At 50.1% G+C, this 1,139,402-nt stretch overlaps 10 protein-coding genes and 1 long non-coding RNA gene across 40 annotated transcripts; 6 read left to right on the top strand and 5 right to left on the bottom strand.

Annotated features, from left to right (window-relative positions):
* Positions 1–165,714: 165,714 nt before the first annotated feature.
* B3GAT1 (beta-1,3-glucuronyltransferase 1) lies at positions 165,715–203,671 on the top strand. Of its 6 annotated transcripts, none has more exons than XM_032993063.2 (7): positions 165,715–166,198; positions 187,758–187,876; positions 188,032–188,178; positions 191,080–191,552; positions 194,214–194,510; positions 201,501–201,616; positions 202,886–203,671. In XM_032993063.2, exons 2-6 carry the CDS (start codon positions 187,873–187,875, stop codon positions 201,585–201,587), a joined length of 1,008 nt encoding a protein of 335 aa, XP_032848954.1. In that variant the 5' UTR covers positions 165,715–166,198; positions 187,758–187,872; the 3' UTR covers positions 201,588–201,616; positions 202,886–203,671. The 6 variants fall into 6 exon arrangements, with proteins under 6 accessions (XP_032848954.1, XP_032848952.1, XP_009965459.1 ...); XM_032993061.2 differs by having other exon boundaries at positions 191,044–191,552; XM_009967157.3 differs by having other exon boundaries at positions 187,758–187,893; positions 191,044–191,552.
* Positions 203,672–206,710: 3,039 nt separating this feature from the next.
* LOC104364779 (beta-galactosidase-1-like protein 2) lies at positions 206,711–232,531 on the bottom strand. 3 transcript variants are annotated; one of them, XM_032993041.2, is made up of 20 exons: positions 232,411–232,531; positions 229,667–229,726; positions 228,210–228,407; positions 227,546–227,614; positions 227,132–227,227; positions 225,497–225,605; positions 225,093–225,185; positions 222,112–222,193; positions 218,901–218,965; positions 216,565–216,649; positions 215,370–215,507; positions 214,619–214,699; positions 214,279–214,385; positions 213,748–213,894; positions 213,258–213,329; positions 212,242–212,320; positions 210,932–211,019; positions 208,971–209,085; positions 207,909–208,025; positions 206,711–207,430 (listed from the first exon to the last, which is right to left on the bottom strand). In XM_032993041.2, the coding sequence occupies exons 1-20, from the start codon at positions 232,491–232,493 to the stop codon at positions 207,344–207,346; spliced, it is 1,971 nt and encodes a 656-aa protein (XP_032848932.2). In that variant the 5' UTR covers positions 232,494–232,531; the 3' UTR covers positions 206,711–207,343. The 3 variants fall into 3 exon arrangements, with proteins under 3 accessions (XP_032848932.2, XP_032848933.2, XP_032848934.2); XM_032993042.2 differs by lacking the exon at positions 229,667–229,726; XM_032993043.2 differs by lacking the exons at positions 206,711–207,430; positions 207,909–208,025; positions 208,971–209,085 and adding an exon at positions 209,092–209,227.
* Positions 232,532–233,131: 600 nt separating this feature from the next.
* ACAD8 (acyl-CoA dehydrogenase family member 8) lies at positions 233,132–240,898 on the bottom strand. 3 transcript variants are annotated; one of them, XM_042800654.1, is made up of 11 exons: positions 240,880–240,898; positions 239,212–239,312; positions 238,633–238,802; positions 237,779–237,888; positions 237,451–237,527; positions 237,040–237,177; positions 236,492–236,627; positions 236,301–236,398; positions 235,903–236,055; positions 234,868–234,970; positions 233,132–234,043 (listed from the first exon to the last, which is right to left on the bottom strand). In XM_042800654.1, exons 2-11 carry the CDS (start codon positions 239,242–239,244, stop codon positions 233,991–233,993), a joined length of 1,071 nt encoding a protein of 356 aa, XP_042656588.1. In that variant the 5' UTR covers positions 239,245–239,312; positions 240,880–240,898; the 3' UTR covers positions 233,132–233,990. The 3 variants fall into 3 exon arrangements, with proteins under 3 accessions (XP_042656588.1, XP_042656586.1, XP_042656587.1); XM_042800652.1 differs by lacking the exon at positions 240,880–240,898 and adding an exon at positions 240,045–240,197; XM_042800653.1 differs by lacking the exon at positions 240,880–240,898 and adding an exon at positions 239,636–239,936.
* Positions 234,929–245,491, top strand: THYN1 (thymocyte nuclear protein 1). 5 transcript variants are annotated; one of them, XM_032993051.2, is made up of 8 exons: positions 234,929–235,038; positions 240,964–241,050; positions 242,050–242,276; positions 242,761–242,829; positions 243,510–243,602; positions 244,258–244,353; positions 244,999–245,149; positions 245,263–245,491. In XM_032993051.2, exons 2-8 carry the CDS (start codon positions 241,008–241,010, stop codon positions 245,307–245,309), a joined length of 726 nt encoding a protein of 241 aa, XP_032848942.2. In that variant the 5' UTR covers positions 234,929–235,038; positions 240,964–241,007; the 3' UTR covers positions 245,310–245,491. The 5 variants fall into 5 exon arrangements, with proteins under 5 accessions (XP_032848942.2, XP_042656591.1, XP_032848940.2 ...); XM_042800657.1 differs by having other exon boundaries at positions 234,932–235,038; positions 240,967–241,050; XM_032993049.2 differs by lacking the exon at positions 234,929–235,038 and adding an exon at positions 240,223–240,330.
* Positions 245,492–246,022: 531 nt separating this feature from the next.
* On the bottom strand, positions 246,023–256,571 carry VPS26B (VPS26, retromer complex component B). Its single transcript, XM_042800655.1, has 6 exons — positions 256,006–256,571; positions 252,520–252,676; positions 251,523–251,687; positions 250,574–250,749; positions 249,791–249,933; positions 246,023–249,213 (listed from the first exon to the last, which is right to left on the bottom strand). Exons 1-6 carry the CDS (start codon positions 256,226–256,228, stop codon positions 249,067–249,069), a joined length of 1,011 nt encoding a protein of 336 aa, XP_042656589.1. The 5' UTR covers positions 256,229–256,571; the 3' UTR covers positions 246,023–249,066.
* A 116-nt stretch (positions 256,572–256,687) lies between these two features.
* NCAPD3 (non-SMC condensin II complex subunit D3) lies at positions 256,688–285,597 on the top strand. 4 transcript variants are annotated; one of them, XM_042800382.1, is made up of 35 exons: positions 256,688–256,773; positions 256,962–257,116; positions 257,437–257,599; positions 259,120–259,298; positions 260,210–260,383; positions 260,818–260,879; positions 261,146–261,233; positions 262,590–262,723; positions 263,441–263,513; positions 264,123–264,248; positions 264,558–264,687; positions 265,222–265,305; positions 265,458–265,541; positions 268,298–268,371; positions 269,275–269,409; positions 270,174–270,394; positions 271,824–272,015; positions 272,360–272,457; positions 272,589–272,704; positions 274,066–274,173; positions 274,691–274,805; positions 274,901–275,008; positions 276,021–276,259; positions 277,013–277,092; positions 278,398–278,535; positions 278,847–278,980; positions 279,133–279,329; positions 279,933–280,043; positions 280,474–280,632; positions 281,419–281,588; positions 281,829–281,968; positions 282,095–282,172; positions 285,057–285,131; positions 285,232–285,292; positions 285,385–285,597. In XM_042800382.1, exons 1-35 carry the CDS (start codon positions 256,710–256,712, stop codon positions 285,494–285,496), a joined length of 4,377 nt encoding a protein of 1,458 aa, XP_042656316.1. In that variant the 5' UTR covers positions 256,688–256,709; the 3' UTR covers positions 285,497–285,597. The 4 variants fall into 4 exon arrangements, with proteins under 4 accessions (XP_042656316.1, XP_042656315.1, XP_042656314.1 ...); XM_042800381.1 differs by having other exon boundaries at positions 264,435–264,687; positions 265,222–265,284; XM_042800380.1 differs by having other exon boundaries at positions 264,435–264,687; positions 281,422–281,588.
* Positions 285,598–287,134: 1,537 nt separating this feature from the next.
* Positions 287,135–319,831, bottom strand: JAM3 (junctional adhesion molecule 3). 3 transcript variants are annotated; one of them, XM_042800384.1, is made up of 11 exons: positions 319,795–319,831; positions 308,325–308,418; positions 307,982–308,226; positions 294,928–294,993; positions 293,937–294,050; positions 292,924–293,076; positions 292,505–292,707; positions 292,082–292,181; positions 291,602–291,731; positions 290,334–290,388; positions 287,135–289,704 (listed from the first exon to the last, which is right to left on the bottom strand). In XM_042800384.1, exons 3-11 carry the CDS (start codon positions 307,998–308,000, stop codon positions 289,669–289,671), a joined length of 876 nt encoding a protein of 291 aa, XP_042656318.1. In that variant the 5' UTR covers positions 308,001–308,226; positions 308,325–308,418; positions 319,795–319,831; the 3' UTR covers positions 287,135–289,668. The 3 variants fall into 3 exon arrangements, with proteins under 3 accessions (XP_042656318.1, XP_042656319.1, XP_042656317.1); XM_042800385.1 differs by having other exon boundaries at positions 307,982–308,223; XM_042800383.1 differs by lacking the exons at positions 307,982–308,226; positions 308,325–308,418 and having other exon boundaries at positions 319,795–319,828.
* On the top strand, positions 311,778–318,531 carry LOC116961571. The gene is made up of 2 exons (XR_006166040.1): positions 311,778–315,216; positions 315,927–318,531. It is a non-coding gene; the product is annotated as an uncharacterized LOC116961571 (long non-coding RNA).
* Positions 319,832–353,607: 33,776 nt separating the features above from the next.
* On the top strand, positions 353,608–397,085 carry IGSF9B (immunoglobulin superfamily member 9B). Of its 7 annotated transcripts, XM_042800567.1 has the most exons (23): positions 353,608–353,753; positions 361,276–361,473; positions 362,579–362,725; positions 364,248–364,399; positions 365,524–365,641; positions 366,384–366,525; positions 366,656–366,801; positions 369,162–369,304; positions 370,173–370,313; positions 371,247–371,363; positions 372,972–373,064; positions 373,178–373,328; positions 373,655–373,778; positions 376,378–376,553; positions 377,194–377,420; positions 377,572–377,656; positions 379,019–379,180; positions 379,937–379,982; positions 381,292–382,917; positions 391,319–391,440; positions 391,852–392,147; positions 392,645–392,828; positions 393,256–397,085. In XM_042800567.1, exons 1-21 carry the CDS (start codon positions 353,690–353,692, stop codon positions 392,073–392,075), a joined length of 4,404 nt encoding a protein of 1,467 aa, XP_042656501.1. In that variant the 5' UTR covers positions 353,608–353,689; the 3' UTR covers positions 392,076–392,147; positions 392,645–392,828; positions 393,256–397,085. The 7 variants fall into 7 exon arrangements, with proteins under 7 accessions (XP_042656501.1, XP_042656502.1, XP_042656500.1 ...); XM_042800568.1 differs by having other exon boundaries at positions 373,655–373,766; positions 392,645–397,085; XM_042800566.1 differs by having other exon boundaries at positions 392,645–397,085.
* A 78,325-nt stretch (positions 397,086–475,410) lies between these two features.
* LOC116961573 (opioid-binding protein/cell adhesion molecule homolog) lies at positions 475,411–766,725 on the top strand. 3 transcript variants are annotated; one of them, XM_042800723.1, is made up of 8 exons: positions 475,411–475,694; positions 665,440–665,524; positions 743,817–744,049; positions 755,790–755,915; positions 756,172–756,306; positions 756,389–756,509; positions 756,837–756,988; positions 764,045–766,725. In XM_042800723.1, the coding sequence occupies exons 1-8, from the start codon at positions 475,634–475,636 to the stop codon at positions 764,143–764,145; spliced, it is 1,014 nt and encodes a 337-aa protein (XP_042656657.1). In that variant the 5' UTR covers positions 475,411–475,633; the 3' UTR covers positions 764,146–766,725. The 3 variants fall into 3 exon arrangements, with proteins under 3 accessions (XP_042656657.1, XP_042656658.1, XP_042656659.1); XM_042800724.1 differs by lacking the exon at positions 475,411–475,694 and adding an exon at positions 664,290–664,984; XM_042800725.1 differs by lacking the exon at positions 475,411–475,694 and having other exon boundaries at positions 664,991–665,524.
* A 3,243-nt stretch (positions 766,726–769,968) lies between these two features.
* Positions 769,969–1,114,192, bottom strand: LOC116958960 (protein CEPU-1). Of its 4 annotated transcripts, none has more exons than XM_042800720.1 (9): positions 1,113,983–1,114,192; positions 908,830–908,914; positions 821,228–821,460; positions 799,708–799,833; positions 779,365–779,499; positions 778,585–778,705; positions 775,988–776,139; positions 772,369–772,401; positions 769,969–770,913 (listed from the first exon to the last, which is right to left on the bottom strand). In XM_042800720.1, the coding sequence occupies exons 1-9, from the start codon at positions 1,114,056–1,114,058 to the stop codon at positions 770,813–770,815; spliced, it is 1,062 nt and encodes a 353-aa protein (XP_042656654.1). In that variant the 5' UTR covers positions 1,114,059–1,114,192; the 3' UTR covers positions 769,969–770,812. The 4 variants fall into 4 exon arrangements, with proteins under 4 accessions (XP_042656654.1, XP_042656656.1, XP_042656653.1 ...); XM_042800722.1 differs by lacking the exon at positions 1,113,983–1,114,192 and adding an exon at positions 910,061–910,079; XM_042800719.1 differs by lacking the exon at positions 1,113,983–1,114,192 and having other exon boundaries at positions 908,830–909,117.
* Positions 1,114,193–1,139,402: the final 25,210 nt, after the last annotated feature.

The raw sequence follows: 1,139,402 nt of genomic DNA, 5'->3' as shown, positions 1-1,139,402 counted from the left end.
TAGTAAGTTAAGCACACATCACCTCCATTTGGCAGCTATGGACCAGAAACGGTTCCTTTCAGGTAACAGCAGAACTAAAAAGCTTGTCCACATAGCAACTGACTAGTGCCCCTGAGAAATAGTTCTTTATATAGTCTAAATAAAAGCCAGCTCACTCTGCTGCAGTTACTGTTTTTGCCTCAGCCACCCATCTGTTTTAGCCATTCACTGCAAAACAAATACATGACACCAGTACATAGATCAGCACAGGAGGAGTTTGTGCATCATTTGAGAATGAAAACAAGGGATCTGCCATTTCACCAGACCTGCAGTTCCTAAACAGAATCTTATAAATACAGAGACCTCTTGCGAGCCCTCATCTAATATGTGATTTTATTTATTTTTTCAAACTAGTTAAGTGCTTTGACCAATAGCAGACACGTGGAAAGTACTACATGAGACTAAATTCTTCTTACATAGCAGGCTAGTCCTTACACTCACTTCAAACCTAGCAGTAACATCAGTGCTTTTCCTCACAGACCTGGGAGTATGCTGCGTCGGGTTCCTCAGCTACCTATAAACAGACTTATTACCAAATCACCTTTGGGTAATGTTTTATGATTCTTGGATGAAGATCAGCACAATAAAGTCCTCAGGTTAATTCCTGTTTATGCTTCTGCACTGCTGCCAATATTGAACAATTCTTTGCCCTCCATAGAAAAAGATAAACCACAGGAACTGCTACAAATGATCTTCAGTTTTTTCCTGCACAAAAGTGCTCTGCCATTTCTGTTCTTCTGATCTCAAACAGCAGGCCTCTCCATTACCACTGAAACTGAAAGGCTGAAGAAGGGATCATCCATTCTGCCTGAAACACACCGATACCTGCTTCAACCTAGCAAAAACACCATGAGAAGGCCTATCCCTCCAGTATGCAAGGCAGGGACACCACATATATTTAGCCATTTTTCCACCATCATCCCTGTGAGAATTCTTCTGTAAATTTAAGACATATCTCGTGTTTATACTCGCGTCTCACACCTGACATGGAAGAAATCCTTCAAGGTCCAACGAGCACATCAGCCATCTGTTGAAAAACTAAAAGCATGCTAATGAGAGAGCAAGAGACTGGGACAGAGCCATTGTACTGTCTATTAATAGAAACACTTCAACAGATCATAAAGAACTGAGGGTTGGGATGACTCTGGCTTCTTTCTAGGGTACTACTGTCCTGCTTACTGGACCATTTAATGTTGAGCAGAAGGAAAGACAGGTTTGTGTGAATAATCATAAAGGTGTAGAATCTGCAGTTTTTCATTTATGGCTAGAAACTACTTGTGATCACTTGACCTATCTAACAAGGAGACTGGCATTTTTGGTTCTTGCAACATTTTGAGAGAATGTATTTCAGTATGTAGGAGGGAATGCTGGCTATTTTCTGCAAGACCACTCCCTACCCCCAGTAAGTAGTTCACCAGTTAATTCTTTCAGATCTAAAAGGAGTATATTCAAGGCCCTGAAGAGAACCTTTAGCTTAAGTCAGGTCTGCTCAAGCACAACAGAGAATAAACATTCCCTCAAAAACAATAAAGCCCTCACACCTTTGGATGTTGTGATCCTCCAGAGACAATATGAAGACCACTGCATAAATATGAAGACCATACACAGTCTACAGAAAGCTTCTCTAGCAACCTATTTAAGAGAACTTGAACTTTAAACCATCAGCAATAATCAAAACTGTGTCTGGAGCACGCAGGGAGCTACACAACTCTACAGCAAATCAAACCAGGCTATGGCATCCATAATATCTGACCAGTAAAGACCCAGATGTAGCCCTGGTTCCAAATCAGACTTCAGACTTGCACGAAGTATGGATTTAGTGCATAAAAACAATAAAGACAAGGTACAGGCACCCCTCACGGCTGCAAAACTAACCTGCCTCATGCAGCATTCTTTCAGGCTGCTAGCAAACAAAGATAAACTGGGACCATCTGACAGAGACCACTTAAATCCCAGGTAAGTCTTGTCACTGTTTTTGCAACAGGTCCATTGTCACACAACAGATACTCAGTGTTGAACAAACTGCTCTGAGTAGGAACCACCCATTTTGCCCAACTTTCACTGTACTTCCATAAACTCATTCACTATTTTAAACTGTCTGGCAAATTTTCAACACATGCAAACACCAGCCCACTGGAGTTGCACACCAGCCACATTCAATGCATTTGTTACCACTGAGTCTACCCCTAGTCATACATTACACCTCTATATCCTGTATTATTCCTGGAGCACAAGGATCCAATTTACTACTATTCACATCAGTGGTGAGCAAGCGCACCTGTAATTATCATAATCAACACTATTTCATGCAACAAAATGAAAAATATTTTACAAAAGGACTACAGAATTAGGTGTTACTTCCCAACCCCATGTTCAGTGTGCAAAGCCCTTCTATAATACTCATACAGAATTGTTGCTGGGTACATTCATAAAGCTAACAATTTTCTGAAAATAATAATAAGGGGTAGATATTCTCAGTTAATGTAGAAGAAAGTAATTTCTACTTTCATCTCATGCAAACCCTTGTAAGAAGTTAGCCGTCTTGAGACCAGGTCAAAAGAAGGGATCTAAATTATCATAGCATATTACAATTTCACAAAAGAAGAATACAGAAAAGGGAGCTGAAAGACAAAGAACCAAAGTAGAAAAATGACCTTGCAAATTATGGGATGTTTGTACAATCCAATTAAGAAAGTACAGTAGGAAGGCAATGTTGATGACTTTGCTGTTCACTCGTAAAGTGATTGGCTTATTCAGGCACTTGTCAGCTACAAGAGATATTTCATTTTAGCCACCTCCCCTGCCATCTACTACAGGCATGAGCATTATGCCAGCCTGACACCAGAAACCCATCTTGGGGATTGGCTGCCAGAGCAGCACTAGATCTCCTAGCCAACTTCACAATGTGCCATAAATCCTGAGAAGAAAGGTATAGGAGGCTGGCAGCCTCTCTGCTAGAGACATGTTAAGATGTGATAGTTGAGGTTTTTTCATCCGTAAGGCATCGTTTCTGCCCCATCTTAAAATCTGCCTCCACATTCACAATATTACAAGACTGATGTGGAAACAGCACCATTTTAACCTACACAGTCCCTCTATATACATGGCAACCCAGGGTAAAACAAAGACAAGGGATTTCTGCATAACATTACCTGGCTTGTTTGCTTCATCTCAGCAGTGCCTTCTGTCTCTCAGACCTTTCACATTCCCATCTCCTTTTCCCCAGGAGGATACTGTTTGCTGCCCTTTGTAGGCAACATTACAGCCATTAGCATGTGTCGTAGCATGTACCAGGACCAGTAATGCAAGTTGTCTGGCAGGGTGTCACAGCTGGCAAGCAGCCATTAATGCTGTTCTTGCAGAGTACAAACTGCAGAGGTACACTGTGCAATCCTGTTAGCTTTTGACCTGTGTTGACTTCTGCACTGTTGACAGCTCTAGCTAGGACAACTCCCTTTATTTAAAGACAGAAGTACCTAATTCAACCAGAAGCCTTTCTTTGAGTAGTACATTGCTCTTCTAAACATGAAAAGGAGATGAGGAGCCCAAGACTCAGCTACACGGTTTCAAGTCATTTTGGCAGTATTTAAGCTTGTTCCCATGGTTCACGTTTTCTTGTGCTTTGAGTTGCTGCAAGGCACCCTCACCATTTCTTCTTCCAGCACCAGCTCAGGTAGGGCCCCATCAGCATTTGGCTACTAGGGAGGGAGGGTTTGATGACAGCCTGCTATGCTTCTGCTAGTAGCCACCAGGAGCAGAACAAAGTTATCCTGTGATACTAGCTGTCACGAGGCAGCAGAAATAGCCAGAACGATAAAGATGCCTTTTTCCTCCTGCCCTCCCCTGCCCCCCAACTGCTTTCTGAAAATATGATGTTGCCCTCACTTATCCTCAGCTATTTATTTTCCCATTACTAAAATGAAAAGGGTGACAATGACACCAATACGTTAAGAGTGACATGGATGGTTGTGAAGAGTGATAATCGTTTAAAGTATCTCTAAGCTGTTAGAGCATTTGCACATGTGAGTGCATTGCTGACTACCTGCTGAATCACAGCCTCTGAAGAGCGAAACACCTTGGCAAGCTGTAAGCCTAAGCTTGCTCTTTTCCCCCTTTCAATCAGAGGGAAGCAACAGCATGAAATGGTTTTGTGACAGCAGACATTAGAAAGTGAGCTCTCACTCTAAGCATCCGATCACCACAGTGTGAAATAACAATCTCTTGGTTCAAGCATGGGCTACAAAGAACCAAGGGCAGAATCCTTCAGCCATCTCTTCCCAAAGAGCGAGGCTGTCGCTGATCTCAGAGCTTTCTCAAATTCTCTAAGGCTACAGGATGCCAGCCACCACAACCAAATCTCAGGACCCTGACCTCACATCTGCAGTAAAGCCACCTATTGGGCTGTATATTGGCTAGACTCTGGTAGATAGTTTTGACAACTCAGGCAATAGATGACAGTCAAATGAGTACTGCTAAGAGCCCAGTTGTGTCCTTCCTTACCATAATGGCCTCACAGAAGAGCAGCTGAACCTGATGATATTCAGGCAGTCATCTTTACAGGCAAAATGAACAGAGCAGCAGAGCTCAAATCAGGTCCTACCCTGCTGTTCTCAGTGAGATTAGAAGCCATCTTGAGATTACTAGAGCATCACAGACCTTGCCACAGTTTGACATGCTGCATAAAACTCTGGGACATATTTAACTGGCCTCTGGTTACTAAAGGACACAGATGAACTACAGGTTTGAACATTTCACCACACATTGAAATCAAGAGAAGACTACTAGCAATGCACAGGTACATTTAAACATCTTTAAAAAACATCTTGGCCAATGCTTTAGAAGTGGCTCAGATTTGAGATTTGTGCTTTCCAACCATGAAAAGACTTCTACAGTAACATGGAACAATAGATACAACTGATTGCAAAAGGATTCTGCTGGAAACAGTTGTTAGCTTTCCACAAGATTTTTTGGGTAACCGCTCTCCTCCTCTCCAAAAATTGCTGCTCTTCAGTAGCAAACACATACTGATAATCAAAAATTTGGGGGTTCTTCCAGGTAAAACATGGTCAGCACACATGAAAGTCTAAATGCCTAGGGGCAAGCAGCCCTGATTCAAGCACATGGTATTCTGTCATCATGACACATCCACATAAACCTTTAAATCAGCCACTTGCCAAGCCAGATGGCAATTCCTACCTCTGCCTGTACTCACACTAATTTACTGGATTGCTACAGCAACTTCCAGTTGCTAGCTAATGAGACAAGTCATATCTCAAGATTATGATGTTGCTGGATCAATATATTTTATAAACAAGGATAATGCAGCTGTAAAATCTGCAGTCTTTTAAGGGTGGGAAAACCACCAAGTCACTTTATGCTCACAGAGTGCATTCCCCTAGGACACACAGATATACCAACATCAACTTTATGACAACAGTAATACTTAGCTTTCCAGTAGCATCATTTGCACAAAATCTCAGTCTGCTTTATGAATATGATGGACCAGAGCTGCTCAGCGCACCTCTGGGAGCATTCACAGAGGCTAACTTCAGCTCAGGAAGCCAATTGTTGCAAACTCTGCAGTCAGAGACTGAAGCTAAATCAGGACTGTTGCAAATAATTTCCTATAGGAGCTTGTCTCTTCAACTATGCAGGGAGCCTTGGAAAACTGGCATTTGTAAATACCCACCTTTAGATTCCCTACTTTAAGTGAAGCTTGGGAGTACTTGGAAAAAAATAGCTCTCACCCTCTGCACTTACATCAACATTTTAGGTGTCAAGTGGTTGAAAATTTACAGTATCTCAATGGTAGCGTGGAGAATATCATGGGCTGGTCAGTAGGAAAACATCCATAGACTCGCTAAATTAGTTTTTAAATACACCCATCAAATAAGAAGGACACCTTCATTTCAAGAGAAACTGATGTAGATGTAGCCATCTTGACTCTCTGCCCCTCATTCTAGAAGTTAACGCACCTCCCCAAGTAGCTTCTTACACTTCCAGTCCAATTCATCAAGTTTTCCTGAGAAGTTTCAGGAAAAGTTTTTTGCCAGTGCAAGACAGATGAGCTTATTCAAACAGAGCAATTCCCTTTTGTACCAAGAAGAGCCATGTCTTCACTTCTGCTGTGAGTTTCCCCTCCATCTCATAGCCGTTGTAAAGTGACAAAACCTTTTTGTGGTATTGCTATGCTAAAAGTAGAAGGAACAAACAGGGAGCCACAGGCACCTGTGTTTAATCTTCATTACAGAAGGTTTAACTTCCCAAGTTTCAGACTTTATCTAAACAAAGGCATTCACAGAGTGTTTACAATTCAAATGCTTCAACTAAGGACACAAGGTTCCCTAGAAGGTGATTCTTCTTTACACTCCAGTACAGATGAGGGAACATGCCATTAATGAGACACCTCAAACTCAGTATAGCAATGAAAAAAACTCATCTTGTATTAAAGCAGATGACAGCACAGTAAATGACAAATTTTGTAGGAAAAGACTCAGATGTCTTACAGTTCCCAAAAGCCAAAAAAACCCAGCCCAAGCAAAATGGTCCAGGGACCACACTACCCATATCTTTGAGAAGGCAACCTGTGGTTTCAAAACAAAAGCCCTTCAACAGATACACCTATGACTATTGCCTGTTAGCCTCCTTTCTGAAGGGGAAGAGAATCACATCTTTGCAGTAATGTATTTATTGTTGTTCTCAAATTACTCCAAGAGGCGACAGTGCATGTTCCTCATAAATCATTTAGACTGAAGTTGAAAGAACAGGCTTAGCACATGCATACCCCAAAAGCTGTATTCAGTCTTCTATAAAGGAGCACCCCCCATGCAAGATACAGCAGCAAACTGATGCAGAAAGACAGAACACATGTTCATCTCTAAGCACATTTCCTCATCTCTTCCAGTCTCTTAGGAGGCAAGGATCCAGTATTTGGTCCATGCCTACTAGCCTTTGCTGTTTTCAGAGGAAATCAATACATGATGTAAATTAGTCTACACAGAGTGCTCTATCAGATGCACTGAGCATATGCTCTTCACTGGCATTTGACATCTGCTATCTGATAGGTAACTCAAAGTCCCCTAGCACTCCACAATAGTCTAATCAAATGATGCAAGGAAACCATCCCAGTTACTTTCTCAGAAAATGCCTAGGACACATGTGGATAAACAAAAATTAAAAAAAAAAAAAAAAAAAAAAAAAAAAAAAATCAATGCCTAGGTACCAAAAAAACATGAAAGCCTAAGTCATATCACACTGTTGAGTTAAGACTTTGCCTTTTTTTTTTTTTAATACACTGTATTTCATGTGTATCAATGAATGCCTATGCATCTTATTCCTCCAATCTGCCTTGCTGCCATAACCTACTCAGTACCAGCTGAGATACTTTGATCAACATCACTGCAAACCATCACAGAGCCTATGAAGACTACCAAATCCTCTATCACCAAATCTAAACTAGGACGAGACTGAAACTCTGTGAAACTAAATCAGTGCAGAAGAAATCAGACAAACAACTGATAAACAAGTGCAAGCCAAAATCATGCCTAGCCAATGCAAACTTATTACACAAAATTCCTCCTTCCCAGCAGATCATATTAAGAGTCTTAGAAGCAGTTTGCATTTCCCACTGAAGTTATGCACCTGGGTTTCCCTTCAGTAAAACTAGACAGTCAGGATCTTCAGAAACAGAAGAAGTACCCAGTTCTCTCAAGGTTAGCTTAATGTTTCTCCCAAGTATTTACAGAGGAACCAAATGCCCTTATTCCAAGGTCAGTCAAATGAAAAATAAAAGCCAATCCATCTTTCTAACAATCATTTTAAATGTCTTTTTGCACCCTTTTTTCCATAGCTGTAGTTCACTCAGACTTTCCCCACCCAAAAACCATTTTGTAATTCACACAATACCAGCCTCTTAATTCTTATTCCTGGCAAGACCATTTTCCTCACTATCATGTAAATGAGCCTCCCTGGAGCTCTTAAGCATTATTATACATCATGGTACTTGTATTACTCTCTCAGCACTATAAATGCAGCCCAGGACTCAATTACTATTCACAGATGAACAAAGTATACAGTGCATTTACTGAAACTATGGTTGCCTAAGGTATGAAGCCTCCATAGATACGTGCATTTATTTATGAAGTGTCTTGAAGGAGAAAATGTAGGTCTACACCTATAATCACATCCTTCAAAAGCCAATTAAAAGTCATCAATAAATGCCACACTTGTATGCAACATTTATCTCAATGAATTAGTTTCATTCACAGCTGCTCTTCTGCAATATGAACACACTGTTCTTTAATGTTGCTTAAAGGGCTTTAATCAAAATTTGGTTTCTAAATCAAACACCTAAATTCTGACTCCTAAAGGGCATCTGAAAGGTCAAGAAAAAAAACCTAAAGGCTCCCTCTGGAGTCTTTTGTTTGGAGCCTGCTGAAGATATCCTCTGCTGGCTTTCCTTCCCAGCAGGAGCTTCCACAGTTCTATGTGCACCAAGTGTTAAATGCTTTCAGTGTGACAGACGATTCTGGGGCACCAACTGCATGCCTACGACCTAACATTTGTATCCTGTTCTTCAAAACCTTCATTCTAGACTACATCTTAACATCCTTACTCTACTAAAAAGCCCAAGAAATCACTTCAATTCAAAACAGTAAAAAGGAAAGAGAAGAGGCAAGCCAGAGGTTTCCCTATCCCTCTGAGTCTGCAATCCAGACAAGATAATAATTCATCAGCTTGAACTTGATGGTCCTTTATTGTCGTAGCCCCATATATGTATATGTCATAGTATTTCTCACATTTTACTCGATTCGTATGGCTAGCTGAGCCTAAACCTAGGACTGTTGACTATCTTCCATCATAGTATGGTATTCATAATTAAAGATACTAGCATGGAGGAAAAAAATTGTCGTGAACTACAAAGAGTTCAACGTTCCTAGCACTGAAGCTTGTGGTACATTACAAGCTTTCTCAGCAGCCCGGTTCTTGTCTCTGCAAGCATAAAGAGAAAGGTGTAGGTATTAAGACAAGGTTTCTACATAGCTGCAACTGCTCTCCAGTGTATACTTTGCCCAGTAATTGTCCCATTAAACGATCATGTGTGGCAACAGCAAATCATTTGTACAATACCTCACCAGGCCTCCAGATATTTAGTACTATAGATGCAATTTTGTAGTCAGTCACCTACCAACAATGCATTTAAAACCCTTGAACTAGCAGCAAGTTTTAGCATTGTTCTACAGCCTGAGGCACAAAAAGCAAGGCATAGGAGCTTTGTCCCAGAAAAGGCCACAACTCTCGAGCAAGTACTTCAACCTCTTGTGACAAAACCTAAATTCCCTCATTGCAGGAAGTTACTCCAAATAAAAAGGCCATCCTATCAACCGTTTCAGCCTGTTCTCTGAATCTCTGTAAAGACCTCCACATATTTGTTGCAGTTTCAGTCACAAAGGGAGCAGAAAATTACATGCAGCATGCCTCTCAAATTCTCTAAAGGACCAGTGCTTCATTAAAAGCTCTGCAAAACTGACTAATTTGTATTCAAACTGTAAACTGAAAAGCAATGACAACCTTATCACACTCACAAGAATACGTTCTTAAGACATTCTTAAGCATTCAAAAATTCCCCAATTTGTAACTTCTAAAAACAATGCAGATAGTCTGGAGTAAGAAAGAACATCAGACTCACTATTTTTCACTTGATTCCCAAGGAACACTCAGATCAGTACTTAGAAGAAGGATGCAAGAATTAACAGGGAAGAGTGACTCCAGTGAGCTCAGACTCCCAAGTGCTAGGGAAAGGAGCTCTGTCCTATTGCCCGCACTGGAGCAGACTAAGGCCACAGCAGCTGGCCTAAAGCAGAGCTGCATAGATAAGTTGCCTTTAAGCACACAAAAAAGGCCAAAGAATCAAACAAGAAGTCTGCCACGTGCAAAACCTTTAATCTGTGGATTGTCATAAATCCGGCTACATTCTGCATCGCCACTACAATCTAATCCATTTTTGACAGAAAGCCAGGTAATTTTATTTTATTCCTGGGGATCAGAACAGTCAGTACACACATTTACATCTAGTTTCATTTTTCTCTCCATAGCACAGCCCATAAGTGATAGCTATCCTGTGACCCTTAATGCAACTTCATCAGTGTGTTTCTTTAGTCAAGATATAGTTAGACTATTAACTGCAACAGTAACTAAGCTCTTCAACTACCACCTTCCTGAAGAGCTAACACTCTTCTGGGTTTCTCTATGCAAAGAGTAATTAACTACTTCTTAAGAACACTCAGTGAGCTCCAGTCATCAGTACTATTAGAAGGTAAATACTTTCAAGTGATGTGTTCCATTCACAACAGGACTTTCCTTTGTGCCTCCATCTCCATCAAGTCTCTACATGTGAGCAACAAGATAAAACTCTCAGGAGACTGGAAGGATTCTTCTACCTATTTACAGACATTTGCATTCAGGTGGTTAATACTGATCCACTACTAACAAAAGCAAAACCAACTGCATTAAAGCACCTCATGCTCTACTTCTTACCTACGTAGATGCCCATCCCTAGCATTTATCACACCTCATTCAAGAGTGAGTGCTCTGGAGACCAAAGTTATCGCTTTCACAGTCACTCAGATATAAAAGCAGCATCTCAGGACAAATTAAAAGCTGACCAAGAAGCTGTAGGACATAATTCTCAAACAGCCAAAAAAACCTCATACCCTGTAACAGCAGCTGCAAAAAAAGTGGGACGAATCAGCATAGAACTAATTTATTTGGCAGAGAACTATCTCTCAGTTACACAAGAGCTTTATCTGTTCAAGCCTGTTGTTTTGGTGCACTTTTCAATTCCTTACAGCTGAAAGTGGACCTCCCAGTTAAAGCAGTTCTGCCTAATAAAAGTAGACAGTATTCTGCAGATTTATATACATTAGCCTAATTATGTGCAATAAGCAACTTTACTGTAAGATGAAACTTGCCTTTCCTTGCTGGTTAAAGCTTCATGATGGCACTAGGTTTTTGACCTATAAGCTGTATTGATTTTGCAACTTGATGTATGGCTTGACTAGCTTATGTTAATTAAATGCAAAGTCCATTTTTGAGATGTCAGCTGCCTCTTCTCCAACAGAGTAACTGCCTACACAGCATGAAGCTCTGTTACTCTGCACACAGGCTAGTTGCTTAGCACAAATACCGGAAACTTACAGAAGTATTGCATTCCTGACAGGTATATGTTATTTACTTTAACGCATGTTTTGAAATCAGAACAAAAGAGACTTTCAACTTCAACCAAATAAGCCTCAATTACAGCCTACATAAAGAACAGGGAGAGCTACTGTCATGGCAAAACCTTTGATCTCAGTTCCAGGCCTATCTGTCTAATGATGTCTTAAGAGCACACATAGAAAATCCACTTCAGAAGCTATTTTACAAAGGGACTCCATGACCCTACAACTCGAAGAACCAAAATAAAGTTATCTTGCAAACTTCACTCCTCGACCTCAATACAAGGAGAAGCTAAAGCCTGGCTTGTTATATTCACAGAATTGCAAGAATAAAATTTTGAATAGCTGCTGTCTCTAATAATACTTACAATACACTTTTTTCACCTCCCATATTCTGACAATTGCAAATTTTTGTGTCCTACCTTATGTCTCCAATAAGGTTAGTCACACTCCAGTTTCCAATCTTTGAACGGTGCTCTCAAGCCTGGATTCAAACTAATCATCTTCTAAACAAGACAGTAAATCGCTTAGGTTCCTTAGTCTGAAAACATTTCATCTTATTGAACTTCCACTTTCTCCAACCCCTTTTCCCGGGTTTTGATATTAAATTTTACCTCCAGCAACTCTAGAGGTGAAAGAATACAAGAGTTATTTATTTTTCTCCCTCAATGTTATGCTCTTTCTATGCATTTATTCCAAGTTAAGATTTTTTTTCCCCTCAGTTACACTGAAATTGAGGAAAATCACCAACAAGGACAAAAAACAGATCCTAAGTTTTACGTGATACAGCTAAAACAACAACAAAGTATTTTTTTTATTTTTATGGACAATAAAAGCCTCATATCTTTCACTCTTCTGCCTGACTTTGCATTATTAACTCTCAATATCATCACACAGCCCCAGTACATAATTGTTATTAGCACCAACATCTGCATTTTTCCTCTCATGTCAGGTTCAGTTCACCTTGAGACACTTGTTCTTTTCCCCCTCCATGAGAACTATTCCACCTGTTCAACTTACTGCCACAAGAGAGGGCCATCTCAATCTAACAGACTCCACTACACTTTTACAGTGACAAAGGGAGCACATACTGCCAGTTTTGTAAACCCCTGCACGAGCCATTTGCTTATCCAACAGCTTGCTCGGTTGACTAATATGTGACCCTAACCAGTCCTTAAGGAACCAGGGCTTTCCTTTTTCACAAAGGAAAGAGGAGCCCCTATCTTAGATCTCAAAAGAAAATATATCAGGCACATTAGAGAGACAGGACAATAAAGACACAAGTACCCATACTATGCACATAACAATCACCAACTGATACATATCTCAATGAAATATTTTCCTACCTTAGCAGTCTTTCTTAAAACACTCTCCTGTTGTTCTAAAGCAAAACCAGCCCAGCTGGACTAAATTTAAGCACCACGCACACCACCAGGTGCTCTTAATTACCTCATCATAACCTTTTATTCCCTCACACTACCTAAAACCCCCCTCAAACAAACAGTAGAACTCTTAAATATATATATTTTTAAAAAACACTTAAGAAAAGAACATACACTAATGAATCAAGACTCTAAACAGAAAAAGGAAAATTTTTTAAGTGCACTTGCAGATTCTGCTCTTTCTACAAAGCCCCTCATTTAAAGTTTTCTCTCACCATACCAAATAAAGCAGTGCTTACGTTGCCGGCACTCTGAGGAGCCACAAGCACCACATCACCTCCCCAGCACAGCCCACACAAGTGCTGTGGGGAACAGCCCCACACATGCCCTTTTAAAGCACCCAGCAAGGGCAGGTGCAATCGTGACGGACCACCCACCTTCTAGAAGGTTCCCGAGGCCATGCATGGGTACAAACACCATGGGGGTCAGTCGCTTTCTTTAGCTCATTGGCAGCAGTAATGCTGCACAAGACGGTGCTGGCGGGGGCGACGCTGCACAAGATGGCGCTGGCGGGAGTGACGCTGCACAAGATGGCGCTGGCGGGAGTGACGCTGCACAAGATGGCGTCTGCTGGAATTGGAGTCTTCGTTGAGGGACACGTGTCAATGACTGGCCTCGATTTTTGGCTCAGTGAAGCCATTTGTGGGCTGTTCTCAGTGGCTGTAAGCTTTAGTGCACAGTGCCGCGAAGTACATTCCCTCAGTGAAGAGAGAGGGCTGTCTTTTAGCAAAGGCTAATGTTGTTGTAGCCATGTTTCTGGTCTGTGTTATGTACTGGTAGCATTTTTTAGTTCCTTATCCTTACATTTTTTTAGATATTACATAGAAGTTTTTCTTCAGTTGACTTTCCTTAGTAGTTTTAATTATGTATTGGCTCAGTGCATCCACACTACGAACTTTACAGGCCTAGAACTAATGTTTATCTTCTTAGTGCCTTTAGTTAAATGCACTCTCCACTTAGAGGAGCCAGTTTTTCTCTACCAATTGAATATAAGATAGATGAAGTGTAAACCAAAGCGTAGGAAACATCTGTGTGCTATTTAAAGGGTAGTTGCAGGTGAGGAGTAATTGGATTAGGAGCCAAACGTATGCTTGATGCTGTAAATGGTGCATGTGAAGCTCTAGTTTATTGAATTATATGGTCTAGAATGCTTTCAGTTCAACACGCCAAAAAATATGGGGAATAGGAATTTCTTCAATAAATTTAAAGATGTGTCTAGGTACGACTCCAGTAAGCAGCTAGTTCAGCTATCCCTGTAACATATAGCAGGAGACTTCAATCATTCATTTGGAGATGTTTCAGTCAAGTTACTACAGTATTTGAGCAGTGCTGTGTAATAAACTGGGTATGCCGTACCGTGCATAAGTAGTTGTAAGCCCTGTGGGGACTGACTTTGTCTTTTCAGCTGCACCCTTCACAAACCAAGCCTGGAGTTCATCATGATCTAATATATATAAAGTTGAAAGTTTGAAGATTGCAACTAAGTGGAAGGATGCTATTTCTCTTAAGCAAGGTGAGACTGCAAGGCAGGTTTGAAGTGTGATATACAATTCTTGATTAACAATTTATAAGCTCTGTGATTGTATTCTTCCCTTGTTTCCATAGAATTCTAGTCACTCTTACTGACCTAAAAGCCAGTTTTTTCTCTGCTATGGTGATGAGGGTCCTATTTACTTTTATCTTTTCTTTTGACATTCTATTCATTTCTACCAATCCTTTCCAAAATTGCTTGGTAGTTCTGTCATTATTTCTTCTAAGCCAGCTTCCACTTGGCTTACAAGGAAAGAGTGGTCCAAGAGTAACCTGTGGCTTTGTTCTTGCAATTACTCTTGTGTTCAGTTAATTGAGGGGTTTTGTGTTTCTGGCTTCTTCCCATCTGACTGTTTCTGTGGAGTGTCCCTAAACCTCAGGAAAATTCACCGATCCATTTTCCATTACAGTTCTAATCTCTTTGTTTCAGTTTCCATTTTAATGACCTGGGTAGTTCCAGATGAGGTGGATCAAGTCTGGGAAAAAAGTGAAGCTTGACAACTGAACGTACAAGACAGCTGTGCTGCCCTCAGGAGGCCAGTCATTCATTGTGCAGGTAGCACCTCTTCAATATCTGCTTACTAGTTGCGCTTCCTTCCCTTTGTACTTCCTCTGCCTTTAATATTTTCTACAACAAAGTCACCTGGCTGTTTCCCCTCTTCCCCCAACATCAGTGTTGCACCTTTACGATCCCTCGACTGCTGGTTGTTGTTACCCTCTCTGTTCTGTCAGTAAGTCCTCCTTGGTGTCTCCTTTTTGCCCTTCTCACTGCTGCCACCTCTGCATGCTCTGTCTTTAACCTTTCTTTCAGCAACAAAAATTCTATTGCCTTCTTTCCTTCCTCTTCCTTTTGAAAATATGCAGCTTAGTTGTTGGTTTTGTCTCTGTTTTTAAAAGCATGGGTGATGACATTATTGTGCTAAAATAAAACTACTAGGGGAATTCTGTCCTGGTTTTAGTAGATGGCAAGTTTACTCTTGATGTAAAACTGTTAACAGCTGATTTTGTTAACTTCACGTTTTTTGATTCTGTGGAAGTACAGACCAACCTCAATACCCTTCTTACCAGAGATGCATGTTCTACCTGGTAGCAAAAAGTTTGGTATCATGCATGTTTTCACTTATATGTCAGTGCATTTTTTTTTTTTTCTGTGCAGTGAATGAATGGCTTTAAAAAGGTGGAATGAACTTTCTCCACCATCCTGTGACAGCACTGGCAAGAACTGCTGCTTTCTCATCTTCCTTCCCTGAAGCTGTCACTTCCAGGTATGTTCAATCCAAAGCTCTGTGTACATTATGGGGCACATTCACAGTCCTGTTTGATACTTCCGTATGTTCCCTGCTGCTTTTCAGACTGAGAACCTGTTACTACAGTATCCATTTAGTTGCATGCGCTGCTTCTGAACAAGAATTGTCATCTCAAGGCATGACATGAGAGAAATCTTGCAGCACAAAGTCAGCTATAGATGAACACGTATTTAACAATTCCTGGTTTTCATTAATATTTGGGACTCTTCAGGCTTTTGAGTGGAACATCCCTGAGAAATAACTTTCAATGTTAAAGTGACTCAGAGGGATTGTAGTATTTGTAGGAATTTTCTTTGTTCTTTTAAAATCACCAACATAATTTGGTTTTCTGTTTTGCTCTATAAATCTTACTATAGCCATCAATCATTTATGAATTGCTGTGCAGTTTGTATAGTAACTCAATAGTAATAACTGTAGTCAGGAAAAAACAAAACAAAGCAAACCATCAGCAGTTGCAGTTCATGTAATCCCCTATCAAATTAGGGGCTACCTGAGAAGATGTTTATATTGCTGCAAGTGTTATTTGCCCATATAAAGGTAATCTTCGCTGGGTGTGCAGTTGTTCTCCAGAGATCTTACTGGAGCTTTTATAAGGCGAGTGCTACCCTGATTTTGGTGTAAATTACCTGTATAATCTCTTGTATTTTAGCAAGTTCTGACACTTGGGTAAAAGTGAGAAAGTACTGGTGGGCTCGGACCTGATATAAATGGCAAGATCTCAAACCTAATTTAATGTATTCAAGCAATACAGTTAGTCCTAAACTCGGTTACATTTTCGAATCTAATAGTAGGATGTTGTGGTTTTTAGGCTAGATGTGTTACCGGTGATGGAGCATAGAGCAGGCTTATGTTTTTATCTAGGGAATTTTAGGACTCATCTTTATTTTTATTACCATCTGAAATTGGAATACAATGATTCAGTGAAAGACAATTTCAAAATAATCCATGAAGAGTGTGCTGGTCCTGTTAGGGATATTCTTTTAATCAACAAATGTTTGGTCACAGCATAGATGTTTTAAGAAGCATGCAGGAAAGGTGGTGGGTGGCATAGTATACTACACTGATTAAACACAGGAAAAGCAACAGGCTCGATTTTTCTGCTGATGGCCAACTAGCTATTGAATTTTCACAGGAGTATTCATTCCAAAGCTGAATTTTAACCCTGGCCTAGAGACTTCAAGATGCTTAACTTCACACAGCGCGTAACTATTCCTGTCACAGGTGCTATTTGGAACATGGTAAACACAAATGCCTTTTTCTATGTCCTAGGCGTTCTGCTTAATCAATTGAAAGCCACCAAGTAAGTTCTTGTACTGAAGAATATAAGAATATAGGAGTTGAGCTATTGATTTTTTTAGTTCTGATTTTGAAACGCTTAAGCAAGAGACAATTAAATTGATGATATGAAAGATACAGCTACTTGATCGTGAAACCATTGGCTGCAGAATTCAGTACTGCTGTGAATAAATGCATTTGTTTTGACTAATCTATTTTATAGTCTTCAAAATTTGGTCTAAAATGTGTGTTTCACAACAATCTGGCAAACTGAGTATGTTGGAGAGAGGGGACAAAACTAGGAGGCTGCTGGTCTCTTCTGCTTGTTAGAAGCTGCCTAATTACGCAGTGATTCATATCAGCATTAGCATTACATGATAAGTCTCAAAATTTAGAGTTCTTGAGGGTGCGGTTTGTGCAGCAACTGTGTGATGATCTTAAACCCCATTTAAGAGTGTGCCACTTGGTTTCTTGTTCTCGAAGCATATAGTGGGACACATCTTAGAACTGGTATTTACCAAGTAGGTAAAGATGCTTCCCTAATAATTCTAAGGTAAGTGAGAAAAAAATGACCTTTCTGAATTAGAAGTAATGATCACAGGAGAAAGAAGGCACAGGATGTTTAGTGGTAATATTAGGATTTTTATCAACTTTTTAAATTGGGTTAATTTTAAGTGTCAGCTGTTTGGAGGTTTTAAAGAGATTGGAATCAAGGTACATCAATTTGGAATCAAGCAGTATAAATGCATTTGCAGTAGAGGTACCTTCAGATGTCATGCTATCATAGCTGCAAATTGACAGTTAACAGAGGACCGGCAGTCCGTGGAGAGGCAGGAGTCAGATCGGGAAAAGCGTGATGTATTGGAAAGTGTAATTCATGCACCTGCCCTCGTCTTAGCCATGGTGTGCTGAGTCTGGCTCTCCAGCTCAGAAATGAGAGGGGTAAGATAACAGGATGGATTGCAGCCTCATCACAAAAAGTAGAGCTCATATTGCCCTGTCTTTCAAAGTCAGGAAATCATCTTGGTTTCTTATTAGTCTGGAAGAAGAAAATGCAGATTCCCACCCCAAATCCAGAAATGTACACAATCATTACTTCCAAATGTCACTTCATCAACACCCTACTCCCACTTTGAGGCTTGTCATCCTAAACTCACCTGTCTTTCTACAAACTATTTAACCTGCCTTCTAATTGATGCAAAGGGAAAACTCCTTTATGGCCTTTCTGGCTGTTCTATGTATACAAGTGATACTGGACAGCTGCTAAGAGAAGATGAGTTTGAAATTTGGGGTGAGGTTATTATCTGACATAGTACTATTGCCAGTTTCTGACTCGGTGCCCTTTGAACAGTTTATTACTTCAGGAGTCTTTGTCCCTGTGGAAGTACCTCTTAATTAAATTTAGGTCACAGCACAGCGGCCACACTGGTAGCGGAGCTGCTTAGTTGTAGCTATATCTATGTGGGCAGTATAACCTCTTCTCAACCCCCAAAATGGCTTTAATGTGTTTTTAATCCAACTGTGAGATTCTGCCTTGCTGAAAGCTTGAGTTTTGCCCCTCCAGGAGCATTAGGGTCAGAGTTCAAACTAGAGTGCTGGTGTCTATAAGCCTATGGACATAAAGGAGCTAAACAGAAGTTTCGGTCAGGATGTACCATTTATCATCCTGCATTCCAACACGGAAGTTGGCCTGGGATGCTGAACTGTATAAACTGATTATTCTCGAAACTAATAGCCTGCTGTAATCTACTGCATGAATACAGATGCGGTTTTAGTGGGTTGGGAAACTAAGAGCAAGCTGGAGAGCTGTAATATAAATTCATCCATATAACTATTCACACTCTATGGAAGAAATCATATCCAAACTGAGCTCCGTAGAACATAGGAGTCTATTTTTAAGCCTGACTTGGCATCATGAAAAGCTCTAGTGAATGAACAAATGCTGATGGACTGCCATCAGTATTGTATAGAAATAAGTGTAATTAGGGAGAAACAAATAAATAGAAAAGCTTAACTGCATTTAGCAGTTCCTTTATTGTCAGCAGTAGCATGCATACTCCCCTAACAGATTTAGAAACTGCATTGGTAGGTGGTGATTTGTATTGCTGCCAACATAATTCACTTCTATGAGGATGATCTCGATAGGTGTTCGCAATTGTTCTCCAGAGACAGTTTCTCTAACAATTATGAGACTATCCCAGTTGTATTAAATGAGTCAGTTATGTGCAATATAATTATTAGTATGTTACCAGATCTTAGACATTAGGTTTTTATGCTGTCCACTATGCCACACTGTATTAAATGTCCATGCTGTTGTATATGTTTTCCCATGGTGTCTTCTATCCAACACACAGTTGGGAGGTAATAGCTTCTTTGCCAGATTGAGACCTACCTACTCTTTGTGGCTTTAGACTTGGGAAAAAAAGGCATCTTCTGACAGTGATGCTTCTCACAAGTGTTGCTGACTTTTGAACAGCAGGTCGCAGCCCTGGAGAAAGGAGGGGTCCCTGCACTGGTAGGTTTTCTTAGAAAAGTTTGGGAGTAAAATAGGCAAACTTAATTTTCTATAAAGCTGCACACTCTGCTGGGCTGAGACACATAGGCTGTATTTCTGTGCTCTGTTTCTATTGTAGTTCGTGAACTGAGAAAGACCGGAGCTTATTCTGCTTCAGACTGCTGCATACGGAAGATGATAGGTGTCATCTAAATCTCTCAGTACCTGTCTTGCCACGCCTGCACAATAAACTTCCTGATTTTTGAAAGAGAAGGGGGATTTCCCAGCAACTGTGTAATCTTTTGTGTCTAACTGCAGGCTGGGTTTCCCCCTTAGCAATATGTTGCTCTTCTGTACATTGCATGATGTGGCACTTAATGGATGATAGCAGGTACGCATATTGTTGCTCATAAATGGCATTACCAATGCCACTTGCCTGTCCTGGATGGTCTCTCTAGTGACTTGAGCTACCTCCTCCTGGCAGATGTGTATTGTAACTGGACTGATTGTTCTGTCTGTCCTGTTACATGAGTAACTGCTCTCTGGGAAACCGTGTAAATACTAGAAGTGTCTGTTAAAAGCTGAAGATATGACTGAATTTAATTTGATGATTGTTAATTTAATAATGACTGAATTTAATACTTTATCTTTCCACACCACCAGTGAAGTTCCTTAATGTATCAAGCTCTGTACTACTGAGACCTGGTTAGGGGCTTTTAGCTATTCTACAGCTTTCGCAGGTTAAATGTAAATGCTGTCACGTGAAGGCCGTGGTTAGATTCAGTGTCATGAAAACCAATGCAGGACCTGAAGAAACCTGGGCCCTGTAGCTAGCACTCTAGCTTGAGTGTTTTCAACCTGTCTCAGCCATCCAATTACAACAAAGTAATTTTTTTCTGTGATGCTGTAACTAGACCTAAGGAGTCCCGTTTGATAATAGATAGTGGGGAAAAAAAAAGATCAGTCTAAAAGCTGAGCTAATGTAACTCTCCTGCAATTACTGTGGCCTCTTTGCAGTCACTGAAAGTCCTTGATAATAACTGTAATAAGGTGAAAAGAGGTCTTGCTCTCTAATGGAGATTGTCAAACTGACACTTTGACATTCTAACTTGAAAAGGAAAAGATGTTTGTAACACAGACTCTTCAAAGCTTTTAGAACCATATGCTCTTAAGTTTCGTTTCTATTGAAGTAATTTTTTTTTTTTTTTTTTTACAGAAATGCATTCTTTCACTTACTGTGCTGTTAAATTGTCTCACAGCTGTTTCATCTGTTAACCGTGGTTATGCTCAGTCCAGTAGATACTATTTAGGTGGAGGATGTGTTTCAAGGTTTCTGGAGAAAAAACATCTTTCACCCATAATTGTCATTGGTCTAAAGAGATAGTTTCAGCTGCTTTCACTACTGTCTGTTCCTCCAGTCAGTCTAGGCTTCCAAGCTTTGTTAGTTCTTGGAACAGTCTTAAGTGAGCTAGCTTGGCTTACCTATATGCAAAACACCTGGACACTTGAATAGAATTATTAGAGAACAGGGTCTGATATGAGCTACAGGAGATAGAAAATGCAGAATCTTGTTCTCATTTATTACAGAGTAAACAGAGCTCAAGTGCTAAGTTCATGCTGGGCAGACATGTCACAGCAAAGGTTAGCAATGGGACTCGGTGTGCAGTTAAATCAAGCTCTTGGTCTTTTTCCTCTCTGTATTGAAAGTTCTGGAATACCAATTATGGACATTAACTTCAGTACACATGGACATACTTGAAGGAAGAAGTTGAGTGAGAAAGTGTGGGATCTGGGGGCTGATTCTCTGCTGGTAACATCCTCCTCGCAATGCCCCTGGGGCAACCTGGTTGACTGTCCTGGCAGGGAATTTGGCTGCAGTTCCCTGGCAGGTGACCAGGCCCTGCTTGGGGATATCAAATCCATCTGTAACTCAATGTGCTGTTAGAGCAGATCTGCTTTCAGGTAGAGTTTTGCATGGTCTTACTTGGCAGAGCAGATGCAAAATGCTGTTCAGGCAGTGCCCTGTGGAGCAGTGGGATTTTTGTCACCGACGGCTGAGCACCGTGGACCTGTGTGAGCACTCTGGCACAGCAACTCTTCCCCTCATAGCTGGTCTGTTGAGTCCAATAATTAAGATTTTGTAAGACAAATGCTTTAGCCTCCAGCAGGCAGGGCAAGTGTGTGTAACTTTCTCCAATGCTGTAAATGCCAAAGTATGCATAAAGACTAAGAGTTCTCCTGTTTATTTTGCTATTTTAACATGTCAAGACTCATAAACCAAAGTTACAATACTTAAATACAAGTCACAAGCACAGAGATGTAAATATATTTTTAAATGGCATTAAATGGTATCTTATATGTCCTACAAGAGGGAACGGAGTGCGCAGAAACTGAACAGAAGTAATGTTCAGGGACATGTGGAGCAGTAGTGGGCTGAGCTTTGGGCATGGGGTTTGTAACTTGTCTGGACGCATGCTAAAACAAGGGAAGTGTGTAATACTTAACTGCTTTCCTTTGTATTTAACTTTCAGCAGATGACATGGTGGAGTTGTTCTATTTGATAGGAATGGTGTATATTCTTGTGCTACCTGCTAGTAAAACAATAAAGGGGGAATGTAATGCCTGGTGAAATACCGCTGTAATTAAGCACCTGTCAAAATATGTTGTTAAAGCAATTTTGATGTGTTGGAGCAGTTGAGTTCTTGTACTGTGCCTTGCCCCACAAAGGGAAAGACTGTGTTCCATTTGAAAATGCTTGCACCATGCAGTCTCATGTAACAGAACAATAACTTTTACACAAAGTAAATTATCTTAATTATTAAATTGTGAATCCTCAGTGCTACGGTTGTAAGTCTCTGGGCACACAAGTAAGGATTTCCCTGATCATCTGGATGCTTCAGGTATCCCATGGGGAATCTGCGCACCATTTTCTTTACAAGTCTATGAAACAGCTTGCTGAGAAGATGTAAGCCTGATGCTTTCCCCCCATCTTGCCCTTTTGTTGAGTGTCACAATAAAAATGACTGTTTGACCAGCTGCTCTGCCCTTTCACCTTTCCCAAGATAAACAGACAACTGCTTTTTCAGAAGTGGATCAGGTATGGGGATGTTCATGAGGTTCTGTTTATCTGTCGGTGAGAAATAACTCTTCATCTAGGCACCATAAGCTGCTTTGCTTCAGCTTAGACATATCTCTCCGATGTTAAGTGCACTGAAGGTATTTTTATAGTTGATTTAACATCTCCGCATGTTGCTGCTGTGATACTGAAAGTGTGGGGAACAAATATAATATAAGGAATATTTTTTGCTGTTCTCTGAGAAATCAAACATTTGTAAAACTGCTGTATTGGTCACTGCACTAAGCAGTCTCCCCTGTGAACCTGAGACTACATTAAATTCAAAGAAACTGTGAAGCTGAGCATGTGATGGAGGCCAAAGAGGAGACTCCAGAAGCCTAGCATGCTACAGGGAGGTGCAAATAAAAGTGAAAATGCATGGCAGAAGCCTTGGCAACAGCTCCCCTGCCCGAGGAAGCGAATGATCAAAGTGTGATGCAAGACTAAAGACAGCACTCAGAAGCACTCCAGTGTGATCAGTGTGGGAGCCTTGAACCTTAACCTTGATGTAGAAGCATAAAACTTGACAGACTGTCATTAAAAGTAGCGCGTGTCCCATGTGCTGTAGAAATAAGTGGTTGGAGTATATGTTTATATGTAAAATTCCATGTCTTTCAGCAGTCAATAGTGGAACAAAATAGCTGTAATAAAACTGTAACTATACCTGCCCTGATTCTCCCATACACCCGTGTTGTATCTTTGCCTGCTTGCATGTTCAGTTGTAGGACATGATCGGTTCAAAGTTACTAAATATGTAATGATGTTTTGCACAGAAATATGCTTGGGTGTTTTTCTCTCATATACAGCGCGTATGCCCTGTGGATGCTCCCGTTCACAAACAGAATTCAATTGCCCTCAGTTTCAGGTGGTTTATAACTTCAGCACTTTAGCTCCTGGCCCTACTGTTGCTATTACTGAGATGAGGTTTCATCCTCTGATTGTAAAGCAAAAGCATTATTTAGCTTTCCCCACCTACCACCCTTCCACGTGCGCCTGCAATATCCTCATCCTTTCTGGACAAGTCCAAGCTGTACTCTTTCTCCTTGAAGGCAAGGAATTCTATTTGTGTATCAATGCAAATGCAATGTCTGGTTCCCAAAGGACAGGGTTTTTTCCAGTCCTGTAATAGAAAGCTTTCTCATGCTGTTTTTTATTTGTAAAACATAATTGCATCACTGTTCAATTTTGACTGCACTTCTGATAAGAAAACAATACTATGTAAAAGTGTTTTCCTTCCATTTTATATTTACTTAAACATGCACACTTGTCTCTAAGGATGCAGCCTGCACCCTAGCTGGTGAGTGTCACATGGAGCAAGATGCAAGCTGTCACTGACACAAATGCTGTGATCAGTGGTTTTATTTGTAAGGAGGTTGATGCTACCCCTCTAAAAATCCAGAAGGTGGAGGGGGAACAGGCTTATGATAGGCAACTGTTTGTTCTCTCCAGGTTTAATAAAATGGTTTGCTCTTCATCCAAGTCTGATTGAATGCCTTTGGTTTTTTTCTGACTGGGCCTGACAAGGCAGCTTTTACTGAATTTGACCCAAACTAGTCATAATTACAGGTGGTAAAAGTCATGAGAAAATTAATGGAAGTAGACTAAGGACTTCCTTATAGGCTGTGAAAACCACCGAAACAGCTAGAAGCTGTCAAAAAAGATTTTACAAATATTTATATTTTCCTTTTTCATATTTACCTTCCACTGGAAAAGATCATTTACCTGTCATGTCTCTCCCCTATTAATCAAGATTGAGGATGGGCCATAAATAAAAAGCCACCTTTTATGTCTCATTTTAGCAACTATTTAGTGTTACTGGAAGGTATCTGTTCAGTTCTAGTATCAGGGTATCGACATGCTGACTTCACCTGCACTCGTGCTCTGCTTATTCCCAGTGTTGTTCTGCACCCTGCGCTGGCTTTGGCCCGGATGATGCCTGCTCCTTCCGAAACAGCTGTGTCATGCTGTGGAGGTAGAAAAAAGTACGTGATGAGAGGAGGCAAAATTTATGCCTGGCCGGAAGAAATCCTTGAAGGTTTAAGAACCACAGGCAGGCACAGTTGTAAAAGGCAGAGGCTGCCTTGAGAGACAAGGGGGGGAAAGAAAGAATCAATCCAGCACTCTGCAGTCAGTTCCAGCACTTTGCAGAACTGGTCACTCTCAGGCTTTTTGTTCTTCACTAAGCAAAAGAACTATGAAAATGTGTAAACGTACGTGAAGAAGAGTTATATAAAAGCCTCGAGGGTGCCCCCCTCACTTAGTAAGGGCGTGACTAACACTAAAGATACAGGTTTGGTCTATCCCTCTTTGATGTTACAGACAACTGAGGGAAAATTCCACGGAGATTGAAAATGCAGCCATAACCTCGATTTCAAACCTTCTGAGCACTGAGGTGAAGAAAAGCCCTCAAATGATTTATGTTTGTCTGCAGTCACAACTGGGGGAATTGCAAAATGCAGGGACCTGTGTAGGAAATATAAACATCAAGATGGAAAACTTTGTTTATTCTTCCTGCATCAGCCCCTGGGTCTTGAGTGTAACGAGGGCTGTCACTGATGTCTGTGTTTGTTACTCAAGAGTCACCCCTCCCATTTCATGTATGTATCAGCCTTGTGCTAATATTTCAGAGCCTACTAACAATGTGAGTGAGACGGGTGCCACAGGCTCCACAAGACCAGCTTAGAGGATGCCCGACCCCATTTCCACTGCAGTGAAGGCAGCAGCACTTTGGAAGTCGCTCCCTCTGCAGATGGAGCCAAGGAAAATCCCAAACTGCCTGACACAGCCTGCTCCTTGAAAACCACCCTCCAACATATGTCTCTGCCTATCTTGCTTTATGCCAGCCTGTTGTTACAGTATATAGCTACCGATCACCTGCTCACAATAAAGAGAAGCTGCGTTTTATTTTTACTTTACCCTCTGATAAAAAGCAACACAAAATGGCCAATAAAACACCTTCAGCTGTAAAATAAAGGATGTAACCATAACAGCTGTTCCCAAAAAGGAATGAGAATGGGAGGGAACTAAAGATATGGGGAACTGATGTTCAGGGAGCTGGGGGAAGTTGATTTGTGTGACCCTTCAGTACTATTTAAGTTGAGCTTGAGGTCTAAGAGGTACTAGGGAGGTTTTTGTTGTGTTCTGCTGGGTTTTTTTTTTGTTGTAGGTTGGTAAGTAGATATTTTAATCTAAGATCTTTCAACTTGCTCTTTAGTTTTCAGTAAGTTAATTATGGTGACTGTTGTTAGAACAAATATATTGGGGGAATGTGTAAATTGGACGAGGCTGGGATCATCCTGTAGGGCTTTTAGCTCAGTTTGGGTCCAAAACTGGTAGTATGTGGGTTTCAAAAAAACCCCAAAACACTGGAAGTATTATACAAAACTGAAGTTCCTTCTAATGAAAGTACACTGATCGGTTTAATTTTCAATTAAATATTCAAGGGATGTACTTAACTGTTGAGAGGGCTCTGTGACTTGCTTTCTCTTGTGTTTTTCCTTTTTAAAGAAAGTGTAAAGATAGAAATAGAAACTTAGAAGAAACTATGTGAGTATTGGGAATGATGGTTCTTAAGCAGAATGTTCTGTTGTGATTTAATAGGAAGGCAGAAAATAAACTTGAACTTCAAAAATATTCTGGTGCTTAAAGGCCCTCTGCTTAACTGAATGCCTTGAGCTTTTTATGTTTCTAACTGTTCTTGTAAATATGAAGCTGTGCTTCTGGCAGATGCCTGCTTTTAAGCTGGAAAATCTGATGCTTCAAAATACTCAGGCCTGGGTGCATGACACAGTTAATGGATTATGGGATGGCTGTGTTGTCTTGATTAGTCCATAGTCTGAAATTGACTTTTTCTGTATCAGCCCTGGAAATAAAATAAGCCCATGTGGCTTCAACTAGAAGAAAATATTTTTCTTTGTGGAGAATAACTGTGGGCAGCTGAAGTCTTTTATCTTAATTAACAAAGACTGTTTGCTTGATTGGTTTTGTTATTATTTTGTAGGAACTCCAGCTGAAAGTGTAAACTCAATTTACCCTTCAAGTTGAAGGAGTTGCCCTTGTAAACATGCTGCACTTGAACTATGTTACTTGACAGGATTAACACCAGCTACTCATTGGTGTCGATTGCTACCTTGCCAATTAATAAACATGCCTGGGTGACTGATGTGAATCCTTGATTAAGTGCAGAGTTCAGAGCTCTGAACTGCTTTAGTACAGCAAATCTCCTATCATTAAACTGGTAAGACTGTACAGTGGTGCTTTTGTCACTTTGACCGTAGTAACACTCACCCCAGGTGTGGTAAGAAGATATTCTCTGGTGTATGAAACTCGACTTAGTTTCTGATGTCAAGCTGGCCTGTCCTTTCGTGCAGGACCCTGCAGTCTGTCTGCAAGCCTACAGCCCTGTGTAGGAGCTAAGCCAACAGACATGTGGTGTACAGTGAAACATTGCTATGAAACAGTTATGTGATGCAGTTGTTCTTTCTTGCAGGTTCTGTTGATTGACAACATGGGGAGCGATTTCAGCAAGCAGATCTGCTGTGTGGCTTGTGGGAGATGTAAGAAACAGGAGAGGGAGGAAGAAAATGAAGAGACCAGTGAGACCAAGCCCATTTTGCAGACTTCGAGGGAAACATCAATATGCATTGATACGCAGCCTTCCCTGCCAGCCCTGGAAGTCTCTGAACACAGCTCTGAGGAGGTGCAGTCAGTGAGCCAGGACCAATGGCCATCAGCTGATGCTGCAGAGGAGCACATGGAGACCTGCTCTGCTGCAGATCCCGTGGGAATGACTGAGGAATGGGAGGCAGCCTGGAACTCCACAGACTTCTTGGTGGCCCCTGTAGATGGGGAGACCAAAGGAGAAATTGAAGTCTTAATCCAAGTAGACAACCAGCAAGAGAGGGAGAAAGTAGATAACGCAGAAGAGAAAATACAACCTGTTCCTCATGCTTTTGAGGCCCAGCCTGCTGCACACACAGCTCGGGATGCTAAGCTTGTGGCAGACGAAGAACAGCCTGATGAACAGGCGGAGGCTGGCACGGAGGGTAGCCCATGTGCTGGAATAACTCGGCAAGAAAGAAATGTTCTCAACTTTAGGGAAGTCACAAGTGAAACTGCACCTGGCCAAGACTGCGACATCAAGCCTCCTGCAGAGACTGGAGGGGGTTTCGTAGGAAGGAACTTGCCACTATGTGCTGTGCAGATGGCAGAGGAGACTGGGACCTACCTTTCCACTGAGCATGTGGAGGAGATGGAGAGGGCTAAGCTTGCTGAAAGAAGTCCTCAATCTGCCAAGAAGGCTGAGCTTACATCTCTGGTAGAGACAGCAACTCTACTGACTGTGCAGGCTGCGCAGAAGGCAAGGGAGACAGTGGATCCTTTGGAAATTGTATCAAATACCATGGCTGAGATGTATTCTACTTCTGCAACGCCTTGGGAGACCCAGTATGCAGAAGAGGAAAATCTAGACCCAGCAAACCAGCTGTTTGATTTCTTACAGCAAGAGACACAGTCCAGTATGCCAACTGCAGAGAGGAAGGAAAGCCTGGGCTGGACAGAGTCCACGGAGCTGAGCAAGGCTTTATGCCAGTTGAGCGATCGAGTCCTCGGTGAACTGGAAGATGAGGAGAGCAGGGAATGTGTTGCAGAAACTGCAGCAAGTGAGGCAGAGCTACAGCACAAGATCATGCACCAAGCAAGAGAGCTTCCAGAAGAACCACTAGCTTGTTTTCAGATGCCTGTGAAGCAGGAACCCGAGTTGCTAAATGTGGCACCCTCACTGTCAGAAGTGCTTGAGAGTAGCAGAGAAATAGAGGTTGAAAATGTTGAAGCTTGAGAGACCTGAGGATCAAATGGCTTGGTGAAGAGTATCAGGTTCAGTGGCAGGGATGGTGTACCTGCCTCTAGGAATTTCAGCTACAGGAAGCAACTAACTCAAGCTGTTGAACTCAGGATTTTGCAAAATGTGTCCTGGACTTGAGAGCAGTCTTGCTAAACAGATATGTGAAGTATGCACTAGACCTTTTCAGATATTCTCCTGAATTACAGCTTAGTCATAGTTCTGTTTCTTACTATTTTCAGTAGCTGTTTTTTCAGATCATGCCTTACTGGGAGAGAACCGAATCAATTAAACTGTGATTTCACTGAAGTAATGTTGGACACTGCAATCCCCCAGTGTGGTATGGTGATGTGAGGTTTCACCTCTTAGCATTAAGAGTCTGGGAACAGAGTAGACAAATGCACCTCTAATCTAGCACAGTTACAGGTTTTCTGTGAGGCTAACAGCCACTTCACTTGCTACCTCAAAATAATCAAATATTTGAACTACCTCCCTGTATACTTCTCTTGTACAACTGATAGTCCTTGGTTTATTGGCAATATTGAACAAATATTTTCACAGGAAAGTGCTGAAATAATAATTCTGGCCCGTTCTTTGTATCTCTTGTGATACCAGAAGCATTCACGTAATCTGTACTGCTTATGTGGAAGTTAAAATAATGTAGTCTTGATCAGAATGCATAAGTCAGTGTATTGCAGCTTAAATCTACTGACTTTTAATGTTCCTAACTTTGTACTACCAATAAAATATTTTAAGATCATGGCAAAATCCGATACTGAGTATGTTTTAATTGTCAAGAGTTAATGAGAGCGGAGAGTATGACTGAAAGTACTTTGTGCTCTTTTGTATACACTTCAAAGGAGAAATGGTGACAGATTCCTTTTTAAAAGTCCTTCTAACAAACTCTGTGACTGTACCGAGTAAAGTGCCCACGTGTGTAGGCAGGAGGCTGGTAGTATGGCACACGGGAGTTATTTTAGGCATTATAGTGTGTTTGAGGAACAGGACTTGAAAGAATACCAAGGGAAGAAAGTCTACAAGACCACATATCATGCTGGTGACTCTTTGTTTTGCTTGCACAGAGCTGAAAGCTGGGGAGGTGAGTTAAGTGTGTGAAGTTATGTTGAGGATGAAACTTAATGCTTTGAGGAAACTGGTCTAGTAAAGGGATAGACTTTTTTTTTTTAACACTGACTTCCATCCTTCCAACTGCACTTAGGCAGACAAAACATCCTATGTGTAAGACTTGCCAAACAAATCTTCATTCATTTATGAGTCCATAAGCTGCGAAGAAAGAGGTGCCTGTACCACTTTCTGTTCCTCGAAAGGCTTCTCTAAGCTAGTAAACCCTGGTTGTTGCTCAGGGGGACTGTCTCTCTAGGGATGTTAAACAATGGGCTGATTGGGCCTAATAAGAGGAGGGAAGCTATTAAACACAATTATGTAAAGCTTACTGAAGGCTTGGCTTTTTAAACTTGCTTCTCTTACGTGATTTGTTCTGCCAAAAGTCACAGTCATCGCTGTTATCAGTTGTGTCTAAAAGCTGCCTAGCAGGGAACGGGGCAAGTTAACGGTGATTCCTTCTCCCTGCTTCCCCTGGTAACAACACTTCACTTCAGGCAGGCAGGAGGCTTGAGTAAAGAACCCTAAGAGAAATCAGACTCAATCACATTTATACCTGCCTATGGGCTGGTAAGTTAATTCTGTTAAGCAGGGTTCTAAAAGTAGCTGTGCTTGTTTTGTAAACATTTTGAATCTCAGGCGTGTGATTCCTTAGCCTGGCAACAAGGGGAAGGCAGAAACTCCACAAAATAGTTCACGTTATGTGCCATCTGGAAAAGCAAAGCAGTGGCATCCCAACCGTGCTATAGAGCTGGGTGTCGGAAAGCCCTTCTTATTCTTTCAAGAGGAAGTTTTTCAAACATAGCCTGTCATTCTCTGGTGCTGTCAGCTCTGTGATGAATGAGACAAGCCCCTGGGCAGATCATCCAGTGTATCTAGATGCCACACTAAATGTACTGGGAGGCCCTGCCCCGTGCATTGGAAGGAAGAGACAGTTCTAGTAAGACAGAGCAGCTTGAACTCTGCACAATAAAAAAAAAACCAAACCAAAACAAAACAAACCACAAAGACTGATGTCCTGAACTGACTGCAGCATACTCGTTATAAGCAATGATGCCACCTAAAAGGCTTTGTGATAGCCCTGTTGTACAGCATTCAATCACGTAACACATTCTGAGCTGACATCTGGGCTGAGCTGTTTGTAAGGTCTATGGTTTGGGTTTTTATTTGTCAAAAAATGAAGTGTATTTTTTTTAGAACAACCTTTTTAAGTATATCAAAGTAGCAGAGATCAGAAAAGGCTTTGGGAACAAATATTAAACCTAGCTAAGAGAGAAGATGTGATTGCTCCGACATTAAGATTTTCCCTCCTCCATTTCTGTGTGTTACGTCACCGTCTTCTGTTGTGTCTCACATGCAAAATTTGCTTGATTGTTTCAAATGAGTGTAAGTTGGACTTTGTTATTAGAATCTCTCTATTTTTCACAATGATGGGAGGATGAGAAACTTTATACTTTGAATCTCAGAAATATTCCAACCACCTAGTGAAGAGCTGATGACTAAGCATCTTCCCATTGTGCAGAATACTGAAATAAATATCTACAGCACTTGCAGTAGTAATTTTTTTTCTCACTCATAATCAGAAAATTAACTCAAAAGTTGTTGTAACATATTTAAAACCAAAGGTGTACACTTTTAAATGGGTAGGGTCTCAAAAATCTCTCCTCAATTTTTAACGGATTTACTGGTTTCTTTCATTCTGCACCTTTTATGATTTAGCTGTGTCTTAACAGATAGAAATTTGGCTTCCGCTTGTTTGGAAATACACAGGCAAAACTCTGTGCGATGCAGTGAATAACATTCACCCATGCAGAAGCAAGTGGTGAGCTGTGGATGCATCATTTCCTTCCAGTTACATTGTTTTGCAAAGCACCAATGTCCCTAAAGGCACCAGAGTTTTTCAGCCACTGATCTGTGACAATCTCTACATATAGTCATCTGCACATCTCACATGTCAAAATCATGGATTAACTTCACCGAAGCTTCCAGTAGTCAAAGAAATCAAGAACTGCCTAGGTATTTCAGTTCCACTGAAGCCCAATAGGAAGTATATAAAAAAGGCTTTGGAAAAGCTGTCATAAAAACCCCAGGCATGAGGTGAAACCCTTACAGCCAGTGTAAATACGTGATCAGTGTAGCTGCCAAGATACAGAGGCCTGCTTATTAACATGTGGAACAGATGTTGGACCACGTTAAAAGGCAAGACGTGGATGTTGTCATGTTATGGTCCCAGAACTGGCTGCACACACGGAATGACCTCATCAAAAGCTCCTTCTGTGTTTTCTTCATTAAGGGACTCATAGTAGCTAGGCAAAGTATAGGCTGCTGAACCAGATTTGGCATCAGAAAATGTAGGTTCAAGAGGTTTTTAAGTACAAAAAAGAAGCCTAGAATCCAGCTATTTTGATTGTTTGGGGTTTAGTTCAGATCCACTGCTGTTGGCAGTGAATATTTAGGATCTGCCTCTACACTCATGTCTCTGGGATTAGTTTGTTTTTAATGGATATTTGCTTCTGAGCTTCGCCCGTGTGACCTATTTCAGATTACAACTCACTTCCAGTTGGTAAACATAACTAGGCCGATACAGTAAAATTAATGCCAACAGAGGGTGATCAGCTGTGGCTGGAAACATTAAAATAATCTGCAACCACTGTAAAATAGCTAATTGCATGACTCAACCAGTTGAAGACAGCACAAAAATGGTAAGGGGGATAATTTTTCACCCCTAACTGCTCAATATTAAATAATACAGGAGGTTACAATTTCAGTAACATCATTTGTAAATCAAAGGACTATTCATACATAGCCTGTAGTATGGCTGTTATTCTGCTACTTGGCATCGCAAGTTATAAATAGTGGTCAGTTCTCCTTGTCCATGACTGCACCATATTAATCTATGGCTTTATTTTAAGTAGTCGGTGGCAATTATCAAATGACCACAATGAAGCTAATCATGTATCAAGTGCACTTAGGAAGTACAGCCGTATGCTGTTTCCAGTGGCTATGAAATGGCTGGGAAAAACAGAAAACACAGTGTAAGGGAACTTCACAACCTCCTGGAACTAACATTGGGAGTCAAAGGGGGAAGACATTAAGTGTGACCCCCTCCTCCTATTTAACACCAGACTGGGGCATTTGTTTTGCAGGTGTTGGGTGTTCAGTGAGGATTGTGGAGCTGTGCTGGTAAGAGGGAGATGTGGCTCTGGGTGAGGAGTGATAGTGGTTTGGGTTTGTGCAGTCTGTGAGTCTATCAGCTGGCTTGCTGTTTGATTTTTTTTTATAGTAGGGGTTCTTTGTTTTAATTCATGTGTGGTTTTAGAGGCTGGGTTTCCTTGAGTGAAAGTAATTCTGTTGTTGTTAGCTTGTGTGTTTAAGGCAGGCTTTGCTACTCAGTTCTCAAGTTTTGTGCTGAGAGATGTTCTTTTAGTTTTTTGTTTGCTTTGTTCCTCTTGCAAACTTCTCTTAATGGTCTTATTAAGGAGCAAACCATGCTGTTTCTTGTTAATTTTAAAGTCACGTGTAATTTTTTTCCTGCCTGTCTTGCTTCTCTTTCTTTCTGCCCCCATCTATTACCAGTAGTCTAAATACTTCTTTGACTGGAGTGACTAGAGTTTAACAAACTTGACAGCTTTGCTACACAAGTCTGTAGTATAACAGAATCCTATTGGCACTGCAGCCATCCTGCTGAAAGATAGCAAATGGCAGTGTCTGCTTGGCTCCTAAAAGCTGTAATTGTTTACCAGAGTGGCCTGGTTTGATTGATAGGTGTAGTCTCTTCCTCTCTTCCTCAGACTGTTATTTCTTAAAATGTCTCTGTGTTTCCCTCTTCCCCCATGTGCAATTCCACCTATATTTAACTCATTTCTGTGACCTCTGACAATGCTCTTCGCATACTACTACGTGAGAACTGGACAGTTAACTCTCCTAAATGGATGTGGGCTAATAAATATCCATGTCTTGCAGGTGTCAAGGCAATTCTTCATTAAGAGACGGAGCTCCCTGCTGATCTTCTGGCAGATTGCAACTTGTAGCAGGGTGGCAGCCTCTCCAGAAGGAGGCAGCGAGTTAAGTTGCTCCTTTGATCTCTGACAATGGGAGGTATTTTTGGCAAGAACAAGAGGTTCTGTGTGTTTCCTAAGAGGGTTGTTCTTTGTAAAGCCAAAGGAAAAAAGACATCGGGGACTGCATATATGTTCCGTGATGCGTCAACATGGACTGGGGAGAACCATTTTCATTCAGCACGTATAGGAAGGACTCCAAAAGGCCCTGAACTTTCTGCTGCACAGTTGACGTTGGACACTCCTGAAAGTGAATCTGCTGCCCAGGCTAAATGGGAGACGGGAGAGCAGGCTGTGTCTCTAAATGTATATTCTGAGGCCCTGACTGATAGAGATGCACAAGATGCTGAGGTGTTCCAGGACTCTGAAGCCAAACCTAGCGCAGAGGTGATGCAGCACCAGCAACTTGCTGAGCAGGCAAAACAAGAAGCCCAGTCTGCTGGGAGAAGCCCACAAGAGAGTAGTAAAACTGATGCTGTTCTGCAGCCTACTGGTGGCTGTACACCCGAAAAGCAACTCAGCTGTGAGGATCATGAAGTGACACCTCTCGCACAAACTACAGTAAAGGCTGAAGTCCATGTGTCTGCAGATGTCCAAGGTGGACCTGGCAAGGTTCAGCCTGCTATAGTGGAGCCAGAGCTGCTGACTGGTGCAGAGCAGGAGGCTGGAGTTGTGTGTGTTTCAGAGGAAACTTGTGGTGGAAAAACTCATTGGGAAGTGCCTGTACAGAAGGCTGACTCCCCAGCTGCTTTGTGTACCACGGAGGAGCCTGAGCTGCCTTTGAAGACTACAGAGACAAAAGAGGACGTTACAAACAAGCAGAGATCTGCAGAAGAGCAGGCAATAGAAGAGGAAGTATGCTGTGCTGCTAAAGCCCCACCTGATATCCAGCTGGAACAGGATACGGAAGTTTCTACTACTGAAGATATGGAAGAAAATGCTTTTGAACCAGAGCAAGCTGAAGAAATGGCTGAGGTCTGTGATGATGGGCAGACATTAAAAGAGATCCCCTGCTGTCTGGCAGAAACCCATGCTGCTCTGCAGGATAAGGAGAAGATCAAAGCTAGCAGTGGGGGAAAACCGGAGGAGCATTGAAAGGGCACATGAAATCTGGTGTAGCAACCACTGTGTGGACCGCAGCCAAGTGATGAATCTACTGCCTTGGTCGTGCAAGGGACTAAGATGCCAATGGCTGCTCATACTCTAAGGAGCCAGAAAGCAGGGTGTTGGTAAAACCTGCTTTGAAAAGTGATACTGAACTTAAAGCTGGGATGTTGTCTTCTACAAGTGGCACTAACTTCCCTCTATCCTGGGGGGGAGGGGGTATGGACATGAATTAAGTGTATCAGTACCAAAAGTATATTTATGTAGATGACTCTTATTTCTCCACATGCACATATACCCTGGCTAGGGCTTTGCACTTTGTAACTGCCTCCCTGTGTGTGACTGCACGGTTAAGTCTTCTCTGACAAAAAAGTCAGATGTATTAATCACACTTGCCTGTACACCTCACTCTGACTGCTGCTTGTATTTGAAACCACATGTGTTGAAATACTCTGTGGATAGGGGGAGTCTGTTGCAATTGGAATCAATAAATGGGTGCATTTTAACACATTACTATTAAATGTTGTTTTATTAACGGCCACCTACTTTATGGTTTGTGCTCGTTGAATGGAGGTGAACTAGTTCAGATGGGAGGCCTATGGAAATAGCTGTCTCCAGACTGTAACCAACAAGGGAAGCTTCTGGTGGTCATTTTGCTGTAAGAAATAAATTTCAAGCCACTACATGTACAATGCTGGTCTCTGATTATACAGCTCTTAAATAGTGGGAAGTCTTCCTGTCAAATATGACTAGTTGAGCAACTGTCACTGAATTTACTAATGATGTGGTGCTGAAGGGAGCCAGAAAAATAATATAGCGTAATTCTTTTCCCTCTGTTTCAATCAAAAAGAGTTTTACACCACATTATTCTGCTAGAACTCGTGGGGATTTAAAAGTAAAGTAATGACTTGTACTAGACAGCTGGAAAACTACAATGCAAAGGAGGGTAAGATCTTCCCTAAGGAAACTATTTCCAGCTCTTGTGTTCTTGCATGCTCCCTATACTAACAGCGTTCATAGGAGGCGAAAAAAATAATAGTTAAAAGCTATCAAAATCCTCATACCCTGACCTGCCATGCATCTATTTAAAGGATGATTGGTTTTACTGTCTTGATGTGCTTAATCACATCAGGAAAATAGGGTACCCTTAAAAAGATTTCCTTGTAATCAAAGGACCAGTCTGCCACAGTGCAAACATACCTACCTTAGCCAGACTTCCTTAATGTATTTTCGCTTTTGACTAAATTTGAATGGAGCCCCTGTTCATAGAAATGTCTCTTCCCCCATCCCTTAAATAACACAGAGCATGGTTCTCCCCTTGGCTGTTAGTCAAAATCCCAAGGCACCTACATCAGTTGATTATGTTGACAAGCTGCCCTGGGTTGGATTGCCTCTAACGAAGCTGCTGCTGTTGTTAGTCTGGAGGAATATCTATGAGGAATATGCCCTCCTCATGCAGAATTTAAATTTAACAATTAGTGGGTGGGCAGTGTCTTCTTTACCAGTGCTGGGAGAGCTAGGAGGTCTGAGGAAATAACAGAAAAAGAAACAATGCTAGCAAAGAACAACAAAAGCTTCTGTGCATCGTTCTGCCTCTATCTTAGATATTTGCATCAGCAACTATAATTGCTAAGTATTTTCACAAAGCTTGGTATTATCATATGCTCTTTGTTTTGCAATTGCTGTGAAATCCAGCGGATGTTTTGCAAGATGGCAGTGTAGTAAAGCAGTGAAATATTCAGGAGGAGAATCACAGCTTAAGTGGAGAGAAAGGGATGTGCATTCTTCTGCTGCTGGGAAAGTGCTAAATGCCAGAAAGGAAGAAATTATCAGGTACAGATTAAGGCAAAACGTAGATGGAAATTAGTTTGCATATATTCATGGCAAAGGATCATGGAAAAGATGGCGAGCCCAGCGAAGGATTCTCAGGGTGATATTCGGTCACTCGGTTTGGGCAAGCATTTCAGAAAACTTGGAATAAAGCTCGGGCTCTCTGGTTCTGGCAGATGTATATTTTTGCATTCTCGTATTAAAGAATCATTTATTTTCAAAATAAGCTTGTTTTTTGATTTTATACTTGTGATTTAGTAAATGCTTGCATCTCATTACTCATCAGGAAACCATCTTAAGAGTGATTCGGTAAGTCTTACTTCCCCGGTGCCTGGTGGTAGCCTGTAGCTTAGACTGAAGGTAGGGGTCTAACCTAGAGTCACAATAAAATGTATAATTACATGACAGTGTTGCTGACACACTGAAACAAATGGGTGACAGGGATCAAGTTTCACCCCAAATCATATCGTGCAGAATAATACTGCAGGCTCTAGTTTCACAAGCATTATCTCTAAATACAAGCCCAGTCCAGACTGCTGTACAGCTGTTAGTCTGTTGGTGGACACTGTGTGCTATTAGGTGACCACCAGTTTGCATGAACAAATGTGGCACTACGTTGCGCTTCAGTTTTACTTTAATTTTAGTATTTAATTAGCAAATCTGGGAAACAAACCTACAGTCTGAATCACAGACGTTCTGCTCGTGCTCTGAAAAAGGAGTAACCTTTGTCAGAAAAATCCTAGCAGAAGGGAATAATCTTTGATCAGATGCAATACTGCAGGAATTTGGGGCAAGAAGGTTTTGTGATGCCCGGTCTTCATTTACAACTAGCTGAGTGTTTGCAATGTAGGATGTTCCTTGGAAAATGAGAACAATAGCTGCAATTTCCCTTGCAACATATCTGTTCCAGTTCTGATGCTTTCCTTGGTCGTAATCTTCTGGGTTTTTTAGACCCAGAAGTGCTGTAAAGCCAAGCTTTACTCTCAAGATGTCCTGGTTTAACCTATCTAAAATTACACTCTGGGAAGATTGTGCTTTGGCAATTCTAATGGCTTTGATTGCATATGCCAGAAGAGGCTCTACCTCATTTCTGATATTTGCATTGACTCTAATGTCAAAACTAATGTTTTTGCCCTTTTCATCTTGTAAAGTAATCGGGTAAAATGTTGAATATTGGTATCGCTGGCCTCAGAATTAAAGCTACTTGTCTCCTGATGATTTCTTTGGAAATCTTTTAACACTAACTGGGCTCAAACTGTATTCAGGCTCTGCTTAAAATAAAGATGCAAGGCTAAACTTTCAAATGCGACTCCTGTAAGACTAGGACTTCAGTTACGAAAGCACTTTAATGCTTTTAAACTCCTATTCCTACCCTTAGAACAGGGAAAGACCATTCTGTAACAGCAGGACAATTGTACCACCTAGCACAGCGAGCCTACAAGCCATCTGTGACTCTGCTTCATGAGCACTAAACTCTGTCACTGAGGAGCGAATACAAGTTAGACCTTTTACTGCTGTTTGTCTCACCTCTTTAGGCAAGTTCTAATTGGAGAATTTATTAATAATGCAGTGGTGTGAATATAACTCAGCTCTGTTGCTAGGCTTTAGGCTGCCCTCTTAAGATGATAAGCAGCAAATTCTTTGACTAGTAAATTGAATATGAATCACTGCAAATAAGCATAAAGTAGTATTACCAATTCACATATCTGTCATGCAGATGGTGTGGATTGTAATGTAATTTTTGGCTTTCTGAAAATCTTAGCTCCTGATGCTAAGAATCTTTGCTTTTAACTTTTGTAAATATGGCTTCCTGTCATTCAGCAGGAGACCTTGAAAATACAACCTAGCCACGCTTGAGAGAATAAAAACCCAGGAATTTTTAGGAGCCTAACATGCTATCTGCTTGTGCTATGAAGAACTCTGGTATATGTTTCTCTTCCTTTTGAAGCAGCTTTGTAGAAAGTCATCACCACCTTAATCACAGTAAGTCTGTTTCTCCTGACCTATTTAAACTGCTTACACAACTTAGTAAACAGTTTTGAAAACAGCTGGTCAAAAAACAAACAGTTGCCTTGTCCAAGGCTGCAACTGTTGGTCAGTATGTTTAGTCAATACAAAATATTTTTGTATCACTTTAGATACTGTATCCCTTCATGGCTTTCAGAAACAAAGTATTTCCCTTGTTTCCTTATACACTTCTCTCTCTCCATAAAATGTAAGAAGCCCAGATTTCAAGCCACAAAATCTGCCAGTGATCTGACAACCAAAGCCAAACGCAGCGTGAAAGTTAGAAAAGTTCTAAACCAAAAGCCAGTCAAAACATCCGTCCTGACAGAAAGCACTCTTCAACCAGAGAAAATATGATCAGAAAGTCTCAACCAGCTCTGCCTCCTTTGCTGCAGAACACATGCAGACAGCAACACTTCACAACAGATGAAAAGCACCTGAGATCTGCTGTTCCTGCACGTGAGGAAGATGTACTGTGCCTACAATCCTAAGTGTAACACCTAAGCTACAAACTATTTTTCCTAAAGCCTATTGTGTAGCTGTGGCTCAGTCTACAATATGGGTTGTTATTGCCAATTTGCAGAAAGATATACCCTATGACATTTCCCTTCAGTTCTGTATAAACACTTCGGGGAAAAAACAAGATAATATCTAAATGCACAGAAACCCATGATGTAAATCACGAAAGAACATTAGATGGTGTTTCATAAACAAGGAGCATGAACAATTCTGCATCTTGTATTTTTAGGCAGCAGAGATGGTGTAAGGGAACAATAGTTCAATCACTGGGTTTCAGTGGGAAGCAATTCAGTGTTACTGTCCTGCCCTATTTAAGGTTCATCTGCTCTCTTAGCTGCTGGGAGCTGTTTGGGGCCTTTTCCTTTGAAAGTGAGTGAGGGCAGTGCGTGACACAAGTCTGGGTGTTTGGTATTTTTCTTTTGGGAAGGAAGGATATTTGCTTTCCATTCTGGGGGTGTCTTATTTGACTTCTCTAGTGTGATAGAGCTCAATCTGTAGGTTTTGGCAGAACTGTAGTTACGCTTTCTTCTGTCTGGGATGGCTTTGAACAAATTCCTGCTAGCGGTGAGAGTGTGGGGCTCACAGCAAAGCAAAGAAACATTCACAGCATGAAACGGCCAGACGAGGATGAGGACGGGGAAATCATTTTATTACATATAAGAAAACTGCTGTGTTTGTACTTAAGGTAATGAACATCTGTATCTTTTTGCCTATCTCTATAAACAAAGCCTCTCTTGAGACAACAGCAGTAGAATCTGCCAACTGTCATAATCTGAACTACTTCTGTAGTGATGGCATACCAGAGAATAAACTATTATTTTCCTTTCCTCTCCTAGCATTATACTGCCCTACCAAAATCACATGAAACATTTCCTTGCTGTACTCATTTATAGAAAATCATTGTTGTTGATACAGCAATTGCTTACTCTGAAAAGTCAACCTGACAAAACATTAATGTATTTGTAAGCTGTCTTCTTTCTAGCTTTGGTATCAAAGAACACCTCTCTTTTCATATTTTGGGTTTTCTCCCACAGTAGAGCTGGCTCGGTTAGTTTTAAGTGCTTTTCCGTTCTTATAACTATGTCGTTTTAAGTGATTAAATTCATGCAGTCTTGTAAGTGAGTGCCTAACTGGCATGGAATCACATATTTTTACAGATTCTACCCATAAAAGCAGCTCAAACAGTGCAGCAAAACTGCTCTGGATCCATTAGCTTCACTTTAAAAACTGTAATCCCTAAATTATAGATCTGTTTTTCTGTAGTTCCTCTTATTCTACGCTGTGATGGTTAAGCTTTCTGCAGAACCATCCGTAATCATCTCACGTTGTGTGGCGGCTCTATTTTACTTTAAATATTTAGCTCTAAAAATTGCCACAGGATTTGTAGTGGAACACCACTTTAAAGGAACCAATGATCTGGTACTTGGGGGGAAATGGTTTGGTGTCACCAGCTACCCTAGTTAAGAGCAATACCTTATCACCCTGAATAAGAAATAAAGGTTGAGAAGTTGTGATGCTGGAAATTCTTTAAGTAATGTTTACTTTATAGTTTCCCTTCCAGAAACAGGGCACTTCTATTGTTATTTAATTACATTATGAGTTTAAATTGTGTTTGCATCTTTCTAGCAATGACAGTTAATCTACATGACACAAATTTCAAAATAAATTAATAGACAGATCTGTGTGTGGGTCCCTCTTTCCCTTTTTAACAGTTTTGTCCTGCTCTTTCTCTGCAAAGTACTGAATCTGTTTTCTAATGATGTTGTAGTTTTTAAATGGCACTCTATAAACATAACTTGAGGTCAATTTTTCTCTGCACTCAAAATATACTGTCCCTTATTATTATTTGAATATGAAGCGATGGCATTGCTGTGGTTTCTAAAAATGGAGTAGATAACTGATAAAATAATGACCTAAGGGCCTGAAATCCACATGTTTCTCATCTCTCAATAAGGTGACGTTTTGCCCTTACTTTCTCCTCCCTTCCATATCTTACCAGGCCTATGAATGGATACCCTGGCTGAATGAGGACTTCTACAATTAATAAATGGTCTAGGAAATAAGAAGAGACCTAAATAGTATTTACTTTGGTAATAGAGACTAATAACTGTAAAGTGCAGTATTGGCTGAGAGTCATGGTGAGTAACTGACTTCTTAAACGCTCTTAGTGATATCAAAAGACTGTCCCTTGAACCAAGACTGACTTAAAAACCCATAAATCCTGCAACTTACGTCCAACCCACTCTGAAATGAAATGTGAATTTGATCTTCATTTTAAGGAGGCACTTTCCTGGTCAAAATAAAAATGAGATGGTAACAGTGCTTAGCCACAGGAAGACCTGAAGTCCCATTCCTGTTCTTGCTTCAGATGTAGGTAACAACCAGTTCACGTTCTGAAGCTTCCTGACAAGCTGGAGAAATGGATAGAAATTTTCACATTAAGTTTTAAACTTTTTTTATCTGTATGTTCCTCAGCAAACTGAGCCAGAGCAGGGCTAAGGTACGGGTCCTGATGAATTTCTTACTATCTTGCAGGTGTGATGATTGGCTCAGGAGTGGTCTATCAGCTCAGTAACAAGGACAGACCTTGGCTTTGTGTCTGCTTCTAAGTAAAGGCTCTGTTCATGCCAAAGCCATTCGGTATCCTCAAGCCTCAAGGTTCCCTGGAGAAGGCTGCTAGCAGAATTATTGCTGTACATCATGGGGAATGAAATCAGTCACAAGAGGTATTGCTGCAGAAAGTCCAGGAAGTTTGAAAGGCTGGCAACTGTGCAAGAAAATAGAGCAGTTGATCTCCCTATCGCCCAGACAGCCTTGGGGGCTGTGGTGTGGAGCAGTGTGAATCATCCTCCAAAGGAGAAATCACAAGATGCTGCTACAGGAAAGCAGAACAAAGATGTAGGAAGAGAAAGGGAAATAAGCTCATCTTCTCTGCCTGTGGCACAGATAACGGTGAGAACCACGAAGCTGCAAGGCATTGGTGAGGCCCAGCCCTCTGCAGAACAGTCAGAGGAGACTGAAAATGAGCCCACTACAACAGCGAGTCCAGACAGACAAACTTGTGCTCCAACTCGGGAAAAAACTGCAACAGCTCAGCAAGCTAAAGGAGACACACTGACAACAGACTTGCCCCTGCAGACCACTATGGAGACCCGAGCTAGCGATGCAGAAGATGTGGTGGCTGACCAGGCAGCAGTGGAAAGCAGCTCAGTAGTACGCAAGAGACTAAGTGACAAGCTGTGCAAGCCAAGCCCTCTCTGCAGGTGGCTGAAGAAACTCAAGTCCCCGGCAGAAAAAGCTAAAGTCAAGCCCAATGCAGTTACTAGCCAAGAGTGAGGCTTCGTGTGGACTGCAAAAGGGCTATCAAGTGCCCAGTATGGTACCCTCAAAAAAAAGACTGGTAAGGAAAGTGTGACTTGTATTACAAGAGAAAAATATTTTTTGCCAGCTTTAAACGGTATGTCTGCTGTATAGTTCTGGCTGTCTCACAGCCCTGGGTGGAGTACGGAGGGCATTCCCTCTGGAAGTGGTAGAAAGGGGAAATGAAATTTTCTCTGTTCCCTTAGCAAGCAACTTGGGGGATTTCTGTTTGGCTTGTCTTTCTCTGTTGCACACTGTGGGTTTGTCTGTAACAGCTTCTTTTTTGAAACTCTGCAAAGGTGAAAAGTACACATTTGTATCTTCCTAGTGCTTCCTACCATTATTTGACTTCCTCTCCCCAGCTTTTAATAACTTGCTCTGCCTGATGGACCAAAATAAGTGCATTAGAATTATCAAACTAAATAAATACCTTAGAAAAACACTAGACATTATAAATGCATAATGGTAATAGTGGGTGTTGCGTAGGAGGGTTGGTAAACAGGGGCTCTTGTTTTGCTTATTTGAAGCAATTGCTTTGTGTATATTTTTGTATTTGTAAGTCAATAAAAGCTAGTTTCATTGCCTCAAATGAAGCGTTGACTACAGCTGAGAGGGGGATAAGGGAGGGAGGGGAAATAGGCTGTGGCTACCTACCCACAGCTGCTGAGAACGAGGAAGGGTCCCTGCAGGACAGGAGCGAGGAAGCCAACAATGTGTGCTCTGGCTATGATGGGGCTGCCCCCTGAAAAGATGGGGAAGTGCCCTCTGAAGAAGAGTAACAACATTTGCACTAATGAAGAGGAAAGGCACCCTGGAATGCTGAACCTTGCTCTGCTCAAGAAACCAGCAGATAATAAAAATTCTTCGGGGAGCTGACTTGTAGGCAAAGTTGAGGAGTGGGCAGCAGAGGCAGTGCTAGGAGCATCCCAGCCTCTGAGACTCCCGGCCTGCCCTCGAGAAGCAGGGAGGGTGAGCCAGAGTGCCAGGAAACCCAATGAGCCAACAGCCTCAGCTTCCTCCAGACTGCCTCGGGTAGCTATGCTGCTCCTGACTGCAACCTGCCCTGGCTGCTAATACAAAAAAAAAAAAAAGCACTGCTTTTAGGCACTGATGAGAAGTTTCATCCTATTCCCAGCTGGGCCCATAGTGAATGGAAAGAGGAAATTCCCCTTTCTTGTCTTTCCCCTTCAGCTCTTTCCTTTACTGAAGCCACAGTCTGGCAGTCTGCCTTGATGTTCCTCACATTTTTAACACAGGTTCCATATATTATCAGGACTTGCTTTTTTTTTTTTTAAGACAGATGTATCTTTTTTTTAAGGCACAATGGGGTGTTTTGTTTTGTTTGTTTTTTTTTTTTAAGGCATCATCCATATATATTTTTTTCTTTTAAAGTCAGGTTCCATATATTGTTAAGGTATCTTTTTTCTTTTCATGCAGTGAGGTGTCTTTTCTGTTTTTTTTTTTTTTTGTTTAAGGCATGTTCTGTGTTATTAATTAGATGTATTTTTTTTTAAGACAGGTTCCACATTTTGTTGATTAACATTCTTTTTTTTAAGACGGTGAGGTGTCTTGCTTTTAAAGACAGGTGACATTGATTAGTCCTCTTTTTTTTTAATGCAGAGGTGTGTTTTTCTTTTTTTTTTTTTTTTTTAAGGCAAACAGTTGTCTCCTTTTTCTTGCAGGCTGGTTCAATTTATTGTTGATTAGGTCTCTTTCCCCCAGTCCCCAAGGCAAGGAGGTGTCTTTTTCTTTTAGGCAGGTTCCACATATTGAGTCATTTGTTTTGGTTTTGTGTTTTGTATTTTTTTTAGGCAGAGGTTTCTTTTTTATTTTTTTTTTTTTTTTAAGGCAGGTTCCATATCTTGATTGGGTAGAGGCTCTGAACAAGGGAGCACTGAATGATAAGGAATTTGAAAGGCAGGGAAGCAAACCAGCTCAGAATCTCTGTCATATCTTCTGAGTGTGGAAACAGATGAAGAGTTGAGCTGTATTTCTGAGATGGACTTTCTGCTGCCAAGCAGAGGATTCTGCTTGCAGAGCAACTCAGCTGATTCCGTTCATCCCACTTACTTTTGCCATTGTCTCTAGAGCACAACTGATGACCCTTTCTGTATCCATCCAACTACAATTCCTTAAAAATTCAGGAGGAGCCCTGGTTTCTGGTTTGCAAATGTGCTTCAATATTCAACATGTACCTGAGCAAAGGAGATCATGTAACAACAGCCTGTGATTTCCCCCCGTTATCAAGTAAGGAACTTTGTTTAGATCTGGCAATAGTTTGCCAGAATAAAACAGATTACCAGAATAACATCGTAAGCTTTCATTTTAAGACAAAACGTGGAGAGGTTTTTACCTTCCTGAAGTGCAATTATTATGTGATTATCTTGCTATCACATTAGGTGGAACTCACTGTGAGGAGGTGGCAAAGATGCCTAAGGTGGCTACCAAGCTGTATTTGAGAACCGTCTGAAGTTGCAATGGCTTTTATGCAGCACTGAAGAGTGTTAAACAGCCTCCCCTGATTGCTGTTAAGCAAATGTCTTTGCTTTTTCTTCTTCTTCCTTTATTGAGGAGGGCATTTCCTGTAGTTACATGCTGCGTTGTTGTTTTTTCAAAATACAGGTTGCTTGTTTATTTTTAAGGGAATGCACTGGAACACAGGTATTTGCTGCAGTGCTTAGCGCTTCCTGTAGAGATCCATTTGGAAAAGCAGGTTTATAAAGAGGGGCACTCTGTTTTATATTTGTTGTAAATTGGTTTTTTTTAATATGCTCTGTGTAAAAAGAAGCAACACTGGTAATGGAATGTCACAGCTAGAGCTCCACAGCAATAGGGAAAAGCTCTGATTCTAGAACATCAGTGAAAACCTAAAACTTGAGGCTTTGGTAAACTGATTTAAAATCTGTTATCTGCTACATGTTTCAGCTAATAGAAAGATAATGATATTAATTCCATTCTAGGCAAACCACAGCAAATCAGCTTTGATCAATTAGTTAGCAAGTGTAAGGGCTAACCTGGATCAGGTGCACTAGAAGTAGGTCTGAGGCAAAAGTTTTAGCCTCTTAGTGTGGGGAAAATAATCTATCATAGATTTGTTCTCTCTGTGTTGATTACCTAAATGACCTGAAGCTAACAATGTGAGTAGTCTCTTAGATGCGTTTGAACCCCTTGCGTATACTCACCTGGACAATAAACAAGTCAGTTGTGTTAAGGAACACTCTCTGCTACAATTTGGATCAAAATATACCCAAAGTTATCTGATTTTTTAAAATATTAGCATTTATTTTATTTTCAGTATTAGCATACTAAGAGAAAAGCAAGGCCACTATGGAGCTGTAGAAAATGCCATACACATTAATGGCAAGCTGTTGGAGGCTGAAGAGCTGTTCCATAGAAGGATTCCATTCTGTGAAGAGGCACCACCCCTTAAATTTATTAGTAATACAGAAACTGCATTTACAGTGCAAGAGCAATCTTACTAGCTTGCATGCATTTGTCCTGCCTAACTGCTGATGCAAGATATTAAACTTTTTAAAATTAATCTGCCAAACTGTACGAAAATATTCTGATAGAAACAAGACCCAGCATGATTCCTTGCTTCTGTGTGAGCTTGTAGCACACGATAGCCATCTCGTTTCTTTGTGAACAGAATCTCTGAAAAAAAGACCTCTTGAAAAAATCCAATTACTGATGCTGCCTGCTTAAACCAGAAACTGTTATAGAAATGCAGTAAATCAGCATGATGGTGACTGCATAAAGCTAATAGTTATGAACACCATATATCCATTTAACTGAGCTCTGCTGCAGTGCAACTGCAAAGTACTTGATTCCCCCCCTATTTCAATTAGCCATCATACGCTGGCACTTGAAGGAATAAGCACCAGGCTTTTCCTGGCTTTCTTGCATCTCCTTCTGAGAGAACCAAAAATGGGAGGAAATCTTAGCATGAAGAAAGGCATTAATGTTGCTGAGAAACCTAAAGGGCAGGAGACTAAAGCAGCCACCACTGAGCAGAAAGACTCTACTGAACAAAACAGGGAGCCAATTCCAGGGGGCACAGAACCAAGAACATGAGAAATGATGGGGCAAGAAACAAGAGGGAAAATCCCAGCCAATTTTGGTCTGCCTGAGCACAGATACTAACTGCCAGAAAGATTTGGCACAGGACACTGTTCAAATCCAGAATTTCAGGGAAAACTAACATAATAAGTCTCCTAAAATCTAACTGCTAGGCAAAAGAGAGTTTTTATACTACCAAAAAGCAGTGAAGCTTATCCCAGAGTACAGCTAATGTGGAGTTTCTAAAGCACTAAGCAAAACACATGCTCCCATTCTCTAACAGATTTTCATAGTTATACAAGCCAACTATACACAGTAACTTGCTATATAGGTCCACGAATTGGCAAGGAGAAAACCTGCAGGGAAACACAAAAGGCCATTTATTTCACCTAGCTTCTCAGTCTTTTCCTGGCTCTGTTCAAGGTCCTGGTCCATCAGAGACCTTTGGCACAGCCAGCCAGGCAGAACACAGGCTTTATAAATAGGTCTGTGAGCGTGCAAGAGTAATACTAGAATTTATACAATGTGAGAGTAAGCTGAGAATGAAGTGCAGAAACTGGAACCATGGTGCTCTGCACTACAAGCTCAGTAAATAAACTCTCTGGCCTTCACACCCATCAATAAGCAACTTACTATGACTCCCAAAACATGTATTTTAATTGATTCCCCTTGCCTTTATGAGAACTTCTGCTTTCAGGCTAAGGGTCCTATCTGAGTATTACTGGTAAAACAGCTTGCACTGCAGTTTTGGTTTAACATTAACAAGTCACTCTAGAGGAAGTTTAGTAACTGGCCACATCTGTGGTCAGGTGAGTGCACGCCCGGGGCAACAGCCTAGACACTGAACACTCACAGATAAATTACAAGCTATCTACATCTACATGAGGCCCTTAATATTAAGCATTTAGGCAGCAGTGAAGGCTCATTATAGTCCCGACTATGCTTTTGGCAAGCCTTGGTTTCTGTTGTGCTGCTTAATCAATGAAATAACCATCGAGTTCTTCCTGCAGCACTTGCGACTGCAAACAAAATGGGCAAACTTCCTAAGCAAAGATTTGCTCTGCTGCGATGGTAATGGCAAAACAGCTTCTTGTGTTTGTAGGTGCTGGTCCTTGTGGAATTCAGGAGAGAAGAATGACAACAGGAACTAATCAAGCATCTCATCTAAAAGAAGCCTTGCTCTAAATTTCTGTGACTCCAGCCTGTATGACACTGCAGCACCTCCTGGTGCGTAATTGAAGTCAAAATATAATTACGGAATGTGTGTAAAGGGATGCGGTATCTCTACTAAATACTTAACAACATTCATAAAACACGACCAAGTGGTTGCGGAAATGCTCACCCAGACAATGAGGGAGTTGTCAATTACAAGTTGCACACAGTTAACAGAACAGTAACACTGACAGGCTTATCTTCTTCTGCCAAAGATCCCAGTGAAACCAGGCTCTGCAAAGGAGATGCACTGGTATTATGTGCTTGTAATAGCTGTTAGCTGCCTTGGAGAAGTGGCACCAACTGTGTTGTCACAACAGATAGGATGATCTTAAGTCAGTTCCACTTGGCAAAGCAGGTATTTCTGTCCAGCACGTACTGAATCTGGGGGGAGCAGCCTGCCAAGTACCTGCTGCTGTGGCAGTAATACTTGTAGCTTCACCGAGATCCCACTGCCAAGCCTGAGCCAACTGCCCCTCTCCTTTGTGTGTATTTTGTGTTACACAGGCCATCGAGCCACTGCTGCTGTCATCTCTTCTGGCATGAGCAACTCTAGTTCGTACAATCCTCCTCGGCTTAGTGAGGACAACAGATTGAGATGGCTTCTTCAAAAGAAGACGATGAAGAAGCCTCCTGTGTTTCTCGAGTTTCCGAACAAAGACAGACAATTATCAGTTACGCCTTTTACAGTGGATAGGACATTGAAAAGCTGAGGCAAATAACGTCTAGCACCTAGATAGAAAAAATCTTTTGACACTTACTCATACCCATCAAATTGGTTATTCATTTCAGTTTTCCTGGCTTAATTATACTGTTGGCTCAACGTGTGACTTATAACTCTTTTCTTCCCTTCCCACAGACTAATTCTGGAACCTGAGCTAGGTTCAAAAGGAAAACGCTACTCATCACTCTAAACGGAAGGTTCTCTCTACTTATCTCAATGGAACAGAAAACGTCTGGTGAAAAGTTTCAAAAATGAAAAGGTACAAATCTTGACTTCCTGTACTTTTTCAGCTTTCCTGGTAGAAGAATGTTCCTACCCACTCTTTGAAATCTAAGCACCTGTGAAACATGACATGAGATGTCAAAGAGTGCCAGGGGAACTTCTTGCTATGTATGAAACAGCAGATGAAACATCTCTGCCCAGAATAAGCATCTCTTTGTAGGAGAATGGAAACAATAGTGTACATACTTCAGTCTGCAGCCTACTCCTCATCCTACTGGCCTGTGCATTTCTTCAAGATGTGTGAGAAAAGGAGGCCTATCATTAACATAAATGCAAACTGGGGTGTGGTGGTGTCTCTTTTCACCCAGGTAAGCTTAAGGACCTCCATTTTGCAGCACGTTCAATGAAAGAAAGCAAACAAAGACTCCAAATAGCATGTTGGTGAGCTGCTATAATCTGATCATAAACCAGGAGGAATCAAAGTTCCTTTTTGTACTGCATAGTCCTTTAGTCAGATTAAGGTAGTCACCTATTATGTACAATTTAGCAATTTTTTTTTTTTTGACTTGGCATATTGTCCTCCTTACAGATCAATCACAGAATCACTTCTCTTGGAAAACACCCTTAAGAGCATCAAGTCCAACTGTAAACCATAAACCTTGCTTTATGTGAAAACCCAGTTACTTAAACCTTACAGTTTCCTCCATGGAGGGAAAATACATTGCTTTCAAAGGTACAGGACAAATGCTTATGCAAAGCATGAAATCATAACAGCAAAACAAAGAAGTAAATCTAGGCGCCCTGATCTTCTGTATCCGACTCCCAAGATAACAAAATAGTAACACTTATGCAGTAGATAGAATTACAGCGAGAAGATCCACGATGGAATGGAGGTACTTCTCAGAGGCAACCCTATAAATCAGTTTTGATGAGTGAAACAGAGCTCACCTCCCATACCCACCCACTCAATTTATTAGTCTTTCAAAGTCTTGAGTGTATTACAGCAGGATATATCTTCACGGATTTCCAGGAGAGAGAAAATTCTTCAAGAAACTGGCCTGATTTTCCTCTGCAGGAGCACCTGGATGTTGCCAGCCCAAATTTTTGGCAGAGGAAAGAGAGTAGATAAGTAAAACACAAAATGCAAGCATGGAACTTCTTTTAGGTTTTACTGGTTTGCTGTGTAAGTCACCCAAATAACATTCCAAATGCATGCAAGTAGCTCTCAAGTGCTTAAATTGCTTCAAAAAGGTAGTTTTGGGTACCTGAGTAATTTAAGAGCTTTTTGAGGAAAACGCGCTTATTCTGTGTTTACTCTACACTGACCTGGCTCTGTCCCCTTACACCTACTCTCCTCTGACAGGATGTGCATCCCCCTTGCACCTGATAATACCTCGAAGCCAAGACTTTCAAAAACAAGCCCAAATCACTACAGTTAAATTCTAAATAAGTGCCCTGATTTCTTCTCCATAACCTTAAGGAACATTGTTCGGTGCTTGGCATTTCTTTTCAAACCGGGCCACCCATTTCAAATTTAAGCTTCTATCTCTTGAAAGACACATGGCCCAGATTTGTACTGCCTGTATTTTTCTTTCCCTCTGTGATCATTTCTCTAATAGCATTTAACTCTTCCAGGCATTACTCAGCAACAGCTTGTACCTGTATCTCGCAAGACCTGAACGCCACAGCTTCCCCTGACTAAACTAAAATCTGTGACCATTTCAGGGAAAGTGAACAAAGACATAAATAAAGGTTATAAACTGAATTTATTTGACTTCTGATAAAACTTCTTCTGATAGGTTTGTTGGGCTTGACAATTTTTGTTCCAGCTCATTGCCTGTTTACCGTGCCTGTGGTGCACGCCTATTAGAAATACATCACTTGCTGGCATCAAAACAGAAGGGTAAGCAGTAATTAATGGCGTGTTCCATACATTTCACCCCTTTCTCCTTCTCCTTTCTGCTACTAACTATGCAAAAGATGACTGGAAGGGTGATCTGACAACACTATGAGAAAAGAGTACATCCGTTACTTACTTTAATAAAATGGAATCTGAAATAACTGTTTTCTGTCACCTTATTGGTTTAGTTTAATCTTCTCACGTTAATCAAGTGCTTTGTGCTTCTGAGTTTGATCTGATCTTTCTGATCCTTCTGTAGCCCAGTAAGTGCTGAAGAAAAGAAGAAAATATCTCGCGCTCCTCTTACTCCCAGCCTTTCCTTGTTCTGGCTTTGTTTTAAAAATTAACTTTCATGTTTTCTTGGAGTTGAGAAAGCCATTACAGAAAAGACCAAACCAATTTTTCTTTCCAGTAGATGTGATTGTTTTCTACTTTCCTAAAAGGTTAATGTTTAAGATGAATAATGGGTAGTGGGGAAGAGGAGAAAGAAATGTTTTTCCTGCTTGCCTTTCTCTCAGCTCACACAGCACGGAGGGTATTGCTGTTTCCTTGCACCACTAGCACCTCTGTAGCCTACAGACCTGTTTGCCCTTGGCTGGTGGCCTCCAAACCAGATGGAGACCTACTGATGGATCTGCTTACAAAGGGAATCATCTTGTCCTCCTCTTTCACTCTCTTAACTCCTCCTGATCAACAGTTTTTTACTGCAGCTGTCTCCAAGGTTTGCTGTTTCCTGTCAGCAGATTAGTTATCAAGTCCCCTGGACAAACTAGCACCCATGAATGCACAGCAGTTTCACCACTTTGTAATCTGTGCAAAGATTCCTCCTGCTACCACTTTACCACTGGGCTTAATGGAATGAAGTAAATGGAATCAGAGTAAGCTAAAAGAAAAGCTAAAAGAGCCACCAAAAATGTAACAGTTCACACAAGTTTAAGAAGAGCAGCATGAAATGTGCCCATCAGCAACGAATGTTACCTACTGCTCATGTAACTTCACAACAGCAGCAGGAAGAGAGCTCGGTTCTTCTTGCTTCCAAAATCTGACTCTGAGCTGGCAAACAATACGAGGTCTGCGGCACAAAGCAGCAGGATTCCAGCCAACAGGAGGGCAGCAGCGAAAGGCAGGAAGCCACGCTGTATCCGAGCCTTACAGGAATAGTGCGGCTCCATTTTGAAAAGCCGTTGGATTATCCTGGAATAAATCTACATTGGAAAACATTATTACTCCTCATGAAATCAAAACCTGCTGGCTTGTACAAAAAATTAGTAGTGCTGTGAAATCTCCTGGGGGTTGAAAATAAAAAGGAGCTTGACATTACAGAAAGAGCTCTTGAGCTGCAGCAGACCATAATCCTGAGCAAGAGGGAAGAAAGTAAGGAAATCTCTGAAGTCAAGAACTAGTTTAGTCCTAAAATACATGGCTCAAAATCTCAATATAATTATCACAGTGCCTGGAGTTCCTGTTGAATATGTTAGCCTAAAAAGAAGAAAATTTGACCAGTAACACATACATCATGTTTCAGGAGGATGCTAAATGCAATGCATTTAATTTAACGGGATAAACATCTAAACTTATGCAGTCATCTGTTGGTGATCCTGGATGTTTATGCCAAAAGTGCTGACTCTGAAACCAGCAGAGCCCACAGGTAATGATGATGTCCCTCTGGAAACAGCTTGGTTATTCAACATAGCTCAGCAGTTCAGGCTTCCGGATGATGGAAAGCTGAGACATGTCCTTTCACATACATACTTAATTTTTTCTCCTCCTTAGATTTCATCCTCCTACAGTTTCAGTTCACAGGTAAAACCATACAACTAATGGCTTCCAGGCTAAAAGGTGTGCAAAACCACAGAGATCTCACAGTTATGCTGCAAATCCAGGTTTTCCTGAGGCTGTTTCTAAATCCTATCATGAATGTCCATTATCCAGCTGTGGACTCTCAAAACTGAACCTTCTGCATCTCTTCCTTTTTTCTCTGCATGTCCTCGCTACATGTACAGGAGCAACTGTGCACCCTTCAGACATGGATGGATGTACTCCTGAAATGTGAAGACTGTGGCTTTCAGAATTAACCTGCCACACTGGCTTTGAATCGTAAGGCAAACATGGCTAAATCATGGTATTCAGATATCTGCAAAGGCCTCCGTCAGAAATCTAAATCGGAAGCAACAGTGTTTTCTTTTTATAAAGTCCAGCCTTGTATTTCTCTAACTTAAGTGACTTGCTACTTTGCTGTTAATCTCTTCCTTCTCTCCACGTATAATCAACTCAGATTCATTCTCTCTTATTTTTATACTAAGAAAAATTTGGACAAAGTATGATCTAGTGGTCACAGAAGACCCCAGTAATAAAATATCTAGGCTTGGTTTTGTCCATCTATTGCTGTGTATAATAACTTTGTCTTTGCATTTCTTAGTTCAGTCTGTTTAAATCACAACCTCTTTAGGGCAAAGACTATACTGTGTGTGCGTATGCAATTATGAAGGTTTAGGAGACAAGAAACCTGGACCTTGGTTAAGGCCTGTGGGCACTGCTGTAGTACTAAGGATAAATCCAGAGAGACCGCCTGACTATGTAAGGCTGTAAAAAAAACCCCATCAATGAGTATAGCATGTCATGGTGGAAAAGTGAACACAAGGGAAAAAAATGACCTCTGTGGATGGCATAGCTGAGTTGCACTTCATTATATTGCACTGGTGTCACACAGAGTGCAATAAACTGTTGAGACAAAAAAAAATGAAACTCATGTCACAGGCAGCGTAAGGAAGTACGTTGCTAAGGGTGCATTAAACTTTGATGGCTCCATTTATACATTATACATGTGCAAGTCAGCAAAGCTGTACTGGTGGTAATTTTCCAAAGGAATCAGCTAATAATGTTACAGCACATGCTGGAACAAATTATTGCACAGGTTGTTGCTGCTTTTTTCTGTTTTTCTTTTGCTTATTAGCACACAAAATATGTAATGCTCCACACTATTTTATGCCCTACGGTATGGTCCAAAGAGCAAATCAAAGGGGAGTTGTAAGGGAGATTGATAGAGATACACTTTGCCTCTATAAACAGCATGCTGATGAAGAGGAAAGGAGATTAAAACTGGAAGTCCCCTTATGTTTGAATCACCTATGACTCTCAATATTAAGGAAAATCCCACTGCACAAATTATGCAAACTATACCACAAGAAGCATAAGCAATTTTAGGAGAGGCTGGACTCCTTCAAAGCCTAAGGCCACAGGTGTTTAGAAACCATGCTGACAAACAGCGTAAAATATCCTGACAGAGAGAGGCTGACAGCAAAGAAACCAGCTGATACTTCTGTAGTTCACACCTTTGAAGCAGCACTCAGGCTGATTATATGATTGGAATATGGAAGAAAAAAAAAAAAGGATGGTATGAGTTTTGTCCTCAATGTACCATTAATGCTCAGAACAATCATTGCTGCACAGGGAAGGTCAGAAGGCCTAACGAATCGGGACAGGGTAATAGCAAATCTCAGAGAAATTTTCTATTTTCATCCCCTTGAGAAAAGAGTCTTACACAAATCATCAACTAGTCATGATCTGACATGTGCTTTCCACCAGCAATTCCCCAGTACTCCAGTGATTCATATGACATGTGAGACAGACCAGTAGGTGAAGACAAGCACCTAGAAAACTTCAGTTCCACAACGGTAGGTGGAAAGGCATCATCTGTCTCTATCACCTGCTGAAGAACCCCTAAACCTCATAAAATTTTTCAGGCTCCGAGAAAAATATAAGACTCTCCATTGTTTCTGTGGAAAATAAATGAATAAATGAATATCCTCCCTATCCAACATATGCTCATCTCAAAGATAAGAGAGAGACTAACATATTCAGAGTCAAAGGAGCAGTAGCAATACATTAATGTGGAGACAGGTATTTCTGAGATTTGAAAAAGTTCTGTTAAGTGATAAAATGGTCCTAGGAATCAATTTAAATATCTCTATCTTGAGAGAGGACTGAAGAAGAACTGACATAAAAATGCTTTGAGGTGACAACTGTGTTCTTGTTCTCTTTTTGCCCAGCCACTGGCACAGTAAGTCTTTCCTTGGTATTAAAACTTTATATACTACCATAACAAGTAATAAAAACACCAGCAAAAGTAATGAGAATCTCCAGTTTAAATTAAACTTATTCCAGACCATAATCTAGCAGGATTATGCTCCCCTTCACCGAATATGAACCAAAACAAAAACACACCGTAATTTGTGCAAGTCTCTGCTCAGTTCAAATAACTTACTTTCAGTACTCATGTACTGAGAATGCTGCACCCTGAATTTAGGTGTTGCCGAATGTTTTGCTTATGTCCAAATCTTTAAAGCAATTTTTGCTCATTGCATTATAAATCTCTACTAAAAAAGATTAATTACTCCCACTACAGAGGTGGAGTACGAGTTCTTCACCATTCACTGCTATCAGTTTAGCTCTTACTGCCCCTTCTCCGAGTTATTCCCATTTTTTTTTGTTATTCCACTCTCATACCTTGCTGTAGCTTTTTTAAAATTCTGGGTTCTGCGTGGAATCAGCTTATTTTGTACAGCCCCTTGCACAGCAGGGCTGTTCTCCCTGACTGCTGCCATTACAGACAAGGAAATACAAAGATGGATGCTCCTCTACTTGGAAGCCCCCGGGTGCTATCTCAGTAGCACATAACTATCACAAGCACTGCTTGCATTTGCAGGATACAAAATTGAAATTCCACCAACAATGTCAGAAACATAAAGAACAAGCACTGGAATTGCTTGTGCTTTATAGACACTTCCTGACAGGAGCTTATCTCTGCCTGTACAATGCGTTGTTATTCCGGTAAACACTGCATGTTGGTTTATTACAGTTAATGAAATGCAGTCCTAACAACTCATAAGATACAGAAGGACTGTTAGAGCTTCTTTCAGGGACTGGATAATTCAATGTGCTGTGGTTAACAGGAAGAAAAATGTGGGAAAATGAAGATTATTAGTGCAAGAAAATCAAACTAGAGGGAACTTCATGACCACAGGGAACTTTTTATGACTTTCTAGCATTCAATTCTCAATTGTCAGAGACACAACTCAGATCATAAACAAAATTTATCTCTGGCAGAGGTAGCCTGCTTTATTACAGACCTCAGAAAGAGTGAATGTTTTGATAATGAACTTAAAGGAAAACCAGAACTTCCCAATTTGAGCATAGCTTTTTCTGATCATGACGTTAGTGCTGTGCTAGGTCAAAAGTAAATCAATAACGCAGCCCTCGGGAAGGCTCTATTTATGAACAATTCTGTAAATTGATGCTTATGTGCCTCTGGCAAAGAATAATATTTTCTTTAAGGGGCCTAGGTCTCTGGAGATAGAGATGTTTTATGGAAGTCAAGGTATATTTATACACCGACTGTATAAATACACACACTGTGGTTGAATTTATCAAATTTAAAACATGAGAGACAGAGGGAGGTTCAGGGAAGAAAGCCCTGCTAAAGCCTATATGAAAATACCTGTTCCTTTAAGAGGCAGAATCCAGCCCACCGTGTGTGAGTGAGCAGTGGGAAAAAGCTCATGAGGGATCTCCCTCCGATCTGTCGTGCAGCTCATTAAAAGCCAGAGCACAGCAGGTGAGTTTTGTAGGAAGGGATTTTCAAAGCTTTACCTTCTTTGAAGAGCAAATCCATCAGATAGGGGTGAAAAGCAGCTGGGGGCTGTATCACACACCTTTGCGGCAATCCTGTGCTACTGCTACACCCATAACTTCCCAGTTTTACACAGTTTGTCCAGCTTAGCTTATGTGCAGAATATTACTAAACAAATGCTTTTCTGGAAAAAGGATACCACTTCCACAGCTGTTTTATTCATGGCACGTGAATTATGAAACAGTTCTCTTGGCTTCTACCCTTATGAGGCCAAGGAAATCAAGAAATACAGGCACATTTTAAAAGATTCATTAAAAGACATAAAAGTTTCCCTTCAATGCTGGTGAAAGGAGTGTGTGTGTGCACGTGCACATCCGTAGGGATTTTTTTGTTGTTTGTCTAATTCAAGGATGAAAGGGGGCTTTCAAAAACCCCAAGGTAGGCTAGCTACCATTCAGCGCTCACAGGCTTGCAAGACAAATTGTGTGTAATTGCTCTTGTGCCATTGAAGATCTTCCTCCAATATTTTCTCTCTGTGACAATCAGGGGACCAGCAGCTTGTGTCTCTGAATATGACGTGACCCTTCCACTAATAGTGTGTGCCTGCTTCCTATCTCAGACACATATTCTCTTAGTATGCATTTTGCGTTGGCTTCTAACAGCCACTTGCCTTTACCAAAGTGATAAAAAAAAAAAAAAAATTAAACAGTCTGCTATTTTATAGGTATCAACTTGCATTTATCATTCCTTAGTTTACTCCTTAATTACTCCAGGCTCCTTCCATAACTGAACTAGAGACTTCAGATTGGATGATTTGTGCTCTGCATACATCTCTCTCTCTTTCCACTGAATTCAGAGAAAGCTCAAGGCATCAGATTCCTACTCTTCCATGCTCCAGTTTACTACAATGTGGGATAAATTTAGACAGTGGCATTTTCAGTTTTATCTTCTCAAACTATATTGCAAATAGCAAAAAAACAACAAGGTGTGGTCAAACCTTCACAAAGAAACTAGCCAGACACAAGTCTACTATTACTCTAAGTAGCTACTTAACCATTTTACAAACCATTCTTATCCTCTGTGTCTTTTTGCACTCCACCCTGCAAAGGCTTAGGAACAAGCTTAACATTAACTGTGTGTTTTCCCATTAAATGCCTAAATCTTTGCATTATTAAACCTTTACATTATAAACTCACTCAGGTTATTGGTTTTGTGCAACACCATGTTCATAACATAATAGCATTAGAAATGGCTGGGTGAACCAGGGTAGCATTCAGAATTTTGGGAAGTTTTTCCTACCCTTTTTTCAACGGTCTGATTTATTCCTCAGCACAGCTCCTACCTCCCCCCGGAGGAAAAATATAATTATCTCAATTTTACAAACAAAGCAGAAGCTCAAAAAACTGTGTTACTCATAGGTCACACAGGGAATAAGTGATAAAAGTTAGAAATGGAACCCAGGAGCCTTGCCTACCAGTTCCCTACTCTAATTTACATTAAGCATGAGGAGAAAAAGTTTGCCCATCTGGACATCCACATGATGGGGAAATTTTATTGGAAAAATATCTCTAATTGCTGTTTCAGCAGGCAGGTTTGCAATTACAGATGGAGTGGAAATTTTCTTGCCTTTGCTGAAATTAGCTTCAAAGCTTCTGCTTTCCTCTTATTTTATAAAAGTTGCTGGAACAGAAATTTGGGATCAAATCATGTCAATAGAAAGATTTTTTTTCATTTGCAACATGGGTGCTTTAGCTGTTCACTGGAAGAAGTCACCTCATTGCTGTCTCAGGAACTGTCCCAGGAACGTACTTGTGCTTTTCATTTTGTATTTCAACATTCACAGCTGCCTAGAGATTGTACAGGGCTAAAGCTCTGCTAATCCTTTTTACTGCAGTGACTACAGATGTTTTCTTTCTTAATACACAATAAGCTCCTAATGTGAATAGGAATCTACACTGCATTGTGGTTTGGGTGTTGGTTCTTTTGTTAAAGAAATCAGCTTGTACATAAAACCAGGAAAGGGGTAGTTTTATAATGGCAGTGCTCTTGCTTGACAATCAGCCTACTCGGGCTTGTTTCCTAGCTGTGCTCCCAATATCTTGCCTCTCGCTCTTTTCCCTGATATGTGGATTAAAGTACAAGCATGCTAGATAGCACTACCCACCTGTCCAAGAGAGCAGTACGAAGATGCATCGCTCTGTGGCACACACAATCAGTCAATATACTGATCTAAGAAATAGTCCATTGCCGGTGCTTTTTAGGAAGCCTAGACCTTTCCCCACTGACCCACTACTGTCCTGTCAGTATGTACTGGGGAAAGCCTTTACTGAGCCTAATTCAGTGCTCAGTACAGACCAGGCCAAGCATCAGTGGCTGTGAGTAGCTGTAGCGTGACTTTGTTGCTCAAGCCATCGCTCAAGAAAAACAATCTCTCTGAAGTCAGCTGTGTTCTCCATAAGCCAGATCAGATAGCATCAAAGCCAAGAGGTAAGGGTCACCAGCTCTGAGAAAGAACTGTCTGATTGATATGATAATCACAACATTACAGTGTAGAGACCTGGAAATCAAGTATGTCTCCACATTATCATCACTGAGAAGTTACTGGTTGTGAGAATGAAATTTATTAATTTATTTGTGTCTGCTAACATAGGGAGGATCCGTAATTAATAACGTTTTGAGGGAAATGTTTCTGCTGGGTTCACTCCAGTCAGACATGGGGTAAAGGAACTATGGCTCAAACAATACAGAACAGGATTATTTTATTGTCCTGCCCATTCCCAAGCGCACCTGATGTTTAGAAACCAAGAGAATAAAGCCCCAGACAATTTTATCCATGGAAAATATATGCAGGAAATAAGAAACAAAATAGATAAAACAAATAAAACCCCCAAAACAAACAAAGAAACAAACAAAAACCCCCCACAAAAACCCGAACAAGCAAAAAAAAAAGAAAAATTAATCTAATCTCCCCTGTTCAGATTCAGGAAAACTGAGATTTCTGGAATAAGTGTTTCCTAGTAGTCAAGCATTTTGTGTTGTCCAAACCATAAAAAAAAAAAAGGTACAAAAGCTGGCATGAGGAAATTTTCACCTGCTGTTAAAGCCAGTAAGGCTTTTGCTTGAGAGCTTTACAGCTGTAGGAAGGGAAGAAGTTCATAACCTAGAGCAGCCCGCAGGCTCTTTATACAGCAGCCAGAGCTCCCATGACCCGAGAGGCAAGTTTTCTGGCTCCCTCGTGTGAGAGACAGCTTGGTGAACAGAAGAAATGTCTCAGTGCTTGCTTGTCATGGGCTAGTAAAACAAATAGCTGAAGAAACCTGAAAAAAGCGGTGTAGAAGGCGTTTTCAAAAATGTCATGTAAATTACAACCATATGTGAAAACATATTGGGGAATAGAAACTGAGGATGTGTTTCTGTGTACAGTATCAGAAGTTAACACCCTGAATTATCAGCTTTCTCTGTTAGGTCTCTTCTATTAGCTCAGATACAACCTTTTGGTTTTCATGCCTGACTGATTCCAAAATAGTGGGGTTTCCCTCAGGATGCTGTATGTGCAGAATCAGAACATCAAAACTCAGACTGACAGTCCTCTAAGAATGTGACAATGGCTATTCCTGACTAGACTTGAAAAAAACCTAATTCCACTAGCAAGTTCTCATGATTAACCAGATAATGCATCAATTAGAGCATAAAGATGCTGCAGGCTTATCTTCATGGTTACAGCCACAGTAACATTTATTGGACCATCTTAGAGACTTAGCCCTTCAATGCTGTGTGTGCCCTTATCTGATCTTCTGGACTTAAACACCAGAACAAACATAACCCTTATGCCTACCAAGGACAGACTTTTAGAATAAAGGGAGGCCTGTTAATTTAGTTAAAACATCTGGGAGGCACCCAGGGAGTCCCTTCCATATTCACAGAGATAGTTTTCCAGCAGGTTCTGAACACCACAGGGCAAGCAAAAGGGAATTTTCTGTCCAAGGATGAACAGAAGAGAAGGGCCATTTAAAGAGGCATTGCGAAAGTTTCAGATGACATTGGTTTATGTTAAAAAATAACGGGGGGGAGACAAAGTATTTCATATTGAAATTCTGTCAAGCAGCTACAGATCTCAGTTTAAAGAAAGGGAGTAAGCATACCTGTGAACATGCCCCTGGAGCACATGGACTGGAGCAAATATTCTGACTTCATTAGTAATTCCATTACCCTAATTGGTACAGTCAGACTAGAACATTTTTTTTCCTGAAGTTGCATTAAAATAAAGTTTTAGAACAGGTAATAAAAATCAGTACAAATGGACTCTTCTGCCTACAGCTTTATTGAAAATACAAAGAATTTTAGTCTTGTTTCCCATAAAAACAACACTTAAGCTTTTACTGTGGTTTTATGTCTTAATCTGTGTCTTTGAGTCTCCAAATAAATTTGAGACAACTTGGTCAAACGTGATAGAGAGGCAGGAGACACAGATAATAAAATCCCCAAAGAATTCTTGTAAACAGGTAAATGTAAGCGAAGACATGCAGCAAGTGTCCTGACAGAAGGAAGATGACAGCATTTCATTTGAAAACAAAAGCCACCAAAGCCCCAGGCCCCGAAAAGCTTTCATCAGATCTGTGATCTCTTGGGTGCTGAAGTCAATTAGTCATGGTGATTAATCCATAGGAAGCCACGATTCAGCACTTCTGGTATTCAAAGGCATTCTGCCTTAAGGGTGTAAAGCATGGTCATAAGGTCTATTCAGGAACCTAGTGGGCAGTGAGGGAAAAAAACAAACAAACAAACAAACCAAAACAAAAACAACACAAAAAACCCCAGCCAAACCAAGAGAAAGGTTATACTGGACTATATTTCATAACCATATAATTACACTGTAATTATCCAACAATTACAGTACACAATGCATTTGTTTGAGCCTTTTTAAAATTGCTATTAATTTATGTAACTGGAAATGCACCAAGCAAGTAGGAATAATTACAACATAAATATGATGTAGTTAAATATCTAGAGTTTAATAGCACTTCATTAAGAATAATATCCAAGGCTGTTATGTTGTCATGAAGTTAACCTTCTAGTCATAAGGATAAGCATTATTTACATATTTGAAAACAAAAATGGAATGTAATTCCATTGTCATTACACACAGGAAACTGTAAAGTTATGACAGTCACTATTACAACAAGTGACTTTATACCCTACTTTAATCATTCACATTGTCAAACCTGTGGAAGCTTAAATGTACTACAAAGCTGAAAACAGAGGAATGTCTACAAGACAGTGTTGTCCCTCTTGTTTCCAGAGAATTTTGACATTTTTCAATCATCTCAAGTTTTCAGTTCTCCTGCTTTCTTCCCCCTAAGGTTTAAACCGAGGCCTCAATAATTCCAGATTACTGGAACCACGATTTCTGAAGCTGTGTCTCCTTTGCATGTACTCTATTGCTTGGTTCTGTGCACTCAGATTGCCCAGAATAAACCTTTTCCATGAGCAAACATCTTGCCCACTGCACTAAACATGGCAGTAGTGAAACACCCAGGCAATAACCACTGCACTTTAGGTAAACTACCATGAGATGACACGTAAAATGAATGGAACTTGCAAAACTCTCAGGTTTTCATAGAAATTGAGTTATGTCTGTTACTTCAGCATAGCAAAATCCTTTAGGTGGTGCAGCTGGGATGACACCTCTGAAATCTCTAAATCTACATGAATTTGCACAAGTTCAAATCTATCACATTAACCAACAGAAATTACAAACTTGTGTTCCATTCTAGATATAAGGAATCTCCTTTGCAACTGTCAGATTAAGACAGTCAGCATTACATGAGTGTAGTACACCCAGCATTTACAACTTTGGAGGCTGTTGGCATTTTTTAAAATTTACATCTCTCAAATTTTAGTATGTTTAAGAGACAAAAAAATATTTAAATATACTAACTCTCCTAATGGGACGATGGACAAATGTAGTTACACAGAATTAAGCTGCTCAGTTGCCACTTGTTCTTCTGAGATGCTGAAGTACTATCTGACTCTAGTAAAGCAAAACCAGGATTCTACAGCCATCTCCCAGCCATTACACTGTACACAGCCTATCAGTACACAACTATGTGGAAGCTATTTTTTCCAGAGCTGGCATGAAGTTCGGACTACCTATAAACTCATGCAATGCTACAGCAATGAAGTCACTCGTGAGAATTTCCTCCAAGTCCTCCCTGTTCCCTTTTCTGCTCTGGTTTGGGCACAACCATTCACAAGTTATTATTTATGACCACAGAGGCAAAAAAAATGAAGGCAGAGCACACCAGGCAGCTACCAGGACACTTGCACCTGATGGGTGTGGGAGATAAGAAGCCTTGTCAGGGCACAGAAGAAAGCCTGGGGAAGTTGAGCTCAAAGGGAAGAAACAGCAGAGGCAGGACCTCATAATCACAACTTTACTCTTTGACTCAATACAAAGGTTGTAATTCAATTTCAGAGTTCTGCTTCAGTGAATCTCTGATGATGTTAGCAGAGAATCTCTCAACTGAGTTAAAGAATTGTATCAATCAGCAGACAGACATTATTTTATAGAGAGAGAAAGCAAAAGACAGTTTATATATGTGTGTCTGTACTATGTTCCAATTTAATTACTTATAATTATAAGGTAGTAGGATGTGAAATGCTAATTGAAAATTTTGGGTGCTTACGTCTCAAAGTCTGAGAAGAATTTGTGTGCCCATCTGGTTAATAGGAAAGGGATTTTATTTTCTAGATCATTGATTTATCATCATTAAGGGCCCAAATACAGAGTTTTGAAAGTCAGCTTCAGGAATATGTTTTTTCCATTACGTTTACACTCCGTCTAAAATTGCCTCTAGCGCTGTGAATGTTAAAATTGACTGGATTCAATTTACTGAGATCGCCTTCTTGCTCTGCCAGAGGTTATTTATCTCATTTAGCTTTTGTAATGGAAGTTTTTGGTTTGTTTAATTTTTTTTCTTCTTTTTTTTTTTTTTTTTAAATAAAGGTCCACATAATTATTTTTTTTTCTTATTACTAAAATACATGCCCCTGACTGTATTGATTTTGAATGGTAACAATGTCTTGATGGCACCTTTTGTATAAATATACTCACTCCTCTTGCCAGACAGAATCTCAATAAAAAGAAGTGAGGCTGTTGTTTTATTACATGCTACACAAGAACAAATCCCCTTTAGCAATCTGAAATCCCTTTCGCATCTAATGCAAAGGTCCATGGCGCACTCCAGGACACTGCATGAATGAAGAGTCAAATCTATTGCTTCTTATACCAACTTTACTTACCATTCAGACTTGCATCAGTTTGTAGAAGAGTGACTGCTTATTATAAAAGAGGAGAGAGAATTCCCTGGAGGAGCCAACCTTTACCTCCAGAAAACCTAGGAGTAGATTTAATACTAATTTTTGAAGTTTCTTGTTAGTTCTTTTTTTGTGCAGATGGAGGAAGCAGTTAGGAAGAAGATTCAGTGTCCCAGAACAACTTATTCCTAGATCTTATTTACTCATCACTCCTTTCAAAGCAGGCCTTGCTGAAAGCAACTGTTTTGCTCTGCCATGTCACCTCACCAGCTTTCAAAACTAGCTAAAAGTGTACCAGCACTACATTAACCAGCCAAAGAATTCTGGTTAATTTTTTGAGCAATAGAAAGATGAGTATCATTGGAATATCCGGAGTACTGCAAATACCACGAGGTTTCTTTTCAGCTTTCAGTTCCACAAGCACCGAGGATGCTGATTTTCATGCTGACAAGATTAATACACGAGAAAACAGGGAACACCAATCTCTGAGGGGAGGGAAGATGGCCAGTGTAATTTACAGCTTGCCGGAAAATAGATGAATAATGCAACAGTAACACATAGTATTAATACACAACTATGTAAAGAATGTGGTCTTGTAGTTAAGCATCTGCCCCAGTCTCCGGACAGATGGGTAAAACATTGGATTTTTCAAGTAAAAGTATAAAAAGAGGCATTGTGTTTAATTTTCCTGGGCCCCAGTCCCACATCTGCTATGCTTTCTGTATAGTGCTTATTACAACATATCAGTCACTAAGAACTATTATATATATAATACTAGTGTTAGCAATACACATAAAATTATAAATGCATGCCTATCTAGCAAGAGCAGAGTGAAAATGCCTAGTGCTCAGTCATCCTGTAGGGAAATAGCTTTGCACCAAGCCAAACTGCTCCCTTTGGTACCAGTAACAGCAACAGGACCAAGATACACTAGTAAAGGCTGTGGTAGTTCTGAGGAAACAGTCTTAGTCCTCCTAATGATTTATTTATTCAGTAACTCATACAGGAACAGCAATCCATTCACCCTTGTGTCCTCCCACAGCACTAAAGTACTTATATTTTTTTTCCTTGATTTTCTTTTTTTTTTTTTTTTTTTTGTTTCCTTCACTGAATGCCTTTTACCCAATAAGCAAGTTTTGATTTAATTTTTTCAAGGTTGAAATTGCAGAACAAAAAGCACAAAGATCTTCAGTCAAAGCCTTCATTTTCACACAGATATATTGTCAAAGGGCCACTTTCTGTAAAGTACAACTCTCATCTGCTATAAGCATCTTTTTCCTGGCTTGACATACATATTTTTCCATTTCTTTTATAGAAGAGGATTTGGAGAAAATATGTAATTATTCTATCAGGCCAGTGGGCACCTCCCCCCTGAAAAATTAACCTTAGGTAAGAAGAAAGAATCTTAGTCTAAGGTACCAAATATCTTGTGATAAGTACGCTTCCCTCAGGTTTGGTTTGAGAACTTCCACTTAACTAGTACTCAAAAATCCACTTGCAGCATTTCCAAAGAGATTCATAATTGAATACATGCCTCTGACCACGTTCAGGCCCTGTTATAAGACAAGCCCCTGCATCTGTTCAAGGACATGAAAGGATTTTGCTCTTGATAACAGTGGCTTAGCTTATTGGGAATCTACACAGGGGTGAGAATATCTGCTTTGTCCACAGCAGGGGTAATGGAGAGATGCCCTGCTTTTCCAGAACACACTCCGAAAGCAACCTTGCTGCTATTGTGGAGATAAGACTTGGCTCTCTATCATCCTTCTGCACATCCTGGTCTCCTTTGGCAGCTAACTCCAACCGCTGAGCGGGGAGAAAAGGAACACAAGGCACGTTGCAGAGGACCTCAGGGCTGCAGGCCAAGCGTGGCCAGAGAGCACCCATGGGAACCAGGGCTTTAGGGCACACTGCCAACCTCAGCACTGAAAGATGAGGCCTGCAGATTTTTCACTGAAAGTCAACTCTTCCCCATTCTCAAGTCCATAAAAATAAATATACGCATGAAACTATTTTGGTAAAAATTTTCACTTTGGGTAGAATTAACATGTCTCCACAATGGGGAATGCCAAAACAGTGGCTTCAGAAGTGTTACTTCTGCAAGCATTCTGGCATTGTCTTTCCCTTATCTTCCCTCGCAGTGGACAAAAAGTCCACTCTACGCCAAACATAGACCACCTAGTTTGGGTAAGAGGACTCAGAGTAGACCATGGCATTTTCTACAAGTTCTTAGGAGGGCAGTGAGGCTGAGAGCAACTTGTTCTTCCTCCCCTGCTGAGCCATTCTCCCATATCTCTCATGTCTCTCACATCCCACTAGCACAACCAGTTATGTCCTTACTTGCCCTTTTGCCACTGCAAACCTTGCATGAATTTGCTATCTGACTTCTTCCAGCAGGAGCCCTGTGAAAGCTCAGATTGGCCTCCTGTAGAGGAGAGAATACCAGTCTATAAACACTAGGCTGGTGGAAATCAAATTTGCTATTATGGTTCTTGAAACAGAGATCTTTTTTTCTGTAGCATTAGCTCCTGTACAGGTCTATCTTCCCAGCTGGGCTTACAGCACTGAGGATACTGATTGCTGAACACCTCCCAATGAGCACATATTAGAATTCAGACATTTACAGTCATCTAAACCAATCTGTGGAAATCCAGTGACAAGATGCTCTCACATTTACAGCCGAGCTATTAAACCTTATTCCTTGTTGTCTGCAACTAGTCAGCCTCAGGCACACATTCATGCACTGACAGGGTTACAAGTGAGAACACAAGCTCAAAAATTATGCTAAAGTGTATTTATTTATTTTTACTCCCCAGCTATATTCATGATTTCATGGGGACGTGCTGGTTATTCTTATATTCATTTGTAACTTCCTAAAATAATCATGTTTCTGAATCACTCTAGAAACTGCTATATGAAAAACTCAGGTATCAAAACATAACCAGACGCAAACTAGCTCACAGTCCACCACCTGGAATGATCCCTCAAGAACCACAGATACTACCCTCTCACCTCCCAGAAAAACCCCAACAAACATGTGAATGTTAACCTTTGTATCTGAGTTTGTGATTAAAGCACTGAGCTTAGACTTGCAAGACCTCCATTCTGTTCCTAGTTCTGCTAGTGACCTCAGGCAAGTAATTTCATTTTTTTCTGCCTTAATTCTGTATCTTAAGTAAAGGAATAACAGCTGTTTTTAACGCAAAGAATTATAAGGGGGGGAAAAAGGGAAGCTAAATCAGTTGGTACTTAGGCTGGGCTCAAACATGGTAGTGGAAATTACAGTGGCACATTGACAACTAGCTCCATAACCAAATGCCTGAGGAAAAAAATGCCACACATTTCCCGCATTTAAAACCTCACTACAAGTACTTGTTGAGCAGCACAGAAGTACTGCTTTCAGGAAACCACTCCTTCAATTTAAAATTTTTTGTATAGACCATGTATAGATAATGTACAAGGAGGTAAGGTAGAGAGATTAAAAAAAAAAAAAAAAAAGCAATGGGGAATAGGAGGAAGGACAAATTCTCCCAAGAAATGTTTCACATTTAACTATAGAAAAGGAATACCTCATAAGCGTCATCCCAAAAACTACAGTTTCTGCATCCCGAAGCTTATTTTTGAGAGGTGAAATAAATTGTATGTGTATACAGCCCATGGTAAAGGTGTCACAGCAATTACAGCAGCTGAAGGAGTTGAGAATGACACAATGCAGAGTCTAATGAAGTCTAATGAAAAGAGAATATAGGCACAGACAGCCCTGTGTCCTGGAGAAGGTTCGTGCAATGGTAATCCAACTGTCATGAACTGAGATGAAGCACTAATATCACAGGGCAGTGATAACAACAATCTTTGCCCACTTTCCCACAAACAATGCCAAACCCAATTGTTAAATGCCGATTTTCTTCTGGTAAGCACGGGCAAGGTGACAGTATGTCAGCCTTTTGCTGGCATTCAGGTCTGCCCAAAAGTGCATATGCATGTATGTCAGCATTTAGCAGATATCCACACAACTGTACATGTAGATACTTACTGTCAGCAAATGCTTGAAGATGAATGCACATCTCTAGAGTATGCCAGCCAATGAACATACGCATCAATGCCTGCCTGATGAATATTTGTTTTAAAGCACAGCATACCCATTTGAGTAAGCATTTGTGCACAAGTTTAAATCCTTATCTTTACATGTCTTACCCTGTGAAAGCACATCCTTATGAGAACATGTGCATGTCTGAGTGCGTATGTGACAGGCATATGCATTAGCCGCACATCTCAATCCGAATATGTGTGTGTATGAACGTGTCAGATGGCTCGTGGGTCTTTTGAAAAAAGTGATGTTACAGGGCTACTGCTGTAAGCCATCTCGTGATTTGAAGTAATAAAGCAATCAGCCTTCATACAAGGGAAGAGCCAGGAGTTTTAGAATGATTGCACCTCTATCTAACAAATTCCCTCTGATACCTCCTTTTCTTCTACTACAAAATTAGCATGGACCCGGAGAGCTTATTAGCATGGGCTCTAAACTTCATCTGTAATGTGCTCACATCTCAATATTGCAACAGGAAGCCAGGGAAAAGCATGAAGGGTGAAGATCTATATGCAGAGTAGCTTCAGGCATTAACGAGTGAGGCTTGATTAAAAAAGAAACAATCCTCCCCACCCACCCACCCCTTGGGAATTGTTCATCTGTTGGGTACAGATGATTTTGCGACCTGCTTGGTAACAGTGATACCTCCTACCTATCAAATACCACAAACATGGTTTTAAGTTAAAGCCTGATATTAAATGTCAGAGATGCAAAATGCACACACTCGAGAACAGTGTGAATCCTGCACAGAACATGATACAGTAGATTAGAGCAATATATTCCCAATTCACAGTGAGAAACACACAACTGAGGCAATGCTTCATTTCCAAAGCATAACACATGTTCATTATTGTCCATATGAGTGTGCAGGACATTCTATATTCCTTTTCAGCACTGTAGCAGTACAATTTGCATCCAAATCTGGAAAAGCAGTTGTATTTCCAGAGACATTTTTAAGAGGTGACTGAGAAAAACTGACTCCTGAAAGGAACCAGGTAACGGGTGGATAATACACAAACCCATTTCCTAAACGCCACTTGAAAAATCACAGGCAGCATAATTGACTTTTACAGCTTGGATAATGTAGGTCACTGCGTAAGCGCAACAAGAAAATGAATGTATGTTGGAGTAAGAGGCAGAAGGGAAGTAATTACAAAATATAGATTAAATAACCATCAGATAACAGGCATAATAATAAGAACAACTAGGGTGAAGATAGAGGAGAAACAATTTGTTAAATGGTTTGTGGCAGGGTTCTAAGAAACTGCAGGTCTCAGATGCTAGGCTTTTCTTTTTTCTCCTTCGTTGCAAACTCAATAGAATAAAGTATTCCTCCCCTTTTTGGAGCTGATATCCTACTTCTCATGGTATTAGCTTGCAGCTTGCTCAGCCTAGAGGACTATTAAGTTAGAACCTGATTGTATTAACATACAGTTCTTAACTCTTGCAAAAACAGGAAGACATAAAGTCTCCAACAAGTAAGAGGGATCACAGTCCAATCCTGCAAAGCTCTGAATTCTGGCAAAGGCTTACTAAAAGCTTTTCATTCTCAGTGCTTCTGCAGTTAGCCCAAAGTTAAAAAAAAAAAAAAAAAAAAAAAAAAACAACCAAAACAAAAAACAAACAACAAAAAACCCGCCAAACAAACAAATAAAAAAAAACACAAAACCAACCAAAACCAAAACACAACACAACCAAAATATATATGCTCACCCCCTAAACAAATGAACAATCCCAGGAAACCCAAACCAAAGGAAAAATATGGCACAGGGGACTATACAGAGGGTCACATAAGATTGAATTTTTTTTTTTTTTTTTCCCCCTCCACATGAATCAACTCCACTCCAGCCTGGCTTAATAGTGCTGTGAACTTACCAGTAACAGACAGCTCTTCAGTGAGCATTAAAAGAGGACTGTCTGTCTGCCAGTCATTATGTGTTTTCACATCATATCAAATCACCATCACAACTAACACTGGATTGGGGAGGGTGCATGACAGCAAATAAACACACAAATTTAAACTTCTATTTGCTAGAAAAGGGTCTGTGCAAAGCTATAGTGAGTGACACCTGAGATGATCAAGGCTGAAGAGGACAGGGCAGAAGGGATACAACATAGCTGCTGCTTGTACTCAATCAGTAACTTGTATCAATGTTTAAGTGGCACTAACCTGCACTCCAGAAGAAACAGTTTTGTTCATCTCAGCTCCGGCAAATTCATATCCGCTAGCTGATGCGCAGATGACACCCAACGGCATTCTGATTGTCATTCTAATAAGGCCAGGGATGGAAGCTGGAAGAAAAGATTGAGAGTCACTGAAGACTTAGTGGAAGTGAAAAATGTGTAATCTTCATATTGAAGAGGAACAAAATCCATCAGCTCAGTGTCTCTTACACAGCTGACTCTGAATCTAACTTTATGAGATCAAAGGAAGTTGCACAACAGCCACACATAAACCTCTAAAAGTGGGAATACAGAATGAGCCTCACAGGTACATCTATGTCCCCCAGAAAGCCACAGAACATCATTATACACAACAACATGGGCTACCAGCCAGCACCTTTGTCTGGCAAGTGTGGAAAGGGATAGACGAGGAAAAAGTGGACACTGAAAAGGGCTCTAAAGAAACATGTCAGAGGAAGAAACCTTTGGTCCTTTTGTAGCTTCTCCTGCATACAGCTATCCCATTCATAGCTGCCTTGTACAAAGCACAGAATGTCCTTGTCCCACAAGAACTGTTTAGTTCTGATATTTTTCTCCCTTAAGGAAATAAGGATTTAACATCTGCATTTGATCGTGCGCTAGGAGAGCTTAACACACAAACACAGCATGGGGAGGGTCTAGGAAGCAGGCCTCGCTTTTGCTTATTCACTGCCTAAGTGTGGGAACGGGAAAGAAGTTCATCTCCTGAGACCTGATTCTTGTCTTTTGCCACAATGAGGGGCAGCATTGCCTCATCGGGTGATATGCAACACAGGACCTAATACACCTTCTCCTGAAGCAATACTTCTGCTGTATGCAGCTCATAGCCTGTGGCTGCATTGGATCATCCTTGTCCTCTGTTGCTCTGTTCATTAATCAATGGCTCCTCTGAATGAGAATGAGTTCTGAAAGGAGCCAGGTGAAAGGAATGGCAATTTGCTCACAGCTTGATAATTACGCATTTTTCAAAATAAATTAAAGCCAGAGCTAACAGCAGCACACTGTTTTCAGAAGTCCTGCTAATACAGAGAAATTAATTGGAAAGTACATTGATTGGAGGGGCTGTTGAATTCCAGCATGGAATGTATTTCCCCATTGTTCCACAGCAGCTCCCAGACTGCGTACCAAACAGAACCTCTCACCTCTGCTTAAACCAGGAGGGAGATAAAAGGAAGCATAAATAACCTCTACTCATTTGAAACCATCTTTGGAGAAACCTTGCTTCCTCACAGAATAAAGCAGTGTTTGGGAGGGAAAGGGATCACAGACTTCTGTGAATATTTGCTTTTGGGTTACCCAAGGCAGCAAAGCTCCAAGATCAATTAAAACAACAAGACATATGGCAATGAGGAGTTTTACAATAGAAACACTTCAAAACAGCTCTTTCATCCTGAGACACACAAATCAGGGGTTTGGGTGAACAAGTAGCAGACAGACACGATGGGCACAAAATATCTAGGTTCTTTACGTTTAAATGAAGAAATTTCACAAACAAGAAAAACTCATCCACTCCAGAACTACAGGCTCTTGGTTAGTCCCTGGGGAAAGGTATTTAAACCCCAGTCCAAACACTCTGGCAACTTGCCACTCAATCTGAGGTATGGGAAAGAGGTAACTTCAGAGATTCCTGGGTCACAAGATACCGCAGAGCACACTGCAAGGACCTCGATTTAGAAGAAAATCCTTTCCCCAGCGTGTGCTAAGCATACTAACTGACAGCAAGGTTAGGGCAGTCTTCTGAGCTATTACTACAGTAGATTACAGAGTGTGGTTATTTTCTTGTAGAACAAGTCTTGGGGTTTTGTTTTGTTCTGTTTATTCTTTTCTTTTTGTATAACTCTGCTTGCCTTACCAGCTTGCATGTGTTCAAAAGGGCAGCTCTACATGATAAATTGAGTTTGTGTAATCAAATATTTTAGGAGATGAGATTAGTTTTAATTTGTTGTTCTCACAATTCCTCCCCCACTCTTCATAAAAACTGCACCTGGCACAGCAGGAATTGATCTTAACCAGGGATTTCCAGATCTAATGCTGGAATAGTCAGGCAATTATTAAAAATAAGTGAAAGATGGAGTCCACGAGAGAATTACACCTGCTTGGATTCACTTCACGTTTGTTTCACTACACAGAAAATAAGGTGGTAAGGAGACAATCGGTGCTTTCTTCCTAAGAGTAAAGCATAGGAGGGCTCAGAAAAGACCAAGAAAACGCTCACATTCCAACTCGTTTAGAAATACATCTTCAGCAATATCCATTGATGCCAAAAGCAAGAGCTTAGGGTTTACAATCCAATTGTACCATGACATCTGAAACAAAAGATTAAAACCTGATCTCATTCTTACAGTTGCCCAGATTTGCTTATCTGAAACTCTTGGTTTTCCCCATTAGGAAATTATGACTGCAAGCACAGTTTCCATGGAGTCAGCATGTGACTAATACCTGAGGTTTTGATTTATACCCTTTATATCTATCTTTAGATTTCATCTTTCCACACATCACCATAGTATCTGAGTATTTGCAAAAAAAAAAAAAGAAAAAAAAAAAATGAAAAAAATCAAAGTAACAGCAGGTACCCTTCCCCTCATTCAGTGCCAGGGTGAAATGGATTATATTCTCTTCCAGCTGAAATTGCTTCTCTTGGCTAAGCCGGGAGACATTTGTCTGAATTATTTCTGAGATCCTTGTGGACCACGTTCTGGGAAGAGGGATATGAATTTGCAAGATGCGAACAGCTGGAGCCCACTTCTCATTGCCTAAGCAAGATATCTTCATAGTAAAAATTAAAAGAAAGCAAATTCCATCATCAACCAAAAGCAGAAGCCACATTCTGAAGTATCGTCTGTATTAACCCTTCCTAGATAGTTACCTTATGAGTAAGCAATGTGCTCTTTTTACATAGAAGGCAGAAAGCCACCAGGGCAGCTGGCGGGGCTACAGACTGCAATGGCCTCAGGCCAGGGCAGTTTTCTGGGCAGTTTTATGTCCTTCCTCTGCTATGTGTGATACTGCTTGTGCTGCGTGGAAAAGAGCTATAAAGTACTACGTCAGAGATAGTAGAAGGTGAGTTTCAGACAGCTTTTATAGCCCTGACACCTACATTTCAGCCAAAGCATAGTTTGAACCACGCACCTCACCTACATTAATTATGCATATCAAGGCTATGCATACTTCAGAAGTAAAATACTACTGAACTCAATGACAGTTGGATGATTAATGCCATGGGAACTGTCTTCAACTCTGAACTTGTTCACTGCTGCACATACATACTGACAACACAGTCTCTCATTTACAGCACAACATATAAATTCCCCATAGACCCCCATACCCTTCATCAGTAGTCCCTTGACACAACGTCATTAATTCCTTACCAATTCACCAGTTCAACACCATTCATCAATTATTATGTTAATAATAAAGCTTTTCCTCAGTGTCACAGTGCCTAGCAAAATGACAGATCTAATGGATCAGAGATACCTATCACAGAGCTTGTACATTTCAAGTAACTTTCAAAGGGAAAAAAACAACAAACAAAAAGCCAAACCAAAACAAAAACACACAAAGCAAACAACAACAAAACCACAAAAACAACAACAAAAAACCCCCAACAAGATGCCCAAAGAAATACTCAGGGTAAAAAAACCAAGCACGGTGCAGGTCACATGTTATTGTTGATAACCCACACTTTAAGCTGCTTAAAGTCAATTGAACCTCACTCACCATAGTTTTTAAAAGCTTCCCATTTAAACAAGGTTACAAAGTTTTTTTTTATTATTATTTTACATTTGCACCGCTTCCATTTTTTCAAGGGATCAGCTGAGGACATGTGGAAAACCCTTTCTTTCTTTGTCTTCCCCTGCACCAGGCAAACTGTATCAATTGGTATGCAGGGTATGAGCCAGCCTGTAGGACTTTCTATTCATTCCCCACTTAACTTGCTTCAGTTGTGCCAACTTGGATTTTGCTGCTGAAGCCATGTAGAAAACAGTGGTAAAGGACTGTATGTTTCAGAAAGGAAAGGCATAGACATCACATCTTTCAAGAATACAGAGAAATACCTAAGTAGCTTTTACCAGCAACTTTAAGACATACTAACTTTTTATTTATGGATCTGAAGCACAAGTCATATATCCAAAAGGTACCTCCATTTTTGAAGCAGCTGAATCCTTTTCAAGGCAATTTGTAAGATTTATCCTTGCTATATTTAACAGGGCTATTAAACACATGGACAAAGTGGACTTGGTGATTGGCAGTAACAGACTTTTTCATTCCTCACCCCTTTTCAATTCCCTTGAGTGAGCTGAACTTATTTACGGCAACCTTTCATTTGCACTGATCTGGAACACCGTTGCTAATGCTTTTGGAGTTTTGTAGGAATACAGCCACAGGGTGGAGTAGCACCCATGGACAGACCCCTCTCTGCCGCAGTGCAAGAGGGTAAAAAAACAAAGCAAAAAAACAACCAAACAAACAATAACAAACAAAAGAATGGCCTTTCTGTCTTACTGTTCCTTTAAAAAAATCATTGTGATTTTATTTTCTATGTGATGTCTTTGATTTTTATCTGTGATATTTATAGAATCTTATAAATCTATGTGATTTAATTATAGAAATATAGTATTTCTATACTGTGACTTATATTCCGGTAGGCATTGCTACCACTGTTCTTGGTTGTATGACTAATTAGCATTATTGTAGAAAGACTCCTGAATCCAGGAGTCTACACACTCCCCAGAAAAGGCTAGGTCCTACTCCCCCAGATGATGCTGGAGTTGGTCGTTATCCCCAGTGACTGTGCATAGTTACAATTTAGCATTTGTTATTTATGTTATTAATATTCGCACCTATTCAAAAAAACCACACACATACCTCCTATCAGTTTCTAAGACATACAGCCACAGCAGGAGGAAGGAACTTGGCACCTCTTGAGAAATATACAGCAGGACTAGGCAACTGCTAGAGATGAGGAAAGAGGAAGAGTGCTGTACAAATGCAATAAACACCTCTCTACTAGCAGACTTCACCACTGGCGTCAACCAAATATTGCAACCATCAAAGCGAATGAATGGAAAGGCACCCTCTACCTTTGGGGAGTGCTGCACTACAATTCTAAGCCTATCCACCCTTCAAAACAACTGATCATGTGAATGGATGCAGCTGCAGAGCACAGCAAGAGCAAAAGGGTCAGCGTGTCTGAGCCACGTCTCTGCAACTCCCATGGAAAGCGCCAGCGGAGGCTTGTCCCTTGGTGCCATGCCAGGGCAGCACCCTGGAGGTTTGCGGCTCCCTGACAGACCTCCACAGGTCCTGCTTCATCAACTCCTCAGGGTTGCTGCACTGCAGAGATAGGCAAAGCATCAATGATCCTTTTTTGAAAAATTCATTTAAACAGCAGAGCTGGGCGGGACTGGGGAGGCAACAGCCAATTAAGGAACTATCAAACTTCTCTTAAAAAACCTCTTTCAATAATGCTTCCCCCCTCCTGCCTCCAGCCAACATGGTAATTGTGTCTAATTTCTAAATTTTCATTTAGTTGCTGCATTTGCCTCCCCTTAATGAGATGTAAATGTGTTGCCAGTTTGTGGATTTGTTTAATTGCAGGGTAGCTAAACTGTGATTGGCCAGAAGGTTCATTTTTAAATTTATTTATTTAGCACACATGCAAGGCATTTTTAAGATTCTTTTCTCCAGCTAAAAGAGGGAGGGGAACATATTCTATTTTCCCCGTTATGTTCAGGGTTCTGTTGCAAAGAAACCATCTGGTTTTCCATGTGTTTGCTAAGGAACTTAAAAGATTTCTGCCACATTCCAAGTGTTTAAAATAACTCTGAATACCTCCTGTTTGATTCAGGTTCCTAAGCTGGACTCTGAAGCTCATGGGTCTTTGGTTCTCAGTAGGCTCAAGAAACACATTGAAAGCCTTTTAAGTGGCTCTGTTACACAACAATACTCATTCACTGGGTTTTTCCTCACCCACCTTCCATAAAGGCACTTAAAGGATGAAAGACTCAGATCCTAAACTAGGTAAGACAGAATCATTACCTTGTCTAACTCCAAATAACATCCACTAAACCTTGAAGGAAATGCTAACTGATTTTAGAACCTTTAACTTACTGCCACTTCAGAGTTTGTTCAAATATAGGAGAGCAGTAAGAAATCTCCTAAATATCAACAAAACTTTGCAAGTGTAGATAAAACCCTAATTTGTCCTGCAGAACCTTTACTACTCAGGAGGATGATACAGAAAAGGCCTGGTTTGATTTGCAGATCTCAAAACACCTGGAAGTAAGAAAATCGTCTCCTACAAACTGAGTCCACCTGGTATCAGTAATGTAAGCAGAATCACATGGATATTTCTGCAGGATCAGCTTTCAGACCAGACTCACACAGTAAAAGCAGAAAGCTCTGGTTTTGCTGCTTTGTAACCCAGAGATCAATTCTTCCCCCTCTGCTGCTACTTAACAACAATTAGTCTGCTGAGAAAGTATAGCTTTTTCAATACTAAGACCACTATATAAATAATATATATTAGTTTTTATCATTTCTTTAACATTCCGGTTTTGATCAGTTTTATAGCACCTAATGCTGCTTTTACCACTTACCTTCAAGGTAACGACTCTCCCATATAATTCACTGAGACTTTCACACATAAATTTCCCCCCAACTTCCCAGGAAAATTCAAAAGCAGCAGTATTTAATTCTAAAGGATCAGACATCTTAATACAGCACCTAGCACAACTGATTCCAATTACAATCATCTATAAGCCCCAACATCCAGTCCCAAGAACTTAAGGGTCCCTTTCCCATTCTCATGTCCTCCAGAAATATCTGAGGATACATCTTGCTCCTGAAGTACTACTCCTACATAAGTAGTAGACCTATATGTTTCTTCTTGGGTTAGAAGGCCTGAAGAATGTCCCTGGACTAGAAATATCACACTCCGGAAAGGTTCATTTCCTGGAAAATCTGTCTAGGAGACACCGCAAGCATCTGATTGTTACTGAAAGATATCGCTGTGTAAGTGGTAAGTATCTTGCTCTGCAAGTCACTTCTACGTATCCTAGAGAAAAGAATGGAAGTTGATTTCAGCTCCATCTGCCTGTTTTTCCACCATAAACAGATAGCTACAAAGGTAATCAGCATGTCCCAGGGCCAAGGGCATCACTTCTCTCAAACATTGTCAGTAACAGCCAATAACACAAGCCAGCAAAGTAAAGGGAAGTGACAGTAGGGAAATAATTTAGCCTTTAACTGACACGTTATCCAGTTAAAAGCCATTTACCTTCTGCTGCTTGGTGTGTCATTGCTCATTTTAGTTTTGAAGTGACATCTCCCCAAGTGCCATTAACATGCCAGCAGTGAAAGGGAATTTATAGAGTATGTACCCTGGAGAATTATAGCCTGGGTGGTTGTGGTGAAGAAAAGTACTTTGGGGACTCTTTGTTTATCCTTACAGCTTCCACCCCATCCAATTGAGAGCACCCAGAAGGGAAAGTATCAGGCAATTCCACTGTCATCACCTTCTCCCTGCAGCATAGTATGACCTGATAATACATTTCAACAGAAATTATTGTCTAGGAGGATCCCCTAGCATTCAACAAAGTACAGCATTTAAATTCCTCTTTCCAGAGGAAGGAGTCTATTCCAAAACATTGGCAGGCCAACACTACTGAGAAGACCATGGTAACAACTTCCCAGCAAATGTAACTGTCCTGGGTAAAGCACAAAGAATTATAGCGTAAAACTGAGGAGAATTTTGTGCAATAGCATGACCCAAACTGGAGGTTTTTTCTAGGACTAGATTCCTGCAATTACAAAAATGTTTTATGAAACTGGATGTCCATGACAACATGTGAAAGAGCTCAGCTCACAGCTGCTTCTTGTATTTGATGTAGTCTAAGGAGAGTAGATCTAGGACTACTATCTTCCCTTCTAATCATCCAAACTAACCAAAACCAGCAATGGATTTCAAGCTACTGGACAACCTGTGGCTTCTTAAAGCGATCAAGTCAGGGTAAGTATAAAAGACACAATTTATCATAAGCCAAGGAGTAAAAAAAGCCAAGTCACCTTGGAAGTCAGAATTAGTAATGCTATCAGTGTCAATATCTGCAAGTTCAAATTTGATGTAGCAAACAGATACAAGTCTGCTTCCAATGCAGCAAGGTCAAGCACAATTCAAACCACACCAACAGCCAACTTCCACAGGAAACCATGCACCTTTAGTTGCTAAGTAGAAGAGGGGCAAATAGTCACTAATTGAATTCACAGTTGCCCTTTACTCAGATATATTCAGATGACAGATGAATTTGCATTAGTTTAATGTGAATCACCACGGATAATGGAAAACAATACTTATGCTAATGAGAGAACAGAGCAAAAGCTTTGCAAATGAGATGCCATTTGTTCACCAGCCCGAGTGCAGCTGATTAGAAATAGCACCATGATTGATAGCTCTATCCATCCTCACTTCTGGCATGTCATCTCTGTGGGGCATCCCCACAGTACTGTTACTTCCCCGGTGCTTTCTGGGCACCCCGGAGGTCCAGCCTAGCTGAGGAGAGGCACCCCAAGCCAAGAGAAGACATTCCAGGGGCAGATAAAGGTGTGGGCTAGGCCACAGGGTCAAACAGGAAGGGGAACGCCTAGCTGAGATAAAAACCCAATGTTTACCAGCATACCTGCATCTTCCCACGAAAGCACCCGTGCTCCTTCCACCGTCGGCGCCTGTGGGCACCTGTTTTCCCAGCTCCTGGCCAGTCCCTGAGCTGCCCAGCGCCACTGGAGCTCACCGGCCGCCATTTGCTGCTCCTATAAACGCGGCCAGCAGGCAGCGGGAGGGAGCTGCTGCGTGTAATGGAGGCGGGGGACCCAGCCGGGGTGCTGGCTTTTGCGCGGTGCTTGGCCGAAAGTGGGTCTACCTGGGGGCTGCCTTCTTTCCGGGCAACCCTCAGGGCAGCAGTTTCACGCCAGCTTGGGAAAGGTGAGGCAATGCCTTCAGAAAAAAAAAAAAAAACAAAAAACAAAACAAAACAAAAAACAAGACCGTGAAAGCCCCCTTGAGTTTTGAGGTGATTCTTCTATGTGGTGATGCGGCAGAGCAGCTGCTTTCATCTTCTCTCAGAAGCCATCACCCGTGAGGGAAGAAGCGATGGTGTTTTTTCCCTCAGGAGGTGCGGCAGGAGGAACTGTTGAAGACCCTGGTAAGAGTGTTGGGCTTTGGGGGACACAGGGCTCCGTGGGTGGAGGAGGTCTGGGCTGGGCATGCAGCTTCCCCTGATGGGGGGCCCTTGGTAGCTGTGGTGCTAGAGGAGACGTGCTGATCAATTTTTGAAAATGTTGTTTATTAAGTTGCCTGGTGCTGTCTACTAGCACTGTTTGATATATGCAGTCCTGTGACCAGAGAAGGCATGAGGCAGAAATTTGCATCTTCTGTTTCAGGGGTGTTTGCAGCAACATGACTGAGCAAGGTTGGTTGTTTCTCACTTGTAGTGAGCAAAGTTCCAGTCTTTGAGTCGTTGATTTCATGAATAAATTGCCTGATGCCATGTGAAATACCTATATGGAGGAGGGTTGTCTGCATGAGTGGGCAGAAAACAGCTCGTGTGCGATGTGAATTTGTGTGAGGACTGTCCTGTTAGGCACTGGCTGGTATATGGTTTTTAAAGACTATGACTGAAGGAAAGCCTCACAAACTTGCGTGAACGCACAGCACGAGAAGACATTGTGGAAACCTGGAAAACGCTGCTTGGCCTTCACTGGATATTTTGGTGCCTTGTGCTGAAATAGGATTGGCACCCTAAGAACAGAAGGGAGCTGGGAAAGAGGCATGGAGAGTGACTTCATTAGCAAGGTGAGAGGGGATATGGCAACAAATGTATGCGAAATGTGATGCTGGTGCAAAGGCATGGGCTGAGCAGGTAGAGCTCTGAAAGGACTTCAGAGCCAGCAGGCTACTTGCAGGCAAGAAAATGTAGTATGTGGGCAAAGCCTTGTAAAATAACCATGCTGTGGCAGGATATGAGTCAGAGGCACTGGCACAGCTGCATAGGGATTTATAACCTTTCATACTACTGAACTATAATCGTGTTGAATTGCATGATAGGAGTTTACTCTGCTCCTGCCTGTACAAGCTCTGGAAATGTGTTATTCCTTAATTTTCACACCCACTAAGAAAGATTTAAGGTACTTATGTTTTTAGGAAGGGCATAAGAAAAGGGCTGTATAATGGCATTGCTGGCTTGCCTTTAGGGTACCAACACTGTACTTTCATCATTTGTTGCACAGTCATTACCTTTGGCTTTTAATATGGTATTATATAAATAATCATCAAACACAAAAGCACGCTGACCCAGAACAATGGAAATCAGCATCTGCTGTGAAGGAGGACTGGAGTCAGGGTGCCACATTATCTTGGGATTTCCTTGAATATTTATACTTAATTCCTGAGATTTCTAAAGCAGCTGAATAGCTCCAGACACAGGGTTGTACAGGAGTGGAATCCCCAGCAGGGCAAAGATCTGAATAAATGAGTGCTTGAGAAATGTCTGAAGGAAGGAGGTTTGCCCCACTGAGAGATGCCAGTCTGCCTCTTTTTAAGTAACGTAGTTGCACGCTTCCAAGGGCGGAGGGGCTAACTGCTCAGCAGGGGAGGACAATGCTGCTGGGTAAATTTGTCCCGTTTTGACCCTTTTTTCCTCCTTCCCTTTCAATAGAGTCTCCTCTATCACCCAGGGTTAGGCAAATGGCGATCCTTAATGCAACCAAATGGAACAGCTTTCTGCTCTCTGTGATCTCTTGTCTCACAGTTATAGAGTCTGGCTGGCATTGTGACTTTGTGTGGGGCATTTGGCAACTTTTCTGATGTTGATGGTTTGTAGATAAATTGCTCTTCTAGCAGTGTTTTGGCAGAGATAGTAGTTTTGAAGGGATGCAGTGGTGTTTGTGCAAGTTGCTCACTGGTGTTCAGACCAAACGCTGAAGACTTTTATATAGCCCCTTTCCCTGGAGCTCTGCCAGCATGCCCAGACCTGCCACTGAAGTTCCTGCTGCTGCTTGGAGAGACTGAGCAGCTGTGAAGAAATATTGCATTGATGAGCTATTGCGTTTGTTTCATCTTGCAGCTACTACAAACATCTGCACCAGAGTCCAGATCAGAAATGCTAAACTTAACTTCAGTTCAGGGACCACTGAATGAACCACAGCCTCAGCCATCACGAGAACTTCTACCATTTAACTTGCTGAATCTAAATTCTGAACAGTAATTTCTCCAGTGTCTCACTCCCATGCTCCTTCACAGCATATACCCTTAGCAGCTGGACAGAGTTTTTCTCCTGAACCCCTTTACCCTTTTGTCTTCTAAGGAAAAGTTATGCTAGAATGGAATTTGCGTTAATCTGAACATGCAGTGCCTAGGGACTCTCCTGGGACCTTGCTCTCTGTTGAACCCGTTTTTATTCATCCATCAAAAAATATTAATTCTCCCTTTTGCATTGCTATCTGCCTGGGTTTTTTATTTTTCATTATCTTTTAAAGCACTGAGGAACCCCATCCCCTTCTGCTCAAGCCACAAGATAATAAAGTTGTTCTTCCCTCCAGCTCTTTTCAATGCATCATTTAGCAGACCTCCGCTAACATGTTCTGAAAAGCCTCTCTTATCGCAGGTGGAGGGCGGGGAGGAGGATCTGTAGGCTGGTGGGACTATGGAGTAGAAATCCATCTAGGTTTAAATAGCTCAAGGTCAGCTCAGGATGGAAAGGACAACAGCAGATTTCTGGAGACTTCATTCAATGAATTGTTGATTGGAAAAGCTCTTTCAGATCCCTGTGGAGCAGAATCTGGAAGAAATGTGTTTTCCAAAAGGAGGACAGCGGGTTAGTTGTTAATGATTTCAATAAAGCAAGAGAAGGCACATTAGGAGGTTGGTCATAAGGGTAAAAAAGGAGGCTGGTGTATTGCTCATTAGTGGTTTGCTAAAATTAACTCCATTACCGTGTTTGCTTTCATTGCAAACCTTCCATTTAATTGCAATTACCACTGAACTGCGAAGAAGGGACCCTGCTTCGTGCTACAGGTTGTCAGTATCAGGAAAGAGCCCGGAGCTGAGATGTGTGAACTGCTGCTTTAGGAACCATCTCAGTGGTATAGTTGAGCCTGTTCAGCCTGGTTTTTGCTATGCCGATAACTTGGGAGGAAAGTGGGGATTTACTGTTCTTCTTTTCCAACAGTATCACATGTAATATTTCACAAGTATGGGCAGGAAGTTTGAATTAAAATAAAAAAACAGAGGACCTCATCCAAAGGGTGATGAAATCAGTGACAGCTGTGCTATAGGCTTCTTTCAGCCTTGGATTAAGCCCAAACCCCTACAAATTTAGTTTCTGTGAGAAGAAAGTGTTTTTGTTTTTTTTTTTTACCTTTTCCCTCTCTGTATTCTTACATTTCTTTTGATGTTCCTTTTCTCTTTCACAAGCTATTGATTCTCATCTTGTCTTTTATTTACTGCCAGTTCTCTCACTATGTCAGGAATCCTATACTGAAATGCTGTTCTGTTTTCTGCATACACCATCGTGTTTTCTGCATTCACAACCTTTAAATAAAGAAAAGGCTTTGCTGTTCTATATGAAGGTGGCTGCCAGTTGGCTAGTTAGTGTTTGAGCTTACAATACAGAATGAAAAAATGGAATAGCTGGAATGCTCTTCCAGCACTGGGAGGTATTTTGCTTTCATCATACAGATAGCCAATCTGTTCAGAAAATGATGACAGGGACAGTTTTGGCTAAAGGCACTAGGGTACATTAGGTGGTTTATTTCTTTCCCATGAAATCCATGAGGATTTCAGGAGTCTTATCTGGAGAGTGAAGAGAGGGAGAGACTTAGCCCTCTGTTCTTAAGGGCTTCTCTGAGACCTCCAAGGAGGTCTGCTGCTCATTTCAGCAAGTTCAGAAGAGAGAAGGGCTAAATTACATGTGTGTAGATTTGAACTTGGGGTTTCATGGTGCGAGGTTACGGCAAGCCTGCGGTTCCCTTCAGCCTCCAGTTTATAATCCTTTGCCGGTCACAGGGAAACGCAGGTCCATGTGCTGGCAGCTTTTTCTGGAAGCAGAAGCTAGGTTTGGGAAGGGAAGGCTGCAAGTGGCAAAGTCAATGGAAGGAGAGAAAAGGGAAAAGTGGTGATAACAACTCTTTGATGGAAGTAGGTCAGTCTTTAATACTATGGCCTGTCTCTTTGGGCTCCTTAGGAACAGTTATAGCTACAGTTTGAGATGGAGATTGCACTACAAGCTGAAAGCACATGTTCTCTGAAGGCAGTTAGCTACTAGCAATAAAATGCTAAGTGTTTTGAAAATGCAGTAATTCAGTCATGTGGTTTTTATTTCTGTACTTTGGTCACTGACCCTACAATGGCACTGAAAAATGGGACTAGATTGTATTTAGGAAGAGAATGGAAGATGGCTGTCAAAAAAAAAAAAAAAAAAAAATTTTAATTAAAACTCAGGGTGAGATAGTTATCTCATTCTTGTAGATGGCTCCAGATCTCCGCTTCTCACTTTATGTTGATGTTTTGTGTCTGTGGATCCAATGCAGATAAAGTTAATTCATAGAGTGATACAAATATGAGGCTACTTCTGGTAACATACTATGTAATCAGCAGAACTGGCTGCCAGGAATTATGCTACTTCTCTCACCAATTAGTGTTAATGTGGGGGCTAGTCATAAATATAACATGAATTGTGGAATTTTGATTACCTGATTGTGCAGGAATGTTCTCAGGTAGCATGGAGCTAGGAGACCATTAGAAATGCCTTGCCAGATCTCTGCCGTAGGTTCAGGAGGGGGATTGATCCATTGGTATGGCTCAGTAGGTAGAAAAACTGAGGAATGGGGCAGGAGGGAATGACCTTAAGTGAGTTTTCCTTCTCTGCTTAGCCAGAGGCAGAAATAAACAGAGTGTTTTTACTCCGGTATAGCTCTAACCTTGTTAAACCATAGATAGCCATTTTCAATTGTGAAAGCTCAGCTTATCTAGTTTGTGCACTGAGAACACTGAGCATTTTCTCCCTGTGCTCCTAGGGCTCTGCAAATGAGCTTCAAAACTAGAGCAGTATTTGTGGCAAGTGATTACAGGGTGTGAGAGGCTGGCTTGGTAGACAGTTGCCACTAGAGAGGGGCACTGCAGCTTGCTGTGCAGCTTTTTTCTAACAGTGCAACAGGTTTGCCTTGCTGTGTGTTGGTTTCCCCAGCAAAAAAAAAAAAAAAAAGTAATAAATGGATCTCTGTAAATAATCAGTGTTTATATTCAGCAATGTGCTGAAAAGCAGAAAACACACTTCAGGGAAAAGAAACATTTCTTACTTTCCCAGGCGGTGGAGAGAAAACGAGGAAGGAAATACGTGTTTCAGGTTGAATGAAACATTGATTTGTTTTGGAGGAAGCAGGGGAATGTTATCCGTTCTATTACAATTTGGCATATTTTTAAAATAAAAGATCTTGGTGATGGAAAAAAGAAAGTCTTAGTTTAAAAAAGAAAAATGCCAAAAATATGTTTCAGTTTTTCTAATTTGCTTTCTTTGGTTGAAAGAATTTTATAAATTTCTATCACGTCTGTTAGTCCCTCTGCATATGTCTATCAAAGTCTTTACTAGGACCACTTCCCCTTGTCTGTTAAGAATGTTTTCTCCAAGGGTTAGTGATTATTTAGTGCCAGCAGAGGTTATTTGGTTAATTTCTGCGTGGATGCAAAGTGAAGAGGCTCCGACATTTCAGAGTGCTGGCACAGACTCATCCAGAATCAAAAGATAAAAGCCGTATCTGTCCCCACCGCGTTTATCCCTGCGAGACCTGATAGCTGCTGGAGCTGACAGTGGCTGGATCATTATTAATGCTGAAGGGGACTCTGTTATGCTGTTATGCAGGTCCAGATACCACTTATTTTTCTTCTGCTCTCTGGATGCTGCTCTTGAAGGAGAAGTAGCTTTTGAAGCAGACCAGGGTTAGGTCTGGTGACCTTTACTGGTATTTTTTCCTTTTTTTTGCCCCCTTCTCCTCCTTGGTTCTGAGTTGGAGGCACACTGTGGGTTGAGCAAATCTCTGGGTAATCACTTCTCAGCTGTGGAAGAATAAGCAAGAGGCCCACATGTGTCAGGAGCATGAGATTGGCTGGGAGATGCCATTAAGTAGCTGAGATACTTGGAAACATTTTCAGCAGCAGTCAGACACCCAGAGAGAGAGCAGGAAGAAAAGCACACCTTGGGTTTAAGTGGGGATCCTGTGCAGGTAATACAATTTGAGGGACTTGTATCAGAAGAGATAAATGAGCTGTTAAGTCCTGCGGTCAGTAAAAAGGGGAGTAGATGGAATCAGCCGCGTTAAATTCAGTTGCATCTCTGCATGTTTGCTTATTCATATGGATGAGATGAAGCGGGGCATGGTGAAGGCAGCAGACTGCAGGCAGGATGGATGCAAATACAGGAATACGGTGGAACAGTGCGTGTGCTCATGGTTAGGTCTGGCAGTGCTCTGCATGAAGCCCAGCAGAGACACGGGACATATAAGGTCCAATTATTGGCAAAACCAGTGGAGGAAGGGTAAGGATCTGTCAGCTGTTGACCTCACTAATGAGTAATGCTGACTGTTCAGTAGTCAGTCTTGAGTTGGAGGAGACTGCAGCATTGCCAGGGCATGCTAGCGTTTTGTGGCCTCTTAAACCTGTGGGGAGCTGAGGCTGTCTTGTGATGTTCTGGGTAGAGAAAGAAAAATAACCCAGTTCGGAGAAAGCAAGGAGGCCTTGTGGCCAAGTTAGTTGTTTGGAGCTTTCTGTAAATGTGCTACTACCTTGTCTAGCAAGAGGATGAAGTAAGCAGATGGTTTAAAAGTAAAACCAAAAAGAGCTATCACCTTTAACTGCAGAAGAAAAGGGCAACAAAAGAGTGAGTGGCCAGCAGCTTCTTACCTGTTCCTAACCTACAGCCAGGTGGTCTCCATCCCAGCTTGACCAACAAACTTATGCTTCTTGCTGCTGCTTTGCTGGTAGCCTTAGCTCTCTGTTACTGCAAGTAAATGCCTGCAGTCCAGAGACAATTTAAAAAGAAACATGCAATGACAAAGGTAGAATAATGGAAAGAAGGGAATGGGTCCTGGCAAAGAGAATTAAAAGTCCACCAGGCTGGTTTCCAGTGAGCTCTGGGCCCTGGCTTGTGAAGCACTGCAGAGGAAGAGGAGTAGAAAGCAAGTGGAGGGGGGCCTGTGCAGAGCAGGAAGGGATATGGGGAAGGTTGAATGTGCGTTATGTGGGAGTGATAGGACAGAGGGATGAACATAAGGAGGCAAGTGCAGCTGGGGGAGTTGTAACTGGGTCAGCATACAGAGAATGAAGATAAACAGTAAAGGAGAAAGTGATGTGGAAAGTGAGTGTACAACTGTGATTTGTAAGAGAGCTTTGGGGAGATATTTTAACAAGGCCTGAATATCGGTGCGTGTTGGGGCCAAGCCTGCGTTCTTTCATTGTCAGATTGCAGCCAAGCCCAGTAGTAAGTAAAAGTTGGTGCCATCCTATGCCCCAGGGTGAAATGAGTCAGGAGGTGGTGCTCATGTCCCAAAAAGATTAGTTCTGCTAGGCGTTGTGGGTATCAGCTTCAGGGTTAAATAAGCCCGATGCAGTCTATGTCACTATGGAGATAACTGCTGAAAGGCAGGATTGGGTCAGAAAGGCACTGGAAAGCAGAGAGCTGCTGTGACAGGTCCTGCCTAAAAAGAGGCTCTAAGACTGAAGCTTGGCATTTCCCATCTTTGTTACTGGTTTAAACAAATACATCTGGTATGGGTGAGCAGTCAGCCAGCAGGAAAATGGTTAGAAGAAAGCGGTGTGCTGTGCTGAAGGACAGTTACCTAAGCATCATCAGAGCAACTAATCCAGCTGCTCTGGTACCAACTGGCTTTGATGTGGTTCTGAAATCAGCTCTCGCTGAGTCTCTGAAGGAAGACATTGCTTCAGCAGTGCAAACTGCTGCTCCCTGCAGAAAATTAATAAGGAGGCATTGGATTCCGCCCTGCATCTGACCTAAGCAGCTAAATAGGTTACACCAAGTTTTAAGAATCGCCCCAGTTTTCCTTTTAATAGACAATTTTTCTGCTTAATTTGCAGAACAGGCAAAAAGCTATTATGTAAAATTTATCAGCAGCAATTGATGCTCATTAGAGATGGGGAGCTGGAGGCTTTGTCATAAGGGGGACGGATCCTCCAAATTTTCATTTACCAGCCTTAATTTCCCAGCATTTATGTTGACCCATGCCCTGAACAAATTCAGACACTGAGCCATCAACATTTCTTTCCTATTCTCGCAAGAGCTGTTCTCACCTTCCTTCAGTCTGGTTTTAGAAGTCCTTAAGCAGTCAGTAACCAGCTCTGTTTGAAGCACGTGATCCAGACTTGATGAAGTGCCAGTAAATTGCAGTGCTAATATTACAGTGTTTGAGCAGTGAATTTTGCCATGTTGAGCAAACTCAACTCCAGTAGCAATATTTTGTTCAGGAGCGTTAGAGAGCAGTTGTGTGCAGAGCTCCTTGCTGGGCTGACAAGTTGGACCACAGGTGTCTGATTGTGCTGATGGGACATAGGCAGGGTCAGCCTTTACTTGCCACGTGGACTCCAGCAGCCTGGATCTGGAAACTCATTCCTGATTCTAACATTTTCGACAGAAGTGGTATAGTTACTGATACCCGCCAGGCTGCCTTTTCTCACCACTCTTTTCTCCTAAATCCTGCGCTGGATGTAGCAGACATAGAAAGAGCTGCTGTCCATGTTTCCTGGAGACCAGAACACAGCGTGATCTGAAGTTGCTCGTGTTTTCTTCATGCTGCAGCAGCGTCTTTTGGCTCCAGCTGAAGACAGCTGTGACTTGCGTTGTGTAGGGGGACAGGTAAACTGTAATATACCTTCCTATGAGAGACATTAGGGAAGTGGAAATTATTACTGACATTGAAACAGTCAGATGGGGATTTTTCCTTTCCTTTTCCCCCTACAGTAAATGTTAATTATACATGAAGGTTCACTACAGCAGAAGGGATTATAATTAATTTATATTTGAACTATAATAGATTTCACTACAAACTGCACTTCATTGCAACAAAGTGTATTATGACTGTTGTTTGCTGCCAGCAATTTACATAAACCGACCACAAAGCATTGCGTCCATTAATCCTGCATTAAGGACAGCAGCAGGCAGATAAAACTATGAAAAGAAATAAAGCAAGTCTGTTTAACTTGTGAACAGAGACACTGTGCGTCTTGCAGAACCTATGTAATCTAACCTGAGAAATTGAGGCGTGCATTGGACCACTTGAATTTGTAAGGTAACATTGGGATCTAAATCCACGTCTGAACTTGCCTAGAAATGAGAATTTACCTGTGTGTTCTGTCTCTACTTTAAGCTGCAAAAAAATCAGAACCCATCTGAAAGAAGAATAACCCTTTGTGCTTCTCACTGCCCTGAGTCATGTGCCAAAGCAGTATGAAGACAGTAGTGACCTAGAGGACAGGCAAGCTGGTTTTTATTCTTGACCTGATGGAAAATCATTTACTTCCCTGTGCCTCTCTCTCCTTTTTCAACATTACCTACCTAGTTTTATGGGATGGGAGTTTCTCCAAGGCAGGGATTATGCTTACAAATGTAGGCTGGAGCAACTCCCAGAGCAGAGTCCTTGTCATAGTATAAATATTAATCCAAACATACCAGCCACTATATTAAAAGCTTAAGATGGCAAGTTGGTAACTTTTAATTGGTGCTTTCTAATTTGTTACTGCTTGCACATTAACCTCACAGCTCTCCCTCCTTGTCATCTTTTTGTGATGTCTCAGTGATGTCAAGTCTTGGACCTTGGTTTCTTTGCCATCAGGCATAACCTGACACCTTGCAGCCCGTCACTAGGGAGTGTATCAGACTCTGTTGATGATATCTGTTGCACTTCATGCTGTTGCCTTCTGTCTCTGAACATCTGCTTTAGTCTGCAGAGAGGAGCTTCATCCCTGATGACCCAATCTCAGACTGTAGAAAAGGGCAAGACAACTTGTCAGGGACTTCAACAAACAGCTGTTGTAAACAGCCAAGAGCAAAGGTCAGAGCCAGCCCTCCTCTGCCACTGATGAATGTTTCTTCTCCTGCCCTGCCAGGTTTGGCTAAGAAACGGGAACTGCAGCAGAAAGGACCAGAGCAGAGAAGAATCGGGAACAAGCAATACAAATGTCAGTTTTCCCAGCAAAGAATAGAATTTGAATTTTAGAACTGTGGCCAGACTTTGCAAAAGGCTGAGGCAGTCTCTCAAAACGATGAAAACTCTTTTCAGAGAAAGGTTGGATGACTGTTTCAGTTAATGGCCAGGTCACTGGTAATCCCTTTGTCTTTTATTTCTACAAAGTGCCTTCAGACTTGTTTGATTATTAGAACCAGTGCTCTGTAGGATTACCACTTCTTTTCCTGCTTCTTTTGGAGGCGTTACCTGTTGCCCATCTGCCTGGGGACCACGGCATGAATGCTGCTTCTGCCATTTTCTTGGGAGCTTGGTTGCCATCTCCTCAGGCCAGGCACACTACCCTTTTTGGGCATCTACTGCATGACCAGTGACAAGGAGTTTCACTGTCTGCCATTGCTGTACCAATGTAGAAGCAACGTGTTTGTGTGTGGTTGACCCTAGTCTGGTATGAATGGGAGTAGAACTTCTTGGACTGTACTGGAACCAGGATCAGGCTCTGGAGATGCAAGTCACCCTCACCCCGAGGAACTCGGATGATTGAGGGTGTTACATGTCAGCACTTCTGTCTTCCACAGAGGGCTATTAAAAGCCGTGCTGATATTGCATTTGGGGTCTGTGTATGCAGCACATCTGGATGTACTTGAGTTATCTTTACGCTAGAGAGCTTGGGCACCAAAAAATCAAAACTGCAGCAGCACATCCCTCAGTACAGTCAGCACAAGTCTGTCTGAGACCCTGGCAAATTAGCTGCTAGCTGAAGTGCTAGTGTCCTTAGCTCCTGTGCACTTCAATCTACCTACATTAAGCAAGCCTGGGTCCCTGTCTTCTTGTGGCAGTGCTGAAGCACACTGTACTTTGGGACATTCCTTGCCCAATTTGCACTTTCTTTGCTTTCTGGCTATTTGATGGCTATGTTGAAGGCACTCATGGCCACTTCAGCAAAGTCTGGTTTGCTTCCAAGAGCTTTCTTACACACTTCATACTTATACTCTAGCTGTAAAATTAACAGACTGTTTTATTACACAGGCTTTATTATTCAGGAGGACCCATCCAAAGGCTAGGAGCAGTTTTAATCCCAGTAGAATGACACCTTGTCAGTAAAACAGTTTTGCTATTAAGATTTTGTTGGAGGTGCTTTCTGAGAAAGGAAAAGTAGTTGTGGTCAGGCTACTCTGGCTCTACTTGACACAAGAAGATGCAAAATAAGGTGTCCTAGTTCTGGAGCAGCACAGAGCAACAGTGAGGCTAATCCCTTCCCAGGAGATGCTGTGGGAAATAGAGAAATGTGGCTCTGGTAGCAGTATTGCAATGCCTACCATATTGAGGAGAAGCCACTGCATGAAGTGTCGTGACACTGCATTTATTAAAGACCTGGCACCATTTCCTTTCCTCACATTCCACAGTGTGGCTTGCCGGGTAGTGAAAAATCCCCACAGAAACCACTTCTCCTGTGCAGTCTGAATATGTGCATCATCCTAAAATGAAAATTACTGTAGTCTGAGGTGTGGGGGTCAGAAATGGCTCCCAGAAATTCCTTCTGTCCTGCAGTGAGACAGAAGTGACAGTCCCACAATAGCAGGCCAAGTGGGGGCAAGTTATCTGTCCCCTTACTTGCCTCTGACTGAGACTCTGAGATAAAAGACAATTTCCAAAAATCACTCAGGGTGAAAATATTTGTTTGCTGCTGCTTTGCTGTTGCCAGTCTTGCTAATTTTCACTCTGATGTCACCAGCAGTGGCCCCATTAATGTTATTTATTACATTTGTGCCATGGGCTTTGGTTGCGCTCAAGGCTCTGTTGCTGGTCTGCAAGAAAGGGAGGAGCAGTTCCAACACCTTCAGTGACATACCTTTCAGCCTGGAGTGTATTCCAGGTTCTTCATGTCACACCTGGATCTACCCCATACTCCTGTCTGTGCCTTGGTTTGCTCCAGCAAACTGAGCCATTGTGGGATTTATTTTACTTATTTCAAACTTAGTTTTAAAAATGCAGTAAGTCATGAGACCGAGCAAATCCGATAAAGATGCTTGAGGGGAAGGCAGTCTACAAAGCCAGATGCAAATGCAGCCAACCAGAAACCAAAAATATATTAGTACTGAGAGAGCAAGCAATTATTCCCCTATCAGAGTTGCAGGATTTTCAGTGTGTATGACTTCAGTGCTACTTCAGGACAGCCAGGCATCCATTTTTGGCTGAAAATGAATAGGGCCATGGTTGCTTCAAAGCCCGCGTCTTTCCTTGCATGGCACCCATGAGCTGCAATTAGTCGATGCATTTAACAAGCCCATGCCAGTCTATGTAAGAAAGACCTTTGCAGCTGCTAACCTGAAGGGTTGAAAAATCATGTCAGGGTTTTTATGTGACCCCACCAATCCTAAAATTAAAAAAAAAAAAAAAAAAAAAAATGAAGAAGCAGGAAGGGCTTTGATATTTACCTGCAGGGGTTTAAATCTCTGGAGTTTGTGTCTGTAAGATATTCTGCCTGAAAGCTGAACTTCTCAGGTAATCTAATGACTCTGGAAGCTAAGGGTTTTTAGAAAAAGCACCAAATATTGCCAGAGACAGTGCATCTGTAAGCACTGGAAACTCTGCAGTCAAAAAGTATGTCCCAGAAGATCTATTTCAGCACTTAAACTGATCTCCAGTATGAAATGTGCACTGGTGTCAGTGTATAGGAGAGACTTGGGCAGATAACAGGTGTCTACAGAACAGGCCCTTATATCTTTAAGACATCCCATAAACTACATGGCCTAGAATCAGTCTCTGGGTGAAAAATTTTTTACAGTGAACTTGTGCCCTGTTCCTTATGCATTTCACATTTTTTTGCAATATTTCAGCTTGTAAGAAGCCACTGAATGTATTAATGATCAGGAAATAATAATGTTCTCAACCCAGGGCCAAGTATCCTCCGTCTCCCTGCCATCTGTAATAGCAGCCCCTTTAATGGATGTGTGTGAGAAGGTCTCTTAGGAACCCTCGGGGAAGCGCAGAGCTGCACCAAAAGCACAGTTGCTCAGCTGTTGCTGGAGCATTTAAGACTCTCTCCAATTTTTCAGCGCCAGTTTGGTGACTTTCCCAGTGACGTCAGTCTCTGTTACCTGCAGCAGGTTCTGTGTTGTTTCCTGTCTGACGTGGGAGCTGATTGCTCCGTTGGCACAAGGACCCTGTGCGTGTGCCTTGGGCCTCCTACGGCAGAGATTGATGGCAAGCTGCAAGAACCACATGGCTGCAGAGTCTCCCAGCAATTGCTGTGGGTGATGGAGGAGGCTGTCAATCAGCAGTTGGCAGCATCAGTGTTACATTAAATCAGTGTTAATTTAATACCAGAGTGTCTGCCTATGCCTGTAATTGCCACTGGGTATCAACTACCGTTTGCCAGGTTAATCTCTAACAACCTTGCTCCATATTGCTGTTGTTGTATTGTCTGTGCTGTGTGCCTTTTGTGGATTTAAAGGCAATGTATGATATTGCCTCTCAACCCAAGAGAAATCCCGTTTTGAGGGACACTTTTCAGAGTGATTGGTCGCAACCATTAGACCTAACACATGGCTTGTTCTGTTACCTAATTCATCTTTAGTTCTTCAAGAGACCGGCACTAAAGAAAGCACAATTACTGGACTCAATCTAGAAATCGCTGACTTAAAGCTGATGGCCTTTGTTAAGTGGTATGATCATAATGGCCTCCACTAGGCATTAATCATGATGAGACTTGGAACTTAGGACATTGGCCTAATTTTTGCAACCCTATCAACTGTGAGCTGTGTGTCTTTGGGCAAATCTTGTCTTTTCTCTTTGGCCCAAAAAGTCCCTCAGCTGAGCAAAGTGTGTAATAACACTGAAGTGTCTCTAAAAACTAGGTCATTGATGAATGAATTCTTACTGCATTTTTTTGGGGGAGTTTTGGATGCCAACTGCTATTTTAATTAAAAGTAGTATTGATTATCATCATGCATATATAATACAGAAAGTTGTAATTAATTTCCTTATTGCTTCTCTTATCTGACATGATCCTTATTAGGTACCTCAGGGGGCAGGTTAATAAAACTCTGTTTACATTAGATACTAAGGGAAGTGTTACCCTTAGTACAGTCCCACTCACTGTCCTAGCAAAACCCATCTGTTTGGCACAAGGCTCCAAGGCACCGTTCCAGCACATCTCCTGAGTGTCAGGACGGGATTCTGCAGTGATATATGTTTTCTTTCTTTTTCTTCTGCTGCACTTTGTAACTGCTAGTCTGACCTGGCATTGCTACCTATCATAGAGAGAGGCTGATTTTTTTCCTGAGTAATCTCACAGTACTTGTTTTTGTAGGTATATTGAAGATAATGATCCTGCTTCTGAATGGGAGATAAGAGTGCGACAAAGACAGAGCTGCTGGCTTTTAACTCGCATGAAAAGCTTCAGATACCACTGCAACGAGGACCATATGCGAAGACAGAGCGGCGTCATGACTGGTAAGAGAGTGAGCCGTGTAGCAACTTTGATATGAACAGTGACCTTCTCAGCATTAAGCATATTGCATTATGTTGCAGGAATAATGGTTAAGACCCAGACTCACAAAGGTGACAAAGTGATGCTGAGTTCATCAACATTTGAGCATCTTAATACCTTTGTAGATACAGACATAAATGTCTTATTTAATCTGAATTAACATGACTGAAAAAGTGAAGCGTTAGCACAGCGGAACATGCTCTGTCTGCAGTTGTGTCTCCACTTTCCACTGTAACTGCCATTTTGTATTATGGGTTGCACATGTTGCCAGCCTTGCTCCAGGCAAGGTTAATGAATTGCGTTTCCCATGATCTGCCTGGCTTCAGAGAGCTGCACCATATCTTGTTGAAGGATCATCACTGGGAAACAATCGCAAGGCAGTCTGGAGCCTTTGGCTTTGATTGTCTCTCGGTGGTTGGCCAAATGCCACGATCGACAGATTTGCAATACAGTGATGCCAGTGTGGTGGGTATCTCAGTCGCTTCTTGGCCCAACACATGGCAAAAGGCTGAACAGAGCAGGAAAGCCAAAAATTATTAGCTGGAAGCAAGGCAGCGCAGGAGAGAGGGCAAGTGGGATGCTGCCAAACCTTAATACCTATAAAGCTCAGGGTCACAGCAGGAGGCTATTAATCTAGACTTTCGGATAGTTTCTTTCTTCTTTTCTTTTGTTTCCAATATTTCCTGGTTCCTATCCCTTGTAAGAACAAAGTTGGCAGAGCTGGGAAGCCTCCTCTCTCCTCACCACACTGCTGGTCAGATTGTGTCTGAAATCTGGAGTGAAGAAGCAATTTCACCAGCATTTTACCTACCTTATGTCAATTGTAGTATGCAAAGGACTTGTTTTACGACTTTGCCATCCTTTTCCATACAGAGAGGAAGAAGCATTTTCATTTAATATTAATCTCCCCTCCATGGATTCAGGCTGCTTCTGACAGTGTATCAATTATTTAAACTTGTTTAAAAAAATTTCCAGGATTAAAGAGATTAGTTTCTTGTTGATTTTGGTAATTCCTCCTGCCTTTGCATTTCTGAGGCGGAGTGCAACACAGCTACTGTGTTCCTATTTGCTCAGTTTACCCTATCCAGGGGCAAAATGGAAATTTTGTTTCCATTTGTAATTTCCAAGTTCATGTCTTGAGTGGTAAGCAGATCGCACAAACTGGTATTAGGAAAGCAATTGAAGACCTTTAAGGTGGCACTGTTAGGTGAGCAATCACCTGTACCGCTACACAGGGAATATTAGTTGTACGTTTGTGTGTGCAGTTAGGGTCTTTCTGCAGAATTTTACATTATGAAAGTAAATTTGAAAGAGCAACATTTGCAGTTTTCTTCCGTGATGATTTGCATTTCTCAGCTACATAAATGGCCAGTCCCTTCCAGCAGACAGTCGAGGTGATACCACTGTCAGACCCAAGAACCTCATCTGCTACTGCCACAAATTTAAACAATGTCTAAAGATTATCTGTTGTCCCCTGCATAGCGTGTCTTTGTTGGCTGTGGAAGAACAGCTCACCTGCTCCAGCCTACAAGTTGAAATCAGGGCTGCAACTGGCACTTAAGCAAATCTAGACAAAAAAGGATTAAACAGAATAATGAAAGAGCTTTAAACATCAAAAAGCAAACAGGTCTATGAAATATACATGAAAACACACTAAAACCTCAATTCCAGCATTATCTGTCTCCCATCCAATCATTAATTCATGTTTCTTTTCTACCAGAGAAAGTGAGCTCCTCGAATGGGTTCTTTCACTGGGTGTTCCCTTTGCTACACAAGACTGTCTGAACAGTCCAGCTCATCACTCTGGCAGGAAGAAATGTCTGTGGCTTCCTGTGATATTCCATAGATGCACCTTTGACTTAATTAACTAGTCAGACAATCTTGCTTAACAAAGGGAAGACCTAGTGATACTTGTATCTAAACCCCAGCTTTCTATAATTACAAAATAACCAGGAAAAACTCTCAGTAAGCTTTTTTTCACTAAATATTCACTGTTAGAAAGAATCAGATGGCCCATTATTTTTCTTCCCAACTGTTTCATGCTGCATGATAGACTTTATCAATCAGCCCCAGAAACTAATCTTCTCCCAGTCTCCAGCACAGTCCTCATCAATCACAACTGTAAGCAATGGTGCTAGAGCCTCATCACAACCTTTCCTTTGCTAGCAAGCGTTGCAGCTCGGAGGGAGAGGTGGGGATGTACATTTCAAATATCGATCATTCTCTCCTGCAGTGAAAGGATGGTAGGAGGGGAGAAGAGAAAGAGATCGCATGTGTTAAAATGTTTTATTTTTGTTGTCAGTGTCTCTGGCTAGAAACTGATACGCTGCAGGAGCTGAGAGCACAGGGAGAGTCTGGCATGAATGGTGTGTGGGAGGAAGGTCAGGAACGGAGGAAAACAAAATGTCTTTTTGTTACTATTTGTATTATAGCGGCACTACCAGGCTTTTAGATTGCACTTTCTGTCCACCTACTGAGAACACCTTTATAAAGGTCAGGATCATTATCTTCATTTTCCAAATGGAGAAACTGAGGAAGGTTTAACTCACACAAGGCAAGCAGGCCCCAGATAGAAATGAAAAAAGAGCTCAGTTTTCTTGAGGGTGTAGAATAGCCTTCTGTCCCTCAGGTTGCATTGCCTTTTCTTTATAGACGAGGGTGAATCTGAGCTCAGTCTCACTGAGCAGAGTACAGTACAAGAAATACAGGAAGAAAACAGATTTCCCAAAGGTCCCTGCATTCTTTCCGTTTCCTGAACTCTCTGTCTTGTTGTAGGTCATCAGCTGTCATCTGGTTTTCCCTCTCAAAGCTTTTTTTTTTATGCTTTGTGCACACACATGAGAAATGTGTTCCAGCTATACATCATTGTGATGTGAACCAGTGGGACCCCAGAGAAGTGAGGTGCTTCTTCAAATGTATTTCACTTTGAGATCAAGGAAAGAAGAAAGAAAAGCAAAACAAAAAAACAAATACAAAATAGTGATTTATTTTGTATGTAAGTTTCACACTTCATTGACTTCACTTGAGTTGTTCCTAATTTACACAGAAAGATAAGGCTTAGTCTCGTGGGTCTAGTTTTCTACCCATTCGTACAAACTGTACGTGTGTAAACCATGCCTGTAATGTCTGCAAGGGAGACAGAGAACAGGGAGTGTTTCTTTTTCTTATGCCCTGTAACACTACTGATTTCTCTTCTAGCACTGAGGGACTTTATTCATTTGAGGTTTCTTTAAGACGTTCTTAGATGCTGACAATGTAACCTCTGAGTGTTTCTAGTTGTCTGCATTAACTACTTGAAAAAATCAGGCTAAAGCGGCACGGCCAGTTGGAGTGCAGTTTCTCGACAGGTTTAAGGAGGTTGAGAATTGTAAAGCACGCATTTACCATCTGCAGCATTGCCATGTTGTGGTCTGCAAGTGACCCTGACCAGGCTGATGCAACCTGGTTGCATGGAGCTATACTGGGTGCTGTGCTAGGACTTGAGTTTTGCTTCAGGAACTTTCTGAAGAAAGAACGAAGCCTGCATTTAACCAGCTGCCTGCATTTGCAAAGCATAAATGGTACACAACTCGGTGCTGGAGTACAGGCTTTGATTGATGGTGTAGAGCTATAGGCTTCTGTCTTTGTCCCACAGATGCCCTATTAGGTCAAAAGAAATGGTTCACATACATACCTCTATATTTTAGTTATATGTATTACTGTTGTGGTTTACCTCCAGCCATCAACTAAGCACCCCAGTCAAAACCAGGACAATTACACGTCTTGAGCTGAAAATCCATCAAAAAGGGATTTATCAGAGTTGTCCACACTGGTAATTTGAGCAGTCCTATGTGCAATATAAAAGCAAGATATTTCATAAGGATTGTGTTTGCTTGTTTTTTGGTTTTTGTTTTTTTTTTTTTTTTTTTGCACTGGTCAAATATTTGACACTTCTTATACAACTGTTTGTTTCCCACCTGTGTTAGTCTGGTTTCCTGCTGATCTCAATTCCGCAAAGCCTATCCCTTGTCATTAGGCTTCCCAGGTACAAAGAATGTGTATTTTGTCCAAAATAAACTGTGAAATTAGAAGCTAAGGTGCTCAGGCTTCCCAGTTCCTGCTTCCCAAGTACCTGTGTACCATGCTTTTTGAATCACATGCCATTCCTTCATCATCTAAGCAGAATAAGCTTTTTGTGGGACCAGTGAAAAGCAACATTAAGAATAAAGTGCCCAGGAAGGAGATGGATGGAGTTACAATGGTAATTAAGCTGGCAAAGAAAGTTATGTGGATTCAAATCACCTCATGCTTCCATGCCTTTCTGTCCTTCAAAAAAAAAAATAGTCTGGATGCCAGTTTACCCTAATTGGCTCCTCATTCTGGCAAGCCAAAGAAAGATCAGCTTCTTTTTCACTGCCTTTGTGTCCCTGCTTCCCGTCCTAACCTAGTGTAGTCTTCTGTGAAATTGTTTTCTCTGCAGAGACGGAGTTGCCTCGTCTCTTGTAATTCCAGTAGAATAATCCTTGGCTCTGTGCTAGAAAAGCATTGAGCATAGTCACTGAAGGGAATGCTGGGGAAACATAGACATCTGCACACATACACCTTAGCACTCAGGGAATTCAGGCAACTCAGAAAACAGGGAAGATTTGCTAATATCTCTTTCTCTCCTTTAATGCTTGCTCTGTGGTAAAGCAGAAAAGGGTCAGGGAGCAGCCAGCCAGGAGAGCATGCCAAGTGAGCAAAAATAGTGGGGCACTGAAGGCAAATGCAGGGGGGAACAAATGCTTTGTACCTACAACCTCGCCACGTGAGGAGCAGGGTGGTTTGTGGGCAGTGCACGTAGAGATCTGGGACTGCTTAGCTACGAGCTGAACATGGTGCCAGACTGTCAGCATTGCAACTCCGCTGACCTTACTGCAATTAGTCCAAGAGCTTTTGTCCCAGGGTGCTTATGATCTCAAGTAATGAAAGTAATAACCTAAGACTTACCTGTCTGTGTAGCTCTTTGCCAGAAGAGGGAAAGACCTAGTCCTAATTATTTAACTAAATAAAGAATCCTCATCAATGTCCTCTGACCAAGATAAGCATTGCCCTCATTTTTACACAAACATATACAGAGGTAAAGCACGGTTCCTTTAACAGATCTTACAATTCCCAGCTCACCATCTGAAGCCCTAACCATGAGGTGCCAAACCAAAAGGAGGCGCAGCTATTACATCTGTGTGATTTAAAGCCAGAAGGGAGCACTGTGGTAGGCCTCCCTCATACAACCGAGTAATTCTTTCCCTTTGCTAGATAAGTGATGACAATAATACTGAGCTTAACAATTCCCAGTTACACTAGAGAGCATCTCTTTCTGAGAGGTAGCCAATAGCGATTTTCAGATATTATCGACACAGCCTACAGTTCCAGCCGTATCACACCAGAGTCCTGGCAGACTGTTCACTGCTCCCTGTGGAGAGAATAGGACTTCTTTCAGAGCCTATTGTCACCGTATCAGTATTGCGCCTCAGGTTATCAGCCAGCATCCAAATGGCAGTGCTGAGGAAGATGCTTATCCTGTGGTCTGATTATTCTGTAATTTCCTGTTATTATTCTCTTGTATTTGCTTCTGAATCCTGGCCATTGCCAGCCAGAAGATTTGCTCTAGATAGGCATGCTCCAGTTAGTACAGCAGTGCCCACATTCATAACCATTGTGGCAACCTGCGACGCACTGAACTTCAGTGAAGGCTGATAGGTAGTTGAAAAATTTCTGTAGTTGTATCAGCCAGAGTAGCTTTAAATCTGAAATCAATTGGTAGACATGGCTTTGACGTGGTTCAAGACAGAACGATGTAGAGCAGGAACGCAGGAATAGGGAGACAGCAATTGCTGTGTAATTACGGGGTCTGTCACTTAACATTTATATGTGATGGGTGTCCTAAAAGACAAGAGGTTGTCATTTGCATTATGGGCATGCTAATTTGTCATGCTGACAGACAACAGAATCCCAACTCATACAGCCATTGTAACTAATTAAACAGACAAACCAATCAACAGACATGGCAGATGAGGAGTTTTAATGTGAAGAATTAAATGTATAGAACGACCTTGCAACGGTGCTTAGCATAATTCTGTTTAATACCAGAGTCTTAGCAGGAAATTACCTTAAAAAGCACATAAAGTGTGACAAGGCAGTAATGACAGTTTTGCCAGGGTTCCATAGCAGCTTTCATCCAGAGGCATCTCAAAGCATTTTGTCAGCTCTCTAGATTCATGTCATGAAAATGAGAATGCATGAAAACATAACCTGGATACCAGTGTGCTTGACCAGTGCTTGCTCTCTGCTGAGGTCAGTTTGGTTTCAGCTTTAGTTCAGGCACTGAAGTTTAACTCTTTCTTTCTATCTACTTGGTCTTTGTCTTGTTCATCAGAGGTGTACTGTACTATGATTAAATTAATATGAGGGAGTCTTTTGTACAACCCTCAAGTTTTATTTTACTTCTTTGTTTCCAAGCAGCCGATATGGTGTATCTTCTGTTCAGGAAATGGGATCCAATAGCATGACGATTTACTTCTCAGCTTTGTCACTTTAAATGTGGTGAACTGGGCAATCCATTTCCTGTCTCCCTCATTCACAAAGCCATCTGGGTACATCAGCTGTGATGGATCATTTCAATATTATGCCTTCTATCCTGGAAATGACGCTTTCCTTCCCCGTTTAGATAAAAGCTGCTAGTATTTGAGTCCCCATTCTAGTCAACCAGGCTATCAGACATGAGGCTTCCTGACAGCATATTTGTGTCGTGAACATGTGACACTGCTCCTTGCTTCACTACTCCAGACAATAAATGTTGTGGAGCCAGAGCAAGAAATGAGAAGGGGGATTTACAGGGCATAGCATTGTATGGCTTGTAGGCTAGGTTCATCCCTGGGTTAGTGCTGTTCATTTCAGAGGAGTTATCCCAAGCAGTGAATCTGCTCCAATGGCAGACATGCAAGACTGGAATTTCAGCTATGTTTTTTAACTCACTCTTTTCCAAAATACATAGAAGGCTTAGCACAGGGTGCTGTGGATTTATACTGAGCTTGGTTAAGCCATTGCAGAGGCTGGGGAGAATTTTGGGAGCGGGATTTGGCTTCAACTCAGGTGCTGTCGAGCTTCTAAAGCTATCCGACTTCTAGACGGATTCAGGTAACAGCTAGGATGAGAACACTGTCAAGGCTGATATGAAAAGGATTTACAAAGGTGGAGGCTGAGGGAAACTGAGAGAAGGTCCCCAGCAAAGTTTGGTGAGTGGGCAGATTAATTTCTCTGTTGAAAAATTCAAGCTAAGTTTAAAAAGTTATTCTTCTACTCGCAAACCTCTTTGAAATTTAACTGAATTTTAAAAACTCAGTTTGTTATTAGATAGCTCAACAAAATGCTCTTGGAGCAATTGGACAGGAAACACTTCTATGAGGCATAAGGACTAGGAATAGAAAATAGAATTGGCAATACTGTAAATCATTACTTCCCTCAGCAGAGACTCTCTTTTGGTTGAGGAAGTAATGAAACTGGAAGGGGTTAAACGTTCAAACCTTTTAATCAGCCAAGGTCTCAGAACAAACAGTTTGATGTGTGATCTGCTGTCCCTTTTTCGTCAAGCTTCAGTTTCTTTCCAGCCATTTTTATAGTCTTCCTATGCACAAAAAAAGCAGTGAAAGCATTTAAGGTCTGTGAGTTTTTTGTACAGGATGAAAGGTGTTCATACATACAGTAGCTGTGCAGTGAGCTCCCATTGGAATCCCAGGCTACATGGAATTTACCCATTAGATTTCATTTTGAAGAACAGCTGTTTGTATGGAAATCACTGAAATTTATCAGATTGTCAGTTTTGCTTGTTTAGAAGAAAATTAAACCTTAGGATGTTTGCGATGCCTGGTAATTTGGACATAAAACCTTATAGTAACAAACACATCCACACCCACCCCCCTGTAACGTGAAACTGTGTGCCCTTAAAATTGAGGTTTCCTAAAATCATAATTAAAAGGCAGCCCTTGCTGAAGGAGGTGTATGGAATGGTGAGTGAAAAGAAAATGACAGCTATCATATCTGTCTGAATACCTCTGTGTGGCCTCTGTTACCATAGCATCTGAGCGCTTCCAAATCACTAACCAATTTTGACTGCGCAGCCCTCCTGTCCAGGGTAGAAACAGTTCCCCTACTTTAAATTCCTTCTTCCTATGGAGAGTTAAATGGAGAGGAGGGGAGGGAGAGAGGTATGGAGAGGCCAAATAAATCAGCACCATTTACAAAAAGGTTGAAAATTAAAAGAGAGGGAGGGGAAAGAGGCAAGTGTTAACAGTAAAACGAAAAATGAAGAAGTGTCATGATAAAAATGATACAGTGTCCAGGCATTCCAGTCTCCAACCTTGAAAACCCTGTGAGTAAAACATTGCTCAGTGAAGATGAATTCTTTTAGTTAACCTTGTTCACAGCAACATCTTTACAGGTCAGAAAATTATTACTTTCTCACTTTCCAGCTCTCAAGTGCATTCCTGAATATTTCTGCATATGGATGGGTAGATTGGATTGGCTTAGGCTGAACTGAATTGGCAGACAGATTCCCTAAAACTAGGAATATTGTACAGTATCGTTCTTTTTCAATAAGAATATAACGAGGGAAAAATCTTCCCTGAAGCAAACGAAGGGACCACAATATGTTGCCGTCAGGCTGTTTTTTTAGCCATTGACCAGGCTGAAATAGCTGCACTGCAGCAGAAATGCCTGGAAAAATTATGAGGACTTCAGCAAAACTGCAAAAGCTATAGGAGCAAGTTGCTTCTGAGCGCCTGCTCCATTCCCATCTGAAAGGATTCATACACCTTCCTTCCTTCTAGCTCAGTCCTGAATGCGCTTTCAGCTCCACACTGCGACTACGCAGTATGGAAACACTTGTCTTTCCCTTGTCCACTTTTACTTGGCAGTTGCGGTCTTTTGACTGTGAGGCTGGGTGTTAGGTTCTCAGTTAGGAAAGATCCTCCATGGGGGCTTCTGGACCCCAGATAAAATTAAGAGCTCTATGCATTTTCATGTCACTGATGTCACCAAACTGATGCAATGGGGCTGTTGTACACCCGTCAGTTAGGGATGGCACTCCATCACTAAGCTGGTGATATGCAAAGAAAGTTCTCTACAAGGCAGCGCTCTCCCTCTTCTTCCTCCAAGCCACCCAGTTGCTTGCAAAAGGCTAGTGATTTAGCCCTGGGAAAACAGCAACATCTTGTAACATCCTGCCACTTTTCACATCCCCCAGGCAAAGAAGATATGGGGGATAATGGAGTGTCATGTTTATCTAATGGACTTATTACTGCTCACCAATGCAACTTCATCAGCAAAAGCAGGCAAAAAATGATACAGAGATAGCGAACAGAGCACCACAGCTTGGTATTTATTGATAATCCTTGCCCACTAGATACTTTTGATCCTGAGGCAAAGATGAGAGCTGGAATGTCATCAGGCAGTTGCTTTTAGGCAGACCTACAGCAGCATACTGAGGAGTAAGGATTCTCAGCTAGTCTAAACACTGAGCATTCATTTAGGATAATGAGGTCAACTGGTCAGACCTTGCAGGCCACAGATCCTTATGTTGCACTGAACTGACTTTAAAAGGGGACCAGTTGTTCAGGTCTCAGAAAACTAGATGGTTCCTTGCCACAGGAAAAACAAACAAGCAAAAAACTGGTCTGCCACCAGTGTCCAAGGTGCTAGGGCAAAAACTGACAAGGAAAGCCTGTGTAAAGGCAACAAGAAGCAGGAGAAATTCTTCCTGATCCCTTTACGATCAGATTCTTTAGCTGAGGAACACAGTAATAGATTGCAGAACCATATCAGATCATTGGAAAAAAAAGCTAGAGAAGCAGAAATGTATGGCAATGAAAAAGCCTGACTTGAGAAATGGAAAAAGGACCTATTCTGTTTCTAATAAAGTGTCAGCCTTTGTATGAACTGGCCCAGAGCCCAAAGAAATGGACTGTTGCTTCCATTTACAAGAAGACCAGGTCTGGCCTTCTGATGGCTCTATAAATAAATGCTTCATTATCTCTTACAAATATCTTTCCAATATGTTATCTGACCCTAGGTTTATTCATTTACAAATTTGGTCATCTTTTATAGGAGAAGCTAGTCTCTTACTTTTATCCAGGAATTTCAAAGTGCTCCACACATATCAGTGATTTCAGCTTGTTAAATGTTACCCAGAAGGAAGCTGAGGCATGGAGAAAATGAAATAAATGTATCCAAATTCATGCTGTGAGTCAGAAACAGAGCCAGGAATAGACTGGCAATGAACATACCAGAAATGATGAAAGGTCAGGACAAAACCCAGGACTCACTAGTTAGATGAAGCTGCCTCTTTACAAGGTAGGACACTCACTAGAGCTGGGATTCACTGTGTGAATGAAGAAAAGCTGATAAAAAGGATATTCTTACATTGCTTACACTGTTCTTGTCTACGCTTTTCTCTAATTTCCTAGTCTATATGTTTGTGTCTTTCCCCTCATCAGAAGGTGTATAGCACTCTAACAGGTGTTTCACTGGTAGCTTTGAAACACTGTGTTAATTTTAACCTTCCAAGATCTGTCATTCAAGTGAAGGAAGGGGATGCCTCAGATGGTCGTTTCATTTATTTTTCTTGCAGAGGTTTGTATCGTGGGTAAGCATATTACATAAGAGTCGCTGCTTGATGCAATTTGTGTTAGTTCATTAAGCACAAGATATGATTAACAGGAACACTTCTTTAATCAACCAACGATGCTGTTACAGACACTTAAAAGCCCTGTGCACTTCTAGCTGTTCTTTTCTCCGTATTGCTGCTCTGCCCGGATTTGTAGGAGAGCAGACAGTTCACAGTCTCCACACGCCAGCACAGAGCAATTTTGAGCCTTGGTAGCATTTTCAGAACTGGATCAGAGAAACTGCAAAAGAATCTGCTGCTTCTCTGCAAATAATTCCCTAGCTCTTGCAATTAAACCAGCTATCTGGGCTGTTAGGCACCCCACCAGGAAGGAATTATTCCAATAACTGAGGTATAAAGAGCTGTGTAGTGTTTAAGCAGGATGGGGAGGGTCAGATTGCCAAGACCCCTGTTTCACCCAGCAAACCACTACAATGCAGGTCAGTTCAGGCTAACCCAGAAAGAAACAAAATTATTTTTGTTATCAGTTTCTTTCTTGGTTCCCTCTGCCTTCAAGCCAGTATCACATAACAGTTATTGTTTCCATCATTAGCTCCATAAATGCATGAACATATATGGTCTTTTCTTGCATCTTAACTTGCGGTAGCTTGTCCGTATTTCAGTACTCTTAGTTACCACTCCTGTTATTTAAATAAAGAATGACTGGCTCCTCACCGTTTCATTTTCCATTTTCTAGGCTTAGACTAGCTGAGACCAACTGCATCTGCCCCTGGCTGCAGTGGCTCAAACATGTGGCTTTGTGTCCTTGCTGTAATGGGAGATATTTGGTGTCTCTTTGCCCAGTCTGGTATTATCAGACCACAGAGCAAGCTAAACAGAGAGACACAGACGCTGCTTACAATTCACTTTGGCTACTCACTGCAGTCTGGTGATTCTCCATTACATCTCTGCTCATTATGAATACAGATAACAGACTATCATGAGCTGAGTAGCCTTATACTTAAGAGATAAAACTAATCTGTGTGCTTAGATCAGCAGCCTTGTTCTTGCCTAATCTCACCTTGGAAAGCACAGTAATTGCAGAAACATAGAAAGCAAGTAAAGAGTAAGGGGGTGAGAAACCTCAGAGAATGTATCCCTCTAATTCTACCCTCTGAGCCTGTGGGCTTGCACTGGTTCCTAGCCACATCTTTTCTGATTGTTGTGCATTTACCCTGTGCATCATAAGGAAACGGTCTTTTACAAGAATTCTTTTGTTTGAATGAAAACAGGAATAAACCTTAAGCATGGCCTCAAGAATAATCACACTGGGTAAAAGAACCCCTTGTACTCGAAGCTTAACTGGTACAATGGGCACCATGTGCAAAACACTTTCCTTTTCTACTGATTTCCTCTCTTTTTCCTTGTTTTGGCCTTCTTTTGTTTTTTCACAGAACAAAAGCAACATCCATGTGCTCTGATGGCCTTGGTGTCAGATGGCTGTCTTTTGACCCTACTCTAATGCAAACAATGAAAGCAATAAAACCCAGCCTGTTCAAGTTGGAGTTCAAGCTCTAAGCCAACAAGGTTCAAGCAAGTGCACAGCCCTGCTAATACTACTTGTAGCTTGCACGGAAACGCCTGACCCAAAGGTCTGCACTCGGCCACCGCAGGCAGCTCCAGATGCATGTTTCCTAGATAGGTTTCCATTCTTACCGTGGCCTAGGCCAGACCTTTTAATCTTACTTCGAGCTTGTTTACGGAGAGAAATCCAATATGGCTTATAATCCACATCTGAATTTCTTTCTGGGCTGATTTTGTAGTGATTATCCTAAAACCCCAGTGATTTGGCTATTCCCAAACTCAATGCCAAAACCCATCTCCTTGCCTTTGGGGAAAATTTATACCAAAGCTTTTGAGACACAGACTTCTCATTTCAACTCACTCCATTTCAGCCCCGCAATGTGAGCTGAGACTGCAGAGTTATAAGTGAAAAAACAAAAAGGCATCCAGTTTGTAAAATCTATGATTTAATATTGATTTTGGACATCCCATGAATTGAAACAAGCCTTCTGTGCAGAAATCCTCCAAAGATGCCATGTTCACCTCTCCTCTTGACACAACATTTTATCGATCTCCATGTTTGTGCCACATGAATGATGGATTATCGCATATCAAACCTTGCAGTATTCATTTAATGCCTTTGAATAAAACATTTCTCACAGATTAACTGAGCAGTTTTAAGTGTACAACCATTTTCATCTGTTTTAAATTTTCATGGGTACTTTTCTGGAGAACAAGTACATTGTTAATAATTAAAGGGAATGAGACCTTGCTAATCTCTTTGTATTTTAATAAAGTCCTGTTGCACCCCATTCATTTATTTTTAAAATATCAGCATTTATAAAAAATCATTAAAATTTACTTCCCTCCCTTTGAAATGAATAATCCTGAGATTACATGAAAATAAATGATTATTTATGTACCAGGGAACTGGAATTTCATTGTGTCCAGATAGCTATAAATATGGTTTGTGATGGATTGAATGGATGAGAGGAGGGACAAACACTCTTCAGTGGAAGCACAGATGCACTGGAAGAGCACATTTAGAAAGAGAGAAGGAATAGACAGAAAGAAGCAAGAGGCTAGAATAGAAAAAATAGGGAAGCAGTTTGTTCATAGAGACAGATGGGCATATAAAAACAAGACAAAGTATGGGCAGGTAAATATGTAGAAATATGTGTACATAGATGAATGCATACATCTCTCTAATATATTTTTTTCTCTCATTCTGTCCTTTCATCCCTCCATCTACGACATTATTCCAGTGCCCTTTGCGACTCTTTCTGCAGTTCACCTTTTGTCTTCCGTCTCGCTGTCAATCCTCTTCTGTGCATCAGACTCCAAATTTTCTCTGCCTGTGCCGAGAGCTTCTCAAAGCTTGACTTTACACAGTCCCATTTCTCTTTTTCAAATACAATTTCTTCTTTACACATAGCCCCAGGATTACATTTCAAAGGAGAAGAGAAAACCCAATATGTACATGATTTCTTTTATCATTATCAAGACAACGTCAACCCTTAGAATCCTGGTCTCAAAAATATTTTGTTCCAGCAAGTTTCATTATATTCGGTGGTCCGATAGAGCATGCTTGGTACAGGGGTCTCATAAAGACAGTCCTGAAGTCTCCCGAAGATGCTGTACGTTAGTCATACATGGTCAGAACAGCAAGTGAGTGAAGAGGCTTTGGCAGCAGTAGTGAAAAAGAAACAAAATAAATGCATTAAGGGCCCTCCTCAGAGGATGTTTGTGCACACAGAACAAGGAATTAGTTCTCTAGGTTAGTACAGATTTTTGTGACCGGTAGATTTTTGCTGATTCCAATCACTCTTGAGCTATTCCACTTGTAGTTCTACATCTGGTAATTGTCTTTTGGTTTGAAGGGGCTATGTGGAGAAGGTAATAATCAAACATTCTTGCCATAAACTGAGATCTCTGCCTTCTCCAAGAATCTCTTTGAAATATTGCTTGTAAATTACTTGTTGGTATTTGACCATGAGTCACCTCTGCATAAATCTTTGCCAGGTATTAAAACCATTGAAAAGATGCTGGAATGCTGAGATAAATTGATGTATTAGTGGGAGGAACAGAAATTGGACTGGGCAGCACAGCCTGCATGTAGATAGACAGCCTTCAGTGTGAGTGATTTCAAGTAACAAGTTGTGAAAACCTGTTGTGGGAAGGAGCTTAAAACAGCTCCGCATTAAATCTTCCTGTAGAGGAGAAAATCTTCTTTTTTTTCACACTTTTAATCAAGTTTCTGCTTAGCTGTTTACCGATGAGTTCATGACGGGGGATGGAAAAAGGCAAAAACTGTGCATGAGACAGATTTTTAATGGAGCTGCTGTTATCGAGCTAAGCAGGTTGAGTTTGATCAGTATTTAGGGTGAGACTTCTCAAAAAAAATGCTATTGTACTGCTAGAAGGGGTATTGTTCAACAAGAATGTCCGTGTATTAAGTACCTCCAGTCAGGTCCTTGGCAAAGGAGTATGGTCACAGAGGGTGGCATCAGTCACTGCCATTTGGTTGGATATAAAAACCGAACGTCTGAGTACTAGTGATCTGGGACGCCTTCCCATTTGCAGACTAATATTCTTCCTATCTGTATTCCCCTTGGATTTGCACGAGTTACAGTTCCTTTCACTTCCTATCTCAGACTGTGTAGCATCATCCTTAAATAGCTGTCATATTCCACCCAAGGTGGAATTTGCTGCATTTCAGCGGTGGATAAAGTGATTTCAGTTTTCATATAGCAGAGAGATCACGTGGAAACTGGGCTAAGCTCTGGGCCATGCCCTAGCAATTTATGCTACTTCTGTGGCAGACTGTGGGAAACTGGATTATCCGTTTGCAGACCGGTTCCCAGAAGCACACGCAGCCGGCATAGCTATCTGTATTGCTCCATCCATGGCCCTGCGGGGGCATATCCTTGCGATTCCTCCTTATGGAGTGCCTCTGGATCATTCTCATTTATGCCCTGGGCTGGTACCCGGTGGCACCAGCCACAATGCAACGGTTGGACTTTCACATCAGTTGGAATTTTACCTTGACCCTGTACATTAAATGCACAGGACCAATTTCATCGGGAGTTTAAACCTCCTTGAACAGCCAGGGAAGAAGGATATGGCAGCAATTAAGTGATGGGGTAGTTCACACATGCTCAGTGTTTGTCTGGTACTATTATATGGTAAATCAGTTCCAAAACACAGTCAGGCAGCACTGAATGCTTGGGGAAATGCCACTGAATTTGCATTTATTATTCCTGCTGTATCTCCAATTACGGTCTTTGGCTCATGCATCTACAGACAGTGAAGAAGGAGGTTCTGCCTTAGGGCAGTAAATAGATGGCTTGTCCTCTCCTTGGAAAAGAAATAGGGGACAGTTTACATCTTTCCATTATGCATTTGTTTAGAGCAATTGTCTTTCTACCAGGTCAGCATCTGTCCCTACGTACCTACTTTTCTCTAAAAGATATGGACTGCCTCTTTCCTGCAATCCAGGCTGGGTTGACTGTGACTAATGGCTTTGCTTAGACCTTGTGAACTTCAGGCCAGTGTTACATCTCAGCAGAAATAAGGATTTAGCATTTTTAGAAAACAAATGACTTGTCTGGAAGTTCACTCTGTCTCTCTGGAGTGTAACACAATCAGTGCTCACACAACTGCTGCACGCACTCCCTGTGTCCACAGCCTGGAAAGTAATGCAAGCCAGAGCTCAGCTGCAAACCCCTTGTAGTTGTGACATGGGCTTATTTGGGCTTGAACTGCAAGTGATGTCAGTGCTCTTGTCACTTGAAGCTCTGGCCTCCTGATGATCCTATTTTTGTACCTGGCTTGTCCCAAACTGACCTTCTTTAGCTGCTACTTAGCAAATGCACAGTCACACACACACCATGACACCTAGGCATGCAATTACACAATCCCAGATTCACAGGAGCCGCTTCAGTCTCTCTCGTCTCATCTCGCTGCACTTCTGATCTTACAGAATCACATGGGTTAAATCTTTCCATCACACAGGCTGTTGTGGCCACATGCTTGCTTGCTTGTGGATGCAGCCAGACGCAGTCCTAAACTGACAAGCAGTAACATTCGAAGTACAACAGTACAACTATTCATACTTTCCTTTTTTTCTTGTGCATGTTTACACGCAGTTATAGCACAAACATAATCCCTTTCATCCATATGTACTCTGGATTTCCTATTTCCACAATCAGAGTCTCACAAGCCCTCAGGCACTGTCTGTCTTGTACAAGCAGACACAATCCCTTGAGACCATTAGATTTGTGTGAACACCAGTGCATAATAAGCACACAGTTTGACAGGTATAGTTATCCAGGCCATGCTCCCCTGCATCACACATCCACTTTCAGTGCAGAGATCACATGAAAACATGTTTTTATTATTTTTACTTTACTTGGACAAAATGAATTAACTGAACTTCACTCCAGGATTAGTAAAGCAGCTGTGGGAATGTTTTGAAATCCTGTTACACTGAAGGTCTGTTATTTTTTAATATCCCCATATCCTCAGGTGTATTTTCAAATATGATCTATAGGTGAATACTGAGCCAGCTGTAACCCTGACAACAGTGACCCAGATGGTAATCAGCAAAATGGACTAATTGAATAATGTTGAGTTAGAACCAGTGCTTTGCAGAACTTCAGTAACTCAGTATAAAGATATTGAGTGAATTTCACATTCTCCATTGTGATCCCACACCTGGAGATGCTGGAAGGGACTTGCACATGGACAGCATAGACAATATAAGAGAAGCAGCTCAGTGCAGCAGCGTGTAGCTGGGGAGATCTTTCTGTAATTAAAAGAACTGGATTTATTTATCCCTACAAAACTTTCTGAGTCCCTTAAATAACCTGGAGACATGACTATTCACTACCCGGCAACAGTCATAGTCAGGGACAGATCTGCTGTATCCCTTAGTAGACTTAGAACACCATGGTTGCATATTTTTAGGGCTTTCATTAGGTTATGAGGCTTACCTGTGCCCTGAAAAGGGAGGGACATGCAGCAGGTTTGCATATGCTTTTTCTCCGCTGGAATACTAGCCCAGGTTGTTGACATGAAACCTTATTTCACATGTAACGTGTTCTGAGCATCACTGCTCACAGGGACAGGGAAGGCTGGTAGGATGGGGTCCCCGTGGAGCTGAGCGCGTTTGTACTGAGGGCCACCATACCTCTGACAGAACACAAGCAGGAGAAGATGTATTAAATGAGTCAGCCCACACAGAGAAATATGACAAATATCTGGAGGGAAATAGGAGTTTGAGTGTCAAAATGGTTGCTAAAAAAAGGGATGATGAGCTGGTTCAGGCCTTCCTACCCATTGAGGCTGTGGTAAGCACACAGGGCTGACAGGCTGGGCCCAGCGTAGGGAGCAGAGATCAGTTCCCAGTGATGACTGAGAAGTCTGGGCTAGTGGTGAGTGTGGGAGGCTGTGATTCAGTCACCTCCAGGGCCTGTGTTTCTGTGAGCTTTGAAACAGCCTAGCTGCAGCAGTAGAGAGGGATGATTGGAAGCAGAAAACAAAGCATCTGTCAATGGGAAGGGGCACTGACTTTCTATCATTAACCTTTGAGACCCTCTTTGGCAGCCCTAGCAAGGAGAAGAATAATGAGCAATGGCCAGTGGTGTTGGTGTGCAGAGACCAGTCCAGCCAACTGATTTATGGGGCAACTACATATTCAGCCTGCTCCTTTAACGCTGTATTAATTCTTGTTCTGTCACCAGGGCTGAGGTGTGCCTGGGGCACACGGGCTTAGCATGGTTGCTTGACAAGCTCCTCTTCCTCACTGCACCCAGGACACCAAACCTGAGCTGAGACAGATGGGTACAGAAGAAAGGGGCAACTGGAGTAGCAGCAGAAAGATGTTGCTTGTAGGCAGTGTTGGGAATCATTCTTGGATGAACAGGGAGCCCAGAGCAATGCAAGATAAGTGCCAAGAACAAGACCAGGTCAGTCCAAGCCTGAGGCATCCATCAATTTAGCCATGGTAATTCCAGCAGACATGCACAACTTTGTCCCTACTCCAGAGCAGAGACCAAGGGAACCTCTCAGCTGCAAAGGTCCAGAGAGCTTTCCCCTGTACACAGTCACTTCAGCTATGGTGATTGTTTGTGTGATGCTAACACCATTAAGTGTAACAACTCTAGGAATGCTACAGCTGTAATGATGTGTTACCCGTAATAACGAGTCCATTCATGAGAATTGCAGTCCCCAGGGAGAATGTTTTGAGACTACATTCAAAGGTTCATCCGTGCATAGGAGTTTGGAGTGAAAGTCAGGAGACGGATGTAGACATCCAGGTATAGTGGGGTGCATGGAGGTGGGGGGGAGGGGAGGTTGATGATGTGCTTTTGCCAAGATAATCTGGGTGGCATCTGACATTTCAGAAAGCTGTAAAAAGCCAGAAAGTAAACAAGCCTCATTAATTCCAACAAAGGGCAATGTATGTAGCTGCCAGCTTCTGTTCTTTTCTTTAGCTTTTCCCCTTATTGTCTAAGGGCTTCATTATTGTAAACAGCTTCACAAATTGCATAACAAATAGAGCTTTAAAATATTCAAGGAATAGTTGAATAGTAGGTAACTCATATTCCATGGAAAGAGTATTTCTCTTCCTTCCTTCTTTCCATTGCCACAGATCCCTCCTTTTCTCTTTCTCCCACTTCACTTTGTGTCTCTGCTCTCTAGATGTCTTCCTTGCTCTTTGCTTCTGCCCCTCTGTCTGTCTCCTCTCTCAACTTCTCACTCGGTCAGACAGCACATGCATGTTCCCAGTGCCTCCAGTGTTTAGTTACTCTCCTAGCTGCTGGGAAGGAAGATCCATAAGCCAGTTGTTTCCCATTTGTATTTGTTTCTTGCTGGAATGAGGTAATTTGCATATCCACTTGGCAAACTGAGGGACAAAGTGTCAGCATGAAGCTCTGTGACACATGCAGGACCTTCACATGGTTTTGCTCACGTATGATTTGGGAGATGCAGAGCTGTAGCCCAGGGTCACAGCTAAACTCAAGCTAAGCCCCACCCCAAGCTATGCCCAACATAAAGCCGCTGGGAAGAGGTTGGCAAGCAGGATGCCTTTCAGAGAGAAGAAAGCAGCTGACATTGAAGAACACACCTGGCAGTGACAGACATTATTTGCAGAGGTGCCAAATCATTTCTGCAGGCTATTTCAATTCAGGCACAGGGTAGCAAAACCACGCTCCCTCATAATAACCTATCATGCTGAAGGGCGCCTGTATAAGGATGACAATTCATCCAGGGTGCTCTCCCTCTCTTTCCTTAGGGCTAGTCTGTTGGCCCACACATAATATTATAAGATGCAGTATCATTAGATATGTAGCATCATATTCAGGCATGAATTGATTTTCAAAAATGAAGGTTTGTAGTCTGTTCCTGTTTGTGGAAAGGTCCCCTTTTGAATGACCTGAACCAAAAAAAGATACAGACTCACTTATGGATACTAGAGAGAGGTCTCCCACTTGAGAGAGTTTGGTTTCTTTCTTGCTGTTAAATTCAGTGAAATTCAAACTGGGCAAAAGTGAATATGGCTCACCCAAGGATTGTTTTGTTATTTAACAAGCCTACCCAGAGTTTTAATCAAAGTGAGCAGCAATTTGGGAATATATGTTTAATATCCTGCTCCAGGATTATGTCAGACTGTGCCTTAAGGCTAAGATGTGATAGAGGTTTGGTTCCTCCCTACCCACTGGGGTAGGAGTTCATACCTGAGGTGATCGGAAGAGGTGATGAGATAGTCTTATCTTGTGGTTATTGGCCTCCTGCATAAAGAAAAGCAGGTGCAAAAGTCCAGATGTTCTTGTTTCAAACTAACCCAGCACAGACATGTGAGATGAGAGTAGCTGTACAGAAGTCCTGACTCCTTCCCAAGAGTTCAGGAATGGTTTCTGTGGCCTGCTTGCCTGGGATCTCTGTTTCTGCCTTTTTCATGTCAGCCTACAACAGATACTGTGCAGCAACAGAGAAACTCCATCTTTGGTCCGAGGATCAGCCTGGAAGCAATCTCCTATCCTCCGTGGCTTGCCTGCTACTGCTTCAGAAGTTTCCTGTTACATGAGCCTGGAATTCATTCTCTGCTACCACGGCTTGTGGTTAATAGCACTGCTAACTCCAGTGCCGCTGGGATCTTTTCCTCTGGCTGGAGAATCACCATGGAGACCCCTGATGTGTCTGTGCACCCAGCACACCTCTTGGCCCTGGCATTAATTCTTTTGCAATGTACCACACAAAGTCAGCTTTAGCTTGGAGGAACGATCAAATAAATATGAAAACTGCTCCCAGAGGAGGTAAATATTCGCTAGACAAGCAAAAAGAAAAGCAATAATATACCATGTAAGCTACTGCCTTTTATTAGCTCAGCTCCCTTTTCTCCCCTTGTAAAGTATTGTTGCATTGTTATATTAATCTTTACTCTAAAGCAAATTAAAGCAGGGACAGTTGTCAGAGTATTATTAAGAACATCTGTTTAATTAGGGCTGCCTTTGCATCCATTTGAGAGAGAAATGTAACACCCCTGTTCATCCACTCCTGCTGTCTCACTCCCCCCTTCCTACCCTTCCCCAGCTCGTGGCGTGCCAGAAGAAGAACGTGTAGTGAATACAGGAGCACCTGGGGCCTTTATTACCTTCCATTTCCTCTGCTCATAAGAGGTGTCAGTGATTCCTATTAATGCTGGGAAAGGAGGCGGGGCAGGCGGGGAGGTATAGCTGTCGTGGGGTTTTTTAGTGATCTCTGTCTTGAGAGCCTCTATCCCTACTTTCTTCCCCTTAGAAAATAATTTGAAATTCTATAAAGAGATCATGAACAACTATTAATTATCATTAGCAATTTGCCATTCAAGGCCAGCCTTTCATCTGGGAATCTCAGAGCAGTTTTACAAATGCTAATTAATTGAGACTACTTCATGAAGTAGTCTGTTAAACTCATTTTACAGGGGTAAATCAAGGCTAAGAGATATGAAGCGACTTGCTTGAGTTGAATGTGGTGCTGCCGGTGGAACCGGGGCTTCCCAACTACAGGTTGTGTGTTGCAGCCACCCCACAAGTGAGGTTCTCGAGCTCTCCCACCTTCCCTGCAATGCCCCAGCTAGACAGACATCCCGCCTGACACTCAAACAAGGCAACACCAGGAGGTGATAAGAACAGTCATCAAAGCTTTGGCCCTGTCCATTTCTTTGTCTTCACGAGATGGTTCACAAAATACAGGTTCACTAATAACGATAAAATACAATGATCTAACTGCAGTCAGATTGCCAGAATTTGAAGGGAGGTACGAGACTGCTCTGAACAAATTCTGTTCTTCCTTAAACACTTGCTACTGGTCTTTGTCAGGACTGTGATCCAGCAAACCTTTTGCTCTGACCCACTCAAAGCAGTTCTTACAATCTTATGCCCTGTCTGTCCCCCTTTCTTCACGTATCTCTGCATTTCTACATCCTTCCAGATTGCAGTATCTGATTGTCTAGGCACCATTTCTTCTGTATTTATGTAGCCATTTACCCAGGCAGCCAGCAGTGAATTAATCATTATGTCTACAGTCTCAGCTGGGAGAGGTATTGACTCATAGATTCAAGTCCAGGAGGCCAAGAGCTTGTTTGTTACCTGAGAAGACTAAACTTCATTTGGGGCTGCCCAAGATGTCACGGGTGGTTTAATGAACTAACTTCATGAACTATGAAGGTCGGAGCCTGGCTCTGCGCCAGCGCACAGGAAACATGGTCTGTGTATCCGATCGGTCCTATTCTGCACGCAGCCATGGGGCGTGCTGCAGATCACGGCGGCGCAGGGAGCTTGCAGCAAAGAGTGGTTACAAATTCACAAGGGTTGAGAGAAGCAGAACTAACTTCTCCCCTGCAACCCTTTCCCTTCTCCATGCCCTACCCATCCCATCATATCTTTTTGAAAATTAGAAATTTCAGCAAACCTTTTCTCCATTTAGCACAGATCATTTTCTCCTAACAGTATACTCCCTGAAACATTTGCCTGTTCAGTCACATAAATTATAGACAGACTTAGGCTATCTAGTGAGTTAATCAGGTTTAGAGCTATGTTAGGTCACTCAGAAGTTAAAAGCAGTCCATACCTGTGTGTAAATCCAAATTCCAGTGAGCAGTCTGAGATACTGTGGCAAGAGCTTCTTTTACATGCTAGAAATAGTAAAAAAACCATAAATTCTAGCTCAGTTCACAAGCACTTGGAAATATCTGTGGTTCTGGGATAGTCTAAAAAATCTGGACTCTGAATATTTGAGCCTTTTCCATCATTATAAGTATTAACCATATAATTAGCTATTATCTGAGAATTATCCATAAATACTCACTACAACATGATATTTTCTAAGTAATAATTAGGCTATGAAAGGAACTCAAATAATACCTTTGTCTAGAAAATTAAAGGCCCTGCATTGCATTTATATAGCACCGTGCTGAGGGGGTAATAGGGTCTAAAATTGTAGTAGATTGGAGTTAGACCAAATCTCAGCCCCCTTACATGTAAAGAAGATACAGGGCAAAAGAGAATCGGGCCTCCAAAGAAATTTTAGAGAAAGCTATTTAGATTACAGTTCCTTACAACAAGTTTGAAATCCAGTCAGTAAAAGGTGCAGACATCACGGTGCGCTTTACCAGCCGGCTCCAGAGGAGCTGTCTGGCTGCCGTCAGGGCGATGGAAGGCCCCCAGGCCACATTCACACATTTCTGATACCAGGTTAGATGCTGGGCGAGAGCTTGTCCTGCCATGCCCAGTTGCCTGGGCACTGCACAGAGCCACGCACTGACAGCTAAAACATCCCTCATCGATGGGTGGACCGTGTTACAAAACAAAGAGAGGACGAAGAACGAGGTCCACAGGGACAGCACCTGTGGACTACATGTCCTTCAACATTTTCATTTTAATTGAAATCCCCATTTCCCAAACTCGGGTTCTACTCAGAAGTATAGGATTTTTCCTCTCTAATCTTTCAGTATCTTAGATTGCCTAAAATGAGAGCTACCACGGATGGAAATTATTTCAAGGGGATAGAGTTACATTTTGCTTTGGTTTGCAGTGTTTCAGAACTCTCCTGATGAGCACAGCAGAATCATATGTATTTATTTATCATCATTAGAGATTTTGAGTTGAACCGAAGGAAGACAAACATGCAAATTTCACTGAATTTTGTGTTTCCATTAGATTCACTTCGGAATCAGAAGGCACAAGCACACTTAGGGCAAGCCTTTGCTGCATAGGATTAAGTGCTGAGTGTCTCAAAGCAGACTATAAAATTAAAAGAGAATTTAAACATTAGTTCATTTGTATTTCAATTTTGCCCTCCTTCCCCCTTTGAACACAGTGTAAAACAGGGATAGTAACCTTTCACATGAACTCCTATCTCAGTTTTATAAATATAAATCCACTTATATTTGTGTAGATACGTATAGATAAGCACTTCAGCAGACATCGGGAGGAAGTGAACAGTTCTGCATGCATAGCAGGGCTTGAAAAGCAAGCTGCAAATAAGGCTTAGGGCCCCAGAAAGAGCTTTGAAGGTAAAACAAAACCCTGAGTAGCTTCTCAGTTGTCAGGCACCATGTCTATGGGACAAGGATAGAATGAGCTTTGGATGAGGATGGGGTTACAGAGATAAGAGATGGCGGGACACTCTAGCGGCAAGCTGATCATAATGCACCTGCAGAGAGAGCTGAACTAAGCATGGCTGGGTAAGCTTGGTTCTGAAATTGGCTGTTGTTTGCATGCAGGAACTTGGAACTTGACCATTAAAGGTACTATTTAAGGTTGGGGATTTTTCCCCTCTCTCAATCCGGTAGGTTCTTTTAATTTTAGCACCGGTGATCTCTATGCAGCAGAAAAAGACCATTTCTGGTATCCTGTCTGAAACCCAGGATTTACTAAAAGCTCATTGTGCCCTACTAGTTGGTGGTTTATGGCTTTTTCAAGAATAAAAGCAGCATTTGACTTTTGGAAATGGAAAAGAACAAGAGAGTACTTTTTATGTGAGGCTTCCTTATTCCTCTTCCTGCATGCTTTGCTTGTGGGATTACAACACATTTACATTTCCTGTCTTGTGGAGCCAAACCTCTAAATGGATACTTTGGTACCTGGTGCATCTGATCAATAATACGGGCTGTCTCTTAGCTACTTGTAGAGAGGGACTATAAATGAGAACAAGCAATATAACAGGGTGCTATAACTACCGGCATAAGTCACGCTCCACAGACGTGACTCCTTTTGCCTTGAATATGCTTGCCTGAGTAGAGCAGTGCATTCCTCGTCACTGTATTTTGAATAGTGCTTTTCTGTGGATGAGACCCAACTCTCATCTTGTTTCTTGTTTGATGGCTCCCTGGGATCTCTCCTTACCCAAGGGAGAAAGAAAGGGCATTTTCTAGCAAAGAGATGTCTGCACTGAATGGAAATTCAGTCTTTGTGTGCGTTAAACACTTTCATAAATAGATCAGAGCTGATGAAAGGTGCTAGTGTGGCAGTCATAGCGGTTGGAATCCTCTGCAGGAGGGGAACAAAATGAGCAAATTCTCACTCCACACCTTGTACCGACATGATGCCTCAAACTGCCCCTGCTGGCTTCGGCAGCTGAGATATGGCTCCCATTTCTGGTCAGCAGAAACCAGTGGAGTGGAGTTAGTGCCACCTGAGGTGGGGATTTCTTGGCATAGAGACCTGTCTGTTCACAGGGGGATTGAGCCTTCCCAAGGTCAGTTCATGCTGTCACCCAACCGCCACCCATCAGCACCAATCTGGATTTATACAGGATTGGGACCTGGTTATCTCTAGCTTGGAGCAGGTGGCAGTTGGGAGTCTGGCATCTGAAATGAATTCTAATCTCTTTTACACTCACCCTCTGGCAAAGACCATCAGCTTCAGGAGATCCAAGTCCTGCCCTGGTCATTTAATAAGAGAGAGAGGCTGTGAAATTTTCGTACCATTAGGAAATAGCAGAGCTTAGGAAAGAAGAAAATTTGTCTAAAAGAAAAAAAAGTGTTTGAGGGCATCAATGGTACTTAAATCTGTGCAGAAAGTGCAGTATAAATACTGTCTGCTGTGCAGGAGGCTGAATCAGTTGAAATCTCAAACACATTTAAAAAATGTTTTTATTAAAGTTCCCCTTTCAGCCTTTTTATTGTAGGTTTTAAATTCCAGTGTGCAGAGAGGACAAAGTAGGTGACTTAAACCTGCCAGTGCCTGGTGAACTCTGGCTTTTTGTATAGGGAGTCCTCTGCCCAGAAGGCTTAGAGAAGAAAATGTGTTTCTGTGCTCTGATCCGTGAAGGATCTCTGCTATGTTTGTTCACTTTACAGAAGTAAACAGCTACATGTTGAGGACAGAAAATTTAAGGACAATGCCATGCTGTTAACATTAAAACTGGCTTAAAACTCCTGTAAATTTTGCTGAGGATGTTTAGAAAACCCCATCTATATTCAGTGTGCACAGCTATACTGGCTTGGCCTGTTCAGATCTGCTTCCTCCCCAAGTTTTGGACAGGAAGCTGCAAGTTAAACCATGTATTGTAGGACCCTACAATTGTTAGTTGTTCCTCAAATGTCTGATGCAATGGGCCTTATGCTGGTAAGCCTATGGGCATGTTTATTTTGAAGGTTTGTAGGTCTGAATGCTGCAGCCCTGTCCCAGCTATTTGTAACCCATCTCTTTCCCAAAGATTACTGTCAGCCTGGCTGTGGGAGCAATGTTTCACATGAGTGCCCTGTAAGCTGCTGCCATCAGATGCAGCCAGGTTAGTGCAAACATAATTTATGCCGCTTGAACTAAGCTGACCGATTATGACTGAAGTGGATCAAGGAATGCTCTCAAGCAATCTGGATGCCGAGCTGCAGGGACGGTAACTTCTGACAGAAGGGCAGTAACAGTGCCATGAGGTAGGGAGTCAACGTCTTCAACTTCTCCAGCTGGTCTGTAGAAGGGCCATCTTTTGGAAGAGGCATTCTGACACGGGTGCCGGCCTGCTAGCTGAGGTTCCTCTGCATATGCAGGGCCCTCCCAGTGTGGTATCAATATAAATCTCATTGCAAGTTTTGCAGGTGTTGTTTTGTGAATTGCTGCCATCTCAGCCAGGTTTCCCCAGTGAATTCGGGTAGATAGGTGAGGAGTTTTCAGTCGCCATTGCAGAAATTTCCATATTCCAGTCATCTGCTGTTTGGGAAGAAATCCCATGGCCTTACAGTGGCACAGCCCTAGTTCAACATCCTCCGAAACCATCATTGTTTCCCCTTCAGCTTCTCAGACATCCAGTGCCGGGACATGGGATGCTGCACTCTGCCTGGTGAGCTTCAGGTCTCAGGCTGTAGAATCAGGCAGCTCTGAATCTGTTATTGCAGGGCAGAGATCCTGCATGGCAATAGTGAGCAATCGGCACCATCTGCCACTGTGCAAAGCCTTGCAGGCTTTTCTGTAGCTGGAGGGGGTTTCTCTCCACTGCCACCTGTATGCCATTTAAGCTATGTCTGTGTCCCCTCCCTGATGATATCTTTGTTTCCAAATGAAAGGCAGAGATGAGATAGCAAGATATTGCTGGTCTGCCTAGCTTTCAAGCACTCTAAATCTGCCATGTAAAGTTTGGAGTGGTTCGAGCTCTGTTCTTGCATGGTTCCTACTGGGGCAAAAGTAGAAGTATCCTCCTTGTTGGGTCAGACTGCCATTTTACCACATAGGCCATTGAATAAAGAATGGCATTCCCATTCCCTCTGCAGTGCATCAGCCTGGGTCAAGTCCCATTATCATTTTCCATTTCTTGAAATCTTCCCCACCTTATCTCTGTTTTCTTTTTTTAAACTTTAAAAAATCAGGACATGGTACTGAGCTTTCGAGTCAGAGTCCCTGGCGGATTATTAACACCAATAATGAAGAGCACAACTTTACAAGGACGAGGAGTTTGTTAAACTCATTAATTTTATTCATAATAGGGAATTAATGTGCAGAAAGGCAATGCCAGCCTGGCAGTAATTGCTTTTTGGTTTTAAAACACTAAGTGGAAAACTTAAAAGTCATTTCCAGCTGCTGTTTCCTTTCTCTTCTCCTTCACTCCCCCCTTCCTTCTCTTACTCTTCCTGTCTCTTATTTTTGTTTCTTAAAAACTGTGTTGTTGTTTTTTTTTATTTCTGCCTCTTCTTCATTACGAGTCATTATATTTCATCATTACATGACTTTAGTCATATTTCATTGCTTTCCCATTATGTCTTCATAATTCTTTCTCCTAATATTACTGTACAGAGCAGAGCTGGGCAGAGAATTCAAGCAGCTTGGGTCTATTTCGATGCCTTTGCTCTTCTTGGAGTTAATGAGCAGCCATATCTCTGGCCACTTTTGGCCTTTGAGCAAGCAGATGCAATTTGCTTTCCCTCTTTCCTCTCTCACTGAATGCATCACCTCCTTCAGTCAATGGGATGTCCTGTGATTCAAGGTTAATGCTTTGTGAAAATGTAAATACCTTTTCATGCTCTCTTTAAAGTTGAAATACCTGTTTCTCCCGTAGGCTTCAGAATGTGGGAGGAGGGAAGGTTATTGAATAAAACAATTGAAGAGAAGCACTGACCAGCCTGAAGCTTGCTTAACATTGTGGTCTTCTGTGCTCTTAGAAAGGACCATTGTTTGATATTTACACTGCAAGGAGAAAACCTGCCATGTCAAGCTTGCTGTTGTAATGCTGTAGCCCTGGCCTAAACCCCAGACTTTCTTTTAGATTTGATAACACTGTCATACACACAGCTTAGTCCTGGACTGAGCCCAAAGTTCATGGTCTTTATGGTCTGACTCATCTAAGTTTTATGTAGAAGAAGATGTGTAGCTTGGTTGTCAACATTTCACATACACAGGTACCCAAGCGCACACAGTCAGCCTCAACTTTGCTTGAAAACAGAATGGGAATGGTGCAAAAAGGTCAGAGAAGGGCATCACGTTTCAATTTGAAAAGAGAAGGGAAGAAGTAAAAATTTCCATCTTTTTAATTCAGTTTTTATTGTTGCAATAAATTTTATCAATTGCCTAAATGCAAGCAGATTCTGAAAAACTATACGCAAAGTTCTCAGAGCCTTACAGAACTGGAAATTTAAGAGGCAGCTTTTTAGTGTCTTTCTTCCAGGGTGCTAAGGTGATTCAGAGAAAGTCTTGAGAACTGCTCTCTGTCAGACTCAGTCTCTGCTAAGGAGTTTGGGCATCTTTTTAATTGTTGTTGTGGTTTGAGACTGGTCGGCAACCAACCACCGCAGCTGGCCACCCTCCCTTCCCCCTCCCCACCTGGGAATGGGGGAGGGGATTAGAGGGGTGAAGGGAGACTCGCAGGCTGAGATAGGAACAGTTTAATAATGGCAATAAAACGAGAACAATGATGATGATAGGAAAAAAAAAAAGAAATATATAAACAGGCAATGCACAACGTAATTGCTCACCACCCGCTGACCAATACCCAGCCTGTTCCCGGCCAGCGACCCCGAGATACCAAGATCCCACAATCACAATCCCAGAAGCGAGAGAGCTCCTTCCCAACCACCCCTCCTCTATACAGTGAGCATGACGTTCCATGATATGGAATATTTCACTGGCCAGTTAGGGTCAGGTTCTGTGTCCGTGCTCCCTCCCTGCTCCCTGTGCCCTTGCGCACGGGCAGAACATGAGGAGTCAGAGAGTCCTTGAAGTCTCGGTAGCAGCTGAAAACATCAGTGTGCTATCAGCATTCTTCCCGTACCAAACCCAAAGCTAAATCCAAAACACAGCACGCGTCTAGTCCCTGAAAAGGAATATTAACTCTATTTCAGCCCAAACCAGGACAATTGTCTAGACCAGAACATTAAGTCTGAAAAAATCCTGTGACCCACTTCCAGATGCAGAACTCACGACTCATCTCAATTGCACCAAAATATAAGAAAAATAAGTTACCATCCTTTTCTTGCTCTTTCCCTCTCCTTCTTTGTTATATCTTCAGTGCGTGTATGGCTTAATTTTATTTCTGATAAAAGCAAATGACATTTTAATTTTTATGTCATGATTTATTGTCATTTGGGTTTTAATTTATGAAAAAATAATCGAAAAGAAAGAGAGATTTAACCTTGACCGGCATTCTTGATAGCTATGAGCCATATCTAAGTCTGTAGCTATTTCAGGACAAATCTTATTCACCCAAGCAGGACAGGGATATATCATCTTCTGATACTAGTTCTGTGCAAAGTACCGGTTTGCTTTTTGCTTTTTTTTTTGTTTTGTTTTTGTTTGCTTGCTGGCTAAAACAAGATTTGAGAAGAAAAATAATCTGATGATTATAGTACACGTTTTTTTCTACTCGTTTTCTGCAATCAAAATTGAATTATACCTGTTGTTTATTCTCTTTGCTTTCTCACAGACCTTCTCTGGTGCTTTGTGGTATGACCACTCTGTCTGATAGTCGCTCCATTTGATATTCAATAGTGAGGAAATAGCTGTGTTTCCATCCAGCAAGGTCTACTGGTCTTGGCACATAAAAAGATATCCTCACCTGCCCCTTGAAGGCTGCACTTCTCTTCCACTCCCTGACACATCCCCATGATGGCAGAGGGCCAGGGCAGAGAAGAAAACAGTATTGCTACCAGCAGCCTTGCCTCTCCTCGCCCACCCTCCAGTTATTCAGGAAGGATGGGGTCTCCTTTCCTTCCTTTGGAAATGATAAATTCTGTTCCATATCACCAAAGATTTGCGTCTGCTATAATTTATAGCTGATTTAGAGAACTCTCTATCTTCCATCCCTCCTTTCATGCCCTGGTCCTGCCAGCACTATCTGGCAAGCCAGGAAGACTTTCATCTCTGGCTGGCTGCAAGGATCGCAGTTCTGTCCAGGTCCTAAGCAGATGGTGGCTGCCTCATTGTCAGGAGTCGTCTATGCCTCTGCCACAACCAGCCTGGCAGGCCAGAAAATATGGTTACCAGGCTTCCTTTCTAACTCCTGCTATGCTCCTGCTCTGTGAACTGCAGGGCTATGCCTCTCAGAGCTCGGACCGGCACCTGGCAGCATCCAGCAGTGCCCTAGAGGCCCACAAAACAGCACAGACACGTCTACCGGCACCTCTTTTGTTCTGTGAAGGTGCACGTGGTGCCTCATCAGAGGCCAGTCATGCTCTGATGCATGGATCAAACCCTGGCAGCTTGCAAGGAATCCAGCCTATAGCAAATGGGGCAGAGCTGTGTCCCCCAGCCCTGCTGCACCAGCTTGCTGCCCTGGCTGGCTGCAGGTGCGCATCCTTGGCTCCCTCTTAACGGAGGGTGACACGGTGGCTGTGCTCCATAGCATGACCACGAGGCACTTGGCAGCCGGAGAAGCAGCGTGAGCGCTTGGACCCAGCCCCAGTGTGTGCCAGGGCCTAATTGGCACAACTGGCCCCTGAATGCTAATCAGGTTCCTTATTAGCATCCCCCAGCAAAGGCGCTGGGGAAGGAGTGGGCATAGCAGCAAACAGAAGCATAAGCAGTGCTACCTGCGTCCATTGGAAGGGTCTAGATAATCCTCTGTCCTGCCTAAATAGCTGGCGTGTGCTTGGCTGCAAAGAGGGGTCTTTCCTCTAATGATTTTCTTTATCTTTTATAGCAGCTGAAGCCAAGCCCAGTATTTATATTAGTTCTTTTTAAAATCGCCTTGGTCTCTATATTTATCTGGTAGTGCCTTCCACGGCTTAATTATGCATTTATAAAAAGTAGTAATTTACCTGTATTCATCATAAATGTGATGCCCTTTCCTCGCTCCCCTCCCCCACTACTTTATTTTATGTATTCGCAAGTTCGTACATCTTCATCATGAGATGCTGTTGCAGGGTGGATATGTTAGGAGGGTTTTCTTTGGTGCCTGCTGTGTACCGCACAGCAAGCACATGCCACAGTGAAAGATGAGTATGCACAGAGCTGCAGCTTCCCATTTTCCTCCTGGTAAATGTTTCTCTGTGCACTTGGTTGCTGGGGATTTATGCAATGTTTTCCATATATGAAAAATGTGATTTAAAAAGAGCTTGGCTCCACTTTTACCTGCAGAGGGAGCTCTGTGAGGGCCAGGGAGATGCTAGCTCTGCCTTTGTACAATTCTTCAGATTTATCACATTTCTGACCCTGGGCTGTTAGTCAGAGTCCTTTCACCAGGACTAAACTCATCTCAAGAAAAAAAAAAAATCCCACTACATCCATTCCCAAGAAGCTCCCCTGCTTCTCTGTGCTTTAAATATCTTTGAGTAAACTGCTGTCAACAGCATCCTCTCCTTCCCTCCCTCCGTGGGATCTGTCTTGTGAGCACAGCACGGGTGAAGAACAGCGAGCAGATGTTTGGGTTTCATACTGCACCTCTCCTCCCTCCCCATCTGCCAGTCCTGGAAGATTTTTCACCAGTAAGTGCAATGGGGATTCTTAATGAACGGCCTCTGCTAAGCCAGAAGAAATGTCCTGTGAATACCAGGGGCAGCTGATGGATGGGTGCCAGGGTTAAGGGCAGGATGCTGGGGAGCTGCAGGGATTTCTTGCTTGGGCAAGACAATTCTCAGTTCCTTCAGCTTTGTCTTTAGCAGAGGGGGTAGATCAATGACCACCAATCAGAGCTTTGCCTGTTCTGTGAAACTTAACATGACTGTCAGGCTGTGGCCTCCCGTGTTGAAGGACTGATGGTGTGAATCACAGTCCTGGTGCCAGATTGTCTCCGGTCTTCTTGTACCTAAGAGGCCAAGAGGAAGAAGATTTTGGTTTCTTTTCTGAAATGTCCACATCTGGGTGTATTGGGAATTAAAATCCTGGTCCTAATGTCCTAACGTGACACCTACTGCATTTAAATGCTGATATTTATTTGTGCAGGGAAGGAAGGAAGTGAAATCCTAACCTAAATAGGCAGGCTTCTAAAGTGCAATTCTAGCAATACAACACAATATTCTAGCAATAGATAAAATCACTGTGCTTTGCATATATCAGGGATGTGGTGATAAACCAAGCACTTAGATAGCCTGAAATTCTCAGTGGATTACACTAGGAAATGCAGCTACTGAAATGGGATCAGAAAATGGAGTGCACTTTTCCAGCTAGCACAAAGCATGGTCCTGGGATGATGCAAAGCCATGGGCATGATTTCTTGTCAGTCTGGGCATGTGTTTCCCACAGAAAGATTCTCCGCCTTTGGAAACATTTTCTCTGATTGTGATTCCTCTCAGCAGGTTCTCTCTGACCTTTGAGCTTAGAAAGCCCTTAAGTACCAGAAAGAAGGAAAGCAAAATATTTGTAGTGATAAATTTTCACCCTTGCTATCAAGTCAGTGTTAGTCCTATTTTTGTGACATTGTCAGGCTCTAATGGATTGAAAATGGGCCTTGTTTCCAATAGCTTTGCCTCCCCAAGCTGCTACCTGCGCAGTAGGCCACGTTTTGTCTCCAGAATGTAATAAAACGATACAAAATTTTACAGATGTTACATGTTTTGTTTATGTGCTTTATTTTATACATTTCAAAGGGATAAAAATAACAGACTCAAAATACAGTACTTTTGCAAAACTGCACCAAATTGCCAGCAGTGTCCTAAATTAGAGTACATGTAAATAGACTGTATGGCATTTGGAGAGTCTTGCTGCAGGTCTAGCTTGAGTGGCTGATGGTGTGGAAATGTTGTTTGTCTACACAGCGCCCAGTTCTGCAGCTCTACAGAGCGGCAGCTGGGACAGCCTAAGCATGGGCACATGGACTCAGAAAACCCAGTGACTCAGCAGGCATGTCCTGTGTGGAAAGACACCCCAGCCACCACCAGAGTTTTCCACTAGCACGTACTGTGCTTGCTGGAAGCATCCTTCTGCACATGAGTTAAAGAACCAGCTTGGCTGCAGCCTGCAGGCAGCAAAGAGCCCAGGGGACCCTCTGTTGGGACATGGCTCACTTCAGTGCCTTTGCTGCGGTCTGGCTGGATTTCTTCCACTCACTTTTACATCAGTCCTGCAGTTTCAGACAGATGTGGTATGTTTTACAGTCTCTGCCGAACTGCTTGGTTGTCTGGCAGAGTACTACTGTAAGGTCTGCTACTTGCCATGCCAGTGCTGGCTGTATTTCACTGACAGATGACATTTTCCTAGTGTATGCATAGTTTATAACCAACTTTTATTAAAGCTTTCTCCTTGAGCAAACGGACATCTATTAGGAGGAGAGACTGGCAATGGAATCAGGGGTCTTTGATGCCATCCTGTTGATTGACTAAGAACATACGACATCCTGCTTCACAAAGCACAGAAAGAGTCAAATGACAGAAAGTATCTCGTTTCCTTGCATCTTTGGGTCTCTCTCAGCTAGCATTTGTCCCAGATATTCTCCCTTCACTGCCTTTCAGAGCCATGCTACTGGTGCTATTTCTGCCTCTGCATAGCTTCTCTCTTGGCTTCCTTAGCTGCCTTGTTACTCTTTTGCAAACATACAAACCATCACAAAAAATACCCAACTACATGTTTCCTGGGAGTACCTTGTATGTGCATTTACTTTTAGCAGTAATTTTTCTGTTTGACTGATGAAACACACTCATGTTTTGATTCTGTGATTCCATATATATCTGCATAGAGGACAGGAAAGGAGGCGTGGCATGGGAACATGTGCAGTACATGCATTTTGAAGGAGTGTGGATAAGAATATACAGTATTTTTGTGTGCATGTATCTTTAGATGCCTCTCTGTGCCAGGAGCACTATATGACAATACAATGACTTTATACGTTTGATGCGTTTCTGTGGGATGTCTTATTGTTTATTCTTCATGTGAATTCCTGTTTTAAACAACCTTCATTTCCTTCAACTAGCTTATTGTTTTAAGCTCTGCCTCTCTGTGAACTATGAAGGATAGGTAAATAGGGAGCCAGAGAATGGAGTGAGGCAGCTGGGAGATTATTAATATTGAAAATATCAGCAAGCATCAGCCCTTTGACCATAAGGCATGTTTACAAAAGGACCTTTCCACTGCATGAGGACGCCTGCACTCTCCACCAAGCTAGTTGGCATTCAGTGCATGCCATAGCATCTGGTTCTGTCTCTTGCTCTGTGGCTGTCCAGAGAGAGATTGTAAAATGAGTCGACAGGTAGATAAATAAAGAGAGAAAACTGGGCTATCGTCAGAGACAAATGCAGGTTTATGTAGATGTAACTTGACAGGAGGCGGGGAGGGCTAAGTCACGTTTGCAGACTGTGTGTGGAAGCACTGCGATTGCACTGGAGCCTGCAGACTGAAGGGTCTGGGAAGGTGGCTGAGAAGACTGGGAAAGAAGAGGGGAAAGGTGGGATAAGCACTGGCAGTTAGATGGACCTGGTGTCCACTTTCAGCCCTTGTGCCACACCTGATGCCAGCTGTGCCACATCACTGCTGCAAAGCATTTAGGCTCCCCCAGGTCATGATCTGACTGTGATGGTGCTTATTATGGCCTCTGGGCTCTTTCAAAACAGAAATAATAAACAGTACCAGTCTGCTCTGTGCTGCATCCTCATCTCAGAAGTGTCCTGAACCTTACTCTGAACCATCTCCTTGGAAGAGGGTTTGAATCACTGCAAATCAAGAGCAGAAAAAGAACTGTACGACCACCCAGTCCTGTCACTCCCAGTCTGATCTGAAGATACCAATTCAATTTCTGGGTTGTTTGTTTCCCATGGGAAACTAGTGTATGACTGATGAGTCTCAGGCTTGAGAGTTGGCCCTGTGCAAACTTCATGGAGTTCAACAAGGCCAAGTGCAAGGTGTCCTGCCCAGAGTTCAGGGCAATCCCAGCACAAATCCAGGCTGGGTGAGGAGCGGATGCAGAGCAGCCCCAAGGAGAGGGTCTGGGGGGGTTGGTAGGGGCAAAACTGCCCGTGAGGCAGCACTGCACGCTCGCAGCCCAGAACCCACCCGTGCCCTGGGCTGCAGCCAGAGCAGGGGGGGCAGCAGGGCCAGGGAGGGGATTCTCCCCCTCTGCTCCGCTCTGGGGAGACCCCCCTGCAGTGCTGGGGCCAGCTCGGGGGCCCCCAACAGCAGAAGGACACGGAGCTGCTCGAGCGGGGCCGGAGGAGGCCACGGAGATGCTGGGGGGGCTGGAGCAGCTCCCCTGGGGGGCCGGGCTGAGAGAGTTGGGGGGGTTCAGCCTGGAGAAGAGAAGGGTCCGGGGGGACCTTCGAGCGGCCTCCCAGGGCTTAAAGGGGGGACAGGAAAGGTGGGGAGGGAGTCTGGATCAGGGGGTGGGGGTAGGATGCAAGGGGTGACGGGTTTAAGCTAAAAGAGGGCAGATTTAGGTGAGATCTAAGGCAGAAATTGCTCCCTGTGCGGGGGGTGAGGCGCTGGCCCAGGGTGCCCAGAGCAGCTGTGGCTGCCCCCTCCCTGGAAGGGTTCAAGGCCAGGTTGGACGGGGCTGGGAGCCCCCTGGGCTGGGGGAAGGGGGCCCTGCCCGGGGCAGGGGGTTGAAAGTAGGTATTTTTAAAGTTCCTTCCAACCCAAACCATCCTATGAGACTGTGATGGTTTGGTGTTTTTTTAAAAACAAAAACAAAAACAAAACCCAACACAAAACAACAACAAAAAAAAAAAGGAATCAGCAATATCCAGTACAGCAATGAATCCACTTTAGCATTTCAGAGCCTTACCCCAGGTATGCTATGACTGATATAAGAACACCTGTAGCAGGAGATGGCATAGTGGAATCTCTGTTCTCTGGCTAGGACTGCCAGATGCTAATCACAGTGTAAATACTAATAATTAATAATAATGTATGAGTAGCTATCTGAAACTCTCCCTTGCTCAGTGCCATCCACGTTGGCAGGCACTGGCAGGAGATGGCTCAGTATTTCATAAACAGCATTTGCAAGCTTTTGTTCAGACTCAGTACAGATTTTCAGTTCAGCCATGTTTGTGCCCCTTTTTATTCGCTGTTGGTTAATACACAGGGAGAGTCTGGCTGTTTGGGGGAGCAGGGTTTCCTGTGGTTGTTCAGAGCACATTTAGAAAGGCAGTCATGGGTAAGTGTGAGAACTGACCTTAGATCGTGTGTGTTACACGAAACCTTTGCAAAAGGAAAATCTCAGTTTCTTTCCATTGTGCTCATCAATGCTTGTCTGCCACGCAGGGCTCTAAATTGCACACTCCCAGCATCCCAGCAGATTAGACCATGTTTGGAAATCAGTGAATTTCTAAAGCTATAATGCTAGGAAGGGAAAATATCCATATGAGGAAAAACATCTTAGATTTCATTGAAGTGATCTACATACTAAAATGATGGGAGCAGAAAGCAAGGAGGAGGGACAATTCACCTGTCTCAGAGGCTGCTAATTTCCGGATCTCTCCTATGACATACAGAAGAAAGGCTCTGTGTTTTTACTTCTGAATCTCTCCATCCCTCTCTCTTATTCACATGAGGTATTTTTTATATATTTAACACCCCCCCCTTGCCCTCCCTCACACACAGAGTCAGTGTTGTATAAGTTTAAGTTCTGTATCTTTCTCGCACATGCAAATAACTGTATACAGAAACGCACACACAAGCTGTTTTTATAGATTTAGCTCATGTATATCTGCCTTACAGTTGAGAAGATTCCTATAGCTTTAGCTTGCACATATATAAATAGTCTCTCACTTACACATATACATGAAAGCATGCTTCTATATCTTTAGTTCTGGTGTTGCACAGAAGCAGGTTTTCTCCTTTTGAAAGGTAAGGGCTGTGGGAGAGGGTTGCCTAGCTTTACATTACTAGAAGTCAGATTAAAAGAGCTGCAGAACTCTTTGCTGTGGCAAACCACAGTTTAGCCCTGGGAGACAGAAATGCTTTAATTTAGCTGAAATTACTGGACTTCGTAGAGGTAAATGTCATGTATATCATGGTAAATGTAACATTTGCTGTATACAAGAGATCATCCTAGATAATCAGCTGGCTCCCTCTTACCTTCAGAGAAAGGTTGTGTTTTCTTTTGTACTGCTTACTTCTGGAAGAAAAAATGCCAAAGCAATGGAAAAATGTAGGGTTATAGTATTTGATTTGCTGCTTTCCAAAACTAGAAAATGGTAATGGCAGCCAAGTAAGTTAGTAAAAACAAAGAAATGATAATTTCTGAATAGCAGATAATATTTTGGTTTGCAGCAACTTCATTCTCTTCAGGGTTTTCAATTTTCATTAAACCAAAATAAGCAAAGCAGTAAGCAAACAAGTAAAAAAAATATTCAAAGGAAATTTGAGGGGGGACTATTTTCCCCTTAAGATTTTTGTCCAAAAAATAATGAGCGGGTTTTTTTTTGCCAGCTTGTCCATAGACTTTTGATTTAGTCCTACATTTTTTTTTTACTTCTAGTAATGACCTTCTGTAGCATGAATCAAAAGTTTTTTGATGTTTTACCTCCCATATAATTATAGGGCATTCCTCATATAGCATTGCCCCTTACACCAGCAATGGTCTTACCCACAAGAAAAAGAGCCTTTAGTGGGAGATGCTTACATTGGGAGGGAAGATAACTGCTGCTGAGTGGATGGACATGAATTAGCTATAAACTTCCTCAAGGGTGAATGTTAGTCTAGCAGCATTTTTAGTATTTTTGCCTGACAGAGAACAGGGAGCTGGATAAGTGGTAATATTCTGACGTCATTTTAAATGTTCTTAGGGCTATCTCTAGTCACACTGTTTATACAGTTTAAGGTCTGAAATGTAACAGTTACTGTTATCCCAAGATAAGGCACAATGAAATGGTGTCTGTAGCTGGTGAGGGTTATTTCTGTATATCAAATTATTTCATGCTACTAGGTTTTCAAATGGACTCTAATTAAATTAAACAGCTTTTTTTTTTTTTCCTTTATCACCACAGGCAGATCGAGATTGTGTTGCAATTATGGGGGAAGATCTATATTTATAGTGTGGAATTTGTACAGAAGCCACAGTTGTCTCTCTGCCTGGCATGACATTTTCATTCTGCACTAAAGTTGTCTAACCTTCTGGTAAAGTAAAACAGGCACAAAATATTTACAAGCATTGTAAAGACAAAGCTACAGGCCTTTCTTCTCTTGTGCTTAAAATATGATAGCGCATGCTAAAAACCCTTTCTAATATGTTGGTGGTTAGAAGTTGAAAGCTGAATTCACACTTACTGACATGAATGCAAGAGCTAGGGCTTCAAGAGAAATATTAAGTATCCTTGGTTGCAACAGAAAAATACAGAAGTAGAAGAATACTAGTAATATTTGCTGTGGAATTCCAATTACACTTTGGCTTTCATTTGCTATCTTATACGGTTGTATCTAAGCATCTTATAATCTTTCATATATCTGTCCTCAGAACATCCCTATGAAAAATTGCTGACCTATTTTCCCAGGAGTCACAATAGAGATTGGCAAAAGAAGAAGTTCATAACTTTTCCGATATCAGCCCCTCATCAATTTACTGTTGACAAAGGTTACACTGGAAAATTGGTTTCCCCCAGCATGAAAACAATGCGATTGGAGGCATTCAGTATTGATGAAAGATGCTCTTTTTGTTATAGGCCTTGGCTAGGGAGTTGTAAAATCTGAGTTCCGTTTGTAAAATCTGAGTTCAGTTTTGGCTCTGCCTGAGATTTTCTTAGTGTGTATTCTTGGACAAAGCAGGTCTTCCTCTGCCTCAGTTTTTCTGTGTGAAATGCACAGCTCTGTCTGATTAAGCGCTCTCATTAATGGTCCAGATGTACTGGGATAGTCGGGGATGGAAGCTGCATCAGTCCATAATTGTGTGAATTCCAGCAGTGCTTTGCAAAGAGCATTCAGACATACAAATGCTGGCCTGGGAAGCCAGCCTGTCACTGGGCTTGTCACTTGTCACTGGGCTTTCTTATTACCATAATCAATACAATTTACGCCCCAAATAATCAATGAATAACCATCAGGAACGTTGAGAGTCGTGTATCTAATCTTCTGCTCCAATTCTGTTCACTTTTTTCTCTACCACTTGTGCTACAGCTTGCATTGTTATAAAAATGTCTTGAAGTTGAACATAATAAAATGAAAGAAAAAATCCAATTCAAAGCTTAACATGCGGTCTCACTTAAGGCTTACAGAATAGCTCAGTTTATACAGACATTTGGTGTCAGCTTCTGTGGTCCATGCCATTATTACAAAAATATTTTGTAATAAAATTTTTTAATGCATAAAAAATAAGTCTAAATGAAGAACCCAGGTTATTTGTGACTTTCTGGTGATAACAATTCAGATTAAGGAGAAATGAGAATTAGCCACTGAACCTGTTACGGCAAACAAATTATAACATTAAAATGTGCCCTTTTTTGCTTTGTTAGTTTTCCTTTAACAAGCCGTGGTGTTTAGCCTTCTGCCAGTACGAATTGCTCAGTGGGCAACTGGCTGGTCAGCTCTCAGACCGTCTTTTAACCGCAGGAGAGGAATGTACACCAAAGCTCTCCATAGCTGCATAAGCAATATACATGATCTGTGCACACAGAGAAGATTTGATGTATCCCAGCGGTGCCAGATTCTATCTGTGTGTGCAGATCAGCTAAACTATCCATGTGCAGCTGAAAAGCCTTCATCCAGCTCCCTGTTTGGATTCAAGGAGCACTTTGCAAAAAAAGGCTGCTGGGGGTTGCTGCTGCTACTTCCTCGTCTAAACAAACACATGCTCATTATGCAGCAGGAGGGAAGATTGTGGTTCACCATGACAGTTCATTTACTCTGACACCTGAGGGACCATTTAGAAGGAGGGACATCAGAAGCAGGCTTTTTGCCCGGAAAATTGTCTCTCTGTGATATATGGCCTGCATTCACAGGTGGAGCATCTCTGCCTCAGGGAATGGGTATCTTTGAAGAAGAAAACGACCGTAGTTTAAAATCATTTTAGGCTTGGCCCACAAAAAGACATAGGGATCACTCATCTGATCTTCATGCAACTGATCTTTGGAAGCCCTTGTTCTTCCAAGTAAGTGGCTTGCCCAAAGTCTCTTAACAACTTAATTTCAGCACTGGAAGTAGGAGCTATATGTCCTTGGCAGCTTCTGTAACCACGAGGCAGAGCCACACCTGTGGTTTGATAAAACCAAGGATTCTAAGCAGTAGCCCTGGCACTCCTGAGACAGCCTCCCCTGTGTTTTCTGTTCAGCACGAGTGATATGTGGGCAGAATTGTAAGAGACTGGCTGGGTAAGAAAGTGAAGGCACTGGCTCCCCTTTTAACATCTGGAGATGAGGATACATCCAGACGGCTGTATGAGCTTTCAAATAGAAGATGCACGGACATGATCAACTGATTATTTGCATCCAGAGGGGTCTGGGACATCTTTCAAATGCTGCCTAGATAAGCAGTAAATTAAAATCCAGTTAAGAATGAGAAGACAGAGGGAAATGATGCCAGGTGTGGAAAGCAGTGGTCTAGGTCTGTTTAAACTTGTTACTCTGCCTGTCACACCTCTTCTGATTGCTGGCTGTAAAAACAGTGTGCTTGTGCTCAGGGGCCTCAAGGTAGCAGCACTGTTGCATGTCTGAAGCAAGCGGACACCTGAGCACTTGCAGGCAAAGGACTTCTTGAAGAACATCCCTCCTGCCTCATACCATTCATCACAGAGCCAGTTCTGTCCTCCTTTTTAACATTGCTTTCCTTGCTGTGCCTCCACAGGAGCTCTCCTGGCTTAGGATTTCCTAGCCTAGCCAAGTCACTCACATTATGAATCCAATCTCATTACTATTAGTGGTATTCAGTGTGATCATTTTTATCACAGTTGTGCTTAGAAGCCACTTCCAAATTCCTGGGTTTGTTCTGCATAGCCAGTAAATAACAGCACCTTTCCAAAAAACAAATGTCCTGGGTAATCCAGGTGAAGCATGTCACCACTGCAGCATTTTGCATCTTCCTTGTAGTCCATGTAACTGAGTTCTCATGTCAAGTCCTGGCCCCACTGAAATCAGCAGGAACCTTGCCAGAGGCATCAACTGGACAAGGATTTCATCTTTAATGTATTGAGTGTGATCCAGGGTAGTTAATGACACTTGGGTTTCATCTTTGCTCAGAGTGGCTGAATTTATTTATGTCTTTGGTTATTTATTTGGGGTTTTGCTAATGAGCAGGTGGCCTCTGGTTCCTGACTCTTCTTTGTAATGAAGCCATTTGCAAATATGCTGCAGAATTGTTTACTAAACACAGTTTACCAAGCTTTTGGAATAAAAACTATTTAAGATGTCCAAGAGCTCTGGCTGGTGATATGCCTCATACGATCTGTTTTTCAGTAATGGATTATAATTCCAAACACGATACTACTTATTCCACTCTGTGGAGTCTAATTAACTGTCAGAAATGCATTGTTGAAGGGATGATGGATTATACCAAGGAAAACATTAATGAAGCTCATTCCAGGCAGCCCATGTGAAGACCACAGCTGATGTCACTGGCTGCATGGAGCGTCCATTACTTTTGGTTTCCAAAGCCTCAAGCAGGGACAACCTCAACTGCCTGTCAATTCTACCCAATTAAGAGCCTATTAGGTGCACCCTTTTCTTTCACTGTCATGATCAAGGTGATTTTTGCATTTGCAAGTAGCAAGCTTTACTGCAGAAGCAGACTGTGGAAAGTGAGCAATGACTATCTAGTAGTCACGGTATGACTTTATCGTTCGTGACCTGACAGTGCTGCTTACTAGCAGAGCCACTAGTAAAGTGGCCAGGGTGAGAGAATAAACTATGCTTGGCAATGCACGCTTCCTAGAATGTCAGGAGCTGCCTCCTTTTGTGGAGTTGGGGACCGCTGAAAAATCTAAGATCTGAAGAGCAAACAGAGCATTTGTCTTTTCATGCTAGCTTGTGTATCCTCCCACTTCAGGTGAATGCTATGCTGCAGTGACATCCATCTCTGAAATTGTCATTCTGATCCGAGGCATGTGTCATCTCCTCCTGACTGTGGCTTGAAGACAGCCACCTCCAGTCTGCGAGCAGTAGGCTGGTGTCTCCTTCCTGTCTGTGTCCAAAAATCTTCCAGGATCAGCTTTTCTCTTCCACTATTGCTACTGCACAATCTCCCCCGCAGAAACAGTACAGACCTGGTAGTAGCCTGCTGTGCTTCCTCACACAAACCGGGAAGCTTTTTGTTTTGAGATCATACTGGAGAAGTCTTTCCAGTGGTGAGAGCTCCAGTTTCCCAGACAGCCTGCAATGCCTGACCCTCTCAGCAGGGAGCTGCTGGAAACAGGGCAGAGAGCATCCGTTCAACACTCCCCACAACTTGTCTCCTGCTGGCCAAGGCTGTGCCATCTGCTGAAGAGAGAAGAGCATTTCTCTCCAGCCACTCTCCAGCCTTCAGGTGCCAGTTCAGAGGCAGCAGCAGTAAATGTGACAGCATGTAGTTAAGTGGGAATGGATACCCATGTGAACCCAGCAGACAGGGGTGAACATAAGATGCTGGCAGAATTCTTCTCACCTCATCCTGAGCAGATGGTGCCAGATTAGCCTTTATTTTGTAACCTCTTAAATAATGAAGCAGCAATGTGGCTAGAATAGCCCCATCTGGATCACATAATCCTAATCTTCCTGAGCATTAAGTCCAGGTTATCTCACCGTGGGCTGAGGTAAGAGCATGGTCACTGGCACACATTCCACTGCTGCCTTTTTTTACCATGAGCAATTCTCTGCCCACTCACCAAACCTACAACATGTTGGAAGAACATGAAAGAGCTTTACTCTAAATTTAGCTGAAATCACATTTGCCTGACCTCAGAGTTAACCCTAGGCTTCTAAGAGGTCAGGCCAGAGAGTACGTTGTAGACTGTTCTTTGTTTCTATTTAATGGCTTGTCCAACTACTTAATATATGGGATGTCCTGGATATTGAGCCTAAGACATGAGCCTTCCAACTCCTCCTTCCAGTCTCTGCAGGACCAGCATGTGAAAGGCTGTGGGTACCAAGATAGGAAGGGGTTTAAGGGTGATGCAGTAAAGTCTGAATAAAACTAGTGGGATTAAATAAAGCACAGAGAGGTTTACACTATCAGGAATTATATCCTATTAGACTACAGGATAATCCCAAGAGACGTGGCAGAATGCGGCAGATAGTTTAAACCAAATTGCTTATACCAGCTTGTGAATACTGAAAGATAAAAGGCAGCAGATAAATTAATTAAAAATCCATAGTGCAGACATGCCTTGATATGCCTCTTACTGTCCCTGGAATTCATGAGGAAAGGGAACAGTGCAAAGGGAATGGAGTAGCACAAGGGCAAGGCTCCTAGCATTTTTTTTGGCATCTGATTATGTCAGTTAATTTAAGCCAAAGACACTGCAACACAAAAAACATTCCAGCAAACAAAAGTCTTATCTGAACAAGTAATTTTTCACTTTTTTTATGACTGCATTTATCAGACAATCTCTGAAATAAAGTTCACCTCACTTATATCTCATCATGAAGACTCAGTGTCTGCTGAAATGAAAGCAATTAATTGAGGTCTTTTACAGAGAGTCGCATTACTTTCTCTCATGCATCACTGAGTTAATTATTTAATGACATATAAATCCTAATGGTTCAAAAGGTCTGGGGCTGTGCTGGAACTACATTGCAAAGCTGTCTTTCATCTATCTCTTCTCACAGAAGAGCAACTTCCACTTTCTTGTGAAGAAGGAGCTATCTCTTTGAAATATTGTTGTGGCAGCCATCAAAAGGTGTGATATGAAATGTTTATTCACACACAGTTACCAGATATTAAACGAAATGAAACATATGTGACTGCCTGTTTGTTTGTTATTCCCCTGTTAAACCCTAAAGACATTTTCCTATCACTCTCTCATGTTGGATTAGCTGTTGAATAGCATGCGTCTGTTTGATGTAGTGTCTGAGTTTCATTAGATAATATTTCTCATTAAGGAAATATCACAAATTAATTAATTTGTAAAAAGACAGCATTTGGTTAAGAATGCTCTGGATTTATTTGGTACCTTTTATGTAAGAATCTGAGTGCTCTGCAGAACTGAATTAATTAATGATGAAGTTGCATTTTCTATCGTACAAGTGTGATCTTGGCACCTTTGGGACTACAGCTTTTTGTTTGTCCTTTAAACAGGGTATTTGGACCCACTTCTGGCAGATGCTGGGTACCTTCATCACTGAGTGATGCAGGAACTCGCTGACCCTTTCATGGCCTTGGGCACACCGTATTTTCATCTCGGCATAAATGTACTGACCCTTGTCTTGCAGAATCTTTCTAGGGACACTTTCTCAGCCATTTTTCTGGGTTCTTTCATTGCCCAGAAATGTCTTCTTTCTGTGAATAGCTAGACCACAGTGAGGGTATGGTTTCTGCTAATGTCTCTACCTGTTTAAGTGTTGCAAGACTGCTGAGGAAGCAGACTGGAAAGAGTTGAATTCCTAGTTCCCAAAGTGATAGTAAATCCCCAGTATTCAGAATTGCCAGGTCACCTCAGTATCCTTGGTCTGAATGCTGCTGGGCGAGTACTTTCCCCTTCTGCCCCTAAGTATGAAAGGTTCCTCGTGAACAGTTTGGTTTGGACATTTAGTCTGTTATGACATGCTTTGCTAAGTATGTGAACAAGATCTGCAGACAAACTGAGCCCACAGGCTGAGATCAGGCTTGACTTTGCTTCCAGTGGCAGGGAGATGCTCAGAGCTTGGAGCAGTGTGTCTGATAACCTGCTGCCAAAGCAAGTGAAAAAGCGCACATGGCTAGTATGAGTTTCCCTGAGATCATTTTCTTTCAGTTGACATTGGCTTCTTCTTATTTGTAGCCATTTTGTGAATGGGATTGAATGTCTCTGATTCAAAAAACAAACGGCTGTTTCTCAAACCCTTACTCCAAAGGCTAGAAACAATCATTCTTCATTGTAGACCAACCTTTATAATGTGTAAATTATCGTGCATCCATTACAATCAGTTAAAAATCTAGCATAGATATACCCATTGTGGCTGGGGAAACTCGAACACATTTGCAAACATCCCTTGTCTGCATCGGGAACAATAGACTGAGCACAGCTGCCTGGAAACAGCTCAGCCACCAGTGAACAGCTGCAGCTTTTGCGACGCCTGCTTTTCTGCAAGATGACATCTGTGAAGGTACCGTGGCTGGGCATCCAGACAGTTTTATGTGAGGAGAATACTCTCTACGTTGAAACGGTGCGTAAAAGCCCAGACACCTTTAGGATCTACTCTGGCCCTTTACCAAAGAGTTAAACGTGTTCTGAAGATCTGTTGAGGCCATGTTGTTCTGCCTTACATGGTCTTGGTAGCTCCTCTGTTTTGGAGCTGCACTTTCATACACAGGTTGCGTGCAGTGGAAATTGAAGATGAGATGGGAAATCAGCCAAAGAAAACAGCCGAAGTTTCAATATGAAAAGCAGCTGGAATTTCAAATGTCCACCAGAGCAGGATTTTTTCTAGTGCTGAGAATGCATGCTAACACCAGGGTAAAATAGATAAGAGGAATGGGGTTTGGAAGAGGCTGGCCCTGGTGCTCTTCTGACTTGCGTCAACCGCTGTGCTGGACAACACGTATTGCTCTGGGAAGAGTCACACTGCGTTAGTGTGTCAGGGAGTCAAGCCCACTCTCCTGGAGTGCAGGGGCTCCTCGGTTCACCAACATTTTTGCAGTGCCTTTTAGTAAAGAGGTGTCACAGCCTAGGGGAGAGCTCTGAAAAGCCTTCTATTTAGGGACGGTTCTGCAAGCACGTCAGCTGGCATTTCTGTTCCCTTTGCTAACCATGCTGCAGGGGCCCTCCACACGAAAACGGGAGCTGCCTTTCTCTAATGTTCATCATTTCTGCAACATCTACTCCTTCCTCCCTTCCCTACCCATGTGAAATGAGGGCTTTCCATAGCAGTTGAAATCACAAAGTAATGGAGAAGGGTCTGAGTTGTCTCACTCAGGTCAAAACTTGGAAGAAGCAGTGAGAATCCAGAAAGAAATGCAAGGTTTTTCTAGGTCATTTGTACCTAGTTGAAAATGGAGAAACATGCAGATATGCCTGTACAAATTAATGGGAAAAAAAAAAAAAAAAAAAAAAAAAAAATCCTTCACAGCCTGAGAAAGACAAAAATCCCACCTGTGAATCAAGAAATCTTTGAAATGCACAATCTGTGAGATTGTGTTGAGGAGAGGTATGCTTGCCCTCTAGTTACACTTTTTCCTTCACATTTGGTTTTACCCACTCTGAGAGAAAGTATCTTTGGCAAGGTGGATTTTTAGAGGGATTTGGTAAGGCTCTGCAGACAAATTGAACCCTTCTCCTTCTTCCACTGGAAATGCTAGCAAATCTTTCGCAGTCTTCAACAGAAGTATCACGCTTTAACCATTGCTCAGAAAACTGTGAGGCAGTGATTGCCACACCAGGACTGATTTTACAATAGAACGTTTTCTGGGGCATGTTTTTTAATAAAAATACATTTCCAAGGACTCCTGCTACTAAAGAGATCAAAGAAAAAGCTTAGCTGACACAAAGGCAGTTGAAGACGTACATGTCAAAATGAATATGAACAGAAATTAGCAAGGAGAGTGAGGACTACTCTGAAAATAAATCATATTCCTGATATAACAAGAGCTGTGCAGTTTTAGTAATTACTCCTAAAGCAGTTTTTAGGAAACAGCCTACTTGCTTTCTGATTCTTTGTTTCAGCCACAGCTAACAGGTTCCCTTCGGTTTCCTTTCCTCAGGGAACAGGCTGTAATTGAAAGGAGGAGGAGAATGAATTAAACAGATCCACTTTGAAAGCGAATTGTAGTTTTTCAGGTTTCCCAAACTCAGACAAGCTGCCCATGAGATTTAGCTTTTGCATCTGTGGGAGTGAAACAACTGGATGGCCAGGCCAGGAGAACCACTTCCACTACATTTCAGCCACATTTTCTAAATTAAGTGTCTTAAAGATTCCATTTAGATTCTGTCAGGCAGTTTCTGGGTGTTAATTAAATACTATCTGATTATGGAAAACATATTTATGGGGATACTAGACCTGCTGATGCCTCTAGGAGTATTTTATAACACATCCTACTTAGAAATAATTTTTTTTACATTGATTTTTCTGTACTCTTTTTTCACTTATTTTAAGAATATCATAATGAAAATAAAGATGTTTCTTTCTTAAAGGTTTTCCTGCCATAACTTCTAAATTCTCTACCTCTTAGTGGGTGAGTAGGAGACCGCAGGTGATAAATCATAAACTCAAATCAGAAATATTAGACTGTGGAAGTGTAGCAATTTCAATTAAAAAGAGACATATAAACATTTTCCTTTTATTTGGTTTGTGGGGCTAAACATGCATTTTACTATGAACAAACATATTTTTATTGTGTCAGCAAGTTAATAGTTAAAAACTGATAAAGAGGATTAGAGATTCAGTGGCTCAGAATATTCACAAAACCTCTTTGTGGCTTCCCTGCAGGGAAAGCATTCACATAAATGCAACAAGTGTGTGTGGAACTCTGGCAATTTATCTTAAGAATATAGCTCCTGTGATTGTCCCTGTGATGTTTCACTGTCAGTAAACAGCTGAGATAACTGGCTCTTCTTTTGAAGCTTCTGCATAATTTCTGTCTGTCTGTGGGTAGAGGAGGAACCTTTGCACAAGCTCCTTGCACAATTCAACCCGAAGGAGTCTGTCTAAATAATACTGTGTAATATACCATACCAAGGACTTCCAGGTTTGACTCATACATAGGAAGTCCAACATAGCACCAACATTTTGCTTAAAGCTGTTAAAATTGAGATTAGGAACACACTCCAAAAGAACAGGAATAGCAAACGAGGATGACCGAAGCTCAAATACATCAAACACAACTCTTTTAGGCTGGCATTTGCCCAAGAAAGCCGGATGAACAACTTGACTTTGCAAAAAGCATCAAAGGTCATCAGAGGCATGGTTTAATGTTGTATCAAAGGAAGCGTGACCTCTTTCAGAAGTACAGGTACTTTGAACATCACGTTGCACTGCAGATGGCCTGGGTCTGGGTCCAGATGAACAATACAACCGGCTGAATCACAGAGACAACTTGATATACCATCATTTGGCTTTTATTTAATACACAATAACATTGCCTCTAAGCCTAAATTAATTGCACAGTAGTACATATGAGTCACTTAATTGTAATTGTTATTACCTTAATTTCTACAATTACAGTGGATAAACAACAGTACTTCATTTTCCAATGATGTGCCTTATATTTATAGCACGTTTTCTTTCTACCTTGCGCATTTCTCATAGAAATTCTCTAGAAAACATACATAATGTAAATCTTCCCCAGCAGCAGCTTCTGAAGCATTGTAACATGTTGTGTTAAGAACTTCCCCTTCAGCCGTGGCCACCTCCTGGGGACATAGTGACAGATCAACACCAACCTGTCCTACTAGGCAACAGCTCCAGCTAGTAGCTGAGGAACCGGTGTTAATAGCTTATACTCTCTTGTCTTCTTCTGCTGGCTGGACCCCACAGAGAGCTTTTCCAGACACTGTCCTTTTTTTTCACTTTGACTGGTAAATACGTATTTTGTAGATCCGGTCCTGGGTTTGGTTCTAGTAGATGATTGAGCCACGAGCGTTGTTTCCTCGTGACTGAAAGGGACAATGCCTTTCCAGCCCCAGAGCTCTAGAGATGTGTCCCAGCTGCTGCGCACATACAGATCTGTAAGAGGAGAGTTCACCAATAACTTTAATTCCTGTACTCTCCCTTCAAGCTACAATCCCTTTAATTACAGGCCTGTAACATTTTTCAGTAGTTCTCACTTCCCAGCAAATAGTTTGGCTAAGAGTAGCTGTATTGATGGACCCATCTACCGGAGCAGAGAAAGAACCAAAGCTTATAGATTTAAAATGAATGGAGTGTTTACCTGTACATCATTTAATGGATGGTGAAATTCATTCTCATGATAGACCCATAAATGTCACTTTCTGTCTGCCACAGCAAAATACTTGTGTAACAAATGGCATGCTGCATTAATACCCAACAAGAGGACGTTCAAAGCAGCTTGAGTTGCATTATACACGCTAATAAAGGCTCAACCTGGGATTTTTATTCATTCCTCTGGCTCAGGGAGCAGCAGAAACACATGGGTGGAGGTACAGCAACAAGGAAGATGAATGATATGATGGCAAATAAACTGGTCTGGTTTCCCAGAAATGACATCTCTTTGTTGAGCCTGGGTTTATTCCAGATGCTCTGTTAGAAACAATTTTTTTTTTTTTTTTTTTTTTTTACCTGTAGCTCCGTCTTCAATTTGTACACAGCCCACTGTCAGCTTGCTCAGCTAGCCTGTGCTCCAAGAAACCTCTGAGACTGATGAGTTTCTTACATTCATCAGTGGAAGTAGACAGTCACATCTCTGAAATCCCAGTGTCCGGGGAGGCAATGAAATCAAAGCCCTCAGACTGACACAGGTGTGCATGAAAGCAGAAACATAGCCCCTTCCATCCTGATTTGCCACAGTATTTTAGGCCTGCAGCAGTGTCTTCGTGCATGTCTGTAAAGTACTTTGGACCCTGTGGGCAGTATGCAAACACTACACATCAAAACCTATTCAGCCTTCCTTTTGTTCTCCAGCGTGTCTGTGTACTTTCTACCCAGGAAAACCTTTTTGCACGTTCCCTTTACTGGATTTCCCTGAATTGTGGAGCGGTACAGACACCAAAGCAGCAGTACTGCTCATCAGCCTCTCCTAGGCTGAGGAGCTGGCATGCAGCGTAGCAAACAGCATCGCTGTTGCTCAGTAGGGAAACGACCACAATCACTGTACTAGTACTCAGCTCTGTTTCTGTCCTGCTTTTTAAAAAAGGCTGCTTGTCTGCCTCACGAGTCCGCACTGGTGTCTTCAGAGGGGCCCGTGGAATTTCAGAAGGGTGAAACCAAAATAGAATTAAAAAGGGTTCTTTAGCAAGACCTCAAAAACTATATAGTTCCGTAGAGATTAGGTCCTTTCTACACTTGTAAATCATTCACTAGACTTTAACAGAGAATAATGTCTTGTATAAGGGATTGTAAAAGTAGGTTCAAAATGTACAGAAAAATAGTCTCTCTATTAAGTTTCCCATAAGCAGCTGTCTCCTTGGTATTTTTGATGTATTTATCACCCTGTGATGGAAACTGATGGATGTTTCATGAGCTATAAACAGTCCCACCACCACTGTGTGTTTGAGGCTTTTCCTAAGAAAGAAGTCCTGTGGAAGCTATCTTGAATCAGCCTGGTATCATTCAAGAAAGGTTTTAATTAAAGATGCCTACCTAAAGGGAACACTCACTCTGTGTGCCACCCAGCCTTTCCCCAGCAAGGTGGGTGATAAATTGGAATGGGAATGGATTAGGAATCCCTAATAGTGAGTGCCCAAACTAATCAAAGAGCAATGCTTTCCTGTTACTCAGTAATAGGAAAGAGGAAGTTTAACAGGACCAGCGTAACTAAGTCAAATCATTTAATTCATAGAAAGCTCCCCTCTCCCACCCATAGACATTTTTTTTGTTATAACTTTGGTTTTTAATTTCCTTGCTTGCTTACTTTCAACTCCTCTGTATCTAAACTTTGGAAGGGTAGGCCACCTGCTATTAAAAAATGCTGCAGCTCAGCTTCCAAGACCTGCTCAGCTCTGTCAATCAATCTAAATGCTTAACTGGGCCTGGATGGACCATTTGCTAATTAGAGTTTTCTGTGTTAGATAAGTGTTTGTTAATTTGCATCTCCCAATACGAATATTCCCTGGATACCAGACCTTAAAGCTACAAGCCCTTGCACAAGAGGAAGCTACTAGGGACAGAGCTTGCGTAACGCAGAATAGTTTTCACCTGCTTGCCAATTCCCATGATCAATGGCCATTTTCCTCAGCCTTGGCTGGAGCTCAGATGGCCCCAAAGCATCCAAAAGGGCAGTGTTGCTCAGTATTTGGATGGAGTCATACTTTAGGTGTCCATCAGGAAGCCAAGAGCATCTGTTAATCTCCTGAGCACTGTCACTGGATCAGGACATATGGCGATTGACAGGCCCTCAGCGGAGATGCGATCTGAAGCGTTCATCTGGGGCTGCTGTTTTCTCTTGCTGAGCTGTTGTGCGACTATGTTTAAGGCAAATATCCTTACTGCACTCTGATGGCCTCTCTAGCTTCTTATGTGAGGAGAGTGGTAATTCCATAGTGATATTTCAAGAAAGCTGGTTCTCTGTATTTAAGAGCTTTGAATTGTGAAGAGAAAGGGAAAATATAATCTTCTTACATTATCATTAAAGGCATCAACTAATCCTCCTGCAAAAAGTGTGATTTGCTGATCGGAAGGAAAAAGTTTCTGCTGCTTGGGAATACATATCACCAGCTAATGAATACTTCTTCCCTAGTTCCTTGAATGCTTATCTGTGTCTGATAAATTCCATATCCCTGCCTAGTTAATGCAGAATCCCCACATAGCAAATGCTATATCCCTTTCTCTAAATACTTCCCTTTTTTCACTGCTGTGTAAAAACAGCAGACTAATGATTCTGGGATATAAATGTGCTGCAGATCAAGCAAGAGGTGGTATAATCAGGTGGGCTAATCATCAGACCATCAAAGGTCACACACTCAGTTTTTCATTTTGCTGCTGACTTGATCTGCTGCTTTAGGCAAATCACTTCACCTGTTTCTCCTTCATGTTACACCCGCAGGGAAAATAAATATCAGTACATCCAGCTTTGCCCATTCCTTTTAAAAACAGAAAAGAAGGAAAGATCTGGGAAGAAGCATCTAGGCATTTAGCTGTATGACAGTGATGTCTATCTGCCCTCTCGTCCATGGCAGGATGAGGGAAAGCCTAACTGTTGATTTCTCATTTTTGCAGTGAGATACCCCAGCAAGTGAGCCATGAGGTGGGACTCGGTTGTGCAAACTCCCCAGAGAGGAAGAGTGATGTGAGCAAGGTTAGTGAGCTTCTGGGCAAGAGGATTTATGGTGGAAAGAGGTGCCAGTTTGCTGACAGCACATTTTTTTTCCTCCACAATATGTCTTGCTACTATTACAGGTGCAAATTGGCTAGATTTACCTTGCTGTTGTGTGTTGACAACAGTTCCGTCTACAGACATGCAGCAAATTGGCTCTGTTGATAACGTGTGCTGCTTCCCCTTCCTCATGTCCCAGATCTTTGTACAGAGATCAACCATCCTTTGGGAGTTCAGCAGGGGCTTCAAAAAAGCATTCCATGGTTTGGATGGACTTTCCATAAGGAAAAATCTGAGCTAAGATGTCAGGGGATGGCTAAAATGGTGTTAATAGAAATGGAGTTTCAGGTTTGGTGAAGGTTGTGCAGAAATGTGGGTCAAAGCCAAGAATGCCTCTAGAGGTGTGTGGGCCAGGGAGAATAATGGAGAATTTAGTTCCAGGGAAAGGTAGTTTCAAAAGCAGAAAGTACATACAAGCAAGATGTATGCTATTGCTTAGAAGGCTGGAGGAGTGGAAGCATCTAATAAGCAAATGAGAAATATTATCTTAAGACGCCTAAGGCTGATAGGAAGCAACAGTTCTGCAATAATAGCTGGAATTGTCTTGGACACGTACGTGGGTTGACCATCACCAAGTGCAAAGATACAAACCAGCTTCTGACATTGCTGTCAGCAGACTTGAGGTTTGCAGCCAGCTGGCAGCAGAGGGTAAGTCTCTTATTTTAACATTTATTTTGTGCCAGTGTTTTGCAGTGCATCTGAGTGATTGCAGTACTATTTGAAAATGAACAAAATTATTTTGGATTTCCCATTTCTTATCTTTGTTTTTTTTGTTTTTGTTTTGTTGTTTTTTTTCCTTAATGACTTGCTTTTAGTTAATGAAACATCCTGCTTCTTAGGAAATAAAAGAATAGACCATGATTTCCAGCCAAATGTGTATGTGTTTGCCAGTGCCTATCAGCATAATTCGCCATTAAAGTTTGTGCGTGGATCTGGGCAGAGGAAGCTGATTGCAGGAGCAGGACCTGAGACTCCTCCCTTGTCTAGCCTTTTTCATGTGTGATCTGGAATTCGAATTTAGGGCTTACTCGTTGGCCTTTTATCAAGATGCATGAAAGTGTTGATTACCTCCAGTAATCTGGGTGGACATGCCAGGAACTGGACTAGAAACACACAAGAGAGGAAATCAAATTTTCTGTAGCTTGGACTCCACACCTCTATCTTCTGTGGGTTGGACACAGTTGACTTGTATAATCCTGATTGAAAAGTGTGTAACAGTTGTGATTTAAAAGGAAAGCATCCTTTGTTAGCTTTTGTGTGTTTTTTAAAAGCTTTTTTTAACCCATATGTGGGGAGAAAAAGAGAAAGGATGCCTTTGAATAGCAACTGTGTCTTGCAATCATTTTCAAGATCCCTTTAAATATAAACTACAGCATATTTCCAGACAGTATGAACTGCTATTATATTTAAAATGTAGCAGTGGGGTTTTATGAAGGGGAAACATTTTTAATGCAAAAGTAGTGCTATTTTAAAATGAGTTGCTTTTATGAAATGGATGAGGAGGTTTTATTAAAAAAAGACCATTTGAGAGGGAAAACTGTGGCTGCATTTCTATCCTACAGGATAAGGCAAATCTGCATTTTTCCCCCACCCTCCTTTTCTGAAAAGCAGGGGCTAGGCTCTGATCATTTGGGTTTTCTGTGCCGACAGTTTAGGCTCTGTCTGCACACAGAAAAGCTCTGCAGTTTTACGTGAAGGGTACGGTAGTAGCTGTCGACAAAGGTGTTTCCTTGGCCCAAATATAGAGTGACCTTGTGGAAAACTGTGCTTAGGCAAAGTTTGCATTCAGGATAATTGTAAATTCTTCCCTGTCTCCTCTGCCATGTAGAAAATGCTGTGATAGCAAGTACTCAGTTCTCCTGGGTAAGGAGGGAAGCAATCAAACGTCAAATGTGTCGCCACCAAGTTCAGGGTGCCTGTCTCTCTGGGGGCCAGTCTGTGTCACCGCTGCCAGGCTCAGCACCACGTCTGGCCCTGGTAGCAAAGGGCTTTGCATCAGCCCTGACGAGGGAAGGGGGTCTTGCCACGGCCCAGATCTCGAGCCACAAAAGCCGATCGTTGCTGATAGTTATCTGGTGACGAAGCCAGCGCCACATTCTTCCTGCAAGAGCCGTGAGGACCGATGCTTTTAATTCTGGCGTGGTAATTGGCAGCTCTTGCTATGGCACGGAGAAAGCTGCCCGGCAGATGGCTGGTGCAGTGAAGGTGGTTGGCGAAGGCTCCCAGTCTTAGCCACAGGCTCGTCCTTCCTGCCAAAGGGGTGCTCCTGCTTGAGGAGAGGAAAGCGTCACCGGCACTTGGCCTTCAGCAGGCATGCCAGCTTAATACATCTCCACGAGAGGATTGGAAACATAAACACTGTGTAATTTGGTTAAGTGGGAAAAGAAGGCAAACTCATCATAATAGCTCAAAATAAGAAACCCCAAACCAACAACCACCTCGAAAACAACAAATAACAGCTGCTTTTTTCAGGAGTAGCAATGGCCAATTTTCCTTCTCATAAAAGAGAGCAATGATGTGTGTCTCTCCGAGCACACTGCAGCTGCAGCCATCTCTTGTAGCACAGCTCTAACCAAGTTTCCAGAACAATATGATAGATTGTATCTGCATAATCAGAAGAATGAAGGATCCTAACTGAGCTGAACTGCTAACAGGCAGTAAAGCCAGGGCACTAACACACTCACCCCATAAAGCCCCTAATCTGTTACCTTTATATTTATACAGGTGCACTGCTTGCAGGTATATTTTTGGTTAAGTATAATGCCTTTGTGCACTCTTTGAGAGACGGGGTTGAAACTGTTCTAGCAAAAGTTAGGGGAATGTATACTACTCCTCTCCCATCTCCTCTTGCCTCAGAGCACTCCTCTGTTCCCAGCTATATTGTGCTGTCACTTGAGACCAGCTTGCTGAACTGTGATTCATAATACTGGGTTCTCATCTGCATCACCTGCGTGGTTTATTATCTCATTAAAAGCTCTTGTTCCTGGAATGACATTATTTTCCCAGAATCTCAGTGTGCTTCCTTTTAAGTGTCACATCTTCATGGTGTGGGCAGAGGGAAAAACTTTGGGAATGTACACTCCAAAGATCAAAAAAAGGAAAATGCCAGGAAAATCTTTTTCTTATGTACACTTTGTTGCATGAAGGTGTGAGCATAGAAATACTGATGCAGCTGTCATACAGGACTGTGACGCAGATCCATGCTCACTCTGAGTGATCTTGAAGACAGATGTGAGTGGCACAGGACCAAAGACAGATATAAACTTTGTTTTCAGAGGGGAAATTCCTCCTTTCCTAAAGGAATCTTAGCTCGTCTTAGGGTACGTAGTGACTTGGTATATGTCCTAGAGAGATAGCACTTTACCAGTCCTATGACTGACTTAAGGTGTTACTTCCATGGTTCTGTTATTCATCCCAGGAAATTTGTGTTAATGAGCAGAGAAAGAAACCATCAGTCCTGTCACATCACTATCCAACAGGACACTCCACGTAGGGACTCAGACTCCACAACCTGCTTGGTTTCCAGCAGCCAGAACTGCCACAGTCTGGGCGAGCCAGCGGCCTGGGCTCTCAGAAAGCCCCTTGTCTGCAATGAGCCCAGCGACCCCTGAACACTGTACGTGTGTCTGCAACACAAGTGGCTGGAACTGAACCTTCCAGAAAACCCACGCCTGGCAATTCTCTGACGAGGCGTGCAGGAGAGAAAGGACGCTCAGGCACCCAAGGAAATAACTGCTGAACAGACACCATCTCTCCTGACCCAAACAGCTGCATGTTTGTTGCTGCAGTCACATCGCTGGTACTTCTCTCCATCCCAGTGTCTTATCGTTTCATCAAACATTGCAAGAGTCGTTAAGTATCTTTTTTCCCTCCACAAATCTTCAGTTTCTAGCACTGTATATGCATATCTCAGCTTTCCGTTCAAATTAAGAACATAAATAGTTATGTAGATCAACTGGTTGCAGTTGGAGTGTGCTTCAGGTTAAGTTTCTATAATTGCTGGAGTTGAAAGGCAAAGGAAAATAACTTCTACTGTTTGTTTTGCCTTTAATCATGCCTTTGCAAAGTCAGTTTTGTGACTCCCTGGGGTTTAACTGGATATTTTTGCATATCTAAGAGAGGCGGTGTTGCCTTCCCCCTTCCATCTCCATTATTTGTCTGTTCCTTTATGTCAGGTCCAGCTTAAGTTGTGATCATTCTCTGGGCTGTGGTGATAATCATATTTATTCCTCAGGGATGATTTTCATTGTGTTTGCAAACAAGACAGGGCCTCTGAGATCCTGCTGTATTTGGCCCTCTGATAGCCTTTGAACCATTTACAAATTTCAAACAAATTTCTCCCACGTATGTCAGTCTCACGGAGAACCCAAAGAGAATGCTGTTTTTAATACCCAAAGGGACGGGCAGAATCCTGTATTTCTATAGGCTCTGTAAACATAGGTGGCCAGAGAAAAGACTCTGTTCATGCCACTACTGGGAGCCGCGCTGTACGGTCACCCTTATTAGAAACCAGGATCTGTGTGAGACATTGCAGATGTCCCAAGAACAGAAAAGCTGCTTTATGAGTATGCACCTCGCTAAACGATGGTGGCTACACCTTGATCCATTTCCATAAGAAATTCAGAGTTCTTCAGTTCCACTGCTCGCAGAGTGACCCAAGTGTTAATAGGCTTATATATTTAGCTTATATCTTTACATGGTGTTCCTTTCACTTTGTAAGCAATATAACTGACATCTATCAAAATCTTTGCTTTCCCTTACCCTGAGAAAGGAGCATCTGAGGACTGGAAGCAGTATAAATTTTGCTGCGTTTCAGATAGAGAAGGCAATGTCAGAGAAACACACCTTGTGTCTGGTATTCTGGAAAGTGCTGAACACTCTGATCCCTCCCCTTCCTGGAGACAGATGCTTCTTGAGCGCATGATTCAAGTTAACTTAATGATTTAGTCTCTTTTACATCTAAATGAGCTGCTACGGCATACCCTCTGGGATTAGCACAGATGACCTCATGTCTGGAAGAGCACAGTGTCTGCTTCCGGCAGGAACAACTGCACTTTCTGGGTGTTTTGAGATTTGATTTTCAGTGGTGCTCCGTACTGAGCACCTTCAATTAAGAAAAATATGTGCAGAGCCTTATATGTCCTCTTTTCAAGGGCTCACGAGAGTCCCAGTTTCCTGCATGAGAAAAAGGTAGGCTCTGGGTATAGAAAAATTAAATTGAAATACTCTGCTCCTTTTAAATGTGCATCTAAACCGACGAGATGCCTCTCTGGAAAATGCTGGAACCTCCTTTAGTCGGTTATCTCTTCCACCACATTTCAGAAAACTCCAAGGGTACACAAAAGGCCTCATGTGGTGTGAGTTGGGAAGGGACCTGCACCCTTCCCCCCCCCACCCCTACCAGCCTTGCAACACAAGGACAGTCATTGCTCTTCTCTGTCAAAAGCTCTAATTCCTAATTTAGGAGGTAATTCTAGTGCAAATTAGTGCGCCTTGCAGATAGAATTAGAGTCTGTGTGATGATTTGGAAAATACAATCAATTTACTCCAATTGTTTGTACATGTCAGATCTCTCCAATAATGAAGAATTTACTCCTCATGCATGAATACAAACAATGAGCTATTACCCATGCGAGATGAGAGAGCCTGTCAGAAGCAACAATCCCAAGATGCGATGTGCTACATTTGAACATCAGCGAGGGGATGCCCACGTCTGTGCCGTCAGTTTTGGTGCAGCAAATCCTGCAACATGCAGAGGCTGCAGGTTTGAAGTGCTGTGTGAGGAAGGTGACTCCTAGTTAGGAGAGAAAACCTACTTCCCTGTCCAAAATAATGTGGGAGGAGGGTAAAGGGAAGGCTCTCAATCCTGCTGCTACCGCAGGGGAGGAGAACCCAGTGCTGGGTTCTGGATGGCCCTGCCTCTGAAAGGGGGATCATCTCCTACTGCTTCCGCTCGCAAATCTCACATTTTTGGAGATTTTGCCCTGTGTGGAGGACACACTAGATCTTCACCTGGTTCGAGGAGCTATGGACTATTTCTCAATATGATGATTTATATCAGCAGAGAGTGTGTCCGGTGCTCCTACCTCTTGTAGAGCTCTTACAGACTATCTCTTTGTTCCACATCCATCCAGGGCTCGTTAGAGGGTAAACGGAGATTGACTGTTGATCTAATCCTTAATTTCTGGTCTTTTCATGGTCTGATCTAAACAGCTTTTTAGGAAGCAAACAATATGCATATTTCATGAAATACATTTCAATATCTGTTTAATTGTGAATGCTCTCTGTGAGGCTATGAGATGCTTACTGCTTCTTTTGAATCATTTGAGCTAGCAAATGGGGAAACTGAGAAACTGGTGATGAATTTATGAGCACTAAGCCTTCTTCAGTCTCCTGGTCCTCTCCATCTTCCCTCAGAAACTAACTCTTTTGCCTGGATCCAGGTACAAGTCTGGCAGCCAGACCACCTGATTTCATTCCAGCACAGTTTCAGGTCTGATTTTTGGCTTTCGGCAGTTTCTATCCCCCTTTCTGTCTGATACTTCCCCACAGTTTCTGCAGCTCCAGAGTCAGGAGGATAAGTAGGTCGGGTAAAACCTCAGTCTTGTAATGTTGCACTGATATGCTTGCTGCCTGCAACCCGGGTTACTTGCTGTTGTTTACCAAAGGGCAGTTTGGCAGGTCAGTTCTTCTTTATGTCAACTGATGGAAAAAAAACAGATCTGAGGTTTTCGTGTCTCTCAGAAGTCCCAGACAGCCACCATGCAAACTTCCTGCCATGCTGCTGGCTACATGGTAATTTTTTCCTGAGTGTTGGTAATGTGGCAGCTTGTAAAACATGCTCAACCTTCTTCCTCTTTAGAGACATGGCTGAGGAACTGACTGTGCCAGAGAAAGGCTGCTCCCAGGAAAAGGTTCCCTTTATTCCCCCTCATGCCTACTGGAAAAGGTGACTGTTTTAGCAGAGGCCCATGCTGGCTTCTGGGGCTGGAGGCCAGGATGCAGAGATCACCTCTGTGCTGGATCCAGGTAGGAGATTCTTGTGGCTGGAAATTACTTAGGCATGCAGATGTTTAAGCATATGTATCCTATCGCTGGGGCTAGCCTTAATGCTGTGGGAAATGTATGAGATGATAAAACCTACATTATCTGGGATTTAGGATGTTTGCTTTGCAGAACAAGGGATTAGAGAATAGAAAGCTGAAATGACCATCTGCCTGCAGAAAAAGGATCCTGTGAATTAAAATTTCCATGGTCATTTTCTTTAATCTGCTTGACTTTATTTGATATCTTTTATCGGAGCTAATGTCCTTGTGCCCCAAACAGTAGCACAGTTCATTTTACACACATAGAAGTTTTCTACTTGCATCTTTCTACAATGAGTTGCAAGGTACCTGTAGAAACCATTTACTTATCTGTTGCTCTTGGAGATTCCTGGTGTTTGCAGCCCTATATAATCTCAGTGCTTCCAGCACCTTCTATCTCCAAAGAATGACAGCTGTGAGTGTGCACCTGGTTTTTGTATTGCTTCTACATCTAGTATTGAAATGCAATTGCCTCTGGGCTGGAATGACTCATGCTGTTGAACCGTATCACTGCACAATAGTTTAGATCAGGAAGTAACTAGTAACACTGTGCTAATACACTAGTGTTGTCAATTTTTGTAACAGGATTGTGGATGTAATGGTATTTGGTGTTTCTGTGTAGAACCTCTGTTTCCAGAGCTTCTTGAGCTTTTGTTTTTAAATAATCTTCTAGGCCTTGTGACTATAGAGAAGAAATCTGGAAGTGTGCTAAAAGTGTAGCCTACAGATTGACAATCCTGATAGCTGAAAGCCCCAAGCTTATTAATTTTAAATTTCATTATTTTTAAGAGCAAATTTTATTTCCCTCAAAATAGCAGAGACATAATACCTGCAAAGAGCCTGCAGATCCTTGGTTCTGTGGTGGAGCAGTGCACTGTAAAATGTAGAGGCCCCTGCTCACCTAACATAACTGATACAGAAATGCTTAGAGTCTGAATGAAATCAAGCTCTTTTCTTTTCTTTGTTTTCAAACCTTTCCTGCTCTCATTCTTTGGCAGATGTAGTTGTGAAGACAGAAAGCCTGCCTGTAGAAGCTTGATTCTGGGTATCTTCAGCAAGACAAAGAGGTTGCTGAGCACTAATCAGCACTGGGGAAATGGCTTGCAGTTGTGCTGGTATTAGCATGTGCGCTCCAGAGGCTCACAGGTGTCTTCAGACTGAAGCACACAACACAGATTGAGGTTCTCACCCTTGTGCAGGCTGTCTTGCAGCACAGGAGTTTGAAATACTGAGATTTTTTTTTTTTTTTTGCTGTTCTTTGTGCCTTTTTTTTTTTTTTTTTTTTTTTTTTTAATTTAAGCACAAACCAGCACTGCCACTTAGCATTTCCTTGTTTACAGCAAGGTGAGTCGTATTTACAGTGCTGGGGAATTTGTCAGGAGCTGCATTCTGCTCGTCATCTGTTTCTTCCCCATTTCAGAAAGCAATTAGCAGGCGGAGCATGTGAATAACAAAATGTGCTGGAAGGGGCTGTTCACCCAACTGTGCCGAACGAAACGGCTGCCTGTCAGTTGCTGCAAGCGAGTGACAGCTCTGACACCAGGGTACAACCAAGGTCCTGTAAACAGACATGCCCTGGACTGGTAAGTCAGTAGAAAGAGATCCACAGGAAATAGCAACTGGACTTTGGGGTGCTTGAGGAGACTGTCTTGGGGCAAGCAGTGGCAATTAGGCCATATAGTGTGGAGTTTGGTCTTTCCTCTTTCCTTATAAGCTGATGAGTTGCTTATGCAGACTTGTCCTGAGCTGTTACTATCTTCGAAAGGAAGAATAGAGGAAAAAACGTTTGTGTCCTGACTTCAGCTACTTCAGATGCAACCTGGGCTGAGATAACGTGTGTGACTGGAGTTTTAGCCAGGGGAGAGCTAAAAGATGCAGGGCAATGGAGTAGTGCTTCATGGGCATTTAAAAAGAAATCATCTACGAATATCAGTTAATATTTTACTTCACTTGCATGGGATGTATCACTGCCCTTGGAGTTACTGTACTGAGTTTGTATGCTGGATTCAATCAGGGAAGTGTGAAGCAGGGGGATTTTAGTCAGCTTTAAGTGCAAATGTCTGTGCAAACTTAAACATGGAGCTGCTACAGACTTTTCCATTATCATGTATTAGTTGTCTTTCTCTAAGCATGGCCTCAGTATCTCCAAAACTCAGCCTCTCCTCTATGTGTGTGGCTTGAGGAAGGGATGAGATTAGCCCTCTTGTTTTAGAAAAGGAGCTTTTTGAGCTGCAAAACTGAAATAAGTGTATGTTCTTTGTCCAGAGCTGTGCAAATCCAAGAAGAGTAGGTCAGAGCAGTGCCTGATAACTGGGAGGCTTGGGTTTCACTACCTACCTACTCTGGGCACACTGAAAATCTAAAGGTTGCACTTCCCACTTTGCTTCATGGAGATAGGTCAGGGCAATGAAATTAATTTTCTGCAAAATGCTCAGTGCTTGGACAAGCCCCATTCTAAAACAGAAAATATTGCCTCCCCTGAGACAGGGACTGGAAGTCAAAGAAGGAGAAGAGAGAAAGAGCATCCTGTATCCAAGGCATTTGGATACTTCCAAATCTTTTCCTTCCCTCACAGATTTATTGTGGTGTTCTTCAAGTGAGTAAGTCACCTGAAAAGCAGGCCCACTTCATGAAGCTTTGCATTTATCCAGCTTACTATAAAATAATAATCATACCATTTAGAATATGAAACCCGTCAGTATTGCCCAAGGGTAGACGTGCCCTTGAAAGGGAAAGGTAAGAATGTTTGTTCCGAGCAAGAGGGTGGCAGGGAGGACGGAGCTGAATGCAGGCGACAGCTCCTGAGCCTGATGCTTTCTGATGGGCAGTGGCTGCTCCCTCTATCAGCCGGTGCCTGCGGGAATCCATCCGGTTTCCCACCTGAGGCCATGGTGTGAGGGGGAGGGAAGGTCTGGCCGCACAGGCAGCACAGAGAATAACCTGGGCACAAGCTTGTGTGTGCAACTTTGCGAGCAGATCCAGAGCTTGGTCTCAGGAAGGGTACAGACTGAAGAGCAGCCTTCCCAGGAGTGGCTGTGGGCAGAAGCCACCTTCAGTTAATCTAGATGTTTTTATGGCAGTAGTTTCGCTAGTGAGAACGGCGCTCTACATCATACAGATTAAAAACAATTGTCTTCACCAGGCTGTTTCCCAGTGGAGCACTGCACTTACTCCTTTCATTGCAATGGAAAAATGTTATTCCTGTCCTGTCTGTTTCTCAGCTGCTGGTGGAGAATGCTTGCGTGCATCAGAACTAGTCAGGGCAATATCTAATTTACCTGAACAGACAGGGGTTGCTGAACTGTTGCAAGCAACAAAAACAGCATGGTGTCTTGGTGCTACAGCTTGAAGGCCTGAAGTGAAGGCCAACCAAATCTCAGAGCCCCGCTGTTTTGATTCTTTGTCCTATGCTGGCGTTGAACAGCTGCATTTGTTGGAACAAAGGTGGAAGGAGAAACTGAGTCAGCATAGAACACAGAGTAAAACTGCGTGTTTGCAGACCCAAGTTTGTTTGGTTCTATGGACACTCTGGGCCACTTTGACAATGTCCTCTGTGCAAGTAGAGCCCTGTGGCCCAAGCAAGAGTCCAGATCCCATTCCCGTCTCTGCCATCACGCTTGTGCGAAAGAAGCATTGCAGCATCTGTGCAAAAGGGCTTTGAGATTCAGCAACAAAGCAGTTATTTAGACGTGAGATGTTTGTTGTTTTTATAATAGTGCGTTCCTTTGAAATGATGGGCTCAGCTCCTTGGCAGAGGATGCTGGTGGATGTGCATGCCGCGCACAGCCCGCACGTCCACAGGCACCACGGACACGAATGCTCTCCGTGCTGAAGACGGCCCAACTTGCAAAGCTCAGATCTGTATTCCTGCAGGAAGAGCGCACGTTTGCGTGTCTGTGCTTGAGCCCAAATGCTGTGCCGTTTCCTGCCTGTGTCATCAGTGCATGCCGTGAATAAGATTGCTCTGAGCCTGTGCGCTGCTGCAAGCGCTGCAGTCCTTTAGGTTTCAGTCAGGGCTTAAGCTGTTTCCTTCCTGAAAGGACTTGGGCAGTCCTTCACCTGGAGTGTGGTCTGTTCACAGATGGAGCAAGACTTAAGCGCGCTTTTGGCTGGTCTGCTTCAGGAGATTTGTGTGTCTCCCTCTAGATGGGAATGAGTAGCTGAGAGACAAGGGAGGAAAGAGAAAAGGAGTATCAATAATGAGTAAATGTTAAATTTCTGTTTATGAAAAGGCTGTTTGATAAGTTGGTAGCCATTTAAACAGCACTCTTAATAAAATACGGTCTCTTGGAAAGGCCAGTTCAATTCTGTGCCATACATGGATTTGCAGTATCCAAGATGGATGAGATCTCTCCTCTGCTTTCATGAGAAACAATTTATTTCCAGGGTGAGGCTGTCAGACCTGCATGAATACTGCCAAACCTGGCAGGTCTGCAGAATAAGCTTTAGTTTGGTTTGTATTTCTAGCTTCTTCCTTCAGCCAAAGTGGCCCTGCTTGAGCCACAAGCTTTGTTTTGAGAAGTAGTAGATGGTCAAAACACAAGCCCTGTTCTCGCCTGCCAGCTAGTCCTGACTGATGCTGCATGCGTTTGGCAGTGTGCTGTGTGGGATGGCTGAGAGCAGAAATGAGTACTGCAAAGGTGTTGCTCGAACCTCCATAGAGAATCGAAGCCTGATTTCTCTCTTCAGCTGGGAATTAGTTTGGGGAGTGATTCAGTCTGCTGTCAAAGCAGCTAATGCTGCCTGCAGGATTATCCTGGCCACCGCAGCTTGGACTCCCTGCTCGCATTGTTCCAGTTACCCAAGTGAGTGATACTTGGCCTTATTTAAAATCTGCAATTGTAGTTGCTTTTTCTCTGCTGCTTGCTAAAGTAATGAGGTGATCAAAGAGAAAGGCAGGAGGATCCAGTGGGCAAAGTCAGAGATCTTTCATGGCATTACCAGAATGCCAGAGCTCAACCTGGTCTAGCTTGTGGCATAATTTTTTACCAAGAGAGATCAAACACCATGAGCCTTGCATTTACTGTCTGTAGGAGATTAATGTTTCTGTTCTACTGGAGCCTATGGCTCAGAAGTAATGACCTGGTGAGAGGCACACCAAAATAGTGCATGGAAAGGTCATGATAACAATTACAGGAGAGTAATAAAAGCAATTAAGTATTCACAGCAGCTTATTCCTTTGTAAGGGTGGAGATATCCTATTTTAGAGAGGAGCAGAGGTCATGCTGTAGAAAGATGACGAGCATATTTGATGTGGCAAGTGATGGATTCCCTGACTTGAGCAGGGTAAACGCGTTTTTTGTGGGTGTTCAGGGCAGTGCAGGAGCAGGAGTAAGCAGAGATTATGAAGAAACCTTCCCTTACGCCTGTTCTGAAGGCTGTGAGGCAAGGAGCTGCAGGACTCCCTTGTGCTGTAGAGGGGAAGCAACCATCTGTGCCAAATCCCCGCGGTGGTACCAGTCCTCTGGGACTGGAGAGCAGCAGCAGCACGCTAGAGCTTTCAGCATCCTTAGTGTGAAGATGCACATCCTTTGCAGCTTCGACATCTAATTCTGCCACTGCGATGCCTCTCCTTTTCCTGGGCTGAATCTAGTGGGTTGGGAACATTCCTAACACCAGAGGCTTTATCTGCCGCGCTGCAGGCTTGTTCCTTCCTCTCTGCCAAAGGGGTTTGTAGCCTTCATCCTCTCCTATGAAAAGGCAACATTTTGCTGCCAAGGTGATGGTGTAACTGAGTTTTAAGGCCTGTGTGTGTGCAAAACCCTGCAGTGCTGGAATGAAAGTAGAAACACAGTCATCCTCAATGTTTTTTCTGTATGATTCACGAAGGGACTTCTGGCCTTGAAAAGAAAACGCGTGGCCCATGCCAATAGATAAATGTTGTAACACTTACCAGTGCATTAACTGTTTTCAGTGCCGGATTGACACCAAAGCACTGGGGGTGTGTGTATGCACATCCCATCAGCCTTACCAATGACAGTGTTGTTGCTGTTGAAATGAGTGAGGAAGCAGGCTCAGAGTTAAGCGCCTTGCACGTTTGGAGTCGGTGGCAGAGCTGGAAATAGGACCCTGGTGCCTTGTCTCTCAATCCTCTGTTAATCGCAGCACCAGAGGTGAAATGAAAGCCTTCTCCAATCTTTTACTGCTAGTGCCCAGCGCTGGGAGGCAGGTCTCCTCCCGCTTGGAGTGGAGATACGGATGGAGGGCTGTCAGTGCTCTCTGGGGCTGGAGAAACTCCTCGTGCTGCTCATCGAGGATGCTGTGGGGATGTCTTGCTGAGTTGGAGGGATTGGAGTAACAGTCCCTGCTACTAACCCCAGACTGCTTTTGTTTGGTTCTCTGATTCTATCAGAAAGCAGTGCGCTTCGCTCCCTTTTTGTTGTCAGTGGTGGTGGGGTTTTTGTTTAACAGCAATTTCGCCTTTGTTGCCAAAGCTGCAAGTAGGGCTGGGCCAAGCAAGGAAGTGTAATTAAAGTTTGCACAGACAAAGGCGTTTGGTGACGAGACGCAGTGTTGCTGAATCCACAAGGGGCACAATTAACTGATAAGAGTAAACTAATTGTTATTCATATTAAATTAGGGCACAGGTGATTTGGAAAATCTATAGACACTCCCATATGCTTTGCGATTTTTGCATTGCAGATTCTGGTTTTATAAGGCCCTTCTGGGATTCGGATTATAGAGGTGAAGTGTGGAGCTGTATCTAAACTGAACATACTCTTTCCTGATTAACTACATGATAAAAACATAAATGTGCACATCAGAGGATTTATCACTGTGTTTGCATACTAATTTTTCTTTCCCAGGCATGAACACAACAGTTTTTTATAGATCCAAGTGATTCTGTTTAGTGGCAGCTGGATAAACCCAGACAAGGTGACGTGATTCCCATGTTGTCACGTAATAGTTCTGAGATGGAGGTTAATAGCAGGGAACGGGCATATGGCAGGGACGTGACTGCCACAGGAGTGATAGGAGATGGTGAGATACCTGCTGCTCGTTCTTTTGTGCTGTGCTGCCCTGGTCTGTGAATATTTTTAGGCCAGAGGCAGCAGGACCATTCTCATCCTGGCAGGTTGAGGTGAGGCTGCAAAGAGGTGCAGTTTGCCTGCACGCTGCATGGGAACGGCAAGCTGCTTGAGCTTTTGGAGCAATTCTGCATCAGGCTCCGTTGGTTTAAAAGAGCTCTGAAATGAATATTTATAAATGGGACACGAAAAAAAAGTCTAAATTGCTTGTGTGATCTTGGGACATGTGAGAGATTATGATTATTTATGCGTTTCTATGTCTCGCTTTATCAGTTTATTGTGTTGCAATCCCACAGTGTCAGAAGCTGCTCTTGAAGGAAGTCCTCTCTCGGTAAAATCCAAAGCTGCCTGGCAAAGCAGTGATGCAAAATGTGGGGACAACAGAGCAGGAAATGGGGCAGAGCATGTGTCAACAGCATGGCTGAGTATTAAGGCAGAGAGAAGTGCAGGCCTTTGGCTTGGACTAGCTGATAAATATCCTGAGCCCTAAAACCAAAAAGACCTGTGACTTCTGTCATCTGGAAGGCCTCATTTGGGGTTGTCTCACTTAACACACCAAGAGACCCAGCAATAATTCCAGCGGTGAGTGCATGTTCTTGCTTCCTCTCCTCTCTTCTGGCCTCAAGATGTGGCATCTGAAGCAAAGACAAGAGTTTCTGACCCGTGTGATGGGTGCATTGAGGGTTGGGTGGAATTTGCTTAATTACAAAGCAGTGTGGAGAGAGCTGGATTGCTGTTTATGTTTGTTTGCTAAGAGGGTGCTTCCCAATAAATTAAAATCCCTCAGAGAACAGTTTGGATGTATGTGATTTAGCACCGTCTGGGTTGCACTAGTCTCTGAACAATCTCTGCCTTGGATTCTGGCCAAGATAACGATCGGAGAAAGGCAGTAGCTGGTCACAGAGTCCAGGGGTTACTGAATCACGCCTGCCAACTCCCAGCTATGTGCTAAACCATTTCCTTTTAGATGTTCCCCTGAGTTAGGTTTACCTACGATGGGTCTTTAGCCCGTGAAGAGTTTCTTCCAAGATGTTAGGAAGCACCACTGTCCAAGGGGAGCTCCGTGCCAAGCGTGGTCCTCCTTTCCTAGGCTCTGTCTCAGCAGTGCAGAGAAGAGGGGTCTTGCTTTAGGCTGAGGTATCTTTACTGGAGGAAATTCCAGTGGTAAAATGCCAGGCTAGGACTTAACTCGTTTGTCTATTTGAAGGGGAGAGCACCACCTGCTGATATATCACCACGGCTTTTCTTTTGCTCTGACCTGCTCCTCAATGTGTTTTGCATCTATCTGTGAAGCATCCTGAGGGCACGCTGAATCCACAGTCAGGGTGTTTAAATGCCCTCCCTGCATCTACAGAGCCTGGATGGGGGGAAACAGCTCCTGACAGGCAGTGCTGGCAGGGAAGAGAGCCTCTCCCTATTGCTCCCTTACTTTGGCTTCAAGGTAAAGATGGGCTGTACACAGGCAGTGGTTTTCCTCCAAAGGTCCTTTTGGACATTGATCATATCAGGTGGGTCAGTGCCCGGCCTGTCTTCCAAAGCCTGTTGTTGGTGCCTGGGTCCTTGGCACTGCCCATCTGGGAAGGGCTGAGTGATCAGTCTGTGCCTGCCTGCTGCTCACTCGAAGGCTGGTTGCAGGAGTTGAGCTGGGTGATGAGGAAGCATCTCTGATAGCTTGTGTGGGTGAAGCCTGCAAGATAGACTTTTTAAGTGGAACATAAGGAGATTTTGAATGGGATGACAGCTTTTATTGTTGCTTGCTGTACCTTCGCTAGAAGAAAAACAAACCTTGGCTTCAGAGTAGATTTGTCACAGAATTATCTGCCAGTTTCCCCCACCACTGAAGCCCAACAGACTAAAAGGCTGGTAATTGCTCTCTGTAGCACAGCAACAAGGGCAATAATTGCTGGAAGCAGTCTGTGCAAATAGCAGAACGTGTTGTTCTACCCCATAAGAAGCTTGTGCTGCTTGAAAACCTGTTGGCTTCTGTTTGGCCCCTGGAGAATAATAACTGGGCTAGCGGGTGCTTGTTGGAGCATCTTTTTGCCCATGTATGCACATGTCAACCACAGTAGGAGCAAGGATCTGCTCCAGAGCGTGGGATGGACAGTGGTAACTAGAGGTAGCACCATAAATAGGTTGAGGGGGTTTTGTTTCATGGAGTTAACACAAGTGGTTACTTTGGTTTGTGGTTACGAGCCACTACTGCTCAGCCCTCCTGTGGGAAGAAGGGGAATTGCCTAAGGTTGGCAAAAGGGCCAAACTTGGAGGTTTTTTTTTTTTCATGGCCTCTCCCAAAGCCTGGGGTCCTCCTCATTGGCATGACAAGGTAAGTGAATCTATCAAATGAGGTTCTTCCTTCCTGAGGTCCGAGTTGGCTCTGAAGAGCTCAGGCATGTAACTTCAAAAACTGGCCAGTCTCTTTCCTTGTCCTGTTTCTGTAGGTAGTTGTATCTCAAGTCTGGCACCACAAGGTAGTAATAAATAATCTGGAGCCCAGCCTACGGGCTGAGGAAACTCCCAGAAAGCCTGAGGCGAGGTAGTTCCCACGTTCAGGCTGCCTGAGGCCTGAAAACAAGGCAGAGTGAAGCTGTGCTTGGGGCAGCAGCGGGGACTGCCGGCCAGGTTAGACTGGGAAACGTGAACCACATCAGCCCTTGGGTTGCTCCAGCTGCTACACTGCTCCCTCCCAGCAGCCCAGCGCTGTTCTTGTGCGTGCTCCACTGAAATGTACCCTGCTATTTGCTGAATATTTGCCCTCACGCTCTTCCCTTTGCCCTGCGCTGCCTCGGCTAATGAGGTTACTGTTTAGCCGGAGAGAGGCATCCGCTCGTGTTTGTGCCTGGCTGCAGCGCGGTGCCAAGCAGAGATCCTCCTGACAGTGCCAGATGGTGAGCTGCAAGCGTGGGGAAGAGGGGGAAAGGGAGCTGCAGCTCTGTGTGTGTCCCCCCCGGGAAGAAGCCTGGTGGAAGTGTGTCTGCCCCAGCTCTGCTGCTGCGTGGCTTTGGAATCTGGAAGGGGGAGACGGAGCACGGTCAAGAAACGGGCCTCGGGACGGCTGGGGCAGGCAGTGTGTCAGGCTGCAAGCGTCTTGTTTAGGTTTTCTTGTGCCTCCAGTCCTGTGATAATAAACCTTACATAAACCTAGCCGGAAGCACAGCATTAATATTTAAAAAATGACATTTAAGGTATTAAATATAATGCTACGTTCCCCAGAAGAATATCTATGTGTGTGTGTGCATGCACACGCTTCAGGCTTTGTTTTCCTTTTTATAGTGTGTTGTTGTGTGTATGTATTTTACTCTGGGTATTTTGTGCTATAATAAGAAGGGGGAGGGAGCGGGAAAATACTGCTCTGTTTATATACACTGCTGTCAACAGCAATGCTGTGTGTTTCAGATTTGCATCCTCTGTGAAGCACTCTGGATTCCAGGCAAACAACACCCTTCCCCCCTTTATCCCGAGATCCTTCAGGAGGATTGCCTGAGCCTCTCCTCCCACACCCCTCTTGCTGGCAGGCTTGCCCTCTCCTGGAATTTGGGTCTGGTGAATGTGGCACACTCCATACCCAGCGTGCAAACAAGTCGATATGCTGAGGTTCAAAGGGACAACCTTGGAAAATGTCAGAGCAGCATCTCTGCACCATTGTTCTGCTGCTCTGATCACAAAAAGAAGCTCTGAGTGAGTCAGGCTGTAATAATTTTCAGTCAGGGGCCAGAAGAGGAACGCAACAGTGCCCCTCTGTATGTGTCTATGCCCCTCCTGAGCTTTTCTGACACTTTTCCCAATGCCTTTCACCTTTGTGAGTCTTCAGAGACACTGATGCAGGGCTGAGCATGAAATGTTATGGCTCACCCGTAATTTTCATAAATCTCAGGTGTAGCACATCTCTGTTCCCTTCTCCCTGAGGTTTTATGTGGCTAGATTTTGTAGCAGTGGCGTTTTCATGTCTCTTCTTCCTTGTTTTTCTCTCTTGTTCAGCCCTGAAATAGTCAATGAATGTGCCCTTTCTTATCTCTTGATATAGACCTCAAGGGACAGTTCCTTCTTATCCATCTCCTGAATGCTATAACAGCAGGTAGCCTGGGACATGCTGGAAAAGCGCTGGGTCTGAATCCGCCCTTTTGATATAAGTGGACATTATGCATTTTTAATAGATATAGAGTTCAGTGAAACCCTTAGTACTAGCTGAATTGGCACAAAATTCCCAGGCAAGTAGTCTTTGGAGCTGATCTCTCCCTAGGTACTTTGCAGAAAATGAGACCAAGGGCAAAAAAAGGGCCATGTTCCCTTTGATTGCAAGAACTGCCTTGTTTTGCAGAGGAGGTGGCTGAGCAGAAGCTAGCCCAGCTGTGCAGTCTCTTTAGCTGTGCATGAAGGATTCTGGATTGGCAGTCCTTTTTCATCCTCCTTCTTCCACAGAGTAGGTGCAGCTAGAGGGGAGAGGCTGTTACAGAGTGCCTTCCTTCAAGCACCTCTCTTCGTGGAGGCATCATCTCCCTGGTTTGCCAGTCTCAGCAAAGCTCACTTCCACCTGAGGCAGAGGCTCGGGGCCATCCGTGGAGCCTTCCAACTTGCTTCACGTTAGGAGGAAAAAGTGTGGGAGCTGCTCTCCACGGTCCTGTGATGGTCCAGTTAGGATTTGTCAGTATGTCTTGATGCTTGCTAATTTGTGGGTAATGCTTTGACTTCCAAACTACGTACCAGAAATCCCTGTTCCCAGGTAGCCCTCAAGATACACAAGTTAAAACTGGGGTCTGAATGCTCTAAAGTCAAAACAGAAAGCCCAGTAAAAGCAGTGGAATCACTGGTGAAGGTCACCGAGATTGCTCCACAATATGGACCTCAGCTCACTGCATACTGAAGCTTTTCACAGTAACTGGAAGGTTGTGCTTATAATTTGTTGTTCCTTTTTTGATAAAGCGTAAGTAAATCTCCCTATACCTCCAGGTTACCATGGCACTGTAACCTTACCAGATCTGGAAGAGAAGGATTAACAAGGGAGTAGCTGGAGCTGTGCGTGTCCGCTGTGGAACATGTAGTCAGGAAGAGATGGTGGCATGTGGAGGGGGTTGATCTGGTTGGAAGCAGGTGAGCAGGCAGCAGTGGCAGCCAAAAGGTAACTCGCCCCCAACCTCAGGGCAGACTTTTGGCTCATATTAAACTGTCCAGCTGCAAGCGTAGTGTTCAGAGACATACGTACTGTGGTGTTCAGCCATCTCAGAGAAACCTGCTGCTGAGTATGAGTCAGCCCTGCCTGGGTTAACTATTAAAGGGCAGTACCAGGAGATAAGATCTTTGCTCCTCCAGCCCCTTCAAGCCCTGCATCCTCCAGATGGTCTCTGAAGGAAGGGAGTATCCCTAGGGTCCTGCTGCATTGTTAGAGGTCACGGAAGTGTCCTGTCTGCCCACCGGGCTTGGTGCAATTGTCCCCAGATTAGGGGCAGCCCTAGTCACACCCAGAGCCCCGCTCCCATGGGGGAAGCATGTTCCTCCTGTCCTTTGCCCAGTGCTGGGGCCCTTAGTCAGCTCCCAGAGGGGACATGGGGGTACCTCGCTGTTTGAGTAGGGATGGCGGAGTGGGGCCATGGCAAGACATGGTGCTAGATAGAAAAGGGAGTTGCACGAGATCTAGGGAGTGTTACCCACTGCTCACAAAGCCTGAGTGGACTCAGCTGGGCAACGATCAGACGGGACACGGAGGCATGCACAGCGAGGAGTGGAGGGTGCTTCTGTGAAAGTGTGCGCGCAGAAAGCGGAGCAGAGCTCAGCCTGCCTTCCTGAGAGGCTGGTGGTGACCCTTGCTTTCCACCTAGCCTACAGTCACTGCTTTCTCTCAGAGAGGTGCTGAGCCTCCTCACTGGCAAAAGCCTTCCCTCCTGCCCAGCCCTTCCCAGCCTCACACTTTCCATTTGCCTGCTGCGCTGGGGGAGCGTCTCCCCTAGCCTCTGGCTGCAAACTCAGTGGGTGATGCCGTGGAGTGAGGAGAGCAGGAACCAATTCCTTAAGGGGCCATCTCAGAGCCTTCCCTGGCTTTTCCTCCCATCGCAGGGAGAAGTGCCCCTGCCTAAGTGGAATAAATTGGTACAGACCATTAGCAGCGCAGGTCCTCCTCTGGTGGGGGGGGGAGGGAAGGGGCTGTCGGCACTGCTCTGGATACAAAGCAGCCAGCCACGCTCTGGCTCCTTCCTCCCGCACCCCGTTGGCCGCCTCCTCCTCCTCCTCCTCCCTGTTTGCACGCTCCCTCCCTCTTTCACTCTCTTTCTTTCCCTTGACGCCACGCTGCAGAAAGGCAGACCTGGGGAACCAGAGGTCCACAGAGGCAGTGGAGGAGGAAGGATCTCTCCGATGCTGTTTCTTTGCGAGTGAAACGCGGAGGCAGAGAGGCAATGAAGGAGTGTCTTGGTTGCTGCCTGGATTAAGAAAGAATACATAAACAACAGCAAAAAAAATCCGGACCCAACAAACGAGGAAAAAGGGAGGAGAGAAGGAGGAGGAGGAGGAGGTTGCTGCGGGGAGCCCACTCCGGTGGGTGAACAGCCGCTTTGAATCGTGCCTCTGTTCCCAGGGATTAAAGCATGAATGGGAGCCGCTTCCCAACCACGATGGAGAAAGAAGGCGGTTCAGGCTTTGGGAATAAGGTAACTCTTGCCTCTTGCAGGCATTGCATGGCTGAGCAGAGCAGGACAGAGATCCTTTATGCACAGAGCTGGGTGTGTGTGTGTGTGTGTATGCAGCGGGCAGAGAGTGGGAGGAAGCAGCAAAGACTCAAAGCGATTTTCCTACCCCTCCCAGTGTATTTAAAGAATGCAGAATGGGTCCCGGGGGCTGCAGTGCTGGAGATCACTTTGCTCCCCCTCCTTTTTCAGGCTGGGTCCCTGAGGACACCAAGCTGCTTTGCCTGGGGAAGGCTGCCTGGGTTATGGGGAAATACACCCGTGTGTCGCCTCCAGGAGCACTGTGCTCCCAGCCTTGCCCTCCCAGACCTGTGCTTGCTCTGGGGCTGCTCTCGTGGGCTTGCGTGTGGCTTTCGGGGAAGCGGCGTGGGGACTAGAGTGGCCCCGCACCCTTCCAGCCCACTGGTGCATCTGTGCAGAAAGATGGGAGGGAGGTGAGAGGCGACCGAGAGAGTTGCTTTTCTCTTCCCTTGGTCATCCTCTGCCTTTTCTTCACAACAGAAAGGGATGGGATTTAGGAGGAGGGCGAACCAAAATCCCTTTCATTTGTGCCAGCAGTGGTGAGAGCCAACTTTGAGGCTGCTTAAAGGGAAAAGCTTTCTGAGTGCTGTCCTTTGGAGGAATAGGAGATGGCTGAGCAATGCTTTGCCATCTGAGGAGTGATCTCTGTGTCATGTTATGTTGTGGGAGTGGGTGGGGATGAAAAATAGTTATTATGGGGGAGAAAGTCCATGGTGGTCAATGAAGCTGTCCACAAATGATGCTTTCCTTTTCCTTTTTGGGCCTCTCTCTGACTCGATTCCTGGGTCTCTGACCCTGGAAGTCCTCATTCTTCTCAGTCAGACCAGAAAGCGCAACTTCAGATAGTATTGGGAGGTGGCTTAGCCCAGATGTTTGGGAGAGCGCTGAGGAGAACCTGGTGTTTACAGCTGTGGATCCCTTATCCAGTTAATCCCAGCAAGTAGAGGTCTTGGCTGGGCATCCCTCACTGTCTTTGGCAGGATCTTGCTGCTGCGAAATCCATTTATCCTGTGCTGTCTGTCAGATACCCCCTCCTCCCCTTGCCTTCAGGGGATTCTTGATGGCTCTTGGCATGAGGTTAGGAAGCATTTGCTGTAGTGACTTAGATAATGACGTGTCGCAGAAGTCCCCGCTTCTGTGCACACAGTGCAGAAAGTCATGAGCCCCAGTGTGCCGTCAGTTAATGCAAGAGCCTGTATATATATCTAAGGATCTTATGGTCCAGTGTTATGGACTGGAAGAGACTATCCAGGCTGTTGCATAGGTCTGTATGTACTTGTTTAAATAGTTAGGGTCCCTGAACATCTACAGTGAGGTGTCACCAACTTGTGTAAATGAGTGAGGTTGGGTGTGTTTGTGCGTGCACATAAATATGGAAGAAGGGCTGTGCAAATGCACAGTGGAGCTTCAAGCCATTCTTTTATTTCGTGAGTAATCCTTGCTCGTACGAAGAAATTCTCCTAACTCACCCAAGATGCATCTTGCTTCCCTTGTTCGTGTAATTAGTCCTACTCTGTACACAGATCTCCTACTCTGTACACAGATCTCCAGTGCGAATGCATTGACCAAGATTTGGCTAGGAGCTTAAAGTGGTTGGCATGGCTTGGCTTACCTGTCAGAATTAGGATTGAAAAGGTGTGGGAAAATGGAGGCACTCAGAGTAAAATATCTTCTTTCTGTATATAGCACTCAACTCTGTTTTCTGTGTCAGCTTCAAAACATTGAGGAATATGGAAGATGTTCTGGTGAAGGAATTGAATAATTAGACAGTGAAAAAGAAGGATATTTCTCCCAGGAGGGTTAAGTCTGTGATAGAGACCAAGAGTTTTGGAAATGGCCAAAGCCAGCAAGACAGTGGATGCCTCTAGAGTGGCAAGGTAGCTGACCAATAGTTTTATTATCCTGGTTGCGTATGTATGGGTGTATGAAAGACAGAGGAAGAAAAATAAAATTGGTGATGTTAGCTCTGAGTATTTCCCATTTCATGAAACCGAGTTACCGATCCTTCCCTGCACCCCCCCACAGGCATTCCTGGTGAAACACTGTCAGCTTCTCCAGTGGAGCACTGTGAACTTGGAGTCGTTAGCAACAGCAGTAACAAACTTTAATGAGAGCTGGCTCCCTCCAAGCCGGGCTGACCCCCAGCTCCAAGTCTCATGTTGCTTTGATTCTCCAGGACAGCAAAGCGAGCCGGCGTCCGTAAAGGTCTCCCTCCACATGCATGTGTTGGCAGGGAGAGGGGGAGAGCTTTCCCTCTTGTTAGTTGGCATCCCAAAGTTTCCTGACCCATTGAAGTGGCTCATAGTGGAGGCTGAATGCAAAGGTGGGGTAGTGCCCCACTCCTAGGAAGGGACTGTCACCCTGTATGTGTCACAGGCCTGACGTGGTGCCGCTGGGCTCAGCGATTGTGTTCTCTGGCAGTGTCTCACAGAGCTCCAGCCCACTGTAGCCACACCTGGATTTGTCCTCTTTCCTCCCTTCACCTGCAGTGTTGTTCTGCATCTTTCTGATTTTTGCTCTGCAGCTGTGCACCTTCTGAGGCAAGAAGAGCAGTGAGTGCCGCCAGTGTGCAGGGCCGGGTCGGTTTTTAGCATGCTCACAAATGCTGCATCTTTCTGGCAAACAACTGCTGTAGCTGGGACATCTGACCTAAGCTGACCAAGAAATCTTCCAGTAACAAAGTGTGAGCACCTGTGTGAATCTGGCTGCTCAATGTCAAAATAATGCTTTCCTCAAGGAAAACAGTGCATCTGCCCTTTTCATCTTTTCCAGCACCCTCATGTTGCAACAGCAGAAGCCTTAGGAAATGAAAATTACTGTCTTTTAAGAGAAATGTTGCAATTAATTTTTTTAGTGTTTCTTGAAGATTTGCCTTTTGCAATGCTTCAGCTCTCTCTTGCCCTTGTTCTATTTCTACTAGCTCCAAAAAAAGTTGTGCAAAAGCAGTTTTTTCTTCTTTAAACAAAACCCAGTGAGCAGGTTTGAATCCATAGGAAGACAGGTTATGGTCCTTTCCTGCATCACTGTGCATTTTGTCTTGCAGGGATGAGCAGTGTCAGAGCCTGCCTGGCTTCCATGTATGGCTCTTTGTATGGGCTTTCCAGCAAGATCTCTGACTTCTGGGAACACAGCAGGCCTTGGTCAGCATCTTTTTCTGTGGGTGATGCCCTCTGTGGCTTTCTTACCCTTCGCTTTTTCTGCAGCCCTCTGTTGCATGCAGTAGCCTTGAAAAGTTCAGTGGGCTGTAGCTGTAAGTCCTGTTTGGGAATATGGCTGGAAGTGCATTTGGTGTGGCTTCAACCCACCGGAAGGCAGAGCATCTTCTGGAAGCAATGTCACTGGAAGAGCCTTCTGCAGTGTCTTTTTAATGGGTCCTTGTTCTCTGTAACATGTTGTCTTTTATGTTTTACTTGTGGGCATCCTGAAGCGGTTACCTACCAGTGTTTTCCTTCCCTGGTGGCAAGAGAAGCAATCTTCGCCAAGCCTGAGGGCTGAAGACTGAGGATAGATTCTCCCTTTTTCTCCTGTGAGCCCTAACTGTTTGTGTTTGGGTTGGCAAGTTGACACAGGGGCTGGATTCACCTTCAGAAGCTAATAAGGGCTTTGCTGAGTGGAGATCACAGGGTGTGGCCCACAATTAATCTTCATATCCTGATCTAGACACATGGACCACCCCCAAGTGCTCTAAGTAATACAGCATATTAGTTACTATTGAATATATCCTCCTACATTTTTTTAATGGGAACCCCACGCCTCCAGGGAACTGAGGCACTGAGAGATTGAGGAAATAACTGAGAAAAATTCTCAGTGCTAGGGAGCAGATCCTGGTCTCTTGCAGCGCTAATGGCTTTGTCCCACAAATCTAGCCAGTTTAGGCCTCCTCCTGTTCTTGACCCTCTCTGTCTGTGGATATGTTAGCTGTGCCAAGTGGCACTTTGCAAGGCACACTGTTCACAGGCTCATAAAATGACTCCTGCGCAGCAAGATCCCGCATGGGTACCTGGACTGTGCCTGGAGCACACTTGCACAGGCAGCTCTGCACGCTTGTGTTTTCCATCCTGGCCTGTGTATAGAAGTGTGTGCTCTTCCCCTTGTACAGCTGTGTGCAGACACACACATACTTGGTATTTCTGTCTGAGAAAAGCCCTGTCCTGCATGAGTACCACAAAGCCTTTAAGCAATTTTCCAGCTGCAGTAGTACCCCAGAAATCCCTCCAGCTATCCCATCCATATGAGCCATGGGGACACGATGTAGTATGCCTGGCAGTGACAGCAGAATAAATAGGAAATGCTCAAGGTCCCCCTCCTGCCTGCATCTGAGCTGTTTTCCTAAAGATGGGACAAAAGCTGAGCTTCTGTACAAGGCTTCTTGTGCTGTTCTTTAAGAGTAGGTGATGTATTAGCTCTCAAAGGGTGTGTTAATGCATTGGTTGCTGCTGGCCCAGCTCCAGCCCATACGCTGCACTGGAATGCTATTTATTGTTAGTTCCTGAGATGTGGTTTGATACTCTAGAGTCCTTGGTGCTGTGAACATCTGGTGTCCGCACTGGAGCATAGCGTCTAAGTAAGCAGGATGGTCAGAGAAAATACTGCATGCTTGAGTTTGATGGAAGTGTGGGCAAATGCTGACAAGGGAAAGGTGACTGGCCTGCGATCATGTAGGGAGTCCCCTGACAAAGATAGGGGAACCCAGAGAAGAAATTCTGCCAGTTAGAATGGGATGGTCTTCCAAAGGCATTAAAAAAACCCCATCTCTGAAACCTGAGGAGGGGATTTACATCTTCACATCATGATTGAGAATTCTCTCCGTTCAGCTCCGGGCTGTTGCAAAGGCATGCATGCACTGCAGAGCCCACGGAAGAGAGATGCCCACTGATCCCCATGTTCCTTCCACAGTGTCCGCTGGAGACTGGTTATCTTCTCTGAAATAACAGCAGCTGGTGCCCTGCTAATGCAACGTGGAAAGTAGAGTTCAGACTCTCCTTCCATTCCTGCCTTTTGCACTCTAGACCGGCGGGCTGAGTTGTCAGAAAAATTTGCTCTTCTGCACTGCCTGCCATCTGGGAATCTGTCAAAGCCCAGTGGGTGGGGGAATTGAAAGCTGTAGCTCAGAGAACGAAGTCTGCTTACCCCCCCGAAAGGTGGGAAACCCTTTGCTTAAGTGTACTGAGGGTGCGATGCCGGCTCATGTAGTAAAGAGAAATGGGCATTTCCAGGGTACAGCTCATCTCATCTGAAGCAGGCCAAGTGGATTCTCCCTGTTGATTGCACAGAGGACCTAGACGGTGAGCTCTGCTGTGGGGATCCACACCGATAGCCCCGCAGGAGGCAGGGGTGGGTGTCTCCCACACTGGGCACTGCAAGACCAGTGCAGCTCTCATCGGGCCTTTCGTGAGTGGGAATTCACCTGGAGCCACATGTCCACAACTGCAACTGCGGCACGGAGATCTCCTCCCGGCTGGCTGCAAAGGCTCACTCCAGCCTCCTGAACACGGCGCATTATGTTGTGTGGGTGGCAGAGCCCCCGTTTCTCCAGTGCCGCAGCTTGCTGTGGTTATGGGGGCCAGAGCTCGTGGAGAATGAGACATGCTGCACTTTCTGACAGGAGAAAGGTGCATGGGATTTACCTGAGCTGCCTTGCTGCATGTCATTCTTAAATGCCCTAGCAGTTTCTTCCTCAGATTCAACACCTGAAAGACAAAAGAAGGCTAATCCAGAAGAAATACCTTGACTCTGCCTCACCTTCCATTCAGCTGGAAAGAGACCAAGAGCAAAAGGATAGATGCTGAGGCTCTGCTCTGGATTTCATGAATGGATGAATGTAGAGATGCAAGTGGGGATTTTGAGGGGATTTGGAAGACTGCTCCAGGATTTGTCTGGCACGGAAGGCATTTATAATACTTCCAGCATTATCATAACATAATGCCGGCGTGATTCGGGGCCCGCTCCAGCTCTCGGTGAATAAAAAGCGTAACTTCGATCACCGTCAGTAGGAGAGGGATCCCACTTTTGTTAAGTTTTGCATAGCCCATACTCTCCTCTTGTCCTGGTGGCACAAAGCGAGGGCTAGGATGCTTTTGTGTGCTGCTGTGAACGAGTGGGTCTGGTTGCATATGTGTGTGGGTGCTGAGCAAGCTGCACGAGTAACGCTGCCTTGGAGCAGCACACCGAGGCCTCATGCAGAGAAACACAGTGTGACGGTGGCGTGGGTGCCTGGGTTACCTCCCCCCTGGCCCTGTCTATAAATACCAGCTTGGTGCTGAAGCGTTCTGGCTAAACTCCTTAGATTTCATCCTTTGTTTTTCCATCTGTTTAGCAGCTTCTAAAGCTAAAGAAGAAATGTGCTCCAATGCATTTCTCTTAACGCAGGTGGCCCTGTGAGGGCCAGGACTACGCGTACTGGAAGCTGCGTAGGAAAGTCCTTGGGGGAGAGCAGCTTCTCGGGGAATGGGCAAAAGCCAGCAAGCACTGGGGAGTGACATTGCTCTGGCCACACGGGACCGGACTAGGTGATCTTTGGTGGTTATTCCATCTGAATCCCATAGACTGTGACGTGGAGGGTAAACCTGGAGCTGTGCTGAGGCACTGATGGCCCTGCAGTGCTTCTGGATAGTGCATCCAAGTGAGCTTTTCCAGCTTCAGCTCATGTCTTCCCCATTCCAACCACAGAAACATAGTGCCAGCCTTGTTCTGATGCAACAGTTCTATGGTAGGAATCAGTACTGTGAGAACCACTGTCTCAAGGCCTTCAGCTCATCCCTGCATGGGAGAAGCACATCAGACTACCGTACCGTTTCTGGGTGGTCCAGTGTGGGATTTGGGGCCTTTTTTGTGGTCTGTACTGATGTGCTCTGTTCGTTTTTAGAATGGCTGTGGATGCTCGCAGTGCAGTAAGAGTTGCACAGAGCCTGCATGTTTCCTCCTGTCTCTCTCTCTGTGCCTGCCTGGCCAACCTTGCTGGTCTTCACCAAAGGAGTAGCACTTCTGGAAGGATTTTCTGTATGTGTAGATGAGGAGCAACGCTGAAAGAAATCATTCATACTGTTTCACTGGGTGTAAGAGCCATCGTCCAACCCAGGGCAGCTATGACGCTGTCCTGAGCAGTCCAGCACTCCCACATTCAGATTCAGACTTGATGGAAGGAGAGTATAACTTTGTTATTTTGTGTGAGCCATTGCATGCCTGCTGTGGCTGGGTGCCTCCTTGGTATGTGAATAACTCTGCAGGGACCTGTGACAATGTGCGAAATAAGTCACTGTCCTCCTGTGGGCACCACGTCACTTCCCACGCCCTCCTTGCCCTGCCACCCCTCCATCCCTGTGGGGAGCTAACTGCGAGCCCAAGGGAAAGGTTGGAGTTTGCAGAGTGTACAGGAGGTAAGCGATATTGTGCCGTAGCCATTAATGAGGTACATTAACTAGACAATGAGGGAGCGGCCTGACAGGGTTGTTAACTCCTGCCCCTCACCGTAACAGAGCTGTAAAACCCTCCGGAGGGATCAAAGCCAGAGCAGCACTGCACTCCTCTCAGTTGAGTCCAGGCTGAGAAAAGAGCAGCTTTGCAGGAGGAATTTTGTTAGACTGGGTGCGGTACCTGAAACCTATTTTGGCTCATGAAAAAGTTGATATTTCTTCTGAATAATAGATGCACATGATGGTTGCCGAGAGGCAGATCTGTGAGTGGGCTGGGTCTCTGAAGGAGGGAGTGAGACATACAGAGTAAGCTGCAGTCCAGTTCTGAACTGGGAGCTTGCTGGATGCTGGAAGCCTGGCAGGACTGCGCAAGGATGACGTTTGGGTGGTAAACCTGCATGACTGAGGCAGAGAGGGTGTCTCTTTGGTCTTTTCATGTCTCCTGTGGTCAGTGTATACCACTGCCCAGCTCAGGATCTGGGGCTGGGGAAGATAAGTATCTGTAGTGATACCCTTCATCTGCCTCCATGAGGGGCTTGGTGTAACTGTGTCAATGGGAGAAGAACAGTGCTGCCATTAAATCCTAGCACAGTTTATGGTGGGGGTCAGCAACCTGTGATGTGTGTCTGCCAGGGCAAGTAGGCAGATTTGGGACAGCACAAAGCAAGGCTGGACCCTGAGATCTGTGGCTTTTTTGGGGAGGTAATGGCTGTGCTCAGGTTAGCAGGATGCTTTAAGATGCTGCCTCACGCAGTGGTACTGAGAGGCAGCCTCTTGCTTCCTTGAGAGACAGCTTTCACCTGACTTTCTAGTGGCACGTTTTGCTTCTAATTTGGGAGAGAGAAGTATAATCTGGCACAAGCCTGCCACCCTTGAAAGGCTGCCAGCCAGTTTATGGCACTCTCTGTCTGCATGCTCCCTACAGCTTTGGTGAGATACAGGAATATTCCATCCTTCCTATCCTCAGCTCTTGCAGTAGCTGCAGGGATGCAATGCCCCAGGAGAGGCTGACTTTGGCTGTGTGATGTGTGGTTGTATGGACATTCAAAGGTTTATTCAGATGGGCTGTGATCCACTTGGATGAACGGCAGCTGGTTATGGAGATTAGAGCTACAGAAGTCACTGCTAATGAATAATTCTTCCAGTGTCTTTCTTATAATAGTGGCACATCCACAAGGCGTGACTCTAACATATTCATTTTCAGAGAGTGTGCAGCTCCTGGAATGACCTTCTGTGAGGATTTGGAAGCATTTATTTCTGTTTGTCAGTTTAGATGAGCATCGTTTCTGACGTGATTTTTACCAAGAAAAAATTGAAAGTGCTAAAATTGAGAAGATTGGGTGGAATCTGAGTGGTAAGGGTGGGGGCCAGAACAACTCTACCTGCGTGGGAAGTTGTTGGCGTGCACGTGAGGTGTCTGTACACTGGTAGGTTCTTCGGGAAGTGGGAAGGATGCTGGTGGATTTGCATGTGCTAGCTTGGCCTGAGCAGCAAGGTTCAAGCATGGCAGGAGATTCTTAAAAGAGACTGTGAAGCAATGTGCTGGGAGTTCAGCTCATTCTTGGGCAGCTCAGTTTGAAGTCACATGTACCTTAAAGTTAGTTACTCTGAGTTATTAGTTACTTTAGCTCTGTAATTCTCCAGGAGCAAGCAGCCAGTGTTCAGCCAAGAGCATTGGAGAAGGGGGCCTGGCAGGCATAACTGTGAATAAAATTACTCTTAAGATGAATCCCTTGGCAGCAAGGTGGAGCTGCCTGGATCCTGGAGGTGTAGATACTATCTCTGCCTTGAGCCTGGCAGACTAGCCTCAGGAAGAAGCAAAAATGGCAATAAAAGGTGCCTTTCTATAAATAAAGCCCAAAGGACAGTAGGAGGGGGAGCTGCCGATTTCTACCCTTTGTGGAGGAGGAGTAGCTCTCCGTGGCATTCTGAAGATAATGGGATTATTGTCACTGTAATCATGTGAAGAGGTACAGGGGTCAGGAAAACATTGCACACCATAAACCTATTGCTGCTGAATACTTTTGGGGTTTTGCACTAGCAGAACACGTGTGTGGAAGGGGTGCTTTGACCTGTGGAGCAGAGGGACCTGAGCTGTCTCCCTGTCCCCTGGCTTTGGGACATCTGACAGCTGTGAAGCCCCTGGTGGCAAAGGATTTGTTACAATCCTCTGAAGTTGTCACCCCACACATACACCTCCTTTCTTCCTTCAATTTACCTTTTAATAATGCTGCCAACATTATTTCTCATCTCTGTCTCGTGCGCTCTGTCCTCTGCCTGGCAGTCCTTTTTGTCTCACCTAGGCATCTCATACCATGACACTCTAATGGGAAGAGACTCTGGCTGCTGAAGTTAATAACTTCTCCGACAACCTGAGTCATTCTCGTTACAGAGCGAATTGTGAACTATGCAGCAATCCAGGGCTGAGACCCCGGTCTGGGGGGAGAAAAGGGGTCGGGGAGTGGGCAAGTGTTTGTGTTCAGGTTGGGCTCAGCACCCGCACTCCTCTGCTGCTAACACTTTGGTGTAAATCTTGGGATGCTTCCCAAAGCAGTGTTACATTGGGTAGATGTGGGAAAATGGAGGATCAGGGAGTCCAGGGAAACCTGTTCAAAAGGGAGCCTGTGGAGGAGGCAGAATGAAACGAGGTCTTCACTCTGCACTGAAAAACCCAACACATTCAGAGAGACTGAAAGAGGAAATTCTTCTATTTTTTGTCAACATGACAGCGACTTGGAGGAGCAAGTGTGCTGAAATGTTCTCTCAGACATGCTGCATCCCTCATTTTCATAGCCAGCATTCTGCATTTGTCAGGAAGGCCCAGTCCCTCGAGCTGCAAAAAGACTTTAGGGCCATGTGCATCACTGAGCCCTTCTGAGTCCAGGCAGCACTGATACCTCCCTCTCCATCCCAACCATCATTACTGCTCTGACTCGTTATCAACTGAGTCAAAGAGTTTAGTAACTCTTGTTTTTAAAGATTAGTCATCTGTAGGAATGACATTTGAAAGACTGACAGTTCCAATCAGATGACAAGGGCTGCTCTCGTGCTTGAAGATATTTGTTTAATTAAAAAAAGGTAAAATCAACCTGACTAATTAAGTGGTGCACCTTGAGATACGGCCTCGGAAAGTACAGGTGTGGTCCTAGCCACTTGAGGAAGCTACGAGGCTGCCATCACATGGGGTGGCCAGGCCTGAAGTGAATCTGGTGGGTCTGTGCTGTGGTTCTGTTGATACTCTTCTAATCCTGTTCCCTCCTTGGGCAAGGGATGGCCTGCCTCTCTGTCCCTGCCATGCAAGGTTGGTGACAGTCGTAATAATAACGATGTAATTTGCCTGGTTGATTTGAGTTGCACTGTAATTACTGCATGATTACAATATTCTTAGAGCAGCCCTTACAAAACCCTCCAGTTTCTCAGAGCTCCCCAAGGGCTTGTCTCACGCCTCACCTTGCAAGCAGAACTGTGCAAGGGAGTCTGTCTGTCCATCAGCCGTGTCTACATCGCTCTTTCTGTCAGATTACACGTGCATGCTTTCAGCCACTTGTAGGTTAGAGTTCCCTGGTGCTGAGTTTTGGATCACAGGGAATATTTCATCATGTCCCAACTAGTTTGGTGGCAGGATGGTGCTTAGCTGAGCAGGTCAAGCTTTTGCAAGTGATGAGGATGCTCTTGGAAATAAATGGCAGGGGCTGGTGAGTGGTACTGGGGAGCTGGGCAGCCGGAAGAGGCACTCGTTGGCGACTCTCATGGTCACCACTTTTTCGAGTTGAGCTGGGAAACTGCTGTCTTAATTTAGTCTCCAGCTTTTGTTTGGCTTCTCCATTTCTCGTTCATATGGAGAAGATCTGGGCTGTGTTTGGCCCTTGGGTGATCCTGAAATTAGGAGAAATGACCTTCGCCAGGCATGCACACCAGGCCATCAGATTGGTGCGAGTTGCGCTTTGCCAGCACCTCGGGCATCAGTGCTTGTGCCATTTCTGTATTTAGCCTGTGAGCTACTTGAGCCTTGTGATTCCTGTCCAAAAGTAGGCAGCTATTTTCATCTCGCCTCTAGAACATGCCGAGGTGCAGGTGAGCCAAAATAACTAAGCCACAGGGGAAGCCAGAGTCAGAACCAGGCTTAGCTGGACAAACTGGTAGATTTAGCCCTCGCCTTTCCCACTAAGAGATAAACTAAGAGCCAAGTCCCATCTCCTTGGGCAGTGCTGGAATGGCTCTGAGTTTATTGGGTTGGTATATGGGATTTTTATGCTAATAGAGGAAAAGAAATCATTTCCTTCCAAATGCCTCTCAGATGGAAGATGGGCCATGTCAAAGGTTCACAGGTAGGCGAAAGCCTCCGTGTTCACTGTGGAGAAAGGTAAGGGAAGAAGGACGAGTGCATCACGGGAAGCCCTGTGCGCTTCCTTTCAGCAGGCACAGTAGGGTTAGGAGCAGAAATGGAAGGGAGATAATTTTAAAATAACCTTCCTGCTTCCAAGGAGAAGGTTGTGTAGGTTTGTGGCTGTACTAATAGACTGCAGAACTACAAGCGGCGATTGATTGTGTTGCAAGCTGCTGAATTATAGTTGGGCATTTGCTTTATCATCCCCCCCACCTTCCCTTTCCGCACTGTAGCATGAAAGGATCGATGTTAATCCCTCAGTCCCACTAGTGGCTTTTGCAGAGGTCACAGGCTGTCGGACTGTCTATGCCCTGTTTGACCACCCAGCACTGAGCAGGGCTTAGGATCTGAGCTTCGTTTCTTTAAAGAAGCCATCGAACGGGGATGGGAGCTGGGGGTTTTCTCTGTAGGTTGGTGTCATGGTTTTGGCTGTGATTTTTTGACCAGGTGCTGACCAGGGAGCTGAGAGAGCTCTGCGTGCCATGCTGCATCTTTGCTAGGTCTGTCCCCCAAGGCCATAGGAGAGAAAACCTGCAAGAAATACTTCTGTGACTCAGCGAATGGCCCTGTTCCTCCAAGCACTGCTGCTACGATATAAATCTATTTCTGCAGCATTGGGGTATGCTGTGATGCCGGAGGCTTTGTTGCTTGGGCAGCAGCTAACAAGGGCTCTTGAACAGGCTGCTTGAGTAGGGTGCAGCAGCGAACCTGGGAACCCTGGCCCTCTTGCAGGCTTGTCTGCAGTAAAAAGGTAGTTTGCAATAAGGCAGAAATTTATATGTGAACTTAGAGCCCAGAAGCTCTACAGCTCAAATTACCTGCATGGCTGCTCCTAGTGCTGCTGAAATACAAAGCAACTCATTGCAGGCTTCCGCAGCTGCCTCCTGAGCAGCACGTGTTGGAAGTGGTGTTGTGAGAAGGAGCGCGGAGGAGATGCCACGTGTGAATTCACAGCGTGCTAGGAGCACTACTCTGCCTCCAGGACCCTTGTGCTCCCACAGCAAGGGACGCTCTTGGCTGCCTGTCCGGAGCACCTCTCAGCCTGGACATGTGCACACTAGCAAGCAGCTCTGACAACAGCTCCTGCAAAGCAGTTTTTACTTCAGTAGCGTCTTCAGGGACTTGTGCTTACAACAGCTGGTGTTTTCGAAAGTAATGAAGAATTTGGATGCCTGCATATTTTTTCCCCAGCCTTCAAAAAAACACCTTTTAAGATACTTGATGTTCTCTATTGAAAAGAAAGAAAAATTATGCTTTTGAAAACTTAATCCCTTTTTAAGCTATTTAGGGTGCACAGTGGTGGCTTGCTGCACTGGGAGAGGGCTAGCTTGCTCACTAGGTCTGCAAGGCTTCTCTTTTCCCCCTTTTTTATGCATTAGAATCAGGTTATTAATAACTCTTTTTAAATAGAGCAGGATTTTTTTTTTTTTTTTTTTTTCAGGGATAGGGAAGAACTCAGTAATTAAAAGTCAGTGCTGATGGCTATGAAGCCAGGTCTCGGGTACAGATCTGGCGCTGAAAGGTGTGTGCCACGTGCTGCATGCCCTGACCCGCAGCTGAGTGGGGCGGTGGGCTCTGCTGTGCTCCCCCGGCCTCGTCTCCCCGTCGAGTCAAGAGGTAACAGCGTGTGGGAGGTGAGCAGTCTCATCTCCAGGTCTGGAATTGGGAACATACTGCAGAGCCAGCTGGGAGATAAAATTAGGGCTTGTGGCTTGCTGGGCACAGATCTTCGTGTTTGATGGTCCTATTTGTGAACTTTCCCAGGTGCCAGCGTAATGGGAGGCAGCCCCCAGCTCGTCCCACCAGCATGGGGCTCTAGATGCACCCACAGAATCCTACACCCTTAATTCAGATTCAGGTATATAAAAGCCTGGGGTTTCTCTCAACTGCTAACAATAAAAGCTGTGAACTGCGTGGTGGTGAGGTAATCCTTACTACAGCATTAGCAAGCATCGCAGTCTTTCTTCTGACAGCCATGTCCGTTCTTTCATCACCCAGCTATGTTACGCATGTTTAACTTGTTAGGCTTTCTTGAGCAGAGGGAGAGAGGCCAAGTCCACGGGGAGCCTGGTGTTACCTTGACATGTTTGGCTCAATGATTGAGTCTTGCAGATCCTGAAACAGTGGCCTTCGCTGGCCTGCTGGTTGGAAAGGTGAGGCTGGGTCGTTATGGCCTGCCACCTCCCTTACATGAGGTATCATGCGGATATTGTCTTGAAACCCTTTGGACAAAGCATATGCAAAGCCTATTATGGAGCTGTGGAATTTAGTCCAATCGTGTTGAAATTGGGTCATCCTTTGTTAATGTCACTTTTCAAAATCTATGGAAGTCAGCAGTGCACAAAATATTCAGTGCAATGCAGACCACAGAGGTGGAAATAGAGAGTCCGGAAATATGTCTGCCTCTGACAATGTGGTCTTAGCTGAGCCAAGGGGATAACTCAAGGTATGGTTGTGTCACCTGTTCAAGAAGATTTGGTGGAGAAGCCCTTGAATGAGCTAATTGTCGGACCGGTCTTTTCCCAGCACTCATTCAGCATTCACCCACAACCAGCCTTAAAGTCGAACAACTTTTCATGGGTGTCATCAGCATTTCCCCAAAGAAAACAACTCCCAGTTGTCTTTCTATTTTGGAAGTGGGCTGTAACTCAGCTTTTCATCTTGATAGAGATGCTTTTTAAAAACCATGTGTGAAGTGCAGCCGTTTATCAAGAAGTATTGGGTGCTGTAAATGCTTCCTCATCCAAGACTTGAGTCAACCCACAGCTTGCCTGACTTGAGAGAGAGTCTGGACCAAGCCGTGCCAATGCTGCCTGGCAGAGCAGCGCATCCTCTGGAAGCAGCAAGGGCAGCGCTGCCTCTACGACAGACAGGATTTCCCATGTGGCCAGGCCAAGACTGATGAGACTCTCCCAGGCACCAGGGATCCACATCAACCTTGCCGCTTTCTGTTGCCAAGCGCATGACACGTGGTTTTGCTTCTGCTTTGCTTATCACAAGAAGATTGCAAAGCCCGGGTTCAACCCTCTTCAGAAGCACTGTAATGAAAGGATACCTGCCCCTTCCAGGGCATTCCCTGGTGTGTCTTTGGAGCAACAAGGAAAGGAGGTGCAGAGGTTCTAGCTAAGGATCTTTGAGAAATCCTGGACAGCACTTGGGCACTGTGGTGATGATTGCGGTGTAAGAACCTGTACAAGAAAGCAAACACATTTAGGACAATGCATTAAATCTTTTAAGGATTTAACAGAAGAGCTGCCTTGCTGTCAGAAGCAGTGAAATCTTGTGACTAGACGAGGCAGTGAAGTCAGCATAAGAGCAGTGCCATCGCTTCTCCTGTCCTGTTTCTAGCTGCGGCTGCCTCTACCAGCATCTGCAGAGGTCGAACAGCATGGGGAGAAGATTAATCTGGAAAAGAGAAAGTTTCTGATGCTTGTTAAAATTTGGCTGAAGCTCTGAAACTCAAGGGTTTATATGTTTTCCAAACTGGTGGGTGGTTCATTCTAATTCTGGATATGCAGTTTATTCACATACACAACTAATCCTTTTTCGAATCCTGTTAAGTTCTTGTTCTTCTTAGTATCCTGTGGCAATAAGTTACAGAAGCTAATTGTGCTTGTGTTGAGCTCCCTTGATCCACTTTGCTCATGCTTGATTTAAATTTTAAGTGTTGTTCTGAGCAGCTCGGTTAATATTATTTTTTTCCTGTGAGATAATGTGTGTTCTTGATCCCATTTGTTGCAAAAGGGCTCGGGACTGGAAGGGGCGAGTAGGTCAGGTTTTGCCTCCACTGTTGCACGGTTGGAGAAATTCTGTGCTCTTTGTGCCTTGATTTCTTTAACAGCTTGGAAAACACAAGGAGTGGTGCTTGTGTATATAGCCAAGGCAATGCAGTGACAGAACTCAGGTTTGCAGTTGAAGCTGGACAAAAATATTGAGTGGATAAACAGCCTCCTAAAACCATGCTTCCTTTCCAGGCTGTTTCTGAATTTTCAATTTTTTTGTGTTAAAAAAACTAATAAAAGAAAGTAAAAAGAACAGCATGTTATTTTTCTATTTTTGGCCAGATAAATAATTTTAATTTTTTAAAAGTAGGAAACAAATGCTGGATGAAGAGACGATGCAAACCCTCACCCTCCATCACAGACCCAGTCTGCATTGCCTCAACATTTTTGTGGATGAATCCAGTTCTCCTCTAGCCAGCAGATTGGTAACGGTGATCAGAAATATTTCTGCCTCATTCTCACTCCCTTTCTTGACTTGCAGTTCAAGCTTCGCGTTGCACAAATCAGCTGTAGCTCGAGGACGGTGCGCTGCCCCGCGCGGCGGCGTGCAGCCTGCTGGGAGGGCTGGGCTGCAAAGCCTCCGTCCTCTTCCCCCATGAGTCGCAAGAGTCTGAGGTTGAAGTTAGCACCCCTGATTAAATCCTTGAAGAACAAGCAATTCTGCGTGCTCATTACTCAGTTCGGGCTATGTTCTGCTTAATAACTAAACAGTAATTAGCTCCACAGTTTTGCTACTATACTTATAATAGCCCCCATTAAAGTTATAGGGATTTTAGGCAGTAATGGTTTACGGAGTAATTAACGAGCACGAGGCTTTTATTACTACCTTTGTTTTTAGCCTGTCCTTTACAAGCCTTTTCTGCCAAACATCAAAATCTTAGACGGAGGCTTGTCATGCCTGTCCCCTGCCAGGCGGTGCGGAGAGGAGCTGGGCTCATACACAGCACCTCGAGCTGGCCACCAGCGTGCCCGCGGGTGGCCGGTGGTAGCCCAGTGACCGAGCCCTTGTCCCCGGGGTGTGCTGTGCTGTGGGACTGCCAGGGAGAGCCCTAACTGCCCGGTGCCTCAGCTGCCTCAGCTGAAAAATGGGCACGAGAGGGCCGCCCTCATGCCCGCAGTCGGTTTCTGTGCGAGGCGGCTGGCTCGGGTGCGTGAAGCGGGCTGGGGAGGCAGAAGGGTTTGCCGGGGCGCAGGGGTTGCGCTCCAGCCGCTCGGTGCTCGGAGCGGGGCCAGGCAGAGGGACTGGCTCTGGCTTGTGCAGCCCCTGCATCGTTTTTCAACAGGGATCAGAACCAGTTGCTGCCGCAAAGGCGAAAGAAACCCTGTGGTTAAGTTTAGGGGATGCTTTGCCCAGAGGGAAAAGCTGTTAGTGAGAATATACTTTGTAACCTGAAGTGCGAGTGTTTATTTTCTTTGGAAAGCTTTTGTTGTAGGACTGGACTGTGTGTGTTTGTTATTTCCTGGCTGTTGTGTAATCCAAGGAAGTGTTTGGTATGTTTGTTTAGGGTTTTTGTGTGTGTGTGTCTTACATCTAGACAATATTTTTACTCTGGTGACTTATGTATATACACAAATTCAACTCGAGCAATTCTTTAGTTTAACGTGTTCTAAATCACTTCTGTTCAATGTGGGAAAACCGAGGAGTAATGACGCTGGGGCTGATCAGCCCCAGAGGAAGAAAGAAGGTAAAACTGACTGTAAACCAGATTGCAGATCAAATCAGTGTTTCCTACGGTAAGTGTCAGAGCTGACGCCAATTAACTTGATTTAAAAAAAGGACCTTCAGCATTTAATATTCCAGCACGTTACTAGCACATGGCTCCAGGATTTATTAAAGCTTTTTTATTAGATGAGTGCCCTTTTAATATTGTCATGCCTTGACACCATTGCCCTCTGCCGGAGGATGTGAAATCTCTGTCACCATGTGGTACAGCCCTTCTGCTTGCAGCATGTCAAAATACATTTCTGCCAAGGAGAGTCTTTCCAAACTGTGCAAAACACCTTTGTTTGAGAAATATTTTAACCCCAAAACCGCTTACATGTGAGCTGGTGATTTGTGTCTTTTGCATGATTTTTCAAAATTGAAAAAAGGAAGTATACTTTCTGTAGTGGAAAAGAGGGTTTGATCTTTGTAATGAATTCATGTTTCAATTTGTTCCTCCTTCTTTTCCCTGTGGAGGAGGACATAGAAGAAGCCTAAAATTGGCAATCTGAACAAAGTCAGGTTTTGTTTTGAACATTTTCAGTGGGAAAAGGAGAGTGGTATTATGATGGGGCAGGGGTAGAGTGGATGCCTTGAAAAGGACCATAATTTTCCCAGACTGATTTCTGCTAGCCACATGTGTGCCATAGACAACAACGAAGAGCATCGTTTGGCTTTGGTAGCAAGGGATTTTTTGGATGCGGGGCAGGTCTTGGGCTGTGGAACTGTGACTTCTCTCACCAGCAGTGTAAAATCGCAGGCAGCCATGTATTTCCTAGCTGATGTTGCTCACAGGAGAAAATGGATTTCACCTTTTGCAGCTTTAACACGTGATGCTGAGATAGGAGCTTGGCTTTGCTACACTGAGAACTGGCATCACCCTGCACCGGGGCCCTCAGTCTCATGAGTGCGTTGAGAGGGAACACGCTTGAACTACTTTGTCTGGATCCAGATTTCACAGTGCTCACAGCAGCCCCAAGTGAATTCTTCCAATGTCCTTCAGTCAGGCTCCTCGGGGTCATCCATAAAAGCAAATCGTTTCAGGAATTAACGGTGAGCAAATGTCCTTTGCTGCAGAGCAGAGTCCGCGGCGCACCGTGGGTGCCGACAGGCAGCTGGGAGTGTAGAAGCGTGGGTCAGCGGCGGGGGATCAGGCTGCGTCTGTGGCTCCACGTTCTCCCTCAGCCAACCGTCACCATCTGCGCTTCGGATCCATGCTGGGGTTGTGTGCCCCTGGGCGTGTGGAGCATGCTGTATACAGGGAAGGGAACATTAATTACAGCCACTGCGCGCGGGGTATCTGACTCACATCTGCAGCCCGCAACTGCCAGCGGTGCGAAAGGAGCTCAGCGTTCAGCCGGCCCCGGGAGGACACGGGGAGGAAGCCTTCCCATGGCAGAGAGCATCCCCAGGAGCTTCTGCTGCCAGCCCGAGCAGAGCTGCAAAGCAAAACTGACAGCTCTCTGCTGGGGCACGAGCAGGCTGTGTTGGCCCTTGGCAGCTGGAGCACCGAAGTGACAGATGAGTGACCAGGGAGCTGCTAAATGCTCTGTAGCAAATTAAAAGGAATCGATGCCGAAGAGACCAATGCACAGATCGTTGGAGCCTGCTCATTTTCCCCTGTGTGGAGGGGATGGAAATCAGAGTAGCACCCCAGCCCAAAGGTGCCCATTCTTCATCATACGAAGCCCAGGGTCAGCCTGTCTTATGGGAGGATGCCGACAATTTGAGTCTGGAGTGGCAGGAGACAGGGAAAAAGCATCTTTAAGGTAAGAGTGCTGTGTTTGGAGGAAGCTGCCCTTGACAAACGGGGTATTTGATGCATGCCAGCCCCCTGTGGCAGCTTGCCAGCTGCTGTGAATTACTCTGAGTGGCTCTTTTAGCCTGTCGTTTCCTCCCACCCCTTGCCAGCAGCAGAGTCCTTTCCTTGGTGCATTTGCAGCGAAGGCACTTTACTAGGCAAGGTGTTCAGTCTTTTCCAAGCTGCCCTGTACGGCTCTGTCCTACCGGGATGCTCAAGGGACATGTTCTGGCTTTAGCAGAGGATTCAGAGGATGCCAGTGCTCGGTGTCCTCTGCTTAGGCACTGACAGCAACTGCAGGGACAGCAAGGATGAGGCCAGATGCTCTTTCCTGAGGGCACTGTGTGCTTTGGCAGTGCTGGGCCAGTGGGATTTCTCTGGCTCTGAGAGCTGGACAGGGTTGCAACAGAAGGCTGATGTTTGCTGGAATAATTCCTCCTCTTCCTCCCTGGTTTATTTTGTCTGGATGGGATTGCTTTCTCCAGTTCTGGAAAAAAAACTAAAAAAAAAAAAAAAAAAAAAAAAAAAAAAGACGTATCTATATTGCTGGGAGATACTTCTTTGAAAGTCTGCAGGGTGTCTGGCTGCACAGAGCATATCATTGGGCTGCAAAAAGCTTTTTCCTGCTGGTTCCCCATACTTGATTGCAGGAAACCCTGCTTTCTGTAGAACCAGATGTTTTCGGTGGTTCATTTAGGGTTTTATTGTTCCCTCGTATCACCCTCACTACCTTCAGCTTGCCCTGATCCACCACAGCTTCCTTCCATACCTCTGGGTCCTTCCATTTCCTAAAATGCAGTTTGCCTGCACATCTGCTGATGGTGTCCTCCGACGAGGGTCTCCTGAGCGAGGCTTTGCCTCTGTGCGCGGTGCCGGGGGAGGACGGGGACACATGAGGAGGATGGGTCACCGGCTCTGTAGATGCTGGCACCATGATATCTGGCACAGGTTTTTGTATGGGAGGTGGCAGGTCTCTCCCTGGTGAGACATCTCTGGTTGGGGAACTGGCTGTTTACAAGAGTTGGCTGGAAATTTTTTGATGAGTTGGGTCTTTATATGCATGGAAAAAAAAAATGGAATCGCTACAACTTTTGTTGAGGGACATTTATGTGTCCCTTTTAAGGACAAGGGCCAACCCTATCCCTAGTTTTCCCTGGTAAATTAATACCTCTGTGATTGAAATGCTAATTTAGAGGAACCAGGCTCTGTCCAGCAACTTGAATATCACTTGCTGACACTTTAAAAGGACAACCCATCAGTTCTTGGAGCCATTTCACTGCAAGTCTTCCACTGGGCTCAGTGCCGGAGGCTGAGTGTACAGCCCAGTGGTCAAGTCACGGCCAAGGGAAATTCAGATCAATCCAAACTGAGCTAATCAGGGATTTGAGCCTGGATCTCTCCATGACTGCCCCATGCAACCAGGAAAAAGCAAGCTCCAAGGGTCTCGAGAAAATAGTTTGCAAAGTAGCATCGTATCTACAGCTCAGGCTTGAGGAGCTCCCCTCTGATTTAAGGAGGGGATCTGATAGTTTCCAGGGCACCGCAGCAGCAGTGGGAGATCAGTGCTTTTTCCCCAGAGCAGACTGCTCCCTGCCTTCGACTGCAGTACTCTGGGCTCTCTCTTGTCTGCAATGCAGCCCTTTTAGCAGCAGGCTAATGTGTTCCCCCACATGGGAGCGGCGGTACTAAACTGCTACCCATGTTTGCAAACTGTCCACCGTGCGTGTGCCTGCTAAGTGATGTACTTTGCTTGCCAAGATACTTGGATAAAATACAGTCTGCTTAAATCTTGTATGTGCTTGTGTTGAATCAAACTAAGCCATTGTGGCAGTTTAATATACTCTAGTCGCAACACCTCTGAGGTGGAAGAAATTAACCTGAACAGGCCGTTGGAAGCCTGAGTTAAAACTGGCTACATCAAAGATGCCAGCAGCACGGTCTGAGCTGAGGGGATTACACTGACAGGCAAAATGCGGGGTCAGTGTTCCCCAGAGCATCACCCTGAGTGCTGTGCTGGCGGAGGGAGAGGGTCTGGTGGGTCAGAGCACTTGCTGATGTGTCAGGCAAGAAACGTGGCCATTACGGTCTCTGCTTCCTCCTGGGGGCTTGGGCCCAGCACGTGGTGGTGTGAGGCTTGGCTGGCGTGGGGATGAAGGGTCCTTTCCCACTGGGGGATGGTTCAGACACCGCAGCACTGAGCAACGTTTGCTTGGCTGAAGCAAGGGCCTTATCTGACAAGTGGATGCAAAGGAAGGCAAGGCTCTGGACACCCAAGAGGCATCTCTCCCTGGAGGGGTGGGACACATTTCTGCTGCTCACTGCCTCGGTTTGATTTGCTCTTCTTGAGGAGGATTTGTGAACTATGGAGCAGCTCCCTAGTGCTTTTCTCTGCCTACTCACCTTTGCTCTGTGTTGCAGGTTTCCTTCCAAATGAGTCCTTGAGGTTCCTGCTGGCAGCTCCAGCAGTGTCCTGTAGAAGTGCCCTCCTGCTCCTGGTCCCAGCAGCCGAGGCCCCTCCAAACCTGCTTCTGCAATGGGTGGGTTGTAAGCACTGGTAAGACCTACGAGTCGTGTCGCCTTCGCTGCTCTCTCCCTCTCTCGCGTTCTCTCTCTCTGTCCTTGTTCCTTCTTGCCCATTTATTTCTGTTCTCCATGTGCTCTGCTGTTCTGTCTCTGGGGTTTTCACTGTCAGGTAATGAGGAGCTGTGGGTCCAGTCAGTCTTGGAGATGCCGAAGAGACGAGACATCCTGGCTATCGTGCTGATAGTTCTGCCCTGGACACTACTAATCACCGTCTGGCACCAGAGCACCATTGCTCCACTGCTTGCAGTGCACAAGGGTGAGAGAAATCAAACCAGCCCATGCCAAGTCTGTGCATCCCCCCCTCGTCCTCATCTCCTCTCCCATTTCATTTCTCCATGGCAGCCATGCTCATCTCAGCTCCTAGTCCATGCTCATGCAGAAGCTTCCCCACTTCTGCTGTAGGAACAGCCCAGTGCTCATAGGGGTTCTTCAGAAACATCAAGCTCCAAGCCTTGAGATGTGCTTACTGCACTTGGAGAGCGGTTTGTGGCCTAAATCCAGAAGAGTACTGAAGGAAGATGCTTTTCTTTGTTCCCTGATGATCCGTAAGAGAGGAATCCCTTCCTGCTGGCCTTGGCAGCATTCTGCACACAAGTTAGTCCAGCAGGAAAGCAGCAGAAAAGAGAGCAGAGGAAAGAAAGCTGCCACATGAGACAGCTGCTCTGGGAGACATGAGGGAAAGAGCATTTTTTAAGTGTCCTCAGGAAAGCAGCAAACTGGTGCTCTTGCATTTGAAGGAGAAGGCAAGAGCCAGCATCTCACCTGATTGTTTGGTGGAGTTACAATGCTATGAGAGAGTCAGCTTCCATGCTGCCTGTCACACAAAGCATTAAATGGAGCCCTGGCCCAAATCAGATGAATGCCGGAAGCTCTGAGGGATCCTCAGATCCAGAAAGGTCCTAGTTTTTATCCTGTTCTTGGCATAGCAGCGATATGCAAGGGCTGTGAGAGCTCTTGGGGACTAGAAGAAGCTATGCTGCCTATTGTGGTCTTCATTACTGGTTCTGCCCTCCCGCTGAGCACCAGGGCAGAAGGGCCGGCTTGGGGAGGCTTGTCTGTGGGGCAGAAGGCCAGCTCGTTTTCCCTCTCTGGTCCTCTTCTCTGGGAGATTCTCTCCCGTTTTCATTTTAATGTTTGCACCCATTCTCCACAGTTGATTATTCTTGTGCTGAACAGTCTGATGTGCAGTTTGAACTGTCAGAAGTTCAGAGTCCATCCTGAGCAGCTTTCCCTTTCCCCCCGGGAAGACTGACAGCCTTTGAGCAGTTCTTAAGGGAAAAATGACTTTGATCCCCTCTGGAAGGTGGACAGTGTTTCAGAGGATGAGGGATCTACTGGGTTCTAAAACAGGACTTGAAAGACTGCTAAGAATATGCTGTCTTTACACCAGTTTGTTTCAGGAAAACTAGGAGCTATTTCCTGTGAATGGCCACAAACACCGAAGTTACACCACAGGGACTGCTCTGCTCTGACTCAGTCATGAACTTACCGATGACCTTGGGAAAACACTCCCTCGGCCTCTGCCTCTCTGAGCCCCCGGTGGAAAAGGAGTGGTGATAGAGACCAACCTGAGAGCTCTTGGGTGAAATCGTTTTGTTCTTGTAATGTGTTCCTGAGATCATTTGGAAGCAGGTGCTGAAAAAGAGATGTGCATCTATGTGCTAGCGCGCGGCAGTGCTTACGCGTGCCAGGATTTACAGCTGGGGGTTGGACCTGCAGGGGTTTGCAAACTGTCTCAAGCACCGTCCTGGCTAATTGCATTTGTGTCTGTGTCCAATGCATTTTGCAGATTTATTTTTGAATTGATTCCAATGTTCTCTGCTTTCTGAAAGCTCTGCTACATGATGCTGATGTGCTTTGCCTTACATAGGGCCCGATACCAACATGTGCAGGACACCTTGTGCCTGTCCCTCCCCGCCCAGATATACATCCTCCCTTCATCAATGCCATGGAGTACGAGGCCTTCATTGGGTTCAGGGCTGGTATCAAAGTCTGTGCTGCTGGAAGAGTAACACGCTATGAAAAAAACATAGGTAGTACCCTGCTGGGTCAGATCTAATGTCTGTCTGTTCCTGTTCTTTCTCATCTGAAGTTCCTGGTAGTAGTTGGTTTTGCAAAATCTATGGCTCAAAGTATTATGTGCCCACTAGAGAGCAGCTGACATATCCTAAATGGAGGTGCCCCTTCATCTCTGCCAGTTCCTAGCTGTAGACCGTGGTGTTCCTGCTGATCTACAGTGGTACAAAAGTCTGAAAAGTCGCACCCTGGAAAAGCGGCAAACGCATGAACGTTTGTTTTTTTTCTTGAGCTGATTGTGAACAAGTCTCTATTCGCAAGGATTTTATACATTTGGATCGGTGTACCCTATATTATACGTGCTGTTCATTGTTCACATCCACGCTACTGAATGGGCTGTTATGTTCAGAGATTGGTAGGGTCTTTTTGAGGAGAGCTTAGTCAGGGGCAGGTGAAAGTCTCTGCAGGAAAAAGCCTGCAATTACAGCCTTTAATTTCTACTCTCCATTTCTGGATTTGAAGTGTGTCATTCCCTGCTTCTCTGTGCCCCATCCCAGGCCTGTCAGCAGAGGAGGGGGGCACTGCAGTATCCTGGCCAGACGATGCTGCTGGGGGGGGTCTTTGCTGACGTGGTATTTTCCACCAGTTCTCTGCCTCCCAATCCAGGTGCTCCAGCACAGAGCCATGAGTCCTGTCCCACTGAGCATGGTGCCCAGAGCACTGAAGCTCTTCAGGAATGACAGATTGTCAGTCCATGCTGCTGTTCTCTTTATCTAGATCTGATTTCTGTACAAACCTGTCTCTTCTGGATGCTTTTTGAAGTTTTGCTTATTCTGAGCACTCAGCTGCAGCATTGTCCTGGGCTCTCAGGCTTCGTTTGGTGCTGGTTTTCTAACAGCAGGAACTTATTTTCTCACACGTGTTTGTCCCTGATTCCTTTATTTATTTGTGCATTTATTTATTAAAGCCTCCACCCGAGCTTGTTTCCTTTCCTCTGAAACCATGAGGGTGACCTGCTGTTAGCAAGCAGCCTGCTGGCTCAGTCGGGGGGTACTGAAGGACCAAGTCCATGCGGCTTTTTCTTCTCTCTCACACCCTTGCTCAGATGATGGTGGTGACTCCCGGCGTGATCTCGCTGCAGGCTTGGACTCCAAGGAATACTGCTTGTCGGACCGGGACATTGTGGAGGTGGTGAGGACAGAATATGTTTATACCCGCCCGCCCCCGTGGTCAGACACCCTTCCCACCATCCACGTCATTACACCCACCTACAGCCGGCCCGTACAGAAGGCAGAGCTGACGCGCCTGGCCAACACCCTCCTGCACGTGCCGAACCTGCACTGGATCCTGGTGGAGGACTCCCAGCGGCGCACGCCTCTCATCACCCGGCTGCTGCGGGACACGGGGCTGAACTACACCCACCTCAATGTGGAGACACCCCGCAACTACAAGCTGCGGGGAGACATGAGGGATCCCCGCATTCCTCGGGGCACCATGCAGAGGAACCTTGCCTTGAGGTGGCTGAGAGAGACCTTTAACAAAAACAACAGCCAGCCTGGGATTGTTTACTTTGCTGACGACGATAACACCTACAGCCTGGAGCTCTTTGAGGAGGTAAGACCCTGCTGGGGGGGGGGGTCCCAACTGGCTGAACACAGCAGATTAGCACGTGGGGTGTAAAAGATGCTGTGTACTAAGCTGAGGAGATGCTGCGCGCATCCCCTCCTGAGCTCTGGATCACTCTTGTCTGTGTTACGGTCCCACTGCAGCTGTCCTGAAGTTTTCTCTGGGGCTTGATTGCTGCACTGCTGAGTGTGCATTTCCCAGTGTCAAAGGCATCCCGTGCGAAGTAACGGGAACCCCAGTTTACCCTGGGGCATGCCATCAGGAGACAGGTAGTTTTTACTGCAAAGGAAGCTAATGAGGAGCTGCCTTCCCCCTGTGGGGAGCCTGGTCAAGGTTGGAACATCACCTGCTGTCCAACGTGCCCGTGCAGAAGCACGTGCCTAGCAAAAGAAACCTTGGCCATCCTCCTTCCATGCCCCACCATGGAGGAGATTTCCAGCTGGTTCCTGATCTGATGTTTTCCATCTTTCTTCTCCACCCCCTCTATGTATTGCACTTGGCTCTCTGTTAATTCATGTTTGTTCTTGTTTGAGGAGTGCCCCTGGGGTTTCTCTTCCTTGCTTGCTGTTTGCATTTGTTTGCTCTCATCCCAGACTGTCCACTGGTTAAATTCTGTAGCTGTCAAGAGCCTGGTGCCTGCTCTGCACCGATCCCCAGCCGAGGTAGCGGTGCGCTTTCTGAGTTACGTCTGAACGGTGTCACCACAGTCATAGCGCCTGCAGAACATCTTGTTCAGAGAGTCTCTGTGCCATTGTCTCTGGACACGCGGGGAGCATGCGTTTGTTCGTGCTTGCTTCTCCTCCCAGAAAAGCGGAGCCCTTGGTGCACTGCCTTGGAGAGGGCTGTCTCTGACAGGAGGCATGTGGAGCACTCCTCTCTGGAGCTCTTCGTCTCGCAGCATCAGGGGACGGGTGATCTCTCAGGCCGTTGTGAGTCATCGATGGGGCTGAGATCTCAGCCTGGAAGTTTGCAGCTCCAGGAACTGTGATGACAGGCTGAATTTCAGCACGTCCTGACAATCTTGTCAGGCTTGAGCAGGGGAGGGTTCCCATGTGCTTTCCCACCTTTGCTGTTTGCTTCACTCCTACTGGGGCTCTAAATGAACCCCTGAGCCTTTCCCTGTCTGCCGGTTTGCAATGGTCTTACAGTGCCAGGTAGACTGCACCTCACCCGGCTTCCAGCTCAGAAGTTACTTGTTCCCTCGCTCTCCTGCAGCCGAGCTCTTGCAGCAAGAGACAAGAAAAGAAAATTGCTTCCTTCACCACCAGCTGCCAGTTTTCGTACCAGGAACCTCCTATTTATTTGCTCCATAAACGCCCCCTTTCCCTTCCCTGGTGTCTTTCACTTTGTCTTGGATAGCCACAGGAATATACACACTTTTAAAGCTGAAAGCAAATTCGGACTGAATGTCTTTCTTCCACACTGAATGTCTTTCTTCCACAGTCCCCTTTGAGGCTGGCTCTGGCAGCATCTTGAGACAGACGCCGCACATTAATAAAGCAGAAAGGGTTCCTTCGTTCACTCGTGTGCTTCGCTCGTAGAGGCTTCTCCTCTCTGATATTTAGCTGCAGTTAAGGTCACATGGAGCCAATGAAATGTGCTGTGAAATGCAGAAGACACGCGCTATTGTTCCCTGTGGAGAGGGACTGCCGTTAGCATGTGTATAATGCAGAAGGGCAAGTGCCAGAGCTCTTCTGGTCTCGTTTGCAGTAATTAGCAGTGATGAGATTAGCTCTGGGAGATCCCTGATGTAAGAGACCAGGCTGAGAGCAGAGCACAAGGCTGAGCCTGCCAGCAGAGCAGGACAGGGCGCTGGGGTTGAGCGGGCAGACTGGCATTCAGAGCATCTGCCCTGGCAAGCGCAGGCGTCTCCAGTGCCCCCTGATGGCTCCTATCTAGTTCTGTTGACTCTGCAGGGAGTAGAGGCATCCAGCGTTGTTCTGCTGGGTAGCAGGAGCACCTATAAGCACCATCCTGCTTCCTGGGAGCTTCTGGAGTGGCTCGGCTTCTCAGCTGACCCTGAGGTTGTGGGCTAGAGCTGCAGTGCCTCATGCTAAAGATGCTCTTAGCCTTACTGTGGTTCATAGGCTGACGTTGCAGCTCAAACGCCTTGGCTTTCAGAGAAAGCACCTTTCTTCCTAGATATGCCATTCCTGCATTTCCACGTGGCCTTGGACAAGGTGCTTCCCTCCTCCGTGTCCTGACTTCCCCAGCTGGCCGTGTGGAGGACTGATGCCTCACAGCTCTAAAGATCTTTGGACAAAAAAAACACTCTTAAATCTCAGTTACGTTTTTTATTTTCAGTTTTGGTTTTAGTGCTGAACTCATGCTTGGTTCCGAGGCTATCCGTTACTATTGCTGTTGTTGCCACTTTCCAAAGCACTTTGCTTTCTCCAGCTCCAGGATGTGCGTCCTTGTGCAGGTGAGTAAGGAGCCCTGCAGCTCGGTCCCAGCCACCGAGGGTGCCTGGGAACATCAAGCCGGCTCTCAGCTCTAGGGTTTGGCCTGCAAGTCAGGGGCAGTCATCTCCTGCGGGGCAGCGGGCAAGGTCAAGTTGTGCTGCTGGGGTGCTGCTTTGCGCCTTGGACGTGGCACGCAGCCGATCCTTCTGTGTGCACCCACTGTACCCTTCTCTTTCCTTGCCTCCAGATGCGCAGCACCAGAAAGGTGTCCGTGTGGCCAGTAGCCTTCGTTGGTGGCTTGCGCTACGAGTCACCCAAAGTCAACGCTGCCGGGAAGGTCTATGGCTGGAAAACTGTGTTCGACCCCCACCGCCCCTTTGCTATAGACATGGCGGGATTTGCTGTCAACCTCAGACTGATTCTCCAGCGATCTCAGGCTTACTTCAAACTGCGAGGAGTGAAGGGAGGCTACCAAGAGAGCAGCCTGCTCCGGGAACTCGTGACCCTGAATGACCTTGAGCCGAAAGCTGCCAATTGCACTAAGGTATGGTCTCTTCCTCATACATGGGGTGTAGGGGTCCAGAGGTAGGAGAAAGCCCGTTCAGCTCCATCCTTCAGTCACTTGTCCTCTGTGATTGCAGAGAGCACACCCCCATTGCCAGGGAGCTGGGAACGGGCGATTAGGTATTAAAATGTGCGAAGGGCACTTATCTTTTTTGGTTGCAGGCTGCCAGTGGTTGCTATAGGTCCTGAAATAGGGAATCTTCTCTCCCCTGTAACTGTTCCTCTTTCTTATATTACCTCTAGAAAATATCGTTATTATTTTCAATCTGTGGCCTTGCTAATCCCCTGGAGCAGGTTATTCCACAGGTGAAACGTGTTGGTTGCTTTATGTGAATTCCTGGCGGGGGGAGCAATTGAGTACTAATACTCCTGTGATAAGCTGGCATCACGTGAGATTTGGCCCTCTGGAACCCATCTGAACTGTAACCCAGGAGCACCAGCCGTGGTGTTTCCTGGCTGCCGGGAAAGACTGTTAACACAGTCGCTGCCTTACTGGGAAGTTGCCGTCTCCCTCTTGGCACCTATGCAATATCGCTGTAGCTGTCAAGAGCCTGGATCTGTAGTTAACAATAAGCTGGATCTTTCTGTATCAGAGATAACGCAGAAGTGTTTTAATGCCTGGGATATTTCTCTGAGCTCTAGCAGACTTCCAGGAAGCTTCATTTTGGAGGGATTTTACAGCTGTCAAATGACTGCTAATTATTTGACTGTACACATTGCCTAGGAGCCGCCAGGTCATGGAGCAGGACCCCTATGTGCTAAATAACATAGAACCTCGGAACATGACAGTGGCTCTTGCCCTAAAGCCTTCCCAGTCTGAGATGAGGGACAACAGATGGATATCTATCTGGAATGACAAGGGAGCGTGCGAGATACAGTGAGACAATGCTGGTTGCTCTGACAGGCATCAGTCACAGCACGTCGGCAACAGAGGTGCTGCCAAGTGTTTCTGAAGGCTTCGTGAGTGGCTCTGCTGAGCACGGCAGGAGTGGAGCGGGTCCCTGTGAGACCACAGCCCCCGTGTAGCACTCTCATGCCTTTGTAATAAGCACCAGCTAGTCTGATTTAGGGAGTCTTTATTGCTAAATTATCCTGGGAGGATTATTATTCTGTGATTCTATGATGATTCTGTGATCATCTTGTTTTGCAAATAAAGCTGTTGCTGCCAACAGAGCTGGTGTTGGATCCAGGTCTTCATCTCTCTTTAGGATAGGAAAAAACTTTGAGTAATACCCTTTGTCTCTGCTTTCCCTCTGCACTGTTCCACAGCCACCAGCCATGCAAAAAAGAAGGATCTCCATGTCCAGCAGTGCTCAGGCAAGGGGTCCAGGAATGAGGAAGAGGAGCCAAGGGGGAGGAGCAACTTTGTTTATTATCTGATACCTGCTGTGCTTCATTTTTAAAAATCTGTGTCCGTGGTTATGGCTGTCCGGCACCAGGACAAATAACACAGATGGTCTCCCAAGCGTGGGAAAAGAGATTGGATTGGATTAAAATTAGATCTCTGTGCTTGGGCACTGTGTGCCCTACTAGCTAAGAGGAAAGCACTGGCTGGAAATAAGTGTGTTTCCAACAGGCCGAGGGAGAGGCACAGGTTGCTTTTAGGCTGGTGTACAGAAGATTAGGGGTGTTTACTCCATGGCCAGTTACACAATCTGTGGTATATTGTCCCTGCTCTCAGTATTCATTGGAAAGAAGCTGTGTTAAAAGACTGGGGATGGGAAATGACAGTTGTGGAGGAACACATGGAGGAAAGAGAGGAAAGAAAATGTTGTTTCCAAGCAGGAGGAAAAAAACGGCGCTGTCAGACAGGCTGCCGTGTCAGTGCTGTCACACCAGAGCTGCAGGTCAGAGATGGAGAGGAAGCAGGAATTGCTGGCCAGGATTTGAAGCAGACTGCATTTCTTTTTTTGGCTGGGCTGGGGAGATCTTACAAGGGTCCTTGTTGTGAGCTGAATGCTGTCTGCTCCTGGCAAACTCTGAGCATCGCTTTGCAGGTTGAGCTTTGCCTTTCTGCTTTTAGCTGATGCCAGCAGCCTCCATTTCCCAATTGCTGTTTTGCTCACCCGTGTGATGAGGAGGAGAGTCCAGACAAGCAGCAGAGAAGGGCAAAAGTAGACTGTTGTCTGGGGTCCTTTTGCCCTGAGATCAAAGGACAGACTTCTTTCTCATTGTGCTAATGTGCTCCCAGCAGTTGTCATGGTTTGCAGTGAGATTTACATTAAAAATTATGATGTGCTCAGATAGAGTCGTTAAGGAGGGATCAGAGAAGTATGTAAGATAAGCACAGACATCTGTTCTGCAAAAACGCTGCCTTCCCTGGGTGCAGTGCTGGTATTGGTAATATTTATCAGAATTCAGCCCACAAATGCACACTCCGACAAAAAGCCTAAGCTTTGGCCAGAGACATATCCTGCTTATTTTCTTTGATTTGGGAACTGCCCAAAATGAAGGAGAAAATCAAGGAAGTCAGTATTAATTGCCGAGGAGAAGAGAGTGCTATCCCTCCTTATCAGGAGGGAAGTGTTAGTTTATACTGGAGTTGTGAGGAAACGAGGCTTTGCAAGCGTGCTAAGTATTTCTGTGTTCTGCTGCTTCTGCATTTTCCCCCACACACCCCCAAAGCAAACCACACTCTCTTCAATCCACTGACACGGGATAGAGGTCTGAGATTCTGTATTCCCGTGAGGTTGATGTAACTGGGACATACTCCGCTCCCCCTTTTTTATTAACACCTGGAAAAACTAGCTGCAGTGTGCTCAGCAAGGGAGCTCTTAAAGGGGAGAGACTTTGAGTGACCCCTGCTATCGAAAAAGCTTCATCTTGGGCTGGCACGAGAGGACAGACCACAAAAGACTGGATCATTGGAAGTGAGGCATCTCGTTCCAGCTGCTGCTGGAGCCACTTGTTTCCCCAGGGAGACGGCCATAGGGACGTCTCTTTGGGTGAGGCAGGCTTCTGTGCACTCGGGTGGTCTCAGCAGCCATTTACTGGGATTGAAGTGGTGGCTAAAAGTAGTTATTCCTCCTCCCTCCATATCTCTTGGCTGAGTCAAATCTGAGATTAAATCCGCGGGTTAGCAGCTCAGTGTTGAGGTGGATGTTGTGAAAGGGAATTTGGCTGGCAGCTCATCCCGCTGGACCGGGAACGGCTGTCTCTGAGCCTCAGAGGCTTGTGGGCACTATTAAATGCCACGGTCGGTATAACAGGTTGCTGTCAGACACGGGCTAGAGAATGGGGAGCAAAGAGAGCTCTCCCAGCAGTACCTGAACCACACACCAACACCGTGGGGCTTGGAACTGGCTCTGGGAGGAGGATAAATCCTTGTGCATATGGAGGAGACCAAGCCTTTGGGCCCGGCAGCAGCCGCCAGGAAACTGCACAGCAAAAGAAGACCAGAACTGGCTGCTTCGTGATGTCCCAGATCCAAAACAGCTAAAACTGACTCAGAATGGGCAGGAGAGAGGGAAGATGTCCGCCTCAGGCAAGAAGGCTTGAAAAGGAGTTCTTCGCTTCCTCTTAATTTTATCCTGTGGTGCTACATACGTCAGGCAGGGGAATCAGTTTCATGAGCTCTTTGTTTTCTTTGCCTTTCAGGGACTGAGCAGCAGGGTACGGGGTGGAGCAGATCTGTCCTCTTTTGGGTTAGCTTGTTCCTGAGATTGGGCTCCTCTTCCCGTGTGAGTTTTTGACCAGTGGTTTATAGTGAGCGTTCAGTATCCTGGCTGCTATGTGACAGCACTTTTTTGGTTAAGCTTCACACACATCAGTGAAGACACCAGTGCTCGAGCTGTTGATTTTTACGACAGACATGCAAAACTTGGAGGGTACTTTTGGCCTTGTCTTGTCCTGATTAGTCACCAGAGCTGCTGTGCCAATGCCATCCCCTGTACCGCAGCTGAAAGCAGTAATTTACATCAGAGTAGTTCGGGTTTTGCAGCACTGTCTGCCTGCACTGCTCCATGGTGGACCTTCAGATCTGCGCTGCAGCAGCAATAGCTCAAATTAGACCACTGTAACCTTTCCTTCTCCTGTGGTCTTGTATGTTTTGCCTATAATACCCATCACAAAGCACAAATCTTCAAGTTGGTGTAATTGCACAGTTGAAGATTACTGTTCGAGCTCTGGCTCATTTAATAGCAGTGGCCACGATTCTCTCAACATATCAGAAAAGCAAGAGTTAGAGGGAGAAGCAATCTTTTTTTTTTTTGTTATACCAATGGATGTGCTTTTGGGAGAAGAGGGCCTCCACAGTGCCTCAGGGAGCCTGCAGAAATTTGGTTTAGCGCAAGCTGGGAGGAGGCAAATCTGTCATTTCAGGTTGGTGTGTCTCTTTCTTCATGTTGTATAGTCTCCGTTTCAAACAGGAGTTTTTGAAACCCTGCACAGAGGGTCTGTGTGCTTGAAATCCTGTGACCCCCTCCCAACTGTAGGTCAACTTGCCTGTTTGCTTTTTCATTTCCTGTTAGAAGACGATGAAGAAGTCTGCTATGGGGATGAATCCTTGTCATCCCTTGGATCTGTTTTGAGTCCTGTGATTCTGAATGGCAAGGCTGTACATTATTGGAAGTGTTTCGCAGTAGTTGTTAGTTTTAGAGGACTCCCTCAGGTGACCTATATGAAACCCCTATTGAGGGAAAGTCAGATACTTGGTCCCCCTCTCTGTTTACTCGGTTGCAAGCTGTACTTTTTGCACAAGCCAGAGCTTCCCTGAGGCATAAAACAAACACATGGCTTGTGGGAAAAAATCGAGCAATTGGCTGAGAGGAAAAGCAGGTGTTTCTGTGCTAAATGGTGAGCTCCCTCCCACGTTAAAGAACACAGCATGAAAACCGGTAGAAACTACTGTATCAAGCTGCAAACTGAAAATTGGTCCACTTCAGTGAATTTAATATAAGTGTCTTTTTTGGCGCTTGGCTTTGACAATGCAAAAGTGTGATCCAGTTTAAAGAAAAGCTTATAATGTGTAGTTGAGAGTTTCTGTTTATGGAGTATGTGGTTAGAGTTGCTTAAGTGTGAGTCCCTTTCCTGGCAGAGTGCAGCCCTTGGCCATCAGCAGGGTTGAGTTTTTATGTGTCGGAAGTGGGAAGAGCTCTTACCTGCTCCTGCTGGAAAGGAGAATTGGCTACAAGATTTTTTTTTTTTTTTCTAGCACCTGGACTGCATGAAGGTTTATGCATTCTGTTTGTTGGATGAGTAGCCCGTACCTCATGCTTGCATAGCGCTGAGAGCCACTTGAACAGACCTGTTTGGCTTCGCCTTTTCATAAGAAAGTAACGCAGTAATTGCAGCAGCGCTGCTGCAGTGGGTGAGCAGGACTGTAATAAAGGCTAACTTTGATGAGCAGACTCTGAAGTGGTTGTGGGGGAGCGATGAAACGGTTTTTTGGACCCGCTCCAGCCAGCAGTTGGTCTCTACTGCCTTAGTATTAGCAAGCGAGATTTAAGCTCCACGCAGGAGGTGACTGCTCACATCAGAGACAAATTTGGTCAAACAGCTTCTTGGGAAGGTGGGGGTGCTCCTGTTTAACCAGAAGGGATTCAAAAGTGCTTTGTTCATCCTTTAGAAACAGAACGTGCCCTCGTTTCTCAGAAAAGCAGGAACCGAGTATGAAATGGTTTGCAGATACTTGGATTAAATGTGCAGTGTATTGTCATAGCAACAAGAGGGAAACCCCTGCAAGGTAGGAAATATCAATGTGAACAGGTGAAGGGAAGCAGGAAGCTGTGGCTCTGAAGGGATAAAGCTGCTCCCAGCAATTCAGGTTCTAGGAGCAGAGCAGTAACTATAATTGAGTCTAGTGAGGGGAAGAGTATTTTAAACAGCTTCCAGAACTGTCTGTAACAGCAGTACAGCACAGCTAGTAGAAATTATTTACCTATAATACTCCCCCCTCCCTCCAAAAATGTTAGACCGCCTCTTCAATTTATAATTTTTCCAGTTCTCCTCCACAGATGTCGATCTATATTAAACTTTGCTGTTGAGACTGAGGGGAGCTTTTAGTAGAAGCTTCAGTTCCGTTTTAAGCAAGTTGGAAAGAGGCTTTAAAGTGATGCAACATACTGTACCTGGTACAGCATAGACGATGGCAGTGTGGGGCCAGCATTTCAAGAGACGGGGCTTTTGGGGTGATATGGTAGATTAATGCTTGCTGGGTTATGAGGGGGCTGTGTACAGCCCAGAGCACGTGGGAGGAAGGGAGTAACTAGCTCCTGCGTCTTGCAGCTCTGAGACAGCAGAGGTTGCAAGAGAGAGCCGAAGCAGCAAGTAAGTACTACTCAGCTCAGTGTCACTCTCATACCCTTTTAGGATCTCGAAGAAATTTAAAAGTGAAAAAGAAGTGATAGGGAGGTTAGGGAGCAAGCTGATGTCTTCCCTCCAATAATGGATTTTCAGGGATGCACTGAAAAATCCATTTTAATACTTCACACAGCCAGCCAAAGGCAGTGGTGACAACTGGAGCAGCTGGTGGTACTCAGTGTAGCTGCCTCTTCCCTCTGATGCACGAGACACAGGGTGACCCAATGGGGCAAGAAGTTGCATTTCTACTCCGAACCTAGCAAATAACTCCACACTGGCCAAGGATGCAGTAACGTGATAACCAAGAACCAGAGTAAGGAACTTGGTCTGTGGGGAAACATGCGTGTGAGTCTGTGGTTATGAAGGAACTGCCTTTACATCATTTAAAAGGTTGATGAGCTTTTTGAGGAAGATGGTTGATAACTACATGGAAGGAGCAGGTTAATGTCCCAAGACAGTACACTGTAAAATGGGTAATTTCTGTGCACTGTGCATTTTTGGGTAGCAGTAGGCCTGCCTAAAATGAAGTTTTATGCAAACCTCCTTTCAGCTGTGAATGCGCCATTAGGCTCCAGGGTAGATGGTTAAATTGCACTATTGATTTAATGTGCAAGAATATTTGTTAGTGCAGTGAAGAAATGCAGCTAATGACTTCTGTTGGCTTCTTCAGATTTTAGTCTGGCATACAAGGACAGAAAAGCCTGTGCTGGTGAATGAGGGGAAGAAAGGATTCACAGATCCCAATGTGGAAATCTGACTGCATGGCTGAATGGAGACCAACACCAGGTAAGAGCTCACATTTTTGAACAGTAATGAGAAGCAACAGTAAAAAGAAAAAGACTAGACAATGACAAGAAAAAGATAGGAGCTCTTTTAAATCTGCTTTTTAATTTCCATTTTTCACATCTCTGACCTTCCCTTACTGCAAAGCTTCGAGACCATTACTTAATCTCTTTTTTTATCTTTTAAGACAAGCTGCTAAAGGGGAAATACCTGACGAAAGGCTGGGAGAAATAGAAATCCAGGGAGTGAGAGTTTAGACAGAAGTTACAATGTTGAAAAACCAAACCCTTGCCTAAACGAGAAGATTGCTTTGTTAACTGTACTAATATGGCTAAAGCGTAAGGGTGAAGGGTGTGGACTCATCCACCTGGAAACACCTGAGGAAAGCTAAAGCAACATTAGTGAAAGCATTTTTAAGTCAGGCAGAAGCTTTCACTGAGGGAAGAGTTTAATCTGTGTCCACATCAAAGCCACACAAAGTCAGTGACAAGTAAGGGAGGGTGTGGATTAAACCCCACATAAGGTGTTTGTTTACCTATGGTAAGCATGTAGTGGCTTCTTCAGTGGAAAGGAGGCAAGAACGTGCACACTCATGGCTGACTTCTTGCTCATTTGCTCATGCCCTGGCTTCTCACCTTTAATTACCTGAACACCCCGGTGCATTTAGTCGCCTGTATTTCCAGAGTGCAGCCTGCGGTTGGTTTGCTACAGTGAAGGATGGGCTATTTGTTTGTCTCAGCATCCAGACTACCTTGCTGCACTTCATTGTTATGGGGGAAAAAATTAAAAAAAAAAAAAAAAAAAGCACAGCTCCCTTTGACTGGAGTGTAGAATCAAGCCTGGAGGGGAGAGAGGAGGGTGCTGCTTATTCTCTTTTCCTCTCGAATACAGAGAAGTAAGAGCAGCAAAGAAAAGGAGTAGATTTGCTCGGCGGTGGTGTATTTTTACCAGTAATGAGCTCTCTTATAGCACATTCCCTCGGGCTAGCGGGATGGAGCCCTGCCTGCTGCAGCGGCCTGTCTTTGCGGCCCGTTGGCAGGACAGGAGAGGCCAGCCTGCACTGCATATTATCAGCGCTATATATAGTGGCTTTGCAGAGAGGCCATAGCTCTTCGGCGCTGTCACAACTGCTTTTCACCAACACCCAGTTGCCTAGCAGCAGTACTCACAGATCTGCAATCTGAGATGGGGTTTGGGATAGTTCCAAGGGGTGGCAGCTAACTGCAGCGAGGCAGAAGGGTAATACACATGCTGGTTGTGTCTCTGTTGCAGATTTCTTCACACACAGCCTGCAAGGTTCCTCTCCACAGCATACAACCAGCCAGACATGCAGTAGCCAGGACCTCTGCTGACTTCCAAGAGTTTTAGCGTACTGAAAACAAGCAACACTGCATACATAAACTACCCGGATTCCCCTGCCCTTCCTCCTGGACTCTGAGCAGAACCAGACACTCTGGAGGTGGAGAAAAAGCACAGAAAATACAGGACTGACGTCAGCTTCTGTACAAGACCAGCTGCCTCGTGAGATGCTCAGTTTGGGAGAAGTGCAAGCAGGGCACGATGCGCTGAGGACGCGGCCCAGCTGGAATGGTAGTCTAGACTGAGGGGGCTATTTTTACAGGACCTGAAAGCAAGGGTGAGAATGCCCACGGGAGTGTGTTGGCCCCTGATGACTTGTTTTTCCTGAGACACACGTACCTTGTGGCTATGTGTGCAACAGCCTGAGCAGCTCTCTGTTCATGCAGGGGACAGCTGCCTTCTGAGATGGCACCTTAGCCCTTAATTTTAAACCTAATCAGTGTTTATTACGCTGCACAAAACCAGGAAGGTTTCGGGGAAGGGTGAAAAGCAAGGCAAGTTAGAACAAACCCATTAATCTCTGTTCTCTTTGTATTCCCTTTCCCTTCCCTTCATTAGTTTCGTGGTTTGGAGGGCACTCTGACATCTGTCCCTGCTCACAGAATCATAGAAGAGTTTGGGGTGGAAGGGACCCTGAAAGGCCATCTAGTCCATCCTCCCTGCAATGAGCAGGGACATCTTCAGCTAGATCACAGCCCCGTCCAACCTGACCTTGAACGTTTCCAGGGGTGGAGCATCTACCACCTCTCTGGGCAGCCTGTGCCAGTGTTTCACCACTCTCAGTGTAAAAACCTACCCTCTTTTAGTTTATAAACCACCCTTTGTCCTATTGTAACGGGCCCTGCTAAAAAGTTTGTCCCCATCTTTCTTATAAGCCCCCTTTAAGCCCTGGGAGGCCGCTCGAAGGTCCCCCCGGAGCCTTCTCTTCTCCAGGCTGAACCCCCCCAACTCTCTCAGCCCGGCCCCCCAGGGGAGCTGCTCCAGCCCCCCCAGCATCTCCGTGGCCTCCTCTGGCCCCGCTCGAGCAGCTCCGGGTCCTTCTGCTGTTGGGGGCCCCCGAGCTGGCCCCAGCACTGCAGGGGGGGCTCCCCAGAGCGGAGCAGAGGGGGAGAATCCCCTCCCTGGCCCTGCTGCCCCCCCTGCTCTGGCTGCAGCCCAGGGCACGGGTGGGTTCTGGGCCACGCTCCATCCGCGCCTCGCCCAGCCTGGGTTTGTGCTGGGATTGCCCCGACCCACGGGCAGGACCTTGCCCTTGGCCTTGCTGAACCTCCTGAGGTTCACATGAGCCCACTTCTTGAGCTCGTCCAGGCCCCCCTGGCTGGCATCCCTTCCCTCAGGCGTGTCCACTGCACCACTCAGCTTGGTGTCATCTGCAAAGCTGCTGAGGGTGCCCTCGATCCCGCTGTCTGTGCCGTTGATGAAGATATTAAACAGTACTGGTCCCAGTACGGACCCCTGAGGGGCACCACTTGTCACCGATTTCCATCTGGGCATTGAGATGCTGACCACTGTTCCTGGATGGAGTTATGTTTACAGCATGTGGTTCTCTATTGTTCCATGTTAAAATAATTTTATGTGGGTTTTATTGAGAATGCTGTGGCCATACACCATAATACTCCATCCAGGCTCAGATCGTGGTTCTATATTGAGCTCTGATTTGGTTCACACGAGCATTAGGTACGGGATTGTTTGAAGGGTGCTCTTACGTAAAGCCAAATTTCCAGTCTTAAAAAATAAAAGTTAACGGCTCAAAACTAGGGATTGAATGATAAAAGCTGATTTTAGTGCATTTACCATTCTACTGGAATGTATCCTTCAGCCCTAGCCCCTTTTTCAGGGCCATGCCCCATTACTGCAGAGCTACTGGCATGAAAAGCCACACTGGAGCAGTTTGAGAGTTACCTTCTGGTGGACAGAGCAGCACCCTGGTAAAGGGGATCCTGTGCTGAGTTCTCTGTTTCTTCAGCACCTGGCTTGAGGTAGGTTGAAAAACTATTTATGTAGAACATTAGTCGCCTCTGCCCTTTTCTGTAACATCAAAGGACCTGAGGTAGCATTGACGAAAGGGTGTTCTCTGATGAAACTGTATTTTGCTTCTCAGTGAGAGACACAGGACTGAGCAATGCAGAAGAGGAACCTGGGTGCTACTACCTTGGTTGACTCTGTATTTGAGACTGACAAACTTGCTGAGGAAGAATCTGAGGTACAACATACCCCTTTTCCCCCTTTTAAAAAAAAACCCAAAACTTAACTTCCCCTTTTATAGTTGTTGTCAAACCCCCCACTGTCCCAATTCTTTCAAAAAGGTCTGAAGCACAATTTTACATTTGAACTGAGGGAAAATGTAAACCTGGAAATAGATGTGGTTATTTTTAGCCCTAACACATAGAACTATTAAAATGCTATAGATTTGATTGTTAGCTTCACAGTGCAGAAGTCTCCCCTTGGACTAATGACATTGTGTATTTCCTAATATTTAAAAAAAAAAAAATATTTTTTGTAAGTTATTTTCTCCCACTCTGTATCAAAACCATTGGGGAAAAGTTGCATTCTTTAGTTCCCAGTCACAGAAGCCTTGCTCCATAGCCTTTACAAAAACATTCCTTTAGATGCATTGGCTGAAGCGCTACTTGGACAGAAAGCATTTGATGCCACCGGCTGCTGGCTGCTACGGGAACGGGTATTGTTATCTTGTACTAAAACAGTAGCTCTCTGCACTCCAGCAGATTTATTCTGTTATTGTACTGGCCTTCCAAGTCCACTTCAGTCTGCAAACCCAAGAGTGGAAAGAGACATTTTTAAAGGACTACAAAGTTTTCATACCATTTAAATAGTTTCCGACTGATGTCCTCTCCTAGCTGCCTGTTTTGTTTCACTAACCTTAATTATAGTCCCTGCTGGGTTGCAACCTTCCCCTCCTTGGAAGGAACTAACTTTCAGAAAAATGCAAAGGATCGAGTCCTGAACACAGCCCTGCAGATACGCTCCACTCTCCTCAAAGTTGGTCACATGAGCCTGGGCCCTTCCAACTTGCACAGAGACTACCGTGGTCCTCGGGAGCAGAGATACTTATGTTCAGTAAGACCAGCTCTGGCCAGGAGGGAGGGTATTACAGCTGCACTGTCTGTTCTCTGTTTTAAACAAACTGTATTTAAATTTGTTAAATAAAATTATGGTTTCTAAGAGCCAGAATACCCTGCACCTCAATTATCAGAGACAGTGTGCACGTTTGGTGTTTCTCTCATAGCCTGAACCCTCTGGTTACGGGAACAGAAAGCAGGGGCTGAGCAACTTCTTGGAGACTCTGAACGGATTCACAGCTTGAATTTGATCTCTTCCTCTCCCTAAAGAGAGATAGCAGCTCCTCAGTGACTGCGGAGCTGGTGAGTTAAAAAAAACATGTCATGTTTTCCTAAATGCCCGTGTTTCTGTTTTGAGGGACGAAAAGAAAACAGGATCCAAGATCCCAAGAATTCACAGCAGGTTTAACTAGTAAGTATGGATGTGCTATTCCATTTGCAACTATGGATGCAATCCCTTTACCTATCCCAGCCAAAATCTGATCCCTGCTTATTTTACAAGGGGGGATTTAATCTTCCGGTGCTTCAATGAGAGCAGGAGTGGAGGGATGACTGGAAGACTAATTTATCCTTTCCTCCTCCTGTACCTCCTCCTTGGAAGTTCTCATTCCTGCCTGGCCTGAAACATAATGACATTTCTGATAGAGGACAAAACACATTCCACTTTTTCGAACTTTTTTTTTTTTTTTCCCCTTTTTGAGAGAGACAACACCTCCATAGTAAAATTTACGGGAAAAAAAGAGCTCGAATTAAAGTCATTTGACAACCAACTTGGCTTCCAACAAGTGAACAAGTAATGGCCTCTTCGCAGACTGAGTTGCTAAATTCTGCCTGGAAGCACAACAAAATGGTTTTCCACACCTGGTTACTCACATGTTCACCGACTATTTTCTCCCTATCTAATTATAAAAACGAGGAGGCCAGTAATAACACATTTGTAAAGTCACTGGAGAGCTGAGCTTAGCTTTCAGTTCAGGTGGCTTCAGTTCTTTCTCCTGCCTCCAGCACCTCTTTACTCCCCCACGTTCACCAGACGGTCCATAACATCATGCACAGCCATCTAAGCTGTGGGTCCTCTGTAGTGCAGGGAGATGAGCTTCCACATCCATCTAGGAAACAATGAACTCTGGTTCCTTCAGGGCCCGTCCTCTCTTCTGAACTTACTGCCACAGAGCAAATCGTTTCCCTGGGTCTAGTAAAAAATAACATGCCCAAGTGCCCGGGCCACAGTGTCCCCAGACATGCAACCAGGAATATTCAAGATGAACCAAACATGGGAAAGGAGCTCTCATCAATCCACGTACTGGGTTCTTCCTAAATAAGGTATGTCAACAGATTGTATTATCCGTCCTGCCGTGCGTTCTTCAAAAATGACAATCTGCAGAAGAAAGGGATATATAAAGTTCCTTCATACAATGGCTAAGTTACTTTAAACATTTTTCGGAGGAAAAGGCATGCGATCACAGCAGGGGAAGGAAGCATCATTTAAAAGAGATCAATCAATAGGAGTCTGAACGGTAACTGTGATTCTTCTTCGGCACCACATGATGCAGAAAATGAACCGGCATCAAATCAGGTTTGTCTTGATTTTGAACTTGATGTAGTGCTTTGAAGTTTAGCTGCCATCCTCATCATGTCTTAACGGTTGTCAGAGCCACAGTCAGCTTTAGAGCAGCACCTTCCCTAATTTTCACAGATCTTAGGAGGTAACAGTCTCCTTTCTCTCTATTGCACTGGTTTTCAGCTAGAGATAGGTAATTAATTTACTGTGTATGCCTAGCTCTTTGGGACGTGACTCAGAGCAGTATCTTTAATCACACAAACAAGCAAAGAGAAATCCCACCAAAGCCTCTCACCTCATTGCTCCCTTTCCATAACCAGGGGCCAGGAAGGTAGAGTGTTTCCTGAGGTCCAATTTTCCAGTAGCGGCCCAGGTTCTGACCGTTGACAAACACAACTCCTTTTTCCCAGCCCTAGAATCGAGACAGTACACAGAATTAATGATGCAGCTGCATTGCCTAGTTAGCATCCCCACAGGAAACAACATCTACTTTCACACTTGCATTCTTGCAGGCCACTTTCTGCAGGTTTTCTGCTTGTTTTCCCTGCTCAACCCCCTGAAGCCATCAACATTTAAGTAAGCCCTGTTGAACAGGAGTTATCCTTAATGTACTAATTAAAAGGACAAGGCTTTCAAAAATGTGCAATTCATGATTCATACTTCTATAGGAAACGTCATCCTTTTGAGCAGGCATATCTTTATTTCTTCCCAAGGATAGAATATCTCCCCTCACCTGTTTCCCAGGTGACAGAAATACTGTATTGCTACTGACTAGCATAATTTACAACAAAGCATAAACGGGAAAGTGAGCAGCAGTACAATAATGATTGGCATGAACCGTGGCTCTAAGGGAGTGAAATCAGAGGAGGAAGTTTAATAATACTTCATATCTCATCTTAGGTTCTATGCGAGGGCAGCAGTCTTCCACAGAAGGAAGATGTGAACGCTAACTCTCAGGCCATGTCCACAAAGAAGTGACTCTTTCCCTATCACATCGAGGAGGTCGGGATAAAACTAGTGCTGCCTTTATTTTTTGTGCCCGTTACTCCTGCAACTAGAAAAGAAACAGCATTTGTGTGTCAGTAAAAAAGCCTACCTGTTCATTAGCAGCTCTGCAGGGTCAGTACTGTGCACATTCTCTCATCGGGACCACTACAGACTGAATAGAACTACTGGCCAGCTTGAGAAGACTTCTACACCCTCAGAATAATTCCCCTTCTCCAAGATCAGAGGAACTGCAAAACTACAGGCTACAAGACAGAGCTCACTCAGAGCTGTTACACAGGTGTCTCTCTAACCAGCTTTTACAAAAACCTTCCTCAAGAAAAAATAAGGGGCGAAGAAAAATAGGACTTGCCTGTAGCTTCAAGAAGGTGTCCTGTGGCTGATGCTCTATCCACAGCCTTCCGCGAAAAAAAGCTGGACCAACAAAGTAGTCTGGGACTGCACTCCACCCGGCGGTATGTCGCAAGCTGTTAGAGAATGACCAAAGAGAGCAGGGAAGCACCGGGCAGCCCTGAGAGACACGCACCACCGGTCTCAGTGTCGTTTCAAACCGCTGCTTACCACGGCGGATGGATGTTGTTACAACAGGGTTGCTATTTCCTTGCATGCCTGAAATGTCAAGCAGTTGCTTTCTAGTGGTAGGGCCTAAAGGTAATATTCTTCATGCTGCAAAGGGATGAAGTGTTTATCTTCTGGAAACATTCAAGGCAAGCACCTAGCTCATCTCTCCCCTCCTCTTAAGACGAGTGTACTGGTGGTACATGTCTCAGTCTTCGCTATCCTATGCTTGCCACATCACTGCTAGGCCAATTTCTGGTACAAGGAAAGGATATATGGGGCTATCACCGTCTCTAATACTTTACAGCAGCGTAAAAAAATCTCTGCTTCACCTTGGCTGCTGACGTGCTCACCCTGTTTCAGCTATGACAGTGCCATGGTGTCAGCTAAAATGTGGCTTGCGCAGGCTAAAGGGAAACCTGCAGAATTGATAGGATTCAAAACAGACATTCCTGCCCGTGTTTCTGCTGAGGAACATGAACCCATCCTTGCAAGTTTGCAGTAATTAGGGGTAATCTGGCATTACTTCTTACACGTGGCAACGATTTGAGGGCAGGAGAGAAACAGAAGAGAAAATAAGGAGTGTAGAAGTCCCACAGAAGCCTTGAGCTTCTGTCAGAACATGTTCCTCCCAACCCTTACGAACTGCATCTCTCGGATTCAGGGAAGTTATTGATCCAGTGAAGCAGCTTGATTGCTACTGAATTACTCAACTAAAAGCCTACAACAGTTTGTTTCACAATACCACGTGCTCCATCCTCCTGCACAGTGACTGTAAGCTGATTGTGTTTCATTGCAACCGCTCAGTTGCCAGTAACTGATTGTAGTGTTGACCAATCTTGCTTTTGTTTGGGCACGGCAGTTCGCTTGCTTTAATATTCCTCACTGGAAATATTCTTCTAAAACCCTGCAGTCCAAGGTTACGTGAGTTACCCCGTCAGTAAGAATCCTACAGGTAGCCCACCCAGCACCTGTTAAGATTGTCCTTAAAATTTCAAAATGTAGACTTTTTTTTTTTTCTTTTAAAAGCCATTTCAATTTAACATGGCCTCTCTCTCCTTCCTACACAAACTGTGGGGGCTGTGTTATCTTGGGGGATGCACATGTGTTAACTTTCTGGTATTAACAACATAACTGAAAACAGTCTCTCTGGATCATGGCAAGACTCCATAGGGCATCTGTTGCCTTAAAAGTTTGCTAAGGTTTTTTGTATCTACTAACAGAGACTCCTTGACTTACCCCTGCTAGATTTCTTTTTCAGTCTTTCTTGAATTAAAGCAAAATAACTTAAAAGAGAGGAAACCATCTGGACTTGTTAATGTACTATTAGTAGCTTCCTAGAATTAATCTGTCCCTTGCGAGTTTGAATTACTAAATATATCAGCCATATTGCTAATTTCAAGAAAGACACAAACTCCTCCAACATGTGGGTGTGCTGGGACCCACCCCTTTGGGTAAACCATGCTTTTGCCTACCTGATCTAACCCTGCTGTACAGGCTGTGGGGACGTCTTTAAATCCTCCACAGTGGGAATACATTTCACACCTAAATAAGGGAATGGGTAAAGTGGCACCATTTTCTGCACTACTGCAGGGAAAGGTGTCGGCAAGGAACTTACCAGTGCAAAAATCCACCTCCCTACTTTTACTTTGTGTTGCCTTTCAGGTACATTTAAACTGCTACCTATTAGATTTTGGACCAGTGGTAAACAGTTGATTTCAAATGAGGAAGAAAAAATTTTTGAATCCCACAAACCTTTTCATGAAGCTAGGTTTCATCTCCAAACTGTAAATCTTGAAGTTCCTCAAGGGAGTTTTATTCAAGAAGACATCACCAATTAAGCCTGCAAGAGCAATGGGGGTAATGAAGAGTTGAAAAACAGCTAAAGCTGATAGATTTTCCTGTTTGAATGCGAGGAACAGCAGGAGGTGGAAAGCAGCCACATTCTGCAATGGAATTAGAGTCCATATGGTCCCATTGCTCATCCAGATTGAGTGGGGAACATTGCTATACTTTGGCCTCTCCACTCTCTCCTTTGCTTCAACTCACCAAGCCGTTAAACACCCTCCAAGCAGAAAACACTGTTGGCACACGCAGCAGATGGGGTTTTGTTGTTATTGTTGGTTTCTAGTTAGCTGTCCATGTATAGGGTTTTTTTTAAAGCAGTAAATCAGTTAGTTCTCTAACAGGCACAGCAAAATGTAACATGGGCAAGCACTAATGTCCAGTGCTGATCCAGTGCTTTTCATTCAAGGATCTTAAGACACCTTAATAAGTAATTTAAGTAATTGTTCCATAAAGTTATTCTCCACGTAGCAGGCAAAGCCTGGGTCCTAATATAGCCTCCTAATTGCAGGACTGCAGTTGAGACTGTCTAAGCAACGCAGAGGCTTTATCCATCCACCTCTTCTGCAGTCACCTAAAATTAGTACGGTCACGTGCCTAACTCCATTAGTCTGTTTTGTATAGTTTTTGCATACAGTTCCCAATAAAATAGAACCCTGAGGTTTCGACGTCTTCCAGCTCCACAATTCTCTGTGACAGACTTGAACATTTTAGTAAATTCTGCTCAGCAGGATGCAATTAATTCCTCCTGATATTGTGTGAATTTTTAAATGTTGTGATCCTCTAATATCAAAGCCCCAGGGAAAAACAGCCTAAAAAATGTATTTTCCTTCTCTTCCTGTGAAGTAACATGCTCGCAGTGCAAGAGAAAGGGCACCCTAACAGCACCTAGCAGATCTAGAGCAGAATAAGATTCACTGAGGGCCTTGGGTGTAGTTGCACCCCCATAAAATAAGAAGCCTTAATGCAAGCCATCAAGCAGCGACTTGCTTTTCATCTACAATCGCTCCAGACCGGGGGTGATGAACTGTGTTTTTTAACAAGTTCCCTCCATCATACCGTTCCCCACTGACTCCCAGATGGTAATCTTGGCTAGCGCTACGGTAGCTGTATCGGGTCTTCAGTTAGATTCTGGGTAAAGCACACAAGAAAGATAGTTCTACAGCCATTAAATTCAGAGAACTACCTAGGACAGTTGGAGGGCGAAGAACTTAACTTACCTTTCCTCTGTTCATTCAGTGCCAGGCCATAATTGACGCGACCACGGTTCTCTACCAAGAGCCTTAGCTGCCTGAATCCCTGTTAAAAAAAAAAAAGAAGAGCATCAGCTGGACCAGTGCACAGCATGTGCTGTATCAGCCATAATGCTTGGTTAACAGAGGTCAGTAGAGGGGTTTAAGAGGGGAGGTGGCACCAATCTCTTTGGCAGTTGCAATTTACCTGTTTACTTTAACGTTCTGGATTATGTGACAGAACAGGGTCCCTGTATCTTTCAGCTGCTGCAAATAGCTATGTCACTGAGGAACTCTCAGCCTTTTCATAAAAGTTTTCTTCTTCCTTCTGTTGAATTTTTAAGTACCATTTTGATATCACCCACAGAGCCAGAAATGGAGTTTGACATAGTACAGGCTTATTTCATACAGCTCTCCCACAAGTCATAACAACAACTAGTATATCCACCCACTCACCTACTCCTAGGAGCCACGCACAGCTCTGCTGACACACATTCAGTCAATATCCTAGTCTTATTGCCAACTTCTGCCAGGGTAAGACCACTCTCAGAGCTAAAGAGAGACATTCCGCCTCATTTTATTTGAGACCCAAAAGGTGCAAAAGCCTCCAATGCCCCTTAAAACCTTCTTCTGTGCTCAGGAAGATGAAGCCTACACGGACTTCATCTGCACAAACAGGGTGCTGGTTCTCCGTGTCTGCAGCTGTAGGCATGGCAGCAAGTCTGACAAATTTTGTGCAGCAAGGACTACAGCGACTTGAATCTTCCCCATGGAAAAGTATTCAAAAACCACTTCTCCAATAGTAACGGGGCAGTGAAATCGTACTGTATTTCACTAGTGAAATGGTGTCTAATTGGGGCGTAACAACCATTCCCTCTGTCAGACCACAGTACCAGCTGGGTAAGTGGATTAGGTGGGAGGTGCCTTCTTGAGAGCTACGTCTCTTTAGTGGTCTTGGTTCTGTTACCACATACTATTGCTGTGAGCAATCTCCAATTAGTTACCTGTCCTTCGGGAAGGGAGAGCTCCACTGTGTTGTAGTCCAGCTCACCAACATACATGGTGTTTACAAACACCTGCAGAACAGAGCACAAGAGAGGAGAGCAACTTCTCATCAATTACACTATGATCACATGTTGCACAGGTAACTGGAGTTACATTTGGGGAAGAAATCGTCTCCACTTGAAACCAGAACTCAGTGTCTGTAACTGTGTTACTGATTCAGTCTAGGTAGGGGGTGGGGAAACCAAACACATTTCTCAGAACATTCAATATTCTGATGTTTAAAGATATTGTAAGTTTTAGTAGACTGGAACCTCAAGCTGATTCACAAATGGTAAGGGTTGGTTGGGGCTTAGTTGGGAACTGAAAAGAGCAAATCACACCTCTAATCTAAAACTTCACGTTTTCCTTCACGGTTGACCCATTTCCTGCCTAGCTGCCAACAGCAAGGCATTTACATCTGACTGAAGTTAGGCACCCCGTGCTCCTTACCTGTGCTCGGTCACGGATGTGGTCCCTTGAATGCAGATGTCCACCACCAAATATGACAGTCTCGTAGAGCACATATCCATATGACTGCCCACTGCTATCATTTAGATGCAAATTCTCCATGTTAATAGGAAACTCTGACTTAATGGGCTGCAAAGGAGAAACAAATTTAACGGCAGAAGTGGCCTCTCAGCATTGACAGGCCACATAGAGGCAATTAATTTCAGAGAGGTGTTCCACTCTGCCACAGGTTACATTTACCCTGTAAGCCTCCAGAGGTCTGAATTACCTTATGACTCTATGAGAGCTACAGCAATGAAGACAAGGTACCAGAAAAGGAAGCCAAGGACTTGCTAGAATTCCAAGAGAACAGAAGTAGCAGTAGAAAAGGTGAGACAGAAGCTTTGCCTCCTTTGCATATCCTTGACAAAACATTCCCCAATCTTGGGATAACAAGCCAGTGTACTCATTGCCTTTTCCACCAAAGAGGTGATGCCTTTTAGTACTGAGTTGCATTGAAATCGGTAGTACTACCTGTAAAAGAGATGGTAACACATCCCAGAGAGGGATATATTGATGCAGCAGGATTGCCCCATATGATGCCTTGCTTTCAATCATGGGAGGGAGAGGAAGAGGCTGGCCTGCAATGCAAAAAGAAGGAGAAAGATGGAACAACTATTTCAGATGCAAAAATCCAACACAGACTTAAGGCCCCTTCAAACCTCCTTTGGTCCTCCCTCCCATCTTTTGGAAAAAGCACCCAGCCAGTCAACCAACCAGAGTCACAGGGCTCCAGCAGAAGGGAGAGTTTAAACAAGCCTCTGATTTAATGCTGTAGGTAGAACAGCGTTTTGGTTCTTGGATGTATAATTACCAATGATCATGCTGAAGAGTTGTCGGAGCTTGAAAAATTTGGATGTATAGTCTCCAGCCTCTGTCAGCACAGCGTCGTAATCTGAAAAAGAAGCACATATGCTTCAAAAAACATACAGCAGCTCTGGGACAGCCTTCATGTACACTGTCGTCAAAGAAGTACAAGCCCAAGACACAGTTTCCTTGGCACTGTCTATATTATGGAAACCTGTACATTTTTATCTGCGTGAATGTAGCTAGACAAGCACAGAGTTGCTTAATTTGGAGAAGAGCCACTCACTGAGGAGCAACATACTTTTAAAGATCTAATTTGCACGTATCCAGAATTTCACACAGGATAAAGTCAACAAAAATTTTAACAAAGGGCTGTTGGGATAAAAAGAGCTTTGTAGTACAATTTGACTTGGTAAAATTAAAAAACAGAACTGTATCTTGGATCACCATCTTTCCCTAGAAGGAATAGCCAGCATGGAAATACGATGAAGCAAAGGCATCATCTGTGACTTCTATTCCCAGTTCAGAATGAGGTGATCCTCCACATCCTGGAATGGGTCTGGAAATAGGAAACACTAATGCAAGCCCCCTTTTAGACCGGCACGTGCTTGTGAGCTAGGTCCCAGCTCCTCTCTCCGTGTCCAAGTGGTTCTGCTGGTCGCTTCCCAGTGCTTCTGCCAACCATAGCCAGGCTGAAGGGTAGTCTGAGCTGCGCTCTCACAAGAGGTGCACGGGCAAGGCAGTGAAAGAAAACTCACCGTAACTGGTGACATCTGACTTGTATTCATCAGCCTGCAGAGCACCGTTCATGAAGCCAAAGTTGGTGCCGCCGTGAAACATGTAGAGATTGATGGATGCTCCTAACTTGAGGATGCTTGCTACAGTATTCACCATTTCTGTAAAGGAAGGGCAGTGCCAGGAAGGCCACAGACCAAGAAGCTAGGCTAATACTCTTCCAGTAATTCAAAGTAGAGACAAACATTCTGGTCCTTGTCAGTCAGTCACGCCTGTGTAATTACAGTGATTTGTATTGTGATTTGTGTTTTGCCCTCAGTAAGGACAGCACGTCTACTGGCATATTGGGACATATTAATACACTCATATATACCTCTCCTATAGATGAAAAAGGGTAAAGCTCATGTACTTGAGCAGGAATTTTGCTTTTAAGCAGAACAGTTGTAAGGACTATTCAATCAGACTCTTAAACTCAACACACTAATGACCCAATTACAAAGACAATTGCAGGAGGATGAGAGAGTCATTAAAATAGTCTTATATAGCTCTGTTTTCACTGTACTTCAGATGCCCTGGAGGTTCTGGGGTTGTTGTTTTTTTTTTTTGAAGTACTAGTCTTCCTTCCTAATGAGCTTTTAAACCAGAAAAAACCTGATACTTTTCAGAAGGTGCTATACGTGCAAGAGGCTTAAGTTCACCATGTTCCCACAAAAGGTAAAATAATCCTCTCTTAATGAGGAGTGTTTATGCACTAGACAAGTAACGTCTATGTCTAAGATGGAGGTTTCACAAAACTTGTGACATTTTTACAAAATACAAATAAAGTCTTCATGGGATTTAGACTAGCTCAGGAGATGAAACAGATGATTTAAATCACTGGGCTGAATTTTTAAAATCAACCTAGAGTAGCACGAGGCCTTAGGACACACTGACACTAACAGCTTAAGATGTTTGGCTCTGCACACCCCATAGAGTCCCTCTCTGAGAAATAAAAATTACTGATATTTTTTAAGAAGAGCTGCTGTTTACTAGCACTACTAAAGAAAATCCAAGGCACAGCAATGCGACCCACTCACTGAGAGATTATTCGTTTACAGACTCATGCAAAGCAAAGGCTACAGCAGGACAGAAAATTCAAAAAAGCTGCATGTCATTTTTCTATGACTGTTTACCGAGCAATAAACCCCCCCTTCTATAAGGACAGTATATGGTGCTCACCGTCTGCATCAAAGACATAGTGAGGGCCTCCCCAGTTATCAAACCACCCGGTCCAGTACTCCATCACCATCTTTGGCTGATCTCTCTGTATGAAAACAAAACCACAGAGTTAAAATGGAGACAGGGCAGTCTTGCACTCATCCCTGTTTTCTAGAGGAATATTGTTCAAATGCAGTTTGGCAATGTGGTTTACAAGAGTGTTTTCTTCTCAAGTTGGCAAAACCTGAGAGCTCTGAACCAGTGAGGAGCAGGATGCTGTGGGCCAGCAATGCCCAGAACAGAGGAGCAAAGCAGATAAGCACTCTGCTAGGCACAAAGCAAAAACCAGAGCACGCAACCAGGTGACAGCAAACAGTTCTGCAGACTGTTGTTCGGTAGAGCTGTAGCAAAAAGACAAACCAACTGTCACTGTTTAGCTTCTGCTAGAAATACACATTTATAAATGTCTCCTTATCAGCTATGCCACTGCCAGCTGAGAGGTTGCAGGTGCACGGCAGCCAATGCTTGCCAAGGTAGGAACAGCTGACCTTAGCGGCTTAATGCCTTTTTAATGCCGCATATGGTGTTGGCAGGAAAGAATTAGCCTTTGCAGGAATTAGGTCTTCATTAAAAAGCCTCTGCGCACAGAGCAATTGCTTCCCATTTGTTTCCACTTGCCAGCTCCCCTCACTCCTGTAAAATTCCACCCAGCCCCATCACACCGGACAGGACAACGTGCTCAGCCTGGCTGGCACTCCCTCCTCATGGTATTTGTTTCAAGTCAAGGCAATTTTGTCCTTTATTTGATAGGGGCTTAATTTGATGCCACATGAAATGGCCAAGGTAAGTGGCATTAAAGAAACTCGTGTTCCATTAGGAAAACACAACTGCAAGTGCCCGTTATAATCTAATTGTTCCACATTCAGACCAGCTCTTGGAAATAAGTTTAATCAATCCATCCCCAGCAAACTAGTCAAAGGAGTCTTATCACTCTCTGAAATAAGAGATCCTAACAAGGAAAGAAAAGAAAACAGCTTCATAATCTTTACAAATATGAATGACAGGCTTCCTATCTTGTAATTAGTGAGTGTGGCAAAGGAGGAGCTGCTTTTACTGGGACATGTTGCATTTGTGTATTCAGTTGGTGGGGAAGGTGTCGCCTTCTGTTCATTTGCAGGGTTTGGGGAATTTTCTAAGACCTAAAGGAGGCATAGAGCACATGCAGCAGAGCCTCTTTTGCCTGTACAGGAAAAGAAAACAAATTGAAGTGTTAGGATTCAACGTTCAGCATGCCAGCAGCAAGGTTTCTTTTCACAGTCCAGGCAAAAGCCGAAGGAAGAGATCAGAAGAGAATCGATCACGGCCTGGGGCACATGTCAGTTGTTCCTGTCTTTCCAGGCTGACATTCGGAGCAAACAGAGCAACAGGGAAAGAAGAGGACAGAGGATGCAAAGAGAGAGAACCTGTCGCTAAAAACCAGAACTTGTTACTCCTTCCCTACTCCCTCATCACACGATCAAGATATTTTTTGCATCAAGTGTTCATTAGGCAGTTCCCTACCCCTGATTCACATCTCTGACAGCACAGGGGGTTAAACACACTCAAGTGACACACTGAATTTGAATGCTTTTCTGCAGTGAGCACTGCTGGCTGGGCTGCGGAGAAGGCGGAAGGAGCCTGGGACCGTGCTGTGTGGAAGCTGTTTTGTGAAGTTACTGTGAAAGCATGTCTGAAATCAAAGTGCTCCTCTGATCAGTTCTGCTGCAGGTCCTAGCAAAAATAGAACCAAATGCCATGTGGAGCCAATACTCTCTTCTGCACAGCATGCCATTAGTACAACTTCACATATCTACACTGAATACGAGGTGCTGGAGATGGGTGTTTCAGTCATCCCTGCGTACCCTGCAAGAACTGCAGTAGATCAGCACCCAGCATTTGAAGACTACAGCTTTCAGTCACGCTCTTGACAGCATCCACAGCATCAAGGTAAAAGTGTTTGAGAAAGAGACGACTGAACTTCAAGAGAGAGGTCTGACAATTGTGAAGTCGGATGCTAGTGGGTATCAACACTTGAAAGTGTGAAGAAGTCTAACCCCTAGCAGCTAAACACAGGCCACAGGGAACAGCTGAAAGCCCTTAAGATGCTGGATAAAAACATACTTAAAACTTCCTTCACTTTCCAGAGAAATCATAGGTATTTTCAATGATTCCAGGATTTAGCCTGATGAGAAGGAAACCCAAACACTTGTTCAAAAAAAGCCCCAAACCAACACACAAAAAAACCCCCAGACTATCAGTGCTTCATTTCTAATGCTATCCTGGAAAATCTAGATGAACAAAGTTTTTCTGCATCTTACCTGTACTGTGTCCAGATATTTCAGTACCCCAGGTTCCAGTTTCTGGAAGTTAACAGTCGCCAGTGCTATTGGGAAAAGAACAAGCTTTTATTAATTTAGACACATACAAAATGCCTAGGGAACCACCTTCTTGGGCATCAGCCCAGCCACAAGCTCAGGGGGAACTGGAGCATCTTCTGAACCACCAATACAACCTCCTCGGAAATTTCCCATCAAAGTCTTTACTTAGTATGCAGAATCTAACTGGACCACAGCACACAGAGGAATACTTGCAGGACCTCATTTTAGCTCTGACGTTCAGAGATACTAGAAAGAGAGAGCATCAGAGCAGCTCGTGGGGTGTCACAAGCTTTAATTAGAAGCTGTAAAGCACTTGGAGATCCTCAGATAAAAGGCACCACATAAAGGCAAACTTATTATTAGCAAGTCATATCTGGATACCACACTGATCACCCAGGCTTTAGCTGCAGGAATCGCTACCCAGGCAATATCTTACAGCTTGTCATGTCTGTGGGGGTGGGTGAGAGAAACCACAGTGCAAGTGAACCAGATAGAAATTGTAATTGGAAGACTTATCTGTGCTTCTGCCCTGTGCACCATGGGGGAACCTGCAACTAGCTTGTGTGTGCTGCATGTCTAGCGAAAGTCGCCGCACGATCTTCCGGCCCTGGAGGGGCAGATCTGTCTGCAGGAGCTGATGCGTTAGGAGACACTACTCTGGTAGCAGCGTCCCAGCCCCTGGGGCACGTTTGAACCAGTTTCATACTCTTCTAGCCCGTGGTCGCGCTGATGGTATTTCTCACAAGAAACTTTGAAAATGCAGGGGCAATGATACGATTCTGTATTAAAAATTGACTTCTTACAAGAGAGCTGGTATCAAATCCAGCCCCAGTTGTGTCAGACAGAGTACTTCAAACAGAATATTTACAGAAGCAAAAGCTTACTTCTCACTATTTATACCTTGATTTTAATAGGCTGACCTATGTACTGTGCTAAGCTGAAGAATCTGGCACAGGCAAACATGGTGGGAGAACCAAATAAAACGTGGATTTAGCACTGATGTAATACATTAGTTGGCGCTCCAGAAAGCAAACATGCCCAATTCTGCTCTTCATGCAAATTAACAGCACACCACTGGAAATGGTGTAAAGGTGCAGAGAACCAGTCCCCAAAGCCTTATCCATCCTTTCCACAGTAGAGAGTTTTCACATACCCACAGCTTTCCACCATGGTGCTTCAGATGTGGCCTGGAGGGAAACTAGTTTTTATTTTGTCACCCATCAGCTCCCAGAAGGGCTGTACCAGGTCCCAGCCCCCCGGCTTGGGATTGTTGCCACTGACTGTGCCCACGAAGGGAGGAGGACTGCAGGAGCTGCACAGGTACCCTGAGACCGACTGAGATGTTTTTCCCTACAGCATGGGACATCCCACTACACCTACGAGCATGAAGGGACCCACAGCAACAACAGCTTTCCTCCTCCTCCCCTGAAAATGTGCTGCAACCACTGAATAAGAGCTACAACGCTGCAGTCTCGGGCCCTTCTGCAACGGAGAGTTTTCTCTGCAGAGCACCAGACTGACTGCTCCTGGCATCAACAGGAGCCTACAAATGCTTCTTGGAAAGAAATCAGTACGCCACTGATGAACAGAATAAACAAAATCACGGAACCACTGCATTAGTTTTCAACTCCAGTATGGAATCTTCTCTATTTTCTTATGCATTTCTACAGTGGATTTTGTTCTCTCTGCTTTAGCGCTTTCATAACCACCTTGCTGCTATACCACTTTGAGCCCTAGTTATTCCACGCATCTGATTACTTGACATGTTGACTCTAATGAGCAGATTGTTATGACATCTAAGAGGCAAATTGGTATCAAAGAGCTCTCAGCATGCAACACGCTGGAAAAGACAACTGCAAGCAAGAATGAGCTCTGAGGCAGTAGACATTCCCACGGAAGATGGTGAGGGCTAGACAGGCATTTCCACACCAGCCCTTCTGCATGTCGGGTTGCTGGCAGGGAGAGGGTGACTCTGTGTGGTCAAGGCTGGCAACTGCTGCACACCAAAAAAATACAATTGAGAAGACCACCGTACCGGTGAAGGCCCACGGACCTCAGAGTTATTGAATTTGTCCCTCTCATACTGTCATTTAAAAACAGGAGGAGGAAGAAAAAAAGAGGGAAAAGTCTTTCCCTTTAATCATCTCCATGCCTGAGATTAGAAAATTAACAGTATTTACGACCGAGTGATGACAGGAGCACTCAAAGACTGCGCCCTGCAAACACTTCATTCAGGGAAGCAATTACTACTCAGGCAGACAACTGGCAGAAACACAGGAGAGATCAGAGGCCAAATGTATAATAAATCTCAGCTGAACTGGATCTGGAGAGCTGAAAATCAGTATCGCACTATCCCCCAAACAGTCAGATGTAGGGTACAGTGAAACTCCAACAGCTGTACCTCCATTTCTTCACAGTGAAAAGCAGGAGGGGTGCTAAGCAGCATTTTTAAACACTTGAGAGAATTACACTTTTTAAAAGGGAAGGGGAAAACAGACATCCTTTTGCATTATGCACATCTGATACCCTCCTTTACCTACCTACCTACCCAAGGCTGGACGCCCCAGAGCAAGCGCGCTAGGACGACAGGGATGCCCTGCAAACTACTGCTAAACTTCCAGAATGTTAGATTTCAGAATCAAGGGTTTGATGGGCTTTTTTTTTTCTTATAGTTTTAATTGCATAGCAGGTATCTTAAGAATAAGTTATTACTATTACTAATAGCTGAGGGACTTGTTTAATACATATTGAAATGAAGCAGCCTTTTAAACTGGTGGAACACCACCAAGAAACGCTAGCTGCTGCCATCCCTTGACTAACCTCAGTGGGAAGCACAGGTGCCCAGTACCAGACAGGAGGCAGCAAGGTATTTAGTCTGCACGTGCTTAATGACCTTGAAAGCAGAGAGGCTGCCTCTCCACGGAGCAATCCTGCTGTCGCTGTGTTACACCTGAGGTTGAAAAAAACCACTCTTCAACCTTTCTGGGAAGGGACTGGGTTTGTTCCACATGTGTATCATCCCTACCAAAACCTGAATACAGATACCGGGCACAGACTGGCGCATGAAGCGGACTGCTCTCATTCAAAGGCTCCGTTTCTTCAGCTGCCCCAGACAACAAACATCTTACCTTGCTCTCCTACAAGCACATACCTCCTTCCACCAAGCCAAAGGACAGCCCGTTCTTGTTGTCTGAGGTCATTAACAGTTCCACAATCCCTCTCTTTAGCAGGGCCTACATTAAAAAGAGGAAAAGCCATTGTGTTAACGGCCTGAGTTTAGGATTTGTCAGGATGTTAAAGCATTACAGTACATTATCACCTTCTCTGGGGATAGCTTGAAAGTGGTAGCGGCTCGGTAAGAAATACTATTCCTGTGAAAAATCCCATTCCTCCTGAAGCTTCCCTGCCTGCTTTTTCCAGCTTAAAGGCAACTGAAAAATCTTCTTTTATTTTAGAAAGCTGGATTGGTTTCTCACTGATGCATCAAACTTCAGGATTATATCTTCTTCTTCTGGGATCAGTTTAATAAAAAGCCTCACTGCTTTCCATCAAAAGAGGGCTTCAGGTGGAAGAAGGAAAACAACAGCAGCTCACCCTTCCTGACTGTCTAACAATGGAAGCTGAAAGGAAAAAACAGTTGGTTTGCCAGTGAATGCCATCACAGGACAGCTCAGGTACCTATGTTCTTGAATAGTCAAGTCTGAATGAATTTACCGGTTCTTCAGCATCATAGCACTGTACGAAACAGCACTGTAAGGTTTTTTAAATGCATATGCACACGCAAGGCTCTTCCCATGAGGACAGTTCTCTCACAGTTGCTTTTTTACAGAACAGTGGTTGATGTTTGAAGCAGAGATGAGGAGATCCTAGTTGCAAATTAACCCCTCTTTTCATTGTACCTGTATAGGAAGTCACTCCTTCAGCTTCAAGGAGCCTTGAAAACAAGCCTTCAGTCTCTTAATTCAAAATTACTTACTGTAAAATGGTGATAAAGACACATCAGCTCATACAGGAGTCACCTGTGTCATGTGCACCAACTAGTTAGTGTCTGCTGTTTAAGGAAACCTCTGCATACTGCACATGCCTGCACAGCCTGTGCACAAGAACAGACTTGAGCATTACAGACAGGCTCCACTGGAGAAGCATTACAACACAGGGTTTAAAGACAAATCCAGAGTTAAGACAACCTGGTGAGTTTATCAGCCTGTCATCACTAAACCAGTACCTGAACAGATGCTGCTATCTGACAAAATTCACCTACTGAGGGAACCGGAATTTCTAACAAATTTTATTAAGATAAGTCTTTGAGCACTGCATTAATACTAAGTTGCTTCCCCTCCTTTTGAATATACGTGCAAAATAGAGAAATGGCAGAGAGCTGCCACACATTGAAATGCATTGCAGGATTTCAGGGTGCAGCAGAGAAACCAGGAATAGCAACAGCATCTGAGGCAGACACAGGTGTGTGCTCAGCTAATCCCAGCTCGTGTACTGTGCAGGGAGGTGTCCATACACCCTTTCATGGCCTTCACATTTGGGAAGGCAAAGGCACTGCACCCAGAAGAGTGGGATAAGGACAGGGATTTCAGGTTTTGTGTGAGTTGTGGAGGTTTTTTTAATGGGTATATTAATTCCAGGAAGGTTGCAACATTGTCATATATGCTAGAGGAGGCAGATGTGAATTAATCAGCTTGCCACAAAGCTCAAGGCCCAAACCAGAACAAAGACTTGGAGCTCCACCTCACATTAGATCCCACTCCAATCGAAAAGGAAGCCCTGCAAATCCTGCTTTCCCACATTTTCATCTTTAACCACTACAATATACTTCCTCAGATGTGAGTTGCACACAATAGCAGCGTATGACGAAACAGCACGGCAAAAATACACCCACCAGCCTGGCAAGGAAATCTGTTCTGACAGGTCTGTGAAACATCACAAGCTCGTCCACCACTGAGATATGGAAAAGCACGCACAGAGCTGTTCAGACACAGCAGTCTCTGTGCCCCATTCATTGGCTCCGAAAGCCAATTGCTTATGTGCTTGCCACTGGTGGGACACAGGGAGGGAAACTATGTAGATAAAACAGGCAATTTTGACATTATCAGTTCAGATTAACAACTAACTCTTTAACTTGTTCGTATGCACACTTCATAGCTAACCTTCTAAGCAATGTTAAATCACTCCACGAGATGGAGTTAGTGCAGGAGCAGGCATCTCTCTAAGCAGATTAGGATTCCTGCCACGCAATTTATTTGGTTGAAGAGTCTCTGTACACCTTGAGCAGTAGGACAACATGAGCCAGAGTTAACCTGAGGGTGCTCCTCAGGGTGAAGCTGGGGTAACCAAAAGGTTTCTGAAGAATCTGATAGCGCTGTAGCAGAAGAGCAGGGAACATACAATTTATAGTACATACACACCACTGGATGGGTAACCTCTCTCACGTGCAGCAAAACTTCTAAGCATTCAGTCAGAAGAAATTAAACAACAAACCTTCTAAGACATACTGCAGATCTTGTTAACTGTCTGCCTTGCAATTGTACTGGGGGCAAATGAACAGGTCAGACTGATGTTAGATCCACCAGGATAACCTGGCCTCCTTGGGCACTGGCCAACTCTTTATCATTCGGTTCAGAGGAATGAGCCAGGGCAGAGTCTAGTCTCTGCTTGACAAGAGTAAGGGAGGCATTAGGCAAATTAACCTGTGTGATGCTGAGCTCCAGATTATACAAGTTTAGGAAAGCGCTGGTGGCTTGTTCACATAAACCTTCTTCTCAGGAAAGTCAACAGAGACAAAGAGAAATGTTTCTCTAATGTTGTCCAAGAGAAGCAAAACAGGACCAGCAGGAGACAGCTTCTTCAAGGCCAGTTATGTATTACAGATACTCCCCCATTTCCCTATCACCCTCTTCTCTGGAAGACATAAGAACACAGGCTTATCAGTATTGAGAGGGTCATACGCCATGTCCTCCACCCCAGGAAGAAGCATCAAGGAAAATACAGCTGGATTATGCACTGACACCTTCAAGGGTTTCTGAAGCCATGCTCAGAAGTTATTCAGAAGAAATAAAATACTATGAGGAAGGTGGTTTATAAGAGATTCTTCACAGAAACAAGTAAATGTGCCAACCTTACCATTTTAACATAGGACATGTAGTTTGGGTCTTTGGCGTAGGAACCATACTCATTCTCCACTTGCACTGCAATGATGGGACCTCCTTTCTTGTACTGTTGGAACAAAAAGGAGAAGTTGTTCACCATGATTTCTAATCAGAAGGACCAAAATCACAGGGGCGCTGGCTTGCAGGAAATATGTACAAGTCTCAGATGGACTCAGCTCCACTCTCTCACCCCGCCAAGGTCTGTAACCAAACGGCTGGATCTGGAGAGCTGACACAGACAACTACAGACCATACTGGTTCCCAAAGCAAAGCTGGTAGATTTGTTACTGCCTCAGCCTGGTGCCATTACACACAGCTCACACTCATCACGCAGACAGTCCCCACCTGAGGACAGAGAGGAGAAGGGACTGTACTTGCCTGAAGAGGGACAACAATAGGCATTAGGTGATCAAAATAGGCATCCACAGCTTCTGTGAAGCCCTTGTACGTTGTCCTCAGTTGCATCTCTGGGTCTTGCAGTAGCCAACTACACGAAAAGCAGCAAACAGAATCTATGAGGGTCTCCTGTCCCACCAAGGCTGACAGAGGTACCGCCACCCACCACCCCCAAATCCCATCTGGGCAGGAATCACTGGTCATTCTGTCACTTGGCTAAGCCCACAGTGCGGGTATGGACAACATGGTGGGCCAGTGAAGGACATGGGGTGAGGCTATCTACCACCCACGCTTGTAAGTGAGTCCAGACTGCAATTGCCAAGCTGTTCCCCTTCCTTTTGTTCTGTATTTTGGACCTAAACTCATTTCATTAACTTTCCCAATCAGATTTCAAGGGCTAAACGTAGCACTCTAAAGGTTACTCTGGAATTCCCTGCATCCCCAAGGGCACTCTACAGCTGAGTGCTCCCTCATAAAACCCCAACCATCACCCAAAACAAAGCTTCTGGTAATTGTTCCCGTGGTTCCTACTGTTGATTTACACGACTTAGTTCAAGGGTTTGGGGTTAACACAGAAGAGGGCAATTTGTTTAAGAGCAGAACAATGTAGTGCTGTAACAATTTAAGCAGTGAGCTTGTACCTTCCTTGTCTCTGCAAAAGGAGGCATTAACTAATAGTGCTTCCAGGGGCCTGACTCAACTCCTGTGCGCTATACGCGGCTCAGTGGGCTTACAAAATCATCGCCTCTTTATCTGTAAAATGAGAATGGTACTGTTCCTCTTTATCAGAATCTTTTATCTGTCTGATAAGAAAATACATGGGTGACGTGGCAACAACTGATAGTGTATGCCCTTCTCACAGTCTGATGGAGAGCTAGCTACTGCCCCTGCTCACAAGTAGCCATGCTCTTGTGAGCAAGTCCCTGACACACCTTCGCAGTGTTGCGCCTGAACTCTCTGATGCCAAAGGCAGGGCATTCTGAAAAATGAAAAGATGAAAAGAATAATCCCCAAATTTTGTCAAGTGTCTCCACTGAGGTTTATGCCCTGTGAAGGTAAGGAAAACAAGCGGTATGTAACGTGGCACTGGTTCCACTGGGATCTAGTAACCAGGGAAGTCTCAAGGCTGACGCATTCAACTCGGCTCTCAAAGCCTTTTACCAGCAAGCTGTGTGCTTTAGGACAAAATACAACAGGAGGCTGGAAAAGTTATGGGTCCTTATTACTGCCAGCCATATAATACGTATGTTCTAGCAGGACTTTTAAAATGGATCTGAGAGGAAGCAAATTCTCACATCAAGCTGCAAATACTACTATTCATATTCTATTTTCTTGCCATAACCATTATGCCGTAACGCAATTATTATTTTAAAGAATAACCACTCAAAAAAAATTCTGGTTCCAGACCTATTATCTGTACTGCTGATGAGAGCTCAGTAACATAATCAGTATTCACTTGCTTTGGGGAGACAGAAAATAAATATTTCCATCTAACAGCCAGCCATTATAAATCTTGGAAGGAGGCTGGAGGCTCAACTGTATGATTAGGGGCTTTATTTATTTATTTCCCCCTACAGTCCCAAATGCTTTTCTCAACTGAATGACTCACACACTCACCTGGGCAGACCACCAAGGTCCCATTCAGAGCAGATATAAGGTCCAGGACGCAGAATCACCCACAGTCCATTTTTAGCTGCCAGTGAAAGGAAGGCCCTAGAGATGCAGACAGCACAATTATTCTCTGACTGTAGAATCCCTACTCCATCCACTCCTAATACACCAACCACCATGAAATTTAGGTACCAAATCCAGAAGAGAATTGATTGATGAAGCAACTGTAACTGGCTCAGTACTCAACCTGTAAGTTCCCAGGACTCCAGAAAGCAGGGGAAGGAATGAGAGTCTCCATTGCCAGATCAAAGTACGGGCTTCACTTCAGAAGTTGGAAATGACATCTTCACCCAGAACCGAGACACACACCCTCCCCTCCAAACAGGATGATTTAATAATAGAGCTGTCTGTACCACATACTCTAGATCCAGGTTTTGACTGAAGTCAAACTTCCCTCTTTCTTGCTCATGAAGGTTCCACGGCACATACCTGAAATGCAGAGTTAGGGCAGTGGAGGTCAAGGGCTGAAAAGGGCACCATGCTTGTGAAGCACAGAAAAAAACCCTATGTACTCCCTTTGTTAGTCAGTAAGAGATGCGTATTACTGCATGTACCCATTACAAGTGTCTATTTACATGTTATTTGCATCTTTCTTTCAATTTTCTGACAAGTCCTTACCTCTTTGCACTCTTTCCTGTACTCTGCAACATCCGAGTTTCACCAGACCGTCATGTGCGGTCTCTCTCTGGGCATCTTTCATTCCCCAAACCAGAGCAATTTCTAAATCACAGCCGTGCTCAATGGCTGTTTCAGAGCCTGACCCCTCCTCATCAGGTCAGCAATAAGGAGGCACTTTCCCAGGACGTCTGTTCCAGTCAGTATTTGAGAACACTGCAGTGTGTGATGGTTAAAGAAAACCTGAGTCCCCACTACTCTTTTCTGTGTCTTTTCTCATAATAACAACTACAGGAAGACCCACTGTTATGGCCCACTGGAATTAATGACAAAGTCCCACCAACTCCTGTGGAAGAGGGGAGAGGCTGCAAGGTACCTGTGACAGAGCCCAGGGCGTGAGGACACTTACGTCGTGAGGGTGTTTAAGCCACATGCTTTCATCTTAAGCATGCGGTCTTCCCAGTATTCCCTGGGGACTCGGAAATAGTGCATTGAACCTCCGAATATGCGGAAAGGCATGCCTTCTAGGAGGAACTGTGAGTTTTCTGTCTGCAAGCCTAGGGTCCTCCCCCATAACCGCAGAGGGATCAGCTCACTCCAGTTAAACCTAGAGGAGAAAGAGAGACATATGAGCACCCAGTCTCTAGTAAAGAAATCCGTGCTTATCGTAAAGAAATGTCTCCCTAAGAGAGGCTGCTCATTTCTCCCTACCTGGCAGGATGAGCTCTGACCTTCCTACTTCTTAAGTAAACCATGCTCTTTCTCATATAGAGCATATAGATTTTTCAGCAGAAGACTGTAAAGCAGATGAAAGATCTGCCCAAGATGTGTACCTAATACTCATTTTGCTAGTAGCTTCCATTCCGAATGCCCCAAACCACTGCCATATTCTGCAACTGAGATGTAGCACTACTGAGGCAGAGATCATGAAGCTAACCCATTGAAAATACAAGATGGGCAAGTTTTCACTCAAGTTTTCAAAACAGATTTCCCTGTTTTGCAGTAGGCTGACATATGTTGGCCGATTTCCAGATCCTTACTCCAGCGGCGGCTGCATTTCAGTATCGCTGCATCGAATGTCTTGTGATCTCCGATACCTTCCAACTCAATGCATGGAAAAAATAAAGAACCCTCATCTGTTCACGGTGGATGGAGAACCTTCTCCTTAATTTAAAGAAACTCTCTGGGTTATATTCATTACTCAAGAAAGACTAAGTCAGCTGTCATCACAAACCTACCTCTGCCTGGATCACTGCTTATATTAACTCCTCAGTATGTTATTTGTCAAAAGAACCGGAGCAAAGGAGCTACCAGATTCCACAGCACTTACCAGCTTGAATACTCATGCTATCACAGCTCCATTCGGGTCGGTTCCTGCATGCAAGAAACTACTTCCTATTGCCTTACAGGGCTCCCCAGTTCATTCTGGCTGAACCAAGAAAACATGTTACCAGCTAGTCCAGATCCAAAGCAGTTACACTGCCTCTGTCAGACCCTCCCGGTTCCACAACTCTGAATACACAGAAGAGTTAGACAATAGCAGCTTGTTCCTCTGAGGAGTTATCACAGCCAGATGCGAGGGATGAATTCCCATCTCGAGAAAGCAAGAGTGACCCACGCTTTTGAGAGAAATGTCACATTTGGAGAAGAGGGAAATACCTAAGCCTCTGGCTGTTTTCTATACTACATGTAGAGCGGGCATTAGCAGAGGGGGAGGACTTCTCAGAACTTGCGGCTTAGGGGGATTGCTAACCAGGAGCCTGCAGCGATTACCTGGCCTCCGACACAAGACAAGGAGACTACAAAGGAACTAAATCTAAGACTTCCAGGATACTGCACGAGCTGGCTGACAAGCACAGAGGGTACCTGTGTAGCACAGCATTCTCACAGGGCTCTGAAACAATTGGCAGCAGGCATGGGTAATACCTGGAAAAAGAAGTCTAGATTAGATATTCACTGTCTTCAGTCAGTGAGCGCTCGTGTGCGTTTACTGTCAAACCATTTGTAAAAAATAGTGTTGAGCAAGGAGACTGTAATGTATCCTGTTCAAAACGTGGTGCAGCAATCGCAGAGCTTTTATAATTTTTTGAGCGCAGCTCAAAGTAGGAGAAATAAACACAAAATACCTAACTGCCGTATAAGGGTGACTGCCCAAACAGGAACAGGATCAAAAATGTTCATCTACACAAAAAAAAAGGTACAACCAGAGAATGATGACGTAAGGCTAGGAAACACGGCATTGTTCCTGAACAATTACTATGACTTTTATCAGCAGGGGCGATGCTTCTCAGTCCACACACAGGATATTCTTTGGCTGCCTGCCCCTCTATTCTGCGAGAACGACATCTTGCACAGATTGCAACTTTTGCAAATCAGATCCTGAAACTGCAGCTATACCTACTTCAATTGCTTTATGGCAAGCGTGAGGCGGAAAGCTCAAAGGGGTCTGGAGGTGCAAAACTCCAATTTTTAGAGATTAGGTTGGAAAATGCGTAAGTTTCCAATTTGTTTCTGAGCTAGGTAAAGCCTTAAATTACCCCTGCACACAACGGTACTGCTTTCTGCCCCTGGTGCCAGAATGAAGGCTGTACATAGACAAAAATAAACAAATCACTTAAGCTCATCTTCTAAATCCTGGACATAACTTAGTTGGCAACTTTCCGTCAAGCTTCCTATCTTAAGACTCCCCAGCTCCAGTGTTTTTTCTCACCAAGAAGGACTGGTAGCAAGCTCCCAAGCTCCCAATATTTTCAACTTATTATCTTGGATATCGTGAAACCCACATCTCTCAGTAGGATCTGTTCAAGTGACTTCTGAAAAAAACTTTTGCGACACAGCAGAGCTTCAGCCTGTTACCCCCAGCTGGATTTCCACAGCTCAAAGCCCACCTGGGCAATATGCTACCTCTTGAGAGTGACATATAGCTCCCAGTAGATTTTTTTTCTCATTTCTATAATGACAGCACAGGTCGCAAAGAGTCTTTTTTTGGTTTTGCTAAAGGTTACTGACCTACTTTGTCCCTCTGTAGCCATCTCCTTCCTGCTTCAGGGAAGTTTCTTTTTTTTGCAAAAAAATAGCATTAGATTACCAAGTCCCCCTGGAACAGAAGCTTCGAAATTGGGTTGGACAAGCTAGTCCTTAATGAAATGATCTGTCTCTGTAAGATGAAAGTTGAAGTGCAAAACACTCCACGCAGAATAGGAAAGTCACAGTTAACTGCTAAACCAGACAGCTACGCTGAGGAGTTCGTGCCTGTAAAACAAAAACCTAGCTGAAGTCCTCTCTGCATGAGACCAGAGATTTAGCTTTGGTATTGGTCTACCACATGCCCAGAACAGCTGGGAGAAAAAGCTAACAGAAAAGAAAGTCAAAATAGAGGGAAAAGCATGGAGACCATTAGCTTGTTTTGTCAATACTAAAGGACATGCTTCAGAGGACAAGGGACTTCACAGTTAATCCCTGAGCTCTACTTAGACCTGTCTCAGGGGGCTTTTCTGTTTATTCTGGGCTTCCTCTGCCCAGGGAAAAGTGAAAGCTCTGAGTTGCCTTCACTCACGACTCGCTGTCTTGTGGCAACCGAGGTCCTGTGTGGGTCAGACAAGCCCCAGGTGCACACTGATGGCAGCTGGGATAACGATCGCTGCATTTGGCAGTACCGCGTATTCTCGGGTGACCTGGGCCACGGAGAAAAACACTGGGTACCGATGGATACGGTGGTTTATAGACACACTCTTACAGGAGACAGGCTTCTATGCTTTTATCAGGTATCGGTTTGCAATAATCCTCTGCTAAGAATATATGTGGCACAAACCCAAGACCAGCTACAAAGGAGTTTTGCTTCTAATTATGCAAAGATTTATCAAGGCTTTTCTATAGCTTTGAGGATCAGGTAACTTCCCACCATGAATTTAAGAAGCCATTATAAAACATGCAAGGTATAAAAAGGATCTGAGTGGTGGTAAATAACTACATCTTCCCTTGCCTGAATAATATCTCCAGCACTTTGCTGTCAGGGATTGAAGAGCTTCTATCGTTTGGCACGGAGAAGCTACTCTGCAGACTGGGTAGAACACGGGTCCGGGAAAGAGCATCGCCCCCCAAATGTGATCTAAACCGCACAGGATTTCAGCCAGGACCTTCAATAACTTCTTGCTACTACAGGGGGGCTACAGAGGTGCGGATGATAGACAAGAAGTTGTGCATATCACGCGCAACATATAGTTAAAGCTTTTAAATCATTCCTACGTGAAGTCAGCACTACTGTCTCCGGTCCTTCCCACGCTCCCGTCCTGCCGGAGGAAAGCTCTCCGCCGGCGACTGATGGGGAGCAGCGCGCCGCCTTTCCCTCTGCATTTCGATAAGCCAAGATGTTTGGATTTTATCGAGCCTGGGTCGCCGTAAATTAAGTCTCCAGGCAGCGAGGGGGGGGAAGCGCAGAGCTAACCGCCGTTTTCCCGGGCCCAGGAGCCCCCCCCACACACCCCGTCTCCACCCGGGCTCGGCCGCCCTCACCGCCAGGCCCCGCCCGGCGGCGAGCGGCGGCAGCCGGTGTCCCGGGGCGCGACCCCCGCCTCCCCCCCGCCGCGAGGCGGGGCCGTCCCGGTTCTCACCTGCGCAGCAGCACCCACAGCACGAAGACGAGGAGCGCGAAGCCGCCGAGGCGACGCTGCCGCCGCCCGCCGCACGGCCACATCGCGGCCCCGGCCCCGGCCCCGGCCCCGGCCCCGGCCCCGGCCCCGGCCCCGGCCCCGGCCCCGGCCCGCCGCGTCCGCCCCCGGCCCCCCCTTCCGCAGCTCCGATTGGCCGCCACCCGCCCGCCCGCAGGGTGGGGCGAGCGGCTCGGCGCTGCGGATTGGCGGCGGTGGTTGTCAGTCATGAGGCGGCGCGGCCAGCCGCAGGTACGGGGTGCTGCAGACCCCCCGCCCCGGTACGCCCCCCCACACACACCCCTCACCGCCCCGTACCGGCACCGGAGCCGCTTCCCCGCCGCGTTACCGCGCTGGGGGCCCGTCCCCTCAGGACGGCGGCGCCCGTCCGCGGCGTGAGGGAGGGGCTTGGAGCCGCCCTCCTCCTCCTCAGGGCCCGCGAGCGGCCGCCGCTCGGCAACGGGCGGGCTGGAGAAGCACCGGCGGCAGCTCCCGCTCCCGCCTCTCCCCTCCCCGCCGTGCGCTGAGAGGAGCGAGGAGCTGCTTCGTTTGGAGAGGTTAACGGAGACACTGTAAGTGAGGAAAACCCCTCAGAAACCGAACTTTTTTGCAACCCCCCCTGCTTCAAAAAGCTCCTCTGGCTAAATACCTGAAGGAAATGATCACAACTTCTGACGCCCTCGGAGAAGTTGCCGTCATGGCTTTATTGATTCCAAATCTGAGGCGGGGGGAAAGAGTTGACTTTACCGAGGTTTTTATTCCCCCTACATTGTACACAGCAGGGAGTGCCGATTGGAGGCAACAGTTATATGTTTCTGTGCAGGACCTTAGCTCTTGATTTGTACCTCTGTACTGCAAAGGCTTCTTTGAGATCGAGCAGCAGTGTGGGGTGGGAATAGGGAGAACAACAAGCAGTCGGTACTTTAGAAAAGGTGTGCTGGGAAAAGAGAAAAAAAGAGTGGTTCTAGGTAAACGAGAGGCATCCTACTCCTCAGGTAATCAGCTATTGCACTCTGCAAGTGGTCAGAACTGCAGTGCTTGGGGCTCACTTGTTCCAGGGGTGCAGACAGCACCCAGGAGGACAGGTTTCTAAGCAGAGCAACTAGTTCCCTTGACCTAAAGATTTCACTGATAGAGGAAGAGTCCTATGGCATCAGGCTGCACCTCTGCCTGCAGTTCCCATTTCAGTCCTGACTCAGCAGAGATGACCAACAGGTTTAGTGTTTCTCTTTCCAAAGCCCACGGGCTGCTTGGCACCCATCCTTAAGATTTGGAGACAAGAGGCTCGTATTCACAACTGTGATTTCTGTCTTCAGGCTGCACAATACTGGCCCAGTAACAGCAGCTCTGCCAGGCACAGAGTGCAGCTGTGGCAGCATGTGGGTGGCATCCAGCTGTGCTCCCCATTAATATAAGGCAGAAAGACTGTTTCCACAGAAGTATCCCCCTCTCCACTCCCGGGCAGAGAGTTGGTGAACAGGGGAGAGAAACAGATCAAGCTGTAACAGACAAAGTAATTTAAGGCTGGAGATCAGCTCCTGGCTTCAGCCCTGTAGCAGGTTCCTGGCCACAATCATCCGCATCACCTCATTGGTACCTGCAGAAGAATGAGGGGGGCAAAAGAAACACAGTTAAAAGATTGTCCAATTTTGCCCCCAATATAGGCAAAGAGAATTCTTCCTCAATCTCCAATCTCCAGCACAGAAAAGCTCTCCCCACCAACTGAGGTGGGATTTAGGAGGTGTTGGGCCAAAATCCAACTGCCAAGTGCCAGCACATTGCTCAGGAAAGGCTTCAGAGTGGTAGATGCTGGTGCTTCTTTTTCTTTGGGCATTAAGAGGATGTGGGCACCAGGCGTCAGGCAGAACTGAGTATATACCAACAGCCAAGCTTTCTGCTTTACTCTTTAACACATACACAACACAGAGAAAGGAAGACTGTAGACCCACTTGGTACTGGAAAGAGCATGTCCCCTATCAGGTACCCTGGCTGTAGATGAAGGGATTTCAAAGGAGGGGAAACAAAATGGTTAAGAGGCCAAATTCAGATCAGAAAAGGCCAAGACACTGTTAGGGACACAATGTCAAAGTGAAGATAGTCCGGAATCACAGGAAATGAATTGTTGGGGAGCGCTGGCACGTGTCTGTGGGAGTAATAGGATGAAATCAGACAGAGGCACCGCCAACATGACAACTGGATACCTCCCCCTGCTGTAAGACTCTTAAAATACACAGTAACTGCTACAGTACACCAAGAGCTCTTGGCCAGGGGATTCACACACATGACATGCAGGGACACCTCATGCTCAGAGCATGCTCTGAAACCCAAGAATCGCAGTCATGTGGGAAGGCGGGGGCCTCTGGAGGGTCTGTTCGCTCCTGGCTTCACTGCCAAGTCACTGGTAGTAACACTGTCCTTTACCTTCCAGGATCTGGTGGACTCTGATGTCTCGCACAAACTGCTGCACAGCATAATCCTTCAGGTAGCCGTAGCCCCCATGCATCTGTAGAGCCTGGTTACAGATCTGAGAAGACAGCATCGCCGGTGAAGTGACTTGCGTAGTACCGCGGACAAGTCAGCGACAGAAGCTCGGTAAGGACCCAGGAACCTGGGCTCATTTTTTTTTTTTCTGGTCACCTAATCTCATAACAAAGTCTGGTGTGACAGCAAGGTGCTCTAGTCCCCATCAGTGCTGCTCTCAGTGCTATCATATTACCTAAGTGCTGTTTCACATTAATGGTGCATGTATGTCAGTACGACAGCATGGAAATACCCAGAAAACGCTTTACTAAGGCATTTTTTGCTGCATTTCTATGGTGCAACTGATGCAAAAAGCAAAACGCCAGATCACCATCTAGCGGTCAGTCAGGCAAGGAATCTGGTCAGGGCTCTGGCTTCTACTGAAACATGACTCCATTTCTGTCAACTTCAGACATAAAACATAACAAATAGCAAAAATGCACAGTGCAGAGAAAATACGTTACCTTCTAAATGACACCGATCTAGGGAGTGTCAAGGTGCATATTTCCTTCTCCTTTCTTTTTCTCCCTTCTTGCTTTCTCTTTTCAGGGACATTTTGTAATAAATGTATTTTTCAGTGGTCTAGGAAAGACCACTTGCTACCTAGGAATGATCAGCCTGCAACATGCATATCATCCTTTGAAAATAAAAATGCTCTACTCCCTGCCCTGTCTCCCTGCTTGGTCCCCTAGAAAGGAGTGTAGAAAGCACTAGAAGCCAGGAAGCCTGAACTGTGGAGAAGCTAATCCTGCAGCCTCCACGGGGTGCAGAATTCTGTCTTGTAAAACATCCTGGTCCAGGAATGAGGCTTCTGGCTCAGTGCACATGCTGGGGTCTGGGTCCCTACAGCATCAAACTTCTTTCTGACATCCTGGGCACCAAGAGGGGTCCCCAGGCTTCCCGTTAACGACACCAACTGAGGTGTGAGTAACCTACCGCAAAGCATTCGTCCGTAGCAAAGAGCTTGGCCATGGAGCACAGCACGGCCGCGTCCTCCCGGCCCTCCTGCAGTGCCCGCGCTGCATTGCGAACCATGAGCCGTGCTGCCACCAGGCGCGTCGCCATCTCCGCCAGCCTGAACTGCAGGTACTGCCAGCAGGCAGCACGACAGGGAAAATGAGGTCAGCATCTTTGGAGGGGCCTGGGTCCGGAGCCCCATCCCCACTACCCTCAGGCGGGTCTCAGGCCTGACACGCTTTCTTACTCAGGAAAAGCATGTTCCTGACTTCTCCAGGGAAGACCCTGTGAAGCGAGCGATGGGACCTGTGGCTGCTTGTTCAGCCAGGATCAGAAAGAGCACAGCTCTGGGAGGGCGGATCTGATGGAGAGGTTACCTGATTGTTTGCTAGGGGTTCCCCAAACTGTTTGCGGACAGTGAGATGTTCCTGAGCCAGAAGAACAGAGGCATGAGCAGCTCCTAGCGAACAAGAAGCTGGTGGGAGAAGCCAAGGACACAGAATGAAGCTAATGCAGACAGGCAACATGATCCTGCCCTCCTCCCTTGGCTCTCAGCTGTCTTTCTTACCAATGTTTATCCTGCCTCCATTCAGTCCCTTCATGGCAATGCTGAAGCCCTGCCCTTCAGTTCCCAGCCTGTTGCCAACAGGAACAACACAGTCCTCGAAGATCACAGCCCGAGTCGGCTGGGAATTCCAGCCCACCTGGGAAAAACCAGAGCACCTTCCCTAGTGCCTGAGTTGCAGCACGGCTCCAGCTCCTGGCAGAGCTGCCCAGCCTGCTCCCAACCCCTCGCTCTCACTGCCAAGCTGCCGCAGAGCGCCTGTGGTCCACGTGGTTTGACCTCAGTGTGCCGAGCGGGAAACTGGAGTGCAGGTATTTGAGAAGAGGCACAGATCCAACAAACCTTGATGTTCCCGAGATTAAAATCCTTCACTTACCAAAGGGATGGGTATTGTGCAAACTTCACCAAAGCCGGACTTAGCTTGGAAAAAACACGCCAGGCTGGGACTCCACTCCTATCCTCAAGGAGATCCCTAATGCTTTGCACAGACGAGCTCGTTTCTGTCCTGCACTTCCCCCAAGCACACACGAAGTAAACCCCAAGCCTCTTACCTTCTTCTCTTTCTTTCCAAAGCTGAGCCCAGGTGTGCCCTTCTCCAACACCAGGCAGGAGATGCCCTTGGGGCCTGGGCCTCCTGTGCGACACATGACCACGTAAACGTCAGTGTCACCTCCCCCACTGATAAAGGCCTGCAGAAGGGCACAAGAAGAAAGGGTCAGCTTTCGTATGCTAACGCTGAGCCTGCAGCAGCAGCTGGCTACAAAGGGGCAAGGACCCCAACCACCAGGAGATATTTGGGAATCCAACTGTACCAAGCTCTGGTGAATGCTCTGCAGAGCATGTCCTACCTTGGGGGAATACACAGAGATGAGGAGACAGTAGGAAATGGAAAGGACAGTGAGACCCAGCCCCCCTTGTGCATGCAGTGCCATCCGGCAGCTTTAGGAGGAGCAAAGAGGTACCTTGGAGCCATTCAGAACGTAGGTGTCCCCTTTCCTCTGAGCTGAGGTCAGCAGGGAAGCTGCATCACTTCCGCTTCCTGTTCGGGAGGAAAGGGAGCAGCCAGTGAAGCAGCAGGTCCAGAGCCTGCAAACTCTCCTGGGGATGTACCCAGTGACACTCAGGTTTGTACCACGAGCATCTCAGCCATCACCGGCTGCCCCTTCCCAACTTCCTGGTGACTGCCCAAATGAACACAAAAGGAAAATTTTCACCTCCAGCTCTGTGCAATGTCCAGTGAAACCACGTTAGGAGAGAGGGAAGGGGGATATCTTGGTTGAGGATGCTCACCTGGCTCAGTCAGGCAGTAAGAAGCAAACTTTTCCATGCTACAGAGCGATGGGCAGAACCTGCGCCTCTGTTCCTCATTGCCAAAGGTGTCGATCATCCAAACACACATGCTGGAGCAGGAGAGAAGGAGCAAGTGTTACAGAAGCAAACACAGCCCTGGGAGGAAGGCGGGTTCACACAACAATATCCCTGGCTGAACAGGAGATCAGAGCTCCATGGGGTTCAGTCAAAAGCACCAGGGCTTGAAAGCGTATTGCTCCACCTCAAAACAGAACAAAATGAGGGGCCACAGCAGCCGGGAGGAAGAAGACCGCCTTCCATTCACCAGAGACTCGCTGCCTTGTGGGACAGTGGGTTCCTATTTAACAGCCTCGGCGTTCCCCTCAGCGCTAAGTGCTGCTGTCTCTTCAGAAAACTGTACCTGGAAGAAGGAGGCATCACCACTCCATTTTTCTGTGCAGAGTGAGCCCATCACTCAACATGTCTGTACAAGCAGGATAGGGCCCTGGTATCAGCTGGCGTCTCTGGGCTCTGTCAGAGTATGACCAAAGCACAAAGGCTTTTTCCAGGCAGGTTACTATCTATAGACAGCTGAAGTGGAAGAGCAGGGAACAAGATCCAGAACTTAATCCCATCTCGCATGCCACAAAGCTAAAATTACTTCTTGGTGGCATCTGAGTTTTTGTAGCCTATTTGTTTACCGTCATTAAGAGATCCCCACAGGGACACGTCTACTTGGGGTCCCAACTTTAAATAATAAGCAGCACCAAGAGAGCTGTCTCCAGCTGGATTTAGAGCCCACAGAAGTTTTCCAGCCAGGCTGACACCATCCACCGCTCCGCAGACACACTCACTTGTGGATGCTCATATAAGCAGTGGTGCTGGTACATCCTGTCGATAAAGCTTCAAAGATTACGGAGGTATCAAGTCGTGACAAGCCAGAGCCACCGACGTCTGGTTTCACATAGATTCCACCGAATCCTAGCTGGGCTGCCTTCCGCATTGTTTCCACTGGGAATATTTCCTATTGGAACACGCAGAGACGTCAGAAGTGAATATTCATGATCAATTCAACCTCAGTATTCCATCTCTTCTTTCTACACCTGTGTTACCAAGTTCAGTCCCAAACTCCTGCAGAGTTTAAGTTAATTGGGTGGGTTAAAGAAGAGGTGGCTACCTAGACCGACAGATACCATCTTCAGAAGTAACCTCTGGTCTTCAGGTGACTGAATAGCCTGGCTTTGAAAGCCTCCAGGAATTCCTGAGGGCTTCCCACCCCAGCTACAGCAACAGCTTCAAAGAAAATCTCTGCAGATGGCATTAGAGCACTGAGGAGCTATTGCTCTGATGAGACCCCTCTGATGAGACCCAAGCATCGTAACATCCTAAGGGAGGAAAAAGCGAGCAGTACAACCCTTCTGAGGCTGTCATACCTTTTCATCCCACTCTGCCATGTGAGGAGCCATCTCCTTGGTAGCAAAATCAAGGGCAACTTTTTGGAATTCCTTCTGCTCCTCAGTCAGGCCGGCAGATGCTAGAAAAGCAGGAAGAGATCAGAATACGTGTCTGTTGCGGGAAAGCAAGTGCTACCACTGCTTCTATACCCCAAACAAGTTCAAAGCGTCCCTTAACTCACACCAACAGTTCGGGGTCTCTGCTGCAAAGACCATTTCTCTGGTCCTTGAGGCCATCGCAAACTGTGCTGATAGAGGGCAGAGGGCTTTGGGAAGGGGATCTCTTAGGCAAAGAAAGTTTGGTTTTAGACAAAACAAACCCAAGGTCTTGCTCTCTGCTCAACACAGCCCTTTGGAAGCAGCACCTTAAGTTAGATCTTGCATTTGAAACCTCCTGCTTCACCTGCACGCACACGCGATGTTGTTTTGTTAGTTCCCCTCCTACACTCCGTAGGGATGCTGCTGCTGCTGCTTCAATTCTAAACGCTGTTAGGTTTAAATGTCGAAGGAATTCATCCGGGAAGCGTTTGGGAGGGCTGGAGGAGGAGTCCGGCTCAGGCATGGCGTTATCCCGGTAGGCAGAGCCCAGCCGTCAGAAGATGACTTCAACCACCGGACAAACCCAGACTTAACCAACGGGTCCAGCCAGCCCCCCCTGCCTCCCCAGCGACCCTTCCGCCTTGGCCCCCGTCACCCTGCGCGCAGCCGGGGCAGGAGCGGGGACACCTCCTTCCGACCCCAGCCCGCCTGCCCACCCACCCACCCCCCCCCACCCGCGGGGATCCCCGACTCGCCCCGCCGCGGCGCCTTACGGTCGATGCAGGAGGCGACCCCCCGCCGCCCCCGCCGCAGGAGCCGGGCCGCCAGGCCGGGGGCTGGCCGCCAAGCCATGGCGGGCAGGCTGGGAGCTGTAGTCCTGCCCCCGGCGCCTCCCGTTCGCGCGGTGGCTGCGGGGAAGGAGGCGAGCCGACGGGCCGTGCCTGAGTTTTTGCATAACGGTCACCCACTTCCGACTCCAGGCGGGCGGGGGGGCGGTGTGCTTCCTCCTCCTGCGCCGGGGTTTGGGCGAGGCGAGAGCATCCTTCACCCCGGTGCGAGGTGAGGGGGAGCCTGGGATGGGGTGGGGGGGGGCGGGGGATGGATAGGAGGCAGGGGAGAAGCTTGGCATGGAAGGTGGAAAACTTGATGCCACCCGCCCTGGCAGAAGGAGGCCAGCTCAGAGCCAAATGACTTCTAACGGGCTGCTGGCAGAAGGGGGCAGGGGTTGGGCCAGCCAACTTGCTCCCTTTCCCGAAGGGACTTTGCAAGCATAATCTCCGTGAGCAACAAGCTGAGCCAGACACCCCTGGTGCGAGGCTGGACCAGGCTCTGGAGGCAAGCTGTTCTCCCTTTTCCAAAAGCACAGCTCCCCTCTCGCACGGCAGAGAGGGGCCACGCTTCGGCCAAGCACCTTCGGGCCTCTTTTCCCACAGCTATGCCAGGATGGAGGAAAGCTGCCCTTCTGCTGAGGCCCCTCTCAGAGCCCTGCTGTGGAGGGCCTGCCGCCTCCAACGCGCCCAGGGTGTGGTCCTCAACCAGTGCCAGCATTTGCACTGATAGAGGAAATGGCTGAGCTCAAGGAAGGACATTTATTTCTGCTCCACTTACTGTACAGCTTTTACTGTTCTCTGTCTCGGATTGCTCTACTTCTTTCAGCTTGCCTGAGTAAGTAATTCTTCTTCTCTCATCCAGCAGGTGCTTCTCAGTGAAGAGAACGTAATTCAGAGAGACGAGGGATGCCGTGGCCAAGCAGAAAGAGAGACAAAGGAGCAGTAGCAGGTCTGTGCTGACATCTCTCACTTGAGGTTCCGAGCTATAGTGAAAGTACAGACAGTCATCATAACCGTCTGTCTTTCAAAGCCACAGGTCTTGTAGACAGCATTTCCTCTGTAAAAATGGGCTGAGCATCCATGTGTGACTGAGACAAGTCTGCTAGATATGCAATAGGGACAGTGATGTATTCTCAGCACAAGGCAGTAAAGAAATGGAACTCATGCCCATTTATGAAGAGCTTTCACATCCTTTGTGTTAGAGGTGGTCAGTCAAAGTATAGCCAGTGTAGTGACAGGAAGCTGATGTGGTACCATCTGCAGAAAAATGAAAAAGGATAAACCTTGCACTCAAGGCACCATTCTGTGGTGTTTAGTGCATTAAGATGAAAAAATTGCACAGTTGGCTCATCCATACCACTCCTCTGCTTAACTGACTCCAGCAAATAACCACCTTCTTACCTTTTAATCTCTTCTTAACTGTTTTTTACTGTTTGGGTCCTGGACAAACAAAGATATAAACCCCCTCTGAACAGGTAGCACAGTGGAGGTTTAATGTAAGGTTTCTAGCTAATGCAGTAATTGAAATAGTTTGCTTTGCTGCTGAACTTCCTTGTTATTCACCAGACGCACCTAAATCAACTTTCTTGCCTGCAGCTGATTTCTCAGCAATTAATTAAAAAAAAAATTCAACTGCACTTCATGTAAGCAACATGATCTATCCTGGCCTTTATGATTACCTATGACTATTCAACTGTATTTGTGCACACCACAAAAAAAAAAAAAAATCCTTATTTCAGAAGCTAACTAGAAATACTCAGAAACACAGATGCATAATGCTGCTTCCTTACCCATAGCATCTGGGGTGCACCAAACTTCTGCTGAAGTCAAATACCAGTATGTGAAACCAGCTTGGATGACTAAAATTGTTTCAAAACCAATTCTTCTCAGAAACAAAATTGTGTTTTATATGAATGTTTAGGTTTTGTTTTCAATTGTTTCTTTTAAGATAAAAAAGAGCCTGATGCAAAAATTGCCAAAACGGAGGAGGAGACTCCGGATAAGGAAGAAGAGAAGTCCACAAAACCTCCAGCTGGGAGTTCCAAGTCAGGATGGAAGAATTGGAAGAAGACAAAAGACTCCGACTCCGGTGGGGAGGAAAGCAAGATAATGTATTGTCACTGGCTTCTGAAATCAGAACCCGAGAGCAGGCTGGAGAAGGGAGTGGATGTGAAAGTAAGCACCAACACCCGCCCCTACTTAGCGAAGTATGGAAGCAGTTTCACTACTACCCAGGGCATTAGTGCTGAGTTACAGGATCAGAATATTCAGCTTGTTTGCAATATTAACACTATTGTGTCTTTACTGCTCAAAAACCATTTGCCTTCCTGGAAAGAGAAAGACATACTGTTGTTCTCTTCCAGGGTGACAACTTTGGGGTTTGATACTTGTAATAATAGAGGAAGTCAGGTCCTCAGAACGCGTAGCTGTTGGTAGCAGGGGCAGCATGTATTTCAGACTCTGCTTTTACACTGCTGCAGTGTTCCTCCTTTGTGAAGGCTTTTCTTTAGCCCCTGTGGGAACCAACAAAATTGTGTCAAGTTTGTACTATAATTGAGGGAGCTACTAGGAATAAATGTTTAGGCACAATACAGACAATGACACAGTAGAGATGAGACTACCTCCTGAACTTAACCTGTATTTTCATTCCATTTGGCAGTTCAGCATTGATGACTTGAAAGCTCAGCCCAATCAGACAACCTTTTGGGATGGAGTAAGAAACTACCAGGTAAGGAGCACATGTCAAACATGGAGTCACTGAAATATCACTAGAAAAAAGGTGGCTCTCTCCATGGACAACTTGTTCCCTTTGCCTGAAGGATCTCCTTTGGAGGCACTCTGCCTGTTTCTACAGGTGCATTTTGTCAGGAGTCAAAACTCCTTCTTAATTGCCTCTCGGTCAAAGGTAGATTCAGGCTGGGTAATATTCTGTCAAATCATCCAGTTTTTCTTTAGCTTGGTCTTCAGCTTAGTCCGGCCTTTATTTCCCTTGACACCTTTTGGCAAGTCTGTACTTGCCCAAATACTATGCCTTGTCAGGGCACAGCTTTCCTCTGCCAAGGAAATCCATGTGTGCTTCCCCTACTATAGCTGATCCTGTACTGTAAGTGCCTCCCCCTATACATGATCTGCTCTGCTGCTTATTTACTGACAGCTAACTTAAGTCTTCTGCTATCTCGGAAGGAGGGTGGCTGAGCTTCTGAATTCCCACATACTTTCTAACCAACAGGATCTTACTCTTCAGCCTTATTTTTACTTCATTGCAGCACAAAACAACTGTAGGAAACCTTATCTGAGTATCTCTGAAGCACATACACGCCTCTTGCTAGTTCTTGTTCCTAGCTACTTAAAATAAGACCCTGAGAGCCTGATACAAAGAGCTCAAAGTCTCATGTTTATACCTGACAGGCAAGGAATTTCCTGAGAGCCATGAAACTTGGGCAGCAGGCCTTCTTCTACCACAGTAACTGTAAAGAGCCTGGCATTGTTGGCATTGTCAAGGTGAGTGCCTCTTTTTCCTTCTGTGTTTCAGGGAGAGGGGTGTGAAGTAATAATCGATGGGTTATCAAACAGCTCATTTAGCATTGTCTCTGCACCAAAGGAGCCCAGAAGTTGTCCAGTCAGAGCAGCAAACGAGCCTAGGGCGTCTAGGCTCAACAGTTCATCACAGCAGGGCTGACTCAGGCATCTTTCCCCAGAGAAATGGAACCAAACTGCTGTTTTCCTGCTGACATTTCAGAGCTTCCAGCCAAGTCAAGTGTTGCTCCATATTCTGATTAAAATCTGATTCACTACTTTCTAGTCAGCTGAGCCTGCAAGGCAGTAGTATAAAATCCAGGGCACAGAAAAGCTTTTAAGAGGAGAACTCGTCACAAAGACTATCATCATCTACCCAGTTTTCCTGTTTTGCATGCTCCTTCCACACTGCTCTCCGAAGAGGTGATGATGCTCCGCAGCACATCTACCCAAGAAATGTAAAGAAAGGAAGTGTATCGCACCATTAGAACGGAGTTCAGGGAAAGCAAGGCTGATTTTTGCACGAGGGTCATTCCTTACGTCTAGTCACAGCTTGCTCAAGGGCATTTCAAACCCTTTGCTGACAATAGTTTTTAACTGATGGGAACTTGTCTCACATTCTTCTCCCCTTCTGCTTCAGATCGTAAAGGAGGCATACCCTGATCACACACAGTTTGATCAGAAGGATCCTCATTATGATTCCTCCAGCAGAAAAGAGAACCCCAAATGGTCCATGGTAACGTAGTCAACTAACTACAGCTGTTCAAGCTCTGTGTGCAAGCTGAGTGAAGGTAGAAGCCTCTCTGTGTCATATGGCATATCTTCTTGTGCTTCTGTCCTAGCCTAGCTATCTTTTTCTCCCTCAAGAGAAAATCCGATCTTGATTGTTTTCTCTACCTTTTCCCCTCCTCTTCCAGAAGGCTGCCAAAATGTATGTCCCTAAATTTTCCAATCTTACTTGGATGCAGAGCTGACCTCCGTGCATGGCAGAATTCTGGGCTAGCAAAGAGAACAAACATCTTTAAGTACCACTCTCGGTCTATAGCAAACAAAGCTGTAGTTTTGAGGCACGTTAAATTATAGGGAAGTGACTGTTCACAGGCCAGCTGCATCCCGCATCTTAATTAGGTATTGTCTGTGACAACATGAATATGTGTTGCCAGTGCACAGTGCTAAGATTCATGTAAACAAATCACCTGCCAGAAGCATCTGAAAGTTCTTTTAGCCTTGAGCAAGGGAAAGCTTCCATACCGTTATAAGGTAGTACACATCAGTCCTTTGCTTCAGTTTAAAACCTTTATCCCCCCTGCAAGAGCTTACGTGACAGCTGGAGGCTGTATCCTCCTCCAACCACGCTCCTTTGCTGCCCATCACTTCCCAGGTGGATGTCCAGTTTGTGCGGATGACAAAACGGTTCATCCCCCTTTCTGAAATCAAGGCTCACCACCTGGCACATAAAGCAGATGGAGGCCCCCTAAAGAACATGATGCTCTTCACAAGACAACGTCTTTCCATCCAACCACTGACACAAGGTAAGAACCTGCTCCTCTGGACTCTCAGTGCCATTCCCTCTGAGAGGCAGCCCTCGCTCAGAGAACCTGGAAGTTCCACTTACGACTCTTTCTCCCTTACCTTTTCAACACAGAGGAATTTGATTTTGTCTTGAGCCTGGAAGAGGAAAAGCCACATTAAGAAACTGACAGCACCACAGCTTCTACCCAGCCCGCTGATGCCTCCTCCTAAACCAGCATAATTCTCAAGTTTACTTGCTCAATCAAGCAACAACATGCCCGCACATGATTCGCAGCTACACGTCCCTTATTCTGACACACTGTTATTTTTGCTTATTTTTAAATAAAGCCTTTTAGAATCAATTTCAGCTACTGTTTTTAATAGTGGAAAAATCTGCAATTTATCTCTTGAAGGACGAAATGGGTACGTCCTCCTGGAGGACGTTTACTACCGAATCCAGTGTAGTTCCAGGTGCTGCAGAGGGACATTTTCCTGCAGAAAGGTATCACTAAGCTGCTGCCTAGAACAAGACAATTTAGATGTATATACACGTCCAGCCTAATGGCTGCAAAGCAGACCACAGTTAACTCCCTGCAGGTACAAAACTTCCCATGTTATTTTAGTACCGACATCAGGGAAATAGAAGAAAATAAAGCTAGCTTGCTAGTTTTTAAGCTACATGTGTCTTCCACCAGCACAGCTTCTAAGCAGTGACATAGCTTAAAGAAAGACCAAGGATTTATAAAGATAGCAAAGGACAAACTCCTCAACCATATTTGGAGGGGTGCACAGTATGGCATGAAATAAAACTGTCATAATACCATTAAAAAAAAAAAAAAAAGTGGCAAAACCAGACCCAGGCCAGGCAATATAAACCATATCAGACAAACTCATGCACAGCGTTTGACAGCCAGGGCTAGGCTCTTTTTAATTGGAGAGACAAAAAACCCAAGTTTTAAAATACAGCCATTGAAAAGACGACGAATTAAGAAACATGTAAACACAGCAGAGGCTTAATTACAGGTTGCACTGCTTGGTTTAGTACTTGAACACTCCCCCCTGCCTGATGCTGCCCGGGTGAGAGGGAATGACCCAAGTACTCAACAGAACCACCCAGCTCAGGGGGACACAACTGCTCGAGTAGCGTCTGCCCCTTACCATGCTAATGAAATGCTTTTCTAAAGTACCTTGTCCTGGAGTGACCTTATGCTTCAACTTCTCTCTAAAGATGCTCCGCACACCTGCTCCACCCCAGACAAACAGAGGGCCTCGTGGATAACAGGCTGAACGGTCCGTTTACATTAAGTAAAAATGGGGATCATTTCTAAATTCTGATTCCACACGTAGGGACACAGGGGCGAGGGGCACAAAGTAGGGAAAAAACCCAACACCCACCCAATGTATAGACTCATGTACCTTTCCCAAGTAAGCCCTCCAGAAGCGATGAACAGATGTTTAATAGAAATCTCCTCACAGTGCATCGTCTTGCAGACAACTATCTTACACCCAGTACTGATGCTGTTTGGCCAGTAAACAAACCACTCCCGGAATGAAGAGACATCTTCATCCATGGGGTTTCTTTAAGACCACATGGCCTACAATCGGGAGGAGTAGGCAAGGAAAAAAAATTCTAGGTAGGATGGGAGTGGAGGGAAAGCTAGAGGGCGGTTAGGGTGCTGCTGTGCTCAGCCTAGCCATGGTAAGGGAGTCTGTTATCCCCAGGGGCTCCCAACGGGAGCTTCGCTTCTCTCTAAAAGATTGTGTATTGCCACAGCACAGGTGGTTCCCCCTAAACAGAGCGGGGAGTAGGGCGAACGTCAAAAGTGACGTCCAGATTCCTTTGCCATGTGAGACCTGCGGCAGGTTACCAGCCCTTGCCCTGGCATAACAAGGTCATTGTCTAAAGTAAGCTTTTGCTTCAGTCTTAGGAAGACACGGCTCCAGCCCACGGCACAGACTTCTCATGTGAAGAAAAGCAAGCCACGTCTTCACAATTACAGAGCAGAAACATGGTGTGACACAAGCATTCAGCAGAGATGAGATCATTAGTGTCCTCTACAACAGAGCGAGACTGTCCAGCTCTACTAAAAACCACAACCTTACACGTGGTGAGTAAAAGATAACTTACTTTGGCAAGCAGAAACACACATTTATCACTGAAATACAGTAGCTGTCTTAGTACATAAAAAGCTCCCCTTCCCACCCAGGCCCCACTCCCTCCACCAGCACTGTTCCACTAAACAAAGCAGAAGATACTTCCACTTCCCAGCTGCAAGACAACTGTTCTACGTTCAGCTGTAGGACAGAGGCAGAGGACGTTCATTCCAGAGTCAAAAGGAAGCTGGACAAAACCCTAGCGAGCCACAAACTCACAGGGAAATCCAGACAAATCCCACTCGATAGAGCTCATATCCCAGCATTTAGGGCAGGCTCGTCTCTCCATCTGGTAGGAGGTCTAACCACTTGCTTCCTTGAAGGGCATCTGAACAGGATGGATATTCTCCAGACTCAGTCAATCACGTCTACAAAGCCACATCTAATTTTTAATGGAGGAGTGACTCCCTTCTGGGAACATTCTCGTGATTCTACTTAGCTGAAGACTAAAATAAGCTTATTTCAGAAAAGAAAAAACCCGCATTCAGGTTCTCAGTTCATAGCATGCCCTCAGACCTCATTGGTGATTTCAGCTCAGACTTCAGGAATGTGTATCTGGAATCAGAGAGCTCTACCATCCTTCCAGTTGCTGCTTGGCTTCATCTAGCAGCTCTCACAGGCCATGAGCTTCTTAAAACGATTGCATCCACTTTCTGACTTTACTAATCCACATCCTGCAGGCGCGAGGGAGCAAACAAACCAGCACACACACGTGCTCCTATACTGCCATCTGTCCCTACTGCAAAGCCTACTCTGTCACAAGGACGCAGACATGAGCAGGGAAGCGTAAGGCCACTCCCAAGAGAGCCCCTATTTATCTCTTACGTTCCAAAACTATTCTCTAGACCTCCCAAGGCTGGTCTTCCCCTGCTCTGCAGCAGCGACTGGGACCTGTGTGAGTGCAGCAACCAGAGAGACCGAATCCCAGGGGCACTCAGGCAGCTGCCGGGACAAGACTAGGTAGGCGCTGCTCTTGGCCAGGAGCCTTCCTGCCCCCACTCCTTGCCCACTCCAGCAGCATTAGGACCTTCACTGCTCTGCCCAACCTGTGCCACCTCCTACTGCACTCGCACGCCTCACTCCCTCCTGCCAGCCACAGCTCCCCCTTGACACCACACAGCAGTCAGGAGCTCCACGGCAAGGACACACCAGCACGCCTGCTGCGCTCCGCGCGGCTGTGCGGCAGTCCCAGGGCTGAGTCAACGACATTACAGAACTGTTTGGGACAAGGAATCCAACACCAGAGTGAAGAGGAAGGGGAGACAGCGAGGGGATAACACTAAACAATTTCAAGTAGGCCACACCTCAGTCTCTGACTTCCTCCTCTACCTTCCAGCTAGTCAGTGTGTCATTCTCCCTCGTGAAGATTTCAGAAAGGCAAGAAAAATATCCATCCTACACAGCCCCGAAGCAACCTCCACACCGCTGGGAAGAAGCAGCAGATTTGGCCTTCACTTCCTCTCTCCCTCCCCGCGGCCACGCTGAAAGTGTCTCGGGGCAAAGAGGAGATCAGGCAGTTCCGCAGCCTCCGGACACGTGCCTCAAAGCAGCCGACCTCAGAGGAATGTAGTCGATTGGGAAGCACTGAGGTACCTTCAACTCCGCATCACCAGCGCTCCAGCTTGCCTTGCCCTCCCCTCCCCTTCCCACCCTACGAGTCCTTTGAAGAAAGGAATTAAGTCAAAAACGGATATTTATTTTCATGAAGTCTCTGAAGTGTTTTTTTCTTCCTCCTCGCTGCTGTCCCCACTGGCTCCACAGCAGCCTTCCTCTGCGTGGCCTCTCACTGCCGGCCGTTGTTCTCTGCGGGCTGGCTGGGGGTCTTGGCCTCGGTGTGCGAGGACGTCCCCTCAAACCGCTGTGAGGCGATGGCTGCTTGGTGGGACATGCTCTTCCTCACTATGTCTCCTTTCCGCCAAAGCACCACCTCCTGTAGTAACACAGCCAGCAAGGCTTGTCAGGGCTTGAGACCTTCTCCTGGCCCCACCCAGACCCAAAGGCTGAACCAAGCTGCCAGGCGAGCAGCTTGCACCCAGGGAGAACTCAGCCTGTGCTGGCGTGTTCCACCCGCAGCCGTGCACATGAGGCCACTTGCAGTGGCAAGCAGAGGCCTCGCAATGCTCCTGACAATTTGGGTAGAGTGCTCCTCCCCAGGATCTGAGCACGCAGAGGCAACCCACTGGACACCGAGGGCAGCTCCCTCCTATTGCCGTTGGCTGCCACGTTGGAATTGATAAGGTGAAGCACAGAAAGCTCCACCACAGGGCAAGAGAGCAGAAAAGAAGTCCCAGGTGGGCACCTTCTACACGGCCACCCACCACCATGCCCATCTGACCTGCGTGGACTGTTCCTTCTAGACCATCTTTGCACACTCTAATTTGTCTAGTCCTCACAGATACTCAGTCAAGAACATGATTCTCCCCCTCAATTCCCAGAAGGTCCTTATAACGGAGTATACCAAGTGACAGTCTAGAGGTGCAAGAAGAACTAACAGCTCTGCTTCTCACCTGCTGTTTAAAGTAGCGTCTTTCTTCCTCATCGATCAGCACCAGATTGAGGTAATAACGCACCGAGAACTTCTTGTTGATGTCCCTCATCGTTGGAGTCAGCTCGTAGCCAGCCAGAAAGAGTCTGATGGGAATGGACTCCCCTGCAAAGTGCATAGAACCATCAGCACAGACAGAATGCACAGATATAAACTAGGAGAGCACCAGCAAATCAAAGAGCTTTGTGAACATTTCCACAAGTGGAGTAAGATGAGCTAAAAGACCTTCAAAAATCAGTACGCATGGTCCATAGCCAGATCCTGCCCTTGCTGACAGCTATTCCATCTCCACTTTAACAGCACAGGATTCATTTGTGACCTGCATCAAGACAGCACTGCAGGAAAAAATGAGTAAGGTGACATTTTCTCTGGCAGGTGACTCTGCTGGGCAATGGAACTGGAAAACAAGTGGCACAGGAGATTGGCACAGAGCTAGAACACCATCTTTCTGCTCCAAGTTGCAGCAATGCCAGCTGGTGGCCCATGCCAACAGTGAATTTACATCTATTCCTGGTTCTGCCACTGCTTCGTCGAAAGAATTAAGTCATTGCAACTCATTACGCCTCAGTTTCCCCTCATCCTACCAGAGAAGGAAGGGGATCATATTTAATCACCTATGTAAACTGTGTAAAGGGTGCATACTACTGCTGAGCACACAGATTCAGCTGCAAATACTGCAGGACGGGTACTCCCACCCCAAAAGACTTCAGGAGGGGAATTCTGAAGGGCTCATCTGCCTTCTCACCTCTCACAGGTGCCCCATCCATGATCTCGTATTTAGCTATTGTGTCATTCTCATGATATACGTTGGGTCCGGTCCCTGTTGTTTCTCTCTTGATGATATCTATCTCCATGTGTTTGATCTTGATTCGCACCAGCAGGAAGTAGATCTTGCCGACAATCACATCTTTTAAATGATACCTAGCACATGAAGGAAGAAACCCACCACAATCAAACACTGCCCTGCAGACCAAGACTCAGACTGAAGAGCAGGCACTTTGCTTTTATCCACGGCCCCAGCTTTAAATTTCAGATGGCGTATCAAACACCACCTCCACTAGGCTGCTGTAAACAGCACTTCATCTTTCATCCTCCACTCTTTTGCAAATCAACATGAACATTTAGCACAATCAGATAAATTAAAAAGAGAATTTCAGGCTGAATATCTGCAAGAAGCCCCTGCAACAGCAAAGCCTCCAAAACCCAATTTTTTAGGTCAATTAATACTAACCCAAATGTTACACTGCAGGGAGGTTTGCATCAGCTGGGAAAGATGCATTAAAAGTAGTTTAAGAGAGCTGTTTCCAGCTTTCGTGCCTGAATTAAGGTCCCACTTCAGCTGCATTGTCTGGTAAAGAGCAGACGCTCTACTTGGAAGACACCTGGCAATGCTGATCTTGCCACGGATACAGGGGATGCGAAGTTACTGCAACAGCCTCACGCTGTGCTCCAAGCTCAGGAAGGCACGGCCATTGCTTCCCACTCCTCGCTCCAGAGAGGCACAGCTATGGGCAGGAAGAGGAACCTAAAGATCCTCAGCCAGGATCCAAACTGTCTGCCAGCCTTGCTGCAGCCCATGAGCTAAGAAACCCTTTGAGGATCACACACAAGAGACATGCCTCGGACTTCCAAACCAAGCTGTCCCCTGTAGCAGATGGTTCCCCAGAGCCACTGGCTGCTCCTGAGACACTTACTTGGACTTGTTATACTCGAACTCAATGTGCAGGCAATCCTCAATCCCCACCTCCATCTTAATAGAGGAGTTGAGCTCCGGGTAGGTGCTCAAAGTGTGCACAACTATGTCCATCTCCTTCACCACATCGTTCAGTCTGCGGCTGACGGTTGCTCGGAGGAAATACCTGCGAGGAGAGTCCCCCTCCTAATTAGGGTTGTACAGGTAGCAACGGAGACGAAGCAGGGAGGGACAAGGGGCTGAAGGAATTACGCTGGGCTATCCAAGCAGACTGGCTTCTGGAGCAGCCAGTACCCCATGTTGGAAAAGACAGAAGGGCATTTTCAAATGGAAAAGCAGACTCTTTAAGACTTCTCTACCCTTTCATGCATTTGTGAGCCCGAGTTACCTAAGCACCATTTTGGGGATCTGCAACATCTTGCACATATTAAACCCACTGCCCTTTTGCATGAGATTAGATCACAACGGTCTCCACAGACACACCTCTTTCTGCAGATCTCAGAATTTTCCAAACCCTGCCACCCCTTCAAAGCCAGTGACTGGATTTCAAGTCAGCCTAGATGTGAAATACAGTTTGCAACGTACGAACAAGATACAAGCTAGGCATCTGTTTGCATATAGAGCACAATTAAAGTCGACAAGACTGATTACAAGGCAGCAAAAATGTCCCCACTGGAGACTAAAGCCAAACAATTTCTTTTGATTTTTGAATTACCAAATAAATTAGAAAGCATTTGGTTGATTCAGAAGGGGCTGATTTCTGTTGTCACTTAAATGGGGCAAAACAAGTTCCATAAAGCCTGATGCATGCTTATAAGAATAGAGCCCCCAAAGACAGCCTTTTACAACTCAGCCCACCAAAATTCATTTGGAGTTACATTACATGCTTGCAAGGACATCTGGGAAGGGATGCTGCACTCCAGTGTCACCACAGTAAATATCAGCATTTGCACACTGCACAGAACCATAACTGGGGCCAGCAAGGGGAGGAGACTCACCGTAACTTCACATTCTGCCCCGTGTAGGACTCGTAAGGTTTTTCCACATGTGTGAATTCGAAGTCAAATGTCTGCGATTGAGTGAATTCACCAGGACGGGCCAGGTCTTTCACCAGAGACACAAACTCGTGGTGGTTTCCTCGGTCATAGTAGAGTTCTAGTAAGACAGAAGTCCAGGTTAAGCAGTGACGCTTAATCCCGCATGACACAGTGAGGAAAGGCAGGAGATTTCACAGCTACAAGCAACTTTCTTGCCCAGATCACTACTTCCTTCGCTGTTGAGAGAACCTACCAGAGGAGCCTGTGGCTGCAACGTTCTGCGCTCGTTCACTGCTCTCCATCGGAGCCAGGAGCAGGCCAGGGCAACAGGAAGGAAGAGGGGCCACACAGCCTCACCCACCACACCGAATCAGGAGCTCGGCTCACCTTAGAGTGACATGGGTCACCTATTACCAACAGTAATTATGTTCAGACTGTTTGAGGAGAGGAGCCAGCAGCTCACACAATCCCAATAATTTTCTACACAATATTCCAAGCCAAAGGCATTGCCACTGTAAAGAGAGGAAGAAACACCACTGCTTCATTGGAACAGCAAACAGTGACAGAGCAAAAAAGGAAGGCTAGGAGTCTTCCAACTGTTCCTGCTTATCTTTTGACAACAAAGAGTTTGAGTGGTCTTGATTCCCACCAGGGAATAAGTGTAACGGTGGAGATCCTCACCGACTGCACAAAGCCAGTGTTCAGTGCATGACTGCCACGTGTGTGAGGAGGCAGTTGAGTCAACTGTTCCACCAGCCCCTGGAGAACACATTAATGGCCATGCGAACACCGATGAGGGAAGAGCATTCACCTTTGGAAGAGGCACTGTTCAAGCCAGCTCAGGTAACCAACATGGTCACATTGCTTCAGTTTTCCCCACAACCTTCCTGTGTCAGCAGGAAACAACTACGCGTTTCCTCGTTTAATGAAAGCAATCCTCTCTCCACTTCCACAAAGTTTTCTCCCTTAAGTCAAAGCAACAGAAACTTAAAAACTCTGCAATTTGCGTTAACAGCTCTGTATTACACATAACCATCAATGAAATCTGCCCTTCCCAACCCTGCGTGTGAGCCATGTGACTACAAGACACCCACACAGTCCTTCTGAAAGGTAAAGCCGTAGCCAATCTGATACGGTTAGTTGAGGAAACAAAAACCTAAGTCATCAATCATATACACACAAGTTCACTGTCAGCACTAAACTGTGCAGAGGAGGTTTCTGAGAGGTATCACTAGCGTTCAGGAACTGCAGTGAGACTCAGTTCTCTGCTCCTTGAGATGCACAGTGAGATTTCAGCTTTTAAGTAACATCTGTTTCTTACACCCCTTTGCTCACCTTATCTCTATAATGGAAATGTTGGCACTCCAACACCCCTCACTCACCCAGACCAGCGAGTGCCATCAAGCCATTTAGGCTGGGCAGGCAGGTGACATAAATAAACCAACTCTCTGCACTAAATACACGTCCATTGAGAGGAAAGTGCTTCTTGACGTGACAGGGAGAAGCTGCGTGCCACATAAGAAGAGGAATATATCATCTGCCCACACGATGCAGAAGGCAATGATCGGATTTAAAGCAAGGGGAGGCAAATGTCAGTGCACCAAGTCCTCTGCTGCCTCAGAAGAGCACAGATTGGCACTCTGCAGCCTTAAGAAGCGGAAGGATTGACATTTCCCACACCTCAGAAGACATTAGCATGTCAAACAGGTATGAGCTGTAATTTCAGGTTTTCAGAGCTATAAAGTTTCCAGATGAAAAAAACAACCTGCCAACGTTTTGGTGGCATGCTCAGGACATGGTAACTGCTGGTGAATTGAAATCTTAAATGGGTTCCATGCTCACCAGAGACCGCTCAGGGCACAGCGTTCGCAGTCTGGAGCAGCCATCTTCCCTGGGACACGTCACTCCTTTACATCTCAGTCTCCCTACCTGTTAAGTTGTCTCATGTAGATACTGACCTCGTGGCAGCGAGAAGTCAGAGTGTAAGGCAAGCTGTTTTGAGATGGAAATTGTTAAGGAAGCGTCATCGCTTTAATAAAGTGGCCTGATGGACAAAAAGAAAGGACCGATGTGCAGCCACAGCAGCTCCTAACACACCCTGCTTGGGCAATACCGTGAAGTCAAAGCAGTTATTCTAAATACGCATGGCTCAAAAGTCTTCCAAAATGGGGAATGAGAAGCAGGCAAGGCAGCACAGAGGAGACAGAGTGGAGCAGGAAGCGAGGTTCATGTTTAATTTCCACTGCCCATCATAATCAAATAGGAGGAGGTCATAAGCTAGCTCCTGAGGAGTGGGCTCACTTACACTCCATCATTTACGAGCTCTCTCTGCCTCTCCTCCCTTTTCTTTCCAAAAGGCAGTGTTACATGCAAGCGAGGCCAGCAAAAATATTAAACAGCAGTATCGGGGTTGGGTGGGAAACCCTCTAGTTCACTTTCTTACACCGCCTGATTTGCAATGCAAAGGTCGCGGGCCCACAGCTCGCGCAGTGATTCCGAGGGTTAAACCCGAGCACCGAGAGCCACAGACGTGAGGCACCGCACACACCACGCGCAGTCACATCACTGGGAACATCTCGAACTTATTTTGGCTTGTGGGACTCGGGCACATCCAAGAAACACGGGCATCTCCATGCTGCTCGAGGAGTGGGTGTGGCAGCTACCTTTCCTCTAAGAAAGCAGGAAATGTTGAATCTGAATTGGTTACACGCACGGATAACCACAACTTTTGAACAACTTGAAGTTGCCCAGCTAACCGTGCAGCGGTCACTCAAAGAATAAGAAAATAAAAGATGGACTCAGCCGAGCTGAGCCCGTAGGCCTCAAGGAAGCTGATCTACTCGGGTAAAACGCCTTGCGAGGAAGGGGCTGGGAAGGTGCAGTTGGTGAGTTGAGACGTACGGGCAAAACCCACCCGTCTTCACCGTCCTCAGCAGAGCCGCAGCTTCCCTAACCGCATCCACAGGCACCCAAGAAACGCAAACGGGCAGCTCGTCGGGCTGCGAATAAAGACGGCCTGCAGAACACAGCCCCAGAGCTGGCATTGCTGGGCTGTCCGGGCTCAGACCTGCATCTGCAGGACAGGAACCGAATTTTACCCGGCCTCCGAGCGCGTGCGTTCTGGAGCCGAAATCGGTGACCGAGCAGCGGTGAGAAAATAGGACGAGAGAACAATGACCTGGAAAAGGCCTGGAGCTCCCTCTTTCCCGCTGGAGCCCCGAGCACCCACCGGGCCGCCCGGTTCGGAATCATTTCGGGCGGCCGTGGGAACCGCCCGCGCTGCAAAACCTCCTCCGGGCCCACGAGGATTCCCGAGCCGTGGGGCGCAGGGAGCGGCATCCCCGGCGGAACCCGGGAGGAAGGAGCCGCTCTCCCCGCGGCGCGGCCGGGGCCGGGGCCGGGGCGACGCCCGGGTGGGGATGTCGGGGACCCGCCGCCGCCCCTCACCGATCTGCCCGATGAACTCCACTTTGATGCCCTGGTGCTCCAGCCGCTTGTTGGGGTGCTTGAGGGTGAGGACCACCCGCCCGGAGACGGTCTCCCCGTCGTAGAAGAGGAAATATTTCTCCTTTTTGCCTTCCTCCGTCTTGTGCTCCACCCGCCGCCGGCTCTCGGCGTCGCTCAGCACCAGCTCCAGCTCCGCGCTCTGCCCGAACCCGAAGAAGCTCATGGCACCGGGGGGTGGTGGCGGGCGGCTCCCGGCCCTGCCCCGCGGGCACCACGGACAGAGCTCCGCGGGGACCGACGGCGCCGGATCAGGCCCCGGCGCCGCGCCCCCCCCCCACTCAACGCGGGGCGGGGAGCGGCACGGCGGGCACTGAGGGCCAGTAAGGTGTGTGTGTGTGTGTTTGGGGGGGGGGAGCCCCGCAATGCGGCAGGGATGCCGGGGAGGGGGGCGGCGGAAGGCGGCGGGGGGGCCGTGCGCCCCGGTTGCGGCTGGAGGGAGCCCGGCAGCCCGCCGCCCCGGGCCCCGCACCGCGCATGCGCCGCGCAAGGCCGCCCGGCCGGGGCCGCGCCTGCGCGAGGCGCCGCCCGTTTCCCTCCCCGAGCCCCTCCCCTTCCCCGGTTCCCGCCCCCGCGCGCAGGCGCGCGGGTGCGCGGCGCGCGATTGGCCGGTTCGAAGGGGCCCCGGCGGCGGCGGCGGCGGCGGGATGGCGGCGGCGCGCGGGCTGCCGCGCGCTCTGGCGGGGTGGCGACTGCGTGATGTCAGCGCAGGTGAGGGGGGGATCCCCACCCCAAACCCCCCACCGCACCCCCCCCCCCCAAACCCCCCCCCAAAACCCCCCCCGGTGCCTGGGGCGGGGGCTGGGGGCGCTGCCAGGGCTCCCTCGGGCTGGAGAAACTTCCTCTCCCGCGCTGCGCTTTTCTTGTTTTTATGGTTTTTTTTGGTTTTCTTTTTTCAGTGTGGGCGTCCACGGTCTGGGATCAGGATTTCACCGAAACGGAGCCCCTGGACGCCAGGACAGCGGAGGCCGTCGCGGAGGAGGGGCTGGATGCTTTCACCGAGCTGCACCGGTCCCTGTCGCCGTTCGCGGCCGAGGGCCGGGAGGACGCCGCGGTAAGGGAACGGCAGCGGCTGCCGCCACACGCCGGCCTGCGCCGGACAGACAGACAGACAGAGCCTGCCCAAACTGCCCTGCCCCTGCGTGCCAGCGTGCCTCAGGGGGAAGCTGCTCCCAACGTGAAAAAAAATAATCGAATACAGTATAAATTGCACACGGTATCATATCATTATTAAAACACATTTTAAGATATATCTCCTATAATGCATACAGGCAGTTGGTTGCAGTGGCAACTCTTAAAAGGTGGATAGTAGCTACTCATAGAGAGCGTTGTTATTACAGGGCTCCTCACTGTTACTCCCCTGTTTTCCCTCAGAATATCTGGACCTTGTTTGCCGAAAACAACTTCTCTACTCACACTTTCGTGGCCGTGTTGCACCACTTTGTCCAAGCGGGCCAGCACAGAAAAGCTAACGTGCAGCAGAGGCTTTACGCTCTTCATGCGGCTGGGCTGTACTTCCTACTGCTGGAGCTCCCAGGTGGGCCAAGGGATGGGCCTCTTCACTGCTGCAGAAAAAAAACATTGTGCAGGCAAAATTAGGTTTCTCCCATTTCTAAGAATTGCAGGTGGAACAAGTGATGGCGTTTGAACTGTTTACTTGATCTCCCTGCAGTCCCTGCGCATCAGGCTTGGCCGTGGTGGCCAGTGCTGGTCAGCTATTCCGGTCTGACAGCAGCTCTGGCTCCTGCCATAAAGTGGCTTGATGGTCTCAGTCCGGGCCCGCGTTGCCATGCACCTTCTGAGTAGTTCTGTAGGTCGATGGGGGAGTCTGCAGGGTACACAGAGCTGAAACCTGACGTAACCCACGCACAAATCCAGGGTGGGTGAGGAGCGGATGCAGAGCAGCCCCAAGGAGAGGGACTTGGTGGGGGGAAAACTGCCCGTGAGGCAGCACCGTGTGCTCACAGCCCAGAACCCACCCGTGCCCTGGGCTGCAGCCAGAGCAGGGGGGGCAGCAGGGCCAGGGAGGGGATTCTCCCCCTCTGCTCTGCTCTGGGGAGCCCCCCCTGCAGTGCTGGGGCCAGCTCGGGGGCCCCCAACAGCAGAAGGACCCGGAGCTGCTCGAGCGGGGCCAGAGGAGGCCACGGAGATGCTGGGGGGCTGGAGCAGCTCCCCTGGGAGGCCGGGCTGAGAGAGTTGGGGGGGTTCAGCCTGGAGAAGAGAAGGCTCCGGGGGGACCTTCGAGCAGCCTCCCAGGGCTTAAAGGGGGGACAGGAGAGGTGGGGAGGGACTCTGGATCAGGGGGTGGGGGTAGGATGAGGGGTGACAGTTTTAAGCTAAAAGAGGGCAGATTTAGGTGAGATCTAAGGCAGAAATTGTTCCCTGTGAGGGGGGTGAGGTGCTGGCCCAGGGTGCCCAGAGCAGCTGTGGCTGCCCCCTCCCTGGAAGGGTTCAAGGCCAGGTTGGACGGGGCTGGGAGCCCCCTGGGCTGGGGGAAGGGGGCCCTGCCCGGGGCAGGGGGGTGGCACTAGAGGAGCTTTAACCTCCCTTCCAACCCAAACCGTTCTATCGTTCTATGATATTCCTCATGTTTGACAGTAATATGCAGTGAAGGCAGAAGTTTATTCCTGTTTCTGCTCTGTTACTAGAGAGGATTTCACTATGCAGTGCTTTTGGACAGGTTCATGTGTGAAATCAAGTGTTTTTTTAAAATAACCAGCAATTAGAGTTTTCACAGCAGTGTCCTTTTGTATTCAAGGCCAACGCGTACTGTAAAGTTTTGCTGATATTTGTTGTGCAGCATGTTACCAGCTGGGAGAGGTCAATCAGCTGGTGATCCTAGTGGAGAATGTCTTCGCTGATAACATGTCATCCTCATGCAGTTTGGCTTTGTTCAAACAATTCATTTTTTCTTCTGAACTTTCTTAGGCTTCCAGGGCAATGCCTTTCTCCTGGCCATCTCCTTGGCTATCAAAGCAAATGGAGAGGTGGCCAGATGATTTGATGCACTGTCTGTATTTTGTCTGGAAGATGGTTGATGTTGTCTTTTCTGGCCAGGCAGCATAGCTAACCAGCTGTTCCATCAAGTGATGCTTGATAAATGTCTTTACACCCTGACAAAATGTTGGCCTCAAGAACAAGATCTGATGAAGAAAAGAAAGAAGATGCACACTCCAAGCTCTCAGACCAATGCAAGAAGAAATAGAAAGAAAGGAAAATCATGCTGGGATGACAGTGTAAGATGTTTGTGTAATCTCTTCAGATATAAATCTGTATTAATAGGCGAATTGTGGGCAAGCTATTTCAATTCTAGGTCAGTGTGATACCCTTCCTCTTTTTCACCCCTTTTTTAAAAAAATTCTTAACCTTTTATTCAGCAGTTCCGCTGTGTTCTTGATCTTCTACCTATTATTAGGAATTTCAGAGGTCTGATGATTCAACATTAGCTGCAGTTTCCTGGCTGCTGACTAATAGAAAAAAAAGATTATAGCCTATTTGTCTGTGGCATATTGTTAGAAAGCTCAGTAGCAGAGGAAGAAACTAATTTTTCAGGAGCAGAGGAAGAAACTAATTTATATTGGCTTCTTCAAGAGACCTTCAAGTTAGCATGTGACCAGCTTGCAAATGGCATTTACATTTCTTTGCCAGCTTACTGATGGGAAGTTAAGGGCTAAGCGCTTCGGTTAGCTGCTCTCAGATGCTTGTTCTAACATTTATATGTTTGGGTTTTTTAAATGGAATTGAGAATTACACATCAGAAATCCTGAGAGAACACTGGTGCCACAGGGTCACAACAAGCAAGGGAAGAGGGTCATAGGCACATTGGGAATTAATTGAGATGAATCTCCAAGTGTCAGATTAGAATTCAGATAATTGTCTTCAGCTCTGAGGGACTTTCTCCTTCACAGTGCAAATAGACTGTGTTGGAGCTTTCTTTTTTTGTAGCCAACTTTCACCTTTCTGTTTGTTTGTTTGTTTGTTTGTTTGTTTGTTTGTTTGTTTGTTTGTTTGTTTGTTTTCCCCACTGTTAAGTACATTAACTAATCTGAAAGAAAAGATTTAGGATTTTGGATGTGAAAGCATGTAGGACCTAGCCTGAGAATACTGTGGGACAGGATGGTGCTGTTTCTCCTTTCTTCCAATATAGATGGAAGAGGTATTGGATGAGGAGGAGGAAGAGGATTGTGAAAGTGCTTACTTTTCAACGGATGATCTCCTTCAAGTTCGCAACTCAACCTTCCTTCTTTTGAAAAACTTCTTGAAATTTCTACAGAAGTTCTCCTTAAAAGAAAAACCTCACTTTATGCAGAACTGCTTGCAGGTAATAGAATTCAACTCAAGGAACCTTATGTCTCCTCGCACAACCTTTTTGGTGGATGCAGAGCACTCCATAGCCACGGGAGCAATGGCAGCCCTGCCTTTCATAAACTGATCCCCTGGTTAGACTGTCCTCAGGGTAAATGTTGGAGCGGGGTGCCTGCTCCGTGTCTGTCTCTTATACTTAACAATAGCTGGCTGGTGCCAGCTGGGCAGTTGGTGTTTTGTTCTGGGGTGCTTAACCCTCGCCGGGGGCTGGGAAGACGCAGCACATTGAGCCTCCGGGCTTTGGGGTCTGCTCGTGTTCTCCTTCAAGGGAGGTGCTGTGGTTTGAAAGTTAGGCTCGGGCGCTCTGTGGTCTGACCCTCAAGCACCCAAGCAGACCTCCACGACTTGCCCTCCTGTGGATTAGCTCAGTTTGGCTGTCTTTCCTTGCAGATCTTTGTTGAAATGACGAGCTTTGAGCCAGTGGTACACGAGTTCGTCTTTACAGCAGCAATGTGAGCAAACGATTCTTAAAGTTTATACAGTGCTTTGAAGAAGTAAAGTGCTTGGTGTTTGTGTTGTTATTGTCCTGTTTATACTAAAATGAAGGTGGTGATTTCTTTCACTAAAGATAATTAGAACGGGTTCCACCTATCTAGTAAACAACATTTAGTGAATATTGAATGCTTTCCAGCCTATGAGCACATTTCGTTGTAATAGTTGTGGTAAATGTTTCTCTGATGGCAGATGAAGACATATCTCTTTGCTTTCTTTTGCTTAGGAATGTTAATGCAGCCAAGTACATTCCTGAGCTGGCCTATCAAGGACTGCGATTACTGTGTTCCCCTCTACATGATACAGAAAATACGGTAAAAGTTGGACAAAACACTTAAAATCCTCACTGCAGTATTGAAAAGGAGTAGTTGTTTCTTTCTTCCTCTGCACGCCATTTCTGCTTGCATGTTTTTTACTTTTTACATTAGTTTTACTTTTTGTGCATGTGCACGTTTGCTGGGTCAGAGGCAGGATGCTTTCCCCACCCCTGTCCTTATGTCTTTTGTCTTGTATGATGGTGCATTTTATGTGCGTTGAATTTCGTGCTCTAGTGACTCTTGTGGCCAGTTAATCGAAAACAGGGTAGCTACAGTGGCACTAGATCACCATATCTTAAAAAGGAGAATTCCAGGTTTATGGTATTTGCCTGGAATTTTCTTGTTTCCTGCTAGGTGGAGCTCCAGCACCGCTTGGTAGTGTGCCGTGGTGTTGGGCTGAGCAGCAGTGAGGCCTGATGGGGAATGTTATGCGCAGATGATGGTGAGCAGGGTTGGTTCTCATTTGGAGAATACCCTGTCATCACGGAACATCCAGTTCTACCAGAAATGTGTCTGCAGCTTTACATTTTGTATTTTGTTAAATTGTCAAGCGCCCTGTGTCATCTCCCACTTACCTGTGTGCTGCTCCTGTGGATGGGGCTTTTGAACTTTGGGTGTGACCGTGCTGCTGTGTTTGTGAGTCTCTCTAAACCCACCTGAGCTAGTCTGGAGCCAGCAAGCCAGGGTATTAGCAGCTGTCTAGTCAGGAAAGCCTGGAGCTCAGTGCACGCTAACCTGACACACACCCAAGTGTCTGCCCAGCTTTAGCAGCCTTAGACCTGCGTGTTTCAGCCTCCTTGGTTTCTCAGTGCAGCACAAGCTGTTCAGAATCGTTGGCGTTTGTGGTATCAGGAAGATGTAGTAGCTCCCCTTCTCAGACTCTCCTCATCTTCCCTGCCTCTCCTGTTTGCCTGCTGACAGGATAATGAGGTGTGCTGTGCTCCCAGAGCTGTGGCAGGCAGGAAGCTCCAAAAGTTCAAGTGCACGTGGTGGTAAAAAACATGCATTTAGTTTAAGATTTTTTTCTGTGCAAAAAAACAGTAGATTTCCTCTAATTCCAAATGTTTCTCGCGAATTGGAAGTCCAGTGCTTTGGAGGAGATGTGTTGGTGTTGCCAGGAAGCCCTTCCTGGGTCTCACCAGACTTGTATGAGAACATCACAGCCAGGAAAGATGTTGTGGGTGTTAAAGAATGGGTCCTCTTTGAATTATTCTGCTAGGAGTCATACTTGGACAGCTGCTCTTATTTGGGCCTAAGTTTGGTTTAGAATTATTTTATACACCCGGTCAGAATGCGTATCCATGGGCTCCGGCTGTTACTGACACGGACCTGAAAATAACCTTTTCTTTCCAGATTCTTCGTTGTGTCTTCCAGCAAATCCTCAATGTCATTCTCATGCTGAAAAGCGATGCGAGTTCCAGACGCACAGTCCTTGCAATCACATCGGCTGTGATCGCTGCCAGGAATCAGGCTATAAAATTCATCAGGTGACGTACAGAGCTCTGGCACTACCCTTCGTGAGTACGCCTGCACTTTCTTCTGGCGTGCCTTCGCTTTACTCTTTAGTTGATAAAGGGAGGAGACAAACCGGCACTGACTTTTTAAGTTGCTTATGCAAATGAGGTTTAATTAAAATGTCTGTAATAGGAGTTTAATGAACTTGCTGGCAGAGGGGAAAGAAGGTTCTGCTTGACAGAAAAGTGGCAGAGTGGAAGGGACCTACCTCCTGTATTTTGCTCTGTGTCAGTTTTTCAGGTTTCGTAGTCTACTACAAAGTATTGTAAAGAAGATAAAATATTAATACGGTGCTCACTTCCTGGTTCTTTGCTTTCTCCTGCTTAAAGGTGTGTTTTGCCAATGTTTATTATTCCCCTGGTGTGGGGGATCCGTGTTATTGGAAAGTGTGGTTTGTGCAGAGAGCTGCAGAGATCATATAGTAAGTAGATGGAGAATGAAGAAGCTTTTCATAGTGTCCTTCTACTTGTAGGAAGGTATTGGAAGAAATGTTTTCTGCCTGCAAAGCCAGGTTAGTGTAGAAAGTAAGTGGGTCTGCTCTCCCACCATGTCCTGTTGTGCTAGCGCTCGTGATTCCAGAACATGCACTTTTCATGACTTTTGAATTGTGTTCCAAAAGGAATGTCCTCAGCTTGATTTGTGCTCTAAACCCAGCCTTATTACAATTTGTTTCTTTGTCTTCTGTGCAGTTCTATAATAGATGAGCTGAAAGAAGTTGTTTTCCCTGTTCTTCGAATATTGCTGCAACATATCTGTACCAAGGTATGCTAAGCTTTATTGCATCTTGAGCTGAAGAGCTTGTGTGTGGATACGCTGCAGTATCTGTAATAGTGAGGAAATCCATTTCTACAACATTTTGTAAGGAATGAAAAAACTTCAGTCATTTGCAAATTTCTTGACAGCCTGGTTGTATTTTGTGTTGATCTTTTTCGAAGTTTTCAGACACCTTAAAAATAGTGTTACGCTGTAGGAGAATATTGAAGGTGAACATTTCCCCCCGTCGTTCGCAATTGATTGTACCCTACTTTTGACTTTTCCAAAATTCACAGTTGCTTTTAACGCTGTTTTGATAGAGGAGAAAGAGATGAATGATGAGAGCTCTTTGCCTAGCTAACTATCTGAAGACTGCCATGTAGAATTACTGCCTCTGAATTTAATCTAAGCTCCACCTTTGCCTTGGGGAATTTGCTGTGTGGTTGTGGGTGAGTGGTGAGGTAGTGACCAAGGAGGCTGTGATTGTTCTCCAAGTCCTGGCCGAATGTGACCACATCGCCTCATTACATAAAAAAATACTTAAGCCCTGAAATGCTATTCTGGTTTCTAGGGCAGAGCATCGAAGTATCACACCATGCAATTGCCCTTGTGTTTTAGGTCCCAGATAAGGCTGATTATCGCACATACGCCGCACAGGCCTTGGTGAATTTGCTGAATAAACTCCCTTGTATGGAGTTTGCTGACTTCATCGCTTGGCTGTATAAATACTCACGCAACACTAAGGTAAGTACATCTCCTTGATGTGCCAGGGTTCAGATACAGCAGTACTTTGAAGATGAAGGGTTCAGTATCAGTACTGAATATCTGTCTTGTTATTGCTGGTCCCTAAAAACAGGTGAACGGAGTAGGCAGTGCCTTTGTCTCTGCTTACCTAAACGGAGTGCCTTGTGTGCTTTTTCTTCCCAACAGACTGCCTACAGAGTGTTTGCTCTTGATGTAGCGTTAGCTTTGTTGGGTGTGTGCGAGAGGAACGTGGACAGCTCCGTGTCCCTGGACCATCAGAAGTTTCTAAAGCATAAGTTCTTAATACAGGTCATGGTGTTTGGCCGGTGTTCGGACAAATCACCCGTGGTCCGTAGCAAAGCTTTAAGCAGCTTTGCCCACTGTCTTGAGACGAAAGCTGCTGCTACCTTGGAGAGTCTACAGGACTTATCACAATGCTGTAAGTATTACAGCTACATTAGGTAGTGAAAATATCTCTTCAACTTTCTGGGAAATAATTAGAGGGAGATGGGAGAACTAGCTGTCAGGAAGTTAAAAATCTGCGCACAATGTCCTTGTGTATTGTGTCATAATGAGAAGTAATCGATGAGTCTTGCTACTTGCGTAGCAAGTATCCTTCCAATATTTGGAAAGGATTTATTCTTGTATGTTGGTTCTAAATAGATTCCTCCGTGAGATACCTTTGAAGGATATTTACAGATGACTGAAATCGCTCATTAAAAAAAGAAAAAAAAAATTCATGCTTGCCTGAAAGCTGATTAAATCTTGAGTTGCCTTTTGCTTCTGCTAAGTTGTTTTGTTCGTGATTGGCATTTTGAACTCCCTCAGGTGTGGTAAAGGCCAGATGGCACAGTTCAGAAGTATGTACATAGCATCCTACGGTTAGATTACTTGCCTGAAAAAAATTTGGAATGACAGAATATCCCAAATTAAAATACTTCATTTAATTTCTTTTTTTATTTCTTTTTGGCAGGGTCTGGCCATACAGACTTGGAAGCAAACACGAACGCTGAGAGTTTGATAGTCAGTGCAGAAGGTATAGAGTCATTCTCTCATAGTAAGTCTCAGGCTTTTCTTGGCATGCCATTTTTAAAGAATAAGCATATCTATAAAACCTAAGGCATGCACAAGGCTCTGTGTTTAACAGTGAACCAATTTTCTGGGCAAACATGCCTCTTTTATTCTTAAACTTTTACCTCTTACTTTCAGCTATGTCCAACCATCCGCTGAAGACCTTACCGACTTTCAAAACGGTTGAGCTGACAGACAGCAGCAAAACTGCTGTGCTTGGTGGTACGTCAAAATTATACCAGCTTTTTCAGATAACTTTTCGAAACCTTAATTGAAATTAGACTTTCTGAAGTGTGTTCGTTGTCCATTTTTCAAAGAAAGTGGAGAGAGCTTTCTGCAGAGCTGTTAGAATACACTTACGGGTGATGAAGGGGGTGAAAGTGCCAGCCATGAGGAAATACTGTTTCCACTCAAGTCTGAAAACTGCATTTAATCTTGAAATACTGATGTTCTGTTATACTAATGTAGTGGCAACACTTGTTGAAAAGCAGGTAATTTATTCTTTCCAAAAAGGATGGTAAATGATGTGGGATATAATACTTGTAGCTCCATAAATTTAAGGGTAATTAAATCTCTTGCTCCAGTGCACAAAGAACTAATATGTTTTTACTACATAAAACACAGCACGTTTGGTTAGCACTGTTATGTAGGGAAGAATTCACTTCTCTGCAGCATCAGGTACTGGCTGGAGTTGAAAGCAAAGTGTGAGGTTAAATGGACTGATGCAGAATAGCGAGCAGCTAGTTCTAATTTGTTGATAGCATGAGATCAGCGTGTAAGTTGCCTTTTGTGGCCATGATGTTCCTTCTCAGAATCTCTTCCTTTCTTTTCCTCTTCTCTGTAAAAGCTTTTCTTCCTAACCTTTAGGCCTCTGCCAGTATCTTTGCGCTCAGTTCTTGCTGTTCACCTCTCTTGAACTGCTGACAATTCAATTCGCTGCTTGGTTCACATCCTGCATTTGTGTCTTTGTTACACGTCTCATGCTGCTCTTCACATGGGATCTCTCTCCATATCTCCGTGAGCCAGGCTCCAATCTTCTCCATTGAAAGCTTTCTTTTAAAACATTTCGCTGATAAATTTCATTAATCTGCTCTTTCAGATAGAAAAGTCCTCCAGGCCACTTAAGGTATTGTGTATTCCCTGCTTAGTTGCAGACTCCTTGTGGCAGAGGATGCCTGGTTTTGTGTTTGATACCCAGCTGAGCATACTCTTGGCACTTGGCAAAACAAATTAAGAAAAGGATTGGATGAAAAAGGACTGTCTGGAGCTCAAGAGGATAGCTGAAATACAGGGCGCTCTGACTCAGTCAAGGTGCATTAGCAAAACTGTCTGGCACACGCTTGTGTTTGGCTTATGCCTGTGCTAATTTTGCACTTCTATGAAGACCGAACAGCTCATATTTTAGAAGCGAAATAAATCTCCGCCAAGGATGGTCAGAAAGTGCTAAATGCACAAGGACAACGATAAGAATGGAGGGGATAATCTGCAGGGTGAGGTATGCACTGCAGAATTACCGCTGCCCAGCAGCGTACAAACAGCGTGTTCCCTCGATAGTGTTCAGCTGTTTAGAGCTCAGGTTTTTTGGTTGGTGATTTTTGTTGTGGTTTTTTTTTTTTTTTTTTTTTTTTCTTTTTCCTCTTTTCTATATCGCTGATTAAAATCGATGTCAGTTGGCAAAGCGTGATTATTTAGCAGATCTGGTCACCTTCACAAGAGCTGGACTATTTTAATGGCAAAGTCCTGCTAGTAGAAAGGTTCTGTGATTTTTCTGTTGAGCCGTTCTCAGGAGGAAGATGCAATTGCAGTTAGCTGCCCAGGAAGAAAGTGCAGATCAATGTCCCTTTGTTTCCTTTGGTAAAAATTTGTTTTCGAACTACTTTTGATTAGTTCCATGTGACTAATCCTGTTTCTGAATGGCAACAGAGTAGATCTCCACATGAATCTCTCTAGGCAACGGATCTCCAAATTTGGCTTATATTTTGGAAATCTTAATGCTGTAAGAAATACAACAAAGAGCAATAAATAAATAGAAACTGTAAAAGCAATGGTAGCATGCTTGAAGTCAGTGTTTGCAGCTTGTCAGTAGTCTGAATGATTTGAAAGGTGAGAAATAATTGATTGTGGCTCTGTATATTCGGTTGTGTGTTCATTTAATACTTAACCAAGATGATAGTTTATTTTTCCCAGGAAGGTGCAGAAATAAGTATGAATGGCTATGGAAAGTGTAATTTGAGGCCTAATGACGTTCAGGGAAGGGAGATGTGCTCTCGTTTCCTTGCAGACTCTTTGGTGGTTCTTTGCAGCTGCCATTCTGCAGCCTCAAGGAATTCAGTCAGTTCATAAATGGAGTAATTTCCCCTCTGTAAAACACAGCGGTTCGTATATTAGTACTTGATCCTGTGTGGAGCTCTGAGACATAACTCACAAAAAGTTGTTGCCGTTCCAAGCTCTCCACGTAGGAGTCTGTTAACCTGTCTTGACTCTACACTGGATCCATTTGTCTGTGGTCTGCCCTAAACATGCTTTTCAGTTACCTGTGCTACAGACTTTTGTTAGAACTGTGCATGATTCATCTGATGAGCTTTCAAACTGTGAAGGTAGCCTAACATCTTTTATGTAGGCAAATAAATAGGTCAGAAATTACAGATTTGTTTGGTTTTGCTGCGTGTGTCAAACAATCTGGTGTCTCACTTTCTTTTGTGATACGTCCTAAGATATATTTTCAAATGAAAGAACCTGGGAAAACATTTGGGGTTTTTTTCCCTCTCTGGTTTATAACACATTCTGAATTATTTTGGGTGTTTTTTTGTTGTGTTTTATTCAGTCCTCCTCTCTCACGCTTTGAAAGTCTCAGGCAACAAATTGTTGTTCAGTTGAGCTCAGAGCTGTTATTCCTCCTTGCTGCTGTGCAGCGTTCAGTGTGTTAGTGCTGCTAAATGGTGCTGTGCATAATTTATTTTTGTCATGGTTTTGGGTAGGAAAAGAAGTCATGGCCATGCTGCGACTGAGAGCCGAGGATGAGAAAACCAATGTGAGGAAATCTGCTCTCCAGGTGCGGTGGTTTTTGCGTGCTTCCCTGTTTTCAGTGATTGCCCAGAATGCTGTGAAAATAAATAATGACGCCATAGTACTGTCGCGGGCTGTTTGTAACTTTGCCCACCTGTAGCTTTCTGCTATTCCTGCAGAGTGCCTACAGGGTAAATAATGCAAGCACGATGATGGAAAATTTTTCTAGTACTCTTGCTGGCAGTCTCTTATTCCGTCATTTAGAAAGAGAGGCTCTTTTCAAATGTCAATAGGCATTTCAATTAAGTGACTTCCTTATAAACTGAAGCATATTAGCTGCTTAGTTTGTTTTGACCTTGTTAACAAAGAGATTAGGTTATATCCAGCCTCTTTCTGAGGCATGCGTTGCTTTGCTTGTTGTTCAGTTTTTTTAATGAAGTCATTAGATTTTAAAGAGATATGCTTCAATGAAAATTTCATCATTTTAAAAATATGCATCTACTGTAGACTGCCTTCCTCTGTTAGTTCTCTTCACCCTGACTCTTCCCCCTCAGTTCACACACTGATTTGAGCTTCCCAGTTAAGGCTTTACAATTGTTTTGATTTAATGCTTTTGATTTGGGAAAAAAAAAAAAAATCCTCTCTTCCCTTATTATCAGGTAAAAGACCTGGTTTGTACAAGAGAAGCGTTATTTTCAAGGGGAAATTGAGACACTGACTCTATCCCAGTGCTGTTATAAAATCAGAATGACTGAAAAGATGCTTTCTGTTTCATTCTACATCTCCAGTTGTTCCCGGTACTCCTAAATTGTTAATGTGATGTTTCACTCTGGGTGAGATAAATTAATCTCTCGTTGAAGCCAGTAGAGGGTAGATTGTATTTTTGATTTGCTACTCAGTGCGCATGGCCTGTATTCCTGACAAAGCTGTGCTGGTATTTGACTTCCAGGTTTTGATGAACATTCTGAAGCACAAAGTGGTCCTGTGCACTGCAGCAGATTTGTCCACTCTTCAGGATCGTTGCCGGGACCCTGCTGTCTCTGTGCAGAAGCAGGCCTTGCAGTCTCTAACAGAGCTCCTTGTGGTGAGAAAACACTAGCGTGAATTCTTACGCAGACCAGAGATGAGTGAACTGTGGGTTAAAAGGAGGAGGAAACGGGCAGATCTGGTACACGTCAGTTGTTCGTTCTGTGAATTTTCATTTTATGACTGTGTTTTAATTTTATTACCTTTTGACTTCAAGTCATGACTCATTCTTATACGTGCTTGTGATTTATGTAGAATGCTTCCAACTGTTGGAAACATTTATTTTCGTGGCTGTTGATTTATGTGTCATGGAGAAAATGTTTATGTTGTTGGCCTTCTCAAGTTAAAAAAAAAATCTGAATCACTTTACTAAGATGTAATGTATAGATGATAGCACTGCAACGTTTTTCTTTCTTTTCTATTTATTCACAAAGAGTTAGTAATGGGCTTGAAGCATAGGGTTTATATTAAGTGAAGCTTTTTTTTTAGTGTTAAATCATCTGCTGTACAACTTTATTGCGGTACTGCTATAATTATTTATAGGGTTTCACAACAAAGTATTACAGTGCTTTAGCAAAAGCGGCAGGTAGCTTCATCATACTTATGATCAAATACCTTGTGGTGTCAAGGAGATACAAGTTCCCTTGTACAGTGTGCTGCCACATTGCAGTGCTAGTTGAGCAGCATGCTGGGGTTTATTAAAATTTATTTTCAAAGTTAGTAGCTGAATCTGGAGGTTTCTAGGCCTCTGCTGGTCTCAGCCATGCATATAGGATCCTCAGATGGTTTAAAAATGTTTCTAATACAACACGTGTTTCTCAGTCTCAGCCCAATAACGTTCTAGTGCAGAAGGCCTGGTTAAATGGAGTGGTGCCTGTTGTGATGGACCATGAAAGTTCTGTCCAGGAAAAGGCCTTGGATTGCCTTAACCAGATCTTGTTGCAACATATAAAATCTTATAATAAATTCAGGAGTGAAGATGGAGAGCAGGTCCTAGCATGGAATCTCCTTACCCTGCTGACTTCAGAATGCCAGGAGCTGAAGTAAGTGCATTTTCCCCTTTGCCGCGGGCTCCGATGGCTTTTCCATAATAGCTCTTTGTCTGATGCATCAAATGTTTTTATTGCCTGTACTATGTTAGCATTCAGGGACAAAATCCAGACTTTTTTTTTTTTTACTTTTAATCCTGTTAGAATATGAAGCTTTTCCTTTACAGAAGGAAATTGCCTATTGACTGGAGGACTAAGAGAAGAGTATTGAGTTTATACTCTCAGTGTGGCCACAGACCATTAAGTATCATAGTTCACGTATTGTTTAAATGCACGTGCTGTCTATTGTGCACGGACAAGAAACCAAATTTATTGGTGGTTGGGTTTTTTTTTTTTAAGCTATTTGAATTCCCTGCTTGAAACAGTCAGTGTAAGTGCATATTACTGCTAGAGATGGAAACTGTCGTGTTGTGAGGGTCTTGCTGTTGCTCTACCAGTTCCTGGGACAGAGGAGCTGTCGAGCACGGACAAGCTGGCAGCAGGTGTTTTCACTTGCTGCTCGTTACCTGTGCTCTCCCCGAACTTGAGTGTTCATGTACAGGAGCATCACGTGCTGTTCTTGATGTGTTGATAGCAGCATGAATATTTAAGTCAAATGGAGGTGTTCTGATGACAGAAGTAAGAGAGGATATATAAAGAAAGGAGAACATCGCCTTTTATTAATTCTGATGTACAATATGTTACTTGTCTTATGACAAATAGAATTATTCTGCCTTTTGCAGAATGCTGTGGGATGAAGCAGAAAAATGGGATGACACACAGTATGACAAGGACACAACATTGATTAAAGACAGCTGTATGTTTATTAGTCAACAGGGCATAATAGCTCAGAAATAGAAAATGAGATACTGGTTGTACTGCCTTGCCAATCTGTGAAACTGTCGATGTTCTAATCTGGGCTATTTTATAACATAGTTTGCAGATTCATGGCACCTTCTTCATGACCTTAGGGTACCTTGTAGCTTGATAAACCTCAGAACTCTCTCAACATGAAGTAAGTAACTAGGGTTAAACAGAAAAATGAGCAAGTTATGGTGCCTTAACATCACTGTATCCTGTCCCATTATGGCTATTCAATAGAAACTACTAGAAAGTCCTCGTTACGCATTGCTGAAATTATATTTTCTTCATGTGTCATGGTACCGGTTGGACTTTCTGTCTCACTGACACAGAGCACTACATCCATGCTTGTGTCCCAGGTGTGTAGTGTGTCAGGATTATGAACTGAAAAACTGAAAAGACTGCTGGTGAAATACGTAGTAGGAATCCCTACATATTCTCAGTAGTGGGAATGCCAAGGGATATCAGCTTTGTTATGTTGCCCAGTGTATCTTGGACAGGGATGGTGGATTTTACTGCCAGTGTCTAAGACCGAGTGTTTTGTTTACTCCTTCTTTAACTTACTTTTCTTTCTTCCTTGCAGCCGTTACTTGAACAAAGCTTTTCATGTGTGGTCCAAACAGAATAAGTTCCCCTCCACTTTCATCAGTAATGTCATGTCTCATATGGAAACGGAGCATGCCGTACCGGCTTGGATGTTGCTTGCTAAGGTGGCGAGTTCTTTACCCCGGCGGGATTATTCCAAGGTCATTGAATGCTGGGACAATGTCATCAGGTATATGTGTTCTTTGAACATCACCCTCCATTCTGCACGGAAGAGATGGGGGTGAAAAGGAGGGACAAAGCAAGTGAGCACTTTCTGTCCTTCCACAGGCAGAGTGCTGTTTAGCTGCTTAGATCACGGTTCTTTATTCAGGCAATCGGTTCTGCAGCTAGGAGGCAAGCAATGGCCCACAGATTTGTGCAGTAACTAACTCTTACCTTAAGCTTTCTGAGTTTTCATTTGGTTTGACAGGTCTGCCTTAATAATGCATGTCTCAGATGAAGGAATCTTTCCTACTGTGATTTGGTGTTGTTCCTTAGCGTTAATGTTAGTTTGTGTGCTCTGCTATTTTCCAGGTGGCAGAACACGAGGACTGATACTACAGGGCACATACTGTGTGTCATGGGTCATGTTGCAAAGCACCTCCCTAAAAGCACCTGTGAGAGGCTGATTGGTGAGTAGCCCTGAGAAAACTGCAGCGGGGAAGGCAGGGTTCATGCCTCCCATCTTAACAGTTATTTCTTCTCCAGAAGCAGTTGATAAGCTTAGAAAATGCTCATTTTATGTGTATGATCTCATTTTCAGATAATATCAAGTGCTGGCTGAGGGATTCTCTGTGTCCCTTGGAGGTGATTAGCCCAGCTATAGAAACTCTGCAGAAGCTCTGCCATGTGTATGCAGTTGTGCCAGAGAAGGCGCAGGTATGACTTAAAATACATCTTTTAAAATAGCTTGTTTCACACTTAGGAGGGCTGTCTCTTGAAGGCAGCTTCTGTCTCCAGGCTGTAGGTTGATTAGTTCTCTAAACAAAGGATTTGACTCCAGCAGCTTGAGTCTGTTCTGCTCAGCTCTCTTGCTTCCTTTACCACGGTTGTGCTGGAGCTAAGGATGGACTTGTAAGAAATCTTTCTTCAGAAGGATTTCCCCCCAACCCCCACTTGAAATACCTTTCATTTGCCTTCTGTCAAAGTTTACAGAATTCCTAAAGGAGACCTATTGCTGTGCCTTTATGATATTGGGTATTTCTCAGGCTTGGTCCAGTTTGAAGCTGTAGGCCTACACTATAAGTTCTGATTATTCCTTATCGGAGCTGCTATAGATACACATATTTTCTAGACCTCTTTCACAGGATCATATAGGGAGATAATAACACATAGTTTGCGCATTTCTTTTTTGTGCCCCCATTTGTTTTATGCCATAGCTTTGTTCCAGTCCTGGAGTGAGAAGGTAGGCTGGTGAAATAGAGATCTCAGCCTGAGCACGGTTGCAAAGAAGCTAAAATTGATGCAGGTTTCCCCATGCTAATGATTTCTCTTTGTGTATGTGCTCTATTTCTTTTTCAATATTGATGACAGCTGTTTCGTAATGGACATCCCAATAATGTTTGGTAAATAGTATGCAAAACTGCACACTCTGTGCTTCAGCAGCCAGGGTGGATTGATGGTTTCTGTGGTTTTTAAATGGGCAGTCAGAAAATAGGCTTACAGCCAGATGCAGATGTTCCTGTACATTGGTCACTTTAGCAGTTCTAACAGCTTAGCTGCCATACATACATGTATTTAGTGTCTCATGTTACCAGTTTTAGATGGTAGGAGAAGAGAAATTATGCTTTATTTTCATCACAGTCTGCTGGACGATTAGCTTTATCTGTTTCCTCTCCCCCTCTTGGAATTTGCATCATGTTTTCATTTGAAAGGAACTGCATTTTCCAAACAACATCTAAAAATTCACACAGACAACCTTAAATGTGCCGGATATACATGAAACAGTCACTTAAATCCTTTTTGTTTAAATCTGTGTGATTTCTATAATGAAGTAAACTCAGGCCTGTGGATGATTAAAAGCCAGATTCTCCAAGGTGTTTTGACACTTGCGCACATCCTTTGATGTGCGGGAAGAATTTTAAAGCTCTAAGGCTCTGTCTGACTGATTTCAATAGGACCTAGATTATTAAAAGCATATAAGGACTGTCAGATTAGGGATTTATGTATGGACAGATACTACAGATACGTTTTGTTTAATTAATAAAGTGCTGAATTAATTTTGTTTAATTATGGAACAGGAGCTGCTCAACCAGGTGTGTGGAGATTTAGTATCCACCTGTGAAAGCTATATTTCAAATGTAATCCTCAAAGAGTATGAAGCAGAGCAGCTGCAAGAAGATCTCTTGGTAAGTTTGGTTCCCCCCTCACAGATTGATCAAAGGATGTTGGTGTACTTGAAATTGGTGTTCCTGAAAGTTCACGCCAATTACTGTGCACACCCTGTGTGTAAGCTCGTAATGAAATCTGGTATTTGGGGCCCTGGGAGCCTACAACAGTTTTATCCATCAGTGGTTGCTTTAATGATATGATATGCCTTGTATTGTTAATAAAATTGCATGGTTTTTCTTTGCTTTTCTACTCATGCTTCTTAGATGAGCTGTTTGGGAAATAAGTCTGCAAAACACATAGAATACTTTGAGGAGTATTTCAGTATTATTAATAGATGTGTGGGGGTTCCAGAATATTAAACACACACATGCACCACTTCTGTTTCAAAGCTTCACCTTCTGTTCCCTAGCCACTGTCTTGAAAGGACTGAGGGAATTTTAAGTTGTTTTGGGAGAAGTACCATACCAGCTCCTGCTGGCTTGATTTGCAGCTCAGCCATTGCCCTTTGACTGCAGTGTTGCTTTATCTCTGCAGGTGAGGCACCTCTTCATCTTGGGCGAGGCTGCACAGCTGTGTCCAGCCAAAGTGGAGAAACACATCTTTCTGTTGGTTCAGTCCATTCTGGCTGCTTCTGTCAACGAGGACCAGCGTGAGGCTCTCTTCATACTGCCTTTAGTTTTGCATTTCCAGACCACACTGTTTACCAGAAAAGCACGTTTTCATTCCTGACCTGTTCTTTCCTAGTGTCTGGTTCTCCAGATGGTGAGGAAAATGCAGCTTCTCAGCCACTGTCCCAGTTCAGAGGATCAGCCATGCCTCCTGTGGTCAGAGCTCATGCATTCATTACTCTGGGTAAGTGCCATCCTGCAGTAGAGGCATGCCCTCGCGTATCCAGTGTCTACCCTTTCTGGCTGAAGTTCTGCTCAAAAGCTGTCTCAGTTGTAACAGATAGCCATGGCGCTCAATGTTTGCATTGCCTCAGCTCATAGCTTTTAGCAATGCAAATATCCATGGTAACAAGTTGCACAAGCCATAAAAATACTGCCATCTTTGTGATTGCTTCTCGAGGTGGTTAGTGCATTAATTGTGATTAATAATTAGCAATGTCCTTCAGAATTCTGCTGTTCTTGTACTTAGAGTTGGTTGCTGGCTGGCTGAAGGATCATCTTACGTGTCATAAGGTGATCAACAGAGGATGAAGAAAACCTGGTGCTTTTGGTGCAGTTTAGAGCAGAGTGACTGCACATACTTGCTCTCAGCATGAATGAAGAGCTTCTTTGAGTGCAGCCTGGTCGATCTGCATCTCCAGGATTATGGAGAATACTAAGTGAAAGTTGTGGTTTTGTAGTACCTCTGTGGTTAGGCACGACTCTCTTCTCTTGCAGATAGTATTATTCTTCCCTTAACTGCTTTGGGAAGCTTAAAACTTTTGTACAGAGCTTAGATACAGTTAGGGAAGAAGTAACATTAGAATGCAGGCTATTTTATTTTAAGTTGGTTTAGTGATGCTCTTAGAGGTGGGTGTCTCCCTGCTATGCCTATGACAGCTGGGGCTGTTCTTTTTAGCTGCTTTGAATAATACCCTGTACACAGAAATAGTTCTCTGTGAAGGAGGGAATTTGGCGTAGAGACCCACACTATAGGTCTCAGAGGAGTTTGGAAGAACTCCTTGAAGTATCATTTATTTGAGAGATCGTGCAGATTGCTCATCAAGTTTCAGCATGTGTTTCTTGTTTATTCCCCTGTTTACTTCCCGATTCCTTTCTTGGCTCATATTGGACTCAAAGGACGCAGTAAGCTGGGCTGCGGTGGTTAGAAAGAGGAATATATTCACAGCACTGACAGTCTCGTCTCTGTTTCACAGGTAAATTGTGTTTACAGCATGAGGATCTGGCAAAGAAATGCATTGCAGCTCTAGCTCGAGAACTGGAGGTGTCGCATGACGTGGCCGTTCGCAATAACGTGATCATTGTTATGTGTGATCTGTGTATCCGCTACACGTCCATGGTGGACAGATACGTTCCCAACATTTCGTTGTGTCTGAAGGACCCAAATCCCTTCATCCGTAAGCAGACGCTGATCCTGCTTACCAACCTTCTGCAGGTAAATGGAGGTCCTAAGCATGTCTCTGGCAGCCTGCTTCAAGTACCTCTCTTGTGCTGAACACTGACAAACTGACCAGTGGGTGTGTTGCCTGTACCTTGATTAATCTACACTTAATCAAGAAGACTTTAAACTCTGCATTTCGTTACTTTTTTTTTTTTTCTAGCTAGGCAGAAATCATTTCGAGGACACTTAACACAGTTGGATAACGAGGTTATTTTTAGTCGTTGGTTACCTCTTTTTCTTGTCTTTGTTTCTTTGAATTCCCTTCAATTTCACTCCTATATGAATGAATATAACAAACATCACAGCGCCTTTTTCTCCTCCTGTCTCTGCTTATTGTTCTAAAGATGTAAATGTTGAGAGGCTCAAGATGCTTACCCTCCCAATGTTCATATGAAGCCCAACAAGACAGATTTGGAGTGCGTTTGGCTCTGAGAACAGTGTTGAAGAGCATGTGTGCCTTGGGATGGGAGAACAGATTTTTCATGTTGCTAGGTTTTTTATTGATACCTGTGGTAAACCTAGATGTTTGCTGCTGTGGCATTTATGCTGTTTAAAGCGTCCTAAAAAACACTGTCTTCCTGAGGTTTAAGTTGTATTCCTCCAGCTGAAGTTGCATAGCTTGCTCATTTGCCTGATGTATGTTCTGCTAGGCTCCATCAGATGTTGTCCTGACTACAGTCTGAAGGTTCACAGTAGTTTTTTTTCCTGATTCAGGCTGATAATTTATTGTCTGCCAATTTCCTACAGGAGGAATTTGTGAAATGGAAAGACGGTCTCTTCTTCCGTTTCATCAGTGTCTTGGTGGATCCAGATCCAGATATTGTCAGGTAAAATACTCACCCATAAAATAATGAAGGAGTTGAAGATCAGAGATGTCCGCAAAACCAGTCTCAATCTTGCATCTTCAGCACATGAAGAAAAATTTCAGTGAGAGAGCAGATGAAGATTCAGTTAACCTTTTCACTTCTCCAGTTATCCACTCTTTAGGGTCTGCAGTGATAGCAAAGGAGTAGTGAACCTCTTTCCAAGTCACCTGAAGATCCCAAAGTAGCAAGCTGTGTGTTCTTGGCTGTCTTCAAAACATGCAGCTCTGCTTTATTTTTGACTCTCCGTCGTCCAGAAAAAAGGAATTTTTGTAACAAGCCTTTATGATATCTTCCTCATGGTTTTCTAATAGGCTCTGTCTTAAGTGCTGGTTTTGGTTTAGGAATAGGATTAAATCTTCTCTTTTTTCTTATATGGCATGCCTTGTCTTTGTAAGCCTTCTACCACGTTTTGTAATACTTTGACATGTAAGAGGAGTTGTGCACACTGGCTTTAAGTGCACGTTTGTAAACTTTTTGTAGGTTGCAAAGTCTGAAGCTGCTCTGTTACGTGAGAAATGAGTGGGGCAGGTTTCTCTAAGGGTGATAGATCATGCAGGGATGCCAGATGCTGAGGAGGCTTGGACAACATTGCTACTTGTTTCTGCCTGGAACAATCAGTGTGAAGACTGGTGTTTCCAGGGCCATCAACCTGTCGTTGCTTACTAGTGCATATTCAAACTTCCTTTTCTCTTCAGTGAGTTTTTAATATGTAAAAATGTCTTTCCAGTAGATGGTGACATTGCAACATTATGTTCTTAGAGCATTAGCTAAGGAACACAGTGCTATTTCTTTGGGAGCTTTTTTCTTTGCATCTGCATTCAGTGACTGCATCCAGACAAAAACACATTCTTCCAGACTGGGATTGACTTGCAGTTCTTGCAGAACTTCTGTTGATTAACTTTTTGCAAAGTACTGTAAGTGTCTCAGCCACAATGGAACTTGAGTTATTTAAATAATGGAAGTGTTGTGCCTGGATTCAAGTTCAAATTTATTTCTGTCTCTACTTTAATGGCAAAAAAAAAAATGAAGTAGTATCGTGGATGCTGAAAGCATCTATCTCTTTCTGGATGAAAAAAGGCTTAAAGTCAATGAGCCAATATCCTTGTTCGAGCCCAGATAGAGCTGGTTAAGAATTACATGTGGTATTGAGGGAAACTTGGCAGAGGAAAACCATCCTCCTGCTTTACGGCTTGTGAACCCTACACTGTGTTTCAGGGGTGGCTTTTAGAAGCTGCCTGATAAGTTCTTTCTTTTCCTCCATTCCAGGTTTGGAGAGTTCTGCCTGGTGCATCTCTTGCTGAAGAGGAATCCGACGATATTCTCCCAACACTTCATTGAGTGCATCTTCCATTTCAGTAACTATGAGAAACACCACAAGTACAACAGGTTTCCTCAGAGTGCGCGGTCAGTTGGGCACATTTTTATCTCCTTATTGCTAACTGATGGGCTGTCTGGCCATGCAGCAAAGTGCTCACAGCACTTATAATTATGTATGCAGCAGGGGGGAAAGAGTGTTAAATTAAGAGTGTCCTGCCTTCCCCGTGACACTTCTGGGAGGACTTCTGTTTGTAATTTGTGGGCGTGTGTGGTATCCTAACGGGTTTATGGGTGTTGAAAACGACATTGAAATATTCCTTGCTGATTTAAAGTCTTACTATTTCTGTGAGTTTGCATAATGTGACTTGGCCCTTGTAAAATGTCTTGCTCTGCTGCAGGGCAAAGAATCTCTTCTCTCTGAAGGGAAAAGATAACAAAGAAAAAAGGATGCGTATCTACAGGTTCCTGCTAGACCACTTTACAGACGAGCAGAGATTCAGCATTACAACAAAGATCAGCCACAGCATCCTAGGTAAGAGTCTGTCTTTAAAAATCTGGCAAACAAAGAACTGGTGTCTATATAAAACCATTAGGCTTTCAATCCAACCACGTTATCTTCCTGTCTTTACTGGCACTGCTGTTTCAAGTAAAACATTTCTTCTTTCTTCCCTGGGTGTGTTCCAGCATGCTTTGTGGATAAGGTCCTTCCGCTGAACTTGGAAGCCCATGAGCTGCTCTCAGATACATTTGCAGTCCTTAGCTGTAAAGAAATCAAGCTGTCGACCATGAGATCAAAACCTGATGAAGACATTCAGCCCGATGATGAAATGGCAATGGCCAATGCTGTCATGCAGGTGGCACAAAAAAAGCTCATCTCGCAGGTGAATGGCACTTGATCTGGTGTGGGAAGAGGGCTGGCCACCGTACTGGGAGGCATTTTACCCTCTTGTGACAGAAAAACTTGTGCGAAAATTATCCAGGGAACGTAGCAATACCAATGACATACTGTGCCTGCAGGCTGCTATTCAGGCTCAGTAGGTCCCCTCGGATCTGAGGGCACCTGTGGAAGCACCGTGTGCTGTAAATGAAAACGTTACGGCTAAATTTGTGTAGGGTACTTGTACTTGAGGGGTTAGTTGGAGTCATCAGAAATGCATTTCCTCTAAAGTCTGTGAAGCTAGGCTAGGCTAGATTTGTTCCACAGATTTCTCATTGGTAAAGCATTTGAGCGTAACAGTGGGTTTTTGATGCACCTTTTGGCAATTTGCCTTCCGTGTGAGAACTGAGTGAGTGAGTGATGTATCTTGAAAGACTCCACTTACATTAAAAGCCTATGTACATGTGTGCAGCGTAAGAGCAGGCTTAATTGCAGTAATTCCCTTGCTATGGAGTGATAGCTCCTCTCACTTAGGCCATTCATCTAACCACAGAGCGGCTGCTCCTTTATTGTGTCATGTAACTGTTGATGCCTTGTTCAAACCAAGGTTCAAAAGAAGAACTTCATAGAAAACATTATCCCAGTAATCACGTCACTGAAGTCTCTGATGGAGCAGAAAAGGATCCCAGCTCTCAGGGACCTTATGAACTACCTACGGGTAAGTGGAAGTGTTTTCTTCTTGGTTTTTTTTTTTTTTTTTTTTTTTCCTCTCTTGAATTAACGTGTTAGATGTGCAACCAGTAATGGAACGAACAGCCTTCTTAGAAGGAAATTTAGAAGGCATATGAAGTTGTGACACTGCCACTGTGTTAAATAATGTAGGAGGTGGAGGGATTTTAGATAAGGATCTCACAGCGTGTTACGTGTGAGCCTCCTCAGTGGAATGTGGGCAGAAAGCTTGAATGCTGGAAAGCTTTTACATGTTCTGAAGTACAAATTGGAATCGAAACTCTTAGTCTGTTAAAAACACCTCTGCTTTACCAACTGGTATTTCCTTTTGCACTTAAGCAGCTGTGATCTGAATGGGGACATGAATCAGTAGTCAGGAGAGATTTCTGAAAGAGTTTAAACATTCGTTATTGCTCCAGGAAATGATGCAAGATTACCGAAATGAAATCAAAGACTTCTTTGCTGTGGACAAGCAGCTGGCAGCCGAGCTGGAGTATGATATGAAGAAATATGAAGAGCAGCTGGCCAGGGAGAAGGGGTCAGATCAGGAGCAGGTCTCGGCAGCACAGGCAGAAGTGGTTGGTGCCATTAACTCTGTACACGTACTGTCTCCTCTGCTAAAGTTTGTGTACGCATAACACCCGGGCTCTCTATGTCTGTGGACCTTGTTACAGCACCTTTAACAGAGTGGTCATGTAATGTTCTTGTGCCTCTTTGCAGTTGCTGGCTGAAGCTTTGGTTTCAGAGTCATTTAATACGCTTAGAACGACAACAAACAACACATGTTAGGCAAAGGGGAGCAGCAAACAATGAATATAAAAAGGATTCAATCTAAAGGGAAAACTAAGCCTAATTTGGCACTGGCTCTTCTTGCATGTTGTATTGCTCTCTGTTCCGAAAGTGATAACGATGATAAATAGGTCAAAAAGTAAAGGGTTCATTTTGTCTGAGTTAAGCTTCCACTCTGTGTACACCTAACATCTGTCCTAGCCATGCAGATCCTCTTTCAAAGTCAGTGTGAAGAAATAAGTATGTGCCTGGGTCAATTGTCCTGAACTATTTTAGATACCTACCTGAAGATGAGATGACTTCTACCCTGAAGTACCTTTCTCCCTCTGCTGACTTTCAAAGCGCACCTATATATAGACCTCTAAACTAGGACATACAAATCCCACCAAAACTTCCTATTTGCTTCTTGTTAAAACTTTGGCCAATAAATTCCTTCTCCCTAGCACCCCTTTACATCCATCACACAAAGGGCAGTTCTTAATCACGCAGCATGTAGGTCTAAGCAGCTTGTATCTAGGATTTTCTAAACTTGTATCCATTGTTAGACATCTGATCTTCTCTCCTGTTCTCTGTAGCAGCTTCCATCTTTGGAGAGCGCTGTACCTTCTGGTGACTGCCATAATAATGCTCAGTCTCCTGTAACTGCAAGACAGTCCTTGCCACCTGGATCGAGTCCTTCCTCTGTGCCTTCTGGGTTTACTACACCTACTGCTGATGTTCTGAAACAGCCCCAACTTCGTCGCAGGTACGGGTTTCTGATTATGTTACCAGTTATGCTGTTTGGCAGGGCTATTGCTTTGCTTATCCACTCCCTACTTAGCAGTATAAAAGTCACCAGTGTTGCAGCATAATCTTCTCCATTACAGCTGGTGCTTAAGATCAGAAGGGATTGGGAGGGGACAGGTCTCTCCTCATTACATGCATTTCACCTGGACTTAGAGAAGGAGCTCACTTCACTGTTCCTGTCATGGTTTTTGCCCTGCAGGCCAGCATCCTTGAGCACACTTGCCATCCTGAATTCTGCCAGGAAAGCAATGGAAGCCAGAAGCAAGCAACGCAGCAAGAGCGTTGGAGGAGGTTTATTGGCTGTATCGCTTCCATCAAGCGCCGCTGACAGCAGGCGAGGTAGGAACCTTGCTGCAAACTGACCTGGCACTGGACTAGATCTAGTTGACAGGGCCTGATTGTTAGACCCGTGAGGTCTCTGAGCGAGTATGTTTTTATTCTTAATTATTTCCTTGTTATTTCTAGTATCCTTTCAAAGCCTGAATCAACAGTCTACGGGAGAAAATGTTTCTGTGGTGGGCCGTGCAATCAGCACACCAGAACGTAAGTATAACCCAAAGGAATCCTTTCCAAATTGGGCTGAGCACTCGTTTTCAGAGAGGTAGCAGTGCATGGCTCCCCTAAAAAGCAGAGAAAATTAGTCGCCGATAGCTATAGATTATTCATCTAAATGATTGTAGTAAATAAGAACAGTTCTGAAATTGAAGGTCTCGGATGAATGATGTACATGGGAAAGGACAGTCCAATACGGTCTCCGTTTACATGTCGCAGGGTATTATTGAGTCAGTGCAGGAGAGCATTTGTTTTGGGCTGCTGAGGTAACAGAGCTACTGCCCTTTCTTCCTTCCAAACTCTGGGATGCCGAGGAGGCATGTTGTCGTGGTTCCTCATTGCCCAAAGTGTGCGAGATTCTGTGGCATTGGGACACTCGCTCCCCTTAACTCTGGAAGCACAGCTGAGCATTGTTAGACTGAATTACAAATTCCTGCTGCGGAAGGAAATACTCGAGGTCTGGTCCTTTTCAGCTCTAAGATAGGGTGTTGCTGTTGTCCAAACAAAGGATCTCAGGTGAGCTATGACCTGCTTCTAGAGCAGGCAGTGAGCTGTGACAATTGCAAGAGAAAAGAGAGATCTGCTCAAGTGGGACTGATAACCTGCAGAGTCATGTCTGTGTGTTCTACCCTAAGAAAGAACTGAGCATTGGAGAAGGAATGATTGGGTTTTTTTCACTCTGCTGTGGAAATTCGAGAACAAAAATACACAGAGGGGGAATCTCTAATACACAAATTGTGAGAGTCTGCTGTGCTTACGTCCACTGCAGCTGTGAATTGCCATCTCACAACACCTGACTTTCAAAGTTGGGTTTTTATTGGAATGCTTTCTGACAGCCCCGCGGCGTTCTGCAGTGTCGCTGTCTGCAAGCGCAAGAGGCGGTTTGTAGTAAAACACAAATGGAGCCGAGTTCCAGCAGTAGATTCCCTGCCTTCATCTCAATTCGCCGCTGAACTCCTTTAGGGCGTCTCTGCTGTGCTGTGAACCCCGGGTGGGGTGAACACCTGCCCGCACTCAGGCGAGAGCTGCAATTAAGTCGGGAGCTGCGGCGAGTGTCTGACAGGTCACCTCTGGGTGGGGGGTGGGGAGGGGATGCGGGGAGGGGGGGATGCTGCAGCAGCACAGCTGCCTGCCCGCGCTCGCTGCCGCTGTCTGTGCAAACACCCGACCCCCACGCACGCAGGGCAGCGAACGGTGTGTAGGCAGTCGGGCGGCCAGCTTGCCAATACCTGACAGCCGGGAGCGAACCCGCGGCGGCGATGTGCATCCACTGGAAAATCTGACCCTTCTCTTCCCTTGCACGCCCCGCTGTTTGGCTAGATTTGTCTGCCTCGACGTTTCTCTTTCCTGCCTGAGCAACAAGCAATGATCTTTGTGCAAAAAAATCGGGGGGCGTGTTTTTAAGAGAGCAGAAATCTTGAAGCGCCGTATCTCTGTCTGGAAGCTTGCGGGGCTGTTTCTCTTAAGCACCATATGGTGCAAAAGGAGGAAGAACGTTAATCTGCAGTGGTACTAGGGCTGAATTCCTACTTTGCTTCGAGGCAGCATGTGTCCTTCAGTGGGGAGACAAACTGTACAGAGCAGTATCATCACTTCAGTGAGCGTGTGTTGAGCCATCTGCATGGTGGCACTGGGTCTTGCGGGCTGATAGACAATCAAAATAAAACATTTTTATTTCTCTGGCTTGTAATTCTAAAACTATCCGAGATGCAGTTCTTTGTAAACCATTTTGTACTCGCAAAGTTAAGAACAGCTGTCTCTTCTCTTCCCCTTACTCAGCTGTTCTGTCTGTCTCTCTCTCCCCTGCTGCCTTTGGGTCTCCTTCTCAACTCCTGCTCGTTGCTTTGAGAACGACTACGCGGGTCTGGCCAAGTGTGGGTCGCTTCCCTCTGGTACATACAGAGATGTTGTGAAGATACCGCCTTCGGTTGCATGGGAAGCCCTACTTGATGACAGTTCTCTACCATTTCCTTCCTTCCTTTCACATAAACTTCTCATTAACCAAAACAGCTTGTTAAGGCACACACTGCACAAAGTCTGGAGACCTGCAGCTCAGTCTTGAGAGATGTGTGGCCAACTAAGGCAGATAGATCAAGCTGGATTTCCACTACAAGCTTCAGTGATTCCCTTCCAGGACAGGGAAGTAGTTAGAGCAGCCTATAACAGTTACAGCAGTTAGTCTGTAGAGAGAAGTCCCTTTAGCGGAGTTTCCAATTCCCACCCTATAAAGCACTTCCCACCTTAATTCCTCCTGAAAGGTTCTGAGAAACGTGAGCATAAAACGGAGCGCTGAGTGAAGTAAAATCTGAATATTGTGACACCTCTCCTGAGGTAAATGACAGGAAAGAGACAGCTGACAACTCTGGCCTATTCAGGCAAGCTAAATTCTACCTAGGTTGCTTGTCAAGTGATTGCTCTCGTCTGGCTGCAGGCAGCTCCGCACAGAAGGGCTGTTGGGGTCCTTTGTCAGTCTCCAGGGGCACCGTGTTGTGCCTTGGCTGGGCGAAGCAACTGGCCTGAATCTAACCTGTTGTTGTGAAAGGTGGCAAAGCTTCAGTGGAAGGTGTGGCTCTCCCACCTAGGCAGGACAAGGAGGCGCATGACTGAGGTACCTCATTTAAATTGAATTTCCTCCACGCGCAAGGAGGGTGATGTCTGGAGTATGAAGCTGATGCACACAGATGGCCCATCAGATTGAGCACGTAGTTTTGAGGCTGGATGGCAGACTGAGATCTGCTGGGCTGGAAAGGATATGTGTATGTGCTTGCAATTAACTGGATATACTTACTCTGTGATACTTAAGTGTTCTACTACAGTATGCCTTGCCCTCTGGCTATGTCCCAAGCCGACTGCTAATATGTGCTTTTTCTTTCAGAGACCATTAATAACTTGACTTTTGGTGCTGGGGTCAGTTACATCAGCTTGACGCACACACCCAATTCAGCTTCAGGCAAGTTACCTTTGTGATTCTAACTTGAGGGTGGAAAAAACCCCAAATGATCAAATCTGTGGCATTTTTAAAAATATGAAAATATATGCATTATTTGCAGAGAAGAAAGAGGCTGAGGATGAGCCAAGAGATATTATCTGTTTGACATCACCAGAGCAACCGTAAGTTCAACACAGGTCTGAAACTGCAATCACAGTGAGAAAGACTGGTAAAGTGCTTTAAAATAAATGGTTGTTCTGCTTCCTCCTTCTAGCTCGTCTCTGCCACAGGAGTGGAAAGTAAAATCCCCAGCAAGGAAAAAAAGCAGCCAATGTGTCCCTCTGAGACGGTCCCAGCGGAGAACTCCACTGAAACCAAACAACTGATCCTTTCATCGAACTTTTGTACAGAATCATGATGTTGCTTGAAATCTGTCCTTTTCCTCTGTAATTATAAATCATTATGGGCACGTGTCCATCCTTCCTTATCTATTCTTATTTGTTTTTTACGTAAAACTGTCTGGAATATGAACACACAAAGCCTGCATTACCATATGCATGTGTTATAAGCCACTGCTGTTGACAAAGTTCACTGGAGTGCTAGAAAGCTGCAGTATAAAGGGAGGCTTGCTCTTCACTCACAGGATGTATAATTTGTCCATTTGTTAAAGTAAAAGCATAATGTTGCCACAAGCTTAGCAATAAATGCATTTATCACAGCTTGCAGGGAAACGAGTGGCTCGGCTTATTTGCTCGATCCCTCATTGTCCCTCTTGGTTATATACTGGAGTTGCTTTAATTTGAACAAAGGTAAAGCAGCTTGTCACTGCCACACCCCTAAATCTGGTAATTGCATGCTACATCACCTCTCATTTGTTGTGCAAACTCCTGTGTGTCTGAACAGCCTTAATGTTCTTTTATAGGGAATATTTCCATTTTTGAACTATGTTATTTCTAACTATTAGCGTTTTATGAAAATAAATGGTTACAGAATTAATTCCACCCACCGCTTCTCCCCTCTTCTTGGTCTGACAGAGAAATTATTTTTTTCTATAGATTTCTACAGCCTCTAAGTCTTTTCTACTACGTCGCTGGTATCTTAGGCGCTCAGTTCAATTAATGTTGGACGCAGCAGCTTTTAAATATAGACTCTTATTTGACTGCAAGCAGGATATGAGTAACTCACTAAAATCAAGGTTGGTAAGCCATATGCATAGCTTTGTGCTCTGCACAGATAACTTACCATAAATGCACTGTATAAATGGTCCGTTCCTGAGTCGCTCTGAAGCTATGTGAACCTAACTGAAGGGTTTTTTTGTTGTGAACTCCTATTACAGAGCGCTTGCCCTAGATTTCATTGAAATTTGACAATGCAATCTGTTTTATTCACGCTGGTTTGTCTTATCCAGGCACGAGCAACAGAAATGGAGTAGGCTTGTCTGTGCAAGTGGAAGCAAAGAGGCCGAGTGTGCTTTGGCCACAGCCCTTCCAGAGGCACTTCCCTCCTGCACTGGAATTTCATAATTTGCCCTCACTTTCCCTATTCTGTTTTGAGGAGTGGAGCAACCTTCAAGTGAGGTTAAACTTTATTCTCAAAGTCAAAACCTGGGAACAGGAGACGTATGGAATGCTTTTAGCTTAAGCAATGGTCAGTTATGGCCACATCCATTTATTCTGTACCTTCTGCCTTAAAATATCGTTTAACCACTTTGGTAATGTGGAATAGTTTATTTCCTAATTTGTGCATTTCTAGTTGTTGTTCAGTCCTTGAGCAGCACTGAGATGAGCCCTTTGAGCATTAGTCTGTCTTCTCTAGAGAAGAACCAGGGATAGATAAATGTCCAGGAATAAACTGATAAACAGCAACAAACCTTGGCCTTCCTGTACCCTTCAGCCCAATACAAGTAAACGAGGGCTCTGACAGAAGAGACTTTCCCTTATTTCACTGAATTGGAAACAGAAGCCTCCAATAATATGGCTCTTTAAAAACCAAAACCAAAATCAAACAAAATAACCCTACAAGAATGCTTTATAGCTTGGTATTTATGTAAAACATTCTTGGCAAAGTTAAACGTAATACATTAGTACAAACCTGAATATTATTCACAATGATACAATGAATTCCATCAATCAGATCTCATGACCTGTGTCGGGGGATCATCTCCCCTTCTCTCGTTAGAGATGCCACTGTCACATTTTCGAACTAAAAAATAAGTCTTGATTCTTAGCTTGCTGGCTTTTCACGTGAAGGCTGCCTTTGGCTCATGGTGAGACTGCAGATTGTGCTCCCGTAGTCCCCAGAGCTACCCTGATTCAAACCTTTTCTTTCTCTCCCTTATTACAGGTACCCTAAAAGCAGCACAGAAAAGGAGCAGTGGATATGCCGAAGGTGCAAAGGCATTTTACACTCACTACCTGTCATAACGATTAGAGGCAGCGTGCAGCCAGTGAACAGCACTGTGTGGCTTGGCTGAAGAAGGTAACCGTAATGTAATTGCAAAATAGCAGTGGTAATGTCCAAGTTACGTAGGGAACAAATGGTTATTGCTGCCCCATCCTTATTTTGACTTTCATTAGCAAAAGGAGAGTGTACACTCAGTGTAGGGAAAACAAATGCAGCAATGGCATGTCCAGCGAGGCCCCTAGGAAACAATGCAGATTAATGCAGAACACTAAAAAATAACACTGACAGTCCAAATCGTCAAGTATCCAAAATACTGTATACAGGAAAAGTTAAGACAACTCAATTCGTATTGGAAATACAAGAACACTAAATTATGCTACATTAAAAAAAAAATCCTTAAACCACAGCACAGTTCTAGTGTTGCATCCACATCTTGCAGTCTTATATTACCCAGTGCTGTTCAACACTATCAACATGTATGTTTCTGGGAAACACATGTTTCCAATTATTCTCTAAAGCCAAGAGAACTAGATTTGTTTTCTTCTTTTTTTTTTTTTTCTTTTTTCTTTTACCATCTAGAGAAAAGTTGCAACTGACACTACAAAAGTGCTTTTGTATTGAGCTTTTGCTTTCCCAACTCCAGAAACAGTTACCTTGGCTATGCAGTTTAAACCTGTAAAGTTGCCATAGCTGTCACCCTGTGTTAGTGCTTTAGGGAACTTGCAGAGGGGTAGCAAACATTGAAGTCACTCTGTCACCTTGTTGGAACTGAATCCAAAAGCCATTCCTGGCTCTTTCTTGCAACAACAAAAACAAAATGTTGGTCACTGGCAAGAAAACTACGTTTTATATATAAAAAAAAGTTGATAGCTCCTGCCATAAATTTACAAAAACTATCCCTGAGTGACTCTGTCCCGTGTCTGGTAAGACCTCTTGTGACAAGGAAATTGCTGAAGCTAGCTTAAGAGGGAAGAGATGCTGTTCCACCTGCAGTTTTTTATTACGCTTTGCAATAACATTGATAGGCTCTGACAGGGCCATACTATAGCGACATCCGAGCTCCTCTCTGTAGCTTAAAAAGTAAAAAAATAGCTACATTACTTAGACACTGCTGGCATCACGTATTTACACTTTAAATAGAAATGTTACCTTTTCTGAAGTAATCAAAATATATCTTTGCAAAAAATTTAGAATGTGGGATTTTACAAAATAAGTGGAGAAGGTAAAAAACCTTGAAGATATCCCAGTACCTTTTATGGCAATCTTAGCCCATGGAAGTATTTGGCTTTAATTTTCCTGAAAGGGATGTCTTAGCACTAGGTACTCTGCCTCCACTATAAGCCTCTTTCAAACACCAAAAGACGCAAGAGGCAAGCCTGCTTTGTGCAGATTAGAATGAGGGGTTACCTGCGTGCAATGAGTTTTCTATGAAGCAGGGAACAGAAGCAGTCCTTCTGGCCTGATGCTGCCCGCGTTGCACGTTAAAGGGAGTAACAAGGGTTCGGTAAGTTTACAGAAGGGCTGAGAACATTAGTTGCATTTACTGTATCGGCATCTGTCCCTGCAGGCCATTCAGATACCCCGTTCTGCACCTGAGCAGTCAGAGTCAAAAGCGCAAGACAATCACAAATGTGTAAAAGTCACCAGCCAGGCCTGGGCAACAAGCTGCTGAGAGGAAGACTCCCCCTTCCATGGATAAATCTTATTCTTTGAAGTCCATCTATTGCTGTACAAGCACCTTTTTTTTTGTCTACTAGTAATATGTACTAGTAAAGTCTACTACACGTTTACCTAACGCTGCTCCCCTGGTTGGTTTGCACACTGTGGCTGTGTCCCTGCAGCACAAATAGAAGGCAATTCCACAAACTTCCACAGCCCAGTCTCTTGGGAAGTATTAAAACGCTTCCTTAGTCCAAGGACAGGTTTAGGTGATCCTGTTGGTATCTCCGGAGGCAGGGGAGACGCAAGTTGGGCAGTGAGGAGTTACTTTAAACTTTGGCAAAGAAAAAAAGATATACAGATAGCTAGCTATCAAGTTCTTGTGTGTTCCAAACTCTTCCAAGCGCACTTAATTAATCTTTTGCTCTCACTTTGAGTTCCTGGAGGAGGTATTTTCACACTTGCTTTTGCTGGTTTGCAATATTCTTTTGGCGTCTTATATGACAAATGAAGACTTGTGTCTGAAGTCACCCTGCAACACAACAGTTCTGGAGGTAGGAAGGATCTAGTGGCTTAACAGGCAACTCGTTGTTCCCGCTGCCCCCCAGCTGCATCGTGCCCATGAAAGGTCGATCCAATCTGTGTAACTTCTGCATTCTGGCTAGCTAGCACCCCCTTCCAGCCGGTAAGGAGAGGGAGACACCAGTCATACTGGCCAGGTTCTCCTGCTGTCCTCCTCACCTCACATGGCACGAGCAGGGGACTTTCTCATTCCCTCTTCAGGATCTCTGCTCATAGGGAGGGGGCTTTTTCTGATCTTAATGATCTATTCAAACCCCAAAATGCAAATTCTCTTTTGAAAGCATCACGGCCTGCCCACTTAATCTCCTGAAACTCATCCTAAGGGGGTCAAGCCATAAGATAACAGAGCAGAGCTGCACTCGATAGCTCTTGGCATCAGTCACTTAAGGCAACTTAAACTGTTCACCATTTCTAAGGAAATGACTCAGCCTTCACCCTTCTGTTTTCTCTCTGTTCTACATCCTTGCTTCTGAGTGGTGCCCACTCTGAGAAAGTCTGTAGGCCCTAAAAAAGCGAGTAGTCCTCTGCCCACCCTCCTCCTCCCCTAAAGAGAGATGTTAAATGCAAATCATTTGTTACCTCATCATCTGTCCGGATATAGTTAACGCCATCAGGTTTTGCTGGAGTCTTGTAGCTGAAATAAAGGGAAAGATCTCATTTCTGGGACAAGAAGACTGCAGGATTTTGGAGGGGAGGTACCGAGAAAGACAAAAATGAGGAAGAACAGCCAAATGAAAAGAAAGCAGAGAGAAACCCAGCTCATTGCTGAAATGATAGATCGGTGCTTATTCCATCATTTGTCATGACTGGAATTTTTTCTAAATTTCCCATCAGCACAGGGTAAAAAAATTGCTGTATGTTTCCACAAGACTAACTCTGTGCAGAGATTAACTGATTCTTTTCGGGGCTCTCCTGCACTGGTCCCTGTGCACTACCTTTCTGTGTGCCTCCTGCATTGTTTCCTGTGGCAATTATAAAGTTCATTTTAAACCCTCACTGCCAGATGCCTCCAGCATTCTCCTTAGTTATAAGGAAGTGCCACTTGTTTGCAATCCCATAGGAATTCAGAATTTATATATGACTGTCAAGTCCGGTGTATGCCAACCCTCAGCTGCATTTAAATAGGATATCTGGACCTTTTTCTGAAAAGCAAACAAAAAAAGTCAGGAATTCTGCTGAAAAGCAACGTGGAACAAATCTATCTGGTGAGAACTTTGGTTTTACATATATTATCTCTTCTACAGATTCTGTAAGGACATCAAGGCTTGGTTCTGATGCTAATGCCGTTGTTTTTAACATTTTAATGTGCATTCTAAAATGGTTGTTTTTAATCCCAAATTTAGGTTCTCACAAGTAGTGAGATTTCCTGCAGAGAGCCTACTCTTCTGCATATATTTTCTATGCATATCCTGATGCTTTCAACTAATTGTGCAGTGAGCTCTCTTCATTAAATTATAGACCTCATTATGCCAACAGCACAGAACCTATTGGGCAAACACCTGTAAGCATTTAATTGTGCTGGTCCCCCCTTTCCCGTGCAAGGTATGAGGATGTTAGAGCAGAGCTTTCACTCCTCTGTCAGGTCTTGGTAGCAAGCACAAGAGGAGCCATGCCAGAATTCTCCCTCAGGCAAATAAACCTTCGGCATCGTGCAGGATTTACCCTGGGGAACTGGACACTTCAGGAACTGGGTTGACCTCTAGTCTTTGGTAGGGAACTAGGAAGAAATATGTCCAAGTCAGGCCCTGAAATACGCTTTAGCCACCAATTCCTGGCACCCTTCAGACTACTTCATGCTAGCTGTGGGTGCAGGGGCTTGCGTAAGAACTCTTTGAATCCCAGCTTACCTTTCCCCACTCTCTTTGCTGTTTGCGAAGTAACCCCTTCTGTAGGCGCAGCAGATACCGAGAGTGATGAGCACCAAAACTGCTAGGACCACCAGGACCCCGCCAATTATCCCACCAATATTGAGGTCATCTGGCAAAGAGAGAACCCGTCATCCAGCATTTCTCTGAGGCACTGGCAGTATTCTAGCTTTACATACGTGAAAATTACATCTCAAATATTTTAAGCAAACCCCAGTAATTCATAGGGAACTAGTGGGTCCCTGATTCCAAGACTGAAACTATTAATGCACCTGAACGGTGTTTTAATGTTTCCCTGAATTTTTACTTTTTTTTTTTTTTTTTTTCCTCTGTCTGGGGTTACAAGAGAGCAGAAAAGACTTAATGCTCTAGAATGTCCCCCCTTCTTTCCCTATGGTGACAACAATTTATTTAGGGTGATATATTAATCAGCCTGGATGAAAAGTATGTAGAGCCACTCACAGACTTCCATCTCCTGCTCCTCACACTTGGCAAAGCCAGCGTCGTTTGTTGCTATGCAGGAGTAACGGCCTGTGTCGCCTTTGTGCACAGCATGGAAAACCTGGTGAGGAGAAAAGGGAGGGGAGTAGGACGTGAGAAACAGAAGGCACTGTGAGGGTATAAGCAGCTCTCCCAGGCTTCACAGTGGGCCGAGAGACATCTTCCTTCCCTCTTTCTAAAAAGGCGAGTGGTATCAGCAGTGATCAAAACCAAACAGCTAGGATCTTCTTCCATCATTGATCGTCCCTTTCCCAACTCACCCAGATCCTAAAACACCTAACCTTCAAATTACTTCTTCCTTCCTTTTTTTCTTTTACAAGCAGCCTTAAAAATAACCTGTCCACCAAAACAAGTCTAGATTATTTATGTCTGTAAGGGCATTACCAGCGTGCCTGTGGTGGGGTTCAAGGTGTAGGAAGAATTCTGGAATTTGGCATTCGATTTTGTGTCTGGTGATAGAGGTTCGCTGTTGCGGTACCAGCTGTAAGTGGACTTTGGGTAACCTTCATTTTCGTGGCAGTGAAGAGAGGCTGTCTTGCCAACAGGTACAGCTTTAGGCACAGTGCATCTAGGAGTCACGGGTTTCACTGTGGGAAAGACATAAAACCAGGTGAATAGCACTGCTGAGTAAAACTAAGTAATTTCTGACAAACTTTCTAAAATGGCTGTGCTACAAAGGCACCAAAACCTTCTGCTGTTTCCAGCTGGTTTTAAACAACTTCCAGAGTGCCGCTGTTTCGACTCTGGAGAGAGCTGCAGCCTCTTCTGTTAGCTCACAGAGGTATCTGGGTTTAAAGTAATACCTTGGACTGTGAGCTGGATATTTATCTCGTCTATGGTTTTAGTATCAAGAGGTGCTGCCACTTCGCAGCGGTATGTGGCAGTGTCCATCCGGGTGGTGTTTTTAATCACCAGCGACGTCCGGCTCAGAATTTCTGCACGAGTCACAAAGTCTCCTGAAACAGAGGAAAGAGAGAGAAAAAATTCAAGGCAGTCACACAGACTAATTTTAGGGGCGTGAATTAAGTGGTTGATCTTGGACTTTTTCTGCAGTCAAGAGAACCACCTAAAAGGAACTTGATGCTTGAAAGTTAAGAGACTTCCTTTCACCAGTGACCACAAAGGAAACCAATGCTGCTAACCACGTAAGAGAATGAACTGGAAAGCACCACCCCAAGTCTCACAAACTGTGGTAAAATTGGACTTCCAGGACAGCCTCTGGTCTTGCCTCCTCTGGAAGATTCATTTGGAGGTGGCTGCTGGTCCCCTCTAAAGTGTCGGAGGAATTCCTGATGGAGTCAAGCCCTGCTGGGGGTCCCGTGTTTCACCATCAAGCCAAGGAGCCTGCTTCCAACCCCGTGTGCTCCCAGGCTGCAGCAAAGCACTGCGCTACCTCTGCAGCGAGCACGGACAGCTCGGGACAGAGAGCCCTTCTGAGGCACAGGCGGAGCCCTCAGCTGCCGTCTGGAAAGACAGGAGGGCTCGGGTTCTGGCCCTGAGAGCTCAGACACCCACCGACCATGCAAGGACCAAGAGGTGCCGGAGGAGGGAAGCCGTAGCATTTGCTTTCTTACCCAAGAAGCATCTCCTACCTCGGACCTCATTCCAGCTCCCTGTGGCTCCCCGCTGGGAACTGTCAGTAACGAGAGCAGAGAGCAGCCTGCGCTCTCTCCATCTTGCACTTGGGCTGCTGAACTCTAGTTCCAGAGGAAAGCAGCAAGACAGACAGAGGCCCTGCCTTTCACAGGCTCGTTCGTTCTCAGCTGTATTGTTTCTGAGGCTGGTTTGGAAGTCTAAGAACAATGAATCTTCCTACCCTGCATTTTATTGTCAAAATATACGTAAGAGGTTTCGCCATCTCGGATTTTCTTCCACTCGATTCTGGGATCTGGTGTTACAGTGGATTTAATGATGCAGGACAGCTCAACACCTAGCAGGAGAAATAAAGGAAATACAGATTAAAAGGGAGCAGCTGTATTTTTGCTCAGCTTTAAGCAGTCTTCCGCAGTGTTTTATTAGGAGATGCTGCCCACAAAGCAGAGCCTTCTCTTTCATCTGCCTCGCAAACAGAAACACTGCTGGGTTCCAGGAGCTGTTGGGGAGGATGGATTTTGGCCAGCAAAAATAATAGTCAAACAGATATCAACTATGGAGAGAAAGGAATACACTGTTCTCTACAGGCTCTAACTTATGGCAAACAAGACCTTGTGACAGGGTGAGTCCACAGCACTGTCTTGCTGCTAATAAGAGCCTACAGTGTGAGTCAGGGATGCAGAATCTCCCTGGGTGGTGTCTGGTAATGTACTGAGGGCCATGATCCCTGGGGATAAATTCAGCAAACCCACTCCCCTTTGAAGCAGGCACTGTCATCTCCATCTCCTCTACAGACAAAGGCATCGCAGCAGGGTTGAGAGGTGGCTTACCCAGGATCGCATTGCACGTCTGTAGTAGGGCCAAGATAAAATATAAATTTCCCGACCCCCTTTTCAGTATATTAATTGCAAGGCAACCGCCTTTCCTCCTTTTGGGATCCAGTTCAAAAAAGCACTTAGGCAGACACTTTGCAATGTGAAAGGCTTACAGGGGACTTCAATAAACCATTTCACTCAAGTGCTTTGCTAAACAGGGAGAGATACAGACATATGCTTAAGCACTTTTCTGAATCTCGGGCTCTCGGTAGTCCTGCCTCCCCCAAGAAACCAGATACCGTGAGCAATAAGCACAATTCTTCTCAATTGTTGGGCCTGATGCAAGTCCCCAGGCAGAGGGCAGTGCAGCCATGGCGTCGGGCAGCCCGCCGCACTCACTCTGAAATTCCTGCACCACGGGCTTGGTGTTGCTGGATGTCAGTTCCACAGCCAAGACTCTGCAGCCTGGAAAAACAAACAGAAGGCAATAAGAAATAGCACAGCTCGTAAGTCACCCGGCTACAAACACGCTGCCTGCTGAGAAATCTTCTCAGCCAGCTACAGGGACTAACTTCCCTAGATAAAACCTATTCCCAGCTCCTAATGCCGGTCCGGCAGGCCTAAGTTTATTTAGGAGTTGTGGTGTAAATACAGGAAAATATCATTGTTAGAAGTAGCAATTAAAGAGGAGGATTAACACAATGGCACAAAACCAGTGCCAGCACAAGCCATTTTTCCTTGCACCTTATTTAGATGGTAAAGGAACTCTTACTCTGACAATGCAAGAGTGAATGTATTATTTTGTAAATTAATTTGATGGTCAGGAAAAGACAGGAAGCAGACCAAGCTCAAGAGTTCCGGTCTGTTCCTCCTAGAAGATGAAATGTGCTAGGCCTCTAACACACGCTGATTAGATCTTCAAGTATTTTAAGACTCGGCATGGTAATGTAAAATGCAAGGTAGTAAATCATGCAAGGACTGCGATTCAGGAGAAAACAGAAGAGTTCAGCTCTTTGGGTAGAGTCCCAGCCAGCCTGACGCTGGGACGAAAACTCAATCATGCAACGCTGCAAGGCATCCTTATACCACAAGCTATTTCCCGTTACTCTCCTTGCTCTGAGCACCACAGCGTTTCCAGTTAATAGTCATTTTCCCTCTGTCGTGTATTATTTTACTGTGAAACATCTGCTTTACGTGTCTTTTCCGCTCTGCATTTCACAGGAGCAGGTACCAACACCATTCACGTGCTGCTGGATACCCGCACTTACCAACAACTCTCTTGAGGGAGAAGGAAACGAGCAGGCAGTTTCTGGCACGGCGCGGTAGGAAGAAAGCGAACCAGACAGCAGAGGTAAGCCATGCCTTCATCACAGGGTGTGTTCTGGAACCGGGTGCTCTGGCTGTTGCAAAGCCCATCGCCTCTCAGTCAGACTATGGTATTCACAAAACACAGGCTGCTCCAAAGCCCCGTCTTACAGGAGGAGGGCACATGCTACAGTCGCTGCCAGATAATCAGCCACAGGGGTATGCCATGGCCCCATATGCAACTTTGCCGTTACAAATCCAGTCAGAAGTTTGCTGAAATCTAAGGGAGGATGTCCACCGATTTCACTGGGCATTTGATCAAACCGCAAGTTAAAGATGACAGAAACCAGTGCCTCAGTGACATGAGAAAAGAGGTATCTAAAGGTTAAGACTGTCTTACTTGGAGTAAAAAAGTCATAACGAACCTGAATAGAAAGCAGAAAAGGCAGCTCAAGGGAGGTGTGGAGAAAGAAAGGATCTTCAGCATCATGACAGACAACTGGAAATTTCCGTGTGCTGGCCTCCAGGGTGGAAAGCTTTTGGACAGAGAGGATCTGACAATGCAGGGGCAAAATTTCTCTGGTGGAGTGGATCAGACAGCGTAACAGAGCCAGGCAGCAGTCTGAGAAATGCCCAAGAGCTGCACTGAAAGCTCCAGGGCCTTGAACACCTAAAATCCTTTCAGCGTTTTTGAAATGTTCCCTGCCAATTCTTATCTCTCATTGTTAAATGCTGATGCCTTCCTGGGTGCCTTGGCTCTCAGTGCTTACACCCCAAAGACCCCCAGGGAGAGCTGAAGTTTGGCAAGGTTTAGAGGCTGCCTTTGTGTACAAAATAATTGTTACTCATATAAAATCCACCAGCTGATGCAAACTAATATTTGGCTCAGCCAAAACTGCTCTTAGCAGGACCTTGCCACCCTTCCCCCTTCTGCACTTGAGACATTCATGCAGCATTTGGGAGAAATCCAATATTGAACTAAGATGACAGTGCTCTGGACTATAACGTGGCTATCTGGGAGAAGTCTCGTGTACCAGAGCTGAGATGAGTAACAGGGCCGTGCAGTGAGCACTTTGCTTTCAGCCTGCTTATGCTTCACTTCGGAGAGCCAGGAAAATGCCATTTTCAGAGCTGGTTCTCGGCAGGTCCAAGCAGGTGCTCTGGTCTCAGCTTGTTTCAGTCAGGAGGTGGTCTGAGCAACCACGAGTAATTTGTTCAAGTTTGCTGCGAAGCAGACTCTATTTTCATCAGGCCTGGTGCTTCAAGACCTACCCCTTGAAAAAAATGTAATTATGCCACAAGACACTGACACCTTTCTCTCTGTTCATCCTTTGATCCTCTCAGGTGTTCTGTCTGGGGTTGTGATCCTTGCTTTGCTCCCTTGTGAGCATAAACAGATTTCACTGATCCCAGCAAAACCCCAGAGCATTAGAAGCAGCTAGACACCAGAAGACAAGAAACAATCTAGGGAATATCCTTTTGAAATCTTTGGACAAGTTTTCAACAATAGTGTAGGGCATGTCATTCAAACAAGGCATTTGTTTGCTTCTGCTGTGAGACTCAGCCAACCATATCCTGGCTGCAGCCAGAGCAGGGGGGGCAGCAGGGCCAGGGAGGGGATTGTCCCCCTCTGCTCCGCTCTGGGGAGACCCCCCTGCAGTGCTGGGGCCAGCTCGGGGGGCCCCCAACAGCAGAAGGACCCGGAGCTGCTCGAGCGGGGCCAGAGGAGGCCACGGAGATGCTGGGGGGGCTGGAGCAGCTCCCCTGGGGGGCCGGGCTGAGAGAGTTGGGGGGGTTCAGCCTGGAGAAGAGAAGGGTCCGGGGAGCCCTTCGAGCGGCCTCCCAGGGCTTAAAGGGGGGACAGGAAAGGTGGGGAGGGACTCTGGATCAGGGGGTGGGGGTAGGACGAGGGGGGACGGGTTTAAACTGCCAGAGGGCAGATTTAGGTGAGATCTAAGGCAGAAATTGTTCCCTGTGAGGGGGGTGAGGCGCTGGCCCAGGGTGCCCAGAGCAGCTGTGGCTGCCCCCTCCCTGGAAGGGTTCAAGGCCAGGTTGGACGGGGCTGGGAGCCCCCTGGGCTGGGGGAAGGGGGCCCTGCCTGGGGCAGGGGGTGGCACTGGGTGGGCTTTAAGATCCCTTCCTACCCAAACCAGTCTGTGATTCAATGACTCCTATTTCTGGAACCATGAGAGCTTTTCTTGAGGGCCCAGGCCTGAGCACTCAGCTTAACTGGGGAGATCCTGGTTGGCTTCCTGCTTGGGACGGGCGGCTCTGGTAAGACGTTTGGCTCAGTTTTCAGAAAGGGGGCAGTTGTAGGTTCTACCTTCTCCAGAGTCAGCACCCTCCTTCATCAGGCAACTGCATTACAAAGCCACTTCTACAAATGACAGCTTGCTTCTGAGGCCTGAGTGGCAGATGACTACAGAGTTGCACTGCACCTGAAGAGCCGCAAGAAGGCAGCTTGCACAGCGTCTATCTGGTCTGTACTGTCCTAGAAATCTTCCTTTTGGAAAAGCTAAAGATGGGGATGGAAAGGATTCCTCATTCCTTAAAGGTATGCACCAGTTGATGTACCAGTTTGGGTTTTGTTATACTTTCTTATTGACACAAGATCTTTTTTCAAAAAAATTGTGTCCCATCAAGTAGGTAGCATGGTAACAGTCCTACTGAAGTACATCTACTGTAGCTACAACCTAATTTCAGTCAAAGGTGGAGACAGCAATACCACAATGTTGTGCTACTCTGAAGGAGTTATGACCCTTGAAGCATTCCCTCCAAGACAGTGGGACTCCAACAAACTCCAGCCCCATCTCATTTCTCGGAAATTGTTCACAGCAGGCTTTTTCCCATCCACTAAACACCAGAGATTTAGGTCTATCCCTCAGGCACAAAGCAGGATGTCAACAAATTTTAGAGAGAAGGGGAGTCCTTGGAGACTGTGTGAGAGGTTCTGACATTATTACATGTATTGACTGTGGGCAGAGATCAATGCGGCTGCTTAAATCACTGCTAAGACGGATTTATTCTGTGTATGGCAGAAGAATACTGCAAATAGCATGTTCTAAATTACAACAAGGCTACAGCTATGCAGGGAGCAAGCTAAAACAAAAACTCTGAGCGACCACATAGGTTGTAGAGCACCTTTCCAGCTCTTTCTTAGCATTACTTTGGAGTGTCCCTTGTTCCCCAGTCTCCTTGGGGCTGGAGGAATCTGCACCAAGCCAGTGCTTCCCAGCTGCTAGCACTCTCCTGTCCGAGGAGCCAGGGCATCTGTGCTGTCACATTTCCCTGCTGCTGGCAAGTGTTTTCTCCTCGGGGTTGCTTTGTTTTGCGTGGTAAATCATCATTAGTGGTGACTGCCACCTTTCAAAAAAAGAGTATTCCAAAGATGTTCCTTTAGGCCTCTTTCAGCCCAGTGCAAAGAAGCAGCAAAGGTTTTGTGTTATGTAAATCTCACTTCAAAGGCCTCAGCACCCAGGATCTGGAGAAGAGCTGGACACAGACATGCATTCCCTTCCAGAGCACCAGCACGCCACAACAGAGGCACCTACCAGATCTGTATGTGCTACATCTCCGAATACCTACCAGATCTGTATGTGCTACAGACTCAGCCAGACATATGGTTGAATCCCAAATGCCATCACTTCTCCAAAATAGAATCCAGGACAAGGCAATGAAGTCTATAGCATATTCTTATGGCACTTCTTTCAGCCAAAGAGATCCAGCCCATGCTTGTTACTGTGACTCACATTATCTGAATCATTTTAAAATGGTACACTGAAACTATAGTTTCGGAAAAAAACTAGCAGCTTTGTAGACAACTATACTGTGTTAAATCTCCTCTCTCCATCTAGGGTTTAAAGCCTGACCTTCCATCTCCTTCCATCCCCATCTCTTCTCTGTTTAAAAACTCTAGGCAGAAATTTGAAGAGGAGGTAAAGTATTCCTGTAGTATTATCACCAAGGCAAAAAGGATGACCAGGAAACGGTTCAAACAGGTTCCTGCCAACCTCTGTGCTGCAGCATCGTTCAGCGCTTCTTTGTCGATATTGCAGTTATCTGATACGGTAATTTTAGTTAACGCACCGTCAGGCACAAGCAGTACAAAAACATGCAGCTGTATTTAAACACCTGCCCACTACAACAACAAAAATACGCCTTGCTTGAGGTGTCCATCATCACTAAGCCATTGCTTGATTTGCAATTCAAAATGCATCTGAGCCATGTGGGAATGCTGCTACAAACCACACGCCTTGTTAAGCATCTTCGCTTTCTGGATGGTTGCTCCGCGTAGCAGGTGCGCTACGGAGCGAGAGCGAGTGATATATTGTTAGGTGTTAGGAACACGTTAGCCGAACCCTCTGCACGTCAGCACATTTATGAGTGCCAGTGGCCCCTGGAGCATCCCTCCTCAGTACCGTGAGCCGAGTGAGAGGAGCGGTGACAAGGACAGTAGAGCAGGGGCGACCAGAGCAGCGGGCAGGAGCCCGGCGTTGCTGTTAACGGCAGCCCAGCTGACCCCGCGCCTGTCCCTGCCCGAGAAGTGGGGGGGGGGGGGTGCGGGAGGGAGGAAGCTAACTGTTAAATGTGTGAGAAACCTCCAGAGGAAACGCAGAGGAAGCCACACAGTGCTGGACTGGATACAGCAAGGAAGAGGGAGGCCAGGTTTCAGCCCTCAGCTTATTTCCAGGAAATCACCAGAAGCCCTAACTTTCAGAAACGTCTGACCATCTGCATCTCGAAATAGCCATCCTTTTGTCTCTTGGTGCTTCTCATTATCCTCTCTCCTCTCTATCCCCAGGGCATCTCACTTTGATTCCACAATGCAACTGGTGCCAGTGTAGACAAGGTGGCATGGCATAGGAATGAGATACCAAAAAATGCCTAACCCGCTCTGGTAAGTTTTTGGGGTTTTTTTTTTGTCCAACCGTCCTTTGGCCAGGGGTTTTGGGAACAGCTTAAGGGATTTAAATGTACTCATGGTATATAAAAAGACTGGATTTTTAAAGGGTGCATAAATGTTTTGTAGTACTCAGTCTTAACTTTCAACCCCTGCCCTCCGGTCCAAGGAGCTGGTTGTATGTTTGCTCTGGCATCCAAGCTGCAGGTTAAAGGCTCCTTCAAGCTGCGACAAGGGAGCAGGCAGGTGGACCGTGCTGGTCCGGAGCAAGCTGCCGGGCTTTCTTTTATTCCAGTTTTCCATGACACCTCCCTGAGATCAGCAAGCCAAGCCTGACTCACGGGTGGGCTGCCCTGCTAGAGAACAATGTAGATGTGCAGTGAGAGATTAGCGAACAAAAGCTTAGGAGTGTCTCGGTTCAAATTAAGTAACAGATGGACCTGGTCTGTGTGGGAGCTGATAACGGTTATAAAAAGGCCATCACCAGACTGTGGCCAGCCCACCCTGGAAAAAACCCACTCAGTTGTAAATCCTCTGTGCTGTTATAGCTGCCTGTGCTAGTAAGGCTTTATTTTTACCAGCTATCATAAAACAGCATGACTTATTTTAGATGCATGGCTTGTACCGCTCAGTTAAAAGGGTGCCAACTCTCTGATAGACACCTACAAACAGAGATGTGCCCGCCTGGGCAGGGAACATGAAGCAGAATTAACCTACAGAAGGCAAATGCACCATTACAGCGCAGTGTTTGGCATTCCACAAGGTTCTGGCTTTTGCTTTTCTCCTCTCTTAGGTAGCTAGCTGATGGCAGTCGTTTCTTCTGAAATGCTGATGATAAGGGAGTCACTGGTGGTCTCAGCAGGACCAGGACCCTGCAGGAGAAAGTTGTGTGGAAGACCATTGAGTATTTGCATTCATCCAAAGATGTAAGTATTTTGGGATTTGCTCTTAATTCACTCTTCCTGCTCACCACTGAAGAAGGCAAGGAGATGCCTGTCTGCGAATAGAATACATACAGTCCTGGAACTAAATCCTAACCTGCTTAAATCTCCTGATTTAAACTGGCACCTCAAAAACCTGACTGTATTTGCTGCAGAGAAGGCCAATTAGCATCCAGGCCATGGATGCAGTCTTTTTTCCTTCTTTTTTCCCCACTTTTGGGCAGGAGGATTTACTGTTCTACCTCCTAAGCAGACAGCAAAGCCATTGGTATACACGCAGCCTACACACCCACACTCAGTAGTGAAACAGGTTGCTAGCAAGGAGATAGGGACCCCTCTTAAGACAAAAGCCTCTCTGCAAAGCAGCCTCCCTCTACAGACAAACACTCCTTCTCTCCCCCATGCAGGGCGGGAAGCGTAGGTGTTGCCTGGTGAAGACCACACGGTGCTTTCTGATGGTTTCCCAAAGTTTGGTTTCATCACACTGGGATGCAGCTGCAGACACACTGCCTCGTACATCCATCTGACAAGGGCTTCTGGGGGTAAGAATTTCACAATCTTTGGTTGCCGTTTTGCTCATGGCATTGCAGTGCGTTTAGAGATGAGACAGTAAGGCCCTGCATATCTGCACCTTCACAAAACCGAGACAGCCTGTTCTCAAGATCAGATTTGCATGCCACCCACTTGCAAATCCTTAGGCCCGTGCTAGGAGGAGGCATCCATGAGCCATGCTCCAGAGCTGTCTGAACAGGAAGAGTTCAAGCTTACTCATGGCCTTAGCGTAAATCTGAGCTCCTGGCTGGACATGTTGAGCTTGGACCTAGTCCACTGGCAGGTTCTCATGCTCTGCTCTCCCTAAGGGAGCAGAGATGGTTTAGGAGAGAGCCAGCGCTGAGCCGATGGCTGGCACCCTGGGGAGAAAGCTCCCAGGTTGAAGGGCCTAGCACACTTAGCCCATTTTATTCAAATAGCTTTTCACCCATCAGAACAGACGTGGCTCGAGAGACCAAGAGCCAGCTCCGCAAAGGTGTCAGATGCTGTTGCCAGCAAGGGGAAGGTGGCCATTTAATACTTTGCTGATGTGGCTGTATGTGCCTTGCTCATAATCTGTGCATGTTCTGGTCCTAGCTCTCCTGTTTTCCCAACCTCGTACCCTGGTTTCTGGCTCTTCTCCTGGAAAGGACTGAATGTACGTGCAAGACGGGAAGGAAGCAATACTTGGGTGGATGACTAATATCAAATACTTAAAAGAGATTAAGATGGAAGCAGCAAGGGCTAGAGAGTTTCCAGCATGTCAGATTGCATCTCTTTCTGTAATATATTCCAGGCCATCTTTGGCTCAAAGAAAAAATGGAAAGAGTTAGAATTTGTCCCTCGGAATCTGGGATGAAGGGTAGTGGAGAGGGAACAGAAAGGAAACATGGCTAGAAAAGCTGTGCATAGAAGAGTTTGTTACTACCAGCCCTTGCATTCCTGAATTGCTTCTCCCTTCCCAAGAAAGAAATGTGAGGCTGAACTGAAAGTCTCATTTTCTTTGGGTAAACAACAGGGAATAGGGCACGAAGCTTCTGCGTTGCATTAGACACCACTAACCAGGGATTAAGTCCTGCCCCAGTCATTTATTTTGCCTTGCTACTGGCCTCTGAGGTCAAGCCCCTTGCACAGATGCTTTGGGCTTGCAATGTTAGCCGAGCTTCCAGGAGGAAAATAGAGGGGCAGGTGGCCTGCTGTGTGGCTCCCAGGGAATGCTATTAGGCAGGAGAACTTCTAATTAGGGCTGCACCAAGTCTTTGGCAAAAGCCAGGAGAGAAATAAGGCAACAAGGAAACAATTACAGATCACTTGGCTAGGAATGTATCAAAACAGTCACATTGTACTGAGGGCCGTTTTTGCCATTTTCATTAACAAATGGACAGCATAATTAGATCTTCAAACTGGTCTGGCTCACAGCCAATACAGACCAGGAAAATCAGTGCATTCACAGAAAATGGGACATGAGGGGATCTCAGGAGGTCAGCTCATCCCCACCTCTGCTTCAGGGCATGAAAACCCAAGGAATACAGCTGGCTGGGACCCTGGACATTTGCTGAGGTTCTCACAGTGTCTTCCCATGATCATGTTCATCTGTTAAAAGCACTGTATATGTATCAGTTAAGCCTCAGTCCCTTCAAATTCAGTAAGGATGTACAATAACTCAGTAAGGATGTACAGTTCGCTGGAGGAAAAAGCTGAGGAATGGGAAGTCACAGGAAGAGTAAGGAAGACGCTATCTCAGCCAGCAATGGAAACACCATTTTGTGACCTGACCACTGGATGAGAGTGCCTTACAACAGCAAAAGCAAAGGCCAGGAACAAAAATGATGAGCGCTGAAGAGAAGTGGGAATATTTGCACAAGGCAGATTTGAAACCAACCCTTCCTGCCTATTCCCACTTGCCTTCCATTGTTTCCTTAGCCAGCCCCAAGAATTGCCATACAGGCACATCCTACGTTATTTCTCACTTCAGCAAGTCCCTTTCCTCCCAAAAGTGGCAGATGCTGATACCAAATTAGTGCAAAGTGGGAGGGAACCAGCAGATAACTGTGAGAAGAGCCAGGGGCAGTGGTCTTCCTCCTGTGCCCTCCCTTCCTCCCAGCAGGGCTCTCGTTGCAGCAGACAGATGCTAAGGGAAGTCTCTGGGGCAGAGTCAGGTCAGTGAGACGTGGCAGGGATCTGTGGCCAGGATCAGGGAGTCAGAATGAACTGTAAAGGGAAAAGGGGCAAGTTCCTTTATTTTTGTCTTGTGTGGGAATTTGACTCGAGGATTGCTGAGAATCTCATAAGCCAAAGTGACGTTTTCCAGGCTGAGCGCCAGCCAACGCACAGAGTTGATCTCAGCAGGTATTTGACTTCAACACGAGCTAGGATGCTCGGTACCTGCCTGACCCTGGCTTTTGATGAGGGCACATATATCAAAAGCTGCCTGAAATGCAAAGACAGGAAATAAGCGGATATGCTATCAGCACCAGGCTTTGCAATACTCTTTAGTGTCTGGCTGTGTCCCAACCACCAATACAGAGACTCGCAGGGTTTTAGCCTATAATCCTCTATTCCTCTGTCTGTGACTCTAATCTCTTGAGCCTCCATTCTCCTCCAGCCTACAGCTTGACCAGCAAAACACAGATCTGAAGTTCTGCTTATCAGAGACCAACCATGTCATCTTCCTGTGGAAAACGGGAGTTGGGAAGAGACTAGTAGTCATCAGCGCCAAGAGTTCGAGAGTAGGCTAGAGAAGGGAACAGGAGAGGGTGTGAGCAAGCACACAGAGAAATCATTTATGACAAGACTGAAAACAGCTCTCTTTTTAAGAACATTTTTTCCGATTTTACAGTATCATTTTTGTCCTTTTTGCGTGTATAATTCTAGCCTCGGGTATAAAACACAATTGTCTAGCTAATGCATTGCACAAAACACGTACAAATGAACATTGCAAGGGACTGACTGCAGGCACCAAGGGAACATTCACATCTGCCTGTGAGCGTGCAACCAAGAGCCTGTGAAACTACTGCCGTCATTCCACGCTGAAGAGGTGGGGCCATCTTCTGTAAGGCAGTTTGGAAGCTTTGCGGGGAATCTGTCAGAACAAAGGATGCAGATCCACGAGGCAAAAAGGCATTCTGTCGAAAGCTGCGTGAGCCGTGTGCAGGCCTGCAGACATGTGAGTTGGGGGAATATTGTTCTAGGGGCAGCCCTGAATCAGACGAGCAGCTCTGGGAAGACTTACCTGGGTAACATCAGCCTAAGCACGGGCTGCAAACCCGCAGAAGGAGTTGCACTTGCAGGTTCAACAGAGATTATTTTCTTCAAAAGCACATTGGGAACTAAAGGGCGCCCAAATGAAGTCACAGACAGATAAAGATGAAAAGCTTGACACAGAACACTATTAGGAAGATGCTGGCATAAATGAGCAGGGTAAGGAGGAGGAAAGTAATGCCGCGTCAGAGCGAAGAGTGAGGACAAAAGCCATTCTGGCGTGTCCCAACCTGGATTCCTGACCAAGGCAAGCTTGTTTGCTAGAGCAGAAATGAGCCTTGGCACGGAGGGGTTAAAAGATGACTTGTCCTGGGGGAGTTGAATTAGCCACATATCTGGGAACTAACTTCTCCCAGACCCTGTCTTGTTTTGTTCCTTAAACGTCTCCTGCTACTATTTTTAGCAGAGAATTTTCTCAGCCGAACGCTCCCAGTCGAGTCCTGGTCAGAGGCCCTTTTCCCAGAGAGACGCAGGCCCAGCAGCACGTGCTGGTCCCCAGTTCAGCTTAGCTCAGAATTCACCGTCCTGCCGGCCTCGGGGCTTACATGTCGCACTGCCAGGTCTCTCCTGAGGCACGGGGGACGATCCCCCCCCCAGCCTCGTGCGGGCATGTTAAACACTGCAATCTGGTCTGCAGTTCCAGAAGCAGCTGAAGAAGAGGGTGGACTGGACTTGATAACCGCCCGCAGGCATTTCAGAAGTAAGAATGGCAAAAAAAGGTGGGAAGGAGATAGAAAAAAATGATTAGGCTGACATTAATAACAGAATCTGCTTCTCAGCACTAAAATCTATTTGGATTCATTCCAGTTCCTCCAAGGGAAACCATGGAAGCCTTTATTGTTCATAAAAGTTGCAACTAAAATCGGACTGGATAGAGCTTAAGGAAATACCTCTCAGAGGACAACCCTGCCTTGGCTGCTGGCAACAAATGAGGTAACTCCCTTCCTCTTCTCTGGTTTTCTTGGGGCCCTCATTCCTCCTTAGCCAAAATGCTACCCTGTCCATCAGTCCATCCCTCCCTTCCCCTGGCTCCTCGCTGCTCAGCCTCCAGCACAAGAGCAAGCTATCTGTGTGCTCAGGCCATCTGCCTGTGTGCAGCTAGCAACGTGGTGGTGAGTGTCTGGGGCGGTTCACAGGGAAGCAATGCTTCTAACTTCTTTTATCTACAGCTTGATTTAATGCCTGCTGCCAGAGATGGGCATGTAAATCAAAAGGCCAGCTCGGGACGCACGGATGGACAAACCGAGTAAACCAGGAATGAACCCCTGGCTTGTTTGTGCTAATGTGCAGTTAAAGCTGAGGGACCTGGGAGGATCCAGCACTCTGGATCCTGTGAATGAAGCGCGGGGGAGGCTGCAGTCCGGCGCTGGAGAGCAGCAGCAGTCGGCTGGTTACAGCAGGGCCACAATCAAGAAGGTCCCTCTAACAATGGCCCCTTCTTGGTCAGTGTATCTGTTGCCTGTGTGTCTTGGAGTCACGTCAGCGAAGCAAACAGATTGGGAACATATTTGTACTCCCCACAGCAGTACAGAAGCCAACCCAGACACAGAAGAGCAAGCTGGGCTCTTTTCTGCTCCTTGCCTCAGTGCCAAGTTTCCAGCTCTGCTTGAAACCTGTGGCCGAGCCCTACTTTGGCAGGGGTGAAGGGAGAGGACAGGCAGGATCAGGAAATACTCCGCTCTCAGCTCAGGCTTGCAGAAGTTGGCAGCTGGCTACAGGAGAGGGAAGCCAGACTGAACCCAGCTGCGCACCTCCGAAGGCCCCCCACGAGAGATTAAATTTGGCACTGCGTGGCTTTGCCCTTCTCCCCAGCTATGCTTAAACACACGGGCGCCGAGAACAGCAGTCACCTGGACAGCCCACAGATGCTGCACCAGGGCTTGTTCCAGTGGCAACAGCTACCTTCAAAAAGCTTCCCCAAGCCCAGCAGGAATCCCAGGAGCCCAGGATTTCTCTCTTGACCTTCATGTACACATTCCAACACATGGGCACTTAACCTTTGAGGCTCCTTTGAAAATCCCAGCGACAGAGGTTTACGGATGAGTACGTTTCCCCTAACATCTGCCCCCTGTGTCAGATGCTGCCAGAGCCTCTCTCTTCTGGCTCTGCTCCCAGCTGAAGGACAGACAATAGGCATTTGAATGTGGTCTCTCCTTCCCCTCCCAAACAGCCTGGGGGACACAGCATATCAGAGCCAAGACAGCGCTGACAGCACGGCTTGCCAGCCAGAGACAACTCTCTCTAGACCATGGCCTGCCTTTTTTATCCCTCCCAGTGTAGCTGAACCACTGGCTACTCTTGTTGCGGGGCATGCAGGCCAGCTCTTGCCGAGCAAGTCCTGACAGCATCCAGCTAGCCAAACCGAGGAGGTCTTTTCTCAGCACACTACTGCTGGAGCCAGCCTAAGCCCTCTCTGAACGCTGCCAAAATTGACTGACGTCTTGGATTCCCAACCCTGCCGGCCAGAGCACTGGTTAACGGAGCCCTCCTGTGCCTCTCTGCCACGCCAGCTCACCTGGAAACACACCGGCCATCTCTTGGACTTCCCCTTGCCCACTCTTAACAGCATCTAGCTGCAATTAACTGATCCAGGCAGTGCAAGGGGCGCAGAGAGGAGCAGTTCCACCTGCAGGAGGTTCGACAAGGGTTCAGCGAGAGCTGGCTTGGATTCTTCTGAAGAACCATTGCTCCACCTTTCTAGAAATAGCTCTGCTTCTCGCATCCTGGAGCCATTCAGCCTGTTTGGCACCGTTTCTGCTGCTTCGGAGACAACAACAGAGAGTGAGAAAAACCTGTCTAGACAGCATTTACCTTCCTTGGACTCCCATTGCCACATCAAAGCACCACTTCAAACAAACCTGCAAACTGGCTAAGTAATAATCCCCGGCTCTCCTGTGCCTGCTCCAGCTGGAGGCAGTCAGACCCATCCCACTGTGCTTCAGAGTTCATCTTCTGACAAGAGGAAGAGAGGCAGGATGAAAAATCTCATTACAGGATTATCAACAGAAGTTACCTGGCCTCAGACGACTCAGGAGGGGGATGTGCCCTGTCTGCTCAGCATCCAGGTAGAAGCAGAAATCCGATCGGCAATCTGCAAACCTCCAGCTCCTTTCAAAAGCAGACATACAAGGCAGCCCCCTCGGCGGTCCCACCTCCTCAGGCTGGATCCTTTTCCTTCCCAAAGCCATGTGCATGAATGCTGAGCAAGCTTTGCTACAACCCAGAGGTGAGAGAACGTCTTCCCGTGGCACCGAAGGAAATGGAGGTCACTGAGAACTACGAGCGGCTTGTCCACCAGGACGCAGCAAGTCACTGTCAGAGCAGGACAAAGTCATAGAAACTCAGGGAAATGTTCAAGATGCCTTGAAACCAAGGGAGCTGGAGAGGTTTTCAAGTCACTTGAGCACAAGTTACTTGAAGTCACTGCTTTGGGGAAGCATCTTGCACTAGCATCGAGCACTGACCACCACAAAAGCAACATCTAGCTCATTATTTTAATAAGGGTCCTTTGAAATACCTTCCGTGTGAGAGACAGCTAAGAAAATCCAGTCTGGCTTTATTCTGTCTCAGGCAGAAACAGCCTTTATTTAGCAAACTGCTGCTAACAGCTCTGTCTCATTAGTCAGTGTTTAGGGAACCAGGCTGCAATTGTTCTGAAGTCTGGCATTGCAGAAAGAGCCTTGATAATGAGGTCTACAGGAGACGATTCCTCCTGACAGGCCCACAATGACCTAGAAATCCTACTTAATTCCCTGTCAGTGAAAAGTGCTGAGTAACTGCGAGGTGCAGAGGCACTGGGGGCTGATCTGAGAGGGAGGCTGCAGCCTCCGTTCACACTTGGGGCTGTGATGCAAGAGCTCCACGGTGGAAAAGCCAGCACCACTCAGCTATGCAGCAGCTCCCCAGATAAAGCCGAGGGGAGCCTTGGCGGGCAGATAAACAAGAGGTTTGCTATGGGAAGGTCTGCAGCCTCATCTGTACAAGCCCTGCCACCCCGCAGGGCGTGCAGAGTGCCGGGAGCAGAAGCCTCTGTTTAACCCAACAGTAGAGGCAGGAGGAGGCACTTGGAAGCAGCCTGGCACCAGCCAGGGCTCCTCTGAAGCCCCCTCAACAGCAGCACCTGGATGTGGTCTTCTCGGCTGCAGCGGGCATTGCCTCCTCGGGATCACGCCTGCTTGCAAACGGTGCCAAAACCCTGCCAAAAAGGCTTTAACCCCCCGGCTGAAAGAGCTCAACTTTTGTCTGTGTTCCTAGGCCCAGCGTGGCCAGCAGCTCACCTGCCCAGCCACCACTGCTACCGACAGAGGTACGTGCTGCTGCGGGGTTCTGCCTCCTCTCCCGTGGACGCGGGACACGCACCGGGCAGCGTGCGAGCCCCGGGGGCCTTGCTGAGCTTTCGACACGTTCTGCCCCAACCACTTTTCCCTCTCCCGCCCCGATCCCGTTTCCTCGGAGGAAAACGCAGCAGGCTGGCACAGGCTTGGGCCACAGACACACCACTTTCAAGTGGTTCGTTTTCAACAAGCGGCGCCTGCACCATGGTTAGGAACCTCTGGGCTGGATGGCCCAGAGCCAGCCAGGCCAGAAGCTGAGGTGGAGGGATTCGGCTGGCATGCGGGTTGGATACAGCTGACCCTGAAGACCACCCCCAATCAAGACCCTTACAGGCATGTGCTTGCCACCTGTTTCAGCCAGCAGACGAGGGACTAAACCAGGAATTCTGGAACTGAATGCGGAGCCTGTTACAGAGTGGTCTAAAGACTCCCACCCACGTGAAGCTGTCGCTGATGTGTGCTCTCTTACAGACCCTTGCAGAGGAATGCATCCTTGCCCACCATGTGCAAGACTGCTCCTCCCGTACTGCAAAGGCAGCCCTGTTTAAGGTACAGCTCAGAGCCCCGAAGGAAGGACTGCTGTAAAAAAAGAAATGTGGAAATGAAATCACCAGCCGAAACAGTGTCTAGAGACAACTCAAGCCAAGTCCCTCGAATGTCAGCACCAGAAGGAGGGCTCTGAAATGGAGAACCTAGCTCACTCCGCACCGGCTCTGCTGGCACAGACAGAAGATCTGCCTCAGACATGAGGAAAAGACATATGCTGAGAAAGGAAGGACCAGCTTTATTTTACCAGCCTGTGTTCCCACCAGAGATGTGCTTTAAAGACTGCCTTGCAAAGTAGAAATTAAATCCAAAGGTGCCTATGCATCTTCCTTGCTGTCATCCCCTTATCAGTTATCTCCAGCCTGCTCTGAGCCAGAAGATGAAAGGATCGTAACACCACTTACCTTCCCACTTAAGAACATGCTTAACAGCTTGCTGTTAAAGAGAAGGACACTCAAGACTCGGGGAGGCAGCTGTAAATTCTGTAAATGGGTTCCCTCACATTTCTTTGAAGGAGCTACAGCTTCTCAGTGAGGCACAGGGATCCCAAAAGGAAACTTAGGGAGGGAGGAAAAGAGGGAAGCCTTTGTAGCAGAGCAAGACTTTGTTTGCCTCACGCCCAGAACGTGAAGCTGAGTGACAGATGTGAGACGTATGGCATGTGTGCCTCAGAAGTGACCGAGGATGAGCCAGGAATTGAAAAGCTCTTGGGAAACATTTAAGCAGCCAGAATTATGACATGTTTGTCGCTAGACCACAAGAAGCTCCAAAACCACGCTCTCCTCGAGACGGTGCAGTGTTACAGCCAAGAAGGTTGGGGATCCCCTTACACGCTGCAGGCAGAACTGCTGCACAGTCTAACAGTGGAGGCCAGGCCACTGCACAGCCCCTGCGCCTCGCCCCCAGCACCCGCTGCCTCATCTCCGAATCTGACCCTCCCCTCTCTGTAGAGCTACTTGTCAGCACAGTGAACCTGGGCCCGGCTCGCCTTTAGCATTTAAGAGCTGAGTCAAACTGTCAAAACGGCCAAACAGGATCTGTTCCAAATTTTTGCAGAAAGAGGAGGACTGAGGAGCCTGCAGCAGAACACCAGGAGCCTCCCCGGGCGAGGAGAACAATCGCTATTGTTGACCAACAGCGGGCTGCTGGCGGGCGACGAGCACGCCTCGGCGCAACGCCGCGAAAAAGAAAAGCCCCCGCGTCCTCCCGGGCTCACAGAGCACCCCAAATGAACCGGAATCCGGAGTGCCCCCCCCCGCCAGCCCCAGCAAAGCCCCGGCCATCCAGCACCCCAGCCTCACCAAGCCCTGGTCGCAGCTCAGCTGTTGGCCTGGAGAACTCAAGACCCAGTTGGCAACTGGGAGAGGGGGGCACCGGAGAGCCTTAGGAGCTGCTGCTAGCCCCAACGCAGACTTCAAAGGGTTTATCCTGCCCTGTTGTGTGGGAGAGCATGCAGTGCCTGTGGGTGAGGACAGCTGTGTGTTGGCCAGGCCCACCAGAGGATTTTTGATGGAAGAAGAGAGAAGTTAGTACCTGGTTTAACCTCCCCTCCAGCACGTACAAGGCAGCTTCGGCAGGCAGAGCTCCGCACTGCCCTGTTATTTATGGGATGCTGAAAACTGGCCAAAATGAAGGGAAAACACCAGATACATAAGGATGCTTACCAACTGAAACTGCCAGTTCTGCTTGAGGGAGAACCCGTGAGACTCAGGAGGCGATTACAAGGCCTTTCATCTCCAGATCACCAGTTCAAAGGCAATTCCCACCAGCACTGACCAAGCTGTAGTCAACTAATAGCTATTTAAATCAGATAAGCCATTGCCTCCTCGCTCTCCGAGAAGCCAGACCAGCCCCATCGATGTACACTACATGCAATCTCAGCAGAGTAGCTAAGACCAAAGAGGGAAACAATCCAGCAGCTCTCCTGCTGTAGGAGCTGCTAGATCAACAAGGAGATCCATGGTGGCTGAAGCCAACTCATTTCATGGCACGTTGTATCCAGTCCCGTCAGCAAAGCACAGATCAGTCATGCTAACAGGGGGTTGCGTGTTACTCCTCCCACCTTTGTTGCTGGTATCCGAACACCTCAAAATAAAAACAACCCACTCTTCCAAGGACGGGGGACTTGCACTGGCTGGGGAAGTCAGGGCTGATCCAGAGGTGCAAGCTGCTGTCGTGCACAGAGCTGGGACTTCCCTTTCTAAGGTCTGGTACTGATGCGCAGGACCTTGCTACTCTAGAGCGGATGTTTTCCAAGCTCTAAAAATAACTAACTCCAAACAACATGGTGGGCATAGAGAAATATTTATTTTTGGGCTTTTGCAGAGATCAATGCAGAAGAAAAAAGATTAAAGCAAAGATTTAAGTGTGTATTAAAAATAGCTTTTGATAAGATCCTGTGAGGGGATAAAAGCTCTTTTACAGAGGCAGCAAGAGCTGCAGGACTTTGCAACACCTCCCCTGCAGTTAACTGTGTAAGGTCCCGGAAATCATTCAAGAGAGTGTTAGCAGCCAGAGGCCTCGGGAGGAAGTCCATTAGCAGGCAGCAATCTCCTTAATGGACCCTCGGGGTATGTGGTAGACACTGCCTTGGCCATGGACACTCGGTTCTTTCCACTGCTGGGATTCAAGGGCTGCTCGTGCAGCCATTATCATCCAGCACTCTAAGGAATGCTCCTCATCTTTATGGCAGCCCAGGAGCGCGATGAATTACGCTTCTGAGTAGCTTTCGTTGAGCGAGGACGCAAATTGGCATAGTGAGTTTTTTCCCTTTTTTTTTACAGCACCTAGCAAAGACAGACACCGATCCATACGTGCTAATGTAATGCAGGTAAAAGCACTAACAGCTGTGAAGGCCTTTGCTTTCCAAGGACAGCATCCTGGCAAAACAAAAATATTGTCTCCATGGCTGATCTTGGCCTGAAAGATCAAGCAGAGCCTTGTACATTTATGTGTAGACAAAATCATTAAGTCCTCAGCTGTGCAACTGGCTCCACTCGAGCAGGTCTGAGAGCGGGCAGCCACCCCGGAGAGATCCGAAGAGGCAGGAACCTTCCTACTGGGAATGAAAAGCAGGGCTGCTGTGCAGAGCACTACTGGCTCTGTTAAAAGGTAAGCTTGGTTTCTCAAAACAGCTCTCTGCCATGACGTGGTTTGCCAGTCTTACTCCTTACTGCTAATGAAACAGAAATTCTGACTTGCTTTGGATATGTAGAATACTATAGGCTCTCTCAGCAACCACTGAAGGACTTCATGGTTATACACCTTGAGACATACCGAACAAGACTGTCAAAAATGGCAAGTGAATTAGGTGTATCAGGTGGGGGAATGAGCAGGGAAGTCGGATGCTGTCAATGGACCTGAATTTTTAGAAGTATTATACTTCCACCCTCCAAAACAGAGTCTAAACCAAAGTGCCCCAATTTACATTCTACCTGTGAAATGCTGGCCACTTATATAAGAAGCTGCCCCAAAGGTTACTAAAGTGGGGATTTTCAGAAGAGGTCATGGGCGCTAGAAACACAGCCTAGTAATGGGAACAAATCCCCTTAGATTTCAGTGGATTTCTCCAGCACAGCAGAAAATCCTACCTAGGCCACCAAAATATATTTTTAACAGCGTGATTAAAAATCTTGGAATACTGCTTAACATTGTTGACTGCTACCTTTTAGCCGCATGCCAAAGATACAGTAAGTCCCTGGCACATGGCAGTTTTAAAGCTAAATGCCTTCAAGTGAGCCAGCTGTACCCAGATGAATTAAGAGGACTCTTAAAAACCTGCTGATCTTACATTTGTGTTGAAATAATCAGGTACATTGATGGGAGCGGGTTAGAGGGTGTTCTGGCTTTGACTCTGAAATCCCTGAGATTTATGACTTTTAAAACAACCAACAAAACCTTGAGCATTATCTGAACACAATTTAATTTCATCTACTTCATCTATTGCTCCGCTGAAACCTTCATTTCCCCTTGTACCTGACTCTGTGTTAAGCCCTGCGCTCCATCCCGCGAAGGGCACTACATAACTCAATACATTATATTATTTATACTGACAAATGATTATTGCACGACAGAACAATTCCCATTAATTTTGCGAGCTGTCAGGTTACAGCATGTATGTGGCTGGTTTTCTTTCTGAATTAGTCAAAGCCAGCCCAGTGTTGACTGGATGCCCGTTTGACAGCTCTCAGCAGTCTGCAGGTGAGTTCATGGGAATCCTACCCAACTGTGCTCTCAGGAGCAGGGGAAATTGCAGAAATTTTTTTTTTTTTTTTTGCCAACTCCCATTTATAAATTTTGCTTCTGCATCTGCTGCTCTCTTCTCTGCCAGCTGTCTGGTTTGGAACATGCACCAAAAGCAATTTCCTTCAATACCCAATGTAGCAGAGAAGGAGCTTTGACAGGACACTTAAGAACTGCAGAGGAACACCCTCTCTAGACATCGCTTCTTGCATATTAGTGTTTTTTCTAAGAAATTTGAAGGCCTGGCTTAGGGTGCTGCTCAAGTAAGAACTGAGCACCAGCGCAATGATGCAGCTGTCTTGGTTTTGCGCTTCCAAGCGGTGTGTTAGACAGCTGAACTTCTGCACGGGAGTCACACAACAGGATGAAATCCAGCAAGGCAATCAAAGTGAGCGACTGCTGAGGAGGAAGTGGTAATGGAACCTCAGCTGGCCCTTCTTGTGCAGGAAACCTCTTTAATATACAACTCCCCCAACATTTATCCCCAGAGGAAGCCTGCTTGACCTCCGCTTATCTAAAATGAGAAGCAGAAGTTTGTTGAGGAGTTGGTTATCCTTGAGACCAATGTTCTGGTGAAGTCCATGGAGTGCCTTGCTGTCCTGTTCCCCACAGATGTACTCTTTTGTTGGTAAGTCTTTGTAAAAAGAACTAAACTCTCCAAACAATACCACTAATCTCAAGTTAATACTGAGGGTGTTAGCACCCTGAAGGGTCATAAGCAAACAGTGACCTGAGCCTTCCAGCCAAAAAAAAAGTCCAGTTTTCATGTCGCTGTTTATTTTTCTGAAACTGCAAACTCCCGCTTCCAGCATGGGAGTTTGAGGACTGCAATCCAGCAGGTATTTCCTCTGCCCCAAAGCACTGCTATTGACAGAACTGCACCCAAACAGCAATCCAGCCCCTTTGGGTGAAAATTAAGACTGTGTCCAGAACATTCATTAGTGCAATTAAAGCTATTACCTGGTTCTCAGGCCATGTCCTGACTCAGCGAAGGAATGGGGTTTGTTGCACGGCACACACCCTTACTCCTCCACTACATGGAACTGACGTTTAGTGGTTGAATTTGGTTTTAATCCTGTGTCTCATAAAAACATGATACTCCCTAGGGGTTCAGAGGGAAGGCAAACAGCCCTTATCAATTGGAAGAAGACCGTGCAGTTCATAATCTAGTTGATAGAGAAGCCAGATTAGGAATGTAATTATCCTAATTAATTTTATATCTTGAATTCATCTCTCTTTACATAAACAGCAGTTTCAAAGCAGGCCACCAGCTTCTACGCACAGAGAAGTTTTATCTGGTTGAGGGGCACGTTAGCAACGCACGCTCTTGTTTTGCAGAAAAGGACTCTTGCGGACTCAGGATCCTGTTGGTCTGTGGAAATCCTTCCCCTCGCTAACTCCCTCCCACCACTTCAGGCCTGCTCTGTAAGGAGTTCACCAACCATCTCCGGATCATCAGGGCCTGATGCAACAAACTGTGAAGCATTAGCTCGAAATATACAGCTGGGAGGCCAGTTCTGCTTCACGGCACGAACCCCCCATCGCAAAGGACGATAAAGCAGCGAGCACAATTTGCGAGAGAAACATAAGTGATAATCCGAGAAAGCTGCAAGGAAAGCAGGAGCAAATCGGGGCTAACCAACATTTTACCCTCTGGAGATGGCTAAAATTAGGGACAGGAGGCTCAGAAACCAGGCCCACCCACAGCTGTTAGGCAGGGCAGCTTCTGTCCTTGTTTGTGACGCTACATGCAGAAGCTCGTTGCGCTTTATCTACTTGTTGAGGTGATTTTTGGCAACTCAACAGGTGTTCGTGGTGCAAATCCTCAGTGTGTGGACAGATAATTGAAAAACAGCTGCAGCAGGGCCAAGAGACCCAGAATTCAACTTGTACAAGGAAAATAAACAGGTCAGTAAAAGAACCTAAGTTCACGATCAGAGCAACATCTCTGTCCACATTTCTTTCTCCTCACTAAAGAAAACACATTTTACTCTTTGAATCTAGTTGTGCTTCAGTAACCAATTCTCAGAAGAATTCAGAGCAAGAGGGAATGTGCTGGTATCGCGTTCTTTGTCAACAGCTGTAAAGTGGATGTGCATCCAGCTACTCCTTAGTGGTGATGCCAGATATTGCTTACCCAAATAGGAACACCCAGCCCTTCCTAAGAATTTTTTTGAAGATGTTATTAAGCGTCTGATTTTGGCATGGCTCTCAAAGCTGTTTGTCCCGATTTTTTACTGCCTGTTGAAAAGAAAGCAATACTGCAAATACTTCCCATCAGAAAATACCAACAAGCGGCTTATCATAACTGCAGTAGGGCTCACAACATTTCCACCGAGTGATTTTTGGCACTGACAGCTGACTCGGAACAGTTGTTGGTGGCTGGGACAGATGGACTTCATATATTAAAAAAAAAGAAATGAGAACTTCTCCTCTGTAGATTTTGAAAAGCCTTTCGCACAATCCAACATATTACCAAAACCTCAGAATTAAGTCAATGGGAGATCTTAATACACTGAGCTTTAAAACTGAAACGTGCCAGCGACTTGCTGTATGTCCCCCTCAAAAACTCTAAGGTATCTACACGTTTTATTTTCAACGGAAGTACTGGAGCATTCTGGGAAGGTCTCCACAGCTCTGCCCTCAGCCTAGCACCTGAGATCTTCAAAATCCACATGTCCATTTCCACAGGGAAGCTTGAAACAGAGACCTCAAGGTAGGACGTAACACTGATGTCAATTGTAAGCCTCACTCCCCATCACTGGTGTGTAATTATGGCCATGGCATTTCCCTGATGTGTAGAATCTTTAGATGCTTTTAGTGCTAGAGCTGGGTATGCACTGACTACCCCGTGCTTCGCTGGCTCCTGGTTGGGGGCACTGATTTAGGGCCGTGATCAAGGGTAAGGTCTGTTCTCTGGCAATAACACTGCAGGAGGAGGCAATCCCCGCGCCGCTGCGCTTGTGAGCTAAGGAGCACCGTACAGTCTAACGCACACGAGTCAGAGTTTTGCAGCTTGGGATCTCAGCACCTTGTTAGCTTTGCCAGCTTCCTTTTGTGCCTTTTTCTTTCCAAGCTGCCACCAAACTCATCCTTGCGGTCGCACTCCTATCTCGCTGTCCAGCACCAACCCTGCAGACCTCAGCACGCGTTTTATTTTGTCCTGCTGACAGCATAACCTTAACTTAGTGGGATGCCCCTCGGTATGTAAAATGAAGCGTCGTGGAACAAACTTTTTTATTCTCAACCTCACTCCTGCCCACTCTTCTGGGCTTACGACCCCAGATTTGAAAACAGCTGGAAATCAGTACAGGACGAGGCACTTTGATTTGGCCATAACCCTTCGTATTTCAATGAAGAGCAAACCCTGTTATCACTTGGTTTAATCACGGGGTAAATGTTCTCAGGCAGTGATGTGAAACTAGTGATGTCTGGCTGTTTTTAGCAACTTTTATCTGTCTAAAGAAATGCAAAAGTATCTGTAGGTCATTTCCAGCCTTGCTATCTTTTAAGGCCAGATTCAACAGGACGCTTAGGCACTGCTCACGTAACAGAGGAAGGAAAGGGGGCACCTTTCTGCCTTGCAGCCCAACTGAAAGGAAAAGTTGTGTTAAGTCTGTCGTTTTTCTCATTCAAAGGGAGCATCCGAATCCAGAGTTAGCACCTGGAAGACCGTGCGATGCTCCAGGGTCAGGCACTCCCAATTCCTCCTGCTGAAAACTTTCTGCTACAAACGACAGTAAAGCAAGTGAACGACAGACCCTGGAGCACGGCGACAACCATCTCCTCATCGCAGATGAGTGTCAAGAGTCATCTTCTCACCCCTCTGCTCACTTTTGGGGTAAATCGTGCTCAAATCTCACTTTTCTGGAGGCCCAAGAGGCTCTGCAAGTTATCTGGAGTCGATGAAAAATTGTTTTGTCCTTAAGCTGTTTGAAGTGGAGCTGACCCAAACCAGTTACTTGTGTGTCTGTACACATGGGCGCAGCCCTGTGTATTTCAGTAATCAGTTGCTGGCTGTCACCCTAACCCCACTCCATCCCATTTTCTCCTTCTGCCATCAGGGCAGACGGGAGGGGGCGGGGAGGGCAACGCAAGCCCACCGGCTGCTGTCCCCCTCCTCATCTCCCCGCTATTAATAGCCAGACAACAAATGAGCCCGAATTCATTCCTGAGCGGAATTAGCAAATGTTTTTGCAATTAAAACTGCAAACATTCATGCGGGGCCCCCGGAACAATAGGCGCCTGTGCCTGGTCGTGAATAGGCACTAGTGTCCGCCCTGCCTGCCTGCCGAGGCTGCACATTCCTGGCACCCTCATCCCTGGACCCGCTTGAGCTGAGCTTTTGGGTTGGTTTCCCCAACTCTCTGATGTCCGGCCCCCCCCCCCCCCCACACACACACACCCTGGAGCCGGCGGGTCCTTGCTGCAGGTTCTGGGGCTGACCCCGGACCCCCCCATCCCGGCAGCGCATCCCTGCATCCCCCCCTCCCCAGGATAAGGGTCGGGGCAGCGCATCCCCCCCCCCTCCCCGGGATAAGGGTCGGGGCAGCGCATCCCCCCCCCCCTCCCCGGGATAAGGGTCGGGGCAGCGCATCCCTCCCCCCCCCCCCCCCCAGGATAAGGGTCGGGGCAGCGCATCCCCCCCCCTCCCCAGGATAAGGGTCGGGGCAGCGCATCTCCCCCCCCCCTCCCCGGGATAAGGGTCGGGGCAGCGCATCCCCCCCCCCCTCCCCGGGATAAGGGTCGGGGCAGCGCATCCCCCCCCCCTCCCCGGGATAAGGGTCGGGGCAGCGCATCCCCCCCCCTCCCCGGGATAAGGGTCGGGGCAGCGCATCCCCCCCCCCCCCTCCCCGGGATAAGGGTCGGGGCAGCGCATCCCCCCCCCCCCTCCCCGGGATAAGGGTCGGGGCAGCGCATCCCCCCCCCCCCCTCCCCGGGATAAGGGTCGGGGCAGCGCATCCCCCCCCCCTCCCCTCCCCGGGATAAGGGTCGGGGCAGCGCATCCCCCCTCCCCGGGATAAGGGTCGGGGCAGCGCATCCCTCCCCGCCGCTCATCCCGTTACGGAGCCGCGGCAGCGCATCCCCCCCGCCGCTTCCCCCTCCCCGGGATAGCGACCGGGGTAGCGCACCCCCCCGCCCCTTCTTCCCCCCCTTCCCCTCCGCGGGGTGCGGGACGGGGCGGCGGCGGTGCCGCGGGACTCACCGAGCAGGGGCAGGAGCAGGAGCAGCGCCATGATGGGGTGTGCGGAGCCGAGCCGAGCCGCGCCGAGCCTGCGCACTGCCCGGGCTGGGGGGGGCGGGGGGGGGCGGACCGGGGCGGGGGGGGGGGCGGGGGGGGGGGGGCCGCGCTCCCGTTGCCGCGGAGATTGGGGATTGGGGGCGGGGGGAGGCGCGGAGCCCGGCGCCTGGCACCGCGGGGGGCTGGGAGCGGGGGGGGGGGGTTGCCTTTTGGGGGGAGGGAGGGAAGCGACCCGCATCCCGCGGGTTCTCCGGCTGCTTCCCGGGAAAACGGGGGCGGGGGGGGGGGGGGGGGGGGAAGAGGTGCTCGCCCCAAACACCCCGGCTGTGGGTAAGCGCCGCCGCGGAGGGGGGAAATGCGGCGGGAGCGAAGCGCTCGGGGTGGGGGGGGGGGGGGCTTTAAACGTTGATAAGCTGGACGTGAGCTCGAAGGTGAGGTTTTGGTTAGCGAAACCCATCCCAGTTTTGCTCTGGAGCGGGTGTTCACCCCCTGCGTTTAACGAGAACCCCTAAAAAGAGGGATTTCTTTGTGAGGATTTTCCCTAAGAAGCTATCTCACCCGTGCGTTTCACTATAAACTTTTCAGGGAAGCAAGAAACGCGAGCAACCACTTGGGGAGAGAGTGAGAGTGCTTCTCTCGAGGAGCCTCCCCGAGCCCTCCTGCCCTACCAAATTGTTTCTGACAAGGCCACGTGTTGAATTTAATGATGCTGCCACGAAACGTGGCTTCGCACAGAGGGCAGCCCGAGCTGCTGTGTGGTCCTCAAAAGCGTCCCAGAACTTTTTCCTTTGATTAACAGGAAGAAACAAAAATTGCCAGCGCTGGATGCTCGCCCCGAAGTCAGCCAGTCAGCCTGGGTTAGTGCTGGTTCGTGCGTCACTGACTGTCAGTAGCGTGTGATGGGGATGTAATTAAGATGCTGTTGAAGATCAAGCAGCTGGAATGAAAGGCGAGCTCTCCTCTGTTCTGTAAACCAGCTCAGGAGAGCTGGTAGAAATTAAGGGATGTAAAAATCTATTTAACTTGATAATGTAGCAAATCTAACTTGAGATGCTAATGAGTAGATTTAAAGGGCTGATCTGAGCCTGGTGAAATTCAGACAGAGATTCTCATCAATTCTAATGGCCAGATGGGACACTGCACGGGGGATGAAGGGGAAGGAATCGCCTAATAAGACTATATGGCTTAAAACCTGACTCTAGCAAGCTTTGGGTTGGGTCCCTGTTGAGTAAGCAGTCATTTTAACACAGTCCATTTGGACTGAAATGACAGGAGATGTAAAATATGATGACATAGAGTATAATCAGCAATAAAACATAATCACTGAGGCGTCAGGTTCCTCTTTAACTTCCTGCAGCAGCTTGATCAGGGAAGAGTGGAGCTGAGAAAGAGGAAACAAGAAAGGAGGGGAGGGTTTCGAGCTCCTGCGCTCCTTCTGGCCTTCTCACTTTTTTTATTTGTATTATTTTTATTGTATTTACATGGCCGGGCGAAATGTGCTTAGCCTAGGTGGGCATTGAGGGGATGTTTATGAGTTAATCGATGCAGACGGAGGCTGGGTTTGAAGTCAGCTGGCAAAGCAGACCGGACCTTAGCAGGTAACACCAGGGCATGAAGCCTTGAACGTCATCCTGGCTATACACCCTCGCATGGGACATACGTGCCAAATGTCTATCTCAGGCAGATCTCTCCTCTTTATGCTGCCTCCATGGTTTTATTACAGCAAGGTTCTGCCTTTTAATCTGCCGTCGTCACTGAGGAGCCATTTGAAATGTGAAACTCGACAGGCAAAAGGAGTCACAATAAATATTATTTAGAAGCGTAGTGCCCATCAAACCAGGACAGCAAAGCGCTGCGGTGTAAAACATTGATTTTCACACACAAATGGAGCTCCCATTTCATTATTTAATGTTGAAACAAGTAATGAGAATAAAATATGCGCTAAGAGCAGCCCCGTGTAATGCGGGGATGTATTCAGGCATGATGAGGGGCAGCATAAACCTGCCTCTTCCTAGGATTTCTTTGTTCTCTGAAGAGCTTCCCATCCGTGCCCAAAACAAGAAGAGGGATCTGCAGGATGAGAAGGACGGAGCACGTGTCCTGCCACGGAGCCCTCCCGAGCTCCAGCGACGGCCCGTGGAGGGGAGTGATGGAGGAGGAGGTGGTGCATGACCCGGCCCAAGCACAGGCAGTGGTGGTGACAGCGGAGGGATGCAGGATAAGGCAGTGGGGCCTCACTCCTGGCACTTGTAAGAGCAGAGGGAAGCTGATCGAGGACTAAACTAGAAAAAAAAAAAGACTACCGTAAGGGTTTCTAAAGGTTGTACAGAGCGTGTTGTACACCCAATGTCTGGGATCTGAAAGCAGCTGAAGGCAACTCGGGGGAAGTGGATATCCTTGTGATGCTTGTAGTGCCTGGAGGCCCAAACCGAGGTTCAAGCCCTGCTGGGAAGAAGCTGCTCAAACCTGTAGTAACAGGCTGCGCCTGTCACGATGCGTTTTCAGTAGCAATACACATGGCAGACAGGAACGTTGTTATTATCCGAGGCACTGGGGCTCCAAGGACTCTGCCAATGAGCTGTGACATTCCTTGCGTGCGGAGGAGCAGCCTGCCCGAGTCCTCAGGGCTGTCCATCTGGACCTTTCCCAGCCACGAGGTTCACTCCAGACCCCTTTCACTTTGAAGCTGTGATTGTGGCGGGCCGGTCTGCTGTCCTGTGAAGAAGGAGGTCCTGGCAGGCACCTCTGTAACCTCGAGAGCTTGGCTGCTCTCCGGGGTGGGCGCTGATTGTGCTGCCCCGGCGGCAGGACGGCAGCCCTGGCGGTAGCCCGCTTTGTTCAGCATTAGAGAAAAACTTCTTTACGCGGGAGAGGAGGGCTGTGGGCCACTGTGTTTGCTCGGTGGGCAAATGCCAGCAGGCAGGGTTTGGAAGAGCAGTCTGCGCCGCTTCTGCTGCTGGGGCAGCTTTCTATGGATGCACTCCTGCTGCCTCTTAACTCCTAGCTTAAGACAGCATCTCTTTTTTCTGTCTGCTGTAGTCTAGACAAGTTGTCGATTCCCCGGTGTCACAGACCATGACCCCACTCCTACACCCGTCCCATCATTTTTCCCGAGTTCATCGCTCAGGCATATGCTCGTCTATTTTGAATCATTTGTATGTGTGAGGCTGAGTCGCTCCTAATCTCGTCTCCCTCCCGGGGCGTCAGTCACACTGGCATGTGCCTTTTCCCTGTCTGCCTCCCTCTGTTTATGGACTATAGATATTTTTAATTCCACCCTCTAATTAGAGGTAGTTTTCTCTGGATATTTTGCGCACAAGGGCTCTCACATCTGTGGTCAGCAGGGCAAGGCAGTAAGCGCCGGGGACTGGCCGTGCATAGAAGCCTTCCTGCTAAATAAATACGTTGCCCTTCACCTCCCAGCAGCACGGAGAGACCGGAGGGGTGGGGGGGGAAGGTTTGCATTCCTCAGGGGTCCGTCTCAGCAGCGCGGTGGGATAGCAGCTGTACGGAGGAGCCAGCTAACCCCCCGAGAGACGGACACAGCCGCCTTCTCATCCTCCAGCCCACTGCCTGTGGCTGCTCGGAGCTCCCGGCCGCTGTCTTCAAGCCGTGCAGGCAGCGCCGGTGACCCGGGGGAGTCTGCGTGCCCGGGGATCCCCGAGTCGAGCTCGCTTCCCGGTCCAGGGATGGAGAAGAGAGTGATAGAAATGAGAGATGGCCTTGAGCCAGGTTCCCCAGCTAGGAACCCGGTCTCCCTGGCTTCCCAGCAGCGGGCTGCCCCAAGCACCACCGTCTACCTGGCTCTCAGCACCCTCCCGAGCCGCGGCCAGGAAGGAAACTGTGAGCAGAGGGCAGCACATGTGGCCGCTGCGTACAAGTCCTTTCCTCCCCTCGACGAGCAAACAGCATCTGGCTGACCCCCGAGGCGGCGAGCACCCCGCGGGCTGCCTGCGTCGTGCCGCCGATCTCCCTTCGCGCCGTTCACAGCCAAGTCCCCTCTCCCCAGCCCCGTCCCCCAGCAGAGTGGAGCCGCAGATTACGAGGCCAGCTGGTCATTAGCACGTTACACTGCTCTCTTCCCTTGCCAAGGCGAGCCGGGGAGATGGCACTGACTCGCAGAGCAGCAGGGTGGGTGCTTGGGCTGGTGACCCAGCCCAGGTCTTAACGCCACAGGAGGCATCGCTGGCAACAGCAAGCGCCGCTTCCCTGGGACTGGGGCTGCAGGGAGGAGATAGATACTGCTCCATGTCCCGCTGCCCGGGGCGTGGAAGCAAGGATTGACTGTCAGTGGGAAGGGGATGCTTCCTCTCTCTCTCCTGATCCCACCTAGACGCCGGTTCACAGACATGCTAATGACTGCTAGAGCTAATGCTCTGCTGAGTTTATCTCTGTTTTTGAAAGAAGGGATAAAGAGGGGAAAATATGAGCTTAAGGAGTGTGAGGATGCACTGCAAAGCTTGGGGCTCCTGCAGCTCTGATCTTATGCTCAGGCTGCTGATACCCTGGGGCTGAAGGAGCTGCTCTGGTTCCTCAGCATCGTGGCAGGAGAGCAGTCGGGTCTCCAAATCCTCGCTGTGCGGGTACGAACAGCTTGCTTTTGCAGTGCCTCTCACTGCCTCCGAGCAGACCTATCCCCCTGTAATCACCTTTGCTCCTTCTCTTCCTGAATCACTGTTTATTCTGGCTCCGAGGGCCCATGCTGATGTGGTGGAGCAGTCTTGTCTGCAAGCTGAATTTTCCAAACTCTCCGAGATTGTTTTGACATGCTCGGCTAGCAGTCGACGTGTCAGCCAAGGGTCTCCCACCACCCAAGCAGCACCTTGCTCGCCAAACAACACATGCCCTGGGGCGAGCCGTTAGCCATGCAAACACCCCCCACGCACGCACACACCTAGTGCAACGCTTTATTGTTTAAGAAGTGCCTCGGGTTTCGCCATCCGGGCTCCCCTCCCGCGTGTCTCCAGCAGACAGCACTAGGCTCCCCAGCTAAAGCCGGTTTTAATGGCTCTTGATGGCTCCCGTGGAAATCAGTGCTGCGTCGGGCTCTGGATTGGCAGCCGTGCTCAAGTACAGTAGGTTGCTGGGAAAGGAGTTGAGAATTTGGTGGTTCTTGATCTCTCAGGCACCTCAGTGCTATTTCTTTATCCCCATCTAGCTGACGAGTTACCCAAGTGATAGGCATCCCGTACCTCGAGATCTGAAGCAGAGAGGAGCGCTTCAGTCGTGATGTGAGCTGCCCAGGCTCCCTCGGTGGCTAGTAGGAACGGGGATTTCTTGGTCTGAGCCCTGGCTGTGTTAGGGCTTTGGGTTTCTGGAGGCCTGTGAGGACAGGGGGGACTTGCTTTGTGTAGCTGAGTGCCATCCTTGGTACCCTCCCTCCCCGCTGCCCTTGAGCAGCCAGGTAACAGCACTGGGAAGCGCAGCGCTTGCTTTGGAGGAGGAGCAGGACTTTAATCTCTGCCAGTTGAGTTGCACTTGCAAAGACGATTAGACATATGCCAGCTAATTCATAGTAAACAGGATGGAGGGAGGGGAGAATTTGCCACTTATAAATGGCAGATGAGCAAGGCCATCATTCCTGTCACTCTCGGGTAATACATGCTGACATAAGCCCAGTTTATCATTGCTAATCCTGCCGGTCCATGCCTCTGTTCTCCATCCTCGTGGCACCTTTCTTCCCCTTTCCCTGCTTTGCCTTTCTCTCCCTCGCTCCTGGTACTATCATCTCCGGGGCAAACAAATTCACCAGCACCCCCCGCCCTTCTCCCAATAAATCCGTGTTAGTTTGTCTTCCAAAGAACGTTATTCCTTCTCCGGAAAGAAGAGCAGATTAAAGCCACAGGGAAATCTTGTCATCCCAGGGTTTTGGATAGACAACTTCCCAACCCCCTTGTAGCTCTCGTCACCTCTATTTGCCTGTCTGTCCCCCTCGGTGCTACTGCCCCACGTGATGAAGCATTTCCTGGCTCCCCTCCAGGCTTGGTGCCCTGTCACCGATGTGTCAGTGATGCTTCTGCCCCAGATGTAGGGTTGGGGAGCTCAGACAACGGGGGGACCCCACGGGTGCCGAGCCGCTGGCCCAGGTTCTGCTCAGCCGTGCTCAGCGCTGGAACCGGCCCAGCCTGGAGTTTATTTGATACTTTTACCTAAACAGACCCTCCTGTGGGCTTCTTGATAACAGCACCGCGGGGAGCTTTAGCCTGGAACCGTCCCATTGTTTGGAGAGCCACGGAGCCAACCTAAATACCGTGCTCTTCTGCGCGGAGGTGGAGGGGAGGACGCACGTCCCTGCATGAGAGCAATGGCCACAACGCTCGATCCGGCTTCCAAGAGCCACTGGGGATATAAAGCTGAGTGGCAGCTCTTCTCCCTGCCCCACCAAAGGACCCCGGGCTCCCTCCTGAGTACCGGGATGCAAAGCCTGCTCCCGATACGCCCGTGTGAATTCTACAGGATGGCAACCTCAGCCAGGCCAGCTACATTTTTTCCTGGAAATCCAGTTGGCTTTCCTTCACCGTGATGATACGAGTGTCCCAGCTGTCCTTGCTTGACTGATCCACCCACGCAGAATATGCGGCTTTTTTTCTGGTGGTACTATCAGATGCCTGAGAAACCTTGCCCTGCTGCGCTGCCTCGTTCGGCTAAGTGCTCCCCCGCACCCCGGGCGCCAGTCGCGTGTCCTGCCTGACCCTCATCCCTCGCACCGGATCAGCTGGGGAAAGGAGGTCAGAGACAGGAATCCTGTGAAGTGAAACCAGGGTCAAGGCATGTATCTATGGGGCTGCACCCATCCCGGAGCAAGGGAAAGTTGTGGAGTGACGGGAGGTGCTTGCAGGTAGTTGAGGCAAGAGAAAGGGTCCAAGGCCTCTTGCTAGCGAGCAGAGCGAGAGGAGAGCATCCTTTCCTGGCCAAAAAACCCTCTCTGGAAACCGGGGCTGTGGGTGCAAAGCCGTGAAGCATCTCTAGGACGAATTTCTCCAGCCCAGGGGTTCCCTCTTGTGGCAAGATGCTCCTGGCTCGGCTGCCCTGCTCGCAGCCAGGCGCAGAGCTGGTCCCCAAGCCCCACCGAGCAGAGTTAGGGGGTACCGGGGGAGCCCGGCTGAGCCCCCCCCTCCCCTCTGGGCACTGGGGAGGGTCGGCAGGAGCTGCGCCCCGGTGCCTCGCTGGCTTCCTACGTGCCACCGGCTAAAGAGCAGCACCCCTGGGTGCTGGGGGCAGGGGGTCCTGGGCGTCTTCAGCGCTCAAGCAGAGTGTGCGTGCATTTTTCCAGGCTGCAGAGCCCCGGCTGGCTCAGGGTTTGTTGCTCTTGCGGCCGCCGGGCTGCCTGGCTCGGCTCGGCGGAGCTCGGCGTCTTTCCCCAGCTTGCCTCCCGCCTCGCCGCCGGGTGATGAACCGTCCCCGCGGGCTGGTGGGCTCCTCCCGAGCACCCCACGTCCCCCCACCGCCCCATCTGTGCCAGCGCGGGGCCGCTGCGGCACAGACCTGCCCTGCACCCCGACATCCACAGCCGCGGCGGGGCTGCCGGCGCACAGCCGGGGCCTGAGATTAGGGCAGCCACCCCGGACCCTGGCTCCCCTCTACCCACCTCTGGGTGGGAGAGCTGGGGGACGGGCTGGGCTTCCCTCCTGCAGCGGAAACCAGATGCTGCGCAGCTGCCTGGTGCTGTTAGCGGCCGCTGCAGCAGCCAGGCACGGAGGGGAGGCCTCGGCGGGCTCCCCAGCGCCAGGCCGGAGGGCAGGGGGGCCTCCCTGAGCCCCATCCCCGCTCGGCTGGTGGAGGCTGGAGCCGAGGGGAGCCCGTTCCCTTCCAGCCGTGATGAGTCAGCGCCTCGCTGCGATGCTGAGCGAGGCTCCGCACGGCGCGGAGGCGAGCAGCGCCCGGGCGGCATCGATGTTTATTAATGACTGTATTGGGGATGCTGTTTAGTCACCCCTCCCACGGAGCCCGAGAGGCAGCCTCCCCTCCCGCCGCGGGGTGGGAAGCTCCTCCGCTGTCCCGGGGAGACGTCTGAGGCACCCGGGCACCCGCACCGCTCAGCAGGCTTACCACCGGCTCCCCACGAGAGGCCTCGGCGATGCCGCTGCCTGGAGCATCGCTCGCTGCCTCCCCCCTCCCCAGCAGAGCAGCAGGGGAGATCTCTGCTCCAGAGACCGGGGCAGTGGGGGGAGGGAAACTGAGGCACGGCATGTGGCGAGGGGTGACAGCAGGACACGGCCCGGCCGCGCTGATCTCCTGATGGCCAGCGGCGCGGGCAGCCCGTGCCTGGAACATCCAGGGGGATTTATTAATGCGAGAGCGCTGCAGGTTTAACTAGGAGGAACGTGAGCAAAGCGATTTAGAGGATGGGGGCTGGGGCGATGGCCCTTACTGTGCTGGGCAGCAGCAGGGGGGCTCTGGGTGGGCAGCGGGGCCACTGGTCGGCTGGCACAGCCCTCCCCAGCCAGAAACCTGTTTAAGGGCCAGATGCTGTTATTAAACTGTCCCCAGCGTTTTCCCGCTCTGCCATCTGCAGTGCCACGAAACTTGCCTGAGATTTGAGGTGAAAAGTCTATTTCTTCGAATGAAGTTTTAATAAGATCAAATCGGAAGAAGAAAATAGTAACGCTTCTCCCCCCCCCCCCGCCCCGCCCCAATCCCTGTCAGATGTCGTCTTCTGGAGGCAAAAATCTTGACAAACTGGTGGTGTGCCCCAGGCGGGGGCTTGGGCTGAGTGCTGGGTGCGGCCAGGGGGTCCCTGCAGGTGACAGCAAGGAACTCGAGGGCTATAAAAGCCGTGCAGTCCTCAGCATTGCAGCAGTTGCTGTGCTGCAATGCAAGGGGGCTGTCCTCATGCTGGGGGCGAGGGAGGGGGTTCACAGCCCAAAGCAGGGGTGCAGCAAATCAGGGGGCTTGGCCACCGCGTCCCTTGGGGTGCTGGGAAGCACCTGGGTGCAAAAGCCTTAATTAAGCCTCTCTGAAATATGATTTGAATGTGTTTAAACCAAGTCTCTGCTGGATGGAGACGGGGGGGGGGCGGGAAATGCTGCCGGCCTGCACCCTGCGTGTGCTCCCGAGCTTTGGGCAGCGCCGAGGAAGGCGGCTGGGGTTGCCACCCATCCCTGCCTGGGCTGGGGAAAGGGGCTTTGGGCAGGGTGGGGGCACCAGGGGGAACCCGTGGCCGTGGTGGGGAGCAGCATCCTCCCCCATGGGAGGATGAGAGCAGAGCAGCGGGCTGTTCCCTGCCCGGAGCTGCCGTGGGGACGCTCAGGGTGGGCTCTGGCTGAGCCCTCGATGTCCTCAGCATGATCCAAGAGCCCCACTCTGCCCCAGACCCCCACCCCGAGTGCCCAGGACGCCCGCGTCAGCCCAGAAAGATGGCTAATGTGGCAGCAGGGCTCCGGCAGGATGCAACGGGGAGCCCAGGTAGCTGGAAAAAGCTGAGCTTCGGGCAAGGAGGAGCCCGAGCTGGAGCCAAAGCCCCCAGGAGCCGGCCCTCGGCCACAACCAGGTACCGGGGTTTGCAACCGTGGGTCAGGCTCGGCAGGTCCCGCTGCGGTGCCGGTTGGCAGAGGGGGAGAGAAGAGCAGGTTGCAGCCCAGCGTGGCTCACCCGTAGGTGCCAGCCTGAGGAGCAGGACCTTGAGGCAACTGTGCCCGGGGCTGCTGTTAGCTGCGAGTTGGTCTCAGTTTCGGGCCAGCCGTGCGGGATGAGAGTCTGGGGTGTTTCGCCGCAGCCCCCCGGCCACAAAAGCACCTTCCCCCCGCAGGTCCTCTTGGCCATATCTGCCGGGAGCCAGCTTGTCCCTGCGGCGTGCATGCCCTGGCACGCTGCTGCCCGGCTGCCGCTTCATCAGCGCATTAATAAACCACCCCTCGCCGGTCTTCCTCACTGCTGCCAACTTCTGTTTCGATGCCAGAGGGCTAGCGCTGCCCCGGGGAGCGGAGAGCAACCTCCAGCATCACCTCATCCAGGAGCTGATAAGGCCGAGGGAGAGGTGAGAAGCTACCTGGAGCTCAGGGAGTCTGTTAGCAGGAGCGGCGGCCCTGAAAAAGCAGGCACGGGTTCAGTCCGCTCGGCAGCGTGGGTTGGATCCTGCTGCTGGGCCCTCCCGCGTGGATCCTGAGCGCTTGCGGTGTCCGTGGGGGTGATGCTGCAGGTCCTCGTCCTCCCCGGCGGCATCGTCCCTCAGCGGCGGGTGGCTGGGGACTGGTGTGGGCCCGAGGGACGGGCCGGGGGATGCGATGCAGAGGGCTGAAAAGCGGTGGCAGGCTGGGAGGTGTCCCCGAGACCCCGGGCGAGTGGCCGGTTGGTGGTGGGCGCACCCACGTCCGAGCAGGCTGGGCACGGCTGGCCCGGCCTTGCCTTGCCCCCCCGAGGTGGCCGTGGTGGGTTCCCCTTCTCCATACGGCTGTGGATGTCTGTAGATGCGTTTTAAACTCTTGGATGGGCAATAAATAGAAGCAGGCCCGCTGCCTGCCTTTTGTTTTGATTGATTCCATTTGTTCTGCATAAGCAGCACCTTCCCCTTGCCAAGGCTCGGCTCCCGGGGAAGGAAGATGCTGTGAGCCAGAGGGGCCCAGCTGGGCCGTGCGAGGTGGCCCGAGGCTGAACCCCGACACGGGGAAACTGAGGCACCCGACAGTGCCAGCTCTGCCTCTGCAGTGGGTGGGTGCCCTTGGACCAGATGGGAAACTGAGGCTGGGAAGCGTGCTGTGCCGTGCCCTGGGGACCGGCGGGGAAGCAGGGCGGCTCTCAGCTGCCTTCTTCTTGTGCTGGGGTGGGGGGGGGGTGAAGCCACCGACGGGCTGGGCTGGCGAAGGGTGATCTGGCGACGTCGGCCACCCCGCGGGTGTCTGGCACTGCTCTGCAGGGACAAACGGCTTCATCAACGAGCGCTGGATGAACACAGGAGCCAGGACTCCTGGCTTCCCTCACCGGCTCTGTCGCAAACAGCAGCCTCGGGCAAGTCTGGTGTCTCCCTGCCTCAGTTTCCCCAGGCGGGAGAGGCTGTTTACTTGGGAGCTGGCAGCAGGAGGAGCTGGGCGGAGGAAAGGCATCGCTCAGCTCCACGGCGGCCGGTCCGGGGACTCCCTGCGGGGTGGCACAGCAGAGAGAGCCCGATGCGTGGGGGCTGACCGGACCCCAGAGCCATCACCCTGATGGTGCCCCAAACGCAGCCCCACCTCCTGGGGCTTCGCCTCCTGGCCTGGGAGCCCCTGACATCCCCCCTCCCCGGCAAGGAGGAGGGATGGATGTACCCGGGGGGGGGGGGGGGGGGGGGCTAAAATTATTCCCCAGCCCCGGGTGAGTCAGCGCAGCCGGGGGCGCGTGTGCCCGCACCCCAGCTGCGGTGACACGTTTGGGGGGGGGGGGGGGGGGAAGCGGGTGTAGGCCCGAAGGACGCAGCTGCCTCCCCTCCACGTCCGCAGCTCTTCTCCTCCTTCTGATCTGCCTCATTATCTCCTGAGTCATCGCTCCCACCTCCGCCGCAGCCCCAGCCGGCACCGCGCAGGGGCTGCTACCCAGCCCAGCCACGGCTGGGGAGGGGGGGGGGGGGCTGCCAAAAAGGCGATGGAAGCCCGTGGGCTCCTGCGGGTGACCTCTTGGTCTCCAAAGGTGGCCCGGTGATTCGGGGCTGGGGGGCAGCACGGGCGCTGCAGAGCATCTTCTTCCCACACGTGCCGCTGGACGCCCAGATGGAAATTTGGGATCGCGGCTGCTCCCTCCCGCCCGGCGAGGTGTTTGTCTTGCAGGGCTGCTCTCGGGCTGGGAATCAGGTTTCAGTGCGCCAGGCGATGCTGCGAGCTGCTTTCCAAAGCCCTGCACGGGGCGGGAGCCGGGGTTAGAGCCGGTCTGCTTGCTGGGACCGAGCTGCTCCCCGCCTAGGTCAGGATCCGGCTGCTGGCGTCGCTGAGCGCACGTTGGCGTGGTGCAGATCCTGGGTTTGGCGTGTGCAGGCTGCGGCGGGTCCGGGGCTTGTCTGTCCCCCCCGCCCCGGGCAAGCCCGGGGGATGCTGCAGAGCCTTCCCCTCTCAAGGTGCTGGGTTAAACCAGAGCCAGGGCTGGCTCCCGTTTTGCCGCTGGGACAGGAGACGCGGCTCTGAGCTGAGCAGAAAACCCGAGGAGGTGCCTCTCCCTCCCCGTGCCCCTTGGCAGCCTCTTCCCAGCGTTAATCCCTCTTGCCGCTAGCAATTTGTGCCTTATTAATTCTAATTGGAGCTTGCCTGGTTTTCTCTCCCAGCCGTTGCTCCGTGCGCTGCCTTTCCCCGGCAGACTGACGCGCCCGCAGCGGGCAGCGCTGCTCTGGGGGGGATACGGCAGCCCCCACATCTCCGCTCGGCTGCGTGGGCGCGGCAGGCGAAGTCTCTTGTCAGAAGGTGTTTTCTCCTGGCTCTTGAAATGTCGCCGGCTCGGCGTGACCGACGGCAGGACGAGCTGCGGCGGCTCAGAGCCAGGGTCTGTCTCACAGACCGTTTCGGAAGCCGCCTGGCCCTGGGTTCACTCGTCCGTCTCCCATTTATTTCTCCAGCTCTGGGCCTGGGCTCTTCCTCCATCTCTCTCTGCTTTGTGCTTCACCTCCCCGGCTAATAGCTAGGTTGGGAGTCCTGGAGGCTGGAGAGCAGCGCCCAGGTGAGCAGTCATCTCCCGTCTGCTTTCACCGCCTTTTCCTCCCACCATTTTGGCTGGAGAGACGGGGAGACCCTCCGGTTCCCTCCTCTTCCTCAGGGCTGTGGAGAGGCAGGAGCCACCACGTCCACGGGACAACCGGGACCTGGTCTCCACCCAGTGTTTTCACGCAGCAAGTGGATTATGGCCTCACCAGCCGGGGCTGTCCCGGTGCGAGCATCCCTTGGGTCCAGCCTTCGCCAGCGGAGCTTCCCTGATCCCAGGACCGGTGTGGTACGGGGCGGGGGGGGTGACGGGACACACACACGGCCTGCGAAGGGACGTGGCAAGCGGGAGGCTGCTACGCCGGGAGCTGTGTGGGAGACGCTTCATCGGCGCGAAGGCGGCGAGCGGCTGAGTGACAACTCCGGGAGCGCCCGAAGGGCCGGCCACGCGCTGCTGGAGGGCCTGGAAACCAAAGGCTTGGAGGCTGCTCGTGTCTGCGGGCTTGGAGGAGAAATGCTGCTCCGGGGAGGAAGGTCTCGGGTGGAGACGCAAAAGCCACCTGCTTGCAGTGCCCCGCTCCAGCGAGGGCTCTGGGTGACGCTGAAAAAGCTGTCGGCGAAGCAGCCGCGTCCCTTAAAGCACTTTGCCCCCCCTCCCACCCCCCCCCCCCCAAAAGGGGATAACGCTGCCCACGAAAGTTGCAGCCCCCGGAGGAAGCGGGAGGGCCGGGGCTGCGCCGGGGGGTCCCGCAGCGGCATCCGGTCGCGCTGGCAACCGCTGGGAAGGCGTGAGCATCCCGCCGGGAAGCGCGGGCGCCTCCGAACAGGCTTCCCCTTGTGCGGCGGGGCCGGCCGGCAGCTCCGACCCTCCGCCGGGGAGCGGGGAACAAGGGCGGCTGTGTGCGCCCAGCGCGCTGGCTGGCCCTCCGCCCCGACACGCGTTTCTGGCACGGGCAGGGCTTTCCGGGCTGCCGGCGCTGGGATGCAAGGCGGGGGGGGGTGTGCTGGCTGCTGTGGGTGGCTTGTTGGGGTGGTTTTTGTTGTGTGTGTGTTTGTTTTTTTTTTTTTTTGTGTTCCCCCCCCCTTCCTTTGTTTCTTTTATTAGCAGCCTTCGGGTGTCTTTTTGAACAATTAATCTGGGGCGTGACATTCGCCGAGCAGATCGGAGAGCTCGGGGCTCATTAGCACCCGGCCGAACGTCGCTGGAGAGATGCTCTCAGCGGCTCCGCGTCTCTGCCTGCTTGTTATTCTGGGCGAGTCGGGGGCTGCGGCAGCCGGAGAGTCCCCTCGGTGGAGACCGCGCTGCTGTGGGCAGCGGGGGGCAATGCGGGGTGGCCGGGGTCCCCCCCCCCCCCCCCCCGCCGGAGCAGCCAGTGGCGCTGACTCAGCAGTGGGGTCCCCAGTTAATCAGCAGGCAGCGCTGTGCTGCAGGGCTCAAGGACTTTTGAGGGTCTCAGCCTCCTCGCTTCGGCTTCAGCTTGACTTTATTCCCTTTGCCCATCAGCTGCTCGAGTCCTCAGCAGCTACCTGCAGCGCCGGCGCCGGGAACGGCGTTCGGTCTGCGCGGCCGGGGCCCTGTCAGCTCTTTGCACGAGCTGGTGCTGCTCTGCTCCCCTCTCCTGGCTGGGGAAACTGAGGCAGGACTCCTCCCATGGCCCCAATCCAGCCGCCCGCCCTGTCTTGGCCCTGCCTGCAAAGGGGGAACCGTCTTTCCCTGGCCAAAGCCCCCGCAGCTGCCGCAGGGAATTGGTGTGATTCCCAAGCCGGGAGTCGCATCCACCTCATGGACATTTCTTCCGTGGGTTTGTCTGGCTTTTTGCTTTTGGCTCCCACAGCACCCCACGGCCACGAGCAGCACCCGAACTTCTGGTCCTGGTCGCTCTGGGCTGCGCTCCCGCTTCTCTGCCGCAGGTCTTGGCGTCAAACCCCGCCAAGGTTTTCGCCCTGAGCCTCGATCCTTCTCCCCCCTCCAGCTGCCGACCTCCCCGCACGGCTCGAACCCTTCCACGGGGACGGGGACGGGGACCGGTGAGGAAGATCCCCGCTCCTGGCTGGCTGTGGCGCAGCATATGTGCCGGGATCTGCTCCCTGCCTGCTGTTTATCCGTTTCCTTCGAGTTAACTTATGTTTCCATCGCTGCCCATCTGTCTCCTTCTCTTCCTCCTTCCCTCCCATCCTTGTGTGCTGCCAGGCGCCGGCGGAGCACGGGGTCCCCGTCCCCAGCAGCTCCCGGTGACCCCCGGGGGGGTGGCAGCCCTTTCGCCTCCCTCCGCCGCTCCCGCACAGCTGGATGCTTGCCGGGGCACTTTTGGGGGGGGGGGATCCTGGCTTGGATGCACCCGCGTCTGAGATGCATTTTGCACCGACAGTTCCCTCCATCCACCATTAACTCCGGTAGCAAATTTCGGCTGGAGGATCCCACCTCTCCCATTAAACCCGAAGCCTCTGGGGCTGCGTTGGTGCCGGCAGCCCCCCTGCAGCCTTCGGTTCCCTCCCTTCCCCCTCTTCCTCGGCTCTCTCCGCTCCCAGGGCTCGCTGATTCTCCCGTCCTTTCCACGCAGTATTTGCTCTTCAGCTGGCTGGGCCTTTCCAGTTTGCAGGAGGGAAGCCCGGCCCTGCTCCCCGTCTCCGCAGCGTTCCCACCCGGATCCCAGCTATTAGGGATACCCGGGCTTCTTCGGGAAACACAAAGGCATCGAGTGCTGGAGCCAACATGCACCTGCTTTTCTTGCTGCTTCAGAAAGCCCTTGTGGCTGCTGCCTCCCACTTCTCCAGCTTTTATTTATAGTCTGTCTTGCTCGCGCTGTATTTTTTTTTTTTTTCTTTTTCCTCCTTTCTTTTTCTTTCCCCGGCGCAGCTGAGCTGCTGAACTTGTAACGCTGCGGAGAGGCTTCTCCCTTGGCTCGGCTTGCACACGCCGTGGCAAAAGGAACGGGGGAGAAACCAGACCCCTGCAGAAGCGGCCCAGAGCCTCGTCACCGCGCTCTTCGTTAGCGCTGATCACCTCCCAGGGGCAGCCGAGGGGGGTTGTGCACCAGGTCGCTGCTCGCGGCCGTGACCCACATTCGGGACCTCGGTAGGTGCTGTCGGCACGAGGGGTCTCGGGGACCCTGCAAAGGACAAACCAAGCCCTGAGGAGGGACGTCCCTCCGGCTGTCACACCAGTTTGGTGGCACCAGTCGCCTGCAGGTTGGTGAAGCTCACTGAGGGCCAGCAAACTGGATGGCTCTTCAGGAAGGTGGCGGGTAGGAGTTTGTCTCTTGGCTCCTGTCCCCACACCTGGGCACCGCAGGATGTCCCCGTGCCCAGGGCCACTGTCTGATGTGCAGAGGAGCGTATAGACCTCAGCCAGGGGACACCAGCATCACACACCCCGGCCGGCAGCGGTGGCAGTGCCGGGGGAAGCTCCGGGGCTGGCTGGATCCTGGTGCACCAGCCAGTGCCGTCCCATGTGGGACACTGCCAGCCTGCGATGTCCCACAGGGAAGCCACCGAGAGCTGCAGGGAGGCCCTGAAAGCTCCGCTCCCACGTGCAAAAAACCTGGTGCTCACCACGGCCACCCTCTCCTCCCGGGAGGAGGTGGTGAGGGGACACTGCGGGGTAAAGGGAGGGAGAGGGGGCCGTGGAGTGAAATAACAGCCAGAAATTAAAAAAAAAAAAAAAACACAACACAAAAAAGCCCAAAAAACCCAAAATCACAAGGCAAGAGGCTTGCCATCTGCCGCGTGGGTGCCGGAGCAGGAGCCGCTCGCCAGCCCCGCGCTGCTGCCACAGCCCGGCTACCGCCAAGTGACTCAGCACCGGGGTGGGAGCGATGCTCTGGGATCCCTCCGTGCACCCCGAGCTGTGCCCCGGGGTGGGGGGGACAGCGCAGGGACAAACCCCCGCCCCGGAGAGAGCAACCTGCCGTGGGGCTGGGGTCAAACCCTTCCCACCTCCGGCGTTTCCCCGGGAAGGGTGAAAAACCAGGTGGAAGCGGAGACTTTGGGGTTTTCTTCCCACAGGAGCCACGTTTCCATGGCGCCCAGCGGGGAGGTGCTTCTCCACGGTCCTGATGCTCCGTGGGGTCCAGCAGCAGCGCGGGCGAGGGGCCCCCCGGGGTGCCCCTCCCGCTGTGGGTGCGCCAACCCGCAGCTGGAGGGACCCCGGGGTGGAGGGTGCTGCCCGGATGCCACGCGGATGGGCACGGCTTGACGCCACGGGCCGAGGTGGCGTGAAACCGCCCCGCCGGCCCACCCCCCCTGAGGTGTCACCTCTGGGTGCCGTGCGGGCAGGGGGCTGAGGTGGGGGGGGGGGGGGGGGGCCGTGGGGCCGTGCCGGGATCGCCGTGTCCCTGGCTAACGCTGCGCCGGAGACAAAAGCGCGATTGCTCACTGCCGGGGAGGAGCGGCTCAGCGCCTTACTCAGCCTCGCCATTCTTCACGTATCAACCTGGGGGACTGGGGAGGAGGAGGAGGAGGAGGGCAGGGGGACAGGGAGGGGGGACTCATTTTTCCCATCAAACGGTGACAGCCCACCTCCCCTCCCCAGCCCCTTCCTTCTCCCCGCTGCATCACTGCCACCCTGGGGGGGGGGACACTGGGCTGGGGGGGGAGTTGCTGGGGCACCCACAGCACTGTCCCAAGGGGTTTCAGGTGGTTTGGGGGGGGGGACGGGACAGTGAGCTCCAGCCCCTGGCTTTCACCCCTACCCACTCCCAGGGCTGTTGACGTGTGCTTCCCCAGCCAGCAAGGAGGGATTTGGGGGATGCCGACATCGCCACGGCCGGGCACGGCTGCCCACGGGCACCCTGCTCTCCAGGTGGCTCCCCAAAAGCTCTCCCCAAGCCCCACCCCCCCTGCCTCGATGCGCCCGAGGCTGCGAGGACAACGGGGGCTGCGGGTTTGGCTGCAGGCTGGTGGATACGGGCACGTCTCTGTGCTGATGCCGGCATCACGCCGGTGCGGGATGCCCCGGTGAGTCAGGCACATGCGTGTCCCCTCCGAGGTTTACTCCTGGCTTAGACATTTTTTAAGGAGCTCTTGGCGAGGCCGATGCCGGTATGGATGGAGGTGCCAATGGAAGGGCGCTGGGGAGGGGAGGCAGAGGCGAGGGATGAGCAGATTTGCAGCCCCGAGTGCTGATTCTTAGTGGAGGAAAATAATCAACGTGGGTTCAGGTGTGGAAGGGGATTTTAAGTGGAGGAACACATCCCCGCCCTGGGTTGGGAGCGTGGGGTCTCCCAGGGATGAAGGGGGACAAAGGGAGACAGTGTTCCCGAGGGATGCAAGGTGGGAAAAGACTCGGGAACGATGTCAGGGGAGCACCTGGAGCCTCCCAAACCCTGCGGGGGCCGCAGCTGTGGCACATGAAGCTTTAAATAGGGCAGCAGGGCCCCTCCTGGCTGCTCTGCCCCCACTCCCGCCCGGCTCGGGGACCCTTCTGGGCAGGTACCGGTGGCACGGCTGGGCTGTGTGGTGGGGTGCTGCTTGCAAGAGGGTGTCCCCTCCCAGATGCCTCGCGGCAGAGCCAGGCACTAGGTCTGGCTGCAGGGCCCTGGGTTACCGTGGTGGCTGGGGAGATGCTTTTTCTGAGAAGTGAGGGGTGAATTTGGGTGACTGGAGACCCAGCGCCCTGCTGCAGCACCGATGGGGGGGGTCCTTACTCACCACCCTTGGCGCATCCCCAACGTTGCTCCTGTTAATGCAAGCCCCTACAAAGCAATTAAAGCCGCAGCTACCCATAAAAATTCAGTGTGCCGTGCCACACGGCTCTCTTGCCCATGAACTTGTCCCCACCTGACCCGGGCGGGGGGGACCCCGTCCATTTTGGAGCCCGTCCGAGGGGAGGGCTGGGTACCTCTGCAGCCCGTTGCCCCAGCAACTGTCACTCTCGCGCAGCATCCATCACGCCAAACATTTGGGAGCCATTATCATGCCTTCAGTACAGCGAGGCTGCGGTGATGGAGCGCTGCTGGGGGATAAGCGTCACCCACGTCACCTCGCTATTTATCTCGCAGCAGACATAAATATCCGCTGGCATCTGCGTGTCCCACTGCTCTAATCCCCTCGCAGTGCTGTTCGCGTGAAGAGTTACCCGAGCAGAGACCCGTGTCCGTAGGAGATTCAGCAGAAAACCAATTAGGATTTCTCGAAGCGAAGTGCTGTTAATTGCTTCTATCCTTGCAAATTAATAAAGCATCGGTGCTATTGTTTAGCTCTGCGTGTGCGTGCGTGGCTTCAGGTGCAGCCTAGGAGTATCTGAAGGTGGCTGAGCGATGGGAAGGGTTGGGGGGGGGGGGGCGTGATGGGGAGGGGGCTGCCTTGCCCCGACGTGCAACGTGGGTTGTGAAACAAAAAGTGTGGGGTGCAGGGAGGCTTCTCCGAGGGGTCTCTGGTGGGTCAGAGCTCCATGCTCGCAAAGCGAGGTGCGAACCTGAATAGCTAATAAAAGCTATTAAATATAAGAGTGGCTGGGTGGCCCCGTCCCAGCCGAGCTCCCCGTCTCCCTGGCCGTGCCCAGGGGACAGGCAGCACGAGGGGGGTGGTTTTCCCAGACCCAGCCGTGGTTGGAGGCAGGACGAGGTGCTGGTTGCCCTGGTTTGGTCTGTCCTGCCCTGCCTTGGGGCTGTCCCTTCCTCTCTGAGTCCCCCCTCTCATTTTGTCATCCTCCACACAAACATGCTGCTCGTGGGTCCCCGGCTGCTCTGCTCACTCCTTGCCCAGCGTGTCCTATTCAGACAGAAAGTCTGAAAACTGTCCTGACTTTTTCCCCTCTTCAGGACACTTTTTACTGCCTTTATTCTGCTTTCTCTGTCCCCTAGCATCTAACGTGGCTCACGCTGGGAGATCCCTGCTCCCTTTCTGAGTCTGCACCGCTCTTGATCCAGCACTTTGCATCATTTAAGGGCTTAAAATTAAGTGCAAAAATACATTGTTAAAATGGACTTGATTTTTTTGGTGCTGCCTAAAAATAAGCAGGCTCTGAGGGTTGGAGTTGCAGCTGGGGGAAGCCACAGGTGTCTGGGGCTGGGCTGATTTATCACAGGGGTACTTCGTCCTCCTTAATTAAGTTGTAAGGCCTTCCCTTGTGTTTTTACTAAAAAATACATGGTTTTGGCTGGCAGCATCCCTCCTGAAGGGAAGCCCAGCGTGATGTGCTGTGGAAGACACCCGCTCAGCTCTGAGTTTTGTCCTCATCCAAGGTTTTGCAAGGGGATGCCTGGAAAAAAAATTGTGAATCAGCCATTCTCTGAGCACAAAGTGGAGCGAGCTCCTGGCATCCCCCCGGGGGGTTGGCTGGGATGGATCCCTCCCTGCTGCAGGCAGCTTGCCTGCAGTGGTGGTGGGGATAATTTCTCCAGCCAGGAGTCTCCTGGTCCTTCAGTTGTGCCTGTGCAGGTAATTTGGGAGCAGCATCTCGTGTCCCATCTCGCTGCTCAAATGCAGGTAACAGGCATGGACATTTGGGGGGAGGAAAAGCATGTGAGGTTGTGCTGCTGCAGGGAGGGCATTGCTCTGCCTTCCCCGTTCCCGAAGGATGCTCAGGTCAGGGGGGGGTTCCCAGCTGATCAAGAATATGGGGGGGGTCATTTCTCTGCCATGGTTTGATCTCTAGTGGGACCGGCCCTGGGGATTAGAAAGGCACTGGTGGGTGCCCACGGGTGTTTTCCTGCAGCCCAGCCTGTCTTGGCTTTACACTGCAGGGCTGCTCTGGCTGTGCCTGGTGCTGCATCCCCACAGCCCACCTCGGGCTTTGCAGCACCGATGGGGACATATTTATATTTTCAAATGCCTTTGCATCTCTACAAGGGTTCAAGGAGCTGGGGCTGTACATGTGTTTCCATTAAAAAAAAAAAAAAAAAAACGAAAAAATAGAATCTGCCATGATTCTTCCCTCTCTTTTTGCAGATGAGGAGTCAAGCCCAGGTAGCGAGATGGGAAAGGAGAATGCTGATGGAGGAATGAGCCCACGGGGACGGGGAGATCAGCCGAGGCGAGGCCACGGCGCGTGGAGCTGGGTGCAGTCCGTGGAGCGAGAGCGAGCAGGACCGAGGGCCGGAGCGATGCCCCTGCAGAGGCTGTGCTGCCCTCACAAAGCCTCGTGCAAGGCCACCGTGTCCTTGCCAGCCCGGGGTGACGCAGGTACGTGTGGCTGCTGCTCCCCGGCTGTTTTCCCCGCGGCTCGGAGCTCCCGCTCGCCTTCCCCGCCGCCCTACAGCGGTGCTGGGAGCCGCGGCCGCCGTGCAAGCCGTGGAGCGGTGACCAGAGTGCTGGCGGAGCTGCAGCACAGCAGGGAAACGGCATTTATTTGCTGCGACAGCTTTGCAACAGATTCTTTGGCGGAGCTGACTGCAAACTGCAATCCTAAACTGTCGGACGGCTCCTTTTTCCAGCCTGGGAGTGTGAGAAACAAATTTGTTTGGGTTATAAAAACCATATTAAAAAGCAACACATTTTGTTTTGCAATATACATAGTTCTTCATGCCAATTTTTTTTTTTTTTTTTAATGAGTGCCATTCTAATCCCTTCTAGACAAAGACATTTCTTAATAACTTTTTGTGGAGGTAATTGCTGGGGAGACGTTTTGAAGCTCTAGGCAGGGAGCTGTCAGTCACAGAGCCGCCGGTGTTGGCTGTGCATCACTCGGGTACGGAGGGAGGAAGGATGAGAAGCTCTTGAGTGCCTCTAGCTCCGAAAGGGATCCAGCCCCGGGGACCCAGTGCCCAAAGAGGTGATGCCCGGCACCAACGCTGCGGGATCTGGGATGTCTGGAACAACACAGGAAAGTGGCTTTTTGCTCATCGTGTGTGCCCAGATGGTTGACATCTCGATGCACGTGTCCTGATGTCTATAGCTCTCTAGTATTTTACTGGCTGCTGCTTTAGCTCTTCCCCAGATCCCGGGCTACGAGCATCTGGCTTTGAGGAGCATCTTACAGGTACCACCAGCCTCCTCTGGCACCGGACCAGGGGATAACCACCTCCTGCTTTGCACCTGGATGTCAGGACCTCCAGCGATGGGTTTCCCTGGTAGGGACAACGTGTGAGGGTCCCCCAGGTGGGTTTGGACCCCAAACCTCCCAGTCTGATTCACCTCCTCTAAACATCCACCCAGGAAGAGGGGCTGAGGGGGGAATGAAGCAGCTCTTCACCCAACATTTGGCAATCCCACCTGTCCCCTTTCACAGCACAGGCAGTATTGCCTCTTGATGGAAAGCCATCCCGCCAGGCTACAGGCACTGCCATAAAACATCCATCTATTTTCCAAAAGGCATGTCTCCTCCCGGCTTCCTCAGTACTGTGGGTTAAGGAGGATGTTGGCACCACTTCTGCTCTTCATTTTCTTTATGGAGCTGCTTTCCAGGTCACCTCCCCATGCCAACGTGTGTCCGTCTCTCCCAGTTTCTGCTGTGCTGGTGGCCCATCTCGGGTTCTCTCCAAATCTGCTTTGGTGCCATTGCAAACGACTGGTTCCAAACCTGTTTTTCCGAGACAGTGTCAGCTCCTTTTCAAATCAAGGCAAATGCTTGCTGTTTATTTTTCTTTAAATGGCATTAACTTTGATTTGTAATTAAACCACTCCATTTAATTAGGCAGGTACCACAGAACCTTTAGAAACATGACTATTTTTATGTATTTACTCCCCTTGTGTTTTTCTTAGTGACTGGAGTTCCAATTAAAACAACCTCCTTATTAAACTGTTGGCTCTTAAATAAAACCAGGAGCTAAAAATACAGCAAGGCCACCAAGGTGCCCTCCCTATCCCCACACCTCTCCCTTGGACCGTCACCTCTGTGTTTGTTTTCTCCCCATGAGCTTCTCGAGGCACTTGGTGGAGCTGGTGCAATCCTGGCACTTGGCTCCCTGGCTTTGCTCCACCAAGCTGCCAAAAACTTTCCGGCTTTGGGCTCAAATGTGCCCAGAGCAGCTCGATTGGGATGGAGGGATGGGATTCCTATGGGGCTGGGCTGGGACGTTGCAGCTGGTTTTCTCCCACCCCATAATTTGGGGAGGCTTTTGGAGGTGGCTTCACCCTGAAAAGCCCGTCTTGTCATGCCTCCAGCTGTAAGACGATGCTTGCCGTTGCTGTAGCGTGACTTGAGGGGAACGGTTTGCTTTTTCTCAAAACATTTCTGTGATACATGCATTTGCAATATAGGAACAATAGCTGTCCTGCCAAGCTAAACATGAGCTGTTCCTGAGTTGTTGGCATTTCGCTTTTTAACGAGGGTCTAGAGAGGAGGCGGGTAAACAGCCATTAACTCTGAGCTGCAGCAAAGAGGTGGCTTGTTCCCAGGAGTTAGAAGAGGGGAGCTTGGGGCTGGAGAAAGCCCCCGCTCCGAGCATCCTGCTTGCAGCAACATCAGCAGCCATTGCTGCCACGTTTGCCCTCGGAGCTAGGAGGACTTTGTGCCCAGGGAAACTGAGGCACGAGGCCTTGGTTTCCATGCACAAACGTGCACCCTGAGGAGCACCCTCCTGCCCTGGTGTGCCCCAGCAAGGCCAAATCCTGCCCGGTGGCAGCTTTGCCCGGGGAGCCGGGCTGCGGAGCTCACCCCCCAGGCACGGCGCTTGCTGCGAGCTCTGTTTATCGGGGAGGTAATTTCCCAGAGGTGCCTGAAGTTGCCTTAATGCGAGCTGTCAAAATGATGTACAATTGCGCCGGGCTCCCTCGCTTCCCCTGCCTCTCCTGTGACAATTTTGTCAAAGCTCGTTTTCAAGAAGCTGTTTTGACGGGGTGCTAATGGCTCCTTCTTCATCAGGCAGTTGCGTCCCCAAACGTGCGGAGTGGAAGCTGCTTCTTTCTGTGATAATGAAGAAAAATTATAATAACGGGTATAAAGGAGAGCAACCGGGGCCCGGTGCCGCTGGGTACGTCAGCAGCTCACGTGCCCTCAGACTGCAAAGGCCAGAGGTAGCACCTCCTCCGCGGGTTGGGGTCAGCCAGCTTTTTGGGAGCATCTGGTGGCACCAGGGCATCGTGTGTCGCACTTCCGAGGGTTTGTTGGGGGTGCAGGGCTGGGGCTGCCCCCACAATCAGGGAGCTGCCTTGGCTTGTCTTAATAAAATGCAAGGTTAAAAATAAAAATCAATAAATGCCAGATTATCAAGATGGGATTACTATAAATTTTAAACACACCCCCCTCCCCTCCCCAACATAAATAATGACGCAGCGTAGCCTAGCTAATGAGATTGGGAGCCTCAGCAATCAAGGCGGGGGATTAGAGATGGTCGGAATAAATCCCAAATGATGAGGGATGTTGCCAAAGTCTATCCTTGGAAGACCCCACCAGCAGGGACCCGGCTGGGGGGGATGCTCAGGGCTCGCTCACTGCCCCGAGGCCGGGATGCTCGTACCTGCCTGCGGATTTGGGCAGCAACTGAGACGCTTGGTGCCTGCTCAGGTGTCGGAGCTCGAAACCCTGTGGCGCTTCCCTTCTGCATGCCGTGACCAAATCCAGCCTGTCCTGCAGCATCCCGTGGGTTCCCACCTCCTTCCCTACTGGACCAGGGTGCTGGGGACACTTAGACCTTGCCTAAAGCCTATTTACCCACAGCCCTTGGGTAGCCCCAAGCGTCTTCTCCCACAGCCACCCTTGGTCTCCAGCTGTGCTCTCCCTTCCCAGTTCCCAGCTTAATCCCCATGCGTGTTTTTAATGCCTCTGCATGTCTCTAAGCTCTTCTGTACCCAGAAGCCAAATGCTCCTTGTAGGATTCAGATGTCTCCCCTGTGGATTAGATAGGAATGGCTGCAAATTCCTTGTAATTTCTTCATGAGGGGATCTATTATCTGCTCCTGGAAGGCATGGGAGGAGGGGGCTCAGGGGCAGCCTCCCCCCTGTTTCCCTTCTGTGTAACACTGGGCCAGGGGGAGGTTTAGCCAGTGATCCCTTGTCGGGGCTCTGATTCAATTCTTCCCCGCTGCAGCCGTCCCAGTGGCTACTGGCGAGCACTGCCCCAGGCTGGGGTTTGGTTTCTTGCGTGGTGTGATGGAGAAGTTCAGCTCATCCCCATGCCAGGGCAGGGAAGGACCACAGCCCCCCCTCCCTGTCCCCTGCGGGGCTGACTGCTGCCTGGGTGAGCTCTCCCCCTTTCCCCAGTTAGCTGGTTCGTCAGCTGCCCGCGCTATTAAATATCATTTAATTCAGGGAACTGGGATGCAGCCCTGGTTACAGGCTGGATTTGCTGATTCAGCAGGTTAAGAGAAAACCCTTTCCCTTATGGATGGAAGCGGGAGCTGGGCAGAGGGAGAGGAGATTTCGAGAGGGAGGTCCTTCGATGCCGGGGATTTCTGGCTGGTCGGGGCTGTGTGGTCCACGAGCTTGATCCCTGCTGCCGGTTGTCCCGTGCCCAGCGGCTGGAGAACCAGCGAGCTGGTGCTTTCAGATCCTCGAAGGCGTTTGCCCTGTCCATACGGCTCTAGGGATGGAGAGCATCAAGCGAAGGCAGCCCCGTGCATCCCACGTCCCACCACGTGCGGTGACATCCCCCCTCCAACACCCCCCCACCCTCACCCCACCCCGAGGCTGCCACTGCCTTCCCTGGGGCGGGGAGCCCGGATTTGTCTCTCTGATGCCTCAGTCAATGGCATCGATTGGGCTGGAGGGAAGAATCGATCGTAATTTGGTCGGAGGGCCCGGCGCCGGGTGCGAGAGGAGTAATTAGAGCAGCGGGGGCGGCGCAGGGCCGGCTGCCGCGAGGTTGGGGTGCTGGGGGGGCCACCAGAGCCCATCACCTGGGGAGGGACGGGTGGATGAACACTCCCTGGCAGCCAGGATGCCCTTCAGCACCCAAAGCCCCCCCGGGGCTGGCAGGAGCGAGGGGGTTTACACTGCTAAAGGCAGTTAGGAGTTTTCCTAGCGTGTTTTCCCTCTCTCTCACCGCTGGAGCAGCACCTCCAGCCCCAGGAAGAGATTTTCCCCAAACAGGGCAGAGGCTGGGTGCTGGGAGGTGCCTGCAAGGGGGGAACCTCGGGGACCCACTGCACTCCCCAAGGAGCAAGTGATGGGGGATCCCGGCGGGAGTCAGTTCTTGCTACAGGTGGGGAAAAATGGGAAAAATTTCCCTGTGGCCCAAGGAAATGGCACCAAAGAGCCCTGAGCTGGGCTGCAATGTCTGTGTGTGCCAAAGCTTTTCCCGGCTCTCCCATGCCCTTCTAGTCTGCCTGCAACTCGCTGGCAAATCCCACCCACACAGAGCAAGCCTGCTGCTTTCCCCAGCCCTGCCTTCGCAGGGGGCTGCGGTGAAATGGCCTTTCTGCTCTTCCCCAGCAAGAATTACGAGGCCATCTGGATTTCAAAGAGCAGCCAGGCAGCTGGTTTAATTGGAAATTGTTCCTTGCAGAAGGAAGGAGGGGGCTCATGTCTGAGGGACACCCCCAGCTTTGTCCTCCAGTGCTGTCCGTGGGGATGCTGGAGAACTGCATCCCGCCTGGGCCTCAGGGAATGTCTGCATGCAGCTTGGGAGAAAGCCGGGGGTGGTTTTCAGTGATGGGTGGGTGGAAGGGAAGGGAAAGGAGGATGTAAACTTGGGGAAAAGGTCAGGCATGCTATAAATAAGTGGCATCCGGGGAAAGAAATGTCAGTGTGCGGCAGTAGTGATACACCAGTGCCTGAGATGGGGAGGGAAATGGTTGTTGACTGGACGATCAAAGCCACGGGAATCGGGGCCAGGGCAGCAGCGGAGGGGGGGGTCTCCCTGAATTTGGTGGGTCAAAGCGTGGCTGTCGTGCTGCCTTGGGGGTGCTACTGCAGCCGAATGGGGTGGGGGCACGTGTCAGCCACAAGCCGCCCAGTTTCTCGGGTCCTGCTGCTGTCTGGTGGGGGGGAAAACAGGCTGGAGCGGAGGATTTCCAGCTGCTCCGCTCCCAGGACCATCCTCAGCCCTTTCATCAGCAAAGCTGGGTAGATGGGGGGGCCTTTACGTGGTCCTCCTGCCCGAGCTTGGAGCTGATGGGTCGGGAGGAGGATGCGAGAGAGGGGGTGAGCATCCTGGGGGGTTTGTTTTTGGGGATGGGAGGGATGTCGTGCTGCCCACGCTCTTGCCCCGCTTCGGGGCATCCCCTGGGGCTGTTGCCGCCCTTCCAGGGGAGCAAGGCGCGCTCCCCGGGGCTGATTGCACATTTGTCCCCAAAGCGGTTTGACTCGCCTAATCATCTTCCCTGGCAGCCCTCTGAATGCAAGGCTGATTGCTGCCTGGCGGGGAGGGAGCGTGGCGGGGGGGGGAAGCCGACTCGGGGCCAAGCCCAGCTGCGGGGAAGCGATGCCGGCAGCCGCCGCGCCGCTCCCCAGCCGGGCTGGCTCGCCGGGGTGGTTTCAGCCCCGCGTTGAGGACTAGCCAACTCGTCTCTCTAGTTTGTGCCAGTCTCAGCTGAAGGGACGGTCTTGGGAGGTGCGTGTCCTGGTGGTGCAGGACCCCCAGGTCCCCAGCAAAGACCTGGGGGGGGGGGAGGCTGTCACCTCTCTCCGTGATGACTGACAGCCTTGTGTCCCCTGGGAGTGCCACGGCAGGGCTGTAAAGGGGGTGATCTGGGAGGTCCCTGGGGCTGGAGGGGCATGGCTGGTCCCCCCCAGCAGGTTGGGCTCTGCCTGCTTCCCCCCGCCTCCGTGCAACCCCCCTCCCCCAGTTTGCTCCCTGCAACTCAGCTCCTGGGGGCTACTTGGCATGGCCATGGGGAAAGCGATCCTGCAGGTCTCCAGCTCTTCAGTTCTCGGGGGCCACCCTGAGACCCTGCTGAGCCGCCCCGGGGATGCTGGGTTTGAGGGAGGAGAAGCACAGTGGCTGGTGCAGCTCGGGCGGGGAGGTGCGAGGCTCTGGCCCCCCGCAGCCTCCGCCTGCTGCCCTCCGAACAAAGGCAGCTCTGAGCCTCCCCTGCCTCTTGGCACGTTACAAGAGAGCCCTTCTCTCCGGCAGAAAAAGCCCTTTCCAAGCCTGGCCCCTCCCCTTCCCCGGGCGGGCTGCAACCCCCTTCGCTGCCCTCCACCAGCCCTGCCTGGGTGGCTGGAGCCCAGCCTGGCACCCGTCCCCTTCCTGGGGTGCTGCGGGGTGCAGCTATGGAGGAGACCCCGACAGTCTTGTCCCCCTTCTGCAGCTGGGCCAGCACATGCTCTTGTTGCTGGGAATTTGGGGGGGGGGCAATGCTTGTGTGGCAGAGGGTCCTGCAGCCCAGTGCTCCCCACCTGGAACCAGCAAGAGTCTCGGGGGAGCTGGGCTTGGGGAAGCATCATCTGCATGGGGGGCTTGGCTCGGTGTGCTAGCCAACCCCCCCCCCCACACACACCGAATTAGGGGTGTCATTCAGAGCTGGGGTTGGGCTCTGGCCACCGGTACCGAGGAGCCCAGCATGCCCGGCTGCTGCAGGGAAGGGGGAAGAGCTCCTGCCGCTGGTAATTACCGGCGAGGTTGATGCCACATGATTCAGGGACGTCAGCAGAGTGTGTCACAGCTGATGACACGCTGCATGTGCAGGGGCTGGAAAGGATGCCGGGGCGAGAGGTTGGAGTACCAGGACAGCAGCGTCTGCCTCGCAGTGCTGAGCCAGCCTCGCCGCCCGACCTTCAGTGAGTCACCTCTCCTCCTCCCCAGCCTGCCCTAGCACCTTTCCAGCGGCCCGGCTTGTCCCTCTCCCTCCAGGAGCTCAGCTCTTCCACCAGGCAAGAGTTCTTCCCTGTGCCTCAGTTTCCCCACTGCAGGGGAGGTAATAGCTGAGCAGCTGCTGTGGGCCCCCCTCTCCACCACCTCCCCCCCCCCCCCCCCCCCCCCCCCGCAAGGAATATATGCACGCTCCTGGCTTTTTGGGGACGTTCTAGGGGAAGCCAAGACAAAGTGTCGTTACTCATGGCGATGACAGCGCCGATGACAAGTCCCCCAGCCCCCAGGAGCACGTGCTGTGCCCATGCTCCCCGTGCGGGGAGGTGTGTTCCCAGTGCCAGCGAGGCCCAGTGAGTAATGGGGTGGGCGGCAGTGCTGGGGTGCCGTGGGGGGGGGGTGGTGGTGGGGGGTGGGAGAGGCAGCGTGGTGCTGCCAGGTTGGAGGGAGGGGGCTGTAGTTGGTGGCAGCGAGCAGAGAACGCTCCAGCATCCTTTTAGGGCTAGGGGGACCGTCACCCTAAAGGAGTTTGGGGTGGTGGGGGGGGAGTGTGGGGTAATAAGATGGGGGGGGGGGCTACAGCACCAGCATGGGGACAGTGGTCCTTGTGCTGAGGGTGAGACAGGTCCCCAGAGGGGGGTCAGTGGCGCCTTGTTGCCCCTTCCCCGGGGGAGCAAATCCTGGAGGTGGTTGCTGTGGCTCCAGGGTTTCCCACCGCCCCCCCAGACAAGGTCCCTGGGAGCAGCGTCCCAAGGCTGAGCCCGATGGTGTTGGCTTCCCCTGGCCCGTGCTGGGACGGGGACGCCCTGCACCGCGGAGAGCCGTGGTTTGGCTGGAGAAGTAGGTGATAAGGATGGGGTATCGCGTTACGGGAGCCGGATCCTTCTTTGAGGTTAATAAGACAAGACAGACAATCGCTGCTGCTTGATCCAGGGAGTGCTGTGTGAGTGAGTCTATTAGTGGGCTGATGAGTAATCAGCTACATTGGAGACCTGCGAACGAGAGGAAAAAGTTGTTAACGTGACTCAACTGACCCCTCTCTGCAGAAGTTAGTGTGTCTTTTCTGAAACACCACAGGTGGATTATTCCACGACTTGGATGTGGAGCCGGGAAGGCATGGCAGGATGTTCCTCCTTGCTTGCCAGCCGGAGTCACGCGCCGGTGATGAGCCACCGGCGATGGGAGAGGGGACAGGGAAGGGACGAGCCTAACCCTGGCTCGGCGTGAGCCGAGCCCATCTGCCTGCTCATCCCTCAGTCACTCCGTCGAGGGGCTGTTTTAGTTTTCGCTGTGGCAGGCTCGCTGTGCACACAGCGACGCTGCAGGCTGGCTCAGCATTCCCATGCTCAGCTCCCGCATTTTCAGGGTTCCTGCGTGTCCCTGCCCCGAAGCCGTTTTCCTGGCTGCGGTGGCAGGGCTGGGGTGGGGGGGTCCCTTCTCCTGGTCCCCGTGCAGAGCCGGGAGGAGGTGACAGCTGGGTGATGTGGGATGCTGTGAGACACAGAGTCCCACTTTCTGAATGTGGGCCGTTGCCTCCCGAAGTGCAGGAGGCAGCTCTCCCGGGAGATCAGGTGTTGTGAGACTCGTGACTCCACCATGCAAATGCTGGAGGCTGTGAATAATCATGTACTTGTGCAGGGAGACTCAGCCCCGCGTGGGCTGGAGCATCCCGCGGCCAGGCGGGAGGCAGCTGAGTCCCAATCTCCTGGATCGCCGGCAGCGAGGGGCGAGGAGGAGAGCAACAGTGACCTGCACCCCAACAAACCCCATTTTCAGGTCATCCCCTCTCCAGTGACAAGTATTTTTGCTGCCCCATTTGAAGGCTGAGCCAAAACCTTGCTGCTCCGAGGGAAACCTCTGAATTTCCAGCCTGGACTTGCAGTTCATTCCTGCTTTTCTTGTGCTGATTACCCAAATCTAAACTTCTGTCCCTGATCCAGAGAGCCACATCCCAGGGAGCTGGCAGCAGGGCTCGACCAGGACTGCATCTCTCCCAGATGACCGTACGTGCCATGAGGAGAGCTGCATCCCCCGAGTCTCTTGCTCTTGTGCTAATCTGAGGACTCCTGCCTCATCTGTCAGAGTTTTCCAAAAAAACCCAAAAAGCAACGACATTTTTATCCCTCTTGTTAGGCAAAGCGGTAAATTTATCGCTGGGCAGTTGTCAAGTGACTCAGCTGTGCGTGGTGGGCTGCGCTCTCCGTGGCTGCGCATGGGGCAGGGGGCAAGGATGGTCTTACTGAGTCCTGCTCTGCAATGACTTTTTTCCCCTTCCCATCCCTTTTTTGCGGTGGGGAGGCCATGGAGACCCCCAGGCTGGTGGCACAGAAGATGGATACAGCTCAGGCCAGCGAAACGTCGCTGCCAGAGCTGCTGCCCCTCGGAAAGAGAAGGGATTCACCTGTGGGGTGGGAAGGTGCCAGGTTCAGGGTCCCCAGCATCCCACTGCCGTGCCCTGCGGGGACGGGGACGGGGCGTGCGTGGGGCTGGGGCGCGAGTGGCTTATTCAGCTCCGGCTCATTCCCCAGCAGCTCCCATCCCGGAGCGGAGGGCTCCTCCCACGTGGCGGGCAGAGGGTGGCCGTGGCCGAGGTCCGGGGTGCTCCTCGCCTTGCCGTGCTGCCTGCTGCCTTCACCCGCTCCCGGCTCTGCCACCGCAGACTGACGTGAAAGTACACGGAGTGCCCTGCTCATGTAAATAAACCCAGCTATAAATAGAGAGGGAGAGAAGTGTGAAAACAGTGGGGAATGGATTTCATAAAACCAGCAAATTAGTCTGGAGAAACAAGGGTGTGAACTGGCAGCCGTGTTCCAACCCAAGCCCATATTTCCAGTTTCTTGAGGGATGCTGAGGGGTCCCTGTGCTGTGCTTGGCGTGGGGAGGCACACACCGGGAGCGGGGCTGGGTCCTCCCCATCTACCGTGGGCTCCTGATGCCTCCTGGCTTGGGCTGTGTTAGCATGGTGCCTGTCATTATTTTCTTTTTTTCCTCTTTGAATTGTGGCAAAACCCATCTGAAGACCTGAAGATGATCTGGCTGGTGACATGGGCTCCACCTGCACCAGAATATATTGACTTCGTCCTGCTGGGTGCGGGTGGATGGAGCTCTGCCAGCCTCGGGCTTGCTCCCTCACAGGCGGTGGGTGATGGCTGGGATTTTTTGGGTGCTTTGAAGCTGGCAGGACCAAAGCTGGTAGGGTGCTGGACAAGGGACTGCTGCAAACCTGACTTTCAGGAAACAGGCTGCACCAACCCGGCTCGGCGTGCGATCCGGAGAGCAGCTTAAAGAGCAAAACCGCCCCAACGCGAGGGTCGTCCTTGGCTCTGCCAAACCCCGCCAACCCGCCTCGCAGATTTGCAAGCTTTCATTTCAGACCTCAGGATTAGGAGCTGAGTCAGACTTTTTAGGAGGGTCTCGGATTTTGCTGGGGAAGCAAACTGCCTGGGAGCTCGTGTGAGCTTGGGCTGGGCTGGGGGATGCGATCCGCCGGGCCGTGCCGACGCTCAGTAAGCGTAATCACGGGCAGGAGGTGTGGGATGCTCCTCAAACGCCTGCATCCTCTGCAAGGGTTGGGTTTTTGGGGGATTTTTTTTTTTTTTTTTTTTTCCCCTCTTTCCAGGACGTGCATGGGAAGAGGTGGGTAGATTAGCAGCTGCTCCAGCCTCTCCCCAGATACTCTCCCAGCAGTGTGGGCAAGGGGAAGACGGTGAATGCCGGGGACAAAATGTGTCCCCCTCTCTGTGTAAGCCTGTCCCCTCCCGAGCTGCCTGTCAACTTGGAGGAAGTTCAGTGGCTCATTTCTCTTGCCGGCACGCTGCTCGGGGGGCGAGCCCGGCTGTTTGCCCATCTGGCACGACCCCAAAGTGGCCCAGGGTGGCAGGGACAGATGGCACAGCTGATGTTGGTTGAGGTGATGCGGAGCTGGTGCAAGGAGCAGGTGGCTTAGCCCACGGGGGAGAGGTGACCCTGCGTGGGTGCAAAGTGGCACTAGGGTGTCCAGAGAGGTGGTGTGTGGCAGCAGGGACAGGTGGCAGAGCTGGGGACAGGGAGGTGGCACTGCAGGACACATCTGGGGATGGGAGGTGGTGCAGAGCTGGTGCAGGGGGGCACATCTGGGGACAGGGAAGTGACACTGAACTGGTTCAGGGGGCAGGGGGGTGACACTGAGCCAGTGCAGGGACATATCTGGGGACAGGGAGGTGACGCTGAGATGGTTCAGGGGGCGGGGGAGTGACTCTGAGCCGATGCAGGGACACATCTGGGGACAGGGAAGTGATACTAAACTGATGCAGGGACACATCTGGAGGCAGGGAGCTGATGCTGATCCACTGCAGGGGCACATCTGGGGACCAGGAGGTGACACTGAGCCAGCACAGGGACACTTCTGGGGCCAGGGGGGTGACACTGAACCGGTTCAGGGGGCCAGGACGTGACTCTGAGCCCGTGCAGACACATCTGGGGACAGGGAGATGACACTGAGCGGGCTTGGGGGGCAGGGGGGTGACACTGCGCCAGTTCAAGGGGCAGTGGGGTGACATTGAGCCAGTTCAGGAGGCACATCTGGGGGCCAGGAGGTGACACTGAGCCGGTTCAGGGGACAGCAGGGTGACTGAGCCGGTTCAGGGGACAGCAGGGTGACACTGAGCCGGTTCAGGGGGCAGTGGGGTGACACTGAGCCGGTTCAGGGGTCGGGGGGGGTGACACTGAGCCAGTTCAAGGGGCAGTGGGGTGACACTGAGCCGGTTCAGGGGGCAGCGGAGGAGTGACACTGAGCCAGTTCAGGGGACAGCAGGGTGACACTGAGCCGGTTCAGGGGGCTGGGGGGGTGACACTGAGCCACTTCAGGAGGCACATCTGGGGGCCGGGAGGTGACACTGAGCTGGTTCAGGGGGCAGTGGGGTGACGCTGAGCCGGTTCAGGGGGCTGGGGGGGTGACACTGAGCCGGTTCAAGGGGCAGTGGGGTGACACTGAGCCAGTTCAGGAGGCACATCTGGGGGCCGGGAGGTGACGCTGAGCCGGTTCAGGGGACAGCGGGGGGGGTGCCGCTGAGCCGGCGCAGCGGGCACATCCGCGGGCCGGGAGGTGCCGCTGAGCCGTGCCGGGGGTCACACCTGGGGGCAGGGGGGGTGCCGCCGTGCCGGGTCGGTGCGGGGGTGCCGGCGGGGAGGTGACCGGCCGGCGGAGGTGACCCCGCTCCGCCCGCCGCTCCCGGCAGTGCGCATGATACTGCGGCGCCGGGGGCCCGGCCCGCCCCGCGCGCCAACCCACCTTGAAACGGGCCCGGGCCGCTCCGCCGGGCCAATCACCGCCCACTCCGCCGGGGCGCGGCCAATGGGAGGCGGGCGGGGGCGGTGCCGAGCCGCTAAAGGGCGCAGGGCTAGGCTGCGCCGTGCGGCGGAGGGCAGGTGCGGCGCGGCGGCGGCGGCATGGGCGCGGGCATGGGCGCAGCGGCGGCGGGCGGCCGCCGGCCCTGAGCCGCCCCTCCGGCCCCGGGAGCCCCGGCCAGCCCTGCCCCGGCCCGGCCAGCCCTGCCCTGCCCCGGCCCGGCCAGCCCTGCCCCGGCCCGGCCAGCCCTGCCCCGGCCCGGCCAGCCCTGCCCCGGCCCGGCCAGCCCTGCCCCGGCCCGGCCAGCCCTGCCCCGGCCCGCCCCGCCCCGGCCGGGCCGAAGATGCTGCGCACCGGGGGCCGGTAGTACTATGATTTGGTATGTGGCCGCTTGGGTAGCAAGTGTGCTCGGCGCCCGCGGGCTGCCCGTCCAAGGTGAGTTTGGGGGGGGGGGGGGGGTGCTGCGGGCCGTGCTCCCCCCGGGGTGCCCCAAGGAAGGGGCCGCCGGGCTCTCCGGGGACGCCTCGCCGTGGCCCCCCCCCCCCTCGCTCTCCGCGGTGCACCGGCTGCGGGGCGGGGGGGGGGGGGGGTGCATGTGCATGCACGGGGTTGTGGGGGAGCTTGCACCGGGAGCGGGAGGGGGGGTGCTTGGCGGTCCCCTCCGCTGCCTGTGCAGGGCACCGAGCGCTGCCCGTGTCCCCCGGCGCCGCGGCTGCAGCTATTTCTTTATTCCCCGCTTCCCGAGGAAGAGGAGGGGGCGGTGGGGAGGCTGGGGGGGGGGGGGGGGGGGTTGGAGCAGGGAGCGCCCGGCGCATCTTCCTCAGGCGACCGGCGGTTTTGGCAGTGACCTCCCAGAGGGCAGCGGCTGGAAGCCGGGAAGTTTGGGAGGCGGGAGGGTGGTGTGCGACGGGTCCCTGCTCCGGGGCTTGGAAATTCCCTTGGGGAGCAGGCGGCCGGGTGCGAGTCCTTGCGGGGGGCACCCCTGGGTGGGTGCGGGGCCCCCGGCCAGGGCTGGGGTGCGGGCGAGGGGGGGGGGGGGGGGCAAGCGTTTCTCGTTCCCCTCCTTTTTTCTCCCAGCCTGGGGGAAGCAGCAGGCAGCGGCTTCCTTTGCCCTTCCCTGCAAGGGTAGCCCACTGGGCAAGGAGAAATGCTAAAGGAGTTCAGTGCTTTCCCCTGTGCCCGTGCCCTCCTGGCTGCGGGTTTGGGGGTGACTTTCCCCCCTCTCCCCACCCTCTTTCCCTCCCCCTCCACTGCAGGCTGGCTGCTGCGCCGGGGTAAACTGAGGCACAGGGTTTTCCAAGGTCAGGAGGGAGACAGCGGCGGGGAATAACCCTGATTTTCCTGCTCTGGCTTCTTTTCCTTCAGCGGCCAGCCCCCTTCCTTTCTTCCCCCCCCGTGCCCCCCCGCCAGCCATCGCTGCAGGTGGAAGGGGAGCTGCCCGCCGCTGGTGCAGCCACCATCTCCCATCGCTGCCGCCGGTACCTCACCGGGCACGGGCTGGTCCCTGCGCCCCGGGTGTCACCGAGCCCTTCCCGCGGGGATGCGGTGGCCGCCGGCAGCGAGCGATGATGCCTGGCTGGCAGCCTCCGCCGCTCCCCTCCCCGCGGTGCGGGGGAACGCCGCCTCGGCGGGCGCGGGTGGGCTGGGGGGTGTGTGTGGGGGGGGCACCTCGGCACACCGCAGCCCCCGCTGCATCCCGGCTCCCCTCCAGCGCAGGGGGTCCCATCTGCACCCCATCACGGTCCCTCGGCACCCCTGCCTGGCAGCTGGCTCCTTGGAAGCAAGGATTTGGGGGGGGGGGGGGGTTTGGGGGGTGTGTGTGTGTGGTGGTGTCAGGATGTGGCCGTCCTTTTGGGGGGACGGGGCCCCCTCTTGCTGTGGAGCAGCAGCCGGCTGCTGCCTGCCTGAAATGCATCCTGCGGCGTGGCGAGGCGGTGGTTTGCAGCAGCGGTTTGTGGAGGGCTCCTCTGCCTGGGAGAGGAGCAGAGCGGCGAGATCGGCGCTTGGGAACTCGGAAATACCCTGCAGCCACATGGATGGGGCTCCCGAACGGGGGGTGGGGGGGTGTGTGTGTGCTTGGGTGGGTGGGTGGCGGGGACCCCCCGGCTGTGGGGGTGCTGCGTGTACGGAGCGGCGTGTACGTGATGAATGAGCATGCCGCGAGTAATGCGTGGGTGGGTGCCGGGCGTAGTGGGCGTTGCGGGCCGGCACAGCCCCCCACGGGAGGGCTGCGTGGGGACAGGGAGCCCACAGGACTCGCCCTGGCTGCTGCAGCCCCTTGTCCCCAGCACCGTCCCCTCCTCGGGGTGGGGTGGGGTGGGCTGTCCACCTGCATCGCTTGGGGACAGGGCTGGGGCTCGCCATGCGCTAGGACTTCTCCCCTGGCCGTGGCCTTCCTCCCCACGCTGCCTCCTCCTCCTCGCAGAGCCAGGCTGAGGAGTGGCGGCGCTGGCCCTGGGCAACCCCCTTGCCTGGCCCGGTTCTCCGAGGGCTTTCCAGGCGTTAATCGGCTCAGAGAGGGAAGGAGGGTGCGTTATCCCCTCTCACGGCATGGGGGGGAGGAGAGCCGGGCTGCGACCGCGCGGGGAGTGGGTGTTGGAGGAGGGATCCGGCCTCTTGGCGTTCCCGGCGGTGCCGTGACACCGAGGGGTTTTTCCTCCCTCTTCCCACGGGCGTGCTGCGTCACGGCAAGCGGGGATGCTGGTGGATTCGGCAGGCGCGGTTTGCGGAGGGAGGATTCGGCTTCGCCAGCCCCGGGCGAGGGCTCCCGTCGAAGAGGTTCCCCCCGGACGCCGCGGCGGTGACCTTGGCTGCTCGGAGCGGCTCGCCGTGGCCGTGCCGGCGCTGCATCCCCTGCTCGCTCCCGGCGCAGAGCTGTTGCACGCGAGGGCTCGTGCCTCTTCGGCTGTGGAGGGGTTTGGACCAGTAGCCATCGACTTTGGCACATGTGGCTTTGGCCCCACTCTCCTCTGGCAAGGGGATGGTTTGGCAGCGGGAGCGGCCAAGAGGGTTGGCCCAGCTCCTGTTTTCATCCTTTCCCAGAGGATTTCTGCTCCTCTGGACCTGTTGGATGGGTGCGCAGAGGGCAGGGAGGGATGTGCGTGTCTCGGTCGTTGCCCTGGCTTGCCCGGAGGGTTTTTGCGGTGATGCTTTCCCGACTCGATTGCGTTTCGACTTGGAAGATGGAGCTTTGCTGGCGACGGGTGGACCCTGCAAGTTCCTCTCCGGAGCTGCGCCAGGATGGGTTAGCTCCCATTCACCTCCAGTCCTGTTTTGGAGGTCGTGGCTTCCCGCTGGAAGAGAAGCCCTGCAGATGGGCGAGACAGGGGGTCCAGCCCCGTGCCGTGGCGATGGAAGAGTCCTTCCCTCTCCCTTCCCCTGCGGTAGGCATCTCCCGAGCTGGGGGCCGCGAGCGACCAGCTGGCCTTTGGAAAAACAACTCCCTTCCTCCCGCTTCACGATGGAGAGGCTGGCGTTGGTGGGAGGGCTGCCTGAGCCAGGAACAGCGTGATTCAGGAGCTGCTGGCGGGCAGCTCGGAGCGCTGCCTGCATCCCCGTTACCGGTCGGAGGGCTCTGAAGGCATCGGAGTGGTACGCGCTGCCCCGTGGGGAGGGTGCCCGTGGGTCCTGGTGCCATGTGGGTCTGGGGGGGGGGGTATGGGGTGTGTGGGGGGGTGGGTGCAGCACCCCGGCAGCTCTCTTCGGCTGCAGGAGATCTCCCTCGGGAGGGAGCACGCAGGGAGCTGCTGGTCGTTGCTGGGAGATGATGGCTCCCCTGAGGCAGCTGCTGCGCAGCACGTGGGGATGCTCTACGCCAGGCCGGTGGCGTTTGGAAAGAGGGGGGACGCTGGAGGACCCCCCCCAGGTGTGGGGTGGGTGACCACGAGGAAGTAATTTTCTTGCGTGCTCCGTCACTGTGCACCAACCTGCGGTGACACGTGTGCTCGCTGAGCTGCCACCCGTGTGGGCACGGTCCCACCCAAGTCATCCCGGGGAGTGGGGATCCACCGTGGAGGGTGGGGGGGCTGCCGTGGGGGCAGCACCCCTGGCGTGCACGCTCCCCCGGGGGTGCCAGGGCAGCTGCCTGCCTGTGTGAGGATGGTGGTGGTGGTCCCGCAGGACACCCCTTGGCCCCGGGGATGGGATTTGAAGTCACCATCTCACTGTGAACAGGGCTCCGAGCCCCCCCTCGCAGCTAATCCCGCTCCTCTGCCGGCCCCGCGTGACCTTGAGGCACATCACTTGACCTGCGCGTCTCCCTCCATCCATCTAGAAAATTGGGTTTAAAAATGCAGGAATCACCCTGAAAGCCCAGATGCTGCTTTCCAGCTGAGGGAGGAGGCGAGGGCTTCGTTCCGGGGCTGCCCCCTGCCAGGGGATAGGAGGATGTTCTCGGGGAGGGGGGGGGTGGCTGTGGGTACCCCTGAGTGGGCAAGGGGGGACCCGAGCTTGCAGCGGGGGGTGCAGCCTGTCCCCCGTGCTGGGCTGTGGTCGCTGCCCTCCTTGTTTCGTGACAATGGCTGTCTGCTCGCCTTCCCTGCCGGCCTCCATCTGCCACGCTGGTGGCCTTGTCCTCGGAGATCCCTGCCATATCCCGCCCTCGCCGATGCGAGAGGGATGTGTCAGAGCAGATCTCGTCTCTCCTCTCCAGGGAGGAGAGGTCCCCAGGCTCGGGACTTCATGCCTGCTCCCTCAGCCATCCCCACGGCGGGACAGGGATGGGGACGAGCACCTGGGGTGGGGGGTCGGGATGGGATCCCCTCTCTGACCCCTGGGCAGGGCAGCTCTTTGCCATTATCCCTTGGCCGTGGGAGTGGTGTTTGCCCCCACTGCGAGCCGAGGTGCAGCACTATTTCATTCCAAAACCCGCTCTGCCACGGCCACGTTCTTCTCACGAAGCATCTGCAGGAAGGGTCCTGCTTCAGCGAGTGCACCTGAGAAGCTGGATGCCACCAGCTTCACAGAGTCCTGTGTCACCTTATGTCTCTGCTCTCGGGATGGGAGAAGAGGGATGCCCAGACCCTGGCTGAGGGTCTTCCCAGCCTTGGCATCGCCATCCCGGGGAGCCCCGTGGTGGCACCGTCTCTACGTGCAGCAGCTTTCCCTCCTCTCCCTTTGGGATGCTGTTCAACTCCACCTCCGCATCTTGTATTCTTGCCTCCTGGCACGCGGCGTGCTTTTATTTTTCCTGGATCTGCTTGGATGACGAAGCCTGTTGATTACTTGTTTTTCTTTACGAGGCATCCCCCAGCTTCATGTGAGCTCCTGCACCGAACAGGGATTTGGGGTTTTTGTCCCTGCTGCGGCTCCCTGATGTTGACCCCATTTCCAAAACTCAGGTTGAGCCTTGAAACCCCCCTGAACTCGGCTGGGAAAAATCAAGTGGGTTTAAAAATACCTCGTCTGTTTGCGCTCTGTGTCTTCTGGCGTCTGCGGATTGTTTTCAAGCGTTTCCCCACAAATGTGGGGGTGAGAAACACTTCTTTGAATTGAGAGCTGCAGTCTCCATCACTCGTGTGCTTTCAGCAGCCGGGGCTTGGGAGGAAAACCTGGTTGGGGCTGGGAGCGCAGGGTTAGCTGGTTGGGAAGTTGGGGAGACCTAAAGAGGAGTGGGGGGGTCTGAAATCTTTCCCCACTGCTTTCCAGCTGTCTCAAAGCGGGGACAGGAGGGCACGGGGGCCAGTGGCGGGGCGGGTGGCAGCTGGGGAGAGCCAGGGGGCCAGTTAGTGGCCGTGGCTGCCAGTTGGCCGTGCGTGTGGGGAGGTGATGCTCAGCCGTGCGTGCAATTCCCCACCGGCCTCGCGATCAGACACGGGCGCTGCGAGCTGCTGGGGCTGACCTATTTTTCTTGCACCCGGGCGGCCCTGGCCAGGCGTGGGTCCGGCGGAGCCGTTGGCTCGTTCCCCTCCCCGGGGATGTCACCCACTGGTTTGCTGGGGAGTCAGTCAGGGGATCCCGGCGTAGGGGCTGCGAGCGTGACTCCTCGGAGCCCATCCCCGAGGCATCTGGGTGGCCTCTTGGGCGGCGTGCTTCTTCAGCTGGGCAAGCATCAGCATCCCAGGCTCTATTGGGCGTTGAGATGCTGAAAACCAAGATTCCCACCATGGTAGCCGAGGAGCTGGTGGGCTGTGGCAGGCGGGGAGCTTGGGAAGGGGCTGGGGTGTTGGCTCCCCCCCCCCCCGCCTTCTGTGCTGCTGGTGGAAAGCAGGACTGTCCTTTTGAAGGTGGTGAAGTGCTGGGGACCCGCTTGCTCGGGGAAGCGTGTGTCCTTGGATGCTCTTGAGCAGCACGTGACAGCCGCTGTCCCTGCTCGGTGCAGGGGGGCCATGGGCAGGGAGGGGGGGGGGGGTGTTCCCAGCACTGCAGCATAGCCCCCCCCCCCGGATGGGTGCAGAGGGGTCCTGGTAGTTGGGGAGGGCTGACACCATCCCCGCTGACAGGGCGTGAAAGCCTGAGCTCATCGACGATGCAGCGACAGCGAGGGATGGAGAGGTGCAAGAGTGTCGTCAGGGGGGGTAGGAGCAGGGTGCGTGTGTCCCCAGCAATTCCCCCCCTGCCCAGACGGGGGTCCAGGCAGGCACGTGGCCCTGCGGGACCCCCATAACAGGGCCGGCTGCAGCTTCTCACCCCGGCACCCCCCTCCCCTCCCAGTTTAAACAGCCGCCATCCAGCCCCGGTTTGCCGGTGCTGCGGGCACAGAGGGTGCCTGGCTGGTCATCGGGCTGCGCTCCTCCACGGCGGAGCCCCCCGCCCCCCTTCCCACGGGGGCACTCGGTCAGCGAGCCTGGGGGGGGGGGGTGGGGGGGGTGGCGGCACAGCACGGGGCCTCTCGCCGGTACACGCTTGTGCCAGAGCCAAAAATAGCCGGTGATGCTCGGCTCCCGCGGCGGGGAAGCGGTGATGTCACTCGCCGCCAATCACCGGCGGCCCCGAGGAGCAGCGCGGAGGAGTGGGAACGTGCTTCCCCCAGCATCCTTCCCCCAGCATCCTTCCCCCAGCATCCTTCCCCCAGCATCCTTCCCCCCAGCGTCCCCCGTGGAGCAGGCGGTGGCCGCGTGTGCCAGGAAAAGGGGTGGGGGGGTGGGGGGGAAGCTTCCTTAGTGGGGAGGGAGATGGGAGGCTGAACCTTGCGCCTGCAGTTTTGGGGACCCACCCCCCCGCCCTGGGTTTTCCCTCCCTCTCCTTTTCTGCAAGCCGTGCTGGGGATGCAGCTTTGCCGCTGGTGGTGGGAGCGGGATGACGACAGGCTGCAGCTGAGCGGGGAGGCACAGCCGGGGTGGAGCAGTGCCTTCATTTAAGGCTGAGACCAAAGCCCTGCTTAATTACCCCAGCTGGGAGGAGCAGGGTGCCAGACTCGATGCGCAGGGTTTCAGGCCTGGGGCTTTTGGGGACGCCCGAGGACGGGCGGGCTTGGCTTGGAGCATCGCTGCTCCGGGGACTCGGCCAGCCCTGGGATGGCTCCAGCTCCCCGGGCTGGGACACCGGAGCTGCGAGTTGGTGGCCCCTGCACGCTCGGTCCCGCTCGCCGGAGGATGTGGGGGCACAAGCAGGGGTGAAAAAGCAGCCTTTGCCTCGCTGCAGGGATGCAGGGCAGCCCTGATGGTGCTGCTGGGTGGGGAGCAGCACTAGGCGTGCTCTGTGCACCCCGTTCTGCTGAGAGGAGGGGGTCCCCCAAAACCACCTGGGTACCACCCTTGCCCTGGCGTAGGGCTGTGGGGAGCAACCCTATAGCAGTGGGTACTTGATGGTCACCATCCTGAGTCCTGGGGTGGCCCTGGAGCTGAGTGGAGAAGTTTGGGGAACCCCCTTTGTTTTTGGGGTAGGGGAGACCCGGGGGCTGCCCTCAGTGGAGCTGTCGTCTCTGTGGCTTTCCCACGGGTTCCAGTCCTCCAGCTCACACCAATGCTGGGGTCTGGTGGTGGGATCAGCCACAGCTTCTTCCTTCGTCCCCTCACAGGTGCCCTCGGCTCGAGGGAGGAGCCCGAGTTTGTGACCGCTCGCGCTGGCGAGAGCGTGATCCTGGGATGCGACGTGATCCACCCGCTCACGGGGCAGCCCCCTCCCTATGTCGTCGAGTGGTTCAAGTTCGGCGTCCCCATCCCCATCTTCATCAAGTTTGGGTTTTACCCTCCCCATGTCGACCCGGAGTATGCCGGTGAGTCCGAGGGACGAAGGCGGGACGTGCCGGGTCCCGGCTGCGGCGCGGGCTGGGCTGCGCGGCTCCGCTCCTCCGTCGGGAACCAGGCGGGCTCTGCCTCTCGTTGCTCGCTTTCCACCCAGTTGGTTTTAATTAAGCAGCAGCACTAGGAAGCCAGCTGGGCTGTGTGGGATGGGAACGAGCGAGGCAGAGAAACCCAGGGTGATGCGTGGTGGCGGCGGCGGCTGCTGCTGCTGCGCTCCGGAGCAGATGTGAGCCTTGGGGGGAGGAGGCTGGGGGCACGGTGGGGATGGATGGAATCGGGGCCACGTGCCGGGTGGAGGTGGCACGTCGGAGCTGCAGGGCCCGCATGGCTGCTCACCAACGTGCCGGTGGCTTCTGGTGGGGTGTCTGGGCTGGGGACCAGCCCTGAGTGGGGCGGCGTGGTGGGACAGACCTGTTTCCATATGCCGTTCCTGGGAGAGCACCGCCCTGAGGACCTTCCCTGGGTCTTACCTTCCTTCCACGCTCTGCGGGGCTTCCTCGGCCCAAATTTTCCCCCTTGGGAAATCCTGTGGCCGGGAGGATGCCAGCACCTGAGCCTGGGCTGAGCCCTGCCACGCTCAGCTCGTGCTTGAGCGATGCCAGAGCCCAGTGGCAGGGTGGAGGTTTGGACTGCTCTGCTGCTGGTCCAGTTTCCCGAGCTGCGCGCAGGGGTCATCCCCGGGGCCGTGCTGCTTTTTTTGGGAGGCTCCCAGGCCGGGGAAGAGCTTTGGGGCGCGCCGGCTTGCCGGCTGTACCGCCGCCAGCCCCCGGCTGGGAGCAGAAGGCCGGCGTCGCTGCGGGCAGACGCCGCTCGAGGCACCTTGCCTGGCTGTGGCAGCTTGCTCTGCCCTCCTCGCCAGATGGGCAAGCGTGTCACCGGCCGGCTGCGACCGGCAGCACCGCGCCGTGAGGCTCAACCAGTCCCAAAACTGGGGATGGTGGGGCTCTGCCCGGCCCCCCAAACCGCCGCAGCCGCGCGGTGCCCGCACCTCGCCTAAGTGCAGCGATGCTCTGGGGTGGGGGGGCTACCTACACAGGGCTAGGGGCCACCGAGCCAGCGGCTCCCCTCTCCCCGTAGGCCGGGCCAGCCTGCACGACAAAGCCTCCCTGCGCATTGAGCAGGTCCGCTCTGAGGACCAGGGCTGGTACGAGTGCAAAGTGCTCATGCTGGACCAGCAGTACGACACCTTCCACAACGGCAGCTGGGTCCATCTCACGGTCAACGGTGAGCAGGGGCGGGCGGCTGGGGGGCTGGGGTGTCCCCGGGGAGGGGGGCGGGGGGCTTGAGGCAGGTCCCCCTGCCGAGGCGGGTTTCCCTCTGGTTTCTGATGGGCGCTGGACATCAGTGCTATCTGCATCTTGCAGCCAAGCGAGCCCGGAGGCATCCCGGCTGATTGCTCCAGCCAGGGTGTGACTTAAAAGGGGACTAAGTTTTATTAACGATCCTGCAGTTTAATTAGGCTGAGCTTGTTTAAAGGACAGACATCAAGAACTGGGGCTGGGAATGACTCTCCTCTTAACAAACAGATCAGGAAATCAAATCTTTGTTTTCTTGAAATTCAGATTTACTCAAATTACTCTTTCATTTTATTAAGGCTGCGTATTAAACTAATTAGCAAATTGTCATTCTCCACATCAGGAGAGGTCTTTCTCTCTAGCCCGGCAGCAGGGCTGTGCCTCTCCTGCTGCAGTGGGGTGGCTGGAGAGGAGATGTGGGCACTGGCAGCTCCTCCCTGGTCTTGCCTGACCTTGAGCAATTAATTTACCCTTTCCGGGGGGAAGGCTGGGCTGCAGCACAGAGCAGAGCTTCCTAATTGAGCCCAATTAGTGAGTGGGAGCTTTGCAAGCGGGGCTGTGCAGCACACCAGCCCCATCCCTGCCTGCTGAGGAGCTCAGAGGGCTTGGGAAGGAGGGTGAGAGGAGGAGGATGAGGATGGTGCCTGCTTCTCCTCCACCACAGGCACAGATCCTGCAAACCAAACGGCCCAAGGGGCTGGAAGTGGCCATTGGCGCCCCAAGAGCCCTGTCCCACCCTGCACTCACCCCCCCTTTGCAAAATGGGCTGCTTTTGGGGTTTTATGCAGCACGGGGCATGCAGGGGCTTAATAACAAAATAATAACCGTAATCCTCCTGGCCCGAGGAATTGCTTTCAGGGAGAAGGCTGTGGCTTACCCCCAGCGCATTACAACGCTTAATTTTCTTAGGGGAAAATAAAAATCATTTGGGGAGAAACAAAATATAATTCCTTTTTTTCCCTGAGCAGATTAAATTGCCAACCTGTCTTCCTCGAAAGTGGGCTTTAACAACCGCTGGTAATTAGGGGCGGGCTGTAATCCTGCCAGCCTCTTTAATCAGGAAGGAGCCTTTCGATCTGCACTGCGGCGTTTTTCCCATGTTTTGACAATAGCAAGTTAATGTGCAAGTGGGGGGGGACTACGAGGACGACGCACGTGGTGCCGTGCCCTGGAGCTGGTGGGGAGGAGAGGGGCCAGGGCTGGCGTGGAGGGGATGCCCTCGGCGGGTGTCCCCGGGGGGCAGCCCCTGTCTTCCCCATCCCTGCAGCCCCATTTTCCTCCGGGATGGTCCCAGCCGCGCCGCGGGGCCGTGCGGCGTGTCCCCTGTTTGCAGGCACCAGCCTCCCCCCCTCTGTCCCTGGGCCACCCCCTCCCGAAAACCCCCCCAGCGACCACCCGCCAAAGACGGGGTGTGTGTGGGGGTGTCACGGTGGTCTCCCCCTGCCCCACAGCTCCCCCCACTTTCACGGAGACGCCGCCGCAGTACGTAGAGGCGAAGGAAGGCAGCAGCGTCACCTTGACCTGCATGGCGTTCGGGAACCCCAAGCCCATCGTCACCTGGCTGAAAGAAGGAGACCTTTTGGGTGCCAATGGCAAGTACCAGGTAGGTGGGTGGAGGGGTTGGGGGGGGGGGGGGGGGGGCTGCCACAGGGGTGTCCCACTGGTGGGGACGGTATCGCCGGGACCACGGTGGCGGCAGCTCCGCCGTGCCTGGAGCTGGACGTGCTTTCTCAGCACTTCTCTTCGCTGAGATTCCCATTTTTACACCTGCCCCCCCCCGGATCCCTGCTGCTCCCTGAGGACTCATCCTGGGGGCTGGTTGCTGTGCCAGGTCCCAGAGATGGGGTGGGGGCTGCAGCTGGGGACTCGGTGTGCCCGGACAGGGCTGGATGCAGGGCAGAGGTTTGGGCAAGGAGGATTTTTCCACACACCCCCCCCCCCCCCCTCCTCCTCTCCCTGGACCCTCTTTGCATCCCAGAGGCTCCTGGGGAAGAGATTCCCCCCTGAGCTGTAATTGGTAAATCAGGCATTGGAATCAGCGCAGGCACTAATGAGAGTAATTAGGAATCATTTGTTGCTAATTGAAATAGAAGGATGAGGCAGAATGAGGTGGGGAGGGGGGGAAGCCTGGCTGGGAGCAGGGCTCCCTGTGCATGGGGGGGGGGGGGGGGGCTGCTACCCTTTGGAGGGGGGACAGTCCCTCGCCCCTCCTTCCTCCGCTGCGTCCCCGGGGAGGAGTTTGGCCGCTCCTCTTGCAGCTGCGAGGTGGCCCCGTGGGGACGAGCGGAGGGTCTCCCCCTCGTGCCCTGCCCCAGGGGGGGCGGCGGGTCCCTCGGGAGCGGGGGACACTCCGCTGCCCCGTGTGAATCGCGGATGGTGCCGGGGCGCTTGGCAGGAGCGGTTTGGAGTCTGCCGCCTGCCCGTCACTTCTGCGAGAGAGGAATATGTTGAGAGGGTTATTTATTTCTTTTTTTCTTTTTTTTTCTTTCTGTTTTGTTTTTTTTTTTTTTTTTTTTTTCTCTCTTCCCCTTGGCGTGTGTTGGTTTATTAATATCCCAAGTCTTGCAGAGTGGGGAAACCCGCTTCTCATCCGCCTCTAAAAGTGCCGGTAGCTCTCTCCTGTGGGAAGCGGGGAGGGAGGGTGCTGAGTGGGGCTTAGGGTGCGCACCCCCCCTCCTCCCCGGGGGTCCCTGCCCGTGCTCCAGGGTCTTCCCTTGTTGTCCCCAGGTGAGTGACGGGAGCCTGACAGTGCTCTCCGTCAGCCGGGAGGACCGGGGTGCCTACACTTGCCGGGCATACAGCATCCAGGGAGAGGCTGTGCACACCACGCGCCTGCTCGTTCAAGGTAAGAGATCTTCCCTCCCCCCCTGCCAAACCCCTCCAGCTTGTCCCCAGGGGGCTGGCAAGGGTCCCCGTGAGGACAACTCCGTGGATTGTGGGGCCACGGTGCCACCCCGAAACGACCCGGGGCTCGGCGTGGTGCCGACTGCCCCGTTGGCTCCTCATCCCCTTTGTAGGACGGAAGAATGCGTTTAATTGGGGCGCGGCGGTGGCCGTGCCGATGGAAAGCTGGGCCGGTTTTGTTCGGGAAGCGGGGAAAAGATTGAGGCGGTCACAAAGCGCCTCGTCAGATAGCGGTGATGCTTGGCCAGGCCTCCCGCTCCTTGCTCCCTCTTTTATTAAATAAATCTTTAATTAGGTCAACAGCTACCGGCGGAGAGAGGAGCGTGGGGTGTCCTCTGCTCTGCTTTCGCTCTGCGGACGCTTGCTGCTGGCATCTGGCAATTTTGCCTTTTCCCTCCTGGGTTTTTCCCCGCGGGTGATGTGATCCTGGAAACGTGCTTGGGATGAAGGGAGGTGTGAGCTTGGGTGCTCTGGCGGAGATTAGTGGGGGGGGAAAAAGGGTTGGGAATAATGGGGCCACTGTGCTCCTCAAGGTCAGCCCCTGCACCCCGGGATCCCGGGGGATTGGGGCCAGCTCTGCCCCGCAGCCCCCCGCCAGCGATGCTGTGATGGAGCTGAGCCTGAGCAGCCTTTGTGGGGAGAAGCGGACTGGTGGGGGTGACCCTTTTCATGCCTCCCTCCAGGACCTCCTTTCATCGTTTCCCCTCCGGAGAACATCACGGTCAACATCTCCCAGGATGCGCTCTTCACCTGCCAGGCCGAGGCGTACCCCGGGAACCTCACCTACCTGTGGTACTGGGAGGAGGAGAACGTCTACTTCAAGAAGTGAGTTTGCAGCTGGCAGGGCAGAGTGCCCTCCTCTTCCTCCTGCTCCCAGACGCTGCTGGGGCCATCAGCTGGGACCCCGCTCCGGGTCTCCCCGCGAATCCTCTTCCTCCCTTCTTCTCTCTTGCAGCGACCTGAAGTTGAGGGTGCGGATCCTGATCGATGGGACGCTGATCATTTTCCGTGTCAAGCCAGAGGATGCTGGAAAATACACCTGTATCCCCAGCAACAGCCTGGGCCGCTCGCCATCGGCCTCTGCCTACCTGACAGTGCAGTGTGAGTGCGGGCAGCGCAGCCCGACCCCAAGGGATGGGGCTGGGATCGACAGCACCCGTCTCTGTCACCCCGATAGGGTGCTAGGAGGGCTCGGGTGGATGCGACGGCAGCCTTTGGATGAGTGTGCAGTCATCCTGAGCAAAAGGCTGAGAGCATCCCACGGGTGTTTGTAGGGTGTGGGCAACAAGAAAGCAAATAGCCTGAGCATCCTGGGTAGCGCCGCTCGGCTGGGACTGGTTTTTGTCTAGGTGGGCATCTCCCCACCGCCGCTGCCGGCACGCTGTCCTCATCGGCTGCCTCAGGTCGGGCAGGGCAGCACCAGATCAGGGCCCTTGGTCTCCACTACCTGCTTGTGTTTTTTGGTATTTACTACAGTTCCTGCGGCGTGGGTTTTTCGGAGCTCGGTAGCTTTGCGTGTCATATTTTTCAGGCGGTAACTGATCTAAACAAGCAGAGGAGAAGGGGCTGGAGCAGGAGCGTTGCTTCCCACGCTTGTTCTCTCCGGCTCCCCGGGCGGTAATGGGTAGTGTGCCGCCGGCGTCCTGTGGCATTCGACAGTAATGGCCTCAATTGCTGCCGCTCACAATTGCAATATTGCTTTGCTGTAAAAAGCTGCGGCCGTTTTTATTTTATAATGAAAGACAGGCTTGAGCAAAGCGGCCTCGCGGCTTGGGTTTTGAAGGCTGCCTTGGAGCTGCTGCCTGTGGACCCGGTGCTGGTCGGTGGGAAGCCCCACGCCGGCGGGGAGCTGCTGTGAGAAGGGCTGGTGGGTCCAATCCTTTCCCTATGGGGACGGCAGAAGGGGCAGGGGGACGGTGTGACTGGTGCTGTGCCCGGGCAGAGGTGGGATTCGGGGCTCGGGTGTGCCCAGCTGGGCGATGCTTGGGGGAAAGGGTGCAGCCTCAGGGCGTTCAATCTGCCCTGCCGCTAATCCAGGACCACTCGTCGAGGCTGGTAGCTGTAAAAACAGCAGGAAAAAAAAGGCGTTTGGGCAATCTGCCTCTGCAAGGCTTCAGCACGAGGAGGTGTGCTTGGCTTTTTGTGCTGCAGACCCGGTTCCTCCGGAGCAAATTTTTCTCATGTGGGCCGGGGCTGATGCCGTGGGAGGGAGGCCACGGCTCCGGGTCAGTAGTGAGCTGGGCTGGGCCCCCACCAGTGACCTCGCAGTGAAAGGCTCGATCCCATTACCCTCTCCCTTGCTGCCGGAGCCCTTGATTACATTTCCAAAGAGGTGGAGTTAAGCGGAGGAGGGTAAAGCCTGCTCCATCTGCAGCGCTTGGCAATCTGGGTTACGGTGCCATTGCCGGGCGCGTGCGGTTTCGGGGAGCCATTGGGGTTACATATTTCTCCAAGGAGGGAGCAGAGCTCCCAAACTTGGTAGCTTTTGCCCCAAGAAAGCCATAAGGAGGGGGTACCCCGGCATCCTCCGTCCCTTCCTCCTAAATACCTTTCCTCCCAGTTTTGCGTTTTTGCATCAGCGGCGCAGGGATGCTGCACCCCGAAAAAATGCATTCATCCCTTAATGCAGCGTAAGCCCCATCAGGATTTTCCCATAACCTCATGCTGCCGGTGTCTAGACAAGATTGTAGAAATACTCGCTCTTCTTATTAAAGGTAACTTTTTTTAAAAAAGCTTCTTATTAAAGAAAGTCTAGATTCTCTCCAACCCACTCGCACTTAATTAAAAAGCTCTTAGAAGCACTGTTAATGACACATTCTAGACTGGAGGATTGCGAGACGCCTCTCTGCGTGGGTGGTGCAGCACGGGGAGGGGGTTAGGTATGTATTTTAAGCTTTCTGCATCCTGTTGGAAAGGGTGGAGGTGGCTGATGCTCAACGCGACCCAGCCTCGATGAGGCACGAGCTGCGAGTACAAACAGATAGGAGGTAAAGAGCTCCCAGCAGCCCGGCTGCGGATCCCTTCTCCCATCTCTGTTGCTGCAGTTGGTGTGTTTTAAGGCCCGGGAGATGCAATAGTTTGCAGTGCTGGTGTACAAAACCAAAAAAAAAGGGGTGGCTTGCCGGGTGTGCACGGCACACCGCATGCATTCCACAGGCTGAGTGCGACGGAGCAGCTCGGGCTTCAGCAGGACGCAAGTCGGTGTGGATGTGGGGGCAGGCATATTTAGTGTTTCTTCTTAAATGCAACTTTTAATGAGCCCCAGGTAGGAAGCCTCCCAGAAATGCCAGGTATTACAGCGGATTTCTGTGCAGCAAGCCTGGAGATAAGAGCCTGCGGGAGCCAAGGTGGTGTTTGGGTTTGGAATTCATTATCAAAGCGATGTAGATCCCCTGAAGCCAGGTGGTGGGGGGAGAGATGGGATCTTTCCCCGTGTTAACATGGTGCTGCTGCTCTCCCAGATCCTGCCCGCGTGGTGAACATGCCCCCTGTCATCTACGTTCCCATCGGGATACACGGGTACATCCGCTGCCCGGTCGAGGCAGAGCCCCCGGTCACGCTGGTCAAGTGGAACAAAGACGGACGTCCCCTGCGCATCGAGAAGGTAACGGAGTCCCCCGGGGAGGGACGCGTGGGGGCACCGAGGGGTTCGGACCCTCGTGTCCTCTGGGAATGCCAGAGAGCATCATCGGGCACCCTGCCCGTCGGGAGAGAGGAGGCCCCGTGGGTGGGATGATGCTGCTTTTCCTTATCAGCTGTGGGCAGAGTTAATTCAGGTTCTTCTGTGGAGCCCCGGGCGCCTGTAGACACTCTGTCTGCATCTCCCAGATCTAATGCCTGCTTCCCTCTAAAGTCACCTCCTGATGGCTCTGGGGTTTTTTAATTTTTTTTTATTTTTTCCAATGGCAACTGATGGTTAAAAGTCCCTTTTAACAAGTCTCCATCTTCCTATAATCATGGTTTGATAGTCTGAGCAAGGATATAAGACATTAAATATTTAAAGAAATCGCTTGGTATTTTAAATGTTTTGCTTAAATATTAACGATCTAAAGTTTTTAATTCCATTTAAACCTATTGGTGCTGTGGGTTCCTGGTCCTCGGTGCCCTCAGCCCCTGGGGTGGAGTTGTCTCCTTGGTGCCACTGGGACAAGGTTTACTTAGGGTGTGATAGATTCTGATGTTAAATCGGAAAGGATGTAGGGAAGAGAGGAACTGGAAGATAAACCTGTGTGTCGTCGGGTGTATGCAGAGCAGGGCAACCCTTCCCGGGAGGGCTGCATTTGGACAGGCTGATCTTGCCCCCGTTTCATCTCTGCAGTTGAGGAGATGGCTTGGATGCTGGGAATTGAATCGGGCATCTCCCAGGGGTGTGACAGCTGCCGTGGGTGTAGGTGGGGGGCTTGGCTGAAGGGAAAACAATAAGCTGTGGAGGGGTGTAGGGTAAATCAGCTCCCTCCTTCTCACTGCCACAGTATTCTGGCTGGAACCTGCTGGAAGACGGGTCGATCCGGATAGAGGAGGCAACCGAAGATGCTCTCGGCACTTACACCTGTGTGCCTTATAACGCCCTGGGTACGATGGGCCAGTCTCCCCCTGCCCGACTGGTACTGAAGGTAACTTGCCTGCTAAAATCCTTGTTCTGCAGCCGGCATACTTGCCGTGAGTTGTGGCCTCTCGTGCCAAGAAGAGCTGCGAGCAGGGTTGTGTGGGGTGCTGGAGTCCCAGGCCAGGCGGTGGGAACACGTGCGTGCTTGGCCGAGGTACCTCACGCTGTAGTTAGGCTTTTTTAACGTGGTTTTTGCAATGTGCATGTTGTGGAAGGCAGCAGCCACGGGTTTTGGCACGGGCTGGGCCACAGCCGGTGTATGATGAGTAGGAGGCTTTGGTAGCACTGGTACTTTGAGGAAACGTGTCCCTGGGATGGCCTTTTTGCCAACGAAACACTTAGCCCTGCTGTCCTGGGCTTGGCTTCACGGAAGATTTTAATAAATGGATGATTGGGAGCATCTCTAGAGCTCATGTGCTCTTGCTGCGTGCGGAGCCCAAGGGGCACTGGGCTGGGAGCTGCTGCCTCCTCCTTCCCTGAGCAAAAAGTCCCGTGCTTGCGAGCGGCGATGATTCATGGTCTCTCGCTGAGGTTCACATAATAATGCTTTGTGCATCACAGACACACGCGTCCGCTAAGACGGCTGCAGAGTCGATGAAATCAGGTTGATGTCTGATGTGATGTGGGTAGTTTTTTGGTTTGTTTTTTTTTGTTTTTTTTTTTTTTTTTTTCCCTCCCCCTGTTGCCTTTCTTAAAACTTAAGATGCCCTGGTGCAGCGGCTCTTCAGAGAAAACTTCCCTCTGGGTATATAATTTGGTGTAGAGTAGAGCCTCCTTGGCGCACGCTCTCCGCTGCGGCTTCCCTTGCAATGCCTCGCCCTTACGCAGACTGGTGATTCATTTTTGTTGGAAAAGGGCTGATTTTGGTGGTGGGGAGCGGCTTGCTCGCGGTGGGAGTTGGTGGGCTGATGATGCTCCTTGCCTTTCCCCTTGGCTGCAGGACCCCCCCTATTTCACGGTGCTACCAGGCTGGGAGTACAGACAGGAGGCAGGGAGGGAGCTGTTGATTCCTTGCGCTGCCGCCGGAGACCCTTTTCCCATCATCGCCTGGAGAAAGGTACCCGGCCTGCCAGACAAATCTGCAGTGCCTTTGGCTTTTGGTGAATATTGCAGACAGAGAAGCCACACTCTGTCCCGGTAAGAACAAAACTGCAGGTACAGCTGCTTCGCTTCGGGCTGAGCCACTGCCGTCCTGTCCCGCAGGTGGGTGGGGGAAGCCCGGCTTATGGCCACCGAGGACTTTAATCCCGTGAAACCGTCACGGCGGCATCTGCAAAGCTGAGCACTGCCCCGGCCCCCCCCCCCCCCCCCACCATCCTCTTCCTCGCCAGCGCTGCCCACGGGACACCCTCCTCCTCGCCTGCCTGCGAGGTGGTCACCGGCAGGACACGTGGCGGGAGGGGACGTGCTGCTGGAGCGTGTCCGGGGAGGGGGGGGGTTCTCGTGGCTGTGTTCCAGCAAGGGGCTGGACAGTCAGCTGCCCCGTGACTTCAAACACCCTGGGAAAGAAGCTCTTTTTAATGATACCTGACTGGGCGTAATGATTTCAGGATGTCCCTTTCTGTAGAGCAGGGTAGGATCTGGCGTGGTGGCACAGTCTGGGAGCAACCGGGCTTTCCAGCCCTCCTCCAGCCTTCCCTTCCCTTCCCACCTTCATGGCTCCCCTAGGAAGCCACTGTGCAGGGGACCTCCTGGGCTCTTTGCCCACCTGTCAGGATCTTCTCCCCAAGCCTCCTGTCCCCTCCTTAGGGCTCCAGAGAGTGAGCGGGGACCCTGTGTTGTCACCCAGTGGGCACCATCCTCGGTCCCTGTCGTGTGAGGCGCTGGATCTCTTTGAGTTCCTTTCACCAACATGAGGAGGACCACGACTTGCACAGGTTGCAAGTGACCTACCTAAAACTTGTTGGTCGTTTGGTCTTTTTCTCCATCTTCTTTTTCTTTCCCCCCCACTTCCCCCATACTTATTCAGGTTTCTTTTCGACCCCTCTTGTGCCTTCTGGCGGTCCTCCTCATGTCGCAACTCTGGGCTTATCCCCCCCTGACTCCAGTCGGGGCTGGCTTGGGCTGGGCTCAGTTTCCCTCGCTCTCCATCAGCCCGCCAGCGCTGACCGGTCTCTTGAAGGACTCCTGAAGACTTGGGCTTGGCACTGGTAACCCCACGTGCCCTCAGCTCATGGTGTCGAACCGTGGGGTCCCAGTGTCGATCGGCAGAGACCCCTGCGTGAAGGGACAGCTGAAGAGGACTCAGGGCAACGCGGGATTTGCACACCTGTGGTTGATGGGCGAAAACATGAATTGTTACAAGACCCATCTTGCCGCTTGGCTTGACTGCTCCTGGGCACCTCCACGCACGCCATCTTCCCGTGTCCCCGTGGGGCCTTTGCTGCCCGAATCTCTGCCGTGAAGGGTCCTGCCTCTCCTCTGCTGCTGGCTGAGGGGCAGTTTGGGCATCTCCTGGGGCAGGTGGTGCCTTCCCCCACCTGGGAGGGTGTTTGCTGAGGGTGGCTGGTGCCCCATCCTCCGCAGCAGTTTCAGCTTCGGATGCTGGAGGTTGAGCCCTGGCGCAGGGCTCGGTGTCCGTGCGAGTGCCGTGGGGTTTTCCCGCTCGTGTGTGAGTGCTGAGCATCAGCCTCCCTGACGCCTGCCTCTCGCGTTGCCCCGCCAGGTCCTCTCGAAAACGGGGGAACCGGCTGCCATGCCACGACCGGAGAGACCAGATCCCTTGCCGGTGGCCGGCGGTGTCCCCTGGGCCGTGCAGGTAGCTTAGTGACCCCGCTGCCACCTCGCCCTGCCCCGCAACCCGCTTCTGAGTCGTTTTTTTTTTTTTTTTTTTTTTTTTTTTCCTCTCTTTGCCCCTGCTCCTTGCCCAAGGTAGGGAAGCCCAGCAGGAGCAAGCACAACACGCTGCCCGGCGGCACCCTGCAGATCCGCTCCCTCGGCAAGGACGACCACGGCGAGTGGGAGTGCGTCGCCACCAACATCGTCGCAAGCATTACTGCCAGCACCCACCTTACCGTCGTAGGTACGGGCCGGCCGGGGGGGGGACGGGTCCCTGGATGGAGCCCCCCGGGCAGCGTGTGGGCAAGGCAGAAGATGGGGATGCTTCCCATGAGGCGCAGTGTCTCCTTTAAATGTTATTTACTGGTGGAGCCGCCTTCTTCCGCTCCGTTATTTTGGCTGCCTGCGGACACTGCTCCTCTCCTGCTGCTATTTCTCGCAGAAATTCCAGGTGGCCTTTGCGTGGTGCAAGAGGAGTCCCCTCAAGTCGTAGCTGGGAGCAGCCCCCGTGCCCTTGCGGGCCAGCGCGGGGTCTCGCTCCCCTTTAACCCATTCCCTCCCTCTCCGCAGGCACAAGCCCTCACGCCCCGACCGGCGTGCACGTTGTGGTCGCCATGACCTCTGCCAACGTCTCCTGGGAGCCTGGCTACGACGGTGGATATGAGCAGACTTTCTCAGTTTGGTACGGCCCTCTGTGAGTCATCCTGGCATGCTTTGCTCTCTGCTTCTTTTCCTTCCTAGCCGACCCGAGCTCCGAGCAGCCGAGGGGGAGGAGGGTGGCGAGGGTGGTGTGCCCATCTCTGTGCCCGTGGGCATTACAGGGCTCCCGTTCGGTGCCTCAGAGGGATGGGTGGTGGTGGGATCATGTAGTTCCCGTGTTTCCTCTCCCTTCTGCGCCAGCCAGCATCTCCGTCTGCCCCAGCAGGTTTTATTCTGCTTGTGGTACAAGGGAGACGCTTTGCATTCGTGTAACTTTGCCTCTGGCATCTAATTTCAAGATAAACTGTTTATGACGCTGAACAGCCAGAGAGAGGGTGGAAAATACAACCTTTATAGAGGGTGTCCTGGAAGAGCTGTGACTAAGCAGAACTGATCTCTCCTTGCTCTGTGACTCCCTGGAGGTGGTTAAATCCCAGCTGAGTTCACGATCATCCCCGTGAGATGCCGGCTGGGTCTGAGCCTCCTGGGGCTTTGCTCCCCTCGCTCCTGTGCCAGCCTGCACTACCCAGCACCCAAAACCAGTGGGTGCATCCCACTTCAGCCCTGCCGGCTTTCCCCCAGGGCATGGAAGGGCGAAATGTAGCTGCAGTGAGGTCGGGGTTTTTGTTAGGCTCTGCATTTGCTCTTGTCTTCCTTTTCTGAAGAGCTGTCCTCGGAAACATGGAGGGGATGACACCTTCCCTTCCCAGGCCTGGGCTGGCATTCTTCAGCCTTTCTCTTTGCTCTCTCTTTTCTTCCTTGCCTTAATTTGCACCGATGGAGACTGCTGATAAAGTGTAGATGGGGTAGATGCTGCCTGCAGTGATTTCTGCTCTGCTCCAGCCCGAGGCTGGGCAGCCCGTCGGGAGACAGAAAGAAGGAGGAATGGAGCGAGCAGAGGGGAAAAACGAGGGAGAGAGAGGGGTGGGGCGCGGACATTGCTCTGATAAAAACGTCCTTGGTCACCTTGGAGGGAGGTGACAGCGGCTGCTGCCAGGTTCTGCCTCCTCGAGGCTCTTCCAGACTCACAACGGGAGAGGAGCCAGCGGCAGGGAAGGGCGTTTGCACCAAGCCTGGCTTGGGGGGGATGTACAGGGACCGGCAGGCAGAGACCCTGCCTGTCGGGTGTGAGCCCTGGGGGTCTGGGACGGTGCTGGGTCCCCTCGTGCCGCCCGGCGAGCTGCCCACCCGTGCGTTTTCCTCCCCGCTCTGCCTGCGGGACGCTCAAGCGAAACGTGGCTTTGCCTCCTGCGGAGTTCCTCCTCTCCTCCCGCTTCTGCGGTTGTCGATGCTGGAAATGCAAACCCCCGCTCCCCAGGGACCCCAGCCACCCCAACGCCCCCCCCCCCGGGAGCCATTAATGCTGCGTTTACTCTCGGCTCTGAGCCCCTTGCTGCCCGCAGCAGCGCCGGGGAGAAGGGATGCCAAGGCCGGTGGGGTTAAATGCCCGGGGGGTCCCGGGAGCCGTAGTCCCGGCCGGAGCCGCGGTGATTCGGCCGCTCGGTTTGGTGGAGGCACGCTGCACGTGCATGGCTCTCCGCCGACTTGCTTGTTTTCCATAGCTTGCTGCTGCTTCTCCTGCCTCACCTTTTGCTCCCTTTGCAGCGGCGTTATCTTTGCTCCATCTTTTACTTCCCACTCGGTGGATTTACCCGGCTGTATGGCAGTGGCCACAGCAATGCCCGCTTCCCTACGCAGGAGACGTTATTTACACGAATCCTTCCCAAATCCTCTGCGGACACCACCGAAACCTGCAGCCGGGGGGGGCTGGGCCTCCCTAGAGCACCTCTCTAACACGAGTGCCGATACTTGCAATAACGTTGTGGCGTGGTGACGCTGCTTCGGGACGTGGGGTTGTGGCTTGTGGAGGTGGCTGCACGCTCACGTGTGCTGGGGTCGCACTGGGACAGCTCTGGGAGGTTTTTTTTTGCCCCGGGCTTGTGGGTTAGACCGCAGCAGCAAAGTGGCCTGTGCTCCCCTCGAGTGCCTCTGCTGTGCTGCCAAACCTTAAGTTATGCCCAGGGCTGTGCTGGCAGCCCCCAGCTTGTGCAAATAACGGCAAAAAAGGTGATTTAGTTAAATGTCTCTTGTGGGATTGCATGTACAGGGATACAGCTGGGGGAAAACTTGGCTCTGGATTGGGAGCTGTCGAGGTATAAATGGGAACAGGGCCCATCTCCTGCTCCAGCCGTCCCCTTTGCAGCACTCACCGGACTAAAAATGCGCCAGCTCCCACTTTTGCCCATGGGAATCTGATGGTGGTAACCTCCGAGCAGGGCTGCTGGCGCTGCTCTGGTCCCTGGCCCTGCTCAGGGGGTGCAGGCAGAGGGGAGGGCTGGCAGCCCACGTCGGTGCGAGCCGGAGGATGCCAGCATGGCACAACGGGACGGTGCCCCGTGCCTGGCAGTCCCTGTGCGCGCCGGCCCCGAGCCAGCTCCTGGGGGGGCGAGCGGCCGCCCCGCGTCCATACACATCGCTGCTGTCAAACGAAACCATCGCTCGGGAAAGCTCCATTTTCTCCCGGAGAAGTTAATGCTGCCTCTTTGCCCTGTTGAAGGCGCCTTCCCTGAGGATGCTCCTTTTTCTCTCGGCAGGATGAAGAGAGCCCAGTTTGGCCCCCACGACTGGCTGTCTCTCCCTGTGCCAGCTGGTTCCAGTTGGCTACTGGTGGATACCTTGGAACCGGAGACTGCCTACCAGTTCAGTGTCTTGGCTCAAAACAAGCTGGGCACTAGCTCCTTCAGTGAGGTGGTCACTGTGAACACTCTAGGTAGGTCCTCTGCCGGAGACAAGGGGTTCAGGAGGTCCATGGGGAGAAGTGGCCCTTCGCCTTGGTCCGTGTGTCCTATCTCCCTGGGGGAGGAGTGATTTCCAGCCATGTAGAAGATAGTTTGTGGAGTGTCCTGGATGAAGCTTGTAGACTTTGCTGGATGTGTGAGGCTCCTGAAAGCTTGTCCTGAAGAGACAGCATGGGAGAGCTGTACTGTAGCAGTCACTTTTCAGATCTTCCTTAAGTTCAGCTGGGGTCAGGAGGTATTAATAGAGCACAAAATCACTTGCGTGCGGCTCAGAGCAGGAGCTATCACAAAGGGCCTCGTGCTGGTACCTGCCTTGGGGCTGTCTCGGGTGAAGGTGGGAGGAAGGCGGGAGGTTTTCTAATGCTGCGCCTCTTTTCTTGGACTCACTGCATTGTTGGTCCCCTGCTTTTTGGACAGCCGTTTTGTATCTCTGAGATAAGAGAGCACATGCTTGAGGCGTGCCCTAAACTCTTGGAAGGTGGGAACAGCCACCGCCCCCCACCACGGTGGCCCATCTGCTGCTGCTGGGGCATGCGTTGGGGGGAGAGCATCCTCTGCCCTTCCTCTCGCCCCATCTCAAAGGTGCCCCTGTCCCATCTGCTCTGTCTCCAGCATTCCCTGTAACAACTCCAGAGCCTCTGGTGTTGGTTACCCCACCGAGGTGCCTAACAGCCAACCGGACACAGCAAGGCGTCCTCTTGTCATGGCTTCCTCCTGCTAACCACAGCTTCCCCATCGACCGCTACATCATGGAGTTCCGTGTCGCGGAGAGGTGGGAGATCTTGGACGACGGCATCTTGGGGACCGAGAGCGAGTTTTTTGCCAAGGACTTGTCCCAGGTACACAGGGGCTGCCGACGCCATATCTCTGGTGTTGCACCGTCTGCTGCAGCTCTGGGGAAGCTTTTGGGGTGGCTCGGTCCCCGGGCTGGGCTCTTCAAGGAGCTGGGCAAGGGTGGGGGCTGCGGTGACAGATGAACTTGTGTTTCAGGACACCTGGTACGAGTTCCGGGTCCTGGCGGTCATGCAGGATCTCATCAGCGAACCCAGCAACGTTGCTGGCGTGTCCAGTACAGGTAAGGGGTGGCTCCGTCTTCTACCCCAGCTGTGGGAGCACCTCTGCTTCTGCAGGTACCTGGGCTAGAGCTCAAGTCGTGCGTCAGTACTTGCTCACGACAGCGATGGCTGGTTCTGTGCTTTTGCGTGAGATGCTCGGGCTGTGAGCCGGGCTGGTGAGCCCCGCAGGGTGAGGGTCGGTGTCCTGGGCACGCTGCTGGCCCCGTGCTGCCTCCCAGGGCAAATGGACCAGCGGCTCTGGGAGCGGGTGAGGACAAATGGCCCCGTTTGGCCCTTCCCGGGGAGCGCGGTGTTGTCGGGTGTCCGCTGGCGCAGAGTGGCAGCCCATCTCGGCTCTGCGGGGGTGCCTGGAGAACAAAGCTCCGACCGGGCGCTGCGCAGCCTGGAGATGGGAATGAGAGGTGCAGGGAGGGAAACGTAGCGCTGCAGTGCAGAGCCCAAGGGGAAGAAAAGCTTTGCAACGGGCGACTGCAACACGCCGCGGCTCGCGCGTGTCCCCTGCGCCCCGGGGGGGGGATGCTGCTGGAGCAAGGGACAGGCGAGGGTACGTGATTGCGGTGGGGAAGTGAAGGGCAGCGGGAGGAGGTGGGGATGCGGCGAATCCTGCTTTTACGGAAAAGCCGAGAGGAGCCACCCAGCTCTGCCGCACGCAGGAATGCAGCGGTCTCTCTCTGCCCTCAAGCGGTGCCGGCGCGGTGCGGGGAGCCTGCCTGCTCACCCCTTGCTCCTCTCGCACAATTCTTCCGATGGGGTTTGGCAGCGTCCCCAGGGTGTGTGTGCACCCCGGCCCCCCCCCCCCAACACCACGGGGCAGATCCCCTCCCGGGCTGAAAGCCAGCGTTCCCCCCAGGCAAACGTTCACCGACCCTGCGCGTGGTGGGAGCGCTGGTGTGTGCTGGGTTTGTGGCAGCCGAGGTCTGCTGGTGGTCGGGGTGTGCTCGTGGTTAGCGCAGGGGAGTCGCGAGGGTTCGGAGCCCCCTTTGCCTCGAAAAGCTGGAATTGAAGCGCTGACAGACACGGTGAAATAACCGCGTGCTGCTGCAGCGGGTTATTGGGCCGGGAGATAACTGCAGTTGTGTGTGCTTGTACATAAATGTGTATTTGTGTGGCGCGGAAGCTTCTTCCCTGGGGGTCTGTCAGCTAAGATAAAAAGGTTTATCCGGTGCGAGGTTGCTAAATCCCTTGGCAGCGGCCTGCAGCAGCCCTGCCTGCTCTCCCCAGCTGGGCTGAGCTGGAAGCAGGGTCTTTACTTAAAGACTGTCACTCCTGGTACCAGTTGCCTTCACGCTGCGGTAGGTCCCTGGGGAAGGCAGCAGGCAGGGGCGTGTGCGTAACACCTAAATGTTGTGTTTTGCCCCCAGACGTATTCCCTCAGCCTGACCTGACGGACGAGGGTCTAGCCCGCCCGGTGCTGGCTGGCATCGTTGCCACCATCTGCTTCCTGGCTGCTGCCATCCTCTTCAGCACACTCGCCGCCTGCTTCGTCAACAAGCAACGCAAACGCAAGCTCAAGCGCAAGAAAGGTGAGCCCGTCCCCGCGGCGCTTCCTTCCTCCCTCCCGCCTCCTCCTCGTTTCTCCTCCCTGCTTGTGTTGTGGTGGTAACCTTCTTCCCTGTCTGTCTCTTCTTCCGTCCGTGCGCGTCCTCAGGTGAAGCCCTGACTTCATCCCTCGGCTGTGCCTGAAAGCGCCCGTGGTCGGGAGCGGGAGAGGCAGGGTGGGTGAAGAGGAGACAGAGAAACTAGCCTGGGATTTCCGAGGGAGCGCTCTCGCGTGGTGATAACTCCTAGAGCTGGGGGCTTAGGGCTGGGGTGTCCTCTGGGCCAGAGATGGGGGGGGACCGCTCACCTCCTCCAGGTCCCCCCCCCCCCCGGGAGCTGGGCTCTCCAGCTGCTTTCTGCCCAGCCCGGAGCTGGCAGCGCCCGACGGCCGCACTAGGCTAGAGAAGGACCCCCGCAAAGGAGACCCTGCCACTCTGCTTCCCGAAATTTGGGGTTGCGGCCGCCGTGCAGGAGCGGCTGGTAGGGAAAAGGGCGGTTGGGGAGCCGGAGCGGGAAGGGGAATCGGCTCCTTCTCCTCTAACCTGCGAGACTGCGGCAGCAGGACGGGCAGGACCCCGTGACGGGAGCTGTTTGTTGTCAGCAACCATTAAAGCGCTGGAGCAATGAAACCTTGGCCTCTCGTCGAGTGTCTTTTGTTGTCCTGATGTTGAGTTGGTCTTGTCTGTCGTGTTGCGCCTCCTTAGCGTTCTCTCTTCTTTCCCCTTTTTATTCTCTTCCAGACCCTCCTCTCTCGATAACCCACTGCAGGAAGAGTTTGGAGTCCCCGTAAGTATCTGTCGGAGATGCAGCACCAGGATGTGGGTCTTCAAGGTGCCTCCTTCCTACAGTTGTTGCGAGGCTCCAGTGGAAATGTCTGACCCTGTTTGCTTGCTTCTGAGGGGTTGTTTTGCGTGTTCCCTGAACTTGCGGGAACACAGCGGTTCGCGAGAGACAGACGGGCTTTGGAGCAAAAAGCAGCCAGGGACAGACCCAGCAAAACTTTAAGCTAAGGGCTGACCCCGTTGGATATCTGTGGACAATGACCAAAGCTGGAGTTGACTGGTGGAACTCAACTGTGCACCCAGCTTGAAGGGGCTCCTTAGGAGGAGGGCTAGCCTGCTGCGGAGGGAGTCCTTCATGCAAGCTCGGTGTAGTTTTTGGGTGATTCTTTGTTGGCTGTGGTTTTTCTTGGGAAATTCAGAGAATCTCCCACCTGTATCTTTTCCCATGAGGAGTGCCACACTGAAGCCTCTTCCCACACGTGTTGGTGGATCGTGGTGCTTGCGGAGCCCATCAAAAGCATGCATAGCTGCTAATCAGCGGGAGCATCTTCCCGACATGGGCATGGGAGTCTGAGAATGTGGAATCCTCATGCTTTGGCTCCTGGACTGTTGCAAAACGTTCTGGTGCTGGTGGATCTTAATCTTGCTTTTTTTCAGTTTGTCCACTGCACTGAAGTAACTGTAACTGCCTCTGTTGGATCGGTTACCTTTTGCCTTTCAATCCTGCTTGCTCGAGGCTTTCTGGATAGGGATGAGTGCACTATTCTGATGCTCTGCCTTTTGAGGCTCTCAGCCTTGAGTCTGAGTGATGAGAACGGGGGGAAAAAGTTGGTCTGAAACGATCCATCAGCATCTCCAAGTGCGATGCTGAGTTCTGCGGGAGGGGACGTTTGCCTGACGTCCCTCCTCTCAGGGGCTTTCCCAGGCATAGATAGGCTCAGGTGAACATAGAAAACCTTTGAAGGAGTTGGAAGCGAGCTCTGGATCTGTCTTTTGTCCCGCTGGGGCTGCGGAGCTTGTTGGAAGGCGTTGGCGTGAGCTGCTTGCCCTGGGTGGGATGCTGAGTGTGCTGAGCTCCGCTCTCGAGGAGCGGGGATGATGTCTGCTGCTGCTGGTCCCCTGGCCTGTGCCATGGCCGGGCAAGATTCTGCCATCCTGGTTAGCCCCCACAGATTTCTCCTAGCAGCTGCTCCTTTGAGAGCTGGCAGTTCTTTGTTCTCCGGGCCTCGTCCGGCGGTTCTTCTGGGCGAGAAGACCTCCTTTCCCCTCCAGGTGACCGTCCCCTCTCTCGGTTTTTCTCCCCTGTGGTCCAGGTTGTCTTCCGGCAAGGTGAGTCCCGAGAGCATCCGCACGCTCCGTCCCCCCTCGGAGTCCTCCGACGACCAGGGCCCGCAGGCCAAGCGGATGCTGAGCCCCACCAAGGAGAAGGAGCTCTCCCTTTACAAGAAGACCAAGCGAGCCATCAGCAGCAAGAAGTACAGCGTCTCCAAGGCGGAGGCCGAAGCCGAGGCCACCACCCCCATTGAGCTCATCAGCCGCGGGCCGGACGGCCGCTTCGTCATGGACCCGGCGGAGATGGAGCCCTCCCTGAAGACCCGGCGGATTGAGGGCTTCCCCTTCGTGGAGGAGACGGACATGTACCCCGAGTTCAGGCAGTCGGATGAGGAGAACGACGACCCCGTCGTCCCCACCTCCGTCACCGCCCTGAAAGCCCAGCTCACCCCTCTCTCCTCCAGCCAGGAGTCCTACCTTCAGCCACCAGCATACAGCCCCCGGTTCCACCGGGCGCTGGAGGGTCCCGGCGCCCTGCAGGCCACCGGCCAGACCCGCCCGCCGGCCCCCCGGGCTTTCCACCACCAATTTTACGGTTACCTCAGCAGCAGCAGCCCCGGGGAGGTGGACCCGCCACCCTTCTACATGCCAGAAGTCAGCCCGCTGAGCTCGGTCATGTCCTCCCCGCCACTGCCCCCCGAGGGGCCCTTCGGACACCCCACCATCCCCGAGGAGAACGGGGAGAACGCCTCCAACAGCACGCTGCCTCTGGCCCAGACCCCCACGGGGGGCCGGTCCCCCGAGCCCTGGGGCAGGGCCGAGTTCCCCTTCGGCAGCCTGGAGCCAACCCCGGCGCCGTTCCCCCACCAGCTCCAGCCCTGCGAGGCGGCTGAGGGCACCCAGCCCACCGGCTGCCTTCCTCGGGGGCCGCCCCCCTCATCCCTCCAGGTGGTCCCCGCGTCCTACCCGGGCATCCTGCCCCTGGAGGCACCAAAGAGCTGGACCGGCAAGTCACCCGGCAGGGGCCAAGCCTCCGTGCCCACCACCACGAAGTGGCAGGACAAACCTATGCAACCCATGGGATGTCAAGGGCAGCTAAGACATACCAGCCAAGGTATGGGCATACCCGTGTTGCCTTACCACGAACCGTCCGAGCCCGTCGGCCCCAGCGGCACAAGCACATTCAGCCTGGACACCAGGTGGTACGAGCCCCAACCCCGACCTCGGCCCAGCCCTCGGCAGGTCAGGAGGGCTGAGCCCAGTTTACATCAGGTGGTGCTACAACCTTCGAGGCTTTCTCCTCTGACCCAAAGCCCCCTCAGCTCCCGCAACAGCTCCCCGGAGCTGACCGCCCGCGCCCGGCCCCGGCCGGGCCTCATCCAGCAGGCTGAGGTGTCGGAGATCACCCTGCAGCCCCCCGCGGCGGTCAGCTTCTCCCGCAAGTCCACGCCGTCGACGGGATCCCCCGCGCCGAGCAGCCGGGGAGGCAGCCCCAGCTACCGACCCACCGCCGCCTTCGCCTCCCTGGCCACCGCCTACGCCGGCTCCCAGGGCTCCTCCCTGCCCGCGGACACCGTGGATGTTTTCGGAGACATCCCCTCCCCGAGGAGGGCCGGCGAGGAGATTCTCCAACCGGAGCCGACGTCCACCACGGTAGCCGCCACGGGGTAAGTGTGTGAGCCCCCCGTGGTGCCCGCCCCCCCGGCCCCCCTCTCCCGGCTTCCCCCCACCCTGCCTCACCCGCTCCCTCTGACTCCCTCCCCGCCATCGCCATCCCAACTCGTAGGGTCTCTCTGGGCGCGCTGCAGCATCCCTTTTGGAGACGGCGTCCCGCGGGCTTTGCTAGGAAAGAGGCTTGGTGCCGCGGGTTGCATGGCCGCTGCCCGAGCGAGCTGGGTTTTAGGCAGGCGACCTTCCCGGTGCCGGCGGCACGCTTTGCCCTCCTCCCCGGCTGCTCCCTTGGGAAGCCGGGAGCGCCGTGACTCGGGCTCCGGGCCGTCTCCCCAGGCGTGCAGAGACCTGGCACCCCCAGCTCCTCGCGTAGGTAAGTGTCCTGGTGTCACTGGCGGTTGTTTCCTCTTCTAGCTGCTGGCTCTTGGCTTTCTTCGAACGTTAGGGCCGCCGCCACCGCGCCTCTGTCTTCCTCCTCTTCCTTCCCGCGGAGTCTAGAGAGCTTTAATGCATGACAGAAACAGCTATCACGGTCACCGCCCCACCTGCAAAAGGGATGCTGCAGCCCCAGGACGCGGGCAGGGAGAGATCAAGGACTTAGCCACACCAGCAGCATGTCAGGAGAGGAGGAAAAATAAAAATAAGCTAACCCCAGCGGAGATCGGGAGGCTGCCGGCACGCTCAGATCCTGCCCTAAAGAGGGATGTGGCTGCACTAGACAGTAGCGGCTGGTTTTCCAGGTACCAGGGTTGCTCCAGGCAAAAAGCGTCTCTCTTTCTCTCCCCCTCTTTCTCTCTCTCTCTCTCTCCCTCTCTCTCTCTCTCTCTCTCTGTATTTCTCCTCTTTCCCTCCGTCTTTCACAGCACCTTAAGACCCCGTAGCCGTGCTTTCGTCCCATCCTTTCGTCTCGCTTCATTTCGGCTTGTTGTCTGGCGGGGTCGAGCCGCCCCCCCCTCCGGCTTGCGGCAGAGAGGAGTCGGGGGGCCGGGGCACCCGGCCCCGCGGAGCCGGCGCGGTCGGAGGCGTACGGAGAAGAGACGTGTGTTTCGGGGAGGGGGGAGGCAGCGTTTCACCCCGCAGCGCCCTCCGCATTTCACTCCCGCCCTCTGGTACCTGGAAGCGTTATGGCCTTAGAAAACCCCTCCGGCACGGCCCGGCTGGGGCGCGCAGGGGGAAGGAAGGAAGGAAGGAGGGCTCAGGGGAGAGGATGGGGAGGGAGAGGAGCTGCACGAGCCTGAAACGACTTCTGTGTGCCTCTGGAAAACACGGCTACGGAGCGAGGCAATTCAGCCTGTAGACGTAGGTCCCCGTCTCCTAGCCAGGGCACCCCGAGGAGACCCAGCTCCAGGACAGATCCGTGTTAGAGCAGCACCGTTGTCCGTGCTTTAACGCAGTGTATCCATTCGCTTCGTTGATTATTGTTTTCGTTTCTTCTTTTCCTTTCTCTTCTGTTTCTTTCCCCCTTTCTTCTCCAGCCTCGTTTCGTTTGTGTTTTGGTTTGGTTTCTTTCCCTCCTTTTTCCTTTGGAGTTGTTGACGTGCTGATGTGTTGCGGAGCTCGGCTCCTTGCGGGTGTTGATAACTGCTTTGTTTTTGATTAATCTCAGCTATCTGGGCAGTGTTGTCGAGACAAGCTTCTCCTCAGCTCAATAGGTAAGGGTGATCCATGTCCGAAAGGATGGTGTGGGCGCTGTGGAGGGTGGCCGGGAGCGGGGCATGAGAGGGGACACGGAAGGGGCTTTTCCAATACCATCTCTTCCTTTAAAGGGGAATAAGGAATCCGAAAACACTAGGAAACACCTCTGGACGCACAGTCTCTGTGGCTTTTGGGTTTCCCCTCCCAGCAGCACGCCGCTGCTCCCCTGCCTTTGGGGAGGTGGTGGGGCTGGAGAGCCTGGTGGTAGCAGCCGTGTCTACACGTTGAGGGCTTGGGATGAGCCACGCTGCTGTCTCCCCGTGGCCTCCCGCCCTTTCTTGGAGGATGGTGACGCGTAGCACGAGGGTTGTGGGGTGTTAGGGAGCTGTGTGTTGAGGTGGGATTGTCCCGGATGATCCAAACCAGGAGGAGATCATGGCCACCCCCTGGAGCCAGGTAAAACAGCCACATCTGAGCAACCGGCCGCAGGTACCGCTCTTGGAGTGGGGCTCCAAAAATCAGTCTCTAGCTGTAGGCCGGGACATGGAGAAATCTGTTCCCGTCAGTACCTGGATCTGTGTTCTTTTTCCCGAGTCTCCTAAAGCATGGAAAATGGGAGAAGTCTTTCTTTCAGGAGGGACTGTATGGTCGGCAGCAGCGTAACTACAGTTTCAGGTTGCCGGTGAGGTGTTTTATGGTTCCTGTCACAAGTGTAGTCATAGTAAAAGCCCTCCTTCTCTGAAAAACTCCGTGGAGAAATCTTTAAGACTTCTTCTGACCCAGCTGTAATTAAGCAGCCCTAAGCAGATCTTGAAAGACTCCCCCAAGAAAATAATTCTCGGGCTGCCTTCATGGGGCTGGTTTCCTTGATGGCCGCGGGCATCTCTGGAACTGTGATGGAGTAATCAGGAGATGGTTTTCAGACCTTAGAAGCAGAGAATGTCACTAAAACTGCTAAAGCCAGATGGGATGATAGTCATTCCTTTCACCCCCAAGGATTGGGAACGCTGACCTGTTTGGCTGTCAGCCAGGCTGGTTATGAAAGGAGAGGTGGGATTGCAGATAGGACTGTTTCTAGGACCTGGAGGTGCCCAAGCTTCCTTAGGACAGGTCTTAAAAAAACTTAAGCTCTGCTGCCTTGGATGAGAAGAATCAAGGTCCTGGCTGATGCTCTCCTAACAGCCTGACAAGCCTTGTTGGACTGGAAAAGAGCCTCATGAGAGAGAGATCAGCCTAGAGAAATCGGGTAGATGTTTCCAGGAGAGGGGAATTCCTCCAGCTGACCTGGAGGGGTTGCCCTGGGGTGGGGAGAGCAGGAGAGGTGGGGAAGGAGTGTCGGGTCACCGCAGTGGGAGCAGGTACAGGGTGTGTGCTCCATGTCTTGGCCAGACAAATCCCCTTCAGTATGAGCCTTGCAGCCTCCAAAGCTCTTGAGTGCTTGGCCACCACCTTCTTGTTCAGTTCCCAGAGCAGGGTGCCCCGTGAGGTGCTAGCTTTGCTCCAAGCTTTGGTGGGATCTGGGCTGTGCCAGACTTCTCGAGAAATAGGAAAACCCTCGGCGAGGACACGGCTGTTTCCTCTATTCTTTATCCGTGGTGTTCCCCTGCTCCGGGAGCGCTAGGGACACGAGCAAACATGACTTGGGCACAGCAGAGTTGAGTCCAGGCTCACGTTCGAGTTCGGTGTGGCTCTTGCACAGATCCTGGCTGGCTTCTGTCTCCGGTGCCGTGGGCTGATGAGGTTTCAGGAGCAGGGTCACGTTTCCAGCAGGACGCTTGCTGAGGAGCAGCCGTGCCTCCTACTCCGAGGTGCTGCCGGGGGATGGAGTCGCAGGAGCGACTCCAGAGTCATTATCCCCCAAAAGGGGAAGCCAGAAGAATAAATCTCACTTTAATAAGCGAGGAATCCTGTAAAGAGCCCAGCCAAGTAATTTCTTGATGATTTGGGGTCATAAAATTGTCAGAGCATGCGGAGCGCAGGGATTTTATACCAGGCCAGCCAGATTTCTGTACTGCAGTAATAAAAGCTGAGAGGAGGAGAGGGAGAAGGCAGTTTGTGGGCTCGGTGTGGTGGCTGCAGCACGGTGGCTTTCGCTGGGTGAAGGTCAGGTAGTTTTTACCTGTGGGCAGGGATAAATAGTGCCATTACTGAGTCGGCGTGAGCAGTTTTCCCATTTTCTTCTCTTTGGATGCAGCGCGAAGCGATGCATCTCCTAACGGGGAGGAGGGGGCTGCCGTCTCCCTGCAGAGGGAAACCCAAAAACCACAGACAAGGCACCAAGCTCCCATGCCCCTCGGCACCGTGGCCCCCCCCGGGCCCCCTCTTGCCGGGGCAGCGCTGCCAACGCCGGGAGTTTGGGGGCTTGGTCTGCGGCGTAGTGTTGAGTGATGAAGGGACGTCGGCGCCAGGCGTGCGGGAGGAGGAGCACCCCTCGCTCCCCGCTTGAAAGAAAACAGGTTCCCCTTTAAAGACTGTCCATGTGCTGATCCTCTGCATGTGTTTCATGCCTCCTCCCGCTTGGAGAAGTTGTGAGTCCGCTTGTCTGAGTGCGTTTTTCTTTTCTTTCTTAATTATTATTATTTTTTTCTTTTCAGTCTCTTTAATTTACTTATATATTTTTCTCACTCCTGTTTTTCATTTATCTTCCTCTCTCCCCCTCTTCCCCGTGACTGTATCCCCCTCTTCCTCTCCAGTCCGGCCCCTTTTCCCTCGTCCCTCTCTCCTCCCCGCTCCTCTCCCGTCAGCATGGTGAAGTCCGTTGTGTAGCTGAGTTGTGGTGTCTGCAGACCTGTAGAAGGGACCCCCTTCTCCGGTGTGCTCCCCGCTGTGACCAGCCCCTTCCCCCCTCATTGCGGTGCCTTGGGCAGCAGCAGCTCTGGGGCGAGGGGCCGTCACCGCTGTGTTTCTCTAGCACCTCTCAAGCGATGCGCGGTGGCGCTCCGGGATGGAGGCAGCAGCCAGCGCTGCCTCTGAGCGGAGGGGCAATTCCAGCTTGTGGGACATCTCATGGGAGCGCGCAGGACTGGAGCGTGAGACAGAGCCTGGTGTAGGCGAATCGAGCTCTTCGTCTAAGGAGGATGAAGGGTTGAAGGACACAGCGGCTGAGACGCGGTGGACTCTGGTCCGAGCGGATACTCTTAACGTGTCCAAACTCTTCTTGCATGTCAGTGTCTTGACTCAGGGGGAGGAGGAGACGGGGAACATGTGTTGAGTCCTCCATGAGGTCAAATACATGTATTGTGCCCTCGAGTCTCCTGGACCCTTCCTTTATATGGATTCCCCCTTTTGGGTGGAAAGAGGTTAGTGATGCTTTCATGGGCCTTCTCCCTCACATCCTTGCTTCGTATGTGGAAAAGCATTTGAAGAAGAGCAGCTAAGGTGTGTGGTGGGTTGGATAGCTCTTCTCCCCTAGCTGCCTCCTGTCTTGGGGCAATCTGAGGTCCTTCAGTACCTTTGCAGCCTCTCCAGCACCTCTCTGTCCCTGCAGTTCAGATCTTTTCTCGTTCAGAAGGGTTATCCTTTGAAGACTAAAGGAAAACTGCTGCTCCGGGTGTCCGTGGTGCCTCGCAGAAGGCTTGTGTAAGGAATTCACATGTGCTTCTTGAAGTTCCTTTGCTTGGCTCTACACTGAAGTCTCTAGAAGAAGTTTGCCCGCCTCCCTGAACTACTCGTCTGTCTCTGGTGTTCAAGATAGCTCTCGTGCATGGGCAGCTGCCCAAAATGCTAACTCTGGGGGCAGGAAGAGGCTTTTGGCTGAGCTTAAAATGAAAATTAATTTGAAAGAATCAGAGTCCTTTGAAGAAATAAAGGGTGGGTAGAGCAGATAAAATTTGGCTGGTGAGTAGCATCGTTTCATCCTCCTCTGTATCTTCCTTGCCAGAGGTCAGAGAGTATTTATGGTGACACATGGGTTCAGTGCACTCACTGTTTATGTTTGTGTGTATAAATACAAGGCCAATTACGGAGAAGTAGTGGAAATGAGCTTCAGGCAATTTCCTCATAATCCCTTGCGTAAATCTGTCTAATTTTGTCAACATGCCACAGCCGCATCTTCTTAGAAGGAAAAAAAGAATGGAAAGAGCAAGAGCCTTTTACAAGTTGGGCTTTAATAATATCAGCGAAGTTGTCTGGGTGGTGGGAACAGTGGGATGCCCACGGGCAGGCTCGCCGAGCTCGCCGGCTTCCAGGGCTTGGCACATGGGGGCAGGATTGGGGCTGGCTCAGTTGAGGTCACTGTTAGCCGAGTACCTGCGCGAGTGTAACTGCTGTGCAAACCATAGAACGGTGGCTATAAATGGGAAAAGCCTGCTACTGACCGTTCAAGCAGGGATTACTGCAGGGAAGTTGGCTGTTGGCCCTTTGGGTCGCTCTGGGCCGGGGTGTGCACCGGGGGCTGTCAGCGTTGGTGCAGCTCGGCGGGTTGTGGCCCGACAGGTCAGGGAGCTGCCGCTCGCGGCGTCTCTCACGAGAGGCTGGTCGTGCTTGGGAAGAAGGCGCTCAGGCGCTGCAACAGTACGGGCTTGCAGACGTCATCTTTCCTACGAGGGAAAGCTCTTGCTTGGATCCCGCCAGCAGGACTACCAGCTTGTCTAATGAGTTGCTTCATCTTCAGCTGATGTGCTGCTCTGCTGGGAGCTGGAACAGAGCCTCTCCAGGAGCATCCACGCCTTGATGTCTCTGTTGCGATGGGAAACATGAAAAGGGGCTTTTCTATACCCAGTGTTTGGGTTTCTGTTGCGTCTGCTGTGCCCCAGCTGCTTCATCAATTCACAGTGCACTTTTCTTGATGCTCTCCGATGCTGCTAGCAGAACTGTGAAGCTTTGCAGTCACACGCGTCTTCAAAAACAATCCTGTCTGCTCCCCGTGGGGGGGAAAAAAAAAAAAAAAAAAATCCCTTGGGAGCTCTTCGCCTGCTCCACTCCAGCTGAAGTATCACCGCTTTGTCAGCCGCTTGGGATCTCGGGCGTGCAGCGTTGCTATCAGGCCGTGCTCTCTGCTGCAGCGGTGGTGTGCGTGGGGACTCACAGAGGAAAAAAAAAAAAAAAATCGCAGGGTGTCTTCAGTGTTGGAGAGGCTCCACCCGAAAGCTAAGGGAGAGGAGGAGCTCTCGTACCACGCTGGAGCCCGTCCGCTCGCCCGCTCCCACCGGCACCGGGCGCCGGGTGGGTCACGCCTTACTGACCAGGAACGAGGTGGGGGAGTTCGGCCACGGCGTTTCGGTGACGAAGCAGGAGCCTGAATGCACTGATGCTGCCTCCTCGCAGTCAGACGAGGTGACTCTTCTCCCTGCCTTGTGGAAGAGCCTGTGGCTTGCGGGGTTTGCTGATCCCTGCCCCGGCCGCAGACGCCTGCAGATGCAGGAGTGGCCGTCAGCGCTGTCCTCTGCCCGGGCTGTTTTGTAAAGGTTTGTTCGCTGACCTCTGGTGACCGAGTTGTGAGGGCAGAAGGGTGTTACCTCCTCTTGAAGGGTAGGACCGACTTGTTAGATGCACACTGGTTTAAATTGCCAGGCTTTTTTCCCCGGAGCCTGGCTTCATTCCAATAAAAGGTGCTTTGTGGATGCTTCCCCTGTCATCTCTGGGCCCCTTGTGTGCAGGTTGCTCTGTGGGGACTCTGGTTGATCCCAAGTCGTTACCTGCAGCCTCTGCTGCCTTCACTCAGACTTCTCCTTCTGCGGCACTGGGTGTTGGTGCACCTCGGAGGGACAGGAAAGTAAAATGGAGAGGGGGAAGGAAATGGGAAAGCAGCAAGGTGGGGGGGATGCTGTGATGTGTTATAGGTAAGAGCTGGACTGACTGCTCTCCTGAGGAGAAGGTTTTCATCTACTGCCCTGCTTTCCCTAGCAGTCATACTGTCTGGTCCTTGGATGGAGAAAAACGGGTACAGTGAAGAAAATAGAGCAAAAAAAAACCCTTTTGTAAAGGGGAGACCAATTAACCTTGAGCCAGTTCCTCTAGAAGAGTTAGGGGCTAAGGCTGGAAGACCGTCCCTTACAACTACTGGCTCTCCTACAGGAAACACCCCTTTGCAAATCCTCTCCTTGTCCCTTGCAGTAAAACCTTGTCACTGTCTTCATTTCAATGTCCTGTCCCGCAGGGCAAGAAAACCCAGCTCCCAGCCCCTCGGTGTTAAGAGTAGACGCTCCCGTGCTGTTGCGTTTCTGTTGCCGCTTATAGCAGGGGCCTGGGAACGAGGTACCGCTCCCGGCTGTGTCGGCGTGTGCCCTTCGTGTCCCCGTCTGTCTTGTGGCCCCTGGTTTTTCTGGCTGTGGGAGCAGGGCCAGGCAGGATCCTGCCTCTCTGCTGTTTGTGGCGCCGCTCTTGTCAACCCCGGGTGGCTCTCGGTCTCGACGCTGCTGTGCCGCTTCTCCCTGTCTCTTCCTCTCTCTCCATCCCAAGGGGTTTCCCGCCATTTCCCAAAAATGCCTTATCGGACATAGGATCTGCCCCGTCCTGTTTTTTTGTTTAGCGGTGCTGGCATGGCAGGCAGGTGAGCCGGGGTGCCGGGGGCCGGCGTCGGATGTTGCCGGCGGCACCGGCCGGGCTGGCAGCGACGTAGGGGGGGGACGGCGGGGCCCCCGCAGAGCGGCACGTGCGGGCGCCTCGCTTCCCCCGGCACGCCTGGCTGGCCCCGGGTTTCTCACCTTTTCCTTTTCCACGGCAGAGCTGGCTGGGGTCGACCGATCCCCCCACCGGGGACGCTCCGAGGCCCGAGCCTGGCCCGAGAGCCGCTGACGGCGCCTGTCTGCTTTTCCTTCCTAGAAAACATCCATCTCCGTCCGGGGACGCTGCTGCACCTGAGAGGCTCGAAGCTCTGAAATACCAGCGGATAAAGAAGCCCAAAAAGTCATCCAAGGGCTCCTCGAAATCCAGAAAACAATCCAGTGAGTGCGAGGACCCCGCGGTCCCCAACAGCGTCCCCTCTGTCCCGCCATGGGCAGAGCTCGGGCAGGTCCCTGCCAGCTCCAGCGCCGGGGGGGGCTCCAAGCACACGCCTGGATGCTGCCCTCACCCCCTGCCCCCTGAAGAGATGGCTCCCCAGGCTGCCGGCCTGCAGGCTGTCCCTCCCCTGTGTCCAAACCGAGTTCCCCTTCCATGCATCTCCCACCTCTAGCGATTTGGTCTGGGTTTTACTTTTGAGCGTTAATTCGGTTTTTCCCCGATGCCCAACGTTGCTCCCTTCTCGCCAAGCAGCCGGGTTTGGGGCCGGGCTTGCTGTAACCTCCCTTTTACAGCGCGCAAAGCGCTCTGCCGGCTCTGGTCCCATCTTGCCTTCTCTCCCCCCCCCTCCCCAGACGGCTCTGCCTCCCAGGTTCAGCAACTTCCCAGCTCTCAGGTACTGTGGCCTGACGAAGCTGTCTGCCTCCGCAAAAAGAAGAGACACCCTCGTCAGGACCCCTTCGCCCGCCTCTCGGCGCTGAAGGACGACCTCTGCCACCGGCAGCTCCCCGAAGACCAGACAGCCATTCTCAACAGCGTGGACCACGACGACACCAGTGGGCACGCCACGTTGCTTTAGCCTAGCACCAGCCCGAGAAGGTTAAACAGGCCGGGGTGGAGGGAGCTGACATCGTGCCGCCGGGGGACGGAGGTGATGGGAGAGAGCTGGGGGGGTGGGGGGGGGACACCCCCTACGCCGCCGCCTCTGCTGGGGGGTTCGGTGGCTCGTGGCGGGGATGAGCTGGGGGGACCCCGGGGCAGGTTGGGGGGACGGGGAGGATGCCTGGAGCTGGGTGCTCCTCGGATCCACTTCTCCCCCCACCAACCCCGGATGGCTTCGGCGGAGCAGGAAGGGGGGCGGGGGGGCGTTGCATCTCGGTTTCGGAAAAGATCTTTAGGCTTAAAAGGCAGAGACGGAGCTTTTGACATCTGCTTCTGCAGCGTGCGTTTAGGGAGAAAGTGTGGAATTGAGCAGCTGGCCCTCAATCGCCGGAAGAAATTAAATGACACAGGGTGTAATTAATTGACAAGAAACTAACAACCCAGACGGGAACTGGTAGCCCCATGAATCTGATTATGATAAAAACCCGGCCAAATAATCCCAGAAAAGCTGTAATTGTGAAAATCTCCCTGCCTCCCCCTTCCCAGCCTCCTTTTATGTGAAGATAACAGCAACAAAACCATCCGTGACATCTTCCCTTACCTGTCTCTGAAAGGGAAAACCAGAAAGACCCCGAGCCTTCGAATCGGTCTGAGATGTGAGAAATCACCGTTTGTCTGTGCAAATGCATTTGAACCTTGCTAACGCGTACTCAACACTGCGAGCACGCAGGTATGGGACTGTTTTCATCCAAGGGTGTTTTGCCCCCCCCCCAAGTACGGTGTGTGTCAGCTTTGATGAGGGTGGTTTTGATTAATTCTTCCCGACACTCCATATATCTCTGGCAAATGTTCTTCAGTGCTGTGTGGTAATGTGATTTCTTACTACGGTGACGTCTGTAATCTTTATTCATAACTGCAAAACGGGGAGACGCCGCCGCAGGCGTGTGAGCGAAGGGGGGCTTGGCTGCGTTGCCCCCCAAAAGCCGCCGTCGGCGGATGCTGAGCCCGGGCGAGAGCGGCTGGAAAATCCCCAGCTCTGCGGATGGAGACGGATGGCTCCTCGGAGCGGCCGCGCAAAGCTAAGCCCAGCCTTTCGCGTCACCTTAAAACGCGTTGCTGCTGGTTTCACTGTTTTCCCCTTCTTTCTCCTGCTCCAGCCCGGCCGTGTAGGCTGTGACACCTGCCGGGGTTGTGTCCCTCCCTTTGCCCCATCCGAGGAGACCCGCTGTTCCCCTCTCGGTAATGCTGTTCTAACTCTTCACCGGAATGTATTTCCTCTTCAAAATACTTAGGGTAGGTTTGGCGGCCGGTGGTTTTCTGGATTGCATAGGCCTTTTTATTTTAGCAGGAAAGGTGTAGCCCGCTCTGAGAACAGCCGGGCTCGCTTTCCTGCTCTTGCCTCCACTCTCTGACTGCGTGGCCTTGGGCAAGTCACTCAACCTCTCTGTGCCTCAGTTCTCCCATCTGTAAAATGGGGATAAGTCATATTTGAGCACTTTGGACAAGCACTTGGTCACCTACAGGCTGCAAGTGCTATGTAAATGCTGAGTGCTAATACCGAGTGATCCCTACCTTTAAAATATTTAGAGAATATATATTTTTTTTTTTTTGAAGCGATAAAATCAACCGCTGCATCCAGGTTTGCACACTTCTTCCTCTGCGGTAAAGTGCTAAACCCTCCAGCCTGCCTGGGAATAAAATACCGAGTGTTTCATGTGGATATTCTTGCTTTGAGTGGATTCAGGCTGTAAAAGAAGCATCAGGAGAATTGAAGAGCCTGTAGGCATGCTTTTTTTGCCCCAGGCTCTCCATTTGCATATGAAACTTCTGTTTATTCCCAGGTAGAATTGCCAAGAGATTCTCCGCAATCTCGCCTTTAATTCTGCTTTGCCTTGGTTATTGCTCTTGCTGCTGGTTGAACCTCAAAGGGCTTAGATGTTTGGAGAAAGACGTGAGCTCTCGGCAGGGCGGTCGGGATACGGCACTCCGATCCCGCCACGCTCCCCAGGAGCTTTTAGGTTGGAGCCTTTTTACCGCTCTGCTTAGAAATACCTGTTTTTAGAGGTCGTGCTTCCTCTTCCAGCAGGACGCTCGGCAGCCTGCAACCACGAGAAGCAGAGCGCCGCGTCTTTTTCAATCTCGAAGCCCTGACTTAGGTTTGAACCACTTGATAATGAATCCTCTAAATCGATAACGAGATATTTCCAAGCTTTAACAACTTCGTGTAGGTGGTCTTCAAACCACGAGCAGGTTTGTTTCAGGAAGGAGGGAGGGTCTCGTAGAAATGCCTCTCTCTTTCCAGCCTGCACCGGGGCTTTTTATTGAGTTCGTGACGAGTGACCTGATGTAACACCCTCAACTATCAGAGTGAGAAGTCAACTTCGCTAACAGTACGACTGCGAATTCATTTTATTTGAGTGTGTTTTAGGGATTTCCCTAGAATCCTCTCGGATCTGAATTGATTTAATGCCATTCGCCCGCTCGGCAGCGGGGAAAACTCTGCTTGGCTAACTTCAGCTCGCCGGTAACGTCAGCGGCGTGGCGAGCCGGGCTGCTCCCGACGGAAAGGTGACAATCGGGGCCGGGGGGAGGCGCGGAGGCTTTGTGCTGGCCGTGCTGCGGCTGACTTGCTCTTCCTTTCGCTCTCGTTGCTTCAACCTCTCTCACAGAAGGTTGGTTTGTTTCGTTGGTTTGTTGGTTTTGTTTGTTTTTTTTTTTTTTTCATTTGAGTGCTTTCCAAACTGTTTATGACGCCCGTTTGTATGGGCAAGGCGGTGTCTTCAGGCTCTTGAGGTCGCTACCTCGGGACCGTGCCCTCATCCCGTCTTAAGGAGTTCTGGAGGACTCGGAGTGCAGGGAAGGTTGACGGAGCGCGCTGGCTTGCTGGGTCAGTCTTTTGAGAGTTGTTTTCCTTTTGCAGGTGTTTTGAGCCGCTGGGCCTCCCTGCTTTTCATGCTCTTCGACCTTTAGAGGCTGGAGCTGCAGCCCTCTCTCTTTCAGCCGTGTACCTGCCACGCTGCTGGAGTGGGAAATCCCGCCCGGGCGCCTCGTGGAAGCGGCTCTTCCCTAAAACCATCCTTAACTCCTTTCCCTGCTAGACCGAGTTACCTTCCGATAGACTCGGGCCGTGCTTTGGCAGACGGGCTCACCTCTTGCTTTGGCAACCTCTGCGCTTCTCCCAGCCCTCTGGTTTCCATGCCCTTCAGGGGGTCGCTCCTCTCTCCTCCCGCGGACCTGGGACATCGAAGCTGTGTCAGACGATGCCAAACGCTTCCCCCATTTCATCCCTGTTTGAACTCCGTTTCGCTTTGGTGGTTTGCAAACACAGCTGCTGCTGCTTCATTTTTATTTTTTTTTTTTCTTTTTTTTTCCTTTCATGCTGCAAAATATATCTTGATTTTTATCTTCCTGGGCCAAACTCTCTTATTTTGTCAGCTTGTCTGAGGTAGACGGCTCTTGCTTTATCAGTAAGCGTACGATTCCTCCATGCACGCTGCGAACGTGATGCGTTTCATCAGGTCCCTTGGAAAATCCTGGGCCGTGGTGAAAAAAAAAAATGCCTCTAAATCACAAGAATAACTGTCCCTGGGCTCCGCCGAGGTGTCAGTGAGGTGGTGCCTCCTCCTGCGAGGTGGCCGCGGTGGGGATGCTCCGGCGCCGTTCCCGTGCCGCCGCGGGGGTTGCAGGCTGCAGCCGCCCCGCGCTGGGGTTGGTAACGTGGAGAGGTAGGTACGGGGGTGTCGCTGAGGTCCCTCAGAAAGAAGGGGGTGGTCGTGGGGTGCCGTGGCTCGCACCCTCTCCGTCAAACCCGTGCCGTCCTGTTGCAGGCAGGCGGTGGGGCAGGGGAAGATGCTTTGCCTGGTTTTCCGGCAGGAGCTGCAGTCGGGCCATGGATTTTTAAGGTGACTTTACTGTGCAAACCCACAGATGTTTTAGGTTTTGCGACGTTGACGTGAAGGAAAATGCAAGTTAGCGTAAGCGGGGAAGAGTCGGGGGGGAGTGTTTAGGGCTTGCCTGCGGGGCCCCATTTCTGTGCCTGCTGTTAACGGCACCCGCGGGCACTTGGAGCGAGGGGTTTGTAGGATGGGGGGAGCGGAAGGGTCTCCTCCCAGCTCTCGCGACAGACTTGTGCCACGAACTTGGGCCGGAGCCCTCAGTGGAAGGCACCAGCACCCCCAAACCACCAGCCTGGCTGGGTGCGTTCGTAGGTGCCCCCCCCCCCAAGCAGAGTGGTCCCCGGGAGCTGCCGGGGGGGGCGGCGGGGAGCGGGCAGTGGTTTTCCCAGGGTGGGATGCTCGCTGCTGCCGCCGCCGTGCTCCGGTCACTCGTGACTTGGAGGCTGTTTTTTTCGTCACCGGTGGGCTCCAGGCGGTCGTCCCCTTGTCAGCTGGTTCAATGCCACCCGCTTTGGGGGAAGGCTGGAGGTGACGGTGTTTGGATAGATAAATGTAAAGGGATGGTAAAGGGAATAACAACTTCGCTGCGCCTACCTCCAGGGGTGTGGTGGAGGGTGCAGGGTTTGTGCTCAGCAGCCCCGGCTCAGTCCTAGCAGGGCTTAGTCATGTCTCAGGGCATTTGAGACTCATTGCTGCTCATACCTTGCCATCTGTATTAGGACAAAATCCGCCTGATGTTTTGGTTTCTCTTCCTGCTCCAGGCGGTGATGTAGATGTGGGATTTCTCCGAGTTTTGGGTTGGTTTCAGCTGTAGTTCTTGGCTGGGGGTATTTTTCGGCGGGGCTGGACCGGCTGCCTGCAGGGATTTCCACATGTCCTGCGTGGGCTCTCTGTGGCCCCTGGCTGGCAGAGTCGATGCTTTTTGTGGAAAGAAATCTTTTCAAGGAACCGGAGTAAACCGCGCTGTATATATGAGATATAAATACTTAGAGAAGCATAGGACAAAGATAGATAGGTATGCAGAAGTCCTGTAGATTTGCATGTCAGGGGTATGTTTGTCTCTAGGGGAGAGTGTTTAGAGCCACGGTGGAGGCGGGGGGGGATTGGGATGGGCGAAGCCAGGCGGGGACTGCTGAGCCTGGGGGGGGGGGGGGGGGGGGAATTTGGGGGTGAACAAGCACTGCTGCCCCACGGCAAGTGTGACCTGCCCTGCATCCCTGCTGCACACAACCAGATTGCCTTTTTTTTTTTTTTTTTTTAAAAATATTCCCCCCATTTTTTTTTTTTTTTTTTTTTTTTGCTTTGTTCATTGTCTGTGACTCACCCCAGGGCCGTGATATTGAGAAGCAGGAGTGACAGGTCCTCTCCTCTGCGTGTCTGGTGCACGTGGGGCATGACATGGGAAAGAGACGTCACGTTGCCTCATCTCTGGTGCAACCGTTTAAAGAAAAAGCATCACCCTGCAGAAACCCTTCTCTGAAGTCCCTCTAGATGCTGCTCTCCGGTTACTCATGTGAAAGCATTTTGCTTTTGCATCTGTTCTTCCCAGAAAAGCATGAGTCAGAAGGGATGAGAAGGATACGGCTAAATTTGTCCCTTGGGCTGAGGGACACGGCGCCGGCCGTGCCAGCCGCTCCCACCAGTGGCTCTGCAGAGGGACAAAATGTTCTTGACAGTGTCTTTTTTTTTTTTTTTTTTTTTTTTTTTAAAACCTCAGGACTTTTAGGGTCTGAGGTGTAGAGGAAGATTTGTTCAACAACGATGTCAGAGCTGGTACTGTTGCAGCCAAATTCAGGCTGGGTGCCCACCGCTCTCCAGGAGCCCACCCCCCTGCTGTCTGGGGGGAAGCAAACAGGATATTTCCCCCCTTCAGCTTAGATTTTTTTGTTGTTGTTGTTTTTTTTCTTTTGCTGCATATCTTTGCTCCTCGCTGCCTGTGTTTGCTGGGGAGGAGAAGCTGGGAAGCGCCGTTTGTTTCCTATTAGAGGTGACTGCCAAAAATCTGTCGGGGCGGGGAGGGGGGGAGCGATGGCACCGCTGATTTGGCAACGCCAAAGAAGAAATTTAGCCTTGAACTTCATTTCCCTCAGTCCATACACCCCTGCGCGGTGAGGACTGCTGCGGAGCTGCTGGTTTCTGGGGAGCGGTTGGCGGTGGGAGCCTGTTCCCCTCCCTGAGTGACTGGGATGAGCGGGGGGCCGCCTAATGTAGTTTTTCCCCCATTTTCCCCATTTTCTATGTGTTTTGGCCCGGCAGATCTGCGCCGCCCGAGCTGTCTGTTCCTCGTCATTTGTGTGGCAGTAGGCGCCTTGCCCAGCGATGCTGGGTGACCTCAGGACACGTGCCGACGCGCGTCCCCAATCCCCAGGGCTCTGCTGGTCTTTTGATACGTGCATGGATGGACCGAGGACCGTATCTGGGGGGGGGGGGGGGGGGGAGTGGGGGGGGGCAAGAGAAACGGGGGGGGCAGACGGGCTGGTCCAGGCTGCGGGGGTTTGGATGTCGAAAGCATGCACTGTAGTGGTAGCTAAGGATTTTTATACTGGTTGCAGTGGGGGGTGGGACACGCGGTATGAAGGGGCTGGCATCCCCCGGGGGAGGAGAGTCTGCCCAGAGTTTTGCTTTACCATCGAAATGACAATTTCTCTCCCGGGGGCGGGGGGGGGGCTTTTAATTCTTGTTCTCCTGAGGTTCCAGGGGACTGAGAGGGCTGCAAAGTGGGGGGTGCCCATCTTCCTAGGGCAAGGCAGTCCTGTGGTCTGAAAGCTCCTCTCATTTCCACCCACTCCCCCCCCCAGCACTTATATTTAACGGACAAAAAAAAAAAAAAAAAGACTTGAGAAATGAGCCCCAGTATCTCTGTCTAAAGAATTGATATTGGTGTATTGAAACTGCATTGTATATAAAATTAAACAAATATATATTTACTTTCTATTTTAGAAGGGGGGGAGAATAAATATTTAAAATAATTCCTTAGTAATAGGTGTCAGAAACTTCTGTGCAGCATGAGAGAGGCTGTCAGAGGTGGGGAGAGTCTGAACAGCAGGAGCAGAGCGAGTATTTTTACATTATATTGCGCTTCGGCTTCGCTGCTTCTCCATCCACCTATAAATAGACAAAAATATATATACAAATATATATATATAAAAAAAAAATTATATATATCTAAGTCACATAGCTGTTTTATTTTTGTATCCATGCCTAGTGCTGTTTGAGCAATACGGTGGCGAGGGAGAGGAGGGCTGGGCAAGGCTGGGGGGCTCCGAGGGGGATCCGCTGGCTCCGGCTGCCGTCCCGCCGCCGGCTCGGCATCGCTGCTGTTTGCTGTCGCGTTGCTGTTTCAATAGGGGGGAAAAAAAAAAAAAAAAAAAAATTGAAAAGGGGAAAAAAGCCCAGGGACAGGGCAGGGGAGCCAGGGCGCCCCCTTTGCTGCCAGCTTGCCCGGTGCCGCTGTGAGGTAGTGGTGTTTCCACCAAGGGCTGTGTCTTGCTTGGGTTTTTATGTTGTTTTTTTCAGAGAAATAAAACTAATTTCAGCTCCAAGGGTGCTATTTTCAGCGGGAAGGACGAGGCTGGGTTGCAACTCAGCGGGGGTGGCACAGAACTTGGGGGGGGGACAAGCTCCCCGTGCCGCTACCCTCGCCGGGTGCCGTCGGCCACCCGTCCTCGCCGCCTTCAGAAATCCTTCGGGTTTATGAACCCCCCGTACGGTTTTTGGAGCCCCGCAGAGCCGCCCGGGTGGCCGCGGTGGGGTCCCCCCAGGTCCCCACCCTCGGTGGGAGCCCCTTCTCCGTAGGCACGTCAATACCTCTACAACAAACAAAAGATCCACGACCGTCAGGGATTTTCCTGGGGTCGTGGGGGCTGCCGGTACCCGGCTGGGTGCCGGGGTGGGATCTGGGGGGGGGGGGTCTCCCTACCTCGGTGGGTGAAACGGCATCGAGCCCCGGCGTGGTGGGGGAGGGTGCCAGGGATGCTCGGGGTTTTTCTTCAAAGCAGTGCGGACCCCCCTTTTTCCGAGCTGATTTCGGGACCGAGTGATGCCGGGGAGCGAGCGGGAAGCCCAAACCACGACATCCCCTTTCTGCCTCGGATGCAGATTCGGGGATTGCCTTTAGGTAGCGGCGAGGGGGGCTGCTGCCCCTCTTCGAGCTGGGTCCCCCAGTCCTTGGCCCTTGCGGGGAGGGGGGGGACGACCCAGAGGCTGTTTTTTTGGGGGGTTCGGATGTCCCTGCAGCGAGGCAGGGGACAGCGGCGCAGACCCCGGGTGCTCCCACCCCTCCGGGGCTGGACAGAGGTCCCTCGCCCTTGTCCCCCCGTGTCCCCAACGGGCTGAGGCACGAACGTAATGCCCGAGAGCTGGCCCCCTCGCAGCGGCACCGTGTCCTCCGTAGGTGTCACCTGTATTTTCCATGATATTCGTCTTCTTCGTCGGGGAGGGTTGGGTTGGGGGTGGGGGGATGTTTCTAATATCGAGCCAAGATTTGTTCAGCACCAATTCTTGATATTGAAGCAAAGCATGTTTGATGGGACTAACTTGCATTTATTAGCGGTAAATACATAAGTGAGTATTTTATATGTTAAAATAAAGAAAAAAAAAAAAAAAAGGAAAAAGGATGTGAGGAGAAAGAGAAGGGATGAGATTTGTTGCCGGTTGGTGTCTGGACTGGGGGGCTGCGTTGCCCCCCGCCCCAGCCGGTGGGGCTTTAGGGTATTGCTGGGGGCGGGTTGGGGGGCGGGCAGCTTTCTCCTTTCCCCATCTCCCCTGGAATCACTTACAGAAAAAAAACAGGAAAAAAAAACAGGAAAAAAAAAATATATATAAATGTTTACAAAGCACACTTTCCACAGTACCGTTAACCCTCTGGATGCCGAACAGACACATAAAGAGCCGCTTCTCCCCAGGCACCGTGGGACGAAGGGGCGGCTGCGCCAACAGCATTGTCCAGCTTCCCTTGGTTTGATTTATTTTATTTTTTTTGTACACGCAACCCCGCTTCCTCCATCTGCCGCAGCCGCGTGCCTCTGGCGGGAGCTTGCTTTTTGGGGCGGGGGGGAGGGATTTGCTTCCTGCCCCCTCCCGGGCTCTTTCCACTCGGCTGTTGGGAGCGGTGGGAAGAGCCGTGGGGGGGAGCGCCCGTCTCCGCTCAGGGAGGTTTTGGCTCGGTGGGAGATGCTGGCACCCACTCCCTGCCCTCCCAGATGCACTTTAAGGCCAAACTTCTTTTTTTTTTTTTTTAGTTTTTTTTCCTCCATGGGGCCAGCAGAAGAGCAGGCCAGGGGATGCTCCCGTGGCCCCGGGGGGATGCAGGACCTTCCGTATGGCCCCTTTGCATTTCCCGTGTGGGAAAGCGATATAAAACTCCTCCTGGAAACACCTACCTTGCCATAAGTTTCTCGAGCCATCCTTCGGGCATTTGGAGATCGCATCCACACGCCAGCTCCCGGGGGAGCATCCCTGGATCCCCCGGGGAGCATCTCCAGCTCACCCAAGGGAGCATCCCTGGCTCTCCCGGGGAGCCCAGACTTTTTAATCCCCTTTGATAGGTTTGTAGATTCTCTGAACCCTCGTAGACCTCCGTAGGTAGCTCTTGATTTAATCCCCTCCTAACTCCGTAGTGTTTTCCCCTAAGGCAGGATTTTCTTCCGGACCCAACAGGTCTCTGATTGCATGGGACAACTTTTTCCTCTTTTTAAGAAGAATTTCTTGCCTATGGATATAAAGACTAGACCATCCAACCTCGTGTCCATTTCTTGAATGTTGAGTATTATGATATATAACACACATTAGGGTGCTCTTTGGTGCTGTTTCAGTGGTAACCAGTGGAACTGACTTTTTTTAATAACAATAAAGGAAACTTTAGTACCGCTGGTTCCATAACATTTGTCATTGTGACTTTTTTTTTTTTCCCCCTCTCTTTTCGTTGTTTTGTTTTGGGTTTTTGGTTTGTTTTTTTTTTTTTTTTATAATTTTTTACTAAAATGTGAGTAGCGATCAGCTGCCGTATCTCTGTGGTGTTGATTTTATTGACTTGTGCACTGCGAGCCGTTGGCCGCTGCCTGGCTGGGCGGCGGCTGCGAGCCGGGCGGGCTGTGGAACAGGTTAGTGGGAGTCGGGTGCGAGTCGCTTCGTTTTTAAAATGCACGTAGCAAAAATAGCAGTTGATGGGAGCCCAGACGGCAACTAGAGGGTTAATTTTTGAACTTCAGGTATGTTCCTCAAGAGAAGATAATTAAAATTAAAAAAAAAAAAAAAAAAAAAAAAAAAAAAAGAGAAACAAAACACTATTTTTTCAGTAAGCTTTTTTTTTTTCTGTAAACGATTTACAAATAAATCTGACATGATGGTGCTGTACCAAAGCCTTATACGAAACTTATTCCGCGCTCTCTATAATCTCTGTATCTGTATTGTCGCTCTTGGCCTCGGTGCTCGCCAAGGCCGGTAAAATGCCAGCAGGAGGGACCGGCGGCAGCGTGCTCGGCATCGGCGTGCCCGGGACTGCGGGGCGAGGACCCCAGATTTCAGCCTCGCTCCCCGGGTGTGCGATGAGGGGCACGAGTGTGTGTGTGTGGGGGGGGTGTCCCTCACCCCAAACTCTCCTTCCGACTGGGTGCTAGCCTGCCCTCGGCAGGTAACCGAGACCTCGCCGGGAGCGCTGCCCGCTCCTCCCGGCCCCCCCACCGCAGGCAGCGGCCGGGCAAAACTCAGAGCTCGCCTCTAAGGGGATAATGAGGCGCTGGGCCCCCTCAGCCCCCTCACCCGGGGGGGTTTTACATCTTCCAGCTCAGCCCGACCTACGCGGCGCTTGGCCAAGGCAGACCTCTCCTGGCTCTCGCCCTGTCCCTGCCCTTCCTCCTCCTCCCTGGGGACAGCCGGGAGCTGGGTCTGCTTTGATAGCTCTAAGCAATAATCCCACTCTGCCAAGAAAGTTGGGTCCCTTTGGCTTTCGGACTGTTGCCAGTTAACGAGTTAAACGCTACTAAGCCAACAAAAATTGGAAGAAACGAGAGTTTGAAGCCCTGCCTTACTGGGAGTAGCTGGTCCCTCGGTCTCTGCCTGTTGGGATTTTAAGGCCTGCTGAGTACTTAACAATTTATCGCCGGTAACATTGCATGTTCATAGATTGACTTTTTGTTTTGTTGTTTTTTTTTTTTTTTTTTTTATTTTGATGTACCCACTATAAGAAATTCTGGCAGTGTTGCAATGTTACGTACAACTAGCCATGCTGTAGGAGAATGATGGGTTTTGGAATCGATTAACTTGCTCCTCATGTAACATTACCCTGCTTCAGAAATGTTTTGTATTTTGATATAAATAAACATTTGCTAAAAAAAAAAAAAAAAAAAAAGGACTTGGCGATGTCATTGATTTGGGTAGGGGGGGGCTGTGGGGAGGTGATGGGCTGCCCCAAGGATGTTTGTGGAGAGGCTGCTTTTCCTTTGGGATATGGGAGGACGCTGGGCTTTTCTTTACCCTGAGCATCCAATGAGGTATTTGGGGTCCCTCCCCGTGCCTTGGGGTGCCCCGAGGTGCATCCTCCGGCTGGGTCTCCGTGAGCTCCGCAGCCACCCAGGGCTCCTTGCTGCTCCAGCCTTCAGCAATGCTTCTTCCCTGTGGCTGCATTCGGCCACGCTCACAGGAGGGCTTATGAAAAAGCCCACGAGGGTTGTGCCCCGCATCCCCCTGCCCCGTAGCCGGGTGACACCGCCTTGGCTCCCGTGGGTGCCCTTAAATTGGGATTCTCTCCCTTGGGGTTCGCTCTCCCTGTAGCTCTCCCGTTGCTGCGGGAGCCCCGTGCCGGGACACGGGTGCCGCGGCGCCGGTTCCAGCTCTGACCCCATAATACGCCGGGCTGGGGGGCATCGGCGGTGCCGCCGGCGGGCACCCAGGATGATCATTTCCATGTGGCTGGCGTACATCGCGGCACGGAAAGGCGTCGGCGCTTCCGTCCCCTCTGTCGGGGCCCTGGTAAGCGGTGGGACGGGGAAGGGGCTTTGTGGCAGGTCCCCCCCTCCCCTGCCCAAGTGCTGGATGGGGTGTGTGTGTGTGGGGGGGGGGCTCAGCAGCCGCCTCTTTTCCAGGCTATCCCTGCGGCGGAGGTGGGAACGGTCTCGTTGATGGAGCGATGGCTGCGCAAGGTGAGGCTGAGGCGCGCGAATGCCGACGGCCGCCCAAGGGATTGAAATCCCGGGCGCTTGGCCCAGGTTTTCCTCCTGGGGTTGATGGCGGCTTCGCTGCCTTCGCAGGTCAAGGACGGGACCTCCCGGCTGTTCAGGTGGACGCTGGCCGGCGCGGCGGTGCAGCGGGCAGAGGCCGCATCGGCTCCTCCGGCGTGCCTGGCCGCCAACGGGCCGGCCCCACAGGTTGGGATCCGTGGGCTGAGCGTGGCCCCACGGCAGCGTCTGGTGCAGCGGGGAGGTCCGGGGGGCTCCTTTGGGATTAAGCACCCCCTCGGCTGAAAAACCTTCCCGCTCGCACCCTCGGAGGCAGCAGGATTCAGCCCTGATGTGTCCGTGCCGCGACCGGTGTCTCTCCACCCCCTCGGTGGCTTTTGTTTTTGGCAGGGTGATGGGGCTCTCACTGTGCCCTCACAGGGATTGTCGCTCAGCCACTCCCTCCTGGAGGACAGGACCACGATCCACCTCTTGAGGCGGAGGTAAAGCCCCCGTGGTGCCCACCGGGACCGGCTGGGGATGGGGTGGGACGTGCCACCGCGCCGGGCCGGGGAGCTTGGCGGTGGCGGCTGCAGCGCCTGAGGGGACCGGCCGTGGTTCTTGCAGCCAAACCCGGGTCTGCTGCGTGGTGAGCGCGCCGGGGGACAAGGCAGCGCAGGAAGGGCTGGAGCAAATGGAAAACCAGTGAGCATCCCCCTGCACAGCCTTGGGGCGGGGACACACACACACACACACACTACCACCTTCCCCAGGGCTCCCCTCACCCCGAGACCCCGCGTGCTCCCGCTTGCTGGCCCTTGGCAGGTTGAAGCCCAGGCTCCTGTCCGCCCTACTCCTGGGATTTAGAGCCCACGGGCTTCAAACCTCCATCCCCTGCGAGAGAAAGGGGTTGGTTGATCCTGGTGGATCTGCAGTCGATCCACACCGCCCCCCGCCCCACACACTAACTTTGGCTTGCTGCAGCATGTCCCAGCTGGTGCTCCAAGCCAAGCTGACCACCAAGTTGGCCACTAAGATGGACGCTGAACCGGACACCGGTGCCCGAGTCCCGCTGTCTTACAAGGACTAGGAGGTCAGAGAGCCCCAAATCCATCCGACGGGGCAAGGCCGGGCAGCAAGCCGGGTCCCTCGCTGCCTCCTTTGAGGCCAGGGATCTGCTGCCGCAGCTTCCCTCTTTCATCACCACCCCCCCTGCCTCTTTTATCCAGGCTGTCGCGCTCTCCGCTCCCCTTCACCAGCTGCCTTGGAAGTTTTTTTTGCCACCTTTTCGGCGCTGCTTCGTCCGGAGGCAGCTCCCTTGCTAATAAAGTCAGCGTGCCCCGACGGAGCGTGTGCCTCCCCCGGGACCGTGCGGTGGGTGCTGGCGTGCGGTGCGCGGTGCCGCACTGTCCCCAGCCTCGCCGGTGGCCGTGCCACGAGGTGGCGGTGCCGGCTCGGCAGCTCCCGGCACTGGCGGAGGCGAAGTGGCGAGCAAGGAGGGAGAAGAGGCCTCCTCCATCACCTCCAGCATCCCTGCCCTCCGGGTATCCCCCCTTCGAGGCCGGGCTCTGTGGGGCTGCTTCTGTCCGTCCGTCCGTCCGCCCGCTGTCCCTTCAGCCATCCCCGCTGTGCCCCCCAGCCTCCCTTCCCTGCAGTGGTGGCTTTTAGGGGCTGGTGGCTCTGCGGGAAGGCGCGCTGCCCTCGCACCCCTCGGCGTGTTGGGGGATGCGGCTCGGGGTGGTGAAGCGTCTTTGGGTACCAGCTCCGGGCCTTCCCCCCCTTCAGTGAGCAGGGATGCAGGGGAAGGCGGTTCCACATCCCACATCCCTCGCCGGCCGCCTGCCTTCAAACACCGCTCCCCGAAACTGAGGGCATTGAGGGCAGCCCCTTGCTTTGCCTGGCTTGTCCCGGGTATTCCCACGGGGATCCTGCACGCCTCTGCTCCGTCAGTGCAGGGGCCCGGGACCCTCCTGCCGTGGATGCCGCAACACCCTGCACCCAGCAAGGGTGGGCAGAGCCCGGCTGCTGCCCCCCACCAGTCTTCCCAGCCGGGGGGCTGCTCGGGAGTCCAAGGCATCCCAGCCCATGCTTGATGAAGCCCTGTGGGAAGGAGGAGGGGTGAGGCGGGGAGCCAGCCCACCCCCCCCACCCCCACCCCCCCGAGTCCTGTGTTACAGGGGGAACTGATTCGTGCTGAGTTAGAGGGAAATAAGTGCGCTAATACAAGGTTGTCGGGCTGTGACCAGAGTGTTGGTGTAGCTAAATGATGCTGCAGGACCTCATCAAGGGGGGTGCGGGTCATGGGCTGGCGGGGCAGGGTGTCATGGGGGTGAGGGATGCTTACTGGGGTGGGGGAGAAGAGCACCAGCATGCACGGCAGCTACGAGCCTCCGGCCCCCCCGGTGTGGGTGAGGACTCGGCTGTGCTGGTGGGCTGGGGCGGGGGTCACACAGGTGCCCCCTCAGCAGGGCTTTAAAGCCTCACTGGGAGAGCTAGGACCTCCCTGGGGGTGGTTTGGGCTCTCTCCAAGGGCACAGGAGCCAAAAGGATAGACCTGGGCTGCAATCACTAAGAAGCCACAAGCCTTTCCAGTATTTTGAATGTCCTCAGGTAACAAATTTGTTCCATCACCCAAGCCAGGCAGCATCCTCCTCCGGGTCTGCGCCCTGGATTTTTCCCAGCCCTGGTGGGAGCCAAACCTCTGCTACCGGTGTGGGTGATGCTGGCAGGGAGAAAAAGTGGTCACAGCAAGGCGAGGGGGTGTACCTTCCACCCCGGGGGGAAGCACCGTGCCCCCAGCAGCTAGGTCTGTCTGGAGGCACAGTTACTGCCTATCAGTGAATTATTGATCGGAGTTACTGCTACGGCTCTGACAACACCATTACTGGCTTTGACTTCATGTTTAAATCATCACTCCAATAGCTCTGAAAGACGCGCTCTTCTATTTGAGATGTGCTTGGTGGCTTTTTCGGATCCCCTGGCTTGGGCGTGCTGCTGGCAGGGGGCTGGGGAGGGGCGGCTGGAAGCGGCGCAGCAGGAGAGGGGAGGGACTGGTGGGTGCACGGCTGTGGGAGCTTGGCCCCTGCAAGAGGGGCTTCAGGGGTGCTCAAGGTTGCTTGAGGCCGATGTCCCTCCCCTGGGAGCTGTACAAAGAGGCAGGGGCTGGGTGCTGGGGAGCCAGGCTGTGTCTGGGAGGCGGGGAGGCTCTGAGGGGCCCCTGCCCTGCTCCCCCTGCAACTTTCCTTGTCTGGGCTCGCGGGGTAGCTGGGGTTTGGCGATCCGAATCAGGGGCCGGGGCTGGCTCCCTGCTCTTCGCTTCTCCTCACTGGGAAATGGGAGTTGCGGGGTGCCCAGGACAGCATGAAATGGGGGGGTGAGGGAGAGCCCTTGCAGCCTGGGGAGGCTGGATTTCTGCACTGAGTGCCAGCTGTGACTTGCACCTCGGCCGCCAGGTCCCTTGCTCCAAGAGAGGTTGTGCAGGACATCAGCTGGGATCGCCGTCCCTGCTGCAAGAGCCACGGCCCCTTTCCCTCCTCCGCCTCGCTCCGGTCCCACCAGGATTCAGGAGCTCTCCTCCGCCGAGGGTGAGAGAAAACAAACTTCCATCTCTCGTGCCCAAGATCAGGTGAAAGGCTGCAGGAGCTGGGGAAGGCGAAGAGTCCCCTCTGGACTGCTCCTGCCCCCAGCCCTGCTGCATCCACACGCATCCCTGGAGCTGATGGAGCAAGCCGTGAACATCTCCAGGGCTGTGACCTCCCCAGGTCACCCCCTTTTGCTCTCCCACCCAGCCCCGGGACGTTGATGTCCCTGCTGCCCATCCCTGTGCATCCCCGGCTCCTGATGCCAGATGCTGTGCCTGTGCCTCGATGGCTCCTCTCCACCATGACCTGGCTGTGGGACTGCAGGTTTGGGGGGGGCACAGCAATGGGGGTAGCAGCCTGTCAGGCCAAAATTTCCCCCAGTGTCAAGCTGTGGGGGTTCTTTGGGGTGCCCCGTGCCACCTCCTGCCCTTGAAGCAGGCGGGTAGCCGCGGCGCTCGCCACGGCAGGGCTGTCTGCAGCCTGCTGTTGAGACGGTCCCCGTTGCGTTTTTATCAGCATTACCATCCAATATTCCCTGGCTGCTTTGTCTTTGCTTTACATTTATCAATATTACCAGCTGATCCTCCGGTGCCCCTCCGCGGGTTTATTAATATTGCCCTCTGATCTGCGGGAAGCAGCCGCGCTTTATATTCCAGCCCCATCCCCAGCTCCTCCAAGCCCCGACGCCATGTTTAATTAGATTTTTCTCCTTGGCTCAGGCAAACACAAACTGAGCTCTTGGTATCTCTCTCCTGCACTGAAACTGGGGCCTGGCCGAGGTGGATGGCATCCTCCATCACATTAATATGCTGGTGCTGTCCGGGGGTGGTGCAGTCTGCCGGGGCTTGCCCGTGGGAGGTTATTATTTTTAATCCCCACCCTATTTCATGTGGATGGCATTTAACCTGGCAGGGAAATATGTTTGCCCATGGGATTTGGGGTGGCCGGGTTGAGGAAGCAGCCCAGGGTCCCCGGACCAGAAATCAAAAGCCAAGCTCAGGGTGGATGCTGCTGAACCCTCTCCCGTTGCGTTACCCGATTCCCACTGCTCTTGAGCCATTAATGTCATTTTTTGAGGGGTCTTTCTGGGTTTGGCTTTCTCCAAGTCAGCTGCCGGGCAGGGTTCTGGGGACCGGTGCTGGCCTCTCCCACAGCTCAATGTCAGCCTTTCCAGCTCAGAGGGAAGGAAAATTGGTTATGCAAAGTTTGTCGGTTCCTCCAGGCATGAAGGGAAGCGCTGATTGTTCTCCAGCTATCTCAAATCTTTTGCCAATTTCCAAGATTAAAAATTTTCCCTGTGTCTTCCAGATGTATTTGGTGTTTGCACTTTGATTTCCAGCCTCGCTGTCCAGCAGATGCTTGAATTTTTATTTTTTTTTAAATTCTTTTCTATTTCCCCCACACTGGATTTGTCCCCCTGCCACGGTCTCACCCTCTGTGTGTTTCTCCTGGGGAAAACAGGATGGGATTTGCTAGAGGGATGCTTGCCTGGATGCTCATGCAGGGACCGGAACCCCTTCCTGAGGCTGGATCTGCCCTTTTTGGCCAATCTATGATTCCACAGGGCAAGACGGAGCAAAGACCTTGTTAACCCTTCCCAGCCTGGCAGCTCACAGCCCTTCCTGCTGCGCAGCCCCTTGTGCTGCTGGGGTGCAGGATCCGCTCCCCGGGGCTTTATTGCCTCTCCTCTCCCAGCCTTTGCTCGAGGAATGTCTTTGCCCGAGTCAATAGAAAGCTAATTAAGCTATTTATCTGGGAAAAGCAGCCACTCCTGGTAAGCACTGCTGTCGGGATGAAGGAGGAATGGACACAGCAGCGAAACGGGGAAGGCAGGGCTGAGGAAAAGCTGCCGGCAGCCCTGCGAGGGGGGAAAATCTCATCTGGGAGCAGCCCTGGGGCTGAGCGGGGTGGGTACCACCTGCAGCATCCCCAGAGGGGCCGCTGCCGACCCCCGGGCTGGCTCCTTGCCTTCCACATGCTGCCTGAAGCCAGTCCTTGAGGATGGCAAGATGACTAATAAAGTACTTTTCCATTTGATAAGTTGGTGGTGGTTTTTATTAACACCCATCACTCCTGGCCAGAATAAAGAACAGTGTTTTCTCCCAGGCAAGCAGAGCTGGACCATGGCACGGTGCTACCCTGTGCAGGGGACTCAGACCCCTTTTTTTCACCCCAGACTCTCCTCTCCAGGCAGGCCAGGCTTGCTGTTGGTAGAGCATGGCTCTTTAGCTAAGCAGGCTGCACTCTAACTTTAAATTGACTTTTCTTAGTGAAGCCCTGGGCGGTTTTTCCGAGGCACAGAGTCTATTCTTTGGGGCTTTTATAAGCCTTTAGTAGCTTAAGACACAACTAAGTTTGCCCTAATCTCTCATAAAAGCATGTCGGTTTTCTTGCCCTTCTGCTGCATCAAGGTCTTAGCCTGGTACTTTCTCTCTCTGTTGTGTTTGTCTCAAAGATGGGAAGAAAATACCTTCAAATCCTCCTTTTGAAATACCCAGATCCTCAGATAAAACCTGTTGGGGGGGGGGGGGGGAGGAGACAGGCTCCCTGGGACAGGCACGATGTCTAACGGGGGATGTCGTCCTTGATGTGGTGGCACAAATCCCCCTGGTTTCACAAGACTGCAGCACCCATAAGGATCATGTGCTGGATCATCCCTGAACCCTCCCTTCTCCCAGGGTGATGGGGGCAGTGGAAATAGTTGGAAAAAATATATTTCTCCAGAAAAATAGCAGTAACCCAGCGGCAAGAGGGTCCGGAGGGCTGTGCAGATCATCTCTGCCCCTCTCCAACCCCAGGTGCACGATGCTGTGCAAGGGGTGAGTTGGCTGACACGTTAGACATGTTCACAGGGTTTTTTTTTATCAAGTGCTTCGTAGGAGTGTCTCAAATTCTAGGGGGGGAGGGTTTATTCTCAGAGACACCAGTGGAAACGGCTCCTGTGGGGTGGAGGTGAAGCGCTGCCTTGAAGATTCGGAAATGGGTGGTGGCTCGGCCGTGGGGCTTTTACTTCTGTGAGTGCTTCAGACCCCAAACGGAGGATTTCTACAGCCAGGGCACCCCAGCACCACGCATGAGGGGGACTTGGTGCTGCTCACCATTTCGGCACAGCCTGTGCCCAACGTGCTGGCGAGGAGGGAACCGGGCCCGGCGGGAGCGGCACTACTGGCTATATCACTGGTGAGTTTATGAATTATGCAGCCACCACGGCACGTCCAGAGGAATCGGCTGCAACATGCAAGTGCTGAAAAGCATATTTATCTTCATGTCTTATTGATTTATTTTCCTCTCCCGTTTTTCAAGCCCGGGCAGCTGCAGTGAGGAAGGGAAGAGGGTCCAGGGGGTTGGGAGGCTGCTGCAGCCGGGCAGCGCGTCCTCCCCCAGCCAAGAGGTCCCTTTGGGTTTCTCCGCTTGCAGGATGAAACCACAAAGCTGAGCGCTGCCTTAGAGACACCAACACCTTTTAAGTGACACTTGTTTTGGTGGAGCAGGAGCCTGGGAATAGTTCAAAGAGAGAGGGGGTCATTTTTTTTCGGTGAGCGCAAAGATGCTGGTGAAGGGTGGCCTGGACGGCCCGGGGCAGGGGGGAGCAGGATGGTGTCTGCAGGGTGCTGGGTCTGCAGGTGTGCAAGAGCAACACAGCCCTGGGACGCAGGAGAGTCATCTGCAGCTGGTTTTGGGGAGCTGGGGTCCGCCGTGACTTGCTGGCCTCAGGCAGGCTCATCATTTGGACCGAGGGGAGCTGCTGGGCACGGCCGTGCTGCCTCAGAGGAACCCGAACCCTCTCCCGCTTGGCTGGAGGGGGTCCCGCTCCCCCCTTTCCCGGTAGCTTGCTGTGAGAGCCGGTCCTGTGTGGGTAGCATCGCCGGCTCTTCAACAGGAGCCAGGCTGTGAGGACACGTCGGCTCATTCGTCCTCACCCGGGTGGAAGCGCAACCATCCATTATCGCGTTTTCTCCACTGTCTCTTTGTCCATCCATCTACCCTTTCCACTCATTAACTCCACCATCTGCTCCTTCATTTATCCCCGTCAGTAAATCATCCCTGCTTTCCCCTTCCCTCCATGCACGGGAGAAGTACCCCTGCATCCCCTCCTCATCCCAGACCCCCAGGGCCACGACCCTGTTTTAAGCATGAAATCCAGGGCTCCATCCAGGAGGAAAGCTCCCAAATCCTCTGGGGCTTTATTTTACGTTTTCTGATGGCACCAAAATGCTCGGGGAGCCAGGAAGGGAACGGGACCCGCTCCATCCCTGGGTGACGGGCTCTGGGTACCGCTCACATCCACACTCCTCCTGCCTTCTGCACCCATCGAACCGTCCCGGCTCGCAGCCCTCCCAGCTCTGCCCTTCTCCCCCGGCAGGAAAGGTTAGCCGAGATCACACAGCCAGCCGGCTGCCCAGATTCCTGCTCCCTGGGGCTAATTATGGAACAACATTAGATAAAAGTCAACATATGTTGTAAAAGGCACTATGTATCACTGCCTGACAGTTCCTAACAATGTGCTCATGTAACAGCTGTCAGACTGCAATGCTCGAAAATGAGTAATATGTTGATTTATGGATATCAGATCTGCCCTTACGTTCGCCAACAGCAACAGGCAAAGCCCGCGCCGCAGCGCCCGTTTCGCAGAGGTAGCGGGGACGGGCTGTTTCCCAACGCTGCGGCACGAGGCGGGCTCGGTTCAAGCCTCCTGCTTATTCCAGCCATCCTTGATTTCCAGATGTTGCCTGTGTTTGCCTGGCTGCTCGTACGCAGAGCTGCCACTTCGTCTGCGCAGTGCTACCGGCAGCAGGAGGAACCGGCTCCTCTCCGTGGGCTCAGAAAGGACTGAAGTTCATTCCTATGATAACTGCAATATTTTGTTTCAAATGCAATCAATAAATACGTGCCAGCTCCATTAAGCCTTCTTTCCCCCCCCCGCCATCCCCTCCCTGTTTCAGGGCTCTGGATGCTCAGACCTGCTGACAGAGAGGGGGCAAATCTCCCCAAATCCCGCACCCCGTGGCTTCCCTCCAGCTTTTGGGGTGAGACTCAGCTTTTTTACTGTCCTCTCCCCGACTAGGATTTGGGAGGGCCTGAATCAGCGATGTTCCCATTGCAGCAAAAGGCAAAGACCCAATCCAGATGCCAACAGAGCCTCGTTAGTGGTTCACACTAATCAGCTTCGATGGGGGGGGGGGGGGGGGGACGACACACGACATTGCTCCTCACCTTGATCTGACACGCTCAGAGGGACGGCTGGGTGTGGGGGGTTTTGGCTCATTTTGGGCAAGGAAGGCACTTTTGGGGAGTGTTGCTTTGCTGAACAGGAAGGAAGTGGCATGTCCCGTGCTGGAGAGGCTGCTAGCTCCTGCTCGGTGTGGTGAAACAGCCCAAAACTCATGTAATTTAAAATATAGGTTTATATTTGTTCCCCCCCCCGCCCCCTCTGCTTTTAGGAGACTTTAAGGCTTTCTTGAGTTGTATGCTGGAGATCCTTCTTCCTGGGAATGGGGTGAGACTAGGTGATTTTTGTGAAAGCTTGGCTTTGTCCGGGGGGGAGGAGAGGGGTGTTTTCAGGGGAGCCCCATGGCTGGGGATGTGGCGTGACACAGGGGTACGGGCTTTAAACAGCCTTGACTCCTGGGATGGCAGTGGATCCAAAATTCATTTGAGGTGAGGGTGTACTTTCAGTTCTTAATGTCAAGAGACATAATTTTTTTCTTTGCTTTTCTAAATGGTTGTTTCCAGCAGGATTTGCATCGGCCTCTTTAATTTATTCCAACTCATAAGACATGTTTTCTTGTTTGTGCGCGTTGGTTTTCCAGACTTGTCATGTGGCTGTTTTTGTGGGTTTTGACAAATATAAATAAATAAAGATATGAGCTCTACTTACTTTAACTCTTTTTTTTCTTTTGGTGTTGGGGTCTCAAAACCTGTAACAACACTGGGAAGTTTTGTGTGCTGCAGGGGAATGTGTAAATCCCAGTAAAACTGATTGTTTCATTGAGATTTGAAAGTATAATGAAACTGGTTATGTCATTTTATGAAAAGTAATAAAAAGGTTAATGTCCTTCCTCAACTAGCAGCCTGTGTTTTTTAATCTGCAAAACAATAATGGAAAACTCCATTTATGGAGTTGCTGTGTGGGTTGGACTGAACCTTCACAAAACCTCGCATAAGACTAAATAAACTAAGACTCCACTGCAATTTGCTCTTTACAGACTGATATTTACCAGCCTAGCAACTACTCTACTTTCTAAGTGAATATATTTCATTTTTTCTAATACATATTCATTATTTACAAACTTGTTTCCACTCTTAAATTTTTGCTGCTTTGTGTGATTTCTTGTGGGAATTCTTTTAATATGCAGATTTCATATAAATTATTTTATGTATAGGTATTTTGGCTAGGTAATTATCGGGTTCTATTGTGTTAAATTCCAAATATAACTTCTGAATTCCCCAGACGAGGAATCTATTTTGGGTTTTCACCTCCTGGAGAGGTTGGATCAACTGCAGGTGTGGTTAATATGTGGGCTGAGACCTGCGTGGAGGCACTGCTGGGCTCGCAGCCGGAGGTGAGGGCTGCTGATGTCTCGCAGGTGCTGCTCTGAGCTGGCTGGCACTGCTCTGCTCCCTCTCGGGGTGAACGTGGGTTTGGGGGACCGGCTGGCAAGGGGTTGGGGAAAGCATCTCGACCTCCCCGTGCAAAGCAAATAACCCCAGCCCTGTGCCTGCCACTGCCTGCTTTCAGCAAGAGCTGAGCTGGGGGGACATCCTACCTCAAGCCCCGTGTGGAAAATAACCCTCCTGCTCAATTTAGAGCTGCTGGGAGGATTTGTACAGCGAAAGCCCTCCCTAATGTGAGTTACTAAAGCCGGGGGAAATACTTGAAACCACGACCAAAGCCAAGCGAGAGTGGTCTGAGCCACCACCTTTTCCACCCCCAAGGCTTTGGGGCTGCGTCAATGAGAGGAGGAGATAGGAAAGCAGCTCTAGGCTGATTCCCTTGCCCCAAGGGGAAAAATAAAACTCAGAGCGCCTCCGTCTTGCCCCTCTTTGACGCTTCTCTGATGGGGAACGTGAAGTGGTGACCACTGGAGGAGCGGAGAAGCTTTCTTCTCTAGCAGGGTATTCATAAACCGTGACAAAAACAAGCACACGTTAATGGGCTTTGGACACCAAGCCTGTGATTCATCAGGGCTGGCCCAAAAGCCCTCTGGCATTTGTAATGCAAATCACCCAGCCATGCCTTAATCATTACCACCGGGAGACAATTAGGGTTAAAATATAGATTCCTCTACAACAAGAGCAAACAATAGAGAAATAAAAAGAAGAAAGACTTGATATGATTCATTTATATCCGCCTGTTGCTTTGAGGCTTAGGATGGCTGTTAGGGGCTGGAGCTTGGCTGCGTCTGCTGGGAAAACATCCTCAACCCAGTATTTCTGCCCCAATATAGGGGCTGGTTTTAGGAGAAAAGTGGGGTTTGGGTGGGCTCCCCCACCTCAGGGGTCAGGGCTGGCTGTTTCTGCAGAGATTCCCCTCCTGGGAGAGCCCCTCTGGCATGAGAGCCCAGCAGCAAAATGGGTTAGAAACAGGGAAATGAATCAGCTCTTCTGGAAGCTGATCGAAAGTGCAAAATAAAGGACGAAGGAGGTGAAGAGCAAATGGCCTTTTTTGCATTTTTATAATCTTGTGGGCTTTATGGTCAAGGTAAACTTAATAATGTGGGACAAGAGCTTTACTCAGCACTGCCCTGAGGTTATGCAGGGAGCAAGAGCAAGGAGAAAGAGGCTGGTTGGGGGGGGCACAGGGGGGGTACTGCTGGGACCCCCAGGAGCCGGGGGGCAGCTGGAGCCGGGCTGCGCTTCTGCTTTTGCCCCCGTTGCTTTTCTGCAGGGTTTTATCCACACCAGTCTGAAATGTTGTGAAACACTATTTTTTTTTTTCTCCACTTTTTTGTACTTGTTTGTTTGTTTTGTTTTGTTTTGGAGGGAGCAGGAGGGGTTGGGGGGAAAGGCAAAAAAGGTTTTCATTATTCTTAACCACATCCCCCTGTGGTATCTCCTCCTCACCCAGCTGTCCTGCCTCAGCATCATCAACCAGAGCTACATGGTGGGAATGATGCAGCCAGGGTGTTTCCCCATAGACCCACACAACTTTTTCCCCTGCCTTTTGCCTTCTTTTTGCTCTCTGCTTTCCCAAAATAAATGCAAAGGGCAAGGAATCAGGAGCAGAGTGTCCAGTCCAGCTCTGCCCATCCTCTGTATCTTGCAATGGCCAGAGCCACCGCTATGACTTTGTATAATACTTAACCAAGATTGCATTTAAAGACTGTCCCTGTGGGGAAAATACAACAACAGTGCTCTAATCTTTAATTAGAGAGTTAATTAGCCTCAGTAGCTATGTACTGCATTGTGAGGGGGTGGTTGGACATGGGATGAAGCTGCTTTGTGAGTAATAAAGGACAAAGGAGACCTTTCTTTTTGCTGTTGCTGGGTGGGTTTTTTTGTTTGTTTTGGATTTGGTTGGGAATTTTTTTTTTTTTTTTAATTCTTCTTGAGCTCCAAACACCAGAATCTTGCAGAAGTTATCTTTATTCACATGGGTGGTGCCGATGAGGGGGTGTAAATCCCCAGTTGAGGCTCTCCCAGGGCCCTTCTCCTGGTGCTGGGTGGGGAAGGGTGGTGGGCAAGGGGGGGGCGGGTCACTCATCCCACCTGGGTTAGGAGGTGCAGGGAGAGGAGAGCTCTCCTTGCAAGGGCAAGAAAAAAATACTAGGGCAGTCACACTTGGTTTGCAGCAAGTTTTGGCTTACAGCAAGCCCCAGCAGTGAGGAAGACAGCACATCCATTGCCCCCCTTTGAGCCTATGCAGCCGGTTCTGCAACAGTCCTTCCACAAAACACAATAATTTTAATTTTGAAAGATATGGCAATAACAGCCATGAGCATCCCCACTGTCCCCCAGCTCCAAGCAGCTGTCCTGTCCCCGGCCGGGGTGCACGGCAGCCTGCCATCGCTCCCTGCCCTCTCACAGCCAAAATCATCTGGTTTAACCACAGAGGATTGATCAATTAAATTTAATGCCCTCTCCCAGGGTAGCTGGGAGGTGTTTTGGCCAGAGGAGGGTGCTCTGGGCTCACAATTGCCCCAGCCTAAGCCCTTGCCTTGCTTCAACTGCAATCATCCCCCCCCCCCCAGTGGGGTCCTGCTTCCCCTCCAGCTTGGGTGTTTTGGGGAATGGGGAGGGGGGGGTTGCCTCTGTGCACCCCCTGGGGTGGCTGAGCCCCAGCTGGGCTGCTGGAGAACCCCTCCCAACTCTCCAATAAGGAGACGAGCAAGAGGAAAAGATATAGCAAACGAAAAGGGATCGGCTGCCAAGGAAAGAGTGTGAGTCTATTAATGATGAAAAAAAAAAAAAAAAATGAAGAGGGAAACTGGAAAATCAACACAACAAAGTTGACTAAACCAAATATTTCCATCCCTGTAGGAGGGAGCCAGGCTGACTGGAATGCTAAATTCACCTCTATTTGCATCTTTTTAAATAGGAGCCGATAAAAGCAAATACTCCACCACCAATAATTAGAATATTTTAATTGCATTTCTTCAGGGCTTTTGTTTTTCTGAGAGACACAAAGGCTGCGTTGCAAACTGGCAAAAAAAAATATCCCTTCTGGGGTGGCTTTGGGCGAGCTTTCGAGTAGGGTGGCTGCATGGGGGTCCTGCATGTGCCCCCCAGGACCCTCAGCACCCCTCGGGCTCAGCTCTGACCCAGGTGGGGTGCACCCCCCAACCCCGGCACCCTCTGTATGCAGGGGGGTAAAGGGGTGAATTTTGCTCCCCAGCCCCCCTCCCTCCCAAAGGGCTTTTGCTTGCAGGGGTCCCCCCCGTTTCCCTGTGCTCCTCTTATTGTGATTTTACAGCATTTTTACAGTAGCTGAGCCTGTGGCTTTGGGATCCCCCCCCCCCTCCAGCACCCCAACCCCCCAAGTTTGGGCAGGACAGTGGGCTCGCACCCTTTGCCGGCTGGCAGGGAGGGAATTGCTGCAGGAAAAAGTGAAACCCCCCTCCCCAACCCTATTTCCTTCCGAAAAACGGAGCCTCTCCCTAACAAATGCTTGATAAACTCAAGAGCGATCTGCGCTTTCAGTCCTAACAGGATTTTTGGGGAGCCCAAGGGGGGCAGTTTGCACTGCGGAGTGGGAAAGCTGGAGGGGGTGGGTAGTGTTTTACTTTTGGGGGTGAGTTAATTTCTTAGCTACAATAGAAAGGAGGGGTTTGGTGGGATTTTTTTGTTTTGTTTTGTTTGTTCTTTTTTATTTTAAATACGGCAATGTAGCTGATGCTGTGTGCGGCAGGCTTCTCTCAGCTGTGGTGTTTCGGTCAAGGGGATTTTCATGTTTTCCTCCCTCTGAGAGGGAGCCACGTTGTGCTAATCGCCCCCCAAACTGCTGTGGGGTGCCCAAGGGCAGTTCTGCTAAAATAAACACCTTTCACTCACCCTGTGCCTCAACACCCCTGCACGTGCCCCACGCAAGAATGACCTGGCTAGGCTTTAGGGTTACCAAGAAGTGTTCCCCCAGAATCCCCCTCCCCATACACTGCAAGTGTAGGGCTTGTTTTTAGTGTCACTACATGTCCCCAAGCGTGCCCGTGGGGAGCTCCCCGTGCATCTCAGCCTGGGGGGCTGCGGGAATAACAAATTAACACCAAATTCCCAGAGTAATAAAAGTCTTCCTGAGTTTGGCGTAAGCAAGATTTGGTTTGGTGGGGTGGGGGGTGTGTCAGGATGGGTTTTGGGGGGTGGGAAGGAGCCGGGTCCGTCTGCTTCTGTGGGGAAGGTGAAAAAGGAGAAATAAAAAGGGTGAGCGTGAGCAGTGTGGTTAGAACACAGGTTTAGCCTGCTGCTGTGTGGTGCCTGTCAACCAATCCCAATTTAACCAGGCTTGGGGTTACCCCAAAAGCCCCCCCCTTCCCACCCCACGGGCTCCGCTCCCCCCCCACCTGAGACACCGGAGTCGTTCACCCAGGAGGTGTAAATCTAGAGGGAAGTGGGGTTCATTAGCTCCAGCACTCCTGGAATGACTTGTTTTATTTAGGTTTTCATTTCAGGAAAGGAAATGAGACTTTTTTGTTGTTGTTATTATTATTATTATTATTATTATTTTACTGTTTCAGCTTGATACAAAACAGCACTTTTTGCCATTTTCTCTGTGTCTGGTCCATGAGCCAGCAACTGCTGGTGGGGTGGAAGGTGGGATGGAGCAGGAGGGGGTTTTTCTTTCTCTTTTCCTGGTGTCAGTATCCCCTGTCCTTCCCTTCTCAGGACACAGAAACAGCCCCCGGCTTCACCCAGAGGTGTCGAAGCTGCTCCAGCCCCTTCACGGTCCCATTTCCATTCTGTCCACCAAACTCAAGGGGAGCTGATGCCTTCAGGGCTGGTGCAAATAAAGCTGAAACTGGCCTTTGTGTTGGGGGGGGGGGGGTGGTATCAGGAGGGTTCGTTTCCTTTGGGTTAGAATGCATTTAGCTACACGGGGTCGAGGGCTCCACTCTCACCTGCAAACAAACCCACGGCACGTCTTGCTTGCGTGCACAAAGATCCACGTGCAATAAGGTATTTGCAGGGTCAGGGACTAATAATTTAACCTGCTGAGCAAAATAAATAAGTGTAAAGCAAAACCAAACCCAGAGCACCGCAGGAGCAGGCAATATTGTTTGCTTTTCAAATAGACACACAAAAAATACAAACAGTAGCAGGAGGGATACAGAGATTAAAATTTTTATAAAAACAAAATACCAGAAATCCCACCAGGAAGCAGTGTTTCCAGTTTGTATGTGCATAAGATTAGCAACACTTTGCTGCCTTCTTCGAGTGTCCCTCTCCCCATCCCTCTGGAAAATGTTGACAAAACCCAATCTTTTTTTTTTTTTGGGGGGGGGGGGGAAGATTGAAATTTCATGCAGAAAGTATTGACTTTCTAAATTGGAAGCTGTCCCCACTCCAGCCTGGAAGGTAGCCAGGGAGAGACCTGGTTTTAGTTTTCCCACACAAAAATTGAAAATTTGCAAGGAAATCAGGTGCTTTCCCTGCAAATCTTGATGTTGCCATAAACCCTTTATCCCTAGGGATGGCCTGGCTCCATGCAAGGGGATTGCAAGCCAGAGGAGAGCGAGGCGTGCAGCTGGACGGACAGACGGACGCCGCGCAGCCCCGGCAGACGCTGCTGCTGGGCTTCATGCCTTCCCCCTGTGCGTCGGGGCTGCGGGATCGCTGGGGCAATGGGGGGAACCGCAGGCCCTTGGCTTTCCCTTGCCTGCCCCACGCGCTCGGATTTGCTCTTCTGCCCCGCAAGGCTTTGCTCTTTCTTGCAAGAGCTTTGCTGAGCGGGTTCCGCTGCTCCGCTCGGGTCTGCAAACAAACCCACGGCCCCGTCCTGCTGCCCACGCGGCACGGTGTGCTTGCGTGCCCAAAGATACGCATGCAATAAAATACTTTTTGCATGTTTCCAGCCGGATTTCTGCTCCCGTGCCGGCTGATAACAGCCCTAAGTCAGGCCCCTGCGCTGCTCCCTGCTGGAGCCAGGGGACGTGCCCTAAAAAGCAGAGAAATACCTCTTTGGGGGGTAGGGGAGGGATTTTTATGCTTTAATGCCCAGAGACTCGGCAGAGCAGCCAGGAATTGCATTTCACAGCCAACTTCCACAGCAGCACCTTAACCTCAAAAGCCTCCTTTCCTTCGTGTGTGCTCCGGATCTGAACCACAAACCGTTTGAAATGCTTGCGGTGTTTTTTTTTTTTCCAGTGAATATTTCAGGGATATTTTCAGAGAGCAAACGTGCAAACAGCATAAGCAAAGGCCAGGAGGTATGCATTTGCTTGTCCATATGTATATGTTTAAGGGAAAGGCGCTGGGGAAGGATGGGGAGTGCGGATGCTGCCAGCTCCAGAGGAGGAGAGGGAGACGTGCCAGGGGGGGCTGCAGTGCTCGCAGGAGCTGCAAACCCTCGCCGAGCAGAGCTGGTTTAGTCTGACAAATGTGGGGGAGACACATACGTGGAGCCAAAAATTAGATAGACGGGGCGAATCGGGTGGCCTCGCTCACCAGAATGGCGGTGATGCTCCCAGGCTGTGGTTTTCGGGCTCGCGGTGATGTGCTGTGCATCCCCGTGGGGATGCTCTGTGTGCTGTGCCGAAATTGTGCCAGGTCGGGCTGTAAATCGTGACTCCTGGAGTGTCACTGTGGGGCTTTGCGGTGTGGGGTCCCCAGGTAGCTCGTGCCTGAGCATCTCTGGCAGGGAGCAGTGCCCACAGCCCTGCCTGCCCCCGGCCCGTCGCCGGCCCTGAAAGGGCTTCCCCTTGGTAGGGGAATGTTTGCTGCTTGGTCTATTTTTAGGATCTGTGAATGTTTGGCTTTTGAAGTTTCAAAAGTGTTTTACTGCATTTTAAGAGAATAAATGAGGTCTGTTTTAAAAGCAGAAAGTCACTGTACAGTAAGCGAAACTGGAATTTCTTCTTTCCCAATGAAAACAATTCTGAAATTGATGGTTTGGTTCAGAAAAAGCTCTGATTGATTTGCCTTACAATTTCACTTTTGCTGTTGGGTTTGGCATCACTTCATCCTGGTGCTTTTGGGTCACTCCTGAGCCCCCGGGGCTCCTCTCTCGTGCTGTCACGTATCCAAAGGGTTCTCAGAAACAAGCAGAGCTGGTGTTTGGGGGGTTTTCTGGACCCCTGCATCCCCAGCCAGCACCAGGACCCAGGCACCCCGCAGCCCCCCAGCCCCGCTCCCACATTCCCCCTGGGGCCGAACCCAAGCCAAAAACGCGTGCCGGGTGGGAATGGGGGGGAACTGCAGCGGGGTGGCTTTGACAAGCAGATCCCACCATCATCCTTGCCTTCCCCGCAACCATTTGTTGCTGGCGGCGGCTGCGGGGGGCCGGCAGCGCCCGTGCCCACCCCGCCGCAGAAGGCTGGAGCCGGCATTTGAATAATGAATTCTGTTTAAGACTGAACGCTCGGAGATCCATCTGTAACAAGACTCGAAATAATTACAGCTGATGATTGCCTGGTACCTCAGCCAGAAAAAACAGAACAGATTTTGGCCGCCAGCAATTACAAGCAGCACCCGCTCGAGCACAGGGAGAACTTTCGGAACGAATTCATGAATACATTTGCGTGGATCGGGAGCGATGGGGATGGCGAGTCGGGGTGGAGGGCCTCGAGGAGGGGGTGTCTGCATTCACATGGCTCCTGGACCCCTTCTCGGGGGGGATGATGGCACGGGCATCCCCTCGGGGTGTGAGTGCCATCCCCTGCCCATCTGCAGCATCGCTTGGGGCTGGGAGGACCGGGGTATCCATACCTGGATCAGTGCTTGGGTGGAGCTGTTACAACACACCGGGATGAGAATTGGTGGGGAAGTAGGGAAATAAGAGGAAAATGGGGAAAAGAGTGTTATTTTCTCGTCTCCTCATAATATTGCAGCTACTTTGTTCCCATCTCCCTGCCAAGGGTGGCATAACATTGGTGGTGTTTGGACACAGTTCGGTTCACTCTGCTTTCCATATATTTTTCCCTAAATTGTGCTCAAGATGAGGCTGTTCCCAGGAGCAGTGGGGTACTTGGAGGTGGTGGAGGAGGGCGATGAATTTTGGACCTGACTCTGACCACTGCTTGGCTCTGTTCCCTTGTTTTTTTCTTGTGGCTTCACGAGCAAGGGCTGAGTGGGGAAGGAGGGTTTCTCCACCCGGCATGGCGGTGATGCCCTTTGGTGGCTGCCAAAAACACGCACCCTGTCCCCAGCAGCCCTGCACTTCGCCGGGACTCAGATTTGCCTTCTCTGTAATGGGGAAGATTTACCAGAGAGTGAATAATATGCTTTTCTTCTTCCATGTCTCTTCCACATATCATTTCAACCGACTGAAAATTGTCAAATTAGACTATTTTCCTTGACTGTTCCATTTAGGAGTGGGGGGAGCTGAAAGCTTTGATAATTGCGCTGTGTGCTCCGCCGATGTCTTGTAAAATAAGCAGCGAGTAAAAATCTTATTGCCCGAGCTTTGAGGAATGCCCTCGTTGGTAAAGCGTAGGCTCTCTCTCTCGAGCTTAGATGCTGATGATTTTTAAAAGTCTGCTTTCTTTGCCCCCTAGAGCGTGGCTGCCCGAGCCTGGCTGAGTCTAACGTGGGGAAACCTTGGCCGCCGGCTCTGCGAATCGCTCGGGGACTGTAAGTACCTTGTGCTATCGCTTTTTCCCATCCGCCAAAATTGCATGTGCTGTGAATTGTCCTAGCGTAATGCGTCTATATTCATCATTGCTCCCTTATCTTGTTCAGCTCCAATCTACAAGGATCTGCTTAGTTCTCCTCTGCACCTTAAATTCTCTTTTATCTCAACTGGTGTCACCACCGAGCCTGCAGACAGCTGTAGCATCTTTCCTCCTGCAGCTGGAAAATGAACGCGGGGACTCCCTGCTCTGTCCCCATCCCCAGTTTTTGCGCGGGATGCGGGACTTTTGCACAGCCTGGCTGGAGCAGCGTTGGCATTACGGAGGATGCGATGGTCCATCGTGCACGGGTGCCTCTGCTCTGCGGCCATCCTCGTGGCCACGCGTGACGCTGCTGGTGGAAGGGATGCTCCCGGTGGGAGGGATGCTGCCAGCCTTTGGGAGAGGCGGGGAGAGAGCCTGGTGTCAAAAGAAACGATATGACGGGGGAGCTGGGTGCTGTGTGAAGCTGTTTCCTTCCCCCCCGACCAGAACGACCCCACTGACCCCCCCATTTCTGACAATGAGTCCATCTGGGAGAAGGAAAGATGAAGAGCTCTTGACGCTAGGAGAGCTGATGCATCCCTGAGTATTTCCATATCTGGGGCAGAAAGCATGTGGCTAGGTGAGAATCTCTTGCACGTGTACTTTCCATCCGAGCTAAGGTGAATGCAAAACCTACAAGCACTTTATTTTATGCCAAAGCAGCCTGCCATCCCTGAGTAGATACACAAGGAGGTTTTGCTGGTCCTTCCTTATGTTTTATGTTCTGTGGGTCTTGAGGGAATTGGTGGATGAAGTGGCTAAGCCACTGTCTATCATATTTGAGAAGTTGTGGCAGTCTGGTGAAGTTCCTGCTGACTGGAAAAGGGGAAACAACTCTCATTTTTAAAAAGGGATAAAAAGAAGATCCAGGGAATTACAGGCCAGTCTGTCTCACCTCTGTGCCTGGTAAGATCATGGAGTGGGTTCTCCTGGAAACTGTGCTAGTGCAGATGAAAAATAAGGAGGTGATTGGTGACAGGCAACAGGACTTTGCTAAGGGCAAAACGTGCCTGATGGATTTGGTGGCATCCTATGACGGGTTTAAAACGTTGGTGGATGGAAAACTGCCCGTGAGGCAGCACCGTGCGCTGGCAGCCCAGAACCCACCCGTGCCCTGGGCTGCAGCCAGAGCAGGGGGGGCAGCAGGGCCAGGGGGGGGATTCTCCCCCTCTGCTCCGCTCTGGGGAGACCCCCCTGCAGTGCTGGGGCCAGCTCGGGGGCCCCCAACAGCAGAAGGACACGGAGCTGCTCGAGCGGGGCCAGAGGAGGCCACGGAGATGCTGGGGGGGCTGGAGCAGCTCCCCTGGGGGGCCGGGCTGAGAGAGTTGGGGGGGTTCAGCCTGGGGAAGAGAAGGGTCCGGGGGGACCTTCGAGCGGCCTCCCAGGGCTTAAAGGGGGGGCAGGAGAGGTGGGGGGGGACTCTGGATCAGGGGGTGGGGGTAGGATGAGAGGTAGCTGTTTTAGGCTGACAGAGGGGAGATTTAGGTTAGATCTAGGGAAGAAATTCTTCCCTGTGGGGGGGGGTGAGGCGCTGGCCCAGGGTGCCCAGAGCAGCTGTGGCTGCCCCCCTCCCTGGAAGGGTTCAAGGCCAGGTTGGACGGGGCTGGGGGAAGGGGTCCCTGCCCGGGGCAGGGGGGTGTCACTGGATGGGCTTTAATGTCCTTTCCAACCCAAACCAGTCTGTGATTCTGTGATTTTGAGCTCTTTATTGCCAATGGGTTTTTGCAGATCCTTCTGTTGGTATTAAGATGGGAGGATTTCTTCTTCAGTGATCCAAGTTATTTCTACCCTTTCTATCTTTACCACTTGAGCTGGTTAAATAAAACAGGACTGCAAAATAACTGGGAACTCCGGATGCCAGGTTTGAATTATACCTAAAATACCGGATTCTGTCTCTCTGCACCATCCTGTTTCGGGATGAAGCACAAGGCGCTGAGTCTGCCATCCTGAACCGATGTGCTTCCCTCAGCCTCTCCTAGAAATCTCCACTGAAACTGTGCTTCTTCGCAGAATACAGGAGCTGCTTGGGCAATACAGACTGCGCAGCATTGCTTAACGGGGACCCAAATAAAGGGAACAGCTGGTTAATCAGTTCAAGTGGCTGGGAACCAGTTTACCGTGTATTAAGCATTCTTTGATTCTGTTTAATTGGGACATTGCAGAGACCCTGACGTCCAGTAATAAGGACAGTGGGGAAGCTGATCAGACAGCTCGTTAACACTCAATTAATGTCGCTCTGTACAGCACAGCAGTAACTTTTAAAAAATGTATGTGCGCAGCCGAGGTGGAATGAAATTGCGACGGCAATTTCCAGAGCGCCTCAGCCGAGGTTGCCACACGGCACGGCGCTACCTTGGTGCGTGTGTGCAATTGAAGTGGAATTAAAAGTTGAAGTACAATTTTTTTTAGGGGAATGCAGTCACTTTACACAGTACAGAATTAGTTCATTTTTAATTTATAGGTGCAATTAAAGCGCACTAAGAATAAAATTCATAAATCTTTTGCTAACTGACTGTGATTCTTCTGAAAACTCTTTTTGTTCCTCCTGATGCGGGCGATGGGGGCACCTGGTGTGCCTGGAATAATAATAATAGCCAGCTATTCCCCTTCGCCCTCTTCCTTGTCAATCCTACGCAAGCTTTATTAATCTTACCTAGATGTGCCCTTGCGATGCCTGCGTGCTTGCTTTGCACCCTCAGTCGTATCAAGGCTCAGCAGCAGGTTTCAGCAGCGGGTTTTGCCTGGGCAACTTGAGCTGTGGGGGCGAATTTCTGCCCGTCTTACTTGTTCGGGTGCAGAAATCAAGCGTGGGACACCAGAAGCCATCCTTCCCCTAGCTCGGGGGCAGCTGTCACCTCCGCTTGGCGTGTGTGGTACCTGAGGTGTGGAGGGGCAAAGGGACATGTCCCTGGACATCTCAGAGCTGGGAGCACTGGCAGTGGCTGTACTGGGAGCCCTGGAAAGGAGTTGCATGGCGAGGTGTTAATGGGGAAAGGAGGGAAGGAGCAGCTCTCGTGCATACGCTCCTCCGGCTCTCAGAAGACGTGCCTTGGTCTGTAATATCTCCGGAGGGTTTTTCTTGTGGCGTAGGTGGAGGAAGATCTCAGCCAGCCAGGTCTGGCTTTCCCCTCTCCCAGTCGCTCTCCCATCATTTTCCTGCCAGCAAGACCACGTCCACGCCTGGCATAGCATGGCTGGATGGGTAATTGCCCGCTCTGCATTTCCCTAATGAGCTCTGGGTCTGCTAACGAGCCTACTGCTCCTTGGCAAAGCGGGTCCAGCAGAGAACCTCTGCTCTGAGGGGGGCACAGCTTTGATCAGGGGATGTATCTTGTCCCCTGTGTGGTCGCAGGGGGACAAATCCCCGTTGGCCTCTTTGTAACTCCGCTCCCTCCAACCATTCATCGCTGTCAATTGCGGATTCATTTAAGGGCCTGATTCCCCCCCCCTCTCTTTTTTCTTTGCTTTTTTTTTTTTTTTTTTTTTTTATTACATCTGCACACTCAGTCATGCAAAAAATTACACGATTTCAGAGATTCAGCTGACGCCAGTCTCAGATTGAGAGGGCTGCTTAGTACCACCATCACCATTCAATTAGCCCCAGCACACAAAAGAGATGTGCTGGCATAATATGGCCTTTAAATGAAAAGCTGCTCTGTCCTGCACTCCGTAGGGAGCACCGGCACTTTCCCAGCCCCGCAGCACGTGCTGGTCCTCGAGGCTCATCCTCTGCCCACATCCCTTGGGATGGTGATGGGGACCGGGTCTGGGAGGTTGGGTCCAGTTTGAAGGTGCCAAGAGAAGCGACAAACAGGGATTTAGGTGTTTGGTGCTGCTGGTTCCCGACCGGGCGCTTTGGTGTTGCTTTGCAGAGTAGCTGGTTCCGTGTCTTCTGCAAAAGCCAGGGTGGACGCAGGGCGAGCTCAACCGTTTTGAGCATCTTCATCCTCCCAGGGGACAAATCAGCCCCCCCGGCAGTGGCAGTGGCGGGGTGGGAGAAGCCCTGGCACCCGCCGCTGCATCCTCAGCTCTTTGGAAGTGCCCCGGAGGACGCTGAGGTGTGGGGAGCCCTGTCACAGACCCCCCCCCCAGCCCGTCATCCCGCCTTTGCGGGTAGGCTGCTTGAGACAGGGGTGAGATTAAACACATAGCTGGAGTCAGCCTGGGGAGGAGGCGTGAGATTTCCCTTGCAGTTTCTAGACTACAAACCCCCACTTTTCCAAGGCTTCACCCCCTTTGCCGACAAAAGCCTCGCTCCTCCTGTTAAAACATGGTTTACAGGTGCCTGCTGCTGAGCAGACATGCCAGGCCCGGGACCCAAGCAGGGCCAACCCCCAACCGTGGCAGCCTCCCTGGTCACCCCCTCTCAAGCAGCTGAAATATTACAGCAGCTTTGCCGTTCATGATCAAAACCCTTGTATTTTTAAGATGGTGATGACTAAAGGTAAATGTATTGCTTTGAAAGGAGGAGCAGAGAGCAAAAGAAAAGTTATTTCATTCCTTCCACCTCTGTCCTTGAGTAGGAGCTGATAAAAAGTCAAAGGCAGGTCTCTGCTCTGCCAGGAGATCAGACTCCACTCCGGCTTTGCTTAGGAGCCGTGTGGATAAAATATTAAGCACCGGGACTGGAGCAGCGTGGGTACAGCAGGCATAATCAGATGAGTAGTTAAAGGTCTGGCATCCTTAGGGGACACGTGTGATTGATCAGTCCTTGCGAAAATAAATAACCTGGCCCTTTAGATCTATGTAGCAATTTTAAATTTTTAATAAATCCGTATGTATGGTGAAGGATAAGTCGTCACCCTGCACTCCGTGTCTGTGATTGTCTGGGTGAATTTATCATGCTCTCCCTTTTGGAGGACTTCAGATCCCACTGATAAGCAGTTTAAAATTCCTGTCCCATCTTTATCATGCCAAGGTGTGACAGGGAGCCAGGCTGGGTACCGGCCTCGCTGGGGATGCTCCGACTCTGAATGGGGAGAGGGGCTACCTGAAAATGTGGTGCCTCCGGGTTTGCCAGCCCATGGTGGCCCTGGGTTTGCAGAGGGAGGAGGGAAAGGACCTGAAATGTGGAAGGGGGGCTACAAAACCCTCCAAACCACCTCCCGAGGAGCAGCGTGTGGAGCAGGGGCAGCTGCTGGCTGTGGTGGCAGCGGAGATAATGCTGCAGCCTTCCAGGCACGGGGAAATGATGGCACTGGGCGAACAGCATTTGCAAACTAATTATAGCTTCCCTGCCTAGCCCCGCGCTGGTGAGAGACCAGGTGAGAGACACGGCAGCTTCCTCAGTTTGCTGCCTGGGCCGCTCTGCCTGCAACACGGAGCTTCGTTTTGGGCTGGGAAGCAGGCAGGGCTGACTCCGCGGAGCCGAGCGTTGCTAAAAAGAGCTGCAGATGGCAGGGCTGGCTCCTGCCCCGCTCTGATGGGGAGCAGATGGCTGCTCCTGCAGCACGTAAGGGCCGGGCAGGCGATGGCCCCCGGCTTCGGCCAGCTCTTGGGCTCTCTCTGCCTGCTCGGGATCGAGGCACGAGGGGCTGATGCAGCCCAGCGGAGCCCATCGAGCCTGGGCAAAGGGTTTGCTCCTCTGCCATCGTGGAAGTGGCGGCAGAAGGATGCAGATGCAGCCCCCTTTGCACGTCTGGGAAGCACAGGAGGTGTATGAGGGTGAAATGTGCCTTTCCTGTGGCTTGCTGTAGGGTTCCCAGGAGGAGTCGCAGGGTGGCAGGGCTCCCCTAACATTGCCAAAACTTTTGGCAAAAGACTCATGGCACTTTTGTGCCATGAAGCTGGTACGGTTGCATCCCGCTCTGCCCCAAGTGAACGTGACTCTGGAGTCAAACCTCTCTGGCCGTGCTGCAGCCATCCCACCCGTAAGCATGCAGAGGGTCTGTCATCCTGCGGAGGCTTTCCTAGCTGAGGTTATAGCAGCCCTTTTTAGGGCAGAAGATGGGGTTTCCCATGTCCCCATCTCTCTGCTGGGGTCTGGCAGCGTGCAGCCGGGCAAACACAGGCACTGCGATGCCAGGGCTCTTGTTTTTGCAACTTAAAGCCCAGCTGACCCCTGTTGCTGGGATGTCTGTGGTCTCCCGGGGAGGGGGTGCTGTTGAAAAACATATCCTGGCTTGGCAACACAAACTCCACGCTTAGCGGGAAGGCGAATCTAAGCTCAGAAAGGTTTGGGGGGTTTATTTTTGCCACTGCTATGGGAAAGCCTGTAAAATCTCCAGAGCCATGGTAACGTGGATGCTGTCATTTCCCCACGCTCAGCAGCGCTGACATGTCTGCGTGTGTCATCTGCACAGGGCCCGCACTCCTGCTGGAAGCTCTTGATGGTTGCAATTAGCTTGCACTTAAGCCCAGATAGTTGCTACTGATTTTATTTTTCATGTGGTGCATATAACAGCCATCGGTATTTTTAAAACTTGAGCTGCCAACAGATTCCTGTAGCAGTAGCAGCCTCTGGTGCCCCGCGGATGCTCTCTGCTTGCAGCAGAGGCTCGAAGTGGCTGCAGGAGCTCGGTGTAGGCGAGGAGAAGGCAGGAGGAGGTGAGACCTGAGGTTGACTGCACGCGAGCTGAAGGAAAACCAGTTATTAGCAGCAGCCCCAGATCTGGGGAGAGACCTCAGCTTTGCAGCAGGTCCATCCTTCCGCCGTGGCAGGAACGGCACGTGGCTGAAACGTGGCTCTTGCCCACAGCAAAGAGCCCAACGCTGTTTGCAGAGGCCCAGCCAGCAGCCCTGGGGACAGGGGACAGCATGCACAGCGAGGTGACAGGCAGAGGGAGCCCCAGGCTAGAAAGCAAGGAGAATGAGCAAGGAAAGGTGGCCAAGACACCCAGAAGACTTACGTGGCACAGAGGTGGGAGCTGGTGCTGCTGCCTCCGGGTAGTCCCAGCCTGGCAGAGCTGTGATATCCATCCCTTCTTAAATGCTGCCGCTCTGCTCCTTAAGAAAACTTATTAAAAGCAAACATGTCTTCCTCCCGCAGTAATTTGGAGCTATCACTGGAGCTGCAGGATCCTCTTTAAAGCCTGATAGGGAAGGAGAGAGGGTAAAAAAGCACAGGGATGAAGGCCAGCTAGCAAGGATAAAACAGCATCCAGTAGCGAGCAGGTTTGCCTTGGGCATCCTGGCAGGCATGCAGCCTCTGGGTCCTCCTAGTCGGGAGGGTGCTGACACCCTATTGTCACCTACTTTTGTTTCCTGATGGCATCTTTAACCTTTTGGAGGCTAGGAAAGCTGGCTAGCCCTGCTATCAGCACGGGTGAGGACAGCTGCATGTGGTTTGGGTGTGTTTGGTTGGGTTTTTGCCCCCATATGAGGCAAGCCCTGGCAATGGTCTCTGTGCCCACCTCCTCTGCTACAGCCAGACAAGGTGTAACCCCTGCCCCCGAGGAGCCAGGGGACTTGCCCCAGGCTGAATTTGGCCCTGTGTACATTGCAAACCTTCCCCCTGGTTTTAAAATACTCTCATCAGCAGAGCCCAGATCTGGCAGCCAGATTCCTCGCCCAGGTTTAAATGAGGGATTGCATCCCCCCTGTGCTCTGTTTGTTGTCTCAATTTCTCTGATCACCAGCAAAGATGATTTTTTAGACATCCTGTTTCTTGCAGATAATATTCCTCCTTGAGCAGTGCTGCTTGGGCTTAAATAGGTGAGGTGTTGGGGTGGTGGGGGGGCAGATTTTGCTGAACTGCTTTGTGGTGAAGGTTCGGGGGCCTAAAATGCTGCCCCTGGGAGCAAGAGGGGTTTCACAGGGACAGTGTGTGGAGGTGAGGAGGTGGAGCAGAGCTGCTATGGCAGATGATGACTGCGGAAAAGCAACGGGGAGGAAGGCAGCGTACTGTAGGATAAAGTCAGCCCGGCCCCGTGCAGGAGGCAAGTGATTCCCAAGCATGCCCAGCGTGGTTTTCTCCCAGCTTTTTTGGATGGCACTGTGCTTTCGGGCACGTTTTTGCTCTGCTGCAGCCCCTGGAAGCTGCTGCCTGACTCGTCTCACCCCTGTATGGCTGAAATCATGGTGCAAGTGGCATCCGATACTCTCTCCACTCCTCTTTGCATCCTTCCTCTCATGATTGTATGTAAAAGCCACTTTCATCTCCTGGCTCCTTTAGCATTCTCCTTTCCTTTTTTTTTTTTTTTTTTTTTCTTTTTTCCATAAAAAGCAAAATTTTTGGAAATGAAGTGGGAGAGAGAGAGAGAAAGAAAGCCCAGATGCAAGTTTTTTGCTCATGAAAGGGAAAGTATGGAATACAACAAATTAAATAGCCACCTGGTGACAAAAAAGGGATTGGAGTGAAAAATGGGGAGGGGGGGGATAAAACCCAGATGAAAAAGGCAGGCTGGAGCTGGAAGATGCCAGGTAGGTTTGGGAATAGAGGCATAGCATGGTGGTAAAATAATTGTGCCCCTTCAGCTGACGTCCACCACTTGCTTTCTGCCTCGCTAACCCAAGCCTGCCATCCTCTGTTAGCTCCTGCAATATTTTATCTGCCAGCTCCGGCTCTGTTTCACCGGCGATGGAGAGGACTAGATTAATTAGGAGAGATCTCTTTTACACAGCCAGCCCGGCTCTGCAGGGGGAAGGCTGGGAACTATTTAAAGGGATGAAGATGTACTGCAGCAGCTGCCATCTCTCTGGCTGGTAATGTGCTCACTCACCTAGCTGAAAATTCATCTCCTTTTGCCCTCTGCCAGTAATTCCCAGCAAATAAAAAGCAAAGTGAGCTCCGGGGCCAGGGCACGGCGTGCGGCTGGGCTGGGGTGTTGGGTGAGAGCCGGGGAGAGCAGGCATATATGAGGAAACAGGAGCAAGATTATGTCTGGATGAAGCTTGGGACCTTGCAAAAGTCCTGAATGTTTCCTCTTCTTTATTATAGCACTGCCCATGGGAATGGGGCTGCGGGTTTCCCCATGTCCAGAATGGACCCAGACATTTTAGGAGGGGGTGGTGAGAGCATTTCTCCCCCATTTCTTCGTTCATTAGGGCCCGGCCTTGCCTTCGAGTGACACAGGTAATGAATCCTCTGCAGGGTGCCTGCTGGCTTTAATAAAATGGAATGAACTGAGGAAGAGAATTAACCTGGCAGGATTAGCTCGCTCTGCAGCGGGATGCTGGGGATGTCTCCTCCCCAGCCGTGCCGGGAATCTTAACACCTCTCCTGCCCACCTCTCGCCCCCATGAAGCACTCAACAGCTTAAAAACCCCTATGAGGTCTGTGTGTGTGTGGGGGGGAAGTAGGCAGAGAGGCAGTTTCTTTGCTTGCAGGATCTCCTTGTGCTCGTTTTACCCCTGAGTGTGGGCAGAGGAGTGATGACTCCAGCAGCCGCCAGATGTGCAGCATCCCAGATGGGCTGGCTTTCCTCCTGTTGCCACCAGCCTTCCTCCCCCAGAGAGGATGAGGAGCAGGTAGGATTTGGTTTTGGCCAGGGCTCCTGAAGCCTGGTTTATTGCGGCACTTGTATGCGGAGTCAGAGAGCCTCGCGCCTGAAAACCCTGCAATTATTGTGCATTTGGTTGGGTCTTTTGGCTTTTTATTTTCAGTAAATGGCTTTGTAATGCAACCCCCCTGCAGGGGATGCTCTGTGGGGCTGGCAAAAAAAAAAAAAAAAAAAAAAAAGAAAAAAAAAAAAAAGCCTAAAAAGCACAAAAATAAAATGTCCTAAAAGCCGGTCGGATAATCTGCTGGCTGTGTGGGAGAGGTTTCGGGGGCTGCAGCTGTGCTGGAGCTCCTGATACCAGGGGGTCCAGGAAAGGGGGTACCATGTTCTCGCTTTAACGCAGGTCACACGGTGCTTCTGGGGGAGCACCTGGGGTGAGAAGCTTCCCTGCAACGACGCATCTCCGTGTTGTCCTCCCTCCATGCTACAGGTCCTTGGGAAAAGCTCGTCCTGGCAGCTGGGTGAGCTGTTGTGGGTGCCTGGTTGTGCGAGGGATCCCTTGGGATCCCAGGATCTCTGGGTGAGAGCCCAACGGATGCAACCCGTCCACCCGGGACCTACGGGAACGGCTAATTGAATTGCACGCCTGGCTCCGGGGGCAGAGGGATGCGGGAAGGGTGGCAAGGGACGGCGCTGCTCTCTGCCAGCCCCCAGAAAAGTGGGGGGAGCCCTGTTTTTTCCTGGGCTGTGTGTGTCCAGAGACCATCTCCTTCGTGGGCATGGTGCACGCATACTAATGCGCTCCTCCTGCGGTAGAGGAGCCTTTCCCTGACAGATCCTTTAAGAAGAGATGTGGGTTTTGAGAAACCCTTGATGGCACTGCTTGTAATTATAATGTGATCGGTGTAATTGAGAGCCCAGGGGCTGATTTGCATGTTCTTGACGTTATATCAAGACTTGTGGGGGATTATCCCCCACCTTCCTCTGCCTGCCATTTGTGCGGGGTTTAGCGACGCTGCTGTTGGCTGGGGTTGGGTTCTTCCTCCTGCCCATTGATGGGGAGCAGGAGGAGATGAGGGGATGAGGTTTGCAGGCAAACGGCTCCTTGTGGCACCACAGCCCGGGTTTGAGGGCCACCAGAGCCATCCATAATTGATAACACCCAGGCTGTAATGAGCTCCCAGTCCAGGCTAGGAAATAATTTGCAAGCTGATCTGGATTTCCATGAAACAAGCTTGTTCTCTGAAGGCTTTTCAGGCTTTCAGCTAGTACTCATTCAGAGTGTGAGGGCGTAAGGCAGAAGGTAATGTTTATATCTCTGGGTGGATGGTGGGGATGAGTTTTAGCAAGTGGAGGGTGGACATCTCGTGCTCAGGTATCCTGGGCAGGAGGCTGGTGGCTTGCAAAAACGGAGCTCAAGCGTGAAGCTAGAAGCGGAGAGAGACCAAATAGCCCACAGGGTTTTGAAAGGGATGATTCATGGTGAGAGGAGAGGGTTTTCCACCACTCCGAGTGCTGGCGTTAAGATTTTCCTAGGAAAAATCTGGGTGAAGTGCATGGTTAGTGGTGTGATACAGAAATGTGAGGGTACAGCCCAAATTGCATGCAAGGTCAGGCAGGGTGGCTGTGCCTGGACCCCTCTAACCCTAATACCAGGTGACTGCCCATGGGGGTACGGTCTGTAATGAGAAAGCAGCCAGGGAGAGTTTTATTCAGATGTGGGATTTGGAAGAGTCACAGTGAGGCATCTGCTTTTCTCTTCCAGCCTGGTTTGTGGAAGAAGAAAAACAATCAAAGAAAAACAGGGAGGGTGATGCTCTTAAATCCGCTGGGGCTTTGGGAGGATATTGTTTGTGCTTCTTGAATAATGGCTTTTGATATGTAATAATATATTGTGCAGTTTTTGATGGCCAATATTGCATTTATTTTAAATGATATAATCAGCCCTCGGCGTCTCAGTTGATTTAGTCAATTAAGTTTTTAACCTCATGTCTTCAATCTCATCTGTGAGTAATTTAAATGTGGTGATTTTAATGAAAGTACATCTACCTGTTCATTTATCCAGACGTATCATTGCCCTTTGGATCTCTGATGGTTGGGACCGGAGATGCTCTTTCTCTTCTGCATGGAAATGTTTACCAAGGGTGAGGAGACAATAAATTGATTGGCATTAGGGAGTTGTTGGGTTTTTTTGTTTTCTTTCCAGAGCAATCCAAATATAACAGATGCAGTGATTTCCAAGGCAAAGTGACATGTACATTAAGGCTTTCAGAATGGACAGCGAGCTTGCCTCTAATTCTGGGGTTGTGTTTAATCCTGAGAGGAGACGGCAGTAATTAACCATCCAGAGCTGATAGATGCTCAGCAGCCCCCAGACGCTGGTGTAAATGCCCCAGTTTGCCCCAATAATTACGGCAGCTTGCGGGGAGCAGGCACTGCCTGGGCTGAGATTCAGCCCGAATCCCCTTTGCGCTGTCGCCTGGTTTGGGAAGCTCATAGCAGCGATGTCCTTGGGGGTCCCCTTTCCCGGGGGGATTGGGGTGCAGGGTGGTCCCCAGGGAAACGCCGGGCTTCTCCAGCCCCTCTGGTCCCCCTCCTCGCTTTTACCTCGTGCTAAATTCAGACCTGAAAAACAAAGCGGATGTTTTCTAACCTTCGCCGGTGTTGCTAAGAGAAATCAAGATAAATGACCCGGGGCTCCTTGTCGACCGTGCTCCCGGGCACACTTGCTCCTGCTGACGGCATTTTTTGGCTGGGCAATGAGGGCCCCAAAGCCCCTGGCATGGGGTGGGGGGGGGGTCCCACTGCAGGCACACGCCTGGTCCCCTGGGAGAGGCGGCTGGTCCGAGGGGGATGTCTGCAGTAAACTTTTTCCAAACCAAGCTTGGAAACGTTGGTATTGGCTTTTTGTTCCCACCTCATAGGTTGACATTCCTAAAATACATTTTCTCTTGGTGTTTGAAGCAAAAATACTCCGAAGGGGCATTATGTGTGGTTTTCTCACAGAAGGCAACCTGTCTCCCCCTGAAAATACTTGTTTTAAAATTTTCAGTGGAAAATGTGAACAGTTTTTGATAAAAGCATTTCTATTCATGAGCAGTAGCTCATCGAGATTTGCAAGAAATAAATAGGCTTTGGCAGCATAAAAGTCTCTGTCGAACAAGGGGGTAGGGAAGGTTTGAATCTTGATTTGGTATAGTTTATCTGTGGAATTTCATCAAAAGTTCCCCATCATAAATGTCAGGGGATGTTTTCCCTATCAAACCCAAGCCCAAATCTCTGGGTGCTGGCGAGAACTACAACACTCTTACATTAATGATCATCTTGGCTGTCGCAATGCCTGGCTCCTTGGAGATTTAGCTCCATCTCGTCCTGGGACGTGTTTGCTGTTTTCTGGGTGTGTTGGAGAGCTGGCCTTGAGCTCCCTTCGGATTATTATCAGGTGAAGGTTGCTGAGCCGCGTCTCATTGGAAAGTCATTTTCCCCCAGACTTTCAATAAACATGCCACCTTATTAGTGCTGGTTCTTAACGAACTCCATGCATATCATAAACCAGAGAAACACAAGGACACCGCCCGTGTTTGTCTGAAGCCAGTTTTGTTTGCAATGGTGAGGTATTTATTTTTGCAGTCCCATTGCTAATGTTTCATCTTGACCTGGGATGAAGGTCCTTAGGGCAGGGAGGGTTGTCGCTCTCTCCTGTAGGACATTGTCTGGTATAAGTGCTCACTAATGCCTAGCTGAGGGTAGATGAGTGATTAGTGTGTAATGAATTCACCAGGGTCCAGCAGCAAATTCTTCCTTCCAGCACGTCCCTACTTGCATCAAGTCCTCTGCTGCAATGGGGAGCATCTCATCTTGGAGATATGTGGTGTCACCCCCCGCCAAGCCTCTTGCTTGTGTGCTCTCATACCAGGTTTTCAGGCTGGAGCTGGCTTTGCCCTGCACTAACTCTCCCAGCTGACGTTTTGGGTCTCCTCTCCTTGCTAGTTTGAGGCTCTTTCTCTCCCTGCTTCTGTGAAGCTGATGGAGCTGATGATGTTTGGGAGTGTGAGCTTCTGAGCTGGCAAGCTGGTCCAGCAGATGCCCTGTGTGTCCACACTACCTCTCCTCTTTATTCTCCCAGAGCTGCTTACAGGGAGGCTCAATTGTGCTTGAAGGCTGCATCAAAAAAGGGTATTTCTAGCTCTGGTAAGGAAGCACTGGGAGCCAGGGATGCTCCGAGCTGCTTTGCTACCTCCAGCTCTTCCCCCACGTCCTCATGGATGCAGCTCCACTCCCCAATGCATAAGGGACACGGGAGGAGAGGCGTCTGTGCCGCTTTCCTTTAAGTAGAGATTCAGCTGTGGCTCTGAAAACAGAATTAGAGGTAGGGTTTAATCATACAAGCTCTGGAAATATGGTAGATTAAATCTTTTTAAGGAGGGCAGCTAAGCACTTTATTTGCTGTGCAGGAATCTTCAGGGGGTCGGAGACCGGAGAACTGGATTTAAAGCTTTTAAATTCCTTTTTTTTTCTTTTTTTTTTTTTTTAAAAAAAAAGAGATTCTTTCACAATGCACAGTTGGGCAGGAAAGACTTTAAAGTGACAGTTAAAAAAGCCAGAGAGAGAGAGAGGAAGATGGGTGAAATGGAGACACTTGTCGAAAATAGGCATTAATAATGTTGTGTTGAGTTGTCTGGCCACATTTAATCCTTAAAGTTTGTGTCTGCTCTAGGCAGTGATTTTTTTATGGGGGAGGGAGACCTCTCAGGCCTTATGTGTTGTTTCTCACTGCCTGTGAGGACAAATTTACTCCACGTAGGAATGGCATAGGTCTTTACTAGCCCTATCCCCTCTCCTGCCTGCTGCAGCCTCCAACTTGTCAGCTGAAGATGGTTGGGGATGTTGGGACCCCGCCAGCCGGGGGTCTGGGGATGATGTTTAAGCTGAGATCGGTGTTCTGTCTGGAATTGGGGTTTAAGTTTGTTGTGTTTTTTTTTTTTTTTTTTTTTTTATCCAGCCAGGTGCTGCCTGCCAGCCCCCTCCAGCCTTGCTCGGGGGCAGTTGGTCCCGTTCAGCTGCCTCTCCGACAGCCCGCTCAGGGACGTTTGCTTGTGTTTGTCTTGCGTTTTTCTTAATTTCACGGAGCTGAGGAGATCGATGGGAAGGTAGGCCTGGGATTTCAGGCTGCCTATAGCTTGGCTCCGTGACTGATGACCCTGGCTTTGCTGCCTGCTCTCGGGGGGTGGGAGCTTTGCAGGGCTGCCGGGGCCAGCTGCAAGCCAGGGGCTTGGTGCTGTGGGATGGGTGACATCCCCGGGAAGGATGCTGTAACCTTCCCACGCGTGCTCTTCTCTGGAGCCCGCGGGATGCCCACCTGGGTCGTGATGCTGTGACCACCCCAGGAGAGGAGCGGTAAGTCAGTTTTGAAGCCTCTCAATGGCTGAATTCTGTCCTGGGGGTCCTGCCTGGAGCTGCGGAACAAGGACAACCAGCGGGACCGTGGCCTCCAGTGTCAGCAGAGCGGGGCTGGAGTCTCGGTGCCGGCTATATGGGAGATGCTCGTTGCCATAGAAACACCCTGTGGCAATGTGTTTATTTGGAGGGAGGTGGCATTTGTATGTTGGCAGGAGCCCGGTGCGGACGCGCCACGCGTTAGCAGGTATCACTGCACTTTTCCCGACCTGGTGCAAGCGCTTTTGGTCGCTCGGCGTTGTGTGCGAGGGAAGGAAGGGTTGGCTCGGGGGACTGCACTGCTAGGGCTGCAACAGCCGAACCCAGAAAACAGGGAAGGCAATGGGGAGGAGGTCACTTCTGGCGGTGCTCTGCCACCCTTCCTCAATGCAGGCAGCAACGAGGCAGTTTGTTCCAACGAGGCAGTTTGTTCCAACGAGGCAGTTTGTTCCCACTCTCTCTGTGCCAAAGGCTGCTGGTTGAAATGGTTTGCGCAGCTCCAGCTGTCCCCGGGGAGACCCCTCTCCATCCTTCAAGCAGCGTGGCAGCCTCTGCCGCCCACCCCATCCCGAGACCCCCACCTTTCCTTTTAATGGCCCACTTCCCCCGAGCAAATGAGGCAGCGCTCCTCCGATCCCTCCCCTCGGTCTGCCAGTGAATTAGCACTCCATTAACTTAACGAGGGCTCTCCCGCCTTGGACGTGGACATAGTGTGCAGTGTCACCAGCCAAGGGGGAGGCGGGAATCAGGCTTGGCTGGACTCAGGGGCTGCGGCAGAGCCCTCGCAGCTGGGCAGGGAGGGCTTTGCCCAGGGGTCCTGGGGGTGCCGGGGCTCTACAGTGCCTCTCGGGTCCGTGGCGGGGATGGCCACGAAGGGGAAGGATGTTGGGAATGGCCGACAGCACCGAAAGCCCTGGGTGGGCGTTGTGATGTTGTGTAGGTTGCGACGCTGCGCAGGCTGTGATGCTCCGTCATCCTTTACAACCCGGTCTGTGTCGTTGCCCCACGGCCAAAGGGGGGAGCGAGCGGGGAGCCGCTTCCCTTGGAGGAGATCCCCCCCTCACCGGGTGGATGGCAGCGCGGCAGCCCTGCCTCAGGCAGCGCCAGCTCCCTGCCAAGGCTTTGTTTGTTGACAGAGTTAAATTTGCAATTTCATGGTTTGGTTACAATGAGTTTAGTTTATAAAATTCATGAGCTGTTAGGAGGTGTTGAAGGGAAGGGGGTGCCGAGTGAGAAAAACGTGCCTGTGAGTCAGCAGGCAGCGGGGATGTGGCTGCTGGCACTTGCTGGTGGGGGTCCCAGTTTGGGGATGGTGTGGGGCTCAGAGATGGGGTGAGCACGTGAGAGGGAGGGGTCCCCACCGGAGGAGAGATGCTCGCTTCCCCTGGTGACATCAACCAGGTCTTGACCTGCTTGTTGGGCTGCAGGGTCTGCAGAGCCTCGTGCTCTTCTCGGGTGGCCTTCAGAGAGTCATCAGATAAACAGAAATCCTTTCAGGGATGGAGCCCAGATGCTGTGGTGATGGGCTCATGGAAAGAGGAGGGCTCAGCCCGTTGGGAGAACCTGGCACTGGTTCAGAATAGGAATTTGTTGTTCTTTGGGGCTTTGGTTGGGAATCCATGAAATGAGCTCCCATTATCCAGAGCTCAGAAGTGATGGGACAGACAGAGCTCTCCCGAGCAGTCCCCACATGGGCGGTGTGCTCGAGCCCGTCGCCTTGTGAAACGAGCTGCTTTATCCCCTTGCATTTGACTTTTCCAAGGGATTTCTTTGCAGCCTCTCCCGTGGGTTTTGGGGGCTGACTTGGGAGCAGTGCAAACCCCCAGTGCCACCCTCCTCCCTGGCTGGCCGCTGTGCCCTCCACCCCAACACCCCAGCAAAGGCAATGCCAGAGCTGCTGATGCACTGCGGCGGGAATCGAAAGGCGAAGTGTCAGGAACGATCTAAACAAATATTAGCCAACTAATATTACATGCTGGGGAGCTCAGAGGGAGGAGGAACGGGAGGCTCGCCAGAGGATACAAAGCCATGCAGTACCTGTTCTGCATGGCAATGGCCGTGAGCCCCACGCAACGTGAGCAGGAGCCAGCAGCTGGGGCTGATCTTACTGCGATGTCAGGAGGAGGTTGGTGTATGTCCAGCTTCCTTACTGGTCAGCAAACACCACTGGACTCCACAGGAAATGCGAAGCTGTTGATTTTCAGTGTTCCTCAAAAGGAGCTCATTATTAGTCACTGCATGGTCTGTCACTGTGTGGTTATTCGTAGATGCAGGCCATAAGAAGACACCAAAACCCTCTTCTCCTCCAGTGTTTATAGGGTTGGGGACTCCCCGGTGTTTGTGATCTCAAAGGCTTGGCAGCATCTGTGCCTCTTTTTTTTTTTTTTTTTTTTTTTTTTGTAATGGATGTGGTAAACGAAGCCCAGAAGTTGTTGTTGGAAATGGAACTGTAGAGCAAGACAGGCAGTTAGATCTCACCAGGATCTCAGAGATGTCCAAAACCTGTAAAGTGGAGGTGATCCAGGCAGACACCCAGGGCATCGATCTCATTCTGGTGACCCCTCCAGCAACACTGTCCATGAAGACATCCCGCAGTTGCTCTCTGTGTTCATTTACCATTGCTTTTGGGCAGCAGCTGGCACCCCCTTAGCTTGGTGAACCTCTCCATTTGCAGCCATTCACAATGTGAAGGTCTCCCTGTGAAGCCATTGGGTTTTCTGGAGTTCCTCATGGCTTAATCGTAGGGTTTCTCTTTCTCAATAAGCCTGTGTACATGACGTACGTTAACATACAAGACGCAGGACCCAAGTGGGGTTCATGGTCCTTTGACTTGTGCCTGTGGTCAACATGGCTGGAGCCTGACTGGAAGGAGGTGTCACCCTTGTACCTTACTATCGGGGCACCTATTTTCCATCCAAAGGGTTTAATCACCCAATTTGTGTTAAGGAGCATCAGATTTTGGTTTCCAGCTGTGTCAGCACAGAAGACACTACCTTGTTAATGAATCCTGGACTTAAAACGTCTTCTGCGCATGTGGGGGGACATGAAAGCCCAGGGAGGGGAGAAGACTTCAAGGTGCCTCGGCAAATTGGGAGCAAGGGCAGGACTGAGCAAAGAGACGAGACCACCCGCAGATGACGCTGCATTGTGCTCAATCCAGTATCCAAATTTTAGTCTTTTAAGAGGATTATCAGGTGTCTGTTTGAATTACTCTGACATGAACAGTCAGTCAGAAAATGTACATTCATTTGAAAGGTCAAGTACATCTGATTTCTGCATTTGGTATGCCGGGGCTTATCCTTTCAACTCTCCCTCCCTTAATGAGATTCTTGTTTCAAAGTGCCGCGCTGCACACACAGGATTTGACGAAGTCAAGTGTGGTGGAGATAGTTTTTTGTTAACATGTTTACCCTTTTATCTGCCTGTCCTTTGAAAGCTCCACGCTAGACAATAAGGATGCAGCAGGACAGCCAGCCGGGGCATGTTTGCCAGCAAAATGAACCTTTTTCGGGCAGAGAGATGGAGATGTGCTAGCGGGGTTCTGCATCACCAGGAATTTTGATTTGTGCATGGGAAAGCATGCAAATGGAGAGGGGCCTCGGCGGCTTTGAGAAGACCCCTGGCCACCACGGGTGGCTTGGGCAGGCAACGGGGTGTTAGCAGCTCCCGAGGAAACCGCGGTGGAAATAAAGCCGAGTTTGGCCTGGCATGGCAGAATAGTGTTTCTTGATTAAATTAATGTGTATTGATATTTCTCCTGGTGTTTTGACTTCACAGGCTGTTTAAATTCAGGCTTGTCACAACAAAATACAAAGGAGGTTGCTCAGAGATTGATTTTTTTTTTTTTTTCTTTAATCCTGTCTCTGAAGAAGAGTATTTTAAAATTTTTTTTTTTTTTTTTCGCTACTTCCAGGTTGACAGCCGGAGAAGGCTGCAAATGTTAAAACTGTTGCGCAAATAATTATGTTAAAATGCTGAGCATACATTATGGAGGAAGGCGCTCCTTGATTGTAAAGTACGAATCAATTTTCTGCGTCACAAAATTACCGACATCGGAGTTTGCTTTGGTGATTTATTCCCTCGAATGACGATTTTGTGACTGCCAGCCTAGTTTCCCCAGAGAGTTTTTTGATGGGTGAAGCTTTGGTCCCCTCTTTGTTGTCAGTGCTGTCTCCTCCCTGCTCGCGCGACAGTCCCCTCCAATTCTTAAAAATAGGGCATTTTATGCAAGCTGCATCCCAAAACGCTCTGCCAACTTAAATAATGTAGTCACAAAACCAAATATTGAATAATGACTGAGGAGAGGATTAAGGGAGACAGTCAAGGAACAAAAGAGAGATTCTCAAGTGTTTTGAACACAAAATTTAGAAGACAGAAACACACAGGAGGCTTTTTCTCTCTGCAGCCGGAGAGGACACAGATTAGGGGGGTCCCCCCAAGGACCATGCTCCCCCCATCTGGCTTAGGCTGCAAGATGCCTAAATATCAGCTGAAATCCAACCTTTTCGACAAGCCCAGCTGTTCTGAGGGATTTCGGTTGGAAATAACAATTTTTTAAAAGGAGGTCTAGGGAAAATATCTTGTTTCCCTAGTGGAAAGTTCCCATGGAGATTTTTCTGTTTACTTCTGGGCTCACTTTTTGGAAAGGCAATGTTGTTTTTCTCTTGTTCCTTCGGAAGGCTGCAGCCCAGACAGTGCCATCAACCCCAATTTGACTCCCAGTTTTCGACTCCTGTTTTGTGAGAAGGTTTAAATAAAAACTGCCAGGGGGATGGGGATGGGGGAACTGCAGGCATGTAATTTCTCATGCGATTCGTGGGGTTTTTCTAGTCCACCTCTAACTTGTTGAGTAGCAGTAACCATGGGGTGGGTAGCTGTTGGATACTTCTATGGTGAGAGAGAAATAGACTGCAGGATTGAGCTTCTGATGTGCACAAGAACTTATGTAAATGCCTTTTGTATAGCTTGAATTAAATCTAGGACTCCTCTAAATCTAAGAGTCAGAAATTCGGTTGGGAAGTCATAAATTCAGTAGATGTCTTTTCTGCAATAAATTCAAAATACTGGCCAGGGAAGAAGCATCCACGTTCAGCTGTGGCAGAAGGTGTTACTGGACTTTATGCTAGTTTCTTTTTTTTTTTTTTTTTTTTCTGGTCGGTCCAGAACAGGTTGAAATGTAGCTTGAGATAAATTGCAAGGTGATGATTTACATGGCAGATGACACTGGAAGGTGCATTATTCTAGGAGGAAGCATGAGATGGGGTGTATTTACTGCCTGTCTGGGCAAATTATCCACTCTCAGATTTCTGGCATGTGCTTGTGGAGAGAATGCGTGTGTCCAAAATAGCTGATAAAGTGGATGCAGAGAATAACAGTTAATAAATGCAAACCCCCCACGGCTATTGCCGCATCCCTCGCACTGAACACTTTAACTTCCTCTTCGGAGAAACTGATGCTGGAGATGATCTGAAGTAAAGAAGCTGGTTTTGAGCGAGCAAGCACACAGGCAAATTTCATTTCTGCTGCAGAGGTGAGGCGAGCACGGCTTTTGCTGGGAAAAGGAGAAGGATCTGTATTTGCAGGGACGTCAGTGCTCATCGCCCCGTGCGTTGTGATATTGGAGATGCAGAGGTCAACTCCCCGTCTCGCCTCTCTTACTTAGCAGGGTTATAATGTCCCATCCCGCCGGGGAAACTTCTCATTTGAGATCAAGCAAATTATCCTGTGCTGGCTGCTACTATTTCTCAGTCTTGTCAGGCTGCCTGTGATTTACTCTTAATATTTATCCCTCTTCACCTTATATTTCTTACCGATGAGTCAAAGACCCTGCAAAGTAATGAAGTGGAGGTGGTAAACTCTAAGCTCGTGCCATACAAGGGGACTGCAGCTCGCAGGCGGAGATGGTTTGGGAATTGAAATGCAGTTTTTGAGACTTGACCTCCACCGCGTTAGTTGTTTGTGACCCTTCACGTAGAGACTGCTTTAGGCCGTATCTATTATGGATGGATTGCCTGTGTTTCCAGAAGGCTTTTTTTTTTTTTTTTTTTTTTTCCCTGAGCAGGTTGCAGGATGATTGCTTTTTATTTGTGTGTGTGTGCCTACAGAGAGCTTGGGATCTCATCTGGCTTTTAACTATATACTTCTGTTATCTAGCAGGTATTGTAGGTGGATGTGTAAATTAGTATACTTCTGTTTACATAGAAATGAATGCATAGTATAAAAACAATTTACTTGTAAAAGACTCATCCTGCCTCCAGAATATGTTTGAATCTTAACACCAGACAAAGTAATTTAATCCCCCAAAACCCATACGTTGTTTGCCTCTCATTTTTTCCAGCAAATTTTACCTTCATCAAAAGATAAATCAATTTGTAGCAGCTATTGGCAGCTATTTAAGCTGGTGAATTGAACAGCTTAATTAGGGAAAATATATTAAAGGTTCTGAGAGATGCTAACCCGTTCGGTGCCTCCTCTTGGGTACATGTCTGCATGGTCCTCCACCCTATAGCAGTGTCTGGGGCTCCGCAGATCACCTTCAATTTGCTCGTTTGCTGATACTGTTATCTGATACTGCGCAGTGAAGGCGGCCGTGGCAATGGCAGGGCTGCTCTGCCCTGGAAGCTTGGCAATGCCTTTCTTGGCCCGGCCAGTTCGAGGACTTGAAAGTTTAATCTCTTCCAAAATTTGTTTTTCTTGCTGCTTAAATCAACGCAATAATAAAATTTTTATTATTGGTGGGCTCTTCCTAAAGCATCTGTGAGCATCCCCGTCCTGACCCCCTGGCAGCTGCTGCCTGGAGCACATGTAGTCATGGCCTCGTAGTTTGCACCACACCCCAATAAATGGAATAGAAATGGTGGGGAGCAGCATTTCCCAAACACTCCTTCCCACCCAGCTCCATTCATACGTGCTGTTTGCACTCTGAAGGGGGGGGGGGGGGAGGGGAGAAGAGAAGGAAGGCACCTGATAAAAGTGCAAACCGCATGATTCAGGCTAAATCTGCTGTTGTGCCTCATTCTTCCCCATTAACAAATATCGTGGATGAGTGTGTGGGGAGGTGGGTATCCCCTCATTCCTAAATGACAGCTTGTTTCAGTGCTAAATTCATTAGTAATGCTGCTCGGATGAACACTGCCAGCCTTCCAGTCTTGCTCAGTCAATGCTGAGTGCTCCTGCCCGGCATCCCCCCACCTCTCCCGCAGACCCCAGCAGGCAGGGAGGCTGCTAAAATGAGGATGCCTCTCTGCCAGACCTGTGTCCCTGGGAGAAAGCCACTGGGGCCCCAGTCTCAGCCTGCGAAAACCTGCTAGAAAGTGGATTTTTGAAAGGAGTTTCAGGATCCTCCTCTTTGGGAGGACGAGCATCGCGGTCATTAGCCAGGGTGTTTTTTTAAAGCTGCACTTCGCAGCAGGGCTTGCCAAAGCTGACCTCTCTCTAGGGCTCTTCCCTGGATGCATGGATCCAGGATACCTAGAGACGAGCAGGCTGCAGGCTGGATTTAGAAAATAAGATCTTTTTTCTTGCAAAAACTGAGAATTCACAGAGCTGAACTCCCTGAGGCTTTTAGTGTGTGGGATGGGGATGGGTTACAACAAAAAGACAATGTTTGGAGAGCTTAAGCTTCAATTTGAGGTGCTCAGATAAAATAGAGTTGATATCAGGATAGTCTTGCTTAAAAAGAAGAGTATTGTCAGTTCAGACCAAAGCGTTCTCCATCTGTTCCTGTAGCTGTTAAGAGCCAATATTAGATATCCCCACTGCAGTCTGGGAATCCTTAAGTGAGTGCTCATGGCAAAAGCTTCACGTGGGAAGTTTCTTCAGTTCTTTGCCTTGCTGGAGGTTAACTCATGCCCAACCAGCCAGGCTTTGCAAAACTAAGCCTTCCTGGCAATGTCTAGTACTCATTTAACGTCCTCGACCTCTCCCTGAAAGAACAGGGCCAAAGCGGGAAGGTGAAACATCAGCTGGAGAATCTCCTTGTCATCAACTTAAAAATCTCCTAATGACCCAAGAAGTGGTTTCCTTGCTCTTGGAGCTTGTAACAAATGACAGACCTTGAGCTTTTTCTTCTCCCACTTTGTGTTTTGTTGTGGTTTTTTTTTTTTTTTTTTTTTTTTTGCTCCACAGCAACTGAGATGCTGAAGTTTTACTGCCATGGAAAATCATGAAACTCAGAAAATCAGAAGAGGTCTTGTGACAGTCTAACACCTCAGATTGCTTCAAACTTGATATTAAAATACTTATACACAATTTTATTTTTGCGTTGCAGATGGCTTATTCCACGGTAGCATGTGTGTATCCGTGCCCATGCACCACACGCGTGTGTGCACGTGTGTGTGTGTACATACACAGTTATTCTTGCCTCAGCACAATGATTTCCTAACGATCTCTTACCCATCCAAGACAGATTGCTTTTCATGGTTCAGTGGCCGCAGCTCAGGCATCCATTTTAATCAATAAAAAAGTCAAAAGAGAGAATAGATTTACTTGTTTCTGGTTTTTTACATTTAATTGAAAATTTTCGAGTGATTACAAACATAGATATTGTATAGATTGCGGGGTTTAAAAGACAATAAGTGCCAGAAGAAAAATCTCCCTGTAGCCTAGCTGCTTCTCCCATCGCGATGCACAATAGATGTTGGTGGTTTGTGCCTGGCTGTGTCCTTTCTTCTCCTGTCTCATGGCTTGTGAAAAACAGGATGGATTTAATGGGGTTTTACCCAGACGTCGCAGGGAGCGTCCATGCTGGTGTGTGATGAACACCGTTAAATCCTCTTACCTGTGACGAAGGAGAATCTCCCCTCACATATAACATATAAGCACAGAGGGAAACCCGGAGAAGCTGTCATCCTGTGAGCCGGTTGGTCGTCAAGCACATGTGAGAACGGGTTGTAAAAACTCTCATGAGCCAACAAAAGCGGTTTAATTTTAAGGAGAGCTGATTGAAAAGCAGTTTCAGGGAAAAAGAACTTTAGGTCATCAACAGGGGAAAAGATACGGATTTTCGGTTGTGTTTTCAGCAATCCTGCCCCTCTGAGATGTCAAAACCAAGCCCCTTCTTCAGAGGGAAGCCATGGGAATAAAAAAATGGTGAATAAGAGGGTTTTGGGCAACAGGAGGAATGGGGATGCAAGTGCCAAAGATATTTTCTAGTGCCCGAATGTGGTATTTATCGCTAGCGGGTAGGTCAACCCTTTGCCGCTGCACTGGAATATTGCATTTAACTATTTATTCTGTTCACTGTTGTCAGTGCACCTAGAGAGACATGTGAGTCTCAAGATGCCTGTGTTTGCAGGGGTACCATCTATATAATAAATTTATTGAAATTTGAATAAATATGTCCACGGAGAAATGTCTGTCGGGTTTGTTGTGTGCTCTTGAGGGAGAGGTCTTCTAGACCCCCATGGTTTCCTAGCTTGCAGCTGAGAGTGATGCCTGAGAAACTTTGCCTTTCTTCTGGGGGGTCTTTGGGAACAATAACAAGCCATCTTGTCTCTCTGGTTGTAAATTTAATAAACCTGAAAGCGGCACAGCAGCTGGACATATAAAAGTCATAGACTGTTAACTCAAATGAATGCAGGAAAACTTTAAAAATAGTCATTGAGACCCCTGTGCTCTCTGCAAAATGAGATCTGATTTCTCTTTAATTTGTTTTTAATAGCTGGAATTACCAAAGATTGGTGTTTACCAGCTAATAGGTCTGTGAGCGAGCTGCCTGTTTGGTGCCCATGGTGATATCATTTACACTGGTATTCATGCGATAACCTCTCGAGCGCACAGGTCTCCTCACAAATTAAAGTTGAACTTTGTGTGCTGGGCGCACTCCATCTCCCAGACAGAGAATTTCCTCGATACTTTTATTGTCATCTCTGATTTACTCAGCTTCGTTGCCTGCTGGAAGCATATTTGCTCCAGCGTGGGCCAAGATGTGACTCCAGAGGAGCGGCTGTCATCCTCGATCTAGTCAAGGGCAGCCGTGCCCCCATGTCGCTGTCAGCTTGCAATAAGCGTGGCTTCGTCCCCGTCGGCCCAAAACCAGAGTGCAGATCTTGTGAAGAAGCTGCCGACTTGACACCTCCCCAAAAGCTGGTGATAGGGAGGTTTGGGGAGTCCATCAGAGAAGAAGAATGAGTTTCGGGGTGGTTTGGGTCACATAATGAGGCGTTTTTGGCTTGCTTATCCCCAGCATGACGGCACAAGCTGGAGACCCCCGGTGCGGCGAGGGGTAATGTGCAAACACATCCTGAGCAGCTGGCAGCAAAACCAATTTTGCTGCCACCAAAAAAGCTTATAGATTCATGGCAATTTTTTTGGCAGCATTCTGATTCTTCATCCCCATAGGATTTTTTATAGTTTTTTGGGTGAGTTTTCCCTGCTATATATCCCTCGCCAGAAGGAAATGAACATTTTGAGGAAGAACAGATCCAGATCCCTTTTTCGGTTTTCTTTTCAAACACAAAATCAAATTCTCCTTGAGGAAAAAGCTTCAAATGGCAAACTCTGACCAGCCCATATTAGGGGGGACTTAATTTACTATGATAAAACACTTTGAGAGCTGCAGATGAAAACTGCAATTTAAGTGCCTAATATTATAATTATATACTGATGTGTTTTATTAATGGGATTGAATGCTCATAGCTTTGTAGTAATGAGCTTTTCTGAAGATCCATATAATAGAGTTTTCTGTTGGTAAGGACCTTGGCATGTTGTTCCCTTTATAAAGCACCTTGAAACTTGTGGAGTAGACAGGGACAGGGTTAATTTATTGACTTGAGTAGTAAATAGTCACCTGTGTCCCAGAGAAGCCCTTCTTGGAGGGGAAGAGGAACCCAAACCTCTTGCTTGAAGCGCTGTATGGATGATCTGGAATCTTACTGTGGTAGGACAAGTGACTCTTGAGCAAATGAAGTGTTTTGGGAACCTTGGAGATGAAAGGTATCATGTTGACAAATTAACACTTAGGAGATTGCTAGTATTAAAGATCTGTGGATTTGAACAGTGTATACATTAGGCCCTTTCTAACATGGGGGGCAAAAAATAAGTTTCCTGTCCTGTAACACCATTTTGACTGCGGATAATGAATGGGAACAAAAAATAAAAACCTTCAGTATTCTTGTGGGATGGGGCACACCTTCCCACCAAAGTTAGGCCGGGTCAGTTAAAGTGGTGCATGTCTGTAGCTTGCATCTGTTTGAATATTCCATCTGAAAAAACCCTGAACGATGTTAACCTAGGTTTTGAAATGAAGAAAGACTTTAAGACAGATTTCAATTTTAAAGAAAATGTCGAAATGGGATATTTTTTTGTTATAGTCAATTTATCACAACTAACTTTCCTGTGAATAAATTTTGACTTGGATAAATCAACATATAGTGTTAATTATATTAATAGACACATTAATTATATAACTCTTAGTGCATCAAGACTTTCTAAGACTGAATAGGGAGAGCATTGAAAATAAAGTAGCAAATTGTAGAGCTGTTAATGTGGACTGGGTACTTCTTATTAGATATCTTTTGACAGGAAAAAGTAATTTTTCAAAAGACATCACAATGTTCTTTACAAATCTTTCTCTTCTCTAAATGCTTCCACTTTATGCAAGAGCGTAATTAGCTTTTGTTAACTTTTGTATGGGCAGTTTTCATTTTGCATTTTCTTTGGAAGCTGTGGCTGATTTTCCAAAAGAGCTGGAAGTTTTGTTTCTTCCCTCATCATCTTTAGTCTCAATTTTTCACAAAGAGAAAAATTCATGTTTGGCCTCCCCTCACTAGTTAAGTGTCCTTGGTGCATTTATTTAGGAAATGCAAAGCCAGGCTAGTGTGCGTCCTTCTCCCTTTGTTAATTAACCCAATATGTACAGTCATATTTTATTTGGCAGCTTGACTTGAGAGCCCAGCTGCTGGGAGATGAGCCATGAGAGGAGAAACAGAAGCTTTGTGTTGAGTTAATACATGGATTTTTGTAGCTTGTTGATGTTCCCTGGAGCATCTGCTCCTTGGCACTTGCCTATCCATCTCAACCTGGCTCTTTCCAGGAATTGTAGAACAAGGCCTACGGAAGGAGAAGCGGGAAAATGGGGATGCAAAGTGGGTGGACTTTCACTGCACTACTGAGTGGATGCTGGTAGCTGCTCCCGCAGATGGTGTCTGCTTCAAAGAGCAAAATCTTTGGACCCTTTTCAGGGCGAAACCTATTTCTCTCCTCCCGAGGCCAAGAAACCATGTCTGGCTTTCAGCATCATCCTCAATCCCCAGCGGCAAGCTGGGTTTCGGGTGGGTGGGACAGCAGGAGATGGGAAGATCCCTGTCCTCTGCGTTCACCGTCCTCGCCTGCATCCCTTCTGCTCTTCTCATTCATGGTCGCTGTCAGTAATGAGATGGGAAGACTGGGCAAGGAGACAGCTCCAGTGCCACCCTGTCCACCCCTACATTATCCTGACTTATTACATTGTAATAAATTGAACCATTCCACTTCATTATTTCATATTTGAGGAGATTTATAGATTGTCCTGGTGGCTGAAGAGGCAGTGATTAAAGAAGCAGCGTGCTAATGAATGAGCCTCAGCACAAAGCCTTTTTAATTAATGCACAGCCCAGGGGCTGTAAACGGCTTGCTGATAACAAGCCTGGCCCATTCAGGACATGAACTGACAACTTTGCACAAAATGAAGGCTTATGTGGAGACATGGGTACGGTATTGAAATGGCAATTAAGGCTAATAAAACGATTCGTCTGCCTATCCATCGCTGCGGTGCTGGCCCTCCTTCGGTACGCCCGGCCCTTTCTCTGCCTCAGAAGTAATGACAGGTGGAGATTTCATTTGGCTCTTCCAACCTTTCTTCGGTGATTTAATTTACGGGTTGGCTGATGCATCTGTTCCTTCATGTGGCTCTTTCAGTAGTGTTAGAGATGGATTTTCACTCCAGGCTTTTCTGAACTCGCCTGAAATTTCCCTGAGTTCAGATTATTTTGTATAGCGTTTTCCACTTTTTTGTTATTATTATTATTTTTATTACAACTTTTCTAATGGAGTGTCTTGCTGGGAAAGAGGGCGGTGAACTTGTCGGCAGTTGTCCGTCCGTTGACTGTGGTCTTGTCAGAGTGCTCGGCTAAGCGCAGGGTGGGCTTGCACAGCTCGGGGGCGGGAGGGAGCCTGCCAGGAGGAAATGTCAGCTTGCTGCAGGATGGCCTCAAACCTGCCCGTGCTTTTTAACAGGTTTTGTGTCCCCTTTCTACACATACTCTGGTTGGCGGTGTTAATCAGGCTCCGTGCTTTGGAAAAAAAGACTTTGAAAAAGCGCATTAAGGGACAAATCAATGCTTAAATAAACAGTTGTGATAAACTGGAAGTACCTGTGCAGCAGAGTGTTGTCCTTGGGAAGTCATGGGTCAGATGAACAGCATAAGCAGGTCACTGCTGCTCCACTGAACTCTGAGGAATTACCCTGATTTGTGCCAAATCCTGCATGGTGGTGCTTTGGTGTGTTTGAACGCTGTGCTAGGGTTCAACCTCGCAGCAAAACTCCCTTGATGTGTTCAGTAGCTATCGTGAGCTGAACCAAACTCCACATCTCTAATGCTGTATGGTGCCAGGCATCTCCGGAGTATTTGGGAATGCTCCGTCCCTCTGAGCATCCCCAGTGGCTTGGGAGAGATGAGCAACCCAAAACCTAGCACCGCCCCATCTTATCAGGGCTCAGCTTCTCCATTTCACCTCACCGAATACCTGACAGGTGGAAGTACTGTTTTTCAGCAAGGGATGTGGGGAGAACAAAATTTATAAAAAAAAAAAAAAAAAGAGAAAATATAAACGATGCTGCCTGTGGCCTGCAGATTTAATGATATTTACCCATTTGATTGATGAAGATGATGAACGAGGCTTCGTGGCCTGTTGAGGGTGAAAAGTCTAAGTACCAGGGTGGAGAGTAAATCAATCACTTCTCCAGCTCCCCTGCCAGATGGGTTCATCAGTTAACTGCAGTTCCCAACAGGGCCGTATATTACCCCTGGCTGAGGGACGGCACATCAGCTATGGCTGCTGAGTCTTCTCCGGGGAGATCGATAACCCATGGCGAGTGGAAGCAACGCAGCCTAAATGAAACCACTAAAACTCCTCTCCAACTTTGTTTTTGTGTCGGATTTTGTTTGCTAATATACGTGTTCCCATAAAACATCTATCAAGGGTTGGACTAGATGGTTGGGCCATGCAGTGCTGTGTTCTTCAGGACCAGGTAGGAGACATTAACTGGAGCACATGGTGGAAGGTGCTGGCGGTTTGCTGAAGATTAGTCTTCTCTGAAGTGCTTGCAGTGCCCCTCTTCTTTTTTTGTGTGTTTTTTATAACCTCTGTTTAGTATTTGAGCACTCGCTCATCATTTCCATGCTGAAGCCTGCAAGGTGGTTGTGAGGATCGGTTCTGCCCCCGCTTTGTCCATAGGGACTGGGGGCACAGGGGCTGAGGGTGGGAGTTGTTTCACCTGAGCTCAGACGCTGCAATGTTGGACTCCTACAGCAGCCAGAGGACTCATTCCTTTGGCATAACAAGACATGTCCTCTATGTGCCATCAAAATGTTGCACCTTCTTTGAGCCAGGACCGTAGCTTTAGTGTTTTGAGTAATATTGTGCAGAAGTCGGTGAATTATTTGAGGATGTGTTGGTAAACAGAGTTTGAAAAACAGTTTTGTGGAACTGTGTAACAACCTCAGGACTTGGGATGTTCATCAAAAGTTTTGGGGTTTTATATTTCCTGAGTTCCACCAACCTTGTAAGCAAAGCCAACGTGATTTATGGCTTTGTGTTATGTTCCTGTGAAACTTGCAGGATTTTGATATAAAATTCTCCTGGCTTTAACTGTCAAGTTTCACCTGAGTCCTGCTTTGGAGGCCATTATTCTTTATGTTGTCATTTCTGAAGAGCTTTTTACAGCAGGAGCTCAGCATTATATAGCACTTAGTAACGAGGAGGTTACACTCCAGAGTAAAGAACATTCTGCTATGTTCAAACCTTTTACTGTAATCATTGCAACTGTTCATGTCCAGGACAGATGTGCAGAGTGTTTTGCAACATTTGCGTAGGGAAACGCCATTCTGCTCAAGTAGCTTTTGCTTTGTGATTTAGAGCTTAGAAGTGCTGGAAGATTTTCACGCTATCTGAGTTCAGTTATTTAAACGAGTCCCAGGTTGTACCAGTGGAGAAAGAGAGGCTCCTGCCTTTGCTGTGAGCTACCCTGGGGAGGAGGATGTCCCTCCGTTGACTTGGCTTATTGACATCCCCAGTGTATAAGCAGGACCCACTGGAAATCTGGCCTTAATTACCTGCCCTTAATATTATGGGCTTAATGCCATGGTCAGACAGAGATGCTATCACATGCAAACGTCTTTACCAGTCATGAAGAACTTGGTGGAAAGTAAGAAGAGGACGATGCTGCGGTGATGCAGGAAAGCATGAGCTGAGGTCCTTGCAACGTGCATGTCCAGACCCTGAGTTTTAAGAAGGGAGATGTTGTGGGCCAGGCCTGGTTACCATCACAGCACATGCAGAACTGGTGCTGTAAATTTTCAGCCGTGGGTGGTGGGAAAATGGGAGGAGGGGTGGCTTTCAGGCGAGGCTGATGGACACGGATGTCTCGGTACTGGTTTTTTTTTGGTTTTTTTTTTTTTTTTTCTTCCCCTGGCTGTGCTGCAGACTCCTTCTGTGACCTTGGGGATGTTTTCAAATCTTTCTTTTCTTGTAACTGTACAGTCTGCCTAGACTGTGCTTTCTAGGGTAGGGAGTGTCTCTTACAATGTGTACTTAATCGAGGTTTGCCTCTCATTTGAAGTTCCTGGGCACTGCTTTTGATATCAATAACAATCATGATAGTGAGAGACCACAGACAAAGGAATGATTCCCAGGAAAAATAGAGCAGTGGTGCTCGCCTGTATTGGTAATTCAAGGGTAAGGAATATAGATGAGTTTTAACAAGAAATAATAAGTACTGGAGAGCTTCAGACTGCAGTCCTAGTGTGGACTGATAGCTGGTATACAATGAAACAAGCTTTCTAGATCTCCGTGAATTATTTTTCTTGGGTGGGAGGGGAGGAAGTGGAATGCAAACATTTCCTAGGCAGATCTGCTTGAATTCATATGTACAGTGCCTACAGCAGAGCTCAGCCTGAGCTAGGCGTGTGAGATGGGCCCTGAGTCACAGTCAGAGGTAGAGGAGTTGGGGAGAACCCCATCTCCCCCCACTATATCCGTGCTGCGTGTAACTTGCAAATATCATGTGAATCAGAGCTTTTTCAGGTTGGAATTGTTGGCTAAACTCCATGACTTATATTCAGCCCAATGCAGCCATTAGAGAGGGGCTTAAACTCATTATCTCCTTTTCATTAGCATTAACCATTAACTCTGGATAGCCGTGTTATTGATATAAATGTCTTTGAAACCTTCCGAGCTCCTGGCTTCAACGGATTTCATAGGCTAGTTGGGGAAAGTGTTTCTTTTCATCAGTTTTGAATTTGTCACTATTTCAGTGGAATCAAAGGGGATTTCTCGTGTTACAAGACAGGGAGGATAGAAATACCAGATGTACTTTGTCTCTCTCATTCATTAATTCATATACATTTATCATCAGAATTCCTATTTGTCTCCTTTTTAAGATAAATAATCTCAGCCCTTCCAATCCCTTGTCATATGGAGACAAGAATGATTTAAGGACCTGGAAAGGTTCCATACAACAAGGGATACAGAGATGGTATATTTAGTCTGGTCATCTCATCTCCTGAAGGATAGAGCAAAAGATGGAGATGACTGGACTGAGTATGCCAGTTCATCTGCAGATGTCCCACTGGCTAACACAGGGATAAGCGCATGGGTACACATCTGTCCACCCAGTTTTTTCCAATTTACTCTACAGGTATGATTTATAACTTGTCTGAGCTATAGTTCTGGTATTTGTTTAAGATCTGATCTGGATCCTGTAATTACAAGGTGTCTTCTGGAGGATTTGGAAGAGCTAGACCACCTTATTCCTTTCCTCCTATTTTGAAGGTTATGCATTTGCGTTTTAGTCTTTCTTGAGATACTCAGGAGGATCAGAGGAGGAGTCACAGTCTTCGCTCTGGTAGCAGCAGCTCTGTTTCAGGGTGCTAATCCTATTGTAAATCCCAGCATTTGGATATCTCTAATAATAATTCCTGGCACTTGAATGGTGGTTTACACGCACCCGTAAAGCACTACGGTAAACACCAAGCTAATCCTCCCGGTGCCCTGGGAGCAGCAAGGTGAACAACTAGTTAATGCTTGTGCAACATTTGGAGGGCCAAGGGGTGGTGGTGGGGATGCTACTTCTTTCCTGAGCATGGCAAGGACCCTGGGACCGCGCCGATGCTGGGAGGAGGGCCCGGAGAGGAGGCACGGCTCGCCGAGGGATGTCTCTTGCAGCACCCTCGCCGTACGCCGTGTTTACGAGCTCGCTGTGAGCTCAGATGGAACAAACTGCTTGAGAAATCTCTCCCCGCAGCCGAGCCTAATTTGTCCTGTCAATCCGGTGCCCGCCTTCCCGCGCTCGTATTTAGCGCCATTGATTTATTGGATTGCAGGAATATTAAGAACCTCAAACTATTAGTCCTGATTAGAACTTCTTGGCGGCTCCATCACTCCATGTGTCTTGCCGTGCTCTGAGGGAGACTAGCCTCTTCGCAGTTATCAAGCATCAATTTACTGCTCTCCTCCTCTTTGCCTTCTCCCCATCCTCTCTTGCTTTCCTGAACATGCCTTTCTTGCAACAAACAGGTATTTTTTGGGGGGAGAGGGGAGGCGCAGTGAAATGAAACAACTCTCTCGAGCCAGGATGAACTCATCTGTAGCAGAGCCAGGGAAATGAGGTTGCTTGTGTCCTTGCCCTGATGATCCCAATGCATTGGAGCTCCCCTCATTTCTCCTCTGCTGCTTCCTTCCCTTGTTCCCTCTGGAACTGCCAGTCCCCCTGCAGTTAGTGCTGGCTTTTCTTTCCTACCCTCAACATGCTCTTTGAAAAATCTCAACATCTTTTGCCTTAGGGTGGCCTGCACAATGTTTTTCCCTTCTCATCCCTTTTCTAGCTCCTGTCTGCTTCCAAGAAGAAACAAGGTCATCCTGAGGATGGATATTTACTGGGTGGGAATGCATTTAGCTCCTCTGACACGTGTGAAGAGGTGCTGCAGTAGCCCTGGTTTTGAAGCTGGCCTGGATCAGGAGAAAAATAGCCTCTGGCAAGGAGGGAGGGGGAGAGCAGGGAATTTGGGGTGAGAAAAGTGCTGAAAGGAACAGTCTGTGTGCCACGCTGTGCCGGGGAGGACTGAGTGCAGGGGGGTGCAGGTGGGCTGGGCCCCCCCCTGGCTCCAGCTGGGCTGTGAGCGCCGGGGAGGCTGCTCGGAGCGGCTGTATGAGATTTCCCTGTCCCTGCCAGGATTTTGTGGGTGTGTGAGGGGGGCTGCAGCCCCCGTCCTGCGCTCCAGTTGGGTTGGGGAGGGGGGTGCAGCGGAGCTCGGGTGGCTGTGTGAGATGGTCTGGTCGCTGGTGTTGATGCGAGGGCTGTGTTTGCAGGGGTGAGCCCGTCCTGTGCATTTATCCGAGGGGCAATTTTTGCTCAGGCTGGTATAGACGAGTTTGTTTATGAGCTGGTGAGCCAGCAGCTGACAGTGCCGGTGGGCACTTTCGTCACTGTACCCTCCCATCTGTCTTCGTTGAGTCTGCAGCCATCCTGTCGCTTTGCTCGGGTTTCCCCTCTGGTGAGGAGCTGTGGGTTTGCACAAGAGCATCCTGAGCCTCCAGGCTGGGGGGGGCTGGTGGTGAGCCTGCAAGCCATGGGGCTTTCCCTGGGGCTTATTGCTCACCGATGCTGGCTGGTGGGATCTAGCAGCACGTGCTACCACCACCCAGCAGCGATGCTTTGGAACAGGTTGGCAAGACTCCATGGGCAGGGGAGAAAATTGCCTAGGAGGAGGTCATTAGTGGGAGCAAAAAGAAAAGGCTTACAGCTGGATCTGGAAGCTCCATATTATTAAGATCAAGGAGGTTCTTACCTCTGCAGTGCCCTCTAAATGATGCTGGGTGCTGCAGAGGTCCCCCAAAACCTGGGTGGCTGGTATCTAGCTCCCTACCTGGGTTTGCCAGCTGTGTGATGCTTTGGAGATACGTCCAGTGCTGACTGCCGTGGGTGGGGGGAGAGATGCAACAGGCTCCCACCACCCCCCATCCCTCCTCCTCTGCGTCGGGGGGAGGGTTGCATCCCAACTGCTGGGAAACGGGTGGGTTCCTCCCTCACAAGTGGGTGCTGAACCCCATGTGATGTCCCCACTCCCGAGCTGCCTCTCCTGCCCTCCTAAGGCTTTGTGGTGAGATGAGAGCTTCATCACCAGCCCTTCCCATCCTTCATCAGTTAGAAATATTTCGGAGAAAGTGTTTCCAGTCTGCTGCCTGGAGGCTCACTAACTCGTCTGGGCGAGCGGCTGGTGAGTAATGGCTGGTGTGTGCTCCACAAGGACCTGGCCGTTTCCCCGTGAAAAGCTTTCAATCATGCTTTCTCAGCCCCGTGGCCACACAGTGCTTTAGCCTAATTACAGCAGCGCTGCTTAATACACTGCAGCCACCAGCAGAAGGGGACTTCTAAGATTCAGTCGTGTCTCCCGGCTTTTGCTGCCCACCGGAGAGGTCTGATGTGCTGAGGAGCACCAGGTTCTTCCATGTGGATGTCACCAGAGAGGGCTCCTCTTGCCCCATCCACCCTTTCCAGGTCAGGACAGCAGCATCACCTGTAGCTGGAGTTTTGGGTCCTGGCTCTCGGGTCCAGCAAAGGGTGGGGGAGAGCAAGGGGCACACCAGGTGGATTTGGATGGATAAATTAGTAGCAAACAACTCTTCAGCCTGCTTCCACTGTCCCATTCCTTGGCCATCCTTGCTCCCCGGTCCCGCAGTTCAGCGCCAGTGCCTGGGAGCGCAGCAAACACGTTACTCACGGAGCAACCAGCCTGCTTAAGGAGCTTAATTTATTTCATTTTCTAAACTGCAGCTGGGAAAAAATAAGGAGCCATTAGGCTGTCAGTTGTCAGAGCTTTACAGGAGCATCAACACATCGTGTTTTTCTTTACTAAGACATTAAATGTGTCAAGACCCGTGATGGACTGTCTGGATCAGATTCAGAGGGCAGATGTGATGGCGAGCAAGGGCAGGAAGGCTTTCTCTGCTCTCCCAGCGCTGCCGAGGCTCGTACAACCATACAGAGCTTTCTGAAATGCAAGGACAAAGTCCTTCAGTGCCGCAGCCGGGGGCTGCTGCCACACGGGCACTGTCACCGTAATGGGACCAGTCAGGCTGGTCTCTGCGGGAATGCCGGCAGGTAATGACGAGGCTTGGGTGCTCGGTCCCGTTGGCATTGCTGGAGGAAGCAGGACCGCACGTCTCCGGCACAGCTCTTGGGTGGAGAATTTGGATGCTGCCCTGGCCAGCAGACAGGAACGTTTCTCCCCATTTTCTCCCCATCAGGAGGTTAATAACTGCCTGACCACGGCAATATGCTGGGGCGGAGAACTGACAGGGAGAGCAATGTGGAAACTGTGACTTATGCTAAGGAGAATTCAATGTGAATGTAGGTTTTATTATTTTCCAAAGCATAACTGGACCCGGGATTTTTATTTTTTTAATGAATTTATCAGATACCCAGAAACCTCCCAGAGACTTCAACATCGCGAGGCTCTCCTGAATGCAGTGTTTGGTCTGCATGCACATGAGATGTATGGCAAATATTTTATTTCAGATGCTGGCATATTTGCACTGGCACTGACTGCATTACATGTGAGTGATGAAAGGCCCTGTATAAATATGGTGTTTCCATCAGTATTGATTGCATTATGATTGCAATTACATTTGCAATGGAGCTGACTGTATTATGTGTGTCATTATATTGGCAGTCATCATTAGTGTTTGCCTGTGGCCACCTTCTTTTTCCTCGAGCCGTGTCTGGAGCAGGAATTGAACTGTGGAGGCAGAGCGGCAGAGGCAGGGCGAGATGGGGAGGGTGGGGGGGTCGGCTGTGGGTGCACACAGGGCACGCCTGTGTGATTTTGGGACCTGAGCAGCTCTGGCCACTTGTGCAGGCGACCGGTTGATGGTCTCCCGGTGGTTGCTTCTCAGTACCTTCAGCTGGACGTCCCCTGGCACACGGGGTGGCCGAGCAGCTCTGCTCTCCTGCCAGCTCCGGCTGCTGCCGCAGTCCCTCCTGGGTCATGTGCATTGCGGCAAAGACCTCTAAAATTTCAAGATGCCATTTAAAAGTTCCTTCTTGCTCTCTGTGCTGACCTCCTCATTACAGGAGCTAATTTCCCCAGATCATATCTGTAGTAAAATGCCTTTTCTTCTTTGGTTGAACCTCTGTCCTTTTTTTTTTTTTTTTTTTTTGTTTTGTTTTGTGAGAAGAGGTGCTGTGGGCTTAGAGGCGGTTTTGATATTTTCCAAGTCAATAACCCTTCCTGCTAAGAACAAGGTGTAATCTGTGTGTATGTGCCCACAGATTCGCACAGCGCAAGCATCAAGTTCCTGGAATAGGAAGAAAGGGACGTGCATTCCCCAAATGCAGGCAGGGAGCTATGGCATTGCCTTTTACTGTCCTCTGAAGCTCATGAGAAGGATGCCCTTTGCTCCCCTGCCCTGGAAATGTCATCCTGGCCATGGAGGGAGTTTTTTTGCCTGCTCTTCGCCTGAGGCGGAGGCAGGCTCCGTGGCAAATTGATTAAAAGCAGATGCTTTGAGCTCACAAAGAGTTTTCCCTGCTTGGGCGGGTGTTAATGGGAAAGGTTATGGGTACAATGGGGAGTGAGAATTGGAGGGAGAAGGGGCAGACAAGGTAAGCCAGGGGGTAGGGATGATGGGAGAAGGAGAGAGGGGCAGGGATGTCTGTGGAGGTTTTCTTCATCTGCTTGTTTAATTAGAGAGGAGATGAGGAGCTGGCATGGTGACCCCAACTTGGCCACCCCTGGCCCTGTGAAGGGTGGTGGGGATTTGATCTGGGCTCTGCCTCTGGCTCTCAGCCGCCGCCCCAGGGAGTTTGCCTTCCACCTGAAGAAAGCCAAAAAAACCTTTAAAATCCATGAAGGGGTAAAAATGGTGAGGGGGAGGCAGGGACGAGAAAGGGACACAAAATACACTCTCTCTCTGACAATCCACATGAGTTTGAAGTCAAAACATTCTGTGCATGTCTGCTTTTTTCTTCCCTCACCACCTGGTAGCTATTATCAGATGACAATTTATTCCAGGCGTCCTCTTGGGAAGAGATTTCATAAGCATCAAGATTTTACATCCAGAACGGGCCACGATGAGCACGGTGGCTGTATGAGCCAGAGCGTTTGGCTCCTGGTTCCCATCCAGGGCTGTGTACCTTGCTGCTGGCTTTGTGTGTCCCCTCACCACAAAATCTCAGGCTTTGGCTCTGAAGTTTGAAGTCCAAGGAGCCTCTGCCGGCTCTTGGACCAGCTCTCCGGCCGTGGCTGGGAGGGGAAAGGACTCTTGCAGCTTGGCTGGGAGAAGGCGGTAGAGGCTGCGCGTGGGCTCTAGGCATGTGCTTAAGGAGGAATTCCATCTTTTGTAACCTCTGGAGGTTGGCAATGCAGATATAAATGCTTGCTGCCAGGGAGCAGGCAGATCGCAGGAGCTCCTGTGGCCCCCGGGAAGGAGATGCTTCCCACAGCAACGCGACGTCGTTGCCTCTGATTCAGGACTTTATCATCAGGGCAAATCGCTGGTTCACGTGGTGCCTTTTTTTTCCTTCGCTTTCGCTTTTTCCACAGAGGCTTATTAGTCAAATTGTTAACTACTAGAATATTATTTTGCTGCTAATGATTTAAGAATAGGTTGCGCTGGGATAATGCAACTCCAAAACTCCTCTATCTTATCAAAGCAGACGCCTTTTCCCTGTCTATTATGCTTTTCCCTGCAGTGGGAAGGTTTAGCTTTCTGTCATTAGAGTATTACTGTGCAACCCAGTGTAAAAACCCACCCCAGCTCCTCTTGCAGTCGCCCTGCGGCCACCCTGCTCCCCATGCTTCTTGGAAGTGCATGCAGGCGTGACGCACGGGGCTGTGCATACCTCGGCGCCTGCAACTTCGCCTCGCCGACGGTGAAAATAGACTTGTCATGTTTGGTTTGGTTTGGTTTCCAGCAGATGTATTCACAAATAACTTCAGTTGATGGCGATGATGGGGAAAGAAAAGAAAATCATCCCGATCATTTCCTGAATGTTATCCAGTGATCTGCAGAGCTAGTCAGAAATTTAAAGAATAAAAAAAAAAAAAAAAAAAGAATTGTGAATAGTTTGACAAGAATGTCAGTGTTTCTTGAACAAATTACTTGCAGCACATAATTCAATTGGCTTGAGTTTCTAGTGCGCTTCTGTGCCGGTTCCCAAGCGCTGAGGCAGGGCTGTGCTGTCTGCGTTCCCAGCACGCGAGGGACACGGCACGCATTAAAATGCAGCAAAAATCACGGAGCCTTTAATAGCGCTCCTAGGGCTCGAGTGCCGCCGTTTCGGGGAGGGAGGGATGCGATCAGATCGGTTTGGCCTTGGCTGCCCAAGGGTTGTCCCTTCTGCTCGGTGGCTGCTACGAGAGCTGGAAACGCCGGGGCTTACAGGGGCTCGGCTTGGTGGGATCTGCAAAACCAACGTGCTCAGGTCCCACCAGCAGTGTTTTGTGTGCAGAATTGCGGGATTTTGCAAGCAGGAGCTGGGCCAAATTGCCTGTGTCTCCAGGGTCCTGTAAAAGTGATGCTGGTGGCTTTTTTTTTTTTTTTATCTCTTCTAGAAAGCAAAGGTACTGGGTAACTTCAGCCGAGAGGCTGCTGTTCAGAGACTCCGTTTGAACTGGATTTTAATTTGCTTTTATTTAAAAGGTGGCTTTGTTCTGTTGGCAGGCGGTGGGTGAGGGAGCGGTGCCCGTGCAGCCGCTGGCCTGCCCCGAAGGGGCTGTGTTGCTGCCGTGCTGGATTAGGTAGCATGAAGCAAGGAGCGGGTAAATACAAATGATTAAAAAATAATGCCATAGGAAGACTTAATGCAAATTCCCTTCTTGTCCTGGCTGCGTGTCTGGCGAGTGACTCCTGTGACACAGGGTTTGGGCACCAGCACTGGGGCTCTGAGATGGGGCAAGGGACCTGGAGCTGGCTTGCTCGAGCACCCCGAGGAGCCTGATGTCCTGTCCAAGTGCTCGTCTCCGAGGCTGGAGGCATAGTGCAAGGCTTTGTCTCTTGTTTAGAGAGCTTTGGCTTTTATAAGTTCAAAATGAGATGGCAAATTGAATTTGTTCATGAGCACGGAGGCTCTCGAGGGTTTCCTCTTTAATTCAGTAGACTTGCTTTAAGGGACTTTCTATTTTAGCAGAGAAAGGATGGGATCGGTGCTTTCATCTTTCTGGCTTCCTTCACTGGTTTTCCCTGTGGCTTCTGCAGAGCCTGCCCAAGAGCAGAAATGTCCCTTTCCACGGTTCCCATCCTGCGTCCCCGTGCCTGATGCTGTGCCTGGATTTTTTGGGCAAGTCTCTGCTCCCTGCGCAGCGGATTGCAAAGCGCTTGGCAGGACCCCTTGGAGGGGCTGCTGCAAAGCCCACTCGTGATTTGGGGCTAGCAGAGGGCGCAGGACCTTGGTCTTTTCTCCTTCCTCCCCACCCTCTTTGCCCTGCCTGGGTGAAGCATTGCCTCCGAGCATGACTTTCACCACACGCTGTCGGTGCCATCCGAGCAACAAGCTGATGGGTGCCATATGGAACGAGCAACGAGGCTGGATGTGGCTCCCCCCTTGCCTCCCCCCACGTTTTCAGGGGGCCCCAGGGGGTTTCCAAGCAGTGACAGGAACAGTCATGGGCAGAGGGACCTGTTAGTTGCTCTTTCATGGTTCAGAAGTCTCCGTTTCCACTCTCCAGGGAGTCCCCATGGGCTGTGAAGGATGCTGTGGGCAGGGGGAGACGGAAGCGTCCGTGGGATGCAGGGCCTCTTTGCATCGGATGAGGGTGTGCATCAGACCTGGAGCCCCTGGCTCTTCCTAAATATCCCCTCCCCAGGTTCCAGGAGAAAAACACTGAATTTTTGCAGCAGCTTTCGGGAAGTGGGTTATTTCTGCCCATTTCCCTCCCTTTTTCATTTGTATTGCTGCTGAAAAATGAAGGAGGGTGCAGCTGAAGAAGCAGAGGCAGAGACTGCTTCAGCATGTGAATATGGTTTGGGTTTGTTGGTATTTTTGTCTCATGTTTAACCCAATGAAGCACCGTGGTCTGCTAAGCTCAGAGGGCTGAGAAAACAGCGCTTGTAACAAAACTGGAAATTAGGTGAATTTTGCTGTGGTTTAGGTTTTGTTATGAGTCGAATGTCAGCCTGGGTTTGTCATCCTTCTGGGATCGCCGGGAAATGGCAGACGGAAAGGTGCAACGCTAAAATTCATTGCCTGCTGAGCTTGCCACTGGCACGTGTACAAACATTGCGCTGGTGGCAAATCTCTGGGGTTGTAAAACCCCATGGAAGGGAGGTGATAAACCCTCCTGAGGCTCCCCGGCAGAGCTGCACCTCCACATCTGCTTGTGGGGCTAATGGGACTTTCTGACGCACGTTGAGATCTTTACGGGGAAGGTGCTGTTGAAGGACAAAGTCTGATGATGTTTGGATCTTAATGTTTTACAGCTCCCCTGCCTTCGAACAATGCCTAAAAATACAAGTGTATGCAAATTATAAACTAATTTAGATGATGGAGCATGGGAATATTGCTCATACTCCCCAAGCATGGCATTTCCAATCATATCTTCGTTTCATTTTTAAGCAAAGAAATCATAATCTTGACATGTTTATCATTCAGTGCCTGCACCAATTATCTCTTTGGGTTCATTCTATAGTTCATAGAACTGATAGATTATGATCATGTTGTTAGGAGAATTGTGCAGTCATTATTCCTCCAGCTGGAGGAGAAGTTGAAAAACAATTATAAAGAATGATTCTCCTTTGGATTGCTTTCCGAGTTCATGAAATAGGCAGGTTCCTATTACTGGAGGCCATGAGCTGCAAGGCTACTGCCACTCTTGGTTTTGAACTCTTGTGATCCAAACCAGAAGACCTGTAATGCTGATTTTCTTGAGTAACCTCTGGTTGTAGTTATATATTTTTTTTTTTTTTAATGGGTTGATAACAGGGAGATGAATGCTATTGGCTGCACAAGAGCTGAAACTCTGAATGATAATTTCCAGTTTAATTACAGTACAGGGGTAGTGGTGATGCACCAGTGCATACCTTTTGGGGAGGGAGGGAGGTTAGAAATTGAGACCCCAGGCTTAGCATCCAAATAATGCAATGTTGGCATCTGCATGTAATTTTGACTCGAAACCGGATGAAGTGCGGTTCCTTCAAATTAAGTTTTGTTTTCTTTCAAGATCCTTAATGAGACTCAGGAGACTGTGACACACGCACATCCCACATCCCCCCCAAAGAAAATATTTGTGGGAGCTGCTGCAAAAGGAGTCCTCTGGGAGCTGAAGGTAGCGTGCTCCTGGGGGAGAGCTTTTCTTTGATCCCCAGAAGGAGCTCTCTAATCCAATCCATTAACACACTTGGGCAGCTTGAGGGTGATTTGGCAGCTTTCCTTCCGTGATTGATCGTCCCCAGAGGAACACATTGCCTTTCCGCTCCTCCCTTGCCCTGGTTCTCTGTGTGCGCTATTGAATTTTCAAGTTACTTGACCAGAAGGGAACAGAACCAGAAAAACAAATGTCTTGTCAAGCCATCGTTCCCATGTAAGGACTTTGCCTTCTTGTCTCTCCAGGGTTTTCCTTTCCTTCTTCATCTCCCAGCTGATGTTCAGGACATGAGCAAAGGGCTATATCCAGTGCAACAGTTGCATTTACACTTATCCAATTTGGGACTGGATGAAACCCCCTGTCCCCTAGGCCTTGTTGTTTTGCCTTCTCAAAGTGGTCAATATTGAATGCTTGAGCAGATCTATTTATTTAAAAACGTACCCTGTCAATATTTATGTAGCTTGTAGCTGACTGGATATTCCAGATCAGTGTGGGTAATGACTGACGTGCAGAAGTAACTCTCCAGATGTAAAGTGCTGTGTTCCTGGGGAAGGAGGGAGCAGCACTTGAGGGGGTCTCATGATTTTGCAGTGTCTTGGAGTGGCAGCTTTCTTCCCCGCACTGGTCACATCTTCCATCTTCTTGATTTGAACTTCTTCCTTTATCCTATCTGCCCCCGCTCTGGCGTGCTGGCTCAGGTTTTCCTTTGGGGACAGGAGAGGACCATGGCCAGAAGACAGTGTGCTTTCTACGAGACCCCCAATTCCTCTGGGGACCAGAGCTTGCTTCTGCTGTTAGTATGGGATCCGCTTAGTTTACGTGGCCCATAGCAGAGTGCCCTCGATTCGCTTGTTTGGGCTCAGCGTGCTCATGCAAGAGGGATGCATCTCCTCAAGCTAAGCTCACACTTTAATAAAGAACCTGCTTTAGATGGGTGTTCCAACTGTGGCTCAGATTTGCCAGCTCTCTTGCAAAGTGTGGATCTTTCCCCTGGCGTTGTGTGGAAATGCATGGAAATAGGGTCCCTCGCAGCCCTGCCGGGTGGTGCTGGTTGACCCGAGCAGCTTTTTCTGGTGTAAGCAGGAAAGCTGGGGGTGAAGAGAGCTGGGTCCCAGGTCTTTTGGCTTCTCTGGCTGCAAAGAAAAATGACAGGCTTGACAGCATGGTGTTGTGAGGCTGGCTGGCTGATTTTTCATGCTGGAGTTGGGCAGTGGCGTCAAGAGTCCTTGAAACTTTAGAGGAAAGATGGAGAAGCAAGCATTGCTATTTATTATTTTTGAACACCTACCACCCTGAGCTCCCAGTTAACAGGCTCCCTGTAGGTCTCTGCTTGCTAGTATTTGGTAGATGGATAAACATACTTTCTCTCTTTATAAAGGGGAAAGGTTGTTTACAAGTTTTAAACCAGAATGGAAATGCTGTTTTCCATCAGAAGTGTTCTGCGAACAGTAACAAAATAATATTTAAAAAGCCCTTGAAGTGTCCCTTTCAAACAAAAAACTGAAGTGCTGGGAAGAATATTAAATGCACACAAACCCAAGGTATTAATGCTTATTAATGAACTAAGAAAAACATAAAATGCAACTGAAAGCAGAAATCTATGCCCGGCACCGAGAGCTTTGTGAAGGTGGTACCAGACCTCCACAGGAGATGATCAGATCTTTATATAAAACCAACAAATGGTCACAAAACCTAACGCCACTCCAAAATCCTCTGTTTGCTGCATGGCCACAGGCTGTGCAGGAGGGATGGAAAGCGGCAGTGGGCGTGCCTCTGCCTTTGGGAAAAATAACCCCCAGGGCTTGAAGCCATAAGTTGATGTCTCATAAGTGGTGGTCAGGGAGAAACACTTTCTGGGAGGAAAACATCTGAGAAGTTGGCTGCGAGATTCTTACATCTTCCTCTTCTCTTGTTGTAAGCAACGTGCAGTGGACGTGCTCAAGTGCTGCCAATTCTGCTTGCTGTTGCTTTTCCTAAAGTGTATTTGACTACTTTTTTAATATTAGACAGTTGCAAAGGTGAATTTTTGGTGAATCTTCCTTTACAATTATTGCAGCAAGGATATAAAAAAGAGCTTTTTAAAACAGATTCTCTGACAGCGCATAATGAGTCAGAGCAACACTTGCTTGTCTTGAAGAGCAGGTCCAAGGAGGACACTGGACATATTTCCGTTTACTTCATGGCCAAACCCATTACAAAATAAAAATATTTCCAAGTGCCAGAGGAGGGAGCCAGCAAAACACAGGAAATCTGAAGGTTTTAGCTTTTTTTAACATCTCTTTTCCTAATGAAATCAGAATAAATTGAGCAGAGTGGTACCAAACTTTGCTGGCACTTGTGAAAGAGTTGGTAGAAGTGGAGTCGATGTGAGATTGAGTTGGGGGCACTCACTTTAAAAATCAATAGTTTGCAACTTTTAATCTTAGAGGACAGGGCTTTCCCTTCTCTGCTTTGTACACCTGCTTCAGTTAATTTTTTGCAATAACATCAGGGGGGTTTTTTTGTGTGGTTTTATTTTTTTTTGACCTCTGGTCTTTCCCCTGCTCTTACAGCATGGAATTACCCATGCGGATAACTCGGGTGGAGGTTTTCACCGTAGTGATGCTTGTCAGGGCCCGTCGCTGCTCGCCCTGAAAGGCAGAGATGATTTTGTTGATGTGCTCTTGAACGGGGCCAAGGTGCAGAATAATTGGCTCCTCTTGCTGCTGCTGCTCCCTGGAAAAAGCTAATAACGGAGGGGTAACCTTGGCCTGGAGCTGCCTTCCTGCAGCATCCCTTGCTGAGAGGACATCGGGTTTGCATGGTGAGACGTGCTGCGGCGTGGCTCATCGGTGGAATGGGGGACGGGGGGGACTGTGGTGCTGCCTGGAAAAGCTGGGGGAAGCAGGGAAAAGGACATCTGTGAGATGCCGGAGGCGTCTCTCCGCCCTGCAGAATTGCTGTTGGAGGCAGGGGTGCAGTGGGAAGGAAGGAGAGAGGTGAGTTCTGCCCTGGGCTGTGCAGGCAAGGTGGTTGACCCAAAATGTCCATGTGGAGCCCCTAAACTCCCCTCCGATGTCTGGGATGTGTGGGAGTTGCCATTCCTGCTCATTTTGGGGCCTTGCTTTTTGATTTACTTGTGCTCCATCCCTCTGCAAATTCCCATTCCCTGTCAACTCGCCTTGCAAAATGCCTGTGCCGCATATGAAATGGAGGAGATAAAATTACAGTATCTCAAAATTGGCCGGGCTCGGTGCAATATATAACATAACAGATGGTACTACATGATGCCTCTGAAATATCTGTGCAATAGCATTTTAAGAAACGTATAACTGATCAGGCAGCATATGGAAAATACTTTCTGTGCTGCACGAGGGTGCGGTGCCCCCTCTCCCGGCACCTGCTCTCCCCCCTCGAGTTAGGGGTGCGACACAGCAATGAGCATCTCCCGTCTTTAACAGATATCTTCATTCTGCTCCTGGGGCAGGGCTGCCCCTGCAGCTGGGCAATCACCATTTCAGCATGATTTAAAAATTAAAAAAAAAAAAAAAAAAAAAAAGGAAAAAATAAACAAAGTGGTATTTATACAGGAGCAAAGTGAGAACACGGTGGTTTGGTGGCTTCTTCGCAACCTCCAAGAGGTCCCTTCCCCTGGGAGCATCCCAAGGATGGGGCTATTTGCACAGAGTGAGGGACCACCCAGCCTCCCCTCTGCGGCTTCTGGTTGAAAATGTGGTCCTGATCACATATTTCTCACCTCCCAGTGCCTTAAGCAGCGGGCAGTGGGTTCATGGCTGCTACCTGGAGCAGACAGACCACCAGAATGCTCCCAGAGGAGGTTCCTGGTTGAGGGAAAGAACCACCTCCCTCACCCCCTGGGTACAGCACAGGTTGTGGGTCTCCAGCTGCACTTCGTGCTGCTGCCCTCGACCCTTGGAGCCCCCCAGTCTGTCCAGTTCCCGATGCACCTCATGCATTCATCTTGTTTGTGGGCTGCCTTTCTCCTGACGCACATCTAAAGCCTCTCCTTCATCTTTGCTGTTCCCTGCTCTGCTTGCTGGCCTGCTGTCTGTCTTCCTGGCCTCATATGTTGGTTGACCCCTCTGTCTAACAGAGAGGACAATATTTCCTCTCCATGAGGCTCAGCTCATATTCTTTAAGGTGCTTTGGGGTCATGGGATGAAAGGCTCCTTGCCGTTTCTGCAATGAGTCAAAGTTGAGCTAAGAATAGATCTATAAACAAGACAGCAGGAAGATTTCCTAGCAGAGCCTGACGGGACCCTGGGAATATGTCATTGCTGGAGTCATTGGCAAAGGAGACGCGGACCCTGCCGAGCCCTCGGTCTGCAGGGTGCCTGGCTCTGCAAGGAGTGGGGGGATGGCTCAGGACAAATCCCCCTCCCAACTTGCAGGCTGGTTTTGGTCCCAAGGAGAAGCGTTGGGGTTGGACACCTCCCAGCTTGGTGAGGAGAGGGAGCCTCGTATCTCGCGAAAGCTGCGGGAGCTTTGCCATGGTGGGTAATGCTGCAGGAGCAGCTGCTGGGCCCTTGTTGGAATTGGGAGTGATGAAACCAAGTCCTCCTCCCAAAACCATGCCTTGCTGCAGGCCTTGGTAGAGGAGCAAGGGCTGGGGTGAGCAGCACAGCTGGGTTTTTTGCTGGCACGTGAGATGCTCTGGCAGGAGCCACTACTCTTGCTTGCTACCCACGCTCATGCAGAGAGGTATTTGGAGCTGTCAGTCTAGCATGCTGTCTGTCTGTCCACCCACCTAGATATCTATAAAAATACAGGGTATATTAAATGTCTGTGAGAGCCCTGGACACACTGTGTCCTGCTGCTGAGATGAGAGCTGCTGATGCAGTTTGTTGTCCCATATTCTCATGTCCAGGCCGAGAGAACTGAGATCAGAGTCTGAAATGTGCATCTTGGTCCCCATTTCTGGAGTAAGCTACGTAAAAGCCAAAAGTGGGAATCTTGCAGAAAGCAGACTTCCCTCCTTTGTCTTTCCTGACTTTGTCCTCTCTGTTATCTCAATGGCTTTCTGCTTGCTGCAGTGTTTCTCTTTAATCTGGAGCCCTCTGTTCTTACCTGAGCTACAGAGGCTTGACGAGGAAAGCCACTGAACTTGAAGAAAAATGAAAGGGAGCAAAGCTTAAAAAATTGTTTTCTTTTTTTCTTTTTTTTTTTTTTTTTTTAAAAAAAAAAAAGATAAAACCCAACCCCCAGAAGCACACAGCCAGTGAGCGATGCCTGAATTATCCTTGAACCGTCTCTTGCTTATGGATCAGGATGCATCGTTGTTTCTGCCCTGTTTTCTTTTTCCTCCCGCCCCCTCCACCCCGCTCTTTCCCTGACGTTCAGTCATTTTGATCAAAGCTAGGCAAGCAAGTCTCCTTTCTCGACCCGTCGACAGGAGAAGGGAATCCTGCCCCAGTGCTGGCGAGCATGTGTTCGGAGCTGATGGGATGGGGGAGCCCGGAGTGATGGGGCACGCAGAGATGAGTGGGTGGTACAGAAGGAGCTTGATGTTTGCATGGAGACAATGTTTTCTACACGACAACAACGGATAATTACTGTGATCAAAGATTTGCGTGAGGGTATCTTGCGTTTCATCGCTCTCTGGAGTGGGCCCAACCTCCTGACGGCTGAGGAGGGGAGCAAACTCTATCACCAGATTTCTCTACCATCCTCCTTCCCATGAAGATTTCTCCCAGAAGATGGGGTTCTCTGGAGGCTGGGTGTTTTGGGGGCTGGCTGGGAGCACGTGGATGTGCCCAGGGGCCAGGCTCTTCTTAGGGGTGCCCAGAGAGGGCAAGAGGCAACAGGCACAAATTAAAGTACCAGAAATTCTCTATAAATGTAAGAAAAAGGGTTTTTTTGTGTGGTAAGGGTGCTCAAGCATTGCCCGGGGACATTGTGAGGTTCATGGCCTCATGGTGCTGCTACATTTGATGCTGCTTGTAGGGCGTCTTTGGAGGTACCTCATCCAGCGCAGGGCTGGTAATGATTCTTGACGGAAATTAGTACCCTGTCCATCTGGCCCCGTTCTGCCATCTAACAAGAGGCGATAAGTGCACTTAACAACACACCAGCTCTTGTTCAGGCCCCTTCTTCCCAAGCCAGAATCAATAGCAGGTCTCTCCAGCTTTTAGAGACTTAGATCCCATCTTTTCATCTCTCTCGCACTCATTTTTTTTCCCAAGCAGCATGCGCTTGATTTTTCTTTTTTTCACGCTGGGGAAATTTTCCCAGTCTACCTTTCATCTGAACCTGCACAGTGTTTGCCCAGCCAGGGCTGCAGCTTGCACGCCAGATAAGAAACCCCACTGTAACTGGGTTCCCTGATCCCCATCTCCATCTCGCTCCCGGTTATGAGCTCTCCCACGGCCGCCTTTATCTTCAAAGTGCTTTACAAACACTAATTAATCCTCCCAGCACCCCACTGCGGTAGGGAGAGCTGTTTGCCTTCACCCCTACTTGTGCTGGTACCCTTCTCCTGTGCTGTGGCACCGGATTTCTCTCCCCGGGGCATCCCTGCTTGCTGGGTTTGCTTGCCCTGGTTTTGAGGAGCAGGGTGCTGTCCCCCAGGCAGGACTAGCAGGACAGTTGGGGTCCATGTCACCGTGGCTGGGGACCTGCGTGGAAGGAACATGCCTGCAATTTAATGCAATCCTCAGGAGCTTCAAGAAGTGACGCTCGCTGCATCCCCTCCCTTTGCTTTTGCTGCTGATTTAGTGGCCTTGCCCAGTTTAACTGCTCTCAATTTGCCTTCGCCACGGAGCGGGGCGCTTGTTGCTCGCCCAGCCTGGGGTAACTCGCCGCGCTTGCCCTTGGCAATGGCTGTAGGGACGAAGAAGTACTTGTGGAGGGTGATCCATCTGCCTGATGTACCCGGGGGGTGGCTGGCGAAGTCCCTGTGGCCTGCCAGATGGTCAGGCAGGTCCTGGTGCTCCCCACAAGGAAGGTGGGGGGATGCCTGATGCTTCAATAGCAGGTCTGAGCTGGACGGCTAAAGCTGGGGGAGCAGAGTTGTGCTGGGGGCAGGCGGCTCAGGCTGCCTTCGCTTGCATCTTCTGTTTATTCCTGTAGTAGCTCTGAGTTCAGAGAGGCGTTTTTTTTTTTTTTTAAAAAAAAAAAGCTAATTTTTTTTTTTCTTTCCTTGCATGAAATGCAAATCAATAGATGTTGTATTCACATTCTAACAAGATGTCAAGGAGAAAAGGGTAGCCTTTCATTCAGGCGGAGACACAAACACACTGAGGGAGAGGAGGGGGGGCAGGAGGGGACAGGAAGGAGGGATGGGGCCACGCTGGGCATTGCTGCCAGGGGAGGCGGCAGCCAGAGAGATAAAACCACCGGGCACGACGCCTTTTGGGAACTTTTATTTCCCCAGAGCCTTCTGCAACCCTTCCTCCTTCCACCCTGCTCCAGCAGCTCACAGCCCCACGGGCTGCAGAGGGAGCGCCCCGGGAAGCTGGGGTGTGGGGGAGCTGGCCATTTCCTCGGGTTGGGCTGGGAAGGGTGGCCCGGGGAGCTGGGTGCTGGGTGGCCCGGGGAGCTGGGTGGCCCAGGGAGCTGGGTGGCCCAGGGAGGTGGGTGGCCCAGGGAGGTGGGTGCTGGGTGGCCCGGGGTTGGGGAGGAGAGCGAGCAATGGCGAGCCCGCGGCCTGCGTCCCCCCAGAGAGACGAGGCCCTGCGGTCATGGCGGACCAGGCCTTGGCTGGGTCCCGGTCCCGTCTGGCGGCTGGGGCCTGCGCGGTGAAAAGCCGCTTCGGTGCTGGCGGTGTGGGGACAGATGGCTGGGGTCGCGGTGGGGCATCGGTGAAGGGAACCGGGCTGCTCTGCACCCCGCGTGCCTGCTTTTGGGGTGCTCTGCACCCTCCCTCCTTCCCTGCCCCTGCAAGGAGAGGGTGAGGGAATCTCGGCCTGATGGAAAACGGAATTGTTAACTTACCCCAGAGACTACGCTGGTCCCAGATGTGAATATGCATTGAGACAGCTTGGGGAAAAAAAACCTCTGCAAATACGCACAAAAATCATGTTTAAATGTGCCCAGTGGACCATAATGTCTCCTCACAGATCGGGTGCTGTCTGTCAGATTGAAATATGCATTTTAGATTCTCTGCTTGATACCAAAAAACAACCCCGAATATCCCAGAAAAGCTCCATGAGCTAAATACATATTTATGCATCTTTTTTTTTTATGTCTTGGAAATCAAACAAATGAAACAGGCCAGTGCCCTGTTCAGTCCCGGAGAGCTGGTGAGCAGTGATAGATTTATTTGCAAAGCTTATTTGTTCCCATTTTGCAGATGGGAAAGCAAAGGCATTGATGTACTAAAGGTCTGGTCTGAGGTCATCCTTCGAGCTGTGCTCAGCAATTTGGGTGCCAAACTAATTGTCCAAAATAAATACAAGGAGTATGCTGGATTTGGTTAATAGTCATTGCCAGGTGAATTAAAAAAAAAAAAAAAAAAAAAAAAGCATATGGGAGTAATGTGGTGGGAGGAAAAAAAGTAAGAATGTGTTGTTTTGAAATTTGCCCAAATATAGCTTTTCAACTTGGGTTTTGAAAGCAGAGCAACATGTTTGTTCTGAGCCCATCAAACATTTCTGTTAATTAGAAATGATTTCTTTGTTCATTTCCTTTAGTTCCTGGAGGATAACAATATTTCTCTTTGCCTTGGGCAGATTCAGAGCTTGCTCTGTGGGTTTCGGAGAGCGAGCTGCAGCTGGAGGGTTCAGCTGAGCCCCCCAAGCAGTGCAGTCCTCTCTGGGGACAGATGTCCCTGTCCTGGGCTGTCCATGTAGGACACAGGCACGTGCCTCACAGCCCTGGGAAATCCCAAATGACTCTTTGTCGCTGATTTCCCAAAACACTTGTGAAGCAAAGGATAAATTTGCTTGATGTAGGCCATTTGGGTGTCGGTTAAAGGGAAATTCAGAATAGAAATACTGCCTTCTTCTCCTCAAGCCGAGTGAGACTCTAGGCTCCTTGTTTTTTACTCATTGTGATGATTTAGCTATTTCAGAGGTCAAGGTTATTGCGATCAACGTAACTTTACTCCTATTAAAAGAGGAAAGTCCCTGGGCGAATTGCCTTCCACATGCTCCTAAAGATGCAGGAGATGGGATGCCTTCAACAGATAATGTGGGAATATGGTTGAGTTAAAAGCTTTTAAAAACTTGTGGTTTATTCATGTGGAGTAGAAAATGAAGAGAGATTAATGGCTAAAAGCCAGAGAAAGTTTGTCCTGGAGATGTGTGCTCATCTCCCATCCCTTGCCAGCTGAGGGTATCTCCTTGAGAGCACGATGGATACGGCTTTGCTCACTGAAGACATCATTCCTGCTCCTCCTGGTGCGGCTTTGTACAGAAATACTGCGAGGTAAGAGGTGTGTGCACGGAGCGGGATGTGGTTGCCATCTCTGTGATTAATCTGCATCGAGCTGCAACAAGTGGGTGGGAGAATCCTGGGAAAGAAAGACAGCAGGGGAGGAAATTATTGGGGGTCTGTGTCTGGGTTTGGATGCGAGGTATTTGGTGGCAGAGAGGAGCTGGAGGGCTCCAGCCCTGGCTCTGTAGCAGCTTGGGGGAATTAATGTTTGCAGCTGGGTGTTTGTGGGTACATCATCCTTCCAGAAATCGTGCACGCCTGATGTGGAGCATCTGTTTTCCAGAAACTGGATGAGTTTAACGCAAAAAGGAGTCTTGAGGGAGAAAAGTCCAGGCAACTGATGTGTCCTGGGGCACCAGGGATGGTGAGAGAATGCCCAGGCACAGAGACTTAAGATGAGGAGGAGGATGAAACCCTGGTACGGGAGATGGGGGGCTGGAGAATTTTGTGACCATTGGTGCCAAAAAGTCATGTTGGGTTGATAGCTAGAAGTCCAAAGTATTGGTCTGAAAGTACTCTTGGGCTGGCCTGGAGCACAAAAAGATACCTTTAGCCCAGAGTTAGTGGGGAAAGAGATTGTTCTGAGCAAAACTAAGCATCTTAGTTTGTCTTTAAACATTAAAGAATGCTTACAATTTATTTTTAACAAAGCTGCAATGAATGTGAAATAAACTTGTTTATTTAGAAAATGTCAAAAATAAGGTCTGTTTCTTTTGGAAACTTACCTTTACAGTGTTGCTGTTTTGTTTTGGTTTGGTTTGATTTTTTTTTTGGCAATGCAGCAAACTCAAGCCCCAGTTGGCAAATGCTTTGATCTGGGGGTAACTGTGGGGGGATCGGGGGACATGGCAGGGGCAGCCGACAGAGGCGGAAAGCTGGGACTGATGGGGATGCTCGGAGCTTGAAAAGGCAGTGGGAATATGCCAAGGGGGGGTCTGGGGGAAAGTAGGGATTGGGGCGGGGGAAACTGTGTCAGGCTGGAAGGAGAGGATCGTGTTAGGGAGCTGGAGGAAACACTTGGCCTCAGTGGGAATGGGACAGCATCAGGTAGAGGGACTGCAGGAGCAGGTATCCTGGGCTTGGTGTCCTTCTGGGGCTCTGTGAGCCTGCTGAGGGGAAATAATACAGCTCTGGTTGGGATGCACAGAGAAGCTTGCTTGTTGGTTTCAGAGATTTTGTGTGAAAAACACCCACTCATGCTAAAAAGCTTGGATTGCTCGCCGGTTTGCCTCTCTTGGCAGTAGGCAGAGCTGCCAGTGGCTTCCTGGGGAGGGGAGCAGAGCCCACAGAGGGGCAGGGGTGAGCCAAGGGGCTGAAACCCAGGGCTGCCCCACCGGCCAGCTCCAACCTGGGGGCAAAAAATTTCCAAGCCCCTTTGCAGGCGGCTGGTGCAGGAGGAGTCGGTGGGACGGTGCCCATCCCTGTGCCGGGCTGCTCCCTCCGCCCCGGGCACCGGTGCTGGCCCATGCTGGGGGGGATGCTCAGCGGGTCGGTGCCTGCATTTAACTCCCTGGTTGCAGAGTGAGACCCGCAGAAGAGCAAGTGTCTGTGTGTCAGTCAGCTTCTCGAACCAATGGGTGCCTGGTAGGAGGTCTGCTTTTCCCAGTGCACGCACTGAGCCTGGTGCTCCTTCTGCTAGTTGTGTGCGTGCGTGTGCAAGGAAAAATCAGAGACACTGACTGCCTGCTTCCGTCTCTCTCTCTCTCTCTCTCTCTCTCTAGCTCACTAACTCACTCTCCCTCCCTCTGCAAACATTGGATTTAAACCTGCTCAGAATTCAACGCAGACGAAAGCAGCGGCGGCAGCAGCAAGCAGCAAGCAAATCAGCCGCTAGTCTACCGCAGCTCCAAGATGTACCATCCTGCCTGCTGGATCGTTTTCACGGCCACAACTGCCCTGCTCTTCATCCCAGGTAGTGCAAAAAGCTTTTTTTTTTTTTTTTTTTTTTTTCTCCAGGGGATGGGAGGGTATCGGATCGCAGGGTGGGAAAGCCGAGCAGTGTGGGGACCCGGACTTCATGCCCATCGCGCACGAACGCACACATGCAGGCAGGCAGCGAGTTGCTCTGCAGCAGGGAATTGCCAAGTGCTTCCCAGCGAGTGGGGTTCAATCAGCCGTGCCCGTGTTCCCCCCGCCCACGACAGGGCTGGCCCCCGGGGCGGCCACCGAGCCACACGTCCCCGAGCCACGCCGGCACCTGCGGCGGGGGCTGGCCGGGATCACACGGCAGCCCCCAGGCTGGGCAGAGTCCACCCCTCGGGCAACCTCAGGCTGCAAATGATGGGGTCACGGAGCTTTTTCCCCTTCAAAGTTGGGCACATCCTGTGCCCTCCCTCTCTCCTGAGCTGTCACGCTATCCCTAAAGCTCCCCCTCATCCCTGCTCCCCTGCTTCCTGCCAGGCAAACTCGGGTGCCTGCCCTTTGCTCCCTTTTGCAAAGTGAAAACGAACCCCCCCCCCCCGATCCAGGCACCAGGGAAGGGGGGGGGGGGGGGTGGACGGCATCAGGCTGCGGCGAAGGTGCCGCAACCTCTACGAGCCGAGCAGGTGGCTCCTGAAATGTGGGTTGGCTTCGTCCCCGTGGCTTGGCGGGGGGGGGGGAGGAGGATGAAGGAGGGGGGGGGGGGGGAGATGGTGGCTTTGGATCCAGCGCTGGCTCCGTGCTGGTACTTAGCGAGCAGGTCGCGGCGGGGCAGCGAGCGCAGCCCCGCACCGCATCTGCGGGGAGGGAGCGATGGGGGCGGACGGCAGAGCTGCACGCCGGCGGGAGGGGGGAAAGTCAGCGGCATTTTTTCTTGATGACGATGTGCACTTTTAGCAGCTGAAAAAATTACGGTCCCTGTGCAAGCAGATGGGGACAGGGTGTTGAGGCTCAGATCCGATCTTAACCCAACATGTGTTTTTCATGACTGTCAGGGAGAATTATGTTGGACTCGGGAGGGCAGGGAAGAGGCACAGCTATAATTTCAGCAGCTTTCCATGGTTTAGTTACAGCGCTTTGCTGAGCAGGGCTGGCGTGTGTGGGAGGAGGATGAGGCTGGCAGGGGAGAGGTTAGCTGTGTCACAGCTGGAAAATGGCTCTTTCCACAGCTGTGATGAACACGAGGGGACTCGGGCACAAAGTTGCTTGGAGAGGCTTGTGCTGTGGGACCATCCACATCCCCGGGGTCCCGTGGCAGAGTGGTGCCACGCTGCATCCCGAGGCCTGGAACGGGGCCGCCGGGTACCGCTGCTGCTCCGTGGGGTTGCGGGGAGGGGGGGGGGAGTGGTATGTGATGGGGGTTAGCCCTGGGCTAGTTGAGCAGTGCTGGTGGAAGACCTCTGCCAGCAATGCCTTAAAGCAAAATGGTGCACCTATAGTTTAGCACAGGAGCACGAGAAGGATGACATGGCTGTGTGAGCTGACTGACTTTGCCGAATACAAGAGGGGTTTTGGTGTAAATATTATCTTGAGCGAGATAAGGCAAGTGTGCCTGGCTTAGGGCCTCTTGTCTCACTGACGCTGTGCTGAGTGTTGGCTCTTTCACCCTTTTGCTAGATGAGGTTCCTCTGGATTGAAAATGCAAAGAAATGGATGCAAGGCAGCTGTGCAGGTCAAACGGGAGAACGTGTGACCCTTGATGGGTTGTCACCAAGGTGTCCTTAAGCTGCAGGAACTGGCAGAGACCTGGCACGGAGCATCTGCGGTTTGCTGGTGCCCTACTGCAGTTTCCTTGGGATGTGGATTTTTGGCCCAAAGGCTGGGCTAGCTCTGACATCTGTGTGTGCCAGGGAAGGAAAGGGCCTGTGCATTTAAGCCCCCAGTAAACTTGGGAGAGGTTTCCTGATCCGCGCTTACACGGCTGAAGCTTTCCCTTCTCATTTCTGTTAAGCAGCAATATCTGCTTTGGCTTTGAATGTCCCCTGAGCCAAACCAGCCCAGGACTTTGCCCAGCTGGGTTCAGCTGTTAATCCATCAAGCCGAAACCTGCTGGCTGCATTTAGAAGAGGGGAAATATTCCAGTGTCCTGAGCTGGCTGCTTGGTGCTTTGCCTTCCTGCCCCGACACCTTCTGCCTCGAAGCACGGGATTTGAACATCTCCTCTCCTTTTTATTTTTGAGTGGCTTGCAGAGGTTGGATGTTTTCCCTCCCTGCCCAACCTGGCTGCAGCTCTGATTTCAGCTGTGGTTTCACTGCCGTGGGCTGTGACACAAGTGGTGTTGGCAAAGTCTCCCTGGATGGCAGCTGGTGTAAAGGGAAGTTGAATGGTCCCTGATGGCCTTCAGAGCCTGCACCTTCCTAGAATGGGTGTTGGGGTTTTTTTTGGTTTTTTTTTTTTGGGGGGGGGGAGCTGTTTATTATTTGCAAGCGTAATCCCACATGTTTTATGCAGGTGACGCTCCCCTGGGATATGCAGAGGCTGTTTGTGAAGTGCAAACTCTTTCCCTCTCCGTTTTTATCCAAATCCTGCGGGAGTTTCACACGGGGTGGTTAAAGTGAGAAGGGAACCTGCTTTTAGAAGGTGTAATTAGAGTGAAGAGAAACATCACAACTTGAAGGCTCCTGCAGAAAATAGCATCGCAGAGTTATTATTAGCTGTAATAGCTTATTTGCCATTTTTTTCCTCTTTCTTTTGCTCCTACCTCTGTTCTTCCCTTCCCCTCCTCCCCACCTCCCCCCCCTCGTGTTAGGAAAGATGCGTTTTTCCCATCGGGGCTCATGTCGTCTCGTTACCAATTTACTCTTGTGGAATCTAAAGACACAAAAGGTTAATGCAATAATGAAACCCTGACCCCTCTGGTCATACATTGCATCTTACTCTGCAGCTTTTTATTTCTTTGTAAGACAAGTTTCCATCCAAAATAATTTCGAAGGCTTAATGCTGTTGTCATCTGGTGCCTTGGGGGAGGCGGGTTCCTGGACATCAGTTGCTCTGAGGTGGGCTTTTTCTGATGGGAAGGATGCTGAGGATTTTTAATGAGCCCAGTGCTGCAGGGTGGGGAGGTGGAGTAGGTAATTTAATTGTCAAGCAATCAGCAAATTCTCTGAACTGCTGGGCACTTTGGGTGCTATTGTTTTGAGATGTACTGAGGCAGGGGCTCTCATGCCCTCGAGAATGAATCTGGGGCAGGGAGGAGTATATTTGGTGAATCTGAGGTGACAGTGTGACATCATGGCTCTACAGGTGGCAAAAATCAATGCACATCAGCTTTTTCAGGCATTTATATTGCTGCCTTTACTGGCTTGGTGAAATGACTTGTCATGGCAGCAGCTCTGTTCAGAGTTCAGAAATCTGGTGCTGGGTGAGATGGATGATCCTGTTTTTCACTGCTCCTGGGCATCGGGGTCAAGATGAAGCTTGCAGAGCTTGGAGCATCCCCCAGTGCTCTGCCATCACCCCTTGCACCCAGGTCTTGCTTTCTTCATCCCCTCCGGAGACTCTGGTTGTGCAACCACTTACCCTCCTTGCCTCGCCCTTGCTTGGGCAGCCTGACTTCGGTGGTGGTTGTAAACCCAGTCTAAACTTAGGAAACGGACATTACAGGAGTTAAAAACACCTTTCCATCCCTTCCTAATACAGAGCCCCTGCCATGGAAGGATGATTTTCCCATTGCCACTACTGCCTGTGAAGTGGCCATCACCTCTCTCCGGTGGGGGATGCTGGACTGGCAGAGGGCTGCTGAACTTTGCCACTAAGCCCGAGAATAAGTACCTGGAGCACATTAGTTCCGCTTTAGTGTCATTTCAATATGAGCGAGAGGGACTTAAAAGGATTTTCAGTGCTCCTGTAAAGGCTGGGGCTAGTACTGGATAAGGTACTGCAGCCATCAATCCTCCATCCATCAGAGATGCTGGGGAAGAGGTCCCAGAAGGACAAGGAGCCTGCGCTGGTGGGCGTCAGCCCAAAACCTCTGCTTGGTCTTCCTCTGCCCGAGCCTTGGGCGGTAGTTTCCCTGTCAGGTCGATTCCTTCATCCCCTGGCTCCTGGGACAGGGAGAAAGCTGGCATCTGCCTTTTAGAGGATGTTTTGTTTCTGCTGGGAGGACCAGCGCTCGCTCTCATTTCCAAATGACATGGGAAGGGACCGTGATGGGAGAACAGGCCCACGTACCTTTTGCTCTGTGCAAATCCCCGTGGCACAAGTTTTCAGAACAATTTGCTCTGGGGGCTGTAGATTTCGGGACCGGTAGCTCGGCAGCTGCCTTCCAGGATGCCCCAAAGTGGCGAACCTTGCTTTGCATTTTCCAGCAGCTTCTCTTTGACAGCGTCTCCTTTGTGCATTCACTAGTTTCAGACAGCCGGGTGGAGGAGCTTTTGCTGGTGCGAATCCCTGTGAAAAACTGAAAAAAGGAGAAATGTTTCAAAGGCACCGATGGGAGCTGAGTGCCTTAACCGGTCCCTTTGAAAATCTTCCCCAAAGGCTTGAATATTTGGTTATGGCGAATTTCAAGCTGCATAAACAGCCGTGTTTGTATTTTACACTTGAATATGCAATTTGAAGTTTGTGCTCTGCTTGGTCAGAAACCAGAGTCGCTGGGTGAGGAGTGGGGAAGGAGGCTGCCGGGGTGCTGAGACGAGCCCTGGCACATTTACGGCGGGGGGGAGCAGGGTTCCCAGGAGGATTCTTTTGCTGCAGTCAGGTGGGGATAGAGGAAAACTTGTGTTTTTTTTTTTTTTTCTTTTTTTTCCTGTAACATCCTTCACAACGCTGTGGTCAGCCTGGGCTTTGCAGCCCTATCATTTTTCTCTGCCCTATTAGGCAAAGCTGGACACTGGTCCCTGTCCCTTCGTAGCTTCTGGCCTAAGCATCCCCTGAGATGCTCTTGGCTGCTGGCTTGTGTAGGATTGGGAATAACCTCAGCTGTCACACTTTTTTTTTTGTTTAAACTTAAAAATAATAACAGCTCTGCTGCAAATCTCCTTGCCTCCCAGTCATCTCTCCCTTTCCCTAATGAAGGCATGGTACTTATAATTACCAACACGGCAACAGCACATACAGAGGTGGCTTTGACACTTGCTGCTTAGTGGGTGGGTTTTTCCAGGGAACTCCTCTTCGTTTCATGCTTTGAGTTAAAAAAAAAAAAAACCACCTTCCTGCCTGCTTCTCAAAAGCTCTAGGACTGTATTATCACTCTCTAAGGGTGACCAAGCAAGATGGCTTGCTAGGTCTAAAGGAGTAGGAATGGCAGGGGCTGCATCGCCCTTGTGAACCGATGGTAGCACGAGCCCAGGTATTGTGGGGTCCAGCTGAGTGGGACCTTGGAGCTGGTGGGATCTTCCTCTAGTCCTGGCTTAAACTCAGAGAGCGTGGGGTGGTGGAGGGCAGTGGTTTGGGCCATTGGTTTGAGTTGCGTGGAGGTGGTGGGGTGCTGGCAGGGCTAGGGAAGAGTGTTTTGCAGAGGAGGTGTCTCTTCAAGATCATCTGAAGCAGGGAGGGGTTGCACGGTTGCAGCAAGCGGGGACTGTGCTTTCAAGGGATTTCTGGAAAGGGGACATGGTGCTTCTCACAGATCTCACGTCCTGGATCTGTCTCCATGGGCTGAGTTTCCCAGACGAACACATCAGCCTTGCACACCAAGGCTCAGCTAGCTGCAGAGACCCATCGGTGCATCAGTGTGGAGAGGAGCAGCTCTGGGGAAGTTGGACCTGTTGCCTGTGCGGCAAAGTCATGTGCACACAGGACACGTGTGAGATGAGGCAAGGAAGGGGGAAAAAGAAGAGTTATTTTTAGATTTACTTTTCTGTGAATTCAGCGCTAGTGAAAAGTGCTGGATTGACAGCTCTGGAGACTGAAGCGGGCTGGGAACGGCAGGGAACCTAGAAAACCTCCCTGTGAGCTCTGTGCTTCAGGGTGGGACACTGGGACTGGACCTCACCGGCTCTGGACAGCAAAATCAAGGGGGGTGTCTGTGTTGACCAGAGCTGGGGCACCCGTGGGGTTTTATGCAGAGGATACAAGCTTCCAGAGCGGCAGCTGGGGTTACCTGTTCTTTATGTGGCTTCGTCCTTTGTGGTTCACCCCATGGTGAGCATCTCACAGCTGCTTGGCCACATGAGGACCAGCTGAACTTGCAGCAGGAGGGCTTGGGCTTCCTTCTGGTACAGCATTGCCATTTCCATTAACCAAATTGCCTGGGCGCGTTTCCTCCCATGCTCTTTGCAGAACATGGAAGAAGAGGCCTTCACATGGGGCTTCGGGTCCTCAGAGCAGCTTTGAACTGGTGAGACTGGGTGGGAGCCAGGCTGCTTGCACCCCATGATGTACTTTCCACCTGCCAGCCCATCGCCTCCTCTCACCCAACTGTTTACTTCTGGCTTTTGTTTCCCGGACTTGTTGCTATGCATGCGGCGTGTGGAAGGAGCTCCAGCAAATATAGGCCACACTTTGATTGTTCAGCAAGCTGGAAAATGATGATTATAATTTTTGACAGAAGGGAAGGAGGGGGAAGGAGATCTCTGGGCTTTCAAATCTGCTCTGTCATAAGCAGGATCTTGCAAGGGCCTTCTGGTGACTTCTCCCGCCCCAAAGGAAATGGCTTTTGCATAGCAAGAGGGATTAGAGGAAAAATTCCTCTCTTTACAAGGACAAACCAGCACTTCTTTCACCAAGCCTTCCACCTCGTGTGGCCGTCCTGTCACAGCGCATAAGAGAAATATGGTTGGTGTTGGTCAGTAATTGAATGGGAAGCATCCGAGAGAAACCTGGATTCTGCTAAAAAAAAAAAAACCCAAAATCCCAAACCATCTCTGTTAGAACAGCGCACACCACACGGGGTGCATCCTTCATCACAGAGGTCCTGGCAGAATCCTGCCTGCAGCGCCAGCCCCAGGGGACACAGCCATTAAGGTCCTTAAAGCCAGCCTGTGTAGAGCATCCTGAAACTGGTTGGAAATGAAGCCCAGGAGACCCCACAGACTTATCCCAAACAGGCAGCTCCATTTGGGCCCACATCTCAAGTGGACCTGTCTTGGCACGTTCCTGTGTGGCAGCAGAGCCCGTGGAGACCTTGGCTGGTCCCACCATGCCCCTTCCCTGCTCGGTGTTCCAGACAATTGCCGTCAGCATCGGCTGCACTGTCCCTGCTGGATCTGCCCATTTATTTATTTTATTTAATGGCGTTGGCTAATTTCCACTTGATTTTTTTTTGTTGTTGTTGTTTATTTTAATGCAATCATTTCTAATGAGGCTAATGACATTTAGTCTCCATGGCGGCGCATTTTAATTTGGTCACTGAAATGTCAGCACGAGGCAGCCGCCTACTATCTACTCGCAACAAAAGGCACCGCAGACAAAGGGGCTCTGTCCCAGGCCGTCCCTCACCCTCCTTATCTCCTGCCTCCCAGGGACGGGCCACGACGTTTGGCAAGGCCACTCTCCCGCTGTCCCCTCCTCTGCTGGCACCAGGGGAGCGAGCTCGGCCGCCAAACGCTGCGAGGATGAAAGGCGAGGGCTGCCGGAAATGCAACCTTTTGAGGCGAGCCAGCGCGACGTAATTAATCAGATGTCAAAACCTCTAAGTGAAGTTAGCTTTGATCGGTGGGGAAATCTGTCACATACGTTGTTCTGCAGCCCGTGGCACTTTTCTGTCTCTCTCTGCCCATCCGTCTACGTTGCCATCCCTCCTTTCCACGGCTGGGGTGGCAGCCTTCTATAGCCAGGTGAGACCTTCCAGCTTGCAAAGTGCCGACCAACATCTCCTCGCTCTCACCGGAGCCGGCGGCAGGGCCGGTGCCACGGGATGAAGCAGCATGGGCACTCGTGAGCCCCTTTGCTGAAATGCTGTGGGCATCACGGGGTTGGAAATGGGACAACGGGGAGAGGGCCGGGGTAGCAGGTCCATGAGCCAAAAGACGACGTAGGCATTTTCAGAGGTCGAGGTGGTCAGATGCTGTGGTGTGAAGCTGGAGAGGGCTCAGGTGCGAAGTTGGGGTGTCAGGAGCCACCTAAAACCCAAGGAAGGCGGCGCCGGGGTTGCAGGCGGCTTCACTGGAGAGATGGAAACTTCTCTGTGTTGTGTTGTACTTGAGCCCTCTCAACATGCTGAACCTTAGAAGCCTGAGCCGTTTTGCTTAAGAATGAGTCCTTTTTTCTGCAATCTAGGTCCAAATGCAGCTGAATTTGATCTGTTCTCCTTTGATCTGTTCCTCCCCCTCCATTCTGTGTACCAGGAATGGATGAAGATTAAAGTTTGCAGCTTCTGAGCAAACTAGGTTGCTCATCACCGCATGATACCCAATTACCTGCTGATACCTCAGGAGTGAGAAGGTATTGATCCTGCTTGGATTTGAACTTGTTGAACCAAAGAGTCTGGATATTTCAAATCTGTTTCTTAGGACATGCCATTTCCTTCAGGAATCAAAGCGTGATGCAGGCTGTGTTTCTGCATCCCGTGGTCCTCGGAGCTGATGGGAGGTAGATCTGATGTCTCTGCCACATGGGAAATGACCAATAAGTGATAAATAATAGCGTCTGTACTCTCCACAGTACAGGAGGGATGTAGATGTAATGACTTTTGTGACTATACATGAGGCATATCTCCATTTTACTGAAAATGAGTCCCCAGAAACTGGTTTTTTTTTTTTCCCCCCCCTCACGTGGGTGGTTTTCTGTGCCCTCCCCACACACCATCTCTTTGTGAGCACCACAGGCTGCAGAAGTGCCTTTGATGGCATCACCCGTGTTTGCCTTCCTCCTGTCTTCTGCTGTCTGTCGTGTTCCCAACCAGAAATAGCCTATCAATTCAAAATAAAAACAAAAATTCTTGCAAAATTACCTGGTGAGACAAGGCCTGAGGGACTGGATCAAAACATTTATTACTGAAACTCGGTGGTATCAAGTCTCACTCTTGCGTATTGGTTGTTTCCAGTAGATCTTAAAACACTTCACGGAGAAGAGAAATTTCATTGTCCCTGGTTTTGCAGACAGGGAAGCCAAGGAATAAAGAGGAAAAATTACTTGCCCGAGGCATGTGTGGAGACACATGTTAAAAGACGTGTCCTCTCTGTAGCTCCAAATCTGAAGTGGAGGTTTCTGCATGTTTTTTCTTGTGAAACAGTGAGTTTCAGCCTCCTTCTTTTGAAAAACCTGGGAGAAAAACTGTGAGATTAATACATTGGGTCCTAAAATCCCTGTGCTGGGCTGACACGGAGCTGGAGCATCACGGGGCTCTTGGGCTTTCACTTACGCCGTCACTGGAGAAACAGATGCCTTGGTTAGTGTCACTGTCAGGAGAGGCTGTGCCACGCCTCAGGCAGTGGTGTCTGGAGGTAGGCAAACGCAAATTCACAATTAACAAGAGACTTAGTCTGGCTCTGAAGCAAGGGGCAACCTCTGCTCCTCTCGAAGTTGGTGGGAGGGCAGCATGTGCTTGATCCCCGTGCCCCCCCCCCCCCCCCCACCCGCCCTTTCACATCTCATCTCTGCCTGGCTTCCCCCAAGGTCGGAGAGTGACAATCTCTTGAGTTGAAACCAAGAGATGAACACAGAAGAAATTCTCAAGCACGCTCTTCACTCAATCCTTGGGCTCCAAATGGAAACGCTCTTTGCAATTTAACGGAGAGGGCGCATTTGTCCCGGCGGCGCCTGCCCTCTGTGCGCTGCAGCATCCGCCGGCTGCTCCGAGGCCGAGAGTCGATGCCTTTGCCAGCCTTTCCGTATCCTCGGGATACTTTATCTTTATAAAGTAGCAATAAGTGGACAGTATAATATATTTCACTTTTAATAAGGTGTTGCCAGTTGCACACGCTCTGCAGAGCAATTAGTGTCAAAAGCAGCTAAGCAATGGCGGGGAGCCGTAATTCGACTGTTTACCGGGTTGGAGGATTTATGGGCAGGCGTTGGGGGGAGACGCGGTCGCAGCTTGGCTGGAGATACAGTGCTGTGCACTGGCTTTCAAACCACACGCCTCCGAGCTGTTGAGAGTCCTGCCGAGTCGTGGCAACTCCTGAGAGAGGCCCTGACGAGCCACTACTTCATTTTGGTGGCCCCCCAGCTCCGAGGCTTGGGAGGACGGCTCTGAGAGGGGATGCTGAGCCGGATCAGATGTGCCAGTCAGCAGGTGGTTGCCCGAAATTCAGGGAGGGAGGATCTGTTTGCTTTTTGTGTGTTGGCCTGGAAGGCAGAGCTTTGCAGCGTGAGGTTGTCCTCCTTGGTGAAGGGTTGCACTCGGATCGAAGGGAGACCCTGGGCTTGGCCAGTACGTGGGCATTATGCTGAGGGAGATGGTCTAACCAGCCAGGTGGAGACAGGACTGGAGAGAGGAGTTTTCAGGTCTCAGGGGAGGCTTTTCTACATCTCTCCAGCCAATGAAATACCTGGAAGTACCCAGAGATGATGGGGGACCATACTCTGCGGCACTGCTTTGTGTGAGAGTAACCTCATTTTCTATCCCGGGCATCTAGGACTTCTTGCTTTAGTTTTAATTTTCTTTTAGCACCGGGGCATGTTGGGCAAAGAGCTTCAGTGAGCTCAGCCCAGGGAGGTGCCTGTCTCTGTCTCCTTTCCACGAACTGAACATGCCCTGCTTTTGTCTGGGGACTCTCTGATCATCACAGGTTGTACCGTGCAGCAGGAAGGCAGTTTTTATAAAGACTGTGCACGCGTTGATCTCTCTGCCAAGGCAGTCAGCTAAGCAATCCTGCCAGAGCCCTCCTACCCAGATCTAACTGGGCTCACGCTGGTGCTCGGGACGCAGGTTTCCAGAGGCTTGGCCCAGCAGTCCTTGGCTGGCAATAGCTTTGTGGGTGGACAAAAAGCGGCGTTACTCTAAAGAGGTGGTGTGGATGGAGCTGCCGCTGTGCCTAGCAGTACGGATCTGGCTGTGGATGCTGTAGGTTTGATCCAGCCTGGATCTGCTGCGGGGAAGCAACCTCAGTTTGTGTCACATCTGTTGGATCTGATTTTGGGGGTCTGAAATCAGCCTGTTGGGGGAAGGCATGTGAACGTGCCAGCTTGCAGCTGCTAACGAGTGAGGCGTGATGCCAGGGATGCAGCGGCTGGGCTTTGCATCCCCAGTCCCCAGGTGCCATTGGCTCTGCACACCTGAACCTCCATCTCTTGCGGCGTTCACCATCCCAGCTCTGCTTCCTAGGTGAAGCCTTTGCCTTCTCCCGTGGAGGGAACAGCCAAAGAATTTGCTTTCTAGAGTGGGCAGAGGCAATATTTCTGAGCCTGTGCCTCCATCTGCTCCCCCTTTCCCAACCCCTGTTTCTCAGTTCAATAAAGTCCCAGTTTCTTGGGTTTGCTCTCCGAATTGAAAGCCTTCCATTTTCACACCTCTGTAATTGGTGCTATCTGTTGAGAGAAACTCTGCAACTCCAGCCAGCCAAGGTCAGGAGGAGCTGAATTGAATTAAAAGGAGCAGAAATTGGTTCGAGGTGGGCAGAGGGCCGTGGGGAGAACTATGCAATTTCTCTCCTCGGGGCTCCTGATGAGCAGAGCAAGCGGCAGCTTCCCATCTCAGCCCGTGGGGGGCTGACATCGGCCCACCCGCACCTTAATCTGCACACTGAGGTGGACACCTCTCAATTGAAAACAAGGAAATGAAACCCAGCATCTCCTCCTTTTATCTGGTCAGCTGGACAGGGCTCTGCTCCTCTAGTTCCTTGGCTAGGATGCTGACAACTGTCACTGAAATGACCTTGTGGTGATTAAATACAGCAAGAAAATGATGCTTTTAATACAAAACTAAAGCTGTGATACAAGCTGATGGCTAGGAGATTTAAGATGCCGTACATTAATCCTACCTGTAACTCAAACCCAGGTGGAAAACCGCCAGTGCCGTTGGACTGAGTTAAGGGTGAGCATCCTGGCCTTTGGATCACGATTCCCCAGCTCAGTCTTTGCAGGCTTAAGTTAATGTAAAACCAGAGCAACTTCAGCCAAAGCTGGTGGATTTATAGCCCTGTGGTAGTGCTGTGGCTGGAGAGTGTGCTGGGAAGTGCCGTGGTGTGGAGTTGTCTTAGGGGAATAGATGTGATGCTTGTAGCTTTTACAGAGCCTCCTGGAAATTTTCCCACATATTTTTTTTTTTTTTTCCCCCTTGAAAAATATCTGTTTCTTCACTCACAGAATGTATGAGCACTCTTTGCTTGGCTCTGGAAAGTTTGCTTGTCTTGAGGATGCTGTTTCTAGGAGCAGGAGGAGACCCATTCCAGGAAGGGAGTGCTGTGACCTCTAGTCCCTGCTCTGCCTTTATCTCTCAGTCCACACAAGGTCTTTCTTCCCCAGGCCAGGCTGGGCTGGCTTTCTCTTTTGGAGCCCATCTATTGGGTCTATAATTACTGTTTATAAGGGATTTGGCCCCAGGTCTTCCCCAGCCCAGCTAAATGTCCTTGGCTCTTCAGAAATAGAGCCGCTCTCGCTTTGGTGCTGGCTTGGTAAGTATTCAGGATAGAGTGGCTCCAACAGGATAGCACAGAAAGGGGGAGATGTTTCAAATGGTGAAATTTCAGGCAACAAGGGAACAATTTTCCACCCACTTCTGAGCTGGAGCAAAGCCCTTCCAGTCTCTTTTTCTCTCGCCCCCCAGCTGGGCTGGCACCGGGAATGTGCCATTTATCCGAAGCAGCAAGAAGGCACGTGGCCAAGGTAGCCTTGGAGGATGCCAAGCGCGGTACCCTGGCTGCCCAGCTGTTTGGAAGGTGTGCTTGGAGGATGTCCCCGACCCCGCTGCCACCCCCTTACCCTCCCCGAGGGACTTGGTGTTCGTTGCCTCACCGTCCCCTGCTCCCATCCTCGGGCGGGAAAGGAGCCACTGACATGGCTGCAGCCGGCTGAGCGCCCTGCGACCGCCCCAGGCCCCTGCTCTGCGCCTCTCGTAATTTATACAAGAGCAAGCCGATGTTCCCTTTTAAATTGACAAAGGCAGAGAATGGAGCCCGGGAAGCCCTCTGACCCCAGAGCCCTGGTCCATGAAAATTACAGGCGCTGTACAGCGCGTTTCCTCTTGATGTACTTGCAGTGGGGAGATGCTGGTTAATTTGCCAGGACTCAGAGGTGACCCGGGTTTAATAAAGAGGATTAATGGATTTGAGCTAAAGGTCTCGGCTGTTTTGAGCTGATAGCCTTCTTCGAAGACACTATGGCAAGGCACGGCTCAGCCTCTTGCAGGGAGAGGTGGAGGCGGCTCGCTTAAAGGAACACGCTGCTGTGTCGGCAGGTGATATCCTCCGGGGTTAATTAGCAAATCCAGGTACCCCGACCCTGCCTCCCCGGGCATGAGCAGTGCTGCTGGGAGGCTGCCAGCCTGCCCTGTCTCCTGCCTGTCCTTGCTGCCTCTGAAGACGGCAGTGGAGCAGGGAGGCTCGTGCTGCCCTGGGACGTGCCCTTCCCTTCCCACCCGCCGGCCATGTACGCCATCCCTTGGCGGGGGGACATGACCGGGCGGCTGAAGGCGTAACAGCTAGGCACAGACCTTGTGCTCAACCTTTTGCTCCAGTTTTGGGGTTTGATGCCAAATTTGGGCTCAGACCTACCAGTTCTGCAGACCCTTCGTTTCTGCAGCAGTGCTGTTCCAGCCAGCGCATCCCTATGGCAGTGTTGACCTTACTGAGACAAGTTCCTGTTTTGTACCAAGTCTGACAGTGCTTCCCACAGTGATTTACACCCACCCCTGACTCCTTGGGGAGGAGAGGCAGGGTTTAGGGATGGGGATGGGTACCAGGAGGCTCTGCAGTGGCAGGGACCCTGGGAGCAGCAAAGGAGATAGTTTGGCTCAGGGGCTGGACGCCTGAGTGTTGTCACAACTGCGTGTAGAGATCTAGGTAGGACGGAGAGGGAGTTTCTTGCTTGGGGAGGAAGAGGAGGATGCATGTGTAAGGTGTGAGGGGTGGCAGGGCTGAGCATCGGCAGGGGAGTGGGCAGGAGATGCACGAGGGCGGTTTGTCTCGGCAGATCCGTGCTGCCCGCCCTGCAGGCAAGCTCCTACATGCTGTTCTCGTAGGGGTTAAAGACAGCCCTGTGAGAATGTTCCCATGGGGCTGTCAAAACCCGTGGCAGGGGTGATAAGCTGCCCGTGGCCGTGATGAGGAAAAGGCTGAGCTGAGCTGCTGCCATACCCCCCTGCTCTGCCTTCTCCCTTAACGTTCCTAGCACTCAGAGCAATGAATTCCCTGTAGCGTCCCACTCCCTGGCCCTGGAGTCTCTGGCGATATTCCCGTAATAAGTAAGTGGAGTGCTTTGGATGGGAGCAGCGAGGGACTGGGCCACTTTCCCTGCCGGGAAAATGCATGCACAGTCAATGCAATCAACTTACCCTTCAGGTCCTTTTTGGGTTGGCTGGAAGAGATGCTCTGACTGAAACCCATTTATTGAGTAGAGAAGGTGCGATGAAGTGACAAGCTGTAGCTTTTACCAGCTCCTGGCTTCTGCCTTGGCTTGTAAGAATCCAACAGCACGTTTAGCATTACGAAGCATTATTCTCTTAAAACTCCATTTCTCCTCTTTTCAGCGGGGCAGGTAAGCACCCAGCAATTCGTCCTTTGCCAACTGTGGGTAGAAGTGTTCAACAAGACATCCCGGAATGGAGCTGGGTCATCTCTAAACTATTATTTATCTCTCTAAGGCTGGACACTGACCTCTCTTCCTTAGTGCTCATCAGGGAAATCCAAACGAACGATTTCCTTGCAGAGCTGAGCATGAGGTCAGAGCCAAAGCTGTTTGCACTCTCCTCCCAATGAATCCCACAGCTCTTTAGGACAGGAAGCGAAGGTATTAAATGTATCACAAAGAAATTAAGTGCAGGAGCCTGAATGAATGATTCAGCAAATGCACTTGAATGTGATGCTCTGTTAGGATGGATCCTGATGGGCTGTCGGTTCCCAGCTCCACGTGGAAACCCCAGAGGGAGTTTGTAGGGGTTCGTGTGACTGCACAACCCCCCCGGCATCATTAGGAATGAAGTCAGATTTTGTCCATCTGAGCGTGTGTTTTGGTCACTTCACATGGCTGCTGGCTATTTTTTTTTGTCTGAAAACCGCGTGGCTCATGGGGAATCTTTCCCTTTATAAACAGGTCTATTTTCAAGTCAGTGCTGAAATGAAAAAAGAAATAAATAAATAAATAAAAAGAAATCATGAATTTGCTGTCACTTAATCTCTTGTGCTGCTCCTACTAACCAGCCACCACAGAGCTCAGTGCAATAGCCTGTCTGCAAATAATCTTTAATGCTCACAAGTGACCAGGGCTTGAGTGTTTTGTCTCACATCTGCTTCCTCCAGCAGCCTAGCAGAAAGCAGCAGCATCACCTCTGTACCATCCTCGTCCTCAGGAGGCATGAGGGTGGGCTCCTGGCGGGGCTGCATCCCTGCCTGCCACGGTGAAGGTTTTCTGATGTGACAGGAGAGATTTGGCTAATGGCCTTGTGCTGTGTTCACGTAGCCTTGGGGGCTGGGGACCAAATTTAGTTGTAGCTGGGTGAAATGTCTATTTTGGTCCGGACGGGGATTCCTCTGGTGTGCGAAGAGGAGCGCTTTGGCCCTGCAGCCTCTTCCTGAGGCTTCTTCCCGGGAACGCCCTGGCTTTGGATGCAAAAAGCCACTTTGCAGTCAGGTCAGGCGCTTTCCCTCGAGCTGAGCCTTGCACCGAGCCGTCCTTGCGCAGCTCGCCCCGTCTCGACCTGGGGGTGCCGCAGCGGGGACCCCTCCCTCCCTTTGCAGCGGGGTCTTGCAAATGAGTCAGGCTGCAACGGGGCTGTTGCCTTAATGCATTCAGCCTGCATTGTCTCCCCTCCGCTCCTGCCTGTAATTTATACCTGAGATTGTCATGTATTATTTAACTCGGCGTTGGAGATTAGAAGTGCAGTTTGCTGGGCAGAGCATCACCGGCGCTCGCCTGGGAAGGGAGTGGAGCAGCTCCTCAGCCCGACCCTCCAGCCCCGCACTGCTGCCGCAGTTTTTCCTGGGATGACTCTCATCCCGGGCATCAGGCCTAGCGTGAAATTGCTCTTCACCCCTGCAGCAGGAGATTTAATTATCATTAGCTTAGCTTGCATAGCTCCACGTGGTGTCGTGCAGCTGCGAGTTTATCTGGGCCTTTTAAAAATCCAGCTGCAATATATTATTTTTCCTTTTTCCCCCCTTTCCTTGTGTTTTCATTCTTTGTCTCTTACAAAAGCTTTGCTATCCTATAATGTTTTGGGCCACTTTGGCAGCCTCTGCATACTTGAAGGGGGAGGAGGAAGAGGCGTATTTCGAGGAGACTTGCAGCCAGGCAGCAGTAGCAACATGTGAGCATGCTGAAAAATATGAAGTCCCATTCCCAGGGATTGGGCAATTTTTTCAGTATTTGATGTTTATTTTATAGTCTATCAATTACACAGGGGAAAAAAAAAAAGTCAGAAGGATTCAAAAATCGCCCTTTTCTTGCTGGCAGGTTGTGAGCAGGAGTTGGAGTTGTGGTGGGTGTGGAAGGAAGGGGAGAGATCTCCGGGGAGTTTCCCTCTCTGGTTTGGAAAAGCCAAACTCCCCAAATTGCCTGAAGTTTCAAGTTTTTTTTTTTTGTTTTTTTTTTTCCAGACCCCAGCATCCCTCAAGATGGGCTGGCGAAAAAACAGCCCAATCTCTCCATGAAACTTCTGCCTTTCAGCAGGAGTTTGTTTGCATCAAGCAATTTCCACAAAACTTTTTTTTTTTTAGCCCCAAATCATTTTTTTTCCACCAGAAGCCCACTTTTGCTGGGAAGTCGTCATTCTTTGGGCCAAATCCCTGGCATGGTGACCTTTTCCCATGGCTTGTCCCATCCTTTCCCCGCTCACCCCACCCAGCCCTCGAAGCCGCTTTCCCCCCATTGCCAATAAAGGCAAACAAAAATTAAATCTATAATTATCATTACTAATTCCACTTAATTAGTCACAAGCCAGCAGCCAAATTGGCTTTCTCATAATTATCAGATAAGCAGTAAGCACATCTCATAGATTATAATTAACACTGCTTAATTAAAATCTAATATACATACACCCTTTCCTCAACATATGCCTAATTGGGTTCACAAACAGAGGGGGTGTGAAACCCCCATCCCTGTCGCTCCCCCAAAGGTTTGTTTGATGCCACTTTTGCGTTCGGTTGGTGGCACGCGGGCTGCTCTTCTTCGTTTGCTTTAAAACCCCGTGGTTTGGAAAAAGGCGTCTCCCTGATGCATGATGAACTCACACAAGATACTCTTCAGACTTAACTATTTTTTATTATTATTGTTATTGCTCCAGCTGTGACCTCTCCATAATCCCTCGTCTACACTGGGTTCTGCAATAATAAAGCAGCTTGAATAAATTACGCTTTCAAAGGCGAAGGCCGGATTTTGGCGCTGAGCTCTGGAAATTGATGTCTCTCTTCTTTCCTCCTTCTTTTACTGAGCGGGGCCGGAAGAGACTCTGAGGCTGCAGTAAAGGTTTTCTCATCGAGGGAAACTCTCAGCCTTGCTTGCACCCTCCCTGGCCAGTTATTTCTTAGCATGAAGTGCTCCCCTTTGCCACGGGGACAGCAGCCGTGGGGTGCTGGGGTGCAAGAAGGACCTTGGTACCCTCCAGGGCTTGGACGAGGGGTTGGTGCTTGCAGGCAAAACCCTGGAAGTGATGGTCTATTCCCTTAGGGCAGCCTTTAGCCGCCGCTTTCCCTGCCTTTGGCGGAAACACTCGTGGAGGGGGAACCAAGGTCTGAGCCAGCTCTGCTGTCCCTGGGGAGCTGCTGCCTGCCTGGGTGTCACCAGGGGCCACCAAGGCTTTGGTGTCCCCTTGCAGGTGGCCTGAAGAGGTGACTTGCAAGCAGGGCGCCGATTGCTGCCTCTCTCCCGACCTTGGGGCAATAATTACATCTTGTTCCCAGGTAGCCCTGCCTCCCATTTGCAGAGAAGCTCTCTCCTATTTGGCTGCCAGAGAAAAAGCGGAAACTACTGATAGTGCTGATTATTAATTAGATCATTTGCCTGCCAGTTTTTGCTGAGCTAATATCTGACTGGTGAGTTGATTCACTGTGGGAGATTTGCAAAATGTGATTTCCGTCTGAGAGATGCTGAGCTGAGCTCCTTGCAGCCGAGGTGGAGGGAGGCTCCTTTGCCAGGGTTTAATCCCAGCGAGGGCTCCTGGCTGTGATGCCGGGGTTGGAGACCCCCCTCTCTACGCAAGGCAGGATCTGGGGCATCGTCATCGCGAGTGCTGGTCCTTGGTGGGCTTCCAGGTCCAGAGCATCGTGGCTGTGGGTGATGCAAGGGCATCCCACCGCTCCGTGGTGCGAGCGTGTCTCGAAAGGCCTTTAATGCGTCGGCTGCGGAAAGTAAAGGCTTGGCACGTGTTCTGGTGTCGGGGGAGGATTTGCGGATTAGAGATGTGTAATTGTATGTAGTGCATGACAAAACAAAATAAGTGGCAGAAAGAACTCAGTCGTATTAAAATTCAAAGCAAGCATTAAGCTTTTTTACATTAAGGGGAAAAAAAAAAAAAAACAAGGCAAGCAAAATATGTGAGGCAAAATCCCCTTTCCTCTCCACAGCCTTCGCTCTGTGTGCTCCCCCTGCGCTCTTTGCCGTTGCGGTGAGGGGCAGCCTGGATGCAGGATGCTCATCGTCCGTGGGAGAGAGACGGGCCAACCCGTTCTGAAAACTTCTCCTACCCAGGTGCCAGGCTTGGATGGGTTTGCTGGCCAGGGATAGATGTGCAGTTGGAAAATGAAGGCGAAACATGGCTGGGGCTTCCTGGCTGGTTTTTCTGGCGATGTTGGCATGCGTTGGAAGAGCCAGGTGCCTTGAGCCGGTGGTGTGGTCCAAAGCCCATGGCAGGAGGGGCTCAGCTGAGCCCCCGGCCCACGCCGCCCCTGCTGCCGTGCAGTCGAGCATCTCAGCAACCGATTGCTTGCGAGCGTTTCGCTAGACCGTGCAAGGCAGCTGTATACTTTTTTCCAGGGGGATTTCTCACCATCATAAGATCTTCCCAGATTAAGTAAATAATTTCACATTAGCTTAATTAAGTCTAATAGACTCATTAGTTCACTCTTTGCGCACGTTCCCAAGGGGCAATGGCCGGGAACCGTGAAGACTTGCTGCGGAGAAATCCGGTGGCATCTCAAAGGCAGGAGCTGGCAGCGAGAAGCTCTGCTCCTGGTTGAAGGTTGGCTCCAGGAGGTTCAGGAGTTAAAAATTCACGTCCTCATGGCAGCTTGAATTGTGGGCAGGTCCTTCCTGCCCAAAGTGCTGCTGGGTGTTGGGCTGGCTGGTGGCTCAGGTGTGGCTGTGTTGGTCGGTACACTGTCCTGAGCAGGAGCATGGTCCAGACCATCCCCTGGTGTCCCAACAGCCTCCGTGCGCTTGGGGATGCCTTGACCTGTGTTGAACATGGCAACACCATGAGACCAGTTGGGCAGTCCCATGAAGGTCAGACTTTGGAATGAGTTTTTCTGACGTTTTTGCAGCACTTCTGTTATTTCTACCTGCTGCTGACTCCATGAAGCGAAAAGGTTTTGAAGCCCACCATGTCTTGAGGCATGGAGGAGAGCCAGGGGGCCCAGTCCCATGGGAGGGTTTGGATGGTGCCTCTGGCTGCTGGCTGGGATGACAGGTTGTGGCAGGAGCGGCTCCTGGATGGTCCTTTGCCCAAAGCTGGTGGTTGTAGAATTGACTGGTAGGGAACAGATGTTCAGCAGAGAAGCAGATGTGTGGGGAAAAAAGGCTGAGGCTTCTCTGAACAGAAGGTGATGGGGAAGGGAAAGAGCTGATGAAAACTAAAATGTGTGTGTGTGTGTGTGCGTGGGTGCTTGCCAAGGGAGGGAGCGTATCTGGTTGCAGTAGGGGAGGATTTTGGCTTTTCTGTAGCCTGCCTTCCTGGTGGTGTGTGATACTGAATTATCCCGCGGTGCACAGGACGTTTTTATGATGCGTTTTAAAGTTACGTCAAGGGCATTGACAGCGTATGGATAGGTGATCTCTTTTTTGGCATTTGCATAAATCTAAATAAATAAAATAAAATGGAAAGAGGAAGGCAGGGACCTGCGGATCTCTTCATCCTGGTGGCATGTTTCTATCTCCCGCACACAACGCCGAGGAGCGGAAAGCTCAGAAGAGGGAGGTAGACATCTGGTTTCCCTTTCAAAAGTGTTGCCTGTTCTTTATTTATAAAGAAATGATTGTATTTAAAGCCAATACTCATCTCTTGTACCAGCAAAAGAGCAGAGATAGGTGGATAGATTAGAGGGAAGTAGATTGTGCATATAAATGGGAGTTAATTTGCTGACTCTTTGGAGAAGAAACCAAGCTGAGAGCTGTGGGGTTGGGGGTGCCTGGTGGTATTTTGCCTTCAAAAGCAGCGTGAAACGTGCTTGTCCTGGCTGGGGGGATGCTGCACCGTGGCGTGCCAGGTACCGTCCTCCCTTCTTCACGGCGGAGGGGCAGGGTCGGACGGAGAGCCAGCAGCATCCCTCGGTCATCGGAGGGGACGACTGCTGTTATATTTGTGGTTTTGAGACTTGTGCCTCCAGATCCCACCCACAGCATTTCTCTTTGCCCCGGGGTGTGACGTGACTCTGGATGGGCAGCAGGATTTGGTCCTGGCCGTGCATCAACTCCAGCAGTGATGGGAATGGGAAGAGAATAGATTGAAATGCTAAATATACCCAGCAGGAACCAGCTGGAGCCAGTGGAAACCTCAAACGGATACCTATAGGAGAAGAACACAATGTTTCATTTATTTTGTTTTATTTCACAAGAAAAATCTTCACAGCCCGAACTGTCACTTTGGAAATAATTCGTGTCTGAGGATTTCAACACCCACTCCAATGATATTTTATTGTGACCCTAAACAAAATCAATAGCTTTTTTTTCTCCTCCTTTTTCTTCTTCCTTGAGAAAACAGTATTTTTCAGCTCAGTGGAAGAAGAAAATAGATTCTGCCCAGTGTTGTTAAAAAGATATTATAACCAGTGTCTCTGGAAGTGTAAAAAGTACATGATCTAATATGTCTGAAGCAATTTTGAAAGGCTGCTTTATTTAGGATAATGGAGAAGCAGCAGTAAACCTCATAATCTTCCTGGATAAAGAGTACAGCAGGAGGGTTCAGAGCTGCAGCTTTCTGCCCTGGCTTCTATTTTTTCACCTGTCAGAGCCAGGGTTCAATGCGTGATGAAGCGCAGCGTGGTGGTGGTACCCACCGGCGGCCGGGGAGGCTGGCTGGGTCACCCGGGGGGGGGATTGGTTGGGAGGGGTCCTGCTTTGGGTCTCCAAAGCCCCTGGGGATGGGGGAGTCTGAGGTGCAGAAGCATCTCTGGGAGGGTTTAGGGCAACAGGGATGCGGTAAGGGGGGTGTCTCTAGCACCGATGCTACGTCTTTTCATGTTCCCAGCCTCTGAGAGCAGAGAGAAGCCTTCAGCAATATTGTTCTGTCGGTTGCCCTTCCAGGGAATTACAGAAAATCTTGTTTGTCAGAAGGGAGGCCAAAAAAAAGAAAAAAAAAAAAAAAAGAAGAGGAGTCTGATGAATTTTAAAATAAATTATAAATTATTTTTTTAATAAATTATGAATACATTTTCTCTGTCAGGATTTGAGACTCTGTGCTCTGATCAAAAAGTTTCCGAGTGTGTTCTCTCCCCGCTTACTCAAATGTAGATGTGTGCATTTCTGCTCCTGATTTTATTTTATTTTGATGAATTTTTTACTCCACCAACAACAAATACTTTGTTTGTTCTTGACGGGCACCGAGGGAGAAAACTTTTGAAATCCTGCTCAAACACTTCACTTGCAATCAGGGTGAGTGCTAAGAGGATGCTCTGTGCCGCTGCAGCTCCTCTGGCACTTGGATGGGGAGTGGGGGGAGGCAGCGGGGAGAGGGGGTGTAGAGGAGAAAGGGCAGATGGATGGAGCTGCTGCAAGGGGGGCTTGATGTGTACCACCAGCCCCGATGCTAACCGAGGTTGCTTGTGGTGTGAAAGCGGTTTTTTCAAAGTCTCCCCAAAGGTCTGAGGTCTAAATCCTTTGAAGAAATGAGATCCAGCGAGTGATACCACTTTACTGGGTGGTTTGCATCCTCTCGTCTCCATGCCCAAGCTTCCAAGTGTCCAGGTTTTGTGTCCGTGCTGGGCTTTGTCTCTGCCCTGGCTTTTGCTGCTCGGGTGCAGGTAAGGACCCGGTTCCTTACAGACTTTCTCCTGCTGCCACCCAAGACTGCTGCCCAGCAGCGTGTCCCCGGGGCTGCTCGTTGGACTGGATAAAAGGGACTTTATTAGCCTTCCCTTCAGAGGATGACAGAGGCAATCACTCTTGTAGATTTTAATTAAAATGTTTAATTAAGCACGGTTCTAGCAGGCAGAAAAGTTAACGCTGAGCCTGGCTGAGTCCCCAGACTTGCAGGTAGTGGAGGCGGGGGAGAGGAGGAGATGGGCACAGAGGAGATGCATTAAGCTGCCCATCGGAATCGTTAGAGGACTCCTGTTAAGAGCGTGCGGGAAGGGCAGGAGATGCCCACGGTCACAGCGACATGTGCGTGTCCTAGTTCATGATTTCTCTCCAGGGCCAGTTAGAGGGAGCTTCCTTGGATCGGTTGTAGGCTGGTTCTTTGCCTTTTTCATAGTGGTGGCTCATCCTCTGCAACTTGAGGTGCTCTGCAACGCCCAGGTCCTTCGCAGCACCTCTCCTGCTCAGCTAATCCCTTCCCAGCCTGTACCAGTGTGGGGGGGATAATTCTGTCCCAGGTGCTGAGCTTGGCACTTTTCCTTGCTTAATGTCATAGATACTCTTCAATATTTTGAGGAACACAGCTGCTCCTCCTGTAAAAGCAAACCTCTAAAGTCTGTTAAGGTTTGTAAAACTTGGAGGTCCCAGGGGTAACAGTGCTTGACGTGGTAGAAGAGCCAAAGCAATGGCTGGACTAATTGGCTATTGTTAATTGTACTAGGACAAAAAGATTATCTGTGCTGGGTTTGGACTCTTTTTGCCCATTGCTTGGAAGCACAGGTTTTCCATGCAACTACATCCATGGCTTTAAAAAAAGCATCAGAAACCAGTTCCTGAAATAGACTGTGAGGAAGGAAGGAGGAGGAAAAAAAAAAAAAAAAAAGAAAAAGAAAAAAAAAAATTCAGTGCAATGTACAGCCTTTCTCCAGGGAGCAATTACCAGCCCAAGAAAAAACTACTGGTGCTCTGCTCCCTTAAATGCCTTCCCATGTGTGTGTGTGCATCCTCTGCAGCTCCCTTCCCCACTGGTCCCCCAGCAGCAGGTACAGGAGGAGCTGCCAGCCTGGTGTCACCCCTTTGCTCCTCCAGAAACCTCCCCTGGGAGCGTGGAGCACCGCTACACCTCCCTAAAGCCTCACCCCATTCTGTCACCTCTCCTTAGGCTGAAAGGGAAGGGCAAATCAGGAGAGCCCAGTGGACCCGAGGAGCTGTTGGAGGTCTCCAACCTCGTCTTGCAATTGCTTTCCTTTCATAACAGGCTTCTTCCTGCTGCTTTTGCTGCTCGGCACAGGGTGGTGCCTACCCACTTGGCTCCCTGTGGTGTTTTTCCTCTTGCTGCAAAACTCCAAGTTGTCTAAGCGGTGGGAAGCAGCAATGATACCCTTTCTCTCCTGCTGCAGGCTGGGGCTATCCTCACCTCATTCCTGAGATATTTCTACCTTGAAGCACCACTCTTTCTCACTATGCATGGCCAGGAAGCCCCGGATCTGTTAACTTCATTAGTATCTGAAAGGATTCAAGCCATTTCCTTTATTTCTAAGTGTTGTCCCTTAACAGGCACTCTGTGTCCTTGCATATCTTTTCATTGAAGGTGCTCTGTTAAAGCTCCATCTCCTTTCAAGCTTTGGGGAGGGGATGCTCCTGGGAGGGCTGGGCTTTAGGGCTCCCATGTTACTGGCTGCGGGGTGAATTCTCAGTTTGAGGGTGATAGTTGTAACTTCAGGGCTGGTGGGTAGGATTATTGAGAAGCTGAGAGCCTCTCAATAATAATAATAATAATAATAATAATAATAATAATAAATAATAATAATAATGATGATAATAATAATAAATTAATAATAATATAATGATAATATACGAGAAGCTGAGATTGCAGGGGAATAGGATGACTGAGAGGACCAGAGTTACCAGCTGGAGAGCGATGCGGTCTTGTTATCCATTTAACACCTCGTGGAGCTGGGGAATATTTAGCTCTGGCTAGCAGGGGCCCCAGGGTGAGTGGCCGAGGGTTTTGCAGCTCGCGGCTTGGTGTGAAAAGCCAGGGTTCACCCGGAGCTGAGGATGCAAACCGCTGTCACTAGTTCCCTGGTTAGCATCAGTGCTGAGGTCGGCCTTCTCCATCTCAGAGGCAGGCTCCTCCACTTCCCCTCTCCGTGGCGATCGCTGACGTGTTTATTTCTCTGATTAATGAACTCTGCAAATTAACCTCCACGCTGCTCTATAATTGCTATTAAGGCTTCAAAAATCACTTAAGCGTTTCCGGCGCTTGCAAGCCCATTCCGTTCGGCTGGCCAGTGCGGCGTGCTGATTGCAGGGAGATAGAGCCCATCTCCTGACCTCCACGTTTACAATTAATTATTGCATTCAGCACCCAAATTACCCCTGGTCTCCACGTGCCTAGCTTTATCTCTCTGCACACACAGGCTTGGCTTTTAATTAAAGGCCCTTCAAATTAAATGAAAACAAATTCAATTATTGCCTCTCATTGGAACAGCTCACTGCAGACTCCTGACTATACTTCTTCTATGGAGAACCTGGGGAGCGCTGGTCTCCCATAATCCAGTCTAACTAAATTTGCCTGGTCTGCTATTTTCCTTATCATCAGTTGAGCTGTTCTCTTGCCACCAGGTCAGACGTGGGCTTGACTTGTAGAGGAAGCTGAGTTTTAAATGGTATTGCCTTCTCTTGTCTGCATCTTCCTATCATTGCCCTTCAAGGAGAAGATGTTCTTGTATGCTGTGGAGGGGTGGGACCATCATCATTAGTCTTCATCTGGGCTGCAGTGGAGGGTAAAGGACCCCAAAAATGAGGGTTTGGCCTCCTTGGTGCTGGGTACCCGACTGCCAGGCAGTGGGATGGTCCCTCACCCAACAGGGACTATAGTGTCCAGAGTGTGGAGTCCTCCAAGCCCCAGGTCTTCTCAAGGGGGAAAGTGTCTCGTGGGAACAAGGGCAAAAACTTTCCAGGAGCGTTGTGACTTGCGTTACTGTCATCGGGAAAGCATCGTGAGTTAGCAATGTTTCTGTTGGCCTTTGGTATGGCAAAAAATAAGTGGCTGAGAAGGTTTCTCAGCAGGTGGACCCCTTGGGAGGAGGGCTTGGCTCAAAGAGGAGCTTTTGGCTGGAGTTGAGCTTAATTTAACCCAAATAGTGTCTTCTAACTCTTAGGTGACTTTTCAAGTGATGTTCTTGCCTCCCCCCTCCATCCGCAGCCCTCCAGCCAGGGTAGCTTAGCTAACAAAGCATCTCTCTGTCCCACGCCTTAGTAATCCCCTAAAAAGTCCTTGTTTGTCTCCCATGTGAAGGAGAGAGAGACAATGTGGCTTTGGCATCGCTCTGCCAAGTCACTCGGTCCTGGTTATTATTTTTTTTCTCCCTTTGTGGAGTTTGTGCCATCATCTGTGCTGGCAGGAGCTGGCAGGAGGGACCAGCTCCAGCCTCTCTGATGTGGAGGGGGAAACTGTCCAGCGCACAGAGGAGGGGAAACCAAAGTCATCAAGCGTGTCCAAAAACCAGAATGATAATTAACATCTGGGGTAAGACTCTCTGGCGTAAATTAGCGAAAGAGCTGCAGCGTTTTGCCAAGTAACATCAGCAGATGATCGGCCTCATCAGCTTCACCTATGGAAAACGCTTCCCTGGCTGGCGGGGGCTGCCGGTGCCCGGCGAGGGGCGGGTGGTGGGCGAGGGCACAGGCTCCGGGCAGCAATACCTCGCGCGGGTGAGTCGGAGGGATGCTCTGCCAGCACGGTTCAAAAAGCACTGGCCTGTGCTTTCCGGAGCAGCCAAACTCCTCATAACTCTCCCGCTGTGCTGAGCCTCTCTGTGTGCCGCTCTGTATGGTAATAACATGAGATTATATTGCTCTTTAAAAGGCCACAGCGATTTCTTTTATTTTGCTTGCAGCCAAGCACCGCTGCCTTGTGGTGATTGAAGGTTAGGCTGCTGTGACCGCTCGCTCCCTGCCTCGAGGGCAGCCTGCCCGCTCCCCTGTGCTGGTGCCCAGCTTTCCCCTTCATCTGGTCTCTGCTGGGACCTTTCCCTGTGTCCCTTGCTCACGGCCAGGCTCTCTGCTCACCCGTGATGCCATATCACCCCGGATATCTCTTTTCCCTGGTCTGTGTGGGCGTGGATGCCCCAAATCGGGCTGCACACTGGGAAACGCGATGCTTCCCAGCATCCAGCCCCAGCTTGCGGTAGGGAGCATCCTGCAGCACCTCCTTAGAGGCTGCAAAGAGTTTCGCTTTTCTCGCCTTGCTCTCTTGCCTCTGACTGGTGCAAAGGCAGCTCGGTGAGATGAGCAACCTGCTTGGCTTTGCAGTCCGAGGCAGACTCCGGCTGGCTTCGCTCCTCGCGGCGTGCTGATAGCGAGCTGCAGAGAGAAGGAGAAGCGCCTGTAAATACCCACGACGCACACAGGGGCTGCGTCCCCCTGTGCAACCGCTGCAAGGGGAGGAGAGGGAGGCAGATCACGGCAAAAGGGGGAAATTCAGAAGGCGGGAGGTGAAGGAAAGGCTGGTAGGGATGGGAGGGGACTGGAGAGGAGCAAGCACGGGAGAGCTGGAGCAAGTTCAGCTCACCTGCCCGCGGGGTGCCCTGAGCGAGATGGCTCTGTTGGCATTTAATTTGTTGCTGGACGCTGCGCCCCATGGCTCGCTCCCCTCCTCGGGGCGACAGCAGAGCCGGCTCCTCCGGGTCGAGGAGCAGGGCGGGTTTCAAAGCCAGGCACCGCTTTGTGGAGCGTTTTTTTGTTTTGGTTTGGTTTTTTTTTGGTTTTTTTTTTTTTTTTTTTTTTTTTGCTACCACCCGGTGTTTGGGCAATTATTAGTCTGGAGCAGTCGTGGAGGATTTTCTGCTTCAGTTCACGAGTTCCCCCTTGCTGCACAAACACTCTGGTGGGGAACTGATTTTCTCTCTGATGTTCCCGCAGCCGCTGTCATGTCAGCTTGGTGTCTGGGGTATCGCAATGAATGTCTCTTCCCCATCGAAACCATCTGGAGTGCTTTAATAACAAGGGGCGAGATCCCAAGGTAACGCTCCTGTTGTGGCCAAGGATTAAGATAGGATGTCAGAGTTTGTGTTTTAGGGAATCTTATTTTCCCTTACCCACAGCCTCTTTCCATCAGTGGATCTCAAGGCGTGTTAATCCCCGCCGCTCGCCTGCAAGGCGCAGCGGGGTTAGCAATCTCAGGCTGCTGCTGGGGGAAATTAGGAACAAGGGGAGAAATCACTTGTCTGAAGATGGGTGGTCGGAAAGGAGTCCTGACTCCCATCAGCTTTGTGTCAGCCCTTTGCTTTTCATTAAATAAATGCAATACAGTAAAGAAAACACTCTGTGCTGAGCATTAAAGGCCTGCGTTGCGCGGTGGGATGCCCAGAAGTGTTGGTACAGCCCAGGGACATGGCAGAGGGGTTTTATCAGGCTTTTTTTTTCCTGGAGATTTCCAGTGAGCGGAAGAAACAGAAAGGTCTGAGTTCAGATTTGACTGCAGCCAGGTGCTTTTTACATGCGGTGGGGAAAAAAAAAAGTTATTAGGTGCTTTGGAAAGTGTTTGTTTTGGGCTTGCATTTGCCTTGAGAGGCCCATTACTGAGTGTGAGCCCGTACTTTGCAGCGTGATGATGGCAAAGTATGGTTTATAGGCCTAATAGAGCAAATTTGTCACTGGAGCAAGGAGGTGTGACTCTGCTCAAGTTGGCAAATTGTCCCCCTGTTTCTGCAGACTGCTGTGTTTTTGTTTTTTTTTTTCCCTTTTCCCCCCTTTCCTCCATCATCCATCATCATTCAGCACTTGCCACAGTGATTTCCCCAAAGTCATCTATCCCGAGGCTGTGCCATTAACGTGCAGGCTTCGGCGTGATAGGTTTGTTTGTTCTTGGAAAGCTATAAATATTGCTGAAGTAATGGCTTAGAGGATGAAGCTGGGCCTTTTTTGGGTGTCTGGGTTCCAGGGGGCTGAAACCTAATTAAAAAAAGAGAAATAACCAGCTGAACTGGTTGGATGCTTTGAAAGGAATGAAGGTGCTGGGCAGGGACTTTGTCCTTCCAGCTCCAGCTTGTTTTGCTCTGCTGCAGCACCCTAGCTGGTTTCTGCACCCTGTCTTGTGCCCTGAGCATCCCCTGCCCCCAGCAAAGCAGGGGAGGGCTAGCAGTAGCCTAAGGAGGAGTGGTTAGGGGTTGCAATATGTAATTTGGCTACCAGTGGTATTTTACCAGAAGAGAGTATCTTTTTCTGGTTGGTTGGTTGGTTTTGTTGTTTTTTTTTGTGTGCATATGTATGTCTATGAAAAGCGTTATTTGGGATGAGGGCATAGTTTGTTTTAAGCCAGCTCAGCTTCTGTGACTGCGATGTGGACGTAATTTTAGTAATTAGGGTCACTGCCACATGAACCATTAATGTCTGGGGCAAGAGCGCTGCTGTTTGGCAGAGGGATGTTCATGTGGGGCAATGTTGTGGCCACGTGCGTGGTATCTCAGGAGCATTCTGGGCTTTAGAAATGGTGTATCAAAACTGATGTTTTCTATTAAAAATGCAGTGTTATCCATCTGTGGGTGCTAGGGTCCCAAAGAGAAGCTGTGGATGGGAGATGCTGGAGGGCAGCCTACCCTTCGTCTGGATGTCCTTATCCCAGCAGTGTCAAAATACCCTCTTTATATTTAAGATACCCTCTCTGAGCTTAGAAACAAAGATCGGTTGACTTATCTTCTCAACCCTCCACTGCAGGTAGAGCAAATATTTCATGGGAGCTGGTTGTATGGGATGGTTTAGCTGGGCTCTGCTGTGGATATTGGTGATGGATGCATAGGAAAGGGAAAATGGAGATTAGGTTATGACCAAATGGGAAAGAGTCTGAATTCCCTGAATAATTTATTCATAGTGAAGGTTTCAGCTGGCTTGGGATGGGTAAGGGCTTGCACTGCCCATGGGTTTTCCAAGCCATCTGGAGGATCTGCAGACGCCCTGCCACTGCAGTGGTGTGAGCTGAAGATATGCGTCGGTGTACTTGGGAAATGCTGCTCTGCTTGGCCTCCCCTTGCCACCCAACAGCTCTTTCTACTGAGGACAGAGCAACTTGTGAAATCACTTTGTGAACCCAGAGGATGGCACTGCCACTGCTGCTGAAGAAGGAGGACGTGGGTGGAAAAAGCAGGGTTTTGGCTCCTCTCCGCCAGTTGATGTTTTTCCCCACCGGAGAGCAGAGGCTAATTGTTATTTGTAGCCATCTACATCCCTTGCTTTATTAGCACAAAAGAGCGAGTGGACACAAGATGGATAGGTCTGTGGTGCACCTTTGCCTCGTTTGGAGAGACGCGGCTCTGAAGGCATTTTTGCTGTGAGAGATGATGATTATACAAGGAGGTTTGCTTTCCCCATCCTCCCAAGAAGCTGGCACCATAGTCCGCAGCTGTGTAGTGAAGCAGGGAAGAAAGAGAGATAAGATGGAGAGAGAGCAGTGCCCGGGAATGAGTTAGACCTGTAATAGAGCATCTTCCTTGAAAGAGGCTGTTACTGGAAATCGTTGGCTGCTATAATGCACCGAGAGGAGAAATGAGGCAGTGGGTATGGCATAGGTTTACATGGGGAAACTTTCACGTAGTAAAGCTTTTAATAGGGGCTTCTCAGCATGGCTATTTTGTTTGGAAAACAAGAAGGTGTGTTTTGCCTCATCCCTGGCAATTTTCCATGTTTCACATGTTGTACCTGCTTGGTGAGTCCTGGTGGTGCCTTTGAGTGTGAATTCTTGTGTGAGGGATGCATGTACATGGGTTTACATCACACTAAGTAAAAGTAAAGTCAATAAAATCTTCCCAGTGAGCCCAAACTCTATTTTTTCTGCCCAACCTGAATGCTGCCCAAGGCATGTCTAAGGTTAAATCTTTCCTTTTCATCCCTGTCTTCTGTGAAGACTGGACGACTTCGCTAAGTGTGATTGGAGCAGTTTGTTTTTAAGCTCCACATAAGCACTATGCTGGATTTATAGCGTTTTCATTCTTTCTGAATCGACCCGCTGGGAGCCATTAAACTTTTATTGCTCTCTGCAGTTGCCTGGCCGGAGCGGGATAGAGCGGCCCTGCTGCTGAAAACGCTCTGTCTTCAGCTGCCGGGGTTGTGTTGGAGAAGAGGGACGCTGGGGAGAGGCATTCCCACGCGCAGGGCCACCCAGGGCTTTGCTCGTCAGCTGTAAGATGCTTTGGGTGCAATGATCTCCCAGTCCTCTGCAAGGCAGAGCAAGATGTACGAGCGTGTCCTCCCCTAGGGCTTGCTGTTTCCCGCCTCTATTGACTGAGAACATTGCTGCTCATCTTCAAATGCTGGGAATGCAGGAGATTTAAGGTTATTATTTTTGTTGCAGCTTTGGACTATCTGGCTTATGAAGCAGCCGGTGTGGACTGACTCACGCTGTGCACCTTGCCTGTGCTGGTGAGGACCTTGGAGTGTGTCCTCCAAAGGATGCCCAGACCCACTGCTGCGGGTTCGTGTGGGGGTGTTGCACGGTGCAGTCTCCTACCTGTTTCACCCACCATCCTCACTCCTAAATATTAGCAAAAGGAGCCTACCTTTTTAGAGGTGGGAAAAGTTTATTGCATTTTATAGTGTGGGGAAGGCAAAACATGGATACTGTAGCCTGAGCTACCTGACTCGACACTTTCTTAGCCCAGGGAGAGAGCAGAGCCTCCTGGTAAGGACATTTTTCTCATCACGAAATAGGTTTTCAGGACAGGGGAGATGAGTGCCCTGTTGGGGTGCTGGTCCCTCTCAAGCAGTGCTGAGGCTAGATGGGTGGCTTGTAGGTGGCTAAAGCTGGGGGAGATGTTTCCTACCCAGGAGAGAGGGACCAGGCAAGGACCAGAGCTAGATCAAACCGAAAAGCTGGTCCCTGACCCAGGTGTCTTGTGTTTTAGCTGCTGTCCCTCGAATGCAGCAGCTGAAAAAGTTTCTGGTAGGAATTTGTCTTAGCATTGCAACCCGTGGCTCCTGTCCCACTCTTCCCTGCGGCACCCAGACCTCCATCACCATGGGCTTTCTCTCCAGTAAGGCGCTTCTACAAGAGAAAACGCCATTTCTGGGTTTTGTTTTTTGGATTAACTTTCTGCAACCCTTTTCTCGGGTTCCCACAAGAGCCCTCCTTCAAGCTTGAGGACGTTGGGTCAGGGATCAACCACCCCTGGGCTCCAATATTGAAACCGAAACACTGGAGTTCTGCAAACAATAATTGAACAGACCCATTGTGGACGCTTTCCCCTGCTGAAAGAAGGTTTGCATTATCCTCTTGTAGCTCCGAGAAGGCCAGGCTGGGGTACTTCTGTCGGCATGTTTTCTAATTTAATTACTTATCCTTGTCTCAAATTGTTTATGGTACACTAGGCTATTAAATGTGCCATAAGCAAATGGCTCTTGAAAGAGGAAGAGGATTTATTTGTTTTAGCAACCACTCCAACAAAAGTCTATTTCCTCAGCTAATTAAGATTCCATTCGCTAATTTAAATGTTATGCTAATTAAAGCATAATTCTGAAACTGTAAAAAGGAACTTAAAAAAAAAAAAAAAAAGGAGGAGAAAGAAAGAAGCAGCAAGTAAGAAAGAAAACTGGTTGGCCTTTAGGAATTACATTAAATTTATTGCGTTGTTGTAACAATGGTGAGCGGAGTAATTATTTCATTTGCCTCTCATGTGCTATTCACGCTGTTGCTTTTATTCATTTTCCCCCCATTCTTTCACTTCATCTCATTAACACCCGTTCTCTCCCCTCTAATGGGCATCATCATGCGACGGTTTAAGATGAATTGTGAGCGTGATCCTTGTATTTCTCGGAGAAGGGCCACACAGAGAGTATTTGAGCTTGTTTATCTTCCAACCCAAGCTGAGACAACGCTCCGTGGCCAGACTCGCTTACAGAGTTACATTGTGCTCACTTTAATTAAAATATAAATAATCTGGTTTTGGGGAGGGGAGAAAAAGCAAGAGTAAAAGGAGCAAGGTCTGTTTTGTTTTGTGTTTCCTTTATTAAATCTTTCTCTATGGGTAGAGACCAGGACTGGCTCCTATTCTCAGTTCACCCATTGGATTCTTGCCATGTAACTTAGAAAATAGTATCACTGAGCTCTTGAAAAAGAGATTAAATTCACGGGAGACTTTGGTAAGATTGTCGAGCCAGAGCTTAGATACATTGGGGAAAAGGGGAAACTTCATTTGAAGTAGGGAAACTGGACTTGCTGTTGTAGTTTTGGCTGTCAGTTGAGTGCCAAGGTCCATTACCCACCTTCAGTCTGTTTGATCCCACCAAGGTTCATCACCCACCGAGGGCTGGCGTGGTCCTGGGACAGCCTGGGCTATGTCAGTCTGTGGCTTGAGATGGGCACCAGAACTGCAGCCTGAGCATCATCTCCTTGCTTTGATTTTTGCCTTGCTGGTGTTACCCGGTCGAAGGTAGCCACGGACAAGAGTCTGATGTTTGCTTGAGCCTCCAGAGGCCATGATGAAAGAGCAGAGCTGTCTACAAAGTGGAGAGAAACCACATTATTGAGAGCAAGCGTGTGCCTGTACTGGAAAGGAGATAATAAAAGGAGAAGGGAGACTTGAAAGATGAGCGTAAGGAGGCCTGTCTGGGAGGAACAAGCTGTGAACACCAACAAAATGGAGGTTGTAGCAGACCTGATTTTACCCCTCTCTATGTCCTCCTTGCAGTCAAGGTCCCTCTTTGCCCCCCAGCCCCATCCCTGGGGTGCCAGACCTCCCCCAGCTGCCCCACTCCTGGCTCTTCCATCTTGGGGGAGGGGATTTGCAGAAAGTTGCTTTGCAGTGTTGTCTTGCTGTGTTAATATTATTAATAATGAAAAACAGGCAGGAGTTTATTATTTTGCTTTAATTTATGCATTTGGGTTTTTTTTAAGAGGAAACCAATTAAGATTCTCTGATGAGCCCTCCAGCTCCCAGCAGCTTTGGGAAACACTTGCCACGAACTGCATTCAATCTGCAGCCAATACCTTTGTGTGTGGTCCTGATAAATACATTTGGGTGATGCTTTAATAACTGAAAATGTCTCCTCCTGCCTCTTCCCCTGCCTCCCCGGCCCTAATCCTGCTCCCTGCCAACACCTTGCCTGGCAGGCTGAGTCCCTTGGTAGCAGAAGATGGACTGGTGCAGACTGGAGTTTGTAGAAAAGCCAGGGTGAAATTCAAGGCAGGGCTGGTTGACTTTCTGCCCTGCTCAGCAGCGTGGGCTGTGAGATTTTAGCTCGGCTGCAGAGGTGTGGGATGTTGCCTGCATCATCTTCGTGTGCTGCTTTGGATGCTCCCAGTCGCATGGAGGCATCTTCGGGGTGCTGTGCTGTATCTGTGGACGGATGGGGACTTGAGGGGTGCTTGTTTCTGGGGCAGCAGCTGGCTCAGCCCCTTTCCCAAACACCAGTCAGTCCCTCTGTCCATCCCTAGCTTCTCCCTGCAGCTGTGCTCCAGCCGTGGAGCATCTCCTCTCCATCCCAGCTCAGCTCCCTCATGCTGCTGAGCCAGGTCCCTCAGTCCGGACCCACGAGCAGCACCTGCTGTTCCTGTCCTAGTCCGCAGATATATTTAAACTTTGATCTTGATGGGAAGTGACTGGTGATACATTAAAGCCATATGTTTTAGATAGAACGGCGAGGACGTGTAAGCTCAGTGATATTCACATCTAGAGAGAGCTGGGAACTTGTACTGCCACCCACGCTTGGTATTTCTGCTAGCTCTGCGAGGCTTACACAGCTGTGGAAGGCAGAGTGGGAGCAAGATCTTCTGCTTAAGGGATTTTGTAGAGAGAGATGGATTAGATAGATTTGATGGAAACTGATAGTTTATGAAAATGAATTCACCTGCATCTCAATTTGGTTCTTGATGCCAGGAGAGAAAAAAGAGAAGGGAAAAAAAAAAATAAAGGCAGGAGGGGGAGAGAAAAAACAATCCAAAGTTAATTAAAGTGCAGTTTTGATGTGCTGTGCAGGCCTGTTTTCTTTTTAACTATTTAGCAAGAGGGATCTCCATGTCAGCTTGCCAGAGAGGAGTAAGCAAAGCTATGTCGTTTCTTGGGATCTCTCTTCATCTCCTTTGACTGCCTAATCGGCGGCTTAGGAGAATGAAGCGGGACTGTGTCAAAAGAAGTGAGGAGAACCGTATTGGCCATGGGTACTTGGCAGCATGAAAAAAAAAAAAAAAAATTGCTTACGATGGCTGCGTTAATCTCCGAGGCTATCGGAAGTATCCTGCCAGGAGTTGAGTGTAGTACTGCTAATTCAGCACCCAGCTGGAGGAGGCTGCCATCTCCGCTGGCTGTCACGCTGCTCCCTCATGTTTGGCCACTGGAAGCTTTGGGGGGGAGCCAGATGCTGGGTAGGAATAAAAAAAACACCCAAACCCACCCTCTTCAAACTTCCCTGAGTCACCAGCAAGATGACAAACCAACCCAGGGGAGTTTCTGCTGGAGACAGGGTGGTCGGGGAGGATTGCAGGAGACTTTCCATCCAAAGTCATGTAGCGAGCTTTGCAAACCCAGGGAGGGTTTGCAGATAGGACTGTCTCTGTTTTGAAGAGCGCAGGAAGAATCACAACCTGCTTTCCAAAGGCTTTTGGTAGGCAGAGGTAACCCTGCCTTCGGCACGCCGTCAGACAGGGCGCGGGCAAAGAGTTGCAGCGAACCTGTTTGGAGTGAGGATTCAGGCGGCTGTCGGAGCTCGGCCCACGTGTTTCCAGAGGACGGGGCTGTTGGGACAGCTTGGCTCTGGTGCTGGTGGGAAATGTGGCTTTTTCCTAGGGCTGGGTGCTCAAGCAAAGCCTTTCCTTTCTTCCCTGTGATGGATAACCCTAGGAGCAACCTTCCATCCCAGGGAGCTGGTATACCTCTGTGGCAAAATCCTGTTGTCAGGGCAATGAAGAGTAGATAGGTGCCTGGAGTGTCATCAGAGCAGCGAGATCCAGGAGCTGAACCATGTTCTTCATTGTCATCTATCGATACTCTTACCGCTAATTAACTATTGGCATGGACAGGCACAGGTAGCTCCTCAAACTCCACACGACCTTAGGCAAATCAGTTCATCTCTGTGCTTCGGTTCCTTCATCTAGACAACAGGAATAATAATCCTTATTTTCTCTCAGCCTGTGTTGCTCTTTCAATATAAATACAAACTCCTTTGGGCAAGAAGTGTCTGGGAACACGTGAGGAATTTGCAAGTGTTTGGAGTTGGTGTTACATATACGAGCAGGGTCTTTATAGAGGGCCTATACGCAGCTCCAGAGAGCATTTTTCAAATGAGAATGAGAGGGAAAAAAAAACCTGCAGAAAGCTTAAAACAAAACATGTGGGTAAATTGAGGCATTTTAAGTCTCACCTCGGAGCGTGCGGGAAGTGTCTCTGCCTGGTTAGTTTATCAAAGGGAGGTTAAGAGGTGATTTGGTTGTGGTCTACATATTTCTCTGTGGGGGAGAATTTGCTGAAAATAGACAGGTCTTTAATCTAGCAACAAAGAGTGTATCAGGCTCCAGTGTTGGAAAGGTGAAGCTGGACTCATTTACAATAGAAGTGGCATCCAATTTTTGAAGAGAGGGTAATTAATCATTGCAATGACTTACTCTGAACCACAGCAGGGCCGCCGGAACCAGTAAGCTTTAAGCTTAAGGAAGAGAGTTTCTAAGGAGCTTTCAGGAGCTGCAAGGAAAGTTAGGAGCTTGTGCAGGACCTGCTGGCTGCAGGACTGTGGGCTCTGTGGGGATGGGGCTGGTGTGGTTCCATGCTTGCTTGCTCGGAAAGCCAGGCCTTGCTCAGATGGGGGATTCACCCCAGTCTGGATGTCTGCACGATGCTGGAGTGTCCCCAGGTGCACAGAGCAATAGTGGATGCATTAAGCACTAATCACTGCCAGGCCTCCAGGGATCAGGAGAGTCATTGTGCTGCCTTTTTTTTTTTTTTTTTATTTCCCCTTTAAAAAGAGTTTTTTAAAATCAATATAAATAAATAAAGAGGTCATAAATCTAGGAAGACACCCGCAGCTCCCTCTGGAGCTTTGTGGGGATGGGTAGGAAGGGTGACAGAACATTGACCTGCCCGAGATAGATGGGAGGATGACGGGTTGGTGCTGGAGCAGCCAGCATGCCCTCCAAGGCTGCAGCAAATGGGGCTTGAGGCGGGGTTGCAGCGGTGATGGGGCGCAGCATGTATGTTTTGCATCTGGTTTAAGTTATAGGACATCCCCAACTGGCTACTTGCCAGGGGGAAAGCCTGGCTTTAGCAGCATTATGCTGATTTGGAGGTAGAAGCCAGGGATTGCTTGGAAAAAAACAAGCCCAAGCCGAGGCAGACCTCAATAGCAGCCCCTTGTCTTTGCTCCCCCTTAACTCATCTGGTCAGATTTGCTTTCACAGCACCTGAGCTTGCAGCTTTGGGGGCATGCGTTACTCCCAGTCTAATTTATTTGTGCTGAACAGCATTGCCTGCCTTTGGCATAGACGGGTGGAAGTGATGGGCACATTTCTGTAGAGGGACCCATCCGAGCTTTCTCTCATTTCTCTCCACTTTCTTGCCAGGAGGGGTGTTTTCATGGGAATAGGTTTGGAAACATCCTACCTGTCTCTGAGAACTTAGGGTTAACAGTGAAGCGCATTACCCTGCTGTGGAAAGCTAACTAGGAAAACGTAGATTAATGGTGAAATGCAGTGCGGCGAGTCGTTTCCAGTGCTCCTTCATCCACGGTTGATGCTACAAGCTAGTTAAAGCTCTTCCCAAGGGGCAATATATTCTTATAAAACAGGAGATGTTGTGTGTGCCCCCTCCTGCCCTGGCCAAACAAATACTATCTTGGGCAAATAAAGCATATGGGCTAGTTGACATATGCAGCGATACCCTTTACCTGAACAATATGTCGTCGTCCCCACAGTGTGAAGCAGAGAAGCAGCTCTGCCTTGGCAAGACTCCTTCCGAGGGGGAAATATTTATGCACGGAGCCTCCAGATTTATAGCAGTGGGTGCAAGGTGGGAGCAGTGGGTGCTCGAGGTACCCTTGCTGGGTCCAAGGAAGGAGAATTCATCCTTCTGTGCGCCCAGCATGATCTCAGCCTGTTGCATGGCTCTCTTGTTCCCCTTCCCCCTTGCAGAAGGCTGTTTGTCTGTCTCTGGCACGGAGGATCTTTCTCGGGCTGGCCGCTGCCTGGTTTTGCAGCAAGTGCTGCGCTACTTGGTAATCATAGGCTGTTAGCAGCCTGCGGAGGGTAGTCCGGCTCAACACCAACACTGCAAGGAGAGATAATGGTAAATAACCAGCAGCTATTGGTGAAGGTTGAAGTAAAATAAATGGATCCAATTTTCAGTCCTCCTTTTATTTTTTCTTTTATTTTTTTCTTGCTCCATCTTTTCTTCCGGTGTGGCAGGAATGCAGCTCAGGCTGGTGCAGCCTCAGCAGGGCTGGAGAGCCCCGCACCCAAACTGAGGGTGCCCTAGTCTTTTACTTGGGTCTCTCCCTGGGTTTCACGTTTTGAGGTGTTGAGGGGGAGGCAAAAAAAGCAATCTAACTTCTTGTCAAAGGATAAACTGGGAAGGAAAATGCCTGGTTGCTGCTAAGTGGATGGAGGAGGGGAAAGGGGGCTCAAAACGTCTCCTAATGTTTTAAATAAATCTTTTCCCTAGTCTTGCTGCCCACACATAAACAAAATGCATTTTCAACCTGTTCTTTCTCTATCCTTGATGTCGCAGTGACAGTTTTTGTGAGAAGTCCTTGTGGGATGGTGGTGGAAACGTGGTGGTGGGAAGCGAAGGGTCCCTGTGCCCTGCGGGGGCTGTGGGAATCACGCTGGGTGCTGCTCACTGACCTCTGCTTGAGGCTTTGAGATCAGTGTGATAAAAACATAATAGTTTCCCACCCTGCACATCCTCCTTGTCAAAACAGAAGCGTTTCTTGCAGGACCTCGTCCAGGACTTAAATACCTCCAGAAATTCCTCTGCAGCAACTCACTTTTCTGTTTTACATCCAGAAGCTTTGCTGTCAAGCTGCTTTTCTTCCTCCTCAGTGTCTCTTTCTCATTACTGCCTGCTGGTTTTGAGGAAATGGGAGGATGCAGTCCTGATTGCCCTGATGGTGTTTTCTGTCAGGCCCTGGGATTGCATGTTCCTGGCAGGGATGAGTAGGTACAGTAACTGGCCCTGCTGTTGGCATAGGACAGGGGTGGCCCTGGACCCCCTTGTCCTTTGCAAAGTATTTCTGGGGCTGGGGTGAGGTGCTGTGGTTGATTTGGGTGCCAGGGCTGGGTGCACCCTGTGCTGCGGGGGATTGCTGGAGCCCTGGGTGCCCGCAGGTGTCACACCAGCCCCTTCCAGCTCTGAGCAGTTTCCCCGAGATTCAAGAATGACAAATATGCAAAGGACAGTTTAATTAAACACGCAATGCACTGGCTCATTAAGTGGTTGCTCGGAGTAAAGAGAAAGCCTGGCTGACAGCCCCATCGCATGCCGTGGAGTTGGGTTGTTGCTGGCAAGTCCTGGTGTTGCCCTGTCTGTGTCTGAGTGTGGCTTTTGGGGCTTTTTGCAAAGATGCTGTGTGTGTGGGTACCCACCACCACAGAGTCCCCAGGGAGAGCTGCCTGTGGGGGCATCATCCCCATTACAAGGGGTTTACCTGGGTGTGGGGCTCCACTAAGGCTGCGTGATGATATCTTCTTTTCAGCTCTTCAGAAGCACAAGGGGAATTGGGAAATCAGATATCGGAGGGGAATCTTCTCAAACAGCAATGTCACCCCCCAAAAGAGGCAAGATGAAGAGGCTCTTGGGCACCTTTTTACAGCTAAAGATTTCCTCGAAAAGGCAGCCTTGCCACCCTTCCCCACCCTGCTCTCAGAGGGGAAAAGCCCAGGCAGCTCTCGCACGATGCCCAAGCCCTTTTCTTCTCCCTCTTTTGAAATCTGCATTTTCCATAAAGCTAACCCCAGACCTCTGGTGAAGGGCGGCTTTTGCTGAACAGACGTAGGGAGATGAGAAGAAAGGGGTCTTTTCTCTCTTCTTTAAGGCCCCTCTCTCATCTCTTCTTTTTCCTTGAGCCTTGGAGTGAAATTCCGTAAGGGCTCTGTGAAAGAGCACTCACACAAGACTCTAATTTCAGGTGTGAATATGGAGACGTTTTTCATTAGGAAACATATGGTGTTAAGGTTAAAAAAAAGAGATGAAGTTTGACAGCCAGGAACAAAGCAATGAAATAATAACTACAGGTGGGCAAAGCCTCCAGCAGGGTTTGCAAACAACAAAACCAAGCCAGGGGCGGTTCAGATCCAAGTGTTATTGTTACTTATTAGAGTTGGTGGAAAATTTTACGGGGGAAGAGTTTTTTTGACAGAAACTTGGGTTTTCATCAAAAGTGAAATTTCCATGGGAAGCGTTCACCTTCCGCGGAAAAATTGGGCATCTGATAGGAGACAAAGAAAGAAATAAAAAAAGCAAAGAAAGCAGTCAGAAAGCAGCTGAGGAATTTACATGAACGAGTGGTGGATGAAGTCATCCCCTCCATGGCTAGTGCAGGGTGCTGGGCAAATACAGCCTGGAAAGGTAACTCCTGGCTAACTGGGTGGCTGGTCGCTCAACCTGTGCTGAGGAATAGCTGATCTGACCTTCAGCTCAGGGGTAGCTGGCTCCATCCCTGGTATCAAAAATAGGTCTGATCTTCCTGCTAAAGCAACTTCATCTTGAGTTAAATACATGGCAACTTCCCCACCTGTAAGAGGATGCTTCCTTGCTTCTTTCCTTTGGGACTTTGTGGAAGTCTTCCGCCTCCTCATCTAATGCTTCATCTTTATTGCTTAGAAGTGTTGCCTAATGGGTAGAAATCTGGACTTGGATGTTTGAGAGGCAGCTATTCTCTAAAACATCTCTTATTTCTCTTTAACCCCGTTTTACTAGGCAGAGAAAAAGATACCAGTATTCTTGGTGAAATACTGGGGGAGATGCTGATTAAAAGCACCAGACGGGAGGTAGATTATTGCTGCTGGAGCATTGCGTCCAGCCTCCCATCCCTCCTCGGGGCTTTGGGAGAAAGTTATGCTCGGGAGCATAACGTTGTAGCCGAGGCTCTGCTTTCTTCTCCGCTCTTTGAATGCTGGGTCCCGAGCGACACTGCAATTTATGGTGAATATTTTATACCTCCAAATGATGTTTTGTGGGATTCCGCTCGTCTCGCCTGCTGTGCCTCTGTCAGTCTCGGAGGACGGCTGCCTTTGTTGTACGTGTCAAGCTTGACGAGGCGCCGTTTTTCCAAATGGATAATTCTGTTCCTTCGCCATCGAGGAAATTGTTTCCTTCCTGGAAAGGCTGCTCTCTCGCTTAAACGAGGCTTTGGCTGCCAGTGAGTCGACTGGAGAAAATATGTCAGATGACTGCAGGTGACCTTGAGGAAAGGCATAGATGAATGTGTTGAGGGGGTGGCTTCCTTATATTTTTTCACAGTCCCCTTCTGCAGCTTGTTGCGACTGGGAAGAGCCTCAGTTCAGGGGGAAGGAAGGCAGATGTGTGGGTTATCAAACCCTCAAGGTTGTTGCAGGACAGTATGGAGAACGAGCTGGTGCAGGGGGGGCAGGTTTCTTCCCAAAAGGGAGGAAGCTCAGGGACTTTAAAAAAGAAAAATTGAAAAGCGATATGTATTTAAATGGGAAGATAAAGGGCATGAGAAACAAGTCACTAGAAAGACCCAAGTCAGGAGATCAGATTTGGAGTACGCTGCTCATCTTCCAATATCAGCCATTACCTTCTGCCTTGAGGTAGATAAAACAGGCTTGATGCTGCGTATGTCGGCCCGGCGATAGCGGAGCCGGTCCCGTCGTGCCCCCCTGCAATGCAGGAGGAGGATGGAGCCCGGCCAGCATTGCTCGCTGCATCCCAGCACCCTCGGCGTGCACGTTCCCGCTACGTCTGCAAAGGGCTTTGACTTCAGGGACCCGCAGGATGAAAGGTGCCATAGAAACACGAGTTTTATTAATACCGTGGAAGGTTGCCAGTCATAATTAAATCTGTGAGAAGCTTGGTGGTTTCACTTCACAGAGCTTGGTACAAATATTTCTGTTGGGCTTGATCCATGCTGCTTTGTAGCCACTTGGTTTCACCTTGTGCTGCCGAGCTGCGTGAGGTCTCCTCGAAGAACTTGGTGAGTCCTTGCCGAGGTGCAGCAGGGCAAGTCTTACGTGATTTGAACGCTGACAAGCCGGCCAAGTTTGCTCTCAGTGGGCCATGGTTTGCTTGCAAAGTTAGGAAAAATTGGATGGAAGTGAAGTAACTTAGAGAAGTCAGTCAAGTAGCGCCTTGTGTGGGATTTCACCAGCATATTTCCCGCATATTTCTCTCTGCTTTGGAGAGGAGGAGTGTGGGGAAGGAGGTGGGGAAGGAGCAGACTAAGAAGAGGAGGCAACCTTTCGTAACTGCGTAGAGATCTCTCTCCTCCTTCCCCACTCTTGCAGTGAGCCATCTGCTGCAGCTCAGCAGGCTTTAGCCCAGTCAAACTGTTTTTTTCCCCCCCCTGCCTCGTAAATTGTTGCTTGCAAATTCAGGCAGGTGTAATCATATCGGTTATAAATGCATCGTTTTGGAGGACTGATGTGCAAACACGGTTTCTCTAGGGACTTTGGATTAGCTTCATGGCACCTGCTTTTAGCCCCCTAAAAGTCCAGTCCGTGGTAGGTGCCCAGGTTCCTGTGTAGTCACTAGAAAGACATGGATGACCCAAGAGTTACATCTCTCTGTTGTTGGTAGAGGAAACCTGGAGGATTTACTTGGCTGGGCACCTAACGTTGAGAAGGCAAAACTCAGATGAGGTGACATTTGTTGGGGTTTTAGGAGGGGATCTTCCTCCTATTTGAGTGAAATCTGAAAGGAAGGACGAACCGAGATCTCTCTTTTGGCTCCTACCCTTACACTTTGAAGTTGGCTTTAATCAGCTCCTGACGAATTGTCCCATCCTTCGTGAACTCCAGGGAACGGAGATGATGGCTTAACCTCAGTACGACAGAAACATTTGGTACAGGATATAGTAACCATGATATCATCCTTGTGACAACAGATGGCTCATCCCCAAGATGATGAGAGCCTCTCCTAAATTCTTAAAAGTCTTCTCTCATCCACACCGTTGAGCCCAGCCTGTTGGATCCAGCCTACAGACACAGTCCCGCTGCTCTTCCCCTCTGTTCTGCGAGTTAAAGATATCCCTGAGCGCCGCAACGATGGTTTGAAGGTGGGTTTCTTGAAAGCACCGCCTTCTTCCTCAACAGCGGCTTCCCAGCCGCGTGCAGCGGGGTTAAAAATGGAGAAAAAGATGAAGAGCTCCTTCCATCTGTTGCCCACCTCTCTTTGCAAATCAGATGGGAAGGCGGCACAGCGACTGCCTGCATTGCGGCACCCCTCCCTGCAGCAGGCAGAGCAAAGGGGGCACAGCTGAAAGCGCGCCCGTGGGAGTCTGAACGGTGAAGGATATTTTTAACACCGTTCCCCGAACGTGCAGTCGGCACCGGCAGAAAGTGCCAGATTGTCAGCCCAGCCAAGAATTTCAGGCTTGCGAATCGTCGGGGAGGGAGCCCGAGGCGTGAATTCAGCGTGCCGCGCGTTTTCCCAGGGGGGTGTGTGCTGCACGGGGAGCTCCTGGCTGCACGGAGAGGGTTGGTGCATCCCTCCATAGGCAAGTCCTCCTGCACCACGCAGAGGACACCCCTGTTTGCCCCAGGCATGGGCTTCGGGGCAGTTTTTTCCCTCTGAAATGTCCTCTGTTGGGCAAATACCCCCTCCTCGGTGGCCATGCAGCGGAGTGGCACCCGTGGCCTCAGCCCATCTCGGGTCCTTGAAGGTGATTAATGGGATGAAGCGGTGCCAACGTCCCCAGAAGGGGACAACCCACAGCCGGCTGCTTCCTCCGCTGCGGCAGAAACGGGGTTTTTCACTTGTTCCTGACCTAGAAATCAGGCCAGCCACCTAGAGGTGAAAAGCTCTGCATCCTATTACCCATCCCTGGAGCCTTTTAATCTTCTGAGCTGAAGATCTTTTGATCTAAGCAGCTCTGTAGCGCAGCCCGGGCTGGCCAGGCAGTGTTGAATGTTTAAAAACCCCTGGCTGCTCTCGCTACGGGGGAGCGACGCAGGCTTGAAGGCGGGTCTGCAGTTCCTCCCGTGGCTGGGTTGTGCATCAGGGAAGCAGGGGGAGGACGATGACACTTGCCAAATGCCTTGGGTGCCAGTTAACAGTCTAATATTTTTGTTCCTGTGCTGTTACTCATTGCCTCAGGCTGGAGCAGCATCCCTGGGGCTCGGGGCCGCTCTCCAGCGATGGGGCAGGAGTGCATCCATCCCCGCTCACCCTTTAATTTCCTTAGGAAACCCCTGTCTGGTTCTCAAGCTGGCCAGCGGCACCGGAGTATCTCCCAAGTGTGGGGATAAAGGCTTGAAAAAAACACCAAGGATCGGGAAATGATGTCCTCGAGGCGCTGACAATGCTGGCCAGGCTCTGGCTGTTTTGCTGGGGCTTGATTGCACCTTGGCTGAACCTCTCCAAAATTGTGCTGCTTGCTCTGTGTCTCCCCCTGAACCCTGGAGCTGAAAGCTCATGGGGGGAGAGTTTAGCAGCTGATGCCGTGTCCTTAGAGCCACTGCAAAACCCCTTCATTTCTAGCCTCCAAAGCTGCACATCGGAGCTACCTCTTCAGCAGCAAGGAGTATTTTTTTGGAGAGCTGTTATCTGCCTGCTCCTGTATGCACCGAATGGCATTTGAGCTGCTGAGATGTTTGTCTAATGCCTTCTCCGCGTAAGCGCTTTTCTTGCTGCAAATAGGCGCCGTTTGCTGGCAGCTCAGAGCGGTTTTAGAGGATGCTTCTGTGGCTCGAGGAGGGAGCTGTGGCCTGGCAGGACACAACCTTGGACTCTGACCTTACGGTGCCTTTGCACAACGCTTGCTGCCTAATGAGGCTTAGGCGGCTGCTTTAGTGCTGCGTGGCGGATCGTTGCAGGAAGATCAGCTATTATTGGAGCTGGTGCAGATGATTCGAGCGATGATTTGCTTCTCTCTCAAAACACAATTAGTCACTTCCACCAGCTCAAGGGAGAGCCAGGGCCCTGAACTGTTTGTGGCTTCAAGCTAAGGAAGCTGAAGAGCGAGTCCTCCTGCATCTCTGCCCCTGGTCTGGACAACTCGGGATGAGCTTTGCCTCCTGGTGCTTGAATCGTGCTCCGTGTTACGCAGCCGCCTTTTTAGCACCCTTATGTTTGCAGTCGTGCCCTGGGTGTCAGGTGAGGTGGTAGAGGCAGAGGATGGGCCTTGATGAAGCCAACAGAATCCATCAATGATATGGCAGCAGCGGGGAAGAGGGAGAGAGAAACCACTTGCCAGAATCCAGCACAGAGGGGCTGTTATTTCGTTGTTCACTAGACTGGAGAAAGGCTGTAAGCGGTTGTAATTCTCCACTTCCCTCTGACTGCTGGGGATGTGGCGCTTTGGGCTCAGCCATGCCCTCCGTGCCGTTGCCAGATCTGCACCCGGGACTGTTTCTCTCCTCGGCATGAGCTAAGGAGCAACTTTGTCAGCTGGCAGGCTGCCTCCTCGCTTCGCAGAGGCACGCTGGCTGCAGCTTTGCTCATTTGTAGGTGAGCTCTGGCTCGGCTGGAGCCAGCAGAGTCATGCACCGTGCCAAGAAGTTGCTGGGGTGAGATTTTTCCCGGTTTAGTACCCAATGTTGGGTGCCTTAAAGGAGCCGCCCTCTCTCTGCACTGCACTTTGCCTTTAAACGAGCCTGGTTGTTAGTTGCTGGGAGGATGAAAGTACCTCAAGTCAATTGGTGTTTCTGAAAACCTTAATTACGTGCTTTTTGCTTCCATTGAGCCCCTGCCCTTAAAAACCTGCCTTGGAATTGCAATACATTACTGACACTTTAAGGTTTCTTTATCATCTTAACTTTCTGCTTACAGGGTCTTTCTGGCTAGAGCAGTCACTTCTCCAACTGCTGCTCCCCCGGCATCTCCTTGGGACCTCCCCAGAAGGGCTGCACACACCCCTTCCCCACCAAAACCTTTCCACCCCCTGGCCTGCCAGGTTGGCTGTCAAAACAGGGTCAGGCTGGGGGTTTTATGCTCCTGGGGTGTGCTTAGATCTGCAGGCTCCTGGGGCTTTTGTCTGTGCGGCTTTTTTTTGGGCTGCGTTTGGCATCGTGCTGAGCTCTGGATCCAGGTGAAATTTGCAGGTTTGCTACTTTTCTTCAGCCTCCCTTTCCCGGCGCGGGCATGCACCCCATCCCCATGCCACGCTGCACGCCACTGTTACCCACCCTCCTGCCCTGGCTGCACTGGTTGTCTTCACTCTCCCCTCCTCCTCCTCCTCCTCCTCTCTTATTATAGCAGTCGTATTGTTTTAAGCTGTAACCACGGTGCATTGTGAATTTTCATAAAGGACGTGTTGTGGAAGGGAATTGTATATACTGGCTGTGTGCTTCTTTTTAAACTATACCCCTGTCACCAGGCAGCTTTCTACAGGTTGGTTGCTGAGTGAACAGCTGAGAACCTGTGGGAAGACCCAAATGGCACTTAAATTATATTTGCTCTTTGATTTCGAAGACATTTAGTACCATTTAATAGAATCAGAATGCAATTTAACTCTGCGAAGTGGGGGAGGCTGCCTCAGGAGAAGTGACACTGCCATAGCTGGGGAAACAAAAAAATTTAAGTGAGCAAAACAGCAGGGTCGCGTTTACTATCCGGATAATTATTATTAAATAAAGAGCAGAGTGGGACCGTGTCTATCAGCTTCCCCGTGCACTCGAAATGGCATTAACCACTTCAGCGCTGTGTGCTGCTCTGGGTTAGCTGCACCGGAGGGGACACCCGCAGACGTGGCATCTGAAGAGGCCGTTGCGGTGGCGTGTTGATCGTCAGCCAGAATTAACCTGGGAGCTTTTAACTGGAGGCTGATTTTAGTGCTCACAGCGTTGCTATACCATTAGCTCTCCTAATGCTCCCGTTACCCCGTCTGGGCTCGCTCCCCCGAGTATGCAGCAGCAGCACTTTAATGCCAATATACTTTTCTCCAGCAGGAGCTGGTTATTAAAAAAATAATGCAGGAAAAGAGACATTTCTCCAAGACGTGAGCTGTGCTGTGCTGACCAGGCTCTCCAGCACATCTAGGAGACAGCACTGTGGGGAGGTTTGACTTTCCTCCCTCCCTGTCTCTGGTTTAAAGGGTGGTGAATACTTCTTGTTTGACTTCCAGCAATCTTTTTTCTTTTCTTTTTCCTCTCATTTTTTTCTTCATCTTTTCCCTGTTTTTTTTTTTCTGTGTTTTGTTTTGTTCTGGTGGGGTTTTTTTGCTTGTGGTTTTTTTTTTTTTTTTTTCTTTGTTTTAGTTTGTCTGTCTGTTTTTCACTTTAAGCTGTTCATTTTAGCCACAGGGAAGTCTTTAGGCTTGGCAGCACCAAGTTCTCTGCGGGTTGCTAAAGCCAGTCGAGGAGCAGTTCAGCCTGGCCACAGCAGCTCCAGGTAGCTGCCTGGTAGTGCCCTGCTTAAATTAAGTTTTTCACAGACAGATCTCCAATGCAGCGAGACAATGCTGTGGGCAGACTATTTCTAGCCGTCGTTCCCTACCTGTATAAAGGAGATAATAGCCCTTTCCTACCTTATGAGGGGTTTGCGGAGGACAAGTCTATTAAAGATTGTGAGGTGCTAAAGATGCTTTACTGATTGGGGCCATACAAGTAGCTGAAGTATCTAGTTTAGGAAAAGGTTTTCGGTTGAGAAATCAGAAGATTGTCTTTTTTATTGCCTGTCAGCTCTGCCTGGCACCTGGAAATGAAATTGAGTTGTTAAAATTTATTTTTGCCTGAAAAAAAATACAGTAAACTGGGAGATAACATGTGTGTGGTGATGATATATTGCGTTTTTCAAGCATGTTTCAGCTAGTAGCCCCAAAGCTTCTTACGCAGCAGGGAAACACACCCAACCCGCAGCTGGGAAAAGTGAGGCACCGAGGATTGAGGTGATGGTGTTCACCTATGCTACAGGGAGGTGAGGAGCAGTATTTCTCCTAGCCCTTAACAAATCCCAGGCCCAACTTCCCAGGAGAGCAGCTGGTGGACCAGCAGGCCCATAGTCCCCAGGATGTGTTGGGTGGATGAGAGTTGTGGGGAGGAAAGATCCCCCCAGAATGGTCAGCAGCCATCTTCTGGTTTGTCCATCGCTGGTCACGGCAGCTCTGGTGCTGGTGGGTGTCAGTATGGATGTGGAGACAGCTCTCAAATCTTTGGTTGCTTTAAGATGAGTTTCCTCTGGCAAACACCGAGTTTTTGTAGAGCAGCCATGACGGATGCAGGCGCCAGGTCCACATCCCTCCGCTAATAATAGGTGTGAATTTATGTCTGCATCTCTAAAATAGCTTGATATGTCCAATCCTCCTGGATAAAGGCAAGGGATTGAATTATTACAAAAGGACAATATTTCATTTCCTGTAAGTGCCTTAATCTCGTGAGTAAATATTACAGCTTTGTGCTGTAATCCCTAAGCTGGTATATCTCTTCCCTTCCCAGTTACCTTTTGTGTTGATTTACATTTAATATGTTGCCGTTAAATCTCTTTCTCTCTCTGAGGCCTATTATAAGTGCTGTATTTATTCTGTTGAGTCTTTTTTAGTCACATTTGTATTGTATTCTAATGTGCTTGCACAAAAGGCTGCTGGGCACATTCCTGAGATATTTGCATCTTTTTCTTCCCTACTTTTGTCTGCGCTGCTGAAAACACACGCTGTTTTGGCCCTGCACCCAAAGTGGCATTCCTCATACTGATGAGATGCCTACAGGAAAGCCTCTCCTAACTCCTGGGTTTTCCGCATCTCCTGGTCCCAGGAGGAGCATCTCACCTGATAGATCTGAGCATCCTGGTGCCTGGAAAAAACTGAACCACCCAGGGAGATCTCCTCCATCTTCTCCTTCCATCCTTGGGCTCAGGGTTTGCATGAAGCCACCTGGTTCGTTAGGCTGGTGCTAGAGGTTTTCTAGAACTTGCTGTCAAAATTGGCTGCAGGGAATGGGTATTTGTCCACCACCTGAGAGAAAGCAGGTGTTTACTATTAAATGATTGACCTGCTTGGGTGTGTGCTCCCTGGGGTGGTGCTAATTTACCCAGCTGCATGTAATTAGTTAATTATTTGCACACAGGAGGAAGTGGTTTGCGTGATGGCTGCTGGGTACTTAACGGACACAGGTGAGAGCAGGGTGATTAGTAGTGTGGAAAGTCTGTAGTAAGGCAGTTTTGGGACAGTGGAGAGGTTTTTCTGGATACTTTCTGCAATGGTAAGTCTTTCTAACCTGCTCCCTGTGTATCTGAGGGTCTCTGCAGCTAGTTGGCCCTTTGAGGGTGGTGGGGGGGGACAAAGGATAATTTAAAAATTTCTTTGGGCTGGGTGTTCTCAGGGGGCCTGCCCGGGATGGCAGCGGTTTGGGGGGTGTGTGAGGAGGTTGGGTTTGGGAAAGATCAGAGGCTGCAGAGGGGGGGATGAATCTGCTCTCCAAGGGGCTATGAAACGAGGAAGGGGCTCTCACAGAGAAAAGCAGGGAGCATTTCATGTGCTTTCTAAAACCTGTTCCCTTTCCCTGCTCTCAGTGTCTGTGCTCTGTGGATGCTGCTCTGTGTCGCTCGCCTCTGTAGTCTGGCTGCTTTTTGGGTGCTGTCCCTTTGCTTTCTGGGCTGTAAGCTCAGCCCGTGGAGGGAGGTTTGAGAGGTTGGGGGTGTATGCTGGCTGCGTTGCCAAGTTCCTTGTGCAAATCTCTGTATTTTCCTGTGTCCCTGTTCTTTTCTCCTCTGTCCCCTCAATATCATAGCTTTGCTCCTTTCTAGAGTGCCTGGATCTCTACAGATCAAGGGTGCTCAGCAGGAGCTATTATAATTGTGATGTTTTTATTGCATAGAGAGACTGAGATATTAAAGGACTCCTTCAGCTTAGGCTTTCTGAGGTAGAGAAGATTGGCCAGAACAAATTTGGGTGGAAACGTCCACCCCAAGAGACAACCTGAAGCAACAAAGAGCTGAGATCATCTGCCTGGGTTGGAAGAGAGACTCATGCTCAGACTGCAGATTTCCACCCGCAGTCTGAATGTCAGCTCTTCTCTGGCGCATCCTTGCCCCCAGGAAGCAGTGATAAGTTCCCCTCGTTCCCACCTAGCCATTTGCAGAGGGCTGTGTTGTAAAGCACAAGGTCCCACAGTCTCCACTTGCTGTGGGGAAGCTGTAAATAAGACCTGTCCCATGTGGCTGGAAAAAAAAAAAAGGAAACATTATGTTGGCTAATGGTCTTAATCAGGTTAAAAATGTGCTCAAACCAGGGTTTCCTGGGTTCCCCGGTCTTACATCACCACCACCACATCTACTAGGGACAGGTCTTCTGGCAGAGTCAGTGCCAGGTCCTATGCTCCATCGATTAGCATGGACCGAGCATCACAGACAAGCAGGCCTTTCCCTAGTCTCCTAGAGTCTGGGTTTAAGGTTTTGCAAGATGTAAAAGAAAATGAGCACATACAAATATCCAGGGGTGGTTACAAAATGGCTGCGTTTCTGAGCTGTGCCAATGAGGTGTAGGGCAAAGGAAGAAAAAACAAATGTTGGTGGTTGGGGGACACACAGAAACTATGCTTTTATCTCCTTTAAAATAACCCTGCTCTGTTTGATTTTAAATCTTCCATCCTCACTGGAGTCATTCTGCTACTCAGTGCAAAGCTACCGGGGGAGTTGCGGGGAGAGGGGAAAAAAAAATTAATTGAATCCTTACGTTTGAGTGATGGCTACTCTGAGAGCTTGTCAACCTGATGGTAAATCTTGGGGGTGTTAATTGCTTTGAAATCCCTTTCCTCCCTTTCCTCTCTGGTTCCTCTCATCAGCGGTTCCCCACCTTCCATGCAGTCCCCCAATTGCTTGTTTGCAGCCCATGGTGTGCTGCCCGTGCACGGCTCTGAGCGTCGAGGGAAGGCTTGGGGTGAGAGGGAGAGAAGAGTTTTCCTTATTCCGTTTCAAATGGCTCCTGTTTGCTGATAAGGTTAATTGATTTCTTTTGCTTTAATTAACGAAATTCAATTTCCACTTAATGAGAAAGATTTTTGGTGTGACACGTGTAAATGGCAAAGTGACGAGTGCCGGGTGAGGCAAGAGGGAGGGAGGGAGCAGCCAGCCAAGGGGAGGTGGAGGCAGGGGATGCCAGTGTCCCCCACCCTGGACATCCTCCTCCCCTCCCCAGAGCGAGCTGCAACCCCTCGCTCCATTTTCTGTGATACCCAGGTTACGTTAGTGTCGGTCACCAAACGCGCTTTGCAGCCGAGTATGGCTTGAACTGTTGCACCCTCCCTGCCTGGCAGAGAATTGACCCTGGGATGGATAATACGCTTTGCTGCTGCTTTTACTGAATGGCTGTGGTGAGATTGGCAGGGCCGGTGTGTGATGGCGTGGGGGAGGCTCTGTATTAGGGATGGGAATAACTCTACTGGTTTAAGGCGCCGTTGGTTTGGTACCGTCTCCACGCGTGGTGGGAGGCACCGCTACCCTGAGGTGACCTGTTTGGACCACGGCACTGCTGAGTTGTGTTGCCCAAACCAGTGTGTCCTCCCCCTGTCAGAGAGGCTTTGCCAAGACTCACAGGTGGGCTCTGGAAGAGGTTCCCAGTAGACCTGGGAGAAGTGCCATTGCCAGGAAGGGAACTGGGTACCAGCAGCATCCCAGCCCCGCATCCCCCATGCTTCCCAGGTAGCAACAAGTGGGCTCCTTCCCTGGCCCTCGGCTGCCTTGTTTGCACCAAAACTGGTATCAACAGGAGGGGGGAGGGGGGGAAAGGAGGATGGCAGAGAGAGGGAGAGAGTCACTTCTCATCAAGTTGATCAATCTTTCTGCTGTTGAAGCCTCTCAATGAGTTGAATGTGATTTTCTCTGCCTTACGCGCGAGGTGGAAGTCGATCGCTTTCAATTTTCAGCATGCAGAACCAGCACTCTATCAAGCTGTTGCCTTGCATAACCATGATTGCTGCTGGCATAGGGCTTCCAGCACGCCCGGAGCCGTGGTGATGAGGGGGGGCTAGATGCAGGCAGCAGCCCCCCTGCCCCGGCGATGGGGGCTCTTGCCCGTTTGCTGCCTGCCAGGGTGCCAGCCAGCTTCGGTGGCTGTGAGGGGCAGGCTGCTGAGAAAAAGAAGGTGAGATCTTTGCATGGGGCTGAGCAAAATGCTGTGGCTGCTGTGAGGGAGCATTTGTGACAGCGCAGTCTCCTGGTGTCAGCTTTATCACCCCGGGATTGCAAACCGGGAGCCCCGAGACCGTTCAACTCATTGCACGTAAGCCAAAAGCTCTGCGGTCAGGGAACGGGAAAGCGCTGAACCCCCTTAACCCACCCGGGAGCTCAGAGATGTTCTTGGCAGCCCTAAAGATTCTCATCTCCCAGGAATGCATCCCGGAGGAGGATGCAACAGGCACGGGCAGGGTTATCGGGACAGCATATGCCGGGGCTGTTGTCTGCAGCTCCGGGGGGCGGGGGGGGGATGTGTGGGGTGTGAGCGTGGCCGGGGAGCCTCCTGCCCCCACCTCACATAGGCCAGAGGCTGTAGATAAGAGAAAGTGATTTCTGGTTTTAATTAACTGAGCTTTCATTTAAGGATAAACAAAGGCCATGTTTGTGTGCTGACAGCTGGCTGTCCTTCTGGGTCAGATAAGAAGGCAAGTTATTGCCTCCAAGCTGTGAGAGGGACCAGGAGAGAGTCCAAGAAGCGGGGAAACGTGAACAAATGCCGAGTGAACCTACATGCCGGCAGCCGGGATGCTTTATTGTCTGTGTTAAATAGCGAGCCTTGTGCCTATTCATCTGCCTGCCCCTGGGCAGGAGCTGCTGTCCTGCTATTGTCCGGGCAAATCCCTAAACCAGCAGCAAGTGGGTTGGGGCGGGCATCCAAGGTTTTCTCTGCAAAAGTGGGGGTGATCCCGGGGGCTTTGCTGGCTTTGGGAAGGATGGTTGCCGGTTGCTGCATGAGCGGGGTTGTTGCCAGGGCTTGCTGGTACCCCAGGAGCCGTCCTCTGAGGGTGCAAATATCCCCAGTGTGTGCTCCAGCAAGAGGAGGGCATTGCCCCGAGGCAGGGCGCTTGCCAACCGGGCACCGATTTGTTTTGGGAGCCCCGGGTTTGGTTGGAGCAAAGGCTCCTTCAAGGAGGGAGCTGGTAGACCCAGGGTAAACGCCAGCCTCGCCGTTTCGCTATCACCTCCGAGATGAATTAAGTGTTTGAAGACCTGAGAAATTGCAGCATTCGCAGGCTTGTCATCTAAACAATTGCATTCAGTGGGGGAAAATGAGCGCTCCCAGGTCGTCAGCAGTCGCCTTCTGCTGCTGGTAGGGAGCAGTTAAACTGATGGAGGAGTGAAAACGCCTCTCGACGGCTGATGATTCAGAAATTCAGTCAACCTACACGGCACCTTTCCCCAGTGTCGGGAGGAGAGGGTGTTTGCAGCGTGTGCTGCTGCTGTGTTCTGCCTTGGTGGAGGTTGGGGAGTGCTGGATTTTGGTGGGGGGTAGGCGTGGGTGGAGAGCACCGCTCCCTATAGATGCCACGCTCGCCCTGTAGGTATGTACATGCACATCTCGGGGGAGGGGGGGACAGGGAGCAGAGAGCCTCCCCCTCACCATGTGAGATCTCTGCAGTCGAGTTCAGCCCTTGTCCGAGGTGGATGCCGAAAGGAAGATTGCACTGGATGATTTTAAGCTAGAACAGGTCTTTAATTATTATTCCAACCCCCCCCGCCCCCCGAAAGTCTTTTTGTGACTGCAACGAATATATTTGCAGGAAGTTTTTGCATAGTTCAGGGTTTTCAGTTGTCTTTGAAAAACCAGAAAGCAAAACCTGATGTTTCAGGCTGTGGCTTTTGCACACTGTCCCTTCGTAACTAAAATAAAGTAGAATTATGTTAATTTCTTAGCTAATTTTTACTGGACTTTTTGCTTGCTCTTTCTCACTGAAGAGAGAGAAGCTAAAAACTTAAATGACTCTTTGGGATGTGGACAAAAAAAGGTTGTTTTTCCTCTAATCTTTAGTAAAGCAGGTTGGCAGTTTCAGTCCAGTTCTAGTCTTGGCACATTTTCTCCTTGTGCCTAATTTAAGGTGACCGCTGTAAGATCTGCTCTAGTTTCGCATTCCTCAGCCTTGTGTTTTTGCACTTCCAAGACTGTGTGATGGATCTTAAGGAGTCTGCATTATGCAGCCCTGTATCCATCTGTTGTCCTTACAAGTTAAACAGCCTGAAAAAAAATGGATTAGAGCCTCAGCTCCTATAATGAAGCAGCAATTTGTCTCCAGATCCTGATCCAGGTGTAGCAGAGCTAACGAGCCGGCTGGCCTTGAGCATCAGAGAATGTTAAATACGTTTTTTTGGTGGGGAAAAAGCTCGGGCGAGGAAAAGAAAGCGGTGTTGGGAAAAAGGGAGGGAAGAACAGCAAAGGCAGGAGGAATCAGCAAGCGGGATGGGGTCGTCCTGGCTCAGCGTCAGCTGAGGAGCGAAGGGACAGTCTGTCTGTCTGGCCAGGCTGGATGTGCAGATCCCGTCTCGGCATCCTCACCGAGGTGTCTCTGAAGGTAGTTGCAAGGAGTTGTTAACCATCCAGTGGTGCCATGTGTTATCGGGAACCTGGAGGGGAGGAGAAAGTCCTGCTGATACTGTCTGGTGGTTTTTCCTGCGAGGGGACACCGAGGCTGGCGTGGGCTGAGTCTCATAGCGAGTCTCGCCGGGTACGGGTTAATGGAAGGGGTCCCCCCCAGATCCACTCCTGCTGCTTTCCAGGAGAGAAAGCAGGCGTATTAAGGCAGGTAAAAACGGTGGCGAGAAGGTCTCATTCCATTATGTAGGAGAAAATACCTCCCAATTAAAGAGAATGAGCTGAAAGTGGTAGGTGTGGGGGGAGTGGGAAGGGGGGAATCGCGCAGGCTCTTGTGAGAAAGACTGTCACCTTCAGTGGGGCTGGTTTGCCTGCACGGAGTAGCAAGAGGAGAGGATGGCTGGTAGGGTAATTTTTTTTTCATGGTGAGGAAGCTTTGGTTATGAAAGTGAGAGGAGAGGGAGGGGAGGCCAGGTTGATGGAGATCACGTTCCATTCAATTTGGAGAAAAGGAGAGAGAAAAGAAGATGAGCCTGAAATGAGGCTTAATTTTAATGAAGGAAAATTCTCTGCTAAGTAGGCAGAGTTGAAAGGGAGGGGAGAGGAGGGCTTGAAAATGATAGGAGCCTGACACGCTATTGTGGTGGAGAGATTTCCTTTTCTTTCTTTTCCCTTTGGTTGAAGGAAAAAAAATAATAAAGACAGTGGAAGGTGAGAAAGAAAAGAGAGATCTAATAAATGAGTTGCAACACCTGAGAGGAGGTGCCCTTGCTGCTGTGGGAGGTGGCCCCGAGGTGACTCCAGGGTTGTGCTCAGGACTCTGTGTGGGATGCAGATTGCTTTTTTTTTTTTTCCCCTTCCCTATGTCTGTGGCCCCCCACGATGTGCCATGCCTGCTGGGACAGGTTGGGTCTTAGCCAAAGCCTTATAATTGATTTTTTTACTTGGAACTAACTCCCTTAATGGGTATGGGCGGGGGGGCTTGAAGCACCCCAAGGGACCACCTGATGGATGGGGGTCAAAGGATGGAATCAGTGCTGGCCAGTTGTGCATTGTAGCTAGCACATTAAATGAAGTGGTTCCCTTACTGGCACCTGGGATGAATTTCTGAGCCCTTGAGAGTTGACTGCACTTAGGACGTGTGCTCCTGCTCATTCCCAGCTACTGACTTCCATTAGAAGAATTTAAAAATACATGAATGATTTCCCTTGCGTTATTTCCTTTGTCTTCTGAGCAAGGTAATTGCAGCACCTGGCACACAACTGTGGCACAGTCGCTATTGAGGGGATGTCTAAGCAGGGACTGATTGAAAAATGATGCCTCTGTGGGGTAGGTTGCAGTGCCAAAGCTGTGAAACCCCTTTTGCAGTGGTATTTTATTGCTCTGGGTACTGGTGTAAACAGCCCAGGAACCTTTGTGATCCTTTGCTGGCACAAGCCCTTCAGATATGCTTGAAATGTTTGGCTAAGTACTTGTTGCCGTTGTTCTGGCTGCCCTTGGTTTGGTGGGAATTACTGGGTATTTCATAGATTTTGTTTCAATCTGTTTCACAGATTTCTGCTCTTTCCCCAGATCTCCTGCCTGGCTTCTAGATGGTGGGTACACAGACTGAGAGCGTACAGGGAACCGCAGTTAAAAGGCTCATCTCATCTTCTGCGCAATTCACGCTGCAGAACTTGCTTGGTTTAAGGCTTATTAAAAGAACAACACATCCTCTAGGGACAAAGAAATCCATCTTGTTTCAAAATGCTTTCGCGTTTATGGGTACAAATTCAAATGCTTGGCAATAGCTAGCCCAGGTGAAGCTCACCGTTTGCTAATTTAGTCTCTTGCTCAGGTGATTTTGAGTTCATGCAGGCTTCTTCTTCTTGATGAATAACGCTTAGTAGGTGTTAAAGTAGTATTTGTGTAAAGCTAGCTGAAGAAATAGGAGGCAAATTGCCTGCATTTGTTGGTTCCTAATCAACAAACAAGGGACTCCTGGGCAATGCTGAATTGCTCACTCCTCTGTCCAAGATGTTACCCTTCCTCTTCCCCAGGGTATTTGAGAATGCTCCAGAAAGGAGTGACATTGTGATGATTTCATTTCCCATGCTCTGTCATTTTTCCTCTCGCCAGGAGACAGCTGTGTGGTGAGTGCCAGCCTGTTTCTGGAGCAGTTTCTTAAGGGACGTGAGGAGGTTGGGAGGCTCTGGAAATCTCTGGTTTTGTTCTGCTGGGAAGAATGCTCACTTCCCTCTGATGGGGCCTGAAAATGCATTAGAAGAGTATCTGATCTGTGACTTCTGGGAGGTGGCTCTGAAATGGGGTACGTAATCTCAGACTTTGGACCTTTTTTCTCTGTAATCCGAGGCTTAGATCCTTGATTTGGTGTGGCTGATTCCCTCCTGCTTCCCTCTTCCCCCCAAATCCTTTCCCTTTGAAATAACACCTGCTCATATCCTTGTGTCTGTCGTGGGGAGGCAGAAAGATCTTCTTATCATGAGGAAATGCAGTCCTCTCCATCCCCCCCACCGCCACACATCCTCTTCCAAAATACTGCATAATGTCAGACTAAATCCTTATCAGAAATTTTAATGAGCAAAATAAAACCTGAAATCTCCGTGATTAAAATCAAATCTTCCCTCTTCTGCTCTGCTGGAGCTGGCTGCCAAAACAGAGTCACAACGCTGACAATGGGAGGCCCCTTGTATTTAATTACCTCCGGCTTCAGTCGGTGCTTTAGACAGACGTCTTCTGCGGTCCCTGCTGGGGCCGTGGGTAACATCAAAGAACAAACAAAGGATAAAGTGGTCTCCACTAAAATGTTTGGTAAGGGTTGCTGCTCTGTGCTGGAGAAGATGCACCGCTTCTGGCCCTGGGGAAGAGTCCAGCATCTCCAGGGACAAGAGTTGGCCAACCTTGACCTGCCGTTTTGCTTTTTCCTCCCCCAAAATGATGGTCTTAATGCTTGTGGAGGCCTTCTCCGTGCTGTGATGGTTGCTCACAGCAGCTGCCTTGAAGACACTCCACCTGTCCGCCCACCTCTGCCAAATTTCTTTTGCCTTCTCCCATCAGCCTTGCAGCACCCATGCTGCTTAGTGCCTCGCTGCCTCTTCCTACCTCACAGAGACCCCCTTTTTCCTCCATCAGCTACCTGTAGGGCCTTGAAGACATGTTACGGTCCTTTGCAGTTGCCGTTAGGCAAGTGGACGTAGTGCTACCAGCTACCACCATCCAAGGTATCTCCCTTCAGACCCAAGGTAGAGGTTTGCTGACAGGGTGAATCCTGGTGGCTCTTGCCCACCACCTCTGCCCTTCCAGTTCCATTTCCCCACTGTCTGCATGGCATATCCACCTTTAAGCTCCTGCCTTGACAATGTGGCGTCCCTCTGCTCCGCAGTGCATTTCAGCTTCCCCTGGGCACTCCTTGCAGCAGGCTTCCAGTCACAGGTCCATGGGGTGCTTCAGTGAATTAATGGACTTATTTCCCTGTTGCTTCCAGTCCTGGATTAATTCCTTGGGTACCTTTCAAGATCACCATCTGACTTTCCCAAAGTCTCTTGAATTACGTCTTCACCCGTATCCCCCATCGTTTGTCTCCTTCCAAGAGGCTGTTTCATTTCATTTGTCCTTCGAAGGAAGCGGGATCATATTTCATGAGCCGTAGAATTGAATCAAATAGAAGAGAGCAGGGAGCACTCACCTGAGCTCAGACCTTTCCCCATTAGAAAGAGGAAGAGATACTCAGAAGGTGCAGCCAGCCCATGTTTCTGGCAGGCATCCTGACTGGGTATCTTTGTCTGCTTTGCCCAGAATGCAGGATGCTTAAATTATCATAATTTAATGGCAATAATATGAGTATCTAGATAGAAATAAGCTAGAACAAATGCTGGGACATGTATAGGAGAACTTTGGTAGCAATGACCTTACCGCGTCTTAAAACCTGATAAGCCACGGTGACTTGAGCTGGTGAGACAGTAATGAGGTGAATATATGCAGATGGCAGTGTCCTCTTCAGTTCCTTGTGACATTGTTCACAAGCAGTTGGACAGAACTGCCATCGTGACTTGTCTCGTAGGCAGCTGGCTCCGAATCGGTGGCATGACAGTGGGATATTGACTCCTTATTGCTCTTCCTCTTTTTCTTTTTTTTTTTTTTTCTTTCTTTTTGTGTGAATTGAGATGCAGGAGTAATTATGCCAAGATTAGAGTGCTAATCATCACTTGCAAATGGGGGAGTCATTTCTGAAGAAGCAATAATATATTGAGAGAAAGTATGGATTGACTGACAGTGCAAATCTGAGAGGAGCCATATAATTGTCATCCTTCAAGCATACGTCTCCTTGACCTTGTGAATCTGACGTTGCTGACGTATGGGCAACATTGGGTCAGAAATCTGTAAAAATCATAAGAAAATCCTGTCTTCATTAATGTCAGTGTGGCCAGATATTCTCCCCTTCTCTGTAACTAACTATTCAGCTTGCTAAATGGGCTGGGAGAAAAATATTCGATGACTGGCTTGTGAGACAGCTTTGTGTGCACTTCGCTTGATGTTCTCCAAGCTGTGTCCAAGGAAGGCTGGGCTGGAATAAAGCATCTGCTCTCAGAAAAGCGTGTTCAGACTGGGTAGGAGAGGAAGGTGTTGCAAAGACTGGTGTGGTGGAATGCAATGCCTGCAGTCCCCTTGGCTTTGTGTTTTTTTTGCAGCAAACCTTTTATCAAAAAAGGAGTAGAGAGAGATGTCTTTGCAATTGTTGTTGCCTGCTTGCTCTCTCCCAGAAGTAAAAGCCCTTTGGAGCTGGAAATGTAGATGTTCCCTGGAGGACCAGCAACTCCTTCCTCCTGATTTAATTTCATTTGACAATAATAAAATATAAAACCACAATTAAATCCATATTAATAGATAGAGTTACACACAGTCATGGGGGCTGTTGAATTAAGGTCCAGTCCTTCTTGGTCCTGAGTGCCTTTCCTCTCTGCTTGACTGTAGTGGGGGCTTGAGAGTTTGCAGGCTCTCATGTGGGGTACTCGGTATCTTTCAGGGTCGGGGCTTTTAATTTTGCAGATCATCAAAGGCAAACCAATCCATCAATTATCAACGCTTCAGCTTGCTGCTGAGTAAATGAGAGTATTACTGTGTATCAATTAGTAGCATCGGATGCCCTGAAATGCTAACAGAAGAGCCTGCTTTTGAGACGTGCCTGGCATCTGTGCTTTCTCTGTCTGCAAACTGCGGCAGCCGGTGCCGAGATGTGTCGAAAAGTGGTTGTGAGATTTGGCCTGACGAGGAAGAGGAGACGCTCGGGAGTTTGGTTTCATGAAAAAAAGAAAGCGTAGGTGATCCTAGGTTGGTCCAAATCTTGTCTTCTGTTCAAGAGTTGTAGCTTTTGCGTAGGGTAGCTAGTTCGTGCATTTAGCTGCTGAGAATCTAATACTTTGGGTGTTGAGAGATTTGGGATGCTTTTTGTATTTTTTTTTTTTTTTAAGGTATCTACTTCTGTAATGTCAGATCAGTACAAAATTCAGCAAAAGGAGCAGTGCTCCTGACCTCGCACTCTGCAGTCTGTGCCCTTTTCCCCTCTCTTTTCAAGCCTCCGCGTTTGGGGTGTGACATGAATAGGTTCATTGGAAATGCTAATCTGGATCGCCCGCCGCTGCGGGAGATGTTCCCCATTCCTCGGCACCCGTCGGGGAGCGCGTGTGCTGGCACGGCGCCGGCTCCTATTTCCGACACCAATTCTCAGTGGTGGTTTGTTCTGCATCTCCCCTTAGTTCATCACCACCAGGCTCTCATTATCTGTTCAGATTCATGCACTCTTTCTCCTTTTATTTATTTATTTGTTGTTGTTCTGCGCGTTGAACAGAGCTCGGTGAATAACACGTTTTTCAGCTCATTTGCTGGATGGCAAAATTCCTTAAAAAAAGAGGGGGGGGGGGGGGGGGAAGGAACTCAACTCCTCCTCCTGCAAACCCCACTGTTTTGTTTTGATTTCATCTATTTAAATATATTCCCAAAGGGTTTAAATAAAACAGAAGGAAACTCTGTGATGGGCCTTTGAACCGAATGCTCTGCATGTTTTTGTGCTTCAGCATCTTTTGAAGTTGTTAATTTCTTTCCCTTCCTTGAAACAATCTGGTGGGTTCAATGCAGGAAATATTTTGTGATCACCAAACTTTTGTTTTTATTTAGAGAAAGAAGTTTGGTAGCTTAGGTTTCTTTTCCCCTAGTTAAAAGGCTGCAAGATCCATTTTTTTTTTATGATGTGAGGTTGAGGGCTGTTGCCATTTTAGGTTTACATCGTTGCTGCAAGGAATAGTCTAATGTAACCAAAGTTAATGGGGTTATAAGCGATGACGCCGGCGTTAATTTAGCAGGTGATACCTTAACATCTCTGCTGCATTTTGCAAACAGATCCCCCTTGAACTCCTCTCATCTGTGGCTTTTAGCATCCCCCTTTTGCAGTGTGGGGAAACCGAGTCACGGCCGTTGGGCTGCCCAGCCTCACTCCACGGTTGGTTCTGGGTAAGATGTCACATCCGTGCTTCGGTTTGCATCCAGCTGTTTGCAGCTGGCCAGCTGTGGCAGGGGGAGGGGATGTGCTGAAGTCAGTCGGGGAGTACATTTTGGGAGCTTTATGGTGACCTGTGCTGGGGTGGCAGGAGCTGATTCTCCCTCCTCCATGCCCCGAGGTCCCCGGCAGCATCGCCGGCTCTCCCAGGCTTACTGCCTTGTGCTGAGCATGCAATAGCCTTAAATATTCCTGGCATGTTACATATTTAAAGAGTATTCATCTAGCACTTCTCTTAACAGCTACAGCAGTGCACCTGAGGGATTAGAGCTGATCTTTGTTACAAGTGTTTAGTGCTTGATACACATGTTTATTATATATTTCAACTAAATTGGAGTCAATAAACTATCTGCATAAATATAATGTATATGAACAAAACACACATCCCCTCCCCAAATAGGCTATTTCCTATGCAGCAGCTCTAAAGAGTTGCAGGGATGTCTGATTTTTACTTCTGTTGTAATTGGCATTAAAATATAATACTGTTCCTTCAAAGAGAGGCTCCCATACTGTGAAAATGCCTTTTCTGTCCAAGCAGGGGCCAAATAATAGCAAACTATAAGCATGGAAAATATTTAGAACAAAAAAAAAAAAAAAAAAAAAAAAAAAAGAGAGAAAAAAGAGGATAGAGGACTGAATTATCAGAGCTGATCCATAGCTTGTAGTCTCATACAATTTGTCTTTTGAATACACTATATGAACCAGCTATGAATAAAATCAGTCAATTTAACCCAAAATCAATGTGCTTTTGTAGAAGTGCTTAAAATCTAAGTGGAAGGGAAAGCTTTGAAGCTGCCTATCCCTTGGTAAACGCAGGACTTGCTCAACGTTTGATTTTAGCAGAAACTCCCTTGGTCTCCCAGTGTCCAGCACAGCACCTTCATTAGAAAATCTGATGAGTAATTAGGAAATGTGCAGAAAATGACTAAAAATTATTTTTTTTTAAAGGAAAACAATGTTTTTCCTTCCTGTGTTTGGCACATGTGGCTTCCACAAGCTCTGCTGCAACGAGGTTGAGTACCGGCTCCCTTGGAGCCGTCGCGTGCCAAGACGGGGAATTGTTGGGGACACGTGTCCCCTGGCAAGGGCCACGCACGTCTTGTAGGAAGCATGGTTCTTCCTTTGTCTGCCCCGTGCCTCCAGGGAAAGCCCGTTGCTTTTCCACCTTGGGAGAGCTGCCAAGGCTGGGAGCGCTGGCAGCCGCTCGCTTCTCAGCAGGTTGGCAGGCTTGCATCTTCATGAGGGATCCAGGCAAGCCAGGTTGGCTCCTGCTGCCGGATTAGAGTCTGCGGCATGATAAAGACATGCAAAGTGGTTCCCTCGTCTCCCTTCGGGAGGGAAGCTCACGGTCTCACAGGCGCCAGGATAACTGCACTGGTTGAGGTGGTGTTTGTGCCGGCTGGTCTCCTGGCTTTAAGCTGTTGCCCCCTTGGTTTATACTCATTAGCTACTGCCAGTTTTATCCAAGCCAGATTTGCAGCCCGGGCAAGACACTAGTCCCTGTGCAGTGCAGATGGTTGAAACCCCATTGAATGAGATGTTTAGAAATGGATGGGATGTTACAGCCAAGGAATTGAGCCTGAGAGGTCGCTGCAGAGGTGCCCAGTGACCCCAAACTCTCTCTTTTGAGTCCAAGTCAAGAGTGCTGTGATTCAGCAGCTGTGATCTGGCAGGGCTGGCAGGATTAAAAGGCTGCTTGGGTCTTGTTGAAAGGATTTTTTTCCCCTTTTGCTGTCTTATCTTGGCTTCCCAGACTTGCACATGTGCTTTCTCCAAAGCACCCCTGAAGGAGATCCAGACCCCTCTGGGAGCCGAGACCAAGGAGGCTGTGTGATGTGCTCAAAGCCTCACCCAGGAGGCTGTGGCAGAGCAGGGGGGTGACCCCTCTTAGCCAGAGTCCCAGACCCCACTTCCATCAGTAACAATTCCGATCTTCCAGCTTCACCCATTTACCTGGTATATTAAGGTGATGAAGGATTTTTCGTGAGTATTACAGGGCTATAGCTGGGCTGGGAGAGAAAAGGTCATTCCTTGAGCAGGTCCGTGAGATGGTTTTACTCTTTCTTTGGTGTCAGATCTCATGAAGATCCACTTTTGGCAAGGTGCTTTAACGGGGTAAAGTCTTGGGGGACAACTGAGCAACCTGCAGGCTTTGGGAGGTGGTGGTGGTGGTGCGCCTGATCTTGTAAGTCCTCAGGTATCAATTACTGAAGTGAAAGGTTTTGTTCTCCCTATTTGTTTCGATCAATTGTTGATAAATAGCTCGGTGCTGTGATGGATGTTGTGATCAGAAGTTTGAACCTACCCTGGGCCTGTCAAATTTGATGTATATCAGATGTCTGAAGTAATCTATACAAATGCTTCACAGTGCTCAAAGAAATCAAAACCTTGGAAGCACAACAGTTTAACCAAAAAGGACCAACTTTTCTCTCTCGTCCCCAAAGACTTTGTGTTATTTCAGTGGTACTCTTGGACGTTGCGATGATGGTGGCATTAACTGGTTGTGAAATGCGGCATGGTTTTGAACCAGTCAGTGTGATCGAACCTCATGTGCTTGTAGATGTTATGTTAATGCCTGGAGACCCCAGACAAGGCAAGGATCCTGCAGCATGGCTGCTAGATGCATGTGTAGGAAGACACAGTCTTTATTTCAGAAAGCATAGTTTGAATAAATACAACTCTTGGAGGGGAAGAAAGGAAATACTATCATACAGTGACTTGCAGAAGGGCATGCGGCTGGTCGGTAGCGTGGCCATGAGTATAACGTGGTCTTCTGTGGCTTTTTTTTTCCACTAGATCTGCTGCTTTCGTGTCGCAAGCTGGCATTTCAAGCAGGATAAAACCAGAAATAAAAAAGCAACTCGTACTAAATTCTCCAAATAAAAACATTTTGTGGCTTAGCCTATTTATAGCTAGATGAGTGAAGGCAGCACTCAGTCAGAGGGACATCAGGAGGTTAATACTTGTACAGCTGGTTTGGCCAATTGATTTTTGTGACTATTAAATTCCACTTCTGAAAGCCTTGCATACACATTTTAGTTGATACATCTTGAATGATGGTGTGCTCGAAACAGTGCTCAAAGCTTTGTTTTTTCTGGTTTAGACTCAATAAGATGTTGCTGGTGAAAGGTGCTGGAGATAAACACGGCAGGGTTGGTTTTTTCCTTGGTGTTGTTTTTACGTTTTAATTGGCTGGCAACTATCACCATTTCTCCCCCCATCCAGTTCTTATTTAGTTCGGTATGTAATTCCATACACAATACGCACACGCTGAGGTGTGGTTTCAAGGTCTTAGTGTGTTTAGCAAATATTTCAGCCGAAACGATCTGTTCAGCTGTTACATTGATTGCCAAGATTACAGCACGACAACAAACATTATTTGGGGGATCAGAGACGAAATTACAGCCCACTCTCTCCGGCGTCTGCAGCGAGGAGCAGATGCACCGTTAATTTTTGTGCTGCAATGTCCATTACTCCACGCGGCGGTATGGCGATGCATTAGCATTGCAGCCAGCCGTGCCTGATGGTGCCGCGGCGGAGGCTGTAAACCCCGTTGCTCGCTGGAAGGATCCATGCGATGCCAGGGCATTTTTTTTTTTTTTTTTTTTTTTTGACTACCGAGGGCTGTAGCAGCGGAGGCCAAAGCAGGGAAAGCAGAGCAGGTGGTGGAGGTTGGCAGAACCACATTGAACGGCTGGGATGCAAATAGTGACTCTTGAAACTGCGACAGATCCGCAGCCCGTCTGTGGAGTGCGGGACGGTGGCACTGGCTACGGTGCAGGCTGGTTTTTTCCAGGAGAGTAGCTTGTCTTGGACCAATTGAACAGCTGTGTGACAATAAACCTATTTATTTTGGAAGGAGTAATGACGGGCAAATGGGGTGTCCTCTCTTGGTAAGCTGGCATAGGGTCCCCTCTGGATGTGACGTTGGGGCACAGTTGTGTTAGTTTGGGACTTGAACCCAAATGTGTTGGCTTGCAGATTGCTTGGGACTGAAGTTGGTGAAGCTGCAGAGGGTGGAGGGGTTGGGCTTTGGCTCGGGAGCTGGCTCTGTCCTTGACCTTGAGAGCTGAGTTGGAAATAGAGGGCAGCTACCAAAGGCACTGGAAACTCAGTCACTGTGAAACAGCGTGCCTCAGTTTCCCCATCTATGCAGTGGGGAGTGTCCTTCTGCAAGCATGCAAGGGGAGCAGGCTGTGGAAAAGGAGGATGGCTTCCTTTGGGGATAGGAAATCTGATTCCTGTGCCATCTTTCCTGGTATCTCTGTGTGTTGCCTTCCCTAAACACACACTTTTCACCCCTCTTATAGAAAGAGTAAAATATCTACTGTAACACGTGAAGCTGGCACGTGCAGAATCAGGTCACTGCCCTTGATCTCATAATGAACTTTTTTTTTCTTTTTTTTTTTTTTTTTTTAATGATTGGAAGTTGAATATATTGTGTAGTGGCCACGAAGGAGATATGAGGAATATACAGCCTAATGCACGTTACTGCCTTGGAGTTTGGAGCAGGGGCTTTGCCGTCCCAAGGTCAAGGCTGGTTAGGGACTCTCTGACCTTGAACGTGCTGCTCTGATGCTGCCCGATGCTCTCATGAGATTTCTGGCAGAGAGAGGCAGACCAGCTAGAAAAGTGGATTGAATGGGATTTTTTGCTTCTGTTCTGATGTTAGCAATGGGGTCACCCTTCTTATTAAAGTTACATCCATTGATGGCTCTTCAGGAGTCTGTATGGAGTTAATAAGTGGTTAGCAGATGTTAGAAACATATTGCAGATATTAGTAGTAGATTGGTATAAATCCATCAGTAGATGATGTTACTGGTGGCTACACACTATGGTTATAAGCTGAGCACTGACTCACTGGCTGAGTGTTCAGCAATTCATTAACTGTTAACTATTTGCTTTTATTATGCCTTGTTTAACTCCCTGATAACCAGCTGAGAGTCCCTTTCTAGGACGTTTGGCCTGAAATATCATGAAGTACACAAATCTCTCAACATCTTTGCCAGAATCTTGGGTAGCAAGTAATTTGTAAATCTGATTCATGCCTTTTCTTTGGATCCCACTCCCTCCTCAGTCCATCTCTCCCATTTATTACGCAGCTTTGTCCTAAGAATGATAGAGGCGCAAAAATGAGAGGTGATCAAAGGGAAGGAGGAGGATGGAACGAGATCAAATATTAAATTTCTGAATGTTTTCTGCTAAGTGACAGTGAGGGAGCAGGAGTGAATCGAGTGTCCAATACAGCTGCTTTCAACAGCTTTCTTTTCCAAATGTCACTGCGTAAAAATAAAACTGAAGGGAAAAGGGACACAAACAGCGAGAGGGGCACATCACAGCCCTGTATCTTGCTAAATGACACACACCGAATGCTAGAGCGGTTTCAGTACCTTTTATAGGAACTGCTCCCATCTCAGCGAAGTTAATGAGTATCCAGTTTTCACTGCCTGCTGGGTAATGTCAGGTCTAAAATATAGCAAAGCCTGTCTGAGGCAGCCACTCAAGGGAGCAACAAATACGGGTTGCTGGCAGAGACAGCTCAGAATTGATCTCCACAGCCCCCATCCTCTGCTGTGACCAAGGAGCTTGTCCGCTGGTGCTGAATGGGGAAACAGGGCAAAAATGGTGTGGAGCCGCATCCTTGGCTTAGCCAGGGAGGTGTTTCTGCCTTTCTCTGATTTTGGTGGCCTCTGAGATGGCTCTTTGGTGGCCCTTTTCCTCCACCCCAGCTGGCGGTCAGTGCAGGCATGTCCCTCACTGGTTTTCTTCTGTGATGGTGAAAGGTCCTTAAGTGTTCAAACACCTTGTTTTAGCCTTGTTTTGGGGTTTGCAACAGAGTAGGAAGCCAGGGAAAAAATACTGTGAAACTATTATCTGGATGGCTCACGAATGCGTAGACCTAATAATGACATTTCTGATTTTCTTTATCTCCTACCAAGCTGGCCTGTGTGTCCTGGTCTTTAGCTAAAATTTCTGCTCTATTGTCAGTCCTACCTTTGATTAAGCCATTCATCCGAAGATGAGCTGGCGTGACCCACATGGTCCCATAATTTCCCAGGGCACGTCTGGATCCCATGCTGCGGCTTGCTGCTGACTTTCCTGAATCACTGATGACTGTGGGCTCTAATTACCTGTGGTGTGGCCAGCTGGGATGCGTTTGGGAAATTACTAGGTTGGTGTGATGATAGAATTGTTTGCAGCTTAGTAAAAGTGTGATGAGTTGCAGGTCAGCTGCTCTCCTTCTCACCTCATGGAGGTAGAGGAGGGCAGCAAAGAAGGGACATGGGGAAGCCCATGATGAGCTTTAACTCAGCTTCCAGGTGAGGAAAATATTAATTTCACAGACGTTACTTGGGGTTTTTACTGTCTGCACGCAGTGTGGTTGCTGTGGAAGTCTTTTGGACCTTGGGGATGTGCTCTCCTGCACCTTGCACCTGCATGCAGGTCTCTTGGGTCCCAGTAGAAGAGAAGACCTGGAGGAGCGTCCAGACATGGTGTTCAGTGATGTGTCCTGGTGGGATGGCATGGGCTGGGGAGTTTTCCCAGGGGAAGAAAAGGCCTGGGATGGAAGAAAAGCAGCTGCTAACACCCTGGCACTTGTAAAATGGAGTTGGGAGCAGAATTGAGGTTTGCCAAATGCTGTTGCCCATCCTTCATCCAGCATGAGAGGAGGTTTCCTCTGGTCCGTCTGCGTTTCTGCTGAATAATGGAGCCGGCATGGGGGAGCGTGGGTGGGTGTAATGTCGCCTGTTACCATAGCATCGAAGTGCTTCTGCAACGCTCGTGTCTCGCTGAAATGGGTCGGTGTTATTATTCCCATTAGACAGATGGGAAACTGAGGTGCGGAGGACACGGGGACTGTCTTGGGCTTAGTGATGCTGTAACTATTTTGGGACCCTGAGGAGAAACCGCAGCTCTCAGTGAGGAGCTTGGGAGGGCTGGGTGCTAGTGGGGATCTTAAATCCAGGGGCTTGCTTTTCCCGTATGAAATATGTGCTGTTATTCACATACAAACTTTTTCAGAAATATCCTTATGGTTCCACTCATTTGTAATAATGGCAATGGCCTTCTCTGGCTTTTTGAGCTATATTGTGCCTCTTGCATTTACTTTAATTTCTTTCTTTATTTTGATAATCCCCACTTCAAGGAAGGGATCTGCAGCTAGAGAATTAGTGGCCTGCCAAGGCAAATTCTTACCCTCTTCACCCAGGACATCTGGTTAGTTTACATAAGGGATACTTTAAAAAACAATTGTTTGGAGCCCATAATTAATCTATTATTCACTTCAAAACATTCATGTATGACTTTGCCTCTTTTGAGTTTTCCTGAGTCTTAGGCAGTTGACATTTACTGGAATTATTTTGTCCCTAATTACCTCTATTTTTGATGAAAGAGAATTAAGCCGTAATCAGCATCCCCGAAGTATCTGAAGTCAGACAATTGCAGAATGGGTTCATTCCCAGCAATCCTATATATTGTGAGGACAGCTTATTTTTTCAATCTTATTGTTTATTTATACAAAGTTTATTGTATATTTTACTTTAGCATTTTGTATATATTTCATCTATTTTCCTACCGCTGATGTCTGGAATGAGCAGGGATGTTTATAGTGAATTTCATGCTCACTTATGCCCAGGCATAGTTTTTGCTTAACTGACTGACATAGCTTTAAGAACCATGGATGGTTACATATTGTGTTTTCTATTTCAGCTGGGTATTATTTTATTATTTTCAGCCATTTCCAGTCACTGTAGCATGCCACCAGTTTATTGCACAGGCACTATTTAAAATACCCACATCTTGTTAAAAATAATAAAGTTTTAAAGTGTTATTCTTGGAGTATCTTTAGCTGGTAATGACCTTTCTACTTCTGCTGAGCACTCAGGTGAAGGAAAGACGTGGTTGTTCTTTATTACTGGAGGAGCCTAACTAAGCCGCATTTGCCAATGTCAAATTGCTCGCAAGCTGTTTGACCTCCTATTTACGTCTAATTCCTGCAAGCTGTTAGTAAGAGCTACACTAAATCAACCTGTCATTTGATCTCGCCTTTGGCGACCGTCACTGAAAGATTTTTTACTTATGAGCATCAGAGAGGAACTGCGTAAAACTCCTTAAGAGCATATTAGAGTTTACAAAGTGTGTAGGAAGTTGTTCAGGGATATAAATGGTACAAATTATAGAGTAAGGGCTGTGGGAGAGGAGACAAGCTAGTGTCTAGCCTGTGCTCCTCTTGCAGGAGAAATGTAGGGAGCAGCAAGGGAAAACACGGACTTGAAAGCAAGATTTCACCTGATGGGATTCCACATTTGTCCTTATTCCATGGTTTCAACACCGATTACGGGTTTACAAGATTTATTCTTTTTCCTAACTGCTGGAGCTGCAAAATCAAGCTGCATTCACCCTGCTTCTTAGCTCATCACTAATAATAAAGACCCTTCAATGGGAGTCGTGTTGAGAGTTTTGCTGAGGACAGTCATCGCGGGAGCCGGCACCAACGAGCGAGAACACGTTATTGTTTGGTGTGAACCGTTGTACTGACATAACGCTGCTCGTTCAAAGGCTCTTAAAACGCTGCTCAGTTGTTCAGTTTCTCAATATCTCTGTTAGGGGGCTGGCGTTCAAGATTTCCTGCTGCGGGGGAAACAGGGGCAAAGGGAGGGATGAAAGGGGAGACGCAAAACAGAGCGGCGATCCTCTGGTATCTGCATCCGAGCGGTCTGTGGGAGGCTTGGTCCACAGCTCTGGAGTGGAAAGTGTCTCGGTTCCCTTCTTTTGGAGAATTGCTGCGGAAATGTCAGTGTGATAAGTGTGTGTTACGGTATATTTGGCCCTGGGTGGAGATGGCTTTTTTACACGGTGGCGAAGTGGCATGTATAACTTGCTCGGTTGTTCTCCAGCTGCTGGAAATCAGCCTTTGACTAGTAAGCAACTTTTTCTGAGCTTTTTTAAAGCTTGAAAAATAATGGGCAAAAAGCACAGTACAGAAAACTCGCTCTGTTAAAGTATTTACTTATATATGTATGTATAAAACCACTGCAGAAGGCAAAGCCGTAACACGTCCCTTTAGTAGGCGTTTATGGTCAGGTTCTGCTGAATGGTCTTTCCCATTCCTCTTTCTGTCTCTGAGGAGCATTTTGCAGATACTGTTCTCCAAGCAAGCTCTCCTTGCAAAAGCAACTCGGGGAGCAGCGTGGTCCATCTTGGCATGGTCACTTAGCTGGACTTTGGATGTGGGGCTTCTCGTTGTGGGTTTACCTGAGACTAGAGCTTGCCTGCTTGCGTAGGAGAAAAATAAAGACTTTTGGAGGCTTGTAGGTCTCTATGTGCAAGGTCTGGTTGATTTGCAGCATCAGGAGAAGGGGACCAACAAAAGACAGAGTTGCAATACGAGCTAAGGCTGGGAAGAAAAATTCTGGACCTGCTCCATTGTGGAGATGAGTGAGGTATAAAATTGGGTCCATATTTAAGTCTGAGGGAGAATTGCTTTCCAGGGATGAGGGCATGCTCTGGCCAGCACCTACTGAAGTGCTGCTGTGTCTCCTAATTGGGCTGTTAAAGGGTTAGGGAGCAAAAATGCGGTAATGACCTTCCTTGAAACAAAGCTTGAGAGAAGAGGAAAGATGTGGAAGTGTCTTAGCAATCTGTGACCGAGTGCTTAGCACCAGGCGCTTGGATATGGGGAAGATGAGGGCGATAATCTGTCTCCAAAGAGATAGCAGCGTTGTGAAAACACAGCGAAGTAAATCACCGTTCCCTAAGCTGAGCCAGCCCGTATAAATCAACAGTAATATCTCAGCCCTTGCTGAGTGCACGTCTGAGACACTGTATACAGCTCTAGTCACCGTGTTACAAAGAAGGAAATTACAGAATAAGAGAAGGTGAGAATTAGGGCAACAAGACCAGAGCTCTGAATATCAGATATTTTTTCTTCATAGCACTTCTGACCAATTGGGGTCAGATTGTTTTTGATTTTTTCTATAAAATCAAAGTAACACCCAAAATGAAATATCAGACAGTGGAAAAAAGCCAAAATGTTTTGAAAAAAATCATGCCCTTCTCCAGGCATGGTTTTTATTTTTCTGGAAGCCAAAAAAAAAAAAACATTCAGTGGGATTGGCATAAATTCACTCAGTTTCAGTGGTGGCAGGTGTGAATTTCTGGTGGAGCCTGTTCTCACAGGCTTGGACTTCAAAATATATTGGAAAAAGGGTGATGGATGGAGGATCAAACAAACCTAAACCTTCTCCGCGAAAGAGGAAGAGTGAGCAAGCAGAGTTGCTGGATCCTGTGGCCGAGAGCCAGGCTGGCTGCTGCTGCTTTGGTGGGAGCAGGAAAAGCTAGTTTGGTCTGTAAGGGGGGTCAGACAAGAGAAGGTTTGGTTTGATGCACAGATCTGGTCATGACTTTTAAGTAAGATTAGGATTTCTTGGGAAGACTGGCTTGCCCCCAGTGTTCTGCACGGGGCAGCACGATTCCCCCTGCCACGTTTAGCCTGGCTGGCTGGGGCAGCGAAACCCCAACCCTGCAGCTCTGGGATGTGAGGGACTACTGCTTTCATCGTCTCTTAACAGCGAAGGTGGGAAATGCAATATTGCTGAGTGATATGTTCATAATAAGACTCCTTTATTAATGCTCTGTAATGACCTTGACGGGGCACAGTTGAGCGCCTTGTCATCTGTCCTGATCTTATTAGAGGCGTCGGCGGGATTCGGTGTGCTGGATTGCGAGTTACTCTTTATCTTGGTTGCCATCAATATCGCACGCTGCAGTCGTGTAGTCATGATGGGCTTGTTCCCAAGGGCCTTGAATATGTCTAAAACCCTCTTCGTGACTTGCTATTTTAAGAGTCACATTTATAAGGAAAAAATAGACAGTCGCAGTAGACCAACAATGTCTTTCCTATCAGCGGCAGATATATCAGAGATAAAATACCCTTTCTCCTTCCCTTTGCTGGTGCCATGCAAGGGGAGAAATCGTCTTGATTCATGGGCTGGGGGTGGCCATTGTCTCCAAAGCCCACTAATCACGGGTATTAACAGGGCCAACTGGAGAGGTGGGTCAGAGCTCGGCCTGAGTTAGAAGGAGCGGGTGTCACTGGAAGGAAAAACGAGTGGAAAGCTCAGAGATGATGTTGGCGGGGGGGATTTCTGCAGTCAGAAGCTGGGAGAGAGCGGAGAGGAGAAAGGCTCTGGTATCTCCACAGCAGATATGAGCAAACATCTTGTGCTGTTGTAAATGGGTGAAATTGAATTGCTTGCTTGCTTGTAAATTTAAAAAGATAGCGTGTTTCTATCAATAACTGGAGGCTTAAATAATAGACTTTGGCCCGACTACCAATCTCCTTTCCCCATTTAGGGAGAAAGTCTCTTAGAGCAGCGGGGAAAGTCTCCACGTAACAGCTTGTAGCTCTATCTATCACGCACCTTATCAGTGGGTGTACTACAAGTTCTTGTACCAAGCCATCATCTTTTTCTTTGTCTCTTCATCCTCTTCTGTACTTTAATTTGTGGTTTCTGTAATGCTACTTACAGGCAGGCAACATGACAGTTCAGCCCAAACCACTGCTGGGATTCAACCATTGCAAAGGAGCTGGAAGCAAAACATGGGTGTTTGTGCGTGTAGAGAATGAATGGGGTCTGTGCCTGTGTACATCCCAGCGTGGCTCCAGGAGTTCCTGGGGTCTAGAAAGAGCCAAGTCCTTCTCTTTTTAAACACTCCTGTGTCTAAAAGTGCTCAGTAGCATCCCCAGCGTTTTACCTGGCTGAATGCTGTATGTCCCATCGTTGGCTTTGCCCTGCTCTTCTGGGGAAGGCAGGCTGAACTGGGGCCCGTTGCAGTGCAAGAAACCCATATGGTGGGACCTTGCTGCGCGCTTGCAAACTGGGATCCCAACGGGGAGCCCTCCTGTTGCCTCCCCAGCTGAGCTGTTTTGTGCCCCACTGCCACCCTATTAAAATAAGCACGAATTGAGAATTAGTGCAGCACAGTGGAAGGGACAGGCAAAACAAGTCCGAGGCTCCAAACAACAAATTATTCTTGAATCAAACATCTCATTAATGGCTGCAGTGTCGCCACTCTGCTTTGCATAATTAAGTTTCATGGGGCGTTACAATTAACAGTTGTGCCGCAACGTAGGTAGGAACAATCTCCCGTTTATTTACCCTGGCTGTATCTGAAAGTGCTGTGTGGTGAATAAGACGCATTTACAAGTAGATTAGGGTGCATTCTGGGTCATAAATTGAGTAAGGCTGTAATTGCTTTCCAACAAAGGAGAGCTGCAAATAAGACAGGCCGCCTCTTTTTTTTTTTTTTTTCCCTCCCGAAACCCCTTTTTTCCTGTTGATATGTGTCTGAAAATTCTCATCCCCAGCTAAATAACACAGTTACGGCATTGAAAACCTTGTAGAAGCTTTTTCAACTTGACAGCTCCTACTCTGTAATATTTCAAGGCATATTTTCTCCCTTCTTCTTCTTCCTTCTTGAGACTCTGCTGTGGAGACTTGTTTTAAAACCGCATATTATGGCTTTGTATATTATCAGTCAAATATCCGCATGTGCATCCATGATGGGGAGGGCAAGAGGGGAGACGCTTGGGTTTCAGGCACTTGGAATTAACTGGGAAAGAAGCCAAAATGTCATTAGAAGCACTCGGATACGGCAGAATGCAAACCACCTCCAGTCTATATTCAGACACGAAGGCAGGCCCAGGAATTAAACATTTATCGAGGCAGGGGGATTAAAGCCTGACCACAAATACTCTTCTTCATGAAGGGCTTTCCCTGCAAGGAAGGAAGGATCTGGAGAGTTAGCAATACTGCTTGCATGCTTTTGAGGAGCAGAGAAGCTCTCCGCGCCTAGAAACTCTCTAGGCCAAATGAGCTTTTCTTGCTTCAAATATTTCTTAATCGTAGTTTCTTATAGGATTATGAAGAGACTGGTGGAGAATGTTAAAAAAAATGGGTTTTTTTCCAGCCTCGTGAGTATTTCTCGGGTAGTTGGTAAGACTTGGAGCCGGAGCAGCTCAAAATGGAGAGAAAGATTCAGCTCCCGACCAGTTCTGCTCCTTGTTATACACTTAAGGAAAAGCTGCCATTTCCTGCTAAAAACCCATTTGTCTTGCAAATTTCTATAATGAGCAGATTTTGGAATAAATACCATGTAATCTGCAGTGACAGTTCTCTCATTTCTTTTTTATTAGTTCAATCTTCTCAGCATCTGAAACACGTAGCAGTGGAGTCTCAGAAGAGGTTTAGGCAGCTCTGTGGGAGTTTTTCTAACACCTTGGCACACAACTCTGCCAATCGCTCTCCTATTGCATCCCTCCCCTCCCCTCTCCGTTACCATCCGTTTATTTATTCAATTGTATGTTTTAGCAGCATCTGTCCGTAGCCCCAGGCACCCTTTAAGTAATTTATAGTACACGCAGTCGTGCATTAGTGAGACATGCCCCGTCACGTCATCCTCAATTCCTGCAACAGCCGAGTGGGTACAGCCGCCTTCTCGCTCATTTTTCCACGTGCCCGGGGAAAAAAATGGAAGGGCTTCCCATGTGTCTCAAAGATATCTTAATATTTATCACATCTACGAGGCACATTTTTTTGCTGGGGATTGGCAAGGGTGGAATTTCTCTTTGTCCTAGAGGGGAGGTCAAATTGGTCTTTCTGAAAGCAAAGGGTGAAGAGCTTGTTGCATTTGTCTCATGGCTGTGGTCTCGGCCGGCGGGCTGGAGCTTGGGAAGGCCATCCCTGTGTGGAGGGATGAATTTTTGCAGCTAGAGCTCAAGAATGATAGATCCTGCTCGCGGCTGTGAGTGCAGGTGGTTCTCCCCAGGCGGTGGGCTGGGTGGAGCAGTTGCTTCCCAGGGAGCAGGGCACCAGGGCTGGTGTTGGAAATACTCAGTGGCACTGCCAACAAGGGGACTGGGGAGATGGAAAGCATGATGTTAGACCTTCATCCAGGGTGGGCAATATTGCTGTTAGGAAGAAAACTCTGTAAGAAAAAGCAGGAAGGGACTTTTTGTGATGATTTAAGCTTTGGGATGGGAAGAGGCAGCTCTTGGCTCTGAAGCTGCATCTTCCTGTTCTGCAGGACTTGGATGGAGGAGTGGAAAAAGCAGCTAAATGAGACTGAGAGAAATAAATAAGAAATCAGACAGCCTGCAGGATGGCCTCGGTAACTATGTGCCATTCAAGCTGACCTTTACCGAAGTGTATTTAAAACTTGAGGTTTTTTTCATTTCTGTTTCCTCCAGTCTACAAGTAAATTACAAATTCTATTGCTTTTAAAATGTGTAGTGTTATAATACTTGCTGAACTTTAACTTTTATTTTTATTTTTTTCTATTTTCTCATAGGTAAGTGACATTTGCTTAATGTTGAAGTACTTGAAGGTCCAGAGTGGGGGATGTAAAACATCCTTGCCCAGTTGGAGGTTCCTTTGCAGGTAAACCCAAATCTGCTTTTTATTTCATCTTTTTTTCCCGTCCCAAGCCAAGCTGTGTTCTGTCTCTTCCGATGTGACTGAAGCGGGCTGATGCTGCAGGGGAAGGGCGGGAAGGTGTGCGAGCTTCATTTACAGTTCGCTGCTTTGAGGAGTTGCGTTACAATTTGGATTGGCAGCACTTGTCCGTCTTCTGCGCGAGGTTGAGCATCGCGACGCGGGGAAGCGGAGGTTCAAAATCCCCCCGGAAAGGGGATGCTGAGACACGCTGTGCTTGATCCAGCCAAGTTTTTCAGCAGTGCTGCAAATGGTCATGGAGCCTGTTGCCATTATTTAAACGCAGAGGGGTTTGTCCATGCCAAAGCCGGGGTGGGTGCGACTGGGCTGGGCGGGTTCCCCGGGGAGGCACCGGGTGAAGCTTTGCAAAGCTTCAGGCCTGTGTCTTCAGGAAAATGATGCTTAAACTTGCTCTCACCTCCCTCTGACCTTTTAAAGCATGGCGTATGCCTCTGCAAAACCAACTGTCACGTGCATAGCTTTCAAATATTTCCATTGCACAGGAATTTTTCAAGACAATAGCAGTCAGAGCAGTTTTCTGCCCCAAACCCCACACGAGCTGATATTTTCTTTGCTCAAAGTGCACCCCTGGTTTTGTACAGAGCCCTAGACAGCCTGGGTGAGACTCTTGCATCCTGGTTGCTGCCGGCCGGCGGTGCGAGCTGCCCGGGGCCGGACGCGATGTGCTGAGCAAGGTTTCACTGTGTCATATAACTCTCGGTGGCTCATTCCCAGCATGTCACTTTTTCTCATGTCGGTGTATTATCTCGCCCCGGCAGATGCAGCGAGGTAGAAATACAAGGCTATTTGCAATGCAGTTTATTAAGACGTGTTTTAGAGGTGGTTTGAGGGAGCACTGGCTGGAAATGTTAATCATCATCTCTGACAATGTATTGACCTGCCTTCTGCCTTACCTCGCTGCCTCGGGGAACACCGGCCGGGATATCGGTGTGCTTCAGCCGTGTCGTTCCGCCCCTGCCACCCTCTGCACCGCCTCCTGTGCAGAGCAGAGTACATCACTGCTGGCAGAGGGGGGAGAAACTTTTTGTCGGTGGAAAATCATTTTCTGGGTGGGGTAGGCAGAGGAAAAGAAACTTGTATTTTTTTTTTTATTTGACTTTATTTTTTGGACCTGATAGTTGTCTTGCTGGGAGAGGGGAGTAATCTGAGTTCTGAGGAAACAAATGATACTTCACAACTGCTGTGCTGCCGCCTTCTGCTCCACCAGAAAAGGTGTCATTATTTTTCCCCTTTTGTTTTAGACTTCTGTGAACCAAAAGGGCTTGAGGATTTTAATGGTCTATCTCAAAGATTGAGAGGCCCTTTATATGTCAAGCCACAAACCCATCCTAGGCTGTACTGGCCTCTGTTTGATTTTATGAAGCTTATTTTGGATAGATGGTATTTTTATAGCTCCTGCCTTGCTTCACCGATGGCCATATTGATGTAGCGCTACAGGACAGGGCTAATAAATAGTTTATAAAACTGTAGGTTCATTCTCCCAAGTGATCTACAACTGCGACTGAGCAGACTGCAAATCACCATCCTGGTGATGCCAGGCGTCCGTACCGGTACCACCACAGCCTGGGGCAGTCCCATGGCACGCTGCGGGGAGGGAGGAATTAAAGCAAAGCAAAGTTTTGTTGTTTTTTTTTTTTTTGTTTTTTTTTTTTTTTTTTTCTCTTGCTGAAGCTTGTGCCTGCGGTTATGGCAACATTTTGTCCCAGCAGCGGATCATGGAGCAGCCAGCTCGGCGTTGGAGCAGAGGAGCGTGCCTGTGCTGAGCCCTGCCCAGGGGCTCTGTGGGGATGCCCTCTCTTTGGAAGGTTTTTTCTTAGGCTACCTAGAGCCTATCACAGCAGTGCCATGGTATTATTATCAAAGCCAGATTTTGCTGACGGCACCTTCTCTCTTGTGTGGACCTTCCTGACCCTTAGGATGAAATTGCACTGAGCGATGGGTATTTGAAGTGTGGTGATAGGGGCAGGATGGCCCTTGCCCTGTGCTGCAGAGTCTCCATACTTGATTTTGTGTTGGATGAAATATTGCAAGGAGTTTCTTTATGGTTAGAGCCATGGCATTGCTGGGGGGTCCCGCCTGTGGGATGGTCGTTTAAACACTGCCAGCCCTGAGGAGCTGCATCTCTCTGTGTCACTGTGCCATCCCACTGTGCTGCTGGTGGCACGTCAACTGCTGAGAGGGGATGCAGAGATGCTCATCCCAACAACTGCCTTGACACTGATGCAAAAGCTGCCAAGATGGGGTTGTAATGAGCTTGTTATTCGAGGACACGAGGGGTCCCCTGCCCTGTGGCATGCCAGCTGCGATGACCAGGTTTTGTAGTGTGAGGACAAGAGAAGTGAAGTATGGGTGACAGGTTGGCTGTCATGAGCTCTGGTGCGGGAGTTAACGGGCACCCATCCCTCTGACCATTTCTTCTGCCTTTCCTGAGCTGCACTGGCTACTGGGCCATCCACCTGGAGCTTGGGAATGCAGTTATAATAGTAGTGATTATTTTTATCACTTTTATTTTAGATCATGAAATTTTAGGCATGACTGGAAGGAGGTCAGTAGGCTAAGCCTGGCTTTCTGGCAGGTTAGTAGGGAATAAGCAAGTCATTCTGTGTAACTATCCCTTTCTGTTAACCTTGGATGGCTCGTGTCCCAGGAGGTATTACCTGCCTTTCAGAGACATGAACATTTCTTCCATGCAAAGCATGGAAAGCTGTTGCCAGGTAGATTATCTCCACCCTCTTCTTTAGGAGAGATGTGACCACTTGGTGACAGGGTGTCTGAGAAGGCTTGGTCCAGCCTGATGAGATGGATATGGTTCCCAACCTTTTCTGGAGCCTATCTCTGGACAAGTCTTCTCCCTGACCCACAAGCATGCCCATCATCCAGCCTTGAAAACATCTTTGCTGCCTGTGCTTGACATAGTGCTTGTATGCAGGTTTGGGTTTCTGGGCTGTGTGACCTGATGGGATCTCTGCAGAAGGGCTTCTCGATGACCTGTCAGTGGGGGTTGTACCCATGGAGTTGTTGGGAGCTGGCTCAGACCCAAGCAGAGCTCTCTTGAAGATCCTGCCCCGTTTTTCACTCCTAAATGCTTATGTAGAGAGTTGCCTTTGAGTCTCTGCTTTAACTGCTGAGGTCTGGTATCTGCTTGGCTTGTTCTTCATTCTCTATAGCCGTCTTTTTACTTCTCCCTGTGAGCTGTATGTGTGTGAAAACCCGCAGCTGGCTGCTTGGATCAAAGGCTATATCATGTTGCTTCCTTTTGGGTATTAGAAATATGAGCCTCCCTCATTTCTCCCACTTTTCAATCTTATAATGCTTAGGATTGAAGAGTCAATGAGGCTTTCTCTTCGTGGATGGTGGCGTACTCTGTAATGTGATCCTGAAAGGGACGTGGGGCATCATTATTAGTCTGTGTGTGTTGAAGCTGGGTTTGGTTTCTCAAAACACAGGGGTTGATTAAAGTGCACGTGCAAAGAAGCAAGGGCGTGGGTGTGACATGTACCCAGACACATATATATTTATTTTTGCCATGCCAGAAGTGCCATGCCTCCCCTTCGTGGTCTGTGCTTGCTTTGGGGGGGGTCTCTTGTTGTTAGCTAGTCAAAAGCATTGCCCTGTCATCGCTAAGGACTTTATTCCTTTGTGGATAGCTCAGAAGAAGGAAAAAAGCAAAACCAACCCACAGCCTTCCCTGTATCCCCCATCCACACCCTGCTAGCATTTGGCAAATGATAAAATATTAAAGCCATATTTTTTATTGCTGTGCTTAGTTACCACGTTGTCCTTTTCTTTAGAAAGAAAATGCAGTTGGGAAGACATATGGAAGTGCTTGTTCTTCTTGTTGCCATGGGTATGTCTGCAGTGTCCTTAGATATGTGGCTCTGGGTGCCCAGTTTTGGCTTGGTCCCCTCATCTCCAGTGCTGTCACACACTTACCAGGGGTGTTGGGTCCCTATTGCTGGTGCTCTCTCCCTCTGTAAGAGGCCTCTTGCACTGTTTTAGGATATTTTTTTTTCCCTGTCAGCTGTGTGATTTGAAGATTAGTTTGGTTACTACTACACTATTACCATTGCTAGGATGTTATTACAAGGGCTTACTACAGTCGCTGCAGTGATCGATACTTCTTTAGGTACATCTTTGTCACAAAGCAGGTTTCAGCCAGGCTTAGGGGCACTCAAGCTCTGTTTTACCCAGGGAGAGCTTAAAGCACCCACAGTGCCCGAAAAGGTATTTGGAGTGTGTGGGAATGGCTAGGCAAGAACCAGAGCAACTCTACGCAGGTGATGTATCCAAAATTGGGACCTCCTGAGGTGAGTCTTGGGCTTTTGAGGAATAACTGGCTGTAAGGGATGAGTGGGTGATACTGGTACAGCCGTACTGCAAGCATACATCGTGTTTGACGCCAGCTTGCACAAGGAAAGGTGACAAAAGACCCATGGGGGCTGTCATGTCTTTTAATTTGTTCCCTGAACCAGTCTAGGACAAATTGGCATGTTGGCGTAGGAAACCTTAGGCTGTCCCTGCTTGTTTTGTTCCTTGTTATAACTACCTTATGGTTAAATTTAAAAGACTTCAGTCTCCAGGTAGCTCAGCTGAATGTTTTTTTCTTTAGTACTGTGCATGAAAGAGAAGTGCAGCCCTTCTTCCAGCTCCGCAGTAGAGTTCAGTGAGAGATCTGGAGTTGATGCATTTATTACTAACATTAGGGCAGAGGAATGTGCACAGATATGCTGCCAGCTCCATGCTTTAAACTGGCGTTTTTTCCCCTTGATTTCGATTGCTCTCACTCTTTCTGTGCTGATAGAGGAAAGTCCCAGCATGGGATGAGGAGATCAAGTGCACATTGGTAGCAAATGCAATTTGTAAAGCGTTGGTTGTATAAATGACATTGTGTATAAAAGAAATGTTGCAACACAGCCATACTAATGCAGCCATGTGACACCAATTTAATGCATTTTCCCCATTAAGCTCCTTGTTCAAGACATCTTTCGACCATTTTGAGTACAGCAGTGGTGTGTAAGGCCTCTATTTTCTGAGTATTACTCATTTTCCATCTAACAGATGTCAGTGTCTATTTGTCCCTTATGGAAAAGTCCCTGTAAAGTTCAATAGGGATTAAATTTGTCTGGCTCTACAGAAACATAACAGGATTCTATGGAAATTACTCTGCAATCCTATAGAATGTAATAGATAATCTCCTCGTCTCTGGAGGTATTTTAACTCTTGCATAATTGTGGACCAGAATAGAAAATCTCCATTAAATTCAACAAGATGGTTCAAAAAATCCTATAGGAAAATGATAATTTTCTATTAAAATCAGTAGGACTTTTTCATCAGCACGTCGGTATTCATTGGGAGGTTTTATTCATTTGCCAATCCTACTAAAAAGTGTTTTGTCAGGAGGCTGATCCTTGCTTTGTTCTAGGGAACAGTGATTTGTGCATAAATGATGCTTGTGTCCAATGCTCGTATAATTTATGGCGAGGCACTAAATTCCCTTTCAGAGTAACTGGAGCAGGATGAGGTTTTAAGCCCTGCAGGGAGGGGAAAAAAAAAAATTTTGCTGTGGATTTGGAGGAAGGGGTCTGCCTGTGAAGACACCTCGGCGTGCTGCTATTATGTTATACAGGTCGTCAGCAGCCGAACAGCAGACCACAGGCGGGTGTTGTGTGCACGCACGGATGTGCCACGGACGCAAGCTTTTCTCTGTCATCTCCCTGGCTCCGGCGCTGCTTATCTGAAGTGTTCAGCCCAGGATGCTGCAAATTAATGTTGGATTGAAGCTCTGTTTCTGTTAAACTGCCCGTGGCTGGTTTGAATGGCTCTGCTGCCTCTTGCAGCCGCAGCCCGGCTCTTTGCGGTGCGGCCCGAGCGGTGCGGAGCATTGGCTCCGCCGAAATCCAGGGCTTTGCTCTTGGAGGTCGTTGCTGGTGGAGCTCAGCCAACACGCAGGCTGGAGCAGCTAATTATGGAGAGAAGGCTCTGCTTGGCTGGGGGGATGTGTGTGAAAAGCCACCCCTGAAAGGATCATCTTCCTTTTCTTCCAGCCTTGGGAAGGTGCTGCTGTGCATTTTGATGAAGGCAAAGCACCCAAGTCAGAGGAGCATTAGCAAAATGCTTCCTGCAGATCATCTGCTGTGTCCAGGTGACATCTCGGGACACTGCTGGAGCCCCGTGCTGTACAAAGAGGCAACCTCACGAGGGAGCTTGCTGAAAGGTGGGGACACGAGCAGCGTGGGCCTGGGCACAGTGGGTGGATGAAGCTGTGGGGAGCAGGTAGAGCTGTGCCCATAACAGCTCTCAGGGGCTGATTCAGAGAGGGGAGCTCTGTGGCGGGCTGACATGGCAGCGTGATTGTTCTTTTCGTGGTCCGTTGTGTAGGAGGATGAATCATCTTGGAGAAAGGAATTGCTAACTCCTTGGGGGGTATTTACAGAGGATAATTTCAGCGAGGAAGGTTACTTTATTTTGGCAAGACTCAATGAGAAGGACTTTTAAGAAAGGAGGGAGAAATGCACCTGTGAGCTGAATGCCAGCTCTGTTGGTGCCATTGTTGGGGGGGCACAGCACCCTGCACGGTGGTTGTGTCGGCCAGTTTGTATCTGCCCTCAGCAAAGTGCAACTAGCCCTGTGCTAAGGGATAGTACAGGTCTGGCTTTTGTTCTGACGTGGCCTAAAGTGTGCCTGAGCCCAAGCAAAAGCTTACACCCGGTATGCACCTGTGAAAAGTTTGGAGCAGGTTCAGGAGTTTTGGTCTGTATGTGGAACACAGGACACAGATGCATCCTTCTCTGCAGCAGGGAATGCGTCAGGGGGGAAAGGTTTGCATAGCAGCCATGGGATCAGCTGATAAAGTTGAGAAGGTCCACGACCAGGAGAAATTTAATGCTGCAAGGTAAAGATCAGCATGTGCCTCTTGATGAGGTGGTGCCAAGGCACCAGGACCCAGGTCCAATTTTAAGTGCCTGCATTCCTCTGCACTTCCCCTGTGCAAGCTTGCACAAAACGAAGACTATAAAAATCAATTGACACAACATACGTAACGGTCTCATTTGCTGGTGAATAGAAATGTGTGTAAATCTGACATTAAACATGAGTTTACGTTGCTCCCCTTCTTGGGAGAGCAGTGATTGACAGTGCTGTGTAAATGACATGAAGACGCTGGCAGAAGCTGGGAAACATTTACCCTTCCGAGATGCGTGTGTACATTGGAGAATTGCCTTGCCTTGCTGTGAGCTTTAACACATCTGGAGGGATCACTTCTTGCACAATTCCTTGCTGCTGCTTACAATACCTTTGTGTGTGTGAGAAGCAGCGCAAGGAGAAGGAGCCCTGTCTTGAACAAATTATAACCAGTGTTTTCTTTCCTCCTGAGGCATTCGTGTTCCCTCCTAGAAGGTGCTGGAGCAAAAGCTCCTGCAAAACCATCGCATAGCAGCAGGTTTTCAAACTCCAGAAGCTGGGAGGCTGCACTGGTGTGTAGGGGCTTGGCTTCTCTTACTGTGCACATCAGCCAGCTAGCCCGAGTGAAAATCCAATAACAGCCATTTGAGATTAAATTCTGAGCACTCGAGTAATCTAAAGCCGGTGAGGAGTCGGTGTCTCAGCAGTCAGTCGAATGGTCTGGGCTGTCATCTTATTAGAGGGAGAGAGAAACTTTGATTTAACCCAAGACCCTTAATTTTCAAACAAGGAGGCGAAGCAATAACATTTCCTGACTCCCACTGGCTGTTACTATTTCACGAAATCTTCAGCTTCTAAAATTTGTGCCTGTCTTCGGGGTTTGGACTTCTCAGGCAATTTTCTTTGACAAGAGGATCCGTACAAATCAATTAATGAAAGTAGGGGTGAAGAGCAGTAGGCTGCATGGGCGTTTGGGGGTGGAAAGTGCTAGAGCAAACTCCCTGGGATTAAAGACAAGAGTTGCCATTAGCAATGCCTGTGGATAACAGTATAGGAAGGGGGGGAAAAAACAAACAAACAAAAAAAAACCAACCAAACAAAAAACACCTCAAAACCCAGAACTCAATAGAAAACCCTGCTGAAGTTCCTCCCAGCCTCGGTGAGCCAGGTTTCGTAGCTCTCCTCCTCAACCTTTGCAGAGATCTGGATTTAACTCCATGTTCTGGATGTCCCGGCAGCACCTCTGTCCCTGCCTGGTCCTCAAGGCACGTGCTGTGTTAAATCGCTGCCGTCGAAATGTTAACTGATCACAGCCTTCCAAACTGACTGGAAATTAATTGCAAGCTTAAATACTGCCTTGGCCTTTAACTCTGCTCCACACTGAGTGAAGTAAAGGTTTTGTCTCATCAGAAAGACATTTTTCTGAAGAGGGGAAAGTTGTTCTTTTTCCCGCTGGAATCCATTTTCCTTTTAATTGCTTCGCGCAGAGCCCCGGCCCCATGCCAGAGGGGAGACTCGGCCATGGGCCGTTTATTTTTTTTTTAACTCTACATTTATTTACTTTATCACAAATTCCTGTTTCCCAGCCGAGGAGGAATATTTTTTTTTTTTTTTTTTTTTCACCCTCGGAGGCGAGCTTTAAAAATAAACCCCGGGGTCTTCTCTGCTTTTTTTTTTCTCCTCATGCTTGTGAACTGAAAGGGCAGTCAGCAAAGAGGTGTGAATTAGATTTTCGGTGTTTCGGTGCAGGAGCTCTGGCTACACCGCCTTCCCCCTTCAATGCAATCCTTCCAGAGCTGCTCGCTAGCACATCTCACCTCCTTCGCTGCTATTATTCTCGCATTTATTGCCTTCATTTCCATAGCACATACAGCACCGGGCTGCATTCTCATACACAGCTCTCCCCTGTAATGAGTGACCTAGATAGTGCTTTCTTTTTGGACAAAGCAATAAACAATAGCTTCGCTAACAATGTGCTTGGCTGCTAATTCACGCTGAGTAGGGTTTGGACTTAGCATTAGAGAAATATTCACTTGGAGCCAGATTATCTAAGGTACTTGGATGCCCCCTATTACCATAGTATCTGAGCGCCTTGCAGCTTTTGAAGATGCTTATTTTCATGTTAACCCTGTGGTGTTCTCCTTTTTTTATTTAAAGGCTGGGGACTGAAGTATGGGGACTGCAAGGAAAGCTCTGGGTGCGGGGGTTGGAGTGGCTTTTTTGGTAAAAAACCCCCCAACCATTTATTTTCAGATAATTATGCTATGATGAAGTGTGAAGGCTGGGCTGAGCGAGATGCTGTAGGATATTAACATCAGGACTGTTTTGTGCTGTGCCCCATCCGAGCAATTTTCCCTTTGCTAGGAAAAGCTGATGTCCCCCTCTCTGGGTGGTGTAAATCAGTGGAGCCCAGCTCGATTGCCATCGATGCAATCGCCCCGCGTCTGTAAAATTCTCTTAGAGGTTTGGGAAGGCTCCAGGGTCCCTTAAAGCATGTTCTCCTTCCTGATGTGAAATCTCTGGTTTGTTTGACCCGGCTGGTGGTCAGTCCTGTGCGCCTTGGGCCATGCTTCCCCCACCTTTGCCACGTTGCAGGGTCGATAATTTACTGTACCATGCTGCTTCCTTTATCTCCGTTTATACTCGCTTAATGTGGTTGGGAATCCACAAATTCCCTTTTACGCTGTTCTGAACGTAACCTACTAAACCTTAATCATGGTTTGGGGAGTAGTAATTCTTTCTGTTATATGACTCTCATTTTATTTTTTCTTATATAATTTTTCCTTTAAGAAAAGATCATTAATCCATGTTTCTGAGCCTTCCCATCAATCTATAATTGAATCGTATAAAAAAAGACTTGATTTTACATCCATATAAGAAAGAATTCAATTCTCCCTAATGCCTGCAGATTTATAAGTCTTAATCTCCAGATTTCTCTTAATTTTTTTTTTTTTCCTAATAACCCAGCTTGTCTGGAGTTATCTAAATTAATTGTGAACTTGAATATACTGTGATCTGAGGAGATCAGTTATCTTTTCCATAGAGGAGATGCCAACAGCTTAACAGGCCCATCTCGCAGGGAAAACAAAACCACTTCTAATAGCTACCTAACCTTGGTGTGTTGGGAAGCATCCCTTGCAGGCACCTTCAAAAGATGCTCACTTAATTATCACATTTTAAATGCTGTATTGCACTGCAGGGCTTTCCCCTCTTAAGTCTCAGCTCTTCTATCACCTTCTCCTTTAAAAGTACAAAGGGAGCACGTCATGCCTTGCTAGCTCGGTGGGCTGAGAGGGAGAAATTCTACCTTTCCAGCCCCAGCTCTGCCACCAGACTTGCTTTTAAGCCTCGACTGAGTTATTGCTATCACTTGGTTCAAGGCTTCTTCCCTTTTTAGTAGCAGCAGCCTCCCGCGGAGCACAGAGCCCATCCTCTGGCTTGCGTTGGATGGGTTATACCTGCTGGGATAGATACCAAGTGCTGTTCTGAGCCCTCATTTTCGATGAATGCAGCTTTAGCAGCTTTCACTGTGGTTTTAGTACACCCAGACGGAAGGGTTTGCCATGCGGCTGCGCTAATGAGAGAGGGAGTGAGCGCCCAACTAACTCGCACTCGAGTCTATCTGTAAGTCTCGGAGCTCTCTGCCAGCCTCCTCTTGAGCTGTGGAACAGTGCTGGGCTTTTTATCCTGAAGTTGGGGTGGAGCCGGGGCATCGGTGGGTGTAAGACACGTGGGGAAGCAATGGCTTTTGCTAATTTAATAATGCCCCTAAAAACTATGGGGTTTGGATTGATGGAAAGCTTCCAGCGCTGTCGGGCTCAGGCTTCCCAGTGACTCTGGTGGCCCCTTATTTTCAAGCTGTATGGTGTTGGCTAAAGAAGCATTTGCCCCAGCTTCGCCCTCGGCATCCTGGGGGGGGGATCCCACCTCAGAGACATTTCGGCATCCCGAGGAGCTGGCTGCTTCGCCTTTTCTTTCCTCCTCCTCCTCGCTGCAGCAGAGGAGGAAGACAAAGACAGGTAATTGTGCTGTCTCTGCAGACAGTAAATTCCACCTAGGGTGTCCATTTTAAGCGTGCTGTTTGGAGCCTTGACAGTGGCATGCGTGTGGGAAATTGCTCTGAATTCCTCCAGCATCCACTGTGTTTAACTCCTGGGAAAGGTGTTTAGAAAAGCAATGCATCTAATATTTGTTCTGAGTTTCTTGTACCGGGCAGAAGAGCAAAAGCCAAGGTTTTGCTGTACGTGCATTTCACCAGCTTCCATCCCTGTCTTCCCTTGTAGGCTCACAGTCCCATCTGTTAGAGATTTCTTGTGCTGATGTGCTTTTTCTCTATTTTCATGCCATGCCTGTGCTGCGGATTCATCTTCTTTAAGTGAGACGTGGGGATCTGTTAGCAGGTCTCCTTTCTGTCCGTCTCTCCTTCCAGACATGCCCCTTCCATTCCCTGCCCTTTCCCTCTTGGCCAGTGAGGGAAGGCGGGTATTGGGATTTTTTGAGGTGTGCAGGAGCTTGGGGATCACAAGTTAGTGGGGTTGGCCAGGCCCCTGGAGCCACGGCTCTGCAGATTCCTGCCATGAAAGGGAGTGCCAAAGCAGGATTAAAATCCTGGGCAGGTTTCCCTTGGCCTGACCCCATCCCAGCGCCTGTAAGCAGTCTGTGTGTTTGGATGTGATTACCCAAATAGCTTAACTATCCCCTGGCTCCCAGTAACATGTTACCAGAGAAGCTCCCAGGTCTGTTGGAGCACTGGAAGTAAAACTGTTGCTTGGAATGGTTGCAGACAGATTTGTGCTCCGTTTTATTTGTTACTTTTTCTCCCTCCATTCTCCGAGTTGCTTTCTGAGTTTCAGATGGATTATCCAGATTGCAAAGCCCAAACCCTCGCCTGCCTGCCAGGTCCTTCTGTTCCCTTCCAGTTCATTCTTTAAACCAAATGTTGCAATCCCCTCTCGTCGTGGAGAGGGGCCGGAGGGTTTGCGCGGGTGCTGCAGCGAAGGTGCAGGAACGGCTCTGTGAAGCCAGGTAACGTGGGTGCCAGGGCTGTGGGGCACCTCTAGGACACCCATTTGTCCCACTGAGGTCTCTTGCTGGTAAGGTGACAGCTTGACTGCAGAAAGAAGCCATGGCTTTGCAGGAGCCCTAGAAGGGATGCCTCGTGTTGCTTCCCCCATGCCCAATGTCTTTTTTTGGAGATCTTTAGGAAACAAGCTGTTTGGAAAGATAGAAAGGGAAGGAGCAAAGGTGCTTTATGTCCCCTTGTCCATATGGATGATGAGCTGCCCCGAGCACAGGCTGCTTGGACCCCTCTGGCACACGGGGGTCCCATCAGGGCTCGGGCAAGGATGACCCCACTAGTGATTTCTCTTGGATGTTACTTGGGAAAGTGCAGGTTGGGAGACTGTAAGGGCTGCTGTGCAATGACAGGGGAAAAAAAAAAAAAAAAAAAAAAAAAGAGTATTTTTCATTACTTTTCCCTTTCTTTTGGAGCTAGAGGAGGAATGTGAAAGCATGGTTCTTCCCTTGAGGAGTTCACTCTCCAGCTCGCTCCTTTGACTTAGCAGAAAGGGGATGTTTTCCGCTCTTGGAAGGGAACAGACATGACCATTTTCTTTCTGTATTGATTAAAACCGACAAACATCCTCGAGTGATCCTGTGCTTCGTTAGGGGGAGGGAAAGAACAAAACCCAGGTCTTTGTTTGCTCATCAGCATTGTGGGGCTTTGCCCTGTGCTGTCTGCAGCACTGGCAGGGAAGAGCACTTAATCACTGCCGCCAGTGGGGTCCACCAAAAAGAGCGTCTGCTCAGCCTGTGTTTAAAAAAAATAACAAATTACTTTCTTGGCTGGGGTCAGAGGGGAAAATAAAGGCAGTGTGATCTGCTGGCTAGGTGGCCAGACTGTGGATATAAACCGTGGATTTCAGTCTGAAGGACACTGGGCAGGTCACTTTGCTCTTAGCCTGCCTCGGTTTCCCCGTTAGCAAATCTTGACGTGTTCATTCCAGCATTTGATTTTGTGTGCAATGCTTTGTACCTGGGGATGAATATGTATATAGTAATACTCCTGAAATGCATAATAGGTACATATATGTGTATTAGAGAATAACATCATTTCACTCTCTGCATATTAAATTCAAGGTGATGTCCCTGGTGACATTACCGTGGCAATGAGCCAGGTTTGGGGCCCCAGCCCAAGAGATGTGATTTAGGACTCTATAGGTGAATACAGATGTTAAATACTTTCTTGTGATTATACAGCCCTGGCTTGCTGATGTTTTCAGTGGATGATGGATGACTACTGAACAGCTGAGATTCTTTGAAATGTTCTGCTTGCTGTCAAGCCCTGTCTTTTTGCCTGTCTATCCATCTTCTCAAAATAACTGTGTTCTGCAGTCCTCTCGCACACGTGTTCAGCTGGCTCCGCGGGGAGATCCTTGAGCGGGGTAGCTGCAGGACTGCAAGGATTAAATTATTAAAAGCAGCATTTGTGACGCTCTTTCCTCCTGAGGGTCTCAGAGCAATTTGCTGAGGTCTCCTTTACATGTGGGGAAAGCAAGGCAGAGCCTGAAATTGTGAAGCAAGTCAGGAACGATTTGGAAATGGAGACCAACAGCTCTCCCAGCCAGGGTTCGTGCTCCTTTCTACGACTGAGAAGAGCAAAGCATGCTTCCAAGTAGGTAGAAGAGGCGTGTGGTGGCCCCCAGAGGGAGGCTGGAAGCTGCAAGATGACAAAGTCAGTCATCGTGCCTAAACAGTGATGTTGGCTCTGTCCTCCTCCTCTTGCTGCGTTTCTCTTGTTTGTGCTACCCCTCTGGGAGTCCGGCTAAGGATGGAAGAAATTGCCTGGAAAAGCCATCAGCCCACTTCTAATTCCCTTCTGAATTGCTGTTTCAGGCTCTGAGAGTTTGTATTAAGCCTGCAACTTTGGAATAATAATTCTGTTTTCCATCATGAGTTGGTTCTAGCTCCAAAGACTCTCGTTGCACCCCTGGGCCCGGCCATCTCCCAGCTTTGGGCTAGATTTCTCATGCAGGTTTTCTGGAGAAGCTTTTCCAAGCGTTGAGACATGGGGTTGCCCACTTCTGCCTCTGCTTTCCTGTTGCTTCCCCGGAGCAGCTCCTGGCCGGTAGCAGCTTTGTCTGCTAGAGCCCAGAACGGAGGTGAATCAAAAACCAGCTGAGAGAGGGGAGCAGTGCTCCTCAGCTCTGCTACACGCAAGCCCCTCAAGGTGTTCAGATGCCCCACAATTGGGTAATAGATCAATTGGAAATGTTAATATTAAATATCATGAGGAAAGTACCAGCTTTGGCTTCCCAAACCACGGGGTACTTTTATTTTAATTATAGGGTTGGTGCTTTGGTTTGGTTTTAGATTTGTTGTCTGGTCTGTTTTTTTTTTTTTTTTTTTCCTCTGTATGAGTTGTGCAAGAGAGTGTCCCCTTGCTCTGTTGTTTGGTTTTGGTTTTTGTTTGGTGGTGGTTTTTTTTTTTTTTTTTTACCGAAACCTGTAAATATGTGGAGCTTGTAGAAATCATTATTATTCCTTAGCCTGTTTTTCAAACAGGTGGGCAGAGCTGGGTACCTGCAGCATGCTCCATCACTATCCCCTTTCTCGATCTTTTAACTGGAGGTATTGAGCCTCACATTCCTCGTTTGGGGTGATGTCTGCAGTTTAATTAGCAACTGCCACTTCCCTTGCAGGAAAGTCCTGTAGAGTTTCATGGCGAAGATACTAATGAACGTCTGTGGAAATCGTTCCTGGAACATATGGCGATGAATATTTCTGTTGGGTTCGTTGTCGCTGTCCCACCGAATGCTGTGACAGTGAGACGTTTCCCCATTTTGCTTTGAAAGTCGAACATTCACACGGTCTGTAATATGTCTGTAGGATTTTTCCATAAAGATGAAAGGTGTGAGAGAAGAGAAGAGTGATTGTTAATCCTTAATTATAGATTTTCTTTAATGACGTGAAGCCTTGGGCACCAAAGAACAAAGTCTTTACCTCCTGGTCCCTCTCAACCCCCTAATACATGAACTTTGGGTCCTCTTTCTCATTTACAGAGCTGCCAAGAGCCTCACGCACATCAGAGATTATCCAAGGTACGGGTTTGGCCCTGTTGTGCTCTGACTTTTGGGGTGAATCATTCCACGAGCTGTCTGTTTTGCTCTTTCCCTTCCAACCCCATCGCAGGGCAGAAACACCAGCGCAGCTGGATTTGCCCTGTTGCCGTTTCCATGCGAACGGCTGCCACCTCCTGTCATTGCAGTCGTGTTCTTTTGTCCAGAAGATAAACTGCAGAGTTTTGCTGCACCATAATCTAGGGCCTGATCTAAACCTTAGGGAAACCGAGGGATCCTTCAAAGGCAAGAAGCAGTGACAGCCTTTGACCCCAGGGTGTAGGGCTGCTTCTTTTTCTCTGTTACCCTGTTGGTAGCTATATACTTCTGCCTGTTGAGAGAGTGTGGGAGGGATGTGCAGGAGCCAGGGCACGTCCCACTATTTTTCCACTATCCCAGGTCTTACTGTAGGTAGAGCTGCATCCCTGGCGATGCCAAAGCTTGGCAGCTTGTGTTGTGATTGCAAAGGAGAGGATTTTTTTGGGCTGGTGAGCGATGGAGAGTCTCTTTTGGAAGCGCTGTGATGGGAAGCTTATTCCCAAGGCTTGAGTTTCTCCTGAGCTGGTGTTGAAGGCTTGGGTCCCGGGAGCACAAAGTGGTGCTGCACGAATCTGTGTGGGACACTAGCCAAGATGCTATAATCCAAATATTTAACTCTTCAGCAGCCCCATATGTCTTCCCTGCACATCAAAAGCTCCACCAGCTTGGGTTAAAGGTCTGTCATCTGTCGGTGGATGGTCCCTGTGTGGATCACAGGGTACAGTGAGCATATTCGAACCCGTAACTGCAGCCGATCAGGGGATCCTCTCGCTCTTCTCTTGTTTGATCTCTCTGTGCTGAGATGCCCAGCTTGCATAAAAATGCTTCGTGAAGAAAAGCACTTCCCTGTGCACCAAGCCCGCTTCTGAAACATGTTGTGTAAGCTTCTTGGCGAGCAAGTAACTTTTGTATTTAGACTGTAATTGGCTTTAAATTCCAAAGGTCCATTGCTAATGATATTCTGAGCAGTTTAATTAAAGGGGCACTGTCAAGTACTTCCTTTATAGTTTTTCTTTTCGTGTGTGCTCTCAGTTGTAATACCTTTTTTTTTTTTTTTTTTGTGCAAGCTTGAAGGTAATAATTAAAGTAATTCTCTCCTGGTTTTGTCCTCTTCTATTTGGAAAACTTTGATCCATTATTATTTTTTAATGGAGATGAGATTAACACGGCCACTTTTGTTCCGTGACCATTTTGGTTCAATACAGCACCTTATTGCACTGAGATCTCGCGGCTCTCGTGCCGGTGCCATCGCTTGGAGATGACACTGCTGCAGCTTTGGGGAGGGTTGCTAAGGCAGCCGCAGGAGCTCGTGCTCCACCTAAAGAGTCTCTGAGCTGCCTTATACACTGTAGAGAAGAACTCAAATCTTTGGCGAAAGGTGGGGTTTTGAATTCCTCAAAGTGAGATGAAGACAAGTCTCTCCTTTCCCACGCTAGGAAAGCCTATCTTTGTATATGTAATGGTATTTTCCAGGGGGAAACAAACAAACAAACAAACTGTATTTGCAAGGTGTCAGCTCATAAAGAAGCAATGTCATGGTCTAAATTATAAAAGCACTCTGTTCTAAGCTGTCTCCTTGCAGTTTTCAACTCCAGACTTAAACTGGGGATAGATCATTTGTCTAGGACTTCAAACTCCCCAGTTTCCCTGCTTGTTAAAGGGGAATAAATAGGGCTAAAGGATCACAGCGGACTGTCCCACAATCTTGCAGCAACTCGGCTCGCTCTGCTCTCTTCCCTTCCCACGTGTGTCTCTGCAGGAAGAGCTCAGGGATGTTTGTCCTATCAGTGGCCTTTTCCCCCAAAAGTGCTGCCTGGAGGAAAGCTGTGGTGCGAACGTGAACCGGCTAAGGGAGTGGGTGGGCTGGAGCAGGAATGTTTTGTCTGGGTTTCAGGCAGTGCTGTGCCTCCGATTAGCCTTGGGGGACCCTCTGAGGTGGGTCAGGAGGGAAATAGGGACTGATGGCAAAGCCTCTGCGTGCACCAGCTGCTGCTCAAAGCTGCTCTGTCTTCCTTAGAGCAGCCAAGTGTGGAGAGTGCTATTTAGATCCGAGAGGATAAGGCAATAACCATTTTAAGGAAGATATTCGCAGTGGGTCAAATCTTAAACAATGAGAGTGTTTCCACATGGCAGCCTCTGCCAATAATTGCTTGTAATTGCTTTCCTTTCGATGCTGCCTTTTCTCTCTCTTTTACGGGAGCTGCTGTCCCCTGTCCACCCTGCTTTGGCTTACTCCCCACTTCGTGCTGAGCAGGAGCACATTTGTAACAGGGTTGCTTTTTTTTTTTTTTTTTTTTTTTTTTTTTTTTAAACCGCGACTGTAAACTGCTCGATTGCATCTGGAGGGATAAAGGGTTCCTGCTTCCCATCTCCCGCAGCAAATTATTCGGCACCTGGTTATGGCAGCAGCAGTGAATTTGCACGGGGATTGTGTTGAGGTGTAGCTCCGGTCTGAGTTGCTGGAACCACCAGCTTTTTTTCCTCCAGGCAGGGAATGAAGGTGCTAAGTGATGTGTCTGAGGGGGAGGTCAGGGCTTTCTGGAGAGACCTGGGCAGTGGTGTGCAGAGGCAGCATGCACAGGGAAAGGTCCTGTATGTTCAGGAGTGCACAAATCCCATGCCACGGGGAGTATTTATGTGTGGCCAAGGAGACCACGTGTGCCTACAGAGAGACAGAAACCAGCCGGGCTCTGCATCAGACCACAAACACCCGCTCCACCCTGGGGGGGCAGCTCCCCATCAGAATCCAGGGGTGGGAGTTTTGGGGGATGTTTTGGTTTGGAGGTACTGCCAGCCCCAGCCGTGCTCTCATTTAGCCCATTAAGGCTGACTTTCGTTTTTCCTGGTGAATCAATTTCTCCGTTGTTAAACGGTACCTTCCTTGTGCTAATCATACAATAGGACTACTAATGAATGTCTCAATTATTTAATGTTTGAATTGAGTAATTATTTTCTTGAGGTAGCAAATTGAAGTTTTCAGGAGGAAAAATACCATCTCCCCCCCCCCCACTTTCTTTTGCTGCTACATAATTAAGTAATTGTATAGCCAGTGATTTAATAGCTACAAGATCTGGAGTGACATATTTTATTCATTTTAAGCAGGAGCGTTTCTCATTTCTCCTCTTTCTCTCTGGGAGAAGCCCTGGCCACCCTCTGGGAAGGCAGGGAAACCAGCTGCAAAGCTTTACCCTTGCCTCTGTGGCATTTCTCTCAGCGGTTAAAGATTTTTCTCTTCTGCGCTGAGCTGTCCCTCATGTTGGCTGCCAGCGGGTGCTTTCCCGGGGAGTCCGCGGAAGATTGCCGTGGAGGGATGCTCTCTGGGTTTGCTGCGGGTCACCACCCCGGGCTCGTGTCCCACCCTGCATGCACGTGGGCTGCTTCCAACGCACTTTGCCTAATGCTCTTGCATTTTTTTTTGCTGTGTATTTGGAGGGAGGGGAAGAGCCCAGACACTGAGTATCGTTTAACCGGGCGCTCTTTCTTCAGTCAGTGGTTGCAAGACACCCACCCCTCCCACCCCCCCCGCCAGTGCCCCGGCCGGGGGATACCTCCCTTCGGAGGAGGCACCCACCGAAGAGCGTTTGTCACACATCATCCCCCGTCTCGCTGTCGGTGAGAGATGCTGAGTGACAGTCACGCTTGTGAAAACCTCTCTACTCTTTTTAAATAAATAAAGAAGTTAATCACTAGGGAATTACCATGCTCAGATGTTGAGACATCCTGGGGATGAAAAGAAGTGTCTAAGGAACAAGCATATTTAATGTCAGCTGAGTGTGTGTCTGAATTACTGTTGTTGGTTTGTGTGTTAGCTGCGCATGGCTATCAGTGGTGGAGAACATGTGAAGGGCTGGGTGGTTGTCTGTACAAATAATTCACCTTTCCTGCTTGGTTTCCTTCCATTGGTAGATGGACTGTAGTTTCTTTAGAGCCAGTTGCTGAGGCCAGGTAACGTTTTTTTTCTAGTGGGACTTGATCTGTAGTTTGTTTGTAGGTAATTGCTTGGGAGTTGAGACTTCTTGTAGCCATAAAATGACCTGCTAAAAAAATAGATGATGCATCACATTCTTATTTCTCCTGCCACAAACAGAGTCCAGGGCAGGCTGGGATGGCTTCCTTCTTGGATGAATGCAGCGTTAAGCTGCGTTCCTGGTGTGAGCTTTCGTGACCGTGAAGCTGAGATGGGCTTTCTTGGCATGATCCCCCAGATCTCAGACAAGTTCCCAACAGCCAACTGATTGGCGAGAGCGCTGGCAGAGGGGGGGAGCACGAGTGTGCTGTGAATAGGCATCAGAGGGAATTTATTAACAGGACTTAATTAGCAAATTCGAAATGGCAGCGCTCGGGGCTGGACCCATCCAGGTGACAGTGAGCATCCCACCAGCCAGGGTAAGGTAGGGATGTGCACGCAGGGACGTGCACACGCCTGTGCCGTCTGGAAAAAGCCACTTTTGCAGGAATTAGGTGTGGATCTGCACAGACACATCCCCACGCAGCCGTCCCGCTTGGCGCCGTGTCACTGCCGGGAGTGACAGAGCCGCTGTCCCCTGTGACAGGGTTAAACTCTCGTGACGGTGAGTGATTACTCACCAGATGACAAATGAGCTGAGCCTGCAGTGGCATTGCAACTAGATTTTTCAAGGGCTTGGTCTGTTGTTAAAGTAATAGTGACTTGCTTTTAATTATTTAGTTAAAACGTTGTGTCAGGAGCTGCTTCCTCTGCAGCATCACAACTGCGACTTTTCGCATCTCTCTCCAGCCACAGCTTCAATTTTTCCACTGTGTTTGAAGCCTCCTCAGATAGGAGCCTTGGTGGCCTTGTTGTAACATCAACCCCTTTGAATCCCTGGAGATTACACAGCCCTTAGATGCGGTGGCCACCCTTTAAACCAAAACAGGAGCAGTGGTGATGCCTTCACAATTTTTTCCAGGTATTTTAAAGCGCTGCTTTCTGGTGTCCTTATTTAACACGCACATTGTAATTAAGAAGAATCTCCTGTACTCCTCTGGGGCTCCTGAGAAATTTGAGAGCTGGAGGGTTTTGTATGTTATGTTAACATGCTTGTTAAAAAGGATAGGTCTCCTCAGCAGAGCTAAACAGAGCCCAGACACCAGCTGGGATGGCTGTAATGTTGGAGGACCTTTGGGAAGCACAAGTGTGGGATGGAGTCGGCTGTGCAGGAGGGACTGCAGGGATATGCCAGTGCCCTGCAAGGAGGAGGAGGAGGAGGGGAAGGTCAGGGGCCTTTGGGTGTGAACACTGAGCTCAGGTGGCTGCAGAGAGCATGTGGCTATGCCTTGCCCCCATGTCATCTTGCAGGGTGACTTGCCTTCACAGCTGGCACTGAATGTGGGGAGAGCTGGTGGATGCTGAATGTGTGTTGGCTCTCCATTTCTGGTTATCCTGAGCCATCGGGCCACATGCACAGCAAACCCTCCTGTGTCATGAAATGATTTAAATCATCCTTCAGCCTGGGCATGGGTCTGCGCTGCTCTACCTGGATGAATTTAGCTGCCAGTTTGGTGGCCGTGGGCAGGGCCACAGTGCCAGCTGCCGTGAACCCTTGGCTTGCTCTGACCAGAGGGCAGGAGCATTTGCTTCCCAAAGCCTTCTGAGAGTTTTGCTGTTTGTGGGTCAGGATCCAGCCCATCCAGGTGCTTGTTGTGAGCTTGCTGGGACGCGAGAGCTGTGCTGTTATTCTGCAGCCTGGCCAGGAGGCTGCAAAAACACCCTGCGCTTCTCACGCAGCCTGCGAGAGCCCCTGACATCTTCACCCCCCAGGACTTCGCCGCTGCGGTGGTGAGAAAGCTTGGATTTATGCGTCGTGACTTCCCGTGCCCACTTCTGCAGCTGGTAGACAGCCTTACCTCTTAGCTATGCGTCACCCCGTCCTCAACACTTCCCCCAGCATCTCTGCCATCGACGCTGGGTGAGTTACTGGGTGTCCCTCGCCATAACCATTACCAGATGTAAGCATGATGTCCTCGCCGGGGCTCCATTTCTTCTGCCTCATTTCATAAGGAGCATTTGTATTTTGCAAAGGTAACTTCCCTCCCTAAATTCAGCTCTTCCCCAGGGCCCTCACTGTGGCGTGTACCTGTGTATTCCAGTATTCCTGTGGTGGGGCACTGGGATGTGCTGGGAGCATCCAGCCATGCTCAGTAACTCTTGTTTGGGGCACCTGAGTGGCGGTTTAGGACTGGAGGGTGTCAGAGCTAGGCATATTTTGTGGCTTCTCTCCTTTCTGGTGGCTTCCCCCAGTATAAGCTCCGTGGGGAAGCGCGTCCACAGTGACAGCACTGGGCACGACGGGTAGAGAGAGGCGATGTGCTTGGCAGGGACAGGACAGCTTGAAAGAAAAAAGAAAAATCTTTTGTGAAATTAAAAAAAGCAAGGCATTGTGTTTTGAAACATTTCCCCGCATGCGAGGTGTTTGCTTGCTTGTGTCGCGGTGATCCTAATTTAAATCCAAAATAGATCTGAGTTAGATAACTTTTTGGAGTTGTCATTAAAGGCCCCCTTCTTGGGTTTGTTTCTGTTTCTTCCCAAAGGTGAAAGCTGCGGGAGTCCCTAGTTATCTTAATTTCACCTTGAGTGTTTTTGGCTGCAAACTTGTGGTGCTTGGCTTTGTGGAGATGATAAAATCTAAGGTTTCACTCGTGAAGGTTTTACTCAGCTGAAAATCCCTGTTGAATGAGGAGTGTGGGATCAGACCCCTCATTTAGATCAATGGTTCAGGGAAAAAAAAAAAAAAAAAAAAAAGAGATGAACTCTGAGCCTGTGAAGAAAACCTGGTCAGGGGATAAGGGAGGAGGGGGAGAGCTGAGTTAATGGAAGAGAGATATCTCCAGCCTGGAAATGGATGAAGGGAAAGGGAACGTACCGCGCCTCGTCCTCCTGGGATTAATTTTGAATATCAAACGCTTGATCTCGAGCCGTTCCTCAAGGCAGCCGGTCATGTTTCTGTGAAAGCTGTATTTTGAAAAGAATTTTTCTGATGCTTTAAAACAGAGGAAAGCAAAGCAAATGACCTTATCCTGCTTTGCATTATGTCACACTCGATGATATTCTTTTGCAGTACTTGCAGATAGCTTGACACATGGAGGCAGACAGCCCCTTATTATTAAATCTGTTTGCAAATGCGCTCAGATTGCCCTTCACATCCACCCCTGGTTATGAGCGGTGGCAGACCGTGGCTGCGCATCGCAGGTCCCCGTAAACACGCACCGAGCTGCCTCCCCTTCTCCCTGCCTCCTGACTGAGGCTGTCAACACTTTAGGAAATAATAGCGTCCTGCTGGAAAAGGAAAGTGTTTTCTTCCCCCTTTCTGGTGTGTTAGAGGGATGGAGGGGAGGGTTCCTGTAATTCCCTCTTCCCACAGGTCCTCCTCATCCTCCCACCGGCTCTTCAGACTCCGCAGCTCAGCTACTGACCTTATTAATCTGCTCGTGCAGCCATCCTATAAATGGCACTGAATAACCCGGTCCTTTTTAAGCTGTGTCATATCTCCCTCTAGGTCAGATCAGGCCAGCGGCATGGGTTTTCTGTTGGTGTGTGGTTTGTGTTGGTTTGTGTTTTTTTTTTTTTTTTTTTTTTTTGCTGTCCATCAAAGCTGAATCAATAGTGCCTCATGCTGCTGAGCCTTGCTACTGCTGCTGGCAGCCCTTCCTCTCCCGCACGCTGCGAGGAGCGTGCTTCCCTGCGAAAGGCCACGTTGTTTGCTCTGGTTTGCATCCTCTCCCCAGTAAATCCGCCGTGCGAAGCGCCTCTCCAGTTGTCGGCATCCCTTGAGTTGCCTCCAGCAGCAGTCGTTGCGGGGATGCCTCATGCCTGGCTTCCTCTTGAACTCAGGGGAAATGTCCTCCCAAAAGAGAACTAAAGGAAAATTTTAAAATTTTCTTTCTTAACTCCAGGCCATTGGTAATTGGCCTTGGACCTCTATGAGGAGCTGTCATTAAATAAATACCAGGCTGCCCAAAACCACAAATAGGAAAGACTCCCATGGGTTTCACTTTGGCCTCCGTTTGGATTCTAATAGATTTTTATCCTTACAAGCAGGTCTTTGGGCTTCAATATTTGTGCTCACGTCTGCTGCTGCTGCAAAACCTGATAATCTCTGCATCACTGGTAGCTTGTGGCAAAGGCTCCCAGAGCAGCTTGGGCATTTCTGCTGAGACGTTGTCTATCGCTTCCAAATTTGTTGGCTTTCAGTGTCAGTGAATATGCGCTTTTCATTATGGGAGGATGAATAAAAGGCACCACTTAACCTTGTTTTTTGTTCTGCAATCTGTTTTTCTCCTTTCTTATCCTTCTCTTGAATGATACACCTCCAATTTTTTCATTTGGTATGGAAATGGGTTTAGTATCAGATTTTTTTTGTTGCTTCTTCCTATCCCTTTTACATACATCTGTCTATCCAACGCTGAAGAAGATATTGCAAGCTGAGAAAGTTGTTTTCTTCTGTGATAGCATCACAATATTTTCAGTTATTGTTCTCTCTCCCTTTCTCACTGTCTTGCTTTCTTGGTCACTGTTGTCTGTTTTTGTTAAGTTGTCCAGAGTGATGTGTAGTTTTTTTCCTTTCCCTGAGTGCTTACAATTAAGTTAGAATCCATCAATGTGTATGAGTTGTTGGAAATGTTGCTTTTGATAGGCATTGCCTTGTACTTGTCTGTATTAAATTTCAGCTGTCATTGTTTTCTTAATTGCCTGTGTTAGATAATGTTGAATTTCCCACAGTCCTCTCCTCCTGCCTAAAATGAATAGCATTTGTATCACAAATGCTTCAAACTTGACACCTTTTCTCCCCATGCCATTTAAACTTCATCCCAGCTTGGCTGATTTAATCTGCTCTCAACTTCTCATCTTTTTAGTCGTTGCTGGCTTTCTGTCTTCCCTGTCCATTTGCTGCTCTGCTGTCATTGCTGCCCGCCGGCCTCGGAGGGTGGTTTTGCCATGGTGCGGGGTGTTACACACACCTCGGATTTATCCAGGATGAGTAAAGAAAGCACCAGTTTCCTGAAGGTACAAGGATGAAGACGTAGCACAGGCGGTGTAAACCCTGCAGGAGCTCTGGGGTGTGGGTTTGGGTCGTTAAACCGTGGTTTTCTCAGCCATGGTGGCTTGAATCTAGCTAAGGCTTGTGTCATCTTATGCCCTCCTTGCCATGTCGATGTCGTGCTTGGGACCTGCCTGGTGCAGGGGTGGGAGAGCCATGATTCAGGAGATCAGGCTTTTATTTTTCACTCTCCCACGTCCCTGCTTTGTGTGGCTTTTGACAAGCTGCTGCTCTTCTCCAGCTGCTGTCTGGTTTGTGTACTTTGCACTCCAAAATCCTTGTTCAAATGACATCCCTTCACAAGACGTCGGCAGAAAGATAGTTTTCATCTTTGTAGCCCGCTGCTTCTTCAGGGGTACTGGTTATTATTAATTAAGACATTTTTGAAGGTCCAATAAATTATACCTGCTTTTCTTGAAGGTATTGCTGCCTTCCTCAAAGAACTCTAATAGATTAGAGAGGTGTGACTTTATTTTCTAAAAGTCACGCTGTTTGCCATGTCATGTTCACCTAGGTAGTTTATTACAACTTTCAAACCACTAATTTAACAAGTTTACTTAATGCTGAAATAAGCCTTTGAAGTCTAGAATTATCTGTTCACTACCAAAGCAAGGAGTGATCATTTCCATGCCAGCAAAAATTACGGAGTAAAATTGTATGGTAATTTTAGTCTTAATTTAGTTTTCAATCTATGAAAGTTTCCTGGCATTTTTAAGTGACATGAAAGGATCTACTCTCTTCTGTGTTGCCTAAAATCCTCTCCTGGAGCAAATGAAACCATTTGGTAATGTGGCATTTATGAGAAACCCGTTATAGCTTTTCTCCCTTCATAACACCTCTTTGAGGAGGAACCGGACGGCACGGCACGTTAGCTGGTTGGCAGACCAGACCTTCAGAAGGGGCTGGAGGACCGTAAAGAGGTGGAGAAGCCTCTGGCATTGCTCTTGAGGCAGATGAAAGGCACAGAGAGAGTTTATGGACCCATCTGCAGGAGGAAGGCGGCAAGCTTGCCGGTTCAATGAGGCTCAATTGATCCCTTCCTAGTAAGAGTAGCTCCAAAGTTAATCGCTAGGAGGTATGTTGGTATTTTTATCGCTGCATTTATATTTTATGGAACCATCTGGTCCCATTAAAGCTTTGAAAGTCAGCTTAGGTTGTACTGGGTTTCCCAGGAACTGAGAAGAAGAGGAGCAAGAGTAGGTGAGGTGCGGGGAGGAAGCGTGTCACATTGCAGACCGAGCACTGATAAAGGCGACAGACTGTCAGGGTGAGAGGAATGATAGAGATTTCTGAGTGCAGCATTTAAATCCTGGCTGGTAATGGGGCTCCGTGCTGTGTCTCCCCTGAAGGTAACTGGTTTTCTGGCTGCAATGTTCCCGTCCAGTGAAACACCATCAGCATCTTCTCCTCTGGGGTTACACGGAGAGAAGGAGACCTTGGTAACTCTTTGTGAAAGTGGCGGTGACAACTTGAAAAATGGCTCAGCCGGAAGGCGACCGCCCTTCCCAGGCAGGAGCTGTGATGAGTTTTGCTCCAGGACATTAATGTCTGCAGCCGGGTCCCACTGACAGCCCCATCCCGGTGGGGTGCACGAAGGGGTCCAGCTACCTCATTTCCCACCTTGCTTCCCCTCCTTCGTGAGCTTTTGCTCCTCTCTAAAGGAGAGGAGCTGCAGCCCTGGCGCGGGCCGGCTCGCTGCTCCCGTGCCCCCGCCGTGCCAGTCCTGTCAGCAGAGCAGCTGCGGAGTTGTCGACACTTGGAGCTTCCCCCTTCTCATTTTGGTGTGTGCTTGCTTGGGCAAGGCTCTTGGAGCCTGTCGGTCCCTTCCCTGTCCTGCACGTTGCCTTGCCAGGGCTATGACCTGGGGAAACGGGAGCGGAGGGGCGTGCGTGGAGCAAATTGCCCTCTGCTCGACAGAGCTGGCCGGGCTCACACGGAGCTTCGGTGGCGGTCCCCGTGTGTCTGACTGGGACACACTTACCGTGTGAATCACCCGCTTTTCAGTGTGCTCCCAACACAGGCGGTGGCGGGAAAGGAATTTGCAGGTATTTTGGTGGTTAGTGAGCACCTCAAGTGCCATGAAAATTCGACAATAGAAACATTTTTCTTTTGGCTGCAAACAAAACTTGCTCTTCCTAGCTGGATCCAAAGGTCCCCTGTGGATTTGAAAAGCAGAAAACAAAACTTTTATTGATTTATTCCAGAGAATAGCTTCCATTTCTTCTGTAAATGCTCCTGCAACCATCTGTGGATTTTTTTTTTTTTTTTTTTTTTTTTTCTAACACCCCTAACCCAAGTCCACCACTGGTTCCTGCATGCAGATCTTGCAGCACTGGGGTGTGATAACTCCTTGCTCTCCGGAGGACTGGGAATGAGTTTCTGAGAGGCCCCTTGAGATGCAAACAAAGGTCCCTGCGAGGGAACCTGCCAGTTCCTTGGCAGAGGGAGACTTTTGCAAACCAAGGGCACCTCCTCTTTGCAGAAAGTGATATTTCATGGCGATAACTTGGCCTGGCTTATCTTGGTCACGATTTTCCCTCTTGCCCCCAAGTACCTTGAAGCTGCTGATAACGCTGTGGCTTTGGGGCAGTCACTCTTGAGCAGTGCTGTCCGTGTTAGATTTGAGGGAATAATTCATGTAAGCAATTTATTCATTGAATTCACCACTCTCAAGCTTGGGGAATGTCTGCTGGGCAAGTTGCTATTTCCTTCAATTTATTAGTCATGGAGTAATATGCTAATATACACTGAAACTTATGTATTAGGAAGCATTTGTAATTCAGAAAGCTGGGCTGGCTGGTGAGCTTGAAATGACAGAGGTGGGCTGGTGTCCTCCTCCTTGGTAGGGCTGCCCTGAGTTTTTTGGGGAAAACAAACATCCTTTGGATGGATGCATGGCTTTATTTACCCGAGTGTTTGCAGGAGGTGGGTGCTGGAGGTGTTGCAAGCGGCGGGGAGCTGTTTGCTGCTCAGCCCTGCTGTCCGCTGAGCGAGCCAGGGGCTCGGGGCTTTGGGAGGAAGGGGGGCTAAAGCCGTTTATACCCTTGAACCCCAGGGTATGCACAGGGCATTTCGTGTACCCTCTGCTCCTCAGAGGCCGGGGGGACTGGAGCTCCTGTTATTATTTAAGTGGCTTTCCAGCTGCTCCATCTCATCCTGTCATCTCGCTGCCCATCTTTGATTAATGACCAGACTGTCCGTTCCAGAGCTTCCCTCTCTCCTTTACTTAATTCCCTCTTTTTTTTTTATTTTTTTTTTCCTTTCCTCCCTTTCCCCTCCACTTCTATGGTGTTTTTTTTTTTTCTTTTTTTTTCCCTCACACAAACTGCTGATCTAAATGTTCAAAATAAATTATGCTGAATAATGGATGAAGGCAGCTGCATAATTTATGGTGCCACAGGGTGAGGCGAAGCCGCATGTGCTCTTCCTCTGCTTCTTGCCCCCTGTGCCACCCCACAGCCTTTCTCGGAGCAAACCAAGGAGGTGGTGGCACCAGGTTCGCTGGTGGCCACTCTTTACATCCCATATTAACTCAGAGAAGGGATTTAACATCGCAGGATTATGCACGACAGGGGTGTTGTGACGGTTGGAGATGTGAGATGCTGAGGTTCAGCCCATCAAAGCTGGCCCCTGCCTACTGGGGCAGAGATAATGGGGATTAATTAACCCATGACATTCCCCTCCTGCCTTTCTTCAGCAGAATTGTGCTGCTGGAAGAGGTTTTAAAATCAGGTGGCAGGAGTGGGCTTCTTGGTTTTGGGGTCTTGCTTTGCCCCGAGTGTCAGCATGCGAAAGTGTCCTGATGTTAGTTAGCATGGTTCATTTTGGCAAGTTGAGGCAATTTCTTCTGACTTTTATATTATATTCAGGATTTCTTTACATAAGGATATCAGATATAATTATAATATGTTGAAATGAAGTACTTCAACCTTATCAAAAATAACATTTTGATAATTTTTCGCTGAAAATGTCAACACAATCAATAGGTTCTTGCAAATGTTTTGATTTCATTAAATTCAGCAGATTGTTCTGCTGGCATGTTTTAACCCACACTAAATATCCTTTTTTCTATGTTGGGGTGAACTTAGATAATGAGGTTACCTTTTACAAAACCACATGGTGATGAAGTAGAGCTTTTTAGCAGCAGCCCTCCATGTTCCTTGGTAAAAGGATGAAAGAGCGGCAGAGATGACCGAGACAGTGAGGGGAAGAAGAAAGGATAGGTGGAGAGACATCATTTTTCTCTATCCAAGTTTATTATGCTATCCATTTGCCTCTGTCTTTTTCTGATGTCTTGTCCATCAGCCGCTAAAACCTAATTCTGTAAGAAATAAATACAACTTGAGTAAATTAAGTGAAAAGGCTGCACAGAACCCAATTACTCTCTGTCCCCTGGATGCTTGGGAACGGAGTTCATTTCCCTGTAATGAACAACGCGGTGAGTGACAGCCTGGCAGAATGAGCCATGGCTGGGAGCTGCTTTCATCCAGGGCAAAAATGAGGATGTGGAGTAGTTAGGAAGGGTTAAGTCCGTGTAGATGGAGATGTGGGGGTGGAGGGTCTTCCCCTGGGATGCTCCAGCTTGTGGCAGCACACGCTGGCTTTCTGGGAGAGATCATATTTATTATGGAAACCATTTGTTAATAAAAATCAGAACAATAGAGGTGGTTAAAGGTGCTCAAGTGTTTCCCTTCAGACTCTCCTTGTTTCGTTTGCTTCAAGGTCTCTGCTTCCAGGCTGGTGGTGCGCAGGCAGAGCTGTCCCCTGCGAGGAGGGTGGTTTGGGAGGGCTGCTCTGGTCAAGGAGCGCTGCCACACAGCTTCCAGGAAGGCATAGAAAAAGATGTAAAATCACATGTATATGGGAGTTAGAAAGTGGTGTGGCTGAGGAATTGACCTGGGACGCAGGACTTGTCCCTGCTCTGTCGCAGCTCTGACTGCGTGACCTTCAGCAAATCGTTTTACAGTCTGCTTCTCTCTTCCCCAGCAGTGCGTCATTTTGCTCACTCTTCTCTGATTGCAGGCAGGTTTGGTAAAAGATTTTGTTCCTCTTTGTGTGTATTGAACTTTGCACAAAAGCCTCTCGTTCCAGCTGTTGCTGTAATACGCATAGCGTGCTTTGTAAGGAAAAGGAGCGTACTGGAATAAGGCGGGAGGGAACCCATGCTGAAACCCTCGGCTTGTTTTTCATTCTGTGTGTGCACATAGAGTGGTTTGTGTTTGTAAGACTGAAGCCAAGAGCTTGCTTAAGTCAAATGGAGGCGTGTGTGTGCACGGGCATTAAGAGTTTCATAGGTTTCAAAACTGGAGGGGAGTGGGTGGGGTGCCAGTCTCGTGTAACACGGGGGGTGTGTGTGTGTGTGTGTCAATTTGATTGCTGTGATGCTGGTGACTGCAGAATCGATTGTATACGCTGTTACCATAAACGAGGAAGAGTGAAGGATCTTGCCCATTCCCTTTGCCTTTTTGGGTGCACAGACTCTTTTATACAGCTTCCTGAATGTTCCTCCAGCTCCACAGGGATTATCTAAGATACTGGACTTGATGGGCTGTTGCCCTCCGAGTCCCTGCGGCACATACCTGGTCCCTGCTGTGTGCTTGTTTTAAGTCAGGGATGCCTGCGGCAAGTCTGAGCCAACACAGCTTGTTTGCAGGAGTCGTGGTGCAGCGAGTAATAACTGCAGGAGAGAAGGAACTTGCAGTGCTTTATTAAGCGTAATATCCAGCCGGTGAAAGACAGCTGCTGCTGCTCTATGGAGTATTATATCCCCATAATCAATATCAGGGAGGAGGAACTGTTGGGCAACCTGTTCCCTATTATGGGCACTTAAGCAATGCTTGGGTTGACAAAGAACCTTGTACCAACTGCAGGCAGCACATGTTCAACATGCTCCTCATATATCAGGGAGCGATCCAGCCAAATGCCCAGATGCTCTTGACAGCTAACTTTGGAGAGGAGCAAATGACAAAGCAGCCTTCTCAACCTCCTTTTGCTCCGGATACTCGGTGATCCGCCTTGCTTGAGTTTTGCGACCCAGGGCGGGGAGACTGATGGTTGTATGCAATTAAGTCGATAAATATCAACCAAGCAGGCGAGTGGAGTGGTGTGATCTGATGTCAGGTGTGAAGGACAGGGAACCTGGACCGCTGGGCTATTTTTCTGGCGCTGCCACTGATTCGTTTTGACTTTGAGCAAGTCATTTAATCGCTCAGTAATTAATTCTATTCATACAGCTAAATTGAGGACTGCTAGGTACACGAGCTCTCACTGCAGGCACACTGTGGCCATTCAAAAAAATCACAGCAACCCCTCTAACAGAAGAGAAGGTGTTTGATTTCAAAGCGTCCTGTCCTGCCACTTGAATCCTTCCCATCACGTCCCTATAAAGGGCCTGTGGCAGGTCTCTGAACAGCTCTGCTTCCTTACTGCGGGGAGGAGCGGTGCCCACTGGCCAGAGCTGGGAAATCAGTCACCTCCCTCAACAAGTAAGTGTTAATGAAGTTCGCAGGGAGCCTGGGAGGGACGGTACTGGGAAACGGCAGATAATTCATGCTATTTTAGAAGGGATCTTCTCCCAGGCCCTTTGGTTTGAAGCTGCCACACCAGCCCCAGGACCTCGGCGCCTGGGCTAACGTGACCTCCCGCTCTCCTAATCCTTGCATCATTTAACCAAGGAGCCGCTGAAGTCAATCAGAGCGAAGTGTTTGCAAGCAGGGCTGGTGCCTTGTGCTGAGTGTTTTTATTAGCTCAATACAAACTGCAGCAGAGCGCTTATTGATTCCGGTGATCCATTGCCATCGGTAACATCATTTGTAAACTTTTGGGGAAGCAGGAGTGGTAGCAAAGCCTGCTGTATGATCCCAGTCGCTTCAGCATTCAAATTACCTTTACCGAGTGCAGTATTTACTCTCTAAGACTTGACTCCAGGCTTTGCTGGTGAGTTAGGAAGGGCCTGGCAAGCAGCGAGTGGATACAAATTCCTGCAAAGCCTGTCATTGCCCACAACCCCAGCCAGGAGAGTTTGCCGTCGGGCTGGAGGCCGTGCACATACTGCTTAACCTCTGTGTTACATGGGAAAATGTGAGACCTTCTACATTTCTATCTGCCCTGCCTTGAACTAGTGCTGTCTGGAGTAGCATCTTGTGCTCACAATGAGTAAAATTCAAGATCTTTGGACCTTTAGCTGCAGGGCATTGCTCAAATTCCCCTGTACTTATCCTTGCTCCTGGCAGACCCCTGTAATCGCCCTGTGTCTCTGTATTTGTGCATGTATATTGTATATCAATCTGCTACCAAGTGGGCCACTTTATTGAATAAAGCTGCTATTTGGTAGGACATTAAGCACATTTTTTGACCAGATGTGGCACCGCAGCCCCGTCGGGGAAGAGTTTCTCCTCTTTGGCTGTTGTGGACGTAGGTGAGGGATGTGAATGTTTAGGGCTCTTTGTAGATGGAAGTGTCTGCAGTTCTGCATGTGCACAAAATGGCTTTGGGGAAGCTGGGATAAGCATCTTGTTCCTTCAGCTTTTGAAAACAACAGATCTCTATTGCTCGGAGGAGTTTCTCGGCTGAATAGTGGCAGTAGAACCACCGGGTCTCTGGGGGAGCAACGGGCTTAATACAAAGTCAGGACAGTTTAACTGGGATTTACAAACCCACCCAGGAGTTGTGGGTGCGTGCTTTGTTTGAATGGGAATTTAATACCCGAGTTCCCCCAGACGGCTTAGAAAGTTTTGTTATGTGTTTTTCCAAAAGAAGGTTTTAAAAAAACCTGGAAAACCACCAGTAAATGTGCTTTGCCAGAATAACAGTGAATTTGGGCTGACTGGCTTTTAACTTATTAGCGGCTATGGGAGGTTGTGGATTAACTGAGGATGCAATCGTGACCTAAAACTCCAGCTCTCCCCTTCAGTGCAACTGTTGCCTGCAATAGAGATGTCAGTTTGTCTAGTACAATTTAAGAACACATAAATCCATGTGTATTTTTTTCTTGCTACACCTGTAGTAAAACTGTTTAGAGGGTGGGACAATGTGTACTTTTAGAGACACAAAATTGCATTTAGAAGGAGGAGTTAGAAAGAGAAAAAGAAGAAAGGGAAAGCCAAGGTGGTACCGGTGGTACAGACTGTGAATTAGCTTTGCTGGAGCGGTTTGGGCTACTGACTCATCTTTATTATAGGCACGTAAACTTTCCTTCCCCGCTGGGTCCCCAGGGCCACGATTCCATGTCATTTCCATAGTCCTTCTTCAAATACAGTTTCCTCTGCCTCCTGCCTCTCCCTCAGTCAGCAGTGGTTGGTGGCTGGTGGAGTAATTGCTCTGGGGATAACACCGGACTCCGAGATGGACTGGGAGCCATCTGACACTATCTTGCCTCTGGTCCTGTGCTCCACGGGGAAATTTTAAGCGTGTCGGAGTGATGGCTTTGCACAAATTCCCAGCTGACGGGATGCGTGTTTGGGCTGGCTGTCTGGTCGGGAATTCATTAGGAACTTTTGTGTTTGCAGCTGTCTCTCGGATTATATCTTTATTGATCCTGCCTGCCCATGGCCAATGGGAAATATGTGGAAATGATGAAGCTCTTCCGAAGAGGAGTTCATAATCTTGCTCAAACAAAGCCAGGCCCCCAGAGGGAAGGATGAATGGCCTGTGTATAGCCTATTTTGAGATGATATGGCTATCACATCTTGTTCCCCTTGTTTTACTGGGATAACATTCAATTACCCCTGTCAAGAGCAGCTTCCCGTAAGGGTTGTTGAGACAGCTAATCACTTGCCCCAGTTACTCCAAATGAGAAATATGAGTCAGCTGCAAGCCTGTCTGGGGCTGAGAGGATCGGTGGGGCCGGCACGGGTTTTAGGACTTTGCAGCCATCTCCTAAAGACCTGGTGTCTCGAGGAGGTCATGGAGCTGGAGGTCAGCCTCAGCCCCTGCTCTGCCACAGCTTTGCTGCTTGACCACAGGCGAGTCGCTTCGTTTTGTGGCAGGGTTTGAGCGAAAGGCCGTGGACGCTGGCTAGCGGGTTGAGAAGATGGCAAGTAAAAGGCAGAGTTTCTGCTCCCTGGCCACTAGCGTTTGGCAGCATTTCCCGAGTCCTGCAGCACCGGGGACGTGTAGGAGGATGAGGCGGTGGCTCTGTGGAGTGCAATGGATTATTTGGGGGCTGCCAGCCTGGGTGTCAGCCCTGCAAGGGTCGGCATCTTCTGCAGGGAAGCAACCCACGTTGTTTTGAGCGGGCATGGCTAGATCTCGGCAAAGCTGTCAGCAGGTAACAGCTTTCACTTGCTATTAGCCTGGGCTGGATTTGTGCAGGCACCCTAGAGAGGTAAAGCCCTAGCAGCCCCGTATCGATGCCTGACAGCACCTTCCTGTTTTGTATACCCAAGCAAGGAGACAACCTGCGAGACAACCGCACTTAGCCCCTGCCAAAGCCAAGTGCCGGAGAAGTCCCTGATGTATTTAGAGAAACACACTGTCTTGCCATGTCTGCTTTGGAGAAACCTTGCTAATCCTTCCTGAAAAGCCCAAAGGGGGATCCAAAGCAGCTTTTCATTAGCCAGACAAGCCCTTACGAGTCACCCAGCAAAACACATACTACCGGAGGGATGCTGCCGTCTGCCTCGGCGCGGCAGGCTGAGGGATGGGGGAACGTGTGCGGAGGGAAAGGGAGGGATGCAGCCTTTGTGCTGGGAGCAGGGAGAGGTCTGCGGGTGCCAGCATCACCCCGGCAAGGTGCTGGGAGCTTTGCATTGCAGCAAGAGGTGAGAAAAAACAGGGTTCATCCCCGCGACTGTGTCGTCCTATGGGCGGCATCCCCTGCAGCTGCAAACCTCTGGCCGGTGGGTACCTGCTCTTTTCCCACCGGAGCCTGTCCAGGCTCATTCCCGGGCTCCCTAATGATGGATAACCCTCGCTGCTGCCCGCGGGCAGGCTGGGCTGCCTGGCGTGTTTCTCTATGCATGTGCAAACAAGCTATCCCTGACACAGCACCTTCGTGGCAGAATAACTCCCCCTTGGATCGGGCTGCGCTGTTTCTTGCTGAGCCAGTACAGCTAGTACAAGAACTGCGTGTAAACAAGCCCAAAGTGTGTGGAAAGCACTTATTTAGACTTCCTACTGCATTAGGGAGAGGGCTGGGGATTTATTTCGCAGTGAGGCTGGCTGAGCCAGTGCTGCTGGTGGTTTGTGTCCTCAGGACCCGGAGGACAAGCTGCAAGGGGGTTTGCAAGGCTGTGCACGTGTAAATGCTCTGCTGCTGGCTTTCGCGTGTTCCTGCTGGGTATCAATCCCCGAGCTGCTGCTCTCTCTGCTTTCCCCTCGTCTCTCCCAGCTGACAGACCCTTGAGCTGCGGCGGGTTAGCTTGCAGCCCGCTCGGGATCAGGCTAATAGGTGATGCTAACAGGTTGTCAGCTCTGTGGTGTAAGAGGATGCATGTCCCAGGCTGGGGTAGGTAAATCCAGGCAGACATGACCTGCGTGTCTGCAATTCCCCTCTGAAGTTGCAAGACTCACAGGAGCTGAGAGTGCTCTGGTGATCTCTGCAGGCATGGCAGAAAATAATTTTCAGTGGTAGAAAGTGACTTTGCTGTATTGATAAAATCTTGCAAAATTACTCTGGGGTAAGGACAATTTGTTTCAGTCTCCATGTCTTCAGATACTGATGTTGGAAACATCCAGATTTGCCAGACCTGCTCTCCGTGCACCTATTTTAAATGCTGGCTTTGTTTTCAGTTTTTTTTTTTTTTTTTTTTTCCGTTGTTGTTTTGCATGGACGTGCATGTGGCCTCAGGGACAAGAGCTCCACTAAAGCAGATAAAGGGCTTTTAAATATGCAGGCTTGCTCTGGGGGTGCGGAAGCACCTGCTAAGGCATTATGGCGTGATTAAAAAGAATAAATCCTTCTGAGACCAGGTGAATACCTGGGTGAAATTAAACCCCTGCTGAGAAACTGGGCATATATATGTACCTGTGTAAATGTATGCATATATGCTAGTATATAGAGATATAGGCATAGATATATAGGTGTCATCTTGGTGCCATGGTGCAGGCGTGGCAGACCTGTTGGGTGCAAAGGGGCTCTCCGGGGGCCCCCGCTGACGTGGCAAGGTGAAGTCAAGAGCAGTATTAATTTAGATGGCTTTCCTTCCCCTTCCAGGACTGCTGTTATGGTGCTGTTGGTGTGTAATAAAAGACCTTTTAGTGCTGGGGGAAATCAAATAATCTTACACAAATGCGAGTGCATCTGGACCATGATTATCCTAATGAAATTGGTGATTCAGCTCTGACTGTGTGTCTATTCGCCTTTTCTTAAGGTGTTCTTTGCCAGCCCATGGACCAATAGATTGACATCTGAGGGCCTTTGTTAGCGGGAGCTTGTCATTAAGGGTCTGTGCATTGCTTAGAATTTAGACTAACCTGTGCTTTTTGGACTGGGGGATATTTTGGGGAAGATTTATGAATTTTATGAGATGGACGCAAGTAGTGATAATGAAGGCTCTGGAATGGTAAAAAGTATTTCTCTTGAAGAATAGGGAAATTTTATGAACTGTGACATCTGTCCCATTCCAGAGGCAGCCAGTGTACTCTTAGTGCTGGAAAATTACTTGGAGAACGTACCACAGAGCAGTGTTTCCTCTGCTGTGCCTCCTCTTTTACACCCTCTCCTGGCATGGCAGGGCTGAAAAAGTTGTAAAGGAGAACAAAATGATTCTTCTGGGCTAAGGGAGCTCCAGCCCTCCTTACTGCCTTCCCCACCAGTGCTACCTATGCCCACAGTTTTTGGTCCAGCTCGCATACAGATTGCTCTGGCATCCCCGAGCATCAGGGATACTGGTCCAGCTGGGTGTACCCAATAGCTCCCAGTACCAGATACTCAGAGAAAGGTACACAGAGCCTGATAATGATCATTTGCCTGGGAAGGATTTTCTCTGCAGATCTCAGTTAGTTAGTGATTAACTTCTGTGCCAAAGCATAAGGACTTAGGTCCCTGACGCGTTTTTATCTCTTCTAATATAACGATGAGCTTCCTTATGGGTCGTCTCCATCTCTAATTTCTGTGAAGCTCTAATTCTGCTCCTCCGTCATCGCAGAGCTCGAACCAGGCTTGTCAGAGGCAAGTGGGATAAAAAGCCACAGACCTTTCTTGTTAGAGACATGCTTCTGTGGGTTTCCTGAGGGCTCAGGGACTGCACTACCAACGCTCTCAGAGAAGCAAATGCACTTTGTACAAACCGTTTAACGTCTCTGTGCCTCTGTTTACCCTTTTAAAGAGGTGTAATACCCACAGAGATGCTGTGAGGATCAATTACTGTTTCTGTATTCTGAGATCCCTGGATAAAAAGGTAGAGAGTTATCCTGCCAGTCTGCCTCAAATATTGTTTTCATTAAGATTAACACTCTTCAGTAAACAGAACCGTTAAAGCTGTATTAGGTGTTTAATAAGTAATATGTAGTTGATATCCATCACGTTGTCTTTTTGTAGTGAGCTGGTGGGTAACACGCAGTAACAGGCCTGTGGAAGTGAAGCATCCTGCTCTAATTGCTCTTCTCTACGTATTTGATTAGCAGTACTTAAGGTTATGTGAGGATGATTGAGTGGACCTCATCAAAATTTCATGTCTCAAGGGCACGGAGACACAGGAACGACATCAACAACTTTCAAGATTGTTGAGGTCAGGATACATAAACTCAATTCTGCCTTGCAGTGAGCCTCCCAAATCTAGAGGGAGGCAGCTCAGGGCTGGCAGGGTGACTGGGGCATGGGCAGGGGGCTGTCAAATCCTCCTGCTCTTGGCATCGCTGGGGAAAAAAAAAAAAAAAAATCAGGTGCTGTGTTCTCCTGTTGCCTGTAGGCAGTATCTGTGCATACTTGACATGTAGTTATGAAATCAAGGCTGCTCTAAATGGAGTGCTTTTGTGCTCAGGCTCCACCAGGAATGAAGGCAGAGTCAAGTGGAGCTGCACTCCCAGTCCCCCGTCCTTGAACTCTGTGGGGATGGCAGAGTTCAAAAGGGGAAGGTTTCCTGCTCTGTTGCATCAACTACTCTTTAAATTTACCTTCTTTTTTTGCTGGTTCACATGTTCCCAGACCGTTTCAGACCCACCTCTGAAATACTCCTCCTCCTTGCTTACAGACACTGTCCTACATCACTGACCATGTGAACAGGTCTCTGCCTCTCCCTGCATCTGGATTTTTCTTGCCCAGACTTGGCTGGCAAAAGCCGCGTAGCTGAAGAAAAATAGAGTTTTAAAAGCCAACAGCCAGAACTGGGTCCTCAGCTGGGTCATGTGTATAGAGCTGTGCTGATTTATACCGGCTGAGGTTCTGGCCCATAATCTTTTGTGATCTATCATAAATATTATGTTGATTTAAAGTGAAGAGGTCCGTCTCAAACTTGGCTGAGCTTTCGGTATAAATAGTGCAACCTTTGGAAACCCACTTCCATTTTGCCCTTGCTGCCCGTGCAGACATAACTCTAGCTTAACATTGATGGTTTGGTCATGGAAGGGATTTTCCTTGCCCGCGATTCTGCTCAAACTTGGAGGCTTTTCCTTTCCAGTGGGCTGGACTGGGAGGCAAGCTGTCCCATGCCTTGGCCTCTGGGCTACTGCAAGCCAGCTTACTGATGCCATCTTAGAGCAGCTTCCCTCGCCTCTGGAAAAAGCAGTGCTGGCCCTCGGTGACCGGTTGTGCCGAGGCACGTTTGCAGTTATTGACGGTAGCTGTTAGGTGCTGGTGGTGTCGTGTGCGAGCCTGGGAAGTGATGGGGACTTCACAGCTGTGATCTGCAGCACGCACAGAGCTACCCGCCTTGGCAACTCGAACGGCTTTTTGCCGAGACTGACATTTGAATAACGTATATGAAAGCCAGCTGCGTTTCTGAGGAATTACCTCAGTCTCAGAGCATGCCCTGACCCTGTATGGGGGCAATAGACCCGTCTCCATCTTGAATATAGGGTGGCATTCCCAGTCTGTACGGTGGAAGCTGCAGATGACGGCAGGAAATCTCTGCTGCGCTTCAAGGCAGGCGTGAAATGACAGTGTCTGTAAGCCTTTGGCTGCAGGTTCCTTCCCCGGGGAGGTATGTACTGAGATATCACTGACTCGGAGTACTGCTCTCCGCTAAGTCCCAAGGAAATCCCATTCTGCCCACCAGCCAGAAAAGGAGTCTGCAGGATTTCAACCAGCCTGGAAATAATGGGAGAGTAACACTAATTAAGAGGACAGGCTCAGCCCACCTCCTGCTGCTCCGCGGAGAAGATCAAGGCAGGTTTGTCACCATTTGAAGACCGGCCTTTGAGAAAATCGCCAGTGAAGATGTTCTGAAATCACTCCAAACCTTGTAAGTTGTTGCTGCTCTGAATACAAATGGGTTGAGTGGAGCTTTATCTGAAGAGGAGCCGGCAGGGAGCCTTCCCCGCTGCCTGGTGAAGGGCGAGGGGACCGGCTCTCCGCGGGGCGCCGGTGGGAGCCAAGTCCCGGGGTGATGTGCTGGGAGGAGAGGGGAAGAGGGAAGAGATTGAAGCAGGAGGGTGTGGGACCAGAGCAGCAAAATCGAGGCTGTTCGTCACCTTAAGCAGGGGGTGAAGAGAGAAATCCCCCTTGGATTGCCTCCTTCCTTAGAACCCTCCTTTTCTGGAGTGGAGTGAGGGCTGAGGAAGGCAGATGGGATGGGACAGCTGCGTCTGTGTTAGCTACATGCTCAGACAGCCTTGTCCCCAGGCTGGTAGTCTGATAGAGAGCCAGCGTTTAACCGAGCACTGCGTGGTGAAGGCTCTCTGGGAGGGGAAAAAGAGAGGTGAGGAACAGCTCTATGACCTCGGTGCCTCTCGTGAAGGTCCATGAGTGTGTTTTTGGGCTGACAGCAGAGCGTTGCAGCCTGACACAGTGTCCCTAGCTGGGCATCTCCATCGCTGTGTTGAGGGGTGGAGCATGTGGATGAAACCACAGGTCTTTTATCCGAAACACAAAGACCCAGCAGGCACAGGTGTCCCTGGGCCACCAAGCTATCTTGCCATCTTCTCCATCACACAAGGTGCCAGCAAGGAGCTGCCTGGGCAGCGTGTCAACCTGCAGCCCCTGCAATCTGCAGCCTTCTGGCGCTTGGACGGAGATGCCTAGAGCTCCTTGGGTTCAGCGGGTGTGTTTTCAACAGTCTGTTTTCTGCTGCTGCCGTGTGAGGGCAGCTTGATCTTTCAGTGCCCCAGCAAACTCCTGCCGGCCCCTGAGGGAGCAGTAAGCCTGAATCCTCCAGCCCGGGACCTGGCACTGATCTTTGGCTGCTCTGAAACAAGGCATTACATCTCACGGGCAGCTTTATCTGAGCTCCCTTTGATGCTAACCAAGCCGTTTCTGGTTAAGCTATCTGAGTGCCCGTGTTAACTCTTGGTCCCGGGCTTTGGAAGAGGGAAATGCTCGCAGAGAACAAGAGCGGTGTCCATCACTTGACCGAAAATGATGCAGTGCCCGTGCATCCATGCCTGGGCTGTCTGCACCTCTGACCCAGTGATTTATTTAAACCCTTGTTACAGAGTTTGCCCCTCTCTAAGCCAAGCCCAAAAGATGGCTCCAGCAATCTGCAGGGCTGAATTAAACATGTGCTGTTGCTTCTTGCAGGCTATCGCTAATTTTTGTGCAGGCAGGGGGAGGAGAGAGAGCTCAAACAGATGGCCCAAGTACCAATCTCACTGTCTCTTACCTCCTTACTAAATAAATGAGCGATGCAGAGAGAAATTTGGGGTGTGTAATGCGCTCTTAGGATGTGTACTTTCCAGTCAAAGTTGGGCTGTCTGAGGCTGCTGGGGTCAGTGTGGATGTTACTCTTATATGCTCTTGTCTTGAGATACTGGTTAATATATGCAACTCTTGATCAGACTCTCATTATTGGGAGATATTCAGCAGGGACAGCTAGCATGGATTTTATTTTTGTTCCTTGCTCCATGTTCATTTAGTTCAGTAATTTCTTTCCCTCAGGAAATTCCAGCTCAGATGTAGCATCTGGGTTTTTAGTGAAGTCCATCTTTGTTTTACGGTTGCAACAGACGTTTGATTCTCCAGCTGTGAAAAACAACACGCACGCAACCATTTTAAAGGACAGGTTTTCTTATAGCGGTGCTGGATGCTGTCATTGAGAGAGATGCATGGGAAAAGGCCAGGATCAGAGAGGCAATCTTTACTGTGTTGGGAAGGTATTAGAAAAAGTTTCTTCTATCAAACAGGTCCGTGTCCTGAAGAAGTTGGTGGCCCTGGGGGTGGCAGATGGACGCAGCCACCGTAGCCATGGTCTGAGGGCTTCAGCCAAGGACACGGGGTGAGGCTGGGTCAGTCCCCGGGGATCTATCCTGGGCAGGGCAGGCAGCAGAGCCTGGCACAGCCCTCCTCGGCCAGCCCTCCTGCCTGGAGCCCGCTGGTTTGTCCAGCGTGGGGCTGCGGGGAGAGCGGGAGGCAGAGGCGACACGGGGAGGGACAGCAGCCGCAGATGGAAGGGAAAATGCTGACATAAATTAATCAAACGAGGCATCTCGCAAGATTGAATTAGATCCTGATTTATGACTGCAGTGCTGCTGCTTCTGCAGTTCCTATGCTCCATGCTTATTCCTCACCCCCCTGATTTATGGGGAGGTTGCTGCTGAGAAGGGGCTCCTACGGAAAGAGTGGATGGATGGGTGGATGGTGTTACCAGCTGGGCTAATACCAGCCATCACAACATGTTGTTCCTCAGGACTTCACCTATTCAATTGCTGTATAAGCTCAATTTCTAGGTGTTTTGAATGCATTGCAAATCTCTCTCACGAGTGATGCATAGAACTTGAGAGATCCTTTAGTCCTGCCTCTTGTTCATCCTCTGCCTCCTCAGTGCCACCAAGAAAGTCCCTGCTAGGACCTTCCTGTGACCGGCTTCCCCCAGGCTGCTGCAGAAAGGTCTTTCCAACCCCTTCAGGTTGGGTTGGTTTGTGAGAGAGTCTGATTTCTCTGCTGAGAGATGTTTCTACTGCCCAGGATCTAAATCCCTTCATTTCTGTTTCACTCTGAGAGCTCCTGTAGCTATGGGCTTCCTTATCGTGCCTGTAGAGGAGAGCATGATTTGCCTGGATGTGTCCAATATGTTTGCACGCTGTACAAGGCAGCAGGTCATCAGAGCATGAAGTGGGCTGAGCACAAGCAACTTCTCAGCCTTTGCATTCGCAGAGGAGCCGGGGTAGCTTGAAGGAACGTGATGCTGAGGCGGCTTTGTGGGGACCTCGCTCCCCATGTGGGGAAGGGAGCAAGAGAAGATGAAGGGATTAGGTGAAAAATGGAAGCTTTGGCAATGGACAAGCTCAGAGCAAAAAGTTGATGTGTGATTGCTGATGAGAAGGGAAAGGCTGTGGACGGCATGGAAAATAGAAATGTGTAGTTTGTATGGGATGAGTTAGAGGAGGAGGAGCCTGAGGAGGAACGTAGAGGGTCCAAGGAACAGGTGAGGACAGGGCTTTGGAGATAAATGAGAGAGGTGCTGCCTGGTTTGCCAACCATCTGAGTAGGATTTGTTCAGCTGCTTTGATTCCAAAAAGCATTTTCCAAAGAGCCAGCCCTTTCCCTGGCAGTGAGTGGCCTTCTGTGTGGTGGCTGGGGTGGGAAACCAGAGGACTCGGCTTCAGCAAGAGGGCAGTAGCCCACAGCCTTGTTTGCAGCGATGTTCCCTGGGTACCTGGTGTCAGAGATGAAGAATAGAAACAGATCTTCTGTCTTCCTGCAGCGTATTGATTTTTTGCTCCCCGCTCCGGCCTTTTGCTTGTCCTTTTCAGCAGCTGGCGGTGGAATGAAATATAAGGTTTGAAAAACTAAAAATACAAAAAGTGACAGCTTCATTGCTCCGAGTGATGGTATTTCAAGGGGAAGCATGACCTGAAAAAATGGAGACGATGCTGTCCTGGCCTGCCTCCACTTGCTTGGCGAGGAAGGGAGCAGTGAAAAGAAGGGGGCTTGGGGCTGGGGTGCCGAGTCGTGTCGCTGCCGTGCTTGGGAGTGACCCTGCTCCTTCCAAAGCAACCCAGAGCTGCCTCGGCAGAAGTTTGGGAATGGGATGGGATGTCTGCAGTCCCAGGCCATGGGATGTGCTATCCTTGTCCCTGCCACATGTTTTGCACGCAACACGTCAGCTTGCCGTGCCCCTGTGTCCCCATCTGAGGAATGAAGGTGGCTCTGGGTACCTCAGGTGCTGGGAGCGGGGATGAACCTAACGCCCTGTTGCTGTGTATCTTGCACCACTGTACCTGGAACGTGATTTTTAATGCTATTTGCAGGCTTCTGAGTGGTTCCTAATTAGCGACTGCCGCAGCTCACTGCAACGCGGCAGCCTGCCTTCGGTCGGAGAGTGCCCAGCAGGGTTTAAATTACTTGTCATTTGCCTTGTTTTGTTTGGCCATTTGAATGGTTGACTCTCTCCTAATTGGCATCGTAACCGCTGGGGTGATGTACTCAAAGGTTCTTGATTGGATTCCTTCTTTTTTTTGGGAGGGGGAAAAGCCTGGCAGATGCCGCAGGAATTAGGCGATGGGATTTAATTCCTCTGTGTCGTTTGAGGGACAGGCAATACAGAAGCAAGAAATCCCTCGGATTTTCCATGTTAGGGCCAACTCAGCCTGGGATTTGGATGGTGCGGGTGGAGGTTGGGCATGGGGGGGGAGCTTCATAATTTCCATCCTCCCTCAGTGTTATGGGCTTCTGGGCCTTGGGAGGGCTGTGGAGGCATGGAGGAGCCACGCTTGGGTTTTACCAGCAGAGATGGGTAATTTCGGAAGGTGTTTCAGGGCGGTAGATGGGTTAATCTGTGCCTGCCTAGCAAGGAATTACACAGCCCAAAACCTAGAGCGTCACAAGGACTGTATGGATGGGATGGCTGGCTCCAGCCCCAGGCTATCAACCTCCTCCATCTGGCTTTGCTGGCAGGATCACAAACCCCCGGGGGGGTTTAGGATCCCCGTGAGCCCTTGGGAGTTTCTGTGTCCCACTACCCAGCAGAGCTCAGCGGTGCAATGTTCCTCTTATTAAATCTGGTGGCGATGAATGGGACATGACACCTGCGTATATGATTCAAATCGAGTCATCCCATTACACGGTGTAAATCAATAAACAAAATGTAGCCGCTGACAGCATTTACAGTTCCCCCTATTACTGCCAACCAGCCCATTTTCTGTGCACGAAAGAGGCATTTACACCCCATTTAACCGTGCTTTGATGCGGGATCTTGTTCTGGGGAAGAGTGGAGGCTTTGACAGGTGACATTAGGAGAAGGGGAGATCTACAGCGCTCATTTGCAGAGACCTGAGCCAAGGGTTGTGAAACATATCTTCCCCTGTTTGTGCTGTCCATCACCCTAATTGATGATGTGTGGGGTTGGGAAATAGAGCTTGGACAAAGGGTGGGGTGATGCCAGGGAGGATGAGATACAGCTGTTTCCCAATGGATCGTGTCCCCAGGAGAGAGGGAAATGTTGTGTTTCCCCTTCTACCCCAGCTGGGGAAATGTCTTTTCTCTCAAGCTGAATGACAGGGAAGGAAAAGATGAGGGAGAAGCAGGCTGGGACATGCACTGAGACACATCGCTCTTGGAACACCTCAACTGTCCGACTTGATTTTATTTAATGGCCTTTGCAATCTGGTGATTAATCTGGTAATCAGAGCAAATGTTACAGTAACGGTTGGCAATAAAAATATAACCTAAAGTAGATACAAACCCTCTTTTTCTTCTTTTTTCTCGCCGAGAAATTGTCAGTTGACATCTCTCCCCTTGATGAGAGACGGCAGGAGGGAGAGGGAGATGCATGCGATAAGAAAGCCGGGTCCCTGCTGCATCTCGCCAGGGCTCGGAAAACTTCCCAGCTCCTCACCGGGGCCGTGGGGCTGAGCAGTTCCTCCACCCTGAATTTAGGCAATCAGCACCAATTCATACAAGTATTTTTGGGGGCTAAACATGGACAGGGATCAGATCAGCTGCCCTTGGAACTGAAAATTGATAGTTTTGTCTCGTTTCCTGGAACTCCACCAAATCTCTAGATTATCCCAAAAAGGGCAAGGCAGGCCTCTCTTTCTTTCTTCCTGCCTTTGTTGTTGGTTGATTTTGTCGGTGTTTTGCCGCTGCAGTTGGCTACGTGGATGAAAAGGGCTGTTTGCGTCCAAGAGGGAGAGATGTGGTTAGAAAACAGCAAACGGGAGCAGGGATTTTGCAAAATGTATATTGCTTGAACGTCATTTTGGCAGGGTAGCGACGTAAATCCAGGCATGTTTTTCACATTCCCCTTCACATTTTCCTGCAGATTTCCACCAAAAAAGTCCCCTAAGCCCCAAAACGCAGCTTGGCGAGAGACAGCACTGGTGTTGATTCTGGAGAAACAGTATTCCCATATGTTTTTCTTAGTCCAGATCTGCTTCCAGTAAATATCCTCGGCAGCCGGTATTGAGGTTCGACTCTCTGCCAGTCGTCCTCATCTAAGACTCACATTTATTTATCCTTTGCAATTCCCCCGGTGAGCGGCCGGGGTGCTTTTAGTCCTTTCTTTCCCCAGCTCCTGGAGGTTTTATCGTAACCCTCATGGGAACGGCGAGGAGAGGAGCCCCTGTCCTCGGGTGCTGAGGGATGCCGGGGATGGGGCTGGCATTTCCAGACTGACTTGATGCCAGAGCTGAAGCTGCAGCCCCGAGGAGATTGCGGGGAGCGGGCTGTCAAAAGAGGAAACAGCACTGAAGCTCATGCAAGAAGTGGGAAAAGGGGATGTTTCAACGCAGCTGCTCATTAGGAAGGTTAAATATATCAAAACGGGTTGTTGCTGCTGCTTAAAAGGGTTGGTTTTGATGCTTCCTTTCTAATCAGGAAGGATTTTGCCGTTGTGCACAAGGACGCCGGGGCTCTGCGCGGGGCGGCGCTGGGTGGGAGCAGCGCCGTGCGCCCGCTTGGTGCTGCGGCCGGTAGGAAAAACAACCTTGGACTTGAGTTTCAACCCCCAAAAGGCTTAATGTCGGCAAGACGGAGCCCACAAACTCATCAAAACTCCTGGAAGGTGACCCGGCACTTCTGCAGCAGATAGCAACAAAGTGAACTGCCGGTGTGTTTACCTGCTGGTGCGGGGTGCTTTTGCACCCTCTGGCACCGAGCACCATCCATTAGTGTTGCCTGATTTCACTTTGCCACCTTAGGAAAGATGTTTCTTAATGCCTCGGTGTCCCGTGTGCCCTCCTCTGCCTTTCTCCCGGCTGCTGAGCACCGTGTTTTAACTTTGAAGGAAGCACACCTTTCTTATGCATCTTTCCCATCTTTCCTTGGCTGTCTATCACCTTTTGCTGCCAAATTTCCTGGACTGTGAAATGAAGCTTTTATTATCTTCCGAGAAGGGGGGACACACACACACAGAAATTAAATTAGTGAAATTAAAAAGATGATGATGATGACGACTGTAACCTAACTTCAACCCTTTTCATTACGCCTCACGTAGCGAGACAGCAGGCTGTGTTCTGGGGCTTCTGCTTGGATTGCTGTAAAGAACCAAACTTTTACTTTCAAATTAACCTGTCAAATCATATATTTATAAAGGAATTGAAGGCAGGAGAATGAGGGTCCCAGATATTCCCACGCATCAATTAGGGGGAAAATTAATTACAATTTACTGGCATTACCACATTAGAGCTCCCTTGATTAGAGAGCAGATCGCTTTGTGCTCTGGAAAAAGTTAAAATAGCGGGTGTAGAAGGAGGGAGGTTGGTCCTGGGGCTGGCTCTGCGGGTGGGCACCCGCTCAGGGTTGGTGTTCCCCTCAGAAGAGCTCTTTTGGGGTGTGAGGGTGTTGGACGCTCTGAAACGTTTTCATTAGAAGTTGACAGAGCCCACGGCTTGGGGTTGGGGCATTGCCAGTGCTGGGGTGAGGAAAAGCTGGTTCTCCTTGTCGGCACTGCTCACCCCATCCCGGCGCTGCATCCCTGGGCCGAGGAGATCCCTGCTTGAACCCATTGCCAGGGAGTCCCGGAGGGCCGTGAGACCTTCTGTGTGTTTATTCTGGGGGGGTTACTGAATATTTAACGTGCCTAAATTAGTGCTGGAAGGAACTCCCAGGCCGTGGTTCCCCCAGTGTCCGCTCACGTGGCTGCTAAACGGGACCCGCCGCCGTTCAGCAGAGACCCGGGGAAGTGGCTGCAAAGCTGCTTTTTTGGGATGGGAAAGCCAGTATCATCATCAGGCCATTAGCAATTTGCTGCTGCAGTAAAAGGTTATGGCACCGGCAGAGGCCCCGGGGTGAGATGAGGCACAGGCTGCCGCTGGTTTAATCCCTCTACCACTTCATTTTGCACCCTTGAGCAGCTTTGTGCCAGGGGGGCAACGGCTGCGGAGGGAGGAAGGTCAGAGAGGGCTTTGGTGGGGTCTGGGAAGGAGGGGGGGCAGATTGTGTGCTGGAAGCGGGGAGGGATTTCAGGAAACTTTGGGTAAGTTTGGGAACAGATGAACCTGGCATGCGGCCGCTTTGCAAAGCCTGTTGTGGTTTGTTTGGGTGTTTTGTTTTGTTTTTAATATTCCTGGCATCAACCGTGAGTGAAGATGAAGTTCATAGGCTCGGAAAGCCCACGTTGGGAGGTCGAATCTCAGGCAGTGATGCAAAAATATCAAGGTGCCGAATCCAGACTGTAAATGTCATTGTGTGTGGCTGGAGATCAGCCCAAGACACAGAGTTAGCATCCCTGGGAGTCAAGGGCAGCATGCCTACAGGGCTTTGCCTGGCTGTTTCATGTCCAGATAGAAGAATGCCTTATGTGAGAGCACCTGTTTCCAGGCAGCTGGGACAGGGATATTTAATATTTGCCCTGGGAAATTGAGATTAAGTGCTTGGAGAAATGGTCCAACTATTGGGACTCCTCTCAGACAGCTCATTTCTTTTTTTTTTTTTTTAACCCCCTTGCAGAATGAGGGCTGCTTTGTGGCCGGGGTGTGCCACCTCATATCAAGGACATGGCAACCGTGACACGAGGTGCCGTGGGAGGGGAGGGAGATCCCGGGGCTGTTCTCTTGCCCCCCGTGTGCCCATGCTGGGGGGGGTGGTGAGCAGGATCTGGCCTCTGAGTTGCCGTTGTGCTCAGATCTGCACAAACTGAGGAGAGGGGCTGTTTCTCCCAGCTGTGGCATCTCCTGCTTCCCCAGTAAGAGCCTAAATCCTGCCTCTAGAGCGAGGAAAATACCCGCGTACCCTTCACCCGTGGGGTGCTATCACAAAAAGGGTCATTTTAAACCGAAAGCCTTTCCTCCCCCAATTCCTAATCCCAGTTTCCCTTGTTTTCACCGTGGGTTACACACAGTCTATCCCAGTTCCTCTGGTGAGGGGAAGGGCAGTGCAGGAGGTTGAGGTCCTGTGCAAAACACTTTTTCTGCTGTCCCCCAGTGTCCCCGCCCCGACGTGAGCTCCCTGTTGGCTGCAGCCCCTCGGGTATGAGCATCTCCTGGGGCGAAGGCTGCTGTGCAGTCCCCTCTGAGCTGTCTGGGGCAAACCACGTGTTTTGGGAATTCCCCTCTGTGGATCTGTCACCCCATTCCCCTTTAGCAGCCAGCCCTTGCTGCTGCCAGTGGAAGCCTGCCGTCAGGAGAGCTCTCTGCCGCAGCTCCAGGCTGATTTACACCAGTGAAGGATCTGGCCCTCCAATGGAGCCGTGAGTAGGAGAGGCATGGGGGTTAGGGACCCCGAAAGTGCAAACATCCCTCTGACAAGCTGTTTGAAGCCGAGTTGATCAGAGAAGGTGACAGCCCTGCCACATCTGGGAACAGTTTCTGTGTCCTCCTTGCTGACAGGAGGAGTTTGATTCCTTTAATATTTGATGTGTTCTGTCTTTTGCAATGTTTGTTTTCGGCATTGTGGGTTTTGACTTTTTTTTTTTTTTTTTCCTGGTTATTTTTTTTTTTTTTCACTTGTTCCTCAGAAACAGTTGCCCATTTGCAGCATGGATGGGAGCTCTCTGGAGAGGCCAGGGGAAGGGGAGGCACTACCACAGCAAAAGTGACACTGGGGTGGCTGGAAGCTCCGTTTGACCTGTGAGGTTTCAGCTGCTTCTCCCCATCCTCTTCCATCCACCCTTGCAGCTGGAGTTAGGTGGTTGTATCCTTCCCACGGGCAAGAGGAGGCAAGATACCACTCCTGCCTATGTGCCACCGTGCCAGGGTGCAGGTGACCCCTTCCTGCTTGGGTTTACGTGGCTCCCACCAGGTGCAGCCACCCATCCCTGCCCACCCTGGGAAACTCAGGGGCCGGGAAGGGTCCGGCTGCCCCGTGAATGCCCTTGGACCTGTCCTCCCAGGGGAGGAGATGGGTGTTTTGCTGTTGTACAAGGAGCCTATGGCAGGGTGACGGTGCACAATGTGACATTGCAAAGCCTCCAGTGGCTCCCGGGCAGAGCTGGCGTGGGGGGTGTTGCCACTCAGAGATTGGCACTTGCAAAAACTTTTGCATGGCCAAGATGCTGGTGAGGCTTTTGATCCTCCTCCTGCGCCCGGTTCCCTCCTGCCTCGCTCTGCTTGAAGTGTGACAGAGAGGAGGTGACCTCCTGGGAAAACTCTTAGACCCTCTTGCTTCAGACCCTTTTTTCCCAGCCCGGGCCCTGCTCCTGCAGGATAATGAGCTGCTGGCAGCTCCGTCGAAGCGTCTCCAGCAGCTGGATGCCTTTGGGCTCGGGGCGGCAGCTGTGGCAAAATGCTGGCGCAGAAGTCCCACCCGCGGGACTCGTTGCTGCTGCAGATGGGCAAAGCTCCCACCTGGAGAGCAAAATTTCCCGTAGTCGGGAAGACTTCTGCTCCCCTGCCAGCTTCCTTCCCTCTCCCGGCACATCCCCGCAGAGGCGAACGTTCACGCGTCTTGAAATGCTGAGCTGTGGCTGTCTCTGTGAGAGGGGAGGGCCGGGGGAGCGTGTGCTGAAGTTGTTCTGGGAGGTTTCAGGAGTCTGCATGCAGAGCAAGCATCTGCTTTTTTGGTTTAAGGCTCATCGTGGAGCAGGACCAAGCATCTGCTTTTTCGGTTTAAGGCTCATCATGGAGCAGGACCAAGCTGGGGAACTTGTTTCCCTTTCAAGGGGAGCTTTGCTGGGCAGCACGTGTGCCTGGTGAGAAGGCAGGAGCGAGACCCTGGAGATGATGAGCGAAGGCTCTCCCAGGCTCAGCACTGGCAGGGTGAGCTCCCTTGCATACAGAGGCTTCTTCCCGTTGACATAAATTTAAGTGGGTGCCGCAATTACTGCAGGCTCTGACATCTGAAATGAGCGGAGCCACCCTTGCTGTAATTCATTGCCAATCTGATTACAAGGCAGAGCAGGGAAAAGTCAAATTATCAAAGCCAAGAGAGAAAGGGAAAAAGTCGTGCCTCGCCGTTCGAGGTCGGGTTGCCTGCCGGGGCAGGACAGGAGGCAGCGCTGCTCTTACGCCCTTTCTATGCTCGAGCGATGTTGTCCGGGCTGAGGTTTGAAGGTCTGGGCACGGCGGGATGGAGAGGTTCATCTCTGCAGGGTTTGGAGGTGTGGGTGCGGGCGTGAGACAGGCCAAAGCAGAACAAATCAAGGACAGGCGCTTGCTTGGGTGAATTTCTTATAAGCTATTTCTGGGGAAGCGGAGCTGACATGGGAGTTAGTTGGACTGGATGAAGATTACCGCTGCTTGGCTCCAGGTCAGTCAGACAAATCCTGCTTTCTGGTTGCTTACCAAAAACTGGGCATGATGTGCCTGACAGCAAAGCTGTGGCCTGAGCCTCCTAAACTAACGAGCATGAATTTCCCTATTTCCTACTCAAAGTGCCTGAGCGGTTGGCCAGCTCTGCCCAGGGATGGACAACCAAACTCCAGCTCCTACCCACTGTCAGCGCTTCTGATCTCTGTCTGCATTTTCCTAGGGGATTTTGCTCCCCCCTGCCAGCGAGGAGGAGGAGGAAGGTGCTGCTGCACACCAGGCTGCTCCTTTGCACTGGCTGCAACCCCCTGAGGCGCGTGGGCAGGGAGCAGCAGAGCTAGCTCCTGGGGTAGCCGTCGCTTTTTTTCTGTTCTTCATCTCCCCCTCCTCCTTTTCCTCCTCCCAAGGTGCATTTCTACATCTGTCGGATGCGGCAGCGCGCCAGCTCGGTTAATTACAGTCTGCTTACCTGAATTCCCCCGTGCAATTCCGGCTGGATAACGTTATCCTTCGCTGGCTGGCCTTAAAGAAACACAGGCGGCAGGAGGGCTGCTTGGACCCCTCTGCCTTCGGGGTCTAAACGTGGGTTTCTTGATGCTCAGAGCTCCCCAGTGCATCAGCAGGGCAGTCGTGGTAGTTATCCCTAAAGGCTTCAGACCCCGTCCCGTGCCTGTTCGCTCCCTGCGTGGCTCCGGGATGGCTCCAGCGTCCGTCTGTCCGGGCGAGCAGCCGTCAGGGATGGTGGCAAACGCCGGTACGTGGCAGCAGAACTGGAAGCTGCGAGCGTGGTCGGGGGTGAGTGAATTGCACTTCAGAGCTGCTCTAATGGTTAAGTGGACAAGACAATGCGACGCTTTTTTTCTTATTGGCCCAACAGATAAGTTGTTAATGCACGCGCTTTCAAGCGGCGCGTGCAATTTGCTTGGATACAATAGAGCAAGATTTTCATTATTTGGCGGGGCGCTGCTTGATCAAGGGCTGCCGAAAGGAACTTGGGGCTGATTTTGTGCACTATTTATTGTTCTTCATTACCAGCTGGCTGGGCGCTTTGTCCTGCCTCTGCTGAGCGCTTCTCCAGCAGATCATTAGCAAAAGAACCATTTCACGCGTGTTTTGTTGGATGATGAAGTTACCAATGTTCACAGTTACTTTGCTTCACTTGTAGGCCCCGGTTCGGGCTTTGTTGGAGGCAAGGCATGTGATTTGTGTTAATAAAAGCACTCCCCTGCAGCACACCAGATGAGATGCCAGCCTGATGCCTCAAAGAGGAGCTCAGGAGGTGTTGGCATGGGAGGTCCTTTCCCCAGCACCCCGTGCTCCATCCCTGGCCCCTTTCAGGCCAACCAGGCTGAAGGCAGAGGAAGGGATGCCCTGAACCCCCCAAATTGCTCACTCATCCCACGCTGGGACGATTCCCAGGGCCTCCGGGGAAGCAGCGTGCTCCTGCACACCCTGCTTAGCTGCACACAGGTGCCTGGTGGTCGCTCATACTCTAAAGCAGCTTTTTTTTTTGCTCTGACTCTTTTTTTTTTGTGCTCTCTCTCTCTCTGGAAGCCGATGTAATCTCATTCTTTATTGACACTCGCTGCAAATCTTTATTGAGAATACGGTCCAGGGGCCGTGGTGCCAGCTCGGGAGGTTACTGAAGCCCTGTTGTTTGCCATTGCAATTCCTGCCTGCTCAGGAGCTGGGGGAGAGCCATGTCCTCTGCTAGGGATCATGATGTGGTAGCACAGCGAGGAGCCTTGGTGATGCAAATTGCTCAGGAGGGGGTTCTCCTGGCTCTGGGATCCCCACTCTACGAACAGCAGAGGCTTTGGGGAGCTCCTGTTCTCTCCCCTGGAAATCAGTCCCTCCCACCCAGCTCTCCAGAGCTTTGGGGTTCAGGGCTGCTGACAATGGGAAGAGTTTGATATTCCAAGGCGTAGGGGCAGGGAAGCGTAGCCGGAAAGGTGTCAGTCCAATCTCACCAGCCTTTTGTGCCTTTATTTATCTGAAATCCCACGGACCTGTCCTTCACTGCAGCTTGTATCAAAATTCATCTGATTGTGGTGTGGGTTTTGTGAGGTGTTTTTTTTTTTTTCCTTAAAGCCCTAGTTCCTGCGAATGGTGGAGGACTCTCCGGCTGCCTTTTGCTTCTAATGAGAAAGTCTCTCAGAGTGCCAGAGCAAAATTGGGAGACATGAGCCTTTTGGAGGTAGTTGAGCTTTCTTCAGGAGAGGAAGCTGTGCTTCCAGGCAGGGATTTATTGCCCGTAAGCAGCTGCCTTCCTCCTGTGCCACATGAGCTTGTCCAGGAGATGCTCTGAGCCAAGCCCAGACCTGGTTGTTATGCAGAGTAGTTGTATAGGCATCTGCATTTAAACTAGCTGTGAACTGGGGCCAAAAAGTAGCTCTGCAAAGGAAGTAAGCCTCATCGTCACCACCCGCCTCTTTTTACCCCGTGTTCTGTCTTGGAAAGCTCAAGGGTAGCGCAATACCTGCTCCCCCCTAAACCCGTGGGAGATCAGGACCTGGTGTGCAGGCTGGAGATGGAACATCCTTTTGGCTGCTTTGCTTTCAGCAGAGACAAAGCGGCCCCTGGAAATGCTTGCAAGCTCTCGGCGGGTGAGGGGTCCGGGCAGGACGCTCCCTGCGTGGCCGAGCCAAGGAGGGAGGGTTGGGTGACAGCTCTCCGAGCTGGCCAGCCCTTCAGCATATGGTGCCGTTGTGCTTGGGTGCTTCGTTTTAAAGAATTATCAAAGAACCCGTCCATCTGGGCCCCCCCTCGCCGCTGCCGGCACGCCGGGGCGCCGAGCCAGATGGTTTGCAAACAAAACAGCTTCGGCTGAGGAAGGGAAAAGGAGACCTGTCCAAAGTGGTGGGGGTGGCTGGAGCTCAGCCCCCGGCGCCGCGAGCCCGAAGCTCTTGCAGGAACATCTTCCCCGCGATGCGGAGGCGTACGGCTGCGGCTCTTGCCTGCGTTTGTGCCCCTGCAAACCACCTCGTGCCTGCACTGCGAGGGCTTCGGTCGCAAATACTTCCCCGGAGAGCTGGCTGTGAGCTGCTTGTCCCTGCCACCTTGCTTCCCTGTCCCTGTTTTCACACGCAAACACTGCTGCGCCCGGGCTCCTGCCTCCTCGGGCTTGTGGCTGCGAGATCTCTTTGCAAACGCCGGTGCTGAGCAGTTTAGGGAGCGGCTAATCTGCTGCTTGCATTACCTGAGCTTTCCCTGAAAATCCTTCAGCCATCCTGTCGCTGACCCTGAGATGTGACAAGCTCACAGCTCTTGCCAATAAAGCAGTGACTCGGTTTGAATAATATCTGACAATTACATGCTGAGCCCCAGCATTATGCAATATTTATGCACGCATCTGGACTGTAAAACAGTGATTATCTAAAAGGAGTAATTGTTTGCAATCTTGCACTGAATTTCTTCTCTTCTTTGGCCCCGGCGAGCCACACTTAATCAGCAGCACGCGTGCCGCTCGTTAAACGCTTGCACTAAAACCAGACCTGCCATTAGCACAGCGAGGCTCCGTGTAGCGCCTTGGTGCGGCGGCACGAGGCTTTGTGCGGACCAGTGGCACAGAGGTTTATTTCATTGCCTCAGGTTGTCAGATTGCTCACGCTTGGGAGGCACGGGGAGGGACAGGAGGTCCGGTACCCAGCCCCTGCTAGCTGAGCTTGCATGGCAAGACGGGCTTTGATGTGCTGAAGAGCAAACTCGTGCCATCGGCAGAAGGGCTGAGCCCCGGCGTCCTGTTTTCGGGGCAGTGGCCAAGCTCTCCCCTGCCTTTCGCCTTCCCTTCCCCACCCGGACACATCGGGCAGCTCAATCGTGCTGCCGTGCCCTTGGAGCAGAGCAGTGATTGAAATCTCTCTTTGTTCCTCGCCCCTTCCGCCACTGCAGCTGCCTTGTGCCTGCCTTTTATTTTTTTTATTTTTTTCTCCCCCCTCCCTACTCCTCTTCTTCTTTTTCCAAGTGTTGTTTGCTGTCAGCTTGGGCCGAGGAGGGAGTCAAAGCTGAAAAGACAAATGCAGGCTGTCAGATTGCAGGGGTGGGGTGGGAAGGAGAGGGCAGCGAGTCCTCCTGCCCTGCCGGCAGCAGGAGGAGGTGCTGCACGGCACACGGGAGCCCCCGTCACGCCGGGGCCACGGGGGTGATGCTTGTTTCTGCAGCGAAGAAAAGTCTAATTTGGGGAGAAAACAGGCTATGCCATCCATTTGGCTCTCTGCAGAGGCGGCGGCGGGGCAGGCAGATTGCATTTGCAGCTCGCGCTCCATCACCGACCAGCGACAGTGTGGTCACAGCGTTTGGCACGGGATATAGCCCAGTGTAATTCCTGCAGGGATGCTCGTATTGGAGGTGGAGGAAGGCTCAGGGGACTGGGAACTGCACCTCGGTGGTAGCTCTTCAGGCAGCAGAGACGAAACGGTGTTGCCTGGTCAGCAAAACAGGCAGTGGAGCCGGAGAGGCCAGGATTACTGCTGCCACAGCTTGTTAACATAAACTAATACAGGCTGCTGCGTTGGACGCGGAGAGATAGGAGGGAGAAAAATGGGAAGCGTGTGCAGGAATAAGGGCCCTGATAATGAACCTGGCAATGAGAATGCAAAGCGAAACAAAACAGGAAGAAATGGTTTTGTTGCAGAGCCCGGGCTCTATCTGCTCTAGCTTCTTGCTGGTGTTCAAAGACTTACTTCATGGCTGGGATTGTGCTTTCCAGCGATGCTGCTGGGGTCCCTTCTTTGCTCCCAGAGTTGTGGGAAGAGAGAAATGTCCCATTTGGGGCCTCGCTGGCACCAAACCAGAGTTCAGAAGGGGTACCTCACCACCACGCTATGAGTGCGAGCAGGACGATGCTCCCCAGCATCTCCTGGGACTGGAGCTTACAGCAGGAGATGCGTTCCCCGTGACAGGGATGGGTTGTGCACCCTCTCCAGCCCATACAGGACCAGTTTCCTGCTGCTGAAGTGGAAGAGCCAGCAGAGAAGTGGCTTTGCAAAGAGCAGGGCAGTGTCTGTAACTGTTCCGGAGAAATTTGGGGTGGTATGGGGGGGGGGTGTCTTCGCCCGTCCTGGCAAGGAAGGGATGGGAGGCAGCATGCGATGCAGGCATCGCCCTGGGATGTGCTGTGCCAGTAGGTAGCCACGTTGAGCTGCTGGGTTGCCAGAGAGCAGGGGATCTCCAGCCCCTCTTTTTTTTTTCGGTGTGAAAAGCAAATTTGCCACAGCGTGCAGGACCAGGCACCCACCCCAGCAGCACGGGGCCAGCCCGTGCTGAAAGGCAGCGTCGGTTTTATGAAGTGTGCCTTCTTGCCTAAAGGGTCCTGCCTTATCACAGGTCCCTCAGCCGTGGACAATTCATCTCTTTTTATGGTGATGACGGAAGAATCCAATCTGCAGCCTGTAGCTGGAAAGTTCAGAGCCATGCAAGGCTGGCTGGGGAGGAGAGGAAGGTTTTATTGATGGTCTGGGCTCCTGGAGGTTGTGTGGGAGGAATCTTGTTAATGGGTCCCTTGGGCCATTGCCTCCTGACTCTGCCATATCTCCTTACTCACCAGCCTCAGTTTGTATGGTTTCTTCATTTTTTTTTAATTTTTTTTTTTTTATTCCCTGCTCTCTTGGAGTAAATGGTGTCGCAAGGGCTTTTGAAAACACGGCAGAGGGGGAAGGATGTGGGGCTGACCCAATCCTTTCCCTGCGCAGAGCCCTTGCGGGAGCTGCCCCGTTCTTAGCGACGTGTCCTTCGGTGGCAGCGACCGCGGCAAAAGACGTCTGGGGCTTCGTGCTGTGGCTCTGACAACACAGAGAGCGATGGCCATGCCTCCAAGGTCACCGGGGAGCTGTTGATGGGTAGCAGCCCCATCGGTCTCTGGCGTGGGGTGAAAGGATCCCGGCTCACTGCTCTCCCAGGCAGCCAAATTTTAGACCTTGCAGAAACCATCCCGGCGCTGGGCGGGGAAATTCTGATCGCCAGCGGTGGCCGCGTTCTGCTCGTGGGATCGGTGACGCTCGCTCGAGCCTCCCGTGTGCGGATCGGGCTCCAGCTTCCCGGCCCGGTTTTGATAATTAATTGATAGTCGAAAATGTTTGACAAACAAACAGCAAACAGAAATCAAACCCGCTCACGTGCGCATTAACATTTCATGTTGCCTTTCTTGTTTGTTTGCTTTTAAATCACAAAATGCTGTGATACATTTTTAATCGAAAGCGCTATTGGCTGTTTCCATCACTATTTCAATAACTTTCCTGATGAAAAAGAAGTTCAATACGGAACTGTAATGGGATCTTTTAGGAGGTGGGCGATGGGTTTTTGACAACCGTTTTCTTTTCTACAAAGGATGTTTTTGTCAGGCAGAAATATATTTAAAAACATGCTTATTTGGAAAGAAACCGCTCTGAGCTCTCAGGATGCTCTTTGATGGCTCCCTGCCGCCTCGGCGTCTCGGGGCGGTACACGAGGGTGTGTGGTGTGCTGGCTGCTTGTAGTTAGCAGCTGTAGATCTCGGTGGTTGTCCCCAGGGCAGGGTCCTCAGCCCCTCGGGGGGGGGTTGTTTCTTTGCAACCACAGGTTGCAACCCTCCTTAAGGCGTTCTCAGAAGAAAATCCTCCCTGCAGGCTAAACCCAGCGACTTGCACACGACTCTTATCTTGAAAGCTTAACTAAGGTTTCCCCCCCCCCCAACTTCTTTCAAGGCAGGAGATGAAAGGCATGTTTGTGTGTATCTGCGTGTGTGTATGCAAGCACAGTAAATAGTGGGTGGGGAATATTAATACAGGACTAAACCCATCCCTGGCATGAATCACAGGGAAGACATATGTTGCAACAACTTTCCTAAGGGGGTTCTGGCCAAGGTAGATACCAAGTGTTCCCTGGAGGGAAGAAGAAGGGAATGACAGCTCTTTTCTTTCCAAGGCTGATGTAATTAAAGAGTTATAATGTCCTTTAACTTCCCTGCCCTTGGCACTGTTGTGCACCGGCGTATTTATTTTTTTTATTTTTTTTTTTTTTTTAACGCTGATGAGTGGCTAATAAGCTTTATGTGGAGAGGCAGGAGGCCCAGAATTACAGTTCAGCTTTGCAAAGGGAGATTATTGTATTTCCCTGGGAGTGAGCGTCCGTCCATCCATCCATCTTCCCTGTGCGGCTGACTCTGTGGTGAAGCGGGAGGTTAAAAGCACCGTCCTTCCAGCTGTCGACTAACACACTGAACTTTGTAAAGGGAAGCTTATTTTAATTTAATAGAAAAATACATTATACATAATCCTCGCAATAAATTTCCCTCCGATCTAAAGGAGAATCTACTGGTGTAATGCGTCTGCCCAACCCAGCCCAGATACCTGCAGATTTGTGGTTGCATGGCTTAAATTATAACAATAACAATACCAGTAGCAATAATATCCTTTGCTGCTGTCCTTGAGTGACAAAGATGATGGAAAATGAAGTTGTAGATAGCTGGAGATGACAATGTGAGTATCCTCTACCCATCTTCCAGGTTATTAGCAGGTGTCAGTCACTGGAAGGAATCTAATCATTTCCAGACACAGCGATGTCTCCAAACATCAGCCGTGGTGCTGTGGCTGCAGAAAGCAAATGGTTTTTATGGGCTCGATTCCCATTTCTGCTTTGTACCGGTGCAGATGCCCGTGGCCACGCCGCAGCGGGGGCCCCCACACCCTGCTCCCGGGGGTCACCCTAACACGCGTACAACGCCCGCTACCTGTTGCTGTCGTGGGGTTGCACCACCGATCCTTTCCTACCTTGCTCTGCCAACTGCCCTTACCCACTTGCCCATCCTTCATCCTCGATTAAGTCGAGAAAGGTGGTGACAGCGACGCTGTGGCTGTTGAGAAAGGCGAGGGGTGTGGGGGGGGAAACACGACAGCATCTGCTTGCCCGCCTCCCCGTCCCTGTGGACGTGATGTGCATTTCATGAGCTCTTCTGGAGCAAGTCACAGAGGGAAAAATGGCATTGCTCCCTTTGAGTTGGCTTCCTTGATGGGGAGCAGTATAAACACGCAATAATAATTGCTTTTTGAATAAACACATGACACGCACGATGGGCGTCGAGGCTTGCTGCCGTGGGGAGGCTTGCTCCCTCGCGTCTTACCCGGAGGGTCCGGCTGGTCCAGAGGAGCGGGGGGAACTGCACAAGTTCATTGTTTTCCAAGCAGGTGGTGCTCTGCAAGCTTAAAGTGAGCACCAGATGGGCAGAGATGATGAAAGAGGCATCGGTGTGAAAGGCTTCCCTCTAGGGTGTTAAATATTACATTCACCGAGCCCGCCGAACTGTTGAAACCAATAGAACTAATTAGAGAGCCGATGCCGGGGAAGGACGCGCCTTGGCTGGCAGCTGAAAGAGATGCCAGATCATACAAAAACCTCCCTTTGTCTGGCACAGTGTCTTGCGTGAGCATAGAGGGCAGGGCACGCTCTCATTTGGGTGATGGCACTGGAAAGGGAGCGTGTCCCCTGTTCCATGGCCCACCTTCCAGCGTGGATGAGGGCCGGGAAGCAGAGGGGCTGGCTGGTTCCTATACTGCAGGGTTTGGTTGTTTTGTTTTTTTTTTTCCACACCGCCCCCCCCCCCCCCCCCCCACCACCTTTCTCATCTGCTAGGCAGGTTGAGAAGACCTCATCGGTGCTTGCATGACTTTGGGAGAGCTATGCCATGTCCTGTGCTCATGCATTTGGTCTGCAAGGAGCTTCCAGGGGAGGGGAGAAGGAGCAGGGCTTGCCGGGGTCGTAGAGGCTCTGGAGAGTGTATTGAAGTCACCATCACACAGCTGTCACCCTAACAATATTGCAGTGAGTGGCTACTCCTCCTTTTCGGTAACAAGTCAGGCTTTGTAAGCCTGAGAGACCCGGTGAACCTATCAGCGCAGCACCCGCGTGGGCTTTGCTGGATTTTGGGATCTTAACCCGCAGCTACCGTGTGCCCTCCCCAGGCTCGGCGGGGGGGCAAGCGGGCACCGCCGCTCACCTTGGCCCCCCAAAACCAGTCTCTCCCCAGGCTTCTGTCTCTGCTACGGAAGCTCCTGCCACAGTATGCAGGAGAGCCGTCTCGACGTCGTGAGCGAGAATAAATCCATTACTGTGCCCTTGTCAGTCTGGGGTCCTATTCTCTTAATGGGCTTGTTAAGACCGTGCGTGCCAACAGCTGCCCTGGAAGAGGGCAGGATTAGCCAAGCCAGCCTGTACCATCTGTGGCCTCAGTCAGAGCTGCTCCGTGCCCCTCTGCCTCTCCCTCCCTGGCAGCCCTTGCAACGGAAATAATAATAATAATAATAATAAAAGAAAAGGAATTAAAGCAAGTAGGCAAACATAAAGATGAGTTGTTGCGTGGCGTCTGTGCAGATTCTGATCTCAATGTCAAGGGAGCATCATTCCAGCCTAATGACATCTTTCCGTGAAAGCGCTTTGTAGCAGTCATAAATAAACATGCCAGCTGAAAGGCACGATAACAAAAAAATGGAAACTGAGGCACCCGGGATCTTTATTATCGAGCGGACAAAGCATCTGTGATTAGCAAGAACAGGGGAGAGGAGAGGGTAAAAATAAAAGGCGGGTGATTGTGTTGCTGCCTTGTCCGTGTCAAGAGAGGATCTGGCTGTGGTAGGTTGACAGGTTGTCTGGATAAATAGTTTGGGGGCAGAACATACATTTCTGATGGAACTTTCTTTTTTACAGCTGAGATCAGGAGCTCCAGAGGTACTGTCAAGGACGGACGAAGCTCTATAAATCAGGACAGGCTTTTTTGTCTGTCTGAAAAGTCTTATCTCGGAGTTCGTCCAGGCAATTTTTTGAGGTCTCTCTAGCTTCCTCCCTTCTCCTTATCAGAGCTCCACAGCTTTAAATGCAGATAGATACCCTCTAATGGAAGCACAAGCCAGAGCCCTCACTCCTTGTAAGTGCCAGCTCGTAATTTAGTTGTGTGCCCTTTGGCACCGACGCATCCATCAAGAAAAGCAGAGGCAGCATCACCTCCCGGCACGCCGAGGAGCGCGGTGGCAGCGGGGGGCTCGGCAGTGACGAGCGGGACCCCCGGCTCGTGCCCTCCTTGCTCAGTGAAGGACGAGCCATCTGTAAAATGGGCTGAGACCGGTGGGGTTTTCTTTACCGTGAGGTTGTGTTGAGGGGGGGATTAGGGAAGGATAAAAAAATCCTTCCTGGTATCTGAGGCAGCAGGGTGGAGATGGTCCAGAGCAGCCATTTCTCTGAATCTTTTGGGTTTTTTTCCTTTCTGTGTCTTTTTTTTTTTTTTTTTTTTTTTTTTTTTTTTTTTTTTCCCCCCCCTCCCTTCACTTTTTGTATTTAAACAAACTGAGCTGGGAAGGGCAGGCCAATTTTTGGCTGGCTGTGGTCCAGAGGGATGTCATACACCCAAAATCAGAGCTCACCAGGATGGAAACCAAACTGGGGTGGGTTCCTCTGCTGAGCAGCTTCACGGGGCAAGGTGTCCAGCGACCCCTTGGCTGCTGCAGCCCTACCCAGACCTCCTCTAATCTTTGGAAAATCACCTGTCTTGTCACCTCTCTAACGAACACAGCACAGCTAATGGGGAACACTTCACCATTCCCGACAGCTCCAGATTGTTAATTCCTCCTGTTTTTCCCCCAAATAGCATTTTGCCTTCTGGCTAAAGCAGCGTGGTTGCATCAGTCCGCAAGCTCCTCACCTGTGGACATGTGAAGGGGGTTTAATAGGTTTTTTTTCTCTTTACCCCACTGGGCTGTGACCGGGAAGGGAAACGGAGCTGCGTGAGTCGCTAATTGCTTTGGCCCTGCAACTCCCAAATGATGAAAAAGATTAAAAGCGAAGGAAAACAGCTATTATATCTCTTTCTTGAAAAAACTTGCAGCATGAAAGGCTCATTAACATCATTAATGTTTCATTAACCTCTAGCCAGACAAATAAGCTGGAGGTAATTTAACAGTGTAGGGAAAAGAAAGAAAATTAAAAATTACCCAGGTGTAGGTGACATTCTCCGGCTTACCTCCGCTGCGCATTTTGGAGAGGTGTGGGCTCTGCTGCCTCGCCTGCCTGGGGCTTGGAGGGCTGCCAGCGGCTCCGAAGGGCTGGAGGTAATAACGAGCGGGGAAAAGTCATTGATTGTGACAAAATGGGATTCATTTGAACACAGCAACATCTGAAATCTTGAAAAGGAACAAGGCTCCGCACAATGCCGACTTAAAAAAAAAAAAAAATTAAAAAAAAATAGAGGGGAGAGGGGGAAAGAAAAAAATCGGTGGCTGCAAAATGACTTTCTTTGTTTGAGTAAAACGCTTTCTCCCCTTGTTAATTTTTTGTGGGGTTTTATTTGATTTTTATCTCTCCCCAAGTTCATGTGCTCCACCCTCGCCCCGCTCATCCGAAGTCCATATGCGTGTCTACACACACACACACAGAGATGTATTTATACACCCGCAGACGCTGGCTGCTGCTTTGTGCCAGCTTTGTGAGCCCGATTGTAACTCCTCGCCTCTCTCTCAATTGCCTTCCCTTTAGCCAGACCTCCTGGTATTAAAGGAACGTTGTTAGTTCCTCCCCGAAATCTAAAAGTAGATTGAAAATGTCAAGAAATTGCGTTGCTTTTTTTTTTTTGCTCTTTGTTGTAGAGTGTTCTGGTAGCTTCTAGAATTGCCTAATTAATCTGGGTCGTCCATGAGCAAGCGATAAGAGGCAGTTTCTGCCTCTAAGAGTAGAGAATAAGGAAGATTAACGAAGAGGAGATGTTTCTCCCCATCCATCCCATCCCCAGTTGCAGAAGGATGAAGGTGACTTGCTCAAGGTCACCCAGAGATCGTGTTGGAGCTGAGAGCTGAACATGCTCCTCATGGATCCCCATCCCAGGTTTTCCACTTGTTCTCCTGTCCCACCAACCAGACCCTCCACGACTTTATTTCTTCCCTCCGAGGTTTGCTTGTTTCTGGGTTATTTTTGCTTTGTGGTGGTAGGACCAGCAGGTTTCGTGCTTTTATCCATGGGAGCGGGAGGAGGAGATCTCTGCCGCTTCATTAGCTCTAATCCTGGTACTTCTATTTGCTCTCACTGGGGATTAGAATAAGTCACCTAACTTCCATGGCTCCTTTTTGCCTAGCTGTAAAAATGTGGATAACTCTCACGACGTCATTTGAATTAGTCCTTATAAAGAGCTTTAAGTGTAAAATACCACGTTGATGCCCGTTTTTGTGTCTTTACCCACTCTTGCCCACTGTTTACTGCGACAAGAAACCTCAACAAAGTGAGTGGATGTTTGCTTGAGCTGAGGTTGCGGTTGGGCTGTTGTCTGGCACAAGGAAAGGATGGGAGACGCTGAATAACATTGCACCAGTAGCTCTAGCTCCTTGTGCTCGCTTTCGATGGCATTTTGAGCCTCTGCACTGCTCAGGTACTTAAAAAAACGGAAGTCTTTAGCATTACAGGAACTTTCTGTCTAGTTCAAATCAATCCAAGATCTGTTTTTCACAGGTTACCAAAGTAGCCCGCAGGCACAAACAACCTTTATGTTGCGTTCTCCACTGATTGTGTAAACCTGGTTCCTGCTTATTCCCATCGTGCAGTGCCTGCGCTCTTATTCCTGCGAGGAGGATAGAGCAGGTAAAATTTCCCGGTGAAAGAGGGTCTCCCCCGTGGCCTGTGAAGGGAAAACAGCAAGGCTAGCAGGACACGTGCCGAGAGCTGGAGGTTTCTGTGCCGTGCCAATCGATGTGTGCGGTGGCAAGGACTGCATCAGGGGCTGGGTCCTTGCCTCTCCTGGGGAGCGGTGATGGGGGGGACGGTGCTCTCCTTCAAACGCAGCTTCCAACCTTGGCTAGGTACCTGGGGCTGAATAGCACAGCCTGCAGCTGCACCTACAGTTGTGGACCCCCCCCCTTAGCCAGATGTGCAGGCGACAAGTCTGATTCGCTCTTCAGGCAGGGCTGGTGAGCCAGGAAAGGTCTGAGGAACGTCTTTAAGCATCTCCGAGTTAGCCTGTGTGGTACAAAACTCAGCCAAATTTCTTGGGTGACCTGGTATTGAGGAGTTTTGCTGAGACTTCTGGTAAGGAGCGGTGATTTGGGGCGCTTGTCTGAGCAGGGGCCTGCATATGAGCAGTCGTGAAGAGCTTTCTGAAGATTTGGAATCCTTTTTTTGCCAGATGAGCCCTTTGAACAAGGCGGTGTTCAAAGTCACTTGGAGAAATCTTGGTCTAGTTTTGCCATTGTGAAACAGCACAGACTGAAACACCAAAAAGATCATTTTTATTGCCATCTATCAGTGTTTCTATCTGTGTTTCCATTCCATCCTTTTGACAACAGTGCATAAGCAGCCAGGATTTATCCTTTCCAGCTAAATCTCTTTCAACCCATACAAGAAGCCCAGGAAATGATTTGACAAAAATATATAGTTCACCAAAATTATTCAACCCTCAAGAGCTCAGGTTTAGGTCAGCGTAAATTTGGAACAAATATTTGTTCTGGTTCTTATCTTAGCCAAGCTGATTTGCCCAGCAGAAGCTGATAACTCCTTTTAAATTCACTGCAGAATCATCTTCTTCCAAATACTTATTCCCCCTTTCTCCCTCATGTCCCTGCCTGAGTTTGTTATCGGGGGTGGCACACATGGATGCCAGATTGCTGATGAGCTCTGCAGGATCCTAGGCTCTGTGTTTTTCCAAAAGGAAAAACATGCACGGGAAGTACATGGAAATGTCTTTTTTAATAGAATTTCCTTTTTAAAAAAATAGGAAAAGCTTCTCCAACTTTTCTTTAAAAACCTAAATTCGGAACAAATGTCTGCCTTGCACAAAAAGTAGCGTTGAGCTGGTTTACGATATCTTTTCACTTGTTCAACTTCTAAGCAGACTTATTTTTTCCCCTGAAGGTAAGCATTCCCTTCTTTGACTACAAATAATATTTCACTTGAGCCTGGAGAGTGCTTTAGAATGGAATATTTACCCACCTCTCTCTATTTCTATAAACAGACTTTAAATGAGCTGAAAACCAGGAGCCGCACTTGTACCGGCTCCTGCCGGCTCTCTGGCTGTGCCACCCCTTCCCCGCACCTTCCCCTCCGTTTCTGCAGTGCAAGAGCAGGAGGGATAGCGAGGTGGGGGGGTCTCGGAGCATCCCAGCAGCATCCCGGCCCGTGCCTGGGGAAGCAGCACCATCTCGCGTCAGTCTGGAGGCGCGCACATCACACCTCCCGGGGAACCCAGGGAAATGCTGGCAGTCCCCAACACCGCTACCTTATTCTGTCCACTCACGACCTGGACCAAGCTTTCTCCCTTTTTATTATTTATTTATTTATTTTTAAATCCTGTATTTCAAGGGTCGGGACCTTTTAAAGCCTTCTGCTAACTGAGATGATGCTGGATGGTTCAAAAGTGCGTCTTATTTCCCGGGGAGGTAGGGGTGAGTCTGATTCACAACGTGCAGAGGTGCTGGGGCTTATTTGCTGTTGCTCAGGCTCCTCTTACACCAACCTATTTTATACCTGTCCAAAATAATAACTGCATATAATATATTTAGGAGGCCTTGAGGCATGGTTTTCAAAAGTATGTAGGACCCTGATTTTTGCAGCTCTAAAGAATGAGGAGTTACCACATCCCCTAAGGGAATTTTAACCTCTCTAAGGCTGTTGCCCCTGGAGACCACAACAGCTGGAGATGATGGAGGGTTAAAAGGGTTTCTGATGAAACCAGGACTGGGGACAGCATAAGGTCCAGAGAAGCTTCTTTTGAGCAGCTGCTTCAAGAGGAGTATTTCTAGCTCTGCGAGATGCTGAGAGGAAAAGCCAGACGGCTTTTGCTGGCCTGGAGTTGTGTGCGCCGTGGTGGGGAGAGGCTGCGAAGAGCAGGACTTGCAGCCAAAGGCCTGGAGATGGCAGGTCTGAGACTTCGCTGGGTAACGCACTTCTTTTTAGACCACTCATAAAGTTTTTCCTGTGCTGGAAACAGCTGAGCTCAAGCCGTTGCCGAGATGCTGCTGTCTGAGAAGAATCAGCTCAGTCCCTGCTTGGGAATAATATTCTCTTAGGGGAAACTGAGGCACAGTGTCTTTAAAACAGCAGCTGTATCCTTTGCAAAGCAGTTCTGGGCACAGTGAGTGCGAACTCGGGTGGGTTTGTGTTGGGGAAACCTTCATCTCTGGGAGAGCCGAGGGGTTGGGCAGGAGCAAGGAAAGAGGGCTGGGGTAGCTACTACACACACGGGCAGCAATTAACACTTCACCCTCAGAGGCTCTGGTTCCTCCTGAGCAGCTCTGGCCGTGACATGAGGCACACGGCAGTTGTCACTTGGATGGCTCTGCTGCCTTGAAAACGGACGGGTGACTCCCTGCACGACCTCCCGGGGCAGAAATCCTATCCAGCATCTCCTCTAACCCTGGGGTGTGTTTAGGATGCCCCCAAAAAGTTCTTGAAACAGAAGGCTTGGAACGTGCGAGGTAAAGGAAGCCGCCTACAGGGGATTGGAGACAGTTTTTTTCTAGGCAAGACTTTTTGCTGAAAAGCTGTGGGGAAAAAAAAAAAAAAAAAATGAAAAGTCAAATCAAAGAAAACATTCGGAAAAACAAAATACTACAGCCTCCTTGCCACCGGCAAGTGTGTTTTGTTTGACTTGTTCAAATTGAGATATTTGCATTTGAAATACATCTTCAAGTATCTATATGTATATTTACAGATGGAGCCCAAGAAGATGAAACTTGTAGTTTCAGCAAAAAAGACTAAAATAACCTCACGTTTTTACCTTTATTTTTCCATTCGGGCTGGTAAAGGATCTGTCACTGGCACAAAGCTACCTGGAAAATGCCAGGCTGGAGAGCCTCAATCAGTACAGTCCAGTATCATATTTGTGGGGGCCAGTTTGGATAGATGGTGAATAAATAAAATTCTTGGGGCTCTTTGGAGCCGTCCAGCAGCCAACTCTGCTAACGCACCGGGGACAAGAAACTCCCCGTGTGATGCAAAAACTCTCCGTGCAACGGAATTCGCTTGCCAAAGAGCCTGCCCAGCAGCTCTCCCCTCTCTCCCAGCACCCGGGACCTGCTCGGGGGATGAGGCCGGACCTCGGTGGGTCCCCGATGCAGGTGACAGCACCCGGGAGGTGACAGCCGGTGCCGAACGCCACCGGCGGCGTTCCGATGCCGGAGGGCCCTAGGGCGGGAGCCAAATTGGGGCTGGATATTGACATTGAAAGTTGGATTTTTGAAAGGCACAACAGCCTTTGCTTGCTGCAGAGCTAATTATTATGCAAATTCATGCTAATAAACTCTGCCTTGCATGTTGTTGAGAAGCTGCCTTTCCCAGTTAACATACCAGTAATGAGAGGTAGATTTGTAATTCAGATGCCAGTGGTAATATCCTAAATTACTCTGCGCTATAATGGACTTTATTTCTTTCTCCCCTCGGCTCCCCCCCCCCCAGACCAAATGTCAATGCAAATCAGTTACAACTTTGCATATTTATTGCAGATGTATTTATTGTTGATACAGGGGTGAGACCCTCAACTAAACAGCTCCCCCCGGGCACTGCCGCGGTGCCAGCGGGCTCGCGCTGCCGTTTTTACCCAGGCAGTGTCAGCCGCCGTGCTCGGAGGCTGTTGGGGTGCTTTGCATCCCTTCAGCCTTCCCCTGCTCTGGTTTTGGAAAAGGAAGTTTGGTGCGACTCTTGTTTCAAAGAGCGTATGGCTTTGGTCTCCTCCGTGCTGGCCGAGCAGAGTGGGGGGAACCCGACTTGCTGCTGGTTTTTTGTTACAGCTGTGCCTTGCCCGAGGCAAAGCCTAGGTAGTGTTTGGCATCAGGGGGGGCTCTGCCAGCTTCAGGGGGGTGGAAAGGGGAGCAGCATCCCCCCCTCTTGGACCCAGCATCCCCTCTCTGTTGCCATTATTCTGCCCCCCCTCCCAAGGATCAGCTCCGAAATGGGGAGCGCATATGGTATTTTTTTATTCATTAATTCCTTAGCATCTTTCAGCATGTGGTTTTACATGACTTCTTATTCCCTGAGTTGGTAGAGATAACCAAGGAAGCACGGATCATTTCCAGACTAAGCTAGGATTTAGGCCTAAAGCTAGTGAACTGAGGCTTAGATTAGATGGCATCAGTCCTCTGTAATCTGTCTCTGTAAGATTTTGGCCCAACTTTGTCATCTTAATCAATGGAAAATCATGCAAGTCAGCTGTGCTTGACATTTCAGCTACCGTTGGGCCGCTTCTGAGCCAGAAATACCCTTCTGTTACTCAGCGTCGCGTGTAGCAAAAATGTAACCGCCGGTTTCTTTTTGGAGTGTCAACCTGTGCTCAGAAAATCCTGATTTGAGGCCATCTGACAGGGAATTAAAAGCAAACCCATCCCCACATTGCACTGTAGGCAACAGCAGTAAACAACTGCCACCCTCGCTCCGTTTGGGGTGAAAGGAGAGGTCCTGCTCCTTCTCAGTGTTTGGCTTTCCATTGGAGCAATGGAGGAGCTGTGCCAAAAGAAAAAAAAAAAAAAAAAAAAAAAAGAAAAAAACCCCAAACCCAACAATTTGTATTACTTGAGATTTTTATGGGTTTTAGTTTTCCCTAGGAAAACCCTGCCAGAGGAGCAGGGAATGTTTCAGGGTATTGCTCTCCTCTCACTGAGCAGAGGGAATGGTAAAGGACAGTTATGTCCTTGTGGATTTAAATAAGTGTGGGCTCAGATCTTGCTGGTCCTGTCTTTCTGCTTGCTCTGAGGTATGTTTTCATTTTCTTTTTTACCTCACTGCAGAAGAGACAGCTCCAAAGCTTGGGAGAACTCACAGCTTTCCAAATCCTTTGCATCGCTACAGACAAACTGGCAATGCCTTGAAAATTGGCTTTTGGGGGAATTTTCTACGCTTCTGGCTCTTGGGGTGGTTACTTGGGGAGGGAGCTGTGACCTCAGCTCGAGCCCCCCGAGCCGTTGCCCACACGCTGTGTGTGTAGGTTGTGCATCTCTCCTGGGCAATGGATTTCCTGCCCTGGGTTTGCTCCAGGTTGGGGGCAGAGCGTGCGCCCACGTTTCAAACACCACGAGGGGCCGGGGAGGCTGCTCTGGGGTGAGACCTTGAGCAAGTGAGGGAGTGGAGGCAGAAGCAGGAGTGCCTCCAGGCCTGCCCGAATCAAACACCGGAGGTTTTTGAAGCCTTTGAACATTTTTACTTTGCTTCCATTTGCATCCTGGCTTCTGCACTGCGAGAAACCAGCCGGGCAGGAGGAGAGGGTGAGAGACTTTTGAAAGGGACTAGGAAATGCTCTGCAGCCCTGCTCCTCCTCCTCTTCATGGTCTTCCTGCTTGGACTAGGCATGCAGAGAGGCAGCTGCTAGATTACCCCACTGTTTGCGCTGAGTCAGTGTTTTGCCTTTTTTTTTTTTTTTTTTTTTTTCCAAGGCCACACTAAACTTGTAAGAATCATCCCTTCCAGCCTCCTAATATCGATGAGTCACAGAGGAGCAAAGGGGTGCAGAGCCGGGACACTGCGTGCAGCCTGCGGTGGGTAATTTAAGTCAGAGGGTACCCTTGAGGGCTGGGCGTTATTCCCAGCCCCTAATTTGCTTGCGTGGCCCCTGTGCAGCCCGCGGCTTCATGCCTGTTCCTTGCAGGCAGCTGTGCATCCTTGTGCATCCTCGTGTGCATCCTGGCACCGTGCACGCTGGCGTGCCCGTGGTGGGGGTGCCAAGCGTTGCTTTGCGCTAAGCGGGGCGCCTCGTGGGGCGATGCCGAGCGTGGGGGGGGATGCGTGCGGGTGGGCTGCGTGGCCGGGACGGAGCAGCGTGCAATGCTGCAGCTCTTCCACACGGGGCTGACAAAACTCCACGGCAGACGGGGAAGGCGCCGCATCCTCCCTCCCGGCCCCAGGTCTACGTTTTCCCCACCGCCTCCCACAGCTTGCCCCATTCCATACGTGGTGGAAGGCTGGAGGTGCCTACGCTGGGACCGGGGCGGTGTTAAACTTCACCCCAGGGATGCAGTAAAGAGGAGGAGCTGCTCGGTCGAATGTTTAGACTGTAGCTCTCAGCTCCCCGATCCCTGCGGGGTCCGGAGACCCCAGGGACACCCCGTTCCTCTTCACCAGCTGCTCTCCGAGCCGTGGAGTCAGGGCGGACAAGACAGAGGAGGTTTCTTCCCATTTTCAAGTCAAAAGCTGCAGCTGAAAGGGCACCTCCACACTGTGCAGCCTGAGCTCTGCTTACGTGCTGCAAACTGGAGCGGGGGGGCCCTTGGAGACTGTGATTTCTCAAGTTCATGAGGTGGCAGAAACAGGGGTGAAGTCTCCTCTCATAACTGTGTACGCTGTGGCTTCCTTCCAGAGCCAGCCTCCCACCGAGTGTCTGCAGCAGTTTCTTAATTGCTTTCTTAACTTTGTTACTCCTCTTCTGTTGGCAGTGCCCTGAAGCAAGGAGTCCCCCAGGTGCATTAGCTCTTGCATGCCAAAATTAGCTTCTTTTATTTAATTTTAAATAAACGTAGCTTCCTTTGAGTGCCTCCCAGCATCTGCCGCGGAAGGGGGCAGAGGGAGCGCGTGGTTAATTTTGCATGTGCCGTTGTTAAAGAACCGCGTATTATTCGGCCTTCTGAAAGTTTTTAATGTTTCTTGCAGCTGTCCTTTGCGACCCTGGGCAAGTCGGGCTCTGTGGTTACAAAACGAGGATAGGAATACTTCATTTCTCCTGACGCATGTCTGTCTGGACTGGTTCAAGCTGCCGCTTTTCAGGGTGGGTGGATGGGCTCTGGTGCACGCCGCCGTCGTGTGGAGCTCTGAGCGGGGTTTAGAGGTGTTTGAGCCCCGCCTGTGCCAGGCTGAGCCTCGGGATTCATTTTACCTGGGCAGAAGCAGAAGATGGGACAACGTCTCTGCCACATGTTCCCCATATGGCCTTGGTCAAGTCACTTAGGATACCCATACCTCTTCTTCCCGCTGCTTGGGATCACGGTGGGATGGCACTGGGATGGTAACTGGAGTAGTCCAGCACGGCAGGGTCTCAGAAGAGCCTGAACCGGGAGGGAGAAGGGCCAGAGGGTCTCTCTTCTTGCAAAGTTTACTAAGCCGATGCCGGTGTGCACGTGCATGTTTTACATAGGTTGCTAAAATAATTTATGGAGAGCTACTCCCTTTCAGCAGAGGAGATGGTCAAGACGAGCGCATAAATCTTTAAAAGAATAATGTTTTCAAAATCAGGCTCCTTGTCCTCGAACCCTTTGATGTATGAGAGCAATAGTAGGTAGGACACATAGTGAAATAAACATGAGATCTCCCTGGAAGAGAATAGCGGAGTGGAGAAAATATTAGTGTTTACATCAAAACTCAATTGGGGCACTCGTTTCGAGATGATAGTTTATTATATTGAATGCAATTTAGTCCCACAAGGCTGTTTCGTTCGTGGGTGACATGCAGGCTCGCTCCCCACCTCCTCCCCCTCACCATACCTGGGCGCCGCCGTCCCCGCTGGGTGATTCATTCTCTCCCTCTCGCAATTTTGGGATGGTTGGGAAGGGAACGGGAGGAAATCATCAGCTTTTGGCAGCTTTTCTGTTTCTTAGGGGCCCAGGGCCGGCGTCAGCTGGGGACGTCTTGACCCTGGGTTGGGAGAGATGAGGTAGGAGATGGGAGGATGCGGAGGAATTGCAGAGGGAAGAAATCTCTGGTGAAGTGGAGAGCTGGTTTTCAGGCCATCAGTCCCTCCTCTCCATCCTGCTGCTTTCAAAGCCAAGCCTGCAAACAGCATATCTATGATTAATGGATGGGAGATGTTTACTCCAGCTCTGCCGGGAGCTTCACACCTCTTTGCTGAGCCTGGGCTTGAGCAGATCACCAGTGGGCTATGTTTGCTGGTCTCCGTTTAGTTTAATATTGCACCACGTGAAGGGGAGGGCTGGGGAGAAGAAAGGTGGGCAAGGCTGAGCTCCTCCAGGAGCACCGACACGATGGGGATGCGGAGGGGGGCAGTGTTTTCAGCTAGGTGCCCCACAGAGACCTGCTGCTTCTGCCCCAGATGCAGCTGAGGTGGAGGATGCGGTCCCGCTAGGTCCATTTAATACACTTTTATTTGCAGTGGCTGCACGAGGTGACTTCTCGTGGCAGCTATCTTTGGGCAGAGGAGGCTAGAGATGCTATTTCCTCCAGACCACGCGGGTGCCCGTCGCAGGTTAGGTGATGTGGGACACCTGGAATCACCCCACAGCTCTTTCGGGAGCTCTGAGCACCCATGGCAGCACAGCCCGGGGCCGGGAGACTCTTAATGTCCTACTTAGCCAAGGTGGAGACTATTTTAGTGCCTCTGGGCACGTGGCGCAGCAGAAGTGTATCATCTTGTTTACTCTTTTTTTTCCTCAATGCACTCTCCTCCTGGTTATGAAGAGCTGTGTCAGAAATCCCTCCCGCTTAGTGCATTTTTCACCAGTATATTAGCCGCTCCGGATGGTGGGGATCTAACATGCTCTTGAATAATGCTAGCTGTAATCTCTGCACATTTCCTGGGCTTGCAGTTGATGTGATTCCCCAGGGCTGGGGCTGTCAAGGCCGGCAACTGTGATTTGCTTTGCAGGCAGAGGATGAATGCCCTCAGAGTTATTAGTTTTACGAGGGGGGGGGGATGCCCCTGGGATGGGTGCCCCATCCTACCTGGGTGCTCTCCCATTGCCCGAGATCTGAGCTCTCATCTCTCCTTCCCTTCTTCTTTGTTTCCTAATGTGCAATTAGTTACATGTATGTAAATGACAGAGGGAGAGAGGGAGATGAGCGAGAGATTTAAAAAAAAAAAAATTAATTTATTCTGGTGCAAATGTTGTTTTTCGTAACCCTGTTTCTCTCAGCGGCTCTGGGGTGGAAGGAGGGAGGCGGTGGTGTAGGCACTGGGCAGCAAACGGGAAGCGAGGAAGAGATTTTCAAAGTCACCTGGGAGATTGGGATGCTCAGTTCCCATTAATTTTAATAAGAAGAGGACATCTGTCTCATAGTTGACTTTGAAAATACCAGCCCAAACTTTGTCTAACCCTTAGTTCTTTCTCCACCTGTTGCTCTCTTGGAACAAAGCTTTGATGGCATTTAGTAATAAAAGTAGCTTTTAAACATGCGGGTGATTCCTAACTGGCTGCCGTGATGGATTTATAGAGACCTTGTTAAAGGGAGAACACAGCTTTTCCAGGGCTTCACACCTGCTGTAAGGCAGCAGAGAGAACACTTCTTGTTTTTATTGATGATCAAGAGAGCGGCCACCGCCTCACTAATCCAGGGTCACCAATATCTTTAATTTATTCTCAAAACCTCCAAGAGGAGAATAATCTACGTTCTCCCACGGTAACTCCTTCCTGCTAACGATACGGTCTTCTCTGGGAACCAGCATCCCAAACCAGACCCCCCCCTTGCTGCTCCTGCCCCCCCGGCTCCCTTGCAGCCCTGCAATGGTTTGTAGTTACCTGGTGATTGACTGTCTGTTTGCACACCCTGCGCCGCAGTACCGCTGTCTATCCGGCGTTTGATTTCTTCATCCTAAGTGTATTACTTTGCAGTTGTCTTTATTGAATTTCATCTCGCTGAAATTTTTTTTTTTTTTTTTTTTTTTGGGCTGTTTGTCTAATTTATCACGAGTATTTGGAGTATTTGGAATTCTGAGCCTCGCTTCTGGAGCGTTCCAGGCTCCTCTCTGCAAGAGCTCAGATGCTTTCTGTTTTATTATCCCCATCACTGCTGAAATATAAAGCAAATAGACTCTGGCCCGTGGCAGACAAGGGGAACTCATTTGAAATGCCCTCCCCGGTGGTGGGGAGATGCTCGGCAGCTATTTCCTACGGCGGTTCAGCCGATGACACTTCCACCCCCGGCACAGCCTGAGCTTTCTTCCCAACTTCACTCATAGGAGACATCACGTGGGATGATATCAGACACTTTAATGAAGTCAAGGTGTATCGCATCTGCTGCCTCCCCCCCCACCCCCCTCCGATCCATGAGACCAATTACACCGTCAAAAAAGGAAATTAAGTTGGTTTGACATGATTTGCTATTGACAAATCCGCAGTGGCTGTTTCTTATCACTCCATTATCTCCTCGGTGCTCCCAAAATTGATTGCTGTGTAATTGGGCCGCGCGTCTCACGGAGGATAGGGCAAAATACACGCAACCCCTTGGGCAGCCAGGGAAGTAGAGGCAAAAAGCCGTTTCCTCCTCGGTTTTCGTGGCTTTGGCTCCACGTGTGCTCCTACGTTGCCGCTGCTGGGCAGGGCGATGGGTGCAATGGGCACCTTGGGTAGACGTCTTGGTCGTTTCCACTCTGAAAGTGTCAGAAAAAGGGCTCTGCGCTTGGTTATTTAGGAATTTACGGGATCTCGGGGGGAAGCTCAGCACTGATCCAATTTATCCCATTGACTCCCAAATCCCTGGGGACCGTAAGCAGGTATCGAGTCAGCCGGTTCCACAGCTCCGCGCCTGCCCCTCCACCGGCTCCCCTGTTTACTCTTCTTACGAGCACCACGATTTAGTTTTATGACCTAGCGATCAATTCTCCATCAGGAGCTCTGGAAAGGCTACTGATGTGTTTCCAATAAATGATACGTCAAGGAAAATATATATGATCCTGTCCCCATCTCATTTCCTTCTGCGCCGCAACCGCCCCCCCCCCCCCCCTTCACAAACATCTCCAGGAGGCAGAAACGGGGAGTTGTTGTTTGTTCAAGGCATTAGGAACGAGGGGAGATCGATTTCCCCGGGGATGGGGGGACTGGTGGAAAAGGAAAATCACGCGACAGTCACCGGTGAGGCTGCTGGTCACCTGGGAGGCCACAGAGAACGGGGAGTGAGCACCGAGCACGCCGTAGATTTGCGAAGAGCAATTGCTCTGAAGTCAGAAATGAAACGAATGTCAGGGAAAATAACTGGAGGCTGATGTTAATAATTAAGCTTTCTAATGAGAGCATTAGTTTTTCTCCGGTAGATGGATTCAGCTTTTCCTGTCCTGGCGTTGTTGTGTATAAACCGCACTCAATTTTCTGTCTGCTTTTGTTGCTCAGGATAAAACACAGCACGGGCAGCAATTCCTCCTCTTGTCTTCCCGGATGGACAGGCTGGAAAAAGGCAGGAACATATTTATTTATTTTAGGAGTATATTTAACGTAGTCCTGCTCCACCGGAGTTTAGTCCTGACTCTGCGACCCTCCTGGTTTCCTTGTATGTAAAATGGACTTTAGAGATAGTTGAACTGGGTGAATTTTGTTGAAAAAAGTATTTTCTGATAGCAATCTCAGTTTTATTGAGATTCACATTTGTAATGGTAAGAAGGGGCTGGAAACAGGAACATCTATTATGCCCCTCTTTTTTTTTTTTTTTTTTTTTTTTTTTAACCTCCTTTCCTGGGGAAAATCCAAACTAAGACATTTTGTTTGAAATTGGCACATCAAAACATTGCAAATGCAGTTTGGTATAACACACTGGTTTGATGAAACAAAGGAAAAAAAAGTCCCCTTTTCTGAATTTCAACGTTGTGGAACTGATGATTCCAGAAAAACCTTTCAACTTCTCACCCTATCTCAAGATGAAAACAAATGTTGAACTACTGAGATTTCCCAGAGGAAGGAAATTCTGCTTTCCTAACACCTCTAACACTTACTTTTTGTTGTAAATCATTCTGAGCTCAACAGATGAAAAGCTCTTGGTAGATGCAAAATATTGCTGCTTTTTATTTTATTTATTATTCATCATGATAGTTCATGCCCAAAGCGGAATTTATATTCTTTCTTTCTTAGCTGCTGGGACCTATGAAAATCACCCAGCTATGGAGCCTGAATGCTTGTAGTTGTGGAAGAAATGGGAAATTCATTAAAATTTCATCGTTTCTGGCTTAAAGTGTTTACTTTATTTGACCAATTCTGCTGGGGGATGTCTTCTGGCTCCCGAAGACCCCGTGGGCTTTGCTTTGCCAGGGCCGGCCACTCCGTACGTGCTCTCGGCGTGTTGCAGGAAGGGAGCGGGGGGGGGGGTAAGGGAAAAATAGGGGGGGGGGTCTCCCGTGGGAACCGGGGTGCTCGGGTGAGGAGGAGGAGGAGGCAGCTGACGAGCTTTGCTAATTGCCAAGGTTTGCAGGCAGCCAAACCCCAGGCGGGTGGTGGCGGGACGGCGTCTTTTCCGAGGCCGTGCTGGTTGGATTTGCTTTGGCACGAGGCAGGCGCAGCACCTGCTCCCCGCCGGTCCCGGGGGGACACAGGTAGCCAGGATGGGGGATATTAAAAGGATGCCTGGCAAAGCGCCCGCGTGGCGGAGGAGGGAGGGAGCCTTCGATGAAGTTTCCCCAAATATGCAATTAATTTTGACTTAATAAGACATTTATTGTATAATAAACAGCAACTGATTCATGAAAAAATATTTATTGAGGATTTACGGCTGGGTAATGAATTTGTAGCTCAGTTTCCCTTGACTAGATTTATTTACATAGCAGTTAAACCCCAATCAATAATATGCTTTTAATAATCACTATATTTAAGTAGTATTTCAACAATGCACTGTAATTAGGCCATGAATTCTGCTGTAATTCTTTAGATTTAGTATACTTTGGGGTTCAGAGTCTCTCCTTGATCGTGATGCGAGTGCTCCATTAACATTAATTAAGTGCGTGCCAATCAAGCAGAGAATAAACCCTCACTCTGTGCGATCCGTCGGTGAATAGCAATAGAGTAGTGGGAGGGAAGCGGTTCAGGCTTCCCGGGATGTTTTGCTTCAGCATCCTTCATATATCTTCAGATCAGTCAGCGCCAGGATTAGCTCTGGGTGGAGGGAGATCCAGGGCAGAGACCAGCGGCATCGGCGGGCACGTTTCCATCCAGCCGTGCCCCGCTGTCTTGTGATCGGTGCCAAAGCAGCGCCCAAACAAGGCTGTATCTGCCTTCGGGATTAAATTGCTGGTTTATTTAGGAAGCCCCCCGGGGGGCTGAGTTTGCTTGGCATGTTTGCTCTGTCTTTGGGAAAAACCGGCTCCTGAGCCGGGTGCCGGGTCACAGAGGGGCTGCAGGGCAGCGATGCCCATCCCCGCTCCCTGGGGCGGTTGGGTTCGGGGAGTGGGTCCTGCGCTTTGTGGCTGTTCAGCTGCTGGGGCAAGGGACTACAAGGAGGTCTGGCGCTTTGCTTCCCTTTACTCGAGATGGTTTTTAGCTTGGCTTTTCAGTCAGGTTTAGTATTCTGCTGGGCGCGTTGATAAACGTGAGCGTGGAGTGGGTGCACTTCAGAGCATGATTCTGCAAAGTTTTCCTCTATTCGCAAGGCACTTGGAAGTCTTTCTAGATGAATTATGCTTTAAATCCCCATTTTTTTCTCCTGCTCTTGGTCTGTCTGTCTGTCTAATCTCTCTTTGTCTTGGCAATTGTACCTCCTGTCTCTGTTTGCAGCCGATGATATCGCTCCTGAGAAAGATACAGGTGTGTATATTTACAAAATGTCTCCTGCATTCCTCTCCCCCAAGGGACATTTGAAATGGCTTAAAAAAAAAAAAAAAAAAGCCCAAAAATATGACCCTTCACTCTCTTATTTCTGCCTTACTAGAACAGGGCCCTAGGCAGGAGTGAGCCACGGAGCCATGTGTGGTGATGCACTGATGAATATTTACCACACTTGGAGAAAAGATTCAGTGCTAAGTACTTTTTTTCTTTTTAATTCACCAAATCACCTCATGCCACAGTTAAAGCGCCGTTGCCGGAGGCGTGGGGGGGGGGGGGGGGGGTGCGGGCTGGTGGCTGCAGAGCCATCCCCTCCTGATGAAACCGGGCAAAAAACTCAGCGGGGTTAAAAGCTCCGTGTGAGGAACCCCGTGTGAGCTTTCCCTGGAAAGGCACGGAGTCGGAGTCGGGATATTAAGCAAGACAGCAGACAGGGAAGAAGGATGTGGCGTGTTATGGTAATCGCTCTTCTTAATTGCTTTGACTCCGATGACCAGTCATTTCTTATCCTAACAAAGACGTGATGGCTCCCCGGTCCTGATTGCAAAGCAAACCCCAAAGGTAGCTCCTCTTCTTGCGCCGTCACGGACCCGGGCTGCCTGGTGCCTGCCAGCCCCAAGGTGTAACTGGTGTCGGGACACGATCCCGCGCGGGGCTGAGCCTGACAAACCCAGAGGGATTTTGCCAGAGCGAGGGATCACGCGAAGCATCGGTCCGGCCACCTCTGCTCCCGCTGCCTTTAATGACCAAGGTATAGAAAGGCGAGGCAGGGCCGCTGTCATCAGTATGTTACCAAACCCTTTTGAGCTAAATAGGATCCTGATGCTCAGCTATACAATTTGCACTGATTCCTCAGTAAACTCGTGGTCTAAAGCCAACAGGAGCGGGTGGAGAGGTGCCTGCTGCTTTTCAACTGGGCTTGATCCAGCGCAGAATAATTGCATTGACTGTTTCACTCTGTGCCTGGCAGTTCAGGGCTTAGAAATCCCCCACAAAAGAGACCTGCGTATAGAAACTTGACTCTGAGTCCAAAGCAAAGCTGCAACTGGCAGAAGTGCAGATCTTCAGGCTCAATCAAATGCATAAAGACAGGCAGGCAAAGCTGAGATGGGAATATGTTGCTTCAGCTGTGCACAGAAAGCTGCTGAAATTTTCCATATCAGAGAGATGCTTTACAAAAAGGGATAGTCTGGCTTGGGGTTTGCAGGGAGGAAAACAACAGTGATGACGATAGCAGCAACAGAAAGCTCCCCCTGCTTTCCCCACTGGTGGGAATTGCTTGTTTATTCTCTTCCAGTGACTTTCTGAGCCAGCTTTCTCCGTGTACAAGTGAAAAGCATCTGCCCATTTGCCCTTGGTGTGTCGCAGCCCGTCGGGGAGGGTGTCTGCCACCAACGTCACTGGTCGCAGTGAAGCTGTGTGAGCTGGGCTGGGGATGCGTTTGGGCTCAGAGATGCCCGGAGAGTGGCTGAACTGTGGAAAAGGGTTGGCTGAAGCAGTTGTGGGTATTTATTTGGGGTTTTTTTCGGTGTGGAATGGGGATTTCATGCATTTCTCCTCATTGCCTGCAATGTGCTTCTTAGTGATTAAACGAGCAGTTCAGCTACAGGGAGGAAGTATTGGTCATGCTCTGAATTGTGCTGGAGATCTTAAAAACGAATCTGAGGAGGAGAGGAATGCACACTGTTGCTCTGCAGGAGATTTTTAACTAGTCTTAGATACGCAGTCTGAGTGAGAAAGGTCATGTTTTGCGATGGGCAAAAGTTGGCAGCTACCGGCAACATCTTTCTCTCTAGTTTCCCCAGTAAGGAATCACTGGCCCAGCTTGGGCATGCAACTGGGAAGCCTGGCTGGCCCGGCGATGGCCACGAGAGGACTTTTGCCTCCGTGCTGCATTATAATTCCCCCGGCATTGCAGCAGCGATGGACACTCGGACATTGGTTGCATTAAATACAGGGTCAGTCATTTCCCTGCCTTCATTCTTTGTCTGTAATTCTGCATCTAATGGCAGCAATTAGTCACTGTCCAAGAAGGGATGAGCAAGCTCCTGGCTCATCCCTGCTCTCTGACGGATCTGCTCCTCCAGAGGGATGGAGAGGTCGTTAGCAGAGGGTTAGTTATTGATCGGCTTGGTCAAGAGAGAGGGTCCAGAGGTGAAGCTCAGCACCTAACTTAAGCGATGGGCCAGAGAAAGGAGAAGAAAAATAGGCTGGCAGCAGCCCCAGGGAGCCCGCAGCCACTGTGCCACAGATACAAAGGACAAATGCTTATTGATTGGAGAGGTGGTTTTGGAGGGAGGTTATTTCTTTTTCCGCCCTAAAGCAGGGACCAATTATGGCTTTTGACTGGCACAGACAAATGCCAGAAGCCTGGATTTCCTGGGGCCAACCTGCTCCTCTTATGGTGGGGTTGCAAGCCCAGTGTGCTAAAATGAGCATGCCTTTTACTGCCTGGAGGAAAGAAATGATGTCCTGAAAAGGTGGACGGTGCTGCTTTCTCTGCCAGTTGTGCAGGAGCAGCTCTGCACCGTGGCTTGCAAAACATCATGGAGGGAAACAAGTAAAGAATAAGTCACCCTTATCTAGGAAAAACGTGAATCAAAGGAAACGCTGAGTGCAGGGCTGGCGAGGGAGCAGTGTGCTTCAGGTAGTGGCTGTGCTAGAGTGAGGAGAGAAGGAGCCGGGGCGGATTCAATGATTCGATCAGCTTGTTTCTGGCACTGACTTTAATTAAGTTGTGCAGCAGATAAATTAAGGCCATTGCTGAGTTCCTAGGAGGGATGTGGGAAGCAGCTTCACTGTGGATGAGGGCCAGGCTCGCGTTGGGGTGGGGACTCAGCCTGTCCGACGGGCGGGCGGGCTCTTCTCTCCCGTCAGTCACACCGCAGGGCCTGTTGAACACCCTCCGACCTCCTCTTCCATCATGGCCGTGTCAAAAAGAGGGATGAGGTTATTGACCGTGTCAACAGGGCTGATAAATCACAGCCTCCGAGCCCAGCGGCACGGCACGCCGCAGCTCGGTGCGGGATACCCTCGGTCTGCTCGGGTTGGGTTTCGTCCTCTCTGCCCAGCTCCCAGGATTTTCGTCCTAGAGAGACATCAGTAGCGATGCTTCATGCTACCAGAGCTCTTCCTTAAGGTCTCGGAAGTGTTTCTCCTTATGCTTTATTCCTCCTCTCCTCTTGCCTGGGCAGTAGTAGCTTTGTGTCCCAGATGGGCAGCTGCTGTTGAGTAGTCTCGCTGCTGGAGGCTCCTTTCTCTTGAAAGGAGGAACGAAACCGTTTCTGCTCCTCTGGGTCAAGGGCTGCACATCAAGACGGGCACAGTGGGGAGCAGGAGAGCTGCCAAACCCACCCAAACCTTGCGAGCAACGCTGCCAAGAACCCCTTGCTGCCCAGTCCCACCGGGATGGCTGACAGCTAAGCTCAGCCTAGGTGGGAGCAGGGATGGCTTCATCTGCGGGTGAGGAGAAGGGAGGGAGGGCAGCAAGGTGGGATATCCGCACCCTTTCCATGGCTGGTGTTGTCTCCACCCTGCGAGTGATGGAGTGCAACCCTCTTCTCTGTAGTGATTATCCTGTCCTCGGGGGCTTCTTTGACCTTCAGCACCAGATGGATAGTGCTGCGGGCAGGCAGGAGGAAGGCTCAGGGAACGCTGCCTTCAATACGGCTTCACCCTCCTGATTTATACGGGGGAGAGAGCGGTGCTGATGCACGCTACTGCTCATAGATTATCTTCATTCCAGCAGCAGTCAGGCAGACAGGAGAGGTAAACGGAGAGCTATCCGCCACCCTATCCGTCACCTTCCCTCCGGCAGTGGCGGTGGCTGCCGCAGAGCTGTCTCTTCTGAGGGGAACTTTCCCTCTCCATCAAACACCACAAAAAAAAAAAAAAAAAAAAAAAAAAAAAAGTCATATTCTGCAAACAGGTCCATGTATCTCTGGAGAGCTCATAATATCTGCGTCTCTCCCAAGCCTCCCTGAACGGGAAAATTCTGGAGAGGAGCCGATGACCTTGGTCTCAGGGGAGTGGAGTCAGTGTTGAGGTCTCTGTTCAACTGGGAGGGTGATCAGGGCTGTGCTGGGCCTTGCGACTGTGTTTCAAGGTCTGGGGCATGGTGGTTCAACCACAGGAAGGTAAATCAAAGGCACTGGGGACCCAGTGTGATTTTTTTGCATTGCTTTTTCTATTTTTTTTTTTTTTTTCCTCTCCCTCTCCCCACCTCTCAAGCCTTAGTTTCCTGAACTGGGATTAATCTTAATCTTTTCTTCATCCTAGGGGAGTGGGGTGGCTTGTGCTGTTCATGTCTGGAAAATGCTCTGAAATCCTCTGATGAAAGGCGCTGACAGAGCACCAAAGACTTTTAGGATTCCTGGATTTAGCTGAATAGATCGGTGGGAAACCACGGGGGGCTGAGGAGGTGGTTTTATCAGCCTTGCCATCACACCTCATCCTGCTCCGGCGGGGCTTGGTGTGCTGGGGCGGACCGGCAGCACGGTCCCTGCGAGGTGCCCATACAAAGGACACAGAGAAATCCATTTTTTAGAGCAGAAAGTAGAAATTCTTGTACTGGTGCCATGGAGGAGCATCTCAGGAGGGAGGGGTGGGAAGCCTGAAGGCAAGTTATACCTTTCTTCTCTCGCTGCCTCTGAGAACGCATGAATTATCCAGCCTTGGCCGCCGGGAGACTAGGATCAAACCCAGACGTGGAGAGAACTGGCTCTGCTGCCGAGGCTGGGCGGCCGGGGCCGCGCTGCGAGCAGGCGTGGAATGGGGCACGCGGGCATGCAACCCAGCCCTCCCTCTTGGAAAGCATCACATGCTTTGGGTCTGAATTTAATTTTAATTCCCCCTTTTCTTAAACATCTTTTTTTTTTTTTTTTTTTTTTTTGTAAAACAGTCATGCTTTAGATCTCTGTACTCTTTTACTCTTTTTTTTTTTTTTTTTTTCATATATCAGCTGTATGTAAAATGTGCCCAGTAGCCCAAATATAATGAGTTTACTCAGTGTGGAGCCGAAGCAGTGTATGTGCAGAGAGTGCAAAGCCCAGCTCTGCAAGTTCCCAGTGCCACCAGTTTGCACCACGCTTGTTGCTTAGCTGTGAACGCAATCCTTTCACCTAAAACCTCTGCAGGCTTCAGGGAAGATAATAGACCATATATCCCAGTCCTCCTTTTGCTCAGGAGGCCCCTGTTTCTAACACAAACCTGACCAGCATCCCATGGCTGAGCCGCCTGGGCTTTGGTGCATTCAAAATTGCCCTGCGGCGTAAGACGAGCAAAATTTGAATGCCTGGTAAGCAGCAATCCATCGAGCAGGAGCAGGGGGATATATTACTCCAAATGGAAATAATTTCTATTGCTAGGGAAGAGAGTGGCCTGTTCTGAGCTATTGCACTGAACTGCTCAGTAATTTGCATGGTGCAGATGGGAGGACTGAGCCTTATTTCAGGAGAAATCTCGAGTCAAATTGTTACGGAAGAGACATAGTCAGAAAGAGCCAGGAAGCATAAAGATCAAAGTTGAAAATCATTTACATTTCATCAAGAACCTGTGGAAAAAGGGCAAGGAAAAAACTGTGTCGGTTATGCTCAGTTTTCAGCAAGTGGAGTACAATTTAGACTAGGAGAAAAAAACACAGAAATTGACGTTTTCCTGTATTTTCAAAGTGAGAATTGACTGCTGAGCCACAAGTGTTACTTGAAGTGCCATTTGCGGACGCGTTGTGAAAATCCTCAGAGAGCAAAAAGCCTCGTTCAGCGCCCAGCCGAATGTCCCTGTGAGCCCCGTAACGCTCGCGCGAGTGCTCTGGCGGCCGAAACGCGCCGGGGGATCCAGGGGCTCGGGGTAGAGATGGTCTTGAGGTCATCCATATAAAGGTTGGTGTTTTTTTGGTCCGCTCCCAGCCTTTTGCCTCTAGTTTTTGGGGCAGGTGCAGAGCCCTTAGCACCAGCACAAAGTGGCGGGTCCGCCGGTGCCGCCCCTGTGCAGCGGGAGAAGCAGACCGAGGCAATGCATCGGCAGGATGCAATTTGTCCTCTTGCCCAACTCCTTTGAATGTTCATGTGTCGTTCGTCTAGCTGTAGCATTTTAATGCCTTTATAAAATGTTTCCTAATGACAGAAAGATAATTTGGCTAATGCAGCTCTGCGCAATTAGGTTTTCTAGTTAACATCGTGTTCCTGCGTCAGATGCCCTTTCATCTCCTAGCCTATTTTTCATACCCTCGGTAAATATGTTTAATAATCAATTGGCATATTATTAACGCACAATAACGATCTAACTAAATCGAAGCTCAGTCTTTATTTGAGATACTTACAGTAAATATTGACTGTTCTGCAGAATTATGGCAGAGCCCTGAGCAGTCTGTTCCAATGGGAACTGGATCCATTTTTTAATACTAGTTATTGATTTTCAGCAAGCAAACTGCCTTTGAGGCATCTGTGGTTTTTCTCCTGGCCCGTGAGCTGTTGGGAGACGATGGACATACGCACCAGGTAGATGATTTCCCTTTGCTCCATCAACGGTGCCATCGCTGGAGACGGGCAGAGCTAGCGGGCGTTTCTCCACCTCCCTTCGGAGGGTTCCCCAGGGGCAAGGTCGCTCCTGGCCCCGCGGTGCTGGCAGGGGGTCGGGTATTGCCTGGCCTGCTCCTCACCATTAACCATCACGGCGCAGCTGAGCGAGGAGCGTGATGCCACCCACTGAGGTGACAACTGCCCGCCGCGAAGAGGCCAGTTTAATTTTCTGCCTTTAATTGCTGCTAAGGAACAGAAATAGGCTCGCTCGGTCGTTTGACGAAGATTCCTGCCAGCTCCCATTTTCTTGCTGTCCTGTGACCTGTCCGAGGGAGGGCTGATGAGAAATGACACTCGCTTCTCCCCTCGTGTCCCTGGATGAGGTGCCGCTGGCATCTCTGCGTGGACGGGCTGCCCGACGTGCAGGTGACATGTTTACAGCCCTGCTGAGAAGACCCACTCTCTTCCTCTGTGCTCTCTGCGTCTCGCCAATTCAGCCCTCTAATTAGGGCCAGCCTTAGGAGGACTTTTTTGCATGCTAATTTAGTTGCACACCCCCATGAGTAAGGCCAGTTACTCTGCTCATGCTGCTATTTGATGATGGTCCCACCAGCTCGATGCGTTAGGATGCTTTCCCCAGAGAAATGGGTTTTAACTTTCCCCCAGTGCTTACAAAAGCCAAGGGAAAAGGAGGCATCTCCATTTTTCCCTTGGGTGGGAAAGGAGGGAGATGGAAATTATTCACGTCCCATGCAAGATCTGTTAGCAAATGCCTCAGAAAGAGCGGGCGGGGTGGTATTTTCCCAGTTACTGTTTTGCAAGAGCCTTGTGTTCTTCCACGGAGAGAGGTTTGAAGGGAATATTGACTCTCAGGACCGTGAGTTACTGCACACGTAGAGTTCTTCAGGAGTGACTTTGCAGATGGTTCTTATGGTGGGCCAATGTCGAAGCCAGCAAGGGACAAGGAGCATCTTTGTGCTAGGTGTGTGTGCGTGAACACGGGGATGGCCACCCACGCTCTGAATCCAGAGGAGCTTCCAGATGTGCACGAGCCCTTCTTAAATGGCTGTGACTCCCTGTAAAGGCGAGAGCGATCCCCTGGGCCGTGGGCTCGTCCCTGCGCCCACAGCTGGGGCAGGGCTGCGCCTTGGCCATAGCTCATTGAGATGTGAAGTCCATTGGCATGGCTGACTGTCTATGTATATTTATGTAGAAGACTTTGCGTCCCTGGAAGGTGCTGTTGCTTGTTATTTTGACTGATTACAGGAGAGTGACTGTACTACAATAGCAGGAGCCACTCATTAGCTTTGGCGTAGCGAGAGAGAAATCGGCAACTCATTCCAGCCACATCCGCCCCTGGAGGTGAATATTAAACAGGAATTGATCCTGGGTAATGAGAACACAGCCCGGGCTGCTGCGATTAGCACTGGTTGAATTTTAAATAGTTAATTATTACAACAGGCAAAGGGAGCTTGTTGGGGGGCTGGGTGAGCGTGTTGCCTTTGGGGTGGTGGGTGTGTGTTAGGGGATAAGAGTTTGGTGTGTTTGCAGTGAGTGGTTTTTTTTTGGGGGGGGGGGGGTGGGATGTGGAAGGGTCATGTTCGGGGTGCTCATATGAGCAGGGTATGCTGGGGATGCTGCCTGGAGAGGGCTTTTAGCTGGGTGAGGAGGTAGGTGGGCAGCCCCACACCTTTTGTGGGAGCAGTTGGACACAGGTCTTGGAGCAAAGGAGCTTTGGGCATGGTTTCAAAGAGCTGCTGGAGAAGGAGGGTCTGGGGACACGTGCATATGTGCTGCTCCACCTGAGGGTGCGGGGTCCCTTGCCTGTCCCTCCAGCCTCAGATCAGGTAAAACCCAGAGGACTCGGGGTAGGCAGCAGGTCTGGAAAGCTGTGGTGGGAATATATAGAAGCCAGTTTTTCTTGTGTTCCCCCATCTCTGCTGGCTCCTTTCTTCTGGAGCGCTGTACAGAAACAAAGGGAAGGAGAGAGGAGGTGGCAGGTGCCAGGGGAAGGCATACTATCTGCCTGGAGACAGGGGAATTATCCAGCTTGAATAAATATCTTTCAAAAAGAGAGGAAGAAAGAGAATTTCGCCCTTCTCCTCACCCCATGCCTCCCAAAATACCAAATCACCATGATTAAAAATTGACTCAAATGGACAAGCAGGCGCGGTAATTGATTGTGGCCTTTCATTCTTGCAGCCACACTTAATTAACCTTTAGACTCAAATACCAAGCACTGGTTAGACAGAAAGGTGTAGGCAGGGAAGAAGACGACAGTGCCTGTTGGGAAGATCCTGGGCTGTAAGAAGTCCTTCGGGGTGAAGATGGATGGGTGAGGCTGCGATGCTGGGGAAGAGCAGGCTACCTGACAACGCAAGGCTTGGGGGCTGGCGGTTTGTTTCCCTTTGCCAGACTGCAGAAAGCAGAATAACCCATTTCTAGGTATTTTTTTTCTCCCCAGCGTGTTCCAGCTCGGCTCCATTTCACGTGCTGCTATTGATATTTATTGCCGTCGCCGTACTCAGGACCGTAGTCAGGAGCTGACGCCAAGTTGTGCTCAGTGCTGTAGGAAGCCATTGCGCTGACAAACTATGCACCGGTGGGTTCGTCCTCGTGCTATGAGCGTTACCTTGTAGTGGTGGGGAAACAAAAAAAAAAAAAAAAAAAAAAAGAGACAAAAATGTCTGGCAAGGAGTGTTATAAATGGGCTCGCTGGTAGCAAAAAGCTGTCACTGGAAGGGTGCCTGTTTCTCCAGCAGTGTGGTGGGCTCAGAGAGGTCAGCGCCGAATCGAATGGTTAAGATGCTCACAGGATTGCCTTGCTTGGGGTGATTACCGTTGGCCATCGGCAGCATCCCAGTGTGTCTCCCGTTAAACCAGTTTCCAGAACTGAACCGAGAGTGTTGTGGCAGGTGGGGATTACTGTGGCCTCTCCCTTAGGGGAGGGTTCAAAATACATTGTTGGGTATGAGAATCTGAGAGAGTTAAGAATAAGCGTTCTGACAGTGGGCTGTGTGGAGCTTGGTCTTCCCACAGTAGGCAGACACTCCCAGGCTGATCCCCTGAGGATCTGAGGGAGGGTGTGCTTGGGTGCAAAACGGGCATTTCTGTCTCTTTGAAGACCTGCCTGTCTCCCACACACCACCCTGTCCTTTCAGCCGTGGACCCTGTGCTTTTATGCTCGTGATATTTAAGGTAGAGATCCTCTGGCCGCCTTACCGCATGAGTTGTCTCTGCTCTCTGCAATGAAAACATGCTTTGACCTGGAAAGCCCTTGCCAGCAGCAGATGGAGCAGACCTGCAGGCCAGCTGGTCCATGTCCTGCCAGGTGCTGTGGTTGCTTTGGTTTGAAAAGCTTTGGTTTAAAGAAATTTTGAGTTGGCCCTGGAATTGGGGATGTATCAGAGGAACTTGGGGTGAGGCATCAAAATGTAGACTCTCAGTGAGGTTACTCGTTTCAGAGGAGACAAGGATGAAAGGTGAGGAGGCTCTGAGTGGTTGATCTAATGAAGGCAATGTGGCTTTCAAACTTTTGTGTAGCATCGGTTCTGGTTTTCAGATCAAACCCTGGTTCAGCATAAAAACAGGATGACTGATTTGGAGAGAATAGCTGAAACCCAGAAGGGTGAACACAAACACCTCATGTTGCTTGGCACCATAAATAGGAAGGTTCCTATAGAAATGGTGGCAGCTCTTGAATGTCCATTGCTTTCAGACATGTCAATCTCTGAGCATCAGGGAAGCCTGATCCTGAATTTTTGGGCAGGGCTGTGATGAGATGGAGCGATGCCTGGGCTCAGCTCCTGCTCCAGACTGGTGGCACTTTCCTGAGCTGGGTCGGACCTGCCGCTCTTTCTGTATGCATCTCCCTGCGGGAGGCTTTGAGACAAATTGCATTTGTGCATATCAGATGGAGACTTTGGGGGGGTTGAGCAGGAATTCTCTGTCTTTTGTCTTTTATCATTAGGAGTCAGGGATGGAGGTGACAACAGTCATGTATGAATGCAAAGTAAACAAAGCTGTGTGTGGGCGTGATGACATGTTTCTTTTGTCCATAATGTATTCATCCTCTGAGTGCTCCAGGGTTATGCATTTAATTTGTTGTGGAATTGGCAGCTTTAAAAGTACTTAAGCATCCAGCTATCCTTGCCTAAAATGGACTTTTTTGTTTGTTTGTTTGGTTGGTTTTTTTTAGGCTGGGTGGAAGACAGGTGGGTAAGGTGACAAAAGGATGCTGCAAACTGGGAATGCAGCACACAATCCTGACAGGTCAACCACGCTTTTCTGGTTATTTTAGTCTTTACTTCATCCCTTCCCAATTTAGAAACAGCTCTAGCCCTGAGCGAATATAAGGGGAGGGATGGGAAGAGGAGCCTGGTGGATCCACCAACCCAGTATTTAGAAGATTTGGGTTGAATCTCTCATTTTGCTGCTGCCTTTCTGTGTCATCCCAGGCTCTCTGCTCCTCTCTGCAGTCATAATAATATCGCTTTTGCACAGGGGTGCTGCAAAAGTAAATATATTAAAGATTGGGAGGCATTAAGGTACTGTGGTAAGGCTCCTGCATAGCAAGAGAGCGTGCACTTGTAAATCTCAGCGGCTCAGAGGGTTGACGAACGCAACCTCAAATTTATTATTTTTAATATCTCATTATTACCGAGTCAATAGGAAGATTTTGAGCCGACCTTGGCAGGGAGAGAGACTTGCTTTGCCAGGTCCAAGGCAGCTACTTTGTCTTCTCTCCTTTCGTGCCGTTGGGTCCCTGCTCTGGCTTTCATTAGAAGCAGGACCCCTCAGAGTATCTCCAGCCCGAGTTGGATCCAGCACCCACAGTGCCGGCAGTGCAGGCTCCCTCTGGCACTCTTGACTGGGTAACCCAGGGGTTTTGAGTTATTCTGGGTGCTTGGCACTCCTTGAAGCCCGGCCCGCAGGGCTCTAGGTGCTGGTACCCAGCATCACGTCAAACCGCTCATATTTATTTCACTCGGGTGGCTGCAGAGCTGTGGACCTGGTGCCACTTGTGGAAGGGATGCACGCCTGGGTGCGTGCTTTCAGGGCTGCTCCCTGTCCCTATTTAGCAGCCTGAAACTCTTGCAGATGTGTTTGGCAGCTGATAATGGGGCTGAACTTTTTGTTTCACATCCTACACAAGTTTGGAGCTAAAAAACCTTGTGAGCCCAAGGCTTTGAACCCCTAGGAAGATTAAAATTCCCTACCCCTACTTTGCAAAGGCACTGAGAGTCTGTCTGGCAAGACAGGTTCATTAACAAATTAATAGAATAATCAGCGGGGCTTTGTGTGCCTTTTGCAGATAAAAAACTGGTAACAGCATTATTTGGCTCTTTAATGGGCTGATAAGAGCCAACTATCTGCTCTGTGGCAGGGCTAATCGCCGAGATAACAGAGGTTAAATCAACTGTGGGGCTCTGGTGAGGGTACTCACAGAGGGAGCTGCTTTTCTGGGATGGATGGAGGAGGGAGATCAGGGTTTTTAAACACGATAAAAGGGAATAGGCAGCAAAGTAAGGGAGAGGAGAGAAACCAGTGCCAGCTCCGTGAATATTTTTAGGAGCACTGTGCGGAGCCCCCAGAGGGCTGCACCTCTGGGCGGCTGATGCAGTTAAAAAAGTGCCGGTGGTGTGGAGGGAGGAGAAGGTGGTTGCCAGCCTCTTCTTCTCTTTACGATAAGCAGTCGGGGACATGGTTTTTAGGGGTCCTGCGGGGAAGAGGCGGGCTGGGCTTGTGCACAGGCTCCCTGGCTGGTGCAGCAAAGCCGAGGCGTTGCGTGGTCAGTGGCCCCACCACCAAAAGGCCCCGCAGAGCCAGGCGTGAGCCTCTTTCCGAGGATTTCAAGCTCCTCCTTAACACAAATCAGACTAGAAGGGTGGAAAGCAACCTACCCCTGGCTGATGCTTAGCAGCTTGCTCGCCTGTTATCCCAGCCCAACATCCTCACCGCTGCACCCCGGGGGCCAGGCACAGTTGGGGATGAGTGGCAGGCGGAGGTGGCCAGGTCGGGTAGCGCTTCCCATCCCTTTCAAATCTTTTGGATTTGGTCTTTTTGGAACAAAGACCACGGCCTATCTCCTCTCCGCAGGCCTTCTGCACCTGCGACTTGCTGCAATTGGGAGCAGCCCTCAAATTTGCAAGTAGGAGAGCCTCGTACGTGATGGCTTTCACAGAAGTAGCGTTTTACCTTCATAAATTACAAATGCGCACGCTGAAATATTGATGGCGATAGAAGAGGGGATCCTTGGGCTCACCTCAGGATTGCAGCGGTGGGGAGAAATCATGATTGGACACTTGTTTTGCTTTCCGCAGCCTCTTCCATGGAGTTTTTTTTTTGGGGGAGGGGGGTGGGGGGGGCGGGTGTGTGTAAATCTGGCATCCAGGGATCTCTGCTTGTGTGTCGGGCTGCGGGTGGAGGGTTTGTCCTCGTGTCACCTCCCCAGCCTGCAGGCAGGTTGTTCTTGGTCTGCTGCAAGAGCGGGTTGTGGAAAGTGGCTGTTGGGGCCGCGATGGGAAGCGCTTGCCTCAGTCTTTCCCTGAAGGGCTATTAATTTATACAATATTTGCTTTGTTAAAGAAAGGACATTGTCAGACGGCTTTCAAGTGATGTGTGAAAGTGACTCTAATAAGATGTTCTGGGGAAGCCTGCAGGCAGCTCCGCCTCTCCTCCAAACCTCTCCAGGTCTTCTTTGAAAGGAGCATCAGCAACCTTGATCCTCCTCCTCCACTACCAGAGGCAACTCGCAGCAAACTTCTCCGGCGCGGGGAGCCGGGGGCGGAGGTGCCGGGCAGAGCGGGAGGGCCGGGGAGCCAGACTCGGTGGATAATTGCGCTCGTTCTGGCTGCCAGGGAAGAGAAACGAGGAGGAGATGGCACGGAAGGGTGGGAGTTTTCTTTGGAGGAGCAGCTGCAGCTCGGGGCTGGCGCTTGGCTAATCAGCGCGGTATGGAGGAGACTGCAAATGAGACCTGGCTCTTGTGGGATGTGCTTGCAGACCCGGGTCTCCTCTCTTCCAGCATCCTTTGGGTGGAAAAAGATGGTGAAGCCCAGTATGCCATCGCCACCAGCTTCTCCTAGCCCTGCTGCCAGGGCTCTGACTGGCTTTGAGGGGTTTCGGTGCTCCCTGCGGTCTCCCCTGCCATCCTTGCTGCAGTGTGCAAGTTAAATAAATTGAACTACTATCATTCACACACCGCTTTTCTCCAAGGGACAGCGTGCGGTGTGGTTGGCTCTGCCCTTGCATACCCACAGTATGCTGCCTGCCGCGTGTTTACTATTTTCTCCAACGCTGGGATGAAGTGTGGGGGTTATTTAAGGTGCTTCTTGCATCCTTTGCTGGGCTGTTCCCTTGTATTGTAAGGGAAAGGCAAAAAAAGTGTCAAATAAAAGCAACTTCTGGTGCAGTGAAGTGCCAGGACCAGCATGTGCAACCCTGGGAATGTAAATCTGTGTGTAAACCTTCCCGAGTAAACTGTGTTGTTTTTAATGGATATTTTGTTGTTGTTGCTTTTGCAACTATTGAAGGAATTAACCACCGATTTACTAATTAATACCATGCACTCCTATCCCACAAGCCTCCAATCTGGTTACAGATATTAGTGAAGCTTGAAAGCAGGGTGATTTGTGTAGGAAAAGGGGAAACTGAGGCATGGGTCCGAGCTCAGCCAAGCAGCTGGGCTTGCAGAGCCCTGCCTGTGGCTCCGCCCGCTCCTCTTCCTCATTCCCCACTCCTCTTCCTCACTCTCCGCTCTTCTGCTGCCCAGCCCAAATGACAGGAGGCCTCCAACTGCCTGGAACAGAGCAGGACCATTAATAAAACATCGAAACAATTAGAATCTAAAGAGGGAACAGAAATGGGGGATAAAAGATGATTGCATACCTCAGCTCCCTCGGTCCGGAGAGATGCTTGGACTCCAGGGGGGTGTTAAGGTGTGGAAAGGACTTTTAGGAGGTGCTGGCAAACAGGAGGAAAAAAGAAAAGAAAAAAAGGAATAAATAGGTACAAATGAACGGCCCAAGGACATGGGTGAGGAGCCCAATTTCTGATTGGGGCGGTGGTGCAAAGGTGGCATCTGTTAGGAAGCTCTTAATTCAAGGGTAAGGAGCCTTAATATGAACTCTGGCAGTACCCAACTGCCTTTGTTTTATTTTTTTTTATTTTCATAAGGGTTTTGGGGCTGTTGGGAGGCTTAATTAGTTAAGATGTTTTCCACTGTTATTGTGCCTACCCTCAAAGGCTTCTGACAGTAAATTCTCATCAAGTGGAAGATCTAATAAGTGCCAATTATTGAAGTTTGCTAATTGCCAGATAATAATAATGCTGATTAATAATGCTTTTAACACCACTGTTGATTTCAAATGTGGGTACATGCACCGCAGCACCATCGATTTAGATTGTAATTTCTTCTGCTTTGTGGCTAAGTGGGGTAAAAATCAGGTCGGTGGTGTTTTTTTTTGCTCGTCCAAAGAGCATGTTGTTCTAACCCCTGTTTATAAAAAAACGTTAAGTTCGTGAGCAAGAGATTTGAAAATAAATAAATAAGTGCGGGAGGATAATGCATTGTAGAGAAGCGGTTCGTTCATTTCCTTGACAAGTGTAATTTAATTTTAATTATTTATGATTCTTCATAGCCTGCTAGTAAATGTTCTGTAGTATATTTTGTAAAACTAATGAAGTCGTAGTAATAGAAGACCTAACTTGAGCTCTGCTCGGAGCAGCAGGAAGATGCAGCTTGTCTCTCCCCTTCGGGTTAGCCCATATCGGACTGGTGATGTTTTCCATAATTATCCTTTGTGGATCCCTTCAGGCTGCTGCTCCGCACTTGCCAGTTGTGTGGGAAGCGGATCCCAAAGCTTTAGCCTGGGTTTGCCTGTAAAACTTTTCACTTTTTGAGCTGTAGCGATGGGACAGAGCTCCAGCAAGAGGGGAGGCTCGCTCTCGGCATGCGCTTAGAGCATCCCGCGACACTGCCGGGGAGGTTTGGAAGTTGGTTCTCCCTCTAAATTACTCCTTTTTGATTTCTGCTCCCACATGCCCCAGAAGGTAAGGGAACGTGGAATGAGGGAGAGAAGGCTTCTTGCTTTGAAATTCCCAAAAGGGGAAGAAAAAGAGCGTTCCTCCAGCAGTTCCGTGGCCAGGGTTTGGGATGGGAGCGGGATGCCGGCGTCCTCGGCCTCTGGCGGATGGATCTGCTGGGCGGGCATGCCCAGAACAGCACGGGCCCTTGAGCAGAAACCTAAATTTAAATGTTAAAAAGCTTTTGTTCATTACTGGTGGCATTTCCTCCCCCTCCCCATTTGTCACTTGGAGCGGAGCTGTGACTCTTTTAATATCAAACAAATAATAAGCTCCCTCTAAAGTGATTTTTCTGACAAGGAGCTCAATATATTAAACTTTATCTATATTTTAATAGCCAATTTCACACCAAACTGCCTTCTTAATAATGTATTTACCACCTGGGGATATTATTCCAACCCATCTGGAAAGAATTGGAAATTAACTGTCCCTAAACTGAGTCTGTGTGTGCTTTAGATGCAGCGGAGATAACAGCAGTGTCATTCCTAGGGGAAGTGGGGGAGGAAGCTCATCATGCACCGAGCAAAATGTCAGCAGCAAAGGCAATAGCTGGCGGCGAAACCAGTGCTCTCCTTTTCGCAACCGAGAGCCCAGCCCACCTCAGGAATTTTCAGCTGCTCGGGGGTGGGCGGGGGGAGCAGCCGACAGCACCTCGAGGGCCTCTTCTGCGGTTTGCAAGAACCTGAGGGTTTTGGTTTCCAAGGAACGCGGCGTGGATGCAGGGCTGGGGGGAACGCCAGCATCCTGCCGGGACCCCGCTGCTGCAGGCAGGCACCCCGGGGGTGGGAAAGAAGTCGTGTTCCCCCAGGCCGGTGCTGCTGACGGGGATGAATCTGGTCGGGCGACGGTTTTAACTCGCTCCGTTTTGGAGCGGTCCTCTCCGGGTCTCTCTGATCCCATCGGAATCCCTGCTGCCTGATGCAGCCCGGGCGGTTTGCAGCTGGTCCGCTCTCCCTGCGGGCGTGCAAGCACGTGTGTTTGGAAAACGTCATTTTGTTTAGTCTAAGTCATATATAAATATAGAAAGAGTTATTGTTGCTATTTGTTCACTTCCGACAGTTTCAAGGGGTTGACCAGTTCGGCTCCCTCGGCGCTAGGTACTGTGTGAAAAAATGTGTGATGGTCCCAAAGCTACAGAACCCGTGTCCCCTTGGCACAGAAAGCCAGGCAAGAGAAATCCCTCTTGCAGCTCTTTTGCCCTCAAAACAGGGTGCCTTGTGCAGCGAGCAGAGTCGTCTCAGCCACGGCTTGCCAAGCTGGATTTAAATAAGATTTTGGACTGTATTTCATATCGAATATAAGTCTACCAAGCTCTGCCTAGCTGATGTTACTCATTCCTGGCTGTACAGAGCATCCCTCGCCTCCATTTCATGGCAGCGAGGGGACAGCAGGGATGCCATTGCCTGGGACATCAGGTCCAAGCCAGAATTGAGCTTTTCATTTCCCACCCCCCAGCAAAAAGCCGTTCCCGGGTGCGTTTGCCAGGGGAACACCGGCTGTTGGGGTCAGGGCTGTTGGGTTTTATGCCAGACCTGGTCTGCAATTCCGTACTGGTGGTGACTGGTAAAGGGTTGGCAGTGCAGAGGCATCGCTGCCAGCATCCCCACTGCGCCGTGCGGCAGCAGAGACCTCCCTTGCACAGGCCTCCTTGGCAGAAAAAACACAAATAATTTCACCGTTTTAAAGTTTTCCCTGAATTTGCCTGTGTTTGGAGGTTTGTGTTTTTTTTATTATTAATAAATTTCTATGAGGTGTCACCAGCACCAAAGCAGATTAATCCCTGCAATGTTTCCTTTTGTTTTCAAAATAATTAAGGGCAGCTGCTACTTAAAGTCAACTAAAGCATCCTAGTTTTTATCTAAAAGTGCCTCATGTTTGTTGTTGTAATGAAGCAGTTTGACATCGAGATGAAAGTCTCTGCTGTTTGTGTTGTAAAAACTGGTTTTGACGCCATTTTTGAACAATGTCAAACTGTTTCCTTACATTTTGAACAAGACATGCTTTGATCTAGGAAAAAAAACCTCAAGGTGTTTCAATCAGAATGGAGAAGCAGCAGCCCTTAATGATTTTAAAATAGGATCAAATTGTAAAATGTTTCAATCATTATGTTATGTCACATAATGACACCCTTGTAGCTGTGCTGTGTGATGCTCAGCGTTGCATTTAGTATCGTGAAATGTTGTAGAAATAATTCAAAATAATCTAAAATGCTGAAATGAAATACTGAAATTGCAAAGTGACTCTTCAAAGCGTCAGAAGAAAATTCTGGTTTCTGGCATTTTTGGAGTCACTGGGCTTGTTGGAAGAAGGTATGTGGGTGCCTTTGTATTTTTTCATTGCGAAACCAAACCAAAACAAAGCTCGAAGAAGCTTGAAAGCGCCTCGTGAAATGGAAATTCTCCAAATCGACCCATTTTAGCTACAATCCTGTACTGCTTCAGTGCGAGGGGAAATGCTGGGGAGGAGGAGTGGGGCTCCGGCCCCTGCGGATCGGGGCTGAGTTGTTTTCGGATGGGTTTGGGAAGCGATGCGGTGTTTGCTCGTCTCTGTGCTAAGCCCGACACTTTTGGGTACCTTCGGTCTTTTGCTGCTTTTGTAATTTCCCATCAGAAGTGCCGGGAGGGGAGGGATGGGGAGGCAACAGGGTTTGGGGTTTGCATCCTGCGAGGTCCAGAGGGCTTGGTGCTGCGGTACCCCAGTCCTCGGGGATTTCCCTGGTGTCGCTGCCGAGCGTCTGGGAGCAGGGGGGCTGGCGATGGTCATCTCTGGGGTCCCCAGATCATCAGCGAAGCACAGAGACCTCGTGTGACAAGACGGGTCAAGGAGGAGAGGTGTGTAAAGGCTCCTTTAATCCTGCAAGGGGAGGATATGAGCGCTGACAGTTACCTGGGGACCCTGAGATACCAGAATCCCTAACTTAATCAGACAGATAACGGGAGCAGCTAGAGATGAGGAAGGAGCAGGAACTGCCAAACAATAGGAGCCAGCCCCCCCGGGCCCCCGTGCTGCGCCTGAGATAATAAACTATATAAAAATCTGTCACCGCGCGATAAGTGATGAATTAGAATCAATTATATGTTTAAAATAATAGACCTCCCCATGGTGTTACCCTCCAGAACGGTGATGGCTTCTGCCGGGGCTTGGCAGCGGTGACGACAGGCTCGCTGGCACTGTCACCGTCGGGGCTGGGACACCTCACACAGGCGGCTTCGTAGCGCCGGGGGCCTCGGCGGGGTGGCAGCCGAAATCAAAACTGGCAGCCGAGCGTTTGGCCTTTCATTTTGCATTTCTTCCCGGTCCCAGCAGAGCCGCGCGGCGCACGGATGCAGCCGGCTCGGGCTGTGCCCGTGGCGGGCGCGCCTGGTGCAGTCATCTCCAGCCCCTTTTTTCCTCGCTATTTGTAGTATTTTTCAGAGATTTAGCATTTTTCCTGCATTATCGGCCTCTTCACGTGCCTGGCCTTGCTGTTGCTCCCTGCGTGGAGCAGCTATTTCCGAGCCGCTGAGTGCTGTTCTGCTAAATAACACTGCTTGAGTGTGGTTTGGTTTTTTTTTGTGTTTTTTTTTTTTTTTTTTTTTTTCTCCTCCTCCAAATGCCAGGAGGACAGCCGAAGGTGTGAAAATGCAAGATTAACCCTGTGAATCACCCATCAAATGGTGCGCGGTTGGTTTGCGAGCGCGGGGCTGGCAGGAGGGGAAAGCATCCAGGCTGGATCACCCCGTTGCTGTAACATTGGATGCGGCGGTTGGCAAAGATGAAGAAAAAGCTCTCATGGGGTGGAGGGAAGAGCGTGCCTGTCCAGCCCGGTTCTTAATTTGGGTTGAAAATAGAGATATTTGGTCTTTCGACCGCGCTGCTTGAAAAGGGGCTCAGAAGGAAGTCTGGGGCTTGGGTGAACATCTCACGTGGAGGTGGTGGGTTGTGTTTATCAGCTGGTCTGGTCGTTTTGGCGAGGGTCAGACTGATGTGCTGGCTTTTCCTTCCAAAGCTACAGTGCTGTAGCTTGTCATGGACTTGCTACAAAGGGTTTTGAGACGGCTGGGCTCAGTGTCTGTCCTTCCTAAGCCCGTTTCCAAACCCAGCCTTTTCAAACAAACACGTAACCCTGCTCAGGTGTTCTCAGATGGTTTTGCAAGGATGTATACTGTTCTAATTAAAATTGATGTTTTTCCCACCGAAGGTGAAGGCTGTCTGCTGCCCTCTTCCAGCCACATCCTTTTCTCTCTGCAAGCTGGGAGGTTTCCTAGCTCCCTGCACTGACGGGAGGGAAAATATTCTTTGTCCATCAAAACTTGAATTGGAAACCCATGCCTAGCCTGGCTTGCTTTATTATTTTGTTAAATAGCACCAGTTGGAGCCATAAAGCCCCTGGAAGCCTGCGCTAAGCAGGGGCACTGGGACCAGTGCTAATGGATTGAAGTGAGCGGCTCACCAGCCACAGGGGTGCCCTGGGATTTCCCTTTTGAATCTTATTTACATTCGGACTAACAATAGCTCCCAAGCTTGGCTATAAATAATTTCTAGGAAAGAGTTGTCTAATTAAACGTACATCAGCAAAGAAAGTACTTTTAACCACAAGGCTGGTGTCCTAATGAACGTAATCACTGGATGGGGACAGCTTAGGAAACAGAACTTGACATCTCCCGGTGGAGGCAGAGCGATGGAGGGGAAACATACTTGGGGAGAATTCCCAATCAATATTTAATTGCATAGCGTGTAATCTGCTGTAGTATTTTTTAAAATAAAATTAAAGCCCCGCAGAAACTGGAGGAACCTTTAAAGCAGATTTGAGGAGGGGGAGCCTCTTTTTTTTTTTTACAGCTGTCTGGGGAGGGAGCAACATGCAACTGCCCCTGTAGGCATGCAAATTGTTCTGTAGTTGGCAAAATGGTCTGAACGCAGGTTTTGACGGCAGGGATTTACAGCCTGGCTGCTTTCCTGGTGCCTCACATTCGTTGTCTCTAAGTGGGGGGTTACAGAAATCCCCCTACACCTCAGAGGTGGCCAGCTAGAGTTTGCATCTGGAAAGCATTTTGAAAATGAGAAGAAGTCAAGTTAGCCATAACCAGCCCCGTGCCACGGTGTTGTACGGCTGAAAGGCAACCGAGAGCTGGTGGGACTGGGTGATGGACAGGTAGATCCCTGGTGCTGAACTGGGAGGTTTTGGCTGCGTGCTGGAGTAGGCAGTGGTGGAAATGCCTGAGGAATAGCTGGTCCTTTGCAGGATGGACGCGTAAGGCAGCGTGTCCCCACCTCTGAAGTTGTCACACTGGGTGCTGGTGAGCCAGTGGGAAAAATCCAGCGTTCAAAGGCACCTAGGGGCTGTCCGGCCCAGGAGGCGTGCTGCTGCAGGGGGTGTTCTGCAAGAAATGTGCATGTAGGTGGGGAGTGATGGACAAATAGCCATGGCTGGTGCCCATCGGATTTATAACAGCCTGTGTCTAGGGGTGAAATACAGCAGGGCAGCTCACGAGCAGCCTGTGTGTGCCAGCTTGCACCGTGCAGAGTGTTTGGGCTTCCCAGAAGGCTCAGACACAAAATAAGGAAGCCGACTGGCGTAAATTACAGCATCTCCAGTTGGAGCAGAAATGCTCGTTTACGCCGGTGGGGCCTAGTATCTTCCAGCATGGAGGAAGATTTAGGAATAACGAAGCTCTGAAGTGCAGTTTCTGCTAGTTTGTGATGGTGGCCCTGGCAGGGGGATACGGAGGAGGGACAGTGGAGGGATGCTGGTGTCTTTTCTGCCTTTGGTGGCTCAGACTGCTCTGCCAGCCCTTGCTCCATCCCCAGAGAAAATACTCCAGCGCCGCTGCGATTAATCTAATCGGCCACTGGATGTCAATGTTGCCTCATCCAATTACAAGTGGGAAAGGACTGGATCTTCAGAAAGGGGGAGAAAATGCTGCTGTCAGAATAGCGGAGGTTGGATGTTGTTTTCTTCTGCAAAGTTGGCTATTAAGCACCGTAGGGCCACGTACGAAGGCAGTGATGAAGAAACGGTCATTGCTCTTGTTTTGCTCCGCCAGGGCGGGATTTGATCCAGTCTGTGTAAAGACTAAACCCTGATTTGAGACAAAAAGCCTCAGCGGAATGAAAAGCTGGCTACAAAAACATACCCCCTTCTTCGAGGCACACAGCTAGATGCGTGCTGCGTTGTTGGTGGTTGGCATCAGGCCCTTACGTGATGTTCAGGAGGATGGTGATGTGTCCCCCGTGGAGCTGGGTGCAAGGGAGGTTGGAGAACGTGTAGCCAGAAAATACAGCTCTGGAAGGGGAGGGTTCTCGGCAGCGTGCAAAAGCAGATCGGGATTTAAACGTTGCAGCTTGGCCTCCTCTCCGTTATCCATCTTCCAGCCAGTTGCGGGGAAGCACAGACAGCAGCTGCATCCTGCCAAGATTCATGATCAAGAACGCCTCTCCCCCACCTCCTCCCTCCCTTTTGACAAATATTTTAAATCCAGGCCCTGGGTTGGGATGCAGGTGTGGCAGCTGGCCTCTCCAGCCTATTTGTGTGCCCAGATGGGGCATCTCTAGCGGGAGCACAAGCCCCTGGGAAACGGGCGCCCTGGGTTTTGATGCAGGTCTGCAGGCACGGCCGTGCTGGGATGAGCAAGGATGGGGCGAGATGTCATCTCGGTCCTCTCCTACGTGCTCTGTGACGTGAAACCGCTTGATATGGACCTCCCCACAAAGAAGACCTGGGGTTGCAGAGGCTGTGCGTGCCCACTGCTTTGGTAGCACGTCCCTGGCTGTGGGACCAGGGGGCTGGTGAGGGCTCCTTGCCCTTGCTTGCACCTCTGCAGCAGTTACAGGCAGGACATTGCTCCCCTGAGCTGTCAGCCCGCTGCCTTTCTCTCCTAGAAGTAAAAAGGAAAGAAAATGGACTCATGGTTTCCATCCCTTTGGAATTACTCCCCCCCTTTCACGTAGGGTTCATTTGAGCACGTTAATATCTCAAATTTAATGATAAGTCTAACGGAATTCATTTATAAGATAAATAAGATGTTATTAGTACATTAATAGCAAAAAATGTGCAAGGACACTGCTAATCTAAGGTGAAAATGCCTTCCTGCGTGAAATTTAATTAGCAGATTGTGTTCTATTAGTGACTTTTATGGGGAGTTCATGAAAATGAATACAAATATGATCCAGGCAGCCTCTCCTGTGAAGTGAGAGCCTTGCTAACCCACGCTCCCTCTCCCTGCTGTACTGCCACCAGCGAAGGAAAACACTGATCCATCCCCTTGCCAGAAGAGGACTTTCTGGAGGCAGAAAGGCAGCCTGTGGCCACCTTGCAGCTTAGGGTCATGGTTGTAGGGTAGTAAGTCCGGGTGTCACATAAGCTGAGTATGCTCACGGCAAGGGAAATGGGGTGGGGGGAGTCAAAAACATCCCGTCTTTTCCCTCTGCCTGAGCAAGCAGCTGGTGGGAGCTGATTTTCCAGCGATGGTTATGGAGATCTCCATCGTGCGTTGAATTTTCTCCCTAGCCAGATGTCCTGCAGCGGTCAGCACTGGTAGCAGAGGGTGCCAGGTCCTGCAGAAGGTCCATCGCAGAGATTCAGCGTCAGGCTGCCCTGCGCTGGCAGACCTCCGCCTTCGTGCAAGCCTGTTGGCGTCTGGTAGCTGCAGGGGAATGGATCCCATCCAAGAACATCATACATCTTTTAAAGCCTTACGGTCCCCTAGCAAGCCAGAGGGTGTTGTGCAGCTGTTACTGCCAGGCTGTGCTGGAGTCACACGCTGTAGAGATGTGCTGGTGTCCCTTTTCCATCATATGGAGCCAGCACGGCAGGGACTCCCAGGAAGGAGCGGTGGAGGTGACATTGATGAGTTTTCCTAGGTTTTGTGCTGAACCCCAGCACTTGGGGTGTTTCCAGAGCTGGAAAGCATTCCCATGCTGTGTTTGTTTTCAAGACCTTATAGATGTCTTAGGAAGGAAAACCACGTTGGCATCAGCAACAAAAAAAAATAAAGGAATCGAAGGCCTCTCTGCTTTCGGTCTTTCCTGGGAAGACTATCTTGCACACCCTGCTTTGGGAGTAGCTGGCACTGTGGTGTAACCTCCTCCACCTGATCTAGGCCCTTCTGGTCCCCGTCAGCGTGTGGCTCAGGGTGACAGCCCTTGGTGATGCTGCTCCCCCCTTGCTCTTGGGACCGAAATCCAGGGGGAGATTCTGCCTCGGCCAAAACCTGTAGCAAAACTGCCGTTGACTTTGGGGTGGCCGGGAGGGCTGGACACCGTGCAACAGGCTGCTCGTGCAATCCTCGTTTGAAAGCGTTTGCGAGGGTGTCGGAGCTCCGGGGGAGCAGGGAGGGGCTTTGTGCACCGAAAAGTAGCACGAGGGCTGTCACCTGCCCCTTAGCAGACCTGTCCCCCATCCCTTATATTCATGCAGAATGAATCTGGTGACCCCTGTCAGGCTTTTGAGGCTGGGAGAGAGTCCATTAGTTACTGCTGCCAACATAGGAGGCATCTGGTGGTGGTTCAAAAGATCCTTCCCTACCATCTGTGGGTGCAGGATCCAGCTCTTGATGATTTCTTTGCTGAACAGAGGCGGAACAGCGAAGCAAATGCATGGGGAGTCATTATTCATGCAGATGATCCTCACAATTCAATAGAGGTAATTAGGAGAATGATGGAGGAAATTAGCAGTTTCTGCTGGTTTATTAATATTAATAAAATGATTCCACGGTTAAAAATAATAATAATAATATTAATAAAATAAATACAAAACTGCAGAAGAGGTCTGCCCAGATACTAAATACCAGTCTGCTCCAGGCAGTGATCAACCAATAGTTTGAATTAGTCTTCAGAGACAGGTTTTTTGCTCTCGCTAAAGATGATATCATAGAAGTCAGAACGGATCGAGGCATATTTAGGGTCATTTCTTGTTTCCCACTTTTATCTTCCACATTAGGGAGAAGAGCTGAAGCTCAGCAGATCTTTAAGGCATTGCAAAGTTGAGTGGCTTGTCTTTAATGTGCCAATGGCCTAGAAAATAAGGTGTTTTCTGAGGATTGCCTCCGATGCCTGTTGTCCTCTTGCTGCTTCACCTGCTTTGTCTGTAGTGGTCCTAGTGAGAAAAACATTCCCACAACGTGCCCGGGGCTCGCTGTAACGTGGGTTCCTGGCTCTGCCATGAAGACCTTCTTCCAGGTTGCCCTCCCGGTTGAGTTTCTTCTTGTGTGGGTCCCAGCAGAGGACTGCTGAGCGCTGCCGCCGGTGGGCAGTGTGGCCGTGGGAGGGTTGTTGAGCTCTCCGGGCCGCCGGCGTGCCAGAAACGCTGCGGTATTTGGAGGAGGTTATTTGCGGAGTGTGAGGAGATTATCAAATTAAAGACGGCACAGAATGTTATTAACGAAAACACACGACAAATGTATTTAAACATGTAAAAATTTAATTAGATTTTTTATTATTGAAATATTGCTAAGAATGCTTACTGAAGCCCTCTGCTTTCTTTTGAGATCAAGGCTTTTTAGGTTTCTTGCATGCTCAGAGGAGGAATTGAGGTAAGCGAGGGAATAATTGATACCAAGTGGCTTCTGTAGAGGGCAAAGGGCCTTTTGCTTTGGGTCTTGGGCATGAGATTAGGCCTGGCTGTACACATGGGAATGCCTGGCTAGACCTGATTCTTTTAGGAAGGCTTTAATGGCGTTTTGCAGTCATCAAAGCACTTTTGCTGCTGAGGTGGGACATCTGGAGAGGTTCGGTGTCGGGCTAGGGGCTGTGCTTTACTCCGAGGATGGTGGAGGAAGGCAGGAATGACCCTGGGTGGGCTGTTGGACTCGCAACTCCTCCTAAAAAACTTACAGGGGAGTAAAGAAAAAGGTGCTCAGAGACCCGCTGAGGTCCCAAGCTGTGTGTGCTCTGTGCCCTTTACACCTCCCATCTCCCTGCTCTGGGCACCAGGGAGAAGCTCTGTTTTCACTCCGCAGGGAGCTGTGAATATGCCGGTAACAGCTCTCTCCTGGCTGACCTGATTGCGCTGGAGCTCCCGAGTTAGAGATGCTGGTTTGGTGGGTGGTGCCAATTCCCAGAGCTTTCTCCATCCGTCTTTATTTAAATGGGAAAAGATCAGAGCAGTTGAACCCATTGCTTTAATGATAAATTCCATTATATTAAACAGTAATTGCAAAAAAACAGTTTCTGTAATTAAAAAAACCACCCTGCCACAGCTAGCCATGGTGGCTTTCTGCTGGCGCTTTACACGTGATTTTCAAAGGTCTCCACCTTCAGCACCTTCTCGCCGGGGCTCCTCACGTCCTCTCTGCTTGTGTGTTGCGGGCGGGCGGCAAGAGGCGCCCAGCGCTTCATCTCCGGCGCGCTGCGGGATCGGGATCGGGAGCCAGACGGGTTTCCCTCTCCCACCTGCCCGTGTCTGGGGAGCCGTGCCCAGGGCCGTATATCCTGCGCCGGGGTGGCAGAGCTGGCGAGTATTTCCATTCCAGGGGAATTTGCAGGGCTGGCAGTTTTAAGGGAGCAGGGAGGAAAGCAACCCTGTCTCCCAACTTGTAAATTTAAGCAGATCTGGTCGGGAAATGTCACCGCAGGGGAAGAAATATGAAACCTCTGGGGTCGTGTATGCAGAGTAATTTTTCTGACTGTAACTCTACTTAAAAGTAAGGTTATGATGAAAATGCTTAGAGCATTTTAAATGGACCCAGCAGAAATCCGATTCAGCTCCACTGAAGTCTGTACAGGCTTTATTGGGTGTTAGCTTACTCCAGACTCACTAACACCGGTTTAGTGCGTGGCTGAGAAATAAATTGGTTCCTTCTCCTTATTAACTGAAAATATTATTAGATGAAGGAGAAGCAGTAGTCTTTCTTTACTTATTTTAATTTATTTTGGTGGGTTGCAATGGAGGAGAGCAAGAAGGTTGGTAAAGCTGAGGCAAGACAGTGGGGTGCTCGCTCCCCACCTTGATCCGGGGTGCAGGTGGGCTCCGCACCGAGCTCAGGACGGGTCAGGTCTCCAAGGGATGGAAACCCCCCAGAGGTGAAGCAGCCTCTGAAAAGCATCCAAGGATGTCGGTGTGTTTGTCAGGCTCCATGCAAGAGTGGGAACTGGCCATGGGAGAGATTGCAGGATAAGGCTCATTTTAAGGGGATTTAAAAAATAAAATAAAATAAAATAAAATAAAAACTTCCCAAAAACTCAAAACGTAGCCCATCATGAGCCTCCCTTGGGAGTAAATCGGGACAGCTCCAGCCCCAGTTCTGCTCCCTGGTCTTTGTCCCTTTGAAGTGGCTGAGCTGGGTGTGCCTGGCTTTACCCCACGCCCCCCCCCCCCCGCCCCCGCGAGCCCAGTGAAACCTTTCAGAAAAGCCCTTTGAAATCAGCTGTGTGACCCTGAAGCTGTCAAGCTGTGGCTCGTCGTATTCCACGACGGGCTGGCTGCGAGGAGTTCGTTTAGGGGAAAAGACCAGGAGAGGTGCATCGTGACCTCTCCCCGGCACGCAAGGATGCTGCAGAGACCCTGCTCGGCTCCGCTCCGCTCCCAGCCCTCCTGCCTCTGCCTCTTCCAGCTCAGGCTGGAGCCCATCGCTCCTGCAAACCAGCTGCCCCCCCACCGAGATGTTTTGAAGGCTTGTGAACATCACCTGGTTGCCTCGGGAGGGTGCGTGGGTGTGAAAATGAGGGTGGCGAGGCAGAGGCAGGCTCGGGGCTCAGCGGGGCGGTGGTGGACCGGGCGAGGGGTGCGTTGTTGCTCGAGGCATCTCTTGCGAGGCTTGGGGGAGGCGGTTGGGACACCACAAAGGATGGTGCTTCCCTCGGGCTGGAAGGCCCAAGCAAGAGGAGAAGGAAGGTTTGGGAGCTCACAGTGCAATTAGCTCCCCCTCAGCGGTGGTGCTCCTGCCTCCCTTGGCCATCCAGGCAGGATGCCTGGACCAGGCACATCATCCCAGGCAACAAATACAATCCCCTTGGTTTTATTTGGAGGGACACAGGCAGGGCAGGGAGTGCTCCATCGTGATGTGGTTCAGTGGAGAAAAATGTGCCGGGCTGGCCAGCCGGCTTTGTGAGACCCTCCTTCTGCTGTAGCATCAGGCATCCTATTTCAAGAGAGGTTTTTAAGCAGCCAGGTTGCAGCTACAGTAGATCGATATGGGGGAAGTTGCTGCTTTTCTACACGTTTCAGGAGCATAGGGAATGCCCCGTAAGAAAATAATAAAGCTGGGTTTAGTGGCTAGTTAAAGACTGGGCAACTGTGAGTGCGTTTGCATGTGTGTCCATGAAATGTAGCATCTAGATACTCAGGACTGTGGTGTGATGGGAGGAAATTTGGATGGAGAGGAGAGGGAAAGCCAGCCCAGCTTTCCCCTCCCTTCCCCCATCTCCCTTCCTGCCTTCCCCGGATTTCAGCGGTGCGAGATTTTCACCCCGTGCTTTGGGAACAATATCTTGGAGGAGCCTTGGAGCCATTTGTTTTCCATTTAATTGGCTAGTGGGGAGAAAATAACGAAGGGAAGTCATGCAGGGGAAGTTCTCATCGGTGCTGTTTTTGGCAACAGAGTCACAACATCCTAAATTTATTTATTTAATTGCATTATTAAAAGTATAAATAAAAATAAATCCAGGAGAGCAGCCGGATCTATGCTTTGCATCTCTAAAATAGAACCATAAATGCCACGGAGCACTGGGGGAATGATTTATTAGCCTGTTATCGTGAGTGACTGGGATGCTTTCGATGGAGTCCTTGCTAATTTCTAACAGCTGCATTAAATCACAGATGCTATCAGCTATTATAAAATAATCACCCAGCGGTCTGCAAACCAGCACGAGCCCAGGGTCAGTGCTGGAGCCCTTCATTTGTTTCACATCTCAGCCCCTCCGATTCCTGCGAGGGTGGGAAATAAATAGGACTTGTAGTGGCCTCATTTTATCATCCAGGAGTTGACAATAAATAAAACCTCTATAAACCTTTTTCTAAAGGAGTTTGGACTGGAATTTGCAACGAGAGGAAACCTTGTTTTGTGCTTAAATATGGCCGTGTGATGTCAGGACTCCTGGGTCCTATTTCTAGCTCTGAAAAGGAGCCTGTGCTTGCTGATTTATCGGGCAGACGGAGGATTTCAGGGTTTCGGCTGCAGACGGGGCTGGAAGGAAGAGGGAAGGTCCTGTGGCAGTTGGGGACGTCTGTCTCTGCTCCTCCGCTTCTTGGTGACGTTTCAGACAAGTCACTTAAATTTCCCCACAGCTTGACTGCCTTCCTCTCGTTTGACAAATAACGTGTGTGTTTATGTGGCTGGGCTCCGGAGGGGGTTAATACTTGGCCTGGAACTCTCTTTAGAAGTGCCAATTTGTAGCGAGAAACAGCAATGAATAGGAGAGCCTGCAAAGTCCAGGAGAAGTGAGCGAGTGGCTGCTTATCAGGATGGTGACTTGCAGGGCCAGCCACACTAGCAGAGGTAGTTTTAAAGGGTGAAGGAGATGGGAAGGAAAACCCACAAATAAATAAAAACAAAGCAGTCAGGAAGAAAATGCCGCCCATCTGCAACGCTCATATTTTTCTTGACGGTTTTGCTTTATGTTAGAACAGCTGCTTAACATGACAAACGCCGGCTTTAATACCAACGTACGTGAGGAGATGCAGGCTGGGTGGGCGAGGGATGGAGCTCTCATCGTGCTATCCGAGGCTCTTGCCCAGGATGAATTGCCCTGGGCAGGATGACCCGGGTGTCTTGCACTGCCCTTCTCCAGCCTGGGAAGATCACATTTGGGGAACAGGCACGGTTTTTGTGGCGTTGTGTCCTTGTTTGAATTGGTGGGGTGAAAGGGGTTTTGCCCTGAATATGGCAGAAGGAGACTCAGGGCTATTTTTTTGCCAGCTCCTGGTAGCGACCGACCTAGGATGCTCCAAGGCTATGTGTCCCTGGGGAATGGTGTGCACTGGAGGGACCCTGGGCTTCCAGCGTGGCCTTGGGCAGGTCTTTTATTCCTCCAAAGGTGTTTGGGTTCCTTTGTCTTTTCCTACCTCATTAGTCTCTCTGCAAAATGGGATAACGGGCTTTGCAGCTTGCAGGTTGTTTCCTTACTGCAGTATCGGAGATTGTCGGGTTGTCAGCAACCTGGAGATAGCAGGGATTGCTGACAGCAAGCAGAACTGAGTCAGTGCTGTGTACAGAAACCTTGCTCAGCCTTTGAAACTGCAGTCAAACCCTCCCCCAAGGTTACTTTTCTTCATAAAGCATGCTTCGTTTTGTTTGCTGCAAACCTAGATTTTAATCCCAGAATTCAGACAGAGCCGGGTTTTGAAGAGAATTGGGTTGGAGTCAGAAGTGAATGGCTCAGACCAGGCTGACTCTAAAAGATGAATTAAAACTGACCCAGGAAGATGGAGATGTTCACATCCCCACCCTGGTTTTGCAACCTGCATATTTATCTCGTTGTGCCCGGTACCACTGGGCATAAATCAGCAGCCAGACATGCATGGAGCAGATCCGCTGGTTTGGATAGCGAAGGACCTGCTCTGGCATTTACCCACAGCTCAAATCAAACTCCCAGGGAAGTTTTCCAAAGCCTGCAGGAACCGAGATCCTTCCCTCACTTCATGTTTTTTTCCCCTTCGCTTCAGCCCTTAGAAGCAAGAATTTCAAAGGTGAAAAAACATCATCTGCACTGGCCACAGAGGGGAAAGACTGAAAATACTGAGAATTTTTATTTCTCCTGAGGCTCACAGCCCGTGAAGCCTGGGTAGTTCAGACAGGCTGAGAATAAGCATTTAGACCTTTAGCTGTTTAACACGACTGCCAAACCTGCCCAGCAGCACCACGGCAATGAGCATGGAGGGGCAAGGGGGGGGGGAATGGGGAATATTTTTCTCCCCAATTCTGCAAAGACCCCCCCCTCAGCTCCACTCCCAGCCCTCCTGCCTTCGCCCCTTCCAGCGCAGGACGGAGCTGAGAGCTCCTACAAACCAGCTGCCCCACCACCGAGATGTTCTGAAGGCTCGTGCACATCACCTGGTTGCCTCGGGAGAGCGGGCGGGTGCGTGGGTGTGAAAACGAGGGTGTCGAGGCAGAGGCAGGCTCGGGGCTCAGCGGGGCGGTGGTGGACCGGGCGAGGGGTGCGTTGCTCCGTGGTGACAGCCACGGGGCCACTGGAGAGAACTTCTTGCCTGCGAGGAGAGCACCGCGCTGGAGGGGTGCTGGTGGGCAGGCAGAGCACGAAGGGCAGCGCTTCCATCTTGTGTTGCAGGGCACAAGCCATCGCTTGCAAGGGGAGGGAGGTTTTCAAGCTCCCATTCATCTCTGTGTAATTAAGCAAATTTTTCTCTCCCTCCTTCCCTCATCATCTTCGAATCTTGCTGTCTTGGCTAGTCCGACGATGCCGAGGCAGGTCTTGAGGTTTGGTCCAGGCTGGCAAATCTTGTGTTGGAGCGGGGCACGGGGGCTTGCAGTCAGTCGTGGCTGCGTTGTGTTGGGATGGGTTTGCTGCTTACGCTGGGGGACACTTGGTCCTCCTGCCTCTGAGCACGGGGTAGGTTGTGTTGGCCCAACCAGCCCCACGGCGGGTGGCTCTCGTGTCATCCAGGTGTGAAAATTATCAGGAGAACGGAGGAGAAGAATGTCTAGATATTATTTTCTTTTCTTTTGCCTTCGGAATGTGCGCTGGGGGCCCTGTTGCTGAGCCTCCCAGGACAGCCGAGAGCCTGGTGTTTCCCTCTTCCAGCATCTAGTGTAGGTGGCAGAACCACACTCTGATCGTTTCTACGTCTCTGTATTTTGTAAATAAGCCCAGAGGCTATGCGATGGCCTCATATTTAGAAATAGGAGAAACAGGGCTATGTGTTCTCTATTTATTTGTTCTTTTATTTTCTCACAAAACACCTTGCAAATCTCTATGAAATGAGCCCTGTAACGTTCCCAGGAGAGGGAAGAAAAGTTTCTGCTCCACTTGGCAGGTGGGGGAAGCTGAGTGGCCCCGAGAGGCTCCCTGCCTTGCCTGCGGTCAGGGCGAGACCGTGGAAGACACGGGAGTAAATCCCAGCTCCTTTTTTTTTCAATTTCTGTAACGGCTGCTAAAACTCAAAAGCATGTTGCACGCCCTAGCTCAGCGATGCCGAGCCATCTGTGGTCAAGATCCCTTTTCCTGGTGTTTCTCCTGCTCCTGGACTAATTTGGGAACGTGATTGTGGCTCCACACCTTGCCCCAGTGAGAAGTTAGGTGGTACATGAGTATGCCACTAATGATGGAGAAGCCACGTCAGCATCTCAGAGGTGCCTTCAGGCCCGTCCATGCTCCTGGCCCCTTGGACCTTGGGGTGGCCAGTGTCCTCCGTTGGAGGCCACCACCCTCTCTGCATGGCCTCCACCTGGTTGCTGGAAGCCAAGCTCCTTGGATGTGGTGGGTCCCCGTGCACGGTGGCTGTCCCCAGCAGCCCTCGAGCTGCAGCGTGCCCATCACGCACGCACGGCTCCCTCTAACACATCCAGGTTCCCCGGAGCAACCCCGCTATGGAAAACCCATGTCCTTCGGGGTCGTATTGCTCCGATTCCCTCCATTTGGCTCCAGTCTGATCTTTCCCTCTACTTCCCAGGGATGTAGGAAATTCAGGAGTGGGCTCCTGGAAAAGCATCTCTTCGGATGTCGGCAGGGACTTTGCAGTGCGGTGGGGTTTTTGTCGTGGTCTGTGGCAATCCACCGGCAGTTTTTGGTTTGTTGCTTTTTTTTTTTTTTGTTCTGATTTTGCAAGACAATGTCCTCCATGGAGCAGGCTGAACTTTGGTGTGTTTTGATATGGAAATGTTTTGGCAACGAAGGGAAATGTCACATGTCTGTAATGGTCCCTCCGCCCCTTCCCTCGAGAGTCAGGTTTTAAGGGAAAGACCGCATGGGAGTTGAAAACTTGCCCAAATGCGCTAAATACCAACAGGAATGGCAACAACAAAAATCTTGGCATCGCAAAGAAAATCTTAACATTTTTCTTTCCTTAGGAAAAAAAAAAAAAAAAACCAACAACCCAACAAATACATCTTGGATCATTGTCAGAAATACTGCTGGAAAATAAAATCCTCGCCTCTCAAGCTTTTCAGGCGATGTTATGACGGCTCTGCACGCTTCTGCTGCATCCGTGTGTCCCAGCCCCTTCGAGGTTTGTTTGAGCAGCTCGGGGTGTTTTCAGAGTTTTGTTTTGTTTTTTTTTTTTTTTTTTTTTTTTTTTCTTTAGTATTTAGTGTGATGAGGGAGGCTGCTTTTAACTCTGCAAGGTGGGTGTCTTCAGAGCTGCCTCCTTTTTGATTTTCAGTTGTCAGGTTTACACGCAGTTTAAGCGTGCCATATGTCTCTGGTTCAGCTGGGGATTTTAGCTGCACGCTGAGCATTAAGTGTAAAGTAATCCCATTAAAATCCACAGCCGTTGCTGTGCAGTTTGAGCGGGTGTTGCAGGTCCTCCTGAACCACGACCTGCCTCGCCACGCTGGCGGCGTGACCCCAGGCTGGGTTTGCATGTTTTTAGAAGGATTTTATGGAAGTGGGGAGGATTTGTGCCGCCATTTAGGGCACAAGGATGGTGTCAGAGGGGCTACCTGGGCACGGACTGCGAAGCCAGTCCAGCAGTTAGCAAGGAGCATGAGTCTTGAGTTTGTATTTTCTGCCCAGGCGAGATCAAACATCATGATCAACTTGAAGAATAAGCTGCTTTTTTTTCACAATTACCTCATCAGGTTGTGTTGGTTTTTTTTTTGGTTTGCTGTTTTTTTTTTTGTTGTTTTGTTTTGGGTTTTTTGTTTTTTTTTTTTTTTTTGCTAAATTCATGCTATAAAATGCATTAAATGTAACAGCACAGAAAATAAAAGTTCAGTTTGTGGAGTGAGCCTGATTTAGTGTGAAGATAAAACAAGATAAAACAACTGGAAAAATTAAGTGGGATAAATAAATTCTGCCAGAGAGAGTTAGGGATGACAGAGCTAGGGAGAGCTACATGTGTGCCATCAGCTGGGCAGCGGTCAGTCCGGCTGTGAACATTTTTCCTAAGGGTTTCCTCATGGGAAGGGGGTGATGCTTTGCTGTACGCCCCATCCCACACACCGGAGGATACTCAGCTTTATCCCGGGACTGAGAGATGTGATTCTCCCTGCTGTGCTCTTTTGCACGGGGTGTGCGTGCTCCTCCTGCCCCTGCACGGCGCTCTCCGTGCACGCTCTTGCTTTCAGGTGAAGAAATGAGAATATCGGGCAGGAAACTGGAAAAGCAAGAAGCAGGGTGGCGGGGTGTGGGGGAAGAGGTGTTGGGATAGGTTGCCAAATATGCTGGGTAAAAATTAGCAGCTGCAAGTGTGCAAGAGAAAAGGTGGTGAAGAGACGGGGTAGGGACAGATGGAGAGAAGGAGGGAAAGAGGAGGTGGGAGAAAAGGGAGGAGGGGATAATAGTGCAGAACGATATTAGTTAAAAATCCTATAGCCCCGAGCCGAGACGCCATCTGTACGAAGCAGGAGACCAACAAGACGCAGCTCCCTCTCTTCACCGTGAAGGTGTTTTGTACATCTTGGCCACATAGTGTGGCCAAGATGTTGAGGATTAGAAATTTCCCATGCCCTGGGAGAGGGATACCCTAGGAGAGCCCCGTGCTTGGAAAGCGCGGAGCAGCTGGCTGCAAGCCGGGCACGGAGAGGAGCCCACGTCTCTGAAAAAACTGGTCTGGGGTTCCCAGAGGAAGATCTGGAGAACTTCCACCAGTGCTGGAGGGCGAATCCCTGGGAGCAAGGATGATTAGCTCTTTGATGAAGCAAGCCCCATCCTCCAAGGACTGTCCTCCCCTACAGCTCTGCTGGGTTTTTGCTTTCCCGGGTGTGGCATTAACCTCTTCAGTTGCGCACAAAACCGAATGACTTAGAGACACCGAAGTTCAACTTTGGGGAAAAAAATAAAGCTATTCCCTGTTATCTTTGCCTTAAGGTTTTCTCTGCCTGCTGAGGACTGTGCTTTCCCCTTTGAGAAGAACGTGGTGATTTGTTGTGCCTTCAGCGGGAGAGGCTGCTGTCCTGGGGTGAAGTCCATCTTGCTGGTGCGGTTGTGTCTGTGCTTCACAGCGTTCCCCTACCCAGGCAGGATGCTCGTGGGAAGAGGCCACAGGCTGTGAATATCTGTGTCTTGTTTAAAAGGAGTTAGAAATACTCTTTGGGGCTCTTTTGGAGGAGGCAGTGTCCCGAAGGCCGCTCGTGAGCAGGGAGGTGACACTTGCTGGCCATGGCCTGGTGTCGTTGGAGTCTCCCCATCTCAGGGGGAGCTGGACTTGCTCCCTAATGCACAGAGAGCATCTCAGCATGCCCTGAGCTGTGTGGAGAAGGGGAAAATAATCCAGGAACAGCAGTGAGGCCGAAGAATAAAGTCCAGAGTGGCCAGCCGTAGGTCCCGGTGGCTGCGGGCTGCTCCCCAGCGCGGTGCTGGAGTGATGCTACTGCTGAGCTGCTCCACGGCCCCCGAGCTCTGGTCCCTCACTAATTACTTCCAGGCCTGTACTCTTGACATTTGCAAGCTCCTGATTAGAGCAAGGAGGGAGAAATCTCCGAGGGAGATGGAGGCCAAACTGCACCAATAATAAAAGCTGAGATTGACAATCGGCTCGGAGGCGAGAGACGGGGAGGTGAAGGGACTTTGTCCTTGCAGTCTCGGTTTCTTTCTGAGCCTCTGGGATGATGAGAGAAGGTCAGGGCTTGTTAACGTCACCATGAGGAGCAGGATCTGCCACTGCCATATGCTTGATGCCCCCAGGGCCTGTGCCAGCCTCTGAGTCCCTCTCAGCTAGGCGATATTTTTAGACATGGGCCTGAACTGAAGCCACCCGCATGACTACCCCATCCAACCTCAGGCCTGCAAACTGTCTTAGGTACAAAAGTGGCTCTGCTTTCCTGTCTGCTGACTTTGTGTTTGCATCCTCGCCTCCTGGATTTCAAATTGTTTTTCCCTTGCCCTTTTCTCCCCCCATCCCAGCGGGTGGCAGCAGGCTCGCTCAGGAGGGAGCATTAACCAGAGCGATGGCACCAGGAGATATTTGCAATGAGGTGCTCCAGAAGATTGGGGCAGGAGAGGCAGCTCTGGCTGCCTGCGCCTGCTGTGGGATGCCCGAAGTGGCTTCCAAGATGAGTGTGGTTGAGACATACCTCCTGCAGTCTCCTGCAAGGCTGTTCCAGGCTGTTGGGTCCCTACTCAGGCAGGTTTTTATTACATAAATATGTATAAAGTTCCCTTTCCAGCCCCTCCCTTCCCCTCCCTGATGCCACATATATGCTTACCTGTGCCCCGCTGTCTGCAGCAGCCAGTTTAGCGATCTGTCTATCCATTTACGCCCTGCTTTTACATCTGTTCTTGTAGCCCTGGCTCTACAACCTCCTCAGAGGCTCTTGCTGAGGCAGACAGGCTTTTTTCCCTTTTAAATCCCCCCTTTCCTGAATTGCACTGGCAGGCTTTCTGCTATGCACACTCTATGTCTACAGCTTCCTATCCCAAGGGGTAAACATCATTTTACCCAGCAGAACTGCTGGTCCCTGCGGCATCTTGGAGCTCATCCTGCTGCTGAACGAGGCTCAGCAGCGCCTGGGCACGGCTGGCTGGCTGGTGGGGGGCTTCGGGGGGTTTGTGCTGGCTCCTTTCTGCTGCTGCTCCCTCCCTGCCGACAGACACGGTTCCCCTGTGCCAGGGCGAGAGCAGATCGGGAAGGAGATGGGGTGTCTTTCCTCTCCATCCTTCCCCCCCCCCCCCCAGAAGGATGCCTGGTGTTGAAGCAGCCAACCTGCATGTTCAGGGTTAAGCCAACTTTTCAGCAGCCGGAGAGCTTTCTGATGGAAAACTCAGCCCTTCTTTTCTCGGTGCTTCCCTTGACTTCTAGGCTGTCCTATTTATCCAAGCTGCAGTGAGCATCCCGCTGGTGCCTGCAGCCATAGCTGGTGTTGGGAGCCAGCACGCATCTCTGCAGTGCTAGCCCGTGGCTAGTGGTGCATTTAGGGTCGCCTCATCTCAACGCCGTATAGAAAGGACCTGCTGTGCTGATAGTTGGGTCTGAGATCACCAAAAAAAACCCAAACCCTTGCAAAGCCTCTTTATCAGTTTTAGCAATTGTGTTTGGGTCTCTGGTTGAGGTTGGGATCCCAAAATAACTAAACCTCTTTCACTGGTCATTATGCTCCTCCTGTAGCCCCTGGAAGGGGCAGGTTCCCCGTGATGTGTTTAGTAGAAGATGGAGATGCCCTTTGGAGGAAGGCACCCAACTGAAGTCCAGCCTGTCTTGGCTTGGGCGCAAGGAACCGTGCAGCTCCCCATGGGGAGATGGCAGTGTGAGGTTGGTTTCTTTCATAGGCACAGACACAGATGCTTCCGGATGGCCACCGAGGTCTTGGTGCCCTCGGTTGCTCTTTGAGGAGGTAAATGGTGGTTTCTGGGTGTCTCCAAAGGAGGAAATTTGTTGCTGGTGTCAGGTGTGGCCGGTGGGGTGGAAAGCCCTCGGGCTTCCTACTGCAATGTCCTCTGTGTCAGGGCATGGGGATGGCGAGGACAGGGCAGGGTGACCCTCTGGAGCTCCCTTCCAGATTACACAAACCTGTGGGGCAAACGCGTGGGGGCAGGACGTGGGTTCCCACTGCCCTGCCCGCAGGCAGGCTCCCAGCCCCTCTTTGCTCCCTGCTTCTCCGGGCAGGGGGGTGAAAGCTGTCCCAGCCCTGCAGGCAGCGGGGCGGGAGGCGCGTCAACAGGTAGATGCGGAGAAAGATGCAGCGAGGAGGTTGGGGCTGGCAAGGGAGTCAGGCGCATCTTCAGGGGCTGTAGGGTGAGGGGGGGAAAAAAAAAAAAAAAAAAAAAAAAAAAGCCCCCTCTGCAGCTTGGGTTGAATTTGAGCCTGCTTTGGCTGGTGGGATCCTCTGTCCCTCTGCTCGGCGGGAGCGTGGCGCGGCAGGGGTTAAAGGCTGGCGTGCGAGGTGCGCGCCGCCCCCCCCCCCCCCCCCCAGCTCCCCGCCTGTGCCTGGGTGCGGGTGCTGGGTGCTGTGCGGGGGGTGCGGGAGCCAAAGGGCCGGTCAGTGATGGAGCCGCTGCCATGACAACCCCGGGAAGTCAGCATCCGCGCCGCCCAGGGATGCTGCCGGCCAGCCGCGCCGGCGGGGCTGGGATGCTGCCGCCGCCTCTTCTTCTTCCTCCTCCTCCTCCTCTTCCTCGCCCGCTCCCCCGCGCCCCGTTTTTCGGCTGAGAGGGGAGCTGGGAGAGCAGCCTCCAACCCCCAGCTGGGGGGGCGGCGGGGCGGGGGGGGGACACCCCCCTCTCCGGAGAGAGAGACACGCTTTGCCGAGCCGAGGAGCATCGCTGGCTCTGCCTCGCGTCCGGGCGGTGGGGACGTCGCCTGCAGCTCCGCGGGGAAGTTTCGATCTTGCGACCGAATCGGCGTTTTGGGGGAGCTTTTTTTGGGTTTTGGTTCCTTTTTTTTTTTTTTTTTTTTTTAAGGGGGGGGGGAATCTTCATCTTCCTTTTCCCTCTATTATTTAAACAAAAGAGCAACAGCCGGCAAACAACCCAACTCCAAGCCCGTTTTGCTCCCCCCAGCCTCTTTTTATGGCTGCCCTCCCTTTCCTGCCAGAGACACTTACGTTTCCTCCTTGGGTTATAAACTTTTGATGCCAGATCTCCGCAGCGCGTGCCCGACTGAATCTTAAAGTAGCGTCTCGAGCAGACACACATCTGTGACCTTCATCTCTTGCTCTGCACCTTCTCTCCTCCTCTTCCTCCTCCCCCACCCCCGGCCCTCCCGTCCTCCTCCCTCACCCAAGGATACTGGGGACTCCCTCCGGATGCCGCTCGGCAGGCTCAGTGCTCGCAGGCTGCCGTGCCGGGGGCTCTCCTGATCTCCGTGGAGCTCCGCATCGCTCGCCCCGGTCGTTTTGCTCCCCCCCATCCCCACATACACGCACCCCATCCCTCCTCTTCCCCCCACCCCCCCCCCCACCCCCTTACCCCCCACCCCCTTTTCGCTCCTGGTGGCCTTGTCTGGGGTGTTTTTTGCCTGTTGGAAAAGTCCCTGCTGCCCAGGATGGGGGTCGGTGGGTGCTTAGCCCTGCCCTGGAGGTGCCTAGTCGTCCTCTGTCTCAGGCTGCTCTTCCTTGTGCCCGCAGGAGTGCCCGTGCGCAGCGGAGATGCCACCTTCCCCAAAGCTATGGACAACGTGACTGTGCGGCAAGGGGAGAGTGCCACGCTCAGGTAGGAGCCGCTGGATTTCTACCTTTTGGGGTGGAGGGGGGGGGGAACTGGGGGGGATCCTGGCCATTGGTCTCGGGGGATGCTGTGCGTCGAGCAGGGCTGCCGGAGGGTCCTGGGGCCGGCTGGAGACTTCGCATGTGTCCCAGGGGCAAGTCCCCACCTTGGCAAGGGGACACCCCGGCGGAGAGGTTTTTTTTTGGGGGGGAGGACACACACACACACACTGGTGTGACGGGGAGCGGGCTGCGGCGCTGGCAGCGTCCCCACCAGGGCTGGCGGGGGGTTGCGGGTGCCAGACGAGGAGCTGACAAAGGGGTTTGAGGTGGCAGACAGTGAGTTAGTGCCGCCTGACGCTCCCAAAGTTGTCTCCGTGCGTGTGCCTGTGTGGGAAGGGAGGGGAGGGGGGGTCCGCGCTGCCTGCACTGGTGCCAGCCTGCATTGCCAGCGGGTTTCCAGGGCTGAGATGACTCTGAGTTGTCAGTGTTTCGCCTTGATCGCTTTATAGTCTCTGCACGAATCTGTTAATATCAAATCAATCTTTTACTCCCGGGGTGCATCTTATGAATTCTGATGGATGCTTTACCTTAACGCTGTTTGCTGTAGGAGAAACGCGGGCAGCTTATATGCAGATGGGCCGCTTCTCTGCTGCACAATACAGCAGAGCATCCCTTTTCATCCCTTGAATGAGTTACAGGTGTACCTGGTGCATCACCCGCGTAGAGTAGCAGCTCTCAGCAGCCCGAGCGCGGCAGCGTGGCCAGATGAGCAGATAGCAGCCCAGCTTTTTTCGGAGGGCGGTGGGGAGCCAGCTCGCAGCCGGAGCTTTGGGTTGTGCTGTGCAGGCTTCGGGCAGCCCGGGGAGGACCCGAGCTGGTTAATCCGGGTGGGCAAGCAACCCTGGATTTGGGGCGAGAAGAGGAGGGGGTTACGAGTCTGGAGCAAGCGAGGCCAGACCGGAGGAGTTAGTGTGTTGCTTCCTCTGCGCTGGCGAGCAGTGTGTGCCCCCCCCCCCCCCCCCCCCCCCCCAAGAAGCATGAGGCTGGCTGCTCCCTGGCTCAGAGCTGGAGTAACTGCAGCAGAGAGCTGCTGCTCTTCCCAGCACCAGGCACGGGGGTGGCACAAGCGAGCCGAGTGTGCCGTGCTCTCCGTCAGCCGGCCCAGGGATGAGGATGCTCCGTTCGCCGCGGAGGCGCGGGGAGTGCGTGTGTGTGGAGAGGGTGTCAGGCAGGCTGGGGTGGTCTGTGTAAGAGGGAAATGTTGGATGCACAAAGCGTTGGTGGGAAACAAGCTCTGGCTCGAGGTCTGTGCTGCTGAGAGAGGCGTTGGTCGCTCGTCTGCGCGGCGCCTGCCGGACTTTGGGATGGTGCCTGTGCCGGGCGCATCCCTGTTCCTCGCTCCTGGCCCAGGGACCCGCTGGGACACCCTTGTCATCACCCCATTTAACTGGGGGCTGTGGCACAGCAGAGGAGCAGAGAGCACATTGTGCTCTTCATAATTGAACCGCGACGATGATTAACCTGAGCTGGAGCGAGCGAGGCAGTTTAAAGACAACAATCCTCCCAAGAGACACTTTTGGCCTTGGAGCTCTTTTCCTTGCTGTCTGAATTTATCTCCCCGGTGAAACGTGGGGTTTGGGGCTCTCCCAAGGCGATGCTCGTGGAGGTCAGAGCAGGCTGGGTGCGGACTGTGGATGAGCTTTGGGGGGGCTGAGCCCCTTCCCTGGGGAGCCCCTGCAGCTCCGGCGCTGGCCGAGCCTGCTGCCAGCAGAGGGCTGACTTGGATTTCCTTTATTTTTTTAAGCTTCTGGCCTCTTTTCTGTACGGTTTAAGAGAGGGGATGTTTGTGAAGCAGCCAGCCCTGGAGCACTGGGATATTTTAGCCTTCCTTTAAGAAACTCTACATCCCGCAGCAGGACTCGGTGTGCTGGCACTTAGAGGAAGCCCCTGCCCCAAAAGCACTTGTTCTCTACCCATTCCCTACCTTGGCATCTGCTCCTGCCCCAGCTTTCCGGTGCACCTTTTCCATGCTCTCACCCCTCCCCTTTTTTCTTCTCAAGTTTAGCTTTTCCCTGCTGCAGTCAGATTTCTGGTCTCCAGCTCCCATTTGCCCCCAGTCTGCCCCCTCGCTTCTTGCAATTGCTGTTTTCCAACAGCCCCGCCGCTTCTCTCCCACCCCTATTTCCCTGCAGCTGCCCCTCTGCAGCCTCTGAGTAGCGAGCAGCTTTCTGTCTTCCCTTGGGGTCCAGAGGGTGGGCAAGGCATTGCACTCAGCAACCCAAAGAGGGGGTAGCATCAACTGGGGGGTGCTGCACGCAGCAGCCCAAAGACAGAGTGTCTCGGGGATGTGGCTGGTATTTATTTGCAGGCTGCAATACCCCACGGAGAGCCAGGAAGGGGATGCTGCCCTGGGGAGGCATTTCATGTGGGTGATGCTTGTGGTAGATGTCCAGCGTGGAGCCCTCGATGGGGTTTTCTCCCAGCAAATAATCTGTGCACCCATAGTAGGAGCAGATGTGGTGTCCTCTGCTGTCCTCCCTGCAAAATGACACTGTTCCTGGGGTTCAAACGGAGGAGTTGGGCCTTGAAAAACCGAGATTCATCATTCCAGCTTGTTGCAGTTGCAGAATTAGCTGCAGTCTTGCTGGGTCTTGGAGGGGCCAGGTCCTCTCCCATCCAGCTTCGTACGGGGCTGCTGTCTGGTCACGGGATGGGCTGAGCCTGCGAATCTCCCTGGTTTCAGCAGGGCTGGTGGAAGCTCTTTGCTTTCCAAGGTCAGCTCTTTAACCACACATTGCGTTGCAGGAGGGAGGAGACGAGAGGGAGCAGAACCGCATGCTAGCGGTGGAGGAAACCTGGAGGCTTTGCAGGCTGGTTGTGGTTTTCCTGTATTGGATTTTGGGCGCTTCCATTTCCAGCTCTCCACCCTTTTTCGGAGGGAGGATCAGCATAATCCTTGCAGAAACTAAGGCTCCATCTACAGGCAACTTCTAGGTCATCTTAGATCAGCAGCAAATGATTCCCTTGTTTTAAGCAGAGACTGCTGATTATTCACTGTTTTTATTGTAAGAACAAACAATTCCCGTAACAGTCATGCACCTTTCCTCTCCGGGGAACTCAAGGCAGTTTGCAAATTCTCTGCGTGCTATTAAAATCAAGCTGCCTCTTGCCTGACTCTGAAATGCAAAACCTTCTGCCGTGAGGCGGGGCAGGTGTTTAGACGGCAGCAGTAACCCGTGTTACGCACCGGTTTGGGACACGAAACGGAACAAGGAGCACACTGGTAATGGACAAGGAGGTTTGGAGGAGGTGACTTTTTAATTTCCCAGCTGGGATGTGATGTGGAAACAAGGATTAAAGTCTCTGCTTTCGGGAAGAGTGCCACCGAGTCTCAGCTTTCTACGCGTGACGCTTCTTGGCCGCGTGCCCTGCGAGCCGCGGGCCACGGGCATCCATCCCTTAGGTCGCTCCGGGGGCATCACTGGCAGGTCCCCGGCACGGTTAGCAATCCCAACGGGCTCACCCTGGCTGGAAACCTCAGGTTGTGTTTGATCCACAACCTCATCGCGGCGGTGGAAGCCTCTCCGGCGCGCGAAGGCGATGCGGGTGACCGCCGGTAACGCCGCCGCTGTGGCAGATATGCAGGAGGTGGTAAAACGGGGACGCCTAGTAAATGGGATCGTATTGCTCGTGCTGCCAGCGAACCGACCTTTTATAACAGGCATCAGTACAGTTCATAAAAACATAAAACAACAGCTGCTCAAAATTTCAAGGCTTTGTCGTTCTGTCTGTATTTAAGAAATATTGGCGCTTTTTTTTTTTTTTTTTTTTTTTTTTCTGGGCAAAGAGTGTGTGGTTCGGTGGTTGGAGGGGGTAGCTGGGAGATCGGACACGCCGGGTTTCCTCCTGGGCTTGTCACCACAGGGACATCAGGACTTGAGGAAGCCCCTCTGTTGCTCTCTGCCTCAGTTGGCCCATCTGTAAAATGGAGCCAACAGCAGTTGTTTGTCAGCGATGATTAGATGAAGTAAGTGTTCATAGGTGGTGCTAAGATTGTACAAGAAATGCTTTTTCCTTATTTCAAGGAAGATTTTCAAATCAGATCCCCCGCCACCTTTCTCTTTGCTTCTGGCGAGGCTGTGTCCTCCCCCGTCTTGTCCATGAAGGAGACCAAAAAACCAGGGTAGCTTTGCTCATTCGCATCCAAGGCTCTGCAACTGGCTGTATTTTGTCAATTAGCGAGTACGAGAACAATTCCAATTAAAAATAAAAAGCCAGAATAAAACATCATGAGATGCTGTTCTTCCATTTATTTTTGCAATTATAGTTTTAATTATTTCTGACAATGCTGCTTTTTTTTTTTTTTTTTTTTTTTTGTGCAATCTACCACAGTCTGTTTTGCAGAACACGGTGAGACCTCAGTAAAATGCAGGGGCAGCAGGACCCACGGTCGCTGGGCATGGGTGTGGGAAGTTGGGAAATTAAGATTTTTGTGCTTCTTACTGAGTCAGACTGCCCAGCCCTCAGTTTACCTACCTATTAATGGGGGTTGTGACACTCACCTGCCACCGTGCAACTGTGGTACCCGGCCGAGAAAAGAAGCGTTAATGCAGCCACGTCTCTGCTGTTAAATCCTTGCTTAGAAGTGGGAAGAGAGTTGTCGTTTTTTTGTGTGCAAATGCTAAAAGCAGGGGGATTAGTGAAGAACAGATTAGCGAGGACTTGCTCCATCGCTGCCCCTTCCCTCCCCCTCCTTACCCAAAAAGTTTTTTGGAGCAGCTAAATATATACCTGCCGTTTCCAAGGTAGAGCTCGCTGCATGGCGGAGCTGTAATTGGCGACTCAGTGAAATTACAGCCACGGATTCTGGCATTTGGATCCTCCTGGCTGGCATAATAATTTCTCCCTAGGTAGCTGGTATTTAACTTGTCTTATCTGCTCCTGATAGTTATAATTACAGTGCCCGCTAATTTCACTCCAGTATCGCAGCCGTCGGAAGGGTGCTTGGCGAAAGGTCGGGGGGGGTTGCAGGCAGGCTCCCTCCGTGCCCCTTGCGCGAAGGCGAACGCCGTTGCCAAATTGGTGATGCTGAGGCCACCCAGTTGGTGCCCAGTTGTGGCCCCTTCCCACCTTGGGGTGGGGCTGGAGCCAACCCCCCAGCCCCACCGTGCCGATGCCCTTGATGGCACCAGGGGGGAGGAGATGCTGGTGGGATGTTGCAGCCCCTGTGTCCTCGCAGCGGGATGAAGCTCCATCTCCCATTTGGGGTCAGGGTGGTGCTTACTGGGTTGGGTGGGACGCCTGCTTGGGTGGCACGGGGAGTCCTGCTGTGCGAGGGGGGGAGTTGGGGATGGTTTTGGGGGGGGGGGGGGTTCCCCCCTCAGCTGCTGCTTGTGTCAATGCCGCGCCAGTGCTGGTAAGGCAAGAGAGGCTTTGCTTGTGGGTGTAGGACCCGACTCGAGCGGCGGAGAGCTTAGAGCCCTGCTGACACGAGGATTGTAACCGAAGCGCTGGGGTTTTGCTTCCAAAAAGCCTATTTTTGAGAGCACAGCGAGCTGATCCGGCTCTGCAACGGGAGGAGTCGTCGCTTGCCATCACCTCTCCAAGCAAGCCCCAGGAAAGGTCCTCTTGCCTAGCAAAAAGCCAACCCCCACGCAAAGTTTTTGAGCTCGGCTAGCCAGAAATAGTTACGAGCGGTGATACTCAGCTCCAGGGGATGCGCCTGAACTGCTAGTAATCCTTTTGCTATAGGGTACGCGAGATCTTTTTGCAAGCATAATAAACTCCCTGGGATTGCAAGCGGTAATAGCTGTCCTTCCCCTGGCTCCCACACGCTGCTCCAGGAGCTCGGCTCTTTGTTTCTAGAAAAGGATTAGGTGTTAACGCTGCAAAACGAATCCGGGGCACAGTGACTGTCTTTCACCTTCCCGGTTTCCAAAGAGTTTCTCTGTTCCCTTGACTGCTCTCACAGTTTGCTTCCTCCTTGCATTTCTTAGCCCTAAACCATAGATGCTTTGCACAACAGCTGGACATATTGTTTTAAGTGATAATCTTTAGATATTGCAGCCGAGCAGACAGTTCATAAGGAATATCTGATTCGGTGACTATCACTTCTTCCGTCCTTGCGAGCAGCCTCTGAGGGTTAGGCTGTTCTGGTTTTTCTTCTTCTTCTTTTTTCTTTTTTTTTTTTTTTTTTTTTTTTTTAATGAGGAAAATAATTCCCCCACAGCCCCTGCCAACAATTCTTAGCCTGTAATGGGTTGTTTACTGCAAGTTTGATTTGATGTGTAGGTCTTGTCTTCCCTGACAGACAGAACCCATCAAGGTCGGATCTTTAGTGCAAAATACTCACATATTGTACTTCTGTTTTCCTATTAATATTTCCCAAGATTTGCTTAAAATGAGTTGTTTCCATGACTATGCTCACTTGTTCCTCGGGATACAAATGGGTTTCAAAGTTTGCTTCTCCACGGAGGGGGGAGGGTAATGAGAACAACTACTGTTGTGGTGTTGGATCATATCAGTAAATTATGCTGACGCCAATAAGGTGCTTTGTGCCATCTCCTGTGCAGGTGGGGTTCAGAGTGGGGAAACCCAAGGAGCCATTGCACAAAATATCTTATTTTTTTTTTTCTCTTAGCATACCAAGACTTGCGTGTGGTGTCACCTCCTGGCTGGAGATGGAGAGAAGAGGAAGGGGAGGCCAGGAGGGGGGGAAAGTGGAAGAAGAGAGGGGAAAAACTGAGAGGGGAAAAAGCAAGTGGCAGGTGCCAGGAGGGAATGAGTGAAAGGGAAAAACAACGTTGGAAAGGATGAACTGAAGAAAAAGCCATGACTGGCAAACTGACATCGCAGGAAGTTGAGCGCTGTGGGAGCAGTGCCCAAATCGGGGCCTGGCACAGCCCCGGGGGTGTCCCGGCGGCAGGGAGCTGGGGTGCGGGGGGGCTGTGGCTTGGGCCAGCTCGTACCCAAATTCCAGGACCGGTCACGGCGGGGCAGTGCACCCCCTCACCTCCCAGTTGTTTATTTTCTGTGTTTGTGTGTGTGTATATATATATATATATATATATGTATATAAAAAAATCTAACAAATTTCTAACCCATATAAATCCAATTACCCATGTTTTGCCTGCAGGGAGCGAGGGAGATTAATGTTTGGTATTTTGGCAGGAATGTAAAAAGAAATAGGTGGTAATAACAATGAAGGCTCATAAAAAGGAACCGATAGCCGTGTCTGCGCCCGGGAACCCGGCCGTAATTCTCGTGGGTGTTTGTCAGCAGGGTGCCCTGCTCCCGTGGAGGGGCAGGAAAGAGCCAGGAGTGCTTCCTGGGCACCTGAGCATTCATCCTGCGAGTGGAGAACGACGTTAATGCGATAATAATGGAGGCTGATAAAAAGAAATGGTTTATGCTCCCCGGGCACTTTCTCGTAAGACATCCAGCTCTGCGCTGTGGCTTGTAAGAGCCACGGGAGCGTGCTGCTGTTAGCCCCGTTTTACAGAGAGGCAAGTAAGTCCCGAGAAAGGAGGCTGAGCGCGTTTTTTTTTTTTTTTTTTTTTTGGGGAAGGAGAGATGGGAGCGAAGTTGTTGACCCTCCGTGAGGAGGCTGTGGTTGCATTGGTCCTTGCAGCTGTGGCTTGGAGTGAGGCGGCCCAGAGTTTTTCAGGGAGTTACGGCAGCGGGCGGGAGTTGGGAGTACCAGAGTGGTGCTCTGGCAGAGAAACGACATCTCTCATCGTTTTTTACCTCCAGGCCGAGCCCTTCCCTGCAGTGTCCCTGCATGCTGAGTTTTCCCCAACCCTTTCCCTTCCCTAGCATCGACAGGGGCACATGAGATGCTTTTTCCCCACAGCTCTCGGTCAGGGGACAGCAGTCTGGGGATAAGCCATCACTGTGAGGCTGAACCCATCACATCGGTGCTTGGCTTCGTTCCCTTCCTCTCCCCCGTCCGTCCCGCATGGTGACCGCAGTCGAGCGGGTGTCGTGCTACCAGGCACCTCTCCTCCCTCAGCTTTGACACTCGGGAGCCAGCTACTCATCATCCTTCAGCAACACCCTCCCCTCTGCCGCCGGGGTGAGGTCCCCTCTTGGGCACAGCGCTGCTCCCCGTGTCCCCCGCGTCGCGGGTTCAGCGCAGCGAGTGGCACCCTGCCCCATCACCCGCGGTCATGGATTAATCACGGTTCAGATATTGTATCCCCACAGCGATTTCTGCCTTCTCTGCCGGCTTTGCATCAGGCTCCTTGCTCTCCGTTTATTACCACCACCGGTTTTATAACCCACTTTATCAGATGACTTTTTTTTTTTTTTTTTTTTTCCCCTTTCTTAAAGAGCATAACCCATGAGCAACTCATCATTTCAGAAGGAGGGAGAGTGCCGTTAGCAGAAGAGAAAACCTCCATGCTTATACCTTAAATGAAGAGGCTGTTTTACCGTGTTGTTGCATTTAATTCAATCAAGGCAGTTAAAGCCGAGATTTAAGGTCCTTTGTGTGATCACAGGAGTTGCTCTGATGCAGCAGCAGGTAGAAGAAAAGATTGAGCCCATTTCCAAGGAGACTCGGAGTAACTGTTGGAAGCAGCCAGGCCTGGGGCTTACTGCGGCAGCAGCTACGGTGGGAAGCTGTTAGCATTCACGTCGCATCCCATCTCTCTCTCCGTCACCCTCCCTGCTCTTGCTCCTTATCCCCATATATTCCTTTAACTGGAATTGAGTAGTTTGGCCTTTTTTTTTTTTTTTTTTTTTTTACACTGGGGGAAGGGCTGGTTTTAATTAATATTCTTAACTGTATGATAATTACACCGGCTGGTCCCATCGCTGTCTGAGTCACCCTCTCCTCCCTTGTTCTTGCGAGAAGGCTGTTTGGGCTTAATTAAAGTTAGGGATCGAGGGCTAGCGGCAGCAGCGGGAGTCTTGCAGGGCTTTTGATGAAATGATTGCTGTGGGGGAAGAGGCTAGCTTCTTCCCGTGGCCATAGATCGTGATGCTGAGACACCGTTACGGCCGCCGTGTTTGACCCCACCCGCTGTTGCATCTCATCCTGCGCCCGCAAACTCCTCCCGGATGCCACAGCTCCTGTTTTGGGGCTGGGGGGCGTGTTGCCCCTGCTTGGAGACATCCCCTCCTTGCCGGGAGCTTGTCTTTGAGGAGCACCAGCTGAGCTCCCCAGGCTCGTCACCGCTGGGGTGTCGCAGGTCGTGGCGGGGGATGATGGAGAAGCTGCGGGGACTCGGCGGGTCTTTTTCATCTCTCCTTTCAGCGCCTGTGCTAGCAGACAGCACTGCCACCAGAGCTCAAATGCAGCCCAAGCGAGAGCTTAACAAGCTCCGAGAGCTGTCCGGAAAGTTATCCTGACACCAAGTGACAGACTCTCAATTGATATCCTCTGGAGACTTTAAACTCACTTCTGCAAGGTTTCCAAAGCTGGTTTTGTCTCATACCTGAAGAATCCTTTATCTGCTGCGACACCTCCCCTGCCTTGTCTCATTGTTCTTGACGTTTCTCTTTGTTGCCTGCTGCAGCGTGGGTAAACTCCACTGCAAAACTATTTAAGAGGGGTTTCTCTTGCTCTCTGCTCCACTCTCGTGCTGGTGTTCCTGTATAAATTGCCCGGGCTGGTGCCGCTCCTGCTCGGTTCTCCAGGGAACTGGCTGGAGCAATGTCCGGACAGCTGCTCCTCCTTTGAGAGGCCAGGGGCTGCTCCAGATCACCAGGGAAGGGCAAATACAGTGTCTGGTGTGAAAAAGGGAGGAAAAACTGTCCTAGTAGGTCGCTCGCCTTCCATCCTGAGAAAACTCTGGAGTCGAGCAATCAAGCAAAATTTTTGCGATGGGCTAGGAAAGGACGAGAAGCTGTGCCACAGCCAGTGGAGGTTTTTCAAGGAGAAATGGTGTCAGACTAATCTAATATCCTCTGTACGACGGTGTCACGAGCCTCGTGGGTGGGGGGGAAGCAGGAGATGCCTCAGACAGCGACCCAGGCAAGGCTGTAGCTGCTGCCCTGGGAGCTGACAGGAGACCTAAGGTGGGCACCACGCTCCAGAGCAGGCTGCAAGGAAAAGGGCTGGCTGCTGGAAGATGCTTCCCTGCTTTTGAGACCCAGCCCAATAGGAACTGGTTGCACAACTGCTAGGAAAAAGCTGTCTTCGCAGTAGTTTCAAGCTGCCGCTGGCTGATAATATCCTGCTGGTTTGCACAGGGGGATTGAGGGACTGTCTTTATGTCCTAAATGCACCTTTGCGCGGGATTCCTGGTGCGCGAGCGTGTCTCGTAGCATCGTTGTGCTGCAGGACTGGCGTTTTGGGATGCCATCGAGGGCTTTGAAGGTTTCTGAAGTCTTGTACGTTCCATCCCACGGTGCCCCACGCGAGCAGGTCCAGGGTGGAGCATGTTTGCTGCTCTTTAAGGTTGGGTTGGTTTTCCTTCCAGGCAATGGGGATTGTCAGCTCGCTGCTGGCCTCATCCTGCTGCCTTCTGCCACCTTTATGTAGGGTGGTCCCGAGCAGCAGTCCTCCTCCTCCCCTTCTTGCAGAGCTTCATCCTGCGACTGCCGAGTTTGCAGCTGGTTTTCCAAACTGATACTGTGCTTAGCAGGGTGCTGCCAAACCCACGGAGTCCAGCAGGTTATTTCCCTTCAGAAGCCATTTATCTTTTCCCTTTCAGGTGCGGGGCTTCGATCTCTCATCTTTTTTTTCCTCTCATGTGAGAAGGAGCCCAGTCTTCCCAACCCTCCCGAATGACTGGCGCTGGGCATGGGGTCAGACCCCATCTGAGGAGCATGGGGACATCCTGGGGAGGAGAGGCAGCGCTGGGGAGTGGGCACACCATGGGCAAGGGGCTGGCGGGGCTCGGTGGGCTTCTGCAACACCTCTTGACATCTATCGATTCCTTTCTGGTTATTACTTCGAGGGAGATTGCTCCAGGCTTAACCTTATTGCGCGTGTCTTTTCTGATCAGGTTTTTGGATGGGGTTGCCCTACGGGCTGCTGGGATGCCAGCGGGTGCAGGTCTTGGGTTTGAAAGCTTTTTTTTTTTTTTTTCTGGCAGGGAATTGGCAATTTGTCTCTGTCCCTCAGGGGTTTGCGTGGAGTGAGAGCGAAGCTGAGATGCAAAGTGTCAGGTGGGATGTTTAGGAGCGCCTTGGGCTCTGCCACAGCCTCTCACCATGACCTTGGCCACCTCACTTAGCCTGGGGCTTTGATTGCCCCAGTTAAGAAGCTGGAGCTCCAAATTTCCTGACTTTTGTTGCTGTTCCCCGCAGTTGGAAGACTCTGACCCTTGAGAGAGGGGCTTGTATGCTGCCAAGCGCTTTTGAATATGCCGTCCAAAAGTTACCTTCTGAAGCAACACTTTTTCATTAAACACTAACTTAATAGTATAGGAGAATGCCGTGTGATGGTTATTAAAGTTTAACAACTGTGTATATCTATTACCTAGCTGCTAAATCTTTATATGCCTTAAATAATCAATTGGTATTTAATTAGCATACAGTACTATTACTGCCTTCCTAAATCTATAATGATAAACCAAGTTACAAGTTATTGGACGTTAATTACTATCTGATGATTAGAAACAGCAAGACATTTACCAGCCTCATCCCAGATATAATACAGCGTGTCCGTGCACACTGCAGAGCTAAACCGCGCTTACTGTCTCTTAATAATCAATGGATGTTTAACATGCAATATTTGTCTAATTAGCGCTAAATTAAATCCTCATTGACAACACTTCAGGGTAAGAGATCTGCATCAAATATGATGGATTAGACACGGAAGGGCTGTTATTGTAAGCAGGAGAAGTGCGTGTCATTTGCTTGGCTTGCCATGGCTGGCACATGCCTCCCTGTGACTGTCAGCCCGGTCCTGGGGGGGACCGGCGATGGAGTGATGCCTTCACGTTGGATTGACAGTCCTGGAGACCCCGGGTCTCTTTTTACTCAAGCTTGTAGACACAAGCAGCTCTTCCCATCGCCCTCCCCTGCTTCCCATCGCCTCTCACCCATTTATATATATATATATATATATATTTATGTCTGTCTGTATATAGTTGTGCATCCACCTGGGAGGATGGGCTGTGGAGGGGAGCAGGGTGCCTTCAGTGCAAGCAGAGATCTGCCCGCCCATCGTGGGCGAGCGTTTCTTCTGCATTTTTGTGCCGCCAGCTAACTTCCCGCGGAGTCTCCGGTGCTCTCCGTTCGGGCAACGAGGGTCGGGGAGGTGTTTGCGGCCATCGGCCTGACCTCGCCTCGGGGATGCTGGGGGGGGGGGGGAAGATCAGGGGGGTGTTGGGGACGGGGGGCAAGAAGCCCACCGCCTCGCTGCATTTATTTGGCAAACGTGGCAGGCGGTGTGCGAGAGCAGCGGGGACGGACGGCTCGCCCAGCCTCTGGCTCTTTGCGAGGAGCGGCCCGTCCGTCCTTCACGCGCCGCGTGGAGGTAATTAACCGGGAGGGTATGCCAACGGCGAGGCGGAGAGCACCGGGAAAAAGGAGTCACGAGCGATAGCAGGGCTGCTCGGCGTGGGCAGGAGCCTCTGCCCAAGGCCAAGCTCAGCGCAGGGAGGGTTCCCCAGGGGCTGGCCTGGCTTTGCTGTAGCATGCAGGGAGGGTGAAGGGTCCCTGGGAGGTGTTTGTTTCTCTCCCTGGGTTGCCTGATGGTGGATGAGTGTCTTCCAGCTCCTCGCTCCCTCTTGTAATCCTTGGCGAGGCATCGCTACCCTCGGAGGTTTCTGGCCACCGCTTTCCCTGCCGCCTTCAGGGTTTTGCCAAGGGTGGCGAAACCTCTCGAAGCACGAGCAGCTCCTTGGTTCCTCACGGGTCTTTCTCTGCCCCCCCAGAAGTCCTGCAAAGCGCGGAGCCCCGTCAGCTAGGATGGATGTCTCCTGCACTCGGCAGGAGCTGGGGTGAGAAAGAAGAAAGGGGGTGGTGGGAGGGGAAAGACTTCCAATTAGCAATTGAAATTGTTCTTAAAAGAATTTGCCTATTCTGCAAGGAATGTTTGGTAATTGATAGCAATTTCTGGCAATTAAATACAAATTAATTCGTGCTACTGAGTAGCAGTTTATTTATGGCTCTGTATTTATGGGCACTCCCTCTCCTTAAAAATATCGTCATTGCTTTTGATAAGTAATTAGAGCTTACTGAATAATTTCCCAATGTAGGTATGAATTTTAAATAATTTTTAGTACCAAGCAAGTGTTTCACTGTGCTGCTGAGTGAGGGATTATCGTTATTTATACTGCAGTAGGGCCTAGATCCTGGGACAGGCGTGAGCGTATAGCAAAGAGATAGTCCCTGCCCAGAGCCACTTAAAGTGATTTTTCTGTCTCAGGTCTCCACAGCAGGCTCCTGAGCACACCTTTTCCAAGAAATAAAGGCCATTTGCAGTCATTTGCACCGATGCAGCACGGGCTACAAGCAGCAGCTTGGCTGCAAATGTGTTTCTCCTTCCTGATCAGCAGGAAATAGTAATTCCCTACTAGTAATAGTAACAGTTAACCATTCCAAAGGGGAGGGTCAAACCCTCGACTGTGAGGTGGTGAACAAAGGTCATGTCTTTTGAGGAGTTTACTTAAGGTTTGGAGCTGAGGTGCCTTTTATTTGCTTTGTATTTTTTTGAAGATGGGTCTCAGATGGTTGCAAACTTTTGGTGGTGCTCCTGTAGTTACACACGTGCGTGTTAGCTCTTTACAGGGTGGGATCTTCATATAATCGTGTTTTCAGGACCAGCTGCGCTGGTGGGTTGAAGCATCCAAGGGCATCCCCTGGCTTGGATGGCACGTGAGGGAGATACGTCTCCTGATGCGTGATTTACCAAACGTGGTAGTCATCTTAAAAATGCTGTAAGCGAGAGAAGCTGGCCAGGCTGGAGGGAAAGCGCTAATTTAAAGCACATGGTAACAGCATCCATGCAAGGAAGATCGTGGAGAGAGGGAGAAACCCAAGCCTGGAGAGTGGGCGTTGCATTCAGGAGGGAGCTTGGGTGCTGGCAGCAGCGTTCAGGCCTGCGGTGCCAGGCAGGGGTACAGCCAAAAGTGCAGACTTTGTACCCTAAACGTCTTTTAGGGGTCCTGAGGTGGAGCGTGCTGCTTTTACTGAGGGTCAAACTAGGGTCTGGGAACCTTAGGGAAATAAATAGCCCGTGGCATTAACGCGTAGGGGACAGCTTTGGGATTTATCACGTGTACTTATGGTATAGCTGAAGTGCCCGTGAGCTATTTGAGGCTGGTTGGACCTTTTGGAGCATCGCAGAGGTGTCCGTCGCCGTTGCTGCTCCTGTCCCCTCTGTCACCTGTGGGTAGTGGGATCGGCCCCCAGCTCTCCTTCAAAGGCTGCGCTGATCCTGCCCGTGGCTGCACAGCCTGTTCTGGCTCGTTTCTGGCCTCATTACTGAGCTTGATTAAATGGTACTTGTACAGCCAAGGGTTGGGAAAACACACAAAGGGACTTTTCTAGTCATCTGAGGCACTTGAATACCGTGGAGACAGATGCTGTAGGGACAGACACACGCGCTTTGACATTGTGGTTGCAGTAATGAGGTGTGACTCATTAGGGCAGTGTCCTCCTGGGGTTCGGATGCCTCCACGGAAGGGGAGAGGGTTGAGACAGAGCCCCAGGACCACGTGCCAAAGACTCCTTCTGAGGAGGAAAAGTGAGAACTGGAGAGTTGCCCTGCCCTTGAGAGGAGTTGGGGACAGGTTGCTTTGGCGTCTGTGGAGGATGGGGTCAGGAGAAAATGAGGGTGAGAAGGTTTTCACCTTGGGATCTTGCTTCTGTATCTCGTTTTATAGTCTGTGTGTGCAGCCCGTGATATTGCTCCCGCTGTCAGAGTGCACGGGGGAGGGGGGTGTGGATTTAGCCATCGTCTCGTGGGCTGTGCGGCTGCTGCAGCGCCGCGGGGTGGGTACGGTGCGCGGGGCGATGCGAAGAGAGGAGACTACTCTTGTCACCTCTCCGTGAATCCTCAAGCGGGGTGCGTTCTCCTAGGCTGTGGGGTCAAACTTGTCTTTGGGGGCTGGGAAAGGCTGCAGCAGAAGGTGGCAAGTCTTACTGCAGGGCAGCAATGGGTGGGTTTGGCCAGCCCTGAAGCTGCTGGCTCTGAGAAGACCCTGAGTAATGACGTGAGGCGGTGACCTTGGCAAAGACAGGCGCGGGAGGGAGTTTTAAGGGCGAGGAGTAACTTCAAACCAGCAGGCTTGTGGTCTTGAACCCACCTGGTCTGGCAGGTTTCCCTTAGATTTCGCAGTCCAATTATTTTCGTGCCGTCCTTCCCACGCTGGAGGAGTGGGGAGATTTCCTCCCTGCCCATTTGCAAACCTCATCGCACGCTTCACTTAAACATTTTCCTTTTACTTCTTCCCTGCTGCTGCGAGGGTCCGGGGCACGGTGTTTGCTTTCATGTCCTCTCCTTTCTTGTGATGATTCAGAGCTGGTGGCTTTTGGCCTCTGCACTACGGGTCTCCGGTTTGCTGTAAGCAGTTGCGAGGTGGTTAGTGGTGCGCTGGTCCATGGAGGAGAGATGCTGTGGGCCCTTTTGGGTTAATCGGCTGCCTGACTGGCAGGGATGAGACCCAGTGACCCAGTGGGTCCCTTCTGGGAGCCACATAATAGCCACTCACTCTCGCCCTGTGATCTGAGTGAGCTGGCACCAGGCTCATGTCTGGACACGGAGATCTTAGGAGATGGTTGAGACTTTTAACTGCGGTCTCTGATGGCCCCGCTCTCCTTTCCGGCAATGCTGAGATGCTCGCTTGTGTGATTAACTTCACATCCCAAAAGTCACTGCCTCTGTAAAGCTTCAGGACTCCGCCAGTGCTTCTGACTGCTTGAGAGCCCCGCAAGCCTCCAGACAAGGGTCAGCGAGGCTGCTGCTGTCAGAGGAGCTCAAAGGCTCCAGGTTTGAAAGCCGAGAGTACTTCTCCACTCTTTGATTGCAGACTGAAATGCCCGCAGACTGCAAGGGGCGTAAACAGGGAGTCTAGGCTCTCGGCAGCCTTGAAGTCACTAAATTTTTTGTGCTCAAGCTCCCTCTGCGCAGAGCTCGGCAGGGGAGGGCCGCGGCGGGATGCTGCTAGATGCCAAAATAACGGCATGATGAGCAGGAGGTTCCCGGAGGGGGACGGTGGTGGCTCTGTCTGGCCTCGGGGCTGCGTCCCCAGGGACGTGGTGAGGAGGGTGGCCTTGCAGGAGGTGGGTGAGGGGAAGGGGAGCTGAGCCATCCAAGTCCCTTCTGGCATGATCACGGTTAAAATTCCCGTGGCAGGATTGCTCACTCGTGATTCATCAGCCCTCTGCAGCTAGCGCTAGGGCGGTTCTCCTTTGCTGTCTGCAGAAAGAAGGCTTGGGGACAGGGGAGGGGGACTCATCGTTCCCCGGGGAGCTTTTGGTGGCTCTGAAGTGGATATCAGACCAGAGCTGGCGGGTCGGGAGGGGGAGATTTGCAGAGCAGATGCCGAGGGAGGAGGTGGAAGTGCTGCTGGCACGATGACTCTCTGGTGACTTGCTGACTGTGCGTGGCCAAGGGATGCTCCTGTGCCAGTCAGCGGTGGCTGGACACTCAGGTTTGGGGTACAGAGGTGCCTGCCAGCACCTACAGTGGGATTTTTGCCCAGACCTGGCTCCCTCCCTTTTGCATTTTAGAGCAGATACCTTGAACTGTCTCTGTCGCTTGGCTAGAAGTAGCACCTGAACCAGATGAAACTCAGGCAGACCCTGCAAGTGAATTTGCCAGATCGAAGCCTCCCTGCCTTTATTGCTGTCTTCCTGACAGCAGCCCGTCCCTCCACCAAATAAAAATGCCACGCACGGAGCTGCTGAAAAACATCAATTAGCTCTAAAACAATTATTATTTTTTGAAATGCCATTTTATATATGCAATAACACAACACAATAATCCTGGGTTATTTAACAGAGCATTTACCATGAAAACAGTCATTACTCTTTAAACGCTGCTGACTGTACAAGCCTCTTAACATTAAACGGCAAGTGAGGCAGAAGTCTCGCCGACAGAAATGCCACATTCCCCTGAATATATTAGAGACACTGTCACCGGGCAGCTCGCCGCTCGGCTGAGTGGCATTTCCCACACCCGGGGAGCTCTGGTGATGCTGCCAGCCGTGGGGCAGCCCACGGAGCCTGGGGGTATCACCCAGATTTTGCCCTGTTGGCTTAGGCATGGGCATGTGTTGGAGGGGGATCAGATGGGTTCAGCCCAACTTTGCTACGGCCCAGTAGCTTCCCTTTCCCCCCTCCCTCTCTTCTGGACTGCCCTAATCTCCAGGGATAGCAGCCATATTCGATATCCAGCCTAAACCCAGCAGATTTGGCTATTTTAATACTGTCGTTATTGCCTATCATACTGCACAGATAAAGACATTTTTGCTGCTAAGTCAAGAACGAATTTAGCAGTAAATTCTGCCTTTCCCCCCCCCTTTGGTGGTTCTAGGGAATTATGCTGGATGTATATTATTTACTTACTTATTAGACCTCATTGAGATACCTGGCATGAACCCGGGGGAACAGATGGAAATACCATTCTCAGGCTACCAAAAGCCTTTGGTTTAAGCAAAATAGTTGTGTTTAAAGATTAATTTAAGATGCTTTAAAAATTGAGCAGGCCATACATTTTTAATATTGATTGATATTATTATAAAAGATTCAGCTGCAACTCTTCTCACCAGGACCTCTCTTGGCGCGCAGACAGCGTGTTTGTCTGCGAGGGACACGGCTTGGTTATTTTTAATCTTCGATACTCGTTCTTGTGAAATTTATGGGAAACGTCGCCTCGTGTCTGGCACACCAGAGCATCCCGGGCGGGAGGAGCCTGGGACGTGCCTGGGGAGGAAGCGAAGCTGGATGAAGGGCTGGTGGTGGTTGAAGCCCGTGTGTCTGCTGGATGAAGTAAAGGGGATGGTAAATCTTCCAGTAGCATCACAGAACTGGGAGCAAAACTTCTCCCATTAAACTGGAAGAAGCCTTAGTGCAGCAAACGCTGAGGACCTGAATAGGTAGAAGATAAAATCTGCCCAAACAACAAGTCCATTTGGTTGTACTTCTTGACAGACCTCCCCTATTTTTATTTAACATTTTTTCACGTGGAAGTGGAGAAGAAATATTGGCACAGCACCCAGGACTGGGTGCCTCCTTTGTGGAAACCTCTTTTGATAATGTTTTGCTGGCAAGTTGGAGAGACAAAGCAGCCACCCCAGCCCTGGAGGAGCTGAGTTTGCTGCTGAGGAATAATTCTCCAAATTGCATTTATTTCACAGGCGTGAAAGGTCACAAAGTGAAGGGAAACAAGAACTGTATTCAATTAGACAATTCGATCAAAATAAATCTGTCAAGATGGCATTCCTGCTGAGGAATCAATTGACTTGGAAAATGAAGGCGGCTGCTGCTGCTGTTGTTATTATTGTTGTTATTATTATTATTTTAAATTAGCTCCAGTACCTGACATGAGTACCTGAGTTGGAGTGCCTGAGCGGTTCACATCATCTATCACTCTTATTAGATATTAATACATCCTCCTCCGCCTTGCATTTAGTGCCCTGTTAATAGTCAAGTGGCCCCAGAGTGCTTCCTGGGAGGTTGATATGAATGATTAGTAATGAGAAGGGATGGCGAGGCTTTTTTCAGGCAGAAGGTTAAGGGGGAAAAAAAAAAAAAATAAAAAATAGAGAGAACAAGCAAGCAAGTGTGCAGCCAGTGTGCTTGGTCAGATGCGTTTCTTGGTGGCTCTAAATCAACCTGAGTAATATCTTAGCACGTTCCCCTTTGTTGGGGGGTTAAAGCGGAAAAAGGACCCAAATAATTCACCTTATGGCTGGGGATTGGGAGGGAAGGATTTTGTCTCCTCACGTTGCTGCTGCTCCTGCCTCCCTGGGTCTCCCGGCTGGGTTGGTAGCACCGGGGGTGGTCCCCGTGCCTCGACTGGTGAAGGGGTTTGCAGAAGGGTGCTACCAGAGGATGGGGGTAGAGGAACACGGTCTGTTGGGTTGGGAGGTGAGGGGAGAGGCTGAAGTGGGCAAAAGCTGAGATAAGGTGTACCGCTAGGGAATAAATAATTTTGCAGCGGAAGAAATCCTCCTGTTGGAGAGATCTCAATGCCTACACAGTCCACTCCATCATCTGAGCTGTTTAAAACTTGACTTGATAGAGCACTGGAGAATACAGCAAAGAAACAGGCCTGCCCCGGCTGGATGAGAGCCTGGATAACTCTGACAGATCCTTTCCAGCTTTGGCGCTTCCCTCTCTGCTGCTGTCAGCCCTTGGCGGCTGAGCTGACGTCGCCTCCCCGCTCTCCCGGGGATGTCCCTTCTTTGAACGTATGATACAGGGAAATCAAATGTGAAGGTTTCCCAGGGCTGGCAGGTAGAAGCTGCTAGGAGTGTCTGGGCTGGCTGTGATAGGAAAGGCGATGAGAGAAGTTTCCTTCATCTTTTGCCGACTGGGGTATTTTCCTTTGTATCGGGCAGCCTTGAAAAAAAGAAAAAAAAAAAAAAAAAAAAAAGAGAAAAGAAAGAAAAGCCACCAGTCTCCTTTAAAGACAGACTTTATCACAGCAACATACTGATCTGCTTTCCAACTGCCTTCGGCTTGGTGTGCACCTCATCAAAGATGCTCTTCCCACGCCTTGGGTAGCTCTGCGGCTGGGGGGGCTTTGCCCCGGGGGATCGGGCGGGCGGTTCACCCAACGCTGCACCCGATCCTCCTCTCCTCCGCGTCTCAGAAGGCGGCTGAAGCATTAAGGTGAGATGACAGGGGAAAAAGAAGGTCCTGCTGGACATCTGGTAGGTACCAGCACGCTGGTTCGGTGCCAACCCCACACCCCAGCGGGTTTTTGTGGGGGTGACTCCATCCCCAACGCCCGGTCCTGCCCGGACATTGATCTACTGTGGAGCTCCTAGAGAGCTGCTCCGTGTGTTGAAACGAGGGTAACTATGCTCACATCGCGACTTTGGGGCGGGGGACGTGTATTCAGAGCCAGGCTGAAGATCCTCTCGCCTTTGCACACCTTTGTGTGCGGGTGGTCTGCCCGGGATGGCTCGGGTGCGGCGTGGAGGGCGAGGGCCCCCGCCGGTCACCGCCGCCTCCCGTTGCGTGCTTTTTTTATTGACTGGTGATGACAAACTGGTTTATGGACAGATCTTTTATACCCGCTAGGACTCGGCAGTTATTTTTGAGATGATGCTTTGCCTCAGAATCTTCCTTCCTTCATCCTTCATAAATCTTGAGCGAGGCTGCTGCATTCAGACCAAGCTTAATATTCTTCTTGCAGATCTCTGCACCAAAATGGCTGCATCTGAGCAGGGAGGTGTAGGCAGGTTCCCCTCCATCCCTTTGCTCTGCTCGAAGGGTGGTTGTGAGCTTCGGTGTTAGAGTCTGTAAAAAGGTGTGGGGTCCTTGGACAGGGCAGGGTGATGCTACCTTGGGGGTGTTTTGCGTGAGGATCCAGTGCGTGGACCTCTTCCCATCAGGGCGTGGGTTGTGAGTAGCAGGGTTGGAGTATGGAGGTGAGGTTGTTAGCTAGGGAAGACTGAAGGAGAGTAATGGGAATAAGAGAAAAAGAGTAAGGAGGAGATAGAAAGAGAGACTTGTTTTGCAGCTCTGTGTTGCTGTTGTTGGCCTTTTTCAAGTAAAAAGCAGAGGAGGAAGAGTCCAGCCCCCTCATTTCACCTCTCCTCCACTAATGCATTGCATTGCAAAGGACAAATCCCATTCACTTGACCTCTCTCCTCTCCTCATTAACTCCGATGACCTTGGGGCCATGGCAAGAGCAAAGCGTTTATCCCAACAAAAGGATTATCAAAATAAATAACCAGAGTTTTCAGAAAGGTCATGTCCCTCTCAAGCCCAGGCAGAGGCAAAACCTCTGTGCTCAGCTGAGTTTGGACTGACTTTCCTTCCCAACGTGTCGGGTGATAAATCCCACTGGCTCTCACCTCACCCATGAGCATCGTCTCACCTCGGCTGTCCTCACGGCAAAGCTGAAGAATATTTCCCTGTGAGGGTGGGGGTGTCTGAAAAGCCCCACAGGGCCCCAGTGTTGGGCTGTTATCACCGTTCCCCCTCCCAGGGCATCCCAAGGATCTCCCAGTGAGATATGACCAGCAAAATAAAACCTCAGACTCCCTGTTAATGGGTCGTTGGAGAAGTCCTCCTGTAGGCAGGCTCCATGAGTTGAAAAGGCACGAGCTCAGATGGAACAAAATGCTGGAGAAGGATGTGTAAGAGCTCCTTTGGCAAGCTGACAATAAATCCTCACCAGTATCACGCAAGTGGTAAATAACTCCACCTGGATTTATCAGTGGATTAATATTCTTCCAATTTTGCTGATGGAACGCCTTCTCAGCATATGTTGCTCAGAGAAGCCCCAGACCTTGAGGGGTTCAAAATTGCGATGGGAGCTGCTGGCCTTTGAGCAGATCTTTGGTGAGAAGAAATTAAGGGTGCACCACGATATGAAAACAAAACGCACGTGCCCTGAGAGGGGGCATGAGAGCTGCAGGTGGTTCCTACAAATACGCGTGTGTTGTGTGTGTGTGCAGGCGTAGGTGGTTCCCAGATAAGCCACAGAGTTGTAACTCCTGATCTCGGAGTTAATAATAATAATAATAATCCCTCTAATTTTCACGTTGTACAGGATTGCTCTCCTGTGTACTGCACTGCTCTGTTTTTTTTTAGGCTGGGCTCAAGAAGGCAGGTTTTGCTCTCAGCTTATCAGACAGCACCTTCTTTAGCAGATGGTCTTTTTTTCCACGTTTCCAACAGCAAACAAACATGTCTCTCAGGTGAGCCGATCCTCGTCTCCTTTCAGTTTCTCTGGAAAAAAAAAAAAATAAAAATCTTTGGCTGGCATGAATAAATCTGGCTGCTTACAATCAGCCCCATCGTAGGCTGTCAGCAGGAGCCAGGCACCGTGCACCCAAGTTTTGAAAACCAAGTGATGAGCTGATGTGAGTGTAATACCTGTCTGGTGGAAGAACAGAGCTGACTCGCTGCTGGAGGCTTTCTCACATTATAGGGTGAGATCCTGGTTGGGATCTGAGCCGGCTCGGCTGCTTGGCAATTCCCTTCTGCTCCTCTCAGCTCTGCAGCTGGGGAAAAAAAAAGCACCTGCCTTTGCTGCCACTGCCCGAGTGAAGTGTTATCAGGTTTTATTCTCCCTCCTGTCTCCCTTTTTCACACCTGTGTACCACAAAAATGTCTCCTGTCATCATATGCCCCATGAAACTCTCCTGGAGCGTTTATCTATTGGAGAGAAATAGCGGAGGATGTGATTTTGGAGGCTGGTGTCCTCCTTCCATCTCTCATCCCTTCTCTTTGACGTGATTTAGCATCGCAGAAGTTGTAGAGAGCGTTTCTCTTTGTGTAGGGGCACCTGCTCCGCGTGCGCGCCGGTGGGCGGTGGTGGGGTTGTCATTGTGAAATTTGTTGAATAATTTACCACGCAGCCAAAAGGATCCAGAAAGTTTTAAATGATCAAAATACATTTTGATTCGGAGGAGGGACATCGGAGATGTTTGCTTTGGCTGTGGGCTCTGCCTCGGAGTTGGGGTGGTGGGAGCAGGAGGTGTCTCTGGAAGGGCTCTGGGGCTGCAGATCAGCTTGCGGTGATGTATGGGCTGGCAGAGCGGAAGCCAACCAAAGAAATAAATAAAAAGATCCAGATAGCCACAAGAACAATCCCGACAACGTTTGTTATTTTAAACCGGAGACGCCCTTCCGTGTGAAAGAGGGGGGGGGAAAAAAAAAAAAAAAAAGATGACCTTTTGTTGCATTGCCAGAGAAATGACATTTTCTTTTCATCGCCTTCCTTTATTTGTCGGGAGGCAGATGAGCCGGCGATTCCTCCCCCAGGAGCCCCCTGCCCAGCCCACCCCAGGGGTGCAGGGGCTCAGCGGCAGCTCCCTGTAAACCCCCTCGTATTCGGGTTCGTGCCCGAGCAGTTGGTGCCAGGAGGACTTTACTCCCCCACGCCACGGCCAGGGATGTTCCCACACATGATTCCACCCTCTGTTTTTTTTTTTTTTTTTCCACGCTGCTCTTTTGCATGCATCTTAGCGCTGCTGTGTGATTCCCCTTGGATTTTAGGTACCAGGAACTAGACCCAAGCCCAGCCAGCAGCCGCAGCCTCGAGCCCCGACCAGGACACTCTCCAAACACCCGAATTCCCGGCTGGTTTTGGCAGCAGCTCGTGAAGGTGATGCACGGCAGGGAGGAAGCCGTGCCCCAGCCAGCCTGCCTTCTGCGTTGGGTTGCTTTCTCATTTTGGATAGCGGCAGCCGAGTGTGAACCGGTGCTGAAGCAGAACCAAGTGCTGCCATTTAAGGGGCTTAACGTGCTTCTCTCCTTTTTTCTTTTGAAGCATGCCGAGAGCTGGGAGTTAATTCTGGAAGCGTCACTTGTGCAAGGATGTTTCTGGCAGGCTCGGAGTTGCTAAGTGTAGCTAAGTGCCTCGAGCATCCATAACTATTCGGCTCCTATTTTTGTTATTTTATTTTATATTTTTTCCTCTTCTCTCCCCAGAGAGAAACTTTCTGAGGGGGAAGAAGGAAGCAAGCCCAGACAGCTGTGCTAAATAATACCATGGCGTGCTGCAGAAGGATGCCTTGGGGGGCTGATGGAAGCGTGTGCTGTCTGAGCTGGCTGATGCCCCATCTTTCACCCCTCCGTCTCTGATCTCCTCTGGATCCTTTTGCTGGCATCTTTCAAGTAGGGAAAACCTTTGGAGTTGGATCTTGGTGGACCCTTGAGAAGGCAGTGAGTGCGCTGAGGAGACTTTGGAGCCTCTGAGATGTTTCAGGGCTCCGAGTCAGCTTGCTCCCAGTCATGACGATGCCCAGAGGGGTTGGAGTTGGGATCTGCAAGGATGGAGAGCTCCGGGTGTCAGCTTCCGAGGGCAGTGGCATCAAAGGACACAGGCCCAACCCCTCCCTGTCATTCTCACGTGCTCTGGGGTATTGGGTGGGCATTAAAGTGGAGGCTGGGGGGTGGGCTGAGCCTTGTTCCTTCTCTGGCATAATGAGGTGGTTGGTACCGTTGAACACTCTGGGTGAAGGAGCTCATTTCTGCAGTGATGTGATTTGCCTCTGGTGTTTTCAGGAAGGATTTTCTTAACGGTTTAAAACTGGTAAATTGCAAATTACTTAACAGCGTGTTTCCGAGCGAGGTATAAAAAGAAGGCTCCAAACCTTCTAAGTGGTTTTTAACAAATACAAATTTCATTTTCTATTAGGATCTTGGAATTGGTTTCTAAGGTGGTTAATGCTGTTCTTTGTAGCTGTTTTGGGTCCTGTTTCTGCAAGTGTAGGAGGCAGCCCTGTGTAATGTAGGCTAAACCCCCCAAACTGATTCAGTTTGGTGGCTGCTCTTCCTCTCCTGGCTCCTGCACTTTTGCGGTGGTGGGTTGGCATGAGCTGGGCTGAAAAGCGAAGCTGGTAGAAGATCATTCCTGTCCTAAAGCTGAGTGCATTTCCCATCTAATTCATCAAAGCAAATCCTTTCTTGGCCCTTTCCTTTCCACCTTCTAGTCCCGTTTTCAAGGGACCAAGAGGGAGTGAAAGACCTGAAGCCTCCTCTGCCTGCCTGCCTCTAGAGCTGCAAAAATTAATAACAAGCTTCAGCTCCCGAGACCATGATCCTGGAAGCTTATTTATACCTGTGCTTAGTGTTGATTCAGCTGCCTTGCAACCATCGCTCAAATTCACAAGAGCCCTTATAGAAAGGAGAGATGAAAAGCGCCCTACCCTGCTCGTGCCCCTCTTTTATTTTCTCTCTCCTGCACGCTCGCAGCACTTGCCTCCTTGGTTTAAGCACCGGGGAAAGATGTTGTCACCGTACCTGATTTCAGAGGCTCTGTGCAAGCCCCCACCTCCCCCCGGGGTCATCACAGCCCACAGCCTGTCTCCCAGTTAAGTCTGGCTTTGCAAAGCGAGGAGCTGCAATTAGCAGATTCCTGCCCCTTCGAGAGCCCACGCCTCATGCTGCCCACATCAGAGAGGAGAGGAGAAAAGGCCCGGCAGGTGCCTCCTTGGCCTTTCCAAATATCCCACCGTCGGCACATTTGTATTAGATATTGATTTCTGTTTAATAGAATAAGCCAGGAGAAATCACACTCTTTGTTGGCGTTCAAAGGATAAACCATAAAAGCCATTAAGAAGTACTGTAAGCGGCGGGATGATTAATGAGACTTTAGGTGCATTCTACTGACTGCTTCCAGATAATGTCTTTGAAAGATCCCGTTGCTTCTGGCTGCAATTCAGAGCTATTTATTTGCAAGGTGAAGCTCTGAGGAACGGCGCTTCCAGCACCAGCCCTGCCTGATACCGTTACGGAGACAAACTGGATGCCCCTGATTTCCCATCTCCAGAGGGATCTTTTTGCTTCGCAGTTTTGTTCGGCAGCCTTGCTGAGATACTGGGCAGGTCAAGTGGTGAAAGATGCTGTGTCTGTGGCGAGATCCCACCTTAGGGAGGGCCGTGGGGTTTAAGGCTTGTAGGAAGGAAGCCCTTATCGGGAGATATTGATCCTGTTCGGTTTGTTATATTTTTTTTGTTCTGTTTTGTTTTGTTTGTATTTTTTTTTTTTTTTTTTTCTTCCTTGGTGCTAACATGTCGTTCTGCAGCTCCATATCTCTGTCCAGGTGAGCTCTCTCGCAGTTGGGCTGTCTGTGATACCGACAGTGCTGGTGCACCCACAAATTCCCTCTTGCTTTCCCCTTGGTCACAGCTCACAGCTGCGTGCTGCCACATCCAGGGCTGAAACCTCCCCCCCCAAACCCTGTCTGCTGGGTCTCTGTGCAGGTCAGCACCCACAAGAGCCCCAAATCTGCGTGTCCTTGGGCAGCCGTGCCCCCTTTGCTTTCCCGGCTGCCCAGCTTGCAGACCTCAGGACATGATGAGTGGAGGGAGGGGGCGGTCAGAGGCGCGGAGCTGCTCTGTGGAACGGGGACATACAGCCCCGCGTCCCCACGTCCCACCTCCTCTGCTGGGTTTTTGCTTTTCCATGGGAGGTGGAAGCTACTGGCGTCACAGCAAATCCTGTTTGTTTCGAAACCAAACCCATCTGTGGCAAAATAACAAACAGAACCCAAGGAAACAGATAAGCAGAGTTAAAAAAAAAAAGCTGCACTTGAAATGGTCTTTTTTTTTTTTTTTTTTTTTTTTTTTTTTTTTTTTTTTCCCCTTGGTAAAAAAGATCCTTCCCTGTGGCGGGGCAGGATACAGGAGGCAAGGATTTTCTATAGAGAGAACGAGAGCTGCTGGAGTTTGTCATCAAGAATAATAATAACAACCAAATGATGATTGGCAAACTGTCGTTGCGGGTGTAATGAGGATATAATCCAGCGCAGCAGAGGAACGAGGAGGAGGAGGCAGGCAATATCCCATCTTTAATGAACAGTAACGCTGCTGCTAGGAGGGGAAGAACCCGATTCTGCTATTTCCTTCCTCGGTGGCTGTGCTGCAGAGAGAGCTGGAGAGAGAAACCCACCTTCCTTAAGCAGGGAGTTGGTTTCCCCCATTAAACTTGACAATAAAACTCTGCTGCTAAATTGCTGTCACTGTTTTAATTCTCCCCAGCTTGCCACCTCCTCTCTCTCCTTACTACCTCCTTCTTCTGCTTTTCTCCTTTATTTTTGTCTCTCTCTTTCTCCTCTCTGCGCCTCTCCTCCATCTTTGTTTTGCTCTGTCAATCTCTTCCTCTTTTCTAAAGCTCCCTTTTCTTCCTCAGCTCTCCTGTCTCCTTTATTCCCTTTAAATTCATCGCTGCTTCTCTCTCCCGAGCCCTCCTCCTCCTCCTCTCTCAGCATCCTCTCCCTCATTGCCGCCGGGCTTTGCAGCCTCTCCCTGGGGCCCTCAGCTTCGCCAGCCCTTCCCATGCCTGATTTATTGGCTCACTTGGAGAAAACTGGGGCCGTTTTCGACTCTTCCAAGATGCTGCTGGCAGCCGGGGGGGGAGAGAACTAAAAGGGCACCGAATTCGTTTTAAGCATCGTGGTCAAGGGCAGTGGTTTGGGCTGGGTAACCTCTCCTGCCGACTGTGTGTTTGGAGAGGGCAGGTTTTACGGTCTTTCGGCTTTCAGCATCCTCTCCTTTTTTATACTTGCCCTCCAGACGTGAGCTCTGGAGCGAGATGCTCTCCAGGCTTTGCTTCTTGCATGTACTCGGCACTTAATAAGCAATAGTTAGTAGTAAAAACAGCAAGTGGAGGGATGTGCAGTGTTGGGAGCCCTGGGGTGGGGGATTTATAATGTTTATGAGCTCCGGGTTTGCCTCTGCCACTGACTGCCGCTGGAGATTTAGCAAATCCTTTAATCTCTCTTCTTCCTCAGTTTCTCCAGTCGGTTAAGTGAGGATAATGAGCCATAACTAACTTGCAAGCTGTCGAGGGAACGGTTTAATTAGCGGCTGATCTTGCTAGGTGCTGTGGGGCTTCGGTTCGTGTCGTGGCACGGGAGTGCGGATTCAGGCATGCGAAGGCTCCGAGGGGCTCAGGACCTGGAAGATGTTTGACTGCCTAAATACTTTGGATGATCCAAGGCCCAGCTTGTATGGCGGCTCCTGCGGCCCTCGGTGGTGTCTCCTGGGGGATGTGACGTCCCCTGGCCGGCTGTGCCCCACGGCAGCGCGCAGGGGATGCGGGGGGCCCCGTGCATTTTGCAGGCAGTGCCTCTCCTTCCCCTTCTGCGTGCACGGGGGTTAATTGCCTCGTGCATCTGCCAGCCTCAGGGCTTCCCAGCTAGTGCCGCTCTTCCAGGAATATAGACTTTCGGTTTTCAGCTCTCTGTCATAAATCCAAAAAAGAAAAAGGAGCGAGAAAGAAGGGAGGAAATCTATTCCTTCCAGCCGTCTCTGGCTTACGTGGCCGATCAGATATGGTGGTCTCTTTTGGAGTAGGCAGAAGGTGAAGCAAAGGTGGTGGAGGAGGAGAGATACATAGATGCTCCTCAGTCACGGAGGTCAGCTGTGGACCCCCATTGAGGTATCTTCCAGCCTTCCCCTGTCACGATGCTCCTTGCTTCCTTCAGATGCTCTCTGGACCTTGGCTGCCTTTCTATCCCGGGGTGGGGAAAACACCGCACTTGGTACTTGCTGTGAGATCTCATCTGACTTTTATTGGGAGTGCATGTGTCTTATTAACTGCATTGGTTTTTGGTTGTAACCGCACGTTCAAGTTGTGATGGGTGCGTTTGTTACTGTCCCCGGCTCTCCTTGCTGGGGCTGCCTCGCCTGCACACCTTCTGGAGGTTTAGCTGACACCAAACCAAACCACATCCCCTGCCTTAGTCCCTTAACAAACGCAATTATATTTGTCTTAAGCCATCTTTTATCTTGAGATGAGCCCATGCTGACTAGTGCTTAGAGTCCCATTCTCTTTTCCCCTGCCAAAAACGCAGGGGAATGGTATTTCACATAAAAGCCTTTGAGAAGCAAAGAAGCTCTTGAAATCTCACCCTGGAGTGACCTTTTCCCCCTGTTCCCTTGAGCAGGCAAAGGGCATCGTGTGACCCGTCCACTCAATCCCGTAAATCGTTTTTACGGACATGTAAAATATCGATGAAAAATACTTCATCCCTTTAAATAGAAAAACAAACAGTTTCTCTCATCATTATACAGTTTCCAGGATGAAAAGCACACTTGGTATTGACAAAGCTTAAAAAGAGGGGTGGGGGGAGAAAAAAGAAAACTGAAACCCAAGATGTTGAACTTCTCGCAAAACAACCTGCCTTTGATATTTGCAAATGTGTAATTTGCTCCTTGTCAGATTTGGTGTGAACTTGCTGTCAGCGGGGCCAGGCTCCAGCGGTGAGGCTCCCCTCCCCAGCTAGGGCGGAGGCAACATCAGCTTATATTTGTCAGCTGAAAATCTAGTGGAAGCTGTGGAATGTCTTGGTGGTCATTGAGTCTCTCAAGAGGGTGATTCATTGCACCCTAAAAAGTCGTCTAAAGCAAGGGTGCTCATTTAAAGGGTGCTTTAAAGGCCACTTCCAACCCAAACCATTCTGGGGTTGGGGTTGGCCATCACTCTTTGTCAGCTGTGGTGGGAGCTTTGAACGTGAACTTGCACAACGTATCTGACTTGGAAACAGCTGTAATTAGCTGAGCTCAGCGAGCGCTACCCTGAGTGTCCAATGCAAGGTGCTCATCTGAGGTTTTGCATAACTGCGGCTCCAACTAGGAGTGTTTTATGGCTCCAGAATTCCCTTTCCATCAGCTGGGATTGATTTCAAGATGTGAACTTGACTTCTCTTGTGACCTGTAGTTGACTGTGCACTCCGTTATGTCTCAAAGTACTCTGAGAGCCATAGAAATGTGAGGCATTGTCTTTTGCCATTGAAATATTTTCATTCTTCTCCCCTTCCTGGGTTTATTGCCTTTGAGTTGTGCTGGTGCCTTTGAAGTAGGGATGAATTTTAGCCACAGAGTTTCATCTCAGAGTGTAGATCTACACTCAAAGGAGGGAAGCATTCACTACATTTTCTGTTTCTGTTCAGCTTGTTACAGAGTAGGACCCAAGCTGTGAAATTCAGATGTAAATTCCTCCTAAGCCTAGGCACGGTTTGATAGCCCAGCTTTTAAGCTGGCAAGTACCACTGCCCAGGAAGGGAAGCTCTGGATTATTTCCTTAGAGATAGGAGTGACCACTGGCTGAGGTCTTCCTGCATTCACAAACAAACCAGGAGTGGGATTGGTGTGAAACTGCAGTCTTCCCATCTTCAGCTTCCTGAGGCTGGGCTTAAAAAGGTTGTTTCTACCTCTGCCACCGAAATGAGTCAATGATGTAAAAGAAATGCAAGGTTAGGTTGAAAATGATGGGAGCCAGCTGGGACTCTGGTAGGGGAAAAAAACCCAAACCCATGTGTTGCCCCATCCCCACCCTGACAGCATCCGAAAGGAGAGACTTTGTCCCCATTGCGTTCCCCGTGTTGTTTTTTGGCTTCCTTGGGATTTCCACAGAGCCTCGCCAGCAAAGCTGCCCTCGGCCGGTGGCTAATTGGCCATAGTCGCAGCTCCCAGCTCTCTCTATTTATATCCGCAAATGGGGATTACTGGGAGCCGACCGACTTCAATGCCAGCTACGGAGAAGCAGAGGGGGAGAGGGGAGAGCAGCAAATGAGCCATGCAGATGTTGGAAAGTGAATTAGCCTTTAAGAGTGTTTTCCGTGGCGAGGCGGCACGGCAGCTGAAGTAAGAGGGAGCATGATGCTGACAGCATCCCTCCAGCAATCCCTCATATTTACCGAGGGATTGTGATGAGTTTGTTCTCTTCTAGCGGATCGAAGGCTACGGAGATCGCAGAGCCTCCTAGGGTGCGTGGCAGGGCTTAATAATAAAGGATGAGTCAGGTCTTCAATATTTTACACGAAGGTACCAGGCTTAAATAATAAATGAAGCAAAATTAATCAAGGTGTACCTGAAGGGAGATATGGTCGTTCCAACGCAGGGAGCTCAGGAGCAGCTCGGCAACTGTCAACACGCAACAGAAATGAAGTTGTTCCTAAAAACCAGCTGGAGAGGAGTCTCTTAATGTTGTTCCTCTTCCTTTAAACAGTGTAATTTGTTCTGAGATTTTGTGTTAAATGATCCACTGCTTCCCAAGAAGAGTTGTCCATGACCAAGTCAAGGACTCCTCTTGGAGAAGACGTGATGCTTCACAGTCCCGGTCTTATCTGGTGTGTGGAAAAGGTGAGGAAAGGTAGAAATAAAAATGTAATGGAGCTGAGCATCTCGAGTGATGCTGAGTAGGTGTAAATTCAAGATGAGCTCTGGAAAAGGGCAGCTGTCTGAGGCATGGAGCTTCCTTTCTCTGTCCCCCTTTCTCACCCCTTTCCTACCCTCCAATGCTGCTCTTTCTTCTGCTGATCCCTGTCAGCCTTGTATTGCCTTCACATCACGTGCAGGGGCAAGGGGAGAGAAGCGGGATGGATCCCATCTGTTTCTCCCTTTCTGTTTGGTACTCTTATGGAGTGGGCAAGCCAAGCCCGAGCACAAAACCTCCTGGGTTTATTTCCACTTAGGTGGTTCAGAACAGCCTCGTGGACTTTAGGTGTTCATTGCCCCTTGAGTTTCAGTGGGCTTTGGGTACCCGGCTCTCAGATTCCTTTGCAGATCTCAGCTTCAAGCCTTTTGGCTTTCCTTTCCGACAAGGGCTCCGTTTAACCTTTCCTCTTGTCTGAAGAAAGCACGTTGCATTAGCCCATGCATGCAGATGGAAAATTGAAGGGGATCTTTGCCCTTTTCCTTCTTCTAACGTAGCGACTCAGGGATCCCCTGTAAAGGCTGGATTTCCCTTACGAAGCAGTTGGTGGCAAAAGGCATACAAGGTAATTGGAAAAGTAGCCAGGTTTGAGATTAAAGTTGTTCCATCAGCTGAGACGCTTTGTCGAAAGCTTCCCCTCTGGCTGATTCACATAATGCTCCTAACCATTTCAGGAGGAGTGTTGGGAATCCCATAATGCAAATAACCCCCGAGCCTATATAATCAAATGCCTTCACCTGATCCAAGATGAGCACAGAAAGAAATTTGCCACATGTTTTACCCAGCTCAGCAATGTCTCCTCCGCAGACGGAATTGCTAACAATATTCCGACCTGTTGGAGCACAACATTGAAACGTATAGAAACAAGACCCGCAGCCACGTTCTGCAATTCAATCTCGTCTTTATTGCGGCAGTGGAGGTGTGCTGCATATTAGCGAGTATTTTTTCCCCTGACTAACCTTGGCTAGGTTTCATTACCAGTTCCCAGCTCTGTGGGGAGTCGGTCGGCGTGGGTCCTTGGCCCGTCCCTTTGGGAAGATGAGTGGCTTCCCGTCCTGGCTGGGCATGGGCTGCTGACTCATCATTGGTCCCCATAAGCCTTTTCCTACAAAACATCAAGCTTGAATTCCCTCCCATGGCCAAATGGAGTCGGGGTTGATGGGAGAGGATGTGGTTTTACCTCCTCTGGATTGCGGTGATGATGCTGTAAACTGATGGTGCTGCATCGACTTCGGTGTCTCTGTGCAGATTTCCCCCTGCTGAGGATCTGTGCTGTAATCCTCTCTTTTTTTTCCACTTTTATCTTCCGGAGAAGAACAATATATCTCTTACCCGCTTGGTAGTTTCATTTCCGTTCCTCGATTGAATTATACAGAGGGTGCACTCGAGTGATTTTTAAATCTAAATGAAAATGTAAAGAACCCTTTGCCGTAGCACCGAATCCTACAATAAGGCAAATTGTTTAACTTCTTCGCACACCCATCTGGCCCTAATTGATTCTTGTAACCCAACTGTGATTCCTAACATGTTCTAGTCAGAGAAATCTACCGGCACTAATTCAACACGGTGCGCGCTGGTACGGCGTTTAATGCTGCGATGAGATCAATGTCCCTTCCAAGGGAGCTGGCGGGTACGCACCACCCTGCCCGGTCATGGCAAACCAACAGCTTTTGCCCAAAACTTTGTTTTCGAGAATGGGAAAATATGTTTTTTCATCCTCCTCTTTCCCCCCTCTGCATACCTGCAGCTCTTTCTTTTCCTGTAGAAATCCCATGGGAGGAGACCGCTCATTTGGGAGCAAAGATTAAAAGCATTTTAGATGAGCCTGTGTTCTCCATACCTCTGCTTGTGAACCCCGGGATGTTTTGGCATTTGGGATTCAGCATGTGGTTTGGGCAGCAGTTGACTCCTGTTTCTCTACAGCAGTTTCCCTGAGCCTCAGTCCTGCTGTGCACAGCAGGGATCCAGGGGCTGTCATCCAAGGATGCTTTCACTCAGCATTACAATTTGTATCCTCTTGAGCCGTGCTATGAATAGAAGGGTGGCTTTTCTCCTTTTTTTTTTTTTTTTTTTTTTTTTACTATGCTAAAAATATTGTATTTCTGGATATTCTTGGCTTCTTAGTAAATGGGGTGATGTGTGGACCTCTGGCCCCCATCCAGCTCTTGCGTCGTGCTCTGCTGGGAATAGCAGGAGGCCCCAGAATGAATTCAGCCAGGTCTTTGGAGCCACAGAGGAGCTGGCCATAACTTCTCTATCTCTACAGCTTTCTGGAAGTGTTAACGTTTATCTCCTTGCTCTGGGCTTTGGATGTCAGGGAGTTGGAAGCCGTTTAAACTGATCATCGTATTTTAAACAAGGGGAGTAAGGGCTGTGTTGATGGGAATATAGCCGCAAGGCTTTTCCACTGGAGTAGCTGCAAGTCATAGGAGAAGCCCTTGTGGAAGGGGGTTTTCAAGGAGGTGAAGTGGCCATCCCTGCTCTTCCTCCATGCAGTGCATTTCTCATACATTGTACAAGAAATGCCCTGCGGCATGGTTGTGGTGATGTGGGACAATACTCCCCCGTGTCAGGCTTGGCATCGGTACAAGGACACTGCTGTCGTCGTCTTGATCTCTCATTGCTGTGTCTCCCCCTTCCCACCTGCTCCAGGAGGCATTTCTAGCTGCCAGCACATGGTTAAAACAACGTGGTATTTTAGGGCTGCATGCGGTGTGACTGGCAGGTGACAGCCTGCTTGATGGCAGTGACTGGTGGGAAGCCAGGCTCCCAGTTAGAGATGACACCGTGCCATGTGTGTGTGCTGCTCCTTAGCCATGCTGGGAGGCACGAACGGCATTGCCAGTCCTGGTTAGTGCTTTTTAGTTGTCCAGCAGTTGCACCTCTTGCTTTCTCTTCCATGCTGATGCACTTGCTTCTCAGGATGCCGTAAGACCAATCTGCTTTGGCAAGGTGATGGTTGGAGGCTCCATTCTGACCACAGTCAACCGGTTGAATTGACACCAGGAAGCCAGCATTGACCGTGGCACGTCAGGGGTTTTTCAGGCAACAGTTGGCTTGTCCAAGCAAAGCCCAGGCTCACCCTCCCAAGGACTGGGTGCATAGGCATTTGTTTGAGTGCCGGTAGCTGTGAGTGATGGTGGGTATGGCATGGATGGGGAGCAAGATCGTCCTCTCCCAGAGCAGACCCTGTAACACCAACTCCAGAGTTGTTTGCTGTAGTTTCTCTTATGGTAGCTACACTGAGATTCAAAAGAGTAAGAAAAAACAGATGCTGGAATCTATGGGAAATGAGATTTACATATACAGAAGGACTAAAAAGCTTCCTTTTTGTTTGTTTTTGTTCCTGTTTGTTTGCTTTCCTACTTTTCTGACTGTTTTTCACATTAAAAATTCAAGATATGTCTGTCTTCTATTTTCTGGGAGGCTCAGAGGACATCTGGAGAACTTGTTAGGATTATGTTTGAGACACGATTTCTTTGGAGGGCGAGGGACAGTTGGCTGTTTGAAACTCCGCTTTTGGAGGTGGATTTTGTCATCACCTCCTTTTATAGTGATTTTTTGGGAGAAAACCTCATGAGAGAGATGTCCTTGTTAAACCCTGCACCATGAAATCATGGCTTAGAAAACCTTCAATTTTGGGGGACAAAAAATTTTGTCTCCTCCCCAGGAGACAGAGCGCTCTACCTATTTTGCCTGAGGTAATGTGGAAAAAGAAAAGTCAACTATGGAAAACACTTTTTCCAGTTAAAAAAATGAGAGAACAGGCAACCTCAAACCCCACCTTTCTGTATGCGCTGCTAGTAAGTTAGAAAAAAAAAAGACAGCACCCCGCTTTTTTCCATTAAGCTTCTTCTATAATGTATTAATAGAGAATTATATCCTCGCTATAGGATTATTAAAAAAGAAGAGAGATAAAAATGATAGAAATGAATCCGTATGCTATTATGCGGATGACAATAGAAACACTTAAGCCTTCCAGCCCTGACCTTGGCACATGTTTCATCTCAACTCTCAGAGAGTCTGGAATTGATACACTGACACTCACCATTAATATGAAGAACCATCATCTTCCCCCAAGAGCACGAGGGGGTGGGAAGGGTTTTGCCAGTGCTCTGAGGGGCAGAGCAGGACCTCTTGTCTCAGTGCAAATCCTTACGTCCCCCCACCATGATTTTTCTTTTCTTTTTTTTTTTTTTTTTTTTAAATTAAACTTGCTACAGAAGTTTTTGTGCGAGGCGTGCAGCCGGGTGCCGTCCTCCTCCCTCCCTGCCCCTCGCACCCCACTCAATTGTGGACCGATTGGCACAACCCCCCTGCAGATCTCTATCTCCGAGGGGTCCTCTGCTCCAGCAGCCCCCCAGGCTGTGGCTCGTTGTCTCCTGACCCCGCACGGCTTCCCCGGCCTCGAGCTGCCAGAAATCTTTGCCGTTTCCCACAACCCGTCGTTAATCGCGTGGTGGAGGCAAAAGCTTTCTGCTTTCCCTTCCTTCCTCAAACCAAGTTTGTTTAGCCTGTAAGCTACTGTGAATATTGAGAGGGAGAAAGAGCTGTGTAATGTAGTGAGAGCTCTGCTGTGTTCCTGCTAATGCAGATATCGTTTGATCAATGTGATCCTCTGCAACCTCATTGCGAGGATTAATAAAGAAGAACGCTTCGCTGGAGTGAAAATCGAGGAGCAGCAGACTTTGTTAGCCAAGAGCTTCAGGTGTGAGCCGGCTGCAAGCAGTGCTGCCAGGGAAAAAGGGACTTGGGGCGGGTGTCTCCGGAGGAGCTGTGCCCCCGAGATGCTGCCCAAGGATGGGGAGGATGCAGCAAATGCAGGGACGCAAAGGGAGGGAAGGGGAAAGCACGTTTTAACCCCCCACACCCCCTTCCCCTTGCCTCTCCATCACCCCTGCGCCCCAAAAAGGGGGGGTTGGCCACAGCACCTCCCCATCCCCACGCTCTCAGGCGTCGCCGTGGGATGCTTTTGTGCCGCTGGTCGCACGTGGCCGTGGTGCCGAGTGACTGGCTTGAGATAGAGCATCCGATCTGGCCACAAAGGGATAAATGCGGGGTAGCCGGGAGGACTTCTCTCCAAAGACCTCGGCGTGGCAGCTTAGCTGCCTCTAAACACCGCGTGTGCTTCTTCCTTTCTTTGTCTCTCGTTTTATTTATAACCCTGGTTGGCTTTTTTAATTATTATTACGATCACTCGTGCTGAGCTGTAAAGTTGTTGAGGAAAAAAAGGCAAAAATATTAGGGCAAATGTCAGGCAAATTAAATGGGCTTTTTATAATCACCTGCTTCTCCTGTATCCCTTGCTTTCCGTGGTGCTCTATCCCTGTTCCCCATGTACATAGAGATGCTCTCCCTACTCTCAATTTTCAGTGTCAAGAACTTTATTGGCATGACAAGATATACTGTGTTGCTGGAGTTAATACAGTCTCAAGTGTGTATGTCTGAGAGAGGTTTTCACAGTAGTAATTGGGTTTTATACAGTGTGTCCAGTTCTATATTTGGTGGCTGAGGCGCAGCTATATCGGGAAGCCATTTCTGCCACCTCTGCTTGAATTATGCAGATGATTTTTTTTTTTTTTCCCCCCTTCGTTTTTCAAGGCGAAACAGAGGCGGTTTCTGCATCTTCCTTGCTCTTTGCCCACCCCGCTGCACGGCTGGAGGTGGGGGGGGCCCTTGCCTCAGCCTTGTAGGATTAGCTTGTGCCAACCTTGTCGTCGTGCTAATTCCTGTTCCATCCTTGCCGGCACGGTGATAACCTTCCCATGGAAGCAGATCAAGCCCAGCTGGTGTGGTTGAGCCTCCAGAGTGGACCCGAGGGTATATTCATCCTCCGTGCTCAGCTGTTGCTGCTCCGGGAGAACAGACACCTCATCGATGTCTGTATGGAGATGGGCAGGACTGGGACTGGCTTCCCTCTCCTGCCCTGGATGTCTCCTCTCTTCTCCTCCCTCCCCTGCCTTCTCCACACCTCGCCTTCCCATCCTCTTTCTTTTCCTCACTTTGCTTCATATTTATTCCCTGCCTCTCGAGACTTTCCTCATCCCCCCATCGCTTTCCCATCTTCACCGTGGGGGGGACCTATCCTGGCCCCACTGCAAACACCCCGGCAGAGAGCAGGTGGGCTATTTGCAGACCTAAGGGCCAAATGGCCCCGAGGACAGCCAGTCTGCGAGACAAGGAACCTTTGCTCCAAGAGGCGATGAAAGGCGGCAGAATTGGAAATGATTTTATTTCAATTAGATTTTAATTAGGCGCTGTCTTCAAGCCGTCGGATCAGTCGCCAAATAATTGAAAAGCAACAATATTTGCATGTGGCGCCTCGAAGAATAACTGCGTCTGATCTGTGGCAGGGAGGGTTTGGGGAGATAATTCCCAAGGTCAGCTGCTCCTCACTGGTAGTTCAGTGTGGGCAAGTTTCTTGCAAATAACCCACTGTAGCCTCATGCTAATTTTACAGTAAATTAATGCCGAGCCGGCGTTTGTATGGATTTAATTAGCAGGCAACACAAACTTTTATAAACCTTTTGCAGTGGCAATTTAAACCTGATTGCTAAGTTATTAAAGGCAGCCATGGCAGGCTGCTTCTAAGAGTCTGCGGGGACCGAGACGTGCTAAGGCACGGGGGCTGCACAGCGTGTTGGTGCTGCTGGAGTCCTCAATGGGGGGGAGGGGGGGGGGGAAATGGGCGAAACCCTGGGAATTTGGTGAAGATGTGCAAGGGTGGGTGCAGCCGAGCGTCTGGTGTGAGTGTCGCCTGCCTCGCGTTCGCTCCACGGCCGGCGCTGGCGATTCCTTCCCCCCGCAGGTTGCATCCTTCAAGGAGAATCAAGAGATGTTGGCTCTCGGATCTGCCCCAAATTGCTTTTCTGCCCATCTCCAGGCGGCTGCCGCATGGTTTTTACAGTAGCTACAAATAGTTGGGAGGCGGCGTAGCCCATAAAAGCCAGCGCTCTCCTCTCAGCACATGCAGGCAGAGCAGTTTATGAGCAGGTCTGTCGTCTGTGGCAGTAATGTGTTGCGTGGTCCCTGAAGAGAGCTGCTAGAAATCACAAGATCATGAGTTTCACAGTACATATCTATAGCTGGTGTCACAGATAATTAAAATAAGCAGGTTAGTAGCCTCGGTTGGGCGCGTGGATTACAGCTCCCGTAATTCAGAGTGGGCACGGGTGTCAGTCCAGATGTGGCTTCAAGCACGGACGAAATAGCCTTGCAGCAGTTGGACGAGGCTGGCTGGCCGCAGCATTAGGGACATTAAAAATATTTATACACTCTGGAATGATGGGAGTCCTTTTTAAATGCCTGCAGAGTGAGGCCATTTCTTCTTTGGCAAATAATTGCATTTAAAATCTACCTATATCTATATATGTATGTGTATGTATGTGAGGGGGAAATGCAATTCTTGGCAGAGCAGATGTAATTTCCAACCCGCCTTTGTAAGAAATGGGAAATAGCAGCTTTTAATTACGATTGAGGGTTTTGTGTGGCAAGTCCAGGACACCTCTGCAATCAGCCAGAGAGATTCTGTCCTCCATGCTTCCCTCCTCACATGTTCCGAGGACAATGGCAAGTCATTAACGAACTATAATGGGAAAAGCCGTATCTAACGATTACATTCTCTTAGTGAGGCCGGGCGGGTGACTAACCACTGGTGTACTTTTTCTTCCCTTTTCTCTCTGCTAATAGCGTTCTTGCCGGAGCCAGTCAAACACAGCCCAGATGCTGGGCCGCCGGCTGCTGTGCTTGGCTCCGGGTGCCGCGTGATTGAGTGCCGAGCCCTGTTTGGCTGTCTGTTGCGCCGTGTAGATCTGGAGTCGCTCCACGGGCTCGCATTTGTCTGACATAAATGGGAGCAGAGCCTGGCCTGCTTCAGCCCCCCTTCCCTGGTAGCTGGAGGAGAGCTCTGATTAATGATTGATTGTCGGCATTAATTTGCTGTGTGTAAGAGGTGTCCAAGGACAAGTCTGAAATGGCTCTTGCGTATGCAGGGGGAGTCGGGAAGAGCTGATGGATTCAAAGGGGGAGCCAAGTGCCAGCAGACACCTTTCCTAGGGTGGCTGAGATACATGAACCCCTTTGGGAAGGTTTTGATGTGGCTGGTTATATGTGGATAGCTGTGGAGTTATTCTCTCCTTAGCTCCCCCGTGCCTGTACCCACCTTAGGCCCCTGAAGACACAGCCTGTTCTTCAGAGACGCTGGGCTAGCATTTTTCCATACAGATAGGAAGTATTGGGTATCCAGCATCTTTAACGTGGGGCTGAAATATTTAGGGGGACTGAGGTAGGCTGAAACTCCAGGTATGCTGGCACCCCATCCCTTGGGTCCAACACAGGTGATGGGCAGGATGAGGCTTGGATGCTGGCATCCTTGGAGGAGCAATTTTTGAGGTCTTGGTGAGAAAGGGCCCAGCTTCTAGACACCCCAGTCTTTGAAAAAGTGGCTGCTGTGATCCAGACCCATCTGGTTTCTGACTCGCTGCTCCCTTCTTCAACCCCGAGCCCAGATCTGGAACATGGCGAGGTGGGAAAGAGGAGAAGGGAGCGCTAAAAAAGTCAGGAATGCCAGAGTAGAGAATCCGAAAGATATTTCCAGATGGATGTGGGTAGGAAAATGAGAGAGAATGCTATTTGCATCTTGCAATTTAAATAAATCTGAGCAGGAGAGGAGATGGCAGTGCTGAGTCTGTTGATGTGTGTGATGAAGCAAAGCTGATTCACCTAGAAGTTGACACAGCTGTGTTAATGTGCCTGCAAATAGCAGCTCCTGTCTGCCTGTGATTAAGCCGCGATGGAAGGCCGGCCTGTCACCTGTGGGTTTATAAAAGCTGCTGCCTCCCCTTTGACTGGAGATGGTTTCTAGCTGGGTTCCCACGCACGCACCCAGCTCCGGCTCCCACTGCCAGCTAAAGGAGCAGCACCCGCCCGTGCGGTACGTTGGCTCCAGCTCCGCCAGTCGAGAGCGAGGTACCATTAACCGTGTAAGCATTTCAATTGCCACCCATTACTTTGTTTTGCAGGATGCGGGCATGTGTGCAGAGGGGCGGGGGAGGCAGGACGGGGAGGTGGCTTTTTGAGTGTAATTGCAGCGATTTACCCGTTTGCTGTTGTGAGCGCAAGTGAGTTGTCAGGCAGGGGTCTAACGCCGGCTGCGCAGCGGCGTGTCCCTAGCCAGGGATTCGGGGGGGAATGAAAACCCTCCGGCGGGGGGGGTAGAGGATTCACACACACCCCTGCACGCTCTAAAAATACCCCTCAGTAATCAAGCTCCTGCCGCTCACCATTGTGCTTTCTCTTGCTGCTGGTGCTCATCAGTCCCTGGGGATAAAAATAGCAGCGATCCTGAGCTCCTGTTTTGACATCCCCATCGCTGCAGTGGTGCTGAGCCGTGGATGGCACGGATACCAAGCTGGCACGTGGGCCGAGGGACCAGCTCAGGCAAGGACCCTCCTGGGAAGAGGCAGCAGCCCGGGACTGGGGCACCCACTCACGGGGCATTCAAGGGGGGAGAAATGCAAGGGTGGAAGGAGATGCAGCAGTGCACGCGTGCGGGGAGCAGGGCTTGAATGCTGCTTTTTGAAGTCTTTCCATTGCCCGAGCTAGAAATATTGGATATTAGTTGCCGTATCCCGTATCAGGCTCAGGGACTTCAGCCCCCCCCCCGATAGAACTCCGAGAGCAGCAGGGGAGAGAGGGAGCAGATCTGCACATCAGCTCCTCTCCCTGCGAGCAGGGATGGGTGTTTCGTGCAGGGCCGAGCAGAGCTCCCGGCAAACCTCCAAGTGCTGCCTGCAGGACCCAAAGGCGAAAGAGGGAGATGCGATCTCGTTTTTTTCCAATATGTCAGAAGTTGTTATAGAAAAGAGACCGATCGATTGCTCTCCATGTCCACTGCGAGACAGAACAGGAAGGAATCGGATTAATTTGCAGTAGGTTAGATATTGGGGAATAGCAATCTCTCTGGTAGCAAGCATCAGAAAGTTCTGGGAGGGGATAGCAAGAGAGATTGGTGTGTCTTGCTGCTGGGGGCTTTTAAGAGCAACACAAGCAAATATACAGTGGGGATGGGATGGGTGCAGCTGGTGTTGCCTCGAAGGTTGAGCCTGGGATAGGCAGTTTCACGAGGTCCTTTCCTGAGTCTGTAAGTGTTGGCTTCCCGGCGTGGTGTTGTCCCTCATCGTTAGACGCATGCGCAGCAAATAAGGCCGCTGCGATGCAATGCTTATTAAGCAATTACTAGGGGAAGCAGAGGGGGTGTCTTCAAACTGGCTGCTCTGCAGATTTCCTGTGAAAGCTGTCTCGCCGAAATCCAAATGTCATCAGTCATCAGCAGCTGAACAGCCTCTCCGAAACCTCCAAGTGGGACGTATGCACTGGTTCATTACAGCTGTCATCCTGCTGGTGCTCAGGTTTATTTGTGGCAGTGGTGATGTTCACAGAGAGCCTCTGCTGTGCTTTTTGGACACGAACGCTGGCTCTGGGGGCTGGGATTGGAAAAAAAAAGTTTCATCTGCTCCGAAGGCAGACGCTGTGTCAGCACCCATCACGGTTTCCCGAAACTGCGCAGGGATAACGCAGCTCCGGGCAGCCCTGGCCCCTCTCTGCAAGCTCCTGCTACCTTGCAAAAGCAGCAGTCGCCATCGCATCTTCCTCACTCACTGTGCCGTATTTGCAAGGCAAAGACGGGGGGCTTTGCAGAAAGATTTGAAAGGGGATAGGGTGGGTTTCCAAAGTGGCAGTTCCTTCTCTCAGTAGCTGTGGCTTGGCTTTTTTCCATGCCCGGCGTGGTTTGGAGCAGATGGGCAACCCAGCAGTGTCCCCTCGGGTAGGTGTCCAGCTTCCAACTGTGACAGCAGCTCCTCCCCTTCATCGGAAGCTTTTTTGCCTCCAAGAGGGAATTTCTTGAGACCTCCGCAGGGAGCATGGAGCTTGGCACCTCCCTGTGCATGGACACTTGCTATACTCTTTCTCCATGGTCTGTCGCAGGGTTAAAGAGAATTCCCTGCTGCAGTCAGAGAGGGGATAAAATGTGGAGCCAGGAAAGAAGAAACCTTAATAGGTAGCTAATTAAAGGACATGCCAGGGATAGATGGATGAATAGAGCAGAGGGGCTATAGAAACACATCAATACATGTATGAGGAAGGGAGAGATGGACGAGAAGATTAATTTATGATCATTCCTATCTATTATTATTCTGAGTCAGAGTCTCAGATCACATCTGGAAAGTCTCCCAACTTGCCCTGGTGCTGTAAGGTTAATACAAGGCCAGGGGCTCCACCGAGATCCCTTGGGCTCGGAGCCGGATTAGGCAAACGCCAGCTGAAATCTAAGGTGGGCAGGTAGGGGAGCGAGAGATAAGAAGGTGAGCAGCGGGGTTAGAGGGCTTCGTGGCTGGGATTAGCGAGCGATGATACAGGCTGGCACCGGCTCGGGGTCATCGGAGAAGCATTATCCTCCAGGATGGCGGCAGCGGAGAAGCCCAGACCTGTTTTCAGAGGGAGGAGGCAGCACCTTGTTATTTGTGTCGCTGGATGGGGTGGGCTTTTCGTTGGTTGTGCTCCCTGCTTTCTAGGTTGGCTGGATTTGGCTGCTGCATCTAAAAATCCCTCTCTGCCCCAGAGGTGCTTCAGCGGTTGGTGGCAAGCCGGGGTTTCAGAAACTTCTGCTGCCCAGGAGCTGCTGGCGCCCTGCTTTGGATCTTCTATAATAAAGGTTTTGGTTGAGCCTCTGGAGCTGGGGAGCACTGAAGGGCCTTGTTGCCTGTGGATCCTGAGTTAAGACCAAAGGGAGAGGTTATTTTGCTGTTTGCTGTAGCTCAGGGGAATAAGATGCAGCGCTGCCTGAGCAGCGAGACGGCGTGCTCCCGGCTCTGCTGCCTCACGGGTTACGTGCCACGAAATGGCCCTTTCTCCTTGTCGAGGTTAAACAAGTGGCTTGCAGGCAGCTGCACGCCTCGCCGTAGCGTTTCTGCTGAGGTTCAGAGGAGCTCTGCAGCCGTGTGCTCCGCGGAGAGGAGGTTCAGCAGCTCAGGAAAGCTAAAGCAGCACTTCACAACAAGGGGTGAGCCGTGAGACTCGTTGAGAACTGCAGCCGTTAGATGTAGTCCTGCCTGGAAACCTTCTGAGCATTTTTCTTTCCCCTCACACCTTGTCTGAAGAGCCCGCCTTTCTCACTCCAACTCTGCAGGCTGGATGGGCTGAGCAGGATTTCAAATGGCACAGGGAAGGGGGACAGAAAAAAAAAAAAAAAAAAAATCAAAACCCAAAACTCAAGCCCAACCAGACCTGAGCAAGGTTTGTCTGCTGGAGGCATGACCCAGCTGGGTCCGCAGGCAGGGGAGCCGGGCAGCGCGTTAGGAAGGACGAGGGCACATCGCCGTTTGTTTATTCCCCGCTTTAATAATGGGCTGATTAAGTTGCATTTTTATTTGGTTTCAGTGGCAATCAGATTGAGAGCTGTAATATCCACTCACACCTCGTAATTACCATTAATTTCTTCTCTCTCCTCCGTGCGAGGCAGGGTCGGGGTTGGCAGAGGCAGTCGGGGAGCAAGGGTGAATCAGATCGCGGCACTTTGCATATTGATGAGCTGAGGTAGTGCCTGCTCCTCGGCCGGGGGTCGAGACCAGCAGAGAGGGAGGAATTGGTGGGGAGGGAGAAGGGGTGAGGAGCAGGGGGAAAATCCACCTTAAATCCCAGACAAAGGCAAGCCCAGGCAAAGTGTCAGAGTCAGCACAACAGCCTGTGCGAGCCTAATTACCATAACGATGTGAAAGAGCCCAATCAGCAATCTGGGGCTAATCTTTCATGTATTACAGGTCTCTCTTTCGGAGCGCTCCACAGCTAAATGCATTTTTAATGAAGATATTCCTAGACTCGCAGATAATTTCCCACTCTTTACAAGGAGGGTATCAGAGCTCATTAAGCGGGTCGTTCTTCTTTTTATATATATATATATATATGTATCTGTGTGCGTGTGTGTGTATATATCCCTGTTCTTCAGGAGGCCAACGTCGGTGCCGGCGGCGGCAAAGGGAAGACATCCCCCGTCGCAGGGAGGGGAGGGATGCTTGCTGCGAGGGGACCGGCTCTCGCCGGGAGGGTTTGGTGTCTGCACCTCCCATGGGTTTGGGTGCTCCTTGTGCAGCCAGCATAGAATAAAATATAATAAAAAGACAGTAAGAGTGGAGATGTGGGTCGCTCAGAGGAGGATGGGTTGTGGCGAGGCCAAAGACAGAGGTGAGCGACGGATGCAGTTATTGCATCCTCAGCTATGGTCGTTGAGGGACTGTAATCATATTATTGCTCCGATGGTGATTTCTTGTACCGCTTTCTAAAGCGCTGTCAGATGAAATCTGGCTGGAAATTAAAGGGGAAGCTGAGGCTGGCCTGCAGAGGACAAATTGTTTGGGAAGGTAGCGGGGCTGTCTCTTCCTCCTCCCCGTGGCGCTTGTCTCACCAGTAACTCAGCAGAGGCATTTGTGGGGAGCGGGGGGGGGGGGGGGGGGGGAGAGGACAACAGGGAGATTGCCTTTAAAACATCAGACAGCTGGCTCCTGACAGGAGGACGATGCTGAGGGTGTGTTTCCAATTATCTCTGTAGATGGGGCCAAATCCCACGAGGGGATAAGGAACCGCAAGTCAAAATGAGGCCGAGGAATTGCCGGAGAGAAACGGGGAGCGATGATAGGTCTCGTCTGGTGCTGTGTCTCCGAGGGCGGCCGGTGTGGGTAACATCATGGAGCTCAATTATAACCTGCCCAAAGGGAAGAGTCTTTGAACTCGAGGGAAGAAGCACTTGCTGTGTGCCTGCAAGCGGGAGGGCATCTGAAGTGTGTATCTGATGCCGTTGCAATGCTGGGTTTTCTCCTGGGCTGTGCATTGCCAAGTCTGTGTTTGAGCCTCGGCAGTAGTGCTGGGGGGTCCTTCCCTCTTGGGATTTAGCTTGTAAACCTAAAGATGGAAAGGCCTCTGGAGCGTAAAGCTCTCGAAACGTGCTCTGGGGATGGACTGGAGCCGCAATGTGTTAGGGCTGTTCCCTCACTTTTGGGTATGAGCCTTGCAGGAACTCTCTTCGGCCCATGGCTGAGCCAGACTCAGCTCTTAGGTCTGAATGCTTGCTTAGAGTAGTCAGATTTTCTGCTCCTCCAGCACCTCCTTCCAATTCGCAGGGAATTTTGGTTTCTGCTTGGACTCGCTTCTGGCTTAGTTCCTTCTTGGTATTGGGATTGCAACCTGCTTGTGAAGGTCAGGGGCCACGAGGAGGGAAAGGCTTCTGTTCAAGGCAGGATCTGAGGTTTGTGGAGAAAATGTGCTGGTGAGGATGCTGGAAGCAGTCACTTGTACGTCCTGAGGGAATTGCCATCCCGAGGTGCACTCAACATGAGAGCAACTGGAGACTGCAAGGCAGCAAGGGGTTAAAGAGGTAGAGGAGCGAGAGGAGGACGGCAGAAATTTGCAGGGATGATAAACACCACTGAGGATGATTTTCTCTCCACAGAGCGGGCCATTGATCTGTGATTAGAGCAGCTGAAGCTTTTACAATCAATCAGGTAGGAAATCACATCATTGGAGGTTCAGAGGTCGGAGAAATTGGGGAGAGCGGGAGGAGAAAGAAGAGCTGCCGGAGCCTCTTGGAGGGGTTTGGAAAGGCGAGGAGGAGCTGCGTGTGGATGCGAAGCTCAGGCACAGTAATATTTTTCTTGTGCCTGTTTTCTTTGAGTGTTCTTAAGCGAATGGCCGAGGGTCTTCAGCTCGGTTTGACGGATCAGGTTGTGAAGGTTGAGGCTTTCCTGGCTTGTGCATCGAATATCAGGCTGTTGTCTTCTGTATTGTGGACAACTTGCGGTGTCCAGACCAGGTCTGGATTCATAGCATGTGATGGTTTCTCCTGTTGGACCTAGAGGTGCTCCTGTTGGAGTGGACAGGAAAACCCGTGATGGGCTGAGGTTTGTGCCAGGAATAGGCATGTGGAAGCATCACCCCGAGTCCATCTGCTAACTGGGGCTGTGCTGGCTGGCCCCAGAAGCGCTCGCTCCAAACTATCCATCTGGGTTTGTGCCTCTACTTGGAGATGCTCCTCGAGGTGAAGTCCTTCAAACACTGGAGTTTCACTGGGGCTGGGTTAAAAATACCTCGTGGAGCTGGTGCTCGCAATGCTCTGCTTTGACGCTGTGCCGAGGAACGAACAGATTATGCGTGCGTGTGCTTTGGTGACTGCTGTAAATAACTAGCTACTGTAGCCAGGTAGGTATTATGCATTAATTCAGTAATTGGTCCATCTGGAGCTTCTACTTACACTATCAATTTATCTACGTACCTCCAAATATATTGAAAAGAGCTTTAGGAAGATGCACGCAAATAGCTGGAAAGGGAAAACTGGGGAGAGCTCATTTAGCAAGCAGATGGAGAGGAAGGTCACGAGATGAGCTGTCAAGTAGGTTGGTAAAGGGTTACTCTCAAGCAGATCGATCACGTGTAATCTGGCCTTGCACTGGGAAAAAAAGAAATAACAAAGGTAGGGCAGATTAAATAGAAGACAAAGGCAGAGCGTGTGATTACAGCTTCCCCTGTCCCGCTTTTTCCTCACCCCGTGAGGGCAGCCGCATCTCTCATTTTCTGCCTGTTATTTTGTCTCTGGCCTCAGCCCCATGGCTTCTCAGCAGGGTGTTCTTAAAATATGATATGATTCTGTTGCCTTCTGTGTTTGGAGACCCATAGCAGGCACTGACCTTTCAAGTCCCTTCGTGACTAAAGCTCTTATTAATTTCCTGTGGGGCTGCAGACACTCTGAGGCAGTAAAGTGTTGGGAGTTCATTAACGTGTGGGGCTTTAATTAGTTGGCCAGGAATCCTTCTCTGTCCCAATTGGACCAAGGTAAAAAGAAGCAGCCTGGGTAAACAGAAAAGAAAACGATGTTGAAGTAAAAATAGTTGCAGCAAACATCGTCTTCACAGTAGGAATAGATTTGAAGGCTCACAATCTATTTATCAGCCACTTCAGACCTGTGTGCATGTTCCCCATACAAACCATCAGCAATGGCCCTTTATATAGAGAGAGACGCCGAGACGTGCTCCCAGGAAGAATCATCCCACTGGCACCCAGAGCGATAAATAATAGCGTCAGGAAGGGAACAGGGAGAAGGGTTTGCAAATTGAGCCAAGTGAGCCTGTGCAGCAACCTCCGTGCAGCCTGATGCCGCAACCGGGGAGCGCTGCCGCTGCAAACCTCCCAAACTTTGCGGGGTGCACGTTAGCATCGCTGCAAACCGAGGGGCAATGAGCGTGGGTGCGTTGGGGCTTGACCCTTCCCACCTGGCGCCTTTTCCACAGCAGCACTGTGCACGCAGCATCGCTGTCGTTTGCAGGTTAAGATGGAGCAGAGCGTGGCACTGGGCACAGCAGCAGCCCAGGAGGTGCCCCAGCCGTGGGAGCATGCCATCAACATGTGGCCTTTTTATTTATTTAAACCTCGGGTGGAATAATATATGTTTGATTGCCCAGTTGATCTATTTGTGACAAGTGTTAAAACACATGTGCATTGATTTTTCTTTGAGGAGCGTATTTCTAAGGGTAATTTAATAGCGGTATTGAGCATAGCTCTTACTGGCCGGGGAAAAGGCAGAGGGAGGGGATGGGGGGATTAGATGAAGAAGAGAGAGACGCTAATGGCGTTTTCGCAATGCAATTGCTTAGGTCAGTGAAAAGCTGTCACAGTTTAATGCACTCGCTTGTTGGGGATGTTATCATATACAGGATTAAGCCATTCCAAAACATGAAAACAAGAGCAGCTTGTTAGTGAGGGAAGCTGTTAAAGAGCTGCTGTTGCAAAGTTATGATCGCTGCGTGGAGGGAGTTACGTTGTGCTTCTCCCGCTGCCCTCCAGCTGCCGTGAGCTCTGCGAGACGGCGGGGATGCTCCTGTCTGCTGGGACTGGCTAGTCATCATCTCCCCTTTTCCTGGAGGAGCTGGTCCCTGGCATTTGCACGGAGATCCTGGAGAAGAGGTCATTAGGTGACAGGAGCAGAAAGGCTTAGAGCCTCGGCGTGGGTAAATCCGTGTACATCTCTTGGCACATTTGTGTAGACACATCCCGTAAAGACCGACGTTGTTAGCAACTGAATCTTGGGCTCCTGAGGTGTGTACCCCATCTTCCAGGGAGACCGAGTCCAGTATTCACATGCTGTTTTCCCAGAGCCTTAGCAGGTTTGTGTTTTGGCTCCTGATGAGGAAAACAAAAGACTTTCTACCAGCCCAAACTGGGGTCTGAAAGTCAACCCGGGCTCTTCCAGCTGAAACACTGTCCTCGTCCATACCCACGCAGCCTCCTTGTCCCTCAGGGGGTTGCAGAGCCGGTGCTCTGGATGGCAATAATGCCGTTCATCATGCGGCAGTCAGGGGAGGCTCCGGCTCCCTCCTTCCTGGCTGCATTGACTCTGCGGGCCTGGCAGGAGCAGAAAGCATTACCAACTTGTCTGCGTCACCCGAAATCAGCAGATCCGGCTCCGAGCACACATGGGGAGCTGCTTTGTGGAATAGGATGGAACGGCTGTGTCAGCTTCCCGTTGCCACTTTTCATAGCGGGGTTGTATTTTAGTCTATCCTCTTGCCAGCATGTAAGCTCCTCTCTACTATATGTAATATTTAGTCCTCCATCCAGTCTAGTTTGAAATGTCGAAAACAATGGAGCATCTCCTCCTTCCTCCTGGGAGACAGTTGCACAGCCCTGTAGATCTTGGCATCTAGAACTTTTTCCGTATTTATACTTGACCTAAATTCTCTCTCTCTCTCAAATAACCACAGTTTTAGCCCTCTGGCACCTATACCTCTTCTTTAGAGTTTTCATACTTGAAATACTTACAGGCTGCAATAATATGGGTACCTTTATATGTATCTTAACCAGGCTATAAATCCTGCTAGTTGACAAGGTTATTGTTATCTGGCTTCTGCCATGACCCACTGTTAAAATACATGACATAAATTACACAGAACATATCATACAAGCCATTTTTCCTCGTATGAAGCCTGATAAATATTAATGGCCCGTTGCTGTAGCTTTGTACTGCGGTACTATTGGAGTCAATGAGGTTGATCTGAGGCACGATAATTGCTAGTGGACATGGAGCCTAGGCAGCTGCCAAATCGGCTCGCTCTCCAAGCGTGATGCACTTCTGGAGCTCTGAATTGTGTGTCAGGGCTGGTTTTTTTGGCCTCTGCTGTTTTGAAGTCTGTACGGTAGAGGGGAGACCCAGCTTGGATGAGACAAGAGTCAACCCAAGACTCTTCCTGTGTCTTTGCTGCTGATTTGCCCTCAGCTGGGTTGTGTGTAATAATAATTACATGCGTGCCTCCTTGCCACGGGATGGCAAGGCAGCGGCGTGGATGTCACCTCTGTCCCCAGACCTCGTGTTGTTGCTTCTCTTCCCTCACGCCCTTGGGACCCATCAGCCTTCACCTCCCCTTATCTCCCCGATCTAAATTCGCGGCGCCTGCCTCCTGTGTATGGCACTTTATCCGCTGGAAATGTGAATCTGGTTGGTAGCGTCAGCTCCGTCACGCTTATCAGAAATACATTATCAGGTGGGGATTAGACAGAGCCTCACGCTCCTGTTGCTGTCCACGCTGGGCGAGTAATGAATAATGAAAATTCCCAGGACCCGAGACAAACGCGCTTGACGGGCAGGGAAGAGCCCGTGCCTGCCTTTCATTCACTGTAATGTGACAAACATGGCTCCTTCGGAAATCTTTCCACTCCATTCACCATGGTGTGGCTTGTTCTGGGTTTTTTCCTTTTTTTTCATTTGTTCCTCCTCCTTTTGCCTACCCGTTCTCCCAGTCCTTGAGCCCCTATGCCATTGAGAAGAAAAGGGTGAGGATGGATTCAGGAGGCCACCACCAACCCTGATGGAGACCACTTTGTGGTCAGCTCACCTCACGTAAGGATGCTATGAGATTTGGTTCCTTATCTGCTTTGAATTTTGATGTTGCAGTGTTTCTCCCATGCTGTTGGCTAGTAAGCTTTCAGGAGAGGATGGAATGTGGCAGAGGCATCGCTCTGCTCACATGGCCTTTGCTTTTGTGGCCGTGATGAATTTGGTGCAGATGAAAGGGAAGGGACCGCCTCTCCCAGTACATTGGTTCTGCATTCTTCAGTGATGACCTTCCACAATCCTTGTAGTTTTGTCCCTGCTCCCCCAGGCACTCTAGACCTGTCTGTGCCTCATCCTGTGCTGCAGATAATCCAGTCATCTCGAGTCTTTGCCCTTTTCTCAGAGTTGGTGGATGCTGAGTTTTATTCTGTCTCGTACCATCAGCAGCATCTCTCTTACCTCCCCTTCCTCGGCCACAGAGAGAGTACACGCTTTCCCCGGGGCTGTCCAATGTTGTGTCTTTGCTAAGTGTGTAACACAATAGGAGCAAACTCCTTTTCATGGTCAATATAGGAGAGGTAGCAGCAGGTTCTATCGCAGCGTTCCTGGGCTCAGAGAGATGTTTCCTGCCATCGCTGTCCTCCGTCTGCCTTATGTCGGGTCTGTCCTGTGCAATTCACACGCATGGGTGGGGGGATGTGGGTTACGTAGCCAGGTACAGCCTGGTGCAGGTGGCTGTGAGCGAGCTCCAGTTCTCCAAAGCCCCTGGATGTGCTGTAGCTTTCACCAGGAGGCTGTAGCTGACCGGCGGAGTAGTGCCCTTATCACAAACGAGTGTGCAAGGAAGATGGGGCCGTGGAAAGGAAGGGGTTTCTTCACATATCCCAGGTATGGGATTTTTCACGGCGCTCAGGTTTGGCCTGCCTCTTGTCTCATGTAAATCAGCCGTGGCAATACCATCTGTAAAGGCTGTCTACACGAGACGCGACTCCAGCATTGGGTTGTTTTTTTTTTTTTTTTTTTCCTGCAGTTGTCATCTAGGAGCATGCAATAAATTTTATGGACCAGGGTTTATCGAGCACAGAGGATGAAGAATTGAGCTGCCTGGCTTGAATCTGAAGCTGATGTTCTGGAGGGAACAAGCGCTTTCAGACGAGTGCTTCAATCACTCACTACCCACTTTCTGGAGGAAGTCAAATGACCGTGTCCCAAGCCGGCGTTTCCCGGGGGGGAGCAGAGAGCCCCGGTGCCAGCCATCTCCCGCCTTTGCCTTGTCTATCACGGGTGACATCTGTCTCTTTCCCAGCCTGTCTCTTTTAAAACACATCCAGCCTGCTGCTGGGAGGATGTCTCGGCTTGGCACCGGCGGTGACAGTCCCTCTTGACGCAGTCTTCCTGGACGCGTTACACAAACTCCGTGACTCCAGCTCTTCCCCTCCACCCACCCGGCAGGGAGGGAAGGAGCTGCGAGCCCGCATCACATCTGCTGCGCAGTGTGAGCCTCTGCCAGTGAGATTCCTGCTAATTAATGTCAAACTTATTTTAGCAAATAATGCACATTATCTCGTCCTGCGGAAGGGGTTGGTGCCAGCACCGATCGCGGCGGCTCCGGAGGATACGTGACTTTGAAGTGTTGGGTTTTGGGCATGGAGCGAGGCGGAGATGGAGGCAAGGATGTGAAGATGCCCCTGGGGTTTTGTGCCTGGGACTCTTGGCCCAACACATGGACCCGGCTGTACTTTCATGCTTATGAAACCATTTTGTGCCACTGGCTTGAGCAAGAGCAGACTCTAGAGTTTAAAAGCACCTTCATACTCAAGAGGTATGCTCCTTTGGTCTTTACCTGTAGCAAGAGGTTTATTGGCTTTTCTCTTTAAGCACATGGTCCTCTCATATATGGAAGCTGGAGGAAGAGGCAGAGTGAGTTCCAGTCCTCTCCTCCCTCCCCTAGGGCTGCAATATTCAGTATTTCACGCTTGTAGGGAGATTTGGCAAAGCACAGCTAGTTGACCAGTGTCCTTATTCCTTGACTATCATAGAGCAGAGATGAGCTGGTGATTTATTGTTAAGGCCAGGAAAAAGAAAAAAAAAAAAAACAAAAACAAAAACAAAACAACCAAAAAAACCCCCAAAAACCACCAAAAAAAACACCAACAACAAAAAACCACAGCAGTGCAAGCAGGATCACTTCTGTAAGCTGAGACAGCTCACCTGTTTTAGCAGCGCTAATATTTCAAAGATTGCCACTGTTAGCTGGCTATTACCATCCCCATTTTTCATATGAGTCAATTGAGGCAGGGGGAGAAAACAAGCACAGTAGGTACAGCGAGCCAAAAAGTAACCAGCTGTCCTGGTGCAGAGTCCTGAGCTTGTAGCATTTTGACTGTGGTACCTCTTAAAAGTGACGGCTGAAGATACCTCCTTTCTCCTTGCCCTCCGTCAAGACCATAATGGCCAGTTAGTGATTGCAATCGCTGGCTGGCACTTGGGGTTTTTGTGCAGTAAGTGTGGTCTAAATACAATTTTGTCCATAGGCTTTTAGGGGAGTTATATCCTCCTATAGGTCAAACATCACATTACAACTTTAATTGCGGACTCCTTTTACCTTACGGGACAATTAGAGTTGAAGTTAATGAAAGTTATTTACTCCTCTTAATGGCAGTTTCCATTATTGTGCCATTTTGTAGAAACTGCCCCAAAGGCAATGTGCAAGGCTAAGTGACCGCTCGAGAGAGACCGGTGTGCTGGGATAGCCCCGAGGACACCCTCTCTCTTGTGCTCTAGCTGGAGGCACAGAAAGAGCTGTGGGAAAGCTGAAGAAATCTGGGACTAGAGCTTGGAGGAAAATTTCCTTCGGAGCATCTTTTTCCCAACAGAAAAAAGCCGCTTTTGTCAAGAGAGACACTGACGTGTGAAACATCTGTTCTGTGCTAAAAAAAGGGGAAAAGGCGTATAGAAGCAAAAACTCCAGAATATGATTTCCCCCTCCCTCCTGCTTGTTAAGCAGCGAAATAGAAGGGAAATGCATAATTGTGAGCGTATGGGGTGAAAAATAATAAACAGATGAAGAAAGTAAAATGATTTTCTGGCAGGGCAGCTGTTTTTTTGGCTTTTGTTTCAGTTGTGGATGTCAGATTTGGTGCAGGGGGATAACATAGCGTCTGGATTGGTAAAAGAGGCAAAGTTAGATCAATTACACAAAATTAATTGCGGCACATGTAGTAGGCTGGACATGGAAATAACGCCACGTTCAAGGGAGCTCTGAGCAAATGCCTGGGCTGAAAGAGGGGGCGGCATGGCTGAGCTTGAGCGCTCTCGACCTGCTGGGTCGAAGGTTGTCTGTGCAAGCCGAAATGAGCCCTCTTTGCGTTAGCAGAGCCTCTAATTACCCCTTGCTCACCGTCCCCTGGGGCTTGAACGTGTTGGGGTCCCGTCGTACCGGAGCAGAGAGCCGCCTCTCAGGCTGGGGAGGTGGTGAGGCATGAGCGGCCCGCGGATAGAGGCTCGCCTAAGAGATGAGCACTAGACGTGGAGTACTCTTAGCAGATGCCACGGCTGACCTTTCTGCCTCACTTGAAGCGAGCGGTGATATTTCTCCGCAGTCCTAGAGGAGGGGGGACGAGCGAAAGCAAGAGCAGAAGCTGTGATCTCGCGTAAGTGATAGCACGTCGGGCGGAAATTAAATGCTTCTCCGTCTTCTCCCAGCCTGCTGCTTGAGCAGTGCCTGGGGACCAGCTCCCCCTCACTCTGCTGAGCTTGCTTTTCCGCAGGGGTGATGACAGATTGTGGGTACCCGAGCCTGGGGCTTGTGGGGTGCTCGGCCAGCTAGGGATGGGAGCAGCAGCAGCGAGGGCAAGACGTTGTGTTTCTCTGATCCAGGGCTAGGTGCGAACACTTTTACACGTGCCCGCCGTGGTAATGCACCTGTTTGTCACTGTCCCTTCTCCTCCTGACAAAGCGGCCTTATGTTTCAATCGGGGGAGGAATCTGTCTTCATAGCTTGAGAGAAGAAAGGGAAAGAGCTCAAAGCCTGAAGGAGACAGGTATGATGTGATAGGCCTCCCTGAATTTCAGTGTGGCAGTGACAGCCATTAGAGAGATGGTCTTTGCCAACCGGTAGCCGAACTTCCATCACACCTAGCCGGTGTGCCGACCCTGGAAACCATCCGTCTTGTCATGGCACGTGCCAACATCTGAGGTGGGTCATTTGTCCGGTCTCCTTGGAGGAGCAGAAGGCACCAGGGGCCTTGGTGCAGCGGAGGGCAGCAGGACCCTATTGCTTGTATGACTGATAACGTACTGGCCATGCTGCCCTGCATGTGCCCAAGGGCCCGTGGGCACCGCGGTGGCCCGAGGACCACGTGTGCTGCGGGGTGCAGGTGCAGCTGCTCTACGGAGCCCTTGAAGACCAGGCACGGAGCAGCGAGCGGACCCCTTGCTCTTGGATCTAGGTCTCCCAAAACCTAGGGGCAATACCACAGCTTCTCCTCGTGCCTTGCCATCCCTGCAGACGAGCTCTCTCCAAAAACCCGACGCTCAAAGTTCCAGCCATGTTCCTGGCTCTGCGAGGCATCTCGTTGGGATCACAGGGTTGGGGTCTTCTCCTTCCCCAGGGGCTGGAAACTTGTTTCTTGCCACCTGGCATGTTTGCCTTTGGAGTTACAGCTTCTCCTGCTCATTAGCTCATAAATAATATGGACCAGCGGCGTTCAGTGCTAATTAATTTTGTCAACTGAACCACGGTGAATGGGGTAATTGCCCGTGGCGCGTGTGGGCCGTCAGGTGAGCACCCCCGCTTTCACCCTTCTTGTTTACCAGCTTCATTCTGTTTATTTTAAGAAGCATTTGGTCCCCTCTCCATATGAAGAAGAAAAACCATGTGATCCAACCCAAAGAGAGCGCAGCAGGCGCTGAATATTAAATTAAAACACATCCTCGCTTATGCACAAAAAAAAAAAAAAAAAAAAAAAAACAACCAAGCTGGAAAGGTTAAGAGCTAACAGGGATCCTCAGAACAGTCTCTGTCTGTTTGGAATGAATTAATCAGACCATTAAACAAATCTTTTAATCTAAAGTATCCCTTTCATTTCAGTACTCTGTTAAACAAAGTGACTGGAGTGTTGAGGGAAGAGTTTGCCATTGCTCCATGGTATTTGTATTGCGAAGGCAGGCGGGTACTATGATTTTTCCTCGGTGTCCTCCTCTTTTAGAAACAAAAGCAGAGTTAGACAGAGCCCCTGGGCTGGGTGGGACAGAAGGGGCCCAGAGAAGAAAGGAGCCCCCATGGCTAATTAAGTGTTAGGTACACTGTGGGCAGAGGACAATTTTTTTTGTCTTGGGGAGCAGAAAAAGCTCAGGAAGAGGCAGGATCTTAACTGGAGATGAATAATAGGTGGAAAACAGCACGGAACAGAAGTCTTGGAGTGGCAGGCTTGGGGCAGGGTGGGCAGTGAGTGTTGCTGAGGTCTTGCAGTCCAGAAAAAATAGGAAAGTTTCTCCTGCAAGGGCTTCTCAAGTTGTGTTTTTAAAGGAGTTGTGTTTTCCCACAGGCTCAGCTGGTTACCACAGCCTTAACATCTAGCCCTGGTCTTCGGGGTGGCACTGAAAGCAGCCGCAAAACTCAGTGGGGATGTGCTTTTCACCCCGTTATTTACCCTTCTGACGTTGCCTGATGGGATTTCTAAAGCCCTTTTTTGGCTTTTTTTCCTAGCTGAATCTTTCAGGGCTGTTGGGAGGACCTAACCCAGCAAAGGATCCTCTCTCCTGGGCACAACTGGTGTCCCACTGCCCAGCCCCATGCTTTGGTCCTAACTTTGGTTGGGGAGGGAAACTTTGCATGCCGGTTGCTATTCACCCACCACCTCTCCCTGCTATCGCTCCTGCAATGTCACTGCAGCCAAACATGTGAGCAAATGCTACTCACATCCGTGGGGAAGAGCACAAAAGGGAGAGGCAGAAATAATGGGAGGGCAAATCCAGGTAAAAGCAGGCAATCCTCCTGCAAAATCATATGTATCCTCCTTTTTTTTTTTAATTATTTTCTTCCCCCTTTTTAATACACTCTTCAAAGCTTGCTAAGATTAAGTGCGCGATTTATCTTCGCAGAGTTTGAATTTTAAAAGGAACAGCCAACTGTGTGATCGTATTATTAATATTTATACCTCGTCACAGAATGTTGACAGATTAATTATGCAATATGGTATAAAAATCAGCAGGCAGCGTGGGAGGGCGGTGGCAAAGTTCATGTATTAATAACACAGTGGGGTGGCTCGCACGGTCCCTGCGTGGCTCGGTGTTATCAGCACTGCATCCCGCGTTCGTTGAAGGCACCTTCACCTCGAGCGGGGCTCGCGGGGACAAGGATGCTGACAGCGGGAAGAGAAACACAAGCGGCAAAGATCGTGAAGCCCCAGCCCCAGGAGCTTTCTTGGGGCTGGAGAGCAGTGGTGAGGAGCTTTGCAACTGTTCTTGACCTGGCTTTGTCCTGAAGAACATCAAGAGGTCACTTTGTGCGGTCGAGAATCTGAGTCAGGAGTTGGGGGTTTGCTCCGAAGCTGCGGCTTTTGTCCCCGTTTTGTCCCACTGACCTGTCAGTTTGCCCGTCTCTTAGGAAGCAGTGTCAGCCCTTCTCGCCACAACCCCCATGTGTCCGTGGTGGAGGGTGCAGTGACCTCTTGACCAGCACTAGGCACTTTGGAGGAAGGTTTAAATCTTTAGTGGGCAAACATGAAAAGGATAGTTGTGCAAGGAGAGGGTTTTCCTTGCCCAAGAAGCCAACTGGGGTCTTTGGGCACAGCACCTGATAGATTTAAATAGGGTAAAATAGAAAATTATAATTGTGGAAGCAGGCTCACCTGACAGCACCCTTATCTTGTTCGTTGTCCAACCCTGCCTGGGGAATTTAAGTTTGTAGATGTTTTGGGAAGCACCTAGGGAGTGTTGCCTCTCAGGATCTTCACGGAGCCTGCTGGGTTTCTTCTCGAGATGTGTGGATGGCGAGCTCGATCCTGCCCCGGGGCCTCGGTGTCTGTTGGCACCTGCTTCTCCGGCGCAATAGACGGATGGGCGCTAAATTAAGATTGGGTGTGTGGATGATTCATGTTAGCCAACCTGGCTGGACAGCAGACGTCCGTGCCTGGGAATAAATCCTTCCACCTCGAAAGGGTGACATTTGTCATCAGCAGAGCTGCCTGCACAGCTCACGCTGTGCCCTCCGGTCATCCTCGGTGGGAAGAAAATCTCACCCTCCCAAAGCCCTTTCGGGTTGCTATTTCCATCACGGCTTCTCTCTGCCTAAGTGCTGCTTTTTTTTTTTTTTTTTTTTTTTAATGAATCTTTTTTTTTGCACAGTGTGTCTCAGGGGATTGTTTTATATGAAACGATTTGCCTGATCCTTCTCGAATAATTTCAAGCAGCATCTGGGGTCAGGCCACGGGGATGTACTTGGGCTGGTTAGAGGTTTCTTTGTCAGCGGAGTCCTGGCTTTTCGAGAGGCAGCAAAGGTGTCAGAGATGCATCGGCGGCAAGTACATCTCTTCCTCATGCTCCCCTCTGTCCCACTACTGTTCGGTCCTGGCACAAGCTCTTTGCTAAAATAAAGCACCCATGTGTGGCCATGCTATCGGGAATGGCCTTTGGAGAGATCTAAAGAAGCATTTCAAGACAGATCTCTCGGCTCCGATGAAGTGTTTAACCCGCCGGACAACAAAGAAAATCATTTAAGGTGGGCTTTTGAAAGCCTTTCCGAGGATTTGGCTTCTCAATTTCCATCCAAATGAACTTTCCCTCTTCCCATACATGCAGCTTCCCAATACCTCTTTTTACAGCCTTGGCCTTTCAGTCTTAATTAAAAAATGGAAAGAACAAAGGCACAATTGAGAAAGGCACTTAAACAAACGGTTGAAGTAACAGATTTTTCTAGGCTTTCAGCACAGGCTTAGAGGTGCTTTTGGGATTTGCTCCATGAAATTGGGGTCCTAAGGGTAGTAGCACAAATCCCTCCTGCTTTTTCGCCCCCAGAAGCAAAACCGTGTTGACGGGAAAATTTTTGATCCACCTAGAGCAGGTTCTCATACCAGAAATTTGGGGTGTGAAAATTTTTTCCATTTTTATGGGTTTCTTTCCTAATTGGGATAGAAACAAAGACAGAAGCCTCAGAGTCATTTGGAAAATGAGTTTTCTGATAACATCAAAGTTTATCTCCTTCGGGGTGGCCGGGCAAGATTTGTCAGCAATATCTGTCAGATGCACGGAGAGCTCTTAAATAGATAGGAATATGGAAATGCAAAGGATTGTCTATTAGTGAATGGAAATTGGGAGCAGGAGGTGAGGGGAAAGACAGGGAAAGTCCAAAATGCCAGCAGACAGAGCCCTTCCCTGCAGCTCCCCGATTGGAGCTGGATCTTCCTCCAAGTTCCCTCCTGCCTTTCCGGATGAGAAACGTTGGATAATTGATTTATTCCGGCCGTGACCCGCCTGGCTGTCTGCTGCCCCGCTTCCCCCGAGTGCCTGCAGTTGCTTTTCTGGCCCCGCTCGACCGCTTTCCCACCACGTGAGGACACGGTGACTTGGCAGGGAGCAGATGGACAACCCATCCTGTAGACATCAAGCGCAGGAGGCTTACTGCTGAGCTCTTTGGAGGTTGACAGCTCTCAAGACCCCGGCGTGTTGCACGGAGCATTCAAGAGAGAGCTGCTTGTCGGCAGGAAGGCGGCTTTTCCTGGCTGAAGGTCCTTTTCCAAGTAGCCCTCAAGGTTAAAGTTGGATGCTCTTTCCAGATGGTCTCCATCTGATGCATCTCATTACGGGGTTGAGCTGCCTCACAATCCTGGCTTCCCAGCGCCAAGAATAACAAGGAATGGAAGCCAGCAACAGCGATCGCTGCTGTTAGAAGGGCATACGATGATTTAAGGGTCAAGACAAGACCATATGGCCCATCACGGCCCTGTCGTAACAACCCAGAGGAATATAAAACAACTTGCGTTAGCAATCATCCTTCCTGCTTCCTAGCAAGGCTGTTTGCTGTAACCTTTGTGAGATCAGTTCCCCAGCTCCTTCTTGCTCTGATTTATGCCCTGAGCTGCTTTCCAGCGCCCTATGGGTCCTTTTGGGGGTGTGTGTGTGTGTCCTCCCTGGAGGGCAGGCAGTAGGAGCAAAGTCATCCCAGGGTCTCCGGCCATGGGCTCAGTCTCCCTGTTTAACCCTGGTTTAGGGCAAGTTGGCTAACCCTGCGTGTGTTGTGGCAAAATTGGGAGCCCCGTTGGCACCCAAGGGTGCGACGGGAGGATTTAAGACTCCTGCCGGGATTTCTCACTCTCAGATGGGTCTGAAGCGGCCTCTTGGCATTATTGATGGCTCACGCCTCTGCTGCCTCCGGCCTGTCTGCCCTCAGTCAGCCCATTTGCTGAGCTGGATAAGCCCAATCAGGCTGGTCTTTCCTTGAGATTTACGTGCCCCTGGAGTGCATTCAGCCCGTTGCCTCCTCCAAAGAGTCTGGGGCTCTCTCTTGGCTCCCCAGTGGGCTCCCAGCCTTCTGTTATCCTTTATCAAATCTGATACAGGTATCAGCTGCCAAAATAAGACTCATTTGTACAGAGGGTGAGCTTTCAGGGCAATGAGGGACCCCAGCCTTTGGTCAGGAGAAGGGTACATCTGCATCCCGTGCCCTTTGAGACCAAGGTGAAGTGAAGCATCTTGGCACAACCAATCCAAATGCTGTGGCCGCACGGATAAATCTGTGTTTCTGAGAGCGGAGTTGATGCTTTCCCAGAGTGCCAGCGGCAGGGCTTGGCAGGCAGTGGGCTGGAGGAGTCGACGCTCCTTCTTTTCCCAAGGCTTTTCCCTAAAAAGCCTTGCACGTGCGTGTCTGGGATCGTGTGGGCAGCCACGCCTCGGGGCTGTGGCTCCTCACCTCCATGTCGTATCTCGGTCCCGCTTTGATGATGGGAGAGCCGCCTTTCTCCGCTCCGCACTCGTCCCACAGTCCATTTGCCCAAGGGAACACTTACAGCGCTGACCTTATAGAGCAATTTTGGGCAAGCACAGAGCAGCTCAATTGTTCATAAACCTGACATTTATGTCTCGGAGATTCTTACTCTGCAGGATGCACTGCTCTTCATGATTTTATCAAATAAAATGCCCCTTCGCCCCCAACCAACCTCTTTCTCCTTTCCTGATGTTTTTGTAGAGCAATCATCGCGAACAGAGAGCTTGAAGGCATCTGCCTGTCTGTAATACTGTGGCGTGGAGAGGGTTAGGGAAATGGTTGTGTATGCATTAACTAGCGTGAACGGTTAAGACTGTGCTCCAGTCCTTTAATGTTGGCAATTACTGAGCAGGGATTAGGGGCTTGCACTTCGCACGCGTGGAGAAATGGAGTATTAAATGTAAACAGATCAAAGTACCTGGCGGACCCTGAAAGTTTATTCCTGTGATTTTCACCGCGCCGCTGAAATGCTTCCCTTGCTTTCAGACCATTTCCCTATTCTTCACGGGGCTGAAGCCCTGGCCACACGGCGGGTTTATAAAGAGCGCTCCGTGAGTGCGAGCCAACATAACATTAGTGTCATCCCGAAATAGCAGCTAGCCGGGGGGCAGGATAACTAGCAAGGATGCGGGGTGAGCATCTTCAGCTTCCTTCTTCCCCTTGTGTTTTGCTTTTACAAAGCAAAGGCAGCGGCCGCGGTCGGAGGTACCTGTGTGAGAGCAGCTTGCAGCGATGGGGACAACGTGACCTGGGACGGGATGCCGTGCTGCTTGCTGTCATCTCCCCTCCCTCCGTGTCCTGTCCCCCAGTTCCTTCCCACAAGGACACCTACTGGGTGAACAAACACCGCTTCCTCTGCTGACCTGGGCACCTTCTCTCTAGTCTATTAATATCGGCTCCACACGGAGAGCTTGCTGCCCTGGAAGTGTTAATTAGCGTTCCCCCCTCCTCCCTCCCACTATTTTTCCGCCTCGCTCTTTAGAAGATCTCTGAACCAGGAGATCAATGCCTCCTGCTAATCCGCTCTTCGGCAGCTTAGAGAGGCACCACAGAATACTCTGTTTAATTCTCCTCTAACACCTTTGCTAATCATCCTTTCCAGCCCCAGAGCCCCAGGCGAGCGGCGAGGCCGGAGGGGGGGAGCGCAGCAGCTGCTCATTTACACCCAGCTCGGAGCCCTGGCAGGGCCTGCATGCTGTGGTGGGAAGGGCAGGGGTGGATGGAGAAACTCTGCCCATCGCCGCCGTGGTCATCCTCCTCTCCATGGGAGTGAAACTTCTCCGGGGTCACTGGGCTCTGGTGCATCCCGGCAGCCCCACACGGCACCGGAGAAGAAGAAACCCCATAAACAGCCCAGGGTTGCTCTGAGGGTCAGAGAGAGTCCTCCGTGGGCGACAGTCATCGCGCTTTGGCTCGTTGGTTAGTGCTGGGCATCTCCTCCGTTGAGAAGACAGTGGCCTGGATTTAGCTACGAGGACCTTAATAAGCCTTTCCATCTCTGACTGCTGTGATCCAGCTAAATGGCTGCGAGCAAAAGCCCGCGTGGAAATGCAAATGCATGCTAATGAGTTGTGTTGCCAAAACCAGAAGGAACCAACTCTACAGGGAATTTGTACTTTTATTTTTTTCCCCGCTACCCAAGTTCAATAGCAGTGAATTGCATATTTCTCTGAGGCTTCTCAACAAACAATTTACAGTGTAAATATATTTGTTGGCATGCAAATCAGTCTACATTATGAGTCTTGATTAATATTATAATGTGTTGATGAAAGCCTGTAAGCGGTTCTTGGAACTAAGGTTCCTCACAAAGATCGGTTGTTTGGGTGCCCAGTGTTTGTGGAACATTATATTAGGGTGATGTTTTCCTTTGGTTTTGTTTTTTTTTTTTTTTTTTTTTTTTTTCCTGGTGTGTGGTGTTTAATGGACTGTTTCTTTCCCCCTTCACTCTAAGACATTGAGTGCAAAGTGGCAGTGGCTTCAAACCACACAAATAACGTAACCACGCTCTTCCCCTCACCGCTGCAACCCCTTTCTGCTCCTCGCCCCCCATTTAAGAGGGATGCTGCTGCGGGGTGGTCCTCAGCCACTGGGTTTTGGTCCTGCTTGAGGTCATACCTGTAGGTGATCAGGGCAGTCACGCGTGCCTGTGATGCTGGGGAGGGGACACGCCGCAAATTCGGGGGGAGACAGAGCTATCAGCAATTCCTGTGCTTGCCGGTAGCCAGGCTGGTACTTGGAGCAGCAAATTTGTGTGTAAACGGAGCTGCTCGGTGAGCAGCGGAGCTAATGAAGCTTGATTACCTACAGAGCCATCCCCTGGGGCTGCGTTCCCCTGGGGCCTCTCTGATTTGGAGGAAGGCTTCCTGCTCAGTCCCACAAACAGCACCATGAAGCTCCGCTCCCCTCTACGGAGATTCCCAGAGCTTTCCAGGACTGACCAGCTTTGACGTTGCACCTCAGGGCGTGCTGGGTGCCCCTGTCCCACTTCCACTGCTTCCAGGCTCCTGAAGTGCCTGGAAACCCCATTTTCTTTCTTTCCCCCCCCCCCCATCCAGGCTGTTCCGGAGGCTGGATCGCCCCTGGGGAAGAGGATGCAGTTTCCAGCCCCTCTCTGGTATTTGCTTGTGGAGACAGGAGAGCGCAGCGGTGACAGGCTTTGGGAGCCATCCTCCACCCTCCAGCTTTTATGACGACTGCTCTCATTGCCATTTTCCTTCTGCCCTTTGGAGCTGAGCTCCCAAAGGTGTCAGGACAAGTGCCACTCTCGTCGGTGCAGATGTACTGGGAGATGAGGGAGGGAGGAGGGTTTGGTGACAGCCTCCAGTTTTGATCTTTGCTAACTGCTGTTTTGCCCAGAGAGTGACAGGGAGTGCTGCGAAATACTGAGTTTTATGCTTGTTCTGCTTCCGAGAGCCGTGCAGGTCGTGCACGGCTCTGCTGCAGAGTGCCAGGAGGGGAGCCTGGGGCAGGAACAGGCCGTTTTGGGGGGCAGCATCTCCCCTTCCAGCAGCTTCCTATGCTCGAGCCAGCTCCTGGGTTGGCTCCCCTCCACCTCACGGTGGTCCTGAGCAGTTTTGCTTGTCGGCTCCTGGTGCATCTGGAAAGGAAAGGGTGGCATAGCCATCCCCACCAGGCCCCTTGCCCCCCAAGATCTTGTTGCCCAGCGCTCTGAGATGGAGCTGAGCTGGGCAGGGAAAACACAGGCACCTAAAGGAGAGACCGAGGGAAGGAGGGTAGGAAAAGAGCGAACAAGCACACACGCGTGCCTTAAAAGAACATATTGCTGCTTTTTTTTTTCCCCCCCTTCTTCCTTTTCTTTCTTTCTGAAAGCAGCTGTGCCTTTTTCCAGCACTTTTAAATGGTTGCCAGGGAAACAGAGCAAGGGAGAGTGGAAAGGTTAGATGGATATTGGACGAGGCTAATGCACTTGTTTCAACCAAGAATTGACAGGTGCTTAGGACACCGAAGGTCCTGATAACTCCTCATTTGCACGGCTCCTTTGCAGAGCCTCGAGTACCTCCCTACCGCCGTTAATTGTGTTTTAATCATTTGCAAATTATAATCCATCTCCATCAGGGGATCTCTAATGTTGGGTTTATGGAGCGCGTCCGCATGTGCCTTAGCCCTTCCGGGACACTGGGTATGAAATATTTGGTACGTGGGGCCCCGCTGGTACGGGTGCTCTGGCTTGAAGGGAGTTTGATGCAGGTGGAGATCCCGATGGAAAAGGTGGGAATTGCGGCTGGGCACCCCAAATACGCTGTGCCAACACTCTGGGGAAGAAGCCGTGGGTGCATGTCACCGGCCACTTCTCCCAGCAAGGAGGCTGCTGTGGGAGAGGTGTAAATCCAGTTAGTGCAACCCCTTTGCCCTGCTGGGTCACCAGGATCCCCAGGTCCCCGGGCACTTGCAGCCCCGCTCGGCTTTTTCACCTTTCTCCAGGTTAAAAAACAAAGATGAACGCCTCGGTGTGGATTTTTGTTGCCGTTGCAGTGCTCGCAGGGCTTTTTCCCCGCCTCCTTCCGCTCTTAGGTTTTGTTTTTGTTTTGCATCTGTCTTGTCTAAAATAGCAGCTCCGTCTACGGAACAACCAAGGGGCCTTAAACTAGGCTGTTCAGGATGAGCGTCACATCTGGTATTTGTAAAAGAGCGAGCGATAAATAGCTACAGTGTTGTAAAGCTCAGGCTCTGGAGAGGCAAGGGTGGCTGGCGAGGCTGTTATTGCTTTTTGCTTTTTTCAGTGTTTTCCTGGTGAAGGCAGAAGGGTATTGATTAAAAAAACCCAAGTAAAAACCCACTTGTGTTTGTGGGTGTGAAGGCGGAGTGGAGTGAGGGTGTGATGCTGAGGGCTGGGAGACCCCAGCTTGCCCCTAGTACCCTGAAGCCTCCAAGCACTGGTGGGTGATGGCGCTCCCTCCCACCCAGGGGCTGTCTCGGGCAACCTCAGGGGTCTCTGCCCTCATCCTGCCACCCTCCTCTGAAAATTCCTGGCTGAGACCTCTGGGACCAGCTCACAGCGAAGCCGTGGAATGTGGCAACGTGCCTTTTTCTGAGCTGTTGTGAGCCGGGGAGGAACCGGGGTTTAGTCTTTGCCCAGAGCCACAAATAAAGCTGCTCGCTGATCCTTCTTGTCAGCGGCTTCCCAAGCCTGCCACCTCTCCATCACTCCTGAGTGATGGGGACGGGGCCAGCGCAGAGATGTGCAGCGCTCGCATCCCTGTTATGACGCTGTCGGTGTCACAGCTGAGCGTGAGGGGCTCGCAAAATGTCACTTCAGGGATTAGAGAATGACCGTGCCTCTGCCGCGCTGTGGTTCGTGATCCGGAGCGCTCTTCCCCTCCATGCTGGAGGGGCCTCTGCCTTCGAATATGGTATCTCAGCTTTGGGGTTTTTAGAGAAAAGTGTGATTTTTGCCACGGTGCAAGGAGCAAGGCTGACAGTCCCAGCCCACGCAGCCCCTCCAGACACGGCACAAATACCGAACGGACTCCCCATCTCCTCCGTGCAGGGCTTTCCTCTCCCCTGCCCTGCTATGCCCTCCATAAGCATCTCCCCCTGCTTCGGAGGGACACTGTGAGAAGAGGGAAGCTCCGTCCAAGTCACCAGCTCCATCAGGAATGACGTTTGAGCATCTGGCACCTGGATGCGGCCCCATCTCCCATCCCTTCCAAGCCGTGGGTGGAGTTGCCTTCTCCGGCCAAAGCCTGTTGATCTTTAGGGTGAGGGTAACCAGTCGTGCTCAAAACTGTCCCGTGCCTGCTGTGAGCCTGGTTCTTCCAGAAGCCATCGACGAAGCTTAATTCTGGCGGGTGTGCCGTACCCGTGGGAGGGACTCTGGAGGAAGGGCAGCAGAGCAACAAGTGCTGAGCTGCCTGTTGGCAAATGAGGGTGCTGAGCTGGAGCAGCCGGCGAGGCAGCTTCCTTGGCACCTTGCAGTGTAGGTGGGCTCCAAAACCGGTCGCTGGGAGGTAGCGACCTTGTTAGCAGCCCAAGCAGCTTCCTCTTTAGTGCCATCCACCTCTCCCAGTCGCATCCCCTCGGCAGCAGGTCTGGCTCTGGCAGCGTGTCTCGGTAGTGCCCACCCGAAACGTGCCTGGCAGTGCCAGGGCACTGGGCTCCCCGGCGGGCTGGCATTATACTGCTTGAAAGAGAGATCAAGAACGGGAAAGGGGGTGGGAGAAGAGGAATGATTTATGAGGCTTCGCTTGGCCAAGCAGGGCATTCTCAGCATATTCCAAAATAATTTAGCATCATCTATTCTGCCTGCAGCAGGAGCTTGTTGCGGAAAAAGAAAGAGAGAAAAAAAACAAACCAAAACAAAACAAAAACCAAACCACATAAAGAACCCAGAAACCCCCTTGATGGGATGGCTAGAGCTTGAAGTTTCTTTTTTTTCCTGAGGGTGGCTGTCTCCTCTCCCCAGTTCTGTCTGTAAATCAAACTGCCGGTGTTGGATCGGCAGCTCCGTCTTTCCCACGGCCGCTTCCCCGAGGCCTCCCCGTGCACCGAGGGGACGTAATCACCACCTAGAACAGCTTGAAGGACACAAGCGCGGGAGCCGAGAGGACGATTCGTAGTGAATAATTTAGTGGATGAATTTAAAGCTTTTGTTCTCGTTCACAAATTACCTGGGAACTGTATGGGAAGGCTTTGATCATACAAATTCATTTTACATCATCTCTGTCTGCCAACAGACCCACCTACCCGCTTAAATGTGTTTTTAACTGATGTATTTTTCCCTGCACATCTCTGTATTTTGGGGGTGGGCTGGACCTTGCCTGTGCCTCTAATTAACCCATCATTTTGGTGGGTGTGGTTTTAATTACTGGCACCGGATTGTCTGTCTAGGTTTGGAGAGTGATGTTTGCAAATGGGAATAATTTTGTGGTGCGAAGTTTTCCCTACTTGCTGTCTCTCTGCTTCCCCCCAGTTCAAGCCGGGTTTGCGTGGGGCTAGGGAATTTAGCAAAGTGCATGTGAAGGAGGCTGCAGCCTGCCCGGAGAGAGCCACGTGAAATGAAGTTGTATCACGCTCCGAGATCAAATTATCCTTCTTGGCTTTCGGGGAGAGGACTCGCCGCAGCCCCATGCGAGAACTCGCCGCCTCCTCCTCGTCTCGGTTTATATCCCCAGTCCCCTGGCAGACGCTGCAAATGCTCGCTCATCAGGGCTTGCTCTCTGTGCTAATGGCCCTCTATAAATAAGCCCCAGGAACAGTGATAGAGAACAATCATAAAAGGCAGGCGCATAAATTAAAGCCGATGTTATAATAAACTAGACAAGCCCTTCATCGAGGGTTTTATGTTTCTCCTTGAGTCGGCAGCTTTGCCAGGAGAAAATGATTTCTGCGCGCCTTGGCCCGGTCCTCCATCTCCCCGCTCCGTAGGTGCACGCGGGTGGCAGGAATAGTTGGCATCAGCATCCTCCCTTTTTTGGCATTACGGGTAAAAAAAGCCCTAGGAATTTCTTGGAACAGCTCTCAGCTTTCCTTCCTCAGGTCCTTAGGGTGGCGACAGGACCGTGGATTAACTCTCTGGGGTGGCTTTGGCTACTCTTTGTAGCTTTTGGGTAGCTCTAAATATAATGCAATGCCCCTGAGTGGCTGAGCTTGCCGAGAGCTTGGCCCTGCACCTTCAGAAAAAGGTGGGAGTCGTCGCATTCACCCCAGCAAATGGGGCCGGAGGCAGGTATAAACCAGCAGCATCTTGGTGTGGATAGGGATGAGCACGTGGTACCTCTGAAAAGCTGCTTCTTCCCTTTTGCCCCGAAGCATCTCGCTGGCTGGAAAAGGACAGTGGCTCTCTGCCATGCCTTGGGAGTGCTGGATGTACTGCGCATAAACTCCGGCCTCTCATAGCTGTCTCTCAGCATCACATCCCTGGGTGGCAGAAACCGAGAGCAGGAGTCGGTTTACTAGTCCATGTTGGGGGGCTTTGGCAGAGCTCGCGTCTTGGTGAGGTCCCACCAGCTCAGCTTGCTCCCAAACCCCGTTTGGACCTGAGCTAATAGCCCTGCAGCAAGGCTGCAAAGTCCCGCTCTGGGCTCTGCGCTTGCTTTCGAGTCCTTGCGGTGAAATCCAGATAAAACAGGTATAGTCCAGATAACAGCCTGAAGGCAGCAGGTCAAGGATGGGTCAGGCAGGTCAGGATGCTCTTGCACCCCAAAGCTGCTGCGTTTTGGCTCTGCAGAGGCCGTGCTCATCTCCACGTGTTAATGGCTTTGCTGTCAAGGAGGGGCAGGGCAGCGGCAGGGAGCTCTCGCTTTGCAGGAGGCTGTGGGGACAACGAGGACAATCATGGGTGTCTGGCTCATCTTCAGAGGTTCGGATTTACAGGCACGTGTTTAACTCTGTGATTGAATCTGGCCCGAGCTCCCCCTCGTGTTCAGCCACACTTATTTCTCCAGCGATCTCCCGACAGTCCTCTCCGAGTTAATGCAGGGATGTTCCATCTTTCCTGCCGCCTTTACAACAGAAAAGCCAGACCCCCGGCCAGCCTGCTGGCTGCAGGTTTGTTTTTCCCCGCAGCCGAGGCATCCCCTCTTCTCCCCAGGGAAACTGCAGCGTCAAAGGCACCTCCGGCCTTTCCAAATATTCAAGCCAGAGCCAGATGCTCAGACGAGCCCCGGCGAGAGCCAGAAATCCATAGTTTTGGAGCTGCGAGGAGAGGGGTGTGCCTGCCCCAGTGCTGCTCAGGCAGCCGAGGGGCAGAGGCCAGGATGTGCCGTGCCGTGCACAGCTTCGGTTCCCCGCCACCGCCGCTCATCAGCCCCTCGCTGGTCTCGCACAGGGTCGTTTTCTGCTCCATTTCCTCCCCCCGCCTCCACCCGAGCTCTCCCCGGTCTTCGTCATCCCAGCTGGGATAAAATATGACTGCAACTGCGAAGCGCCGAGATCGCAGCTCCCCTCGGGGACTGTTCGCCCACATCACCTGTCGGATCGGGAGCCTGCATGTCCTTGGAAAAATATGTATTTCAGGCCGCCGGGGTGCTAATTTGCAAGGCCCATTACTCAAACGAAACATTAAAATGGCCGTCCATAAAGCTGAGCCTTTATCCGTGCCTCCCCCTCGGTCTGAACTCCCCGCGCCAGGTATAGGCTTCCTGTCAAGCCGAAGAGCCAAAAGCAAAGATTTATTGATGGGTACCTTGACTCTGGCTTGCATTTTAATTATGTCGCCGTCAGCCTGTGCTGAGAATAAACTCTGTGGCTACTGTGTTATCCTCGCTTCATTTCTCCAGATGAAGGCAGCGGGAGAGACGCGGGATTACGTTGTCCCTAACAGGGACCCTCGTGCTTTCCCGTGTCCTTTCCCCCTGCGCTCGTCTGCGTGGATCAAATGCCGATGCCAACCTGCACGTGAGATTGGGAGGGAAGGAGTCCTGAGCATTCCCATCTCCCCGTGCCTCGGTTTCCCTTCGCGTGGCAGCTCCATCTTGGCCTCTCCCGACCCGCCGGGTTCGTGGGGGGGAGGGCAAGCACTTGCCCTGCCGTGGCCACCTCCGCTCGGCCGGCACGGGAGGCAGCAAGCAGTGCTCAGCGAGGGGCCGGAGCCAAAATTGCTTTTTTGGAGGGCTCGATTTCACGCCGGGAGCGAAACCGTGGCACTGTGAGGAATCGAGAAGCCACGCTTGTCAGGGAGATGTGATGAACTTCGGAATTTGCTTGTTTATTTTCTGTACGTATTTGTGTGCGGGGGTGTGTATAAATATTATTCGCCTGTGCCAGACGACACTGGTGTCTTGCTTAATGCGGGTGCAAAGTTTGACCTGGCACTTTCCAGCGGAAACGTTGCATATTTATTAGCGAGGCAATGGGTGGAAGCAGATCCCTCGCTCGCTCGGTCTGGCAGACGCTATCTCAGCAAAACGGGGGCTATTATTAAAATAAACAAAAGCAAAAGCAACTCGGCCGTGACCGCGTCTCCTGTGCTAACTTCATTATGGAGTTACCTTCTCCCGGGGCAGGAGCGGGGACCGGCCGCAGGGGAGATGCTCTCGGGAAGCTCCGGCCGCGCAGGGACGGTCTCTGCGAGCTCCTGGTCCCCCTGGGCGCTGGAGCTCATCCCCTGCCTCAGTTTCCCCATCGGTAGCAGTGACATATAGAAGTGACGTAAGTCTTAGCCTGCAGCCCAGCAGGGGAGTGTGAAAAGCTCCCTTCATTAATAAGCACAAAGTGCTTTGATATTTTTAGATGGAAGTGCCACGTATTGATATAATATTACTGTACCTCATTTGACTTCTTTTTCGATTGCATGTCCCCTCTTGATCCCGTTACCTGCAGTAACAGTTATCTGGCTATATTTTATCATCTGAATATTTCAATTAAATTACTTTAAGGGGAAAAAAAAAACCCTACGCTGAAGTTGGAAATGATCACTGTATCACTCCAACTTCCCTCCATTCCCAGAAGGTTAATTGAAAGGCAGCCATCTTGGTGACGTTTAGACAAATGAGGATAATTATGTGTTCTCCAGCTCTTTGAGAGGTTAATTGCTTAGATGTACGAAGACTTGAAGAACAAAGAAGGAATAAATCAGAAGCAGGACTATGATCTGATAATGTAATTTGGTATATTCACGTACAACTCAAACAAATAAACCCCATAATTGCACAAAGTTGTTCGGCCGCGCGGACGCCCCGTGGTTGTTGCTGGGATCAGGCACCCGGCCCTCGGTGATGCTCGGAGAGGGAGAAGTCTCCTTTGGCTGGCTCCTGCACAGGGGTGGCTGTTGCCATCTCATACTGGGGATGACTTCTTCGAGTTCTGGTGCCGTGGGGCTGTCGCCTGGTTCCTTAGTGCCCATGGCACGAAGCATCCCGCCTTCATCCCCGTGGCGAGATGGCGGGTGAAAAGCAGAGAGTGGGTCAGAGGAGACGCAGGAGCGGCGAGCAGAGGATTTCCTCTGGTGGGTTATTTTATTTTGCCTAATTGCTGGTGAAATTTCTGCAAATTGGCAATTATAGTCTTGGGCTGATGGCTTACCCAGGTCATTTACAGATCTCGCGTTTGGCAGGAGCGCTTCACGGCATTCGCCATGAAATATGGCTTCACCCTCCATCAGCAGAATTTCCCTCTTTTTAGAGGTTATTAGTTCTGCCTGTGGGGATTTCACACGCTAAATCTTGCGATGGCACCATCCTGAAGGAAGCTGATGGGGTTTTTTTTGTTTTTTTTTTTTTTTTTTTTTTGTTTTTTTTTTTTCCTTTTAATTCCCCCTGGTGATTAGGGTGAGGTGCGTGTGTCCGGGCCAGTTGCTTGGGGGAGATCGATTTGTCCATCTGTCAGCCTCTCGTTCCTGCTGGGATGGGTTACAGGAGGTGCTAGAAGCGATGTCCAGGCGCAAGGGGGTGCGGATGGAAGGAGTTGATTTGCCCCTCGCCCTTCCCTGCCCGGCTGCCCGCCGGCACCGCAGCGAGGGGTGCAGCGTGGAGCCGAGCTCTTGAGAAGTTCGGGCTTTTATCAAAGGCTCGGGGCTGTGTGAAACGCCAAGCTTTCCAGCCAGGATCAAATACCACTTCATTTTTCAGCTGTGAGGGTCAGGAAAATGGTGCTGTTTTTTCTCCACTGTGTGCTTGGGGGTGAAACATCTTCATCTTGGCATCTCCTTTCCCCCTCCACTTGCTCTCTGGGGAAGTTTGAATTGATTTCAAATGAGAAAATGTCTCCCCACCCCTAATGTGTGAGCAGCTCCGAGCCTCAGCCTCTGAAACACCGGCAAGTGGTTTTTCCACCTATCTGTCAGGCCTGTCTGAAATTGCAGTTTAATTCTCTGTATTTGCTCTTGTATTGTGCATTAAGATACAGCGAGTTTATCCAGCAGTCCAGCTGTTTTGAAGATAATTACTACAGAACTCAACCTGATGTAAAATAATCCTCCCGGGCAAGCAGCCAAGAGCCTGAGACTTATCCTCCAAAGACTGAAACCTCTCCATTACCCTTAAGAGCTGCAGAGATAGGAGCGGGCGTCTCATGACAAATATATTTTTGGTGGTAATTATCTGGGGGCCAGGAGAAGAGGGTTTTTTTCCCCTCTGCCTCCTGTTGGTGGCTGGACAGACCGACCGAGAGCGTGAGGACCACGTGCAATGGAGACCTGGCCAGGTTTCCATCCAAATCGCCCTACATGCCGTCGTTTCCCCCAGGGACCCATTTCAGGGTTGTCACCCGTGTGCCCTTCTGCCATCCCCCTTGCTGCGTTGCCACTTTATCCACCGCTGGAGCATCTTCAGACCGATTTTCCCTCCTTGCAAGCTGGGGACAGATGTACCATCGCTTTTCTCTGGCTGCACAGGAGCTCCTTCTGTCACAGGCACTCCTGGGCCCGTGTTTTAATCGGCCTGCCAGCATCCTTTCTTCTTTTGTGACCGCAGGATGCTGCCGGAGCCGCGGCCACTCTCTCCCAGGTTGAAAGCGATCCCTTTGCCCGGCCGAGATGGAGATGGTCACCACTCCCATCAGGACGGCTGAATACCAGCAGTCGGAGCCTCGTATTGCCATGAGTTAATTAATGGTATTTAACTACATGGCTAACTGTGACATCAGACCAGTTACTTCTGTTTCTCCCTGCCTGGGAAGGTGGGTGAAAAAAACAGAGGGAAAAACCCAACCCCAAAACCCCAACGCCGGCATAGAGGAGTCCAGGTTCTCAACTGTTTGGGTCTGCTAGCACCGCCAGCGATAAGCTCTGTGTTTCTTCTCCTCCTTTTGATTGAAGAACACTAGAAATCAGCCGGGACACAGGTGCTGCATTGTGTTAGATTAGTGCTGATTGAATCCGTCCACGGGCACTGATTGAGGCGCGGGGCTCTGGCGGCGCCGGCGTGCCGCGAGCAGGGGGGTTTGCCCTCAATCAGCACCCTCGAGCGGTGGCGATGGCAGGTGTCTCTCCTTGGGTCTTTTCTTCCCTGCTGGGACGCAGTGCAGAGCCCTGGTGTTAGGGTAGAGGGGAATTTGACTTCCCCAGTGAGAAGACAGCTCTTTGCCAATGTTTCCTCGGGTTGGTAGCGATGGTAAATGCTGGTGGATGGTGGTCGTCTCTTTGGAGAGGAGCTGGAAGGACATCTCAGCCTTCTTCAAACCACAGGATGGCCATGGGCAAGTTGGAAATGGATGCCCAGCTCTGTCAGAGACCTGACACTGTAGAGAGGGTGCAATCACTTAGGTACTGTTTCAGGTAAGGAAAGATGCCTCGCTGCACTTCTTCCAACATCTGTGGTTTCCTTGGACTGGCTCGGTGCCTTCATGTTCATCCCTGTTGGGGGATCAGGTGTGGCCACCAGCATTGACTGACTCTGATGGTGGCATTTAAGTGCCACCTGCCCTATAAACATCCCCATCGATTTGCTCTATCCAGAGGCCTCCCGCTCTATTTCTTTTGCTGCCACCTCGTATTTCCTTATGAAGATTTCTCTTAAGCTAATAGCAGCTGTGGGTCACTGCGGCTTTGGCTGATGCCTTCCCACCTTCCCTGCTGCACCGGGGGAGCATCCCGATGCGTGGGCACGGCCGGACCGCAGCTGCGTGGGGAGTTGTAGTTAGAGGCTGTTTGCGAACCCAGTGCAGTCCTGAGGTTGCTGTTATTTTCTGATTGGCAATGCATTTCAGAGCAGATTGCAATGGTGACGACTTGCGTGGGGCAGGGAGAGCCACCGGGGGCTTTGTGCAGGGCAGAGATGTGATGGCTCCCTGCAGGGATGAGTTTAGGTAGAGCCCCAGTCTGGATCGTGCTGAAGGCAATGCCAACCTTCCCGGGGGCTGTAGAGGGTTTGTGAGTGGAAGCTGGGTCATGTCATGTCAGAAACAAGGGACAGAGGCCACTCAAAGCCCTGCGAGTGCTGAGTGTGATGGCTTGGGTGGCGTGGCCCCCTCGGGGGCTGCATGGTGAGCTGTAAGTCTTGACTTCTGGTGCCTCGCACAGACAGCGCCCGCCCTCCTCATCATCTTGTTATCATTGTAATGTCTGGGAGCTGCAGTCATGGACCACAACACCATTAAACTATCTGAAATGGAGCAACTCGACAGCCCCTGCCCTCACAGGCTTATTATCTTTGCAGATGGATATTTTATATTTAGCCAGCTCTAATGTATCAATTTGGGCTTTGATTTTTCACGGCGAACAGCTTCTATTCTGGTGCTTGGTAGCGGGCAGGCAAACTGCCACCGGAGGGGAAACCCCCCCTGGCAAGCCCCGAGCCCCTGAGGAGGGCAGGAGGGTCCTGTAGCCCTCGGAGGGCTCTGGGGAGGGGTTTGCCAGTGATCCGGATCTTGTTTGAACAGCGCTGGGGAGTACTCGGGGAATCGGAGCAGTGCGGAAGCGCTGGGGCCAGGCAATTAATTAAGCTTGCAGAGAGCGAGAGCCGGTGGCTTTGCGAGGGGAATTTGGGGTCCAACGCAGAAGGAGGGACGTTATGGGGGAAAGGAGAAGAGTTTAGGCTGGCCTAGCTCCCTGTGCGTCCCACGCTCTTTGTTTTCCTGTGGGAGACGGGTGCGGCGATGGGTCTGGGCTTGGCGAGGGCTGGGTGATGCCAAACAGAGCGTCCCAGGTCCCCTCTGTCCTCGAGGCGCTGGGACGGTGTGGGGCTGAGGGGATGCTCTCACCTCACAGAGGAGAGAAGGTGCCAGTGAAAAGGGATGGGGAATGAAGACAAAGTGCCTTCCGCCCTCCGCCCGGAGAATAAATATCAGGGATGACAGTGACGGAAACCCAGACGGCGCAGTCCTGCCCTCGGGGAGCTATTGTGCGAGCCCCGCTGTCGCACGCCGCAGATGCCATTGTACCCGCGGCTAATGTGACGGTTTACATTGTTGAGAGAGGATTAGAGGAGCCGCCGCGTTTTGATGGCCTGCTTCTAATTTGCATCTTTAACGAAGCGGGAGCCCCGCCAGGTTCTGTTCTTTTGTGTTTACTTCTGAGGAAGTGTGTTTATTTCCGATGATTACAAATAAATCTCTTCTGCCTTTGCTCCAGCCGCCCAGAATAAAGGCGCTCGGAGCCCGTTAACTCTGTAGCCGGGGCGAGGACCAGAAGCAAAGGAGAAATCCCATTAGGAGTCCCCGGCAAACATAATTATCAATTTATTTTCAAAGACAAGGGTGCTGGGGTGTTTTCTCTGCCCCTGTGACAGGCCCTTTTGGTTGGAAACTTCCCAGGGTGAAGCACTGCGCTGTCGCTGTCGAGGGGCTTCGCTCCCGATCCGGGTGAGCTATTTTAGGCTCTGAAAACTGGGTCAGCCAGCCAGTTCGCGACTGGTTTCGGCATCTCCATTTGTCATTTTGACGAGACGGGTTGCCTACAGGGGAGAAAAGCGGGTCGGGGTTGAAGGGCCGTGGAAGTATTTAAAAGTAGAGCGTTGTTGGCTTGCATAAGGAAGCGGGAGGGTTTTGGGTTGATCCAAAGACGAGCATCAACCTCGAGCCTCTCAGCTTGGCTGGAGTCCGTCAGCCTCGACTCTGCGGGTGCGAACCGGTCTCCCGGGATGCTCCTCGACATTTTGGGGTCCCAAGCATCCCATCCCTCAGCATACTTTGCACCCACGGAGAGGGATTTGTTTGCAAGGCTTCCTTTACCCCTCCAAGTCTTCACGCGCCGTTTATCCCTCCAAACTAGCGCTGGAAGACTTGCGCCAACCCCGGTATTTCCCTCAGCACGGGGCAGGCGTCGAGGGCTGCCCCAGGCTTGGTCCTCACAGCAGTCCGTGATGTGGACCAGGAAAGGTGGGGGATGAAGGCAGCGGGTGTTATGTCACATCCCACGCGTAGGAGAAGCGCTGTCAGCGTCATTGATGGGGCCGGGCAGGAGCCTGGCGCGGGAGCGACACAGGGGTCTCTCCTAATAGGTCCGGGAGGAGGGAGACGGTCACTTCGTGGCACCGAACACAAAGAGCGCGTTGGCGGAGTTATCTGTATTGTTGACACTAAGTGAAATAATTCCTCGGCAAGCTTCGAAATTAGCATTTAAGGATGAGAAATAGGGGCAATTAGAGGGGAAGCGGCGCAGCGCCGCTGCCCCCAGCTCCCTCCCTCATGCATCTTCTCGCGCTGCCGCATTCGGGTTCATCGCCCGGGAGGCCACGTGGAGCAGTGGGAGGGCTGGGGGGGGGGGGGGGGCCGGAGCTGGGGCGAAGCCCGGCATCCGAGGCTTCCCGGCGGGAGGCAGCCGAAGGGCTGCAGATGGTGAAAAGTCTCTGCTCGAAGGCAGCGAGGGTCTAAGTGGGATGCGGAGATGGAGGAGCAGATGGGAAGGGCCACGATACGCGAAGAAGGGCTGCGTGGGGGAACCGGGACGACGCGAGCACTGGGGGCTCAGGTTTGGGCTGTCAGTATCAGTCCCCAGATATTCCCTCTGTCTCGCTGATGGGTTTTCTCAGGTGAACAGCAGAGCCAGGACGAGTTTATTTCCCTCCCGTTTGACAGGCGCTTTATTGTCTTTTGTCCCTTCCGGACTCGTAAGGCAGGGTTTTTTCTGGAGATGGATACGGTGCCTTCAGGAGGCTGTTAATGGGGGTTTGTCTTTGTTCTTAATTAGATCCCTTCAAGGGAAAACCTTCTGGCCCGCTTTATTATCCAGCTTTGTCAGAGCTTGTCTGCTTTATCTAAACACTTTGCAGAAGTCTCTTTACCTGTTTGCTTACTGGAGACATTATCATAATCCTGGTCAATTGGAAATAGGTAGCAAAGACAGCTCGGCAGCGCTGGCAGCTTAGCAGCTAGCGGGGATCGCTTTCGGAGCCAGGTAAAGAAGCTGGCGGGGTGCTCCTCTCCTCGGGGTGCTCCTCTCCTCGGGGTGCCGGTGGATATTTGCCTTTGAAGCGCCAATTCCCAGGGAAGGCGAGGTTGGGCGAGAAGGTGCTTCCGTAAACGCTGCGCTCTCCTCGCCAGCTGATGGAGGGTGGCTTTTCTGCTGGTGGTTGCTCTGATGCATTTTTAGGAGGTGCAGGAGGGCTTGTTTTTTGAAGGAGGGAGATTTTCTCTGGTCCCTCTTTGCCTGTGGCTGCAGGGGACAGCCCGGGCTCTGGTGGAGAGGAGCCTGGTGCAAAGCATGCAGAGCCGAAAGGTCCCAAATCAACTATTGAGTGGCAGCGACTGAAGAGTGAGCTTCAGGGATGGGGAGAAGAAGCCTTTGTCTCCTTGGTCTTGGCCTAAATTTGTTTGGAGTCTCCAGGTTTGCTCTGCGGGTGGTACCTGTCACCAGGCACTACGGGCAAGGGAGGGCGATGCTGTCCTCGCCGGAGCACATCTGCTCATCCTATGGGCATCCCTCTGCGCTCATGCAAGTGTGACTCGGAGCCGTAAATGCAAATTATAAACACAGAATAAGCGACCCCAGTTCTCAGTGGTCCCGAACCAGCCCCAAACCTCCCCAGGAAGCACACCAGATATGTGCCAGCCGTGGTCCAACGCGCCCAGTGATGGCACGAGCTCCTCATCCCTGGCACTTCAAATCCGAGTCCTTGTGCTTCACCCCTAATGAGGGGACCCCAGAGTACCTCGCAGGGCTGTAGTCTCGATATTTATATGAGCGCAGACATGCAAGTTGTCTGTTTTACATATTGCTGCCCTGATTTTTCAGTGCATGCAATGAATAATTTACAGAAGCCGTGTGTAAGTATCTCTTTATTATTCATTATAATGAAGTGAGACAGCGGTAATAGTCCACTAGACTGGAATCCCCCAGGGCCGAAGTTAACTCGGTTGCGCTTAGCTCTCCCCCGGTTAATTTCAACGAAGGGAGGGCTTGGCTTCCCGACAAGGACGATGCCATCCGGCGGAGCGGAGCCGGCAGCGGGGCCGGTCCGGTGCCCAGCCACGCCCTGGCACGCCGGCCGTGCCGCGGCAGGCATGGTGGGCCATCCGTCTTTCCCAGCATCCGTACACGATGTGGCTGGCAGAGACGTACGGCTCCTGCAAGGGGAAAATTACTTGTTTGTGGGAGGATATATGACTCGTTCCTCTGAACCGAGCGCCCGGGGGGACCCTCAAACATGCCAAGTATCGCCCCTTCCCGATTAATAATCTCGATCGAGGTGACGCTCTGCAGTCCCAGCAAGGGAGGCATATAACACCCCCAAAGCCTCTGCAGGAGAGGAGCCACGGTGGGGACGAGGACAGGGACAGCCCGCCAGCCTGTCTCTGAATTTACAGGCATGTGGAGAGGGACTTGCACGAGTTTCTTGATTGACTGTAGGTGCCTTTTCCTAAGATCTCAGCAGCACCAAGCTGCAGCGGCACTGCTGCTGTTGCCGACACAAGCTCGCACCTCGCATGGTTTTCCTCGTTTGCTTTCATGCTGGGAGAAAGCTGCCCTGCCGTGGTCCTCAGGTGGGAAAGGCGAAGCTCCTGAGAAACACCAAGCTCCTCATTTAACCAAATGCTTGGTGGTTTTCCTGCGGGTGCCATGGCGGCGGCAGAGAGGGCTGCGAGTAAATGGATCGAGAAAAATCTACCAAAGGGAATGAAAAAGCCGTGTTCTCTGGGAACATTTTAATTCCGTTTTTTCCACCCCCCTCTCCCTGTTCTTTGCCAAGCGTCAGTCAGCGCTGCGGACCGGAGCTGCTGAGCCCCTGCGCGTCTCGGAGCGGGGAGGGTGGGAGCCAGGCAGGAAATAAATAATGGAAACGACCGCGTTGTGTTTTCAAGGCACTTGTAGGATTTACAGCTCCTTATCCAAATGTTCCCTTCTCTTCCCTGCATGCTGGCTTCGCCGTCTCCGGCTGTTTCTCTTCTTCCCCTCTCCCCGTGCCTGTGCCGCGGCCCCTCTCCCCTGGCAGCAGATGTGTATATCACCCCGGGGATGGCTCGAGGGCCGTGCCGACAAGCCGAACTGTCAGCAAATTTTACAGCTTCATCTGAAATTCTCAGTGCGCAGCGAGGGCGAGACAGGGGTGGCGGGGGGTGGGCAAGAGGAGGGGTGCAGAGGTCAAACATAATGGATTCCCCATCTCTGTATGGAAAAAGAAAAAGGCAGTTTGTTGGGGTTTTTTGTTTTGCCTTTTTTTTTTTTTTTTTTTTTTTTTTAATTTTTGGGTGAACCCGCCATTTCTATGAAATCTCAGGCGATGGGGAGGATGCGGTGGCAGGGTGGCGTGGCCGTGGCCTGTGCCACCTCCATGCTGGCAGTCCTTTCGGGAGGCAGGACGCTCGCCGTGCGTTCTGTCCCAGGTTTGTGACCCTCTGCCTCTTCCTTCACAGGTGTACCGTGGATGACCGGGTCACGCGGGTAGCGTGGTTGAACCGCAGCACCATCCTGTACGCCGGCAATGACAAGTGGTCTATAGACAACCGCGTGGTCATCCTCTCCAACACCAAGACCCAGTACAGCATCAAGATACACAACGTGGATGTCTACGATGAAGGCCCCTACACCTGCTCCGTGCAGACAGACAATCACCCCAAGACTTCGCGCGTCCATCTCATTGTGCAAGGTAGGTCTTGAACGTGCCTCGTGCTATTCCTGAACTGAATGTTTGATATTAGAGGCTGTCTGGACTCGCGAAGGATTTGGAGGCCTTCTTGGTGATGGGGATGGAGGGATCAGACCATCATCCGTTGCTTTGGGGATTGAGCAGCATGGGAACTGGGCTGTGGACAAGCGCCCAGCATGCCAGGGAGGAGATGGACTTGTGTCACCTCAACCTCAGTTGTATGGTCATCTCACGGGGCAGAGGACACCTGAGAAGTGAAATTGGGGCTGGCGTGTTCTTCCTTCTCCCCGCTTTGCCCGGCCCTGCTGTGAATTTGACCCGCCTCTGCTGCTCGGGACTACATTGCTCAGCTGGCTGCCTTGGGGAGCTGTCACTAAGGCCCTGGGCCACGTGTCCAAAGGTGCTTCGGGAGAGCCGAAAGCGAAGCGCTGCCGGGCACAGACTCCAACGGCGCGAGGCTCCTCGGTTTGGGGACAGGGGGCAGATGGGGCGAGAGCGTCAAAATCACTGCGGGGCTGTGAAGGGCTTTTGGCACTGGGCTTCATAGATGAGACGCTGTTGGGTTGCAAAGCAGTGTTCCTAAAATTGGGTGCCAGCAGATCGGAGGTGCCTGTAGCACCCCGGTGGATGCCGCCTCCGGATCCTTGCGGCTTTGCACCAGCTACCGGCTTTTGTCTGGTCTCTAGATTAATTTTTTAGAGTTAGTGTTAGTTCAGGTTAGATAAAGATAATGAAAGTTTCCTAATCCTCTTAAAGAAGATTTATCTGGCTGAGTAGAAAGCTCTCGGAATACAATAAAGCGTGTATAAAACCAGGACCTAATCTTTCCTTTAATTTCAAACAGCTGATGGATATTGATTTTGCAATGAGCACATCTGAAAAATTTTTTGGCCTCGGCATGTTTCCGCGAAGCCCCCAGCGCAGATATGTGTGTTTATGTATCCTTCTCATTTGGAGGAGGCAGGGTTTGATTGCAGCCACCCATCCGAGCACTTTTCCTGCCCGGTCTCGGCAGGAGCGCGTTGGGGGGAGAGCTCACCTCGGGAAGAGGGGGAGCACAGATCTGCCAGCCACATCATTGAGCTTCTCCCTTTCCCTCTTTTGGAGTTACGTGCGAGCCGTCCGTCTGTGAAATTTAATCTGTTTATCCTGTCTGCTCTCTAATCGTGCTAATCCATCCAGTCAACACCAGTGAAGCACCCGAGTGCTTTGCACCTCATGAAATTGGGCGAACTGGCAGCAGCGCTCGGCGCCCTCTCCCCTCGCCCCTTCTTCAGAGCAGAGCCTGCAACCCGGGCGCCTGAAGGTGAGATATTTTGCATCCAGAGCGACTGTCTGGTGGTGAGGCCTTCCTAACTGTGCTGGGAAAAGTTTTCCCTTGGTGTGAGCAAGTCCCGTTGAATTGTGCCTGCCACAGCGATGACTGCGACTCTCATCAACGCTGCTTCTCCGCAGCTGAAGGGAAGTCTGAGAGTGATGTGTGGGCACTGGTCAAGTGGACCATGCTGAGAAGTTTCTGTATTTCTCTTTCCATGTGTTAAGCTCAAGTCTGAGTCAGAAAATCCATCTGTAGGTGCTGCCTCGCTGCCCTGTTGATGGTGACGGCCAGAGAAGAAAATCCTTCCCTGCTCTGTCCCCAGTTCAGCTCCAACGCAGCTCCTTGGTGGCTAAAATGTGCTTTCTGATGGCTCAGACCAAGCGGTGTCACCCATCAGCACCGTCAGTGCAGCCGAGGGCTGGTGCTCTCCACGCTCACATGCTGGGAAGAGCCAGCTTTCTACGAGAGCGAGTGTAGCCCTTTGCGCTGGGAGGAAGGGAGCGGTTTTCCAAAGACACATTCGGTCCTGGCTGTGCATGCAAGCAGAGCACAGGCTTTACAGGGATGGGAGCAAAGCCCTGTTTTGGCTGTAGTGCCCCTGGCACTAAATATAGCCTAAAAAGTGAGGTTTGAGGCCCTTTTTTGTTGAAGTGGCAGAGAGGACCGCGGGGGACAACCCAGTGGTGTCCTGGCCAGCGAGCAGGCAGTAATGACCAGTTAGCAACCACGTTCAGGTCAATTAATTTATATTTGTATTTTGCAAAACTAAAAGTGGCCGGATAGAGTATTGATTCTTTGTCCCTGTATTCAATCGGGTTTTAATTGTGCTGCTGCGGGGCCCGGCCTTCCCTCCTAGCAACCCAGCGATAAATCTGCCAGGGAGTCACAGTCAACAGTAAATGTGTCTCTTATGTCGTTATTGATATGTCTCTTGGATTGGTTCATGGCAACAGCAGTTAACAAGGGTTGATAAGAGCGTAGATGGCAGGAAGCCAGAGGGGTTTTTTGTCTCCCTTTTCCTCTTTTCTTTTTTTTCGGGGGCTACCTTGTGATGATGGGATGGACGCTTTCAGGGACATGCGCAGTGCTTGCGGCACACCGGTGTGTTTTGGGGTGAGTAAGGAATGCAGAGGCAACTGGTGTTTAACCTCATATCAGTAGGTGATGAGTCACCTCATCCTCCTCTTGTCGTAAACAGCTCGAGCAGAGGATGCCATGGAGCTGGACCTCAGGTGAGCCCTCCCGCCTCCAGGTATGACCCCCCATGATGACCTTACCGCATCGTGTTGCGAAATGGTTTCAGTGCAAGGAGTGTGGTAGACCGTAGGCAGGACCCAGCCGTGCCTCTTCAGCAGGGGCCGTTTTGGGACAGTCTGAAAAGCAGAGCTCAGGGTCAATGTTTTGGTCGAGGCTGTGGGTTTTGCAGTCAGTGTCCTGGGAAGGAGCAAGCCCAGCATCCTCCCCGTAGCAGTGGCTGTAGAGAGGAGGACGTATGTGCAGATCTCTGTCCGGCAGAGATCTCAGCAGTGAGCATCAATACTGGCCATCGCTCCCTTACAGTGCTCTTTGGTATTCCTCAGACATCCTGTGTTTCTGAGTCATTTAGAGAATCCTCCTCTGCACTGCCTCAATCTTACTTACCAGAGTTTTTTCTTTAAAACCTCTCCCAGCTGCTATTTTCTGGTCAGTGTGATCCATTTTCCCATCTCGGCATTCGCTGCTTTCCTCGCCCTGGGAGCCAGGATGGGTTTCGGAAGGACCGTGGCCTTTGCTTGCAGTCATGCAGTCAGTTTTCCAGAGGCACCTAAGGATGCTCTCCCAGCGCTGGACCCGTGTCTCTTGTCGCATCCGCTGCCTCTCAAAGCAGCACGGATGCAGGCGTCGCTCTCCAGTAAGAGTCTCAAAAGAAAATTGCGTCTTTATTTTTTTCTTCTTCCTGATAACAGCTGGCTTCTTGAGTCTCTGAAAGGGCAACCCCTCTCTGCGCCGCGCCAGCCCCATTCAGGACTTTTTCCCTGATGTAGACTGTGCTCTGGTTTCCCCTCTGCACCTCACATTTCACGACGGCTGCAGTTAAGCTTGCTTTTATCACCCTACCTTTGATATCCAGGCAGGAGCTGAGCCTGTGATACTTATTAAACCCTTACGGGGAGGCTCTACGGTGTGTGAGGAGGCAAGGGGAGAGGATCAGACTTCTTTGGTTCTCCTGGAAAAGACCCGATAACAGGCTCTAAATGTAGGAAGTGTTCATATATTAACTGCTTAGTATTTAGGTGCTGGAGAGTGAGAGGCGTGCAGAACAATGTGGAGAAGGGAAAGGGCAAGAGCAAGTAACGCCTGGCAGGCTGCAACCTCCAGAGCAGGCTCTGTGCCCCTCTCGGGAGCTTCATCTGCACTTGGGATACTTACCCCTTACCGGATGGTTTTAGGGGTTCTTTTTGTCTACCTAAAAACCAAGATAGCAAGGAAAAGAGATGATGGTGCAATGCAAAATGTCTGATACAAAATGTTTGCAGAGGTTCCCGTTGCTTCACTTAGCATGCTGGGCTGGCGAGATTTTACATACATCTGGGCTTGAGGGCTTGCAGGAACGGAGAAGGTGATTCTTGGGGCTCGTGGCACATCTTTGTCACCCACCTGGTATCCGAAAAAAAAGTGCTCTTCCCCTGCCCGTCCTGTACGTGCCACTCATCAGGGTATGGTTGCCCGGGGGTTGGCTGCCCTCCATCCTGCCAGCAGCAATGAGAGGTTGTCCCGGGTGGAAGGCAGATCCTCGCACCGAGGTCTCAAAAGGCTGAGGGCTCAGCCCAGGTGCTTCGTACCAACCTGACTTCATCTCTTGGCATTTTTGGAACAAGTGCGCAGATATTACTGGGCGGTGGCTGAGATCTCCAGCCAGAGTAGCAAAGATGCGGGTAGAGGAGACTCCTTTGTGCACATTTTCCCCCTCTCGGCATTGAAGCTGCTCATCGGGTGGGGCGGCAAAGGGGCCGGTGAGGTTTGGATGTGTGCTGTATCCGAGCGTGTCTTCCCTTTTGCCGCAGCTCTGGGTCTAATCCAGCGTTTTGTCGATGACTCTGTTGGGAGGCTCGGCTCTGGCTGGCCCCCCCCACACAGGGTGAATCGTCCCGGCGGGGACGAGCAAAACAGTTAATCCAAGCAGGAGACTTTTGCAGAGGTCGGGCTCGTAGCGGTGGGGATGGAGTGCAGGCAAATAAAAGGGAAATCAAAGGGCTGTTAAGAGGGAATGGAAAAAAATCGCTTAGCCTGGAAAGACATCTTCTCAGCAGAAGCGAGAGCCCAAAGCACATAATGTCTGTGGCGTTTAAATTAACGTTTCCCACGTCCTTCTCTGGGGGCATGTGAGGGGAAGGGGCCTGACCCGGGCAGAGTGGTTTATTTAGCTGAATAGTGCAAGAGGGACAAAACGCAACCGCAAGCGAGCGCAGAGAAAAATCAATTAGCACAAGCTCCGTTAGGAAGAGTTGGGGGGAGCTGCTTGCCCAGGGGTCCTGATGCATTTTCATCAGTATGCCCTTCTGTTTAGCTATCGTGAGCCTGTCGTGACAGAAGGGTGTATAGGTTCTGGTGTTGGATGGGGATGCTGGCAGCGATCGCCGTGCTCCTGGCAGGTTGAAGTTGTGGCTTGTTCAGCCAGAAATCGGGCCAGTAATGGACTCGCTTTTTTGGGGAAGGAGCCCCAGGTCTCCCCGAAGAGTACATTAGGTTTTGGAGAGCGATGCCCGTGTTGCCAAAAGTGGTGGCCGAAGTCTTGCCTAGCACAGAGAGAGGTGCTCCCAGGGATGGAAAGGAGCGCCCGTCACAAGTGGTGTATACTGGTGTCCTGGGATGGGAAAAGGCTCGGAAGGATCCCTACCTCAGCCTCGCTGAAGAAACAGAGGATGGGCAAAAGAGTGAAGATGTGCAAATGAGGGAGATGCGGCCGCGATGTGGCAGGGAATTCAAAGCCAAAGGGAGCCCAGAGAAAATCTGGAAGGGGTAGCGAGGATTGAAGAAAGAAGCAACTGGAGGGAGAATAAAACAAAACCAAACCAAAAAGGATGAGAAGAAAAGCCCAGACAAAGGGAAGAGGGGAGGAAACGTGCGCACACAGAAAAGCACCAAGCATCAAAAGAGCAGGAGGCAGCAAAGGGGGAAGATGAAAGAGTAATGAAAGAGCGAGGGCACGGAATGGGGGGGAAGGTGTGGAAAGAGGGAGAGCCTGACTGGCAGGAAGAAAACAGCACCCACTGCCCCCACGGGCACAGCCACTGTCCTTAAAGCAGTTGGCGTGACCTGCTAACTCGAAATCTGGATGGGTGGATGGAGGAGGGACGGGACAGGGACCGTCCTCGAGGCTTCTTGAAATCTGGTGGGAGTGGAGGCATCGGGAAGTGCGGAGAAGACCAGGAGCCGATGGAACAGAAGCGTGGCAGCAGCTGATTAATTACTGCAAAAAGCGAAAATGGGGAGGAGGGGGGACAACTGGAGAAGTTGTTTCCCCATTATATTTCTGAACAGAAAGAACGTTTTAGCGCACGCACAAATAGCTCCCTGGGAAGCACTCTCACTTCCTAATTGTTCATAAATTTACTGACAGGTGGTTACACAGTAGGTATAACACTCTGAGTTTTGGTTTTATGGCTTTACCCGTCTCAAGGCAAAAACCTGGAGAAAAAGGGTGCATGGTGAGCAGTCAGGAGACAGTGCCAAGGACAGGGTGCTCGATGCTCCCGTGTCATTTGTGCAAGGTCTTGTGAACTGTCGGTCCTTGGCATGGCCAAATTTTGCTTTTGCTCAGACAGAGGAATCCGCCCCAGCTTGTCAATCCCTTTGTCTCCAACAAGTCTCATGGCAATGTGATCTGGTTCCATGGGAGGAGAACAAACTATGTGGACCTATGTGACGGTTCTGGACTCTGAAGGCATCTATGGGGAGGTTGTTTTGGGTGTTTTGTTTTTTTAATTTCCTTTCCCTTCAGCTGTGCTCAAATGGCATGCAAAAAGACAGAGAGGCAGGGATATTCCTTGGGGAATATCAGCCGGGCCGAAAAATCTCACCTCAGTGACAGAGAGGATGCATTTGAAATAAGTGCATTACGATCCTTTCCAGTAAAAGGATCGCCCGAAGTATGTTTTACTGGGGGAAGGCTGTGAAAAGGGAGTGTTTAAGACCCAAAGAAAGAAAAGGGAAGATCTCTTTTGAAATAAAGCACCTGTAGAGCGTGGGAGGCAGTGGCAGCAGCACGGCATGCCTTTCACTTAGCTGGGAAAATTGACAAAAATCATTCTGTTGACCAAACTGTAGCTGTCGGATGTGCTTAATGCCTTATCTCAATAAAATCAACTGTGATGAGCCTCTCAGATTGGGCTGTCATCAGAATGGGTTCGATCAGAGATGATAATCCTCGCTGCTGAGAAGCAACACTCCGTTAAATCTCCTGACGTCGCCTCCTCACCCGCCCCATCACCTCCCTCTCGGGATAGACGGGACGTTGAGGTGCGTTGGCACAGAGCTAAGGTGCATGTTCCGTGGCTGTGCCCCAAAACTAAAAATTAGTTGGGAGGCAAGGAATGCATCCATTTCTATCTGTCCAGCCAGGAGCTGGCACGCGGGTGCGCGCCCGCATCTCTTCCTTCAGGGCATCAGCCCCCAACGAGAGCTGTTCTCTGGAAGACGTTGTATCGGCAGTGCCTTCAGCAGACACGCAGGGACAGACCGGAGGCCACCAGTGCCATCCCGCCGTGCTTCTCATCTGTGAAGGGGAGGGGAAGCACAGGGAAAAGGCGAGCTTTCTGTGTCTTTGCCGCCTTTGTGCCCTTTCCGCACGCCGATGAGTCCTTGTGCTCTGACAGCTCCATCCTGCCTATGGATGGAGACAGAGACGGGGGTACCAGGGAGAGGGAGGTGGTGCAGACCCCTGATGCGGCTGCAGAGGCGAAGGAGAGGCATCAGCGCTGCATCTCCCCAGTATTAGGAAGAGAATTAGGTGGTAAGCAAGGTGCCAGGATGGTGTCCATGGAGGCTATCACCTCCCTGCTGAGCACCGAAGGTGAGATGTCCCCCTCTGCGGGCAGGGTTGTCCCCGTGGAGCCATGTCCCTCAAGTTGAGGTGGGCCTGAAGAGCCCATGGGTATCCATCTATCATCTTACCTTATCAAAGGTGTGGGAAGAGGTCTGTTTTCAGGGTTTAGGAGCTAATGATGTGGAGGAGGGACATCAGCCGCAGCGCTTGAGCAGGCTCTCCGCTCCGAGTCGTGCGGCAGTAATGATTTGGCAGCTAAAATTAGTCCGGGGCCGCGGCAGGGAGATGAGTCGGCCCACGCGCCGGCGTGTGTAGCCCACGGTCACGCAGCGCTTACCGACGTGCTGCCCCTTCCTGCACGGTTGGGCAGGGAAGAGGCATCCCCACCTCCCCGGGCGAGGTGGTGGCCATCCCTCCTCATTCTTGGGTGTCTGATAGTGGCTCACAAGGTCCCAGCTTTTGTCCCCAAACAGGTAAAGCCAGCACCCAGAGGAGCCCCAGGGACCGGTGGTGTTTGGGGGAGTCCCCGGGGAATGCTTGGCTGTAAGGGATATTTCAAGTACGGCACGTGGCATCGCAGGATCGTGATGCCACAGACTGCTGTGATCCATTTGGGAGGCGAAGGGAGGGTCGGTGTCTCACGGTCCCCACGAGCGGTGGCAGAAAGCAGCACACGCCTGGGCACGATGGAGAGTGTGAATCGGCACACCGGGCAGTTCGAGTCTCGAGCAGTAAAGGAGATGAATCACGGGCTTATTGTTATTGAATTTAGTGGCATCGCTTTCACATTCAATTTTTCTCTCTGACTTTCCGAACAAACAAGAAATTACAGCACATATTTTTGGGCCTACCAAACATTATGCATTAACTTACCTGTGATGAATATTACGCAGGGTCGACAAAATCCTCCGCAGGCTGCTCACTGCTCTGGAGAGTGCTCCGCTCCTTGCTTCCCCAGGGATTTATTCTGTATCCAGTTTGCTTGGAGTTGTAGTCCTTTACAAGGAAGGCAGGACTATGAATAAGCGGGGATAGGGACCGTGTGTCACCATATCGCTTTTCCCTCCTCAGCTCTAGGAGCCAAACATCTTGCCCCAGTCCTGTGAGCAGTTTGGGGGCTGGGGAGGACGTCTGGAGGGGGAAAGTGTTGCAGCCATCCAGTGCGCAACCCCAGCAGCCCCCCCCAAAATCCACATCCCCTCTGAATGCAGCTGAGTGCTGCTTAATTCAGGCAGATATCTCGTACGTGGGGGCCTCTGCCTGCTATGGCTTCATTGCCCTCAAGCGATGGAGGAGAGTCTCACCCTTTTTCCTTAGCTATCGTATGATCAGGTGTGTGGTGACATGCTAAGGTGTTATATAGTACATTATATATAGTACAGCAAGGTGTTATAAAGTATATTATGTGCATGAGGCAGCGTTAACCTGGTGAAGAGCAGAGCGGGCAGTGGTGCTGCATCTCTCACGCCGAGATGGCCCCGCTCTCACCGCTTCTCGGGCTGTTAGTCTGTTCACCCAGTGATCGTTTATTATCTTCTCTATGTAGTGAGCAGAGGTTGTCGTAACGACTGGATATTGGTTTTGTAGGGGCTCTAGGACAGAGGGAGGTAAATGTAAAGAACGGAAGGATGCCATCAACTCGAAACAGCATCCATAGTCACGCCGGCGGGCCGCGAGGTAGCGGCAGGGCTGTGTGACCTGGCCCTTTGGGGACTGGGAGCCCAAGCTGTGCCCATCTTGAGCAGCTCTGGCAGGACGCACTGCTCAGGGCAGCCGTGCGTGTGCCACGGTCATACCCGTATTTAGGGGGCAGAGCCGCAGGTTGCTTTGATGATCCACACGGTCACGTTTGCCCGTGCGCGCTCCTCCCGTGGGATTAAGCCCTGCCTCAAGGCAAAGCTGGTGCGCCCTTGAGATGCTGTCCTCAACAGCGTGGCTGGTGGGATCTATAGAAATGGAATCAAGGTCCTTAAACGTCCTTCTCCAAGTCCTGGTAACCTTGTAGGCAACGATCGTCATCGCAGCGGGGTATTGAGCCGTGCGGCGGGATCCCCGCGCTCTCCATGGCATCCTCCTGCCACACATTCCTGCCGGCTCCCGGGGGTGTTTCTGATCGGATTCGAGCAGCATTGGGGCAGTAATGCCTCTTGGTAGCAGTATTTTTTCACTCAGGAGTGAATGGATTTCTGTGCCTGGGAGGGGAAGAGGCTCACACCTGCGTTCAGAGCTGTGTCTTACCTCAGCAGGGCTGCGTGCAGGAGGCAGGTGATGCAAGAAATACAGGAGCGGAGCGGGTGCTGTGCACGGAAGGACGTGCGGAGCTAATTTCGACTCCTGTGCAGCAGATGAAATCTCTGCCGGGGGCTGCGGATCGCCTTGTCTTCTTTGGATAAACGTTTTCTGTTTATGTCTGTTCAGGTCTTTATCGGGGTGCCGCTCAGGCAGGGCATGCAGGCTCGATGGTGCAGCCCTTTTCTTCGCCCTCCCCTTGGCATGGCACCACAGGGAGGAAGAGGAGCTCTGAGCACGGGGGGGCTCTCAAGCAAGTGGCCCCCGAGGATTGAGAGTTGGCATTAGCTGCCTTGGAGGTGGCCTCTGGCAGCGCGCTCGCCTGCAAGCATTAGTCTGTACCGAGAGCACGTATATCTAGTACGGCTGTGAGAAGCAGATAATGTCAGCATAGTGTTTATTTGTTGTTTAGTTTGTTGGGTTTTTGTTTTGGTTTGGTTTTTTTCCCCCCTTGACTTGCATGCCTCTCAGGTAGAGCGAAGTGTAGAGCAGGGAGGATCATTTTGGAGAAGTGCCAGGAGGGACGCGGGTGGGAAGGGAGAGCAGCCCACGTGCGCCGGCGGGGATGGTGCGATGGCTGTGGGTTTTGCCAGTGCCCTGCACCACGTACCACCACTCCCGTCCAGCACCACGGCTTTTGTAGATAAGAGCAAACGAGGGAGAGGCAGGGGTCCTAGGGTCTCAGCATCCATTAATTGCTGCCATCTCGGACCAAAACGGCTCGTGGGGAGGGCTGGCTCGTGAGCGGGTGGTAAATGCCCAGTGGTGGGAAGGCTTGGCTTGGGCGCTGTTGCTTTCAGATGTTCCCGGTAGCTGTCAGAGCTGCTGTTAGCCGAGGGGGAACGCTGATAATAGGGGATAAAATCACCCCTCGGAGTGAGGAAAGGCCATCGGCAGCCTTCCCGTCGGGGCCGCACCCTCCGAGCCAGCCAGCTCCGCTCCAAGCGGTAACTACATTTTCCAGCACACACTTTTCATTTTTGGATTGCCGCTTTCCCCTGAAGGACTCAGCCAATCTCCCTCTGCTGTAACAGACTGTACTTCTATATTAATGTGTCAAGTTGCTGGGAAATTTACTGCTTTGCAGGGCCCATCGGGCTGCCGAGACCGCACCGTGGGAGAGGCGGGACACGCCGTGTCTTTGCCATGGCAAAGACGCAGTGTGTCCCACCTCTCTTGCACTGGGGAGGGAGGGGAAAGGATCACTCGGGGTGTTCTGTTTTATTTTGTTTTTGTTTTTGTTTTTGTTTTTTTTAAGCCTGGTGAGGCTCAGAGGCAGCTTAGACTGAGGTCCTCAGGAGAGGTAGCTGTAGCACTCCACTGAGCATCCCTCTGTCTTTACCCAGCCTGGTTAATTTGGACAATGATGCAGCAGCCTCGGCAGGGCAGGGACAGTCCCCAGGGGGTGAGAGGAGAACCGGGCAGTCCTCACAACCCCTCCCAGGCCGTGCCAGTGTCAGCCACAGTGGTTTTCAGGTGATCATCCCAGTGCCACAGCAGAGCCCTCGCCACGAGGGTCGGGCGTGCTGACGCCACGCAAGCTGGGGCTCTCGGCAGCTCGTGTGCTTGGGGAGGGGGGGCACAGGGCATCTTTTCTGGTGTCGTAAAAGCAGTGTTTAGTTTTGGGCAGGTTGCTGAATTTTCTTCCCAAGGGCGCAGGCCGTTTCGGGGGCCGTGTCTGCCAGCCCGGAGCAGCGGGAAGTGGTGACGTTCAGCAGGCTTTAATCGCTTTTTGCTGGGGTTGGGGATATTTATGGGTGCAGAGATTGCCAAGTTATTTATTAGGTGGAGTATCTGGGGATAGAGTAATATAAATCACCGTGGCCAGTATTGAATGGAGCGGACGCTCAGTAATTTAAACAGCTTTAATAAATATGCTCAAATACAAGCCTTGTCGCGGGCCATAACGAGAGCTGGTTATTGGGGTCTCAGCTGCAGCGGGGTGGGGGGGTCTGGCATTTCTGGAGCCCTCCGTGCCCCGGGTCTGCGCTCAGCTCCGGTCTGAGGTACCAGTTTGGGGACACGGGGGCGGATTCAGGCGCTGTGCCCAGCAGGGCCCGGCGAGGCGGTGTGTTGACGGTGGCTTTGCTGTTCTCGGTGTCTTGCAGTTCCCCCCCAGATCGTCAACATCTCGTCGGACATCACCGTGAACGAGGGCAGCAGCGTGACCCTCATGTGCCTGGCCTTCGGGAGACCGGAGCCCACCGTCACGTGGCGGCACCTCTCCGGGAAAGGTGAGACCACTCTTAGGGGACGAGCCGCCCGGGTCCGAGGAGAGGTCTCACCTGGTGCGTGTGGGATGGCTGGATGTCCCCGTAGATTTGGCTGGGGGGGTGGGCACAAAGGTGGCCCACGGTTTGCCGGCGTCTTTTGTGGAGGCGCTGGGCCCTTTGGTGTGTCCTGGTTGTGTGGGTGAGGATGCTCGTTAAGTGATGTTCCAAGTTTTCTGGGTGAAGGGTGATGGTGCCACGCGTTCGGGACGTCTCCCAGGGCAGGGCTTTGTGAGCGAGGACGAGTACCTGGAGATCACGGGCATCACGCGGGACCAGTCCGGGGAGTACGAGTGCAGCGCCGTCAACGACGTGGCCGTCCCGGACGTGCGGAAAGTCAAAGTCACCGTCAACTGTGAGTGCGAGGGATGGGGGGGGATCGTGGCAGGGTGGGTGTGCACGGCGCCCAGCGTGACACGGGCACGGCGTCTCCGCAGACCCGCCGTACATTTCCAACGCCAAGAACACGGGCGCTTCGGTGGGACAGAAGGGAATCCTGCAGTGCGAGGCCTCGGCCGTCCCCGTGGCGGAGTTTCAGTGGTTCAAGGAGGACACCAGGTGAGGGGCCGTGGAGGTGGGGTGGGGGGGGCAACCACTCCAGTCTCCTGGCTGAGGACTTTGTCCAGAGGAAGGCGGGGATCAACACATTTTGGTGGGTCCGAGCGCTTGGCTAAGGGACGAGGGGGTCCCAGGGTTGTTTCTCCTGGGGTTGGTGGCTTGTGGAGATGGGTTACGGGGTGGAGAGCATGGCATGCTTTTGGGGAGCGGGATGTGGGGATTCTAGTGGGGGAACATGCGGGTGTATAGTGGGAAGGGAAGGGAGCACGATAGGTCACAAAGGGCTGGCGCGGCGCTGCGAGCGTTGGCATCCGCGTTTCCCCGCAGGTTAGCGAACGGGCTGGAGGGCGTGCGGATCGAGAGCAAGGGCCGCCTGTCGACACTGACCTTCTTCAATGTCTCGGAGAAGGACTACGGCAACTACACGTGCGTGGCCACGAACAAGCTGGGCAACACCAACGCCAGCATCATCCTGTACGGTAGGTGCAGCAAGGTACAGGCGAGGAGGAGGAGGATGAAGAGGGAGGTGGCCATATTTAACGTTGCCGGTCCATTGAGGGCACCAGGTTGGGGCGGCAAGGTCCGGCGAGCCAAGCGTCAGATGATGAGATCCTCCATGGTGGTGGGCTCAGGGCTGTTTAGGGGCGCGTGGTGGTGGGCTCACGGGTGTTTAGGGGCCCTACACCACGTTGTGTGGTGGGTGGCCGTTCATCTTTGCGGAGCCGGGGCCGGAGAAGAGGCTCCCGGCTGAGCCGCGGCATCGCTGGAGCGCAGGGCCGAGGTGAGCACGCGCTTCGGATGCACAGCCCGGGGTTTTTCAACCGCTGTAGTGCGAGGGAGAGGATGGAGTTGGGCGGCAGGCTGGAGGAGATGCGGAGAGTGAGCGGGAGGGTTCCGTGCGGCATCACCTCGGCAGCATCAGGGCGGACAGCGGGGGCGAAGTGTCGTGCTGCGGTGGGGGCCCGTGTCTCGGCTACTGGTGGTGATAGGTGCTGTCCTGTGGCCCCGGAGAGCACTTGGTGATTTGGGGTGGCTTCTAGGGACTGTGGGTCATTGTGGGTGGGGGGATGCTAGGTAGGTAGCGATGGGGTGCGCAGCATTGGGGGTTCCTGGTGGTGTTCCTTGGGAGGAGGGGATGCGTACGTGTTTTAGTGGGGGAGGAGGGCACAGGGTAGCTTGAGAGGAGAGCTTGGCTGGGGTGGGGTACGGCAGAGCAGAGGTGGAGGCATCGTGCCTTTCCTGAGAGGGTGTTTCTACGTCCTGAGGCGTTGGGGTGAAGCCCTTACTGACACGCGTTGATGTTTTGGTCGGGGTTGGATCGGGCATAGGTCGCTTCCAAAGGAATTAATGTGTCCTGGTGTCCCATCCTTGTGTTCCTCCCTGCCCCCAATTCGTTATTCCTGATCTCGTGGGCTCTCTTCTGTTCTCATGCGTTTGGTCATGCTGTCTTTCTATTTTGTAGCAGTCAGTTTTGATCTGGCGGGGCATATTCTATTCTGGTCTGGTTTGCTTTGCTCTGGCTCAGCCTGTCCAGGTTAGTCCCCTTCTGTCAGGGTTGAAGCTGTTCCAGTATGTTTCGGTTTGCTCAGGTCTGTTCTAAAGCATTCTGTTAGGCTCTCATAAGGTCTATGTTTTGCAGCCCCAGTCTATTCTGTCATAGTCTCTGTTTGGGTCTGGTCAATTCAGTTCTAATCAGTTCTCTCTTTTGTTTGGGTCTAAGAAACAGTGGGGTTCTGTTCCCCCCCTCTCTGTTGTCTTATGTTCTAATTGATCAGATGAAAGTTGATACGGGCTGGTCTATCATGTCCCGGTCTTTTGTTTCTGTCCAGCCAGTCCATCCTAGTCAGGTCTAGTGAGTTCCACTGTGGTCTGGTCTGGCATAAATCTATTGTGGTCCGGGGTGGGTTAGCTTGTGTCCCAGTCCAGTGCATGGCCCTGGGGTCTCATCCAAAGCCTGATCCTCACCGCTCACGGCGGGACAGAGAGAACAGCACTGGTGTCAACGGGGCGGGGGGTGTGGGGGGGGTGTGGGTAGCATTGCAGGAGCTGTGCTGGAGGAAGAGTACTTACGTCAGGGAAAAAACTTTATTAATTTCTGGGAAAAAAAAAAACAAAACAGTTGCATACCAACGTGCAGGGGGGGCTGTCTGTTTTTCCTTGGCAGAGGGGCTGCAGCCTGTCTCTGATTTGTGCAGGGAAGGGCAGGTTCCTGCGGGGAGAGAGGTCCTGCCACCGTTTTGTGCGGGGTGGCATGGGCACCACGGTTCTCTGTAGCCTCCTGGTCACTGAGGGTTCTTTGGGTTGCAGCTTGGACAGGGTCTAGGGGTGAAGCCTTGGGCTGTCTCTCCATCAGCTTCTGAGGCTTGCTCCGTCCTTGCCTGTGTCTCAGGGTACTTTCCCTCTCTGCCTCTAGGTCTTTGTCCCCATTCCAGACGGTGTTTTGGGATGGAGTCCGTGTAGGGCTCTGTCTTCAGCCGTGCCATGTACCGCAGGGTGTCCGGTCGTTCCTCTTTCTGCTGATCTGTCAGCGTGCTGCTGCAGGGCAGCAGTGGTGGGTCTGGAACTCTCCCACGGTGTCTCCTGGCACGTTGGGTGCCACCCTGTGTCACAGCGTGTCTGTGCACATCTCCTGCGGGGTGGGGATGAGATTCTACCTTGATCTTGGTCTCTGGGTGTCTCTGTAGGCACGTGTGCTTGTGCTTTGGGTCTGTGGCAGTCCAGAGCACCCTCACTTGCATCTCACCTGCCCCTTGTGAGGTTCCCAGTTGTCTGGCCTTGTGCATGTTGCTTGGCTGTGGTCCTCTCCCAGTTTATTGCCCTCTCTCTGCGTCTCAGCCTGTTCTCGTTGGTCCTTGTGTGTGCATCACACTCATCCATCTCCGGAGGTTTCTGCTGTGGGGCAGCCCTGGCTGTTTCCTTAGGCCAGTCTGGGTTGGCCTCTTCAGCATCTGGGAATTTCACGCCCCACCTTCTGTTCCATTGCTCTGTCCTCTTGTTGGCCAGCTGAGTCTCTGCAAAGGCATCTTTCTGTCACCCATCATGTCTTGGTCACACTTCGGTCTCATGGTTACTGTCCCTTAGTCTGTGTCAGTCTCTCAGTGGCCGTATATTCCCTGGGGCCCGTTTCTTGGCATCTCCCAAGCCTTCTCGAGGTAAAAGGGACCACCAGCATGGGTTCTTCACAGCTCAGTTTGCCCCCACTTTCGGGAACCCCTCAGGGCACGATGTGTTCAGGCCAAGAGAGAGAGTCGGCCTCTTGCCACAGACGAGTTGTTTGCTGGGGTGGTGGAGAGGCCTGCCAGCTATTTGGGGCACATCTTGGCTCCAGGACAGGAAAGTAAGGAGTTGTGGTGAGCGTGCTGCAACAGAAAAGCAACGTTGGTCAGTCAGACAGGTGTTAGGAGGGTGAAGTGGGGAGAGACACAGGGGAAAGGAGACCTCAGGACATGGAGAGACAGGGAAAGCGGCAATGGGAAGGAGGCACCAAACCACAAAAAAAACCCAACATACAAAGAGGAGAGCTGCATGGTGCAACAGCCAGGAATGGGGGTGAGGGCAGCACCAAGAGAAAGAGAGGAACAGGGGATCAGAGTGAGAGGGAGGGCTGCAGAAAGGGAGAGAGCACAACAGATACCATCAGAGATTCAGCAGGAGAGAGGCAGAGAAAGAGGGAGATGGAGCAACCACACTGCCAAGAAAACAGGCGAGGAAGAGCAGAGCTACCCCAAAGGCAGCGTGGATGATCAGAGGTGAAACACAAGATGGTCAAATGCAGGGCAGGGAGCAGGATGCACGGGTCAGATTCCAAAGAAAGAGGGGACAAAAAGTGACAGGGAGAGAAGGAGCCACTCAGGGGCACAGAGATGGTGGGGTAGGGGGGTATCATTGGGGTGCCGAAGGGAAAACAGCCAGAAAGGGGAGAGACAACTTCCCAAAGGGCATCGCGGGAGAGACAAGGGACCAGGAATTGGGGGGGTTGAGAGAGGGAGGCGGACATGGAAAAAGGGACACACCAACATGGGTGTGGAGAGGGTGACCCGTGGAGGGAAAGGAGAGACTGTGCCAGACTGGGAAAAAACCATGAGCAGAAGTGGGTGGGGTGGTGAGACAGCCAGCCTGGGGCTGGAGAGGCATAGGGAGGGTGCTGGGCAGGCACCAGGAACACCAATGAACCCCCAGAAAGGGGCAGGGAAAGAGGGAGACCCATGAGCCTTGCTAGTGGGGGGACACGCAGAGGGAAAGGGGGACCTGGGCAGATGTGCAGAGAGGGAAACCTCCGAGGCACACGTCGAAGGAGACATACAGCACAGAGACTGAGAGGATGGCTAGACAGTAATGCGGCGGCAGGGGAAGTGCCGGGAGGGAGGACGGGGAGATGGGGTGGGGGGCACAGAGAAAAGGGAGTTAGATGCACCATCAGAGAGATGCAGAAAGAGATAAAGGAGACGGGACAAAGATGAGCCAGGGGAGAGGGTACCAGAGGAAGAGAGACAGCAGACAGACATTAAGAGGGACACCCGGCAAAGGGGACACGTGCAAGGGCAGGAGAGGGAACACACTGAGCAGGCAGAGGGAGAGGGAGACAGACACAAAGACCAGGGGCTGGAAAGAGGCCAAAACTCAGAAGGGAGACAGACAGGCACACAGAAAAGGGCACAGACAGCATGACACAGGGGCATTGATAAGGGCTCTAAGAGACAGGGGGTGGTAGGGGGAGATGGGCAGAGAGACGCTGGCATGGGAAAAATGGATTAGGTAATAAGTGGGATGCGGCACAGCACGGGCAGATGTACCAAGGAAGAGATAGCACAAGACACGGAGAGAAAGAAAAGAGATGGCAGAGGCCAGAGAGACAGAGACGCAGCGACACAGGGAGGGAGGGACAGAGACTGACCGTGAGGCGCACACAGAGACAAAGAAAAGGCAGACAGACAGACGGAGGGGAAAAGCACAGAGATGCCAGGAATAGGGTGACAGAGAGGGAGACATTCAGACACAGAGAGGGAGGGGCTGAGATACAAGGAGGGGGGGGGACAAAACAAGGGAGAGGGACAGAGGAGGAAAGGAGGAGATGGGAACAGACTGAAGGGGAGGCAGGGAGAGGGAGAAAACCGGTCATGGGAGAAAAAGAAAGGGGGTGAGACAAAGAAGAGACCTGGAGGGACAGCACCCAGAGAGAGAGGGAGGCAGACAGAGGGGGTGATGGGCAGAGAAAACTGAGGATGGGCAAAAAGGAGGGTAAGGATTGACCTACACAGAGCAGGGAGATAGGGTATATCGAGACAGAAAGACACAAAATGGAGGAGGGAGATGGACACAGAGAGAGAGACTTGGAGCAGGAGATGTGGGAAATGGATGGGGGGCTGGTGGGATGGAAAGAGAATCAGAGAGAGGGGGAACAGGGGCCTCGGGGGGAGTGACAGCCAACGAGGGGAGGTGGGGTGAGAGAGATGGACAGAGATGGACAAGGATTCGGACATGGAGAGGTGGGATGGAGGGAAGAAGGGAAGGTGGGTGGAGAGACACGGTATGAGGCAAAATCATCAGCATAAAGAGAGCATTATGGATCCAGGGAGGGAGAAGTGCAGAGGCAGACAAGGGGTATGTGGGCACAGGGGAAAAACAGAGACAGACAAGGAGACAGAAGCAGGGACAAAGGAATGGATGGCAAAATACAGGGAGAGGAAAAGATGCAGGGATGGAAGGAGAGAAAGGACAGATGGCAATGCAGTCACAAGCAGATACAGAGGAAGACACACAGACGCTGAGTGGGGACAGACATGGGGCGATGCGGAACACGGCCAACTGGGACACAGAGAGGGAGAAACAGGGCTCGAGAGGGAAAAACGGGGACAGAAGCAGGCAGGGGAGAAGGCAGAAGACTGCTTCATATCGTGCTCGCTCTCTCCCACCTGCCCTCCCAACCCTCCGGCTTCCCGCTCCTCCGCCCACTGATCCACCTTGTGACACCTAGGCTCAGACATGCCTCTACTCGAATAGAATAGAACATGGTAGAATAGTCTATTTCCCTTGGAAGGAACCCACAACGATCATCCTGTCCAACTCCCTGACCGCTTCAGGGCGGACTGAGCCAAAGCCTGTTGTGAAAGGCATTGTCCAAATGCCTCTTAAACACTGACAGGCACATCAACCCCCTCTCTAGGAGGCCGGTTCCAGGGTTTGACCACCTCTCATTAAAAAAAACTTCCTCGCATCCACTCTAAACCACCCCTGGCTCAGCCTTGACCTGTCCCTGAATCCTGGACATGAAGGTGCCCACCTCAGGATGTGGCAGACATCCCTTGACCACCTTTTCTTCTAACTACATTGACTCAGAAGTCCTTGGCTGCTCCTCAGAGGACAAGCCTTCCAGCCCTACCACTGTTCCTGCCCCGTGCCATGGCCCTGTTCCATCCCTGTCCCTCATCATCATCTCCTCTTGCCTCTCCGCAGGCACAGGGAGGCCTTTGCTTCCCTCGCTCCGCCCCGCTGTCTTCTCCAACCCCACCTGGTGCCCTCATGCACCCAGCAACCCAAATCTTTCCCAACAAGACGCAACAAACCTCTGCCCTTGTCACATACACCAACAGCCACCCGCCCACCTCCTCCTCGCCTGGCCTGCCTGCCGAGAACCCCCCCACACAGTGACCCCAAAATGTCCCAACGTACCTGAGACCCCGCGCACCTGGAAAGTGTCCTCTCCCGGGTTGGCGAGCCTTTATTGCCAGCCACACTGCTCCTGAGTGCCGAGGTCTCCGATCCCCTCTGGCTCTCTCGTGGCTGCTTGCCTCTTTGCTGAGCATGACGTTGTATTTGCGCCCCTGCACCCCCCCACACCGTGACCCACCACGCGCATGCACACCCAGCCTTTCCCAGCGACGTGTCTCTGTTGCTCATTGGCATGAATCTCTTGCTCTGCCGCTCGTGTCTTGTCCACGGCCCTAGGCACGTTGGCCAAAAAATGGGCTTCCCATTGGTGTCCCGGCAGCCTCCCTCACTGATTGGCCTGTCTGCTCCTCCTGTTAAGGGACATCCAGCTTCTCCACCGCTCCCCTGACCATCCTAAACACCTGCCTGACAGGAACTAGCCCCCAGTGATTGCGCTGGCTGCCCATCCTCACAGCAGGCATACTGCATGGCATACTGCATGCCATACTGCATGGGCAGAATGGCCGGGTCCACCCAAAATGAGAGAGCACCCTTCCAGGACGCCACGGGCACCCCCAGCCTTGCTCTTGTGCCACTGCATGGGAATCTCCGAGCCGAGGGGGGGCACCTTCCTCCTCCAACAAGGACCGTGCCTCCTCCTAAATGTCCCTTGAGCTCCTCCCCGACGCCGGCTACGTTCTCCCCACAAACCCACCCCGCAACCCCCCCCCCAGAGGGGGTGCCCCAGCCCAATCCTGGGGGATGGAGGGTGGGATGTGAACGAGGCAGGGAACTGCAGGGGGGGGGTGTTCCCTTTGCATTATCGCACCCGCTCAGCACTAGCCTTAACGCTGTCCTTCGTCTTCCTCTTCTCTCCCCCCGCACAGGGCCTGGAGCGGTGCACGACGGCGGCAACGCGGCATCCCGGGCAGCCGCCGGCCTCTGCCTCTGGGCTGCCCTCCTCGCTCGCCTCCTCCTCGACTTTTGATAAGGGAGCGGAGGGTCCCGGGAGGCCCCGCCGCGCCTCTCCCCCGCCACGGGCTCGGCCCGCCGCGCCGCCCGGGGACTCCTCTCCGTCGGACGGGCGATGCGCCGGAGGACGGGCGGCGGCGCCGAGCGTCCGAGGATGGCCCCCCTCTCCCGCGTGCCGGGATCGTTCTCGCCGCCGGTTACGCTGTACAGACCCCACCACGTGCCACCAGACTGTCACCCGCCACCGTCGCCCCCGGGGACGCGGTCCGGCACGGATGAGGCTCGCGGTGGGCGCGGGGCGGGCGCTGCCCGGAGCCGTCACCGGGGACATCCGTCTCATCGTCTCGCTAAGCCGCCTATGCCCAAAAAGACCCCAAGGATGAAGCCCCACCCCGGCTCTGCCTTCAGCCCTCTCGGTCCTGAATGTCCAGTTCTCACCGCCAAAGCTCCCTGAGCACCCGGCCTTGCCTCCGCTCCCGGGCCCTTCCTGCTCCCCGAGACCCAAGGAGGGGGGGGGGTCACCCACCACAACTAGTTATCCTTCAAGGTCACTGCTAACATTGCACCCCACCTCCCTGATGACGCAAAGCCGCTCGCCCGGGAACGTGAGCCCTGGCGACTGTCGGTCGCCTTTGCGGGGACGAGAGCCTTCCCACTGTTCCAGCCGTTGCCCCTCCTCGCTCCACTGCTGCCCCGTGAGTCTCGCCCCACCGACACCCAGTCCTCCAGGCTGTTTTTTCCAAGCGCTTTCCAACCTGTACGTCAGCGTGGGGCAGAGGCACTAAACTACACAGCAAAACACAGGGTGATGAGGCCCTTCTGCTACGGCTCCCGACGCTCACGCCTGTCCACGCACACCCGGAACCCTGTGCTCCCAGCCTTGAGGGCTGTGCCTCCGTTGCTCCACACTGGCTCCCTGCGTGGCTCCCCCCTACCCTTCGGCCAAGCACCTCCGCCTCCCCCAGCGCTGGCAGAAACACGGGAGCCACCCCTGAGCTGCAACATTTGCCTTTTCCCCGATGCGTTTTGACCCTACGGAGGATGCTCCGTTGATTCCCGCTGCCCCCCAGCTTGATGATCCTCCCCGCTGCGCCAGGCCTTCAGCACCAAAATGGGTGCACCCAGACTCTACCTTCTGCTTCCTCCAGGCACCTTGGGAGCTTCTGCCCACACCCACGCACCAAATTGCATGCCCCAATGCCACGGTTCCCCCTCACCTGCTACATGGGAGCCTTCCCAATGCTCCCTGGCCGTCCGGGAACGCTTTGGGGCTGTGGTTTGGGAACAGACCCTCCTGTCCTGCTCCTGAAAAGTCACATGTGGCGCCGGACCCTGTGCCTGTGCCAGGGAGACTCGACCCTACAGCGACACGCAAAGCGTCCCCCGATCCCGAGCTGACACCTCCCCGTGCCTTGCCCTTTCTTTCTCCCTCCGTAAGAGAGATGGTTGAAGAGCAACGGCCCCGCACACGCCACCTTTCCCATGCAAACGCTGCTGCTGCTGAAACCTCCTTGCCCTGCCGTCCTGCTTTCTGCAGCTGTGAGGAAGCTGGGACCAACAATTAAAAAAAAAAAAAACAAACAAATAACTCTGAGCTGGAGGCTGCGACGGCCACGAACCCCATCCTCTACGCTGCCGTCCCCTTTCCTCATCCCCACTCTCCACGGGCTACCCGGGACCCACGCCGACTGGCACGGGGTGCAAGGCTGTCACCAAAAAAAAAAAAAAATAAACCAAACCGAACAGCTACAAAAATCTCAATGGATGCTCCTGCCCTCCGCACGCTGGATGTCCAACATGTACCACGGCAGATTGGCAAAAAAGCCTGTGGCCCGAGGCAGGGGGCTGCTCCGGAGCTGGCCCAACGCTCTGGCTTACCTGATGGGCATGTCCTGCGGTCCCTCTCCAACACCATCCCGGGAAAGGCGGCACCGGCAGCGATCCCGGCCCTACCCCGCAGCCCCAGGCACCGTTGCAGAGCTGGCACGGCGGCACGCACGTCCTTCCCCACGTGCCTGCCCCAAAATTACCCTTGGTATCCCACCCCTGCCTCCAAACCCTCACCTCCCCGTGCCCCTTCCCAGGCCAGCCCGCCCCAAATTTCTCTGTCCCCGCGGCAGAAACGCTGAACTAGCGCCCCAGACACGCAGGGCCAGAGGCACATCAGCGAGCGGAGGCACCGATGAGACGCCACGATGCACGTGGCCCCATCCTTCTCCTCCCCGGGGCCAGGTCGGCTCCCCTGTCCTCCTCTGCCGGGACGGCGTTCAACTTTCTCGTGCCATGTAACGTGCCATTGTGAGGAACGTGTTGGCTGTCCGAGGCCGGCGGCGGACCCTCCGCATTCGGACGCTCGGGGGGGGCTGGGGGAAGGTGGCCGGGTGCCCAGGGCGGCGGGGGGAGCGTGGCTCCTGGGTCTCTCCTGCCAATGGCCACAACGGCCGGTCTTCAGTTTCCGTCCATCATTGTATTCCAAGGGTGGCTATACTACCTGAGATTTGTGCATGTTACATTGTAGTTGTAACCTTTTCTAATTCGGCAAGAATAAGAGATGGTTGTGATTGTGCAGTGTATCAATAAAGTTTGACGAACTTTGTACCTTCGGGGCTTTGCTTCGCGGACCCCGTGCCCTGGGGGAGGGACGCAACGCCCGGCACCCGCCGGGATGGATCCCGAGTGCCTGGGACCTCCCTCGTTCCCGTAGCCTTGCCCAAGTGGGAACCTCTTTCAATCACTCCCTGCCACAGAGACGCTTCGAGCCCCCGCTGCTGTTCGGGCCATCCCTCGCCCCGTCCTGTGTCTCCCCCAAGAACCGGCTTCGTGGCTCCGCTGACGGCTCCCGCCTCCCACCCGCCTCCATCGCCCGGCCACCGATGGGCACGTACCTGCTGACAGAGCTCCCGCAGGGTAAGGACCGGCTTTGCTTTCAGCCCTCACCTACATTCGGCAGAAGTGGCATGACTTGGGGTGGGGGGGGTGGGACGGACCCTCCTTTTGGTGACTGAGCCGTTCCCGGCATCTTCTCCATCATCTCATACCAAGACCCGCTCCAACAACTAAACCTACCCGCCGTGCAAGGGACGCCTCTGTGGACGACACGCTCCTAAGGGTGGCTTCCTCCTGTCCACGATCCGACAGAGCGTGATATGGACAAAACGCCTTCATCAAAGGTCAAAGACAGCGAGGACTGGGAGCAGAACGAGCCGTGACCCTCGGCGTCTATCCAGCACGGCTACCATTTCACCCTAAAAATGCTAAGACAGCTCCCCCAAGGGGTGCTGCACCTTCGCACCCTATCAACCCGGCAAAAACACTCAACAAGCTCCCCTAAGGCGGGACCGGCCGCCACCAGACTTTGGGACCCACGCCTCGCTGACACAACAGGCAGACAAGCAAACGGCTCCGTCCCAGCACCGCTGCCAACAACCGCAAGTCCACGCAGCCCCTTCGAGTGACCCCAGCAAAAAAGGTAAGTGCTTCCCCAAACCTACCAGCCTCCCCCAGAGGGGTTCAGAAAGGCCCTCGGGCACGGGACGAGCGATGTCCTAACCTCCACGCTGCCTTTCACATCCAGGCCAGGGCCCCAGAGAAGATGTCTTCCCCCCGACCCTGCAGCGGCAAACCTTCTCTGTTCTAGGCCTCTCCCAGAAAAACCCACCGCATCGGTGAGCAAGGACTGGTGCAATGGTACCACGAAGACGCAACGCTTGCCTCTTGCACGTGGGCCCCCCCACCCACCCCGGGCATCCTGCCACCACCAGCAGAGCCTGAATAACACGCCAGTTCTACCAGGTATGCGGCAACGGACCCATCTCCACTGGAGAGAAACACCTACAGACGTCTAAAAAGTTGGGAGTCCCCAAGACCTGCATTTTGACCTCCGTCACCTTTTTCCCCTGGGAGAGGTTGCCAAAGCCAAAACTTGGTGGCAAACCCTTTCTCCTATAAACCACAGCCGCCAGAAGGGCTGGTTGGCCACCGCCTTCTGTGCCATCCTGACCCTGGGATGCAAAAAGCCGCCCGCGCCCACCCGTCCTGTCCCCACGTCCCTTCTTTGGGACTGTGCCACAAAGACTCGGCGCCGGTATCGCTCAGCCACTGCCGTCCCTGTTCTCTGTGCTCATCTCTTGGGTTACGCAAACTCATTGTAGGGTTGAGAAATTGAAAAAAAAAAAAAAAAAAAGCCAACATGAACCAACCACAAAACAACACAAACCAGTCCCACCGTCGCTAACGATTGGCTTCCGAGCCTACAAAAACATGTTGGGTGGCTTGAAGGCAGCGGCACCCCAGAGGTTATGGACCAGCTGCACTAAGTCACCTTCTGCACGCCAACGAAAAAAAAAAAAAAAACAAAACCAAAAAAACCCCCAAGCCTGATGCGTGCCCACCCTGCGTGGACAGCTTTGCACGGGGGCACCCCCTTTCCTACACCCACCTCGTATCGCCACGTCTCTCCTTCCCGCAGGACTCACTTCGGCAGCTCCACGAGCATCCCCCTGGCACATTGTGCCGCCAGGTCAGAGGGCCACCCGAAAAGCTTTTGGGGTCCCAAGCAGCTGGGGGGGGGGGGGGCGGAATCTTTGAGGAGAGGGGGGTGGGGGTTAGGGCAGAGCTACACGCTCATGCCCTCCCCATCTACTCACCAAACGCTTACCTGTGCGGGCATCCCTGCTGGGCTCACCGGCGAGGTCCGGGTGCTGACGCTCTCCCAGCCCATCGCGATGATTTGGTGGTTCCTCCCCTCCCCCGGTGCCCCCTCCCCATCCCCAGTGGTGTTTTGGGGGGGGGGGGGGGGGGGTTTGGGGCGGGGAGAGCGCAGGGCGGCCCCCGCGGCAATGAGCACCACAACCAGACGGAGCGGCCACATGGAACAATCGTTTTAATGGATAGGCAGAGAGAGCCCCCCCCTCGCCGCCCGCGCCCGGGCCCCCCCGCGTGCCCCCCGCCGTCAACCGTGGGGAAAGGAAAGGAAACCGAAGGAGGAAAACCGACCGCAGGAGAGACCCCCCCCCGTCCCCCCCCCGCCAAAACGGACAGCGAGTCGACTGGTCCTGCGTTTTGGCTGACGGCGCAGCGGCTGGGCGCCAATCACATCGCCTTCTTTTCCTTACTTCTTTTCATTTTTTATGTATATATATATATATATATATATACACACACACACACACGCACACACACACATATACATACATATATATATATATATATATATATAAAAATATAAAACTGAGCTATATAGATCTCCCTCGGCTCGCTTTATTCCGCCGCTAAGGGGCCGGGGCCACGTGGCGAAAGGCGACGGAGGGGGGTCCCGGTCCCCCACGGCCCTTCGTCCCCGGCAGCCCGAGGGCAGAAGGGCGAGGGGGTTTGGGGACACGTGGACCGAGACACTCGTCTCGTTGAGGACCGATACACACCTAACTCCATATACAGCATGCAGTAATGGCAGCGGAAGGACCCTGCTGGGAACCGTGGCTAGAAGGCTAACAGAAAAAAAAAAAAAAAAAAAAAAAAAATTATATATATATATGTATATTTATATATACTGTATATATATATCCCATAAAAAGATTCAGCGTCTTGCTCCGCCTCGACGCGCGGTGAGCGTCGCCCGTGCCCTCGGCAGGAACAGTTCGGACGACCGCTTTTCGGGCCGCTTTCGGGGGGTTTGGCGCGGGGCTCCTCTTCCTCCGTGCCGACTCGCCGGGCTCGCGAACCTCCTCGGCCAGTCGCCTCCTCGGCCGCGCGGCGAGCCAACTTCTCTCCGCTTGCTCCCCCTCTCCTCTCTGGATTTGTTTTGTTTGTGTTTTTTTTTTTTTTTTTTCTTTTTCCATTCTCCTTTTTTTTTTTTTTTTTTTTTTTTTTTCCTCCCCTCTTTTTTTTTTTTTTTGCATTTCTGTTTTTTAGGAACTAAGAGTTCTAGGCTCGTATCAGAAAATACAATTAATAAAATTAACCATGACTCAGAATCCCTTTTCATTCACGATGTCCGCGGGTGGTACGATGAATGCATGGCTCGACGCCGGTCTCCTTCCTCCCTTTCCATTCGTGGCAGCGTGGTAACTGTTGAAGATCTATATATCTATACATATATATATATATATATATGTATACGTGGATATATATATATATATTCTGAAACACAAATGGCGGCACGGTCCATGAGAAGACGGGGAAATCTCAGCAAAGAAGAAAACCAGCACGTCCGGACAGGGGGGTCCCCTCAGGAGGGAGCGGGCGGGTGGGGGCGGCCGAGGGGACCGGGGAGGGGGGGAAGCGCCGTGCCCCCACAGCCCTGCCCGTCCTCCACGCTGGCCCACGGCACAGAACGGCGGAAACGGGGGGAAAAAAAGGGGCGGGAGACCAAAGAAACAGGGCGAAAAGAAAAAGACTCAGTCGCGTTGCATCTTCAGCAGGAAGCCTTGGATTATTTTTTTTTTTTTTTTCCCTTTTCTCTCCTTTCCAAATTCCCATTGCGGGATTTTTTTTTTTTTTTTTTTTTTTTTTTTGCGTGTTTTTCCTCTCTCCCCCTCCCCCAGGTGGCCTGGCCGGATACTCTCTCAATTCTTATGATTATTTTCGGAAACAGTGAACACTTCTTCTTTTATCTTCCTCTCCTTTCTGCTCGTGCTCGCTGGCCGTGGTCGTCGCCGCCGCTACTCCGCGGGCCGGCTCGCGGGTCAAAACTGGCGGGCGAGCTGGGCGAGTGGGAGGGCCAGCAGCCACGCAGAGCCGCCTCGCCGCCACGCTCCGTTGTTGCCGTCGTGCACTGCTCCGGGGCCTGCGGGAAGGCAGAGGAACGCCCGCTGGGTTAGTCACAAAGCCAGCAAAACCCTTAAAACACAGCCCCCACACCACCCCAAAAAAAAAAAAACAAACCCCAACACCAACAAAAACCCACACTGTTTGGGCCCCCTCTTGCACCTGGTGTCATTGCCACCCCCATGGGCCCCGGGGAGCGACGGTGCCAGCCGTCCCCATTCCCACTGACCCCAGGGTTTGGGACACAACCCCCCCCCCCCCCCCCCGCCACCACGGTCCCGTATCCCCATCCCGAGCCCATCCCCTTCTCATCGCCGCCATCCGGCCTCCTCCAACATTCATCCAACTTTCCAGCCACACTGGTGGTGGCTTTTTGGCCAACCACTGTCCCCATACTCGGGCAGCTCCAGCATCCCATGGTTCCCCACTTGTCTCCCTCGGGGTGGGGGGCACAATCACCACCGGCCCACCCAGCCGAGACACCGTCAGCACCACTGCACTCCGGACCCGGTGTTTTCCACCTCCCCAGAGCCCGTGTGGGGCTCCCTGTCACTAACGTGCCCCGTGGGAGGCCTGGACCATCTCAAGAAGAATGAGATGAGATGAGGAGGGCAGTCAAGAAGACCCAAGCCCAACCACGCCTTTGGGGTGAGGAGGTCATACCTCACACCCCAACTAGTTGGCCCCAGGGAACGCTAGGCTGGGAAAATATCTCAGGAAGGCAACCAGGCTGGTGCCCTGCCAGTGTGGGGTCCAATCAACCCATGCTTTTGAAAGCCCCAGACACGTCCCCTCACTTCAAAGCCCGACGGGGGGCACTGAGAACCATTAACCAGTTGGTCTCCCGCCCGTTGCGCTCTTCCAACACGCTCAGAGACACCTCACAGTGCTTCCCCCTCGGCCGGGAAGATGGGCGCCAGGGCAGATCTGGAGACGGGACTGTTCCACGCTACGCCCCCCCCCCTGCCCCGTAGCCCTCCCGACGTCTACAAGTCATCCCGAGGGCTGACTACTCGATGCCTCAAATATCAAGCTGCCTGGCTCCGGAGCCCCAAAATCAAGATGGCACCGAGCCCGCTGGCCGGCTAATAAGCTTGCGTGGCAGAGCACCGGAGGCCCCAGCCACAAAGAACGCCGGGAAGAGGTCTGGATGCCTCTCCACCCTGGAAAAAAAGGCACTAGGAGCATCCCAGACCTGCCACAAGACCATTTACACATCAACGCGGGGAAAGCGGAGCACAGAACCATCCCTGCTTGCGCAGCAGCGATGGGGAGGGAGCACAGGACCACGACGGGGGCATGCAGAGGGCACGGACCATGATCAGATGGGCACAGTGGGCTGGCAGGGAGGAAACGGGGTGGGAGGGCAGCTAGAAAGCCCTAAAATCATCACTATCCCCACGGGGTGGGAGCCTGTGGGGAGACGGAGCGGGGGGGGGGCACTGGCATTGCGGGGGGTCCCCAAATTACTGACCTTTCCAGGGTGTCAGAGCGGTAGTTGTCTCTTCTAAAAATTAAAGAACAAGCGAAAGTTAAGGCAAAAGGGCAGTGGAAAGCGCAGGCTCGAGACGCTTTGCTCGGCCCGCCCTCGACCTGGGGAAAGCAAGTGGATGGGGCGGCGAGGGTGACGCTGCTGCCCAAATCGCACCCCACTCCTCTGGGGCCACGGTCCCCACCACCCCCCGCCGTGCGGGAAGAGTCTGCGGTGGCACCCCGAGAAAAAAGCAAAGCTCAGGGGCTGGGATTTGGGGGATTCTGGGGGTTCTGCTCTCCCCTGTGCTCCTCCTGTTCCCCTCTGATGCGGGGCCCATCCCTCTTGCAATATGCAAAACGGGTCGATCCTCTGCAATGTCCCCAAAACAGGTTTATCGCCCGACACCAGCCTCCGGGAAGCGACGCGGACCGCGCGACGGGGGCTTTGCTTTTCCCCAGCTCCACAAACCAATGCGGTTCCACCGAGCACTCCATCATGTTACAGACAGCACCAAATGAGCTGCTGAGTGAGGCGGCAGGCCTATAATAACAAGTGCTACGTGTTAAATAAAGCACCAGTTGACCTCCTTCAAAAATTAGATTAAAAAAAAAAAAAAGTATTAAAAGATGTATGCTACATTAGCCTCTGTCACAGAGCCTCGGAAAGGCTCATGTCACAGCACCCACACGGGTTAAACATCCATTTGGCGAAGGAGTGGGTGGGTGGGGGGGGAACTCCCAAAACACTCAGCTTCAGGGAAAAGGGGAGACTCAGAAAGTCGTCCCTCAAAACCTCACGGGTGAGGCGTTCCTCGCGCCGCAGGCAGCGTGGCCGTTGCGTGCAACCTCCCTCTTGTCTTTCGTTACGATAAATAAAGACACGTGAGTCGCCACGAAGGTGGCGGTTGCTTAGGGACCAGCGAGCTCGGCAGCGATGCGCAGGGCTGGCCGCATTGCTGCTAATTATGGGGTGGAAGGAGGGGGGGTGGTGGTGGGGTGTGTCACTCCCGGCAGTGCCAGGGACCCCTGTGCCAGGAGATGGGGGACCCCCGCGTGTCACAGTCCCCTCGGGGCCGCGGCGGGTTAGGGCAGCCTGGGGAGCCCTGAGGGGACTCGATTAATAAAGACTGAAAGGATCATTAAATCACTGTGGCTTTATGGAAATTACAGCCGGTCAAAGGACTCCAATTTTGTTCCCTGATGGGAGTCACAGTCAGGCCGACAGTGCTAAGGGCGGGGATCGTGAAACAGGCTGAGATTTTGCACAACGCTGCCACGAGTTGTACAAAACATCGCTCGGGGGGTTAGGAACCAAACACCTGGCAGCGCTCTGAGCTGTCAGTGGGGAGTTGTCTTCAATTTGGGGGGGGCTGTTCATCCAGCCTGCCAGACCAAGGTCCCACGCTACTTAAGATTTTAACCCCATAAAGCCCCGTAGGGAGCCTACAATGACAAGGTTAAGGACAGACACGTGGCTGGGGCTTGGCACAGCCAGCCTGGGCAGCTCTGCGGTGCCAGTGGAATCTATCTCCCTAAAAAATGGGTTTATTTGGGACACCAATTACCAGGAAGCCCAGTGGGGAAGAGATTCAGGATAGCTCCTAGGCAACGCTAACGATGGCTTAACGGGCAGGTAAAGGCGCTAATGTCCATCACTCACAGCACTGACTTTTGTGGGGAACAAATGGTTATTCGGCTCATTAACATCCAAGGTTAGCTCTACATTGGCGCTGCCGGCATGGAGCCCAGCACCCAAGATGAGACAAACTCTGCTCGGGAGAACCCAACGCAGCTGCCGATCTCCCTCGAGAAACCTCTTGGCTGGGCTGGGGCTCCCCCTCAACCACGTCCAGCCCCTCCCCAAGGACGGCGAGAAGCAGACATCACTTCCCAGGGTCTCAACGCACCTCGCTCTACCCACGTTGGTGCTGACACGTTAAACAACCTGACGTGTGTTCGGGTGCTATTCCAATGCACTCCGTACTGCTAAGGCACCCAGCCTCCTAGCCCTGAGCCGCCCCACTGAGGGAACCTGGGGGCGAGGAAGGCTCCTCTCCCCTTCCTCTCCCCCCTCTCCAGACATCCAGTAGTGAGGAAAATCCAAGGCAGAACAGCCAGGAACACAATGCTTTGCAGCACGGAGGCTTGCAAGTTGCCCGGCGCACGCTGCTCGAGCTTGTGCGCCCAGGGGAGAAAACAATGGAAGAGAAAAATTCACATGACAATGGATTATTTATGACTTTGCAAAGACACCGGCATGGGAGATGCGGAGGACGGTGGGGATGCCCGGGATGATGGCAGCTGGTTGCCAACACATCGGCCCCCTTCCAGGGAGAGCAAAACTATCCGGGAGGAAAAAAGGGTGTGCTGCTTTGGCGGGGGGAAGCGACACCACACACTGCACGGCCATTGCAAAAGGGTGACAAACCCCACAGAAGCACCTACCGAGCCCCTGCCCGGCCAGGCACCGCACCCGCTCACGCTGCACCAGAAAAGCTTCCCACGCACGTACACGACGATGGAAGGAAGACGTGGGATGGGCGTTGCCTTCTACAAGGAGACCAGATTCCCAGGGACACCCTTCCTCCTACCCTGCAGCGCTCCCTTCGTTCTACTGGGTTTTCCTTCCACTTCTTGCAACCATCGCACACCCGCAAGCCGGCCGAGCCCCCATGCTTGGACCCACCAGGACCTTGTTGCGCTCCAGCCCCGTCTTTCCTACAGAAGAGGGGTTCTCCCGCACGCTCTCTGTGGGTTTAATTAAGTCCTTGGGACATGCTAGGAAAGGGTTTGCAATACCCGGACGGCTCAAGGCCGTGCTTTGCATCAAATGCTCTTAGTGGTGATTAATGCCAACCCCTGCTCCGTGGTTCGCTTACCATGGGCCGGGATTAACGTCACCCATGGTCAACGCTCACCATGGGGTGGGACAATGTTGGGGTGACCTCAGGAGCTGACGGAGGTCCCCAAGTCCTGCTCCTCCTCTACGGTTCAGCAATGAGGACTGCCCGCTCCATACCCCTGGCAGTGGCCAGGGCCAAGGGCTGCTGGCCATCTCCAGCTCTTGGTGGTCGTGAGAAGGATCTGGGGAGCGCGGCCCCTGCTCTGGCTCTGCCGCTGGCTGACGAGGTTTGAGAAGTGTGTCGAGCGATTACAGCCCTTCCTGGTCATAAGTGGTGTCAGATGGATGCATCGCTCTCATCCCACCTCCAGCACGTGGCGAAAACAGCCCCCAGGTGAGGGTACAGAGCTGCTCCCCCTCCCCGCCTCCTCCCGCCGTTCAACACAGGAGGATGCTGTGAACCCGAGACTCTCCTAGATATTTGTCAGAAAGAGTAGATGGAAACCCTCAGCCAAATCCTTGCCTTGACAGCAGATCCCAAACCCAGTGCCAAACGCCTCTGAACAGCGGGACCTGAATCAGGAGGTAGGTTTGGAAGCTTTCCACTTTCCCTACGCTCGCCACGGCCTCCAACCCACGGCACCAGGGCAGAAAGGATCAGCAGCAATCGCACCTCTCCCCCAAAAGACAAAAAGAGACCCATCCCACGTCTCCTGTGGCAGTGGTCTCACTGTTAAGCCATGTCCCCTCCCCGCCTGGCTCCCTTGACCCTACTTACCGTAGAGGATCATGCTGGCGTTGGTGTTTCCTAGCTGGTTGGAGGCTACGCAGGTGTAGTTGCCGTAGTCCTGCTCGGAGACGTTGAAGAAAGTCAGTCTGGAGAAGAAGGCTTTGTTCTCCACTTTCAGCCCTTTCTGTCCTTCAGCCAGCCTGGGAGGGAGGCAGAAGGGGAGAGGGTCACGGGGGTGGCATCAGGAGGAGAAGCGCCTGCTCTTTTCCACGACCCGCTATCCCCTGGTCCTGCCTGTGAGCGGGGATGTCGAGCTCGAGGGAAAGATCGGGCATGAATCGCAGACTGGTTTGGGTTGGAAAAGACATTAAAGCCCCTCCAGTCCCAACCCCCTGCCCCGGGCAGGGCCCCCTTCCCCCAGCCCAGGGGGCTCCCAGCCCCGTCCAACCTGGCCTTGAACCCTTCCAGGGAGGGGGCAGCCACAGCTGCTCTGGGCACCCTGGGCCAGCACCTCACCCCCCAAACAGGGAAGGATTTCTGCCTTACAACTCACCTAAATCTGCCCTCTTTTAGCTTAAAACTGTCACCCCTCATCCTATCCCCACGCTCTGATCCAGAGTCCCCCCCCACCTTCCCTGCCCCCCCTTTAAGCCCTGGGAGGCCGCTCGAAGGTCTCCCCGGACCCTTCTCTTCTCCAGGCTGAACCCCCCCAACTCTCTCAGCCCGGCCCCCCAGGGGAGCTGCTCCAGCCCCCCAGCATCTCCGTGGCCTCCTCTGGCCCCGCTCGAGCAGCTCCGTGTCCTTCTGCTGTTGGGGGCCCCCGAGCTGGCCCCAGCACTGCAGGGGGGTCTCCCCAGAGCGGAGCAGAGGGGGAGAATCCCCTCCCTGGCCCCGCTGCCCCCCCTGCTCTGGCTGCAGCCCAGGGCACGGGTGGGTTCTGGGCTGCAAGCGCACGGTGCTGGCTCATGAGCAGTTTCCCCCCCCACCAACACCCCCAAGTCCCTCTCCTTGGGGCAACCCCTCCTCTGCAACCCCTCCTCGCCCAGCCTGGGTTTGCACTGGGGATTGCCCCGACCCACGGGCAGGACCTTGCCCTTGGCTGTGTTGAACTCCACGAAGAGGGAGAAGGGAAGGCACGAGGAGAGATATAGGAGATGGACACTGCTCTGCTGGGTCTTGTCCCTTAGCTGCCAGCCCACAGCGTCCCCGTGCTGCCTGGAGGCATCCTCACAGATGCAGAGTCACTGATGAAGGCTGGGGCTCGGGATGCTCCCACGCCCAGGGAGGCTACTGGGAAAGGCTCCTTCCCACCACCAAAAAAGCCAGGCTTCCCTCTCGCGTCTGCCTCGGGGTGGGGGGTGTGTGTATCCTCGTTCCCCCCTGCTCTGCGGGATGCCTTCCCTCACCCCTGCCAGCTCCCTGCCGTGCCCCGCGTGGGGCTGGCAGCGTGCACAGGCAGCAGACGCTGCAGCAAATACCTTCGGGTGGACCCAAACGCTCTGCACCGCCTCGCCGGGAGGCACTTCTCCTCCGGCACAAATGCCGGAGCATCATCCAAGTGCTTTGACTTCCCTGAACTGGCGTCCCCCCTCCCACTCCGCTCCTGAGGCTCTTTTCCTTGCTAATTCCTCCCGGGAGGTGCTGGATCTCCGTGATCGTTCCTGTCGGGCTCCGGCTGCCGAGCCGGGCTGGCTGAGCCTGCTCCCGCCGCCGCTTCGCGGGCCCTCGTGATCTGACCTACTTCTGAGCGAAGCCTTTCATCTGCCATGCAAACATCCGCCGCTTTTTACACTCCGCCTGCTTCTTTCCTCCCAAAACAGCCTAAGCGGGTGGCCCCAGCCTCCCCTCTAGCCCTTTTTTTTGGCTAAACCATGCCTCCTTACCAGTAACCTGCATGGCTTGTCCTGTGTTTGCATCCACCCCAGCCCCTCTGGGCTTCCCAGGGAGAAGCGATGCAAAAACGGGTTAAAAAAGCTTTGTTTGGGGTCGGAGACGTTTGCTCCAGAGCTGGACCCTACCCCTGGCTGCACTGCTCCCCCTCCTCGCTCCCCAGCCACGGCTTTGGCTGGACACGAGAGCTGCCGGTTGACCTAAAAAGGCGATTTTTCACCCCAGCGCTGGGCAGGCCAGCGTAGCAAAAGCCTCTCGACTGATGCTGCGTTTCTTCCGGCTTCTCAAGAGCAAGGGGCTGACCCTGCCTTTTCGAAAAGCGGCAGGGGTTTCACCCGCTCTTAAGTGCTTGGATTTGCGCTGCCAACATCACTCTCGGCCGTTACGCTTCACCCAAATTTACCGTGAGGTTGTCAACCGGAGGCACGGGCGGCCGCAGCGATCCTGCCTGCGCTGCCTACCCAGACGGAGGCCAAAACCTGTCTGGCTGGAAGAGGCTCCTGGAAAAATCCTGGAAAAATTCTGCCCTGCCCCCCCCCACCACCTCAGCTGCCCCTCATCTATTTTCCACCGCGCAGACAGCGTTGAGCTAAATATAAATCCCTGGCACGCTTCGAAAAGATACTGAGCGGCGGAGGGTGCCGGCCGCCTGCTGAAACGCCCAGATCAGCCCCCCAACAAGCGAAGGGGCAGCTTGCCCCTGCCCCCCTGTTTTGCCTTCCCCCCCCCCCCCCCCCCCCCCCCGGGGCTCTTACCGCTTGTCGTCTTTGTACCACTGGAAGTCGGCGGAGGGGACGGCCGAAGCTTCGCAGAGCAGGATGCCCTTCTGCCCCACCGGCACCCCGGTGCTCTTCGCATCCGAGATGTACGGCGGGTCTGCGGGGAGGGGATGGGAAACCTGGGGTCAACGCCCAGCAGCTTTGGGGCGTCCTACCCCCCTCCCCTCGCTCCTCAAGTTCCCTTTTCTTTCTCTGCACTTTGGAAGGAGCCAAAATCATCTCTGAGCCCACACCCAGCTCCTGCCACTCTGGTGCTGCTCTCCAGGGATTTTGGGGGGTCATAGAGGACCCCACACCGCAGCCCAGCCCCTGTGCCAACCCCATGCAGCTGAAGGGGTGGCCAGAGAGGAGTTTAGGAGATTCTTCACCTCTGCCTCTGAGCAGAAATGGTGCTGCTTTCTACCTCGTGCTTGCTTTCTCTCTCCCATTTTTCTCTAAAGGAAAAAAATTCCTATTTACTGCTCACTTCTCTCCTCTCCCCGGAGGTTATCGGCACAGCATCTCACCATGGGCGGAAAACCCAGGTTGATGGAGACAGCTGAGGAGGAGGTGGTAGAAAAAAAGTGGAGCTCGAAAAGAAGGGGAAAAAAGGGGCAAAACACCACCTGCTCAGAAAACCGCCGCCACCTGTCTCAGCTCTGGGGCCCAGAAGATGGGTTCGCCTCGCTTCCCCCCCCACCGAAGTCCCATCCCCTCGTGGGGCAGCACGGTGACCCGCTCTGTCCCTGTCCCCAGCAGCCCCCCCGGCCTCCTCACAGTTGACGGTGACTTTGACTCGCTGGACGACAGGCGCTGCCACGTCGTTGGAGGCGCTGCACTCGTACTCCCCGGACTGCTCCCGCGTGATGCCCGTGATCTCCAGGTACTCGTCCTCGCTGATGAAGCCCACGGCTGCAGAGGCAGAAGGAGAGGGGCTGTGAGTGATGGGGAGACACGACAAACCTGTGCCCACCAACCCGTCACCCTCTGTGACCGTGTCACGCCACCCGAGGACATCCACCCTGCGAATCCCAGTGCCTCTGCCCCACTACCCCAACAACACCCCTGCCAGAAAGGTGCCTGCGAGCGCTGGAACCTCTGCGGTGGCCTCAGCCCCGGCCAAGCACATCATTTGCTGGAGATGATGTCCCCAGCATGCGCGGGGAGGGGGGCAGAGTGGTCCTTACCAGACCTGCCCCCTGCTAGAACGACCTGAAATCGCCTCTCCTTGACATCTCCGCATCCCACCCCCCTCTCCTCTTGCTGGGAGGCACCGCTGGGCTCACCCAGCTCTAATTTTTCACCTTCAATTACTTCACAGCCAGTTTATTCCCGTTAGTTGTGGTGCCAACATCTCCCTTCAGCTGAAACGCTTTGTCCCGGTGCCACTCCAGGCTCATTTCAGTGGTCCCCGCGGCGGGGGCTGTGCTCTCTCCCCTCTCCCCGGCCCAGGCTGCGCCACAGCTCCTGGCTTTTCTCAAATCCAGGCAGACTTCTTCAGCAGTACTTCCTTTTTTCTGCCATCTAACGGGGCCCCCCTTTCCTTCCCAGAGCCTGCTTCGCTTCGAAGTGCTCCTGGAAACCCACGGCGCTCGGCCGGCGAGACACGGGCGCCGGGGCCGCGACAGTCTCCGGGTCGGTGGCGGCCGCGGCGTTACAGCGAATGCAGAGTTCAAGGAAGGCAAGCTGGCAGTTAGGACGTGCCCTGCCAAACGTCCTGGAGAAACGCCGCTCGCCCCCGAACAAACGGCACGAGCGGGTTTTTGACAGCCCCCCCCCCCCCGCTCCAAACGGGGACATCTTCCTCCTTTTCGTTTACATCTCCCCATCGGATCTCCCGCAGCCGAGATGCTGTAATTACTGCGCGAAGCATCTCCGAGACCGGTGTCACACTTAATATTCCTATAAATTTTAAACGGTAGTCCTTGGTACATATGTGTGGCAATTGGTGTCATATTTTAATTAGGCTTGCCCTACACCATCTGAAATTAATAATAGCTCGAATTACCAGTGTAATTTATAAATTAACATTGCAGCAGCATTAGGAAATAAATTAGCTCCGGACAGCTGTTTCTGGGAGTGAGTGCCAACGGCAGAGAGGCCAGGCGCAGGCCCCCGGCCCCAGGGGGACCCGGGTGGGTTTGGATCCTGCGCTCGCCCTCGCCTCCCACCCAGCTCTCACCGCCGAGGGGCCGCGGCTCGCCCGGCCAACCCTCTGCATCTGGCTCCTAACACACGCAGGCGGGAGGCTCCCGTCGGGGCACGCACCGCCTGCATCCCACTGGCTGGTCCTTTGCGAGCATCCCTTCCCCGCGGGGCCTGGGCATCTCGCTGCTGCAATCCCAGGTGCTGCTATTTTCAGCTCAAACTAGGGCAAATACGCTCAGCCGTAAAATAAAATCGTAACAATTGTCTCTCTCTCTTTCCTGCACCAAACCTTGCACGGCGGCCCCGGGACACGTTCGCTGCTCGCTCGCACCCTCGGCAGCTGAACCGAGGGTGCCGCGCACACACAGGCACGCATCCCGCTATCCCAGGCTGGCCTAACTGGGAAGGCAGCCCCGCACCGCCCCGGGGGTTTTGGAAAGCGGCGGAAGCAAGTTTTCCTGCGCGACCCGCCGTGATGAACTGCTGACGTCCGCCCGCGCCCGCAGCCCCCGCGCCGAAATTCCCACCACGGTCGAAACTGCTGCGCTCATCAGTACGTAGCGCAACTGAAGGGCAAGATACGGAGGCGTTACCCACAATCAATACCCTTTGGAGACACAAAAATCGCAGCGTTACATCCACTGGGCCTGCAGCACTGTGCGCCGCAAAAAAAGGAGAGGGGGGGGAGAAAAAAAAAAAAAAATTAAAAAAAAAAAAAATCCCTTTTATGGCTGACCTAGAATCAGCTTCTCTGTAGCACAGCGCTGCCTGCTGATAAAATAACGACACAGCCGGTGGCCTTCAGATGCTCCGTGCGCAAATCTGACTCCAGTTTGTGCAGAGGCTTAGATAACACTCTGCTTCCTAACTAACCAAAGGCCCCTCCCCGAGCGTGCCGGAGCTGGCTCACCCACGGCAAGAATTAGCTCTCGCCGTAGCCGAGCTGTAGCGCGCATCCCCGGTTTGATCGGGGAGCAAAGCAGCTCGAGTGCATTTCATTACCCAGCAAAAGACGTCATGAAAGTAACTGCGAGGGTCAGCTTTCCACCTGCGGAAGCTCAGGAAATGGAGAGATGAAGGCTTCCTCTGTGCCTGCGTAGCGCTGAGCTCTGAGAGAAGTAATCGGCCGACGGAGAGGCAGAGAGCGAAGAGTTCAGGGTTTCGGGGTCTGGCTCGTTTTGCATCAGCACCTGGGGGATTTTGGCTACAGCCCGTGGACCCTCACGCACAGAGCTTGCCCCGGACCGAAACGGGGATGCTTTGCATCGGATCTGATGCCTGCTTTCACCCTGAGCACGATCTGGTATTACACATTCTCAGATAACGACAGCAATTAGAAAGAATACCCCTGCTAGAGGCTCTGGCCGGGTCCTGCTTCCTTAGTGCCAGCTATAGCATCTCAAGGAATAAGGTGACACGAGGGAGCCCTGCCCCGAGGGCACCACTTCATGCTGGCCAAGCGGGTGACGTGAGGTGATCGGGACACCCACTGTGTCCCCCGTCCCCTCCTGTGCCAGGGGTTTTGCAGGAAAACCGGGTGGGTAAAACCACTTTGCTGCCAGGTCACATTGGTGCCCGTGTCAGATGAGGGGCGAAAGTTTGGGCAGAGAAAAACTCGGCTCCTTGGCGTTTGTGCCTCTCTATAATGGAAGTCTTGTTGACAGTTGGACAAAACTCATTCACTAGTTATGCTAGAATTGGAAAAAACAAACAGACAGGACCCAGGGAGCAGGGCCAGGGTTAAGCAAATGCAATCTGTAAGGGCAGACTTTGCTTTAGAGAATGCAACGGGGTGCCTGTGTCACCGTGGCTGCTGGGGGGGCTGGCGGGGCGTGGGAGAGACATTTATCCAAGTGCCGGGTTGCATGGGGACACAGATGCTGCTTTGGGTGAATCTCAGCTCCCCAGGCTTAGGAGCGAGGCAAGCCCCAAGCCCAGGTTTAGGACGGGTATTGTTTCACGAACCAGTCTCACATACATCGGGCCCTTCGGGATTGCGCCGCGGTCCTCCCGCAGGGTTGGAGCTAGAGGAACGCGAGGGGCACCCAACTGCCCTGGTCCCTGACTCCAAAAGCACCCAGAGCTCGGGGATGCTCGGGGCAGGGCCAGCCCAGGGCCCCGCAGCTCCCCTGGAGGTACTTGGTCCTGCTCCACCTGAAGGGATGGTGGGAACTTTTCAAGGCTGTGAGCACAATTAAGAGCTGAAATGTTGCGGGAATTAATGGGAGAGCTCTCTCCTCAGGAGCTAGAAAACCAGCACAGCCAGCACCCATCATTATTATTATTAAAACTAATAATATAATACAGGCCAGAAATGGAACAGCCACGGATAGGTAAAAGCATAATCCTTGCTCATCAGCCGAGGATAACAGAGTGCGAGCTGGGGAGATGGAAAACCAGAGCCCGAATCCACCTGGGTGGTGAGCGGGAGCACAGATTACCCCGCACCATTTCGGACTTTGCTCTGCCAGACCTGCAACTCTGCAGATCTCCACAAAAAAAAAAACAAACCTCAGGGAAGACGAAGCACAAGCACAAAGGAGCAAGGGGGGAAAACTCAGCCTGGAGCTGCAAAATAGCCAAGACGGACTCGATGCATAATCAATATCCCACATCACGAAGAGAGCCCGTGAGCTCGGCAGCGTTCGGGAGCCTCCAACTAGAGACAGCCGAGCCCCACAGCCGTGAGCAGCCCGAAATATAGAGGTAGAAATAACTGAAGGATGCCTCTTGCACGGTGTGGATAAGCCACTCTGGGCACGTCAGAGAGATCGCCATCAAGGCAGCGGTGAGTGCCCTGGGTCGCAAGGCCCCCGGTACAGGGGATCTCGGCTGTCACGGCGGTGGGGGGGTTGTGGAGGCGAGGTGCCGGTCTGGAACGGGGCACCGAGGTAAACCCAACAGATAAAAACACTGCGCTTGGGTCCCGCGCAATGTCAATTCAAGGCACGGGCAGCTGCCTCGTGCATCCATATTCCTTTCTCCTTCCCTCGCTCCTCCTGATTTTCGCAGCCCGACTCATCTCCCTTCTGCCTTCTCCCACCCCTTTGCTTCCAGTGAGCCTCTGACAAGATAATAACTCACCAGAAAGCGAACACATGTTCCCAAATTAATTACGTGCCACCATCCCCCGGCTCGCCGTTGCAGCCGCGTTCAGGTCTCCAGGACGCATCGCATACGGCTCTCCCTGGCTGAACGCTGCCTGCGACGCTGTGCAAAAAAGCTTCGCTGAACCGGGGGCGAGATGGGTCCCAGCGTCCCCGCAGAGCTTGCCAAAGCCTCGCCGTGGAAGCCTGAGGTGCCCTGAGCGAGGCAAGCAGCGGGGGTCCTGTCACCGCTTCCGTGCGCCATGCCAGCCCCTCGGGATCGCGACCCGAACGAAGCCTTCCCGCCCTACGCCATGTCTGCAGGCGATGTGAGGACACCATCATTTCCTGTGAGAAACAGCCTCGAGGGGCTTTGTCCCCAGATTTTTGGAAGGCAAAGCATGGGAAAACAGACAGGCGCAACGTGCGAGGCGATGAAGGAAGGACACGGAGGGGATAGCTCCATGGGTTAGAGAAGCAAACCCTGCCCACGCCCCGAGCCAAGCGGCATACGCCAACCGGCAGCGCCCGGAACAAACAGCCCATCTTTCATGCTGCCGTGTGCCCGGACCAGTTCCCTGCACCTTGGGTCGAGGCGAGCCAGCCCAGGGCTGGGATACTTCCACCTCTAAAGCTCAAAGGCACCACCTCAGCAATCACCCCACAAAGGGCTTGATCTCCAGATGCCCCAAGTCCCAGGGCCAGTCCCGAGGCGCTATCCTGCCCGCTACACCGTGCCGGGCCCCGATGCTACTAGCCGGAGTATAGGAGAATATTTTATGGAGATAATTTTATTAAAATGTTTACAACAATGCAGATATTGACATCTCTCTTCAATCGATAGCACAATTTATTGTCCTTCAAGGTGAACATTAAGCCAAGCTGCCCATTAGTCAATATTTACCTCCAAGGTCTATAAATCTTTATACGGGCTTCAGCGGATGTTGACAGCAGCTGATTCCAGATAAGTAAAAGTAAGAGCGTGAAACATTGCTCCTTTTGGAGGTGAAATAGTAACTAGTTAATTACAGTCCCTACAGCGATTCTGAACTATCAATTTATGGCTACTTCTGGCAATAAAAATTAACACCGCGCAGACTCCCGGCTCCAAGTGACGTGCTAAACCCGAGAGCCATATATTTCAAACGTCACTCCGATGCGGTAGTGATGGCCGTCCTATAACAGTTTATAGTAAATAAATAAAACACACAAAGGTAATAAGAGCGAATTGTCGGCGCCCGAGACCCGCTTCGCCTCTCCTCCGCTCTGGCGGCAGGCGGAAAAAAAAAGTGGTGATTTAGTAGCATCGCACGGGCAGCTCGGCTCCTGGTGTGCAGGGAAGGAATCACCCCAACCCCGGGCTCTTAAAGCAGGGGGGACAGCCCTGGTGATGCGGGTGAAGAAAAGCCAAAGCTGCCTCCAGCACGTGCCCTGGCCGGGGATGGGGGAAGCACTTGCTTCACCTCTTTCTTAATCAGTTTTACCAGCTCCTGACTGCTCAATTAACACGTACAGAATAAAGTTCAGGCAGTTCAAAAATTCCCTTTCTCTTTTTCTTTTGATCAGGCAAATGACACCGGTTAGGGCAGCTTCCCCTCCGCGCACCCCCGTCTTTCCAACTCCCGGTGCTGGCTTAGTGCCGCCACGCTCCGGTGGAGAAAGATTGGGGGTAATTAACCTGCTGGAAATCATCCAGAGCAATCATTAAAAAAATGATTTTTTTTTTTTTTTTTTTTTTTTAAGATTACCCTATTGACCCAGGCAAGCACGCCAGGCTCCTCTCCTCTGCTCACCAACACTACATCCTCCAGCCCGTTTCCATCTGTTACCCTCCTTAGAGGAGTGATCCCTCTAGAAAACACACCCACACGACCAGTGTACGGCAGATTTGGGGTACGAACCTCCTCTTCCTCATTTTTCACAAGCCTTCAGAAGGACTGTAACCCCACAAACAGGCACACGGCGTTATCAGACGCTGCATCGCGCTTACACGGCACCAAGCCCCTCTCTTTTTGAAGTTTCCCAGTGACAAGGAAAGAAATCTTTCCTCTTACACCTTTTTCTGTGTTAATTAGCACGCTTCCGTGGCCTGATGTTGTGCGAAGCCCCGGGGGACGGTGCTCTCGCTGCCGGGCTTTTGCGCGGGCACTCGGAGCCGTGGGAGCTTTGCAGTAGCTCCCTCCTCCGCTTCCCCCCGGGGGGGGGGTCCCTCCTCATCCTCACCCCCCAGGGGGGTGGTGACGGTCACCAGCTGTGCCCCATGGCACCGAGGAGAGGGGAAATACCCTGGTTTTCCTTGCTCATACCCGTCATTTAATTGGATTCGGCAGAACTTTCACAGCCAGTTTGGCTCCGCGCCCTCATGGGCGCTGGTGGGGGCTCCCCGGTCCCAACCACTGTGCCCAGGGCTCCCAGTGCAGCCCAGTCAGGCTCAAGCTGAGCCACAGATCCATAAATTCCTTCTTCTGAACCAGTATCCGCATCCCTTCCTACCCCGGGCAGCTGGAGCCTCTCCTCGTGTGCAGCCACAAGGCACCTTCTCTTCTCCTTGTCGATATTTTGGGCGTAACAGGGAGCCGATGGTGCCTTGCGTTTCTCTGAGACGCGATGGGAGACCCTCCCGGGCGTGATTTTGGTCTGACATGAGCAGAGGTGACTATTTTGGAAAGCCCCATCTCCAGCTGCTGCCCGTGAGCACGGGGAAGGGACGTGGGGATTTCCACAGGCGCCCTCCCATCGGGAGCCAGCACGAAGGCTGCGGCTCCGCAGCCCGCTGCCAAACCTCCGGCTCTTTGCCTCCAAGGAAGATGTTTTCTTCCCCTTCTCGTGCTACTCGAAGCGAGGTCCGAGACAGGACCCACCTTTGCAGCCACATTTCCTCAGCTCGAGACCACACTTGGGGCTCAGATGTCCTACAGCAACTCAAATATATTTAATTATTAAGTGAGCGCGTGCGATGCATCTCACTAGCCACTGGGAACGTGCAACTTGCAGGGACCTTCCAGATGCCACCACACCGCCTGCTCCTGGTCGCTCAGCCTGTATTCACAGCCTCTCCTCACCATCCACAGCCAAAGCAAGGCACGAGGAGCCAAAATGTGAGCGGGCTCCCTCCAGGCACGGCCACCTCGCCGCCGTGCCTCACGTCCAGGGCCGGACCTCCCACACCAAGCCGTGCCGGGGACGCCTGCCCGCTCCGCTCACCTCGCCGCGCAGCCGAGTCAGGCGAGCCACCCATTACAGCACCATTGTGAAGAGTTTTTAGCTTAAAAGTCCTTGAAAGTTTCCCACTGTGACTCGTCAAACAAGATCTTTTTCACTTTTTCTCTCTTCTCTGCTAACAATATTTATACTCATTTCTTTTATTGAAATCTATCCGCCGCCTGTTCTATTAAAGCCACCTGAGTGGCAGCTCCTATTCTCCAGGAGCCTGCAGCCCATCTATTCTCCAGACAATGAGATACAAGCAGTCTATCTTCTATTGTGCTTCCCGGCCTTCGGCTCGCAAATCTTCCATCTCAAAAAAGGCATGTCAGAGACGCCTCCACGCAAAAGATCGGAATCCCGGGCTGCACGGGGGCTTCCCGGTGCCGGCCGGGCTCGCTGCCCTCCCTCTCCAGTCGAGCATCTCCAGGGAGATGCTGCCGTGGTTCCCGTGATCCCTCGGGGACGCTTTTCCCGCGTCGCAAGTTGTCCTTAAACGCGGCTCGTCACCGTCAGGCAGCTGCCGCACACGCACGGCTCGCTGCTGCCGGGATGGCTGCACGCCTCAGACAACTTATTTGTTCCCGGGAATAAAAGAGGAGCGTTAAAACCTTTTGTCTGCGAGAAGTAGTTCCTTGGGAAATAAAAGGATTATGGAAATTAATATTTAAAGAAACAAAACAAAACAACTCGGGGACCAACCACCCTTGAACGAGGCTCTAACTCAGGAGCAAACGAGTCGAATAAAGAATGAGCCCTTTTATTTCGGTGCAAGAGATTGCCGGGCTTGCTCAGAGGCAGCTCAGGGCTCGGCAAACCGGCAGCGGCCACCCTCAGCTTTTCCCAGCCCCTGCCTCCTCTCGGGGTGCTGGTAAGGATGCTGAGCCCCAGGAAAAGGTCCAGATGGCACACGCCACCCGCTTCGAGCAAATTAGCAGTGGCTGCAGTTCCCGAAGCGGTGTCAGACTTATAGCAAGGACGGGGGTAGGGCTCGTTAGAGGGCTGCTTCTCTTAACGATACCCACTCATTATTCACAAGCACGGAGCTGGACAGCTTCCTCCTCCGAGGTCCACGCGCTCGGGGGGCGAGGTGGGGGACCCGGTGGGGGACAGATGCTCCTAGAGGAAAGGTTTGGCAGAGGCTGTGGCCGGCACCGAGCCACTTTCCGTGCGGTTTTTCCACCTCCTCGCCAGAACGCTTGCAAAAGGCCCACGTAAACCAAATATCGAGGCTCCCAGAGAGTTCCTGAGCAGCCAGCAGCTCCGTGCTCCTGCTCGAGCACCGATGCTGCTCTCGAGGCACCCAAGATGCTCTTCCCTCCCACGCTCCCCCTTCAGCCAGACCCCAACGAGCCACCCAACAAGAAGCCCTCTCTCCTCTTCCTTCTTCACTCTTCCTTCCGTCCCGCGATGTTTTCCCCGTTGCCGCTTGCAAGGTGAGAGAGGACAGCGTCGCCAGAATGAAAGATTCTCCTGCGTGCCCTCTCCCAGCAGCGGCCCTAATTCATTTTTCACGGCCCCTTGCAGTGACAAAAGCCGCTGCTTCTCTCTTGTAAGCGTGCGCCATGCAATAAGTCAAAGCTGATGTGCATTTTCCCCCTGGGTGCCGAAGCTGTGCTTCTGATTTAATTTGTCCTGTTGTTTGGCTCCCAGCCTTTGCCGGTGAGTTCCTTTGGAGAGGCAGCGAGGTAGGGCCCCATACGTGTGGAGGGGCTGCCTGACAGATGGGGTACAGTGGGTAGTGTTTAAATAATTTGCTGCAATGATACCAAGACGTTGGAGAGTGACAGATGCTGCCGGAGAAAATTGCTCAGACAAACACACGCATCCTGTTTGCGGGAGTGCTGCTCCTCGATTAAAAGCCTGTTGCAACTTGGCTTTCCTGGAGCCCGTCCCACTTCTGGCAGCTTTCTCGCCGTCTCCACGAGAAGCTGTGGTGCCCAAGGCTTGGCGAGGAGAGAGGAGGCTCAGGAGAACACCACGAAATGAGGTGCTCCCGCCTGCTATTTGCAGGAGCCTTGCAAAGCACCCCAACTCCCTGCCAAACTCGAGGCGCCCCGCTTTCCTCTGGATTTGTCTGAAAAACAGCTGCTGGCGGCCAGAACCGTAGGGTCCCTCTGGCTGCAAATTTAAACCCAAAGGCTTTCTCCGTAGGACAAGCTCTTAAGAAGCAATTGCAATCCAAAGCGTTAAATGGCTATAACCTCAGCTAAGCTGTATTTCAGCCGCATTAAGAAAATATCCCTAGGATGGGAAGCAAGTGGCATAATGGCATTAGAGTGAAAAAATAAGCATCAAGTGCCGGCTAAATCCATCCCCAGCGCTGGCAAGAAGTCACGGGGATCTGGGAAACTTCCCCTTCTCCTTGCGTATCCCTGCACATGGCTCCCAGCAAGCCCAGACACCGTCACTGCTGTGCTTTTCTGCAAACGGGGGATATTTTCCTTCTCTCAGGACCCCCTGACCCCTCTTCACCCCCCCCCCCTCTCCGGAGCCACCCGAATCGTGGCAGGGTGAAGCTCGCTGTTGCCTCTCCATCATCTTTAGCCTGTCTTTATTTTTTCAGACACGCTATTTTCCAGCCCAGTGGCCTTGCTCTGTCCCTCGTGTTTTATGGCACTGATGTCTCCATTTCTGGAGAACCGTTCGCGAGATTGCGGCTTATCGAGAGAAGCCGGGGAGACGCACAGGCGGCGAGACGGATGGGCTCGGCCCGGCTGGGGGGCTGTGGGGGGCTCGCCGAGGATGCTGCTAGCCCAAGGAGGGCAGGTGGGGAGCGGGGGGCCACGCCAGGAATTACAGGGATGGGTGATGCTGGCCTCCGGCCCCTGGGAGGGACTGGGAAGCGGGGGCCTACAGACTGGGCTGAGCCCATCGTCCCCTCTCCAGGCCTCCTGCGAAGGTATCGGCCCCGCTGCGGGCGCTGGGCGGGCAGGGAGAGGCATCGCTCTGCCAGGGAAAAGCCCTTTCAAACCGCAGCAGTGAATCACAGGAAGGGGAAAAACCCACGGGCTACGGCATTGCTCTGGCTTTAAATTATACTGTAGGAGGATAAAAATAAAAGAGGGGAAGACAGAGAGAGAGACCAGAAGGAAAAAGAATTGCCATTGTTTTACCAAGCAGATGGGAAAGTTCAGGGGATCAGAAAAAGACTATTATTAACTTGACTCGACCGCGAGAAGATGGGAAAGGAAGAGGCATTTTTTTTCCCTTGCGGTGAGGAATAATGTGGCAGGAGTCATTTCAACAAAGAGTCAGAAGGAGACGGTGCCATCGGCTCCAGGCAGCCCCTGAGTTCTCCCCACGGCCTGGGCATGTCACCAGGCTTTGGCTTTTTGTCCCCTTCCCCCCATCACACACGGCTCTTGCAAGGGCGAGGGGGGGCCGGGGCGCACACCCCTCCCCAGGGATGTGCCAGCTGTGCTGCCAGATGTGCCCGCTGCTGGCGGCGCTGCAGCTGCCCGCACCCCTCCACCACAGGGCCACCTATCCCAGCCACCCCAATTCCTGCCGCAAGCCATTAAAGGATACACTAAATACACAACTAATCTCCCCACTTTTCCTCCTGGCCATGTAACCACGAGCAGAACGTGAGGATTTTCTTCTTCTTCTTTTTTTTTTTTTTTTTTTTCCTAATTTTCTTTTTTTTTTCCCCCCCAATTCACGTGACAAGCCCTTTTTTCTGCGTGTGCAACAGTGCCTGCAACTCCGGGGCTACTCACCTCTGTTCTTAAGCTTGGTACGGGGCGGCCGAGCAGCTCTGGCTCACGAGCACAGTTCAGCTCCTTGCCCATGTGAGCGCAGCCCCGTTTCTCAGCCTCACCAGAGACAAGGAAACTCCCTTTCCTACCCACGCTCTGGCTAGGGAAAGGGCACAGCCCCAAATCTGGGGACACTGGCCCAGCACAGACACTAACGACTGATGTACAAAGCGGAGCAAACACTGGTGCAACATCTTCAATGTCAACTATCAAGGTCACGGGGCAGGGAAAGGAGGAGGTGGAGCATCCTTCGCCCACCACGTCCCTCCTTACAGCCAGTCTCTTTGCCACTCTCCAACTTTTCTCCCTTTCCCTCCAGCGTATTCTGCATGGTTTCCCTCTCTCCTCCCTCCTTCCCTCTTCCTCTCTCTGCCATGTGGTCCTTCCCTCGGTCCCTAGACCTCGCCTTCTCACCTTTCCTTCTCCACACCCGCATCCCTCCCGTGCCCCGGGGATGCAGAGAGGGGCTGGCAACCTGCCCTGCCTTAATCCTGTGGCTACCAACTCCTCGGGCACTTAATATTCACGACAGAGAGAAACATTTCACGGCGAATTGGACGCACATTCAACTGGAAATGGAAATTTTATGACTCTTCTCACTCTGCGCTGCAGATTACACCAGCTGAGAAAACATGGAAGCAAATGAACAACCTGTGAACTGTAAAGTATATTAATAATGAAATCACAGCCCGGGAAATGAAGGCTTTATTCTGTTTATATTCTGCTCCATTAATAGAGAGCGCTCGTGCTAGCTCCACCCCATTAGCCAGCAATCTGTGCCGAGGAGGAGTGCAAGAATGGCAGAGGAATGGCGTCGGGGGGGCAAAAACCTCCTTCACACTGGGGCAAACATCACAAGGGCAGGAGTTTGGTTCAAAACTCAAAAAGGGGCGGGCAAGGGAACGTGGGGGATGTGTTTGGCCTCAGTGCCCTGCCCTGTGCAAGCTCAGTGAGCAGAGAAGACGTTAAGAGGGAAGGAAGGCAGCAAGTGGTGATGCAGGGAAAAAGAAAGGCACAAATTTCAGGGGGAAATCAGCTCCAACACCACCAGAAAAATAGTCCGTTGGGGTTTGAGCATCTCCACCACCTCTGCGGGCACCCTTCCCACCCCTCAGCACGACATCCCGTCCCTCGGGGGATGGAGGTACCCCCACTCGTGCACCCGCAGCCCCGAGGCCATGCTGATGGCTGCAGGAGAGCAGCGGCAGACCCCGCCGGGCTATAGCAGGGCTTGGGCAAACAAATATTTCGGTGCTATTCCCCCAACATCCAGCCCTGCCCTTGGCTCAGCAGACCTGGGCCACACGCGAGGGAGCCCAGCCGGGCTCTTTCCTCCCCAAAAACAACTGCGGCGGCTTATGCAAAGCACATCACGGGAGCTAAAACGAGCCAGAGCCGAGCTTTCTATAGCTGAAGCGACCCGGTGTTGACAGAATGGGGACGCGTTTCCACAGCTCAGATTTTTATAATAATACCTCGGGGGAGTCGCTGGCAAAGTTTGGCCCAAACATAATTAGTTTGCACAGCTATTAGGGGCTGATAAAAGGTTTTAATTTGTGTGGAGATCTCTCGAATCTCAGACACTCCCGTCCCTTGCTCTTCCCCACGCCAGGCGAGTCCCAGGCAGGGAGCAAGCCACCGACACAAAGCCACACATTTACCGGGGAAGGAGGGAGCTCGGCACTGAAGAAGAGACAGAAAATGCAGCAAGATGACACCGGCGGCGTGTTGGGTTTTGTCCGCCTCGTCCCACCACGCCAAAGAAATAACCACCACATCCCCTTCTTCCCACAGTCCGCCGAGGTGCTGCTGGGGATGGAGAAAGGATGCTGGCACGAGCGACGCTGCCAGTTGCGTGAAAATTGCTGATTCTGCACAAAACCAGAGCGTGGGATGCTTCGGGTGGGGGGAGGGCAGCGAGGGCGTTATCCCCGGCAAAAGGAGTGAATAAAAACTTCCCCGCTGCCCTAACCCGGTCCCGCCGCCGCCGCTTCGCGCGCACGCAGGGCTGACACGATTGTCATGCAAATGGGGCAGGGCTCAGGAGCGAGAAAAATAAATCTCTGGTATTTTTATTAACATGGCTTTGTACAGAGCGCCAGCTCCCTCGCGCTTGGGCACGGCAGCAGCACAAATCGGGGCCCTTTGCAACTCCACAGGGGGTCTTGCTTTCGCGGAAAAGGTGGCCCGCGGCCCACGGGATGAGCTGAAGGAAAAAATTTGGGGGTGCGGGCAGAGCTGCCTGCTTTTGCACCCCAAGGGCAGAAGAGAAGAGCGACTGGCCCACCCACCTCCCCGGGCTGCGATAGAGTCGAGCACGCTCTGCCTCTGGCAAGGAGGGGAAGCGTGACATTGCAAAGCTATGTTTAGGGAATATGCTGAAGCTGAGAGGTTTGGGTTTTTTCTCCTTTTTTTTCCCCCCTCCCCCCCCCCCCCCCCCCCCCCCTTTTCTTAAGGGAAAGACATTGCCTCATTTGTAGCTGGTAGGGGTCTTGTTATTTTTGTACCAAGATGCATATTTTAAAGGCGGCTGTGCCAAGTATGCAAACAAATCAGCTCAGAGAGTTCATTTCCACCATGTGGGGAATCAAAAATATTACTTTTATATATATACACGTACAAGTACAAAATCTCCCCTCGCTCAGAAAGAGCAGGCAGAACCAGGGCACATGAGTGGATGGGAAAAGCTAAAAAGAGCGACCCACAGCTTAGCACATGGGCTCTAACTGTGTTTAAGTCAACTCCTTGAGGAAAGCAAACCCTGGATGCAAAGCCACCAGATCCCGGCTCCTGCTGGGCCAGATCCTGCTCCCGTGGGAGGCGACGGGGAAGCTGCTGGCACTCACGGGGCTAAATATTCACCCTGCTCCCGTCAGGATCCCGTTGCTGGTCACGACACGTGTCCACGTGCTTTCCACGCAAGCCCTGCCAACGCCAGCTGCCTCCTTCTCCTTCACCACGACCACGCACGAACCCGACGTCCCTCTCAAAGTCCTGCTTCCCCAAGAGCATCCCAACCTATTTATTTGCACCCAACGCGATGCAAAAGGAGCCGGGCCACCGGCGACCCTTTTCCTGGCCGACCTGTCCGGCGCGCGCTGATTAAGCGTGCATCAAAACCGGTGGCAGATTTACAGGTTAACAATGATTTAGAGAAGTGCACCGCAGCCAAATTAATGCCGGCTATAATGTAGTTTACCTCATTAAACAATGCACACCAAGATCCTGTCTGTTGTAAAACAATTGGTCTCTGAAGCCTAGTGTTCATCTTCCAGGGTTGCTGGGAGATAATAAATGGGTAATATTCCGGCGATAATGGTAATGGAGTCACGGCTCAGAGCTAATATTATGGCAAAGCAGTAATTATTTCAACAGTAAACAAGGGGACGGTTGAGCTGCCGACAGGATTGGAGCCGGTCGAAATGCTTCAGTTAATTTAGCTGGAGCCCAGGCCTGCAACTGCCTCCTGGAAGGAGGACGAGGTGCTGGGCCACCAAATGAGTCGGACGAGCCGCCCGGCCACCACGAGACCGGGGGGGGACACAAGCAGCGGGGCGAGGTGGGACACGGCGGGCCAAGCCAACCCAACGCGGCAGCTCAGGGCTGGCTCTGTGCTCCACCATACAGCCACGGTAGGAGGACTCACACGCCCCTCCTTTTGAGACACCCCTTCTCTTGGCTCACACACCACCCCGAAAGGAGACGAGAGGCAGTGCAGAAACACAAGCCCCAGGGTGAACACCGAAGCAGCCTTACACAAACCGCCCGCTCTCTCCGAGAGAGATTTCCCTGTTAAAAGGACAGCAGAGGGCACGGCGCTCTGGTTTTAAGTTAATTAGGTGACTCGAGGCAGGGTTAAAGGCAGCGACCTCGCGGGACGCTGAGCTGATGGCTGCGAGGGCCAAGGCGCCACTGAAGCAGGCGGAGATTTTCCCACCCGAGCAGATTCCCCTTCCTTCTGTGCACCCCGGCCGGGCTCCAGGTCTGATGTCCGACCTCCAAATATCCTCTGTCTCCTATCCACAGAGGATGCTGGAAAGGTGAAGACAGCAAGTGAAATGCTTAATGGACAAACCTCCGAGAAGGGAGGACGTGTCCTCTTCCCAGGGACAAGCAACTCTTCAAGCTGGATTTTTTTTGCAGTTGCTTCTTTTGTTTTAAGCCCCGCCAAGAGAATCAATATATCCAAATATACCAGACTTCTCCCAGAGTCCCTTCACTGGGTTGCTGCTGATGTATAGACAGATGATCTCATGAGACCTCTGCCACATTAGGCCACCGTGTCTCATCTATCTTAAGTGCATATACGAGCTGTGATTACTACCGCGTCTGAGCGCCTCACGTCTTGAATGTAGTTATCCTCCCATCAGTCCTGCCAGACAAGGGACTGCTATTATACCTCTTCCAGGGAGGATCCGGAGGGCCATGGAGGTTAAACAGACTGATCGCTGAGGATATTCGGGACGTGGCAACGCCAGGACCCTCCGAGCATCTCCCCTGTCTCGTGCCTCTGCCTTGCTCAGACTCAGCTCTGAGCTCAGACTCAGCTCAGGACTCTGGCTCCACATGGGATGTAGCTTTCAGCACCCAGCCTAATCCTGAGATAAATGAGGGATTCCCACTATAAAGACCTCTCGATCAGACATCTTACAAGTAAACACACCATCAAGCCAAACCATAATGTTTCCTACCCTGGCAGCTACTGTCTTAAGCCTTACACCAGAATCCATCACACTACAGCAATACTTGAAAAGCAATTAGACAAAACCATGGCAGGGAAGTCCATCAAGGGTCGTTAAGGATGACGACTTGGATGCAGGCTCTGGCTCAGGACCTCTGCGTGTGGCAGACCAGTGCCGGCGAGGCAAACGTGCCAGCGAATGTATCCGTGTGCTCACACCTAGTTTTTACACCCTTTCCCCGTGGCCCGTCACGGCAGGATAACCGCTCTTGTCGTCTGACCACAGAGCCCTCGTTATCATTACTGCGAAGCCGTGCCTGCTCCTCCTGGGACACGAGGCTGCCGAGGGAGAGCCCTCGCTTCTGTTCCTCGGCACGTTTTCCGAGCTTAACGGGAGGCATGCCGAGCCTCGTGCCTGCAGCACCGATAAACATCCCCCGCTTAGCTCAACGCGGTGCCGCTCGCTCTGCTTTGGCGTCGCCCTGCGCCCGGCAGCTCGGGACGCCGCACTTTTTCCTAGCTGAGAAATCCCAGACTTCATCCCCCGAGAGATGAAAACTGGCCTGACAACGCGGGAATCGCCATGACAACGTCAGAGTTAACCCCCCCAAAGTAAATAAAAAGCCCAGTAACTATGGAAACACCTGAGTGACCAAAACCAGACTTATTAACTAGAAGACCTCTCCGCAGTTTACAGACAGCATCGGCACCGTGAGGCTGGGGACCGTAAGACACCCGAAGCCTTGGAAACAAAGAGATGCTCGGCACCTACGGGCGCAAACACCAGTGTGCGTGGGCACACACAACCCCACCGGCCAAGTCCTCCGCGCAACCTCCGCCTCCTCTGGAAAGATGCTGCTGCCTCCATGCTGGATGTTATACCCGGACCATGGTTATCTACATCCCCCTCTCCCTCTCTGCCTTCCTTCCTCCTTTCACCCTTCTGAGGACGCCTCCCTTGACTCCTGTCCTCACGGTGGTGGCACCACAGGGGTGCCAAGGGGGGGATGGAGCCACCCCAACACATGCCACCCCATCACACGCCGGAGCTCGGCTTCCCGGCATGGTTTCGGTGAGCTGTGTTTTGAAGCCGTGGTGCCTGGCAGCTCCGGTGGCTGTCGTGCTGCTGTCTGGAGCATCCCAGCCCACGGCAGAGCCCCAGAGCCATTAAGCCTCCTCCACCAAGGCTGTGACTACACCAGCTCCCCCTTCTCAACCCACTCAGCTGCATTAACAGGAGCTGCCGTGGGTTAGGACAGCGTGACTGGGAGAAGAAATAAAAAAGGACAGAGAAGGGTGAGGCAGAGGGACGGAAGATAGGCTGTAGCCCATCTTGGTTGGACTGGCCACACGTTCACAATATCCTTCTCCAGAGCCAGCATCCTGCTTTTGCTCGCGGCAGGAGGATGAGGATGGGCACAGGTAGGACCAGTCACCATTCAAGGCTCCGAGCAGCGACGGGGCCACTAGCAGAAGCCTCTTCTCTTGCTTAGGTTCACTCAGTTCTTGAGCTATGCAGCAAAAATGCTCTCCTCCTCCCGGCTGCAGAGAACTCTTCCAGCCCCCAAACCAAACGGAGAGCCTCAAAACCAGGCTTAGTGGCTTCCATAACGAGGCAAAAACTCAGCAGAGCTTACCAGACCAAGCTGAGAAACACATATCGCACCGGACCAGAGCAACGCAAGGGTGAAGAAAACAGCCGAGAGGTCAAGGGAGCTGGGAGAGGCTGGAAAAGGGTCTTGAGTGAGATCAGTCACCGAGGAGCTGGGCTGCTCTCGGTGTAAATCCTCTGAAGGACCCGACCGCCCGCTCCCCCGGTGAGCAAACACTCTTATTTGCTCCATTTCCCACCAAGAGCCGCACAGTAGGCTTACAGCTGCCAAGAAAATAATAAAGCCCGTGAAGTGCCTTTGCACGGAGGAGCGCTCGCCAGCCTAAGCGTGGGGACCGGCTCCTTCAGCTACCGGTCCGTCCGTGCCTGGCACAGACAGCGCGATCAAAGCCTCTCCCCAGCGACCCCGGTGAGAGCCGCTTACCCACCCCGCTATGTAAACCCTTAAATTATGCACCAGCTTCCCCTTAACCAATTCTCCCCGGTCCCTTTTCTCCACCGCTCCAAGCGGGAAGGAACAGGAGGCGGCTCGCTCGAGGCTTCCCCGGGGATGAGCGGTGAGGCGGACCTACAACCGAGAGGGGCTGGCAGCTAGCTTTGGGGCCCCGCTCGCTCCTGGCTCTCCAAATTGAGAACATATCCGACCAGGGAAAGGGTTACCCTCTCGGCATCTGCTCTAGCACTTCCATGCACCTGCCGTGGCTCTTATTCCAGTCCCCCTGCTCCCAGGCCTCGTCTATGCGCGCCGAATGCAAAATGGAGAAGCAAATGTCCCCTTCGGTGGTTTGGCAGAGCCAGAGAGAGAAACAGAGGAGCTGCCTACAGAGATGGGCAGCCACCAAACTTGTCTCAGGCCACCTCTGGGCTCAGCACCCTCCATCAGCAGGAGGCCAGATTCAAGTAAATCTCTGTGATCATTTGTTCCCTTTGAGTTTTGAAAGCAGAATGCCTAATCATGGCCAAAATCAGGTAAGAGCTGCTGCTGCAAATTACACAGCGCCACAGGTAATTTCTGATTAGCTCACTCTTCCTCTCCTGGTGCATCCTCAGTTTCCATAGCAGCTAAGTCCTAAGTAAAATGGAAACATCTGGTTCAAGTGCAGGTAAAGGTTCCCTGGGGAAAGAAACCTGCTGGATGGCAGCAAACACAGAAAATAGCTCTCGCGAAAGAGAGAGGCATCGTAAGCCGGGAGGCTGGTTAGGAGAGGATGGATGGCGTGCGGGAAAAGGCAGCGAGGGGCATAGGAGCGGGAGAGGAGGGTCCTGGGGGAGCGGGAGGGGACGCGGGAAGGAGAGCAGGGCTGCGGGGACAGCGAGGTGCATGTGAAAAACAGGCACTGAGGCGGGCGAGCAAGACAAAAACACGGTCAGGGTAGATAAGGGGAAGAGGAGAAAGAAGAAAGGGCTTCAAGGTGGGAGCACGTGGACCGCCACAACCATAAATGCCGCCTGATGGTGACGGATACGATGACAGCAACTTTGATGCCATGGATGGATGCTCGGGGCCAGAGAGGAGCACACGGATCTGCGCCCTGCGTTTCATCATTCGTCCGCGCACAGACCCCGACCAAAGGCCACTGTCTCGGAGGAACGACTACCTAAGGTGCAGGAGCCAACACGTGCACGAGGGGAACGTTTTTTCCAGAGGCTCCTGTCAAGGGAAAGGGCTGGGATGCCGCCGACTCAGCTCGCTCTCTGCCTGGGCTATGGAGAGTGATGGATCTGGCCCAGCAGCTCGCTACAGCGCTGACAAATAGCAAAAAATCAATGGAGCTGCACCGAGACACCGCAGCCATCGTCAGGCAGCTGAACGGAGAGAGCAGACACGGAGCCATCCATCACTGCTGCCGTGGCGGCGTCTCCTTGGGCCGCCGGACAGCCCGGCCGGGGCGTCCCCAAGGAGAACTTGAGGCAGTTGTCTGGGACGACAGCCCACGTTGGCCAAACCTCAGGGGAAAAAATGGCTGAGGTTGAACCGAAGCGCTTAGATGGGAACAGAAGATCAGAGCCAGGCACCGCCCCTTGGCCGGATGGCTCATCCCCCCCGCAAAACCCCCAGATCTCACCCCCAGCTCGGCACTGAGGACCTGGGAATAAACAGGGCAGCAAAACGCAAAGCAAATGCCAAAAAAAGAAACTGGGAAACTGGTTTGAAATAACATGCTCCCGAACAGGCACGTATGGGAATTTGCTTCCCAGCAGTCACACCCACACAGTTCTACTCAGGTTTTGCTTACCAATTAACAAGGCCACCAATTAATGCTTTGTGTGTTTTCCTGCTCATTTGCGCTATTTACAGTCCTCCTTTGATGCAACGTGCAAGAATTCCCTGAAAACTTTTTCAAATAGGGTCGGACAAGCACATTCAATCCCTAAGCACGACAACCCAACCCGGCACCGACTGCCAGTTCTCCACATGAGCAAAACCGTAAGCTCCTCTCCCAGACCACCAAGACGGGTGCTTCTCCACCAGAGCCACCAACTCCTGCATTAAGTCACGCCTTTTTGGGGCACATCAGCTTCTCTTTGCAAGTTAAGTGCCACATAAACCAGGCAGCGACACCTCCCCAGCCGCTCGCAAATGGCGCTGTGCCATTTTTGAGGAATATTTCTGGTAACATCTCTTACCTTTGGGCGAGATGTGTCTCCAGGTGATCGTTGGATCTGGCCTGCCCGTGGCTATGCAGGTGAGGCTGACGTTGCCGCCCTCGTTGATGGAGATGTCAGAAGAGATCTCGGTGATTTTCGGAGACACTGCGGTGACACAAAGAGGGAAATGAAAATGCAACCGGTTCTGCTCCAACTCCATTCTCAAAATGTGGGCGAGGGAGGCTGAGTTTCCCTCCTCCCTCTACCTCGACAAACTATGCAATAACCCATCAGTCTCATCTGACTTGACGGGAACACACAGGGGAAAAGTGGGGGCAGAGAAGACGGGGCTGAAGCGGGAAGAAATTGTAGCCAGAGGGGATTTAAGTCATTTTAGGGACGCTTGAGACAGCTCCTGCATGGTGTGTGAGACGGTCCTTCTTCCCCACCCTGCTTCCAGTACTCATCCTGTCCTCCCAGCCCTGACGAACCCTTTCCAACAGAGCTGCATCCTACTGAGAAAACACCATCCTCCCCCTTCAAACTCCCCCCAAAGGCGGCAGTCGCTCCCGGCGTTAACAAGAACACCCAAAGCATGAGTGTGGCTTGCGGCTCTTCCTGCAGGCTCTCAGTGATGCCCCTGCAACCAGAAAAGCATCAGGAGGAGCACGAAGATGCCAAGTCGACCGAGGAGCCGCTAAGGTCTCCCACCGTGCAAAGGGAGGGAAGCTCAATCGGGATGAAAGCCATCCCACTGCGCTGGGGGATGCCATCACCAACGCTGAGGAGGGGGTCAGATACGAGGGGCCCGGACCCGAAGAGAGGACGCACGTACAGGACGGGGGGGGGGGGGGTGGTGATAAGGGGGGCTGGGAAGGGGTGAGGAACAAGCAGGGAGCACTCAGCCCCCGTTGCTGCGCGAGCAGAAGACGCGCTGCGGCTGCCAGGGAGGGCTGGGGTTTCTCCAAGCTCTATGGCAGGGCTGTACAAGAAAAACGATCGGCTGCTGTTATCAGCCTGCACCTGCAGAACATAATAAAGACCATCACCTTCCTCGGTTTATTTTTTTTTTTTCCCAGGCCGTTCTCCAGAGCCTAGCAGCAGATTGGCACCCTGCTGCGGCGCTTTGCAGGAGAGTCACAAATCACTTGCAAAGCATCCTGCTCCTGCCACCCTCCCTGGGCGAGCCCCGTTCATCGACTCGCTTGAAGCTGCAGCCCAGACCGTTGCAAAACCCCCTAATTCCTGACTTGGACCCCACGCCCCAGCACCCTTTCCCTGCCTCTCCCCACCTCCCACACCTTCCCGGGGCTGCGCCGAGCCGGAATGACTGCAATGGCCTTGCACGCATTGCCTCTGCTGTGCAGGTAAGTAATTTATTGATCCGTAAAGCACTCCAAGACGCTCTGGAAGGGATTATGTCATGCCAGTGCCGTGCAATAAAATAAAAAATGATGGATTTTTTGTGAACATGAGGGTGATTTAGGGTTTGTAGTTGGAAGTGTAGTTAAAGTACATTTTAAGTGGAAATCAAGGTGGGTAATGAATTATTCTCTGTTTTGAAGGGCTTCTGGGAGTTCATTTTTTTGCTGCTCTGGGCACGACGGCTAATCTGCTAATCACGCACCGGAGGACAACTACGGATCAGATGCTCCCAGAACAGTTGGGGCTCTGGGGCAGGTCAGTGGAGGGCAGGAAGATGCCACCAAAAGAACTATTAATATACATCAGTGTTATTAAGCTCAGCGTAAGGGGACAGCACAGGTCTCCTGGGACCACCCGCCTGGACGGAGCTGGGAGATGTTCTGCCAGTAGCCGGGTAGTCCATTAAGGAGATGCAATTAATTGCAACAACACTATGCTTGCCCCGCTGTGCTCCTGGCGAGGCCGGGACCGCTAGCCAGGAAAACCACGTGTGCTTTAAATAGACCGAATTTACAGTCTGGACAACAAAAATAGGCCAAGGAGGTATTACCATTGCCATTTTAGAGAGGTGGAAAGAGACAAGCGGAGGCGCAGTGAATTGCCCGCCGTCGCCCGGGAAGAAGCAATAGCTTCCAGCTGTAAGTCCTGACAAAACTAGAGCAATATCTATCACCTTCGATGCGATGCTCGCTAAATCACAGAGGAACCTTTCTTATGTTTTGAACTACTGAAACCACATCAACCCAGTTCAGCTTGTTTTGCAGAGCTCACTGAGACAGAAAAAAAAAAAAAAAAAAAAAATCAAGTCAGACTTTGCACCGCGACACGCGGATTTGCACCCGCCCAGGCGAGAGACGAAAACCTGCAATCAGACAAACTGACCAGATTCTAAAACGTAATTAAAACAAATTCAACTTGGATTTCCCGGAACACGAGCGTTACATCCTCCTCCTCAGCAATACAGCAGGAGATTGGAATTTTGCTCAGACCAGGAAGAGGAGGAGAGATGACTGTGTTGCTGCTTGGCTGGGCGATGGGACACGTTGCAACTCTCTCGGACAAGTGCAAAAGCAGCTCGAGCACCGGGGAAAGAGCCCACTGTGCCCTGGCGAGCTCGGGACACGCTCGGGGAGAGGCGATCTGTTACGGCCCACCCAGGACGAGATGAGGCAGGAATGGCTGGGAAGTAAACCAGAGCGACAATGTCAGTGAATACGTAGGCTAACCCTTAAATTAAATGTGCAGTGGTAGGATTTAACACGACAGTTATTGTATGCTAATTAAACGTTTGAATAATTAACCACATGAACTATTTAAAATGCCTTTCTGGAGACTGAACAGGTATGTTGTAATGCTTTAACCACACTAGAGAGGGAAATCTTAATAAATAAGTGATCACAAGTATATGTTTAATATTATTTAATGGTCACCAGTGCTCCTGTTCCCTCTGCATTAGAACGTTTTCACCGTCAGCTGGCATTTCTGCTGCAGTGGGGCAGAGGAGAAATTTCTTATGCTGAATGCGGGACGCAGATGGAGCTGTGCCCCTATGGGAATGAATAAATAAATAAAGCTAAATAAATGCAGGCTTCCCAGGCGGGAACCCTCTCCTTGCGGGCAGTCCTTTTGTGTTCAGCATCTCTCTTGCTCAGAAGTGATTAAACATGGCAGTGTTGGCCAAGCTGCTCCAGTGACACAGCACAGATTTCCCCAGAGGCGGGCTGGTGTTTTATCGATCTGACTTCTTTTTTTTTTCCCCCTATCCTTGCCGTGATGATGGGAAAGGTCTCTGGGCTGCTCTCAGCTGCTGTAGCCCCCCCTCCCCGCCCCCCCAGGTGCTCAAGGCAAGCCCCCATTTTGCCCGGACTTGGCACCCGCTCGCACACGCGGAGTCCCCGGGACAGAAAGCAGCTTGCTTAAATATTTAACTAAACCATATGGTGCGTTACACGTTCGAGGGTGTTCAGTCAGGTGATATATGTCTTTACAGATTCAAGCATATGCGCTTGCCTACACAGATCTATTCCCTGGCACGCAGACACCCTCCTGCCACTAGCACAGACTACATCCCTGCTTTGCTTTCACCTCCAAACACCCGTCCCAGAGCCAGCACTGGCACAGAACCTCACACCCTCCATGCAGGTACCCCTTGGCCCTGCCATCTCCTATCATCATTAATTCCCCATCCATCTTCCTTGCGATGACCACGCTGCTTGCCTGGGCTTCCCTCTCCTCGCCAATGTCTCCTGATGCACCCCTTGGCGTGGCTGGGCTCCTTGGGCACCCCAAATTTCAGCCACACACCAGGCAGGAGGCCCCTGAGTATTAGGGGAGTGTGAATCTGGAGCAAGCTCTCCACCAGAGTCAAGGAAGGAGACTTTTGATGAGCCTCACCGACTTGGGTGCCTTCAAGGAGTAATTGCATTTTTATGCCTTAAGCACCTCCTTTCTACCCAGTTTTAGGAGCCAAGCAAGTATCACAGAAAGACACACGTGACCTTTCCAGACCTTTGAAACCCTTCTCATAGCCCCCAGCAGCAGCCTGCGAGCGAGCAGGCTCTCCCGGTAAGCCTGGCAAGCACCTTGCTTCCCCCTCATAAAACATGCAAACCTCCCTCCTTCCAGCAAGAGCAACATCTGCTCCAGATCAAAGGAAACACCAAAGAACAACTACAGGAGTGTCTCGAAGACAGAAGAAGAGGGGGATTCAGACTTGCGTTCGGCAGGCGACCTGTGATGCGCACTGGCAGCTTCCTGAACGTCAAGGGCTGCCGCTGCTCCTGCTTTTAATAACAGCCTCTTACCACTGCCTCCCACAGACCTCCCCGTGTTTTACAGAGCGCTGCTACCACGGGTCCTGCCTCTGGGGCTGGGCGAGGGGGGGACCCCCGGGGCCTTGAGGTGATGCTACAAGCCGGATCGAGCCCACGCTCCTGAGCCAGCAACGGAGGGGTCCACCAAAGCCAGCCGGGACCCCCCGACATCGGGGCTCCCCATCCAACTCCTCCAGGCTGTAACCAGAGCGGTTTAGCTTCCTCCAACAGCAGTGCTGCGCTACCAGGCCCCTCCACTGTGCCTTCTCCCTCTTTTGTGTTCAAAACCTTTCTGCCGTTTTAAGGAAGGCAGAAAGCAAATTGAGAGACCTGCACCTTCAGTTACAGGCGCATTGTTTTTAAATCTGTTTGTGCCGCTCTAACACAACCATAATTAAGAGAAGAGCAGAGAGGGCTTCATCCTTCCATCACATCAACACAGCTCGGGAGCCGTACTGAAGAAGACCACGGGGTGCGAGGAATGTCAAACATGGCCTTAGAGCCTTCTTCCAGCTCCCCCCCCGCCTTGCACACAAACCCCTTACAGTTACAGGTGCCGATCCCACCCCCCGGGGCTGCCTCTGCCCTGGGTTTGCACCCTCACCCCCCTTCTCCCACTGGCACGCCGGGTTCTGCTCCGCTTTGCTCCAACCTGGCAGCAGCCAAAGACACGAAGAAAGCAGCCTGGAAACAAAGAGGATGCACGTTACGGCCTTAATAAGCAATTAATAAATAACTAATGGCAATTGCTTGTTTTAAAGCAAGGCCTAATGAGATGTGTCATACAGCACCGAGATGTGTCTAAATGATTTCCTAAGCAGATAACGGCTCCTGTTGCAGCAAAGCTCTCCTGAGCTTGGAGGACACAAGATTTTTTACGCCCGTCTCTGCAGCACGGTTATACGGCACGGCATCATAATAATTCAGAGGAGGAGGGGGGCGAACAAGACGTTTCCAATCATTCATTAGTAAAGTATTTGTGAATGTGGGTATAATTCACCGCATAAGCATCAGGGTTTCTGCAGACAAACTTTATAGCTAAGTGCCAAAAGGGAGCCCAGTCTGATTCCACTTATGACAGCATAAATCAGCAATACTCCTACTGCAGTCAACAAGGGATATGCCAGAATAAACATGGCACAAAAGGAGAATCGGGTCTCCAGCACAAGGACTTTTTCCTGACTTTTGGACAGGCCCAGGTCACCAACTTGGATCCAAACTGCTGCCACCTCAAAAAGCTGGGGTGCTGCCTGGCTAGATTTGGTCCCCTGCTTTCAAGGCTCTGAAGGGATCTCTGTCTTCTCTTTCCTACCATAAAAAGGAAGAAAGACCTGACACCAAGTCCCACACCTCTGGGAAATCAAGCAACAGTTTGCTTAGCATGCCTATTAATAAGTAGCTTTATAGAGCAGGCAGAACCCATCATTCAGGTTTGGGAGACCCGAGTTCCACTTTCACATTACGATGCCCGAAGGAAGTTGTGGCACTTCTCTGGACCTTGTTGCCTTCTCTAAAAGGAGTCGAATGAGGCTTATCTCCTTTATAATCTACTTCATACTCCTCTTCCAATAAAAAAAAAAAAAAAGCAAAAACCAACAAAAACCCCACAACACCAAAACCCATAAAAAAACCATAAAGATGTAAGAATAAAAATTTTTCATTTGCTAACCATGAAGAAAATGCAGACGAACAAGGACTGTTCAACAGTTCAGCTCCCTGTCTAGACAGATCTCATTTTCAGCTCCACACATGCTGCGCAGAGCAAAGATCTAGTTCCAGGTTTTTGCACCCCAAACCACCTGGGATTCCCCCCTGCAAGCCAAGCGACGCTTCATAAAAAGCAGAAAATTGAAGGATCTTGAAACCTTAAGACACCTGCATCCTCTTTCTGGCATTACTGACACCTCTCCTCAAGGCATGACAGCCTCCCTCCCAACTAACCCCACAGTGACCATCAAACTGACAGTGACTCTGTCTCACCCTGATCAGGGACAGAGCATCCCCAAATCTGTCCCTCTCATCCTTCCAGGCACCGGTGGAGGCTCCATCAGACCCCCCCCAGGAAAAGTCCCCGCGTGGGGATGAGCCGCAGCGTGCCGAGGGTGCCTGAGAAAGTTTGAACACGACGCCTTGTTAATACAAAAGCTTGTCAAACCCATCACCTAGAAATGCTGAATGTCTTTATTAGATTCCTTTATCTCCCCCCGAGATCGGAGGGACACGACGAGACGATTCTCAGCGGAGATGTCATCATCCAGAAACTAATTAAAGGCTGCGCGGGAAGTCGGGCCACGCACACTCTGGAGAACAAAACGCATTAGCAACCCGAGTCGAGAAAAATATTACAAGTGAACTTCAGATCACAAAGGGCGAGTTAGGGATTTGACAATAGCTCTTCTCGTCCTGTCTTTCCTCCCGCTCATCCCCATGCTCCCTCGTCCTCGAAAGCTGTCCCCCAGCAGGAACGAGCAACCCGTGATCTCGGGGCTGTCTGGGACCAACCCGTCCACTGCCATCTCCTGAGGGATGCAGGACAACCTTGGATCCTCTCCTCCACCAGGTCACATCCCAGGAGAAAATAATGATTTGTGGAATGTCTTTTTTTTTTTTTTTTTTCTTTTTTTCCCCCCCGTGTGTGTTAGAAAAGCCTCCTTGCTGCAGGTGAAATAATCGCAGAGAAGGATGCTTGCACCGCTCCCTGCTCCACCAGAGCCATCCTGAGCAAAACACTCAGGCTCTTTAGGTCTCACCTCTCTTGATCAACACAATGACAAGTACTTTTCTTCCTCTCAGGCTTACTAAAAGGAGAACGGTGGATAAGATGAGTCTGTGGCCACAGGAACTGTAGGTAGGGACACTTCTGCATAAGGACAGCCCTACTAGCCATGTTCTATCCATAGCTAGGGCTCACGTGAGCCAAGATGCACCGATCTAGCTTAGGGCATGCATCTCGAGTGGCTGTGTCTGCAAATAGCTCTTCCCAGTCAACCCGGGGTCTCCCGTCCCGATGAGCTGCGAGTTTATGTGATATCCCTCATCAGCACGCACTGTCCTGCTAAACTCGGCGTGAAACCTCAGCTCTCCTCCCCGAAACCACCCAGAGGGCTGTGCCCCGCACTGACGGTGCAGGTCCTGCTCCCCACTCTCTGCCCGAGAGCTGGTGGGGGGTGTGTGTGTGTGTGTGTCTCCCCGTGCCCCCCCCCCCCAACTCTCTGTCCACGAGGAACGGGCTGAGCACGCCGAACCAGCCCTGCGCCACTTCGCTTGTCAAAAGGGACCTGGAAGGAACAAAGGAGCTCAAACATCCTTTCCAAAGATAAATCAGATGCTCTAATGCAGCCTGCATCTCCAATGAATATAGGGCAGGTGTCTCTGAAGTGAAGTATTAGTTAAAATGATGCTCTTTAAATTGCATTTCAGCTATTTCAGGCAGACAGGTTGTGTGTGGGTTGGGTTGGGTTTTTTATGATCTATCTAGAGGCTTAAAAAGACACAGAGAGAAATAAATCTCCCTTCCATTAAAAACACACTATGCTCTTGCATATTTGTTCTTATCTCCACGCTCTCGCGCTCGTGCTCCCTCTCCCCTGACTTGAGCACAAAGTAAGTGTTTATGATTACACTTTCCACACTGACACTAATCTAATTCGCAGGCCGTGCCCAGGGAGAGCGTGGCGGCGCTTCCCGGAACGCTGCGGCGGGCGCCTGGTGCTTTTACTTAAAAAACCGTCGAGATTCGTGGCGTTAATGTGGAACTGAGTCCCGAGTTTTGATTGAATCGCAAGTGAAGTCTAGTTGTGTCTTCTGGGTCTATCTGCATCCTTTTTGCCTCTATTTATCCGACTGTTCACATCCCCTCCTCCCCTACGACATCGTAAGACACCCTCAGACTCCACTCACTAGGTGCTCTACCAACAAGACACAAAAATGCATCCTCAGCCCTCCCGGACATCACCGCTTACAAACTACCTTTAGGCACCAAGCTTAGGGGAGGGACACGATGGGGGAACAAGAGGTGGGTGCGCCCAGAATTGCCCTCGTTGGTGCAGGGGGCAGGGTTGGATGCAAACACACGTGCCGTTGCCATCACCGCTTGTCCCCAAAACAGCCCCTTTCCCCCCCCGTCCTTCCCGAGCCCCCCCGCACACTGAGCCCCAGCCCTTGCAGGTGCCTCCTCCTGCTCCAGCCAGGGCCTTTACTTCTGCTTGGGCTTCCTCCTGCCTTCGCCTTTGACTCTGGTGAAAAATTAATGGATCAGGCAGGGAGCACAGCCCTATTATTCTCTGATTAGGTGGTCTGGAGGCTGCTACTTATGACCAGACCCTTTGTTCGGCTGCTTATAAGGCGGAAGGTCGGCAAGGCCCAGCAGTTCAAAATGAACCGCAGGTGAGGTGATTTATGCCTCCAGATGCTGCCGCTCCTCCTGTCCCCATGGGAACACATCTCTTCGCATGAGCCTCGTGAATCCATCCATCGCTCTGGTAGAGGCAGACCCACCTTCCCAAAGATGCCCCGGTCCACTCCCTCCTCCCTCAGTTATTTCTTTACACAGTCCTGCTCTTGCAGGCTCTCCTCTCCAGGCCCCAAGAGCCCCCCCATCCATCCTCACCCCTCCCGTGGAGTATTTCTGGTCCCTGCACCCTACCACCCAAAGCTCTTCGTGAGCATCCACCCTGACCCAACACCCCAACTGCCCCAAAGCCAAGGGACCAAGCCAAGTCTTGGCCAAAGCTGCCAGAAACAAGCAGGAGAGGACAAAAAAAAAAGAAAAAAACAACAACGATCCGGAGTCCATGTGATGATACGCACCATCCTTCCCACACCTTAAAAGAGGGGTCTTAGCACTGCAAGGTTTAGCTCTTCGAAATTTCAGCAAGGGTAGAGGTAAGGTTGGTCTCTGCTGCCTTAATTCACCTCCCCAAGGACAACACTTTCCCGCAGGCACCCGGCTTCTCTCAGCACCCGTGCACATCTCTGCCTCTGCTTTCTTGGGGTCTGCCAGCGGCCAAAACGCCCCAGTGAGATAAGGGAGTGTTATTACCCTCACTTTGAGGATGGAGAAGCGAGGCCTGAAAAGCAAATGGCCCAAAAGCACCTGCTTTTCAGGCTCTGCAGTGCCCGGAAAGCCATGGAAAAGGCAGCAGGAGAGCGGGGACAGCTGCCAGGCCAGGTATTTCCAGCGGTCCACGCGAGATGGGAGCACTGCGGTTAAAAATTAGCCATCAGGCTGCAGAGCGCACAGCAGGATATCTGCGTACACAGAGGGGCAATTAAAATTTCATTACCAAATTTCAACCCCAATAGGCTACGTTTGACAGAGTTAAAAGGAAAGGAAAAGGAGGAAGCGACGCTACCGCCAGGCAGGGATATAAGCGTGCCTGGAGTACGCAGGGGCTGTTCTCCTTTTCCATTAGGACTGCTCCTCCATTTTCTATTTCTCCTAAACAAAGCCCTTGGGCCTTCTTCTCAGCCACCCTCGTGCCTCCGAGAACACCAGAAAAGCTGCAGGGGGGGTCACCTCCCCCAGAGCATCCTTTAATTTCCCTATTTGTCTTTCTCATGCCCAGCCTCATCAACGGCACTGTTGATTCCCCATGTTCTCCTGCTCTTCACGGAAGGACTATTTTTACCCCTTCTTTCCTATGCCTCTTTCTCCTCCAGTTTAATCATTTTGGAGGCTCTTTATCCACAGTTTCCTTGCCTTTCTTTCCTCTTTCCCTTTCATTTTTAAAACCTGTGGTTCTCCAATTCAAAATCATTACTGTTTTTAACTTGGCTTGAGCCTCTTTAATTAAGTTACTTTCCATTATTTTTTATCTAGTCCATTTGTCTACATCCCCCGCACCCTCCCTCATTCTTCCTTTCCTCCCCAAGGCAGGCTGGGTATGAAATCTTACATTTCCATTTGGCTAACAATCACTTTGAATTTTTAAATGCTATTAAATTGGATCACACCGGTCACTGGACTGGAGTTGTCGAGCTGTGATATTTACTCGCGCCAGTCAAAGGGAAATGAAATTGCAGTGGTGCGGGGGGGAGGCGATGGGGGAGCGCAGATTTATTCTGCCCTCAGTACTTGCAAACAGGCACAATCCCTTTGGATTTTTGAGCAAGTTCAAAGGAAACTCTTACGCTCAACCATGAAAGTATTGTAATGTCTTTAATAAATCAATTACTTGTTGGCAGGGAAGTGTCACTGCATCTCCAATCCTTGTAATCACCTCAGCCTTGCTGTGTTTTAAAGTGCTAAAAAACCACGGAGGTAGACAGAGAGCCAGAAGCAGCATCGGCGTAGGGCAAACCAGAGAAAGCACTTCTGCTTCATCTTGCCAAAAAAGGCCAAAAGATGCAGAAGGCAATTTGCTTCCTGCAAAAACACACCCGCCCGCTGAACCCCAGCACCAGAATAAGGAAATCACGGCGCCGGAGGGACCCTGCCAGCACTGCACGGGGCTCACCCTTCCCGGGATGCAAAAGTTTGGGAGGGACGATCACGACAGGGCCACCAAGGACCCCGAGTATTAACCCCCCTGCTCCCGCCCACCCGGGGCTGAGCATCGCTCCCGCAGGCAATTTGCAAAGCCCCGTTTTCTCGCCGCTCCCAAGAGCGAGACAACATTTTGCTGCATGTTAATTAGGGGGCTGAGTTTAGTGCTCCTGCCTTCGGGAGGGTGCCGGTATTTCGATTTTGCTAAAAGAGGCCTTTTCCACTTGAAAATTTGCTAAAAAAGAAAAGAGAGCAGGATTTGATTACAAAGCAGTCCTGGCCAAATCCAGCCCCTCCTCCCCTCTCTCCGCTGACAATATCCTCCCCTCCACAACAACAATCATCTGAGCACAAACAGACAACGAAGCTTTTCAGAAAGTAATGAACTCCGGTTGGAGCCAAGGCAGGAAGGGTTTAATGTTCAGCTTGGAAAGCTTGGCGAGGCCATCAATTATATAGTCCTGCTGCTGAAGGAGCAAAAAAAAAAAAAATAATATTTCAGACAGACTTGGCCAAAAAGAAAAGATAGGGAAGGAAAACACTGCGAGAGAGATTTAATTCCACAAGCAGAGAGAAGTGTTTGCAAAAGAGGAGGAAGATCAAAGGCTGAAGCTCTCGGGCTGGCTGCGAGGAGGAGGGATTACAAGGAGGACAAAGCATGGAGAAGACATCTCAGTTGACCCCTCGTCTCGAGGCTGGTCCAGGCAAGGACAGCCTCAGTTACAAACTGGGGAGCTTCTTCCCTGTGAGGGTTCGCTGATGGGGAGGCTTTGGCAGCGATGAGGGTGGATTGAGACCTGTTCATCTCATCTCACATAAGGCAACAAGCCAGGACGGGGTCGGCGACCTTCGCTGCCTTCTCCCACTCTTACACTAGATGCTACCAAAGGAAAGGAGAGGAAACCAGAGCTGAAATCTTCTGGGCATCTCTACCACTGACGTGATGGGACTGGCAACCCAGAAGTGAAAAACAAGCACCTGGGTCCACGTAGAGCAACGCGACCTCCCCGTCTTCTCACCTGCAGCCGGTGGGGCTGATCTTCCAGGGATCTGGCCCTGCACTAATGAACAAAACCACCTCATTTCTGAGGGACAGGGCAGACGTGCCACCAGCTCCTCAGGCAGACAACCAGCCAGCCCCAGAAAACCCAAACCAGAAATATTTCAAGACCATCTCTCCACACCTTTTTCTGAAGGACCACATTTCCGTGACTTTCCTGAAAGTCCTTGCCTTTTTGTTCTCCACCTCCCACCTTTCCTCCCCTTTCTCTTTTGCTAAATCTCTGGCTTCTCCCCGGCACCACCAGAACAGACAAGAAAACAAGATCACAACTTTCCCAATGTTTCAACGCAACTCCCCTGCTAAGAGCTTCAACCTCTCCCTCAAACCCCAAGAAAAAACAATGCAAAAAACACCACATTGTCCTCCTGGGTCCCCGCCTTCATTCTCCCACAGGCTCAGCAACCCCCTCCAGCCCGTCCTTAAGCTCGTGGATATTTGCTGGCATTTTTTTAGCGCCCGCTGCCCGCTGCAGAAGGCGGCAGGGCCGGGTCGGGTCTTCAGCAGCTGTTCCCTTGGCCTCTCCTTTATCTCCAGCATTGTGTTCACATCTGCTTCCCCCTCTGCCTCTTTCCCTGCCGCCGGGAGCCTGGTTTTAAATCACTGCTCAGCGTGCCAGCTGCCAGGCGCAGGTTTCATGCCGCCCAGCATGCCCCGTTTGGATGGGGATCCTAAAGCCGTTTGCGAGCCTTTATTTTTTTTTTTTTCTCCCCCCCATTCTCAATTTTTTTTTTTTTTTTTTTTTAAAATCCTCCTGAACCTGCCAGCGCTGCCACGCTGCTTTCCCTTCCTCCCTTTTGGCTGCGGAGATTCTCTTGGCTCTGGAAACATGTTCAGACACCTGGTTGCTGGCAGCGCGGGGCTTTGGCAGCGGCTGGCTGCATGCGGCTCGCCGATACGGGCGGGGAGGCGAGGGGGGCCCAGCCGCTGCGGGTCAACGCGACCCCCCTCGGCTATCGGGGCCGTGCCGGTGGCCGCCTGCACCGCTCCCGCCCGGCCGGTGGCTTCCTCGAGCTGGCAGCAAGCCCACCACCCGCATCCCTCTGGCTTCGCCTGGAGTTTTCGCCCGAAGCCAGCTTCTGGTTTCGCTGGGGATTTGTACGGTGGGAAAGCACAGCTCCGTACGGCGCCGCCCAGGAGCTGCGTTTTAAGAGGAGCAAACAGAGCGGGGGGCCACGAGGAGGGATGCCACTCTGCCTCCAGACTAAATTCACCTTTCAGATTACAATCTCTCCATGCTACCAAAAAAAAGGGAAGGCTGTACCCTTCCCCCAGCCAGCACCACACAACCATCCCTGAAAAGCTTGGCTGATGCCTCCCCCCAGCCTCCCCTGCGCTCACGGTCTGTGCGGAATCGCAAGCCAGGATCTCTGTGGATGCCACCTTCGATGGCAAAGGCTGTCCCAAACTCCCTTGGGAAGAGTCCCCTGCTTCTGCTCCCTGACCCCCCAAGCCTCTGCAACAGGCTTTTGCTTCTGGACTTGCCTCCGGGGGGACTGGCCAGAAAAAACAGCTCTAAAGGCCACAAAGAAGAGCCAGATTAAAGTATCCACTCTGAATTTATGCTCCAGACTTAAGGTTTAATAATGCAACAGAAAATCAATATTTAATAAAGCAAATGATGGAGAAAAACACTGAATGGGAGATGAGCTGCTGCTCGTGTTTTCAAACATGTAACTCCCGGAGGAGATGGTTTGGCAGGATGGATGCAGTACCAGATTGCCACGACAAGCTGGCACAAAGGACACCCCAGGTCCCACCGATTCCAGCTCCGGTGTCAAGGGGGCTCACGGGTCTTTTATTAAAGGACAAACAAGGAATTACTGCCGTGCTCAGAGTCCAAATACCCATGGAGAGAGATCAAATGCTGATGCACAAGGGGAGGCGAGCAGCTGCCTCGCTGAACAGGCCCAGATTTGTGTTAGGGCTGGAAGCTGGGCTTGCAAAGCGCGGGCGGGCGGGCAGCAGCGCAGCCAAATTCAACTTTCCGACGCACCGAGAAGAGCCGTCAAGGGATGGAGACCTCCTGAGAAGCACAGGGGCTCGAAGCCGAGGATAAATCCCTGCGTGCCGAGCAGGAGAGAGCAGGACGAGGGATGCGGCGAGGATGTGGCCGCGATGCTGGGGACACATCGGCAGCTCTGCCTCCCTCCCCTGGAGACTGGCAAAAACTGCAGCGAGCCCGTGCGTGGCACAGAGGTGTCACCTGCACGGCGAGCGCAGCAACAGCCACCCCAGCAGCCACGCTCCGCCGAAGAGGCAAATTTAGGAACGGGCCAGAGGAAGCGATGCTCCGAGGCGTCCAACCCCACAGGTCCAGCTGGCTCGAGCCACGGCCAACCTCACCGCTCAGCACGGCCGACGTGGAGCGTCCCCTGCGACGGCCAGCGCCGCAATAACGAATGCCTTTTGCAGCAGGGCTGCCCACACTAAGCTGGGAAAGGGGGGGGAAGTTTTCCCCATGCCGCCCGGCGCACGCAGCTCGGGATGGGTGAAGACCCATGTCCCACCTCGCAAAGTTTGGGGACTCTGGATGAGTCCTCAAAGCAAAGGAGACTCTCACTTGCACAGGCGTTGGTGCCCAGCAAGTAGGCATCTCTCTGGAGCAGCGAAACGAGCCCTGGTGCCCTTGGATGAAACCCCCTCCCCTCTCCGTGCGCCGGGCTGCCTGCCTGGCCCTGCAGCACGGCAATAATTTGTAGCTCGTGCCGGGCTCCTTCACAATGGAAGATGACATATAAATATAAAACGTTATCGCTCCATAACAGCCACATGCTATAAAACGCCAGGCAGAAGGATCTGGAACTAGATGGAGGCAGTGCTTTAAATCCTTCCCTGCAGAGTTACTGCTGCTAAAACAACAGACCCGCTCCAAAGAGCTCTGCCGGCGGAGGGAGAAGAAGAAAGGCCCCGATAAAAACACCAAAATAGTGAAATTAGGCGATTAAGGTGACTTTATACCGGCGTGACCTTCCTGTGCTGACAACCCTGGGGTAGCTGTAAGTACCGGCGCGCCAGTGACGTCTCCTCCCATTCATCCCCTGCTGCGACTTTCGGCAGATGCTCCGTGTTACTATAGTAACAATAAAGCGCTGGTACCAATATTACACTACAACGAGTTGACTCTGCTCCCGCGATTACGATAACAATGCTGTTACTGTAGTAACATTGCATTGTTGAGGTCTCACTGTTCTACCCTTAATTTTATTGTCGTAAGATTAAATTGCAATAATGTTATTGAGCCGCCATTAGCGTTACCACGGCAACAATAACATTAAGGTAGCGATATCGCATTACAGCGGTCCAACCGTTCCACCACAAATATTTTAATGTAGTAAAACAAAAGAGATTACTGCAGTAACATGAAACTGCAGTGACCTCATTAAACCCCCACTGGCTTTACCACGCTGTACTTCGGAAACCGCGGGCGGCGGCCGGGACATGCCCGGCGTGCGTCCCGGGGGAGCGGGTGCTGCCGTGCCACCCCTTTGGCCGGCAAAATCCTTGGGGAAGGAGGTGGGGGGGGGGCCCGCTGCGCAGGGGGTGAGCAAGAGACCTGCAGACAACTTGATCTTGGGAGGTTTGGGGGGCTGTCGGTGCAGCCTCCCCCCCCCTCCCCGTTTCGCCGAAGGGATTAGCCAAGTCGCTGTTGAATGGCTCCGGGTGAGGCGGGCGACCTCTCCCTCAAAGCTTTTGGAGAGGATGAGGGAGCGGGGCCGCCGGGAGCTCATGTGCTCAGAAAGGCTCAGAGAGGAGTAGGCACTTGTTTTCCAAAAGAGGGGTGATGGCAGGGAGACCTCCCCGCGTCCCCGAGGGAGTAGTAAAGAGAGTTACGCTGAGCTCGCCTTGCCGCTGCGAAAGCGCACGCAGCTGCAGCTGGGGAGGAGGGAAGCAGCAGAGCCACGGGGGTGTCGGAGGTGGAAATGGCCCCCCGGGCATCACCGGGGGGGTTTGTGTCAGCAGGGGGGAACCCCACCATACACTGAATTATGGCGTTAGCAGTTCGCCAGGGGAAAAAGACAGAAGCCTGGGTCTACGCAAAAAAAGAAAAAAACACGATGGAAATGAAAACGGTCTGTGTGTCCTATGAATCACTGGTTCTTTCTTCCCCTTGCTCTGTTCCCCCACTAATTATTTTTCCTTGGGAACAGGATACATCGTCCCGTGGGTCTGGCAGTGCCTGGCCCGCTACCATCGCAGGGGTGCCAGCAAGCACGGAGGATACTTCACCACTACTTCTCCTTTACTAACTCGCTCTCTTTCTAACGAGGACAGCAGTTAACCCACCCGAGCGCTGTTCACCTCCCCATCCCTCTTCCACTACTGGAAGCAAGCTCTTCCAGTACAGGCTCTGGAGTCTCTGCTCCCCCCCCTCCCCCCCCCATATAATTGCTAATTAATAATAACGTTTAGCTCTCAGATAGTGTGTTCCATCTTCAAAGACCTCTGTCGACATTAATGAATTAATCCTCATCAACCCCCCTGTGAAGTAGGTGACAATTATTATCTCTGCCTCACAGATGTTAAATTGATTTGCAAAGAGGTCAAGTGACTTGGGGGGGAGGCCGGAGGGGGCCTGCCCAGCTGCGCGCCGGGTACGTGGCCAGCTCCACGAGGGAGCACGGACAAGCACGTGAGTGGGTCAAACCCACCCCCTGGGCTGACGGGCCCCCCCCACTCCCCCGGAGAAGCGAGGGCTGGTAACACTGGGAGAGAGATGGAGAGATTTGGGGGCAGCAATGGGCGCGGGAGGAGCAGAGGTGCTCCCCCGGGGGGGCACAAAGCCAACAACTAGGACAGTGCTGGAGAGCGCGTGGGAGACCTTCAGTCCTCCACCACAGCCCCCGTACAAAAGGAAGAGATGTTCTGGCGGACGGACGGTGATTTAGCAACAAAAGAGAGACGGGGAAGGAGTGCATCAGTCAAAGGAGCTGAGCGCAGGCGAAGCAAGGGAGGATTTCGATTTCGTGCCGCTGGTTTCCTCCCTTTGACCGCTTTGGGGAGGCCTCTCCCAGCTCTCCACGTGGCTTTTAGAAGGTATTATATAAACCTGCTTTTGCTTCTAGAAAGGACAGGTGCTCTCATGGGAGAGAAGGTGTGGACACACCAGAAAAACCCACTGCCAGAAGCAGCTCCTGCGGTTTCCGCTGGGAAGCACCCTGCCCAGCGCGAAGCCCCAGCCCGTGGCTTCATACGTGGCCATCATACATCCTTCGCTGCCACCGAGTTACCTCCCGGCCCCGGGCACATCCCTCCGCCCCTCCTCATCCCCAGCACCGGCGGTTTTGGCAGCGCAGGGGACAGGGTCAGCCCCACGGGTGCCCAGCTGGACCCCCCGGCTCCGCCAGCGGTGCCAAAGCTCATGAATGTTCTGAGCATTTCCAAAAAGGAGGAAAAAAATTAAAAAAAAAAAAGAGCCAGGCACCACAAGCAACTCATCCCAGTCTACCTTGTTTTCCCCACAAGCCACCTCGAGGCCTTTGGACAAGAGTGATGATGACTGCAGGGACCGATCCTTCCTCCCAGCTTCGGCAGGGCGGGCGTTTCCCAGGCACGCGGCCGCGAAAAAAGTTACCCGTCCTCTCCCCGGAGTGAGAGGGGCTTACGGCATCAAAGGAAAATTAATTGGGCAGAGTTCAGCGCTTGAAACAAAGCCGGCTCGGGCGCCGCAGCCCCGCCGGTGGCTTTATCTCACCGGCGCACACCTTGGCAGCGATGCTCCCGGGGCGAGGTGCCACCAGCATGCCACGTGTGCCCCATGCCACCCGGGCAGCCCCGTGCCACCCCCCCCCTGACTCCGGTGAGCAGGTAATTAACTATCAAACAAAGGCAGGGATTTGCTGATTAACCCCGGGCCCGGGGAAGGAGTGGGAAAACTCATTTACACCAAACAAAAGGGGAGGGGTGATTAGTTGCTCCAGTGACAACAGAAAGAGCCAGATAGGGCCAGGGAAACTGATAAAGAAGCGAGAAAGCCTAATATCCCCCAGTTGCCCTTTTTTTTTCCCCCCCTCCTTTCTTTCTTTCTAAGCACTAAAATTTCACCATTTTCTATCATGCAAATTTATGTGCCTAAGTGAGATTAAACTCTGGCAGGCACGGTGCCTCCTTCCCCAAGTCCATTTCGCGCGCCGAGATAAGGCCAACTTTCCTTAATGCATCTTACAAGGCAGTGGGAGTGTTTTGCAGGCGCGCATTGGAGACGGCTTATTATCAATACAAATAAGAGCTTTCCAGACACCGACGTCCTCCTCCTCCCTCTCTCCTCTCTTTCAAACCCAGCAACTGGAAGAACAGCTTAAACAGCTCAAGTGTCCTACTGGGAGTGGGGAGAAGGGGGAGGCTGCACCGGAGATGCTGCTGCAGAGGCAAGAAGTGGGACTTGCAAAGGAAATCCAAGTGGGATACAGGAGAGGAGAGGAAGGGAAAGCATCACTCCTCAGAGGTTAAGGGGGCCCAAAGTCCTATTTCTCGCTCTGGGTTTCTGCCTCCCTTCAAGTTCAGAGTTTGCTTATTGCAGAAGTGGGGCTTCCCTGGATTCTGTCTCTTTGGGATTTTCACCCAGAAATGCCTCTCCCTTCTCAAGGGTCGGAAGCAAACTCCTGCAGACACGGGGAGTGCTGCTTCCCCGTGCTTTGTCTTGTCTTATGGCAACTCCTCCTAAGAATAAACATGGACTGAGCGAGGGGGACAGGCAAGGACCACCCTCCAGATACCGTGGGTGACATGCACACTCCCCGAGCTGGTCATTTTGGGTCCAGCTGTAGTCTGGAAGCTTCTCTCCTGGGGAGATCCAAGTGCTAAGGTTCTCCTCGTACCTCTTGTTGTTGGCTCACATCAACTTGGCATTACCAACGCTGAGCCTGACCTCATTTAAAGCAGTCCCTGAAATAGCAGGGCTGAACTTTGATGCATTCAATGCCAAGGGTCTGTTGTCTCATTCCCGGGCTCATTTGTCCCACATTACTGCAAAGGCAGCGGGAAGGAAAGATGCGCCGACCTGCTATTCCTGGATCGGCAGCAATCACCTTTTGCCTTTTGTAGCAGGATTTCAAGACTGACAAGTGTTTCTGAAAGCCTGACCGGCAAGGCAAGGTGGGAGAAATGGGGCTTGCATCGTTTCAGAAAGAAGGTGGCTAAGGGGCAACACGATAACAACCTTCCCAAAAGCAAAAGGTTGTTACAAAGAGGACACTGATCAATTGTTCCCCACGTCCGCTGGGGATAGGCTGAGAAAAACTCCACTTCATTTGCAACAAAGAAGGTTTAAGTTAGATATTAGCTATACATTTTCTAATTATAAAGGTAGCGAAGCAGTAGAATAGATCGTCTAGGGAGACTGAAGAACCTGCTTTGTTAAAGATTTTCAAGAATAGCTTTCATACGTGTTTGCCAGCAATGTCTCTGCCTCATTGCAGGGGGACAGGCTAAATTAGCTCTTGAGGTGCCTTCTACCCACCTATTTTGGGATCTCAGCCATCAATACAGTCAACCTAGAAATAAATGCGCAGCGCTTCCCTCGCTGCAGCGTGGACATCCCTGGTTCCTGGTGGTTTCTAGCTGATTCTTGGGGGACCATCCCCAACCCTCATGCCCTAAAGGAAGCTCCATCTCCCACCCCTATCCTTCTTCTGGTTTTTGCTCCTTCCTCCCATAGCACTGCTTCGTCCAGCAGCCCTTCTTGGCAGACACCAGGGATGCTCCAGCTCCTCACTCTCTCTGTCCATGACCCTTTCTCCCAGCGACATCCCCCAAATTTAGGGAGAAGGAGGGATGCACGGCATGAGCTGAGGGTGTTTGAACCCTGCTTGGAGCAACCTGCACGCCTTCCTCATTCTGGCTGCACCTGGATTAACCCTATTTAAAAGAGGAGACCCCCTTTCCCACCTCCTCTCACCACTTCTCCCTCCCTGTCAGGCTGTGGGAAGGGGCAAGAGGTCCCACAGCCACACGCTAAACTTGGCACATCCCTGAAATATGGGACTCGGATGCCCTGCTTTCCTGGGAGGGAGGGGTAAGCACTGCTTCCCACAAGCTTTTAGGACAGGATTATACCAGCCTGCGTATTATTGGGCCCATTTTCCAAGGCAGGAGGAGTTAATCCTGGCACCCCAGCCAAATTTTATTCGGGGTCATTAAGGCAGGCTTCCCTTTAATCGGACACGATATTTGCTTTCATGTCCCGCTCCAGCACGATGCTGCACACTACTCTCTTGCCACCTTCCACCCAAAAAAGAGCTGGGTGAGCCAAGCAATAACTCTTGAAATTAGGGGGCCCGCTCGTGAGAGCTGGTATTTCTGCCAGCCACGGCGAGGATGTTCAGCACATTATAGCACTAAGCCCATCACCGAATCCCCCAGTACTTAACTGCACCGCTGCAAGGAGTTAAGATATGACCTTTTTCTCCAGCAGCCAAACATCTCTTCCAAATGATATAGCAAGACACAGGAGGGATGGACCTGGATGTCTGCTGATATGGGAAATTTAGGTCAGGAAATGGGAATCAGAAGAGAACAGACAGAAATTGTCCTGCATCACCCCGGCGCCTGATAGCGACTTCAGAACTTGCGGGTGATCGACTTTGGCTTAAGAAACTCAGGCAGGTAATAACAGATTGCAAGATAAACAGCAAGGACCTGAGCTGGCAATGCATCCGCTTTCTCTCCACGGTTAATGGAGATGGAGAAAGTCCGGCTCTGTTTAGTTTGCTTGATTGCTTGAAGAGGCAAGAGAAAAAGGAAAGGGAGGGAGAGGAGAAAATAAAGGCCCTGGGTTTGGGTTTTCTTCCCCCCTTCTATTCATTAGGCTGTCAATAACGCTCAGGCCTGGCATATTGACGACGGATTAGCTCAACCCGACTCTGTGTACAAGACCAATGCCTTTTTAACCCAGCTTGTTTCCAAATCAATACACCTATCAGCATTCGAAAATTAGCCCGAGATGAGATTCCAATACTCAAGCTGGAGTGTCATGCTAAGAGGGCTCCTGGCCAAAACACAGAAGGAGGAGGAGAAAAGGTTGCTAGCAAGGGATTAGAAATTTTCCATTAATCCTCCCCTAGGAGCGCACCGGGTCCCACGTCCCGCCACGCCGGCCCCCGCCCGCCCAGCGCACGTCCTGCCGGGAGGTACCTCACGTGAACGCCCGTCGGCTTGACCATCACGTGTGGCCACGCTTGCACGCCCCCCCTCGAGAGCCCGTGTGTGCTTGCACGCTTGCCAAAGAGCGCACGCCCCCACCCCGCCGAGTGTGCGCCCTCGGCGAGCCACGCCAGCGCTCCAGCACCCCATGCCGGCCTTCCTCCTCCCTCCTCCCTCCTCCTCCTCCTCCTCCCAGAAGTACAGTTTCAACACACAAACACATATTGTTGCTAGGCATACACACACCCCCACAAAGTACACAAATCTGCCAGCTCGCTCTTTTCCCCCAACACAAGTTTTACTTCAAGCGTTGCCTCCAGCATGGAAAACAAAAAAAAAAAAACCCACCCATCAAAATACAACAACAAACAGCAATATGGGTTTGCCAGTGACTACAGCGGGAGGCAGAGCTGCCTGTACCACAGCCTCATGACTACTCAAAAAAAGTTGCGTAAACGCATTGCCCAGCTTCACCGGGACTCTCCAAGCTCATTGATCAGCCTCTACGTTTGCACCAAGCTGTCCTCCACGCCCAACGTAGGAGCAAAGGGAGGACGAGACAGCAGGGTGAAAGGGAGGAACAGAAATCAAGGCATCAAGCCCAACCCTTCCGCGAATTCCCTCCCCTCTTACCTTGCACGATGAGATGGACACGCGATGTCTTGGGGTGATTGTCTGTCTGCACGGAGCAGGTGTAGGGGCCCTCATCGTACACGTCCACATCTTGGATCTGGATGCTGTACTGGGTTTTGGTGTTGGCCAGGAGCACCACCCGAGGGTCCAAACACCACTTGTCATTGCCGGCATAGAGGATGCTGCTGCGGTTCAGCCAGGCCACTCGGGTGACTCGGTTGTCCACGGAGCACCTGGGGAGAGGCAGAGAGGTGACACATCAACGCGCTGCTTTTGGGTAGTTTGTCCCCCCCTTCCCCAGCCCCTCCTGGCACTATTTTTAGCTTTGCAGCCAGCAGCAGTTTCAGAGACCAAGTGCTTTCAGTGTCCAAAGAGGACAACGTCAGCACTTTACCTGTGGTGCTCAGGGCACTGTTATCCATCTAAACTGGTGGCTTCAGGGATTTGCACAGGAGCTTCCCAACGATTTCAGGTGTAGAGAGGTCAGAGCCACCCAGCACCAGCCACCGAAGGGCCTTTGGCTCCTCTGTTCCCCTTTTGCTCCTTTGCAAATTCAGAGACAACCAAAGCTGAGCCAAAACCTCCGTCCTGAGTCCAAACCACACTTTTTGCGGAGGGGATGCAGGTTGCTACCTCCTGCCCAAACCCATCACTTGTCATTCTCTCCTCAGACCTTCATATCCCTGCAGCCAGGCAAAGAAATGCAAAGCGGAGCTGGGAAAGCAGCTCGTGCTGCTTCACAAAGGAGCGAGGAAAATTTATCTCAGGAGAAAAGCCAGTTCTGATACACCTCTAAAGAGAAACCTTGAGCTTCCTACCATTTGTCCCCTCTGCCAGTTCTTCCTTCCCTACCCATCATCTGCACTGCTGCATCTCCCTCACTTGCTGCACCTTACCCCAACTAAGCATTTTACTTATCGAGTGATGTTTCAGAGGTAGAAATCTTCTATATCCAGCCTCATTAAGAAACTGAGCCCCCCCAAAAGACAACACGGTGCAAACCTGGAAGAGACTTTGTTCTGAAGGAGATTGTTTTCCTGTCCACATTAGCGGGGGCCAGTCTTGCTCCTCCAGCCCTGTAACCCCTCCACGCCCACATCCCCAGGCAAGATTTGAATCCTCCCTTTCCACAAATCATCTCCAGACGAGTGAAGAGCAGAGGGCCTGGCAGCTGCCTGCTCTCCAAGCCCTTCCCTAGGGAGCAGAAACCTGCAGCCCACCCCCCCCCCCCCCCAGGAACTAAAACCCCGCTTCTCTCCGAGCAAGTTTGGGATTACGGAGCTGCTGGGATTTAGCCACGCTTTGCTGGATGCCGGCGACGGAGGATAATGTCCCTGCATAAAACCACTCAGCCTAAGATCCACTGTTTATATTCTCCCCAATCTACTTCATTACTTGTGCAGTGGCTGGGATGCAAATTAACTTCGGAGGCACCGAAAAAGAGCGCGGCGGCCTCCGGGAGGTCTCACACAGGGTAACCTCAACGAATGCAAAGGGTTTAATGGGCTATATGTGCCAGACTATGGTAGCAGGGGAGTTAATGGCAAGGATGAATGTCTATCTGTGGCATGCGGACTTATCCTGACACTCTAGGGATCATATCCTTCCTCAGGGTGAGCTGTCTCCTCACCGGTGGGTGACTTCTCTTCCCGTTATCTGCTACCGGTGCCAGCGAAGACACAGGGACCCACCCGGGGACAAGCTGTCTCATCCCACCTAGCCTCTTTTTCGGAGGTATCTCTTTGGCCCCAGTGATTACAGGAGAAGCCTGAAGAACCCACTCAGCCTCAACACACACAACATTTGGAGGTTAGGGATGGTGGATCCCCGTGAGGCGACGTGCCCAAGGTGAGACGGGTAGTCTGCAGCCCAGGACTCCCCCGCTGATTTCCTAGGCAAGTACCCAAGCTACTGCACCATCCTCCCTCTCTGGTGTGAAAAACATCTGATAAATTAAACAATTTTACTGCTGTTCCATAATGATATTACGATAATAATAAATTAAGTGCGAGCAGATTTTTATTATCTACATAAAAAATAGCAATAGATTCAGGCTGGGCTGAACACCAAGAACTCGACTCTTGCTCTCCACTGCATTATGACTTGAGCAAAACCCGAGAGTTTGGTTGCTCAAGTTGAACAAAACTTGTTCAAACCCAGAGAATGTTTTTAGTCTATTGTACTCTGAACTTCAACTCTGCTGGTAGCTTAGACCTAGGGGGCTCGGATAAAATGCAGGTGGAGATATCTGGTGCTTGGCTCTGGCCTGCCCATTGCAGTGCCGTGAAATGGGCTCCCGCGGTTGCAGCGAGCAGCAATTCTGCACAAACATGGGGTGTCCACTCTCACCGCCAAAGCCGTGTTGCAGAGAAGGACTGGGTGATGAGAAGCCAGACGTGGCTTGAATTTCTCAGACCGGTCCCTTCTGCGAAGATTATCCCTGAGGACCTCTAAGCAGGCTGAACTAAAAATATATATTTCCTCTCTCCTCCCTCCACGCCAGGTTTTTTTGTGAAATGCATCAACTTGGAGATCCCTGGATAATAATGGAGCCAGACAGTGTGCAATCCAAGCATTCCCTCTATCATATGGGCATTTAAGTGCTTTTGAAAAGCAGCGGGGCTCAGGTAACGCATGAGGCAACAGTGAAATAAGTGCTTTCGCCCTTCACAGCACCCGGCCACAATCTCTTCTTATCACCTAGACATGCTTCTCTGTCCCTGGGATCGGCAAGCTTAAAGTTGTTATTTTATTTACTTCCCTTGCCTCTTAAAGCTCCTGAGCCAATATATATATATATATATATATATATATACATATATATATATATATATATATAATAAAGAGCAGAAACAGCTCCCGGGGAAGACACGCTTTGCCCTCTGGATATGGTGTGCTTTTAGGGGATGGTGGGTCACGCTCCTGCCAACCACCGTCCTAAACCCTCCTGTCCCACCTCGCACAGGCGCCGGTCGGGGTCCCCGCGGCCGAGGCTCGCCGCAGCCACCCGCTGCCCCTCCAGCCCCTCCATCTGCTCCCCCTCCCCTCCGCCGGCAGCTCCTCTCTCCAGAAGCCCGGCGCGGGGATGGGAAGCCCTCCTCTCCCGCACGCAGGCAGCCGAGCGGAAAGCCAGGCTCCAAGTGGAGAGCGAAGCCACCGCCGAGCCCGGCAGCCTCCCCGCTTTCCACCCCCGCTCCTGGCAAGGTGAAAAGCCCCGAGATGCTTCCTCCACCTCGCTGGAAGCTCTCATCCTCCCTCTTGCCCCATGATGTGCCAAGGGAGGGAGCGGGGAGAGGGAGCTCCCTGGGGTGCTGGAAAACAGCGCTTGCCTCCAAAAAGGTGATGTAAAAATAATTAAGTACAGATGAGGTAATTTTCTCTCTCTCAAGATCCTTAATCCTCGTTACGTTCCTGCTCGGGAGGCAAGGCCTTCTCCTCCAGAAAGCTGAAAAATGTCAGCACAAGGAGAAGACAACACTGCTCCCTCTCTCTGCTCTTTCTTTCCCTCTAAACCCCAGGCCCCAAATCTCAGGGTTTCTCCCCTGGGATGTGGAAACACTGCTAACACACCACTGCTGCATCATCCTGGGGGTGGGTAGTGATGGTTTGCAGAGCAACGTAGCTCCTCACGCGCCACCAGACCCTCTGCTCCCTGTTGCCACTGAGGGCACCTCGAAATAACCACAGGCAGTGGGTTTGGGGCATTTTAAGACCGTTGCATGCACCGACCGAAGGCGAGAGGTGCGTGCATACATCTTCCCTACCTGTCCCAACCTGCACGCTCATGCCCTCGCCCCACACTCCCCAGTCCATGATAAATGGGGGGTGCAAAGGAGATACAGGCTGGCATGGCCCTTTCCAGCCCCGTTAACATCTCCCGCAGTCAAAGCTTCCTGGCTTTGCTACCCACTCTCTATAAGCAAGCTGGTCCATGAGGGACTGGTCGCTCTCCCCCAAACCAGTTGGCATCCCCACGAGCTCATACAGCCAAACCCCTCGCGCCTGTACCCTCTGCACCCCGTGCAAGGGGCCCGTGGGCGCAGCCAACAGCCCGCCTGGCCGCAGGGACATCAGAAGGCAGAAATTGGAAGAGGAAAAGCAACGCCGTAAGGTTTCTGCCGCCTTAAGCAACACAAGTACAAAGATGAGCGGGGCTGAAAACGCCAACAAAACCCTCGGTGGGGACAAAACAACCCTGGCCCGAGGGGAGCAGGCTGCTTTGCAGGCACAACCCTGCTCCCAAAGAGCCCTCGACCAAACCGCAGCCGCCACAACCAAATATCAGGAATAAATAAGCAGCAGGGTGTCAAAGCTGAGCGTCCTGACCACTGATCCCCCCCGCGCGTCACACAGCCCCCGGTACCTCCCTGCATTTTTGGCGCAGACACAGATGGCACATGCCAGCAATGACATGCCCTCCTGAATTTGTCTCTTTGTTTTCGCGAGTTTGCACACAGAAAATGACGGGAGAGGAGGTGGCCCGGCAGTGGGGGGAAGGAGGTTTTTAATTACTGAAGTGTGGTAATTGGCACACAACACTTTTTTTTGTTGCCTCTTACGCAGCTCGCTGGTGTTCCAGAGGGCTGGGCTGGAGAGCACAGATTGTCTCAACCCAGCAGGACACACAAGAAATGAATAATGTTAATTAGAACTGAAAAGAGCTCGGCGAAATTACCAACCTGATTGCTGCTTTCATGGCAATTATCAGGGTACAAGCTCCATCACAGGGAGGCAGGGACGGGGCTAAGACTAGATCACCCCAGCAAATCTGGTGGCCCAACTTGGGGCCGTGACCAAGCTGATTCCCCCCAACCCCCCCCCCCCCCCCCTCCGGCTCAATTCTCCTTCCATCACCGCCTAATTTTCACTGCATGCCCACCCTGGAGAAAGCACTTTCCCACATCCAGCCCACCTGACGGAGTTTCTCCCGTGTTGTGCCACGACACCGACCCACCACTGAGCATCCCTAGGTGTCTTTTCTCTCCCCATTCTAACTCAACAATTCCCAGACACCTCTGGATTTTGCAGCAATCCCTTCCATACCAGCAGCATTTTGCCTCTGCTACGGGCTGGACCAAGCTGGAAATCGGCTTGCAGGAACCAGTTAGGGGTTTAGTTTAAAACTGGGAGCAAAATTCTCCCCCACTGAAGCTGGGCAAGGAGAGGAGCTGCTCTGGCCCTGCCTTGTCTCCAGCATCTCATGTCCCAGGCATCACCCTCCAGCCTCTGCACCATCAGCCACGCTATAAATGATCAACTAAACTAGACTGCCGCCGGAGGCAGGAGCTTCGCATTGCAGATTTATTTCTGTGATTATCACATTTTATTGTTATTTATTAGGATTAATTAAAGGCCGGGCCGTGAACAACTCAATCCCATTCAGACGCAGTCCCACCGCTCTCATAGACCTTCCCGTGATGTTTACGCTCTGGTGGCAACAGAATTTTGGCCATCAATTCCTGAGCGAAGGGAAAGCTGGGGTCACACTGTCCCGTGCTCCTTGGGACACGTGCTGCCCACAATCCTGGAAAGCTGGGACGCACACACCACAAACAGCCCGAGGTGTGGTTATCACGGAGGGAGTCCAGAAGCTTTTTTTTACTAATAAATATTAAGCCAAAATCCTCGTTGCCACAACCCGGTCTGGCTTCCCTCTCCTTACTCTTTGCTGTATTGGGTTAAGTCATGCACTGGTAATTCCTACCAGTCCAGCCCTTCTTCAGCAGGACTTACAGCATCTGCTCACTTTCTATGCACATACAGACTGCGTACGCTCACACACACTCACTGCAGCACCGTCTGCTCGCAGACGCACCGACACGCAATGCTACCCTAACACACCAGGCACCAACCCAACAGAAAAGGCTTTTTTGTTGTTTTTTTCTTGTTTGGTTGGTTGTTTTGTTTTGGTTTGTTTTTTTTCAGGTGTTGCATGCATGCAACACACGCAGCACATACTGAGAGCGTGCATGCTCATCGACCACGCGTGGCAAATGGTGTGTGCACCTCCAGCAATAATCCCGTCCCGCCTGCTGCAGCTGGGCTAATGGGTTAAAAGGGTCCACAGGTTCGGTCCTGGCTGGCTGAAAGCCCCAACTGCTCACGCAGGCGGCTCAAACGGAGGCTGGGGGTTGACACAGCCGTGGGGGTCTTGGCATGCCCATCCTCACCTGCGCCCCAGGATCAGCCCGGCCATCCTCGCCCTCGACTGCAAGATCAGCAGGAGGGCACCCCTCGAGCTCACGCTGATGTGACACCACCGAAGACGCAGCACGAGGACTTCTCCATGGCACAGGACGGCTGTCAGGACCAAAAAAACCCAGCACGGGGAGCCACCAGGCAGGAGCTGCCCAAATGATGAACTCAGCAGCAGGGGCCGGCAGGAAAATGGGGGTCCCGCCTCCCTCCAGTCCCCCCCCGCCGCCAGCAGCCGGAGCATCTCCAAAGGCTGCGGGCTGAGGAGGTGCCCTCGGCTCAGCTGCTGCCCCAGTGTCTCTTCGAAATCACGCTGAGCCAGTCAAAAGCAGTGCTCAGAAGTGGGAAATAAAACCCCTTTGTGGTTCCCCCCTCTCTTCCATGCCCGGAGTTTCATCTCGGCCGTTGCAGAGGGAGTTGGGGCTCTGGACCGGGAGGTTCTGCCTTTCCCACCGGCTCACGCTGCAGCCTGCAGCGAGTTCCTTGCAAGTCCCTGCCCCTCACTCCTGCCCTCTGCAAGGCTCTACAGATATTTGGCATCTCCTTGCCAGGGAGGGTGAGTTAAGGCATGTTTGTAAAGTACCTGATCTCCTCAACTGAAAGTTTATACGTGCAAATGATTCACACTAATTACATTAATAATAATATACCGGCCTCAAAAAGATCTGCCTTGGTTCACTGCCCGGGATTCGCAGAGCTGCAAACAACTCCCAGTATGCTGCCTGAGACGAGCTTACTGGCAAATACCAAGGAAACGGACTGGGGAGGAAGGAAGAGCTGCAAAAAGAGCCGGAGCTTCCACCTCACAGCCGGTGGCCCGAGCGCAAGGCGGGGTACACGGAGCAGCCACGAGCACCTCTGGGTGCACCCAACACCCCGCCGGCCCCGGGATACCCCTGCACCAGCACCCAGGACTGGTGTGAAGCGGGCAGGTGGCGATGCAGCAGGCAGGGACGGCTTGTCTGGAAAAGTCTGTCTCTCTCTGCAATGCAGCAGTGCACTAGCACCTTTCCAAGTCCCCCTGCTCCCGTGCTCGGCTCATCCAGCCTTTCTGTTTATCCTCCTATTGTCTCTGCGAACAACAGGGCTCTGCACATCTACAGCATCTTCCCTCTCAGCATCCCGGAGCGTGCTGCAAAACAGCAACGAGGGCAGCCGCTCCGAGGCCGCGCGTCGAGGAAGCGTGTCCCTAAACCTGGGGCTCCCACCCCTGGAGCTGACCCCCCCCCCCCCCCCCCGGAGCGTGCTCCTGGCCCAGCTGCTTGGGTGCCCTCCAAAAGTGCTGACGGCACCGGGGACCCGGGGGTGACGCCAGCACCAAAACGCCCAGAGGCAGCTGTGCAGGGACACGGCCGGTTTACTAATGAAATGCCACCCCGCCGGGGTCCTGCGCTGAGCTTGAGGGACGTTTTGTTCCCTGTGATTCTTCTCCTTTTTCGTGTTCCCAAAGCCCAAGTAATTCCTCAGGGGGGCTCCCAGATGCCAGCAGGGAAACAGCCCCACGTAGAAGCCACCCCTATAAAATAAGGTCTCCTCATCTGAGGGCGTGTGGAGAAGTAGTCTCCTCTCTCTGCCTTCAAAAACCCGGTGAGATCTCTCCCTGCTATGCATTTTTCTCTAGAAAAATGCTCCTTTACCACCGACAAGCCCCGGGTTGAGCCACTCAAGGCACCCCAACTCCCCATCCTTCTCAGCCCCCCTCCGTCAGCTCCCGTTTCCCTCCTCCAGCCCAGCAGGGAAGTTCCTCCAGGCTGCACTCCCAGCAGTTAGCACCGATCCCCGGCGCTGAACTCGCTCAATTACGAGCTGTGCCCCCTGAATAAATCCTGGTTCTGCTTTGCACAAATGACACTAATGGCCCAGGAATAAAGCGATGCCATCCACCCCAACGGTCTGCAAAGGAGCGCGTTTAACTAAGCACACAGGCAAGGGACTGCTGAGCTTAACGGCACTGAAAATGTATTCGAAAGGAAGCGATGCACTTAACTTATTACAAGTGGGAAATTATCACTGAAGTGGCTTTTCTTTAGAAGTTGAGGCACAAAATAGGAGCGGTGAGGGGTGAGCGCTCTCTGCCAGGACTGCGGAGAGGAGTGAGGAGCGAGCAGGCTGCTGGAGGATGCTGAGAGTCGAGATGTGGCGGGACGGGAGGAGCAGGGGGCAAGCGGGAGGGCTGAAGGGCACTGATGGGGACAACACGGGGAAAATCAGCCCAGGGAAGAGCACGGGATCAGGGTTCCAAGCTCTCCAGTAGCCCAGGACGCTGTAACGCAGGGCTGTGATGGGGAGACGGGGGGAGCTTGTACTGGGTCCTGGCTGAGGCTGACCAAGGGGGGTCTACCCGTAGCAAATACACGCTGCTACACGCTATCTATGTATTTGTAGCTGGAGAATAACCGCGGGTTGTTATCACATCACCTTCCTACTCCAGTTCTCCCTCACACTCCTAACTGCGATTTCACCGCAACACCCAAGCTCACGTCGCTTCTCCTGGCGGATGGGTAGAGATGGACAGAACGAGGACAATGAGCAAACCCTTAAAATTAAAATAGAGAGGTGGTCTAGGCAGCACAAGACCGCATAGGAGGAGCAGGCCTTTGGGGGGTGAATCCTCAAACCTTGCAGCGCCGCTCTGGGTCGCAGGGTGATGGGGAGAGGACCTTCCCCCCTTTGGTGGAAGAAGAGGCTTCTCCATCCAAGGTCACAAGTGGCCAAGACAAGAAGGTAACCTGTGCCTCTTGCTCCGACATCCATCTCCTCACAGAAGGCGGCTCCCTAGCGAGGACCTACGCAGCTTCTTACAGACACTCAAAACCCACCACACGGCCAGATCTTCCCCCATCACGTAACTAGAATGTTGTTTGCCACACAAACAAAGTCCAAGCGCCCTGTCTCATGACCTCCCATCACGATGGGATGGGGACTTGTGCCTGAGAGAAGGTGCTGGAGGAGCACTGGTACAGCAAGGAAAGTGAAGAACCAGAGGAGGGGAAGGGGAAGGACAGGAAGGATGTCAAGGAAGGAAACATGATGGAGCCAAAAGCAATGGGACCTTCTCCGGTCACGCCACTTGCACCACCACCCTCTCCCCATTTATAAAATGGCACTAATGAGACCGAAAACAAGAGAGGGAAGGAGGGAAAGGACCCTTCCCAGCACAGACACCCCCCCTTTCCTCCCCTCTCCCCTTGAGGACATCATCCTTAAAATATATTTCATTTCACAGCTGCATTATGGTACCACAAAATCCTGCGAATCCAATTTAAGAACAGATTACCTCCTCACTTACTTCATTTGAAGCAATTACATGTTAATTTTCATTGAGACCAGCCTAATGCATACCAATCTGATGCTGCAATCTCATTTGAATACTTGAGGGAACGCTAGTTGGGCTCCGGGCTCTGGAGGCTCATATTTAAAGGGCCACTTCACATTTCCTCTCCCTTTTCCCCCAGTTATTTATGCTTTCGTTGCACTTGTGGCACTCCCTCCCTCCCTCCCCTACGTTCCCAACAGCTGGTGCCACTCGTGAGGCCAACTAAAAAGGCCAACTAAAGTTTTGCAGCAAGCCCTGCAGAACGATGCTGCGCCCGTCGCCAGCCTGCTCCCCGAGGCAGGACCTTCCCCAGGCCAAAATTCAACATTACAGACGTCTTTCTGCATCGAGTAAATAACCTTCCAGCGCCAAAGTCGCTGGTAAACACGTGCTGCTACTGAGTGTGGCTCTGCAAAGCGACGACTCCTCCTCCCAGGCCAAGAACAGCTTCCACCAGGTTTCCAGCTGATGGTTATCTTCTGCTCCCTCACGCTCGCTTAAAGCTTCCTATCTATCCAGGCCCACGGTATCGATTGGTGTCTCGGACACCAAGCTTTGAGTAATTAATAATGCCACAAGAATGTGGATTCAGCTCCTGGTTGAGCCGTGGAGGCATGCCGCCTCTGTCTCGCTGTACACGTTTCGGTGATAAGCATTCATGTTGGAGGCTGCACCTTAATTAGATTTTTCAGATTGCAAAGGGCCCTGAGACGCTTGTGCAGACACCATATAAATGTATATTGCATTGTACTGTAATTAATCCAAGGTGACGCAGAGGCAGACAGAGCAGGAGCAAGGGACCGATTCGTGGCGAGACAACCAGCCCCAAGACTTTAGCACGTCGCCAGGCACGAGCCCACCCCGGGGGCCCAAACTCCACCAGCTGCAAAGCAAGAAAGCTCCCCCCCACCAAGTGCTGGGCTACCACCAGAGACAGGTCAGACAACGGGTATTTGGACGAGCATCTCAGAAGCAAAAGGTTTCCTGGTGCCTCCTCACCAGGCAAGCATCCCCACCATTACGCGGATGCTCTTCCCTCCACACAAGCACTTCAGCAGCCGGGAAGGCAACAAAAAGCAATAAAGACAAGAAGAGATTAATTGCAGCTCCTCCTCCCCAAAAGAAAGGATCGATTGCGTCAGGTAGTTGTTTGTGCCACTGCTGATGGCACTCGGATGTCACAGCTGCGGGGCGCTGCAGCCGGGGGTCCCCAGACATTCGTGTCCCGCGTCGGACAGCCAGGATGCTCCACGAGCAGGTTGGAAGTGATGGGGTAAGGTTGGTGAGGCAGTTTCGTTGGAGAAAATCTTTGGGGAAGGAGCTAGCACTGAGGACTACTCGGGAAAGGTGCAAAAACCTACGAAGTGACAGAAGAAAAACTATTCTCTGAAGCATTATTTAACCTCCTAAAACCTTCGGCGCCTGTGCAAATCACCTGCCTGGAGCTGGGCTGGGGGGTGGCTTTTGCATGCTAGGAGCTGTGGGACTTAGTGCTGGTCCTTTTCTTCCTGACTGAGTTCCCCTAGAAAACTGAGATGCAAAATCTGGGCTTGGACAGTGTGGGGCTGGTCTCTGCGCCCACGGGTGTTTTGCTTGCAGCAGAGATGCTCTGCTGACCTTCAACACCCACAAACGCGGAGAGGAGCTCGCTCGGTACGCAGCTGCCTCGCTGCAACACTGCTCCCCCCTTCCTACGGGGTCAGCCAAAGAGGTTTCACACATGTTTGGGAGCTCCCTTTCGTTCAGTTAATGCAATTCGACTGCTGCTGCTGGAGTCCCCCAGCCTTTGCCTCCAGGAAATAAGCAGATGTCAACCTGAAGCTACAGCCCTACCACCAGCACACTGGACCCTATGCAACGTCGCTGGGCTGGACGGGGTATGGTGAGAAAGCAAAAAATTAGGATGCAGAGGAGGAAAGGTAGTTACCTGGGTTACCTGCCACCCCGCAGGACCTCCCAGACGCTGCTCCGCTGTGGGAGCAGCCCCACAGACCAGCCTGCAGCTCCACGGCACCACGAGGACGAGCGCAGGGGTGTTTTCCCCAAAGCACTTCCAAGCAGGGTGGGAAAGCAGAGGTCACCCCACGCCCAAGCCCTGCCCTGACAGGGGGCAGCTCTCGGCAGGGCCAGCAGCTCATCCACCCCGAGTGACGGTGGCTGTCACCGAAGGAGCTGACACCCCTCAGCTCTGCTGTCCTGCCCCGGGCAGCACCCCTTGGCACACCGTATTTTTGTCCTGCCTTGTTTCCCATCACACTCCTTCCCCCAAATCTCCTCTGCAGCGAGCAAGGAAGAAGACGCCTCTGTTGGCACAGACAGATGCAGATGCCAAGGTGACGCAAGGACACAGCAGACGCCGGCGACACCAGCACCTGGCTTTTTATGCCGTTGCACCCTCTTGTCCCAAGACCATCGCCATCACCCCTCCGTGGGGACAGAAGCATCCTCCGCTCCCCGTGCCTCTGCCCGCAGGCCGATTTTGGCAGGCGGGGCAGCACCCGCACTCTGGCTAAAACCTAAAACAACAGCGTCGCGGTGGCTCGGGGACACCCTTTCAAAGTGCCAGGAGAGACTCTGGCTGCCCGTTTCCCCACCGAACCAACTCAGTCCCTGTACGAGCCTTTGAAAACGCATCCTTTATAGTTTTCCATTTTGATGTCACATCTGTAAGAATATACACTGGGTTTCTTCTTTTTAGGAGGAGATCTCACACTTTGAACTCTAATTTTTATTTATTTTATTTTCCTAGAAAAAGGCTGACTCCACACCAAGCATGGAAGGAGAAAGAGGAAGGGGGGGGCGGGGGGGGGGGAGTGGGGAGGAAGCTTTCAAAAAGTGCCCAGATTTAATTTTTTTATCAGAGGAACAGAAAGAGAAATTTGTTGATGATCAAACAGATTCAAGTACCTTAAAAGAAAGGGACTATCAGTAAATGGAAACTAGTTAAGGAATTACATGAAAGACACGGGAGACTCTTGAGAAGCAGAAAAGATGCTGTAACCAAGTGGAAAGCCAAACCCATCAGTCCCAAACCACTGGAGCAGTGAGAATCAGTAGGTGAGGTATTTGCTCCACAAAAGCAGCAGATGATGGGATAGCCGGCGGTTTGCAGAGGTGCTGAGCCGGCTCAGCACCAGCTGCTGCCCAAGGGAGACCCCAGTGCCTCCAAAAGAGCAGCCCCAGCAGGCTTTTTACCTCCTCACTTCCCTGCATAGCTAAAACAAGTGTAGGCAGTCAAATAAAGGGCTGCATTGCTTTGAAAAACGGCACCCCGGGGGCTTTGTGTTTTCCTTTTCCTCCTTGGCACCTTCCAGCTCGAGTGTGCTCAGTTTATAAATCTAAAGAGGGTGGGATTGCTTTTTTTTTTTTTTTTTTTTTTTCTTTTGCTTCGGTTTTAATCCACTGGCAGTGCTTTGCAACTCAGGCTGGGATCTAAAAAGCCAGCGGAGCCCTTCGTGGGCCAGGTAATGGGATGTGGGCTGGAGCGATTTGGGGAGGGAAGAACGGGACGAGGAGGAAGGGGAGAGACCACAGCAGCACCCAGAAAGTCTGCAGCAGAGTCAGAGGTGGACAGGACTTGAGAGATGGAGACCAATCCATCCTTGACCCACCTTCCCAAGCCCCTCCTTGCCAAAGCCTTTAAGAGGCCAGATCCTATTGCTTTCTGAACTGCGACCTGCCTGGATTAGCTCAGAAATCTTTTAAATAGGAAAACAGAGCCGCAGTTTGCTTTCATGCAGAGTCAGTGGTGAGCAAAGCCCAAGGGTTGAATTAGATTAGCAGCCGGCTCCTCCAAAGGCATGGAAACTTTGATCATTTAATATGTATGCACTGTGTCGGAGCGAACAGGTCTCCAAACCCCAGTAAATGTTTTATTAGGGCAGCTCTGGCTTCCGTGCCCAAGCCTTGCTCCTTTCGGACTCGGGGGATCTTGTTGTGATTGGAGAGACACCGCTCATCATCTCCCTCCCTCCCAAGAAGGGCCATGCAGCTCCCGCCTTGCTTTTCCCTTGCATCACGCTTAAAACGCGCTGAAGCCCAGTAGCCTGAATGATGGCACGAGCACCCCAAAACCAGCCCCTGCCTTCCTCACAGCACCCACTCTTCTTGCACCTTGAGGGGAGACCCAACCCACGGACGCAGATGTCAACACCGATCACAGCAAGAGCAAGGCTCTGCTCTTCCTCCTCCTCCACCACCACCACTGCCTGGAGCTTCCAACCTCGCTAGGACAAGACAGAACCAACCACCTTCTGCAGGAAACCACCAGGCAGGAGCAGAAATTCCCTCTCTGGAGCTGGCAGAGGTATTGCACGAACCAACCCCAACCTCCTCCAAGCGCAGAAAAAGAGTGGAGTATCTTGGTGTTATCAGAGGCACCGTATGATTTTATTCTTTTTGTTTGCAGGTGACTCACAATGGCTTGGGTTTGGAAACGCGCTGTTCCCGAAGCGATTATTTGGTGTTGAAAATGTCAATCTTTGCCAGAAATTTCAAGAAAAAAAAAAAAAAAAAGCATAAAGGTTTCCCTCCCCACAGCCACTCTCTATTCAGAATGAATATAACCCTGCTCATCGCTGGATTTCCAGCTCCCAGAGAGCTGGGCTACAGATTAGGAAACAGTGCATGAAGAAAGAATGGGGCCAGATATGATCTTGGCATACAAGGACTCCTATTCAAAGGACATTGAGACAGTATCATAAATATAAGTGGATACAGCCACTTCCCTGCTTACATCTGTGCCTCGAGAAGCCCCACATGATCCATTCTGGGGGAGAAATTACACTGCTCGTGTCCTATTACAGCGGTTCCCTTTTTTTTTTTTTTTTCCCCTGATTCTGAAAAATATTTACATCCGAAATAGACAAGAAAAGCCTAGCACCAAGAAAATAGGGGATTTTTATAGATCTTGTTTCTGCAAGAAATTACCAAGACAACAAGTCACTAAGTTCCAAGAAAGGATTTGACATTTTCCTGAATAAAAATAGCACCTGAAGTGGCATCGCTTAGGATAACACCTTATGGGCAAGAGCTACCAAAGCAACTGGAGAACGAAAACCTTCCCGTGGCACGGCAAAACTCACCTGTGGGATCCCACCGGGGACACCTCATCGTCTACCCTTTTCTATAGGATTTCACACTAATTTCCACAGAACTCTATCGATCTCGTTCTTATTAAGTTTGATTGGATTTTTTTTGTTGTTGTTGTTCTTATTTTTTGCCATAAAGGAAATTACAAAGGCTACCAATTGTCTTGCTTCGAGGCATACACACATCATCAGCTTGGAGCGGAATGACAATTACCCATGCAGTGCCACACTGTACAGCCAGGTGTGTTAAGGGACATTTTTGTATTAAGAACTGCAGGCTTTTGTTGTGGTTTTGGTTTGTTTTTCTTCTTTTTTTACATCAGCTTTGGATCAAGTCCCAGGTTCAGCCACTTGTGTCGCGAGATCTGCCTATAAAAACACATTTCGATGATCCAGCCCATGGCCACGCCGGGTGACTGTTGCTGGAAGCAAGAGGGAGAAGGATGGGTGCGGGTTGGTACCGGGTAGGAAGGGACAACCTGGCCCAAGCAAAGGATGTGTCTCCCAGAGATGCAGCTCTGGCAGCTTTAGAATTCCCTCTCTCTTAAAAGCAAAAAAAAAAAACAAACCAAAAAAAACCCTCCAAAAAACCCACCAGGCCTGTGCACGCGGTACCACGCCATGAGAAAAGGAGACCGGAGGCCAAGCCAAAGTACAGGGGAAAGCTCGGACAACGAATGACTGAATGAGGACGCCGGGATTTTGTATAAGCATTATGACCATGACAGCTTTCTGCATTTTCTACCTCCAGCGACAGAAAGCCCGGCGGTGCCTGGAGAAAGGCAGCTCAGGAGGCGTTTCCAACCGCCGCGGACGTGCCGGGGAAAGCTGCCGTCGCGCGTGCCCACCGGTGCCGATGCGATCCGAGCTCCCGCCTCCCGGAGCTGAGAACGGGCTGCAGCCCAGCCACATCTCTCCCCTCCGGGTGAGGATCAGGTCTCCTCACAAGCCACGGTCCCCCCCCACTCTTCCCCACGGCTGCTAATTAACACCTGACGCGTTTGGTGACTGACGAACCCCTGCCCGCGCACACATGCCAAGTCCCTGTGCCTTCAGATGCGGCCGCGCGGGCAGATGGAGGGCGAGGAGGAGGAGGAGGAGAAGAGGCAACAACGCCGGGAGAGCCGGGGAAGGGAAAATAAAGGATGTGCCTTCTGCTGGGTGCTTTTGGGCACCGATCTGCCGCGCTCCGCAGCTCCTTTGGCGAGGCCAAGCTGCTCCGCCGCGCCGCGCCGCCTCATCGCTGCCAACGTGGAGCTTGACCCTATTTATCCAGATGGCCCAAAACTCCCACGCACTGAGGCTCCTGCAGTTTTCCAGGAAAACGCCCAGCGGAATCCAAACCCTCCCTTAGCCCAGCAAATCCACTCCTGCCTCCCTGCCCATCCCCAAAGTCAGAGGAACAGGGGGAAAGTAGAGACTGGCAGGAAGATGTGGGACATTGCTTTCTTCCCCTGCTTTAAAAACTAGAATATAAATGTGTTTATTTATAAATCAAAATTCAAACTAATTATTAGCTGGAGGCTTTCAAATTGAAATGTAGGTCATGCAATATTACGTGGGATAATAGCAATTGTTTCAGCTTCGGGAAGCGCATAAGTAATGGAGACTCACTAGTTGTCCAGCTTGGTTAAGAGGTGGATACATCCACCCAGCAGGCCATGAGGTCCGTCACCGATCCTTAACAAAAAATGGGGTCCCCTTTCCACTTCTGTCCCCTGCCTTCAGCCCGGCCACCCTCTTCTTCATGGACCAGAGCTGTGTGGTCCCACCCCAGCAGCCAGCAAGGGTTTCACCAAGGGCTCACACCCAGAGGGTTGGAGCTCAACCCACCCCAAAGGCTAAGCCAGACCTGACAATTATAAAGTTTAAAAATAATAATTTGGGGAAAAAAAAAATAAAATAATCAAATGGCAAGAATCACTGAGACTTCAAAGACAGGAGCCCGGGATGCACATTTTAAGCTCCTCCTTAAAACAGATGTGAAGGCGTGGTGAGACCTCCCTCTTTCTGCGTCTCAGCCATCAGCACCGACTTAACTCACCACACAAAAGAAACACTCTTTGCGCCCATTTCTGTTTTAAGAGGAGCCTTTTTAATCTTGGGATGTGAAGAGCTGTGAATCTTCAACAGCTTTTCAGCGGTGCCAGTGCTTGTGGGCAGCAGATAACAAAGCCAAAGCCAGGGAAAGTGAAACGGGGAGTTTACATGGAAGAAGATGGTTGGCAGGAAGAAAATCGTTGTGCCTGCACCCAGTCGAAAAGAGCAGCATCAGGAGATAACTTCCCCAAGCCAGCCCAAGTGCCCGAGACAGCGCGCATAGCAAATGTAACCTACTTGCAGTCAACTGTGATCAAGGCAAAACAGAAAGGTTGCCAATTAAAAACACTGAATGATTTCAGACAACAAAGAAATCTGTGGACATTGTTTGATCATGCATATTCTGCATGAGAAAAAAGAGAAAAGGAAAAAAAAAAAAAAAAAAAAAAGAGGCTAAAAATAAGCGGCATCCTGTGAGCCAGATCCTCAGCCTGGCAAAGGCTCCAGCTTTAGGGAGTTATATGGCTTTACCCATACAGCCATCATTGTCGCTAAGTTCTGATCCCTAAACTTGCAAAAGGTTTTCTTTTCCTGCAAAAATACAAGAATCTCTAAACACAACGCCCCCCCCCCATCTTGGAGCTCATCTCTCCTAAAGCAGCTCACATGATGATGATCAAAAATAAGCCCTCCAAGCCTAAGCTCACTAACATTCATTTCTCCCCTGCTAATGCTGGACTTCTTACTGTTAATCCTTAAATATATCCTTAAATAAGAATGACAGTACCTGAAGCGCCTAACAACCCCGTATCATAAACAGAGACAGCCTCTGCATTCCTAATTTAGCTTGCTACAGGAGAGCTGACACTAATCCCAGATCCTGAGTCCCGGATATCTCCAACGTAAATGCCATTGCCTTGCTCACCTTGACATTACAGAGCAGCCTGAACTTTCCTTGTCCTGCTCAACTTTCATAACTCATTGTTGTTTGCTTTGGTTTCCCCTCCCTCATCTTGTACGAAAGCTGATCCACAGCAAACCCAACCTCTGAGCCTGGGACTTTAGGGATAAAGTGTCACCTTCACCTGGGTGACACCAGCCTTGGGTGATCCTGGGGCTAGGAGCCTGCTGAAGAAATCTCTGCTCATCAGACAATGACAACAATAATTTGAAAAAAAAAAAAAATACAATAATCAAACAGATTGTTTGGTTTTGTTTTGTTTTGGTTTTTTTATGAAACACCGTGTCTTGTGCCCACATCTCTTACCAGCCTGTCTGTGTAGCTCACGGTGGCGGAAACCAGAGCGGTGGGATGGAACAACCACACTGGCTCATCTCGGGCACTGCATCAAAAATTGCCAATTTTTTGCAATCTGCAAGTTGCACGTAAGCCCCTTCTAGGTCTAAGAGTCCAGTCAAAGGGCTCCGAACTGGCACAGAGCCAACAGGGAGAAACAGGTATCCAGCCTCCTACTCAGCCTAACTGCGAATAAACGGATTTCCTCCCAAAATACCAGGAACCTGGGTAAGTGGGTGCACTTAGGACGCAGGAAAAGAGCGCCTGCCATTTTGCAGGGACTCCAGAAAGAAAGGAAAGCGAGGCTTTACAAAGAAGAGCTTCCCCATCATTCCTCGGTGGATGTTAGTATTTATCTCCAAAGAGGCAATCGGAAAACAAAAGACTACAAGGAACCGCAGCTGCCTCCTGCAAACCAGGCACCAAACCCAGCGACAGAACGCAATCTTCAACACGAAAAGCAGAGAGGAGGGAGGGATTTTAGCCTCGCTCCGCGAGCAAATTGCAGCACAGCTTTAACTCTACCCCAACTTCTGGGGCCCGCAGAATAATTACCCCCATCAGGGCGAAGGTTAGCACGCTGCAGCTGCGAACCAGCCACGAGCCAGCGACAAGAAACACCGCTGGAGCAGGGAGAAGCGGCGGCAAGCGCCAATATTAAGCCAGACGCAAGCCCTAAACTTTATTGCAAGCCTCCGTGGGCCCGGCCACAAGCTGGCGAAGGGGAGAGAAGATGCCAAAGCCCATCATCCTGTCAAAACCGTCAGCTGGCAGGGCTGCTGCGGCACGCTGGGGCACGGGGAGCATTCCCCCCTCCCCCAAAAAGCATCCGCCACCCCGAGGTGCCACGGTAGGAATAACGAGTGGGAGGGAGCAAATAACAACCCGTGAGTGTGGAGGAGCTGGGGGCCTACCAGAGGTTCGGGGAGCCTGAGCACCCCTGACCCCCCCCCCCCCCCCCTCCCTGTGTGCAAGAGGCACCCCAAATCGGTGCAGGCGGGCAGCACGCCGGCTTCAATGCTGGCCCCTCTGGCTACTTGCAGGGCGCGGGTCTGCATGAGCACATCTCAAATGGCAAGGCAGGGCTTGGCGTTGCTTTGCCTGAAAGCCCGGCACCGGCTCTCCTCGCTTTGATTTTCATCCTGGGGCAAAACAGAAAGGATAACACCTGCCTAGCTCCCAGGTACCCAGGCAGATTGTTAGGTACACAGTGCTCGCTGCAAAGCATTAAGTCTTCCAGCACAGAAATGCTCGCAGATTTAGAGATAGAGGAATGCCCCCCCGAGGCTTACACCTCTGCAGGACAGGGCAATTATGCTCCAAAGGTCAGGCGCTGCGACAGAGAAGAGACACAGGTTTCCAGGTTTGATACCTATCGCGGCTGAGATAAGCAGCAACCGCAGTCTGGGAGCCGGTTCAGCCTTCAGGCTTTTGCTCAGAGCTGGGATTTTGCTTTGGGCCCGTCCTTAGCCAACAGTGAAGTGGAACAAAAATCACTACAAGAAAGCATTTGGCACCTCCGTTTCTCTGGACAAGGTCTGGTTCCCCGCCGGCTCACACTCCAGTGGCTTAGGAAAACAAAATCGTGCTCCTTCTGTGTATCAGATCACGCACACAAATGGGAACTGGCAAACGTCTCCACCGCTCACTGGCAATTTCTGCTGGAGGAAGGAGACTCGGATCTAAGCACGCCTGCGCTATATACAATTTACATCCCACTTAAAGACTTGCAAGAGGAAATAAGGGGACTGTGCTGTGTTTGCCTGCTGCTGGACCCGCTTTCATCCTCGGATGGAGCACACGAAGCTTTGTTCTGTGCAATAACACATGAGGATATTTCTCGGTGCTGCCAAACCTTACAATATGACCAAGTGTTTCATAACCTCTCTTATTTTCCTTTTAAGCCCAGCTCTCAGTTGTATGTGGTTAATACAAGAAACTCGGCTTTCACTAAGGAAAAAGAAACCCTTCACACTCTTCCCTGTCCAAAGGAAAAATAAAAAACCCACACCAAAAAAACCCCAAATTGAACAAGAAAGACCCGACAAAGCAACAATGAAATGCTTCAGAAACCACCTCCACTCTTCAGACACATGGTTTTAAAAGTGAGGCTCCGTGTTTTCAATCCGTGAGCTCCGTCGCGCTTACTCCTTACCGCGCAGGAGCCCCTAAGAACAACTCTCAGTCTCCTTCCTGTCTTTAATCTGTCTCAGCAGGCACAATAAACAACTACAAATGGAATAACAATATCGAAAAAAGAGGGCTGGGAGGAGGGGAGAGAAGATGCTGTAATGCAGAGAAGGCCTGAAATACCGGCGAAGGCTTTTAAGAGCCATACATGCTAATTACGGTGTTAAAAATATGTCAGTCAAAAGGCTGGATATTAAGTGGAATTGGCTTGAGATGACAGGGCTGAACTGGATTTTTAAAAATTATTTATTAAAATGCTCTGGATACAAATTAATGTTCTTAGTTCAAAATGTATTATTGTCTCTCTGCCTTTGATCTGCAGAGCACTTTGAGCGATGAATGGGGAAGGCTGTCAAATTTCCCTCGGCGTGCACTCTAAGTGACTCCCCATCCCTCGCTGAAATGCTACTTTGCAATTTCCTTCAGCAATCCCTCTCATTACATCCCCGGGAAGATGTGCCCGCCGCAGCCGGGCCCCACGGCCCCGGGGAGGAGCAGGGTTTGCTCCCCATCTCCAAATCCATGGGGCAGAGAGGCCAGAGCAGCACTGAGCAAATTCACGCGCAAATTCACCCACCGCCTCCAGCAGCCACGTGCCTTGGCTCTCTATAGAGTTCACTCAACTTGGCTCCCAGGTCACCTCCTTCCTTCCCTACTTTATCTCTTCTTATTTTTAATTTTTTTTTTTTTTTTTTCCTTAAACAATGTCTGTACAATTTCACTCTCGATAACACGCGAATTAATTAAGCCGTGATCTCCTGGAGACAGGTTGCTACAAGGAGATAAGCAGCAGCTTCTGTTCACCATAAACAGCTGTGCTCCCGACCAGCTTCTGGGGATTTGCTGCTTTTGTACAGAAGACAAAACAATCATTGCCAATTAAACCTGGACATCGCATTTTCCCCACCACCGGTGAGTCTCTTGATGTCACCTTCCCCATGATCCTTCCAGAGGAGCCGAGGGTGCAGCGGTGTACCCCGCGGCTTCGGGGAAATGAATACCTGAAGTTGTAGTACACCAGATAATGGTGTTAATTCAACAGCAGTGCTGCTTAAGAGACAAAAGCCATTGCATTTCCAGTAGAGTTGTGTCAATAATGTGGTTTTGGTGGATGAGCAAATAGAAGGGGAAAAAAAAATAAAAAATAAAAAATCCCAGGGGTGAAGAAAAGAAAAATATATATCCTGCAGGGTCAAGCAAAATGTTTCATTTGACCCAAACAAAACTTCTCGTATTTCCATTTACATTCTGACACCATCTCGGCTGCGAGAGCAGGCGGCTCTGCCAGGGCCTGCCTGGCCCCCACAGCCATCCCCATTTTCACGGACTATCAGAGAGGAGACAAACATTTTACAAGGGCTGGGTGACACCGAGCCGGTGGCTTTGCGAGGGCTTTGGAGGGACAGATCTGGAATTTAAAAGGTCTCCAAACACCGGAGAAGTGGTTTGATGTGAAAAGGAGGAAATTTGACAAGTAAAAGCGTGAAGCGGGATGCTGAAGAAGGGAGAAATCAAAGCAAATTAAAGCAAGACCAAGCAATTTTGCTCCCCTCCAGCTCCCTGCCCACCACTCTTCACTCACTGCAGAACCACTGATTTTTACCAGTCCTCACCAATGGGACGACACCAAAACACCAGTGTGGGCCCAGAATCATCCACAAAATTAGGATAATGACCTTGACCTCACTCTGCACCCAAGGGTAGGTGCTGCCAAGGCTGGAGGACCCTCAGATCCTGAAGTAACAAAGGACTTGGAGATGCACAGAGCTGGACTCACTGCACCTGCTGGCAATGCAGGGCTGGGTGCCGGACACAAAAATCACCAAAATGGCAGGATCTGAGACTTTCAGACTTCTGAATGCTCAGTAACCTCCTCTTGGGCTGCTCTGCTGCCGACACAATTACCAGAATATCATAAGTGATATGCCAGGAGCTGCTCATTAAACACAGTCACTCTGTCTTGCGGGGTGGGGGAGAGAAAAGAAAGGTGGGGGTTCCTTTTTTATTCCCCTTGAATGTGGCTTTAATGATTTTAAATCCCTTCAACCCAATTACAGCTCTGTATCCTGATTAGGGACTCTGAGCTATTGTGCACTGGAGCCATTATCTGGCGGCCCATAGAAAAATTAGTACCTGGAGAGGCTGCACTGGGAAATAAATCTTTCTCTGACATTTTGGGACCAATTCTTGGCCAATTAGAGCACACTTTGCTGTGGAGGTAATGTGTATCCAAACTGTTCTCCCCGCTGAAAAGGCCAAGCAGAGAACAAGTGTAATCCATGCAAAAGAGAAGGAAAAATTGCCCACTGCAGACTTGTAACTCGCCCATGCTCCCCAACAAGTTATGCACCCCGCTGCAAAGAGCTGCCTCGCCCAGCGGCGACAAGCTCCCTCTGACCCCAAAGCCATGGGGCACGGATTAAAAAAAAAAAAAAAAACAAACCCTGCTGATCTCTGTGCTATCAGCCCCATCCCGCTCCTCTCCTGTTGCCCGTCCGATCTCAGAGCCCTGGGCTTGTCTGGGATGTCGCTTTTACCTGGCAACCCTGAGCTGCAGATATCTGCCAATACGGAGCACGAAGGATGGATGCAAAGCCAAAAAAAGGGGGACGTGGCTTGTGACAGACATGTCCCACCATGGCCCGGAGGCTTTTGACCCTCCCAACGATGACAAGCCCACCCAGGCAGCGAGGACCTGGCTGACAGAGCCGAGCTAGGCTTTGCAGCAAGTGGGGATGGCTCTGAGACACCCTGGAGGGGACAGGAAAGACCCCAGGGTGGGTCTGAGGAGCTTTACGTCACACCTGGGGTGGGACGGACCAGAAACTGGTTGCACCAGCCCCAGTCCTCCTCCCAGAGGGACCCGGGAAGCCGAAACAAGCCCCCTGTTGTACGCAGAGCACGTCAGCGGGGTGGATGGACAAGGGGGAGAGCAGAGATGGCCAGAAGGGAATTAAAAAAAAATCAGCAATTTTTGCTGGTTTAACAAGAGAAACGCAGCTCCCTCAAATAACACCTGGAGGAGTGTTATGAGCCATGTCTCCTTTGCTGGCACTTGCCCAGCTGATTTTGCACCTCTCTGTCTCCTCCTTCACCCATCAGCTGAAGTCGTCCTTCCAGAGGTTCCCCAATTGCGAAAAGTTGCAAATAACCTCCCGCTCGGGGATCCCAGCCCCATAACCCTCCCGGCTGACCCCCACGGTGCAGCAGGAGATGCTCCCACAGCCGCCCTGGTGCGTGGGTCGCCCAGGTCTCCTTCCTCCCCTCACTGTCCTCGCTCCAGTGTTGCCAGGGCAACGGGGAAAACAAGGATTAAACCAAAACCTCACCCAAGGAAGAGAAGATGATCCCAAACCTACCACCTCCCAGCCGAGCAGAGGGATGTGCTCAGTCCAAAGACCTGCCACGGGAGCTCGGGGAAATGCCGGAGGGGCAGGGGAGCCCCAGCATGGATTTTGCATGATGTTTTGAGCACGGATCAGCCCTGGTAGGGTCAGAAACCCCAACTAGATGGTGTCTCCTGGCTCGGGGAAGATCTCAGGCTATGTGGTTCCCAGAGGCTTGGGGACCTCTATGGCCATGGGGTAGAGGCAGCCTTTGGGCCAGCTCCTTGGTGTCTTTGCAAGGTGGGAAAAGCCTGGTTCTACCAGCACCTTAGTTCTGTAGTAGCTTACAGAGGGGTTTTGAAACAAGCAGCGCTCCTGCCCACCCCTCAAGAGGGTGAGCACCGCACCAAGAGCTAAAACCACCACAGCAAACAGGTACCAGCACGTGCAAAACACACCGGCCTCCCCTCGCACACCAACCGGGCTCAGCAACGCCCCAAACTGCACCCCCCCCCCCCCCCAAGAGCTCCCACCCGCTGCCACCTCCGGAACAGAACGCTGAGCTCCAGAAGTGGCAACCGCGCGTTTCCGACGGATTTGCACTTGGCTCAACAGCGAGACCGCGGGGAGCAGCAGCCCTGCCTGCCACGGTGGTCGCTCGGCAAATTAAAACTGGTTTTAACACCTTCCTCGCTCACCTGCCCGGGGAGGCAGAAGGAGGAGGGATGGGAGGGTCCGTGGGTTCATCACACAGTCACAGAAACACGGGGAAGGCTCCAGAGGGGAAGCACAACGCGCAGGTGGGGTCACGACGTGTCTCCGTTATGGGGTCGAGTTAATGTTGCGTGGGCATCTTGACGCCAACCTTTTTGCCTATAATAAGACTAATGGCGAGCGGTTAAATTCATCCCTGGTGAGATGATGATCATAGTTAATGGAATTAATGCAAGGTTTTAATTTGCCTCTCGCTGCTCGGTCCTAGCAACTCCCCAGCCTCCAGCAGAAGCGCCAAAAATATGGTGTTTGATCTTCCCTCCCCTGATACTCATGTACTTTTCATAGTATTCACCATCTGGAGGTGAGAAAACCCATCAGGCCTCCCAGCTCCGCTGCATCACCGATAATCAGGCAATCTGGTGCTGCAGCCACGATGCAAATCCCAGCTCCCTCTCACCTCCGGGGCTGCAGCAGCAGAGATTGAATTTGTGGACCTCAATACATGGTCCAGGAGCTTCTGAGAAAGGGCTGGGGGCAGGAGAGGTCAGCTGGATGCCACCAGACCTTGCGTAAATAAGGGAGAAATAAGCAGACGTGGTCCAGGTTTTGGGATGCAAGCCTAAACGCAGAAGGGTTTGGGGGCTGCTGGGAGCACTCGGGCCATTGGGATGGTTAAGCCACTGGAAACACACCCAGAAGGGAAAAGAAAGAAGAACATGGAGAAGCTGAAAAACCAAGTAAGGAACCGGCCAGGAAAAGGCTGATCCAAATAGACTGGGACAGCAGAGATGGGAGGAAGGAAAACAGTATTTTAAAAAGCAGCAACGTGTTGCTGAAATGAGATTAGAAGAGTAACAGGTTCACGCCCGTGCCAGCTAAATCCCCATTAAATCAGATTAATGCAGATGGTCTTTATGTAACTGACCAAGAAGATCAATATTGCTGTTTCAGTCAGGGGAAGGAAAAAACTTGTCCTGCTTGACGAAAACATATCATCGATTACATACAGCCACCTCCGTTGGGGCTACCTTGCACAGGGCTCCCGGAATTAGGCTGGCTAGATCAAAACCATCAAGAGTGGCCCGTTCCCATAACCTACTGCCACACTGGGGGCTAATTGAGGTTTTTTAATTTACTTGGGGGGGGGGGGGAGGGGAGGAAATTTGGGGTTTCTCCCCTTGTCAGGGCTGTGAAGCTCCGTGCCCCACGGCAGGCCGCTTGCTGGAAGTCCCCCAGCAGCCACACTGCCACGTTTCTAATCCATCCATAAGTTTTTCTGTGCCACCAAAACTGAAAAGCTGCATCCCATCCCTAAGTCACATGCGCAATGACATTTTCTGTTATTCCCCCCCACACACTTTTTGCTGCAGGCAGAATTATCTCTCCCTGCAGGGCGGGTAGCGGACATCGCTAGAACTCACCCAAAGCCTCCCAGCCCTCCAGGATCCACCAAGAGTTTGGAGAATAAAAAGGGAAAAAGAAGGCAGGGGAGGGAGGGAAGAGAGAGCAGGCAAGCCTGAGATGATTTTCTCCAGGAGCCATTCTCCAAGAGTGAAATTAGCACCTGGAGAGGCTGTGCTGCGATATAAATCTTCCCGTGACATTTCAGGACCGATTCCTCGCCAATTAGAGCGGGTTCGCCGCGATGAAGGCCAACCCCGGAGGGATGGGAAAATCCACCCCAAGGCGAGACGGAGCGGCGCCGTCGCTCCTCCCCGCGTTCCTGCATCGCACCGGGGTGGTGGGAATCATGCCGGCGGGCTGCTGAGAGCTCAGAAAGCCCATCCAAAAACCTTGGCCCAAGCCCAAGCTTTTCCCGGAGTTTGGAGAAGCACCCAGGAGCTCTGGCTCCCTCCCTCCCCATCTCATCATTAGGGATGGACGAGATGCTCTGCAGAAAGCGCTCTTGTTGTTACTCAATCCCAGTCTTGCAAATGGAGAAGCACCAATATATTTCCACGGACACACCACATCTCCCACCTTTTCGTTCTGTTTTTTAATTCTAAACTCTTATGTTTAAAACAGTCTTTTGCTGCAACCTTTCCTTTACATTTGCTTTATATCAGCCATAAATCTGAAAGCTCAAAAGCAAACAGAACACTACTTTGATTTTGTCGAGGCAAAAGAGTGAAATCCAGTCAGAATATTTTCCTGGATTTTAAATCCGGTGACATTTCAAAACGTTTTGTTTGCGAGCTGAACCTGAATGATTTTTTTTTCTTTTTTGGATACTGCCATCAATGCCAGCACCACTTCCAACCTCAACTCCTGTTTTTTCTAAACTATTCGCTCTGCCCTCTACAAGAGATTTCCTCCACCCCTCCTCCTACCTGCTTTGACATCCTCCCACCAAACCCACGGTGCCGAGGAGGGGATGGGCTGCGAGGGGTTAAGGCAGGCAGGGCTCAGCCCTGCCCAGGGAATCCCCCTCTGTGTTCACTGAGCTAAAAATAATCATAAATTGCTTCCCCAGGTAGTGTTCACCTGTCCCTCGGGGGAATCAATCACCGCATCAAAGGGAAGGCATCTCCAAAGGGCTCCGGCAGACGCAGGAACACACGTGCTCGGATTGAGGCGCCGGGCGGATGATTGCAGCCACCCCCCCCCTCCCCACCTGCTTTCTGGGATTTGTTTTGTTTTATTTCTAAAATTATTTTTAAAGTTTTGGTTTATTAGTTTTGTTTGGTTTTGGTTTTTTTTTTGTTTTTTTTTTTTTTTTTTTTTTTTGTTTTTTTGTTTTTTTGTTTTTTTTTTCCCAGATTTACTCAGAAATGAGTGGCAGAAATCTCAATTTTAATTTAATTAGCACCTTCTCCCTGCCTGGAAACAGCTTTTTTTCAACCCTGTTTCATCCTTTGCTGGCTTCCTTTGGCTAACGCTGACTACTTCCCTCTGTGTTTCTACTGGACCTGAAAGACTCTTGTTACATACTTTATTTGTGCTCCAGCAAAGATAGACTAAAGGCTGGTAGGGGGAATAGATTCAGACACTGAAGGGATGCAGCAGGCCCAGCAAGACGGGGGAGTAGCAGCACACACACTGCTTTTTCTTTCCCTCAGTCCTAGGGAGATGCTGATTCATTTCATTTTTTAATTATATTTATTCCTCAGCAATCGGCAGCGGATGTGGATGTGACAGTGACACTAGATGGAAGGCAGCTAATAAGTACCGACATTAAAAAAAAAAAAAAAAATATCCACCAGCACAACCCTGTGTGAGGATGCAGAGTGCTGTAAATCAGCGTCTGTGCGGGACCAGGGCCTCGGCTGCCAACACCCCATCGCGAAGCTCTCCACGTACTGCGCATTAATGGAGGGGGGGGAAGGCATTTAAACTGCAAAAATTACCAAGCCCCTGCGTGTTGAGGGCAGAAGTAAAGCTCCCAGATCAGCGGCTGGACTTGCAAATCCCCTTGAAGGCAGCGGGCAACGAGCACGAAAGGAAAAACAGACGCATAGGGGTGCACGTATAACCTGCCTGTGTGCCTGTTGTTCAGTGAACTTATGTAAAGAATTATTTTCGAAGCAATATCTGATTTTTTGCTGAGAAACAGACCTCTTAAATACTCCTGCCTCAGTTCTGAACAGGTTCGGGGAGCTTTACGTTGTGTTGGCGAGGAGGACTTGCAGGTACCTGACGAAAATCTGGCATTTCTATGGGAAAAAAATGGAGTATTTACAATCGTCTGCTTTCAGAGACATTTTCTTAAGAGAAGGGGAAAAGAAAAAGCAATCCCACTTGACCGTGCCCTGCTATTTAACCCCTTTGCCACCCATAATGTTTTATTTTGGGGTTAGTACAGACACTTGTAAGTGTAGCCGATGGAGACTTCCAATACTCAGAAAGCACAGACTCACGGACGTGGCCAGGAGGAGCAAAGCGGACACAACCAGGGCTCTCCCTCATCTTCCTCGTGCAGCCTGGAAGCGCCGTGCCCTCGCTGCCCTCCTCCCCCTTCTGCCCTCCAACCCGTGCAACACCCCATCAAGCCTCCACCCTGCTCACCTCCTGGCCGTCACCCTCCCAGAGCCTGTTCTTCAAGCACACACGCACCCTCCGCGTTCCATTTTCTAAATACAATCTACTACCTAGCAATTACCAAGCGTGGTGAGTAGGACTGGAGTTGTATTGACTTACAAAGCCCACACAGTCGGGATGCAGCCCAAACAAATCAATGGCATATTTAGGCAAATAAACTGCTGCAGCAAGCTGCTGACTGCAAGGCCTCCTTGCATTCACTGGTCCGGAGGCCTCTTTTATTGGAATGCCCTGTGGTTTGCAGGTAAAGCAGTTTTAAAGCATGAGGCAAACTAACACCAGCGCTATGGACCGTCAGCAGGAGGTTCAACCAGACTGACGTCCAAGAAGACTCATCCAACTGAAATTACGACATGATTCCACCTGCTTACGGTCACGAGAGCATGGCCCCAGATGTTGGCAACCACCACCCTCAGTTATTCCCTCTTCCCCATTATAATTTGGTAGTGAGAATGGATCGGCGACGCTATTCTGGGGCTCATGGCTCTTGCAGAAAAGCCGATGGGAAACCAAGGCTGTTGAGGAAGAGGAGATACCAGGGAAGAGAGGTATTGAAAGGGGGAGTAGGAACACAAAGAGGTGTAGCTCAGCTCTTCCACAAAACCCAGCCACTTTTGCAACTCGTGGCTCCCAATTTCAATTTTCAGCTTAAAAACTGGAGCAGACGTTCGACCATTTGTCTGCCTTCCCCAAGCAAGTCCTTAAGCCATCCCACCAACACAGACACACGGGTTGCAAAAGTCACTGTACAAGCACCAAGCAGGTCCCTGAGCAGACTGGATCTCCTTTTCCCGTAGCTTTGTGTCTGGGGAGCAAAAATATTTCCCACACAGAAGCAACAAGTCAAATAATCTAAGTGCTTGAGGTCATCTTCTCCAAACCCTTTAAAAATACATAGTATTAAACAGGCAAATGTCAAAAGAAAACGTAATTTGGAAAGAAAGACCTGAAATGTTTGTTTTGAAAAGTGGTTTTGAAAATGGACGTTTTCCAGGCTTTTTAATTTTCCCTTTTCTTTCTTTCTTTCTTGGCTGAAACTCTTCACCAGATTTGGCAGGGCTTCACAGATGGGGCTGGCCAACCCACAACTACATTTTCAGAGAATAAGCTAGTTGTCCAAAAGAAGAAAACACGCCCAGATTTCGTAAGCCTCCAACCCTCTCCCCCATGCTGCTCTCCCCGCCGCTGCAGCCATCAGCTCGCCCACCCCATAGCAGAGGCTCCTGCAAGAGACTGCGTGGAGGAAAACTCCTCAAGAGCAGGCAAGGAGCTATTCCTCCAGATGGATGCAGACGGGCAAAGAGCATCTCTTGCACAGAGCATCCCTTGCACAGAGCATCCCTTGCACAGAGCATCCCTTGCACAGAGCATCCCTTGCACAGAGCATCCCTTGCACAGAGCATCCCTTGCACAGAGCATCCCTTGCAAAGAGCATCCCTTGCACAGAGCATCCCTTGCACAGAGCATCCCTTGCACAGAGCACCCCTTGCAAAGTGCAGTGGAAGACACAACAGCCCCCAATGCCTCGCTGCACTTTGTTTCTCCCCGTGCTTAATGAGGAAGGACGTTTGCACCCAACAGAGCTGTTCGCTTGCTGAGCAAGTGCCCTTGGTCTCTGCTGCCCGCAAACGCGATGCAAAGCTTGGCCTGGGCGCACAGAAACGGTCGTGATTCGCAAGTAAACAAATGTGCTGTTTAAGATTTGCTTTATCACTGGGCAAATCCTCTTTGATTCTGAGCCTCTGGAAGCGGAGCCAGTCGAGGAGACTAATCCCGACAGCCCCTCTTCAGGCAAGCTCCGCACTGAAACTGTCTGGGGGCACTGATGCTCAGGGAGGCGCAGGGGCTCAGCACCCCTCAGGATGTCACCCACAAGCTCACCCTGATCTCCGAGCACACCCAGAAGAGCTGGGAGATGCTTTTTAATGGCACTTCAGAACCTTTTTGCAGCCCGCAGCAGGAAAGGGGAGCAGAAAGGGCTGTCACTCTGCCCGTGTGCAGGCGGGAGGGGACCAGCACCACGTTTTTCTGCAAGATGGGGATGCCAGCAGCTCCCCTTCCCACCGCAATCCCAAAGGTGGCAATCCCAGAGGCAGCCCTGCTCCCTCCCCTCCTCCCTCTGCATCCTCCCCTCCAGCCATGCTGCCACAACCTTGCTGCTCGCAGCAGCAAAAAGGACGATGGGGAGGGACCGTGACTTGTCCTCACCTCTTCTCAGCACCGAGACCCTCTCATGGACAAAACACCCACCAGACCTAATCCTGATCTCCTTACTGAGGTAACGCTCAGCCCCTGAGCCCCTTTATCCATGCCTGGGATGGGAAATCCGAAATCTGAGCTCAGACTGCCTGCAGTTTTGGTGGCAAGACAGAGAAAAGGAGGGTTGGCACAAACGCTTGAGGCCCTGCAAAAGCAGCCAGGAACACAGAGGGGATTTATTTTCAAAAGAAAACGTGAGAGTTAAGGGACTAGGGAAAGTCTTTACCGATCTGACCCTCAGCTCCATCACTACCTCATAGATACAGCACTGGCTCAACCCATAAATGCATCGTCAGGAGCAACATGTTAATAGCTGATGCATATAAAGACAAGCGAGGATTTGATAGAGCTCGGTGGAAGTCACCACATGGCTATGTCATTTGCAGCAGCTGAGAAGCTAGCTGTTGGTGTTTGCTCACAAACAATATGTTCGTCAGGATTTGGCCTTGTCTCTCAACTAGAAGATTTCCTTATGGAAGTTTCTCTGCAGGGAGCAATGCCACAGAACACGCACGGTGGGATCAGTCTGGCATCCAAAGCTCCCAAAGAAAAGGCACAGCCAGTGCTCCAGTCACCTCCTCTCCATTGGATCTGTCTTGCAGTAAACTAATTTTTGCTTCTAATAATTTAAATATTTTTCCCTCCTTGCCTGCAGTGCCCTGATGCTACTATTACCCTGCTGGCACTGAGCTAGTGAGGGCCCAAAAGAAGTGCTTCCATGTTTTTTTTTTTTTTACACTTGCACTTAAAGAAAAAATAAAAATAATCAACTAAAAATCTATTTCTGGTTATTTGTGTTTTTGCTCCCTGACAGGTTCACACCTTTGTTGTCCCTTCAGAGGATGCATCAAACACTTGTGATGTGCCAAGTGACCTGGAAGCGGCCCCAGCTTGTGCTGCGAGACGATACCCGGTGCATGAGAAGCAGATGCAGCCTCATTTTTTTCCCTGGAAGCACAACGGAGCCGCATTCACCTGTAGGGGAGGGCTCCCCGATTTTACGACCAGCACAACGCAAAGCCTGAGGAAGTAGGATGATTTTTATGCTCTTAAGAAGTACCGTATGACAGCTAGCAAGCAAAGTATTTTTTAAAAACAAACAAACAAACAAACAAAACCCAAACAACCTAGAGGACAGATATAACTTGGATGTGCAGCATGAGCACAGCTGGGGAGCTCAGCCTGGAAGGAAAGCATCTCCCCATCCTGCAGCCGAGCCCCCCCAATCCTACCTGCAAAGTCAATTTACTGCTTGGGTTTAATTGTTGGGGGGAAAATTCCCCATCCGTGGAGGCGTGTAGGGAGGAGGATCGTAAATCTGCTCCCGATGCCTCCCTGGGGCTGGCTGCAGCCGGAGGGTGTCCGGGCTGCCGCGGGAGCCGCGCGCAGCTCTGCGTGGTCGTTCGAGTGTCTGATCAACTGTGGAGAGTTTGCACAGCTTGGGAGGAAATTAGCTCTTCCAACTCATTTCTACGATTGCCAGCTCTTCCTTTTAGCCCCCTGCCTGAGCATCTTGGAAGAAACGGCTCTGCCCATAAAAGCACTGGAGCAGTTATTATAACGCCCAGGGACCTCAAACGCTGCTATTTCCAGTGCTGCCGATAAAAAAAAAAGCCAAAAAGCTGGTCCCGTGGGCACGGCAAAATTCACCCCTTGGGCCCATGGGGCTGCCCACAAAAGCGCCCGGCCCTAAATGAAGCTGAATTTCTGCAAAGGCACCCAAATCTCCAGCAGCCTGGGACCCGGCCCGGTAGCTCGTTTCCAGTTTACGAGGGGAACGGGGATGCGACGCTCCTCACGCCTCGAACGACAGCACAAGAGGGGCTGCCCTCCAAGACGTGGGCCGGGGAGCCCGGTGCGCACATCAGGCCCCAGGCCGTGCTCTGTTTTCCCCTCTCTGCTTCTGTTGTGCGGCATCCCATAATGCCACGTCCATTTGCAGATTGCACTTTATTGGTTTTTATTTGGCAGCCTCGCTTGACTCTGCCCTTTAATTTATCCATTATACATTCTGATTAATTGGCCGATAAAGCGCTGTCCAGTTTTTTAAAACAAATTCCCAGTCCATTTGCTTTTAGTGGAACTGCGAACAAGCAGTTTAACTCATTACATTATAGCGCTCGTGCTTAAGGTTCACTCTGGAAGAAGATATTTCAGGATCATACATATGGAAAACAGCTCTGATCTGCATTAATAATCCCTCCGAGGGCTGGGGCACGGTGCTAGTTAAGGAGAGATCCCACGGCTCTCCCTGTGAGCTGCTCGGGAACAGACCCTGCCCTCCCAGCGATCCTTTCCCCAGCAGACTGGAAACCTCCTTTTTAGCCACGCATTGACGCCAACTTAACGATCAATTCCCAGAAAACCAACTTTTGCACCTCTCTTTTTCTGCGCTTCATTGCCCAGCCGTCCTCTTTCGCAACGAGCCACCTCCAGGCTCCCTCTCCTCCCATATACTCTATTTTAGGGCTGGGAAAATATCTCCTTACGCCCCCCCGAAGCCACTGCCAGAGCCTCTTTCCAGCCCATCTCCATGGTGGTGCCTTCAAAGCCCTCGGTGGTGCTCCATCCCCAGACTCCTGGCTGCCAGCATGCTACGGCCACGGTGACAACCCCTCATACCCAAATATTTTCAAGCACAAACACCTCTGCCTCGGTAGCACTTCTGGAGGAGGATTCATGCGGCCCCACTGCAGATGGGCATCCCTTGCTCTCACACCGCTACTTGCTTCGTCGGCAAAAAAATCCTGCTTTTTCTCAGCACCCAAAGCCCCAAATGTAAATCTGCCAGACCCTATTACAGGTGCAAATGAGGAGTGACACATACAGAGATGGGAGCGAGGGAAGAAGAGAATTAATTCTGCTGGGCTGACTTTTAAAAAGCATGAAAGGAAGAAAGAAAACTAACCGGAAAGCAAACGCCATTTCCCCTGAATATGAAACTAGGAGTGAATAAGCGATGGACTTCCACAGGGCGCCTTAATTCCCGTCCGTCAGCCTCACTGCCTTTTCTCCCCTTGAAATGTTATTATCTATCACTCTCCTGGCGTGAACAGGACTGGGTGCATCTCTCCGTCTCACTAGCTCAGCTGATAAGCTTGACAGACCTGGGCACTGGTGACAGCATTCACATTTCCAGTGGATAAAGTGCCATTTACATGAAGCAAGCGCTGGTGATTTTCCATCAGCCGGGACAGAATGAGGATGGGAACAGCTTGTAAGCTTCCCCTCTGGAGCAACGCTTCGCCTTATTTTTTTTCTTTTCCGGTTTCCTTTTTTTGTTGTTGTTGTTTTTTTGTGTTTTTTTTTTTTTTTTTATTTATTTTTTTATTTTTAATTTTTTTTTTTTTGGTTGGGTTTTGTGATTTGGTGTTTTTTTTTGTTTTGTTTTGTTTTGTTTTTAAGGGTAAAATCTGGACCTTCTCCTGCGCTCAGATTTATAAACACCACCATGAACAAGGCCCTAGCCCTGATTAAAATTCCCAGCATGCCAGAGTTTGCAAAAATCTCAGGACCAAAGCAAAACGAGCTCAGGGGAAAGTCTGGCAACCCATTATATCTGGCTGTTGTCGAGGGGATTTGAGGGGAATTTGGCATGCTCCCTTTTTCCTTCCTTCGGACTCATGCCTTATATTTTTCAAGGATCCTTCTTTAGACCACACTGCTTTCTTCTGGAGGAGCCGGTTGGTTTTAAATGTTCTCTTTTGTCTTCCTGACACTGCCGCTTTCTTTGCCTTTTACTTCGCAAATCGTTGCCTTCTTTAGGCAGGAACAACCAGCGGCCAGTTCCCACAAGAGAAACCAGGGGGGCTGGGGTCAATGTGGGGTTGAGACAAATTCCTTTGCCGTCGGTCTCCTTCCGCCCTACACCCTTCAAATTTCCAATACGTTTGCCCCAGGCAAGCTGGACCCCTCAATAATTAAGGGAGAGAGTGGTCCACACACCCTTTTGGGCCGGTTGACCTTATTCCACCACGGGTGAAGAGAAGAGGCACAGAGCCACCCCCAAGGGTTGCACGAGGGACCAAGGGGCTGGGGGGGATGCGGCAAGGATGCTGCTGCAGCACCGAGCTGTGCGAAATAGCTGCAAAACCACTGCCTTGCTCCCAAAGCCGTGCTCGGTGGCGCGTCCCCCCCACCTCCCCGCGCTCAGACGAGTCACGTCGCGAGCAGCCACACCACCAACACAAGTAAAACTTCATCCCTGGCAAGTGTGATGGAAGCAATAAAGATCTCTGACAGCGCTGATAACCGCCAAGGTCACCAGCTTAAGGGCACGCTCCTCTCTGAGAACCAAGGCTTTATTGACTTAAAAAAAAAAAAAAAAAAAAAAAAAGATATCTCTATTATTTTTAATTTTTTTTTAGGTCATCTGCAAACTTATTTGCAGGCCTGTTTCACACCAGGGGTCCCAAAGCCAGGAAGGTGGATTCCCACCCAACAGCTTCGTTAGCTAATTGCTATCAGGCTCAGGAGAGCCCGCTCGCCCTGCGAGGGACGTGGCTCCGCGGAGGAGATGCTAAGGGCAACGCGAGGCCGACGAGCCTTGTTTTGGACAGGAATCAACCAGCCACCTGCCTTTTGGCAAACGAACAGCACGACTGGTTAAAAGACGGGAAAACTCTCCTATGCCTGCCATTTTTTCTTTAAATTTCACTTGCAAGATGACTCTACATTTAGGAGTAATTTCAGCAGAATACGAAACCTACCTATTGCTCTACATCTCCACCTTCTTTTCTAATTAGGAAAGCATCGAGATGAAGGGAAAATCCCACACTTTTACCATCAGTACTGTTCACCTTAAGAAACCAAGCGTTTCCATGAAGGACTAGAGGACACTGCCATGCCACGGGTGATGGAATCCAGAAATGCAGTACGACCTCGGGAACAGGAGGGGGAGTAGCAACAGTGCAAGAGGAAAAAGTAAGAGATTTCACATTGCTTCTGCCCCATTTCACCCAGGTACCAGCTCACCACTGCTGTGAAGTCATCTGCTCGGATGCCTCCCCGGTGCTGGGGACAACAGGGATGCGCCAAGCCGCTTCCCCGTGCCCCAGCTACTGCCCTCGCCCAGAGGGCATCTGCAGGAGCTGCTTGGATTTCACACCTAAATCCTTGCTGGAAAGGGTAACATCTAACTCCCAGCTGCCCGGAGGGGCGTTCGCCCCGAGGCATGCCGCTGGGCTCCCAAGGATACCATCCAAGGATAGCTCCAGGACCGGTACCCGAGGAAAGGCGGCTCTCCGGGGGTCGGGCACAGCATGGGTGGGAAGCTGCTGACCACCGGAGCTGAGCAGCAGCCGTGGTGTTTCTTTGCCTCAGTCATTAATCATAAGGACACAGGGAAGGTGTACAGTTACTCCAAGCAGGCAGCGAGCCTGTCAGAGAGGAGGAGGGCGATACCCCTTTTGCCTTGTCTCCCTCGGGGCTACTTCTGGAAACGCCAGAAGAAGTCTTTGGCTCCATCCCTTCCCTCGAGCCGCTCCAGCAAAGCCCAGGAGCTGCAGCTAGAAAACCCAAATGAGAGAAATCTTCCTCCTTCCTTCCTCCCTGCAAAGCTCCTCCCGACACAGCAGAGCCAGCCTGGCAGGGAGGAGCCGCTCGCCGGAGAAGCCCGTCTCGCCTGCGTGCCTTTGCTTCCTCCTCTCCTAAAACCAGCCCTTCAACATCTGCCACGCTGCTCCTCCTGCCCCTCACCTGCTGTTCAGACAGACCTTCCCACCCATCTCCGGGCCACCAGCTGCACTGTTTTTTTTTTTTTCCAGCAACCACCACCTCCCTCCATCCAACCCCCCCCCCCCCGCAGAGCATCTCCATCGCCGCGTCCTCCCGCTGCCGGACACAGCGAGAGCCGGAGGGGCTGCAACCTCAACCCACTTACTCAGCTGCAAAACCAGGATTTGGGAGACACGGTGCTCAAGCTCCTATTTAATTCATCCAGAGATCTGCCTGGCAGAGGGAGGGTGCCCTAATGGCACAGAGCCTGGGAAAAAAAGCTAATTTGCCACTATTTATATTAATTCATGCAATCTACGCCTTGAATCCTAACCCGTAGGAATTCCCAAACCTTTAGGGATACAAATATCGCACAGAGCACGACAGCCTCACAAACTGTACAAGACAGGTAAGAAAATCGACTCTCAGCCTCGTCGGACTAGGCTCCAGAGCCCAAGTCAGCTCCAAAGCTCTGGCTTGCCTTGGTTTGCACTGCAAAAAATAATCCCCTGGAGTCCAGACTCGCAGCCATGCCCCCAACTATCTCCCCAGCCATCCCCTTGCAAAGTCTTTCTTCTTGTCCTGGTGCTAGGAAGGGTTATTACTCCTTTCTCACAGCATGTGACAGAAATGTTTGTGCAGAGAAAAAAAAAAAAAAAATCCCCCAAGTCAGTACATTAATGTCCTGCAATGAAAAATAGATCTGTCTAAATATGCTCAAGGTAATTCAGAATACATTTGAGGTGATTTCAGGCTCTAAAGTCTGCCTGTAACAGCATTTCAGGCTGTGTTTATCAGTGCTTTCCCCCTGCACTCGCATTTTTTTTCTCCCTAGTTATTTTTAAAACATTTGCACAACAACAGAACAAAATGATCGTGGCTAAGGGTAGAAATCAGCCTCACAGCAGCCTCTCCCAGCAGCTCTGGAAATTCTACCTTCCCATTTACTGAACCCAAAGCCTTGCCTACTGCAGGCTGGGGTTCAGCTTAGGTCAAGGCGAGGAGTCTGATCCCCAGCCTACAGCAGCAAATCTGCAACGAGCTCCCGGAATTCAGCCAAGTCAAGGCCAAATCTCAACCTGGGTGACGTGCAACAATTCAGAGTGACCCCAAAGGTCAGGCCTTAGCTTTGCCTCTGCGGCTCCTGGCCAGGAGCTCCCATTTAGCAGCTGAACCTGAGGACGCTCCGAAGTTTCAGCAAGACCAGACCCTCCTCTGGTTTTTACCGGAGCAACCGCACCGAAGGGCCACCCAACCTCGTGCCCGTTGAACGATGAACCTTCCTGAGTCAAAGCGTGTTTATCCCTCGTATTTGCTGCTGGGAAATATCCAGCACGGATGCTCGGAGAGCTCAGAAAAGCCCCGGATGCCATCCCAGCCCTCCCCGCTGATTCACCGCCACGAGACAGGAGCTTGAGAGATGACCCAGCGCGGCGAGCCATACATCCTAGAAATGAAACCTCAACCGGGCTGCTCCCAATAACAGATCACACCGCAGAAGTTCTGCAAAAGCCCATTACACACATGCACAGCAGAGCCTGGGGGACCAGCATCGTGGTTCCCCCCCCCCCAGCTGCAGAATCGCATCCTATTTTGCAGAGGAGAGCGGAGGTTTGTGGCAGGGCAAGGCAAGCCAAGCAGAAGTAGGCACGCAGGCTGCTGCAGGTGCATTTTCCCCGTGTGCTGAAGAGGAATTGGGCAACTCGGAGCCAGTTCAGACCTACTACCTGTGGCAAAACCACCCGGTACGCACCACGCGCTGACAACACACTGCGGCAGAGGAGAGCGTGTGTGCGTGCGGCGCACAACTCGCACGCTGCTCTGAAGTACGAGCTTGGAAAAGAAACAAAGAGAGATGGCTTTGGGCTCAAGGGGACCCATCTGTTTTCGAGAAGTATTTATTTATTTATCAATTAATGTATCTATTTTACCTTGTGCTGTTGCACCATCTTGAAAACAAGGAGTCATAATATCCCTCAAGCAATTCTGCCCCTTATCCATCTGGTAAACAGCTATTTCGCTTTATTTTCTTGGTAGGTTTTTTTTTTTTTTTTTTTTTTTTTGAAGCTCTCCGGTTTCTAACAGAGCTGAAATCCACCAATTTCATGACAAGGACATCACCATTAATGATGATAGCAGTAATAATGACATTGCACTCGCGCAGCGTGCCTCCGCCGGGCAGATTTCAACCCATTTTACAGTCACCTGCAAGCACCCATCCGAGGGAGCCAAACACGATGCTAATTTTTAGAAGCAGCAAAAACTTGTGGGGAGAAGCCAAGCTCTTCCTCCAGCCCCAAGACAAGTCTTTAACAGGGTTATAAATAGAAGCCAGGATTGCCAGCACCTTTTCTCCTGGTAAACACAGGATATCACGCGTGTGTGTGTGTGTGTGTACACTCAGTGACATTTTCCCAAGCACTTCTGCAATTAAACCCTTTCTCTGGCTTTGCACCGGCTCAGTATAATTACCGAGAGCTTTCCAGGGGCCAGAGCCTGGTGTTTGCCAGCACAGGGAACCTGCCCATGGATGGCTGGGAGACCGAGGGACCCTTCAGAGCTTCTCTGCAGCAGCCAGCAGCGCTTCTCCCAGCTTTGGGGACCCGCTCCGGCACCAAAGTGCCTGCCAGCTGCAAACACTCCGCTTGCTGGGACGGCTCACAGGTGACAAACGCAGCCCCATGCACAAATCTCCCTGCTGACAGCATTGCAAAAAAAAAAAAAAAAAAAAAAAAAACAAAAAACCCACAACCAAAAAAACCACCAAAACAACATTTGCATCCCCCAGAGATACGTCCCCGATTGCTCCATGTACCCAAGACTCCCCCAGAAAATAAAAAACCAACCATTTCCCAAGGTCAGAGTGAGCGTGCAGCTGGCAGCACCATGGGCAGGGGGGTCTCTGCCCATTGTGGGGAGAGGGAGTTGCTGCCTCAACCCCGAATTTATGTGTCGCAGAAGTGTATGCCTGCATCCATTATTTACGCTGCTCACTCTAGGCTATAAAATGTTCCTTTTAAAAAGTTTTTAAGTAAAATAGAGTCTCTAAAGGAATGACATGGGGTTAAACTATGTCTATTTTCCAGCAAAACCCATTAAATTATTACATATATATATATATATATATTCCCCTCTGAATGCTGGAGCTGATGCTGCAGCTGGAGGCAGGGCTAGGGAAGGCGAGACACACGGGATTTATAGCCTGAAACCCTCTAACAGTTGTTCACAGCATTAGCTCTCTGCACATTATAAACACTTACCATTTCCATCTCATGCACTGATTGTACTTTGCAGTTATGAAGTTGTTTCCACTTTCTCCTCCCCACCCCCCTCCTTCCCTACTATAATATTTAGTCGGCAGCTCTGCTTATTTACATACTTAATTTCAGTTCTGTTTGCAAACACAAATTAGTTTTGTGCAATTACTTTGTGCATGGACATGGAGTTTATCCGCTTCAGTGGTTTAACAACACTGAAAGTGACTGCACAGGACCATATGGCTCTCTATATATAATCACAATATTACCTGCACATATTAGTTACATAAGAGCTATATTATAATTAGTGCAGTTCAAAGAGGTTCAAAGAGAAAAGGAAAGGAAAAGAGGAAAGGGGGGAAAAACTAGACAAAAAGTAGAAAAGGAAAAAAGAAAAAAAAAAAATTAAAGGGTTCAAAGGAAAAAAAAAAAAAAAAAAGAAAAAAGGGGAAAAAAAGAAAAAATAGAAAAGGAAAAAAAGGGAGGGAAAAATAAAAATAACACAAAGCAAGGAAAGGCAAAAAGGATTCCCTGACCCCATCATGCTGGCAGTGTGGGAGAACAGAGCTATGCAGGAAATTGATTTTATGACAGAAGTGAAAAATCAGGTGAAAAATTGTTTGGGTCAAATTAAATATTTTGTTCGACCAGAAAATAAAGGTTTTGTTTCATTGTCAGGTTCTCTCTTTTTAGTTAGTGTGTTTGTTTAACCTTAATAACAGCAGTTTGTTACATTGTTTTAAGTAAAAGAATATATTGAAACAAAACCCCAAACGTTTTTCCGGAAAATGAAACAAGTTTTTCTACATTGCTTCTCCTTTCCCCAGCCCAAAACTGCTGGCCTGAGCTTCGTTCAGTAATAATTTTAGTCCACCCAGCCCTCCCTTTTTCAAGGAAATTAATATCGTCATGAAAACCTGTGATGGGATCCACTGGACGGAAGTTTTTAACCACCTCTGTGAGTGGCTCCTGCGTGCAAAGACGTGCAGGGTGTTAGGGTTTGCAACTATTTCCTGCATTTTTTCAATGTTTTTGCTGGGTTTCTTTCAGAGTTCAACTCCGAACAGGCACATTTTTTTTGCTGGAAAGTATTTCAAGCACGTCTACACGTCGGGGATCCCTAATGCTCCCCAAAAGCCGCCCGGGGCCGGGGACCTCGCAAGGGGCGGCTGGGTTTTCTCACCCATCCTCATTCCCGGTGCCACCAGGACAATCTGACCTGAAAATGCTGGAGATTTTCCAGGGACAGCGGGGTTCACGGCCCTGACTTCCCAGCGGACCCCAACCACGCCGGGACCGCGTCTGAGGGATGCTCTCGCGCCTCGCTCCTCCGCGGTACCCCCCCCCCACACACACACACCCTTCCCCATTTCTCCCTAGGGATTTGGAAAAGCAAGTTTGGGAGGGGCCAGCCCTGCCCCTCCGCAGCTCGAAGGGGCGAGGGGCCGGGGACGAGGGACCCCCTCAACCCTGTGAGCACCCCGGGAGCAGCGGTGAGCGGTGCCCTCGCCGCAGCTCCATCTCCACGGCCCATTTAATCACCGGTCCTTCCGTACAAGCCGGCGAGGACCCCGCGAGTGCATCATATTTTATGGTCTGCTAGGAACCGGTGTAAGAACACAGATTCATTTCACGTGCGGTGAACAGCCTCCAGATTGAAAAGCCTGCCGGCCCGGAGCGATGGGAGCCTCTGACCTACGCACGCAGCATCCCCGGCAGCTTTTCCCCACGGGGCCCTTTGGGTGCTGGGGACTTTGCATCACTTCACAGCTCCACCCATCTCCACGAACAGCAGAGAAATCTCTTTTTTTTTTTTTTTTTTTTTTTTAATTCCCCTCTTCCCCTGCCGCTTGCAAGACGGTCTTTATTTATATAACACATTTCACATCCAAGACATTGCTGAGAGCTCTACACAAATATTAATTACCAAGCCCTAGGTGGTAAATTATAAATATCCGTTCTCTCAAGATTAAAAATCCTACGTTTAATAATAATAATAAAATAAAAAAGACTGCACTGTGGCACATAAAGTGCTACATGAAGGAGTACTCCTTTGCTCCAGGGCTGCAATAAAACACATTAGACCCCAGAAAACTTCAAATAGAGAATGACCGAGGGTCGGTGCTTAGCGGCCAAGGCCAATGGGCCGGGTGCGTGCACGCTCAGACACGGGACACTGGGCGCCTGCAGCTTTGCAAAACACAGGAAGGCGGCGCAAGTGATGGTGGGTGGCAGAAACCCTTGCAAACCTCTGGCTTTGCAGCCCCTAAGCGTCTCTCCCCTCCGCCTGGCCTTTAGCTGGCAGCTGGAAATCGTTACCCTGCGATAGCTCTGCTGATACCATCTCGCAGGCAAAGCAGGGCAGCATCCCTCTGCTTGTCTAACACGGATTATGCCCGGCAGGATTTCTGTGCTACACGAAGTGTCAGAGTCCCGACAACGTGATGATGGACTGGCTGGGTACAAGGCCAGGTGTAATAAGGAAGCAGCTGCTTTCTGATTCTGCTCTGGGATCTTCTCGTCCTTGCAGAGCACATTTCGGGGGTGTACTTGACACTCGTTCCCCAAGCAAAAACCGCCGCAGCTGACAGCGAGGAGCACGCACGGCCCTGCGGCGATAAGAGACCCGGGGTCCAAACGACACCGAGCAAAGCCCGAGAGGCGACCAAACTCCAAATCCTTCTGGTCCCCCTGCTGAGATGGCAGAAGCCCATCCGTGGGCAGACGTCCTTTTCTAAGGGACGCACCTTCAACCAGACAAGGAGGAAGAGGCAGAGCTTCCTCCTCTCAGTCTCTCTCCTGCCGCAACGCGCGTCAGGCCGCGCTGACGCCGTCAACCCTCAAACATCTCCGTTCTCCCCAGAAGCTCCCGGGGCCTTTGCAAGACTCACCAGGTTTCTCCCAGCACTAAAGCAAACCCACCAGCCAGAGTTCGCCTCCAAAACCCACAAACAGAAGCAGTTGGATGCAATTTTTGCTCTTTACAGCCCTGTCCAAGCCACTAAGCTTCAGTTCGAGTGCTTCCAAGCTGTGGACAGTACAAACAGGGTGAATCATTCAGGGCTTGGGATTTTTTTTTTTTTATTTATTATGATAATTTTTATATATATATATATATTTTATTTTTTTTTTTTTTTTTTTTGTTGCTGCCTGCTGGCCGCCCCTTTTTTTGCATAGATCAGAGCAATCAACGAAAAGGACAAAACCCCAGCTTCCCAAAGCGGGAGAGGCAGGCAATCAGAGCTGGTGGAAAGGACACGCCGGGAAGTCAATGAAGATTGGAAATAACATTTACAAAACTGGGACTCAGCAGGCCCAGGGTACTTTGCCTGGCTGTTTGAACAGTGTGTGCTCCTCTTTCCCTTTGAGTGCAGCAAACAGCTGGTCCCTAAGTAAGGGTACCTGAGGATAATAAAGCCGGTGATGATCACTGCAGTAGCCCTCCCTGTGCTCTGACAGTGATTTCTGCTTGCATGGCCAGCAAAGCTCGCCCAGCTGACTTTGTACACAGGGTTAGGGGGGGGAAGCGTTTAACAATTTGCCTCTGTCAGCTAGCTGCCTCCACTGCCAAACCCCAGCAACGTTTTAAGGACCCCCAGCAGCTCTCTGTCCCCACACGGGGCTTGCAGCAGGGCTCACAGCTCTGCAAGGGGCAGGCAGGAGACTGGGCGCAGCATCCTCGTTGCACTCTCCTCCCGCTGCCCTCATTTTGCACAAAATATTAAGCAAAAATAGACAGCGGCTCAGTTTGCCACCTAATTTCAAAGGCTGGTGCCTCCAGCTGCCTCTTCAAAGCACCCTCGTAGAGGAAGGAGGCTTAATTTGGCATTCGTTTAGCAAGAAAAAGCATGGGTCCTACAAAAAACCACGAGCAGAATGTCATAACTATTTACTGCTCACCCACAGCATTGAATTGCTACTGCAGCATTATTAAGCATCCTCCCAGGTACACACATCCTATCCCCAAGGAATAGCCAGAGTAAAGCACAACACATCTTCAGAGGAACAAAGGGGAGAGACACAAAGAGAAGTACAGTGGAAAAAACCATCTCCAACTAGAAGACCATCTGATTTTAAATGGAATCTCTCATATATTCACACAAAGAACAAGAGCAACCATTACTTCTCAGACAGATTGGAGGTTTGACATAGAAAGAAAAAACCACCCTGTCCTCCTTTTCCTGCCTCAGCACGATGCCTTGGAGCACAGCCTACACGTCAGGAGAGCTTTTGCCCATTTTGGCTACCACTGCAGAGGAGATGGAGCACAGTGGGCTATTAAAGTGTCACCTCTCCCTCTACTCAGCCATAGTCCAGGACCTAATTAGCTACCTAACTCCCAATGAGAGGAATAAGTAGGACCTCCTATAGACTATGGTATGTCAAGACGTGAGGAGCAATAATGCCACCTATAGCTTTCCCCCAGCCCTGATTTTCCCCCTCACCCAACCATACTCCCTGTTTCTCCTCCTCCAGCCCCAGCTGTGGTCAATGGGTCCAATTTCACAGCTGCTCAGTTCCAAATTGGGCTTGTGCTTCCCAGCTGTACTCGGACTCCTGCGTTTGTTTGCCATCAGCTTTAATTAGGAGAGTTTTCACTGCCTGACAGATCCAACCCTCTGCTCCAGCTCCTCCAAGGCCACCTTCCTCACCCACTCCACGTCGAGCGGCTTGAAAGCTTGCAGCCGCCGACTTAGACCCATCTCCTCATCTCCTGCCCTGACAGCTCCAAAAATGCCACCACGTGAAGGCAAATATACCCCCGCCCCACCGATGGGCACCTCTGCTGAGTCTCTCCCTGCCTGCTCTTGCTGAGCCATGATGCAGAACTGAGCTGGAGAAATCAAAGCTGATTCCAATCTTATTATCCAACACGGCCCTATCAGCTGAGACAGCGACATTTATCACATTAATAGGAATGATAGAAGAAAACTGGGATCCTGTCCAACAAGAGCACTTTATCACATGTTGCACTGTCTTACAAATCCAATTATCACCAGCCGAAGGTCTTAACGGCCCTCCAAGAGTGGCTCTGGAAATCTTAAAAGACTATAAAAGCACTTGTCCAGAGCCTGCGGTATCGCCTTTGCCAGGGCACAGGAAGAAGCATCACGTGTTTTTCAGGAGACTGTAGCAGCTTCATCCCTTACAAGAGAAATCCAGGAAAGGGGGACAGTTGTCACTAGGAAGTTTCCCACCACGGCAGGGGAGAAGGAAGGAGAAAGCCAGATACAGTCCATCCACGTGGTGTGAGGAAGGGAAGCCCACCGCCAACCGAGCCGGGACTCGAGCGATGCTCCCCCTGCCAAGCCACCTCCCAGGTGCATCCTCTGCCTCGGGGGGCTTCCCAAAACCTGGGGAATTCTCCGTGCAAACCACGAGGTGCCACCCGAAGGGGAGGAAAGAGGAGTTGCCTCTTCTCCCTGGTTTTCCAGACCTAGAGCAGTGGCAGGAACAGACCGCTACAGGCACTATCTCAAAGGACTTTGCTGCTCTCTTGGCCTCCTGTCTCATTGGGAAAGCACTCGAGCAAAGCTCTTCTCAGTTCTCCCTGAATGAGAAACAGTCAACCCAGCATCAATGCTCTTATTTTCCTTCAGCTGTCAGTTATTAAGGTTTCATTCCAGCTTGATCCAAAATTATTTTTTTTTTTCCCCACTTGCAATATTGCAAGCAAAGCAAAAGATTTGCTTTCCCCCCTGCCCCGTTGCTCTAATGATCGTACCTTAAATAATTTATCCACTCCTCTACTCCCGCCCTTCACCCACCATTACCTAAGTATGCTTCAGCATTTCTCCTTCTGCCCTACTTCAGCTACCACTTGTGGTCAGAAACAATGACCAGGGGAATTCATCACAGCAGGACAGGCTTTTCATTTCATTCTACTCCACTGAGCATCTACAAACAACAACTCATTTTTACCGTCTCCCATCCTATGCAGGCATCCTGCTATTCCCCCGGGCACACGTGGCACGGAGACACCTCCGAAAGCCACTGTGAGTTAAAGCATCTGGGCACCATTTGTGCCTCATCTTTGAAAGCCTCCTTTAAACTTCAGCAGGACGCTAAGACCAAAGAAGCGTGATGACAGGAGTGAGAAAGACAAAGGTGCAGGGCAGTGGAAAAATCCCGGCCGTTGCCTTCAGCCACGCGAGCGTGCGGCGCTGGCTTCCCGGCAGCCCAGAGGAACAAGTTCTCCTCTTGTTTGTGCTTTGCTAATGCAGGGTTGGCACGGGCACAAGAAGGGAGCGTTTGCTTGATTTTGCACTGGCTTTTAGAACGGGTGCAGGGAGCTTGGGGAGGGTTGGGAGGCACCCCGTCCCACCTCACGGGGGTGGCAGCCTCACCACTCCGGGTGGGAAGAAACGGGACATGTGCCCCCCCTCAGCTGCTCTAAGCTTTGAGGGGTCCTAACAGCTCTGCCCGTGGCCGTCCTTCATCCTGATGCCATCGATATGGGCAGATTTATGGGAAAAAAAACAGAAAGCACAGCCCAACTTTGTCGGAGCAGAGGCGGATGTGATACAGGCTCAACAGGACAGGGCTGAAGCATCGCTTGGATCCTGCCACAGAGAGATGATGGTCCATCACCAAAGCAGGAGATGGGGACTATGGCAAGGGACACATTCTAGCCCTGAGATAGCACGGTCCCTGATCAGATACAAAACTCACAGGCACAGAGGTTTTCCTGGATGACGGTTCACTGTTTTCCACAAGCACAGCAGGTCCTTATAATCTGGATTTTTTCTGCCCGCAGGAAACATGCTCTCCGGGCATAAAGTTGCCCTAAAGCCAGCTCTAGCTGGCTGAAGCCTGCAAAGGAAGAGCGAGCTGCTGCCTCACATAAAATCGCCGGCAGCGCCGTGATGAACTAGTGTACCCTTGACCCATGGAGCTGGCGTGGGAATCTCTTTCCCGATTCACGCCCCACATTTCCAGGCATTAGTGATAAATATAACAACCACCAGACAAATTACTCCAGTCCTCTACAGAGTCCCCCCTTTCGTGGCCGTGGCACAAGAGTGCTTATCCACACCTGGATGGCATTACCACTGCCGGGAAGCAAGGGGTCTCCATCGCGCTGCTCGTAGATATTTAAAGTGATTTAATGGTTGTCATTCATTATTAATCATGGTTATTAGAAGGATGCCTATGAACACCTGGAGAACGGGATCTTGCGAGGCTAGACACCGCACAAACGCTGAGCAGAATAAAAAGGTCCCTTCGAGGAAAAAGCCCTGCTCTGATAAAACAACAGCACTTGTGGGAAATATTTTGATTTTGGAGGCAGGGAAAGGAGACAGACAAACACATTTCACAAAAGCTTTCCCAGCTTTTAATCCTGGCACATTTCATGGCTGTGTAGTCCCAGCAGGACTCGCTACCCTCTGCTTACTCATGCTGAGGTGGGCTGGGAGCCCCTACGAGGGACGTGAGCTCCATTGTACAGGCCGAGATAAAAAAGATGCTCCCTGCCTCCCAGCACCACCCTCCAAAAGACTCCTGGCAGGTATAAATCTAGTGGATTCACAAGGCAGTGGGGAAAAAAAAAAAAAAAATTTGCAGAGCGCCGTGGATGTTCAGGGCAATAAAGAGAGGTTTTAATAAGCGCCGTAATGGAAATTTATGTCAGGGTCCACAAAATATTACAGATGGTAGCTTATGTGGCCCTTGTATTAAAAACAAAGTAAATTATATTATCCTAAAAAAACAGATGAAATTATAAAGCATAAAAAGAAATGGAACATACCCAGCTTCTTCCCCGGTGGCATGGAAACGACTCAGCTCTGCATCCCTGCCCCAGCACCCCACTGCCGGATGCTGCCCCTTATAAATCACTTTGTTGCCTTCACTCGCTCTTAATTAAAAACAAAAGGAGCTCCTGAGGCTTGAACAACAGAAAGGACCCTCTGTGGGTGCGTACAGCAAAGAGATGGATAACGGCAAGGAGTGTTGGAGGGGGAGAGATAGCAGGAGGAAGAAGGGGAAAAGGAAGAAAAGAAACCGGCATAAAACCTGGGGATTTTCAAAAGCATGGCTTTAATATTTTCAGAAATGATGGCGATTTGGCAAAGCCGAGATGCATGCCAGGCATCCTGGACCCAGCACAGGATCCGTGCCTGTGCCAAGAGCACGAGGGTCTCTCAGCCCGTTTCTCTGCCCTGGGAGGGCTGAGGGATTTGGGAGTGGGCTATGAAATGAGAGGAGGCAGATGCTATCACAACTCCTTGCTCCTCACCACTTCCCTGGGAGACTACCCAATTTTCTCTTAGTGAAATATCTCTCGCACCCTTCATTTTTCACAACTGTGTGGGAAAAGAGAAGGAGGGAAAAAGAGAAGAAAAATCCCAAAGCTCTGCCACCCTACATTTTTCAGCTTCTCGAGGTTTTGCTCGGCTTCGAGGATGGCAGAAGGTGCTAGGGCTGGTTGTTCAATGCAGTTCGGTTTTAGCCCATAAAAGCATTTATGAGGTGGATTTTCTTCCATTTTCACAGATGCTGAAAGCTCTAGCAAGAGGAGCTGTCAGGGCACATTATCCAGAGGGGCTGACACCTCTGGAAAAAGGAATGTTGAAATTATGAGCAAGAACGAGATGACCGCTGAGTGAGATGTGCATTAAAGAGAGAAGGACACGATCAGGAATTTAAAAATCAGTTTGGATATTTGTTGCATGGTTTTGGATGGACTGACAACACACCGACCTGCTGCTTTAGCAGGCAGGGCATGGGGCTTTTTACCTATGCTTGCAACCCCTGTCCGGTGGCATTGCCTCCTAAAAGGTGGGATTTGTCTTTCCAGCTGAGATTTCTAACAGCATAGTCTTTATATCGATGGCAGCAGTCTAAGGTCCCCCTGTAGCATGAGTCCTGCTAATTCTCTTGAACATCTGACCCAGGTTGGGATGAGTTCCTCCTGGAGATGCTCTCTGCTGATCCCCGATGGGGCTCAGAGGACCTTCTTACCCACCACCAACCCACGCTTAGAGCTCTGCATTTTGGTCAAATGACTTTTGTCCTGAGCACACAGCTGGTCCAGGGGCAGTGGAAAAACATTTTCCAAAATTCCCAGCACATCCTTCGTGGTCTCCATCAGCAGTCTGGTTCAGAAAAGCAGCAAGAACCAGAGCTGGCGCTTCATCTTGCACGCTGTTACCACCTGTACAATGACAATACCCTCATCTACCTCCCCTGAAACCAAAATCCAATGCACCAAGCAAGACCAGGGAGAGGCACAAAATTGGCCAAAGCGGGGTGGCTGCCTCTGCCCACGGACAGCCACTACCAGCTGGGCAGGACACAGCAGCAAGCACCAAATAACCGACATTGGGGGAAGCTTATTCCAAACCCCCATTGCTGAAAAAACAGTCTGTGGTTTGACACAGATTTCACAGCCCTCTTCCATTTGTTTTTGGTTTGGTTTTCATTTTTATAATCCTAACATCATTGAGAAGAGTCTCATTCTTTATCTTAAGTGCCTAATGTCCCCAGAACGAGTCATGGAGCAAGACAGAAGTGGCCAGGAGGGAGCACGGTGGCTTGTCAGGTAAAGAATGCCAGCAGCAGCACATCGCCAGGGGAGGAGGAGGAGGGCAGCAAAGGTGTCACCAGGATTTGGCTCAATCCTGCAAGTCACCATGTCTTCCCCCCTGAGGCCCCTGTCATCCCTCAGCTCATTTTAGACCGGTGCAAGGATCAGCAGCAATTGGAAGCCTGGGTTTTTTAATGCCTGCAGCCTTAACTTTCTCCTGATGGAATTCAGAGGAGCTCTGAAAACTCTTCTTGAAAGACACTGAAGGTCTCTCTAATTGGCACGATGCAGTACTAGAAGAAAGAGGCCCAGAGCAGGTATAAGCAAGCTGGTTTGGGTACCCGAAGTTAAGAGCATCGCAACACTAAGCCCTGTCCCGGATAATTAGCCCCTGCAATCAACAGGGTGTGTTAGCTCATTGAGAATACCCAGGTAAACCAGTTTCCCCCATATCCCTGCTAATGGGGGATGAGAGACGCGCCCAGAGCACCGCACGACACCCCGCGATGTGTCAGGGCTGGGGTTGCCCCTGCCTGCCCCGGGTGAGGGGACACAACCGAGACCCCAAGGTTTCCACGGCTCCTCGCGACCACGATGCGGCTCCACTTCTCGTAAGATAAAATATCACAGATGCGAGCAGCTCAGAGCAGCGTTATGCTCCCGACGCAAGGGGAACGCTTAAAATTATGCAAGCAGGGCACAAACTCAAAGGCTGTTCGGTGAGCAAGCGCAACCCTTCCTGGCAAATACCACCCAAAGGAGCCATTTACCCGCTGCTTCTCCATCCATCCGTGCCGCAGAACCTCCTAAGAGGCAGCAGGAACAGGAAAATCTCTTTGACAAGAAGAAAGGTGATATTATTGGCATTACCAAGCGATCGGAACAACTGGCCCGTCAAAGTCTTTGCTATAATCCATTTGGTTTCCTACTTTTAGAGCTGTTGATCTCTTAGACCCATCGGATACATACGGATTGCTGCGGACACAAGCGGTGCCAGCTCAAGCAGGCACAGACCATGAAGGGAAACTACAGACCAGGATGAATTTCTACACGAGCACCATGCTGCAAATGAGAGGAAAGATAAACAGCTCAGTCCCGAGGAGCTTGATTTGGGGAGATAATAAATTAGAGCTCACAGGCAGGCAGTATTGAAACATCAGGGTCTAAAGACCGTCAATGGTGATCATCTAACAAAGGAGTATTCATCTCCTCCATGCAGGCTCACTGTACTTGGCTGAGCATCCTTCATAGTAAAATACCGCAGACTTGAGTACCGGGGACAGCATTACACTGACAATGTAAACACATTAAGAAAGCAAAGAGTTACAAGCTCAGATGCTGAGTGTCGCAATCACGTCCAACCTATTTAGCAAATAACGTGGAAAGAAGACATGATGGATAAAGACGAAATTAATGACTGAACCGGTGCTCAGTGATTATCAAGAAACTAGTGATGAGGACCTGATTACATTCACAACGGATAATAAAGGCTTGCCCCAATCAGTAATATATATACTCAGCGCTTCAAAAGGACTCATTTCCAAAGCTGGGGAAAATTATGGGAGAAATTGGCTGGAAGGAAAAATGTCAACAGAGAAATGTGGGCTCGTAACACAAAACTTATTAGAGAGCCAAAAAGTCAGGACTCCACAATCCAAAAAAGACAATTTTGGCTAAAAGCCCTATTCTTATTGCTAAAGCAGCAATCAAGCATAACGCAAAAATAAAAGGAGAAATAGACAGCAATCAATGCACATTAGAAGTTATGAAGTGCATTGATAAAGAAAGCTAAAAAGACCACGGGGGAGGCAGCTGCTGACTGGCAGAACCGCGGAGGTGATTTTAACAGCACGACACCCAGCTTAGCCCAAGGCAAGCTGGTGTCTCGCCCCCAGCCTTGCCCAAGGCAGCCGGGTTTCTCTCTGCTAAAAGGCAGCACCAGAAATAAATCGGCTTTGAGCCTCCTGCAGATCCTCTGCAACCCGGGCCGGGGCGTTCCCCCGCCCCGCAGCCGTTCCCAGCCGCTCCTTGGGTCCAACCGGCTGCCCAGTACGTTTTGTCTTTGGAAGCCAAATCCCAGCTAAGTCTTAGCTCGGGTAATTACAGTCAATCTCCCCAGATGCTTCAGCAGAGGAAGACACCTTCCTCCCACCCGTCCCTGAGCGGCTGAGCTGGAAACGCTGCACACTGACAAACAGATGTGCCAGGCATTGATATTATTGTAACGTCTTTCAAACAATTTGTATCCCCAGAACGGTGGTAAAGAGATACTATATGGCAAATAAATTAAAGCATTTGCCCATAAAGCCAATAACAGAGAGAGAGAGAAAGAAGTGCAGGCATTGGAAGAGCGAGAGGTTTTTAAATGAGATTAAAGATGGAAAGTCAACGGGAAATAAAGGAATCCTAAAAAAAAAAAAAAAAAAAAAAAATAATATTAAAGCAGCAACAAGGATGTTCTTTCTGGGATTTGTGGATATGGCTCGAACAACAGGGCAGCCCATTTGTGCCAGTCTCACAAAAAGCGCTCGGAGGCGAGAGGTCAAACCCTTATAAACACCCAAAGAAACAATAACAGCAGAAAATAGAAAACCAGGGGAGGAGAAGAGAGAGGGGAGCTGCTCCGCTCACACCTCGCTGCTCGGCCGGAGCAGGAGGCACAGGTAGATTGATCACTCGCACGACTGCTGCTATTTGCTCCCGAGTCCCCGGGATGGCTTAAAAAACATTTTTATTAAGCCAGATGGAGAGAGGGGGAAGGGGATGAGGAGGGGGGGAGGGAGATACATCTATGTGCCAGGTGCCAACAAGGGGGAAGGAAGAGAAAAAGAGAAATCAAGCGTGGAAAATAAAAGAAAATGTAGTCAGAGATATAAAGCCTGTCAAATTGGCTGCAAACAGTAACAAAAGCAAAGGAGAGATAGTTTTCTCTTTAACAAATGCTTTGATCAGCTGTAGTTGATATAATTACTATATAAAGCTACAGCAAGACAGAAATAAGATACATTTATCTTCGCAGAGCAAAGAGAACCTTTCTGATCGCTTCCTTTCTTCCCCAAGCTGTGACAGACTCACTCGAGGCTGGAAGGTCACACAGCTGAGATTTTGCTGGTCCCTCTCCGCGGGGAGATGGGGCCCGAGCCCGGCCCCTCGGGCTTGGCTTTGCCTGCACGGCTCCTGCAGACCACGGCAAGCGACGGGCCGGCACCACGAGAAAAGAGGTGGTGGTAGCAATGGAAGAAGCCACCAGTACCGAGTTTTTCTCTCCCTCTGGTGAGGACGGGCTCAGGGAAAGGATGGAAACATCCCAGCTGAAAACTCTGGCCGCTGAGAAGGAGATGCCCATAGAAATAAGGGACAGGGAACTGCCCGCAGCCAAGACCTGACCTCGCCAACACCTTGCGTGGTGCAGAGAAGAGAACAACAGCCGAGAAAGCCTCCATTGCACATCCAGACCCCCGACTTGCCCCACCTCCTTCCTCCAGCCACGCTGACCTTTCACCATGTCCCTCTCGCCTGCAACTCCTTCTTCTTGGCAGCTGGGCGGATGAGACTCCCAGCACTGAGGAACATTTCCCTGCCCCAGGCAGCGAGGGAAGGCAGGACCCACCCCAAGCATTCCCATTTTCGGGTCACACCGCACCAAGACATCTGGTTCTGTAGTTTCCAAACGTCACATTTGAATTTCAACCACTCTTATTTATTTTAGCCTAGCTAGGTTATGTTAAAAAAAAAAAAAAAAAAAAAAAAAAAGCCACAACAAGCTCTTTCAATGAAATATTTCCCTTTTGACAAACTGACATTGCTCAGTGGAAACAGGATTTAGCCAAAACACCCTGCCAAACCCCAGAAACTCTTGTTGCAATGGCTACCGTGCACTGGGGATTGTCCCTGCCTCAGTGGCATCTGTGTGCGCAGAGAAAACAGGGACAGCCCTGTAATGCCACCGGGGTTCCAGCCTGGGGCACGGGGGACGTGAATGATCATTGAACCACCGAATAGCTCGTGTTGGAAGACACCCCTAAGGTGCAGCACGGTGCTGGAGCGACTGAGCAGCTACGTGTGCATCTGGTGGGAGCACGGGCGGTGTAAGCGTGTGCGCGCGTAACGCAAGATGAGTGATGCAGCAGAAAACCATGCCCAGGGGAAGCGAGTGTGCAGGCAGCAGTACCTACAGCCCGGCCGAAAGCTCGGCAAGCTGCATCGTGTCTTGTAGCAGGACAACAGAGACGTGCCCGTAAGGACAGCAGAGCACCCAGCTCTCCAGGGACGGGGGATTTTACACCGGTCCCGCCTGGGCACGAGGAGCACACGCGTGTCCCTGCGTGTGCATGCAGCCCGGCTTGCAAGGGGGCGTGGGGCTCCTCTCATACTACATGCAAAGCCCTGATTTATTTAGACTGGAACAATTTGTCCGTGGCTGTAATTTTAACTACCTCCGTGCTGAAGAGCCAATCAGGGGCTGTACTCATTGAGGCTTTTATGAGTTCCCATAAAAGCAGCAAAATGAAAACTCAGGGGCCCTTAAAATATACTCCACGGGTTTGTGCAATGCAATTGGAGGCTTTTATGACTCCTGTCAGGGCTTTTATGACCCTGTAAAACTGTGCAGCAGCCTAGCCTGCGATGAAAAGTGGCCTCAGATGTCTTAAAAGCCTAAATGGTCCTGTACATTTACAAGACCTGTTGGTACAAAGCAGGGAAGCCCTGGGGACGTCGCCCCGGCCCAGCTCTGCCGCAGCTGGGGCTGGGTGCTGCCGAGGAGGGCACGGGACGAGGGGCAGAGGCTGATCATCTCCCTTGGAAAGACAAACCCTACAGTTTTCCTAGAATATCAATAAAAATAAACAGCTGCCCTCCCGTTAGGGGCAGGGCGCAGGCCACGGGAGATGTGCTGCTGAGCACTGAGCTCCCCGGTGGCACAAAATGTGATTTGCAAGCAGGCAGGATGCAAACCTAGCCAATCTCCAGAATAAGTAAGTTTGATGGCATCACTCTCTCATTTCCCAACACAAACATCACTTGATTTAGCAGAAGCAGCAGGGTTTCGTTTTCCCCCTCCTTAAATGAAGCCGAGTCTGTAAGATTAGAGATGCTGCAGGAAAGCAGAAAAAAAAACCCCATCAGGCAGGCAGTGACAAAGGAGCATTAATAAACTGTACAAGGTGCAAAATGCCAAAGAGAAATAAGGGAAAGGAATGAAGAGCAAAAAGGATAATACAAGACCCAGGGACACAGCCAGAGGCTGCAGGATGCTTGGGTTTGGTGCTGTGAGCCAGGGCAGAAGCACATTGGGTCACTAAGCCACAGAATGACAGCAAATGGTGCAAATAAAACCAGTAGCACATCGCAGAGATCATTAACAAAACACATGCCTGATCCCATAAAAAAATAAGCCATCTCCCTATGCTCTCCTGAGCAAGAAAATACGCCTAGTCTCCTAAAATAAGAGGAGTTGCTTCATGCATGAGAAAAATGCTAGTATATCAGCACAGGAAAACTTCCAGCCTCCTACATGCCACATCTAAGTATCTGCTTTATTGCTTTGAGAAGGTAAGTGAGGAAACCCATCCCCGGCTGGGTCACACGTTCTGCAACGCACAGCCCGAGCTGGTGCCCAGACGGTGGCTTTGCAGCATTTCTCAGTGAACTGCAAACCAAAAATGACTAGCTAGCAAGACCGACCGAATACAAAATGGATTGGGGAAAACTATGACCAGCGTGCAAACAACCTGCCCGAACTCACAGAGCTGAAACTGGGTGACTTTGTAATCCAGCAAGGAATTTTTTCACGGGACTTCAGTGACAATATCTATCTCAGCTTCCCACCCGGGTGATGGTGGGATCAGCAGAGTGACTGCTGAACCAACGGCCTCTCTCCCGACATGTAGCTTTTTGAATCAATAGCTTTGAATCCAAGCTCAGATGGCAGATGACTGACATCATCTACATGGATTTGGGTAAAGAATTTTACACTGTCCCACACGACACCTTTATCTCTAAATTGGAGAGACATGGATTTGATGGATGGAGCACTCAGTGGATAAGGAATTGGCTGGATGGATGCACTCAGAGTTGTGGGCAATGGCTCGATGTCCCAGTGGCATTTCCTCAGGGGTCAGTGTTGGGTCCGGAGCTGTTTAACATCTTTGCTGGTGACATGGACAGTGGGATCGATGCACCCTCAGCAAGTTCACAGATGACACCGAGCTGTGTGGTGGGGGACATGCTGGGGGCAGGGGTGGCATCCAGAGGGACCTGGGCAGGCTGGAGAGGGGGGACCATGTGAACCTCATGGAATTCAACACGGCCAAGGCCCCCACCGAGCTGCTCGAGTGGGGCCAGAGGAGGCCACGAAGATGCTGGGGGGGCTGGAGCAGCTCCCCTGGGAGGCCGGGCTGAGAGAGTTGGGGGGGGTCAGCCTGGAGAAGAGAAGGCTCTGGGGAGGCCTTCGAGCGGCCTCCCAGGGCTTAAAGGGGGGGCAGGAAAGGTGGGGGGGGAGTCTGGATCAGGGGGTGGGGGTAGGATGAGGGGTGACAGTTTTAAGCTAAAAGAGGGCAGATTTAGGTGAGATCTAAGGCAGAAATTGTTCCCTGTTTGGGGGGTGAGGCACTGGCCCAGGGTGCCCAGAGCAGCTGTGGGTGCCCCCTCCCTGGAAGGGTTCAAGGCCAGGTTGGACGGGGCTGGGAGCCCCCTGGGCTGGGGGAAGGGGGCCCTGCCCGGGGCAGGGGGCGTTGGGACTAGATGGGCTTTAAGATCCCTTCCAATCCAAACCAGTCTGTGACGCTATGATCCCAGTTCCTGATTAATATCACTAAGAAAGAACAAAACCAACTTTTGATGGATATTTCAGAATATGATGGTGCTGCCTTGCCCCATCACTTCAGCAGCTTTACAGCTTTAGCATGCTGCAGAAAGATGCAGAGATGTATTAATTCCACTAAACAAGGGTCAGAATGAAAATGCCAACAGATCAGTAACATGCCAGACCTGCCGAAATGCTGCAATCCATCTGTAAGTGTTCCTAAGCAACTTTGCACACCCAGCAAAAAACAAATCCCATGGTAAAGCTTGCGTTTAGTGTGCGAGTTATTGGCTATCAACGTCCAGGACAAACACATGCAAAATCAGAGTAAAGTAAAAAAAGAGAAATTGTCTTTATTTTCCCTTCCTTCTCCACCCCACCCCTTTTTTTTTTTTTTTTTTTTTTCAGGAACAGAGCATGGATGTGGAAAATAGCCTATTGAGCCCACTTCCCCGCCTCAGAGGAGCTGCAAATGTGATCCTTTGCTAGCTCAGACAAAATCTGCCATGCTACATTAGGCTTGATAGCAAATTTGCTACTTGCAAGCTTTTATCAAAACTGTATATCTAAAAATCTTAATAATACAGAGCTTTTGGTTGGCCTTCTCAGCTTACTCCTCCCACCCCTCCGCATCCCTCTCCCCGCCGGGCGCATGGGGCTCTGCTCGGAACCAATTCCCAATTTGGAGCTCAGCAATTTTTAGCCAAGCAAGAAAGTGGAGCGCGCTGGGGAGGGGAGAAATCGGCCAGATCTCCATGGCTGAAATTTATTCTGGTGCAGAGACGATCGAACAAGGCCCGTACGCTTCTTCCATCTCGCTCGTGACCTATTTCGAGGACTTACAAGTTCATTTCTGAATGAACAAGCCATCCACAGTCAGTGGAACAAATGTAACATGGCCTTCAAGGGCTCAACAGCCAGGTTCCCCGGCAGCTGTTAAGGTGCAAGGGCCGGTCAAAGATTTTATTTTCCTGAAATTGCTTATACAGAAAAGTCTTTCTCGTCAGATACTGTTTGATGTTTAACAAAGGCTCTGCATATGCCGGAGCCTCAGTCTCATGGGGCTGCTGTAATAGCTGGTCCCTTCTACCCAGCCACCTATTTTAATGAAATTTATAGAAATTTAATATCTCTGAGACCTCTTTCCTTCTGTCAAATTGGGTAGAAATGGGCCAGAAATTGGCCAAAGGGCTCAAAAACTACAGAGGGGAAGGAGTGGGTAAGGCAGACAGAGAGGGACTGCATGATTACATAGTCTCTTCTCTGGAAGGATCCAAACTAAAAATCAATATCTTTTTCTTATGTCTCTACGGTTTCATATTTCTCTTTTGGTTTTGTTTTTTTTGTTTTTTTTTTTTTTTTTTTTTGAGGGCTTTTTTTACAGAGCAAAATTTCCCCTTAAAAAGAAAAGATGCTCCTGTGGAAAATTTTCTATGCCAAACCAAACGCATGATGGGAAGCTGCCAGCCAGCATCGCTCGGAGCTGCAGGACGGGCTTCGGAAAGGGAATGCACCATCACTCATTTGCGTCCCTCCCCAACGCTCAAAACCACGGGTTTTCCCCTGAGTCCCATCCCCACAACATCTGAAACTACAAGACAGAAAAGCAGAGAAGATTTTGTGCTTAAGGCGAGGCACAGTGAGCCCCGGCACACCGATCCAGCTGGAGGACCAACGCCATGAACTGGAAAAAGACACTTCAGCTCCCCAAACCTCTCTGCAAAACACTGGTATCCTCAGTGAAAAAAACTCATCCCGCCTCAAAAATCAAGAAAAAAATGAGAAAAGCTTTGGTGGAGCTGTTTAAACCGTTGTTCCAGATCCACCTCCAACGGCATGCACTACATAGAGAGGCAGACTCACCAGTTTTTTGTTTCTGGAGCAAATTCTATCACCCAGCAACTGCCTGAGCCAGCTGGGAGCTGAGGGGTTTCCTTGGGTTGTATTAGAGGGATAATCTCCACACCCTGGCTCAGGAAGCCGGGGGGGTCTTAACTCCATTACCAAAGTCGATAGAGCAGATGGAAGCAAAGCTTTCTAGGAAAATGGATGCTCTGTTGATGTCCGTGAGCTAAGCAGGGCAAACGCGGAGGAAGCCATCTGAGATTGCCGTGAGGGACTGCTGAAACGCAGAGGACTCCGCTTAATTCTTAATGGAAGTTTGCTCAAGCTTTAGCAAAGGACAAAGCCTTCCCCTCTGCAAGGGGAGCAACGCTCTTGCCAAGTACAACAATATCTGGGTTTTGTAGCCTGCCCAGTTTCCAGCAGGCCAAATCCTCAAATAATACTTGCAGATATTCTTCCACGGCTGTTCGGCTCTGAACACGGAGAGCTGCCGTTGGAGCTCGCTAGCGCTTCCTATCTGAGGGGCCACCGGCGCTTTGGGGAGCTCGCCTGAAATTTACCTTTCCAAGGGTGGCTAATGAGATGCCTTTCTCTCCTTTCAGACCCCTTCAGAAATGCCCGATTTAGGGTGAGACCTAGTGGACTAGAGCTTTTTTTTTTTTTTTTTTGGTTGTCCTTACAATTATGAGGAGGGAGAGGTCCAGAGGATCTCTTTTACTCTGCAACAGGGTTTTTCTTCAGGGATCCAAATGCCCAAATCTGCCCACCCTGACCTTCTCCTCACCACAGAAATGGCAAAGCTGCCAGTATCTCCTCCTGCTTCTCAAATCAATAAATAAGCATGAGGCTGTCTAGTCTCTCCCAGACAAGTCACCGAGATGAGTATTTTTGCCACATTAACCATCTTACTCCTCCACTGACTGATCAGTTACTACACAGGATCTTCTGTATTTCCATTAGGAAGGGAAAGCGATGACAGAAGCACATATTTCTTCGTGTTCACCTTGTATTTTGTCATCTTTCTTTTAAAGCAAACAAAGAAACCATCTGCAAACGCACCTCATCCTTCTGGGAAAGGCAAAGGTGTACATCTACAGGAGGCAATTCCCAAACTCCACAGGGAGAGCGGCCCACCCCGAAAGGCATTTCCTTGCACCCTGCCTCTTGGCTACTCCAGCAACGCCTCTCTGGGTGTCACCTCGTGCTCTGCCCTTGCTCTGGCCTCCATCCCCCAGCCACGCTCAGCACGCTGCATCCCCAACAAGGCTTTGGTCACAGCCACGCTCCTCCGGCAGCGCCGATTCCCTCAAGCGCAGCAACCAGATAAGACCTTTATCAGCCATTTCTATTCTGCAACAGGGAGAACACGGGATGAAATTCAAAGAGGTTAGAGTTGGACTTCATAAAAAGGGCTGATTACCCACTTCAGGAACCGGAGCAGCTCCCTTTTTCCCCGGGTCGGCTCAGAGGAGGGATGCTCAAACAGGACGAGAGCACCCCTGTTTCCTGCTCCCCTTTTCCCAAGCGACATCTCTATTAGAGCTGCAGAGGCTGCCCAAACCCGTGGGTCCCTGAACCCGTGGCTGCCTGCCCGCAGATCCTCGGTACAAGGTGTCGAGCAGGCATCTCTATATTTCAACCACTGACTTTCCAAACCAAAACTCCAGCAGGGAATGGAAGTCCTCGGGGGGTTGAGATCCCCCTGCCTCGGCTGCGTGGCGAGCATCTCCCGAGGGAGCTATTTTCTCACCCTGCTGCACTGCTCTGCACGTGTCCGAGGGAGCAGAGGACGTGGTACGGCATGGACCTGCGTGTCACGTCCGAGCATCACTTAAAAATGAATGGTTTCTTCTATTTCCCCTGAGGAGAAAGGAGCGCACACCCGCACAGACACACACACACACACAAAATCAATACGTTGTTGGGTCTCGGGGAACAGCTCTTTTAATTACAACTCTCCCCCGAGCTGGACGCTGGGCAGGGTTTGCAGGCTGGAAATGAGATGTCTGCAGTGGCACACGGGGAAGGACAGTCCCTGGGGATGTATGGGGGCCAGGGGGCCCAGCGGTGATGCTGGAGGCAGAAGGGAGGGAAATAACCCCTTCGCCCCAGTGCTCTCCCGGTTCCCACCTGGGGACTGCCCAGATCTTATCTTCCTTGGCTGCAAAGCAGCCAGCCAGCACAGCCAGTGCCTCTCCTTACCCCTACCTCAAGCTAGACAGCAACACACCTGCTATTTATCATAAAAGGACTTAATCCAAAGAACCTTTTGCTGCTGGCTTTATCCATCGCATTTATCTGCTGATCTCTCCCCATCTCATCTCGCATTCAGCACAGCCTCCCCCGAGCTGCAGCTGGTTTGTGAGCAGCGGGCATAAATCCTGATTTAATACCTGGGAATAGGGGGCAGCACCCTTTTCTAGGGAGCAGCAGCCCGGGCGATTCCTTTGCAAGGGGCATCGGGATGCAGGCGGTCCCGCCAGGCTTCTCCAGGCAAACAGGCAGCCTGAGCCGCTTGATCCCCCCGAAAGCTTTGCCTGAAGAAAGGCGAGATCTTCGCCCTAAGTCTCCCCTCGATTCAGCTGGCTCCCCCCATCCCTCCCCTCCCTCTCACCCACACACGCTCGCTCCTTCTTTAACTCCCTTTCCAAGTGCTGAGTTACTATCAAGGAAGGTTTAATAGGGTCCTGGATTTTAAAGCCACCGGCAACACAGTCTGGGCCTTTTATGGTTAGTAATGAATAAAAGAACCCAAATCACCTTTTTTTTTTTTTTTTCTCCTCTCTCTTAACAGTCTCTGCCTACAAATTAAAGTCATTGTGCTTCTCGCTCTGTCTCACTCCTTTTGTCTTCCTTTAACACCATCCTAGCCCTTGCAGCACTAGTCCAAGACCTGCTGCGCCCTACTTCCCTTGCCCCTTTCTTTTAAATTTTGCAGTATTTACCCTTTCCCATTCTTCTCGCTATTTGCTCTCACTTCCATTTCATCTCTTCTCCTCCCTATCCTTTCCCCTCTTTTATTTTTACCCCAATCTTGTCACAGGGGTAATGACATTTCGGAGCCACACTGCAGAATGTAGTCCTTGACTCCTTTCCATAGGGCTGGCAACCAGCCCTTCACAGTACAAAAAGCCAAAATTGCTACTATCTTGTCACCAATTCTGGTTATTTTTAACACTCTTTCCCTTAAAGCACCAGGTCCCTGAATCATGTGATTACAACAGGAATCTTATCTCCCATCTAAAAAAGTTTCATGCCCTCACAGCTGCCGAGAAGTGCTGGGAAATATGAGTCAGACTTCCAAAAGCAGGCAGAAAGGCTGAGCTTAAGTGCATCTTGCTGAAACCGTAACTCAGGGGGGCACCTAACCCCACTTATTAAAAGCTCCTAATTTTTAATTCAATGCTGGAGAGAATTAGCCATCCGAACACTGTCAGGTGGCTTCAGGAGTCTCCCTGTTACCTCACGTAATTAAGACAGCACAGAAGATCTTCATATCCTTTGGGTGAAGCACCAGCTCTGTTGGACATTTTTTCATTAGCTTCACCATAAATAAGATTTCAAGACTTGGCATTTACCACAGGAGCAGAATGAAGAAATCAACGCGAAGACAAACCCTTTTGGTAACCACAAGTGGATTTCAAGGCAAAACCAATTCTCTTATCTTCACATTTATCTTTATACCATTGATAAAGCGCTATCGATGTCCAGCAGCTATCTGATGGCACACTAACGGCTCTATTTGTAGCTCACAATGCGATAGCCCCGCTCTCTCCCCCCTCACCGGCAGATTTTGTATGACAGGAACGTTACATGACCTTTTCTTACACTTTTTCACCCACCCTAGACTTACTCTGCATGCAGAAATGAACAGCCTTGTTGAGACCTAAATAGCGCCTGGATCCCGGTTAACTTGCAATTATATAATTCTAATATATAAGCCAAGAAGAAAAAGGACAAGAAGAAGAAAAAGATGAACCTCCTGACCTCCACCTCATCTCCCTACGAGTCCCTGCCTCATATTTACCCTTCTCATATGTGCTTACAATTTTTCCTCTGTAAAGCACGGGGAGATGCACTGAACGACACAGGATATATAAGTACACATTTTACCGTACTACTGTTATTCATTATTAATAATAGTAATGCTAACTCTGCCCTTGTAGGCACCTCTACGAGGGAAATAGTGTTTGTAAATGTCAATAAGCAGTTTCCCCAAATGCCCAGGCACCTAAAGCAGCCATGCTTCTTCCCTGCACTATTAAACGAGGGCATGTCCCTGTTTCTGTCCCCTCTGGTCCCCCTGTCCTTCCTCTGGCTCTTTTTGCCGGGAGGATATAGCTGGGTAGGGTACTGGCTTCACCCCCCACATAAGAAAAAACACTCTCTTTAGACTAGCCCCAAAATATTTTTTCCCATGTTGGTGACTCAACTTGAACCTCCTTCACTTAACACTCCTTCCGAAATAACTCTGAGTTAAGCGGTTCAATTTAAAATGACAAGAACTCTGTGTTTGTCCCCCCTCATTTCAAATGACACACTCGAAAATAAAAAGCCATTTTTTGTCTTAACTTTCCATGCTTTCCCTTTCCCCCAAATAACTTGAAAGCTCTGGTATGAATGGGGAAATTATTTCAGATGGCCTAAAAAGGCATTATTACTTCTCCAGTAAAAATGCGTGTAGAATTTGATCTGGCTGCCACGAGAAGTGAGATCCTATGTTCGACTGACTACAAAGGCTGATTTATGTAGGACATAAACACTTCAGGGAAATTAGAGCAGCACAAGGGCTTCCTCCAAACCCCATCTGGCTCATGGGGACATCACCATGGCCACTAAGGCCACTGTGGCAGCTCCTGGTGCAGGGGACACTTTGGGTCCCTCTCTTTTGAGACTAAAATCTCTTCCCACAAAGTGCTCGGGATTTTGGATGCATTATCTGGGCTCCACAAAGATTTACCTTCCAGCACAAGAATTTGTTGCAACGTTGCTGCCTGCCAGGATATGGTTGTACTAAAGGACAGCTGATGCCTGACATTTATCTTCATGACTGAAGACTGTAGACCACAGAACATGAGAGGCAGAGTTAGTTATCTTCTCCTTACCCATGATTGACAGTGAATGTCAGGAAAGATTAGTTATTCTGTTTCATATACATGCCACGCATGTTTTTAATTCTCCTACTGCTCCAGTACTATTTCCAGTCGCAATTGCAATAAATCAAATGTACTTGCTCTGAGTGAAGAAGAGACTCTGCAACTGGAGAAGACCTGCTGGTCACCCACTGTACCTACTTCATGTGTCTTCAGCCCAGCCAGGGAGTTCCCTGCTCTCTATCTCTGACCACGATACCTTCAGTTCAGTTAAAACTGTAATTAAATCCATTCGCTATTTGCACATCACCTTCCATCACGGCCGATCCGACAACAGGAGCTAATAAACAAGTGACTTGCTTTACCCATCAGGGAAATGCAGCCACCTCTGGGGTGAAAGTCTCAGTATTTAGCAACCTGATGCCACCTGCACGGCAATTTAGGACAGCCAACAGAAAGACACGAAGGAAGAACTCACAAAAGAGCAATGGTGAAATCTGGAAGACACCAAAAGTACCACCTTTGCCAGCAGAAATACAAAACAACTATCCGCAACGTGGTAAGCAGCCAAAAACTTTGGGTTTAGTCTTGTCTAAACGGCAGGGCTTGTTGCAGCAGGGTGCCCGAGAGCAACAAACCCAACGTGCTCTGCGGAGAACACGCATTAACGTACAGGTTTAAATCACAGCCGCCGGCTTTGCGATTGGGCTAATTACAGCTCCGGCGCAAGACAGAGCAAGCTCTGCCGCAGCAGCCCGGCTTTCCTGCGGTCGGGCTGGAAGGCAGCCTGCCCAAAACTCCCCCGGCCATCTGAGCGAGCATTTATTTCCTTCTGCTCAGATCACTCTTAAACCCATGCGACGCAGAGGGGCTGGGAAGGACTCCATCTCTCCCAGCCCCAGGTGTCTAGTCGCCCGTACCCAAGCCAGCAGCCTACTTTTCATCTACTGTCCCAGGAGGGCATCTCTAAACTGCCACGGATACCCTTTGAAAGACAAGCTGCTTGCTCCTCTACAATCCCTGCAGAGGCTGATTACACGACTAAGTTTTATAGGGCTGAAGTAGGTGAGATTAACCTCATCGTAAACCATCAAGATCTCTCTCTGATCAGAAACTCCCCTCTGCGCGTGAAACAGCTTCCTAAAAGACCTCTCCTTTAAACCAGCCCTTCCTTGTTAAAAAAAGAAGCCATTTAGCTGCAATCTCCCTGGCTAGCTTTAATCAGAGTAAAATGCAAAATGGTGACAAGTATCACAGATGGAGCTGTGTCACAGGCAACGAAGCCCTTTGTGTCAGCAAGACCTGGTGACTGGGAGGGTGTTGGGTTTAGATCTTGTTTCCCCAGTGTGAATCACCAGGCAATTCAGAGGGGAAGGCATGCCAAGCCGAGGCTGTAGTCCTTTCCGATCATAATAAGGAGCTACAGGAATAGAAACAAACTCCGCAAGACCTGGAGACGCAAGAGGGAAGGCTAATGTTGTCCTGACCTGCTGTCTGTGTTGTTAAAATGGATTTCGATGTGTAAGACAGAGCACGAGTCATTTCCGAGCACATCACAGCTCCGCATTTGCCTATACAAACCTGACAGCATCTAATGCCTCGCTTCGCACGAGGTTTGCGATTCCTCCGCGGTTTAACAGGCGTCACATAAATTCAGGCTCTTTCCAGGATGGCGTGTCAATGCAACACAAGAAATGTGTTCAGTCGAGACTATCTCCTTCTGGCGCGGGTGTGTGCGCGTCGCACAGGCTCAATCCTCCTTCTAGCAGAAGCTGAAAGGAAGACCCTCACTGCGCATCGCAGCCCTAAAGGCGCTGAGCTGGCTGTCCTCGAGAATGAAGCCTTATGTCTAGTGGAGGAGAAACGAACAGAAGAGATACCATATCCTGACCCCCTGCACCCCGGTCTCCTCTCTTTGGGGATCAACCTGACTTGCACGGGCTTTGCTATTCTCCTTTTTTTGGGGTCCCCGCCAGGCTGCAAGTAGCCCCTGATTGCACCCAGCCAACCGATCCCAAGACAAAACCAACGCCGATTTTGGGCCGAGGTAATTATCATCTGCGCTTCGTTTCATCCCACACGCCTCCCCTCCCCTGTGTCCGTGCTGGGGTTTGCAGCTAGTCCTGCAAGCTGTCGAGGGGAAGCATGGAGAAGACTGCAATATCTCTGAGGGGCACCGGGTCCCTTCCTAATGGCTTTCATGTCTTCCTGCGTCTTTAAATAATTGAAATCTCTTTGTTGCTAAGTACATCCAAGCGAGAGGGCACTAAAAGTTTTAAGCCTCTCTGGGGAGACCGGGGCCAGGAAATCTACACAACTCACAAGATGTCCTGCCACCAAAGTACCTTGTCTCCTGAAACAAGGCCATCTACGCCGCTCCTCCGAGCTGCCTGCCTTAACGGCCGCTCTCTGAGGATGCTTGTTGCTACTACGGGAAAGACATCCTCCTTTAGTCATTACAGCATTTTCAAATCTAGCTAGGAAAAAAAAAAAAAAAAAAAAAGTTATTTCAGAGTAGAGCGTGTTGTCTACACAAAGCGCTCCTCCAGAGAGAGAAGTGGCAGCAGGGTAACGTGAGGTTCCTGTCAACCCTAGAAAAGCACAGCATATAGCTATACATGGCTGGCCCTTCTAACAGGTGTATTACCCTGCCTAGAGCAGACGTAGTGGTGGAGGGGTCATTTTCTGCCCCATGAATCCCCCAAGAGGGAAGATGATCTACAAGGCATATTTTCTTCCCATACATCAGTGAGGCCACCCCTCGACAACTACAAGGGGTCAGGGCATCGCAACCAGGGGAAAGCCACCGGTGAGCTGAGCAGCACGGGTCACAACCCTGGGTGCTGCTTGCTCACGAGGACGCAGCTACTCGCCGTCAGCCCGCCCCGAGCTGCTCAGCAGCAGAGGCATCGCTCGGGTCGGAAATCAGATCTAACAGCTTGCCCCGAAAAGTCCACGTCTCCTCAGATATGTGCCTAATTAAATAACACTTTGCATTTTATTTGAAGGTAGCGGAGCGCTCTTCAATACCCTAACAGCTTGCTCGTGATCCCAAGGTGGTGAGCGCGTATTCCCCGTGATACAGAGGAAGAAGGTGAGCACCAGCGAGGTGCCTAAGCACGCAAGGCTCTCGGAGGAATGACCCCAGACACAACTGTCCTTCACTGCACCCACCGGTTCACCCTTCCGATAACTAAATCCCTGTGCATCACTCCTGATGTAAATAACCATCCATTTATAACTCATTGTAATTACCTGCCTATTTCTGCGTCCCGCCTTCGCAAGGTAGTCTCTCTGCAATTATAGTTAATTGCCTTGATTGCTACTGCATATTTCAAGAAAGTTCAGAAAAAAAAAAATACATGAGACAGGATAGTCTAACGAGGAGCCATATGGGGACCAGCACAGATAGAGTTAATACTTGAGGCATGCGATTTGTTTTTCGTTGCCACCAGAGCAAGCCCTATGCATGTGAAAGCCCTACCAGAACTGCAGACGCAAATCTTGACCATTTCTGTAGCAGCCCATGAAACTTTCTTTGGAAAAAAAAGTCCGAAGCAGCAGCTGAAACAGCCCCTGCCAGCCCCCTCAGCATCATGGTAGTAATGGCAGGTTTGCGTCCCATTATCTACGGTAGCAGTAAATATTCTTTAACCCATAATCGACTCATCCGTGGCCAGGATCTAAATTTCCCAGAGTGGCGAGCTCCATGGGACTATAATTTTAGCGAAGCAAGCCCCACGGGCCATCCCCCCACGGTCTGAGCAATCACTAGTGACACCGAAATGTTCTCCCCCTGATCTGCCACGGGCTCCAACGCAGGACCAAGTGGGAACCCAAGCTCTGAACGCCACCGTCGGTGTGTCCCCGGTTGCCCTCCGTCCACCCTCCGGTAGCCATCCCAGCCCGTGTGCCGTGCCCAGCTCCCAGAGCTGCGCCCATGGTGTTACAATCCTCAGCTGCTCCTCGACGGGAAGGTCACGCAGAGCAAAGCCTCCCACCGAACCACAAAACCTCAGCTCCCTTCTGAAGGGACATCAATTACTCGGGGCTGTCAGGATGATAAGGCAGCCCGGCCTCCACAATAAGGAGGATATTCAGGCTAATAACTTCCCATTAAGCTCCTCGGAGCTGGATGTTTTCCATGCTTTTCTGCAGGGCTGCTGCCAGGGCTTGTTTGCTCCCCTCCTTACCCAGCTAACTCTTGAAGGGATATGGCTTGAGGCGCTGTTGTAAAATAAGCTGTCTTACCATCAGCCCTGCTTGGAAATCCTTGGCAGAGCTGGGCAGGGAAACCACAACCTCCAAGTTTTCTCTCCGATTCCAGGTTAGCCTCCTTCCTCCAAAGGAGGATAACAGCATTCAACACAGAAGATTTAAACAAAATAAAAAAAGAAATGAAAGAAACCTTTTATCCATCTCTTCCCACCAAGTTATGGCCTGCGAGCGCCTTGCCAGCGTGCTGGAGGCAGAGCCGGGTGAGGATGGCCAGGGTGCTACGTTTCACTCTTTCTCCCCTTGATGTTCATTAACCTTCAAACATCCTTCACCACAAACCGAGAGGTGAAGCACAAGCATTCTCAAGTTCAGGGTTAGTTTACGCACCGGCATCCCCTCCACTTCTTCAACCCATTCTTCCCAGCAGCTTATTCCCCTTCCAGGACCAACCACCACAACCCCACTGCACACGCTGGGATGGGACTGAGCCCTTCCCTCCCTTCCCACGAGCCATGGCTTGAAACTACCCCAAAGCACTCCATGTCCTACGTTTCTCAAAGGTACTAAACCAGCCTGGGACTTGGGGGGCAGCGGGGGGAGGGGGGTTACTTTCACCTCGTAAAATTTGCCTGAGGAAAAAAAAAAAAATCTCTGATCCATTAATGCTTCATAAAAATTTTACAAGGTTTCTGCTAAAGGAAGGAAAACAAACAGAGATGGTGTCGGCATCCAGGCACTCTTTAAATCAAACATTCTTTCTCTAATGCATTTTTTTTTTTTTTTTTTTATAGTACCAATCAGGAAAGCAATCAAGCATGAAGCCCACAGCTCCCAGTGCCTCCGTTTCCAGCATCTGAATTTCTCCCAGCTCAGGACATAACATTCCCAGTGCTCCCAGCAGCCCCGCGCTGGCTACAACAGCGTGGCCCAGCAAGTCGCTGGAGCAGCTGCGAGGGCGAGCCCGACACCGAAACCCCCCACCCAGAAATCCAAGGACACTGCATCCTGACAAAGAGCCTGATCTACCCGAGAGATGCTTTGATCGAGTTAATTAACTTCACTGCACCAGCATCCCAAACCGGAGCGGGATCGATGCACGGCGCGCACGGGGACCACGAGCATCCTTCAAGCGCGTGGGGATGGGTGAGGGAGCGAGGAAGCTCTTGTCCTTCCCTAATAAAGGCAGGAGGAGCCTTTATACACCCACCACCCCATTAACAACTCCCCCTCATTAAAAGCCAGAGCCTAGGCTGCTTTTCCAGTAGGGAACGGTGCAGCACGGCTGGGCTAGCGACAAGAGGTTTGCCATTAAATCAGCAGCTAGTTCAGGCAGAGACATTTCAAAACTGGGTTCCAAAATCAGCTCAGGACCTGTCTAATAAGTCTGCGGAAAATAGCAAAGCTATTTCTGCAGGATTCACCGTCCCAATAATCTTTTTACACACCCCCCCCCCCTTATTTGTGCATTCCTTTGTTTTTCTGAGACCTTCCCTTTTTCTGCAGAAATGTTCTGCTGCAAACATACATCGTTCCCAAAATCAGGCTTCTTCATAAACAGTATATTAAAAACCAACCCCCCAAAGAAAAGTCTGCAACTGAAGACAAAACATAGTTATTGAAGAGCTGCACAGTGACAGCTAGCGATGAGAAACAAGAACACCAAAAGTAATGGGGGGAAAAAAGTAAATAAACAAAACATCGAGCAAAATATTCTGCTGAGAATTCAGGAGACATTAAACATCTAACGTCAAATGTGTATATATAAAATATACATAAGCCTCATAAATCTACCTCATATACAGATACACAATGTTAAATATATATTATTTATTTTGCAAAACTTTTAGAATTAACATCCATATCCAACCATAAATGGGTTTTGCTCTTGTCTACCTTCCTGAGAAAGGGAAAAGTTGTTTTGTTTTGTTTTGTTTTTTCCCCTGCAAGAACTACACAGACATTTTGGGGTATTTCCTGAGGTGATGGCTTCTCCCACCCATCTTCCCACCCGTGGCTATTTCACAGAGCTCTGTGTGGACATTGAAGCTGGTCAAATAAATAGAGGGCCTCCCAAAACACAGATACACCCCGGGGATAAGTCAGACTAGGGGAGCTTTATTTCCACCTCGTATTTCTCCTGCTCCACTCTCAAACCCCTCTACATCTCCCAGGCTGCAGGCAGAGCTGCTGAGCGTTAGAAAAGAGCAACGGGAGAGAAACACACAAGCCTAAGAGGAAAAAAAATTAGCAATAAAGCCTTGTCTGCCTCCATCCCTTGCTCTGGAGAGGCTGGGAGGCTGGTTAATGGATGTCAGTTCTGCTTCCATTGAAGAAAATAAAAATCAATGAAAGCCTCTTAGGCAGGCAGGGCACAGCCACGGCCCTCGTGCTGCCTTGTCTTTTTGGCACTCATCTCCTCAGCCAAAAAAGGAACATGCACCCATGTTACCCAACACACGAAGCAGAGCCGAGCGGCCCTATAGGCTCCTATAGGGGCAGGAGAAAGCGGAGCATCCCTAACCTAACCCTCAACGCTGCCTCTTTACCTGCAGATGTTTAGTCCTATGGATTTCTGCAGTGACAGCTGTGCTGGGGTGGGAAGATCCTCAGCTCAAACTGCCACGTTGGCAAAGGCCCCGTTGCAGATGCAATTAAAAAGATAAAATTCTCTTCCAACCACTTTTAGGTGGCTGGGTGGGTGTTTTTTTTTGTTTTTTTTGTTTTTTTTTTTTTTTTTTCGCTCCTGTGGTTTCGCCACACTGACACAAACAGTGCTTTGCTGGCAGAAGGGGCCAGCTCTGGGTGGTCTCCATAGCGCTGGAGTCTGATTTTTCCCTTACTGCTAAGGCGTTTCAGCCTCTCATGCAGAAAAGATGCAGGTCGGACATTTCATTAGCACTAGAAAGAATACTAATGAACTTGCAGGTTGCTGGGTGAGGTACCTAATGACAAGCCACACGCAGAATTGCTTAGCTGAGTCCCCTGGAAGTTAGAGGGATGAGATGCAAATGGAATGGACTCAGGATGCAAAAAAAAACCAAACCAAAACCAAAAAACAAAACACCAAAAAAAACCATTTCTTCCCCCATTCTGCTCTGTGAATTATCAGTTGCATTCCTGCTGCTTAACACTCATGCCTGGCTCTAACACCACGCCCTGATCAATGTCAGATATTTCCTATTTTGATCCTATGGCTTCCGCTAAATGCTCTGGTTGGGATTTATCACCTCAACATGCAAGCTAACCATTTGGACCCCGTTTTATAGCAAATGGAGAGAAAAAGGCACTGCTAGGACACAATCTGTCTGACCTATTTTAGACATCTGCCTTAGACTGGGATGAATTGCACCCTAAAAAAGCCCATTGCTCTCCAGAGACTACAAAGGGGGGGACTAGACAAACACGCTCAGATGCAGACATCCATCACCTCAGACACCTGCAGTTACAGGAGCAAGTATCCCAGATTGCTCGTGCTTTTCTGGGCTCCTAGAGAAATGCTAATTGATCAAGAACCACCCAGCCTTCGAGGGGGCATGTGATGGTTCCTTTGCCTTTTTTCTCTTTTAACGGATGCATTTCATCTCACCTTAGCCCAGACTGGCCATCTATGTCCCCCTGTAGCCAACGACAAGGGACGGGACTCTGGGAGACGGACCGGTTCCTCTCACTCCCCAAGACCCGCTTAGATCAGGCACTTAATTTCTGGATGCACAAAGCTCAGTCTGATCCGACTGGGAACACCCTGCTTTTAAAACGCTCTCCCGGATGAAGCGGTCGGCGACGTGAGCACCTTGAGCACCGCCCGAGCCAGCTCGCCCAGTGGAAACGCGCGTGAGGAGATGCTCGCTGCTCCATCCAGCCAAGCAGCACGGTGCGAAGCCTCCCCGCGTGGTTCTTGCTGCCCGTGATCTCCTCAGCCCCTTCACAATCCCACCCCGGCGCCTGCCGAGGGATTTACGCCTGGGAGGACCGCGTCCAGCCATTGCTGGAAGGGACCTCTCAGAAGAAAGCCCCGGCGCTCCCAAAGTCTTACTCGGGCTGAGAAACACCAAGCTGAGAGAACACGAACCCAGCCACAGGCACTTGAGAAGGTCTGCAGGAGGCACATCCCAGCACGTCAAGGAGAGAACTCGTTCAGACTGTCCTGGGGCAGATGGTGATCTGGGACTCCTTGACCTTCCTGCCCACATCCTCCCCTCTTCTTTTCCTTTCTTCCAGCGAGGGAAGCTCGCTCCTAACCGGCCAAGCCTCACGCTTGCTTCTGCAACCGCTGCTGTGCCGGCGATGCCACACGCCCATGCCAAGCAAACACCACATCCCAGCCCTTGTCGGAGGCGTTCCTCAGCAACCAGCTGCCTGAAAGTACAGCTGCAGCATCTCGGCATAAGGGTCAGCACCTCAGAAAAGGGTGAACGGGGCTTATTTGGGACAGAAAGGCACAGGATACATTGAGAAAAGATAAGGCGGCACATCCTACCCGAAGCAAAGTCCACCTCCACAAAAGGAGCTTTCTACAGTACCAAAGACCCATCTAATATCCCCCCCCTTGCTGGGGAAAGGTTGGATGTGGATCCCATCTCCCCAGCTGACTTGTCTCCAAATAACATACCCTGATGTATTTTTAGCCTCGAGTCCTACTGGAATGAGTTTATGCAATCACGCTCTTTGCCTGTGTGCCTCTGTCTAGCAATCTTCCCCAATAATTTGTGAAGCCTTTGGCCAATTTTAACTAAATTTGACAGAAGAACAGATGGCTCAAAGACATTAAGTACCTGCAAGTCTAGTACAGATAGGCAGCCAGGTACAGGAGAGGGACTCTGCGAGTGCCCCATGGAAGGAAAGGCCACATAAAAACGCGATTCATCCTCATCTGAACCTCAGAGAATCCACACAGCACAAAGCCTTTCCAAATGTCCCCGCCGCAGGTGGCAAGTCATTCACTCCTACGTGGACCAAAATGAAGCAAACTTGCAAGAAACCTGGCTTTATCGGTTTCCGTGCCAGTCAGAGGATGGATTTTGCATGCGAAAGCAGCGCCTGTGTGACAACTTAGGCGAAGGAGGAAAACCAACAAAGAAGTAAAGTCAAGTTGCTGCTGGCACCAAGGAGCTGGTGGAAATCTTGCACCAAGAGCAAACCTTCTCACGGCTAACTCAGGGCCTTGGACCCTGCAGCTGGGGTGAGGGGATGGCTCCTGCACCAAATTTTGGGTGGCTCCATGGAAAGATATTTTTTGCAGCACATCACCTCGGCGGCACCGGGCTTGCGTTGCATGCTACATGCCAGTAATGGAGCTGCTCATCTATTTCCCATCACTGTATCTCGTTTAATGAAGGAAGATGGCTTTTTAATAAATAAAACCTTTCACCAAAAATAGCTACACGGTCATCTATAATCCCTTGAAAACTTAAAAAGGCCCACAGTTGAGACGCAAAGCACAGAGGGATAATTAGCGGTAAGGGTGGGGCTGGTGACAAAATAAGGCATTCACCCCCAAAATCTTTTGCAGCAAAAAAATTACACACAACCCCTTCTGCGCACACCTGCAAATGCCTCACCCTCCCATCACCAAAATAACCCCCCAAAAGCATTTATACAGATCGATAGGTACAAATTCCCAAAGCTTGGGGAATTACTATTGTTCCTATTTCAACACAGCGGGGAAAGAGGCAAAGAGCCGCAAAATTACTTCATGTGAAAGGGCGAGCTGGTGGTACAAGCAGGACAGAGGATGCAGCAGCTCCCCCCCTGCCTTGCATGAGCCAAAAATGGGGAGGGATTAGGCAGTGAGCCACGGGGCCACCTCCCCTTTCGTGTCTATCAGCACTATCTCCCCTTTCCTCCAAGTAAAGCAGATTTGTCCGCAAAATCAGCTCCGGGTGGTGCAGCCTCACCCAGCAGGTACAGATGGGCTCGCTGATCAAGATGAATCATTTGGCACGTTAAAATGACCTGGACGAAACGGCAGAACGGGCTCTCGCTCAACGATTCCTCCTCGGCGGGGGCATCGGGGGAGCAAAATGAGAGGAGCCTCCGAAATAGGGAGGACCCTCAACATCTGGCCTCTCCGGCTCGCCTCACCCCTCCCCGCCGGGGTCTGGCTTGTTTGCTGCACCAAAGCCCCCCTCCCCGCTCTCAGACAAGGTTAATAGGGTAGAGAGAGAGCATCTGTTTATGAGAAGGTTATCAAGTGAAAGGCAGTAACGCAGCCTCCAAACCAGCTTTTCATAGCCTCTTACTTATTATTTAATTTGGCTCCAGTACGTGAAATTAGGCTAATGGCTGTTAAGTGGTTAAGGCACGCACATTGTCCATCTGCCGAGAAGGCTCCGGGCCGTTGTTCTGTTTCAAAGGCTAAGGAGGAAAAATAATATGAGAGTTGCATGCTGTTAGTTTGAGAGCTCATAAATGCATTTTCTCCCTCTTTCCCCCGCTTTTTTATTTCTTTTATCTCCAGCGCTTTGCCTGTTGCAGCATTAGGAACTTCTGGAAAGCGAGTTACTGGCTTTTTAATTTTTTGTCATTGCTGCTGTGCTTATTTTTTTTTTTTTTTTTTTTTTTTAACTGAAGGGAAGGGTGAGCCAGCCGGTTGCAGCAATGCCACTGCGACCAGCTGTTGCAGTCTTCCGATTCAGGCAAGCTAAGTGCAGCTTCCCCCATTTGATATCAGATGCATTAAGCACGAAACCCTGAGCTTTTGCCTCCTTCTCCTTGACACCAAGACTGACAGCCTGTCTCCATCAACACAGCATCATCATCACTGTTTTCCTTACATGCAATGTGGAGCGCTCAACCCCTCCCCACCCGGACTCCTCGCTGCATTTAATGAGTAGCTCCACACATACCACGGAGGACGCGTGTTTTCCTACACATTTTAGTCTTAAATGATGCAAGCTCAGACGGGAACTCCCTCTTCCCTTAAGTCTTGCATATAGCCATTGCCCACATGGATTCCCAGCTGTCTTGTACAAGACTTGAGCTCATTCTGTCATTACTTCAGAGGACTAATGAGGTCGCTTGACCTCTACCTGCTTATTTTCATGGAAATTGTAGAAATGTAACACCTAGTCCTCCGTAAAACCTGACCGAAATCGGCCAGTTGATTCACAAAAGTTAGCAGAAATGGTGAAAGGGAAAAGAGACGGGCAGAGGAAGAGAGATCACCTGCATCTTCCTTCCACAACCTCTAGGCAAATCAGCTAGAGATAGGGTGGCTGAACTGCATGCAAACCTAGGCAAAAATGCTTAGAAGAAGATCCCATATATATTAAAAAACATCTCTGCAGCGACACCTCTTGTTCCTTTGGTCCCCAGATGCATTTTGCAAGCTCTGCCTCACCCACCGAAGGACAAAGCTATTGCACGGCTGGACCTGGTTTTATTGAAAGAGGGTGGACATGGACGGATCGTGGATCATCATGAGCATTTTAAGCAGTTTTTGGCTATCTCCCCCGGCGCAGGCTCCTGGGATTGCTGCTGTCCATCCCCCCTCCAAAGGCTCATGCTTCACTCATTGTTGGCTTGAGGAACCCGGGACTGACACCGAGGTAGCACCTCAGCTTGGGACCTCCGTGGCAGCGGCAATGCAGCAGTATGACAGGCAAAGAACCGGCAGCAAAGCTCGTACCCGCGAGCCACGGCTGCTGGGGAGCAGGGGGCTCCCCGCAAACCAGAGCCCATGTCAGAAGAGAAACCTCTTTCCCAGAGAGGAGCGGGCTCCGATGAGGTGAACTGCAGGCAGGAAAGAGAAAGGGCCCTCGAGCTGCGGCAAAAAAAAAAAAAAAAAACAAAAAAAAAACAACCAAAACCCAGTTTTCTCCTCTAAGCAAGAGCCGAGCCGTCTCCGAGCGAGAAGGGTTATTTATGGGGACGCGAGAAAGGAGAAGGCAGCTGAAGAGCATTTCTCATTTCCCTCCATTACTGCAACAACCCCACTTGAAATCCAACTTTATTTCTTCCTTCTCAAGCCAGGGGAAAAAAAGAAAAAAATAAATAAACGCCGCAAACAAAACCAGCCTTCCCTCCCTTGTTATCCTCCTGATTGTGCCAGAGGTTAGCGGGGCTGTTTCAGACTCACAGCAGGAGAAACAAGCGGCAGTTGGCATCACCCGGGGAAAAGATTAGAGCATTTACTAACGGGCTTGTCCCCCCACCTCTCCCCAAAGCGGCCCCCGCTGCTGCTTTGCCAAGGGACTGGTTTTCTTGGGTACGGCTGCGGTATCTGCGCTCGCCATCTGCGCCGGTTCCTGCTGCCTTTATTCCCCATCTCCTGCCTCTCTCGACAGGTATCTGCACAAATTACTCTCCCCCTGTATTGTATCCATCTTCGTTCATTAGCCCTGCACAAGGCATATAAATATATATATATATACACACACACACACAAATACGGTCTCTGTGTGCAACAACAGCCAGCATGCAAGCGTGCTTGGGGGGTGGCTAGTTAGCACTCAAAAAACCCCAAATTACCACCCGTCTATTCATTTTGATACTCGTCTCCCGGGCTCCTGCTGAATCTAACCCAAAACGCACCATCCAGACTCCACTTTTTGGGGGTGGGATGAAGCAGAAGGAAATTAAGGCGAGGAGGAGCGCCGATCACGCTGCCTGACGTGAGAATAAAGCGGCTGTGCGCTGGAATAACCACCCCGGCGAGATGCTCAGCCCGTGTCCTGCAGCTCTGCACCTGTTTGTGCTGAAAAATAAATGCCCGCTGCACAAAACTGCCGGGGATTAGGGAGAGGAGAGCAGGATTTGTGGAAACTTGTCTGGATTTGGCCAACCGGTGTGGAAAACTTTCGCTGGTAGAGCAATCTCCACTGAGGTGGGGGAGTGAGTTTCTGCAATATTTTTTACGCTGGCAAAACCCCTGCTTTGACACATTTATGCCTGCGCGTCTGTACCATTGCCAGTCGTTTATTCTCCTCGCAGGCTGGTAGGAGCTATTAAACTATCCTAGCAGAAGTCTGACACCAGGAGAGTTTTGTGTGAACAGCATATCCCGGCAAATCTGCAGGATACAGAACATCTAAAAATCAGGTTAAGGGATAAATACTGACAAACCCTGACTAGAGAAAAGAGAGCATTCATGCAAACACCTGCACAAACTGTAGGGTTGCTCCCATTTTCCCCCAAAACGATGCTGAACCAGGTCGGTGGTGACTGAGCCACATGGAAGACCAGAAGAAAGTCTGAAGCAAGCTGAAGGACTCATGTGAACCTCGCCAGGGTTTTACAGACCCTTCCAACCTGCACTTGGAGCGTGGGGGACTTCTGTCTGAATTTTGGGGGAAAGCTGGCAGGGCAGGACTTGCAGGAAGCCTCCTTCGAGGAGTCCTTAGCGCTAAGATGCTGCCAGGGAGCATATGCAAGGAAAGGAAGCATTACAGCACTTTGCTTCTGATCATCGGTGTTTTGAAGGGTTTTCTTGGCCTTAGTCGCCAGCAAATTTGGCAAGAGGTTTCCCAAGCACTGAGCTGGCAGTTGTAGGAAAGAGGGTGGCTTTATCCAAGACACAAAAATCCGGGGAGATGTCTTTGAACTAAAGCTGACGGCGGGGGAAAAAAAAATGCGGAAGGAAACGTCCTCGTAGGCACAGCAGCTGCTTCGGAGGCAGCAGGGAAAATTTGTGGAGAGGAGGGTGAGCTTGGAGGAAGAGTTTTTCCCAGGCTGCAGGATCACAGCCTGGAAGGAGGAGAACTGAGGAAATCAGGCTCCATCTTCTTCCTCTGACTGCTTTAAGAAAAGGAAGCTTTGACCCTCTCCTCTCCTCCCAGGGGAACAGTGAAGAAGCATGAGATGCTCGTGGCCTGCAGCCTCGCTGGTGGGATGGGAAATTGCTCTGTCCCTGCCAGGATCCACAGCCCGGGCTGCTAAGAGGAGTGATGGATGAAAGGGAGGAAGAGGAGGAGGAGGAAGCTGCGTCTTAAGGCTCTGCAGCAGCAAATGGCCTCGGCGATTAAAACTGAGTGGGCAGTTGTGTATCACTCTGGATTTTCTGCCTGTTTCATCACTAGCAGTGACTCAGGAATATTCTTCATCGCCCTCAAGCGAGGATATGATCATTTTCTGCCACTTGAGATGAAGCTAATTTTACAGCAGCTTAGAGAGAGAGATGTCATGTGCTGATTTCTATACTGCCTGCATCACACATCAGCGCAGCACGGCAAGGCTATAGGTGCTGAGTGCTGAAAGTTAAACCACCTGATACTGGGAGAGAAACGCTGTGGGCCAGGGGAAGGTTGTTTGGTGCTGCAAGGGTCCCTGGAAAATGGGAGGAAAAAAGCAGTCAAGGCTTCCCAGCAAGGCGAAAGACAACAGCATCCCTTCTCCAGTCAGGTTTATTAGGAGGAGAAGCATCCAGATGGCCTGAAGGTTTTGAATATGCTCCTAATAGGACAAGAGTGCCGAGCAAGACGGATGGCCTCAAAGGACAGATCTCTTCTCTCAAATCCAACCCGGTCCCGCAGAGACCGAATTTACCAAAACCAAAGCCCGAGGAGCCCACGCCCTAACGTGAAAAACATCTGCAAGGTGCATCGAAGCCGGGTCTGGCTGGGCTCCCCATCTCATCCTACCCGTGGCTTCCCACGGGGCTGGGACGAGACGGCAGAGCAACCGCTGCCACCGCAGCCCGGGCTGCTGGCTGGGAACCTACCAGCCCTACAGCCACATTCAGATGGGTTTTCTCGCTCGCCGATCAGCCTGTTTATTTCTTTTTCAAGATGCAAAAGCTGCCTTCGCACCAGGCCCTGGCAATGCCTCGCTGGGCTCCCTGCGCGAAGCCACAGTCTCCCGGCCACCGGCCGGCACGCGATTCCTTGACAGCCCTGGCTTCAGGAGCTAACTGGCAGTGGTAGCTGCATTTGCAGGGGAAACGGAGCGGTACTGCCAGCTTTTAGTGACAAAAGGAGTGTTTATAACAGGCGCGGTGACAGCTGTCCGAATGCCACATTTATTTACAAAACGTTAGTTAAATCACTGACAGTTGGCGCTGCACAGGGAAGCCGAGAGGAAGAGCTGACATCTCCCCACCGCACGAATTCGGCGGCCCCGCGGCACCTCCCCGCACACTGCAGGCTTCCAGCCTCCCTTTCCCCCGTGGGCTGCAAACCCCTTGTGCTCAGGACATCATTCCACACCCTCCCATCCCCCTGAACCTGCAAGGGGGTCGTGCTGCATCTCCCACCCATCCCGAAGGATCAGTCCCAGCAGGGTGGGTGAAGTTTCTCCTAAGCAACGCGTCGCCGTCAAGCCTTCCATCTTTTCTAGAAGGACCAAGAGGATATTTATCACCCTGTGAACTCTTCAGGCCTTGGCCTTCTGTTGAGACTACTTCACGCAGTGCCAGTGAACGGATGGAGGTCACCCAAGTGGACCTCTGAGCGGCCAAAACTGGCTGGCACACTGGCTGCAGACTCATAGAGGTGTTTGAGGTGAAGGAGCCCCAGGTCTCGCTAAACAATGTCAACAGTCTGCATGCTGCTGGCTTTAAACCAGCAAGGAAATTGCAGCTGCTGTCCTCCACGAGCCAAGGACAACCAGAGAAATTTAGGAGACCCAGCTGACATGCACCAGTGAAGGCGTCTCCCTCAACCAACCACCTCCGTGACAAAGCAGTAACAACCCAAGATGGGATTTCGACCTTCTGACCACGTCCTACCCTGCCACAGAGCACGAGCACCTAGAGAAGGGAGAGGCTTGCTTTAATTTCATGCATACGCAAGCCAAGGCTAGCTAGCAGATACATCAGATACCTTTTGCTCCTTGTTGTTTGTAGAGGACTAAATCACAGCGCTTCCCACCCCCCCCCATCAGAGCACCTCCAAACTGCTCCCTCCCAACACTGGCACGTTTTGTCCCAACCCTCGCACTGTGCAAGTTTGCTGAGCAAACAGGGTCACGACGTGCACTGGCCGGCCTGAAATTGGGCCTTGGAAAACACAGATTCAACATCAACTTTGTCTGCTTCAAAGCAGAACGGCTCCTCCAGCTAGAAGAAAGCAATAGGAAGGAAGAAGTATGATAAAAAAAAATTACTTCAAGGTGTAATGCAGCTGAGAGGTGGGAAGGGAAAGACTTTTTTCAGCTAAAGGGAAACTCTACGTACCCAGAAATCCTTCCCTTAAGAGAGGAATGAAATCAAAATTGCACTATTTCCTTTAAGTCACTTTAAAACCCCAAATCTCGCTTCAGCTTAATCAGGGCTTTTCCAGTAAAATTTGACAAGATGCTTCAATGAACTCATAAACTCAGATTAAAAGAGAGAAATACTATTTTTCCAACCAAACCCAAATCTGCAATTTTTCCAACAAGGAAATTCTAAGCCAACTATTTTCCAGTCAAGGTATGCAAAAAAGGAATGGACTGTTTAGTAAAAAGATCTGATTCAGAAATTTAAAAAGAAATGTATTTTCTTATGTAACAAACTGCACAAGTTGGAACTTTTAAAATAAAAATACAAGAGGCAGGTGCTTGCCTAGCTCCCACTGAATTGCAATGTAAGATAAGCACCAAACCTTTAGAAACTTGGAAAATACTTGCTCAAGTTTTCACCTAGGTCACTCTTCCTTTGAACTCATCAAGAGCTTTGTACCGGACTGTAAGAGAGGAATAGGGATGCAAGATAATAAAGATCATCCTGGAATAAAGCCCTCTACCTAGAATTTACTGAATTTGAAGGACTTAAGGGTAAGAACCCAAACATGCCTTCAAATATTAGTGTTGTGCCTATCGTCCAAACCATCCTGAGATTTGGAAGTGGCTCTGAACCCAGAGCTGCCCTGCTCTTCTTCCGTACCTTTGAGAATCTGCTTTTCTCGACAGCTTTCTATCATGCTTCTTATTAGAGATGTGTGAGAAACATAAGTCTGAAAAACACACCAGTCTGCTGAACAGAGAATGTGAAGCTAGGAAAATAATGATCTCACCATGAAAAAAAAAAAAAAAAAAAAGGGGAAAAAAAAAAATAAATTCAGACTCAAAAATCCAAAGTAATGAATGTTTGGATCATGTCCGGGGCTCTGCATGTGTCTGATAAAACAGGCGCAGGTGTCAGAGCCATTTATGGTTGCAGGCGCAGAGCCGGTCAAAATCTCCCTTCTCTGGGAAAAAAAAAACCTGTGATATTTCACCAGCTGCTCATGTTGGAAGGTGGTTTTATTCCTTATTTACTCTGTCCTCATCGACATGCAGAGCTGGACTCGCACGTCCCTGTTTGACCCTTGGTGTCCTTCAGCACTCTCCCCAGAGGTGTCCCCACCTTCGGACCAGGCTCAGCTCTCCAGACCTTGTCTCCATCTCACTGACACCGGCTTTTCCAGGGGACAATCCAGCTGCAAAGTCAAGTTTGCCTTCAGCCTTTCCATACCCACCCATCTGCTCTTCTGCCTCCTCACTCTGCATATAAACTAACGACTGCTTCCCAGCATGACTGCGGGTGGCGAGAGCCAACACCACTCACCACCAGCTGAAGAATCCTTATTCAAAGTGAGATTTTTAATATACTAATGATTAAGACGCATTTGGCATTTCAGCAGATGCTGCAGCATCCAGACGGCTAAGCTCAAGTCTCAGACTTGGCTCCTTCAGAGCCTTGCACCTCTGAAAACTGAACCTAAGGAGAGCAGAAAGTATTTCCCAAAGGTGCCACATGCAACAACGAGCAAAGCCTTTTTGTTAGGAGAGGGCTTTCTGCATTGCTATTCCACGTGCAACCCGTTAGCAGTTTGCATATTGTAGCAAGACTAAAATGCTGTCCTCCAACCTGATCCACAGTCCATTACAGTTAGGATAAAGACTTGTGGTGACATTAATGAGCACTGGATCAGCCCCTTTGTCAGCATAAATCTCTCTATTGCACTGGTGGGACTGCATTTTCCCATTTGCTTGTTTGTTTGGCTCTGTATCCTCATTACAATTTCTATTAGCCCCTTCTTTCATTGATACAGTCATAGATTAGTCCCTCCCTGATTTTCCCCTTTCCTCCTGGAGGAAAGGGGTGTCTGAGCTCAATCTGGCAGGTTTAGGCGAGTCTGGGAGGAGGAAAGAACGACTGCTTGGTCAAGAGGAGGATTTTTCCAACAGCCTAAGTTGGAGTGACTCCAGCGAAGCCAGAAGAGACGGTGATTTAGGCAAGCTGAAGGGGACCCACGTCCCCAACCCACCTCTCGTTAACGCGCGCGGAGCTGCCAGTTCACAACCACCTCGCTGCCAAGGGACGGCGCGTCGGGAGGGCCAAGAACTAGAGATGAGACCGGTCTCCATCCCTCGGACCATCATCCACAAGCCCTTAGGTCTGAGGCTTAGCTCAGCTCACGGTCACGACGAGAGCAGCTTCTCAGCAGAGTCCCACAGTTGGGGGTGGCATTGCTTTTGCTGGGCCCAACCTCTGATTTTGCTTTGGCTCCTACCTAATGACCAACCACCCACCAAGCAGCTCTGCAGTACCCCAACCATACGTCGTGTACCCCTGCAATAAACAATCCCCTGGCACCTCCAACTAAAAAAATGCTCACAAGGACCCTTTCAAACCCCAGGCGAGGGCAAGATGCCGGTAGACATCTGGGGTGCCCTCCAGTAGGACACTCCAGAAGGAGCATTTTCCTTACAGAAGGATGCATCCCACCACAAAAAGACTGCAATGCAAGCAGATGACTCACGGAGCCAGAGAAAGGAAGTGTTGCAATTGCTGCACACGAATAATACACATTTATGGGACCTAGGAGGGCGCCTAACGTTACGTGAGGGGTCGATAACAGGGCTGAGAACTAAACCTCCATTTCATAACCCTGGCTTAGCGATTAGAAATGCCAGCCCAGCAACCCTCCACTGGCCAGCTCTGTCACCTGGCAGGCTGCTCTGACCTCCCTTCCTCTTCACCCTTCTTCCTCCCCATCCCAGAGGAGCAGGGCACAAGGCTCTTTGACTTAAATCTTTCCAGAGCTGGGAGATTGGAGATACTTAACGGTACGATGGAGATAACAGCTCTGGAAAAGCATGTTTGTCCCCTAGGAGACCCCAGCCCAGGCAGCTCCAATGAACTAGAGGCAGCAGCTATACCAGGGGAGCTATAAAGGGAAACCCTCCTCTGGCACAGCAATCAGGAGCTTGTCTCATCTCAGATGGAAATTGCACTCAGGGAAAAAAAAAAAAAAATCCATGCATATGACAATTTTTTTCCCCACTTTAAGCTGATTCCATCTCCGAGATCGGAGAGAGGTGGCGAAGATTTGCTGACATGTCACTTCAGCAATAAACTCCTCTTTCAAAAACATGCCATCGCAAGCAAAGCAATCGACTCGCAAGCTACAAACAGCCCCGAGCATCGCACGTGGGTGCTGCTCGGGGCTTCTGCAGCCCCTCTGATGGAAGAGCTCCAGGAACACGGACGGAAAATCCTGGCCAGAAAGGAGGATCCAACAACAGTGGGAGGAGGAGAGCGGCAGGGGTGAAGCGGCACCGGGCACCGATGGGAGCAGAAACTCAAGTCCTAAGTCTGCACTGACCTCAGGAGTATGGGCACAGATGCAGGAGAACATGCTCTCCCCCTTCTTCACCTTAATATAGGAGGGGTCAAGCACAGCTCTGAAATTATTCCCTAACAATCGGGAACAAAAAGGAGAGAGGTTTGAAGGAGAAGGTCAGAGTGCTGGATACTGGGGGAGTCTGGAGAATAAACTTTGGTTGTTAATATACGAGTTGGCAGCTTAGCTCCATCCTCACCCCATGCCCACAGGAGTGCAGGGGGCTGGTCCCACCCAAACCCAAGCGCTCTAAAGTCCTGCACTGCTCCGTAACCGAGAAAAGCAAAGTAAATACACCTTGGCCTCTGCAGTCTGGAAGCCCAAGCTATATCCCCCCGAGTCTGGGCTTAGGAAGCGGGCAGGGAAGCAGCCGGGAGCTTCAGTCTCTTCTAAGTGAGACTCTGAAATAAATAATTATAGCAGGATGAATATTTCCCATGGGCTGGGCTTGGAGATCATCAGAATGGGATGACTATTTCCCGGGAGCAACGTGCCACATGCCTGAGCCCTGGGGAGGGAGATCCAGTAAATGAGGAGTTGGGTGGTTGTGCAAGGATTGGGGGGGGGGGGGGGGTGGCTGGGTAGGGCAGGAGCTGGGAGGGCTGTGATGAGCAGCAGGTAACTCAAGGTTTCCTGGGGTGTGTGGGAAAGGGCTGGGCAAGCAACACCCCCTCGCTGGGGTTAACAGCTCCCACCACCAGCAAGTGGGAGCCTCGAGCAAAACGGACACGGAGCTGTGAAATTACCCAACGAGATGTAGCAATCACGGCCGGATCCTTCCGTGAACACCCTCTGCCCTGCCTGGTTTTCCCTCTTTGCACCAAGAGCCCCCCCATCGCTCAGCCCCCCGGCTACGGGGATGAGCCAGCACCGCTTTTCTCGGGGACAGAGGGCCCGGAGAGGGTTTTTCCCTGTCCCCTGGCAGGCTTTCTGGGCTCATCGACTGCAAACCACAAAGGCAGCTGCCCAAAACCTCAGCGCAGAATCGCCATCGCTCAAAGCCCTGGCAGGAGCAGCCCTGCCTGGGCACGGGTTGGGGGGAACACGCAGCCTCCCCCCGCTCCCAGGACCCGAGCGAAAGCAGCGGGCTGGAACGCACCACGCTGGTATCCGTCAGAGACCGGCCCCGTTTTCCATATTACACAATAACACCACAAAAAGGCAAATTTCCGTTGATAAAGGGGGAAAGATGGGACAGCAAAGAGTCACAGAAAACAGACCCATTTCTGAGAAATATTCTTTTCTGCTTAGCAAACAAGCACTTTCTGTTTGCATCAGTCAAACAAACATGCTTGATTTTGTTTTGTTTCGCGGCCAAGTTATCATTTCTCCAAAATTATTTCAAGAGCACAACAGGGGCAAAATAAATTTGCAAAACAGGCTTAGGTAAACCATGGCAGATCTCAGTGGCAAAGTGCATGGCCCTTTTCAAAGCCTGAGTGGAAACCGCAGGAAGCATCAGGGTTAAAAAAAAAAAAAAAAAAAAGCTTTGACTCATGTTAAACTCAGATTTGACTTTCAGCGTTAGAATCAAAGGAGGAACAAAAAAAGGCATCGCATCACCCTGCCAAAAAAAAACAGAGGAGGTGTAAAAAGGGGCCTGCGAAAGAAGTGGTCCTTGCCCCGCAGCCAGATCTGCTCGCCATCTGCCTGGGGCACCAGTGAATTTGGGGGGATAGGGGCGAATCTGGGGGGATGCCATGCAATCGCCTGTGCATGCTGATGGGATCATCAGAGCCTTGCCGTGGAAAGCGCTGACTGACGCCAATTAAAGTGAAATCGTAATCAAGCCATTTGTTTTGGTGCCGAGAGAATTGCTCCAAAGGTCTCAGCAACGCCTGGACTCGGTTCAAGAGCCGGATGGAGGTTCAGGACGGGTCTTCTCCAGCGTGAACCGCTCGCTACCGGTGAGGATGCAGACCAGCCTCATCCTCACGACGTGGCCTTTTGAGATCCAGCAGCCCCAGCCAGCCCTGACCTTCGCACACACGCGAGCCCCAAGAGCAGGAGCAGCCCCAGCCCCTGCACCAGTAAAAACGCCAGGCTGTTCAACCCAACACCCACAAACCCTTTTCCTATTCCTGCAAATTTTGCTGCGCCCAGGAGCAAATCCCGCCCCTCCTCTCCCAGACGGTAGCTCTATGCCAAGGTCTAAACCTAGGTTTAAATTTAATACAGTGATCTAAAGTGCTGGTGCTGAAGCGAGACACATGACTGCACCCTCCAGCAGATATCATGAGACGGAAGGAAATATCAAAATATGATCCTGGTCCTAAACTGACTCCTAATGGTAGATTTACAGTAGCTGGGTTTGCACAGAGCAAAGCCTGCGCCCTTCACAAGGGGGAAGTCTCCTCCCGGCTGTTAACCCAGCTTCTTTCTCCCGTGCTGAATTAGCTCTGCTCGGAGGGGCGGCGGGGATGGAGCTGAAAAGAGCCTCCTTGGCAGGGCACCGTTGCTCGACAGCAGCTTGGGGTCCTCGGCACCCCGCCACCCCAGATAAAACAACCTATTTCCAACAGCCAAGCCCTCTCCCTCGGGAGGGGACAGGACTTTCCAAGCGCTTCAGAGAAGCGGCAACTTCTGCTGCGAAGTTCTCAGCTTGCTCTCCCTTTTGTTGGCTGTGAAAAATCAAGAAGGGACCTCTAGAAACATCTCTTGCCTTCCAAATCCTTGGCTGCAATTCAACATCCTCCCACCTCACAGGGAAATGAGTGGGAAAAGAGGAGACCCTATTTTTTTTTTTTTTAATCTTCCCATGCACCCTTCCCTGCCTGCCACCCTGGCAGGCTGGGCAGGAGGAGACTGGAGACCCCCCCGAAGCCTTTCTGAGCAGCGTTGCTATTCTGAACAAGTTAACTCCTACCACAACAGATCGATGGTTATGCCGGGCTGCAGCCGGGAGGGGAATGGGCAGGAAGATTCACGCTTCCTTGATTTCCTCCTCTGGCAATGGGTGGTTTTTCACGCGCTCCTCTCCTCTCGGCTCCTGCCACAGCCCAGCACGGCTGCAGGGACCGGGAAACTCCCGGGGGACGCAGCAACGTACCACCGCCGGCCAGGCTAACCGCTCCCGCCTCGAACCAGAAGGAAAATGCCCCAAAACGCCAGTGCAAAACACAGTCTTCCACCTCTCTGGCTCCCAAAGCCGCGTGTCGAGGTGGCGGCGGCAGCGAGCCGTTCCTTTCCAAGAGCGACGCCCGCCCGAGGGGCGGCAATAGCGCGCCCGTGGGGATATCATCCCCGCGGTTTGCGCACCCCAAAGCCCGCGTGTGCAAGCCCCCGGGGGGGGGGGGGCACAGCTCATCCCCTTCCCACCCACACCAGCTCCCCAGCTGAACTGGGACGCGCGCACGGCAGTTGTGGGGGCGATGAGAAGCCGCTGCCCGCCCCTCCCCAGGGCCACCATTTGAGTGTGTCCGTGTGTCCCCCCCCCCCCCCAACTTCTCACCAGGCCTCGCGGACAGAAGGAAAAAAGCATCCCTCCTGCTGACTCACCCCAGCTTGCCTTCATTCGACAGCGGGCGAGCGCCCGGCGCCGGGGCACAGCACCGCCAGGATCCGGGCCACAAACACCTTGCGGGCCCCTGCTACAGCGTGAACAATTCTCCTCCTCCCTGTAAGTTTGCACAGCGTCCGTGCCCACACCACCCAGACCTCCAGTAACCCAAACCCCTCCCCTCTCCGGTACCCCCATGCCAAAATCTGTAGGATTTTTCAGTGCTTGGCAGAGCCCGGTGATTCAGGAGAGGAAAAGAACTACTTTTTGGGTTTGGCTTTTTTTTTTTTTTTTTCCTCCAAATTCCTAAGCGAGACACCCCATCCTCCACTCTCGGCCACCCATTTCCAAACCTCTTTGCCCAGTCGTGCCACGGCACAAGACAAATCCGCAGGGATGGCCACAACACAGCTCCCTCCTGGGAAAGTGTGAGGGCTGGGGGGGGGCGAGAGGCTCAGCAGCAAACAGCTGAGTTGCAAGAAATACGTAGGGAGGGGATTCACATCTCCACGGGCCAAGCTAAGCCCATGATTTAAATCCTCCCATCGCTTGGAGACCTCTGGCTGAAATGCCTCCTTAAGGTTTTATTTTTTTTTATTTATTTATTCTTTTTTTGTTTTTGTTTTTGCCCTGGTTTGGCCCTGCTTCACTCGCTGGCGTAAAGCAGGAGTGCGGCTTCCACCGCACACACCCAGCTGGCCCCGCAGATGTTGGTGTCACCTATGCAACACGCCGGCGGAGGAAAGTCACTCCCGAGCACGCCGGAGTTGCAAGCGGCCCCTTCCCAGCGCTGCAGTTAAAAGCTGGCTTTTTATTTTTAACGTCCCTATCAAAAAACATCCTCTGGGACAACCTGCGCCCATCTGCTGCGAGGACAGGGATGAGGATCCGGGCGTAAGATGTCCCAGAAGTTACGCCGATCGAAATTACGGTTTTCTCGGCAGCCCCAGCCCCCCTCAGATTGCTGCTGCAGGCGACAGGACCCCGGTGCAACGCCCAGTCTCATGTTTCCACTCCCCCCCACCCCCCCCAACAAAGAGTTAATGCTGGTGTGGGGAGGAGCAGCCCTCCTGCCCCGGAGCAAGGGGATTTTTCGGGAGGGCAGCAGCCCCCTGCCCGGAGCCAGCCCCATCCCACGCTCCCCACATCCCAGCGGGTCTGGAGATGGGGAAAAAGGCACAAAACCCCACTGCCGGGGGGGGAGTGGCAGGGTGGGGAGTCTATCAGCTCCCCCAGTCCTCAGGCTGGGTTGGTTTGACAGGCACAAAGGCACCCCGGGAGCAAAATGATGATTCCACCCCCCCCAAACGCAGCCACAGTGCCCGAGCTGTCACCACCGACAGCAGGAGCCCAGCCCGTGCCTCGCTCCGGTGTGGAAGAGGGGGCCAAGAGGGAATTGCTCTCCCCCCTTTTTCACCCCCCCCCACCCCAATAACTTTCCTGGTGACACCTGGGGGCGGCGGGGGGAGCTGAGCCAAAGCCCGGTCCCCAAATCTCCTTCTCAGCTTGCTGCCCGGCGCCTGTCCTGCACCGCCGACCGACACGATGCATCCCCCAGCCGCGGGGAAACTGAGTCACGTCCCCGAAGGCACCGGCCGCCCCCCCCCCCCCCCCAAAAAAAAAAAAGGTAGAAATCCAGCGGCTCCTACCTGAGCGTGGCACTCTCCCCTTGCCGCACAGTCACGTTGTCCATAGCTTTGGGGAAGGTGGCATCTCCGCTGCGCACGGGCACTCCTGCGGGCACAAGGAAGAGCAGCCTGAGACAGAGGACGACTAGGCACCTCCAGGGCAGGGCTAAGCACCCACCGACCCCCATCCTGGGCAGCAGGGACTTTTCCAACAGGCAAAAAACACCCCCGACAAGGCCACCAGGAGCGAAAAGGGGGTGGGGGGTAAGGGGGTGGGGGGGGGGGGTGGGGGGAAGAGGAGGGATGGGGTGCGTGTATGTGGGGATGGGGGGGAGCAAAACGACCGGGGCGAGCGATGCGGAGCTCCACGGAGATCAGGAGAGCCCCCGGCACGGCAGCCTGCGAGCACTGAGCCTGCCGAGCGGCATCCGGAGGGAGTCCCCAGTATCCTTGGGTGAGGGAGGAGGACGGGAGGGCCGGGGGTGGGGGAGGAGGAAGAGGAGGAGAAGTGGCAAAGGTGCTGGACGCTGGGCGAGCCGGCTCTTCCCGGGAAGCTGTCCGAGGCTCACTTGGGCGAGGAGGCGCCGGGGGAGCCGCCCGGCTGCGCCCCGCTCCCGCGCACTCGTCCCGAGTTCGCAGCTCCCCTCCGCAGCGCGGAGCGGGGGCAGTCCAAAAACCAGTGAAAAGCCAAACCAAAAAAAACAAAAAAAAAAAAAAACAACACCCCCCGGAGCGAGCTAGGAAACGGGTCCGGATGCAAGAAGGCACAGCGGGCAAAGGCCTCCGGGATGCCCCGCGGTTTCTCTCCTCCAGCCCCGCTGTCGGGTCCCAAAGACGGGCTGGTCCAGGCGGGATGCAGGATGCCGGGATGGGGGGCTGTCGGGGTGCCCTCAGCGGCGGGTGGACGGGGCGCGGGAGAGCGGGCGAGGAGGAGGAGGAGGAGGAAGAAGAAGAGGCGGCGGCAGCATCCCAGCCCCGCCGGCGCGGCTGGCCGGCAGCATCCCTGGGCGGCGCGGATGCTGACTTCCCGGGGTTGTCATGGCAGCGGCTCCATCACTGACCGGCCCTTTGGCTCCCGCACCCCCCGCACAGCACCCAGCACCCGCACCCAGGCACAGGCGGGGAGCTGGGGGGGGGGGGGGGCGGCGCGCACCTCGCACGCCAGCCTTTAACCCCTGCCGCGCCACGCTCCTCGGGGGACGGGATGTCAGGACCCCCCACCCCCCCCCCTCCCCTTCCCCGGCACGCTTACCTGCGCCCCGCGGCCAGCACCGTACTATCTCTAATATTTTCCCTCCTCTACCCCTGCACCATCCCCTCCCCGGGTGGCAAAGCCACTATGCAGGAGGGGAAACTGAGGCACGAGGCAGTTTTTTCCCCCCCCCACCAACGTCAGGCAGGTGGGCACGGGGAGAGGCAGGAGCGTGCCCTCCTGATCCTCTGCGTGAGCTTAAGTGGCAAATTCCTCCCCAGCCACAAGCACGGTCCCCGCATACTTTTTATCAGCTCATAATTTAACAAATATCGCATTTGCTTATGCCTAGTAATTCCTCCTTCCCTCCGCTAGCGGCTAAACACATTAGTATTTCCAGGCACAGTTTCATGCTGGTAAAAGGTGCCAGGGAGCCATCCTCAGAGCACAAAGTCCTGGAGCCACTGAGCAAGAGCAGAGCCAAGCCCCAGCTTTCGGGGCGCTGCGCCCCTGGAAGCTCCCCCCCCCCCCTCCCCGGAGCTGCAGCAGCCCAGCATTAGGGGAATCCAGGCCTCCTCCACCCGCTGTCCCCAATGACTTCTCTGCGACACGGGACCTTATCCAAAAGTCCTCCCTCCCTCCGTTCCCCACCGCGTGCTCGGCAGCTATTACACGGCACCAATTTTTTTTTTTTTTTTTTGAAATCGCTGCCAACCTGAGCTGGATTCAAACTGGTGACCTAGATGTGAAAGGATCCATAGCCCGTTACTAATCCCTGGAGTCTCCGAATCCCCTGTAAACTACTGCTTAATTCACTAACTGTGCTATTTAATCTCTAAAACATTATGAGCTGTGCCAGGCAGAGGAAACACTCAATCAAATAAAGCTTTATTATTATTGTGCGTGCTGATAGGTCATATAAGAAGGGGATTGCTTTGCAAGTCTCTCTCCTTCTCCCTCTTCTGAGGGCTCCCTGCTCCTTGAATTTAGCGCTGGTGGGACGTGCTGCCTCGAGTCCCACGTTTCCCCAGAGGGGACACCAGCTTTCCCCAGCTCTTGGCAGAAGGAGTTTAAATCTCCGCAGCTCACTGTGCTGCTCCTGGCTGGTCTGGAGGGGCAAACGCCTGCCTTCAGCAGATCCTCTGAGCCCAGAAATTACACCGGAGAGGCCTCTGAAACCTAACTGGGGAAAGTTAAGAGCCCATCAGCGTGGGGTGAAACTCCTCACGCAAGGTTATGGCGTTGCGCCGGGGCGCGCAAGTCCACAAAAAATAAAAGACACTGCTTTTGCTGACAGCTGCAGCATCCAAGCGCCCATCTGAGGACGGGGACCCCGCCGCGCAAGCCCCTCGCTGCCGGGGACACCCCCCTCGTGTGCAGGACCCCCCCAAGCCATCGCCAGGCTCATCACGCGAGAGCTTGCTCTCGGCGTGAGGCTGCTCCTTTGGACGGGCAGAGACAGTCTCCTGTGTCAGCAAAACCAAAGGGAGTCCGGTGACTACAGCCAGTTAACCTTTTCACCCGGCGTTGGGGCCCGGATTGCCAGGAGCATCTTCAATCACAAGAGAAAGCACCTGCCCGTGCCCAAAGCGTGAGAGGTTGGGGCAGAATGTGACCTGCCGAGGAGCTTCGGCCCTTGCAAGGGCTGAATTCAGCCCACTTAGGGCATCAGCAGCACTGCCTGAAAATCCCAAGGAATTTAAACCCAATGTCGCCAGCTCCTGCATGCTACAGCCCAGCAGAATCCCTGGTCTATCGCCCCTTCTCCAGCTCTCCCTCTCTTCCATACATACAATGTACATATAAATCAGCCTGTCACAGCTCGTCTCTTTTCTGACAGCTGTAATTGCTTCAGACTGTAAAAATATCTATAGACAATAAACACAATGCACGAAAACAGCAAAGAGCAAACGAAATCAAGGTTCCTTTAAATAATTCAGTTGCTCCAGCAGCAGAGGAGCCAGCAACTGAGTCCAGCTGTGAAGGTTCAGCAGCCAGAGAAAGAGAGCTTTGTAGGCTCTCTGGGGATGAGAGAGTCTTTTTTTCCTTCGTTGGTTTTTGACCACAGCAGAAGAGTCTGCCGTACATGGGCTAAGCTACTTGCAAAGCAGCACCTATCCGAGCACGAAACGCAGCCTCTTGCTTTCAGCTTCTTCCCACTTAGATAAAAGTATTTTTTATTTTTTTTATTTTTTTTTTCCCATCGCAAGCAACAGGCAGGAGACAAACAGAATGAGCAAAGCGCAGGCACACTCTAGGTATATATTTATCTCCGCAGCTATCTCCACAACCTCCTTCTTTCCAGCAAGGCTAAAGGCCCCCCTCTCCTGGCAGAGACCACAAACAGGGTAGCACAAGGGACGTGGGCAGGGAAGAGAGGGCTGGCATCGCTCCGGACCTCCCTGGGAAGAGGAGCAGTGGCAGGGATGGAGGCAGGGGAAGGATTTCCCCTGGGGAGACGGCAGCTGGCAGGGAGGATGCCGAAAACACGGCCAGGGAAGGGGCTGGAAAGAGCAAGAGCCCGTGGGGTTCACCCTGCGGAGGAGCGTCTCTATCAGAGCAGCAATAGCTGAGGAGGGGGGAGACTTGGAGGAGAGAGCACCCCGGCTCCTCCTGCCCAGCCTGCGAGCCTTCCAGCAAATGCTGCCCGAGCTCGGGCTTTCTGAGCAAAACCAAGCCCAAGCGTCTGACCCTGCGGATCCGAGTGGTCCTGAAGGCTGACAGCCAGACGCAAAATTGCAGTTCAAGTCCCTCCATCAAGTAAAACAGCGTGATCGCTGCAGTTTTTTCAGCTGTCTCAGAAATCTTCTGGCACAACTCTAGCATCTCTTTTGCATGTAAGCTGCTTGCAGGGATGGTCGACAGATCCTCTCGTACAACCTGTGCCTATACACCTGCCTACAAACCTATATAGATACCATACTACACCTCCCTACACACTGAAAGATTTAATTCCCGAAAAAAAAATATATTACTCTCAATAAGTAGGTCATAGCAAGGCAATTTGTACAGCCAGATTTTTCTTTTAATTCCTTTTTTCCTTTTCACAAAGCTGATAGATGGCAATCTATAACCCCAAAGTGGAAATTTATTTTTAATCTGAAATTGCCAAATATGATCAGAAACATAATTTATGCTCCAGTCATTCTTGTTCCTTCCAAATGAAAACATGATTTCATAACCCCATTCGTGCTATCGCGTACCACATTATCCTCCAGTAAGCCCAGAGTTGCAAAAAAGTGCTTAATTTTCTTGGCATTAGTCAGGTGAATGACACACGAGTGCGGGGGAGCTTTTCCTGAATAACTACTGAGCCCTCAGTGTCTACAACCATTCACTGCAGACACAAAGGACGTGGGCTCCCGCTCCGCTCACCACGCTGACTCATTTATCCCCCTCGTTAACGGTGGCCCCAATTAAGAAACAATGATTGAGAGCCTTACTTGGCTGGAGCCGTTTTGAGCCCTTCTCGCCCCAAAGGCATTCCTCTGCCGAGCTGGAGAAATTGCCCGTTTGGGGCCGTTTCTAGGCCAGTTTTCTGAATGCAAGAAGCATCCTCACGGGCACTCAGCCCGCAATCCCTTACACTGAAGGCAGGCAGTGACTACCAGCATCCTCTTCAGGGTGTTTAAAAGCAACGCAGGAGACCCCATTAATCCCCGCTAAAGATGCCATTAATATTTAACTGGCATTTATATAAACTTACAGTAACCATCCTATTAAATTCGAATATAGTGTGCTTTTGGGAGCTTTCCCCTCAAGCCACTCCGGGATCCGCTGCCCTGCTCTGCCCGCACTTTGCACCAAGCGCCTCGCCGTAAAAAAAAAGGAACATTTTGTTTGCCCTTTAAAAAACTGCTGGGCTTGGGTCTGTCGCTTGCTCTCATCGTGCTCAGGGCCTTGGGATTTTCAAGCACGAGTTAACTCCTTCCCGGGCATCCCCAGCTGAGCTGCTCTGCCTCGTGCTCGCCGCAGCCAAGGGCCTGCAAAAAGGCTGCAAAAGCCTGTCCCCAAGCTGGTGCTTCAAAGCCAAAGCCAGCAAAGGATTTACCTCCCTGCAACGTCTCAGGAGCTAACCCAGAAGGTACCACTTGAAGAAAGTGGCCTGGGCAGGAAGAAAGCTTCATCACTAGCTGCCAAAATGCCCCATATATAGCACTGCCATCCCTATTATATGCAGAGACACACAACAGCATCCTTGAAGATGCTCTGACATACATTACAGATGGGCCCGGGAGCACTGAGGCATGGACATGAGCTCAGGGAGGGACACACCAGTCCTCAAGGCCTGGCTTTTCCTTTGGGTTTACTCCTTTTCTCCCACCGTTCTCAGCGTTTGAGCCTTTTACAACAGCCCAGCCAACACAACATGTGTATTTATGAGGTGACACCTCCGTATGTGCAGCCTTAATATTAAACATCTATACAGGCAGTTAAAAAAAAAAAATAAAAAAAAATTATCAAGGCTATACAGAGCCACGCTGGCACTTTGAAAGTTATGAACTGGGATTGATCCTCAGTACAAATCAATATTGGGTTTATATACACCTGTTTCTCGTTGCATTGTTGTGAGGTTACGTCGCTATATTAACGCCCCGAAAGGCATGCTTTACACTCACTCCACATCCACAGCAGCGTTTGATCGGCATAAATCAGGTGCCAGAGACAGCTGATGACATCAGATAAAACCATGCCATTAGCCATCTAACAGCATTTTATAAGCGTATGACATTAACCCAGTGCTCTACAACTCAATCCACTCTGCGATTTAACAGGAGTAAGCGCGCACGGGAAGAGCAAAAAAGCTGAATAGGCTGGAAAGCAAAGCCAGCCACGCCTCGGGTCCCACCGAGGACTTTCGGGAGCTTCAGCACGACCACCTGAAACGTGAAAACGTGAGCTTCTCCCCCCTGAGAAGCTTACCCACAGTTTGGGGGGCATTTGTGGATAACTCTCTGGAAGAACAGCTCCAAGAGCTGTTGTGCCTTCTCCCGAGATGGCCCCAAACAAGACACGCCGAGCCAAGCCTTCCCCAGCCCAGCTGGGTATCCACACACAACCCCTAAACCCCAAAAAGAAACAAGAAGGTCAACAACCCTGGCTGGGGATGGCCCCTCACCACATCCACCCCCCCACACTTCATCTCATTTTCCCCAGCCAAGCCCTTTCCTACCAGAAAGCCGCTCGGTCCATGTGGAGCAGACACCAGGAGATGAGCAGATACCTCCATTTAGGCCACCACGTTCAATAAAAAGCAGATTCTTAAGAGCAGAGCCCCTGAAATCCCTCTTTTGAAGCCACCCAGCACGCTCAGCAGCTCTCAGAAAAACCCCAACCCACTGCCAGGTGTTCGGCATCTGAAAATCAGACCCACCTGGAGTCACTGATTTGTCTATTGCCCTCAGCTGCGCCGGCACCTGGATCAGTCACCTACAAAACCAGGGTGGGGCAAGATGCAAGCTTTGCTTTCTGACTCCAGACCGGCCACAGCCAAAAAGGGGCTTCTTCAGATGGACCTCAAAACCTGAGTGCCTGCACCTTTGCGGGGGCCCAGCTTTTGCCAACCTCAAATCCCATTTTGCAAGGCACCCAGGTTGCCAGATTGCTCGAGCGCGGCTCAGGAACAAAAGCCGGGCACGCTGCTGTCTGCCTGTATCAATTTGAGTTTTGCCACTGGTCCTCTGACCCTTGCGGCGCTATGCATCCAAGAATAATATTAATAATAGTCATGCCATTAAGCAAGATGCTTGGTTCAAATCTGAAGATTTTGAGAAACGATCTCATAAATTTAATTCCCGGGGTACCATCTTTGAGCGTTAACAGGCACAGTCGCCTCTGAATTCTGGGAAATGAGCATAATTATATGGAGATCGACAAGGCACAAATGCCAAGAATTCTGTTAACCTTTAATACTGCAAAAAAACTCTCCCCTTGTAATTATCTCTTTCCTTTGTCTTAAATGTTACTGATGAATATTTAGTGGGATAAGCAAATAAAAGGAGGCTGAGGGGCGCAAGGAAGTGCAGCCCTCTGCAGCGTAAGCCTGCAAACCTCACAGCATCGCTGGGGGCAGGCTGGCACCCCGGGGTCACAAAAACTGCCACGTGGGGCAGTGACCCCCCCCGTGGTGACATGCAGCCACTGCAGAGCCAGTGGAGGGTAATCCGAGCTACAACAAAACCCGAATTAATTCCCAGGCACTGCTGCAAACCCCAGGTCCGTGGCACAGGCAGGGAGCGATCCCACGGCCCCCCAGCAGGATGGTTTCAGGTGCCCTTTCTCCAAACCAAACTTCATCTCGGAATAAAACTTCCTGCGTAAAAAACACATCACCTTTCAAACATATCCTCCCTAGGGTTGCAAATGGCACTGCCCTCTTGCTGCACATTGAGACTGATGGAAAGAAGATTTTCTCCCGGCGTGAACTGCATTAATATCTGTCACTGCTCTGGCATTTCTGCCTATAATGATGAAAAATATGTGCAGAGAATGCGGGGTGCTCTCAGCATCGCCTCCCTCCCCATGAAGCGAAATTAGAAGCAGCTGCTTCTGTTCCTGTCCTCTTTACGGCCCTACAGCATTATCTCTGGAAGCTTATTACTTGGGAGACGGCGTGGGGATAACCGAGACTCACGACCTATCCATATTCAAAATGTGCCTTGCTGCAGACGGGGGGCTCAGCTCTCCCCTCCCCTGAGCCGGAGACCGGTGGAAAGGTCACTCTCCTCTTTTAATGTCGCATCAGACCGACCGCTGCGTGAACAAGGAAAAGAAAAAAGCACATCTCCCCCCGCCCTGCCCCGGACGGAGAAAACCCGTCTCCGTGTTGGGAGGAGCGTGCCAGCGCGGGGTGGTTGGGCTGTAACCACCTGCAACACCAAATGCTTTTGGACAGCAGTCCAGGAGCCCTGGAAATGGCGGGAGGAGCTTCCTCCTAGCTTTGAAGATGCTGCTTTTCACCAGCATCCCGGCCAGCCCACGGACCCGCTGGTTGGGATGAGCAAGGAGGCAGCCGGCCCCGTGCCACGGAGGAGGGGGATGGCAGCACACCCCTGGAACCTGCCCCAAAATTCCGCAGGCAGCAAGCGGGGAGGCAAGGGGCTGCACCGCCTATGGGTGTGCCAGCCCCAAATGCAAACGCATCCCCAAATTAACCGGCGCTACCCGGGGCCGCTGAGTTTGCAAGCTGGGCCACCTCGGAGCCCCGCAGTCCCCTGGAGAGGCTGGAGCAAGTCTGCAGAGCAAACTTTCCCTCCAGCCTCCAAGCGAGACCTTAAGAACCTCCCTCCTTCCAGGAGGAACAAAGCCAAAGCAGTATTTATTCACACAGGGCCGGGGAGAAAATGAAATAAAAGAGGTTAGCTCATTAAGTATGACACCTACCCCTCCCAAGAGAGGTCCGAGGGACCGGCTTTGCAGTCGCCAAGAGGAGGAACATGTGTCAGAGCCCAGAGCCAGGGCTGCTAATGGCAGTGAGGGCTCCAAACCTCCCCGAGACAGGCAACACCACAACTGGCTTGGACTTGGGGACCCAGCGGCTCCATCCTCCACCCCACCCCCCCCCCCAAGTTACTTCTGACCTCAGGGCACGGCTGATGTTTGCTCTCCTCCCTTCCCTCTCTCTTTTTGCCTGCCTTCAACTGGAGTGAGCCTTCTAGTCTCCAAGCTGCTTTTATGCCCCTTTAAAAGGTTATAAAAGCTGTCTTTATATTCCAATAAAGGGATATAAAAACAACCTTCTTCGCAGTTCAATAAATGTGGTTAACTTTCCCCCCCCCCCATTAATACTTTTTGCCTCGGCGCCGTGCGCAAGCGTGGACCGCTGCAGGGCATGGGGGGGGGGGATGGGGCTTTGGGCATTGCACCCCGAAAGAGGAGACAGCAGAACATCCCGGGGGAGACGGACCGAGGGGCTGAGCTCAGGTCACCGGGCAAGCCCTGATGCCAAACGGAGACGGGCATCACGAACTGAACGGCTGCCCGAAAAGGCGAGAGGCGAGGCTACAGCGAGAAACTTGTCACCGGCGACACTGTGCTGGTGCGTTTCCTCCAAAGAAAATACCCCCTGAAAGCTGGCTTGGGCCCAAGGGAGGGCTATGACAACAATTCCAAGTCCAAGCGATGGACGACATACATCAAGGGGCGAGCAGTTGCTCAGCAGGATTTTGCCTCTCCTGGTAAAGCGATGATAAACAGCATCCTTGCAGGAATTAAGCTAGGAAGCCACAGCATCCAGGACCGTGCCACCTTTCCTCCTGGGTGACGTTGGACAGGTCGCTTCACGCTCTGCCAGCAAAACCCTCCGTGCTCTTTGCAACAGCCAGTTAGAGCTTGGGGACCGTGGGTCAGGACCCATCCCTTTCAGAGCCACCAGTGCCACACGGAGCGCGACGGGACGCTGCTCCCCACCGCAGCCTCCAGACACGGCTCTAATTATTATTTACTTCTTGTGCAGCCATCCCGTGGCTTGCAATCAGTCTTTCTCAAAAGCGCCTCTCTTTCCTTGGAAGAGGATCTAAACCCGTCCTGCCGCCCGTCCAACAGCCTCTCCGGGCATTAAAACAAGGAGGTTTATTATTTTTTGTGACAGCCTGTTCTGCAAGGTGAACACAACTCGTATGAATCAAACCGACCCGGATTTCATACATCATTCCCCAGCACCACCAACACGAAGGGCAGGAGGGGGGTTCGGCTGCCGAATACAGAGCAGAGGAGCGTGGTTTTAGTGACGGTGATCTATTAGTGATCGGGAGGCTGCGGGGTGCTGGGGCCGAGGCTGCTGGAGGGAGAGGAGCTGCGGAGAGGCAAATCCATAAATAAGGCGTGCCTGGCACGGGCGGCTAGCAGGAGCCAAAATTGAAGCCCAGCACAAGGCACAGGGGGTCCCCACTCCCCCTGACCTGATTTATCCCCTCCACGCTTCCCGTGGGATGGGGACCAAGCTCTGGCCGGGGCAGATGATCTCACATCTCAGGCTCCTTGCCTCCGCCACACACCCTGCCCCAGATCCCTCCTCCCCACCCCAGCAGGCGGGCTGAGCCCTCCCTGCCACCTCCAGCTAATTAATCTAGCTAATTGCCTTTACCGGCCTCCCTCATCAAGGCTGCAGGAGAAAGAGGAGGGCAAAGGGAGAAGGTGAGCGTCCGGGGCTCCCCAAGGAATTCAGAAGTGTTTACAGTCCCTGGCACGAGAAAATCCATACTCATCTTGGCTCCGGGCGGCAGGGCTGCCCTCCCACGCTCCTATTAGCAATTTCCAATCATCTTTTATTAGGCCCGCATTGATTTGCTGCTCATTTCAGCGGGAATGAAGGCCGAAGAGCCTCGACCCAGACTCAACCGAGGAATCCAGGCGCGGAGCGGATGCTGATGGGGGTTCAGCTATGCCATTCCCCCAGCAGAACCTGACCTACCATTTCCTAACAGCCTCGCCCGTCTTTTCCACAGCTGGTCAGCAGGTGTGGAAGAGGGACCAAGGGCTGGAGGGGCTGGGGGCTCCCTCCTGATCTTTATTTAGGAAGCTCCTTCCGTGTTGGCGAGGGGGATTTACACCCTGCCCCTTCCTAGCAGGGATTTCTGGAGCTCTGTCCCTGCCTGCGGGGAGAAGTCACCTGGATCCCACCACACTCCAAAACCCAGCCCTGCAGAGAATCCTAGGGCCAGTTATCATTCCCCGGGAGAAACAGGCTCCTAACACTACACTCCTGTTTCCAAGCCAACATTTCCAAGCAGCTTGTGAAACACAAATTCTGTTAGGAATCATCAGAATATTTTGTTCTGATAATGCCATAACACCAGCGTACGCATTAGCACACACACCACACGGAAAGGAGTAGTTGAATATCAAAACAAAGTGAATTTACAGGGTCTTTATTTTTTTTTTTTTTTTATCTCCTGGCAAAGGCATCGCTGCAAGTTATCAGCTTCCAACTGTTTGCACCACAGCTTTTCCGTGCCTGTCCCTGCTGTCATCAAACCTTCTGCTCTCGGCGCCCCGTGTCCTCAGATAACCCGAGATGTGCAGACAGGGGGTACAAAAGGACCTCGCAGCCTCCGGGGAGGAGACCCCAGTGCCAGCAGGGAAGCAAGCAAGGTGGCAGCTCTTTGAGCCCTGCGAGGAGATGGTGGGAGATGCAAACCTCCGTGTGTCGGAGCCTCGGATGCATCCCTCTGCCCCCCAACAGCACCCACCCCATCCCATCCCAGCACCATCCTTCTCAGCAGACCGAGGCGGGGGATGCACTAAAAGCCACAACTCTGTTGCATTTAGACTTAATTATACATGTATTTCTTTTAAAAATGCCCCTGCATCTAGAGAGCGAGAGCCACTCTCTAAAAACACCCCGGGAAATATTAAAACAGGAGAACCAATTCAGAGGAGAGAGGTTCACAAACGCCTGCGGTGAGGCAGATAAAAGCCAAGGGCTGGAAGCCTTGGATGTGCCTCACTTCAGACAGCGCGGGGGGAAACAGAGACGCTCTTAAAGCTCTGCCCCAGATCTGCCAGCACAGAAACTTTAACTCCGCTTTGAACCAGGCAACTGAATTATCTCCCCGGGAAGCGGCCGCCTCCGGGCAGCGTTTGGGAGGCGCTGGGGAAGCGCTGGTGTGGAGGATGGAGAGGGGGGTGGCCGGGGGGGGGGGGGGGGGGGGTGTGCTGTGGGAGTGACTGTCCCCAAACCGAGCCACGCTGGGGCTGCCATACCCCGGAACCCTGCAAGGGACGGGCTAAGGAGGGAGGGGGCTCTCCCGAATTTCCCCTGCATGGGAATGCGGTGGGGAGCGCGGTGCAGTCACCGGGTAAAACTTCACCACCAAGAAACAAGGCTTTGCTTCTAAGCACTCGTCTCTGATGCCAATTATAAGCACGTAATGAGCAAATTGGGTCTGATCCAGAGGGCCTGAAAGCAGCAGCTCTTCAGCTTTGAGACAGTCCTCATATTATTTAAGGATCCGCTGCCCATTTTTTCCCCTCTCTTGCTTGGATTTTTTTTTTTTTTTTTTTTTTTTTTCTGTATACCTCCAGGCAGCTGGGAAAGAAGACAGGGGGACAAAACCGGGATTACCACGAGATGTGAAGCCCTACAGCGAGCACGTCGTTCGATTCCCCCTTCTCTCCCCATCAGCAGACCCTGGTGCCCCACACCAAACAAAGACGGAGGGACTTTTGTCCCACGCCGAAATTGGGCTGTCAAAGCCCTTTGCTGGCACCCGCCGTGCCTTTTGACTGGCACCAGCGCACAGCTAGCAAACGAAGCGGGCCAAATTTCTCCCTGGCGTAGCTTAATTAAAGTCAAAGATGTTACACCAGGGAAGAACCTGGCCCACTGTCCTGAGCTGGAGTCCACAACAAGTCCAGCTGGCAACTCGCAGGCAGCTCAGCGGCGGCAGGAAGGATCCCTGGCACCGGGAGCGGTGCTGGGGACTGTATTCAGCATTTGCGAGTGGGAGACAGATTCAATAAACACAGCGCTAAGTAAACCAGATCCGTAATAAATAACAACAACCAGCGTTTCGCCTCTTCCAAATGCTACAGAGAACCGGACCAAATTGTCCTCCCAACTCCCATGAGCGGTGGGGACATTTCATTAGCCCTGTTACGCTGACAGGGAAAGAGTCACTGGGAGCTTAATAATAATAAAAACCCATTATGTTACAGCGCTTGTCATCTGCGTATCTCAACCAGCTCCAAAAGGCAGGGAAATGGCTACGCTTGTTTTAATGGAGCGTGGGGAGGGGGGGGGGGGGGATGGAGATGCACGAGGTGGTCAGCCAATTAGCTTCGGGTCGCTCGTCAAGCCAGAGCAGAAGTTTGCTGAGTGGTGCCACGAAGCCACGTCCAGGCTGGGCTGACGGGCTCGAAGCCCCAAGCAGGAGGGATCGGGTGAGCCGCTGTTCCACAGCCTTTACTCAAAGGAGGTTTGCGCCTGGGTGGAGGGATCTGCTACAGCCCCCGCTCCCTCTGCCCACCCCAACCCGTGCAAACAGCCCCGGGGGGAGGTCCCACCAAAACCCTGGGGTGGTTATATGCAAACGGGGTGCAACTACCCGGCAATCGTGGTGTGGTTACACGGGAGCTTCGCTTTCCACACCTGGAATTTCCACTGCGCTCGTACAACTCCGAGGCTAGCTCCACGGCCGCAAATTAATTAGAGTGTAAGTGCACAATCAGCGGTGCCGATGAATGCTAAAAAAAACACACAGCCACGGTGACCAGAAAGCCAAAGCCACAATTCTGGGGATGCAGGTAACCTTACAGCTGAAATGTAGAGAAATTCCAGTTATAGGGACTAGTGGGTGGTGATGAGATGATTCAAATGCCTTACCATGGTGTAATTACACTGTATTCGTCAGGTAATTACAGCCCCTCTATTATATGCAATAACCCTCCATTTCATGCCTAATCCCATAAAATAGATCCAGAGGGATAAAAGGCAGCAGCAAAAGGCACCTGACTGCAAGGAGGAAGGACAGATCCGGATTGACAGGAGCAGCAAAGGGAGAGGAGGGAGGAATGGAAATGCTCCAGGCGTCCAGAGACATCGCTAATGCCCAGACCAGCCCCACCGGCATTCCGACCCTCCGGGAATTCAGACCAGGCAAGGGGGAAGAGCTGGGCTCGGCTGACTGGGATCTATCGAGGAGGTATAAGCATTCATCAAAAGCCAATCTGCTTTTGAAAAGCAGAAAAAGAGGTTACTTCGGATTAATTTTTCACTTCAGAAGCTTTATGGGCGAGTTCTGAAGCTGTCAGGTCGAGATGCTTCAATATTTTCTGAACGAAAAGCTCGAGTGCTGGTTCAAAATGCCTCTCCTGTTTGGATTGTCAGGCAATTTGTACCCAAATATTTAAATTAAAATTTTCTGTTGGCTCACCTGTTTTTTTGGGGGGAGCGGAAGAGGATTCGGAGCTTTTGTTTATTCCTCAATTTCTGAAATTTGGATTCTTCATAGGCTACTTCAGGGATGAACAGGGGGGCGTGGAAAGGAAACCTAAAAACCTACTGCGGAGAGAGAGCATCCAGTCCTGGTCGAAGAGATGATTTCACCCCTACAGCCCCTTTCCCTGCCCCGTGTCACACCGGAGCACGCTGTGGTCCTTAGGGAATTTTTTTTCTAGCAGCACAGGTCTCCTCCAACGCCACGACGGAGGGACAAGCCATCTACCAGCACACGAGGCCACCCCGACCGGGGGACAGGTTTGGGCACCCCGCTCGGGAGGAGGAGCCCCCCCAACACTCCAAGTCAAGGGGATTTTTCCCCGTCGAGCTCAACCTGCACTTTTTCCAGGGCTTGCTTACACCCAGCTCAGCCCAGGGCTGGGTAAATATTCAGCTGATTAACTTCCACCCGGCTCCGCCAGGTCCCATTTGGACCTCTGGTGCTGCGGGAGCTTATTTAAAACTAACTCAGGTTACTCAGCGCAGCCCAGTCCCAGCTGGGCGGTCAGACCTGACGTGACTTACAGACCTCCCGCTGCTCCGTATCTCCACCTGATCTTATTTGCCTGGTGCTATTTGCATTTGTATTTCCACTTGCTCACAAGGCGGCGGATGGGAAGACGCGGGCACAGGAGGGGACGTGCGGAACCGTGGCCGTGGTGTAATTCCGCGAGGTCTCCAAACAACCCAAACCCTTTCTGCTGCACAGCACGCCGCTGCAACAGGAGACTATTCCCCCAAAACATTTCTGCAGAGCAGACGCGTGGGCATGAAAACACAATCAGATGGGACACAAACTGCGCTTTTGCTGGGTTTTGGGGAGTTTTATTTTCCTTCTTTAAGTCTAGCTGGGCCAAATTCCTTATCATCTGCTTCTGCAGAAGCCGTGCAGAACTCGTGGAGCCCAGCACAGCCACAATTAGAGAGGAGGGCAAATCCCTGAGGGATGCGAGACCACATCCCCCAGGGAGAAACTCCTGGATTTGCATCCACGTGGACCTGCTCTCGCCCCTCTGGGTGCAGTTTCACCCCGCGAAAATCCATCCTTCACAAGGTGTGAGCACGCCTGCCATGGAAATAAGGGCCGAGCTATCGCAGGAATGCCTTTCCCCACCTCTATTAGGGGCTCAGCTAAGCCATGAAGCCTGAAAGTTGATTATATCTTTCATTAGGAATGACTGAATGATGTTTTTAAACTGGAAAATGAACTCGCAGCTAAGAGGAAACACTTTCTTGGCGAGGCCGTAGAGTAGGTTCCCCGCGGAATAGATGCAGTTGTGAGAGTCAAAATTAAATTGATATTAGAAAATTTCCTGAGGGGGAAAAAAGTCATACGCTGCCTGCAGAAATGGTATCTCACAGAGAGCTGACTAGAAAATGGAAATCCACTGATACTCAAATATATATATTTTTTTAATGAAAAAAAAATATATATATCCCCCAACTTCCCTATCTCAGCAGAAATTCCCAAAAAGTAAAATTTCCATGGTTTGAATTTTTTTTTTCCCCTTGGAAGTACCATCTCTGCTAACGCAAAAAGGACATTTCGGGTAGCTCCCAGCTCCTGGAAGCACCGCATGGGTTTCACAAACTCCCTTGAGGTGGAAGACAAGATGGCAAGCTGCCTTCCAGGTGGGCTTGGCTGGGGGGGGGCCCTCTCCCCCCAGCAGCTCCCCCCGGCCAGTAAGGACAACTCCTCCTGGCTTAGCCGTCAGACAGCCAAACCACCGAGCTCCTTCCAGGCAACCAGCCATCATCTAGATTTAGATTTTTCCCAACGGAAAATCAATTTTCTCTGGAAAAATTGGAAATTGTCCCAGGAAACTGTGTGTCTTTTTGCAATAAAGGCGCTTGCTGGGGGGAAACATGATTGGGCAGAAGATTCTCAGCTAAGAGTTTCAAAGGGGGCTTCCTCCATCCTTATACCTGCCATGCCCTGACGTGCCTTTGGGAATGAGCAAACGGGGGCAAAGCGAAAAGCAGGGAGCACACCGCCTGGGTGGAGACATGAAAAGCTCTCGTGCATCGGCCTCCCTGGTCTACCTCCAACCTGACAAAAGCACCAGGAGCTCGATTTGCATCCGCCGGGAGAGTGGGGACGGCTCCGGATGCCTTCACGAGGGGACCCTTCAGATCAGATTAACAAAAAGCCGCCGATGGCGACAGTTCCTCTGCTGCGCTAACAATTTCACTGCAACAGCCTCCGAGGAGGGACACGCGTTCCCTTTGGCGTTTATGCACGACTCGGCCCTTGGAAAGGTGGAGGCTCGGCGGGAGGGGGGAGCGCAGCCTCCAGGCAAGCTGGGAGGATGCTGCCGGCACCTACTTGTCCCCACCCTGAGGCGTCGCTCCCGGCCACGCTGCTGGTCCCAGCCCACCAGCTCAGGGACCACCCAGCCTCAGCACCGCTCCAAAGCGCCATCTTTCCCTCGCCCATCACCAATTTTCTTAAATAAAAGCATCCAGCGTGGCCGGCTCCCCTCCAGAGATGAGTCAAAGCTCCCCATGCTTCGCACCTCCCCAGCACCACAACCCAAGCCAGCACATACAGCACCGCACCCCTCCAAAACCCTCCCTTGGAGCACCTCCATACCTCCATCGCTCTAAGTCAGACCCCTCAAAACCTTCACCTTGACATCTAAAATAAAAACGGTCATAATTAAGATGGGCTGGTTTTATTAGTGTACAGGTTCCAGTCATCTTTTCATGCTTTTTTTTTTTTTTTTTTTTTTTTTTCTTTCTGCAACCCTAGCATCTCAAAGCAGCTGCTGAACAAAAGCCCAGATTCCTGCGCAATCGCATGATGCCAGCGACATTAAGAAAAACATCAACTCTGATGAGACCTACGAGACCCGCAGTAAAAACAGGAAGGCTGGTAGCACTACGCACATCTGCTGCCAACAGCATCCTCTGCACCTTTGGCGGCTGGTTCCTGCTCTCCAGGCTGGGATCAAAAGGGGTCACGGCACCATCAGCGACCCCCATGGCACCCACTGATCTCAGCTTCAATAGCACCTTTGCTAAATCACCCCCTCGGAGGAGGCAGACTCCAAAGACATGCTCCCGAAGGCGGTGGGGCCGGAGTGAGGTCAGAAAGGGAAAAATCGGTGGCAAAGAGGAGCCGGGACCTCGAGTCCAGGCTCCAAGGGGGAAGCGAATAAAAAGGCCCCGTCCCTTCGCCGACAGTGAATTGTTTGCTTAAACCCGAGGATCACAGACAGCTTTCTTGTCTTAAGAGGAGCAGTCAAGTGGAGAGATTTCCTAGCCATTAAGTCAAGCTATAAAGTGCCTGCAGTAAAGTAGGGTAAGTGGAATTTATCATGGCACCATATAGACCGTAGGGCCAGGAGAGAGCCGGCTTGGGTCAACAGGGTGACCTCCTGCATTGTCTGAAGATCCTTCCCTTCATCATCCCCATTAACGACTCGTCTCCCGAGCTGCCCGCCGGCGCCTGCACTCCCTCCCCAGGGACTCCCCCCCTCCACCGTCCGCTTGCTCGACTGCGGGGGGCACTTCCTTAATGGCCAGGCAGAAAAACTTTCCATTCCTTAGCTCCAGGCCACTGCTCCTTGTCCTACCACCTTTGGAGACCATGAATAATTCCCTTCCTTCATTTCCAACCTCGCCTGGAAGGTATTTATAGGCTATGATCACTTCCCACCTCCTCAGGAGGCTTCTCCTTTGCTAGACTATAATTTAGCATCAGAGCCCGGCAGCCCAGCCTTGCGATGCGCATGCCCGGGGAAGCCACCTCCCCAGCTTCTCTATTAACTACCAGGGAAGGAGTTTTATCCTACCAATGATTTTCTTTCTTCCCCCCCCACCTCGATTTGTGCAGGAATTATCCCGCTCCTCCCAGGCAGACGACACAGGTTTAAGGTCCTCTTTGGTCATGGTCAAAAATAAATTTTTAAAAAAATCACATGCAGCCAGGAGGGGAAATTTTGGGGTAATTGCTTTGCAGTTAGGGATGGCAAAAATTCCTCCAAACCCCTGTGATCTGAGACCTCAGCCATTCAACTAGTATTGGGCAGGTTTTTGTTTGGGATTGATGGCCGCCTTTAGACAAAAACCAACCAAGCCCAGACACGACCTGCAGTATAGAGGATATTTTCTTGGTGGCAGCCGGTTGGAGTTATTCTCATCTTTGTCTTTTTCTATTTCCTAGCAGAGGCAAGGCAGGAGCAGAGACAGAAGAATAACCAATGGGAAGATAATTCCCAAGACAATTCCTGCCTCATATCAGAGGAGCCAAAACACGCAGATGAAAACTCTGCAAATGTTTTGCAAGGGAACAGGAGCCCTTTTGAAGATGGCTGATTTCCCAGCGCAAACATTTCATCTAGCCCTGCAAGTTCTCTGCAAAACAGTTTGAGCCCTACACAAAAAAAAAAAAAACAAACCAAAAAAAAAAAACAAACCAAAAAAACCCACGAAAACAAAACAAAAAAAACACCACCAAAAACTGTCAAAACACTGGGAAGGAGACTAAAATTTTCTAGTTGTTTAAAAAGAAACCATCAGCACTTGGCTTGCCCAGCTGACTGGCGGATGCCTAAAAGTACACGTAAATCAGGTAGTTGGTGTTTCTGCCTTCTCTGTGCAAGGACCAAGTGGTTGCAGTGCTCCTCACTCGAGGGACAGCACAGGGTCACCCGTCCTGGGCCAGGCAACAGTGTCCCTGACCGTGGCATCGCTCTGCAAGAGCCTCTTCACTTAATAGCTGGTGACAGCCCTACCAAGCCCCTCGCTGTCACACCAGGAGAGCCGGCACCACTGGGTTAATAGCCAGCTTCTCTCTCAGGCCATTCATTTCTGGGGGACTCAGGAAGAAATTACCCCCACCTGCGGCTGGCTTGTCTTAAGCTTGTTTGCTCCAGAAAAGAGGAGAGCCTTCAAGGGGGAGAGCTCCTGCCCTTACCCACAGCCCACGAAGCACCCGACCCAAAAGGGATGAGCTTGATGCCCCGCTGTTTTCTCCTCCCTGCCTGGCTGCCTCCCACCCGTCTCCCCCTTCCCTTCACGCTCATGCCTGCAGCCTCTCCTGCTCTCCCCCGGTCCCCCTGCTCCCCACAAACCCTTCCAGCCCTCCCGGACCCCTCGGCCTCCAGCCCAGCAGCGCAGATGGCTGCCGAAATCCCCCGGGGGGAGGCTTTGCCGGCCGCCCCTGCAGCGCGCGGGGGGCAGCGAGGCAGGCAGCCCTGCCCACGCACGCCAGCGAGCCGTCTCGCCCCGTTTTCCTCCTCTCCACCTGGCTGCTCTGCCCGGCCCAGCTCCTGCCAAGAGCACCGAGGCGAGGGGAGCGCCGGATGGATGGGCAGCGCCTGTCGGCTGAGCACAGACGCGCCGAACAAGTTCCTAGGGGTTACCTGCCAGCTCCCGGTGCGCTCACAGCTATTGCCCCGAGCCCAGCCCTGCACCCCTGGCTTGCTCCAGCAGCCAGGCTTCAACGCTGAGGCTGGGGCAACCATCCTTGAGGAGCAAGGAGAGCAAACGGCCAGCGCGCTCCCAGCAGGAGGAATGGGGATGTTCCCGCACGTTCCTGGCTCACTTGCCAGGCTCGAGCAGGGCGATGCGGCCCTGAGCTTGTCCTCCCACCTCCAGAGCTAACCCGCTGCAGGCTGACAGCGAGGGGACTCACCCCCGTGCCGGCACGGGCCCTGGGTGCAAACCAAGCTGCAGGTGCCCAAAGCGCCACGCGGACCCACCTCACATCCGAACTCCCAAAACACTCCCCCCCCAAAACCTCCATCCTCTCTCCGCATCCAGCAGCACAGGGCTGGGAAGCAGCCAGTTATAAAAGCCAGCTGGGAGGGAGGGAGGGAGGGAGGGATGGAAGGAGCTGCTGCTTTTTGACAAAGCCAGAATGCAGGCACAGTGCTTACGAGCTTCCCCTCCCCGTGCAAGTGCTGAGAAGAGGATTGGTACCCTGGGTGCAGCAGGCTGGGGGCTGATAGGACGCATCAGCTAATTTGCACTAATGGTCCCAGAAAGGCGGGGAGTGCTCTCCAGAGGAGAACGCACTCGAGCAATAACCTAAATAGATACGCGTTTCCAAGCAAAAAGTCCTTGAGGAGGGAAGAGAGGCCCTACAGCTGAATTTCAATCCCCACCTGCACTGCAACTTGGCTGGGGACGTTGGATAGGAGCTGCCTGGGCAGGGAAAAGAATCGGAGCTGCAATCTGCAGAGCGGCTCTTGGAAGAAGCCGGACCAGGGCTGGACATCCAGCCCCGCTTTTGGAGCCCGCTTGGACAGACTGCCGGCAGCCCTGGGTAGAGCCCAGCCTGGAGCACGCTTGGCTCCGTCGCCAGCCCAAAGCAAAAAAGTCAGCCCATCTGTGCTGCGACAGGTTGATATAGAGGGCAAAATGCCTAAGTAAAATTCCACAACAGGGCATTAAAAAGATGTAATAAAATATACACGAGTTATTAAATATTGTCATCAAGATGAACCATAAATCAGAGATTTTATGGTTTCTGATTATAAATTCCATTTATTCTGTAAGCGTTTAAAGAAAGAAAAATGGAGACTCAGTAAAGATTTAAGCCCAGCCATGACGCTGCTGATATTTCACCGTTGCTTGTGGGTGTCACGTCTGTGGGAGCCCAGCGTTGGGTGCACCGAGTTGCCTGGAAGAAGCCTCTCGCCAGACAGCCTGCCGTGCCATGAAACTCCCCGCCTGTCCTTACAGACACCACTAGAGATGCTCCCGCCCGTGCAAACGCAATGACGGGGTCCCCACGCTGCCTTCCCCACATGCCCAACACTTTTACACCCTCCCGGGCACCACTTCTCCTCCCCACCTCCCTCCACGCCCCGTTCACAGGCTGCAAGACGCAGCTGACTTTCCCAGAGCGAGAAACCAATGTCATTTTGGGAAAGAGAAGGACAAAAACAGTGAGCGTATGTGGGAAATACTACCTTCCCCCCCTTCAAATGCCAAGAGAAATATCGAAGGAACTGATTTCTTGGAAAGACCCAAGGGTTCAAATAAATCCTCAGCTGTCAGTCGCCAGCAGTTTCCCTTGCCGCCCCGGCCAGACAGCGATGTTTTTATTTTAGCCAGTATTTTCCTTTCCCGCTCAGCCCCTGGGGCAGAGGGACTGAGCCGCACCTCCTACCACCACCAAGAAACTGCAGGAGAAGGAAACCTTGCAAAGTTTTCCACAGGAAAACAAGCAAATGGACAGCCCTTGTCTGTGCCTGTACCCTTCTGAGGGGCACCTCCACTCAAGTCAGACTGAAACTACCAAAAAAACCACTTTTCCCTGATATTTTACAGGCACACAGCACCCAGGAGCCTTGACAGCCCACCACATACTAGAGGCGCTCGCTCCAAAATGAGTATTTCCTATATTTAATGCCCATTCCCCTTTTTCAGCATCACGAAACAGCGTTTGACATTCCTTTTCCGCCCCCCGAAATTGGTTGACTTGGTCCCCAACCTGCGTTTTTCAGCGAAGACCCTTGCAGAAGCACATGCGTGATGTACAGCTTTGCATGGGTTCTTTCCATTGACCGACCTACTGCAGTTCATTTGCAGGGGGGACCAAAGCCCACGGACACAGAACCATAATGCTGGCAGTTAAATCCCATCCCTCAGATAGGCTGGGTGGAAGGTAGACCACAGGGCAGATCCTGTTTAATTAGGGCTCGTAAAAACGGCTCGCTACCGCACCAGAGAGTGGGGCTGATTTGCAGCTGCCTTTAAAACCAAGCAGGGTTACTGCTTCAGCAGTTTTCCCAGCCAGTTTTATGGATGCAACAATAAAGCAAAAAAAGTTTGCGTGCCGAGAGTTTTAGTGCTGAAGCATCTGATAACGTCACGCCAGCTTATCGCGGGATCGAGGGAAGGCGAGGGCTGGGGTGGGGAGCAGAGACGAGCTGCGGGAGGGAGGCAAACCCAGCCTTGCTAAGCCCCAGAAGCTTCTCAATGGGGAGAGATAAGATGCACTTAAAATGAGCTTCGCCGTATTTCCAAACAGCCTGTGCAGAGGTTCATATCCTCCCAGATGAAGCAATGACGGGCTGCCAGGCCTGCAGTTATCTGCTCATCGGAGAGAAGCGATTCACCGCGACCCCGGCGCTGAAGCAGTTGGGGTTTATGAGGTGCACCGTGGAGGGGACCCCACGGTGGGGATGGCCATCACCACCCCAACCTATTAAATAAGGGTCTTTAAATTTTAAATATTAGTTTTAATTACTGGGCAGAAACGCTGCCTCTCCCTCCCCAACTCCTCCCAAGCATCGCTGGCTGCACCGGGCAAGCTCTCCCCCTCGCAGTTTGCAGAGGGAACCCACCAGGCAAAGGGCTGGGCCGGGGGACGGGAGCAGGGATGAGTTTATTCCCAATACTGAGCCTCTGAGCGTGCAGCCCGGCCCCTGCACGAGGGGAGCTGGTGGTTCCTGAGAGCCCCCTGACGCCCTGGGCACGAGCAAGACAATCCAGGTGGGCATTTGGGAGAGTTGTGCTGGTAGATCAGGGAAACAAGGGGAGAGAAGGTTAGGGAAAAAAGGAGCACGGAAGATTTCTGGGCTAGCAAAATAATCAGGGGATGAAAACCTCCCTCAATGTCTGTAGTCATCCCTGGGAAATCAGTGCTTCCCTCCCTGCTTTGCCGGCCGCGGCTTTGGGTAAAAATCTGATGAAGCAAGCTTTATGCATGAAAAAGGCCAATTTAAAAAAAAAAAAAAAAAAAAAAAAAAAAAATCCAGGGCAAGTGTAAGGAAAAAGAAGAACAGAGCGAGACTGATGGGGTCAGGGCACTGTTAAGCATGTCAATACCCATCACTCACCAATAACCTTTCTGTAACTCCTGACCCAGCAGTGGCTGTCGCGAAACGGCAGCAAAATTAAAACAGAAATGAAGCGGCATTAGGTCCCGGCGAGAGGAGGCAGCGGCTGACAGGCAAGGTAAAGGCCTGACGTGGAGATGAGAAGGGGGGCGGGGGGGGGTGCACGGCGCTGGGCCTGCCAACCTTCGCCGGGGAAAAAGTGCAAGGGCTGCAGGATGCGGCGGGTCGGCCGCACGCTGCCCGGCGCGGCGGGGCAGGGAGGAGGAAGAGGGCACCCGCTTCGGCTGACAGCAGCGGGCTGGCGGAGGTGAGCATCCTCCCTGGGGAGAGAGGAAGGACGAGGCTGATGTAGCCCCAGCAGCCAAGCCTGGAGGAGGGACGGCGGCTCGTGATGGAGTTCCGTCGCTATAGCTCCGGGCTTTCGGGGATTTCTGCTAAGAAAAGGCTGTTTCCCTCAGGTTCCAGGTGGATCTGAGGACCTTTGTGTGAGCCTGTATCCCATCCATCCGTAGAAGTAGCAAAAAAAAAAAAAACAAAAAAACCAGCAAACCTCCCTCTGGAAGGGCTGGAGCTGCTGCAGCACTACCCTCCCCTCTCCTCCTGCCCCCCCCGCTCTCTGTGCAAATCTAAAGCATGTTCCAGATACAGGTTGACCTTTATGGTACACATGAAAAGGCAAAAGGAGAGTTGGAAAGGCACAGAAGGGAAAATACGCCTTGCAATGGCAACCAGACCGTGCTCATCCCAGCTAGCAGAACGGGGCAGACAAGGGAGGAAAGGTCTCTGGCCTGGGATCAGTCCCGACCAAAACCAAATCTTCATCTCAACGCACTCCCCACCCCCAAAGGGCAAATCCCAAGGGCAGACCCCGAGTGACTTTAGCCCAAAAGCACGTGGGCCCATCTTTTCTGCCAAGCAGACCTGCTATCACCTTCAGTGTACTCCCCACCCCCCCCCCCCCCCCCCCAGCTTTGAAACCAGTCTAGCAAGGGGCAAAGCATCAAGCCCCATCAGAGGGGTGGCCCTTGCTGGGAAACCTCCCTAAGGCTCATTCGCAATGATCTCTCCGCTCTTTAACCGGGCACAGGTAGAGATATCGAGGGAGGTCAAATCCCCAGGTTGGCTTATGGAGCAGACCATGGCCAGCAGACCATGGCCGAGTCTTTCCTGTTGGCCTGGGCTGTGCCCCCAGCGCTGTCTCACCCATCTCACATGGTGGGCAGAGCATCCTTCTCCCTCCCCGTGGCGTGGAAACCTGCCTTTTTGTTTTACCAGTCACTCCCCCAGCCTGCTGTTGTGAGTAAAGGAGGACAAGCACACCCCTCCACCCCACGCCCCCCCCCGTGCCAGGGGGTTCTTTGCCTCACCAAGCACAGCCCTCGCCAAGAAAAAGCACGCAGAGGGAAGGCAATCAGACGAACCGTGGGAGATGCTCTCGCACGCAGAAACAGCAGCGGATCTGATGGGAACCTGCGGATACGTGCGTAAGGGAAGGACACACGGGCTCCTGGGGTCCACCCTTCCCCGTCACGGCTCTTTCAGCTTTAGCTCGGGCCAAGGAGGGGGCTCCTACGCTCATGGGCACAACCCTCCCTTCACCTCCCAGCCCGGCAGCAGCGTGCAGGATCAGCTCAGGCTCCTCTCTGCAAGACATCCAGAAGCTGAGACAGAGCTGATCCATCTTCCCTGCTGAAAGAGTGTAAACAACTCAGCTGCAGGCTTGGAGTGCAAGAGAGGACACGCAGTTGGAAATTTTAAGGGCCAATTTACTAGGTAATTTACTAAACACGCTAATAATTGACATTGCAAGCACCATACCGCTGTCCCCAGCTCCCGCCTAATACCCGTGGCAAGAGGGAGAGAACAGCTCTCCCTGTCCTAGCCGCTCTGCAAAGCCTCCTCTGCCAGCCCCGATCCTGTTTGCCATCTGGGCAGCCTCGCTCCGCTCAATCCCAACCAACACAACAGCAACCCTGGCAAGAAACCCTCTCCCGATTAGTATGCATATTTCCGAGCACTGATTTCACCTGAGGATCTTTGCAAGGGAAGGGTGTGTTGTAATTACCACCTCTTCCCTAGCTGTAATTAAAGACAAACTGAAGGGAGTTATGCCCAGTCTCTTAGTTTCCCCTGAAGCTTTTCCCCGTGCCAAAAAAATATCTCTGCAAGAAAACTCCCAGCAGCTTCTTGGAAAAAGGCAGCAGCTCAGACTGGAGTTGCAACCTGTTTCAGATTATGGTAGTTAGATTAGGCTTCCCATCCAGCCAAGAGGAGAGAGATGGTGTCCAGGTACCCCACATCCTTTAGCCACTTGCTTCAGGAGGGGATGAATTCTCCTCTCTGGGGGGAGCGCAGATGACCAGGTTAGACCTGACACCTACAACTTAAGCGACTAAGCCTGGGTGTGGTGAACCTCAGCCTCCGCATTTATCAGTAATGGCATCTTCACGCCGCTGGAAGTTACACGTTCAGTCCTAAGAGACGTTCAGCTAACCATCCCAGGTGATTTAACCTCCCTGCAAACAGGAGGGATGCGAGGTGTTTGGTCAGAAATGCTGTTTTGTTGAAATTCAAACTTCCTATAGGAAGACGTTGATTTTGATAAAAGCACGCGTTGTGCTTTTATTGGCTGTGATTCACCTCTTTTCATTTCCCGGCCCCTTTGCTGGATCTTAGTGGTTTATATTCTCATCTAGCAAACCTTTCGGAGAGGCACGCTGCGAACGGGGCCAGCCAACGTAGCCCCCTTCTCCCCACGCCAAAACTCCATTTCCAGGGCAGGAAATCAAATTCAAAATCCAAAACCCAATTCAAATTCAAATCCCAATTCAAAAGTAACACAAACCTAGGCAATACTGACACTGATTCAAAATCAACACGGTCCTGGGCACTATGGAGAGCAGTTTCTGATGCCGCCGCAGCTGGGTGCTCAAAGGACTAGCGAGCACGTTTGCATTTATTTATGTCCTGCACCTGGCTGGATCTACACATCAGAAATGAGGATGAAAATCTGACAAGCAGTAAGTGACTGTGAGTGCTCAAAGGTACAGGGGTTTATAGAGCCCTCTCAACCACTCTCTTAAGAAAAATCCAGACCAAAACCCTCTCGGGCCTCCTAAAGGCATTTCACGTTGAGCATCTTCCGCCTGAAAAACTTGTCACTTACAGCAACCTGGGTCACAATTTGCAATTAATCATTCACTTGATGAATTTTGCCTCCTTTTCTGCCGGCATAATTATTCCATGGGTGCCCGGGGAGTCGCTGAGCGAGTCATCCAACGTGGATGCTGCCCTGGATGGAACGTGAAGCCAAGCCACCCACGGCACCCTGCAACCAGGGCCGGGCACAGACATGAAGTCAAAGCTCTTGCCCAACAGCCAACTTAACAAATTCTTCTACTGGGTGTAAATGACCTCGCTGAGCCATCACACTGCCCATCCCTCCTCCTCCTCATCCTCGCTATCAGGAGATGCTCAGCTCCACCCTACTATCTCCAACGGACCAGCAAAACATTCCTTTAAAGTTGGCGCGGGGTTTTTTGGTGGTGGTTTTCTTTCTTTTTCTTCCATTAGGAGACGTGTTCATTAGAAAAATATCAGAAACCTCTGGGGCAGCTTGTGCTTCTAATTTATTTTCCAAATGTATAATGAGCCAGGAGTAAATTTTTTAGGGTGAATTTAATTGACCTCTGCAGTAGCATTAGGCAGATTGGCTTAAAGTATCAGAGCATAATGTAACCTGGTGAGATTTTAGGGAAGGTTATTGGAAAAACCTATCGTGTTGGTCTGCTTTTCCCCTTTCCTCCCCCTTCCTCCCCTTAGCTTTCTTCATGGAGGAAAAGGACGGCTCGAGAATAGAGAGGGATGAACAGAAGGGGAGAAGGATGAACAGACGGGGAGAGAATTAAAAGGGAGAAGTGAGGAAAAGAGTAGGAGGGAGAGAGAGAGAGGAGAGCAGTTCAAACTGGCCCTCAGCTGCAGAGCGGTGCAGCGGGCTTGGCTGCTCGGGGACGGGCACCGACACCCACCGACCGAGCAGCTGGCCCATTTGCTCGGGGACACGGTGCCAGCTTACACCAGCTGAGGATCAGGCCCTCCGGCGATGGCAGACACCGCCAGCTTCGCGGGGACGGCTCGCGAGTCGCTGGTTCCTGCTGGCTCGTAGGGAAATACGGGTGACAGATGCCGGGCTCGGTGCTGCCCTGCTCTGGATGCCACGGCCGGGGACACGAGCCTGCCTGAAGCACCCGCTTAAAGACATCCTTTTGGGTCAAGATGAAGCTGTCCCTCTGGACGCTGGGGGGAGGCAGGTCAGCGACACGTCCCAGCTCCTATCCAGGAGGATGTGTCAGACCTCCAGGATTCTCCAGGGGTTGCTGAAAAGCAGCAAAAGGTGAAAACCACTGAATTTTACTCCAGCGCAGAGGATCAGCACCACAAATCGGCACCACCCTACACAGCCATGTCCTGCATGCCCCTGCGACTCCGGTCTTGTGCTCTCAAGAGCGCATTTGGGATCCAAACGTGCTACCCCATACGGCACACAGGGGATCTAAGCACCCCAACAGCCCCACATACATACCCAGGAGGTGTCCAGAAGACACCCAGCCTTTGCACCAGGGAAGGGGACCACCACACGTGTGCTGTGCATCCACGCACCCCTGCAAGCACCCTCAGATTTGCATTAAGAAAATCGCAGCAATTAAAGGCCCTGGGCAAAGCTGGATGCCACCCTGCTTTGCAGCCACCTCTCGAAGGTGACACAGGCAGCTGGCTCTCAGTCATTTATCGCAGCTCGGCACTGGGGTGCCCCTGGGAGACCACCTAGAAACCCCCAGCTCTAACCTGTCGGCGCTAAAGTATTTTTCCATTGGTGTTTTTTGCACCAGCCCAGAAACAAGGGCTGGCAAATCAGCCTGGGAAAATCTGCTTGGCGGTATTTTGAAACGTCACTTGTTTTCTGTTTTGTGGTTTGGTTTGTTGTTTTTTTTTTTTCTTTTTTTTCTCACCAGCCCTGATAATCTCAGGCACACCCTGTCCACACAGGGGTGGGGTATGAAACGCCCGGCTCCCTCCAGCCTTCACCGTTCCCACCCGGCGTGCAGCGATCCTCCCTGAATTTATCCCCCCCCACCGAGGAGGAGCCAGGGGGCAAACCCCAGAGATAGGGGAGCAATGGGCCCCCGAGAGCCCAGGGCAGAGTTAAACCCAGCTACCCCTGGGCTTGGGCTGGTACCTTGATGTTGAAACCATCCTCCCTTCCCCAGCCATGCCAAGAGCTCTGCCGGGATGCTCTGCTCTCTGCCACAGCAGCAAGGCAGCTCTCTCGCTTGCTTTCCTTCCCCCTACTGCGACATAAATGAGATTTCCAGCAGCCTGATTTCCAGTTACAAACCCTCTGCCGTGCACTGATCGGGGCTAAACGCGCCTGTTGGGGTGGTAGGTCTTTGCTCACGCAAATGCTGATGCACCAGCTGGGATGGAGGATGCCTCTTGTTGCCCTCCCTGCAACAAACCGGCCACAAAACGGTTACCGACCTGCTCTCCTTTCCAAACTTTGCCCGTTTCTGTTCCTCCCCTGAGAGGCTGCTGCGAGGGAGAGGAGGGTTTCAAAAGCGAGCCGGAAAATGAGAACGTTTCAGCTGGATGCAGCGAAATGGAAGGCTTTGTGTTTTAGAAAATTAAGGGTGTAAGGGGTCTCTTTGTGCTAAATGCTCTGGATGGGATGAAAGTAAATAGAGCTCAGCTGGGCAGGGGAGTTAGGGCAACATTGAGAACAATTTTTAGCCCTGTTAGATATTAATTTCCCATACATCATCTGCCTGTCCTCTGCCCGTTTGAAGTGCTCAAGGTTTCAGGCTTCAAAGCACACCACGGCTGCCATTTGCACAAAGCTCGTGGATCCGTGGGGAGCCGCATCAGCAGGTTACAGCCCCGCATCCCAGCGGGGACCCCCCCCCCCTTCCTCCTCACCAGCTCCCCCCCCCCCACCCCGCATTCCAGCCGCAGCCAGGACCAGCCCAGGGATGCAGCGGCTCGTGCCACCGTGTGGCGAGTTCCTCGGGTCTCTGCTGCAGGAGGGAGCCGGCGGGGGGGGGTGGGGGGACACACACCACATACACACGACACACCAAGCCAGAGCAGATGAAAGAGCTGACCCACTTCGCGACCCAAAGCGCTCATTAAAACCCAACCGCATGTACGCGGCCGCCTGGAAAAGCCGGTGGGGTCACAAACCCCATCCCTCGCATCCCTGTCACTGACGAAGCACCTTCCAAAATCAATGGCGCTTTGTTAGGTTGCGTCAGCTAACGAGGATAAGGCCATTTATTGTTTCAGCAGTGGAAAGGCTGACGGACCACAAAGAAGGCCCTTTGCCTGACTCGGAGCCGGCAGCCTGCAAATATCTGGGGGCTTTCCAGAGTGATTTGGCTTTGACAAGAGGCTTCTGTCCTCTAGCGAGATGCCTGAGCTCACGGCGGTGCCAGGGTCCCCCCTCACCTGTCCCCACTGGGAAAAGCAGCTTTGAATCCCCACCTAAGGCTTTGCAGTAATTTAATAACACCACCAGCGATTTTTTTCCTGCGATGCCCGGCCCGAGCGTGGAGGAAAGCGGGCGGGGATATTCCCAATTTCCACGACGGACTGAAAGGCAGGAGGCAGAGCCGAACCTGAACCAGAGCCAGGCCAGGCAAAGCCCTACCATCTGCCTACTCGCAAAGCAAAAGAAGCTGAGGTTACTTGATTGAAATAGCAAGTGCATAAATATCTAACAAAATAAACAACAGTCATAATTAATTTAAAAAAAAATATATTAATAAAAAAAAAATGGCCTTTCCTTTTTGCTCCTGCACTTTGCGGCCACGGTGCTCAGGGCACATCACACGCCAGAGTAACAACTAATTATAAGCACCAATTACAACGATAATGAAATAATCTACCTTCGAAAGCTGATTCCCATTAATTTTCCCCTGCTGTAAATAAGGTTGAGCACTCGCCCTTCACCCTGCCCTGCGTTACCAACCCGCACGGCAGCGGGGGACGGGGCACCCCCAACCCTCCTGCAGCAGTGAGTTCCCCAGGTCAACCGAAAAAAACGTGCGCTCTTTGAGGTGAAATAGAAGCAAAGCAGCACTGCGAAGGCTCGATTTGCCCCCTCCTTCCAACGACTGAAAGCATAGGGAAGCTTTTATTTCACAACACCGTCTCCGGCAGAATTAAAAAGGGGGTGAAGGAGGACGCCCTTGGGTGGAGACGCCGAGGAGCGGCCTTTTTCCCTCCTAGACTGTGACTCAGGAGAGCACGTGGGCTGATGTGTAAGCCAGCAGTGAAGCAACAGCCTGACTGATGAAGTACTCAAGGTTTGCACTCCATCGCTCTCCTGAGTCAGAGCCTGCATCTCGCTCCCGACTCATCTCGCATCGGGCGGCGGATGTCACTCGGCTGACCCGCGCCTCCGTTAATCCCCGGGGGGGGGGGGGGGGGGAGACTGGCGATAACGATGCTCCCGCATAGCTCTTCTTCGGTGCCACCGAGACACGATAAATACACTCTGCTTTCTGGCTTTGCATCTTGCTTCCCCTTGCAGAGGAGCCCGGGCGATGCGTTGCGTCAGCGAGGAGGGCGACTGAGCTCCTCCAACCTCGCGGAGAGCCACCGAAGCGCAGTATTTGGTCAGAAACGCAACTGTTCGTGGGCTGTAAAAAGGGAAAAGCGAAAAATCTGTGTGCCACAAAAGACCCTTGTGGCCCTCGAACAGGATTTTCCCAGCCCGAGTGATTCAGCAACAAGATGTGGTGAAAACCTTGGCACCAAGGGGTGAGCAAGGCCTGTAGGATTTTTTTTGTTGTTTTTTTGTTTGTTTTTTTTTTTTTTTTTTTTTTTCTGTTTTTTAACTGACAGCGTGTTTGCTAGAGAAATGTCATTTTCAGGAACCGAAACTATCTATGGATTCAAGTCAGGTTTAGCGAACAGTTTTCACAGAAAATAAATAGAACGGGGAGAGGAGGGAGCTGAAGAGAAGTCAAAACATCTCGCAGTGATGTTTCTCGTGTGTTACATTTCAATCTCTCACTTGACATGTCATTGTCATTCCAAAAAATTGACATTTATATAAAGGTTAAAAACAGGCTACATAAGTGAAGCATATGGGTTTATTTTCAGGTTTGCATAAACTGTTTCATTATGATTTGACAGAAACACTGGGTTTACGCCATTAAAAAAAACCCCAACTCCCTACTTTTCGCCGAGGTGACCCCAAGCCAATATTATTTCTTTGCTCTGGCCACCAACCAAGCTGTGAAAAATAATTAAAAAAGCCATTATTCACCCAGCATTAGCACAGAGCACCGCTGAGGTTAGGTGAGTGTGTAGAGCAGTGTAGGTGTGAGGACCCTCCCAAAAAGTCATCAAAGGTTTTAGCAGCTATCACGGAGAAAAAACAGCGCGAGTCCTGATTGCGCTAATGGAGGATGCCAAACCCTGCAAACACGGAAAAAAAGGGCTGAAACGTGACACAACCAGCACGTCCTGGGAATATAAATTGTCCCATCCATCCTGACATTGACCCCAGGCCCCTGGAAGCCCATGGAAGTGTAACCACTGGCTCCCAGCAATTTAATCCTGAATTTTAATCCTATGATAATTATGATGCCGTGCTTCCAGGCTGTTTTTTGTTTGTTTGGTTTTTTTTTTTTTTTTATTCCCAGACCCTGGAAATCTGAACAAACAACACTCCCCTCTCCACACACTCCCCCCCCATTCTGAGGCAGAAAAGGCCCTTTCATCCAACCTCTGAAAGAACTGGTCAAAGTCCTGATTTCTCTGAATTTCCCCCCACGCTGATGTAATGTAAATAAAAATTACAGGGCTGGGGCGAATGATTGACTGGAAAATAGAGGGAAAATTTCTCTGTGAAATGGCCAGTCAATGGGTCTTTTGTGATATATCAATTTGAAATTTCCAACGGGAGGGCCAGTGGAGGGGAAACATTCAGGCCAACTTTAGGAAGATGTTTGCTCTCCCCTGGGTTTCTCAGGGCTGAGAATGTGGTTCCCCCCCCACGGCAGCCCGGGGCGGTGGGCAGCATCAGCAGGCAGGAGCGGCAGGGGAAGGATCGAGATGCCCAAATCCTTCCAACTTTCACGCATGGTTGGATCTCCAAGTCCTCCAAAAGCAGCACCAGCATACCAAGGATCTCATCCTGCCCTCTCATCACCCTCCTACCCCAGCACCCGAGAGGAAGAGACTTATTTTTTACAACCTACTTCAAAAAGGCTCAGTTTATAAATTAACTGCTGTAACAGCTTTGACTCTTCCCAATAGTGGCAAAAATTCAACTCAGAGCAAAAGGTGGGTGGTTTTAGCAGCCAGAGTGCTGGAAACATTTCTGATCTGGATGTCAACTCCATAGCAGTTCCTTTTTTATTTTTTTTTTAATTCTTTAGTTGTTGTTTCGTTTTGTTTTTGTTTTGGTTTGGGTTTTGTTGTTTTTTGTTGTTGTTGTTTTACTTGTTTTTTGTTTTGGTTTTTTGTGTTTTTTTTTTTTTTTTAATATTTATTTAGTCTTTTTAAACAAAGCTTCAAGATGCTTAGAAAAAGGATGCATGTTTTTCTATTCTATGCTTGGATGATTCTCAGCCCCCTGACAGAGAATCCAGAGGTGCTAGCAAAATACAAATGGATAATTAATCACCATAATTGTGGATTGGGTGGTTTTTATTCACTTCAATCTCCTCTGTGGTGTTTCTTCAAAAGAAAAGCGGGGGGGAAAAAAAATTCTAGTAGAGAAAAGAAGAAAAGAAAGCCCGTAAGTCTAAATGGACTGCACAGATTTATGGAGAATTAGTTTGGTCCTAGGGACCTTGTGACATGAGAGTCCAACCAAACTCCATTCTTGGCTTTATGATGTTTTCAAGCCCCCTCAATGCAATTATTTTCTTGTCTCCCTGCAGCCCATCCATTATTCTCTATAATAATATGTTTTCTGAAACTCCTTTCCATAAACAACTATAGCAGGCAGCGAGAAACCTCATTGTTATTGATATCATGTCACATCACCAGTAAAACGGCTTATGGAAAATGGGGACTGTGAATGGAGATGGTTTCAATTTAAAACATCCCGACCTTTTACATCATTTCAAGATAAATCAAGCTAATGCGCAGTGACGTCACGGGTGGAAATTCAACTCCGATGGTGCCAGTGACTGGGGGGGGGGTGTGTCATTTTAGGGGCAATGTTGAGGCAGTCTTGCTGTTGATCCCAAAATGGGGGTAGGGAACGGGTCCCCGGAGGAATTCCGCTTGCTCCTTCCACCGAATCCGGCCCTACACCATCGCTCGCCTGCCAGCTAGCAAAGGCTCTCTTCGCCTGAGCTGCACCCGCCAAACTTTTTAAAAACAAAAAGCTACAAGCTTGTTCGCCCTTGAACACCACAGTTATGCAAGGAAGCCACCCCCAGACAGCCAGCAACGCCACAAAACGTGGTTCTTCACCCCACATACTGATTACGATGCTCAAAAGCACATGCGCTACCCAGCTCTCGTTAAAAGAGACAGCACCAACCCTCACCCCCCCAAAGCATCATCCGGGGGGGGGGGGTTCAAGCCAACAATTCTCATACTGATAGGCAAAATCACAGCAGTTGCGTGGCACAACGGGTAGTTTCAGTGGCAATACCACAAACAAAGTCTATGAGATGCTCTTAAGTACATAAAAGCAATGCTGGCAGCAACGCTTACTCCCGGTAGGACTGTAGGGTGAATTCCTGGAGGCTGGGCAGATGAAGTTGGGTATAGCTCAGGCCACGCCGACTTCGTCTTTGCACTCAAGCATGTGGATCACGCTCAATCAAACATTTAAAATAGTCTAGCTACGGTGCTGACAACATCAAATAGGGAGTAATAAGCTTTCCATGCTTTCTAGCTAGGCCCAAGATTATGTCTGGCCCCCTACCTACCCCAAAGATCATCGCTATCTCTAAAAAGCCCGGGTATAGCTTGAATGAGCCTAAGCCTTGAAAAGAAATCCTTATGATAGGGACTGTGGAATCAGCCTATTCACAGATTCAAGAACAAACATTTTGCATTAAAAAATCAAGAGAGAAAATGACTTATCTGCCCCTAGGGAGAATAAAAATAAAAACATGCCCCAAAACACCTGGAAGCAGCTCCACAGGGAGGGCTAACAGATCCCGGAGGCCCTGCATCCTTCCTCATCCTCCTGTTTATTCTGACATTTCTGCAATAGGAGCAGCCAGGCGGTGTACTTGCTCGGGGACCAGATTTTAATCTTCCTAATCATGGTCCAGGACCAATACATGGAAGCATTTACTGGTCCAGAAAGCATTTGTACTGTTCCAGTAACTAAGCACTTTTGAAATACTCTTTTCCACTTGATTGTAGGAGCTGATAGCTCATGAGCCGCTAGCTAGAGATTGATGCTTCATATGTTTGAAAGCTAAAACTCCAAGAAGAGTATATAGCACTGGTTTCTAGCTCTAGTGGTTTTCATAACACCCGGCAGCAATATCATGTCAGAACAGCAGCTGCAAAATCTGGTCTTCAATTATTGCCAACTTCAAGTTCAAGGAGAGCTAAATCCAGGGGTTTTGTGCAACCTGTTGTAAAATGCAGCTCCTAACAGGGCTCCATTTTTTTTTTTTCCCCCATACATATTTCAGGAGCAACCAGGTGTCCGCACCGAATTAGAGACTGCAGAGTTCAAAGGGGTGCGTTGCTAGAGGCATCCCCTGCCACAGATGGCTGAAATAGATGGGATAAATGGTACAGACAAACAAAACCTTATTGTTTTCAACCCCAGCCGAAGGGGACCTTCAGCCCTTCCCTCCCCGCCACCTTTTACAGCCTGCAAAGGGGCAAGTTGAGCAGCAGAAAATGCTAGGTTGAGACCGGCTTTCCTGCCTGTCCTCATTTAGCCCAGGAGAAATGCGAAGGACATTTATGCCATCTTCGGAGAGGGCAGCCTACATCACATTAATCTGCATATGCAACGGCCTTAGAGATTACGTGAGCAGGTACTACGGGGAGACGCGTGCGTGCTGACCCTGGTGCTCCCGTCACTTCAGAGCTTTATATTCTGGATTTTCTCCCCATTCCTAACGAGGTGGTTTTGGCAGTTAAAATTCACCGGATTACACACATTTCCACAGCACAGATTATTTAGACAGCAATGAGATACTCAGACAGCGGGGCTGCTGAGCTCTCCCCCTGCAACGACGTGTGCAAACGCGTCCTGAGCAATTTCGCGGATTTGATAGCACCGCACGTGGGTTGTGCAAAACCCCACAGCAAAAAGTTCCATTCAATGTCACACGAGCGACCTGTGCAGAGTATTAAAGCAGGGGATCAGGATATGCTAATGCTGTCACTTTTGTAAACAAAATTAATGCTTTTCAAGCCCTGGAGCCACCAGATTCCTCTTCTCCTGCAGGGACTCATGTCGGGTGAGCTCTCCGTCGCCTCAAGGCACGTGGGAATTTCATACTCCAGTGATATAAAAGATGAGGTTTTAGCACAGAGGGAAGCTACGTAAGGACACAAGAGAAAGGCCATGATGAGTTTCCATCAATCCACGATGTCAAAGGCCAGAAGAGACAATCAAATCTGACAGCCTGGAGATGCCACGCCGCACAATTTCACCCTGCAAGCCCTGTAGCAAACAGGGGGATTATTCCCTTGTGCTCAGACAAACACTATCAAACTCGATAACTTCTTGCTGATGCAACGGATAGGTTTTAGCAGGACAATCAGTCTTGCTTAAAAGACTTCAAGTGATGATGAATTTACCATTTTCCCGACATAATCAAGGGGTAGCTTGGTTTGCATCTGGCTTCTATTTTACTGGAGTTGAAAAAAATGTATTACACAAACCAGCCCGGATTTAGGTCATGTATCACTGACATCTCCATTGAAAGAGTAAGTCTTCGCCAGCATCTACAAGCAAAACTCCTCTTCCTCCAAACCAGGCTCTCGGTGCCTGGGACAGAAGCTGTCCTAGCCTAGAGCTGGTGAAGGGGACAGGTCCCTGTGCTGCCTTAACACCGGTCTCCAGCCTGGGAAGCTGCAGAGATCCTCCAGGCGCTTCTTGACACCTCCATGCCAGTATGAGATGGGGTAAAAGACCCCCAAAACCTGCTGCAATGGTCAGCTCGGACCCGAAGCATCCTCTGGGTCCCATCTGGGGTGGGGGGAGGAAGCGTGGTCAAAATAAATAAATAAAAAACCAATCTCCATTTGGAGGCACTAAATCCCCACTCCTTTCCAGATGGCTGGGAGATTTCTCCCAGGTGGTAAATATATTATTAAGAACTCATTTCACCGTGAAATTGAGTATTCAAAACACAGACAGAAGTTAATATATTAGGACAACCTGTCTGAAAAACTCACGTTAGAGGGAATTTATTTTTGTTTAATATAAAACGTGGCACTACACACATGGCCTTCCTCAAGCTGCAGCCCAGCAGGAACACGCATTCATACATTGGGGTGGTCTGCTACAGCTAGACAAAGGTTTGCTGGATAAAGTCACCATCGTCTCGGGGGCTGCCCGTCGTCACCGGGAAGCGGTACCCGTGACTGGGCTAGGATGCTTCTCTAGCTCTCATTGACCACCTCAATGCTTTCACTCCTCAAGAGTCCAGCGCTCAAAGGGAAGAAACTAAAGCATGGTAATAATAAAGATCAACTTTTCACAGGTGCTAAGAGACTTCCTGCTAGTGACTCTGAAGGACAAAAAAAAAAAAAATCCAAGCAACATGACCAAGACAAAAAGAACATCTTTCGCATGAGGCATCATTTAGGTCAGAAGAACCCTCTGGAGATCACCTGAGCTAGTCTCCCACTCAAAGCAGGAGTAGGTTTCAACCTGAATTTCAGCCTAAACTTCCCTCAAATTTAGATCAAGCCTACACCTTGAACCTATTTTCATTTACGTATGAAATCCAAAGTCTTACCATTACTAACTGCACAACCTCTTATTAAGCACCGTCTAATAAGATGCCTAAACTAATGTGTTTGCTAAAGTATTTCCTAGTTGAGTCAATTGTTTTGATTTGGGTAATTATTTAAAAGTATCCCAGATATTTTGGGGGAGGAGCGGCATAATTTTGCAAATCAATAATGAATGAGCCTCAAAGGAACAACAAATACTTTGTATTGTTTAATTTGCTTCACAGCCTTTATGTCAAGGAGCTTCAGCCCTCCTTTGCTGTAAGACCTGCCCAGGGGAAGATCAAAGAGGGTGACCTTTTTCTTCCCACTTAATAGCAAAGGAGGAGAGTTTGACTGCTAGTTTCAGAGTCTGTCTTCATTATAAGCTGCACAACATCTCTGAAGTCCTATCCCTTCTGGAAAAGCGCAGATGGAAGAAACCTCTGCAAATCATGGGTCTATTAGACTATAGCTTGTCCTTTCCTTTTAATTCAGCTGCTAATTAACTCACTTTAAGCTAAATGTCTATACCTAGAATAAAGTGAATTATTTGCAGACCTTAGGTCGAGGACTCACATGGCTTGACAGCCACCTCAGCTGAACTTTGTGGCAGCCGTAGAGGCTGAGCTAGGAGGAAAGCTCTGCAAAGAAATGCCCCAGTATCCTGCACTAAGCATGTCCTCTTCTGCAGTGTTGGTCGAGAGACCGGGTACATGTTAGCTTGGACTGACATCATACAGGTTGCACAAGTTGTCCTTTGAGAAGGGAAACTGGGGGAAGGTATCTGGGGAGCAAGAGAGCAGAGATGTCCGATAGATAACATGTGAAGGGAAAGAGTTCTACCCCCCTGGAAAAAGCTGGACATTTCAAAGGACCATCACCTTTCCGAGGCATTGGAAAATTTCCATATAGAGAAATAGAAACAACCCCCTGCCACCCACCCCAAACCACCCAATTCCAGTCAGGAGCAATCTCTGAAATCCAGTACAGCCTTCCCGCTCAGATCTAGAGCAGAAAACCCGCTTGAACCCTAAAAAAGCCAGTTATCTGCAGTAATAAAAAAATCACAGCCTCTCTTGGCAACTAAATATCTCGGCTATCAGGCTACAGGCTTGGCCTCTGGCTCTTTCTCTCAGTCTCTTCTCTGAGCCATTCTGCTGCAGATGAATAATTAAATACGTATTGGAACAGGGACCTGAACACACATCTCCTCCATCCCGGCTGAGTGCCCTAGCTGACGGGCTATAAAATCTCTGCTGGCCCAACAAATATTTATTCACGCAAAATGGAGCAGTTTTGACGAAAGAGAGACGGAGTCGTGCTCTATTCTTTTGCTCTTCAGAGAACTCACCCAGGAACAAACATCGACAACGCGGACATGTAGTTTCATTGGCCAAACTCAAAATGTTTCCATCTCTTGGCTGAACTCGTCATCCTTCCAAACTCAACCACACAAGAAAAAATAACCATCATCATCGCAAGAGCAATTTTTATGAATAAAATAAAAAACGCTTTGGATGAGGAAAATATCCCCCCTGCCTAAGGTGCTCTTAGTCAGCTGTTGGGACTATTGAACACGAGCAGCCATGGTGACCTCCTCCAATGATAGTCAGGGCCACCCAACTAATTACAAACTCCACCTGCAACAAGCACAGTCCTTGGGGATGCTACAAGACACCCGGCCCTTTAGGTAGCCCTCTAATTAAAGCTGTCCTTCCTTGATTTGCTAGTCCACACCAGCAAACCAATTCCCAGATAGAATTTCTCTTTCTCGGCCCTCTGAGTTTTGATTCTTTTCCATCTCCCTTCTCGGGTGGAGTAAGCAATCATTAATCCCATCAAAGGAAATGAGACTTTCACTCACATATAGGAACACATCTGAAGTTCCTGCAAGAAGTAACACATTACACCTTGATACTCTGACATCATGAAAAATGGTTCTTGGGAACGTGTCTTGCTTTTCTTCTTGTTATCAGTTATTCCTTCACGACACCAAAACCAGCTGTTATGAGTGGCTGGCATTTGCTTTACAAAGGGAGCAGGGGAAAAAAAAACCCATAAAATAAGAAAAGCTTCCTCTGTGCATATATTCTTTCTACAAATTTGAGTGCTAATAGTATTTGACATGTTGGTAATTTGAGGTTTTTACCATAATTCATTTAGTGTGGTTCTGCTTTATTATTGTACATTTTACACAGTAATGCACAGAAAATGTTGTTGCTTTTTTTTTTCCTCCTTAAACAATTTTATTCCTTCTAGAAATCACTCATTCGTGCTAGCCACATTCTAGGCCAGTGAGGGAGGGAAGAAAAAAGCAGAAATCGAACAGAAAATAGGCAGTGAGAGAAGAGAAAATAAATTAAAAGAAGGGGAAAAAAAGACAACAGGAAGATAAAATAAGCTGAGAAATTATGCAAATAGAAGAAAATAAAGCCAAGAGCTGGAAGGGCAGAGAGGGGAGCCAGTTCCCCGGGTTTTGGGGGAGCACATCCTACTTCTGCCCAAACACTGGAGCGAAGGGGAATCTAGCTAGTTAAGACTCATTTGTATTTATTTTCCCTGGAGTTGAGCTTCTCTTTAGCTCAACAACTGAATCTCTTCTCCATGCCCGGAGTGCTTGTGTGACATTAGACAGGATGTTCTAGAAATCTCCGCAGTCTGAAAAAAGCTGGGCAGAAAATAACTGTTCCTGCTCTATAAAAATTTTGCCCTTTCCAGAGAAGGGAAGGAGAGGGGGAAGAAGCCCGAAAGATTCACAAACCAAAGTTCTCAAATTATTTAAACCCAAGTGAAAACTGGGCCAAAGTCAACATGATCTTTAAATTTCAACTTTTTTTTGCTTATTAACTAAAAGAAGAATTCAGCTACACTTCAAGCTTTCATTTTGAGCCAGAAAATCACTTCTTTTGCCTTTAAAAAATCAATTACATTTTAAAAACTTGTGAAGTGCTTTAATTTTCTCTGTATTTGTTAGTTCTGCTCAAGCACTCCTTTGAAACTGGCCTGTTCTCCCTAAATCAGCATGTCCCAGCTTAAGAAAACCAACCACCTCCCATCATCACCTCCTGACCAACCATGGCAGAAGGGGAGGCCACGCCAGTGCCACGAATCTCAGCCCACCCTTGGCTCCCCATCTGCAAAATGGGGAAGGATTCGGTCCCCCAGCTCCCAGCATCTTGGGATAAATGGATGGACAGGAGACAACCAGAGTCAACTTAAGTCGATGACCAGCAACGGGGACCTGGACAATCCACCCAACCTCTGGCAGTGGGAAGGAGCCACTTTGCTCCCAAGGCATCGCTGATGTTATTACACCTCTCCAAGGGCTTCAAGCTGCCTGCAATCCCCTGTTAGATAATAAGGAAAGTGAGAGATTCAACAATTGTTTTTGCTCGGGTTGCCTTGTAAAGGCTTCGTCGCTCAGCAATGAAACAAAAGGGGACTAATAACACCCCGCGCTGCAAAAGCAAGTGCCAAGGAAGAGACAGAAATCAATTATCTGGGTGAAATTCAAAGGGAGAGGAAGTGGCGAACACGTACACATCAGCAAACAGCACGCATAATCCCATTAACACAGACGCCGTCTCCCTTGCGGGAGCACCGAGCCAGGGAGAAAGATGATAATTAAAATAAACAAACAAAAAGTAGCCTTAACTTCACGGGGAAGGGATGGAAGGGCAGCTGGCTGCCAGCGGGACGTGGCGGAGGGCAAAAGAGGGAGCTGAGTGGATCGGGACCCCGTGGGGAGGCAGGGTTGCTGCACCCTTCCCTCTCGCCAGCTGCTCGACGAAGGGCAGCAGCACCCAAAAGGCGGTTAAATCACGACGCCTTTAATGCCACCTGCCGAAACGTAACGTGGGCAGGCTGGTAGCAAACCCCAGCGAGGGCTGAGCATGCTCTCAGGATGCGCTGCTGCTCCCCATGGCATCCTCCTGGCCCCAACTCCGCAGGGGCAGAGATGCTGGGCTGGTACCCTGGCAAACACACAGCCACCCACCAGCACCGCCGGGTCTCCCCTAAATATCTCTGCTCTCTTGGTGGATTCAGGGAAAAACTTCAAACTCCGTCTCTCGCTGTTTTCTCTGAGGACAACACGAGCCAGCCTTAACTGGCTTGCACCAAAACACAATTTAAAATCCCTCAGTCTCTTTTCCTAACAAGGGTTGCGCTGGCAGCTAACGTGGCACGAGCCAAGGGCACGGTGGAGGAGCACAACCCTTCCTGGTAGGCATCAAGAAGCCATCGATTGCAGAATAGCTGAGCCAGCTGAAAAAAATCTCTGCTTGCCCTGGAACCGGGGTGCAGGCTGCAGAGGGGACACGTGGCTCTCGGGGACATGGCTGCATGCTCCGGCGGCACAAACCACAGCGGGGCGGCTGCCGCTGTAAATGCCTGTTTCCCGTGGAGGGTAATTAGACCCAAAGTGGCTTTGACACAATTAGACCCTCTAAAACCGAGCAAATTGCAGCCACGATGCCAGCGCGTCCATAGGGGTTACACAGCGTTAGGGCAACCCCAAGTTTTTGGATGGAGTGAGTCCCCAGAGGAAGGGACAGGAGAGAGCGAGGGGATGGCTACAGAGCTCCTGTGAGCAGCCACGCTCAAGAGACACCCCCACCCTGCAAACCCTAAATCCACAAAAATCTCCCTTTTTCAGGATCGATGCTGCATGAGGCATTCCCAGCGATTTCACCAAAGCTCTTGCTCTGGAGACAGATCCAAGGAGCTACGCAGGGGAAATGCAAGGAAATAACAAACCAGCATCAACACTTCTCCATGACCTTGTCGCTTCTTAACACTTGGGGCTACAAGGGGACAGAGATGACCCTTTCAGTTCTCCCACAGGCATTTCAAATACTGGTGACTCTCTGTTTTAACTTGGGAACCCATCTGGGCAAGGACAGGTTTGGTATGATTGTTTGCACAGCCCCCATCACAGCTTCCCAGATAAAATTTATTACTCCAGCGTAACCCTCTATTACTTTTTTCCTCAACATCTGCCACTGGCAGGTTTTGGAGATAGGACACTATGCTGATCTGGTATTGCAATCCCTATTTCTGCTCCGAAAAGGGGCTCTCTCCCTCTGGAGCCTGTGAGAGTTAATGGAAAATGGCATTCACACCATCTTTCAAGGATTTGGGATCAGAACCAAAATGAGCTCAGTAAGTCAAGAAAAGCCTAAATCCTTTTCCCCTCACCCCCACAACTTCTCTCCCCAACAGATCACCCTTTGCCTCCAACTCCAAGCTCAGATATATGGCTACTCTATAATTTATATATTGTCTCCAAAGATGACAGAGCAGCTCATAAATTTAAAAAAAAAAAAAAAAAAAAAAAAAAAGTCCTTTGCAAGGATGGTTTTAATATTAGGCATTTCATTTAAGGAAAAAGCAATTCAAGTTAATTGCTGGAAATACTGTCCTTTGCCTGCTCCACTCGGTCCATCTGTCCTGGGAGCATCAGCAGCCAGGGACGGGGAAGGAGAGTGCATCTGCAGCCCCAGGCAGCACGCTGGGACCCGCGACACATCCCCACGAAGGCGGCAAGATTAAAATACAGTCACTTAATCCCCCGCAAAGCCTCTTAAGCGTTTATATCAGGGTCAGCTCACTTGGTGCTTAGTCAACCTGCCTCTGAAAAACATCCCAATCTAGGTCCTTCTGCCGACTGTCAGGTAGGTTGAAATGAGGGACGGGATCAAAGGCGACAGGGAGCAAGCGGATGAAGATAAATGCCATGTAAGTAACTCTCATTAGGCAGCAAGGGCCTTTTACAGCCTCCTCTTTCCCCCTCGTCCCCTCCCTGGCTGCTCCCAGATCCTTCCCCAAGCCAGCCTGAGCCGCTGCAGAGGGAGATTTTCTCTCCACTTGCTTCTCAGCTCTCAAAATTTCTGCAAGAGATAACCAGGGTGACTTATCCTGGGGCTGAGTCCATCAGCTTCAGTGGAGTCATTGGCAGAGACAGGTATGCTGCCTGAGCTGGGGGACAGCACACAGGCTTTTAGGTGGAGAGGTTCGAAGGAGAGTTAAATCCTTATAAAACCAGCTGAAACATGGGTCTTCAACCTCTTGGACTCCTGACCACTTCCAGGCGCTCCAGCAGCAGGGCACTGACACCCAGAAGCAAAAGGCTGGCTTCTCCTAACAACCTTCCACTGGCTCCTTACAAGCAGCTCACCAAATCTTAGTGACATTATCCTAAAGAAATAAGCCGAGGATCGCATTACAGAGTGCAGCTGGGAATTTTAAAGGCTTGCAGCAGGCATAATGAAAACAAAACATCCTCTGACAGTTTATTTAGGCTAGGCTCTCTGCTCTGCCACATTCAGTTTGTATCACCTCAGCAGCCAAAAGTTTCCTTTTTCTTTTCTCCCCCCCACCTTAAGTCAACCAAAATTAGAAGGGAGATCCTGAGCTACAAAGGCAACTTCTACACCGGTCCTGCTCCTGACATGTAGCGGTGACGACGGGAGCATGCTGAAATCTGGGTTAATGGTTCATTGGAGCTGGAAAAACCAGCCTTGTGCCATGGGACACGCTGAGCCCCAGGCTACCAGCCCGGGCTTTTCTGGAGCAAGCTCTTCTGAGCCCGGTTGCCAGCACGAACCCTGCTGCCTCTGCTCTGCAATGCTACCCCCAAAAAGCACTGGGACCAAGGCTCCTCCAAAGCTAATCAGTAACTGGATTCACCAGGAGTTCATCTCCCCGATGATGTAGGAGTAGCACAAACTATTTTTGCCTGAGCCAAGAGTTGTTAATACTACACGGATCTGTCTGCTTCGCAAAGGCATACTGTGCACATAATTATAACCATAAGCACAAGTGTATATATACGCTCAAATACACACAGACACGCATTCAGTTTGCAAAGTCCAGGTGATCCTACAGCTGTATTTTAATATTTCAATACCAGGGTCAGAGCGAATCTCACTGTCTCCCTCTTATCTTCCCGCCGCATGCCAGTGCTGTCAATGCCATCGGCAATTTTACATGTAAATGAGCCCATCCATCACTCCCTGCTCTGCAGCGCCTCACTTCCAAGACTACCATGGAGTTACACCATTAAATCTCCTGGCTTTACAATATACATCATGACATATTTGACATCAATCAGCTGTGTCAGTCCACTCACTGTAAACCATAAACTTGCTCTGCATTCCAGCTCCGTGCACAGTGATTAAAACCTTCTCAGCCTGGCTTCCTGATTACGGTGATAAATGATGATGCTGTCCCTTCTGACTCAACGCTTGCCCATCCTCCCCCGATTGCCCCCCCAACCCAGGCCAGCACTCTTCCCAAGTTATCCATGGGCACTGCCCACCCTCCCATGCAGCTCTTGGGTCTTTCCCATCTACCATTTCTGAGCCACCTCATCCATCCATTTGCCTCTCTGCTAGCACGGGCATTTTTCCTCCGGCTCCATCTGCCCCAACGTCCTCCAAAGTAGCTGCTGGTTCAGCTCTGACCACCTCTGGAGTTTAGGTGAAGCATCACAAGAGTCATTCTTGGGAATGACTGTGACCTGGATGGGTGTAGGTGGGTCAACGTGGCTCCCCAAAGTCATCCTTCACGTGCACAGCCAACACCTGACAGACTCACACGTGTACATTCAATGTGTCAAGTGACTTTGGCCAGACATACCATAATCCTGCCTCACGCAGCCTTGTGTTTGAAGGCACCTAAAAAAAAAAATCCCATCTCAATTGTCAGAATGACTGATCCTTCCCTAATCCCATTCGCTTCCTGAAGAATAAGTGACACTGCGTGGTTCCTGCCTGATAACTGAGGACGTTACGTCTCAGGCCTATCGAGCCAGGCATCAGGCTTCACATCATAAATGCAAGTTACAGGGGTTGGCTTCAGGCTACTGAAATTTTGGCCTTCTACTTCATTCTCGTCTTTCTGCGGTGGGAAACACAGAACAAAGAGTTTAGCTGGGCAAGTCGAGACTTCACTATCTGTTCTGGGGACATATTTTTTTGTCAATCTGCCTGAAACTGCAGAAACTCAATAATTCCACATCACGTTTTATATTACACACACACACACACACTTGTTCTTCTGGACACATTTCTCAAAACAACCAATCTTGCTAGTAACTCTAGCCCAATATTGAAAACATTTTGGTAGGCGTGATCATATCACTAAAAAAAACCCAAACAAACAAAAAACCAAAACAAAACAAACAAGCAAAATCACATCACCACTGAAGACAACATTTTCAGATGGGCTTCTCCTTGGTTAGGAAATGGAGTTATTTGTGGGAAAAAAAAAAAAAAAAACAAACCATAGGTGAATGTAAGAAGTCACAAACAAGGAGATCATTACAGATTCCAGCCAACTTATCTTGCTAGAATTTCTTTCAGCATCTAATTATTGCTGTATCTTGCACCAGAGAAGCCACACAACTTATTGCCATTATGCCCTCCCTCTGCACATCCCCGTGAGAGTCAGGGATAGAAGCCTCATTAGGACTTACAGTATCTAAAATAGACTGCTATGGCTTGTACCATCACTTGGGACCTTTCCAGCTGGCCCTTCTGCCACCACGTCACCTCCTGGGCACCTGAAGATAGAAGGGGCACGAGGGCTAGCTCAGACATGATGCTGTTCCCATCTAGCACCTTGTAAACGACCTCAGATGAGACATGGAAATCGTGGGCGAAACCAGACGGGCAGAGGCAGAAGAGAGAAAAAGTTAGCAGCTCACTTTCATTCTTGGGACATCCACAGAGAAATGATCCCTCCTTCACTGAAAGATGAATGGGCAGCTGTACAGGTTATGAGGGAGGTTTTATTGCAGATCAATAAATCTGTGTCACAGACCCCATCTGGAGGGAGTTTTAATTTAAAGAAAAGAGTGATGAATGCCGAAAGACAATAAATCAAAAAGTTGTGAAATCCCATTGGCATTAACCTTCTATCAATGCAAACACAGGCCCTGGGGCACGTGTGGGGACAAGAGTTTGCTGGCCCCATGGACCTATAGGTATCAGGGCCACGCAAGACAAGAGCATCAGCAGGGATCAAGGAGGCGAAAGAAACCCAGGATTTATTACTGTGGTGCTATCAGAGATTAGTGGGTGTCAGTAGGAGACAGCTCTCCAAGATCCAAATCAGAGAGAAAGCGAGAAAAAAAAAAAACAGACCAGGGAGAAAGTTCACAGCAACAAACTTGAGACAGGACTGACAGCAAGAGGGGAATATCAGAGATTATCTCAAATCTCTTCTGCTGGAAACACAAGGGAAAAAAAGCTTCTCCCCAAAGCCCTCCTTTTCATCATGTGGCTTCCTCCATCTGCCAGGCGCTGGCTCCGCTCCGAAACAGAAGTCAGCTGCGGCTCCCCTTGCGAGGACAACGGTGCAGCTCTAGCTCAGATGCGAGGACACATCCATAACCCAAACCTGGTCAAAGACGATGGCAAGGGAAGCCAGAAATCAATGCCAGAAACCTTCAGAGAGAGGTTCTGGAGGAAGGCTCGGGTCCACGGATGAGGATGCCCAGGTATTCTCCATTAGCACACCTCCGTTGGAGGTCAGGCCTGGACAGCTTGGCTTTGCTCGTCACAGATGCTCGGGTCCTGGCTTAGACTAATTTAAGAGGAAATCAAGCGCCTGCTGCCCATTTCACACACCTGCACCCGCCACCCCCCTCGCCCCGAGCCCGCCTGCCAGCTGCAGCACCCCCAGTTCAGCCTTGCGTCGTGCTGAACCGGAGATGCAGAAGAGGAGAGGCTCTTCACGCCGATGCTCCCGCATCGCAGCGAGCTCGGTGGTTGCAAAAAGGACGGCGGGGAGTCGCACACACCGCCTTGCAACAGTGCCTTCCCCTGGCCCCGCGGGTTAGAACATCGCTACCTTCTCTGGAGCTGAACACGCTCACCACCCACACCAAGAACACCCACTTTAAGGAAAGGCAAGAACCGTTTTATCCAAGCGACCACAGTTATTTTCTGGGTGATCAGTGATTTGGGGTGCTCTTAGTACAATTTGATTTTTCACAGAGCGGGTGCTGGGAGGGCACCAGACAGAAACCTCCCCCGAGTTGGAGGTTTCCGAACATCTTAAACACCAGTTGCTTTTAGATTTTGGAAATCTGCGCTATTAATCTTATCTTCCATTAGGAAAACGAGAGCTTTTTAAAAATCCAATTTACTTTTCACCATATACACTTCAGGTTAACTTTATTTTTCACGTTACTCAGCTTGAACTAAGCAATAATCATTTCCAGATTAATGATGATAATTTCAAACACTTTTCAGAGCAGGCATCTTAATATCCTCTCTGACCAGCGGAGAATTTCCTGTTCTACAACAGGATTATATTTAGTAAGATTAAACGCATTTCTGTTTTGCTGGCAGCGGTGGCGACAGGGACTTCACGAAAGACTCTCAGCAGCGCTTTCCATCCAGGACAAGCTCAAGAATGCAAAAACCACGGGGGTTTTTTTCCCCTAAAAATAAATGCAATTATTTTTTAAAGCTACACTCCTCTAGCAGGTCCTGGAAACAGCCATCCTGCTGGAAAAACACAGTCCTGTGCTACACTCTGCTCTGACACGGGACTCAAACGGCACTTCCTAGCCTTAATTCCATTAATTTAACTCAAAAAAAAAAAAAAAAAAAAAAAAGCATTATCCCACTAAAATGCTTGTCAGTTCCTCAGGCTGGAGGCTGTTGGAGCAAGGGGAAGACTCACCAGGTTTAGGTCTTCAGACGGACTTTAGGGAGCTGGGTAAGTGCTGTCAGCTCCATCCTGTGAAGGGGAAACTGAGGCCAAGCGAGGCGATGCTGTTGCTTAAATTGAAAACACAAACTGCATCTCAGAGGATCTAGTCAAGTCAACTGAAAAGGTGCTGTCCCAGGGGGCTGATGTTGGTGAGATCAGAAAAATCCCACTACTGTATTCAGTCCCGCTTCTAATGAATTCAGTTTCCTTTAAAAAGACAAATACTATAGTATGAGAGGATATTCCACATGGGCTCTCAAGGGCTTTTTATGGGCTTTGAGCCACCAAACCAAGAGAGAAGGCACAGCAGTTACTTCAACAGCAAAAAGCAAGCTGACGAGTTGATGGAACACACCGACCAGTTCGGAGGCACAGCTGATGCTCCTGCAATTCAGGAGCTGACAGGAGAAGGAAACTGAAGGGATAAATGGAAAAGCAGCAAATATGTGATCAGAAAGTCCTGAAGGAGCTCCCTGCATTAAAATTACGCTACGTTGATGCTGATTTTCCCCTGCACCCCAACTCAGACCTGCCTCGGAGAACTTAACCACAGCCACGAGCAAAGCCCTGCCGCTCTCGTGCACTTTCCCACTCTCATCTTCAGCTGAACAGGTCAAACCACAGCACGTATTTCTGCACTCAAACACAATACGCTTTCAGGCACGGAGGAGGAAAACCAGTCAGGAATCCACAAACCTTCACTAATGACTTCTACATGACCCATAATTCACTGAGCTGATAATGCTTCCCAGCCCCTGAGGTCTGAGCCCAAGTTTTAAAGGTAGAAATATTTCCCCAAGCAATTGCTCAAAATGCCTGGAGCCATTCAGGACTGCCTAAAAAAAATAAATAAATTTAAAAAAAAAAAAAAAAAAAAAAAAACAAAAAAAAACCACAACCAAAGAAAACCCAAATCCTTCAGTCAGAATGGAAAACATTAAGGATGGAGCAAGGCAGAACTACATGATCAGAGCCCATTTCTGCAGCAAATGTCTAATTAGAGGTTGTCTATCCAAAGAAATTTTACTGGTTTTGTCTTTTTAAGTGAGGTAGGAGAGACCTGAGGATCTCCCAACTGCAGGGTAGGGTTTAGAGTGCAAAAATAATCCAGCAGCATTGCCTGGACAGATGGAGAAGCCCAAGGCTCAGAGAAGCCCATGCCATTCAGCTCAGGGCTACCTCTTAAATACCAATCTGTGCCAGAAACAGGCTGTGTGGGGAGACATGCACTGGTGCTGTTGACTGCCAGACAAATCCACTGCAATTCCCAGAAAAATTGTCACTTTTTTCCCCACCCCTTTGATCCATCACCCTTTTTTTTTTTGTCTTTCCCCAAAGAACATTTGCTCCCATCACAATCCCCTTCGTCAGCTGTGTCGCTTTTCAATCAATCTCTCCACAGCCCAACATCTCCCTCCAAGGGTGGGCAAAAAAGTTTTTTCCCTGCTCAAACCCAAAGCCTTTGCCAGAGAGGCAGAAAGGAGAGCCAGAGCGAATATTAGCGCATCAGCTTTTTGGGTCACCATTAAAAAGGATCATGTGAAAGGAGGTCAGATAAATATTTAACATGGTTATTAATATCTGCTCCTAATTTCATTCCTCCTTCTCCCCCTCCCCGGCTCCTCCTTTTACTCTTCATCTCTTCATTTTCTGCGGTTGATCCCTTTTAAGAAGGTCAGCCAGGATCATAGGATGGCGCTGGCTGGCGCAGGGGGGGCAGAAAGAGATAGCCACAACCTTCCTCCTGGGGAGCACGGCCCGAATTAAGCTGCTTGCCAGGGATGGATGCCGAGGCATTAACGATGCCCTCGGGTTTCTCCCTTCCTGAGCCGCCTCTGCAGGTCTGAGCCGCTGGTGCTGGGAGCCAACAGTTCTGGCAGGCAGCTAACGCCGATGTTTGCACCACCTTAGCTGATTTAGGAACTTTGCAGCTGGATATCACGCCTTTTTTTTCTTTTTTTTTTTTTTTTTTTTTTCCAGCCATATTTAGAGATTTCACACCACACACCTGTAGGCTACACTCCGCATTTTACTTGCTGTCCTATACTGCCATCCTGCCATCATTTCTTAAAATAATATTCCTTCAGGGAGGAAAGAGGAGCACCTGGTCCAATTTTCCTGCAGAAACAGCCCAAGCAAGTGCTTTGAGGTCTTGGGGCCACCCTGCCCGTGCACCTTCTCTCCCTAGAAGGGGATGCCACCGGTTTCTCATTCCCTCCATGCACCCCGAAACTCATTTTTCCGGGTGTCTGCACCCTGCTTTGCTGGCTGCCAGGCTGCCTCTGAAAATTTACGGCTCTGCCAAGGAGCGGTGCATGACTTAAGGCCAGGTCTGTTTAAAAATAAAAGGATCCAAACTCGGAGTTGTAAGTCAACCTGCACCATGCTGAACCGAAGCAAAACAACGGCTAGATAAATAATTTTAAAAGGGTGGAGAAAAACCTCACTTCTCTTGTTTGAGTCTTAGAGACAGAGCCTGCTATAGAGGCGTTCAAGGGCAAAAAGGGAAAATCCAGCAGCCCCTCTGCCACCACACCGGGCGATCCTCCTCCATCTTCTGGCATTGCTGTTGACCACTCCAAGACACATCCCGTGCCCCGAGATTTCAGCTCATTCTTTTGCTTTGCATTATAGAGGAACCCCAGGACACACTGAGCAACCAGCACAGAGGCTGGGGAGTCAAGTGCTTGAACATTAGGGCAGGCATTAATTTCAGCTCTGGGCACATCCCCAGCCCAAAGCAGGCTTCGGCACGGGTCCTCATTGCTCGGGTGGCTCCAGGTCTTATTTATTTCCCTCTCTTCAGACCCGCACCGAAGACAAAATTATTCACCACCTCCTCCTCAGCCTTTCTCCGGTGCTTCTCATGACACTGTTAAATGCTTTGCAAACATCCATGCATCCATCTTCACGGCCCTCCCTCAGTTTCAGTATTTTCCCTGTTTCACAGCCAGGAGCGGAGCCCTGGGACCCCAGCAGTTCAGCCTCCCTTTTGCCAGCAGAAAAGGAGGAAAAAAAAAAAAAAAAAAAATTATAGAGCACCAAACCCAACTGAGAATCCAGGGGGATGGAGATGACCTTCAGGCACCGATAAAATAAACAGTTCAGACCCGCAGCATCTGAAGCGCGGGGTGGGATATTTACATACTTGTGTTCAGGCATCTAAATTAAGAAGCCGGTCTCCCTCGGCAAAGACGCGGGCGAGGGAGCTGCTTCTCCGGGAGGTCACCCAAGGAGAGGCCCGTCTGCTGCGGGACGAGCAGCTCTGCCAGGAGAAGGCACCCCGCTGCTTTGCAGGATGGCTCCGAGGGCCCAGGAGGGGGGATGCTCCGCGGGGCTGGCACCCCGAGGACCCCGCTGCTCCTCAAAAGCCCAGCCCCAACCACCAGACATCTCCTGGGCTACCCCTTGCTTCTCCTACTTCGATTATACCAGAGAAGCACGGCAGCTGCAGGCAGTACCCAACAGCCACGCATCAACGGTCCCATTTCCGAATCCAGCCCTCATAGGCCTTATTTGCATCCTTTTCTTCCTCCAAACCATTCTTTTCTTCCTCCAGACCTTCCTTCTCTCTCCCTTTTTCAGCATACAAAAGGTCTGCTGCTAAGCAGGGGTTGCCATGATAACAAGACTAACCCCTCGGCTGCCTCGGGTGGGGAAAAGCGCCCACGTACAATGCCATCCTCCTCTCCCAAAATAAATAAATAAGGGGGGGAAAAAAAAAAAAAAAAAAAAAAAAGATAAATGGTTAGTGTCACTTGAGAGGAGTGTGGAGCAGAAATTATGGCAATTTCCTGTAACTGGAATCAAATGCCCAACTTGCCGGCTCACAGCAGGCACTGCCATTAATTCAAACACTTGTGCGAGAGCCGGGTTTCCATTAAAGGGACCAATTTCGAGTCCATTTCCCTGATAAACAGACAGCAGCTAGGCTCCTAAATTGGGGCTTGATAGATTTGATTAGGGCAGAGTTTGCACAGGTTGTGATTTTGGCAAGGCAAACTGCCATTTCGCGCGCGAGAAAAAATTGCGCTCGAGATCCTCCGGCGCTGGCGAGGGGGTGGGAGATGCCCCGCATCCCGGCACCATCCCAATTATCCCCGGCGGGTATCACCGAGCAGGGGAATTGGAGCGATTAGCTGCTGGAAAACCAAAAATGTTATTTAAACAAGGCATAACAAAGTCCAGCTATCTCCTGCGGGCTGCGGCAGCGGTTGGCAGAGCTTTCTCTAGCTAGGGACAGCTCGGCTGCAAGGAGCCCTGCTACCCGAGACCAGGTTCCCGGAGCGTTCTCGCTAGGATTTCCAGCTGGAGGATCAATTCCTGCACAGCACAGACCTTCCTGCACAGCACAGACGCATCCAGGATGCTCGCACAGGTATTGCAGACAGACAGACGGATGACTGCGAGCAGCGGCATGGCATTATCTTCCAGTTCTGGCTCTCTAGACTTGAAAGAAGCAAGCGGGCGGGGGAAGGCGGCATCACTTTTTCTGCCCTGCCCCAACCTCAGCCAGCATTCTCGGCAGCCCAGCCTGAAAATCACGACTACAGCTGGCTGCATTCCAGCTCTGGGACATGGATATTTGGGGACAGACAGCCCCCTCCCCTCTGCTCCCTATCCCAAAGCAAGCTGCCACCACGCCACCCCTTTGGGAAAGGGCTATAATCCCCCCTGAGATGGGGAGCGGGATCAAAATTCCCACCGCAAAAGACGACTATTCGTTTCGGCATTAAGTCCCCTATCAGGATTTCCAGGCAGGTGGTATTAAGACCGGATCTCCAGAAAGTTTTGTTTTATTCTTGGGAAGCAGAGCCCTGACTTTGAGACACAATAACTCACTTAAGGAAAGCTAATTCGCGCTGCCGGTGAATTTAAAGCGCGGCGGAGAGGCGACAGAAAAAAAGACAGCCTGGCAACACCTCTCACATCTCTCCTCGCCCGTGCAAGGTGCTCGCAGGGTCCGGCTGCAAATCCCCAACTCCCCGGGTGCTCACACTCAGCCGTCGGTGCGAGGCCTGCTTGAAGGCAGGGAGTGCAAAAAGAAAAAGAAAATCATCCGTATCGCACGGGGGGCTGAGTGCTGAGGTGGCATTTACCGAAGTCCTTTAACTCCTGGTCATCGTGCGGGGCTCTCCGGAGGATGAGGCGTAGTCGGTTCCCCCAGGGATGAGCAGCTGGGTTTTGGAGGCGGGGGGACAAAGTATTTTCTTGCTGTTACTTAGCAGCTGGGACACCCAAATGAGAAACAAAACCCCTTTGCAGGCACGTGCCAGGCTCCCAAGCGCGAGCGCCTAATGAAAACATTTGCAATTACAATGGTAATATTATGATTTTAAAAGGAATTAGATTCTGCTGACCTAAATATTAACCATGCAGCAAGTCGTGGCAACGTGGGCTTCATAAAATAAGATTACACAGCTCCTTCTTGAGGATTTACAGGCATGTGGGGTAGGAGATGGAGTGACGCTGCAGTGACCCCCACCAGCCCTTGCCCCCAGATCTGCCTGGGCAACAGGCTGCCTCAGTTTCCCCACTTTTACAAAAGGGATAAAAATAAGGCTAAAATGGAAGATAAGCATTGAGGGTGTGGAATATTTTTTCTCTTTGGAAAAGAAAAAAAAAAAAACAAAAAAAAAAAATCACAGAAAGATGTTTCTCTCTTCTGAAATTGCACAGTATTAAACTCCTGAGCAGTTATGACAGGTGCTATAACAGCAGCATTCATTATCAGTTTTGTTCTGTTTAATGCTCCTCACTCACGTGCTCGTCCCCAGAGCCTGGTTTACTCCTCCTCAGACATCGCTCTGAGTTTGATGCCTTTTTAACCCAGTAATTGGGATCACAGCATCCCCAAGGACGCGGAGCCCAACATCCCCGTCCTGCCTGCCCCCAGCAGCCGGCACGGCACTCCGCGTCTTGCCTTCCAGACCACCTCCTCGCTCCACACAATCCACCTTCCTCAAGGGGTTTGGGGCACCCCCACCCCCCCCCCACCCCATTTTTTTGGCACCAGCACCCCGCCGCATCCATCCATCCCACAGTACGTGACCAAATTGTCATCGACCAGCAGCAGACATGAACCCTCTGCCGAGCTGCAAAGCCTTGCTCGCCTCCCCATCACCCATCTGCCTGCGTCCCGCCCCGCGGAAGACCACCCGCCCAGCTGCATCACTAGATATTTCGAGGAGGGTGCTGAAAACACCTTGCCCACCTCTACCCTCGAGAGGCCTTAATAAAATAACAGCTTTGGGACTGCACGGAAGTGGCAGGGAAAGTTAAGCTGCTTCCCATACGTCTCTCGAAGAGCGCAGATCTCCTTGCCAGCGGGCCGGCGTTCCCCATTTGCATGGATGAAGGCAGGCATAAAACACTACCTACTTCAGCCTGCGCACGGATATAAACGAGCACAAGGTCTGCCGACGCTCCCTGCATTCAAGTACCTGGTTGCTGAAGATCACGGCCTCTATTTATCAACAGATATGAAGCTTTTCCTGCTCAAGACACTGCCTTCCCACGCCGGGCAACTCGCGGGTGATTGAAAAGCAACTCAGTCTCCGTCGGGGAGGAGGTTAATTATAGCTACATCATCGTACCACGGACACGCTGCAGCCAGGGTCTGATGAGAAACCTCTTCCCTTCCCTTTGGACTGCAAAGATGAACATATTTAATCCCTCCTGTGCTATTCACAGAGCCCTGCGAGCCCGAGAAGATTCATGGTTGGTTTCTTACAGTGCTGCTCTTCCTGCTAACGATGCCCTTCCTGCTAATATATGCCGGATGGGATTCACATTAGTCAGAAAGGGGCACCATAAAATGGCATACGGAAGAGTAGAGGAGCCTGCAGGCAATAAAACAACCTGGGAGATGCACTGCCACCCGAGAAGCAAGCCTCGGTGTCCCAAAAAAGGCTCTGCCCTCCGTGCCGAGCCACCCCACCGCCAGCAAAATCTCTCCTACACTTGGCGTATCAGGATTTTTATATCCCCTGCTCAGCAAGGATTTTTCCGTGCTCCACACCTAAGAGGCTGCAGCAGGTAGCAGATGCTGATACAGCTGAAAAGTCCAAGCATCACCCAGGGGGTGTCACGGGGGTCCTCCTCCCCCTTTCCGCCTGGCCCTCCCGAGCAAAAGCAAAGGGTGGAAAAAATGCCTCGTTTTCCTGCTTCTAAATATGTATCACAAGCCAAGGGAGCGGGGAGGGAAAAGCCAACACGAACAGACAAGAGGGTTGCAGTGAGCACAACCAGCTTGGATGCTGAAGGTGTAGGTGTGACACGAGGCTCCGTCCCCAGCACTGCGGGGAACAGTCCAGAAAGCTGCGACAGTGAGAAAATCCTGTTCCCTGGTCAGATGGTAACAGCAAGAAAAATGCCCTCCCCCCCCGCCCCCAAAGAAAGAGCAAGAGAAATCCGGAGCAACCTTTTAAAAGGTGCATCGTTCCTTTCTGGTTTTTAAATGGCATCATATCAAAACACCCCATAAAAAATGAATCTGAGTGTGTTTTGTAAATTATAGATTAGCCAGAAGCGATCCTTCACTAAAAAGATCGGTGCCAGGTTGCAATTCCAGCAGCGTTTCAGCAGAGCATGCCGGGCAGGAGGTCACAGCAGTCGTAACAGTATGTTCCCTCCGTGCTATTGTTATTCTGATGCAGAAATAATACCGGTGCGCTACACAAAGCTGGTAGGTAGGGAAAGAGAAGGTGGGTGGTGGGGGGACATAAAGGAGCAAGGACGGGGCTAAAATTGTCTTTACTCCCTTTATCTTGCCCTGACTGAGCGAAGGTACATGTTGTACACAGCTGGGTGGAAAAGAAATCACTCCTCTTCCCTCCCCACCTTGAGTCCATCTGTGAATAATCTGAGATATTCTTGTAAAATCAAGGTCTTATGACTGAGTGGGAGTGAAACTATTGCTCTAAACATATACTCTTGGGCACGAAGCTGAGACACGGCTGTATCTCTGGGTGGCTGGCAACGCTGGGGATGGGATAAGCGACGCTGCACCCGTGTGGAGCATCACCTACGTGATCCGCTGCCTTTGGGATTTTATTTCGCTGTTCTCTGCGGGTATGAGGGCAAGGCAGACTGAAGAGGTTAATATTAAAGGCACCTCACACCAAAAGGGGGTCTGAAAAAAAGCTATATTTGGGGTTTCTGTGAATTTCCAGGGAGCTTTTCTTTCTCCTCTTTTGTTTGGCAATTCTTTTTGAACACCAGTAGCAAGATTGGCCAATTATCATAATTGGGTCACCCCTAAAGATTGTGATAGACACCCAGGGCAACCTACCAGAGAGAATCTGACTTATGGCTCATTATTAGCTTCAGCTTGACAGGTTATTTCAGTAACAGGCAGAAAAGCCATCAGAGCAAAGGCACTGGGGAAAACCCAGCAGTCGTGCAGCCTGTAAGGCTGGAGAGGTGGCTCAGCCGCTGCGAAACCCCGCAATGTCACCCCCGGGCCCCGCTGGTTTGGGCCAGGGGCTGTGGCCGGGGGGGATGCAGCGTGGTTCGTCTGGGGGTAACGCTTGCTGGCACTTGAGCTGCAAATACAGACATGCAGTGCAGCTACAGGGACATCAGGGCGGCTTGGGAAAGCGGTGACCCAAAGGTCAAACCAAGATCCCAAACACCACAGCGCTCAGGTTCCTCCAAATCTGTGCTTTATAATTTTTTTTTATTTTTTTTTTCCTCCCCTGGGAGCTCTTTTAATACCAGAAGGTTGGCTGCTGGTTTTTGTGATGCCCTAGGGAGAGCGCCTACCAGATCCCTCTGGCCTTAATACTCGAGTCAAAAAGGCCCAAAATCAAGAGTTTCTCTCCAGCCTACGTGGTGCACGGTGCAAGCACGCTTGCTTTCAGAACCAACAGCTCACACAGGAGGAAAGGACTAAAAAGCTGATTTCTTACTGAACTCCTACAGGACTCCTTCAAAAAGCCCAACCCCAAATCCTGATCTTCCCCTCCCACGCTGCAGCATCTCAGACCCCACCAGCATCAAGCCCGGACAGCCAGGATGACTTTTCTTTGCTCCATCCTTTCCGAGGAGGGATCCTGCTCCCTCCCTCCTTCCTCCATCGCCGCTATTAACACTCAGTAAACGCGTCTCTATCCAAACCCTGCGCAGCCAGGCAGCTCCGCCGAGGAACATCTCTTTCTCCCCAAGCTGCTAAAGGACTGCGGAATCAGGACGGAACAGATGTTTTAAGGACTTCATAAATCCGTGAAGATAAAAAAAACACCCACCCAGCACCTTCTAACAAAACCCCGTGCTGACGGGCTGGCGTATCAGAAATAAATACAACCACCCACAGAAACCTTCTGATAAATCTCCTCCACATTATATTCTATATATATTATATATACATGTATATGAGTGTGTGTATATATACTATATATATAAAAGTGTGTGCATATGTATATATAATATATATATATGAGTGTGCACGTATAGGAATACTCATGTTTAAAAAAAAAAAACAAACCAAACCAAAACACAGAATTGCCAAATTTAGACTATTATGACTAAAAAAAACAAAAAAATCTTCCTTCCTCTCTCCCACCTGTTCCCGGGCTTCCTTTGCTCCCATTAATCTGACCAGCTCGCCCATCGCTTGCGCTTCCCTCTGTCCGCTCTCTCCCACGGCTGTTGTTGCTCCCCAACTCCCCCTCACCACTATCATCTCCCCCAGTAACTCCTCACCAAATTCCAATGAGGTTTTCTAATTAGACTAATTAATTTTCTGCCCAAGTTAATAAGACTGTCTGCAGCGCAGAAATAATTGGACTTCCCAAACAGCAATATTCCCTCCCTTCCCTCCTCTCCCTCCGCAGCAAGTGGCAATAGGGCTCCTTAATAATTCAAAATCAGCCTCTGTTTTTTCAGCCGATGGCTCTGTGTTTCAAGAGGTATTTAGTTTTTTCATTAACACCCTGACACCAGCCTTCCCCTACCCAGCGAGGCACTGGGCGGGGAGTACGTGCCCGGGGGATGCTCTGGTGTGTGGGGGATCCCTTCCAAGAGGCAATAAATCCCTTCGGGGATCAGCACACACCGCTCCTCCCATGTTACCAATGACCAGCATCCTGCTAGATTAATTTTCCCCGCACCAGGCTTTACTTTTTTGTTGGCAGAGTATTCGGGAGTTAGGACCGATTTTGGTGCCTGGGACCATAAAAGGACATTTTGCCATCAGGAAACTCTCCGTTATAGCCCCCAGCTGAGGCTTTGCTAGAGGTAAGACCTTGCAACACCTTCAGCCGCTGTCTGAGGTCACCTTTCAGCGCTCGGGGACAGATTTACAAAGGGCAAAAGTCCTTCCTGCTGCCCCTGGGGACAACGTGGTGATGCCTCACCGCACAAAGCTTGCAGCCCTTCGGTTCACCAAAACCTAAACTGGTCAGAATTTCCATCTGAGCTCCACACGTCATCGCTGGCATGATGCTAAACCTAGACGGCTATGTTTTTCTGGTGGGAAAGGATTCAAGAGCATCACGAGGGACAGCCCACGCAGATCTCCCTCTCTAAGCCAAGGTGCTGGAGCTCCAAGGGGGGGGCCTGGAACACACGGTTACAGGGGCAGCATCCCGCAGCCTTGAGCTTGAGCAAACACAAACTGAAGTTCAGAGGTCAGGCAGGACAAGCGCTTCAGATTTAGCAGCCAAAACTAAACACCAAAGCAAGTTCACGAAAAAAAGCAGAACCGTGACACCAAAGGAAAAAAAATCTCCCAGTTTTAAAAGCATTAATGGAGCAGGAAATTCAACAACCTTCACCTGAAAGCATCCAAACACTTCCACTTTATAAAAGAAAATGGTTTAGTGACAATGAAGTTCAACGTTTCAATGAAAGGGGGCTGTCAAGTTTGGAGGATGGTGGATCAAGCCATCACAAGAGGCATTTTCACATCAACTCTGACTCACTGCCGAGGCAGGGAAGAGCAAAAGCTTTCCCCATTTTTTGGCAATACAACCCCGGACCAAGAGATCCCAACTCCCTGGGCTCAGATGGGAGGGATGGAGGGAGGATTTCACACCCCGACATTCGCAGAGCATCTCCTCCAGGGGAAATTTTGGCTGGTGCTACCCAGAAGGTCAGACTAGATCAGAGCAACGAGCTCTCCCGGCCTTAATACCCTGAAATGGGTGCCCTGCCTCTCACTGCCCCCCCTCCACTAATCAAATAAAAGAAAGAAGATAAAATGCCAACCACAAACGAGAGATTTGCAGCTGGGGGATCTAATTCCAGGAGGCTGCAGGCCATAAAAAGAAGGGATCCATTAGCATCCACTTACCTGCCATGATGAAGTGACCGCGATAAAGTGCACAGGATTAAATAAATTTAAGTGAATCCCCTGACGGCATTTTTATGGGATTGAAAGAGGTTTTATCCACTCGCAACCTCTATCCTCGGAGGAAACTGATTCAATAAAAACCAAACCCACTTCATCTAGCAGGAAGGGAAAAAAAATACACAAAAACTCCGCAACGTTTACAGAGTCACTAAAGCAGTCAGGAAAAAAATTAAATATAAGGCAAATCCCTGAGTGGGAGAAGTCTGCTGCTATAGCTGAGCTCCATCAGTTTAACTTCAAACTTTTAATGGTCCTTTACTCCCTGGAGCAGGAGCAGAGCTGGTCCCCGATGCTGGGCACCTCGCAACTCCCACAGTATTTGGAGCAAGTGGAAAAAAAAAAAAAAAAAAAAAAATTATTTCCCACCTTTTTCCCCATCTCCTGAGACTCCATCCTCCATCCCTCCAAGCTCAGCACCTAAATGGCCCCTGCTACCCAGCGTAAAAGCAGCCTGGATATCTGTAACGCCCTGCAACCTCCTCTCCTGTCAGCCAGGCCAGAAATACATCTCACCCCCATCTGCTGACGAGGAAGGGAGCGAGTCCCTTCCCCGCTCCGCTGTTTTGTGCTGAGCTTTGCAGAGGGAGGCACCACCGCTGCTGCCTGCAGATAAGATGCTGATGCTCCCCGAGGAGAACGATGCCATCCCCCACCCAAGAGCCCCCGTCTGCTGCCAGCCTGAACGCTGAGCATCCCACCCCACCAGGCTCCCAGACCCCGATCCAGAGCCAAACTAACGCTGCCTGGAGCCCCGAGCCTTGTTCTCCCATGTGCCCGTGTGCCCTCAGTTTCCCCAGGTGGAAGGCAAAGCATGGCACAGAGGGCACAGCCTCCGCTCTGAGATGGAATTTGCTTCCAGCAGCGTGGCCTGGGATGGAATTTGAGGCTGTCAGCCCGTGGGAAACCCTTTCTGGCATGGGAAAACGCCTTTTTTAATCCATAGCCCCATACAAACTCAGAAAGGCCATGATGCCTCTGAGCCCAGCCCAGGGAAAAAGTCCCCACGGCACTGCTCTTTTTCCACCTCTTGTTCCCAACCTCTCCCTGTTCCCCTTCCTTCTCCCACGCACCCCCATTCTTCCTCTCCACTCGGTGAGGTACAGCAGCATCTGCTCCCACGGGAAGGTCCTTAAAACCTGCATCTGATCTAGCCAAGCCTCACCCACAGGGATAACCAGCTGCAGTGCCCGCCGCCACTTGAGCCTTGGGCTCAGCGTTCCTGGGGTCCCTTTCACCCCCTGGGAGGACTCCCTGGGCCTCCTGAGAAGTTGTGGAGCTGCCACAACCCACGAGATTTTCATCCAGACCAAGCCTTTCCTGAGCCATCCGCAAAGAGCATCTCCACCCTGCCAAATCGGCCGCGTAATGCTTATTTAGCTGTAAGATACGTACAAGCAGGAGACGCCACAACCCAGGGACAGGCGTTTGACACCTTTGCCGCTCAAAACAAGCACATTTGGGGTCCCCTCCCCACTAAAGAGGGAGCTGAAGGTCAAGCAGAGCAGTGCTGCACCCTCCCAGACAGGCTTTAAGCATCCCCGAATCCCCATGTGCATCCTGCACCTCCGACCCCCCTGCGGAGCACTTGGGTTGGCAATAAACCCCCGTTGCACCCCCCATTTCTCTGCCTCCAGATCCACCTCTAGATGGATCTACCTCCTGGCAGGGCTTTCAGAGGGGGTCAACTCCTCCTAACCACAGCCATCACTCGGCAATCCAGCACCCCCAAATTTATCTGCCCCAAATACAAGCCGCCCTCACTACGCTGTGTCTTTTGAAGCCTCTTCTCCAGCTCCTCCTGAATTATCCAAGCGGGTCAAAGCTATGGGGCCAAGGGAAGGAAAACCTCTGGCCTTCAGGAGACCCAGCAACAAGCTCTGAAAGTCCATGATGAAAGGGGGGGGGGGGGGGGGGGGGGGGGGGGGAATCAAACAAAAAAATCACAACGCTAAGAGTGCAGCGGTCTGGCCCCAAACAGCAAACGTTATCGATTTGTATCAGAGGAAGAAGAATAAAAATTAGAAGCTCCTCAGAACAAAGGCATTTTCCTCTGATGTGCATGCATGGGGGGAAAAAGCCATTTTAATTACTGATCAAAAATAAATGACTTGCCATTTGCTAGGACTTTTTTTTTTTTTTTTTCCTTCTCGAAATTACTTTGTAGAATTACTTAAACTTATTAATATATTTATAAGGAAAAAAAACACCCATAAATGCTTGGAATGCTGAGCCAACGAATTAATTAACATCAAATTACTAGTGGTTACTACAGCTTGATACTAAACATTGCTACCCTATTACATGGAGGATGGACAAAAATCTCTTGCAGCTGTTAATTATTTCAATTATTAATTTTAATTAATAATTCATATCCCTTTCCCGACTCCCTGGAGTACACTACGGTATCTACATTTTTTCCTCTCCTCCTCCATTTCTCCCTAACTCCACTTTCAGCAAGACAATCCATCACTCTGCAAGGTTACTGGCTTCAAGAGAGACGTGTTTTTTTTTTTTTTTATTATTTTATTTTATTTTTTATAATCGACAGTCATTTCCTCAGAGAAATTCCCCCAGTAAATACCTGCTCTAGAGAAACGATAATAAATCCTTAAAGGTGAACTTAGCTGCTTTTTCCCCCCCATGTGCTGCTCCCTTTAAAAAAAGTAGTAAGTCTAAAAAAAAAAAAAACCAAAACAAACAAAACAAAACAAAACAAACCTCTGAGAGCCCAAATCCTTAATAGTAAATACATGGAGAGTGAATTACATTAAATCCACTTTAAAGTCAAGCAGAGAGGATTTTTTTTAAACACCTTTTAGGCTGGATTCTGGTCGTACCCCCCACCCTGACACCTCTCCATGCTCCCAGCATGGCCCAGCCCCTTCCCCGGCGCTCCCACCCACTGCGCCCAGTTTGCCCACCGGTGCCAGCAGACAAAGGGAAACTGAGGCACGACCTGCCATTAAGGAAATCCATCAGTGAACTCCCCTCTTCCCATCACACATGTCTCACTACTGATCCAAAGGGCTGCCCTGCCCCTAGGCATTTCTCATTAGGTGAGCACAGCCCTTAAAATATGAAGGGATTAAAACCAGAAACACTAAAAGCCTTTCTTCCTATTTTTTTTTCCCCTCTTTTCTCCTGTTTTTTAAGCCCTCAGCATCTGCCTTTTGGAGCTTTTGTGCTTAACCACCCTGAATAGAGAGTTACTTCAAAGCAGAAAGGAAAGTTGAGATTACAGTAGGACTCCCTATCAACTGGGGCGTCAGGAAAAGTGCCTTGGCGGGTAGGAGCAAGCTCCGTGCACCGAAAATATTGTTTGTGAAGAAAGGTGTGCAGCTCCTGAACAAAAACCCTGCCTCCCCACAAAGGAAGAAGCTTACAAAAACAGGGCGGGGAGGAAATAAAAATAAATATACATATACATACACATTCATATATATATTTTTCCGCAGACCAGGTTAATCCTAACAAACACGTTGCATTTGGTTCAGGGGTGTAGCAGAAGTCGGCTTGACGGGCGGCGTAATTTTAGTTTGTGCCACCAAACCATCGGCCGCTCGTGGACACGCACGCCCGAGCACGCTTCTGTGCGTCTGAGTTTATCTGGAAATTAATTCCGAGATCAAAAGGAGACTGTTTAATGCCAGAAAGTAAACGGGGGCTGGTGGAGGATGGAGAAAAGGATGACAAAACTCGTGGCCCCAGGGCATTTCTGGCTGCTGAGAGGATTAATATTTCGATGGGGTTTTTGGGGCGGGAGAGGAGGAACTTGGTGTTCGACTCTGGGGCAGAGCCTCCCAAATTTAATTCAAGACAGAAGACATTTAAGGAGAAGAGAGAGTTCTACACCCCGGCATGAACACGCACATACCCACACAATAAAAGCCCTCATCTATTAATCTTCTCCTTTGATCTAGAGGGTAGAGCTAAAATGACGTTTGATGCTCTTTGCTGATCTCTGGAGGGCAAATCAAGTAACAAATAAGGGGAAAAGCAGTCAGAGCGATACAGCACGGGTTGTATCGTGTAAAAATAGACACACAGAAAAATCAAACGCGAGGACTGTTGGTTTGGGGTTGTTTCTGGGAGGAAGGGAGGGGAGAGGTCGCTTCCAAAACACAATTTTTCTTCTTAATTGATCTATTAAACCTTGTGAATAGCAAGATCAGATTATGTGATGGGTGGCCTGGCTGGCTTTTCCATATTCTCAAATGGGGTAACAACTGTATAGAGCCTAAATACGATAGCTGAAATGTCTGGTACTCTGTTACTGAGGCCAAAAATACCCTGCCTTTCCGTGGCATCGCGTTTCCAAGGATGCCCAAGCACTTGGCAAAGAACAAACCGAGCTCTGCTCACACCTCTGTTAGGCGGCAGGTAAAAATCAGCCCCATTTTGATCAGCTGGGGAAACTGGGCCAACAAAGATGGGAAACAATTTGCCCATGCTGTCTCAATAATGTGGTTATAAAAGGAATCCAAGACCGCTTTTCCCATCTAACTGCTAAACCCAACTCCCTCCCCGAGCGGCTCTGAATAACTGTGTCACTTCTCCTGCAATTTGCAGAGGCCACACGCTGCTCCTCTCTTCCCCAAGCTCCCACTGATTGGCATTTCCATCGCCGCAACGTGGTGTTTTGCCATTCACCCAGGGAAACACCGTTCTTTCGGGGCTCCTGACTTGCTCTTAAACAGCGAGGGGGTTAGAAAGCCCAGGACAAAAGCCCGGCAGCTGCCGAGGGAGCGGGGACCACGCACGGTCCCTGCTTGGACCCAAACCTACACGAAATCTGCTTTTTTCTCCAATTTCTTTCCCATCCCACCCCCCCTCCCTTTTTTTTTTTTTTTTTTTTTTTTTGCAGAGCACAGAGCAGCACACACCTTGTAGCGTTATGGTGGGAATAGTTGGTGATCCCATTCCCACAGGACTTCTCCCACCATTACCTCTACCGACCAGCACATCCCCAGCTCCCCACTGCCTGCTGACGCAGCGCACTGGGGCCCGAACACATTCTCCCTACATGAAAACTTTGCATTAAGGTTTTGCGTTTCCCTGGCTGACACGAACGCGCTGGATGCAACCCTACAAAAAGAGTTACCCCAGAGCCTTCTGCCCCTCCAGCATCCCAGCCCCAAACCCGCTCCCTATCAGGGGACCACGTGCACGGGACCTGAGGCACAGAGATCATCATGCAAAACCAGCTTTTTCAGCGCAGGCAAACAACAAACAGATCCCACATGGCTCCCCCAAAGGCACTTTCCTTTAAGGAAAGCACTGGCTTTTGTTAGCTTTTTTTTTTTTTTTTTTTTTTTTTTTCCTTCCCCCCTCCTCTTTTTCCTCTTCGGCCTGAACGGTTTAATGAGCGTCCTTTTGACCTAGGAAACTTAGTTTTAATTTTCATCACTTTATCCAGAGAACAATGTGTCCTGGGGGCATCTTTGAGCACAATGTACACTTTCATCATCAAAACAAATGCTAGAAATACCCATCTGCCATGTTATCAGAGTGCATTGGCTCACTGAGCCGGACACCGCTTAGGGGACGAGGGAGGCTTTTACTCTTCTCAAAGTCATGAGTGCTCCCTCTAAGCTCTTTAGCATTAGAGATTCCCGTGGAGATGGGTATTAGAAGCTCCATTTCTTTTTTCCCTAGTCAGGAATGATGGGAGATGGAGATTTCTTTGGAGATTTCTGCTCCTGTGGGGGAGAAAATAAGAGCAGATCCTCCTTCAGTCATCCCCCCCGGGGTGCTTTGTAGGGTGACAGGAGCACACCGCTTCCCCGGGCGAGGCTGCTCGGCAGAAGGGATGGAGAAGCAAGCTGGACCCAAAGCCAAGGACTCATCTCCAAGCTGAAGGTTACCCAGGGTGAGCAAGCATCCAGCAAGGCTCCACCTCAGCCTCCTGTCCCCCAGAGAGGGGTAAACGACTCTCTCCGACCTATTTTGATCGCGAAGCATTCACCCCCATCACGCCTTTGACTCCGGCACCAGCCCCCAGCACCGTGCTGGTGTAAATAGTCCAGTTGATGTGTACCAGCTCCATTCAACACCTTTCGTTACCCAGACCTTCCCAATTCCTCCACCAGCCTCCAGACAGTCCAGCCCCTGCCGTGCCATGATACTCAGCTTTGTAGGATTTGCCTCCTTTAAGTCCCTTCCCCAAACCCCCTTCTCCAAGGAGGTTTGCAAGCTACACCCTCCTCTCCGTTTCAGACTGGAATCATTTGGAATAAGTTATAATAATAGTAAACATAGTAAAAACAACAACAAATCAAACATGCTTTGTTACTCCCCAGGCACACGCATTTGTCTTCCAAGCGACAAAGTAATCACATTTTTGGTTTTAATTTATTACGTGCATTACAGTCAGTGCCGAGGGGCATTATCACAAGTCACAGCCCCAGTGCGCAACGGGAGGAATCCAGGCTCTTAAATCCTCACCTCCTTTAGCTTCTCCACCTGCCAACCACTCCAGAGACATCATCTTTCCCCGCCGGGGTCGAGCTGATTCTAGCGGGACCCAGGGATCGCACCCCAGCTCCATGGGGGAGACCCGAGCCCCCAGGATCCCCGGCCCCATGGAAAGGGGGTTCACAAAACCCACGCCGGCACCGCTGAAAGCCGGGCTCTCTTTAATTTGCTAAGGAACTTGCAAGGAGAAGCATATTTTTACCTATTAGGCTTTACATTCACCCTTCCAAGGGCCTCAAAACATAATGCCCATCATTACTGTTGACGGGACGCCGACACGCGTGCAGAAAGCCTTGGAAACTCGGAGAAATACGGAGGGACCTTCCCACCAGCCCTGAGAGCCAGACAGCAGCAGGGACATGGGGGTGAGGATCGGCTGGGGAGAGGGATGAGCAGAAGGGTTGCTGGGGGAGCTTGGGGGGGGGGGGGGGGTGCGGATCAGCATATTCCCAGCTGCTGGAGAATGTGGAAGGATGAAATGGGAAGGGATGAGGCTGCTCGCTGGCGGGGTACGGCTGCATCTGCCAGCAGCCTCTCCCTCTGCCCCGAGCCGGCGCCAAAGCTTCACGGAGAGATCTCCACGCTCAGGGTGCTTTCATAGAGGAAGAAAAGGGGTTTCCCCCCCTCTTCTGACCACCAGCTCACGGACACCGCTGGTATTTTGGCACAGCGGGCAGTGGGGTTGCACTTAACCCGGCGAATAAGGAGCGCAGCCCTTCGCGTCTGCCTCCTGCAGCAGAGAGACGGCCTCTTGGGGCACGAACAGCACCGGCAGCCCAGTGCCTACACACAACTCGGCTGAGCAAACCTGAAGAGCTCTGTGTCACCTCTACGTCGGGCCCAAATAAGCGACGAGCCTTTGCTGGGCTGGGGAAGGAAATGGGCTGGGGGCTGCGATCGCCTCCCCCCCAAGATAACGCCGAGAGAAATCTCCGCGGCGGACCAGACTAATCACATTTCTTGCCAAGGAGCACAAGCCTTTTGGCAGGTAGGGGATGGATCTCAGGAGCTGACATGTCTCTCTGCCATCTACAGCTGATGAAGTGTCAAATGAGATGGAACAGAAAGTGAGACCCATCTGGGGAAGCGGGCTCCGCCGGGCTGATTGATGCCAGGAGGAGGAGGAGGAGGAGGGTGAGGTGGCTGGAGCACCACAGGGACCTGATGCCGGGTCGCTCCCGTGCTCGGCGAGGTGACACCGAGGGGCTGGACAGCCCTGAGCATCGTGGTCACTCTTCCTCCTCCTCCTCCTCCTCTCCCACCAGCCGGCACGAGGCGGGTGCAGCCTTTGTAACCTCCAGCACCATCAGCAGCACTCACAGTCCTCAACACAAATAACGATGATCATTAATTACCGTCCATATTCATTAGCATGACAGGGGGTACCTGGACAGGCTCCTTTGGATCTGACAGGTAGTTTGGGGGGGTGTTTGGGTCCAGGGCTTTGCAGGGGGGCTGGTTTTAAATATTCAGATCAGTGGTTGGGTATTTAAAGCCCTGCAAGAACGGGGGGAGGAGGGAAGCCCATGACTCCCATCGCCAGGTCACGCCGATCCCCAAAATCACTGCAGAGTCCCTGGACCGAGGGCTGCAATGAAAACGGGGGAGGGATGGGGGACGTGCTGGGAGGAGAAGTAATGCACCTGGGGGGGGTCACTGGGAGGGTGTAACGAAGCTACACACGCACACACAGAAGTGAGAGATGTGGTAAAGGGGGGAGGACACACCACAGAAATAAGAAACTGCCAGCGTGGTGCCTGAACTGTCACAGCTCCCTCCATCCAAACAGATCAGCCACTCCAGAATAGCACAGGGTGATCTTCAAGATGCGGGGGATGAAGTTTCTCAAAGGACCTTATAGGAATTTGGTCCCCGGATAATGGAAAATCCCCTCACAGCCCCCTTATGTCTGGGGGTCTGGTTAGTCAGGGACCGAGGCAAGGCACAAGATCCACCAAAATGAAACACGACCAAAAAAATCCCTGCTTACCAAAAGCCAAACACATATAGCCATGAGGTGCTGTGTTTCACGATACCCCTTAATAGGATCAGCAAAGCAGGGTCAGCATATAAAATACAGCTGCTTCGGAGATCACAAAAAATACTTTAATCTGCAGTGGCTTTTCACCTCTAGGGGCCTGTGAACTAGTATATTCTATCTGCTTATTTAGCTGATCCTGTTAAAAACGTATCAGAATAAAGCGGGGGCCGGAGGGGGGGAACCCTCCGTCGTGTGAACTGAGCCAGAGAAAACTTTCCCTCTAGCAAGACTCTGGAAAAAATCCCAGTCCCACTCCAGTGGTGCTTTGAAATACAAACAAGAGGATCTGCTGGTCCTAAAGTGTGTTTCCCGCTGCCCCGGGGGCCTGCTCCCCGTGGAGGGGCGGGGAGGGGGGGGGGGTCCTGGAGATGCTCCTTGGAGCTGGGTGTCCATGCAGGGGGTGGTGACCACAGCTCGTGCAAGGAGCACCACGGAAATAAAGCGAAAAAAGCAGAAGCAACCTGACCGCAGGGAAGCCTTGATGGGTGGGCGCCTTGGAAGGAAGAAAAGCGCGATGGAGTTGGTATCCGACCTCGAAACAAAGCTCCCCTTTCCCTCCCCCGCCACGTCAGGGCCGGAGGGCAGTGGCAGGGAGGATTTTGTCACGGAGCAACATCACGAAGCGACTGAGGGAGCTGGGAAGCGGGGGGAGCACTGGTCAGAGCCACGCTGGAGGAGGATGCTCGGCACAAGCCACTGCCTGATAGAGACATCACCCAGCAACTATGCACGAGAGGGGCTCCAGAGCTGTCTTGACCCATCGCTAAAACCAGGAGAAAAAGCCACAAACGAAGGTAAGATGCAAAACCAGCTTTCGGCTGCCTTGAGTAAGTTATCCAGCGATGGTGGCAGGCTGGAAGGGAAAACCCCCCCAGCTCTGTAAGGGTCTGCTGCCCACCCAGGTTTGCCCACAGCAGGCTTTTTTTTATTTGGGGTCTGCTCTTCAGTCAGGTTTCCATGTCAGAAGCAATAAAGCAAAGAGCGAAAAGCCCTACGTGCCACCCCGACGCCCGTTTCTCAGCCATGCATCCCACTGAGATGGAGGGGAACACCCATGCGGTTCGGCACCTCATGCTGCTCACTGGGGCTATTTCAGCCCAGCACAGCCCCTTGCATGCTTTGGGGAAGCGGAGGGACCTACCTCAAAACCACCAGCACACCAGCAAATAACCTTCCACTTCTTTTAGCCCTTAACATCTCTAAATATCCCTTAAGGAAAAGGTTAATAGCATTATCTGGGGACAATTGAGGTTTTGGGGCAGCAGCTTGGCCTGCCATTATCCCAAATCCTTGAAACAGAGCCATGAGCTGCAACTGGCTCTTAAATTTAGCTGCACTATTCAACCCAAGAGACAACGCTGCAAAACACCCACGCCTGGACCGAGGGGTGATGAGGGGCCCCATCCTGCCCTGTGCTGTCCCCATCCCCGGGCTACTGGCGCTGGATGCTCTCACGGAGGGAGCGCTGGTGCCGGCGCTTGGGACCAATTCAGCCCCGATCGCTTCCACCAGATCAGACAGAAAATTGAAAAGATTGCGGCCCTCGCCCTCACGCCGCACGGGAGCCGGGAACGGCAGCGCTCCGTGCCTCCAGCCCTGACCTTTATTTTCCATTAATGGATCCAGGTGAGCGTCGGCTGTGTTTGAAGCTGCATAAAATGAACTGAAAATAAGAGGGATAAACAGCAGCAGTTAAAGCCTTTTTTTTTTTTTTTTTTTTTTTTCTCCTAGAGGAATGCTGAACCGATTGCAGCAAAGTTACTGACACACAGCGAGATGCTTCTCGGCGCAGACAACTTGCTGGGAACCAGCTCGCAGCCCGGGGCTGCTGGCCACATCAGCAATGAAGACGAAACCCAGAAGAGAGCTGCTCCACAGCGGGGGGAAGTCTGCAAGCCCCCAGATGCCAGAAAGCATCTGGCTCAAGTGCAAGCAGGGCAGAGCCATCCCATCTCCCTCCGGAGAAAAACATAATAAAAAAAGTAAGCGAACATCTTGAAGGCTGCAAAGCGAAGACAAGGTGATGCTGAGAGTTGCGTTAGCTTTACACCAATGTTGCGCGCCCTGAGCATGTGTCATCCACCCCACGGATGCAATTTGCTGCCCCGATTGGGGTATTTTGCCCCGTTTCTTGCATACCGCACCCGCGAGGCCTGAGCTAGAGGAGGTGAGAGGAGCTGGAGGGCTCCGGTGTGAAGCAGCAGCACCGATTTGGGCTTTTATGCACCCAAATTGCTGGCAAAGGGGAAAAAGAAAAAAAAAAAAACAAAAAAAAAAAAAAAACACAGCCCCAAACTTTTCAAAACATTAACCTTCGATGCTATTTACAGAGCAAACAGGGAGCTCGCTCAAATTAAATGGTGATGTTTTGCTTCCCTCTGCCATTCCCCCGGCAGCTGCTCGGTGCCCCAGAGACAGAGGCACTGAGCTGCCCCTGGGGATCCAGGAGGCCACGGGGATGGGCGTCCCCAGTCCCCAGCCTGCTGAAGAGAGCGTGGGAAGATGTGCAGGGATGGGGCCAGGTTAAGAGAAGCAGTTTTAGGATTCCAGCGCACGCTGTGCTAGCCCGCTAACTGTTTAGTACTTTAAATCCAAGCTCATCTCTCAGCTAGGCCTTTAATTTAAATTTAGCTGGATAGCTGCTCCATGTTTAATAAATAACTATTGATTATTTAAAGAGCATCTGGGTTGAGGTTGACCACCTAAGGCTGGGTACACATGTAAAAACACACTGTACCTATTACTGCCTTATTAAACCTTAGTCCTAGGCATGGGCTTAATAGCCACTTGCTATTTAATTACCCAGTGAGTTCAGGGCTGATTGGGGGGGAAAAAAAAAAAATAAATACCAATAGGACTGTAGCTCTGACAGCGCTGGGAAACAGCATCTCCTGTCCTTTTGCTTCCATGGAGGGCATGGCCATCCGTGCCCCACGCCATGCCAAGGGGTGCCCAAGCCCTGACCGCCCACCAAGGCAGCTGCTGCACCCCCCCATCTCCCCCCAGATCAAGCCCAGAGCCACCCTCAGCTCCTCCGCGGCTGCATCTCGCGGGGTCCGCTTGTAAAATCCCCCCGAGGAGCAAATTAAGCCCCGTGGTTTGCAGCAGGCAACGCGTGCGTCTCCCCTTTCCCCGGGACTCAGCATTACCATATTTCACACTGAACGCCAGATATTTAAAGGTAAGTTTCCATCAGGATCCATGAGGATTTATCTACGCGGGCTCCCATTAGCGGTAATAAGATGAAGGCGATCAGCCTCATACATTTCACTTTGGCCAGTATAAATGCCTTCAAATTCATTAGACAGATGTCTGCTGGAGTCATGGGCAGGAAAAAGCAAAGGGGGGGGGAGAAAAAGGAGGGGAAGGACAGGAAAAAAAAAAAAAAAAGAAAACACTCCCAGGTTATTTCTAGCTTTGTCTTTGCAGGGAAGGTGGATGGGCTTAGCAGAGATTCGGCAGACGCCGGCTGGGAGGGTGCAAGGCAGCGTGTTACACCCCGGCCCTCCCACGGCAGCGGTCCCTCGCCCACCTCTCCCAGCAGACCCAGCCCTCACGCTCATTACTGGGTGGATCGGGGGTTGTTTTGGCCGTTTCTTTGCAGGATTTTCGAGTTGCTCATTTGCTCTGTCCCAGTGGAGGTTGCCATCTGCCAGCGCGTCACCCCGACAGGCGATTTTGTCAGTGCCACGGTCGGCGTCACTGTGAAGGTGACACTTTCCAGGGGGCTGGCTATGATTTTTTTTATTTTTTTTTTTTTTTGTCTGCGTTAAATTTAGTCGCGGAGCAACTTGAAAAAAAAAAAAAAAAAAAAATTCAAACGCAACTAGAAGAGACTTTGCAAAAATAGTCATTACCAAACTCCACGCTTTCAGATATTGTTATTGTTCCAGTGAGCCCCAGAGATAACAGCTGAAATCAGGGCCCTGCTGTGCACTTCACAAACATGCAAAAACAGTCATTCCCTTCAGAAAAGGTCTGCGCTTGCTCTGAATTATAGTACAGCCAGCGGAGATTCAGCACTAAGCATTGCAGACATGTCAGATGTCTTATCGCACATTCACACCGGTAGGTGTTAACTCTGAAGCATACTGATGGCGAGCTAAAGGCCATCTTGGTGTTTTGGTCAACTTGCTGAGTTTGGCCAACTTTGGCTGTGTGCGCAGCCTTCCTCAGCTCCAAGTAAAGGTCCCTCAGCACCCATAAACCAACCCCAAAAGGGCAGTTGGAGGGCATTAACCACAAGGCACCAGCCAGGTAGCACACTATCAGCATGGCCCAACGTCCTTTGCATCGTCAGCTCCCCGCAGCCACAAACCAAGCTCCTACTCTTCCTCCCCACTCACCAGGTGGACACAGGGTCCGGACAACCTCTGCAAAGCTCCAGCACCACCGAGCCAAATCACTGCTTTCCTGACATGACATTTGTTATCCCTAATTACCAGCCTGGCTTCATTTTCAAGTCATTTGCACTGATTACTCCGACTGCTACCTTGGGTAGTCGGTGACTTAGATTAACTAATCACAGCACACAGGAAAATATTTTAAATATATGTATAGTCACCTAAATTCCTTTAGTGTCCTGCTTTGCAGCATCTTGGCTTAAATTGATGCCCACTTGTTCCTCTAATCTGACACTAGCTCAAAGAGCCTCGTGGCATCAATCCGCTCAATTCCCTTCAGAAATGTGTAAGCCCTCAACGAAGCCCCTTCTTAATCTCCTTTTTGCCAGTGATTACAGAGCTGGTGTCTCTAACTAGGCCCGGATAAGACTCCCCACGTCCCCACCGGGCTGCCTTTTGTTCGCTCGGCTGCTCGGTGTCACTCCTGCAGCATCGCCAACCCCACAGTTACCTGCCCTGCTATGGTCCGGGAGAGGGGTTAAATGCCTTTACAAACCGCTCAGCCTCTGGGGTGGTTTAGATCCTTGCTTTCAAGGTTTTCCCTAAAACCAACAAGCAAGTTTAATTAAAAAAAAAAAAAAAAAAAAGGCAGAAAGCTGATATTCTCAAGTCTAAAAGCCAGATTGTGGCAAATCCACGGCAGAAAGTAAATTCCCCGGATAGGCGCGTGCTTCAAAAAGAGGGCGCGTTTATTCTGCAGCACCACAGCACCTCTCCCCCCCCCACTTCCATGTACCCCAGGACCCCTCAATTTGCACCCGCTCTCATTTCTTCCCCCCCCCCCCCCCAAAAAATCCACGTTGCCGTGCAGCAACCCCACTTCTCGCTCTGGAGACGATGCCGGCTCTCCTGAGCTCGCCTCTCAAAAGCCACGGCCGCCTCTGGCTCCCCAGCTTGCAACGCCCGCACCCCGTTCCTCCCACGGCCCCCGGGGTAGCTGAGAGCATCGGGGCTCCCGGCGTTCGGAAGGAGGACGGCTACGTGTGCGGACAGACAAACAGACGGCCGTACGGCCCTCCCCGAGCCGGCGCTTCTGCCTCTGCTCCCTGCTGGGATGGATCGCTGCGCTTTAGCATGCAACAAACTCCTTACAGACTTGGCGTCGGGAGGAAAAGCAGCTGCACAGAGCCCCAGCCAACTCTCGGCGGGAGGGAACATGCCTTAGGCACAGGTCGTAAACACACGTGCGGCGAAGCCGCTCGGATGAGGAGTAATTTCAGCTCGGCGTAGCCGGATGGCAGGGAAGCAAACAAATGGCTGACCAGCAGGAGCCCGCTCTGCCCACGGCGTGTGGGAGCTGGGAAGGGCTTCTACCCAGCACAGCCAGCCAGCTGCTCCCCGAAACGAAGGGGAGAGCCCCCCGAGGCAGCGAAGGGTCTGCCTGGGCTCAGGAGGCCAAACCCCCTGTGCTGGAGGGGAGAGGAAGAGGAGGGAGGAGAGGAGATGCTGCTGCCTTGCTGTTTCTACAAGGCTGCTCGGCGTGTCTGCAGGGAGGCAGAGATGACGCGGCATTGGGAGAAGCGACCCACACCCACGGGGGGGAAAATCCCTGAGGGACCAGCCTGGGGACAGGGTGGAAACACCTCGGGATGGAGCCCACGAGGACTGCAGTGATTTCCCACGCAGGGGGAAACAGGAGCCCGGGACAAGCCCGTGCCCAGCCCGCTGCAGGACCATCTCCTCCTCTTCCCCCCCCCCCCCCTTATATCTCCCTTGCAGCTTGAACATCATCTGAGCGCTGGAGAACGTGTGTGTCCCCCCCCAACCAGCCCTTCACTGTTCCCAGTTCCCACTCCAGCAATGAGTTCTGTCCAGCCTCAGAGCCCTGCACCCATCTGCTGCAACCTGTGCGAGCGGGGACAGGGGGGCTCCGCTGCGAGCAAAGCAAAGGTTTGGCGGTTGCATGGAGCAAAGGAGGGAGGAGAAGAGCAGGAGGGCCAAGCTGAGCCACCTGCACAAGCTATCGCATCCCCAACTGAGGACGTTCAAGGTCAGGGAAGAGTTGCAGCAACACGTCGCAGCCACGCTCTGAGAAATCGCGTTCCCCCAACTTATCTCTGTTTGGTTTGTTTTTTTTTTTTTTTTTTTTTTCACCAAGTCTTCAGCAGAGATGATAGGGGCCAGGCACGGGGAGGATGGCAGGGTGAGGACCACGGGGCTTTTCCACGGCTCGTTTTCGCCATCTAGTGCTCAGCTCTCCACCGAGGAGCTAGCTAAAGCCATCCCACACCCTCTTCCACCGAGAAACACCCAGAAATACACAATATTTCACATGTACAGAACTGCCCAGAATAGAAACCCGGCTTGTGAAGGCAGCTCAGACCTGGGCTCTCTGCACCTGAGGCCCCAGAGCAGGAGATGGTCATAAATGCTCACGTTTGAGCCATTTTTACGGAGTATTTTTTGCACATGGACGCAGAGAATCGAACTGAGCAGTCCCAGCTGGGCACAGGAAAGGCACGGGGAGGACACGCTGTTTTCAGTACATGAAACCTCGCTTTCTGCTCCTGCTTCCCCACCGTGCTGCCCCCTTTTCCTGGGCTTTCGGGGATCACTGCAAGCGCCTCAGTTTCCCCAACCAGAAAAGGGCAGGAGGGAGGAAAACTTCTCTCTTCAACAACGCAGAGGAAATTATCTATTGTCACACCTCATCAGTATGCTGAGAACTGCAAGGGAGGAAAGTTTGCCAGTGTCTTCCTGCAAGATAAATGTTTGCACGTGTGACACTTTCCATAAGACCTATAAACGTATACTCCTCCCCAACAGACTGTGCAAAGGAGAAGCAGATCTTGATTTCCACCAGCGTGCCTCACTTCAGCTGGGACATTTGTGAGTGCAAAAATGAGGAAGCATTTTCATTGATATGGAAAACCCAGCGAGCCCTTCCTGCGACCCCCCCGCCCGGGGAGGAGCACGGCAGATGCTCCAAAACGAGCAGGAAAAACCCCAGCCCCACGCAGAGCTGCTGCAGAAACCACGTAAGCCAGAAAATACTGAAATAAGGTGCCGAGCCCTTTTCTTCTCTGCAGCAAAGCTCTGCGGGATGCTCAGCTGCTGCAAGAGCTGCTCGGAGAGGGTTGGTTTCCCCCAGACCCTGTGGTCCCCCAAGTGCCACCAAGGCTGGTTCGCAGTGCTGCAGGAGGGGATTGCCATCTGCTGACAAGCTGCAGCCCTGCACGCTCCTGCAGCAAGCCCTGCCTGCGTGTTCCCGGGCTCCTCCGTCACTGCCCTTTGCTGGGGATGCAGCACACGGCTGCACCCCGCTCCCCCACGGCTCTCCCCAGACCCCAACCTTGATCAGGATGAGGCCCCTGGCCTGGGATGCTGCCCTGTACCGATACGACGGGGGAAAGGCGGCAGCATCCACCAGCAGCGGCTGCTGCTCACAAGTGAATAATCAGCTTATTACAGATTCAGATAGAAAATCATAATATTTGCTAATCACAATATTAATTTCTTGCTAATTGGCTGCCTGATGGCACAGGCAGAGCAAGGGGGCACCAGCTGGCTGCCGGAGTAGTGCCTTGCCTGGCTGCTAGACGGCGCCGGAGTTTTGGGAGGTTTTCCTCCAGCAAAGTCGGGTGCAGAAGTCGAGGTCCCCACTCCCTGGAATGGGGACAGTTTGCAGCCTTTCACCATCCAGCTGGAGGGACCCTCACCCTCCGCTTACCCGAGGGCAGGAGGAGGGGAAGGGGCTCAATACGAGGGCAGGGAAACGGAGGCATAAACCAGCCACTTATAGGAACTAGGAGAAGAGCAATGCAGGGGACCCAGAATCTCTCGACAGCATTTCAACACTTGCACCCTCTTTTTTTTTTTGCAACATCACACCACGAAACCAACACCACCGCTCCCCATCCGCCTCCAGGACTGTCCCCGTGTCCCCTCCCCTGTGGAAAGGGGTCCAGGGAGGAGGGGGGAAGCTTTTGGCAGCGGCTCTGCCCCGTTCACAGGTAACCCCTTTGAGTAGAGCCTGTGTGACATTATGCAGGTTGGATGCCAGGCAAGGCTGATCACAGAGTCATTGCTGCTGCTGCTGCTAATGAGGCCCTTAGGCTAATTAAAAAGACGAGTAGAACACAAAAACATAATGAGGAGCCAGTTTATCAGTCAATCGGAGGACATGAATACGCCAATAAAAGTTTGAACTACCTCCTTGCTGCCAACATCCCAGCTCTGGCCCAGCCCAGGGCTGGAGGGGGACCAGACGCTCACTAAAACGGGTTTGTTGCTTCTCAGCTCCTGGCCGAGGACGAAACAGGGAGATGAGAGGCCAGGGAGAAGCATGCAGCCTCCTCTGCAGTGCTCTCTGCCTGCCTGGCACGGGGCCGCTTGCCTTTATCGGGTAGAGAACGGAGGGCTTGACCAGCATTTAAGAAGGGCTTAGGTAGCTCATCCTTTTTGGAGCTGGAGAGGATCAAGCAGGTCCATACGGACACGAATGGACCCCTCAGACTCAGCCCCGTGGTGCTCCAGGGACACCACACTTTGCACCCACGCGAGGGGCAGCGGCATTTGCAGAGCTGCTCGGCTCCCTGCCCGGGCTCGCTCCGGAGCTGCGAGGGCAGAGCACGGCAGCGGGAGGCTCCTTGGAAACTGCAGCCCCCCCCCCCCGCCCCCCCCCCCCTGGATTTCACATCAGCCTCCGACCAGGTGGAACGGATGGGCAGGAGAGGCTGCAATCCTGCTGCCAGCGCCTTTTTCTTGTTATTAATAATATTATTATTATTATTCCCATGCCATGCTCGGGGAGTAATAGTTGCAAGATGAGCACCTCAAACCGTGGGGGAGGAGAGGATGGCCGGCAGCACCCGGTCCCGCTCCAGAAGCACCCCAACCTTGTGGGCAGGGGACAAAATCCCCCCTGGCCCTACCCGGGGAAGGGTCCCAAAATCTCCCACAGCCCCCCACGCAGGCACCCAGCCCCACTCCCCACACCTACAAGCAGAGGACGCAGCCCGGTGCTGGTTCTGGGGGTGTTTTTGCTGACAAATGCCTTTCACGGGTTTCCTCACCGAGCTCTCCGGCCCCGCTTACGGATGAGCCGGGAAATCTCAGGGGTGTCTTTGTGATAAACAAATGTAAACACTTATACCTAAACAGCAGCAGCTGGAGCTGGCGTGCCTGGGCACCCCGGGGCTGTCTGCCGCCAATACAGCGCTGGCACGGGGATGGAGGGAAGGGGAAGGGATGCTCTGAGGGTGGGAGAGGACTTGGGGGGGGGCTTGGGGAATGGGAAAGGGTAAAGTAGCCCGAGGATGGGGGAGAAAAGAGGGGGATTTGGGGAGCTGCCCCTTCTCAAACCTATCGACAGGCACCTGCGTGGCCGAGCACCTGATTTCCCCAGACAGCCCCTGATTACTGCTGTGCCACACGTTCCCTTGCAGGAGAGAAATTCCAGATAGATCACCGGAGATGTCAGAGGCGCTCCTCCTGGGCTGCGATTCATTACAGCAGGGCAGACGTTTTCGCAGGAGGAGGCGAGACCGCTTCCTTCGCGGTCCCTGTCCCTGGGGCTGGCCTGTCCCCCCCCCTCCCCGAGCTGCTCCCCACGCCGAGATCGTGAATCGGCAACCCTAGAAACGCGAGGTGCACCCCACTGAGTGGGATAAACCCCGCCGGTGCACAGCCGCTCCCCAAATAAACCCCTGGGTGGTCCAGCCCCTCAGCTTGGGGAGCCCCCCCCCCCCCCCCCCCCCCCATCTCCCTTGTTGGAGCCCCTCTGCAGCTCCAGTTCCTCTCCCTTGCCTGCCAGGCCAGCTCCGAAATAAGGATGCTAATTAAATTACACTGCCAGCCAAAACTGCTTCGTCAAGTAAATAAATAAATAAAAATTAGAAGGTCATCAAAGTTGTGTTTGGAGACCATCGCATTAGCATACATCTGCATAGCAATGAAGGGAAAAAAGGGCCATTTAAAGAGAGCTGGTAATTTACCCAGCCAAGTAAACTTCATTACCTTTAAGTAGCACTGCACGACAAGCACTAATTCACACCTTTAACGACCCTGGCACAGATGGCAGAGAGGGTCCCAGGGAAAGCAGGGGCAGCCAAGGTGCCCTGGCCCCCCCGGGGAGGCTGGGAGGGGGGGGACACAGCATCACCCCCCTCAGCACCCTTCACAGGGCCTGGGGATTTGGGTGCACCGGGGTGTCAACGCCAAAGCTTCTGGGGGTGCAACAGCAGCTGGACCATGGCGGGGGGGGAGTGTGTCTGTGTGTGTGTGTGTGTTTGCTTCAGGTCCTGCAGCCCACCCCCAGGGCTGAGCACCCTCCGAACTGGGTCACCCCCATCCCCCGCCCAGCACCCAGAGCCCCCAGCAGCGGCTGGGGAGAAAAATGGGGGGAAAAAGGGAGCTGCTCCTCTTCCGCCGTGGGATGAGCGTGCGCATCCTCTCGAGCATCTCTGCTCCGCAGCGGAGCCTTGTAGTACCCGGCAGAGCCGTGCGAGGCCACCACAGCCCCGCGCTCCGGTCCCTGCCTCTCCATTAAATGCAGCATCTGATTTCTCCCGGCTGTTATGTGTATATTTATTTCCAATGAGGTCAGGAGTATCAAGGTTGTAAAATAACATATTTTCACTTGCTTTCTTCCCAGATCTCCTACGAAGCGCTTCTGAAGTCAATTATCTCCCGGAGGCTGTGCTCCCCCCTGCACACGTACGCCTTGCGGCACATCAGCCGCCTGACATCGCCACGCCGGGGGAGGGGGGGGCAGAAACCAGCATGGGGGATGATGGAGGAGAGATGGGAAAGGAGGGGGGAAAAAAAAAAAAAAACAACACAATCCCCTGACGGGGGATGTCAAGCCTCCAAGTGGCAAAAGATGATCGGCGGCACACGAGCACCTCAAGAGCCTGCGCTGGCACGGAAAGCTCGGCCGGGAGGGCGGCAGCTCCCTCCCGCATCACGTCCCACCACGGCAAGGAGCTCCCCTCCAGCTGTATCTAGAAATTAAATCGTCACCTTTCGGCAGACAGCGGGAGAGGACACGGGATGCGAGCTTCCCGGGGTTTTGTGGTTACGCTCTTCATTAGAAGAGGACAGGACTGTTTGGCCGTAAAAGCGCTCCTTGCAGAAATGCCACTGCCCGCTGTGGCATCCCTCCGGGGGGGGTTCAACACGTTTTGTTAGGATAAGGGCTCCCCTTTTTCTACGGGCTGCGTCCTCAACCCACCAAGATAAAAGGATGCTTTATTGGACTCAACAAGCTTCGGAGAAGGTCTCAATGAGGCAGAAAGTCATGGCAGGAGTATTAGAGAAGGCGACACCAGCTCGCCCGGGAGGTTAGGAGCCCTTCTGGGAAAAATTCAGCTTCAAGCCCCCTCTCAGTATCAAGCACAACGGAAAACTCAGCGTTCCTTCACGCTACACCCCAGCCAGCCTTCCCATCCCTGTGCCGCCCACAGAGCCACCCAGCCATGACCCCAGGACAACATCCCTGGTTCTCTGCTTCCCTTCCCTTCCCACCTGCTTGGCTGCATTTTCTCAAGATCCGCTTTCTGCAATGTCTCATTTCATTCCTCATCTGATGCTTTCACAGAGCATAATCCCGGCTTGTCAGCCAGCCCTTGCAGAAAGGAGTAAATCCTGTTTGATCCATTCCCGTGCGCGCTTTGAAAATGCAAAAGAGCACCTGAGGCAGAAACACAATAACTCGGTGTGTAAAGGGCTTGCTGGGCTCCTTAATTATCCAGGCACCAGAGTCCTTTAGCTCTGGGTAGAAGTGGTTTAGCACGGCTATTTCTCAGCCTATTTCCAGCTTGTTTCTCTCTTCCTTTAACTCAAGTACTTGTACAACTAGCTAACAATTGATGGAAAACAATAATAATGTTTTTTAAAAGACAAGGTCAGGGTTATTTCTTTTCTCTCTCCCCTTCTTGAGACAATAGCCATGATGATGGTGGTGATTACTGGGAGCTTAAGGTAATTTCACCCTGTGATTGAGGGCTCCCTACAGCTCTGCAAACTAAGAAGGGATCACTCATTGATCCTTTTCCCCCCTTCCCTCAGCCATTTGGGGGCAAGGAGGTGCCAGGGCAGGGCAGAAACGGGGAGCAAGCGTTAGCAGGCATGGGTAGCATCTCTCCCAGCGACCAGGGGAACAAGCGAGCCTTCCCCAGACGGGGAATAAACAGGTCCCAGCATCCCCATCCCTCTTGTCCCTCATGGCTTTCCCTTTACGTCCTTACAGGCAGGGGAAAGACCCCACCAAAGAAGCTTTTTCCAAAGTATTCAGGCAACCACCACCCACCGCCATCAGTGGAAGCCATCAGTGCAATCCCCTAAAGAAAACGGATCTCAGGCTGGGCTTCAGAAGAGATTTAAGGGCTCGGACATGGGGTCTGTGGACAAGGCAGAGTTGCAAGAACCAGCCGCTCCTCAACCTTTCGCATTCCGAAGTCGACAGGGAGGGCTTTCACCTCTCCTTCCCCACCACGTACACAGGCCCCGGGAGTTCAGCAAGTTGGACGTGGACCGGCACAAAGACATTGGCGTGACTGAGCCTCACCCAGACCCAGAAACACCCTCTTAGCAGCAGGGCTACACACAGGCTGTTAGATTTGTTTTGCGTTAACTAGACCCATCTCAGGGCAACGCAGCTGGAGCGGTACGAATGCGTTCGGAGACAGATTCTTAGAAGCAGCACAGATATTATTATGAAATATTTGCATTGCCGCAATACATAGCTGGCCCCATTACGGCACTTTCTGAGCACCTTGTAATTACAGATGCCTGTATCCTCACAACCCTCTGCAAAGGCAATGTACCACTATTACTTCCCATTAACAGCCAGTGATCTCCGATCCAGGGAGGCGAAGAGAAGGGTTTGCAAAATAACACTTACATAATCCTGGAAATGCTCAGCAGGATTTGCAAAAGCATCTGTGCGAGCGTCTGACTTGTTCTGCTACTTGGCTAAAACCCGCCCAGGGCATCAAAACGAAACCTGGTCACTAGTAGCACAGACTTAACGTCCTCCAAGAAGAGCATCAGGGGGAAGCAGACTCCCAGAAGAACATCACGTCCACCGGACCCACCATCCCACCCACCCTGGCATGGGGGGGAGGTGGTGAGGTCTCTGGGGCTGCCGAATTAAACCGCGATGCAGATATTGACAGCAGACACATCTTCCATCCCTGCCTTGCCTTCCCCCCAACCCCGCTAGACCCCACAAAAGCGGGTTCCCCAGCTGCTTGATATGAAAGACACTGTGCAAAATAAAGTTGTGTTGCAAAGTAATTGCACCTGGAAGGCAGAGCCGCCGCTGCGACCAAACACCCGGGCGCTGCCTCTTTGAAATTTCCAAGAAGAGCCAGAATACATCAGGAATCAAAACAACAAAGAAGAAAATTGGGACAAGCCGTGCTAATACAGTGGAGGTGGGAGCAGCCAGTAGCTGGAGAGTGGGGGTGGAATGATTTCCCTTATTCCCCCATGAGATTATATAGACATACATATATCTATATAGTTTTTAATTTTTTTTTTTTCTTTTCAAGATGTTCCTGCTTCTTTCCTTCCCCTTAAAATCCAGCCTGGTTTCAGCTGCTGCTGTGCCATTACCTCCAGGGCAATATAAGGTGTGATTGTGGCTCCCAGGGATGTATGTGCCCCAGTTTTAAGCCATATTTTTCATAAAGCAATAATGACCGAGTTATGGACAGAGCGAGCTCACCAAAACCCTTGCAGCCATCACTCTTCAACCCCCATTTGCAGAGTGACATAGATGAATAATCTAAATCCTACCTCCCAACTTTTTTTTTTTTTCCCCCCCACTTATTTCTATTATTTTTTTAACCCCCCCCAAGGATGCATTTCTTTGACTTGGCATTCCCCCATGCCCACTGGCTTGCACAGTGCCTGGCGCAGGGCACGGAGCTGGCAGGTACCCACAGGCATCACAGCAAGATGGATGATTAATACAAGCAGGGAAGGGCACCCCTGGAAATCTGTGATGTTCCCTAGAAATCACCCTGCTGCTCGGCTTATGTGTCACCTCACAAAGGTGCTCCTGCTTGGAGACCAACATATCACCTCTTCTTTTTATATATATATTTTTTTTTTTTCCTTAAAGCACCTCACTCCGGTAATAACTTGGAGAGATGTCTTGGGATGCCAAATAACAAAATGCATTTCCGCAGTGGCTCCGTAATTAATGTTTGCATCGTTTATCTTTCATGGAAAGATTATTCTGACTAACGAGGTTCTGGGCCACTAATTCATTACAGTGCCTTGTCACTTCCTGCTCCTTCTTATTACCCAGAAATAGACTCATTAGTCAGAGTGCAATGACAGGGAGAAATTGTGTTCGTTAATTTAATTCCTCTTCTCTCCCTTTCTGGGTCCGTGTTTGTCCGAAATCAAGGATTAAAAGGAGAGGGAGGAAACACGACCTGTTGTGGTGCTTCCCCCGGGCTTTCCACCTTGCTCGGGGAGAGGCGGCAGCGTGCACCGCCGTGCCCATCGCTCTCTCTGCAGAGACAGACGCCTTTGGGGACAGCTCATCTGCTGGGGCTTCAGCCTTCAAGCTTTTTCATGGCCTGAGAAATGCTGGCTTGGGAGCACAAGGTTCCCTGCAGCGGGTTGCAGTTGAATTTCTCGCATGGGCCACGCTCAAGGGAGGCAGGGGAGCAGCTATCCCGGACTTGGCTGGAGCAAAACCTTCACCGGGTCCCGCTGAAGGTTTCCACCCATCCCCCTTTCCACCAGTACCTATAATACACGTCCCTAACTGGGGATTTTACCACCTCAGTGTGATGGAGTTACAGCTCCATACTGGACGACCACCCATTTCTCTGCTGCTGCTATCGCTCACTGTCTTGCTCTCCGTGGCGTTTCCAGCCGGGCATCCCCAAAAAGCCACAGCGAGCTGGCCCCGAGCCACAAACAAAGAAATAAACGGATGGCCGAGGAGAGGGGAAATCATTCCCAAATGAGAAAGCATCACCGCTGTCAGTCAGGGCCGACACGATCTGATGGGATTCACCAGCGGGGCCTGGACCCCAGCCCCACCACGGCCGAGCTGCAGCCGTCTACCAGCAAAAAAACCTGCAGACTCTCCGCAGCGCTGGTGCATGGGGTGGGCAGGTATTAAAAGCAGCAGGTCCATTTATTTTCTCCTTGGCTCTTGATCAAGGCCCTTTTCTCACCAACTACAGCCTCCACAGCACAGCACGGGCTTTTCTTCTTGCATTTATACAGCCCCAAGCACTCAGCTGAGGAGGGATGGCTTTCGGCCTTTGCTTCGGGGGTATAAGGTGGAGGTGCAGGGGCAGGCAGGGGGAATTAGGGGAGAAAACAGAGCAAAAGCTATTTTATTCCCCCACCACGTGCACTAAAACCTGAGCAAGGAGTTTCACACGTGGAGTATTTAGCACATTTAATACAGCAAAGCCGGGACCAGCAGGGCAACGTGACGGGGAGCATGCTCAGAGGCATCTGCTGCCAGGATTGCTCAGCACGGAAAGGGTTAAACGCCCTTTGATTTACCCAGGTTTGGCAGCAAGCTCCTGGGTTTCCTACAGGTAATTACAATAATTGTGGGATGTAAACACTTGACAAGAGAGATCAAAAACAGGAGTGTGAACGGGAGAGGTATGAGGACAAGCAAGATCAAAGGAAAAATTATTAAAAATCTATTTAGTGCTGCTTCCTAATTCCTGTGAAGTCTGATAATGGGGCTGGAGGGGCGAGGGAACTGCATCAGCCTCCCAGCCCGTATATCCCCACAATCTCATTAAGCTCGCTTATTAAACCATACAAGAAAACCTCCATCCAGCACCTCCCCGAACGCGACCCTCGCCGTCCCCGCCCCAGCGCCGCAGGGCACGTGTTACGTATTCCCAGCGCCGAACCACGGCGAGGGGCTGCGGGAGCTCACCCCCTTTTGGGGAAGAAACTGCTCAAATTTGTTGCTTTTCCAAGCGGGATCCGAGCAGAAACCCCCGAGCTCGGGACCGCGTTGACTCGGCGGTGGTCCCCCCGCCGCGAGCGATGCTCTCCCGCTCTAATCCGCGCACGGCAGGAGGATCCGCTTTTCCCCGCGGGATCGCCTATTAACGGTTGACGCTTCGTTTAAACAAAGCCTTGAGATTGTCCAAATATTTGCCTCAAACACACTTTTGCGTGTCGCCTCTCAGCTCAGCTCCCCTCGGGGGTGTTTCGCTTTGTCTTTCCCATCTATCTCGGGTCCCCCAGGCCACTGCCCGGGTACCGCTGCCGCCAGCGATGCTCGGGACTCACCGGGAGCACGGGGATGAGACCTCAAGTCTCCCGATAAAGCAAACCTCAAGCCTACACGTCAGCAACCTCCCCCTCCCTGAAACAAAACATCAAAGCGAAGGGAAAATTATCTTCTTGGAGCAAAGTGGGTTTTAAGTCATTTACTTTCTATTTTCCCTTTTATTCTACAAATTCGGGCGGGGGAAAAACGAACACCAAAGTTCAAAACGGAAATCAAAACACTGACTTCTTTTTTTTTTTTCCCCAAACTCTTCTTTTCCTCACAACCCTGCAAAAAAGGTTCAATATATCCTTTTAATACAAATTAATTATCTGTCTGCAGGAACGTGCTTCAGCTCCCGCACACACACCTTGTCTCTTCCAAGGTCTTCCCACGCCTCCATCCCTGCTCCTCCTTAACATCCCCACGCTGGAGCAGCAAAACGCGCTTGGAGAAGGGCTTGACATTTCCTTTCGGTGAAGAAAATATAAGCAGCTGCGAAACAATTACATTGCTTAAAAAAATATTCCTCTCACAGCAAGCTGCTAATGAAGAACAGCTCTCAGAGAATCCCAGGGAGCTGCACATCCGTCCAGACCTGGGGTGGGATTGCACGGACACCAAAACAACTTCATACAGACCCGACGTCTCCATGGCCCATCTTTATTCTCTACCAGCCTCTTTTCCCAGTCCTGCTTTAAATTTCATTTCAAAAAAATGCAGATTTCCCCACATTTCACCCGCCAGCAGCTCAGCCAGAGTCAGCTCTGGAACAACCCAGCCAGGCAGCCGGTTCCTTGGAGCATCAGCACAAGCAGGGAGGGATTCTGATGCGGTGGTCAACTCGGCTGCTAAGAAGCAGAAAGGGAGATGAAAAATATGGAAAAAGAGCTCACGACGTGCTGCTCCACGCTCCTCTGGGCTCCACAGGGACACCAGGAAAGAAAGGATATGCTGCTGTTTGCTCAGGTAGGGTTTTTCGCTGTTTACAGCTACTTTTTTCTCTTCCTAGACTTCCAGATAAGCCCTGCAGCTGTATACCTGCTTGGCAATATCCTGTCCTGCTCACATACACGTGGTTATAAAAACATCTTGCCGCAGAGCAAAACAGGGCAGGAAACAATATTTCCTTCCCGCCCGTTCCTGGATGGTGCCCAGGGCATTTGCTGCTGTAATTTAAGTTTGGCTTGCCAGGCCGAATTTTCAGAAGAAATCAGCACACTCACAGAAGATCAGTCTGGAAAGGCCCCCAAGAAATTACCTCATTCCTACAGCAAACCATCAGCAAAACCAGCTCCCAGCTCAGCCGTTCCAGTTACTCACACGACGCCGTTTCCACGTTGCGTGGCAGCTCAGAAATACAAGAGAGCAAAGTTTGCCCCATCAGCCCTAGCCTAGAAGCTTTTGGGGACGGGAGGGATGGGCAGGAGATGTGTAGTTTCATTGCACTACGTGCTCCAGGAGCTAAAATTGTATTTCCATGCGCTAACTGCATTAATTTCCCTACCTATATCATGGTTTTTCCCTACACCAAAGCACTAAAAGCACTGGTGCACTCAACACCATTAAGACAAGGGACAAACAAGCAGCAGGCTGCAAAAATGTCACATCCATACGCTTGACCATCAGCAGCACATCCAGCCCACCAAAACCCACGGCTCCACTCAAAAATGGGGAGCCAGCCCCATGTCCACGCTCCTGCCCCCAGGCACGGGCTTCTCCTGCCCATCAGCATCTCCCTCTGCTTCCCAAGGGCTGCCCGGGAAGGCCCATCCTCAAGCTCTTCCCAACTGTTTTTTTGCAGAACTGGGGGCAACAGAGGGTTTGGGGAGAGCCACGGTGGCTGTGTGTCCCCCGTGGGCTGTTCCCCTTCCCCGGGTCGGTCAGCCACCTACCTGCGCCGCTTTCTGATCCCTCTCTCCTGGTGCCACCGGCTGCTGTGCCTGTGTGGCTCTTTCGCTGCATATCTTATCCCCCCCGCTTTAAAAAAAAGAAAAAAAAAAAAAAAAAAAACAAAACAAAAAAAACACATAAAAAACCCCTAACTTTGCCTTAAGGATGAGTAAAATAAAATGTCACTTACCTATTAGGGAAAAAAAAAAATAAAAGAGAGGGAGAGAAGAAAGAGGGAAAGTATTACACACGCATTCTTTGAAATCAGGTCAGCTTAAAGCTTTGAAATGGCAAAAATTGAAAGACATTTTCCTCCCACTTCCCTTCATATTTTTTTTTTTTTTCCCCCCACTCTTTTAAAGGACACTCTACTTTCAAAGTGTTTCCTTAAATCCAGCTCTCCCTCTGTTAAGGGCTCTTGTTGCTCCATGCTGAGCCAGTGCCCACCTCCTCGCGTCACACGTGTGCGTGCACGCGTGCCCACGGCTGCCTCCCCTCGCAGGGGGCAAAGGGAAGAGCTGGAGAAAAGCGAAATAACAAATAAAGGAGGAGAAATGGTGGTGGGGAGGCGAGAAGGAGGAGTTCATCGCAAGGCACCTAAGCTGAGCTCTATCAGCAGCCTCACCCTTGCATGCCTCAGCACTTCGCAGTTAATTTTTTCCCAGACTGCCCCTATTTAAGGGATGGGAAATGCAAGCACGAGGGGAGCCCGGGGAAGCTTTCTCACTCCTCCTGCGGCTCAGGACTGACCCACGAAGGGCTTTCTCCAGCTCATTCCCAAACACTTGAAGCAAAAAAGCCTCCTACTCCATCTTGTGCAACGCTATCTGCAGCCTAACAGGCCCTAGCGCTAAGGAAAGCTTAGGAGCAAAAGAGATTTTCGTTATTAAGGAGAAGTTTTATCAACTCCACTTGCCCACCTCGACAACAAGCTCGTTGCTGGTATATGAGCCACGTGTCGAAAACCTCAAAGGCGTAGAAATACGGGTTACAGGCTCGCTTGCTCCAAAGGGCAAGGAGAAAAATTTGGTCTCATCCCTTTGCAAAGCATCTGCAAAGAACGGGAAGACTCTGGGTGTATTTAAGACACCGCCACCCCCCCCCCCCCCCCCCCCCCCGGAGACGTGGGGGGTTATTTATTCAGGCTGAGCACCGCACTACCAACACCCGCAGCGAGCTGATGGGAGGAACAGATGTAGGACCTCCTGCGCCCATCCATATGCCCCCCCGCCACGCCTGCTGCCTGCCCCACGGCTCAGCAGGCGGGAGCAGGGGCTGCCGGCGGGGACCGCGACGGAATTCGCGCAGGCAGATGCTCTGGCAGGAGGAGAGCCCGTCCCGCCGCCCGCCCCGCTGTTTGCAAATCCGCTGCCCCCCCCCGGTACTCGCAGAAATCCTTCTGCTTGCGATGGGGCCGTTTCGGGGTTTTTTGTTTTTTTTTTGGCAAACCTCCAGACCGAGACGTTCGCTCCGCCGTCAATTCCCCCCTCCTCCCCTCACCAAACCCCCAAACGCCCGACACCCCAACCCTGCCTGATGGCCCTGCACCCCTCCTCCTTCTGCAGGTACACGAGATACAAACCCCTCTCTCCCTTCCTTTCCTGCAAAGACCTGAGGTCGATACCTGCTCAGAGGATGCCCCAAACTGCTCTGCAGCCCCAGCCCGGAGCAGAGCAAGCAAAGCCCGCTCTAATGAATTAACAGTTGCTCTTCCTAACGCCATCATCAAACCAGGAGTGGTGACAGCCTGGCTGCTCCTCATCCCCTTCAACTCACGAGGTTTCTCTCACTTTTAACTCTAACAGCAGAAGTCACTGCAGTGGGATTAACTCTCCTCCCTCCCGCTGCCCGGCGAGGGTTCGGTGCTGCCGGGCAGGGAGGTGAAGGCAGCCCTGAGCAGGCAGAGGTCAAGTTCAGCTTATTCCCATCGCGTGGGAGCAATCAAGCAAAAAAACCATGAAGCCCTCCTGAGGCTGTGGCAGTGCCAGCCACAGCGCAGCCATCGCTAGGTGGGGACAGAGTCCTGCCAAAGGCGGGGAAGCTGCCCAGCATCCCCGGCCCGCGGGGATGCTCCAGGAAAGCAGAGAGGGACCACAGCCCCTTTCCGTTGACCGGCTGCCCTCGCAGCTGCAAAGCCGGCACGGGAACGTGAGAAAAACTCGTCTGGAAAACCTAGGGCGAGAGTCAAAACCTTTTCACCAGGTTTGTGTCCTCCTGCCGGGTGCCCACAGCATCCCCAGTCTGATGCTATTCTACTTCCCCAGCAAAGTGCTTTGCTTTATTATCGGTTTTCTGAGGTCTCCCTCTCAAACAACTATTCCTTTGAGAGGAGCTCTTGCTCTCCCTCCTCCCCGCTTTACAGCAAGTTTTGCTGTGTATTGTGGGTTTTCTGCAGCAAGCATATTTATTGATTTTTCACGCTGGGCAAAGCAACACGTTCTGCACCTGTGGGGATCTTCATTTGCAGGACCCATGGGGCTCCCTGCCATCCCTCATGAAACAGGAGGGAGGATTAGGGGACAGAAAAATGCATGACAGCTTTAAACTGTTGCTCCTGTCACCCAGCAGGACACAGGTCCGTGCAAGCACACAAAACGCATTCCTTTTATTCGTTTCTTACTGAAAAAAAAAAAAAAAATGATGCGTTTTTTTCCAACTGACACGATTCTCCTGTTTAAAAACCTGCCCTACAACTTGTCCACAAGTAAATCGCTGCAAATCACCCCAGGATGCTGGGGGGGGTCGGCTCAGACTGGGACCAAGAGCAGAGCCAGACCACCACTGACCACCCTCCTGATGAACAACTGAAGTTCACCTTGGGTGTACATATTTCTCCCAATCCTCTGCTGAAATGGAACCTCCCCCAAGCAGCAACCCGGAGGGATGCTGCATCCCTTGGGCAGTATGCTTGCTAATCTTCAAGCAACAACCCTCTTTCTCAACATCTGTAAATAAACCCCAGGGTCTTCTTCACTTCCAGCCCCCCCCCATGGCTCCCTCCAGCAGCCCCAGCACGATTTAGAAGACATCAGAAGACACTTTGCTATGCCACCATCCCTCCTGCTCCCCAATATCACATGCACCAACCCTTGCCCCCGTTGCATTTATCTCCCCCAAGGCAGGGGAGAGGAAAAAAATAATGGTTTTTCAAAAGCTCATGAGAAAAAGGAAAAAGGATTAGGTCAGAGAAGGAGGGAACATGCGGAGGTGTTGCTACACTCAGTTCTGGGGATCTTGGGTCCCTTCCCCACAGTTTCTTCAAGGCTGAGGGTAGTAAATAAGAAGAGGATAGCAAATCTGAGCAAAGAGAGCTCAGGCACCGAAGGAGCAGGGGTCCCTGCGTACAGGGTCACGAGAGGGCACGTGCATGGGAGGCAGAACGAGCCACAGCCCTGGGGAAACTTAGAATTTCTTCCCCCTCGCCAAGACTTTTAATAACCAATTAATATTTAGTCAACAAGCAGCTCTGCTAAATCCAAGGAGACAGATTTCACAGGAGGGCTATTTCATGTGAAACGAGCACTGACTCCTCAGCGGCGTTTACCAAGGTTTCTAGATTAGCCGCGTGCCCGGTATCCATCACTGCAAAGCCAGCGGGGAAGCGGCTGCCGGCGGTGCCGGCACGTGGCTGTCCCGTGGTGGGGGGAGCACCCGCAGCCCCTTCCCCAGCCCCTCCGAGGACCACGAGCACAGAGTCCAACCCCCCCCTGCTCAGACAGACCCCCTCCGCAGGGTCCTGCGGGAGCGTCGGGCTGCGGCAGACGGCGAGGGAAGCGTCGCCGCTCTGGCAAGGCTGCTGCTTCTCCGGATGAGAAGGGAAACCTCAGCCTCCCCGGGGGCAAGTCCCACCTCCCCGCTGAGCCAAACCAGCGACCACACATCAGTTTCCCCAAGCCACCCGCGCCCCGTCCCTTTCGCATCCTTCTCCAAAAAGCAGGGTGGGTACCCCGGGGCGAGACCCGGGCAGAGGCAGGCTGCGGGCACGCACCCCACACCGTCGCTTATCGGCGTTGCTTCTGCTGGAGGAGGTGATTAACTCCCTGACCTGCCGAGCTTTAACGCGACCTCTGAGAATAGATAGAATCTTGTTATCTTGTAATGAGTTTTATGGCTTATTTCAGTACATTTTGGCCATGTTTCTCCAGTGATTAGGGCAATTATCAGCCTGTGCGTTTCAGGATTATGAATTATGGAGCCTCTGAAAGGCTACAGAAATTTAATATCTCCCAGCGTCCCTCTGCCTCACTTTCAGCACTTAACTCGCTCTAGACTCCTTCTGTTCGGAGCACGGGAATGATAGCCCAGCAAAGGAATTAGGCATCAAAGCTTGCGAGTGTCATCTAGCCGTTACAATTAATAATGCATAATGCCTGACGAGCCGGGGCGCAGGGCACAGTCACATCCCTGGGGTGCCACCAGCAGGGGTGCAGGTGATGCTCACCAGGGGATGGGGAGCAGCGTCTGGATGTCCTGACCCTTGTGGGACCGGGTCCCATCTCCCAGGCTTGGTCGCAGGGTGGGACTTGGGGGAGGTGATTTAATCCCAAAGCGTGTGGAAATGGGGGCTGGGGACATCCAGCCCATCTGACTTGGCCTGTGGCTACTTTGGCTCTGGCTCACCTAGCCAGGGACACCCAGCTCTATTTGTGGCCCTCTCCCTGGGGTGCCCCGTCCCAACCAAAGCTTATTTACAAACCTAATGCCACTGAGCATCTTAGGGCTGGATTAGTGGGAGGGTGAAGGCGAGATTCCCATCGGATGTGTCTTGGCTTAGACCTGCTCCAAGCTGCTGTCTGAGCAAAAGGCGTGGACAACACGCTGGAGCCATTCACGCGGACAGCAGAAGCCCCTTGTTTTCCTGAGGGCCCCAGTAGGTTTCAAAGCGCCTCAAGGAAAAGCATCAGCATGACTTTGTGGAAGGGGAAACAGAGGCACAACGCCTGGAGCTTTACAATGGGGTCCCCATGCACAAAACCAGCCGGAGCTCTGCCTGGCCCATTAGCAGGAAGGGAAGGCAGGGCTGTCTGGTGGGAGGGGGGACGGGGGGGGTGTCACAGCAGGAGGAGGAGGGGACAGAAAGGAGCAGCAGCACATTTTCCCGTTCAGCAGCCGTGCCCTGGATCGCAGCTCGTGCACCGGGGGAGCGTGGAACCCAAGGGCAATCCCTGCCCCAACGCCAGCCCCGCACATCCAGACACGGAGAGTCCAGACGCGCCAAAGCCGCGCTCAGCATCCCACCCCAGCTGCAGGGCTTTACTGCACAAAGAGTCAAGAGGCACAGAGGGCAGTTGGAGGCTCTTGAGAACCCCCCAAATCTCGCTTAAACGTGAAAATGATCTGGCTGGCTGGTCCCCAGCTGCAATGGGCATAGCAGAGGCCAGGCAGGGCCAAGTCCTGCTGCTATCGCCCATCCAGATGGAGCCTTTTAACGATCTTGATCCGTGCTTGGGTTTATTTTTATTTTTTCCTCCCTGCGAATGATCGCTAGAACTTGATGGCTGATTTTGGAAAACACAGACGGCAGCAGAAACGTTTCGGTGCGAGGAACTGCGCTGGCTCAGCTTCCTCCGCTCCCCCCTCGCGTGGATGCGGGCGCTTCTTCCGAGCACAAAAACGTAAAATATTAATTTTGTGTAGAAATAAAATTAAGCTCTTGGAAATGAGCTCCCAGAAATAAAGCCATCGCTTGAGTTAATTAAGAAGCGATTATATCGAAAGCCTGTAATACAGGCTTCACGACACAGGACACGCCGAGCTGCCACGACAGCTCAGGATGGGGAAGGAGCTGGGCATCGTCCTGGGCAAGCAACGGGGGAAGAGCAGCATCGGGGCAGCTCCCACCCCCATCCCCTTTGCTCCGCTCCATCCCTCAACCCGTCGCCCAGCGCCTCTCCTGCACAGCCTGCTGGGCTAGGCTCTGCCTTTCCACAAAGCACGAGATGCAAAAAATATGCAAAACCAGGCTTCCCCCAAGGGGTGCGAGTGCCTCTGCCCTCCACGAGATGACAGATAAAATCCCCTGTTACTGGAGGAAGGTAATTTGACATAACAGCTGTTCTGACATTCTCTCCCTATGGATATCGCCGGCAATAAGAATGCAAATCAGCGCTCTTTGCACTTCTCCTGGAGAGCAACTTTCACCTGAAGAGTTGAGAGCACTTCCAAAACGTGAACTCATTAAAGCCTCCCTTCCTCCCAGCGAGGCCGAGCCCGTACGTCCGTCTGACTCCGCTCTGTCCGCAGCCACCCCGGGAACGAAACCTACAGTCTGGCGACCGAAGCAGTGGGAAAATTAAGCAACTTGTCTTTATCTCGGCAGTAAAATCGCCGCCTAGCTCTTTGCCTCAGTCTCCATGCTGCAAAACCAGGATCAAGATGCCTATGGTGGTAAAAGGCCTGGAGATGCAGCAGAGGGAAGAAAGGCTGAGGGCAGCAAGATTTTGGGGTGATGCTTCCAACTCACCAAGCACCGTTTCTCCAATCCAAAATGGGCACGCCATTCCCCGAGCCCTCCCATCCTCTAAATTCCTCCCCCCCTTGGGGATGAGCCCCCCGTGCAATCGGCTGGGCGGGCATCGGGCCAGATGTGAGGAGGAGGGACAACTCCGTCCTTCCTCCCCATCGCTCCACCGCCTGGGCAGAAGATGCTCCAAAACTCGAGTGAAAATGGTTAGTGCCCTGCTGCTTTCTGTACGGCAGCTACTAATTATCCCTTGAAATTTATAGGCTCCCTAGATGGGCACAGATGGGTATTTAAGTTAATGGCAGCCGCGGATCCTCTGCCGTGCATTCCAGGGCGATACCTGGTTTTGCTCGGGTGCCGAGTGACCTCCGTGGCTTTAGCACTGTCCTACACCCACCACTGCCGCAGGTTGGGCCCCCCCAAATTCACACCCCAGCTCTTCCAAGCAGGAGGAGTGAAAAGGTCCCCTTCTGCCCCAGATGGGAGCCGTTCAAGCTCCCCCCATCCATAGGGACCCAAAGCCGTGACCATCTCCCGCTTGCCAGCACGCTGCCAGCTACCCCCTCACAGAGAATCCAGGGGGGGTTGCTCCCTCCCGTTGATGATATTTTACTTTGTATAATTAAACCTTAATGAGAATAGGGACCAGAGCTTCCCTAGCGAGTAGCCTAACCTCTGAACAAGGGAGCCACTCAGATTCCTAATTAATAAATACTTATTGGTATACAAAGCAAAGGGCTCCACGCCGGAGGGCAGCCCACCACCTCCCATCTGCCAACGTCCTTCAGCGCTTCCCGGCGAGCTGGGGGTTCAAATTCTCCGAGCAAAAAGGAGGATTGACTCCCAGGCAGCTGCTCTAAGCCCTCAGCTACTGGATTAAAACACAGTTACCACCACTCCATTTCTTCCATCAATCTAGACTTTTTTTTTTTTTTTTTTTTCCAACCCCCTCCTGCAGTTGAGCATTTTGATTAATTCAAATCACATCGCTCCCAGACAAGCAACACGGCAAATTTACTATCCACTGAAAAACACTTGTTCAGGTGGACGGAGGCTCCTCCGCTCCCAAAGACCCAGGTCTGAGCCGCTCCAGCGTACGGAAAAAAAAAACACCTTAACCTTAAACTCTCCGCCTGGCCTCAGCGCTGGCAAACCTTGGAAGAACCAGCCTTAAACTGGTGCATTCCCAGCAGCCTCCCCCCGCCATCCCTTCGCACAAGCCCTGAAAGACAAATGTCAAAACAAAAGGCACGTACGAGGGCGGAGCGTGCACTCCTCCACGTCCTGGAGGAGATGCTCCACCACGTCCCTCAAATACGGCGTTTGGTGGACAGAGGAGAGATGCCGGCAGCATGCAGGGTTGGGTTTTAGACCTCACGTTAGAAAAATGTATTTTTTTTCCATCCGGCGAATGAAAACATGGCCCTGGCTTAGCTTGACCAGCTCCAATTAAAACCGGTAGCAGCTACTTCACTATTATTTTAACTCCAGTTAGCAAAGTAGCAGCTACTTTTTTCCAGGACAGACAACCCCTAACGCGTCTGCTTCTCAACACCAAGGCCCTAAGGCAACAACACTCCTACAAAACAGGAAAAATTCCATAATCCCCCATCCCATGTAGGCAACTGAGGCCCAGAGAGGGGGACCTGCCAACGTCTGTGGCAGAGCAAGAAAGAAAAAGCAGGTTTCCCGAATCCCCCGCAAGTTCCCAATGACTGGGCCGTCCTCGCTCTCCAAAACCAATGAAAACCCCCAAAATGGACACACTTAAACAGGCTTAACCCTCCATTAAATCAGTTCAGTCTCACTCAGTAATTTACTGTTGCAAGCAAAATCAATTTAAGCAAAGGTTAAACTAGTTCTGTCTGTATTAAGAGTTTGCACCATTTTAAATAAATTGATTTAAAATCAATTTACTTGATTTTGTGCAACTTTTCTAATACAAGCAAAGACGTCTATAAGATCAGATTGAGTTTCAGTCCACTGCTTGCTTTATTTCATTGCTGGCACTTTCCCAAGAGATGTCAAATGCCAAATTTGGATGATAAGTTTAAGCAATGATGAAGAACTCCATAGTTAACCCAGTTTTTAAACAGGTATTATCCCCTATAAAAGTCATGGTACTCTTCCAAAAGGAGGTAGCATCGCCCAAAGTTTTCTGAGCAGCATAGAGGAGAATCCAACCTGCTTTTCCCAAGCAACCACAGGAGATTCAATACAGAAAAAACCTTTTCTTTTTCTGTTCCCCATCCCTGGGTACTGCCCTGCCCTCTCTTCTTTGGTGGTCCAGACTTAGACTGCGAGCGGGTCCAGGTGTGGCTTCAAAGCATCTTTAGCATAAGGAGGACTTAATAATAACCCATCTCCAGCTTTTGCAAAGCCCCCTCTGAAACAAGGCCACGAAAGCACCCTATTGACTGCCTCATCCCCTCACGGAAGTGGAAAAAGGAATAAAAATAGCTCAAGCACAGTACAGAGCTCTCCAAGAAAAAAAAAAAAAAAAAAAAGTCCCTTCTCTTTGTCAAGCAAAACTGACCTCTCGTCCCACGAAGAACAACCCCCCAGCAGACTGCTGCAAGCTTGCAAAAAGCAGGGTACCACCTGATTTTCACCTCCGTGGTCTGCGTAAAACGGAGAGGCAGGACCTCTTGTGTGCATCATCAGCTCTCTAACCCCCCAAAATTCCTGGAGCACGAGGAACCCGGCCACGGAGGGGGGAAACGGGAAGCCAAGGGGGTCGCATTGCAGTCCTAAGGGGCAGGGTGCACATGGGTGGGATCAGGATGGAGGAGTCACCGAGAACTGGGGTAGTAGAGGGCTAGTTAATGTAGAAAGACTGCCCAAAAGACCATATAGTGCCCCGAGACCTGAATTAGCCATGGCTATCCCTTGAGCATTGCAGGAACCACGCTGTCAAAGGTCTCTCCCCCACTCCATGCCATGCCAGATGACGTTATTCTCCAGATCAGTCAGTTCTTCCTGAGGTTCGCTAAACTCTCAGCCTCCTTAATAACGTGGGGCAGGAGGTCTCACAGGGCGACTGCATCCCTACTAAAATTTTATTATGGATATAAAATTCCCCTGTATCAGGTTTAATTTTGTTAATTTTCAATTCCATAAGGCATCCCTTGGATCTTGAATTACGAGAGAGCAAGTAGGAGTCGCAGCTGACCTCCAACTCCAACATTAACCATCCCATGAACACCGCAAAACGCTTCAGAGAAGAACTGAAATATTTGGGCAAGCAAGACCCAGATTCTCTCCATCGCCTCCATGGGCAACCAGAGGAATAATTCACTTGCACCCAGAGCAGATGCCTCGCTGATGGCCAGGCACCTCTGTGCTTGGCTGCAAGACCAAAGGAAATCATTTCAGGCTACGCGTGGCCATGCCCTTGGCTCCTGCAAATCTGCAGCTGCCCGTGCAAAAGCCTGCAGAAAGTTTAATACTTCCTTTGCTGACATTTTATTCTTGCACCTTTCCCCACAGTGCAATTACACGTTGCAAAATCAACCACCTCCTCTAGTTTCTTCTACCGCTCCCATCCCCGGGCATTATGACAGGAACTATTTGCAAGTTAAATATTTTACAGCTGACGATGCAAGGAACGACGTGAAGAGATTGGATTGTATTTCCCAACTCTACAGGATGGAGAAGAAAAGGATCAGAGGGGAGCGGGAAGGATTTGTGGTTTTGGAGGAGGGGGCTGAGGAGAAGACAAGGTTGGAAATTTCCTCCTGGCAGCCCTTTTCAAGAAGAGTTATTAGAATTTATTTTCAATTATACACAAGAATAAGCCGTCTGCAGTATAGTTAACTTTCAATTTCAACCAATTTTCGACGCATTCAATCACAGATGCCTCAGTGATTAAGAATCTATGTTGCAAAACAATTCCCACTTTGCAACAATGCAATCAAACAGATCTACAACTCATAACCCATTATCCAAGAGTTTCTCAGCTCATTGGTGAAGTGAAATAGGATTTACCAAGCATGCCCTTTTTTACCCAGCGAGCCCCCAAGCTCATTTGCAAACAGATCTGCAACTCAAAACAACCCACACAGGGATTTTTTTTTTTTTTTTTTTTTTATTTTTGTGGTTGGTGTTGCTTTTCCTCCCTCTTTTTCTCCGTAAATGCAGAAGCGCAAGGGTGGGATGCAGCGGGTTTGCTGTTTGCAGCTTTGGGGGGCTTGGAGCTGCCCCCTCGCAGCAGAGATGCATCAGCGGGCGGGGAGGGGGAGACAAAAAGGGGATTTTTTTCATCACCCATGAGGGTGAAGGGTTCAGGAAAGCTGCTTCCCCCCCTCCACCACCACCCTTTTTGCATCTCAGCAAATGCAACCGTGCTCCGACTGCCGATCCGCAACAGGTTGTGCCAGCCAACAACGCGCCATCCCCCCCTCCCCACCCCGAGCTTGGTGATGCTCCCCCGCCTCCCCCCGTCCCGCTGCAGCCCCCCGGGGAGGAGGGAACGCACCCCCCAGGCTTCGCAGGGCTGGAGGAGGTGGGGGTTAAAGGATACCCCCTGCCCTCCACAGCCTCAAAAAGCACCGGGTAAATCGAGCCTCTATACGTCAAGCACAAGGGCAACGACTTCAAAACCAAGGTGCTTCCTCTCCCGAGACCATTTTAAGTAGAAAAATACGATTCAGAGCAGCACAGACCCCCTTACAAACCCTCACGGAGCACAGCAGCCAATTATTCCTGCTCCTAGAGATGCTAACGTGCCCATCTGCTATTCAGCACACGGAGCACGACTGTCCAGCCCTGCTCATGGGGCCCTTTGCAAAAGGCCACCAGGTCCCTCCGGGAAGGGACAGGTCACAATTTCACGGTGAAGACATTGGGATATAAGGGCTCAGGCTGATGGGAGAAGAGGAGGAGGGACTTTAAAGCTTGCAGAGCCTGGAGAATAAGCAATAAAACACCTGGAAGCCTGCTGAAGGAAATGGCTTTCCTGGGCAAAGTGTGTCATTTTGTCAAAAATTGAACTTCTCCCTGGGAACGAGTTGATTTTGAGTAAAAACTGTAAGAAGAAAAAAAAAAAAAAAAAAAAAAAAGCATTGGGGACCAGGTGTTCAAATGACATGCTTTGGAAAGGCAAAGTTGAAGCACCACAAAACAGCTGCAGAGGCCTCAGATTGGCTCCCTATGCTCTGAAAATTACGCCCTATGGAAAGTGCACCGAAGAGCCAAAATCCCCTGTTTTGCCTTGATTTGGGACAGCGGGCAGTGGCAGGGTCCATGGAAGCAGGCAGACGTCCCCACTAAGGGACAGCCCTGGCAGAAGACGGGCTCCCCGTCTCAAGGGACCACGCGCTCACCCCCCTGCCCCGGCTCCTCTCTTTGATGCCGACAAATAATAATTTCAAACTGGGGAAGACACCTGGGAGAGCCGAGGCACTTGCGCTACAAGATAATTAGAGATTATTATAATCGAAATTTCATTGCCACATCAAACTGTGTCTTTTAGCATTAATTAATCTCCTCTCCCAGCCTCTGAGCACTCTCGGCTCTCGCGCTGTAGGACAGCAGCTTGTCAAACACACCAAAGACTTGCATCTCATTACCTTATCAGAGGGGGCGAGCGGGGAGCCAGGGAGCAGCAGACAGATTCCCTGGCACGGCCGGGGACGTGAGGACACCTGCAAACCCGCTCCCTGGTTTGCAAACTTGTCCAACAAAGCTCACGAGGGATCTCCCTCCCCCTCGCCGATCCCCCTCTCTACCTCTCGTCCCCTCCTCGATAAAAGCAGCCCTGGAAACGATGCTGCTTCCTCACCAGGAATTTATCCCGCTCCGCTATATGACCTTGAATAAATCATATAAATTAAAGCTGCCGACATCCTTGCAGAGAGCGGGGTGCTCGTGCCCCGCTTTCCCAAGTGATTTAGGCTCCAAAGAATCGATGCAACTGTGCTGCTATCTCAGTTAGGCTGCACAAATTCACCTTTAGCATCCCATTACCAGCCTGACGCGTGATACTTCCCCTCCTTTGGGAGGTTTGGGGAGGGTGGGAGGCTAAATCCAGTTTTCTACATGAGGTTCAACAGCATCTGCTGGATGAGACCAGGCAAGCCTGGCCTTGAAGGACCAACTAAGAGGTGGGAAGATGGGCCCAGCTTGAGACACTTTAAGGACATTGATTTTTCAAAAGCTCTCAGCACCTCTGAAAAAAAGTCAAACAAACAAACAAAAAAACAACACCTGCCAGGGGAGAAACCTCAACACAGGAGCCTGCTCCCACGAGACAAGCACACACTGCATCACTTTTAACAGCGGCTGAAGAAACTGGGCACCCCCAGTGCCCCCCCCACCCCCAGCATCGGGCTGGGACTGGCAGCCAGGGCTGTGTATATATTGGTGATACGCATGAGATGCTATATGTTCTAGTCATTGATTCTCCACTGCTTTCATACCTCATCTGAAAATAAATATCCTCTCCCTTGTTTCCACCTCTCCACTCCCCCTTTCCCCGTTATTGGCTTTGTGACGGAAGGCTTTAATTTATTCCCCCTGCCATATCTTTGTGCCGCTGTTTTCTTGCGATTTACACCATATATTACCCACCGTCTTGTGTCATTTAACTCTAGAAAGCGCTCTGAGATACAGTTTGCTTGAAGGATGCTGGAGCCATTAATCCTGATTCCACAGCCCTGCAGAATTGCCCATGGCATTGCCACTGTGCACACACACAAAACCCTCCTTGGCTCCTGCTTTTACAGCCATCTCGGCACCGGTACCCTATTTTAACACCAAATGAGTAAAATTAAGCCCCTCCTGACCACATGTGGTTTCCTCCCCTCCCTATCAGCCAGGCAGGAGCTCGTGGGCGCAGATGGTACCTGCTCCAGGACAGCGTGGTGAGCAGCTGCATCAGGGCAAGCAGAAACCAGTCTAGGGGACAGAGCTACCAGTCCCCTTCATCCTGAAAAAATGGGGAAATGAGAAGACAAGAAATGCATCAGCTATGGCAGATCCTCTCCTCTGAGCCACTAAGTGCCACACTGCCTAGAAATTGCTCACCAGAGGGAGAGCTTTGACGAAAAATAGAAAGGGGAAAAAAAAAAAAAAAAAAAAAAAAAAAAAGAGGAAAAATTTAACGACGTGAAAAAAAAAATTCATTTATTTTATTTATTTATCAGAATATTTCTGCGTGGGGAAAGGAGGACGGGCATGATTATTCATTGTATTCTACATGGCAGGCTCCGCAGGGAAACGCTGCTGTCGCGCTTGCATCCCCGCGCCGCCTGACACGTCGTTAGGGTGTATTTAATTGCGCTCGCGATTGAGAGACGAGCAAGGCCCCCCCTCTGGAAAGAGCTGCAAGTCCAACACACCACCCTCCTGCTGCAGCACAGGCCGGGCGCTGAGCAACTTCAGCGGTGGGGAATCAGTCACTTCCCAGCTTCCCAGGCTGGAAAAGGCGAACAAGACCCCAGTACCAAAACCCACGCCCTACCTCGTGCCTATTTCAGAGCAAGCACCATCTTGATTTAAACCCACATTTTCATTTCAGCACTGCTGACACGACAGCAATCTGCCAACCCTCCTGTGGCATTTTCCATGCGCAGATCTCCCCGGGGAAGGATATTTCCTTGTTCTTATTTTACTGGTGGGGAAACTGAGGCAACTTGGGCTGCCAAGTGGCTTGCCCTAACCCATGCAACGCTCCTCTCCTGGGCTGCTTTGGAGAGGCTGCGTTTCAATAACTCCTCGTTTCTACTGCACACATGGTAATTTTAACCACCTTCCCACAGTAGCGGTGATGAAGCTGCAAGGTTTGCAGGGAGAGGTGATATCTTTCATTAGAGCAGCCGAGGCAGCTGGAAAAAGCAGCTTTTATGCCGAAAAGCCGGATCTGATTGAGCCCTGATGAAGGAAGGCTGCATTTGTCCACCTTCTCTGGCTGCCTAATAAAAGCTCGCTCCTGCCACATACTTCCCTGCTAACTAACTTTTTATAACAGGGGGAGCATCAAATAGCAGCCAGCCCCTACCTCCTGCATTCAGCACACTGCCGACAACATTTGCAAAACCCCCTAGGACTTGCAAATATTTCGATGATTTCCCAGCAGCCCGCAGAAATCTCACAAGCAAGAAACTATTACAAGCCCACAAATAACAGGTGACCTGAAATTACCACTTGGATTCAAGCAAAATGCTCACGACTCGCTTTTTTTTTTTTTTTTTTTTTTTTTGGCGGGGGTGGGATCAATTTTCTGATCCTGCCAGGAGAAAAGCAGTCATCTCTGAAGCAACAGGCACTTTCTTTCCATTACCGAAGCCAAAATAACGGTCTGCACACGGACACGCTCCCCTGCACGCAGCTCGGCGTCTCTCAGAATGGGGAGGAAGAAGGGAAGAAGGCTGAAAGAGTGCTGGTTTTGCGGTTTGGTTGGGGTTTTTATTAAAAAAAAAATAATAATAATAATAAAAAAACCCCACACTATAATTTAAAGGCCAAAGCACTAACGAGTGCACAAGGGCAAGAGGCAACAAATGCCTTGGTGAAAAATACAAAATTACCATTTTAATGGATGAGTGTTGACTCCCTGGCTCTCCCGGGGGAGGCCTGTTTGATTTCGTTAGCTTGTTAGCACAAGGATTTGACACAAGCGATTAATGCCGAGTTCATTAAGGGAGGGTGAGTGCTTTTTCTTTTCTTCTGGATTCAGCGCAGGGAAAGGGGCATGGGGGGAAGGCGGGGAGCAGGTCTGCTCTGTCAGCGGGAAGGAGCTGTCTGCCCCTGAGGATGCTGAGGACAGAAGCAGCTCAGCACACCGGTGCCCAACCCAACCCGTTGGCATCAGCCCCTAAAACGCAGCAGCAGCAGGATGCTGCCCCTTTTGGGGTTCAAGCTTCAATTTCTCACACCCCCAAGCAAGGAATTGCCCTCCTTCATCCCCCCCCAGCATCACAGCAGTGACCAGCTTTGACCCCTGAGCCTCCCGATAACCAACCCCCCGTGTTTGCCAGCAAGACCCCAGCTCTGCAGTGGGGAGGAGGGGAGGCAGAGCCCTGACCTTGGCTCACGGGGACCCGGAGCATCGCTGGCAAAAGCCACCGTGGGACCAGAGCCACCAGCCACAAGGCCAGGTGCACATCTGCCTCTCAGCAGCGGGGGCAAAGCACGCACCGTGCCCCCGGCTCTGCACAGGGATGCTACGGGCTTGCCCTGCTCTTCCCGCTGCTGCAGTCCCCAGCCACGAGCATCTGTCCAAAGTGGGGGGGGGGGAAAAAAAAAAAAAAAAAAAAAAAGAAATAAAATCATCAACCCTTCGAAGGGAGGCAGAGCACCCAGAGCCAGATCCTGTGAGAGAGCTGGGCCGTGAGCTGGCTGGGCTCGGGGATTAGCTCTGGTCTGGTGCTGCAAGCTCAGCTCCTGCCTCGGGAGCTCCCCGGCAGCCCTGGCACCCCTCTTACCATCCAGCTTGGTTTCCCTCCCAGGGGAAGCTCCCTCCGGCACAGCTGGGAGGTTTTGGAGCCTTTGGAGAGAACGAAGGAGCAAGCAGGGATGAATCCCCCTTTCCAGGGGGACACTGGATGCTTGGAGGAGCCAGGGCTGCCCGGCCCGAGCCAGCAGCTCACCGCAGCCAGCTTTCCACCAGCCGTTAGCTCAGATAAATCCCCTTGCTCAGCAAGATCAGCTTGTTTGGGGCTGTTTCTTTTTTTTTTTTTTTTTTTTTCTTTCTGTTGAAGAAGCACAAGCGGAGGTGGAAGGTTAAGTCCACTTCGCCGCTCTCTGTGGGCTCTGGGGCGGGTTTGGCAGATGAGTCCCTGCACAGCAGGCAGCTCTGAGAAATGAATGCAGCCGGCGCTGCCTGCGCCCGCGTCTCCCTGTCCTCTCCACAAGGCCATCCATCTGTAGAAACACAGCCCCCCCAGCCCGACCCATCACCGATTCTCCCGCATTTTAAACCAAGAGACACAGGCCCATTTGCTCTCCAGCACAGCTCTGCCATGGGAGGGGCGGCAAGGCAGAGAGGGGAGAAGTGATTGCAACTAAAAAGGGATTTTTTTTTTTTTTTTTTCTTTTAAAAATAAAGCCCTGCCTCTCTTTTTCTTTGGCTCCTTCCCCCTTTATCTTCTCTCCTCTGGCCTTTCTGCTAAGCGCAGCTCCGCAAGCAGGGGGCTGCGTTTTCACATCCCGTCACCTGGGGCTAAGAGCTGTAAAGATGCTTCTCAAGTCACAGCTGTACCCTGCCACATCAGCTCAAGTCACCGGGCCATTACTAAACTATTACCAGCTTCTCAGAGATTTCCCCCGACACCGATAGATCTTGCCGGGTCCTGGGAGGGGGCCCGAAGACGTCACCGGCTACAGCGATTCTCGACTGCTCCTCAGACCCCTCTCCCAGACAGAGAGGCTTGTATTTTAGACAGGCAATTAGCTTTTTGTGCTCCACTTTGCATTTTGCAGCAGGCAACGGGCACGCTCGCAGCCCCCGGGATGTGCCGGCAGCCTGCTCACCTCCGTCTTCCCACTGGGGAAAGCTCCCCCTCTGCAAGGCTCCGTGTCCTCTTACCACCCCTACGAGGTTGGCAGCTCGAGAGGGGGGTGGCGAGCCGGGCAGGTTTAATGATGAAGACATCCCTCACCTTGTCCCTGAGCACAAACCAGCTCCCTGGGGAAGGCAGGCAGAGGAGTGACAGCCTGGCAGAGCTTCTCCAGCCCCGTCACAAATGAGAAGAGCCAGCATGGAAAGGGCACCACCAGAGCCAAACACGTTGGGGATGCATCTCAGGAGCCCCAACCCCAACATCAGCTCTGCTGGGACGAGCAGCATCCCTGCTCGAGCCGGGGATGTCGACTGCACCGGGAGCTGGGTTGGCCAGAAATGCACCAACACTCATTTCAGCCTCAGCTCTGCACAAAACCCACCAACAAAGGCCGTGCACGAGCTCTCCTCAATGCAAAGCTCACCAGGAGCTCAGTGTGGGGCAAACTGGTATCCCCCCCCCCCCCCCCTCCAGGCAAGCTCGGGGTGGGAGATTTGGGCCGGCGCCGGCGCGTTGCGCGCAGGAAAGCCCCGATGACAAACGGCATCAGCGCCGCGACGCCAAATGAGCCGCTCCGAAAGGTTAAGACAATGCAAGCCCCGTCCCTGCCAGACAGAAGATGCCAAGGGAACGTGTACTGAAAGGTTTGGCCTCCTTAGCATCTCTCCAAAGTAATTCCACTTGTAACTCATAAAGCTTCCCCAGCCGACTGCGCACTGCTTGCCAGCTCCTGGATGAGACAGACATTTGTATGAGATATACAAAGCCATTTAGCTGTTCAAAAGCTATCAGCACTTACATGCAAGGTTGAAGCAGGACAGATTCTGCTGTATTCAGGGCATCAAAGGGGATTATCCGGGAAATGATAACAGATTTTAATTTAGATCCTCCAAGATGGGTACTGGGGCTGGGGAGGGAGAGCTAGAGAAAGAGTCTAGCTTAGCTCCAGGTTGTAAGAGAGGGGGAGAAAAGAAAAATAAATAAGGAAGGAGAGATAGCTGATCGCAAAAGTTGTGTCCAGCAATTTGTCATGCTGACCACGGCGCCTTGCACACACCGCTGCCATGCCGTCATCCCTCTGCCTGCTTCCCCACCTAACCCGCCCCCCCCCACACCCCAGCCCTCACAATTCCAGAGCAAACACCAGCCCGCAGCCCCCTACCACCAAATATTGCCATTTTTTTCCTAGGCACGGCCTCTTTTCCTGCTCAGACATATTTTTTCTAGGCAGAAGAGGACGAGGCTGCCCACCCGGCTGTGACTGCCGGGTATCAGGCAGTCTATCAACGGCTTCTGGGTACATTAAGTTCTCCTTTGCAGCAAGATCTCTATATTCCTGTACTCCTAGCCTGATTTCCCATGCAGATTTAAAGAGCTCTACACAATGAACGCCGCTACATTTCAGACACGCCGCTGCTGCGACGCAGGCAGGAGCGCTCGGTTTTACGCACTTTCAGGTGTCTAATTTGAGAGGCAGGGTCTGAGGCTTTCCACGCGAGGGAAGGCTGGATGGAGGTACCTCCGCAGATGATCGACATCAACGCTTCGTCAGCTGCTTTTTGGGGATGCTGGAGGCCCTGCTCAATTTAGGACACTCCCTCAAAACCAAAACATTTCATTAAAAACCACAGAAAAGGGAGCCCTGGCTTTTACTTGTTTTAATTGAAGATACGTGGCAAATCCTTCCAGATTGATGAACAGTTTAAATCAATCCCAACCCTTGTTTTCTTTTTAGAAGCAGCTATTTGCCTCATGTCCTCTCCTGCCACATGGCTTCTTTGCAGGTTTTGCCTTTCTATTTCCGACGGTCCCAGATGGGATCTATGAATAAAACTAAAGAGGAGCTGGAGATAGGCTCCGAGTCATTAACGCAGCAAATATAGACACAGCTCAAGATGTAAGGCATGGAGGGGGGAGAAGAAAAGCTTCCACCTCTTTTCTCAGGGACGGATCCAGGCTGATGTGCAATGATGCATCCCCGCCAACATTTACAGAGCAGAGGGTCTAGTTCTTCCCTTTTAATCCCCCGATAAATTCAGTGTAAACAGGCAGTATATAAAATGCACTCCCTGGGGGTAAGGGGCTTTTGACTATGCATGACCCAACCTTCCTGCCCAAAGGATCCGTCTCATAAACCCGCTTTTGGAGAAAAAGCCCAAATATCCCAAACCGATCTGTTGGATGACGGATCTTTCACCTAGGGAAAGGGGTATTTTCCACGGAACTGGACCCCATGGGTGCAACACAAATCCACACACCGGTTTGACCTGGGTGTCTGCTCAGAGACCTCAGCACCCCAACCACCCATCCCCAAAACACCCACCCTCAGCACACAGCAGGGATGCGGCTGGCTCGGGGTGGGAGGGGACGGGACACCCACCGACTGGCTCTTTCCAGGAGGTCGAGACCAAGAGGATAACTCCGAGCTCTTTTCAGTCCTGATAAAGCATCCTGGCATTTTGTCAAGAAACCTTCTTGCCATGGTTTCCCACCCAGCTGGATGGATTAGGAGAGGAACCGAGACCAAACAAGGCACCCAAGCATCCCCCCAAATCCAAGTCCCACCTAATTCCAGGTCACCGAGGTTGACCTGATGTCCAGAGAGGTAACGAGAACCTCTGAAAAGCACCCAAAACCTTGGCAGAAAAGCACCCATTGCCCATGTGGTCCACGGAGAAAATCCCCCACCCCCCCCCCCACCCCAAAGCAAACCAGCCGTCCGTCCTCGGTTCGCCTTCTTGGCAATTAAAGTAATAAATAAAGGTGAACCAATCTCATTTCATTTTTAATGCAAAAGGCATGAAAATGGAGAATGAATGACACCGCTGAGAGGCAAGGGGCCGTAATTAAACCCTCCCCCCTTTTATTTTTTTTTTTGCTGTTTTTCTGAAGGCCTCACTAAAATGCCTGTAAAACCTTCCACCACAAAAGCAGAAGAAAGACCCCCCCCTCCCTTCCCCTCCCACCGCCCGCCGCTAAATGGAATGAAATGGATTTTTCAAATGTCATGCTAGTATCCACTTAATAATACATTTTCCTATAGACAGGACAATAATATATATTTTAATCACTTTTCTACAGGCAAATAAACGGCATGGAAGCCTGGCCTTCACTGGCGCTTGGAAATTATGAATTTTTCAATAACCTTTTCTATTATTCATCCTGTGTTATTCCGTAACATTTCTATGTGAGGAATGTGCTTGCCAGACACTTTATGAATCTCTTCTTTTATTTATTAAACAGCAAGGTGTCTCCCTGAAACCCCTCCTCCCTCCTCTGGAAAGATGTCGGCAGAGCCTGAGCAAGGCTTAAGACATATATAATTACACCTTGGGTTATTAATAATTTCCCCTCCGTAAGAGCGGCTGCGTCAGCAGCTCCCGGGATGCAGCTGGCTCAGCCTCAGGTGGTTTTCGGGGCAGATGCAGGGACCAAAGTCCAGAATTTAGGGAGCAGTATGAGGGTAATGGGGTGGGCTCAAGGGAGATGTCCCATGAAAGCATCCTTCCCCGATGCGCCGTAAATACAGGGAGGGATTCGGCGCCGGCGTAAGCCAGCACAGCTCCCTTGCCTCTGGCAGGGCTGAGCCCACTTTGAGCGGAGGGCTGGGTCCGTGGTCTTGCGTTTGGGAGAGGAACCAGCCAGCTTGGCACCCCTGGTCCCCACGGGTGCCCTCCACGTCCTGCTGGATAGGACAGCCGGTGGCCAAAAAAAAAAAAAAAAAAAAAAAAAAAAATTCCTTTTCCACACTAAAACACCCGTGCCCTGCTCTCCCCCCCAGTAGCTGCACGGTGACATGATGCTGTAAAGAAAAAATAATGCCTTTTGTCATCTCCTGATGATGCTTCCACCTCCTCCCTCCCTCCCTCCCTCCGCAGCAGAGGGGAACGAGGGCTGCGCCGGGTGTTGGCGGTGCCGTGTACAGCACAGGAGGGGATCAAAAAGGGAAGCACCGCTCCCCGACACCTAATATCGGCTTAATTATCCCATGATATCTGTGACTTCCGTCCCTTCACAATGCAGAGACCTCGGCAGCTGAAGGCAAAGAGAACCTGTGATGCGAACCAATTAGGAATACAGATCCGACATTCAAGAGAGCTGAATGGTTTATGTGTACGTTAAAAAAAAAAAAAAAAAAAAAGCAAAGGAGGCGACAAGGAAGACCTGGAATTCATTTAAGTGCTGTGCTCATGTATACCCACAAGGTAATAGTTACAAAGATTTATAATTTAGAGGGAATGACCTCTGGGGGATAGAGCGGGGGTGCTCTTTTTGCAGCAACCCGGGACATTAGTATTTTCCCATGACATCTCCATCGCAAGGCAGAGCCTCTCACGCTAAAATACGTATGAATAAATGATACATGGAGGAGCTGCTTTATGCAGATTCTTGGCGGAGATAGGAAGAAAGGAAAAAAAAAAAAAAAAGAGAAATAGAAAATTAAGGCATAGATTTCCCATGATGTTCACACTCCCATCCCAAGGTTCGGGTGCCAGCACCATTTGGGAATTAAAAAATAAACAAATAAGCAAAATGTAAATGACAGAAAAACACCGCCTGAAGCTCTGCGCTTAGAGGGAAAAGGAATCTTAAAATGTGATGATGGATCTAAAAGCAGCTTTGGCAGCACAGCTCCAAGCGGGTCACATATGCAGCGTCCTGGTTGAGCATCAGGAGACTTGATCCCTCCCATGGAAAAATCAAGTTCACGGGGTGAGCCACCGAGGGTTGGTGATCCGAACCCTGATTCCTCCATCTACGCTCAGTATCTTTAATTAGATGGTATCTCCTGCCCATCACAAGGACACATGGAAGGACGTCACCCCAGTCGTGGCCAGGAGCCTATTTCATACCTGCTCAAATACTGATAACTCTTAGTCCTGCTGCCTCAGGTGGCTGCGGGCTGACACTTGGCAAAATATTTCTCTGATAACTGCTCGTAATCAGTATGGGAAAACAGCCCCACTGAACCTGGCCAAAAAAAAAAAAAAAATTTAAAAAAAAAAGCAACTCTGAAAAAAGGACAGTGACAGGGTCAGTAATGGATTTTCAGGGGCGGGAAATGCTTTTGCACAACTTTTTGTTGTCGCAACAGGGGGCTGGAATGGGAGGAATTGATTGCAGGGCAAGGAAGCGGCTCGATGCGCCGAGGCCGGCGTGCCAGCCGAGAGAGCACATCCCTGCTCCGCCAGCCAGCCTCCCGAAAAACAAGCAAAAAAAAGGCATCATTCTCCTATTACTGTTACTGATATCGTGGTAACGTGGAGAATCCACGAGGCAGTGCCAAGGTCCTGCTGCGCAAAAAAAAGAGCCCCAATAAAATACACAAAATCTCCAGGAAACTCATTTCTTTCTATATCTTGCGGATGAGGAGGAGGTCCACAAAAGAACCACCAGCTAAATGCCATCACCAGGACTGCAAGGGCTGCTGCTGAGGCCACCACCTTGCATATATAATGTCAGCTGTGAACTGGAGTGACTGGGGGTGCACAGTGGCAGCGATTCCCCAATGCCCTCGTTACGCAGAATTCACCTTTCCCGCCCAGCTCTCGTTATTTTTAAACTTGCAAATCCAACATGGGCAGAAAGTTGAGAAGATGAGTGGCTCCAGCCAAGGTGGGGAGAAAGCAAGGTCCACGGCCAACGGCGGCATGGGGAGGGGGGGGTGTGAAGCAACAGGCACGAGGGGGGCTGTCAACGAGTTGTCAACACGGTTGACAGCCAGGAACCATGCAGCCTCCCAGCATCCACGCTCAGCAGGGTTGGGATTTCCAAGCACATAGAGGAAGGAGCGGCTCAGAGCCAGGAGAAGGAAGCCTCCTCAGACGGTGGGATCGCCATCCTCTATAGCAGCATCAGCATGGAAGACTAAAAACTGGTTTTCCCCATCCCGCAGGCATTTCTGGGCACCCAGAAACAAACGCTCCCCCCGCCACGCGCGCTCAACCGCAGTCACCTCCGCAACTCTGCCGCAAGCACAGCATCGAGGGCCACTCAAAATTGAGGTCTCCCAAATGCCAGCCCATTGCCTTTGCTCTCCCATCTTTGTCCTCACCATCCCTGTTCTGGCCATCCAGGTTCAACCTCAGCTAGTGGAAAGCGAAGGCTTGCTGGTGAACCTCAGGACAACTGGGAGTCCCCAGCAAATTGAAATGAAGGTACCGAGGTCTGTGATGGCCAACACCTTCAGAAGGATCCGGTGGATCCAGCTGCCTGTAAGGTACCAAAAGAAATAGCTACATTTTCCAACGTGCTCGAGAAGTTGGCTATTGAGTTCCTTGGAAAGGCAGGAATTTGTCCAATCAACCCAGACGAACGCTTTGGAAAGTGCAGACTGAACTAAGCCCTTGGAAACCAGCTTCCAAGTGTCTCTGAAGCTTTACCCTTATTAAATAACAGTCACCAGCAGCTCCAACTTTTTAATGGCACCCAAAATATTTTCAGTCTGGTTTCCTGAGGAAATGAGGTTTACACGCCGGCAGCGCCTGCCTGGCTGTTTCCTTTCCCATCTCTAGTGATTTCTAAAACCTTAGAACTCATTCCAATAAAATCTGATAGGAAGACACATTTATCTTCAAGATACAAGTTTGGGGAAAATAGGAAGCTAGTCAGATGAAAGATACTATTAATGCTCTTACCAAGAGAAAGGCAGGACTAAATTCAACTTTCCTTAGACATCAGAAAAATCTAGCACCAGTTCGCTCTCGAGACACAGACACACAGGGATCCAGGAATAATTATTTCTGTTGCTCACAGAAGTAGCTGTGTGGATTTTTTATATGTATGAAATCAACACCAGAATATTTGCCTGGATAAACTAATCGAAATGGCTTGTTGGATGAGTTCACCGGCTATAAAACCCTGCAGTTACAAGGTATAATTACAGCAGCTTTTATTTTCCTCAACAAAAAAAGTCTTCATTAAAACAGAGTTAAGGTTGTAAACAGATCATTAATTTATAACAACATTATCAGATGGGTTACAGTTATTAAAAGAGCACACGCTGAAGAGACAGGAAACCAAGGACTGAAGGTTAAAACAAGCTGAAATTTGGAAGGCTGAGTTTCATAAATATCACAGCCACAGCTACTGATCAGCGGCAGGGCTGATGCAGCAAGGACACCCGGAGAGCTCGGCATTACACAGGGGCTGGCAGGAGGCAGGGCGCCGCGGGGAGCTGCTTCGGGAACAGGCACGGGGCTGCCCCGGGAGATCTGCCCCCCCCCTCACCCCGAATAGCCCAGGAGGCCCATGTTCACCCCGGATGGCACATCCCCCCGAGCTCTTTTTGGGCTGCGAGTCATCTCACACAGAGGCACGGGTTATACCCCAAGGCACTGAACCCAACGGGGGGGGGGTGTCTGCCCAGCTAACCCAGCCCCACCAGAAACCCCTCGGGGTGACCACGCGTCCCCAGGAGCGGCGACAATCACGGGGACTACGCCGGGTGATGCACATCAAAGCTACTCTTCTCCTTCGGAGGAAATCTCATTTTAATGGCCCACCTCCTTCGGAGGAAATCTCATTTTAATGGCCCACGGAGAGTGAAGACCGGCACCACCACTGAACTGCAGCACCACGATGCGATTTCAGCCCGTGAGTTAAGGACCTGGCACGTCCCTTTGCTGCTCAATTCAACCAAAGGCTTCTCTCAGAAGGGCAGCAGACAAGAGCTAACAGAAAATGAGGGCGAGCACACTCAGGGGGGGGGGGGAAATCACAGGAATTCAGAGAAAATAAGGTTTCTTCAGCTGTGTGCTTTCCCTCCAAACCTTGGATTTGCATTCTTTTTATCCCTTACTTTTATCCTAAGTACCAAGCATTAGCCATCTTCCAGTAAGTCCTGGAGGAGCCAAGCGAGCTGGTGCGATGGACCCAGCAGGGAAGAGATGAGCATCCCATGGGGCCCCAACCCCAAGCACATCTGGGATTTGGTGTCTCGCCATAAAGCAGGGCACAACCGACTCCCTCCTGGCCACGGCTCGGGGCCCCCCACTTCCCCTGAAACTTGCTTCAGGTCTGATTTCAGTGCATTGAGTGGAAAGAGAGAGAGAGAAATACAACCCTGGAAAACCTTTTAAAGCCTGCACAGCTTTCCCTTGATGGCACATTGTTAAAAGGGATGTTATTCCAAGGGGACACTGTGAATCTATACAGTCAATGCTCCAGCACTTTAGTGGCAAAACAACTCAATAGCCTCAATTGACTGCATGAAATTCTATCATTTTACCACTATAAAGAAAGCAGGCAGGAGAAAAAAAATAAATAAGAAACTACATTGCATTTGTCTTTCGTTAGCTCCCTCTGCAAGAGCATCTCAATCCCTGTCCTTTGCACAATATGAGCCAACTCCTAAGTGGCAGGAAAAAAAAAAAAACCAACAAAAAAAGCCCCCAACACATACATCCAAAACGCATTCCTCACACTCCAGAGCTACTCTCATGACTACCCCAAAAAGAACAGCCTTGGCAGCATACAGGAACAGCATCATCCCCAGCCAGCTGCCTTGATTGCCACCTTCCCTCTGATGAAGATGATGTGGGATATGATTAAAGATGCTCTGAAAAGACACAGAAGTAATAGAGGGAGAACTTTTCGCCTCTTTTCCCCAGCTAGGTCACTAGGTGTTCCTCCTCAGCAGCTGATTTCTTATTCCAAATTTGTCCAGACCCTGGCTCTTCATCAGCAGAAGAGCTCCGAGACTGCCAGCGCCTCGATTGTTCCCCTCCTGCTGATTGGGCTTTGTGGCTCTGGGAGAGCTTCTGCTTAATGGCAGGAGTCCGTCTGCACCCGCTGTCGACGGGTGCTCAAGGGAGCTGAGGGATGGTTCAGAGCATCACACAACCAGAGAGCATTGTTTTCTTAAAGCAAACCCATCTAGCTTCCTTTCACCCCATTTTTTTCCTGCCGTATGTTCAGGAATGCAGCTGTGCTTGCCACGGTGGCTTGGATTTGCGTTCTTTTTATCCCTTACTTTTATCCTAAGTACCAAGCATTAGCCATCTTCCAGTAAGTCCTGGAGGAGCCAAGCGAGCTGGTGCGATGGACCCAGCAGGGAAGAGATGAGCATCCCATGGGGCCCCAACCCCAAGCACATCTGGGATTTGGTGTCTCGCCATAAAGCAGGGCACAACCGACTCCCTCCCGGCCACGGCTCGGGGCCCCCCACTTCCCCTAGGAAACACGCCAATAACCACGATCTGTCCTCCGTACATCCCCAGCCGGGCGGGAAGAGATGCCTTTACCCCGAGCAGCACACTCCAGCAGACAGGTCACCGGGCTGAGAGAGCAGCCGGGCGCCTGGCTCCCTCCCCGCGCGCTGCGGCGTGACTTGGGGCAAGTCGCCGCGCTTCTCCGGTTCCCCTTTCATTTTTCCCTTTCCTTTCGCCCCGGCTCCGCCATCTGACACGCGGGCTGTTTTTTCCTTGTCCCTTGTCCAAAACCCCAGCCGCCGCGTCGCTCCCAGGAAAGGCGGATGAGCGATGCCGTGGAAACCTGGACTTGCAGGGCTGAGCATCTGTGCTTCCCCCAAACCCTCTGGATTTAGGGGTTCGCGGGAGGAGGAACAGCACAGTCCCCCCACCACCACCCCCTGCCTGCCCCAACGGCCTCTCCCCAGCCCCAGGGTCCGTCTCCATCCCATATTACACCCAGGAGTGAGCAGCAGCCCGAGTCCTGCCTGCCCCAGCCCACGGATGCCAGGAGGGACTGCGCCGACTCGCGCAGCCTCCTCTGTTCAAGGCAGCACCTGCCGGGATTTCTCATCGCCGGCAATTGATATTCTACCGCGCATCTTTGGAAAATAATCTGCAAACAAGGCGCTGCAGGCTATAAAATCACTCCCCTCTCCTTTGCTTTAGATCGCAGTTTAATAAAAGCATAACACAAGCCAGCGGAGGAAACTGCCACACTTTGCCCAACCACATCATCCCTTTGTGTATTATTAATTGGTTTCAAGTTGTACCATGGTTTCCTGGGGCGGGAAGGAGAAGGGGGTCTCCGGTTGAGGAGGAGACTGTCTCTTCCTTTCAGGATTCAGCAAGAAAAGTCTCACTTAACCGAGCAGCAGAGAACAAGAGTGGCACTTGCACCCCTGGTTTCCCGCACCGCTCAGGGTGAGGATGGATAGAAAAGTCATTTGGGGCTTATCTCCGCCAAAAAAAAAAAAAAAAAAAAACAAAACACAAATGCAGGCAGGCTCTTCCAGCCCCAAGCTGGAAAAAGGGGTTCAGCCAACGCGGGTGGAAATAGCCCGGCGGGAGGAGGAGGAGGAAAACAAGGAGCAGAGCCAGACGCCCTGATGAGGAGTGAGCTGTTCACACCCCTCATCTCCCACCGAGATTTGGATGCTCCTGATCACCCCCCAAAAAATACCACATCCAGGAACAATAATACTGAGCTTTGCAACCTCTTCCCGGACCTCAGCGCGGATTTGGTTTAAGGCACATGCAGATTTCTCTCTACAAGCTCCCGGGATGCACTCGGCATCTCCCTGGATGCTGCAGAGCCCGTCAGAGAGCAAATTGGAGACTGTGAGTGCTCCGGTCTGTAGGGTTTCCGCATCGCCCAGCCCCTGCACGAGGAAGGGTTTGAGGCACGTGAAGGCAGAGAGCAGCCGTCCCAGCCCCAGGAGCGGCACGGGGAGGAGACCAACAGGCTGCTGCAGAGGCTTCCAATCATTTTTCCACTCCCACCAAAAAAGTACAATATATTGTCTATTTGGGAGCAGTTTAAATTGGTTCATTTCACACAGTAAATTAACCTGATTTCTTTAATAGGGGATTTTTATTTGGTGTCGAGCCCCAACTGTTATACCAAATACCATGCCCTGGGACTCCAGCTATTAAACTTTCTCTCTGCTCTGTGCGCATAACCGAGCAGAAAGCGCTGCCAGACGCGCTGCTGGGGCAGCAGGCTTGGTGACACTTTGAAATAATGGCTCAATCATTTCTAAACGCCCCGGCTATTTACTGCTGCCACCTGACCCAGGAGATTTCTCGAAGCAAAACCGCTTTTTAGATTTACCAAATGGAAAACAAGGCATCGGGAGCCTCCCTGAGCGGAGACCCTTCCCCAGCTCCCGCGGGGGTGCTGAGGCCAGCTCAGTGCTGCTCTCGACCACACAGCAGGCAAATTCACTCTAGGATGGGGTAAAACCACTAAAACCCCCTTCGTGTCCTGGTCAGGAAGAATATCAAGGTTTTTCTCTTCTGGCAGGGCTCGGTCTCGACTTTCTTTCAAACAGCTATTGCAGTCCAGATGGGAGCTCAGCTCCTTTGCTGGAAATTGGTACCCTCTGTGCCAGGGATGAAATGAGGCCCCTCGCACAGGCTGCGGGTCGGGCCGTTTCCAGTTGTGCAAATAACGGCAGGAATTCGGCCACCCGCTCGCCCCCCCTCAGCTCTGCACCGCGGCTAACGGGGCTCCACGTCGCTTTAATGGGGCCAGAACCAGCGGCCAAGCTGGGAGATCACCAGCTCTTCCTCTGCGAGCACACACGCACCACCTTTTGCGATTAAAATTAAAAAAAAAAAATAAATAAAAAAATTTAAAATACCCTGAGGCTTACAGTAATCCCCAAGGGGTGAAAAGTAGCTCTTGGGGAGTAGGGGTGGGGTAATTTTTTTCCCCTCCGCAAAAAAAATAACCAGCTCAAAGCTGCATGTGGGGCGGGGGGAATGAGGGTGCTGGGCAGATACTGCCCTGCAAGGCTGCCCGCCACGGCAGAGCCCATCCCTGACACCGAAATCCCCCTGCTCTTGGGGGGGGGGGGGAGGGCAGGCTCCCCTTCTGCCCCACTCCCCCCTCCCACACCTCCCCGGCAGCCACCGCCTCGGCATCCAGCTGCTCCGCTCAGATCCACGCCTGGTTTAACAGCTGACAAATGTCCCCAGTTAATTTTTCTCCTCTACCCCTATCTGGGGTGCTGCTGACATTTTGATATTTCCCAGTGAGATTATCCTTCACATAATGAATTTTCTCCCCAGCCCCTCCTTTTTTTGCCTTTTGGCTTTGCTGGCGCACACTCTCTCTCAACTCTGCCGACTCCAGGAGCATGCCCGACACAAGATGAATCGCCCAGAGACTCCTGGTGCATCCTTCTTTACACTTCACATCTTCCCACCGCCGATGAGAAATAGGTTTTTTCCTCATCCATCATAAGTCAGCGTGACAAGGCTGTCGTTCTCCAGCACCGCATCGCTGTATCATGCGCCTCTCCGTCCCGCTTGGCTGAGCAGCCCGCTTCCCCGCAAGCAGCTGGGACCTTTCCAAAGTGCTTTCGGTCATATCAGGGATTTAGGTACTGAGCAAAAGTTATTTCCGAACCCTTCTTTCCTCCAAATTGCTCCCTCCCTCTTGGGCTGTGCCCCAGCAACATCCTGCAGGGCTCAGGCAGTGTTAATGCTAAGGAAAAGTCATATTTAAAGGGGAAACTGAGGCACAGAGCATCTTTCTGACGTCCACGAGGTCTGACTGTGTCAGTGGCAGAGCCGGCAATAAATATCCACAGATCCTGCCTTTTTTTATCCCACGTGCAGCCAGCACTGCTTCAATAACCATCTCCCCAGCACGGCCAGAAAGCAGCTGTGACCCCACAGTCACTGGAAATCTTGCCTTTGCCCGACAGAACCACCCCCAAGACCCCCAAATCGTAAAACACGACCCCAAACTACACACACGCGTGCATGCACGGAAAATGCTCGCGCCGTTCAGTAGCAGTGCTCCCCAGAACCTGAGTGACTGCATCAGAAATAAAAAGATAAAAAGGGAAAATCGTCAATTGTCATATCTTCAATACACTCCAAGTGTTTCATTTCAATTTTCCACCTGCAACATTAGTCAAAACAGAGCATTTCTGCCTCAGATACAATTTGATATGGATACTGCCATATATCTGAACCAGGATATTTTTCTGACAACTTCCACTTAGTCAGAAATTTCCCTCGTGCCTGGGACAGAGGGAATTTGGGGTGAGGCAATCACCTACACCAAATTCAGGCACCATGAAAGCCAGCAGAAATCCAGACCCTCCCACAGCATTTACGAGCAACCCACTGCTCTTCACCCCACGCTCAGCATCCTCCCTCGGAAAGCCACTTTGTGAGAGCCCGATGGTGGCACTGGACGGGTTTGGACTGAGGATATTGGGGCAAACGGGGGGAAAATCAGCAGCTGGTGAAGGTCAGAGGGCTCTGTGCTGCGTGCTACAACCCGGCCCTGCAGCAGAGCTCGTTTCCATGACAATTACAGGTAACTTCACTCCAAGCCATCAAAAAAAAAAGGTGAAAGCTGTCCGGAAGAGATAGAGAAGCAATGGCTTAGCAGTAAGCCATGGGGTTGGGACCCCCATGAGCAGGTTCCCCTCTGGGCTCTGCTGTGCATGCCCAAATAAGTCACTGCATGTCGTGCTTTTGCCCTAAAAACGGTGGCAATGGGGCTGCAGGAGCCCCCCTTCCCACACGTGGTCCCTACAAAACCTGTCCCTCCCACGAATCCACACACGGTTTGGAGACCAGTGAAGGTGACCCCACGGGTCCCGCGACAGAAGCAGGGAAGAGCTCCCGGCCACGAGCCCTCTTGTCATTCCCAAGACAAGCGGCTCAGCTGGGAAAAGAAGATTTAACTGTGTTTGCTTCAAAACCCCAAAATGAGTTCCCTCCCATCTGCTGAGAGAGATTGATCTCCTAAGCCAGCTGTAAATCGCCTGAAAACTCCCTTGGCACATTAGGGCAAGAGAGGAAGGAGGCAGGGAATCGCGCTCCTCCCTTGGGGTTCACATCCTGCCAGGGCACCGCGCTAATTACCCAGCACACTTCTCAGGTATAACGATGTCAAGCTTGTTAGTTCACTTTCTAATTTCTTTTATCTGCAGGTAAAGATCTTTCCACCCCAAAACAAGAACCCAGGTTCCCTAAAAGCCTGGAGATCTCCTGATTCATCTTGCTAATTGTGTTGAGTCAGTGTTACGGGGAGGGGGGAAAAACCCTCTCCCATCACTGAGGTCACAGGTACCACCAGGACAAACTTGGCCCCCACTTAATGTTGTTTCTGAGCACCGGACAGGATCACGAGCTGGAGAGGAGCTTCTAGCAGCGAAGCTATAAGCAGCACGATAGAGAAAATTCGGAGTAAATAGCGGACATCAAATATGATGCCAAATTGTGCATGTTTGCAGACCATCCAAAAACCGAAGACATCCAACTGCCAATACTTCAAAGTTACAAAAGTGATATATATATCTATATATATCTCTATCTGTTTTTAAACTCTCAGGCTCATTAGTCAAGTTCAAGCTGTGTTGTTCTACTAGAAAGGCTCTGATGATGCCATTTCTATTCCCTGCTGGTATCTGTTTTTTTTTTTCCTTACTTTCGGCAAGGTAAAGGTTTCAAAGCGACGTGCTCAACATTGGCTTTCTGTAAATCTGCATTAATGGCAACTAATTCCGTGCAAACCTATGGAAGATGCTCACAGTATTGTCAATCCCAAACCTTCAGCAGGAGTCTAGTCCCCAAAAATCAGATATGAAAATACTGGGATGTCTTTTCCCTTTGCTAACACCTTTCTAGACTCAAAAAACTGCTTTAGGTCCATGCTTTTGAGTTATTTCCTACCTCGGTGGAAGAAGACATCTCTCCACAGCATTACCAAAATCCTATAGATGATTGAGAAATACTACGTAAGGGCATTACGCAGGCTGGACACTCAGACACCGGGAGAGGAATCCGAGCATCTGAATTTTGCTGTGGCAATACCTGCTGAATGTAAACTGCAAACTAACTGGGGACTTGAGACGCTCATAGCTATTTAAAATAGCAGGACAAAAGAATAACTCTTTTCTGTGAACAATCACCAAAACAAATCACTCCTGAGCATATGCTCAGGTAAATTAGGAGGTAAACCAGAGAGATGCACAACAGATCAGCCATGTTAGACACAACAGAAGAGGTAGAAACTGCCAAAGTTAATAGATGCTGCTCAGTCCTGCCAAGCCCAGGAGAGGGGGAGAAGGTAACCAAGAAAGCAGGAGTCAGAGGGCGTTCGGGGAAGCAGTCAAGAGGCACCACAAGCTCATGGTGCACACCCAGCTCCTCTCCTGCTGCTCATCCACCCGCCGCAAGCGGGTAGCAGGAGATGGAGGAAGCACTGGTGCCTGTTTGTATCGCTTCTGGCATGCTCAAACATTCTGGCAATGCTACTGGGACATGCATAAAACATAGCAAGCACTACCTCAACCCCAGCAGGAGATATTAGCTGCATTAGCACTGCAATCTGAATTTTCTCTCCCCCAGGACAAACGCAATTGCTAGCACTACAGGAGGTCCAGGGGACCCCAATTTACATCTTTCCAACTGAGACATTGATAGTGAGAGGTGAGATGTCCATCTCACCCTATGTAAAACCTGCCCTGCCTTGGCGGGTGACAGACACACTTGGGATGGTGACAGCACCCCAGGCTCCCACCCACCCGCATCAAGCCCTCCCACTGCAAGGGCAGGATGAGGATCCGGGAATCCTCATCCTCCTGCTTTCAGATTAAACCCCCCAGGTTTCATAAAGAAACATCCCTACAGACCTTGCAGCAGGCTGAAATCCTGCGTTTGAAGAGGACGGGCACCGTTAAACCCCAATCTGTCCCAGCAGAGCCAGCTCCTGCCCACCACGTCCCCATCCTCACCCATCTGGGTGCAGGAGGCAATGCCCGTGTTACATCGGTGCCCCCCACCTCACCTTCCCCCCCTCCAAAGCCTTGACAAGGCTAGCGGTGCCCAGCTGTGGGGGATAAACAGCTGGAGACAGATGTGGGGAGGGAAAGTGTCCAGGAAGAAAATGATGGAAGTTGTCATGTGTCACTGAGCCGCAGCCACCAAGGCTAATCGAGCCTTCAGGCCCCACTCCTCCCAATGATGGGAACAGGGGAGATTAACGAACAGAACCAACCATTTTTTCTTTCCCCCCCACCTCCTTTTTATGATTCTTTTTCCCTAGTGATGTTTGAGCACAGCAGCAGGGCTAGATGGAGAACGTAGATAGGAACAGGCCTTTAAGACAACATCTGGGACCTGCATGTCCTCAACTCCAGAACCCAATCCTGCCCGACGGTCACAACTTTGGCGCACAAGTCCCCCTGAGTCCTGCAAAGCGGCTCCATCGCTGGAGAGAGGCCAACAACTAAGTGTCGCTTCAAGGACTGTGTTTGTCCCTTGGTCCCCCCCATCAGGAAGAGATCCGGGATCTCAGCTTCGTGGGGCAGCAGGAGGGATGGTTGGCAGCAGACCCCCAGATCGTGGAAGGCTCCCGGACCCGTCCAGCGCTTCTGGGCAAACATTCAAGCTCTGCAACGCCATACCCAGTATTAGCACCCAGTGCTACATGAACACAATTAAGATTTGCAGAAGTGCCAAACGGCCATTGCTGCTGGGACAGCTTGGGGTTTTGAAGCAACCTTTGGCTGCAGAGCAGGGACGGGAGGGAGAGCAGAGTCTGATGGGTCAAGACCATCATCTCCGCTCACGCCAGCCGAAGAAACCGCACAGCTACCACCCTGCACAAGATCCTTAGTGGCTTCAGCTTCTCAGAGCCATACCTCCCTGGGTGGGAAGGCAGCACAGCCCCCCCAACACCCCCCCCCCCCAAAAAAAAAATAGGCAACCGCCCCATCTACGTGCTCGCTTGAAGAGAGGGCAGAGCGAAGGGTGGGGACGGCGAACCCAGACTTCTGCACCACGCAGCATTTTAGCTGAATATCCAAGCAGGCTGGCGTGGTGCTGCTCGGGGGCCGCGTTCGACCCGAAACGCTGGTTATCATGCGAGTCAGGCGGCTTCCGTGCTGATTAAGCATCTCTGGGAGGCGGTGCAGGTGGCTGGCTGCCTGCACCTGGGGCTCAGCCGAGCTCAGGGACCTCCGCCGCGGGCAAACCGGGGGGGGGGGGGGGGGGGGGGGGGGGGCTGGTTTGGGGGGAGCCGCTCCCCTCGCCTCACTTTTTTCCAACCGCCCTCCTGCCTCGAAGGATCGCAAAGCGCCGCAGGATCCTGCAACTCTTCTCCACGAGCCTCAACCACGGCGCGAAAGAGAGACAACCCTGCTAAGGAAGCCACCCGAGGCAGGACAAGCCCCGGCCGTGCGGAAAAGATTTGACTTAATTCAGCTCCCGGCCAGCAAAGGCATCCCAAGGCCTGGCTAACGACCTCTCCCATCGCATCAAGGCGCTAATCAGCTTTGAGCGCTGATTTCACACGACTTCTGGAGGCAGGCAGGCTCCTTGGCAGGAGCGTGGACGTGGACTCCTCCAGACCTCTCTCTCTCTCTTCATCAAAGTTACTGTTTTGGGTAATGATGAAGCAGGGGAATTGATTTGAAGCCTAATGAATAATCAGCCACCATCAATAATTGTAATCACTAATCTGGTGCAATTAGAGGCAATTATAATAAATGCAATTTCCTCCCGAGCTGCTAACGAACTGCAAAAATATGAATTGACTTGAACTGGCTGCCTGTGATTTGTGCAGTTGCAAGATCAAGGATCCCATTACACCAGCAAAGGCTCTTAAAGGGACAGGGAAGTCAGTTTGTCCCCCTTCTCCATCCCACCCTCCCAGCAACGCCACCAAACTTTACGAGGAGTCCTAAAGCAGCACCATAAAAAAAGATGAAAATCCCTTTTTTTTTTTTTTTTTTTCTCCCCTCCTCTCTCCCTCCACGGGAGGCCCAACACATCAGTGCACATACAATTCCTGCGTTAGCTCCTGCAAACCAGGGATTACACGTGCGAGGAGAGGTACCACATGCCACGTCCGTGTGCGTGGAGAGATTGCCACCTATTGGCACGTCCACCCGGGCGATGGAGGAGATAGCATCATCTGCAGATCCAAATCAGCAGTTCAAGCAGCAGGTTCTTGTCATTTTGGAGATGAAGCAGCCGATTTCAAGTTGCCTATTATCCTCACGATGCCGTTAAAGGCACTATATCAAAGTACCTTTTAATTTCAAGTGCCCGGGATGACACGCACAGCCTCAATTTGAAAAGGTGATAAGCACAAGAGTGGGATCTTATGAGAGTTTTTGAGATGAAAAGCAAGCTCGCAAGCACTTTTTCCTGCCAAATGCAACAGAAAGTGAAAGATCTTGAAGAAAAGCACAAACCGCTTCCCAAAACAAGAGAGCTCAATTCGATGAAAGAGTTGAATTGAAAACGCCAAAAGGAACCATTTCAGGGGGGGTTTGGCAGGTCCCAACTTCTCCATCAATTTGGGAACTCATCAAAACTGGATTTTGCCAATAAAAGCTTCAATTCCTACAAAAGGGATTCTAGTGCAGATATACACCAGATTTCCAGTCTCAAAAAACATTTGACAACACACAAGGAGGAAATAGCTGTCACCAGGCAGGTACAGACACTGTATTTCTATAGTCCACCCATCCCGAAGCTGGAGAGATATTAAACCAGCCCGATCGGGCATGCAAATAAACGTGCCCCCTACTCAACACCAGCTATTATTCTCCTCAGAGTCAATAGCTTCCACTCTCACATCGATAAATCTTGATACTCACCTCCACAGAAATCAATAGCTGCCTATTATTGGTCTGTAATTGTTACAAAAATTTAATCAAGGGTCAATAAAGGAAAGGAACGGGTCTATTGCAGCAGCAGAAGAATTTCAAACGCAAAGTATGTCACTGACCAATTATCCAGTACTCTTGCCTTTTGCTAATAATATTTATTATTTGGGCAACTGCAGTGCTCAGAAGACTCAGTCTCAGCCTCACGTGCAAAGCTCTGTACAAGGAACAAAACCACCACCACTCCCCAAATCGCTTGCAAGGCAGAGCATCAACAATATTGTGTAGAAACAGGTACAATATGCTGTGGAGATGACCACTGAAATAAGTCCAGGTCCAAAACCAACCACTAAGTGAGCTCTGAGAAATTCAAAGACAACCGAGATACTGATTCCCATACGAAACACAACTCGGCGGTAACTGGTAGAAGTTGGTGATGTTTCTTCTGGGTGTATTTTGGAAATGCAAACTGGATTTCTGTGCAAAATTGCTACTTCTGTGGAGATTATTTGGATCAAATTCTCCTCAAAAAAAAAAAGGAAAAAAAAAATTAGAAGAGAAAGGGATTTAAACAATCCTTTGTAATTTCCACTCAAAGCATTCCCAGGGAGTTTGCTCTCCGTTCTTCTGCAGTAAAAAAGGAGGCAAGGAAAGATAGTAGGGAAATTAAAGCAAGTTTCAATGTCTTTCCAAACAAAAAAAGTGTCACTTCTGACCTCTGCCAGTCCTCATTGATAAATTCTGAGGAGAGGCACAAAGTGGCTGTGAAACTTTCCCAGAGTTGACACATCCTACAGTGCCACTTGAAAAAAAAAAAAAAAAAAAAAAAAAAATCAGATTTCCAGTTTTCATACACATTTGGAGAGGGGTCTGGTCTGGAGACCTCTCCTGCCTCATTCTCCACTTGCCTTCTGGTTTTTAAAACCAAAATTTTCAAGCTTCCCATAAATCCAGCATATTTATTTCATGCAAAGGTCTCCATCAACATAAGAACCAAAGCGGCAGCGACCGGACCACAGACCTTCTGCTCAGAGCTCACTGGCCTAAAAGCATTTAGTTGTATTTATGAGAACCCCTGGGAGTTTTGACAAGTCAGCTGAGGGGCAGTTTTGCTTCTCCTCTTCTATCGATGTCTGCTTACCTCCCACCCTTCAAAATCCACAGAACCTGAATATTTCCAAGCCGCTCCGTTCCCGTATGCGCACATCCCCCAAAACAAAGCAGAGGCTGCATTTGTGCTTCAGGGGCTTATGCCCAAGCAGGGATCTAATTAAAGCCATTACAGAAAACCACAGAAAACACACAACCACAAAACAAAACAAAACTCAAACCAACCAAACAAATCCACACCACCTTAACAGATTCTATTTAATTACTCGGTGACAAACGCTGCCGCCACCCTAAAGATGCAGGAGTAGCGCCGGCATCTCCAAACCCCCGCCATCCTCCGCTGGAATTTCCAATTGCAAAACATTCTTCCCCCCCTGTGGCACCCAACAAGTAATAAATATGGAAATCCGTGAAGCCGGCGCAAACAGGGACTCCGCTGTCTCTCGGCACCAAAGTACAACGCGGCTTCGTAAGGAAATGAGCGGGTTTATTCCTTCACTGCGCCTTGAATTCCGCACGGTTCTGTGTTACCGCTGGTCTGTCCCCAGTGGGAACAAGAGAGATGGCCAGTGGGTGCACCGGGGGTCAGGGTGAAGCATCCTCACCTCCACAAACCCACCCTGGCCCCGGTCTGTAGGTTTAGAAGCTTCATTCAACTCTCCCAATCAACCGCTGCCAGCGACATTTTCCGCCAGTGACTTCCACGGGCCAGCTAAACCGCGGTTAAAATTAAATTTCCTTTGATCACTTCGATATTTCTCACTTTTTTTAATTTCCCCAAGAACTCTGTCATTCCTTCCTGCCAGGGTGGAGATGACCAAAATCCCCCCAAAACTATTTCGGGGCTGTTCCTTAGCGCGTATGTAACAGCAAAGCCTCACCCAGCCGAAAACAGGACAAAACCCTTAATTTGTTGCAAGTTTGTAAAAATCTGGCTTTATTTCAAATCAGACCCAAAGCAGTTTGAAGTTTTCTCCAAACGCTTCGCTGCTGGGCAACCGGAGCATTTGTGCAAAATAATTTCTGTTTGCTTCAGTTTTCCCTGCCTTCAAATTCTACATTGTGATATGCAATCAGAGAACTGAAAATAAAGCAATTAAAGAAATCGCATGGGATTCACAGATGGCCACTGATACCCATCAGTTTCAAGAGGGTCTTTGGCACCCAACCTTCACAGTATTTGATTTTCTAGAGTGGGTCTGGAGGTTTGTTTTTTTCAGTAAGTGGAGATGGAGCTTGGATCTGTCCACATTTGCATAGAAAAAAAATGATGAGGATGCTCTAGAGAAGACCCAAAATGGCAAGCGCTTGCATCGCAGAGCTCCAGCGCTGTGTGATGCTTTTCTTATTCGTGCAACCTGGATTTATTCCCCAGAGCTCGAAGATCAGGTTTGGTTCTTACTCAGCCTCCTGCCCTTTCCCTGCTCATCACTGCCTTTATCTCCTCCTCTCAGAGCTCCCGTTTACACTGGGTAAACGCACCCCAAACCACCTTCCCCTCCTCTCCGTGTAATCAGCCGCCCCGGTAATCACAAAGCAGCTTATTTTTAATTGTGCTGAAACCAAATTGTTATTTAAACTTCAGATCTGGCTTTTCTCCCCAAAGACCCCTTTAATTCCTCCCAGATGTTAATTATACTGAACCACAAAGCTGCAAAAATCTCAGGCTGGCTGAAGAAAAAGCCCCTCCGGCCGGATCCGGGCGCAAAAAATCGATGAAGCCGCCGGAGCTGTGTCAATTTACACCCGTGCCGAGCTTTAGGCATGCGAACCACGTGCCGACCTACAGCACCCCGCAGACAACTCTTCCCAAAGGACCTAGATGATTTCAGAGGTCTGATTCCCAATTTTCCCTACAACCCCAAGTCTAAGCTGCACTGACTTTTAATGAAAACCTTGTGATCTGCCAAATCTCTTCCGAAATTTGGAGTGAAGCCTCCAACCCATCAGGCTGTTGTACCCTGGGTGTCTACACCTTTGCCCTTACGCTTGTTCCCTCATTCATTTTTCCTTGCAGATGACGAGGACGCTGGAGCCAGTGAAGATTTATCTGGGCAGATTTGGCAGCTTTTTCATATTTATTTGGAACGGCACGATATAAATTGAATTGCGGGCTCCTTCCATCAGGACATATTAGCGGCTCACACAAGGATAATGCTTTTCCATTACATTTGTACACAGGGAAGCAGGACTTGCACCTCACTTCATCATTTCAGATGTGGTTTAGAGTTTCTGTTACTAAATTACTTTGTTGTTGGGGTTGTTTCTTTCCTTTAAATAGCAGTCACGGTAGGTTGTGGTGTTTTGGTGACTGGACTTGATAACCCTTAGGATATGAAAGTGAATGGGAAAAGCAGAGAGAAAATACTGCTCTTTCTTCTCCTCCCCACCACAGTTCAGCAGCAGATATAATTCATAACGAATTGATTTGTCAGAAAGAGAAAGACAGCATACAGCATTAAGAAATTATGAATTATTAGGGAGCTTTAAAAAGTGGAAAAATTGATACCTATAAACCACGTGGAAAACATATTGTTCGGACTAGATGCCAAACCCTTTGGGATTTGCATTGCCTTTGCACAGTGCTACAATGCGGATCCTGCAATCTGCGTCCTGGGCTAAAAACCCCAGCAAGAAAGGGGCCAGACTTCATTTTTAGGCCCTGTTTCCACACCAAACCATCAAGAGGGATGCTCCAGCTCCGATTCCTCTCCCGCTCATGACGGCTCTTCACAAATCAAAAGCATTTCCCCATTTCTTCATCTCCCCTCCAAACTCCGCGCTCCTCTCATCTGCTCAGCCTCGCAGGAAGCTCGTTAAACAATTCATTGAAAGCGCCTGGAATATAATGAGCAATGGGAGGGTTTGGAGAGCCAGAGCCAGCAGGCAGACGGGGCTGAGCATCCCTGGGGTCTCTGTGCACACCCGAGGTGCTCGGGATGGCCCAAACCCCCACATCTGGATGCAGCCACCTCCCGCTCCGGGTGGTACGGAGCAGCTCGCGTCCCCGGGCAGGCAAGTTTAATAATTCCTCTACCTTCTACTGGTAGAGAGCAGGCTGCTTGGAAGAAAATAATAATAAAAAGAAGGCTGAGGGATGCAAGGGAGCGGGATGAAGCCCAGGGGAGCTGGGGCTCTGCAGACAGATAATGGCCTGACCTCCTCCACTGAGATCCTGAGCAAAGTGCAAACAGGCTGCAGGCATCACAGAGCAGCGGGTGCCCGGGATGCTCCCACGCCTGCCTCCCACATCTCCCCGTTTTTTCAGCCACAATCCCCAAAATCACCTTGTCTCAGCAGCCCTTGGCTCATCCCAGGGGAGGTCGGTCCACCCTCACCCCATCACCACGCAGCCCCTCCTGGTACCCGGCCAGGTGTCCAGCCCTGCCCAGAGAGATGTGATTTTTTTTTTTAACCCACTTCATTCACACAACATTAACCCCACCTCCACAATGCCTGGGAGAAACAGGAGTTTAGCCTAATATGTATTTAAAGATTGAACGTATGTATATATTTCCAAATATCTGCCTCCCAGACACACAGCTAATCCACTTCCAGACATTTTACCAATTATCCCAGGGTCTTCTGCACAGCCCATTACCCCGTAGATGTTACTAAGTGCTGCATAAACAACCCTCTCCGCTGCGTGGCTGACACTTAAGTGGACAAGTGTAAGTGTATTGCAGCAGGACAGCAAATGGAGCCATAACAGTCACAGCAGCGAGCTCCCCCCACTGCGAAAGCCATTATCGTTGGCACATCTGTGCCGCTTGCCCACCCAAGAAATGGGCTGGAAGAGCCACATCAGCAAAAAATTCCCCACCCTCCGCACTGCCGATGTCGTCCCCGGCGGGGTCGAGCGAAATTTGGGGTTTGCAGGAGGTTGGTTGTCTCCGTGGAGCTCCAGCGTGTGTGAGGATACCAGGCAAACCTCTATTTCCTCGGCTGCCCGAGCGGAAAGCACTTTCCATATAACCCTACGCTGTATTTAAGCGTGTTTCCCCCACGTGTGTGCACACACTTCTCTGCGCGGGGGCTGGAAGTGAGCAGAGCTACAGCAAGGTCAGGAGGCAAGAGGAAAGCCTTGCCAAGGAATGGCATCCACGAGGTCATTTCTGGCCCACTGAAAACAGGCTCCTGCTCATCACAGCAGCTCCAGGACGCGGGTTTGGTGCATGGGGAGGTTTGTTGTTTGTATTTTTGTTGGGTTTCTTTTTTTTTTTTGCACAGAGGAGGCAGAAGATGGTAGGGAGCACAGCTTGTCACCCTCCATCGCTCCCCACAGCCCGGCTCAGGCAAGCGTGGCACAGCCAGGCTGATAACCCTAATCCTCACAGTCTGCTTAACACAACAGCCCCACGGGAATCCCCCAGAGCCCCAGTCCTCTGCTCAGAGACACTGGGAAGCGATCCCCTTCTTAAACTGGAACCAGCACGTTGGGCTTCCCCAACCGCCCACCGAGCGCCTGCCCATCACTGGGCCCACGCCGCCAGCTCCAAATGTCACCACGTGCCTTTCCCCTTCCCTTCCCTCCTCCCTATTGTTTTTAAAAGCAGCCAGACTGTTAATTAAAAAGGCAGAAATCAATTGCCCTCATCTCCCCATCAGAAGCTCCTCTGCATGCAAGGATTAAAGCCTGCTTCTACTTTAAGTCAATTAGAGATAAGGGGAAGCTGACATTTCTACAACCCGCTTTATCAAACTGCTTGAAAACTGCTCAGATTAAAATGTAAAAAGATTATTTCTTCAGCTCTCTCTGCCTCTACTTTATTTTTTTTTTAATTATTCATAAGAAACCTGACAATCAGTTGCCGATAGTCCGAGATAGCCCTGCTCCACCATAGGGTTATTAATAATTTTCAGCTCCACCTGGGACAGGTGCTGGCATGAGCATCCTGAAAGGATGCTGTGATCCCCCGGCACCCCCAAAACAGGGTGTAGTGGGGGAAGGAGCAGGCAGCAAAGACCTCACAACTGCCAAACTCAGCCCCCGTGGGCCACATCCTGACTTCCCATCCGAGACCCCCAGGAAAAGGGTCAAAGCCTTGGTCTGGAGCAGATCCTAATGAGGCTCTGCTGAAGCTAATTAGCTGCAGGCAGGAGGAAGCTGGGATGCAAAAGCCTCGATGCCCTGCATCAGCTGCAGACCAGGGACTAAATATGAACCTAGAACAGGCTCTGAATGATAAATACAGCTGGGGACAGGGATGGGGACAGCGCAGGCTGTGTCATCAGTGCCTGGGAGCCTCCGCCTCGGACCTGCGGCTGCACAGGGAGAACGCAGTCCCTGCCCCAAGATTTTCCTCCCGGGAATAGGAGAAAACGGGGCTGGAGCTGGAAAAACAACTCAGCATCGAGTTATTTCTTCTCGTGGGAAGGAGCTACCTGATGAGATGAAAACTGTGGCGTCTGTCTGTCCATCCATCCCCCACCCATCAATCTGTATTCTCCTCAAAATGTAGATTTAGGAAAAGAAGAGAAAATATTCAAGCTTTGTAGCAAAAACGTTTGAGGATCTTTCAGAAACACTCAAAATGTTAGAAGCAAACTGCAACAGCAACAGAGGGATTTCATTGATGTTTTTCTCATAGAAGGGGAAAAAAAAAAAAAATAATCTCATTTCAGCACCAGCTGCAGGAAGCAGAAAGCTCTTTATTCCTCAGAGCAGCAGTGCCACCCCCAAAGTCTCCAAGACTAAAAAATCTCTACATCACATACAACATTTGAGTCATTCCCCAAGCTGGCCTGTGGCCCCACTGCCCCTCGTGTTCCCCCCCCCACAGCCCTGCGATGAGGCAAATCTCTGCTCGGGGAGGAACAGTGCTCCTGCGGACGGCTGCCAGGCCATCGGCGCCCGCAGCACCCTCGGTGAGAAAGGCTGAACCGTGAACCTGCCCCCCCCCCAGCAGATGGAGCGGGAGATGGAGCAGACAGGAATGGCTTCTTTCTTTCAGATGTGCACAAAAAAAAAAAAAAAAGGAGCTGGGGGGGGGGGAGAAAAGAAGGGGGGGGGAAAGGGCAGGGGGAAAAAGGGGGGAGGAAAAGGGGGGGAAAGAAGGGGGGAAAAAAGAAGGGGGGGGGAAAGAAGGGGGGGGAAAGAAGGGGGGGGAAAGAAGGGGGGGGAAAGAAGGGGGGAAAAGAAGAGGGGAGAAAAGAAGGGGGGGGGAAAGAAGGGGAGGAAAAGAAGGGGAGGAAAAGAAGGGGGGGAAAAGAAGGGGGGGAAAAGAAGGGGGGGTAAAGAAGAGGGGGTAAAGAAGGGGGGGGAAAAGAAGGGGGGGAAAGAAGGGGAGGGAAAGAAGGGGGGGAAAAGAAGGGGAGGGAAAGAAGGGGGGGAAAAGAAGGGGGGGAAAAGAAGGGGGGGAAAGAAGGGGGGGAAAAGAAGGGGGGAAAAAGAAGGGGGGAAAAAAGAAGGGGGGGAAAAAAGAAGGGGGGAAAAAAGAAGGGGGGAAAAAAGAAGGGGGGAAAAAAGAAGGGGGGAAAAAAGAAGGGGGGAAAAAAGAAGGGGGAAAAAAGAAGGGGGGAAAAAAGAAGGGGGGAAAAAAGAAGGGGGGAAAAAGAAGGGGGGAAAAAAGAAGGGGGGAAAAAAGAAGGGGGGAAAAAAGAAGGGGGGAAAAAGAAGGGGGGAAAAAAGAAGGGGGGAAAAAAGAAGGGGAGGAAAAAAGAAGGGGGGAAAAAAGAAGGGGGGGAAAAAGAAGGGGGGAAAAAAGAAGGGGGGGAAAAGAAGGGGGAGAAAAAAAGAAGGGGGGAAAAAAGAAGGGGGGGGGAAAGAAGGGGGGGGGAAAAGAAGGGAGGGGAAAAAAGAAGAAAAAATGGTAAAAAAGGAAAAAAAATTAGAAATGATGGGAGGAAAGTGGGGGCAGAGAACAGGGACCTGGGGGCTGCCAAGGACATGCAGCACGTACTCTGCTTGCACCGACGCCTACAAGACCCCGCGAAAGACAAAAACCAAACCAGGGCAACAAAGCCAAGGAGCTGCGAAGCGCAATGTTGTCTCATCATCTGGGGGAAAGCCATTAAGTGGCTGGAGTACCAGAAACCAAGAGCAGGACTCGTGGGCCCCATTTCTGGTTCTGCTCTTCACCGTGTCTGTGCCTCAGTTTACTTATGTGTAGAAGAGGTTTAATCCTTACCATTGGCATGAGGATTTAATTAACTTAAACCTTTACAGATTTATTTATAAAGATTTATACTCGAATGTCAGTGAAAACGTCAAGTCTAACATATTAAATCTCTCTCTTTTAAAAAAATAATAATATGAGATTATGTCCCAGGAGGAAATTTTCCCACTAGACTTCTCTATTCTTATAAAAACGATCTAGCATCACTTAACGGCTCATAAATTCCATCTCACATTAAGCAGATATTAAACACGTATTTATAAAGGTTTAAACAGATCAGTTCGCTTAATTTTCAGTTCTCCTTTAGGCAAAAAATAGCGCATTCCCATGGTGAAAAAGTCCTGCTGTGGCTAATGGAGGAGAATCTGCATCAGACCAGAGCCCGAGACCCTGCGCAGGAGGGACCTGGGGACAGATGGGGACCTTTCCCGAGGACACGCAAGGACCAGGCTCAGCAGCACTTTATGGCCCTCCAGGACAGCGCCGACAGACAAGTCCATCACACAGAAATATGAGATCCTGCACTTCAGCGGGTCACAGGGACTTAAAAGTTAAGCGTAGGACATAATTCTCTCATCTACTTTAAAAAGGGTATAAAAACAGTTTAATTCCCCATTCAGCTGTACGGAACAGATCTTTGACAAATTGCTGTCCATCCACCAAACTAAGTGTATTATTCTTAATTACTTAATTTTATTTTTTTTTTTTTTTTTTTAAACCTAAGTCTTTGGTGAATCCATTCTAACAGCCCATTTCAGCACCAAGCGGCAAAGCGCAGTAATACTGAATCCTGGAAAGGAGAAACTGTCTCTAAAGAGCATCTGGGCAACCATCCGCTGCATGAAATACATAAGCACAGCCACTGAAATTCCTCATGGTCAAAATAATCCCAGCCTCTCCCCAGATCTGGAAACGTCATTTGAACGGCTGGACCTAAAACGGCCTGAAAACGGAGGGTTTCAACCAGACCTGCTCACCGGGTCCAGCACTGCTTTTTGGGTCCCTCAGTGTGATTTTTTTAGAAGACAGACACAAACTCACGTCGGTCTGATGGAGGAGCTTTCCCCATTTGTCCTAAGCAACAGAACGGCTGCATTTGCTGAGAAAATCGAGGCTTTACAGCTCAGTAAATAGCAGAGAAGGACACAGTGACCCAGGAAAAATTGCGTATTTGGAAGGGAAAGAGCGTCTGGACAAGCACTGCTCCCCCATTCAGAAGGCCCTTCCAACGAAGCTGGTCTGCTGGGGACTAATTAGAGCATAAGGACATGGAAGAGAAATTAAATAAATTCCTTGGTCATCCCCACCACAGCAGGCACGGGGGATATGGCTGTCCCAAGCTTGCCCCTTCTGCATCTTGAAGGGGGGTTATCCTTGGCAGGATCAGAGCGGGAAGCAAAGAATTAAATGACAAGCCCATGGACAGGTGGTGACATTGAGAACATGACCTCCAACCACAAGTTGTGGAGGAAGCTCAGATCCCCTTATTATTCCAACAAAAAGTTATCATCTCTTCCTTGAAACCCAACTGCTGGGACTGCCAGCCAATGCTGTATCCATCCGAAAAAAAAGCAAGGATGACAGTCCAAGCAGGCGTCCTTGCAAAAGCCAGCAATTTGGCTCAGACGTGATGAGTAAACCTTGAGCCGGTTTTCTATACCTAATCCCCTGACTGCTTCTAAGACGTCCACAAAAGGCTTTTAAAAAAACAACTCCATTATTATCGCATAAAGCAATCTATGCACATAATATTTCTCAAATGCTCTGTGCCTTCAGTCGAAAATTTCTAGGCTTGACAAAGATTGAATATTACTGTCTAGATGAGCATGATACAATAGGAGTAAAACCAGACATCTTTATTCCCTGGAAAAGAAGTCAAAACATGTAAATTCTCTTTTATAAGAAATTCTGAGACTTTGAAATCTAGGGCAAAACCCGGGGCAAAACTCTGAAACTGTGAATTTCCTCCACATCACAGAATATTCGCAGGAACAATCTTTTGACCTCACTGAACGCTTTCATTCTGATTCTAATGGGGGTTTTTATCATATAAAATAAGACAAAAAAACAAGGCTGGAACATAACACTTCAGCCTATGAAAACGATACCCACTGGTGATGCTCTGCAAAAGCTTCAGTGGAAGAGACCTTACCAGGTATTTTGTTTGCACTGTAATTGGTGATGGAGACGCCTTCCACCACAAACCTGCTGCCTAGTACTCCCCGGTCCTCAAAGAGGATAAACAGAGGAGCCCCTCCACGAAATTCAAGAGGCAACACCGCGCAAAGGTACGAGACGAGACCCCTCTTTCCGCAAGGTGTAATTAACCTCCCTGTCACCAGGTACCATTAAAAAGAAGAGCTTAGAAGGGAACCAAAAGGATGGAGGACTTACATGAGCAACGAGAACTTGCAGAGCTCCGTGGCAGAATAAAACAAGCCCTTGTGCTTCGGGGTCAGAAAATAACTTTGCCAAAGGGATGTTACTCTACAGCTAAACACTGGGAAGCTTCTTGGACCTTCCCCAGACTCCCATTTTTCAGGAGAAGGACAGGGAACGAGCTGGCCCACTGATCCAACAAGCCCCACGCTAGCCCCAAAGCTGGGAGAACTGAAAAATAAAATTACAAAACCCTCATGTTTCTGTGACGGGGTCACCGGAATCATGGCACTGACTTGTCCCTTTTAATGAGTGTTAATGCTCTCCTTTCATTTCGGCGGCCATGGGATGCCAACACATTTATCTGTTTTATGAGTCTCAGTTCAATTTCAAGAGACATTTCTTTGGACATCGAACGTTGTAATTTGCACTAGCTCCCCATTGCGAACAGCTGAAGTTTGAAAAATCACCAAGTGAGTGATCAAACACATTATAAAAATAGTCAGGCAAATGCACCACTATCTTCTCCTCAAGAGCCATTTATAGGGGCCAATCCAAAAGCCATTGAAGTCAATGGAAAGACTCCTGCAGAATTCAATGGGGTTTTGATCGAGTCCTTATTGTGCTATCCATAAGAAATAGGTCAGATATTTATATATAGTCTTGAAATGTTGTGTGCCACCATGCTGGCAGCTTGCCTTTCTGAGTCACAGCGTCACTTTTTGCCGTACCCGCCGCAAACCTGCGTATTTCGCAAGTCCACCTTTCTAACGTTTCCCACTTTGGCACCGCTGCCACGTTAGCTGTCACCTCGGCTTGTCCCTTCGGCCGCACGAAACCCATGCCAGCACGTTTCTTCCTTGACCTAGCAATGGTTTCACGTCCAGTTTACTCTCCCTTTGCGCAAGGGTAACTCGAACCTGCGGCAGAAAATTGCTCCCGGCATCCACCCGGAGGGAATAATAGAGGGTGTGTAGCTAAGCAAGAGCCTGCGCCTTTTAACAGGAGCCAGTTATTAACCCAACACACCTAAACGAGGGCAAACACTCTTGTGAGCATGAACCTATTTCAGTTTAAAAAGGGCTTGTTCCAGCTTAATCTTAAATATGTTCCCAATCAAGTTGAGCCAAAGTGGAAGCATTCACCCTTGCATGTTTTCCAGCTTAAATATATCAGGTTAAATTCATATTAAAACGTACGGGGAGACAAGTCTTGTGCTGTCGGCAAGACCTCTGTTACGCACACCTCGAGAGCAGGACTGCAAATTAACAACCTTATTTTGCGTTCAGCGTGTGCTACTCTGCGATAACTTGGGAGGGGGCTTAGAGTAGGTTTGGTGAACATAATTTCAGTTGAACACACGGGCTTCCAGTGAAATAATCGTTACTTGCTAACGAAGTTAGTTCCTTCAGCTCCACTTTTAGTTTATATGAGGCTTTACAACCAATATTTTCTGGGGCAACATACCTCCCATTTATTCATGACGCACCTACCGTTTTTTGAGCGCTGCGAAATAAATAAAAGCAAGCCTCAGCCCTTTAAACAATTATTCATAAGCTTAAATTCGTACAAATGAATCATCCCACTGAAAGTGGTAATACTTCTCTTTTACTCCGAGTGAAATACATGTCTGTTTACCAATTAGTAGGACCGCAGTAGGCTTATTCGGCGTAGTTCCACGTTAATTATTTATAACGCTTTGTGGTACACTAGTAAATGTACAGTAGCACTTCTTCTAAGAGTAATGAGACCTAAGTCCTGCAGAAACTCCCTGCAGCATCTGTTATGAAAACTTCATTGAACTGAGAAAAGAAACGGATGATTTTGCATCTGCAGCGTGAGTAGCAAACTTCTACCGAGTTGAATTTAGCCTTTGTACATTTTGGTCCTTTCAGTAAAAATCAATGGCAAGAAATAGCAACACGTACGTTTCCACTAGACCTTTTATAAGAAAGACACTTTGGGAATGTGTGTCACTTTAATGACTCGTCATTTTAAGCAGCCGAGGACCAGGGAGATGGGTGAGCGGCTCCGAGGTACACTAATGGAGCTTAAGGTAGGTGTTCTTGTAGGATCAATTTGAGTGCAGATAAGTCTTGCTTCCTGGCATGGATTTGATGAATGCTGGGCATGGCTTAAAGATGAGATAATCTGCTCAATTTATTCTTATTATTTATTTGCTATCCTTGTGACAAAATGAATTATGATTCTGCACTGAGCCAGAAGCAGGGATAAAGTTACCATTGGGGAAGAATATGTCACTGTAATAGTATCTTTTTTTTTTTTTTTTTTTCCCCTGAATCAAATCAGAACACTGAAAAAATGCTTCACATATAACCTGGAGGAATCATTTCCAGACAGCAGAGGGGTAAACTGAGCCTTTTTGCTTCACTGTACAAACACAATTACTACAACAGCAGCTTAATACAATTGTTTATACAGATGCCTAGTGTTCTCAACAGCAAGAAAAATCCACGTCTTTCTAGGATGCGACGCGTGGCTCGGCAATCCCGCGGCTAGAGGTGCGCTTGGGAAGCAGAGGGGTGGATAACGGGGCTGTGTCTTGATGACCCCCCCCACACCCCAACTCGCCCCAGCCCGAGGTGAACCCCCCCCTTCCTTCACCCAAGCTCTGCAGCGACCTTGGGAAGAGCCTGCCAGGCTGCCAGATGCGCCCGAGTCGCGCCGGCCTGCACCGCCGGCCAAGTCCAACGGGCGATCTGCGGCGGGGCCACCCGCCTTCCCAAGGAGCACCGGCGGCCCAACGCTGCAGCCGTTTCTCCTCGGCAGGTCACTGGCTCCACAGAAGGGCTTTCAGAGGCAGAAACAAGTGCTGAGCAAACAGCCAGCCGCTCGGCGCCTAATAGACCACCGCCCCGCCGACAAAAAAATAAAGAAAAATCATGGTTTTCTTGTCTTCCCGTGGAATACCGCACCAGCTGCTTCAGCACCTTGCCGAGGAGATCTGCAGCTACCGTAGCACCAAGGCTTCACCCATCACGGGACAACGAGTGTGGATGCACACCTCTACGATCAGCAGATGATGCCTCAACTCCTTGTGCACGAAGCAAGACGGTCACCTAGTCGGTAATTTAATCAGCGGCCGGGACACATAGTTTGAGTACGGGGTAGACTCACATTTAGCTCCCTCCTTGCAATAATCCGCTGCACGGCTTTGGGTCGTTTGCCTCCCTTCCCCAACCTCATCAGAAGGTGAATATTTCCCTGCGATACAGCTTTGCTAGTGTATAAACCCAGCGGTAGCAATAGTCTGATGTTCTACATACCACAGCCCATTAATTTACTATCAAAGGGGTGTTACAAGGATAACTGCATTAATGATCAAGTCTTTGAACGTCTGATTGTTGGGTAGCCAAGGATGTGTCAAGGAACATGATAGACAGGTACTTAAATTTGCTACCTACACACAGTGCTGGGTATTAACCCTTCATCAATACTTTATGTTTATTCTCCCTCACGTAAAGAAAGGGCACGAGCCTTTTGAAAAGCTGAGCTGCAAGAAAAACGTACAAGGTTAAAGCCCTGAAAAGTCCCGATCAAGGAGCCGACTGGATTACAGCCAAAGCTGCGGCGAATTTCTCTCTTTCTTCCCAGACAGGGATCTAAACACAAAGAAATGGGTTTTGGGGGGAATTCCGCCTAATTCCATCAAATCCTTTTTGTCATTTCTTCACCATCCTTTAAACATCTGACAAGGCCAATGGACCGCGCCAGGCACAGAGGGAACCGCAGAGCCGGGGCTATAACTCTAAGTTCATTAAGCGTGAATTATTATTTGAGCCAGCCTCAATTTTCGCCAGCAGAATTACACATTCCTAAAATAATGTCCCTGACACATGCAGAAAATGGGCTTTACGGCTCTCACCTTGAACTCCGCCAGAACTCCCACCTCATCTGTTACCCTTCCCCGGGCAGGAGACGGAGCGCAGCGCCGCTGCTTCACCTTTAATTATGCCAGGTATTTAAGGGCTAATGTTCATAGAAGAGGAGTATACGAGGCAATAAATGGCTTTTGCGGGTGATTAAATGCCCAAGCAGAACAGAGGCACTTGATAAGCGCAAAGGCCACTCGCTCGATTATGCTCCCAACGTCGTGAACTTTATTCCCACTTCCCGACGAGGACGGAGAATATTCAACAAGCCGTAGACAGGGAAAGAAAAACATGAATGTACAGGATTTAAATTTTTTTTTTTTTTTTTTGTCTTCACCGTTCATTGAAGCTTGCTCTGTTCAAGTGCAACAACTTCAGAAGCTTAAAGGACAGGTGAAATGTCACAAATCACCCAAACTGAGGAGGACACTGGCCCGAACGCTGGCTGCAAGGAAGATAAATCACGTTCCCCAAGTACAGCTCCTTTTCACGGAGCGAACCCACGGAGCAAGGAGAAATTAAAGCAGCACCACAGTCTGGAAGACAGGCCTGTGTGTCGTTCCAAGGGCTCGTATGCCAGCCCTGGGGACAGTAGATGGGACCTGAACAGTGGCAGCACCAGGTTAGAACAAGCCCTGGGCAGGGTGAAGCAGGGCTGTGCACCAAGAAACGCCCCAATGGCTCTGGCTGACGCCCCTGCTAGCTTCACAAAAGGGTTGTGGGGAGAAAAGAGTCACCTTTAAAGGAAAAAACATTACTCTTAAGTACTTAAATTCAGTTTGGAGTTCTTTATGATGTTGCACTGCAACAATCTTTTTTATTTTTTTTTCTTCCTAAATTTTTATTTTCTTGGAAATGGTGGGGAATCTCCAGAAAAATCTCTGTATCAGCATTTCCTTCCACTTATAGCTGCAGCCCACAGGCTGCAAAAGCAGCGCTTAAATACCAGTCTAGCCATATGTCCAGCAGCACAAGAAATCTATAACTCTATTTTGCATCGGGTCACTTCCACCCGGCGTGACTAAGGACATCAGCGCCATTTGTTAGCAGTTATTCGCTATTCCCTGCCAGTGCCTAACCGAGAGCTTTTCCTTGCCATAAAAATCACACACAGAACCCATCTCCTCAGCCTTTTAATTTCCCCGTATCTCTGCTGAGCGCCCAGAAACTTGTCTGGTTTTTGCCTGCAGCACGTTTCAGAGCTGCCCCTCTGCAAGCCCTGGAGATGTGCAGCTCTGAAATCCCACCCCTCCGGCATGAATACAGGGAGGGGTGATGCTCGATCCATGTATTTCTCTCCCTGGAATAAATTCTCCTCCGTATACAGCAAGTTTGCCCTGTTCTTTCCCCTTCCCTTATTTAATAATGATATTTATCTCTCCAGAAGGCCACGGCCATTGCCACACAGAAGACCACAAGCTAATTTGTCCAGTTCCTTTTCATAACTCCCAACGCTCCATTATTAGGGCAACTTCATATTTCTCTTGTAGTCAAAGGCCACAGCCTCAGTCACCCCGTGTTTCAGACCATTAAGATATAAGTTAAACAACATTAGACCCCAGAGGAAATTTGAGGCCCTCTACTGTTAAGCTTTTGCTGTAATGAAAATTGATCTATTCGTCTTATTCTCCCTTTCCTGTCAAGAAGACAGTTTTCAGCTCCTAACAAGGCTTGGCCACACACGGCTTTCATACCCATCGTATCCCTGGTATGGGGTACAAAGCTTCGGAGTCTTCCAAGCACAATTATCCAGCACGCGCAAAAAATTCATCTAAAATTATTATAAAAATAAGTTTAAAATGATTTAATATACAATTATTTACTGAAAAAAACATGTTAAGGTTCAAAGAGCGCATAGGCAGGTCTATGTTTTCCCTCTCCTCCTTGCTTCTCCTCCTCCCATGTGAACCCTCTCTCACAAATAAAACCCAAAACATCATCACTACAACCTAATTTTCCTCCCGGATGGGAAAGGGACATCCTATTTTGGCACAGACAGGAATGAAATAGTCCTCTCCAAGCAAAATATTCATGTTTCTCCCAACTCGCTTGCCCCCATGGCCGAGCTGTTTGTTATTATTTGTTCCTGAGCTGCAGAAATGGGTGCCTCTTGAAATCCCATCGGTTTGGGATACATCGCCAGCAGTGCCCAGTGCCAGATGCTTCAGGAGGTGGAAAGAAAAAAAAAAAAAAAACAAACAAAAAAAACAACCCAAAAAAAAAACACCCCCAAAAAAAAAACCAAAACCAAACAGGACCCACCCCAAGGTGCATCACTGCACCGGGAGACGCGTTCCTTCCTTGTCAAAGCTCATGTCCCCGATCTCCTGACTCCTTAGTGAGCAAAAGAATTTGGCTGCAGCCAGCTTGGGGGGGGGGGCAAGGCAAAGAAAAAACCCACCTCCCTCCTCTGTGCTGCTGCCTCTCATGCTTTTTTTCCCCTTCCCTGTTTCTCATGCAGTCGTGCACGATGAAATAGGCATCGCTGCGATGCGGGTGGCCTTGCAAAGGGAAACAGCATTTCTCCCCCCCCCACCCCGAAACTCGAGGGAAAAAGGGTAAGGAGAGAAATAAAACAAAGCCCCTGGGATAGCCTGTGGCAGCCGGGCTCTGTCCCCCTGCTCGCCCCTTGCAGCTGCAGTCCCCGGGGGAAAACAGGGCTGCAAACATGGATTTGGGCAGGGGGGATGGAGATAATTTGGGGAAATCTTCCACGCACGAGCTGAACGCGGGGGGGGGCTCGCCGCAGGGAAGCACTGTCTTGTCTTGACCATGAGAGAGAAAACTCCCCTCTCCAGACCTATCACAAAGAGACCTTCCACTTGCTCCCATACAAGGGAAGAAAGCTGATTTTAGTGAACAGAACAGCTTCTGTGATACCGATATTAATATTTAATTTTGACGACAGCACAAGTAGCAGCTCTCTCCGCAGGCAGGACCCCGCTACGCTGGGTGCTGTTCAAAGGCACGAGCAGACAGCTGCTAGGCAAGGATGCTGGATACGGAAAAAAGGTGAAATACCCTCGTATTGGTATTTCTGCTTTACTGAGAGACAAACCAAAGCAGCACGCAGAGATGGCGGGACTTGTGCCCGTCACGCGGCCCCGAGGCCCTGAAAGCACACGGAGAGAGTAGGAACTACCAAAACCCAGACACGCCTCATTTAAGGTTTGCGGGAAGTTCAGGTGGAATTACCCCGAATCAACCCGAGCTTCCCAACGCCTTGCACCCAACGCCTTGCACCAAAAAGCAGCGAGGAGGGGTGAGCGGGGAGGTCTGGGGATTCGGCCCCATCGAAGCCACCGAAGCGACAGCTCGGCAGCTTCTGAAGCCTCCAGCATCACTTCTCCTCTGAGCTATTAACGCAGCAGGTGCCGGGTTGTTTACACCGAGCTGCTTTTTGCATAGCTCAGGTGTTGATTTTTAATTTCTTTTTTTTTTTTTTTTTTTTTTTTCTCACTTTAATTCAGCACGCCTCGGGAAAGGGTGGTGTTTAGCTGATGAGAATCAGGAAGCCGAGCGTCATGATACCAGATGATTTCCTAGAAAGCCTCACGCTAAAGACGTAAAAAAATGGGTGACAGGACGGGATTCTTTTGACCAAGGGACATATCTCCACTGGCTTTTCTGGGAAGAAGGGAGCAGGGGAAGATGCAGCCTGGGGAGAGGCTTTGCAGAGCCCCTCGGTCCAGGAGAGGACATCCCATTCATCCCCATGAAAGCCTGCAAGATTTTGCATCGATTCAAACCCAGCTCCAGCGTTTTGGGATCATGGAGAGCTGCAACTACCGGTCTGAGAGGAGAAAAGCTTGGGATTTCCAGAATTTGGAGCTAGAACACCGCCTGACAAGCTGAAGGGTTGCTGTCCCGCCAGCAGCCCTCTCCACACCCCCTCCTCGCACAGATGTGTGCAGGCAGGACTGAACAGCATGGGAGGCAAAAGCCTGACATGCAGCAGATGGCACCAATTTTGCATTAACTCTCTGCTGTAACGGGTGGCAGCTCAGGAGCCCTTCCCCACGTCATTCTCACGTCCTTGCTGCAGAGGTACCCGAGATGTCCCTACCAGGGACACCCGCCTCCTCCCTCTCTCCTCCTCCTCTTGCAGCTGCGACTCTGTACAAAAGCGAGTTTGCTGTTATTTTACTTTTCCCCAAACGTATCAGTTAGTCTAAGAGAAGTCATTGTCTTGTCACAAATTTTGCGTCGATAAAATGTGACATTTTCCTGACTTCACCTATTTATTGCACAACATGATCTCATTCTCTGGTACCGATTTATATGCAGAACTTCTTTTCATTTTTTTTTTTTTTTTTTAATCAGAGGAAAAAAAAACAAAACAAAACTCTGTTACTTTGGTTGCATTCCTAAAGCTGCAATTTAAAAACCTGGAGCGAGCTGTTTACAGATCGGCAAATTTCTGTTTGGCGCTCTTGAGATCTCTTTTCAAACCTCAGACTTCCTTTATAACCTTGGATAAATCATGGGGGATTATTCTGTGAGCTTTTATTAACTTGGACCACGCATTTCCCCTCGGCTCAGCTGTCTGTAAAATGGGAATAACAATAGCTGCTTTATTATCTGTGGGGCAGGTCTGTCTCTCGCAATCTGCTTGTACAGCACCTAGCACGAGGATGCCTGACGTCAGGTTGGGACTTTTGGGAAGCTGTAGAAATGTGATGACAAATAGGATTTGCAAGAGAGGTAGATGCGACCTTGTTAGCTATCGGGCAGAGGTGATAATAGATAAGATAAAGCCTACATGCCTATACTGCTGTAAAACAAGAAGAGTTGGGCCAGTCTCCTGTACCAATTCGCAGCTAAGTACGAGAAAACCCCAGCAGACATCCCGGGGAAATAGGTGCTACTCAGAGAAATGTGCGGGGAGCTGCTTAAGTTACTGATGTCAAAAAGTGTGGAAGCAGCTGCGAGGACCCATCAACCTGTGATTGCCCTGGAAAATAATCCCATCTTCTTGAATTTTTTTGCGATCAGGGCTGGAGGGAGAGAAAAAAAAAAAAAAAGGCAAGCAATCTGGAGCTGAGATTGGATACAGCAACACAAGATTTATGGCTTGGGCACTCCAGCTGCCCGCTGAGGAGGGGATGAAGCTTGTGGGTCCCGTGGGTGCCCAAGCCATGCTTAAATGGATTTGGATTTGTTTGCACCCGGGGGTACTGCCCACTCTGCCATCCCTGGGCTAGCAGAGGGATTTATAGCAAGGCCATGAATGCATCATTCTCCTACGCAACGAGTCCTGTAACTTCATCTCCGCCTGAAAGCCAGGGGAGGAACAGGGCCCCGAAGACGTGCCCTGTTGTACCCCAAATTTCCCTGCCCAGGGTGGGGGCTCTGTGCATGGCCACCCTGCAGCGACCACGCAGGGCGCTGGCACTGCCAAGAAACCCCCATCCCGCGACGCCACAGGTTCCACGGTCCCGTTGTCGTGGGCCCCAGCACCGGGGCTGGATGCGACCTCCCCGCCGCACTAAGCCAAGGCTGACGGCAGCGATGCAGAGCCACGGGGACAGAGACCCATCCAGGGGCTAGCGATGGAGAGGAGGAATAAATGGGCCCGTGCCAGAGCCTCCTCAGGTTTATCAGAGCTTATTAATTCCTTCCAGGCCACCCAACTCATTGCTTCTCTTGGCTGAGAGCCGTCACAGAGATGCTCGGTCCTGGCGCACACGTGTACAAGGAGGGAAAGGCCCGCAGTGCCCGATACCAACCCTCCAAGCAACAGCCAAACCACCCCCTGCCCCATCAGCACAACCACCAGCACGCATCAGCCAGCAACACCCCCCAGCCAAGCCGTGGCGATGCCCCAAGAAAGAAAAGCAGCAACGAGGGGGGCCGGCAGACCCCCAAACACAAGCAACAGCCGTGAGGGCTGCCGCGGGCACCACTCCCCCAACCCAAGCCACCAGCCCCCTTCGTCTCCAGGAGAATTTATAGGGCTGTCCCGGTGACACACCGTCTCAGTAACTGCAGAATGGCAGTTGTAAAAAATCCCATTTGCCAGCGTATTAGAATCCTATTAGCGCTCCCGGCGGAGAAATAACGCCGGCCCTCCTGGCGGGATTAAAGGGACTAGGACTCAGCCTCCACAGTTTTATGGCCCTCTCCCCCATTTGCTGATCAAACTGACAGATATAAAGCTGCAGGCGAGAAGTGTCCTTGGCCCATAAGCCCTGTGATGGAAAAAAAAAAAAAAAAACCAAAAAAACACACAACCTTTGAAGCAACACAAGCGCCTGCAAGCAGGCACCAGGACTGCCAGGGGAGTCAAAGGGGCCATTTCTGCTTCCTTGCACCATCTTCTCCTTCAGCTTGGATTTTTTTGGGGGGGGGAAAAAGCACGGCTGGTGCAGCACCACAGGGAGGTGGCAGGAAGGACAACGGGGCAACTGGTGCTGCCTCTCATCCCCATCCACATGCAACGCAGGGTGCTGTGGGTATGACCCAGTGAACCTTGTCTCGCCCCCCTGGCCGCCTTAAAGACCCGTTTTCACAAAACACAGGCAGCTGCATGATTATTGTAATGATCGCTCATAAATACCTATTGATTGTCTGGGGATGCTGCCGGGAAAAAAGGCTATTTATTAAAAGTAAGCAGACCGAGCAGCACCAATGGGCAATCCCCACCCAAAGGGCTCAGAGCAGGGGACAAACATCAAACTTTCAGCCCCCTAAAGACAAACTTGGACCTCTAAGCTAAAGAAGTGACTCCGTTCCCTAGAGACATTGCACAACGCTTCATCATCTGCACAAGCAATTAGGAGCTCGCAGAGGGGGCATGCGACAAGCCCTCATCACCTTCCCTCACCACACATTCTCCCGAGCTGAAAGCCCACGCGCCCATTTTACAGACAAAGAAGTTGAGTCCAAAGAGGGGAAACCACTTTCATGCAAACTGATATAAATTTGTCCTCCAGCCTTTACACACGTGCCTGAGCAGAATTACTTGTGCGCTCACACCAGCACCCTCCCTTACACCCCAAACCAGCTCCAGATACATTTTGCATGCAACAGGCCCCTCTAACAAACACATCTCTCCTCGACAGGCAAAACACTCTCTGCCTCTGCAATACGATTTTTCAATTTTTTGTGGCCTTGGCCACAAAGATGCCCAGCCAGAGCAGGGCTGAACATATGCTCAGCACAAGGAAAGGTTGTTTTTTTCCTTCCCAAGACACAAACAGGAGCTAGTGCCGCACACAGCTGCTCCCAGGGCATCTTTTGGGGTCTCTGGGGGACTAGCCCACGCAAGGGGAGCCCCCGTGTCTCTCCAAGGCAGAGGAGACCCTGTGGGGCTGGACACAAGCAGCCTTCCCCCTTCCCTGAGCTCAGAGGCACAGCCTGGCTGGGGAGAATAAATAAATAATTGTGGACTGCTTGCTCAGCACAGCTGTAAATAGTTCATGAGTTCCAGGAGATTTATTCCCCTCTTCTCGCCTTAACGAGCCCACAGCAGCCACAGAGAGATGGGAAGGTTCATAGTTTACAGCCAGCGACCAGCGTTTTTGGGGGGGAACAGGGAGCCCTGCGCCGCACGGCAGAGGCGAGCGGGACTCGTGGGAACAGCAGGCACAAACCCACTGGCATCAGCTCATCCAGCAGATCGTGCTTGTGCCTGTTCCCGAAAATAGGAATTACAGATCCGCCAGCTGACGAGCGAACGCTTTTCCTAACCCTTAAGGATTTGCTAAGAGGTCCTTGACAATGATCCCACTTGCTGCCTACCTTCATCTCGACACGGCTGTATCCACCAGCCATTAGGAAGACCCTTTGAGAGATTTACAGCGTGATCTTACACAAACTCAAGAGACCCAGTTGGGCTCCCAGGGAAACGGTCCATCCACAAGAGATTTATAACGCGCAAAGAGGACACCGGCGGTTTTAAGAGTTAATTAAGAGGTACAAGCATGACAGCCACCCCAGGGCCACTTACAGCTGAGGACTGCGGAAGGAGTCGACTACTCATCCAAGCTTTCAGTTTGAGGTCCTTGCTTTATATCTCCAAAGCAAAGTTGGCCAGACAGGGTTGCTCCGGGAGAATTTCTCCCGTGCCACCTCTCCCCTCGAGCCATCTAACAAAGGGCCAGAGCAAAGCGTGCGAGCTGCACCAGGCACCCACCCCTCCTCGCAGCAGAGCCAGCGCTGTAAAGGCTTTATCAATCCCCGGAGCCATCCAGCCTCCCCTGCTAGGCCTCTTTATTATGTGCCTTGACATTTCAAAGGGTTATATTTCCGCCTGTGAGAACCATCAGTCCAGCAGCACACAGTAATATATGGAGTAATAGAGTCTCAGCACAGCAGGTTTAATCTCATATTGCTGAAGCCCCTGGTGTCCTAGCTGAAGTAAGTTTGTCATTAGGAATTCCTTTCTCCCGACTGCAAGCTTGTTTTGTTTGGGGTTATTATTTTTCCCCTAAAGAGAAGAGAAACACTCGAGATGGATTTATGACTTTCCCATTTCCTCCTATGCAATGCAAACTGGCAAGCTCCAGGCAGGAGGAAAGAAGAGAGATGGAGAGAGCCCAGCGCTTGCTCTCCCTGCCAGCCAGCCCAGCAACACCGCGTTGCTGCCACCACCAGCTGGGTGACACTTTGGGGACCCTCTCGAGCCCTGAGCAGTGTCAGCACCCTTTGTAGAGAGGACTCCCCAAAGCTTAACCCCAGCAGATTTACCAGCAGTGCTCAAGAGCCACAGAAAATTAATGAGCAGCCGTGATGTACCCACTAATTCAATGAGAGGGCTGGCTCTGAAGGGGCAAGGCGGAGGAAGGGAATATAATCACGATATTTTCCACAGTGCCAACTTGGATTCGGATGGACAAGGCAGCGAAATGGGGGCAGCAGAGACTTAAAAATCAGAATTCCTCTGCGCCTTTTAGGGCTATCCAAGGGAAAGGGGTTGAGCCCCTAAAAAGCTGAAAGCATTAGGAGCAGGTCAAAGACGTGCTGGAAGCAGCAGCCCGCCCGGCCAAGAGAGAGACCTGGTGCTCCCATGCCCACGAGTCGTGTTCCTCCAGACTAAGGAGCCTCAAATTTACCTTCCAGTCTAACCTCAGCACTTGAGGGGAGCGTGAAACCGTTTCATTTTGTCGGGGTATCCCAATCATCTGGGAAAGGGAAGCTTCAGAGATCGGCCTGAGCACGACACGTACGCAGGGACGCGATGGGCTCTTGCCCTTGCACCTCCATCCCGACGCTGCTGCTTCGGCGCGCAGCCGAGCGGTTTGTGCACCAGCTTCCGAACCATCACCAGCTGGAGCCCAGCGCCCAACCCGACGCTCACTGGTGTTTCCTTCCGACACGTTGCTCTGGGACTTCTGGCAGTTCGGCAGCTCCTTCAAGAGCGTCCCCGCAGCCAGCTCTGCACCGGGGCTACGGCACGAAGGTCCCCACCACCACAACCTACGTCACCTCGCTCCTCAAAGCCCTGCAGCCCGTCGGCTCCTGCACGGGAGCAAGCGCTGCAGCAAGCCCTCTCCCGCTGCCCGAGCACGCCGGCACACCTCCGTGGGTGTGAGTCGTGGGAGTATTTCAGCAAGAGCTCCGAGCGAGGCTTGAACGCTCGTCCCCAGCTCCCTAACGCGATGTGCCCTGACGGCCGCGAGGATTTTCAGTCTGCAACGCAAAAGACAGGATTAAATCAAGAACAGTAACGGGGTTGGCAGCCTTCTGGAGCCATTTTAGGGCAACAGGGCCCCTGGGATAGACTGGCTTTGTGCTCAGCTATTGCGTGGCTCCAGAAAGGGGGAATGAGGTGGAGAGAGCTGGGACACAGATGCACGCAGCAATGCTAGATAGCAGCTCAAAAGCCCCACGCAGAGAGCCTGCAGCACCACATCCAACTCTAGCTGGAAAGCAGAGCCACCACCGCAGGCTCCAGCTCCTCAGAGCCCTTTCCCAGACGCCTGGGACAGATGAGTAATACTGAAAGGCTTTATCTCAGACCCTCAAAGCACAGGAAAATCAGAGAAAGAGCCAAGCACACCATCCCCAAACAGAAGCACCAGCTAAACGAAAGGATTTGGGAAGCCTGTCCACACTTGAGGCCTTGGCAATAGGTTTTGCTCTGTTGTAGGAGCTTTACTCCCTAATGCGTTTGATTGCTTCTTTCCCCTCGAGCATGGTCATTCCTGGGATCATAGCTTCGTGGAGGAACGAGATAAAAAGGTGCCAGGAACGATGCCAAAACTCCTGGGCTTAATCTATCCAAGGCTAGTTGACATTTTCCAGTTGAAATCTCTGGCTCCATCAGAGCAGGCGATGCACTGGCAGGCGCCAGATAGCAAATCAGAGGACGTTGACTCAGCGAGATGCTTCACTCTGATGTCTTGGCCATGACAAACAAGGACCTCAGCTGGCCTCTTTGCAATCTTTACATTTCCATTTGGGAAACTAATTGCAGCAGCTTAGGGGTGCTTTGTGGGGTCACCCAGGTGCATCTGAGCAAGCAGGAGCCACGTGGGCTTGCAAACCCCCTCGGGGGAAACAAATGCTCCTGGAAAAACCCAGTGAGAGCTTCAGAGCAAACCCACTGCATCTCTGCACCGGCTCTCAGGGCTCCCAGTAACCAGCAGGTAAGAGCTGGAGGGAAATTGGGCTGAACTGAGCACGGCACGGTCCCGTCCGTGGGACCACGCACCCACTGCGTGCCCTGATGGCAGCTCCACGGCAGCGGGAGGACAACACAGGCTCATGAATATGCAGAGGCAGGGCAGGAAGGCAGCCGGCCAGAATTAACATCTTTAATGAAATAATTAACACAGGCGAGAGGCTTGTTTGCCTGACCGTGGCTCGACGGCTGGGGAAGCATGGGAAATAGCCGTGCTGGGGTGAAGCGAGTCCTGGGGGCTGGCTGGAAAAAACAGCCTTCCCCTCCTGGTATTCGGGCTCCTCTTCCAGCCCTTTTTCCACCACTGATCTCATCAGGAGCCACAGGGAAAGACACCTACGCCAAACCCATGGGTATGGGAGCAAAGAGATCACTGGGTGCGTAAGGACCAAAGATTTAAAGCACGTTGTATCTCCTACACCACGAGGACCAGACCCAGCCATGGTGCTGGGGGCAGCTTGGGGATCCAAAATAGCACGGCCGAGATCCCCAGGTGAGGCCACAGACTCGTGTGTTTCCCCAGATACGAGGGCAGCCTGTCCCTTCGGCAGCAGAAAGGGATCCTCTCTCGCTAGCAAACCAATCACGGCTGTATTGATTACATTTTTAATTAAACAGAATCCCACCCGGGCGGCGGGCTAGGCAGGACCTGAGAGGCAGTGACAGGGCTGGCAGCGCAGTCGAGCCTGCCTAACAGCAAAAAAAATGCATTTTAATCCAGAGGCACCTCTCATTCCTCACGCCATAGCCAGCATCCCTGGAAAACCCTGCTTAAAGACTCGCTATTTCATGTAGAAGAGCCCCTCAGCTACAAATCCCAGCCATGCTGCCAGGTCCCTTGGCATATTTCCATTTTCCCAGCTCCTTGCTCCCTTCCTAAATCAACTCGTCCTGCTTTTGTGCTCGGCAAGGACAGCAATCAGGGACCCAGGGCTCAACCCTCACAACCTCAACTAAACCACGAGGTTTTCCCTCCTGCAGAAGCGATCCCTGAACTTTCCTTACCACGTCCTCCAGTGGCAAGGGCAGTTGTACACCCCACCTGGCTTCTTAATCCGCACCAGCAGCCCTTTGAGAGGCTCCAGCTCCATCAATAAGGCTTTTTACAGGGATGTGATTTCAGGATCAGGGACTTTTCTCATGCCCATCTCCTAGCAGCACAACCTGATGCAGCCCTAGGATGCTATAGCATGGCAGCAAAGCACTTCCCTGTGCTCGCTACGGAGGGCAGCGGGTACGGAGCTGGCAAGCCCAAGCCCCAGCTTGCCGCAGGGTTAAGAGGCCCTTACAGCACAGGAGGCTGAAGTTTCTCCCTCTCTTTCATCAGGTCGAATTTACTGCAACAGGAGAACGTTTCAGGGGAGATTTGTCATTGTTTGTGGCAGTTTGGAAAGCTCCTAAATATGCTCTGTGCAATCGTGAATGTAAATTGAATAGAAGGAAAAGCAATTTGCGAGGCATTAAAATCCCTCTGCAGGTTCCTTTGAAATGATCGATGTCTTAAAACCACGATGTTATCTAGACGTAACCGAGTTGGGCAACGCAATCCAATCCCCAAAGTCATTGCCTTCACAGGTAACTTATCAGCCCACGGACCACAATTGCTCCTGACCTCAGCGCAGGCACCGCCGCGCCTGCAAAGCGCTCCACTCCCTATCTCTCATGGAGCTTTTATCACAGAGCAAGAGAAGGGGGGAAACCGGCACAGCCGAATTTCGGGATGCACGTGCCTGGCCTCGCTGAGCTCCGGCCAAGCAGCATCACCGCCCCAGATGCCTGCGAGGGGGGACCGGGGCCACTTTTCCTCATATTTTTGCTTGATGCGCAAGAACCAGGTGACATCGCTCAGCATGAAGTCGTTAACCCTTAAGAAGTGCAGTTATCAGCCCTGTGCGGTGTGTCCTCACAGCTACCCAGCTCCCCCACCCGAAGCATCCAGCAATCTGCAGCAAAACGGGAGCAATCACCTCATCCCCCTTCCCCAAGGGAATAGGGTTTGGTTGTTTTTTTGTTTTGTTTTTGTTTGTTTGTTTTTCTTTTTTTTTTTATTTGTCTTTTTGTTTGTTTGTTTTTTGTCTTTTTTTGTTTTTGTTTTGGTTTGGTTTTTCTTTTTTCTTTTTTTTTTTTTTTCTTTTGGAGCAGATTCATTGCACCAGGTGCCTGCCAGATCTCCCCATGCTGCACTGCAAGCCCCAAGGCAACGTGTGGGATGGAGATCTGAGATCGCACGCGTGACAGGCATAAACCCCAGCAAGCAAGCAGCAAACCTACTCATCAAACTCCCAAGGCCATGCCCACGGCCTGCGCATCTCCACCGTGAAAAGGCGCGTGCTCGCTGCGCTCAGGATTACGGAGATTTAAAAAGCCTTTACAAGTTTGCACAGAATGGGTCTTTGCAAAAAGCCCAGACGGCTCCAGCAGCGGTTGTGCAAAGCCACCGCCAACCCGACCGCTTTCTGGGATGCTCTTCAGAGATGTAAACCCATGGTTCCTGGATCCAGCCCCGGCCAGCACAAAGCACGTGCAAGGCGGCTTTCCCCGGCGCCCATCAACCTGCCAGCAAGGAGCAGGGAAGAGCAAAGGGGGGGCCACACGGCCCGGGTGGTGGTTAACGCACTGTAGGAAGGAGCCACGACGCTGAGCCGACGAGAAGGGTACAAGAACCAGGACAGAATAGACAATGATCTGCCGAGCGGAGGCATCCGCCTCCCACGGTGACCGCTGCTCCCTGCCTCCCGGGGGCCTCGGTCTGCAGCAGGCAGATAGGCGATGATTTCTCTGCGAGAAAAGTTTCTTCCTAATCACATTAGCTAGAGCTGGGCCCGTGCCCTGAAGCAGGCAGGGTTGTATCTATTTCAAAGCTTTCGCTTATTAAAATAAATTCACTATTCGAGCTGCGGACCGTCTTGCGCATATATAAGCAGGTAGCCTTTTGGGAACGGGGTTTTGAGTCGCAGAGCAAGGGTAGAAAAGCAAAGGAGGAGTGAGCCATCAAGAAGGGACAAGGGGAGGCGAGAGAAAGGGTTAAGGCTCCCTCCTTCCCTCCTCGGCTCAGGCAGAGCAAGCCTCTCTCAATCAGTGTGTGATTGCAATCAGCAGGAAGGTGCCGTTTGCATTAAACAGAGCAGACAGGGAAAAAAAAAAAAAAAAAAAAGGCTGTGCAATCTGCAAAATTTATGTAAAAATCACAAACAACAATAAAAAACAGCCTTTTTCTTCTTCTTTCCGCTTCCACTTCCCCTTGTTACTAATTTCCCCAAGGGCAGAGGACTGGGATGGAGCAGGGAGCTGGCATTTCCCAGTGCCCCTGCCTGCACTGGCCAGGCTGCTGTACCTTAAATCCTCCCTCCATCAAGCCTTGCAATCAAGTCTGCTTTACTACTAATTTTCCCTCATGTTTTTTAATTAAATTCTCCGCTTCCTTCAAACACCAGCCAGTGAACCATCCACGTTTCCTCCAAATACCCTTGAAAATGTGGAATCGGGCCATTCAGTGCGGCGCAGTGCAAAGCTACCCAAAGAAACGTCGCCGGAGAGGCACTGCCCAGACCCCGCACGGCCAGAGCGCCAGCCGGGGAGGAAGGCTGGGGTAAAACACGAGGCAGCTTGGCCACGCTGGGTTTTCAGCGCGCTCAAATCAGCAGCCAACTGCAGTAGCAGCACCCAACCTGCTCGTTACAACTTCAGAAAAAAAGGTAACGACAATCCTGAAGATGGCACTCCTGGGCTACCCTTCCCAAGCCAACCTCCCTTCCTGACCCTCTCTAATGAGAGGTTGCCCAGCGCCCTGAAGCGGGATGATTCAGAGCTCCTCCAAACTCCCCAAGGTTGTCCAGGTTGGCTGTGAAATGTGTCCTTCCCACCCACCCTCCCCACAGCTACGCTGCCGGTTTCAAAGGTGGCTCCTGACAAGGCTGAAGACCAATAAAAAAAAAAAAAAAGGCTGAGAAACTTCAGGAGTAACCACGCGTTTTGTAAGAAGGCAGAAAAAAAGGGAGAAGAAAGATTTTCTTGCAGCGGTTTGACAAGTGCTGCTTTTTGGGTTCACTCAGCAGCATCTCCTGCCCGTACACCACGAGACAGGGGGGCCAGCAGCTGCGTTTATTCGCCTGGATCCCCTGTGCCAGCCAGGGACCGATGCATGGTTGTGCATCGAGACTCGATGATAACTGGATGAAACGCGACGGTTTCGCTCAGCATTTCGCTTTGAGGGCTGAGGCTTGTTTGAACGAGCAGCTCAAAGGGAAGGGAAAGGGCCTTTGAAGGCCCCTCCGTGGCTTGGGATTGCACGAAAAAGCCCCCGTGAGCCCTCGCCACCTCAATAACACCCCTCATTCCCTTTGTGCCAAGGGCTCGCTCGTGCCTTTGCAGAGCATCGCTGGGAGCTCAGGACTCAGCCCACTCGAGTCCTCGTTGCTCCACGGGGTTGTCAGAGCCAGTTACAACCCCCAGCAGGCAAGTGCTTCGTGCAGAGCAGCCAAGGCTGAACTATGCTTCAGTCAGACCGCTGAGCCACCCGGAAAGCCTTGGGCTTTCACCACCCCAACCCCCCAAGTCACCCTCAACCTCCAGGCCACTCGCAGTCAGACCTTGAAGTGAGTGGTCGGAAGCATTTTGATCAATGATGTGGAGCACGAGCGGATCCCTAAGATGCATTTCTGCACATCGCAACCCTTGCGGGTGAAGCCCCAGCTACGTCTGAACCTCCTCCACGTCCTCGGCTGCCTTGGATTTGGGCTTCCCGCTCGGCACAGCCACACACACACACACAGGGGCACATTCTTGTACTTAAATGCCCGAGCAGCTCATCCCAAAGACGGAGGGAGCTGGTGGGAGGGCAGCGTTTCAAGGGGGGAGGATGACAGGCAGAAGGATAACCAGGTACATCTTCCCCCACCCCCCACCCCCCCGTGTCCTCACATCACCTGGAGCACGGTGACTTTCAAAAGCATTAAATTCAGGATACTACGCCAAGCAGGGCGTTACGAGCGCTGCAGCGATAAGATCGGGCAGGACTAGTGATAACTAGAGGCTGTGTTAGGCTCATTTATTTATTTATTTCAATGAGCAGTAGGTGTTAGCCTCAGGTGAGCCAAGAAGTGCCGGCACTGGGGACGGCAGACAGGGTAGTGTGTTATTCAGAAATCTATTTGTAAGCAGAGGGCTGCTCCTGTGCTCCATGCATTATTTATAGCCCTGCCTAGTGCCGCCATCCCCTTTATCTGCCTTCCAAGGGGCTATGTAAGAAAATGAGTCTTTGACTCAGCAATTTTTGTCCTAGCCAAATAAAAGAGAAATACACACTCACACACACACACACATATATATATATATAAACCAAATCCACTCTGGGGAGGTGACGGGGAGCTAATCCAGCCCCCCGAGAGGCTGCAGGCATTGGCTCTCGGCAGCTCAGAGGGAAGAGATTTACCTCGTACATAAATTGTCTGCGGCTCTTCCCCTTCTGCTGACCTCTACCGCCGCGTCTGTCTGTCCTTAGGCTGAGCACTGCTGAAGCAAACCCAAACCCTGGCCTTTGGAAGAGCTTAGGAAGTGCCTAACACACTCTAGTTGCTGTCATCAATTAAATAAATCTGCACAATACATCAAACAAATAAATAAGTGGAGATGACTGAAGAGCAGCACTTTTTTTCTTTTCCTTTACGCACGTATATATACACATGTACTTAAAGCCAATTTTTCAATCAATAAAACGCTGTTGAATTCTTTCCTGCATGAAAAATTCATTCTGTCTCACAGCCATCTAAAAAGCAAATAAGCAAACAAACAAATAAACCCTTCTTGGTGGAAAACATCACCCAACCCAATGCTGAGGAATCCTCTTCACCACACAGACACAATTTCCAACCAGCCCTCGGGTGCCCTTATTGCTCCCACTGCCAGGAGCAAAGCGGATACAACTATGGAAATAAAACAGTGATAAGAAAACAGCATTAATCAGCAGGGCCTCTTGAAGAAAGGCAAAGGAGAAGGGAATTATTCCTTTCCCCATCCCGGCCACCTTTGCCCCGGGAGTACGGATCTGCCCGTTTGCACAGGTAGCCATGCCGAGCCCCGGCTCAGCCACCGCCACCAGCTCATTATCACCTCTTCCTTTCCCGCATCCAGGCTTTTTTATAAATAGTTCCTTTAATCAGGGCCGCTTCCCCCACCGGGAGCTGATGTGCAATCCTAGCACCGGTTGCAAATGGGTGCCCCAGATCTATTTTGGGCTGTGCCAGGGAGCTGAGCTCCCCGGGGAGCTGCGCCTCCGGCAGAGCCTCCGTCCCCGGTGCTGTGCGAGCTGGCTTGCCCGGTCGGGGTGGGAGAGGGTGATCCAGCTGCTTGATCCACAGGGAGCAGCAACAAGGAGCAATTTTCCTTCCCCTGGGAAAGACCCTGCAACACCACTGGCTCCTGCAGCCGGGAAGCCAAAGGCACTTGTGTCCCCAGCAGAGAAATCCGGACAAAAGTGCTGCTGAGAAATGATGCTGAAGACATTTGCAACATGTACCATGGAAGTAACTTGCATCAGACCCTAATAGAGGGGAAACAACTCTTTCTTCTTCCCCTTCACAGCTCCTCTTAGCAAATCCCTTCTGTGATAACGGGCAGGTGAAGGCACTCCCTTCATCCCAACTCTCCCCAAGCCTGCTCCCATCTCAGTGGGAACAAAACCCAAAACACCCAAATGGGTTTGGGAGTCCCTGATGTGAACGTCACCACAGTAACAGGCAGGGACTCACCCACCACACCGCCCTGCTCAAGCAAACCTCTGAGCATCCCTCCGGTGGGTCAGCGACACGGCATGACGGGGTGCTTGGGGTCCCCAAAGCCATGTGCTCTAGGTGACAGGAGCGCTCCAGCACGGGAAAGCCACAGAAACGACTGTGCTTCCCAAAAGCTGGCGTTAGAGCGCAGCAGCAGGACACACGCCCCTTGGGTGGCTCCTTCAGAGCATCCCGCACTTCTCCTTGGAAGGACAGACCATGAAATAACATCCTTAAAAACAACCAAGCCAAACCCCAAAAGTCTGTTCTGGATTTCTTTTTTTTTTTTTGGGGGGGGGGGGGGTGTGGGGAGGAGGACAGATGGTGGTTCAGATGCTAACGGGTAGTCTCCCTTACCCAGCCACCGCCATCCCAGGTGACATGGCTCATGTACAGCCGTGCCTTTGGCTCGGGGACAGCTCTGCTCTACCAGCTGGTGAGGAGAGAGGTCAACCAAGTGACAGCCAGTGCCAGCACTCACAGGATGAAATCCATCACGAGACAGGTGGAACAGGCTGGGTATTTCTTTTTTGGAGACATTCGCTACCCGTGAAAGTCTTTGCTCGTGCAAAAAACATCCTCTGCCACCAGCCCGGCGCAGAGGTGGGCTCGGCAATCCCAGCCCAGGAGACACACTCGTTATCGAAGATCGGAAAAGCATTGAAATAATTGAAAAGGTAAATAAAAGAGAAGCAGCGAAGGAGAAAGTGGATGGCAGTGCCTTCTGCTCGTTAGGAAAGGGGGGCACTTAACACTACACAGACAGCAAATTAGCCTTTAATCATCGCCTGCGTTCGCTGGGTTTTATCTGCGAGCGTGTTTCAGCCCCGGCACCTCCCTCGCGCCGGCAGCCCTGGGGACTCCAGCTCGCCTCCTGTTTATTCCCCAGCTGCTTTGTTGTCTCAGATCAGCAGAGTTAGGGAGCCGTGTCGGCAGAAGATACTTCTGTGCAGCCAGCGAGAAGTTCACACAGAAAATTGATATTCGCCGCAAATTATTTTGGATGATTTACTGGAAGGAATTAACTCGCAGCGACGCGGAGAAAATTCCAACGCCGCTGCCGCCTCCCATTGGTAGCACAGCTCGGATTTTAGCCTTAACTTTGTTTTGTGAGAATGAGGATGGCAGCAGCTCGGAGAGGGCCCTTCTAAGGTCTCAGTCTTGCTGTCTGTAAAAGGGGCAGCCCACTGTGGCTCTGGGAGCTCCGGCGCGGATGGATTTGCTGCATGGACGCTTGCAAAGCCAAGTCAACCCAACACACTCACGTCGAGCTGCTCATCGAATTTAGGGCAGGGATGCTCAACCGGCATCCCGCGGGGAGGAGTGCCAGAGCGGGCGCTGAGGAGGAGTTGGTGCCATGCCCCACTGATTTGCTCCTGAGTTAAACAGCAACTTGGTTTTCTAAAGGGAGAGATGCCCTGGGGGTGACACAGGTTGCACATGCTGACAGCCTGGGAAGTTTGGAGAAGGGTGGGAGCACCCAGGGATGGCAGGGGCTGCTTCACCACCTCGGTTTCCCTGTTTGCAAAAAGCAGAGATAATGCCACTGACTGATCTTTTTCAGCTCTTTTAAAATCTCAGGGTAAAAGACTCAGGGGTTAACACGGGGAGGGGAGGGAAAAAGGAGCGGGTCTTGCTGGGGCAGCTCTTCCCTTCGGCTGCATGCTGGTGATTTCTGGGGTGCTCCCTCACCTCCCAGCCAGGGCACTGAAGTGGCCCAGGGGTTCCCCCGGCCTGTGCCCCATTTCCTGGAAGGTCCTCGTGACTCGGAGCGCCGGGCAGGGGCTGGGTGTGACTGCCAGACAGCTCAGCAGAGGGTTACGCCAAGTCAATAGCATTTAGGGATTGCTCTCGGGCCGAGAATGCACCGGGCCAGCCCTGCTCTTGCCACGACTCCGCTGACTTTGACGGGTTTACAAGAGGGATGAACTCAATCCCTCAATCCTGGATTTCCCTCCCACCACCTCCCTGGCCCTAAATACGATCATCAGCATGGTTTGTTGGGAAGAGGGAGTCCTACTGCACCCGGGGCTTCCCCAACCATCCATCCACCCACCCACAGATGCAAAACCAAGACGAAAAGGTCCCTCTGCTATCCTCGGCTGGAGGAGAGGAGGAGGAGGTTGGCTGCAAGCTGCCTCGACATTTCCTGCGTCCTGGGATTGCCCATAACCCTGCCTGATCCCTTGAGCAGCTTAAAGCATCCTCAGGGATCCGCCACTTTACACACTGAGCCCTGCAAAGCCAAGAACAGCGAAGGACACTCACTGCAACCACGTCCCCACCCGGGGAAGGAGCCCAGAGGCATCGCCGCCCACCCCAAACCCCATTTCAGGGGGTGGGGTGGGGAATCTGGGCTCCCATCAGGACAGGATCCTGTGCTAAAAGCAATTACTGATTTTCATCCCGCGACCGGTTTGAGGTGCAAACGGTCCATCGGGCAGGAGTTATCCCGTATGTACCCCCACACCTGCCTGCAGGGGTCCGGCCACCTCCTCCCCACGGGGCATCCAACCCTGCCAGGCTCTGTTTTCCCATGGTCAGTTCACGTAATAGCCTGTACATAACCGCCTAAACGCTGTAAACTCTTTGAAATAAGCACAGAAATTGGTTTCCAGGCTCCAGCAGTTTCTAAATAATGGATGTTTAAGATAATAATAATTAAATAAATAAGTAAATAAATAAGCAAGTGACATACAAAGTGGATTCTAGAGAAGAAGAAAAAAAATATGTTCTCAACACAAACCTCCAAGAAAATCTGAAACAGCAGAGAGGGAGCAAGCAGGGACCAAGAACCACGGGCTGCAGCTGCCTATTTAACCCCATGCTCTTGCGGCAGAGCGCTCCCCCACCCCCACCCCCCGCCAGCTCCTTTTCACTTTATATTCCGCCCTGATGCAGATGTAATATATTCTGTCAGTGCAAAATTTGGGTTGAAAAATGTGCCGGCCTTCGGGAGACGCCTGGATTGGACCGCAGGGGCGAGGGGAGGAGGGCGCGCGCCGAGCGCGAGTGTCGCGGTCAGGCTCAAGAGATGGAAGCGAACTGAAAATCTGGAAGGCATCAGCTTTTGGCTCTCCCTGTTAGCCAAAAGACATCCTTGGCTACTACTCAAAGCAAAGGACGAGTGAACTGCTCATTCCTGGATGGCAGCACCATCAGCCAGCAAAAGGAATCTAGTGTTCGCCTAAATCCATAAAACTTTAACGCTGGGCTTGCAGCTGGGGTGCCTGTGATGAGGATTTTGGAGACTGGGGAACAGCTGGGGAAAATGGGAAGGAGGTTGCAGAACCAGCGCAAGGAAAAGCTGTAAGAGCACGGAGGAGCAGCAATGCCCCCCCCCGCCCTCCCCAACACTGCCAAAGAGGCTCAGCCGCTTGCCATTGGGCAAGCAGGACCGGGGGGGGACTTTGTGCACCCCAGTCGGGGTCCCTCCCCGCCGAGCCGGGCGCGGGGATGAGCACCACAAAGGACAATCCTTACCACCGAGCCCGGTGAGAGCCTGGGAGGTGGGTTGATGTACATCAGCTGCAGGTGTTTAGACCCAAAGAGAGACACCCGTGCCAGGGGGACGGCCCCGAGACCCCTCGAAACGCCTGTAACTGGTGAGGTGGGTCTGCAGGGCACCGCTCCCGACCCCCCGTGCAAGGAGCAATCCCACCGCTTCGAGCTTTTTTTCGCTCTCCCACCACTGGCCCAAGGTGGGCTGCCATCTCGCCTCCCCCAGCAAGGGAGGCAAAGCCGCTGGGGACAGGGTGGGGAAAAGAAGCTGGGGTTTGAGTCCCACGCCGCAAGAAGAGGAAGAAAATTTGCTTTTCCTCTCCAACAAGTATCAAAAAGCTTGGCCACCGGTGACCGTCCCTCAGGGAAAGGGAAATATTTGGACAGTCGAGCGATGCTCCGCATGCCTGCGGTGGGACGTCCCCATCAAAGCAGCTCCTGGGCACCCCCGACGGGGAGGGACCCTCGCTTTAATTACACCGCGCGCGTTGCTACCTTGACGCGTTGCCCAAATTATACACGCCCGTTGCAATTCACTCAAAGGGGCTTTTTTTGCCCAAGTCAGCAAAACGAAGAGATTCAATTACAGCCTTTGACTGGGCCTGCTTATTGTTATTTATAATACAATACATCCCGGCTGCTAGGGAAGAGAGATGTACAGGTGCTGAAATGTTGGCTGTCTTGCCGGTTAATTGAAACGCCGGCGCCTTGCTAAGATTGCTTTTCCCGGCCTCCCCGACGCCGGGTGGTGGCATCTACCTGCTGCACCGTAATAGAGAGGCACTGTCTCCAAAGGACACCTGTGGCAGGAGCAGACCTCTTAATAGCCGCCAACTCCTGCGCTCCAAACCCAATAGCTGCCGAGGTACAATGGGGGGTTTCAAATGAATCCTGGAAGAGTGCTTGGAGGAGAATGGCTCTCTTTTTGAAGAATGGCACGGGGGGGATCTACAGCCATTTCCTCTGAATGGCTTCAGACCCAGCTGCACTTTATAAGCAATGAGATGAATATTTCCACCACCACCACCCCCCCCTTCTAGCTGCCCAGTCTCGCTCCATCTGTGATGAAGTCATGCTACCTGAGTCCTTTCTGTCCCTGCCTCGCTACAAGGGAGAGGATGCCGAGGTCAAAAACGAACTCATTAGCTGCTGCCGGGGGAACAAAGCGGGAGCAGAAGTGGCTTTCCCTCCCGGAGTGGGGCAGGCTTCCCCGGGCTCGTGGGAAGAGCTCGACTCGGCGCCAAGGCCCCGGAGCAAGGCACACAGCGGGGATAATTTCGCAGGCGTGCGGCGTCCAACGCCACCGGCCTGGGCAGCAAACGCCCTCACGTCGACAGCAGCGTCGCGAGAAAGCACAAAGCCAAACGAGTATTTGCCCAGGCCCCATTGAATCCTCACCCCGCTTCGGGGCGACGCATCCCCCCCAGTCCTGGTTCCAAATACCCCAGTTCAGGAATAAATAATAACATAGGGAGCCCATATGATACTTGTTGGCTCCATCTGCATCCAGCCCCGAGGAAGACCTCTGAAAACTAGCACAGACCCACCTCTAGTAAATCTGGCTTTCCTGAAGTGGAAATAAATGCACGCAGTAACAAATATCTCGAGCGGGTTGACAGTCCCCGGCGCTCCTCCTGGCTAGCGGAGGAGATACCCTCCTATGCAGGCAGCAAGACATGGGGACATGCAAGTTCCCTGCAAATCTCTCTCCCCTTCCTTGGCAACTTCATCCCTTGATCATTTCTGACAGCCCAAGTTTTGTCAGCCAGACGCATTTAAAATAAAAAAAAAAAAAAAAAAAAGGAAGAAAACAGCAAGTCAAAGCAAGTTGGAGATGTGACTGGGGGAGGGGAGAGGGAATAAGAAGTAGGAGGAAAGAAAAGGTCCCTGGAGATAGCAGTGAATATGTAAACTTTCTCGATTTCCTCTGCCTACTCATACCTCTGTGTGTTAACAACTAGACAGACATCTTGTATATATTTGATAAATAAGCCTCTCCATTTATTCAGGGAAGTGAATTTGTAGCTATTATGATTCAAATGGCATGACAGGTTCTGGATTGTTGTATTTTTTGCTATTGAGTTTACAAAAAAAACAACATGAAAATTGCAAAATTCAAAGCAATTTTCTTTGGCTACGGATCCTCACAATGCACAGATAGATAGATACGGTTATATATATATACAAAAAAAATACAAAAGCCAGTCCGAGCGCCTCTTCCCTTGAGACAGGAGGATGAGGGGTGCAATAAATAATTTAGAAATTGCTACCATCACTTGATTCAGAGTGATGGATTTGGCATGTGTTACAACAAGGCACATGCTGTATTCATTACCCATTGAGCTACATTTTAATTTCTCCCTCATTAACCTTATCTGCAACTGGGGTTGTGCATCAAGTCAAATCCTTCGGATGTCAATCAATTCATTAGACGGTTGTTTAGTTTGTCATATGTGCTGTTATCGCTTATTAGACTGCCACGCCGATCAATCAATCCTGAGGCAGCGAGGAGCTGGCTGGAAGGGGACGCGCCGCGGCGGGCAGCGCTCCACGGCGGAGGCTGCCTGGAGCAGAGCCCGCGCCGCCGTAAGGAGCGTTCAGAAGAGGGGGGGGGGGGGAAAAAAGAAAAAAAAAAAAAATTCCAAAGACATTCAAATAGTTCCCGTTAAGCCGAGTCGAAAGCCGCAGCTTTGTTTCAGAACGCTGAAGCAAACTAGAGGGGTATAAAAATAATAATAGGGTTAGCTGAGTGTTTGCCATCAGGGGCTGAAACCTCGGCCCGAAGGACATCATGCCACCTGCCTGCCAGCACGGAAAGTCTCCCCTCCTAAGCAATCCTCCCTCTGTTTCCACCTGGCATTTGCTTCCCACCTGGCTCCTCAAGCATCCCCTGATGTCTCCAATCGATGGAGCAGCGAAGCCAGGCTCTGGCTTGGCTGGATCTGCGTTCCCACCTGGTCCCACCTGCCCGGCCTCGCCGATCGGAGCATCATTACTGTGTCCAGATTAAGGCAGAGGCCTCACCCGCCCCCGCTGGGAGAGGGGCTGGGTTTGGGCTAGCACCCCCGGGTGGGATGGGGGTCCTGGGAGCACCACGCACCCTCCGGCGGAGCCAACACGCTCCCTCGCATCCATTTATTTCCACTGGTGACAATACAGGGAGGGGAGGAAGCACGACAGCACTGCAGGAAAGCACGGCAAGCTCTGATTTCCTCAGCCACCAGTAAGTCCTCGTGCAGAAACCTCTGCGCCAGCCCCAAACCCCTCCACGGAGCGCCCAGACCCACGTATCAGCCCAGCAAGGGGCTGGGGGTGATGCTACAGCCCTGCAGCCCAGCTCCCCGTCAGTAACACCGACTTCTCCTCTTCTCCTTCCTCTCCCCCAGCGTGCAGCCGCAGGTGCCGGAGAGCTGAGACCCTCCACCAAAATAAAACACAATATTCTGGCCGAGGACTTCAGCCAACGCTCCACCACGCCTTCAGGCTCTGATTCCCACGCGCTTGGCCGAGCGAGTTTAGTTTGCAAGGCTGTTTGTGGGGAGGAAGAGTAGAGGAAATCCCAGCGTGAGCACTTTAGTTCTGCTCAGCGTTTCCCCCCACACTAAATAAAACAAGTGACAGCACACTGGCTTTTTTTTTTTGGTGCAAGGCATTCACCAGAAAGGTTGGGGTACGATTCGCTCGCGGCAGAGATGCTTTGCAGGCTCCCAATTCAGGAAGCCAACCACGCCGCTCACGTGAAACAAGGGAAAAAAGTAGAAAATATTTTCAGTTCCACGGAAAATAGCAGAAACGCAGAGCCTGCATCCAGCGTCGGTGACCGCCAGCCAGAAAACGTCAACTACACCCTTTCCCTGCAAAGCATCAGGGCAGCCGTGGCTCCCGGTCCTGCAGCATCAGCCAGGACTCCCCAACTGTTGTGTTGAGCATCACCAGATGACATCCCACCTTCAACCAGCTCGTGGGTGAAGCTAAGAGCCAAGGAGAGCCTAGTTACTTTCTCCCACATCAGCAATCTGAGACAGCAAAGCCAACCAGGTCTGAGCTGTATTTCCCACCAAACCCTTTAAAAATAGTGTCCAGCTCCCACAGGAACGGCTTCACTGCAGCAGAGAGGAGGCAGAGCCTGCAGTAGGGTCCAGGACTCCTGTATCTCTCTCCCGTGTCCTTGCCCAGCAGAAAACCAAGCACAGACACAAAGTGGCAGGCAAAACAGCATCCCGCAGCTCTCAAAGACAGGCTGAGGTCAAACCTCCACGGGGATGCCCGAAAAAAAACATCTCGAGGGCTCCCTGACCTTCCATCCCACGCGTGGGATGAAGGTCACTCCAGATGCCACCGCAGAAGGCGAGTTTTGTGCCAGGACTTGCAGCGGGAAAGCTTTCGTTTCCCACCAGCAGCAATGTTTGCAGATGAGCGAAAGCTTCCAGAAGGCTCGGCGAAACCATTCACATTTTTTTAGGGGCTCGTATGAACCCATTAGCACATCTTAATTGCTATCTGCACAGAGGCACAACAGACTTCTGCACGTCTGCCGAGTCTGTCTGCCTGCTCAGGGATAAGGAAAAACCACCGGCGTGCAGCCCCGAATCCTGCAGGCTGGAAGTTCGGTCTCCCCCCGTGCACAATCTGTCCTCGAGGCTCCTCAGCTGTTTGCGGGAGGAGGCAGGGAGAGGGAAAGGAGCCAACATTTGCCTCCCACCCCTCCTCTTGGCGAACGCCGGGAATCGCACCGGGGGCTTGCCAAAACACGAGCGAGCCAGCACCGGAGACATCGCGCGCACCGATGCCGCAACGTGCCGGCGACACCACGGCGAGGTCGCCCGAGGACACAAAGGCTTTCCCGAAGCGGGGAGGGGAAATGGCATCCAAGGGAACGGCATCTCCCCCGCCGGACCCCACCGCAGCTGCAAGGAGAAACTTGGAGCTGCTGCAGAGCATCAGTTAATTTGTAATCATGGAGACGGCCAGCCCGGGTCAGCGGCTGTCAGCGGAGGAGCCGGGGAGCGCTGCTGGTTGTGATCTGTTCATTTTTTTTTTTTTTCATTTCTTTTAAGGGGATTTCATTTAAAAAAGCTGCCTTGATAAGGAATTTACCAGGGCAAAATGAGATTACACCGCAGCTCGGAGTAGCTAAAAGCAGCAGCATTGCTGGGGACTCGGAGGCTGCTGCTTATACTATCTCTCTATCATCACATATATCCTTCTATCTAATCTATCTAGCACCGTATATACCCTTTAGCTCACCAGCTCTCACAATCCATGCCCTCTATCCATCATCCACCTATTCATCAACACACATCCAGCTCTATCTACCTAGCCATCACTATAAATATCCCATCCATCCATCTCTCCCAATCTATCTCTCATCAGAGAGACCCTTTCCCTACCTACTTTCATATATATACACATATATATCTATACACACACCTCCTTGTCTGTCCATCTGTCATCAGCAGAGTGCTCACCTCCTCTCCCCTTCCACCCCCCCCTATCCCTCACCGCACGTATCCTTCTATCTGCCGGCCCATCCATCACAGCCGCTCACTCGCCGGGGCTGGGGTGCCTCTCTGCTCAATTTACTACCTGAGAACACCACATATTTTGCTGTGGAGCCATAGATCCACACCCTACCAAGCAGCAGATCCCTTTCTCCCACACTCTGGCAGCCCTGGAGCGGGGAAAGGCGCTGGGAAAGGTGCTCTAAGCCAGCCCTGCAGTGGCTGGTCGCTGGAGCGGCTGAGGAGCGCTCACGCTGCCAAGCCCTGCACAAAGAGGCAGGAGAAAGGAGCAAAACCCTGGTCTGGGCAGGAGCAAACCCTGGCAGCACGTACAACACAGGCAACCATTTATAACCAAGGTGCTGAGCGTCTTCTAGGCAGCAGGCAGCAATGATTTAAAGTAAAATCCCGATCCCCGTGCTCGGGAAAAGCATCGGTGCCCTGTATCCTGCCCACCCCCTTTTGCAGCGCTCTGCCAAGTGCAAGGACAAGGGGCAGGAGGGGAATTTCCCCGCCGCACGGTGCACACGCAGGTGCCACCACGGCAGAGTCCACATCTCCCAAATCCCCTAACTCCCTCTCCGAACGAGTCGCTGACCAAATCACGCCGTAACCTGCCCCTCGCCGACTGCCGAACGGCAGCTTTGGTGGGGGATGGCGGCGATGCTGGCGAGCAGCACCGAGATGCAAGAGGAAAAAAAAAAAAACAAAAAACAAAAACAACCAAAACAAACAAAAAAAAAAAAAACCACAAAAACAAAACAAAACCACACAAGCAGTGCTTAAAAACTGAAAGCTGTTACTTTAATTACGGGCTTTCTGCTTTATCACCAATAGCATTTCTCACACATTCATCAGCAAACCTGGTAATAAATCAATCGCGGGTAGCCAGGAGCTGCAGTCTGGCTCCTTCCCTTTCTCTTCCCTGCTCCCTGCGAGCTCTCACACCATTAGTATGCAGTCCGGCACTGCTGGTTTGTGCATTTCTCATCGGCTTTGGACTGGAGCTGGTATCAAGCGGATGCCCCCAGCACAGATTTCACACAGCCAGCTCTGGCTGCGGGGAAGGCAGGCGCTGGCGGAGGGGACAGCAGACGTGCCCGCACACCGTAGGGGTATTTCTGCACCCACAGGGATTTTGGAGGGAGGGGATGCAGGGATGGGGCAGCCAGGGTGCAGGTTACTGCTCTGTCTGCTCCTCGTTTTGTGCCCAGAAAGCCTGATGCAGGGGTTAGGGTGCGGGGCTGTCGGCATGTGAGCTGTGCAAGGCGGGTAACCCCCATCTCAGGCACAAAATATTTTCCAGGCGCTGGGATTTGTATGGCAGGGTAGTCCACGAACCTTATCCACCATCAGAAAACTCAAGTCTGGGGAGAACCACCTGAAGGTGTTTTGCTGTGCCTTTGCTGTGCCCTCGCACTCGGGGCAGGCACAGAAAACATGCTCGGCTACCTGTCCCGTACCCGGACAAGCCAAATTTCCAAGCCAGCTGGGATAGAGCAAAGGACTAAAAGCCCCAGCTGTGCTGCAGAGATGCTGCCAGGCTTATCCTCGCACACCCGAACTGCTGGAGGGATCACTGCATCCCTCCCAAGTGCCATCTCAACCCCCAGACCAGGCAAAGCGCTCCTGCCCGGGGAGCTGGCAGGACTGGAGCAGGATCCGGCACGGGGAACCAAGGACAAGGACGATGACTTTCATACTTGCATTTCACTATCGCCTCTCTGAGCTTCCCAAATATTTTTATTTTTTTTTCTTTCCCCTCCTAGTTGAGTGTTTCTGAGCTTCACTCTCCATTAGCAAACTCTGGCTGCACGGTGGCAGAGCTCCTCCCTGTGCCCCACGCTGCCGTTACCTGCCGCTTCCCGGCGACCCCGCCAGTGCTGCCCAGATGTGCGCAGCAGCTGCCCAGATGTGCCCGGTGCATCGCCAAGTTGCCGGGGCAGCAAGCGAGAGGGAGCAGCCGTCTCACCTCTGCCTCTTCCCTGCTCCCATTCCCCCACACACCCCACCCTGGCCCCCCAGCCACCGCAGCGTCTGCGGCGCAAAATGAGGAGACGGGCTCCCTCCAGTTCCTACTGGAGTGAGTGTGCAAATCAAATTGACCTTGAACACTAATTGGCCCTCTAATTAGCGCTCTCGGCAGAGAAGCAAAGGACCAGGAGGCGGCTGCCTTCTCAGAGGGGGTGGCAGAACCTTGGCTGGGGGAAGAGGAGCAGCCACCCCTCCGCTCTGCGTGTTCCTGCGTGGGTGAAAGGGCACATCTGCATGTTTAACTGTGAAAATCCCCTCCCCGAGGCGAACTCTTGGGAGGGGGAGCCAGCCCGAGAAGCTGGGACCGCGGTCCCAGGAGAGCATCCTAAGGCAGAGCCCCCCACCAGATCTCCAGCATCTTCCTGGGATGTTCCCCGCCCGTTCCCTGCGGAGGAGGTCGGCTCCAGCCCTCCCTGCTCAGCGTTTTTATCTCCCGTCACACACCGACCGTCTCCCCCTCCATCACTCACACGCCCTCCCACACCAACACGCACATTTCCCTCCGCTTATCCCCTCCTTCAGCCTGGCATTAGGAGCTCTGGGCTTGACATTTTCATCTATGATTATTTACAGGAGGGCAGATCCCAGGAACCGGTCACAGGTGATTTCCCTTTGCTGCCGGCTCCGCTCTGCACAGAGCCGCAGGGGCCAGATACCTCACTGCAGATATCATTAATTCTGCAAATCCTCAAATCCCACCCTCCTGCCACTCCCGTCCTGGGGAATCTGGAGACACAATGTGCTAAAACTGATGGTACCCACAGCCCCGGGGGAGCCTCCCAGCCCCGCCCCTGCCTCCTCTGGCTGCCAGCTGGAACAGGATCCTCCCTCCCCACCGAGCCCCCCGGGGCCAGATCCTGCCTGTCCCCGCGGGCAATCAGGGGTAGCACCGCAACAAAGAGGGAATAAAACCCTACAACTGCACTGCTTCTTAAAGATGAGCAAACAAGACGGGGAAGAGCGAGGGTCACCCCAGCTTTGGGTCTGGAAATGGAGGAACCCGAACACAGTGCTGGTCCCACTCCTGTGCAGGGCGAAGCTGAAGAGCAGGACTTGCAAATGTAAACTCGAGCTTTTATAAGCTTTCTTTTCGAAAATAACCAACCACCAGAAACCAAAGGAGATTATTCTGCTATGATTACCGCCAGGAGCTGCTGCTGAACTGGCAATTGAGGGTGCACAGCTCCTCTTTGGAGCTGCTCCTGCAGAAGGAACCGCCCTGTCTTCCAGCGCGGCTGAGCTCCGGTGGCCGTCACCACCCTCCACTGCTCCTATCTGGATGGTCAGTGAAGAGGTGAGGTCACACTTACGGCCACCAAGCTGCCACCCTGTCCCAGCTGGCCTCAAATCCTGGTGGCACCGATAAATCCCCACCTAGCAGGGACCCATGTCCCAGCGTGGCGGCAGCAGTGCCCAGCTGGGCAGGGTGGGATGAGGCGGGAGCATCCCCTCCACCCCCAGCGCTGCTCAGAGCCCGGACCAGCACAAAACCAACAAGATCCCAGTAAAACCCAGTGCTCCTGGCTCACGTCTTGCCCTGGGAGCTGGACTGGAGTGTGCCATCTCAGCGAGCTCCCGGCTCTCGTCCTCACAGCGAGCGGTGCTGGCAGCAGCCCGGGGAGTTGGGCTGTGCGCTCACCAGCTGCTGCTTTCTTCACCCAGCTGCCTCCTTGACCATAACTGCTCTTTAATTATTTAATGTGTGTAAAATACCTTGAGACTTTGCATTGGAAGGGAGATGAACTGCACAGCCTAAAATTGGTCTTTTCCATCTCAAACTCCTTGTATTTTATCCTGGGATGAAAGGAGCTCTATTAGGCAAAGCATCAGTATTATTAGATTTCCTTGGAGCCCTAACAAACGGATATTAGATTATTACTGCAGATGCATTTCTAAGGCACTCATCACCAGAGTATCTGGGCATCAATTACACAGATTTAGAGATAAAAAAATGCTTCCCCCAGGAGAACAGGGTACAAAACCCCTTCCCTTTTTTGCTTCCCTCTCCCATTTCGTCCAAATACATTCACCTCCCTCCCACTGCCTTCTGCAGAGCCAGAACTGCTTACAAGGAATGCTCTCCAGTTGATGGGCAAGCCTTCAATCTTTGAAACATCTGAAGCAGCAAAAGCTTTTTGTAAAGACTGGCAGGAGTCAGCTGAAGAGATTTCAATGTGCAAATGGACACAAAAAGATGCAAGAGAGGGAACGAAACACCGGATTTATTGTTCTAAGGACAAAGGATGTGCTATTAGATGAGATGACCCCGTGGCCTGGCTCCAGCACCTACAGGTCACACCACACAGAAAACCGGTCCTGCTTTAGGGGTGAATGGGAAAAGCTGCAAAGTTTGGGTTTGACCGTGCTGGTAACATCTCTGATAATTCCCTGCATTACTATTGCCATTATGCTAACCCCTAGCAACGCCACAGGAATTGTGCTGGATATTGAACATACAAATCTATGGCTGGAAGTGCTTAAGGGCTAAAAAGAAAAGATCAAAGATGGGGAGGGAAAACAAGGAGAAGGGGCTTGGCCAGGATCTGCAGCAGGGACCAAGATGATCCTCGTCCCTCGGGTCCTAGCGTGCAGTCAAGCCAGCGTGGGACCACGCCGCATTGCCCCTGCCTAACTCAGCCTTTCTTGCCCTTCCAGCTTATTTCATTTCCAAAAAGACTAAATATCACAATGCATACATGTTCTTTAATTTCAACAGCTAGTTCCTGAGACTGCAATTTGGCCTAATTTCAGAGCAAAGCATCAAACCGATCGCTCTCTCTGGCAGCAGCGAGCCGTGCCCATTCCAACCCACAGGTAAATACTTCACAACTACCCCCAGGAGATGCTTTCACAGCCCAGCTCGCTCGCTCTCGCTCACACATCAAGCTGCCAAAAGGGACAAAACCCGAACCAAATCTCCTAATTCTTTTTTCCCCATCGCTGCAGACCAGGCTCCCTTCCCCAGCATGGCTTTGCCCTGTTTCTGCAAGCCAAGCCCAGCTGCTTGGCTCATTGCAAAGCACCTTCTGCATCGCTGGTGGAGACAAAGCCGGCTGCTCCGGCAAGCCCAGCTTCATGTATCTGCCAGACCAGCCTCCACGCAGTGGGGAAAGCGGCTCTATTTCAGTAAAAAGCTTTCAATAGCCCCCAAATCCACGGGCAGGACTCCAACTTGGAGCCAGGACCAGGGCGTCTCCCCCCCTGCAATCCCAGCCCTGCCACCACCAAAGCCAGGAGCCCTACGTGCAAGCCAGTGCTCACAGTGTGCCACCTCAACGTCTGGATTTAGGCGTGTAACCCTTCCCGCAATCAGGTGCGACCTCCGACCAACGCAGCTCTTGGCATCAAACTGCCTTGCCATGGTTGTGATGGACCAGACGTCCCCTCTGGGTGAAAACCTGCCAGCCCTGGGAGCGGTGCTTAAAGGGTTAAACACTTTGCAGGGTGCCTGGGAGGGCCCAGCTCATCACTGGGAGAAACCCTGACCGACTTGGAGGTACGCCACGATCCTGTCATCCTGCCCTATAGCAAAAATCTGCGCGGCCGGCCAGCCAGGAGAGCTGAAGGACAGGCGGGACCCTACACGGAGGGAGCCAGCACAAAGGGAAGTGGCTACGTCCAAGGAGGGCATGGCCAGCAAAAGAACCACAAGTCCAAGAAACAGAGTATTAACTCCTGGCCCATCCACTGCAAGAGGCTAACACCAGCGTCGAGCCAAAGGGCTAGCACAGGGGGAGAGTTTGTACGACGGGACGCCTCGCCAAGTGTGGATGCCAGGCACAGCCAACGCTCAGACGTTCAACAAAAACCACCACCCCAGCTCTTGGGGATGATTTTATGAGTTAAAGTCAATGAGCTTGGTCTTCTCTTGGGCAGCCATGCAGCAGGTTGGCTTTGGGCTGCTGCTCTCGGCGCAGCTGTGAAGGCAACTTTCCATCCCCAGCAAGGGTCAGGCACCTGCAGCTTTTCTGCTCAGCTCCCCAGTTCTTGCCGCAGCCAGGGGATCTCGCCGCGAAACCCCACAAAGCTGTGGCCCCTTCCCTTCCCTGCCAACCCCCTGCACGAGCCACCAAAGGAACTCCATCACCATCTTTAGTACCTGTGCTAAGGAGGAAAAGATACTCCAGGAAATCACCCGCCCTGCACAGATTTATCATGAAGAGGAGGAAGGTTCCCCAAAGGTTCAAAGACCCATCTGTTCCTCCTTTCCTCCATCGCAAGCATCGCTCCGTGTTTCATCAGCAACCTCAGAAATCGATGCTCACTGAATCATAGTTAGTTCCTTTGGTTTATTTATTATTTTCCCAGCTTGAACTCAAATCTCCTTCCGCCCGGGGAGAGCGGGGGAAGAACCATGCAGAGCTTCACAAGCACAGACGCCGCAGGAGGGTGAGACAACGCTGAGAGGCGGGAAGGGTGGGAGACCTTCCCTTCCAGGGCCTTGTTTTGGGTGCTCCCAGCTCATCTCAGCACTCGGGTGACGGATGCGAGACCTGGGAGAAGGGGGGCCTCTGCACACTGGCAGTTCAGCAAGAGATTTCCTGGGTATTCTTCTGGATTTTGCACCACCCGGGCTGCGCTTGATGCACCGCCCCTGCTGCAATTCTCCTGTGATGACCGATAAAAAGATAAAAAGCAGGCAGTTATCAAAAATCCCCGACAGCAAGGACGGAGGAGCACTGGGGCACACGTCCTGCTCTGATTTCTTCTCTCCATCAACCTTGCCAGGCGTTAGCGACCGCCTTTGTCCCAGCCAAGCATCCAACGCTTTGGGTCGAGAACCACATCTGCGAAATGAAGAGGTAGAACTGGCAGGTTCCCTTCTTGGCTCTGCCCTCAGCGATGCCGAGCAAGTCACAGGAGCTCCTGCTTCTGCAACAGGCACCAACTCCTCACACCCCAGTGCTGAAGGAACTCAAACCCACTGGGGATTCTCCAAAACCCTCTTCTTACAGGGAAAAACTCTCCCGCAGCACCACGGCTTGATTCTTCCCCGACAGGGGCTCACCTCTGCAAAAGTTAATTGCAAAGACATCTGAGCAGAAGGCAACCGGCGGGGCTCTCCAGAAAAGCCAATTCCCACAATAAAGAGCTGATGGGATTTCTGTGCGGAAGGAGGCAGAGAGGAGCAGGGGTGAGGGAGCCCAGCACGTCCCAGACAATCGCTCCGCTGGCGCTAACGCGTGGATAAATAGCCGGTGCCGACATCTGCTGAGAAATACCTTCCCGGTTCCACACCGAGAATTGCAATCTAATAATATCCCATCTGCCCCCCCACACACCCCCTCCCACCCCTCTTTCTCCATCCATCCCCCACCCAATTACCGAGCCTGACATTATCCGTCATCTTCCCTTTGTGTCGGCGAGAATCCAAATGCAGACGCTGGGAAATTAATAATAATTGTTGTGTCAAAATGCGGGATGTAATCAGGATGCGGCGTGGAAGCTAATACAAACACAAACAAATGGTATTTATCCTCCCGAAAGATCCCTCCCCTCCCCTCCCTTCCCTAAGGGCCGCTGATGATAATACTCATGGAAGAGATGAATCAGTGCTAATACAGGGATTAGGAATAGATCCCAAACCCCAGCCTGGGCTGCAATCAAAAGGAGCGCTCTTAATTGAAATTAGAGCTGGGATTTCTGCGCCTCTGCAGAGATGGGTTAAGCCCATCAGGGCCAAACAGAAGGGAAAATAAAAATAGCATCTTTATTTGAGAACAAGAAGGTGGGCAATGAGGGAAAAAAAAAAAAAAAAAAAAAAAAAAGATCCTCACTGGCTTCAGCACACCTGGTTTTCACAGCCTTTGGTTTTGAGGCTGGGTTTTGTCCCAGCGCCGATTCCCGCAGGCAGGGCAGAGACGATGCGCTCCTGCTTCTCACGCAGGCATCTCTCTCCCTTTTCAGCTCGAGCGTGGGTTTAGAAAGGATATTTCAAGATCAAACCGTGCCTCCCGTGCTCCGATGAAACCTGGGGTGAGCTGAGCTCGGGGTCCTGTTCCCTACCCTTTCCTGAAAGTTATTCCCACTCTAAGTGAAACGTGCTCTTCGCCCTGATTCTCGCACCAGCAAAGATAAGTGCCCTTGCTTTTATTCTTTTTATTCGGCAGCTGAGGCGTGCAGGCACAAAAGGTGAGGGACAGACCACCAGAAAAAAGGTACAACTCCTGCTTTTATTCCTGCTTCAACTCCCACATCTGTCTGAGCCCTGGGACTGATATATCCTGAGCAGCAGAAAGACAACTTCATCTCCTGCTGGCTCACCCCCACAAGCAGCCCCCAAACTAAGCACATGTGAACATCTGCCACTTACTCAGAGGGGTTGAATTCTTCCTAAATCCCAGTCCCAGACAAGACAGATGCTTAGGAGCCAGGTACTTAATGGCAATCTCTCACGTTTTCTCTTTCCAAAAGTCTTGGTGATGGACTGACTCCTCTTCCCTTCTCGCCCCCAGCCCTACGCATCACCCTGAGAGATCCCTCTCCGTGGATGTTACACAAAGGAGTCTCGCACGCATGAGAAGCGGAAAATAGGATCCAGCTACAGTTTAGTCCCACGAGCCCATTAGCAATTCCTGTGCTTTAATTCCAAATTAGACTTTACTTCTAAAAGCAGGTTTCTAAATTCTTGGCTTGGGAACAGTGCCACAATCCATGGCTTCCGCTAGCAAACATGAGCCTAGACTAAAAACAAACCTAAAAATAAGCCACCCAGCTCCAAACTCTCCCAGTCCCAGCAAAGGTTGGGATTTGGCTCTGACCTTTAGAAATCTCACTCCGGCTTCCCTCAGAACTCCAGCCTCCCCTGCCCCTGCCGCAGTTGTGCAAAAAGCCCAGCCAGGAAAGTCACACTTCCAGAGCCAAGAGGCAGAGGAAAAAAAATAAACCTCTGCAAAGCTGCCCGCCAGCCTGTGCACATTTAATTCATCTGCTCAGCAGCGACAGGTCCTCCAGGGCAACCCAAGGGGCTGCAGGTCAAGAGAGACTCAGTCGAGTATGGCCAGTTGGAGATAACTTAGATGCATTCCTCTTCCCTGTCTAAACCTTCTGTATCTCTACAGTGTCCTCTCCAGGAAAAACTGGCACGACAGCAAACACGAGCGCGCTCAAACAAAAAAAAAACCCACAGCATCAAACGCCGATACCACTGTTCACCCCAGCTGCATCGCTCCGCGATGATGCCGTGGATTTTACAAGCCTCCCTGCATCCCGGCCAGACTTTGATTTATCCCTTCAAGCTGCAGAAAGCTTTGCAGACACCGAGCTTACTAGAGAGTTGTAACGACCAAGATTTCAGGCAGCGATCTGGTTATATAGAGACCAGCGTTTTGAAGACCGCCCATAAAATTCCTCCTTAGCTTACGTTTGTACAGTGAATTACGAGTGCACCAGCAAGGACAGCTTTGGATTAGCCTTAAAACTAGACTTTTGAGAGCAGCTCCTAGCTCTGAAGAGCCTGGCTCATTGCATATTGAGCCACTGAATCCAGTACAGGTCTTGAGGCTGGTCCAGAGCTAATTGATTTTAAACACAGGCACCATCTAGAAATTCGACGCTTTCGCAGCCAGATGCATTTGGAGTTGGTTTGCAGCTGGGCAGAGAAGACCATTAGGAGTTCAGGCATGTGCGGCCAAATGAGCTCCCCAAGGTTGCTCAGCGGGGTGGGGATTCATCTCATCTAGCTTCTGCTCCCAAAAACTCGGCGATCTGGCCCAACGCAGAAACCTGGCTCCTCGATCAGGAGCGGAGATTGACGCCTCTATAAAATCCCCTATCTAAGGGCAATAGGAGCAGCGCTTTGGCACTGCCTCTCCCCCTGCTAACCCCCCCCCCAACACGCGGGCTGGACCGCAGCCTCCGCGCCCCAGAGCTGCTCTACCAAATCCCCACGGCTCTACCTAAAGAGACTCCACAGAAAAGCAAAGACCCCGCGAAGTTTCTGCTCCTCCTGCCACCTCTAAACACATGCTTTATTCCCAGCAGGCTGATTTTCCTGGCTGTAAAGCACATGTCCGCGCTGTCGGCATCCCGAGGCTGGACAGCCTCCAGGTCCTCCTCCCGGCTGCACCGTCCCCCTCGCCGAGCTGGTGCTGTGCCTACCTGATATCCCTCTTCAAGTAACAAATTACAACAGCAAAAGAGGAGCCGGGTGAGGACAAGCCTGCAAGACAACGGCTGCTCCGCAGCAAACCCCAGGCCCGGATCATGGATTGTTGCGAGCATGAAAATTCATTCATATGAATTTGGAATATAATACCTGACACAAGATGTATCGCTGCTGCCATGCTGCAATCCCAGATAAGGACACAGCAGTAACAGATGGAGGAACAAGGCACTTATCTTGTTAGCTGATGGATTTATCTCTCCTTCCCCCACCCTTCCCTACATATTCCATAGTGTGCAGAGAGCCACGTTCCTCAGCAGAGCAGCATATGGAGCACGAATTGATTTCTTCCTAACACCCCCTCCACACTTTAATTCAATAAGAGCTGGAGTGGCGGATAAACAGCTTGTTGTGCTAGGAAAATTTCAAAACAGTCAAGAAAATGTCAAACTGTCTTTTTTATGAGTGCCTTTCTCCCCCCCCCCCCCATTTCCCCTTCTCTCTTTTTCTTTCCCCCTCTTCCTCGGGCGCTCAGCACAGCGGCTGGCAGCGAGGACCTCTGTTTGGAGAGCATGGTCCTTCCCCGGCCACAGCAGACAGGCACCGGAGCATCTTCTGTCAGGCCAGTCCATGGCAGAAGGTGGCTTCAGTCCCATCCTTGGATGGGAACTGGGAACAGAGCGGCTCTGGGTAAAAGATTAGGCAGATGGTTTCATCTGGCAGCTCCCTTAATCTCATTACTGGAGCTGGTGGAAGTTTTTAATGTGATCTCTCTTCCCTTCTCTACCCTCACCCCGTTCAAAATGTCTTTTTTCCCCAAAGAGAGAGATATTTCCATGGTGGTTTCTCTTTGTGAGGCATGAATAAGAACTTTAAAAAAAAAAAATTCCATTTTTGGTGTGCTCTCCCTCTCTTTCAGTGCTTTATTTCAGCTCTGAAAAGAAGGAATTATTAGAAAGGAGGAAAACGCATGATTAGACATTTTCTGGATCTCGCTTAAAAATACGGAGCATTTTGGAAATACCAGGGACGTGCTTCTGAAGACCACAAGCCGCCTCGCGTGCCCCTGCCCTGCAAAGCCCTGGGCACTGTCACCTCTGGGGTGTAAATCAGCAGAAGCAACGGCCGTGGCGTGGGAGTTTATCCGAGGATGCGGAGATCCCACCCGGAGCGACACCAGCACATCCCACTGCTGAAAGGTCCCCGCAGGCCTCCAGACCTCTCCCAAGCACCTTGCCCCAGCTCTTCCTCACACAGCTCCCCACTTCTTTCCACCCTGTAAATCAGCCAGAAGCCTTAACCTCCTCCCGAACGTCAGAAATGACACCAAACCCAATGGATCCCAGCAAGCTCAACAGAAAAAAAATCAACTGAACAAATACAAATGTGTTCCCTGAATAAATATATATATATAAGAGCTGCTTTGTTTCCTTCAAAACTTCTCCTGCAAAGTCTCTTCACTGATGCAGGACCAGCTGCAACCTGGACATACAGACAAGACCCTGCACAAACATGGTTAGATGCCGTCAGCACCCTCAGTCAAGATGCAACACTGGCACCACCTTATCTCACAGCGCCGGCAGCAACTGCTGTGGGGCAAAAAAAAAATAAAATAAAAAAAAAAAAAAATAAAAATCAAGAGAACAGGCACCTGCAAACTCCAAGCTGGGTCAGCATCACCCGTGGACCCGGCTGGGGAGGGGAAAGCAAGGCAGAGGAACCCATGGGGCGAGCAGCGGTGCGCTGCACATCCCTGCAGGGCGCAGGAGGGGAAGCAGCGGCCGGCCCCGCGCTCGCAGCGGCACACGGGCACGCAGCAACTCGGGCCGGGATCGTTTTGGGGCAGAAGGGACCCGCGGGATCACGGGCGAGGGAGCGGGGCTGCATCCCGCTGCTTCCCACCTCCCTGCCACCCGCCTGCTGCTGGGCTGGCAGACGAAAGCCGCCTCCCCCACCCCGCTCTGCAGCAGAGCAGTGCAGAAGGCTGCAGGATCCTGCAGGGAGACGGCGTGTTTAGCATGCAGGAGACAGTGCTGAGCAAAAGCCCTGCCTCATGCCACGGTGCACGGGGCCTGCCGAGCAGCTGGCCAGGAGCAGCGAAACGCTGCTTGGAAGGAGCTGGAGAGGACACAGGTGAATTTGTAGCCCCTCCGCTGCTCCCTCTCTTCTTCCCATTGAACTCACGGTTGCAAAGTAGGGCTTGGGTTTGGCACCTAACCTCTCTGCCTCAGTTTCCCCTCTGCGAAGCAGCAGGGCGATGCTGGGAACCCCGCCACCCCTCTTACCACAGCCCCAAATTGTCAGGCAGAAGCATTAAGGAACTCATCTCCGCTCCAGCAGCGGCATCACCTCCTCCCTTCCACCCTTCCCTCCCCAGTCGCCGCTCACAGCGGGCACCCACAACCCCTCATGACAGCAGCAGCACCCGTGGGTGACACACCCCGGCCAGCACCCACCCCTGTGCCACAGCCCCCAGCCCAGCACTGAGCTCTCCTCCTCCTCGGCTGCAGGTTGGGGGGGGGGCTCACCCCCTCCGAGCCTTACCTGCCACCAGCGTCCCCACCTCGTCCCTTCCCCGCCTGCCTCCACGGCCACGCCACGGAGGGGACCGAGGCCACTCCACCACCCAGGGCAGCCAGTCCCCGTTTGACACTGGTGCCTCCGATCAGCTCCAGCCCCCCCCACGTCCACCTCTCCTCCCCGAAGGGGATGGCGAGCCCCTGCCCCCCCAGCACGGGACCCTTTCAAACCTGCCCCTTTCAAGCGAGGCTCTCGCCAAGCACCCAATTACAGCTCCCGTGGCCAAGGATGAAAAGTTGCTCTCAAGAGCATCCTGTTTTCTCCATTTCCACCACCCCCCCCCCGCCTTCTCATGAGGTTAAAGAGCTAAAGACCAACTCAGAGACAGATAATAGAGTGACAGTGCCTCATAAAAAAGCAGCCGAAGCTTTGGAGAAAGCAGGCATACGGCGCATTAGGGATTTCTGTCGCGGCAGCCGGGAGTAACAGTGACCCTCTGAACTCAATTTGCTCCACAGCTTTAAAATGAAGGAAAGCCCTTGGACTGTCAAACTCCTCCTCTGGCTTACAAGGGCGGCTGCAGGCTTCAGCCTGAGTTTTGGGGGGCCCAGGGCCCTCCTCACTCTAAAACTATTGCTCTTGGTCCATACCTGAGGCTGGAGGCAGCATCCCAAACCCTGCAAGGATGAGGTGAGGTGGGATGCGGTGCGAAAGGGAACACGGGCTACCAGAGAGGAGCAACACTGAGCCCTGGGGGTATGGATACATCTGTTTATTTGCTGCAACCCTTCAGAGGCTTGCTTCCACACAGCAGCCCCCCCTTTACACTCCCCCTTACCCCAAATCCTGCAAGAGCAGAGGGGCGAGGGGGGCACACGTGCAAGACTCCTGCTGCATGCAAATGGCTCAGTGCCGCTGCACAAACCCATCACATTCCCCTCTGCTGCTGCCTTTTTTTTTTTTTTTTTAAACGAGGAGAAATTCTTCCCACTACGCATTAGCGCCCAACGTAATGGTGCAAAGCATTTTTCATTTATCATCATAATGCCAGTCAAACGAACCCCCTAATAACATAAATGCAAGAGGAAAGCTATTAGAGTTTATTTGTGCAGCAGCTTTGAACTCGTCCCCACTGCTCCAACCGTGTAACTGGAGGGAATGGATGGAGCTTGCATCTTTAGGCCCTTTCATCGAAAGCTATTCCTCAGCTAGCCAGAGCCTTTCCTTACAGACCACTGCGACCCTGCATACGTTGCTGTATTTGCTGAATTATCAAAATAAATACCTGAAGTAATCCAGTCCTGTTTAGCATCACAAGCAGCCGCTGAGATCTTTTGAGCCTTTCCATAGGTATGATGTGCTCCGAGTCAAGGTACTGGGGAACACCACACCTGGCCATTAACGCTCACCTTCAGCTAAAGGCCTCCAAAACTCTTTGCCTGTTATTCCTCCGTGCACACCTGAAAATAAGCCTTTACCTTCTGCACCACACAGCCCTGCGTGGACTCCTCATCCCAGCCCTGCACATCCAACAAGCGCCGTCAGAGCCTCCCCGAGGCAGCTCAGTCCAAACCTCCCCCTCCACGACCCACAGACCATTCACACTTGGGAGACCGGTGCTCTACTGACACTGGTGAGGCTCATTTACACGAAGAAACTTGCCTATAAGAATTTGGAAGATTCGAGTCATTCCTCTACACAGCTCTCTGCTGTCCTTTGCTGCAGCCATTCCCATCCTCGGGTTTTCCCCACGAGCATCTCTCCCTCCCCACCTTGCAGGTCCATCCTCATCATTCCACGTCTCAGCATCTCCCATCCCCCAGATCTTCCAGTTTAACCAGTCCCAACAGCTCCCAGCCCACAGCTTCTCCGTCCTGGAGAGCCATCGCAAGGCATTTCATTTTATATACGATAATTTCCTCATTAAGCCTAAATTAAATGCATATTTCAGAACCTATGAGTGAGAGCAAACTGTTCAGTCTTATGCTTTATTAAACAAAAATCTTTGTGTGGAAAAAGCCTTGGTGCCAAATTACAGCCCTGCTGATGGGGCCGAGCTATTCCCAACCGTACAGTAACCGGCGTGTCAAGATGTGCGATGCTGGCAGAGAGGACCTGCACTGCGGAGGGAAACAGAACAGCGCCCGCCTGACAGATTAGTTTACTCATTAAGTTAAGAAGCCTATTTTGCTCAACTTCTACAAATCAGTGTGCTTAGCAGTCGGGAAACTTCCAGGGAAAGGATGCGGCCGGTGCGGTTGCAAGCCAGCAGCAGCCCCAGCTATTGCCAGCGCTGTGCAGGAGTAAACCTTCCCCCTTCTCCGTGCTGTCTGTTGGAGCAGGGAAAATTCGCTGTATATGTGACGGGATAGTGAGAAATCCAGGTTTATTCAGGGGCTGGCTATAGGAGAGGACAGGAGATGCTGGGTATTTGCAGCAGAGCGTGCACACTGGGTTGGAGTTAGGGTGGAGGGCTGCAGGTTTAGCGACCGAGCAGCAGCGCCAAGGAGGGACCTGTCCCTGGGGTGTAGCTCGGGGACAAGGTGCTGTTCATGAAGCACAGCATCACGAGTATGGAAGGGCATCCCCATGCCAAAACCAGCAGGCCATGCTGGGGGATCAGGCTGAGGCACAGAGGTGCTTGCCAGCCCCTTCACCTGCCCGTAGCAAGCTATCAGGCATCTCCCCTTCTGCTCCCGCAGCCTTACCAAGCAACAAAAATAACCACCAATAAAATCTAGATGTATTTAAAAAGCTCTACCCCCTGCCTCTCAGTTGGCAGTTGATGGGCTCTGGGACTCAGCCTTTGCAAAGAGCTTCCCTGGATGCAGAAGGAGCCGAGCGGGAGAGGAGAAGGGGTGGGAGACAAAACTTGGGTGGAGAGAAAATGACATGAATTGAGAGCAAGAGTCACGGCAGAGGAGTGTTCACAAGAAGGGAAGACAATAAAACCCAGGAAGGCAGACAGAGATTAATGAGCGTTTCCCAAATATGATAATTTCTGGACACCAACACATTAAATTTAATATCCTCAAGAAGGACTACATCTCTCTGACCCCACGCACAGAGTGCTCAGCTGGATTTTCAGGACCCAGGCACCACCAACCCACCACCCCAGGGCACATCTGCCTGAGTTTTTGTGCATGCAGGGGATTATCTTTTCTACCGCAGCGTAGCTCCAAGCCTGGGCTTTCGTGCCTCCTCTGCAGCAGCACGTCCAGCCGTCAGTGGCCGGGCACTGGTGACATCCCCCGGGGGACACAACGGGCTGTTTTGGGGAGGGAGGTGCCTGTCCACGAGCCCCCGCGCAGCCCTGCCACCGCGACCTCCGAGCAGATGCCAAATTGCATCTGCTGTGCGTGGCTAACCGGGCGTTAGCCTCCCCCCCCCGGCTCCGGCTGGCCAGAGAGCAGCTGGGGGGAGGCTCAGCCCCAAAATCCCTGTTTTTAACACCAACCCAATGCACCAGCCAGCCGGAGGGTTCTGCAGGGTTTCACTCCACCAGGGTCGGGGCCAGCATTTTTCACGAGCAAAACGTACGTGGTTGTGATTTCTCAGGCACTACCAGAGGGGCAAAGCCTGCCCTTATTTTCCCGCTAGGAGTGAAGAGAATAGGATTGTTTTCCTGAGGTAATTCCGACTGTGCCTACTGTTGCCATTTCACACAGCCAGGCATCTCTTGACACCATCCAGCCACTCCGCACCATCTCCACGTGCGCATCCAAGCCCTGCGTGAGCCACGCTTCAGCTGCCACACCCCGGAGCTGCCAGCTTTAAAAAAAGCTACCACAAAGCCCACGGGAAGGGGGACTCCCACCCCCCACTATCTCCACAAAAACCACTAAAGCAGACTGATCTGCTCAAGCAACCATCAGCACACCCTGCTTCGACCCCTTGGCTTGTGACCACAGCTCCTCCGCGAGCCTCGCCTCTGCCAGAGGCTGCTCCGAGACAGACCCCGTGTGCTCCAGAGTCAGTTTGCCCAGCACCGCAGTCCCTGTCAGCTCCCCACCACGATTTGTGGGCAGTGCAGAATTGCTTTATTGACATTTGAAGGTCTTTGTCAACCCAGCCCCACATATCTTCGTGATGGAGGACAGAATTCGCTTCACCCAAGTCTGCTGCCTTAAAGTTCGGAGTCAAGCCTAAGCTGGTTTTGCCTTCTCGGCCGCTGTGACGGTGTGAGAGCTGACTGCAGGCACCAGCTCGGTGACAAGAAACATGCCCAGGGCCCCAGCACAGCCCCGCGGGGTCCGCCACAGCCACCGAAGCCTTACAGCTGCTGTGCACGGGCAGGGATGGAGGGGGCTCCTGCCAGCACAAGCAGCAGCAGAGAAGCAAGCCGGTCCTTCCTAGAACGAGCTGGCCACGCACAGACATGGGCCACACGGTTTGGCCGAGCAGCTGAGGTGACAAAGGTGACAGCAAAGCGCCTAATGTCCTCGGCTGGAGCGGGACACAAGCATGAGAGGGCCCCCCCTGACACAAGGAGAGGATGGAGAGGTTGAGAGCCAAGGGCACGGGTGGCCCAGCCCTGGCAAGCCCTTACCAAACTAAGAATTCAGGGACGGAGGGATGCACGGTACTTAAAGCACAAAGCATAGCAGGACACAGTCCATCGAGCCCCCATGAGGTGTTCAAGGGAGCTCAGGTTTTAGGAAGGTGCAGGGAAAAGTCTGAGACTAGGGTCTGCCGAGTAAAGACGGACTGCAGGCTTTAAGGGGGAAGGTAATTTGAGCGAGAGCGGTGAGGAAACGCTAGAGTTCATAACCTGATGGGAAGAAAGCCGCAGAATAAGGATAACAGACTTCAAAAGCCAGATTTCAACAAATTCAGGAAGCTGGTAGATGGGGTCTCCTGGGAAAATAATCTAAGGTACAAAGAAGGGGAGAGCTGGCAGTTACTGAAAGAGATGATATTAATGCACAATAGCAGACTATCCCCATGCAAAGGGAAGATAGGAAGCATAGTAAGAGGCTGCTATGGCTGAATGAGGAACCATTCAATGACCTAGAAATAAGGAAGGAACTACAGAAAAATAAAATAGGGAAACAAGGGGTCATAACTAGGGAGGGCTATAACAGAATTGCAACAGCAGACGGGGATCAAGTCAGCAGGACTAACATGAAAAACGAGTTTCGGATAGTGAGGGACATGAGAGAACAAGAAGGCTGTGGGATGTTTTCAAAGGAAGAGGAAAAGGAAGGTTAGGTCTGTAGCCAAGCAGGAGAGGAAAGCACGCGGCGGCGATCTTCCCTGCCGCTTTTGATTATATCTGTATCAAGGAAGGTATAGGGTGAGCAGACAGCTCCAAAAGACATGTTAACAGGGAGATGGGCATTCACCCCAGAGCAGGGAGGGAAGAGGGTTAAAAAAAAATAAGCTGGCAGAGACCGAGGAAGCTCTCCTGAGTGTGCGGAAAAATCGGGCAGAATCATCCCTGAGCCACCAGCACTGCTCTTTGGGAGCTCATGGAAGCCAGCGGAAAGGGCAAGAAATCTTCATATCTTTAAGAAAAGAGCCCGGAGCTGTAGGCAATCAGCTCAGCTTCAATCACCAGGAAGATACTAAAACAAACTATCACAGCTTGTAAGTCCCAGGAATTTAATAAAGCGAAGGGAAAAAAAAAAAAAAAAAAAAAAATCCGCAACCACCACCAACATGAGTTTGTCAAGAACAGCTCATGTCAAACCAACCTAATTTCCACCTTGACAGGATAACTAGACTTCATGGATAAGATGAAAGCTGTAGACACGATATACCTTGACTTTAATAAGGCTTCTGATTCCAGTCCCACGCGGCACCCTCCAAGGAAAGTTGAGGAAACATGGTCTGGATGTAATCGCCGAGGCTGGGGGCAGAGGGGAGGAGGGATAACAGCCTGTTGACAAAGCGCTCTCAAAGAGCACTTATCTATTATTTACGACCAAGCTAGGATGGCAACCTACAGTGGGATTCCTCTGGGGCCTGTCCCAAGCCCAGCTCGCTCCAATATTTGCATTTAACAGTTTGCATTACAGACCCAGGAACACACTTATTAAAATTTGTAGATGATGCCAAGCCAAGAAGAGAGGGGCTGGAAGGGCTCCAAGGGTAGGACCAGAATCTCAAATCACCTCTGGAACCGAGTGATAGGAAATCCAATACGGACAAGTGTGATGTGATATACTCGGGGAGGAAAAAAAAATGAAGCACGTCTATAAAACTGAGGAAAAACAACTAGGGAACCACGTGCAGAAGAGGACCAGGGTGCTACATCAGGCCACAAACTATGAAGGAACCGACCAGGCTGCAAAAGATGGCAAATCTTATGTTAACACGAGCATTGTGAGAAGGGCAAAGGAGAATTCTTTTGCTCCACTTGGTTTAATACAAGGGCTCAGCTGCAGTACTTGATCCTGATGCGGACATCGCGCTTTCAGAAAGCTAAAGGTTAAGTCACTGTGACTTAACACATTAGCACCTACCCACTGATCTGCGCTAATCACATCGCCTTCCTCCGCAGCACATCTGGCTCTGCCCAACCCCGAGCCGGAGGTTCCCTTTTTGAAATCAATCTCAGCTGCATTTGCCACAGCGCAAGAGACACATCTCCCACCGAGGCGATGCGATTGATTGCACGTCCGAGCCACGAACGAGTCGGGGCGAGTCCACGGAATAGCAATGAAATTGGTAAGAGATGCAGACAGTTCTAGAAAAAAGATGAAAGACATTGGTGTTTGCTTTGTCACTCAAAGAAGAGATTGAGTAAGACATGACAGTCCTCTTCCCATACATAAATATCACATGAAGGAAGCGGTGAATAATTATTTGCCATATCCCTTCAAAGAGGAAGAAGAAAACAGCCTGATTTGCTGCAGAGAAGGTTGGATACTTGGAATAACTTTCATTCGGGCTCGTGAAACCCTTACAGAAGGACTCCAGGAAGCTACAACGCCTCCATCACCAAAGAGCAGCTCGGTCACCCGCGAAGGATGTCCCACATCTGCCCAACTCCACTCCAGGGCAACACCAGCCGGGATCCCACCTCGCCCTGGGGTTTCGCGACCCCGCAGAGGTAATTCGGCAGCAGGCTATGACACAGCAAGCTTTCGGGTTTCTCACACGTGTCGCAGCAGCGTAACAACGGACTGGACCACAAACTGTTTCCTCCCACCGGCAAGCGAGCGCCGGACAAGTCGCCTCCTCAATGCCCATAGGAGCGAGGCCTCCACCGTCCAGACAGCGTGACCCCACAAATCACAGCAAGCCACACTCAGCACTTTTATTCTTTATTGTTCCAGTCCAGACAGCTCCATTATTTATCCAGATTACTTATTCATGTCCTCTTTCCAGGGACAAACCGCTTCACTGGATAAAGTTATCATAGTCTCTCCTCTCTAATCACCCCCCAGCTCTTGTCCACCTTCACATGGTATCTGGACACGGTGCTACCACTGTTCAGGTAGTAACGCTGACTTTGACTAGAGGAAGACCATTGTGGGTGACCATCCCGCCACTCGTTTGTCCCCTCTCAAGGGTTCTGACAAGGGGAGGATTGAAAAAGCTCAGCCAAAAGCGACAGTGAAGCCTCAGACACTGACTGACAGAAGCACTGAAAATTTCCTGAGGCAACTCAGACCAAGTTTTCTAGCCATCTTCAGAAACTGGAGCAGCTAAACCAATTCAGACAAATATTACTCCAACTTGGAAAGACAGTAAGGGCTGGTCATTAAGAGCAGGGTGGCTGATGGCTGGAATTCAATACAGATATCCAACATATTAACATATCCCTCAGCACCACAGTGTTTTAATCACCCTCATTTCAAGGCTACACCTCAGAGTGCAGAGGGACTTTAACCATTTTACAAAGATTTGAAGGCTGAAAGGTTACTGTGGTGGGTCAGTACCTGTCCCCAAGCTGACTTAGATCACACCATTTGTCTCCAGGCAAGCGAGACCCCAGGTCAGACCTCTGGACACAGTCCTATGTCCCAGAAAAGCTCCCATCACCTAAGCTGGATGGTACCAGTGGTTCCAAAAGCCAGCCAGCTCCATGAAAAACATCCTCCTTCCCCTGGGGGGTTCAGTTTCCCTATCAGAAGCACTGACATATTAAGGTTTAACCCACCCGCCCCACACTGTAAGAAAGAATTTAGAGAAGGAAAAGTATTAAGAACAAAACATGGCATCGCTACAACTTGGGGTTGCTCCTCTGCCAAGCCCCATACACATCCAGCACCTCCAGGTACCAGCAACAGCAGCTCAAGCCCACACCTCCAACACCCATCCTCTCTCTCCACCACATCTCCTCCCTATGGCACAGACTATTTCCCCATGACCACACTGAGGTGGAAGGAATTAAAAAAAAAACCCAAACAAACAACAAAACCCAAAACCCACACAACACAAAAAACTCAAACCAACCAAATTCCCTTAACAAAATGCTTCGCTCTTGTTAAACAAAGGGAGGTTTCTCCAAGGAGCTATTACAATCAGAGCAGCAGACTAACCAAGCTTCAGACAGCACTCCAGGCACACGTTTCTGCCTGTCAGACAGCACTCTGCAAGGTTTGCACCCTATTGCAACGGGTGCTGAGCACCTCCGAGCATGCGTGGCAGATCTGAGGTTGTTGCTGGCTTCAGCAGGAACTGAAAATACTAAATACCTGAGCTAGACGCACTCCTCTCAACCTAGAATATCAGGTGCAACAATTTAGTGATTTGCACAGTATTTCACCTTTCTTGCTAAAAAAAAAAAAAAAAAAAACAAACAAACAAAAAAAAAAACCAACCACAAACAGGGCAAAAGCAAGAACTCCAATTGTGTTATCTCTCCCCTCTGGCTTCATCGTACATATCTTCACAGGCACGACCCACGCATCACACAGACCTCCTACCAAACACATCAATGCCACCAAGGCAGCATTTCATGACCTACAAGCAGACATCTTTTTCCAGGTCACTTGAAGAGAGCTACAACAAGCATAAAGACCCAAGAAATCACATGCTGAGCACATAAATACTCCCAGCTCCAACTTCTAGCCTCCTCTCCGAGTCATCCTTTGAGGTGCGGAACGGCGGCAGTGGCTGAGAGGTGCTCTAATCAGTGCATCTAATTTCAAACAGTCTAAGGACCATGTTATGCCTTGGGATAAGCGTGAAAGGCTGCCATTGAAGTAGGAGAGAGGTATGCACTTCAGAAGCTGGAATTTGGCCTCAAAAAAAAAAAAAAAAGAAAAAAAAAATCACTAAAACTAAAATATTAAGAGTGCATTTCAAAACATAATAAGGCAGATTAGCAATCAAACAGAGAGTCTTGCTGGGGGACTGATAAGTGAGGAGGATTCCAGGGGCAGATACCACTACTGAAAGAAGGCCAAAAAGGCCTTGTTTAGAGTAAAAATGGCTTTTGATCCAAAATACAGCATGGAAATTCATTTTTTCTCATGCATTTTCCATGAGAGAAGAAGCCCAATCAGCCTTGTTTTAAGCAGCAATGCTGAAGCTCCCACCTGGAGTGTTTTGCACTGAGAGGGATGGGAAATTGCTTGGTGACTCAGTAGCATGATGCAAGCTACAGCCCCATCCCTCTCTTAGATATTCAAAGCACTTTTGACTCATTCGGAAAATTATTTAACCCAGCCCGGTCCCAACTTCCTGAACCGTGCAGCAGAGGAGCTGCAAAAGTCTTGCTCCCTCACCAATCCTGCTGGAGTCAGGTCTCGATTTTATTTGCTCATTAAAACATCCATGCAAGAGACACCTTTCATCTCTAAAAAAAAAAAAAAAAAGTGGAGAAGTCATGGGGAGGAGTTAGCTTTGGGGATGAGCTGGGAGGGATGGTGTGTGGAGAAGCTGGGAGGATGGTAGAAACTCAGCGCTTTTCTTCAAAGATTTTTTTTTTTTTTTTTTTTTTTTTTCCTCAGCATCTTACTCAGCGATTCTCGAGACACAAATAGCTAACGAGACAGCAACGTGGTAAGCTGCAAAGGCTGGAGCACCCGTTGCTATAGCCCCAAAGCTTTCCCTGACTTCAGACTGAGGAATCAATACAGGTTTTGACACCCATCAAGCTGCAGCATGCCTACAGGCTAGCAAGGAGCAGCCCAGGGCCACCTCCACCAAGACATCCCCTTTGCCTAGCGATCCCCTCGCCTCCTGGCTTTGCAAAAATCCTCCTGCACAGGGGGGAGCTCGGCCGTTTCAGCTCCCTGAGACTGCTGTGCTGACCTTAGTCCCAGCCAGATTCAATGGCTGAATTTTGTCTGATTTAGGTTGGAAAGTGCATGGCATCTCTTCCCATGCTAGACCTTGGAAGTGTGTATGCTAGCCATCTTATAAAAAGGGGCAGACGGCTCGTGCTCAAGCCAAATTTCACAAGTATAAGCCCAAAACGTGGCTCAGGGCTATTCAACCTCTAAAGTGTCTGTACAACTCACAGGACACCTCCCTCAAGCTCCTTTAAGGTGTCAAAACCAGCAAGTGACCGGCCAACAGAAGGTGCTCACCATGACAAGTACTCTGGGGCTCCAGTCGTCCGAGGAAACGGGGTGGGAATTGTTTCTCCCACAAATCCCCGTGGGACCTGGGAAACCATCCACGACGGGGAGAGGGGTGACCCCCATGCTCTAACTACCATCAGGATCCCTGTTGCACGTTCCCAGCGTAGTCTGAGCGGCTTCACCAGTGCGGCCCGGGGGGGACCATTGGCTGACCCCCCACCCTCCCAGCACGGCTCCCTGGTCACACAGTGCTCCGCTCCCGCAAAACACAGGGATGTTCAAGCCTGGTTACTTTGGCTGGGGTCAGGGAGACTGAAAACATAAGTGTATAATCCTTTCACAAGTTAATTAAAGCACCCATCCGTCCTTCGTTCAAACCATTAGCCATGGGTTTTTACAATTAATTATTTGGAACCAAATCAAACAAACAGAAGACACTGAAAGAAGAGAGAAAGCAAAGCAGGGACAGGGCACTCCTGCAGCAGGGCATTAGCAAGGCTCCTCCGTGCCTCCCAAAGCAAGCCACGAACCTGTTTTAGCCAGCACAAGGATGTGTTGGAAGGGAGAGCCCTGGTTCAAATTCAGGTGCTATCTCAAGCTCCTTCTGTGACATTGGAAAAACCTCTTGGTCTCTCCCTGCTTTACTGCCAGCCCCTCATGCCATGACCCGCTGCTGTGTGTTGTACTCCACACACCCTCCCTTTGCCCCTGGCAGACCCCTGAAGGGCAAATAAACTACAAATCGATGATCTGCAAACCACGAGGGCTCCTTCGTGAGGTCTTGGGAGGCTGGGGCACTGGGGCGGGCAGGAGCCAGCACCCCCAGCACCGACTTGCCCCACTGCCCGCAGACTCACAAAAGCAAACGTGAGACCCCAAACGAGCTGAGAACAGAGCAGCGGAGCCTTCCCACCCGCACAGATAGCCTGAGAAGAGCTCCTGAATATTGCAAGGAGGGCAAGCAGCTCTCCTCCCAGCTCAGGTGGTGGCTGGGTCCCCAGCTGAAGCTCTTCGGCCTAGTTTATCTCATCTCTTCCATAATCCCTCTCCTTTCCGAATGCTTCATTTCGGCACAGGTATGCGAGGGGACAAGGGGAGGTGGGGAACAGGGAACCATCCTTCCTTTTCTCCGCTTTTTTTTCCCTGCCCTTCCCTCATTTGCTGTCACAGCTACGCTCTGTCCCTTATCCCCAACCTCCTTCTCCTCCATGCCCTCCCTACTCCCCATCAAGACAAGGTTTAATGTCTTTCCATCTCTTCCCGGGTAAATTGCAGCAAGCCTGCCGGCTGCTCGGGTGGAACACGCTGTTTTATATGCACCATAAAAGGAGAGAACTCTGTAAACAATATTATTTTTAATAAAATCCTAGGCTTTGGCAGGCCAGCTGCTTTTGTGTCTGTCTTAATTTAATCAGACTATCAGCTCTCTCAAGCAGCAAGAGGGAATGAAAAGCATTAGCAAGGAATCAAGGAACTGGTGAGGAAGAGAGAAGATTTCCATCAAGTGCTTTCTGGCCCAGTGTGTTGCTATGTGAGCAGGACCAAGTTCCTGGGAAACAGATTCCCAGCCTGGTTCACGCGAAAACAACTTTGTCAAGGTGCAGGAAGGACACGAGCACTTCTAGGCGTATAACACCAGTTCTACAGTGCTTGAAAAAGAGCAGTACAGCTGGTAGGGGCGATGAACAAGCTGAGGCTTAGTGATATTTCCAGTTAGAGCAGATCACTGCGGCTCTCCCCGGGCACTGGCAGGTCTCTGACATACCCTCACCCTTCCCAGGATGGGAATCCTGCCCGGTTCGGTGTCCCCCCAATGCTTGTACCCAGGAACAGCCACCCAAAACAGCAACCGTTGGCTCCCTGTCCACAGACCAAACCTCAAAGCACACTGGCCAGCAGTGGCATGCCATTTGACATGCCAAAATTCAAACCCAAACTAATACAATGATAGTCTTAAGGATGGAATATTAAATTCTGCAAAATAGAGCTCCAAACGTCCAGCCACGGCAAGGGAAAAGCCTCCTCCAAGCGATTTGGTGGGGAGGAGATGACATGGGCAGCTGGAACAAGAGGAGAGGGAAGGCAGCCCCCCAGGCAGCCCTTGACACGCAGCATCGCAAGCAGCAGCTGAGTTTGAAAGGTGTCACTTAGACAGCAAAAACCTGGCAGAAGCAGCTGATTTCATGACACTTCTGTTCTTCAAGACCAAGCAACAGCCAGCGAGCACCTGCCGTGCACAGACAACCCGCTGCTCCAAGCCCTCCCAAGAGGTTTCGCTGCCAGCAGGCTCAGAACTTGGCCATGATGTCCTCTGAGCCCAAACCACTGCAGATGTGATCCCCAACCCCTTTCCCTTGCTCTTTCGGAGGTCTTTTTTTGCAGCTAGAGCAGCCTGGAGCAGAGACCAGGGCTCCCCCAGCTTGGCAGCAATCAAGGGTTCCTCTGCTTCCACTCGAAGCCACAAATCCTCCAGAAGAGAGATCCTCAAAAATATCAAATAATAATAGCTAATTACTGACACAAAGTAAACAGATTAATTGATATTTACTTGTTTACCCAGTTACAAAAAAACATTAATCACTTAGCATGTATTTTTAAGATATTAAACTGTGCTAAGGCGCAGCCATAAATATCACCAGTAAAGCAAATATGGTGCTCGGCACTGCAAAGGAATTAAAATTAGTATTTAATTACAAGAAATCGCTTGAAGTTCTTTTGCTACCATTAATCACTTTCAATTATGAATGTAATTATAAGTCATCTTTTCTCTTTGGGTGGTCGCTGCTGGGACCTGAATCCGTGACCCTCTGCTCCAGAAGAAAGCACCCCACTTTGCTCGCCAAATGACAAATCCTCACCGCCTGTGCTAACAGGATCAATCAATTAGTGCCTTTATGAAGCTCCTAAGTGCCAAGGGCATGCAAGCAACGGGAGAGCAAAGAGAAAGACCGAGTTACTTCATCCCATTCGCTTGCACAGATTTCCACAATATCCACCCGCTAGCAGCACGAGACCAGAATCAGGGCTACCAAGATAGATAAATTGATGTGAAAAAATATTCTGTCCTCAAATCATTAGAAGGACAAGATGATAATGTTATCTCTTCCTACAAGAGAAATCAAAGCCTAGAGAGTTCCTTCCCTGCAACACGAAGCTTTTCAGCGGGGACACGTGGCGGCTTGGCTCCGTGCAGGCAGGAGAGAGTGTTGGAGGGCACAGCCAAAACTTGTTCCCCCTCCACCTCTTGGGTCTAACTCTTCCCCCATCCTCACCTCCCCTTGGGTGGGCAGTTCGGAGCCAAATCTGCTCTACCCAGGTTGCATACGGTCAGCATCACCTCTTGGTGGAACGTGGCTCACTGTGGAGGTAGTTTTCAGCCATGGATCAGTTCTCAGGGGTACCTGCATCAGGAGTCTGCAAAATGTAATTAAAAGAAGCAAACCTATTGGCTTTAATATTTTTATTAGGAGGGTGGCACTTCTGGGGGACTGGCAAATAAAATAAAACTAAGAAGAGACTGAAAAACTACCTCTCTGCTCAGTGCTAAGCCTCCACCATCAGTTCAGGCTTTACTCAGGGAGTTTGGGACAGCGGAGCTCAAGCCCTGACTGCCGGCGGCCAAGTGAAATAAATCCCTGCATTGGGTTGGACAGAGGCTGCTGCTGGCAGAGCATCTCCAACCTGGGACACCAGTGCCCTGATAACTGTAACACCCCCCCACATATTGCTGCCCTGACATTCCCCCCCCCGTGCATTTAGCTTCGCAGCCTGCTTCTGGCACCACACGCTACCAAAGGCGACCAAAACACAGAAGACAACACGGAAAAATCAAATGGAAGCGTTCCCTTTTGGTTCCCTTGGTACTTCTGCAGGGGGAATGTGATTAGACTGTTCTTATCTTGGTGGGAACAGTTGTTAGCAATAATGAAATCATCCAGTCCTCCTCTTTTTGAAATCCAGCCACATCCTTTGGCTCCAGGAAATAGGGGCACTGACATGTGCTGTTTTCATAAAAAGCCACAAGACAACATATTTCATCGCAATAAATTCCCTTCCCTCAAGTGAGGAGCAAAGGAGAGAGATTTCAAGGACGAGAAAAGTTTCAGCCAAAAGAAGGGGCTGAGCTGAACTTCTGCCCATCTGACACTTCTCATGAAGCTGGCTCTTCACAATCTGAAGACGGTTGGGCGACGACAACACTTGTGGCTTTCTTCTCTCCTTCATGCTTGCTCCTTCTGTCTCAGCTCCTGCGATGATAACAGGAACCACCCGTTGAATTTCCACGCTAACATCAAGTCCAACGCGATGATTCTCTGCTGGGAAAAGCCCAGCCTCTGGAGGATGGCCGCTCCCCTCCCTACGTCAGCCAAGAGGCCAGGGAGGACTCAAGCCAAAACCTCTATGTGTTTCTCCCAACAGAGACCTGTGGTCAGCTTGGAGTTGGCAATATGCTTGCTAGGTTGTAAATCTAGCCAAAAACCACGTGCTTCATCCTCCTGGGGCTCTTTCAGCACTTGGTTTCGGGTCCAGACCAAGACTCAAATTCCCTGCTAAGGTGTTCCCCCTCTTCCAAAGGTCAACCCAGCACCCCTGAGGAAGACTGTCATCCCAGCGGGCGTGTTGTCACCCGGGCAGACGACACACATCACGAAATAGCACCTGAATTAACCAGGCGCCGTCCCCCCGCTCCATGCTGTGCTGTCTCCTAATTAGCAGGCTGCATTTCGCCGTCCTCCCGGCACTTGGCTGAGTCTCCTCTTCCCTCTGCTCCTCGCTTATTCTGTTCACTGAACTAATTGCTGAGCGCCTGCACCCTGGGTGTCTGCTGCTGTTGGAGAAGATTAGTATTTTTACAGAGGGGGAAAAAAAAGATTAAAAAAAAAAAAAGATTGTGTTTTTAAACCAGATGAAAGGAGAGCCCAAGGAGATGTGCATTTGACTCTCAAACACGCTCCTTCAAGTCTCCCTCAGCAGTACTTAAAGGCGTTTCCAAAGCAAGACTTTATGAATGCTAAATGAACCCGGCGCCTTGTTCCTCTGCCACAAGAAAGGAAAAAAAAAAAAAAACTTATCTTTTATATACAATATTTCCTTTATGGCTGACACTGTGCATCATGCATTGCTACTACCAGCCCCACTTCAGACGTGAACGCTGACCTTCCCAAAGTCACGGGGAGACCGCTGCCTCACCAGGCTGGACGAGCACGCTGCTGGGCTGGGGTCGAGGATCCCGGCCAGATCCAAGCAGCCACATTTCACCTTCTGCTTTCCAGAAAGGTCAAGGCCGGAACACCACAAATGGGGAAAAACTGAAAGTCTTGCTTTCAATCGCTGTGATCTTGGACGCCCCGGCCAAACCTGGGATGTTGGTTGAGAAGTATCACCTTCCCAAAAGGTTTCTCAAGCAGGTTGGCCAAGGGAATGATTAACCAAGGGGGAAACAGCAGCAGCCCGGCAAGCCACAAGGACAAGGAGAAAACACACCATTGACCATCCAGCCCTGCAAAACACCTGTACCACCAGCTCTGCTTCACTGAGGGATGCCGGCAGGATCCTCAGTTGGGTGCCCAGCACCCAAGCTCGTCCTGATTTCATAAAAGGACAAGGCATTGAGCACCCAAGCACCTTTGGGCCACCTGGGTCATCAAGTGAAGGCCACGCAACGCTCTTGCAAATGGAGTTGAGCGCGCAACGCGATGTCAAGGTTGCCCACAGCCCGCACCCCGAGCTCAGGCTCACCCTTATTGAGGATTTTCAGCAGGACCACTACCTTTCCCCACCTGTGAAACGGGGCAAAAATGCACTGAGCTTCACACAAAACCCTCTGGGCAGGAGCTGGTCCTGGAAAACACCCACCCAAAGCAAGTCTTGGGAGATTTAATTAGCTGCCGTCTGTGCTGTTTGAGCTTGTTAGGTGCTATATAATTGCTAAATATTATTATTATCTCTGCAGGTACAGCAGTTTGTTAGGATAATGATAGTGATTGACATTTCCCTGGCATCTTTCATCCCAACCAGATCCCATATTACTCTATTATAAAACACTGTTCTGCCTTGATTCTCCATATGTCTCCAAACTGTCAACAGGATCATAACTGGCTCCGCGTTGCCAAAAGAAATAAAGGCACAAAGTGGCTCCTCCAAGTTCACAGGATGTATCAGAGGCTGAGCAAGGACCAGTTCAACTTTACGCTCAAGAGCACAAGTTGCACAGGTAGGCATATGCTATAGACAGGGATACACTGGCTCTATTTCAACACTGACATGGAAAAAAAGCTGCAAGAAGCCATCCTGTAACCCACCACAGCACCCAACCCCTCTCCTACTCCAGCCCTGACCCCCTCTCCTGGCAAGCAGCACTGGGTATCAACAAACCAACCACCACTTGGAAAAATATATCCCAGGGACAGCAAAGCAGAGGGGCCACCAAGTGATTAATTGGAGACTATCAGTTTGGGATAAGTCTCTAAATTCTCATTAAGTCAGGTGCTGAGGCATCGCACATTAATCCAGAACATTTCCCCTTCGGCCCAAACAAATAAATAACTCTTGTATAATTCAGGGAGAACTGGGTGGAGCCATCTCTCCCCCTCTCTCTGTCTCTTTCCAACTAACCAGTGAATAAAACATCGCCCGCAAATCTATTAGGCTAATTTTAAATCCTGACAATTTAGCAGCACTTCAGCAAGATAAGAGCCATTTATTAAAAGCCACAGTTCATTAAGCCAAATGCTGCTGGCGTGTTTACTCAGAGAAACAGGGCTGGGCTTGGCTCTCACCAAGACCAGAAGTCCCCAAAGGAGCAGGAGCGATCCCATTTCACCCAAAAAAAAAAAAAGAGAGGCCAGCACAAACCTGAGCCCACCCCGAGCCCACGTAGGGCTGCGTGTGCTTCCCACCGAAGGGGCTGCTGCACCCCAGCTTGCCGAGCGACGTGCGATCACGGAGCGAGAGTCACGGGATGTTTTGCAGGTTTAGCACCCAGGGCTAATGAAAAAGTCTCCGGGAGCTCCCTCAGAGAAGCGGCTCACACGGCGCCATGCCTTCTAACAAACTTCTGCAAAGCAATGAAGCAATGCGCCGCCAACACCGGGGACCCCTCCCCAAAAAGGATCAAAACCAGAACGGGGATCAGACACGCACCGCTTTGGAGCCGTTCCCGTTAATGGCAAGCACAGATTGACTTCAGAGAGGGGATGACTGCTTCCAGCAGCAAGCCAAGAGAGGGCTATTTAAGAGGAGCTGTCGCTTGCCAAAAGCTACCAGATTGCACCCGGAGCTTTCCTTCCTCCAAGCTGCCGCTTGACATCTCTGCTGAGCCCCCTCTGCTGAGCTGTCGCATCGGCTCCCCGAGGGTCTGGGGCTGTGACTATGACAGCGGGTGCTTCGGGACCCAGGGAAAAGGCTCAGGGGGTTTCCTCCTGCCAGGGCGGCAGCAGGGAAGAAAAGGAGGTGGGTGCACCCCTGCTCTCCAGGATCAGGGATTTTTGTTAACCTTCGAGGGGCAAGTTTGATGCTCCGCCCAAACCCAGACCCCAAGGGGACGCAACCACCACAGCCCCGTAAAAGCAAGCTATGCACGAGCCGAAGCAGGTTTGCCTGGCGAGACCATGCCCGAGCACACGTGGCTCTGTCAAGCATCGATGAGATAATTCCCTCTCCCCCCAGGAACTGCTTGCTGCGCCGGCTCCCAGCAGCACGGGGGTAGGGAGCGAGGGCGAGGGGCTCGGCAGTACCCGAGAGATGGAGCTGGGAGGGAGGGAGAGCAGTACCAGCATCACTGCGAGGAGCTGGCGGCAGAGGGCAGTGAAGAAATCCCATCTCGCCGAGTTTGTGAGTGTAATTCGTTCCAGCGGGAGACATCCAAGAGACTTTATCAAGTGCAATTGTCCCACTGCGCCTTTCACCTGCACACACTTGCAAGACAGTTTGGAGTCACTACAGAGTCTCCCTTTACAGTCAGAGCTGAAAGGAGCATTATAAAGGTGAATTAACATTTAAAAGGAAAGTGAAAAAAACCCCAGAACTGTTCTAATGATGATTAATGGGAAGCTATAAGGGAGGCCATGACCTCCTAGTGTCATTAAATGGATTGGCAGGTTTCTGAGCATTAATTATAAATAGCCACAGGAGTTGGAGTGCTTAGCAGAATGATGATAAATCCATGACACAGGCAGAGGGACAAGGAGTCAGGAGCACACGGGAACACGTGCCCGCGTGTGCACACAGACAGCTCAGCGTGCAAGGAAATGGGGGTTTGCACGTGTGATATGTGCAGGAGAGAGACAGAAGGTTGAAAAGTGGAAAAGAGTCTGAGCTTACTCCTGCGTTTGGGTGGATACGAGGACGGGAAGAAAGAGAAATGGGTAAATGATAAATTAGGCCCTGCCAGTCAATCACGTTTTCTAAATGTTTTATATCCCAAAAGCTATAAAAGCAATATTCCTTTCTGGCCTTATTGGAGCCATTTCTGTAAGGCAATCACATCTGTTTCCTCAGGGATTTGAGCTGAACTGTGCCTTGGCTCTTTTTTTTTTTTTTTTTTCCACTCCCCTTTATATTTACTCTTTAGCCTGCTACCAAAGTAGGGTCAGAGCATGCATACAAATAGGGAGGAGGAGTGAAAAAAAAACAAACAACCCCAAACCAGTGGCCAGCAGCAAGGAACAGACAAAAAGTAGCTGCAAACTTCTCCAAATTCCCCAGCCCATTAGCAAAGCAATGGCAGCAATAATCCTGGGCCGCCTGGATTTTGAATCAGTCAGCTCTTACAAGTTAACGTTTCTCACGGCTTTAATGTGCATTATTCCACAACCGCATTGATATTATGGAGATCTGCACCCCGGGGCACTGCTGTGCATTACCCTCGGATGTGCTGATCCACCCAGCCTGGCTGGGATTTGCAGCGCCGCTCTTGCCAGAGCCCTCGGAGAGATGCTGCTCACCGATAAAAGCCCAAACCCCTCTCTCCAAATACCACGGAGACCCAGAGTCGCAGCCACAAAGGTACATTTGCTCCAGAAGGCAGGAAGGGTGAGTTTTTGCAGGGGTGTGAAAACAGGAGTTTTCATTGCAAACAGTATCAGCAAACTGTCTGAGCCCTGGGATCGCAGGTCTGAATAAATACGGGGGATAAATGGAGTGAGGACCTCGGGCTCATAAACGAGCTCTCCCAGCAAAACCGCATCGACTGCAGAGCCAAGGGCCCTCTCGCTGCCAAGGAAGAGAACAAAAAGGCTCCGGGTGAGATGCCAGAGAGGCAGCCCTGTGCCTTGGGCACCCAGAAACACCCCCCCCTTAACCCTCAAGAGGGAGGCTGGAGACTCCCAGACCCGGTACAGCTCCTCTATCAGCCCAGGGCAGCAGCCCCAGTATCCAGCCACGGGGCATCTCCATTGGGATTGGGATCCCTCTTTCCTCCGGCGCTTTTGCAAACCTCTATTTCAGCTTCTGCCTGCACGCAGGGCAAGGAAAAGCACAAGCCAAAAATCCCCTCCACCAAAATTATAAATATTCCTGTTCCTAATTAGATTTAAGTATCATTACCTTGCTGGGCTCTTCCAGGGGGAAGCATTATTTCAACTGATTGGAAAACGGTGGTAAAGGAACAGGTTCTCCATACAATTTTCTTCATATCCTATTAGTTGCAATACAATTACAGTGAATACATCAATTCTTAGTCCCAGCAGCTCCTGGAAAGAGCCACCTATTAAAAGCTGGCTTATTAATGGAATCGTACATCCAGGATTAATCGGGCTGTGTTGGCCATTTCTATTTCTCACTCCACAAGTGCTTTTGTTTGCTTAATAGGCTGAAGTAACTTGAGAATGACACAACTTGGGGCTTCCCCCATTTGCTGTGCGCATCGCCAGCAAATTGAATATCACCTTCCTTTCCCGCATGGCTCCGGGCTAAAACCTGGCACATGCCCCTGGGGAAATCCACGCGGGGTGGGCGAGAAGGGGCTTTCTGCCTTTGGCAGAGCCAACAAGGGGAGACCCCCAATTGATGTGTAAGGCTTTAAACCCCACGGGAACTTGCAACACAAAAAAAAAAAAAAAAAAAAAAAAAAAAAAAAAAAAAAAACAACACACACCACAAAAAACCTAAACTGCCAAAGCAAGCGGGCTGGATGAGAGCCAGCCTACCACCACAATATCATCTCAGAAGTACCTCAAAACCCTCCACTTGCCCCAAAGAGCATCACCCCCAGACACACCCCGAGCCCTCCTCTGGAAGCCCCATGAGATCCCAACTGTAGGACACCGTCCCCGCAGTTTGAAGCGAGGACCGAAGTCTCCCAGCACAGATATTCCTGTGGCAGCAAAGTCAATGCATGTTGAAGCACGGTAATATAGTATGACTTTTCCCTTTAATGGAATTTTTCTAGCCCACTAGGAAAAAAAAGACTCCATTAGCCATACTACAAAGGCTCCTACTTATTAGTATTTTAGAACAGCGGCAAAAACATTTCTTGAATCTAATTATTGCTGACAAATATGAAAATTGAAATCAAAGTTAAATTTTCAGCTACAGTGCCTCATACGGCAGCAGCTCGCCAGCTCCCAACTATTGCATCAACACATTTATTGTGCTGAGAAGGCTGCGGAGACTGGGCCCCCCCACCCCCTCCAGCCCACCCCTCCATCTTCGGAGGCATTAACTCTGACATATTCATCTCAGCAGCCAGGGCCACGTAACTAACTCCATGTTTACCAGTCGCACGCAGCCAACCGATCGGAGCGAGGCTTGCAGGGGCTGAAGAAAGGAATAAGGTGTTGAGGGTTTTCTTTAAATTTATTGTTATTTATTTCCAACTTTGCCCTCTCCCACCCCTTCCAACCTGATCTCAAAAAGCTGTCACTGTGTGATTTTAAATTCCTCAAGGTAGAGGATCTGGAAGGGATGGGAGACTGGAGAGAGGGGGGGCCAAAAAAAAAAAGCCTTGTCAACATATTTCCTTTATCCTACCTCCCCCCAACATACTGTAAAAATCAATCCCCTTTGTCATTTTGCTCTGCTTGTGTGAATGTTTAATGGCTGTCGAGGGAGATAATGATTGCTGCTAGGAAATTCATTTCAGATTTGCTATTTATAAAGTACTTGGTGCTCAGGTGGGAAATTAACATAAGGAAGGGGGAAAGGGACCAAACCAGGGGAAAAAAAAAAAAAAAAAAAAAAAAGCAGCGGGAAAGGAGGGATGGGATGCTGCAGGGCTGGCTCCCTGAAGAGGATTTGCATCTGCTCCCAGCTTTCCTGGGACAGAGGGAAAAGGCTTGCCCATGGTGGGGACAGCCATGCTGGGGACATACAGGTGCTCCCGAGCATCCCCAGCCCCTTCCCGGAATACATGGGATACAGAGTCAGGGTTATCAGCCAAGAGGCCAGTGGCCTTTGCAGCCAGCGATGGATGCTCCATCCGCCAAAAAAACCTGACCACCAGCACGCACCACTGATGGTTTGCACCCCAGCTCCCTCTCGAGCCCCCCAGCCCGGACCCTCACCCCTCTGGATTAACTGCAAACCTCCTTCTTGTCCTCCCCGCAAAGCCCAACAACCTGTTGCCACACGTTTGATTTTGCTTTTTGTTTCTTTTTGGAATCCCAGGGGGAATTCCCATCTGTGATACAGCCGGATCCCGTACAGCCAGCGGTACGCACGCCGCCATTGAGTTGCTAATTCCTTGTCTCAGAAGTTGCTTTTCACTTTCTGATTTTTCAATAATAGGCTTGGTATGAATCCCTTAAGCTTCTGAAATAAGCTGAAAACCGCTTTTCAGGCCATTTACATAAACACAAGTGGATCAGAAGGAATAATCATAGTTTATGCATTATTTGGGGGCTTTGGAGCCGGCTGCTAATGTGATGTCAAGTTTTGAAGCCCAAAACATACAATGGGAACAGTTGACATGTAGAAAAGTGGCACAAAAAGGTAAACAATAAATAATGCAAGTTTTTAAATGTTGTCTTCAATGACAAGGCGGTTTTGGCTTTGCCACTATCTCGGCCTCTAATGGCTCCTGCTCCTCACCAGCCTTGTTCCAGAAAGGGCTTCATTAAGAGAGATGTCACTCACGTTAAATCCAATTTTGCCTCTTGCCAGCCAGCCCTGCCGCTCTCCTGTGCCTTGGCCTGCTATCAAAAACCCCGGTGCTGGCTTTGGGGATCGACTTTACAAAAAAAAAGTCTAATGCAGGCACCCTCTGATCTATGAATACCATCTGTCCTGCAGAAAGGGACTAGGAGCTAGAAAACAACCAAAGCAACCCAGGAACTTAGTGCTATTCACCCGATAACTCCTACAAGAGGGAGGCAGGGGGAACCCAACACTTAAACAGCAAGATAATATTACAATATTAATGAACCTCGCTTTGCTTCAAGTGCCTGTCTCGCTTCCAATGAGGCAGGTCAGATTTGGCTTTCAAACCAGTTCTTTAAATCAAGAATGCTGTTTCTGGCAAAATCAAAACATTAGCAAAAGATCTGTTTTGAAGAAATAACAATAAAAACATGTAACAAGGCTCGAGACTCCAGGCTCTTTTGATACCGCTGGAATGCAGCCTTCGAATCTCTTTTTTTTTTGTTTGAAATCACTTCACAACTTTGTACATAAAGCTTCTGCAAGCTCCAAATCTGAACAGAAATACTTCAAAAAAATCAATGCATATTTTCCCCAGAATTTACTTTCACTGGGAATTTGCAATTCTACTTTATTCTGTTTTGGAATAAATAAACCCCACTCCGCTTCATTTCTAATATTACACGATTTCCTGGGGCATTTCCTACTTTTTAGCAGCCGCTGTCTCCCCTCGTGAGTCACGGGAAGATGGGAACGGGCCACGCGAGCCGAGTATCACAAGCTCCTTTCCAAGCTAAACGAGGGTTTCCCCATGCTCAGTGATGTACGATTATATAATCGGGGGGAAAGACCCCCCCCAGTCCAGCTTCCCTAGGCCAGACAGGGCGGAAAGATGGCTAGTACCCTTACGGAGCGTGTAGCCAAGTGAGGAAAGGAGGACCACAACAAGATTGAACCGCTGCAGGACAAGCAAAGGAGGTGAACTCGGAACCCCCATCCCCGTCCAGGCCCTCAGAATCTTTCTGCTCCTTTTCACCAACTCCCTGCCGAGGACCCGCTCCCACCCTCCCTGTAAGCCAGAACACACCCCAGCTCCAAAACGAAGCGCTCAGGCACGAGCTAGAGCTCACTAGGCGGACAGAGGTGCCCCTCACCCGAGGTGCCGAGCATCCTCGCACCCCCCCTGATGCTGGGGGTCCACCCACCTCCAGAAGGTCCTCGAGTGTCACACCGTGACTTTTTTTAGCTCGGCAGCAGCTCCGTCCCCGTGGGAGGGCGGAGGATGCCGTGCCGGCTCCCATCGCTGCCTCCCCGGTGCTTTACAGGGAATACTCCAACCACCGGCAATTTATGCACGATGGGTCCCCGGGATCCTGGCTTCCCCGCACGGCTGCTACAAAGGATTTCAGAGTGGCGGTTCCTCGGCTGCATGAAGCTCTCTGCTCAGAGGGCCTTTTTTTCGGCTCCCCCTGATTAGTAAGCAAAGCATGCGGGAGGTGGAGGAGTCAGAGGAAGGGAAAGCGGCGGGGGGGGAGGATGCCAAGAACCCAACACTGTCTTTAGTGGGAACAATCAACAGGACAAGGGGGTCAAGGGGTCAATTAATTTACAACAGCTTTCAGCACTGGACATATTAACTGTAAGCGCATCAAAAAACCATGATGTCCTTCGTGGCGGGAGATAACAGAGCACGGCGAAGGCAGCACCTCTGATTTATTATTAACCAAGAGCAAGGTGCGTGCTTCGGGAAGGAGGAGGGAGGTGGCGAGCTCCTCTGGGCTAGAAGCCACAGCTCCAAACGTGCTGGGAACACGAGGGGTGTGTGATGCCTGGAGAATACACCAGCACCCACAAAAGGGCTGGAGGGCCCTGGGGTTAGGTTGCCCCAAGGGATGCAGTGACAACGAGCTCACCCTTTGCAATTTTGGGCTTTGCCTATAAAAGCTACCAAAGGCGTAGCAAGATCTGTATGAGGAGGCGCAGGATGCTGGCTGAAGATGGGAGACAGCCGTATGGCTTGGACTTCCTCTGCAGAATCCCAAAATCTGGCGCCTTGCTTCTTCTGGCCACTCTCTGAAACGAAGAGCTCAACTCCGAGTCCAAGTTGCAGCTCCAAGGCCTTTGCCATGAACAGCTGAGATGGATCACATTTGGGTCCCCACTGAGTCTAAAGGGAGATTTGCCACTGCGCATCAAAGGAGCACTACCAGTAACGCTGAAAAAAGTCGTATTTACCCTCTTTAAAGCTCTGCTCTAGTAAGGCATCCCTTCAACTGGCAAACAAGCAAAGAGAATTTTCCCCTTCCCTGCCACTGCTGGAGTTCGAGAAGGAAAGACAGCTGCAAAAGAGGGTTTGGTTTTTGTTTTTTTTTTTTTATTTCTTCTTCTTATCCCCATAGCCAGAAAAATACTCCCCACGTGGTGCTTCGCAGGCTGCGGAGGAAGGCTGGAGCCCACCTCCACTGTCTGCCTGCAAGTTGCCTGGGAAGCAAGCTGGTGAGCTGTCCCCCTCCACCTCCACCCCGGTTTATCACAGACAACAGCAAGCCCTGCTTGCTAACTTGACCTAGATCTGTCAACTGATCAATTTTTTTTCCCCCATAGGGAAAAAAATAAAATAGGGGGGAAGCACAATATGGATATTTTTAAGCAAAAGCTGCAAGAAAAAATATACGAAGCAGACACTTCCAATATTGAATGCACTCGTCTCGTGCACAAATCGGGTTTGGCACAAGAGGAAGACAGACAAAACATAAGCCAGGCTTACTATGATGGTCAAAATGCCTACGTGCCTAAAGAAAAAGTAGCTTTTACTACACACCAGAACATCCCAAAACCAGCTGCAGCCTCCAGAGCACCCAGAACCACCAAGACTTGTAAGCAGGGCTAAACAACTGAGCTGGTTGGGATGCTCCCTCCAATGCTTCAGAAATCTAGTTGTACGAGAGGTTTTTTTCCTCCAAGCTCAGCACTACCACTTGGTTTTCTCTGCTTGTCAAACTCCTATTCATCTCCCCTGGGCTGGTCAATGAGTCCCAGGCCAAACGTGGGGAGAGCTGACCAGTCCCCACACCCCCTCTCGGCCATGCAGCCCAGCTCGTTGCCTCCTCACGTATCCCACTGTAGACAACCACAGTCACCTTCTTCACGCCTGCATTTTCAAAACAGCGAGCAAGTGCACGTCCTGAAACGTGGGACGGCGTCTGCGGGACCTCACACATCTCTATGCCACAACTAGAGCTCCTAAAGCTATTGTAACTGCAGCATGAACCAGCTCCAGCACATGTTCCCCATCACACCGCGCCATCAGGTGTCTCATTACCAATAACGACTCTCTTGATAGAGATCTCTCCATATACACAGCCTAGTGCTACCACAAGTTTACTCCTTGCTGTATATTCTGCCAGCCCACCACCACGTGCCCTGATCAACCGAGGGATGCTCCCAGGGAAGCCGCGATACCCCACGCGTGAAAAACCCCACGTAAAACGCTGCACAGAGCGCCCACGGCAAAGCCACCAACCAAACCGAGATCCCGAGAGCCAACCCAGCATTTTTAGGTGCCACCCCACGTTTTTGAGCAATGCAGCCTGCTTTCAGAAGCATCTTCCCAACGGCAAAGGTCTGCTTGGGTTCCTGTTTACTCCGCTGAGTCTCAAAAATGTGCCAATTAATCCCGTGTGGTGGCCTGATTTCCAAAGGTGCTGGATACCTGCTTGCAGCTTCGGTTAAAATCAACAAGAATGACAGACGTTCAGCAACTCTCCAAATCAGGCCATTGAGTAACCAGAGCGCATTCCCCTCCTTTTATGTACTACACATAACTGGGTTATCTAATCATGTAGGTATTGATTATTACTGTTATTACCTATTAAATAGCTATTTTCTGCTGTTGGGGTGAATATCACATTTTATTGACCTGCACGGTAACTATTATCCACCATGAAGTCACATCCAATATTTTCCCCGGGGAACAATAAATCCGGGTATTCACAGAAAGATGTCGATACACATAATTTTTCTTATACACATTCATTAGCGCAATTACCTTCTTGCACAAACTGCCAGAAGGTTTCCCCTCCCGCCTCCGCCAAGAAAAAGCCCTCCCGGGATGCACAGCCCCGGCCCACGCCGCGTTCCCAAATCCTGCCCCTCCCGAGGGGGAGCAGCCGCCCGCTCCTCCCCGTAGATGCGTCTCGGGGCCAGATCCAGCCTCCCCATCGCACCCCAGCGCTGCCCGCGTTTCCGTTTGGGAGTTGTCTGCAACCCAGCCGCGCCAACGGAGCGAATAATTTTCAGATGAGAAACGCTCCTTGTAGGATGTTGACATATGCTATTATTTTACATACCTATTTCAGCTTGTATGCTTATTAGAATAAGGTCTTTATGCTAATTTGTAAATCAAATTCCCATAATTCTTGGCTTACTGATGCTAAAGGCCCAGCTAAATCTTCTATGACCTTTTAGCCTGGTTAATCCTTTTATGCATGGCTGAGTGAAGAGTTTTCTTCTCTCTTCCACTCCCAAGTGCTGGGGTGGGATTTTTTTCCTCAAGCCCTCCTCTTCCTCAAGAAATCCAGGTGAGTGTGAGTCAGGGACACCGGGCACAGGTGAGACCACCTCTCCTTTGAAACACAGAAAGAGGGAAGAGAAAATGTTGCTACCGAGTCCTTCAATACGCTCAAGATACTCAACGGCGCTATTTAAAAATCACCCAGGAAAAAAAAAAAAAAATACAGCAAACACAATGAGAGCTGTGTTGCCAAACAGCCACTCGTTTCCCAACACCCGGGGCTATCCCAGCCCTTTGTAGTCTCCTTCCTCCCAGCTCGTCCCCGAAGCCAGGGCTGGACCTTTGGCCACCTCCATGTCATTCCAGTGGAGATGCAGCACCCAAGCAAGCGCCCCGTTGGGCTGGCACCATCACCCAGAGGCAACAGCTCCACTGGGAACGGCAACACCACCATGGACAAAACCACACTGGACATTCCGGGGCTCGGACAAGCTCTTTCCTAACAGGCACGACACTCAACCACCCCCCTCCCCGTTCTGGGGGCACGGTTCCAAATAACCAACAGTGAATCTGCAAAACTTGGAGGACCTGAGGCTGTTTGCATAAATGCAGATGGTCAAGCACTTGCAAATTATCCCACTTCATGCTCTATTTTACTCTCAAGCATACTCACAAACCACTTTTCTTATTGTTTGTTTGGCTGTAAATAGGTAAATGACCTGGAGTATTGATAAACTGCTGCAGAGGGCAGCACAGATCTCTTGAGCTATTTGTAGTAGATTTGTCTAAAACACAGTTTTCTTGCATGACAATAATTTTCCCATTTTCAAACACAAGCCAGATCCACTTTTGTGTAACAAGCAAAAGAGAGAAAAGTTAGAAATTCCCCAAACCAAAAAAACACGCTATGAATATCAGACGAGTTCATGAAGCAGCAGCATCATACTGTTAATATTTGGCGATGCACACATACCTGTATATTTATTACCTGTAGGGCTGAATAACCCCCAGTTTCTCAAAACTCCCTTCAGAAGATTGTTAAAAAGCAAAATTATTTTTGCTGAGTGTTTTTTTACTTTTTTTTTTTTTTTTTAATGACTCTCAAACACAATTATACAAGAAAACCCCCTGACGGACTCCTTCCCTCTGACAAACCAGCATAGCCAACATCTCCCAGCCTAAAAAAGGCCCAAACTTTTTGCTGCTGAAGGCTCGGGGGAGGCAGTGCATTCCTCCCCACCACTCCGCTGCCAAGGATGATTACAAGAAGAGAAAAAAAAAAAAAAAAAAAAAAAATATAAAGGAAAAAAACCCAACAAGTTTCTGATCTGTAAGCTTTGATGGGAGCGAAGAGAGGAAGCATGAGGGATGACCAGAGGCAGGGAATAAGACTGCAAAGGAATCCAAGTCAGGAACCAAAAGCAAGCATTCCAAAAAAAAAAAAAAATAAATAAATGGAGCACAAATTCTGGGCAGGAGAAATAAAGAGGGGAAGGGCAGCTTCGCTTCCCCCTCCTGGGCTCCCCACAGAGGCAGCAGCCGAGGGGGGCCGGGGCTCCCATCCCCAGAAAATCCCTTCGGGAGCGGGGATGCAGGGATGCCAGCATCCCGAGCAGCGGGAGCGGGGAGCAGCAAGCCTGGGAGAAGGGAAGAGCTTGAGGAGGGAGAGAGGGAAGAAGGCGAAGAGGAGAAATGCCTTGGCGTGTGATGTGCATGCTAAGCAGCCCGCGCCGGTCGATATGGCAGGGGTGGCTCTCGGCAAGAGCGGGCCCAGCCTGCCCAGGAGAGAGAAGTTTGAGTGGAGATGGTGGCTGGCCGTGTCCCCCCAGCTCTGCCCGAGCACGGCAGCCCCCCTGCCCCACACAGGTAGGGGCTTCCCACACACCCCACACCCCCCCCCCCCCCCCGAGTCCTGCTGCAGAGCATCTCGGCTGAAAGGGGACACCAGGCAGGGCTGGATTGGGGCACGCGGGTACCCAAACCCCATCCCCAACCCTCGGTGGGCACCGGGGCAGCGCAGAGGTGCTCTCCCCCCACGCAGCAGGGTTCCTCCATCCACACCTCCCCCCCCCCCCAAAGGGTGCCTCCATCCCCCCAAACCACCCGCGATGGGGTTTGGCGCACCCCACGCACAGTGCGTTGCAGCCCGCCCCCCCCCCCCCCCCCCGGGGCGCAGCTCCCCTTTCCCAGCCCCACGGGCAGGATGCGGCTCCCCCCGTCTGTTATCGTCCCCCCCCACCCACCGGAGATAACCCCACTCCCACAGCCCCTCCAGATGGCTGCGAGGAGACTAACGCAAGCTGACAGCCTCGGCGCTCCCGGGCAGATGGGGCTAGCTCCTGCCTCCTCCTTTTCCCCCCTTTTTTTCCCCCTCGCTTTTTGCTCTTTTTCTCACAGCACCCTCCCGGCGAAGCATCATCCCCCGGGAGTGGGGGGATGAGATGGGGGCGGGGAACAGCCATGCCCACCCAGGACAGGCTGGACAAAGACTTTCCAACTCGGGGGGGGGACACACGACACAGGCAGGAGCTGGGGCTACACCGAGTTTTTGGGACGACCTTGCAGACGGGTCCGGCAAATCAAAGGAGGGAGGACAACGCACAGGTACCCCAAATCATTTCCTCCCCCCCCCCCCCGCCTGTTGGATGCATTGCTTCTGCAGGAACTAAGTTGAGATGGCAGAGTGGTTCAGCACTGCCCCCCAACCAAAAAAAAAAAAAAAAAAAAAAAAAAAATAATCAGCACAGGGGGTGCTGCGCCATGGGAGAAGTTCCCCCACATCCCGGTGCACCGAGGAAGGGGGGGGGCAGCACAAAGGGGGGGCTGCCGCCGTGCCGTACCCGCATCCTCACCCCCGCCCGCAACTCAACAGCGGGCTGGGGACCCTCTCCCAGCTCTGCCCCCGCTCCGAGGGCTCCTCATTGCCCACCCCCCACCCGAGGGGTGCTGCCGGGGGGCCGCGCACCCCCCCCCCCGCCCGCCTCGGCTGCATCCCCCGCAGCATCCCCGCCCGGCCCTACCTTGGGAGAGGAGGAGAGCGGCCATCCCGGCGAAGATCACCCAAGAGACGGGGTGGTGCATTTTCGCCTGGGCCATGTTTCACCGCGGGCTGCGTTTCTCTCCTCTCCTTCCCCACTCACTGCCTGGCGGGGAGAGGTTTAAAATCCAGCGTTTCCCAGAGCAAAGCGCAGGAAGGAAGAAGGGAGGGGGGGGGGGGGTAGAGGGGAAGGGAGGGGAAGGGGGAGAAGGAAAAAAAAAAAAAAAAAAAAAAAGGCACCGCAGGGTAGGGGAGGGAAAAAAAATAAAAAAAAAAAAAGGGGGGGGGAAAAGGGGGGGGTCGGAAGGGGTTGCAAGGTGCGAGGACAGGCGCTGCCGTGCCCGCCGCTCCGGCCCGCACACGCCGCCCGGCTGCACCACGCCGCCGGCCGCGCACGCAGCCCTCCCCCGCGCCGCGCTCATTGGCTGCGGGGGACCCCCCCCCCCGGCACCCGCACCCCCCCTTCGGCACCCGCACCCCACCCCCAGACCCCCCCCGGCACCCGCACCCCACCCCCAGACCCCCCCCCCCGGCACCCGCACCCCCCCTTCGGCACCTGCACCCCACCCCCGGACCCCCCCCCGGCACCCGCACCCCACCCCCGGACCCCCCCCTCCAGCACCCCCCCTTGGCACCCGCACCCCCCTTTGGCACCCGCACCCCCCCCCCCCCGGCACCCACACCCCACCCCCGGACCCCCCTCTGGCACCCATATCCCACCCACCCCCCCCCCCCCCCCGGCACGCACCCTCACCCCCCCACGCACCACAAAAAGGGGTGCCCCCCCCCCCCTCCCCCGGGGCAGCCGCACCCATTCCGTGCCTCAGTTTCGCCACCTGAATGAAGACACCAGCGAGACCCCAGGGTACCCCCCACATCAGTGAGCCCCTGCGCTGCCCTCCCCTAAGGCTAATCCTCTATGGAAATTGCCCTAAAAGCAAATTTAATAGGGAATAACTCTTCCATTTGTAGCAGAAGTCTACTTTCATTCCAACTCAAGGCTTTTGTTTCGCCCCCCCCCCCCCCGTGCTATAACCACACTCAGCCAATTCCTCACACCAAGACCATCTCCTGCTTTGAGCAACACCTGGGCCACCTACACCCTGCTCGGGTTTGAAGACCCTCCCGTTACCTAAACTCCTTGCCCCCCGCCAATTTTTGGTGCCTATTTGGCAACAACAGAAATGAGACAGACCTTTCTCCGACTCGAGATACCCAAACACCACCACATCTGTCCGTACCACAACCCAACACCGAGAGCATGACACCAACACGCCTACACCAAGAAGGTCCTCAAGACCAAAAAGTTCATTTCTTTTTTTCTCCAGCCTTTGTGCAACAGGGAGAATATTAGAGGCACTGAACCCCGAGACTCTTATTTGACACAACCTAAATAAATAATATCTTGTTAAATATTCATTATTTTCAGTGGTGGTAAGGATGTCTCATTTTGTTGCTCGAGGTGACTCACATCCCCTTAAAACAACATTATAGGCAGAAAAATGACAAAGGAAAAAAAAGATATCTTGGCTTTTTGTATTTATTCCTCCTCAGAGGCTTCCAAAATCTGAGCTGTTCACTTTGCAATTCAGAAGAAGATTTGGCTGCAAACTCTTGGAAAAATCCAGCTGTGCTTTTCTCTCTCCCATCCAGAGGGACTCTCCGAATCAGACCCGGGCCAGCCATTCTGCTGTCCCCAACCAGGGGGATGCACTTCCCCCATCCTTGGGTTTTCCCCAAGCCCTCCGTTTTGCCATCATCCATCGGTTTTCAGGGGGGTCTTGCCAAAAGAGTAGCTGGCGTAAAGCAGCAACCTGACTTAGAGCTCTGAGCTCTCCTTCCTTTTCCTCTACCAAGCCTTGGTTCAAACCACAGACCTCGAGGAGGTCTGATGGATCCAGAGCTCTCCACCACCATTTTACGGTACCCCCAGGAGCAGCCTACACCTGCCCGCACCACCTCCCAGCTCATCAGGATGGGAAGAGTTAATGGCAACGGTACCACCAACGACCCAGCCCTGGGCTGCATACACATGGCTCGGCAAAATATTTCTCAGGAAGCAGATAAAGGCTCTGGGATATTTAATACCCGGCCCTACCCGCCTCGCGACGTGAGGGCTTAAGCTGTTTCTCCAGCTCAGAGCAAAGCACAAACCTGGCACTGGCCCAGTGACCTCCAGCTGAAAGATTTCGGCCCCTTGGTAAGGATTCCTACCGCCGTCACATCATCTCATCCTCTCCACTCCTTCCCCACTACTCCCTCAACACGAGTTACCTACTATAATGCAAGATGCCATGCAGCAATTTTTACCGCCTTTCACGACGCTTCTGAATTTGACCCCGGCTGCCGAGCCAGCGACCGTATTCACAGCAGCTGGAGGCGGTTGATTAGGTTAGTTTGGTTTATTACCTACCCATTACGCTTTAAAAAACACAACTTCCCTGTCTATTTGCCTAAGCAGAGGAGAGCAGTTTATAAGGAGGCCCTATGCAGTAGCTGCTCTTCCTACAGATTTGCTCTATGCATTATTAATTCACACAGCGCTTGTTCCGAGCACGTATATTTACCCGATGCACCAGAACAGCTCTTAAGGAGCCTTCGGCTTGTGGCTTTGTGGAACATCAACTTTTCATGTTGAACAGCAGGTGATGTTCAACAGAATGCCTTGCAATAAATGCCTAATATCCATTACGCTCATACATATCTACGTGCCGGGCTGATACGAACATACAGATAGCAGGGCTGCACTCCCGAGATAGGGGGAAGAAGTTATTCATTGGAAATCACAGATATATATATGGTGTTAAACCGGGATACCAAACCTCCATGCATATCGAGCTGTGGCAGGCCGCTTTTGGTAGAAATTCCTGCCAAATTTTAGATGAGATTCCCTCCCACCCCCTCTCAAATCTGAATAAAAGACCAAAGTATGCCACCTTAGCTAAAAGTCTGCAGTGGGGGGGGGGGGGGAAGAAGGTGACAAGCCGCTTTGAAACAAAACCTCTAACCGGCTCTAAAAAGAGCGTTGTGACCTTGCTGAACAGCACTGCATAATTTTTAATAGACATTTTTTTGCTGGAACTGACATACTCCCAGGCGTGGTTTTATTCCGCTAACATTTTTCCAGAGGGAAATGCCATGTTTCATTGGCTTTTTTTCATCATCCCTACGTATACATACCTATAATTACTATATGCATTACAATAGCATTCACAAGCCTTTGATAAGATCCTGGTTCCATTATGTTAGTCTCCATATGTACACCCGGTAAAAAACAGTCCCTCCCTTGAGCTCTTAAAATCAAAATAGAGAAAGCAGAAAAAGGTGTTGAGACAAGAGCAAATTACTTCTCATTTTATGGCTAGAAAAATAAGACTTGGAAAGGCTAAGTCACCACACGAGGTCAGGAAAGGAATTTCCAGCCATGTCAAGAACCGAACAAAACCCTCCCAAATCTTAAGTAAGGGTTGGAGGACTTGCCTGCTTCCTCTTGCAGTGTCTCCCCACCCTAGCTTACTTCTGTTCCTATTCTCACCAGTGCAAAGGGAGAGTTAAGGGAACGCTTCTCCCAGCTGTCTCAAAATATCAGAGAGGAGTTATGTGCAAAATACCCATTTTTTTTTTTTTAAATGAGGGATAGTGACTGGGGGGGGGCGGGATTTGTAAAGCTGAACTCAAAGCATGCCCCAGCCCACTGCACACAAAGACATTTCGGCACTCCCGTGCCCTTGGGTGCACGGGACACACGGAGCCAGACAGACGAGTGCCCACAGGCAGCCGCCGTGCGTGTGGATGCCCGGCTTTGCTCCTTTAATTACACCTCCTACGGGTGAGAAAGATAAGCCCAAATGGAGTGACTGCACGAAGGGAGGAAGCCTATAAGTTATTCATAAGTTCAGGCTCAAGCTCCTCTCTTGCTTTCACTCCATGACACCTTCAAAACATATTATTCATCTATTTTTTCCTCCTCTGGGAAGAGAGATGGTAATTGTAGTAAATATATCACTGCCAAGTCATCCTCACAGCCTCCGAGCCTGCGTGGCACTAGGGGTAGGGATCCGAGGCAGTGGCTGCTCTCGAGACATTTTTGGGATGCCCAGGCTCCGTGAAGGACATCCTCACGCTGCCGGCGATCAAACCCAGCCCCTCGCAGAGACATTTACCACTCCCAACACTTTCAGGTGAATTACAAAAAAAAACCCAAATAAATAAAAATCAAACCCTACCACTCCCATCACCTCCACCCCATTTCAGATCAAAGTCCCCCAGTCCCCACTGAGCATTTGGAAACAGCTCCATAGAAAGTGGAGCAGAAGATTTTCCTACATCCCCACCGAGCCCGGCAGAGCTCAGGCTGGGGCAGCCGATTCCCTCGGGTTGCTGCACCCCGTTTTCATCCCAGCCTGATGGCATTCGGGCAAATTTGGGGCTCCATTTCTAGCTTGCAGGGGAAAAAAAATGCCCACGATCGCCAGCAGCCCTGCCTGCAGAGAGCCTTTGGAAACAAGAGCCACAGCACAGAGGTTTTGTTTGCCCTCTCAAGGCTGTTCCAGACAGAATAAAGCACCTAATGCTACTGCCAACTGAAGCAGCGCTCCTTGAGCTCGAGAGGTCAGTTTTTCTGAATGCAGCGACACGGATCTTCATCTCGGCCCCATAGCACAGAGGATTTGTTGTACTCTTGTACTCCAGTGCAAAAATAACCCTGAAAGCAACATCTATGGTCATACCAGGGAGGGGAGGGCTAAGGCATCGGCATCAGGCGCCTGGGAGGAGAGAGACGGGGGCATAGATTTTATTTGTCCTCGATTCCCAGGGAGGTCATTTACTGCAGTGCCCCTGGCACTTCCCCAGCCCTTTCTAGCACATTTGATTCTTGTGAGTTTTCTTAATCTCATCTCCTTCATTGGTTATTGCTCCTTCAGTGCTGAACTCAGCAAGATCGCTTCTGTTTAGAGAAAGATTAGCGCTGAGTACATTAAACAAGGTAATGCCATGTACTAAAGGGCACTGGGTCACCACCCCAGCTCTAAATGCCCCGTAATACCTTCCCAAAACGTGTGCCTTTCCCTGGGCCCGCTTTTAGCTCACACCTGCAATGCCTAATGCACGCCAGCAAGCTCTCCCAAGCAGCAGCCCCACAGAGCACATTGCAAGGAACCCTTTGGAGAGAAAAACCCCAGCAGCTCCAGTGCTAAGCACACCTTGTTTCTCATTAAAATTGAACTTGGATTTGGACCCGGTGATCCTTATGGGTCCCTTCAAACTCACGATATTCTATGATGGCAAAACACGTGCTGCGGGTCAACGTGATCTTCACAGCAGAAGGAAAGGGCGGGTGGAGAAGGGGCTTGGCTCAGCCAGACGATGTGCCCACCCAGCTCTGACGTGCTCCTTCCCCCTTGTTGGGTTGAGCCCCAAAATTCTCAAAAGTGCAAGCTCGAAGGGAGCAGCGCCCCACATCCCTGCAGGGAGGGGATGCACACAGTGCTGTGCTTGCACACCATGCCCTCGCCTAGTGTGCGAGGACCCGTCATCCGCATTACCTAGAGAATAAAGTTTTCCCACTTAAGCATGTTGCAACACAGAAACAAAACAGGGTTTGACCTGACAAGGTGACCGGTCTGCTTGGTCCCACTATTCCCTTAGACTGATTCCTTTCCTCAAGTGAACCAGATTCCTCCCGATTCCAAAGATTGGGGCAAGCTTTTCCAGCACCCACCCACCCACCCGAGCACTTGCTGCCGTTAGTCCCCGTCCCAACGGGACCCTTATCGCAGCCCACCGCCTCCACTCCCCGCTTTCCAGTTGATTAGATGTCTATTTACCTACAGATTACAAGGAGGCAACAAGTCCACCTGGGGAAGAGGCACTGTTGCATGGGCAAAGACTCTGCAAACAGATGGCTCGAGGAGATAAAGGATGTTTACCACCTTGTGTGTGCTTCTGGGCGACACAGCTCTGTCACATCTCTATGTTTCTTTGCATTTTTTTTTTTTTTTAATTTTTTTTTCCCCTTCATCAAGCTCTCTAGAACTTGGAGAGTGAAGACTAAGGCTGTCAGCTGTCTGGGTGTGTCCTGGAAGACGTTGTAAAACATACTGGTTTTAAGATACCTGCCAAGAAGCTCTTGTATTTTTACATTTCCAGCCATTTTGTCAAATCTGACAATGGGATATTCATTTGGGGGGGGGCGTAAACACTTGCACAGCTCTTCTCCAGCCCCTCTGAAGCTAGTGGTCACAGCAAGATGGCCAGGGCTCAGCAGCAACCCAGCACACCAGTTTGGCTGAGGGGCAATAAAGGAGCCTGCAGCCACCTCAACATCCCAGGTGATCTCACCTCAAGCAAACTCACCAGGACCGGGGAACAGCCAGGAAGCCACCAGGTGCTATTTTTTAACCAATATTCTCGATTCCTAAAAGCCATCCTCAGCACCACAGAGGTGATGTCTTTGCTGCACTGCTCAAACACACCCAGCACCTCTTCTACTTTCCAGAGCCAGTGCCATACCTCCGAATCCAGCCCAACCTCTGATTACCAGTCAATCCTTGGCAGGCCTCAAACGTGAGAGCCTTTGTACAGCAGAGGGAAAAATAAACACACGTTACAAAACACTTTTTGCGATGAAAGTACCATTCGAGACCCTGCAGACTGTCTAGGGATTTTTTCCCCATCTAATCCATGTCTCTCACTCTCCAGCTGCCAAAAAACAAACCCCAGGTAAGCCAGTCCTGGGAGGAAAGAGATTCATTTTCCCTAAATAACCCACATTTGCAATTTTAGCTTCTCCTGCTCGTCCTGCCACCCCAAACTAATTGCATTCCTCACATGCTCCTTCTTCTCCCTCCACCCCAATCTTTAAAGGCTTGTGGCGTTATACTGTAGGCTCAAACCACGTTCAAGGTTAGTTTTGTAACCTGCACGGCAGAGTCAAAAAACTGAACGTGATAGAAAAAGAAGGGAAGGAAAAAAAAAAAAAAATAAAGAAAGAGCCAGCTCTCGTCAAGAGCATGGTAGTACAAGGAAGTAATTTTTCTCTCCCCATTTCAGTTGGACGTTGCTGTTTACGTCCGTGCTAGATGCTGCATCCTTTCTTCTCCATCGTGCAGCTGTAGCATCGGCAAATTGGAGAGGGGAGGCACGGAGGGAAGGCAATAGCAATTGAAATTGGATCCTATTGAATTTTCAATAGGACACCAAAATATACACATATTTCAGTGTGCGTGTGTACAGATACATAAGTCAATGGAGGAATCTGAATAGTCAGTTCCAAATAATTACAGTGGGGGGAAATCATTGGAATAATGAGCAGTTGCTACCAGAACATTCAGCGAAATGAAATGCCGACTGCTGTTTATTAAACAGCACTTTATTTTCAGTTTAGGGTGTTTGGGATGAAATTAGGTGGCAAACACACAGCATCACCGAACAACTGGAAAAGCCTGGGATCTTTAAGACTGTTCAATCCATCTCGCCTGCTCCCTCCATTTCTTTCCCTCTTTCTGCTTTTCCTTGCTGTTTCCTTCCTCTTTCCCTCCCCTTTCGACTGCAGCAGCCTCGGGAAGGGGCTCTTACACAGCTCTGAAGCCACAGGAGGAAGAAAGATGGTCTCTGCCCTCAGATCTCACCACAGGCACTGCAGCGGTGCTGCGGGATGCCGGCGCTGGACCGGAGCAACCAGCTGGGATTACAGACACCGAGGTGGGATGGGACTCGGAGACCCGGCAACCAGAGGGTCAACCCTTTATCAGCTGCAACTTTCCAAAGCTTTGAAGTTCGGGGCTATTTCGCCAATATCCTTGGAACGATGACGCACAGCCCACCCGCACGCCCAAGCCTCCAACACCGCCTGGCATACACGCCACTTGCTTCTTTCTTCAGCAAGACCAAAGGCCACGTCAAATGGCTGTGCAGCACACGAGAGATCCAGAGCACGACCAACAGGTTTGAGCCTTGCAACAGCAGAGCATCTGCTAGAAAAAGTAGCAGGAAGACCACGTAACCCATGCATGAGAAGCGGATAGATTCTGGAAGCTTGTATTGAGGAAGAAAGACCAATTTTTCAGCCTATTAGACATTTTCCAACAGTTCGCAGCATTGTAAAACAGGACAGGGGAAAAAAAAAAAAAAGATGAAAAAAACCACATCAGGCTTGGAAATGCACAGGCGCCGGCGTGCTGGAGGTTGTTCCCACCATCCCCACATGTGAGCCGGGACGTTGAATTTGGATCCGTGTGGAGTGCGGAGAGGAAAGCAGAAAGAAGGGCAGGGTGCCCCAGGGAAAGGAGATGGGGAGCTTAAGTCCACATCCTTCACCTGCTCCTACCCACTCTGTCCCCAGCTGCTGCAGCATAATGTAAGCAGACGTGGATCGACTGAGGAAGGAGAGATGAGGTTTTAAGGAAATGGAAGCGCCTATGTGTATATGCACACGATTTAGATATCTCAAAAGATTTCTCACCCTATTTCACATAATTCACATTTCTAAGCTTCTCCCTTCGTGATGCAAGAGGCGAGCATAAATGAGACGGGTCAAAAGCCTCATAAGCTTGAAAGATCTCCAGGTTTGCAAAATCATTTTCAAAAGCTTCCAGTGTTGGATTAAGCAGGGTTACCTAATGCCAGTCAGATGAAACCACACTACCAAAAACTCACTGTGCGGGCAACTTCACACTCTGCAGCCACAGAACAAACCGCCTTCAACACCTTGAAAACAGGTTTACACCCTTCAGACACACATCATCTTGTAATCGGGTAAAAAAATACCATCTACAGTACCTCAGAGATGTCTTCTCCTTGAGGTGATGCAGCAGTCAGGCGTGGCCAGGAGAGTCAACGTGGCTGGAAATCTGTCTGGTCCTGCCTGCGTTGAGAAGAGGACACTCATTCATTCAAGGTGCAGGGAATCCAACTGTTTCTTGCTAGTTCAGTTACTGGGGGAACAAATAAAACGATTCCTAACAATTTTTTATGAGCATAACAGAACAACCTAGAAACCTTCCCTATTCCACAGTCCAATCCCATACTGGAAAGCACAAGAAGCTGCTTTGTGTTTGTTTTGGGGTTTGGTTTGTGGTTTTTTTTTTTTGTTTGTTTGGGTTTTTTTTTTTTTTTTTTTTGGGGGGGTTGTTTTTTTTTTTTTTTTGAGGGGAATACAGTCCCCTCAAGCACTGAGCCTCCTCAGCCTGCATCAGAATCTGTACACAAGGATGCAGGAGAAGTGCCTGGCTGCACAGACAAACAGAGCAGGGAATTCAGGCTGTGCCCCAGTGAAAACAGAAGCCCAAACCAATTATAACTATTGGGAAAAACACAGACTTGCTATTCAACGTGGAACTAAAGTAACCCCACAGCTTATTGACAGCCCTACCGCATCCCTCTGTGCTAACTTATCATACCTATTAACACTCTGCTATTCAGGGGCCTCTTTCTTTGCACCACCTCTGCTCTGCAGTAAAGCCAGCTTCCAGTATTGAAAAAAAAAAACACCCAAACCAAAACTAAAACACACAATGAAGCAAGCATCCAACACAATAAAAATAAATTAAAACCCCTAGAGGACACTGAGAAGAGTTGTGGCTTCTTTTACTGCATTTTCCAAGGTGCTGTTTAAACACAGACAGGGGAAGGTGCATAAATACATCAGTTCAGCCCTCTGGCCTGCAGAAGCTTTGGCAGAGCACAGAGAGCGACAGGAGCTGGGATAATTATACCTCTGGCTCTGTGCAGCCAGCACGGCTGCAGCCACTGCCTGGGTTACACTCCACACCACCTCGCCCATCCCCACGCCAGGGGGTTTCGGCCCCGACCCGGTCAACGTTGAAGTGGGAGGGGCTGCAAAAATTACCAGGCAAGATGCTACTTAATTCCCTTCACAAACCATCCGCTGGTTTGCGAGAAGGGTCAAAACTGAGTCACCTTGGCCCCCCACACCTCTGGGGTGAGGGATTTCCAACCCCAACTGGCACCCGGCTGCTGCAAAAATACATCTTTCCCCCCCAAGACCCCCAGAAGTTTTACACCTGAGCAAGAAACAGCCAATATTTCCAGCTAGGACTGGTCTTTGCTTTCTTTTGCTGCCCAGGCTGCGTGGGGAGGGTGGCACAGCACATCATAGCCCCCTTTCCTGCTATCTTAAGGGACACAGTGTTAATTTACTCCAGGGAAGGGTCGCCTGCGTGGCGTGCAGGCAGAGAAAATAGGTAGCACACCAGGAGGGCAGTTTCCTCCCCCCGAGCACTGGCTTTACCAGCATTTGTCCCCCAAAACGCACAGCCAAGCCTCGGTGCTCTGCAGGAGCACCCCAGGAGGAAGCCCAGCCTTGGGCACGCTTCAAAACCCGTGGGGGATGAGGAGCAAAAAGCGTTTGCCTCTTACTGCACCTTGCACCTCCACCTTCCCTGTCCTTTCTCACTTCACCCTAGGCCCACCCCAGCCACACACCCCATCGCTCAAGGCAGAGATTCCGTTACCTGCCGAATCAGCAGCCCATACATGGGCAAAAAACAGAGTCAAAAACATCTCTTGAGCTATGGCTTGACCTGAAGAGGCAGAGCAGATAGATAGCAACCACTGCAAGGCATACCACCAGGTCTGCCCAAAGCTTCACAAACAACCCACCACGGGGAAAAAAGATTAATACAGCAAATCCCTCTCCCAGTTTGCAAGACCCAGATGCCCAGACAGCAAACGAGAGAGACCAACTCACCTCCTGCTAAAGCTCCTCAACCTAGCCCACGATACCAAAAATAAAATTATTTCTCCTCACAGAGAGCACCTAATCTTCTCAGGGAGCCACACACCTGCCCAAGCCCCTCTCCTGCCTGCCTTTTATCCAATGAAGAGGTGGCCCACTAACACCCAACACCTGGGAGCAAATTAATTAATCAGTCCCAGGCAAGGCAAAACCCAGTTCCTCCGAGCAGCATCCCAGGCATTGCAGCTCACAGCACAACGTGCCGCATCAGGCTCAGGTGGTTTGTGGTTCTTGATAAACTCCAGAGGCTTTTTCAGCAAGCAGGGAGCAGCGGCTCCAGGGGCTGAGCTGACAAGGCCCTGCTTTCTCTGAAGTTCTCCTGCAGATCCAGGTTTCTTCAGCTCTTTTCCCTGGTGTCCGCACAACTTCGCAGGCATTAAACCCGATATAGATGCATGGCAATCGCTCCTCGGGTTACCCCTCCCTTGTTAAGCCAAAAAAAAAAAAAGAGCCTGTGCTGTGTCCAGGTAGCAGCTCAGGGCAAATTGTCCTCACCTGGATGGTCCTGGGCCACCTGGGGAACCAGCCCACCCATAACACGCAGAGTTTTGGGCAAAGTGTGCTCCTGTCCTCCTCCGAGGGCGAGGGGTTAGCATGATGGAAAGGGACAAAGTGCTTTGGGGACATCACTGGGAGGTGTACGCTTGGAAATTCATGCCCCACGTGCCGGTGGAGCACCTGGGGGAGGGTAACCCACCGCTGCCCCAGCCTCCCTCCTTTGCTGATTCCATCTAATGCAATAACACTCATCATAATAAATACTGTTAAAAGTGAAAGTCTCTCTGGAGACTTCAAATCTTGGGCACAGGTGTTCAGGCAGTGGTAATCGGGTGACTCACTCATTAAAGGAAATGCAATTTAAAATCTATTACATTTTTTAAAATACAAAGCTGCTTTTTTTTTTTTTTTTTCCCCCACCTTGTTTCTGGCCCAGCAGTAGCCAGGCTCCCCCTGTGCTTAGCAGGACTATTTTTGCAGTGGAGGAGCACGACACAGACCTTACCCTCTCCCATCCCCACAATCCTGCTGGCTTTTATAATCTCCCCTCGGTTTAGCAGAGCCCTTTTAATTTTTTTCTCATATTCACATTTTAAAAAAATAACTAAAATAGGGAAGTTGGAGAAACCTGGGAGGGAAAAGAGCTACAAAGATAAATTGGGTGATAAAAAACAGCTGAGCTGAAGGACACTGAGAAACTCTTTAGTCTGGGGGGGAGAGAAGAGGGAGGTCCAGTTTGATCAAAGAAGAAAATGCCAAGTGATTTCTCCTAGCAGGGAAAGACAATAACCGGCAACCAAAAGTTAAAGACAGACAAATTAAATACAGCACAAATGTTTAGCAGCGAGGGTGATTAACCTTTAAAATCCACTACCAATGGCGGTCCTGGATTCAGCATCTCCCGAGATCCTTAAATCAACCCTGAACACCTTTTTGGAAGATTTATGTTCGACAAACACGAAATCCTAGGCTCAGGAAAGAGGTTTCTAATGACTTTCCAGGGCCTGTTTATGTGATCTAAAAGTCCCTTCTGGCCCTAAATTCATTGCGCTGCTGCAGCTGATCCTCAATTGATCTTGGGAAGCGCAATCCTGCATGGCCAACCCTGAAATCAAAACCCAAAGTTTGTCATTGAAGCTGCTCGCTATGTTTCTGCCATCACAATCCCCTGCCCGTGCCTTGCCTGAAATTCAAGTTAAACCAAACACGAAGGAATGGGGGGAAGTTTTAATCAAACCTTCTCCCTCTCTGCCTTGTCCTCCTGCCTGTTCGCAGTCGACTTCTGCTGAGAATAAAGCACAAAAAAGTGGCTGGAGAGATTATTCTTGAGAAGTTGCCACCGGCTCTGATTTTGCACATCCAGACAAGAAACAAATCGATGTGAGCAGTTGCCCTGGCTTTGCCAGGCACCCAAATACTGTTGGCACACGCGGGGCTCTGTGCTATATGGTGTGGATGGGTTACTGGGACAGTTTGTCCTGCTCCTTGGGCGGAACAAGCAATGACAGAAAAAATACTTTAGAGCGGTGTAATTGCAACTCCGGTGGAAGGTTTGTGTGCATAGACCTACTGGCAGAGGGAGGAATCATGCTTCCAGCCAGCAATATTATAGCAGCAAACATTCTGAGTGCCAAGGTCTGTTGTGGCTCCTTCTCTCTGCCTTTCCTCTCCAAGATGATGTCCTTCATTTGCTCTTGCCCTGAGCTCTCATGCTCAGTGATTACCAGAAGTCACTGGAGCTTTACGCAGCTCACCTCGTGGTCGCTGTGCCGTTCACCATCCGAAAAGCACCCAGGGCCCCTGCACAACCTCAAGACACAGCTATGGGCTGGAGGACGGCACCCAGGACACGCTGCACGGCCACGTCACCGGGCGAGGTGGGTTTCAAACACTCAAATTCAGCGCAAACACGCAGGAGCGGTGCGTGGTTCTCACCTGCACGTTACGCTAACGCGTACAGAGAGCCCAGCCCAGCATCACCCCCCTCTTAAGATTTCACTGCTGATTTATATCAGCAAAACCACTTCTAGCACAGACCTGGTTGCAGCCCCCCCCTTCTCTCCCTTCCCACTTCAAGATGCTGCCCTTCATTTGTTCTGGGTTCACTTGCTCTTTCAGCAAAGGGTTTCCCAGCACCGCCAGTATTTAGCAGCCAAGCGCACGGTTCAACCAATGTCTTCTCCCGAGCTGGGCTTCCCCTAGGAATTTTCCACCTATCTCAGCCTCTACTGCCATTGACCCCGCCGTGGATTTGCGTGCACTCGAGGTGTGCAGCGAGTGGAAACGCAAAGATTTAGCCTTTGCCTGGCTGGCCTGCGCAGCGGACGAGCAATAACCTCAAATTCAACGGCTCCTTCGCTGTGCACCGGGGCTGAAATCTCAACGGCGGCATCTTCCCTCTCCATCAGTCCGATTAACCCCGCTGATGAACATCTTTCCCTGCCTCGGGCACACTTCTGCTTGCACTGCCCCTGCCAGAAGCTCCGCTCACACCCTCCGCGCTCCTCCAGCGCATTTAATAGGATCCCACCGCTCTGATTTCCAAGAGGCAAAACACTCCCTCGACTTGTTCCTGGCACCTGGAAGCACCGGAGGAAGACGGGAGTGATGTCTTCTCCATCGCAAGCTAGGAGGGGGCTGCATTTACCCACGGAAGAGCTGGATGCGGGCCTGAAGTCAGCAGCATCCCTCTGATCCAAGCAAGATCAGAAACAGTGCTTTTGGAGGGCTACCAGCAGATCTGTCGTGCCTTGTCCCAAGCTGAACGTTGTTTATCCACAGTTTGACTTCCAACAAAGGCACAGGCTGCCCACGGTGGCACCGAAATACTTTTGTCTCTCTGTTATGCACCCGTGGTACCCAGTGAGCCTCCAAAAACCAGCCAGCCTGCATCCCCCCCGCCCTCCGGCTGCCGATTCATCCTTTGCCCGGGGGTGCAGCCTTGCTCCCCCGCAGGCAGCGGCTCCGATGGAGGAAACCGCAGGCCAAGGCAATCTGGATACAACACCTGACTCCTGCCCGTTTTGAGCAGCTTTCAGGCAGTTTTCTGGCTCTGAAAAAAAAAAAAAAAAAAAACACACCAAAAAAACAGGCAAGGACTTGGCTGCTGCGGCACGCTGTCAGAGGGAAGAAACCAACACGTCTCCTTGTTCTCTTTTTCCCTACCCAGCTCTAGGGTGGGGGGACAAGATAACCCTGCGAAGAAACAAAATCCCACCGTGGAAAATCCCCCCCAGGAGATTTGGCGATCGCCTCGCCGGGAGGAGGCAGGGGAGCCGAGAGCCGGAGCTGCTCGCCGGCCGCCTGCTGAACGTACCAGGGGGGGGAAATTAAACGCGTTCATCTCACCGCAACTCACAGAGGCAACGTTTCTACCCGACGCGCAAGTTTCGGACAATCAACCAAATTTACTTCAATAATAAATGAAAAAGGGAAGTTTTCTTTTATAATAGCAATCAGGGACGAGTGCCGCGGCGCCTTTTTGTGTGGATTTTTTTGTTGTTTTTTTTTTTTTTTTTAGCAAACTCCATTCAACTCATTCTCTTTAAAGAAAATGATTCCTTTATCTATTATTCATTTGAAATACAGAAGGAGGACACAAGAGACTGTAGAAGTGTGTAGTTTGTTTCTGACATCTCTGGAATAATGTTTAGGAAGACAAAACGTAGAGCTTAGGGATTTGGTAGTTAGGAGGCCAGTAATTCCATTTTGTCTGTTTTATGATTTTATAATGTTGCCCATCATTCTAGCGTCTACATGCAAATCTTTGCTAGGTGAACCTGTGGTATTTTTTTGCTGGTAGTCACGAAGACCAGTAGTTTAAGGGTCCTGCCTATACATGTGAGATGCAGCTATGCAGCAAATGCTTGCAGGGCATCCGTCTGGTTTTCATGCCAAACCGTGAAGGTATACGTGAGTAACATGCCAAGAGAAATTCCAGTTTCGCTTGGGAGATTTGGTGGGGAAACACTTCTTGGGATGTAAAAGGCGTGGGAGGGGGCAACTCTCAAAAGACTTTGAAACCAAAGCTCTGCACCCAAATTCCCTGTACAACTGCAGACCCATCTCCTTCCAACCCCGACTGGCAGGATTCACCTTCATCCCCCCCATATATTTTTAATATAAATATATAAGACGTACCCGGAGCTCCCTTTGTCAATGGAGAGAGACCAGCACCTCCGGAGGACAATTCATCCAACCAGCCTGTCTGGGAGGAGATAAATGGCCTCTGGAGATGCCCATTTCTCTCCACCGACTAGGAGGGAGCCCGAGGCAACCAACCCCGACATTGACATCTAACTTTTAGACACGGACGTCAGAGCAGATTAATTCAACCCATTACTGAGGCCTTTAATTTTTGCTGGCTTGATTTACAAGTGCTTGCTCAGCACATTGAGCCCCAGTGCCACAACAGAGAGCGGACCCAGAGTCCTTCCTCCTCTTCCCGCCTTGGATGTGGCCATCTTTACTCTGCCACGCACCTCACATTATTAAATACAGATAAAATAAGAATTATCCTCTCCGTTAAAACTTTCTCTTGGAACTCAAAAAAGTGAAAATGTTCAATGAATGTGCATTGTTGCCAGAGTTTTTAACACACTTGAGACAACAAGCTCTTTCTAAAGGAAGAATGTATCATTATCCTCATTTTGTAGATGGGGAAATGGCTGAGTCATGAATAAAACACGGGTCCAGAGCTATAATCTACTGCTCTGTCCCTATGAACTATATATATAACCCACAGCGTTCCTCAGTACAACCCCAGGGGCTCTGCCTGACATCAGCACCATTTCCCAGGAGGACAGGGACCTGCGTGGATACAGCTGTGCCACATCTGGATTAATCGACTTGGCTGGTGTTAACCAAGAGAGCTGAAAGTGCCCGCGGCCTGGAGGCAGCTCCTCCATTTCGGGGAGGGATGCTCAGGGATCTGAGCCTCTCTCCTCGCAGCCTACCAGCAAAACTGCAGATCATCACGCTCGATGGAGCCTGACGATCTAGCCTGGACAGCCCGAGCCCGTCTTCAAGGGCTGGAGATGGCTTCTGGCAGCATTTCAGCAGCAGGTAGCACAGTGATGGCTTTGCCCAGCCCAGCAGAAGCTCTGGTGCTGCCCACGTGCCCTTTCTGCTAGAGCTGCGGGCCGACAGCATCTCAAGGACGGCGTTCAGCCCTTCCTCGCAGCAGCTCGACACGCTCCTCTGTGGGATAGCCCTGCCTGGAGCCCACGCTGCATCACTCCTGCATCCTAACTGGGTTCCTCCTGAGGGATAATTAGGCTCGACACCCCCATCAGTGCTTGTGGGTACATTCCAAGCTCTCTCCCGCGGCCTCCGTGAGTTGAATCCAACCTTTGGCCGTTCAACTGTTGTTAACTGCAGCTATTCCGGAGGCACAAGGGAGCATTTTTTTATTTCCCCAGCATCGTGTGCTAGCAGGTGGATGCCATTAGTGCCGGCGCCTCGCGATGCTGACAGCACCCCATCCCTGCCCTCCCAACACCACAGCTCCCGCAGGCAGGAGCCACCAGCTGCGAGGAGCCTCAAGGAGTTTTCTTCTACACCAGGCAAAAGCTAGCACATCTCCTGCCTAACACAGACGCTGTCTTGGCGACCCTGTTTGCTCAGCTGAAAAATATGGACTAACCTCCCTTCAGCTGGAAACACACTTTCCTGCTCCCCGTGTAATGAAGTCCAGGTCTATAAAGCGAGTTTCTAGCATCGTGTTGTAGCCACACACGCAGAGATGGTCCTACGTGTACACTCAGAGCCCTTTCCCGGGCTTGTTGTCCGTTTACCAACAGCCCAGTCAATGAAAACTGGCTGTGCTGCACTAATTTTTCACTCGGCAGTACTTGCTAAGCTGGTACACAGAGGAGACTGATGCAATGGCTCATCCAAGCCACAGAGCAGCCTGGCTCAGGGCTTGATTTTGGCCACGGTTCCTGGGGGTTGGATGGGCAGCGTGGAGCTTAAAGCAGGTCCTGCATGTGGCTAAGTGGTTTATTTTGCTTTTTATCAGCGTAGACCCACCTCGATTCTCCCGGGAGAAATTTTTACCGATTCCCAAGGATTTTGTTCTCATTTCTTCTGCCTTCAGGGCACTGCAGCTGAAGGAAGGTAGCAAGAGAGCTATGCAGGCAATTTCGAGCCTGGAGATGCAATGATTTGCACCCAGAGGGAATGGAAAAGCCGACGACATTGCACTGGAGAGCTGAACAAAGCAGGCACATGTTGTGGGAGCAACAAAACCCACCGACTCCCACCTCCTCTCCTTGCGTACCCCATTTCGCCCCCAAGACATCACTCCTCGTCTGTCCCTTCCCTGCTCCAGAACTCCCAACTCCATCCTCCATCTCTCCCCGCTAATCTCTGCACGGGAGCTCCAGCTCAGCTATTGATCCCTGTTTGTGGGCTCTTTGTAAACTTTGGTTGTAAAGGTTTCATTAGGCTGCCTCATAGTCATTACATCAAGTAATGGAAAACATCCATCTTCTTCTGCTCCTCTGCAGCAGCCAATGGAAATCGGTCTGAAGAGCGTTAATCAAGCTATGAAAATCATTGGCAGCTCATGCCTTGACGAAGAGAAACCCGGTGTGTTGGGTTTGCGTGGGAAGGTTTTGGTGTGTGGGGGGAGGTGGCTTGTGTGAGAAGCTGCCAGAAGCTTCCGTCGTGTCCCATAAAGCCAACGCTGGCTGGCTCCAAGAGGGACCCGCCGCTGGCCAAGGCCAAGCCCATCAGTAATGGCGGTAGAGCTCTGTGATAATGTATTTAATAAAGGGCAGAAAAAATTTGCAGCTGGAGAGAAAAGGGAGAATGCAAGAGAAACAACTCTGCAGACCCCCAGGTCAGTGAAGAAGGAGTGGGAGGAGGTGCTCCAGGACCCGGAGCAGAGATTCCCCTGCCGCCCGTGGGGAAGACCAGCCCACGGAGGTTAACGGTGTAGCAGAACCCCACCTGAAGCCTGTGGAGGACCCCACGCCAGAGCAGAGGAAGACTGTGAGGAATCCTCCCCCTGAGGAGGAAGGAGCAGCAGAGACGACACGATGAACCGATCGCAGCCCCCATTCCCCGTCCGCCCGTGCCACTCGAGGGGAGGAGGTGGAGAAACTGGGAGCAAAGCTGAGCCCAGGAAGAAGGGAGGGGTGGAGGGGAAGGTGTTTTCAAGATTTGGTTTTATTTCTCATTATCCTACCCTTTAATCTGATTGGTAATAAATTAATTTTTTTTTCCCAAGTCAAGTCTGGTTTGCCCACAATGGTAATTGCTGAGCCACCTCCCTGTCATTATCTCGAGGTTTTAATTATATTTTCTCTCCCCTATCCAGTTGAGGAGGGGAGTGATAGCGCAGATTTGGGGGGCACCCTGTGTCCAGCCAGGGTCAACCCACCACACCCAGTGTGGGTTTGGAGGCCACAGGAGGAGTCTGTTCTCCCACTGCCAGAGCTCATCACTTGCATTTTCAGAGGAATCAAGGCTTTGCTCCTCCCCAAGGACTGCTACGGAGAGCCACAGGTCCTGCTACCTGGGGCATGGAGCCATCCCAGCCTGCAAACGAGCAGGGCATCTCCACAAGCTCCGGGGTATCATTTCTCCACGGGTTACTCCGCTTTCCATATTTATACAAGCCCCAAACTGGAGCTTTTGCAAACGAATCAAGATGCCAAACCTTGCAGACGTTTCGCCCTGTGCAGCTGGATGCCAAAGGAAGAGGAGAGCAGGGATTCCTGGGGCTCTCGTGGAGCTGGGGAACATCTGAAGCTAATACTCAGTGTTTAATCAAGGCTGAAAACTCACTGTCACCCTTCTGTCAAGTGGCAGCAAATATCCCCAGCCTCGCAGGTGAGCAGTAATCTCAATAAAGTCACACTCTGGTACCTACTATTTAGTCCTTCTGCAGCCGGGAGCCATCCCTTATTGCAGAGCTCCCACACAGGATATCAGAGCCTGCTCTCCCCTAAGGCTCAATATTGCTCCGGAAATTGATATTATTTACAGAGGTTAAGTCCAGCTACTTGCAACAGCATCTTAAAAAAAAAAAAAAAAAAAAAAAAACCAAAATCCAGAAAACAGGGGTCCCACAAAGATGATTTAAAAAAAAAATACACCAATCAATGTTTCCACATCAAGAAAAATCCCAACGGTTTTTGAGACTGTATCCAACAGCATCACTACGCAGCCTTGACTCGCACAGCAATGCCAAGCTCAGCGCTGCATTTCCCAAGGGCCTTTCAACTACAGAGAAGCAGGTTTGGAGGCGAGAAGCCACCAGTCCAACCCAAGCTCAACAAAACATCATGAAATTCAAATATGTTTTGCCTTATAACGGGTTGCAACTGTTTAGGGAGGAGCAGATTTGAGACTCAACAGCAGCCTCTAGTTTCAAAGGCCAGTACTGATGTTGCCCCTGGACCCTCCCCAGCATGAGAGGATGTTTGCTGACCCTAAAAGTTGTTGCAGTTGTCTTGGAAGCAAAGCACCTTTTTGTAGCAGTCCTTCCATGTTATTTTAGCAGCTGCTGTCTTACAGACTGCTGGAGTAAGAGATTAATGCTTTAATTATACCATCTGAAAGCTGGGAGGCTGAGCTTTAGAATGGTATACAGCACTGACTTCTGGCACTTGTGGATCTTGAGGGAGTACACACTAAAATCAAGCTGGAATCCAAGTGAGGAATAACAGTGGAAGAAGAAGTAAGACAGTAATCAGAATAATGTACTTTTAATGCCCAATATCTCACAACCAGCTGGGGCTAGAAATTAAAGCTTCATGCTTGTTTCAAGTGAGGGACCCTGCCTTGCAAAGACTTTATCTCTCCCATCTCCAGCCCTGGTATCGCAGGAGGTATCGGATGATGAATCCACCTGCGTTTGCTCTATGCTCTACAGCACATCTGTAAGCATCTGATCATCCCCCTTCCCCACGCAGACAGTTCCGGGGTAGGTCCAACCGCCCCTGCATCCCCTGCCCTTCCTCGGGCACGGCTGGCAGCGTGACGGAGGGCTGCTGCGTCCCTGGCATGGGCAAGGAGGACCGAGCAGAGGACAACCAAGCTGGATTCCCTCATTATTCACCGGTAACGCCTCCATCACAGGTGGCAGCTCTGGTGCAGGCTGATGGCACAGCTGGAGCGGAACCAGGGCTGGTTCTGCATCCCTCACGCTTTCCTCTCCCTTTTCCTCCTCTCTTCTTCCACTCCCCATTTTTCTCCCTCTGCCTTCATTCTCTCACCACCTCCTAACCTATTTTTCTCCCCTCTCCCCGCTCCCCACCATCCCTCTCTCCGCTCCCCCCTCCCTCCTACTTAGGAGGAGATCAATGTACTGGGAATGCTGACTAGGGAATTAAATCCAGCCAGCCTGTCTCTTTGAGAGACCTCTCACTAATCAGCTTGGACGGTTTCCTATTCCCCGCCTCCACTCGACAGAGAACCTGCGATGAATTCGTCCATCCCCGGTTCTTGTCAGCCTGCACACAAGGAGGCAAATGTCTCTCTCATCTGCTCTGCACTCGGCTTTTCTTCTCCATTTCTGTATCAAGTAGGTTGGAGGCAATAGCAGGACTACCTTGTCGGCTCCTATTTTCTCGCTGAGCTGTGATCTCGACTGGAACACGGCCCGCAAGCGAGTAATTCCTTCCCCTCAGCTGTGGGGTCTGTCTGTAGCACGTGGGGCTTCTGTGTTTTGCCACGTCTTTTCTCAGAGCACAGCTGAGAAGGATAATGGTGCAAATCAGGCTTTTCAGAGCCCCATTTATCTTCCTCTACATCTTTCAACCGAGGAGTTTTACAGGAGTTATGCTTACGGACGCGCTGCCGCGCCGTCCACGCTCGGGGCTGTTCTCCGCCTCCCGCTGCGAGAAGGGATGCTCGGGTGGAGGCGGCTCCTCCAAAACCAAGGGCAAAGCTGAGCACGGAAACCCGTCAGCTCAGCTCACACAACCCCATCACGCAAAGCTTTCCAAACCCAGCCCCAAACTGCAGCCAGCTCTGCCTTACTGGCTAAAGCCAGCCCAGATTTCCATCCCGCGGGGACTTCTGCTGCTCTGAAATCTCCTTGCTTGCCCCCAAACCACGGCTGCACAAGTCCCTCTGCCTCTTCCACCTATTTGTCTTCAGAGAGTTCTGAAAGGGTTCGGTTGGGAAATGGCGAAATGTTTCTTTTTGACATTTCTGCTGCCTGGCATTCTTGAACTGCAGTGTTTAACTTGAGCTTTTGGGGCCGAATCGAAACATCAGCTCGGTACAGGTCTGGATTCAGTTCCTGCAATGCAGCATTAGGAGGAACATGGATGCGTGGCAGGGGATCGGGAGCCCAAGCTGGAAACCTGGCCCGTGATCCAAAATGTGATCCCTTGGGCACGGCCGATAGATACGCACATTAATATTCAACAAAAAGAAAACTTTTGGCTTGCTTTAATGAAAGAAAACATACCAATTTCAACCACCCAAAGCCTGCTGCAAAGATCTCGCTAGAGCCCTCCGAGAAAAAAAAAAAAAAAAAAAAAAAAAACAACATGGGGGGGACCAAGTCGTCATGAAAATAATTAAAAACAAAAGTCAATTTTGTAGCATATACGTGTTCCTTAAACAGGCAGTCCCATGAGCACCAGAACTAATGAAGCCTGCCTGCCTATGGATCGGTGTCTCACGGCTCAATTCTCTGATGTCTAATGAGGTGCGAGCTCTGATCAAAGTTTTTCTCCCCACCATCGGGGAATTCATAACAATACTCTCATCTGGGGATCCTCCAAGGCTCTAGTAAAGGATGAGCTCACGCCGCTGCCTCTCCTCCCGCAGCGGCTTTCGCTGGGTGGTTTTCTCCCTTCCTCACCAAGCTGCCTACACCAAACCCCACTACCTTTGGGCGCAATTCGGTTGAAAAGACTCATGCAGAGCCCCACGGGAGCCGCTGCCCCAGAAATCCGGCTGCAAAGAGCTTGCCAGAGACTTTCCAACCCACGCTGCTGCATGCAAGATGGGCGCTTGAGCCGTCCACACGAGAAGGAAACGTAGATGGTGCAGGCAGCAGGACGGAGCCCTTCTCCTAATCAAAAGCCAGCATCTTGCCACCAAGGATACAGCATTTGCATCATCCTCCTTTCCCTCCTAGAAGCCACGGGCTGTAGAATTGGACACTGAGAACGATTTGAGATGTGTGGGTGGAGAAGAGATAAGTTACACGGGAGAAGAGATGTTGTTTGGTCCGAGGGGAGGCAGATGAGGAGAGGTAGGAGCTCACTAGCTGCTGGTCCCTTATTGTAATAGAGCAGCACAACCGATGCAGAAGTAATTTCCTTGCATGGCTGCCTACGCAGGATGCAAGCGAAGTGAACCAAACTGCACACCAACATGTGTACGATTACGCCTGTGCGCTTAAACATGCATGCAAACAAGCTCTGCTTCTCCAAAATCTCCCATAGGCTCATCTCTGCATCCAAATGAAGCAAAATCAGTGTTTACCAGCATTTCTAGAGCTCAGTGACAGCCAAAATACAAGATTTCAGCTTCTGAGGCCCTCCTAGGATTATCATGTTTCTAGCACCGGCTTTTTAATCAACCTTTTCAGTCCCTAGCAAAGATGTTAGAGAGGAGCAGGACCAAGCAGGGCAGGACAAACCATACCTCAGCGTGTGCTTGCTGTGACCAAGGGAGGTGGGTTCAAGCAGCCCAGCTGAGCCTTTGCAAGCCCTAATACAACAGGAGGAACCTCGGCAGACCAAGGGAGGACGTAAAGGGAGCGAAAATTGAGCTTTTCCCCAGCCACAGCCCTGGGTCTGTTGCACGAGTTCTCCCTTTGCCATCTCAGCACACGACGTTCCCTGCTTCACCGTTCCCTCTGAATTCAGCTCGCAGGGACGTTGCTCTGGCATCATTTGGCTGTCGGGGCGCTTGCTGCGGAGTGCCCTGGCACGTGGGTTATGAAAATTTCTACCAAATATGCCAAACTGATACGAGCACAACGTTTCTGGTGCCGCTGCATCTGCGACAGCCGGGCTCTATCACTTGGGAGACGTGATCACCTCGTGGCACTCGTGCCTAGCAAAGCCCTGACCAGCTTCAGAGCAAGGAGCAATGACATGCAACCGTGCAACGTCACCTTAAAGCAAATGTTGTTGTCTTAACTGGCCTGAGCAGTGCTGAATTGTTGATGCGGATGCAGCTGGGTAGGTTTAGGATCTCTGCACGGAGACGTGGGTGCCCAACTGGGAGCTGGCTGCATTTGCACTTGGGCAAAGCTAAATCCACTTACACCAGCACCGGGGAGATGCCTGGAGCCATCGCCGGCACCGCGGGAGCTCACCGCTGCAGGGCCGTGGGGTGTCCTTTGCTCAGTGCAAAACAAACTGATGAAACCCCAAAGCCCTGGCATCGGGGCGGGCTGGCAGGTCGGGGGGGGGGGGGAGCCATCTCCTCCAAGGCACTGGCATGCAATGAAGGGATGTGCCAGCCCTTCCCAGCTCCGGCCGGAGCCGCGGGTGCCGATGGCTGCCGGCGCCTGGCCAGAAGGGCGGTTTGCTCCGCTCTGGTAGGAGACGGATGTGCTCCCTCTCTTTAAGCTGGCGGCATCCGCTCGTGGCCACCGCCGCACCGCCTGGCTCTGCGCTGAGATTACGTGGCATTCCGACCGCAGCTAACACGGGGTGCCCCACACTTGGGCACCCTTATGAAACCACCCCCCCCCCCCCCGCAGCCGATGCCCGCTCGGCGTGCCAAGGAGCAGCGAAGGTGTTAGTGCTGTCGCCTCCTCGGCCGGGCTCGGGAGACCTTTAAAACGGGCACCACACTTGACCTTCATCCTCTTCTTAATTAACAGCGCGGGTATTAAATTGCAGCCTTTTATTCATGGACAGGTGCGCGTCTTTGTCAGAGGTCCCTGCTTAAATCATCCGCCTCGTCTCCAATAACAATGTTAACGATGCTCAGAGCCGGCTCTGGACTGTAAAACATATTTCCCTGATGTTTGTTCAATAATTCCCTGAGAATTAAAAACATCTATTACCGGCTGCAGGATGCTAAGAGGCCCCTGGAGCAGAGACCAGGCTGTAACTCACTGGAGGGGCTCAGCTGATGCCGCAGATGCTGTTATCTGAGTACCAGGCTCTGGCACTCCGCGGCGTTTGACTGCGTACCAACTCGTGGGCACCGCAGCACGGTCACAGCACGGGAGTGAGGGTTGTGAGCCGAGTCCCTGGTGCGCTCCTGGGACGCCGATCCCCACGTGCTCTTTGCTGTCCCATTACCACTATAAGTGCCAGAACGTTAGCCCGAGGCACCGGGACCGCACCGAGGCTCCATTAGACAAAACATCCCAAAATAGGGTCCTTGCCCTGCATCGCTCACAAGCTCAATACAAAAGGAGGGAGGAAAGCTGCTGAGGAAAGACAAGCGTGGAAGGAGAGTGCCACTCTGGGGTAGTGCGGGAACAGAGCCCCCACGTCCCAGGCAGTGTCACCAGCCTGCTAAAAATACCTATTTATCCCCCCCACATCCTAAGCCGTAGAGTGGGTGAGAGAGCTGCCTCAACGCAGACCGTGCCACAGAATAGTCCCCGTCCCCGTCATGACTTCTGGCAGCTCAGAAATGTTGTTTCTGGAAAAATATTTATCCTGTTAATGAAGCAGAGGCAGCAGCGGAGGCCCCAGAAGGTCAGAGCAGCGCTCGTTGCAATCAGCTCCCTTCACAGCTCCCGCTGAATGGGGCTCTGATTGCAGATGCCAATCAGAGCACTCAATTTTGCCTGCCTATTTGGAAATTAAAACATAAAGGCACTTTCCCAGACACTGCATTTAGGGGTGGTTTATATAACATAATCTTGTGGGCAGAAAGCCAGATGGATTCGGAGGGTGGGACGCTGGAGTTGAGTGACTCAATGTAGGTAGAAAATGCATCTTCCATGTCTTAAAACACGCTCCAGGGAGAGTTAGAGAAGGGGTGGGGGGTTCCATCCATCGAAATCCCACCGCCACCTCCCAGAGCCTCCAGGACACGGGGGTTTCGTGCAGGTTCTATCTCTGCGCCTCAGGACTGAGCTGTTTCCAATGGCCGCTAGCCAAACTGCAGGCTGCGGTTTCGGTTCCACTGCCTGTTATTTTTAATTATTATTGGTATTTCTAAGCATCTTTGCATCTCACCCAAACACTGAGACAGT

The sequence above is a fragment of the Tyto alba genome, unplaced genomic scaffold (assembly GCF_018691265.1).
Source record: "Tyto alba isolate M040663 unplaced genomic scaffold, T.alba_DEE_v4.0 Super-Scaffold_32, whole genome shotgun sequence".
Classification (NCBI taxonomy): Eukaryota; Metazoa; Chordata; class Aves; order Strigiformes; family Tytonidae; genus Tyto; species Tyto alba.
This window is presented reverse-complemented; position numbering and strand designations above follow the sequence as displayed.

Coding starts and splice junctions, on each gene's coding strand:
- B3GAT1 (XM_032993061.2), top strand. Junction 188,179..191,043: donor ACTGCTTGCAGTGCACAAGG/GTGAGAGAAATC, acceptor ACCCTTGCTCAG/ATGATGGTGGTGACTCCCGG. Junction 194,511..201,500: donor AAGCTGCCAATTGCACTAAG/GTATGGTCTCTT, acceptor TGGCTTCTTCAG/ATTTTAGTCTGGCATACAAG.
- LOC104364779 (XM_032993041.2), bottom strand. CDS start 232,493: ATGTGGCCGTGCGGCGGGCGGCGGCAGCGTCGCCTCGGCGGCTTCGCG. Junction 225,186..225,496: donor CTATTGTTGTCCCTCTTCAG/GCAAGTACAGTC, acceptor TTGTTCCAACAG/TACAAGAAAGGAGGTCCCAT. Junction 212,321..213,257: donor TCTCCCTTCCCGAAGGACAG/GTAACTAATTGG, acceptor TTTTTTTAACAG/GGATTCAGGCAGCTAAGGCT.
- ACAD8 (XM_042800652.1), bottom strand. CDS start 240,123: ATGGCTTGGCGGCCAGCCCCCGGCCTGGCGGCCCGGCTCCTGCGGCGG. Junction 239,313..240,044: donor GGTCGCCTCCTGCATCGACC/GTAAGGCGCCGC, acceptor CTGCTTTTCTAG/CATCTGCCGGCCTGACTGAG. Junction 236,056..236,300: donor AACCCCTAGCAAACAATCAG/GTAACCTCTCCA, acceptor GCCTGCTGGCAG/TACCTGCAGTTCAGGCTGGC.
- THYN1 (XM_032993051.2), top strand. CDS start 241,008: ATGCCGTGGCCAAGCAGAAAGAGAGACAAAGGAGCAGTAGCAG. Junction 241,051..242,049: donor AGACAAAGGAGCAGTAGCAG/GTCTGTGCTGAC, acceptor GTTTCTTTTAAG/ATAAAAAAGAGCCTGATGCA. Junction 244,354..244,998: donor AGAACCCCAAATGGTCCATG/GTAACGTAGTCA, acceptor ATCACTTCCCAG/GTGGATGTCCAGTTTGTGCG.
- VPS26B (XM_042800655.1), bottom strand. CDS start 256,228: ATGAGCTTCTTCGGGTTCGGGCAGAGCGCGGAGCTGGAGCTGGTGCTG. Junction 252,677..256,005: donor GGAGTTCATCGGGCAGATCG/GTGAGGGGCGGC, acceptor CTGTCTTACTAG/AACTCTACTATGACCGAGGA. Junction 251,688..252,519: donor GGGCAGAATGTGAAGTTACG/GTGAGTCTCCTC, acceptor CTCTCCTCGCAG/GTATTTCCTCCGAGCAACCG.
- NCAPD3 (XM_042800379.1), top strand. CDS start 256,710: ATGGCGGCGGCGCGCGGGCTGCCGCGCGCTCTGGCGGGGTGGCGACTG. Junction 260,880..261,145: donor TTCGTCTTTACAGCAGCAAT/GTGAGCAAACGA, acceptor TCTTTTGCTTAG/GAATGTTAATGCAGCCAAGT. Junction 261,234..262,589: donor TACATGATACAGAAAATACG/GTAAAAGTTGGA, acceptor TTTTCTTTCCAG/ATTCTTCGTTGTGTCTTCCA.
- JAM3 (XM_042800383.1), bottom strand. CDS start 319,825: ATGGCGCTGCTCCTGCTCCTGCCCCTGCTCG. Junction 292,708..292,923: donor TATCCAGCTCACAGTCCAAG/GTATTACTTTAA, acceptor TCTTTCCCACAG/TGAAACCCGTGACTCCTAGA. Junction 291,732..292,081: donor GGAGCAGGAGATGGAAGTCT/GTGAGTGGCTCT, acceptor TCTCTTTGCCAG/ATGACCTCAATATTGGTGGG.
- IGSF9B (XM_042800567.1), top strand. CDS start 353,690: ATGATTTGGTATGTGGCCGCTTGGGTAGCAAGTGTGCTCGGCGCCCGC. Junction 353,754..361,275: donor CCGCGGGCTGCCCGTCCAAG/GTGAGTTTGGGG, acceptor GTCCCCTCACAG/GTGCCCTCGGCTCGAGGGAG. Junction 369,305..370,172: donor GTCCCCTGCGCATCGAGAAG/GTAACGGAGTCC, acceptor TCACTGCCACAG/TATTCTGGCTGGAACCTGCT.
- LOC116961573 (XM_042800725.1), top strand. CDS start 665,358: ATGGGGGTCGGTGGGTGCTTAGCCCTGCCCTGGAGGTGCCTAGTCGTC. Junction 744,050..755,789: donor CGTCCATCTCATTGTGCAAG/GTAGGTCTTGAA, acceptor GGTGTCTTGCAG/TTCCCCCCCAGATCGTCAAC. Junction 756,307..756,388: donor AGTCAAAGTCACCGTCAACT/GTGAGTGCGAGG, acceptor GCGTCTCCGCAG/ACCCGCCGTACATTTCCAAC.
- LOC116958960 (XM_042800719.1), bottom strand. CDS start 908,996: ATGGGGGTCGGTGGGTGCTTAGCCCTGCCCTGGAGGTGCCTAGTCGTC. Junction 799,834..821,227: donor TGTCCATCTCATCGTGCAAG/GTAAGAGGGGAG, acceptor GTGTCACCGCAG/TGTCTCCGAAAATCACCGAG. Junction 778,706..779,364: donor AGTCAAAGTCACCGTCAACT/GTGAGGAGGCCG, acceptor CCCTCCCCGCAG/ACCCGCCGTACATCTCGGAT.